The following is a 1,153,433-nucleotide window of genomic DNA, read 5'->3' on the forward strand; positions in this document are numbered from 1 at the left end:
GGTTGTACGCCCCCCTTAGGTCCAGTTTAGTAAAAATCTTTCCCTTCCTGACCCTTGTCAAAATGTCGTCAATCCTGGGCATAGGGAAAGCCACTGGTTCTGACACTGCATTTAAGGCCCTGAAGTCACACACAAGCCTCGGCTTGTTCGTGTTTTTTTTATCCACAAAAAATACTGGGCTGCCCCCCACCGCCCTGGACTCTCTGATGAACCCTCTCTTCAGGTTCTTGTCAATGAACTCTCTTAGCTCCTGCATCTCTCTGTCTGACATGGCGTACAGCTTGCCTACAGGGAGCTGTGCCCCAGGGAGTAAATTGATTTGACAGTCAAAGGGTCTATGCGGGGGTAGTTGGTCAGCTTCCCTTTCGCTGAAGACGTCGCGGAGATCTGCGTATTGTCGTGGTACCTTCACGTTCTCCGTTACTTCAGTCCCTGCTAGGGTGGCTTGGGCCCCTGCCAAACCCTTTCCCTCTTTGCAGTGTTCTAAGCAATGTGCTGAACCAAAAGAAACCACTCTCTGATGCCAGCCCACCAGCGGATCATGTAACGCTAGCCAGCTCATCCCCAATATAATGGGAGCTCCTCCCAAGGTGGCCACATTAAACGCTATCAGTTCGGTGTGCCTTGCCACCTTCATTATCATTGGGACGGTCTGCAAGCTGACTTCTCCTCCCAACAGCTCCCTGCCATCGATCGTGGTCACCTGCAGGGGGTTGCTTAAAGGGATCGTCTGTATCTGGTGTTCAGCTGCAAACTCTTTGCTCATGAAATTGCAGGAGCTGCCTGAGTCCAACAGCGCCTTTATCTTTAGAGGGTGTCCGTTTGGCAGCTCTAGCGCCACTTCTATCACTAGGGCGGGTTTAGGAGGTTCTGGCGTGGGCACTTTCACTGCTCTTTGGCCTGGCTGCTGTGCCCCGACGGTGGCAGCCAGGCGTTGGCTTTTACTTGCTTCGGTATTTCTTCCTCTCTTCCCTCCACAGCTCCTACCATCCCTTGCCATTCCTTCCTCTGGGGGCAGACTCTGGCAAAGTGACCTGGCTGTTGGCAGAGATAGCATTTCCGGGCGCCTTTTCCCTCCTTCTTTCCCCCCTCACTGGGCTTTGAAACTGCGCGCGCGCGCGCTGTTCCGATTTCCATCGGCTCTGCCGGCGGGAAAGTTGGCTCTGGAATGTCTGGAATGCGGAACTCCTTCCAACGTTCCCCCTTCCCTTCCCGCCTCTCCAATGCTCTCGCCTCCTGGCGCGCTCCTATGGTCAGCGCTGATTTGGTCAGCTGGTCCATAGACTCCGCCCTGGGCGCCCGGGAAAGTTCGTCTTTCACAGCCGAAGAAAGCCCTTCTTCAAAGAGCATTTGAATGGGTTCCGCCGATAGATCCCACCCCAATTTATGGATCAACATGGTGAACTCAGTCCAGTACTCACGGACAGATCGGCTCCCCTGTTTGCAAGCCATTAACTGTCTGCGGACCACTCCCTGTTCAATATCGCTGGAAAACATCAGATCCATGGCGCGAAAGAACTTCATCGTGTCCTTTAGGACGTCACTATTCGCTGCCATCAGGGGTCTAACCCAGTCTCTCGCCCCCTTTTCAAGATGCCCAATCACGAAAGCCACTCGTGATTCCTCGTCAGGGAATTCATCAAACTGCAGATTGAGGGCATATTGCATCTCTGTCCGAAAGCCATGATAGTCTTTGGGCTCCCCCCCAAACTTCTGCACCAATCCTGGTACCTTTCTGACGAGCTGGGTGTCTTTCCCCTTTTTGTCTGCATCCTGAGCCCTCCTCTCCTCAAGCCTCGCCGTCTGCAGCGCTAGCTGGACCTCCAACACCCGGTACCTTTCTTCCAGGCTTGGACCCGCTCCAGCTCCTGCTTCTCCGGTTCCGGCTGGGTTGCTCATGATGCCTTCTCCTGCACAAGCTGCTCACGAAGACTGTCGGAATGCTGTGATGGGACGATGAGCTGCTTGTGTGTAAAATCCTAGTCCCTCAGAGTTTGGTCAAGTTTGCAAACCTCTGTCTGTAACGGAGCCCCTTAAACATGGCTCCGTCAGTCGCTGGCAGATTCCGACAGTGGTTGCTTTCGGAATCGCTTCCAACATAAAAGCTCCTTAACGGAAACACGTCTTCTGGACTCTCTGCGTGACAGTTTCCGGCGAGGAGTGGGTGTCCCTACAGGAGGTCCTGAAACCTCCCCACTGTTTTCGCTGGAAGTGTCTCTGAGCCATCCCTCCAGCTCCCTTTCCCTCAGCTCAGCTCCTCTCCCCCTACTGGTTCCCTCTTCAGCTGCTGAGTCTCTCCCAACCTGTGTGAGCCCTTTCACTTCCCTTCCTTCCGATGGCAGTTCCCTGACACCATCCAAATCCATTTTTAAATGGGAAAACAATCTGCTAGAAGTTAGTGTATTGTGATAAACAAGCTAGTAAGTATAGCATTTCTGTGTGTGTCTTGCAACCATTTCCCTTGAACTATGTGACCAAGGATTTGAAAGCATAAGTGGATTTATTATAGGAAATGGGTTGTATCCAACCAAGTTATACTCAGAGTAGACCCATTGCAATGGAGCTAAGCTGTGTTCATTAATTTTAATTGGTCTACTTTGAATATATCTAATTTAGATGTAACTCAGTATCTGGAAACTCAATGCATTTCTTGAATGTGCATTGAGACCATCTTGGTGGTCTTTACCTTTTTCTGTGGCAGGGTGCTTCCTTTACATTGTTGTGTGGTATGTGGCAATGCAACAGTAGAAATTTAAAACTGAATCTCCCCAATGGGAAAAGGACTATCTGCGTATTATGTAGCTATGAAAGCATAGGAGTCCTTCCAGAAAAAAGTGCTCAGCTTTCATACGCACATTATTTTATGAGGTGCATGGGGTGCTAGGGAAGGTGTAGTACCTCTGGTGGAGGACACATTGTGCTCCTTCTGGGATAGTACATCTGCCTTTGGTCCCTACCCTCTGGGAAATGGCTTTGAATGGCTGGCTAAACCAGGTGAGGGTAGCCAATGGGTCTCAAATCCTCAGTGTGTTAGGGACTTCCTCTGCATGTAAAGACAAGCTCTGGCAAATTGAGCAAACACAACCAACAATGGGTTCTACAGTCAAGAAGGTGGTTTCTGTACAAGCAGTAGAGGGAAGTGAGGGGCTTGTCAACCTGGGAAGGTAGCCCATCTAGGAGAAGGGAAACCCTGGTCTAAAGAGCAAACTGTACACAAATCCAGAGTGGAGTCTGTAAGACGGTTGGATGGTGCCTTGTACGCCTCCTTCCGGCAACTCCTGCAGTCAAGCTGGTGCCAAACATATTCCTCTGCTTTCTTCTGGACCATTATCACCAAGGCTGAGGGGAGGTCTTGTTGTCTAGGCAGCCCAGGACCTCCATACACACTGCCTGCATTTCTACCCCAGGGAGGTCACTTTGGCACTGCTACTGCAGTGGTTTGACTTCACCTCCGGAGGTGCACTCCATTGTCTCTTGAGACAGATGGATGCCAACAATATATTTATTTATACCCTGTCTTTTTCCCTGACAGAGACTCATGGAAGCTTACAGATAAAAATAAGAACAGCTAAAAAAAGAAAGAAAAAATTCCTTAAGAACAATTATTGATTGAATTAAATTTATGTATGTATATGTACATGTATAAATATATATATTAAAACACAAAAGCGTGAGAGAGAAATGTAGGGACCTTACAGTGTTGGGGTTTTAAATGAACATTTGAAGGTTCATCATGAATGAAGAAGAAACTGAAATAGCACAAGATGAATCTATATCACATATAGCTGCATGAAAAGAGATCAAATAGGATTTCTCAGTTTGATTATGTGAACGAGTTTTCTTGATCCTCAAGCTTCTGTACTCCCTACTCCTCCAGCACCATATGAGCCAGAATTGGCAATATCTTCTTCCCATTTAGTAGTAGCAGTGGCTTACTGTTATGACCCTAAAAGGAGTGTGGTTTGTGTAAGGTACAGTTTAGTGAGACAAGCCAGACTCAGACCATGGTTTATGGTCCTGGTATATTAATAAATCATATTTTACACTAATCTACAATTTGTCATTTTGGGAGATACAATAAACTGCAGCTACTGCTAAACAGGAAGTGGATTCATCCAGTCTCCTTCTTGTTGTTGTACCAGGGTTGGGGTATGGAGTGGGAGACTAGGGCTTCAGCAGGCTCATTTATATATCACAGAATGGTTTAGCAGTACAGTCATACCTCTACTTACATATCCCTCTGGATACGGAATCTTTGGGTTTCGGCCACGGCAACCCGCATGCGCAGAAGCGTGCCTCTATTTACGTAATTTTTGGGGTGCCAACGGAACCCTGGAACGAATTTGTATCCAGAGGGTCCACTGTATATCCAATCTGGGTGTGAAAACTAGCAGGTTAAAAGCAAGTTTAGTAGTTTTGTTGTTGTTTTTACCTTGTGAGCAGAATGCACTATAGCAAAATGTTGCAAGCCTTTGAGTGTCTCAGAAGGAATAAAAGCCACATTTGCTATTTATTTGAGACATACACTGTTGGACAACAAGCGATGTTAGTGCAGGGGAAAAAGAAGCATTTATATTTGAGTCAGAATGGGACAGCAGTGTTCATTAAACAGCAAATACAAAAAGCTTACGTGTTTACCTTTTAAGCCCATGGATTCTGTTCTGATTAGTCTGAATGGCAACTGAAAATCATGCAAGCAGTGTAATAGCAAGTGATACACAGGAGGAACATCCTACAAGAATGACATTGGTAGGATTTCTGCCCACGTAAATGTTAACTGGAGTTATTGAATTTTAGGAAGAGGTAGGACAGAACAAGCAAAAATGTCTATTTGGAATAATAAAATAATCAGTATAGACAGTTGCTGCTGCCTGCATTAGAAATAAATTAAAAAAAACCAAAATCCATACAAAATAAGCATATGTCAGGTGGCTGTAAGCAACTCCCACAGCCAGTTGCCAGGAACATACAAAAACAAGGAAAAGTTCTTACCATCTGCTTTTTATTCAATATTTACAGAGAGAGGCTTGGAACATTCCCCAACCCCTTCTCTCCCATTTCCTCATTTGTCATCAGCATCACCTTCTCTATGGGTACCACTTAGTGCCATCTGTCTTTGAGCTCTTTGCTCTCCTACTTTTAAGGCTCGCCAGGTTCTGGGAGATGGTGGATCCAGAATGCTTTCTAGTGACGTGTCAGCCAGCTGCTGCTCCAGCTCTGCCTGCTCCTCCTCTTCCATTATTTCCCAACTTTCCCCCTCGTCTTCCTCTGAGCTGTGACCTCCCTCAAACCCCTGTTGTGATTCTGAACTGTCTTCTGCTTCTCTGGAAGGGTCAGGCTGGGGAGGCGGTCTCCACCATTCCTCCTCTGCCCAGTCCCTGACAGCAGGTCATGATTTCTTCACCATCCAGAAGTTGCTGAACTCAAACTCCTATTGTTCCTATTGGCCATACAGCCGCTGAGAATTGTAGTTCAGCAACATTTGGAGGGCCAAAGGTTCCTCACACCTGTTTTATTGGATCAGTTCCTTCCTGCTTCACATTTCCACAGAATTCACAGTACAGGTTGTTAAGGCTGGAGAAGGAGGGAGGGAGTGATTACATTTCAATCTTCTACTGCAGTTCTTGTGCTGTGTCCCACCCAGGTATATAAAGCAGATACCTTGCCAGAGATATTAATCCTTCACATGAGCTGAAGGGCAAGAACCAAAGGGCTCTCATCCTCTGGCTTGTCACCTGTACCACAAAGACTGCTGCAAATAATCAAGACACACAGGGCACAGAGTTGTTGAGATTTGCAGGGTTTTTTTCTGGAGAAGATCCACAAAACAGCTTTGATCCTGGTCAGGACTTCCTTATTGTGCCTGCAGCTTATGTGACTCCACCCTCTTTATTACTTCCAAAGAAAACTTGCACAGGAGAGCAAGGAACGGCCTTCATTTGAAATCCTTTGGGATTCTGTTTTTGCTGCAGCAGCTGTGCGTTCAGAGATAATCTAAGCCTTAAGGCTTATCTGAAGTTTCTACAAGAGTGGTGGTTGGCAGTTTAAACTGCAGTATGGGGATTAGGCGGTGCTCCCTTTGTTGAGTTCTCTGGGTTCCATTTATACTTTCTTGAATTCTCTTTTTTTAATTATGTGGATTTATTTTTAAACTTCTTTGGATGACCGTGGCTAGAATATTTAAAGTTTTATTTTTTCATACCATTTTACATTTTAATGCTATATATTTTTTAAAATTTTTATTTTTATTTTTAATGGGTATTTTTCTTTAAAAAAATGCTCAGGTTACATTTCCACCACAACCCAATGACAAATAATTTAAAGTGGGTAAACTTTAGAGGCAGAACATACATTCACAATACCAGACTCTAATAGATTTCATCTCCTAGAGAAGGAAGAGGCACAAGAGTCTCCAGAGAAGAAATTCCAAGACTAAGAAGGAAAACTCATAAAGGTTTCAGACAAAAGCAAATAGGTTTTCATTCAGTAGCCAAACAATTCTTTCTTGATGCAGAAAGGGCAACTAAAATTGAAACTAGCTGAAGCAGATATCTCTGTTCAGCTGCTTTAATTCAGAAAGAAAATACTAATAATGATTTTCCAGTTAAACATGTAGTGACAAGACCCAGGGATACATTTGTACAGTGGTGGCTGGTGTGGAAGACAAGGGGCTAATGGTAGGTGGCACTAGAGCAAGTAACAGGCAGAGACAGAGCAATGATCATTGGAGCCAACTAATTCTAGTTCCCCCCCAATCCTTCTGCTGAGGTCTGTGAGGGCAAAACTGCAGCCAAGGAGAAGGAAGCTGACAGCCAGGGCCACATCCTGAACTGCTGGTAAGCAAGATGGCAAATGTAGGTTGGCTGAGGGCAAATGGTGGTTGGTGGGATAGTGCCACACTTGCCCCAATGGACCAATCTCCCCTGCATTTATAGTTGTAGTAGTCACCTCATGAAGCAGCTTTAACTGTTCTGAGACTCTCTGTGGTCTGTCTGCTTTGACTCACACTCCTGTTTCGGTGGTTATTCAGCCTCTGCTTAAAAACCTCTCCTGATAGAGAGTCTACCACCTTCTGAGGCAATTTGTCCCACTGTCAGACAGCTCATACCATCTGGAAGTTCTTCCTAATGTTCAGTCTTAAGTTCTTTTTCTTATCATCATTTGAACAAGTTGGTTTGGGTCCTGCTTCTGAAGCAAGAGAAAATAATGTTACTCCATCATCTATGTGATAGCCCTTAAAATATTTGAGGAGAGCTCTTCTCAAGGCTAAACATATCCAGCTCCTATAACTTTTGTTTATCGGTTTCCAGACTCCTCACCATGTTTGGCACTGCATTCCAGTTCACTGTTATCGTTCTTAAGCTGTGATTTCCAGAATCTGCAGCACTGCAGGTGACCAAAGCAGCATAAAGTACTACCATAATTTCTCATGGCCTGGAGACAATACTTCTGTTGATGCAGCTAGAATTGCTTTTGCCTCCCCCTTCCCATTTGCTGCCACATCACACTGCTGACTCTTGTTGAGCTTGTGGTCTGCTAAAATCCCTAGATCAGTTTTTTTTGACATGTATTGTTGTCAGGCTAGATGTCACCTATCTGACTCTGACTCTTGCATCTGACTCTTCCTACCTACATGCTCAACTTTACATTAATCTCTGTTGAAATTATTTGTTGTCGTTGATAGTTTTGGCTACTAGTAATCCATCTTCCAATATAATCTTGAATCTTCTTTCTGTCCTCTAATGTATTAGCTTCCATACTTTGGTGTCACAACCATGTTTCATGAGCATCCCCTCGGCTTCTTCTTCCAAACAATTTATAAAGATGTTAAACAACATCAGGGCCACACCACTAGTCACTTCTCTTACTGGTGAGGAGCTGTTCATTATCATTGTTGGATATGAGCTATCAACGTTTTATCAGCTACCCAGCAAAAAATATCACAGGGACCTTGTCAAAAGCCTTGCTGAAATCAAGATAAACTACGTCCATAATATACTCCTGATAAGTTTTTAAATTGATCAGGAAAGGAGGTACAGTTAGTCTGGTGTGGGTAGTTCTTAAGAGACCTGTGTTGACATTTTGTAATCACAGTATTCTCCTACTCCTATGTTCACAGGTAACAGAGACTACTTAAGGAATAGCACATGATAGTTTGCAACTCATCTTCAGATGACAGGGCCATTTTGCAGGTGCAACTGGGAAAAAAAGAGCTATTGGGGGTCCAAAAGGGGCTTCAGGATATTTAATGCAGCAGACTAACATGCTAGAGACATAATGTTAGCTACAGGGGGCCATTCTGGCAGAATAAAAGGGGAATTATGTAATGGGCCTAAATTAGCCAGTCAGCTATTTATTTATTTTTTAATGCTCTGGCTATATTGTTTCTCTCATTCTAATTGGCTGGATAGAGATAATTTGTTACAAAAAAACCCAACAAGATCACATTCTACAGTACTTTGGCAGAGCCAAATCAAAGCAGCCGTCACAGGTAGTAATGAGGACTTCAGCATAACGATATTTTCTATGAAGCATTTCTAAGATGTTCCCTGCAGTACTTTAAATACTAGTCTTTCAGAGAAAAGAAAGCTATGCCACGGCTTTTAGTTGTTGTAATAAAGCACTCACCAGCTGTTCAGCCCATTTGCATTGCTCCAGGGTTTGCTCCTCCTTGGGTTGTTGATGCAATCTGAAGTTGATTTCATTTTTCACAAGAGCAGTGAGATGCATACCTTCAAGAGCACTGGGACAGGGTGGAATAATTTCCATTCTGAATTCAGAAGTGAAACTTCCAAAGGACACAGGGCTGAATCATTCTTAGCTTACCCTCAAGACAGTTTGGATAATGTCAAGTGGTTTGGGTAATGTTTTGTATGGTATCTGCTTAGTATTTTCTACCCAACATAGTTTCATTGTCATCATGTGTGAAAATCATAAAGATCCATGAGGAACTGTACCCGGGGTCAATGTTTTTGAGGTGCTTGCAAGCTTTGGATCTCTACTTCACAGTGCACCAATATAAGCTTTCATTTTATAGTGGCTTGTGGGGACGGGATCCATGTAAAACCATGCAAATCCAAAAGATCTATTTTAATTTTTTTGGATCCACGTTTTAATCAGATCTCTGTGTGTGGAAGAGAGAGAGAAAGAGAGAAAGAGAGAAAGAGAGAAAGAGAGAAAGAGAGAAAGAGAAAGCTTTGTGTTCTTTTACCTGTTGAGGGGAAACATAAATGGGGGTAGGGTTGGGCAAATCTGTCAATTTTGATTTTTCACTTTTCCAATATTAAATTCATTATTCACATTTTCAATTTCTCTCTCTCTCTCTAAATAAAAAGGTCCTCATGAAAATTCAACATTTTGGTAGGAAATTCCAGGGAAGACTGAATGTGGTTCCGAGTGCTCGACCACTGCAAATGGTACCTTCACCACTGTTAAATGTTCCTGGAAAGCTCTCCATGGCCCTTGTCGACACTCTCTGGTGGACTGGTGTAAAGCATCCCAGACCTTTAGAAATCTAAGGGATATGTGAGTTTGCAGTGGTAGTTGTGTTGACATATTTTCCCAGCACAACTTTTTCTATTTCCTTGTGGCTTCCTACTGCTTTGAAAGACAGCCAGTTCTTGTCTTGAAAACTCTAGCACATTAAATTGAAATCCTTTTATTTCCCATCAACATTTCTACAGATTCTGCAAAATTGCAACAGAGGTCTCACCTTGTTTCCTTTCAAATTTCAGAATTTTGGTGGGAATCCAAAATGATATTGCCTAAAATAAGGAGTCGCTTCTTTCTCAAGGTTAACCAAAGAACACCCTTTGGGGCCATGGAAGAATTTTATATTTTAACTAGCATTATGTAATAAATAATGTAATAAAATAAGCAAGATCTTTTCAGAACAAGCATATTTTCAAAGTATCTTATAATCCAAATTTTATCTCTCGTGTTTTTTGTTTGTTTTATTTTTCTGACTTAGAGTAGTTTCTACATTTAAATTAATAAATTCCAAAATTAAAAGTCAGAAATTATTTAATTGTGCTACATTTGAGAATGAATGGCAGTATTTCTCTCTCTCTCACCACTCTCTCTCATATAGATAGATAGAAATATAGAGAGAGAACCATTATACATTGTACCTTAAATTGTGATTGATGACAAATCTTTGGAAATGGTGTCAGTCCAATTAAGTGGCTTTGTGACATGCTTGAAGCATTGATTGTTATAAATTGAATAAGAAAAATCAGCATTAATAGTTTAAAGCATTCAGGCAAAAGGGAAAAATACAATTATTCTGAGACAGAGAACACAACATAATCTAATATGCAAACAAATAAAGGGTTTTTTCTTATAGTTATTGGGGATTTTACCAAGTTTTAAATTTTTCATGGTTGCTCACTCCCAGCTCTACACACTACTCCTCTGACTCCTATTTGTCCTCTCATTTAAGTGTTGTGGCTCAGTCTCAGACTTGGTGATTATTATTTAATGAGCAAATGTCCGCATTCAATTCCAGCTATTTGCTGGATAGCGCAGTTATTATGTGTTCACTTGCAAATTTCCTCTTCTGTATCTATGATCTTCCACTGTGGATTCCATTATCCAGACAGCTATCTAGACTGCTATAGATCTTATTAAAGTATAAGTGTTTTGAGCTGTTACATATTGTTGCTAATAGATAGGACTAAACTTCAGTGCTCATCTTCTGAGTTATCGATTCAAGGGGGCTGCATTGTTAACAATGGAGAAAACTTTTTGTTACAATTTTACTTCAGTGTTGTGGCATTTAACCCATACTCTGTTAATACGCTTCACTTTGCAACTTCAAGTGCTTTGTATGTGTGTGTGACCACATATCTGCACCCCTGTTTTCTGTTCTCCAACCCACAGCACCCACAGTGGCACCTCCATATCTCACAGTGTCTCTCAGCTATCACATTTTTTTCCTCTCCACAGCTGTCTCTATACCCCCACATTACCCCTTTCCTATTATTAAACAATTACCTACTCTTTTCTCTCTGTACTTTCACTGCCCACTTCACTCCTTTTCTTTCTACAGTCTCTCTGTGTGGTTGTGTGTTGCATGCTCTGATCTGTCCACCCATTCTATTCCTCTTCATGCAATTCATCAGCGACACCAAGTATTCCTCACACCAACTAAACACCAGAAAAAGACGGGGTGTGCACCATTGCTATCTGACTTCAACAGGATGGAAAAGAATCATCCTCAATTCCACTCCATATCTCTGAATCCAGAAAGGAGGAGCAATGCAGGTACTTCTTCCTTCTATAGCCCCCAGCCTTAAGCTTGGAGTGGGCCTTAGATAAACTTAAGTGTATAAATACACAAAACTAAATAATAGATATTGCATGTGTTGAGTTGGGACACTCTGAGAACTTCACCCCTCTGGTTCTGCAATAGCAATGGATGCTTCTGATCATCTGACTATTATCAGTAGAATCTAGTAGACCAGGAATGGGGAACCTGGAGCCCTCCAAGTATTGCTGGGCTATAACTACCCTCACCCTTGACCATTGGCCATGCTGGCTGGGATGGATAGAATTTGGAATCTAACAACTTCTGGCTTTGCTGAATCCCCTCGCCTCAGCCCCCCTTCCTCCCACTGTCCAGACTCTCACTTGGGAAACTGGGGAGGGTACAACATCAGAGTGGTGGTGGAGCATGCTTGCATCAGAGTAAAATATTAGAGGATGAAAAGCCACAAATGAAGGTTGCAGCAAAACCATATATCTACAGTGCCCTGTACAAAAACAAAAACGCAACAATGGAGAATTCTTAATACACCTGTATTATTAATTCTGTGGTAAATCCTCTCCTCCTCACAGAGGGGAGGCGTTGTGATCGGGAACCATTCCCGCACGGAGCAGGAGGCGTTCCAGCCCCTGCTCCACGTCACCGCTGACGCACCACGCCCCCAATAAGCCTGCCTATCAGCAGCAGGCTTGAGGGCGGGGTTTAGCCATTTAAACACGGCCACGGCAGCCCGTTCCCTCATTGCGCTGCCAGGGTCTTTCTTATCCCAAGCGAAGGGGGCGGGTCCTTGAATCACAATATATCTATATATATCCACAGAATTAATAACTCCAAAATCTAGACAAGGAGAATTTTGAAAGCATCCCCAGTAACACTTCAGCAGCAGCAGATATATAATTAAAGAGGAAAACATGACTTTGAAACTTCTTGTAGTTTTAATTTCAGGTATCCCTATTTGTACATTACTGCTGGGCAGCGTCGTATGTTTTGCCCCCATCTCTTTAAGATCAGCCACACAACTCTAGTTGGAGAAGCAAAGCAACATACATTGCAAAATGAGGTGCTCATATGGCCATAGAAGTTTACATCAAGTTTAGACAGGACCTTATAGCAAGCACCTTTCAGAGTGTTTAAAGAGCTTTACGTACATAATCTCAGTAATCCCTATAACCAAAGGCGGGTCAGTGGTGTTATCCACGCATTGCAGATGAAGAGGCTGAGGCTGACAGAAGTTTCCCTAAAGCCACCTAGTGAGTTCATTACAAAGGTGAGACTGAAGCAGGGACTTTGGGGGTCAGGCTTTAATGTCATACCCATCGCTCTATCTGCAAGCAAAGCATCACATATTACAAAGACAAGGCAACACACTCTGTGCTGCCAGTGTAGTGCACAAAGGGAACCTGCACTTCTCCCTTCGCAGCACGATGCATTTAATCTGTATCTGGCAATGGGACTGTATCTTACTGCTTCTAAGCAATGCATGAAGCTGTTCTAAAGGAGTGGGTCTAACAGCTCCCAGACAACTGAGGGGTTAATGTCTGAGGGTGTTAAACTATTGTAGGAAGATATAAAGCTAGTTATCGCTGTTAAGTTGATGGATTTTGATATCCAGCAGAGCTAGGAATTATAGTTCTAGGCCATTTTTTTGGAAGGCGTAAAGATTTCTTTTTGAAGGGGAAGAAAGGATTGAGTGATCAGAAATAGAGTACTTCTATTTGACTATTCACCCAGGGATAAAGGACTGTTTGCTACAGTAGAATTTTGCATGTGAACTAATTAGTGATTCCAGCTATTGCTTAGCTTAGGTAGCTTAGTTGCTCACAAATGCATGTGATGCATTGAGATGAAGGAGCATCAGAATCTGCTTTTATCTGATTATTTAATGAGCAACATGTGCATTTGTTTGCAATAAAAAATGAAACAAAAATAACAACTGGCTTGGGCTATTGTGCTTAATATCTATGTATTGATTTTCAGGCATTGTTGCAGGTAATAATGAAAGGGACATTATATATATAATGCAGTTGGCTCCTTACCTCTCTCGCCCTGACCTAGCCACTGTGATCCACGACGGTCACCTCCAGATTGGATTATTGTAACTCGCTCTACGTGGGGCTGCCCTTGAGACTGACCCAGAAACTCCAGCGGGTGCAGAATGCCGCAGCAAGACTCCTTACTGGGTCCTCGCTGCGAGATCACATTCACCCAGTGCTATACCAGCTGCACTGGCTCCCGGTGGGGTATAGGATCAGGTTTAAGGTGCTGGTTTTAACCTTCAAAGCCATATACGGCCTAGGACCCTCGTACCTACGGGACCGCCTCTCCTGGTATGTCCCACAGAGGAACTTACGGTCTTCAAACAAAAACATCTTGAAGGTCCCAGGCCACAGAGAGGTTAGGCTAGCCTCAACCAGAGCCAGGGCCTTTTCGGCGGTAGCTCCAATCTGGTGGAATGCTCTGTCACAAGAGACTAGGGCCCTGCAGGACTTGACATCTTTCTGCAGGGCCTGCAAAACAGAGCTGTTCCACTAGGCCTTTGGCCAGGGCACAGCCTGACTCCCTCCTTTGGCAATCCTCACAGAACTTCTAGCCCAAATGGTTGCCATTAATTTGATTGGAATTAATTTTATAATGAAATGATTTTAGAATGTTTTATTATTTTACTGTTGTTAGCCACTCTGAGCCCAGCTTTGGCTGGGGGGGGGATATAAATAAAATTATTTATTATTATTATTATTATTATTATTATTATTATTATTATAAGACGAGCATTATGATTCACGTGTTACAGAGAGTTGAGAGGATCTGGTTTACCTAAGGCCTTCAGATGAGTTTAAGGCTGATGTGATTCTTACACTAAGGATGAGGAACCTGTGGCCATCCAGATGTTGTTGGACTATAGCTCCCGTCATTCCTGAGCATAAACCATGTTGAATAGAGCTGATGGGATGTCCGCTCTTCTTCAATGGCGGGCAGTTAGGCATTGGGTAGGACTTTGTCTTGGCTGGAGGGGAGGTTGTAGCCTCTGCTTGCCCCTCCTTGGTTAAGGGTATCTCGTTAAAGGGATCTGGGAGGAGTAGCTTCTGTCTGATGCCCAGATGGGGCCCAGGGCCATAGCACTCCCCCCAATGGGGACCCCTGAGTAGGGTCCCTCTACTTGATGTAGGTCATAAGCCCACCCCCCAAGTTGTGGTTTACACTTAGATGCACTCTCAGAAGATGGACTGGAATGGTATAATTTGGCTTCACCCAATGCCTATGTCAAACCGTTCACATCTGTAACCAATAAATATTGTGGCCTATTTGAAGCCATAAACGATATGCTGTTGTCTTGTCTGGGTAGTCACTCCTTAGGAAACTGTGGGGTCACAGGGTCTTGGCCCACAATTGAGTTCCAACAATATCTGCCGGGGCACAGGTTCTCCATATACCTCTGCTCATACACAACTCTACACACATCCACTCAGAACTAAGCCCTGTGGAACTCAATGTGGCTTACATTTGAGTAGATGTGCAGGATTAACCTGTTAGCCACTGTGTACCAAAACTGGCATATCACATTTATGTTAACACAGTCCTATTGAACTAGTTTATGAGATGCCTTGATAGAAGTATGCACTATGTTATTTGTGGATCCCAGTCCCCAAGTGGCATGAACTTTTAAGCACCATCAGAGATCCCCATTTTTCCCTGGTGCTATGTCAGGTTTTCCTTAAGTTCAGATTGCATACAAAGGAATCACAGCCATCACTCCAGTCATTCTCAAAAGTCCAGCTTATGCAATTTACAATTCTCTCATGATGCATTGTTCTCAGATGATCCCTGGAGATTTATTCATTCATGCAGGGAATGTATTGTAAGAACCATAAAGCTGCTGCTTTTTGGCAGCAATTTCTTTTATTGCAGCTGCAATCATAGAAATAGCCCACCCAAGAATGGTGGTTGTATTAATAGAGAGCTAGTTTATAAAATAAATTATCTACATGGATGGGTCCTCAGGGGCATCTAGAGAGCACTAGGAGGAGAGAAAATAGAATGATAGTATCAACTGGAAGAGACATCAAAGATAATTTAGTCCAACCCCCTGCCATTGTAGGAAACACGTTCAAAGAAAGCTATGTGAATGTGTTGTAAGCATCAGGTGGGTTTTGCCATGTTGTGCCAAGCAACATGAAAGGTAGAATCTTGAGTTACTCTGTTGACATGGAAGTCAATAGGTGTCTAATCTCTTATTAATATTTTTATCAGAAATACATGCACACACACTGCCAATTGAGATCTCATTTCTAATCAATGGGGGGTAGAAGGCTGCTTAATTTCTTGAATACAAAGCAAAATAAATACTCAAGTTTATTCATAAATTCAATTATTCTAATAAAAGCAAACTAATTATCCTTGTCTATGGTTACTAAGGCTTCTTTCTCCCAAATAGCTTTCAAAAGAGTAGCACTGTTATGCTGTTTTTCAGAATGCTAACAAAGCTAAACACCTTGGATGTCCTCCACGACAACAATCTTCTAGCTTTCTTTGAAACTTCCTGAAACATATGTGGATAATTTCTGGTACTTTTGGATTGGAGCTGTGCCATATTCTCTTGGGCTGATTCTTCTTCCAGGCTGTTTCAAGTTCTTGACCACATCATGATTGCATGCATGTTGCTTTTGCCTCATTTTGCCACAAACAGTTTATTTATTAGTAAAATACTACACAAAAAGAACCTTGGTGCAACCAGTTATCACACCAATACTCATTTTTTTCAGTGTATTATCAAAGTGCAAATTCACTTTGATATTGTGGGATGGAGGGAAAGGCATGAATATACTGAAAGCTGAGCCAAACTATACATGAGCATCACTCTACAGAATTCAGAAGTATATAATTTGAACAATTGAGGGCTTGCAACATTTCCTTTTACTAAAGAAAGTAGAAGACTAAGGAATTCAGATCTTGGAATTCCAGTTATGGAAAGTTCTCCCCAGTGAGGCTCACTGGCTGCCTTCTTTAGATATATTTAGGCATCTGGAAAAAACATCCCTCTTTTCCCAGGCCTTTGGCTAATTAAACAATATATGGCCTTTCAAACTGGGGGGAGGGGAGTTAATGTTTTTGTTTGCTATTATGTTTGTATTTTTGTGTTTTTATATTGTAAACCATCCTTGATCTTTGGATGAAGGGAGGTACAGAAATTTGATGATGATGATGATGAATTTCAGAAGCTTTTCTAATCTTTGGCCATTTCTTTCTTTCCCTAAGATTACTATCATTTCATTGGCACTTTTACATTGTACAGGACCATTATCAGCCTTCACTTATCTCATTCCACTTGAATGCTAATCTTTTATACCCCTCTGTAATGTAGCAATAGACCACAATTTTTCAAAGGGACAAATGAAATACTCCAATTCACACTCCATCGCTTGGTAGATTTAATGGTAGGTATATCTTCTATGCATTTGTCTATATCAATCAATAGCTTAATGGAGTATCCATGTTTAGAGCCAGTATACTTTTAAATACCAGATAATGTTGTCCAAAAAAAATGAAAAATGACAACCTATCCCATTGACTATTGGTGGAACCATGACATCTCCACTGGAGGAGAATTCTTATTCTAATCTAGGGCTATACTTATATTATTCTGATTTTCTGCTTTTGCATGAAATCCAATGCAGGAAAAACAACTCTCACATGCTTACAAATAATGACCATATATATGGAGAGTCTTAGTGCCTGCACAGACATTGATTGGTTTAATGAGACGTGGTAGGAAGAGCTAGCTTTAATAGCTATTATTTTCTCCCATAAACACCTGTTTCACTCTCTTTCTATTATGTAGTTCATCTTCTCCTTTTTGCTAACGTACTGCAATGTTGCATGTGTTTACTTCGTTTTAGCTTTTGTCAGCTGGGCAATTTGCAGTGTAAACTAGAAACATGGGCTGGGTTCTGTCGTTGATTTTCACTCCCAAATCTTGTAGCCACATAATTATAGCATTTCTGATAAGGATTACATTCTCTCTCTTAAATTTAGCAATCTAAAAGTCATGTATTGAGCTTTATAAATTCAGAACACTTCACAACAATTTGGTCATCCAGTTTGCATAGTCTGTTTCTAATGATCATTTATAAATGTATGGTGCATTTTTAGTGTTATTACTAGTAATGAAGAGAATTCCCCTAGTCAGGCTCAGTACTGGCAAGGGAGGAAAATGAACCATTTGTTTCATTGCTCGCATTCATTTTTGTCCTGTTTTTTCTTCTAAACTTTTGGTTTTGCTGCTGCTTGTGGTAGTTCACAACACTGGAACACACCTCTGCAGCTGCCTCCTGAAAGCCACCATATTATTTTCCCAGAAAGCGTGTTCTCCAATAAATGAGAGCACGTGTTGCGGTGTGGGCCGCTGGGCCAGGCCTCTTGTTGCCAGGCATTATAATTGGGTTGCCAGGTTAAGAGTTGTTGCCTGGCATTATGATTGGGTAACCGGGTTGCTGGGGCAAATTGTATGTTGCAAATTGGGTGGGTGGGACCATAGTCTTTAAATATTGGTGCACTCTGGTTTCTCTTTCTCTTTGCAGAGTGCATCGGATCACCCGCCCACCCGCCCTCTTTTCCGGTTGACCTTGCTTTGCCTGTCATGGGGTCGTCTGCTTTGGAGCAGGGGCCTAGTAGGAATTTTGCCATTTGGTGATTGGCTGTGCCATTTGGTTTTTGCCTACTACTCAGCAATTCGTCACAACTTGTAAGGTTGCGGTTAGGCATTGGTTATAATATGCTGGTGGTGGAGGGGTCAGGATAGGCTGTGCCTGCCCCTCCTATTGTGCTGAAGGGAATTCCGTTAAAGGAATCCTGGGGCTTTCCACGATTTTGTCCAATCCCTGTCATGGGACCAGGGCCGCCCAATCCCTGTCATGGGACCAGGGCCGCCCAATCCCTGTCATGGGAATCCCTGTCATGGGACCAGGGCTGGCAAGCTTTTGGGGAGCTGCTGGGGTGAGCGGCGTGGGTCAGACGCTTAGCTCAAATGACTCCCAAGTTTGACTTTCCCTTCTACTGGCTACTGATCGGACCTTGGGATGTCAGTTCTGTCCCAGGCGGGGGGGACAGATAGTCATAACCAATGTCTAAACAACCACTCACTGATTTTGTATTTTAATAAAGTTGTGACCAAAATAGTGCCCAAAAACCAAAACTAAAATTACGTGTTATGTGTGAAGTTATTTGAGGGGTGGCCTAGGGACCTGCACATGCAATGCTCTACCTATTGCATTATTTTGGGGCAAAAACTGGTAGCTGCCACAAAAAGAATAGCTGACTGTCTGGCAGCCACCATTTTTGGGGGAACCAATGTCATTTTCCTTCCACCTTCCCAAATGTCCCAGAATGTTACACAAAAAGCATTCTGGAGAAAGAAAATGGCAACTCAATAGAGGCAGGCAAGAAGATCGTAGATATTGTAATCCCATTAACATATGTGGAGTAGTGAATGGATACAAAGGCATTATGAGAGAGAGAGAGAGAGAGAGAGAGAGAGAGAGAGAGAGAGAAATGAATCCTATTCATAATCTTGGTTTTATTTTTGTGACAAATGAAAATTGAACTCCATTCAGTTCATTTTGTATTCGTTATGAAATAAAACCATACCCTTTCTTTAGTATACAGAAAATAATGTCTCTATATAATCCAGAAAGCAGATTGCACCTATATTGCAAGGCACCGGCAATCCACTAACCATTCCTTTCCATAGGAATTCAGAATTTACCAAACCCATTTGGAATAGTACTCCATTTTTTCTGCTTGTAAATCATAAAACTTTATAACATAGATCTTTCAAATGCCTGTGTAAAAAACCAGAGATAACATTAAAATGTGATGAGAACAGAAGCTACCTCTTCATTTTTAATTACCTTTCTTGTCAATAAACATAGGAAAGCATGGAGATAAAATGCCTGCTGGAATCGAGGAAATTATATGTGAAAATGTGAATAAAACAATCACAAGGTATTTCATGCTGTGGGATACAGTGGCTGCCACACACATTATATGACACACCTTGTCTAAGGACACAACTTGTTAAAACACTATCTGAGAAAATAATTCATTTAAGATCAAAGGAAGAATACATGCAATGGAATACAATAGATCAGGGATGAAGAGTCTGTGACCTTCCATGTTTCAAGAGTCCAAGGGGGTCACGGGTGGCGCTGTAGTCTAAACTACCAAGCTTCTTGGGCTTGCCAATCGTAAAGCCAGCAGTTCAAATCTGCGCAACAGGGTGAGCTCCCATTGCTTTGTCCCACCTCCTGCCAACCTAGCAGTTGAAAAGCATACCAGCACGAGTAGATAAATGGGTACCACTATGACGGAAAGGTAAACAGCATTTCAGTGCGCTCTGGCACTCATCATGGTGCTCTGTGTACCATTAGCAGTGTGGGCATGCTGGCCACATGACGTGGAAAAGCTATCTGTGGACAAACACCAGCTCCATTAGAATTCCTGCTCCATGGTTGCAGTCTTGGGATTTTTGTCTATCACATGATGGTATATGCTTTGACTCCACAAAGTGGGAAGTGACGGAGACAGGATGTTTGTGTTACTGTGTTCCGTGAAGTGGGACTATTGTCCTTTGTTCTTTCTCTTTGTTGTCTGATGCTAGAGGGAGAGGGAGTCATGTTGTAGTGCTCCGTGTGTGTTTATATGTAAATAAAGTAGATTAGCCAAAATGCTGAGTTGCTGAGGTCTGTTATGCAAGCTGCAAAGACTCTGCAGATCCCTAAGTGTGCCGGTGTCTGTTGGCATCAGTCGCTGTGATGTTCGGGCTGAAGAAAGCTTTTGACACTCCCGAACGATCAACCAGGAGGAAGAGAACATGCCAGTTGGGCATGTGTCTCTGCCAGGGTCTTACTCAAGTGTAGGGTGAGCTTGTGACACACCCCATAGTCGCCTTTGACTAGACTTAACCATCCAGGGGTCCTTTACCTTACCTTTCCTCAAGAATCCAGCTCCCATCAGTCCCAGCCACCATGGCCAACACCTTTACAAAATGGTGCCTCCCATCCACTGCAAAAGAAGGGGTGAGTGAATACCTACATCAGGAACAAGGAGGGGGAATAAAGATGTACATCAGGAACACAGGGGGAGTGAAGATCTACTCTGGGGACAAGGGGTGAGTGCAGTTTCAGCAACAGCAGACAATGTACTTCTTGGAGGCTGGATCTGCTGCCCAGTACCTGCAGAGCCAAAGGTTCCCCTTCCCTACTTTAGAAGATGTAGTGGTTAAAAGATATTTTGAAAATAAATCATAATCTAGCCACACACTTTTAGGCCACTGTTAGCCAAATACTACAACTAGGTTATAGAATTTCACGTTGTTCTTAACTGGCCATATCATGGATCAAGGCTGAGGTAGGGTGAAGGGACCTGCAAATTTTACACGTCTATATGCTCCAATATATCAAGGTAACAGAAGTATGGTTGAAAGTGGTTGTTCCAGCAATACTCTGTCATTGTTTGATAAGTGGGCTATAGAAATTAATCAGTACTCCACTGATGATTAGTTTGTAGGAAGCTCAGTCTCTTTACCCATTATTTACTGTGGTAGCAATGCTTATGTGGGAAAAATGTCATTGCGACAAAAGAAATATGAATATGAAGAGTATTGTAGGAAAGGTCATTAAAAACCCAGAGCTAAATGGAATCGTATTTAAATTATACTTTATGAATATATGAGTGGCAAGAATGTACCTAGTTAGAGGAGAAAATGAAGATGATATATTAAGGCAGCAAGCTACCTGACTTATGAACAGAAATAAGCCTTATAAGACAAAGTTCTACTGTACACGATAGAAGTTAATAACCAGAAACATGATCTAGTAAGTCTTTTTTTAAAAGTCAAGAGATGAAAGGTTAATGTGGTAATTAAAAACCAAAAGAGATGGATACTAGTGACTTTTGAAAGTATAAAAGTCAACAATTGCCAACAGTTCACACTCTAGGGTACATTGCATCTTCTAAGAACATCCCCCTTTGAGTTTAATGAAGCTGCACATTGGTCTCTTGGGGTGTGCTGCTTTGATGAGTAGATATTCTGCCTTGGGCCTGCTACTGAGCTCCATACAGTTTCCCATCTTTTGCATGGCCGTTATGGGCTGTCTAACTCCACTAGCCAAAGGCAGAGAATTTGAACATGCACAGACATAACATCAGCCAATGAGTTAGCACTATATAAAAAGCTGAAAATAGCTGTGTTCAGGCACTTGCTTGAACATGCAAAAACAGTTAACACACATGGGGCAAGGGTGCACACATCCAACATCCTCAGGCACTTGAGTTGCTCTTCATATTTTCATGAAATTATCACACAGGACTGAAGACGGTTTTTAAGCACATTCAGTTGAACATACTTAGAAAGATTCCCCATTATCATAAACCCTAATAAGTCAGTGGTGGGTCTTAGGGTGTGGGTGCACCCCTTCCCCATCTACTGTTTTACGCTGCGAATGCCTGAACACTGTGTTCAAGCAGACACTCATACATAATGGGTCTTTATAGCTACCAGTAGGTCATCCTAATCTTCAGGCTTTTGGGTGAAGTGGTTCATCACCCTATCCTGAATCATCAGTGTATACAGGGGACTCAGCTACATTAGTGAAGAAACAGCGATTTGAATGCACTATAAACATGGGCACCAGATGGCACCAGAGAGCAGGAAATTTTAAAACGCGGTTTTCCATAGGGATTTCTTTCTTTTGTTAAAGGTAAGGTAAAGGGACCCCTGACCATTAGGTCCAGTTGTCACCGACTCTGGGGTTGCGGCACTCATCTCGCTTTATTGGCCGAGGGAGCTGGCGTACAGTTTCTGGGTCATGTGGCCAGCATGACTAAGCCGCTTCTGGCGAACTAGAGCAGCGCACGGAAATGCCGTTTACCTTCCCGCCGGAGCGGTACCTATTTATCTACTTGCACTTTGACGTGCTTTTGAACTGCTAGGTTGGCAGGAGCAGGGACCGAGCAACAGGAGCTCACCCCGTTGCGGGGATTCGAACCGCCGACCTTCTGATCGGCAAGTCCTAGGCTCAGTGGTTTAACCCACAGCGCCACCCGCGTTCCTTTTTCTTTTGTTATAACAATCTAATTTCTGATTTATTTATAGCATCCCCGCCCCCCGTGTCTATATCCACCCCAAGCACCCCATTAGAGGAGTTGCCAACAGGTCATCCACAGGTGTCAGTTTGCCTGCCAGTACCCCTATAGCACTAGTGAAAGGTCTCAGTAAATATTCATTCTGCATTACACCATGCCCTCATGGCATCCAATTTGTAATATACCATGCTCCACAGCAGCTATTTTGTGACTGGGACCCAAAACTCCAAATGTAACCACTATATCCTCAAGTGTAGATTCACTGAGCAAGGGAAAACCATGGAGTCTTGCTCAAGGGCCCTCCCAAACTTGTCTGTGACTCACCTCAGACTGCCAGCCATCCCTCAGCCTTGACCATCAATCCACAAGTCTTCAGGCTACCTGAAACTCTACATGAAAATTTCACAAAATTATAGAATTGCAAGGCAACCAAGGGCCATCTAGTCCAACCCTCTGCATTGCAGGAATCACAGCTAATCATGTTCATGTATGACACAGAACAGCTGGAGGGAAACAAGACAGAGGCTGCATACACACCATACAATTAAAGTACACCCCCTCACAAAGAATTGTGGAAATTCTAGTTTTTGGCTCACAGACCTGCAATTCCCGGCACCCTTAAGCTACAGTTCCCCTATTCTTTGGCAGGGTGTGGAACGGGCTTTGACTGTGCCTTAAATGTGTGTACGCAGCCAGAGTAAGATCAGAGCAGGGACCCATGCACAGTGGCGGAGCAAGCTGATTGGACACCTGGGGCGTCGTGTGTGCCTTGCGCCCAAGGGTGAGGCCAGCTGCTGCAGGGGTGGGGCCAGCCACCTGCGGTGCGGGGCGAGCCAGGGCACGATGCTCCACGGAGCATCTGACGACTCTGCCTGCCTCCTCCCACTCAGCCGCCCTACGGCTCGGGCGCACTGCTGGCCCCACGGTGAGTGCCGCCTGGCATTTTGTCACCCCCCTCAGTGGTGACACCCGGGGCATACCGCCCCCACTGCCCTCCTTCCTCTGCCCTCTGCCCATGTAACATGGAAGAGGTCTTGTTGCTGCCATTTCTGTGGTTCCTTCTGCACCATGGCTGGCAATGTCTACCCTTTCTGCCCATTTAACTATGTGGTTATATGCCACATAAGCAGCATCTGGGTAGATCGCTGCTCCGAGTCATGGAACCTGAGAATTCCTCTGTTGTGATTCTTGCTTGCTTGCTTTTTCTTTTTTCTTTCACAAAGCACAGTACAGGAATGTAGCTGCTCTAATCTTAGATGGGAAAGTTATTATGACAGTATAGCATCTGACATCCTCAAGCCTTCAGATACGGACCATTAAGTAGGCTTTAGTGTCTGTTTAGTGATATACATAAAGCTTTCAGCCACAGGAATCATCTGTGCTCATGAGGAATGAAATATACAGGCTTTTTTCATAAGCGACTTGTATGGATAGATCCATGTTTCAAGAAAGTACAAGGATTCCATCCACCCCCAGCAGAGATTATCCTTGGGGAAAGAAAAAAAAAAAAACCTTAAAATGATGACTCCACCAGGGATACGCCATACTGTGGATTTTTTCCCCTTTCAATTTTATGAACTATCCATCTAAACTATTATAGATGCCACACGCTTCTCTTTTCAGATGAAATGTGTAGTACTTTGGTGATAAACGAAGCATATCTTTAAAGTTATGTGAAATATACAGCTGGGAACTGAGAATATTTGCAGTTTGGAAAACAACCCATCATAGAGTCTTTTGTAATTGTTGCATAAATGTGATTTTTCATTGAACCTGAATATTGCATTTTCTAGGCCCCCTGAATTTTTATCTAAGGTGGTAGGAACTAGTTGCAGTACGCAAACTATGGCCATCATACTTCCTGTCCAGTTACAGGTAGTCTGCAATCACATGTATCTTATAAAGTGCTTTATTTATTACATGGGGATCTTTCCCAGTTTCAGCTGATGCATAGGGCTGCTGTTCAACATTATGCTTTCTACTACAGTGGTACCTCGGGTTAAGAACTTAATTCGTTCTGGAGGTCTGTTCTTAACCTGAAACTGTTCTTGACCTGAGGTACCACTTTAGCTAATGAGGCCTCCCGCCGCTGCCGTGCCACTGCCACGTGATTTCTGTTCTCATCCTGAAGCAAAGTTCTTAACCCAAGGTACTATTTCTGGGTTAGCGGAGTCTGTAACCTGAAGCATTAACCTGAAGCGTATGTAACCCGAGGTACCACTGTACAGGGAAATTCTGTGCCAGCTACCCAGAAGTGAGATGCATTAAGAAGTTCAAAGGGACTTATTCCATGTATAGGACTGCAGCTTAAACGTCACTCCAGCTAGCTTGGGAGAAGATACTACCTCATTTGACTCTTTTGGGTACTTCCCTGTGATTAAACTGATGCAATACCATGCGTACAGTTCTATTTCTCTCTACAAGGAAAAAAAATGTTACACACACACACACACACACAATATCATCCTATTCTTCCTCCAAGAAGACCAATGGTTATCCCCTTGTCCTGGGAGCCTGCATTTCTTTCTTAAGCATAACTGCACCTCCATTCAGTCGAAATTCAGGCAAACACAAATGATGATGTTGATGATGACTTTGTTATATCTCACTCATTTGGCTGGGTTGCCCCAGCCACTCTGGGCAGCTTCCAACACATATAAAAACATAATAAAGCATCAAACGTTAAAAGCTTCCCGAAACATAAAGCAACTTGAGTCATGATGCTTTTATTGTTACCAGATTAAATTATATGATGGAAATATAACAGTGAAGTTTTCAAATTTAGTAAAAAAAAAAAAAAAAATTCAATAACTTTACTCAAGCTGTGATTGAGGTTATTCTCCCAGTACAATCATATCTGCAGAAAACTGTAGAGAGGGAATATAGGTTTTGTGCAAAGTACAGAACATGTTGCTAAAGTGATACTTGTGTTCTGGAACGCAACCTGTGTTTTTGGAAAAAAATGTATATTATGTACATTATGAGAAAATCTCCAACTTTAAAAACAAAAACAAAAAAACCCCCCCAAAACAATCCTGATTCTTTCTTTCTTTCTTTCTTTCTTTCTTTCTTTCTTTCTCTCTCTCTTTCTCTCTTTCTTTCTTTCTAGGCTCCACTCATGGAGGGAAATTGAAACAGGCATTGTGGTCTCAGTTGAGCTTCGGTTAGATGGTTGCATGAATAAACCCCTTTAACTGTTTGGCACAGTGCTCCGTCTTTGCTAAGATGAGAATGGGGACTCAATTACTCTGTTATCCCTAGAAAAGATGGCCTTTTCAGGTCTGGATTGTGGTGTGATGGAGCAGAACAGGGAATATCTACTAATGGAATAATAAAAGGATTTCTCCTACTCTCTATCCCCGCTTCTCCTTTCGGCTAATGAAACTCCTTGTGGGATTTTCATGGACTGAATAGCTGACATTAAAATGTGAAATCTTGAATGGGGAAGGATCATTAATAGGCATGGCAAATACATTCTCCCCCCTCCCCTGTCCAAATGTTTAGAAGCTAAAGAGCTAATTCTTTACCCTTTGCTGCATCTGTGCTTTGAAAATGGCAATGTGAATTCAAGTAGCTGTTGAAATGTCTAAACGGGTTACGAAATATTTCCAGCTGTGGGTCTACTTTGTCAGAAATAACTTTTAGCTTATGTGCTCTGTCCCATTGTTCAGTTCCCTTTAGGTAATTAAACTCAAAATTAGATAGCATTAGAGCTAAATTATGTTGGTAATTATAGTACAATGATAAAACCCCAGGCTATTGATCCTAGTGATATTTGTACTTATCTTTTATTCAGTGCACTGTTTGAAAATGATTTATTACTGCCTTAGGCCATAGTTAGTGAAACGAAAGCTCTGAATTTAGAATATCTATTAATACCCATTGGGGACCCAAAAGGCTCTGTCTTCTATCTTTGTCCTAAGATCATAGTTACATATGTGATTGAATGGAGTAGGAAAGACTCTTTAGCCGCACTTTTTAACAAATAACCAAGGTGTCATCAGATTCTTTTTATGCACCATCTGTGCAGTTACAAAATTAGCGGCTCCAGACGGCGAAGAAAGAAAGCTATTTAAAATGGTCAGCAGCATTTTCTGTTATTGCATTCGTTTCAGACTAGTTAGATACGCCGTGCTGGTGGCGACATGTGCCATTTTGTAGAGCTGGAATCCAATACACAGACAGAGCTTTGCACAAGCAGAAACTTCAGTGTTAGGATACATGTGTATCCTTACCATGTCCTTTGTGGGATGTTCAAGCAATTAGTCCTCTTCACACGCCAGCCACAGGCACCAACGTGTTTGGTGGTTTTGCCCTTTTATATTGTTTTGATTCCTGCATTGTGCTTTTATTGTATGTTTCTTTTGTATTAGGAAAAGTGTTAAAGTTTTGCTACTGTTGTGAGCAGCATGGAGCTCAACGTAGACCCCATCTGCAGTACAGTCGTACCTCGGAAGTCGAACAGAATCCCTTCTGGAAATCCGTTCGACTTCCAAAACATTTGACTTCCAAATCGTGGCTTCTGATTGGCTGCAGAAAGCTCCTGCAGCCAATCGGAAGCTGTGGAAGCCCCGTTGGACGTTCGGCTTCCAAAAGAATGTTCAAAAACCAGAACACTCATTTCCGGTTTTCAATTGTTTGGGAGCAGGAAGGTTTGACTCCCAAGGCATTCAGGAGCCGGGGTACGACTATATACTTTTAAAGCAGAATCATTATACATTTAAAGCAGAACAGGCATGGCTCCCCGCAAAGAATTTCCCTTTCAGTGTGGTTAAACGGATAATCCCTCTTCACTGGGAACTCTGGGAATTGTAGCTGTGTGAAGGGAATCAAAGTCTCTCCTAACCTCTCTCAGCACCCTTTACAAACTGCATTTCCCAGGATTCTTTGCAGGAAGCCATGACCGTTTAAAGTGGCATGATACAGATTTAAATGTATAGTGCAGATAGGTGCCACAGTTGCTGGAAAGCTGTCATATTAAATCAAAATCAACATGGAGCGGCTCTCTGCAAGGGGAATCTTGGGCAAAGATGAATTATGTGCGGGTTGATAGCAGGAGGCATGGTTCTTGGGCTGAGTGACAGAGGGCAGGACTACACGAATCGCCTCAAGTATTCACCTTAAAACGTGTCTAAAAATGGATGAATCTGTCCATTTCAGTTCGTGGTTTATTTATTTAAAAAGACCGCATGAAAATCCATTGGCATTTTAGTGCGTCCCTCCCTAAAATTTTGCCCAATATACTAATTTCTGCAGAACAGTTTCCCATAACATTATGCCTTGGACAGGTTGTTCTTTACATTAATATCCACATTTGTGTGCACAGTTTGACCCAGTACATGCATATATATTTTTACACATTACTTGGCTGGAGAATAGCAACATTTGGAAAATCTTGGAGAATGGCCGTATCTTTGTTCTTATATTGTTTTGGGAAGTGCTAATGAAGAGCGTTTGCTTTTAAATATAAACTGAATCAAAATTCTTGCCCAGCCCTATGTATTGAAAGGGTTCATCTGACCGCACCCTCTTAGTATATTTCCTAATGTTGAAGAAAATATTGCCCTTCCTTCTCCTGTAGAATTCTCCCACAGTGGAGAAGTTCTTAATTGTGCACTGGGTATGCTGCATAAAGAAATGTTTTATTTCTAGTGATACCAAAAGTTAATAAATCTTCAAGACAGGCAAGGCAAGCTCTCCTTCATGCCACACATAATTTACGGAACTCTCTACCAGAATATATGGTAATGACTACTAGCTTTGATGACTCTAAAAGATAAGTTCACCATGGGAAACCACCATCTGGTGAGGCAACTGGAGGAAGACAATGTCTTCTGTTCATTCCCCTGTTTGTGGTCTTTGCAGAGGCAGCCTGTGGGAAATGGGATACTGGGTAGAAGGACCTTTGATCTGATGCAGTAGCAAACACGTTGTCAGTCAGAAAAAGAAATTGGGTGCACTATCAATATTCCCAGTGTTATTTTTCTAGAGAAAGAGGTGATGGAGCTCACCACGAACTTCTCCCTTGCTTTCTTAGAATGGCAGTGGAGCCCACCTAAGAGGTGCCAGAGCTGAGCTCCAGTAAGCTCTGGCTGGGGGCGGGGGAGCCCTGAATAGTCCTCTGTTTGTTAACAAAAACCAGCATTCCCTTGTGTAAACTACAGGGTAGCGACAACTTTTAGTGAACATCTTGAAATCCTGTTAAGTTCCTTTTTGACTTGAAAAGTCTTCAAGAAATGTTTTGACATGAATCAGGTCAATAATTTTGTTCCAAGTCAAGCAGACATACAAGTGCACCGATGAGTTATGTTGACAAACTACATTTTGTATTTTATGGTTTTGCAATGGCAGTCAAGGATAAGAAACATGTTGCCCACTGTAGCAGAAGCAGAAAGAGAGAGCATGGGAGATTTGAGGACATGGATGCTGCATTCTGCTGATTTAGCCCCTCAATCCATCTAGCTTTGTATTATTGACATAGGCTGGCCACTGTGAGCATGGGGTGCTAGACTAGATGGGCCACTGGCCTCATCCAGCAGATTATTCTCATGCTCTTACAACCCTGACCAGCAGTGGGTCGCCAGAGTGTCAGAAAGGTATCATTCCCATTCCTATCTGGAGATACCAGGGTTTGAGCCTGGGGCCTTTTTCACACAAAGCAGGTACTCAGTTGCTGAGCTCCTCCTCCTTCCCTGTTAGAAGAGTGACTGTTTAATGCTTTGATAACTAGCACAGGAAGGCCTCACCCATAAGGCTGTGAGTGGGCTTCCTGAATTGCTGCATGGCCAGAGCAGTAACAGCAGCACTGAAGGCATTTCGGAACAACTGCGGGGATTACTCTGGAACTCCAATGGAGATGTAAGATTCAGCGTACAAACAAAATCAGGTATGCTCAAATGTAGTTAGAACTGCCTGAATGAGCTAGCCTTCTTTAATAACTTCATAATATTTGATAGTTGATGATAACATGGTGATATTTAATTGGGTAATGGCTGACTGTTGCAGTTCATAGATTACGAGCAGCACACTTATTAGCCCTGTTTCCCACTGTCAGTGCTGGGCTACCTATAACCACTTGACACAATATGTTAATGGTTTCAGAACTCACAGAGTTAAAGAGTTCTGGTGACGTCTCTTTCCTGAGGCGTGGTTAGAAACACTTAAGGGAGGGGTTTGACTCCGTATGTTTCAGTCTGACTCTCGGACGCGATGCGAGAGGGAGAATGTGTCAGTTCTCGCCAGGTCTGAATTTATGGTGTTATTCTTCATGATTAAAGACAAGAGTAGATAAGGACTGCCTTGTGTCTGCTCTGATTTATTCCACACGTGCTGCACTTTGCTTCTCACCGCTGTGTTTCGCTCTGCTACCGGCAAGAGAAAGAGGCCTGAGGAGGACTTTTGCAGGAGGCACGGATAGCTAGCAGAGTTTCGCAACGGAAGTGTGCCAGGCTCCATGTTCAGTCTCTGTGTACACTCTTGTCCGGTGTAATCTCAAGAGGTTATGGATGCTCGCCAAAGCTTTGAAGCATTGCAGGAACGTCCCACGTGTGGGGGAAGCCAGCAGGAAAGTTGCTGGGGTCCAGCTGGAGCTCTGGAGCTGTGTCTTTGAAGCTGGAAGGAGCTCGCTGGGAGGAGAAGCCGATCTGCCGGAGCCGGGAGACGTGAGTAAGCTTAGCCCCCGGGGAGGAGGAGATGGCTCAGTCCCAGGAACAAGGCTTTGAGCTTAAGCTGCCGTGTGCGAAACTAACTCTTAACTCATGGCTAGAGTGGAGTTATTTAGCAGAGTTGTCCCTAGTTGGAGCCAAGCTCTGGGAAACAGTCACGCCGATGTCTACGTCAGCTTGGGGCGGTTGAAAGCCAACGTGAAGCTGAGGAGCGTGTGCTTACTTTTCTGGCTGAGAACGTCAGTGCTGATTTGAGGCCTATAGTTCTGGATGCAAGGAAGCCTGAGGTCGCTTGGGTAGCTCTCCAGGAAGCGTGTAAAGCTGGGGGCAGAGGCAAGGGCCGGGAGATGGCTGCATCAAGACAGGAAAAAAGGCAAGAAAGCACGGAAAGCCGGTGCACAGCTGGGAAAGGCTGTGGGACCCCTGAGGGGGGTGAAGGGACTGTTGCCACTGCTGCTGCTGCTGCTGGTTTAGCAGAGTCTAAAAGCTGCGTGGGTGATGCAACATGTCTGCGTGAGGAGCCTGGAGAGAGGCAAGCTGCTGGGGGCCCTTTACCCATCACTGGGGGTGCAGGAACGCGTCCTGGGAGCCCTGTGAGCAGTGGGGGGGCGGTGAGCAGTAAAAGCTCAGAGAAGCCTCTTTTTCCAAAGGCTGCCAAAAGTTGTTTGCGTCGTGAGTCGAAGCCTGGGAAACAGAACAGTGCTGAAGGCTTCAAGGCCAGCCATCTGCTGCAGAGGGAGATACGTGCTGCAGAGCTGTCTGGGAACTCTAAGATAAGTCCAGTCTTCAGAGCAACGCAGGAAGTTGTGGTTACGGACGCTGCCAAGGACAGGTGCAGCCAGACGTTTGTTGGCATGGCAACGCTACAGAGCAATGCCAGCAGGGACACAACTGTGAAGTGGGTGTTGGATTCAGGAGCGAGTCATCACCTGATAACGCCATCTGCTGGGGAGCTGCGGAATTGCAGAGCTGTTTTGGCTGGAATGACTTGTAAATTAGCTGACGGGACAAAACGAAATGTATCTAAAGCAGCAAATGTCTATGTTTCTGTTTTGCAGGCGGAGCTGGAGTGCTTCATTGTACCAGGGATGAAGTGTTGCCTGTTATCGGTTTCTGCTCTGGCGAAGCAGGGATACAAAATTTGTTTTGAAAATAATACCTGTTCCATTTTCAGAGGGGGGAGGCAACTTGTCAACGTGGAGAGCAAGGACAATCTCTTTGTTCTGGAAACACCTCTGGAGGGTGGTGGGAATGCAGGGAAAGCACAGGCGCAGTGTGCTAGTGTTCCCAGCCATGATTCATGTGTTCATGTATGGCACAAGAGAATGTCTCATGCTTGTCTGGAGGATGTTAAGAGGCTGCCAGGCTGCACCAAAGGTTGTAAAATCACGCCATGTGAGGGATCCCTAGTGTGCAGGGCATGCAGCAAGGTCAAAAGGTGCAGGTTTCCCGGGGTAAAGAGGGTAACCACAAAACCATTTGAGTTGATTCACACAGACCTTACAGGACCAATGAAGTGTGAGAGTCTGGGTGGGGCCAGGTTTCTGCTATTGTTAGCGGATGATTTTACCCAGAATTTATGGTCTTTTTCTCTCAGGTCGCAGAGAGAGGCGGCGCAACTCATCCAGGATTGGGTTGCGGAGGTGGAACTAAGGTTCTCCACCAAGGTGCAAGAGTTCAGGAGCGACCGTGGGTCACAGTTCACTGGGTCTGCTCTGAAGGAGTTCTTCAAGGAAAAGGGAATTCGTCACCAGGTGACGGGTGCAAAGTCTCCTCAAGAGAGAGGCGTGGCAGAGCACAGGAGTGAAGCACTGGCTGAAGTTGTCAGGGTTTTACTGTGTGACTCTGGGCTGCCTCAGAGCTTTTGGAGTGAGGCTGGGAAGTTTGCCAGCTTTGTTTTTAACAGGTCCTACAATCACGATGTAGGTGACACACCGTATTTTCTGTTGCACAAGAGGAAGCCACAGGTGCATTTCTTCCGTTCGTTTGGTTCCAAGGCTTCAGTGCCAATACCAACAGCGCAACGGAAGGAGGGTGGTCCTAGGTACCAGGACATGATCTTCTGTGGGTATGATCCTGCAACAAATGGGTGGAAGTTTGCATACCCAGAGGGTGATCAGACCACGCTGCTGGTCAGCAAGCATGCTGAGTTCTTTGAGCAGGGTGGTTGGTCACAGCCTAGGTATGGTTCTGATTTTCTCTCAGAATGCCTGTCCGATTCTGAGGGGGAGGAAAGGGAGGAAGAAAGGGAGGAAGGAGAGGCAGAGGCGGAGCCTGTTGCTGAAGACCAGGTTGCTGATGATGGTCAAGCACAGGGGTGGGTTTCTCCACGGGTTAAGAGAGAACCCAAGAGTGAGCCTTCATCTCCTGTTAGCCAAGTGCAGGAAGCCCGAAGACGCAGCAAGTCAGAGGGGGAGTCTTCTGAGCTTGCTGGAGACACACTTGCTGACCCCAGTGGGTCAGGAGGAGCGCCCGAGGTTGTGCTCCGGCGGTCAACTCGGACCACAAAGGGGATTCCACCGGAGAGGTTTCAGGTCACCAGTGCGTGGGTTGGTTTCGCACAGTGTGATTCTGGGAGTGTGGAAGGGATTCAACAATTGCCTGGGATAGATGCCAGTGGGAGGCAAAAGGCAATGGGAGGTGAGTTGAACTCAAATAGGTCTGTAAATAGGGGTTCACAGTTTCCCTCAGGATTCGTGACGAGAGGGGGTGTTAATGGTTTCAGAACTCACAGAGTTAAAGAGTTCTGGTGACGTCTCTTTCCTGAGGCGTGGTTAGAAACACTTAAGGGAGGGGTTTGACTCCGTGTGTTTCAGTCTGACTCTCGGACGCGATGCGAGAGGGAGAATGTGTCAGTTCTCGCCAGGTCTGAATTTATGGTGTTATTCTTCATGATTAAAGACAAGAGTAGATAAGGACTGCCTTGTGTCTGCTCTGATTTATTCCACACGTGCTGCACTTTGCTTCTCACCGCTGTGTTTCGCTCTGCTACCGGCAAGAGAAAGAGGCCTGAGGAGGACTTTTGCAGGAGGCACGGATAGCTAGCAGAGTTTCGCAACGGAAGTGTGCCAGGCTCCATGTTCAGTCTCTGTGTACACTCTTGTCCGGTGTAATCTCAAGACAATAAAGGTTCAGATCAGTTCCATAACTATCTTCTTATGCTTCTTTCTTTGCTATTGGAAGGTGAGCCTGACCTGAACACAAGGTTGGGAGCGCTAGCTCATTTAATCGACGATCAACTTTTTTCTTAGCCTCCTTTGATTTGGCTACAATCACAACTCCACTTACTTGAGAGTGAGCCCCATTGAATTCCGTAGGACTTATGTCTATCTAGATTAAACTGTGAGGGTCCAATCGCATACCCACCAACCTGGCAGAAAGTCCTCAGTGGGACTCACTTCTGCATGGGCATGCATAGGATCACCTTCACTACCAGTCATGTGTGTGGTATGTAGGATAGCCATTCAAGTCTTACAGGACAGGCAGAACATAGGGAGGAAGGACTGAGACCCCCATAGCAACAATAACAAAGCAATATCAGTTCCTCTAATAGCAAAATTTGTTTGTGGGTGTTGATAGGACTAGAGTCAAAAGAGGGGTTACTAAGAAACAGGAGGGAGGCATGCTTGGGGAGACCCCAAGTTTGCAAGAGTACCAAAAATATTTAAAGGGGACCCCCCCCAAATAGCTCAAGGAGAACTGAGCATTCTCAGTTGCCACAGAACACTGATTTTTTGGGTGGGTGGGTGTAAAATAGGTGGGAAGACAGAATGAAATGAAGACCATACTAAACAGTGTGAGGTGGTAATTATCCATAAAATCAGTGCCTCTGTCTGTCAGTAATAGGAAGACAGATATTTAAATATGTACATTGTAAAGTGTTAGTACATTCAGAACAAGAATTCTTGAAACTTGTACCTGCCTTTTGTGGAAATTTCTTGGCTGAATGTAAACAAGGAGATTGACATATTAGACAAAACCTGAATCTTTATTGAGAAGAAAATATTACTCAGTGTAGTTTCCTGGAATAGTCATAAATATTTTGAGCTTCCTTGGTATATCTGCTAGTTTTTCTTATGCAGCCTCCTCATTTTGGGCAATAGAAATCCCAGGAAACAACTTTTCATTACAGAAATCTCAGCGTTATGGAATATTTTCATTAATTTAGCAGTACAGAAACACTCTGTTACCACTAGTCAGTTAATGAAGGGAGTTAATGGTAAGCAAGCATACATTTTATAAATATTTGCTCAACTCCGGGACTTAGCTTCAAAATGAAACTGATGACATACTTTTTGTGACATGCCAGTGAATATATTTCATTGGTCCTTTCTGACAGCTATGAGGAGTAAAATTAAATTTCTCTCCAGGAGTTTTAATGAAGTCTGATGGGACTAGTGCATTACCAACATAGTATTCCTAAGGCTAGCCTTTGGCTCCTAACTATCTATATCAAGAAGATGTTTAATTAGTTAGCTACCTTATACAACTGTGGAGGTTTTATTTTTAAAAAACAACCCACATAACTTTACTGAATCAATATCATTTACATTATTTTGAAAATTATGTGCTTGGTTTTACTACTTTTTAGAATAATGAAAGACACCTCAGAACATGATACGTGACACACTGCTACGTTGTGTGCTGAATATAGTAATAACATTTTAAAATATTATTGGTACTTTAAGGTCAAAGAGTAGACCAGAGGGAGAACAGTCTTTCATCTCATCTGAGCTCTACACACCACCTCCAAGGGGCCAGAGCAGAACACTTTGAAAACACACCACCTTTGTGAGTCCCTTCCTCCCACAGACCAGTACACATTGACACGGAAAATTCATTTTCTGCGGTGTTTACATTTTCCAGTACACAACACAATGTGCATATATTTCCATGTAATGACATTCCATATAGGACAATGACTTTTTCATTTCCTTTCTTGCTTTTAATCATACCAAAAGTTATTATTAATTTCCAGACTTCTCTCAGCCAGTCATTAACAATTAGGTGTGTATTTCTCTCCCCCCCCCCTTTTTGGGCTAGCATTAGTATTGCAGATATTAGGAGGCTGCTAATTAGCAAGAGCTGTCTTAGCAGAACCTGTCTTCTGTTCATGGCTCATTTGTGCTATCCCTACCTGTCAGCATCGCCCTAGAGCCAGTGCACCAACTGGACTCATGCACCTCAACCCTGACTGGGCTAGGCGAGCTGGGTAGCACCGCCAGAGACCTCCTTTCTGACAGGAACAGGTCACAGTGCTGTGGACTCACAGCTTAGAGCTGAGAGCACCGGATTCACTGTCTCAATAATACAGTCGTTGCGCAGCAGAGTTTTGCAGAGTCTTGCAGAGTATAAACCACTCGGAGAGCAGCTCTGTAGAATATCTTCCTTTTATTCTATAACTACAACTATGATACAAAACTATATACAGAGCTGAATATTCTAAGCATAAATCAATGCTACACTGAGAGTCTGCAGCTGCTCTAACAGCAATCTTATCTCTAGGATCTCCAACACTCTCACTCTCTCCAATACACTGACTGACTGACTCTCTCTCTCACACACAGAGATGTTGCTGGGCAGAATAAGTAGATAGGCAGGACACGCCTCCTCTTCTCTCTGGAGAGTCAGCAGAGACCATCAGGAGATGATCAGGAGATTCTTGGGTATGGGAGGGGTGAAATCTCCTCATCCTCCCCCATTTCATCCGACCATTTCAAGAATCTTTAACTTAACTGCAATTTACACAAAATACACATTGTGACAATACGAATGAATAAGCAGCTTCTGGAAAAATCGTCACACACATTTCTTCCTCTCAAATGCAAATTGACATCTCTAATTAGGCAGATTTGAACAAACCATTTTTCAGAACTCAAATACACGCTTTCCTTCAAATATCAGGTAAGGAAATAAATAAAGCGTTTTGTGCTACTACTCTCAGCACACTTCATGCTAGGTTTGAAAACCCCACCAGAGTTGCTCGTGACCGCAGTCTTTGCAAACTCTTCAGAAAACCTTTTCGGTGGTACACCCTTGGTTGTTCTCTCGGACCTGCACAGAACTCTTTGATCCTCTTGTTCTGGTGCTTCCTCCTCTTTGGGAGAATGGGGAGCTAAAGTATATGAAGCGTCAGCGTCAGACTCACCTGAGGCTTTTGTGCTCTGATAATCTGTGCCATCATCTGGAACTACATTGGCATCAGAATTATCACCAACAACAACACTTGCCTCCCTCTTAACTTTCTTTGCCCCTTTTGCACCATCATCACAAATGGGATGATACTGAAAAACACCAACTCTGTCCCATTGTGGATTGTCATCAATACTCCTGGTCAGCCTTATGGTTTTCGTGTCTGTGATCAGAACACGATAAGACCCTTTCTCATATCCTAGGAAAACACCATGTTCTCCACGCTTGCTCAGTTTGTCACCCTGCGAGGTGTGCACCCAAACCTCCGAACCAAAAATTTTAAAATGCTTTACACATGGCTTTCTTCCGTGAAGCATCTCATATGGGGTGCAATTTACACTAGACTGGTACCTCCTGTTATACACGTGACAGAAAAACGAAAGAGCTTCAGCCCAAAAAGGATTGGGCAGCCCCGAATCATGTAACAGCGTTCTGATTCCTTGCTGCAGGGTCTGGTTTACTCTCTCACATAAACCATTCTGCCAGGGTGATCTGGGCGTGGCCGTCCTATGCTCAATGCCCTGTTCAGAAAGAAAACTCTCAAACTCTTCTGAACAAAACTCTCCACCCTTGTCTGTGAAAAGAAAATGTACATTCTCATTATGTACATTTCTGAGCCATTTACAAAACTGGCGAAACTTGGTAAAGGCTTCAGACTTTTTCTGCAGCATATAGACCCAAACATATTTTGAATAGGAGTCTATCAGAACCATGAAAAACCTTGAATTGCCTCTAGAGAGCGCTAGAGGCCCCACTAAGTCTGCATGAATGACTTCATATGGTTTCTTGGCCTCTCTCCCAGACTCTGTACCTTTGGGAGCTTGCCTTGCCTTACTCTCAGCACAAGAAACACATTTCATGTGGTAGGGACATTCTTTCAACTTCATACCCTGAACCATATCAGGCATTTTTGCCACAGCCTGGAAATTCAAATGACCATAAACGCGATGGTAATAATGAATACATTGGTCATGCAACTTCTCATTCTTATCTACAGACAAGTTGCAACACTCTTTCTCAGTTGCTTCTGCAGTGCCTGTACCTGAAACAAAAGGCAATTGGTACAATCCATTTACACATTTTGCATACAAAATGAGCTTGCCATCTCTAAGAATTTCACAGCGAGATTTAGCAAACACCACCTTAAACCCTTGACGATCAAGCTGGGAAACACTCAACAAATTGTCCTGAATATCAGGCGCATACAGGACATTCTTAATAGTTGCATTCAGGCTCTTTAAGAACACAGTTCCCTGAGCCACACTCGTGAGAACTGTCCCATCTGCTTGATGAATTTCTTTCTCTTGCTTCTCAAGCTGAACAAAGAGATTCTTGTCTTTGGCCACGTGGTTTGAACAGCCAGAGTCGACCACGAAGAAACTCCGCCCACGTTGACTGGAACAGCGAGAAATCAAGGCCTTTGAAGTAGCAGGTGCTTGGGGATTTCTTCCTCCTCCCCCTCTGCCTCTGAAGTTTCCCTTCTTCTTTGAAGACTTCTTACACTGGAAACTCAAATGGCCTTGTGCTCCACACGAAAAGCACTGCTTCAATTTCAAAGCTTTAACAGCAGCAGTTTCACTTTCACTTTCCCCTGCTGAAGACTCAGGCACATTTTCAAGCACATTTTTAACAGCACAGTTTTCCCGGCTTTCTCTAACAGCCTGTCTGCGATCCCACTCATTCAAGAGCACGCTAGACACATAATCTTCTGTTAGCCGGTCAGAAGGCATTGTGGAAATCTGGGCAGCCACTCCATCATAAGACTCATCTAGGCTATTGATCATCAGCATTGCAAACACAGCCTCTGAAATAGCCAGGTCTCGCTGAACAAGGTCCTGTCTGAGACGCTTTAATTGAGATAGATGGCTAGGCAAATCACCACCTTTCTCCAACTGCAGCCTGCACAGCTTCTTAAAGAAAATCACACTGGAACCAGCATTTTGTCTAAGATGCATATCTCTCAACTTATGCCAAACAGCTTGTGCAGTCTCTTGACCCTCTAAGTTCACCAGCAAGTGGTCTGAAACACTCAAAATAATTGTCCCTCGGGCTTTCATATCTGCAGCATGCCACTCAGCCCAATCATCATCATCCTTATCTGGAGGGTCATCTTCTATCGTGTGAAATAGCTTTTCCCTCTGTAAAAGCGCTTTCATCTTTACTCGCCAAACTGCATAGGTTTCAGGCGTGAGGAGAGGAAAGGACAGAGCCATCTGGCCAGAATGTGCACAGGCCATGTCTGCTATTGCTTAGAGCAAGACACTTCCCTCGTGCAACACAGATAAAGCCTTGACTCCCTCAGCCACTCTCTCTCCCACTCAGAGCGCAATTAACAGGCAAACAGGGATGCTATCTTCTTCCTTTGGCAGTCAGCAACATACCTCCATAAATCAAGCAGCAGCAACAGCAACAGCGGCAGCTTGAATACTCTGCTCCAAAACAGCTCTGCTTCTGGGCACCGCAAATCAGTCCAGCATGCAGCGTCCATTCCACCGTCCGGCAATCAACAACAGAAACCTCTGGCGACTGGGACGACTGGGACGCCTGGGATGACTGGAACAACGCCAGGTCAGACGACTGGAACAACGACTGGGCCCATAACCGATGTCAGCATCGCCCTAGAGCCAGTGCACCAACTGGACTCATGCACCTCAACCCCGACTGGGCTAGGCGAGCTGGGTAGCACCGCCAGAGACCTCCTTTCTCACAGGAACAGGTCACAGTGCTGTGGACTCGCAGCTTAGAGCTGAGAGCACCGGATTCACTGTCTCAATAATACAGTCGTTGCGCAGCAGAGTTTTGCAGAGTCTTGCAGAGTATAAACCACTCGGAGAGCAGCTCTGTAGAATATCTTCCTTTTATTCTATAACTACAACTATGATACAAAACTATATACAGAGCTGAATATTCTAAGCATAAATCAATGCTACACTGAGAGTCTGCAGCTGCTCTAACAGCAATCTTATCTCTAGGATCTCCAACACTCTCACTCTCTCCAATACACTGACTGACTGACTCTCTCTCACACACACAGAGATGTTGCTGGGCAGAATAAGTAGATAGGCAGGACACGCCTCCTCTTCTCTCTGGAGAGTCAGCAGAGACCATCAGGAGATGATCAGGAGATTCTTGGGTATGGGAGGGGTGAAATCTCCTCACTACCAACAGCATGAAAGGAGACACTGATGGGGAGAACCTCCACTTAGCATTTGGGTTGCAAGCTCAGTGCACCTGCTAAAGATTTAACTGCATCTTGATCTATGTCATTACAGAATAACCTAAGACAGGAAGAATAGTGTGCTGCACTGTTGTTGTTGTTGTTGTTGGACCAGCTTCAACCTGAGTTCACAGGGTGGTGTACAAAAGTACAGTAAAATAAAGCACAAGATCAACAACAAAACGGTAAAGCCATCCTACTTACTATTATTCCTCCTACCATGAACACTCTTTCCAGTTCAAGTCATAACCTGGAGTAACATAGGAAGTTACTCACGCCATTGGTCTATCTGGTTCAGTATTGCCTCTGTCCCAGGCATGAGGAATGTCATCTTGGCAGCCAAATGTGGCCCTGCAGACCTCTGTATTGGGTCCTCCGGACCCTACAGATGCCATAGCCCTTCTTCACGCACACAGACCTTCTCGCTAACCCACACCTTTCCCCAGCTCTGCTTCAAACTCTCCTTGAATGTTTTTGCTTGCCTGAAGTGTGTTCTTGATCTCCAATGATGCTGAAAAGGGTCCTTTCCCCGCTGGCTGGCAGACACTTGCTAGGCTTTCAAAAAGCGGTCTGCACAAGATTGAACCTGAGACCGAACCTGGGAACCTGTTGCCCAGCAGTATCCCTTACTGAGGTGGTCTCTGGCATGGCATTCAGGGAACCCAGGATGATAGTTCTGGGTCACTTCAGTATTCATCCAGAGGCAGCCATGGGATGTCATGGCCTCCATAATAACCGTGGAGCTGTATCAAATGGTGTTGCAGTTTGTCTACATAAGCTTCCAGGGACATGTATCTTGCTTAGTCAAGCGAAACAGGAGGAAAGTGTTTATTCTGAAAGGAGAAGGAAAGTCCAGGCACGGTGTACAGGTACTGTCAGATTTGCTGCAGGTTTTTGTTATTTTGTTATTTTGCTAAAAGGAATGTAGTTCAGGAGGGCAAAATGCCTTAGGGAAGAGTGTTTTCTGAATGCCTTTTGCCTACTCACGGCTAGAGTTGTTTAAGTTGTTTTCTGTGAAATTCTATTCAGAGAACTGAAACCTGTCACTACTCCCTGAAATTTACTATGGCTCCATAGGATATCTTCAGATCCTTCTCCGCTAGAATTCAATAGTCATAAACACTTTGAATGGTAGGCCTGTTTGAGGAGGGGCATGGGGGACAATTGCCTTGGGCCTCACACATGCATGAGGGGGGCTTCACCTCAATACAGACATTGCTACATTGTCAACTCATTTTCTCCCATAATTTTCCTAACTTCTCCCAGAATCCCGGTAATTTCCATAAATTGAATAGGGCGGGCTTTTAAAAAAAAGTTTTAGATGATGACATGGTGAAATTGGCTGAGAAGGTATGTGTCATCTGGAACATGAGACCACAACATCCACAGGCCTATTCTGTGTACCAACCACTCTGTAATTGTTGTGATTTCTCTGCCCCACTTTGTTCATTTTTCTCCTGTTACAATTTCAGAAATGATGGTACACCTAGCATTGATAAAAGAGCCAAGCAGCAATCCTATACCTATTTACCTGGGTGAAAGCACACAACTTAGTAGGACTTGCTTTTCACTAGACATGTATAGGATTACACTGTCAGAGGATAATTTGCAATTTATCTATGGCTACATCACTAATGTTTCCTATTTCTCTGTTTGAATGCTGAATCTGCCCCTCCTCTACACTCTAGGCGAAAATGAATACAAAGAGGTAGCAATTAGAAGCAAAATGATGAGAAGTAGGTTCATATGCTCTCTACAAATTAATTGTGAATATTTATAATCTGATATTATGAAGCTATAACTATTTTCCCAGTAATTTATGCACTTGGATAAAAGCTCCCTGGGAGAGAGCACACTGAAATCTATAATGTTTTTCTTAAAAAAAATATTTTACAGACATATGTTGTATAATGAAGTTCATATAACACCTTGGTGATTAAATAAAGCATCAGCCCCTTCATTCTTTTTTTCACCTCATTAAGCATTTTACAGCTGCAGCTAATGAGAGAAAATAATCAATAATTCTGAGACAATTGAAATGGACTCTTGTTAAGCTCGGGTCATAGACTGAATCTACAAATTCTGCTTTCAAATTATAATTTAGATTTTCCTCTCACATCAGGGGCATATGTAATGTAACACCTTAGCATAGCTGAAATAAAGATTTAACAAAATCACTTCATTAGAGTACATCCAGACCACATTGAAAATTGTGTTGTATTTTCACAGAATGAATTTCAGAAACTGACAGAAGTGTTTTAAACAAGAGGAAATATACTATCTCTGCAAGACTGTTTATTTTTCCAACCAGAAGCTGTCCTCAAAAGCTTTAGAGAGCTTTTAGGAGGAGCAGAAGCAGAGGCTATAAACCTGCCAGGCAGTTTGGGATGGGAGATCATCATGGAAGCCTTCCCAATGCCATTGGAATTAGCCATGCAGCCTCTGGTACCTGTACCAGGAAACACTGACCCATTAATTAATGTTGTCCCTCCACCTGCACAACTATTCTCTTTCGCGGTGTGTGTGTTTATATTCTTCCCTTATATATTGTTCTCAAGTATGTGTCATGTCAGCTCATCAACATGAAATAGTTGTTTTTAGCAGAGTCGTTTTACTTGGCACACACACTCTAGATTTACACAAAGGTTTCTCTCTCTCTGAGCCCAGTGAGGGGTCTTTGCTTCCAAGTCCTTGCTGTGTTTAAGCCTTCAGCCACGTTCTAAGTTCAGTTGTTTTGAAAACCCATGGTACTATCCAGTGCTGTATCCTCTGCTGATGGAATGCATTCTTCAGTAGAATAGGGAGAGAGGCAATTTCCAGTGATTCCTTCTCCAACCTGCAGCTTTCTGTGTCACCCCCCTAAAAAAGCTGAAGGGTTGGGAGACACAGGGGGCAGCAGGAAGGAAAAGGAAGTAGCAAAATTTGCTTCCCTCCAGGTTCTGTTGATAGATGTCTTCTGCAAACTAAGAAGGTAGTGTTGGATATTGTGTGCTTGTTTAACTGTTACTTTACTGGTTTATCACTATTTTATTTACTATTCCTTTATAACAAATGAATTTTAAATCAATTATAAATAATAACTCATTCATTGTAATACATGTTATGTTAACAATGATACGCAAGTAGCCATATTCATTATAAAAATATATTTACAAATAAACATCAACACCATTATCTTATTGATTTACTTGTTCTATTGTCCACATACACCTTCTTCTTCCTTCTCATTCTTATTGTCACTTTTAAATTAGAATTGTACATATAAAAATAAAGGGAGGTGTGGACTAAGTTTTATCTAAAACAATCAGATCTTGTTTGCTGTTGGGGAACACCACGATTCTCAAGGGGAAATTGTATAAAGGGACACCAAATTTCCAAAAATGCATTTCTTCTCCCATTTGAAGCTTATGTTCTTAAATAAGATGCCAATTTAACCAACACAACAAAGTCTAATGTATTATTAAATCAATATTTCTAGTGAGGTAGTACTAAAACTATCAATTTTGGGGGAAGCAACACTGTTGCTTGTGCTTTTATAGTTCTTTATGCTCCCCTTTTCCGTGATATGATATTTTGTAAACCACTTGGAGGTTTTGTTTTGCTTTTTACCATCAAGCAGCATAAAATTTTTAATAAATACATAAATAGTAACAACGGAGGGTCTTGCAGTACATTGTTAAAATAATGACCACAATTTTGAATTATAATCTTATTCCACTAGTTTTGTGCATGTGAACAAGTCCAGCACATTGGAAAATATGTTTCACATTCTTTTTTTACACCTCCAACACATTTTTAGCATATCTTATCCATCACACCAATACTTACAGGAGTTAGGTACCAACTTGATGTGGTTGAAAGCAATTCTCTCTTATGTTCCCGTTTACACAGACTTTATATCTCTCCCCCCCCCCCATAGCTTTCCCCATGTTTCTATAGGGATATTACTGCCAATATCTTGAGCTCATTTTTTCATGTACTCCACTTGTTCTCGTTCACAAACTTTTTCACAAAAGATGATATATCTTAGATAGCCGTTGTTTCTTTATAAATTTTAGAACTATTTCCCATACTTGAAAATACTCAAACGGTTGTGTTCTTCAGAAACATAAAATGTTCGGACTTCCAGGGTGGCGCCATCAGCAATGGCGGACTCCCTCTGAACTGGAGGGACCAGCTCCGCATGAAACGGGTCTTTTCCGCTACGGCGAAGCGGGGACCCTTCTGGAAATCACAGGCGGATGAAGCCTGTGACCGTGGGACTCGGCGGGCACCCTTAGCGCCCCCCCAACCCGCAAAGGAACCCACTAATGGGCTCCGAAGCGAAGAGGGGGAAGTGGTGCGGTGCTGTGAGTCAATTGCTTTTTCTGCGGAGCGAAGCCGCATAGCCGTTGCCGGAGAGCGCTGCCTTTTTCCTGGGACAATTTGGCATCTAAAATAACCACCCGTGAGTACTGGAACATTGAACATTTGGACGTTAAATAAGAACTGGCGAAACAGAAAGGAATTTGGACTTAAAAATTTACCTTAATTTGGTACTGAAACGGGAAGGTCTAAACAGGAAGTCAGCCTTCCGTTTCCTTGTAGCCAGAATAAAGCAAAGACAACGTAAACTAGAGCTTTAAAAATCACTTTCAAAGGATTGGCTTTCATAATTTAAAATCGCTGAACCCCCTTCGGCAGTAGGAGAAGAAGGGGGATCTTTTTTGGGCTGTTTAAACCTGCAGAAGTGAGTTTAAAGCAAAGTAATTTTCCACCGTCCTGATCCTGGAGCGGGGTGTCAGAATTGACGTTTGAAGCTCATTGACCAGAAACAAATGTCTTTGACAGATAGTTAAAAGAAGAGAAACATAGTGATTCCATTGTTTCCTTTCGCATTTTAAAAAGAACAAATATGGACAAAATACCTTAAAAAAGAAACTTTGTTGCTATTGTTTTTAAAAGAAAGAACAACCAGAAGATTTCCCCCTAGAGGGGGACTGTGAAATTGTAACTAATTCCTGGGAGCTTGCAGCTGCCACAGATTACAACCGTGGGAAAGGATTTGTGACCTTGCAGGACAATGTCTTCAGAAGCACTGTTGGGTGCTCTCTGCAAAATAAATGCCCTATTGGATCAGTTAAGCCAGAAGACGGATTTGATGACTAATGCGGCCAGAACCTTTGAACAGGTAGTGGGAAATTATATGGAGCCCACCCAGGAGCTAAAACAGGAGTGTGCCATGACAGAACAGTTGAGAGAAGAGGATGCTGCTGAATCTTGGGCGCCAGAGACGGAGGGAGCTGCGGCCCAGCAGGAACATAAATTTTTGGATTTGATAAATGAACTTGGAAAAAACCAGACTTGGAAAGACAAAGTTTGGTTTGGTTTGGAAATGGGGGGTTGGACAGACCCCCCTATACAGGGAGATTTGGACTTTTCGAGTCTGGCAATGGGCCGCCAGATGTTTGGAGCTGTGGGGGCTCTTAATTTTGGAGGGAATCTGAAACATGTTTTTAAATACCACATGGAGTCTAGTCTGGACTATGGAAAAGGGGCTGATTTGTTGAAAAGGGTCAAAAACATTACCAAGCTGGAGTTCCCACGAATGAAAGGAAAATATGAAGAAGAGCTGCGGAAGGGACATGGAAGAGACTTGAGGGCTTCGGATATAAGATTACCAGGTTAATGTGCTAGATTAATAAGATAAAAAGGACTGACAAAACCCGGGACCAGGAGGAAGGGATGCTGGATGAAGATTGGATTGTTTATTTCTTTTTTTTATCATTAGGATTGTTCTATAAAATTGATGAATGCTAGAAAAATGTTGAAATGAAATTACTTGGCTCTTGTAAAAATGTTTAAAGAATTTGGTAAGAATGTTATGGCTAGGAGAAGTTGGTAAAAATAAGATTTAAGTTTTAAACTTTAAGGTTTTCTATAAGATAAGATGAAAATAGATTAAGGTAATGTAATGACAGAATACTATGAAATATGGAAAGGATTTGCTGCGATTATTATTAATCAGGATACAAGAAAAGGGAGGAGGAGGAGGTCAAAGAAAGAAGGTATTGAAAGTGGAGAACTTGAGAATGATGGTTTTATTTTTATTTTTTTCTGTCTTGTCTTTTTTTGTGTAATTTAAAAAAAAAATTTATTTTTTTCAATAAATATCATTTTTTTAAAAAAACAGAAACATAAAATGTTCAGTCATATTCCCACTTCTTATGAAATCCTTGCAATCTAAACAAATTAATTAATTCTCCAGTTTTTAATGCTGTAATTTGACTGCAACTCATCTGATACTGATTGCAGAGGCGAGATGGTTGGGTTTACCAGACATTCATACTAATCTTTAGTCAATTGGATATGAGAAATTATTTTTAACTGCTGTTATCAATTAACTATATCCCTCCACAACATTTTATGTAGTGGTTTTGTCAATATTTTCCCCTTATATTTCCGTTTTTCTGAAGGCATTTCAATTGTCAGCAAATTAAGTGAATATTTTATTTATTTTGAAAAAGCCAACACTATATCCCAGACAAGTTATGCTAAATTTTGTTTTGTGCTCACTATGACATTACTTTCTTTGATGCTTTCTAAACTGTTGATCATTTAACCCATATCGCTAACAGGATAATGGTTAGGATACTGAAAGTCTAAGTGAAACAACATTGTAAAGTGTGAACTTTGTGACAGATTCTCAGATTCAATACTTAGAGAGAGAGAGAGAGAGAGAGAGAGAGAGAGAGAGAAGATATGCCTGAAGTCAGACATTTGAGACTAGGCATTTCGAGACAATTTGGTTTTATGGGTTAGATAGGGGCACAAATGTTCAAATGGAGGGGAGGTCCTCTAAGGAATGTTGGCAAATGACAGTTCAGATTCACCAGCATTTATAGCATTAATGTTATATAGCATGTTATATAGTGGATTGACCTTTTCTGCAACAAATGGCACTAAAATTGATGGTCCTGATCTGTGTAATGTGTGTATGCTTTGTGTTTCATAGTGATAATGCTGATTTACGTTTAGATCTAAAAGGAATGTAACAAAAGTGATAGCTTCAGGGGGAAACTATAGCCAATGTGGTGAACTCTGTGTATAATAATAGACTGGGTTACCATAGTAAACTAACTCATATGCTTTAGTTGACTAGTTTTAATTAACACTTTAATTCATAGGGAAGCTTTTTAAGGTTTAATGTTTTACTATGTCTTTATATTTGCTGGAAGCTGCCCAGAGTAGCTGGGACACCCAGTCAGATGGGCGGGGTACTTGAAGAGAGATACTCCATCCTAATATCTGATGAGCCTCGAAACATGGATATTGCTCGGTTTGTCAATCTATCTTAAATTACGACATCTGCAATAATTTATTTATTTTATCTCATTCCAGCACAAATTATATAAAAGAAGCATATGTCCCTGGTGTGCAGCTGTAGATTCCACACATGTTGGTCTCCATTAGAATTTCCAGGTATACACATATGCGCTGTCAATCAGTCAGTCAATCTTTCTGCTTGTCTTTCTTCTTATTTATTTATTTAGAGCAAAATCAAAACTCAGACACCAATTTCTACACAGGGATCAGCAAACTTTTTCAGCAGGGGGCCGGTCCACTGTCCCTCAGACCTTGTGGGGAGCCGGACTATATTTTGAAAAAAATATATGAATGAATTCCTATGCCCCACAAATAACCCAGAGATGCATTTTAAATAAAAGCACACATTCTAGTCATGTAAAAACACGCTGATTCCCGGACCATCCGCGGGCTAGATTTAGAAGGCAATTGGGCTAGATCTGGCCCCCGGCCCTTAGTTTGCCTACTCATGTTCTACACTGTTGTTACTGTGCTGACCAGCTGGCACAGTTTAGGGGCAGGAGGTGCCCGATGCAACTGATCCTCCAGCAAAGCTCATGAAATGAGCCCTGTTTCCTATATCTCTGGCTGACACAGATTGAAGGAATGGCTGTTCCCAAATGCCAGCTGTTGGGAGAAAATGCCTGATGGAACTGGCTTATCACAACAGAACTGATGGAGTGAGCCTGGCTTGCTCCTCCTCCTGCTCCTCCTCCTCTTCTGTGCCTGATGGCATGTTGGATAAAATGCAGAGAGCGAGCATGGCAAACATGAGGTTAGATGCAGTCTTGGTCATGCTTTGTGTAGATGCATTGAAATTGTCAAGACTTAGATTAGTTATATGTTATATTAGCATCTGAGTAAGTGTGCATGCACACGAAAGCTCATACCAATGACAAACTTAGTTGGTATCTAAGGTGCTACTGGAAGGAATCTTTTTATTTTGTTTCGACTACGGCAGACCAACACGGCTACCTACCTGTAATTAGTTATATGAGTTACTTTAGTCCCACTGATTTCTGTTCCAGGAGATGACGTCATGGTGACTTCAGCTACCAGTGTGACTGTCATTGCCTCCTATGGTGCCCACAAAAGATCTCGATAAATGCTCCTCCATAATCCATGACCTTCACTTAGTAGTTTACAATTTATCACATTGGATAAATCAGATTTGATTTAAAAAACCCATTAAAACCATATAACATAATCGAAACAGACAAAATATTACTAAACCAAGTGCTAAGCAAACAAAATATCTAACATGACATATTCAAATATAGCAATTTTAGCTGGATGTATGGATGTACAGTATGCCATATAATTTTTCTGGTGTGCAGTGAGACTTGAACATATTGTGGAGACCACACACTGGTATGGTTTCTCTCTCACACAGATTCACTTTTTCCCAATAAGACCTGAGTTGCATGTGAAGCTCCTCCCACAATCTACCACTTTTGGGACCAGCCCATCTATGAGGCCAGGTGAGGCGACTGCCTCAGGCGGCAAGGTCCACTGGGGCAGCAGATCTCAATGTTGATCTTTCTCCCCCCCCCTTCTTTTCTTGATATCTTCCATCAATCCTTCTTCTTGACTGGGGAGGGGGGGCACTATTTTGGGTTCTGCCTCAGATGTCAAAATGTCATGGGCCGGCGTCAACTTCTTTGGGTTTTTTGTGTGAGTGGTGATAACCCTGACTGTAGCTTTTCCAACATCTTAAGCATGTAAGGCCTCTCTCCAGTATGGAGCCTCTGATCTGCAATGAGATACAGTGGTACCTCGGGTTAAGTACTTAATTCGTTCCGGAGGTCCGTTCTTAACCTGAAACTGTTCTTAACCTGAAGCACCACTTTAGCTAATGGGGTCTCCTGCTGCTGCCACGCCGCCGGAGCACGATTTCTGTTCTCATCCTGAAGCAAAGTTCTTAACCCAAGGTAATATCTCTGGGTTAGCGGAGTCTGTAACCTGAAGTGTATGTAACCTGAAGCGTATGTAACCCGAGGTACCACTGTATTCCAGTTGCCTGAAGCATCACCCACAATTAGTGCCATTGTCCTATGCAGATTCTTCCAAAGCCTTGTTGAGCTATCTCTCCAAATATCTGAAGTCAATTGAAATTTTACCACAGCCTGTCTGTACACAGATCCTGATTTTTCTTGTGCATGCATTTCTCAGTAACAGTAGGGCTACAACTGTGCCAATGCTTTCCCCCATAGACTGGGCACTGAAGTGGCTTCTGGCTTCTGGATTCTGCATGGATATCACTGTCTTCAAATGATTAGAAATAAATAAATAAATTTAAAAATGCAAGTCTGCACAGCCCCAAATGCCTTGCATAAGTGATTTGACAGAAATGAAATTCAGGCTGTGCTGCATTTGTTCAAATTTATTTTGGCTAAAGAGTCGAAAGGGAGAATTCACCTTCAAGAGCACAAGTCAAAAGATCAATAGAGTCAGCATTTCAATTTACACTTTCCTTCCCAGCTCTAGAAATCCCTGATCACAAAGAGATGTTGTATGGTATTTTCTTGTACATTAAGAAAGGCATTTAAAATATACAACACAGGCTTTGGGGAAATTGTTTAGACTCCCTTTTGCAATCCACCTGACTAAGCTTCTAAAACTGCATTTAATCTTTGTTTTAAAGCATCAAGTAGCTTGTCATCCCACCCCTTTACAACTCAAGGCATAGTTCAACGAACTCCTGACACAGAAAAAAGAATTGCACCATATCCATGGAACCTAAGGCTGAACTGTTGTTGTTGTTTTAAAAATGCATTGGGAACCATACATCTCTCCCTCTCTCTTGATTCCAGTGGTATATTTGTTTTTGCTCCTTAAGGCAGATTTCCATTATTGATTCCAAGTGGGGAATATTTCACAGATTGACTTATATAATGGCTACAGAAAGATGATTTCAAGTTATCTTGGGGCAAGTGTGTTCAAGATCTATCAGCACCAGCCCCCTCTGTGCAATCTATCCACTTCTTTGCCCAATGAACTTCATGAGCAGGGGCCTACGCATATATCCACATGCATATATAAGAAGTTCCAGTTCATGCAAATGGTTCCCTTTGGGTTTGTGGTGCAAAACATGTTCCCAGGGTTGAGAATCTACCAGACAAAAATCTCTGCCAGCCAATTTCAGGAGGTAATCTGTCTTCCCAGATGCTTGAGAGATTCTGTCCTCTACCCAGTTTTCGCATCCATATTTACTGAGCAGCAGCAGCTAAAGTGAAAGTCTGCGCACATCCATCTATGCATGCATGCATTTCCAACCTGTTATGCACATTTTGAAATAGCTGCCCTGCCTAGAGTCGTGGATGTCCTGAACATCAATGAGGAAGAACCAGGCTGGATGCCTTGCTTGCATGCTTTGGGTGCCAATGGGTATGTTGAACATTCTTGCTTCTACAAGGGTAGTGGCATGGATTCATGTCATGTTAGCATGCAAGGTGAAAGAAGGCACAAGGAGGCAATGAGCAAAACATTGCATAAACTGGCTGACTCACCCCAAAGGTTTGCTGCCTGGCACTCCGCTGACACATGGAGAATCCACTGGCTGTCCTGCCTACACAATAATATGAAATGAACTCACCATTTCTTTCTTTTTCCTCAGTACCTGCCTGCCTTCTCTGTTTGACTGCTTAACACCTCTCTTGGATTGGGAAGATAATTGACAAGGAGCATTGCAGTGGTACCTCGGGTTAAGAACTTAGTTCATTCTGGAGGTCTGTTCTTAACCTGAAACTGTTCTTAACCTGAGGTACCACTTTAGCTAATGGGGACTCCCACTGCCGCCGCACCACCGTCGTGCGATTTCTGTTCTCATCCTGAAGCAAAGTTCTTAACCCGAGGTACTATTTCTGGGTTAATGGAGTCTGTAACCTGAAGCGTCTGTTACCCGAGGTACCACTGTACTTAGTATTCTCATTCTCTGGTTCTCTCTGTGTGTTTAAGCTAGAACAAGGATCAGATTTTCTCCAGTATGTGTTTGCCCTATTTAGATGTTTGACCATATAGATCAGTCGATTGACTTAACTAGGATCCTCAGCCCTTGGAACCTGCATTGCCAGGCTATTTGGAGTAAATCACACCCACTTTTCCCACACCTAAAGCTGCTCAAGGGAAGAAGAATCAAGAGTGTACTCTAGACATGGGCCTAATTCTTATTTTTCATCAAAAAGTTTGTACCTTTTCCTGCTGCCCATGAGTTTTCCTGGCTTGAACTGCATCTGCAGAGAAAGATTACTCCTTTGCAGCCATGCCTTGACTTCAAACCAATGACACAAAGGGGTATTTTTTATTTTACAGCCTGTTCTGAACTCATGCTGGACTACAAAGGAACAATCTAAAAAATATCACCCAGTGTTTAGAATAGGTTTGCACTGCAATTTTTCAGAAGACATTCCCCCCCCCCCCGAGATAATTTTGTGATTTCCTCCACCCCAGAAGAAGACAGCACTGCAGAATTTTATATGTACTTTCCCCATCCTTTTTGTATGGTTGCTGTCTTTCTCTCTCACCATGCCTGGAACAATGCAAAATGATTGCCAGGCTGCCAGCGCAAATGCTGTGACAGCCACTTGCAGCAACAGCAACAAAAACCTTAGGGGAAATAATATGTTCTCATGTCACTACCCCTGAGAAACTCCCCCCATCCCCACTTTTCTCAGCCTGCAATAGGGCAGAGAATTTCAAGAGGCCATTTTCACACAACTCTAGGTTTGTTTTGTTTTTTTCTAGTGATGAGCTAGGGTCTGCAATAATTTACTGAAGAATTAGTCCCCTTTTCAACCTTGACAGAGAGTTGCACCCTCAGATGTTAAGGTCAGTAGCCTCTTCTTTCACAAAAGAGCACATTCTTGTTGGAAAGCTGCATGCAAGGATCATAAATCCATCACTGGCAAAGAAATGTGCTCTTCACCACACTAATCTGTGGACCTCATCTTCGGATAAGTACAACCAGTAGGGTTCTTGCAACATCATACCCTTTTTCATTTGTAGAGAATCAGAATTTCATCTCCAGCAATACAAAAGCCTTTTCTGATCTTATGATGGAAAGCTCCTTACAGCTTTATAAATCACTAATAACACACTGAGTCAGGCAGCTCCCACATCCCTTCTTCCATGTACCTAGCAGAGCACTCTAGAAGCTCGGCTGCATCAATCTTCAAAATGTACAAAAATGTACAATTCCTACTGCTTACTCATCCACTGTCTCTAAACTTTCTTTTCAATATAGGCGACACAGTGCACTTGAAGGGGAAATTGTTCAATAAGGTAATAGATCTCTTACTCATATCTAGAGAGGTTTGTGCTTCAACTGTGTACAGTTAAATGCAAAGATTTTGTTCACACTGATAAGTTAAATCTAACTTGCAATTTTCACTTTGAGTATTTTTGTTGTTGTTTGTTGTTGTTGTTGAAATACCTTTGCCTGAGTCAAGTGTTCTAGTAGTTTTCTTTTATGGAAACTGCCAAAGTACAAACCGTCATCCCAAAGTCTCTGCATAATGGATAATTTTCTGCTGTCATTCTCTCTGTCATAACCAAATCAACAGGTTTATGGGTTATTGTTGTTTTAAGTATGTGTAAAACACATACATCTTGGTTCTTGTTACAAATTTATGTTACAGGAAAGATGTATTGATTCCCTAATGGGAAAGTAAAAACATAAGCAACTTCTTGCCCGCATTCCAGGCTGCCAGATGCACCCCTGACTGTATCTGATACCTGCTCTGTCTTACAAGAGGAATAAATCAGAGCCTGCTGGATCAGGCCAATGGTCCATCTAGTCCTGCATCCTTTTCTCACAGTGGCCAATCAGATGCCTATGTGAAACCTGCAAACAGGACCCGACTACAAGAGCTGTGATTTCCAGAATATGGTATTCAGAAGCATTTATACCTCAGACCATGGAGACAGCACATACGTCATCATGGCTTGTAGCTACACATTCAGTCTTAGATGCAAGCAGGAGGATAGTTTGTAGAAGCTCAGCCTACACTTGAGTAGGACCCTGAAAGGGACACATGCCCGATTGGCATGTTCTCTCCCTCCTGGTCAATCATTCGGGAGCTTCACAAGCTTTTTTCCGTCCGAACATCACAGCAACCGATGCCAACCGACACCGGCACACTTAGGGATCCACAGAGTTTGTGCAGTTGTGTAACAGACCTCAGCAACTCAGCATTTTGGCTAATCTACTTTATTTACATATAAACACACACGGAGCACTACAACGTGGCTCCCTCTCTCTCTAGCATCAGACCGCAAAGAGAAAAAGAACAAAGGAAATAGTCCCACTTCATGGAACACAGTAACACAAACATCCTGTCTCCATCACTTCCCACTCTGTGGAGTCAAAACATATACTGTCATGTGAAAGACAACAATCCCATGACTGCAATCATGGAGCAGGAATTCTAACACTTTCCCCTCATTGCAAACTTTCTTCTGGCAGTGCTCTGTCCTGTCCCTGTGCTTCTGACATTCTCAAATGCAGACTGGGTCGTAATTGTGGGGTCTTTCAGAAATTTTGGACTACAATGCCCATCAGTCTTAAGCAGTGGTCAGGGATGATGGGAGTTGTATTCTAAAGGCTGGTGTAAATAGCTGGAACTCCAATGAATGATTTTGTTTGTGAACTTGTACAGTTTGATGGCATTGGGTGAATATGACTTTAAGTTGGTGGTTCTCGCTAACAAGATGATTCTCATCTGTATCATCTCTGTTAATGACAAACTGCATTTTGTATCACATGTAAATTGCTACAATAATTTGTTTGGGAATGAATCCATCACCAACATGGCAGGTGATAATATCACCTTTCAATGAATCATGGCTTCACTGTCTTTTGCTCTCTCCCTTATGCATGATCCTTAACACCTTGATGGTACAGGAAAGGTCAAAATGAAATGCATGCATTGCTTGTTGCATCCTCCTGAAATTTGCTATTGATCTGTCCATTTCTGCCACCAGAAGTTAAAACAAACAAGCACCCTTCACTCACAACTCATCTGAACAGGAAGAGGAATATCAGGGGGTTTTTTACAATGGAAAATGTGATAAATTCGGGTGTTCCCCTACAGATAGTTTAATTAGTTTCCCTTTATTTCCTTTCAGTGCATCAACATGACAGCTGGTGGTTGATCAAGCCTACACTATATTCCAATTCCTTCCAAGGTAAATAGTTCATTTTTACCTTACATTCTTCCATTATCTCAATATAGGTTTTGAAAATCAGAACACATGCATTGTTAGGCTGGCTAAACCTTTCACATATTTGTGAGTAACTTCTAATCATATAACAGCAGTGTTGATCCCTGGATGATGCTGGTTTTATCTTAATGGCCCTTTTATTGATATGTAATAGGGTTATGGAAAAAGATCAATGACTGCATTCACTCTGTTGTTTCATAATGAGGAGAAGAGTTGGGGAGAAAATCGTAAGAAAAATGTTCATTGGTTTAAAAAAATGTAAATTGCTTTCAGATTCGAGCAGACAACTTGAAGACATGATGTAAATACAAAGAGAGGGAAATAAGATGGCAAAATAAATAGAGCAAATGCAATCTACCAGCCAACCTCTACTCATATTGATAATGAGGTTTCAGAGCTGCCTCTTAGCAGAAAAGTTCTCCTTCTTTAGTCTCCAGAGGAAATTATTTGTCAGACACTTCTCTCATTGCCACTGACACATATTCAATTGTGTGGGAGCATTTTGAGTAACTGTAGTTGTTGATCTTCAAATGTATTAATTGTTTAATTGCTATATTTGTGCAGTGCCTTTCAACTAATTAAATGAAATAAAGCTAAGCAGATCACAGTAATCCCTTTGTTTCTCACTGTCTTACTCCTTCCCCACATTTCAGCTGTGGGAATGACATTTGCACCCAGCCCTTTGGGGCCAGTAGCAAATTATTTTTGCCTAGCCTCCTCCAAGGGGAGGCTGGCTCTAGCCAGTTTTGTTTGATATCTCCTCCTCCCACTTTTCAGGTGTGACTTAGCCAATAGTCTGGTCTCTTATTCATCATGGACTGGTTGGACGCCGAGGAATGGTGGAAGGAACCAGCTGGGCAGCCACCAAAGGAAGAAGGTTCAGAGCCTGGGGAGTGCTGGTGGGACAACAGGGAAAAGACTAGAAAGAGAAGGTGTTGAAAACTGAAGAGGTAACAGGGCTTAGTGAGTTGGAAGAGTCTGTGGCAGAGAGAAGTTCAAAATCAGAGAGAGAAGCTGAAGCAGGATAGTGGGAGGAGGGAAGCCAAGAGGCAGAGATGAGTCAGGCTGGTGAAGGGTCACATGTTGAGATAAGCTCTCTTCCCCAGTTGTTTTCCAACACCAGAAGGGGCATAAAAAGGACAGAGAAGAGTTTGGCTTCATAGAGGTGCAGTCTCTGATTGCTTGGGGAAAGCCCTGGAGAGGAGAGGACTTAGATGGCTGTGAGAAGGCAGGGACTTTCAGTCTCAGCAACTGATTTTCATTGAGTAAGACTACTGGAAATGAGCTGCTCTGCTCATTAGGTCTGACACTCAACCAAGTCTGTGGAGATCATGTTTCTGCTAATAACTCCAACTTTGAACTGTGTGTTTACTGTGTGTTTACTGACCAGCACACTACTGTGACAATATTACTTGGCTGCTACTGTGGTCTGAGTTCCCCAGTGCTACGGAAGACTGGGACTAGTCTACCATGTTCTCAGTGGTACCAGTGGTGGCATTTTGAGGGTCTCACCACTTGTTTCTGTATCAGCTCTACTGGCAATGGAGCTGTTTGGGTTTATGTGAGGATTTGCTTTCTTGGAAAGAGAACTTTGGAAGACAGATCTCTTATTGTCTAGCAGCAGAGTTAGCACAATGGTTAGCAACATTTTTAAAAAACTTGGTTATATTTGCATTTGCCCTTATCCACCTTTAAACTAACATTCACCACAAAAATTACTTAGGCTAGAATAAATCACAGATACTTAGCTTTGCAAATAATATTTTATTCACAGAGTTTCCAGAAGTTACAGCAAATAAGTCTCCATCTATTGGAAGTAAAACAAAAAAGAAGGAAGGTTCCAAATGACTAAAAAAGAAAAGAACATGGTTCTTTACAAAAATGATCATGTCAGCTTCAGGTTAGCAGAGATGCATGTTTTAAAATCTTGCTTTTGGAAAGATTCACTTTACTTGTTTTTTCTTGCAGCTGAGAGCTATTGGCCACATGGCTCCTTTTTTGCTTCTTCCAATGACTAGGAAAAGGAAAGAAGATAAAGTGGGGGAGCATGCTAAGCTACACCCACTCTGGTAACCCGAGTTCAGGTTAATCCTTTCATGCACACAAGTGTGAGTCAGTAACTGTATATTACAACAGGCTTTCCCCTCAGTTCTCTTCCCTCCCACCACCCCAGGTATTTTGAGCAGCCGTAGACACTTTAGGCACGCAATTTGTTTTTGTTTATCTCACTGCCCCATTAGTCATTTTGGAGTCATTTTTATATTTTCACTTGAAAATTGTTAAGTTCGGCCCTAAAAGAGAGTCAGTGTGGTGTAGCTGTTAGAATGCTGCACCAGGACTTGGGAGACCAGGTTCAAACCCCGTTCAGACATGAACCTCTCTTGATGACCATTGGCTAGTCACTTTCCCTCAGCCCAAACTACCTCGCAGGTTTGTTGTGGGGATAAAAAGAGGAGGAGATGTCCGTATGCTGCCTTGAGCTCCTTGGCAGAAAGATGGTTCTGTAACAAATGAATGAATGAGCCTTGAAAATATAAAAAAAAATAGTGTCTTGGTCAAGCATCCTCCTCCCAATTGATGTTTGTGTGTAGATCCCCACACAGTCTTTTTTATCCTGGTCTCTTTCTTTGATTTGATAATAGATTGGAGATTACAGACTGAGACTGACTCAGTCTCATGGGCAGTTACGGAGTTACTTGAGCAAGTGGATAATTTCACAATGACAGATCACAACTGGATAATCCTCTTACTGATGCCATCATTTTCTGTTACACATATTGACAACCAAAGATCTGAACACCCAGTAAAATTCTGCTCTTTAAGGGTTTTCTTTTTTATGGTTTGTGTTCATGCTGCTTGTTAAAACAGTATACATTTAAAATACATTTTAATATATTTGATACACATTTTGTTTTATTTTTTAAAATGAAACAATTTTCAGATTAGAAAGGTAAACATGTAAACACCATAACACCTTAATAGCATATCAGTCAGCTGATTTCTTCAAGCTTAGCCCCTGACGCTGGTTTTGGAAATGCTTACTCATACAGTTAGTTATTTTCCCCTTGAAATGTCCCTTTTGGACAGGAATGGGAAACAGTGACTCTCCAGCTGTCATTTGGCTATAGCAGCAATACGGGTTGGACTCAACTTCCAGCATCCTATGCTGTGTTGGGTGGGTGGAAGTCCAGCACCACCCAGAAGGCTATACAATCCCCATGCAAGGTTTAGGGCTTGCACGTGGATTTAATGGTTGGTAGGCTGTCAGACATACCCTACGAAAGAATTCTAATAAGTTGCTTATTTCATTTTATTTATAAAACACCCCATCTCATCCAAGTGACAATATTCAATGTGAAAATTGAACCACCAGAAAATTTTCTCTCTAGAGAGGGTTAAAGCAGGTCAGAACAAATGTAAAGGAAAACTGAAGTACAAATGCAGAATAATAATAAAAAAAAAACCCTGCTGGAATATAAAACATAACTAACTGAAATCACTTTAGGAAACTCTTCCAGCACTTTTTAAATTTAGCCAAACTTACTTGAATGTCCAAGAAAAGTTGTTGTCTAATGGATAGTGCAAAGATCATGACAGGATATAAGGGAAGAATTGGTTTCTAAATAGTTACCTTGTCCTAAGTGTCATAGGAGATGACAGAAAATGTTAAAATTGCAGGGCCAAAGAGCAAAAGTAAGACTGAACTATTGAAGTGCTGACACTGGACTTCCCAATCAGCAATGCATGTTTCATGAAAGCTGAGCTGAAATGGACAAGGGGAGTGATTTTCATGAACACTTTTGTCCCCTTTTGGCAATTTTGGCAAGATTTTCTGTAGGCTTAAAAATGTTAAGGGTGTGACAGTTGTGAAAGCAGCTGGGCTGACACTCTGCCATGAAAATTGCCTCAGTGATGTGATTTCCCACCCCTTCCCCACATGAGTCTTAGAGCAAGGGCAGAGCTTCACACTTTACAGTTGGATTCAAATGTTCATCAAAAGCCCATTAGCTTCCAACTGATTTCTTATTCTTTGCAATGGAGACAAAAATGAGCAAAAATGGCTGATGCAGGCCTTGTAATAAGGCTGATGCTGATTTTCTACAAGTGGTAGGTACATTTGTCCTAAAATACATGATTTTGGAGGAGGTGGAACAGTTATACATGTAAGTTGATGACCAGATATCTAATTCTGGTTAGGCCAATAAATGTTGTTTATTGTTATATGTATATTGTCAGCTCTGTGGAATCTTTTAACTATGTCTAAAATTCTGAGAGTTTCCAAATGGGGCTCTCCAACAGCTTCCAAAAACTGTAGAAATGTCAACATTAACAAAGATTGCGCAAGTAAGTGATGGAAGTGAAATCTTTTAATTAAGTTTGTTAACATTTATTAATTTTTTGTAAATCCATAAATCTGTAAATAGAAGGGAAATGTTGATGTGTTGGCAGCTTTACCATCAGCCATTCCCCGAGTCCATCTGCAGCTCCTTCTGCCCATTCTCTCTGTAAGGAAGAGCCTGACATGCACACAAACCAATACACCCCTAATTATACTTTTGGGTGGCTTTTAATTATATGCTGCTTTACAGAATCAGTCTTGGCTAAAAAAGAAATCAGAATATGCATCTATGTCTACACAAATAAACAGTGCTGCAATTTTCTGTCTATGTGCTTCATAATAGCTAAAATTATAATCATATACCTGTATACTTAGATTTAAGTGCCACTTAGTTCCAGGCAAAGAAGCATAGGGTTGTGGCCACAATATTGTACATCTTTCATAGAATCATAGTTGTAGAGTTGGAAGGGACCACAAGGCTCATCTGTTCCAACCCCCTGCAATGCAGAAATATTTTGCCCAACATGGGGCTTGAACCTAGTCTCATGCTCTGCCAACTAAGCTATCCATAGTCAACATTACTTCTAATTAAGTATATAGTTTATTTCTATGTGACATATTTGTCCTTTTATTTAGTAACATTCTTCATACGCTCTGTGTGTGTGTGTACGCGCGCACACACAATTATGCATTACAGATCGCAGGGTGAATAGCTTGCCAGATGTGAAATTTGCAGATGTTGCCTGTCTCATGGATAGCCTGGTAGATAGTGCTGTGGAAGAGTCAGTGGTCATGGTGCCTGTTGCCACCAGTGACATGGGGCCATGTAGCTATGAGGTCCTAGAAGCAAAATTTAGGTTACTAGGTAGGATACTCCAAGGCAGCTTTCTCTAGAGAGGTCAAAGCAGTACAGGTCAAAATGCAAGTGCCAAAGACACTTGAAAAGAGAGACTGTATACAAATGTTTATATGCTGGTGCCGGATGCCTCCAAGTCAAGATGGGTGAACTGAAGTTCTTGGTCTTAGAGGATGGCACTGAAAGAGTGGGCAAAACTTAAATAGAGAGAACCAGTGGGACATGGGTACTTGTACATCTAAGAGGGCACAGTTTTCCTTTCTGCTCGCAAATCCTTATTTAGAGTCCAATTGTCCAAAACTTAAGTACTCACGGGTGGTTGTTTTAAAAGCCAAATTGTCCCAGGAAAAAGGCAGCGCTCTCAGGCAACGGCTGTGCGGCTTCGCTCCACGGAAGAAGCAGTTGACTCTCAGCACCGCGCCACTTCCCCCTCTTCACTCCGGAGCCCGTTAGTGGGTTCCTTTGCGGGTTGGGGGGGGCGCTAGAGGTGCCCGCCGAGTCCCATGGTCACAGGCTTCATCCGCCTGTGATTTTTAAATGGGTCCCCGCTTTGCCGTAGCGGAAAAGAGCCTTTTCCCGTGGAGCTGGTCCCCCCAGTTCAGAGGGAGTCCGCCATTGCCGATGGCGCCACCCCGGAAGTCCTGTGCTCTGTATTTTCTTTCTCCCTTATTTTCATTTCCCCAAACTTTATTCCCCACCCCCCACCCCGGAGCTCTATGGATTCTGTCAGGGAAATCTGAGACTCTCTGAAGCAGGACCATTTGCTATTTATTTATTTATTTATTTATTCTCTCTCCCTGCCCCCTCCTTAGGGATTAGGAGTCTCTTTTTTCACACTCCCAAGGCTTAAACACTATTGCAGCATACGTTTGAGGTACAATCCATTTCATAGCTTAGTTCCCATGATAGCATGCTTTCTCATTAAGGCAGCACATCATTTTTTCTCTCAGCCATGCATATTAACAGTTTTCATACAATGTGAAAACTCTTTGCAAGAAATCAGGCCATTTTTTGGAATTAAAAAAAAAGTTTTTAATTTAAACATAATAGACACTGCAAATGGTCTGCAAATCCCACATACACATTTTCCCCCTCAACTATTTACTGGATAATTTCCCCATGGATGGATGATGATAATGAGATCTATGGGAGAGAATCTTGCTTGAATTTCCCCACAAAATGTATTGATTTATCTCATGCCTTGGCTGTTGCAATGGCCCAGGAAAGAATTATTCGATTTAAGGGGGGGGGGATGTTTAATGACTATTATGGTACCCTCTTCCCCTCTAATACCTGAAGTCCCATTCAGGAAACGTGATACAGATAGATGAAGGGTAGTTTGGGTCATCAACTTCTATGTGAACACTATCTCAAATTCTTTTCTAGTGACTTTCTAGTAATTAGGTTTCTAATAAATTATCAGCTAACTGCTGCTTACATTGCTTCTGACATGGCAAGTGCTGAGTAACCATTTCAAAGCAACTTATGCTGCAAATATATGGGGAAACATGCAGTACTGAAAAGAAGGCAAAAATTAAACCCACATTCAAATAATATTCTCTGCAAATAGTGGAACCCCACAAGAACTTTCCAGGTGACAACAAACAATTGTCTTTCATCTGCTTATGACTTGGCGGGGATTTATTTATTTGTTGGCCCAGCAGACCTGATTTTTATCTCCCTTCTGCCTTGCAGGCTGACTTTGACAGGTAGAAGAGAGATTCCCCTATCAATCGTCTAATGCCACAGTGATGTCAGGTGACTGACAGATGAGTGGTCCTGCTTATTGTAAAAGTTGGTCCATAGAATGAGGATAGATAGTGACTAAGCAGGATTGACCTTCTCATGCATCAACTGATGGGTGGGGAATTCCATTTTGCTTTCTGTGGGGTTCAGGTGCACAAGTTCAGCTACACAAGAGTAGGTGGCTACCTACTAGGTGCCATGTGTCTTAAGGAGACATCCTGGCAAGGGTAGCCTGAAATGAATGAATGGGATCAGGCTGTGGAACTGGATCCTGGGAAAGAGCCCAGAGATTTGGGAGGTTCTGATGAGGATACTGGGAAGGGGCTGAGTAAGATGTAAGGAAAAATCTCTCTCCTCAGCACCATAAGACATCTCAAGAACTTGACGTGATTCTACCATAGCCCCTCATCATTGAAGTGCTTCCCACCTCCATGGAGGTATCTGAGACTAGATGGGAAAAGTGAGCCAGCTTCAACTCCACCTCTTCTTCAAGGATTTGCTGCTGCATGTGTGAACATGAGCAGATCGAGCCTACTCCCAGGAAGGCCTGCTTGCTGGGATTTGGGAAGCCAACCACATGAGTGATTGTACCTGCCTCAATACTCCCAAGCTGAACATGTTAAGGGGGCATGTTAAGTGTTGGGACAACATCTTAGCTTATATCTAACCATGTGCCTGAAAGCTCTGATATAACAACTGACTTGCATACCTTGTAACCTGACTGATGTTCAGGCCGTGTAATGATTTCTGGAATAAAGTGTTTGGCAATAATCGAGATGAAAGTTCAGGTGCAGCATCCATGAGAGCAAGCCAAATCATTATGAGGATTAATAAAGCCCTCGTTTATTTATCTTCCCCCAGATGATCTCGCTCTGTGTATCCAATTCAGGCTTTGAATAAAGAGACCCGTATGCATGTAATGTTTTGTTTATACCATATATAGCAATGGGAACCATTTTTGTCTCTGGGGATTTGGATGGCAGACACTCATGCACATCTCGTAATTCATTGCAGACATGAGGACTCCGGTTCACACACAAAGCAGACCAATCACAAGTCGACTTCACATACAACAAGCAGAAAGGTCTGGAGATCCTTCAGGCATAAAACTTTATTATTGTGAATTATATTTATAACCTGCCTGTCTTTCATAATTGTACCCAAGGTGCGGGCTCCTGAGTAGCCACCAATCTTGGCACAGAGCAGACCCAGCTTAGTTTCAGCAAGGTGGTGTTTCTGGACTATGAACTAGGTCATGCAATATTTTGTAATATATATTAGAGTCTTATTGAAACCGTAAGTGTCTTGAAAGATCATGGCCTTTTCACTGACCTATTCCTCATTCAAGTAAAGAAATATTTTATTTTTATTTAGCATAGTTCAGTGTTCTCCAGTGCTTCTAGTTGTTTAATCAGGTCATTTAACTCATCAAAGAGAATTCTTAGCAATGGCCATCATTTCCCCTTTCAGTTATGCAATTTTAAAGTCTCCTAATCAGAAAAAAAGATCATTCAAAAACAAATTATGGTAAATTTTCGGTAGGTTCATTACAAGCTTGACATTTTTATTATTTTCATCAAGATGATGAGCGTTCCTATATAAAACCTCAAGGCAGGGAATATTAAATTAAATGGGTAAATTACATTAAAAAATAGTTCATAGACTATGTCTTCATTATGTTGCCCAAAATATGCCCTGTATGCAGCTTGTGAATTAGGCTACTTATGCATTTAAATTGCATAGGTTATGATACATATTTATTACATTTAAACTAGGCAAGGGTTTTGTTTTGGCCCAAGCAACCTATTAAAGGGAAGACTGAGCAATTATATTTCACTAATGTTTGTTAAAAAAAAAAAAAGGATAAGCCTACATTCTGTTATTATTTTCTGATCTCAGCTAACTGGAGTCATTTAATTTAGGTTGAATAAAAGAGCAACTGTGATGGACCTTGCGGTAAGTTTGGGTGGTTTAGCAACCAGTGCTGAGTCTGTGATGGTTTGTATATCATGGCACCTTTTTAGGGTTTTTCCTGCTGATTAGAATTCACACCTGCAGCATACAAGTGCCCAGCCATCCCTTCTAAATTTCCTCACATAAATGGTGGATGCCAGTGAGGGCTGCCTTTTTTCCTTCTTGGTTGTAGCGATAGCCCTCCCTCCCTATTGTTAACAATGGATGGTATCAAACGTTAGTCATACTTGGATTACGATGATTGAAATCAATGGACCTAAGTAACATGTTCATTGATTTCACTGGGTCCCTACTGAGAATGAGCTAGTTGGATATCACCATATGTTTTCCATTGGAGAAAGAACTACCTTAGGGAAGCTCAGCTGCCCCAGTGTCTTGTTATTATCATCCAGTACAAGCAGAGGCACTGGTAGCAATTTATTGCAGACTTTATGAAAAAAATCAGAGTTCTTGGTATCCAAGAACTCAGAAATTATTATTAAAACCATGGAAACATAAACACAAAACAGCTGTGAACTGATTAATCATTTAATTCCCCGCAACCCTTACTAACTTCCCCCCCATCACAGACTCTCTTAACTCGCTCTTTAGTCACTCAATCTAGTTATCTCAGCTCATAATGTACATGAAAGTCTCTGCCTTTTCTAACTGCTATTTAGTTCTGCCATCACTCAAAAGCAGCTGCTCTCAGTGTTCCATAAGGTGTATGACAAGAGTGGGCATGGCTGGCCCAGCCATTAGGCAGCGTGAGGCCACTGCCTCAGGTCACCAAAGCCCCTGAGGCAATATCCCTGTGGGTGCCCTGCCTGTGTCCCCACCTCTGCCAGAGGCAGAGAAAACAGCACTGCCATTGGCACCAGTTTGGAGTTAGATCATGTACATTTTGGTGGCAATTTCACTCAAAACCAAGTGAAATCTTGCAGAGATCCTACCAGTGGCAGCAGTGGGGGTTTTGCCAATGTCAGATGTGGCAGAGCGCAAGGCAGCAGCGGTGTAGGTGGTTGTAGTAGCAGGTATGGTGCGTTGGGGGCAGCGGGAGTGACAGGACAGCACTTCCTGATTCTCCCCGAGCAGCATAATGGGATGTTACACCCCTGAATGTGGACAACCTTTTTTAAATCAGTGAGCATTCCCTCAGAGGAAACACACCACACCACCCCATTCCATATCCATCACCAGCTCTCTTTCTCTCTAAAGATCCTCACCGCCACTGTCCCTCCTTTTCCCCCCTCAAGAAGAGAGACAGACAGGTGGAGGTGGTGGTATCCAGAACCATGTAAGAGACTTGAAATAAAATTGGTCAGCCTAACAATCTATTTTCATGAAATTGGAATGGAAAATTATTAAATAATATGTATTATTGCATTATGCCCAAGAACCACAAGTCACGTGGCTGTCTACAGTAATTTTAATTTTCTTTTTACTTCAGTATTTCAATAATTTGTTTGTGTATATAAACTGCATCTAATTAAAATTAAAAAGAAAGAAAATTTCATATAAAAATGTGCAAAACTATATTATATTAGAGAAGAAACTCTTAGACTTGAAGAAACTCTTATATTAGGGCAAATCCATATGATCAGGCATGAGGACTTTTGTGCAGTCTTTTTTAAAAAATTAAAAAAAAAAAATCTATGAGATATAGAAATGGGGGAAAAAATCCCTAGTCCAAACAAGAAGTGGGTGAAAAAAGAGCCTCAGCATGCACAACTTTTGCTCAGCATAGATGTAAGGTGGCTGGGTAAGCGAATTGCTACCTAAAAGCAAGGTATTTATTTAGTTTTCATGTGAGAAATATTTTGTTTAGTCATTTAGTCATGCCCGACTCTTCATGACCCCATGGACCAGAGCACGCCAGGCACTACCTCTCACAGTTTGGTCAAACTTATGTTAGTAGCTTTGAAAACACTGTCCAACCATCTTGTCCTCTGTTGTCCCCTTCTCCTTCTGCCCTCAATCTTTCCCAACATCAGGGTATTTTCCAGGGAGTCTTCTCATGAGGTGGCCAAAGTATTGGAGCCTCAGCTTCAGCATCTGTCCTTCCATTTCTTAAGAATGGATAGGTTTGATCTTCTTGCAGTCCATGGGACTCTCAAGAGTCTCCCCCAGCACCACAATTCAAAAGCATCAATTCTGGTCCAGCTCTCACTTCCATACATCACTACTGGGAAAACCATAGCTTTAACTATACGGACCTTTGTTGACAAGGTGATGTCTATGCTTTTTAAGATGCTGTCTAGCTTTGCCGTCACTTTTCTCCCAAGAAGCAGGGTCTTTTAATTTTGTGACTGCTGTCACCATCTGCAGTGACCATGGAGCCCAATAAAGTAAAATCTCTCACTGCCTCCATTTCTTCCCCTTCTATTTGCCAGGAGGTGATGGGACCAGTGGCCATGATCTTAGTTTTTTTGATGTTGAACTTCAGACCATATTTTGCGCCTTCCTCTTTCACCCTCATTAAGAGGTTCTTTAATTCCTCCTCACTTTCTGCCATCAAAGTTGTGTCATCTGCATATCTTAGGTTGTTGCTGTTTCTTCCGGCAATCTTAATTCTGGCTTGGGCCAGTCCAGCCTTTTGCATGATGAAGGCGTCCAACATGCTACTGAGGAAGAGTGGAGGACAAGTACAAGTAGATTCAAAGCTGATGAAGCGGCTGGGCCAAAGCCGAAAGGCCGCTCAGTTGCGGATATGCCTGGAAGCGAAAGGAAAGTCCAATGCTGTAAAGAAAATATTGCATAGGAATCTGGAATGTAAGATCCATGAACCATGGTAAGCTGGATGTGGTAAAAAATGAGAAATATACACCCCTTGATGATCGTGAATAATCGGTAGCTTAACAAGCTGGAAACAGAGCTGCAAGGGACAGATAAAACTTGTTGGACAATCAGTTCTGTCACCTTTTCGAAAAAATAAATTGAAGCTGATGTCTTCCCAGTTCCTGTGGAAATACCTCAGGAAATTTGCAAAATTCACACACAATGGTGGAGCAGGCAAACAAAATCTCTCCAAATGAGGAATGATGCTTTGTAGAGCTGAGAAATACATTCAAAATTATTCGGTTTCATCCAACCTTGTAAAAGTTCATAACTTTTCATTATAATTAGTGCACCAATAAAACATGGTTTATATTCAGAGAGTGACTATAATGCATGTGGGAGTCCTTTTGTTGTCTGTAAGCTTTGACCATTCTCTGGCATTCATATTTTCAGATGAACCTCACTCTTTGAATTCAGGTTGTCAGAACATATCTTTGTCATGCCAGATTAGCTTATCTCAAAAGACATGCAAACTTACCTTGATATCAAAAAGCACAGAGTCCACAGCAAATTATTTCCACTCATTCTATCTTCAATGCTATGATCATAAAAGTGAAGTAGTGAATTAATAATGTGTGAGAGAGATACTGATCTGTTTGCTTATGGATAAAAGTTATTTCAAAGTCATATCTTGTTTATCTATGACTATTTTGCCTGGACACTTGCATATTTAGCATCTAAAATAGTGTATTAGAATCCCATTAAATTTATTTCCATAGCTGGCTATCCTCATAGAAATAAATTGCTGGCTTTAGGCTCCCTACTTTAGTAATGTAAAGACTACAGACTTGGTTATATGAAAACCCTGGGAGATATCAATATATGGACAGCAAGGAATTTGTTTAAAGTGGTCTAAATCATACATTAAACATATTTAACTTAAGTTCACATTTGGGACCATTAAGTGAATTCTTTTAATGCAACTTTTGTTTGGAAAATGGCGAGCCCTTTTAATAATAATAATAATAATAATAATAATAATAATAATAATAATTTAATTAATTTTAATGTCAGTAAATATGTATTAATCAACAACAATCCAGAGCATGTTAAACATATTAAACATATTAAAAGAAAACAAAATCAAAGCAATACAAACACATAATCTAGTAAGAACTTATATCAGACAAGAGGGAGTACATTTCTGAAAGGTAGAATGTAAGTTTAAATACAGTTACGTATATAAATTGAATATAAATGATCTAAACATAATCTAACAAGAAAGTATTTTCTTCTAGGAACTGGGGATACACCCATTCCGTTGATGTTGGAACCAAAGTAAAGGGGTGGTTTCAGACTAGCCAGATCCATTTATAAGCAGGCAGTGGAGATTGTCCATGTTTTTCTCATATTTGTATGCTCCACAAAATTGTATCATATATAAATAAACTCACCCCTTTCTCTCTGACCTCTAACAAACATTACCTTTTAAGCTAGTTTCTCTGGAAGAGCTGTTTCCCAAACTATATGATACAAGTAGCTTAGGTTTATATATCTTTCCAGAAACGTGCTATGGTGGACTTTGCAGCTTTAGTAGATGATATTAGTTCCTTAACATGAAGACCCACTCTTTCATGCAAAAACAAGTTCAGGAGAGCCAACCGTGGGGCAACCTATTGTGTTGTTTGGTTCCCAAAGCAGTTTGGCGGGTTTTATCAAAATGTTAGATTTCCAAGGGTAACCCCTTCATATGATCCCCCATTCACACACACACACACACACACACACACACACACAACATTTGTAACTCTACACACATCCTGTTTTCCATCCATTTATTGAGAATGTAATCTGTTTAAAATGTCTTTGCTTAGCAGTGATTCTGAATTTCATGCCCTTGACACAAAATTAAACCTTGACATGTGGATCTGATGCCAAGCATTTCAAGTAGAAGCTTAGAATTATCTCCCTTACTTCACAGCAGGTGACTAATACCTACTGATCCAGAATGTAGATTTTAGTCAAACTGCATGCACACTAACTTAAGAGTCACATATTTAGCAATGCCCTTAATTTCTCTGCTTACCATTGCCGCATGCTGTTTCAAACTGTTGCCATTTAATTAACTGATAAATGAACACAACTAAATTGCTCCAATCTGCAAAATTTATGTGCATACGTTACACACACTGACAGTAGCCCCTAGTGAGGCAAATGCCCTTGCTCATTATATAGAACACGTATGCAAGATTTTGCAGGTTTGGGGCTTAACACTGATACTCGTTCTGTTCAATTACTGCTGGAATAATTACACAGATAGTACAATTCTGTATTACTGGCTGTATGGATAGTCCCTAAAGTGTGAAATGTAAAAAATATAAAAAAATAAGCTGCAATAACAAATAGAAGTACTGCAAAAATATCTAGGCTTTTTATATAAAAGTCTGAAGAAATAATAATTTCACTAAATTAATATTGAGGTATTCTCATTCCTTTTGGCTGTTATTTGGCTGTTATTCAGAAGACATCTGAAGGCAACCCTGTTTAGGGAAGGTTTTAATGTTTGATGCGTTACTGTATTTTAAAATTTTGTTGGAAGCCACCCGGAGTGGCTGGGGAAGTCCAGCCAGATGGGCGGGGTATAAATAATAAATTGTTATTGTTATCCCTTTAATACATTATTTTGCTAGCCTTTGCAGTCATTGAATGTCCAAGAATAATGAAAGCTTGTCAGCTCCACTCCTTGGCCTGCGTGCGTTTGTTGGAATAGGAGCAGAGGAATCTGTGATGCTCCAGATGTTCTTGGAGAGGGGTACCCAGGTAAGCTTCACCCTACATAATCAATCACAAGATGTGGCACACACTAACCACCAAGGTGGGACTGGTAGACAAACGAGGTCTGAGGAAAATACATGGGAAAGTAAAAATAGTCAAAGACAAAAATGGAATTTCATGTGAAATGATATGGGAGGACCTGACTGGTAAAGATGGTACCTTGTGTGAAATGATTTGGGAGGCTCTGACTATGTTAGAGAAGAAACAAGAAGGGAGGTCAAAAGGTTTAAGACGCTACCCTTGATGGATTCTTTGAACGAAAGACTTTGTTCTGATATGCAAGATTGGATTCCAGGACAAGACCAGCCAGCCCCTATGGAAGGAAGAAGCCTTGGCCAAAGAACATAAAGAAGATAAAGAAGAAGATTTGCAAAATAGATTATTGAACGATGCAGGACAAATTATTACAAAAAGGGGCAATTGTTTAAAGCATATTTTCTAAGCTTTGTGTAGAGATTTTTACATTAGTTTAACTTTTAAAAGTTGCTTGTAATAAGATGAAGACGGTTTTAAAAATGGATTGTTAAGTATATAAGGTTTTATGGACGTGAATAAACAAGTATATTATAATGGAACCAAGAGGGAGAGTGGAGGGAAGTCAACCAAAATTTATGGTTCAATTGGGTTATGAATTTTGTCCCCTGTTGTTGTTGTTTTTGTATTGTTATTTTTTGGAAAATCAATAAATTGTTATCAAAGAAGAAGAAGAAGAAGAAGAAGAAGAAGAAGAAGAAGAAGAAGAAGAAGAAGCACACATATCGTTTGAATGGCAATGCCCATTAACTTTGGGGGTGGCGTTCCCCTCAAATATTTTATTGGGGAAGGCAATATTGGCTCCTATGTTGTTGGACTACAACTCTCATTATCCTTAACCATTGTCCATAGCTGACTGGGGCTGATAGGAGTCCAGCAATATCTTGAGGTCCCCTGCATTAGAACAGAGGCGCTCCATCTGTACAGATGTAGGAATGAGTTTCTCTACAGTTGTTCTAATCAATGAATTGGGTCTGATGGGGTGGAGCTTCTTTCTCCATGAATGTGAAATCGCTGGTAAGGGGACCATGCTTTCTCTGCCCCTCTGTAACTTAGGCATCACTGTAGGCATCCCAATAGCATCATTAATTTAGTCCTGAGGTGACGAGGGGGGGAGAGAGAAATATCACAGCTGATTGGAAGTGAAGGGGATTGACAACAATTGAAATTCAGTTCCATTGCAGGAGTTCCTCTCCTGGTCACGGGAAACTTGCTGCCCCCGAGTTGCTGACAGACCACTCCAATATCAACATGTATAGGTTAGTCTTTTAAAAGAGGCCAGTGGAACATGTGTACTCTGTATCGACAGGGCCTCTTTTAAAGGACTCACCTGTAGAATCACTAAGAGGAGGATTGGTTGATGGCCGCTGGCAGCCAGAGAGGCTCCAGTGTCACATAAACCCAGTGCTTTTTTTCCTGGGGGGATGCAGGGGGACACATACCCCTAAACATTTTGTGAGTATAGGTTTGGCCTCACTGAGGGGCAGTATTCCAATATGAGTAGGAAAAGGAGAGTAAAGTACCCCTAAAGATTTTTTTAAAAAGAAAAAAAAGCACTGCATAAACCTAGGCAGAGGGCCTTCTCAGTAGTGGCGCCGCCCTGTGGAACCCCCTCCCATAAGATGTCAAGACAATAAGCAACTATCTTACTTTTAAAAGGCATCTGAAGGCAACCCTGTTTAGGGAAGTTTTTAATGTTTAATGCTGTATTGTGTTTTAATATTTGGTTGGGAGCCTCCCAGAGTGAATGGGAAAACCCAGCCAGATGGGCGGGGTATAATTATTATTATTAATTATTATTATTATTGTTGTTGTTATTATTATTATTATATCATCTATTGTGCTCCCATTCTCCAACAATGATTGAAATAGCATCCAAAAATTATCCACCATGAAAGAAAATTCTTATGGGTGTGGTTCAGGGGTTTTGTTGCACTTATGTTTGTTGTATTGTGTTGCAATTTCAAGGTGGCCAAATTTCATTTTTCTCATTCTAAAAATCATCCCTACAGTGCCTTGGATTCTGCAGCCCACTAGAACGTCCCCATTTCCTAAAAATCTTCATACACACAGAAATGTGGGGAAGCTTCCTACTGTGCATCTTTTTAAAAAAGTGAAGTCGTCTTACTTTTCAAGAAATTGATGTGGGATTATTATGTTAAGAGCTAAATTGATAGACTTCTTTTAAAGACAGAGTCAGGTAATGCCCTGAAGACAAAACAAGATAATTTCTGCCATGGTTTTTTTCCATAACTGATCAGGAAGGCTTCACAGCTCTGGATAAAAGTTTAATCGACAGAAATGCACAAGGTTAACCACAACCTCATAGCAACAACAAAGTAAGCTTAATCCAACATCTACCAAAATTCTAAAAAGCCTTGAGTAAGAATTGGTGTCAGGCAGAGTGGTGGGGGAAGGAAACCTCTTTCTCAGGGAAAGAAACTTTTTGAGGAATTGAATGATAGGTTTTGGCAGTGCACGAGAATAAAGCTAACATGTGAAGCATTTCTTTTTCACACCACGAGAGGCAAGATTTAGCAGTGTAACAGCTGTTCTAGAGAGGTGCAGAATTAGAGACCTGTATAAATAAACTGGCATGCAACTATCATTTAATTTTTTTTCTCCTGAATTCCAGTGAAAGCTCATGGCAAGTCTCTGGAGACATTAACAGATCAGTTTTCAGCATATCAAAATGGATTCCACAGTCACCTTATAGTGTGAGGCTATTGGAGTGAGTGCTGCTGCAGAACCATCATGGTGCAAACCACTCAGCCTACTGGGCAATGTTATCAAATATTTGTTCATCTCATTTTCAATTCTTTGTATGTTTGGGTCAGGAACTGCGACCCATGTTTACCATCATGTTTTGCATATAAGCCTGCCACTGGTCAATACTGCAAAATATTCTGCTTCTGTTTCGTTGGGTGGTGTTGGGGGAGAGATAATATGATTATATGTGTGGATCTGATTGTTCATTTAGTTTGTATGCTAGCTAATAAGGCACACACTTTTGGCAGATTGTGAGAGACTGACTGGCACAGTTTCGTTTCATATTTCACTTGAACTTGAATCCTGAACTCTGGTCCTCAGTATTCATTATGGGAAGTTGAATAATGCTATACATAAACTGGGGTAGGAGTAGCTGATTGCCACATTTCAAGTCTTGACAGACCTTTCTTAAATAATAATTCAGTACACCATATGTGCTTAACCAGAGGCTAAGAGCTACTGAAAAATTGTTTTCAAGATTTAATGGATTAGTCTTGTAATCTATTGTTGATGTTTCAGATCTCAGCTCTGAAATATATTTAATTTAAAGCATTCGTATCCCATTCTTCATCAGGAAAAAAGGATCCAGGAGGTTTTTTTTACAAACAACAATAAGACATGTGTGCGTATTTTTGTGTGTATGTGTGTAGGCATGTTCAGAGCATGTGTCACTGACTATTCAAAAACTGCTGCCAAATTTCAAAAATCAAACAATAAGGAGCAAGGTTTCTATTTCAGAGGATGCGGTTTCCTTTTTTTAAAAAAAAAGGTATTTATTAAAGTTTCAACATATTACAAAAATAAGTGAAAAAAGAAAGAAAAAAAAGAGAAAAAAATAGAAAATGAAAATACAAGATAAAAACAGTTAAAAAACAGATTAATCTTTCCATATCTTATCTTTCATTTGCTTATTTCCCCGACCTCCTCACACCTCCCTTTTTTGTATTCCAGTTCAAATTAGTTAATTCAGCAAATCCTTTCCCTCTTTGATTTTATCTTAATCTTTTATCTTTATATTTTATAACTTTAGATTATCACCTGTTAACAATCCATTTTTACATATTCCTTTATAACATTGCTGCTAAAAACCACTTAACTTCAATCCAACATCATTCTAACATTCATTAATTTTGCAGTATTGCTGTAGATAGTCTTTAAATTTCTTCCAATCTTCTTCCACCAACTCTTCTCCCTGGTCTCGGATTCTGCCAGTCATTTCCGCCAGTTCCATATAGTCCATCACCTTCATCTGCCATTCTTCCAGAGTGGGTAAATCTTGTGTCTTCCAATACTTTGCAATAAGTATTCTTGCTGCTGTTGTAGCATACATAAAGAAAGTTCTATCCTTCTTTAACACCAATTGGCCAACCATGCCCAGGAGAAAGGCCTCTGGTTTCTTCAGAAAGGTATATTTAAATACCCTTTTCATTTCATTATATATCATCTCCGAGAAAGCCTTAATCCTTGGGCACGTCCACCAAAGGTGAAAGAATGTACCTTCAGTTTCTTTACATTTCCAACATTTATTATCGGGCAAATGATAGATTTTTGCAAGCTTGACTGGTGTCATGTACCACCTGTAAATCATTTTCATAATATTCTCTCTTAAGGCATTACATGCCGTAAACCTCATACCTGTGGTCCATAACTGTTCCCAGTCAGCCATCATTATGTTATGTCCAACATCTTGTGCCCATTTAATCATAGCAGATTTCACCATTTCATCCTGAGTATTCCATTTCAACAGCAAGTTATACATCTTTGACAAAATCTTGGTTTTGGAATCTAACAGTTCTGTTTCCAATTTTGATTTTTCCACCTGGAAGCCAATTTTCTTATCCAAATTATATGCCTCCATTATCTGATAATAATGAAGCCAATCTCGCACTTTATTTTTTAGTTTTTCAAAACTCTGCAGTTTCAATTTGTCTCCCTCTTGTTCCAAAATTTCCCAATATTTCGGCCATTTGGCCTCCATATTGAGCTTTTTCTGAGCCTTCGCTTCCATCGGTGACAACCACCTTGGGGTTTTATTTTCAAGTAGGTCCTTGTATCTTATCCAGACATTAAACAATGCTTTCCTGACAATATGATTTTTAAATGCTTTATGTGCTTTGACCTTATCATACCACAAATATGCATGCCACCCAAATACATTATTAAAACCTTCTAAATCCAAAATGTCTGTGTTTTCAAGAAGTAGCCACTCTTTCAGCCAGCAAAAAGCTGCTGATTCATAATAAAGTTTAAGGTCTGGCAGGGCAAATCCACCTCTTTCCTTTGCGTCCGTTAGTATTTTAAATTTTATTCTAGGCTTCTTGCCCTGCCAGACAAATCTAGAAATATCTCTCTGCCACTTCTTGAAACAATCCATTTTATCCAAAATTTGCAATGTTTGAAACAAAAACAACATTCTAGGCAATACATTCATTTTTATCGCAGCAATACGGCCTAGCAGTGAAAGCTTCAAATTTGACCAAATTTCTAAATCTTTTTTTCACTTCAGTCCAGCATTTTTCATAATTGTCTTTAAATAAATTCCCATTTTTAACTGTCATGTTAATCCCCAGGTATTTCACTTTCTTAACCACTGTTAAACCTGTCTCATTCTGAAACCTCTCTCTCTCAATCGCTGTTAAATTTTTCTCTAAGACCTTAGTTTTTAACTTATTCAGTTTAAATCCTGCAACCTGACCAAATTCTTGAATCAGTTCCAAAACTCTTTTAGTACTAGATTCTGGCTCCTGTAATGTCAATACTAAGTCATCTGCAAATGCTCTCAATTTGTACTGTTTAGCTCCGACTTGTATACCTTTAACCAATTGGTCCCTTCTAATCATATTCAACAGGACCTCCAGGACGGATATAAAAAGCAATGGGGAGATTGGGCAACCTTGTCGTGTCCCTTTTTCTATCTTGAATTCCTCCGTCACCACGTTATTGACAATTAATTTAGCATTTTGTTCTGAATAAATTGCACTTATACCATTTCCAAAGCCTTGACCTACCCCCATCCCCTGTAGGTTCTTCTTCAGAGAGGGTGCGGTTTCCAGGCAAATTTACACACCGGGACTACTTTTGGGCAGACAAATCCTATGGCGGACAGAGAGGAAAAAAACAAGCTGTTATTTCCTATGTTCTGCCTGCTTGTGTTGCCATGGCAGGAGGGTTGTGTGTGTGTGTGTGTGTGTGTCTTTCCCCAATTTATTTGATATTTTATGGTTAGTTTCCTGAAGAATGTTCCCTCCCATTGGTGTCAAAGGAATGGGATTCAGCCAATCCACACCCATTCCTGACGCACCTTCCACTTTAGTTGCTGTAGATAATCAAATGGAAACACATTGTGAACCCCAGTCATTGATGTAGACTTTTGGCACTTGAGGACAAATTAGAATTTGTGAAGTACTTATCTTTCAGAGGAATGCAGGATGAGTTTTTCATACTCTTTGAAGGAAAGTACTGTATGCTTCTTTTTACCACAGATTCTCCCCGCCTCTCCAAGCATAGGAAACCAGAAGTTTCAGTGGCATGGCAAGCTCTGAGAATCTTATATCAGTGAAGACACCTTTATCTTTCTTCAAAATTCCTCAGATATTTCACTTAAGGAGGAATTATCAAATTCTTAGAATTTCACTTCTGGAAATGTTTGTCCGGCATCTTGACTACTGCTGAATTCAGCCAAGGATTTGCAGAAAACCTCCAGTTTCTCTTAAAAAAAGCTTTCACCCTTAAGCTATTCACAGAGGGAAAGAACAACTAGCACGCAGCTTCTGAATCTTTATTTTTCCAGGATGTTTCCCCTGGTCCATTTGTTATGATACTTTGGATTGCTCCTAACAAGGCAACTTTTTGCATTATTAATTTTATTGTGTGTTAGCCATGACATCTTGGAGAATACCACATTTGTCAACAATAGGTGTTGTAGTGGGAGGGGATAGGCAGATACAGAAAAGTACAGTGTGCAGTCAGAGGAGTGTTTTAGTGTCTCAGATACAGAAAGGACCAACAATTAAATGTGTGGATCCTTGAGACTAGGCTATTGCTACTCTAATCTCTTCTTCTGCATTATAGCTACATAATTAACACATGTGCTCCCTTTTTCTCATGTCCACAGCTTAGCTCATTGTCAAAATGAAAATGCTGGACATTTGTGCTAATTCTATTAGCCAGATTTTTTGTATGCTGCTGAAACTGCATTCCAATTAAAACTAGTGTTGGGTCATTTGAGGTTATGGTGACCTTTAATTGACTTTCTGAAATTAAACTTTGTATGCACATACTGATCAAATACCCTTCTGCTCATAAGAAATACTTTCCTCCTGCTTTTTCACAGTAAGGAGTGGTTTGAATTCTTTGCAGGAGGCACTGTTGTTTGCAGGTCATTGTGCGCTATAGTGGATGGAATCTTTATCTGGTCACATTTTAAACACCTATTTGAGTTTCACATTTTAAACCAGAGCATTGGATAGCTACATGCATATGCAAATTCCAACCTCCTAGAAGTCAACACGAGGATACACAGCATGAGCAAAGACTGCCCCTCTTCATTTTATGCAAAGGAGAGAAAGGTGAGAAAGGTAAAATATCTAACCCAGTTCTCTCTCCCACTAGCACAGACACAATCAGTCCTTTGTATTGTTCCCATAGTGTGTGCCCCAGCAGGGGGACTCACCATGAATCTGGGCCAGACCTTCAGGATTTCTTAGCTAAGCCAAGAAGTTTTATCTATCTGACATTCTTTCATGAGAATTACTGAATTATGCAAACCTAATACACCCGTTTTGAAAGCAGTATTTTTAATTGCCTCTTTAGTTGTTTGTTTTCCACTTTCTCTTGCTTTCAGATGAATGTGCATCCTCCTAGACCTATTGATGCTTGAAAGCTCATAGAAAGCTTTCCTCCGGCTTATATGTAAAACAAATAGTGCATATTATCCATTTACTTAATATTCTCGAGTCATTACTGAAACTGAGATTTTCTTCCCAACCTCTTTTTTCCCTTGGCCTCTTTCAAGCCATTGTCTTGGGTAGTGATTTTTTTTAGCAACATTGGGCCTAACTTAGTCATGTTGAAGACCACTCACTATATTTGTACCTAATGCTCAGAATACTGTACACTTATTATTATTGTTGTTAGAAGAAGAAGAAGAAGAGGAGTTTGGATTTGATATCCCGCCTTTCACTCCCTTTAAGGAGTCTCAAAGCGGCTAACATTCTCCTTTCCCTTCCTCCCCCACAACAAACACTCTGTGAGGTGAGTGGGGCTGAGAGACTTCAAGGAAGTGTGACTGGCCCAAGGTCACCCAGCAGCTGCACGTGGAGGAGCGGAGACGCAAACCCGGTTCCCCAGATTAGGAGACTACCGCTCTTAACCACTACACCACACTGTTACTATTACTATCATCATCATCATCATCATCATCATCACTGCTATTATATTTATTACTCAACCTTTGCCAGCAGGTCCCAAGGCAGGTTGCAGTTCTAAAATCAGAATTTAAAACAGTGGAAACAGATCAAACTCACAGAAATAGAGTTGGTCCTGAGAACACACATATCAAGTGCCAAAGGGCAGGGTTAAGAGGTACATCTTCAGCATTCACCAAAACTGTGCAGTGAAGAGGCCAGATACACCTCTGTGCGGAGGGAATTCCACAACTTATGGGCTGCCACAGAAAATGTCTGCTCTTGAGCCGCCTCCTTAATTTCTGAGACAGGTGAGACAACCCTATGGTTGTCATAGAAGCCATGAAGGCCCATTTGAAGCATCATCAGCATTGAAGTCCCCTGACACTATTGTGAAAGGATTCTCCAACACCGCCTCTGAGACTCCTTACAAAAGCTCAGTTAGGGAGGTTGCAGTGTGGCTGAATGAAGGGGATAGGACACTAACAACATCCATGTTCCGCTAGGTGACAAAGTCAAACACTCACATCAGGAATGTTCTGTTCTCTCCAAGCATACTGAAGGACTACATTTCCCTGCATCTTGATCATTCTTAAATCACATCCTTCACCTTCTTTCTGATGCATTGGTATGCTAACATGTTTTACTGATTACAGCTACTTGACGCTGCATCATTTTGTCCTGACATCCTGCATTAGACTACATCGTTTTGCCATTCTGTAGTTTCATTTTCTCAGTCTAACGACATGATTAAAAAAAGGAAAAGGTGGTGTTTACTTTCACTTTCTGAAAACTATACTGCACTTAACAGTAGTAATGCCAGGTATTGCTCTCATTCCCAAACTGAAATTACAGAGACCAGGACAATCTGTTTTTCATACTGTATTATTTTCCTGGCGGGTTTTTATTATAGAAAATAGTCTGCCTGCTTGCTAACTTGTCCTAGACTTGTTAGATTGTAGGATCTGTTACACCTGAATTCTGTTGACAGGGTTTTTTTCTACCCGTCCCAGCCCCATCCTTCGGCTGTGTTCTAATCTGTGTTGAGAATTATGAACCAGAAGAATTAAGCAGAGATAACATATGCAAACACTGAATATAAATTAGCAAACACTAGATAATAAAGATTAAATCCAGATAACTCGGGGATGAAAGATCTTCCTCATGCTCATTAATATGTGCTACGTGTGCATTATAATTTCATTCTTTTTTCTTTAGTTGCATATGCACAAAAATGGCAATTTAAGGGGAGCATATTTGGTAAAATAAAAGGCAGTTGAAAAGCTATTTCTGTGCTAAATTATTCCAAAAGGCAAAACCTGCAGGATTCAACCTTATATTAGCAGAATAGTAAGAAAGTAAATATTTACAGTTCCAGTCAAAGTGAGCCTGAGGTTGGAAGGGCTGGGGCACATGTAGTACAAATGGCGTGACAACATCTAGGGATCAAAATGGCCACAACTTTATTGATTACAGATGACAATAGGCTTTGACATAGGCATTGTGTATGTATACTGCATCAACGAGCCCAATTGCTGACTGATTACTTCATCAGGTTCATGTGGCCATTTGGGGAGTTCTATGATCTTTTGGCCTGTCTGGGCATCCAGACAGAAACCTTCACCCTGGGAACTGGGTTACTCCTATAATCCTAGTCATGCTTAAAGAGGGGAAAAAATCCAGACACTGCTACCTGTTTCATTCTAACAGTTAAATGGCTCATAATGCATAAACAAGGTACATAAAATGCTTGAGTCAGGAAGTTTGGAAAGCTTTCTAAACTTTGCTTGTGGTTTTGCTCTTCATAAATTATTGACTCATTGTTCATATGTGTGTAAAATGTAATTTATACTGTGACATTTCTGTATGAGTACAAGAGGAGGCCATCACACACACCAGCTTGCAAGGCTATATAAGCAATTAAATAGTGCTCTTATGGATGATTCCTCCACAGAGCTGAAAAATAGGCCTTTTCACTTCACAAATGCTCAATGTACAAAGGGAAAGTTCAGTATACCCTTAAGGCGCTCTGGTTAATCTGCAAATCATTTGTATCCAGCCATGTCTTGCAATCCATTAGTGCGCCATGTTTTTATGGGAAAGAAGTCCGGCCATTAAGTTGTACTTCTTAGAACAGCCTGCTGATTTTTAGATCATGCATCCTCTGTGTACATTTGTCTTTTATTTGGCTGGAGATATGCCATAGAAATTCTTGGGTGTAGGGGACTCGGTGACAGCATAATCATGCATATTGTATCAGAGTTCCAGCAGGCAAGCACATTACAGAAAAACAAGATTAATTTAGTTTGGCAGCACAGACACAGCAGCATTATATGAATATTCACACTTTGTATTGTTTTATGGACTTTTAAGTTCATTTTTATTTGTTCTGTTCATAGATTTGTAACTTTATGCGTTCTGTCTCAATTATTATGCTATGGCGTACATCTCTGATTGCTTCTTTATGTATAGCACAATTGATTTTGCTATTACCGATGGTAAAAGCAAACAAAACCACAATGGGTTGGAACCAGATTGAATTGGTTGAATTTAGTTCCCACTGCAATCAATGGGACTGAAATCATTATTAACTTTCTTCTGTTGGTCTCAGTGGGCTGTATCCAACGCAGTGCTAAGTAGCACCTTTTGCACATAGAATGACTTCTACTGCTCAATGGGACTCTCCACCCCTCTCTGCCTCCTGTGCGTTCCATAAATTCATTATGTTTTTTTTGTTCCTGTCTTGGGGGAGGGGTATTGGGGATTTTCCACTACCCAGTGGCTCAGAAAGATAGTGTCCATAGACCCAGAAAGGTTGTCAACCCCTGGTCTAATGACAACATAGGTAATAAGTTCAGAAGACAGAAGTGAGAAAGAATGCTGACAATCAGAGCTATTCTATACCTTACTTTTTAGGGTTGAGCTTAAATGAGGGGTGTGTGTAGTGGGGGGGGGATAGTTTGCTCCCATGTCAGGGGTCCTCATTTTAGCAAAATTTGTGTACATATGAGAAAAGGGAAGATTAAACCATCTCCCACTGTACCTTGAATTAGTGGAGTCCCAAAAACAGCCTCCACCTGCTGCTGCATTCTGTGTTGTGGGTTGCTGTTATGTGTAAATAAGTAGAAAAAGAAAAGTCCATAATTTAAAAGGTGTAATGGAAAGAACAGGTTGCTTTCCAATACAAAGCTTCTTTTAAAAAAGAAATGTATTCCTGTTTAATTTGCCTTGACCTTCATGTTACAAAGCAAAGGCATTTATCAGCCAGCCTGGTTTCCTTCCACTGATTTTGTCCGCCACTGCAAAAGTCTGTAATTAGAAACACCTGAACCAGAAATGACATAAGTCAGGTAACTATATAGGGATTTAACATGAGACAGGTTTTTCAAGCCCTTTTGGGAATACTGCCTTTCAGCCTCATCTTAGTATTAAAGAGCAATTATTTTATGCCCTGAATACTTTTGACAATACAAGTTGGAAGGGAACACTCCTGAAATATCAAAATTTTTGAAATGAAATCTTAGAGAAGTGAAGATTCAGAAGCAAATCGACACCTACAGAAAGCTGCAGTGACTTTGCTAATAAGGGTTCTACACAATTGCCAATTTCTGAATTTCTATCCTTTCATGTCACACTCACCCTCTGAATGTTAACTGCATTCTTCACTCCCTCTCCGTCTCCCTCTCCCTCTCTCTTTGGAGAAGACTGTAACCCCCCAGGGCATCATCTAGATGTATATCTTTATTCTGAATCAATTCTATTTACATGGCATACCTCAATCCAGGAGAGTATTAAGAAATATGAAATTAGTGGATACATATCTCTGAAAAAGGATAGTGATTTGCCATTCATTTGTTCATTTCAAATATTTATAACCAGTCTTTCCATAAATTAGTATCTACTTGGTAGCTTTGCAACAATTCATTTAAAAGCATAATAGAGCATTTACATCCTAAGAACGGCAGCAAAAACTATCAGCAGTTGTACTTGCCCTGTCCAACCTTTTGGGCACAACCAAGGAGTCCTTGTCCCAAAGGAAGACGGAAAACCAGTTTGATGAGAATCTAAAAGATTATCAAGGTCAGCCAGGAAAGCCTAGAGCTGGACCACCACTGTATGTTCCAGCACTTTACCCAATAACAGTATGTCTAACATTGAGCAAATAGTTGGTGATTTCCCTTCCTCCACTGACTGGAGCACTGAGTTGTGGGCTGTGTCTATTCTATGCTACACTATCACATGAAGTTGACATGGCCACTAGCTTAGATTGCTTTTAAAGGATTAGGCGGACCAACTGAGGACAGGTTTTTCAATGATAGACATGCTCAGTTAGTATACCTCTGAATAACTAATATGCAGACAGACAACACTTGAAGAACGATGCCTCCCAACCCTGCTTGTGAAATTTGTGGATGAACTTGACCAAAGTTGGAAACAGGGCATCTCCAGATGTGGTAGACTACAACTCCCATCATCTCATACAACAGACCATGCTAGGTGGGGTTGAAGGGAGTTGGCATATAGCAAAATATGGAGACATCAAATTGCCTGCCCCTGCTTTATTGTGAGAAATGAAAAGGGTATGTTTCAATTAGGTCTTCTGCAGGCTGTGTAAATGCCACTGGTTTTAGCTCTTGAATAAGAATGTTCTACAGTGGTACCTCGGGTTACTTACGCTTCAGGTTACATACGCTTCAGGTTACAGACTCCGCTAACCCAGAAATAGTGCTTCAGGTTAAGAACTTTGCTTCAGGATAAGAACAGAAATCGTGCTCCGGCGGCACGGCGGCAGCGGGAGGCCCCATTAGCTAAAGTGGTGCTTCCGGTTAAGAACAGTTTCAGGTTAAGAACGGACCTCCAGAACGAATTAAGTACTTAACCCGAGGTACCACTGTATATCCTAGTGAATCTGTGATTCTTTCGGGATGCATTCATTTGAAGACAGAAAAAAGCCAAGTAAAGCATCTTATAATGTTAAACTATGCAAATAAAATATAAGCCATTTCCCTTCCCTCTCTTCTTCATACATTGTATGTAAGTGCCAACATCTGAACCTAAGGAATAAGACAACCTTTATGACAATTTAATCAATATCATAAGCTTGGTGCAAACTCTGATTGGTGATGCTATTGACTAGTCCCCAGAAACATGATATCAGCTATCAGCCTCATTCTATACAAATCTCTTTCCTAGGTAATATGAGGCAAGTGCTTCCATTTTAAAACATGTCACTCCTGAGTAATTGTTTTTCAGTGCATAAAATAAGGCATTTAACAAGGTTGTCTTTCACTCTGGGTGACGGGCAATAATGAAACGAAGCTATTAACTGTAGATCCTCTATCATGTTTACACTAGTTTAAAAAGGAAGAAAATAATTTTTAATTGGCTTCTTTTTGACAGGTGTAGATTCCATGACAAACATCTATGTATATTCCACGAGATTAAAAAGAAATGAGACCATATTTGCTTTTTCTTATCTGTTTCTAGTCAAACTGCTTTGACAGCTGCAGGTTATCTGGGCTGCTTCAAGCCAAGGAAACTGATATGATGGTTGTACAACAGAAAAATATAACGATGCAGAAGATTTACTCCCAAAGCTTGTCTTAGGAAGAAGCTGTCAATGAAATAATAGTTTTCAAGAGAACTAAAGTAATATCTCTCTATATAAAAAAAGTTAAAGAAAAAGTGCACATATCCTAATAGATAGTTTTACTGCTAAAATTCCAGCTGTTCATCTCCTGCAATTAATCCCATAGATTCTCATCATGTTGCTACTGCTAAAAGTGAAATATCAAAAGTGAAATATACCTTGTAATCGTCCAGTGCCTAAACTCTTTCTCTCTTTACGAAACATAAATATTTGGTTCCTTCCTCGCCATAAATGCATCATATGACAAATAAGGGGCGTATCCTATAAAATGTTTAATTAGTTTGAGGTTAGCAACTGGTGGGGAAAAACTCTGAAACATTATTTGTCGTGTTGCTGGCTTTTTACAGCCTTGGTGTAACTGGTCTCCATATTGATGAAAAATTCTTAAAGAACAGCACAGGCTGGATCTCACACCAATGAAAGAAAAAGAAATTAGCCCAAAGCAAATATTGATCTGCCCCAGTATCCTGCCAACAATAAGCTGAAAACTGATCATAGAAAACAGATAGAGGATTTTGAGCCAATTATTTTTATTCTTTTCTGTGGGAATATTCTTTTCTAGTTTTGATTTTTTTTTGTACCAGTAAAATGGGTTGTTGTTGTTTCTTTCTTTTTTTTAAAAAAAGGTTGTATTTCCTTAACATCATGAGCACAATCCATTTTTAACAATGTTGGCTTCACAACTTCCATTCATTTCTGTTAAATCTGCACACCACTTGCTGGATGGCTCCCTTGTATGATTTGTGAATGTGGAGCATTTAGCAATAAATTTTTGGCATAGCATATGTTTACTTGGTGTTAGTTGCACTATATGCAGAGGGTGTGCACAGGACTGGAGCTTAAAAGATGGAAGTAACTAGAGTAGGTGCTTTTTTCTGGGGGGATGCCCAAGGACACATACCCATGAACATTTTGTGAATCTAAGTTTGGCCTCGTTGGGGGGCAGTATTTCAATATGAATAGGAAAATGAGAGTACCCCTAAACCTTTTTAAAGAAAAAAAGCACTGACTAGAGTGCACCATCACTTCCAAAGCACCATCTGAAAGTATAATATTTGACCAGGGCTAAGGTTTCTTTTTTCTTTCTTTTTAAAAAAAATATGATTTAAAGAGGAAGTCATGAGAAACCATGACAAGTTAGATAAAATGCCAACATTTATTTTTGCTACATCTACATGATATTGTTGACATGTGGGGGAATGACTAAAAAAAAAGTCATCTACATAAAAAACTCTCACTATATCATCAATGAGCACAACAGACAATGTGCAGGGCAAGTACCTTTCAACCTGGTGTGCTAGGGTCTTTGTACCTGTACACGGGAGAGGATTCAAAATTGGTGTCATGGAATTGAACGATTTCCACTTACACAGTGGAATGTCCCTCCCCTTTCCTGACCCTGCACATACTCTTCCCCACCACTATCACAAAATCTGCACCCAAAGTGTGGAGGAAAACCCAGAGAAGATCTGGGGAAACTGCAGGAAATTTCAACTGCATGATCAGAACTCACTCCATTCCTGCAGTGTCAGATTTAGGACGCTGTGGGCAGTTCTGCTACACAGAGCACCAAGCCAAAATTCTGAAGATCCAGAATTGAGAAGATCCGTTTGGGGGCACCAATTTTTGGTCTTGCGCCATATTACCAAAGTCTGCCCCTGACTCATAGCCCATTAGCCAGGCATAGGCAAACTCGGCCCTCCAGATGTTTTGGAACTACAACTCCCATCATCCCTAGCTAACAGGACCAGTGGTCAGGGATGATGGGAATTGTAGTCCCAAAACATATGGAGGGCTGAGTTTGCCTATGCCTGCCCTTAGCTGTAGTCTGAAATAACACATTATCATTTTACCATTTTCATTTCATTATGCTGCTTGTGTAGTCCTGTGGTGTGTGTTTTTTTTTTAAAAAAAACCAATGTGATGATTATATCTGCCACATCTTTTTGCATTTGTTTTAAGTCTAAGACCCTTTTCAATTTTTTAAAGAGCAGCAGGTGTGAATACCAAAAATTACAGTAAACAACAGACACCTCAACAACAAGTTCTTGCTCTGATATTTGCTTTTTCATATATGTTTATTTACTGTATGTTTCAAGAAGTGAATTTTTATCCATGCTCCACTCTGGGAATATGTATCTTATTGAACAGCTTCTCTGTCCTCTTCCCCCTCCTGCAGTGCTCAGTAAGCCATCTGCAAAAAAGAAAAGAAAACTGCTATGTAGCCAAATGCAGACAAGAATCACCAAAAAGCCTAAAGATTAGTTTGGGCTGCGGGAAAGTAGCAGTTCACAGCAACTTTCTCTCCCTCACCCCCTTCTCTTTGCCCTTTTGGTTGAAGGGCACACATGGGTTATTGTAAATTCAACAAACAACTTGGTGTTGCTCACTGTGAATTAAGGTGTCTGAGTCAGACAGTATATCATTTTACAGCCAGGTGAGATAATGTGTAACCCATATAAGTTGCTGGGAGTTTTATGAAGATGTGTTGCTATACTTATATTGGTGTCAGTGGAGAATCACAGGTTTGACCAGTTGGGTAGTGGTAAAAAAGTTTTTAAATGTTTAGAATTATATGTTGTCAGTTTTATTATACATTTTTAGATAACAATTAAGATAAGGTTAACCTTTATTGTGCAATTGGTTTATTTAGTTGATATTGTTATACAGATTTAATAAATATTTTCAAAAATTGTTTTGATCTGGCATCTAAAATGAAGCAAATCTGGAATTAGGCAAATTTCTCAAGGGAGGCACCACCTCAGAAAAGGCCCTTTCTCAGTTAACACTCTTAATGCTAACGCCTCAGTCTTATCATAAACAAATCAATTATACATCTGCTAATCAATCAGACAATGAGGATAGTGTCTATACAACCATGAAATGACATGAGCCAGCAAGACAAGGAACAAATGACCTCCACATTAATGAGAAAACACACATAGAAGTGAGTTTCCAAAGAGTTGGTTATCTTTAAAATGAATTAACGAAATGTTTAGAATTTGCAATTGTTCTTTAGATCTTATGGCAGGGGTAATTGGGTATCTGGTGAAAATGATCACCTCATGGACCTATAGAATTCAACAGAAGCAATCTTTGGTCAAGAAGCTCTGGCTTATGGTTTAAACAGGCCTCAACTTTTTTCATAGGGGCAGAAAGGGCATTCTGTGTCTGGACTCTGGAATGTCGGAAGCAGAAATGTTGACATGATCTCAGCTGAGTTAACCCAGTGTACCAGTGTGGAGATCATGCAGGATTTGTAACCTTTTAAGAGCTAGTGGCTTTGAATGACCTTCGTGGTTCTCACATGCATCTTGATAAAGCTCATGAATGCATGCCAGTCAATCCCCTAAAACAATGGAAAGAAGGGTTTGTTTTGCAGTTTCTTCCTTCTGCTCTAGCATTTATTGATTAATTTTAAATATTTATATGCCACCTGTCATGCAGGCATCTCCAAGCAGGGTCCGACATGAATACATGGTATTATATATAATTTCAAAATACAAACATGGAATACCATAGCATTTAAATTCAGCATTGTGTGTGAATTGTTAGGTAAGATTTATTGCTTTACTCTTGGTGTCCGGCACGCTCCCCTGCACCTCTGCAGGTCGTAAAGCAATTAGCAGAATTGCACAGCGTCCGTGTAGAAAGAGCAGTAAAGAAGTCCCACACGTTTCTTCTTTCCTAGTAGCACTTTATTTGCTCAAAAGTAGCATATTTACAATTCATATACACCATCTGATTGAAGCTGCATTTTGCTCTGCGTCTCTCTCTCAGCTTGCAGCTGCGCAACCAAAGCTGCTTTCACTTTTCACTCAGCTCACAGCATTCCAAGCTGCTTTCGTCACGTCCTGGCTTACTTCCCTTGTAAGCGCCTCCTCTCAGCCTCGAGACACAGAAGGTTAACCCTTCACTACACCCAACACCCCCTCTTGTCTCGCGCCTGAGGGGAGAATCGACCCTTGGTCGTCCCAAACCCAGACCTTCACAAAACTCCCCATGTCTTTGGAAGGTGAGTGGTTTCGTGAACCCATCAGCTAGGTTCTTGGCAGAGGGACAATACTTCAGCGCAACTAATCCCTCCTGAACACTCTGGCACACATTCCGAAAGCGAATGTCTAGGTGTTTAGTTCTGGCCTTGAACTGACCTGACTCTGCCAAACGCAGGCATGGTTGATTGTCCTCGAAAACACGTATCGGTAGACAATCCACTTCGCAGAGTTCCTGCACCAAACAAGCATAGAACTCTACTTCTCTGCACATCTCTGAAAGAGCACTAAACTCAGCCTCAGTGGATGAGAGCGCTATCAGACTTTGCTTCTTGGACCTCCATCCAACTACTGAGTTCCCAAACTTCACCACTAGGCCAGACACAGACTTGCGATCCTCAAGATTAGCCCAATCCGAGTCCACAAAGCAAGTCAGTTTGACTTCTCCTTGTGCTGACAACATAAGACAAAAATCTTTGGTCTCCTGCAAATACCTCAGAACTCTTTTGATGCCATTCCAGGCTTGCACACTAGGGTTTGATGCCTCCCTGCTAAGCAGATTGACAGCAAACGCTATATCGGGTCTGCTCCACTGGGACAAGTACAACAAACTCCCTAGGGCTGACTGAAACACTTCAGTATTTTCGAACGCAGCGCGTTCTGCTTGCTGGCTGTCCTTCACAAAACTAGTCTCCATAGGACTTCTCACTCCTGCACAATCACTCATCCTGAACTTCTGAAGCAATTGCTCAATTTTACCTCTCTGGCTGAGCAAAAAACTTCCACCCTGTGCACGCTCAACATTGACACCTAGATAGGTTTTGACAGCACCAAGCTGTTTAAGCTTGAATCGTTTACCTAGCTCTTTGGCAAACTTCTCCGCCTGTTCATCTGTTTCTGAGACGAAAAGCACGTCATCAACAAAAAACAACACCAGTTCCTGTGAGTCTCCTGATCCTCTAAGGAACAGGCAACTGTCAGCAAGACTCTTCCTGAAACCTAGCTTCTCCAAAGCTTCATTCAGGCACATGTTCCAGTTTCTAGCAGATTGACGTAATCCATAGATGGATTTGTGCAATCTCCACACAACATCCTGCCTTGAGTTCTCAAACCCCGGAGGAGGAATCATGTACAGCTCCTCCTGGAGATCTGAGTTAAGGTAGGCAACATCCACATTAAAGTGGTTTACCTTCCAGCCTCTCTGTGCTGCACAAGCTTAAAAGCGTTCTCAGAGTCTCCGCTCGTGACGTTGGCGAATACACCTCCGTGAAGTGTATTCCCTTCCTCTGAGTAAATCCTCGAGCAACTAACCTGGCTTTATACTGCGGCTCTCCAGCGTCAGTGGGTTTCAAGCGGTAAACCCATCTGGAACTCACAGCCTGCTTACCCGGTGGCAACTCTGTGAGTGAGAACACACCTAGATCTTTCATGGACTTCATCTCTTTGTCCATTGCCCTGTGCCATTTGCCTGCTTCTTCCTCAGGTAAACTCTGAATATCCTCGAAGGATTCAGGTTCACATCTTGCAGAACCTACCCAGACGCTTGAAGCGTCGTACCGATCAGGAGGCCTCCTTGTCCTCGCTGATCTCCTCAGTGTGACTCCTGGTGACCCTGCCGCTTCATTGGGTCCAGCTAAATCATCCTCAACTTCAGTGTCTTCCCCCTCTGACCTGCTGCGCCTCTTGGGCCTTATAGCTGGTCCAGCAGGTGAAGAAGGCTCACTCTTTGGCTCAAACTTGACACTTGCCTGAGGAGGTGTTCTAGGTTCCCCCCTCTGAGGGATCCTGAGCTGTCCCTGCCTTGGACTCTGTCCCTCTGGACCGTGGTCCCCAGCTCCAAGTTCCTCCTCCTCCTCGTCTGAGTCATAGAACTGCTGTGGAAGCACGTCTGGATTAGCGTGCAGACGCTTCCAACCAGCTTGCTCACAGAACTCAGCGCTATTGCTGATAACCAACCTAGACTGGTCTCCACTTGGGTACGCAAACCTCCAGGCCTTTGAGCCAGGCTCATACCCTACAAAGATCATCCTTTTAGATCTTGGCTCACCTTTCTTGCGTAGAGCCTTTGGAATAAGCACCCAAGCCTCACAACCAAACACACGAAGGTAGTGTACCTTAGGCTTATCTCCATGAAGTAAGAAATACGGTGTATTTCCCATACTAGAGTTGTACACTCTGTTCTCAGTATGGACCACATAGCGCCAAGCCTCCGACCAAAATTTCTGGGGTAGCCCTGCGTCCCACAGGATCGCAGACACAGCTTCCTGCACCGTCCTGTTCTTTCTCTCTGCGACCCCATTCTGTTGCGGAGAGTAAGGAGCGGTCAGTCTGTGGCTAATCCCCTTCTCCCTAAAGAAATCCTGTAAAGCAGAACCAGTGAATTCAGCACCTCTGTCACTTTGAAAACCACGAACTTTGGTGGAAAAGGTTACCTCAACTGCGGTGATCCAATCCCTGATCATTTTTGCCGCCTCCCCTTTCGTTTTCAGAGAGAAGGTCCAAGCAGACCTCGAAAAATCATCAATCAAAAGCAAAGAATACTTCGAACCTCCCAGTGACTCAACAGACATGGGTCCACACAAATCTGCATGAATTAATTCAAAGGGTTGTGTGGTCTGCCTCTCTGACTTTGGATATGAGCATGTCACAACTTTCGCCTGTTTACATGCATTGCAATCTAGAAATTTGTCACAAACATTAAATTTGCACCCTTGTGTCAGCTCTGGTGCTTTCTGGAGAAATTTCCAATTCAAATGAGCGAAGCGTCTGTGCCAAATATGTAAACAGCCATTGTGGGGTGCTACATTCACACATTGGCCCTTCGCATCTTCGGTGTCATCCTCTCCTGTGGAAAAAGGCACATTTAGAGCAAACTAATTATCTTTAGACTGCACTGTGTACACGTGTTTCACATCCTTGGAAAATTCACATTTGTCACCTGCAAAAGAAATTTGAAAATTATCAATCAATAGATCATGCACACTTAACAAACAGTTAGTTAAACCGGGCACTGCATAAGCTTTGACTTCATGCTTAAGGAAAGGACAAAAGAACAGTCCTGTTTCTGTTAGCCTTTTTCTGCTCCCATCTGCAAACTTAACAAACTTCTCAGTTTTTACTGTCCTGCAATTCCTCAAAAGATCAGCAGATGGCACTAGCGAATTTGAGGCACCACTGTCAATTATTATAGTGATAAAGTCTTGTTGTTTACATTCCTGGGTCGCCAGGGCAACAATCTCCTCACTACCCCCCTCCTTGGGGCTTCTGCAGATGTCCTCTCTGGTTGTCACAGCAACAGACTCCCCCCGGCAGGAAGACTTGCCCACGACCTTCACAGCTTCCATAGATGCAACTCTCTCAGTTGCCATGGAGACTGGACTTGTCTCGGCATTCCCACACAACTCTGAAGCTCTTATCTCAACTTGCTGCAGGTGGCTGACCTTGAAGCCTCTAGCCCTTTTCAGCTTCCCAGGCTCCGACTCACGACGTAAGCAACTCTTGGCAGCTTTTGGAGAAAGAGGCGTCTCTGAGCTTTCACTGCTCACTGCCCCCCCACTGCTCACGGGGTCTCCAGAACGTTTTTCTGCACCCCCTCTGAAGGGTAAAGGGCTCTCAACACTCGGCCTCTCTCCAGGTTCTTCACACAGACACGTTGCAGCATCCACACAGCTCCCAGGCTCAGCAAAAGAACAAGCAGCATTGCTAGCAACAACAACAGCAACAGCAACAGTCCCTTCGCCCCTCTGTGGGGGCTCACAGCTCTTCCCAGCTGTGTATTGGCACTCAAGGATGTGGCCGGCGCCATCTTGCCTCTCCCTTTCGGATGCAGCCCCTTCTCGGCCCTTGCTTCCCACTCCAGCTCCACAAGCTTCTTGGAGTGCTAGCCAAGCGGCCTCTGGCTTTCTTGCACCCAGGACAACAGGCACCAGATGAGCATCCACACTTTCTGCCAAAAAAGCAAGCACACGCTTCTCCACTTCACTTTGCTCTGCAGCCCTATTAGCCTCTCCTTTCCCAGCTGCATTCTGTGTGGGGTGAATTACATTCCACAGCTGCTCCCCCACTAGCAAAAGCTCCACTTGAAAGCTCCACTGCAGCCAATTTTGGCTAGTCAGTCTCTGACATGGCAGTTTAAACTCAAAGCCATGTTCACAGGGCTGAGCCATTGCCTCCTTCTGTTGGCTTTTCCCAAAGGTACTCACTCAGCCAAACTGGAAACTCCGGACGTCATGGCTCTTGGCTCCCAGCCTCCGTCAGCCTCCTCCGATCTGCCTCTTTGAAGTCTCCGGCAGTCAATCAAGCTGACGACCAGCAGATAAAGCTTCAAAGCCCTTCCTCACCCGCTTCACGTTGACCCATAACCATGTTAGGTAAGATTTATTGCTTTACTCTTGGTGTCCGGCACGCTCCCCTGCACCTCTGCAGGTCGTAAAGCAATTAGCACAGCGTCCGTGTAGAAAGAGCAGTAAAGAAGTCCCACACGTTTCTTCTTTCCTAGTAGCACTTTATTTGCTCAAAAGTAGCATATTTACAATTCATATACACCATCTGATTGAAGCTGCATTTTGCTCTGCGTCTCTCTCTCAGCTTGCAGCTGCGCAACCAAAGCTGCTTTCACTTTTCACTCAGCTCACAGCATTCCAAGCTGCTTTCGTCACGTCCTGGCTTACTTCCCTTGTAAGCGCCTCCTCTCAGCCTCGAGACACAGAAGGTTAACCCTTCACTACACCCAACATGAATCAAGCCCACGCTTACTTGATTGCATTGAGCAACTCACAGATAACACATCTGTATATACTTATACAAAAATGAATGTTAGTGAAATTTTTATTAGAAACATTATTATTATTAATTACATAAATATGTATAGTGCCCTTCACCTGAAGATCCCGGGGAGGTTCACAACCGAAAAATACAAAATGAGAACACAAAATATATAATAAAACAAAAACAAACCAACAACCCCTCTCCCACAAACACATAGAATTTTAATCAGCCAAACGGCTGGTTATAGAGAAACATTTTTGCCTGGTGCCTAATGATATGTAATGAAGGTGCCCGGTGAGCATCCCTGGAGGGAGCATTCCACAAATGGGGAGCCACTGTAGGCCTGTTCTCATCTGGCTGCACACCAGACATCTTGCAGAGGAGGCACATGAGGAAACGCCTCAGATGATAATAACCTAGAACTCTGGGTGAGTGGTCTGTACCACATGGTGTGGCTGTGGTGGTTCATATGGGAAGATGTGGTCCCTGAGGTACTGTGGTCCTGAGCCATTTAAACCTTTATAGGTCAAAACCAGCAATTTGAATTGGACCCAGAAACTAAGTGGCAACAGGTGAAGTCAGGCCAGCATTGGCATTCTATGCTTAGACCACCTTGCCCCTGTGATCAACCTGGCTAGTGAATTCTGCACCAGCTGAAGTTTCTGAACCATCTCCAGAGGCAGCCCACATATAACACATTAGAGCAATCTAACCTAGAACATAGATGTCAGAAAGTAGACTATCTCTGTCCAGATAGGGTCACAGGTGGGCCACCAGCCAAATCTGATGGAAGGCACTCCATGTCACTGAGGCCACCTGAGCCTCAAATGACAGCAATGGGTCCAGAAGTACCCCCAAGCTGTGTAGACGGGTGTAACCCCATCAAGAGCAAGCAACCTTTCATCCATTTGTGTGATTAAAGAACAAATCAGAAGACAAAAGGTTTTGTGGGTGTTGGGAAGATCAAAAAGAGATTGCATGAAAAGAGTCAGTTTGCTTCACTTAGTTTTATTGCTATTGAATAGTGTCACTTTTAATATCAGAGTCCACCATGTCTTTTTTGCCACAAGGGACTTCTTCTTTGAGAATGTTTGGCCTCCTGTTTTGAAGCTGATTGTAGCAACTTCCTCCAACTTTGGGTTGGATATCTGGCTCAGTAACCATTGTGAACAAATCTCAGCTCCTATACACTGGTGGTAAGCAAGTGCAACTTGTGATACCGTACAATGCATTTATTGATATGGAAGTGAAGGCATAAACTTTTACTTACAATTTCCTTTCTCCTTTCCTTTCTTCCTGTGTGCGTATCTATCAATTTGGAGAATTGCAGAATTTGCCTTAGTTTCATTTTGCTTTAACATTGTACAAATAAGTTTCTGTTGGAAACTTGCAAGGAAATGTCTATACAGTGCCACCGGCTTTTTGGCAACCTGTCCATAATCTAGAAATGCACATTCAGAACCATTTCCACGCATTTCAGAAACATTTGTTAACAACTCCAGTCACCATAACGTAACCATAAATGCCAACTGAGAATTCCACAACAGCTTGTTGCCATGGATAACTTCAACAAGAATGTCACACGAAATGACAAGACATTAAATAAATCTGAATGATGATATTTGTGCCTTTAAGATCCTGGGCTTCAGTGTATGTTAGCAAAACTTCACCTGTTTTGAACAAAAGCACTGTGTAAACTCCAAAACTGCAGTGTCGAGTGCAGAAATAGTCCTTCCTAGTATTAATAGAATACATTTGCAAGTGGCAGAAATGTCACGTTTGCCTGGTTTATTGGATTTTCTGATAAAAGATGAAGAAAGGAAAATGTTGTCAGTCATCTAGAATGAAGCAGAGAATGTGGTTAATCAATTTGACATGTCATCTCCTCCCGATATACACACACACACACACACACACACATGCATACATATTTGTGCCTTGTAAACACATGTGAAAAGGCTGGAAAAAATATAGAATATGGCATTATCATTTGTATCTAAATCTGTCTAAATCCAATCACTTCCATACAAAGCAGGAAGACACAACAGCAGCAGCAGCAGCAGCAGCAACAACACTATTTCTGCTGTACTCCGTTAGTCCCTAAACTGCCAAAAGTGACCAAATCAAGAAGATTAACCTATTTAGACAACACAGCAGTCCATCCAGCACTCCGTGTCGCTATTCATTGTGAAGTAGGCAAAAAAACCAATCTGTGATCCAAAATGCAGATTTGGAAATCTTCCTACATGGCCCCCTAGTGGTGACCCCAAAGCACACTGAGCGACTGGTAGGGAGGGCAGGTGCTGCTGCAAATGGAGAGGCTGGAGGAAAGACAGATTGTCCCTTACTTAGGGATCAAGCCCTGCCCACTCAGTCAGACCACCTTAGAAATGCTTCAGTCGGTGCAGGGAATTTACCTGCTCTGCCTCTCTTGCTCAACAGTTCAAAAAGGCATCCAGCCTTCTTGGCTCTGCCTAGGCCTTTTGGTTAAACATTCCTTTGTTCTCAACTAATATACACCAAGAGAACTGAAATCCTCAAGAGATCTGCATAGCACATAAACTACAGAAATTCCCTGTGCTGCAAAAGCTGCCCACACTTCTCTTTCTGTTGAGTAAAATGGGAATATTTTAAGCTCCCAGGTTTAAAATCACACAACACATTTCCACCAAACCAATCATGAAACACTTTATTTTTTTAAAAAAAACCAGTTTATTTTCCTTTTCTTGACACAGTCATAGGAAATAGTGAAAATAACATCTCCTTGCCAAATCTTTAAACTGTGTTTGTTCAGTTATTTCATATTTAATTTGTCTGAAGCATGGAAACATTTTACACATTATGTGCCTTATGAATGAAAGCTCCATACGAAATATTACCACGATAGGATGGATTCTATTAATTTAAGGAGGAATAACAATTGTGTGTTTATACATTTTTGTGTGCTAAAATATGAAGAAGGAGTTGTGTGTAAACTATCAATCTGTTCCTATGGATCTCTCCATATATCAAATAAATAGTAAACTCAGAAAAACGTTTTCAGGAAAAGTTACCTACAGTGAGGGATATCTAGAAATCTAGGCTTTCAAGGCTTTCAAGGCTTTCAACAAATCAGCTTCACTGCTTCTATTTCAAAAATCATTGCATTGGGCAGGATGAGTGGTGGAATCTATGTGAATAGAATCTGGTAAAGTGGAAGACTTATAATGCGTTGTGGCAGGAGAGAAGCCATAGTTCCTGTAGATAAAGCCAACACAAATTTCCAGCAAACCACTTCAGAAAGCATGAACTAATAATGTGCAGAATGGAAGGGAGCATGGGCATCCCATGCTGGCACCCAGTGTAACAGGGCTAACCAGGAGTAGCCAACATGGTGCTTGTGGGCATCAGTGTGCCTGCCAGTATCTCCAGTGATGTGCAGAAAAAGGTCTCAGTAAATGTCATCTTAAAAAAAAAAAAACCAATGCATGAGACAATTTGTTCTTCCTGCCCAGTTCCTGTTTGCACTGGTTCAGCCTCTTCCGCATTGAACATAACCTTGTACACTTGCCCTATTTCAGGGGTTCGCAGACTGTGGCCCAGGGACCACCAGTGGTCTGTTAGCATCATAAGAGGTGGTCTTTGGCATGTATGTGAAGAACACTTGCAGTCTGAATTTTATGGAATTCAAATTGTGCACAATAAAATATAGTATGAGAAATGATAGCAATGGAAATACAGTTAAAAAGCATACAGAATCTGGCACAGCACGCTGCAGATTCTGCAATACAAGTTGGGGGGAGGGAATATTACACGTTTTTCCAAGATCCTCAGCAATTTTCAAGTGGTCCGTTGGGAAAAAGCCCTGTCACACTGGATGCCAGCATGGGATGCCCATGCTGCCTTATATTCTGAACAGAGGAGACATGTGAGGAGGCTCTCTTTGTGTGCTGATGTAGGTGCATTTTTGTAGGGGGAGGGGTGGAGATGTGGAGGTAGACATGCCTACATGTCTCATTATGGCCCTGTCTCATTCTCTATGATTTTAGATGTGTCAGCCATTATGTGTAAAGCTGCTGCCATTTTGTGTAAAGCTGCACACCCATTTTGTGGTGGCCATTTTGTGACTGGCACCCATGGCACTTTCTCAAGATTCCAAATGTGCCCACTGACCCAAAAAGGTTGGCAGCCCCTGGTTTATGCAAGCCAGGGATCTCCATAAAACACAGCCAAGTGAACTAAACCACGGACACCAGAAAAATATTTCACACATGAATGCAGTATAGTGGTTAAAAAGCAACTGAGCAATTATAACCATTTACAAATGCATCTGTTCCCAAAGTTCCAGCAGCAAAGGCTCTGGCCCTTCATTATCAGCTTGTCCTATATATTCCATTTTTTAAATGACAAGATTAGCCCTTGGGTTGGATGAATGAAATACAAAATGAATTCTGTGAGATGTTAAAACAAACGAAGACCTTTTGCAGTCATAACACTGCACATGAGGAAAAATTAAAAATAAAAAATGTTTCCCTTGGATTTAAAAATATACCTGTAGTACTTCAGGTGATTGTTTTCTTACTGACTTCAGATTGTGAGTCACAAAGGGTCTGCAAGTTTCATTTGATGAAGCAGATCCCTCAAGGTCCAATTATAGAGGGTGACATTCAATCAACCACTGCGGGTTTGCTTAGAAATGTTGTTTTCCTAGGACTGATGTGGATAACGAGAGAAAATAAATAAATGAGTGCTCAGAACATAGAAATGCATCTTTCAGTTAAAGCAGCCAAAACTGTAGCAAAATATTTCTGTGAAATCAGTTATTTTATACATACATGCATGCATGCATGCATGCATATATATTGTTTTGCAATACAGGTGCCCTAATGTCTTATCTCTTATATCAACTTTAGATTAAAATGTGTAATTAGTTACCAGCATTGCTTCAGTTTGCTTCCTTATTTTTTTATATAAAATGTAACAGTATTCTCTTTAAGGCAGTTAGAAATCTCACAGCTATTTATTCTGGAATAAAAGCAAAATATATATATATGATAAAAAGAAGTGTGTAGTTCTCTGGTCACTGGGATATCAAATGGAGTTCCCATATAAGAGAAAGAGATCCATCATCTCCACTATTACTGGTTCCTCTGAAGGACTGGCCCAACCAATGTTGTGTAGGGCCAAAAGCAGGTATAGGTGTGTCTGGACCATTCTGGGAAGTGGTTTGGATCCAAAGCCATCCTAGTTCACACACAAACACAAACCCTGAAGAATATTAAGGCATGCTTCTGTTTAAAGTCAAAAGGAGAATGATTCGGCTGAACTGGGAAAGTCAGAGGCTGAGGCTTATAGCTTAGTTATGGGACCCCTACATTTCTTTCCAAAATTTTGAACACCACCCTAAGCAACCCAAAGTTTCACAACATGTTTGGAGTACCAGTGTAGTCTATGACTAAACTAGGTGAAAAATACTGCATCACAGAACTAAGTCTGAGTTGATAATACCAGCTTTCACTAAAATCAAGTTAACTTGTCCTAAGGTTATTGAATATAGGATTCTAATCCTTCTGTCTTCAATGCTTAGAAGCTTCTTCACACCAGTGTTGCACCAGTTAATTAAATGTGAGTTTTGCTGCTTTTATTGACATGCCAGCTTTACCCTGGAAGATGCATTGCATTCTTCTGCATGAAATAGACAGATCTTCTGATAAACTTTAGCACCATTACTAACTAAAATAACATTAACGGCAGTTATTTTAAAGGACTGATAATGATCACACTCCCTGGTGACCTGTCCCAAATATCTTTTGGGGGAAGTGCTTTCATCACTCCATTATTCAGTGTCATGACAGTCCTTTCAGATTCATGGACATTTGGGACAGCTTTAGATAAATTCATCATTTCTAAATCCTTCACTTCTAGCAATGAACTCCTACAGTTGTGTGTTCATGTGTTTTATTTACTGGGAAGTCAAGGAAGCCCATCTTTCAGAAATGTTATTGAATGTGCAATGCTCTACAGCTTTGGATGTGATAAGTAGCATGCATCCAAAACTGTTTTACGTCATTTTGTGTGTACATGTAGTTATTATACCTTTTCTTCTAATAGTGAACTCAGGTAAATTCTCTTTAGATCTTCATGTTCTAGCCATATGGCTATGCCCAGTGACTCCATTCAACAGCATGCCCTTGGACTCCCAAGATTACACCAAATGTGAATTTAAGTACTCACATCATAGCATCACATTTTGGGCAAAGCTGGGGCCCTGTCACAAGCAGTCCATCCCTTTTAATCCCTGAGGAACAGGAGAGGTAGATTGCAGGGTTTTAGCAGCACACAGAGCCCTTTCAAGACACCTGAACTCAGGTAGAGAGTATCAAGAAAAATGGAATCAAAATGGAGCCACTGAAAAACAAGTGGAAGATTTTAGCATACTGTACTTGGAGGGAACCTTAACTTTTCAGAAATACAACCCCCACATACCTCCCCCCTTTTTTTTACAAAACACCCAAAACAGTGAAGAGAGAGAGGACTGAGCATGTTCAGTAACAAAGGGGGTATTAGTATAAAAAGGATAACCAGGGTTATGGAAATGGAATGGAGTGGCTTCCTGTAGGAAGACATGATGAGCTAGCTGGAATTCTTCACAGGAGCACATTGCAATACATTGCAGCATTTTTGCTGCACACTCCACAATTGTATAAAATGCCATTTCAAAACAAACAGCATTGGTTTCTGTGATATACCTTATGTTGTAAATTGAAGGTTTTTTGTGATGCGGTAAAAAGAGAAATCTTTGAGGCAGCCTGATTTCAAATTGTGTCAGGACGTATTTCCACATAAAATGGATCCAACCATGTACTTTGTGACTCACAAAACCCAAACGTGCGTTTGGGGTGGGTGGGGATGTCATCCATCTCTTTTACATTATACATATCATCAAATGCCCCTGAAGCTGAATGATTTATAACACAAATTTGTTGTATAAAAATACGAAGGTTGGAAAATTCTTATGATCATAGCAGATGGTGTGGTGTTGCTATGCTGCTCACCTGATGTTTGTGTCAGGGACCGTGCTGAGGAAGGCTGCACTGAGGAAGAATGGTGGGAGCCTGCCCCTCCCCCTGCTCCTGCTCCTGAATCTTCCTAGGAGCAGGAGGACAGTATAGATTTGGAACAGTGGTTTGCAGAGGGACATAGTTCAGAAGGCAGAACTGGGAAATACTGGATGGGGGACAGCTAGGAGAAGAAACACTGGAAAAGAGAGGGTTAACAGATTCACAGTCTCTGGACAGCATTCCTCTGCTCAGCCCACGGTGAAGAAGAGCTCAAAAAGTGTCAGAACAAAAAGCACAGAGGATACAAGCTCATTTTACAAGACGTAGGAGTGGCGTAGATTAATAGGGACGGAAGGGGGTGTGATCCTTAATTGGGAGCACCGCCATTTCTAGGAGATGTGTTTTTTGTTCTCTCACTGTGATTATTAAAGTTTCTAACTGGTAGGGCATTCCTTTCTTTGATCTTCTTATCTACTGCCACAGGGGGAGGGAGCTGATTTCCTGAAGCCTGACAGTTTGTCTGGCTGAGTCACTGCTGCATATTGGAACAGAGAGGGGCAGGAGCACAGCAGAAGTGAGGTTGGCATGGAGGAAACACACCAGTGGAACCAATCCAGTGCTACTGCTAGTGCATTTGCACCATGCCTACATTGCTGTCCCACTTCCCCATCCCTGTATAATGCAATGCCTCAGCCAGCTGGAGGTCAGGTGAGTGACAGAGCCCCACCACACTGGCCACTGCATGCTATAACTTAAGTAGAACCATGAGTAATTAGATTAAGGATCCATCAAGATTTCTCCAGTAGTCTGTGAGGAAATGTGCATCTTGCACTACCCACCACCACCACCTCCCATCTTCTGACTTTAAGAGATTTTGTGCCCTCTAAGATTATACCGTTGTTGTTATTGTTCTTCATTAAAATCGCCTTCCACATATATGTGTCAAGGTGAGGGACAAGATATAATAAAAACAGCAAAGAAGATAACAGCACCTGAAAAACAATAAAATGAGGCATTCATGGCAGGTCCACATACAATAGCATTGTACTTGCTTGCGGGGATGTAACAGATTGCCTTTCTTCTAGATCACACTGATAGTTCTACTGCCTTTGGGAGATGGTACTGCTGCCATCTATTATAGAAAAGGTAATGGATCTGGTAAATGCAAGAAACAACGGAATAGAATACAGACGTGAATTCCTGGTCTTGGTCATTAAAGGAAGAGAAAGCCACACCTGATTTTAATAGAAGTGCTGAAAACCAGGATCATATGAATGGAGCCAAAGCTAATTGAATTGAACCTAATTCCTCAGACATAAAGTTCTCTAGTTTATTGTAATTGTACATTTTCCCACCAACTACAGTCTACTTAATCTAGAAAATAAGTGGAGCGTATGTGTGATACGGATGGGGGGGGGATGTGTTTAATTTGCATTTTAACACAAACCTATTAAATTCACAGTTCCCCAAACAATAAACAAACCAGAACTCATGATCCATCACAATTCACACTTCCCTGAATTTTGTGGTACAGTTCAACTAAAAATGATGTCTAAAAACACATAATATTGCCTGCAAAAATGTGTATGTTTGGAGATACACACAAAATGCACATAGATATATACATATTCAGAGAGAAACACACATTAAAATGCAGAGAAAGTTTCTGTGTGGTTAAATGGCATGCTTATTTTATAGATTAATTAAAGAAAATGTGAGTAACAAGCTTATTGTGATAAAAAAAAGTGGCTTTTAAAAATCTTGGTTTTTTACAGAATAATGAAGTGGTGCTAAAAAGAATCAGAAAAGACAATGATATAGCATGAAATGGGAAGTGCAATGTTCAGTGGACCAAAAGTAAGAGAAAACTGAAGACTTATTTTCCTTATGAAGAATTTTGCATGTACCTTTGGTCTTGTATAAAACAGCATGCTGAACATCTGCAATTGAAGAAGGAAGGTCACAATTACTGGCGGTAGAGGCTGTGGAATGAGCTTTTAACTGCCAAGAAATGAGTAGCTGGCAGGCAGTTACAAAAATAAAACATTGTGAGGCCACAAACTGCAAAATGTTCTACAAATTCATATTCAGGAGCTATTCTACGCGTGCGAACTCCACTGAGACCACAGAGATTTCAAATTCATTTTAACAGATTAAAGAAGACCAATTTGACGTGCATATCCTTTTGTTCATTCAGATTTGCACCCAACTTTAGTCCTATTCAGAGTTCACACCTCACCTGATGGAAACCACAAGAGGGGAAGAGCAGGACTGCATTTGTACCCCTGCATGCACACGGATGTCACACTAACCTCCACATCCCGGTGTTGTGGCAGGAGATGATTACACAGTGCTAGTTTCCCAAAACATTGTTATTCAAAGGTCCATCATCTGCAGAATCTCATCTGATTCAGAGGATTTGGAGAGAGTGGACAGAACATGGTTGTCATCTACATACTGGTGCCGTTGGGCGCTAAATCCCTGAAACGACATATTCGTGACCTTGTGGTCCAAATTCCCCCAGTGGCTTGATATTGATGTTAAAAGTATAGGCAACAAGATGAAACTCTGATGTACTCCGCAGCACAACTGCCAAGGAGTCAAGCAGCAGTCCTCCAATCACTCTCTCCGGTAACAGTCATGCAAGTCATCAGCCAGTACACCTAGGCTCTTTTGGTTCTGGACTCCACGACCTCGCCCTTCCCCCAGTTTCTTGTAGGTACCTATAGCTCACATACAGTGAGCGAGCCTTCCATCAACTGCAGTGTGGCAAAACAATGCATTTTATAACCAACAGGGCACACCCAATCCATTCTGGAGTAAGGTCTATGTGATTAGGAAGTATCCTTGTAATACAGTGAGTTACTATGACTTTGTTGAATTATTTGGATGGGGTTTTTTTGCTCTTGTTTGCTTTCTTTATATGCTATTGTGATCAGTGCTATTTTTCTAGAAAATAGATAACTTCTGAGACATTCAGTGAGAGACCTAACATCTTTGTATCTCCCACCACCACCACATTTGTAACATGAGCATCTCAGTCAAAGAGCCCAATATTTGAACAGTTCTAAAAGATCCAGAGATCAAACATTCGATGGATGTACAAGGTATTACTGCTGTTGTTATAAAACTTGTCTGATTAAGCTGTTGGGACTGTGGGATTGTTTGCTTTCTTTATATGCTATTGTGATCAGTGCTATTTTTCTAGAAAAAGAGGGGCTGGAAGTCACCATGAACACCTCCATCGTTCTCTTAGAATGGCAATGGTGTCCACCTGAGAGGTGCTGGAACTGAGTTCCGGTGAGTTCTACCTGGAAAAAAAAGCCCTGATTGCAATATTTGCTTTTTTAAAAGTGCTATTGTGATTATTGTGAGCTACTCTGAGCTCAACATTTGTTGTTGGAAAAGCAGAATACAAATATTAAATCAAATCAAATCTCGTGCTAGGATCAGTGGGTGTGGCCCCAGTCTGCCCCTCATGTTATTACCACTGCATGAGGTTTCAATGCCTGAGCAGTGCATTTGAAAGGAAGCATGCACCCTCCAGGCACAAGTGTCCCTTAAGTATACAGCTGCTGTGCTGGAACTGCAGAATCTAGATGCAGTAGCTTCAGAGTAATCAACACAGCCAAGTGAGGGCTCTCTGGTTAAAGCAATATGGTACAGTCATATAAAGCCAACAGTATATTGGATCTAAAACAGCAACTGGGATTAACTGACTTAATATCTCATTTAGATTGGCATGCTGCGCTACAGGTTTGGATGCTATTTTATATGTATCCAAGCTGCCTAATATTATATGCATATATGTAGCCATTATATCACTCTTGTAAGACTGAACTCCAGTGGTGAGAGGTAAAAGATATGGAGCCAAAAGAGAACCACTTAGATCAAAAGGAAATGGAATGCTTTTCCTCTTAAAGGATACTCTAAAAAGCAAATTTTACTGTGAATAAAGCACCTTATTGCCATCTGTGTGTTTGAGGAACTAGCTCTGAAAAGCAAACAGGACACAGGGTCAGGAAATCTGGGATCTGTTACGAAGAAGGTATATAGATAACTTCTGAGACATTCAGTGAGAGACCTAACATCTTTGTATCTCCCACCACCACCACATTTGTAACATGAGCATCTCAGTCAAAGAGCCCAATATTTGAAAAGTTCTAAAAGATCCAGAGATCAAACATTCGATGGATGTACAAGGTATTACTGCTGTTGTTATAAAACTTGTCTGATTAAGCTGTTGGGACCTTTTTATTGAAATGATAACAAAAGAATGCAGACAGTATTAAGCGGCTTTGATTTCAAAAGGGGTTTGAGGCAGCTTCACACAATAGATGTACAATAGAAAAGATTAACAAATAAGGGATAAAAAGCCTCCAACCTTGAATAAATAAAACAGATTAAGTGGCTAAGCACAGCTTGTGGCGGCATATATTTTAGTAGACTGTTAGGGCAGATGAAAATGGAGTAGCACTGGGTGTTTGCAGCTTACTCAAGATTTTTCAATCCAAAAATGTATATGCAGGGATGAAAATTCACATGCAGGGAAATGTTTTCTTCTTGAAAATGAAAACAGGATAAACCAGCAAGCTGAATAAACATGCAAACTAAGTCTTTGAGCTGAAGTTGCAGGATCTGAGGCATGCAGCAAATGGCCTTGAAGGACTGTTTCAGTATTCAAAGCAGTTCTGCATACAGTCTGGCCTCAGATTTAGAGGGTGAAATGATATTTAAGGGAAGCAGGAAGGAAATTGCTTGTGCTGAGCTGAAACAGGTGGGTGAATTTTGTGGCCGTTATGATCATCTTTACCTGAGTTTTGAACACCCCTGTGAAAGGGTGTGAAAGTGTTGACAAGAAAGAAAGCGTCCCCATTTGCTGATGCAATTGGGCAAATGCTCTTCTGTCCCAACTGAAGCAGCTTGCCAGAATGGGAATGTGCTTTGGATACACATCCAAATACAATGCAGTTTAGTTAGACCTCTGAATGTAGATGTCCATCTGTGCTACATTACTTTTAATGGAATGGGAATTGGTGTGCTCATCCAAATGCCTATCCCCATCTACATTCTGCCTCCACAAGGCATGTGTGACCATGTGCAAATAGAAATGGAATTAGGAAAAAGACTTGCCAGCACAGTATGGTAAGATAGGGAACATTGAACCAGTTGCCTGTGTTAAAGTTTAATGCTGTGTTCAAGTACATTGTATTTAGAAATGCTGTATAGGAAGTTTGTTTGTTTTGCCTTAAGCACAGGGCTAGTGTTTTCTGTTGTGAATGAGCTAAACACCTTGTGACCAATATAATGACTAGAAAGTCACAAGACATAACAAAAAATGTAACCTGCGAACCACTTACCTGGAGGTTGATTGCAGCACATAGGTGCAGAAGCAGACAGGCAGATGCAGGGTATTGTTGGAGAGATACACAGAAACTTCATTTTAGTAAATATGATTAATACAGTCGTAATTAAGCTCCTGAACGCCTTGGGAGTCGAACGTTCCAGCTCCCAAACAATTGAAAACCAGAAGTGAGCGTTCTGGTTTTCTAACCTTTTTTTGGAAGCTGAATGTCCAGCGCAGCTTCTGCTATTGTTTCCGGCGCACCTGCGCATTCGGGAACCAATCGGAAGTTGCGCCTTGGTTTCCGAACTTTTCAGAAGTAGAACAGACTTCCGGAACGGATTCCATCTGACTTGCGAGGTATGTCTGTATCTCACTTTGGGAGCAGAGATAGGAACTTTAGGGAACTGAAACTCTTTACAATGTATGACTTTGTTATTTTGTAACTAAGTGTTTAAGACTGTTCTGCAGTAAAGCTTTAAGATTTATTCTTGTCTTGTGTAATTTCTACACAAGATCTAGAACAGGTTTATTTGCCAACAGCCAGGAGAATAGAAATGAATTCACTCTTCCATGTGGCTCTCTGAGTGAAAAGTGTTCTCACCCCTGGATTAAAAAGGTAAAGGGACCCCTGACCATTAGGTCCAGTCGTGACCGACTCTGGGGTTGCGGCGCTCATCTCTCTTTATTGGCCGAGGGAGCTGGCTTACAGCTTCCGGGTCATGTGGCCAGCATGACTAAGCCGCTTCTGGCGAACCAGAGCAGCACACAGAAACGCCGTTTACCTTCCCGCCAGAATGGTACCTATTTATCTACTTGCACTTTGACGTGCTTTCGAACTGCTAGTTTGGCAGGACCAGGGACCGAGCAACGGGAGCTCACTCTGTCGCGGGGATTCGAACCGCCAACCTTCTGATTGGCAAGTCCTAGGCTCTGTGGTTTAACCCACAGCGCCACCTGCGTCCCACTCCCTAGATTACACTATGACAAATAAACAGGAAAAATTGTTCTTAAGCATAGCTATATTACTACTAGAAGGAAGCAGTAAGCCATGTTGGAGTCGTCTGGACAAATAAGATGCAACCAACTGAACAGTGGGGGTGCTTTAAATTGCTACAGAAAAATTAAGAAACAGAACCAGCAGAGTACAAAGTATGTTTATCTTTCTGCAGTGGAATAGCAGAAATAATCAGATTCAGCATTTCGGCTCAATAGGATCTTCAAGTGGTTACTTTTACTCATATGTGATTTAAAGTGTGCTTATCTTTCAACATATACAAACAGCTCAGTCCAGCATTTTAGGCTAAGTGACTTTGGAGAATTTGGTGGATGATGGATAAGATGATCAATCTACCAATTTAAAAGGAGTTAAGCATGCTGAGCTGAAAGGCACAGATTTTCAGGAAGTGAAGCTTTTCAGAAAGAATGCAAAGAAAGAGAAAGTGAAGATGGTGTAGAAAAAGGTGTGGGTAGCGTTGCAGACAGAAGGGCTTGCTTAATGCGTTTCACCAATGACAGAAACTCCATCCAAATCTGAATGTTGTTTTGCTCCAAACAGTTTACAGTTCACTGAGCAAATACACTGGACCAAGCTTTCCTCTTGCTAGAAATTGCTCTGTGAGTTGCAAAACATGTGCAGACACATACCTCATGACGAAAGCCTGGCAGTGCTCATGAAAAGAGGCAGCACAAGAAAAGTGATTGGTATTCTAGCTAAAACAATATCTAAGAAAACAAAATGGAAGAAACTGTGTTGGGGTGTGTGTGTATAGCATTAGAAAAGAATGGTGCAGTTTTCAAATCCAGAGACCAGATTGCAACTAAAGGTAGGCCAAAATGCCAAAGCTCATTTGCCCGGGTATATCCATCCTCTACAAAGATGGATTTGAGCCTATGAGTCCATTCATTCATCATGTAAATGAAACCTAAGTTTCTGCAGTTGTTTTTTTAGGGGGTGGGGTAGCACAGAAAAATGTCTCTGAAATTTTCAGGGTGGGGTGCTTAGATGTAGGCTGTTTTTCAAGTCTAAACCTGCACAGTGGGTAGTGTGAGTGGGGGGGGGGGGGGGACAATGACTCTAAGCTGGGTGGGAAGGGCCCAGGGGCTGTATTTCTCTATCACATAATAAGAATATGTTTTACAAATGTAAAACATTTGTTGAGTATGGGTGACCTTTGTTTCCAGAATATATATGTGATAATAAACTCTCCCTATATATATATTTATCTGCATCTATATCTGCATCTATATATCTAGAGGGAGAAAGGAGACAAAGTGGCATGTCACCAGTGGAAACTGGTGCAACAGTGGTTCATATCTGTCATGCGGACAATTAAGTAGAACTAGTGCTGGCTGAATGGAAGTTGCCTGGCGGTTTGCAAAGAACAAATGCATTGATTTTGAGTATTTTTCCAAAAGCTGTCTCAAGTTTCATTGAGATATATCCAGGGCCATCTTTACCTGGGGGTGCAAGGGGTGTGGAGCACCCGGGTGTCGAATTCTGGGGGGCAGCTAAACTAAATTTTGGGGCACTGGGCAGATATTTGCACCCCAAGGCACATATTCTAAAGACGGCCCTGGATATATCCATGCAATGAAGGGATACCCTATTATTGAACATATTGTACAGTATATCTAGTATGATGATCTTTTCCAGTCCCTGTTTCAGATATCCTACTGAACCTTTAGATTGTGGGCTAGTGATGCAAGAATACATGTACCAATATGTGTTGTTGTTTTTTGCTACAACGATTATGTTTCATCATATTACAAAGCAGCATAGCAGAGGAAAGCAGTCTGCAGGAGTAAGACGGAGCAGGGGAGGTGAATGACACACAGTCTCCTGTGCCAAGAGTGAACTCAATCCAATGGTTTTCCATGACTGAGTGGAGTTTCTCTGGCTCAGGTACCAAATGATGCTGGTTTGCCTCTGAAATTGTCAGCCAATTTAAAATTTATGCCTTTCCCTTTCTCCGCTCTTTTAAGGGTTTCAAGATGAAAATCATATTCTTTGGGCAGGATGCCCTTTTGCTTGGCAGAACACAGAACATAATGAGTTTTTCCTTGTTCCTGTAACTTGTAAACAGTACAAAACACCTGAAATTCCACCCCACCCCTTTCTAATCCCTATTATTTGTCCATACATCACCTTAGTTATTTCGACTAGGGAGAAAAGGTATATGCATACCCAAAGAGCAAATAAGGAGTGGAGAAGTAAAAGCATTTTGGTTTTGGTTTTTCCTTTTTCAGAGATCCAACTGCATGCTGGCTTCACCCACAACAATACAACGAACAGGATGTTACCTTAACAACAACTGTAAGCGACTAGCCTGTGCTTTTCACACACGTTGCTTTCTTTTCTTTTCTATTTTACATTGTCTTGTGCGTGAAATATCCCTCCCCCTCCCCCCGCACTCCCATTTCTCATTTTCACATCTGACTGAACCGCTCTCAAAAGCTGACAGGAAACTAAAACTTGATAAAAGGAGAATCATGATCACACGTTTCACTTGGAACCACTTGCACATATCCCAGACTGACAGAATCCTTGTCAGCTGAGGTGTGCGTATGCTTAGTATGCTTGAAGCATGACTGTGGCATAGTTATCCACAAAAATTGGAGGCTCCGCTCTGCTGTGGGTGTAAATTAGTCAGGCTGTACTGAAGGCCTGGGACTCACTCGCACTGGTTGAATAGCAAGCTCAGAACAGTAAGCTGCCAAGGAGTTCTCACATGAGGTGACTGGTGCTTTAAAGGTGAATATTTAGTTTCTAGCAGAGGTAGAATTCACTCCTCTGATGATATGAGGCACTCATTCCATTACATCAAATTGTGACACCCAGGCCCACAAGCCATACCAACAAAGAAACCTGCAGTATTCTGAAGCCTGCTGTAATAATATGCATGTATTAAGTATCCTGTGTGATTTCTTAACTAAAACATCCCCCCCACCTTATGAAATATTACTGTTTTAGGTTGCAATCCTAAACACAGTGGACCTACTTCCAGTAGCAATGCTAGAGATGCAGTTTGTTTCCTGCTTCAAATACTTTTTCTTAAGACTACAATCCTATACCTATTTACCTGGGAGTAAGCCCCATTGAACTTAGTGGCACTTACTTCATATTCCATGTACAGTGGTACCTCTACTTATGAACCTGATCTGTTTCGGGGTGCCGTTTGCACCCCGAAAAGTCCGTAAGTAGAGCGCCGCTACTGCGCATGCGCAATAGAGCACTTCTGCACATGCGCAAAGTGCACAGATCGCTTCTGCGTGTGAGCGTGCAGCGAAACCCGGAAGTATACACTTCCAGGTTTGCCGTGTTCGCAACCCGAAAATCCACAACATGAGGCGAATGCAACCAGAGGTATGGTTGTATTATCTGCCTCTGGTCTTTGGTCCTTGGCCCATACCATTTTCAGAGGTAGATTTAGAAGAGCGTGACCAGTTTGCCTGCACTGAGTGCCAAGCCACAAGGGTGCTGCAAGGGGCATCACAACAGTGACTTAAACCAGAAAGTGAGAGGTGGGGAAGCAAATATTGGCATTGCACAGGGTGAAATCTGAAATCCTAAAGTCTGCCACTGCCGTTTTCCTGCAGTTTAAAACAACCCAGAAATAGCACATGTATGTGGCTTTCACCCATAAGTTTCCTACACCTGGTTTTTTTAAATAAATAATAATAATTAAACAAAATGGCAGCTTTTTTGTGTGTTTTCAAGGGACTGTGCTTTCCCTTAGGAAAAAAAAACCCATGTGGTTCCCCTCCTTCCATTTTTATGCAGTTATCAATAATATATTCAATCAAATTTATTTCTGAAATTAGAGGGTAATAAAACATTATGCCTTATAGCACATAACTCAGCTATATAGCAGTGGCCAATTCCAAATCAGCGCTCATCAAGCTTTGGAATAAGAGAACCAATCAATAGCTAGTGTAAATCTGCAATGAGCTCCCACTCATTTATGCCATAGCTGAAATTCTGGCATGCTGTGCTCACTAGATATCTACTTAATATGGATTAATACCAGCTAGGTAATAAATTCTTCAACATTAGGATTGAAATGGAAATGCTGACGGAGTGTTAACTACCCTTATACTGATGAATGTTGCTATGACGGTACAGTAGAAATCTTCCATGGTACTTGATGTCTTTAATTTCCAAGATGCATCCTCTCTCATCTTAAACACCTGCTCACAAACAAACATGATTGAACATACTCTCTCCAAGCAGCTATCTTTAGCTTAACACTCTCCCTGCTTAGCTATATATTGTGCACATTTTGATGGGGCAGAAAACACTTAAAAAAAATATATTGTGAGCTTGTCGTGATGTTTGACCAACCATCATTCTATAATGTATTGGCTCTGCTGAAAGGCTGATCATATTTAGCCAGTTTTATATGTTGCTTTGTTGGTTATACCAGTTCATGCAGCTCTTCTAGTTGGTGTATGTGTGTTTGGACTCTGTGCAGTTTGTTGTTTTGGCAGCTGAAGCCCTAAAGCATCCAAATGCACTAATATATCCAATTTCACATCCTCTTACCACTTTGCAATACGACTATATTTCAAAATAAGCCTTTGCAATCTCCCATTAATGCTTGGTGTGTCACCAGATAAGTGCTTAGGAGGATGGGCCTTATTGGCAGCTTGTCAAAGCGTGACTGAGAGATGGTCTCTTTGACTATAGTGCTTTTCTGTTTTTGGCCTGAGAAGGAGTTTATGTTTATCACAAATTATTGTCCGGTGCACAAAACCCAGACTATTCTTTCAGCAAATGCAAAGCTGCTTCTAAGTCTTTGGTACCTTGGCACCTAGTCCTTTAAAGACAATTACAAAGACATCTCTTTCTCAAGCCCAGGAGTGCCCTACCTTTTGGGGCTCATTTGCAAACTGGAGAAATTGATGTGGACAACACACACACACACAGAGAGAGAGAGAGAGAGAGAGAGAGAGTGCAACCAGTTCTATTGGTTACAATATACAGCGAGTGGCGCTGTGGTCTAAACCACTGAGCCTCTTGGGCTTGCTGATTGAAAGGTTGGCGGTTCAAATCTGCATAATGGAGTGAGCTCCCGTTGCTTTGTCCCAGCTCCTGCCAACCTAGCAGTTCGAAAGCATGCCAGTGCAAGTAGATAAATAGGTACTTCTCTGTCGGGAAGATAAATGGCATTTCCATGCACCCTGGCTTCTGGCATGGTGTTCTGTTGTGCCAGAAGCGATTTTAGTCATGCTGGCCACATGACTCAGAAAGCTGTCTGTGGACAAACGCTGGCCCCCCTGGCCTGAAAGTGAGATGAGCACTGCAACACCATAGTCGCCTTTGACTGGACTTAACTGTCTGGGGGTCATTTACATTTTACCCTTTTCCAGCTTTTTTCAAGCCTGATTTTGGTGGGGGAAAAGACCCCCCCCACAGGCACCAGGGAAGGACCTTGTGGGCACACTTGAACCCACAGGTGCTGCATTCGCAACTCTGCTCTATTCTAGTTTTTCCTTCTAGATGATGCATATAACTCTATCATGAGCCTCATCCTAGATAATATTCCACCATACCTTTCCAGGTGGATATCATCACTTTATTCCCTGCAGCCCCAATTATTATATAATTATATAATATATATTATATAATATTATACAAGTACATGAAGAGCTGCATTACTCAAGGAGACAACCAAAGACTCAAGAATGCAGTTACGTATATCCTCTGCTCCAGCACAAAGGTACATAACATGGTGTAGACCAGAGAATATGTCAATGCAACAATAATGATAAAGGGCTTGTTTTCTTAATGGATGCATATTATTCACTTTCCATGCCATACAGCTGGGTTCCTATTTTTGTCATTTTATTAATTCATTTAAGAAATAATATTTCAATTCTACTGCATTCAATACAACGTACAGCCATTATAAATTCAATTTTCTGGAGTCCATACAATTCAGGCAATTTCACCTGGAGAGAAATAGGGAAAGAAAAATGATGGGAGAGCAGAACTAATGTAAAAGAATAAAGTCAAAACAAGATAATTTCTGCTATCTATAGGAAGTGTTTTATATAAAGCACGTATTTAAAGTCATGCTTGAATTTATGGGATACATAAATTTGACTGAATATCACTATGGCCATATGTTGAGTAACAAAACACACTGGAGAGCTGCTGCTAGTGCAAAATGCAGCTGCTTCACTGCTTACTGGGGCAGATCATCACCACCATGTTATGCTGATTTTGACAACATTGTGCCAGGTGCCAATTAGCTACTGAGCTAAGTTCAAGGTGCTGATTCTGGCATGCAAACCCATATAAAGCCATCAGTTGATGATAATCTGTGTGCTGCACTTAGTTAATTCTAGGTGCTTTATAAATGAGTTATTACTATTAAACATTTGGCCACAACTTAGTCTGGATAGCAATTCTAATATGAACTCACCTGATCTGCACATCCTGGACCAATGTGCAGATCCAAACACAGTTATTCTTTGTATTTCACACTTAACAGAATTTTGCGATGCAGTAAGCCACAGGGCGCTGTGGTCTAAACCACTGAGCCTAGGACTTGCCAATTGGAAGGTCAGCGGTTTGAATCCCCGCGACGGGGTGAGCTCCCATTGTTCAGTCCCAGCTCCTGCCAACCTAGCAGTTCAGAAGCACGTCAAAGTGCAAGTACATAAATAGGCACCACTCCGGTGGGAAGGTAAACGGCGTTTCCGTGCACTGCTCTGGTTTTGCCAGAAGTGGCTTAGTCATGCTGGCCACATGACCCAGAAAAACTGCCTGCAGACAAACGTCGGCTCCCTCAGCCAGTAAAGCAAGATGAGTGCCGCAACCCCAAAGTCATTTGCGACTGGACTTAACTGTCAGGGGTCCTTTACCTTTACCTTAAACATGCTGGAAGCATGTTCCTTTAAAGATAATGCCTTTGAAAATCTCTGCCACTAGTACTATTTTTGGAGATGCAAACTTACATTTATGGCAATCTCCTATATTAAGGATGAGACACGTCCCACTTCATTTTGTTTAAATGGTTCCTTCAGTCTGGACATCAGAAATTCAAATGCCATATTGGCCCTCCCTATGGACTCTGATAAGGATGATAAGGGGAAGGAAAGGGTCATGGATCAGAGCCCTCCTGCTCAAGTCAGGACTTTCAACTCTGGATAAGTACGGGCTAGCCAAGCCCTCCCTGGGAGGTCACTTCTCGTGTCAGATATGGGAAAGAGGAGCTCCATTGTGCAGACTGAGCTGTCAGGAGAGGAGGAAAGCCAGACTTTTTCTCTGAGACAATAGTGGCACATTAAGAGGCAGGAAATGGCCTGGGTTCCATGAAACTGGGTTCCACAGTTCTCAGCAAGACAAGCATGTGAGCCAATAGCCGGACTTTCCATGTCTTGTTGAAGAACATGGTGGGTGTGTTCTGTGCATGGAGCTTTGAGCTTATGATCTTGGAATTCTGACCCGTAACTTTGTCCCTTATCTGTATTTAGAGATTCTTGAAGCTCCTCTCCTAAGTTGGTTAGATGGTTGCACATTTTTTTTGTGCCTAAGGGTTTCTGGACTAATTTCTGATCTTCTCATTTTTCTGAGATTGCACTATGCGCCATCTGGAATAAAGCTTGGCTTCTTTATGTATAAGAAAGCCGTTCTTGGACAGGAGCAGCACACCAAGTTCTATTCTCAGAGTCCATCCAATGTACCTGAGAGAACATTTGTTCTGAAAGGTTTTTCTGGGATGTCTTGTTTGGTATGTGTAATGTTCTGCTCAAAGTACTCAAATTCAATGCACATTTCAGTTTTTCCATATAATAGCATAATGGCCATCTGTTAGGCCGGCAGGATGCCTAATCAGAAATTTGTTATGCAAGTATAAACAATGCATAGAAGAACTGTTGATGGAACAGGTTGCTTTTTCTTTAGCCAGAAGGCTCCTTATGCGTGCAACTTGCACTGAGGCGCCCCTTTCTACTTAATCTATTTTGTCTGCTTTCCCAGTGTGATTTGAACAACTGGAAGGCAGCACATGGAGAATGAGATGTGCTTATATTTCAAGCATGAATATAAAAAATATATATGGGAAAAATATTTTGTGAAGTTTGCAAGAAGGCAGGTCCTTGTTTGGAATGTTTTACAATCTGCAAAGATAAAGGACAAGCAGGAGCAAAACAAGAAATACCCTACAACATCCCTTAGTGCAAAACAAGAGGCAACCATTTTGACAATATGCATAGAGAAGGTACATGCACCCAGATCCTGCAAGCTGTTCCAGGATATTCATGAAGCAATCCTTTCTGAATTTTAATTTGAATAAGTTTATATGTACTATTTTTAGTGGCTTAACATGCTGGAATAGGGAGATTTGAATAGCAAAATGATTTTGTGGGTTTCCATGAACTGGGCAGATTTTCAACATATTGAGTGTTGGTTGGTTTTGTAGTAGTATATGACTCCTATCATCACACCTCAAATAAAAATGAACCATTAACTGGCTTGAACTATAGAACCCAGTTCCAAATTTTGGACCCTTTACTGCAGCAGTTTTCTTCATCTCATTCTACATCGTCCGCAGAGATTTCCTAAGGCCCCAGAAAGGCTTTTTGATGGTCACTGGTGGCTTGGCTGCAGGTAGGAGGAGGGGATGTGGAAGTTTCCTTCCATGACCTTTCCCAAGTTAACAGATCTTAAGATTCAACCTAACATTTGTAAGCCTGTCTGAAACAGGAGAACATTTTTTCCTGTCACGTTTCAATAAAACCAGAGAAAGGAAGCATTATTATTTTTATTTGCCATTTTTCAAATGGAATTTGGAATGTATGCATTTGCCTTCAAGCCTGCCACTCCTGAGGGAAAAACCCATTTTTGTATGTGTCTGTAATGAGAATTTGTAGACGTGGGCACAACAGCCCCCAAAGGGAAAGCATTTATCACATGGATATAGATTAGAAAGGTGTCAAGGTTTGAATCCAAAATGGATGTATGAGCAAGGCTTCTTAAACTTAGTTTCTGACTGAAACTGATTTTAAGCATTGAATCTGAAGTGAATGCTGTGCTGATACCTCTCTACTTTGCATAGTACATTTCTGCAACAATAAGAAACAAGCTGAATTCAGCATTCAGATAGCTTGTACTCTTATCAACAATGAAGCCTTCATCGTGACTTTCCTCTGTTTATCTAACCTCTTCTGGTTCAGACTGTTGAATACACTGGCAGCCATAACATACGGTACTTGTGAAAAGAGTTTTGTGGACAAAGGTATCTCTTCCACATTAAACTTGGTTATTTCTCTTGATTTTCCTTTTATATATTCTAATTTGTAAATGACATTATAGACTATTAATGGCTATTATTCTGCCTGTTATGCACTCATCAATATAAAATATTTATCTAATGGATAGGGGAGCCTGTGGCCCTCTAGATGTTGTTGGATTCTAGTTCCCATCAGATCCAGCCAACATAGTCAACGGTGAAGGATGACTGGAAATATAGTTCTGTGACATCTGGAGGGAGACGGCTCCTTACCCCTGCTCTGTCTAAAACTAAGATTGCAGTCCAGCATCTTTTACTTGCCAAGAGCATAAAAGTTCAGGAGAAAGTCTATCTTTTCTATTTCCACAATGCCCATCTCTCAAAGCAGGTGATGATAACAGGAACTGGCTTTCTAAAGTTGACAGACAAACAAAGTAAGGCACCAGAGAAGGGCACCTCCATTCTTTAGCAATATTTATTTGTTTATTTAAAAGAACCCTACAGCACTTTTCAATGACTACTCCCATTGTTCCAAACAGTTTGAACATGACCAAGAAAGAGAAGTTTTAATGAGTAAACATTAGGTCTTCCAATAAAGGTATTTAATGAATTATTCAATGTGTGAATTAATAAATTATTCAATTAGAAAAGGAGTGTGTGTGTGTGTGTGTGTGTGAGAGAGAGAGAGAGAGAGAGAGAGAGAGAGAGAGAGAATATAAAACATTCCACTAAAAAATCACAAACTAAGTAGGTTAACTTCTTTTCAGACCAATTTAAGGGATTGGGTTTGGATTTCGGACCATGCATTGCATGGAAACTACAACTAATCCAGAATGTGGTTGTCAGACTGGTGACTGGGAGCTGCTGCCCAGACCATATAACACCAGACTTAAAGTACACTTAAAGTAAAGCTCCAAGTACATTTCCAAGCACAATTCAAATGTTGGTGCTGACTTTTAAAGCCCCAAATGGCTTTGGCCCTGTATACCTGAAGGAACATCTCCACCCCCATCGTTCAGACAAGGGTGGATCTACTATGAAACTAATGAAGCTTAGCTTCAGGGCCCTTAATCCCAGAGGGGTCCCGGAAGCAACTTTAGTCTACATGGCTTAAAATTTTGGGATCTCATAGACCCAGTTTGAGTGGTACTACTGCAGGGTATTGGAATACTAGATGAGCCTCAGGGTCCCTTCCAACTCTGCTTCTATGATTTTTTGTTGACCCAGTTTGAGTGGTACTACTGCAGGGTATTGGAATACTAGATGAGCCTCAGGGTCCCTTCCAACTCTGCTTCTATGATTTTTTGTTGTTGGTAAGTGTGGTCGACAATCCCATTGCAGAAGATTACTTCTGTGCAGAAGCCCTCCCATGCAGAATTGCAGCTAGCTCCCAGTGAAGGGGTACAGCCAGCTCTCAGGGAAGATTTGCAGACAACTAAAGGAAGCAGCCAGGAACAGAAAGGGTTAACTTTCATGCAGGATGATCAGCAGAGAGAACTAACTCCCCTGCCCCTAGGAATGCCGGGTGATAAGAGAATGATGGGGCGTGGGGGAACCCAGTTGGAGTTCTTAGGAAGTTCAATCAGGCAGGAACAGAGACGGAAACAGTTTGTCAGAAAGGGAGGAAGGGGAAGCTGATCCAATCTCTCCTCAGAGTTGGTTCAGGGGAGGGTTGCTAGACAGGAAACAAAACAAGAGACACCGGGTTCGTAAATTCAATTTTCGGCCTTCTAGGGATTAGAAGGATTAGAGGGACCTATGGTTTGAATGCATATAAACAGCTTCCTGTGTTCCTCTGAAGAGCAGTGCCATACCCTGCTGCTGCATAGGATATATTGCATAGACATGCTATAAAGTGCTGTGCTCCATGTAATAGCAGATATTTGCAAACTGGCCCACAGTTCCCAGACTATGATTATACTGTTTATGACAAGCATATTTTCCATGTAACAGGTGGCTGTGAAACGAGCTAATATTTGCTCCTTTTATGAATGGTAAAAGTCAATGTTTAACAGTGCGGCACATCAAGATAGGAGCTTTGTATAATCCTGTTTTTTGGTGCTGTGGCATGTAATTGTGAGCATGGTAAGAGCCCCAAGAAAAGGGAGACACTTTTCTCTCTCTCGTGCCATTCTGTCCACCACAAAGGAACAGTCATTCAGTCTGCTCCACCTGTGCTTTTCACATTCAAGCTGGTATCAGCAGTGAGAAACAGGAAATGAATAGCACCGGGTGTAAGAGAACAGGTAATTTTCAATATTAGAACTGTCTGAGTATGCCCTGGGAGGACAGCTTAAATAGATACACACAGTCACTGTTTAGGGTCCACCTTTGATGTTTTATGACTGATTTAATTATTCATTGTATTCAAGTATAATCCTACAACTGTCAGGATGTGCCTTTTTGCTTTCATGTTGACTTCTGTTCATATTTTGGCAGCTTCAGGCATTCAGATGATGACAGAGAAAGCATCAGTCACTTCTCTTTGTGTATCCTTTGTAACGTGGATAGTAAAGGATTTGCTCACTCGTATCTCCTGCGGCGAGATGGATGAGCTCCACATGAATCTGAAGATCAGGCATCCACATATTTACTGCCTTCTCAGTCCACTTTCTGGATGAAGTGGGCTCGTGCTTTTGAAATCTCATTCTAGAACAAAATAAAATGTGGCAACTCTCTGTCTCTTAAAAGAAGAATCTCCCTTTGCATCAAAGGATGGACAGACAAATCCATAGGCAGTGACTGCTTTGATCTCTCTCCCATCATAGAAGTAGAGGTGGTGTGAAGTAGGGTGGGGAATGTTTTTTTAATGTTAATTTGAACTGTTAGTTTAGAGAAAAGGCAAGCAAGAGCTGAATGACAGAAGTGTATAAAAGTATGTATGGCTCTCAGGGACTGGGCAGAGGAGGAATGGTGGAGACTGCCTCCCCAGCCTGACCCTTACAGGGAAGAAGAAGACAGTTCAGAATTACAACAGGCGTTTGAGGGAGGTCATAGCTCAGAGGAAGATGAGAGGGAAAGTTGGGAAATAATGGGAGAGGAGGAGGAGGCAGAGCCAGAGCAGCTGGCTGACATGTTATCACTAGAAAGCATTCCAGACCCACCATCTCCCAGAACCCAGCAAGCCTTAAAAAAGGAGACCAAAGGGCTCAGAAGCAAAAGGCCCTCAGTGCCAGCCGCAGAAGGGACGATGAATGAGGAAGTGGGAGAGAAGGGGAGGGGAGACTTACTCGGAGCAACACCATTATTCCAAGACATATCTGTCAACGTTTTCCTTTTTTTAAGAGAAATTCCCTTATTCCAAATAGGATTCCTCGCAAGAAAGGGAAAAGTTGACAGTTATGTTCCAAGAGGCTGCCTTTCTAAGCCTCTCTCTGTGAACAGTGAATAAAAAGCAATTGGTAAGAACTTCCTTGTCTCATCCATTCCTGGCAACTTACTGTGGGGGTTTGATCCTCTAACGCTTGATAATGGCATGGTGAATTTGGATAGAGCAAAGTTTTTCTCCCTTTCTCATAACACTAGAAATTGGATACGTCCAATGAAGCTGAATGTTGTAAGATTCAGCACAGGGAGAAGAAAATACATATTGAAACAGTACATAATTAAACAGTGGAATTTGTTCCCACAAGAGGCAGTTATGGCCATCAACTTGGATGGCAGTAAAAGAGGGTTAGATAAATGCATGGAAGTTAAGGCTATCAGTGGCTGCTCACCCTGATGGCTATGTTCTACCTCCACTGTCAGGTGAATCCAGCAGGCGCTTCTCATGTTTTCGACACTGGATCAGGTGATACAGTTCTAGCCTGCTTTTAAGTTTTGTTTGCCCAGTACCCCTGGGCACTTCACTTTGCTTCACTTTCTGTAATTAAAAAAAGAAAAAAGAAAAGAAGCAACCTCATGCAATTTGCAGACTTTCCCACTCAATTGTAGAAAGGCTTCTTATTTCAGGAGGGTTGGCATGCACATAATTCCTGCCTAGATGTTATTTCCAAAGAAGTAGTCAAAGTACTCGAACCAGAAAAATACTATTGACAAAAGTTTATTATCTACAAATCCAATATTGCTTTCTGCTCCTGCCTATGTAGGGAAAGGCAGAAATTGCTAAGAAGTCCACCAGAGAATGACTGTATTAATGGAAAATGTATATTTTGGTTGACTTGTGATTTCTTGGGAATATTACCAGAGTCGTATATTAAAGGGAATTAAAGACAATCTGTCTGATCTTTGTAGCTGGATTATGCAGTGTTGGAGCAGAGTTTACAAGCGAGCCAAGAAAATCAATGATTAGAAAGTATAAAACATAATTTTAATTTAGAAGAACTAACATGTTACCAAGAATTTATTTTGCACTTGGTTAATTGCTATTTTCCATCACCTGTGAACTAGCCCACTATGAAATGATCTCTGTTTCATTACTTGGACCAGTGGTTCAATCAGATGCAAAAGATCCAGCCATGGATATCACCTATTTTATTTAAATTCATTGTGCAAGGGAGAGAGCAGGGCAACACTGTATCAGAAGAGACTTGAGCTGCATGAATGCATCCATGGGATGCTCTGATGGCATTGTTCCTGGAGATCAAAGTAAAGTCACTGGCTTTCTTGTACTTGTGATTTGTATGTTTTGTCATTTCAAGGACACCTGTATGATTTGGTTTCATATGCCTTTTGTGTGTGTGAAGGATAGCAAAGCAAATGAAGGCAGACAAGCAAGTAGCAGCACTGGTAAAGCCAGTAAAGGAAAAGGTAAGGTAAAGGGCACTGCATCAAATCCCACTGAAATGCTCTATTTGTAACACCATTGCCACCCGCTAATAGTCTTTCTCTGTCCTTACCAGATACTTTTTCAGTCTGAGGGACACATGCTGTCATGCGCAGCCTTCTGAGGGCTGAATGCGAATGTGAGTGCTGAGCCAGAGTTAAAAAGTGGTTGAGATGATAGTTGTAACATTTAGCTTTGTGCAGTAGACTATATATTCCGGCAACACAAAAACCAGAGGTTTGTACATGCATCTGTTCATCCTCAATCCAGGCAAGCAAAAGGAATGATCACAGTTCAGGTACACATGGTGGTCAGCCAGAAGCAGTTGAAGAAGTTACAGAACAGGGCTGGTGAAGAGTTTGGCATGGCGGGGTAGTGTCAAAGATCAGATAGAAAGTCCTGGAGGGTCATATTCAGGGGGTGCTCAAGGGTACACAGTACCAGCACCTCTTTTTTGTTGTTGAAAAGTGTGGCACTTACTGTAACAACTTCATGGTGAGTACTGGGACCTATTTTTCTAGGGGAAAAGCACTGGTCATATCCCACCATGTTCCCTGTTCCTGGTCTATCGAAACACATTGTTGGATGTGACACCATTGCAGTTTGAATGCTACCAGCAGGAGATGAAAAAGTCATAGTGTGATGGCACCATGGCAAGTGGTGAATTTATATAGACATAATGGAGGGTTTGAGAGAACTAGATACAAAGATGTTGTTTTTAAGACAAGTCCCTTGTTCAGTACTGGCTTCACAGTACAGGCTGCACAAGTGACTGCTTGGGGGACATATCCTGCACGAAAGCCATCATTGCATTATTACTATTGCTTGCAACGCTGCCTATGCCTCCATGAACAGGGCTAAGTCTAGGATAAACCTTCAATGGCATCCTTCTGCCTTACCTGAATTAGGCCTTAGGTTTTTTGCCCTCATCCCAAAACTGCTTCAAGACTTCAACAGCTTCCCTAAAACCAGAAGATGGAAATGAGAGATAGAACTGTATTTCATCTACATACTGATGACACTTTAGCCCAAACCTCCTCTCAGTGGATTTATGTAACTGTTACAAAGCACAGGGTTAACCTGAGATGCCCCAGGAAACAAGGACCAGGTATGGTTACTACAAGGTCCAGAGAACTAATAGAGTCTTCCTCACACACACAAACATCCCTAATACATTTCCTGGTGTAAATCAACCACCAGGGTGTTGGGGGTAAGGCTGTTTATGTCCAAACATCAGGTCAGAAACCTGATTGGAATGGTTAGATATCCAAGACATTGTACTATCCTTCTGATAACATTTTTTTCAGAACAGTAGGTCATAAAATAGTAAAACAGCAATAGTCAGTGAAATAGCTTGGTTGTGAATTAATTAGCTAATTATATGGTCTATGCAGAAATATGGAGAAAGTATGGTGCTTGTAGTTAAGTCATCTATTTTTAAATACATACATATGGAATGGTCGCTGGTAGCCTTAAAACATCCTCTTGGTTTTTATTTCATGAACCAATCCTGAAATAATGAAAATGGAGAGAAAGAATGAAAGAGAGAAATTTTGCTTTGTGCCAAATGGAGGAAATTCCTTTCCTTTCATACAATATCTAGTTCTGCTCTAATTTCTGTAGCATTTCTGTAGCTTTCCTTGTTAAAGACCAATTACAACATCAGTGTGGGAGTTGCTTCCATATGCTTTCTTCATAACACACAGCTTGCTGGAACATAGACAGTGTTTGTATAGGAATGAAACTATGTCATAGGTCCTGCCCATGTTGTTCCTTAATCCATATGCTATTAAGGGAGTATGGGAAAGAGTAGACCCAGCCCTACCATTAGGCAGGATAAAGAGGTCCTATCAGGCAGCTAGGTTGTTGTTGTTTTTTACATTTTGGGGTGCTTTTTAATGTTATAAATTATAATAAAAGGAAACAAGCAACATTTAGAGTATAATTCACAGAATTAGATTGTCATTCTACAGTTAAGAAAAGAAAGTTACATTTTGTTCAAGTAGGTTGATCTCTCTCAGAAAATAATGTGTTTGAGACTCTTGGAAGGCAAAGACCACTTGTGCTTTTGCTTATATGAGGCAATAATGGGAATCATATTTCTATAAACTGATCTTTCCAGTCCTCTAACAATGGATCAACTTTTCCCAGCACTCTTCATTAAATTCTATTGTATCAGCCTTGGGTATTATACCCTCTTCAAGATTTTCAGTGTTTTCAGCAATCTCAATAGATGCTTCAGCTAACATGAACTGAATTGTTGCTGGCATCTGCCTCCCTTGAGAGTCAGTGGAGTGCGCCTCCGGCGGGGGGAGAAAAAAACCACTGTGGTAGCAGTACCAAAGTAACTTCTCTGGGATGTACAAGCATAGGCAGAGTGTATGGAGGTCCTGGGCTGCCCAGACAACTAGATCCCACCTCGGCCTCACTAATGTGGTCCAAAAGAAAGCAGAGCAATACTGCGCCTTGGCTGCAAGAGTTGCCAGAAGATCATTCACCCTCTTGGTACAGTGGCATTGCGTTGCAGTGGAGGCTCCTCCAAGGCTTCAATGAGGGAGCTCAGGATCAGCATCCTATATGGATGGGTGGAAGAGCTGTAAGTATTATTTGCTGGGGTCTGTTTGCATTATTTGCTGAGCCCCCTCAGAAATTACATCAGAAAGTCTTCTATAAACTGACTTTACCACATATAAAACAAAGAACCACTACCACCCCACTGTTTAGGTTGCCCCCAAACCCAGATCACAAACTCTTATTTATACAAACTATTATTTTTAGTTTGAGGAGCTCCCTCTATTCATAGACTGAGATACAATCTGTGCGCTACTTTCAGGGTTGTTTCTTGGAGTATAGTTGACGTAAACATGTGTCCAAACAAGTAGACCAACAAAAATCAATGTACATAAATTAGTCAGGACTCTGAGTATGACTTGTTTGAATACAACCCATAGTTTATGGAAATGGTTAGACCAGATATTTTACTAAAATCCATTGATATAATGCAAATTCTCCAAGTCATGATGGGTGTTATGTATATTGACTTGGAAATGTGCACACTTCTCTCTTCATGGATGGATTAAATCTGATGAATTTGCACAATGGCCAGTTATTATGCACATCAACTGCCATCCCCCTTAACGTGTGTGTGTGTGTGTGTGTGTGTGTGTGTGTCAGAGAGAGAGAGAGAGAGAGAGAGAGAGAGAGAGAGAGAGAGAGAGAAGCTATTGCTTCATAAAGTGGGTCTCTCAGAAGTAATGTTCTCATTATTGTATTATGGGCATTTAGAAATGCAATGTGAAACAAACGTACCTGTTTTTCCTCTGTCAAGTGCTGGAGGATTGGGGAGCTTGGATTAATGGTTATTGCCAACTTAATTTGATAATGTGAGTAAATTTTGGATTTTCAATGTGTGGTTTCACATATTCTTTTAATTGGTGATCTAGCTGTACAATAAATGTGTTGAGATATCTCCTTTATATTGTTAGCACTCATTCCCTTTTAATTAGCATCATTTTAAGCAGCATCATTGCTTTCTAATTTGAATCTTTTCCCAGGCCAGGCTTGTAAAATGTTTTATAATAAAAACAGAAACTTTATTTATTTATTTTTGAAAGTTTCCTGCTTGCCAATCGTATCCCATACATCACAGTCTAATTAGAGGCAAAGAGCTTTTTTTCCTTTCTCCTCTCATTTTGGAAGTGATGTTTGAGAATGGGAGGTAGAAGTCCATCTTCAGCTGCCAGATCTACTCTGGACCCTCCCACCTCTCTGATTAAAAGTCTCCTGAGGTCAGCAGCTCATTCGCTTATGCCAGGAAATGACAGTTGCTGACAACCAAAGGCAGACCATGGCTCAGTCAGTCATTGGCTTTATGGTATAAAACATTACCATATTATGATTAGTGGTCTTAAGTAATACACAACACAGCCTGTAATAAATCATCCAGTAAGTCTTTCATCTAGCAAATGGCTTACTGAACAAGAAAAGAAATGACGATGTTCTCCATCGCATTGACAGTGCCTCTCTTTGAAACCTGCCACTGTATCTGGCATTCAGGGACACCAACTCATGGGGGCTGAGCTGCTTTGCACACCCAATATCTTTGGGGAGGCACACACACACACACACCCGTGTTGAGGGGGCAGACGAGGCCGAGTGCAGAGCTAAGCATAGTGCATCTTCATGGAAGGAGGCTGAGTGAGAGAGAGGAGGAGCTGCTGACCACTGAAGCCATACTGCACTCAGCTCAACAATCGGCCTCCTCCCGACAATGCAATGTGTGATGTTACATGTGCGACCCCGGGCTCCCCTCATTCTTTGGCGCAAGTTGGTGCTTCTGCTGGCATCAATCGTCTTATGCTGCCTGACTTGCTTAAAAGATTGTTCATTACAGTGAGCCAGCCATCTGGGCCCACATTGATAATCCTTTAGTCCCTGCCTTCCATGCAGGTGTTCCTTTGGTTGTGCTCTTCTCCCCTAGAGAATTCCAGACAGGGAGACAGGCTGCAATCACAGTGTTTTATCTGGCTTTGACTCCATGATAGCGCCATTACAAGTTTGATGCCTCTTGCACAAATATGATTCCTCCCTTCCAGGATGTCAGAGTGTTTCACCACCCTGAAAGGCGTATTACCGTCGGTACAATCATATAATGTTAGCGCCCTCACAGAGTAGAAATGGATTACAGGATTATAGAAAGACTAACGTTCTTAGGCCTTGCCATATGCTTAGTGAAAGATTGGGGAAGGAATGATTAGGGCTGGTTCAAGGTTTGGGCAATAAGCTTTCCAGTAATAGTGGTTCCCTTGACATCAATGGTGGGCCTCCCCAAAGCTGAATCCTCATGATCTATGGTGCACAACTGCAAACTGGCAGCCATTTTAATTACCCAGCTTTCCCATTGCTGTGCTAGTGGAGCCCCAGCTGCACCACCATCTTGTCCCATCTCCATTTTAGAACCTTTCACATTGTAAATGCTTCTATACAAAGTGTCTTCTCTGTGAAGCTCTTCCAGCTCCTTTGCATGCCAACAAGTTTAAAAACAACAACAGCTAATCAATGCCAAACATTTCTGTGTATGTTGAGAGCAAACAAGTACTCCACAGCTGCACAGTTAGACGGTGGTGTTTTTAGATGCCAGTTCTTATGCAGAAGACTTCACAGTGTACGTCTACCTTAAAAATTCTGCATTACTTTTGGTGAGAAATATACCCCCCAGACCTACTTTATCAGTGCAAAGTTCTTGCAATTTCCCTTTCCACAGTCATAAATTACTGCAATGCTATATGTGTCCCTTAAATATCCGACTTCTGTGTTAACAACCATGACTACACATTTCCACTTCATTGGTTTTCTTTTGAGCTGGCAACAATGCATTAAGTTACCTATAATGGAAGGATTTGGTGGTGGCATGAGGCCACAGCAAACAACTCATTTAATTGTGTCTGAGAGCAGGAAAGCTGGGCTAGTGATATAAAGAATCAAGATAGTACAACTTATTTCTGAAAAAAACTAATAGGCCATGTCTGCTGCCATTTATAATGAGTCAAATCTGATATAACACCATGGATTCCAGAATCTCATTCTGTACTGGGGCTGAATTGTGCCACCTTCCCCCACTTTGTGAATACTATTCACATTTCAAGCCCTTTCTGAAAACATCATGCTCATTATCAGCTCCTTAATCCACCTTTCTTGGTCCTTTCTTTTTTTATACTAGAGCAAACTTTAAATGAGGGGGTTGTGGCAATCAATGAAAGAGCTCTTCTGTTGATAATGCTATGGGTGGAGCAGACAGCAAGGATGTTACCCACGTTTTCTTAAAAAGTATTTAAGATGCTTCAACTTTCCCTTGCCTTCCTTGTTTCTTCTTCTTATATATACACTTACACACACATACATCTAAGTTGATGGCACAACGGTAAAAATGGGGTTTCTCATAAGTGCAACCAACTCGAAATAGGGTAGGCGTAGCCAATGTGCTGCTCTGCCAATATTGTGGACAGTTTCTGCCATACAGCATAGGAGTCGGTGCCTATGCTGCCAGCCAATTCACTCATGCCACCAGCATGCCTGCTTTGCTCATCACAGCACCTGCTGTTGTCACACTGCAGTTCATGTGGCCACCTATCAGGAGCCATGCAAAATGCAGCATGACAACTTTTTTTCTTACAAAAATACGATATACAGTAGTAAGACATTGTTCCATATTTTGTTTAAGAGAATTCACTTTGTTTATTGGAACGTTCTCACTTAGGTATATTTTCTTTTTCTTTTTCTAATAATATTATTATTGAGATTTTATAATTGCAAATATCAAATATCATATACCATTATCCAATCCTACCTTACCTTACATTTACAATCCCCTCCCTCCCCTACTGTCTTCCCTCATCTTTCCCTTCTTGTTTGTTACATTGTTTGTTGTATTCTGCATGTATATATACTGTATATAGATGCATTTTCTGTTCCAAGAAAGCAATGGCATTTGGTTTCATGAACATCTCCAAATCCCACAGTGAATTGGTTGCTTGTCTTTGATCCCAAGCCATCTGTTATCCTCTAATGTAGCTGAGTGTAGTCCAACTTGAATCTCTTGAAAATGGTCACCACTGTACCATAGCTTGCTTAATTAAATGTGTTATTGCTTCTCTATGTGTGTGTCCAGAACCACTCCCAGCCACATCCAGAGGACAGCAGCCAGGTGGAACGGAATGCCCTGTTATCACTGCTGCTTTATATACTTGTGCTATTCCAGTGGAGCAAATCTGGAACCATATCTCGGGACTTGAATATTATTTACGATTTTGCATTCTTATTCATTCTTTTATGAAGATTTTCATTAGTCTGTATTGTAGTATTCCATTTTATTCAATCACATTCCCAAGACTGAAAATAACATACTGCAGAGAACTGCCTCACAGTTTCAGTGGGCAGATTTATTAGATTCAAAGCAATTCATATTGTAAAAAGTGATTTATACATGCAGTGTATTTTAAGAAGTGACGTATCATTTATAAAGTGTCCTGCAAAATTAAATTTTATTTCATTTTTCATATCCTTGTTATACATGGCACACTTGACCATACTTTCTTGTTCAGTTGTATTTCTAACCTATATTCTGCTGCACAGTTGTGGCAGCAGATCAGTTCCAGCAGAAGGTCCCCAGCACGGGTTTATTGTGAATATTTCATATAATTTTGAGAAGGGCTGTAGCTCAATGTTAGAGCATCTGCTTTGCATGCAGAAGGTCCTAGGTTATATCCCTGGCATCTCCATGGAGGACTGGGAAGCCGTAGAGTGTCTCTGCCAATCCATCTAAACAATACTAAGAAGGGGGCTTCCTATGTTCCTAATTTCTTATGGTTATCCTTAGAAAGTCTTCATTTATTTACTCTGGAAGACTGCGAAGTGGGAAGAGCATTGTAGAGCCCAGGAGAGCTAGACTCATTCTCATTTAACTAAGGTGCAAATGGTGGGGAACCCATCTGGACTGCAGGAGGAAGAAGAAGGCGTGGCTTCACCAATACGGACATGAAAACACAAAAAGAGCAAGGCAGGGATTCAATATAATAAGCGACAAATATATTAAGGGACAGTAAAGCAGCAGAATCTAATTGAGGCTAAATCAGCAGCTTAAGTTGACACACATTGGGCATTTACCTATTTCATTTAGTTTTAATGCATCTGGTTCTGCATGTATTCAAGCATGTCTCCAGTTCCACAAGTTTTCTATAATTGCTGCTGCATTAACAATTTCCTATTGGTCTCAGCTGCAGAGCATGTGTGGCACCCAAAAACAAAGAGTGTCCAAGGCCACGCACAAGTATCTGTTTGAGCTGGACGTTACCCTACAGGCTAGCAGTTGAACATTCCTGGGTTGAAGGACTGTTCAGAGGTCAATGAACAGGAAGTCCATGAGAACGGGTTCAATTGCTCTTAAGTTAATTTCCAACCAAATTCCATTCCAGATTGTTGCAACAGTGCCTCTAAGATTCTGCAAGATTCATGAGAATTCCTGTTTCCAGGGAACAAATTATTAATACAGACAGTCCTCAGAAAATAAAAATATTGTGGGCGATGAGAGCATCACTCAGTGTTGTGACAGGTATGGAGAGTGTTCTAACCACAGCAAAACAAATGAGGTTGTGATCGATTTATCAATCTAGTAATTCGCATGTGGTGTCCAAAACTGAATATCTCAAAATCATCGACTCAAGGCAAGGGTGTCTCATCTTACTAATGTCTCTTGGTGGTTGTAAGATGAAAATATACCTATTTTCCATGTCACAAAATATAATAGTTTTGACTTGTAGCTTTCAGTGAAATCTGATTTCATACTGAACACAACAAATATTAGTAAACATTACACATGTGGCGAGGGGAAGAGGGTTAATGGTTTATAGATTTCTTTTCTGGTCTAAGAACATTGAAAGAGCCAATAGTATTTACTCTGTTTAATGAAACCATGTACCCCTGTTAAATGTAATTGTTCTTGTCAGTCTTCTGCTTGAAATTGCACTACTGCTCTTAAGTGGTAAAAAAAAAAATCCTGTCTACAAACACAATAGTACTAATGCTTATAGCATATATATTGTTAATTTCTAGCATTCTGAAAGTCTCTGAAAGGCTGTCCAGAAGGAAACAATAGCTGTGAGCTGAAGAATTAAACTGCCACTCAAATTTGAATTATTTGTTGCTTAGAAAGAACGATAACACAAGTATGGAGAACCAATACTGGTTTCTTTAAAACAAATTTGGGAATTGCTTCCTGTGAGGAAAAGTGTATTAGTAATGGTAAGTGTAATTCTGAGTATTCTAATACCTTAGATATCTGAAAATCAGATTTACCACATCCTCAGCCTGGAGATGGAAAGACCAATCTATTTCAAGGCCATGTTGATTTTGCATTTGTCCATTCAATTCCATTTGTCCATTAATATGTGTGGTTTTTTTAAAAAAAAATCCATGCAAAAATTAGATTTAAATGCATATTTAAATATTTTTAATCACAAAATACATATTTCAATACATATTTTATCTCCATGTATGTATTGCTATACATATTTTATGGGGGTGCCTGGACCGGAAGACGTGGTTCAGTCCCTGATTCAGCACTTTGGAAAACACCCCACTTCATTCCAAAGTTAGCTGACTGATTCAGTTTGGGGTTGATCAAGTCTGCTTCCTCCCTTCCTTCAACTCACTATTAATTTTTCCCCTTTTGACAGAAGTGGATGAAATTTGCAGACATTCTACCTCCTCCAAAGGGGTGAAAGCTTGTCAGATTGGACCTAAGTGGGTTCAGGTACTTTTTTGGGTTTTTTGCTGGGCAACTTTAAAATGTGATTTATTTATTAACAATCATTTTTCTTTTATTTGGGGGCAGAGTTTGATGATATTTGCAAGCAAAGTTGTCCCTTCTGAGGGCATGAATCCCATCAAATTTCAGAAGGACAGCTGTAGTGGTTTCTCCACAAGCAATTACAGTTCAGAAGCAGCAAACAAACAAACCCTTTCAGCTAGTGTTTTGTGACCAATTGGTCGGAAAATTGCAGACATGAGACAGGCACCCCAAGCAAAGAACCTGCCAAATTGCTTGCAAATAATTCCAAGGCCTTCTTTTTTTTTTTTTTAATAAAAATTTATTGGGTTTTACAATAGAAATAAACATAGTAAACAATGTAACATATCTCTTAACATAATTTCACATTTTCTTTGGACTTCCTCACATCTCCCGCTCCCACTTTCATCATTATAACATTTTGTCAGCAATTTATTATCTTATTTGCATTCTTATATCCCTTCTATGTTTCATAATCTTCAAGTTCTCAAAAAGAGTTATATTTTCTCAATCTCACTTATTTTCTTAAAATCATCTAAATTAGTGGTGCTCAGTTATTTTGATCTAGTATCCTGTTTAACATTCACTCAAGTTACAATATTTTTGTAAATAGTTCTTAAATTTCTTCCAATCCTCCTCAATCCTCTCTTCTCCCAGGTCACGAATTCTGCCTGTCATCTCAGCCAATTCCATGTAGTCTATCAGTTGCATCTGCCATTCTTCCAGTGTGGGTAGATCTTGAGCTTTCCAATGCTTTGCGAGTAGTATCCTTGCTGCTGCTGTTGCATACATAAAAAATGTCTGGTCCTTCTTTACCACCCCTTGGCCGACAATGCCCAAAAGAAAGGCCTCTGGTTTCTTAGTGAAGGTATATTTAAATACCTTTTTCAGTTCATTATAAATCATTTCCCAGAACGCCTTCACTTTAGGGCAAGTCCACCAGAGGTGGAAGAATGTTCCTTCACACTCTTTACATTTCCAACACTTATTGTCAGTCAGGTGGTAAATTTTTGCAAGTTTGACTGGGGTCATATACCATCTATATATCATTTTCATTACATTTTCTTTCAAAGCGTTACATGCAGTAAATTTCAATCCAGTACTCCACAACCTTTCCCAGTCCTCAAACATAATGTTGTGCCCAATGTCCTGCGCCCACCTTATCATTGCCGATTTAACCATTTCATCTTGTGTGTTCCATTTTAACAGCAAGTTATACATCCTTGAAAGTACCTTACTCTTAGGTTCTAACAATTCTGTTTCTATTTTCGATTTCTCCACCTGGAACCCTAATTTCTTGTCATTTTTAAAAACTTCTTTAATCTGAGCGTAATGTAACCAGTCTCGCACTTTATCCTTCATTTTCTCCAAACTCTGCAGTTTCCAATTGTCTCCATCTTTTTCTAGAATTTCCCAATATTTTGGCCATTTGGCCTCCATATTGGGTCTTTTTCGGGCCTTAGCTTCCAAAGGTGAGAGCCACCTTGGGGTTTTATTTTCCAGCAAGTCTTTATATTTTGTCCAGACATTAAACAGTGATTTTCTGACAATATGGTTCTTAAAGGCCTTATTTGCTTTAACCTTGTCATACCATAAATATGCATGCCATCCAAAAGCATTGTTAAACCCTTCCAAATCTAACACATCAGTGTCTTCAAGAAGTAGCCAATCTTTTAGCCAGCAGAACGCTGCGGCTTCATAATACAACTTTAAATCTGGCAGGGCAAAGCCCCCTCTTTGTTTTGCATCAGTTAATATCTTAAACTTAATTCTGGGCTTTTTGCCCTGCCAGACAAACTTAGAGATATCTCTCTGCCACTTCTGAAAGCACTCCGTCTTGTCCAAAACCTGAAGTGTTTGAAATAAAAATAGCATCCTTGGCAATACATTCATCTTGATAGCAGCAATTCGGCCTAACAAAGAAAGTTTCAATTTTGACCAACTATCTAAGTCTCTCTTAATTTCTGCCCAACATTTTTCATAATTGTCCTTAAATAGACTTAAGTTTTTCGCTGTTATGTTTACCCCTAGGTATTTTACTTTTTTAACCACATTAAGTTCCGTCTCTTTCTGAAACCGTTCTGACTCTGTATCTGTCAAGTTTTTTCCCAAAACCTTAGTTTTCTGTTTATTTAATTTAAATCCAGCCACCCGACCAAAGTCATTAATCAGTTGTAATACTCTTTTCGTACTAGGCTCTGGCTTCTGCAGGGTCAAAACCAGGTCATCTGCAAAAGCTTTTAATTTATATTGTTTCGGATCCGGTTGGTAGTAGTGTCATGTCCATTTTTACTGCATTATGGTCGGAACAGGTCTTTGGGCAGATTTCCACTTTTCTGACCTTAGGTGCCAGGCCTCTAGATATCCATATTTGGTCGATTCTTGTCCAGGTCAGTTGGGCTTCAGAAAAGAATGTTCCCTCTCTTCCTAGTGGGTTCTTTGTCCTCCAAATGTCAATCAAATCCATATTGTCTGTCATTTCAAAGAAAGTTTTAGGTAGTCTGCCGTCTTTTGTAACATTTTGGCTTTGTGACTTGTCCATGTTAGTTGATACGACCCCATTCATATCTCCCATCATTATGATGTTGTTGTAGTCCAGATAATCCAGCATTGTCTCCTGCAGCTTCTTGTAAAATTCCGATTTCCCTTCATTAGGTGCATAGATTCCTAATATCAACAATTTCTCTCCTTGATGTTGTATCTCAATTGCCAAAATTCTTCCATGTTCATCTTTAAATAAGAATTTAGGTGACAGGCTCTCTTTCGCATATATCACCACACCTCTCTTCTTAACTTTGTCCGACGATATAAATTCCTGGCCCAATCTTTTATTTATTAACACTTTTCTATGGAGCCTCGTCACATGTGTTTCCTGTAGACAAATAATGTCCAATTTGTTCTTTTTTTAATATGTGAAATATTTTCTTCCTTTTTTCCGGAATGTTACAACCATTAATATTCCAGCTCAACAGTTGCAGAGACATCCTGAATTAATCTGGTTATTTCTTAATTCCAAGGCCTTCTGTACTAGACACCTTTAAAATTCATTTTGAGGTTGTAAGAACTAGAATGGATTCAAATTCTGGATATGATCATTCCTTTTGATTTAAACCTGCCCATCAGTGACAATGGAGCTCTCTCTCTCTCCCCTCTCCCGAGTCTGGTACATGTTCTTCCTTCTTGCATCATCCCGAACTGATCTGAATCCTTATATGTTAAGCTAGAGACATTGTTTCACTTTTAGTTGATGCTTTTCTGTAGCATTTATTTAACGTCTACAGCACTGAGCTATCACAAAACATTTCAGGAATTCCCTAACTACACAGATCCTGCATCACTTCTGAAAAGCCTCAAATTCCTTTGAGGCACTTCACTTCAGTTGGGAATTCAAGATTCATCTAAATCCAATGCACACCCTTAACATTTTGACTCAAAACATGCATTTTAGCAGACATTTGTGAGGTTTCTTGAGCTGAGAATTGCCTGGGCTGAAAGATAATTTTGTTGCAATTCACACAGTAGTTTGTGAGATGCAGTTCAGGAACATTCACATTGGTTTTCAGAGAAACTGAATTCTTGAAGTATTCTCTTATATCTGGTACTTTTCTGTGTGCTCCATACAGATCCTTTCATGTTCATCAAGCTATTATCTTCATTTAAATAAATGGGATGACTCATGTGAATGTGGGACATTCTTGTACACATATTTCATGTACTCAGATAAGATTTCCGGACTAGAGCACAGACTTTGATTCAATGCTCAAAATTTACCTCTGAATATGAGACCTCTGCCTACAGTAAAAGCTTAAGATAAACAAATTGGGTAAGTTGGCAACACATTTATAGGACTACACATTTATTGAATGACAGCCAAAAAGGAACACTGTGAATTGCTGTCAGGATATTTTTTATCCTTCGTTGCATATTTTGATCAGCTGAAAGGTCTGGATATTTTTGGTGATGAAAATCCATAGTAAGCAAAGTACTGTACAAATAGAATCTCTATGTCTGCATTTTTACTGACAGCACAATTTTGAGATGCTTTATGCAGTTCAACAAATCTATTGGAGATAAAGAGCAATGGAAAGTAATTTACAATTTCATGGACAACTCAAAAGTTTCAACAAGCAGAAAAGAATCAATCAGATATCCTTGAGATTCAGCTCAATCAACTAAAGGGGGCTTGTGTGTGGACACACCATTCTCAAGCAGGCAAATCAGGACATGGTAGCATTAGCTAGCTGAGACAGGGAAGAAACTGTTATGAAGTCTAAGTCTGGATGCTGTAATGTATCATAGGACATGACTAATGCTCTTGAGACTTGAGTTCCAGCTTCTAAACCATGTCAGGGCTTAATTGAAAAAAAGTACATCTTAACAGGACAGTGAACAAGGACAAATTAATACAAATAGAAGACAACAAAACAATGATTTGGAGCAGGGGATACAAGTTCTAGTAAAGTAGTGGAATTCTCATGGGAGGAAGCATGGGATATAAATTTAGCAAGCTAATAGTAATACTACTAGTAAATCAATCATGTGTTGGGTTTTATTGCACTTTTCTTGCTTTTGAGGTGGGCAGACTCTGAGGTGAGTCCCTTCATTCTGCAAATTATATCTCTGTGGATCTGCATTCTGCAGCGTTCCCAGGTGCCCATGGTTCCTGAAAACCCCAAGGAAACTTCAGCTGGGCTTTCCTGTGTGGGAAGTGTGGGAAGCCAGAGAAGTCAGGAAAGTTGTAAACCATGCTTCCAACAGCTCTATTTTTTTGTTTTGTTTTTAAGGAGAAGCCTTTTTACTTTTAAGGAAATCAGTGTGGATTATTATTGTTCTTGTTGTTATCAAAAGGAATGACTTTGCATAAGAACAACATCGATAAGTGTGTCAACCTCAAGCACTCGCAACTTCCTGTACATTAATTAAAGCCCAAGGGAAGATAGAATGTGATAACTCCTATAGGCTTTTTCAGATCAGGAAACATGGAATCCGGCAAGGCTGTGGAGTAGTGGGGGAAATGTTCCATGTAAAGAAAAAGAAAAAACATTCAGTACCCTTGGCCATCTCACAACAAAAAGGTAAACTCAACCCCTCATCTACTAAAATTATAAATAAATTCTAAATTCATGGGGGAAAGTTTCTTCTTTTAAAGAAGCTGAAGGACCAGTTTTAGCAGAGCTGTCCTCTGAAATCATCTGAAATATACCAGTTACATATGTCTCCTATGCCTGCTGATGACAATACATTCATGGTTTCCTTGTGACATACTTTGTTTTCTCATATTGCATGGTGGAGGGGGTTAGTTTTTTCCTTTTTCTTTTTTGGAGGGGGGCACATAATGAAAGTTTGGAATAATTTTTTTTTTACTTGATGCATTTGCACTGTATAGCTATTTATATAGATATAAATAATTATACAGAAGGCACCCTGACCCCCCTCCCCAGAGATGATTTTTGACTGACACAGGAGACTGCAGCACCAAAGAGTGGACAGGAAACTTTCCTCCCATGAGTTTCCCTAAGGCTGCAATCTTAAGACTTGGGGTGGTGGTGGTGGAAGCAGATGAAAGCAGTTCATCTATCTTATCCCAAACCCTACAAGACTCTTTTCTGTGTATTGTTTTGTTTTTAATGTTTGATGTTTGATGTTTTAGTATGTTTTGATATATGCTGTGAGTTTCCCAGAGATGGGCGGGGTGTTGTTGTTATTTTTTGGTGTTGTTAAAATATGTTTTCTCCCATTGTTCTCAATGGGAGGGAAATAAATGGGAAGAAACTATGCTGGCTCTTTGCCATAGTTTATTCCCTGGTTTGGGGGCATGTTAGGGGACTGGAAAGTCCACTCCCCACATGCCTCCAAACCACCCTGTACATGTGTCCTATTGCTGTTAATGCTCAAAGGGTTGTGAAATTTGCTGCAGCAGTATGGAAGGGAAATCCAACATCTGGTCTCCCTTTCTGAAGTGTATACTCTCCGTTCTCTGTCCCCCTTAGAGAGAGAGAGATTTGATACCTATGTCTCCTTGGGTGTTCTCTCTGGGGCTATAGGATTGCACAGTAGGATCTAAGCTACCAATGTTATTTGCACCCTTTCCTTTTAAGCCTTCTCGTTTCATATTCTTAAAGAACCATTTAAACATTAATACAGATGTGTGGTTTTGTTTTGATTCCCACAGTATAGATTACAAGTAGCTGACTCAGAACTCTTAAAAGCTTCTGAAATGCTGTCAAAGGACAAAGTTTTCTTGAAGTGGTGTTATGATAGCAATCAACCCACCCCATCCTCACCCTGTTATTTACTGCTGAATACTTGATAAGCCTCAGTCAAACCGTTGAGTCAAGTTCCCAGTACCACATTTAAAGATGCACCTCTGCAACCCAGGGGAGATCAAGAAGAGAGAAATAAGAAACATGAAATGTTCATGTGCATGAAATGTACATTTTCAGTTGTGAAATAGAAATGTGCTTTTAAATATTTAGAAGCTTAGGTTAGCATCAGGGATAGTGACAAGGGTGGAGTAGTTGAGCAAACTTTAAGGGGGGGGGGAAACAGTATTTTTATGTAAATATTTACAAGTAAGGAATAGTTGAGAAGATTCTCCTGTGTTGATCCCAAACAACAGAAACATAGAACATATTAAGATGGTGGTTTTGACTGGACCATTTTTCATTACTTTAAAAATATGATATATTTATACTTGTTCACATGACACACTGAACAAAGGTGTAAGCTGTGTCTATGCATGTATAAGTGTCTGTGTGAAAGAGTGTACACTTGTTGATTAGTACAGCTGAACTATTGTGTATACAGGCACACAGCCCTCTACTGCCATTGTACATTGCATGTGGAAAAATTGCAGAAGTGTACAGTTTAACTATTGTGCGCACAGATCATACACCTCTTGAATGTGATGTGCAAACACTCCTTTTCTCATGCTAACCCAGTGATTTGACTCACATTTCCAAAACTTTACATGTCTATATATTTCCGGTCCTGATGGTCAGCTGAGTACGTTAACTCAGCTGATGGATGCATCTACTGCATGGATAGCTAGAACACAGCTCTTGAGTTTTCCTCTGGATGCTGCCTACTAGAGGCTTCATTGTAAAGGGACCAGATCTGTGGCATTCATCCAATATCTTCAGTGGACTGAGTACCACAGATGGAATTGTTCCTGTTTCATTATTGTAAGGTAAATGTTAGAAGGATGCAGCCTAAGCCAAATCAGCCAAACCAGCAGGCTCACCTGTAATGATAGTTTAATGGAGACTCAAGCTGGCCGAGGAATGCAGATACATTTTCCTTTTCCTTTATTCCGCTCACTTACAATTTCCCCTTTTGATAATAGCCTGCGCAGTTTATCCCTCAGAGGTAGCGCAACACGAGGAAAGAAATTGTAGCTCTGCCACTTGCCATGTATTAAGCTATGTCCTCCTGACTCTGAAATATTTAGAAAAACAATCTTGCTGTGACCAGCATTGTATTTCCTCATCCTGATGGCAGCATTTGGAGCTGACGACCACAAGCGCTGCATTAGAAATTGTCTCCATAGTGAGTCACCATGCTGCTCACTAAAATGGTTTAATCTTCTGCCACAGTGCTTTTCTGTACCATTCATTTTGCCGCCTATTACATAAATTAGATACGGAGTCCTGTTATACTTTGCTGAGTGATAATATACCCCTCTCTGAGACATAATTGGCATTACCACAGTACCAGGCCAAGGCAAGCAAGGCTTTTATTTCCTATAAGTGGTAAAAAGTTTTCTCACTCACTTCCCCCCCCCCCCGGCAAAAAAATCCTGTGTTTTTTTAAAGAAAAGAATAGGTAACTACAAAGCACATAACAACCAATTAAGTTTATGCTCAAAAGAAATAGGTTGAACATAGCTAAAGCTCTGCTATTAAATCCACTTGCACACAAGTGGATTCCACTGCAGGCTATGGAATGAAAATTCAGGCACAAATTGTTGTAAGCTCGCAGCATTAAGAAGGATAATGGCTTCATTTGCTTTCATCACAGCTGACAATCAAAGTTACATTTCTCTGCAAAACTGTCCTTTCACCACTCCCCCCACTCCAACTTATCAAAAGGCTTGTGTATCTTTTGCTGCTGTGGCTGAGCAGATCAGGACTGTGCTACCTGCTAACACAACTCTGAGCATGATTAGAGAAAGACACATCAAATGAGCTCAGGGAAGGGATCTCTGGGGAGAGCTGCTGAGGATACAAGTCATTATTGCGGTATCTCTCTCAGGAATCCACACGTTACAGTAGTTTCTTCTCCTCCTCCTCCTCCTCAGGAACCTGCCAATGACAACTCATTTTGAATGACATGGTCAGGGCTTGTGGACAAATTCCACAGTCACTGATGCAATTACAAATTCTGCGGTCATCCGCCACCATCAGGTCTGAAAGTGGAATTTGGCCCATATGCCTAGGGAAGCATCCTTTTGTGATACATGGGTAGAATATAAGGAATCAGGTTTTTTAAAAATCAAATGCAAGCAGCCTACAACCTTTTCCTCTGCGTCAGAGATTCTGGTCACACACAGTTGAAGCAGAATGTGCATTACTGTGTGTCAAGTTTAGGGGTGCAATTTGGCTATATAAAATGTAAGGTTCCCCCGACAGTCCATGTTAGGAATAGTAAAAATATTACTGGAGGGAGTCTTTATAATACTCAATAATGCTATGAATTTAGGAGCGGGTATGCTGAGACATTTCTAATTCCTGGAATAGTCAGACTAGCTTCCTGGTGAGGTAATGGCCATTAAGGTACTAAGGAAGTGGATCTGTGCCAGACAGCAAATGGATGTCCCCACTTCTTCAACTTACTGGTAGTTAGAAGGACAAAGGCCAGAGTTGAGAGTTGAATTATGTAAGCTACAAACTGGAAGCTGGCAGACTGCAGGCTAGGCAGATGAGGGACAGAGCCATGCCTGATTTCTGCTGGAATCCAAGGTGGTGGCTATGGGAGAAGCAAGATGCTATTGGGGTGTTAACGCTGTGAGCCCCTCCATCATAGGCTCAGGTAGTATATATGTGTAAATAAACCATACACCACATTCTGAGGAAACTGAACTCCTGGAAATCTTGCACCACTCGGAGATTGTGGGTGGTGTGCCAGTTTAGTTGAAACTAAAGTCCCATTGATTCCAGTGGAATTTAGGATGCATCCAGATATAGAAATTATTGCATTAGCTTTCCTGATTATAATGCTAATGTTTCTATCCTGGAATATTCTAATATTCCTTTTACACTGCACACTACCTGTTACATTATGGAACTGTGGCTAAGTGACTGATATACAGGCATGTCATGCTACAATTTTAATGGTGGGAATGAATTGTTTGGCAGGATACTGCCACATATCTCATCATGTTAAATTACACTGCAACCTCCTGTGATTTTCCCAGGCTGCAAACAGATATTTGTTTGTTTGTTTATAGAAGAAGAAGAAGAAGAAGAAGAAGAAGAAGAAGAAGAAGAAGAAGAAGACGGGAGATCAGCACTAAACTTCTGTTAAATTCCACTACTTTTCCAGAAGTGCCTTTTATGTTGTGCGAAAGATCACATGAAACAGAGAACTTATCAAGTAAGGAAACATTGGGGAAATGAAATAAAGTGCTTTCTGAATCTTCTTCTTCTTTGGCGATCGCTCATAGCCAAGTAAGATTATCTTCCATAAACACGGTTTTAACAATGAGTCTGTAGGTGACTGTGGAGGCCAATTCTGGATCCACACGTCCTTCCACAGTGGAGACATTGGTTTCCAGGCGGGAGTTGATCATGGTGTGGATTTGCCAAGTGTGCCTTCCTCTTAGCACATTTCTCCCTTGCGTCCTGAGATCGAGTGTTCTCCAACTGAGCACTCACAGGACAGTGTTTCCCAGTTGTCAGTTTATACTACATTTTTTTAAGATTTGCCTTGAGACAGTCTTTAAACCTCTTTTGTTGATCACCTGCATTACGCTTTCCATTTTTAAGTTCGGAATAGAGTAGTTGCTTTGGAAGATGATCATCAGGCATCCGCACAACATGACCAGTCCAATGAAGTTGATGTTGAAGAATCATTGCTTCAACACTGTTGATTTTTGCTTCTTCCAGTACATGGATATTAATCCGCTTGTCTTCCCAAGTGATGTGTAAACATTTTTGGAGACATGCTTTTTGAATACAGCCTTAAACACTGCACTACTTTCCCCTCAAATTGGAGTCATCATGTTCATTAATAAAAATCTAGGTATCATACCATATGTTAGCATTTCCACTCTCATAATTTTAATGAAATGGTTTCAAGAACTTGCATACTTTGAGAACAAAGCATTCACCTGCCACAATCCCTTCTGCAGTGCAGGGAAATTGAATTTCTAAACGAAGCTCACCAAACTGTGTTCCCCTAATGGTCATCTTTTTTTGAAGGAGAAAGACTTGTTTAGTCCTAACTTAGAAAAGCATAACTATCACAAAGTGCACCACTGATGTGCCTTCTCACTGGGTACTTTGTTCCAATAGTTAATCATTCTCACTGTTAAAAATCGGAGACTTCTTCCTAATTCAAATTTGTCCAGCATTAACTTCCAGCCATTAGTTCTTATTATGCTTTCTCCTGCTAAATTAGAGTCCTTTATTACCCCATTACTTTTTCCATGTAAAGGTGCTTATTCAGTGCAATCAAGTCACCGCTTAATCTTTGTTCAATAAACTAAATGGGCCAAGCTTTTTCCTCAGAAACATGGAACTCACTAAGATGTGCACCCTTCTGGGGGCCTTTTCAGTTGGTTATAGACAATTCTTGCCCATTTGTAAGTATACCCAGGACTAAACATACTTGCATTTCAACCCCAAAGATACCTGTCCTCACAGTAAGAAATCAGACAGTAAGGTTTTCTGAAGGCTATGACTGTAATCTTATGCATACTTTCCTGGGATGAGGAATGGGAGCAACATTCGATTCAGTTCACATTTAAATGCAATTCTGAATAATGAACGCTTTATGAAACAATCTGAGAACCAAATCACAGCCATCCTTCAAATTCATCCTTTTCCTAGTTTGGCAACGCACTTCTCTAGGAAAGTTACGTATACAAAAAAATGCATATGCTCAATTCATATACTGGCTGTGCATAAAAAACCATATATTTGTGAAAATACCATACAAAGTCCTGGTTTGCTGCTCTGTCTGCCTCTATACTGGCCGGGGGGGGGGGGCAAATCTGTGGTCTGTTCAGGCCAAGAGAGACAGCCTGTCTGATGCTCCTGAATCAGTCACTTGTGGGGGTAGGGTGGGGGTGGACCATCCTTTTGAGGGTTGGGCAGATGCCTCCCTCCCTCTTCTTTTCTGGGCAGCAGCACCCGTCCTTCCGTCTTGTCTCTCAGTGCAACTTGTTGGCTACTTTGGGGCTGTGTAGGCACCTTTGGCTGATTCACCTCTTAGTGGGCTCATTTCTTCACCTACTCCATCCTGAATATCGGAGTGATGTGCATTAGATGGCCTAGGTAAAGGTAAAGGGACCCCTGACCATTAGGTCCAGTCATGACCGACTCTGGGGTTATGGCGCTCATCTCACTTTATTGGCCGAGGGAGCCGGCGTACAGCTTCTGGGTCATGTGGCCAGCATGACTTAGCCGCTTCTGGCGAACCAGAGCAGCGCACGGAAACGCCGTTTACCTTCCCACCGGAGCGGTACCTATTTATCTACTTGCACTTTTGGGCATGCTTTCAAACTGCTAGGTTGGCAGGAATTAGATGGCCTACTGTACTGTTAATTAGGATAATCTTGTATTTAATTTGGTCACTTTTGGCAGTTCAAGTGCAGGGTGGGCAAACTTTGGCTGTTCGTATATCTGAATCTTCAGCATGTATGGAGAAGTTTGGGCCAGGGGAATTTCAAATTGTCCCACTTTAAAGTGGCCAATCACTTCAGGAGAGTGGAGCTAAGACTCAGATGAAGTCTTCACTCAGGTCCAATCCCATGGCATTTAAATTCTCCAACTTTGTCACCCAGCACCACAGTCACCTTCTGGGTCCCCCTCCCTTGCTTATTTATTTGTGCTGGTATTCACTTGACCTTGCTATGAATTGCCTCATTCATCATAATCGAGGCCAGAGTGAAGTTTTGCCCTCAGGCTAATTGGGCCTAACTGGTGTGTTTTTGCCTTCCTCATCACAATCGTCACAACTTTGGCCATCATGAAATCCTTCCTCTTTGTCAAAGAGGAAGCACAGGCCTCATCCACCCCCCTCTGCAGCAGCAGTGTATCCCGTTAAAGGGATCCCAGGAGAGGTGCACATCTGTCGGATAGTATCAGTTTGGTGTATGTCATAGGACATCCTTTATCAAGTTTGATCACGGATTTGTCCAGCCGGTGGGCTGAACAATGCTGGATGTGCCCAATGCATTTGTCCAATGCCATCCTAAACATAGGTAAAGTTAAAGGGACCCCTGACCATTAGGTCTAGTTGTGGCTGACTCTGGGGTTATGGCGCTCATCTCGCTTTACTGGCCGAGGGAGCCGGCGTACAGCTTCTGGGTCATGTGGCCAGCATGACTAAGCCGCTTCTGGCGAACCAGAGCAGCGTACGGAAACGCCGTTTACCTTCCCGCCAGAGCGGTACCTATTTATCTACTTGCACTTTGACATGCTTTCGAACTGCTAGTTTAGCAGGAGCAGGGACCGAGCAATGGGAGCTCACCCCGTCGCGGGGATTCGAACCACTGACCTTCTGATCAGCAAGTCCTAGGCTCAGTGGTTTAACCCACAGCACCACCCGCATCCCAAACATACATCCCTAATAAATAAAGTTGTGGCTAATTTTGAACCCCAGGTGCTTGTCCAAGCCTTTATTTATTTGTCACATGGGATAAGAGGGTGGCAGGTCACATTGCCTGGGTACGCAACTTTGCTTGTGTTCTAGTAAAATGTATAACACACAGCAATACTTAGTTGGTCTTAAAGGTGCTACTGGAAGGATTTTTTTATTTTAGCAATACTTAGGATTGTCTCATACTTACAGATGCTAAAGTGCATTTGTTTAACTATTCACTATAAGTTCTCATGGTGCAATTTCATTCTCAGCAGAGGTCCTGCAAATCTACACTTGATGTGGTATCCCCCCCCCCCCACTAAGATTGAGTTAACTCTTCTGTGTACCATTTCCTATATAATGGAATGTTGGCTTATATATATTATAATAATGGTGCCCATTCTAAATTCAAATTAAAAGTTAATTTCAAATGTGAAAAGGTTGGCCATGCAGGTTGAAGTTGAAAGCATTGAGCAACTGTCTGTCAGACAAGGGGTTTTTTCCTGAGGCATATGTGAAACTATGATAAAAACCTGGGTGGACTGAATCAAACAGCAGAGAGAACAGCTGGGCCCCAAAGGAGTATAGAACACTGAGAATTCATTGGTGAAATTGCTAGGGAACTGCCTATAAAATGCAGTTCAGGTAAAAGAGATTCATAGTAAAGTCAGACGGTAAAGAGCTGTAGGGCTCAACTGCTATGATTAAGCATGAACAAAGCTCAAATGGGATATCTGGTATTCTGTTGCATGCATTGTATTTGATGGAGCAAAGGAAATGGAATGTTTAATTCTGTATGTTCATTTTCATTACAAGACTTCATGGACCTCTATGACAGACACCACAGAAGGTAAGCAGCTTTTAAAAAAAATTTTTTTAGTAGTGAGCAACACAAAACTGTTTAAGAAAGTCTAGAAAAAATCTTTATATTATCATAAGATTTAGCAATCACTTGTGAGTAATCCTGTACACAATTACCTAGTAGTAAGTACTTTTGACTTACCCCTAAAATAAGTTAATTTAAGGTAGTTAATGGTAGGTAAGTTTTATGTCCTTTTCTACCTCCAGCTAGGAATTAGGGGAGAAATTCGATTTGGTATGAATTTAAATGTGAATTTATCTCATTCACACTTCACGAAATAATCTGAGAACTGTATTGCAACCACTCTTCAAAATGTGCATTACTCCAAATTTGTCATGAAGTTCTTCAGCTTGCAGGGGCTTCCTACCCACTATGCACCTCACTGTGCATTGTTTCTTCTTTTTCCCTGCTGGGACACAATGTACCCATCTCACTTCCTCTCTGAGAAAAGGGAGCGAGTAGGACAGGTTCAAATCACATAGAAAAACATCTTGCATTCTAAGCTTGGAACATCCAACTTAGACCTCCTTACTGGTATGACTCACATGATTGAACAAAAAGAACCAAAGAATTATGTCACACCCCTTAACCTTGGGTGTAAGTGTTACTATGTGAACCCGACCAGTAAGGCTATCTAAGCTGGGTGCTTTAGCAACCTTTATGTTTCTATACAAATAATTTAGAAACGCTTACCATTGTGGAACCTAAATTATACTATCTGGGTTTTTTTCTTGCTGTTGTATGGCAAAGCACATGAATCTGACCTTTGAAGAGTTTGTAAGTAACCCATTTTTAACTTACCAAACGTGTGGTCTGTATGCTAAGGGAAGTGGGGAACTTTGGAAGCAACTTAGAAGGGAATATTTTAAAGCTCTAACAGCCTATATTTCCATGCTTTACTTTGCTGCTCATTTTGTGATTTTAAATTTCTGCTGGGGCTCTCCCACCAAAGAGTACTAGCCCCAAACCTGGATCTAAGCATCCAGATTGTTCTGTTTTTACTCTACCATATCTGTGTTTCCCTTTAACCAAAATGCAACATACCAACAAAATGATGCGCACCCATGTGTGAATCGGCCCTGCCATTCTGAATTAATAGTTTTGAAGTTCGCCATGGTGATTAAACAGCTTTCAGACTAGTTATGCAGCAGCAGCTTCTTTGTGTTGTTCAAGCGGTCGCATCATTCGATAACTAACCACAATCCTTTGCATGTCTGCTCAGGCCTGTTTGAGTGTAATGGGACTTACTCCTAGGTAAGTGGGTGTCAGAGTGGAGCCAAAGAAAAATGATTCAGTATGAGGGTTCATTTTTCATATTGTGTCAAAGTAGTCTTTGTTACTGGAGAGATTTGAGCATTCATTTCTCAGATTTCAAATAATAATAAAAAAAGGCTGCAGCACTTCTAGAGATTGACACACCAGAAGAAAAAGCTTCTGCAAGAAACTGATAAATTAAGCACCATCAGGTGGCTTGTATCCAGAGGTATGAAAATGGATGTAAGAATGAAGTGCCTATGCTGCTAATATAGCTAGCAAAGGCTTTTTTATAAAAACCATGTTATACCAGAGAGTTTAAATGACCCTGGCAACTAAACGGTATTGAACTTCTGGTATTAGGTAAGATGATTAAACCACCAATTAACAGCTTTTCTTCAATGGAACACCATGGGGTTAATTGCCCTGGTTTTGATGTTGTCAAGATGCTTAATTGAATTTGGATATTTTACGAACAAGGTAATAACTGTGTGAATTATCCTGGCCAGTGATGCTCCCTTCCTGTTGCCTCTTATCGAAACAAGCCACCTCTTTATGCCATGGTCCCTACCTTGTGTTAATCAGTTACAAGCTAGTAAAAAGGTAAATGGGCAGTAAGAGAGTAGCTAATGCTTCGCAGCTTAAGACAGTAGTTTGGTAATGTTGTATCTTTAGGCCCAAAATAAAAGTGGCATTTCTGAGATGTATCAACTACAGTATATGCAATACATCCAAGTACAGTGGTACCTCGGGTTACGTACTGTCCCCCTTATGAATGCTTCAGGTTACGCGCTCCGCTAACCCAGAAGTAGATGCCCCTTGTTGCGAACTTTGCTCCAGGATGTGAGAGGACGTCATGCTCCGGCAGTGCAGCAGCAGTGGGAGGCGCCATTAGCAAAAGCACGCCTCATGTTACGGGCAGTTTCCAGTTACGAACAGACCTCCGGAACAGATTAAGTACATAACACGAGGTACCACTGTAAACAAAAGCAGCTACTCACCATGACAGCTATGTTCTACCTCCACTGTCAGGGCCATTTGAAAATACACAACGAAGAAACTTGAATACTAAGAATCCTACTCATATTTTATTCCACAATATATTTTTATTACTTTGTAGACACCCTTCCCTCACTTTTGCTCAGTATGGGAAGAGGGTGTGCCTTAGAGGAAGATGTTGATACATCTGAGCTCCTCAAGAGAGCATCTACTTGGCCTTCTAGATAACCTTGATCTATTCTATTATTTCTGATAAATATTTTATATTTTACTTTTTTCCCAGTGTTGACAGAATAAAATGATTTATTTATAGGGTTAACCTTTACACAGTACCAAAAGCAGCACATTTGATATGTTCAAAGGTTTGGGAAATGAGAAAACAACTTTCATTTCCATATTGACAGGTGCTGTTGATCTCTGCAAGCTGAGCAGATCTGATTTCCAGTTGTTCCAATGCATATGCACAAAACTAACATTAAACTTCAGTGGGGAAGGTATCTTCTGAAGTCCTAGGTTTTCCAAGGTTTCATAGGTCTAAAATTAAAATTCTGCAAAAAGCTTGCCCGTCTCAAAATCAACTATAAAGCAGTAATTATATAGCAGATCAATTATGATTATCCTACAAGCTCCAGCAGAAGACGTGGCATTTTAAAGCCTGCATATTGATTGTGTTTCCTGCATCTGTTTATGGTGACATTTGGATAATATCAGGCTTATATATAACACTACAAAGCCAGAAGCAAATCAAGACGTGTCATTACTGTAGGCTGATGATGTAGAAGAACAAGATGATGATTATAAACTGAGTGTCAAATAAAGGAGAACTTAAGTCAAAATAAATGCCTTCTCTAACATTCCTGAAACCATTTCCTAGCAGTTAGGCATAATGTTCCACATGATTTAATAGCATATTTTACATTTAGCAAGTGTTCTAAAGGACACACCCTGTCACAGAAAGGCACACTCAAGACAATTCTTGTAAGGTAGAAAAAGGTGAAAGACATTTCCTTCTTAAATCCATCACTGCTGCTGCCACATTGATGCTGCATCCATGCCATGAAACTGTAGTTTGGCCCTATAACCTACAATTTCCAGCACCTTTAACAAACTACAGTCCCCAGAATTCTTGGTGTACATACAGCCTAGCTCTACTAATTCTTGGAATCCAAATCTGCAGAGTTTGCTTATAAAGATGATCATATGCATTCATTCTCCTTAAAAGCTTGAAGTATGGACAAGTCCAGAGCGGGCAGAGTACTTAGTCTATTTGAAGGATGTGAGACACAACAAAGGACAAAAATAATGGCTTGCATTAAAAAGAAAACAGTGATTTCCACTGATCCTAAATTGATATTATTATTATTATTATTATTATTATTATTATTATTATTACAGTGGTACCTCGGGTTAAGTACTTAATTCGTTCCGGAGGTCCGTACTTAACCTGAAACCGTTCTTAACCTGAAGCACCACTTTAGCTAATGGGGCCTCCCGCTGCTGCCGCACCGCCGGAGCACAATTTCTGTTCTCATCCTGAAGCAAAGTTCTTAACCTGAAGCACTATTTCTGGGTTAGCAGAGTCTGTAACCTGAAGCGTATGTAACCCGAGGTACCACTGTATTATTATTTCAGTTTATATACCACCCTTCAACACAAGATCTCAGGGCAGTTCACAAGATAAAAATACAAGGAAAAAACACAAATAGCTAAAACAAAAACCATGGAGAGGTTGAGGAGAATTAACAAGGACATATTCCTCCAGGATGTTGAACATTATTGAGGCTCACCTGCCACATCTGCCCAGAGTTGTGGGGCCTTGGAAGAGGCATGAAAGGCTCCCTACCCATATTGTGGGACCCACAGTTTGGGTCTCTGCCTTGTCATATCCCTTGAAATGAGCAGAGTTCAGCTTGCCCAGGGCTGAAGTTATGGTAGCTTCCCACTCTTCTCATTTCCCCTAGAGAGTATTACTAAAAAAGTGACTTTAGTTCAACCCTTCACTGGTGTCTTGCCTCTATATTCCTGGATCTAGCCACATCACAGAACTTTGGTTAGATTGAGAATGACATTTCTTTTTACTTTAATACATAGATATATGTGGGTCCCTTTTAATGCTAATATTTCCTGTTCTGAATTCAGAATTACCTGTGCCTCTGATTAAACTAGGGAGCAGCTGTTCAAGAAGGGGGGAAACATCCCAATTGTAAACTGTAGAAAAAGAAGTGAAAGAAAGGAGGGGATGTGTATAAGATCTGAACTAAGTACTTCAAGGTTGTGGTGAGTGATGTCTTCCCTTGTTTCTAGTAATTATTCAGGTGTGTGCCTTTATGTTAAGCATGAAGATTTATCACTTAGAATGCCCTAGTTGGTCATGAGACCAAATGAATCACTTTTTAGAAATGCATACTTAAAACTTAATGTAAGTCCAGATGAAATTTGGGGGGTGCTTTAAACTAATGTATATATTATTCCTTTTCCCACCCCCTGTTTTATTCTTTCCTGGTTTTAGTGCCTTTTGACTGATACCATACAATGGAAACCTGGATTAGAGCAGTGGTTCCCAAACCTTATTCCCCATGGACCACTTGAAGATTGCTGAGGGTCTTGGTTTTCTGCCTGTTGTAGCAACCATGCTAGATGCTGCTTGATTTTTAATTGTATTTTTATTGCTTCTTTTATTTCTTGCATATTATATTTTATTGTATTACCATTTAAATTCCATAGAATTTATTTACTCATTATAACCTAAAGCGCTAAGTCTATCCCAATACTAACGGAATAAATATATGTATCCTAGATCTTAATTACTTTTTAAATAATGTTAAGTCTTAAGTAAGAGTTCCTATATTGTTTTTACATTTTTACTGCTTTTGCTTTTAAGTTAGCTGGACTGGAGAGTGGGTGTTAGGAAGAGGGCTGCTTTCTTATTTCTTAAACAGCTGATGCAAATAGCTTCATATTACTTCTGTTTAGTGTTTGCAGCATTCTCATTCTCTGAATCCAATGCAGTGCAGTGCACCATTGAATTCAGAGGCATGCTTATGTGTCCAGCCAGCTAGCATGGGTGCTGCCCTTCAGTCCTTGCATGGAATTCTGCCCTCTTCCTCCTCCTTTTCCCCAGCAGCACTTGCAGAAAGCAACTCCTCTCCTTCCACTTGCAGTGTCGCCCCTCTGCTCACCCTGACCACTGCCAGATTTACGTATAAGCTAAACAAGCTATAGCTTAGGGCCCCACTCTCTTGCCCCCCCCATATACTATTTCTTAATTGTATTTCGCTATTAATATACTTTGTTAAGTTGTGGGTGAACATATCAGACGGCACAGCGATTCTTCAAACAGCTCTTGTTTATTCACAGGCCAGAACAGAACTGAACTGAAGGGTTCAGCCAGCCTGCTTATATAGCGCTCCAGTACAACGTAACTGTAACAACTTTCTGTAACTATCCAATCACTGAACGTCACTTTGAATCCCTTATTTGCATATGTGGACCTGAGTGAAAACTATCTACAGTATCCCCCTGCTGGCCCAGGGTGAGAACTTCAGTACATAACATACTTCTTCTTAATTGTACGTGGTACCTCGGGTTAAGAACTTAATTCGTTCTGGAGGTCCGTTCTTAACCTGAAACTGTTCTTAACCTGAGGTACCACTTTAGCTAATGGGGCCTCCCGCTGCTGCCGTGCCGCCAGAGCACGATTTCTGTTCTCATCCTGAAGCAAAGTTCTTAACCTGTGGTACTATTTCTGGGTTAGCCGAGTCCGCAACCTGAAGCGTCTGTAACCTGAGGTACCTCTGTATTTCAGTTCAACAATTACTTTGATAAAATACATATTTTGTTATGTGCAAATCGCTTTAGATACATATAAGGTCCGCAAATTACTATATAGCATATATTCAACACAAAAAACAGTGACCATTTGTTGTTGACAAAGGACAGTTGCTGGGCAGAGAGACTTATGATTTGCCGATGGCTTACCATTATCAAACAAACCAGGCCATTATCAGCCTTTTGCCTCTTCAATGACCTACCCCCAGAAAGCCATTGCCAGGCTGGCCTCATGAGAAAGCTAGTTAGTATTATTTCCAGCCCTTGTTGAATTCATGAATTTATGGGTTTGCTCAAATTCTACACCTTCACTGAATGCAGAGATTATGGGCGGGCCCACAGTAGCTATAATGCAGTCCCCATTTTATATTAAGGAAGCTACAGTAGGCAGCAGGGAAATAGTGAGAAAGCAGTGCTAATGAGTTGCATCAAGTGGATCACAAAATGGCTGCCCCACCCCTCAGTTTTCAATAGACTGATACAAAAGCAGCATTCTAGTTTCTAGTGTTTACTCATGAAGGAGCTATATTCTACAGCACGTATTGACTCAACACAATTGATTCAAATAAACAAGTCTAAAGAAATCAACTCACCCACTGAATATATAAATAAAAGATGCTGAAGTGAGTCCAATACCTGTGAAGGATATCTGATTGTGTATGCAATTTGTCCCTATTGAAGGCAATGAGAATTATGATATACTTTCGCGACATATGATGAAAGTTAAGAGGGTGCTTCTTATACTGCTGTGTGCTCTTTTAAAAGAACAACTGGCTTGGCTTGAAATGCACATGAAAAATAAATTATTCCTGGATCTCCTAATGAGTACCGGTAATTTATATTTTATATGAGGGTGTGGACTGCTTCAGATGTCCAATAAACCATGAGCAATTGTGGTTTAACTGCCCCAACAAACCAGGATTGCAGACTACAATTAAATCATGACCTGGTTTACAGTGGGCACTCAAACCACAGTTTCCTGGTTCGGATGTCAAAGCAAACTGGTTTGACAAACCAGGATATCTTGTATTAATCTGGGGGTATGAAGGGAGAAGAAAAGAGGTGGAGAGAAGTGTGTGATGTAGATTTGTTGAATTGGGAATGTGCCATCAGAAGTGGTCCTGTATGTATGTTTACCTGCCTGATAGTACCATATTGGCCCGGATATAAGCCACACTCGAATATAAGTCACACCTTTAAAATTGATGAGTGGGGAGAAAAAAAAGAAAAAATAACCGAATATAAGCCTGCTCCCTTCCTGGGAGTATGGGTGCATACTGGGCGGGGGGGAGCCACACTGTGTTGCCGGCGGCCTTTCCACTTCCTTACTCTCTCCCTTCCCGGCCTTGGGTGAGAGGATGGGGGACTACGGACAGGGCAGGCACCGCTTTGCCGCACTCCTGGTGCTGTTTGCCTCGCGCTCCTGGCTGCATACCGTAAGGTCATGAATATAAGCCGCATTTTAACTTTTCACAGTTGGAATTTGGGGGGAAAGTGAGGCTTATATTCAGGCCAATACAGTATTTCCTCTAAGTAATTTGAGAATTGTAATCAGTTACAAGAAATGCTAAATGATTTATATAAAAGCCTATGTTTCAAAATAGCCTTTAATGGGTGCTTTGGTGCGTAGGTCAGTGGTGGTTATCATATTACATATTCCGTCCTGCATAAGTCATATATTGCTGTATGATACCTGTAGTTATTTTGTTCATGCTTTGTTGATTAAAACAATAAAAAACATATTCCCCAAATTATTTTAATGGCTGTAATCCTTAATGTCAACACTTGGAAGTAGTGCCATTGATTTTGAAAGGTAGTACATTTTTATTTTGTCATAATAAAATATCTCCGATTCTGAGCATTTAAAAAAGAACAGTAGTTAAACCCCCCCCCCCCACTGGTACACAATATTAATCTTGTAACAAAAATTAATAGATATTCTTAAGCACACATTAAAATATCAGTATTTCCAAAGGTGTATGCATGTTAAATAATTTATTCCAAAAATCCATAAAGCAATTTCTCTTCCACTAATTATGCTACTGCAAAAAGCTGCCGTTTTAAATTCAGAAATAACAAAAAGCCCACTTTTACCTAAGGTGACAAACTGAACATTCTAGTTCTGCTGCCATCATTCTTCCATGCATTTCTTCATCCATATCAGCTCAGGATCATGTCTGTGACAGAAGTTAAATGCATTGCATTTAAAAGATATAGTCCTTTCCAAAGAAGCAGCGATTAAATCACAGTATCTGCACCATGTGGTTGACTTATTCAGACTTGGAAGAGAAGAGTATTTGTACTCTCCTCACATATGAGGAAAGATAAGAGTGTAAAAAAGTAATCTGCTGAACAAACTACATCAGTCATCTGTACCTTCCCAAAAAAATGCTCGTAATTAAGAATACTGCTACCTTGGTCTGTTTTTTAAAATAATAGGGTTTCACATTTTTACAACAACATGGTTTAGTTAGCTATCCTACGCCAACCTTTATCTCTAAGTCTCCTTTCAGATCATATTTTCACTTTGGTTATTTGTTCTTTCAGAAGCTGGCTGGATACATAACTAGGTCTTTAAGTTAATGTTAAGATAATTATGTTACAACATCTTGTCAACCTTAGCCTGTTGTCACTATTTGTTGAGGGCTACGCTACATCCAGAGAAGGACTCTGCACTCCTGTCATCTTGAGTGCCTTTGTCAATGCATCTCCCAGCATGTAGCTGCTTCTGCAAAACACGCTGAGTGCTGCTGTTCATCTCAAATGAGAATTAATGTGCCACTTGGTTCCAAAGGTTGTCTGCCAGTGGGTGTGATGAGCTAGCTATGCGGAATCCACTGCTGTTCATTGTCACACTGATCTTTTAATTTGTGCCCAAGACAACTTTGGCTCATTATTTCTCAGTCTTTAACAGAACGACAGTGTTGTATGTACAAGTGCCATTAAAAAAGCCCCCTCTGTTTTATTAGTCTCACACTCTTTTGGCAACATACAGAAAGTTGTTCTGCAAGGGAACATAGTAAAGTGTGCTGGGCCAGGTTATTACTGAGCTAGTATGGAGCAGATATGGGTGGTCATTATGGAAAAACTAGTTACCGGCAGTTTTTTGACTGGAACCTCAAGATCCACCAAGCAGAACCAGTACAAAATAGTTCTGAGGAGGAGGAGTCAGATACAAAATGGTGGCTCACGTTCACAGCCTACTGCACACCGTGAACCATACACCAGGGTGACTTGCACATACAAGTACAAATCTACATTTGAGTTTTGACCTGACAAGAATTTAAAACTTTGTGGAAGTAATACCTGCAATTCTATCAGTCATACTTGGTTTAAATACATTGTTTATCCATATTAGATCAATTTTATTCTGTCTACTTGTTTTGAAAGTTAAAACTCTTTTGGAGGTAACATTTTCTAGACCCATCAGGGTTTAGCACAGGCTTTGGGACAGAAACTGGTTTGCTTGTCCTATCTGATGACTTCCGTCAGGAGGCAGGAGAAATGTGTGGTGTTACTTCTCAGCAGCTTCCAATACCAATGACCATAGTTTCCTTCTGGAGTAGCTGTCTGAGCTGGGGGTTGACAGCACTGCTTTGCAGTAGTCATTCTCAGAAGGCTTGGGGAGTATGGTTTGGCCCCATGGAGTCTACAATGCAGGGTTCTTCAGGGTTTGATTTTATCCCCCATGCTGTTTAGTATCCACATAAGATTGCTGAATGGGGTCATCTGGAGTTTTGGAATTCATTGGCAACAGTATGTTGATGATGCTCAGTTCTACTTCTCCCTTACATATGCATGTGTGGCAGTGGGTGTACGGGTTTGATGTCTTGCTTTGGTAATGGACCAAATGATAGCCAAGAAACTGAAGCTCAATTCAGATAATACTGAGGCACTGTTAGTGAGTGGTTCCCTAAACCGGATGAATAGGAAGTTGCTTGCTACTGGTGTGGTTACACTCCCTCTGAAAGTGCAGGAATGCAGCTTGAGGGTACTTCTAGATCCATTGCAGTTGTCCGAGGCTCAGGCAGCTTCAGTGATGTGGAGTGCCTTCCATCAGCTTTGGCTAGTGACGCAGCTGTGCCCTGATCTGGACAGGGATAACGACTGTTGTACCACATGGCCTACCTCTGAAGATGGTTCAGAAACTTCAGCTGATGCAGAATTCAGCAGCCAGGTTGCTCAGCACGGCAAAACACTTTGAGCATAGGAACCAACTCCTACAGGCTGAGGTCCTCCATATAATATTTGAGGGAGCTGCCCCCCAAAGTTAATGAGCATTGCCATTCAAATGGTGTGCATGTGCCACATCATGTGATCAATTATGCCTCCCCCTCCCCCACAATATTTTATTCAAGTTGGCATCCCTGAATTTGAGCATATAACACCAATCCTGGCCCAACTGCAGTGGCTGCCACTTGGTTTCTGGGCCCAATTCCAAGTTCTTGTTTGCACCTATAAAGCCTTGAATGGCTCAGGACCACAATGCCTCAAGGGATGCCTCTCCCCATAAGAATTGACTTAGAGCCTAAGACCCTTCCTCATGTTCCCCCTCCACAAGATGTTCTGAGAGTGGCAACATAATAATGGGCCTTTTCTATGTTGGCTCCCCATGGAATGTTCTCCCCAGGGTCATCATTATAGATCTTTAAGTGTCAGATAAAAACATTCCATGATAACCAGGCCCTTTAGCCTTTAGCTATCTGTGGCCTTTTGGAAGTAGGTGAGATATTTTAATGCCCCCTTCCCTTGGTTTTAATGTATTTATGTGGGTGGTGGGTTGCTGGTTTGTTTGGATAGTTGGTTTGTTAGTTGTAAGTAACTTTGGTTTGCCTTGGGCAAGATAAAGTGACTAACAAATTTAATAAACAATAATATTATTTTCTTATGCTTGGAGGTTTTTTCTGATTGTATGTTATATACTCTTGGGAAATATAAATAAATAAATAAATAATGTCCATATTTTACAGATGAGGAACATAAAAGTTGTTGCGATCTACATGAAATCGGTTCATTTCTTTCCTAGTGTGACAGAAGATAACATGTAAAGGTTAATGCAATTAAATTACTGTAATGTGATGAAATGTGATAAAAGCAAGCATAGCACGACTTCTCTGCCCTATCTAGTATTTTTCATCAAACTTAAGAAAATTAATTAAATTGCAACGTGTGTGTGTGTGTGTGTGTGTGTGTTAATAGCCTTTCATTAAAACCTTGCTCTCCAATTCAATTACTGGAGTTTAAACTGTCATATAGTTATGTAACAGAGCACCTATCAGCCCTGTATCATTCCAGCACTTGAACACAACTAGTGGGTGGTTGTATTTAATTTTTGATATTCATTATTCGACCTGGGCAACCATTGTTCCCTAATTAACAACACAAGATAGTATTTGCAATCCAAATTTGCCACATGTTTGCTCTTTCTATTTTTGCAATAGTATTGCAGATGCAATTGCAAGTTGAGAAGAACAGCGTAAAAAGTTGAAGAATGCTGCAGACTGAAATCATAGATCTAAGAAGATCCTTCCTAGATCAGACCAAAGCCTTTCTAGGCCAGAATTCCATTTTGCACAGTGACCAACCAGATGCCCATGGGAAGCTCACAACCCAGACCAGAGTGTGAGAACCCTCTTCCACTGGTGTGCCTCAGCAACTATTGTTCAGAGGCATGCTGGAGGTACTGTATAGACAACATGGCTAATAGCCATTTAAAGTTATTTCCTTCATGAATTTCTCTAATCCCCTTCTAAAGTCATCTAAATTTATGACTACCACTGCATTTTGTTCTAGTGAGTGCCATAGTTTTAACTCCCAGTGAAACAGCCAAATTTGGAAATATAAAGTTGCCACTATCCCAGGCTGAAATCCGATTGATATATCTTTTATCACTATTCTACAATTTATTTATACCTGCCAAATCATGATTTAAAGAAAGCAAGCAAATTCTTCAAAAAATGCATTGTTTCTAAAATGGCCATCCTCAGGGGGGAATGAATAGGTGCATAGGTGTTCGTGATCATTCCCCTGATATTTTCCTAGAATGAAAAAAAGCCAGGCATTTTCTCTTGCTGTGATTTTAAATACCCTGTGGGACGGGAAAGTGAGCTCTTGCCTTGCAATGAGGGATGTAAAAAGGCATCATCTTCCATTTCACCTTGTATTCATTGCACACAACACTATTTGCTGACTGAAACAGTCATAACAAACATACATTTCATAGAATCATAGAACTGTAGTGTTGGAAGGGACTGCGAGGGTCATATAGCCCCTGCAATGCAAGAATCTTTTGTGCAACGTGGTGATCGAATCCATGGCCCTGAGATTAAGGGCCTCATGATCTACCGACTGAGCTATTCGCCTTATCGTATTGTCAAATGCAAGGTGGTTCTTTTAAAATGAGATTCAGAAGTAATACAAAACACAAGTGAGTGAGATTTTATTCTAAACAGCAAGCATTATATACATACCAAGCAAGCACCTCAATCTGCCACTTGGAAACCCTCAAGAAGAGGTGAAGTGACTCTCCAGGTAACCTAAGGTTGCACGGCCCCACAGCCATCAGTCCGTGCATCAGCTTCTCTCTAACACTCTGCCCACAAACATCCGATTTATAGATAGCTAACCTGTGTGGCTTGCAGATCACTAGCTACGTGCAGATTATTCATTATCCACCCTCTCCTGTTGGGTTGAAATCACGATAGACGAGTGGTAGGTGTCATATGAGAGGCGTCTGCCGGGGCAAGCCCCGGGAACTCTCTTTTATTGAATATTACAAACATTGCCACAGGTGTGCTTGTGGCTGATTGGTTGATACAAACACAAAGCATCTTGTTGCTGATTGGTTAACATAGGTACAAGGCGGGAATTACATATAACTATTTATCATTGATAGATCAAAGGCTGAGAAATGGAGCTAGAACTAGACAGGCATGAATCCTCCTAATTAAATTATAACTAAAGATTAATATAACATGACTAAAACAATTACTAATGATTGATCATAACATGAAAGAATATAATAATCAAGTTCCGTAGATGTGGTCAGCTATGCATTAAGAACAGACCATATTGTTTTGGTCATGAACTTGAAATGAACTGAAGAATGAGAGAATGTCTTGGTGTGTTAGGCTTGGTGTGTTTGGAACAGTATGTGCAGAAGCAGAAGCGAGACTTCCCAGAATGCAAGAGAAAAGAAGCAATAGTTCTAATAGCAAGACTTTCCCACAATGCCACAGTTATGTGCAGTAAGAGAACTGCAGAAAGAGAACTTCCCTTTATCTCCCCCTTTCTTTTCTTGTTTGCGAGGCGTTCTGGGTAAATAAGGCAAAAATACTTCGGGATACGTGGTGTGCCAGCGCATGCCCAAAATAAGTTCGCCAGGGTCGATGGGACAAAAATACTTCAGGATACGTGGTTTGCCAGCGCATGCCCAAAATAAGTCCGCCCACATCTCCCCTAAAGTTTACTGTTGGTGTTGCCATTTCGCAAAGTAGGCAGCAAGGAGTTTACTTGGTGGCTGAGGGGGAGAGAGAAGCCGAGAGAAAAGACTTATGAGGCTAGGAACGCATTGAAGGAAGCAGCATAGCAAAATAAGAATACAAATTATGACAATAGCATATTGAAAAAGACTACGAAACCAAGTAAGGTTAGGCAGCCAAGCGGTAAGCCACTGGGTGAAAGAATCCCAGAGGCCAGAAAATCCAACGTCCTGTTTAATGTGATGTGTAAGATTTTGCAAATGAGAGATTTGGCTTTGAATGGCTCTAGAATTGTCAGTAATATTGAAACAACACATGTCATTCACTTGTTCACAGCCATAATGATGAAGCATCAGCAAATAATCTATAGCGGCGCGGTTCTGTAAAAGCCCATGCTGGAGTTCACTTTGCTCTTTATTCAAAAGGTGAAGGGCTTGAGAAGTATAATTCAGCACTTTTGCTGCAGAACAAGCTAGAGAATTAATATTTCTACTATTGCGTACAGCCAATCCAGGAACTCCTAAGAGAGAGACAGCTAAGGAGATATATTTGGACCTACTGGGAAGAGAAATTGAATCATCACAATCGTTAGTTAATTCAATAGAACGTCGATGTCGAGAAGGGGTCAAATGATGCTTTTTGGGTAATACAATGGACAAACGGCTTAAACAACAGGGTGTTCCATGGCTGATGTTTGCTGGAATGTAATTAAATGTATAGCCAGGACACGACCAGAACCAACCCGCAGGTAGTTCTGTGTATTTATATAGATAGGAAATATTTACATAATCAGAGCAGTGGAAATTATCAGTGGCCATTTTCACGCAGTTACTCTCCCAATGCCTCACTTTCTCCAAACAATGTCCAACATCAAAGAAGGTACTCATCACTATCGCTTCCTTCCAACAGATTGGGACATTAAAGGCCATGGGTACTCAAACTAAGGCCCGGGGGCCGGATCCAGCCCAGTCGCCTTCTAAATCCGGCCCGAGGACAGTCCGGGAATCAGCATGTTTTTACATGAGTAGAATGTGTCTTTTTATTTAAAATGCATCTCTGGGTTATTTGTGGGGCCTGCCTGGTGTTTTTACCTGAGTAGAATGTGTGTTTTTATTTAAAATGCATCTCTGGGTTATTTGTGGGGCATAGGAATTTGTTCATTTTTCCCCTTCGAAATATAATTTGCCCCCCCCCCCAAGGTCTGAGGGACAGTGGACCGGCCCCTTGCTGGAAAAGTTTGCTGACCCCTGTTAAAGGCTCTTCTCAGCTATCAAAGAGCTTAACAAAAGTTAGGGGAAAGGAAGGAACAGGGGGCAGGAAAGATAACCATGTCAGATCACTATATCTCCTCGAAATACAAATATCTTCTGGATAGATTGCCCATACACTTATTTATTTATTATTTTTATTTTAATCAGACTAGCAAGTGAATTTGGCTTCAATGGTGGTGGTCCCCTCCACCACTCCTGTGGTCAATATGCTCCTTTAGTGGATCTGGGGTCGAAATAATGATTACCCATAGTTCTTCAATACTCAGCACTGTACCCCACCTTCCAGCATCCATTTATTAAGACAGCTGCCTTTTATTCTAAGGACAGGTCTGGCTCTCCACCATCATTATATCCCTGAATCTTAATTTCTGCTGTTGGAGGCAGGGCAAGAAGACTGAAGGAGTGGTGCAGCAAGTGATGCCACTACCCTTCCTTGCTTCTTGAAACTTTCAAGGAACAGTCCAGCATCTCTGGATTAAACTCTGGCAGCTCTCATGAATATGCAGTACCCACTATTTCAGACCCCTCCCCCCCCCCCCAGTTTTCTTCTCCACTTAGGGCAAAACGAAGAACAGGAGCAGTTTTATCCTCCCGGAAGTCATTGCGTTTAACAGTACAGAAGTGAGACGCTTTACTGCTTTGAGGGGGAGAAGCAAACGGCTGTTCTTTGAAAAGTTAGGTAGGTATAAATTCACCTTCTTACCGCACAACCTCAAGGGACTAACTTAAAGCTCATAATGCCAGCTAGAGGAAGCCAGCCAGCACTTTGAGCAATAGTACGCAAATACAAATAGTCCTAAGTGACTATGTCCTGTGACTCATAAAATCAGCTGGAAACTCATCTTAGTGGCAGCTGCAGGTTTGTTTAATCTTTCTTCCTTCTTTTCTTGCAGTCTCACAGCATCTATCAAGTGTGCGGCTTTTATCACATGAAATACACCTGGGTGACATTTGCTTAATGTCTGGACAAGTGTCGCTTTCCAAGCACACACACACACACACACACACACCCCAGCACCATCTCCTTCCCAATGTATTTGAATTCATTTTTTAAAAAAGGGGGGAGAATATATTTTTAAGCGTTGTAATATTGGACTACAGATTTATTCTGATGGTATTAGAAGTCACATTTCCTTCCTTTCTTCAGATCAAACATATATAAATGGAAGTAATAGGATTCCTCCAAGCTTCTACAAGAAAATAACACAGACAGCCAAATATAAGAATGCCTACTTCAATAACACACTTGGTCAGGAAGGTAGTACTGTTGAATGAAACCATTAGGATTTATTGATTAAAAAAAAATGCTGTTTTAGAAAAGTTTTATTCTGCTATTATTGCATAGAAGTTACTACAGTTATTGTTTTTTCTGGTCCCTATGTTACTGTGTGTGTGGTAGTATTAGCTCAAATGTTTGCTGCACGCCACCCCCAATATCTGTGTGGTACAATATTTCAAGGGCGTTTCAGACATGCTTACTCAGGGTTCATGTTTCCTTTTGGGAATGAAGCACAGTGGAGACTGTGGCGTCTTTATGATGCATGGTTTATTTACACGTATATACAACCTGAAGCTATGATGGAGGAGCTCACAACAGTAACATCCCTAGTGGGCCTTGATTTTCCCATAGCCAAAGTCCTGGATTCAAACAGACATCAGACATCGTGCTTCTTCCAGCCATATATCCTCCAACATTTGTCTGATGAAATTAGGGACTTCCTAAGGAAAAGCAGAGGGCTGGCAGGTGGCGCTTTGTGGTCTAAACCACAAAGCCTAGGGCTTGCCGATCAGAAGGTCGGTGGTTCAAATCCGCACCTCAGGGTGAGCTCCCATTGCTCGGTCCCTGCTCCTGCCAACCTAGCAATTTGAAAGCATGTCAAAGTGCAAGTAGATAAATAGGTACCCCTCCGGCGGGAAGGTAAACGGCGTTTCCGTGCGCTGCTCTGGTTAGCCAGAAGTGGCTTGGTCATGCTGGCCACATGACCCGGAAGCTGTACCCTTGGCCAGTAAAGCGAGATGAGCGCCACAACCCCAGAGTCATCCGTGACTGGACCTAACGGTCAGGGGTCCCTTTAGCTTTAGCTTTAAGGAAAAGCAGGACATTCTGGGATCAAATAAGAAACTGGAATGGCTTCTGTAAATCTGGAACTATCCCTGGAAAATAGGAACACTTGCAGTGTCTGCAGTCACAAAACTCTAACCTCTGTCACTTAAGCTGCGGCTTTATCTATTGAGCGTCAGGCACCAAACATTTGCTGTCTCGCACCAAGTTTCTTTGATCTTAATGGACCCTCTTCCAGGCTATCACCTCAACAATCAGTGCTAGCCTAGCTTAATTAGCATTTAACACTTGCTAATTACAGGATTTAGAAGTGTCTAGCACACTTCTAAATACACACCCAGTTTTAACACCTCATGCTTTAATTAATTCTAACAGTAGCTCACTCTGAAGATTATAGTGGTCTGGCACCCACAAACTCATAACAAATATATGTATGGAGGTGGGACAAGAAACTCCTATTCATAGTGCCCAATTATTAGGGCACATGGTGCCTCTTCATTGTGTAAAGGTAAAGGGACCCCTGACCATTAGGTCCAGTTGCAGACGACTCTGGGGTTGTGGCGCTCATCTCGCTTTAGTGGCCGAGGGAGCTGGCGTACAGCTTCCGGGTCATGTGGCCAGCATGACTAAGCCACTTCTGGTGAACCAGAGCAGCGTACGGAAACGCCGTTTACTTTCCCGCCAGAGCAGTACCTATTTAGCTACTTGCACTTTGATGTGCTTTCAAACTGCTAGGTTGGCAGGAGCAGGGACCAAGCAACAGGAGCTCACCCTGTCATGGGGATTCAAACCACCGACCTTCTGATCAGCAAATCCTAGGCTCTGTGGTTTAACCCACAGCACCACCCGCGTCCCCTTCATTGTGTAACTATACCTTAAACTCAGGTGCTCCCCACCAAACACTAAGTCATCAGAAATAAAAATACACCCAATTCTGAATGTAGGACATCTAAACATCATTGATGGTCATTGACATGAAGGCCACACATATGTTTGCCTTCACATATATACCAAATGCGTGGGTGTAGAAGTGGAACCATGGCTGCTGGCCACGCCCCTGATGTTGCAGGCACATCTTTGATATCACAGCATTTGGCATTGTCTTTCAAAAAAAAGAAGTCTATGTGCACAGTCAGAATTCTTAAATATTTTTAAACCTACACATTCAGGCTCTCATTTTCAGAAGCTGGGGGTTGGTTTGTTTTTGGCAAAGCACAAAAAGCATCAGCATTACCCTGCACCCTTAATCCAAGAGCATACATATGCAAGCAAATTATCTCTACAGTCCTATAACGATTCTAGAAGGTGGCAAATCATAAGGCTGTTCATATACATTCTTCCAAGACAACAGGGCATATCATCCACAACAGGATATGCCCTTGATGACTATGTAATCCCTACAAGATGTTCAATAACTTTGGTTGTGCATGTGTTATAGATAGAACCAAAGTGAGTAGTCAGCACCACGGCGAGGCGGAGACCCATTAAAAACCACAGGCGGGAGAAGCCTGTGGACGTGGGATTCGGCTGGCACCTTTGCAGCTCCCCTACTCGCGGGGAAACCCTGTTTTGGGGATCCAGAGCGACGTGGGGTGAGTGGCGCGGTGCTTTGAATTGACTGCTTCTTTCACGGAGTGAAGCCGCATTGCTGTTGCCGGAGAGCGCTGACTTTTTCCTGTGGACAATTGGATTTTAAACAACTACTCGTGAGTAAAACGGAAAATTGGATTCTTAAATACTTCAATTTGGCACTGAAACGGGAAGGTTATAAACAGGAAGTACGCCTCCCGTTTTTGTAAATAGACTGAAGCAAAGACGTTACAAGTAAAGCCTTTGAAAGCTTTTGGCAAAGGATTAAATTTTCACCAGTTTAAAAATACAAAACCCCCCTTGGAAGCAGGAGAAGAGGGGGAAAATTTTGGATCTAGTGAGCCTGCAGGAGAGAGTGAAAAAATCAAATTACCACTGCTCTGAACCTGGGAACGGGCTGCCAGATGACGTTTGGAGAGAGTGCTTTTGACAGAAAGGATTTGACAGCTAGCTAAACAAGAGTAAGATAATGTTTCCATTGTCCCTTTCTGCGTTTAAGAAAAAAGAGGAAAAGTAACTGAAATTTTATCTTTAATGTTTGAAATTGTGCTTGAAAGAACTGATACAAGTGGAGACTGTTTCCCTCTAGAGGGAGCTTTAGAAACTGTAACAGGACTGTAACTGGGGGATTTCCAGCTGCAGAAAAGGAGTTTGGGAACCAGAGAGCGACCTTGGACTATTTCAAAATGTTGACAGGAGAGGCCATTGTGACTGTTTTATGTAAGATAAGCTGTTCGCTGGGACAGCTTCACAAGAAGATGGATGATATGACTCTCAAAGTTGATAATTTGGAACAGAAAGTGACCAACTTGAGTCAAAAAGCGAACACTAACACAGAAATAATTCAGGACTTGGTACAGGAACCCACTTTGGCAGGACAAATGGTGAAGGAGAAGGAGGAGAAGGAGAATGCAGCTGTTGTTGAACATAAAATAATACAAGTGAGATCTGGGGATTTACAGAAGCAAATTGGAGATTATAAATTGAGGCCTTCTATGATTGAATCTAGGAAAAGCCATGGCAGAATCCGAGACCAGGGAGAAGAGTCAGTGGAAGAAGATTGGAAGAAATTTAAAGACTATCTACAGAAATATTGTAAAATTAATGAATGTTAGAATGATGTTGGATAGAAATTAAGTGGTTTTCAGCTGTAATACTATAAGGGAATATGAAAAATGGATTATTAATAGGTAAAAATTTAACGTTACAATATTTTAAGATTAAAGACTAGGATAAACAAAGAGGGTAAGGATTTGCTGAACCAACAAACTGAACTGGAATACAAAAAAGGGAGGCGTGAGGAGGTCCGGGAAACAAGCTAATGAAAAATAAGTAATGGAAAGATTGAGTTGTTTTTAACCATTTTTATTTTGTATTTTCTTCTTTTTTATTTTTATTTTGTAATATTTTGAAAATCTTAATAAATATCTTATATATAAAAAAAAGAATCTAGGAAAAGCCAAACTTTGGATTAAAGAAGGAAAATTGGAAAGAGCCCTCCATGCAGGGACTAACGGACTTTTGGGACATGGACTCGGGTCTGGAGGAGATTGAAGTTTGGGGGGCCTTTGGAATTGGAGGAATTTTGAAATATACCCGGAAATACTTTATGGACTGTAGTTTTAACTATGGAAATTCAGCTGATCTGTTCAGAAGGAAGAAAAGGATTGACAGGTTGGAATTTCCCCGAGATTGGCTATTTAGCGTTAAAGAAAATGAAGAAGACCTGCAGAAGGGACTTGGAAAAGAGTTAAGAGCCTCGGATATAAGATCACCAGGTTGATGGACTTTACGGAATTGACGGAAAGGACTGGCAGAATCCGAAACCTGGGAGAGGAGATGGTGGAAGAAGATTGGAAAATTTAAAGTTTATATATAGACTTATGGTAAAACTAATGAGTGATAGAAAAATGGTGGAATGATTTTTTATTTTTTATTATTTATGGGCTTAACAGAAATGTTATAAGGAGTTAAGCACATATAAGTAATTTAGTTTTAATGGAAAATAAGGTTAAAATAATACGTTATTTACAATATCACAGAAAATGGAGAAAGATGGAAAGGATTTGCTGAAACAATTAATAGAAGTGCAACACAAAAAGGGAGGTGTGAGGAGGTCGAGGAAACAAGGGAATGAAAGATAGAGTATGGAAAAGAGATGATGTATGTTTTTAAATTGTTTTTGTTTTGGGAGTGGGGTTTGTTTAGTTCAGCTTAATGTGTTTAGTTTTGAGTTTAGGTTGTGTTTTGTATTGTTTATATATTGTATTGTATTGTGTTTTTCTTTTTGTTTTTTTTTCCTTTGTTCTTTTTTCTCTTTTTTCTCTTTTTTCTCTCTTTTTGTAATCTATAAAAGTAATAAATATTATATTTTTTTTTTTAAAGTGTGTAGTCAGAGGCTTATCATCCTGTAATGAAAACTGTTCAGTTATGCAAGTGAATGCAGACAATGAAATTTGTGTGGTTGTTATCCTCCAATACAATGGAGATGCAAATAGTCCCCTTTTAACTTTGGCTTCAGCACACCCTATATGAATCCAGGGCAACTCCTCCTCTTTAATTATCTCCTCAAACCTTTCTTTAAGCACTTTAAGTGAGGTGAGATGGATGCCAAGAAGGGAAAGAGCTTTTCCCCCCTTCCCCTTCCCCTTTTTTTGCTTTGGTGCCCCAGTTATGAGAACCAGCTCAATTATTGTATTATCATTGTTCAGTTGCCAGGCGTTTTATTCACCCAGGTATTTTAAATTACATAGGTTGCTACTGATAATTCTTCATGCGTTTCTGTCCTTTTGGTTGCTGTATGACATTGTATTACTATGCTTTTATGCTGTTGCAAAGCATCTTGAACTCTAGTAAATAAACAAATACATCTTGCCAGTGGTTCCCAAACTCCCCCCCCCCCACCGCCATCGCTGCCACCAAGACTACTTGAAAATTGCTGAGGGTCTTAGTGTACCACTTAATGATTTTTCTGCCTCTTGTAGCAATTGCAGTGCACCTTGCTAGACAGGGATAGCCTAACCTCTTTCATCTATGCTCTGGTAGCCTATAGGTTAGATTACTGCAATGCATTATACATAGGGCTGCCTCTGTAGGATGGTTTAGAAACTTTGGCTGTTGCAGACTTGGTAACCAGGTTGTTCACCGGGACAAAACAGTTTGAGCGTATTACACCAATTCTGGCCTGATTGTACTGGCTTTGCCTGGCGCCTTCATTACATATCTTTTGACACCAGGCAAAAATGTTTCTCTACAACCAGGTCTTTGGCCAATTGACATTTTGTGGGCTTTTAGATGTTTTTTGTTGGAAGGGGGTTATTGGTTTTGTTTGTTTGTTTTATTGTGTATTTTGTTGTGAACCACCCTAAGATCTTAAAAATTGAATGAATGAATGAATGAATGACAACACAAATTGTATAAAATTCTGGGACATATCCTGGAGTGCAGTTTTAGTACAGTACATTGGCCAATATGCCAGGCCTGAACACAGTTCAACTTTTTGTTTCTGTTGTTAGTCATGAGATTTCTTCCAAGTGCGTTTTTCTCACAGATGCAATTCTTTCTTTCCAAAATAGCTTCTCAATTAAATTAACATCTAGTATATCTCTAACGCTTCAGTCGGTTCACACTCAGCCATATAATCTTTGCAGAGTGATAAGTTATGATTGCTGATTCGGAACTTATATCATTCTTGTGCTTATTCTCTCTTGCCATATATTATTAACGAAGTTGCAGGAGTCTTTAATTCGGCTCTTGATAACATTAATGACCCTCTATGGATCGCAGTGTTACAGTGTGTGTTTTAGGTCACTTTGATGCATAGCTGATATTACAAAGTGAGCAGGGTTGGAGGCTTTTATGGCAATAAAAGGCTTTATAAGACCTTTTCAGAGACATAATTCCAGTGATTTTCATGGGGCTTGCAACTGGAGCCTGAATTTTAATTGTGTTTCCTATATTGACTGTTTTAGTTCAGAGACATATTCCTTTGATAGATTGCAGCAGCAAAGCTAGTCAGTTTGCTGAGGGTCTGAGTTTAAATTAGAGAAGGGTGATCAACATGGTGCCTTCCAGGTTTCATTGGAGTCTAATTCCTAGCATGCCTAATCTTGGGCCATGCTGGCTGGGGCTGCTGGAAGCCACAGCTAGAGATTGTCACAGATCATTTTTGATGCTCAAGTATCTTAACTAAGATCCCCACACCACCACCATAGCGTTATATTCCTTCTCAGTCTTCCAACACTCCCCTGTCCTTAAAGTGAGGAGTATCTGTATACTATGCCAGCCCTGGATCTGTCAGTCACTTTTGTTTCTGTTATGTACTGAGCTGAATCCTAGAACAATAGGATCCAGAATGCAGCAGTCTGATTGGTCCACAGGAGTCACCCAATCCAGCTCCAGGTGGAAGTGAACCAGCAACCTGACTGGCCTGCAGGAGCAGCCAATCAGGCTTCTGGAAGAAGTGAATCCGCAACCTGATTGGCCTACAGGAGCAGTCTGGAATTAGCCAATCACGTGGGGCCCATTGTGTAAATAATGTATATATAGCTAGACGTTTTGGGGAAAGTTTCATTCATTGCTACTATGACCTGACTAAAGAGCATGAAATTCACACCTGACACCGAGTATATTTCACTTTCCTTCCCGTTGTCTCTGTTCTTGGGGACACAGTTAAGAAAAGGATGGAGAAGGAATGCACAAGTTCATTTCCACTCTCCCTTCTGCCCTGCTGGTGAGAGCCTAGCTGGGTGTGACGTGTTATGGGCACTTCACATGCCTTTGCCAAACCCACCCCACCCTCCCATAGAACTTCAACCAGGGCCAGGCCATCCATGAGGCAGGCTGAGGCAGCTGCCTTGAGTGGCAGAATCCTACGGGGCAGCACCTCCACTTGCCCCCCCCCCACCTGCCAGTGCCAGAGAAGCAAGGAGATGGGGCAGCAGATTCGGGGGGGGGGGGCACCTACCCATTTCACCTCAGGCAGTGAAATAGGATTGGCCACCCTAATTGCAGCCTTAGCAAGTTTGGGGTTGGGTTTTTTTTCCTCCTTAGGAAAGTTAAGAGGAATTATTGCTCTTTGATTTTTCTGGCCTGCGTTAGAAGCTGTTTGCTTTTCAGAGGTTACACGAGGAAAGTTGGAAGGAGTGCACAGAATGTTAAGTGGATCTCCAGGGCAAAAGGCAGGATTTTACATGGCTTTAATTAAGTACACTAACACCATAGGGCACAAATAACTTTTCCCAGCAGATGGTTTATTTCTGTTTATTTTGAACTATATTTCAGCATTTTATGTAATTAAAAGGTACGAGCTGCTGTGGATTATTTGCCTTAAAGGTTGCTTAACTTCATAACATGCAATATTTTAAAAGGCACTCGCAACTGAGTGATGGGAAAAATATAAGTCAATTACTGAGGAAATGGAGGTCGTTGTGGATTTCTTGTGGATATTTGTTTTCATCTAAATAGACCCAGGGCCAGTTCTTGGAATCATCTTGATGTGATGAGACATCTGGTAAATGCTTGCCTTTTTCGCCGAATGTATTTTTTCACCATGCACCCTGTTTTGTTCCTTTAAGTTTGCTGACAGCCCAATAGCTGGCATGGCTGGCCTATTTTAAAGTTAGGATTTTTTGTGTTCTAGGCAGCCACTCAAGTGTCATTCCAGCTTGTTGAAGACTCCAACAGAGGGCATATTTGCCTACTATCACACATTCCCAAGGATCACACAAACACACATATGCACACACTTGAAACTGTCTAATACTTAATCATTCTATTGGTCCATGTAGCTTGGTATTGTCTCCACAAATTGGCAGAAGCTCTCCAGGGTTTTAGGCAGACAGATCTCCTGCCCTTCATTGGGACTGAACCTGGGATCTTCTGCATGCAAGGCAGATGTTCTTCCACCACAGCCCTTCCCTGAAAAGGGCAAAAGTTCATGTCATATGGCTTTATGTACATTCTTTAGTACATAGCCTCTAACTTCATACTCCACCCAGATCTGCCTCTGGACAACACCACTGCTTGACCACCTCACAGATTGCTCTCCATTCTCCATTTTGAGTTCAACCCTTCCTTAAAAGTTCACACCACTAATTCTGCTGTTTCGTGGATTTCTGAAGTACATATAAAGAGGGGCCAAACTAGATATTTTAGAAGCAAACCCATAGATCTTAGAACCTTGAAAGAAAAAAAGGGGAAAGCTAAGCCAACCTGAGTAAGCGCAGGAATATTATGAGTACAAATCTAGCTTCATGTCACTTCCCTAATGGAAGAAATTATCTTCATCATAGCTGCACAGCTCTCAAAGTCATTTTCTCTGAGTTCTGTCACAGGATGGGCCATTGACATTACTTTGGACTAACTAACAGATGTGTTCCATTTCTTTTAGGAAACAAAATGTTTTTCAAAATATTTATAGATGGCTGAACATAACCAAATATCATAGCTAGGTACTACTACAACAAAATGAAATAAATGGGGAAATGATTCCCCCCCCCCCCCGAGGGAATCTGATATTACCTGGATTTATCCATCTGGAAAGGCCTGCAGACAAAGGAGTTTTTACCATCTGGCCAAGAAGGGTTAGTCCAACTTCAGTCAACAGTGTGCTCTGCAAAGCAAGGACAGAATATATTGTAGGACTATGAATTCTAGGTCTACCCGTGTGCTAATATAGCACAATAAAACAGGCTTAGGTTTTGAACAAAAACAAGTGCTGGGGTCAGTCACAAGTATGAGCCATACAGAGAGGACTAAACAGAACTTGTAATTTTAGTTCTAAAACATAAAATGAACACAGCCATAATAAAATCTTCAGACAGCTCAGGTGCATTTCCATTTGTGTTGTTGTTGTCGCAGTGTATAATTTCAGGGTCATAAAGCTGATCTTTGTGTCAATGCCATGGAAACCTGGCAATGTTTCAGTTTTTTACTTCCTAACCCAATAAATGGTAAATAAACATCTCAGCTGCAATTCTCAAACCACTCTTTTATTATTTTGCAATCCCATTCTAGTGATTTTGCTATGAATCACACTGGAGAAAGTGCTCTGAGCCTTTGGATTTCATCCTGATGATCTTCACTGCAAAGGTAGTGCAAACAGCATTTATTTCAATCTGATGCAGAGAAATACAGATTCACCTGCTGGTCAAATTAATAGGGAGCAAGAGTTCCTTTCTTGGTTGTGTGGTGTATATCAGGGATGGGAAACCTTTAGCCCTCCAGATTTTGTTGGATTCTTGATTCCATCAGCCCCAAGGCCAATCTCAAGGATCGTGGGAATCCAACAACCTCTAGAGGCCCATAGGTTCCCCATCCCTGATGTAAATGAAACACCAATGGCAACATGTATTCTTTGCACCAGTGGTTTGATTGTGCAGGATTCTAAATCATGCAAAGAGACAACTCCCTGCTGCAGACATTTATTGTCAAATGTGTGCAGGGATATGGGGATGTAACGTTAAGAAGGTGATAGAGGAAGTAGGACCAGTGAGAGCATTTCTTCTGCTACCCAGTCACATGGTTGGATTTGCAAAAGTGGGGATGTCTAAATAGTGATACAGTGATACCTCTGGTTAAGAACTTAATTTGTTCTAGAGGTCTGTTCTTAACCTGAAACTGTTCTTAACCTGAGATACCACTTTAGCTAATGGGGCCTCCTGCTGCCGCCATGCAGCCGCCGCATGATTTCTGTTCTTATCCTGAAGCAAAGTTCTTAACCCGAGGTACTATTTCTGGGTCAGCGGAGTCTGTAACCTGAAGCGACTGTAACCTGAAGCATCTGTAACCCGAGGTACCACTGTATTGCTAACTGTCTGACTGAGATTGTTATAGAGTTTGGGGGTGCAAGGGCACTTATAACTGCTAGTTAGTGCATATTAGAAATTGATACACGGTAGAATTCAGATAACATGTGAAGTATTGAATGGAATATGCCAGAACAGTGAAAAATACAGGCCTCACCTGGGATTGAAGTCATTAAGAATGATAGAAGGTGTTGGAAGCAAGCCATTAACTCATCAATGAAAACTATCATCAAGCCAAGAGATTCTCTGCTGGTGAACAGAGGGGTGGTGGAGTTCCCATGGTTCCCATGGCCAAAGAAAGGTTTAGGAATGTAGATTCCATGATGTAGGAAAACTCGGGAGGGGGGCAGCTGTGCCCACAAGAAAAAAAAAGGTGTCATTGAGTTTTTTCTGGCATGGGTCTTTGAGGAGGAGAAGGATGGAGCCAGAACTCCAGGCTAAGGCCATGTGGGGCAGATATATCTTGGCACGCTGGGAAAAGAGCCACGGAGATGGCATACCTTGCACTCCAATGCTGTGCTGCTATGGGGAACAAGCTGCTCTGGAGATCTAATGCTCTGAACTCTCTCCATTGAAGGCTGTAGGTGTAGATATCTGTAAATAACCAGATTTCTTAAAGACACTAGTCTCCACTGTGATTTGATTTTCCAACAGAAATGCAACCCTGGGTGAGGGCCTGGAACCCCTGGAATCTCATTATCTGCTCAGCAGAGATTGGAGTTTGTGCTCATTTCAAATCACGGGCAACCAAGGTAGCATCCTCCAGATATATTGAACTACAATTCCCATCAGCCTGCGCCAACATGATCAATGGTCAAGGTTCTTTTAATGCACTGTTAATTGTTGAATTATCAACAATTAAACTGTATGGTGTTGTGGTAGGTCTGTTGTTACAGGACAGTGGTGGTGAACCTTTTAGAGACCGAGTGCCCAAACTGCAAACCAAAACCCACTTATTTATCGCAAAGTGCCCAGAGTTGTTGAGCTTTTCATTTAGTTTCAGGGGGTGGGGGTGGGAGAGAGAACAGAAATAAATGACGAATAATACCTTTGCTGGAACTAACATGCAGCACCGACATCATCGTCTGCCAAAGTGCCAAAAATACTAGCACAATAAGGGTTAAAAAACGAGGGCTGTTACGCCCAATCAGAAACAGCCACTGATGCAGCAAATTGAAAAACAGACCAATCACAGAACACAATCTCCGGCTAACAGAAGTGGGGGGGGGGGGGAGGTTAGTGTTTCTACAGCAGACACAAGCTGTAGCATGGGTGGGGGGAGTGGGAGAACAAATGGGGGGGAAACAACAACAGCACTGATGGGCTGATGGCACACGTGCCAGCAGTGAGGGCTCTGTGTGCCAAGTCTGGCACATGTGCCATAGGTTCGCCACCGCTGTTATAGGGCCTGGGAGACTTGGGTTCAACTCTCCATTTAGTCATAAAGGCGAGCCTAACCTACCACACAGGGTGGTTGTAAGGATTAGAATGAGGAGGAGGAGATAAATTAAACAAATAATTTAAAATACTGAATTTTTAAATCACATTGTCTGTTCTGTGAACTGCTTTGGAAAATGTACTATATAAATTAACAACTGACTCACACCAATCTATTTAGCAGTTCAGATAGTTATTATGTGGGCACAATGTTGAGATTATTGGAATTAGAGATTGTTCATTAAACTGTTGCATTCTTTCTGTTTATTAAAGCTTTGGCTTGTTAAACAATAAATTGCTAAACTGTCAATTGTATGTTAATGCATTAATTTATTGTAATGCATAAGATTTTTTTATTATGTATTGTGATTACGATGGTTAGCAAAATTCACTGTTATTGTATTTAGTTTACTGTCACTTTATTTTTCTATTGTGTGAAATGTGGTATACATAAAGAATCCCCACTTACCTAGGAACTTGCCACACTGAATTCAACAGGACTTCTGAATGTGCATGGTTTGGATTGTGTTGTATGTCCACGAAAGGAGGCCTAGGATTCATTTTCAACAACTGTCATTCTGTTGTGTCGGACAAAGCAAATAGATTTCAGTCTAAGACCACAGATGGGACTAGCACTAGCGGCCAAGCAGTAGTTTCAGTTCCCACCACAGTCATATCCTTGAGTGCACTCCTTTACTTTGCTTCACATAAATGAATGCTTTCTTATGGTTTACCACTATAGGGAAAAGCAAAGTAGGGCATTGTTACAGTGAGGACAGAACCTGTCCTTCAGTTGTGATGCTGTGTAGTCTGGTCCCTGTTAAGAGGAGCCCTGGAGGTGAGTGCAATACACCCTGAATTTAATTCCCAGAGGCCATTGAATATACAGATGTTCATCCCAAACATCATAATAACAAATATTTTGATGGCTGTTTCTTTGATGTATCACTGAATTCTTTTTAAAGACAAATAGCATTGCTTTCCTTTGGACCACATCAGCAAGGCTGGGAGCAGGAACTCTGGACCTCTATACACACTGCTCAAGCATGTGGTGCCAGGGAGGTTACTTCAGTGCTGCTTATGCAGTGGTTTGACTTCACCCCTGGAGGCGCACTCCATTGTCTCTTGATAATAATAATAATAATTTATTATTTGTACCCCGCCCATCTGGCTGGGTTTCCCCAGCCACTCTGGGCGGCCTCCATAGAAACCAAAAATACAGTAAAATATCACAGATTAAAAACTTCCCTGAACAGGGCTGCCTTAAGATGTCTTCTAAATGTCAGGTAGTTATTTATCGCTTTGACATCTGATGGGAGGGCGTTCCACAGGGTGGGCGCCACTACCGAGAAGCCCCTCTGCCTGGTTCCCTGTAGCTTTGCTTCTCGCAATGAGGGAACCGCCAGAAGGCCCTCGGCATGCAACTTGACCAGACAGAGCTCTAGCACTCTCCCGCCCTGGCCCTGCTCCCACGGTGGTGTCTAGCTCCTTCCGAATATGAGTGATTTTATCTGCAAAAAACTTTGCAAAATCGTTGCAGGAGATCTTGGGGTCTTTACAAGGCCCCGGTGGTAAAGGTGGTTCCGTTAAATTGTGAACCACCTGAAAGAGTCTCCTGCTACTATTTTCTGCAGATGCAATAGAGGCGGTGAAGAAAATCTTCTTCGCCGTCACTATCGCCACTTGGTAGGCTCAACGTTGAGCTCTAACCTGTGTCCGGTCAGATTCAGAGTGAGTTTTCTGCCACCGACGCTCTAGCCGTCTCAGCGATTGTTTCATCGCCCTCAGCTCCGAAGAAAACCACGGGGCTGTCCGGGCTCCATGCAATCGGAGAGGGCGCTTCGGAGCCAGACAGTCGATAGCCCCGGTTAACTCCGCATTCCAGCGGGCCACCAGGGAATCAGCTGAAAGGCCATCAACATGGGCTAAAGCATCCCCAACCACTCTCTGGAAACCATTTGGATCCATTAAGTGGCGGGGGTGGACCATCTGAATTGGTCCCACCCCCCTGCAGAGGGGAAGGGTCGCGGAGAAGTCCAGTTGCACCAGGAAGTGATCTGACCATGGCACTTCTTTTGTTTCACTTTTACTTAGTGTCAGATCACCCACATCACTAGAGGTGAACACCAGGTCTAAGGCATGTCCATGACTATGAGTTGGGCCAAACTTATTCAGGGACAGCCCCATGGAGGCCATGCTTTCCACGAAGTCCCGAGCAGCCCCTTGTAAGGTCGTGTCGGCATGGATGTTAAAATCCCCTAGGACAACCAAACTAGGTGTCTCCAGGAGAAAATCCGCCACGACCTGAAGCAGCTCGGACAGGGAATCCTTGGTGCAGCGGGGAGGTCGGTACACCAAAAGGAATCCTGTACTGCCCCTATTGCCCAACTTCCAGAACATGCACTCAGAGAACTGGATCTTCCCAGTAGGACGCCTGGTGCAAGCTAGTGACTTCCTAAAAATCACTGCAACCCCCCCTCCCCGCCCACATGACCTGGGTTGCTGTGCGTAAGAGAAACCTGGTGGGCAAGCAGCGGCAAGGACAGGCCCATCTGCTTCCTCCAACCAGGTCTCTGTCACACATGCCAGGTCAAATCCTCCATCCAAAATCAAGTCGTGGATGGCAGTGGTTTTATTCATCATTGACCTGGCATTGCACAGCAACACTTTCAGGTCATGTGGGTTTCCCCTGTTGATTCCAGTATCCATCCGGTCAAGGCCAGGCCCGGAGGCAGGGATAGTCTTCAAACAACGACTAAACCTGCCTCCTCAATAATGACATGGCCTGGTCTTAGCATAACTCTGCCTCCTGCCCATGATCACCGAGATCGGATGTCCCAGTGCTTCCCCCCCTGTGGAACTTGTCCCAGCCATCGTGTTGAGACAGACAGATGTGAACAACAAAGCATATGACACATCATATGTTCTCAGTGTGTCATCAGTTTTATGGGAGTGTTTAATGCATGGCGTAAAGTTACCTTAACATCAGAAAAAAGCAAGCCTTGATTAAAACAAAAACAAAAAGCAGTCCCCAATCCAAATGGTGCTTTTGCATGGCTTCCATTGTTGAAGTCAAACACCTAATTATGCTTGGTTTCTTTAGTCCAACTCATAGATTGCTGCTTGTAAGCAAAGAAATTTGTTTTCCTTATCCCATCTGGAATTAAGTAACATATGTTTCAGTCTGTTTCTCAAAAAGATGATTGGTTGGGCAGTTACTTTACTGACAGCTGTTACCTGAGGCTATATATGAACTAATTATCCTCCAACAAATGATAACCGCAAGCATCAAGTATATCTGGTAGTGTCTTCAGTAAGTTCTCCAAAGGCACACTATACTGAAGAATAAAGGAAAAGTACTGCACTGTGGTATTTTTACACTTGGACATTGTGATGCAGGGACAGGAAGACATGCACAACTGACTTGAACATCTGTGTTTCACTTCAGGTGTAAATGTCCCCAGAGCTAAGGCAGATTCTGTGTTTGTCCACAGAGATATACAGTATATAGATTTTACAAGCATCACATGCTCATTTGTGAAAAAGCAAGGGTCTCAAATGTGTGGGGAAGCCACAGTTGTACAGATAAGGACTCTTTCTGGATCTTCTTATGAGCCAGTGGAAGTGGAGTGTGCATTATGCTGCTCCCCCACTGCAGTCGTAAAGTCTCTGAAAGAGGCTAGGCCTTTTCTATATGCCACCTAATAATAAAGCTTACCTGCAGCTTACAGCAGGCTGGTGGCCCAAGACGGTGCATATTTACTCAGGATTCAAATGCCTTAGTGACAGGAACCTATAGGTTTGCTTGTGAAATTTGGCAGAATGTCATGTATATTTCTGGAGCTGAATAAATAAAGTCTCACTGGATTCAGAGATGCTAATTCCCTATGAAGAGGAAGGGTCCTAGCTGAGTGGTAAAGCATGATTTGCCTGCAGGTGGCCCCACACTCAGTTGCTGGCCTGTGCAGTCAGGGCTAAGAGAAACTCATACCAGGCACCCTGAAGAGCATTTCCCAGTCACTGACCAATGACTAATATGGTATAAGGGCTGTTTAAAATGACCTGTTTGTTGGGCATTCATCCTGATTTGTTTGCACAAAATTTATGCCAAGGTTCAACTATGTCTGGGCTTTGTTCAGCATTCATTCTGATGTTTTTGTGGGGGTTCTGCAACAATGCTCATTCATAATGCTTTGCTTGTGCTGTGTTTATACATCGTCCTGTTAATCATTCATTCATCCCACATTTTTGATGCATTCCCTCATCACATTACTAGATATAAAAAAAGAAAAGAAAAAAAGGCCAATTTTAAAAGTGCATTTATTGCATTAGACCAGGCTTCCCCAACCTCGGCCCTCCAGATGTTTTTGGCCTACAACTCCCATGATCCCTAGCTAGCAGGACCAGTGGTCAGGGATGATGGGAATTGTAGTCTCAAAACACCTGGAGGGCTGAGGTTGAGGAAGCCTGAATTAAACAGAGCACTTTAAGTCACTTTACGTGTGCAAACCTAAATGTCTGGTATGTGATTGAATCCCTTCCCCAAGTAGTGACAGTCTGAAGGCGACAAAAGGTAGCATCCGGTGTCCCTATGTTCTGAGTGTGCATAGGGTTTCAGCCTGAGGATGCAGTCCTGAACTGGACACAGTGGGCCTTTCTTCAATGTAAGAAAGATGCACAAAATTTCAGCCCCACATGGCAATCATATAATTAAATTATGTCAGCTGGATAAGGCAATTAGGAGTTACAGTGCCATAACTTGATCTGTGCCAATAAATGTGCAAGTTGAAGTGGAAAGAAATGTGTGGAGTTGGAACATGATGTAGGAAGACTGGAGGAAAGTCCAGTTTAGTCCAGATCCTATGGTGTTGGAGATCCATATAGGCCATCTTGGGCTCATTGGCAGAAAGGTGAGATATGAATGTAATAAATCATCATCACACTTATGAAAGAATAAGCTGTCATGGCTAAACAATTGCCGCTGTTTCTTTAATGCTTAAAAAGCTGGGTCAGCATGAGTCAGCGGCCTGCACCGGGTTGTATATATAGAGTGAGAAAGGTTGGTTGGTTAGTGAAAGCTGGTAGTGTTGATGTGGTCAGTCGCTTTTGCAGAAAGACTTTTAAGAATAAAAGCAGAAAGTACTCTGCAAGGATACTCTTCTCGTGGACTCCTTTATGCCGACAAGGATCTGAGGACCAGGCTGAGGCAACAAAGGGAGGTCAGAACCTTTTTTTTTCTTCCAAACACTGATGTAGGAAGACTGGAGGAAAGTCCAATTTAGTCCAGATCCTATGGTGTTGGAGATCCATATAGACCATCTTGGGCTCTATGGTGAGATATAAATGTAATAAATCATCATCACACTTATGAAAGAGTAAGCCCCTTTGGATTGCGATGGTACTCGTTTCTAAATAGATGTGCACAGCAAATTTTTGAGCATCAGATACTTTTAGGATCCAGATGAAAGAAGTATTCAGAGGTGCATTAGCAGGGTAGATGGCCATATCATATAAATAGTAATGATGTTTTTTAAAGTAAAGAAAGGCGATGTTTACCAGAATATTGATAGCTTATTAATCATCCACTATTTGCTGCCAGCATTGCTCCCTACAGATCATATAAGGTTTTCTCATCTGCTGTTAGATACAGGGCCATCTGTTTCTGAGCATGTACAGTTTTAATTATCTCAAGGCTTGGCTACTTGGCAAATGCATCTATCTTGTGGGGCTCCTGCGGTTTACAGATTGATGCTTGGATACCATATGGGAGTTGTGACTTGAACTTTCATTTATAAGAGCCCACAGGTGTGTAAATACATTTATTCTGGTTGTTCAGGATTCCCAATCACATGGAGTGCCTAGGAACACACAGCCATATGTGCATGGGTTTAGTTTTCAGAATGCACAAACACTGGAGATGGCTCAATGGGGTACGTGATGATTGGGGCGAGACAGTGGGTGTGGTCCCATTTCTCCCCACATTCATTAGATGAATGCATAGGGGAGGATCGTGAGTATAGTCCTCAGGGTAGTAACACAAGTTTAGATCTCAGCTATGTGAGAAAGACTGGAACAAAAACATCAGAAAATGTGAATTTTACAACTAGTGGTCTAAAACAGTCAAATTATGCAATGGGTGGTCTCTGCGGCTGCTGCAACAATTTAAAGAAACACTTTTGGTTGTGAAAAATAACCAGATAACCATGTTCCTTAACTACACCACATATTCCTGACCTAAGAGGGGAAAGAACCATTAAGTATTATGGGAAGGAACGTGGTTAAAATTGTTCTTGTTGTCAACTCTGATGCAGTAATATAAGGTTAAATAGGCTCTTCTAAGGCAATTGTTTAGATTTTTCACCTCTTAAAGCACATTATTATATGTATATGTATAATAATGTGTGTATGAGTGCATATAATAGGCAGAAAGCATTCATTTTAGCAGAACTAGTATTTTATTTTTTTTAAATGCTTCTCAGTGAGATCAAGGAGATGAGAATTAGAGGGAAAATCAGTGTAGATAAGCCCACCAATGAGATCTGCCAAAAAAAAAAAAAAAAAATTATTCCATCCTTAGGCAATACAATATTGGAAGTTTTATTTTCCAACTATTTCCTAAGGATCCCTAACTTGGATTCCCTGTCCCCCATATCTGCCATACACTAGTCAATGTTTTAATTATGCTATCTACCATGACCACGAGACCCCTTTTCTGGTCAGCAACTGTTAGCTCAGACCCAGCTCGGACATCCTGAGAAACTCCTGATGAGGTGATCTAGAAGTTCTAGCTCAGTGTTTCTTCAAGGTTCTGCCTATTTGATCTTTAGATATTGGGCTGCATGACATCATATTAAGATCCAACTGGTCCTTTTTAATGGAGCAAGCACATGGTCCCATTCTGTCATGAACCTCTGAACTATCCCTTTTTTTAGTAGTGCCCCAACACCACAGAAAAATGAACATATGACCTGGATCTTTAACTAGATACGGGTCTCTAACTAGACAGATTTGCAAAGCCTTTAGCTGCCATATCTATTTAGAATATAGAAAAAGGTCAGCATAGATTGAAGCCTTAAATGTAACCAAAAGCGACAATTTTCTGCGTTTTATTGAAAGCAGTGTGCCAGGGCCCTAGCAATGCACGATGCTGTAACAATTATGCCTTTTAATGGGAATGAAATTAACTCCTGTCACCGGTACTGCTGAAAACTGGGAGATTTGCACACTGCTAATGTAAGTGGAACAGTAACCTCTGAAAAGAGACATTGTTATTAGCTGTACATCAGGTTTCACATAGATACAATGAAACAAAGAGAAAAAGATCAATGAGGCAAACTGCTGAGATACACCTTGACAGCCAGGGCATAACAATAGAATTCTACACTTAAAGTGTGTGTGTGTGTGTGTGTGTGTGTGTGTGTGTTTGGTGGGGAGGTTTAATATATTAAAGGCTTCCTCCTATGCTATTCACAGGTTCTCAAAAAGGTACAAAGACTTGAAATTAGTTGGGCGGGGGGGAGAGAGAAATAACTGAAAGAACAGGGCTGAATGTATATAAGTGAAGCTGAAAACCCAGAGTTCTATTTAGTAAATGAAATCAACTGCACACAGATTTTGCATATGCCAAAGGAGAAATATATTGTTTCACAGGTTGGCTTGCTCAAATACAGTCTAATATTATATTTGTTGCTTTGTTTTTAAGAATCTTTTAAGAAGGAGGTGAGTCCTCAGTGTTGAAGAGGCGTAAAAGTGCAAATGGATGCAGAAAATGTCTCATGTCTCAACTCTTGGCACCCCAGTCTATAGATAAATGATAGGACTATGCACTAGGATGGAGGAGAAGTTTATTTTGTTCATATCTTAATGTGAACCTGCCTTATTGACAGTTCCTGGACTGGAAGAGCTTGACCCCAGTGGTTCAGGCACTGATGGTTTCTAGATTAGACTACTGTAGTGCACTGTATGTGGTGTTTCCCTTGCATTTGATCTAGTGCAGAATGCTGCAGCACAGTTGCTGACAGGCGTGAGACCCTGTCAGGATATAACATCTATGCTCAGAGATCAGCATTGGTTGCCCATTTGCTACTGGGTCAAGTGAGCTATGGACCATTAAGCATTCAGATCTATGTACGGATTAGTGGCTTAAAATGCAGCAAGGTCTCGCCCTCCCCAGCTGCCTTGCAAATCACATTTGCACATTGCTGTACACACCAGAAAGCGGGCAGAGGGCTCTTCACTCGGTGTGCATTTCCCACTTGGTTTTCCTGTGCCTGCAACTCCTCTAGCGCCCATTCATCTGCACATGCACAATGGCTTCCTCAAATGCGCACATCACCGTGGATGTGGCTTACGTTTTCAAATCAGAAAGAAGCTAGTTTGAGGGGAAACACATCAAACAACAGTATTTCTCAAGAAACTACAGGATAAATATGGATTGTGGTTAGCATCTTGTCTACATGGCTTCAAACACCTGCGGTGGAAGCACGCTGCAGCCACAATGAACAGTAATGTGCACACAACTTTTGCCTCCACTGCCTGGGGGTACTGTGCTTGTTCACATCAGCCTCAGGAGAGGCCATGCATTCCTCTGTACAACAGAAAATGGATTCTACTTCATGTATGTTACTGAGCTAATTCAAAGACCATGTTAGCAAATTGTTTGGTTGGAAAATTATATTCTTTTTATGCAATTTCTAATATTGCTTTCTCTTTCACCTTTACTCCTTTAATGAAAGTATCTTGAATTAGATATCTGTGGTTGCATGGGCAATGAAAGTAGATCCTGCAAGTCTTCATGGTTGCAAAGAGACTTAAACTTCAAGGCAGGAAGGATAAACTCTTACCATCTATTACTCAGTGATCTGAAGATCTCACTTCTCTTTCTGAATTTCAAAACACATCTTATAATTGTAAATCTCATTTGGATATCTATTTGGGCATATGGACTGCTTCTGCTAATATATGTGTTAAGTAAGTATTAATGGATTGTTTTTATTGTTAAAGTGACCTGACCATGTTTCTTTTTCTCTCTCTCTCACACACACACCTAGAGTTGATAAAATATCTGACTGCTCTTGTTAAACACTGTTTGATTACTAGGAGGTGCCTCAGGTCTGCCTCTTCCTCATAAGTCTGAATTTCCATGTGTTCAAATTAAAGGTAAAAAAATGTGGTGGTGGCAGCCCTCATGTTCAAATAACCAGAAAGGTGTCTTCCAGTTGTGTGGGAATAATTACAGCCACACATTAGGTGCTGTAACTCTCTCTCTTTTTTTAGAATGATATTTATTGAAAATTTTAAGATTACAAAAAAAAAACAAAGAAGAAAAGAAGAAAAAAACAGATAACAATTAAGCAATACAAATCGATAAAAGTCAAAATCAAAAAGCAAAAGCAAAACACATAATACATCAAAATCAAAAAGCAGGAATAAACAAAAAAAAATTAAAAGCAGATCCAGTATCCTCAAATCCTTGACTGTCATTACCTTATTTCATTGACCTCCTCACACCTCCCTTTTTTGTATTCTAGTTGTTAATTATCTCAGCAAATCCTTTCCATTTTTCATAATATTCTGTCATTAAATTACCTTAATCTATTTTAGCCTTATCTTACCATAAAAAACCCTAGAACTTAAAACTTAAATCTTATTTATACCAATTTCTCATAACCATAGCATATTCTTACATAGTTCTTTTTAACATTTCTGCTAAAGACAAATAATTTCGTTCCAACAATTTTCTAATACTCATTAATTTTACAAAACATTCCTAAATACAATTTTTAAAACGTTCTTCCAATCTTCATCCAACGTCTCTTCCTCCTGGTCTCGGGTTTTGTCAGTCCTTTCTGTCCCATCCATCTAGTTCATTAACCTGGTAACCTTATGTCCGAGGCCCTTAAGTCTCTTCCATGTCCCTTCCGCAGATCTTCTTCATATTTATACCTGTACTTTACTTTGTCTTCTGCTCCTTTCACTCGTGGAGACTCCAGCTTGACAATATTTTTGTCCCTTCTCGACAGATCAGCCCCTTTTCCATAGTCCACACTGAACTCCATGTGATATTTAAAAGCATGTTTCAAGGTCCCTCCAAGGTTGAGGACCCCCACAACTCCAAACTCCTCCCGGCCCAACGCCAGATTTGAAAATTCAAAACATCCCTGCATAGGCGGGTCTATCCAGCCCCCCATCTCCAAGCCGATCAAGACTCTATCTCTCCAAATCTGGCTTTTTCCAGGTTCATTCGTCAGATCCAACAACTCATGTTCCTGCTGGGCCACAGTTCCCTCCATCTCTGCCTCCCGAGGTCCAGCCACAACCTCCTCCCTCATCTGATCTGTCAGAGCACACTCCTGAATTGATTCCTGAGTGGGTTCTATATAGATGCCCACTACCTGTCCAAAATTTCTGATCGCATCAGTCATCAAATCCGTCTTCTCATGTAACTGTTCCAAGAAAGCACTTGTTTTGCAGAAAGCATGCACCAAAGCCTCCGAGTACATTGTTGTGCAAGGTCAAAGTCTGATCCCACAATCTTAATCTATTGCAGCTGCAAAACTCCCCAGTTCAGATTAATAACAGTTTCACAAGCTCCCTCTAGGGGAAGAACTTCTATTTGTATCCATCTCTCTCTCTTTTTTTAAAAAAGCAGATCTAACAACAAAGTTTCCTTTTTCAGATATTTTGTCAATATTTTGTTCCTTTTAACTGCAAAGGGGAACAATGGAATCACTATGTTTCTCTTCTTTTAACTATCTGTCAAAAACGTTTGTCTGTAGTCAATGAACTTCCCGAAAGCGTCTGTCCTGACACCCCGCTCCCAGGTTCAAGACGGTGGAAAATTGCTTTTCTTTACACTCTCTTCTACAGGTTTAAACAGTCCAGAAAAAATCCCCCCTCTTCTCCTGCTTCCAAAGGGGGTTCAGTAATTTTAAATGATGAAATTTGATCCTTTACAAACGATTTTCTAAACTCTAGCTTGCCATGTCTTTGCTTTAATCTTTCTACAAAAAGCGGAAGGCTGACTTCCTGTTTAGACCTTCCCGCTTCAGTGCCAAATTAAAAGGAATTTCTTAGTCCAATTTTCCGTTCTACTCACGGGTCGTTATTTAGAGTCCAATTGTCCAAATTTAACCTACTCACGGGTAGTTGTTTTTGTAGCCAGATTGTCACAGGAAAAAGGTAGCGCTCTCCGGTAACGGCTGTGCGGCTTCACTCCACGGAAGAAGCAGTTGACTCTCAGCACCGCGCCGCTTGCCCCGCTTCGCTCCGGAGCCCATAATTGGGATCCTTTACGAATTGGGGGGGGCGCGAAAGGTGCCCGCCGAGTCCCACCGTCACAGGCTTCACCCGCCTGTGATTTTTTAAAGGGTCCCCACTTCGCCGTAGCGGAACAGACCCGATTTCCTTAGAGCCAGTCCCTCCGGATCAGAGGGAGTCCGCCATTACCGATGGCACCACCCCGGAAGTCCCCTAGGTGCTGTAACTCTCAAATGGTTTGACTTCATCCCCAAAGTCACACTCCTCCATTGTCTCCTATGACAGATGGATGCCAGTCAACCATCTTCCATTCTGTTGTTCCTTGTAAGGTAGGTGGGAAAGAGTGTCATTGATTTACACATTTTCATTTTAAAAAAAACCCCTTTCCTCTAAAAACAATAATTAGAATGGTATTCTCTTTTTCTGTTTGATTGATTTTTCCGTATTTCACCTTTTCCATTCATTTCAGTTTCCCAATGAGTCCAATAAGAGAATCAGGAATTCCTCCACCTAAAACTTCAGAATTTTTCAATTGGAATAACATTTACAGGCATTTACTACCCCTTCATTCAAGCATACCACCCACATTTCCGACAGATGGGGGAAAGAATCATGGAACTCAAAGGTACTTGAAGATCCCCACTGTCTCAATCCACTGCCTAAAGAAAGCATGGGGGGACACACACACACACAACAATTCAAAAAATGGGCAATAGTACAGAAAATGGCCTAATGTGGACCTAGACCAGAGTCCAGATTGGGTTGAGGATAAGGGTATTTCTACTCAGACTTACATTAAAGGTCTAGAATTCAAATACAGTGGTACCTTGGGTTACAGGCGCTTCAGGTTACAGACGCTTCAGGTTACAGACTCCACTAACCCAGGAATATTACTTCGGGTTAAGAACTTTGCTTCAGGATGAGAATAGAAATGGTGCAGCGGCGGCGGGGCGGCGGCAGCGGGAGGCCCCATTAGCTAAAGTGGTACCTCAGGTTAAGAACCGTTTCAGGTTAAGAACGGACCTCCAGAATGAATTAAGTTCTTAACCCGAGGTACCAGTGTAATGGGTTGAATCAAATGAAGTCATCCCATTTACCCAAGGACTTCCAGTGAGCAATGGAGCTTCCTTCCCTCTCCTTTTTGTGTATTTTCCCTGCATCCTCTATTCCCCCACCCCTCTACAAACCCCAGAACAGAGGAGAGGAGAGGGGGCAGAAGGTTCTTTTCTTCAAGCAGAACACCTTGACTGAGAAGGATGACACAACCTTATATCCTCTTTAAAAATGGCATTAAATTGATTAAATTAAAAGGATTGCAGAATGCATTAATGACTTCCCTTACATCTTCCTAGAGTGATATTATTTCTGCTGAATTTCCTTCATTTGAACTGCTCTCTCTGGAACGTCTCTCTAGTCAGTTACCTGGCAACCTTGACACATTCAGGCTTTAGCTGCCATCTGCGTCATTTTCCTCACCTTTAGCAAAAAAAAAAACCAAAAAAGGCCCTCATATATGAGAACAGGCTTAAGGTGGGTTTTCTTTTTTGAAATGCAGTTACTCAAATGCTATTCAGAAGGTTTCTGTGTCCTCTGGGCCCACAAGATTAACCAAGGTTCAGATCAGACAAATTTCCTTACCACAGGTTTATCACTGTGTGTCACAGTGGCAAACAAGGTATTGTTATGTTTAATATTCCATCAAATCATTCCCAGCTGTCTCCACTGCTTTATTTCATTGTGTGAAATATAGACATTGGGTGGAATTTGAACTGAGTTGATTGGCTTGAGGCCCAGTTTAAATCATTGTGAAAAGTTAATCATGAGTGGAGTCCCATTGATTTCAATGGGAATCAAGTGCAACTAACTTAGACTGCAATCCTAACTGTGTCTATTCAGAGGTAAGACCCTTTACATTTAGTGGATCTTACTCCCAAGTAAGTGGCGTTAGGCTTGCAACCTTAGTCTGGATTCAACTCACGATGTCTCAGGAAAAGCACTGGAACTCCAGCTTCTATCAAAATCAAGAAATAGTTCTGTTCCAATGTGTTCCTGTGTTCATTTTTGTTGCAACAAAAATAGGTTCATTGCAAATTATACTGAGGCATCAATAATTTATGAAAACAAATTTCCAATTAAAATCTCTAAATATTTTAAATACAGACTGGAGCAATAGTTACCGGAATCTATATTCCTGCATAAATCAAAATGAACTTGGGCCAGACAGATCAAAACAGTGTAATGTTATCTATACTCCCTTATTATGTTTAATTCAAATGGTTTGGGTGGGGTGGAGTATACAATCTGTCCTTTTCTCATGCAGCTTACCACTGCCTACACAAACACAAGCACGCACGCACGCAAACACACACACACACACACACACACACACACACGTAGTTGCATATCATGTTACTGTCTCAAGAAAAGTAAATAATTTGATTTTAGCACTAAGATAAAAACATTTTATTTCAATCTCAATAATTAAGTCATGTTCCATTGCCTTTTATTTGGATCTACTATCCAAATGAGGATAGAATGTCCTACAATATCCATATAACATTGAGAAGATCAAAACACAGTCTGTCTTTTTCTTTTTTTTCTTTTTTTCCTTTGCTTTCTGAAGCATGAGAGAAAATTGTAATTTACTGACTTTAATTAAGCGCATCCCTCCTAGCTTTTCAAATTCCATCATGTTTACAAAATATGTAAACTTATATTCAGTACAATGCACTGAATTTTCTGGGCCACAGTGTACCCTTGAACTTGGCAATACAAGGACAGGATAGGGAGAAAGAATACGTAATCTCTACAAGCAGCAGTAACAACTAACTGCCCACTCCTTCTTATGCTGTTGTTTAAAGGCTATAAACCACTGCAGCATGCTTGCTGAGGTTCCATCCTATAACAAAGACACACTAGATGATGGGCTATAGCAGCCTTTCTCAACCTGTGGGTCCCCAGATGTTTAACTACAACTCCCATCACCCCTAGCTAGCAAGACCAGAGCTCATGGATTATGGGAGTTGTAGTCCAACAACATCTGGGGACCCACAGGTTGAGAACCACTGGGCTATAGGATTCATCAGAAGCTCTGCAGTGCTGGCTCATTTCAAGGTGTGGAATGAAACATAAGCTATCATTGTAATAATACCACCACTGGTGAGACATCTCAGATATGCTGGCAGAGCATTCCACTGGAAGACCATACCACCTGGAGATGTAGTCAAATAACCCTTGGAGGGCTATAGGTTCCCCTCTCCGTTTAACAAAGAACATCTTTGGGGCAATTTGGTTTTCTCTTCACTCCTCAAAACTGGCAAAATGCCCCGCACTAACTCATCCCCTGCAAATGGGACAGTGAATTGGGGGAACGCATCCACAATATCTCTAGAAAGCTTAGGAATATATTTAATTGGATGTCACAGTGCTTCTTTTGTGTGTGACTAATTTTGCTTATCCCCTTCTGCTGTGGAAAATCATAGTTTGTTATGTGGAAGCAGACCGTTTCTCCCCACTTCTCACAAAAAAAGAAAACAGCAAATATATTTTATGTCAGTGGAAAAGAGCAGGCATTTGAAATGTTTGCTTGAGAATAGACAAAGGTGATATCCATTGTTAAATCTCTTTTACAAGTTCATGCCTGTTCATTGCAATTCAATATAGTATTCAGTTGGAAAGCAATACTTTATTCAAGATTGTTTTCCTTATGATTGTATTCCACATATTAATCAGAAAGCTGCTTATGCCTATAGGTTATTATCATTGGCACTGATTTGTTTTCCCCAGAGCATCTTCATAGGAAAGTGGCATGGTGCAGATGGGTGCCCATCAATTTCTTCCAGCCTACCAATTATTCCATAATAGACATGAAAATTAATTCTTGATTAATTAACCTCCAGCATTAATTTTTAAAAAGAAAAAATATATATATAAACTGTGCTGCTTATCAACATGTCCACTTTGAATCCTTCAGATCATCCTTGAGCACTCAACACCTTGGAAAGAAAGAAAGGATGGAAGAAAGTACATTTGTAGCACCATATGGTTCCAATCATTATCAGTTCAACCATGCAGACAAGTAGGAATGCAATCTGAAGGTTTTACTCAGCCCAGCTCACTGCATATTTTTAGCTTAATATTCAATGGGAACACGGTTGAGAAAAAGTTGAATATTTTGTTGTGAGACCTTTTTCATATTAGAAAAAAAACTGTTTACTCAGAGTAGACCTATTGAAATTAATGGACCTAACTAAACCATGTTCATTAATTTCAATGGATCTACTCTGAGTAACCTTAGTTGCTGAGTAAACTTACAGGGAAATGGCACAATTCATTCAGGCCAGCCATCTTTGAGATAGACTGGGGTTTTTTTAGGATTGGCTAAAACAGGGTAGCCAACATGGTGCTTTCCAGATGTTTTGGGGTAGAACTCCAGTACCATGATTTTCTTGCCCCAGCCAGCATGGCCAATAGTCAGGGATGATGGGAGTTGTAGCTTGAAAACATCTGGAAGACATCATATTTGCAACTCCTGGGCTAAGAGTTGCTCAAACTGAGGGACTAACAATGGAGTAGCACCTATATATTGCCAGAAGGGCCCTTATTGGTTCCTTGAGTTACGTGGTTTGGATAGGCAGACAAAGTCACAGTATGGTCTTTGGCCATTACAGGCCAAAGCACAGCACAGATTGGTAGGGATGACTGCCTGACAGCTGCTCCAGTGATGCAGAGAATAAGACACCATTGCCCTGCTCCTAGAGTCACCAGTTCACTAGCCTTTACGGTGGTTTATGCAATGATTGGGCTGATAGAAGGTTTTGTAGACAAAGGGTGTAAAAAGGATTCTGCCTAAGGTGTAGGTAAACTAGCAAGGATCCTTTTCTGGAGCCTTAAAAATCAGTCTTTGGAGGCGTTAAATGAGCTGTATTAAACATTCCATCACCTTGACAAACACTAGATAAATATTTCTGGTTTTTTTAGAAGTTTTCATGCATGTTCAACCTTAAACATGTAAACTGAAACTCATTAGTTCAGCTTTGTTCGTATTAGACCAATGCCAAATCATAACCACACACATTAATTCTCATTTGCCACCCATCTGTGAAAACTGTATCAAAACTAGGAATGGTACATTGATTGTATGCTGGTCAGCCCAATCAGCAGTCATATGGTTGTCATGTGTCCCTCTATGCTGAAGTTGTTTAGTCAGTCATGATGCTGCTGCTTGGGGAAACAGAGATGACCCTACGCCATGTGCAAACTTATCACAGCATGTATGCAATCAGTTGGTGAGGCAGGTAGTTCCCTTACTTCATCTTGCCAGGTAAGGAATATATTATCAGTCCATCACTTCCTAGGATTTCTGGTGGGTGTCAACTATGTTAGCATTGTCCTCAGCACCTGACAAGATGGTAGCTTACATAGATCCATGTTGTTATCACTTAGCCAACACCTTGCATCCCCCAGATGTTGGACTTGACTTTCATGAACCCTAGACATCATGGAACAAGACAGTGGGAATTGTAGTTCAGCAACATCAAGGGGCCATCATGTTGATCCACACCTTGCTTAGCTTATTATTGTTTGTATTCACCCCTTGCTTCCATATTACAAAGTTCAGGTTATGAGACGTAGGAGACAATTCAGAATGAGACATAAATATAACAAAAAATATTATCCTTTCTGAATTTAGACAGCAATATTATGAAGGCATTGTTTGTTTTCAAGACCTCAGGGGATCATATTCTACCCACTCTTTTTAGACTATTTATGGATTGTTGATTCCATTATAATCCCTTCCAGAACGCATGACCCTTTAATAGCAACCACTAAAGCTCTGTGAGAGATGGACACTCTCAGCACCTTTAAAGCTATTTAACATTGCTCCTTGAGAATTGAAATCCTTCCAGACAAAATCTGGCAAGTTAATTATCTAATATTTATTGCTAGAAATAAAAGAATGCAGTGTAATAAAAGGTAATTGGGGGATTCCCTTTGAGTCAATAATTTTTGCTCAAAATAAAGTGTTGTAAAATAGCAAGAATAATAACAAGATTATTCTAGTCCGATTCTTTATCTATGGTGTGCTAAAATTTGTCAGAGCTTGTTGGTTTATACACTTAAGCAGATGCAACATTGAATTTCAGGAATGCAACTAATAGTATTATCCAAGCCACACAGAATTCATAAGAGAAGATATCAATGAAAGTAGGCAGGATCAGTCTTATAGGTGGTGTGGTGAGATACATTGCTTCCAGATCTCCAACTTAAAAGGACTAAGCAGGCAAAGTGACTGAAGCTCAGTAAATGTCTACAGACATCAGAACATAGGAAAAGTTATTCTGGGTTAGACCAAAGGTCCTCCTAATCCAGGATCTTTTCCCCTACCTTAGCTGACCAGATTTTTGAGAAAGCCCACAAGCAGGGCCTGTGCATGTAGACCTTTCTGATACTGCCAAGAACTGGTATTCAGTTGAACACTTCTTATCTGGACGTTCTTTACTATCATCCTTTGACAGACCTATTCCTCAGGGGGTTGTCTAATCCCCTGTCAAATATTCTCTAAGTGACATAGTATCTTACTTCCATATCACGTAGTAAATTCCACCAACAGAAAAGTATGTACTCTGCAGATACCAGTTGCTATCAACATGCTAGTGTATAGGCCCAGGCTGGTTGAAGGGCCCAGTGGCAAACCTTAGGATCTCAAATTTCAGCGGTGTCCTGCAAACCACCAAAATTTGGTGCCCCTCAGCTTATCGCACTCCATTCTAAATCAAAGTTGTGGTGTCCCCTGTGGTGCCCCCAAGGCTCAGCTCCCAGACTCTGGTGTAAAGCATATTGTACTCCAAAGATCTTTCTGCCCATTTTAAAAGAAGAAAACCTGAAGTGTTGGTCTGGGAGCTGAAGGTCAGCTAGGAATAGCCCACAGACCAGAAGCAATGACACAGGAAATATTGAAAGAAAGGAAGACCATTTTCTTTTTTTATTTGCCATTTATTGAAAAGCATTACTGTTTAAAATTGCATGAAGTTAGCTTGACCATAATTATGTGACCTTCAATGATAGCAGAAATTTCTCTTGAGTTGCAGATGTGCTTCTGATTAGCTGAATGTAATGTGGATAGTTTCTATGTAATAACATTTACTAGCAAAATAAATTCAAATGTCAACCCTTTAACATATTTTTAATACAGATTTGATAGCGGCTTTCACAAGGCATGGTATTCTATGCCTATTGCCACGGGAAAATATTATGGGCTGTCCCATAGCAGTCAAAAATCATTTTATTGATTTAATATACTTGATACATTTTTTTAAAAAGTCAAGAACTGCACTCAAACTTTTAGGAAGTACTAAATGTGGTGAATGACTAACTTCCCATCAGTAGATTCCTCCAGGATGTGTGGATCAGGCCTGTTTATATCAGAATTTGCAAACATCTAATTCCTCAAGCATCCCTGGAGGTAATCTCATGTCTCTTTAACTGATGAATGGAAGTTGATAAAGTGAGTCTCATATCGCCTGGCTGTGCCCAAGATTTTTAAATTGTTCTTCCACCTCTACATCTAACATCTCTGAAACTGAGTTTAGTCATCATCGCCTATGGCAGTGCATTGAAATGATGACACATCAGCGAGATCTATAGCGAAACATTAAAAAAAAATACTAAGGAACAAATAGGTAAAAAGGGTTTGTTTTCCTGACTTCTCTCATGGCAATGCTGCAACAAGTCCAATAAATTATCAAGTGCAATGTTATTGTTGCATGATAGTGATAGCTATAATAATGTCATCTTTCCCACTTGACCAGTATAGCTCAAAATACTCTTCTGTTGCCTGGTATTCAAAAATAGACAGTAAACTTTTATTTTCAAATATGAATGCTGCAACTCTTAAAGCACTTCAGAGGGGTTCTGATAACCATTGTTTGCCACAGATAACTAGTAGGGCTGTGCACAGAAACACACACCCAGGTGGCCCTGTAGTCCCAATCCGTGGGTCCTGGATGGAGCCTATTCACCCTAAACTGCCCTGAGGGACTCACTTGCAGGGAAGCCACTTGCGAAGGAACAGCACCATGCTGGATAGAATCCTCCCATTTAGCAGCTGTTGAGTGGGAGGATCAGATCCTGCACAGTGATGCTTTGGGGGCAGGAAGGAGGAGAGGCCTGATGGAAAAGGCACTCCCGTACTTCCTTCCATGAAGATACAGCTACTTATTAGGTCCCTCCTTTTCACGGTTTCTCCTTCTCACTCATATTTGCTTCTCCCGCCTGCCTGCCACCCTGCTGCTTGACTCTGGGCAGGTCTAGATCAACTTTGGACAACAGCTCCCAGCATCCCTGACTATTGGTCATGTGGGCTGAGGCTGATGGGAGCTGTAAACCAAAACATGTGGGGAGCACCAGGTTAGGGAAGGCTGGTCTACAGATTCCGTTTAAATGGATCCTGTTCTACTTTAGACTTGCCATAAATCAGTCAGAGACGTGACTAGGCAGAAAGGTTCCCTTAATCAAACAGCCTTACCTGCTTAATATTTTGAAAGGAATCGTGCTTAATATTTTGAAAGGAAGATTACAATCTCTAAGCTTTGGACAATTAAAATTATTGTCATTTTAAATCACTTTTCTATTATTTTTGATACAGAGTAGTCATTTAATACACATCTTCATTTTCCCTAGAATCTATTCTAATGTCAAACCATAAATCAACATTTGCTAGTCTTGGTTCCCAGTTGGGGAACTGTATCTAAATCTCTCACTCTGAGAAACAATGCATTATGGGGAAATTCATAATTTCTCACATATATCTTCCAACTGCCAGCAGTCAGACATTTTTGTTCACTGTTCCATCCCTCTATGCAACTTACCTTCTCAGTCTTGACCTTTCTCTAAACTCATTTAGTATTTTCTTCTTTGGCTCTGCCTGCTCTGCTGTCTTTTGAAAATACTTCGTATTAAACTGCAATCTAAATGTCAGATTTCATGCTGAATTTACTAACATTTCCATGTTGGTTTGTTTATTTCAGGGCGTCTGAACTATTCTTGGTAGGTTCAAACGTGCTCAGGTTTACCCGTTGCTGCAGAACCAAAAGTTTTTTGTGCATTACTGGAGAACTTCAGTTTATCTGGAGCTGACTTTGTGTAAAATTGCTGGGTGGCTGGCAGAAATTTCCATTTCAAGTTCAAGTTCTGTGAGCAAATTTAGAGGCTGCCAAGTGTGATGGAAGCTTTATTGCTTGAGACCACTGGTTACTGTGGTTTCTGTATCTAGATAATTTCAGGCTTCAGAGGAGACATGTGCCTTGTGTTCCCCTCCTCCCCACATTTAAACTTAAGAGATAAAAACAAAAACAAACTGTAAGCTAACCATATGAGACATACTCCAATAGAGCACACTCTGAGACATACTCTACCCCTTTGGCACCTTTTGCATTTTTTGCTAGTTGATTCACTATTTAAAAATTGAACAGGACACTGCTTTGGACAGAAACCACCAAGCTGCTCTCATTTCAAGCCTTTAAGTTCCATGGGCTTATAACAGGGAGAAAAGGCATTGCATTTTCGCGTGAACATAAGTAATCCTTACTTCCTGAAACAGTACATGAACCAAAATGCAGCAATCTGTTGACATTTGCACTTATTGAATTTTGCAAAACAGTTCTTCAAACACTCCCCCCCCCCCCAATGTGTTTAAAACTGCATATACTCAAGAAAGGGTGGCTAATTTGGAGCTTGTTTGTTTTTTTTGGTGAAAATCATCATCCTCTGTCACATGCCCCCATTCCACAAAATTGTACCCAAGGTGGCTCACCACATATCAAATGAGCAATAAGAGAACGAATATATATATATATATATATATATATATATATATATATATATATACCATATATATATATATACCATATATATATATATATATATATATATATATATATATATTCAAACCATTACAAATAACACACACACACACACATTACATCAGGGATGTCCAACAGGTAGATCATGATCTACTGGTAAAAAGCTCAACAACTCTGGTAGATCACTGTCAGGTTTTTTTAATAGTAGGAGTAGTTCTCAGTCTCTTGAAAGTTGGAAAGTTGGACATGCATGCATTACATACAGTATATGAAAATTGCTTTCAACTCTAGTTCCCAGCATCAGTTCAGGCATTACATGGCCCCTGTTTATCACTGCCAGTCCTTTGAGGAAAGTAGAGTAGCTCCAGGTAGCATCTACAAGCTACCCAGCCTTTGAGGACAACAAAACAATCTGTGGGAGCTATTTAAGTTCACCTTTGAGGGTTGGCTTTTGTATTTCCCCTTCATCATAATGCCAGAGGTGTTCAATAATGTCCTCCTTTTCTCCATGCCTGCACTACACCTGCTAGCTGTGGTCAACTACTATACCCTCTAAGCAGAAACTTACAGAGGTATAGTTCTCAGATGTTTTCAGACCAGGAGCAGGACACCAGTGAAAGAGGTGAAAAAGAGGCTTTCAAGCTAATTTGTGACATAGTATGAGGAAAATAATCAAGTAGGGGCTGCTTTTTTTCTACTTCATTCTAGCCATTTAAATATTATTTTACTTATTAAATTCATATATCCTGCCTTTCCTCCCAAAGGAGCCTGTAACCTTTTGCGTCTTTTCTGGCATTTCTAATTAAAAGCTAACATCTGTATTCAGCTTTTGTTAAAGCTCACCATGTTTTACAAGTCGAACCCACACAGTCAAACCTGAGATAAGCATCACTGAGCTTAGTGGCGTTTACCTAGGAAATTAGCCATAAGATTGCAGTTATGCTGAACCTAATAAATTGGTTCATGTGACCATGGCTATGGACTAAGGAGGATGGCTAGGGGGCCTGCCATGATGAACATTGAAGAATTTATCGCTTCACCACTGGCCATGACCAGGGTAAGGTAAAACCAACCAAGGCAAGGAGTGAAAAGTCCTAGGGTCATTCTTCATGGGGCCAAAGTTGGGCAGACAAACTGCTACTTTACTTGAACGAGTTAGTCACAGTTCCAACCATCAGGCACTCAGATCAAGACAAAAGGAGTGGCACAACCAATCCTTTTAAATCCTGGGTTTCACTTGAACTAAGGTTAATAGGCCTACCTATTATGGACACAATTTAATAGGCCTACCTAGATTTCTAAACATAGGAGTCCCAGAAATAAATATGCAGGAAGAAGATGGTGTGGATTGTAGAAAAGTTCTACAAATCCTAAAGGCCTTCTCAAAGACAAAAGCTGTTTTTTTATGAAATTCATTAAGCCTAATTAGTCCATCATTTGCTAAGACACCATATGGCATCAATAAATAATTTTTGTGCATTCCTGCTAGCCCTCAAAAACAGACAAACATATATCAAGTACTGGTAATTGAATCTGTTTCATTGTCCTTTGAAATATATCCATACCAATTAGCCTCCTAGAGTTGACTGGCAACGTCTTCATCACTTGGCTGATGCTTGTGGACATCTCAAGGGCACTTATTCCATGAGAGAAGCTGGGGTACTTTGCTAGCATGGCTCTACAATATATGCATCTATTCCACGCTACAAAATACTGGGGCACTCTTTCACCTCATCAAATCACCCTGTCAACCTAAGCAGCTATTGAATAGAAGTAACCCTTTTTGGTGGTGGTGGTGAAGGTCATGAGAGACAGGAAGACAGGAAGCTGCCTTACATTGTTTCCACTGACTGGCACGTACTCTCCAAATTTTCAGACAAGAATCTTCCCCAGCTCACCAGAAGATGTCAAGGACTGAACCTGGGAACTTTTGCATGCAAAGCATATGCTCTATCATTTAGCTATGGCTCTTCCTCTGTGGTTGTTGTTTTTTGGAGGATATAAATAAAGAAATTAACTTCTATTTTATTATTTCATTTCAGAAAGAGGAACATGAAGTTACATTTACTAGAGCAATGGTTCCTAAAACATACTACCTTTGAAATGGCCCGTGCAGTTTTACAGGGCCACCCCAAGACCTTTTGGCAACTGAGGCGAACCACAAAATCACACTCCCCTCCCTGCAAAGGAAGAAGGGGGAGTGAATATGTATATCAGGTACAAGGGGGGGGGAGGGAGTAACAAATATTTACATCAGGATCTGCTGCTGCATTGAATCCTGCCACCTTAGGCAGTCACCTCACCTTGTCTCAAGGGTGGGCCGGCCCTGGAGTTTTATGAAGACCTTAAGTAACATTTCACTTTATTAGTATTGAAAATGCTTGTGTGATTGGCCGTTCTGCTTACTTCTGTATCCCTGCTAATTTAATTCCCCATTCATAGATGACACTTCAGAAACTCATCAGAATATTGTTGTTGGCATCCGTCTGTCTCAGGAGACAATGTAGGAGTGTGCCTTTGGGGGGGGGGGTGAAGTCAAAATATAGTTAGTACAGAGGCTGACAGTAACAAATGATCCCTAGGCTGACAGCATTAGCTCTCAAGCATGAATACAGTTAAATGCATGATGTACTGTGGTCTATTAAAAGTTCAAACACTTCAATGTGATTTTCTACAGGTACCAACACAGAGACACAAGCTAATTATTTATTTTATTTTGATCTTCTGCCCAAAGACTCAAGGCAACAAATGCCATAACATGTGAATGAATGTAATAATGCAGCATAATATTTTGCCAGCCTTTTAAGACTTCAGTAAGATACAGTGTATTGTTATAATATCACTTGCATTCCAACTTTATACACCCTGTATGCTACAAGGGAAATTATGCCATCAGTTTTCATGATGTAGCATTTCTCAAGTTCTCAGATACCTGGATTAGCTGCTTCTGGGTGTACATTATGAAGCACTTAAGGTTACTGATTAAAGGGTACCGGTTTCTCTAGTGCAATTAGATTGCTTTTAGAGAGTGTTCTTGTGTCTCAAGAACTATAGTGATAAACCATCTAGTCAAATCAATATTCCATAGGACCTGCTAAGTATTTGTCTTCATCAGCATAAAAGGCATATCACCTTATTCTATAAATCAATCTAAAATGGGAAAGAAATCTGGGACAGTATGTTTCACTTACCATCTGGAAATGGCTTCTGAAAAATATCACACAGCAAACAATCAGGGTCACTTTAAAAGACTTTTTTTTTATCATAAACGTCTTTTCAGATGGTATCTTACTCCAGCCAGATTAAATTGGATTTATCCAACATCTAACAGCATGTGCTGGACACGTAAAGCTGCACATGTTGATATTATGCACATATTTTGGTCATGCCCAAAGCATTGTGGGATATATTTTGCCAACAAAGCCACCAATGGTGTGCTTGGAATATATAACAGATCATGTTTTACCAAGAGTTGCAGGGAGAGGGTCAGGCGGGAAACTTTGGAGGCTACTTTGACCCACCCCGCCCCCCTTGCAATCTGGTGGGATCTAAATTTCACAAAATAAACAAATTAAGCAAATATTTGATTTTTTTTCACTGAAGACTACTTGCCCCAAGCATAGGGGCAAGGGTCCTAAGCCAAGGGTCATCTAGTCCAAACCCTGCAGTAAAGAAATCCCCCTGGGCCCATAATCCAGATATAGGTATAAAAAGAGAGTTCCCTGGATGCCAAGTATCATACATACAGCAGAAAGCAGCCTATAGATTCAGAAGTGATTGTGTCCTGCTTCATATTTAGGTTAACTTAACTTTCTTTTCTAAAGTATCTAGCAATGATTTGATGACTCAGTCATGCAGGATTCCACAATGAGTAACTTCCTCCCTGACTCTGACCTCCATGGGATTGCTCTGCTAGTCTTATACATTTCCCCCTTCATTTGTCGAAGAAGAAGAAGAAGAAGAAGAAGAAGAAGAAGAAGAAGAAGAAGAAGAAGCAGCAGCAGCAGCCACCACTCTGGGTGGCTTCCAACAGAATATTAAAATACAATAATCTATTAAACATTAAAAGCTTCCCTAAACAGGGCTGCCTTCAGATGTCTTCTAAAAGTCTGGTAGTTATTTTTCTCTTTGACTTCTGGTGGGAGGGCGTTCCACAGGGTGGGTGCCACTACCGAGAAGGCCCTTTGCCTGGTTCCCTGTAACTTGGCTTCTCACAGGGAGGGAACCGCCAGAAGGCCCTTGGTGCTGGACCTCAGTGTCCGGGCAGAACGATGGGTGTGGAGACGCTCCTTCAGGTATACTGGACCGAGGCCATTTAGGGCTTTATAGGTCAACATCAACACTTTGAATTGTGCTCGGAAACATACTGGGAGCCAGTGTAGGTCTTTCAAGACCGGTGTTATGTGGTCTCGGCAGCTGTTCCCAGTCACCAGTCTAGCTACCACATTCTGGATTAGTTGTAGTTTCCGGGTCACCTTCAAAGGTAGCCCCATGTAGAGCGCATTGCAGTAGTCCAAGCGAGAGATAACTACAGCATGCACCACTCTGGCAAGACAGTCCGTGGGCAGGTAGGGTCTCAGCCTGCATACCAGATGGAGCTGATAAACAGCTGTCCTGGATACAGAATTGACCTGTGCCTACATGGACAGCTGTGAGTCCAGAATGACTCCCAGGCTGTGCACCTGGTCCTTCAGGGGCACAGTTACCCCATTCAGGACCAGGGAGTCCTCCACACCTGCCCGTCTCCTGTCCCCCCAAAACAGTACTTCTGTCTTGTCAGGATTCAACCTCAATCTGTTAGCTGCCATCCATCCTCCATCATTCATCTTTTTCTTTTAGAAGCATAGTTCCTTTATCAGTTTTATAAATTTAAAAAATGACTTGCATTCACTGTAAATGGTTAATTTTTCTCCTATTTTACCTTAACTATTTCTACCTAAAACTCCTTTATCTTTGCAGTTTTATTTTCCTCTCAGTTTAGCCTGAAGATTTGATGTGGACTTTATTCCAGGCACATTAAGGTTTGTGTTGCTCCAGGTAACTGCTGCAGCCCAGGAAGGGGTAGAAAATTTGAATTAGCACAAAGAAAGAGCCTGGCAATCAACAAACCATTTGTAATAATGGGGTGGGGAGAGAGGAAGCAGGAATCTACAGGAAAATGCTGTTTCATGCCATTATTATCTTGAGGCTTTATTGTTTCATTGCAGGTAATAGTGAAGTGTGGGCGGATAATGTGATTTCAGAGCTAGCAAAAAGCACTAAAAAAAAAATTCAAATGTATTTACCTATGGAAAAATCTCACACCGTTCTTCCTCTTCTCTGTCTTTTAATCTTCTTGCTCCCATTTGTTACCTCTGCCATTTTCCTTTCTTTATGTAGGATCAGGATCAGGAAAGAATTGGTGTGTTTTGTGGGGATCTCCTCTGAGCCTAAGTTCTTGGGAAACAGCAGCTCTCCTTTTCCCACAGAAGCTGGTTTTGAGGTTGGCTCAGAGATGCCACAGGCTGCTGTACAGCCATAGCCAAGTGCCAAGAAAGCATCACTCCCCCCCCCCCCATCAAGCAACTCAGAATCAAAGGGGACTGGATGCTTTTCGCCAGTGCTGCCAGAGTACAACTTTCTGCCAATATTGCTGCTAGATGTGAAAAGTTAGCAGAACCACAGAGCAAGAGAAGACAGGAGAACTGTGTGCTGCGCCTCTCCCGAGCTCAGAGAACCCCTCTTCCTTGTTATTGCCACTTTATATATTCCTGGCATTTCAAATAGAGTTGATCCCTGGGCTTCGATGAAGGCCAGATCATTTCTCTCTTCCAACTATGCTTTCCAACTTCGCACTTCTCTCTTCCAGCTATCTTTCGACGAAGTCCCTTTGCAAGTTGTGCCTGAAAACTGTAGAAATCAAAGAAATGCTCTCAGTATCAAAATATCACTAGTATCAGGGGGGGAAATGTCAAGTACCAAGCTTTTCCAATATTGCCAAACATACTTTGGAATGAGTCAGTCATTCACCACTGAAGCAGCCACCTTGGCTGCAGAATCTTGTGGGGTAGCACCTCCGCCTGCCCCTGGGGTTGTGGGGTGGCAGCTTCTGGTGACATCTCATGAGATCTTGTTGAACTTGCAGCAGCAGCTGTGTGACCCTGGTGAACAAGGTGGTGGCAGCGCAGGGACAGTGGTACCTTTCCACTTCGCCTCAGGAAGCGAAATGGGGAAGGGCTGTCCCTGCTAGTTACTGTATGCATGATTGCCGAGCCTTTCTTCTGTGTCATTGTTGCATGGATGCCTTCAAACATTTTATTTTATTTTATTTTATTTTATTTTATTTTATTTTATTTTATTTTATTTTATTTTATTTTATTTTATTTTATTTTATTTTATTTTATTGCATTTTATTGCATTGCATTGCATTGCATTGCATTGCATTGCATTGCATTGCATTGCACTGCATTGCAATAAGCATCACTTAGAGACCAACTAAGTTTGTTATTGGTATGAGCTTTTGTGTGCATGCACACTTCTTCAGATACTTCTTTGGTATCTTAGTTGGTCTCTAAGGTGCTACTTGCAGGGACGTGGGTGGCGCTGTGGGTTAAACCTCAGCGCCTAGGACTTGCCGACCGCATGGTCGGCGGTTCGAATCCCCGCGGCGGGGTGCGCTCCCGTCGTTCGGTCCCAGCACCTGCCAACCTAGCATTTCGAAAGCACCCCCGGGTGCAAGTAGATAAATAGGGACCGCTTACCAGCGGGAAGGTAAACGGCGTTCCGTGTGCTGTGCTGGCTCACCAGATGCAGCTTGTCACACTGGCCACGTGACCTGGAAGTGTCTGCGGACAGCGCTGGCTCCCAGCCTATAGAGTGAGATGAGCACACAACCCTAGAGTCTGTCAAGACTGGCCTGTGAGGGCAGGGGTACCTTTACCTTTACCTTTTAAGGTGCTAGTGGAAGGATTTTTTTTTTAGTTTTGATTCATTAAACAAGTGCAAGATACATAACAAATCATTAAATCAGATTAACATGGCTGGTTCACCCCTCACACTCCAGGGAAAACATAGGTGAGCAGATGAAGTTTAGGAAGGTGTCTAAATGCCAGTACTGTTAGTGCCTCCTTGAAATTTATTGGGAGTTGGGTTGTGGTGCTCATCTCGCTTTCAGGCCAAGGGAGCCAGCATTTTTCCACAGACAGGTTTCCGGGTCATGTGGCCAGCATGACTGAACTGCTTCCGGCGCTGTGACAGAAACCTATTTATCTACTTGCACTGATGTGCTTTCAAACTGCTATGTTGGCAGGAGCTGGACCGAGCAACGGGAGCTCAACCAGTCACAGGGATTCAAACCGCCAACCTTCTAATTGGCAAGCCCAAGAGGCTCAGTGGTTTAGACTACAACACCACCTGCATCACTAAATATGCTGGTGTTAATGGACCTAAGATGAACCTCAGGAGCACACAGCACTACTAGAAAGGTCTCCACTGAGGACTAAGTGACTAAGCAGCAGTTTACGAGGTAAAGAGGGCTTTAGGAAGGGTACTTCCTAAAGGATATACCATACTAAAAGGCTTTCCAGATAGGCCAATCCAAAGGGACTGTGGAACACGACATAAAAAATGAAACTCATATGCACAAAGCAGTGACTCAAAAAAAAAGGGGGGGTGATGAAATCACTGCTAGGGTTGTCAGAGGATTCCAAAAACAGAAACAGAAATAGAAGGAAATAATGAAAACCCCTCACCCCAAATCATATATAAGGCCACCTTGTATTCATGCAAGATTATGAGCACATTCCTCATGGGAAATTCTGTTCCCCATACTCAGTGTCACCTCCCCCAATCTCAGGACGTGTTATGGCCCTACTCACTTCCTTCTGAAACTACCAAAAATTCCAGGTTGGGGACATTCCGATGCAAGGAGATTGAAATAATCTTGTTGTAATTGTTATGTATGCAGCAACTGGAGTTGGGGAGCTGTGCTGCCTTTGTTTTCGCAGTGCATAGCAATACATTTGCAACTGAGCAAATTGATGCAATTTCCCTAGAACTTCCAAGCCCTAGGAATATTAAATTATTTTTGTATTGATCAAACTTTGTTTGCCTGCAGAGCACTACACAACTGCTTTAACTCTGAAGAAAAAGCATGTCGGAATAAGTTCAAACAAGGAGAACCATCTTAAACAGAAATGGCATATGGAGAGTGTGCATTAAAGATGCAAAGAAGAAGCAGGGAGAAAAGAAACCTTGAGATCAGATAAGAGGGCAAAAACTGTGATTGGGCTAACAGTGAACAATGGCTGGAATTTCTCCTGCATTTAATTCTACCAAATCATTTCACTCATAGCATTTCAATCAACCAATCTAATTCAGCTAATGTTCACAAAATTACATATGGTTCATAGACAAATGGCAGCAGCACTGTGCAGCATTCTAAGAGAGAGTTAGCAAAACAATCCCATGGCACCCAATTATTAAACTTTAGTTCTTTTGAGGTCGATACACCTCACCTTTATTAAATCCAAAGACCAGTAACCCATGCCTCTGTCTAGCTATCGATGTTCTAGTGTGAATGCAGAACTGCCCACAGGCTGTTTCCCAAACACTTGCATGGAGGGAACGACTCAGCATGGTTAAAGAGATAACATGTGCAAAGATCACACCCACACACTGCAGTGAATGAAGAAATGCTCACATGCAGGAATTCTGGGCACACAATTTAGTACCCATTTGGCTTTGCATAGGTATGCTCATACCCTTCAACTTTCAGATGAAAATAGGGGCATTTCTTACTCCCCCACAACTGACCCAGCCTCCTCGACCCATCATTTTTGTTTTCCCCTCCACCACATAACATTTCCTATTAGGAAAAGGGCAACCAGCACCACACCAACAGGCCACAGCAAACACTCTCTCCATCATCCTGAGGCACTCTTTACTAATGAATTGGAGTACACATCAATCCACTGAAAATCCAATTGTTTGCTCTGGTTCAGTGGTAAGGAACAGGTTTTCCCAGGAAAGTGGCAGGGTAAATGGAAAACCACTCAGACCCATGCTTTCTAAGCACAGGACAAGCAGAAGTGTGGATGACCTAGGGCTTGTTGTTGTTGTTGTTGTTGTTGTTTAGTCGTCTAGTCGTGTCCGACTCTTCGTGACCCCATGGACCAGAGCACGCCAGGCACTCCTGTCTTCCACTGCTTCCCGCAGTTTGGTCAAACTCATGCTGGTAGCTTCGACAACACTGTCCAACCATCTCGTCCTCTGTTGTCCCCTTCTTCTTGTGCCCTCCATCTTTCCCAACATCAGGGTCTTTTCCAGGGAGTCTTCTCTTCTCATGAGGTGGCCAAAGTATTGGAGCCTCAGACCTAGGGTTGCCATATTTCAAACAGTGAAAATCTGGAGAAAAAAAGTTGTTGAAACAACATGGGCAGTGGTGGTGAACTGCCTAGTACCCAGAAAAGGAGCACTCCTCTTGGGGGATGGGAATATACTGGAATATTTTGCAGGTCCAAGTCCTTAAGACTAGGGTTCACACATGATTGAGGAGAGGGAAAAATCAAAGATAAAAAAGGAGTTGCTCACATTCTCCCTGCCGCAACCCTACATATTTCCTTGAGTATTCATTTCGTTTTCTTATACATAAAATTCCTGTTAAAAGCTATTGGCTCGGCAACTGTCTTAACTAATGGATTATGGGTTCATAAACAACAATGTCTTCTCTTTTATGCATTTATGCTTTGATGTTATTTTCCAGCTTGTTAATCTCACTAACTTTACTGTCTTCTGCTTTTTTTTATTAGAGTTATTTCCATCTTCGTCTAATAACTCCATTTCACGTTTGCTGAAGTCGTTAGGTCTGATGGCTCTAGCTCATTCTTTCCACCTACAATAAAACTCACCTTTAATCCTCTTGCATCATCTGCTGTGTTTCTGCTCCCCAGAAGGAAAAAAATGCATTGTGTCCTTTTGTCTCCATACAGAGTCAAAATTATCTCTTCCTTCAGTTTGCTAACAGGGCTATAGCAAAACCAAATACTTTAGTCTGATGTCTTTCCTAAAAGGTATATTAAATATAATTAGACATTTTTGCAGAGAACAACCATCTGGCACTGTGTAAAGGCTTCTTTTCGGTTGATTATAGTCTGACCTTCTACCTTTTGTATCAGAGCTCTCCAAACTACCTTGTCTGCAAACAGATCCCAAGGGGCTTTTTTTAATGCAATCATTTTCATCCTACCTCCACTTTTTGATAGCAGTTTTCTGCCCAAATCCATTGCTAAATCCATTGCTAAAATACTAAACTCCTTATACAAATAGTTTTTTCTTTCTTTACTTGGACACATCAAAATGAATTTCTTTTACACTTGAGCTTTTGGCCAGCATGAAAATATCCTCCAGTCTTTATTATACATTTGCTTTCCATACTGCTGATTTCCTGAAGTTTGCTTAATGGAGTCATAGTATTCTTATGTATTTGATTTGAACAAATGTAGTCCATTTAACACTTGTGGGGTTGCATTATTATTACTATTTCATTAATAATAATAATAATTTACACCCCACTCATCCTTGGGGGCAACATGGTATTTCCATTTCCCTTATCCTCACAACAACAAACATCCTGTAAATAGGTTGGGCTGGGAATGTGTGATTGGCCCAAGGTCACCAAGCATGCCAGAAATTAAACCTCGTCCTCCTTGATCCTGATCCAACACACTAAACACTACATTCTAACGGCTCTCTCATAGTCTTTTCTTTAACTTCATGTAGCTTAGTTATTTGGTATCACTGTAGTCCCATCAGGTGTTCTCTGTGTAGAGTGACACAGTCATTCAATATGGTGTGCCTTTCAAAACGGATGGAATACAGGCATGCCACAAACCCCACGACTCATAGGCATGACTCATACTATTTCTTCATGTTGCTTCTGTGAGCCAGCTTGACCTGGTTCAGCCTTAGCTGTGGGCTGGAAAGATCCGTGGTCAGATCCTCTTCCAGCCACAGCTTCATTAAATGGCCTTAAAGGGTGCGTTATTCTCTCCATCTCAGTTCTACATTATAAGAATGGTGAGCTGTAAAGGATTGCTGATAGAAATATATTGAAGTCCTGTGCATATTAACGATGCTGTATAAATTATATTTATTCAATAATTCTGTTAATATGACCTTGTGTGCAGATTGGTCATTTGTCTCTAAGCCTGATCTGATTTTCAGGATTTATTATTTCCTGTGTTAAAATCCAAGTTCTTGCCCCACCTTTCTTTACCCCATCACAGTTTCATTTAGAGTATTGAATATCTTTCCTGGGTTCTGATTGCTAAAAATAATTAATTTCCATTTGTTTTCACTTAATTGCTTTTTCACTCTGCCATCCAGGTCACACAGATAATCTTTTAAAAAGAACCTCAAATGACATTTTGCCTTGTTTGTTCTGCCTCCAAATTTAACATTTAATATTCTTTGGAAATCTGGTTTACCAGCTTTGTTTGAAGCAAATATCTAGGTTTGCCTTGGGTATGCCTAAGAAAGTTTGTACTTAGGGTGCAGACTTTTATCCTTTATAGTGCCGTGAAATTCAGAAAAGTTCTACTTATATGTGAAATGAATCATTCATGTATCAGGCTCCTGCAGTTTTACCCACCTAATCTTCTCTAAATAATGGCTCTGTTGTTAAAATGGTTCATGGAAGAGATCGAGAGCTATTCTGCATCCATTTCATACTTCCTTAAAAAAACAAAACAGTGAAGAACAAAATTCTAAATTACACTAGTTTGGGGAACTAAATGATGATCCTGTTAAGCCACCATCAAAATAAATGAACCATTCCTCCTATACTTTATCTATATCTATATTGGGGGGCTGGGAGGGGGCAGACTTTATGCTTATGCAATCTACTTTATTCACCCAGGCTCTATCAACATGGAGTGAAGTGCAACAGACATTCAATAAGACTTGGAATCTGTTTGGGTTTTTTAAGTACCAGAACTGAACAGAGTTCAGAGTTTATGCATACAAAAATCTACTCTTTGTTACTGACCACCCCCTTCCCGGTCTCATCATTTCAACGGTTTGATTTAGAGTGGGAGAATGTATTTGGTTGTTGCTATTATTAAATATTGGAAGTCAGAAATCCTTGACAATTTACTGCAAATCACCCAGAGTGCATCCCAATATATCTTCTGCCAAGCTCTGATCTATGTACATCATGAACACACACAGTCAGAGTATTGCCAGAGAAGGGGTGGTTCTTTTTGGATATTAAAATTAGGCACAGCATTACCAAAGAATTGAAGTAAAACAATGAGCACATAAATGGGGTGAAGCCAAAACAACCCAAAGAAAACTACACAGCACTGCCATTTTCTTATGACCCTGGTGCTATTGGAGATAGCTTGGCATAGAGGTCCCTACTAAGAGAGCTGTTCTAGGCATTTATATACCTTTGGGGTTACATAAATCACAGCTGGTATTGGGATGATACATCCATTTCCACCAAAGTGAACTGTTGGGGCCACATCTGGTGTTTGGGTGACACATCAGTTTCACACCCAATGAAAGACTAAATAATACTAGGCAGGGAGTCAATACAGATAAGGCCAGTTTATGCTTCTTATTCCAGGTGCCACAAAGGGGGTAAATTCTGACCAGATTTTCCTAATGGGTGAAAAGGTTTCTGCTTTAGGTGTTTGTTTCGTATTGATTGTGAAGTTACCCTCAGCTGTTCTTTGTGCTGTTTTTAAAAATAGTTTAGCTGATTTTGTAGTATGTTTGTTACTTATCATGAGACATGTGTAAAAGGTAATAATGATATAATAATAATAATAATAATAATAATAATAATAATAATAATAATAATTCATGCCATTGTGTAAGTAAATTAAAGAGGGTGCTTATATAATCTATATGGTTTTTCTTTGCCTGTATACTGTTTTCTGTCTTTACCTTCTTTCTCTCTCCCCCCCCCTCCCCCAGGCAGAGGCAGGTCAGTGCACAGAGTAAAAGGAGTGACTCTGTCTCTACTCATCTGTGAAGTATTCAGATTTAGTGAATGAACTGTGCACTGTTCTCCTAAGCACAATCCAGCCTCTAGGCTTCTTTCCCCCGCCTCTCTTGCCCAAGCAGCAACTGCAGACTCATGTTAAAAATCCTCATAAGATGATAACATAGAACCTTGAGAGTGATACTACCGTAATTAAGTTATTAACATTCAGTCTCTGAATTTCAGAGACTGAATTTCATAGTCAAGAATAAACAAACAACGTTTCAGCTACTATAATGATAAATGTTGTATATGTGATAAAGACCCTAAGTGGGTGAAGGTTTGGCCTTGAAAGAAAGTGGGTAGGTAGTCCTCAGATGGTAGCATAGAAATGTACTATTGTCATCAGGTTCACAAAATAACCCACACTGAATGAAGCCATTGGTTCTAATGCAAACAACAAACATTTCAAAATGTTGTGGCCTTTCTCAAAAGCAACTACAGCACGCCTATATCTGAAATAACAATGAGATCCTAACTCGTAAATGTAGCTTCAGAATGCTTTAGGATGAACTCAAATCTTTTATGTAGCAAACTACATAAGATATGGTTATTTTTTTAAAAAGAAGATTAAGGCATTCTACTGACGGTTGAGCATTATGAGAGTAAAAGTACAAGAACCAAAGAATTTTTGTCTAACGAGCTGAAGTGGCAGCTTCATTATCCTGCAGCACCAAAGCCATCTTCCTTTACCACAACAAAAAAAAAGGCATTAGAACACCAATAATTCTATATAAAGGGAAGGATTCGATGTTGCACTGTTGTAAATGGTCCATCAGCACAAGAATTTCTACTTTCTTAACACTCTCATCACTTCCCACCATATGCTGTTCTCCTAATCCCCCAGAGTCAACTTAGGGGGACACCGGGGGGAGAAGCCCCTTTGCACCAGCAGACGTCCTTGAGCAGGCTTCTGTTAGCAGGACCAATTAGCTGAATCCAGCTCAAAGTCTCTAATTTTCACCATACTTATTTTACATATATTTGTGTGCACCTTTTAATGTTTTATTAGTGAGCTTGACCTCACTGACATTTTGAATACCCCCTTAGCCTCTTCACTCTGGAAGACTCTAGGCTTCCAAGAAAGTGCAAAACAAGGACTCAGATGCACAGGGCATAGAAAGATCTAGATTGCATTTGCTGACCTTGATTCAGATTGATACTCTCCCCAGTGATACATATCAGCATGAGGCCTCCAGGACACACAAATGTCTCTCTCCTTCTGCCTCACCTCTAACTCCATTAAGTCATCTGTGGCATGACCTAAGTTACTTAGCATTAGAGCCCCAAAGCTACATGCCACCAACATTACCACCAACCAGTATGCACATTAGTATCCATTACCATGGTGTAACATTCAGTTCCTTTTGCACACAACCCTCCATTTTCAATCTGCATTTTATTTACTTGAAAAGCCCATGACAGAATATCTGAATACCCAGTTGCCTAAACAGCACAATCTGTTCCTTGGTCCTTTGTTCTCTCCCTTCTCTCCCTAAGTAACCTAACCTTTAAGAATTATTTCCCTTGAAATTAAGTGTTGTATCCTCATGGGTTCTCTTTTCTAGTCTGGTTCCCCTTCTTATCTCCTAACCTCCAGGCTTCATTGCCTCATAGAATCATAGAATTGAAGAGTTAGAAGAGACCATGAGTGTCATTGTTGTTATTTTGTACTCTTGGTTATGGAACTAAGAGAACCCATGGGTACACACAGCCTTGTTTTCCTCCTGCCAAATATCTCACTCTGAAGAGAACTCCCACCAAAGAGTGATCAAGGAACCAGAAGGACTTCACCTGAATCCTCTGTTGTCCATTGTAAATTGCCCAAACAACTCTGATGACTTAGCACCTAAGGTAGTCCACAAGTTTCTACCCCTGAAGAAAAAGCGTGCTTTCCTCTCTTCATTTTAGTGAAGTGTATGTTCTCTAATCAGCAGTTGACAGATGGTAGATCACATTCTACTTCTGGAACTCTGGGTTATTTGTAGCAGATTCACTTCCAATCATTTATCAATAGCAACAACATAACTTCCCCTCTTCTAAATTATATTCCTGAAATAATGAAAGCTGGAGAGGTATCCAGGAGTGAATTCATGTGCAGAAGAACTGTGAGCTCTGTTCAAGTCTAGTATTAGAAAAGCCCAAACAAATTCCTGGCCTAAAAATTATTTAATTCTTAGTGTATGTCTGCTGCACTTAACTCCACATTGGTGGACCTCAGAGTTCTAGTTAAAAAAAATAGAATTCATAAACTGAAATCTGCCTTCTCCTGCAAATCTTGTTCCTATTCTAGTTTCTGAGCAAATCAAGCTGCACTGCTTCTATCCAGTGCTGTTTTATTCAACCTCCCAGTCCAATTTGGCTCACCATGCTCGCCTGCTAGTATGTATCACACTTCCCTTGCAATATTTTGTATCAAGATCCTCCTGTCTCAGCCATTCATTTCTATTTAATCCTAAAGTTCCCAGACCAATTTTAATGCTGCCATTGTAATCTTTTATTTCTGGAGCAACTTACATACCAGTCCATCTCTCTATTTTTGTATACTTGGTGATTCTAAGCTTTAGTCTGATAGATAATCTCCCCTAGTATAAATGTAACTAAGGTTGCATACACCCTATACCTTTAAAGCATAGTTGAAGCACATTATTTTCCTCAAATAATTCTGGGCCCTGTAGTTTACCCCTTGTAGAGTTACAGTTCCCAGCAACCCTTAACAAATGAGGGGAAAGGATGTGTTTTGAATGTGTTTTAAAGTTACAATTTGTCCTGTGACTTGCTATGACTCTTAACACAGGACCCCCCAAAATACACATTGATTGGGTATATGTGCATGCGTGTACACACATCTACATATGGGCCTGAGGTGAGATTCTAGACGTGTTCTGCTGCTGAAGTTTCCCTGCTATCAGGAACCCTTATTCCAGGATGGCTTCTAAGTGAGTTCACCCTTAAAATCTGCCTTCAGGTCTTCATGCTGAATTCAAAAAGGTTTACAGTGGAATGGATATATCCTGGGATGTTGGGGAGCAGACTTGCTCACATGGTCTCTTCCCCCATTCAAGGCCACACACATTTGCCCCAAATGCTGGAACAGGGCTAACACCACCCACTGATACTAGTTAGCTGTTAATACTGAACATCTAAACAACTAAAACATTTAAGGAAATACTCCTTTGCCGTTGCTACTTCCTGCTCTGGCTCCTTTTCCATCAAACTAAGGACGATATAGTTGCGACTAAACTTTTGAAGACACATTACAAGTAAGTGAAACATTTAAGCTATATGTCATAGGGGTGTTCTGCCAATATGGTTTTCATGAAACCTCAGTATATTTAGTTTTTAAAATCTCTGGAAAGCACTTAAGAACACCTGCGATTGTTGTATTGATTTTCGTAATATCGATTGATATACTGATTAAATGATTCAGACATTGATATCTGTTGACTGCAAAAGGTCTTTTTCGTGAGAATCTCAGAGTATGAAAAATGAAATGGGAGAAAAGGAGTTGAAATGATTGCTTAACACACTAATGCTTCCTGCCTTAGTTCGCTGATCCTCTACAGTCTTTAGTGCCATAACTTTGAATCCCATTGTGGGTTCAGCCTTTGAGACCATGGTGAGTTTCTGAATTTATATCATGTTGCCATGGAGGTCATTTTTCTTGGTGATAAGGTGTGTGATTGCTTCTAGAGAGAGAGAAAAGGAGGGAAAGAATTGGTAACATTTTACAGTCTTTGAGTATAGCAACCCATTACAGACTGAAAAGCTGATATGAACTGAATTTGCTCCTGGGTGAATGTGAAATTATTCCATTTCTACCTTTCTCAGCAGGTGTAGCAACAGGTAGATATCTGCCAAAGGCAACAGGAGTAACACCTTTTTGGCATGGAAGAATATCTACCCATTTCATGTAGAAATGAGGAGAGAAATTATTATTATTACTATGGTATTACTATGGTATAACTTTTTATTAGAACAGTGGTGGCAACAAATACATTTGTGTAATATTTTGTCCCTTTTTCCTTGTACAGTCGTACCTTGGTTCTCGAAGGCCTTGTGACTCAAACCTTTTGGCTCCTGAATGCCGCAAATCCAGAAGTAAGTGTTCCGGTTTGCGAACGTCTTTTGGAAGCCGGACGTCCAACTCGGCTTCCACAGCTTCCAATTGAGTGCAGGAAGCTCCTGCAGCCAATCGGAAGTTGCGCCTTGGTTTTCGAATGTTTTCAGAAGTCAAACGGACTTCCGGAATGGATTCCTTTTGAGAACCAAGGTACGGCTGTCTTGGAATATAGTGGTATCTCATGCCTATTGAGAGTCGTAGGGCAGGGAAACCAAACACAAGTGGAGCTGAAGCTACTGACAGACAGAGCCAAATAATTGAGTTACACAGGAACCAAACTGGGACTGAGGAGGTAGAAGTGGTTACCAGTGCCACCATGGGCATAGCCAGGATTTTTGTTAGGGAGGGGCAGGACTTTTGTCAGGGGAGGGCAGAACCAATGTGATTGGTCAGTTAGTTAAGTATTTCTATTTTTTTACGTGATCTGGGGGGGCAGCTGCCCCTGCCCCCCTTGGCTACACTCATGAGTGCCGCCACCCCTCCCGATTGGCAGTAAGGAGTCCAGCCGGCATGTGGGGACTGGTTGAGACTGAGATGGGCAGGACAGTATCTCATCTTCCCAAATGAACCATCCATCATTACAGGAGGTCAGGATAAAAGTAAAAATAAACTCTGTATTGAAATGTTGCTGTAATCCTGAAACAGAAATGCTGAGAGCACAGGCAAGAGTGGTGACTTTTTGTCCCAGCCATGGTCCACATCTTCCTCCATGAGATGGGAGACAATTGACTGCAGCAGAGATACTTGTGAAAGTTCCAGTGAAATTTAGAGCTCTGATTTTCAAGGGTTGTACGTTACACAAGCAGCCTTCTTGAGTCCAGGGGCCTCCAGACTTCAGATAGTCACCTCCATCTCATGGAGGGTGGTGGAGACTGCGACCAATGGGGTGGGAGACAGACCAGAGCTTTCTTTTTCCCACTCTCAGCACTGCTGTATTTGGTTTCTGGAGTACTATAGTGCCTGAAGGCAGACATCAGATTTCTACCAGGTGTAAAACTTGGACAGGATCAAAAGAGTTACATGAAGTATAGTGTCCTGATATAGTGTCCTGATCAAGGGAAGTAATAGTACTGCTATATTCCGCCTTTGTCAGACAACACATGGAGTACAGTGTCCAGTTCTGGGTACCACAAGCTGGAACATATTGACAAGCTGGAACGTGTGCAGAGGAGGGCAACCAAGATGATCAAGGGACTGGAAACCAAGCCTTATGAGAAATGTGTAAGGGAATTGGGTATGTTTAGCCTGGTAAACTGAGAGACTGTTTGATAGCCATCTTCAAATATCTAAAAAGCTGTCACGTGAAGGATGAAGCAAGCTTTTCTCTTCTGCTTCGAAGGCTAGGACCTGAACCAATGGATTCAAGTGACAAGAAAGGAGATTCTGGTGAAACCTTGGGGAAAAAACTTTCTGAGCTGTTTGACAGTGGACTTTGCCAAGAGGTGGTGGACTCTTTCCTTGGAGGTTTTTAAGAGGTTGGATGACTATCTGTCATGTATGATCTAATGGAGATACCTGCATTGCAGGGGGTGAAATAGATAACTTCTAGCTCTAAAATTTTGTGATTCTAAGAGTACTACACAAGAGGAATTTTCCATCTCCTTCCAATGAAGCCTTCCATGCACACACAGAGAGGATCAAAACCAACAAATCACAGGATTTCCCAGAGTGGCATTCCAAGAGGCACAAGTGGCTTCAGCTAGAGGGAAAGTAATCAACCTATATTAACACATAAATACACATTTTGCATCAGTGTATAGGATTCTTGAATTCTGAAGCCTTAATAGCAAGATGTGATGTATTTCCTTCCTTCAGCAGTACCCCAGTCAAAAAAAAAATATTCCACAATTTCTGCAGTAACACATTTTGTATTTTTCTGTTGTGGATCTAGAATGGGAAGTAGGTCATTTGGAAAAGAACTACTGACTAAGCAGTTCTGAAACAACAACAAAATAATAATAATAATAATAATAATAATAATAATAATAATAATAAATTTATACCCCACCCATCTTGGGTATAACAGCAACAGAAATGTTCATAGATCCACATTCCAAATACTTTCCTCCCCCACCCCATCACCAACTGCTGCTCATTGCCATATAGGAAATACATCCATTGACAACTTCTTGATGGAAGACAAATATATTTCTATTGATGAAATCCAGGCGGGGTGGGGGGGGAAATCTTGTAAAAAGTTCTTTGTCATCATCAAAAGGCAATAGAAACTGTGACAAGAGTGAGAGAGATATTTTTAAAACAACAAACTTCTTCATCTTTTGGGGGGCAGAGCACCAGAGGTAGGCATAAAGAATGCCTGGTGACTACTCAATGGCAGGATCTTTTAGAACCTATACCAGTGCCTTCTCCAATGTATCATATGCAATAAAACTTTGGTCAGAATGAATTTTTTATGCGATTTGATCCCAAAGAGGGAAACACATAAGTGCACACATACTGCTCTTCCCCAAGTGGCAGTAATCTGTTAGGGGAAGAAGAAGAAGAAATGGCCTTTTTGGAGATTCATGTAGTGCATAACATTTATTTGCTTGATGAGACCTGTAACCCTGTCTCAGTGGCTTTGGAAAAGCTACAAAGTTGTAAATCATAATAAAAGATGGTATTCTGAATCCTCACAAAATAGGCAGTTGCCAATTCAGGCTGGTTAGTCTCAGGTAAGTCCTTTACATAATTAACAACTCATTCTCCCTCGCCCTGCAACACTCGCTAACCAAATTATCTCCTTACATCAGTTTGGGGTAATATTCAGGACCACATTTCTCTTGAGGGGCAACCTCTGGTGAGTGATTCCAGAGGAAAGCAGTGGGCAGATATACAAATTTGATTCATAGCTTATGTAAAGGGACACCTGACCATTAGGTCCAGTCGTGACCGACTCTGGGGTTGCGGCATACAGCTTCTGGGTCATGTGGCTAGCATGACTAAGCCGCTTATGGCAAATCAGAGCAGCACACGGAAATGCCGTTTACGTTCCCGCCAGAGTGGTACCTATTGATCTACTTGTACTTTGACGTGCTTTCGAACTGCTAGGTTGGCAGGAGCAGGGACCGAGCAACGGGAGCTCAGCCTGTTGCGGGGATTCAAACCACTGACCTTCTGATCGGCAAGCCCTAGCCTCTGTGGTTTAGACCACAGTGCCACCCATGTCCATCCTATAGCTTATGTACTGTAGCCTAAATTCTAATCATGCAAAACCAGAGGTTTCTGCCCAACACCCCAATCACACCTCCCTATTCTCTATCCAATGAACAAGAGGCATGATCATACCTCAAGAACCAATCCCAGCAAGGCAAAAACTGGAGGCAGGGCTGGTGAAAGAGGGTGTGGCCTAGGGAAAGGGCGGAGTCCCAAGGGTTAGATGGAGAGTGCTACATTTGGCCTCCAGGGTTGAGGCTCCGTACCCCTGCTTTGTATGATGTATGGTGCTGTATTTAAGAAGTCCATTTGCTTCAAAAATCTAACCAGGTTTCCCTTGGATAGTTTGCAACAAATACTGACCTATCTGCCTTGAAATTCTCAATCTAATCTAAATAGGGCAAGGAAAGGTTGCATGGAGGGCTTAGTGTGCTAGATCCTGAAAAGCAATCAGCCTCTTCATGCATTGCCACTCATGTTGGCTTGTTGAATGTGACATCTGCAAAGCATATTACACTCATCTGAAGACGTGTGCATGCACACGAAAGCTCACACCAATAACAAACTTAGTTGGTCTCTAAGGTGCTACTGGAAGGGATTTTTTTATTTTGTTTACACTCATAATGACAGTGATCTTTATAAAAGGACAGGAAGCTTATTTTTATTTATTAAATTCATATCCTGCCCTTCCTCCCGAAGTATCCCATGGTGCCACAGGTAATGCCACTAGGATCAAGGATCCCAGTTTGACGGCTGAAGCCCTATAGACACTCATCTGTGAGTCAGGCCCATTGAACTCAGTGGGACCAACTTTTGAATAAACTTTTATTGGATTGTACTGTTTATGCATTTTCCATTCATATGTTGAGAAGTAATTCCCATGAATAAAAAAACAACAACAACTGATGGCAATTTTAGAAACTGTCATCAAATGGCAGCTGTCACTGAAACAAAAGAAATCGCAATACGTATGGAAATACTGACCCCTTTCCAGCCTCAGACTTGTGGGCTTTCTGAAAAAAAAAATAGTTCAATTGCTTTACTTCTGCAGTTCAAACACATATTTCGGGGGGGGGGGGGAGCTGCAGAAATGGCTTTCACAGGGCAAAATGGTTGTACAACTGTTTCCTTCCTATCAATCACCTTTCCAAACTGTCTTTTAGAAAACTGTTTATAAAGCCCTGGGAAAGCAAGAAGAATTGTTTTGTGTGACATTTTGGGAAATGGCTTTCTGTAGCCATTTTATAACATCTTCTGGTCTGAATGTGAAATCAGCAGAAGTTTATGTCAAGCTTTTGGCTAATTAAATTCTTCTACAGCCTTTAAAACTGTGGGTGTGAGGGTATATTTTGTTTGTCTGTTATTATGGTACATATTTTAGTGTTTTTATGTTGTAAACTTCCCTGTGATCCTCAGATGAAGGGCTGTATAGAAATAATCATCATCATCATCATGTAATGTGTGATAAATTGCCAATTGTTCAATAACAATAATCAGACGGTGTTCACTGCAGAGAAGAATACAGATTTAAAAGGTTCTCTCCAGAGATTCCTGATGCTTTCACTTTCAAATCTCTATTGTTTTGTAGTAAATATGTTTTAATAACCTGATATTATTTTCATTCAATAATTGACAATTTCCTTTTCTTCTTGAAAGGAAGAAGGTTCAAGGCCTCAAGTATCACAATTACAGTAGTAAAGGGAAGTTTTTAAAACAGTAGTTTTAAAAAATCACTTACATCTTAACAGTTATCATTCCCCTTGGTAAAAAGACTGTAATTTATCATTTATTATGACAGATGTAACAAAGTCACTTATAATAAGACAGAAATGAAAGTATCACCTTAGACATCATTTTAAAAGAAATTAAAGCCATTAAGGATTTTAAAGATAACTAGTAGTTTGTGATGTCTAACAAATCATATCAGGTGTAAAGATGTAATCCTCCTCACACACAGCCTGGCCTGGCTCTACCATTGGGCAGAGTGGGGCATCTGCTTCAGGCAGCTGTTTTTGAGTATCATGAATGGGTAGCAAATCGTTGTTTTTTCCTGGATAGTATCAGGCTAAGTCATAAAAAGAAACCAATGCTTAACTTAGCATTTACTAAGGTAAGTACATTGATTTCAATGGGGCTACTCTGTGTGTAATAATGGATACACCTTAGAAATTATAATTGCTGCATTTTTAAGGCCAGGCCGAGGGAACATTACTCTTGGAATTGTCTGTCTTCAAAACAAAATGACTTAACATTGCTTATTATAGGTTGCAGTCAATTATCTTTTTTTAAAAAAAATAATATTTATTAATTTTCCAACAGTTTAAACACAACACTACTAAAAACAACAACAATACAATACAATACAAAAACACATAAAACTAACAAAACAAAAACAAAACCCATTTAAAATACATCAAACAATTTCATTATCTTATCTTTCATTCACTTATTTCCACGATCTTCTCACACCTCCCTTTTTGTATTCCACATCTGTTAATTGTTTCAGCAATTCCTTTCCATCTTCCTCTGTTTTCTATCCTATAATTATCTTAACACATTCTAACCTTATTTTTTCCTTTAACACTCTATTAATCTATTTATACTTAATTCCTTATAACATTTCTACTAAAGCCATATAACTTCATTCCAACATTTTCCTAACATTCATTAATTTTACAGTATTTCTGTCAATAGTCTTTAAACTTTTTCCAGTCTTCTTCCACCGACTCTTCTCCCTGGTCTCGGATTTTGCCAGTCATTTCCGCCAGTTCCATATAGTCCATCCACTTCATCTGCCATTCTTCTTGGGTGGGTGAATCTTGTATCTTCCAATACTTCGCGATGAGTATTCTTGCTGCTGTTGTTGCATACATAAAAAGAACAAAAAAAGAGGTTCTGTCCTTCTTTGGGACCAATTGGCCGACCATGCTCAGGTGAAAGGCCTCTGGTTTCTTCAGAAAGGTACAATCCCCCCTCTTCTCCTGCCTCCAAGGGGGGAATTTAATGTTCTTTACCGATGGAAATTTAGTCTTTTGCAAAAGGCTTTCCAAGACTTCAGCTTGCAACCTTATTGCCTCTATTTACAAAAGGGGAAGGTGGACTTCCTGTTTTGAACCTCCCCGTTACGATGCCAAATTAAACATTTAAACATCCAATTCTCCCGTTTCAGCTCTACTCACGGGTAATTACTTTAGAGTCAAATTGTCCACAGGAAAAAGTCAGCGCTCTCCGACAACAGCTATGCGGCTTCGCTCCGTGGAAGAAGCAGACGATTCGAAGCACCGCGCCGCTCACCCCGCATCGCTCCGGATCCCCGATCCCGGGTTTCCCCGCGAGTAGGGGAGGCGCAAAAGGTGCCCGCCGAATCCCACGCCCCCAGGCTTCTCCCGCCTGTGATTTTTATGGGTCTCTGCCTTCGCCGTGGCGGCCAGATCCAGATTCCATCGGAGCAAATTCCTCCCGGTCAGAGGAATTCCGCCATTGCTGGAGGCGCCTCCCCGGAAGTCCTCGGTTGCTGTCAATTATCATTCAGAGCAGACCCAATGAAATTAATGGCCATATCTAACTGAGGTTCAGTAATTTCAGTGGGTCTACTCTGAGTAAATATTTGTTGAATACAACCTTATGTACCATGGCATCGGAAGCAGGGTGGTGACAAAATATATTAAGCCATGTACACTTGGTCTTTTAAAGCAGAAGCCATGATAGTATTCAGATTTGAGGTTTATTGCATTAGTTTTACTAATGCAGCCGGGGCTGGTCCATGGCAGCGGCAGCCTCTCTTCCTCTCTGCAGCAGAGCAAGGGAGGAGGCTGGCAGGAGAGGCCATGGAAAGGCAACGGGATGCTCTCAAGTAGCTGTAGTCACCACTTGGGACAAGAGCTGGCTCATCCTCTTCCACAAGCTCAGCGGCAACAGCACAGATGGAGGAAATAGGGACATTCTAGGATCAAATCAGAAGACAGGATGGCTTTCGTAGTTCAGGGGCTGTCCCTGGAAAATCAGGACATGGGGTGTGTGTGTGTGTGTGTGTGTGTCACACACATTTTACTGCCTTTTGCTTAAGTTTAGTGCTGTAGAGTCAGTAAAATAGAATAGATTTTTAATGTTCTGGTGGTACAGCTCATATAAGAGCATTAGAAATCTAATGATGGTTTGTTTTAAGATAGCAGAGCATCAGAATTCTAGCCAGGGTACTGTAATGCCAATTACTAAATCACCTCACACGCTCTAATTCCGCCTTTTATATCAATGACAGTTTTCGCTATATGAGAATTTAAAGAGTGACCTTAGACTGCATCAGATTAATGGCCTGTCTAGCCCACCAACTGGCACCTGTCTCAAAATCAATTGCTGTGTGGCATACTGATGCCAATTACTTGAGAGATCAAGTAAAAGGAGGTGTGGGGTGGAATGGAACTCGGGACCCCACATTTGCAAAGCACCTCTGAGCAATTGTATAATCAATCCTGTACTGCTGTGTGCCATCAGAGTTAAGCATAAGAAATGGTTTGATTTAAACATTGTGCCTAGTGTAGCACACGGAAGATTATAGGTAAGGGTTGACTAATCGATACGTCCAATGCTGAAGAAAATAGGCCAGATTTCCAGCTTTTGTCAATTGACTTTGCAGCCTCAAGTGGAGTAAATCTATTGAGTGGAGTGAATCAATGGAAGAGCATTGCTTTGCAACTTTGCAGCCTTATTTCCAAATATTCTGGTTGCTGAAAGATTGTTCCCTTGAACTGTGAAGTAATTTGAGGGTTGGAGTATAGATCTGACTCATAAATTATGCCAGTGGATGCCATTATATAACTATAAAGTCATTAAAATAATCAAATTCTACTTCTACTCACCTGCTTCTCTTTATATTCTTCTACTCCCCCAGATGCAAAAGATGTGTTGTTGGTCTCTGCAAGAGTTTTATTGCTTTATAATTCCATCAGAATTATGCTTGAATTCCTTGGGTTACAAAATGCCCAAATTTCCAGTAAAATGTGTATCTGTCTTCCTCCTCCTCTGCATTTTATTTAGCACTGAATACGCCCCTAAAAATTAGGTAGGGGCTTTTTGCCAATATTAGAGTTGCTGGGGGAAATCTAATAACTGGAGTGGGAGTGAGGGGCTTACTAATAGAAGACAAGGCAGCCAAAGGATTGCACTTTCCACTATGCAATTCTATCTCCGAAGTGCAACTGAACTTAATGGACCTTGTTTCTGAGTAAGCACATTATAGCAGTAAACTTGTAGAAGACCCAAAAGGGCTTGATTTCTGAGCAGTAAATGACATCACTTGGCCCATTTCTCTCATAGAGATGCCTGACAGACACTTTCTCATGGAAAACAGCATGATGGCTTAGATTTTATTAGATTTCCAGTGGCCTAGAGCAGAGAAACGTCCACTGTCCATTGATATAGTGGTTAAAACGCTATTATGTATGTACATATGTATGTATGTGGTGTTGGATATGCAACAGCAAGGATCATTTGCTTGTAATTTAAGGGATTAATTCTGTTCTCAGTGTACATCTGCTACCCAAGCCAGTGGGTGGAAGTGTGGTATGGCAACCAAACAGAATGGCATGATCTTCACTAAGGCAGCAAATGCTCCTATTGGTTATGTAGTTCTTAGGGAGTTTACCTCTGTATGTTTGTTTGCATATCTTACACTATTCTCAATAAGGCCCTTCCCTAAAATCCCAAACACCTCTGTTTCTTTCTCCTCAACATATACCCTCATTTTTGTTCTCTTTCCTTAGTAAAGTATGTCAGGGTTGATTTTCTCTCTGACTCTGCATTAATTATGTGACTCTGTTAACGTATGGATAAGAGTGGGTTATGCATAAATCCAACCAAGCTGGTTTCCAGTAAGCTTCTAAAGTTTCTGTTACATTTCACAAAGGAGGTAGACTGCACATACTGTAAGTCTCGTTGACAAGCTGTAAGCCTCTGAAGATGGTTCCTCTGCCTTGTTATCAGAAGCTTCATTCCTCCAATCAGTCTCATCAGGCTGGGATTTCCTTTGGTCTTCCCTTTAAAATTCATAGTGAATACAACAGTATTTATTCTCGTCAGTGGTGCTGTTTCATAATCACTGACAAGCCTGGCAGTTAAAAATTCATAGTAAGGAAAGCAGCTCATTAGAGCTTTCCTTTAAACACTAATACATTCCTGCTCAAACAATTATATCACATAATTGTTCCAACTCACAGCAAGGCTCTCAAGCCAGTAATTACAGATTCACCCAATGTCTCTTGTAGCTTTTAAATCCCCTGGAGTGAAGCCAAAGTTTCTAAACGCCATTATATTTTTTTAAAAAAATATATCCATGCAATATTCATATCTGAAGTTGTGGTACTATACACCCTAATCCAAAACTCAGTTAAACTGGAATATTTGGATTCAAGGCAACTTGATCCCACTGGCTTCATTTGGGTCTGTTACCAACATTCAAGCAAGTCTCTCAAAATCTATGCTTTGCTGCTGACACTTTACACCATATCGAAAAAATTACAACTCAGTTGTAATGAGATGCATAGTGGAAACAAGCCAAGGATCCATTGAAAAGATCAGAACCTATTTTGAAAGCTGTGCTTTAGCCCTGGATTAAGATACCTAATGGGAGGCAACATCCCTTAGCACAAGGGTGCCAATTTGAATAAAATATTGGGGGGATATTGGGGGGATCCAAGTAAGCCCTGAATAACTGATCACATGACACGGTCACAGACACCATTTGAGTGGCAATGCCCATCAACTCTGGCGGCCCCAGCTCCCTGAAATATTTTATCGGGGGGGGGGGGGGCGAAGACCCCACAGCCCCTCAGAGTTGGCTCCTAGACCCAAACACATGTAAAGGGCATTTCTTTCACACTAAGTAACCACACCCATTTTCCTCATATTCATGTGTAGGTTCTTAGCTCTGTACTTCTAGACAGTCCTTCAAATCACAAGCCTAGAGCCCTCATCTGCCTTTCTGACCATTCCTGAGCACAGTGAATTACTCTGACAGAAGTTACCCAACTATCTACTCCAGGAGTGGGAAAACTCAGGCCCAGACACATATAGCTACTTGGAAGTTGGGCAGTTCAGCTTGTGGCTTTAGAAGGTTCAGTGGCTTGTCTAGATAGCAGTGTTCTTCATTCCTTTGTTCCACCTTAGGTTTGGTAGCAATTTGACAATATACAAAAGACCTTTCATAAAATAAGACATTATTTTATTATTCATTATAAATCAATATTTAGAAGACATGGATGATTGTTTCCAGCATTTTGGGGGGTGGGGTGGGGATCAGCGACTCAGCATTTGCTTGCAGCTGTGCTCAGATACGATTCTCCTGGGATATTCATTATGTATCAGCCGAAAAAGCCCTACTCCAGCTTACTGACAATGAAGTATCTAAACAATTTTATCTCCAGAAGGCTGTTCTCCCACACAGCAATTCCCTCGTTACAATGCTAAATATTACTCACACTTCAAAATTTTCTTCAGTACACCACAAATATATGATACAATTTCACCATGCTTAAACATTTTCAGTTAATTAATTTCATTGGGATATTTAGGCACATGACTGAATCTCACCCACAGCTTAACGTTACATCATTGTGCCAAGCAGTAAATCTCTTACGTTCTACCCAGCCAAACCCTTCCAAACATAGGGAGGAGAGGTAGATATGTGGAAGGGTAGGGCAGACTTTCAGTACTGTTCTGTGTGGCATTTCTGAATGTGTTATTGGTACTGCCCCAGCTGCCACACACTTGAAATGGGGCCACTAATGTCCCTATGGAGGATGGCCACTAGCCACAATGACTATCTTCTACCTTCACTGTCAGAGGAATTGCAGGTGGACAGAGTGCTGTTGTGTTCATGTCCAGTTTGCAGGTTTTCCAACAGGCATCTGGTTGACTACTGTAATAACAGGATGTTGAAGTGGATGGGCCTTTGGTCTAATCCAGCAGACTCATATTATGTTCTTATGATGCTTTGTAAGTACGTGGCATCATTTCCAGGGTCATTTTATGCTAAGGGCCCTGCTCCTGCTTTTATCCACCTGGCCCAAGGCTGAGCCTGACAGGCTGCATAAGGGCTGCTGCTGGACAGCAAAGAGTACTGCTTCTTCTTTTAAATTGCTTTAGAATTGTGCTTTTAAAAATGTCTTTCTTTTTAGGTTTTAACTGGTTTTAGATGGATTGATTGACACCCTATGCCCTTTAAAAATGTGTTGGGGGGTTTACCTTCCCTTTCTTCTCTAAATGGCTCATCTCCCAGGCGATTACCTCATCAGGAAACTGGCCTGGCTTATATTTTAACATTTGCCTTGATTAAATTCTAACCCCTTCTGGACCCAGAAATATAGGGAGTCTAGTATTCATTAACTCATAACACTATGATTCATTGTCCAACCACCTAACTGAGTATGTCTCTATTACTCTATATGTTCTACAGCTGTTTACTGATGCTTTGAAAATATACAACCAAGGTTTACAGGGTATTCTGTGCAAAGTATTGTACCCAGTGCCATAGCCGTGGAGGATTTAGACTGCATTTGGGCTTTGATATCTGTGTCAGAGGTGCCTTTCATGTGAGCAATGTATAATCTAGTCAAACCTATGTTTAAGGTTGAGCTTCCTCTGTAGAGTGCAAGCAACATGACAAGATTTTAAAATGTCTTTAAAATGCATCTTCAAATGGATCTAAAAATATCTAACGAGATTGCTGCCTCCTCCTAAGAACTTCCCCAAGCAACCTGACTTTCTTCAAAGTTCCAGTGGGAACTCATTTTCTCTCAAGAACAACAAGTTCTCAGTCATTGCTTGAGGCAGGCTGGTTCTCTATTCTCCATAGTGACAAAGCACACCAAATGTAAGCATGTTCAAAATTCTACAAAGCACAATTTTCATTTTTTGTCCTGATGGTTATTTATATCTGCTGTGTCTTTGTACCCTCTTTTGTTTTCTGTAGCTGGAAGAAGAAGAAGAAGAAGAAGAAGAAGAAGAAGAAGAAGAGGAGGAGGAGGAGGAGGAGGAGGAGGAGGAGGAGGGGGAGGAGGGGGAGGAGGGGGAGGAGGAGAATTATACATCTCTGCCTAACCTAGGAATAACAGGACTGGGGTAACCATGGGCACAACTTTATGAACTTTGATGCAACAAGGATTTGCAACAAATGTTTTTAATGCATTAATTCAGGGTCAGCAAAACCCATTGTTGAGTTTGAGGTGTTATATTACCTATATTCTTCTCTTCAAGCCACATATTTCCTGGTATTTAGGGAGAGCTTCCTGAGTCACAAGTGGCCCAACCCCACAATTTTAAATGTGTGGACCAGATTAATTCCAAAGGTGTTCCTGCCCCCAGTGCTAGGTCTGACAGCCAAAAGAGGTGGTTCTAAGGACTTTCCATTCACCACAAAGGTGTCTCTGACTGCTCACCAGTGTGGTTGCTTTTATCTCTGAATTTTCCTGCACTGCACTGCCCTGTCCTGCCATTGCAAACAGACCAAAACATCCCATTTCCCAGCATTACTCACATACTTTCATCTGAAGTAAACAGTGTTGAGTATACAGTGGTGGTTGTAGGAAATCTCTCTAAGCCAATCTCATCGAAGGGCAAAAACTTCCTGCTTGGTTATTATTATTGGTAATAGTTGTAATAAGTTATTGATTGACTTCTATACAACCGTTTCAGAACAATTTACAATTAAAAAAAACAGTTAAAACAGTTAAACAAGCACACACATTTTTTTTAAAAAAAGGCATTCATGGCAATGTCCCATTTATCCAGCTGGAAAAGTCTGTCAGAACCAAAATATCTTCAATTGTTTCTGGAAAGTGCAGCTAGTGGGTGCCTGCGATATCTTAGCATGAGTGCTGTTTCACAGAACACCAGCAGCAACACCAGAAGCCCTGCTCCGAGTTACTGCAGAGCAGGCTTCCAAGATATTTGAAACTTGCAGGAGCAGGAAACTTCCACACACCACAGTGATATACTGAGTATATAAGCTGATTTCTCAAGTAACTATATATGAGTGGCTGCTATTACAATTCCTTTAGTGGGTGCCAAAATCAAGGCACTTCATACAGGGCCCAGCTAACTGTGGCAGTGCTTCTGTCCAGGGTGCTGAAAATTCTGATGGAGCACTTCCTTGAAACACTCCATGAGATGCTGTTGTTCAGGATGCACAGGCTTACAGGGTGGCCTTTGAAGCATTTAAAGAATTGCTAGCTTGTCTTAAAAAGGCAAGGCATTGAGTTCGGGTGCTGGATGGGCCATTTTGAGGAACTGAAGGTTGAAACCATCCCACTGAGCAGTATCCTGAAAGGAAGGACAACCTGTAGCCTCCTCTATCTAGTCTGAAGCAGATCCAGAGCTTGTCTTTATGCACATGGGGAATCTTGTCATCTAAGTCTTCCATGTTCATGCTTTATAGTAGAGCACCTCTGCCACCATTGATATAAGCTAGGTTTGTGCTAATGCTGACCCATTTGTATAGGAATGGCCTATATTGTGCTTACATCTTTCGAAGAGAAATATCTCATTCTGATTTTTAGATTCAACCTGCCTTAAATCCTAGTGGCAAATGTGCTAGATAAATATTGAAATATTATTTTACCTTATTATTAAAATTTATAGATATGTGATGTTCTTGAATGAATAAATGGTATGAACATGAACTTCTTTATTATGCTAAATGTTCACCTGTCATGTGGCTGATTATTCTTTTAAAAAAAAAAAAAAAGATATTTTCCAAACACTTAACACAGAATATAAAATATCAGCTAAGGGAGAGAAAGAGAGAAGAAGGGGAGGAGGCAAGGGATCCATCCAAACTTTAATTGCCATGAATTTCAATGATATACTTGTTAAAATTCAGCAATTATTTCAAAAGCACAGATGAAAAGAGAGCAAATTAGATGAAGTACTAAAGAAATAAATGTCCCCACTGTCTTTTCTTTAAATCTTTTTAACTGCCAAATTAATGCTCTTTCCACTGCACTAATGTTGTTCAGTCGTGTCTGCTATTCCAGTCAGGGGGTAATTCTAGGTGTCTCTTTCCCTAAGGATATATCTATTAAGATCTCTTTTCATTTGTAAAGAGAATTGCTTTAATTTGAGTACTAATTGCAGGGAGATCACATGAGCTGCCATCTTTTAAATAGCTCTCAAATCTGTTAAAATAATTCCAATAATACTTACTTTGTGGATGCTTCATGATTGCAACACCTTGCAATCCCTTAATAATGCTCCCATTTCTGTTCTTTTTAAAGATGCTAACTTAATAAGGTTTCCATTTTTCCTCCACACTGTTATGTTAGTAGAGTTGTCATGTATTCAAATTAACGAACTGAAATACAACTACAGCATTTTTAAAAACAACAATAGTTAAATCTACACAGAGCTGTGAGGTTGTCCTCGCAAATATATACTACTACTACTACTACTACTACTAATAATAATAATAATAATAATTTATTATTTATACCCTGCCCATTTGGCTGGGTTTCCCTAGCCACTGTGGGTGGCTTCAAGCAAAATATTAAAATACAACAATTCATCAAATATTAAAAGTTTCCCTAAAAAGAGTGCGTTAGAAATCCTGGAGTTGTTTTTAACCATTGAAATGACTGGAGAATGTCATTTATAAAGGAGCTCTAGTCCAAATGAGAACACACACAGCTCTAGATCTGGGTGAGTGTGTGTAAATGTATTAGGGAGCCCAGCATAGTTGATTGGTAGATACGATGCACTGTCTTTGTGAAGCCCTGACTTCTGGGCAGTTTTCAGTGCAGTGTTTTCTAACATAAGGACCTGAGGCAGTAGTTCTTAGAATATATGAGAGATGGTGATTATCATTTAATTGAGAAATAATTTATACTTAGCTGAAATGCAGCGATATCAATATTTTGCAAATAACTCTTAAGTCCCCTTTGAAGTGATAAGACTATTCCCCGAAAGAAACACAGAATGATTTATAACCACCTTCAGTTGTTCCATTATAAAACATATGAGCTGTACATCTGCTGCGCATAAAGGCAAGGAAGAAGCCACTTTTATTCCTTCCTCAGATCCCTCCACAGCAGCCACCACTTCAACAAAGCCTATGGATTATAAGCACATGGCAGCAGGCTTCTATGTAGGCATCTTTAATAAATACACAAATGGATGCAGTGTGTATTATTCCCTAGCTAATTCACTTATTAACTGGGGTTGTGCAATCTTGGCTGGAATCCTGCCAATCAATTGGACACAAGGGACTGCAGGAGCTCAACATCCCCTTCCTTGTGCTTACCAAACAGTTGGTTTTTATGTTTGCTTCTTTAAGAACACAGCTACTTGAGTCAGACCATTGCTCCATCGCTCAGTTTTGCTTACACTGTTTGGCAATGGTGCTCCAGGGTTTCAGGCAGACTCTCCCAGCCTTTCTGGGAGGTGGTGGAGATTGAGCATGGGGCCTTCTGCTCTACCACTGCGCTACCACATCATGTTCCATTGGAATAGAGCACATGCATGTTTAGGTGCACACTTTTTCAGCTGTGGAAAATGCTGACTGTGGTTCTTCTGCTAAAGAATTATGCTTCCATTTTCTTTCTGTCACCTCCATTTTGTGCAGGACTTGATGTGAACACCTGCAGCATTACAGAAGAGCTTTTTGTACTTCTTACTGTATGCTGCTATATTCTCATTTTTATCTGTCAGTCTGATAGAGTGCACAATTTTTCAGGCATAGTGTAGGCAATGTGAAACAGAATACACATGCTAGGGTAGTAGCTTTTTACATTGCATGTTACAGCAGTGTTCTTCTAAAATGCCCAAAGAGCTTTATGCTTTTCTCATCCCATTCTTGACAGTATAAACTCTAAGGGAACTCTGGATGACAAGGATTTATGAGACTCCCCATCCTAACATCAATGAATCACAAACACACATATATAATGGCACCTTCAAATTCGGGGGGGGGGGGCTGACGTTACCATCACAATTTTAGTCTCACACCCTTAAACCAAAATGCAGGTAGAAGCAGCCATACAGAAGGCCAGGAGGATGCTAAAACATTTCCTTATTATCAGGAAGAATGAGACAGTTACATAAGGGTGTCACACAAGTTATGCTCAGATGCCCATGAAGCCACAGATTTATAGATGCCAAGGCATAGATTAGAATTGTTGATCCTGTATTTGGAATTTCTTTCCAAAATGAGGGCATTGTATTGCAACAGGCCTAGGTATTATCCAAAGAGGTATCTGAACAATTACCAATAGTTTTTTCAGCATCTATAAACAGGAGCAGAAGAAGTTGCAAGGGGAGGAAAGGAACATAGCAAGTCATAGGTGTCAGGGAGCATGAAGAAGAATGATTTCGGAAGATAGAAGAATTGTATGATACTTCTACTTCAGCAACTAAATGGCAATTCAGCAGCCCGATCACATTGCATAGTCCCAAAATTTGAACTCATCTTTAGTTAGTGAAGGCTGAACCCAGGTCATGGGACAAATGCAAATATGCTTTCTTTCAGACGAGGGCTAATCTTGGATGGTTTCTTCACACTTCCAATAGAGATCAGAAGGGCAAACAACCCTAAGAAATAATTATTTTCTGTTTAACTTAAATAAAGACCACAGTTTCAAAGCTATGTAGTCATGAATGCTTTTCACGCCCTATATACAAAATAGCTTTGTCCTCATGAAAGCTTCATTACAAAGCAGCTTAAATATAATCTTGAAGCCATAACCCTCAGCAAATGCCAATTCAATAACACTATACAAAGATGTACAACAATAAAGAATCTGGCTGCGTTCGTACAATTTCCTAGGGGCTACTTAACATTAATCTTCGTATTCTAACAGCAGTGCTGGAAAATGATAGAATTTCCTGGTGTGAAAAACATTTATGGTTGATTAGCCATTTCAAATTGATTTTGTGTGTCTCTGAAAATGGCAGAATTTACACAAACAATACTGCACAAAAATTGCAGGCAAGCTGCAGTTTCTATTTAATGGTCAGTGATGTGGAAGCAATTGCATATAAATTAAAAAAGGACGTACAGGCAGGAAAAAAGGCATTTTCCTAAGAAAAAGAATAAGCCAGATGTCAACAATAAGAAGTACATGGTGGAGTTTTGTTTTAGTAACATAATTATCAGTGCAATCCTATACATGTTTATTAAGTTGCAAGTCCTGCTGTTCAGCAGACTTACTTCTTGGTAGATACATTCAGCCTAAATCTTTTTTCAGTAAAGACTATTACACTTGGTGTTTCAGGGATATACTATGTTCAGTATAGGAAGCTGCCTATAAGTCAGTCCTTTGGTTCAGCTAGCTCAGTACTGTCTGCTGGCATTGGCTTTCCAGGGTTTCACAAAGAAGACTTGAAAATGCCAATGGTTAAGAGCATATTCCTATATATTTCTACTCAGAGGTAAGTATCATTAAGTTCAATGGGACAAACCTACACAGCATTTTAAAAAGCAGAGATATCACCTTGCCAACAAAGGTCTGTATAGTTAAAGCTATGGTTTTTGCAGTAGTGATGTATGGAAGTGAGAGCTGGACCATAAAGAAGGCTGATCGCCAAAGAATTGATGCTTTTGAATTATGGTGCTGGAGGAGACTCTTGAGAGTCCCATGGACTGCAAGAAGATCATAGAATCATAGAATCATAGAGTTGGAAGAGACCACAAGGGCCATCGAGTCCAACCCCCTGCCAAGCAGGAAACACCATCAGAGCACTCCTGACATATGGTTGTCAAGCCTCTGCTTAAAGACCTCCAAAGAAGGAGACTCCACCACACTCCTTGGCAGCAAATTCCACTGTCGAACAGCTCTTACTGTCAGGAAGTTCTTCCTAATGTTTAGGTGGAATCTTCTTTCTTGTAGTTTGGATCCATTGCTCCGTGTCCGCTTCTCTGGAGCAGCAGAAAACAACATTTCTCCCTCCTCTATGTGACATCCTTTTATATATTTGAGCATGGCTATCATATCACCCCTTAACCTCCTCTTCTCCAGGCTAAACATGCCCAGCTCCCTTAGCCGTTCCTCATAAGACATCATTTCCAGGCCTTTGACCATTTTGGTTGCCCTCCTCTGGACACGTTCCAGTTTGTCAGTGTCCTTCTTGAACTGTGGTGTCCAGAACTGGACACAGTACTCCAGGTGAGGTCTGACCAGAGCAGAATACAGTGGCACTATTACTTCCCTTGATCTAGATGCTATACTCCTATTGATGCAGCCCAGAATTGCATTGGCTTTTTTAGCTGCCGCGTCACTCTGTTGGCTCATGTCAAGTTTGTGGTCAACCAAGACTCCTAGATCCTTTTCACATGTACTGCTCTCAAGCCAGGTGTCACCCATCTTGTATTTGTGCCTCTCATTTTTTTTTTTGCCCAAGTGCAATACTTTACATTTCTCCCTGTTAAAATTCATCTTGTTTGTTTGGCCCAGTTTTCTAATCTGTCAAGGTCGTTTTGAAGTGTGATCCTGTCCTCTGGGGTGTTAGCCACCCCTCCCAGTTTGGTGTCATCTGCAAATTTGATCAGGATGCCCTTGAGTCCATCATCCAAGTCGTTGATAAAGATGTTGAATAAGACCGGGGCCAAGACAGAACCCTGTGGCACCCTGCTAGTCACTCTTCTCCAGGATGAAGAGGAACCATTGATGAGCACCCTTTGGGGTTCGGTCAGTCAGCCAGTTACAAATCTACTGAGTGGTAGCATAGTCCAGACCGCATTTTACCAGCTTCTTTACAAGAATATCATGGGGCACCTTGTCAAATGCCTTGCTGAGATCAAGGTAGGCTACATCCACTGCGTTCCCGTCATCTACCAGGCTTGTAATTCTGTCAAAAAATGAGATCAGGTTAGTCTGACATGACTTATTTTTCAGAAATCCATGCTGACTATTGGTGATCACAGCTTTCCTTTCTAGGTGCTCACAGACTGTTTGCTTAATGATCTGCTCCAGAATCTTCCCTGGTATTGATGTCAGACTGACTGGGCAGTAATTATTTGGGTCCTCTCTTTTCCCCTTTTTGAAAATAGGGACAACATTTGCCCTCCTCCAGTCTGCCGGGACTTCGCCTGTTCTCCAGGAATTCTCAAAGATGACTGCCAGTGGTTCTGAGATCACATCTGCCAGTTCTTTTAATACTCTTGGATGCAGTTCATCTGGCCCTGGAGACTTGAATACATCTAAACAAGCCTATCCATTCTTAAGAAAGCAGCCCTGAGTGCTCACTGGAAGGACAGATCCTGAAGCTGAGGCTCCAATACTTTGGCCACCTCATGAGAAGAGAAGACTCCCTGGAAAAGACCCTGATGTTGGGAAAGATGGAGGGCACAAAGTGAAGGGGACAACAGAGGACGAGATGGTTGGACAGTGTTCTCGAACCTACCAGCATGAGTTTGACCAAACTGCGGGAGGCAGTGGAAGATAGGAGTGCTGGGCGTGCTCTGGTCCATGGGGTCGGACACGACTAAACGACTAAACAACAGAAGAATTCGATTAACAGTTGTAATGTAGCAAACACTATGGTCAATATGAACAGATACAAAATATAGATTATGAAATAATATGCAGCTGAAAATGTTGACAATAGGATCCAGGGAAGGGATGGTGGAAAGTCTTGAGATTCAGAGATATCTCTTTATATGGATATGTGTTTGGTGTTGTTCTAACTTTACACTTGTAAAATAAAAATGAATTTTTTTAAAAAGTCAGCAAAAAAGTGTCCTCTTTTTTGCTCTTCAAAATATGGCACCCCTACGCCTGCAGGCTGTTAATTCATATGCAAACCAGAAGCAGAACTCTACTAAAAGAAGGACCTTGCTGCTGCACTAAAACAAGCTAAGCCAATGAGACAGGTCCCACATTATGTACAAAAGGCTGTCACTTTCACCATTATAGGGCAAAAGCATTTGCTACTTATGTCAACCAATGATGAAAGCCATGAGATTGGCAGCCAATTATATAGCTCCACTGTGATTATGGAAGAACACAAAGCATTGTTGATTGCATGGGTGTTTAATACAGGGGTTGAAAGGTTGGCAATCAGAATTTAATTGATACACAGTAGCAGATACCTAAATAAGGTTAATAAGCTGCTGAGTTATGCTCCAACAATCAGCTGTTCTTACAATGCATTATTCTGGCATAACAGTGGGAGGAAAGACATCTGAATCTCTCTGCAGGTATCAAAATTAATTACATCACTGTATGAAGAAGTTGGAAATCTAATCCTATTAATTGTAAGCACAGCTACATGCTGATATGTCAACTTAGTTTTGCATTTAGAAGTGAACTTCTAACAACAGTAGCCATTGAGCTATAATCAAAGCACCATTGTGGTTGAGAGTGAGTGACAAAACTGAAAAATCAAAAAACAATTTAAGTGCTAAACTTAAAAAGCGAGAGAACACCTACATGAACTAGCAGTTAAAGTGCATATTCAATGATGTACAGATATATGCTGAGAAATATAATCAACACATAGCCATGAAAAATGCAGACAGGGAGAAAATTATGTGAGAAAAATTAAAATGCTCCTACTATGTGCTGTCTTTTTACGAGAGAAGCCCAAAAGATTTCAACATAACACAGACCAAGTGAGAGAATGGCTGCTTACCCCTTTCATGGGTGGGTAGCAGTTGTAGCTTGGCTAGCCAATTGGTGATTTCCCCGGGCCAGTGAGGTGAATTTGGCCACCAATAGAAAATTTGAACTGGCCAATCAGAGGCTCCACCCGGTAGACAGTGCCTCTGGACCCTTGCTCCTTTTGGCTGATAAAAATTAGCAGGGAGGAGACAGCCGTCTGGGACGGGGAGGTGATTAATGCCTTCTTTCGAGAGGGAGTGGTCCCCGCCTGCTTGAAGGAGGCAGTGGTAAAACCACCCAGGGAGGTGTGATTGGCACCTTCATTTCATATATTTAGGCACCAGGTGAAAACATTTCTCTATAACGTTGTTTGGGCTGATTAACAACGGCCTTCTAAATGTGTTTCAGGGAGGGGGTTATTGGTTTATCTTTGTTTTTGTTTTATTATATATTTTGTGTTCTCATTTTGTATTATGTTGTGATCTTTGAATGAAGGGTGGTATACAAAGTTAATATGTTATTTATTATTATTATTATTAATTATTATTATTATTATTATTATTTACAACAGAAACAATCACCCACTTTTGCCTCTGGTTCCATCCACCACTGGCCCATGGCTGGTTGCAGCAACTTCTTGTCGCTTTTGATTTCCCAGTTTTCTGGCCTCTATGTGCTTTAAAGGCAATAACTAACACCCTAAATTGTGTGCAGAAGCTAAATGGAACTAGCAACTCACTTGCTATCAAATCAGAAGAAATAAATAGTTCATGGAGTTGCTCTCACATTTCTAGACAGAAATGCTGGTGTTACTCCATGCAGTAGGTTCAGGGTTGGCTCTGGGATCCAGTGGGATCCCTGGCACAATGCCTCCTAAATACACTCCTTTTCCTACCCTGGGACCTCCTTTCCTACCAGTTTATATACATATATTTTAAAAATGTAAAGAAGACATAATCAAAGCAAAGGGAAGCCCAGGGTGGGCATCAATAGTAGTCTCAGGTTGCTGGGATCCAGGCCCAAGCTTGAAGGTCCTGGCACTTATATTAGCATTATCTGTAGGGTCACAGCTAATGGAATCAGGTTGGTGCAAATGAGGTCCCAGAGGAAAGCTTTCTGTGCTGTGTATTTAAAGCAAAAATGGATACGTGCACGTCACTTTCCTGTTGATACTGAACATTATTTTATTTCCCTCAGCATTTTCTATACTACTTAATGCTGTAGTCTCTGTACTGTAAGGTTGCAAAAGATATAATAAAATTTAAATCAGTTAAAATAAACCAGAAATTCAGGAAATTTACTTAAAATACTTCCTGCTATTCACCAAAGGCAGAAACAAAATGCCCATTATTGAGTCATCACCCTGTGATATTCTGTAGGTTACCGTGCCACAAGTAGAATTTTATCCAGGTCTATATAGGGACAGGCAGCTTTTCAGGTAACTAGATTACACTCCTTTTTTGTTTTAATTGGGAAAATGTCCAGTTAAGCAGCTCAGAAGATCTGAATCAAAACTGCTGGCCTGCTTTGCGCCAAAGTGAATAAAACACTGAATTTCATGAAAGCAAAAGCAAGTTGTAAAGTTATTGCTGTGAACTTTCTCACTATCTAACCTCATAATGTCTGTCTTATGAAAGACATTATAGGTCTTCACAGAATCACTCAACTTCCCATATTTTTAAAAAATATATCAGTGAAGTACTATAACTTCATAAAGTTCTAGTTCAAATTCACACCCGTGAGAGGTAAAGTTGATAACAAGTGAAGCGTTCTTTGTTACAGAAGTCATTCCATTCTTTTCTGAAATACAAAAGGATGCCTTTTGAAATGCCACTATATGCACTTGCTCAAATGACTCCTGCTGAAGTTGCTAGAGATGCTACATTTAGCAGTTCTTAAAAATGACTTCAATTTTTCTAAGTTCTGATACAAAAATCACTGTAATCCCAGTTGGGGGTGCCAACAGAATTTTCTGGGCCTAGTACACTGCTTGTGGATTGAGCCCTCCAGCCAACTCACAAAATTTGTGGACACCGATTTGCATGAAGTTTACGTGTGCATTATGTCATATGCAAATTTGTGTCACCTTTTGCAGGTTAGCTATAGAGTGGTTTCTTAAAGAGTGCCACAAGAAAGACATACCCTCCAACATTTCTCAGACCCTCATCAACTCCCATTTTTTGTGGGACCGCCACTTGCAGAGAATTTCCTATCAGAAGAAGGGTGAGCACCACCACAGCTGTACCAATGAGACACAGCACACACACCTTCCACTGTCCCAAGAAAACCCCTTATTCCAGATTTTATGTTATTCTTTGGTAGATTTACAAAAAGAAAAAGAAAAAAAAGCAATAAACACACCAATAGATAAATTTTAGAAAGGGGCAAAATTAGACAGGGACACACAAAGCAGTTTAAAAAATAAATAAAATCAAGACTCCTTGTGCTCCACTCCATTCCCCCTTTCTTCCCGCCCAGTCCTCTGCCTGCCCTTCAGAGCCAGCATGTCGTGCGGGTCTGGGTCTTGGAGGTGGAAGCCTCTCCTCCTCCTCCTCCTCCTCCTCACCTGCTCTCTAGCAGCTGCTACAAGCTGCCAATTGAGGAGGCCAGCAGCAGCGGGCATGGAGAACCAAAGGGAAGCTGTCTTGCAGCCGCTACAGCCACCATCGTTCTCACTTGAGTGAAGCTGTTATGTACTAAGCTTGGATCCTAGAACAATAGGCAAGTAGAATGCAACAACTGATTGGATTGCAGGAAAAGACCAATCAGGCTTCAGGAGGAAGTTAATCAGCCTATTAGGCTGGTAGGATCATAGAATGCAACAACTGATTGGCCTGCAGCAAAAAACCAGTCAGGCTCCAGGAGGGAAGCTGAATCAGCCAATAAGATGGGACTCATTGTGTAAATAATGTATATAAAATCCTGAGGTTTGGGGGGCAATTCAATCACTGTTTTACAAGCTGCAATAAAGAGCATGAAATCACTACAGGACTCCGAGTATATTTCAGAAGCACTGGCTCATCCTCCTGCCCAAGGTTGTCAGGGGAAATGGGGACATTCCAGGATCAAATCAGAAGCCGGGATGGCTTTTGTAATTCCAGGACTATCACTGGAAAATCGGGACACTTGGAGGATATGGAAAGATGCATCCTGCAAACTACAGAGATTTCAAGGACTAGAAAATGAGGCAGCTATTCCTTATTTGTTCTAGACTTCCTACCTCCATTGTATGATTCACTATCATTTCCACTTGTGATAAGAAGTTCAAACTACCTTCAGACTACTTAACAACTCAGACATAAGTTCTGTTATTTATTTATTTTTGAAGAAACTTTATTATTATTTACAATACAGACGAAATACAAACAACACCAAACATACTGATGATACATACTGATACGAAAGGAAAGAGGAAAAAAGAAGAACTGGATAAAAGGGAGGGGAAGGAAATAAAAAATAATACCCTACGTTAATTCATGTGGTGCATCATTTATAGTCACAATCCAAGGCATTGAGAAATCACTTTACCCTAACCTTCTAAAATATATCCTCTCCACAAGCTTAATTGGACCATTGGGGAGGTGGGGGGGGGTCTATGTTCCATCTCTGTTGTATTGATGTATGTCAAAAATTTAGAACAAATGTTATAAAAATGATCTGATTTAAATTCTCCCTTAGTTACTTTTCTTTGTTATGTGAGATGCTCGGAAAAAGCTATATCCCAGACTCTGTTATTTAATGTGATTAGTGTATCTGTTATTAATGTATCTAGGGTTGTAACCTCAGTATTCAAACCAGCCTTTGGGTGTATAAACCCACATATCAGCAATTGGACATAGCTCTCATTTTCTAAGGTCCTTCTTTTGGAGTTCACCTGCTGGTAAAGTCTCCTGTATCTTGCACATTCATATTGCTTCTCACTAATAATATGGATTGTTGTACCACTTGCTTGCATTCATTGTTGGAAATAACAATGGAGCTGCATACGGAAGGTTGCCTGAATTGACAGGCTAAGTTCTGACTCTAATGACTCCTTATGTTAATATTCTCCTCCTTCACACATCTGCTCCAAACTGCTAGCAGCTAAGTGAACCTTATCGAAGTGAACTTTATGCAGTGTGTTTTCTATTCTTGATTAGATAAAGATTGCACTAATCGCCTTGAAAAGTTTGAATCCATTTAAACAGCCTCAGGGTGGCTGACCATTTCATAGCTAATCCTCCCATACAATTAAACAATTAAATTTTAAGCCTGCTTGTTAGAAGAGATAGCCTTATCCAGGAGCTGGGTTTTTTTTTCATTCAGTGCATGCAGCTTGGTGAACCACCATCGTGAGGGGGGGAAACAAAACAAACCACAACAAAACGATTATACATTGATTTTTAAGTTTGAAAAAAGATTTGGGCCATTTTTAATTTTTGCAATTAAAACAGCAGTTGGAGCCTAGTGAGCAAGCACAGCCCAAGGTGCTAGATAACACCAGTTTGTTGATGCAGGGTGGAGCATTTGTTCTGATTTAGCAGTGAACAGAGGGGGAAAAGAAGAAGAAGAAGAAGAAGAAGAAGAAGAAGAAGAAGAAGAAGAAGAGCCACCTCTTGGACCCATCACTCGAAATCACAGGACAAAGGAAAGTGTGGATGAGCCCATTGTTACAAATAATTGCATCTTAATGTAATTGATTTTTGATACAATGAAATATGGCAAATTTATGTGATGGAACATCTTGCCTGTAAGTTGAAAGCACCAAGCAAAAGGACCAGAAGCAAACAAATTTCATAATGTGTACTGAGTATGTTGTCATGTTGGATGGTGTATTTCAATCTCTATTGACTCATGGGACATTTTGGGGAAATTACTCCTACGTGGGCCAGAAACTCTGAAAGAGAATGAAACTAATTATTTGGTTGTACAATTATAGACTGCAATTTACCTCTCTTGTTTTTCTCATCCATTTGCTGCTTTTTCTCCCATTTTCGGTTTGTTTTGTTACTGCTGCTTTGCTGTATATGTATGTTATGTGCACGCACATAAATGTGCATGTAAAAATCAGAAAGCACATTATTAAAAAAACCATCATATAAGTAAATAAAATATTGGTTTACAGACCTCCTTCTACTTATAAATCCTCGCCATGTCAAAAGCAAAAAGCAAAACAAAGCAAATTAACCTGAAAAAAGTTGGGTTTAGAGATCTAGTATTGCCTGGAACCGGTGGGGTTTGTTCTCCAAAACCTATGGAAGGTACCAGGTTGGAGGAGGCTGAGCTAGGCCATTCTAGCAGTTGAGACTAACTATGCAATTCATTTGTATTAAATCCCCATGAAAATCCACATCTTTTACAGGTGGCTCTTGTTTAGTAAGCATATGCCCCTTTAATACTTCATTGCATTGTCCCTGTGTACTGTGCTATTTTAAAGAACAATAGCTGTTTCAAGCTCATGTCAGTGCTTTGCCTCCTGTTTCAAGAATGTGGAAGCTAAATATTGATTTTCTAAAGAGAGCCTGGTATAAATTATTCACGTAAAGTCATAAAGAAGCAAGTGTAACAAATGGGAAGATGTAGACTGCAGTGCAACACCTACTTGTGCTCTTCAGTTGTAAAGATCCTGCTCAATTCAATAAAAAATAAAGTTACTTTGCTGCAGCTGCACCAAAGTTTTCGGACTGCAATCTCAATCGTGAAGTTTCCAATACGCTATCAAAATAGAGGGGATGGGCTGAGTAAAGCTTTGCGAATTTTAATCGTTGGCTTTGTGTACGAGAACATAGGCTCTCAAATGCAAGATGCAAAGTTCACATTCATCTGTGACCGCTTTCTCTTTCTCAAAATCAATAGAAGTCAGGGACATCTTTATGTTTGCCAGGGTTTAACAAAAATGTGAGACGTAGGGATGCTAAATTTATGGTGAAACGCAGTTGGGGGAGCTTTAAATAAATAAAGTTTACCTGCCTTCTTGTCATGTAGTACAAGAGCTTTTGGGTGCTTATCTCTGGTGGGTTTGAGATTAAAAAATTATTTCAGCCCAACTCCTGTTGGGCTTTGCATTTGGCCTACATTATTCTGCTTCTCTGAAGCCTATTGATATTTTCCTCCTTGGAAAACGTTACTGGAAAAATATATATTTGGACTTTAACATGAATCAATGTGTACCCAAAGCTATGTATCATACCCTACTTTCACGTTGTTCAAGATACATTTTGTCAATATTATGGCTTATTTCTAATGCGGTACGCTATTAATACACATCTCCATACAAATCACAATGAGTGAGAAGCTATTTTGTAACAATTTAGCACATATCAGTTATATGGAACCTAAGACTGCAATCTGATACACATTTACTTGCGAGTAAGTCTCGTTGAACATAATGGTCCTTGTATATGCAGCCTCGCTGATTTCATTTGGAATTGGGTTTTTTTTTTAATTCAAGAAATGCTATTGCTAAAATAGAAAAGATAGACCACAGCTTTCCTGCATATGATTTTCTGTACCCTCCCCCCTCTTTATACACACACAGAGAGAGAGAGAGAGTAAAAAATTGTAGGAGAAAGAATCGTTACAGTACAAAGAATCCCAAGAAAAGAAACCAACTCTTATAAAAGTGAATTGATTTCTCTTATTTATTAAATATAACTGTTTCCCAGGAGGCTAATGTACACAGTTCTTCAATCCAATTTTGTATGACTGGAGAAATGTTTAGCTTTCCAGTATATCAATATAAGAGCTGTTGCTTGGCTTCATCTAAAAAAAAACCAAACCCCACACATATGAATAGAAAATTTCCCCAAAATAACACATACTGTATAAGGCAACAATGCCATGGAGCATAAGAGCTATTAGATGTTTGTCTCTGAAGTAACAGAGAAGATTGTCCTCAGAGAGAGTGGTCTGACATCAGAAAGCTCCCATGGGTGGCTGTGGAAAGGTCCACAGCAAGTTCCTCTTTGACTTTGCAGCGGAAAAGATAAGTCTTTCCAGGGGTATTTCATGGTTTTCTGGAAGAGGATGCACAGCCTTGCCATTCCCCAACATGCCCCAGAAGGGAAGAGAAATCACACTGGTCCTTGAGGTGATGTGCTTTATTTCCCTCTCATTGGTTCCAATGAAGAAGACTTTTAAAAAAAAATGACAAGAATGAGAAACTTGCACAAAGCCCCCACCTTCCACCCAGCCTGTGTGAGCCTATTTTCATTTCTCCCTCTCTCTCCGCTGCTTTTGGATTTCTCTGTAAAAAGCACTAATTGTGTGCAATGCCATTTATAACCTTTACTTCCACCTTGATCAAAAGGCAGAACAACCATGCAGTCCCATAAGACACTTCAGTGTGCCAACTCTTTACTTTCCTTTGCTCCTGAGCTCCCATCCTATCACTGTTGTATGGATTGCTGATTCGGGGGTTATGGATTTTTTTCTGTGTTGTTATTATGCTTTAGTCCACCCTGGGACCTTTTGGTGATGAGTGAGTAGGAAATACTACTACTACTGATGATGATGATGAGATTTACCCCCCCCAAAAAAATTCTAATTCCTGTTGCATAATGTGAAAATAGTAGTGCTATTGCATGTTTAGATTCTCGTCCACTTTTGTTCATTACGTTATTTAATGTTGTTTGTTGTTATTTCTATAGTGCTTGAAAAACAAAGTACACAGTAAATGAAACCCAAAGTAGCCCTGCATGCCGTATTTCAATATAATATTTTGCCTTGCAAAACACACATCCATTTTGTCTGCAGATGTAATGCTTTTAACCTTTATTGTGTTGCAGGCATTTCTCTTTGAGCTCAAAACTAAGCTTATGACTAAGGAGACTTTCAGTGGACGTTGCAGGAAGCTTCTAGCTTCTTTTCTGCACGCACCTGCAGAATCCATGTTCAGCATCCTGCTCTCCTTTTCCACTCAAAAGCTCAAAATCTATTTCTTATCCCTGCTTTCTCTGAATACCTTATATTTTTTTCATGGCATAACTAAAGTCTATTTGAATATTTGGTGTGACCATGGGGGGGGGGGGAGGCCAGTGGCACAACTCCACACACATGAAAGAGCTAGTAAATATCTTACTTCTTTTGGTCTTCAGAATAAAAATCAATCCAGTTCATCTTTGGTTGGACAGACTTCAGAGTGCTGCTGTTGAGCATACAAAGTGTTAAGCAAGGGTACTTTTGAATTATGTGCATTAATAGATGAGTGTGTTGGTCACCTTTAAAGACTTAAGGCACCCCAAAATATTTTCAATAATCTGTGGATCTCTTTGGGTTACATATCCCATTTCAAGGCCTGTGCATTTGATGTAGTGAAGAACATTTTGCTTAGCTGTCAGGAGGTGAGCAAGGAAGCAAAGAGCTTGTGTATTATGGGAGTGTGAGACCCAGCTAAACAAGGTCAGGAATTCAATCTCAAGAAGCCTATAAAACAGAACATTGAATTTGTGGGGGGTATAGGTGAGTACAGGTGGATGACAGAAGACATTAATTTCATTTAAACATTTCTTTCACATAACATTTTGTTTACTATTAATAAAAGTTGTTTAAAAACAAATTATACAAAAGATACACAGCAATAATTAGTAAAATTGAAAAAGTCTTCCTAAAAGAAAATACCTCCAGTACATTTTGGCATCATATTTCTATATGATTCAAAGCAATGAAAATTATTTTTTCATTACTGGAATTCCCATGAATAAATTGCATACCCTCCCACATTTCTCTGATGAAAATAGGGACATCCTATTCCATAATAATGAGAAGAAGAAGAAGAAGAAGAAGAAGAAGAAGAAGAAGAAGAAGAAGAAGAAGAAGAGTGGCTTCCAACACATAGAAAAACATAATAAAACTACATAGGGCTGCCTTCAGATGACTTCTAAAGGTTGCATAGTTACTTATCTCCTTGGCTCTAGGGTCACATAACTCCATAACGTCTAACATTTCTCCAATGAAAATAGGGATGCCCTAAGCAAAAGTGGGAACTTCTGAGATCAAATCAAAAAGTGGGATGGCTTCTGTAAATTTGGGATGTCCCTGGAAAATAAGACACTTGAATGGTCTGAAATTGTGGCTATAGATATCTAGGGGAAATACTTTGTTTTGGATGTACAGGGGCATTGGGTGGCAGACACTTCATTCCCCCACATTTTACTACCTCAAAAGGCTAGAGAAAACTCTAACAGATCCCTAGAAATTTTCACTGATTTCTCCCTCATGTATGGAAGGTTGTAAATCAATCAAAATCCACCTCGGATCCACTTGGAAACTCCCTCTAGTACAGACAGTGCTCTGGATCTGAAGCAATAACCACTCTGAATAAAAAGCCTGGCCTGGCCACATGCTCTGGGCTCCGTCTCTTCCTGGGGTTGACAGCTACTGTTGCCATATTAATCTTCCCCGGATGCAGGATGACTACCATCAGGGTCAATACCATCCTGCTAAGCATTGCTCCAAAGCCAAGTGAAGCACACCCATAAACCAGACCACAGCCTTTCCCAAACCCATTTTTCGGCTACCAATGCCTTTCTGGCTACTGCTCTACTCCCTGTTATTGGTCATCCATGCTAAGAACCACAACCAAGAGGCCAGTGTACTGAAGCCTTATATGTGCTCAGTGGCCCCCAGCTCCTTCACTGCCTGAAATGTACATGCAATGCACACCCTACACATTGGCCCTGTGTGCCCTGCTTGTCCCTTGGCTAACCACAGCGCTATCCCACCCACTAACATCATTTAGGTTTGAAGGAAAGGACAGATCTGCTTTTATCCTTCTTTGCTATTTTCATGTGGTACCATATTGCACCACTATTGTGCAATGTAGGGCAATCTTCTCCCTCCCACCCTCGTACAGCCTTCTAATCAGTTTCCTGTTTTAAATCCAATCTTCAAAGCTTCGTTTTTCCATCTCTGTGTGATTGATTCTTTATGTAAAGTGCTTTCTGATGACATGTAGGAGGAAAGCTATAAAAATAGAATTGATTTGTATTCTATTTATGGCTAGAACTCTGCCAATAAAATCAGCCATAGCTGGAGCCTGCAAGCAATATGGAACAGTGAGTAGTTTAATTTCTTGCTTTGTCAGTGTAAGTTAGGACCGTGGTACTATGCTCAGTTTGCATATCTTGGGTCTTATATTATTCATAAGATGAGAAGGTGAAGCTAAACATGACAAGGGAGATGAACTTCAGACCTTTCAATTTTATTATGAGCACATTCACTGTGGTTGATGTGTCTTGACCGATGACTTTTACTGTTATTGTTAACCATTTCTCCTTTGAGGACTCTTGACTTAATGAACTAACTTCAGGTGGCTTTAGATATTGGCTCCGTTCCAGAGAAAGTGGAAAGCTGTGCAGATGGTACTTGTGTGGCCTTTTGCATGTACAAATATATATGTGTTGGGGATTAAGATCGCGCACACTGGCCATATCCCTTTGTCACAAGTGATCTCTATGTCCTCAATTTCCAAGCAGTTGTGTCATGCTCCCCAAGACACATAGGCTAGGAAAGTGTGATCTGTATACTGGAAAAAAGCAAACTACAAATTACACATTGGGAGCCTTGGTTACTCAAGTTTACTATTCCTAACCAAACTACAAACCTCATGCTCTCCAGCAGGAATATCATTTGCAGCCTGAACCTACAATGGAGGGGTTCACAGCATCAACACCCCAAAAAGGTTCATATTTTTCCCATAGCCACAGCCTTGAATTCAAACCAAAATCAAACATTTCCTTCAAACATTGCTGTGACTCTCTCTCTTCAGCTTTCTGCTTTACTTCACTACTAAACTCTGCTCTAAACTCTGTCTTTTTCTGTTGAGGTGCCCCCCAACCATTTGCCCTCTCACACCAAGCCTCTTAATCACCTCACCAGGAAGCTAGTTTGGCTGTTTCCAGGAATTAAAAGACTTGATTAGCTTTTAACACTTGTTGGAACTAGGGATTAGAAAGCTTGATTAGCTGTTAACACTTGTCAGATCCAGGAATTAGAGGGGTCTGGCACCCCACCCAGATTCATAACAATACTAGTAATATCAGCCCTCATCAAGAAGTAATTGTATAGGAATACTTGCCCTTTGTATCTTCCTCCTTTTTCAGTTCATAGCTGAAAGGTTCAAAGAAAATTAAAACGTTTGAAGAAGCATCTTTATTCTTCCAACAGCCAGCAGCAAACCTAAACGTGTTAAATGTCATTTGTATGTTTTCAGAGAACTTTTGTGTCAGGCATTTGTGTCCATGGATACAAAAGCATCGCTTCAAATAACATCCATTTTGAATCAGAAAGAAGATGATCAAAATCTTCCAGGTCTAACCTTTAGTATTTCCCTTGCTGTATTTCAGTCAATCTTTTTGTAGGAAAAGATCTTTACATACAGTAATGGATGTGCAACCTGCTGCTGCATAACTGTATCTCTGGATCAAGACCATTAGCTGCAAAATAACAATGAGCTGATAGATTTCTTTCCATGCACGGTATAAGAGGAAGGAGGCTCTGATATTTACTTGACATTCCCCACGGAAGCTTCAAGAAACTGCCATCTTGCTGCTCAGAACAGCCAGGAACTTTACTGACAACATATTTTTTAAAAATCCTTTTCTGTGATGTTGTACAGCTATGTTTGACGTTCGGTGTGAATTAGTGCTGATGGGAAAATTACTATCTATACTAAACATTGTTTCCATCATCCCATATGGATTTAGGGGAATGCGACCAGTATGGTCACGCTGGGCATGGAACCTCATAGACGCCACAACTATGATGTAGAATGGAAAGTGATAGGCCGAATTTTGGCATTGCACAGGGCGCTGCTGAAATTTGAGACCCCCAAGGTCTGCCACTGCTCTTTCTCTCTCTCTCTCTCTCTCTCTCTCCAACTATTACTACTGCAGTTTCTCCTGTTTATTCTGTCTTCCATATGTCCAGGATATGGCAGAAGCAGGGTGAGAAGACAGAGCAGTGATTACTAGGCTAGCACAAACCAACTTGGCTGCTGCTGCTACAGCTAAAACTCAATAGCCTGCTCTTCAGCCTCTACATCCCAACTCAGTGTAGTGTTCTGAAGCAAAGAATTCTTCTATGTTCTGTCGGTGATGCTCTGGAATATGAGAAAGGCCTTATAAAGAATAGCCCCTGTATAAAGAATGTGCATCAATCTCTCACTAGAGACATTGTTAGAGAGAAATGGTTAAGAGAATGAGAGAAAGCCCTACAGGAACCTAATAACCCTATAATCCCTGTGTGCCAGTAAAGCAAGCAAGGATTGTAAAGCTGTACACATCTGTATTTAGGGTAGAGAAGATTTGTGTAGCTGGCTGATCAAAACACTTTATTTAAAAAATGAAGTTTACTTCTAAGGTTTTAAGAAGTGATTATCTTGTGCTGTCATAAAATTTGTTTAGCCTTAGAGCAGTGGGAAATGATATATGGTTAGCCATCATAACTGGAACACTATTTGGTAAATAATTCAGAGGCACTCTAGAGTTTTATTGAGGACAGTTTGCCATTGTGAGTACATGAAAAGCTGCAAATAAAGCATGGATTTTAGTATGCTGACTCTCCCTCTTCACAACCAAGGAGACAAAAAGAAGCTCTTAATCAAAAGAAAAGTTTCACTGAAGGGTTAATGGACTGAGTCATACACCACCGCATGTACTGTGTTTCAGAGAAAACAATTAAGGGTCATTTTCACGAACCATGTATGTCAATGAAACTGTAGGATTTACATTCTCTGAGAATGAGGCCCAAGTAATGCACTTATACCATAGCTATTGCAAAGTGAAATTAAAAACTCAAGTGCTCTTGGATACAGGAAAAATAAGAGTTAAAGCTTTAGTATTGTGCTTAAAAACGTGCTAATTTATACTCACACAGCACAATGTATTTATTATGTGGAGCAGTATAAATTGATCATGGATGGAACTTACTCATCTCCATGCTTCTTAAAGTGCTTTCAGTTTTGCTAAAGTGCTCATACTGTGCTGTCACTCGAATACCTTAATTGTGCCTGAAACTAAACTCGGAGGTTGTTTAAATCTCTCCCCCCCTTTTTTCTTTTACATTGTTCAAAACTTTATTGCTTGTGAGTAAGGGCTGTTTACTATATACAAAAATGAAAACTGAGCCTCACACTGGGTCCAAAGGGTGTGAAATTCCTGAAAGACTCAATTCTTAGCAATCTGTTGTCCAAATTCAACGAGCTGTAACACTCTTTCCTAGTGCAAAAAGTTTGAAATCTCTTGCTGAAATTTTGTGTTGTTGGAAATGCTGGATTACAGGAACAAGAACATATATATTTTTACCTTGTCACAAACTTGAATGATGACATATATCACATGATTGATCCATGGAGCAAATAACAACTCCTATTAAGGAGTAAGCTCTGTTGTGATCAGTGAGGTTCAGTCCCATGAATGTGGGTGAAGGACTGCTTTTAGAGAGCCAGCCAAAACATGTCTTTGTCACAGTTTAAATCATTTATAAATCATTTATTTCACAGTTTTTTGATCTGAGAACTGTGTTGGCATCTGCCGAGTGGAATGTACTTTCATAAACTGCCAATCTCCATATAATTTAGGTACAATTTTAATACAATGCAACTGTATCTTGAAAAGCTGGTGTTGAATCTGCATGCATACAGACTTTGAGATATGGATGGAGAGTATTGATCCATTGATGAAATGAATGCAGTGATTTGCAAGGGGGAAGGAACCCAGGTTTATTTTTCTTGTGCAAAAGATATACCAGTGGGACAGAAATGTCACTTATGAATAATCTAGCTGTTTTTTTTATGAATGTAATCTAAGGCCAAATCCTCACAAGCACTATTTCTCTGAATTAATTTATTTATTTAACACCATTTAGATGCCACCTGATTGTGGCTTACAGACTAACAAGGCCACGCAAGAAAGGCACGGAGGGGAGAGAGATCTTCGATTGCTGCAGCCAACTGGAGAGGCGGCGCCTTTCCCGCAGGGCATTCTCAGTCTGCTTGCCACCTCCCACTCTGCCCGCCCTACAGGCAGAGGCAGCATGGGGGAGGCTGCGTGCAATCTGTTTTTTCTGCGCAGCATCTTCGCGCAGCTCCATTTGTGTGCGGGAAGTGCAACATTACACAGGAGGAGCACAAGGCGCGATGTTTCACTGATGTTAAAGGCACAGAGGGGGATATTACTTCAATCAATCAATCAATCAATCAATCAATCTTTATTACGGTCCAGAGACCAATAAGCTTTTACTAAATATCCATTGCAACACTCTAATCGCGATAAACTTGCTTTGCACAGACCCTCAGCACACTAGACTCATGCTGACATTTTCCGACTCGGCTACCCCTAAAAAGCTCCTGAAATATAGGGCCGTCTTACAGGACTATAATATTGAGTTGAGGTGTGTTTTTAAAGACACAGAACAAAACCAACTACTGCCAAACTTGTCGTATAGCCGGACCAGCCCCAAGCAATCAACGCCCTCTCTGCCAAACGGCTTTTGCCATAGGGCCATGATTCATTCGGAAGGGCCGTCAAAGATGGATACATGCAGTGAACCCAGCTATAACACTCCCTTGAAGAGGAAAACTTCAAAGCAAAAAGGCCAAACACACAAAGAATGCCAGCCCAATCTAGATGATTCAAAGATAGGACACTCCATTACACCTTTGGCAGATCCTGAATTTCACCACTCTTTACCCCGGCTGGAATCTGATCAGCCAATGCCAAGTGACGCTCCTCCCAAGGGAAATGTGACACACAGAAAGCCAGAGACTGATTTAATTATCTTCAACGAAGACCCCCCGATGGTCCCAGGAATTCAGATAACACCATCGATGCCGGGAAATCAGGAAAATGCTGCAACTCAACCCCGAGAACAACAACACCATGCATATCCTAAGAACGGTTGCATCACTACCAAACCAGTGTGAGAGCTGATAACAATTCTCCCACCACAATGAAGCCAAGCCAATTATGGAACGCGCAGCCTTAACATTATCTCGTGGCCTTAACATTATCTCGGGTTGGGCCAACAAACTAGGGGACGAGCCATTTCGTGAATATATAACATGTTTTGCAATAATAATAATGATGCAGGAAACCTGGGCAACTGACAACATCGTTCTCAACGGTTACCACGCCTATGAAATCAAAGCCTCTAAACCGCTCGGAAGGGGATAACCGAGGGGGGGGGGCTAGTAACTCTGGTTTCCACTCAATTAGCGTCAGAGGTTACTGAATGCTCAGCTTTCAATCAGCTGGCACTGGGGATCACTTTGCATCTGGAATCCAAGAGTATCATTCTTGTTTCAGCTTATATCCCACCATATACAGTGCAAACACAGATCGAGAGCACATGGCTTAATTCCATCATTTCCTTTATTCCCTACAAATTAAGTACCCCGGATCGCTATTTTACCTAATGGGAGATATGAATGCCAGAACAGGCTCAAATGATGATCGCCTGGAAATAAAATTCCCAATATTAAGAGATGTTACTTCAATCGCCACACTCCTCCTGTGTAATGTTGCACCGCCCGTGCACAAATGAAGCTGCGCGAAGACACTGCACGGCAAAAACGGACTGCCTACAGCCTCCCTCCATGCTGTAGGGGGGGGGAGTGGGAGGAGACAAGCAGAATACTGTACGGAGGCTCCGTGGGAAAGGTGAAAAGTGCTAAAAGTAATTGGAAAAAAAGCTTCACCACTCTTCCCCCCCAAAAAAGCTCAACTCTGCCCCCCCCCCCAAAGCTCAGCGATTGCCGGCGAGGGAATAGCTGATAGGCAGCCTGATAGACATGCGGGGCTGTTAGCCTCTGGGCAATCCTCCCCCCCCCCAAAAAAAAACATTTCAACGTCAGGGCAATTTCTGTCGGTTAGCAAGCCCCCTCCGCAGAGGCTGGCCCCTCTCACAGTTCTCAGATTTTTCAATTCGCGTTCACCATCCAGCCATAAATCAGCATTGCAGAGGTTCATGGATCGCTGCTTATCAGCAAAAAAAGTCTCCCACCTGGTGCTCAGCCGTCTTGTTGTTGCAACCATCGGGCTCTGCTACCACTTGTCGGTTTGCAAGCCCCCTCCATAGAGGCTAGCCCCTCTCACTGTCCTCGGAGCTTGCATACCGGTAACCTCCTCTGGCTGGCTTCCCGGACAGACCAGGGAGATATTGATAGGCGACATTTTCCCAAGTGTGGGTAAAATGCACAACCCCTCCCTCCTGCTTCCGCAGGGGAAAGAAAATAAGTCAGAAACCTATTTACATGATGTTTATTTTTGACATTACAGCACTAGAGAAAAACACGTCCTTTCAGTTCAGTTCTTCTAGCACGTCTGACAAACTTCCTGAGCATGCGCAGTCAGAAGGTTTCAAGTTACACTCTTCACAAAGACTTATCCAGCCTGTGAACGTCCGGGGAAATTCTTCTTTCTCACAGATAGGCGCATCATGTGATGTCAACAATCTGGCTGTCTGCAGCTGTGATGTTTCCATATATTGACGATTTCCCCCCATTTTCTTAATTTGAAGTCCCCCAAAATAGGGGGCGTCCTATACATGGGAGCGTCCAATACACAGAAAAATACAGTACATAATTACAAACATAACAGAAGTAGTCATAAACAATAAATAAAACAATAAAATAAATAAAAAGGTGCACAACCAAACGGAACAATTTCCACATAAACCAGTGGAATTTGTGTGCATGGAGGTCCTGGGCTGCCCAGATGACAAGACCTCCCCTCCTCTCAGCCTCGCTGTTGTGGTCCAAAGGAAAGCAGAGCAATACATTTGACTTCAGATAGCTTGCATGAGTTGCCGGAAGGTGGCGTACAATATATCATCCAACTGTCTTAGGGACTCCACTCTGGATTTGCGTCGGATTTACTCCTTAGTCTTTTCTTCCCCCAAAGATGTCCCACAGGGCAGAGGGTATATCTGGGAATGGTATGCCTTTTTATCAGAAGCCTGGATCACACTTGAACAGATCCTACGTAAGAACCCCTGTGTGAAGTGGCAGACCAAAGCAGTCTTCTTCCTGAGCCAGAGAAGCAAATGGCACCCACCATCATAAGCCAAAGTAGATAATGTCCAAGGCTGTTGAGTTATTTTCTGTTGAGGCAGAAAATAATAAACACCGCTCCACCCCATGCCCCATCATTCCCTGGGAATTAAAAAGCCCCACAACAATAATAAGTTCAGTATCAGCTCCCTGAGGTTGTGGCCTCACTTTGTATAACGTTATGGAGAGCTCTGGCTGTATGCATGATCCTGATAAGGCTTGTGTCCTGCAACAGCACTACTATGGAGGTGCTCCAGTTCCTAGAAAGTAGCCCAAATTAGCACACGTACCAAAAGCTACTTACAATTCTTTTCCTATCCCCTTCATATCTGGTAAATTAGCATCGCTAATCCATGCAGAAAATGAACAAAATGCTAATTCAGACTATGTGGTTGAATATAGATTTTTGGGGGGAGGGGATTCTATAGCTGTTTTCTATGTTCAGCAGCACTAATCTTATTATAAAACAATGTCTGTTCATAACCTTCAAATAATGATGCTCCAAATAACTCAGGAAAATTACTATTTTATAAGACTTCCGCCCAGTCTAATTAATGCCCACTATTGTCATGCAACGCTTGATTAGAACTGTCATAAATTCAAGCAATTTCTTTCCTAGGAGCACCTCCCGGGGGGGGGGGGATGAATTAAAAACAGACATTAGTTCAAATATAGGGATTTTAATATTATTATTTTTGCTAGCTAATTATACATGTGTCTCATGAAAAATTATTGCTAGGCCAAGAGGTTCCACCCCATTTTTAACTGCCTCTTCATTGTTTCCTGTGATCTTTTTCAGTCGTAAGAACCATGATATGCAAAAATCAGCTTCAATCAAGGTTTAGTTCAGTTAAAATCAAACCACCTCCTTTTTATTTGTCTGGAACGTATGTCTGCATATCTGTATGCAAACAGGTCCATGTACTTCATGCATAAGCAAACAGCTCAATGATAGGATCTGGTTCAAACTAAATTTCCTGGACAGATGAGAAGGGATGTGAACATTAATTTCTTTCAGTGTGTGTGTGTGTGTGTGTAGAAAACACAAGCCAGGACCATGCATGACCCAGCCATGATGGCAGCCCATTTCACTCATTTTCCTCCCACAATTCTAAGCGTGTGGAGCAGAGAGTGAAGCCATCCACATGTAGAGGGAATGTCTTCAATGGGGGAGCCTGCTGTGCACATCAGCAGTGGAAGGAGTGTCAGTAGTGCTCTCCTATTGATACTGGCCAAGTCTTTATATATGTGAGATTCAAACATGCTCTATGTGCTCCTACGTCCAACTGAATTGTAATTATTCCCTGGCAAATACATATCAATGAGCAGCTACAGCCATACCACAAAAGTCATTGGTTCACGCTAAGCTGTACTCAGAGTAGGCCAACTGAAAGTAGTAGGCCATCTGAGGATTGACAATTGTTTCATGCATCCTAATTGTAAAAAAGAAACAAAAGTTAAAGAGTGGAATGAACAAAAGGCACAACTATTCCCTTGTTCCCTAATAATTCCCACCCAGCTCTTTCTTTCAACTACCCTGTAGATGTTTATTTTGGAAGTGTTTGCTTATCCTGGAGATGCTTGAAGAAGAAGAGGAGTTTGGATTTGATATCCCGCCTTTCACTCCCTTTAAGGAGTCAAAGCGGCTAACAATCTCCTTTCCCTTCCTCCCCCACAACAAACACTCTGTGAGGTGAGTGGGGCTGAGAGACTTCAGAGAAGTGTGACTGGCCCAAGGTCACCCAGCAGCTGCATGTGGAGGAGCGGAGACGCAAGATTTCCACAATAAAACTTTTCAGCCTTTTAGAGCACACCAGCTGTGCCACTCAACAAGAGAAACAAAAAGGTTTCACATTTCTTCTAAAGATGTGCCCTTCGAGGCCTGTTTTTTCTAACTTACATTCCATTTTAGCTTTCCTTCCCCCGCTATAAAACCCTCAGAGTTCACCTGGAAAACAGCAACAATAAAGATGCAACTGTTAAAAGGCACTTAGCGTACACCTGTTTTTAAGGTGGCCAAGGAAGATGTAAAATACGCTGTCAGAATTAAAAATAGTGTGCACATTCGGGGATGACATTCTGTATTTTCCTTAGCACTGTGCTTGAAATTATCCTGCTTTTTCGCCATTCTTTATCAATTTACAAGGATAGAAACTAGATCCAAAAATTATGAAAGGGAAGAGAGCATAGTGCAGAAATTCTCATCTGTGGGGGTGCAGGTTTCAGTTGTGATTACTGAGGCAGAAATTCTGCAAAGTCCATTATCAGTGAGGCCAGCTTCACGCATGCAATGGTACATCCTGACCGCAAAACTGCCAACAACCAGTTTAGGAGGTGCCTCATGTTGACTGTTATAGTGAAAAGCAACTAACAGAGAAGATGCAAGGAAGGCTCTGCACATAAAGCAAAAACCCTGGTTTGAATAAGTGTTTTCAAGGACTGTAGATGGCTGAGGGATGATGGGGTGACAGAAGGTGGGTGGGGAAAAGATGAAACAGCCTAAATAACACATTTCCCCCTATATAGCATGTATCGTAATGGATATGCTCTCACAGACTTTTTTTGACTCTACCCTGTAATGCATTACTGCATAAAAGTCTGACTAAATGGGAATCTGGTTTGAGCCCAAGGGAATTTTCTCCCACATTACCCTGCTTTCAAGGTGGCCAAGAGGTGCTTGTCAATGTCCTGTCACTCATTCTACAAATCATCTTTTCAGTGGCCTGCAATTACACAGCCTTCTTGAGTGCCTGTGTTTGGTAAAAAAAAACACCCTTGGATGGGCTTTCCTGTAAGGACAAAGATATGGGGAGCCTATTTGCTGTACACCGGACAAATATATAATCTGAATTCTTTTTACTTTTAAAGAAATATGGGGGTGTGGGTGGTTTTAACATAGAATTGAGAAGTTCTCTTAAAAACAAAATCTGCATCTGCATCATCTCAGGTCATCTCAGCTAGCTTCTGTAGCTTCACATTCTTTATAATTAAAGCTCAGGGGAACACATCATGAGGTAACTTCTCCTAGGAGTCTTATTCACATCAGGAAGCACACACAGGAGTGGAGCATGCAGAGCATTGAATAAAAGTTTAATGAAGAGAAAAACGCACATACCACCCACAGTCATTCACAATGGGAAGGTAAGCTCAACCCAACAGTCACCTACATTATAAGGAAATTCTAAAGTGCCCAGAGAAAGAAGCAGAAAAATAGAAGCTCCTTTCAGGAGAAGAATTTTTTTTGAAAAACCGGAGAGGTTCTGGCACAGCACTAACTTTCATGGATAATGTTATGTACTGAGTTGAATAGGATCCAAAATGCAGCAGTCTGATTGGTCCTAGAACAATAGGATCCAAAATGCAGCAGTCTGAGTGGTCCTAGAACAATGCAGCAGTATGATTGGTCCACAGGAGCCACCCAATCCAGGTCCAGGTAGAAGTGAATCCACAACCTGATTGGCCTACAGGAGAATCCCGGAATTAGCCAATCACGTGCAGCCCATTGTGTAAATAATGTATATACAGCAGATATTGTGGGGGAACTTCCATTCCTCCTCGCCACTATGAGCTGAATAAAGAGCATGAAATCCACTCTTGACTCCGAGTATATTTCAGATAAATACTAGCTAGACCCCAGTTTTCCAAGGAGACAGGTGCAATTTGTCAAGTCACAAGTTCCCCCTAGCCCTGCTCTAGAAAATGAGTACAGGCACACTCACCCACATGCTTATGCACATCCCATTTGTGTGCAACTGCATTCATGCGGGACACTGTGAAATAAATAAATACATTGGCCTTTCCTCACTCAGTGCTGCTATCCAGAAGTTGCCTAGGGCTGCTACCCAAGCAAGGGAAGGCAGCCTTTGATCGACCAATGGCACAGAGTGGGATGTGCCTTCTCTCTGCCGCACATCCATGTCCACATCCTGGCACCAGTTCTGCTGGGTGCCATTCTCAGCCCTCTCCCTCCATAGCCAGCTGCCATCGCACACACTGGTTCTCCACAGGCAGGCAGGCAGGCAGGCAGGCTCAGGACAGGACAAGCAGGACAGGACAGCCCAAGCGATTTCCAGGGTGAGTCTCTCTCCCCACTTACATGATTTCACTTATGTGGGGGGAGGGGGATGTAACTCCCACCTAAGTGGGAGAATGCCTATACAACTTTCAAAAAGCAGTATAGGCATGATCAATTAAGCTCATATGCCCTGCCATAAAAATAAAGAAAATAAAACAACTGGCAGGTTAAAGGATGCTTAGTGAAGTAGACTATCTAGCAACAGGAGAAAATGATGTTCTAGGTATGTAATTTTAAATTTTCAAGGGTTACATGGGAAGACAGAAACCAAAACAGGAAAAGGCACTGGAAGGTGTATGAAATAATGTAAAATAAGGTTATATCTCTTAATATTATTTAAACACTTTATCCCATCTCCAATTAATTTGCTACTGGTGGCACATAAATGATGAGACAAACATAGCTTGGGTTTAAAATGGGCAACATTTTGCATTAAATATAACTAAATCTCCATGGAAGCAAAAGCTTATTTGTTAATGAACAGAACTTTGGAGACACCAACCTATCATACTGCCCAACCGTCCCGATTTAAGTGGGACATCCCAGAATTAAAGAAGGCATCCCGGCTTCTGATGGGATCCCAAAATGTCCTGCTTTTTGGTCTGGTGCTTTGGTGCAAATCAGCTGGCCCATGCCAGAGCACTGGACCAAAAGATGCTCATTTTTGGTCTCACGCTTTCACGCAAATCAGTTGGCTCCCGCAAGAGCTCAGGCCCAAAGAATGAGCATCCTGATTTTGGTCAGCAAGATATTGGAGGGTATGACCTATGTGAGTTTTTTGTCTCGGATAAAGCAAATACGGTACTTTTTGCTGCCATTACAGTATACAAGCAGGCCATGTCAAGAGCATACACTCCATCCAAAACAATGGCGAGCCCCCGAGAGACATTATTATTCACTTTACCTTCTTCAAACTTAAAAATGACTTATTTCAATAGTTCGGGACACTGGAAGTTATAACAGAAAATTCAACAATAAATTTCTGCCAGGATCTTTGTGCAGTAATGCTGCAACACAGGTGTGGGTTTAAAATTTACACCATTGTACTGCATGAAGCAGGCATAAGGTGCTGATGTGTTACTCATTCAAACAACTTCCACACAACTGGAAGCTAAAAATTATTAAATCAACTGGGACTGCAACCAAATGAAGATAAACAACGGAGAGAAGTAGGCCACAGAGAGGAAGACACAGAACTCAAATAAGGAGACTGGCAGCAAATGAAAGAAAAGGAAGAAAAACAAGACAAAAAAAGACACCTGCGTAAAAGAAAGCAACAGCAGCAAAAACAACACACAGATGGCTTAGTCCCTTCTTCCCTGCCTGATGTCCCACTGATAGTTTGACAACTGTAAGTTTGACAAAGAGCTCTGAGCTCTATAATCAAAAAAGTGGGGAATTGGGCTATAATTCTCTTATTTTTGTTTGGAGTATAAGCATGTAAAACATGTTCTGCTTCTTGAGGGAGGGGGTATGGGTTAATGTTGACCTCCCCCAGTTTCATCTTAGCTCAGGAGCATTTGGATCATAAAGGAAGAGATGAACTATTCCACTCTCAATCCATAGATGTAGGGATAATTCTGTTGGGAAGGATGGGGGGATTAGGGAGGGCGGAAATTAATCCCTTTTGGAATTCAGAGCATCTTTCTTCTGTGCTGATGGAATATGAAATAACACTGAAATTACTAAGATGCATAACTCACACTGTTAGTGGCCTGGTCCTAGCTTGAGACTGAAGACCTCTCAGAGATATAGCAGTTATCTCAATGTACCAGACCAAGAGTGTAGATGGGACAAAAAAAGATAATTAGATCCATGTATTTTTACTTACTGCTCCAATGTTGACAGACACTGCCTGAAACACAACAGCATGGATTTGACATTGGCTCATGTCTCTCTCCCATTTCGCCTCTCCATCCCTTCTGCTGTATTTTTTAGAGAACTGTAATAGAAGGGACAGTTTTCTAAATCTACCCTTTCTATCATGTTCTTGGATTCTATGCAGATAGCAGATAATTCATAGCTTTCCTTCAATTCACATACCCTCTCCATATTCTTATATTTGCCTTCTTTTTCATTTCAACAAAACATTTGCCAATTTAAGCTTTCACAGTACTGAAAGAGGGATCTTGGCAGACGTTTGGTTTGGTTGCTAATTCTTCTTCTTCTTCCTTCCCATAAATTGCAAAAGGAAACATTGCCACCAGCATACAGTGTTTTCACAATGAGCTATGAGTATGACTTCTTGGCAGCAGCTGACCTATCACTTTGGCCTCAATAGATGCAAAGGGATTTTTAAGTGTGCCTCAAATATATGAGCTCAATTAGTGAGGGGGCAGGGGGGTGTCATTAGAGCTTTGATACTGACTAACCTCCAGATCACAACCCTGCTTAAATTTTGAACTTCTGTGCTTATGTCACAGATACAGAGGTGTACCCAATAGACAGGTGAAAGCTGAGAAGTCTATGTAGCTGTGAGAACATTGTTTGAAAGAAAAGCATTGGTAATTAGATTTTAGAATATGTTAAGAGAGAAAATAGTTTCAGTAAAACACACGCAGCATCCTGGCTGTATTTTTGAGCTGCCCACACTATATAACCTGATATGGCTGGGCTTTGGATTTAAACCAACTATGATAGTATTTTTAGGCTACCTTTTAGGGCCCAGACATTTAAAGATGACTTACACGACAACATTCAATTTACTTTTTTTTTTTAATCCCCAAATAAATCTTAAAACAACTAGCAGCAACTTAAAAGTACCAGAAACGTTTCAACAAGTTAGTCTTAAACAACGTTAAACAGATCGGTGATTTAAAAACAACAACAACAGTAAATTAAGGCATTTAAGAAAAAGCAATCCAGAACAGATTTCTTAAGGTCCACTTATAGGCTTTTCAAGAAGAAAGCAGGTGCAATTCAGCACAGAGGGAATTCCATAATTGGGGGTCACAACAACAAAAAAGAGCCTTTTTCTCATGCTTGCTTATTAGGCAGAGGTTCCATTACTGTTTTAATTGGAATCAATGACTGGCCTTACACATTTCTATAAAACATGAAAAAAAAATTATTGATTTTATGTTAGCTAATTATTATTTTCACACCTTTCTCTGCCTTGGTGATCAGACAATGCTTTCTATCGGGCGGGGTGTGTGTGTGTGTAGAGATCTAAATTGACTGACAATCCCAATCCATTGTATCATATTGACATAATTTGCACATTTTTTATTTATGTATTAATTCATATATTTAAATACTTCTTAACATCAACCACCCTCTGTATATATAAAGGTAACAAATGCTGTGCAGTGAATAAACAGATATAACAGATGATGAAACTGAAAAATACTATAGCAAATAAAACAAAAGAATCCCTCCAAAGTAAAAACATAGGAGCACATTTTGAAACAACTTTAAGAGACAGAGAGCCCCGACTACCAATGGCTTGCTGAATCCATTGTTTTAACAAATGAGTTGTCCAGTTAACAATGAGTTGTCCCATAGCCTATCAATCAATCAATCACAAACAAATAATATCTTATGCCTGCAAAGTTTGTTTTGCTTTGTTTTTCAGATGGTCTTTCCTCATGCCTTTGTAGTTTGGTGAGGTCTGGAGTAATCAAACAAACCATGGTTAAGAGTGCTAGGTACACATATAATGCCAAACCATACTCAAAACAAACCAAGGTAGACAGGACAACAAAATATCATGGCTTCAGATCACAACTTGTTGGCAATAAACATATTGTTACAGGCCACCTCAATCTCCGAGCTGTGTGAGATTTCAGGGGTACCAGGCATGCTTAACAAGGGCTGTGTTTCCTTTTGGACAATGGCCTTCTTAATGGGTCATCACCCATTTCTTTGCACTCTTTTAATGGTCCATCTCTCCAGGCAATTAGTTCATCAGGAAGCCAACTTAGTTTATTTCTTAACATGGCTTATATTTTAACATGCTTAAATTAAATGATGGTACCCCAGAATTAGAAGGGAGAGCCAGAATCAGAAGTGGAGTCCAGGCACTCCACAAACTGGTTATAATACCATTGTTAAGTCTCTAGGTAGGCTTCACACATAGCATTAAGCCATTATTTAATAGTTTAATAGTTAGTGTTATTTTTCAAACCAGGACAGTTTTGTAAACATTTTTCTATACTCTCAAATTCTTGGATATTAGAACATTTGTATTCAATGTGCTGAGGCTTCTGGGGAAAAAATGTTTTTCTTGTTTTCAACATAGGTAGAAAAGATCAGTAAAATATAGGCTAGATAACAAAGAAAAAGTATATCTATTTATAGGCTATAAGGTTATTTGGTCAGAAAGTGTTTCAGGGCTTGGTCAGACAAGTTCAGAGATTAAACAGCTCATTCGTTTCCTAAGGCTCCAGAGTTTATCTGGGCTTAGCTATGTTCGTCCAGAAATCCTTAAACATTGCCCTTTGGGAGTGTTTAGCTTTTATATGAGCAGTAAATTGTTTCCAAAGCTCAGCATTTAAAAAGTTTTGTATTAAAAGTCCTCTCTCCATATATGCAGAGAGTCTCATTTTACAATCCAAGCTGTACAAGAAAATAAGGTTTGATTGACACAGCAAACACACGTTATGACTAGACCAAACTTCTGTTCAAAACTGAGTAAATCTGGCAATATTGTTGATTATGTGACCAGTCAAGAGATCTAGTGAAAAAATGGGATCAACTGGTTGCCTAGAGTAGACAGAGGCAATATAGGAGCAAAGGATCGCAATTCTGGAGGCAAAATGAAGTCTCTGAAAAACTGAAACAGTCTTCTGAAGTCTGCTTAACATAAGCACGTAAGAAAAGCCTTGCTGGATCAAGCCAAAGGCCATCTAGTCTAATATCCAATTCTCAGTGGCCAACCAGATACCTATGGGAACCACAATACCCAGACTGGTTTAACAATCAGCCCTTCTTCCCAGGGAATGCTGGAAATCGTGGGCTCCTAATGATCACCTTATCAACCTGTAACTATGGTAGGGGTTCTTCTGCAGCCCAAAGCTCTCCTAGTGGAGCTTGTATATTCACTTCCTCCTCCTATGAAGATGTTCCTCCCAACGGAGACTGGAGTTGACTCCTTTGAACAGCACAGTGGTACCTTGCTTTATGAACTTAATCCGTTCCGGAAGTCCACTCTTAAACCAAGCGTTCTTAAACCAAGGCGTTCTTTCCCATAGCAGCGGGGGACTCAATTTACAACTGGAACACACTCAACAGGAAGTGGAACATGCTTCCATGGCAAAGTTCACAAACCAAAACAACTACTTTGGCTTTGCAGCGTTCTTAATCCATGTTGTTCATAAACGAAGAAGAAGAGGAGGAGTTTGGATTTGATACCCTGCTTTATCACTACCCAAAGGAGTCTCAAAGTGGCTAACATTCTTCTTTCCCTTCCTACCCCACAACAAACACTCTGTGGGGTGAGTGGGGCTGAGAGACTTCAGAGAAGTGTGACTAGCCCAAGTTCACCCAGCAGCTGCATGTGGAGGAGCAGAGATGCGAACCCAGTTCACCAGATTACGAGTCTACCGCTCTTAACCACTACACTATACTGGCTCTCACTTAAACCACACTGGTTTAAGAAGCTGTTCTTAAACCAAGGTACCACTGTATAAAGCTCCAGACCTCCAACTAGAATGTCATTTGGTCCTAACGTTCGGGTCACTATTTCACTAGATATGTCGAGGGTGGGGAATCTGTGAACCCCCAGATGTTGCTGGAGTCTCTAATTCCCAGCATTTTGGTGACTAAGGCTGCAATCCTACACCTGGTTTCCTAGGAACTGACCAGAATAGAGTTGTGCTGTATAAGCTCAACTTATCTTACCTTACCATATCTACATAGCACAGGTTGCTGTATTTGAGATACAATATCATGTAAACAGCCTTATCAATCTACTTTTTGAAATGTAGTTCCCTTTGCTATGGAGTTGGGTTTAAATACACTTATTAATTAATTAATTACAAATGCACAGCAAAGTGTTCTGCTTCCCATTCTCCATATTTCATTTCATCACTGCAACTTTATTTCCCTTTAAATGTTTCTCATCTCATTTCATCTTATAATTTCTTCGCCCTTTTCAACGTCTTCAACTCACATTCATGCTTAGGTGTGGGGGCGCCTAATTCAGTGTAGCTAATTGTCTGGTAAATGAGCAAAATGAAAAGAAAAATGTAGACAATTATGTTGTTTAAAATATGTCAAGGTAATTGTCACTAAAAATATCCCAAAGACTGCGGTAAAGTTAATCTTTTCCCTGTCACGTGGTATGTTATCTAAACAAATTACCATGGGTTTGAGATGTATGAATTGTTTTGACTTGTACTTTGCTTATTTATTCTTTAAATAAGCCCCCTTTCCCCCCGTCCTTAAATATAGATAGTTGCGAGGAGGGGTTGCATATTCCACGGCATGTTACTAATTTTGTTCTAAGCAAAGGTTATTATTGTATCAAAAGCCTTCAAAAGCCTTCTGAGAAGCCCTTAGGAATGTAAATACATATTTTCTATTTTTATGCTAACAGGAATAGATCTAATAAAGATTCATTTAAAATATTATTCCGGTAATAATAATAATAATAATAATAATAATGATTTATTTCTTGCCTGTCACCAGTAGGTACCAGGTCGGTTACAAGAATTATTATTTAAAAAAAAAAAAATCAGGATTAAAAACAGAATAAATTACAATCACAGGAATAGACAGAGGGAGGATGTCCAGAAAACACAGAGATCAGGTGCCAAAGGCCGCAGTAAAGAGGCTTGACTTCAGCATTCACCCAAATCTGTATAGTTAAGAAGCCAGAAGCACCTCTGTGGAGAGGGAATCCCACCACTTACTGTATGAGCTGCCACAGACCTCCAAACCACCACTGCCTGAACGTCTGAGGGCAGTGACACTACAAGCAGTGGTTCTGCTGGTCTTAACATCTGAGGTCTGAATATGACGACCCCTGCCCTCAGGTTTAGAATCTATAAGACATGACACAAAAGGGAAAGGGATTGGGAGGGAGAAGGAAAAAAGCTACTTCAATCACTATTATTGTGATTGTACATTGTTTTTATTATTGTGTTTTAATATTGTAACCCTCACTGGGATCTTAAGGTGAAAGGCAGGTTAGTTGTTGTTGTTGTTGTTGTTGTTACATATAAAGTTCTTGCAAGGACCATCCAGAACGGAAATATTTGAAGGAGAGATGGAGCAAAACACTACTGGTATTTTAAGAGTAGATGGAGAGGCCCTACAGTCCCATCTCAATCTCTCTCAAGCCTGGCGGAAAGGCTGCTGATGAGGGTTGAGGGAGGAGCCAGGTGAAGTTGGTCTTTCAGCATTTGACTGCTTCCATTACATCATTGATATGCAGAGATATTGCACGTCGAGGTCCCCAAGACACCCCTAATAAGAACACAATGACACTTGATTTTTGTTTAAGGTTTTTGGCATAATTTTGGTCATAACTTTTATTAAAAATACAGCAATGTGAGTGGTTGCTTAGGCATTGGTAGCGACAAACTGACCCCACACGGGGACAGCTCTGACATTCGCAACCCCCATGAAGTCAGAAAAGGTAAGTCACCTGGGGAGAGAGACGGGACTGGGAACCATGCCTCACCTCTCCCCAGAATGCTCCCAGGGGCTCTTGTGTGGCCCTAGCCCCTTGCCAGGGGGTTCAGACAAAAGCATGGGGAGCCCCTGGGTTCCTTTAATGGAAAACCCTTGCAGCAGCAGCAGCATTTTGTAGGGGCAGGCACAGCCAAATCCATACCCCTCCACCAACCAATTCCCAAACCAATGCCTAACCGCAACCTTACAAGTTGTGACAATTTGCTACGCAGTAGGCAAAAACCAAATGGCACCAGCCAATCAGCCAAATGGACAAAATTCCTACCAGGCCCCTGCCCCAAAGCAAACGGCCCCATGACAGGCATAGCAAGGTCAAGCAAACAGCCTAAAATTAGGGAGGGAGGGCGGGTGATCCGAAGCACGCAGTGAAAGAGGAAGCTCGTCACTACGTGCAGTGTATTTAACAAACAGGGCTGTCAAGCAATAAATGGCAACATATAAATCTCCCCAGTAACAGCCCGCCCCTGCTTAAAGATGGCCAAACTCTTTTGCCCAGCAACAGTGAGGTGTCTTGTCAGCCCCCACCGCAACATGTGCTCTCCATGAGGGAGAACATGCTTTGTGGCCCAACATGATTGCTAGGGATTGATGGGAGTTGTAGTTCAGCAACATCTGGAGGTCCAAAGGTCACCTAGAGCTGCTTTAAACACTAAGCCACACTGGGTCTTGTATTTTCAAGAAAGTACAAACAGTACAGTTGGGTGGAATTGTGAGGAAGAATAAAAGTACAATGAAATAAACAGTCAGAAAAATGTGCAGGAGAGGGAGAAGTAGCAGAAGGCAGACATGAATTAAAAAGAAGTGAATTAAAAATAAAGGCAATTGCAAAAGTGTAGGAAAGGAGGCTGTAATGAACTGTTTTACTGTTACATTATTTCCTGGCTCCCTGACTTAAAATATGCTGGAACATTGCTCTGCTGTGGTAGTATGCTGTTGCCTCAATGTGGCATTAAGCCTTTTTATTGCACTGAATTGGCATAGTTGATGGTATATCCCAACTAAGTAATTGTGTTCCAGTGCAGTAGGTTTTGTGATTGGAGTGTTAATTATCTTATTACAAGATAGTTAAAGCATTTAGCATCTATGGTGCAACTCCACTGACATCTTTACCATGCACAAGGCTATTACAGTCTCTACTAATGAGTCATCATACCACAGAATGAATCCAGAACTGGAACAGCAGATGGTGTCCCGATGAATAAATTCCCTTCTCCCAGAAGTGAACCTGTGTGAGGTGCAGTTAATCTGTAGAAGAGAACAAGAACTATCACAACATAGAGGCAGGACCTGTCAATAGTACATCTATGAAGGGCAACCTGCAATCATCATCCACTGTAATAACTCATCCTCAGGAAAGTTACAGTAAAAGTCCATTAAAATTATGCTGAAAATATCTCCATTCATTTAAAATAAGTAGGAGCTGTGTAACCAAAACTGATTATGACACTTTTAACTTCTTAAGTGGCTTTTATCCTAAACTTTATAAACCAGACAGAGCAATCCATAATATTGCTGTAATGCCTAACTAACAGCATTTAATGATGTCTGATCATTAGGTTAATACATAAATTAGGCATTTTGTAGCTCAGTAAAAATAAAGATAGCATTTTATATTTCATTTTTTCTGCTTTTCATGAGCTGTTAACTTTTGGTTTAAATGCAGAGTCGAACACTCAGCTCTGAATGCTACATCCTGAACAGGCTACATTTGTAAAAATTCCCTGTTCTATACAACTGTGAAAGACACAGGAGCTATGCTGTCCTTTGCCTCTGGTCAATCTACTATTTTATGTTTGTGTAATGGAGCTTTTTGGACATTTCTGTGTATATTATGTTTGTGTAATGGACTGTGGACACTAATGAGAAATGATGGCGCTCAGTACCTTGTCAGATGAACCCATTTACAAAGTAAATTTGCACAAGGAAAAGAAAATTGATGCATTTATGAATTCACTGTCTCAGGATGCTAGTTTATCATTTTGCTGCTGCTGAGATAACTGCACCCGATCAGATTAAAAGGCTGATAAAACTTGAAGAACCCGAACATAAATGTTACCACTAGAATCTATGAAGACAGATGGCCACGCATCTCACAAGGCTCAAGTATTTATGATACACACTCAAGTTGGTCCACAATCTAGTTAAGCCCATGTAATTCTGTTTCAGGGGAGATATCAGAGGCATTATCTCCTTTGCTGAATTGACTAGAGTCAGGAGTCTCCTCCTGCTCTTCTGTTCTTGCTGGAGAGAGACAATGACGTTACTTGCTAGCTCCCTTACTGGTGTGTCACGCAAGCCTTCCATGACAGCATTTTGCACATACATTAGCTAGTTGTAAGATAAGTCAGCATTATCAAGGCTTTCATGATTTCATTTGGCTTTTGACAAAATGTTCCCCCAATGCAGCCACACTTTTCTCTGCTGCTCCAGCAATATCTCCACTTTCTGCTCTCCTCCCAAGGGCCCCAAACAGCTGGTATAGATCCCAACCATGGTGACCACCTCCCATTTTTATTCACCCAAAATGCAATGACCAATATATCACATATGGTGGTATAGCCAAATCAAGTCAGTGAGGTCACCTTCTGAACCACTGGGGCTCTCAGCTAGTGGCTGCCCACTGGTGCCAGGCCTAATTATTATCTCCCACATTGCAGGTGGAGGGGCTAAGACTAGGAGTGTTGTGCCCTGCCTAGAAGCCAAACTCCACATGGTGTCAGTCATGTAGCTCCACTTTTAAGTGTAGGGTTTTCTTTGCCCGGGTGGTATGCTTGCTGATGTGGATCACACAACTGCCAAACAATTTGAACAATTTGGACCTTTGGGGGGAATGACAATTGAGGCACAGGGAACTGTGACCCCCATCTTTCACTGTCAGAGACCAGGCTGAGGAGTACAGCTCTGATGAGGAATGGTGGGAGCCTCCCTCTCCCCCTGCTCTTGACCAGGATCCTGAAGCTGCCCAGGGGCATTGGAGCAGTATAGATTTCGAACAGTGGTTTGCAGAGGGGCATAGTTCTGAAGACAAAAGTTTGGAAGAACTGGGGGGTGAACAGCAAAGTGAAGAAGAACAGGAAGAGAGAGAGCTGACAGACTCTCTCTCGCTGGAAAGTATTCAGCTTATCAGTCCAAGGTCATGTCGCACAGATAAGGTGGCTGCACAAAAGGCAGGGTGGTTGCAAGATCAGGTTGCCATCGGAAGTGACTAGGGGGGAAGTGGGTGGAATCCTTAACTGGGAACACCTTTATTCCAAGAATGGATGCTTTGTTCTTTTTCTGTGATCATCAAAGACTCTTTAGAAAAAGAAGAAGAGTTTGGATTTGATATCCCACCTTTCACTCCCTTTAAGGAGTCTCGAAGCGGCTAACATTCTCCTTTCCCTTCCTCCCCCACAACAAACAGTCTGTGAGGTGAGTGGGGCTGAGAGACTTCAAAGAAGTGTGACTGGCCCAAGGTCACCCAGCAGCTGCATGTGGAGGAGCGGAGACATGAACCCGGTTCCCCAGATTAGGAGACTACCGTTCTTAACCACTACACCACACTGGCTTTAAATGGTAAGCGACTTTTTTCGCTTTGTCCTGCTTATCTACAGCCAAAGTGGGGGAGGAAGCCAAGTCCCCGGAGCCTGACACCCACACTCTAGGACCAAATCCAGATCAGGGTCCCCACACTGGTTATTAACACAAACCAACTTTGCACTTAAGGGTGTGTCACATATAATCTGTCCCTAAGTGTGTGAGTTCACGGAACATGAACCTTTCTGATTTAGTACTTAGCCATGACACTACAGCTCTCTCATACTAGTGCCTGAGTAGTGATTACGCTGACAAAAGTTTCTCTGGCTTCACCCTGGCATGACAGCTGGTATAAATGTTGAGTACAGTGTTATATTCCAAGTTGGGCAGCATCTCAAAGGAACTGGGCCAAAGTATGACTTTCTGTAGAATTTTAAATTGTAGGCAGAGAAACATGCTAGCTTCCAAATAACTTCAATGCAAAGCTCAACTGCATTTTTCTTCTAGCGTTGTTTTATTTCACTGCTACTACAGTTGTTTTCCCCACAGTCTCTATGGGAAACCATAAAATTTTCATTTCTGTGCTAAATATTTAAATCATATCAGACCATTTAACATTTTACAGAATCAACATGAAGGAACTATGCAATTACTTTCCAAGTTTTACAGAGAATATAATTCTGAGTGAAGCGATCTTTTTTAAAAATCTCATGAACTGGAAGATATTTGCTCCTCTCCTAACATTAAGGAAAAACTTCCCTCCTGTGTGTATGAGAATGTAAGCTAATGAGAAACCTCCAAATCTGGTCTATCTCCTCAAAACTTATGCCATTTTTTTGGGTGCTAGTTATGTGCCACAAACCCCATCTTTTGAGGTGATACCAGATTTGACAACTTGATATGTGACCGGACTGTGATTCTGAAATGGAATAAACCTAGTCAAGCACACTGGACATTTAAAACAAAAACAAAAAAACCCAGTCTGCCCCCCACCCTCCTGTCCATGTCCACAGCTTGTGTGGCTGAGGGTTAGCAATGTTCATAAATGGAACTAGCCACAGTGATATTCCTTTCTCTGTTTCTTTGTCCACTAATGGATTGCACAGGGACTAGCCCAAACCTTTTTGCTTCCAAAAGTGAACTCAGGTAACATACCCCATTGAACCCAAGTCACATATTTAAGGGAGTACAAAGGAAACCTACCAGCTTGTCACACTTTTCCTGGCTAAACCAGGCCACCGGCTCAAAGCAATAAATGCTTCTTTACATAGTGCATAGTTAAAGTATGGAATTTGCTCCTCTGAGAAGTTCCGATGGCCACCAACTTGGATGGCTTTCAAACAAGATTAGATAAAATTGTGGTGTATAAGGCTATCATTTCCTGGGAATTCCAACTGAGGTGAGTGCTGTCATGCTGAAATTCTGCCTGTGAGCTTCCCCTAGACTTCTAGTTGGCCATCTTCCGTGTGAACAGATTCTGGACTAGATGGGCCTTTGACCTCATCCAATGGGATTATTCTTATAGGGTTTTAATAAAAGGTAACGACTTAATAGAGGAAAGAAGGAGTTCAACAGTTTTAGATGGGAATCAGAAAAGAAGTGGAGATTATGGCTCAACAAGAGACAAATGATTAAATACCATTCTTTAGTTCAGATTGTCAAAGCAGATTTGTTACTGCATATATAGTTTTAGGAAAGCAGGACTATGAATCTTCTGCAGTGGTTGCATAGTTTATTGTGCAGAGAAAAGTGCTCACTCTAAGAACAATAGCAGACAGAACTACAAGGTGCAAATATATTTTCACACACCTCTCAAATTTATAAAGAGCAACTGCTGTCAGAAAAATAATATTACTTGGTCACTTTAATAGCTTTTTTCTCCCCATGGCAACCACATCTGACTGCAGCAGAGGAAAAAAAACCACTTGCAATATGATCAGTTCATTGAGCTCGCCTTTCAGTGTTTGGGCTATTAGGCCAGTTCTGTTTCTCTGAGCATTCAAGCAGATGAAGGAATCACCCCAATTATTCCTACTCTTGCTTTTCTTAATACTACAGTCATCGTGTTTTCCTGGAATCTCTTCAGGGACAAACTGCCTGGCATGTATCAGTTTCTTAAAGGCTTAGCTGTAAGGAAGTTTGACTCAACAATACTGTTTCAGTGAAAACATATTGTCAAATTCCTGCCCTCTTTTAAAAATCTGCTTATGTATCTTGTGTTACTAGTTTGCATACCATCACCAGAAACCAGTAGCATTTAGCCCAGGGACACATGACGCAATAGCAGCAAGTGAGGCACTTTAAATATACTAGGGTTGCCATATTCCTAAAAGTGAAAATCCGGACAGAGTTGTTGAGCTTTTGGGGGGGAGCGTCTTCCCCAAAAACATCTGTTTTGGGTCTTTTCTTATATTTTTAAAGGATTATATATATATATATAGCCCAACTTACCATGCATCCAGGACATATTGCCAATTCAGCAAAAATCCGCCCAGACGCCATTTTTGTGAACAATTCCCGGTGACAGCCCTAAAATATATGCAAAGTCATTTCCCCTCCTCACAAAGTATTCACAGCAAATCCTCGCAGTCCTGAGGGCTACTGAACACATTACATTTTTCAGGTATAAACAATGTGTTTTAAAAGTACCCATACAATAATAACCTGCACATATAGCTAATATACATATTTCTGGTCATGTATATTGCGTGTCAAGATCCCCAAACCACCCTTAAAATGATTCACAATAGACACAGAATTATGGTTTAAGGTTTTTGGCATAATTTTGGCCACAACTTTTTTGATTACAGCATGTGAGTGGTTGCTTAGGCATTGGTTTGACTATCTGATTCTGCGCTCAGGCAGGACCAGAACTGACAACTGCAGCACTGCAGAAGTCAGTAAGGGAAAACAATCTGGAGGAGGACTGAGCTGCACACCAGTCTCTAACCTCACCCCCAAAGCTCCCAGGGGCTCTGGCGTGGCCCTAGCCCCTTGACAGGGGTTCAGACAAGAGAAAAGCGAGCCCCTGGAATACCCTTGCAGCAGCAACTTGGAGGGGCAGGCACAGCCAACCACATCCCCTCCACCAACCAGTAGAACCAATGCCTAACCACCAACCTTTCAAAGTTGTGATGGTTTGCTACGCAGTAGGCAGAAACTAAAAGGCACCAGCCAATCAGCCAAATGGCAAAATTCCTACCAGGCCCCTGCTCCAAAGCAGACGACCCCATGACAGGCATAGCAAGGTCAATGCGCACCCTAAATATAGGGAGGGAGGGTGATCCTGTGCACGCAGTGAAAAGAGGAAGCTCAAGGGCACATGCAGGGATATAAATAGCCCGTCGGTTGCCAATCACAAGCTCCCTGAGCCGAATTCCTTCCCCGGCAACCAATCAGGAGTTGAGGCCATCCAATCATACCTGCCCCAGCAAGAGCAAGGCAGTTTGGGTGACCTCACCGCAACACGTGCTCTCCTTGATGGAGGACACGATTTATACGAACAGAAGAAGAGTCTGCTGGATCAGACCAATGGCCCATTAAATTCTCACAGCAGCCAACCAGATGTCTGTGGGAGTCTAGCAAGCAGGATTCGAGCAAAACAGCACTCTCGCCTTCTGTGGTTTCCAGCAACTGCTATTCAAAAGCATTGCTGCCTTCAGCTGTGGAGGCTGAGCATAGGAGTCATGGCTGGTAGCCATTGATAGCCCACTCTGCTAAAAATTTGTCAAATCCCCTTTTAAAGCCAGCCAAGTTCCTGGCCATCCCATGGTACTTTCTTTAAAGTTGCATGCAGTAGCAGTTCGTTGCCGTGTGGGCAGGGCGTGGAGGGTGAAAGAGCCCATTGTGCCACCTTAGCCTTCGCCGCCGACCCCACTGGAGTGACCCTACACTGCACCAGAGACAAGCAGGACCACGCTGCCCTGCCTGGCTGCCCAGAAGCCCGGCCAGCCCAAATGGAAGGCAACACAGCATGGATAACTGAGGTTCAGGCTATCCCAGTCCAGGGACAGCCGTAACTGATAAACCAGCCTAAGCTGGGCATAAGCACTCTGAGGCGGACACTAAAAAGTGTAATTTATTATAAAGGATGCTTCGGATCTAGTGTTTTATTATACTAGGAAATGAAAAGGGGAGATAGTCTAGCCACAAAGCCTGCATACAAAAACTGGGGGGGGGGGGTCATCATTGCAATATGCAAAAACAATTTAGGAGCATAGGAAGCTGCCTTATACTGAATCTGACCCATAGTCCATTTGACTCAGCATTGTCTACACAGCCTGACACTCCAGAGTTTCAGGCAAGACTCTGTCCCAGTCCTAACTGGAGATGTGTGCAGAAGGTCCCAGGTACTATCTCATTTATGTTATGTTAGATGCTGAACAATAAATGTGACAGTGGTCACATCAAGAGGGAACACCAAGATAGGATGAGGTTCCCCATTTTTCTACCCTTTATAAAATTCAAGAGAGTTCAGCTTCAGCATCTTTTCGACTTGTAATACTGTATCTTCTGATAATTTCATGCAACAGTTTAAAAGAATCCACAGGTGCCTGTTAAATTAGCATATTTTTAATGAGGCAGAATACAGAACACACTACAGGACAACTCACGCCCTACTGGGTCCCACATTGCAGGGTTGTGAGCCGACTAGCTTGCTGGATAATAAGTAGAAGAATGCGGCATGAATGCCCAAAGAGATTTGAAAGCAGCTGTTGCACCTTGGAGCTTTCTCTTATGAAAAATTTCTATTTATATATACTCAAGGAAAATAAAAAGCAACCTTTCCCCAAAAAGTTTTTTAAAAAATATTACATTAAAAAATAACCATCACCATTAGAAGTTGTAATGTATCTTTTACTGTGATTTAACAAGTAGCGACAGGAAAAAAATAAATTCAGTTACTGGGTTATCTATATTTTAAAAAATGATAAATGACTGTCAATCAGCTACTGTAATTAAAATGTTTGTTTTTGACCATTATCATGCTATACTAGCTGCATCCCTCTGAAAAAATGGAAATAATGGTTCTTCAGTTGAGCTTGAGCATTTTCAACCTCTTGGTAGGCTTGGCCCGGGATATTTTGCAGGTGAAGGATCTAAGTAGCACCCCTTTCCCTCAGAGTAAGAATTATACTGCCCAATTGTTTCAACTGCTCAGAGGTCCCATTTTTTGGCTGTTAGGCGGTAGGAAGGAGGAGAAAATCAGCTCAGTTCTCATTTAAAGGCAAACCTCTCTAATTCACATTTTCCAAAACACTACATGAACTGAAATACAGCTATGAAGAACCCAATTGCCTTCTAAACCCGGCCTGTGGACGGTCTGGGAATCAGCGTGTTTTTACATGAGTAGAATTTGTGCTTTTATTTAAAATGCATCTCTGGGTTATTTGTGGGGCATAGGAATTTGTTCCATTTTTTCTCAAAAAAATATAGTCCAGCCCCCCAACAAGGTCTGAGGAACAGTGGACCGGCCCCCTGCTGAAAAAGTTTGCTGACGCCTGCAAAAGACCATTGCAAAATCTGGAGAAGTGTGTAATATGACTGGGAGTCGTGTTCCGATTTGTAAGCAAGTTTGGGAGCATCAGACCCAGCCATTCTGCTACAAAAAGCAGAGAAATGAAGTCTTCTCCCAGCCCTAATAGAATCTCTCTGACACAGTCCCAAAGCATGGTTTGAGGGCACATGATGCAATTGAATCTAATCAGGTTTCAGTCTGGTTAGTGACTGAACTTCATAATGGAAGCGAGGTGGGATATAAACAAATCTGAAATCTCGGCTGTGTCTTAAGGAACAGAATTCTCCCCTCCAAACCTAGTGCCATTTTCTCCTACAAATCAGTCCTCAAGGTGTTATTTTCCATGACACAGCTGGGGTAGCCTATTGACTGATATTCAGAACAGAGGACACCACCAATCAAAACAGTGTAAAGCAGAAATCCAGGTGTTAAAACGGCTGAGACTAAGACATCCCAAGGCAAAGTATTCAGCTATTCAGTGTACAGAATAGTGAGAACATTGCACATATTAAATACTGTTCTCAAAACATTTTAATTATAAATTGAATCTAAATAAAAGGAAAACTTGTGCATCAAAAACAATACAAATAGCCTCTCTGAATCCGCAAATCATTTTAAATCAACGACGTTACTAGGGATTCAAAATAACTGATAATGTTGAAGTTCCATGTTGAAATCTAATGAACTGGGATACCTCATGGGAACAGAGCCTTTCTCGCCACTGGGCACCAGGCTAAAATTAATAACATGAATCACTTCACACTATGTAACCGGCAGCAGGGGTTAAACAACACATAACCACAGGAACCAGAGAAGCACTTGCCAGACATACAAAATCCCTAATTTAACTGTAATCATTTTAGAAAATATAATGGAGATGTGACAGAAGGCACGTTGGCTAATTCTCAGCAAAACAAGGCATTGAAACTTGCTTTATATTGATGTGGATTGCTGGTCAATGCCACACAACATTCATCTCTTCAGCAGTTTCCCAAAAGTCTGACAGAGGTCCTTCCTAGCCCTGACGCATTAAGTCATTTTTTATCTGAAAAAACCAGCACCCGGACTTTGGCATATACAGCACATGTGATAGAAGTGCCATATTTCAAGAGGAAAAAATCCAGACACCACGAAAGTTGTTGAGGTGTTGTTGTCTTTTTAGAAAAACCCTCAAATTGTTGAGCTTTTATTTACGAAAATGACAAAAAACCGTGATTTCTCGGTTTACTCGCCAAAGATTCACTGCCTTCCGGAAATTCCAGGTGTCACTTCCACCTTTGAAATCCCAACAATGTCTGGAAAATCCTGGACATATGGCAGTCCTACACTGCTGTCTTGTCAGCCCTAAAAAAGAGAATTTCAATAGGTGTAGCCTGCATTGTAAAAGAATTAATGACTTCTGTAAGGTACAAATCAGACAGAGGAAGTCTTATTTTTCTCCCTCTATGGAACTTTTTTTTTTTTTACCCATTATTTTTAATCTTGGATTTTATTTGCTTTTATCTTGTAAGCTGTTATGAAGGACCTTTGGAAGAAAAACAACCTAAAAATAGAAATAAATAAAATACTTGGTTTAATTTAGGTGTTTATATAGATATGTAAATTAGTTATAATGTGAAATAGGAGCCAAGGCAATTTAGGCATTTGGAACATCTCACCTAGAAAAAATAAAAGTCTGATTGGCTCACATACCTCATTTTCTTGATAACATACGGCCACCCATTAATTGTCCTTTCTATTTAGAAAAAAGAAACCCCACACTAACATTGCAATACATTGTTTAAATAGACTCTCAGCTTGAGTTGCTAGGAACAAAGGTGGCTAAAATGGAACTGCTAGAGGGTGTGAAATTAATAAAGTCTAAGTGAAATTAACATGCTGTGTGACAAGTTGACAATCTAACAAGCTGATTACTGTATCCCAGGAGCAATTATCACATAGCAAAGGGAGAAAGAAATATATGAGTGAAAGCAGCTAAGAAATATGCAGCGAAAGAGAAAGGATAGAACTTAAAAGCAACCCATTAAATGTCATAGATGGAAAAGCATGCTACTTTATGGCATTTAAAATGCAGCAAACAGGTGAGCAATTAGCCAAATAACCTGCATCAGGCACATAGCAGATGGAACGGAATGCAATTACTGGGTCTTTCAACTTACTGCACCTTCAAATCAATAGCACCAGAAACTTAAAATAAAAAAGGCTGGGCAATTCAACAGGATAAAAGTAGTAATACAAAACGGTTAGTCCCAAATCGCAGCAGGCTGGCAATTTTTGGCTAAAATATTGAAAGCCCTGAAACTAGGACTGCAAGTTTTATTGTGAGGTTTATTTCAACTCAGAATTTGTTGATAATCAGCAAACCCTCATTTTAAAGTTATTTGCTGGACTGCCTCAATCCTGCCTCTGAATGAGAAAACAGTACCAGAGGCCTTCCTCAAGTGCTGACTTGATCAGTCAGTGAGGTTTGTGGCTTTGAAATTGTCTCCTTCAGATCTACATCATGGTAATATATTGCAAGGATTTCCGAAGTTTTTCTTCTATTGGCCTTTCATTTCCAAGATTGTTTACCTTTTTATTGCCGAGTTGATACTGTTCTAATTTGTTTTTGTGGTCTTGTTTATTAATGGTATATTTATTCATGGATTTTTGTATTAGTTGCATTCCCCCCCTCAAAAAAGCAACTTTTACTGTACCATTAAATAAATTAAATGAAGACCATTAAATAAATTAAATACAAATTAAATAAATAAATAAATATAACATACCCTCCAACATTTCTCAGATAAAAACAGGAACATTATATTCTATATCAGGAAACCTCTCCTGTGTTTGATCTCATTGCAGACATATATGTCATATACGCATATACACCTGTCACCTTGAGCCAATTACAACTTCTGCCCTGAACCTACCCCACACGATTGTCATGAAGAAAAAATGTGCAATGGAAGAGATCATGTACAAACCTTCAACAGATAAATGGATTGAAATAAAAATTTAGCTGTAAGCTGCTGCCTTGAGTCCCTGTCAGGGAAAAAGGCAGGATACAACAAGAACATCAACTGTGAGAATGACCAGGAAAATATCAGAGAGTAAATCCTATTGAACTCAGTGGGACTTAGTTCTGAGTAAAAATGCTTAGAACTGTGCAGTGTAAAGCTGTACAGTCTTTACCCTGGGAGTAAGCACCATTGCATATAGTGGGACTTACTTCTGAGTAGACATGCAAAGGCTTGCAGTGTAAGGCTCCATCAGCACTCCACATGTTTCCAAAATTGGCTGGCTGCTGAAGCATTGCAATTAAGGAAGGTAAAATGGTTTGGGGGACACGGGTGGTGCTGTGGGTTAAACCACAGAACCTAGGACTTGCCGATCAGAAGGTTGGTGGTTCGAATCCCCACGACGGGGTGAGCTCCCGTTGCTCAGTCCCTACTCCTGCCAACCTAGCAGTTCGAAAGCATGTCAAAGTACAAGTAGATAAATAGGTACCACTCTGGTGGGAAGGTAAATGGCGTTTCCGTGCACTGCTCTGGTTCACCAGAATCAGCTTAGTCATGCTGGCCACATGACCCGGAAGCTGTACACCGGCTCCGTCAGCCAATAAAGCGAGATAAGCGCCGCAACCCCAGAGTCAGTCACGACTGGACCTAATGGTCAGGGGTCCCTTTACCTTTAAAGTGGTTTGGATACATTTTGCTTCAAAATTATTGGAAGGGCTTTGTATGCCAGCCTCACCATTTCCTTCATTGGTGAGGACTCCATATTTTCATCTACACACACACACACACCACTTTTAATTGTTCTCTGAGACGTGAAAGGGAGGAGAAAGGAAAATTAGGACATTCCAGAATCAAATCAGAAACTGGGACGGCTTTAATTCTGGGATTGTCGCTGGAAAATCGGGACACCTGAAGGATATGAAATAATCAGTGGAGTTGCCACATGTTTAATTGTTGTGCCTATTTGAGGTTTTTTATTTATTACTGCAAGAGGGAATGTAAAAGGAAATATTAAAAGTGGTCGTCCCCCTCCCAACCAGGGTGGTAACTTCTGTTTTTTCCACTGTTATGCTACCTTACGTTCCCTTCAAAACCTCACAACGTCTCATTAATTGCACTTTTAATAAAGTGCAGCTGTAAGTTTAATCAATTAATTGATTCCCTCTGGTGATTTCCCCAGAGCTGGCCCCACTATGAGGCAGCCACCTCAGACAGCTGATTTGTCATGACAGGGGAGAAAATTGTTAGTTAGGAAAAAGGCAACAATATTATATTAACTTTCAGGTGCCTGTGAGATTTTCTGCCTCAGGTGCCAAAATAACTTGGCTGCCCTTGGGTATTTTGCCCCTTGACTGGAATGGACTAGGTAGAAATGCTGTACCGCCTCAAGCAACAAAATGTTTTGAGCCAACCCTGGCCTTCTGTCACATAGTAGGCATGGAATCACTGAAGGTAGTTTTTACCCAAACTTCTGAAATACTTTGATCTGGTTCTAGGGACAGCTGAGGCTCAAGACAGGAATAATAATAATAATAATAATAATAATAATAATAATAATAAATTACACCCCGCCCATCTGAAGAAGAGGCCATGAGATAAAACCGCAGTGTTTATTTTGGGTTGGGGGGATGGATATTGTGACACCTAACAGAAATAAAATTCACGCATCCCTATAAGCCCAACACACCCCCATGATCCTTCGGGCTGTTAAATGTCTTCTTCCAGCAGAAGGGACCCTACTTTTTGAAAACCTGCTTTTACAATCAAGCAGTGTATAAATTTTATTAACTAAATAAATACCTGGGACAGGAAGAGGACTGGGAAATAAGTGGGGAGTTTTTGCCCTCATCTTTTCCTCAATAACCTCATCACCATAGCCTTCTCCCTTATCACCGTCCTTCTCAAACTTCTCTGTCACATCTCTACTTCCAACCAGCCTGCCTTCATAACTGTTGCCTGGAGCTGGCAGCTGGGCAAGTGTCCTCTTGCCTAATGTCTCATGTAGCCTTCCACCTCACAGTATTCCTCAAGGCAGCAGGTGCTTGGGCAAGGTGCCTAGCTGAGGCAAAGTGAGCTTTACTGGCTTAGACTCAGGCAACACAACTATACCCCTTCCTCAGCCCTTTCTCTACAAAGGAGAGAAATCCCCTTCTCTCCTTTGTTCGGAGCTTCTTGTTGTGCCCCAGCAAATATACAGAGTCAATTTTCCCTAGGGGAGAAGTTTGTGTGCAGGGTCTTTCCTCATAAAATTCTTAGCACCTCTCTTAGCTGTAAGTGCTACATATATATAGTAATAGTAAATAGTAAATATTCTTTAACTGGTTGACAACTCTGCATGAAACATGACTTTTATCATGATCTTGAAATCTATCAGGAAGGAATTCTGAGAAAAGCAGTAGCATTTTTAAAAAAAAAAACCAAAACAAAACAAACCCCACAATTCTGGAACTGTTTGATTCTGTTTCTGTCAGAGATGAAGTACTGACTACTTTACTCTCCGCTCCAAAACAGGCTACAAATATTTGAATGGGAAAAGGCTGTCACAACACTCAGCAGGAGAGCAATCAGCACAATGACTGGTAGAGTCACTGCACAGTTTTGACATTATCTATGTAACCGGGTTCTTCATACAGCAGCAGTAGGCCCATTTCAGCAGGAAACGGTGTCATTATTAAGGTGTTATGGATACAGCCATTAAAAGATGTGGTAGATTTGTGTTTTCAGTGTGAGCCACGCTGCACAAATGTGCTTTTGGCAATTTTCATCTTTCTTTGGAATAAGGGAATATAGGGAAATGACACATGTATTACCTGACAGCTTGCCCACAGGGGCATCATTACAAACGTATACTATGGAAAATCAAGATAACATTTCTTTCCTTGAAAACTGTAGCTGAAACCTGTCAAGTTCAGCTCTCTTCCTGAGCATAACAAGCTGCTGTTGTTACTGCTGTTGCCATAGAGCTCCGGTGGTCGCAGAGATTATAAATTATTCTCCAAGATTGCACTTTTTACATTTATCATTTGCATGTGTTCCGGAAAGTGTTGTTTTGAACATTTATTATTTCTATAACCAAAGTTCCCTAAGCTGTTCACCATGGCTCATCACCTGACAGGAATACAGTGGTACTTGGGGTTAAGAACTTAATTCGTTTTGGAGGTCCGTTCTTAACCTGAAACTGTTCTTAACCTGAAGCACCACTTTAGCTAATGGGGCCCCCTGCTGCTGCCGCACCGCCGGAACACAATTTCTGTTCTCATCCTGAAGCACAGTTCTTAACCCGATGTAATATTTCTGGGTTAGTGGAGTCTGTAACCTGAAGCATATGTAACGTGAAGCGTATGTAACCCAAGGTACTACTGTAAAGAGTGGGCACCAAAGAGAAGAGGAGACTTTGCTGCTAAAAATACACAGATGTTCATGGGTTGGTTCAAACTGAGTTAGCAGCTTGTTTAATCTTTTCCACTTTTTCCAAGTTTTATTGATTTGGCAATTTTTTTTGGGGGGGGGGAATCTGCTGCAAAGTAGAACAAGTGCTCTGAATGAGGCACAACAGTCCCTGCACTAGTGGCTAGAGATAGAGGCCTTGGTGGGACATCCCAGCTTGAAATCTTCAGCCATGAAGCTCAAACGAATTGGTTGGAGCAAGGGTATAACAAACAAATTCATATGCCGTCAAGACTGAGTATCCTACACTAACCAGGTATGCCGTTGGGGCACAACAGCATGGAATCAGTCCCATACAAGGAACATCTACCACCTTCAGTTATGCATCTCATTCAGCAGTGGCAGTTCAACAGCAAAATCGTTGGTATCTGCAGCATGGTACATAAGAGTGAGTGAGTGGGTGGGTGGGTGGCTGGGTGGCTTGGGTGTGGAATTCAGACCCTTTTCTCACTAGATGACAGCAGTGGAAGCAGTGCCTAATAGCAGCTTGCGCCCATGCTGTGGTGGCCATTGACTCAGAAAGCTGTGGCATTCCAAGCTCTACTGCTGTCTTTTAGTGCGAAGTGCTCAGCTGCTGAACTGATGGCCGCCTTGGCCTGCTAACATCAGCACAGGTGACTATACAGTCAGTAACCTTTGAGTGTTGGCTGGTGGGGTCTGTCCAGTGCCAAAATCAAGTAGTTTTGCATCATAACTGATGTTCTGTTACAGGGATGGGGTGCCTCAGGCCCAGGGGCCAAATGTGGCTCTCCAGGCATCTCTCTATGGCTCCTAGGACCTTCCCTAGGCCTCTCTCCCTCCCTCAAGCCCTACCCCTGACCCTGCTTTATGCCCCCCGTATAATGTTTTTGCCCGGCTTGAATGTGTTTCTCAACTCTAATAATGCTTCTTGTTTGCTTGGTTAGAAGACAGAGAGTGGTGTGTAGAAACTGGCCTACTGTACAAAGGTGACATTCACATTCACTGTGCCCACTTTTGCCTCTTAACCTGACCCCCAGGGCATGTGTAACACCCCCCCAAAGGTGGTCCTCGGGTGGAAACTGGTTTCCCATTCCTATTCCATTATCTTTATGATTGTTGATACTTACCGTTTGTAAGCCACTTTGGGATTCAGTTGAATGGAAAAGTGCATATAAATACAGTAACTCAAATGGCAAGGGTGAGTGTTTCCCCCTCTCTTGGTTGTTCCATTGCAACTATCGGCAGTTTCACCAGTGAACTGCATCACTGCTCACCACTAAGAAAGGGGGGAATCTTGTTTTACATTTTGCCAGTGCTAAATTCAGTTTTCTACATTTCCACATCAGTTTGAGATTTTTTTCCACATCAGTAGAATTTCCACATCAGTTTGAGATTTTTAAAAAAAATATTAAATGAAAGTTTACCAGCATTTTAGTAAAAAAAAGTAATACAGACATTTGTATGACATCTTGCATAATATACACATTTTTGCAAATTGATTTCCCTTGAAGTAATGCATTTGTGTATGTTCTTTTCCACTAATCTATGCAATTCAGTGCACACTTAACCCCAGCATATGCCTTTCGTAGACCTTACTTGGCTGGAGAAATGCATTCCAAAATTTGAGAAGTGAATTTTGATGGATGTCTGTGTTTCAGTCCTCGTATTATTTCAGAAACTGCACGATTGCTGGGTTCATCTTTAAAGGTGAATTTAATCAAATTTCTCTTTGATTCCTAATCACCACTCATCTAATCTAAGTACTAACTACCCTAGAGATTGGCATGCCTATAGCATTTCCTTCCCTTTTCACTCCTCAAGCTATATCACGTAGTACAACTGACCACACCATTAAAAAATTAGTTTCCTTAGTACCACAATATCACTACTGTAGGTTGTGCAACTGGGGAAATGCATGATCCAATGACCTTGACTCGTGGAAGGAGCTAGTCTAAATTATACACCTGGCAGTCAAGAAACTCATCATGGAGATGCTGATCCTTGGGGTGATTTTGATCTATAGACTATCTCTAACATAGCTCAGGATTAGACAGAGAAGCCGAATGGGGAAAGGAAAGGTGGAATGAGATAGGGACCAACTCTGCCATGTACAGGCATTTTAGTCATTACTGAACCAGCTACAGCAGCAGCAATCCTACACACTGCCAATTATTTTGTAATAACTGTTAGAATGAGATTTCCAACAGACACACTTAGTAGCTGCAGAAATATATCCTGTTGGCTTTTATGTGGTCTACTGCCTTTATTATTGCTTGGTTTGGCTGATATATTGTTCATTTTTCTCTTACTCTATATCCCCTCGGCGAACAATATGATTGAAAAGTGGTCTACAAATATTAATTATGAATTACATAAACAAGAATACTCCAGTTAGCTTTCCCAAAATGAGAGTTCATGCTGGTTCCCGCATTAGCATTCAATACATATCTTCAAGATTAGGATCCTCATAATTTTCTATTTTTCAGTATGACATTTGTATCTGCCATTCTCAAGCATTGCATGACTTTACATCCTTATCATTATTAATTCTTGAGAAAGCAGCTATCTTCTTCATAATAAACTAAATATGACATAATAGGCATCACTGAAACCTGGTGGGATAAGTCCCACGATTGGAATGTAATAATGGGGGGATACAATCTATTTCAGAGAAACAGACCAGACAAGAAAGGAGGAGGAGTGGCGTTATATGTCAGGGATGTGTATACCTGTGAAGAGATCCAAGATTTAGAACCTCAAAGCCAAAGTGAGAGCATTTGGGTCAAAATTAAGGGAGAGAAGAATAACAGTGACCTCATTGTGGGAGTTTACTATAGATCCCCAAGCCAAACGGAGGACATAGATGATGCCTTCCTGGAACAGATGGCCAAGCATGCAAAAGGAAGGGAGATAGTAGTAATGGGGGACTTCAATTACCCGGATATTTGTTGGATGTCAAACTCAGCCAAGAGCATAAGGTCAAACAGATTCCTCACTGGCCTTGCAGACAACTTCATTGTCCAGAAAGTGGGAAAGGAACAAGAGGAACAGCCATTTTAGATCTGGTCCTAACCAATGTTGATGACCTGGTTAGTGGGGTAGAAGTGGAAGGATCATTAGGCGCGAGTGATCATGCTCTTCTGAAGTTTACTATACAGTGGAAAGGAGTAGCCAAGCATACTAGGACTCAATTTCTTGACTTTAAGAAAGCTGACTTCATAAAACTTAGGGAAGTGCTGGGTGAGATCCCATGGACAGTAATACTAAAAGGAAAGGGAGTTCATGATGGCTGGGAGTTTGTTAAGAGGGAGATACTAAAAGCACAACGTCAGGCAATACCAATGAGACAGAAACATGGAAGGTGCCTAAAGAAGCCAGGGTGGCTATCTAAAGAACTTTTAACTGAGTTAAGATTAAAAAAGGATGTGTACAAAAAATGGAAAAGGGGGGAAACCACCAAAGAGGAATTCAAACAAATAGCCAGCACGTGTAGACACAAAGTCAGAAAAGCTAAAGCACAGAATGAACTCAGGCTTGCTAGAGAGGTTAAAAGCAACAAAAAAGGCTTTTATGGGTATGTCCGTAGCAAAAGGAAGAACAAAGAAACAGTGGGGTCACTCAGAGGAGAAGATGGTGAAATGCAAACAGGGGACACAGAAAGAGCTGAACTCCTCAATGCCTTCTTTGCCTCAGTCTTCTCCGATAAAGAAAACAATGCCCGACTTGAAGAATTTGGAGCAAATGATTCAGCAAAGGAAACACAGCCCAGAATAACTAAGGAGATAGTACAAGAATACTTGGCTAGTTTAGATGTATTCAAGTCTCCAGGGCCAGATGAACTGCATCCAAGAGTACTAAAAGAACTGGCAGATGTGATCTCAGAACCACTGGCAGTCATCTTTGAGAATTCCTGGAGAACAGGCGAAGTCCCGGCAGACTGGAGGAGGGCAAATGTTGTCCCTATTTTCAAAAAGGGGAAAAGAGAGGACCCAAATAATTACCGCCCAGTCAGTCTGACATCAATACCAGGGAAGATTCTGGAGCAGATCATTAAGCAAACAGTCTGTGAGCACCTAGAAAGGAATGCTGTGATCACCAATAGTCAGCATGGATTTCTGAAAAATAAGTCATGTCAGACTAACCTGATCTCGTTTTTTGACAGAATTACAAGCCTGGTAGATGAAGGGAACGCAGTGGATGTAGCCTACCTTGATTTCAGCAAGGCATTTGACAAGGTGCCTCATGATATTCTTGTAAAGAAGCTGGTAAAATGCGGTCTTGACTATGCTACCACTCAGTGGATTTGTAACTGGCTGACTGACCGAACCCAAAGGGTGCTCATCAATGGTTCCTCTTCATCCTGGAGAAGAGTGACTAGTGGGGTGCCACAGGGTTCTGTCTTGGGCCCGGTCTTATTCAACATCTTTATCAACGACTTGGATGATGGACTCAAGGGCATCCTGATCAAATTTGCAGATGACACCAAATTGGGAGGGGTGGCTAACACCCCAGAGGACAGGAACACACTTCAAAACGACCTTGACAGATTAGAGAACTGGGCCAAAACAAACAAGATGAATTTTAACAGGGAGAAATGTAAAGTATTGCACTTGGGCAAAAAAAATGAGAGGCACAAATACAAGATGGGGGACACCTGGCTTGAGAGCAGTACATGTGAAAAGGATCTAGGAGTCTTGGTTGACCACAAACTTGACATGAGCCAACAGTGTGACGCGGCAGCTAAAAAAGCCAATGCAATTCTGGGCTGCATCAATAGGAGTATAGCATCTAGATCAAGGGAAGTAATAGTGCCACTGTATTCTGCTCTGGTCAGACCTCACCTGGAGTACTGTGTCCAGTTTTGGGCACCACAGTTCAAGAAGGACATTGACAAACTGGAACGTGTCCAGAGGAGGGCAACCAAAATGGTCAAAGGCCTGGAAACGATGCCTTATGAGGAACGGTTAAGGGAGCTGGGCATGTTTAGCCTGGAGAAGAGGAGGTTAAGGGGTGATATGATAGCCATGTTCAAATATATCAAAGGATGTCACATAGAGGAGGGAGAAAGGTTGTTTTCTGCTGCTCCAGAGAAGCGGACACGGAGCAATGGATCCAAACTACAAGAAAGAAGATTCCACCTAAACATTAGGAAGAACTTCCTGACAGTAAGAGCTGTTCGACAGTGGAATTTGCCACCAAGGAGTGTGGTGGAGTCTCCTTCTTTGGAGGTCTTTAAGCAGAGGCTTGACAACCATACGTTAGGAGTGCTCTGATGGTGTTTCCTGCTTGGCAGGGGGTTGGACTCGATGGCCCTTGTGGTCTCTTCCAACTCTATGATTCTATGATTCTATGATTCCTTACAACATCAGTCAATCAGGTACACATGCATACCCTCATTATTTTTAACTGCAGTCTGCAATCCATCCTGATCAAGGGTTTGATACCAAGCCGGCCTGCCCATGAGGCAGGATAAAGTGCATGCCACAGGCAGTGGAAGTGCAAGAGGCAGTGCTCTGCCTGCCCCACTGTTTCCACCACCAAGAGGGATGCATTCCAGCGTGTGGCACTGCCAATTGTCTTCCTCACTCCAGGTGGAGAAGCTGAGCAAGTGGCAATTCTTTGAGGAGCGCCCTGGGGGAAGCCCTAGCATGGATGCTTTGAGGAGTGCTCTGCCTCCCACTGTGTTCAACTAGAGCCAAGGGCGTTCCAGTTGTCAAGCTGAACAGCCACACTTGAAGGTGTGCCCCGGCTCCTGCTGAGTTCATCTAGGGCTGAGTTGGGACTATAGTGGCAGGGCAGGCAGGAAGCAGCAATTCCTGTTTTGCCTCAAGTAGTGAAATGGGACAAGCCTTAATTCATGGAGGAGAAGAGAAAGATGAAACTTCTTCAGAGCATGTGGGTTCTGGGTGCATCTAAAATACAGAGAAGCTTCAATTGTCACATGAAAATGCAGAATGAAATGTTCAATTCCAGATCCACTCAGAAACTAATTTATTTATAAAATATTTATTTACCACCATCTCATAAAATATCAGGGTGGTGTACCATAATTTATATACAACAGAACATAAAGCATAATTAAAACCTTTTATTTGCTTATTTTAAATATTAATATACCACTGTCCCTGGCAAAGGCCATCCACAGTGGCTTACAACAATAAAATTATTTTTAAAAAATGTTTTATTACCAATGGGCTCACCATTTCTATGTGGATTTTGCAGAAGAGAATCAGCAGGAAGGATTCTATAGCCCAATTCAAGACATTTTTCACTTGTATTCTAACACAGGTATTCCTCCATTGGGATGGGGGCAAAACTAAGATTTTAAGGGTCAATTTCATGCTGTATTTCATCAGTAACTGGGCCCCATCTGCAGCATACATTTAAAGCAGCATCATACCACTTTAGATAGTCATAGCTTTCCCAAAAAATGTCATGGGAATTTTCATTTGTTAAGGGTGCTGTTGTTGTTAGAAAACTCCAAACAGCACTACAATTCTATGTTCACTGGGAAGAGGGATTAACTTTTAAACCACTCTGAGAAGTGTAGCTCTCTGAGGGGAATTGGAGTCTTCTAGCAATTTTCAGCAGTGATAACAAACTACAGTTCCCAGGATTCTCTGGGGGAAGACATGACTCTTTTAAATTGTATGGTGCTGTCTTAAATGTGCAGTGCAGATGGGGCCTAGATTCAAAAATCAAATATCTTTAATACGGTCAATGACCAGGAAGTGGGGCCTAGATTGCAATTGGAGGCAAAAAACCAACAGGAAATAAAGAACTTGGAGAGGCTTAGAGCTGACCCTTCAGTCATATTATGGATGAATATTAACCATTTGAAAGTCAATTAAATGTAGAACTGGGACTATACTTCACCACTGATGTGAGTCTACAGTTTGGAATGAACATTAACTTATATCTCAATGTATGTAAGGGTGGAATATATGTGTCTACCGTTCCAAGAAATATCAAATTATGATACTCAAAAACATGTTAACTGATTCCCCTTCCACTTAATTTCCACCCTTCCCATACATTTTCTTTTAACCAGGACAATAATGAATTAGTCCTCTGGGCTCATAAACCTACAGTACATGCCTTGAAACACACTGCCACAACGCTCCACTATGATTATACCAAGAGACATAAAAACGGATAATACTTCAAAATCTATCCAGCAAAAAAGTGCCACTAAAATTGCAGCCCTTGCCCAAAAGAAAATCTTGAATGTCATTCATCTGGCCGTTTAATGCTGAAATAGATAGCTCTTTAGAGCCTTCATCTCAATTGGATATAATGGATTGTAATTACTACAGAAGTACACAAGGGAAAGCCAGAACGATGACATATTCAAGAAAGAAGCATTTCTCTCCATGGCATTTTGAAATTATGATAAAGCAGGCTATATTAGACCTGTTCCTATGATCGTCCTCCATGTAGTTAGCATCACATAGTGAAAGAAGGATGGATGAAGCATGCTCACATGCAAAAAGATTACAGAAGTGGACCTGGTTCCCACTACTGACATCCTGTGGGGATGGAAACAGGAGCAAGAATGATCATCTGCAATTCCTCCTCCAATTATTTATGGGGCTGGTGTTGCTGAAAGCATATATAATTTCTTGGCTTAAAATACCACTTTGCGGAATATGTGCCTTCAATACAAAGGTGAGCCTAATGGTCCCTTGATTCTGTTTCAAATGTGTATTTTAATCCAACTGTGAAAAGAGCTCCTCTCTCTCATTCTCATAAGGATGTAAGGAGGCATCGGTTTCTGTTCCCATCTTTGCCGCATGCAGTGCTGTTTCTGCTCCACTGCAGTTGAGCTTCTGACAAAAAAAATCTATGTTACTCATTTCACAGTCCAGTATGGCAAAATGTTTACAACATTATCATTACATGATTTAATACCATTCATTTCAGGGCAAAGGAAGTGCAATAGAAATGGGAGAGCAAGAGTCATCATTCATATATCGCAATGTATTGTTTAGGAACTGAAAACAGCAACAGTGAATACCGACAGTATTCACAGGAGTGATTTCCATTCCAGAAATGGCATGAATAAGCAAGCAACAGTACCTTCACACATTTCAGTTTTAATTCTCTAACAACATACTTCCCTACTCGTTTTTATTTTCTCTCTTTGTCCTTGTCAGTGGTATTTCTCTCTTTCCTTGCTCTGTCTCCAGCATCCATTGCTGCACTGGGAACTCACAGCAGAGGTGGTTTGGGAGCTCAGAGAGGAGCTTTCAGTTGGCAATTACATACTGAATTTTGTGTGTGTGTGTGTGTGTGTGTGTGTGTGTGTGTGTGTGTGTGTGTGTGTGTGTGTGTGTGTGTGTGTTAAGAACCTTAGAACAAAAATATGATCAAAATGAACAATATATACACACAATACAATTCCGGAAAACCCATGTATCTTATCATGGAAAACAAATATATTGAGCCAATCTGCAAGTTGGATTTTGAACTCTTGAGGGAGGAAATGGACTTTTTTCTGGGAGTTCTCATCTTTCATTCATAATTGCTAGTTGGAAACCGAATCATGCCAGTGGACTTTATCTCACATCCTGAAAAGTGCCAGCACACTGGGCATGGTGACCACGAATGAGACCTTGGGGTCATAGACTATAGCTCAATGAAAATGTGTGTGGCAGCAGTGGGGGGAAAGGCAAATTTCATACCTTTAGGAAAGAAATTGAAAACAGAACTGCCAATAATGCCATTCTACAAATTTATGGTGTGACTGCATTTGGAATAATGTGTATAGTTCTGGTTGCCTCACCTAAAAATCGATATTGGTTCAGAAAAGGTCAACCAAAATGATCAAGGGGGTGGAGTGACTCCCTTATGAGGAAAGGTTGCAGCGTTTGAGGCTTTTTAGTTTAGAGAAAAGGTGAGCAAAAGGTGAGAAGTTTATGAAATTATGCATGGCATAGAGAAAGTGGAGAGAGAGAAGTTTTTCTCCCTCTCTTATTACACTGGAACTTGGGGACTTCCAATGAAACTGAATGTTGGAAGATTCAGAACAGGTAAGTGAAAGTACTTCTTCACACAGCACGTAATTAAGCAATGGCCTTTACTCCCACAGGAAATTATCATGTCCATGGACTTTGATGGTGTGGCGATCACACAGGGTCCCCGGACGTTTGACGGTCTATTGATCCCTGTGCCACCACTGTGATTGCTTCCCCGCTGCCACCAAGCCGTTTCTCTCAGGTACACACGGAGTCCAGACAGTTGTTAACATTAAACCAAATAAACAGGTTTATTTTATAAGCATTAACAAGTTTATGGTTTCAGATAATTTCTCTTGTCAGTTTCTTAATCTTAGTTTCTTTACCGGCCTATACCTTCCTAATAACTTCTAACTGATTATCCCAACTGTCTATCTGACTCCTCTTAACAGATTCTCTCACTCTCTCACATCAAACTATCCCAACCCACAGACTTATCCTCCCTCTCTGTTCTCTAACACCCGACTGACTCCTTAACAACACTAACTCTAACTCTAACTCCTCCCCTTGGGTTCCCACTTGCCAATCACTTCACCCTCATTTAACCCTTTCCTTATGACCCAGCATGATGTCACCTAGGAGGGCAAATGCCACAGATGGTTTTAAAGAGAATTTGACAAATTCATGGATGACAAGGTTATCAATGGCCACCAGTCAGGATGGCTATGCTCTGCCTTCACAGTCAGAATTCGTATGCTTTTGGGTACCAGTTTCTGGAAACCACAGGAGGAGAGAGTTTTCTTGTGCTCAGGTCTTGCTTGTGGGTTTCCCTCAGGCATCTGGGTGGCCACTGTGAGAACAGGATGCTGGACTAGATGGGCCATTGGCCTGATCCAGCAGGCTATTCTTATGTTCACAGAGTAAACACAGAATCAATAATTTTATTGAGACTTTTCGTTTTTGTTGTATTCCTTGGAAGACCATGAGACATTCCTCACAGTGACAGCCACCCTTTGTCAGCAGCCGCTAGGTTTGAACCTCAGACCTCTGGATCAGGGGATAAAGACCACAGGCTCCTTCCTAGAGCAACAAAAGTGCAGTGGCGGATTTGATCTAACCTCCACAGCCCACAGCATCTGCCATTGCATAAATATAGAGACTGGCCTATGGTAGCCAGTTGTCACAAAAGAGGGAATCAAAGAATCTTGCAGTGCCCCAGTCACCTCAAAGCAAAAGAAATGCACGGTGTTACACAGAGAAGGCAAATAGGGACATGAGGTCTATAGATAAGAAGAAACTGATAGAATTTGTTGTGAAGTATAAAAAGCAATAAAAGCAGATAACAGAAGAAATGTAGACGTTGCTTTGTACAAATTGGGTGTTATCAGAATATGTGCTAGCTCACATGTAATTAGTGGTTTTATTTTGAAACTAATGAGTTTCTTTTGATTGGGAACAGATATGTATAGCTATTTTTCCAACTGCAAAACAAGGCGGAGGAGGTATCTTTCAGCCTGCCAACCCCAGAGTTCTTTAAGGGCTGATTCGCATGGCAAGTGAATTTCAAGCACTGCACTTTCAGCATGAAGTGTCATCAGGCATAAGTGATACTCTGTGCTCTCCACATGAGGCCATTATATTTGAATTGGCCATAATTTCTTCCGATAATAGAGGAAAAGGTACAAATTAATGAACAAAGGAATATGGGTGCACATATACACACGGAGATATACACAGATGCATGTTTAAAGTTAGACTTGGCAATGAACTGTGTTAGACTGATTAAAAAATTAATGGAAATAGCCGAGTGTAAGTGAAAATTCCATATGAATGATTTATTTCCCAACTGTGTATCAAATACTTATTAAATAATTCAACAATTGAAATGTAAATAATTGAATATTATTCAGCTCTGTAATATAAATTATGCAAATACAAATGTCTCTGCATAAATACAGTATTATTGTACAAAAATAATAGATTTCTTTATAATGGTATTGTAATAAATACAAAGTTTGTACCACATACTGATGACTTAATGTACTGCATTGGGTAGGATCTTACTGCGTATGCATTTCAAAGCATAACAGGGAAGGCAAGCCCCAAGGATAATTGCCCAATCTTTTGTCTCCAAAACAGGAACCACCACACCAGAATCCTCTTTTTCTTGCTATTCCTAAGAGCTGCAAATTAGCTTCCTGTTCTAAAGTTTGACCCTTGAGAATCACTGTAGTCTGACTGCGATAGCTACACCTCCCAGGATGCTTGTGAGGGAAGAAAAGTGGGAAGAGAAAGAAAGCCAAGTTGTTGGGTTTAATTTCCGCCTTTTGTGTTGTTCTTATCAGAAACAAGCTCAAAAAAGAAAGTATGCCTGATGTAGAGATGTAAAAAGGCAGCGATTTCTGTTCTGACTCTTTTTTTGGCACATGCAGTGTTGCTTCCATTGCACTGTAGTTTGGCTTCTGCCAAAAATTGCTATTTGGCTCACTGTCGTTACATTATTACACATAATTCCTTTCAGTGCAAGGGTCATTCATTTCAATGCAAAAGAAACACAATGCAAAAGGGCGTGTATGTGTCATTCATTACATATCATTTGCAGACTGAAAACAACAACAGCAAATACTGGTTGTATTTGGTGGATTGATTTCTGTTCTGTACATGGAATGAATAACAGCATTAGCAGTTTCAACCCCCATTTTTGTTGGGTTATGATATCCCTAGTCCTATCATTATAAATAAGTATAAGTAGTATAAGCATAAGTATAAGTAGTGATGGGTGAAACCCTCCAATTGTTCTCTTTGGCTTGGCTTGGAATAATCTGAACTGATCCCTCCTTCCCAAAGAAACCACTTAGCTTTCTCTGATCTAGACCAGGTTCCATTGGACCACACCACATCCCCAAGGGGATTCAATTTTCCTTTCGACCCCATGAGCTGTCAGATTTCTCCCACTCCCCAGGTTTCCAGCATCTTCTGTCCATCCGTCCTCTCCACATATTGTTACTGCTTGTACTTGGCACTTGCATCACCCAGGGATTATGAGATTTAGTAACACTGGTAGTTACAAAGCTAGCAGAAAGGAGGTACAGTATAAACAAAGCATGGCATCACGGTGGTCCCTGAGGAGTCTTTGGCTCCAGATGACTCCAACAAAATGCTGCAGAGGTAGTGAGAAAACATCTAGTGTACTGGTAGGCAACCTAAGGCCCATGGGCCAGATGCAGCCCAATCGCCTTCTCAATCCGGCCCACGGGTGGTCTGGGAATCAGCGTATTTTTACATGAGTAGAATGTGTGCTTTTATTTAAAATGCATCTCTGGGTTATTTTTGGGGCTTAGGAATTTGTTCATTTCCCCCCAAAAAATATACTCTGGCCCACCACATGGTCTGAGGGATGGTGGACTGGCCCACGGCTGAAAAAGGTTGCTGGCCCCTGATCTAGTGCCACCCCGTTGTCTAGCTTAGAAAGAGAAATTCTGAAACTACAACTAGAAGGCAAGAAACATACAGATTATAAACTGCAATGTAATTGGAAGTAGCCTCCAAAGGAACTTGGGGAATGTTTGGAAGTTGTGGAGTGTACCCTGTTGAGAGGGTAAAGTATCTTAGATGACTTAAATGAGGCATGCAAGTCTATGCTGCAGTGTAGAGTATTTCTGTTCAGTGTTGCAGCCAGCCAACCATGCTCTCCTCCAGGAAAAGGAATGGAGAGGGGAGATAATGTATAATACTCCACAAGAAAGATTGAAAGTGGAGGGACTGATTGTGATGGGAATAGGGAAAATGGTCTTGGACAAATATCAGGAATCATTCCAAACATTTCCCAAACTTTGGATAGTGAGTGAAATCAGCTTATTATGCCCCACCAGAATCCCAGACCACATTCAGATTTGCTGGATGTTCCAACACTTTTGATATGCTTTGAGACTTGCAATATAGCCACTTCCTCAGCTCCCTAGAATCTGCCAAGCATGGGCAGCAGGGGGCACAACTTGGCCCAGGGACACCATATCACATCCTCCTCCTATGTACAATCCCAGATGCTTCCATTCATCTGACAAGCCCCAGTTCTTATCTGTATTTGGTCTGGGGCAGTGATTTCAACGAAAAGAAGTAAGAAGGGATGTAGCAGTAAAGGGGAATTAGAGCAGAACCATTAGTTAGCTACACTGAGAAAGACGTAATATGGTGTACAGCAAGAGAGTCAGGCGGGGAGGGACAGAGATCTATCAACCTTGGCAGCAGAGAAAACTAGAGGAAAATAGAACATGCACTCCTGCAAACAGCAGAAAAAGAAAATGTTTGAAACTTAGAGAACCAAGGGAAGTATTTGCTAAGGCTAACCTGACCTGACATGTAGAAGCTGTTCTGCTTGCCCAGAGCCCAGTTCAGAAAAAAAGAGAGAGAGAATTTATACATTTTACTTCTTCTCAATGTATTTAATGTCACTAATAATTCTACTTTTAAAATATGATGCTGGCATGAGGCTAAGGAAATAGGAAAAAAGGAACCAGCAACACCGACCAGCCTGAGTCAAATGCATGAAATCAAAATGTTGAAAGATAGCAAGCACTTGCCTGCTTCAAGGCAGGTCTAGCCAACTCCATATCACCAAAGATCATCTTATACAATCCATCTTTGCCGTGTACAGGCAAAGAGAAGGTGCAAATTGCTCCAGGTGACTGTTCTCACTTATTCAGAGCTTCTGAAAGCTCGGTTTGGATAACAACTGAAAGAGCAATTAAGTCACTCCAGAAAAAGAACAAAATATACAATCTGCCTGAAATGCTTTTTTTAAAAAATCCTTTCCTTAACTCCTGAAAACAAGTTCAGAAACCTTGACCATTTTGGAACACCATTGCTGGGGATGATGAGCGGAAAAGTGCTATAATTATGTCCTACCTGTGGGCTTCCCATTGGACTCTGAATGGTCTCTGTGAGGACAGAATACCAAAGGCAGCACTGCCTCCTGGAAGGCTCCACTGCTGTTCCCCTGCTCTGCCCTGCCACCCACTTCTGCTATCACGCTGCTTGGTCTGATTTGAAAGAGGGGCTGATGAATTAATATCTCTTATGGGATCTCTTAGCCTAGGATGTGATATAGAAGTGTATATTACCATTATCTACTGGCACTGATATCAGTCCAGCATCCTACACCAAACTTGTGACCAAAGAAGTGTATTTGAAAACACCCTGCAGCCTAACTAAACTAATGGACTTTACTGAACCATTTGAACCCCTGAAACGAAAGTAAATGGAACAGACTGGGGGAAAGAAAGATGAATTATCACAAAACTTTTTGGAAATGTTGTATTATACTTACTGGTGTTTCAACAGTTACCCAACTGTGAAGCACTGTAATGTGTGTCATTGAGGTCTCCTGTTTCCCCACTATTCACTTAGCAGGGTGTCCGATCTGCTCTTCAAGGTTTGTGACAAAAGAAATGCGGCAGCAATCAGTGGGTGAATAGTGAATACATGAGGAGTGCTGGAGTAGTTTGTTGCTGAAGTGAACTTTGCAGTACTTGATAAAAAACTATACTGAATGTTTAGCATATACAGTGGTGCCTCGCAAGACGAAATTAATTCGTTCTGCAAGTTTTTTCGTCTTGCTAATTTTTCGTCTTGCGAAGCACGGTTTTAACGGTATTAACGGTTTTAAGAAAAAGGAAACAAGCTCGCAAGACGTTTTCGTCTTGCAAAGCAAGACCATAGGGAAATTCGTCTTGCGAAGCAACTCAAAAAACGAAAAACTCTTTCGTCTTGCGAGTTTTTCGTCTTGCGAGGTACCACGGTGTGTGTATATATGTGTGTGTGTGTGTGTGTGTGTGTGTATATATATATATATATATAATATTCTAGTAAACAAGGGCTAAAATTGATCCCTTTGAATGATTCAGAGGGCTCAAAGTGATCCCCAACCCACCCCCTCACTGCAACTTTTCCAACTTTGCTGCTGTTCGCAATAGTTGTTTCCTCTCACTGCTGCTGCTCCAGCGCCATTTATTTCCCCAGAACTTATTTCTCCATTATATGATTCCAGTCAATCAGAGATCACATAATAAATGCAATTATTGGCTATATCATGAAGTCAATTCACATGGTTTCACTCTGAATTGGTATCAGGAATCCTGTTTGCAGTCCCTCCCCTCAAAAATGTGAATCAAATGGTAGCTTTTTTAAATTCTTTTTAAAATAAATGGCTACTGATTAATTAGGAAATTTCTAGTAACTTGGACCACTCAGACATTTTATGCCGGTCTATGCTGGACTGTAGCCTTATTGGAGTTCACCAATTGGGTCTGCGTTGCTCCGGGACAGGAGGAAGGAAGTCGAATGACACCGAGGTTGGTTCAAAGAAAGAGTTTATTCTGCTCTCCGGATAGCAGAAGGCACTTGCGTGATCAAGTCCACAGCAAGTCCAAAGAAATGACAAGTTTCATGCAGTATATACGGTATATCCTCCAGGCACCCTCTCCCCCTTCCCCAGCCATGTCAGCTTGTACACGCAGGTTGACATCACAGATGTTCCTGCTCCGGCACTCTTAACCATAAAAGGGATTTCCTTCTTGCACTCCTGACCATAAAAGGTTATTCCTGTTCCTACTCTTATCTTGGAGCCAGAGATCACCATTTCTGAGAACACACTCTGGCGTTATTCCCAGACGTGGGTCTGTGCGTCTTTGTGGTCAGAACATAAGATAAGGCACAAACGTGTTTTCTCTGTTCTACTGGTATAGTGAGGGTCATCCTTGACGTCACAAACTGATAAAGAAGAGAGTTGTGTTCTTGTTATGCTTTTGCTCAACGGCTCAAGTTTATGCATTTTAGCTAAGGAAAAATAGGGATTTTGGTGCAGTTTAAAACTGCCTGCACAGTCCGTTTTTGGGTTTTGGGAAACCCATTCCTTCAGGACTTCCTGTGCAACTGTAGATTGTGCTTTCTATTACTTGTATTAGATGCTGGCAAACTGTTGTTTGTCTAGTTAAAGAGTTTCAATGCCTGTCTCTCACACTAGTTACTGACTGCAGCCAAGAATTCCCACTTCCTGCTCAGGTTTACCATTTCACTTTGCTGTCTCTGGTGAGATGCTGCTTCTGTTGTTTTCCAAAACCTCAGACTTTGTTTCAACCCACCTGAACTCAAAGCTATGGTTTCAACTAACTAAATAAATAAAAACCTAGGTTCCCAAGGTATTTTATTCTTGGTGTGGAGAAGACTTGAGTTCTGTAGGAGAACATCTGCCCTGCATGCAAGAAGGTCTGAAGTTCACTTCCTGGTGTCTCCAGGCAAAGCTTGGGACAGGAGACAATACTGAGCCAAATGGATCAATGACCCACCTCAATATATGGAAGCTTCCTATGTGCACCTCATTATCACAATGGTTGCATGCATATGATATATACAAGACATTTAAGGACACCCAGTGTAAGAGGATACAAGGCATTCCCCCTCTCATGTAGCACTTATTCAGAATAATGGAGGAGCCTACATATTCTGCAAGTGCCATGCGGATTAGATTAGCAGTGCAAGATTTAACACTATGCTAATAGCAGCTACTGGTAATGAACTTCTGTGACACCAGTAATTGCAATAGCAGTCATAGGACTACAATAGGATAGTTATAGATTCTGAATCCATGAAACCTGAACCAAGCTGAAAATTTACCATACTAAGGAAAAATGCTTAGGATTTAATGCAAAGCCACAAACATGTTGAGGCCTCAGAGATCTCAGCCAGAAACCTTGTACAGTGGAACCTTGTTTCTCGAACGGCTTAGTTGACAAACAAATCAGCTCCTGAACACCAAAAACCCGGAATTAAGTGTTCCGGTTTTGGAACGTTTTTTGGAAGCCGAACGTCTGATGTGGCTGTCAGCTCTTGTTTCTGGGGTGCCTGCGCCAATCAGAAGCTGTGCCTTGGTTTTCGAACATTTTGGGAGTTGAATGGACTTCTGGAACGGATTACGTTCGTAAACTAAGGTACCACTGTAATTTGAGACTGAGATTTTGCCTACTTAATTATGTACTATGTACAATTGACCCTTAGAGCGGTCTCCTTGGCTCAAAAGGAAACTGGGGGTGTGCCCAAGTGGTTTGCACATAGTATGGAGCTTCTGAATCCTAGCAATCTGCCTTTGCTTACACAATAGGAAAGTGCATTCTGCTTTCTGTATCACTTCTGATTTTGCCCTGGCTTGGCAACACAGGAATCCTGCGTTGGAAAGTGCATTCTCCAGCTTCAGCTTCAGATGGAAGTGCCCCAAACCCATGGGCATGTCCTGACAAGCCAATACAATGCTATACATCTATGGAGGCATATTTAAGTATTGGTGATTTTAATGGGAGACCTATTAAAACTTTCTTAATGGTGTCAGCATTAGTTCTAAAAAAAATAATATTAATACTGGAAATAAAAATAGTGGTGTTTTTCTAGATGTGCTTTATGCTACTCTTGTGGATGTAAAAGCAAATATAGAAGCCCAGCGCAGAAACTGCATAATTGTAAGCTCCTCGAGCTCTGCATAGCTTTATGCCTGACAGCTCAGTTGGTTACAGCATAGTGCTCATAGTGCCAAGGCTGCAGGTTCAACAGCTGCATATTCCTGCATTGCAGCGGGTTGACTAGATGATCCTCAGGGTCCCTTCCAACTCTATAATTCTACGATTCTATGATTCTATGCCTCTTCTCACAAAGATGTACTCAGTCAAACAGGGCAGTGTTTTCTCCATAAAGTTCCTCTGATGTAGGATCTGATAGATGAGCTATGCCTTAAAACCTCAACTAAAATTCCGCACACACTTTCCTGGGTGTAAGTCCCATTGAACACTTTGTAAACCTCTTTGACGTTTTTTTGTTTTTGTTTTGTTTTTTACAACCAAGCAGTGTATAAATTTTATGAAATAAACTCAACACAACATACCTCTGAGTAGACACACATAGTATTGTACTGTTGGTTTATAAATTAATTGGCCATGAAAACCAGCAAGAGGAAAAACTGTATCATTTCATTAACATAAAATAGACAAAGAGAGCCTTCTCTAGACATTTATGAAGTTTTCAGTGGGAAAAGGATGGCAGATATTACCAAAACTTCAAATATAGCCACATACCACCGCTTAAATATATGAAACCATTCTTTCATCCTGCCCCATCTCTGCAACTATATAAAGCTAAGCATTATTAATGCCATAAATACTTTGACAGGGGCTGTATAATGTATTGTAGCTGTACGGCTGGCATACTGGCCTAGAGTCATGGCTTCTGCAATATGCTCTCAGAAGAGATCAGAATTATGTTATGGACAGTACCAACATGAATCAATGTAACTGCTTCTGAAGTCAGGAAAAAACTTTCTGGATTTTATTAATTGAACCCAAAGCAGAAAGAAGATGCCCTGAACATATCTGAATCTTTAGCATTTTTTTTTTTAAAGTGTATGTGTCAATTCAGTGATTTCAAAGCACTTAGCACTGAAAACATCTCAGGTTGTTTCTCCTCACTCGTTCCCCAAATATAAGTAAGATTTTGGATGGGTGAAAAAGTTCAAGTTTAGTTTTCAAGCTAATAGGAAAGCAAACCCAATCTTAAATATATAAAGCAATTTCCCCAAGTGTGAGGGTTTTATTCCAAGAAGTCTTCTAACAATTCACTAGAATACATGGAGGACGCATCATTAGCTTGGCAAGTCTGTGCCAGGTTTGCAAATTAATATGGATACTAGAAAAAATCTGCACACATTCATACCCACATTATAATAGCTTTCATCACTGGAGTAAATTTGAAAAAAAAAAATCAAAAACTTGTAAAAGCCTTGAATTGAATGAAAATGTCATTTTGCTTTTTAATCCGCTTATGGTAATAAGACAGAAAAGAATAAGCTTGGACTGGGCCACATGACTTTCCACAAAACTTGAACTTCCCTAAATTATGACAGTTTGAAATTGTGCCAGTTTGAGATTAAAATCCCAATTCCCCTTGAAAAAAATCTGTAAATTCTCAAATGCCCACTGTCTCTGGCTCCACTGGTACGTCCCACTGCCCTATATGTGCTGCCACTCTCTCTGCCACCCACATATTTAACTTGTAAATGGACTCTGTGCATAAAAAGTATAAGAGGAAGCATCCCTGGGTGGGATGAAATTTCCATAATGACATTATAAATTGCCAGCCTCTAATTAAAACTTGCTGCCTTTACATTCATACTGCATTTTTTAAGGGTTTAAAAATAATTGCCTAATTGATTTTAATTTATTTCTTTCATCTAAAGGTGCAGAAAGCAAAAATATTACAGCCTCAATTAAAAGCACAGCAAACCCCAAAATTAACCACAAAAGTATTATTGAATTAGCAGTGGTGCAAAGAACCCACCACCTATTTGAGCTGCAAAATCAGAGTTATAAATTGTGCAGAGAACTTCCATCAGTAAAGGGAGCTCCCTGCTTCAAATTAAGCTCCCTAACCCATGGGGGACAGCAGGGATAGTGATACACAGGGGTCAAAACTTACTATATTCATCCCAGCTCATGTGTAGGATTTACACATACTCAAGTATGACTTAAGTTAGTTGCACTTGAAATCAACTGAAATCAATGGGACTAGTTTTTAATGAACTCAGACTAATTCTTTCATAAGGCACTAAGAGCAACTAACTCAGTCTGGAAACAACCCTTTGGTTTTATTCTACAAGAAGGATTTTACTTGCATTTATTTTGACATATTCTTTTCTAAACCAGGATTGAGACACTCATAGTCACGTCCAGTGGGTGAAGCCCAAGAGGCTACACTCATCTGGGTGCCCCACCCACCTAAACGCCTCTGCCACTGGAGAAGTGGTGCTGTCTTCCTGCGAGATCTCATGGAGCACATAAGATCTCACGAGATTTCACTGAGATCTTGTAAGACCTCCATGAAACCTGCTGCCGTAGTTGCTGCAGGTGCCACCACGCAACCCAAGGGAGGCAGGAGCAGGGCAGTGGCGCAGCACGTTCCCTCAGGTGGCAAAACGGAAAGCACCACCCCTGTTCTAAACCTTGCAGCAGTTTAACTTTGAATCAGACCTTTCATCTTTACTGTTCTATATCTTTTCCAGTATGCAATGACACTCAAACAACTTTTACATTTATTAACATAAAATAAAATAAGTCTCCAAATTTGTAATTTGTGTTTCATGTAAAATAGTCACGATCCAACAAACCGCTCTGTGCATTTGCAAGGAGCTGCATGCATGCAGCATAATTAATTTCTAAACATCCATTTCTCGCTGCTCTTCAGCCATGCTACACCAGGAGCTGCCTTTTAAACTTCGAAGAGCATCAAAAAGAGATTGTGATGGAATCGCGGCTTCATCTTCACCTGGATTATTTACTTCTGGGTTAAATTCTCATTGCAACCACAAAAATCTTTTTGATAGCCTTTTACAAATCACTTTCACTCAAGCTGAAATTCTCAGGTTCGTAACACAAGAATTGCAATGAATTTTGTACAAATGTGGTTGAAATTATTGGAGAGTGATAGTGTGCAGTTTCTTAAATGATTTGCAGGGGTTTCTGCTCATTCTCATGTGTGTGTGTGTGTGTGTGTGTGTCGGAGGCATCTCAGGAGAAGGAGCTGAGAGTTGCACTAATCCTCTGTTCCTCCTCTTCTCTCTGAACTACTGATTGGAATTATATCACCAATTATCTAGTCTGGATAATAATGCATGTGTAGCTTTGTCTCCTATGCACGCATATAGCTGGGCTGGGGCTAGTGAATCTTGGATTTCCTGAGTGCAAACAAATCATGCTAATTAGTATTTAATTCCATTGTGCTGTAGTCATTTTATTGTATTTCTTAGCTGCTGCTGCCATGAAAAAGACAATTTTAATAGATTTCCCCCCGTCTTCTTCCCCTCATTACATAGTTCTCCGATGAACATGAAAGTGAAAAAGCCAGTTATATTTCATGCTAATGATGAAGTAAGACTAGTGAGAAGCACATCAGAGCCATTTCCAAATTAACTAGCATCAAACCAGTAATTTTGTTTTACTGAACACCACAAATAACTATACTGTGTTGTGTACAATATGTCCCCTGAAGTACCTGGAGGGTTACTGCTTTTCTGCCGGTGTACAAAAAACAGAGAGTAATTGGTCACTTAGATAATTACCTTGGCTCTGAGTGAGCTTTGCTTCTGGGTGACTACAGAGTGGAACTCCTCTTCCTATTGATGCCAGGGAACTGTATAACGGTGACTGCCCAACCTGAGATGATTGAAAAAATAGCCTTGTCACCAACTCTCAGATGCAATCAACACCTTGAAAAGCAATAGGAGCCAAAACCAGATTCATTCGATGTTCCTGTTAAGAACTGCACAGTGGTGCAGACCTTGGTAACATCAGATCAAACCTCCCCTGCTCCACCCAGAAGCTGCTGAAGCTTTTGATGACTGAGTGCAGGGAAGCTGTTAATACAGACTTCATTACTGTCAGGAAGGAGGGTGTCTAAGTGAATTATAACCTCCTGGCTATAACACTGCCTCCTGCTGCTTTTACCAGGTAGCGGGAATAACAAAATAGCAGTGCCAGCTCTCCAGAGAAGCTCAGGTATTCATTCATGCCTAAGCACAGGACTCTATGCCTAAAGCTTCCCTATCTACCAATGAACAAGACAAACTTCTCTCCCAGCTGGCTGAGGGACCAGAAGTCTAGGAACTGGACGTGTTTGTTTGTTTAAATTTATACACCGCTTGAATGTAAAATGGGGAAAAAAATCTCAAAATGGTTTGCAATAAGATAAAATAATAAAACCGAATGAGGCAAAGGTTGATCATTTTCCACTTGGAGAAAAGTGTTTCCTGGAAAACCATCAATCAACATCTACTTAGGGGTTGTTGGGTTGTTGTTGTTTTTTTGTACAAAGGGTCTAGAGATCAGTATTTAAACCTTTGTTCACAATGGGTCACTCTAAAAATCTCCACTACATTTTGCCACTGTTAGTATTTCACGCCTCCAATACTGCAGATGAGATTGGTGTAAATCACATGCCTGTCTGGAAAGAGTGTGGGCACGGAAGACAGTCTTATCTCTTCCGCTGTATGTACTACTGTACTGTACTTTTGCTTTTACTTCTTTCTGTTTCTTCTCTCGGAGCTGGAGAGAGAGGACGCCATGACTCCTTTGTCTGTACATAGCGTGTAAATAAATATATAGATTAGCTCTACGATGTCTCACGCTACTTGCTATGTTAGGCTAGAAGATTAGTGTGCATACATCATTTGATATATGTTGCTGAAGCGCACTAGAGAAGAAGGGAAATGTCTTTTCCAAAGCTGCACATAACGGAGGACACTTAGAGTTCGGGGGCTACAGGGGCACCCCAGGGAATTTTTCCAACAGCCATTTCATCCTAATTTTGTTTACTGGGAAGTAAGTATTGCCATTTCAATGGTGCTTACATTATGGTTACCAGACGTCCCCGTTTCCTGGGGAATAGTCCCTGGATTCACAAATCTGTCCCCGAACAAAATCCGTCCCCGGAATGTCCCCGGTTTCATTTAAGTGTTGTAGATTTATTTGTAGGGGATGAATGTTGCGTGATTGGTTCAACGGCACAAGACACATCATATGGTGACTTCTGGTGAGGCAAAATGGTGGGCGCCATGGCAGCGAGCAGCTCCTGAAACCAGCCAAAGCCAAATGCACTATCAGGCTGGCTCTGGGCTGCTGAGACTGCTGCTGCTGCCGCCACTGCTGAGGGGGAGCCAGGGACGCCCAGCGCATCAACTGGGGGAACTGCACACACACACACACACATCACAACCCAAATCAAGCCGGGAGTGAGAGTGCCCAGCACCGCTCTGGGGCCAGTAAAACCCCTGGAGATGATGCAGGGAGAAGGAGAAGAGGAGAAGGAAAAGGAAGAGGGAGGAAGAGGAAGGGGAAGGAGGAAAAAGAGGGGAGCCCTGACCTTGCTGCGCCACTGCCACCGCTGAGGACGAGAGGTAGGAGAGCACTGGGAGGGCAAGGATACATGGCTGAGCCCAGGCCCGACCTGAGCCTACTCCACGGTGGCTAACGCTCCAAGACAGCAGGCTGGGGCCCAGAGGAAGGCCGCGCAACAGAGGAAACCACAGAAGAGAAGATATTACTTCTTAATTTTTTTTTTTAAAAAAAACTTTTTTAAATAACTTTTTTTTCTCTTGTCAAAAAAAAGAGTCTCTGGATTCTTTGGGGGGGGGGGGAATCTGGTAACCTTAGCTTACATCCAGTTATGTGTGTTTAGGTTCAGCCTAAATTTTAATTGTCAACATGTTAAGCTTTTAAGTCTTAACCTAGTGAATTAAAAATATATATAACTGCATTGTATTTCAATTATACAGCACATCTCATGCCAAAAATAGATAACCCTGTAAAAATATCTCTTTCTAGAGCTGAACAAGAGTGTTGCTATCATATACTCTAGCCTGTTGTTGCTCCTCCACCACCACTAACCCAAATATTGTTTGTTTTATTATTAAAAGAGTAGTTAATGTGTTAAGGTGGGTCAAATGTTTTGCAGTTATGAAAAAAACAATCATTTAAAGCAAACAGTATTAGATCACAAGGTGTTTTCAATATAGCCAAGCCAACTTACTGGTCACGAAATCTATACAGGCCACAACTTTGTTACATTATGAGGGTCACCACTGGATCATATTCTTTCAGTAACTATCTTAGTCTAGAGACTCACTTTCCATGACTTATATATAAGCTGCCAGAAACAAAACAAAAAAAACCTAGAACAGTGCTGAAACAGAATTCTTTAAATATTTGGAACTTTATACTGTATATAAGAAGGTGCTCTGTTGTCATAGCACTCAGATTGATGTCTGTTTGCCCTAGGATGCCTCCTGCCCACAAAAACCCACCGTTCTAGTAACCACAGGGGCCTGGAGGCAGCTAGGTCTTGGTTGTCATCACACACCACAACACCTGGAGAAAGAAAAATTGCTGCAATCCTTTTCTCTGCAAAGTTTGGCACCATGAGAGGGACAGGAACTAGCATGCTGTGTCTCACTTACCAAGTTAAGGGCATCATTTCAGCAACGCTATACACACTGCAAGCAGAATTTGTGTTACTGACAGCGTTATACACATGGACTGAGCTATGCTAGTAAATTCGACTGAAATCCATTTTCTGCTGCACAGAGTCAAACCGGTACAAATAATTGCACAACACAGAACTGCATTGTAATCATTTCTTTAGTTTGTGCTATCGCCTCTCTCTTGAACCTGGATCTCACAATGTCTTGTCAATGGAGAAGCTGTTTACTTCTCTGTGCAAGATGAATTATAAGATGAAGCCGAAGTGCTTGCCCTGTGACTAACAGTGACCATGGCTGCCCTTGCCAACATTCAACTGTTGTGCAATCCACAATGTGAAGGAAATGTTTTGTTCTGGGTTTATTTCACCTTGATCTTCTGTTATATATACCAGATCAAAACTCATTTTTCATTTTGTGGATAAATTGTTTGCTTAATCACAGTATCATAGAATCATAGAATTGTAGAGTTGGAAGGGACCACAAGGGTCATCTAGTTCAACCCACTGTAATGCAGGAATATTTTTGGCTGCTGCTGGGTTTGAACCCCACGAGTAAGAATCTAATGCTCTGCCAACTGGAGCCATCTCAGCCAGCATATTACAAATCACTTTGTCTAAGAAGGGTCATAGCCCATAGCTTAGTGGGAGGACATCTGATTGGCATGCAGAAGGTTCCAAGTTCAATCCTCAGGCAGTGTAGACAATATTGAGCTATATAGACCAGTGTTCTGACTCTGTATATGTCAGCTCCTAGGTGCCATTATTATTTATGGTTTGGGAAATGTTTAATATCATGCTGTCCACAGCTGGAAGAGCCTATGGAAAGGTCCTACATGCCAGTTCTAGGCTTGCAAGGAATTTGGGCTCTCAAAATAATTGGGGGTAATAACTGAAAATAACTGAAAATAATCAAGGCCCAGGAACACAAAGAAAGTAGAATCCAAAGTGCCCAATCCTAGCCAACAGAAAAGGGCAGTGGCCTTCAACAGCTGTTTCCCAGTCACTTTGCTCTCACACCTCAGGAATAGCTGACTTGTCCCCAGAGGTTGTTGGATTCTAATTTCCATCAGCTCCAGCCAGCATGGCTGAGGCTCAGGGCTGGTGGGAGATGTTAGCTACCTCTGCCGTAACCTGCGGTGGAAGATGTGTGCCTCTCCTGTTCATTTACCACCAGGTAGCAATTTTCCATTGCTGAAAAGCAATGATGATGATGATATGAATTTGAAGGACGGCTGTGTTTCAGTTCATAAATTATTTCAGGAAGTGTGAGCTATGTAATTTGCCTTCAGATGCAAACTGAATCAATTTTATTCTCTAATACAGGCACCCCCAAACTCAGCCCTCCAGATGTTTTGGGACTACAATTCCCATCATCCCTGGTGGGTCTTGTTAGCTAGGGATGATGGGAGTTGTAGTCCCAAAACATCTGGAGGGCCAAGTTTGGGGATGCCTGCTCTAATACTAGAAGTTTCCAGATACTAAATTCCTCTATTCCCATTTCATTTTGAGCTGTGGCTCTCCTTCAGTCAGCAGCAAATCACTCAATAGCAAAAAGGGTCAGGAAGGATATGAAGTTCTCCCAGAGACAGAAACACGCTGTAAGCATCTGTTTAATTCCCTCCTTACTAACACTGTCAACTTTGAGAGGCCTTTGAGAGGACTTTTATCTTTACACGGAAGTCTTTCCTTTGATAATATGAAATAATAGGTGTGCCAAAATATCTGTAAAATAATTCATTGAGTCAATAGAAGAACAAACTAAGGGTGGGGGGAGAATATCTACAAGGCTCAGTTAAAAAAAAAAAAGATGATTTGATTTGCAAATAAACCACTCATTTCTTGAAAGCTCAAGGACTGGGGGGAAATGCGTTGTGTTATTTAAGTTTTGTTTTTCTCCTTGTGCTTGTTGTGCTTATTGTCACTTTAGCATGCCTGATAAATTGGACAAGGTAGTAAGAAAGGCTGGAATCTCTGCCACTTGTGGGCCAAAGTGCAGCAGGCCAGCAATTGCTGAGGGGCAGTGCAATATACCTTATTTACGCATACTGAAGAATGCATGGGTGAAGGAATTCCGTGGTTGCTCCCACATAATGAGAGTTCATGTAAAGACTTCTGCCTAGTGTAAGAGCCTGTTTAGAACATAATGCAAGTGATCTACAGTTCAGGCTGTCACTTCCATGGTATGCTAAGCATGCTGTAAAAAGAGCCATATGGTCAGAAGCCTTAAGAAAGACTCCCAACTCGGGATCAATGAACCTGCCAGTTTCTGTTTCTCTCTGTTTCTCATTATTCCAGTCATAAGTTCAGTTCAGCGCATTGATTTGTGATTTATTCATTTTTAGAAAGCCTTCACTAAAACTCAACAGTGTGACAGCATGCATTTCTCCTGATTTTTCCAACCAAAATTTGCTAATATAATGCACTTACATGTTAATATATGAATTTTTATGCACACTTTCTCCTAATACACATATTCTGGAAACTTTTTCCATTGAAGAACTGTATTGCAAAATGTAGAGAAGTGTGGATTTCAAACAATATCTGTCTTTCAGTTTGCATATTGTTTCAGGAACTGTGAAGTTGGTAGGTTTGCATTAAAATGCAAGCCAGACCAAATTTATCCATCTCTGCTCCCAACCCTTTAGGTGTTACTGCATGATATGCTAAAGCCATTGGGGGGTGGGGGCTGAATGAAGGAGAAAGCCTTTTAATAGTCCCTGGCTAGTATGACAATAAAAGCTGTAGCTATAGGTGAGGGGACAGCTTTTGCATACAACCTGGAAACGGATATCTATTGGCACAGCAGATCAAAATGGTTTGGATCAGGACATCCTAGACCAGCCTTCCTCAACCTGGTGTCTTCCAGGAGTTTTGCGCTACAACTCACATCACCTTGAGGCAGCGCACTATGATAACTGGGGCCAATGGGAGTCCAAAACATCTGAAGGGCACCAGGTTGGAGAAAGCTGTTCTAGGCCTTTGCTTGACAAACACACAATCTAGTGTTCAGAGAACAGGATTTGACAGATTTCACATCTAACAAATAAAATATTTTAAAGCTGAGGAGTGTGATTCCGTATGCTTTTTTTTGATGGGTGTCATATTTAGGTTCCAATGCTTTCCCTCTGCTACAGCTATCTACTACAGCAGCCTCTTTTTTTGTAGCTGCTATGACTAAGCTGATGGTTTGAAAGTTGTGGGGGGTTTTTTTACAATAAAACCCTAAATCCTTTTCCTGATCAGTGCACTGGATGATTGTTCCACTTAGCAGCTATTCCCTAGTCTAGTTACTCATTCACTACACCGTACTGACTGAAAATAATTCACTACCAAACCAAACAGGCTTTTCTCAGCTAGGTTTATTCTGACAAAATGAATAGCTGCAAAAAAGGGGGGGAGAGAAGAAAAATCAGGTTTAACCATAAGAGAAGAGTTGTGGTTTTCTTAAATGTTCAAAGAGAAAAGTAGAGAAGGATTTGAATTAGCTACTATGACAGGTAGAGGCGGGGAGTGTCTTTTCCTGTTGGTTTGTTGTTAGAATAGCGTTTAAAAAGTGAACAAAAAAGGTCCAATAAGAATATATATCATTTCAGCATGAAAATAGAATTGACTATCATCTGGTGTCAGGGCCGGGCAACAGGAAGCAGGCTGAGGTGAGCAAGGAGAGTTGGAACCATCCAGCTTTCAGGACCAAAGAATAACCTAAGATAAAAGATTACCTTGTTGCTCAAGCATGACTCAACTGGAAAAGCAAGGCTTTTATATATGATAGGAGGAGCCAATGCTAGCCTCGGTTAGTGGAGTCAGTCCAGATCTTGAAGGTATTTCACTGAGAAGCTGCTACCTAAAGTTCAGAGGTTTACCACATGGGTTGGTTATACGAACAATAGCAGGCCATGGTGGAGAAAGGTAGAGCCACTGAGTGGTATTCCTGCCAGTGTACCCACCAGTCCAAATCTTACTGCTACTGTCAGGCTGCTAGGGATGGCTTACCTTCCCCCTTTCTGTAGATAACAGCACAAAGTGAAAGCAGTCTTTTGCAGTAACAGAGAGGTTTATTGAACCCAGCACAAACATTCAGGGTCCATTCTCATCGTGCAGGTGCTCCCAACTGAGTTCCTCCCACTTCCCTCTAGTTACTTCCGTCTCCCCATCTCCTCACCACATGATCCCTCCACCACTGAGCCTTCTGAGAGGCTACCCTATATAGACGCCCAGCTCTCAGGCTCATGGGATGCATACTTTCTAGTGAGGGTGATTCAGCCAGCTCTTTCTCTTCCTGTTCCTCTCCCCTTGGTTGCTCTTCTTCCAGCTCAGCCCAACTGTCAGTTCCTGAACTGTGTCCTTCCACGAACTAGGTCGATACTATCCTCCTGCTCCAGAGGAGCTTCAGGATTAGGCCCTTGAGCAGAGGGAAAAGGGGGCTCCCAGCATTCTTCCTCAGAGCAATATGCTTCAGTCTGGTTCCTGACAGCTATGCTCTCCAAGCACCCTACCCCATGGTTTGCTACTCTTGATCTTAAACAACTCCTGACATCAGGCTTTTGCCTGCTCACCTGCAGGGAATATTGGAGATGGAAGAGCTCTCTCCAGTTTGATCTGGTAATGATCCAAATTCACACTCACGCACACACCGCAAAAAAATATGCAGAAATGCCTCAAACCATTTTCTGAGCCAATCTGAGGTATAGTTTTCAAACCAAGCTCATGAAGCACTCACTTGAGTTCAAAAGCCTATGGAAACCAATGGAAATATGGGGTTGATCAGTATGTGTACATCCAGTGAAATTTGTTGTGGTTTTGTGCATCAGTGTGATAGTGTCTGCTTCCTGATCAAAGTCAACTTTCCATTTCAGTTTGTACATCCTCGTGGGGCAATTTCACTTGTATGGGGAAATAATTCTGTCCTCTATCTGATCTCCTCATGGACTATGTTGCTGATGTAGTTGTGAATCCCAACCATGTGAATGCAGCAATCATGATGCAAATGCACTGCATTCCTTGCAACGAGAGTTTAGTGCTTCATTAGGTCAGTGTGCTAGTATTAGATATCAGTGCTCAGTTTTCTCACCTCTGCTTGCACTACAGCATCTGTGGCTTCACCAGAGAATTGGCCTGCCATTGTCAGCACTGTTACACAGCCCGTAACAGTGTTCTTTCCCCCTTCAGCATTTGTTATCTTTTTCAACCATCCAACCCAAACAGTGTGGCCATACTTTCATTGGCATTTCTCATTTTGCTGAATGAAGTCAGTTATGAAGAAGAGGAGTTTGGATTTGATATCCCACTTTATCACTACCCGAAGGAGTCTGAAAGCGGCTAACATTCTCCTTTCCCTTCCTCCCCCACAACAAACACTCTGTGAGGTGTGTGAGGCTGAGAGACTTCAGAGAAGTGTGACTGGCCCAAGGTCACCCAGCAGCTGCATGTGGAGGAGCAGGGAATCGAACCCGGTTCACCAGATTATGAGTCCACCACTCTTAACCACTACACCACACTGGCTCTGAGGTTATGAGGCTCTGAGTTATGAGGATTTGATTTCCAGATAGGTATCTATATTAGTTTGTTGCAGCAAAAACAAGAGACTTATGGCACCCTAGGTTTTTTTTTAATGACAAACTACTCTCTCCTTTACCAGCAGCATGAAGTGTTAGTGAGTTATAGGTGTACATGTGTGCCTGTGTGTATGCGTGAATTGTAAACAGGTCAGAAGGAGATGTAACACAGAAAGTACAGAAGGTAGTAATTACATTCTTAACAATGCCTCCACACACAAAAAAAGTTGGTGGACATGTTGGCATTGGTAAACCAATTAACAAATGTAGTGCTACTTAGAAAATAAAACACTATACTTTAGAGCCTGTAGAATAAAACTCGCTTGCCAGTTTCTAGTACCACTTTCAATTGCATTTCATAACTAATCTTTCAGTTATTCTTATACTCTAAATACACCATTTGTAGAAGTCCTGACACTCTCAGTATCTTTCTTTCACACTCCCACATGGATGCAGATACAGTGTTATGATGAAATAATGAATTGTATTCTTGTAGTTTTATTCCAGCAAGCCAGTGCTGCTTCAAAGAGCATCAAAGTACTCTTTTGATCAAGTGGGAAATGATCAAAGTCTAAGCCTCTTACGGAGGGGCGAAAAATAGACAAGGAAGACATTCCAGTGTTTCTTTCATTTTCTTTTTAACCTCATGATTTTTGATTATGCACTATTGTTTGAAAATACACTTTCAAGAATAGCACTAGATGGGGGGAAATGAGGTTTTGCAGGAACATTGGCCAAGTATCACACAGAAACCTATCTGGTACACTTTCTGTGAAGTGAATTAGATGAGAAGGACTAATGCAAGGCTCAGACCTTAAGGAGCAACAGTGCCTTGGTCCCAGAAAAGTCCTCAGCAAAACTGGCAAACACGTTATTTTTTAAACTTCTAGGAAGCACTTTTGAAAGAGCTGCGGTAAATGCCAGTGAGAAGCTTATTTTAGTGTTACCTTGCAAATATCAAATACAGAGAATGAAACAAAACTCAAAATAATCAGTGAGGGCCAGTGCTAAACACATATCCGGTATTTCCATAGTTTGGCCATTCTGAATTTTCTGTAGGATCCACATACCAGAATGTTCAATATGACCAAGGGATGGAGCTATAATGCTGCTTTCTTATTGGCTCTGTGGGTTTGCCTCTCTGCAGAGGAAAAGGCAACCCCAGTGATTTGGTGTCAGGTGACTTTATGGTCTGTTTGAAAAGCTGAGAGGCAAAGAACTGGCAAGGCATGTCTTCCCCAGATCTCCCACTGTGATGGCACTGGCTGTAGCCTGCACCATGAGATGCAGGGAAGTGGAGAAAACCAGATCATTTAGCATCTCTTGTGGTTTTCATCTCTGCCAACAAGTGAATTTTTCCCCCCAGGTTTCTTCTCCTAAAACAGCCCTTTATTTTCTATGACTTCACTTGTCACCTATAGACTTCCTTACTTTCCCAGTCAACTCACTGTCTCCACATGATGGCTAGGAAATTAGGCATCAAACAAAAGCTAAACCACCCATGAATTTTAATTTTATGAAAGGTTTTGAAAAGGGACAGCTACTATACTGAAATTTCTAAGGCAAAATTGTTTTCTATTTTGTTTTGTTTGGTATCATTTAATACCTTTGTACAAAATGTATTTTTTGAATATTGGTAATTGACTGTAGTATGAGTATGATAAAGGAACTGATTTTAAAAGAGTCTTAGCAGTTAACCACAAGCAAAATTAAGACATGATAATATGTTATTATGGGGCAGGTATTTATCCATCTAAACTTTCTCTTGACTGTTTCCCCACATAAGTCAAAACACAGCAATAAATCAAATGCATTTCTAGATCCATTTCAACCAGGGTCTAGTCCTGGTTTTGTCACAGAAATTGCTTTGGTCACCTTCTATGATGACCTGTCCCCACTGTGTAAGGACGTGTGGATCCAGAATTGGCCTCCACAGTCACTTACAAACACACTGTTAAGACCATATTTATGGAAGACAATCTCCCTCTGCTACAAGAGATCACCAAAAAAGAAGAACATCTTAACTGGTAGCTAAGGTGCTCAAAAAGTTCCATGGCATTACCTTTTCCCAGGGATTTGGAGCAGGAAATGTATGAAATTAAACAATGGCATAATAAAAAACAGGAATGAAATAATAGGAATGTGCTTGGAACAAGCACCAAAAATGATGGGAAACAGGTGTTTTTTGTGACTCAAAAGCAAAGCAAGGGGAATCATTTTGGCTCAACTTTTCCTTACATTCTTTTTAAGTTGCAAGACAATAGGATTTAAAATTTACAAAATTTATAAATGCCACCTATCTGTTTTAATGATCTGCCAGATGAAAACCATTGATTCATACGAGCTGTTGATCCATATGTTATGTATTCAAAATGGTGCTGATTGTATTTAGAAAGTGACATTCATAAACTCCCATCGCTTGTATCTTTCCACAAAATTTGGCTTACTGAGTAATGATACAATTTAAAGCCCTTGTTCTTTTTGCCATCACAAATGAAAGATTCAGTCTGAGGGCAAATGCTGGTTAAACACATGAATGGAAGATAAAGTATGAATTTCTGAGCACCTTGTTAACAAGAGCAGGTGGGAGGACACTGTACATCATCTCTAGTAATTCATGTTAAATTACCCTGGAGCAGATAGTAGTGGACAGCATAACTTTACAATCTGTTAGCTCTAAATTTCACATAAAATTGTTGCAGTGGGAGTTTGAATACAGGTTGAAAGTATAAAGAAATTAGCACAGCCTAATAGAAGAATGGTCTAATGAGCTGAAGTCCAGGGAAAGGTACACCAGCTTGCCATGACCCAGAAATAAGTGCAGTCTAACTAAGGGTCTAACTGAAGTGCAGTGTAATGAAAGGAAGTCGAGGGAAAGTTATAATTATTTCACCAGATTCTTAACATACTGCAAATAAAATATTTGAAAATCTTGAGTGCACTGGACATTGAATCATTTGCATATGGAGGCGAAGTGCAGAGCTTAAAATATAACTGAATTTGCTACACTTTTAGGTCCCAATTACACAACCCCTTCTAAGAATAGTAGCTACTACTTGTTAAAGAGGCAAGTTGCAGCTATAATCAAGAGAGCAAGTCAAGTGAAGGCTGATAGTTTATGCCTAGGAGGCTCATGCTAAATATTAGTGTTAGCAGATTTCTCCACATGTTCTACCCTCTCATATGTCTGACTTTGCTCTTGGTAATAGAAGCTAGGGATGTAAGTGAAATATGATTCAGTCTGCATATACAGTGGTACCTCGGGTTACATACGCTTCAGGTTACATACGCTTCAGGTTACATACGCTTCAGGTTACAGACTTTGCTAACCCAGAAATAGTGCTTCAGGTTAAGAACTTTGCTTCAGGATGAGAACAGAAATCGTGCTCCAGCAGCGCAGTGGCAGCAGGAGGCCCCATTAGCTAAAGTGGTGCTTCAGGTTAAGAACAGTTTCAGGTTAAGTACGGATTTCCGGAACAAATTAAGTACTTAACCCGAAGTACCACTGTATAGATGAACCAACCTAATTCACATTTTCCAAAACAACAAAAGAACTGAAACCTATCCATCCATCTGAAATTCTCATTTTTCCGAATTCCATTGTGCAACTCCCAAGCCAACAAATGCATACAGAAATGCAAATAATAATAATAATAATTGGTAACGTGTGCATTAAAATGCATATATTAGTGAAAAATAGTATACAGCAATGCATTCCGTAAGGGAATATTGCATACAATATTGAAATGCAGAGAACTGAACCTAGCAGTGGAAATAAGAGAAACTGAGAGAACCTGAAATTGACAGAATCCCCCCCCCCCCCATCTCTAGAAGTGGTTTTCTATCAGAGGGAGATGTGGTTATCACATCTAGAGAGTTCATTTAATTGGAGAACCCCCTCCCCCCAAAAAATCTCTACACCAAGTACATGAAAAAATGAAAGTGCTCACCATCACTTTCACACTTGTTTCACACTTGTTCAGTGTATGGAAGCCAATGCAAGTATTATCAATACATAGTTTCACTGCATAACATGATGAAATACTTTTCAACATTTTGGTCCCTTTCTAGGATAAGTTAGTCATCAAGTTAATAGACCAGTTCATCATAATCAACTAACGTCTCTCATAATTGACATGGAATTTAAGCATGCATGACCAGATTTACACACATAGCAGAATGAAGGAATTAGGTGGCAGCATCCTTGAGAGCTCATCCACTCTTCCACTTGTCCTGTGCCTAGAAAGCATGGGTCTTGCCTTTTCCCCACTGCTTTCCCACAGGAAACACTCTTTTTAGTGCTAAATTTGAACAAACAGTAATCCACCCCAAACCCGATTGCTGTTTGTTCCAATTCAGCACTAAAGAATGGTCTTCCGTGGAGGGTAGCAACAGGGCAAATGGAGGTTTGAATAAGCCCTGAGTGGTAATGTGGCACCATTTGCTGCAAATACTGCCACTGGAGCCAAATAGAAGCTTCAGAGGCAAATTTACAGTAGAAAAACAATGCAATGTTAATGCCACTCCACTGCCATGGTATCAATCTGGATTGGGGGCACCTGGCTACTTTTTACTAAGGAGGAGGAATGAATAGCCTGTCATAAGTACACTGTTAAACTTGTATTTTGGCTTTCACACAATATCTGCCAAGAACACATCTCCCCAGTCTATTGCCTATGTAGGAAACATCTGCAAGTACTAATAAAGAAGCACTGACGTCCTATTGTCAGATTCTGGATTCTCATATCAGGGTCACATTATATAAAACTTTAAACTTTAAGCATTATATAAAACTTTAAACCTCCGGAACGAATTAAGTACTTACCCCGAGGTATTGACAAAGATATGTTTTGAGAGAGAGTCTGTGTTGGAGTAACAAACTAAAACCTGACCTTGCTAACTGTGATAGTAACCATGGTTACAAGTCCAAGAGGGGGTGGGGAAAGAGAGGATATCTCTTGACAGAGACTGAGATGGGAAGGATGGGAAGAAGAGATCATAATCATTCTCTTGGGCTCTTGATGACTTATAGAATCATAGACCTATAGTTGGAAGGGTCCATGAGGGTCATCTAGTCTTGCTTTAGTACTAAAAGAAGGGATGTGAACGAATTCATTATTTTTGTATAGACTGTTGTCTTGTTTCTATCTTTAGTTACTTTTAACTTGTCTGATCCTTTCTGTTTTAATATACGTACACGTGTGTGTGTGTGTGTGTGTGTGTGTGTGTGTGTGTGTGTTATAAAACAAATAGAAAAACTGCCTATATTCTGTTATCGAATTAGCTCACTTGAGTATAGCAATATTCTTGTTCCTGGGAAATTGGAGGCTAGCTGCTGGCCTCCCACATTCTAAGGAAAAGGCTGTCACTCAAATAGGAGAGCCTGATCTCCGATAGGCAAATAACATATGTATACATCCATTTCAAGGTCAGGAAGAAAACCCTTGGCACATAGAGTTGTATGTGTGTAGACTCTACACTCATGTATGTGTGGAGACATACATTCAAATGAATGTACTGTATGTAGATTTGACATGGATAATGCATGTGATGTGTCTTCTCATTGCCAACGTACAATATCCTTTGACTGGCTGTGTGAATAGGGTTATAAGTGGTTCTGTTTTTATCTGTAAACCATCATGGGTTCCATTAGGGAAGAAGGTGCAGTATAGATAAAGAAAAAGAAAAAAAGAAAAAAGATAGACCCATTCATCAGCAAAATTGAAATACCATGTTGTTTGAAGCTGATAAAATGATATTTTTAAAATAATGTGTAAGTGTGATAATTAATAAGGGACGCGGGTGGCACTGTGGGTTAAACCACAGAGCCTAGGACTTGCCGATCAGAAGGTCGGCGGTTCGAATCCCCATGACAGGGTGAGCTCCCTGCTCCTGCCCACCTAGCAGTTCGAAAGCACGTCAAATGCAAGTAGATAAATAGGTACCGCTCTGGCGGGAAGGTAAACGGCGTTTCCGTGCGCTGCTCTGGTTCACCAGAAGTGGCTTAGTCATGCTGGCCACATGACCCGGAAGCTGTACGCCAGCTCCCTCGGCCAATAAAGCGAGATGAGCGCCGCAACCCCAGAGTCGATCACGACTGGACCCAATGGTCAGGGGTCCCTTTACCTTTACCTTATGATAATTAATCAATTAATCAATCAATTACTATAAATGTCCTGGCCAATAGTTATCTTGCTGCCAATGATGGTATCTCAGTGTTGAAGAGGCACTCACCATTAGATGAAACCAGCACCTTGTGGAAATTGCTCTGGGATGCTATTATTACTTGGGGGGGTGAACAGGAAGGGAGAGTGACCTGTTTGAGAGGCTACTTTATGTGATGGCAATGTAAGGTTATTTAAAAAGCTTGGTTAATGATATGTAATGATTTGAAGAAAATGCTTAAAATAACCTTTTTTGGGGGGGGGACAGAAGCTTTGACATTGAATCACACAGAATTGGATGTCTTCAAAGAAACAAAAAATCTCCCTCTCCTTTTGAGAGCAGCTGCAAGGCCAAGATCCTCCCAGAACGTGAAAAAGAAGAAGTTCCCGCCAAAGAAGACAAGAAGATCGGCAAAACAAACTAATTGACTATGCTGGAATGATTAATGAGCTTGACATTTTATTGCATATTTTTCAAAGCATTGTGTACAATATTTTACATCAGTAGGATTTCGAAACACACTTGTAATATGATGAACAATGTATGAAATTTGAAATTATTGTGAATTGAAGATATTGAGGCCGTGCATTTACAAATGTAAAACAAAAGAACCAGGAAGGGAAGTGGAGAGAAGTCAGGGGATTTTGGAAATCCTACATTGGGGAGTTGTGATGTGATATTTTTATTTTCTGTTATTGTAAAAGTTAATAAAAAATAGTATAAAAAAGAAGAGGCATTCACCATTATCTGGTGGCTTGGCAGGCATCTGAATAAATTTGTTTAAAGCAGCAGAAAAGCTAGAAAATTTCTGTGCTAAAATGGGCATGTCTGGCCTTCATAGCTTTACTGCTAACAGTGTATAATTGAAGGATCATCAAGCTGAGTTCAGTGCTCCATCTCACAGCTTGAAGAAGAGATGGAATGTCTGCCAAGCAGAAGGAAGCAAAACCAAAGATCTCAACCACAGCATTCCAAATGCCACCTATCTATCACAGTATTTTAAAGGTTATCAGAAATTGAAAGTTTGGCAAGTAATCACCCCAAGGCAATAAAACCCTTGGAAGTGACACACATCAAAAGATAGAAGATATTGTACAACGGAGAAGCTCTTTCTTCAATGGTGGACAATGTCTGCATTTCAAAGAGAACAATGGTTGGCAAGCGTCCAAACGCTTGCACCTGTTGACTATAAAGAGGTTATTTGATCTTTCTCCTAGTAACCCACAGTTCATGTTTGAAGTGACATTTCCAGCTTGGATTTGCCCTGCTGAAGATCACAGAGGAAACAACCAACTTTCTGTCACAGGCAGGGACAAAGGCTGATGAAAGCTTACCAAGAAAGGGGTTTGGATAGCACCATGTAATCAGAAACAAGGGAATTCTGAGCATAAGTAGTGTCATGTTTCTAAATTGAATGCAGCACAGTATTACGGGAATAGGTCATAAAACACAGCAGGCCTAGTTGTGAAGTCTGCCAAGAGATTAAGGATTTGAATAATATGCTCTGAAGGCTGCTTCCCACATTAAAACTTTTGTATCAGCTGTGTGAGCTCCCAAAAGGCACTTCCATGCATAAAATAGCAGGACCTTTTAATATATTTCTACGGTGCATACGATTAAAAAAAAAGTGAATTTCAAATATCTGGAAATGTCTAAGGCAGTCTCAAGTTACAATTTTAACAACAGGAAATACTTGAGAGAGAAGTCAGCATAAATAGTGATCCTCATTGAAATTTCAATCAAGATAGCTTTCTCAACATGAGAAATTTCCACATCAATATATTCACTAATTATGGATCATAAGCATAAGCCTAGGAGCTGGAGAATTGACATGGCCTCCTTTTCAAATTCTGACCATGTGAAACCATAGTCAGACAGTTTGAATTGTCTTACAACAACAATTTTATTATTTATACCCCCACCCATCTGGCTGGGTTTCCCCAGCCACTCTGGGCAGCTTACAGCAATACCTGAACTCTCAGAAAGAGAGGACATAAAAAGTGGAGAAGTACAATACATTCAATGCTCTTGTGTGATAGGGTGGAGATCAGATTCATAACTCAGTTAAAAAAACTTAAGCTTGGTAACTCCATAACAGAGACCAAGCCACACACAATCTGTAATTAAAATGACCAATGTATGAGCACCTAACAAATGCCAGCATGACCAGGATAACCTTCATCTGAGAGGTGGATAGGGACTGATTGCTTTGTGATGGTCTCCTACAACATAAGACACACCTTGAGCTTCTTAGGTAGATAGTGAAAAAACATGAATATATGCACAGAAATACAGTCTATTTGTTGGTGTATGTGTGTGTTTGTGTTTTTAAAAAACCAGAATAGCCCTATATACATAACCCTGACTGTCAAATATTTGCCTAAATATGAGAGATTTAGGGTCAGGCTAAAATCCACTGGAAGAAAATTCTATATATATCAGGCACCATTAACATAAGCTTTATGTTAAGTGTGTCTTACTCCTGCCAGTAAAATTATAAATGTTGTGCTTGCATTTGGCACAACAGATGTCTCTTTCTAATTTTATTATTTTTCTGCCAAATTAAAATATGACACTTAAATTGCTTACTACTTCATGTTAACTGATTTGCCTTTAATATCAAATGTTGGGTTTCTGTCCTGAGTCTATAAGGAGTCTGTTCAAACGCCCTCTCCATTTATTTATTTTTGTTCCAGTAGAGCAGGAGGCAGACCTGTAGTTATTTAGTTACAGGTAGGTAGCCGTGTTGGTCTGCCGTAGTCGAAAAAATTCCTTCCAGTAGCACCTTAGAGACCAACTAATTTTTATTCTGTAGTTATTTGATACTGTTATCCACTTGATGCTGCTAATCCTGATTACCTAGTTTTCCATAATAAAGTTAGCATTGCCTTCTCAGTTGCTTCAATAGAAAATGAATGTTTTGAGTTTCTTCTACAGAGCAGCCATCAGTGGGCCATCTCCTCTCCTTGTTCCTCTTAGATCATATATTTTTTAAAAAACACAAAAAATAGAACTGTAACTTGCAGCTCTTTTTCTGGTTTTTATTTAACACAGCAAGCAATGCTTTCTTCCACACTAAGTTCAATGGGCCCCAAAGACTTTCCAACAATGCCCAATGAAAAATCTATCTGTTCTACCTAGCATTTTATACCAGAAGCTGAAGGAGGGAAAGGAAACATCTATGCACCTTATATTTTCATATACCAGGGAATCTTTGGCATTCTGAATGTTGCCAGACTAACTCCCACCATCCCTAGCCTTTGGCCATTCTTGCTGGGACTGGTGAGAACTGCAATTTGTCAACATCTTTATGGTCAAAGGTTCCCCACCCCTGCCATATACAATATCCAGAAGATCTACTGTTACTTTGGTTGGAATTTGTAATTTCCAGTTCACAGGGCTGAACAGTTTGTTATGCAGATACAATAGGGCTTCTCACACTACTTTCCACAAAGTAGGCCACAGGCCCTAAGTAGCAGCTCCGTGTCATCCAGTCAGACCTTAGGCAAGGCCCTGGACCTTTATTACCGGGGGGGGGGGTAATAACAGTACAGCCCTAACAGCCAGTCACTCCTCCCTTCCTCAGCTTCATCCCTACAGGTTAACCACATGGAGTTTAACTGCTCCACAAAATGGAGTCTGAAAGAGATGTTTTGCTTCCCTATCTGGATATGTCCACACCTAGAAGTCTGTGGCTATTCCATCCCTTCACTAGCAATGTGGAGTGGCGGGGATAGTCATAGTGTGGTGGCTTCACTTTACAAGAGAAAAGGTTACTAAATATTATAGCAGGTGGCAAGCGAGTAAAGAACACACCACAGGGATGCCATTTTCAGCAGCAGCCCTGTGGTGTGATGCATGTGCTCTAGCTCTTAATAAATGTAACCCGATTCTGTAGAGCTAATGGGCAGCCAAGAAGCAACTGCATCACAGGAGGAGGAGAAAAGGGAAGATTCCCTCAGAAGGCAAAGTTATCTAAAGAAAACAACAATGAACTTGAAATAACACATCTACCCAACAAACCAATTGCTGTTATCCAGGATATCATATGAATCCATAGAAAAGGCAATCTTCTGCTGCTGATCTCCTGTGGAGTACACCTTTGTGCATTATATGCCTTTCTAGTACAAGATGACAGAGAAAGTTTATTTTTATTGTTTCCATTAGCACAATAGAAGAAGGAAGGCATTCTTTCCCCTTAATTTTTTTTTTTTTTTGAAAGTGTAACAAATGTGATCCATTGGAGAAGCAGTAAGAAAATTAGGATTATATAGAAATAGCAGGATAATGAGAAACTGCAGAAGAGAGCACAAGAAAGGGATAGATTCTGAATGTATAATGGAACAGGGATAGCAATGAAACAAATTATTGTGATAAAAGGACAGAGGTGGATTCTAAATTGCACCAACATAAAGCATAACATGTTTAATAACAAAAATGGCAATGTATACAATATACAGAACATTACTAGGAAGAATTTATAAGCACAATAAAAGCAATTTACCCAGAGAAATATTGAAAGCTACTACAATACAATATGGAAAACAATATAATTTATAAAATGTAACAGAAAAGAGCAAGAAAAGTTGCAGAAGGATAGAGATGTAACAGTCTAACAGAAATAAGACCACCATAGGTCACATCTTTCATAGCTGTGTGACATCCAGTAGGACATTCCAATTGCTGCTGATAAGTGCACACATGCACGCATGCAAACACACACACACACACACACAAACACACACACACACTTAAGTCAATTAGCAAAATTATTCTTCCCACGCTAAGAAATCGCTGTTTCCAAATCATAAAGACACGCTTTGGAAGTTCAGTCAGTACTCAAGATCCATCCACATCTGTTTTCAGCTCAAATAGGTTATCTGTACAGTGGTAACTTGGGTTAAGTACTTAATTTGTTCCTGAGGTCCGTTCTTAACCTGAAACTGTTCTTAACCTGAGGTACCACTTTAGCTAATGGGGCCTCCCGCTGCTGCTGCTGCTGCTGCTGCTGCTGCTGCTGCTGCTGCTGCGCCGCCAGAGCACGATTTCTGTTCTCATCCTGAAGCAAAGTTCTTAACCCAAGGTACTATTTCCGGGTTATCGGAGTCTGTAACCTGAAGTGTCTGTAACCTGAAGCGTCTGTAACCCGAGGTACCACTGTACAAGCCATACCATATTTCAAAGTTTCCATTACTCACCCATCAATTCTTCTCCAAGATTGTCTTGCTCAAACTTACTATATGGTCAGTGGTTGCTTTGCTAGGAAGGTTCATGGTCATGCCAAGGCACATTCATTTTCTACGCAGGACAGGCACTTGCAGATCACCAAATGAAGATGAAATGCATCACCAAAAAAGAGGACAAAGAAAGACACAGCTTTGCATACAATTTGCACGTGCTCATATATATATATATGCATGCAAATTTAGGAATAATTTCTATAATTTAAATAGAAATATTGGGGAAAGGTGGTCTGTATGGCTGCCTCCAACTAACAGTTGGTGAGCAACATCAAGACCCCTGCTCTGCCTTCCTATGCTTCTATATCTTCAACTAGACTTGGACTAGACAGCCCTAGACAACATAGCACACCTGCAACTAAAGGGAGGTCTTCTGACAGCCATCCAGCACATGATTCTCCTCTGTAAAGTAGCGCAGATGGTACACCCAATTTCCAACCCACGTCATAGCTTGAGATCCAACAAACCCTCTCCATTGTTTATTTGTTTGCTTTAGAATGAACACAGGGGCATTGTAAAGCTGGTGCTCCAGTATTTGGAGTTGCTCCTGCGTTACATTGATATACATGAAAAAGATCAGTTTGGCCTATAAAGCCTTGGGCATATTGAACTCAAGTCACTGGGGGCTTTTGATGGCAAGATGAAACTCATTGCAGATACTAGGTGTAATATCCTCCTCTATGGCTCATGATGACCTCTAAGTTCAATAGACAGCATCCTCTTGACAATAGCATCCATAGACCAGCTTGAATAGCAGAAGTGTATAGAGAGCAATTGTAATATTCAGCCAGCATGGATGTTTCTCACAGTGAAATGCCAGCAAATACAGATCAAATACTGGCAAGTTGAAAATACAGTTTCAGAGGATGCCTTTGGAACCAAGACTCAGGTCTTGCCAACCTCGTTCACATATATTAACCACACATAATACAGATGAATTGTGAAGTTGGGACTCAGATCATAGTGCAAATTTTATTTGAGATGGGGAAGAGTTCCACCTAGAATGCTTTAAACTCACATGTGTTGTTCACTCTCAGCTGGGTTGGTGAGATGGCATATTGTATGTAACTATTGTGGGATCAAATAGTTCAACCATACTCCCCCCATCCCTCATATGTATGCAAAACTGATTTAGCCCTTTAGGTGCACATGCATATGGATTAATTTGAAGAAACATACTTGAAATAAACTTTGAATCTAAAGACACCAATACAAGCGTGCACTTTCTATGTCTAAAAGAAAAGAGAAGGCTCCGAAAAATTGGCTCCAAACATGAACAGATGGCAGGATCAACAGAAGCATTATTTGGCCTGGTTTTTATATAGAACAGACGATAAAGTCACAAAGGTGCCGATAAAACAAAGTCAACAACTAAAACAAATTAATGAGGTCCAAGATAGTATGGGAAGCAACAAATAAAGAGTAGAGAGAAATAAATGTATATTACAGATGAAAACTTGGGAAGGAAAACTGACTGACACCTAGAGGGTCCTGTGAAGTGTGACAGCAGGTATTAGTTTTGTAGATATCAATGTAACTTGGGGGTAGTATTAGTGTGGGAATGTTCAGGGATGCTGGAGAAAATATATTGTTTGATTATATCCTTTCGAACTTGTGTTAACAAGTTCCACCATTTAGCAGAGTAACATTCCCCCTTTTAAACTTACACAGCGGATGCGTTTGCTCAGGCTCGCTAAAGCCTCTATAATAAGTTTTAAAGGTAATTCCCCATTTAGTCCCTCATAAAAAGATAAGACATGACACAGGCTACTATAAAAGTATAAAAAGAGTTTACTCACACATTCTGTTCACAATTGGATCCCAGAAGGCAGACTTAGCTTAGAAAAGTAATATACCTGGAAACTATCCCATAAGGAGACAGTCCCCTTGTCCTCTCTTGGCTGGAAGCCAAGAGAGCATCTTAGGCTAAGCAGATGTTGCTTCTTCGATGAATGTGGTCAGAGAGAGAGAGATGGCTGACCAGTCCTGCTCTTTTGTTACATCGGCAGGTGAGGTCACGCCCACCTCTAGTCACATGCAGAGGAAGTCTGTCCTAGCCTATGAGAAACAGGAAGTTCCAACTGGCTGGTCCAGACATCCCCTTTTATGTCCACTCTAGGGATGTTGTACTTGACTGCTCTTGTGTTTCACATCCCACAATGTTGTAACTTCTCCCACATAAACTTTATGGTCTTCAGAAATCTACCTCTGAATCCTCCTTTCCCTGCCTTCTAAGGTTTGTCAGGTAATCAGAGAGAGCATGTTTTCTGAGTTGTGGAATATATGTGAAATACCATATGTGGAATACCCTCTCCAGAAAGCCCCATATGGTGTCAAGAATAAACATCTTGGCCTTCCAGCATGCCAGCAAAGCTAGCTTTGACTGTTCATTTATTTTTTATTGGGTTTTCTGATTATCGCTCTGTTGCATAGGCTCCACCTTCTGAAGAAGAATGGGGGGACAGCAGCACATGGCTTGTGGCATTGTGCGTGTGATGTAAGGATGTGGGAGGAGCCAAGGGAGGAGCCAAGCATGGCGACAGTGCAGCTGCAGCACGGCTTCAATGGCCACGGCTCCTTCTCCTGCCACCACTGGCCTGGGGCTGCTTCCCCACCATTGGACTTTGCTTTGCAGGATAACATATATGTGACTATATTTCTTTAGTAATTACTCAACATTCATTCTGTCAATCATTTCAGAACTGAGCTCTAAACTACCGTATTTTTTGCCCTATAAGGCGCACTGGCCCATAGGGCGCACCTAGTTTTCAGGGGGGGGAATAAAGGGAAAAAATATGATCCCCCCCCCACCGCAGCTCTGGGAGCAGTGGACAGGCTGCACCTCTTAGAAAAGCCCGCAGAAGCCGCACACCCTTTAAAGAGCGCGTGGCTCCTGCGGGCTTTTCGACCCAGCTTGTGGGGCTGGTGGTGGGGGGAAGTGCTGCTTTCCCCCACCGCCAGCCTCAAAGCAGGGTCGGAGAGTAGCACAAAGGCGTCGTGCGTCTTCCCGCTGCCCCCGATCCTCTGGGGCTGGCAATGGGGGAAAGCGCTGCTTTCCCCCACCGCCTGCCTCAAAGCTGGGTCGGGGAGCAGCACTAAGGCATCGCGTGCCTTCCCGCTGCCCCCCCCCCCCAGCTTGTGGGGCTGGCGGTGGGAGGAAGCGCTGCTTTCCCCCACCACCAGCCTCAAAGAGCAGACTTTCCTGGCTTCAGCGAAAGCAACGTGAAGCCTCCGGAGCACAGGCTTCGGAGGCTTCACGTTGCTATCACTGAAGCCAAGGAGCCTGCATTCACCCTATAGGATGCACACACATTTCCCCTTCATTTTTGGAGGGGGAAAAGTGCGTCCTATAGGGCGAAAAATACGGTAATAGTGTTTCTGCTACAGGGATTAGTAGTGAAATAGTTAATACTAAACTATTAAATTAGCTTTCATTACACATGACAGTGACCACTTGACATAAGTTCACAGAACCTCTTGCAATACTAATTGGAATTTATCTCAGGTGTGCTAATTGAATTAATCTTAGACTCACAATTCATTACCCACACGTTGTATTCAACTTTAATTATTGTTCAGACCATATATATACCATTACTCTCAAAGCAACGGTAGTTGTGCTTGTCCTGTTTGCTTATTTAAAAAAATAATATTGTTTCATGTATTCAAATGACGGTGATATCCAAGACATTTGTATGCCCAGGCACCATGATCTGCCCCCTGCAACACCATGAATTACGTAAATGACCACATGTAACAATATTATTTGGTTCAAATTACCGTAGGCCATAAATTTATAGATTACAGTTGTATGTGGTTTAGGCTTAGACATTAAGTAGACGCTTTATAGACCCATCTGCCCATGGGTCAATTCTCCAAGGGATTGAACCTATATTGAGGGAGTCATTTGACAAACATAATATAGGAATGACCCACACAGAGATCACCTTGAAGACTGCTATGGCTCTAGCCATGTCTGGGCATTCAGAGATGAGTACCTCCTCCAGGATTTCTTTAACAGGATACCCCAAAGACTTGGAGGGGCAGGCAAGGCATGTAACCTCACCTCCAACCATGACTAAGGCTTTTACCAAACACCTTTTCTGCCACTTGAGCTGGACCAACCAGGGGCAGAGGAAGGGGGTGCAGTGGGTGCAGACTGCCCTGGGTGTCACCACTGAGGGGGGATGACAAAATGCTGGGCGGTACTCACCGCAGGGCCTGCAGCACGCCCAAGCCACGCATCTCTCCTGGGAGAGACACAGTGGCTTGGGCACGCACAGGCTCCATGCTGCCCAATGGACTGCCCGCTGCCTCCCCCCAGCTGTAGGGCAGCTGAGTGGGAGGAAGCAGGCAGACTCCGGAGGCCCCATGGTGTGGCCTGCCCTCCCCCTGTCCCTATGGGTGCACCAACCACCCCTGGGCATGCCGCCCCAAGTGCCTTCCTCCACCGCTGGGACCAATTTCTGCTTTTAAAAGCAATCTAAGTTGGTGGCCATCACTGCCTCTTACGTGAGTGAATGCCATAATTTAACTATGTGCTGTGTATTTCATTTTGTCTGTCCTGAATCTTCCAACTCAGACTCATTCATGGGTTCTAGTGTTATGAGTGGGAGGGTTTATCCATTTTCTGCATACCCTGCAGAATTTCATACACAGCCATACAAGGTTTAAAAGGCGCTGCATTTGCCATAAAAGCCTGGTGCATTAAATTATCTTCTTAGGCAGTCCCTTTGCATGGACTGCCGTTTAGAGATTTAAAAAAAGACAATTCTAGTTCATGCTGAAATACCCCAAACTACTACCTCGTTCCATTCTACTGTGTCTGATATCACTACAGTCTAGTCTGTGTACACAACCAGGCCCACTTGCCTAGTCATGCAAACACTCCCAACAGGAATTATAACACTGGTTTTAATCTACAAGTGTTATAACAGCTGGTTGTTTATATGAGCCTTCTGAATAATTACTTGGTACTTGCTGCGCCTAATTTTTGGCTTCCAAATTAATATGAGGCACAGATGGTAAACTTACTATAAATTCTTAGTAAGATGTAAGGAAGTTTAGATTCTGTGAGCTCAAATGCAAAAAAAACAACAACAAAAACCAAAAAACTTGAGTTATCATAACAATGAAATACCACCAGGGTTATAATTCTCTTGTTACTTGGAACATGATCAAGCAATGGCTCTTTATAAGGAGGAGGGATTGTGAGATGTAATGCAGCCATCTCATCCTGCGCTCTAAGTCCTGAGGACATCTTATCTCCAAACCATAATCTATTCGCATCTCTATTAGATGCTGAATAATTCTTATTTCACCCACGTGACTGCACATTTTAGAGCTTGCAGTTTTCCAGATATGGGTTACCTTTAGAAAGAAGAGAGTGAAATGAACTATCATAGATGTGCCTGTAGGGAATAATGCGGATGAGCTAATGTACATCATAGCAGGGCCACTGCTGGTCTTTTATCATGTAGCTGAGGCCAAGTTGCTCATTACAGGCAAATTCTTGCTCCTTCTTTTACAGTGGGTATGCATTCACACATTACATCAGTTGCTTTATTGATATGGTTTCTTCTATATGGCTATAAGCAGGCCTTTCAACACTGGCTAGAAGTGATTCAGTAGAGATAAATAATAATCTATTGTGAGGAAATTTTATTCAAATTTTACCAGAGCACTGAGGCAAATGGAAACAACTTTAAGGCAAAACTGATTTAATCCAGCATAAGCAATAGCCCTGCTGAACAGATGGCCTAGGGCAGCAAAGGTAACCTTGCATAGTCACCCTTTAGGGAGGTGGGTTGAGAGGTGATGTTCCTCCACTCCTAGAAAGAGATTATGGGAGCTGTCAGAACCAGCCAATCCATCCATTTGTAGTGCATGTGCAACTAGCTGCTGCCAAAGAGGATTTCTGCACTGGTTTCTTAGGCTTTGAGAGTCTTTACCCTGGAGTCAATTAGTGCCCTTCAACACAGCAAAATCAGTGTAATTTAAAAAAAAAAAAAGATTTTGGCTGGGAAATGCTGTGTGCCTGTTGTGCAGTACAATCCTAAACATCAAAAGTACTACAAAATAAAGGCTTCTGTTTTCAGAGAGGCTTACTCCCATGTAAGCATGTCGGCATGGAAAGGATTGTGCCCTTACATTGGTTTTCTTTGCCAGGTAGAAAATTAAAAAAAAAAAAAAAATACCAGGGCCTAACCAGTACTTTGTCTCTGGTGCCAAACCCTCTGAAATGAAAATACAGTGGGTCTACAATACATCCAATAATTAATGACTACTTTTGAAGTGGTGAGGTTGCTGCATTATTAGACCAGAGTTTTCTTTTCACAAAGTGGCTAAAATTCAATCCAGAATAAACATGCTTAAACCACACTGATTGCAATGGAAAACTTAACTGCAAACTTAAAACTCTCCCGCTGAAATCAAAAGGACTTAGAAGTGCTTACCTGTGTCTTGATCATGCCCAAATTAGAAATGAATAACAGAGCATACAAATCATGCAAGGGCAGTGCAAAACAGAATTTAGAAAATCCCAAATTCATAGTTGAGTTAATACGCCTGTTCAGTATTCTAGACCAACTATATGATTCTCATTTTAGTTAGTCTTTTAGCTTTTGCATGTGAAAAGGCCAAATTCAAACACTGCTGCTAGAAATTGGATACACTGCGCAGAGCAAACACTCAACATGAAAATCAGATTTCATTTTCAAGATCAGAGCTGGTGGAATAGGTATTTGCTCCCTCTGCTATTTGTTTTCAACAAATAGCCATGGGAGTTGAATGCTGTTAGCAAGAATATCGAAGGAAAGGGAAATTGTTGTGAATTGGGACGTAAAGATATTTGTGTATTCGTGCATATCCGAGGCATTTGCATGACCCTCTTGAAAGCTATTTTTGGCGGCACTGGTCTGTAAAGGAAAAATGACATTACTATTTTGTTTCTGCTGTTTATCACAAATTACAAGCAGAATATGTGCTATAGAGCCACCAGCTTCTAGGAAAGGTCCCAGAGACCAAGTGCTTATTAGTAAGCAACTTTTATATCAATCAGACACAACTGAAGGTGCATAAGTTTCTGTGAAATGTTCTCCGCTGGCTATGCTTTTAAGAGCATTGTGAGAACTGTAGCAACCCCTCCCTTCTCCCAATAAATATTAGCTGTTAACACCTATAAATGTAAATCAAATTTGGGATTCAAATTGGCCACCAACCTTTGGGAGGCAGAAGGGAACTTTCGTTGCCAAGGGGTTCATTTTTACATTGGAAAAAAAGATAGTACCAGTTAAGAACCACTATACTCAAAACTCTTATACAATGGTCATATCTAGCACCATCTTGGAAGTCCTCTCAATTACCAGAGGAGGAATGAAAGGAAATGGATAAGGCTAACCATATTTGTGATGCCATAGTTCCCATCAGTAGTGATGCATATATTTAGTTGCAGGTTAAATAGGGTTGCCATATTTCAAAAAGTAAAAACCAGAACACCCTGAAATTCATTTGTTGTTGGGGGTTTTTTACCGTATGGCAGCTAAACCATCAGAAATTTGAGTTTATAGGAGCTCAATATGAGAAATATCTCTGCTTGAGATCTTAGGGAACTGATGCCAAAAGGAAAACACTGGATTGAGTTACATGAGCAATGAATTGGATGGTGTTGGTTCAAATTTGTCATCCTTTAGTTCTACCTGGAGTTCTCTATTTGAGCCTAGGCTTGTAATCATATCTGGAAAAATAATGGTCCTTATCGGGCCTTGTGGCCTCCTTCTGGTGTGCATGACGTCACATGTGCACAACACGCATGAGACGAGCCCCTCCCTACCCCCAATGTTGGGTGGACCTCAGTGTCTCTGGCACATAAGTATTTGTGGGAAATGGGATATACAAATATATTGACTATGACATACATAAATTAATTAAAATTAAAAAAATCTTTCCAGTAGCACCTTTAAGACCAACTAAGTTAGTTCTTGGTATGAGCTTTCGTGTGCAAGCACACTTCTTCAGATACGGTATCTGAAGAAGTGTGCTTGCACACGAAAGCTCATACCAAGAACTAACTTAGTTGGTCTTAAAGGTGCTACTGGAAAGATTTTTTTAATTTTGACTATGGCAGACCAACACGGCTACCTATCTATAAATTAATTAGATATACATAGGATTGCAGTTATTCACTAGTAAGTGTCATCCTACACGTATCTACTCAGCGCTGTTGAAGATAGAGGGACATTCTTCAAAGTAAGCATAAATCGGATTGCATTGTTCCTCTGTAAGTAGTGTATCTGCTTCTTTTCAGGGCCATTTTAGAACGATGCTTTAGGAATGTTAGTTTGTTCTGTTCATACAATCTTTTTACTTGTTTAGGTTTCTTCCAATCGCTACTGGTACAAAATGCAGATCATACCTTGTTGCTAAGTAATGATTACTTACAGTTTTAAATGAAGGTTGGTACCAAGCCATTTAAATTTTTGTGCTGAAACTAAAAGATTAATGTGGATTTTTACACATTTTTTCAGTGTAATAAAACTATAAATTTCAACTCCTCTGTCTCAAAAAAAAATCTACCAATCTTTTATTCAATTCAGTATGTAATTGGGTATACAGTGGTACCTCGGGTTACATACGCTTCAGGTTACATACGCTTCAGGTTAGACTCTGCTAACCCAGAAATAGTACCTTGGGTTAAGAACTTTGCTTCAGGATAAGAACAGAAATCATGCTCTGGCGGCGCGGCAGCAGCGGGAGGCCCCATTAGCTAAAGTGGTGCTTCAGGTTAAGAACAGTTTCAAGTTAAGAACGGACCTCCAGAATGAATTAAGTACGTAACCAGAGGTACCACTGTATGCTTTTACTACCATTAAAGAGGCAATTCCAAATTTAAATGATTTAGCTGAACTAGTAGATTAAGAGCTACATTTATCATTTATTCCTCTTAAATTTGGCCTCTAAAAAAATCATTTCCAAAAGTGATGTTTTCAGAAGTGGCATTGTGATATGTTTTGGTCTAAATCACACTAAATTAAATCTATTTAATTCCAAACACCTTTCTTTATCAATGGAACTTTGTCTACATATGCGCTATGCCACTGTTATTTAAACCAAAATTTGAGCATGCAGTAGGAACTACCCCTGCTCCAGTTTTAGTCCCCAGCCACTGCCCGCCCCCCAATCAAAAGCAGGCTTGCAATATCCTTTGCTCATGACATTTCTTCAGCAAGGAAATTGTAATATTAATTTGTTTTTTTAAAAAATAATACAGATAAATGTATGAAACATTTATGCAGAAGGACTTGATTCTAGCTGATTTGCCATCTTATCACAAGGTTTATTGCACCAGCAAATAGGTAGCTGAGATTCATTATTTATTTTACTTTACTTCAACTATTTATATGCCACTTAAGATATAGTCTTTATGTGCAGCAAGGTTAAAAACACTGTGCTCAAATGCCACTATGTAGCTATAATTTGTGCCATCATTGTGTGAAGATTGCGCATTCAGTTGCAATCAACCCATTTGATCACTGTGAATATTTACAATTAGGATGTACAGTAAATCCTGTTGAATCGGAATGAGTCTGTGAATGAAACCCTGTGTACAGTTGCAATGGACTACCTCTCACTGAAATCAATGGGCCTTACTTCTGAGTAAACCTGCAGTAGATTGTACTGCAGGGACGCGGGTGGCGCTGTGGGTAAAACCTCAGCGCCTAGGACTTGCCGATCGCACGGTCGGCGGTTCGAATCCCCGCGGCGGGGTGCGCTCCCGTTGCTCGGTCCCAGCGCCTGCCAACCTAGCAGTTCGAAAGCACCCCGGGGTGCAAGTAGATAAATAGGGACCGCTTACTAGCAGGAAGGTAAACGGCGTTTCCGTGTGTTGCTCTGGTGCCGGTTCGCCGGAGCAGCTTCATCACGCTGGCCACGTGACCCGGAAGTGTCTGCGGACAGCGCTGGCTCCCGGCCTCTAGAGTGAGATGAGCGCACAACCCTAGAGTCTGTCAAGACTGGCCCGTACGGTCAGGGGTACCTTTACCTAGATTGTACTGCAAGATCAAATACTAACTTTCCGTATTCTGCCTTAATTATAGTGGATATTGGAACACAGATCAATATACTGGACCATGTACTGTCCATTACAATCTGTCAACATTTCTTTCCATTGCTCCCCTTGACATATAAGATAATCAAAAAGAATAATAAAACATGGACATTTATTATTATATTATAGCTTCCATTTTTTGAAGCTTAGAAGACTATATTAAGGTTTGCACGTGTTTAAATGTAGTAATCTGGGTAGGTTTTTCAAGCATCTTCTTGCTGTCACATCTATTACTTTTCTTACCTTTTTTCGCTTGAAACATTACCCTTCAGCTAATCACTGACTAATGGAATTTCAATGAAGCATTAAATCAGACCAAAATAATTTACTCTTTGATGGAAACTCAGAATTGTCAACTACTGTAGACAAATTCTGGAACATGTGTTCCTATCCTAATAGCCTTCCCTAATCATGTGGTAGGCTTTCAATGCTTTTACTAAATCACGTATAATACAGATTTTCAGCTCTATTCCTTCACAGAAAGACGAGCTCGTCATATTAGGAGGGTGTTCTTTCGCTTCCTTTCTTATCGTCTATGGAGATCTCAGATGGAGATTTTTGGTTCTGTGTGTGCTTTTTTAATTATACAAAGCAGTTTACTATTTAAACTGGAGGGCAGTGAGATATATTTATTTACTGGAGGGCAGTGAGATATATTTATTTACAATTTGGCCACTGTCTACCCCCTATGATGGACCAGTACTTTGGTATTATTTGAAAAATAAAAGGTGTCACAACACATGCAAATCTGACATGGGAACACAGGTCCATGACAGAGAGCTCACAACCCAGACCGTCCAACACGATGCAGCCCAAATCTGAGACACCATCTTCCAGGTCCACACTCCTGCACATGTCACGTGACTCTTGAGAGATCACAGCCCCCCCCAAAGCACTTTGGGGAGCACAAATCCCCCAAACACATGTTTTAGGTGCCATGCCCCCCAAAGTGCAGCCCAAAATTGTGTGAGATCATGGTGGCCATTTTGGCTGCTGTCCTGTCACAAGGGGGGGGCGCGGGGGGCGCTGTGGTCTAAACCACAGAGCCTAGGGCCTGCTGATCAGAAGGTCGGCAGTTTGAATCCCCGCGACGGGGTGAGCTCTCGTTGCTCAGTCCCTGCTCCAGCCAACCTAGCAGTTCTAAAGCATGTCAAAATGCAAGTAGATAAATGGGTACCGCTCCGGCGGGAAGGTAAACGGCGTTTCCGTGCGTTGCTCTGGTTCTCCAGAAGTGGCTTAGTCATGCTGGCCACATGACCCGGAAGCTGTCTGTGGACAAACACTGGCTCCCTCAGCCTATAGAGCCAGATGCGCGCATAACCCCACAGTCGTCTGCGACTGGACCTTACGGTCAGGGGTACCTTTACCTTTCACAAGAAAAACCGGGGTGTTCCTTTTTTTCTGGAGCAGTTGACTGGTATGATAACCAAAATCACCTGAAGGAACTATGAGCAGCCTGAAAGAACAGCACCACCCTCCTGCCAAGAGATTTTAATGATGGTGAAGGGCTACAGCTTTCCTGTATTTCTTCATACCTATTTCAAAATGTAACATTTTAGTCCAGACTTTTAGTTAAGACATACTACAAGTCCATGAAGAAATCCATAAATATATCCTGCAGATAGCTAGTAGTTATAACTGTGTTCTTTACTTTTATAATGTCTAATATTTCAACTGGCCAACATTTGGCAACAAAACTTTATTCTTTATTTTTTGAGGGGAGGGGAATGGTTTCATGTTTTAAAAGTGATTATTTTCAAAGCATCCTGTTAGCTGCCTTGAGCATTGTTGATCAGATGAAATATAACTGGACGGCAGTAATGGACACAACCCTTCATGTTACAATTTCTTAGGTTTCAACAGGAGAATTAACCATGTGATTCATTCTCTCCAATTGCAATTAGTAACTTTGGCTGGATCACATCCCCAAATAATAATTGTAGCTTATTGATATTTTACTGCTCCTGGAAAATGGTTGTTTGCAATATCTACACAGCTGGCATTTTTATGGCCATTTCCCTTAATTGAAATAAATAAATAAACTATACTAATCTACTAACAGCTTACTAATGGTGGCCATTAACTTCATTCATGCCAGTTCAGTAATAAAAAGTGGTTAAGAAAAACACCCATTAAACAAAAGGGAAGGGCATTCTACCAAATGAACTCTATTACATTACATGAATCAAGCCCCCAGGTACTCTTTTGTTGAAGTGCTTCCAACCCTAGACATTGCCTTATTGATTTTTTAAAAAATTTACCTCCCAGTTTTAGACATACTGTTCTCTTACCTTCGAGGTTTTAAGTTTAAGCTTGTATGTGTCATGCCTGCGGAGATCTTCCTGTGCACATTGCACTTACTTGAAAATGAAATGTTCATGTTCTTTATTTCGCCTTTTCTACTCATGGAAGTATCAGTTCATTAATATTTGTTTGGAATGCCTAAGGTAGCTTGCTACTGAGCACAGAAGAAGCCCCATGCTGTATTTTATTTCAGCATCATAAAATTGTTGGGTTAATAACTCAGGGCTATCTCACATAAATACACTGGCACGTTTGCCTTCATAATACCAAGACATCACCATCATATTTACAGACCACTTTTCAGCCAATATACCAAAGTAGGTATATACAATTAAAGCATTCTGAGCAAATTAAAAACACACTACTCAGTTAAAATGTACATAAAACAGTCCACAACACCAATACACCAATAACACAAAGTGCAGAACAGAAACCATTCAGCCAAAGGCTTGGGCAAAAAGATGAGTTTTTAACAGGCAAGAAAAGCTTGTAAGGGTCAGCATAGACCTTACCTGCAGTGAAAAAGAGTACCATCTTTAGCCTGTATCAAGAGTGCCCTTTCTCAGGTTGTTGCATACTGATTCTGGGCAGGCGTGCCCACTTGAATAAAATATTGGGGAGGTAGGTAAGCCCCACCCTGCATAATAACTAACAAGACACAGTGCACGCATGCACACACACACACACACCATTTGAATAGCACTGTTCATCAACTTGGGGCACAGCCCCCTCAAATATTTTATTAAGGGGGTTGAAGGGACCTCGGTTCCTAGGAGTTGGCTCTTATGATTCCAGGCAACTGTTACATCATCAACAACAACATACCCAATAATATATCAGACTGAAGGAAGGCAGTACTGATGAAATAAAATGCCAATCCATAGGTAAAAATAAAGGGAAAAGAAAATATGACACTTGGCCTTTAAGATTTCTACAACAATAAAGTTGGCATGTAAACATTGTGGCACGACTCAGATTATTATTTTATCAGGTTCTATACCCAGATTCTAAATTTCTTTCATGAAGGAGGAATAACTCAATCTTCAATCTAGTCATACTTGTGACTAGACATGTGGCCTGGGCTGCAGTCATGCGGCAGTTTATTCTGTTTTCATGACTCTCCACTAATTCACCCCACTGCTCTATTTCCAGGGTCCAGAATGCTCTGCCTGTCATCCTTTTAACCTGTATGTGGAAGTCCACCTATTGTTGCAAAGGGGAATCTTTTGTCAGGATCAAAGCTGCCTATCCACCTCATCCTGTCAGTTATGAAAAACTGACATCAGAAAGTGGACAAGTGGGAGTAAAACTATATGAGCATCATGGTATAAAACCACCACCACCACCTTATCCTCTTATTTTGAGTACCTCAAACTTCTGCACATTTTTGTTTGAATTTTACTTCTCTTGACATATCTGATTTCTGCCTGAGAAAGAATGGGGAGGAGTAGAGAGATTCAGGAAAGGACTGTTTGGCAACAACACCCCTAGGCACTACCTTCGTTTTCATACGGCGCTAAAGTAGTAAGAGAGACATCCTAGATGTTTGTTCCCATTCCAACTGTGTTGCATCTTACTTTGTTTTCTATTGATGGTGACTTGGGGATAAGTGATACAACACAGAATTTTTAAAACAGGCAGGAAAGAATAGCTCTGCTAGAATGTCTGCTTTCTTTGAAATCTTCTGACACACACACACAACTAAGTACAAAACAAGACACTGTGCTTTTCTATATTCTTATATCTGCTTGGGGACAAAGAGGTCCAAAAGAAACAAGAAAAGAAATATTTCAGTTCTCCTTGGGTTTGCCACAAATTTTTTTTGAAGTGAATACTAAAATGATGCTCAGGTTCTGACATTCTGAAATGGCAAGACTCCCATTGGCATGAGTTGATGCAAGACATTTCTTTCTTTCTTTCTTTTTCTTTCTTTCTTTCTTTCCTTCTTTCACCTGTTGGAGGTTTTCTGAGACTCGAACATGCACTTCAAAAATACTGCCAAAGTTCTTCCCATGATGATGGGTTCATTGCCTTATTATCAAATTATACGCTGGAGAGTGAACTTTATACTATGTATAAAGTTGGTTGGTGCAGCTGACAAGCCACTGAAATTGCCTAAGCATTTATTTCAAAAGGCATCGTTTGTTTATGAGAAATTGCAGGAAAAATCTGGGACACAAATTTCCACGGCCCTCTAGCAGCTATGGTGGCTCATTTATCAGAAGTAAAGTATTTAGTGTTAACTCTGGAAGTGTATTCTCTATCCTGACCAAACTAAGTCTCCTAAGCTGATGCTTCATATCATCAGTGCTGGATTAGACCCTTGGGAGGCCTCTAGGCAGTCAAAATCTTGGGAGGCCATTCATGTGCATGCTCTAGTGGGATAACATTGCACCACGAAAGCTTGGTGGAAATTTTCTTTCAAGATCATATCAATATTATTTTGAACCGTTGTCGCAGGGACCCTAAAAGATGTGGAGACTATAGGCTGGCACCTGCTCTGCCTACTTGGTAATCTGGCACTGCATATCATTGATTAAAGTGAGAGTGGTGAAGATTTTGTGGTCGTATTGGGTTGGGGGGGGGTCATACTAATGTATATTTTGTTCTAGGAAGCTTAGTTTGGTCAAAATCGAGTATACACTGCCAGAGTTAACATTAAATACATTACTTCTGGTAAATGAGGCACCATAGCCCAGGGGCAGACAACCTAAGGCCCAGGGGCCAGATGCGGCCCAATTGCCTTCTCAATCCGGCCCATGGACGCTCCAGGAATCGGTGTTTTTATATGAGTAGAATGTGTGCTTTTATTTAAAATGCATCTCTGGGTTATTTGTGGGGCATAGGAATCCAGTCATTATTTTTTTTTTTCAAACAGTCTGGCCCACATCATGGTCTGAGGAACGATGGACCAGCCCATGGCTGAAAAAGGTTGCTTACCCCTGCCATAGCCACAGAGGGACATAAAAAATTGTGTCCCAACCTTTTTAGAATCGTCTACCTATGTACTATCGGAAACTAAAGGGCTGCCAGATGTGATTTTTTTTTCTAGCTCTCCTACGCCATTATATCTAGGTAGATGCATGCAGGCAAAATCCTATTTGTGCATGCAACCCTTGGCTAGATTATACTGGCTGTAACTTTTGCATTTCTCATTGGTATGCAATGCAAACAGATACAGTGGTACCTCTGGATATGAACGCTTCTGGTTGCGCACGCGTTGGGTTACGAGCTGCGCTAACCTAGAAGTAGTTGTTCCCAGATGCGAACTTTGCCCCAGGATGTGAGTGGAAATTGAGTGCCAGAGGCGCGCAAGCAACAGTTTCAGGATAAGAACGGAAGAGAGGTACCACTGTAATTGTATAATAGACTCAGACTTCAGATCCTCTAGATGCTACACATGACTATCTGAACTAGGTGTTTAAAAGATCACATTTGAAGTTGGGGCTCAAGGTTCATATATATATAAATTTGGGGTTGCATCCAGCTAAATTATACTAGGAGTAGATCTGTTGAAATAAGTGGGCTTAAGACTGCAATTCTGGACACAGTGGTGTAGGTCTCACTGAACTCAGATCCAGGGGAGGAGCAAGGGGAGGACGGAGGGGGCGGGCCGCTCCCGGCTCCATCTTTTGGGGGGCAGCGAACGGAGGATCCTTCACACGCGGCTGTACCCTCGAGCGCGCCATCGGCAAACCGCCCACCTGCGCATTTCCTCTCCATAATCGGATCCATCCGCCACCGCTCCCCCTTAGCTTTCCTTGCTTTTCAAGCATTTAATTCTCAAGCATCTTAAACGCCTCTTTTTGATTGTGGCTCCTGCTACTTTTATTCTGCTACATTCGTGTATCTCTCTGCGTGTGTAGCTACTGTTACTTTTACTTGGTTACGTTCCTGTGCCGTTCTTCCAGTGAGGCTATTGTTACCATTGTTCTGTTACATTTGCGTGCCTTTCCTGGACTGAGGCTACAGTTGCTATTGTTTTTGTTACTGTCCTGTATGCTGTTGTAAGCCCGTTGTATTTTGTGAGTGGGTCTGTTAAGTTTCCTGGGCAGCTGCCTTTGGATTCTCTCTGTCCTGCGCCCACGCGCCCTTGACCAGGGTCATTGCTTCGGAGTTATCTATTTGCCACTACCGCGCAAGCCCCTGATTGGGCAAGATTGCTCTGACTCTCCCCTCTAGTTTTTTCTCTTTGTAATCTTTGTATAATTGGCAAGCAGTTTAGCTTTCAACTTTTTTGGGGGGGGGAGCTAGTTCAAAGTTAGGGGGAAAGAGTTTTAAGAGCTTATGCTCACAATGCAAAATAAACCAATGTAAATAAAGCAGAAAATAACACTTTTAACTGTAAGTACAGTGGTACCTCAGGTTACATACACTTCAGGTTACATACGCTTCAGGTTACAGACTCCGCTAACCCAGAAATAGTGCTTCAGGTTAAGAACTTTGCTTCAGGATAAGAACACAAATCGTGCTCCGACGGCGAGGCAGCAGCAGGAGGCCCCATTAGCTAAAGTGGTGCTTCAGGTTAAGAACAGTTTCAGGTTAAGAACGGCCCTCCGTAACAAATTAAGTACTTAACCCGAGGTACCATTGTATCTTATTTTTCCTTCTTTTAATAATTTCAATGGGGGGGTGACAAAAAAATTCGCACCTGGGTACCAATTTACCTTGCTATGCCTCTGTTCAGATCCACCACAGGCTGTCCTCGCTTGCATGGGAAGTCCCAACCCAACAAGGGTTTGAGACCCATTGGCTACCCCAACTGGTTTAGCCAGCCAGCCAAAGTCGTTTCCCAGGGTGTGGCTGTTGTCACATGCTTACAGCTTCTAGGAGCCACAGGTGAGAGTTGAGTTCAGGTTAGGGACCAAGGGTGGACAAACTACCTCAGGAGGAGCACGTTGTGTCCCCCACCAGAAGTTCTACACCTCTCTTAACACCCCATACACTTCAAATGGGTGGGAGAAGATCTACATGCAGCAAAAATCATGTTCTTTACCAAAGAACTGTGAAGGGTCAAATCTTTCCTTCGATGTTTATTTAGCTATTGCATATACCTTGGAAAGAATCCTGCCCATAGGATTTAATTACAATATTGACATCTCTTATTCAAAAAGATTAAAAAAAGAGATTATGAATGCCTCAGGTTCATAATGCTATGTAGTAGAGCTTTTTCAACATCTTTTGATAATATTTTGTTCTCTTTTTTTAGTGCAAGGATTTAAAGCTAAAATAATAATCTCTGAAGGTATATTACAGAGGAATCTGCTTTTGGTTCCAATTAATTCCCTGACTTTGCCATCTTAAACACAGAATCAAATGATTTATTCAAATTTTCCTCCCAGTTATATTTTCCTAATATTGCCGGTAAAGCATATATTATCAAAAGGGTTTGAAGCAAGCAGATTAATTTCCTCAAAAAGAAATATATATGATACAAGTGTGCAGCAACCACAAAATTCATCTTGTACCTATATCTGTCTAGTCTGGAAGCAGTGTGTTTTATTTCAGATCCTCTCTGTCATTCCAGTTCAAATCATTATTCCAGTTTGAAGCTGATCTGTTAAATCTGAAGCTCTTTTTCACCTCCATTGACTATAAACAGGCATCTAAAAGTGGCTGTCACTTTTTCCTTTCCATGTAAGTCAAAAGTAGATCCCTCTAGAGGATTTTGTACTGGGAATTTTCAAACTTTTTTTCTCTCCAAAAAAGAACAAGCTTGCCACATTAGCTATTCACCTGTAAATGTTAGACAGAGGGAGAAAGAATAAACTTAAAATTAGCCCTTGCTGGTCTCCCAACTGTAAAAAAAAAAAAGTAAATCAATACATAAAAACAAATCATGTAGTGAAGAGCTGCTGTTAATTTGCCAACTTGGCAATTATTTGGAGCATGGCTTCTCCTCTCTGTTTGTATCAGACTTTGCCTCAGGAGCTTCTGCCAGTTTAAGATATCAGGGTTAGTGGAGTGTCTTCCTCATCGTACTAAAATTGGTAAAACCATTTAATCACAGGCTTAGGGTGTTATTTCACTTTTCCTATTACAGTACATTCAGAGTTTCTGAATCCAACAGCCGGCATGTCTTGCATCACTAGCTAAGAGTGGCATAAGTTGCCAGCTTTCATTACATTGCAGGTTTCTCAGCCTCTGTGTCATGTCTCTGCTCTTAGCTTCCTGCTTACACACTGCAGGCTACAGGATACTGTCATTTGAATTACAGCAAACTGTAAAAACAAACAATGCCAGCCAATTTCACTGGTGTTAAGAGTGGGATGGAGGCTTGCTAACAGTGCCAGAACAACAACATGCATTCAAGCTTCTGGAATATATTGTGCTCTGGACAAGAGGAATGCTTTCCATCCTTTATCCTCTATCCCAGAGCTTTCAGTTAGCTTAAGTCCACCTTGAGAGGGAAACCAGAGATATTATAAAACGCCTCTGCTTTATATTTTGAACCAGTTTTGAGAATCCAAAAATTTCAACCCTGTGTATGGGAGTTATGTTTGTGCTTCTACCATTTGTTAAACCTTGTCATTATTTGCACCTGCTTTTATTGCAGCGGAGATAATAAGTTGAGGAAGACACAAGATTCTCCCCACAATTAAGTAATTATACCATAAATGAAAACATTCATATTCAGGAAACATTTAATTAAAAGTAAGTGTTTACTTTGAAAACATGCTGTTGAACTGTTCTGTCTAATCCCAACATAATTTGAAATATGTTACTTAATGAGGAATGGAGAGACACTGGAACCCATATTCAGGCTTGCTGCTCATGTGCAAAGGCTACTTACACACAAGCTAGGGAAGCACAGACAGATGGACTAAGTTCCTATTTGGGGGGTGGGATTCAATCACATACCATTAAAATTCAAGATCTGGGGAATCAAACCTGCTTTGTGCCCCCAAACTGGACTTTTGCCATAAGGAGAGCAACAGAAAATGCACTGGAAAGTGTGGGGCAGGGTGGCACAGGAAACTGAGATGCAACATTGTATATCCTCCCTATGAACAAATCGGAATGAATACTCAGTGAAGAGCTTGTGTCCTCTTCTCTGCAAACAAATCAGGGTGAATGCTCTATAAGCAGGTCATGTAGAAGCAAGGCAATCCCCACCCCTAAAAAACCCTTTTGTGTCCAGTTAATAGGTCTCTAGCAGTATGTCTGGGACGCAGGTGGCACTGTGGGTTAAACCACAGAGCCTAGGACTTGCCGATCAGAAGGTCGGCGGTTCGAATCCCCGCGACAGGGTGAGCTCCCATTGCTTGGTCCCTGCTCCTGCCAACCTAGCAGTTCAAAAGCACATCAAAGTGCAAGTAGATAAATAGGTACCGCTCCGGCGGGAAGGTAAACGGCATTTCCGTGCACTGCTCTGGTTCGCCAGAAGCGGCTTAGTCATGCTGGCCACATGACCCGGAAGCTGTACGCCGGCTCCCTTGGCCAATAAAGCGAGATGAGCGCCGCAACCCCAGAGTCGGTCACGACTGGACCTAATGGTCAGGGGTCCCTTTACCTTTAACAGTATGTCTGGCTCCAACAAGCCTATTCTGTCCACTACCACAACCCAATCTTATATACATTTTTAAACTCTGCCAGTTTGGGAATATAAACCATGTTAAGTGGCTTAAACTGGGTGGCATTTAGCCCCCATGTAGATTTGTTTGGGTTTTGTTTGCAAGGCCTAACAGATATCCATTACCAGGAAAAAAATGGTTCTTGGTATTAGGAAAAAAATAAAAAAGGGTTTCTTTCTTTAGTAAAAACTCAGGTTTTGGAAGGGGAAGTATAATTCACTCTCAGCATTGTATTTCAAATGCACAGGACAATATCTGTAGTTTACAGTTGGTTGCTGGGAAGTTAATGTTCTTTAGCAGTGATATCCATTCTATAGTGGCATTATATAATGGTACGAAGAAGTAATACTGTCTTCTTTCCTTTCAGCATAACCTGCATTATTTATTTTCAATACAGCTACCTTTTTTTCCTAAGCTTCACAAAATAAATTTCCAAAAAATCCAGTCACAGCTCTGCAGCACTGTTCATATCAGCAAATGTTTGTGCCAGCACCAACATACAGGGCTCAGCATTCAAGTTTGAATAGCTTGCCTATAAAATTTCACTCTTATGCACACTTTTCCTTTAAAAATACTTGGAACCAGTACTTATTTCAGGACATATTTTAGTTTCCCAGCATATATCCTGCTACAGCTAAATTGACCTCCTTTTAGGTGCTTTTTGCCGTTTGCAGTGAAGGCCAGAAACCACTTTTTGTTGTTGCTGCTGCTGTTCTTATACATTTTTAATCATTTTCACACCACAACACCCACATAAAAATACCAGCAGCTTAAAAACATCTGAATGCAGCATTTTTTATTTTTTTTTAAGAAAGTGTTACAGAAAAGGAAGTAAAAATAAGACCTTGAAAGGAAAGGGGCAGTTTCATCAAAACGGTTTTAAACAGTCTTTTGTTTTTATTACTTACTGATAATTTCTTCAGGATATCTTTAATCACTGGATTCCAAACTCTTGAAAAAAAAATAGGGGAACAGAGGCCTCCTAACAACTCTCAGCACCCCTAACAACTACAGAGCCCATAATTCTTTGGGGGAAAGCATGACTGTTCAAAGTGGTATCATTGACCTTTAAGTGTTTGATGTGAATGTGGCCCTGGTCCAATTCATCTCCATTTTCACTACTCACATTAAAATCTGCCATCGTTTTTATACAGATGAAATGGCTAAAACTCAAAAATATTTTGAGCCCATTATTGAACATTTAGTCTTTATTTCATATGGGCTAAAAACAGTATGCCAGACAAAGTGGTGGGGCTTACTACTGCAAAGCCTTGCTTGAACATCTATTCACTGCAAATCATAGCTCAGCACTCCCTGCAATGAACTCCATTTGCTCATGCTGGTAAAGGTAAAGGTAAAGGTAAAGGTAAAGGTAAAGGGACTCCTGACCATTAGGTCCAGTCGTGACCGACTCTGGGGTTGCGGCACTCATCTCGCTTTTTTGGCTGAGGGAGCCGGCGTACAGCTTCCGGGTCATGTGGCCAGCATGACCAAGCCGCTTCTGGCGAACCAGAGCAGCGCATGGCAACACCGTTTACCTTCCCGCTGGAGCGGTACCTATTTATCTACTTGCACTTTGATGTGCTTTCGAACTGCTAGGTTGGCAGGAGCAGGGACCAAGCAATGGGAGCTCACCCTGTCACGGGGATTCGAACCACCGACCTTATGATCGGCAAGTCCTAGGCTCTGTGGTTTAACCCACAGCACCACCCATGTCCCATGTCAAATGAAATGAGGCATATGCCATGCAGAGGTTCTCCAAAGCATTAGCTGCGCTGGGATACAGTCAAATTAAGTAGGGGAGGGCGAACATTCTAAGCATTTTAAAAAGCATTTTTAAAGCAACCATTATTTAAAGTGTTTACAGGCAATTGTTAGAAATATACTGCCTACTTAAAAATAATAATTAGGTAAGTAAGGAACACATCACACAATGCAGGAAGAAGATGGGCACTGTAGAATCCAGATCAATCAAAGAAATGGGTCCTTGTCCCACTATATCTTTGTAATTATAGAGTTGTAACCAGGGAGGAGAACTTCCTTGCTCTACAAGAAACAGAATTAAGCAATATCCTCACAAACTCCAGCTTTTAAAGTTGAATTATATTCTTTTGCAAGGACTCTGACAGAACTTTTCCAAATCATTAATCTACTGAATGGCTTCTCATTTGATACACAATCATTATTTTCAAGCAATGCCAATTGGTTGGCTTCAGATAACTGATTATTATTAAGCATGAATTGCCTGCCACCCCCTGGGTCCATGATGAAAATGAGATGTTGCTTCTCTAAAGAGACCTCCTGAAAAGAAACATTTACAAGTAAATAGCGAAACTGAACATTTGGCAAATTGCTATTACGTACTGTAAACAGTAAATCACGCTCTCCTTAAATTGAATCATATCCTCAACAGTTGATGACAGACCTGTGAATTAGCTTGTGCTTCCATTGGCAGTACCAGAATTCCATTATGGACAATGAAATGATACTAAACACCACAGGATAACTTCATCAAGAAAATTGGTACTACAGTAATAAGTAGCACATCGTTTTCAATTGTTGCACAGTTAGTTCCCACTGCTTCCTCCATGCCGTTGTATATGATGGTAAATAATTTCCTGGAGAGATGTTAGGGTAAACAGGATTGTGTGTGTTGTGAGCCGACAGCCATTTCCACCACTTATTTCACTGGAATAAATGCCGCCCCTGTGTTGCTGTTGATGCTAACCTTTTCCCCCTGTGACTATGCACCCTCACATTTGATCAAATAAACATACATCACTGTGAACTGGTTCTAAGTTGCAATTTACCAATATATTACCAAATATATATTTATTTTCTACACAAAATAAACCTTTAACAGCAAACCTGCCTATGAATTGCAACATGTCATCATCATCTATGCAGGAATTTTCTCTGTACAGCAGCTTGGAAGATATAGAAAGAGGTCCATCTTGATATTTTTGTGGGGAAAGGCTATGTGTCATAATTTTTAAATCTATCTCAAAGAAAACAGGAAGTTGCCATTGCCTTTTTGAATATTGACAGGCAGTAGCTTGAGGAGCAACTTTCAACCCCCGGAAGCAACACCTCAATGCCTTTCACATGAGCAGCGTCGGGAAGGTTTTGGGCATCACATAGCAGGACAGAGTCTCAAACAAAGATGTGTTCTTCCAAGCGCACATTCCTAGCACGTTTGCACTCCTGTCTCAGTGATGTCTTCATTGCCTTGGTCATGTCCGCAGAATGCAAGTTGGCAGAATCCCCTAGGACATGCTTGGCAGGGAGCTGGCTTCAGGCACCAGGCCCATTGGTAGACCAACTCTATTACAAAGATGACTGCAAACATGGCATGAAGGCTGATGTGATACATGACCTGGGGTTGATGCCAACAGTGATCAGAGGAGGAATGACCACTGGGAGGAGTGTGGACTGAAGAAGTGCCATGGTGCACCTGCAGCAGCACAGTTGGACGACTTCATCTGCCCCAGCTGCAACAAAACATGTCTCTCCTGTATCAGTCTCTATAGCAACAGCAGGCGCCATCCCAGAGTTGCACTCTTCCATTGCCTCCCAAAACAGGTGGATGCCAACCAAATGGCTTGCCAGGTTTTTTTGTTTTTCACATCATACCTAGCTTATGTTTGCAACTGAACCTGAGACCTTCTCAATGCAAGAAGAACTAGCCCTTCTCTGTCAACTTTTGAAACACTGAAATATTGTTGTTTAATTGTATTAATGATAAGGATATGTGCAGTTGACAGAAATAGTTCTTAGTAGCAGTGGATATGAAGGACTCCTTGATGTCCCATTGGTGATGACTCGCAAAATAGTATAACTGCTTCTGGTCCTTCATTAACTAAATTAATGGGCTGGAGTGCCCCCTTATTTAGAGATGGTCCTGATGTCCAAAGTTAGCTCCACAAGATTTTCATGTGCGTATCTGAATAGACTTGGGCTCATTAAATTATTCTGGAAAGTGAAGAATGTCCCTTGTTTACTAATAGCTTTTGTAATAAAATTCAGGGCAGAATCACCTGTATACAGATTAGTGAAGCCACACATAACATCAATAGACAAAGCAGCCCTTCCATGAAATAAGCCCCTGTGCATCTTGTGTCAGCAGTATTCACAAATGACTAGCTCTGTTGTTTTTCAATGAAGCGACTAAACAGTTCTGTTTTTCCCTCTCGCCTGCCTCCTCCCCCTCCCTATTAATCCTTGACATGAAAGTTTCTAAGGGAAGTTTGAGAAAACACTTTACCAGTCATGCATATTTTGCATTAGCAACACCAAACAAAAAACACATTTTCAATACATTATTATATTCTTTGCATGTCAGCAAAGTCTATTATAATCAGCATGTAAAGCTATTAGTTTGTCAAGTGCTAAATTGAAATCTCATCAGCTTACGCCTTTAGCCAACTGTGCAATAGCCATAGTAATTAATCCTTACAGATATGCCTTCCAAAGAAAGGTCTGCAAGGAGAATGACTTGGCTATCCTCAGGTGTTTTAACACATCCAGGCACACACTTATCACCTGACATTGTATATAACAATTTCTACAGGATCTAATTGAGGCTTAACTAAATTTCCTGTTAATTTCAAGAAGCACGGTTTAGTATTCAATTAACGAAATTCAATTTAATGGCGCAAGTAATAATATAATACGGTGTTCCTCTAAACAAAATAATCAGACATGAGTTGGTACACAAGATCAGTAAGACGTTGATGAAAAGTGAACTCTTGCAAGCATTAGCAAGTTGCACCCTAAGTAAACCTTTTAATTCTCAAAATGAACAAAAAAGGTTAACAAAAATTGAAATAACACTCACAAGGCAAGCTCTACCCCAAGCCAAATAACTACTTTATAACTGTGTGTGTGTGTGTGTGTGTGTGTGTGTGTGTTTGTTTGAATATGTACACTCTATGTTAATTCTCTTGGCTTCGTATACCAGAGAGAGCCTAAGTAAACCCTAAAGCACTGTACCAGCTCAAATATCAGCACACACTTGACTATAAGGGTTCTCTATATATGACACTTGTTAAATCAAGTGGTCTATGCATCCTCTGTTGGGTCACCTTCATTATCCTTAACACGCCTCTTCCCCTACAAGGCCAAGCAACAGTGCCCTCCTCCATGCTTTTGGTTCATTTTGTCAGCTAGCTTTCTGCATTTCAGTGTACTGATTTCACTCAAGCAGATGCTACTACCTTAAGTTTGAAGAAGTGGTCTAGAATCTGATGTGAAGTATTTCACAAAAGATGACACCAAGAGGTATCAGCCCAACAGAAGCTTTATTGAGAACCACTTTAAAATGTTATTCAGTGTGGCCAGCTACTTTCTGTCTAAAAGCCTGCTCCACTTTTCTGAAATTGACCACTTATTTGAGGTATCACACTTATCACACGTTTCCACCAAAGCCCATAATCCAGGGATAGGGAACCTATGGCCTTCCAAATGTTGCTAGAACCAACAGCATAACCAGTGGTCATGGATTATTACAATTGCAGTCCTGGAACATCTGGAGGGTCAAAGGCTCTTCACCACTGCTAAAAAACAGTTACTGATAAAGCAAACAGTTACTGCTATAGAAAAACAGTTAGTGCTCAAACAACTTGCAAACTGTAGGGCTAAATAAATCTCTTAACTGCCTCCTCAGGACTCCAAAATACAGGGGCTATCAAACAATAAACATGACTAGTGGGCTGTCTACTTGCAGTCACAAGTTTTATAGTCCTGTGCTGGGGGGGGGGGAGAACTTATTTATACTGATCTCCCTGTCCAGCCAATGTTAATAAAGTGGTTTTCTTGACCTGACAATGTCAAATTTTCCTTTGAAATTTTCATTTAAAACATTCCCCTCAAGAATTTTAAAGGGCTTTCAAATCTGGAATAAAAGCAAGTTCTTTATTTGTTCTGTGTTCAATATCCAATACTGTTTGGAGTGTGAGTGTGACTGGAATCTGCCCCTTTCTAAAATTTAGAAAGACACACAATATCATACCCTTCCTCAGATAAAAATAGGGATATTTCTCTCCCCCCCCCCAACTGACCCTCCTGGATGCCCCTTTTTCATGTCCCGCCCCCACATGGCATTTCTTGTCAGAAGAAGGGTGAGTGGCAGCACCACTGCAACAATGAGACACGGCACACACACCCTCCAATGTCCTGAGAAGACCTCTTAGTCCCAATTTTGTTTTATTCTTTGGTAGATTTACAAAAAAAGGAAAACACCTACCAATAAATAAATTTCAGAAAGGAGCAGATTAGATGTGGAAGCACAAAGCATCTTTTTTTATTATTAAAACCATATATCAAGACTCCTAGTGCTCTGCTTCACTCCCCCTTTCTTCCCACCAAGGGCAGCCCTGTGCTCTGACTGCCCCTCAGAGCCAGGGCATCACACGGGGCTAGGCCTTGGCAATGACAGCCTCTCCTCCTTCTCCTCATCGGCTCTCCAGCAGCTGCTATGAGCTGCCCAAGAGAGGAGAACAGTGGCGGGGTGTCGTAGTCCTTGCTGCCAGCCATGGCAGAGCTCAGTGGAGGGAGAAGCCAGCCAACCAGCCGAGTTTCAGTGGGGTGCTTACCTGGAAGCAGAGTCCATATGCAAGGTTCAGCCCAGTCCTAAGGTCAGGAGTATCTCAGTTCACGTAGTCAGACAATCCGGGGGTCAAGAAAGCCAAGAGTCGCAAAAAGCAGCAAGGACCAGCCAGGAATGACAAATGTTGTTTCCAGCAACTGACTGAGGCTGGAAGCCCTGCTTAAGAAAGCTGGAGCCAGCTGGTTCTCATCAGGAGCAAGAAGGCTGATCAGCAGCAGGTGGAGTCACTTTGCCTTCTGCTCCTTCAGGCTGCTGTTCAGCAAGAGAAGCCAACTCCTGACCCATGACAACGGGATGCTCCCTCACAGCTGCCACCATTATTGTCGCTTTGAGAAGCACCAACTCATCCTCCCCGCTGAGCCTGGTGGTGGTGCTGGCAGGAGAAACAGGGATATTCCAGGATCAAATCAGAGGCTGGGGTGGCCTTCATGATTCTGGGACTGTCCCTGGAAAATCAAGACACTCTGAGGGTATACGATCTGTTCCATGGTATGGCCACAAGGCATGTGAAGGCACCACCTTGTGGCAGCTAAGCCACTCTGGGTCTAGTCAGTACCAGGATGGGAGATAACTGTTAAGAAATGAATATGGAATCTATCACAACTTGATTATATTATATCCATTATATCTGTGAAGGAGAACGCCAAGTGCAGAAGGGGAAAGCTGCTTGCTCCACCCATGACATCACAGCCATCTCTGGTGCCACATCCTGATGACAATGCCTTCACTGTGTACATCTGGAAAAGGGTGGTCTATGTATTTGCAACAGATGTTGATATTTCCTTTCTCTCTTCTCTGACTTTCTCTCTGCGTATTCCTGCTTCTTTTTGCACCTGTTTAGCAAAGCTCCTTGCCTTATGCTTTGAGAACCATGCCTAGAGAGAGAAAACTTTTCGGAACTGGGAATGTAAACATAAATCCTCCCATTTTAGCAAGGTTTATTACCTGGCTTGGATGAACATTAATCGTGTTCAGCTTCTTGGCTTCTCAGGCTAGGAGTACATAAACAAACAGATGGCAAATAAAAGTCTTAAATGTCATTTGAAATGAAACATACATCCCAAAAGGTAAATTTCCCAAGGTCACTTTCAAACGATAACTTTGAGGAGAGCACAAAAGGAGCAGCCAAACAACACTTTTGTTTCTCCCCAGATATGAAATAACTATGTGGAGGATGGCAGAATAACCTCTATGGAGTTTCTAAATGGGAAGAAAAAAGGCTGAAGAGATTGCCCGCTTCTTCGGTTTGTATGCAAGTTCATGTGTTTATTAGCAGTATTTATAGAAAGCCCATAGCAGATGGCTGATTTTACATTGTATGCCAACCTCTCAAATTAGTTTCTATATTCTTTATTTATTACTACTACTATTATTTTATTTTCTATACTGTCCTTCATCTGAGGATCACAGTGTTGTTTACAACATAAAAACATAAAAATATTATTTTATTTTCTATACTGTCCTTAATCTGAGGATCACAGTGTTGTTTACAACATAAAAACATAAAAATACATAACGGAGTAACAAACAAAAAGAATAACCCACACACACAGTTTAAAAGGCCGTAGATTGTTTAATAAGCCAAAGATCTAGGAGAAAAGGAATGCTTTTCCTGGCACCTAAAGATATGTAATGAAAATGCCAGGAGAACCTCCTCAGAGAGAGTATTCTGCAAGCGGGAAGCCACCACAGAAACGGCCTGCTCTTGTTTTACATCCTCCCGACCTCCCGTGGAGGAGGCACGTGACAAAGAAGCGTTTCTTTTCCCAATCAAACCCAAGAAAATATAAAATAAATGAGACCCTAGTGCAAAAGGAATTGGTAAGAAGATGGGAAAATAAAAGAAAAACACTGAGAAATATAGAAGAATCAAGAGGAGAAATGGTGTGGGGAAGATTAGCACCACAGAGTTGTTCATAAATGGTAATTCTGTACCGTTTGCAGACTGCTGCTTTCCAATGCTCCTCTCAAAAAGAAAGCATATCCTGATTGGTTATAGGCATCCCCAATTGTTGTTTCAAGGGCAGACTGTACATGTTTGAGTGAAATTGCTGTGGGCCTCTTTATTCATTTCTATTGTGCCACACTTGCATTTATGCCACACATGAGGTACCTTCCCAGTAACCTAGGTTTGTAATCAGTTTGACAGAACTTTTCCCCTCAAGAATTCCTGAAGTAGCTGTTGAGTAGTTAAATAAATTACAGCCCCCAGCACATGATTTATGACACCTCCTGATCCATACAGAGCAGATATTAGGAGTTTCCATTGTTTTTATGGCAAGTATAGTCATTGAGTGAAAAATAAAGCATTGTCGCTGGCTAGGGAAAGGAAACATTTATTACCTCTCTTGCAAAACGTATTCCCTAATAAATATGAAATATGAGCAAATAAAGTGTCAAGAGTATCACATTCATTTGCTGATATTATGGTGTTTCTGTGATATACAAGGCCAACTAGGGCATAGATAACAATATTTCTATAATCTTCACCATTGTATAATTTTGCATACTGTGAATCACTTTAATAAAATGTAAATTTAGGGTCTAGTTTCCTCATTTATGTGTGCATTATTAACCATGCTTCTTGTACAGTTATTGAAGTAAGATCTCTCCTCTGCTGTGATAATACTCAGTGCTCATCAGCTTGCCAATATGTCTCCAAAGTTTTGTTTCCTTAGCATATGGAAACAGTCTCCTTTTTGGGTAGGTCAGCATTCCCCCTGCAGTGCCAGAAAACCTCAGATGTGACCCCTGTGGCCCAGGTGTGATGATTTCTCAAGAAATAAGCTTACTGGATTTCATACTCCAAAGCTCAACTGGCCCTTTGATGTAAGCAACCACATACAAACACACTTTTTTTTTTTCATTTAGCATTTTACCTTCTTCCATAGCAAACATATCCACCCTATCATCCTATGAGTGGCTGGTACAACCCAGTGAAGATGGGCAGCATATAAATACATTGTTGTTGTTGTTGTTGTTTTATAGCATAATTAACAAAACACAGAATTCTTAAATCAGATTCCTCCAGATTTACATTAGTTCACATTTTGTTTTCTTGTGAATGGTGGATAACAACAGATATATTATATTGGCTGGTAAAATATAGTTTATTTCCCTTTAAAAAAAAAAAGTAAGAGCAGGAACTAACCAAGTCACTAGTTTCCATTAGCTTAGGAGTAGGGAACATTTGTTTAACACAACATCAGTTAATTCCCTCCCCCCCCACTCAGCCCACCAAAAAAGGAATAAATCGTTATTATTAATTATAAAATTTCTACACCACCCTTCATCCAAAGATCACAGGGAGCTTTACAGTAACAAACACAAAAAGATATACAATAATAACAAACCAAAACAACAACCCCCAAACACAGTTTAAAATATATTTTTTTAATTGGCTCCTGAAATAGCCACCATCATCTAATTTCTCTGCCAACAAATCAGGCTGAATGCTTATTAAACAGGTTGTCTGGAAGCACTCCCAGTTTTCCTTTTGAGAAAATAGCAGCTGGGGGCGTATTTTCTTTGGGAGACAGAATAGAGGAAGAGGGTTAACCTCTGCTCCCCCATGCACTGTGATCCCAAACAGTTGGACTGCAAGTGACGTATGAAATGTCTTCACGCATCTCATTCCATGTCTAGCTCAGCCTACGCTTCATCAGTCATTTTCGTTTGAAACTGATACCAGGCATCCTTTTACACTAATGCTTTGAAGTTATGTACTATCAAGGACTGAATCCACTTTGCATACCGTTAATAAAACTCTTGTTTTTCTCAGTCTAAAAATACACCTGGAAAGACGGGCGAGGAAGTGACCTCACACAACAAATTCTTTTCATACTTTCGGCTTCAATTCACCACCTTGTAAAACTTAGGTGTAAAATTATGTTGACTTTATGAGAGTCTGATACCATTAACATATAGCACTTAACTCATTCCACTTGTATATGCAATGCATTTAAATGTCAGCTTTGACTTTAATGGGACTAAACTGGCAAAAATCCAAGGAGAAGAAGAGTTTTATTTGTTTGCGTCTAAGGCTGATTTACTTTGGATTAGCTTCCTGAATTTTATGTGCTATTAGGTAAGCAGGTTTGGGAATGCAGTCTACATGCTGATGCATTTGTTTCCTTTTGGCTGTTGGTTGCACCTACATAATTCTGTTGAGTCGGAGCTGTTGTAAGCAATTGCTTAGCTGTAGCATGGCGGCATCTGAAAACATTGTATGCTCTTCTGCTTCTACTGCAAAGTAAAACTGAGCATTATCCTCACTCAGCCCATGTGATATCCTCCAGAAGGGAAAATCAAATGACAACCAGTTTAATATTTGTTTCCTTTATAACATAACATTTCCTGTTTTTATTTACTGAGAAGAAATGAGAAAACACTTTATGGGCTAATTCCTTCATCTTGTTTTGAGTCATGGTGGTGGGACTTGGCTCGACCTGATCATTCATTGTGGGCAACAAGAGCTCTTAAATTTTTGGCTCCTCTTCGTTAAGGCTACTTTTCAGCCCAATTCATTTCACATTTCAAATTTATGGACCCTTTAAGGTGAAAGGGAGAGTAAACATTTTAAAATTGGAAATCCATTGAGACACTTGGCTCAATTACAGGATTATGCTTGATCACCTTCCACTATCAGAATGACCAACATCCAAACCTATTGAGTTTTGTAGCCACCTTCACAAGTATTACTGAGAATTTCAATTTAAAAAGAAAAATCAGTACTAAAAAAAGTTATGGATTTTCTTTTCTGTGCTGTTTATAATGATTTTTTAAATTCATGAAAAACGAAGCCTGGAAGTTAAACACTATTTATTTATATTATGTTGAACTTCCACAATATGGTCAATTGCTTTGTTTTCATGGAGAGTGATGCACACCATTTCTGGCATACAAACGAGCCTGATGTACTGTTGCCCTCGATGCATAGTCAGCTACTGCAACCCAATTTACTCATCTGCACACGTTAAATCATGTGTACTATCTTTCTCTTCATTCTGTCTAAATTATTATGCTTTATTCTCCCTGGCACGCATTTCAGGATATGCTGCTAAGAACTATTTGTGATGTGTGTTATGTGTGGATAGCAATGGATCCCATTGGTTCCCTGAAGAGGCATAATGACTGATACCTACAATGCTAAGATCAGCATCTTTTGTTAAGAGTAGACACATGAAGGTGTGAGACATGGAAATCACAGCAAGGAGTTGCAAATGTGAAAAAGTCAAGGCTGATTGTCGAGATTCAGGTTTAGCAATGTTGTGGATTGAGATACAAGTGAAAGAGTCGAGTCCACATTGGCTGGTGCAAACAATGATGTCATGTGGCTTTGAACTTGATACTCTAACCCACAGGAGAAAATGGAAAGAAGCACATTAATAATCTCAAGGTCTAAACCAGGAAGACCACCTCACCAAAGTAAACCATTACTAGGCATCAGAACAAGACAACATGCAACGTTACTGAATTGGCATCTATGACTATTTTGTCAGAAACAACATAAAGAACACACCTTCAGCATAGCTACTTTGCTGTCAGTGACAAGATGCTGCAAGAACATGCTCATAAAGCAGTGCCTATTCAGTTAGCTAATGTGAATGATGCAATAGCTAAGGTAAGTGATGTAATAGCTGCCAAAGGAAAATAACTTTTGAACTGTCTGAAAGAATTTTACAGGCAGACATATGGAAACCAGGAACATGCTGTGACTTCTGATGTTGCCATGGACCGGCTTTTGGAAGCAATTCAGCATAAACTCAACAACAGTGGTATTCATCAGCTAAATGATGTGTGGGAACATTATGTACTGCTAGCAAAGTGCTCATCTACAATTATCCCAAGCTACATAAGTCATAAATCAACATTTAAAGAAGAAGCCCAGTTGTTGCTTGGAGACACACCAATATTTATGCCAAAGAAGAGAGAAAACTTTGCTTTACAACTTATTTACAATGATTTTACAACTTACTTTTCCAAATAAATTATTTTTTTCCAGCGTCTGGAATCTACACAACTCTCTTGAACTCACTAGAAGGGTGCCCACAAAACTAGATGATGGCTTTTTCCTCCAGCACATGCTGCGCTTGAGATTTGTGGTGTTTTCAAGGTTTACCCTGCTATCCAGCGTGTTGGTGCTGATCATGAAACTGTTCTCAGTGTTCTACCTGACAGCCTGTTTATGTTTTTGTAAATTTTGATTGAAGGGCAACTGAGGGGAGACTGGTGATGAAAACAGGGATAACAATGAACCTACTGATCAGTGTTGTAGAGGGAAGTGAGAGGCAGATGAGGCTTGTCAACCTGGGAAGGTAGACCATCAAGGAGAAGGAAAACTCTGATCTTTAACCTCCACTGCCATGCAGGATATCTTTGGGAGAAGAAAAGGCTAAGGAGTAAAACCTACACAAATCCAGAGTGTAGTCCCTAAGATAGATGTTTGGATGGCACTTTGTAAACCTCCTTCTGGTAACTCCTGCAGCCAAGCTGGTGTCAAATGTATTGCTCTGCTTTCCTTTGGACCACATCAGTCAGGCCAAGAGGGGGCTCTTACCTCCATAAGAGCCCAGGACCTCCATACACACTGCCCAGTTTTGTACCCCTGGGAGGTCACTTTGGTGCTGCTCATGCAGTGATATGACTTCACCCCTGGAGGTGCACTCCATTGTCTCTAGAGACAGACGGATGTGAACAACTACTCTTGGTATGCATGAAGCACCATGTGCTTTTTGAAGCCTGTATCAGAGATTTTTTAGAATTGTGTAGTTCACAACTTTTACAACAACATAAGGTAAATAGGCTACCATTGCTGAAAATGCAGCAAGTTGAACAAGGATACCTTTTCCCAACATAGCAGCAAAATTGGGAATCAGAAATTTGCACTCTACTATTTAGATTCAGTTTCAGTGTACTTTTATTAATCAGAGAACACCAGGTTACTACTGATTCCTCAAAAATGCCATCAACAAGTCTTCTAGAAGCCTTTTCAGAATTTTGAACCTGTCTAATAGTAGAGGATAAAGTAAAGCTGATTTTTAAAAATGCCATTTATATTACAAAGCCGTCCCTTATCTGAAAGTCCATTAGTTGGAAGCAAAGCCCATTGATTTCAATCTGATTCATTTTCAAGTATTGTTAGAATCACAACCTAAGTGTCAGGTTCTATTCACATGGGCAACAATTATGTAGATTTGAAATATGTAAAGCAATTGAAATGACAGAAACAAGTTTTTCACTTGGGAGAACGGCTTAGGGGGAAAAATGTTTTATGCCCAGTTCTGAAGAGAATATGATTTTTAGCATGTGAGAATAGCACATGATAATGCTACATTATAATCTTCTTTGCAGCTCCCATTCCATTCCATGCAATGCAATTTGACTTTGCAATTTAAGCACCACACTTGTGTTTAAGTGCGCAAGAAATGGAGGAAGAATCAAACATTACAAGGAACTATTTAGAGAACAGAATTTGTTCTTGTACTGACAAACAAAACCATACATTACCTAGTTCTCATCTGGCAAAAAAGACTGCCTTACCATTTTTCTCTGTCTTGAATTCACCATTTAGATACTGAGAAGCATCAAAATAAGTCACAGACTGAACCAGGCATAGATTTCTGATTTTTCCTACACTGGGGTACAATTATTTCCTTCTTCTGTGATCCCTCCTCCCTCTCCCTTTTTGCTAGAATTCTTGTGGTCCAAAGATGTATTTTTTAAATTGACAAAACAAGTGCATGTACTCAGAAGCACTCAACAGTCAAGGCATAACTAACCCTGTTCCTCAGGAGATTTTGATACCTGGAATGGTTTCTATCTGTCTTCTGAGATACAGGGGTGTGTGGAAGTATGGTCTGGAGGCTGTGACTGGGGTGGGGAATTAGTAGTAGTAGTATTTACCTATTGCTTCCAAAGGAGTGGCAAACAACTAGGAAGCAAAACAATACAATTAAAAATGAAACAGAAATCTTTTAAAGCATTAAAAAAAAAAAAAAGAGGTAAAGGACCCCTGACAGTTAAGTCCAGTCACAGATGACTCTGGGGTTGCGGTGCTCATCTTGCTTTACAGGCCAAGGGAGCCGGCGTTTGTCCGCAAACAGTTTTTTCCAGGTCATGTGGCCAGCATGACTAAGCTGCTTCTGGCACAATGGAACACTGAAACCAGAGCAGCACACAGAAATGCCGTTTACCTTCCCGCCGGAGCAGTACCTATTTATCTAGCTGCACATTTTGGCATGCTTTCGAACTGCTAGGTTGGCAGGAGCTGGGACCGAGCAACGGGAGCTCACCCCGTGGCGGGGATTCAAACCGCTGACCTTCTGAGTGGCAAGCCCAAGAGGCTCAGTGGTTTAGACCACAGCGCCACCTGCGTCTCTCCTTAAAGCATAAAAACATCCAAAAAAATAAACACAGTCTCCCATCTACAATTTGCTTGTGGGTGAGGAAGAGGCAGATCTAGTGTTCATTCCCGAGGCTTGGGTAAGTGAGATGGGAGGACTAGGTGTGGCCCAGCTTTTCTCTGATTTGGAGCAGCTCCAAAACACTGGCCCAGTCTTTCCTTGGATATGTTTCAACTAGTGCAGCCTGACCCTGTAGAGAATCTATTTCAAGGAGTTGGGCCCTCTTGACCCTTGCTCACCAAGGCTTATAAAACTAGCCAGAGGGAATTGCCAGGGTGGGTCCAGGACGTGATTATTGCCTCTGTGCAAAAAGGCGAAGTGAAATTGGCCCTGAAGATGCACCCTCTCCTTAGGAGGACCTCCCTGCAAATATCCCTTTCCTGGGCAAGGTGCTCTAGAAGGTGGTGGCAACCCAGCTGCAAGCATGCTTGAAGGAAGCAGATTATCTGGACCTATTTCAATCCATCTTCAGGCCTGGAAATGGAACTCAAACTGCCTTGGTCACTCTGGCTATTAACCTGTGTGACTCAGGAAAGAGGCATAAGGGGTGTGATCATGTTGGTTCTCCTTAACAGCCCCACAGCTTGTGGTGTCATTGACCACAGCATTCTTCTGGACTGACTAATACACACACACACACACACACACACACACAGGATTATATCAGTAAAGCAAAAACAAGCAAGTCAATAAACAATCCAGTTCAACACGAACTCATAATCATTAAAAAAATATTTTTTCAGAAATTGTTGCTGAGCATTAATTCAATGCCAGTTGACACCATGTACAGCTGCTGAGTCCCAGGCAGCTTCTTCTTCCATAGCTTCAGCAGCAAACTCCCAGCAGCCACCATTAGTTTTGTGCAGTTATATGATATAGCTCTCTTTTTTCTTGCCAGTTGGCTGGTTTCTGCTCTCAGAACCTTGGTTCCATTGCTCTGCTCTCCCAAAAATCATAGTCACCAAGAAAATGTCCAGAAATCACGCAGTTCCACCCAGTCAAAATCAGTGACTGAATCTGGAATAGATGCATGTATCAAAAAGTAGGAAAGACCTTTGACACAGAAAAACCAATGACTAAAAGCATGCATCAACCTGTTTTACGGTGACTTGTCTATATCATGCTTGACCTTTATCTGCAGTGCAAACAAGGCATGCATTATATGCAAGTTTTGAATGTTGATATAGTAACATTCCTCTCAATGGGGAGCATATCACAGAAAATATATTGCCAGACAAAAGCTATTTGTTGCAATAATTCCTGTGGAGAATTTAGTACAATGGGGGGGGAAATGTAGTACCACTGTTACTTAGCTTTAGTAGGTAATATGTAACCATGTGGATGGTCTTTATTTAAAACCACTGAACTAATTAAGTAAAAAGTACATCATTGTTAGTATTGTTGGAAGCAGGCTAACAGAGACCTCATTTTGCCATATATTTTATCCTTGATTTCCTTTGCTGGCATGTGCCTGCCAAACTTCATCCATTAACATTTCATTTTCTGTGATTATTCTTGATCTCTAGCTCATAAAGTACACAACATTATCCTTGTCCTGATTGATATTCTTAAGCCCAGTTTCTGTCCAAGGTGCCTACCTGCTAGTTTGAGCTGCACAGAGAACTGGTCCATTTAATTACTATTAACCTCACATCTTCACTACAGTATGCTCACAAGAAACTCATATTCACAGCAAATGGCAGTAATTAGCAAATTGCTCTCATATGGCATGACTCGAGCCTGTCACAAGTGAGTAGTGCAATCTAACAAGCTGTAACCTGATATAAGCAGGATCTTTTCTATTGCATTTGCAGCAAATTCGGTAATGGATCCTTCACCTATGAAGTTTTGCACTGGAGTTTCTTGGCTATACAATTCTGATTATCCCCTTGAAAGTGTAAAGGGCTAGCCCTCCTATTGATCTCTGCAGTACATCAAGCCCACACAACTTGTGACCCACCAAGTAAAACATAAGCCACCAGCCACAGCAGTCAACAAATGGCTTGATAAATGGTCTCTTTGGGACTGTAAAAATGGGGGACAGGAGGTGTCAGACACTTGGAAAGCCATCACCATGATTAGTGGCTACATTCAGATTGGCTGGTCCCTTTGTACAGGACTGCAATATGCCATATGTTCAACTTACTGACAAATGATGGCAACCATAAGTAGCCACAGCAGACTTCTTACGCCTTGCTGAGTGAACTGGGAGGAAGTGAGAAGCAGAAAGAGGGAAGAGGTATCACTGGCTTACAATCCTCTATGAAGGGTGAAAAACAAATGTATGAGAGAAATGGGTGGGTGGGAAAGTATGGTAGCTCAGTGGTAGAGCAACTGTTTGCATGCAGGAAGTTGCAGGTTCAAATCTTAGCATTTATTAGTAGTAGTAGTAGTAGGAGGAGGAGTAGGAGTAGGAGTAGTATACCGCCCTATACCTGCAGCTCTCAGGGCGATTAAAACATAAAATCACAATATAAAAACACAAAATACATAATAAAAACAACCCCATAACCCCCTCTCCCCAACACATTTTAAAAGGGCATAGGATGTCAATCAAATCAACCAAAGGCCTGGTTAAAAAGGAAGGTTTTGCCTGGCGCCTAAAGGTGTATAATGAAGGTGCCAGGCGATCCTCCCTGGGGATTGTGGATCCTCCACAAATGGGGAGCCACTTCGGAAAAGGCCCATTCTCCTGTTACCATCCTTTGGATCTCTCCTGGAGTAGGCACCTGAAGAAGGTTCCTCAGAAGTTGTTCTCAGGGTCTGGGTAGGTTCATATGGGAAATGGCGGTCCTTGAGGTATTGCGGTCATGAGCCTAGAATGCCCCCTGTCTGAAATCCTGGAAAGCCATTGCCAGTTAGTGTAGACAGTTCTGAGCTAGAAGGATCAATGGTCTGACTTGGTATAACACAGCTTCTATGTTCATAACAGAGAAAGAGACAGACAAAAAGGGAGAGTAAGACTATGAATGGCTGTAAGTCACAATGGCTATGTTCAACCTCCAGTGCTGGGGTCAAAATATCTCTGGATGGGCTGTTGCATTCAGGTCCTGCTTGCAGGCTTCCCATAGGCATCTGGCTGGCTTCTGTAAGAACAGAATGCTGGACTAGATAGTCCTTTGCTTTGATCCAGCAGAGATCTTATGGGACAGAAAAATACATTGCTTGTACCTCATTCTGATAAGGATACAATGCAGATTGCCATGGCAAGAGTTCAGGTTTTGAGTACATTTATTTTGAACAGTACAGAAGGATTTTATTTTATTTTTTAAGACCCATTATCATGTGGAAAAGGATGGCCGAGAGCCAAAGGATGAAGACTGCCAAACACAGTTCCTGAAGTTAACTCTAAAATTGATTTCCTCGCTGCAAATATAAAATTCTGTTTTCCTATATCTTCTAATTTTCTTTGGCTTTGGTAACTAAACCCCAGAGAGAAACGGTATTTGTTGATACTTAGGTGATGTATGAATTCTTTGCGCATACAGCTGATATGTTTTCAGAAGCCCTGTAGCATCAACACTACAGGTTTAAATGGATGGTTTGGGAAAGAAATGAAAACTCCTGAATACTGTGTTTTTCAGACTAATATGAGAAACAATTCAGCAGTGTAGAATTAGATTTGTTATCTATCCTTTTCACCAAGATTTCTGCATTTTCATCCTTCCCAGGGAGTAGCCACAAAATTCATCCTCTAAGCTTTGTTTAATGGTTTCAGGTTGCAATATCCTACACACCCTCCGCTGGAAATAAATCAGTGGGACTTATTCTGAGAGACATGTGTAGGATTGTGTAAGAAGCCTCAGCATGGGGATTGATTCTCACACAGTTTGCATGCCTATGTACATAAAGGAGAGGGAGAATGGATGAGCAGTGGAACCAGATCAAAACAGAGACAATGGCATATGAATTGTTTTTCTGAAAAGACCATTCATTGGAAACAAACTCAAGGAGCAAAATCAGACCCTGGTACATAGAACTACCTCGATTTCAAAATGTTGGTATTGACCAACCATTTTGGTGAAATACCAGCATTATAGACAGGGCCGTCTTAAGCATATCCGGCGCTGTGGTGCAAAGCTCCCTCCAGCCCCCCCCCCATTTCCCAGGGTTGTCAACCTTTTTTTAGGGAGGATGGTGCTGCCGGCAGGGCTGGACGAGGCAGGCAGCAGCTGGAGGGTGGCTCCTCTGGCAGGAAAGAGGCGGAGGCTGGCTGCTTCATGCCACGGTGGCCACGTCAAACAGAGGCTCCGAATATGGCGCTGCTTTGGCATGGGTGGCATGGCGGAGGCAGGCAAGGGCCTCCGACTCTTCCCTGGTGCCCTCCAGAACTTGGTGCCCTGGCACCCCATGCCACTAGCCTCTATGGGTAAGACGCCCCTGATTATAGATATCACTAAAAGTTTTTTTCTTTTCCATCTTTATGTAGTCCTTTTGGGGTCATTGTCTCGGTAAGTGTTGATAAATCTTGAGAGGTGGGTTTTGTTTTTGTTTGTTTGAGAAACCAGTTATCGTGTGCTCCATCTTATCCGTTTCTATGTGCAGACATAAGGAATGTCAATGAGAGTTTAGTGCCAGTGTGAAATCACAACCCATGTCAATGCTGCGCACAACCTCAATAAGCACTCACAGCTGCCGACATTACTCCCCTCTTGTCCCATCACATCACAACTCTATTTCAAAGGTGGGGAGGAAACTGGACAACCTGCTCTACAGTGATAGGGTATATCTTTCAGAGGAGGGTGTGACACTTTCCATGGGGATCTGCAGCAAGGATTAAGTGGTGCAGTCACCGCTTGTGGCAGATGCAGTGTGGTTTCAAAGGAGAAAAATTTAAATCAAGACTCTGAAAACAGATCTTCAGGCATCTGCTACAATGAAGGAAAGCTTCCCCAGAACTGCCCCTTCCAAGGTTGTGTGTTTAGAAGGCATAGGGGGTTTTCTGTCTGGCCTTGAGACTATCCCCAGGCATCCCCTCCCCAGCCACACCTCCTCTCCCAAGGGCTCATATTTCACCAGCCTTGCTTGGTCCCCTCCTTGAGTGTTTTTGCCACCTGGAATGTGTCCTTGATCTCTAATAATCCTTCTTGCTTCTTCAATGGAAGATAGAGACAGGTGGGGGGTGGTACATGCATGGGTGCATGTAGAAATTACCCTACTGTACAAAAGTAAACTTCACATTCTACCTCTGGCCACTTCTGTCTCTGGCTTTGCCTTGTATGTGATCCCCCAAAAGGTTGTTTTAAAAAACTGTTCTCCTTCCCTGCTTTAATGTGAAGGACCAAGGGTAGGAGAAAGACTGGCCATCAGTCTTGGGCCATGGAAGCTCAGCCAGAAAAGATTGAAGTGGAAAGGCCGGAACTCCACTATCTGATAAGCATGTCACCCACACCAGAGGAAGGATGTTGCTTCCGTTTAGCTATTTATCTATTGCAAATAATGTTTTACAAAGTTATTGCCTATTTAAGGTCCAGATATGTGCCTCTTGCTTCTTTATTCTATTTTTAATAATATTTTATTGGTTTTCATTATAACAAACATATTCTAACAATGAACATTAAGAAATAAAAAATAAAAAATTGAACTGTATCATTTTGCATAATGTTTGTATATTCAATACAGTACCGAAATTTGGAATTTCTCCAATCCCCCGACTTCCCTCTACCCCCCTCCATGGTTCCATTATTCCTCTTGCCTCTTTATTCTGGTGGTATGAGTGAAAATCAAATTAGTGTAGCTTCTACTGGCATGGAGGTAGAAAAGTCTTCACTCGCTTAATTTCTGTGTTATAAATGCTCAGGTGCTGTGGAAAAGCTAGTAACCAAGGTCTCGGGTCACTTGAATTTCTTACCCACCCACTAACTAATTGCCTCTGGTGCTCAGGAACAGAAGACACCTGCAAATTGTTACTGCATTGCATGCAGTGCCATTATATGACTTGGCAGAGAGCAGCTATCTGTAACCCCTACACAACAAAAGCATGTACAAATGGGAGAAAGCATACAACCAGCAGAAAACAGTAGGGGTGGTAGGTGCACCAGCGACAACTGATAATGGACTGCAGCTGTGTATATCAAGTAGCAGTGGAAAATCAATATAAAGACTAATTTAAGTCTGTTGTGTTCATAAAAAGTTGCAAAGGAAAAGCTTGTAGAAAAATGAGGAACTTGGCTTTCATAGAACTCTGAAAGGGGACCACAGTCTTGTTACCATAAACTCTCAGATGACCTGGATGTTCATTTGGTCATCTGGATTTGTTTGCTGAAATTTATGGGAAGGTTAGACAACGTTAGCTATTTATTACGCATTCATTTTTATTAGTTTGCAGAAAGACTACAGGGGTGTTCATACATTACCTTGGACCAGGTTCAGATGCTCCTGGGAAAACGTTTACGTGTGGTGATTTTAAAATTCACCACATGTACTTGTACCCTGAAGGTAAAAGGTAAAGGGTAAAGGGACCCCTGACCGTTAGGTCCAGTCACGGACGACTCTGGGGTTGCGGCGCTCATCTTGCTTTATTGGCTGAGAGAGCCAGCATACAGCTTCTGGGTCATGTGGCCAGCATGACTAAGCCATTTCTGGCGAACCAGAGCAGAGCACGGAAACACCATTTACCTTCCCGCCGGAGCGGTACCTATTTATCTACTTGCACTTTGACATGCTTTCAAACTGCTAGGTGGACAGGAGCTGGGTCTGAGTAATGGGAGCTCACCCCATCACAGGGATTTGAACTGCCAACCTTCTCATCAGCAAGCCCTAGGCTCTGTGGTTTAACCCACAGCACCACCTGTGTCCCCTGAAGGTAGAAGTACTCAAACTTCCCAGTGCATTTGCCCCTATGGCAGGCCAGCTGAGCAGTGCTGCTGTTTTATGTGTTCACGTTGCCTTGAAAAGCAAATAATGGTTGGGAGGGCATTTTAGATGCCTTGCTTCCCACAGCATTGATCTCATTTAGCAGCTCAGACTGGAATTCAAAATCAATATAAATTTTATTTCAAGAATATGAAAATATTTTACCAGCAGCTGGTGAATGTTGCCTAGAGGAACAATTGTTTGTGAGGGTTTTGTTTCTGCTTTTTTAATTAATCGTATAGAGCTAAAGAATTCCCACTTAAATTGATGGAATGCTTTCGCTCTTGTTTCTACAGCTTTAACAGCAGAAACACTCCAAATCTCAAATAAAGGCATAACCTTAAAAGCAGCTTTCTAAAGCATTTCCATACAATTGGTTTATTACAGAGCAGGGGTGGGGATCCTATAACAGCCAGAGGGCCACATTCCCAGATGGGCAACCTTTCGAGAGCCACACGCCAGCCAGGGTTGCAGCAACGGATATGTGCACTAGGCTATAGTCCAACCACACAAACATGAGAGATTTCTACTCATCTTCATCAAACAAACATGAGGCCTTGTTACAGCTGAAGGACACATTCCACCTAATAAAAGAATTGGGAGGTGCGAAGTAAAGCCCATGAGGGAAGTGGACTTAGAAGAATGGATAAGGCCTGGGAAGAAGTGTGGCCTGAAGGGCAGGGAGCCTCCCAGAAGTCACAAGATTGCAGGTTAATTGTAGAGAAACAAGATTTAGACAAATGGGAACCCACAAAAAATAAATAATAATCCATAGTTGTGTATATAGTTTAGGGCAGGCTTCCTCAAACTCAGCCCTCCAGATGTTTTGAGACTACAATTCCCACCATCCCTGACTACTGGTCCTGCTAGCTAGGGATCATGGGAGTTGTAGGCCAAAAAACATCTGGAGGGCTGAGTTTGAGGAAACCTGGTTTAGGGTGTGGGAATTGTATGGGATTGTTTAGAGCAGTTATGGTAAACATTGTGTTTTTGGTACAGCGGCCACATTTACCCTTAGCCAGCCATCTGGGGGCCACACAACAGAGGTGGTGCAGGCCACACACAACAAATTATCAATCTGATGACTAAGAATGGGACCACTTACCGGTACATCTCTATCAGGGCACTTGGGTGGCAGAGAGTTTTAAACTTTTTGCCATCAAATAGGTGATGTCTTGGTGTGTGGATGGGGGACCCTTGGTTGACAGCCTGTCTCTATGCTGATCTAAGATAGTCCTGTATTTTCAAATGTCCTCTTTAAAATATTAAAAATTGTAAATTTCCACATTCAGGGTTTTTTGTGGGGATTTTTAAAACATTTGTCTGCAGAAGTATTTTACTGAAATGCTAGAACTATGCAGGTGCTTGTGTAGAATATATTTAAAAGTCCTTCTGTTTGCAATTAGTTTTTGTACATATATCCAAGGCCTTCCATGGGAGATTCACAAGGACATGTTGTGTGCCTGAAAATGATTGTTTTCTACCTTGTGTCCTTAGACAGTCACTAAACACAGCATCTTTTGTATCCTTAGATGACGCTTAAAAGATTTTTAATTGTACCACATCTGATTAATTAATCCCTTCCTTCACATTAATGTTGTACCCAGGAACCTTGTGTTCATAAGTGAGCTATAAAAAACATCTTACCTCCTTGCGCATTCAGTTTTTCCAGCTTGTTAATTAAAAAGTAATATAGCTTCGATTCATTCCATTCTTAAGAAATAAGAACTGGGAGCATTATGATCACAATTATTAATGAACCTCCATTTGAAAATTGCTTTTTTATGATGTGCATGAAGAACAGAGAATAACAGTATAACAAATAGGTAAAACAAATGGCAAATGGAACATTGCCAGATTTAGATTATGGTGATTAGAAATATGGAAGATTATTGGTGAAGTAGCCAAAAGTACTTTAATATTTAATGTGGAAGTAAAATGCTTTTGACGGATTCCCACTAATTAAGAATTTACAACCACTGTTAGCACAAATTGAGGTGCAGTGGTGAGATAATACTTATCAGTTAGCAAAGAGATTGCACTGATGGTATGCAAGCAGTTGCCCATTCAGTTCAAAGAACACAACGCTTGAATGATTGCTCAGTTCTGCAAAGTCTTTTCGTCCTGCTAGAATGACAAATGCTCACTATTCTGTTCTATTGATTTTCATTCTAATATATTGTGGAAGATCCTTGTTTTGGTACAACAGTAGGCAATCACTGCTAATTCTTTCCCTTCCATCCTGTTCTGCATAGCAGTGCAATATTTGTCTCACAGTCCTCTGTGCTCCATGATATTTTGGATGTCTGCAAAAGAGGAAGGGCATTTTCAGATGGGTCTTCTGCTGTGGGTGTTTTCTGCAATGTGGCACTGACACATTGATAGTGAATTAAGAGGAGAATTTGCACTGAACTGTCTGCTGCATAATTTGTTTGGTGATGTTTCCCCCAATAAGCCTGCATGTTTTGTCAGAGGAGGAGGAGGGGAAGGTGAGTTGTAACGCTGAAGACATGCCCCTTCCCAGGATAAGATGTATTATTTAGATGATCATGGTGGTGATGGTGATATTTATACCCTACCCATCTGGCTGGGTTTTCCTAGCCACGCTGGGTGGCTCCCAACAGAACACTAAAACAGAATAAAACTTCAAATATTAAAAACTTCCCTAAACAGGGCTGCCTTCAGAAGTCTTTTAAAAGTCGGTTGTTTATTTCCTTGACATCTGCTGGGAGGGCGTTCCACAGGGCAGTCGCCACTACTGAGAAGGCCCTGTAACCTCACTTCTCACAGTGAGGGAACAGTCAGAAGGCCCTCAGCACTGGACCTCAGTGTCCGGGCTGAACGATGGGGGTGGAGACACTCCTTCAGGTATACTGGGCCAAAGCCGTTTGTGAGGTTTTCCTGCCTCAATTCCATCACCCGCCTGAAAGAAATGACTGGGACACTACATCAGAGTGTCTTTCTCCACCCCCCCTGTTAATTGTTAGCATGCCCAGCTGCAAAAGGCATTCACACAATTACTGCCCTCTTTTTTCCAAGCTGGAAGGTAGTTGCGCTATGATGTCATGCCTGTGCCCACAGAGTGGAACCCGCAGAATGGCTCCCAGGAAAGACTGGAGAAGATAGACAGGTGGAGAAAAGCAAATCCATACAAATCGGAGGGTGAAAGCAGAGAAGGGAAGCAAGCAAACGACGAAGTGGAAAATGATCCAGTAGTCATGGGCCAGATAGATGGCAAAGCAGGCAGTGGGAAGAGCCAGTTGAGAGCCTGTATATACATGCACACACCTCCTGCTGCCCCCTTTTCTTTGAAAAAACCCAGCAGGAAGCAATTTCAACTCAATAAATTGCCAATAATGCCTAGCACAAGCTTCTCCTCCTTTCCACCCCTTCAAATGCAGTTATTTGGACTATCACACAATGCCACCCCTCTTAAACTGTTCAAGATTTAGTCTTTTAAATGCTATGATTGCTGTGCTAGACCTTCATTCATTTCCAAAAAACACAGCCCCACAAGAATGCTCACAAGCAGCATCAATAGAAAGTCCGTCACATAGAGGCAAAGTTAATTTGGCACATTCCCAGGGCACCATAGTACAAAAAAGCAGGACCAAAATGAAATCAGAATATTTGTGAGAGAGAGGACTGCCATCCGCAGAGTACCATACATGACCAACTTACATATCAAAGAAAGCATTTTGTTAGCATTCTCAACTAAATAGTGAGACTGCCCAAGTATTACTGCATAACTAATTTAGATTATTTATTACCATTGATAACACATAAAGAGAGGGAAGGAAGCCTGTCTTTAGTCCTAAGAAGCAGGCTGAGTCTACCAATGTCATTGGGAAAACTATCTTTCTACACAATCAGCTGAACACATTTTGACAAAGAGATCAATGTGAAATAAGGAACGTTTTGATGTTTTTATAATTTACGCTCTGCAGATTAGAAAGTCAATTTATACTGCTGAAGTACAGACCTAGCCTTCATGCTTCTCTGGGACCTTTCACAAGGTCTCTAAAAGCCCTCATTGGCATGAACTGAGTTGATGTAGCTTTCAGCAAAGATATAAAAGTTGCTTTATACGGAATCATACAAAAAACTTCCTCAGTCCCAGTACTGTAGCCGTGACTCTCCAGGAGCCTTAAGAACTCATTTGCAATGCTGCCACCTAAGCAACTATAATGATTTATAACAATTTTTTTTTTGAAAAAACTGTCTTTAATTGCCCCATTATTGGTTGCATCATGGGAGTAAAGTGCTCAGTCTATGCAGTTTTATTATAACCTATTTTCTAGTAAAATATCCCAAGCAGCTTACATATAGAGAATAAACTACACTCAACAACAAAATTATAAGATGCACAAACTTTCTTGCTGTGGGCAAGGACTATTTGTTAGTTAGCCAATCAGAGATAGACAATCTTTTTACGAAAGTGTGCAAGCAAGCAATCTCGGCAATCTCTTGTATGAAACAGAGGTACAATGTTGTTGTAGCTCAGTATACTGCAACTAACTGACATGCAGAAGTTCCAGTGCCAATTTCTGACTCTCTAGGTAAGGAATGTCACTTGCCTGAAACTCTGACAAGTTAGGCCATCCTTTAAACAATGCAGATTTGTTTTTTCCTCACACGGGTAAAATTCAGCTGGTAGTGACTCACAGGTGAAATGGGAGGTCTAGAGGTATCCCAAGGCTGCTCTAAGCATGTGTGTTGCCTTGACCCTGCAATTGCGGGGGGCCAGGGCCAACGGCATGTGTGTACAGCTGCTGTGAAATTGGGGGGAGGCCTTTCACTGGAAAGATCAGGGGCTGCCCCCCTGCTCCCCCTTCGGCATCCATGGCTCTAAGTTCTGCACAGTGTTGACTCTCACAGTCTTTAAGGTATCTGAAAAGTCTTTGCTGTTTTAAAATAAAGCCAGGAACTGTCAGGGTCAAAGCAAAGCAAATGCCCCATAGATCTTCCCAGGTAGTTCAATATTACAGATGAATCTAATGAGCTTCCTCTTTATCTTGCTAGCCTCTGAGCTCTGTGTTGTCCTTTTAACAACTAAAACATTCACAAATTTCACTCCACTCTGGTCAATGGAATTGGCAGTTTATGTTTATTTAAGGGTTAGCTAATCAATGATCGGCTTCCTTGAGTTTATCAGCTTTTGTGGTGAAGAACACATGCACAGCTCACGTTCTTTTATTAATGTGAAGGACTGTATCTGCAGCACCAGTTGAATTTTACCCGTGTGAGGGGAAAACCAATCTGCATTGTTTAAAGGATGGTCTAACTTTCCAAAGGACGTCTAACTTTCCAACAAGAGCTATATACAGTTGTATAATGAAAGAGGGGAGAAGATGTTTACAGAGAGTTGTTGTTGGCATCTGTCTGTCAGAGGCAGGTGATCTATAAATGCACCACAACAACCTTGGCACAAAGCTTTGCTTAAAATATGTGTCAATAGGAAACAGAGCCGTCTAGCTTCTACATTAGTCAATTCATTTCAAACCGCAGTACTTCATTCTCTCACTTTCTGTAAAAAATCCAGACGAAGTTATTTACCGGTCTGCTGGATTCTAGTGTCTTCTGTGTTCTTGTTGTTTTTTTCTGACCTGATTTGTGCAGTGATTGGATAAACAGTCTAAGGGAGGGTAGCTCAAAAAGCAAACACCCCACTCAAATAGGCTGGCCCCATCTGGTGGTTGATTCAGTCTCCCTCAAACTAGACCTGACCCAAAATGGGCCTCACATCCCATCTCCTCCCATCTCTCTCACACATACCATCTCAAAAACCTCCAAAAAGAATCCCACTAAAAATAAAGGCTTTATAAGATAGTAAGGACATATTCCTTTTAAAGCAAGCAGTTCAATTTCAAGAGGGTTGTAGAAAGTTTTTGCTTTGTGCTTAGTTAACCACTCTGCTGAAGTGTTTTGAGTTTTATTGCACTTTGGAATTCAGTACCTCTCCCATCTCTCTATAGGTTATATTCCATTCCAGAAAAATAGAAATGTATTCTGGTGCTGAACTGTACTCCATTGTAACTCTAAAGAACGAACCACAGCTGTCTGGGTCTTAAGAGAGCTAGCAGCCATCTTACTGCTTTGCTACATTAAAAATGTACGGCCCACAAAGCTGGATGAGGGGCGAAGGATGACTAAAGCACACTTGTGGTGGTTTTTTCCACTTCAGGTCTGCAGCTTCTGTGCTAATGTTGAGCCTTAATGTGTTTAGACAGTTATTTTACAGGAATGTTCAGAAGCAACAAATATATTTCATGCTTTTGTGGCGTTACAGTAGTATTTTTTCTTCTTTTGTTAATGTAATGAAATGTACACCCACGCTGAGCATACATAAAAAGCATGTAACTGAGGATATAGAAAAGGGACATGCCACTTAGACAGTCTGTCCTGCCATTAGTTAGGGGCTTATTTGTTTGTTGTTGTTTTTACTAAATTTGGACCCAAAAAGGCTGCTGTGTGAGTTGATTTTCCAAATGGCAAGCTGCCATGGAAGTCCCAAAATTGCAGTTTTTATCATCACAGCATTGCAGGGGCTGGAAAACTTGCACTTCTCTCCTACAGCCTATCTCAAAATAGGGGCATACACTAAAGTTCTGATCCTTCCACTGACCATTCTCAATCAATTAATGAGAAAAGAAATTGCATTCAAAAATGGTCATTGTTGTTGTCGTTTAGTCGTGTCCAACTCTTCGTGACCCCATGGACCAGAGCACGCCAGGTCATGGCGGGGGGGAGGAAATGCTGGTTAAATTATCATGGATGGGCTCTGGGGTTTTTTGATGAGCTTACCTTACTTTCAAGGCACCCAAGGGGTTTTGTGACATTTTAAAGCACATTCAAAGCACATTCCCCGCCACCCCAAAGAATTCGGAAAACTGTAGTTCATTAAGGGTTGCTGTGAATTGTAACTGTGTGGGGCAAACAACAGTGTCCAGAATTATTTGAGGGGGGAAATGTGCTTCAAATGAGGTATAGTGTGCACATTGCCTCTCTTTCATGCAAATCGCCTCATGTAGTCTGAGTTCTGTTGCCTTTCCAGTTACCTGCATTTTGTGAAAATCCCATGCCATCCTTTTAAGTGTGAGGAGCTGGAGAGGCTGTTTACTGGGCTCCTGAAAGCTGTCCGTTTTTAGCAAGTGTGTTTACTTTTAAAGAAATCCGGAGTATGCCAGTATCAAGTTGGCTAATTATTCTCCCTTCAAAACCTCAATGCTGTTCCCCAACACCACTCTTCCCATTTGAATGACTGAATCTTGAATTTTTCAGGAAAATGTCGCCGTCCCAATTATTATCCTTTTGACTCCTCATTTTCTCCACATGTTTGAGATTCATCCCACCTCTCTCACTTTCATTGTATCCCTAGTAATTGAATGCATCTACTGGCTTCCAACCAAAGAGTCAGCATAAATTGTTACAAGGGCAACCAGCTTATACCATTGACTGGATAAAACATCCAGAGAGATTTTCAGCTCGAAACAAAGAATAGTCATTAAGGTGCTTCAAAGAGCCACCAGATTAAGAGCATCCCCACTGGTGTCACCATTGTCCTCTGAGAGATTTGATTCCACTGCTTATAAACAGTCCAATAATAGAAGGATAATGGCCAAATACAATTTCATGGTACGCTCATTGTGGCACAATCTCGTTGGACATGGATCACATTAAATTGACCACCAGCATGAAGCATAATACATGGTCTCATGAATAGTGATAGCTGGGAGCTCTTTGATTTGGCCATTCGAAAGCAGTCTGGCTTTGGCCAAAAGGGCTAGGTAAACATAACCTAGGTATATGTTGAATCTAAGAAGACACATTATGAAGGAATAGATGGAGTAGCAGCAGCAGCCCCACCAGAAAAAAAATATATTGTGGGGGGAGCATAAAAGAAGGTGGATCTTGGGAGGGAGGGACCAATCTGTGCCCTACTTCTTTGATTTCTGGAAGAGAAATGGTTTCTTTCACACAATTTCCCTGTCCCATTACAGACTTGCTGTGATTACTATCGATTAGTAGCAATGTGTGTGTGGTTGTGCAGAAGCATGGAGCCAGCCTTCCAACACGGACATTGCTGCTGCTTACCTAGATCGAGTCAGGTGCAAGGGCAAGGCTGTTGGCTCTGTGACTCTGCTCCACCACAAGGAGCCATTACTGCTATAGTTTTTGATTGAGTTAACTCTCAGGAAAGTATGCTTTGGATTGTACCCTTATTTTAATTTCTTGTTTATTGCAGAGTTGTAATTTGCATGTAAAAGTGCATCTGCTTCAAATAACCGCATCCTTCTGATGCTTTATGTGAAGGTAGTCTTGGCAGAGGTGACAGAACAGAGTCTGTGGGACATGTTGCTTGTGAAGCAGTTGTGCTTACATTGAAGTGAGAAGGAGGTTTTGCTTCACAGTAGTGCCCAGGGAACACCTAATCTGGAAAGTGGGTGAAAGCTCAAACAGATATAGGGTTTGTCCATATCTGAGCATTCTTAACCTGTTAATCCACTTATTCCCCATTTGAGTCAGATCAGAGTAGTCCACACCAGGCTTTATTTGCATTTGTATATGAAGAACAACATTGGTCTTTTCTGTTCACACCAGTTGGTGTTGCCTTTGGTCTTTATCCCATTTTATAGTTTGTTGATTCTATTATGCTGATTAAGTACTGACTGGGCACACACTCCAACAGCTGTGCCACCCAAGAAGTGTGCAAAAGCACTTAAGTCAGGCAATTGTAAATTCTCAGCAGACACTTTTTCAGTTTTCTGATTTTGTGCAAATCTAAGGGATCAAAAGAACACACACACACACACACACACACACATATTCAGGAGGAGGGCACCGGAGGTTAAGAGCACAGTCAGAAAAGATGAACACAGTTGTAAATTCTCATCACACACTTTTCAGATTGCTGCCAATATCTGGTGTAGAATTTTTCAGTGTGGTTTGCTTGCACTGTTTTCTGGTTTGTGCAAATCTGAGGGATCATAAGAAATAAGTATCTCCATCCAGGAGCACACCATCCAGGAGCACACCAGAAACAAACACAACTGTAAAAGAAATGAAACCACTGAAGAAGTAGCAGGGATGAAAGGGGGAACAGCAGAGAGTAACAACTGATCCCACCCCCAAACACCAAAGCAAATTGTGACCCTGAGTAGAGCAGTTTGGAACCTGATTTCCCCCCAACTTATCAGATTCTCCTTGCATTGGGTAAACCCAAATTTACAAGGTGTTTGAGGGTAATGTCATGTGTACTACATAAATTAAATGGGAACATGAACAGTGGCAAGCGCACAGTAAACTATGGCTTGGAGAAGCCCCTTGGTGAGGTAGTGCTCTGTGCCTGACCCAAAGGCCCAGATGAGGAGACTGAGCAGTGTTTAAAATTACTTATTCCTTTCAATGAAAGGCCAACTTCCTCTCTGCTTATGTTTTCCCTAGTATTTGTGTACCTGTACTACAGCAGACCTTCGTTCAAGACCCCAAGGCCCTGACAAGGAGACTGAACAGCCTTTAAAATTACTCGTTTCTTTCCATGAAAGGCTAGCCTCCTCTCTGGTTGTGTTTCACCTAGTATTTCAACAAAAATCATTAGCATTTTATGTTCTATTTTCCAGTAATTTGTGGGAAAAGCAGGAAGGATGTCACCTTTGGGAGTCTAGAAGCCAAAATGTTTGACCTGAGAAGGTTGCAGTGACTGCTCTGGTCTTATTCGTCTTCTGCTTTTCCCAGTGAATCCTATGAATAATAAATAGAGTTTCACAGCAGGAGGTCTTTGGAGGTGCTTTACATGGCAAAAGAACGTAACAGCACAGCAGAGCTCGACTCTGAAAGCTAATAAATCAAGCAAGAGTCTATGCGGTAAAATTGCAACACAAGCACAACTTGTAAACAAAGAAGAAATCATTGCATTTCCCTTTGTTTTATTCTGTGCATACTTTATGCTGGCAAAAATACATCGTTAGTACCCTTTTATGAAATACACTCCTTTTTTAAAGACTGGGGGCAGGTGTTTTCAGCTTGCATGTGTATTAAAAATCCAGGTACTTTTTATGGTAAAATATTTTTTATTATGAAGGTTGCAACTGTAAACATGCACAGCAAAGAAATTCACTGCATTCAGCAGTACTTACTTCTGAGTAAACATATTTGGGATCAGGCTTCTTGACATGATTTCATCATTTATATTTTCACAAAGGTAAACCTTTAGCTGAAACAGAAACTGCTTGGGTCCTTTTTTATGAGACTTTTAAAAGCCCAGATCACCACACAAAAATAAGAACCAAAAGGATTCTTTACCTGCTTGTAGGCCCTTTGAAACTTATTGAATCCTTCCCTATTTTCAGCCTCTGAGTGCCATTGCTTTGAGTAGCCAAAACAACAACACTCTTGCACAAGGGAGAGGTTCCAGCAGGTTTGCAGAAGTTCTGAAAAATCTACAGTGGTACCTTGGGTTAAGAACTTAATTCGTTCTGGAGATCCGTTCTTAACCTGAAACTGTTCTTAACCTGAGGTACCACTTTAGCTAATGGAGCCTCCCGCTGCTGCGCCACTGCTGCTGTGTGATTTATATTCTCATCCTGAAGCAAAGTTCTTAACCCAAGGTACTATTTCTGGGTTAGTGGAGTCTGTAACCTGAAGCGCCTGTAACCCGAGGTACCACTGTATAGGAAAACCCCTAGAGGGCATGAGGCCTGATTATTCCATTGGGTATGTGTGGGGGGGAATGGAAAACCAGAATTGAATGAAGCAGCTGGAATCCTGATCAGAGAGCACTGCATATTGTAACATTTTGTTGCGGCTACCATTTGCAAAAGCCTCAAACCTGCCCAACAGCTTTCAGTGCAACACACATGTCTTTGAAGAATCATTGCCAAGAGCAATGCCAAGATTTCATGTAAAGTATTGCCGCTTTTGCCGGTGGAGAGCTTTCTGTACCTGACAGTTCTGATCAGAATCAAATCTGCACATTATTGATTCGCAAACCAAATGCCAACATATTCTGAAGCATTCTAAATCTTTGCAAGCATGTGTGTAAAAAAGAAACAGAGAATAATGGTTCCTTAGTGAAATTGTTCATACTCTGGAATTCTGACTCCAGCTTTATGAGTTCCAGTGTTGATGGAAACTTATTAAATGGGGAGGACCAAAGCTCAGTGGTAGAGTATCTCTCCTGTGTGCAGAAGGTCTTGGGTTCAATTCCAGGCATCTCCAGGTAAGGCTGGAAAGGGCTACTGCTTGAAACCTTAGAGACCTGCTGCCAGTCTGTGTAGGCAATACTGAGCTCAATGGACAAATGGCAGAAGGCAGCTTCCTATGTTCCCCTGTTCAGGGAAGCTTTTAATCTGTGATATTTTACTGTATTTTTTGTTTCTATGGAAGCCGCCCAGAGTGGCTGGGGAAACCCAGCCAGATGGGTGGGGTACAAATAATAAATTATTATTATTATTATTATTATTATTATTATCATCAAAACAATGGCTTGATCCTTGGAGATGCAGTGCACTGCTGGTCCTCCAGTCAAGAAGCCTGATCCCAAATATGTTTACTCAGAAGTAAGTACTGCTGAGTTCAGCTCCATTGCCTATGTACCAGCATAGCAGAAAGTGGCAATTTCCGCCATCCCTGATACAGATTGCATGTGTGGTGCCAAGTGCACAATTATCTATCATAAGCCTACACAACCTGTGATCCTCAGTCCACGTATTGCAGCACAAAAGTCTTGCTCTGAAGACTGCCAGATGCTGGAAGAACTCACCAGGCTTCACAAACTAGGGATTTATCAAGCAGGTGGTGAGTTGTTGTGCAGAAAATGGCTGGTGTGTCATGGCCTGGGGACCAAACGTTTAATAGGCCTGACAATTTCTTCTGGAAGTTCAGAGGGCCCTTAGGATGCTATGCAGTGATACACTGTACAATCCTTTCCTTGATTAGTATGGTGATGTATAATAAATCCACTCAGATGTCATGTTGGCTGCCATGATGCAAATTGCTATTGTTAACATCTTACAGTGGATTTGCATAACATATAAGCAGCATGATGGACAAGTCCCACTTGTCTTCCATAGAATGCTACACTGGTAAAATGAGCATATGATAATAGGAGTACGTAGAGTACAAAATGACTGGGGTGTTTGTTGACTGAGAAAAACTCACAGCCCACTCTTCATCATCATTGCCAAGTTGGTGAAAGATACAGCCTACAGAGAGTATCATGGACTAGGGAGATAAAGGGAAGTAATATTCCTGCTCTATTCTGCCTGGGCCCCACAATTTAAGGAGGATAATGACAGGCTGGAACATGTGCAGGGGAGGGCAACCAAGATGACCAAGGGTCTGCAAACCAAGTCTTATGAGGAATGGTTGAGAGCGTTGGGGATGTTTTAGCCTGGTAAAGAGGAGTCTGAAAGGATATATGAGAGTCATCTTCAAACATCTAAAGGGCTGTCACGTGGAGAATGGAGCAAGCTTATCTTCTCCTGCTCCAGAGGCTAGGACTGTTTGCTGGTGCAACAGACTCCCAGAAGAGGTGGTGGACTCTTCTTCCTTGGAAGTTTTTAAGCAGAGGTTGGATGGCCACCTGTCGTGTATGATCTAGTTGAGATTCCTGCATTGCAGGCGGTCGGAACAGATGACCCATGGGGTAAAGTTCCTAAATGATGTCATAGATAACCAATAGCTGGCTAATGCACAGCCTCATTAAAGGAAGTCCTGGGAAAACATGTGGGTCCAGCCAGTGCCCTCAGCAACTATACATAGCCATCTGACTACTACACAAATGTGATAAGCATGAAAACAAGCACTTTCTTAATTGGAGATGTCCACATGTGATCGATAAATCTGCACTTGCTGCACCTTGAAGCGTGTTCATATGGAACAATGTCTTCTTACATGAGGTCATGCATTTTTAAAGACATCACCAGAGAAAACAGCAAGAAAGGTGACCAACAACAGAGAGGTTTATTTGGAGTCATTTTCCCCCTAATTATTTTGGGAACAACAACCAAGCTAATTTGCAGAATGTTGGATCTGAGCCTAAATACCCGACATGATTAATTACATGTGCTGAGATATGACTAAATGAGAAGTTTCAAAAGGTGAGGCAAATCCTATGCTCGGCACTGGAAAAATCCCTTTTTAAATGCTTTTTTTTCTTCCTCCCCCATATAAAGACCGAGAAGTTCTAAATTAATTAAAATAAGAATGGAAACTTGCATTTGGCAGAAAGCCCAAAAGCTAGCAACCACGAAACATTCAAAATGGGAAACGATATAATGACTCTAGTTCCATGTTACTTGCTATCTACTTATTACCATTAAGCTATAACCCAAATGGAATGAATTAAAAGGCAAAGATGAGCACATAAGGCATTACAAGATTACAAGAAGAAAATGAAGGACTTAAATTATGAGCATGTCAAAAATATAACATATGGAGGTTCCTGCAGTATCAGAGCGCACAAGACAATCCTTTTATTTAATGGATTCCCCCTCCTCTCTCTAATTACTGCAGTGCCTGGTTTTGCATAGAACCTATTGCCATGGTGTGCATTTGTCATTCCTATGGACTTCCCTCCTCTATTCCAAGCAGTAGCTTAGCTTTTAAAAACAGTTCTATTTGAATCTGTGCTAAATCTTCTAAGATTCATGCCTTAAGTGCCTTTTATAACTGAGAGTGGGTATCAGCTAGGTCAAGTCCATGTAATATATTCCTAACACTATTCCTTTTGCAAAGACGGTGGGCATTTTTATAGAGGAAGAAACTTCTGCACTAGTACACGTTATCAGTTTAAAGTCAAGAGTCTGCGTAAGCAACCACAATTGCACTGACCAGGTCAGTGCATGCCACATAGCTCCTGGTTTCATGGATACAGTGGGCTGGTTTGGCTATAATGCTAGACCATAGCTTATAAGATATATTGCTAAACCATAGTTATATGCATGAGCTTGCTCCCCTGCCCCCCTTCTCCAGCATGGCCACAAAGAGGGGATTCAAAAGCCAGAAACTGTGGCTCATTTTAACTCTGGTTTATCAAACCTGCCAAGATCAGGAGCCACAAATTAATCCACAGAGTCACAGAATGATAGAGTTGAAACAGATGGTGAGGATCATCTAGTCCAACTCCCTGCAATACAGGAATATGCAGCTGCCCCATCAGGGGATCAAACCTGTGCCGTTGGTGTTCTCAGCACCATGCTCTAACCAACTAAGCTATACAGCAACATAGTTAAACTAATGACCATTTGTCCTGATTTTAAAACAGTACACTGAGGTTAGCCCCCAATACAACTGCATGCTGTGTGACCACACAAGACAAGGAGTGGGAGGAAGGAAAAACTTGTTCATATAGCACTAAACTGTGGTTTGGTGTTGCATTCAAATGTCCACAGTGATGCACCTTTCTCCTGTATCCTACTGTACCAATTCAGAACACCAATGATCCATAATTTGCATATTTAGGAGGAGGAAAGTGAGCAATCTTCATTTTAACTGCTGCTTCTCCACGTGGCTTAACATAATCAACACATAGAAAAGTTATGCCTAATCATTACTGGGGAAAATAACAAGTCCTCAAAGCAGAAAGCACCTCATTAAAGAAATACTTTCCGGGGGGCGGGTTGTGCTATCATCTCCATGTAAGCAAGATCTCCTTCTAACCCAGAACTGGATGGAATGCTTCCACTAGTGTTGTCTCTACCTCTTTTACAACGGTTTGTGGATGATCTATGCAATGTGTCTCACTCAAAATACCTTCAATGGTGTTGGGAGTAAAACAACAATTGAGCTACCTGAAACAGTGAGTGGTGATAGACAGAACAGCAACCTGTTTTTCCTCCTTGCTAATTCCTCCATAACTATTTGTTGATTACTAGATTCTTTACACAGGCTTTACTTCCTTCCTGCTTTTGCTCCAAGATTAGACAGCATGAGCTAGCATGTGATAGTGTTAACATCTTGGCTCCATGTTGGCCACATGTAAAACCTACACTTAAAATGGCTTTGTTTGTCATGAGTAATAATCCTTAAGTTTTCCTTATACTATCAAGCAGGAGTCTTAACAAGCTATTTCTTTCTGCATAGAGCTTCAATGTGTGTAACAAACTCTGACAAACCCTATTCCAAAATGCTCAGAGTGACAATATTCCTGTCAGGGAGTTTAGGAAGAGACTGGCCCAAGGTCATATTGTGATCTTCAACACTTAGCAGGGATTTCTTCCTAGTCCTAGTCTGATATGCCATCCACCATATCCCAAAGGCTCTTACCTGCTTTTTATAGCATCCTTCCTGGGGGGTTGGGGTGTCTGTGTGTATAGGATATGCAGCAGTCTAATATAGTAGATGCACCCAAATACTACTGTCACATCTCTTGAAATATTTCCAGAGGCTAGTTGCTCCAGATATATGACACTGCATTTGAAGCATTGTTTTGAGACAAGGCACAACTGTTAAATGAAAATGATTATGATGATGTACATGAACCTTAATAGCAAGAAGAATGGATTTCTTTTTTCACTTGCACATTCTAAATGAAGGTCACCTTAGTGTTAAACTATGTGATTTTATTGCTCTGTTAAACATTATTTGTAGAATCATATAATAAATCATGCCAGAGGCATCCTATAAATGACGCTGATAATTCCCCAAACGATAAAATCAAAATGTTCTGAAAATTATGTGATTTATTTTCCCATCTCACTGTTGAAGGAACAAGCTACCAATCTTCCACCACTGAAGCACAAATGAAGAAGTGTGCATCTTATAAATGTTCAATTAATTTTCGGTTAGTTAGCTTTCACTTTCTATACTTAATCTTCTTAATGTCGGCATATTTTAAAACCTGCAGAAGTGGAGAAAGATACAAGAAACGAAATAGTATCCTTTCAGAATGCTTTTTATCATGCCTCCCTTATTGGAAAACCCAACAATTAACAACACTGACAATAGTAATTTTGCAGTGGCTAGGAGAAAAATCCACTCCTAGACACGTGTACAAGATAAGATCATCACAGTTATTAAAAGAATTCACCTAGAGTGAATGTGATTTATATATTTCTCCAATTGCTAAATGGAGTGGTATGTTAGAGGAATTTAATGAACAAAACTTCATCATGGCAAAAACAAAATGCATGTTTCCATGGAATGGAAAAAAGATATTTGAGCCTCTTTAAAATAGTTACAGGGACGCGGGTGGTGCTGTGGGTAAAACCTCAGCGCCTAGGACTTGCCGATCGCATGGTCGGCAGTTCAAATCCCCGCGGCGGGGTGCGTTCCCATCGTTCGGTCCCAGCGCCTGCCAACCTAGCAGTTCGAAAGCACCCCCGGGTGCAAGTAGATAAATAGGGACCGCTTACCAGCGGGAAGGTAAACGGCGTTCCGTGTGCTGCGCTGGCTCGCCAGATGCAGCTTGTCACGCTGGCCACGTGACCCAGAAGTGTCTGCGGACAGCGCTGGCTCCCGGCCTATAGAGTGAGATGAGCGCACAACCCTAGAGTCTGGCAAGACTGGCCCGTACGGGCAGGGGTACCTTTACCTTTACCTTTACCTAAAATAGTTACACCATTAAATATTTTTAGCATGGTGCTTTGAGGCACAGCTGCGCCATGTTAGAATTATGGCTGTTAATTTTGCCTGCTACAATCTAATCAGCTCCTAAACCAAATAGTGATAAAAAAAAGATGAGGTCTGTTTCATACATGCAAGCATACTGCTTTGGGCTTGCATGCTCTACTCCCCTCTCCTTATCTAGTGCAGATGCAGCCATGAGGAGATCAGAAGCTTCCACTTCCATCTTAGATTAACCATGGTTTAGCATTACTTCATAACCCTAAAGGTAAAGGGTAAAGGGACCCCTGACTGTCAGGTCCAGTCACGGACGACTCTGGGGTTGCGGCGCTCATCTCGCTTTATTGGCTGAGGGAGCCGGCATACAGCTTCTGGGTCATGTGGCTAGCATGACTAAGCCGCTTCTGGCAAACCAGAGCAGTGCACTGAAATGCCGTTTACCTTCCCGCTGGAGCGGTACCTATTTATCTATTTGCACTTTGATGTGCTTTCGAACTGCTAGGTTGGCAGGAACTTCATAACCCTAAATGGTGGTAAATCTTACCTTTGTTTTGTTGAAACACACCAGCTTCTTAAATTATGGTTTGAAGTTGGCTTGCTTCAACACATCATAGTTAAGGCTGGTCAGTTTGTTAGGTTCATATGACACAATAAGCTATGGTTAAATTAAAACATAAGGAAATGTTTCTGAACTCTTTCGCATGGCTAATGTGTGGCTATGAAGCACAGCAACAAGAAACATTGTCCTCTGAGACATAAGCCACATGGTAAGGCTGTCAATGAATACTAGTCATAATGGCCAGGTTTTCTCTTTACTGTCAGAAGCAGCAGGCCTCCAAATAACAGTTGCTAGAAACCACAGAGGGGCCAATGCTGTTGCACTTAGGTCTTTCTTGTGGGCTTTCCATTTGCATCTACTTGGCTGCTGTAAGTACAGGATGCTGAATTAGGCCTTTTGCCTTGATCCAGCAGAGCTGTTCTTCTGTTCTTACTAATTCATATTTTGCTTGTGGAAGCAACACAAACATGATGGTTGTGATCAATTAATTGTTTATACTAGGGAGAAAATATTGGTATAGCTGGTAACCAGCAACCATATTGCTTACACCATCCTGCTCTTAGCCAGAGGCAATGAGGTTTGTACTGGTGAAAATGGTATCGCTGGATTCCAATACTGGGTTCCATAAATTAACTTGCTGGATTTCTATCTTCCCCTTCCAAGTGTGCATCTATGTTTGTTTGTCAGGTTTTACATCGCATTGTAAACTACTGTGTAATTATGTGGCACTGTGTGCCTTGGTTTCTTTTCTTCAGAAGGCACAGTTGCCAAGCCTGTAGCATTCGAAGCATCACGCCAAGTTTGCAAAGTTATAAGTGAATCCCAACACCTGTTCTCCCAAAGAATTCAGAAGTGTTAACCTTATGTGAAAAGACACTTTTTGGAAGCAAAACCCATACAGAGAATAAATTAGCAGATTTTCCGTATAAACCATCGCAAAGCTGTTCATCGTCTTCACTCTGCTCAGATGATTAGGCCCTAGTATCAAGCAGCCATAAAAATAAATGGTGATTATAAAAACATAAATTATTTTAGGGATGTGAACTGTAGGCTGTGATCCAGAGGTTCCTATGCCAAACTCAGCATGTAAATAAGGCCCTGGGGTATTATTTCTCTTAACACTGCACAACCTTTGACAGCTCAGGGGAGTTTCAAAAGTAGGGTGTGCTTTTTACAAGCCCAACTAAAGAAGCAATCCTATACATATCTACTGAGAAATAAGTTCCAATGGATACAGTAGGACCTACTCCTAGGTAAATGTGTACACTTTTGCAACCCAAACATGAAACCTATGGACTCTGGAGCTTCTAAATAGACCCTGAAATAAAATGAAATTTAGATCCTTACTATGTAAAGCATTTAGAGATTTTACGTAAGAGAAGAAGAAGAAGAAGAAGAAGAAGAAGAAGAAGAAGAAGAAGAAGAAGAAGAAGACAAATGTCATCAAATGAATAAATAATTAAAAACTGGGAGAAATAACTCAACTTGGGCTAAGGCTCAACTTCATTGCTCTGATCATGCAAATGAGCTTGCACTGTTGCAATGACCGCTCCCCGCTTAAAACGGGGGGCGCCCTTTGCGTGGACGCACGCAGCCCTGGATCTGGAGCGGCCCCATCAGCATAGCCTTGGCTTTGCCTTCCCTCAGGTGGGATACCTGGAGGTCCCCGCCTACCTCAGTCAGTTGTCCAATCCCACCTGGGGGAAGCGTTGCCAAGGAGACCAGGCCAGGTAGGGGGGGGGATTACCTGCCCACACAATAGAGGGAGGATCTTACCTGGGAATCCTCACTTGGCTCCAGAGCTTCTCCCACCCTACCCACCCTCAGTTAATGTCTTCCTTTGCAGGTTAACTTTTCTTCATAGGTTTTGCAGGTTAACTTTTCTTTACAGGTATGCGGGCGCTGCTACGATAAGGTCGCTGTTAAAGGGCCGGAAAGGAATTTCCCTGCATTGGCAGGTTTCGCCTTTCCCGTAGCAAAACGTCACAACTTTGGCGGTATCAGGCCTTGGGCGGAATCCTTTAGTCCATCTTCCTCTTTGCGGCGGTGATACCAGGGTTCCCTGTTAAAGGGGTTTCTGAAGGGAGGCTTTGACCGTACGCCGAAAGGTCGTCATTGCTCTCCCCTGCGGCGGCGGCGTAACGGGGGCGGCTATCTCTGCTTGAACATATGTTCTCCAGAGCCGGCCCATCCCCCCCCACACACACACTGGATAACCCTGAAGCTCCCTAGGTCCCCGGCTGGGGACTGGGGAGGGAGAACGCCCAATGCCTGAGCCAAGGTCTACCCACATTTGAAATTTAATAAAGTTGTGGCCAATTTAATCCCATAGCACGTTGTCTTGAGTTGTTATTCCACATGACGGGGGGGACCGCTCGGGATCTGGGGACTCCGCCTGTCCACGCAATAATCTCTGTCAGATAAGAAGCTCTATAAATCCCCCCAATGTGACCAAAGCAATGGAAAGAAGATGTGACACAAGGTGAAGTGGGTTTAAACATAGAGCACTTTTATTCAAATTATAACTGAGGATCTGTTAGATGACACTCTGTGCAAAGCATCTAATAAACTGTCAATCTGGGCAAACCCTAACCTTGCTCTGAAGAAAGAGGGGCACCTGCTCCATCCCTCCCTCTTACGCCCCACGCATTTGGGTGAGCAGAGAGGCCTTCCTGACCCATCCCCTCCATGCCAGGGGCCTCACAAATTGGCTCCAAAAGCGATCCTTACTATATCAACAGGCAACTCTCAGGACTCACATTTCACCCCAAAGGCACCCAAGGGTGCTCACTTAAACTTACCCTTCCTGTTGGATTCCCACACATACCTGCCAAAATGTGGCCTAATTGACCTATTTAACAACAACCCTCACTAATGAAACCAACAACTGAACAGAAACTGTGCAGAGTAGGTGGAGAAAAACTAAAAAAAAATCTGTGACACACCGCTTAGCAGGCAGAAAATTCTTACTCAGCTCCTAAGGCGACTGGTTTAGAAATCTACTGCTGTTATGCATTTGTGCACAATGTGTCTGTCTCAAGCTTATTTCACAGTGCTCTTTTCCACATTTTGGACACTGGTGACTGGACACAATCCCAGCCTTGTGTGCTAAAGGGTCTACTCTTCAGCCTCAAGGCATAGCTGTATAGCTATGCTTTATTATGAGTATAAAGTGTTTAGCATCCTGTGAAATCTGATGTAATAACTTAGCGGCTTTTGTGGCAGGTGATGCATAGCAAAGCATCGTGCCAGTTGTGAGTGCATCTTTTGCCGTTTAAAGTATAGCGGGTGCTTTTGCAGCTGAAGTTGATCCATAGGATTAGGCTGCCTGAAATACAATCACGAGGTGGATAAGATATGATTTACAAACTATAAAACTATGTTAAAGTTGTGATACAATGTCATGATGTTTGATCAGCTGAAGACAGATCATTGCTAATAACGTGTCTGAGTTTTCTTTTGAAATGATTACACTGTGACAGCTAGGCAGAACCTCTAACCTTGTTCTGCACCTTTCTAACAGAATTTCCAGGCAGATTGACTACAGTAATTTATAGTGCATACAATTGCAACCTTCATCTGTGGGGGAAAGTATCTGGAGTTTGACGTGAAGGGTGGGGAAAATGTGACAGCAAGGAAAGGCAATTTTATTTTCCTTTCATAATGGCAAGATAAGCTTGGAAGCAAACTGATTATGCATATAGGTCCCTTTTCATTGTTTTTTCAAATGTTACAAACGTGTGAGAATAAAAAAAATCCTTCCAGTAGCACCTTTAAGACCAACTAAGTAACTTAACTAAGTAACTAAGTTACTTAGTTGGTCTTAAAGGTGCTACTGGAAGGATTTTTTTTATTTTGACTATGGCAGACCAACACGGCTACCTATCTGTAACTGAAACGTGTGAGAGTAAGCTAAAGTAAAACCAAATGTTCATTTGCTGCTGGCCATAAGGTTCACTTGAAATAAGTCTAGACCAGTGGTTCCCAACCTTTTTTTGACCATGGCCCACCTAAGAATCTCTAAAATCCTGATGCCCCCCACTGTGACATATAATTCTTATTATTCAAAAGGTGAACTCCTATTCATGTGGAGGAAGCCTAAAAGGCCATTAACTTAGTCTAAACAAGCTTCCAAACTGCCCCCCTTAAAAATCAAATTGCCTCCCTGTGGGGCGTGTGCCTAAGTTGGGAACCATGGGTCTAAACCAATCTGGTGTAGAGAAAAGGCTAGTGAGAGATGATGTGATAGAAGTAGCTAGAGGAGGTGGAAAGGACAGAGATTGAAGGAAGACCTGTGAGTGGAGGGGGGCCTTTTCCCCATCCTTTGTACACTCTGGGAAACTCAACAAACCTTCTGTACTTGTAACTGGGTGTGGAGAGTTCAGCTGAATGAGACACAGCCTGAGGAAGTACCACCCACCCCTGCCCATAACAAGCAAGTCTAGAGTGAGAGACTTGGATGTTATCTGCTGTTTCCAGGAACTCTTCTCGTGAGATTTTTGTGGGTGAGCTGAGAGTTTGTTCGGACCCTGCATGAGAACCCAGAGGCTGAATTCAGAATATGCAACTAGGCAAATCTCCAGGACCGGATGGACTGACCTCTAAATATTACAGATCCTTAAAAGAATGGTTAGTACAACCTTTGAAGGAAGTCTGTAATGAAATAATGGGTGGGAAAGGGGCACCAGAGTTGTGGAAAGAAGCGTATATTACACTTGTACCAAAAACAGAGACTGAAAAGACTCAGCTCAAGAACTACCGCCCCATATCATTGCTCAATGTGGATTATAAAATCTTTGCAGACATTTTGGCTAAAAGACTTAAAAAAGTTTTAATGGAAGAGATACATAAAGACCAAGCAGGCTTTCTCCCGGGTAGACATTTGTCTGATAATGTGAGAAATATAATCAACATTTTAGAAAAATTACAAGTGAACATAAATACTAAGGCAGTTTTGATATTTGTGGACGCGGAGAAAGCTTTTGACAACATTTCTTGGAGTTTTATGAAGAAGAACCTACAGGGGATGGGGGTAGGCCAAGGCTTTGAAAACGGTATAAGTGCAATTTATTCAGAACAAAAGGCTAAATTAATTGTAAATAACGTGGTGACGGAAGAATTTAAGATAGAAAAAGGGACACGACAAGGTTGCCCAATCTCCCCATTGCTTTTTATATCGGTCCTGGAGGTCCTGTTGAATATGATTAGAAGGGACCAGTTGGTTAAAGGTATACAAGTCGGAGATAAACAGTACAAGTTGAGAGCATTTGCAGATGACTTAGTATTGACGTTAAAGGAGCCAGAATCTAGTACTAAAAGGGTTTTGGAACTGATTCAAGAATTTGGTCAGGTTGCAGGATTTAAACTGAATAAGTTAAAAACTCAGGTCTTAGAGAAAAATTTAGCACCGATTGAGAGAGAGAGGTTTCAGAATGAGACAGGTTTAACAGTGGTTAAGAAAGTGAAATACCTGGGGATTAACATGACAGCAAAAAATGGGAATTTATTTAAAGACAATTACGAAAAATGCTGGGCCGAAGTGAAAAAAAAATTAGAAATTTGGTCAAATTTGAAGCTTTCACTGCTAGGCCGTATTGCTGCAATAAAAATGAATGTATTGCCTAGAATGTTGTTTCTGTTTCAAACATTGCAAATTTTGGACAAAATGCATTGCTTCAAGAAGTGGCAGAGAGATATCTCTAGATTTGTCTGGCAGGGCAAGAAGCCCAGAATAAAATTTAAAATACTAACAGATGCAAAGGAAAGAGGTGGATTTGCCCTGCCAGACCTTAAACTTTATTATGAATCAGCAGCTTTTTGCTGGTTGAAAGAATGGCTGCTTCTTGAAAACACAGACATTTTGGATTTAGAGGGTTTTAATAATGTATTTGGATGGCATGCATACTTGTGGTATGATAAGGTCAAAGCACATAAAGCATTTAAAAACCATATTGTCAGGAAAGCATTGTTTAATGTTTGGATAAGATATAAGGACCTACTGGAAAACAAAACCCCAAGGTGGCTATCACCGATGGAAGCGAAAGCTCTGAAAAAGCTCAATATGGAGGCCAAATGGCCAAAATATTGGGAAATTTTGGAACAAGAGGGAGATAGACTGAAATTGCAGAGTTTTGAAAAACTAAAAAATAAAGTGCGAGATTGGCTTCATTATTATCAGATAATGGAGGCATACAATTTGGACAAGAAAATTGGCTTCCAGGTGGAAAAATCAAAATTGGAAACAGAACTGTTAGAACTCAAAACTAAGATTTTGTCAAAGATGTATAACTTGCTGTTGAAATGGAATACACAGGATGAAACGGTGAAATCTGCTATGATTAAATGGGCACAAGATGTTGGACATAACATAATGATGGCTGACTGGGAACAGTTATGGACCACAGGTATGAAATTCACGGCATGTAATGCCTTAAGAAAGAATATTATGAAAATGATATACAGGTGGTACATGACACCAGTCAAGCTTGCAAAAATGTATCATTTGCCCGATAATAAATGTTGGAAATGTAAAGAAACTGAAGGTACATTCTTTCACCTTTGGTGGACGTGCCCAAGGATTAAGGCTTTCTGGGAGATGATTTATAATGAATGAAAAGGGTATTTAAATATACCTTTCTGAAGAATCCAGAGGCCTTTCTCCTGGGCATGGTCGGCCAAATGGTGCCAAAGAAGGACAGAACTTTTTTTATGTATGCCACAACAGCAGCAAGAATACTTATTGCAAAGTATTGGAAGACACAAGAACTACCCACTCTGGAAGAATGGCAGATGAAGGTGATGGACTACATGGAATTGGCGGAAATGACTGGCAGAATCCGAGACCAGGGAGAAGAGTCGGTGGAAGAAGATTGGAAGAAATTTAAAGACTATTTACAGAAATATTGCAAAATTAATGAATGTTAGAAGGATGTCAGAATGAAGTTAAGTGGTTTAAGCAGCAATGTTATAAAGGTGTATGTAAAAATGGATTGTTAACAGGTGAGAATCCAAAATTATAATATATTATTGTCAGGGAACTGCCATCGGAAGGAAGGGAAGTGAAAGGGCTCACACAGGTTGGGAGAGACTCAGCAGCTGAAGAGGGAACCAGTAGGGGGAGAGGAGCTGGGCTGAGGGAAAGGGAGCTGGAGGGATGGCTCAGAGACACTTCCAGCGAAAACAGTGGGGAGGTTTCAGGACCTCCTGTAGGGACACCCACTCCTCGCCGGAAACTGTCACGCAGAGAGTCCAGAAGACGTGTTTCCGTTAAGGAGCTTTTATGTTGGAAGCGATTCCGAAAGCAACCACTGTCGGAATCTGCCAGCGACTGACGGAGCCATGTTTAAGGGGCTCCGTTACAGACAGAGGTTTGCAAACTTGACCAAACTCTGAGGGACTAGGATTTTACACACAAGCAGCTCATCGTCCCATCACAGCATTCCGACAGTCTTCGTGAGCAGCTTGTGCAGGAGAAGGCATCATGAGCAACCCAGCCGGAACCGGAGAAGCAGGAGCTGGAGCGGGTCCAAGCCTGGAAGAAAGGTACCGGGTGTTGGAGGTCCAGCTAGCGCTGCAGACGGCGAGGCTTGAGGAGAGGAGGGCTCAGGATGCAGACAAAAAGGGGAAAGACACCCAGCTCGTCAGAAAGGTACCAGGATTGGTGCAGAAGTTTGGGGGGGAGCCCAAAGACTATCATGGCTTTCGGACAGAGATGCAATATGCCCTCAATCTGCAGTTTGATGAATTCCCTGACGAGGAATCAAGAGTGGCTTTCGTGATTGGGCATCTTGAAAAGGGGGCGAGAGACTGGGTTAGACCCCTGATGGCAGCGAATAGTGACGTCCTAAAGGACACGATGAAGTTCTTTCGCGCCATGGATCTGATGTTTTCCAGCGATATTGAACAGGGAGTGGTCCGCAGACAGTTAATGGCTTGCAAACAGGGGAGCCGATCTGTCCGTGAGTACTGGACTGAATTCACCATGTTGATCCATAAATTGGGGTGGGATCTATCGGCGGAACCCATTCAAATGCTTTTTGAAGAAGGGCTTTCTTCGGCTGTGAAAGACGAACTTTCCCGGGCGCCCAGGGCGGAGTCTATGGACCAGCTGACCAAATCAGCGCTGACCATAGGAGCGCGCCAGGAGGCGAGAGCATTGGAGAGGCGGGAAGGGAAGGGGGAACGTTGGAAGGAGTTCCGCATTCCAGACATTCCAGAGCCAACTTTCCCGCCGGCAGAGCCGATGGAAATCGGAACAGCGCGCGCGCGCGCAGTTTCAAAGCCCAGTGAAGGGGGAAAGAAGGAGGGAAAAGGCGCCCGGAAATGCTATCTCTGCCAACAGCCAGGTCACTTTGCCAGAGTCTGCCCCCAGAGGAAGGAATGGCAAGGGATGGTAGGAGCTGTGGAGGGAAGAGAGGAAGAAATACCGAAGCAAGTAAAAGCCAACGCCTGGCTGCCACCGTCGGGGCACAGCAGTCAGGCCAAAGAGCAGTGAAAGTGCCCACGCCAGAACCTCCTAAACCCGCCCTAGTGATAGAAGTGGCGCTAGAGCTGCCAAACGGACACCCTCTAAAGATAAAGGCGCTGTTGGACTCAGGCAGCTCCTGCAATTTCATGAGCAAAGAGTTTGCAGCTGAACACCAGATACAGACGATCCCTTTAAGCAACCCCCTGCAGGTGACCACGATCGATGGCAGGGAGCTGTTGGGAGGAGAAGTCAGCTTGCAGACCGTCCCAATGATAATGAAGGTGGCAAGGCACACCGAACTGATAGCGTTTAATGTGGCCACCTTGGGAGGAGCTCCCATTATATTGGGGATGAGCTGGCTAGCGTTACATGATCCGCTGGTGGGCTGGCATCAGAGAGTGGTTTCTTTTGGTTCAGCACATTGCTTAGAACACTGCAAAGAGGGAAAGGGTTTGGCAGGGGCGCAAGCCACCCTAGCAGGGACTGAAGTAACGGAGAACGTGAAGGTACCACGACAATACGCAGATCTCCGCGACGTCTTCAGCGAAAGGGAAGCTGACCAATTACCCCCGCATAGACCCTTTGACTGTCAAATCAATTTACTCCCTGGGGCACAGCTCCCTGTAGGCAAGCTGTACGCCATGTCAGACAGAGAGATGCAGGAGCTAAGAGAGTTCATTGACAAGAACCTGAAGAGAGGGTTCATCAGAGAGTCCAGGGCGGTGGGGGGCAGCCCAGTGTTTTTTGTGGATAAAAAAAACACGAACAAGCCGAGGCTTGTGTGTGACTTCAGGGCCTTAAATGCAGTGTCAGAACCAGTGGCTTTCCCTATGCCCAGGATTGACGACATTTTGACAAGGGTCAGGAAGGGAAAGATTTTTACTAAACTGGACCTAAGGGGGGCGTACAACCTGATACGAATAAGGAAGGGGGATGAATGGAAAACCACCATGTTCACCCCTTTGGGGGCATTTGAATATTTAGTTATGCCCTTCGGCCTACAAGGAGGCTCCGCGTGCTTTCAATCGTTTATGAACCACGTCCTGGGGCCTTTGCTTTACAAGAATTGTGTGGCCTTCTTAGACGACGTGTTGGTGTATTCTGAGAATGAGGAGCAGCATGTGAGAGACGTCAGAGAAGTGTTGAGCAGGCTGCAAGCCAACCAGCTGTGGGTGAAACTGGAGAAGTGTCAGTTTCATACCAAGGAGGTGGAATTCCTGGGGTATCGCCTGTCAGACAAGGGATTGGCCATGGATCCCGGCAAGGTCCAGGCGGTGCTGGAATGGAAAACACCCAAAACAAGGAAGGATGTGCAGAGGTTCCTAGGATTTGGGAACTTCTATCGTAAGTTCATCCGAAACTTTGCCCACCTGACGGCGCCCATTACGGACTGTCTCAGCAGTAAGAAGAAGTTCGTTTGGACTGAGGAGGCGGAGCGAGCATTTGAGGAACTAAAAAGGGCCTTCGCCTCGGAACAACAACTCCTGCATGTGGATTTACAAAAACCGATGAGAGTGGAAACTGACGCATCAGACAGAGCGATTGGGGCGGTGCTTCTGCAGCCAGGGAAGGAGGAGTCAGAGTGGAGACCGTGTGCCTTTTTTTCGCGAAAGCTGAACAAATCCGAGAGGAACTACACGGTGTATGACCGAGAACTACTAGCCATTCATGAGGCGTTCCGGAGATGGAGGCACCTGCTAATTGGCGCACAACATAAGGTGCAAGTGTGCACTGACCACAAGAACCTAGAGTATTGGAGGACGGCACGAGTGCTCAACCAACGGCAAGTGAGATGGGCCCAGGAGTTCTCCAAATTTAACTTTGAGATTTGTTACGTGCCAGGCCCAGAGAACATTAGGGCGGACGCTCTCTCACGCAAACCTGAATATTTGGAGGAGGAGGGAGCACCCGAAGAGAGACATGTCATTCCAGAGGACCGCTGGGTGTGTGGGGCGGCATTGGTGGGACAAAGAGAACTGGTAGAGGAAACAGAGAATGATGAATACGCCCAGAATAAGCTCAGAGGTCTTAGGGGTGAGGGAGAGGAACCAGGGGGTTTCGAGGAAAGAAATGGAGCTTTGTATTACAAAGGGGCACTGTATATCCCTGAAGGAGACTTAAGGGGGAGGGTACTCAAGCAGTTGCACGACAGCCCCACGGCGGGGCATTTTGGACAACACAAAACCATGTGGTTGGTCACCAGGGAATTTTGGTGGCCTAAGGTGAGGGAAGATGTACGGGAGTATGTAAGAGGGTGTGAGCAATGCCAGCGAGCCAAAGGGGAGAGGCGGGCACCGGCGGGGCTATTAGAACCCTTACCAACCCCAGAACGACCTTGGGAGGCAGTGTCGATAGATTTTATGACTGATCTGCCGAAGTCCAAGGGGAAAACAGCCATCATGGTGGTGGTAGACCTACTAACAAAGATGTGCCACTTTGTAGCCTGCTCGCATGCAGTCACGGCGGAAGAGACAGCGAAGTTATTTGTAGAACACATTTTTAGGTTGCACGGGGTGCCATTGAGGGTGGTCTCAGACCGAGGAAAACAATTTACTTCCAGGTTCTGGAGGAAGCTCATGAGCTTACTGCAGGTGGAGGTCAACTTTTCGACTGCCCGGCACCCTGAAACCAACGGGCAGGCGGAAAGAGCAAACGGGGTCCTCCAGCAATACCTGAGGTGTTATGTCAATGACAGAGAGAATGACTGGGTAGAAAAGTTGGCGCTGGCGGAATTTGCCTACAACAATGCCGAGAATGTGTCCACAGGGATGAGCCCCTTCTTGGCTAATTATGGGTGTCATCCCAGGGCTTTCCCAGGGGGAGAAGGGGAGAGATGGGGTGTCCCGGCAGCCGAGCATTTTGTAGAAGAAATGGAAGCAATCCATCGTCAGCTCCAACTCAACTTAGAAAGGGCGAAGGAAGAATACAAGAGGCAGGCAGACAAGAACCGAAGGGAAGGTGAAACCATAAGGGTGGGAGATAGGGTGTGGCTGTCAACCCAAGGGTTGCCGTTCAAAGGAGGTTGTAAGAAATTAAGACCCAGGAGATTGGGTCCCTTTGAGGTCATTCAACAGGTCAACCCAGTGGCTTTCAGGCTCCGGTTACCCAACCACATGAAACTGCACCCAGTATTTCACAGGTCGTTACTGTCACCGTATGAGGGGGGACGAGAAGGGATGGCCACTCGGGGACCGGTCATAGAAGAAAGGGAATGCAGCAGCCATGTGGCAGAAATCCTCGACGCCAGATGGAAGGGGGATCAGGTGGAGTATTTGGTAGCGTGGGAAGGAGAACCGGAGTCAGAAAACACTTGGGTAATGGCAGAAGATATCAATGACGAGGTATTGATAGAAACGTTCCATCAAAGGTTCCCAAGGAAACCTCAGCCTGTGGAGAGGTTCCGGAGGGAATATTTTGGGACCACCGATGAGGAGGAGGAGTTGGAAGGATTCTCGGAATCGGAAGGGGAAGGGGAGATGGACTCTGAGGAGGAGGAGTACTTCGAGACCAGGAACCGCAACAGGTGGAGAGAAGTGTTCGGGACATCAGAAGATGAAGGAAGTTCATTCCGGGGTTTTGCCTCCTCACCGCCCGTAGAGGAGGGGGCGAGAGGGGATGAAGGGGGCCCTGGAGGGGAGGTGGATGTCAGGGAACTGCCATCGGAAGGAAGGGAAGTGAAAGGGCTCACACAGGTTGGGAGAGACTCAGCAGCTGAAGAGGGAACCAGTAGGGGGAGAGGAGCTGGGCTGAGGGAAAGGGAGCTGGAGGGATGGCTCAGAGACACTTCCAGCGAAAACAGTGGGGAGGTTTCAGGACCTCCTGTAGGGACACCCACTCCTCGCCGGAAACTGTCACGCAGAGAGTCCAGAAGACGTGTTTCCGTTAAGGAGCTTTTATGTTGGAAGCGATTCCGAAAGCAACCACTGTCGGAATCTGCCAGCGACTGACGGAGCCATGTTTAAGGGGCTCCGTTACAGACAGAGGTTTGCAAACTTGACCAAACTCTGAGGGACTAGGATTTTACACACAAGCAGCTCATCGTCCCATCACAATTATGTTAGAGGACTAAGATAAAAACAAAGAGGGAAAGAAATTGCTGAATTAACTAACTGAATTGGAATACAAAAAAGGGAGGCGTGAGGAGGTCAGGGAAACAAGGAAATGAATGTAAGGTATGGAAAAACTGATGTATTTTTTTAAAGTGTTTTTTATCTTTTTTTTGTATTTTGTATTTTTTCTTTTATTTTTTCTTTTGTCTTTCTTTTTCTTCTTTTTTAATTTATGTAATTCTTTTCTTTGAAACCTTAATTAATATCATTTTTTAAAAAAAGAGAGAGAGAGAACCCAGAGGCTGAGAGAGAGGGTGTGCCAGAAGGAAAATGAATTGATTTTTACATATTAGTAACTTTGCATTTATGTAACATTGATGTATTTTTATAATATTTTGTTTAAGTCGTCTGCTGTTGGAGTTATCCAAGCCCTGAGCCATCTGAAGGCAATCCTGTATAGGGATGTTTTTTAAAAATGTTTTATGTTATATTATGTTTTTATATATGTTGGAAGCTGGCCGGAGTGGCTGGGGCAACCCAGTAAGATGTGTGCGGTATAAATAGTAAAATTATCATTATGGAATGGGAGGTCCCTATTTTTATCGGGTATGCCAGCTGAATTCTGTTCCACTGGCTGCAGGCAGACCTCCTTGGTTTGGGTGCTTGCCTAGGGCTGCAAAAATGGAAGAGAAGAGTGTTGTCAAGCAACTGGCAGGCCACAGTTTGTAGCTGGTGGGCAGCATTCAGCTTAGTGGGTCCCCAGTTGTGCAATCCAGAGCAGTACAAATCTTCAAACTTTATCTGTGGTTGAAGATTACATTATATAAAGCAGGAGTGGGGAACCTCTGGGTATTGCAAGACTACAGCTCTGACCATTCCTGATCATTAGTCATGCTGACTAAGGAGGCTGATTGGTGCTGAGCTCCCTCAACATTTGAAGGACCACAGGTTCCCCACCCCAGTATAAAGGAGCACATAGGCCACAATCAGGCACACAGTCAAGTATGCTTAAAGCCATAAATTTCATATTAAGCACACTGCCGCGGCAGCATGAAATCAGAGCTGAACTATAGTCAAGTTGAAAATTGTGAGCATATAAATTACAAGGCTTATTCTGAAAGTCAAGTTCAGCCCCAGCATATATTCATATACCAGGAAAATGCTGAGAATGCATCTACTTATACAACCCACTTAAAGCTATGTACGCATCTCCTAAACGTTTGGTAAAATTCGTATACCTATATGGCAAATTCTAGATTTGTGAGATGCATGTGAATATGATTCTCTCTGTGTTTACAAAAAAATATACAATTGGAATGGAAAAGGAGAAAAAACATTTATATGGATAGAGAACCAAATAAAGTGTTAATATCTGAATTCCATACAAGACCCTAAGCAACACAAACAAAGCAGGAGAATAATTCTAATAAGGCACATGGGAACCTGTGACCCTCCATTGGTTGTTGGGTTTCAATTTTCACCAGTCCCAGCCAGCATGGCCAGTGGACAGGCATAATGGGAGTTTTATTCAAACAACCACCAGAAAACTACAGTTTTCCCACCCTTTTAGTTAGGAAAGTGAGCTATCCAGACACTAACTCAGCTGGGCTTACAAGAGAAGCATTAAGTGTAGATTGTATCGAGGTATGAACACCAAGCTAGTTGTGGAACCCTTATTCATACGTGATACAGCAAACACATTGCTCCCTATTTTTGAAGCATGGGGTCACCATCCATATGAATGCAGCATTTTTCTCAATGGCAGTGCAAACATCTTAAAAGTAAGCTTTGCATTGATTTGAGGGAAAGAATCCAATAGGCGTAGGAAACCACATCACATGACCAGCTTACCACACAATGGCAGCCTCCACGTGAAGAAACACAGAAGAGCTGCCTCAGTGAGAGAGATGGGAAGAAGGTCCATTCTACCCATTCTGCTGACAGACCTGCTCCATCAGCCTCTGAACAGTTCCCATTCCATGCTAGTCCTTAAGAACTATTTAATTTTAAGAATTGTTTCTAAATTGGCATTTTTCCTCATCCCTCCCTGGTTGCTTTCCGTTCTGTGCCATGTCCTTTAGATTGTAAACCTGCAGGACAATTTTAACTGATTTTGTGTAAAGTCACTTTCGGAGACTTTGCAGCTGAAGACCAAGGTACAAATGTTATAAAGAAATAATAATAAATAAGCAGTTTAATAAGTAATGAAGGTTTAGACCCAGTGGCGTAGCGTGGGGGTGCAGGGGGGGCCGGCCGCACCGGGCGCAACATCTGGGGGGGGGCGCTCGCACTCGCAGCTCTCTGCCCCTACCGGGTTAGGGGGCGCAAATTACTTGCCTTGCCCCGGGTGCTGACAACCCATGCTACGCCACTGTTTAGACCTGCTTTAGTCTTACCTCTTGTTTGTTGCATTTTATATGAATATATTTGGTGAATTTGGTCTTTGGGTTTATGGTGTCCCAATCGTGATTTCTCTGCATCAGCATTAATATTTGAAGGAATGCTTTTAGGGGCTCTCAATATTAACATGTTCTAGCTTAGGATTTAATGCTTACACTGTTTTACTTCCAGAAGTTCATATCGTCTCTTGCAGAGGAGGCAATTATTTAATGTTTCTGTTAGGATAGCTCTGAGTCACTGCCTTGAATTCTTTATCTGTCTTTAATGGCTTTTTTATAGACATTTGTGCCATAAATTATCTTAACTGTTCTGTTTGGCCCTCTATCCTTTGTTAAGAATTATTATTGTGGAGCTTGCTTTTAAGTTTTATTGCTTATTCTCTAGCCTCCCTACAGCCTTTTAAGAATCATTGGATCCCATTCTCTTAAGGAGGGCTGCATGGGCAGCTGCTTTTCTCTGAGATTCCATTTTGATATATTAAGCTTCAATTGGAAAGTAAAATATTAGGCTGAGGCAAAACGTATATTATTTCTCAGAATCAACTTACTTCTCCCAGTTGGAAGAGGGCCATTTTACTGTGGTGCCAAGTGGCAGGATGTGTTATTCTTGGTTACTTTTTTGTCCCTACCTTCTTCCAAGAAATCCAGGGTTCTGTGCTTTATGGGTTTTCCCACACTTTATGCTTGCTATGGCCTTGTGAAGTAGGTTAGGATGACATTTTCACCACTGCGTTTTGTTGACACCTCTACCAATAAGCACCTCTTCCTGTATACGTCAACACAATTTCTTGCTGCAGGGATGGGGAAACTGGCCCTCCAGATGGTGTCGGACTACAACACCCATCTTCCCTGACCCCTGGCCATGCTGATGGTAGTTGATGTCCAACATCTGGAGGCCAAAGGTTCTCTATCCTTATCTTACAGTGAACAATATGAGAAGTTAAGCAAGGCAATAAAAATGGCCAACTCATACTCCCTTACACCAATATAAGCTGGTCCAAGCACTGCATTACATATTACTCCTTTGTTCCTTCATTGACTTTCTATTCATTAGAGTGTTGTTTCAGTGCAAAGTTATGCCACTTGAGGCATACCTACAGAGAAAAATATTCAAAGTGCTATTAGGACCAGAAGTCAATGTGGCTGTAGAATGATTACAGAAGAGAACGGAGGGCTGGGAAGGCTCTGAATACTAATCCTTACTCTGAACCACTCATTCATTCTATTACCTTGAGCAAAGAAGCACTATACTAGAGGGGAAAACATGCTGAATAGGAGTGGGATTTCATTAGGTAAATAAATTGCACACAGTAACCAAACAAACAAGTAGTGTTGGATTGGTACTGAAATACAGCTAACCTGGACAGTGCATCAAAATTACCTTGGGGTAATCAGGAAACAGGCTTCATTTACTTCCCTGAAAAACACACAGTGGCACTTCAAGTGCCTAGAGATATAGTCTTAAAATTGACTGGCTTGTGTGTGGGGTGGAATTCTTCCTGAGAATTGTTTGCTTTCCACTAGCCTCATGGCAATAGCTGGAAACATGTGGAAGAAGCAAACAAACGTACAATTTCTAAGTTAGATATTTAGCAGAAACACTTTGGTAGGAACTTTTCGTATTCAACACTCCAAGAGTTGAACCAGACTATATGGGAACCTTTACTAGGCTAGATTGTGTTGAAAGGGGACTCTATGCTACTATGCACACATGCATTCCCTCCAGTACCAATACACTTAAACTTTACTCCATGCCATTCACATACTGCAGCCTTTCCCAATCTAGCTACTATGGCCAATGGTCAGGGGTGATGAGAGTTATAGTCCAAATCATTGGGAGGGTACAAAGTTATTGAAGGCTGACTTGTAGATGCATACTGATGTCTGTTCACATATACCCTGAGGGCTTACCCACACATACCTTTTGCCCCAATCTTTCCAGGACCAGGTCTGTGCTGAAAACAGCTTGTATTTGTTTGTTTGTTTGTTTGTTTGTTTGTTTGTTTGTTTTGCTGCCGCAGAGCCTTTCCCATGAAAACCCTCTCTTTAGCGTTCAACTGGAACAAATATTAATTAGGGGTTTCCATAGATTGTCATTTGCGCCAACTGAGCTTTAAAGAGTGGGTTTTTCTGGGAAAGCACCAGAGCAAAAAACAAAACAGGGCACTTGGCCACAGAGCTTTAAAGTACCTGGAAAGAGCAGAAGAAAGGTAAGTGTGGATCTGAGAGACAGAACTAGCTGATACATATTTTTACCAGCAGCTGGCAACTACTCCTCCATCAGGTTCCTGTGCAAATATGTTGTAGGAACAATGAGGACAAAGGCCATATGTTCAGAGAATGCCCAACGCATTTGTGCCACCGAACAAATGTTAACAGAATCAATGTTAAAATATAAATGAAATTACCTGATTGACTAAACAGGTTTAAGAGCCTTGTTGAAATCTGAAATTAGGTATCATACTCACTCTAATTTTATCATGCTTCCATGGCAGCCATTTTGAGTTATGCCAGATCTCCACGGCAGCCATGTTCTATATGGCACCCACAGTGCTCTTTCAAAATCTGAAATTTGCTCACCAGTCCAAAAAGGTTGACGACATGAGCTCTAATAAGTATACCTTTTGTTTCTGTTTGTTTCTCAACATACCTAGGAAAAGCCCACAGGCACATACATTCTGTAATCTGAAAGACAGAGAAAGTAGCTACAGTAGTGGCTTACAGCCATTAGCTCCACATTGAGAAGGCAAATAATGGAAGAAACAAGATGCAGATCAAATGCCAGATTAGGGTTAAAGCAGTATAAGATGCAAAGCTATCTTGTAAAGCTGTATAAGAAGCTAAGTCTCAAACTCCTTTGTAGTAAGATCACAGCAAGGAAACATTGTTCGAATGCAAACCTATTGTTCAGTGAAAGTATGTTTTCCAATTGAACTGTCTAATCATAGGATCCTCATTATCCTCTTGAGACTGAGAGAGAAATGGAAAGGTGCCAATTTCACCAATTTGATAATAGCATGTGTAATTTTTGAAAATGCAAATCACAGGCTACTTATGGTGATGTCTTAGTGGTTTTTCTTCAAGACCAGTTTAAAACATGAGTTTAATCAGCAGTAGTGGTTGTGGCAGAACTGCAAATGATGGCTGGAAGCAACCATTTAAATTCCCCACAATGTCCCAGAGCGAGCATTAAGTAAAGTGGCATTGTGGGAAATTCAGAAAAGCCTGACAGATCCAGCCACACAGACAGATCCCGCTTGGTGGGCCCTACTGTCTCCATGATGCTCCCCTTAAATCTCTCTGGATCCAGCCCCAGAGTGAAAACCCGATATGAGGACCATTCCTACAAAAAACAAGGGTAGCTTGTATACACTGTATACACTGCCATTTGCTAAAATTATGTGTTTTTAATTTTGATGCCAATAAAAAGGTTGTGATTTTTTTAAAAAAATTGAACAAAATTTAGAACAAGGTTCATCATAGTCAATTAAGTGTCTAAAGATGGGCTTAGAGCAAACACTGTACCTGCTCTTTTGCTTTAAAGTGAAGCATTAGGAAGTTGCTTCTGCAGTGATCAGGAATCCAGTTTAATACCTACTTCACTTTATTGCACTAAATATATATAAAAATAGAATATGAATCAGCACACCAGAAACCCACAACAATATTGCTGCTCCTGTTTCTCAAAGCAAAACTCCAGGGCTGTTACAGAAGTTTTATATTTGACTGGCAATGGTGGGATCAGATTTGTGACATTCAAACTGGATCAGTTCAACACATGTTGAACACAAGCCACCCTTGTCCCTAGACTCGTAGGCCTGCTGCTACTTCCATGGCTGCTCCTACTCTGATCCAAGTACTTGATAAGGTGGTGATAAGGAAAACACTGTAAGGAAGAATAACATGGATGGGCATTTTACAATCGGTGTAGAAGCAAGTATAGAAGCCCCTTAGCAGTCTAGCAGTAAGAAGTCATGTACAGTATTTGACATGGGTTGAGCATATATATATTAACAGAATTTGCACTTTATCCAGCATTGCACTTTTTTGCTGTTTCTGTTGTAGAATTCTTGTATTACATCCAACCTTAAGTTCTGTGCATCGTCATATAATATAATATAATATAATATAATATAATATAATATAATATAATATAATATAATATAATATATCACAACCTTAAATGGGACATGCATATTGTCAAAATACAAAATGATCATAATATGATGGCAGTTTCTCTAAGCCATTTGAGATTAACTTTCCCTAACCTTTCGTTTGTTGTTAGAGCATATATTAATGTATTCATTTTTTAAAAAATGAATTGTCTTGGATCCTAACACTTGTTCTATATATCAAATGGTTTAACACTTGCAAAGCAGGGTTTTCTCAGCTCCCAAAATTCAACTTTTGTGTTGGGAGGACTGCAGATAAGGGGGGATATGTGAAAATCAACAATTCCTATGTGAGCAGAAGTACCTCTCGTTCATGCAAAAGAATCTTAAGATCCAAGCCAATGAATAGAACTGGTGGAGAGTTAAAGAAAATAAAAGGGGGGGGGGCAGGAACAGAAAGATACACACCAAGTCCTGCAGCTGCTTTGTAAAGATGACATTTGTAGAGTTGGCTATATGTACATTTTTGACCCTTCAGCAGTTCTGCTAGTGCAGCATGATCATTTGATTAGACTACAACAACATCTTGACATATTTACACTGACCTGTTCCAGGCATACTAATGAAAAGACCAACCCTATTCTTGTGCACAGTGGAATATGGCATGCCTTCTGCTTGCTACTGACAAAAGCCTGTAAAAGAAGTGTTTGTCAAATGCGTTGCTGAGAAATAAGAAAAGCAAATAAAAGCTGTGGTTTCCATTTAAAAATAAAGATACCTTTCCCTTCTCCAAATTCATTTTCTTTCTTAGAGAAATGATACTCCAGTGACAGCAGATGCCTCTGAAGTATGGGAAGTTTTTGAGAGCATTTATTCTCAAATGGTGCTCTCAGCAGAATCATCAACATGAAAGCTCTGCCATCCTTTGACAAGTGCATAGCTACCATGGAACCTGACAATTAGCCCAATTAGCTAAAACAAGGGATTTGATCCATTCATATGTAAGTTCATTTGCATGCTGCCTTTCCACAGTTCAAACCATGCTCAAGATAGCTTACAACATGAAAATAATACATAACGGCAACGGAACGAAAGTAGGCATAAAACAATAAATAAAAGAACAACAAATGCACAACCAAACTGAACAATTTCGACATAAATGGCAATATCTAAAACAAAAACAACAGCAGCAACAACTCCCACCAACAAAACCCCCAATACAACATCCCAGCCCAAGAGTCTGTTCAGCAGCCTCAGCATATGTAGCTCAAGCCATTCAGGGCCCTGCCTTCCCAGGCTAGATGAAAAAAGGCCTACAAGGCAAGGAAGAGGTCTTCCAGGACTTACAGCCAATATGGCCCCGAGTTCTATGAATGGAAATTAACTCATGCAATGGGGCTTTCCTGCCATCTCCTCCCCATTGCAGCCTCCTGGGCTATAGCTTCAAGTCAATCTATTTTTTTCCCCCTTGTGGCTGCAGTAGAAAATAGAAATCTTTGAAGACTGAGTGGAAAGCACCTTGCAAGCAGAGCAAAATAAGGTGGTATCTTCCCCTTCACGATGGCTCATGCAACGCTAGATTCTGCCCATTATTTTACAAAATTTCAAGTGAAATTTGGGGTTTATAGAGTAGAATCTGAGTGAACCTAAGATAAAACTTACTAAATCCTATACCAAGGAATATACTTTGTCAAATACTGTCAAATGTCAATGACTACATCTAAGATAATTGTCAAATGTTACCTGATACAAAATCCTAGAATTAAAATTTTGCTGAATACAGATGTCCAAATATGTAGGTAAAGTTTTGAGACTATTCACTATCAAAATTCAGAAATGAGGCTTTTCAAGAAAATTTGAGGGAGTGAGAAAATAATTTTAGTTGTGAAACAAAACAAAAACCAATTTACCAAAGTGAAAATGAGTTTAAATGAAGTCATGTCGCATTAATGTACTGCACTGTCTACAAAAAGACCTTGAGAGAAGATAGCAATCGCATAATTACTTCCTAATGGATTGAACCCTAAAAGTGGTAGTAAGGCTTCCGTCATCACAAAGGAGCAATTTTCAGTGACTCACCCATTTTCCTGCAGCCCTTTCACAACTTCCATATCTGCTCCATAGGTTTGAGGGAGACATCTAAAGCACTTTTAGTGGGGTATGGCAGGAGCACCAACTTGAATAAAATATTGTGGGAGCCCATGATACAGTGCACACACACCATTTGAATGGGAATACCCATCAACTTTGTGGGGGCCCAGCCCCCTCAAATATTTTATTGTAGAGGCCAAAGTCCCCACAGCCCCTAGGAATTAACTCCTATGGGGCATGGGATGGCTACAGGGGAGGGGAGAATTACTGAAAACTGCTTCCTTCCCTGTTTTGCTTACGGAAGCCTTACAGTCAGCTGAGTGACACCATTTGATACAACCAAATACTGATAAGTTTTCCAAAAAAATAAAATGGTATAACACCCTCTAAGGGAAAATTAAAGTGACAGCATCTCCATGGAAGCCAAACATACATAGAAAGGACATTACAATCAATGAAATAATTACTTCATGTGAACTATTTGGTGAAAAGATCAATAAGTCTGTTGATCTTAATGACATTGTTTTAATTATAAATCAAGTCAGAGCTGAAGAACAGAATAGAAAGTGACATGTAAATGAGGAACAATGTCAGAGCTGACATTATCAGCAAGGTGGAAAGACAGACCAGAATGCGATGCACTCCGATAACAAAGATAATACATTATAGTTTATTAACAGCATTAATGAGTCATGCAGCATCCTGTCATCAGTCAGGCAATGACCCTGGCAGAGATTAACACATCCTTACTTGACATCTGGCTATTTATGTGTGCATCTCTTTCTCACAGATTGAAGTCACAAATCATCCTGTTCACTGTACTGAGACTACTTGCAAGTAAGTAATTATAGATCAGCAGTCCAAGAAAAAACATTGAGACAGATTTTAACCCACTTTGTCATGCTATCTGTGTACTCATGGTTTACACGAGGTGGGATCAGGTTGTGTAACACTGCAATTATTCCTCAAGTAATCCCTATGGAAGAATATGCAGTGAAAATCATCAGAAACATGTGAATTCTGCAAGCAGAAGACTTTTCACATGCCTAAAATGTCAGCATGTTCAGACCTATGTGAGAAAAGCCACTACCCAATAGCAGGAATGTTTGGCTATCACTGACCTCACTGTTTCTGATGCTCATCTTCTACGTTTTTCCCCTTTATGTGTAAATTTGTATAGGCAAAAATGTGTCAATGCTTCTTTCCAAGCACCAGTATGCAGAGTCTTAGCTAAATATTTGACTAGCTATAATTCACTGGCTCAGCCACACACAGGAGCATGTGTACATATAACTGCTTCCATGTGATTTCAATAATGGAGAATAGTGTTATCAAAGTTAGCATCAAAGCTTTCTGGAAAATGGAGACAATCTAGCTATATGATTCCACAGATTCAAAGGTGCAAATTTTCCTGTCAAAAGAAGCTCAAAGGGTATGAAGCAAGTAATTGAGAGACCCAGACTAAACCCAATCAGCTTATGATGTGTTACCTGAGGGCTATTATGATGTAAACCACTAGCAGCATGGGATGAATACAGATGTTCTCTTATAGGTGGAGAAGTCAAATCACTTCTCATACATTCTCACTTTAGAAGTGAGATGGAAGCATGATGAAAACTGATGGAAAGTTTTTGCACCCCCTACCAGTTTTCTCTTTTACACTAAAGTGCAAAAAGTACAATGGTGCCCCACAAGACGAATGCCTCGCAAGACGGAAAACCTGCTAGACGAAAGGGTTTTCCGTTTTGGAGGTGCTTTGCAAAACGAATTTCCTATGTGCTTGCTTCGCAAGACGAAAATGTCTTGCGAGTTCCTGCGGGGTGTTTTTCCTCCCCCCCCCCTTTTTCCCAAGCCGCTAAACCGTTTATCAGCTGATGGCTAAGCCGCTTAACAGCTGATCGCTAAGCCGCTTATCAGCTGATCGCTAAGCCGCTTATCAGCTGATCGTTAAGCCGCTTATCAGCTGATCTTTAAGCTGCTTAACAGCTGATCGCTAAGCCACTTATCAGCTGATCCGCTAAGCCCGCTAAGCCGCTAATACTGTAGCGCTAATCCGCTAAACCGCTAATGGGCTTGCTTCGCAAGACGAAAAAACCCGCAAGACGAAGAGACTCGCGGAACGGATTCTTTTCGTCTTGCGAGGCACCACTGTATAGAGCAAAAATGGTGGAACAAGTACAATTCATCATCAAACCAATTCTTATTTTTGTACAGCAGTGACTCTTCTTTGACAATATTGTACAGTTTTACTGCTCTAAATCATCCACAGTCTGCTGTAGTGTATCTAAATTGGGAACTAGTAGGAGTGCTCTGTAGTTTACAATGGGTGCTTTTTGTTTCCCGTTGATCTGGCACAGCTTGCTTTGCAGAACATCTGAAAGTGTCTTGCTAAACATATTCCTTCTTCTCAAGCAATCTCTGACAGCATATGGCACTCTGATTATACCCAGATTAACTTAGTCATGCAAATAACTTACTCTTTATTTCGGCAGGAGTTAAAACATAACTACCAGTAACTTGTTCTAGGTTTAAGCCACTGTGTTTTTGTGGCAACAATTTCCTTCTTATATGTTTATTAAGAGTATGCTCCCCTCTTTCCCAAGGAATGAGAAGTTCCAGGGACTATGCTATACATTTTGTAACAAAATCCTATTGTCACATGATTCCTCATGCCCCAATCCTCCAGAAAATATTCTGAGGCACACAAGCGGCTGTTGGGGAAAGAAGAATCAGTGAAAGTTGACCACTTCTGCTGGTGGGAATGCCCCATAAGTAGAAAACTGCTGTATCTGACACACAATCTGCCAAGCACTCATCTTGGATCCCATCACTGTAGGAAATTATCTGTTCAGGAGACTACCAACAGCCAATGAAGGAACTAACATTAACACCGTTTTTGTCAGATCCCAGACTCTAATCAGACAATACCTTCAGGCAAAGCCATGTTGATGGGCTCTTTCACAGTAATCGGTCACACAAAGCCAGAAACCAATATTAAAGAATTAGAAGAACTCACAAGCTAAGTGATGATCTACTTTTTCACTTATATTTCTCCTTCCTAATTTGTTAATGTTGTCCTTGAATATGTATGGTGGTTTAAAAAAAAGGATCAATAAAAGCTGCAACAAACAAGCCATAAAGAACCAATCTGTACTATTTATTGGGCAAGCTTTACACTTGAGCTGAATGTTAAAAACATTAATTTGTCTGCTACAGGAAAAATTGAATTACTTCCAGTCTCATTTGCCAAGCCTTGAAAATTGAGAACGATGTATGTCTGCCTGCACATATTAATAGATATGCTTCTTTTGTAGCACACACTTTTTCTTTTTTTAATCCAATAGGCCCAGTCTGATCTGGTGGACTTCTCCACTCAGACCTGGGGGAAACAAGTTAGAGAACCTGGGTCAATAATTAAGAAAAACTAAGCCTCAATCAGCCTCTTAATCTGAGGTACCGCTGCTAACATTGATCCTTTCATTATTATTCAAGCAGCTCAGAGGCCTAAGATATGACTGCGATAATTACTTTCAGATTAGGGATAGTGTAGGGAGAGATTGTCATGGGGCAGAAAAGGATCTTAAGTGAAACAGGCATACAATTCCAAGGATGCAGCCCCATGGGTGCTTCCTTAGGAATAAGTTTATCCTGGGCAAACATGGATGGAATTGGGTTGCATTGGCAGAGGGAATGTTTTGCTGCCCTGGAAACAAAAGATTCATTCAACCCACTTTCGACACATTTTAGATTGTCTGTTTTCAGGCAAACAAACAAATGCAAAGGCTGAACTCCACATTATAAGCTGACTAGCTGTGTCAGAATAGCTTAAGGCAGGGGTAGCCTTGCCACCTCTTACTCACCTGTGTACCATGAGTGAGCCTATCCCAGGGTGGGGCATAATAAGCCAGACATTTGACCAAACTGCGCGAGGCAGTGGAAGACAGGAGTGCCTGGCGTGCTCTGGTCCATGGGGTCAGGAAGAGTCGGACATGACTAAACGACTAAACAGCAACAACAACAAAGCCTAGTTCTGCCCAGCTGCCTACCTTTTTGTTGAGGGAGGCCTTCCTGACTCACTAACTCCCGGAGCCCCAGGTCTTTAGGAATGTGCTCTCAGCAAGCCTCATCTGCTTTCCCCACGAGCATCACACAGCCCTTTATGACAAGTCTAGGGAACCTCCTTTCATCGTACAGCTGCCTCAGCATGCTTGCCAATGTTTAACTTTTCCTCTAATTGTTCACGCTGCCCTATAGCTTTGATCAACCTATTTAAGTGATCTCCACCCATGCCAATATTTCCAGAACCCTTCTAGAAGCTGTGCAGAGTTGGCCAAAGGGGGGGTGGGGGGAATCAACCGTGGTAGTCAGACCAGTGAAGGATTTATAGCTACGTGCAGGATTGGGATCCCTTGAGGCTGAGGGTTCCCAAGTTATTAGTATAAATTGCTAATGGAGAAACAGGAGTATAAAAAAATGAATTGCCATCATTCAATGGGTGATGAAGCCCAGTGCTGAGGCATCACCATCATAATCTTTTCCTGGATTGTTCCCAATTTGTCTGGTTGTGAGGTGGATCAGTCCAGAAGCATTATCATCTTCATTTGTATCACCATAATTTTTAATCATATTTTCCCTTATTGTCCCCTGATCATTTTCTGTGATCATTATTACTATCTTCACCTTTTCTTCCTGCCTGACCTAGAGTGGGGATTGTTGGGGAGTGGGGCACACACTGCAAAGACAGAAACATATTCTCATATACCCCTGATTTTTACACAGACATATTTATTGAGGTGAGTGGATAGCCCCCCACAAGGGCCCCCCACATCATAAATCTTCCACTGAGCTAGGCTAATAGAGGGTTCCCACGTGACCAGCAAAACATATAGGATAGGAGGGTAGAGCTACAAAGTTCTGAAAGGGGTCAGGTTGGGGTGGGCTGGACTTAAATGAGTAGTGGCCTGGCACCATGTCAGCCAATGTGCCAATGTAATGTGTGCCCACATAGCACACCAATGCTTCACTTTCTACGGGATTGGACACAATGTTTCCTTCCAGCCCATTTGCCTAACCGGGTGCAAGGGAAGGGATATTAAGACAGGAATACACTGGCCTGCTAGAAACCATACCAAGATGCCATTAGGAGCATGAAAGTCTAGAAGGAGAGAGGCAGAGGCAGAATGTCCCCCTACCATCTACAATTAAGTTATTGCATTTCTTGAGTAATAGGAAATGTCTTTCTTGGCTCTCAAGAGAAGTCTCAGTATTATCACAATGATAATTGTGGATTTCCAAACAGCAAGTCATGGCTCCTTATTTGAAAGATAAGCTTCCATGTAACTTTGATTTTGTACCAGAAAAAAAGGATTTTCACCAAAGAAAACATGATTTTATCAAGTTTTCAATTGGACATTTCTACTAGCTGGCTTAGTACTCAAAGAGTACTCAAAGGTATAAAGAAACTATTCAGTACTTCCTGAGTAATAAGTTATGCATTTCCACTGCTGTTGTAATGCTGCTTACAGAAAGATATGTGAAGACAACAACAGAAGGGATCATTTCCTAATCCGGCCAAGGAGGCTTTTATATCGGGGGGGGGGCACAAACCCATTATTAACACCATAAACATATCCATCACATTGACACGCAACCCCCCAAAACTCATTTGGATACATTCTTGGAATACTTGCTAAGGCAATGGCATTTAAATTGCCTCTGACATATTTAAAGGTAGGCTTTGGTGGGGGTATAGATAGCAAAAACCTTTTCTTTGGTATGCAACAGCAATCAAGAATTTGCACTTGCTATAAAGCATGTCAGAATAATGGATGGCATTCTCAGTAAAGAAAATTAATTTAAACAGGTAGAAATTCATATCCTTCTTCAGTTGAAAAAAATGCAAATATACTACTTATTTATTATCTGCATGAATTAATACAGGGAGAATGCAATCCTATACAGACTTACATGAGAGTAAGTGTTATTTAATAATATCACTTACCTCTAAGTAATCATGGATAGGATCAGCTTGCAAGTATTGGGGAACCTTGCTTTCTACATTTTCTGTTCCAGCCTAGTGATAACATTGAACAAATCAGCTTCTCCAAAATTGCCTTCAAATGATTTCTCAGCTATATCACATCCGACATATTTGTGGCAATCTGATATGGTTAATGAGCACAACTATTCTTTCTACATAAATATGTCATCTCAGGAAAATTGTTATATTTGGACACAAGGATTTGCCTTCCCTTTTTAACTATTCAGGTGCTTTGTTTCTTACGTATTGGCTTCCAATAGTTTGGAATATAATATGTTAATAAGAATTCTCTTCTCTTTATTGGCACCAATAAATGATAGGATCTGTAAGGCTAATTTGATTTCTATTTCTTAATTTCTTGGTATTATTAAAAAATATTATGTGGCGTGTTTCCCCCCACATTCCCTTTTTTAAAGATAATGCACAATATTAAAAAATCTACAGACATTCTGAGGATCAGAAATACACCAGACATCTCAGAGGGTAGAAATATAAAGGGTGATTGGTTGGGATGGGAATTTGTCTACCTTAACTCATTTCCTAATAGCCAGCAGCAAAAATCTAAACCTTTTAAAAAAAGAAGAAGAAAGGATATGAATTCACACCTCAACAGGTGAAACAGATGTATTCAACTTCTTTTCACCATGGCTACACAAATATAGCAATTGGTAAATCCATAGAACAGGCACCCCCAAACTCGGCACTCCAGATGTTTTGGGACTACAACTCCCATCATCCCTGACCACTGGTCCTGTTAGCTAGGGATGATGGGAGTTGTAGTCCCAAAACATCTGGAGGGCCAAGTTTGGGGATTCCTGTCATAGAAGTTGTAAAGAGCATTGTGCATTCAACTTGAAGAGCCTCTGAATCTTCCCTTTGATCAGAAACCCTGACCATGTAGGTTTCCTGAATGTGGAGACGATTCTAAACATATTCAGTTGAACATGAGAAGAATCACCCTTCAGACCTTCCCACTCAAGGCACAAAGGTTGGAGATGGAACCAGCAGGTTTGGACATGTTTAGGGCAATAGTGGGATCCATGGCCTGGCTCCTTCTCTCTGTGTTATTTGAACACATGTTGGGAATAATATCCACTCTGTGCATTGGCTTGGTGACTTGCTCTGACTTGTTTCGGTTGCAGTCAAAGTATGTTCCTTCTTGCATCCTATGTACTTTTCACCAGTGGTACTGTAAAAGCACAAATAAAAATGAGCACAAAACTAAGAATCAAAATGTGTTCCCTTGGACCAGACTTCTCCAACCTGGTACCCTCCAGATGCTGTGGGATTCCAACTCCTGTCATGTTTGACCATTGGCCATGATGACTAGAAGCGATGGGAGTTGGAATCCAACAATATCTGGAGGACCACAAGTCCCCCATTCCCTGCTGTATAGTTTTATATATGGTGCCCATTATCTTCAGGTTAGGTAAGGTTCACATAGTTGTTGTTGCTTACATATGTATCCCTGGGGTGGTGAAATCTTCTAAATGCCCAAATCTTTGGCTCACATGTTCATATAAAGGGCTAGACTGTGTACCTGTGTGCCTATGTCATTCAGCACTTCGGCGACTGGAGGTGACAGTTCTCCTTCCAATGATAAAGCAACAAGAAAAAGAAAACATGTCTCTAGTTATTGTAAGTGATATGCAGATTATCATGCACTTCACTGTATTGTAGACTGCCATGTCATAGTTTAAGTACTGAAAACCTGGTGCACAAGTCAGTGTAATTTGATCTAACTGAACTGGAATTACCCACAATGTATGCTAAAGTGACAACCCCTAGTCTATTTGAAGCTTTGAAATCACTTTCATCACACATCACTGGAAATCTCTCAGAAGGACAAACATAGTAAACAGAGGGATTTTCTAGCCTGCCTCAACAGGAAGGAAAAAATATGTATTTTCTGTCTTTATACGCTGAGCTGTTTGAGCAATGAAAGAAGTGTGCATTGTCTGTTAAGCCATTATCTATAGAATTCAGGCTTCACAGAGATGTTGGTTGCTAACAGGGTTATATTCAGCTCCTTGACAGAGCTCTTATGCAGACCTGCAGCAAGGTTTCACATAGACGGAGGGAAAACAGAGGCTGGTGGGGAATTCTGGGGCTAGGCTGCTCTTAAGAAAACAGTTCACAGTTATTTCACTAGGCCCAAAGGCAACACAGTATGAGACAAATTAAAATTCCACGACAGGAAACCAAAAGGAATTGAAAGTTTGAAGCATGGTCACAGGAACAAGGGAGCACAGCGAGTCTGGGAGCCTTATACTTCATCAGACCATTGTTTCCTCTAGCTCAGTATAGCCTAGATTCTTCACTAACTGGCAATGGTTCTCCAGGATTCCAGCGTTAAGTATAATTGTTTAATTTACACTGAAATGGAGAATGCCTATGTGCATTGCTGAAAGGGTTTAACTGGAAGATTCCATTGAAGATAAAGAAAAGCAAGAAGAGCTCTCTGAGCTCTTTGATGGGTTGATAATTAACTGTTGTTCTCTGGTAGCTCTGACAAGGTGTTTCACCTTAGATCACATGGGAGGCTATTGAATTGCAAATTCGCCATCTTGGAAGGGTGATAATGGAGCTCACTCCAGGAACACACAGCCTCAGACTGGAATGGAGGCTGGAATGGGGGAAGGGGAGAGAGTTTTGATCTCAATCCTGTTTAAAATTATTTCTAAGATGATGCTGAGCCTAGGCTTGGATAAGCATATGTTGTATGGAATTATTTGGATGTGGGTCTCGGCAATCTTTCATTCCAAAAGGAGTCAGTTTTTATGCATCCAGTTGCTTCAAGCTGCACAATACAGTGGTACCTCGGGTTACTAACTTAATTTGTTCCAGAGGTCCATTCTTAATAATAATAATAATAATAAATTTTATTTATAACCCGCCCTCCCCAGCCGAAGCCGGGCTCAGGGCGGCTAACAACACTAAAATAGTGCAACATTATAAAAACATTATAAATTATAAATTAATTAAAATCAAAATTGATGGCAACCATAACTAAAGTTTTGTAAAGATTGCCAAAGGAGGGAGCCAGGCTGCGCCCTGACCAAAGGCATGGTGGAACAGCTCTGTCTTGCAGGCCCTGCAGAAAGATGTCAAGTCCTGCAGGGCCCTTGTCTCTTAACCCAAAACCGTTCTCAATCTGAGGAGCGCTTTCACTAATGGGGCCTCCTGCTGCCGCCGAGTGATTTCCATTCTCATCCTGTGACAAAGTTCTCAACCTTAGGTACTACTTCCGGGTTAGCGGAGTTTGTAACCCAAAGTGTTTGTAACCCGAAGCGTTTATAACCTGAGTTACCACTGTATTAATATCTGCAATATCCAGGAAGAGGTCTCTCCTAGTCCCACATGGAGATACCAGGGATTGAATCCGGGACCTTTTACATGCTACATCTCTACCAGAAAGGGTGGACAGAAGGGCAAAACAACAATGTAATTATCTGGCTATGAAAGAATGAGTATCTAGACTACTCTGAGCTTGTTTCCACAATCACCCATAATGAAATAACAAGAACACTTTAATCTTGCAGGTATATTCAAGGGGAAATCCAAGCTGAGTCAACAGCTCCTGAGTCTTTCTTGCATATGGGAGCTTTTTCGAAAGGGATCCCAAAGCCTTGTAGCTATCAGTGAGCAGCATTTTTTAAAAGTTTATGAGCTAGTATTGCACAGAACCTGGAGTACAGTATTAAAGTCTAAAAGCCAGGCCAGATTGCAACAGCATAAAGAAGAATAAGGTCAGGACCAACGCATATAATGCAGATTCTGCCACCACAACCACCAGGGTTATGGCCTGAAACTACAGTCAATTGCATACCCTTGTGGGGGCTTAGTGATACTGAACTTCATGCCTCTGAAACAGAAAAGGGAACGGGAACAAGAAAAGGAAAAAAAGGCAGTAGAATTTTCTTTTGACACCAGCTTTCAAATCCTCTAATCCGGCCCTAACCATTCCATATGTAAATCGCAGATTCTCCCTGTCAGTTTAAATCATGTTGAAAACATTTGTGTGGGTGGGTGGTTGCAAATGTCAAATAAGTATGCCTTCCCCCATCTGTTTGCACAAGCACATTGCATGATCTGAATCACTTGAACAGCAGATAATTTATGAAAGACAATTTGTAAATAAAAATAGCTTTATTGTTGCAGATTTCCAGCAATTTCTCCCTATGCAAATATTTATATCTAGGATATGATTTAAATCCCCTCAAGAGGATGGATGATCAGAACCAGAGAAAAATGCTATAGGCAAAGGAAGAGTTATCAGAATATGGAGAATTCAGCATTTAGCAGAAGGCTAACGCAGTGCCTCTATTCATCTAGGCTGTGCTTCACGCTGTCTGGTGACATGCATTATTTATTTCCCCCAATTGCAGCAATATAATGTTTTTATGGCATGTTATAGTTCAGAACCTGTATACTATTCTCCCCATTGCAAAAAATAATTGCAACTCAAGGTGTTATTTCTTCTAACACAGGCACACTGCTTTCTACGGGAGTTAATACATGTCAGTTTTATATTGTTCTTCTTTCCTTGTTGCTTGAAATGTATCAGGTAGATATCCCCCTGAGTGCCAAAGGAAGGTAAACCATGGCCCACCTCCAGTTAATCACATTCTTGGGCATTAAAGCAAAACAAACAAACAAACAAAACTTTAAACTCTTTTATGCCAGGTCTACTGCAGAACACAGTAGAAAAGACAGCACATTTTGCTGTCAATTTATCAGTCAACAGTATTTCAAATCATTTTTCAGGCTGCCCTGAATGCATCTTCATACCTTGAAAGATAGATTGAGAAACTGATTTCTGAAATGTCATTTTATCTCCTTTAAAACTACCAGCAGGGGCAACTCAGACAGCAGATTATAACCACTAAAAGGCAGCAACTCTTTCATTGTTTGGTTTATTATTTTACCACTTAATGATTTTTTAGTCACAGGAAATTAAATGTCTTTGTCCATCTCTAGGTCTTTGTTGCATCTCTTTATCAGGAGACAAATTCTATACCACTGAATCAAAGATATTGAAAGCAACCCAACTACAGCAAAAGTTAAGTCAAAATTTAGTGAATTTTCCAAATTTACAGAGCAAAATGCAAACACTATTTGCTTGTCAAGCTTCAATTCAAAATTTGAATGAATTAAACTTCTTAGCACATCTTGGTTGTTGTTGTTTATTTCACAAACTTCAAATCCAAATGCTTTCTGTTTATTTACTCTCTGTACCACTCTTCATACAAATATATATATCAAAGAAAACATAAAATGAAAACATGGAGTTAACAAATGTAATTAACCCCCTGTCCCAATATACTCAACAGTGCAACATTAGTAGAAACCAATCACACTACCATATCACAGAATAATAGAATTGTATAGCTGGAAGAGACCCTGTGGGTCATCTAGACCAACCTCCTGCAATGCAGGAATCTCAGCTAAAGCATCCATAACAGATGGCCATCCAAGCTCAGCTTGAAAGCCCACAAGAAAGGAGAGTCCACCGCCTTCCAAGGGAGTCTGTTCCACTGTCAAACACCTCATAAAGTTCTTTCTGGTGTTTAGTTGGAATCTCCTTTCTTATAACTTGAAGCCTTTGGGTTGCGTCCTACCCTCCAAACCAATAAGACTGCAGAAAATCAACGAATGACATGGCCAAAGATCTCTTGGAGACCCAAAGACCAGGAAAGGCAAATTTTAGCTATCAATTGTCAAATACAAATTACTGTATAATGTCAAGTGTCATTAGATACTAGATATAATTGCAAGCTATCTATCAAAGGCTATAAGATGAAACAGGCCATCACATATCTGCTGATGTTCCTATGCAATGTGTAGCAGCAAGAGAATATTGGGAGTGTTTTAGGACAAACTTGCTACTTTGGGGGGGGGGCAGGCAGAAGGACCACACAGAAGGAGAATTCTATTCCCAGAAGGTATCTTTCCTTGACCAGAAGAAGTCATTCCATGAACACCAGTCTTCTTCAGAAGATTATTCTCTCACAGGGGAAAAACACTGGATATCCAAGCAACTGTCAAATTGCAACAAGCCATTGGAAGGCTTTGTGTGAACTAACCAAGCACAGCAGAGCAAGTCTCGGGAATCTTTATGGCATGTAAAAGTTCTTTGACAGGCATGTATCCTTGTAATATATACCACTGAATATAGCTTTCAGTTAACACTAGTGACAGTTGACATTGCATGTCAACTGTTATATACTACCAGATGTCTCTGGCAGTATATCAAACTTTATACAATGAGAACCAAACCATAGCCCTTCTTCAAAACTTGCACTTATTCAAATTTTGCAATGCAGTTCTCCAACCAATGTTTACAAAAATGCATTCATTGGGGGAAAATGTGCATAAAAATGAATATATTAGTAGGGGGAAATACAAAAGTGAATAATATTAGGAGAAATTGCTTGCAAAAAAAGGTGTGCATTACTCTAAACTGCATACAAAATGTGCTGCTTAGGAGAAATATTTCATGAATTTTTTTTAATGTTTCTTTTGCAGAAATGTGGAGTACTAAATTGAAACTGAAAAAAAGAGAATCCAAGCAAACAAAAATTTTCAGAACCTTCCATTCCTAGTATTGACTTGAAATTTCTTTTATATTATAATTTTGGTGCTCAAAAGAACGAGCGGCACAGAATCGCTGACTAAAGCCTGACCCTGCTTCTGTATTCACACAGAGATGGTTTCCCTACCTGCCGCCCTCATGTCATTACGGCATGCCTAAACTGGCATATGGCGTGGGAGCTGACTTTATAGCTGACTTTCCTCCTCGACAGCTACCTCCTGGCTCTTCTCTTCAAATCTGGTCATCTGATCATCCCTCTGCCCTGTGTGAATGTACCAAACCATATGGCCCATAATTAACAATTCAAATCTATAGCTGCTCCATTAAAATAAAGGACTGAACTTTTCTGCAAACTTTTCAGTTGAGACAAAAATCTTCACTTTGAAAGGTCTCATAACTACAAAGTGTATCCTACATATAATGTAAATCTAGTTCTTCCTTAATACAGCCAAATTACTTAGATTACCAAGAGGCAATAAGCCCAACTGCACAGTTACAGTGACAACTTGGCCATCTGAGACAGAAAAGGAAATGCAGACTTAAGAAGCATAATGTAGGCACTTTCATTTTTATTTTAAAAAAAGAAGTTTAAATGAAAAGCTCAAACTTCATATATTTATCTGGGGAACCAACACTTTACCTCCTCGTTTGTATTATAGATGTGAAACAGTAATATTAAACTTAGAAAGATACTATGTGTAGTGGAACAGTGTTAAGGTTTTAGATAATATTGCTTTGTAGTACAACAAACTCTGCATTTCAAAGCAGAGTCTTGGTCTGCCACTGGCAAAACAGTGATCAAACACATCCCAGTTTTGATCTATGTTAGTTGTACAGGATTACATTTTTGGACATAGTATACACTATAGGAAATCTGTGAAAGAAGCTTTGGGAGTAGCAGGTTGACTGTTTCCTACTTTGTATTTTAGCTTGTTACACTGTCCCAAAGACCCAAGTGTGTATCCTTTAAAGTTTATAGATTAATGATGTTGAAACTTCCCCTCCCTTTCCTCTAATGTGTGCACACCTATCTAATTATTTTGCAATGGTTGGGCATGACCCAGTGAAAGTAAATGATGCTCTAGGCCCCATTTATTTTAATGGAGGAATTAGGCACCTGTTTAAATGTTCTCCTATTAAAATCAAGGGTACCTCTGTTAAAGCATATTTTTAATGTTGTTAATCTAAAGGGAAAACAATGGGACAATGTGTCCCAATTACTGTAAGGTTAAGAGTAATCTCACTTCATTTTTTTTTTTTTTATTTGTCAATTGCCCTTCATCAAGAGATTTCAGGACAGTGTACAAAAGTGCAAAACTAATTTGCACACTACTTACAGTTTAAAACCAGTATACAAACCAGTAAATAATCCTAATCCTAATAAAATATAAATAGACAAAAAATAATTAAAACCTGAATGACTACAATCAGGGCTGGTTCTAATGTTAGACAGAGTGAGGCAGATGCCTCAGGCAACAGATACAGGGACTTGGGTCCCAGACATTTATGGCTCTGGGGATGCAAATCTTTCTGTATGGGGATTTTGTAAATTAATAGTTTAGAAGAAGAGGAGGATGGAATTCAGTGGGGAGGAATCGGTTTAGGAGATTACTAGTTGTAATCACATGCATCTCATATTTCATTTTATTGTATATTTTGTAAAGAAATTGTCCAACTGGAAATGGTGTGTATGTTTTCACCATTTCTCAGATAAACACTCTGTTTATTGCTAACCCTGGGTAATTGCCAGTGATACCCATGCTTAAAGAGTCTGAAGACCTACTCCGTCCCTCCGCCTACACAGTGCGGTTAGCACAGCAAGCCTGTGACAAACCCTTTTACAAAGTCAGTTTTATGTTTAACTTCCACATCAACCGAAATGACAGTGCACAAATTTCACCCTGTTTTAAAGGCATCATTATGTGCACATGTTTGTCAAAAGAAAAAGGGGAAGAAAACACAGCCTCGGAGCTTGGAAGCATGTGAAATTACTGTTTTGAGCGATACACTGAAACCCAACTTCATTAAACACTGACTGCTGCTGTGACTACTGGGGAGTGAGACTTGAATGGATTCATAATAAAAGCAATTTTATGTGGATGTGAAGAAAACTGGGAATTATTAAGTGAACAGTAATGAACACCTTGCCATCGGAAGATGGATGATAAGAAACTGTAGTCAATACCCCATTAGCAAGTCCATTATAACCTTGGAATAGAAACATACTTTATTGCAGAAGGCTAACACAATTGTAAGTGAACTTTAACAGCTGAATAAATGTGTGTGGTAATGTATGGTTACAGGAGTTAAATGAGTCTCACTCTTATTCCTGCTGCAAACAAAAAAAAAATAGTTAAGTCATTATCGGGCACATTATCAAACCCTTCATTACTGCAACTTGTACAGTTGTAGTTAATGTCATGTTGGTGCTTCCATTACAAATTCCCGTTTTTAAGTTGCTCAGTAGAAATTCTGCATTCTGCAATTCATCTCTAGAACATGGTTAAAAAATGATTTCCAGTAATTAATGGTTTTTTTTTCAGGAAAATGTCATAGTAAATTGAAAATTGCAACTACTGGGTCACACATGGCTGCTGGACCTTAATTGACTCACTAGGAACATAAGAATTGTCTATGCTGGATCAGACAAAGGCTGCAATACTATACACATTTACCTAGGAGTTAGCCCCACTGAATATAGCGGGGCTTGTTTCTGAGTAAGCATGCAAAATTTTCCACTGTAAGATGTGATCTAGTTCATCAGCTTTCTTCCATCATCACTGGCCAACCACATGGCACTTGGGAAGCTCATAAACAAAGCAAAACAGAGATTGACATCTCTTGCTGCTTTCCCCCAAATTATCAGAGGGATAATGTGTCTGAATATAGAGGTCACATAGCTGTCGCTTGATATGACTCTGTGTTATGAATTTGTCTAACCTTTTAAAAGCCACTGGAGCTAAAGGCTATTACCACCTCTTGTGGTTATTAATTCCAAATGTTATGTTACATGATAGCACTTTATTGTGTGAGTCATGAACTTGCTACTAACTAATGTCATTGACTATAGTGTTACAGGCTAGAAGCATTTCTCTTTATTTCATCACTCCACAGCCACTAGCCATCCTATTGGCTATAGCGTTTCATTTATTCATTCATTTCATAAAATTTATACCACTTGATTGTGGAAAAAAGGCTCAAAGTGGTTTACAAAAAAGATAAAACAAGAAAGGTATCACTAAAAATTTACAACCATAATTTAAAACATACTGAAAGTTAAAACCACAATAGAACAGACCAAAATAAATTAAAACTCATGCATACTTTCTAAACATCTGGGTAGGCCTGTCTACATAAGAATGTCTTCTGATAATAAAAGTGTGCTCACAAGCCGTCTGATCTACACTTCTTTTTGTGTTGAGTTTCTAGGCACAGGTCTATGATTTCCAGGTTCATGTCTGACCATTTTTTTTCCTTCTGTCACTTTCTCTAGATAAACCCACATTTTATCACTTAATCAGAGCAAATGGCAATCGGGTTTTCTGTCTTCCAACAACCTGCGACCACTCGACCCTCCTGCATCTACTGCCAGAGCTGGTAGTTTAGAATGCCCAGCCCCGGATAATATTTAAAGTCTAACTTTAAAGGACTTTTGCACTGGAATGGACTTTTAATCACTGTCATGAAACAGCTATAGTCTACTTTTAATTTAACATTCAGTGTGTACACAACACACATATACACACGCACATATTTGAAAAATCAGAACTGGCTTTTCGGGGAAGAAAGGAAAGTACTAAATGCAGGGATGAAAGGGAAGAGATATTTGAAACATTTTGAAAAATAAATCTGTGCTCTGCCCCTTTTGTTCCTGTTAAGTGTTCTTACCCATCCTAAGTGATAGGATTGCTGCTGGTTAATATATCAACCATCTGAAAATAAAATAAAGAATATTGAAAAGAAAATCTGTTAATTATGTTATTTGACTGAACACAGAATTGAGATAAAATAATACTTACAAGCTTATGTATTGTGGGGGTGGATTTAGGGCTGGGAGAGTGACGCAAACACACTGGGCGCTGAGCCAAGGTGCTGGGCTTTCAGAAGGAGGCATGAAGCACTGACAAAGTCCAAGAGTCCTCCTGTCTTCTTCCCTAGCATTTTTCTTATCCGCCTTTGAGAAGGCAGTGCCTCCTTGCTAAAGTCAGGTGCCTTGGTTGCAGCACAAGAGCTGGGAGGGGGTGGAATTTTGGCCTTGCACAGGGTGCTATTAGTACCCAAGTCCACCACTATGGTCACTGCACAGTCAAAGCCACCGCACAGGGGCAAGTTAAAATGAGCAGAATAGGCTTCCCTCTCAATTTGTTCCATTGTCATTTTTCCCCCCAGAAGAAGCAAGCAATGGCAATTTGCCAGGCATCTGCTTGGCAGCAGCATTCCCACAGCACGCCAAGGCCATGGAAGTCAGCCCTGTGCACACTATGCCCTGAGAAGAACAGTGCCTGCCTGACAGCATCAACAATTCACCCACAGCAAAGGGAAGAAGTGGCAAGAAGTGGCAAGAGGTCATTCTGTTGCCTGTGCAACATGGGTGCTTCTTCCATTCTGAGGAGCTTGGGCGTCTCGCAAAATAAGGGAGAGGGGTGGGGTGGCTGTCAGTCCTGCAGCCAACTGTTTCAGAGCCCAGAAGGTGGAGGACATAGAGAATTCCTTTCTCGAGAAATGCAAGGCTGGACACAGAGCAGAGAGCAGAGAGAAGAAAGAAGACTGCCCTCTGCATCTGACCCCCAGCTGACAATACAATTTTTAGTATCCTGCTATGCTGTAAAGAGAAGGGCCATAGTAAAATGCCCTCTGAATTGATTATGAACAATAGAATAAGGAGAGTTGAACAATGCTGTCACCAGGGGTGGACTTTGGTAATACAGTGCCCTGAGCGAGGACAAAAGTTGGTGCCCTCCCCAATCTCACCTTCCATTCTGCACATGCTCTCAAAATGTGCTATGTCATAGTCTTGTGCCCCCTTGGCTCAGCACACTGGGGAGGGGGACTGCCTGCACCGCCCCCTATCCAGCACTGCTATCACTAAAGGCAAATTGCACACACTTTTTGAAATTCAGGGCTGGCACTGTCTGGGGATATGACTAAATGTATGTAGCACCTTTAACTGGCTCCACAGGAAAGACATAATTAGCACCTTTTTCGAATGTAAATTAAAAAAAAATCAATCAACACTTAACTTGGAGATTTACCAGTAACATGCAGTACAGAAATATTTGTAAATCCTTATTCAAGTGTTATAGGTCCCAAAATCTTGCAAGTGACATCCGACTGCTACTAGTCAACAATTTTCCATGGAAATAAGAGTCTCATAGTCATCAAAAAGTAGCCATGATGCCTATGTACTGCCTCCACTGTCAGAGGCAATATGTCTCTGAATACCAGTTTCTGGCAAGCACAAGGAAGAGAATGCTCCTTCACTGAGCACCTGCTTGCAAGCTTGTCATGGGCATCTGCCTGGCCATTGTGAAAACAGGATGGTGCATTTGTTGGGCCTTTGGCCTGATCCCGATGGACTCTTCTTCAAATATATCTAAAAAATGGATTTTAAAAAAAATCTATCAGAGTTTTAGAAGGGTGGCTTAGCAACAATGATAGTGCAGTGAAGCCCCATCACTAGTGCTGCCCTCCATAAACTGGTCTAGACATTTTAAAGCTACCTAAGACGTATTCACATCTTGTAGCATGTAATTCTGTAAGTTAATTATGTGTTGTGTAAAAAAAAGCATCTTCTTATTTGTGTGTCCTACCAAGACTAGTGTCAATCAGTTTGACCGGCTGATCCCGAGTTCTATGAGAGGGTGCTGTGAAATAATAACACACAAAAAAGCAAAAAGGCCCATGTTAGCTTCCCGGAGCTCCTTGGATGAGGATCTGGACAGAAGTACGATAAAAATAGTGTGAAAAATTAGACTATATTCTGTTTTGACACTACAGTATAATTCATAACACAAATAGAAAAGATTGCAATCAGACCAGTCAAGATGGAAGTAGCTCTTTCTGAAAAAAATGTGGTTGCAAGGGAACAAGGTTTTTCAATTATAAATTTCATAATCCAAAATGTGGTTTTTTTTCCATTTCAAAAGTGGTAGGATATTATAAGTGCATAGTCAAGTTGAGTGGGATCAATTCCAATCTGTTACCTCCGAGGATGTGGACAGGCTGCTTGGACAAGTGAAACCAACCACCTGTCTCCTGGATCCTTGCCCATCCTGGCTTATAAAAGCTAGCCGGGGAGGACTGGGCGATGGGCTTCGTGGGGTGGTGAATGCTTCCCTCCGTGAGGGAGCCTTCCCAGACCCGCTAAAAGAGGCGGTTATTAAACTGCTTCTTAAAAAACCATCTTTAGATGCGGCCACGATGGCCAACTATTGTCCAGTCTCAAATCTTCCATTCTTGGGCAAGGTGATTGAGCGAGTGGTTGCTGAACAACTCCAGGCACGCCCGGAAGAAGCGGACCATTTGGATCCCTTCCAGTCAGGATTCAGGCCTCATCATGGGACTGAAACTGCCTTGGTCACACTGGTTGATGATCTCCGGCGGGCTAGGGACAAAGGTGAGAGCTGTTTCCTAGTTCTGCTGGATCTCTCAGCGGCGTTTGATACCATCGACCATAACATCCTTCTGGACCGTCTTGAGGGGTTGGGAGCTGGGGGCACTGTCATACAGTGGTTCCGCTCCTTCCTCCTGGGCCGTGTTCAGAAAGTGTGGGGGGGTGAGTGTTCAGACCCCTGGGCTCTCACTTGTGGGGTGCCTCAGGGTTCTGTCCTCTCCCCCATGCTTTTCAACATTTACATGCAGCCGCTGGGAGAGATCATCAGGAGGTTTGGGCTGGGTGTTCATCAGTATGCGGATGATACCCAGCTCTACCTCTCTTTTAAATCAGAACCAGTGAAGGCGGTGAAGGTCCTGTGTGAGTGTCTGGAGGCGGTTGGAGGATGGATGGCAGCTAACAGATTGAGGTTGAATCCTGACAAGACAAAAGTACTGTTTTGGGGGGACAGGAGGTGGGCAGGTGTGGAGGATTCCCTGGTCCTGAATGGGGTAACTGTGCCCCTGAAGGACCAGGTGCGCAGCCTGGGAGTCATTTTGGACTCACAGCTGTCCATGGAGGCACAGGTCAAATCTGTGTCCAGGGCAGCTGTTTACCAGCTCCATCTGGTACGTAGGCTGAGACCCTATCTGCCTGCGGACTGTCTCGCCAGAGTGGTGCATGCTCTGGTTATCTCCCGCTTGGACTACTGCAATGCGCTCTACGTGGGGCTACCTTTGAAGGTGACTCGGAAACTACAACTAATCCAGAATGCGGCAGCTAGACTGGTGACTGGGGGCGGCCGCCGAGACCGTATAACACCGGTCTTGAAAGACCTACATTGGCTCCCAGTACGTTTCCAAGCACAATTCAAAGTGTTGGTGCTGACCTTTAAAGCCCTAAATGGCCTCGGTCCAGTATACCTGAAGGAGCGTCTCCACCCCCATCGTTCTGCCCGGACGCTGAGGTCCAGCGCTGAGGGCCTTCTGGCAGTTCCCTCATTGCGAGAAGCAAAGCTACAGGGAACCAGGCAGAGGGCCTTCTCGGTAGTGGCGCCCGCCCTGTGGAACGCCCTTCCAGCAGATGTCAAAGCGATAAACAACTACCTGACATTCAGAAGACATCTTAAGGCAGCCCTGTTCAGGGAAGTTTTTAACTTGGTTTCTATGGAAGCCGCCCAGAGTGGCTGGGGAGGCCCAGCCAGATGGGCGGGGTATAAATAACAAATTATTATTATTATTATTATTATTGCTATTTGCCACCTCTTCAGAACACAGCTTTTCAGAATGAAAAATTTAAACAGCTGCACAATTTAAGCCAAGTCTATAGCCCACTATTTCGCTTAATACAGTAGGTGCATTTCCATGCTCTGGTTTTGCCAGAAACAGCTTTCGTCATGCTGGCCACATGGCCCCAAAAAACTGTCTGCGGACAAACGTCGGCTCCCTTGGCCAGTAAAGCAAGATGAGCACCGCAACCCCAGAGTCATTCGCGACTGGAAGTAACTGTCAGGGGTCCTTTACCTTTACCTTTTTATAGCTTGATTTATTTTTCATTTCCATGAGACTTTCATGTCTCATACACACTTCCCCATTTAACTCAATGTGACTTGTTTCTTTGGTTAATAAACTAAACTAAAAGTGAAAAACTAACACACTGCTGCTGTTAGCTGGATGGTGTATCAGTTCTTCTCCATCAGACTCCCCTGGGAGGGCGGCACCTCCACCATAGTGGAACCCCTGCTGTACCTGGACAAGGGGAGAGGGATAGTGTCCAGTTCTAGTGCTGGCAATAACAGACAGAGAGCCCAAAAAAGGGTGGGGCACTGGTGGATACAAAGCTCTGCACATCTCCCCAAGGACTTTTATTATTTGTCTGCTTGATTATGCTAACCTGTAGCTGGTGTAGCAAAAGAGCGGATACTCTTTTGCTACACCAGCAGACAGTGGCGTAGCGTGGGTTGTCAGCACCCGGGGCAAGGCAAGTAATTTGCGCCCCCTAACCCGTGGATTTTAGCACTCGAGTGCGAGCGCGCCCTCGGATTTTTTCGGTAACACTTGACTTTATAGAATCATAGAATCGTAGAGTCGGAAGGGACCCGATGGTCATCTAGTCCAACCCCCTGTGGTGATGATGATGATGATGATACATTTTATTTATACCCCGCCCTCCCCAGCCAGAGCCGGGCTCAGGGCGGCTAACACCGGTAAAATTACAATAGAAACATAATGGGGGAGGGACCAATTTAAAATACAGGTTAAAATGCAATTTGAAAAGCAGCCTCATTTTAAAAGTAGCCCACAAATCAAAACTGTAAGGGCAGGGAAGACATAAGGGTCCCACTGAGTCCAAACCAAAGGCCAGGTGGAACAGCTCTGTCTTGCAGGCCCTGAGGAAAGATGCAGGACCACGCAGCTGTCCCGTGCGGGGATCGAACCTGCAACCTTGACATCCCTATTTCCATAGGGTTCGGGTTTCCGAGTGGCTAGCGAAACCAAGCTGGATGGGGAGGGGAAGCCACAAACATGAGTCTGACCAAACTGCGGGAAGCAGTGGAAGACAGGAGTGCCTGGCGTGCTCTGGTCCAGGGGGTCACGAAGAGTCAGACACGACTAAATGACTAAACAACAACAACAACAACAACAACAATAATAATAATGTATGAAGTTACATTGAAAGACCTACATTGGCTCCCTGTACGTTTCTGAGCACAATTCAAAGTGTTGGTGTTGACCTTTAAAGCCCTAAACGGCCTCGGCCCAGTAGACCTGAAGGAGCGTCTCCACCCCCATCATTCTGCCCGGACACTGAGGTCCAGCGCCGAGGGCCTTCTGGCGGTTCCCTCCCTGCAAGAAGTGAGGTTACAGGGAAGCAGGCAGAGGGCCTTCTTGGTAGTGGCGCCTTCCCTGTGGAACACCCTCCCACCAGATGTCAAAGAGAAGAACAACTACCAGACTTTTAGAAGACATCCGAAGGCAGCCCTGTTTAGGGAAGCTTTTAATGTTTGACGTATTAATATTTTTTTGGAAGCCGCCCAGAGTGGCTGGGGAAGCCCAGCCAGATGGGCAGGGTATAAATAATTTATTTTTATTTTTATTAGACACCCCCAAGCCAAGGAGATAAGTAACTCTACAACTTCAGAAGTCATCTGAAGGGAAGTTTTTTTAAATGTTTCATGTTTTATTATATTTTTATCCAAGGTGACTGGGGCAGCCCAGTCAGATGGGAAGGGTATAAATAAAAAAAATATTACTATTATTATTATTATGGAATAGGGCGTCTCAATTTTCTTTGATGAAATGTTGCAAGGTATTCCGATTAATGCTTTTTATAGGATATTGGACACGGTGCGAGTTTATGGCTGCCAAGTATTGGACTGAAAGGAAGAGCAGCCGGCGTCAGGGAACTGCTGGAGGATGGAGCTTGCAAGTGTTAGAATGCAAAACGTGGACAGGTTCAGGCACGCAAGAAGGTGGGGGAAAGGGGAGCCCGGATGGCTCAGTTTAAGAGCACGGCGCTGATAAGGCCAAGGTTGCAGGTTCGATCCCTTGTAGGGGGGCAGCGGCGTATTACTGCATTGCAGTGGGTGGGACTAGATGACCCTCGGCTCCCTTCCAGCTCGACAGATTCTATGAAAGCGCATGGAGCGTGGAAGTTGCATTGCAAGTAGTACGCAAGGGGGGGGCGCAAGGGTTGCAGAGAGAGAGGGGGGAGGGAGGGGGGAACTGGCCCTCCGCTGGACAACTGACCCGGCCGGGCTCTGTTTCCCAGGGAAGCAGGAAGTTGCAATCCAAAGTTGCAGAAGCGCCCTGCTCCTTCTTCCGCGGAGGGAAACGCTCCTGCGGAGGCGAGAGGCAGCGAGGAGGCGACGAGGTGAGGCTTTTGTGAGGCAGGGAGAGGAAAGACGGGGGAGGGAACCCAAGGAGGATTTGCACGAGAGGGAATGAAGGGGAAACGCGCCTCCCACGCGGAGCACTTTTCCCCGGGAAATGCACGGGGTGGGGTCGTGGCTGATCCGTGCTGCGCGCTCGCGTCGTACGGCCCAAAGTGCTGCAGGATCACCAATGCAAGACCCCCTTTTAAAACCTCCCCCTCCCCCAGCTCTGGAAAAAAGGGGGAAGGGGATGGCGTCGGCGTCAGGGTGCGGAGGCTGCACGTGCCCGGCCAGGCGTCGGTGGCGGCGTCAGCGCTGCTGCAGCGGCTGCTCCTCCTGCGAGCAGTGAGTGGAGCGCAGCCGCAGCGGCGGCGGGGGGCGCGCGCGCTAGGGCGCAAGGCTGGTGGCGGCGGCGGCGGCGGCGGGGAGCCCGGCTGAGGAAGGAACTTGTCCCTTCCCTCTGGACTCGCGCCCCCCGCAGATGTTGCGCCCGGTGCGGCTGGCACCCCTGGCACCCCCCACGCTACGCCACTGCCAGCAGATACTCTCACCTTCTGCCCTCGCTGGTAGAGGCTAGCAAGTGACTCTGTTTAGGACACGGGAAAGCTCACCTGGCCCGGACACGGAAAGGATTGACAGATTGATAGTTCTTTCTCAGTTCTGTGGGTGGTGGTGCATGGCCATTCTTAGTTGGTGGAGCGATTTGTCTGGTTAATTCCAATAACGAACGAGACTCTGGCATACTAACTAGTTATGCGACCCCCAAGTGGAAGCTTTTAATTGCTGAAGAACTACTGTATTGCTGGAAGCCGCCCAGAGTGGCTGGGGAAACCCAGCCAGATGGGCGGGGTATAATTATTATTATTATTATTATTATTATTATTATTAAATTCTTATTATTATTCTCTGTAAATGCTTAAGTGGTGCTACAGGGAACAAGATAAGGAATCACTTCATAAGTTTTGCACCTCAGTAATCCACCTGTCTCTGTATCCCAGTCAAAATTGTGATAGTTAGATTTGTTTTCATTTATAATACAGCACATGGCAAAAAAGGGGATCTGATCAAATAGCTTTTACTCAGCATTTGTAGACTGTTGCCATCAGCTAAAAAGAGAAGGAAATAATGCCAGAGGGAGGGATGTTGCTGTCGTGCGAGTATCAAATGGATGGGAAATGGGCCAAGGTTTGGGTCTGCTTTATGAATTCCATTACTGTCCGTTCTGAAAGACTTGTTTTACTGATTATAGAGTCTGGGTTATATGTAATCATAGGCTGTGTACACATTACCATTTATTCTGGCTCTAGTGTGCTCCCACCGCTGGGTTTTGAATCAGTGTATACACAATGCTACCCCCAATGCAGTACTTGCCTGTAGTTTCTTTGAGGCATTTCTCCTCAAGCCTGCCTCAACTAAACTGAAGCCAAATTCACTTCACGGATGAGCTGAGGTGTGTACACTTGAGATTGTTGCGTCTGTGCAGATTACAGCACATGTGCAGATGATAGCTTCATGAACAGGAGTTGCTGAGGTTACAGGGCCAAGGGAAACCAAGCAGGTCATGTGCAAGCACCCCCCCCCCCCCAGTGTGTTCAACAATGTGCAAATGTGACCTGAAACACAGCAAAGGGAAATGGCCTCACTGCATTTTAAGACACTAGTGCATACATAGTTATAGTGACTGCTCTGGTGTTAATTGCTTTATTCTCTTCACAGTGATGGGTGATTGAATGAAACTGATTAAAGAGGAGAAAATAAAGCAAATGAACATGAGAGAGAGAGAGAGAGAGAGAGAGAGAGAGAGAGAGAGAGAGACTCTAGAACTCACATTAGCTTTTCTCCATTGTGTGTGTGATACCTATTTATAGTACAAGTAGCACAGAATTTAGGAAATGCCGTAAAAGCAAGTGAATTACAGCACCATGGCTTATATGTTTACTTGAAAGTAATTCCCACTGTTTTCAACAGGACTTACTCCCAAGTAAATGTGTCTAGGTGTGTGCTGTGAAACTGTTCTTTAACATTTGATCCTTATTGATCCAAGAATATTGAAAAATGCAGCACTACTGCAGCTATACACAATGGGAATAGGCAGGTCTCTCGCATATCACAGGTGAAAGCACATTCAGTGTAGCACTATTCAGGTGTCCACCCTCAGGTTACAACCCCATGATTGTATATATGTTTAAGGAAAGATGATTGGGAATAAAAGCATTGAGTGTGGCTGGGAGTGACCAGCAGGATTGAGAAGTGTTACCTCCCTACTGCTCTCAGGAAATTCCATAGCTCTGAAGCTCTTCCAGCTTCAAAGGCAGGGAAAACACAGGGGTAGTGGCTGATTATTAAAGGAGTAGCTCTGAGTTGAAAGCACTTACTTGTTTGTTATGGCATCTTAGTAGAAATCAATATTGTACTAATGAACACATTAAGTCCCATCTCCTATTTCAACTTGGATTCCCTCCTTTAGGTAGATGAGAAATCAAGTAGATTGGTGTTTATGTTACATACACCCGTACTAGTAGGGAGAGGAGGAGGTTTGGTTTGTTTGGCCCATTTTTTTTACAGCAGATTGACCTGACATGATGCTCCTGAACTTGCTTGTGGATCAGAACACAACTCCCATTCAGATTATACCCTTCTCCCAGTTTTGCAATGCATTTTCAGTGTGCAAAAGGTTAGCTCAAAAATACCATCACATCTTGCATAAAAGATGTATACATAATGCAAATTTTACTGGTGAAAGCATCGACAAGTGTGCATTCTACATAAGAAGTACACACAAAAATGTGTATACAAAAACGTGTACACAAAAAATGTTTACAAAAGGTGCATGATGGGACGGGACAGATGGGACGGGATAGAATGGGATGAATTGAAAAGCAATGTCACACAACAGATGGAGCCGCGTGGAATGGATGTATGATTGAGTACCAGTGACCCAAACTGGATGGAATCAGCTGTTCAGCCTGCCCCTGCACATCATTTACATTCAATAATTTAACAGAACCTATTACCTTTACCTATGTTGGATCTGCTTAAGCCTGTGTCTCTGAAAGACATTTAATTACATATATTCTGCAGTACAGCCGCCATCCTGCATCTCGGGTTCTATTAAACTTTACTTTGCCAGACAAGAAAATGTGAAAGGGGACAATCCAGATCAATGCTGTTATCTGGGAGGCATTGCTGAAATAGATTTTAAATCCTTTGATTCAATTGCCTGCTGAGTTTGTGATTAGAGGAGGACTATCTTTTTGACTAATTGAAGGCTGTTAACTTGGCAGTCTTTGTAAAACTGGAGCATCCATCTATAATGCATATACTAAAAAGATAGTATGTAAGCACTGGTAACTTAATGAAGAAGTTTCAAGAAGAGAAAAATATACATATGGATCTGAACACTTCTAAAAACTGAACTGTATGATGCAATGGAGGGTTAGGGCATTTGACTAAATTTGTGGGACTGATTCTCATCTTTGATAGCTGTTTCTGGTTTCTCTTTTTTTTAAAAAAAGAGAGAAAGAGAGAGAGATAAGAAAGTTGAGGTACCGGTATATTCCACATCACCCATATGTTTATATGTGGCCCATACCTTACCTATAGGCAACACATGGGCACTGCTAAAACTAATATGCTAGAAATTAATCAAGGAAATAGGTTACGCATAAATCCATTCTCATTTGCCTTTCATCAATATTTTCCCTTTATGTGTGGTTCTTTTGATCAGAGCACTGGGTGACACACTGATATGCTTCTGTTGAAACAGCCAAATACCATTACTGTACTCTGTGGGATAACCAGCTTCATATAACCAACATGCTTAAGTCTAATTAATGCATGAAGGGGTTAATGCCATAGAGTAAGCTGTCCTGCCAGGCTTAGCTAGGTCACTCCCCTTCACCTTGGGAGGAAGCTAATCAAGCCTATTATTCAACCTCCAGTCTACTGAGGAAGCTAAATGTGTGAGGAGGTCTAAGCTGTTTGCTCCAATAATACCAACAATTTAGAAACTTTGACCACTTTGAAACTAAACTAAGTTTTACAGGCTGTGCAACCTTTCTGACTGATGTATGAACCTAACTTTTTGAGAGTTTGTAAGTAAACCAATTTTTAACTAACCATATTTACCTTTTCCTATGCTGGGAGAGAGCAAATTTTTGGAACTCACAAGGGCATATTTTTAAAATCCAACAGCCTATATTTCCACACTTTACTTTGCTGCATGTTTTGTGATTTTATATCTCTGCTGGGGTTCTCTCACCAAAGAGTACTTGCCCCAAACCTGGACCTTGGTATCCAGAAAGTCTCCTTTTAATATACCTATTATTAATTTGCCACCAACATACTCCAGTATCCTTTTCCAAACTGCTGCTTTTCCCAAGGCAGCCAATTTGGCACATAATGTTTATCTCAGAAATGCAACCCCACATTTAGCTATTTTCTAATATATTATACTCAGGACCTTTTGACTTTTCTGCAGTCAAACTATGCACACTTTCTTACTTATTTGTCTCATCTCCTTTGAGTTACCTGCAGATTTTCTTAGTGAAGGTTTCCTATCATCATTATAAACATCCTTCTTCTTCTTCTTCTTCCTCTTCTTTTAAAAAATAGCCTAATGTTGAATCACAAAAAAATTCCCATAAGACAGCCTTTTAAATCATTACCACTCATGGATGTTTCTCTATCGACAGCCAGCAGCTTCAGACTTCTGAAATCATTTTGGGAGCTAATGTTCCATATTGGAAACGTGCAGGCTGCTGGAATAGACACTCCTATCCATTGTCTGTGGCATAAAAAGACATCTGTTCTCAGACATGACATAGCATGGAAGTAAAACCATTTCACAAAATGTCTTTATGATCAATAGATCCAGTCTTTCAAATGAACTGGGGCCAGCATCAACACCTGGCATTAGCTGAAGGGCCATAGCTCAGTGGTAGAGCATCTGTGTGAATGCAGGAGGCTCAAGGTTCAATCCTCCATCTCTTCAGACAGGGCTGGGAGAGATCCCTGCCAGAAACCCAGAAAGCCGCTCCCAGTCTTGGTAGACAATAATGAGATCAATGGACTTGACATAAGGCAGCTTCCTGTGATCCAGTGTTCTGCCACACAGTCCAGGAATCACCTGGTGGCTGGGTCTAAATACCACTGTTCTCCCAATGGGGAATTCTAGGGCATGAAAATGGTGGCTGCCACCTCTGAGGCCTACCAATAGAGGAGAGAACCCTACCAGAAGGCTCATTGCTAAGGACACCTCAGATCTGGAGCTGACTCTGGAAAAATAATAATACTCAGAAGCCCTTTAATCTAGCCCAGAATTGGGGAACCTTTTTCAGCCTGAGGGACCTGTTCCCTGCTAGAGGCCAAATGCCAGTTGGTGGGCAGACCCAACATGACATGCTTTCCAAAACACTGAAGTCAAAAACTGGGATGCGTGTCTTCCAGGGCTGTGTTTCCACACGAGTCACGTGGCATGTGTGAGGTCGCAGCTCCCAAAGATGTACCGTATTTTTCTCTCTATAAGACGCACCAGACCACAGGATGCACCTAGTTTTTGGAGGAGGAAAACAAGAAAAAAAATATTCTGAATCTCAGAAGCCAGAACAGCAAGAGGGATCGCTGCGCAGTGAAAGCAGCAATCCCTCTTGCTGTTCTGACTTTTGGGATAGCTGTACAGCCTGCATTCACGCCATAAGACGCACACACATTTCCCCTTACTTTTTAGGAGGGAAATAGTCAGTCTTATAGAGCAAAAAATACGGTACTTTTTGGGGCCCGTGCTCCCCCAGTGCCTAAAAAGTGTGTTTTGGGCCCTGCAGGAGAAGGCCCACAAGAAGTGCTTTTTTGAGGGGGGGGGGCAAGATTGCAATGCAGGATCCTAATTTTATCAGGACAGTTGAGGGGTATGACATGAGTATAGCAAAAAATGTTAGTTCTACCTTTCTACAGTAGGTGTCATTCTACCCATAAACATCTCTCTCTCTATCTTGTTTCTACCCATACTCAAATGTCCCTATCTATGCAGCAAGAGGCATTATCAGAGCTCAAGAATGCTTTCTAGCCAAGTGAAAAACACCCAAGAAGGTTGAAGAACAGGACTGATGAGGGGCGTGACCTGAGATGGGGGGGGAAGGTTAGCTGGTGATGGGATGTGGTTTAGGGAGAGTCCCAAGAATTACTCAGAGGGGCTCCAAAGCCTGAACTTCCCTATCCCTGGTATAGTTCTATCCAGAGCCATCTTTACCCAGGGGTGCAAGGGGTGCGGGGCACCCGGGCGCTGAATTCTGGGGGGCACCAGGCGCCCGCTGCTGAAGCCACCTAAGCTCTTAACTATCTACCTGTTATGAAATAATAAATAATTTTGATCAAGCTAGAAAAACAAAATACATATATACCTAGGTATTACCAAAATGTATACTTACTGTTTCACTAAAAGACTTTGGACTTGGGCGCTCATTTACCAAAGACATTTGTGATGTCATTCACAATGGCGGCACTTGTCAGACTCAACAATGGCACTTGTCATTCTCAACGGCGCCGTGCACGCGAAATTAACTCTTACATCAAAATATTATGTTACGTATTGTATTGAGCTGCTATGCGGCAGCAGGGTCAGCAGCATCTTTGACACGACTGATGTTTCTCCTAAGTAGGTGCCTAAACAATACTTATAAGTTTAAGTGTGGTGGTGGTGTATACTTAAGTATAAGTGTACTGTAAATAAATGAGCAAATAAAGTTTGTTTCTTTTTCCTCCCTTCTTTTGTAAACAAGAGATAAGGCATAAGCGTGGTGTCTGACATAAGCATAATAAAAGTTAATTGGGGGGCTAAACTAAATTTGGGGGCACTGGACGGATCTTTGCACCCCAGCGGCGCATATGCTAAAGAGGGCCCTGGTTCTATCCATCACTTATGTCAGAGTTTGAGATTTTTGTAGATCACTCTAGATCATATGTAGGCAAACTAAGGCCCGGGGCTCGGATCCGGCCCAATCGCCTTCTAAATCCGGCCCACGGATGGTCCGGAAATCAGCGTGTTTTTACATGAGTAGAATGTGTCCTTTTATTTAAAATGCATCTCTGGGTTATTTGTGGGGCATAGGAATTCATTCATTATTATTTTTCAAAATATAGTCCAGCTCCCCACAAGGTCTGAGGGACAGTGGGCTGGCCCCCTGCTGAAAAAGTTTGCTGACCCCTGCTCTAGATCAACTCCCATCAACCTTGACCATTGGCCATGCTGGCTGGGCCTGATAGGAGCTGAGCCCAACAACCAGTAGAGGTTAGCCAGCCTAGATCTGCATGCTAAAGCCATGTTCTAGCTGCTAGCAACATATTATACAAGAGGCACTGCTGTTGCAGAGCAATTGACAGAGGAGGGGAATACAGATTCTTTTATCTATAGTCATCAGGGACAGCTGTGTTAGACACCCATGCTGATGATAGCCACAGTGTACATCCGTACTGTCTATAGTAAAACCTCTAGATCTAGATCCTGGAGTAATTCCCAAATTTAGGAAAGGAAACTAAACAATGGAAATGAGAAGAACATGTTAGAAAGTCACAAAGCATAAACATTTCTAGCAGCCTGTGTGGCAAGAACAGCCTTTAGGGAAGGTGAGCATGCTGGGCTTCTTTAAGTGGAGCAAAGCTTAGTTAGGAAATCCTTCTTGCATACTTCTGTCCCTCTGGGCTCCACAGCATGAGCTAAAGAGGAAGAGCTCATTCAGGCTCTTTCTAGTAAAGGGCTAGTCCAAACATTAGACAGAGAGAAGCAGCTGCCTGATACTGCAGATACTAGAGGTCAGGAAACAGGGACAAGGTGTCTTTCCTCAGTCCCCTAAATAAGAATCAGTGCAGTGGGGTGGTGAGTGTCAGACTAGGACCCAGGAAACCAGGGGTCAAATTCCCCATTTGGCCATGAAGCTTGCTGGGTGATCTTGGGCTAGCCACTGCCTCTCAGCCTAACCTACCTGACAGAGTTGTTGTGTGGATTATTTTGAGAAGGCAGGAAGAACCATGTATGCTACCTTGAGCTCCTTGGAGAAAAAGGGGGGATATAAATGCAATCCAAATTTCAGGCATAGTGGAGAACACGACATATTGAAATTAAATCCAGCTGTCTCAAGCAGCAAAATGTATTGAACTGGCCTTGGAAAAATTGATGCATTGCAAAAAGGGAAAACAGGCTTCGGGCAACATGCATGGAAACAATCAAATGTGATATAATGGCCACTCATAATGTTGTTGGAAGGCTGCAATATCTGCCCAAGCCACTTGTAAAAATGTGATGGGAGGAAGAATCACCTCTGACCTTAAAAGATATGCATATAAAGCTGGATTGTAGTTCCTTTTCTATGAAGAAACAACCTTTGAAGGATTCCAATTCAGAGTGAAAAGAGGTGGTCAAGTTCTGGAGGGAGGGGGACTCCATCATGTAAAGAGACAAACTGTACACACTCAAGCACGATGCCTTCCTCTGTCTTTGTTCTCTGTTCCTGGAGGTGAAAGCACCAGCCAGCCAAGAAAATCAAAATACAGTCTGGAACAATGGATAAGTCCAGTGTTTCTGTGTTTTGTTTGTTGCTAACATTTTCTGATCCTGTGCTTTGTGAAGCTATGTAAATATACAAAATTTTGAATCAGCTGCAAATTTCTTTGGCATCCAATGAATTAATTAGCAAACAGAGGCTGATTCATCATATATCAAATCTGCAACCACACAGCTGGATGACACTCCCTTTACCACCATCATTCCCTGATAGTTGCTGGGTAAGGCTCTGTGCTCTCCTCACCACCTGATTACCCCAAGATGACAGCAAGGAATTCCCAACGGTTAAGAGGCAAACATCTGAGCCCACATGTGTATAGATCCAACAAACTCTCTTGATATACAGGCAGCAAATAATCATTCAGTACATACAACACCATTGTAATAAAAAAGGTATAAGAGTTAAAAAGTCCCTAACTACCCAAAGCCTAGAAAAAGGGAATACAGCAATGTGCCACAGTATTCACACTACAAGAGAGGGAAAATAGAGGAGTACAAAGTCAAGGAGCCGAGCTGTGTGCCTTCTGCAAGAGTTAAGCGCTCCCCTTCAAATCCTATGCCAGCAACACAACAACCTCACACCGTTTCTTGGTCTGTAGTCCAGTGAAGCCTAAGAGGCTTGATCCCTGAGATCACTGAGAAGTAAAGAAGGGGTCCTGTTGGAGCGGTGAGCTAACAAACCATTGAAAACAATGGGTTTAAGTATACTTTGACTCTAGCTATCGGCTATAGAGAGGGCAGGGGGCTTCCTTGGTGAGTAAATAGCACAACATCAAGTCCTTTGAACTGTTGTTTGCTCTCTCTAGTGTACCACTGGGCTTTGCGAGATAAGTTTGAAGTGCAGAGGACACAACCTTAATTTTGGGAAGACCACATCTTTATCTTTACAGTTCCTGAGTCGTAAATTTACTTTACAAGAGAATTCCATTGACTGTGTGAAGGCCGGTTCCTGCATACAGCAGGGTGATAACGAGATATTTCTGGGAAATATAAAGATTAGTGCTCTGATATTTTCTGCAACAATTAAGGTCAGGATGTTAGCTGTTCTTTCCAAGACACATCTGAGAGAGGAGCTTTTCAGGAAGGGTACATTTTAGTTTCGACTTGTGCCAGCTGCACTGATGCCATGATCCATAGAAATAAAACCATGTGAAATGCCAGATTAGAACCCATCACTGCACAACAACCTTCCTCAACGGCCACCATTGTATCAACCAATGTCCACAGTATATGTAGCCATGATGTATAACCACTGCAAGCTACACTGCTATCAAGCCACAGTGCTTAGCGATCCCAGCACTCAGGCTGGTCGAAAGCTCTGATTCATTTAACAGAGACTATTCAATTACAGCACTGGCATTTTAATCCTAAATATTTGCATTAGAACACCTGCTGCAATGCTATGATGACAGTGAACATAAGGGCACTCTTCTGCTTTTTTAATGGAAATACCTGCTAATTATTATGAGACAGGTCAAATCTACATAAACAAGGAATGGTATGTTAGCTGTTTCAAAAGCAGCTGGTGAAGGTTGCTGCATGGGGCAAGAATAATTGGTTTGAAGATGTCATTTGCCATCATTATTAATAAAGGTATTTTTGTAAGCTATCTGTGGGAAATTTTCTTTCCATCTACGTGTGTGTGTGTGTGTGTGTGTGTGTGCACTATTATGTTGAAATAACCCAATTGTTGGGAAAAGAAAAAAATAAATGTTCGTCTTTGCTAATGTTGAAATGGGACTATCAGTGTGAACGTAAAGGACACACACTCCTTGAAAATTAGCAATCGGAAATAATTGTCCAATGCAGCAACAGCAGCAGGATTATGCTACATATGAGAAGGGCCAACACCGCTTACACCAACAGGACACCGGACACACCCCCTCCACCGTCCTTAGAAAATCCCATAATCCCAATTTTATTTAATTTTATTCTTTGGCAGATTTACAAAAAGAAAAATACACACCAATAAATAAATTTTAGAAAGGGGTAAGATTAGATGTAGGGACACGGGTGGTGCCGTGGTCTAAACCATCGAGCCTAGGGCTTGCCGACTGGAAGGTTGGCGGTTCGAATCCCCACAACGGGGTGAGCTCCCGTTGCTCGGTCCCTGCTCCTGCCAACCTAGCTGTTCAAAAGCATGTCAAAGTGCAGGTAGATAAATAGGTACTGCTCCAGTGGGAAGGTAAATGGCGTTTCCATGCGCTGCTCTGGTTTTGCCAGAAGTGGCTTAGTCATGCTAGCCACATGACCTGGAAAAACTGTCTGCGGACAAACGCCGGCTCCCTCAGCTAATAAAGCGAGAAGAGCGCCACAACCCCAGAGTCATTCGTGACTGGACTTAACTGTTAGGGGTTCTTTACCTTTACCTTTTAAGATTACATGCACAAAGCATTTAAAAAATAAAAAAAATAAAATCAAGATTCCTTGTACTCTGCTTCACTCTCCCTTTCTTCCCACCCAGGGTGCTTCTGCCCTCTGCCTGCCCCTCAGAGCCAGCGCATCATTTGGGGCTGGGTGGCAGCCTCTCCTCCTCCTTGCCTGCCTTCCAGCAGCCACTACGAGCTGCCAAAGGAAGAGGCCAACAGCAGCCATGGAGAGGCAACATGGTGCTCCCTCACAGCCTCTGCAGCTGCAGCTGCCATCGCTCGAGGCAAGAGCCAGCTCATCTTCTTCCTCAAGTTCAGCAGTGGAATCACTGGTGGGTTAAATAGGGGCATTCCGGGACCAAACCAGAAGCCAGGATGGCTTTCGTAATTCCAAGACTGTCCCTGGAAAATCAGGACACCTGGAGGGTATTCAGTAGACCTTACTGGCCTCCCTTGAATCTGATTTTGTGTGTTTTCTGATGGTTTGTTTTACTGAGTGATACTTTTGTGATTTTTAATTGTTTTCATTGTGTAATGTGTATTGGAGTTTCTGTTGTTTTAATGAAATTCGCTGCCTTGAGCACTCTATGTTCAGAGCGGAAAGGCAAAATAAAAACACAAAAAAGGCAAAGTGAAAACATTCGGGAACGGGGCTAACTAGGAATTAAACAAGAACAGCAAAGCACGCCAGCCCACTATTGAGGATCGTTCCCACTTCTCACATTCTTGGATTATTACTGAGGATTAATTGTCAACTTCCCTTTTTTCAGGAGGAAAAAGAGCAAAAGTCATAGTGCTTTGGTAACATCTCCCAAGGAACAAAGTTGCAAAATACTCAGAGGCAGTGAATGGTATAAAAGGAGCTTGTTAAAGCTCATGACTTTTAAACTGCTTTTGGCGAAATATAGTAATAAAACAATTAAGAAGATTGTAGCCTACATAAAATATAATATTTAATACCATCCATCTTCAAATATCCGATGTTGCAACAAGGTAAAAAATGAGCTTGCAAATTAATAGCAATGAATTCACTGACCTTGATTCCTCTCTACCTTTGTTCATGCAACACAAATTCCAGGGTCACATCCAGCTGCCAGCACACTACCAGTACAGCAGTGGAATTTTTCCAGAGAAATAATTATTTCACTCCATCCCTGTTCACGACATATATCAGTGCACATTCTGATGTACCTAATGATGAGAAAAGCAGATATGCTACTAAATATTTGGATTAAGATAGGCAAGGATGGCTCAGACTGCTGAGGCAGAAACAGTTTAAGCAGCATTAATAAATAAACAGTGAAATTCATGTACTAAAATGTTTGTAACCATCAGGATATGTCCCTCATGGTGAAGGAGTCTGTCCATAAAGAAGGATTTGAATGATATGGACTCTTAAGCGTTCAATGACATGCAGATGCACTGATTTCCTTCCACTTATAGCAAACTGGAAAATCTGTAGGTTTATGGTTGAACATTGGGAATATATTAGGATCCCCTTCTGATCCTCCAGGTATCTTCTTAAATGTTATGGATGCTAGGCAAATAAATTGCTCATTCTTTACAACAGGCATGTCCAAAGTCCGTTTTGGGGGCCTAATCCTAAAAAATGCTCAATAACAAAAAGCTCATGCATGTTCACTTCATCAAATCTGGCCCTCCTGCTTTACAGGAACAATGTGGGCAAAGTATGGAGGGGAACAACGTGTGAAATCTACAGCCACATCAAAAGGTCCATAGGTCCATTGGCTTCCACATATCAGGGCAGAAGGGGGGGGGAGAAGAAGGAGGAGGAGGAGGAGGAGGAGGAGGAGAACAACAACAACAACAACATTTGTACCCTGCCCATCTGACTGGGTTGCCCTAACCACTCTGGGCTGCTTCCAGTACAAATAAAAACAAAGTAAAACATTAAACATTAAAAAGCTTCCCTATACAGGGCTGCCTTCAGGTGTTTCCTAAATGTTATATAATTACTCATCTGCTTAACATCTGATGGGAGGGCATTCCACAGCCTAGTAAAGGATGGTTTCTTTCCTGCTTTTCACTACACACGCTCCAGGCTGGAGTAGATGAAGGGCCCAATAGTAAAGACTCTCTAGGAATCTGTTGGACTTCAGATCCAGTGGATTCAAAACCATCAATACTCCACCTCTGCTACAGTGGAGTCCCATCCCCCCCCCCGCCCCGTGTCACTAGCAGAGGTCAGCAGAGAAGCACTAACACACTATCCTACGAACTCCCCCCTGATCTCCCAAGCCATTGTTATCAGAGAATTTGGGTTTGTTCTTTACTTTTTTCCTTCTAACAATACAAATCATTCAACTACTGTACTTCAATCATGAATCCACTGAAATCAATGTCAAATGGTGCTTTGTACTCATTTATTTTTGAAGTCTTTCCTCTTCTGCTTAGGTGCCTTAATGTCATAGAGAAGATTCCATATGTTCATTAAAAATGTTTTAACAAAGAGTGGTAGGTTTGGTCACTAACAGCACAACCCTAACCATGTCTATTCTACTTTTATATAATTCAATGGGACTTAGTCACAGGTCTGTGGGTTGAGGATTACAGCTTTTGCTTTTTTCTCATACTGAAGAGAAACCTTTATTTCTTGATCTTCAAAGGAGAGATTTCAATGAAGTTCTGAAGCATATAAATTTTAAAAGTATAAGTCAATGAATCAGTTAAAAGTCTGATAGCTAATGTGGTTTTTAAAATGTAATCAGTTGGCAGTCCTAAATTTAAGGTAGTAATTCAAAAACTACAGCCAGGGGAACTATGCCAGTCTAAGTAGCCAATAATCACCTCTTAATGTGAGAATGTTTCACGCTAAACTGGCATTTTTGTAAATATGTATCTATACAAAATTAGAAACATAGCTCAAAAAATATCACGACTGCCTGAATTTTCTCACTGAGATAGGTGAGTAGGCTTCTGAAATACAATCATCCAATATTTACACCCCATGCAACACATGGGTGAGATTGTAGACTGGCTGACTTATAATGATAGCCTGTCTCTCAGGCTGCTGGCATTCTGAGATGCAGTGCCTGAACTCACCTACGGTAAGAACACGAGGAACTAAGGTCTGTGCAAAATAAGGTCAACTGCTGAACGAAAAGGAAAAGTTTGATGAAAACTATGGAAGGCTTGCAGGCAGAAACACATTACCCTTTATGACAAAGCATCGGGGCAAAGGAATCACTCACACAACAAATGTTACAGGAATTTGAAACAAACCTAGGAGGTTGCCTGATAACCAACAGATTTTGCCAGGCCTGCTCTCCCACCAGATGTTAAAGAGAACAACAACTACCAGACTTTTAGAAGACATCTGAAGGCAGCCCTGTTTAGGGAAGCTTTTAATGTTTGATGTATTACAGTATTTTAATATTTTTTTGGAAGCCGCCCAGAGTGGCTGGGGAGGCCCAGCCAGATGGGCGGGGTATAAATAATAAATTGTTGTTGTTGTTGTTTACAGAACTTCCTCACAGCTGTGGAGGAAGCTACTTGGGCGCCTGGGGCGGCGCACCCAGGGGCGGGGCGAGCCGCTCATAGGGACAGGGTGGGGCACACCGCGGGGCCTCCAGGGTCTGCCTGCCTCCTCCCAATCAGCCGCCCTACAGCTGGGGAGGCAGCGGGCAGACCGGCGCACGGAGCCTGCACGCGCCCAAGCTACCGCATCTCTCCCAGGAGAGATGCGTGGCTTGGGCGCACTGCACGCCCCACGGTGAGTGCCACATGGCATTTTGTCATCCCCCCCCCCAGTGGTGACACCTTGGGCGGCCCACACCCACCGCACCCCCCTTCCTCCGCCCCTGCTTCCTCATCTTTTCTTTTGCCTACCTTAGTACATTCTAAACCTGGCCAGGGACTGGTAGCCTTATCAGGCGGGAACTTTAAGGGAGAAATGACCAGAGTGAGACTTTAAGCACACTTACCTGAAAGAATCATCATGAAATGCAATTTGACCTCCTCAGAAGTAAATGTATTTCAGATAATGGTGCCAGAAATGCAATTTGATTTTGTATGCCACAATTATTCATGTTTATATGAATACTTCCCTCTGGAAAATAAGCCAGTTAGGATTATTATTCAGATTGCAAAGATGAGGTGGGCAAATGTTGGGCATGATCTGTTGGGAGAAAATGTCCTGGGGTGTCTGCAGCCCCCATTCCTCTGGACATACTCCGGAGAGCGTAGCTCTGGAAAAGGCATCCCCTTCTTCTCCAGGGCACTCCCAGCGACCTACACCAGCTGGTGTAAGCATACTATCCTTCTGGCTTAACCCAGCAAGAAGTTAGAGACATTGTAGTTCTAAACTACTAATTTATTTACAGAATATACAGACAAGCAATCATGGTGCTCGCTCTCAGATCCAAGAGAAGAAGAATCCAAAGCGTAAAAGTGAAAGTACAATTTTAGTCTCATACCGGAAGAAAGATAAGCCTGTCTTCCCTTCTCACGCTCCTCACAGACAGGCGTGTGAATCACACAAATCATACAATGCAGCTTCAGAGACCTGGTTTGCTAACATGATCCTGGGCACATTCCTAGAGTTAAGCACATTTAATTCCCCTTTTTTTCAGTCAGCATGAGCTAGGCCTTTAAAATACATTTTTGAGGGGAACTTAAGGGAAATTCAAAATTAACTATATGACCAAAATCTCCTCATGCCCTACTAAAATCAATATAATGACTTAGTTTTGACTAGGGATGTTGGAGATTTGCATCAGAAATGGAAATTGGAATGGAAATTTGCCACAAGTCACATGTTCATCCAAGGTCAAACAAAAATCACACAAGTGAATAAAAGTAGTATTCATTATGGGATTTCTTTCAGTTTGTAAACCTTACAAAATAATTACATTGTTTTCTGAATTGTTTGTGATGTTGCCATTCCATTGAAATGCATTGAAATTCATTACATAACTAGTTACATTAGCTAGCAGAGGTCAAAGAGTAGCAGAACAAAAGCAGCGTTGGTTGTTATGAACATGGGACAGGGTAGAAGTTGCTTCCTCCTTTCATCCCTAGTTGTGACAAAGGTATGTTCATTCATTTCAATGAGACTTTAGTGTGGCTTTCCTAATGTCAGCCGTCCCCTAATCTGGTAGGGGACGGACAGTTTGGACTACAGGCTCCCTAATTCCTGGCTATTGGTCATGATGGCTTTGGCTGATGAGAATTTCAGTTACAACATCTGGAGGGCACGAGGTTGGAGAAGGCTGGGTCATTTTAAGAGTGAAAGGAGTCCTGTAAACAGAAAGGCCTCTTCCAATTGTAAAAGGAGCTGCAATTCAGTTGAAGTTTTCATAAATGCAAGGTGCAATTTTCACCATGCTGTTTTGCAGGGACTCTGTCAAACCTGTAGTGCAGATTTTGAAGGCTAAATTAGCTTTGGGCAAAGGAAGAACTGGGGAGGAAATTGCCTCCTGCCCCATGTTTGAATTCCACAAGTAGAACTCTGCTAATACCTCTCCCAAACTAAACTTTTGGATTTTGGTCTGTGTAGCCCTAAAACAAATGTAAGGCTGAGGCTTGGGATTTGTTTTCAGCATGAATGTCAACTGTGGAGCATTTGAAGATTGGTGTCCTAATTCACAAACTGCATGGGAACACTAAAGTTCTGATCTGTGCTCAGAATTGCCCCATTCAGTTCAACAAAGAAACATGCTCTATCATGTCTTGAATGGAAAAATGCACATCTTTCATTGAAATCAGCCAACCCATTCAACAGATCCATGTAAACATCTACATGGAAATCGGGACATCTTTAATGATCTGCAGGCTGACAATGCCAGAGGGACTGAAACTAAGCAATACTTATTACATCAGCTAAAGGATTTTCCTCCTTGTTGTCTGAATGTTCCTCTAGCTTGCGATCACCATGAGGGGGAAAATAAACAGTTGGCCAAAATTTCAAATAAATTAAAAGGTATGGCGGTGCATAAACTAACAATTTTCATTAAATTATATGTGAATAGAGTCTACCATTTGGTTAGGGTTTTCTTTTCCAGCTTTCCATTTGTTTAATCTGACAATATTTAATCAAATCACTTGCAAGATATCCCTAATCAGTGAGAACACCAAAACAATGTAATGCTTCTCACTCTAGGATGATTACAGTTTGACAGAGGAAAGGGAGAAGCTGAATCATTTACCTACAAGCCAACTTTTTATGCCTGAATATTCTTTAAACGCAATTGATTGTTTCATATAAATTAAGCACAAGCCTAGCATTGTAAAAATTTCATCTCATGAGCCTTTGCAGGCTATATTCAAATCATTAAAGAAAAATTTTGATAGTTCACTGTTAGAACTTAAAAACACAGTGTGCCATTTGCTTTTATATTAACTGACACATATTTTCTTTTTTTTCTTTTTGAAGGATAGAATACCCAGTTTTGATCTTTCTATTTAACACAACAGTAACAAGAATCTACTATTAGCTTTTCAGTTAATTTTTAAAATCCACCGACAGAATCATACAACACATTCAGAAGCGCTGGGCACACTGCAGTGCAACGCTGTGTCCCTACTTAATTTGGCTAGTAAATTGGGACTCAACCTGAGGAATGCATACTTTCCCCACAGTCCTTTGTAGATGTTCAAAGTGGTTACAAAGAAAGTACACTGGGAAAGAGGCAAAACTCAGGTCCTACAATGCCCTACAGATGTTCCGTTTAAACATCTGAAAAGACGTCGCACATGTATGCTGTATTCAGACATGGGGTTCATTGCATTTGTTTTCCTGGTTTTAATAATAGAGCTTCTGTCCCAATTACTAATGTTCCTTTTACACGGTAGTACTTGTTGCATTAGGGACGCAGGTGGCACTGTAAACGGCATTTCTGTGTGCTGCTCTGGTTTCGCCAGAAGCGGCTTAGTCATGCTGGCCACAACACCCGGAAGCTGTACGCCAGCTCCCTAGGCCAATAAAGCGAGATGAGCGCCGCAACCCCAGAGTCGGTCACGACTGGACCTAATGCTCAGGGGTCCCTTTACCTTTATCTTTTACTTGTTACATTATGGAGCAGCAGCTTTTTTATTGATATGCCATCATGTCACATGAAATTTTAAACAGTGGGAAAGAACTGTCCGCTAGGATTGTACCCCATATTTCACCATGTGAAATTACAGTGCAAAACTCCCACAAAGGTATTGGGGTTGCAAACAGACATTTTCGGGCTCTCTTTAGCCCAGGCATAGGCAAACTCGGCCCTCCAGATGTTTTGGGACTACAACTCCCATCATCCCTGACCACTGGTCCTGTTAGCTAGGGAGGATGGGAGTTGTAGTCCCAAAATATCTGGAGGGCTGAGTTTGCCTATGCCTGCTTTAGCCCTATAAATTAATTCATGCATCTTGAGGCAGCGTTTGCTGCCACAGTGCTATTCCTTCCTGTAGCCACTTTTAACATCTGTAAGGGGTTAAGCAGGCTTTCACTTCTTTTCCACTTTTAAAATGTGCTAAAGGGGGGGGGGGGAATTGCTCTTATCCAAGAGCAGTCACCCAAGGCTTGCTCCCAATTCACTAACCAAGTTAGCAGGCAGCTAGTATGTCTAGTTAGCAGTTATGCCTATAACAGTCTTACATAGTTAATGTCCTTTCAAATATTTATCTTCATAAACTCTTCCATTACTACAACTGTCACAGAGGCACAGGATTGTATATCTAACACTGTCACTCCATGAATTCTCCATTCATGAAAGGAGAGTTCATGAGCAGACCCTTCTGTGAGTGCAACTTTCCTTCCATTCATAGAGAAACAAAGCTTAGGCAAATGAGGTTATAGCTGCTCTGAGTTTTGAAAGGAGATCTGAAAGGGCCAAACTATACACACTTGACCTAAAAGACTGCTTAAAAGCTGCAGTTAATGAAAAATATAGGTTGCTAGATTACTAACTGAATTAAGCATTATGATCATATTATGTCTGTGCTGTGCCACCCTCGTTGGCACACAGTTTCTAGGCCTAATTCAAGGTTCTGGTGTTAACCTTTTAAGTCCTCCAAATTTATGACTAGAATATTTGAAGGACCAACTGCCTCCATATGTACCTACCTTTTCTCTATAATCTTCAAGGGCAGGTCTCCTGAAGGTACCCCTGCAATCTGAAGGGAGGCACCTGGCTATTAGAGAGAGGCCTTCTCCGTGGTGACCCCAGTTACGGAACTTCTGCCTGAGAAATTTGCCTGGCCCCTAGCTTAATGACCTTTCAGCACAAGACAAAAACTTTTTTTTTTCCTTCCTGAGCTTTGTACATGCAATTTTAATGCTATTAAACTGTTAACCTTGCTCCTATGCTTTTGTGTATTTAGGTGTTTTGTTTTGACCATGGCAGCACCTGGCAGAGGAAGGGAGCAAAAAGAGTGATTGCAGAGTAGAAGAAGGAGGGCATGCCAAAAAGATTGACCAAGACGTAGTTAGGACCATTAAACTCCTGAAGTATACACAGATTTGACACACACACACCCCCACCACTTCACAGCAAATCAGAGATCAACAAAGAAAGACCCAAGCAGTGTTGTGCAAACCAGAACGCCATCCTTGAATCACCTAAGCTACTACTGGGCCTGGTCATGCCAACATGTGTGTTCTTGAGAAAGTAGGCATAAGGCCTGTCAATTTAAAATTCAAACTCTCTTTCTAGACCCTCCAAGTGTCCCTTTTTTCCAGGGACAGTCCTGGATTCACAGAAACTATCCCAGTTTCTGATCTGATCCCAGAATGCCCCGCTTTTCCTTAGGACATCCCTATTTCCACTGGATAAATGTTGGAGGATATGCAGTTATGTGACCCCTTAACCAAGGAGATGAGTAACTGTACAAGCCTTAGAAGACATCTGAAGGCAGCCCTATACAGGGAAGCTTTTTTAAGTGTTTAATGTTTTAGTATGTTTTTATATGTGTTGGAAGCTGTGCTGAGTGGCTGAGGCAACCCAGTCAGATTGGCCGAGGTATTATTATTATTATTATTATTATTATTATTATTATTATTATTAACAAGTTGGAGGGTATGTGTTTCAGAATGAGAGCTCTATTTAAGTGTGGTAACCAGTAGATTTGTTACTGGGAATAAAGGAAGCTTCGTTTACTATTATAATTGGTAGGAAATAAAACTTTATAAACCTTGTGATTCTGGGTATCTCCCCCCCCCCCCCCAAGAATCATCTGTTAATTGGTAAATTTGTAACAAGAGGACTTTGAGGTTTCCTTCACAAAGTAGAATCACCCAAAGTACCCTCAACGGAGTTTGAGAACCTAGCGTATGAAGAGTGAACGTATTATCACATCTATTACGCCTGTTTCCTTTGATAGCAGTTTTCCCAAACTCTTGCATCAACACACACAGATATACACACTGAATAGGGAAATCTAAAAACATGTATCAAAAGAAAATGCAAAACACTGATAGCACTCTCATGGCTTTCATTTCATTGTCAATCTGTATAATCTCTCCTGTGAACACTTGAAATATGCATTCTATATAGCATAACTGGAAGTGTTCTATGATTGCTTTTATCCAGAAGTTGAATGCCCTATGTAAGGATGGAGAAGCAATTCGATTCAGGTCACATTTAAAGGTGAAGCTTTCAAATTCACACTTTCTGAATATGCACAAATTAAAACACAGCCATCCTTCAAAATGTGCACTACTCCAAAATTTGCAATGCCAATAATAATATAATTTATTATTTATACCCCACCCATCTGGCTGGGTTTCCCCAGAATGAAAAGGACAATTTGAGAGAAGCCATATTAGCTGCAATTCATATTACAATCAACTGAGTAGAACAGAGAGGGCTGTATTTTCTGCCCATACTTAAAATAATTATTTTATTTATCAAAACTGGCCATAGAATCTTAGAGTTGAAAGAGACCACAAGGGCCATCTAGTCCAACCCTCTGCAATGCAGGAATCTCACTAGATTATACATGACAGATGGATATCCAACCTCTGCTTAAAAACCTCTAAGGAAGGAGAATCCACCACTTTAATAATAAAATAGATCTAAGAGATTTGCGGAGGGACATGGGTGGCGCTGTGGGTTAAACCACAGAGCCTAGGACCTGCTGATCAGAAGGTCGGAGGTTCGAATCCCCACAACGGGGTGAGCTCAAATTGCTCGGTCCCTGCTCCTGCCAACCTAGCAGTTCGAAAGCACGTCAAAGTGCAAGTAGATAAATAGGCACCGCTCTGGAGGGAAGGTAAATGGCGTTTCCGTGCACTGCTCTGGTTTGCCAGAAGCGGCTTAGTCATGCTGGCCACATGACCCAGAAGCTGTACGCCATCTCCCTCAGCCAATAAAGCGAGATGAGCGCCGCAACCCCAGAGTCGGCCACGACTGGACCTAATGGTCAGGGGTCCCTTTACCTCTATCTTTAAGAGATTTACATAAAACAGTATCAGATATGTATCAAGAAATACTGATAAAAGCAGCAACATTTTAAACAAGTAGACATATTAAAAGTACCTGTCTGGGTAACTGTTTTAAACTGTACAGCAGTTCCATCTGCCTGGTGTTAGGTAGGTAGGGAGTTCCAGAGCTGATACCACATGAAAATAACTATTCCTTGCAGATGTGGAACAAACACTACATGGCACTTGTAAAGTGGCTAGTTTGGCAGACTAAAGCTGTCAATTGTGGATGTATGGGGTAAGGCCATCATTCAAATTATCCAAGTGTTATCCAAGGGCGTAAGGTCATGGCTGTATCTTGAAGTTCTTGGGGTCATTAAGCAAGCCCACAATGTTTGCAGACTGTGCTTCATCCAGCATTTGTCAGCTACAGAGTCAGGTGTTTGCATCTATCTGGAGCCCTTGCTCATCACAGACAAAAGATTAAGCTTCTCTCCTATAAATGAAGATAACTAGTTTATGCCAAGGTATGCTTCCGTTGTCATGCTTGTCAAAGCCTCACGCTTTGCACAGATATTTGTAGAGCAAAGCTAAGAGACTCATGGTATTAAGAGGCATCGTGTTCGGAATGGCAGCGAGACCAAGCACCTGGGTAGCACGACAGAACTGTCATCAAAGCACTGGCAGCATTGCAGCCCATGTTAATGGGTATAATAAAGAAACTTCATGATCACATTGAAGGGAAAACAGATAAGAATGCTGAAATGCCATCCTTTAAAAGGAAAAGGAAAAACTAGTATTACAGTGGACACTCGGGTTGCGAACGTGATCCATGCGGGTAGCACATTCGCAACCCGCAGTGTCCGCAACCCGCAGCTCCGCGCCGCGTCTGTGCACACGCGGGTCGTGATTCAGTGCTTCTGCGCATGCGCAAAGCGCGATTTACCACTTCTGCACATGCACAAGTGCCGAAACCCGGAAGTAACCCATTCTGGTACTTCCGCGTTCAGCGCGGTGCGCAACCCAAAATCACACAACCCGAAGCATTTGTAACCCAAGGTATGACTGTATTATTATTCACCTAACCTTGGCACCAGTGGGACGCGGGTGGTGCTGTGGGTTAAACCACAGAACCTAGGACTTGCTGATCAGAAGGTCAGCGGTTCGAATCCCTGTGACGGGGTGAGCTCCCGTTGCTCAGTCCCAGCTCCTGCCAACCTAGCAGTTCGAAAGCATGTCAAAAGTGCAAGTAGATAAATAGGTACCGCTCCGGCGGGAAGGTAAACGGCGTTTCCGTGTGCTGCTCTGGTTCGCCATGCTGGCCACATGACCTGGAAGCTGTACACCGGCTCCCTTGGCCAATAAAGCGAGATGAGCGCCGCAACCCCAGAGTCGGCCATGACTGGACCTAATGGTCAGGGGTACCTTTACCTTTTAACCTTGGCACCAGCAGGATCTTTCTGGATCATGGCAGATTAAATAAACTGTAGGTTTTTAATTTGTTCTCCAGAGTTCATTAAATTCAGTTATAGTAACTGGAAGATTTTTTTTTTTTAATGGTGCAATTTCTCAAAGATGAAGAAAAACCAAGTTGTTAAAAGAAACAATATGCATTAGTTTCACAATAGCCAGCCAAGCTCAGTTTTCCATCTGCTAGCCATTGTTTCACAATGAAACAAAACCTGCTGAGTTCATCAAAGAAAAAAGTACTTTGCTGCTACATCGACCTCCGGATCTCAGCAAAACTAATCACAACAGGGGAAACAAAGAATGGTTTAATGAATTAGCCGGGAATGAGGCAACCATTTTCTCATTTCCTATACCTCTATTGGCATGCAAATCTGAAGAAAAGGTAGCAGAATTCCAGCGTTTCTGGCAGAAAGGAGAATTAACCCTCACTGAATCAACAGATTCTCCATGCACAAGATCATAACTCTGTAACAATACACTTAAAAGGGTCCCTTGGCCCACATTGTTGGGCTGGGAAACTCTTGCTCAAATATGTGGTGCTGATCTCAAGTGAGGATTCAATATACAGTCGTACCTTGGAAGTTGAACGGAATCCATTCCATAAGTCCATTGACTTCCAAAATGTTTGGAAACCAAAGTGCGGCTTCTGATTGGCTACAGGAAGCTCCTGCAGCCAATCAGAAGCTGCAGAAGCCCTGTAGGACGTTCGGCTTCCAAAAATAGTTAACAAACCAGAACAGTCACTTCCGGGTTTGCAGCATTCAGGAGCCAAAACGTTCGAGAACTAAGCTGTTTGAAAACCAAGGTATGACTATACTTCTTACTGAACAACTGGGTAAAGCATTTTTTAAAAATCCAGCAGAGTGGGAACTTCTCTAAGATTGCCATATCTTCAGAGCTCACCTGTGGTTATTGACCTGATATAAATATAATCATAATTAGGTACTATATTTGAAAAGCTTCTGGGGCTCAAGTAAACTGAAACCATATAGTTTCAGCCAGTCCACTTCAGCTCACAAACCACATTATGGAAGAAATAGCTGTGGTTATGCAGAGTACAAATAGGGAAGAAATTTAGTTCAGTTGGCATTTAAAAGAAAACGATCTAATTCTCAATTTCCAAGGCAATATTCAAACCAAAACAGCCATCCTTCAAAATTCAAATTTCTCCAAATTTTACAATTCAGTTCTCCAGTCAAGTAATGTCATGAAAAATCTACAAGGGTAAATTGTACATATAATATATATTAATTAAATAACATACAATGCTCATTCTAGAATGGGAAATTGCTTTGCAAAAATATGTATATCAGAAGAAATTGCAAATAACCATGTGTATATTAGGAGGAATTTGCTGATAAATTTTCGTGAGGACTTTTTAAAAAATCACAAACTCATGTGGAAATGCAGGGAACTGAACTTAAGATTGGAAAAATGAGAAACCGAGAAAAACCAAAACTGAAAGGCTTACTCATCTCTAGTTCAGAGATCAGCTATAACAATTAAAACAGGTTCTGGACCTGAGATTTGCTAAGACCTAGCTCAGACAAAGCCCTGGGCTCAAGAACAATGCTTCAGCATTTATATCAGTTTGTTTCACATGAAAAGGAGAAGAATATTAATGTATTGCATATATCTGCTGGTATCTGACATACAAATCCTTGGAAAGCTTAATCTAAATTTCAAGGCAAACAAATGTCTGCATAGAGCATAAAATTAAATGAGGTTACAGAGTTCCACCTAGTGATCAAAACAATATCCTCAACTAAACCAAATACGTCAAAGATCTACATGCACTGAAACATAGAAATCCTATCATCGTTACATGAGCTGCAGTTTAAGGCCTGCTTTGTTCCAGATGGACTGGGACCTGATTTCTGCACAGCAAAGCGATTAATACAGCAGTTTCGAACAAACACAGCATTTCTCAACGCTTCTCTTAAAAAGCTATTATTGATTCTATATTGCGGCAGTGTGGGAATCTTGGCTTGTAGTGAGCATGGTTACACTATTTCATGAACAGCATAGTGATAGCTTCTCCATGAAGTTACTTTAGCTCATAGAACCAGGGATGGGGACCCACTGGCCTGAGAGCAAAATCTGGCCCTCTGAGCCTCTCCCTATCTACCCTTAGGACTCTCCCAAGGCCATAAAGCCTCATCAGCCAAACCCACTCCCTCCATGCCAAGCTCCCAACAGCTCTAATTCATACCCTCCTGTTCTTCCCACTGGCTGGCAGGCATCCATGTACACTGATATTGCCTCTTGGTTGCCTGGATAGAGAACTGGGAGGTGTGCCTGAATGTCTTTGTAGAAACTAGTCTACTATACAAATTGGGGGGGGGGGTACATTTGTTGTTTCACTCACTTTTGCCCCTGGCCTTGCCCACCATGGACTTCAGCTAGATTCAATACTATACCACCTCAACTTACAAACCAAGTTTTAGCTATTAAGAAGAGTACATATTCCTGCTATCAGTCCCATTCTTTAAAATACTCATAATTCCATCAATCACTCCACAGGAGAAGGGACTAATTAACAGTTTGATAGAGAATCTCATCCATATACTAGACAAAACTTGAAACTTGTTCTATTTTGGGTGAACTTTTAAAAGTACATATTCATTTTAAATTGCTCACTAGAGAATTTATAGTTTGACGTGTTGTGCAATTTCCATGAAAACAGAAGCTAAGTGCTATGACAAACATTTTGCTCCCAAAAAAATTAAAACTGAAAACACTGAGCTGCTAAAAGCCTTTCCCACCATATTTTTTAATATGTTTTGAGTGATGAAATGTGAATATTTTTGTTTCTATATTTCAGACTCCAAAGTTTATATGTACTGCTTAAAAACAAAACAAAAATTAAAATTTGAAATAATTCTTGGAAACTATATATAGTCTCATAAAAGTACTGTGTTTTAAAATATTAAAAGATGCATGCCCAATTCAGACATAATGGTAAACCATAGTTTAGCACTATATGAACCCCCTGAAAGAGGCTTGACCTACATGCTCCCTTTCCCCTATCCTCATCCAATATGGCCATGAGCAAGATATTGGAAGCAGCCATTTCCTGGTTTATGCCAACCACAGTTCATTGTTGCATCCAAACCAAGACTGCAGTTAGTTTTAAACAAGCTGGCATCTGAAAGTTTGAACAAGGTAATTGTATCACTTGGGTTTGATGCATGTGATAGACATTACAGCTGATATTTAACACAGTGGTGGTCCCCCTCCCCAAGTGGTCTCACCTGAGGGGTTAAACATATTTATTACACAAAATGACCTGGGGGGAGGTAGCATGAGGCTTGACAATAGAAAATATATCTGGCTACAAAAATCAAGCTGCCCTCTGTGATTCCATACTAAGGGTAACACAAAATATCCTGGCCACAACTCACTGGAGTATAACTCTAATGAAGCTTCTTTAGAGATTCATTCTGAATGTAAAGCTATCTGAAAGTTTAAAGAAGTAGAAGATATGAATAAATGCTGTGGAAACACCATTAAGCTTTAATGCATTATGGAGGTTCATCAGAGACGTATAGCTGACATGTCTGATTGAAATTATGCTTAGGTCAAAGACATTAAAGTATTACTTCACTGGAGTTTATCAGACAAACATCTTATGCATCATATCGTGAGGACATTTTTTTTGTTGTTGTCATCAAAAAATTATCTATAGCTGTATAGAACTTCATTGTGAAGGTTGCTAATATAACTGTGGGGTTTGTGTTTAATTCCATTCAATCATATGTCTTATGTTACCAAGTAATTGTCTAAATAAATAGACTACAATCAGCACACTTAAGTATATTGATTTAATATTCATTTATATTTTTTAATAATAATTAAGAAGATGTAATAGAGGGACTTAAAATACTAGCATAAATATTGATTGTGGATTTTATGGGTTTCTTATTAAAAATATGGTAAGTATTTCTGATAGCTTGATTGAAGGGTGAGGTTTAAATCAAATGAATGAATGAATGTTTATTGTGTAAACATTTACAGCACAATCCCTCCCAAAGATTCAGGGACCTTGATGCATCTCATTTTTTTTTTTAAAGCAATTTATTTGGTTTTACAATAAAAATAAACATAGTAAGCAATATAACATTGATCTTAACATATTTTCACTTTTTCTTTGGACTTCCTCACATCTCCCGCTCCCACTTTCATCGTTGTAACGTTTTGTCAGCAATTTATCATCTTATTTAAATTCTTATATCCCTTCTATATTTCATAATCTTATAATTCTCAGAAGGAGCTAAATTTCACAGTCTTACTTATTTTCTTAAAAACTTCTAAATTTAGTGGTGCTCAGTTATTTTGATCTAGCATCTTATTTAGCATTCACTCAAATTACAATACTTTTGTAAATAGTTCTTAAATTTCTTCCAGTCCTCCTCAATCCTCTCTTCTCCCAGGTCACGGATTCTGCCGGTCATTTCAGCCAGTTCCATGTAGTCTATCAGTTGTATCTGCCATTCTTCCAGTGTGGGTAGATCTTGAGTTTTCCAGTGTTTTGCGAGAAGTATCCTTGCTGCTGTTGTTGCATACATAAAAAATGTCTGGTCCTTCTTTGCCACCCCTTGGCCGACAATACCCAAAAGGAAAGCCTCTGGTTTCTTAGTGAAGGTATATTTGAATACCTTTTTCAGTTCATTATAAATCATTTCCCAGAACGCCTTCACTTTAGGGCAAGTCCACCAGAGGTGGAAGAACGTTCCCTCACACTCTTTGCATTTCCAACACTTATTATCAGACAGGTGGTAAATTTTGGCAAGTTTGACTGGGGTCATATACCATCTATAAATCATTTTCATTACATTTTCTTTCAGAGCGTTACATGCAGTAAATTTCAATCCATTACTCCACAACCTCTCCCAGTCCTCAAACATGATATTATGCCCAATGTCCTGTGCCCACCTTATCATAGCCGATTTAACCGTTTCGTCTTGTGTATTCCATTTCAACAGCAAGTTATACATCCTTGAAAGTACCTTAATCTTTGGTTCTAACAATTCTGTTTCTAATTTCGATTTCTCCACCTGGAACCCTAGTTTCTTATCATTTTTAAAAACTTCTTTAATCTGAGCGTAATGTAACCAATCTCGCACTTTGTCTTTCATTTTCTCCAAACTCTGCAATTTCCAATTGTCTCCATCCTTTTCTAGTATTTCCCAATATTTTGGCCATTTAGCCTCCATATTGGGTCTTTTTCGGGCCTTGGCTTCCAAAGGTGAAAGCCACCTTGGTGTTTTATTTTCCAGCAAGTCTTTATATTTTGTCCAGACATTAAACAATGATTTTCTGACAATATGGTTCTTAAAGGCCTTGTTTGCTTTAACCTTGTCATACCATAAATATGCATGCCATCCAAAGGCATTGTTAAACCCTTCCAAATCTAACACATCCGTGTCCTCAAGAAGTAGCCAGTCTTTTAGCCAGCAGAACGCTGCGGCTTCATAATACAACTTTAAGTCTGGCAGGGCAAAGCCCCCTCTTTGTTTTGCATCGGTTAATATCTTAAACTTAATTCTGGGCTTTTTGCCCTGCCAGACAAACTTAGAAATGTCTCTCTGCCACTTCTGAAAGCACTCCGTTTTGTCCAAAACCTGAAGTGTTTGAAATAAAAACAACATCCTTGGCAATACATTCATCTTGATAGCAGCAATTCGGCCTAACAAAGAAAGTTTCAATTTTGACCAACTATCTAAGTCTCTCTTAATTTCTATCCAGCATTTTTCATAATTGTCCTTAAATAGACTTAGATTTTTTGCTGTTATGTTTACCCCTAGGTATTTTACTTTTTTAACCACATTAAGTTCCGTCTCATTCTGAAACCGTTCTGACTCTGTATCAGTCAAATTTTTCCCCAAAACCTTAGTTTTCTGTTTATTTAGTTTAAATCCAGCCACCCGACCAAAGTCATTAATCAGTTGTAATACTCTTTTCGTACTGGGCTCTGGCTTCTGCAAGGTCAAAACCAGGTCATCTGCGAAAGCTTTTAATTTATATTGTTTCTGACCGACCTGAATTCCTTCCACCAACCGATCCCCTCTAATCATGTTCAATAGCACTTCCAGAACCGAAATAAATAACAAAGGGGAAATAGGGCAACCTTGTCGTGTCCCTTTTTCAATTTTAAACTCTTCTGTAACCACATTATTAACTATCAGTTTAGCTTTCTGTTCTGAATATATCGCCTCAATCCCATTCTCAAAACCCCGTCCCACTCCCATCTCTTTTAAATTTCCCACCATAAATTTCCAGGAGATATTGTCAAAGGCCTTCTCCGCGTCTATAAAAATTAAAACTGCTTTTGTATTTATGTCTGTTTGCAAAAGTTCCAAAATGTCAATAATGTTCCTTGTATTAGCAAACAGATGTCTTCCTGGGAGAAAGCCGGCCTGGTCCTTATGAATTACTTCATTTAAAACTTTTTTAAATCTATTTGCCAAAATGTCTGCAAATATTTTGTAATCCACATTTAAAAGAGAGATGGGACGGTAGTTCTTAAGTTGTGTCTTTTCAGCTTCCGACTTTGGTATTAATGTGATGAACGCTTCCTTCCACGACTCCGGTGCCCTCTTCCCCTCCATAATTTCATTGCTGACCTCCATCAAAGGTTGTATCAAATAGTCTTTTAATGTCTTATAGTACTTGGAGGTCAGCCCATCTGGTCCTGGAGATTTGCCAAGTTGCATGTTCTGGATGGCTTGTTCGATCTCCTGTCGTGTTATTTTAGAATTCAGGATTGTCCTATTTTCTTGTGACAATTTAGATAGTCCGTTTTTTGCCAAAAATTGTTTAATCTCAACATCATCTTGCGGCCCTTGGGTGTATAATTTTTTGAAGTATCTCTGGAAACACTTTCTGATGTCCACTGGATTCTGGATGTTTTTTCCATCAACCTCTAAGTTCGTAACAGTATTTAATCTTTGTCTTCTCTTCAACTGCCAAGCTAGCAGTTTTCCACATTTATTCGCCGACTCAAACGTTTTTTGTTTCATTAATTTAACCTTCCATTCAATTTCCTGATTTATCAATTTAGAATATTGCGTTTGATAAAGTTTAATTTCTCTCAGAGTTGGCTGTGACTTCGGATTCACTCTTAATTTCTTCTCTAATTCTTTTATTTTATCCAAGATCTTATCTTTTTTCTCATTTTGTGTTCTTTTCTTTACTGCATTCTGTTGTATCAAGAATCCCCTCATTACAGCTTTGCTTGCGTCCCAGATTATTCTTTTTTCCACCATATTATTCATGTTTATCTCAAAATAGTCCTTCAAAGCTTTTTGGGCCTTCTTGGTAATTTCCTGATCTCTAAACAAATTGTCATTCATCTTCCATCTAAAGGATCCAGTTGGTAATAGTGTCATATCCATCTTTACTGCATTATGGTCGGAGCAGGTCTTTGGGCAGATTTCCACTTTTCTGACCTTAGGTGCCAGGCCTCTAGAAATCCATATTTGGTCGATTCTTGTCCAGGTCAGTTGGGCTTCAGAAAAGAATGTTCCCTCTCTTCCTAGTGGGTTCTTTGTCCTCCAAATGTCAATCAAATCCATATTGTCAGTCATTTCAAAAAAGGTTTTAGGTAGTCTGCCGTCTTTTGTAACATTTTGACTTTGTGACTTGTCCATGTTAGTTGATACGACCCCATTCATATCTCCCATCATTATGATGTTGTTGTAGTCTAGATAGTCCAGCATTGTCTCCTGCAACTTCTTGTAAAATTCCGATTTCCCTTCATTAGGTGCATAGATTCCTAATATCAGCAGTTTCTCTCCTTGATATTGTATCTCAATAGCCAAAATTCTTCCATGTTCATCTTTAAATAGGAATTTAGGTGACAGGCTCTCTTTTGCATATATCACCACGCCTCTCTTCTTAACTTTGTCCGACGATACAAATTCCTGGCCCAATCTTTTATTTATTAACACTTTTCTGTGGAGCCTCGTCACATGTGTTTCTTGTAAACAAATAATGTCCAATTGTTCTTTTTTTAATATATGAAATATTTTCTTCCTTTTTTCCGGAATGTTACAACCATTAATATTCCAGCTCAAGAGTTGCAGAGACATCCTGAATTATCTGGTTATTTTTCAAGGGGTGGTATCTTGTTCTCAGGATCTTCAGGTTCCACAGGTGCTGATGTTGGTACTGGCGTTGCCTCAGGCCCAGAAGGTAGTTCAATTCCTTTTTGAAGGTCCTCTCCGTATGTAGACAGGAATTTGTCTCTCTCTTCCAGTGTTCTTACTTTAACCTTTCTCCCTCTAAAGGTAAAAGATATTCCTTGGGGAAATTCCCACCTGAATGGAATTGCGTTGCTCCTTAGTAGTTTAACAAGTTCAGAATAGGCGGCTCTAAGATCCAGCAGTAGTCTTGGGATATCTTTATAGATTTCAATTCTTCTATCCAAAACCTCCAGTGATTTTACGAAATGTAGTCCCAAGATCTTATCCCTTTCCTCCTTTGATCTCAATGTTATCAAACAGTCTCTGGGCCTCTCCTTCTTTATGAATCTTCCAAGTCTGAAAGCTGACACGATTTTAAAGTCCTTTTCTTCCAAATTCCAGAACTTGGAGAATTCTTTGGTCAAAAACTCAGTTAGATGTCCTTCTTCTGCCTCTTGTAGTGATCTAATCCTTAAGTTGTTCTCACGATTTCGCAGTTCTATCATGGAGAGATAAATCTGATGTTCCCCAACTTGTTTAGTGAGTGGTCTTACCTCTTGCTCTAAATTTTCTAATTTTTGTCTGGTGTCCTCAGCCAATTTCCGATTTTCTGCTGAGGCCTCCGTTAACTGTCCAATTGCTTGTGCATTCTGTACCACTTGTGTAGTTAATTTATTTAGACATTCTGTGTTTTTGTCAATCTTTGCTGATTGCGCATCTACTTTCTTGTCCAAAGCTTCCAATTTTTCAAAAATTTTGTCTAGAACAGAAACAGATGCTCCTGAGGCCATATCTTCCAATTGTAACTGCTCTGCTTCGCCCTCTCCCTCCACTTCTGAGGGCAAAGTAGGTACAGATGATCTACGTGTCTGTGAGGCTGAGGTTAGAGTTGTTAAAGTTGTTTGTTTAGCTCTCCCTCTTTTTCTTGTGCCACTCATTCCAACGTTATCTGTCAGTCAAGGTCACACTGAGTTATTCCCATGGGAATGGAAAGGTCCAGAGCAAGCAAACAACAAGGGAATCGAAAGTAAAATGTGCATGTAAAGTCACTGTTTTAATCCAATCCTCTAGAGGGAGCTTAAAATGTCTTTCAGAGTCTAATTTAATGTCCAAGAACCTTCAAATACAAATGTTTAGCAGAGTTTATAAATGGTCACTTTGTTACAGACAGTGCTTATTTATCTCCAAAAAGAATGTTTCAAATTTAAAAGGTCTCAATACCCTCAGATTGTTTCAAGTTCCAATATACAGTATCCAAATCTGCAGTACTGACAGCTCCCTTAGTGCTCAGGCAGCTCCTGACTCTGGGTTTCACCTTCTAATTTGTAATCCAATAAAAGGAGGAAAGTCAAGTGCAAGTAAAAATCCCAAATCTTTAGCTTAAAGTCTTTACTTTAAGATGCAAGTTCAATAGATGCTTAGATCTGTAAAACTTAGGATCTCTTTCTTTCAGCCTCCACTCCTCCAGCTGATTGCTTTTTTCAAGTTCAATGGCTGCGGAAGACGGACTTCCTGCTTCCACGTCTCTCCGCTTTCAGCCAAGTTCAAGCCAATTTAAATTTTCCCTTTAAAGTCTCTAAATTCAAGTGACTCAGTCTTTTACTCACAAGTTAGTTGCTTTTCGTCCGAATCCGTAATTTAGCAGGAAAAGGGATCAGCGCTCACCGACAGTAGCAGCGCGGCTTCACTCCTCAGGCTGTGAAGCAGCTCTCAGCGCCGCAACCCCCCTCCGCGCTCCGGAGCCCCTTACGGGGTTCCTTCTGCGCTTGGAGGGTCGCTCAAGGCGCCCACCGAGCCTCAAGACCCCAGGCTCTTGCCGCCTGGGGTTTTCCAGAATGGGTCTCCGCTTCGCCGTAGCGGACGACCCGTTGCCTGCGGAGCCTCCTCTCCCGTTCAGAAGAGGACCGCCATTGCCGTTCGCGCCGCCCCCGGAAGTCGGGACCTTGATGCATCTCAGGGCACTGAATGCATATAATCAGGATTCTACATATTGAATAATAGAATTGTTGAGTTGGAAGAGATCCCAATGTTTATGTAGTCCAACCTCCTGCAATACAGGTATCCTGCCCACAGCCATTCCTGGGTGGGCTTGAACCACCAACCTTCTGGTTAACAGCCAGGCGCACTGACCCATTGCACCACAACATTGCCTACAGACTTGGGGTAACTCCACAATTTGCAGAGTTACAAAAAGTATCTCTGGGGGAAACCATAAGCAAGGATGCACACATAAAACCAGTCCAATGAGAACTGAATGTGCCTGTTGACCATGGAATGCTGACTGGTTGTTGAGAGACCAAAAACAGAAAACTAAGTAGAGTAGAAGGGTGGATGGAACAGAGCAGCTAGAAAAGGGAGAGAGAGAGAAAGATACAGTGGTACCTCGGGTTAAGAACTTATGGTAATTCGTTCCGGAGGTCCGTTGTTAACCTGAAACTGTTCTTAACCTGAAGCACCACTTTAGCTAATGGGGTCTCCCACTGCCGCCACACTGCCGGACCACGATTTCTGTTCTCATCCTGAAGCAAAGTTCTTAACCCAAGGTACTATTTCTGGGTTAGCGGAGTCTGTAACCCGAAGCATATGTAACCTGAAGCGTATGTAACCCGAGGTACCACTGTACATAGATTTAAAGGCACCTGCCCATTCAGTTACTCTTTTAGCAGCTTGTGCCTGTTTGCTCATGTCTCTGCCTGAGAAGGGAGAGCTTTGAAAGCCCCAGCTCCTGCTGCCACTCAGAAATATGCACACATCTGGTAGCAGGGCCCCACTTCTGTTTAAAAAGTAGTGACTTGGATTTCTAAGGGAACAAACCTGGTTCAATCATGATCCACATCAGTTCATGAGCCCTGAAACCCAAGTCCTTCAGGTTCCCTTATTAGGCAGCCCAAGAACTGCATCACTGACTTCATTTTTGTAAAATATTTTTCTGTCTTTTAATTTAATAAAAAAAAAATAGTAATCCAGCCACCTGCAGCCTGGATCAGCTAGTGTACAGGTCTTCTTGACATCATGCGCTTTGAATGCAAATATAGTAGGTTCCCCTGGGAGCAGTGGAACTTGATGATGTCTACATGGGAGCAGCCATGTCCCCCTCCCCATACAATTCCCTCTTGGAGCAACAGAACACAATCAAATCCCATCACTCCTCTGCCCATGGAATTTAACTTGCAGTTGCCCCTCACTCTCTTTCTTTCTGCTCAATACATCTACCTCATCTGAACTGGGGGTTTATTCAATCTGAAAGCCCTATTTTGGACCAGTGATGTTCCTGCGGAAAGAGAAAGGAAAAGGAGTAATGCGATACTGGACCTGGAAAAAAACGTATACTGGGTTTTTACATAAGCTGGCCTGGAGCATACAGTTGCCGTTGGTTGTTATTTTCAGTTTGTTTTGTATTGGTATAATTGGATATGCTTATATTGTGTTGTGTCGTATATTGTGTTGTGTGTCAATGGACACAATGAAAAAGGAAAGGAAAACATTTTACATGATTGGAGTCAGTGGTGCAGGCCTTGAACTATGCTGTAAGTAAGTTAAATAAATAAATAAAAATATTTTTTCCTGTGCAGGTTTTTAAGGCTTTTTGCTTAAAAATCCATGCTGAAATAGGACAGGACTTGGTCACATTTGCGTGCAGACCCAATTTTACTAAGTATGAACTGGTGTCCTTCATATCTTGCATTGTTTTTGTCTGCTGTGAAAGTAAAACAGAAGCTGGTTGTGATGCAGAAAATAAACTAACTATTAAGAGTAGTTTAAAACATAGCTTCTCCTCAATTGCTAATCATTTTCTTTTCCAGAAGGGAAATGTTAAAAGACTCAATTTATGGAGAGTCAAAAATAGGCAGTTTGAATATTGGAAAGGTAGGCATGTAGGCGTGCAACAGTCCGAGTTATTTTATATAAAGAGGAAATAAAATGAAAGCTTTCCATAGTACAGAATACTTATTGACTATAAAATAAAATTTACAGGAGGCAAACCATATAAAAGTCTTTTATATAAAAAAAGAAAACTGCATCTGCAATCTATGGACTATCACTGCTTCTAGCCATTTCTATGCCAGAGTTTTCATTAAATGGAACAAACAACTAGCTAATACTTCTTTAGCAGAACCACTTTTGAAATGTGTTCAGAGACTTTTTGGGGAGGGTGATTGAAATCTTTAATTCACCTTAATATTGTCCTTAATAATTCACCTTAATAATTCACCTTAATAATATCATAATGGGCAGATACAGACAACTTTTACTATTACTGTAGTGTGCAAGCAACCATTTTCTAAGCCCTTTATATGATCACATATTCCTCATGGTGTCTTTCCCCATTCCTCTTCATTAAGCATTTTTTTTAAAAGGAACTAGGGATGGAGAAGAAATTCAGTCTGCTCACATTTTAAAATGAACAAACCTAATTCTCCACTCCCAGTCTTATATGTTGATCAGCATGAAGCTAGTCATCAGATAATGTGTTTCTCCAAATTTTGCAATGCAATTTCAGTTCAAAAATGTGTTTTACAGGGAGGAAATGTGTACAAATACATAGGTTGACAGATAGATCAACAGACAGACAGACATGGAAATGCATTGAAAAGCATACAAAAATGCATATTGCTATGAGTTGGGGGCGGGGGGTAAGCTGTATTCTTGAGCCCCCTCCAATTCCTGGATCCAGCATGGATTCAATTCCTGGAATAGCCAGCTGGTAACAAAGGAAGTGTCTCTGTGTCAGATAGCAAATGGGTCTGCTCCTTTTCATCAACTTGCTGGTAGTTGCGTGCTGAGGTCCCCCAAAACCCCTACCCCAATAACTCAGACATCACACATAATTTTTGTTTAAGGTTTTTGGCATAATTTTGGCCACAACTTTATTTTCATACAAATTGAGAGTGGTTGCTTAGGCATTGGTTATGACTAGCTGTCCCTCTCCCGCCTTGGGGGACAGCACTGACTCCCTAGTCAGTCCCGGAGGAACAAGGTCAGAGTCAGCTGGAGCTGCGACACAGGCCCTCAGCTACTCCGCGCATGCTCCTTGAAGCTTACGCGGCCCGCACCCTGCCGTCAGGGTTTGGACGAAGGGGATGGTAAGCTTCAGAATTCCTTTAACGGAATACCCGTCAGCAGCAGCATTGGAGGGGCAGGCACAGCCAATCCATACCCCTCCACCAACCAATTTTAACCAATGCCTAACCGCCAACCTTACAAGTTGTGACGATTTGCTAAGCAGTAGGCAAAACCCAAAAGGCACGCACTAATCAGCCAATTGGAAAAATTCCTACTGGGCCCCCGCACCAATGCGAACGACCCCATGACAGGCAGAGCAAGGTCAAAGCACAAGCCCAAACAAGGGAGGGCGGGCGGGAGATCCGATGTCCACAGCGAAAGAGAAAGAGAAAGCTGTGGACCCTGCTTATATAAAGCCATTAATCCCACCCCTAAATTGGCAACATCAAATTTACCCCAGTAACACAATCATCCAATCTGCTCCAGCCCATTGCCATCAATGGCCTGGCTACTAACTGGGGGTTTTGTCTGGCCCCATCCGCAACACGTGCTCTCTCTTTTATGAGAACACGCTTTGCGTGCTGAGGTCCCCCAAAACCCCTACCCCAATAACTCAGACATCACACATAATTTTTGTTTAAGGTTTTTGGCATAATTTTGGCCACAACTTTATTTTCATACAAATTGAGAGTGGTTGCTTAGGCATTGGTTATGACTAGCTGTCCCTCTCCCGCCTTGGGGGACAGCACTGACTCCCTAGTCAGTCCCGGAGGAACAAGGTCAGAGTCAGCTGGAGCTGCGACACAGGCCCTCAGCTACTCCGCGCATGCTCCTTGAAGCTTACGCGGCCCGCACCCTGCCGTCAGGGTTTGGACGAAGGGGATGGTAAGCTTCAGAATTCCTTTAACGGAATACCCGTCAGCAGCAGCATTGGAGGGGCAGGCACAGCCAATCCATACCCCTCCACCAACCAATTTTAACCAATGCCTAACCGCCATTCGAGCCCTTACGCTCGCCGCCAACCACTCACAAATCAAGCCACACCCTCAACCTGGACACCATAGCATCCAACCACACATCATTCCCAACTGGCGAGAGATGAACCCCGTCATCCCTGAAATATTCAACCGCCTTGAATGAAATAAGAGGGTGAGGGATCACACCCCCGCCCAAATTCACCACCAGCTTGCTTGCCGCGGAATTAATCCGCTTCCTTACACGTTCGGTGGCAGCTGGGCAAGGACTCCCCCGCCAAAAGCGGCGTTGAAGCAGCTGTGACCAAATTAACTTAGCTGTCGGCACCAATGCCGCCAGCTCCCCAAGGTCCTGTAAAATGGCAGCACGCAGCCCGTAGCAGGAAGAGGAAACCATATCATTCTCCCCGAGCTGCACCACGATCGCTGAAGGAGGGCCACACTGGAGGACACGCCTTCGCATGAGGGGTAAAAATTCCCTCCACAGCATCCCCCTTCTGGAGATCCAGGACACCTGTACGTGCTGCGGGAATCCCAGGCCATCACCCAGTCCAGACTGACGAGCTCTGTCCGCAGCCCAGTGCACAATACTGTGCCCTACTATCCAGATACGGATAGCAGCCCGACCTAGGGTTAAAACACACACATGTAAGTCCAACAACACATTATTTACGCACATAGACTTTGAATGCATCCGATCTCCACCGTCCTAGGTCCTTTATCCTCTTTACTGATAAACCCCAGTGGGCAGCAGTTGTAGCAGCTCCGATCCTAAATGAGTGAGGGGCAAACTCAGAAGCCGGGAGGCCGCAAGCCGCCACGGCTTTACGCAAGACACCAGTAAACTGGCGTCTCACCAGCGGGCGGCCATTTTCGTGAATGAACAGGGGCCCTTCACCGCCAGGACGCAAGGCTAAATACTTCGTAAGGTCTTTTACCGGGCAAGGGCCACTTTCACCAGTCGCAGGGAGCGTAAGAACTGCGCCCCTGCCTAGTTGGTCCGTCTTCGAATTCCTGACGTTAACCTGCAGGTCCATTGAAGACACACTAACGTCCTGCATCAGCAAACCCCTTGAACCTCCGTCCCGTTTGGGCTCAAGGACCACCTCTCCGACTCTCAGGGCCCCAAAGAAGGCCAACGAAAAGGCTGCTGAAAATAGCCGAGCCTCAAATTTTGACCAACAGACACTCCGCAGCTTAGACCGCATCTGGGCCAGCAATTCAAATGTAATAGGCCGTCTGGAAATGGGCCTGGAAGGAATGAGTCGCCCCCATCCCTCCAGGGCCCTACGCACCACAAACTTCCCACACGGATCTTTGTTAAAATATGCCTTATTAAAAAAGGAAATTGCTGCAGAGTGCAGACGTAGAGTCCTAGCCGCCCGACGCATCTGGAATAGATGTGCCAGATACCGGAGCACCTGAGAGGTGGAATGGGAGGTGGTAACTTCCCCTACTGACTGCCCAATAAATGATAAAAAATCCGCCCAGGCCTTTTCATAGGACCTCAAGGTAGAGGGTGCAACGGATGCAGCTACTCCCTGTAAAACTAAGTTCTGCCAAGGTTCCAGAGATGATCCGGGAAAATTTCCGGACGGTCTCGAGCCACTGGCACCAGGGACCTGAATCGCTCCATCTGAAAACGGGACAGAGCATCAGCAATCTCATTAGAAATTCCCGGAACAAAACGAGCAGAAAACACAATATTAAAACGCAAGCAATGCAGAACGAAAGCCCGAAGAAGGGCGGATACCCTAGGGGATCGTGAAGACTGCTTAGCCAGTACATTCACCACCGCCTGGTTATCGGTCCAGAAACAAACTCGATGATCCCTGAAATGCTCGACCCACAAGTGCACTGCCACTACAATGGGAAAAAACTCAAGAAAGGTTAGGTCCCGAGTTATAGCCTGCCCCCGCCAGGCAGGAGGCCAGCGCTCAGCACACCACCTGCCTTCCCAGTAAAGGCCAAACCCCAAGGACCCAGCAGCATCCGAATGCACCTGGAAGTCGTTGTGGAGGTTCAAAGTGTCCTGCCACAATGACACCCCATTGAATTCCTCCAAGAATTCCAACCAAACAGCAAGGTCAGCCCTTACCTGAGCAGGAAGGCGCACCCTGTGATGCGGGGCCTGTAAGCCCGAGGTAAGTCTGGCCAAGCGGGAGCAGAATGGTCGCCCCGGGGAGACCACCCTGCAAGCGAAATTCAAGTGGCCCAGCAACGACTGAAGCTGCCGCAAGGAAACCTTCTTTAAGGGAATCATATCCCCAATAACCTTTCTCAAATTGATTATTTTATCAGGCGGCAAGCTGGAGGTTTGAGCCACGGTATCTAACAAGATACCCAGATAAGTCAGCTGTGTAGCAGGACCCTCGGTCTTTCCAGCTGCTAAAGGGACACCCAGATCTTCCGTTAAGGAAGCAAAGGCCTGCAATAACGCCACGCAGTCCCCTGTATTGCCTGCCGAGGCGACCAAAAAATCATCGAGATAATGCGTGACACCGCCCAGACCGGTCTTTTCACGCAAGGCCCACTCTAAAAATGAACTGAAACACTCAAAAGCCGCACAGGCCACTGAGCAGCCCATGGGCATAGCCTTATCGAAATAGAATCCTCCTTCGAACTGAAATCCCAGCAACCAAAAATCGTCGGGATGAATTGGAAGCAGCCGAAATGCTGATTCAATGTCGCATTTTGCCAGTAAGGCGCCCGGCCCGAATTTCCGAATCATCTTGATCGCGTGATCAAGAGAAGCGTATTTCACTGAACAAAGCTCCGGGGGAATCACGTCGTTTACTGACGTGCCTCTAGGATGTGAGAGATTATGGATTAGGCGGAATTCCCCCGGGGCTTTTTTGGGAACTATACCCAAAGGTGAAATGTGCAAATTGGGAAAAGGGGGGGCAGCAAAGGGACCGGCCATGCGACGTAAAGCTAGTTCTTTACCGATTTTCCTACGCGCCACCTCTGGCATATCCCTAATCGATTTCTGGTTCGCTGGGTTCCTAGCAACTGGGGTAGAGATCACCGGGATTCTAAAACCTAAAGAAAAACCGTCACGCAAGTAGGACGCCGATTTGGCATCCGGGTATAATTCCAACAACGATAGTAGCGGTTGCAGCCTTACCGGGGTGTAAGCTAAGGAGGAAAGTATGCTACTTCCCAGCTCCCGCGGCAGGGACCTGGGAAGCAGCTTTTGGGGGCTGTTGAGAGCCCCCCCCTTTCCGAAAGGGACGACGTCCCCCCAAACACGCGGACGCCGAATGGTTCCCTGAACACTTCTCGCACACGTGTGCGTATTTACAAGATTGCCGTGGACAAGCACCCTTATTAAAATCCCAGCATAACGGTTTACGGCCTAACCTTGTCGGGGCAACCTTGAATTTCTGCGTATCAGAGACCTTCTTATCAATGCGGGGGGCCACGTAAGTGGTCCAGACATCCAAGTCCTTCCGATCCCAGCGGGCCGTGGGGATCTTGGCAGCCCTACGCCTAAAATTCTGGTCGTAAGCTAGCGCAGCAGTTTCACCGGCCATTGTGAAGGCCGAACGGACTATGGAGAGATACACCCAGAGATGCAAGGATCTCCTGGGATAAGCTGCAGCCACTACTCCAGCGAAAACCTGGAAACTATCTAACCATCGCTCAAAAGTCCTATCCGCCTTAGCTATGACTGTCCGCTTCTTCTGTACAGGCAGGCCCCTATCCAGGGGCTCCTGGCCTTCGAGCGGAGGAGCCAGGCTGAATATATCCACATAACGGCCATCCAAAATTCTGGACCGCAATTTAGCAGACAGGTGAGCCCCCGGAATAATATCCCTGGCCGAATTGGTGGAGACCTTTACGTCTGGCACCAGGACCCCTTCAAGGCAGTCTTGTACCGCCCCATACCTGGCCCTATGGGAATTCGCCCTCCGCTCCCAAACCCATTTTGGGAGCCCCGAGGCTTCTCCGAAACCCCAATATAACTTAAGGGGCGCTTCCTCATCACTACTGGAGCTCTGGGAAGACGTACCTGATGAAGAAGACGAGGTGTCTCTACGTCTCCTCTTGGCACGCCTCCTGGAGCTTTTCTTGCGGCGGCGGCGCCCACCTGAAGAGGCCTTCGGAGGAAGAGGGAGGCTGTCCTCAACCGATGAGTCTGATGCCTCACCCTGCTGCGTAGTGGCTGGCAGTGACTGGAAAGACACAACCTGTGAATGACCAGGGATCGGACTCCCCACAACTGGGGGCTGCGCAGGTGAACCCCGCACAACTAGACCCCGGGCAGGTGCCCTTTTTCTGGCCCCGACCCTGGAAGAAGCCCGACCCCGTGGCGCGGCAACCTGCGACACCGGCAGGACCAGGGACCGAGCCTGTTGCGCGTCAGGTAAGTAGCCACTGGCTGGCAATGGCTCTCTCTCCTCTTCACTGGATGATGACGGTGGAAACGAAGCGTCCACAGGGGGAGCCGGCGTCGCAGAAGAAGTCGACGGGGTTGAGAGGCGATGCATCAGACCGTCCAGCTCCGCCTCCATCCTTGCCAGAGCCACCGGGTCACCAGCCAAACTAGATACCATAGATTGAAGGCGTTTCACCGACTGGCCAGGTTCGGGAGAACGTAAGGCCTGAGACGGGCCTTTTATAGGCCGCTTTGCAGAGCAGGCCGGACCAGACTTCCTTGTTGCCTTCTTTGGGGCCATCCCTACTACTGGTGTGAAAGAAAATTAGATTTAAATTAAAATAAAATAAAATAAAATTCAGCAAATTAAAATGAAAGTAATAAGATTATTGAATTAACGATAAAGCACAGTTAAAGAAATAAATAAGTACCCAGCAGCAACGAAGGACCCAACCGGCAGCAATTCACAGTGGTGTGGCAGTACTTAAGACAGCCAGGCCAATATCCAAAGGCACCAGGAGTCAGAAGCAAATGCGGCCTACGCAATACACCAACATCCACAAGAGGCCGCCACCTGGCAATAAAAATTGCCTTGCAATGCACCCGGCTGCCACCAGAGGCCGCCACACAATTCTTTGACTCAATTGGAGGGGAAGGCAAAATGGCGCTCCCGCCAAAATTGCTTGGGGATGAAGCAGGCAGCCAGGGGAGCCCACCCTGGGCTAGGTGAGTCACCCCCAAAGCCCTGACCGCCTCTCCCGGCGCCCCCAGAGGCCCAGAAAACGGGGGAGGAAGGAAACGGCCCCCCGGCCGGGCCTACTAGGCCGCAGCAGTCGCGGGCCGCCGGCCCACGCACCAGGCCAGCGAACCCCGGCGCGGGGACGGCCCAACGGTCACGGAGGCCCGTCCGCGCCTCGCGCCCGCGGATCAGGGCCTCGCCAGGGGCCGGGAAGGCCCAAAAGGACGGGGGGGGCAGGCGGGCGGAGAGGCCCACGCCCAACCTGCCGCGGCGCCCAGCGCAGCGCGGCCCGCCCGACGCGGCGACCACGCGCCGCGCCGGAGTCTGGGCCCACGCGAGGGCCTCCAAGGCCCGATAGAACCCGTGGGGGGGGGCAGCGGGCGAAGGAGAACAGGCCCCACCCGGGCCGACCAGGCCGCGGCGGCTCCGCCGCGCCCGCAGGCCCACACGCGACGGGCAGGCGCCGCCCGGCGCGGCACAAACCTCCGCGGCCGGAGATCGGGCCTCCCCCGGGCCCCCAAGGCCCGATGGACGCTGGAAGGGGGGGGAGCGGAAAAGAACAGGCCCCGGCCGGGCCAACTAGGCCCCGGCGGAGCCGCGGCCCTCAGTAGCGGCCTGCAAGGCCGAAGCAGGGCAAATTCGGAGGCCCTACTGCAGGGAGGCGGGGGGAGGAAGGAAGGCTATCCCACCTGGCCCTGGGTCCTGTGGCTCGGCCGAGAACCGGGCCGTCAGCCACCCGGGGCCAGAAGCCTCGCCCCCCCCCTGAGGGTAATAAGCTGGGAGCTCACCCTATGCCGAAAAAAAAAAAAAACAAAGGGGGGGGGTTATGAAAGGGACCAAAACAAAAGACAAAAAGTGGGGGGGGGGGTAAACCAAGGAAGAACGATACTAAAAGGATGAGAAAGCAAAGAAAGCAAAAAGGGAAGGGAAAAATCCACAAAATATACGACCAGACTCTCGCTGAAGTCACTCGGTGCAGATAGATCCGATGTCCACAGCGAAAGAGAAAGAGAAAGCTGTGGACCCTGCTTATATAAAGCCATTAATCCCACCCCTAAATTGGCAACATCAAATTTACCCCAGTAACACAATCATCCAATCTGCTCCAGCCCATTGCCATCAATGGCCTGGCTACTAACTGGGGGTTTTGTCTGGCCCCATCCGCAACACGTGCTCTCTCTTTTATGAGAACACGCTTTAGAAAAACAAAGGGCAGAGTAGAGAATTATGTGACCTAGAAGCTAGAAGCTGGCAGGCTGGGCAGCTGGGAGACAGAAACATACCTGATTCCCATTTGAATCCAAGACTAAGGGAGAAGCAAGGCCTTCTTGGGGGTGTTAAAGCTGTGAATCGCTCCACTGTAGGTTCAGGTTGTATATATGTTGAAATAAACCACATATCTTAAAGACACCACAGTCTCTGCTGTCCCTAATTCTGAAGGAAACATGACCCCTGGGCAATCTCACACCACTCGGAGATTGGGGTGGTGAGTAAATGTGTTTTAAAGAGCTTCACAAAGCAGAATAAAACAGACCTATGACCAAGTGAATGCAAAAAGGACATGGTATGAAAATACCATTCATCCCTAATAGTAACTACTGTGATAGGATCACTGCATGGTTTTTTCCCACTGGATAATTTTCTTTCTTTCTTGGCTGGGAACAATCCAGTGTACACATCAGGCTATTTTGAAAGAATGCTAGGGTGGAAAGAAAAAAAGCTTTCCATGAATATTCCCCTCTTCCCTGACTTATTCAGCCTAGCAGAAGCTGTTGTCCTCAAAAGCATCATTCAGTTCTTTGTCACTGATCATCAAGACTAAAGTAAATCTTCCCAAGCTTGAGCAGTTTGTTACATGCATATTCTGCATTATTAGGATTTTGGCATATTTTATCAACAAACAATGCCCCAATGTGGCGGAACAAGCAAACTGCTTATCAATGAACTACCCAAATAGCAGCACACACTGTGAAAACATAATGTGATTCCACTGTATGTCCCTCTGAATCGCTGTTCAATTTTGAAGCGGTGTTTCTGTCTAAAGTTGCCTTGATAATGGTGAAGAGTGAAAATGCAAGCTGCAGTATGTGGCCTGACACGGTGAAAGTAGGTGAAGGGGGAAGATAGGGTGGAGCTGTGAATATAAATGCGGAGAATTTCATATTTCAACCCCATCATGAATATTCCCATTTATTTTAGCCAGACTAATAGGAAAAGACAGGTAAATCTTAAAGGATTGAGAGCAAAAGCTCAGGAAGGATAAGCCAATGAAATTCAGAGGATTATGGAGGAACTGAGAGAGCTTATGCAAATGTGATTGCTCTAGAAAGACAAGCTGACAATCTCACAAGGCCATGTCCCCTTGCAAGAGCTGACAGTTTGGAAATACATACAATTGTTTCCTAAAAAGTATTACAAATCATTCACAGAGTTGCTAACTTTCGATTTGAAAAGCAACAAAAGTAGAGCATCATGTAGATTGGGGACAGAGCCTGATCAGTTTGGGATTAAAGTGGGTGAAAGCATTTGGGGTGCATGTCTGGAGTTTATTGATTGCCTGCCAGAACGTGGCTTTGTCTGAAACAAATTATGCATAAGAACAATTGTTAGAGTCTGGATCTTAAACCTGATGGTAAATAGGGCTGTATCCAACTAAGACATCCTATTTCTGCAAGGATTTCCACTTATGTAATGGGACTCCGCCCCCCAACCCTGCAACTCATTTTCCTGTGTGCCCTAAATCTGTTTTAGGGGTTTCCTCAAACTGCCAGGACAGATTTGGGGAGTGTGTGGGACACATGCAGGGCCATTTTGAGAGGCTGCCCACCTGTCCAACATCTGATTTCACCAGGACATCTGGTGAAGTGTTTTTCTTTGCCTGTAGAATTTGAACTCAAACAACACAGACAAAGGAGAATATGTCACCTGATATCAGGGTAATGTCAGGTGATTGGTATGTGGACAGCCCCACCCACCCCTCAAAATAGCTTGTGGGGACTGAGAAGGCCATGATCTGGTCTGCCCGCTGAATCCAGTTCCCCACCCCAGTACGAATAATTGCATCTTTTATATGAAATAAAGGTAGGTTCATTTCAGAGGTTGTGGGGTTGGTTTTCAGATTGTTGCATGCATATGTACATTGTACTTTATATATTGATAAGTTATGAAAATCTGGAGGTGTAAGGTACTCTAATGACATACCTGAAGGTGATCCTCTAGCTATGAAGAAAAATGTAGAATCCTGGAAGTTAAAAAAATGACATAGATGTGCATATAAATTGGTTCTGAGTCAGTGATGAGAGAAGATGGTTTGCAGAGATGCCACCAAACTGCAGGGATTGAGAAATCATTATGCATAGCATAGTTTCCAACCAAACTTAAAGCTATCCTAATATTTATTTCTTGATAACACTGAAGAATCTGTGTATAGTTGACACTGATGACCGTTAGCAGTTGAGTGTGGCATTATGGGAAATGGTGCCTAGCAGAGGAAAGCTGATAAAAGAATTATGGGTTCCAGAGAAAGGCAATAATTTTTGCCTTCAACTCGTCTACAGGCGTGGACTTTGGATGATACGATTGTCTCTATGAATTTCTAACAATTAATATTCCACATCCCATAGCATGTTTCTTTCTGAGAAATATTATGGTCCTGAATGCCCGAAGCTTCTCACATATCAAAATGCTTTGAGCATTTTGTCAGTTGCCAAGCAGTCAGGAATTACTCCCTCTAGCTCTGCTGACACCTGTCTGTTATAATATATATCTTGCTGCACCATTGCCTGTTTTTTTATTACTATTATTTTACATCTCAAAATTCTCTATACCTTTCTTAAGGCCTCTCCTAGACTATAAGATCTGGACTAGATGTGATGTCAGTTGCATGAATGCAATCAACCAACATGTTTGTGATGTGAATAGCAGGCCTACAAAAACCTGAGCAGCCTCGGGCCTATGTGGAATGGGGAAAGATAAGTTGAAGTCTCTCTTTCTGCTACAAAAATGCCTTCTTAGCCACTGCTACTTATGTTTTGAAAGATGCCTCTATGAGCTGCTGTTTCCTTTATACTTTATAATATGTTCACATCCACACCATTCATTTAAAGGACATGGCTGCCCACGGCCCACAAGAATCCTGAGAACTGCAGTTTACCTTCACAAAGTTAAGATTTGCAGCACAACAAACAACAGTGCCCAGGCAGTGGCAGAGCTTCATGCTCCGGCACCAGGGGGCAGAGAGGAGGTAGGGGTGGGGCTGGCGCATGTCCTGGGGGCATGGCGTGGTGCCCGCAGGGGCATGGCGCCCAGTGTGGGCGGGGGGACAGCCGTGATGGCACCCTACTGGGATCGTGCTCCAAGGGGCGGTGCGCTCCCCCCGCACTCCTTTTGTGTGCCCAGGATGCTTTGGGTAAAACAATGTGCTTTAAATGTATGGGGTAGATATGACCTACCCTGGGCAAGGCAAAGCGGGAAAATGCCTAGTCTGAATAGGTAAGGTAGAACCCTCTGCTATCCAGGGAACACCCCAGTTGTAGCATACCTTCCAAGTGTCCCTATTTTCCAGGGACAGTCCGAGAATTACAAAGGCCATCCTGGCTTCTGAATTGATTCTGGAATGTCCCTATTTCCCCTCCCATCACCACTGCCACCAAGCTTGGGGAGGAGTATGAGCCGGTGCTTGTCCTGAGTGCCAACAATGGTAGCTGCTGTGGCTGCAAGGAAGCATTCTGTTGCCTCTCCATGGTCGCCGCTGCCTGCCTCCTCCCTTGGCAACTTGTAGTGGCTGCTGGAAGGCAGGCAAGGAGGAGAGGCTGCCACCCAACCCCACATGATGTACTGGCTTGGGGGGGGAGGCAGAGGGCACGGCAGCCCTGGGCAGGAAAAAAAGGGGGAGTGGAGCAGAGGGCAGGGAGTCTTTTAAAAAATGCTTTGTGCATCTATGTCTAATCTTGCCTCTTTCTAAATTTTATTTATTGGTGCATGCTTTTCTTTTGTAAATCTAACTAAGAATAAACTAAAACAAAATTCAGATTAAGGCATTTTTCTCAGGACAGTAGAGGGTGGGTGTGCTGTGTCCTATTGGTGTAAGTGGTGGTGGCACTCACCCTTCTTCTAATAGAAAATGCTCTACAGATGGCGGGGGGGGGAGACACAAAAAATGGGGTGTGAAGGAAGGTCTGGGAGTGTGAGAAATGTCCCTATTTTCATCTGAGTAATGTTGGAGTGTATGTCTGTAGCCCTGGTTGTTCACCATACGTGGCAGAAGTACAAAGATCTATTGGTTCCTGAAGAGAATGGCAAATAGAGAACGTTTCTGTAGTTGCGAAGGTTCCGATTTTCTTTAAAATGAGTCCTGCCCATTTGCTTTATGTTTGAGCCTAGGATTACAATGACACATCTTTCTGCCAATTATCCATGACCCATGGAATATTCCTCCTTTATCCATTGATCTTTCAAGATTGTTTTCCATGTAGATAGACATTAGCGGACTTTTTAAACTTCAGCAATAACGTGCCATAACATTTCCTAGCAGTTCTGTCCTATTAATTCTCTGAAAATCTAAGGACAATGTATGTTAATTGAACTGTAATGCTACGATCGAGTGATGTACTGCTAATGGTATGTGTACCTGTAAGTTAGATATAATTGCTTTAATTGTTCCTTTTATTGAATGTACAAACACCTCTAATGCAATTCTACCTTCAGAGCCAATAGAGTGAATAGTTAAGCGATTTAATATATGTTGTCCCCCTACAGTTCAATGCTGGGGAAATTAATTTAATTTTGTGCAGTCTTCAAGCAAGTGTTGGACTAAATGCAATTAGTTTACTGAGACATGAACAAACCAAGGACAGGATTTAATTATATTTGTAGAAACATAATCTAAAGCATTAGGCTGTGTTTCTTTTACTATCTAATGGTCCTTGATTTAATCTTTACAGGTAAATAACCCAGATTTTTTTTTAGTAATTACAAGACAATGGACAGACTAATCCAAGACACAGGCAGATGGTGCTGACAAGGATCAATACACAGCACTTTTAAACAGGCATCAACATACACAACAAAATGAAACAGAAACGTAAAAGAGATGGTTCCATGGGATGCAGGGACTTGATGAATAGACTTTCTTATTTCAGTTATATGTACACTTCCCTAAGAGTAAGACACATTCAACACAGTGGAACTTACTACTCTATACCACTGAGCCTCTTGGGCTTGTCGATCAGAAGATTGGCGGTTTGAATCCACACAATGGGGTGAGCTCCCGTTGCTCTGTCCCAGCTCCTGCAACCTGGCAGTTCGAAAGCACACCAGTGCAAGTAGATAAATAGGTACTGCTGCAGCAGGAAGGTAAACGGTGTTTCCATGTGCTCTGATTTCCATCACGGTGTTCTGTTGCGCCAGAAGCAGTTTAGTCATGCTGGCCACATGACCTGGAAAGCTGTCTGTGGACAAACGGCGGCTCCCTTGGCCTGAAAGCAAGATGAGAGTCGCAACCCCATGGTAGCCTTTGACTGGACTTAACCATCCAGGGATCCTTTACCTACTACTGAGTAAACATGCAGATTGTGCAGTTATGAAGTGCAAAATTACTCAAGGCTCCTAATACTCCAGGGTATATTCTTGCTTGCCCCACCACAAATCACGATAATTGCATACTATTGTTTATTTTACTGTCCTGTACTACCTCCATTATGGAACTCAAAGTGGCATATATGTGATTCCCAGGTTGCCTCTTATTCAGAAAATAACCAGATCTAGACCTAGGATAGGAAGGTTGCTGTATCCTGTGGCTTCAGATCATGTTCTTTTTAGACCTAGGCTGGCAAGCTGCTTCTTCCCCTGTGTTGTGAGATGACATGGATGTTTCATATTCTGTTCTCTGAAATCTCTTTGAACCCGCTTGGTTATTAACTGTGAAAAATCACATAAAGTATTTATTCAAGGCATGTTTCCGTATCATCATGAGAACACACTCATGAGCCTGACGCTGCTAGTTAAATTAAATAGGTGTTAAAGCTTTTTTAAAACGATAGATGGAAAGCAGAAACTATAAAATGCAAACATTCACTTGTAAGATCTTCTAACAACATTGAAAGTGTGGTGTTTTGCTTCAGTTTAAGATTAATTGATATGCCACCAGTTATGTGGCTACCAATTTCTACAGTTTTTTCCCTTCTATTAATCACACCAGCTCTTATTTTGAAGTTCACAGGACTAAACCGGGAATAACGCCCTTCAAGGTAACTTAGTGCAAATGCAATCTGAACCAGTCATATATCCTCCTTTTCCCACAGAGAAATAAAACTCTTAAATTAACTTCATATTGAAGTTCAAGTTAATTGGTATTTGGAAAAGGTTATATCCCCAAGGAACTGACTTCATATTTTATTCCAACTGCCACTCTTCCTACTTTTGCCTCGTCTTTTCTTTAGAATATCCCAGAAAGCAATGGAAATTCAAGCGGGAACTCTTGCAGTGTTACAATAGCATTGATGTTTGTTCCAGCCAAAGAACCATGGGTCTGGATCAGACAATATTTACCCTGGGTCAATCTCAGGCATATATGATGGAGAGTGGCAGCATGTCTTGCCTTCCTTTATCCCACCCAGCACACTTTTCCTTCCTTTGGCATCCCAGTTGGAGGGATGATAGGCTCTGAATACCATTTGAATAGGGATTTCAAATAGGAAAAGTTTCATAGGTTTGTTTTGCATAGGTAATATCAGAGGAAAAATACAGGAATCAAGTATTGATTGGGCCCGATGTGCTGATGCCCACAGAAGACAAGTTGAAAGTGACAATGTGCAATGTTCTGATGGAGCCTATCGGTGTTAAATCTAGTGTGCGTAGGTGCTTTTTGAACGTTGCACCTTGTCAAATTCAGCTTGTCTTCCCGTATGGGACATTCCCAGGCCTCCCTGATGTTCTACCACCGAGCTGTAAACCTTCCTCAAGTGGATATCCATACAATACACAACATTTGAAAGGTTTGTTGCCATACACATAGGAAATGATGCCAATTATTCATACGTGAGGAAAAACTCTGCCAGAGAATCCATGCAGTCCTGCCTTGACCAATGCCTTTCCCCACCCCTGCACTATCCTGTTAAGTGACAATGACACTAGTATTGGGAGAAAAGCCCCATGACATCACCCTACACACTAGACACTCCTATCTCCATCACTGTCCTAAAACCTTCCAATCTCAAACAAGAAGTGTCTACACACACACACACACACCACTAAGCATTTTGTGTACGTTTGCAACCTCAAAACATTTTAGAAACTGTTTCATCCTAACTTTTCATGTGTTGATCATTCGCTGGTTAGAATGAATTTCTTTTTTCTACTCGTGTTATGCTTTGCTAATTGCATTATATGGTTAGCTTTAATTTGTTACAATCATTAGTTTTCCTCATGTAAATTCTAATTAACATTATTTCTACATCACTACAATAAATTATTAAGGGAGATGGTTGTCCTGAAGGACACCACTTAGGCACTCCCTCACTCCCAGCTCAGTGACCTGAATGGAGATGTGGACAGCTTAGTCCGGGCATAGAGAGAATGAGATGAAACTATAATGTGTTTGCCAGAGAACACAATATGCTTTCCTACTAGAGCATTTTATTTAGGAGAAAGTGAGGCATGTATTTCCAAAACAAATGATTAAGAAAATGGAAGGGGAGCTCCTGAGATGCCACGTAATAGTCACCTCTTTATTAAAAACTTGGTGCTTCTATTGGCTGTGGAAGTTCATAAGTGACAATGACAGTACCAGTCTAGGACATTTTGCTACCTAAAGTGTATCCCACGGGTATGTACCTCCATCTGGTAGAGCCAATGCTTGAAAAAGTCTGATGGCCCCTCCACACTGTTGTTCTGTTGTGAGTGTCTTCTGCAACATGTTCTTGATACCATAATGACCCATTAGTGGTGGATTTATTCTGCTTTTGTTTTGTTCTGTGATGTTGCCCCAATGTTATCACATTCCTGCTGTGTGGAGGGGCCATAGCACAACAGAAGAAGGAGAAAAACAAACTAGAATATTTGTGGTAGGAACAGTTAGGGATTCAAGAAGGAAGTTATGGAAGAAGAACTGATTTCAAATGAAGGGTGACCATCCTCAAACATTTGCAGGCACAAACAGTATCAAAGGCGGGATTGTGTGTGACCACCCTGATAATAGCATGCACATATATAATCATGACTTTACAATAGAAATGATATCTGGAGGGATCCTTACTGCACTATTCAGACACTAATTCCTACCTTCATCAAGTCTCCTCCACTGATGGTGCCACTTGAAGGAGGCTCCTTCAACTAGCTGCAAGGACAGGTTCAAGGACAGACCACAGGCTAGGAACAGGTGGACAATTTTGTATGGAAGTGAAAATACGTGATACCTATTGTACTTACACTTCACATTTTTCAGCAATCGTTGGCTTTTTTGCCATTTTCTCTGCATTTTTTCTCCTTGTTATTCTCCGCCTTTCTTTTCCTTCATGCATAATTAACAGTTCCTCTTCATCTTCCAGTCTTTCTCTTTTTACTTTTTTTTTTTAACAAAATGTTATAAGAATGAGTAGTTAGTCATCACTTGTAATTAGAAACAGCAACAGACAGCAAAACTCAGTCATGTTTAATAAGGCTACAGTACTCTTCCAGTGTAGGGGGAAAGTGGTGTAGAAACATGACCTACTTTCTCTTTCACCATTTTTCAGGTGCACTTCTATTTACCAGCTACACAGATTAGTCCTGGCTAAATAATCACTCCCTATCTTCAGTTCCTGAAGATGATATTTTAAACAATCTTATCATGAAAGAACATTTTTATGCCCATAAATCACCAGGCAAACTATCTTAGCCTTTCTTTTTAAAAAAATGTATTTTAGTTTTTTGAAGAGCTTTTCTTGTGAAATAGATAAAGTCCTTCCACTGAACTTAAAACAGAGCAATCAGTTTCAAACTCAGTCCATGCATTACTCACACATATAGTACAGATCTGTGTTTAGCCCCACTTCCAAAATTATGCTCCTCCTCCTGCCCCAAAAGTTAAGACAATCATTTACACTATAATATCTGCAGTGGGACGTCTTCCCTATGCATGGAATCTCCCTGTGCAATTTAGAACTCTGCTCACCCAAGTTTGTTCCATGGATTCCATGGATTCCGTTCAACTTCCAAGGTATATCTGTACTCTATTTCCAACTTAAGAATGGAAAGCATAATGCTGGTGAACAACAAAAGAGGTTTAAAGATGCTCTCAAGGCAAATCCAAAAAACATGTAATATAAACACCGACAACTGGGAAACACTGGCTTGCAAGTGCTCCAATTGGAGAATAGCCTCTACCAAAGACATCATGGACTTGGAAGAAGAATGAACTCAGGGGCTGAAAAGGAGAAGTGAACTAAGAGGAAGGCACATTTGGCAAATCCTCACCGTCATCAATTCCTGCCCGGAAACCTATATCCCCACTGTGGAAGGATGCAGAATTGGCCTCCACAGTCACTTACAGACACACTCTTAAGACCATATTCATGGAAGACAATCTTACTCAGCCATAAGAGATTGCCAAAGAAGAAGATACTAAAGGAAAGTGTACATAAAAATGCATATACTAGTAAAAAAGAAATAAAGATAAAAGAATAGCATACCCAAACACACTGTGATGGAAAATTGCTTTGCAAGAATGTGTGTATTAGGGAAACTTGCATACAAGCATGTGTATGCTAAGAAAATGTTCATGAGGACTTTAAAAAATATCACAAACTGATGTGAACATGTGGAAAACTGAATTTAAGATTGGAAAAATTTGGGGAGGAAATTGACAGTCACCCATTCCAATACTCACTCCCTGCTAGGTCAGAATGTAAAAAGAAACCATAGAAAAGCAACTTTCAAGTGAGATGCAGAGGAAGCAAAAGAGGGAGGTGTGAGTTTTAGGACTCTGTAAGCTAAACTATCTTGGGGTGGTGGCTGCCTCTCTGGAAATATGATGAAAGCAGCGGCTCTGGCTGTCTGTTTAAACTGCGCCTCCACCTATGCTCAGCGCATATGCTTGAAAAATAAACTCAAATATTATAAAATGCCACAAACTTCCTTCCACATGATAATGTCTCATAGCTCAAAAAAAGTGGGGTGGGTCCATTCAAAGCAGTTAACTTTCAGCTTGCATGTTTTCCAATAAAGGCATCTGAAGGAACTGTCTGACCCTCAGCTGCAACAAAACACACTAATGAACAAGTGCCGGCCTTTCTATCGAACAGGGCAAAGCAGTCTGCCTCAGGCAACAGATTTTGCCTCAGGTGTCAAAATACTTTGGGCTCCCTGCAGCAAACAACCCATTAGTGGTTCACTGGACCTGCTGTGAACGCTGCAGTGGAGTCAATTCACTGGTCAAACAGGAGTCATTCGTCGCTTCCTCGCAATAAATAACTCTGCTGCAAAGCCATTTACATGAAGCAGAGATCAGTCAGTAGCGATTTAGCTGTGTGTGACATTAAGCAAGGCATTATCCGGCCTGTAAGCATGAGCCCTCAACCATAGAAGGAAAGGACAATAAGGACAATTTCCAGGTTCACTTCCAAAAGCAACAGGTATGACATCCTATTCACCCAGGGATGACAGAAGATGACTTGGCTGCAGCTGTGGCAGGCAGCAAAGATTCCAGCTGGGGATTAAATATGAAAATACGTATTCTTAAAACATGGGTTGAAATTGTCACCTTATTTATTTTCCATGCTGCCCCAGATAATAGTAAGTCTTTTTAATTTAAAAGTGGCATGTTCACTGGGTAGGTGAAGTTACAGGCTTGCTTTCAACATTAGTCATACTAAGAACAGACTCATGTAAATTAATGTCCATGAATATCTCAGGTCAATTTATTACAGCAGGTCTACTCTGAGGAGAACTTGGTTGGGTACAATCAACAGTTTACATATCTCTGGCCCCTACTTACTTGTTCCATTTCAATTAGTGTCATAATCTCCTGTGAATACAGGTTAAAGAAGATTGCTTTTCACTGCAGTCGTGTCCTCCCAACATTGATTTTGCAGTATTACTAATCTTCTAAGTTAATAAAGCAATGTACTTAGAGGAAATGAATGTAGATTTTCCCCCTTACCTAAAAAGGAAAGTGATATTTAATCATCTCATATATTCTGTCCAAAACCTTCTGAGATAAGTCACTAAGGCTGCATACACACCATACATTTAAAGCTCATCTAAAAGCATGTGACTTCCCCCAAGAATCCTGGGAACTGAGATTTGTTCAGGGTTCTGGAAGCTGTAGCACTGTGAGGGGTGAACTTGAGTTTTTGGGAATCTTTGGGGAAGCAATGTGCTTTAAAAGTGCTTTAAATGTATGGTGTATACACAGCTCTTCATTCCCATTTTCTAAGGAAGTAATGCAAACAGGATTGAAGATCAGGGCTCATGAAAACGGTTCATGTGGGTAACCCTGCGAGACCAATTAATAATCCTGGCTCTGGGACAAAAGGACATTTATTAAGCATTTCAATGCAGCCCATGAGGGGAATGGCGCATGGAACAGTGGAATACAGTAACTTTTATACAGTTTGCATGTGTATTTGAATTGGTTTTCAGTGTTTTGTTTTGTCACTTGTGTGTTTGCCACCTTGGGCTCCTCTGGGAGAAAGAGCAGGATATACATTTTAAAACTCTTACTACTACTACTACTTCTACTACTGAATACACCACATACACAGAAAGGAGATGTACAACACCATGTCCTCTAGCTCCACCCCCACTGGCCTCACCTACTGAAATTTATACATTCAGTGCAAAGTTTGAAATACAGTGGTGCCTTGCAAGACGAAATTAATCCGTACCGCGAGTGTCTTCGTCTAGCGGTTTCTTCGTCTTGCGAAGCAACCCTATTAGCGGTTTAGCGGATTAGCGCTATTAGCGGTTTAGCGGCTATTAAAGGCTTAGCGGCTTAGCTGCTAAAAGGCTATTAGCGGCTTAGCGGCTTAGAAAAAGGGGGGGGGAGTGAAAAAAAACTCAAGACTCGCAAGACATTTTCGTCTTGCGAAGCAAGCCCATAGGGAAATTCGTCCTGCGAAGTGCATCGAAAAACGGAAAACCCTTTCATCTAGCGGGTTTTCCGTCTTGCGAAGCATTCGTCTTGCGGGGCACCACTGTACATGCACGTCAAAAGATAGTACAGCATATGACCATAGCTGTCAACGTTTTCCTTTTTTAAAGGGAAATTCCCTTATTCCGAATAGGATTCATCGCAAGAAAAGGGGAAAGTTGACAGCTATGCATATGACAGTGGGGGCAGGGCCAACAGGCAAAGTCCCTCCCCCTGCCTCCATGAATTGAATGTATATGTAAAGGCGGCCATTTCAACTCTCCTAGTATCTCTCCGAAACATCAACAAAGATGCTTTTCATGCTAATTTCTTCTTTATCAATATGTGGCCTAATTCACACATGTGCACTTCCACATACACACACTTGCCTCTAGGCACCCAAATTGCTTCTGATTTCCAGGGATAAAAGGCAGTTGCAGGTGCACCGTGGCATAGAAGCCTCATTGCATAGGAAACCACCTTTACAAGGTCAGGCCCATCATTGCTTTCTCTGACTGGCAGTGGTGTTTCAGGGAACAAAGTCATCCAGATGTTTTTTCTTCATCCAGATGTTTTTGACTAGATATGCCAGGGATTGAACCTGGGACCTTCAGCATACAAAGCATGCAAGTCTATTGCTGAGCAATAGCTCTTCAAAATGAAGCCTTTGGCTAGACGGATGAGGAGGGAAAAAAACCAATGTCCTAGAAGTATATTGGATGCTTGCACCAATATTTGTTTCCTTTTATTGTGTGGCTGCTTCCTAATATTTATGCACTCCCCATTCTGTGTGCTGATAGAGGTTCTGAAATAACTCCTGTGGTAATATTGGCATAGGTGAAAGGTCTAAGGGAAAAAAATCCACAGCAAACCAAAACCCAAACAAATCCCAGGCACACTAGACCATGGAAACAGAATGACAGCTTGTGCTTTGCATCCTTCAGTCACTGAGCAGCGTAATTTTTGAAGTGTCATGCATTTCCATGGCAGACTGAACATTTTACTTCACAAGCTGGCAAAGATCTGCTCAAGAAGGCAGAATGTGACCTAGATATTTTCAAACTGACCCTGAACTGACGAGGCCTTGAATGAAGGAAATGTTTTTTCAGCAGCTGAATATGGAATGACTGATTGCAAGTGTGTGGAGTATTTATGATTAATCCTATTAAATGCTGGGCCACTGATGACAGTAGATTGCAAACATCTCCACTTTCCCAGGAATGAGCATATGACAGCCTTTATATGCTTGCCATACTGGTAGACTGACTAACAGTTTTTGCAGTCCAACATACAGGTGATATTGCCATTCATACTGACATTAAAAGATTCTGTAGCATTTTTCTTGACGGAAAAATTGACCACATGTCATTGGGTTGTATCAGGGCCGGCCCAACACACACAAAATGGGGCCTCTCCACCAGCCAGGGAAGAAGAGGTGAGTGAAGATCTACATCAGGAACAAAGAGGGGGGTAGATTTAGCCTCCAAGGAGCACGCCACAGCTGTTGCTGCCACAACAGCAGCAGCAGTAATACATTCCTTGAAGGCCAGATCTGCTGCCCCTGTGGATCCTGCCACCAAAGGCAGTCCCCTCACCTTGCCTCATGGGTGGTCTGGCTCTGGGTTGTGTCCAACATTACTCCTACTCCTACTCATGGTAGATCTACTAAAATGAATGAACATGACTAACTTAGGCTTCTTCATTTCATGGATGTACTCTGAGTAGAACTTCTGGCGCCACCCACAACTGTTGTGTGAGCTACCCATCCCACTATAGTGTCTCCTTTTCCTCTCCTGTCTCTGGGACAGCCTTTATTGAAAACCATTAAACTGCCATTTTGTTTACATTCTCAATAAAACTCAGTTTCTGATAAAAGCCCTGCTCTTGTGCCTGTTGCTCTCCCAAGCAAAGAGCCCTGGTTATGGAGATCAATAACTTTTATGAAAGTTGATTTCTTTTTCAAATCTGCTGTTGCCAAAATTCATTTTGCTGGCAGCTTATTAGATATCTTGAGGAAAGAAAGTTAATTCTGTCATTGTGAATTACTTATAATGCACATGAGAGATGCTTTAAATTTTATCTGCAGTTTTAACAGAAAATGTTATTTAACAGAATTCTTTAAAATCTCCTTGAATGTATATTGAGGACCTAAAACTTTTAAAGATCAATAATACTGAGCAGTTTGAAAATAATCTTATATGTCAGTCTACTACTACCTAGTTGAGAGGCTTAACATGCATGAGGAGATCTTTGAATGGATGCGCAGGGAGGGTGTGGGTAGCGGATGACCCGTGCTCTCCTCGCTGGTCTCCAGCAAGGAGTCCTGGAGCCCCTTCGCCAATTCCCCCATCTGCCCCCCTTTATCCCTGGTGTTACGCTGATTTCCTTCCCCAGCTGGTGAGCTGCCTCCCCCCCTGCTGGGCCCTTCTCCAGCATCGCTTGAGAGCCTAGCCTCCGCCTCTGGCTCCGATGTCAGTTCCCTGACATCCACCTCCCCCCCATGACCCAGGATTTGGGGGGAGGGTTGCTTTGCATGATATATTTGGGTCCCAACCAAGCCTGTAACTGTAAGATGGGAATTTGAAGTAAAAAGGACTGCTGAACTGGTCAAGCCAATCTCCCTATTAAGGTAATGGGCCTGGCCAAGTCTGTTTGGCATCAATTTACGTGTCTAAATAGTTGGTCAAGTGCAGATGCATTGAGACAAAGATACCTGGCTGGTGATGCTCTTTCAAGAGAGTGATAAGAAGCCTCCCTCCCCCATCAACTAGCTGGAGACCACATCTTCTTGTAGGTAAGAGAACAACAGGCCAGGAGCTATCCTTTTTCTAAACTGAAGTTGTGAGCTAAGAAGACCCAATACTCTGTGCTAAAACCAAAGCTATGACCTTGCGGAAGGTCTCCCCTAAAAACTCAATGAGGAAGCAAGATCTGTTGCAGGGTTAGTGCTGTGAACCTTCCACCTTATGATCAGGGTATAAATAAAATCATATATCCTAAGGATACTACAGTCTTCAGTCTTCCTTATTCAAAGAAACTGAACTCTGTGTATGTTCTGGAACCCTTGTAGTCTCTTGTAGCTCAGAGACGGGGTGGTGGTGGTGTTGAACTACTGTGTAGAATAACATAGAGACAGGCAGTATTCCAAATGCCTTCTCCACATTAGCTTAGGCCAGGTGGCTGGTTATCATTTTCATGATAAAAGTTATGTTGCTCATGAATGTTCTAGGAAGAGGAGATCTTATCCTCACTTTTTCAACCTGCATCTAAGTCATTATGGCACTCAATAAAACACCATCACCCTGGTTCTCTTTACTAACAAGAGATGTGATAATGATTAATCTGGAATGAATAGATTTCATCAGACTTCTAAGAATCTGTTTACAAAGGCATGAGTAATGCTGATGGTAACTATCAGTTGAAATCTATATAGCAAACATGTAAATAATTTGATATTCTCTTTTCCATACACAGCAAAAGCTGCATTAAGGCTGCAAGGCTAAGCACACTGACTAGACTGTAAACTCCTTGAAACACAGTGGGACTTACTTCTGATATGATTGCATTGTAAGAGGCTGTTGTGGTATTAATGACTAATTCCAGAAGACAAAACAATCTCAGATTTCACACATTAAAAAAGTGCCCTCAAGGGAGCAGGAAGGGGAGGGGATTATTCTGCTAATGTGGCCATTCACTGCACACTAATGATTTACCACATTGATGCAACTACCGTGCATTAATCTAAAACAACCCATGGAGGCTTCAATTGTGTAAGGGAAGTGGGTATGTGAAGCAACTGCTAAGCACATTCAACTACAGTGGTACCTCGGGTTACATACGCTTCAGGTTACATACGCTTCAGGTTACACACTCCACTAACCCAGAAATAGTGCTTCAGGTTAAGAACTTTGCTTCAGGATAAGAACAGAAATCAGGCTCCAGCGGCGCGGCAGCAGCAGGTGGCCCCATTAGCTAAAGTGGTGCTTCAGGTTAAGAACAATTTCAGGTTAAGAACAGACCTCCGGAACGAATTAAGTACTTAACCCAAGGTACCATTGTATATGCACTTAGAATCGTCACTGCAACTGGGGACCTTGCTTCATAAGGGTTCCCAATCATGAGGTTTCTAAGGATGCTCAGACCTCTTTAGACCTTTTCACATTCAGGAGTGGAAGAGGAAAACCTGGCTTGGAGGCAGGATTGTTGAATGAGTACCTGCATCCACCCCACATTCCACCTCTGCTGCCCTTTCTTTTGAGCGCATGAAGAGGCCTTTAGTGGCTACTTCGCGATGCAGTGGAAACTCAACAATCCCTATGTATAACAAATGTTGCTTTTTAAAACAGACTTTAAAATTTCATCTAGAGGTTAATCAGCAACTAGTAAGAAATATCTTAAAAGCACTGCTTACCAATTATGCATCTCTAACAACAATGCATCACATCTAGCAGAAGACGCCTATGGATGTTAGCTGTAAGAAGAATAGACTTCAAATCCATACACCTACATTTGTATCTCTCTTCAAAGGTCATGGAAATAATAGATGTGTAGCCAAACACTGGCAAAACGTTCTACTTAAAATTCAGCTGTTCTCCCATGTCTGTTGGTACACATTACATCTAACTGATGTACTTTACAACCATCACAGGAACAGAATTCATAAAACATTTACTAATCAGCCATGCATTAGTTATATAGCCAAGGATTTTCTTTTTTTCCAAAAATAAAAATATGGAAATTACATGAATTGGGACTAGATTCCTCTTATTTAAATATATTTTGATGTGAATGCACAAAGCATCAGCAGATAAAATACCTGTTAACACCCAGGGATACACATTGAAGTTTGACAGAACATTACCATATGAATGAACTGCAAAAAAGGTGTATATAAAAGAAATCCTTTGTATTTCTCTTTAGTAATATCTGACACTACATGAGTTTGGGATAATGCATTTACTGCTTTGGGATTGATTGGAGAAGAATCAAATAGATTTATTTTTTATTTTTTTGTAAGTTAACGTACAGCTGCTTGCAGAAGTCCACTGACAACGTTCATCAACGTTCACCCAAGCTTGGTTACTGCACAGGAGCCAACAATTAATGTGTAATGACCTCGGCCATAATCCAGCTTGTTAATAAGACAAATTAGGCTTGTCAGTGAATCGGGCCACAGCTGAAACCACACTCTGAATACAATCTAAATATTCTGGCAGTGGAAAATGACTGGGGAAAAATATTTTGTTCCGACTACATGATGACTGCCTTCATGCAAGCCCCACAACAAAATTCTGAGCCTGATATTAGCCAAGCATGAATTGGGGTGTTACTTGACCTTTCTCCTGAAATGTTGAGAAGAGCAGAGTTCAGAAAATTTGTAAATATTGCTCTGCAAGTACGATAAAATTAATTACAGCTGGGGATTCCCAATTAAGCTAATTGTTTTCATCCTGGGCAAACTGTCTATATTGGTGTACCTGCAGAGAATAAATTATTGCAGGATGAGTTGTAGAACATCTGCTTTCCGTGTAGAAGTTTGTAGGCTCAATTCCTGGCAGCTCTAGCCAGGGCTTGAAATGTGCCTTTGTCTGAAACACTGTGGAGTCACTGCCCATAGGTGCAAACAGTTCAGAACTGCCTCCTGATGTGGAGGCAGAACATAATCACCAGGGTTAGTAGCCATGGATAGTTTTATCTGCCATGGATCTGTTTAATTCTCTCTTAAGGTCATCCAAGTTGGTGTCTATCATTACATCTTGTTGGAGAAAATTCCATAGTTTAACTGTGAAAAAGTACTTTCTTTTGCCTGACCTGCATCTTCCAACATTCAGCTTCATTGTGTGGCTCTAGTATTGTGTGTGTGGGGTGGGGTGGGTGGGTGGGAGAAAGAGAGAGAGAGAGAGAGCTCTATCCACTTTCTCCATACCATGAATATCTTTATACAACTCTCTCATGTCCTCTCTTATTCACATTTTCTCTAAACTAAAAGAAAACTGATCGGGTATGGATCATGTCATTGCCAGCAACACAGAAGCCAATGCCAAAAACTGTTGGGCAGGGAGAGGGTGTATTGGGTATTTATGAATTGCCCATTCCTCAAACAGAGCGTAGGGCAACATACAACATGCAATAAAGGATAAACAGCATAACTCAGCAGCAACAATCTATAAGAGTCAAGCTGCTTGAATCCTGTCTTACTGCTTTGATTTCCACAACTCTTTGAGGTAAGTCATATAATAATACCCAAAGACAGCCAGTAAGTTCTGTATCACAGTGAGGTTTGGACTACAATTCTTCCCATTTCAGGTCTAGCACTCACAGAATCATAGAATTGCAGAGTTGAAAGGGATCATGAGGGTCATGTAGTCTAACCCCCTGCAATGCAGGAAACTTAACTAAAACATCCATAACGGATGGCCATCCAATCTCTGCTTAAAAACTTCCAATGAAGGAGAGTCCTCTCAAGGGAGTCTGTCCAACAGTCAAACAGCTCTTACTGGCAGAAAATTCTTCCTAATGTTTAGTAGGACTCTCCTTTCTTGTAACTTGAAGCCAATGGTTTGGATCATAGCCTCTGGAGCAGGAGAAAGCAAACTTGCTCCATCCTCTATGTGACAGCCCTTTAGATATTTGAGGATAGCTCTCATATCTTCTCATAATAGTCTCATAATCTGGTGAACCGGGTTCGCATCCCCGCTCCTCCACATGCAGCTGCTGGGTGACCTTGGGCTAGTCACACTTCTTTGAAGTCTCTCAGCCCCACTCACCTCACAGAGTATTTGTTGTGGGGGAGGAAGGGAAAGGAGAATGTTAGCCGCTTTGAGACTCCTTCGGGTAGTGATAAAGTGGGATATCAAATCCAAACTCTTCTCTTCTTCTCTTCTCAGGTTCCTCTTTACCAGGATAAAGATAACCAATTCTCTCAACTGTTCCCCATAAGGCTTGTTTTCCAGACCCTTTATCAGCTTAGTCACTCTCCTCTGCACACATTCAAGCTTACAAATTTCCTTCTTAAATTGTGGTGGCCAGAACTGGACAAAGTACTCCAAAGCAGAATAGAGTGGTACTATGACTTCCCTTGGTTAGGACACTAGACTTCTGTTGATGCAGCCTATAATAGCATTAGGCTGCTGCATCATACTGTTAAGCTTGTGATCTACAAAGACCCCCTAGATCCTTTTCAAATATACTACTGGCAATCCAGATGTCCCTCATCTTATATTTGTGCAGCTGACTCTTCCTGTCTATGTGTAGAACCTTATGTTTGTTTCTATTAAGATTCATTTTGTTAGTTTTGACCCAGTTCTCCAACCTATTAAGGTCATCTTGAATCCTGATTCTGTCTTCATTGGCACTGGCTACCCCTCCCAGTTTGGTGTTATATGCAAATATGCTCAGCATCCCCTCAGTACCTTCATCTAAGTTGTTTATAAATATGTTGATCAACAATGGTCCCAGGACAGAATCCTGAGGCACCTCACTTGTCACTTTTTTCCAGAATGATGAGAAACCATTAGTGAGCACCCTTTGGGTTCAGTCAGTCAACCAGCTACAAATCCACCCAACAGTTACCTTGTCTAGTCCACATTTTACAAACTTCTCTGCAAGAATACCATGGGAGAGTCTTGTCAATAGCCTTACTGAAATCAAGATACCCTATGTCCACAGCATTCCTCTGATCCACCAAGCTTGTAACTCCATCATAAAAAGATATAAGATTTGTTTAGCACAACTTGTTTTTGAGAAACCCATGGGATTCTGCCAGCCAAAGTCGCTGCTTCAGTCCACCTCATGTGCAGGCTGGCCATGTAAAGGGACTGCCATTTTGAACTTTCTTATCACTTGTTGGAAGCAAGACTTTTCTTGCTGCCAAATACTAATTGTTTCTGATTAACAGCTCCAATTGAAGCAAGAGTACCTAGAACTGCCTTAGCCCTTGAGAAATAGTTATACAAACTATATTCATATATCACCAAAATCACCAGTCTGGAGTACAAAACACACAGCCCAGGTCCTAATGTGGTATTCCAAAGGGCCACCCATTTTCAACTCTCATCAGCCTGCTTACTAGAAAAGTCTGAACAAAGTTTCTTCTGAAAAATGTAGTGCCATCTTATTAAATAAATTGATTTTTATCTGCTATGGGACAACTCCTTCTAGGTGTCTCAACTAATTGCCAGAAATAATGAGAAAGTGTTGAAGAAAAGTAAATTATAGAAATGTAACTCCAATTATCTCATAAAGAAGACTCAGGACGTGATAAAAAGAGGGAATTAGTTACAGAAAACTTCTGAGAAGTTTTTATTTCAATTACTGTGTATGTCTCCTCCCATTCAAAGTCACCATATTACAGCAACAGCAATACATTCATTACATCCAATGAAGTACACCTTCATTAACTTGAACTGTATTTGCTTATTCCAATGAATTGTGCCCTCTAAATGAAGCTGACTCTATGGACTCTTGGGCCAGCTAATGAGTCTCCTTGTGCAAGAGCAATTAGCAGACAGCCTGTTAAGATGGCTGTCTTCTTTGCACTATTGGAACAATACAAAGCAGCCAATGCCAAAAGAAAGACAAATAGGCTCTGAATGGGTGGTTTATTCATGCATGCTTTGCTATATTATGATAAATAATTTTGCATCCTGTGCTTATGAGCAGAATCTCATGCACTCCTGAATGTCATATAATCAGGACTGTACTCAATGGACTGAATTATATTGCAGTGTTGCACATTGATGAGACTCAAATGTTTAAATGACATTTGCAAAATCAAGTGCTTTCAGCAAAATTGTTCCTCCACTATTTTGCCAATCGTTGCTGTTTAAGGAACTTTTGTACACGTTAAAATATATTTATTTATCACCCTTTCATTTCTAGAAAGCTCATGATAACTTTGCTGTTGAGATTTTTAAAACCATGATAATAGTTTTAAATGTGAAATGAAAACAAACTTCATCCAACAGAGCAAGTAGTCTGGCTTTTCTCAAACAACTGAAAATGACAGATAGTTTTTTTTAATCTTAACAGTGGACAGTGTTTTCAGAGGGTGCAGTCTTCACACTCAAAAAATATATTTGATCCCAAATGTAGTAAAAACTAGTTGAAAAAAGGGCCAGACTAGATGTGAAGTGTCTTTGCTTAGAAACCATCACTGGAGGAAGGAGTATGATTCAGATCAGGTCTGTAGATTTGGGGCAGCATTTGTCAACCCAATTTAATTCTTCCCCGTCCCTGAAGTCCATATTTTATCTGTCTTTCCCCAGCTCCTGCCTCCATGGCTAACAACTGCCTTGGCAGGAAATTAGCTAAATTACAGAAATGGAGGGTTAACTTCCCCACCCAGCAATGCAGCGCCAACTGAAACAGAGAGGATGCTTGATTGGTTTTAAACAAAGAAAAATATGTTGGGAGGTCCAGTCAGGGATATTTAATTTCTCTGTGTGTCCCACTAACATTGTGCAAAAGTTATGGAAGTGGTCACAAAACTGCACAAAAGCAGCAACCGCACCTTACTTTTAGATTAGGATTTTTCTGTAAGAACTTACATTAAGCGACTGGCACTTGCTTTAGGTTTCCAAACTTTTCTGTTCCAGATGCACAGTTGTTCTTCCTCTTCAGTGAGGCTCTGCTAACACATTTTGCCCAGCTGTAGATCAACAAAGTTGCTGCAAAGTATTAAAACACAAGCCCATTGATTTAGCATTGCAGTAAAATCTATTGTAAAGCACAGGCCATCAGAATATCACATAATTCTATTGAACACCTTGCTTTCTTCAGCAAGTAGCATATTTTGAGTCCTGTCACATGGCATTTAACTTCCATTATTGATTTTAATCATGATCAGCATCTATAATTCCTTTCCTCCACCCAATAACATAGGCAGGGTCCAAAAGGTTCTTCCTATAAATGTCACAATGAAATACTATGAATGGGGCATCAAAGGTGAAGATGAGTCATGAGGTGGAACAGCAATAAAAAACATTTTGAAGTAAGTACATGATGTGCAAGTATAGATAAAGAGCTTCAGCTTATACAATCAAAATAGGAGGAAATGCTTCCAGAAAATGTATTATCTTACTGGATTTCTTTCTGCAAGGACTATCTCAGGAAACAGTAACCTAAATCCTGTCCCAGTTGAAATCCATTTATGTTTCTTTATTGTTTCCCCAGGATGGGTTTGGGGGCAGTGTCACATTTTCAGTCTAAAGGTCATCTCTAAATCTAAAAACACAAGTGTTTCATCAAATTTTAGCCTATTCTTAGCTTCTTTTCTGAGATTATAGCTACAAAAGACTGAGTTCAGCTATTGTGGATTTTTAATTTAGCTTTAAATAATGTAATTGTCATATTCAGCCTAAAAAATTTTATTGGAGCTCTGTGAAATATTTCTAGTTTTCAGTGATGGGCTTTTAATGTATGCAGTCAGCATTAGAATTAATGAGTGCAAATCCAGCCCAAATTATTCATGATAACTAAAATACCCACTTTTAACCTTGACCTGTACTTCCACTTATACCTATGTACTTAGTAAAGACTAATTTTTTATTATTCTCACCCACAGAACATATACTTTCACTCTTTCCCTTAGTCAATACTATTGTGTTGAATGGAAGTCCTCACACCGTTTGGACTCTGAAATTTGCTGGCTTCATAAAGTGTATCTACACAATGCCTTTGTAATTTAATAGCTTGGTCATATAGCACCTTCATTCTGAAGACTTAACATGAGTCAAAGAAATCAAGACCAATGAGCTGTATTAAAGGACAAATATTTTATTAAAGGAAAGGACAAATTTAATTGACCAGAACATGTTAAGGTTGTGTTGGCAGATGCAAAATGTATATGCAGCAGAATCAAGGAGATTAGCACATATGGATGAATAAATAATCTGCAGAGTCAGTTGGATGCCCCTTCCCACCACCTCCAATTATGAAATGCAAATACACTATGAAGAAAATGTTTGAAGTCAAATAGAACACCCTCATCTCCCCAGAGATTTTACCTGGTCAACATCATACACAGAAGTCAGCAACCTACAGATCTGTCTGTAAACAGAAATATATAAACCTATATAAATCTATAAATAAGTATAGTAGTGGGATCTTCAATGTGGCATCATCATATAGACATATACCTGCTTTCTATGTATGAGTTTCAGAAGATTCAGAATCTCGAAGGACTTTGAATGATGTTTGCTAAAATCATTGCTACCATTAGCTACGGGCATTAGTGGAAGACAAAAAGCAATAGTACATATTTTTGTTCAGAAGTAAGTCCCACTACGTTCAATAGAGCTTATTCACTGGTTTAAGTGTGCACAGGGCTGCAGCTTTCTTTGGCAGCAACACACTTCACTTGAATCCCATATTAGAAATATGTCACTGCAGGTTAAGATATTTTGGGGGCTATAATTTATTTTCCTTTTGTTTATCAAGCTTATTGCTTTTCTGAAAGCAATGTATATCTGCAGAGCACTACCAGCTACATGAAATCAGGTCCATATTCCATCCTTCTCATGGAAGAATAACCCCAGACAGGGCTGGCTCAAGACATCTGGCATCTGACACAAACCACAAAATGGTGTCCATGCCCCTACCAGGGAAGAAGGAGTGAGAAAAGATCTACAGCAGAACAAGGGGTAAATAAAGATCTATGTTTGGAACAAGGGTGGGAGACCACCAGCAGCACCTCCTATTCGCCAAGAGGCTGCGGCAGAGGCAGCACTGGAGGGGGCACTGCTGAGGAGGGGGCAGATCCAGCCTCTAAGGAGCTCACCGGGGCCATGGATACTACCACAGCAGCGGCAGCAGCAGGCAGGCAGGCAATGCATTCCTTGAAGGTCGTATCTGTTGCCCCTGTGGATCCTGCTGCCTGAGGCAGTAACCTTACCTCGCCTCATGTGTGGGCTGGCACTGCCCCCAGAGAAGTACTACTTCCTGAAAAATATCCAAAGGTAACATCCTTGAGTTACAGGGAAAATCCATGAGCAGGAAACATGTCTCCTCCCATGTTGGTCTCTACAGCCAAAGCAGGGGCTGTAACTCTCCAATGGTTTGATTTCATCCCTGAATGCATACTCTTCCCTCATATCATGAGACAGACAGATGCCAACAGATGGTCTCAAATATGACAGGATGCTCATGCTTTTTGCATTAATTGAACAGCCAGTTGAGTTTAAAGTAATATCATGTTTGTGTGAAACAGCTCTCACAGAGATTATAAATCAGTAGATATCAATAGAGGCATGCTTTTCAAATCAGCCTAATAAATCAACAGCTCATCTGATTTGATCCTCGTTTTATAAGAAAGAAGGTGACATAAAGGAAACAGATTGCCTACAGTTCCCATAAGGACTGGAGAAGGAGTCTCAAAGAGGCTAACATTCTCCTTTCCCTTCCTCCCCCACAACAAACACTCTGTGAGGTGAGTGGGGCTGAGAGACTTCAGAGAAGTGTGACTGGCCCAAGGTCACCTAGCAGCTGCATGTGGAGGAGCGGAGACGCGAACCCGGTTCACCAGATTACGAGTCTACCTCTCTTAACCACTACACCACACTGGCTCTTAACATGCAATATTCTCACTTCACATATTTAGCCAATTTCGGGGGGGGGGCACAAAAACAGGATTTCTGTACCATGCATACTATTCCTGTTATTGTTGTTGGTATATGGAATTTAGTCGTTCAAAAGCAAAATTATACCATACACATTTTCCCCACTTGAAACGGCAACTGCAGGCAGTTTGTGTCAATTGGCTCTCATTTGGTTGCAACTATTTTAACCACACCAGATAGCATCCCCAAACCGTGAACCATTTCTTTCAGAGGGCTTGTAATTCCACCCAGAACAGCCAACTGGCCAATCTTCCAGACACCAGACCAAGCAATAGTCCCAATCTTCCTGAACTCCAAGGGCCACACAAACCTGACTTAAATAGTTTTACATGCCACACCAGTCTCCGAGTGGCGCAAGATTCCAGGGGTATCAGGCGTGCTCAGCAGGGTCTGTGTCTCCTTTTGGACAATGAGGCACAGTGGAGTCTGTGGAGTCTTTATGATATATGGTTTATTTGCACATATATACAACTTGCGTCTAAATGGAGAAAGCGCAGGGCATTCACATCCCAAGAAGGATCTGTTCCTCCTGTTGCTGCAGCTTCAGATTCCAAGAGACTCCCAACATCATATCAGATGCTCTTTGCAGCATAAAAGAGAATGCCTGCCTCATGCTCCGCTCCCCCTTCAGCTTCTAAAACTGACACTTTTCTCCTGTTCACTTACCTCCTCACCCACTGCAATTCTGCCCATCCCTCATGAAACTCTGCCCTTTTGTTTCTGCTAACTATCTCTCACCTCAGGGAGGGGCTTTGTCCATTATCTGTCCATTCCAGAGAGTCTCTGTTAATGACCTTCTTAATGGCTTGGCCATTCCAGTGATTACCTCCTGATAGTTCTTCTGCCAAGAAGCTTCCTGGACACATAAAAGCTTGTCTAGACTCTAGCTCCCACTAGACCCAGGTATTTAGGGGTTTGCTTAAATTCTAACCCTTTACTGAATCCAGATGTTTTAGGTGAGTCTTGCCACGCCCCCCCAAAAACATATAATAATACAGTTCAGTGTCAATAGTGGAAGGAAAATGTTAGATGTTGAGAAACTGATAAACAAGTTGAAGATACACAATTTTAGGGTGCAGCACCTCTTAACATACTGCAAGTGATGCAGGCACAATAACATGTCTATTTTACAAGATAAATCTAGATTCTGTCCTGCTCCCACCCTCCCAGTGTGGATTTAAACAGCTGCCAAGCAGAGAATAGGTCTTATTTCTTGCCTAACTGGAAAATGTTTTTAAATTGCTCCCCAGTGTGATGTTTGTTTCAAAATCCTTTGTGTAGCTTCAACACCTTATGGCTGCCGGAGAACACTTGAAAACACTTCTTGCAGTAGTTGTGTTTGCTTCTGACATTAGTGGCCCCTGTTCAGTTCAGTATTCTTTTAAATTTACCATTCTGCATTATAACAGCTGGCCAGCAAGTGCAAAAAGAGAAAAATCTTCCCATTTTATTGATTAAGGCCTCACAGAAGGAGAAGGGGACATATTTATTCATTAGAAAATGTACCCTTTAAAGATAGTGCACTTTCCAGAAGGCACTAAGAATAATGTATTTCTGACATAGCTATAGAAAGCAGAGTGGAGGGTTGCCTCCAGTCCTTTCAACCCCCCTCAAGACTGGTGTAAGAGGGGATGACACTGTAATTTGGGGAAATGCCTTGCACATTAGTAGGGATAGAAAAATCTGTTTCTAGGTTTTAAAAAATATATCCATAGAAATATGAAATACTATTTATATATTTCATCACAATATGTACATATTTATCACAATGTATGGCTTTCTAAATGTTCCCCCCACCCTATAATTGGAATCCAGGTCTCCCTAGTCCAAATTCTTTTTTTTTTTTAAAGGTGCATCCTTTGTCTTACAACTTTGCCCTTTCTCCAGTCCTATTTTTCATTCATCTTAACTTTTTAGGTTACTTACTTAGGGACATCTCTACAATATATACCATTTTAATAAATAAATAAATAAATAAATAAATAAATAAATAAATAAATAAATAAATTCTTCCTGCCCCCAAAATCACAGGGGGTAGCAGATGAGAAAATACCATTTCCCACCCCCCAAAACTGCAAAGACCCTAACCCTTGCAGAACCCCCATGCCTACCTGTTTGAGGTTTGGCAGGCTTTCTTCCCTTAAAAGGGATAGTAATGCCAACAAATTTCATCCAATTCTGCCATGATTTTTAAAAAAGTTATAGGAATTCTCTTTAAAATGCGCTCTCTCTCTCTCTCTCTCTCTCTCTCTCTCTCACACACACACACACACACCAAACCTCAGACTGTAAACCATGCAGCACAGAAAACCCAGCACCTATTTGACTTCATCTCCTCGGAAAATCTGACTATAATTTTTATCCAATTAAAATGTGGTTGCCATTTGTTTATTTTCCTATATAAGTCAACGGATAGACATTTGAAGCCTCAGATTTTCTGAAGCAAAGTTCTGAGTTGGACCTGAAATGTACCAGATTGTGACCAAAGCATTCAGAGTCAAATTTTGTCTTCCAAAGTGGGATCTGAAATATACCTTGCCGTTGGTGCACACACCTAATAGAATTGCCCTGAAACATCAATGCTTGCTTTCCTTTCTTCGTTACTCTCTCTCTTAATGTTTTTCCCCTCGTCTTTTTTTGTTTTGCTGTCTGTATTTTTACCATGCAAGGATGCTCTTTGCTGCAGCACTACAGGCATTCTGATCTGTTGAACAAATCCTTTCATTATTAGTATTCGAAGTACAGGTCAGCGGAATTGCTCTGACAGCAGTGGAAGCTGCATTACTCACCCTTATTAGAGATGGCACTAGCCCCTTTGTGATCGGTACCATACATCACTAGGAAAGCCACAGCAGACTAAATTAGGCCGTTTTCATTTTCTCTTTGTTTTAGCATGTCATAACAGGTCACTGTTTCTGCATTAGCAAAAGGTCGGATTAAGGTGAATAACCCACAAGAGAGGGGACTTTTCATATGCAGGCCCAGGACAAATTAAAGCAATGTTTGACAGATCTGCCAATCTAAGCACAATGCTGCACCAGGACTGCCAAGACTGACTGCCATCTTCTGGTCTGAGTAAGCTTGTTACGGAGCTTAAAGATCGCTGCTGAGTGAGCCCAGCCACAAATCACAGAAGTGCAGTAAAGGAAATATCAGCTCATAAAACAATTAGCCCAGTTCACTGCAACAGCAGGAGATGCACTTTGTCAAAAGCACATAGATTACTGCAGTCCTGTTCCTGCATTTCTGGCTTCAGCAGAGCAGAGGACTGATCTTCAGAAGAATTTGTTAAAAGAGGGCGGGAAATTGTTGCTTACGGGGTTTAAAAAATCAGCAATGCCACCTGCACTTTACAAAGAATAAATCAGAACTATTTTAGAATATGACCAACTCTGCAGAGGTAAAATAAATTAGCACTGATCTCCATTGTCTTTCCAGTTCTGCATTTCACCACTCTGGTCATGTGCTTGTACTTAGCCTCCATAATCACTGTTTACTCTCTGCCTTGTCATTTCCCTGACTCTCACATGCTGTCTTAACTTATCTCAGAACGCCAAAGGCACATGGCAGATAGTGTCATGAGAACCAGATGCACAGTGCTATTTTTCTAGGAAAAGAGGTACTGGAACTCATCACGAACACCGCCCTTGTTCTCTTATAATGGCAATGGCACCCACTTGTGAGGTGAGTTCCAGTGAGTTCCAGCTGAAAAAAAGCACTGCAGATGCAGAGGTTTATCACAGAGAGGGAAGGAGAGGAACCTCTGCATAAATTTTATTGGACTGATGCCTATTCTGATTCTGGTTATGGACTGGAGTCCTCCATGCTGAATACCGATTCCCATTCTTGCCTATGGCTTCACATATGCATTGAAACCAAGAAGTTGCTGGAAATCTCAATATTCAATGTCGGTTTTAAAAGTAGGAGAGGCTTGTGGTTGGACCAGTCCCAGTACTACTCAGACCGATGCAGACTTAGTGAACTGGAGCAACAATCAGTATAATAATTCCACCTCTTTGGATCATAGGAGTCAGTTTGTCACATGCAGACTTGGTCTCTCATTGGAAGGCCTTGAGATACCCATATATAGGTAAGAGAGCAAAGAGGTACTGCAGTCTCTTATTGATGAAGAGTCAGCCATTTTCATTTGAGTGGAACACAACATCAAGAATGCCATTAGAATAGGGATGGAATTTACTGTGGCCCTTAACAATTATTTCCTGAAAGGTTTTACCCATTTCCTTAATAAAATCACTATTTATTTAATTTGGCAACACAGAAACCAGGCATCGCTTCATACTGGCATTTTCACTTTGAATATGGGTAAACCTGAATTTTAAATACTGAAGACAAAACTCATTACCAAAACAAATTATTGCTCGATTACTGCTTTGTTACAAATTCCATTACATCCACCAACTTTTAGACCTGTGGTATCAATTCATGATCCATCTAGCCATTTTATTATGCTGAACACACCAAAAAGCTATATAGGTCAGGAATAGGCATGTTTGCTTTATATTTTCTTGAGAGGCGAAACTTCTTAACTGAATCTTACACTTAATCATTCCCAAATCCCAGGCTATAGCAGCTGATCCCTATTTCAATTTAAGATAAAATTCATTTTCTGGTTTGCCATACAACTTTTATTTCAGACTTGACTTAGAGATTTATAACAGGGATATATAGCTTTTCTCGCCAATCACTTCAGCAGCTTTAGTCCCTGTGGCGATTTCCATGTTTCTGAATGTGAGGAAGAAGCACTCGCTGCTGTAAAATGAGATGAAGATGTAGCAAATGCCCTCCTTCTAGAGAAGGAACGGTCATGGGGGGAGTCACTGTGACTTTATCTATGTTGTAGGAAACCGCTATAAGGACTACTAACTTAACCATCACCTTCATGGAATTAGGTTTATTAGCAGGAAAACTGGCTTTCAAAAGCCAAAGCATTATTTGTGGAAAACATCCATTGGTTCCAAAAATGTAAAAAACAAAAGAAACCCCTTCTCATCACCACCATTGGCGGGAGGGGGGGTGAGATGATGCTGAAACATTTGCAAACAGCAGGAAATGCATATGTGTAAGATGCACACTAATCCCCCTTTTCTTTAGCAAAACCATGTGAATATATCATAATCTATGCTCACCTTGGAGGGAAATGGGATTTAAAGAGACCGTTTCTGAAATCTGCATTTGATTATTGCTAGTGGGAGCCTGGGAGCCAGTTTGGTAGACAAAGAATCAGGAGGGGCTATAGCATTGCAGTGGGAGAAGCAAGAACATCTCCTTCCCTAGCAAAGTCTGCAGACATCAGCAGGGGTGACCATTCACTCAGCTATGACGTGCTTGCACTACATTCATCCCACCTCCATCATGACTCTGCCTCCCTCTCTATCATGCTGCGGCCCTGGTAGTTTCACCCAGCATACTATCTCACTAACCAAGCTGATCACAAATGTGCAAGATAAAGAAGTGAATTCTAATAAGAAGCTTGGAGAAACACTAGCTGTTACTACATTAAAATGCTCAGGTCATCAAAAGTTCAGATAAACAGGGATGCTTCTTCAACAGCATTGCATTTACATGAGGATGATGAGAAGGGAGAGGTAGTGAATTTGGATGAGCAGCAGTTTGCATTTCAAAGGTGGGGGTGATGTTAAATACTCATTGCTTGTACTAATTAAAGTTTCCAGAAAGCCTAGGATAATTAGCCAGATGCCATCAAGAAAACAAGGCAGTCAAATCTGATAGCCATGGCTCAGTATTCTAATGAAGGAAATAAAGGAACAATGCAGTGCAGATATAAAAACAGAGCAAACCACCTTGTGTCTTTATTTTTGAGCCAGTTGCACCATAGAGGGACATGTTATTTAGCACTTCCCTGTGCTGAACTTTATATGAAAGTGAAATGGGGCATTAATCACTGATTCACTGATGAATAAAGAGCTCCTACATTTTAATGGGCCAGGGGAAGATTTAATCTTCTTTAGCAGTTTTGCTTTGGAAAGCACTTCCCAAATAATTAATTTCAAGCAACTTATTGCATTCAACGAGTGACTTCCTGACTATCTATTGCTGCAATCCACACTCTATTTCCAGAGCATTTCACATTGAAATGAGCTTAGCAGAGGTGTGAGTCATATATTCACCTAGGACTGCTGAACCGTTTGGTGTTTCTATAATCACAAAGCACAATCAGTGCGTCTGAGACCTTTCTTCTTACTTTTGCATGCCACCTCAATCTCTTGAGTTGTGCGAGGTTGCAGGGCTCATGTTTCCTTTTGGAATGAGACACAGCAGAGACTGTGGGGGGTCTTTGTGATATATGGTTTATTTACACATATATACAAACTGAGCATATGATGCACGGGTTCACACTATTAACTTGCTGAGAATGTCTTGTTTCTGCCATAGCCACAGCCTTGGATTCAAACAGAAGTCAAACATCACTCTGATTCTCTCTCCAGCTTGCTGCTTTACTTCCAGGTCACATCAGTGCTCCCTTTGCTCCAACCTCTGGCTTTTTTTATTGAGGGAGACTCCCCCACACTTGCCATATCTTCCACTGAGCTCCTCAATTCCCCTTAAAGGCTCGTCATACAGGTTTATCACCTCAACAGGAGGCTAGCCTGGCTATTCCAAGAATTAGAAGCCTTGATTAAATTCTAACACTTGCTGGATCCAGAGATTTAAGGGGTCTGGTACCGGCTTAACACCTCAAATTCACAACATTGCTTATTTTATTTTTCTACCTGGTAAGTGGAGGGGAGAGGGAGGCTCTTTTCTGTTTAATTCTTTCCCACAAACATACAACACACACAGGCAATGTATATGCCCAAACTACTGCCATTGTACTAATGAGACCTCCTATGGGTGGGGAAGCAGTGATAATTTTTAAAGGATGCTAGCATCTGAATATCCTAGTATCTAAGTATTCAAGAGATGTTGCAAGAGCTCCACCCTGCAGCGATCCTCAGAACTTTATTGGCTTTAATGGTCTTTCAAAATCTCTTAAATTAAACATTGATTTTGACAAGACTACAATGACTCCTTCAAAGACTTTAGCTGGAAATTTGGGGCGCAATTTACTGTGAAGTCTGCCTGCGCATCCCACTGAAAAGAATGAGAGCTGCATGGAGCACATTTTACTGGGCCATGTGCAGCAGAACATCCTGGGGAATGGTGCCCTTGATTTGATACAGAACAGGAGACATTATTGCATCACAAGAAACACGGATAATGTGTGACTAAAATGACAAATCCCCTCAATAGCTTTCTCTCTTTCCTCCTGTCAGCTCTAGTCACAAATGGATCAAAAACCAGGCAAGAAACTGAAAACCCTGCCCTTTGCTTTATAGGCTTCAGCCTGGGAAGACACAAAACCGAGTTGCAGGGGATGAATAAGATTGCACTTGCTATAAACATAAGTAAACATAAACATATATGTTTATACTATGAGGCAGCGTGTTTATCGTGGTTGAAAGACTGGATAACGCTAGAAAACAGAGACATCTTGGATCTTGAAGGCTTTGATAACAGGTACAGGTTGCACTCGTACCTGTGGTATGAAAAGGTGAAAGTACATAGAGGCTTTTTAAACCATATTTTTAGAGGGCCAATATTCCAAGTATGGGAAAGAAATAAAAACCTATTGGAAAGGAAAACACCCTGGTGGATCTCACCAACAGAGGTGTTAACGGTCAAAAAAGTTAATATGGAAGGGAAGAATCCTACCTATGAAGAACTGACTAGGAAAACGGATCAAGGTATAAAACTTAGACCCTATGAAGAGATTAAAAACTCATTTACTGGGTGGCTGCAATACCACCAGGTAAATGACCTGTTAAAAGAAGATAAAAAGAAAATAGGATTCGAAGATAAAAAATCTAAATTTAATGTGGAAGTTGTTGAAGGAAAGAACAAAATACTGTCTAGAATATACGATATTTTATTGGAGTGGTATACAAAAGACGAGGAGGTGAAGGAGGTTATGACTAAGTGGGCAATAGACATCGGCTATAACATCAATTTTGAGAGATGGCTAGAATTATGGATTATTAACATGAAGTTCACGGCATGTATGGCATTAAGGGAAAATATGTGGGAAATGATATTTAGGTGGTACCTCACACCAGTGAAACTGGCTAAGATCTATAGGTTAAAGAACAAAAGATGTTGGAAATGCGGAGAAGTAGATGGTGACTTCTACCATATGTGGTGGTTATGCAGCAAAGTGAAAGGCTTTTGGGAATCGATTTATAACGAGCTTAAAAAAATTTTTAAATACACGTTTCCCAAAAAACCCGAAGCCTTTCTGCTAGGAATGACAGGTAAAGAAATTAAAAAAGAAGATAAGGTACTATTTTTATATGCCACATCAGCTGCAAGAATCATGTTAGCACAAAATTGGAAAACGGACGCCATACCTAATATAAGTGATTGGCAGATCAAATTAACAAATTATGCCGAGCTCGCTAGAATAACAGGAAGAATAAGAGATCAAGATGAACAGAAATTTCATGACAATTGGATTAAATATTGGATATATATTGGGACCAAACTGGCGGGATTGGAATAACTCTAACAGTAAAAGATTATTATGTAAAAGAGATAAAATACGTGAATATAAAGTCTATTTGATACTTACCAAAGGAGTGGAAGGAAGTTCAAGGCTTGGCAGAGCCTAAAATAAATGTATTTATGATTTATGGAATGAATATATTTTGTGTAATTTAAGTATTGGACTTTGTATAAGTTTATATGTATATATGTATAATACCAATAAAAATTTATCAGCAAAAAAAAAAAAGATTGCACTTGCTTTCACACTACGCATGTACTTTACATACTTAGCACTTTCACAATAGCCACACTTTGTTCACTCACTTTTTATGGTTACAGGTAGATAGCCGTGTTAGTCTGCCATAGTCGAAACAAAGTAAAAAAATTCCTTCCAGTAGCACCTTAGAGACCAACTAAGTTTGTTATTGGTATGAGCTCATACCAATAACAAACTTAGTTGGTCTCTAAGGTGCTACTGGAATGATTTTATTTTTTTATTTTGTTTCACTTTTTATGGGTCATCTGCATCAGGCATCTTCAACTTTTTCAGGCCCAGGTCCCCCTTTTAATCCAAACATGGGAACCCATTTCTTAATTTTATACCATTTATTTTCATGGTGGCACTGCTCCTGTTGTGGCTCAGCTTGGATCAGGCCACAACCCACTGCTGGGTCCCAACCCACCAGTTGAAGACCAGTGATCTACATGATGCCATCAAATCATTGTTTTACTGTGTTTTCTCCCCATGGTTCAGTAGCACAATTTACACAGTCATGCTCAAGAAAAGAATTGGAGCACCAAGTAGGAGGTGTGGTCTACTAATGGTGGTTGTGGAGGAGTCTACAATGTTTCTCCATTTGTTTTTAGTTTGATGATACTGAAGTGGCCTCCACATGGCCTGTTTATTGACTATCCATCTTGAATTGTTTACAGCGGTGTTAGATGGTGTGGACGAACTACCACAGAAGAATCATGATGTGTCCCCTAATACTCCTTACACCCCCTTTTAATATTATTATGTCTTGGTGTGTTGGAGTGAAATTGCACTCCTAATTTTTTTAAGGAGGAGGAGGAGGAGGAGGAGGAATTGGCTTCTTATAGCCATGACTTTTTACAGCAGAGATCCCCCACCTTCGCTGTGTAGACAGACATTCAGCATTTTAGAGAGAGAGGGGACAGCACTCTGCTCTGTGCCATGTGGACTGTACCCTTTTAATGCTGCTTCCAGCAGATGGTGGGGCAGCAGCTTCTCAGGAGCCACAAAGACTGTCTTGTAGAAGAAGCTGCTCATCACTAGTAGTGCTAGACAAGATACCTTCAGGGAAAATAATCTCCCAGACATTGCTAATGTCACAATTGAAGAAGCAATCTGGCTATTTCTGACTCAGCCAGAACAATCCATTAAGCATCCATTAAAGCATCAGTAGGAAAATATGTCCCCCCCCCCCTTTTAAATAAAAGAATCCATAAATACATTGCCCAAGGACAGGACTAAAATGAGTTTTGCTTGTTATTAGATTTTACTTTGATTAAAATAATGTTGCATCTATAGAAAGAGTAAATACAATGCACGGTATACCTTTGACTTCAAAAGCACTCAGTTTGAACTCATGCAATATCATCTATAGTTATGTGAATGAGGGAGCCCCAGATATCAGTGCTAAATGATGCTAGGGAAATGCCACAGACTACTGCAGGCATGTGAGTTTACCATAGGCATCTAATTGGCCTTGGAGGTACTGTATATGGGATGCTGGACTAGACAGGTCTTAGAAACCTAGCAAGTCTAGGTTAGATAGATTGGGCTCTTCTCAGGCAGTGACAGCAGGGCAGCACCATGCAGCCAGTGGAGGACTGGTCCATTAGGGCAAATGGGAAACTGCCCACCAACTTCTATGTGTTCTCAGCCAGGCCCCACCTGCCTACCTTACCTGCATACAACCAGTCCAGGACGTGACACTGCCTGCCAGATTCTTCATCCTTAGTTTCAGTGTTTCCCTTGTTGAACTCAGCAGAGAGGAAGATGAGGGCAAAACTAGAATTAGTTAGCTTTGCACAGAAGTAGGCTCTGGTCCTACATACTGTTAGTCTCTGCCTCCCACCTACCAGTCCCAATGGGCATCAGCAACCACTGCATGGAGCCACCTCCCAACAGTGGCATTACTGCCACTTACTAGGGCAGGACGGCTGCAAGATTGGGGTGGTGCAGGTGCACTGGCACAGCCAATCCTGCACTCCCACTAGTGCACTCAAGCAACAATGACCTCACCACCTACACCATCCCCCAAAGTGGCAGGGGGACGAATGCCAAGAGGCCAATGCCACAGACCCATCCCACCTTGGCAACTGCCCTGTGGATCTTCTTATTCCCTTAGCTTTGTATTAAAGTTTTCTCATGGCAGGAGTGATGACATCATTCGGCAAAGCGTCACAGTAATTGCTCTGACACTCCTTGGTCCGGCAAGGGAATGAGGTGATAATTGGGCTTTCAGTTTTTGCTATTGATTGTGACAGAGTATCAGTGGAAGTCAGAGCAAGTCAGAAATCATCAAGAAAAGGGTGGCTATTTCTTTCCCTGAATGTGTTTCTTACATCATGCTCACAGCTGAAAAGGTAACACTTCTTTGCAAAGATCATTTGCATTTCTAATTAAGAGCTAAAGGTTTCATATCCGCTGAAGATCTTTTATTGAACTTCAGCATGTTTTACACATTGAACCTAGGCAGTTTGAAGCAACCACCACTGAGTTCAATGCCACTTTCCCTCAGGAAAGTGTGCATAGGATAGCAGCCATGCCACATGTCTGATCAGAGATGTGAACCCAGACAAAGTCCAACATGCTGGATGTGATGCTGTGTCCCATGCCTACATTTTGGACTTGCACCCTGGAGATATGGCTATGGACTTCCTTGGGATGTGGCTATGGGGGCTGCCATGATGAGCTCCTGGACTTCAGAATTCATGACTACACCACTGACTAGAACTTTGCTCTTTCGGTTCTTTCATCTCCATCCAGAATTCTGTTGTCAAGGTAATTCACTACCTCCTGCCTCACTCAGACTTGGGCTCTGTACACACCATCAATTTAATGCTCGTTATTTCCCCCCAAAGATTCTGGGGACTATGGTTTGATAAAGATGCTGGGAGTTGTAGCTCTCTGAGGGATAAGTTCCCAAGATCCTTTCAGGGACATAATCTGCTTTAAATGTATGGTGTGTGTGTAGCTTAATGCTTCTCCAGGTATGGCTGAGAGAGACTCAGCCTAAAATCTTGGAGACTGGCTTCCGGTCAGGGCAGACAATATTGAGTAAGGTAGGCTAATGGTCTGACGCAATATAAAGCAGCTTCCTATGTTCCTATATTCTTGGCAGATCTAGTAAGTCACAGAGTGAGCAGCACAAGAGTGTAAGCTGACCCACTACCATGAGATCTGAAGACCCCCCCGAACCTGTTTGGGACTGCCACATATCTCTGCTGCCTTTGACCCAAACTGGTACTTAGGAGTCACAAATGAAAGTGCACTTGTTAACTATGGAGGACATTCTGGCACATTAACGTTATCATGACCTATCATTCAAAGTTAACGTAGAGTATGACTTTGATCAGGATTCCTGCTTGCATTCTCCTAGGCCCCTAACATTGGAACTTGCACACAATGCAGTTTCTTTCGTTCAGCTTGTCCTGCTGACTGATCCATAAAGTTTGCATGAGTCAACCTTTTCTCTTGCTGCGTTATTACCACCAGCCAGGACTGAGGGAGGTATGGGAGCTATTCTGGAAGCCAGAGAAGCACTAACAGCTGGGGGGAGGGATCCATCTGGGATTCAAACATAAGGCAGACATGCAAGCCTGCTGCTTTCAAATGCTCCTTGTTGACATTCCCGCTAATATATGCACCACTAATGAAAGGTAGATTCTTCTCAAAGGCAAGCAAAGCACTTTGTTTTGAAATGCTTTCATCAAATGCATTCTAAATTTCTGCTAATATTCATTTAAAAGAAATACTTAAAAGCAAGAGATTGTTGGAATTGGAAAGGCCAGTCACCTCCTGAGCACTGAATATGTCTAACCTCATTTTATGTTCTAAACATCTGGGCAGCTACCTGGGAATAAATGAAATATTTCTGTTATATTATGAATATGTCAAATGTACCACATTGAAGATGTACACGTATTGGAGGAGAAAGTCACACACAAAAAAGAATAAGTAGGGATCATGCTAAAACTGACCAATTATGCAGAGTGAACTCTGAAAAAATGTGGAGAATCTAAGGGCTTGTGCACACCAGAGCAGAATGTGATTTTGCACCCGCCTGTCTCCCAGTTAATTAAGGGGTGGTCACAGGCTGTCTATCCCAGTGTTGTCTTCAATCTTTCCCCCTTTAAATGTGATGTTTATCAATGCCTGGAAAGGCTGAATTTTTTTTTGGGGGGGGCCCTCACATTTAATGTATGAGACGACACTCTAATGGGATCCACATTTTGTACTGGTGTGAACTATGAACACAATGACAAACCTAGACAGCATCTTAAAAAGCAGAGACATCACCTTGCCAACAAAGGTCCGTATAGTTAAAGCTATGGTTTTCCCAGTAGTGATATATGGAAGTGAGAGCTGGACCATAAAGAAGGCTGATCACCAAAGAATTGATGCTTTTGAATTATGGTGCTGGAGGAGACTCTTGAGAGTCCCATGGACTGCAAGAAGATCAAACCTATCCGTTCTGAAGGAAATCAACCCTAAGTGCTCACTGGAAGGACACATTGTGAAGCTGAGGCTCCAATACTTTGGCCACCTCATGAGAAGAGAAGACTTCCTGGAAAAGACCCTGATGTTGGGAAAGATTGAGGGCACAAGGAGAAGGGGGAGACAGAGGACGAGATGGTTGGACAGTGTTCATGAAGCTACCAGCATGAGTTTGAACAAATTGCGGGAGGCAGTGGAAGACAGGAGTGCCTGGCATGCTCTGGTCCATGGGGTCACGAAGAGTCGGACATGACTAAATGACTAAACAACTAAACAACAACGAACTATGAACTGTGGAAAGCTTAACTAAGTGAACCACAGTAAGACTGCCTTGCCTACTTTTGGATGCCATGGCACAAATAAATACTGAGGAGGAAATCAGGAGAACAGTATATGAAAATCAGAATCTTCAATGCATATTTATGTGCATGATTTTATAGTGCTGTACAAATTTACTGCTTATGTGTATTATATTGTTACCTGTCCCGGGTTCATATATTTATTTGCCTGCCCTTCACCATAATGTCCACAAGGTGAGTGACAGTAATTTTAGGAGGAGGGGGGTTAGAAATCAAAATAATCAGATAATAAAATAAAATATTCTAGTGCTCAGACTGAGTATTAGCATTTGCTAAGACATCATGATATACTCAGACACGGGGGTGATATATATCCCACCAAAATCAATGGTAGAACCCATAAACGAAAACTTGCAAGACACTTGAGGGGTTAAACTTTTACTACTGTGACTAACGTAAGTGGAAATGTTCTCATTTCCCGGGCTGAATTCTTGCAGTAAGAAGAATAAAGTGTTACACATTCATTGCCTTAGGCTAGCCTAAGTCAGTTTAAAACCTTAACAAAAATCTTCAAAATGTAATAAAATGGTAGTAGTATCCAGCTATCGAACTTTAAATATAACTTTTTTTTTATTAAAAAAATCTATTTTTTAATTTTAATAGGTCTCATAGTGAGAAATTGGTTCAGAAAGCCAGCATTGATCTGTAGTTTAAAAGTTCATAACTGCTACAAAATTAATACATGCATTGTGTAGGTGGATGTAAGCTCTAGGACATAACAATGCTATGGGGTTTTGTGGAGTGGAAATTATAGTTTAATATCTCAGCTCTGGGAAGAAAACATAAGCTCCTATTTCCAACTAACTTCCTTAGCATTTGTAGTGTGGTGCTTGCTATGGCAGAATGACTGCTTAGAAAAATTAAAGGACTATCTGCTCAAGCAACCATTTTGCAGATTTTTAATGTCAGATGTACCCAAACCGAAAACAATTGCAACACAGCTATGTGAAAGAACAAACATCAGTTTATATAAAAAAAGTATCATTCATGCAAACTTTTCATCATTTGCATTCTCTCTGTGTTCCCAAAGGATGATTCCCCAAAGCAAGGATACTTTTTTAAAAATGGATTTCCTGAAAAATAATTCTGATTTATAAAGTGGCATTCAGTCACCTTTTTAAAAGCATTGTAAAGTGTATACATGCCATCAGGGAAATGAGAATAGGGATGTTAAGCCTTTGTAAGGAAAGCTATGAATTATTGCTGGCATAATAACTACTATGCGTGCCTGTGAAAGTCAATAAATTTTATATTAAAATCTGCATAATATGTCTAAGAACTGAAAGTGTAAATAGGCAGGGGAGGGGAGGCAACGTTCACAGATTTTCTTTTTACAATGGTGGAGCCGCAAATTATTATTATTTTGCATTGGATAAATCATTACTATCTGTTTGTTTGTATGCCACTTTCCCCATCTCCCGCCTAGGGTAGTGCAGACGTTCTCGTTCAGGCTTTCACTGAGAGGGGCCTTTTGCCCGCCATTGTCATGGGTTCCTATCCCACATGGCAGCCAGCAAATAACCCTCAATCTGCAACTTCACTGAGACATCCCAGACAGGTCACATGGCTTTGGGGGTTCGAAGTCCCCAAAGAAAGTAACATCTCAGAGACTGGACCTGAGTTTAGCTACAATACAATAAACTGCCATGCATTTATTATTACAGTGGTACCTCTAGTTACGAACTTAATTCGTTCCGGAGGTCTGTTCTTAACCTGAAACTGTTCTTAACTAGAGGCGTGCTTTCGCTAATGGGGCCTCTTGCTGCCGCTGCACTGCCAGCACATAATTTCTGTTCTCATCCTGGGGCAAAGTTCCCAACTCAAGGTAACTCTTCCAGGTTAGCAGAGTTTGTAACCTGAAGCATTTGTAACCTGAGGCGTTTGTAACTCGAGGTACCACTGCATTATTATTTATTAAATTTGTTAGTCACTTTCTCTTGCCCAAGGTAACCCAACGCAGCTTACAACCATTCAGTCCAGGTTAAATTGACCAGTTATTCATAGTCGCTCCCCACAAAAAATGAGAATTTGTGTCTTAAAAAATGAGGACACTTATTTGCATGTTTGTGCGCAAACTCAGAAATAATTGAGATAATTTAAATACAGTGGTACCTCAGGTTAAGTACTTAATTCATTCCGGAGGTCCATTCTTAACCTGAAACTGTTCTTAATCTGAAGCACCACTTTAGCTAATGGGGCCTCCTGCTGCTGCCGTGCTGCCGGAGCATGATTTCTGTTCTCATCCTGAAGCAAAGTTCTTAACCCGAGGTACTATTTCTGGGTTAGCGGAGTCTGTAACCTGAAGCGTATGTAACCTGAAGCGTATGTAACCTGAGGTACCACTGTAGAGTTATAATACATCTCACCATAGCAGGGAAGTGGCCAGGTTGAAAGGCAACTTCAAGGCTCTTGCACTCTCTTTTTTGGTTCTTCATCTTTAAACCTAGCTTGGACTATACAACACACCAATAGAGGACACTGTAAAGTAAGTCACATGACCTGTCTAAGAAGCAAGCATTTCTAAAGCATTTAAATATATTTAAATCATATTTTATTACTTTGTACATGGGCTTACCCAGTGGTTTTCCATCCAGGCATTACCCAGACAAAGACCTGCTTCACTTCAGCAGGACTGCCACTTCATTTCTTCAGAACCGTATCTCAAACAGCTATGGTACAAGGTACTTAACAAGCAATGTTCCAGGGCCCATTTGGGTCATGGTCAACTTGTCATACAAACAGAATTATGCTTTCTCTACAAAGGCTTTTCTATTCTTAACAAATGCTCCAAAAACTCCTGCTAGTATAGAAAGTGGAAGTCAGATTATGAATGAAAACACAAAGGTGAAAGCATACAACACCGGTTCTGGTCCAACTGCACTGCCTACTGGTTAGTTTCCAGATGCCATTCAAAAAGCTGTTTTTACCCATTAAAGCCAAATGTGGCTTGGGAGCCCAATACCTAAGAGACTGACTCATCCTATAGAAACCTGCTGGGACACTGGGCTTGTCATCTGAGGCCCTTCTCTGCGTCCCAGCTCTTAAAGAAGCACAAAGAGTGGTGGCCAAAGAATGGACCTTCTCTGTTAAAAGCCTCCTGTCTTTGGAACTCTCTCCCAGGGAAGCATGCCTGGCACCAACCTTACTATCATTTCAACACTAGGTTAAAAACATTTTTATTCTCCTGGGCATCTGGGCATGATTTTGCTACCGCTACTCTTGATACTATGCATCACTTAATACGCTTTTATTACATTTCATTGTATTATACACATTGTAAATTGCTATGAGCCTTTTTTATATATAAAGCGATAGGCAAGTCTAATAAATCATCTCAAATCATTCACAGAATCAGATGTAGGTTCAAAACATCCCTCTGCATTGGAGGGAATGGAAAAGCCCCTTTATATGGTGGCTCCATTTGTTCAGAGTGCATGTACACTAGGCTTTGGGCCAGGGACGTTGTGTGGAATTATGGCCCACTGAACCATGGAATATATTTTCTACTCTATGCTGCTGAGGATCATAGCTTACACACGTTTCCAGAGCCAGCATAACAGTAACCCTCCGATCTAGCCTTCCTTTTCATATGTGCCTAAAAATAATTAGTAATAGATAGGGATATAATTTAAAATCTGCCTTAAGGGATACTGCTTTTGACATATATTCTTGAGATACATTTTCAGAAATAATATTCTAACCACCAGGGATCGTCATATAAAACCTTTAATGTGATTAAAGTGGGTCAGCATCCATAGTCATCTAGAGCTAGTGAAGAAGAGATTATATTATTGTTTTTAAAAAAAAAATGGGAAAAGAGGAATCTAAGACAATGCTAAGAACATGTTTTTTTATTTATTTTAAAAAGCTGCAGAGTGCTGCTAGATCAGAAAGCTACGCAAAGGATGCTTAACGTTCGAAGAATATGGGAGTTAAATTATAGGAAATGCAAAGGAAGCTACAGCAAAAGGTACACCACTCAGTTTGAAAAGGATGTGGACCTATCTGTCAGCAAGGAGATTGCTGCAGCATAGAGTGCTGTCCCACCTCAAGTTGCAGCGGAGATTTTATTACTATATTCTCCCATAAACTATTTTATATGCATGGTAACACACTGCAAGGCACGCATTCATCAGCCAGCAAGCTCTCACGATGAATACAGACACTCTTGTAAAGGGGCATTGCAAACTTGAAATAAGATTAGTTTATAAGCATTTTCAAGGTCTGTGCCTTTCCATGCTGATTTGGCTAGTATTATACGGTAAATCACATTTCCCTACCTTTTCTCCGCTGGACGGTATGAAAGGTGGGGGGAAATCAATTGGTAATAAAACTAAATTTGCTGTGACTAGGCCAAAGTAAATAAGGGGGCAGGAGGCACAAAGGAGAGGAATGGATTTAAAGCAGAAGCCTATAAAAATGCTGGTTTTTGAAAAGGACCCCCCCCCCAAAAAAAACCCTACACCATTTTCAGCCAGTAGCAAGCCAGGACTCTCTTTAGACCAGCTTTCTTCAATTAAATTGCATCATCAAACTACACAATGCCACAATAAAGAAGCATTTAGATAACAGGAATATGGGATTCTCTGGAAATTGCATGATTTTACATGTGGCTCCCACAAAACCACTAAGGAATTAAAGTTTATAGCCTTGGGATTAAACAAAAGTAAAAGTAAAAACAGAAAACAAAAACAAACCACAGATCTGGTGCTTGGTAGCACCACCAAGAACAATGACTCTATACATAGGTCCTGATGATCCCAGCAAAAATCTCCTGTAAGGAGCTGCCAATGGACTGCAAGAAAAGCCTCCATTGGCATCAACAGGAACTTCCTGAGATTAATGTCACATCAAGTTTGGTCCTTAGAATGCTAAGTGTTCAAAGTGTCTGTTGGCTCCTCATGAGGCCTGCACTATACATACACCAGAATGAGGTGAAACAGTCCTGAGACAGTGCAAAAGACTGACAGTGTCACTTCAGACTATGGATGGGCAATTATATTTTTTTAATGTCCCCACCTATGTCAAAAATTGTCTGCAAATAAAAAAGGAGCACAGCAGGCAAAGAGCTCATCTAGAAATTCACTCCCCAGTGTGCCACCTTTTAGTATGTAGAAGAGTCGTGTTTGGAATAGGACTGTGGGCCACCTGTGGAACCCACACCTCCCACATGGGGCCACCTGTGGCCCTACCTCCTATATTAGTGTTAGGTATGCACACCACTGAGCCTAGGGCTTGCCGATCGGAAGGTCAGTGGTTCGAATCCCCACGATGGGCTGAGCTCCTGTTGCTCGGTCCCTGCTCCTCCTAGCAGTTCGAAAGCACGTCAGAGTGCAAGTACATAAATAGGTACCACTCTGGCAGGAAGATAAACGGCATTTCCATGCACTGCTCTGGTTTCGCCAGAAGCGGCTTAGTCATGCTGGCCACATAACCAGGAAAAACTGTCTGCAGACAAATGCCGTCTTCCTCGGCCAGTAAAGCGAGATGAGTGCCACAACCCCAGGGTCGTTTGGACTTAACTGTCAGGGGTCCTTTACCTTTTATGCACACCTGCAAGGGAAAGACTACTAATTCACTCTCCATATTACATCATTTGATACCCATTGAAAGTCTACATGTTGAGGAGTTCTCTTGAAGATGCCCATGCATAACACCTGTACTTTGGGAGTAGGCACATGGCCCTGCAGCCTTGATCTGTGTATAGGTCTCCTTCACACATTGCATGCGCAGGGCTCACGCTGCATTCAAAGGCAGAATCCCTTGTAATGCAGTCCCACTCTAACAGCATAGCAAACTACGATTTAGCAGAATAAGCTTATGCACAATAAAAGCCTGAGATTGGTGATACTCTGACAGCAACTGTGAGTGGAAAGGTGCCCCAGCACATTTCTCAATCGCACTAAAGACTGGAAAGATAGAGCAGAAAAAAGTGGGGCTGTAAAGAAACTATAGGCATGACAGATCAGATTATGATCCATGTAATGTAAGATTTTGCAATTACTGTAAAGTTGGGCAGCCTTTTCATTAGGAATGTAAGTAAGCTGCCTTACTCTAAACCAGACCATTGGGCCATTTATCCCAGTATTTTTAATACAGTGGCTTTCCAGGGTTTCAGACAGTTCCTTGCCCTAGCACCTTCGAACTGCTGAACTATCAGCAAAAATTACAGTTGCTGTGCACCTGGGCAGAGGAGAAGAGAGTCTACTTGTGCAAAAGTTTCCATGAAAATGTTCTGCAGAAAGAGAGTTGGAATCTTACACATGAAGAGATTTTATGGAATGAAGAGCAGTGGTTGTCCTGTTTGCTGTGGCCTTCACCCAAGTTCAAAGTTGTGTAATTGCATTTTTGGAAGGTGGGATGATCCGGCAAGTGCAAGAAGGCTTTCCATCTGTCAGCAAGAAAGTGGCTTGTCCTCACGAATCTTTGCTTTCCATAGTCAACAATGTGACCCAGCCGTACACACAGTTCTCTGGATCACAGACTGATTTTAATGAGATGATTCCGGGTAATTGGTTTGTGGGACTCCGGGCCAAGGAGGCAAAGTGAAATTCTACTTCCATAGATGCAGAAGCAGAATCCACTTACTGACCTGTCAGTCTTCAGAAATGTCAGTACTCTGCATGCTGATATACCATCAGATAAAGCTGGCACTGCTATATGATCTTTCCATTTTTAAAAGACACTCACAAATAATGAGCAGGAGATGTCCAACCATAAATATCGCAGGCAACTTTTAAAATGAAATTATTGATTAAACAACATCCATCTTCATGTTCATTTCCATTAACTGTCAGCATGGGGCTCCTGAAACATAACTTCTTGTTTCCTTAATATGATTTGGGAAAGAAAAAAATTAACACATTCATTCTCTCAAAACAATTTAATTTTGTACTCTGTATAGCTTGTAGCAAACAGCTATTAGGCGTTCTTGAGATAATGAATCACAATATGATACATGTCTGTTTACCAGGACGTTGTCAGCCCTGTCTCCTTAACATTCCTTATCATCATTCAGTTGAAAAATCCCAGCACACCAGTTTCTTAGCACTGAATGGTTAAGTGGATTCCACACTCTTTTCTGCTGCATATTCATTTCATAAATGTCACTGCACCCACTGAAGTTTCTGAGATGAAAAAAAGAGGGAGAAATGAATGGAGATGAATTGTTTAATGGGTTACTTCAACTGTCCACAATTTATAACTTCTTGTGATCCTTGCTGTGAAAAAGACTGAAATACCTGCTTGAACAGTAAAAATAAAAAAAATCCTTCCAGTAGCACCTTTAAGACCAACTAAGTTAGTTCTTGGTATGAGCTTTCGTGTGCAAGCACACTTCTTCAGATACTGTTCAGATGCTTGAACAGTAGTAGCTTCAGTTTCTAGTACCATGGTCAGCTCCAGCTACATTCACATAAATGAAGGAAAACAGACTTAATTTTTAATTCATCATGAGGATTATATTTGGTAAAAAAACCCTGACTTTTCACTGCATATCCCACCTTTCTACAGAATATTCAAGATGGTGTACATTAACTTTAATTGTGAACTGCCCTAGAATCCATTTTTTGTGGACAATATTTGAACATTTTAAATAAGTATATAAACATATAAAAGAAACAACACAAAATACAACTGCACAATAACAATTGCACTCATCTAATAAAACAGATGAAAAACAGCTATAAAGGCAATTGTGCTGTAACATCAACTTAACAGCAATAAACTGGAAAAGCTGGCTGAAATTTACCTAAACCTGTTATATCCTTCCTAGGAAGCTCATCAGCTCTATCCAACCCTGCACCCCGCCGCTCCTGTGAATGAATTCACTGGCTGTACTAATCAATCTTATCTTCACCCAGCAGAAAAAGATTATTCAGTAGTGATCCATTTTGAATATTCTGCATTACTGAGAAAAACAACTGCTTGTTTTGTGATGCATTTCTTGTTTGCTTCTGTATTTAAAATCTCAAGGGCTTTTAACTCTCACCTGATGGTGTTCTTTGGAGCCAATCTACATCTGACACTAAACTCTGATTATTGCTGTTTTCTTCTGGGAAGGTCATTCAGCATTAGGATGATGCATACAGCTCCTCTGGATTCAGACTCTGGTACCTCCTGATCCCCAGATCAGAGTCAGCCTAGAGAGGTAGTCAAAGTAGTGGTCCACAGTGCCTATCCACAAGCCGCTGGTTTCCAGTCCCCAGTGACGCCACTACATCGCATATTTGACTTTTGGGACCAAATATGGTACTGGTTCCTGGAACACTGGGGGGGGGGGTGCAGTCCACCTCATCAGAGAGCTTGAGAAAAACTGGCTTAGGGAATCAAAGTACTACTTATTCTTTTCTTTCCAAGGAACTTAGCATCTGGATGTTAGAGCAGGTTAGATAATCTAAAGAAGTAGGGAGAGTGGAAGCATAAGCAACCTGAGTTTTTTCTCACCACACTTTCAGGTCTTATCTAAAGAGGAAGATGTATTCACTGAACACAAATATAGACACATCTTCTTGGATATGACTTGAAAGTGCAGGGAAAGGCTGCTTCTCATACTTCCTTTCCCATTACTCTTCTGGAATTTCTATAGTAATGATTTACTATACCTCGCTGCATTTTGGGTTTATGGACCACAATAAAGCCATGTGTACAAAGCAGCAATAAAAGGATAAGAACTACTGACAGAGCGAATAATCTCATAGGTTGGATCCAGATGGAAGACATGGTTAGAGCAGAGCGTTAAGTTACTCCCTCTAGTTGAGCATACCTAAGTTTGCATCCAACCCTATAAATTCAATAATCTGAACATAAGATGAACCTGTTGGATCAGGCCAATGGCCCATCTAGTCCAACATCCTGTTCTCAGAGTGGCCAATCAGATACCTATGGCAAGGAAGATCAAAGCACAAAAGCACTTCCCTGCCGTGCTGCAACCGTGATTTCCAGCAGCTAGTATTCAGAAGCATTACTGCCTGACCATGGAGGCAGAGTGTAGCCATAATGGTTTGTAGCCTTAGATAGGTATAAATGAGACCATTTGTATCTTTTGGCCTAATAAATACAAGATAGTGAAATTTCCTTCTGATAGGTGACAATTAATTGTGATGGGTTTGAAAATGTTTGTCTGCCAGTTAGCTCAGGCATCACAGACTTGCACAGATAAACAATAGCAATATTTGTTTTACCGAATATATTGATTGCCTTATCTGGCAACAAAAGGAAGAGTGTTAATGATGTCAGCAGAGAACAGAAGAGAAAGAGCTTGGTTTCAAATGGAATTTGTATTGAAGAAAGTAAGATTTCAGGGTGACATATTAAATTTAATTTAAACTGCAACGAAATCCCAGGATGAGGAATCTGGCAAAGCAATTTGTTCTGCAAAGCCTTTTCATCATCGGGGGAAATGGGTCGGTTTTATTAGGCTTCTCCCAGATTCCCACCAACGTTGTATACAGTTGGGCAGAAGAAAAAAGGAGATCTATTGACTCACAATTAATGCACTTAAAATCAACATAGCATAAATTATTATCATCACCACCACCACCACAATGTATGTATCCACACCAATGGTAGCCAGCATAGTGCCATCCATATGTTATCAGCTTCCAGCTTTCATCAGCCCCAACCAGCATGGCCAATAGTCAGGAATGATGGGAGTTAGAGTCAAAGAACATCTGGAGAACACCACATTGGTGACCCTTGTTCTATACAATGTATCCCATAGGCATACATTCCTGCCACATTAGAGAAAGGGGGTGAGGAGATTAGCATAAATATATATATTATCCTCATAAGCACCAGACTGCCAAGCACTCTCAGTTCAATTCACTTTCAACTGAGAAATTCATCTGATCAATCCCTGACAGCTGTTGTTCATGTCTCAGCTCAGAGAGAGAGAGCAGGAGAGAGACAGAGAAATAATAGCACTCTTATTAATGCGCATATCATCTTGCCTATGGGAATATCAATATGCATAAAGTTTCAAAGTGATACTTGAGCTGTTTGCCACTTACCTCCTGTGGCTGACATTAGTGCTACAAGAAAATATCATCCCTAGAAAAGAGGCTAGTGATCTGAAGAAGGTAACAGAGACCCAACGGGCCCACTTTGAGAGTAGGCTTTCGGTGCTGCCATGGATCTTCCTGAAGGAGGATTCTTGCACTCGCTTTCGACATTGTCATGTAAGGTAATTGTCTTAGAAGTATGCTGGTGTGAAAACTGACATGGATTCAGTTATTTCCTATTATCAGTGGCAGGGAACTGATCACTTGGCCCTTTTTGCACAGCATGGAAACCACAATGATCAGCGGGTGGGTCTTCAGTGCACAGAGCCTCAGAAGCCACAATGATCAGCTGGTGATCACTGAAGCTTCTGTGCACTGCTATCCCTTGCTATCAGCTGCCCACTGGCCAGATCCAGTTCTCCAACACACACACGCACACACAGACACACACACATACTTTGGGCACAATGTTTCAGAAAAGTGGCATACAGTCATACCTCTGGAAAGCATCCAGAAGCTTTTTCACACCCTGGGGGTGGGGGTTAACATTATAGCCTAATAAGTCCTGAAGGTGTTGCTACAGTGGCATACTGGAAACTTGGCAGTTCTTACTTGGGGATTCTCAGCCATGTAGGTCCCACTGGCGGAGGAAAAGGCATGCGGGGGGAGCGCACCACCCCCGGCAGTGCATTCCTGGCGGGTGCTATCGCGGCTGCCCCCCCCCCTTGCTGGGCACCACGCCCCTACGGGAGGCACGCCATGCCCCCAGGACGCACACCGTGCCCCTACAGGCAGCATGCCACGCCCCCAGGATGCACACCACACCCCTGCAGGTGGTGCACCAAGCCCCCGGGACGTGCGTCAGCCCCGCCCCCACCTGCTCTCCGCCCCCTTGTGCCGGAGCATGAAGCTCTGCCACTGGCAGTTCCCCAGGCTTATTTGCCAAGATATTCTCCTTCACAGTTTGATTGTCTCTCAAAAAGTTCCCAAGCACAGTTTCAAAGAGCAGCCACAGAGATGTTTTGAAAATTGAACAAAAATTAAACTCATGTTTCTCCCTAGTATCATTTATAAAGGCAAGATTAAACTCTGCTTTAAGATGCAAACGCTATACAATGGTTTATCTGCCACCTAGTGGTTTAGTTGTAAAGATAAGCATTTTTTCCTCCTGTTTCATAGTCTTCCAGACAATAATGTCTCTTGTATGAGAAATATTATTATCAAACATTTGTTAGATATATAAAACTTTATATATATATATGTGTGTGTGTGTGTGTGTGTGTGTGTGTGGCGCTCCAGATGCTGTACGACTCCTATCAGCCCCAGTCAGTTAGGCCATTTGTCAGGGATCACGGAAGTTGGAGTCTAGCATCTGCAAGGCCACCAGTAACCAATTCTATTTAAAAATAAACTTTACTGAATATGGTCTGATTCAAGTAAATCAATGTGTTACTAATACAATTTATTCTTTACTGAAGATGCTCAAAGTCATGGCATCGGCAACAAGGGTTTCCACAGTATTGGCCAACATCCATATCAGCCAAGTATCCATATAATGTCTACAAGAGGATAATGGATGTCTTAATCCATTTTAGTAACTTCTCTGTAAAACGGGAACAACCACTTTTATTACATTCTTTTTTGGGCACTGCCTGGCAAAAACATTGTGAAGTGTTCAGCACATACTCAACCTGATACATCACTCTCTCTAACAGAGAACTTAAGATGGCAAATGCTGACAGAAATGAAGCCAAAACAAGTCTCTAAGAAACAAGAACATGGTATCAGGATGCCAAATGGTCTGCGTAAGTGCAAGGGTGTTTAAGAAAAGCTGTAAATGTCCAGCTTGTGCTTTTATCAGCTTACATATCCTAGAGAAAAGCACTGCTGCTTGGCTGGAACGCTGAAAGGAGCTCCCTTATCAGGAGCTGATGTGGATATACTGTAACATTTTGTTGCAGGCCTCACTTGTAGACGTTTAACCATCATTCCTCTTGGGACTTGTTCCTCCTGTTTGCCAAATGGCACTAAATGCCAACAGATCCCAGTCACAAAAACAACGCTAGAAAGATACACAAATGTAAAACTGCAAAATCTGTTCCTTACAGAAGCAACACTCATTGCCAGCTGCCTTTTGCTTTCAGAGTAATGGAACTGGGTTGTTGAGGCAAACGTTTAGTAAACTCCATGAAGTTGCCTCTATTCTCCGCATGAATCATGACTTCTGCTATTTCCAGGAAAACTGCATAACAGCTAAGCGCTATTATTACTTTTTTTTCCCCTGCACAGCAAGTTGTCAATTATACAGTGATGTGACACCACAGCTTAAGCATTATCTGATGATTCAGTGCTATGCACGCCTTTTAGTTCTAATTACGGTTACTGAAACTGTGCTTGCTAAGAACTTCCCCAAACCTTTTACATTGGAGTTAGACATACAATGATTCTGAACATTCAGAATCTGAAAGCTGGTTCACTTCAAAGGTACCTCTTTTCAAATCTGAAAAGAGCCAAGCTGTCGAGAATTTAAAAGAGAACAAGGATATAATGGGCCTGCAAAGTCTATTATTGTGATGCACTGCCCTTCAATAAAGATTTGACGCTGCAGCCCAGACCTGGTTGTGGTCATGAACCATGCTGTGTCCTTAAGCAGACACCTGTCAACCCTTATGTGGCTCAGCTCTGTAGATGCTCCCAACTTTCAGATATATCATTGAAATCCAATTATATCCCAAGACTACTGATGATCCAGGCCATATTGAACGGAAATACATCTAAAAAAATACTTAAGTGATGATGGGGTACCTGTGGCCCTACAGACCACAACTCCAACGTTTTCTGGCCATTGGCCATACTATCTGGAAAGCTGCAGTTTCCCTAACCTTGAGTTAAATGTTGTTTCACACATTCCATGGTGGCAAACACTGTCAAATGTTTGACAATATTCAGATATGGTAATATTGCATTCATTTTCCTGGTTATAACATTAGTGCTTCTGCCTTGTTTTCTAATGTTTGTTTCACATTGCAGTACCTGTTGCATTGTGGAACTGTGGCTTTTGAATCACTATACCAGCATGTCATACTAAATTTCATTCACACTAGTGGATGTGATGTGACATAACAACGAATGCCATTGGACAATATTGCTTTCCCTGACCCTTTCTGCACATGCATGGTTCTGTTCAGCCACAAAAATTGCAGGAAGCAACTTTATGCTGGTATACTGTCCCCAAATTTCATCACTTCACCCCCACAATTTTCTGGGTTAATAGGGTTGTAAATGGATTTTTTTCTGGAACAAATGAATACAGAAGTGAGTGGTAAACTTCTACTATATTCCACTGGATTTCTAAAAGTGCCTTTTACATTGTGTGAAAGCTCAAATATAATGCAGAAATTAATAGTTAGGGAAATGTGAAGGAAAGGAAATAAACCACGGTGCGAATCTAGTCAAAGAGCTGCAGTGAAGTCTGCATCCCTAATGACATGCTACATGCTACAACGTGTACAATCTGTGTGGGCAAATACTAGTGCCACACACATTCACATGTAACATTTAATGACTATATAGTTTGTGCACCTGCATGCACAATACTTGCGATGTATAAATCTACCTGTGTACAATATGCCTGTGTTCATTGTAACATGTAAGCAAGCCTTGTATCTTTATAATATATGTATTTGTGTGCCCATTTTGGTTGCATTCCTGCATTAGGTTAGTTGCTGCAAAAAAACATGGGGAGACTTGCAGCACCTTAAAGACTAGCCCATTGATTATGGCATAAGCTTTTGTGGACTCCAGTCCATGAAATCTTATGCCATAATAAATAGGTTAGTCTTCAAGGTACTACTAGGCTCTTTCTTGTTTTTTCCCTTAAAAAGAGAAACGGAATACGTAAAAGTTGTGGTTTCTATAAACAGAAAGGTTTCTAAACAGAAATAGGAGTATAGAGTTTTATAAGCGGAGTTTTCTAAACAGAAATAAAAATAAATCTTCTGAGACTTAAGTATAGAGAGTGCTCCTCTAAGAAAGTGTATTAAATGCATTTCTGTTTTTCTAGCAAATTCAAAGTTTTGAAAATGAAGTACCGTATTTTTCGCACCATAGGGCGCACCGGACCATAGGGCGCACCCAGTTTTTAGGGGGGGAAATCAAGGAAAAAAATATTTTTCCCCCCAGCCCCAAAGAGCAGCGTACAGGCTGCACACAACCTCTCCCTGCCAGAGGGGTTGTGCGCAGCTATGGAAGAAGGCAAGGCAGCAAGCGGGATGGATCCCGCTCGCTGTTTTGCCTTCCCCTTTAGCCCCGTGCAGCCTCTCCTTGCAGGGAGAGGCTGCGTGGGGCTAAAGAAGCCATAGCCCCGTGCAGCCTCTCCTTGCGGAGGGGTTGCGCGCAGCTATGGAAGAAGGCAAGGCAGCGAGCGGGATGGATCCCGCTCGCTGTTTTGCCTTCCCCTTTAGCCCCGTGCAGCCTCTCCTTGCAGGGAGAGGCTGCGTGGGGCTAAAGAAGCCATAGCCCCGTGCAGCCTCTCCTTGCGGAGGGGTTGCGCGCAGCTATGGAAGAAGGCAAGGCAGCAAGCGGGATGGATCCCGCTCGCTGTTTTGCCTTCCCCTTTAGCCCCATGCAGCCTCTCCTTGCCGGGAGAGGCTGCGTGGGGCTAAAGAAGCCATAGCCCCGTGCAGCCTCTCCTTGCGGAGGGGTTGCGTGGGGCTAAAGAAGCCATAGCCCCGTGCAGCCTCTCCTTGCGGAGGGGTTGCGTGGGGCTAAAGAAGCCATAGCCCCGTGCAGCCTCTCCCTGCCGGAGGGGTTGCGCGCGGCTATGGCACAAGCCTGCATTCGCTCTATAGGACGCACACACATTTCCTCTCAATTTTTGGAGAGGAAAAACTGCGTCCAATAGAGCGAAAAATACGGTATGTTTAGTGTAGCTATTCAGTATGGTTTACATGACCCTATTCACTTCATGGGACTGAGAAGTCAATCAAATTCAATTTAGGTAATTTATATGGATTGTGTTTGATCAACTTAATTACAGAAGTAATTGAAACAGCAAATGAATTTTTCCCATATGCGTGTGAAGCTATCAAGTCAAAAGGGATAAACCCAGAACAATCTCTTCATTATCTGTGTCAGTGACGCCCAGATCTATCATTAGTGCATTGCCAGGGGGAGGAGCGGAGAGCTAAACAGAACAAGGCCACAACTGTTAATGCCACCATAAAAAAAAGGAAACCCAGTATTATTTTTGTAACATTTTTCTTTTGAATATTGTAATGTTGTAATGTTTAAACAACTTAGTAATTCAGAAGATTCAAAGATTAAGAAATAATAAATTCCTCTTTCCCTTAATAGGAGAAAGGGACAAAGCTCAGTGGCAGAGCATCTGCTTTGCTTACAAAAGGCCCCACATTCAATCTCTGGCACCTTCAGGTAGGGTGAAAATGCCCTGAAACCCTAGAGAGCCATGGCCAATCAGTTGAGGCAATACTAAGCTAGATGGACCAATCGTCTGGCTCGGTATTAGGCAGTCTGGTTCTGAGGAACTTCAGTGGCACACTTCCTTGCTAATATAATTTGGCACTTTTATGTGATTTACTTGCCTTAGTTCTGTGTTCACTCAATACAAATTCCAATTTCCTCCTCCATGCCAATCATCTTTAGCCAGACATTTTGGCTTCACAAGATATGAAAAACCAAACCCTGATGAACTGTGGGTGGTTTGCTTTTGGGTTTGTTTGTTTTTTGCTTGTTTATTTTTTAAAAAAGATATAATTTATTTCCCTCTCTTTCTCTCTCAAGTCTGTTGCTAGGGGAAATATGGGGGGGTGATACACAACTCGCTGAAAGCATTCTGCAAATAAAACTGGTCATTACACAGGACTATCAAGATAAATCATTTGTTCTGTTCTTAGGAGGATTTTCTTCATGACAAGGCACAGCTGTCAAAGCTTCAGTAGAACTTGACTCTTTTTGGCAGGAAGAAAAAGCCACCAAATGGCAGTCTGCAGCTTGCAGCAGTTTGAGGAATGCTTTCCAACTGTGGCTCTCGATTGCCATAGTCAGAGCAGACATACTGGAGGAGATCCAGCTGAATCAAAAAGAAAAAAAGAAAAAGAATCCCTGAGAGATTTTTTAAAAGCAACTTACATGTCAACTTACTTATTTTGAGCCTGTCAAGAGCCTCAGCTGGCTCCCACAGTGATTTAAGGGAATGCTGCTTCAGAGATTTTGCAAATCCTTCCTCTGTGCCACTCCAAAGTTCTGTAAGGACATGGAATGAACCTGAAAACCAAGCATGTGATAATTCAGAGACAGAATATACTGACATGTGCGCTGTTCTAACAAACTGTTCCAAGACCAAAATGGCTTCTGAGAAATTCAAGCACAAGACAGTCTTTGGCACCCATGTGCATCTGAGTCAGAATTCACCAGAAGATTCTCTTTCCATCCCCTCAGTATTGAGGGTTGTAGATAAAAATGTACTAAAGATGTTCCGCTCTTGAGCTGATTATACGCTATGCAGAAACAGAGACCATGAGCTGAAATTCCTAATACCAAGTATTGCTTGTATTTTGGGAAGGATTCTGCACACACTCACACACGGCAGATCTCACAAGCAGATCTAGGTCTTTGCACATTAGCTTCTGCTAAACCCCTTGACATTTTATCAGAAAAAAAGTGGCAAAGAGATGAGAGCACAGGAAAAGCCATTATGCAGCTGATCAGCGATTGATTTAACTAAGGCCTAATTCATGCATACCTCATCAGAGTGGTATGGTTGTTTTATACCTCCTTAGCTGTATCTCTCTCTGCAGGCAGCTGAGGAGGAACAAAGGTGCTTACTACATTTCTGGACTGAAGAAATGCCTCCCTGGTTCTGTGCCAGGTGCCTTGTACTTACCTAAATGCTAACAGCACCATCTTTTATTTCCTGTGTAAAAACAGCAGATGGCTATCTTGCATGAATCAGCTCTCAGTATAAAGGTGCACATGTTGGCTGTATAAACACAACAAGCTTGTATTCCACTCTCACTGATGGCCTGTTCAGCCTGCACCCTCCCAGTACTTATCAAAAGAGTGGTGAGTGTGGCAGACTAAAAGTGGGCCTTAAACTTGCAAAGGAGATCAGGGTTCCAGCATGTTTAATAGATGGGTGGAAGAAGAAATTTCACCAGATGCAGGCTTTCTGTAAGGCAAAAAGCTCCAGCCAAAATTTTATTAAACTTTCAGAAGGCCTCCTTCTCTCTGACACTCACACACAGGGCTCCTCAATACAATCTGCTTATACAGCATTCACAGACTCTCAGAAAAACAGAGTTGAAATTTAGAAGGGACCCAAAGGGTCATCTAGTCCAACTCCCCGCAATGCCCACAGCTATCCCTGGGTGGGCTTGAGCCTTTTGGTTAACAGCCAGACACACTAACCCATTGCGCCACCTGGGGTCATTTTAATTTGCTTGCACAAAAGTGTACATCGTGGTTAGACTGTGTTTGTGTGGGATGTAATCCACTGGAGCAGTCAAATACAACATTATCTGTTTTGCTAGAGTGGACATGCAGGGAATGTTGGTCCAGCCAGTCGAACTTCCTGTTACACCTGGCTGGAGCATCCTTTCTTTGCATGTGACCAGTAGGTGGGCATGACCTTTCCAGACCCGGTAAAGGCCAAGTCACATAGCCACCTCTCTTCTTTTTCATCCTGCCTGCTTCCTGCTTCACTTAGACTGGGTTACCTCCCATATGGGGTAAAACTATTTGTACTTATTTGTAACTTTAATCCTAAAGCCTGTCTTCAGGGATCACACTGTGCTCTGCCTGATCATGAGTACAGTGGTACCTGGGGTTAAGAACTTAATTCGTTCTGGAGGACTGTTCTTAACCTGAGGTACCACTTTAGCTAATGGGACCTCCCGCTGCTGCCGCACCTCCTCCGCCTGTTCTCATCCTGAAGCAAAGTTTTTAACCCAAGGTACTATTTCTGAGTTAGCGGAGTCTGTAACCTGAAGCGTATGTAACCTGAAGCGTATGTAACCCGAGGTACCACTGTAAACTTCTTTTTGTTACTTACGAATAAGACTGTTGTGTCTTTATTCTTTTAGGAGGGATTCAAGGGATATTACCAGGAACATATCCTAATCTGGGCAACTCAGATTGAATTGCTTATTATCTTAAGAGATTCTAATGAGTCTGCAACCAGCTTCCTGCTGTGTAATAGGGGAATGCACTCTGCTGTATGAAGAAACTTGCTAGCATGAGTAAGGAAGGATAATATTAATCAATATATCCTCTCCTGTTACCCACAACATTCCCAGAGTTTGGTCTTTATTGAACATTCGTTCTGATTTGCTTGCAAGGTGTTTACCATGGCTGCATACAAACCATGCATTTAAAGCAAGCGCGTGCACACATACATCTTGAAAAGAATCCCGAGACTGTAGTTTACACTTCACAAACCTGCAATTTCCAGAACAGTTCTTTTGGGGGGAACTGTGCTGTATCGCGTGTACACAGCCCATATCTTCCTGTGCATCATTCTTTCAGCCCACACTGTTCAATACATTTGCCCATCACTTTCCAAACTGCGAAAGTCCAAGTTTTTAAGTGGATTTGATTTGCAAGGGTGGCAGAGCCCTTTAATGCATCTTAGCTGCGCAAACGTGAAGTTCTGGTGTGACTCCCTCCCGCAAAATACTGACAGTTTGGAGGCACTTATGGATGCTTTTCTTGGGAAACAATCTAAAAGAATGCCTATATCATCTTTCTTTTTGTTCACTTTTAGTTATCCTATCCAAAAGCAAAAGCAAAAAACATAGTAAAAGAATAGACGGCAGATGGGAGAGAAAAGAAATGCAGTTATGTAAAGGTTACTTCATAATTGTACCACCTAGCATTATATATATCTCCCTTGAACATCAAAACAAAAAAGCCAAGAACAGAGTATCAAGCCTATCTATTACCTGAGATGACAATTCCTATGTTCCCTTGCTTAGTGAAATAAATCAAGACATGCTGGTGTTCTCCCTCGTCTGAGAGATGGGAAATACGTGAACATACACGGCCATTTGTCATGTGTAAGCAGAGACAGATTGGTAAGCTTGCCTATTTCCCCCTTTTCTATTGAGAAGATTAGTTTTAGTGGTCAGGAGTTAGGTCTTCAGCAATGCCACTGCTGAAACTACTGTTTCACTGGTCAGTAATACTAAAAGTGTTCCTGCCTTCTTAGTGGTACATTGCTACTGTGTTTTTTTTTGGGGGGGGGTTGTGGGATACGATAGAATAATCAGTCACCATGACAAAGGATGGAACCCTAGGCAATCATGCTAGGCTAGAAATGGCTGCCATCCATGGTCACATAGTACTCTCTTCCCAGGTTCCACACTGCAGATGTTTATATTTGTTAGGAGCTAAAACAACAGGCAACATTACCTGGCCTTACTAAGATGAGGGCCTGAAGCATAGCGCAAAGCTGCTGCCATGGCCAGGAGCGAGACAGTACTGAGGCAGGTGATTGAGGTGCTGAAGCTGCTGCTGGGTGAGGAGAAGGGGAAATGGGGGCCTTCGAGGCAAGGGGTTCTACACCTTTGTGGTGCAATGAAGGCTGCAGGCACCCTGGTCTCTCCTGCAGCTGACTGGCCTCCTTGGAAAAGCTGTGCTGGGGCAGGTGTGGCACAGCAGCACTCACCCAAAAAGCCCATGTGAGAAAGCCCATCCCTCCAGGGTATCCTCTTTGGCCAGTTGTACAGGGTGATGTGGGAGTGGTACTGCTTTTTATTAGCCACCCATATTTTATACTGTTATGTACTGAGTTGAATAGGATCCAAACTGTAGCAGTCTGATTGGTCCTAGAACAATAGGATCCAAAAGGCAGCAGTCTGATTGGTCCTAGAACAATAGGATTCAGAATGCAGCAGTCTGATTGGTCCTAGAACAATGCAGCAGTATGATTGGTTGGCAGGAACCACCCAATCCTGCTCCAGATAGAAGTGAATCCACAACCTGATTGGCTTACAGTAGAATTCCAGAATTAGCCAATCATGTGCAGCCCATTGTGTAAATAATGTATATAAAGCAGATACTGTGAGGGGACATTTATTCATTTCCTCCTCACCACTATGAGCTGAATAAAGAGCATGAAATCACTTTGCGACTCTGAGTTTATTTCACTGGCGACGAGGATGGGATCCCGCTGAGCTGACTGCCACACACAGCACCGCAGCACCGCCAACTGCCGCACCGCTGCCTCGCACCGTGTATCCAGGCTTCAGCTCCGGGGCACAAGGAACTCAGAATGGCAGCCAACAGCAGCTTCTCGCCATTCAACCCAGCATCTGGAGACTGGGAAGCGTACGCCTCCCGTTTCACCTTCCTCCTAGAAGCCAAAGGGGTCACCGACGAAGAAGACGCCAAGAAGAGGGCGATATTCTTCAGCGTCTGCGGAGAGGAGACGTTTGAAATCGCCCGGGCTCTCCTTGCGCCTGAAGACGTCGCTACTGTTCCATACAAAACAATAATGGAACAGCTGAAGGGGCACTTTTCGCCGCAGCCCTCAGTGGTGGCTCGTCGAAATGCCTTCTACGCAAAGCGGCAAGCCCCTGGGGAAACCATAACTGGGTTTGTGACCTCTCTCCGCCAAGCCGCCCGGTTCTGCAACTTCTCAGAGCTGGAGAACATGCTTCGTGACCGCCTCGTCGGTGGCCTGAAGGATGAGAAGCTGCAACGGCGCCTCTACGCTAAGAAGGACCTAACGTTCCAGGTCGCTCTGGAGGAGGCCCTGGCAACAGAAGCTGCCGAGAGGTCGACCCAAGAGGCACGGCCGAGCCTGCCATCCCAACCGAGGGTCCACCATGAAGACCTCACCGACGACTCAGGATCCGACAGGGAGGAGGTGCACCGAGTACAGCAGCGCACTCAAGCAGCGCACAGACCACAGCTGCCTCGACGAGAAGGAGGGAACTGCGCAAGCTGCGGGGAGAGTCACGAGAGGAGGACCTGCCGTTTCCGCAACGCAGAGTGCAGGCAGTGCAGAAAATCGGGACACATCGCCCGGGTGTGTCGGGCTCGGCCCACCCGACACCAGGCATCAGATGACCAATCCAAGAGCCCCAGGTCCCGGGGCCCAACGCACCAAGGCAACTCGACGGAGCTCACGGACTTCCAGGTATACCAGTTGCCCCACCCCAACGTAGAGAAAATTTATGTAGAGGTACAGATAGAGGGGGCCCCATGCCGCATGGAGCTTGACACGGGTTCAACTCTATCCATAATCTCGGCAAGGACCTTAAGGAAACTGTGTCCCACTGGGGGTCCCAAACTCAGGCCGGCCCCATTCACCCTCCGGGACTTCCAGAAACGTAAGGTCCCCACAATGGGGGTGGGGACCTTCAGGGTGCAATACCGAGGGCGGACGCGGCAACTGGACTTGCTTGTGGTCAAGGGCCCCTACATTAGCTTACTGGGATTGGCATGGTTTGGACCACTGGGGCTAGCTGTCACCGGGGTGAACCACACTAGCTTACAAGTGGACGTGGACGCCATATGCAAGGAATTTCCAGGGGTTTTCGATGGGAAATTGGGACAGTATACGGGCCCCCCCATTGCGCTACAGCTTGACCCCGCAGTACGACCGGTCAGGCTCAAGGCCCGCCGGGTCCCGTTCGCCTTGAAACCCCGTATAGACGAGGAATTGGACCGACTCGTAGAGCAAGGAGTGCTGGAGCCGGTGCCTAATGCTCCCTGGGAAACCCCAATCGTCACACCCGTCAAGCCTAATGGTTCGGTCCGCATCTGCGCAGACTACAAATGTACCATAAACAAGGCCCTCACGGCCCACGCATACCCAGTGCCAGTGGTCAGCCATGTCCTTGCCACCCTGGCTGGGTCGAAAATTTTTGGCAAGCTGGACTTGGCCCAAGCATATCAACAGCTGCCAGTAGATGAGGCCACAGCAGAGGCACAGACGATTGTGACGCACAGAGGAGCGTTCAGGGTAAAGCGGCTGCAATTCGGTGTCAGCGTGGCACCAGGCATATTCCAGAATATAATGGACTCTCTCCTTAAAGGGATTCCTGGTGTCACCCCCTTCTTCGATGATGTGTTGATTGCCGGCCCCACACCAGAGGAGTTTGAGGACCGCCTCCGCACCGTTCTGCACCGTTTCCAGACGGCGGGTCTCAAGGTGAAGCGGGAAAAATGTCTACTAGGAGTGCCTCAGGTGGACTTTCTGGGATTTATGGTGGACGCAGAAGGGGTCCACCCGACTGGGGACAAGGTACGGGCCATTTGTGATGCCCCAGCGCCCAAGAGCAAGACTGAACTTCAGGCCTTCTTGGGACTATTGAACTTTTACCATTCCTTCCTTCCCCACAAGGCGGCGGTAGCGGAGCCCCTACACAGACTCCTGGACAAGCGGGCCCCTTGGGTGTGGGGCCAGCGCCAGGAGGCCGCATTCCAGGCAGTCAAGGACTTGCTTGTCTCAAACTCGGTCTTGGCACACTTCGACGAGAGGCTGCCGGTGGTGCTAGCATGCGACGCCTCACCCTATGGCATTGGAGCTGTCCTGGGGCACCAACTCCCGGATGGAAGAGAGGTACCGGTGGCGTACTTTTCCCAGACACTCAACACAACCGAGCGGAACTACTCGCAAATCGACAAGGAGGGTCTGGCAATCGTAAAGGGAGTAAAAAAATTCCATGATTTCTTGTACGGGCGGCCCTTCACCGTGGTGACTGACCACAAGCCGTTGCTTGGCTTGTTTGCCCCCGAAAAGCAGACCCCCCAAGTGCTGTCTCCTCGCGTCCTCAGGTGGTCAATTTTCCTTGCCAGCTACCAGTATGCACTGATTCACCGACCTGGGAAGGCGATGGGCCATGCGGACGCCCTCAGCAGGCTACCACTACCGGAAACAGGCCCTGACCCAGCACCTGCACAAGAGGTTATGAGCCTGGAGCTGCTTCCCGACCGCCCCATTCAGGCACAAGAAGTTGCACACCATTCCAAGAAAGATAGGGTCATCTCCCGGGTCCTGGACTGGGTGTGGAGGGGATGGCCCAGCAGCAGCCCCGGGCCAGAATTTGCCGGCTACACAACCCGCAAACATGAACTGTCGGCCCACAAGGGGTGCCTGTTATGGGGAAGCAGAGTCGTTGTTCCCCAGCCCCTCTGCAAAAGGGTCCTCACAGCCCTACACGAGACACATCCAGGGGTAGTAAGAATGAAGGCCCTTGCCAGGAGTTATGTGTGGTGGCCGGGGATCGATGGAGAGATAGAGGCCTGGGTCAAACACTGCCAGGCCTGCCAAGAATCCCGCCCAGATCCCCCAAGGGCCCCAGTCCAGTCCTGGGAGTCCGCCCGAGCACCATGGTCACGCCTGCATGTGGATTTCGCTGGCCCCTTTCAGGGGAAAACATTCTTCATAGTGGTGGACTCCTACACCAAATGGCTGGAAGTCGCACTGGTACCGTCCACTTCCACGTCCGCAGCCATCCGGGTACTACGCAGGCTGTTTGCAACCCACGGGCTCCCTGACACTCTCGTCTCAGACAACGGGACTGCATTTACGTCAGGAGAATTCCAAACCTTCACAGCGCAGAACGCCATCCGCCACATCCGTTCGGCGCCGTTCCACCCTGCCACCAATGGCCAAGCAGAACGCATGGTGCGGACCACCAAGGACACCCTTCGCCGCATGACGCAAGGGGACTGGGAGTACCGCCTTGCCACATTCCTTCTAGCACAGCACAGCACCCCCAGCTCAACGACTGGCCGGAGCCCCGCTGAACTACTAATGGGTCGGCGCCTTGCAATCAGATTGGACCGCCTTCACCCCGATAGAGCTCAGGATGAGGTAGTGGTGGGGGAAGGCAGGAACCCCCGGACCTTCGAGGCCCAGGACCCAGTGTACGCAAAGAATTTTGGGGCAGGCCCAGCATGGGTACCCGCCACAATCACCAGGGTCACTGGCCCCGTGTCGTACGAGGTGCTAACGGATGGGGGGCAATGCTGGCGCCGCCACTGCGACCAGATACGGCGACGATTCCCGGGAGAAAACCAGGAGGAGGACAGGTCAGAGGAGTCCCAAGGGAACAGCGGGGCAGTGAGGCCCATAGAGCAGGAGGGGCCAGCAGGAGAGGCAGAATCAGTAAATACAGAGAGGACCCGTGAGGCCGAAAGGACACCGGAACCAGAACCACGACTGAGCGAGCCGGTTGCACCAGACCAAACAGCCGCATCACAGCCAGCATCCTTGGAACACGAGCCAGAACCCGGAGCCCGGACCAGGGAACACCCCAGGCCACAACGCACACGTAGGCCGCCGGCATACCTTGAGGACTATGAATGCGACCTCCCGGGCAGGACTGGAACTTAGAGGGGAGGGGTGTTATGTACTGAGTTGAATAGGATCCAAACTGTAGCAGTCTGATTGGTCCTAGAACAATAGGATCCAAAAGGCAGCAGTCTGATTGGTCCTAGAACAATAGGATTCAGAATGCAGCAGTCTGATTGGTCCTAGAACAATGCAGCAGTATGATTGGTTGGCAGGAACCACCCAATCCTGCTCCAGATAGAAGTGAATCCACAACCTGATTGGCTTACAGTAGAATTCCAGAATTAGCCAATCATGTGCAGCCCATTGTGTAAATAATGTATATAAAGCAGATACTGTGAGGGGACATTTATTCATTTCCTCCTCACCACTATGAGCTGAATAAAGAGCATGAAATCACTTTGCGACTCTGAGTTTATTTCATATACCTTTGTATCCCGCTCATTCTCTAAGAAGCTCAGGGGTGTACAAAGTTCTCGGGCTCCCCTGTAGGTAACCCGCTGACAGTACTGCAAATGGTACTAGTTACAATGGGCCAAAGGTCAGGCTGAGGGTAAGGCAGCTTTCTACGGTCCTGTTTACATTCAACCGGAACCATGAGGACCAGAAGCTTGCTTCATTTTTTAGGGGAAATGGCCACAGTTGTAGCTGCTCAGTAGCAGAGCACCTGTGTCAGGTTTGATTCCCTGACAACATATGCAGGTAGGACTGGGAAAAGACACCCCACCTGGAGAGCTGTTCTGCCAGTCAGAACAACTGAGAGGAGCATGTCGCAACTTAAAGAATAACAAAATGCCAGACTAGAGACAATACTGGGCTAGCTAAGGGTTTGACTAAGGCACCTTCCTATGGAAACTTTAAAAAACTCCCCATGAAGTGGTAAGAAGCATGGGGGGGGGGGGGACAGGGTAACATCTATGAATGGCCAGAGCAAGACAAGGATCTCAGAAAAACTAAGGCTCCAGTCGTAGCCCCACTTAACCTGGGAATATGCCCTATTGAATTCACAGGTACTTACTTCTGAATTGATATGTTTAGGATTACACTGTAATTTAGCAGGGAGAGAACAACCTTTAGGTGGGAAGAACATAACAACCCTGTTAGATCTGACCAGAAAGCACACCTGCAGAAACCCCACAAGCAGGGCTTGTGGGAGAAAGCTGACTCCTGCTCCCCAGCAGCTGTTGTAATGGGTGCCCCTAATTTCATCTGCGAAGAATCGGAGGCTATGGAGGTTAGATTATATCTACCCTCTGTTGAGCATTTTTTCTGATTTGTTTGCAGGACAGTTATACAACAATAAGCATCCATCCCCATTTGCTAGCAGAGTGTTTATACATCTTCCCTTTAATCATTCGCTGGTTCCACACTTCTGAATTCATGTCCCTGTCATTGTCCTAATTGCAAACAGTTCATTTTTATAATGGGGATCGTTGTGCTTTGCTGACAGAGCTCTTTTAATTGCTCAAAGCGAAATGTCCAAGTGTGTTTTTGGATCATGCCCAGATAATACTGACAGTCCGGAGGTGCCCTAAATTATCTAGATCAGCTTAAACAGGGTAGCCAGGGTTGCCCATCACTTTCCAAACTGCGAAAGTCCAAGTTTTTAAGTGGATTTGATTTGCAAGGGTGGCAGAGCCCTTTAATGCATCTTAGCTGCGCAAACGTGAAGTTCTGGTGTGACTCCCTCCCGCAAAATACTGACAGTTTGGAGGCACTTATGGATGCTTTTCTTGGGAAACAATCTAAAAGAATGCCTATATCATCTTTCTTTTTGTTCACTTTTAGTTATCCTATCCAAAAGCAAAAGCAAAAAACATAGTAAAAGAATAGACGGCAGATGGGAGAGAAAAGAAATGCAGTTATGTAAAGGTTACTTCATAATTGTACCACCTAGCATTATATATATCTCCCTTGAACATCAAAACAAAAAAGCCAAGAACAGAGTATCAAGCCTATCTATTACCTGAGATGACAATTCCTATGTTCCCTTGCTTAGTGAAATAAATCAAGACATGCTGGTGTTCTCCCTCGTCTGAGAGATGGGAAATACGTGAACATACACGGCCATTTGTCATGTGTAAGCAGAGACAGATTGGTAAGCTTGCCTATTTCCCCCTTTTCTATTGAGAAGATTAGTTTTAGTGGTCAGGAGTTAGGTCTTCAGCAATGCCACTGCTGAAACTACTGTTTCACTGGTCAGTAATACTAAAAGTGTTCCTGCCTTCTTAGTGGTACATTGCTACTGTGTTTTTTTTTGGGGGGGGGGGTTGTGGGATACGATAGAATAATCAGTCACCATGACAAAGGATGGAACCCTAGGCAATCATGCTAGGCTAGAAATGGCTGCCATCCATGGTCACATAGTACTCTCTTCCCAGGTTCCACACTGCAGATGTTTATATTTGTTAGGAGCTAAAACAACAGGCAACATTACCTGGCCTTACTAAGATGAGGGCCTGAAGCATAGCGCAAAGCTGCTGCCATGGCCAGGAGCGAGACAGTACTGAGGCAGGTGATTGAGGTGCTGAAGCTGCTGCTGGGTGAGGAGAAGGGGAAATGGGGGCCTTCGAGGCAAGGGGTTCTACACCTTTGTGGTGCAATGAAGGCTGCAGGCACCCTGGTCTCTCCTGCAGCTGACTGGCCTCCTTGGAAAAGCTGTGCTGGGGCAGGTGTGGCACAGCAGCACTCACCCAAAAAGCCCATGTGAGAAAGCCCATCCCTCCAGGGTATCCTCTTTGGCCAGTTGTACAGGGTGATGTGGGAGTGGTACTGCTTTTTATTAGCCACCCATATTTTATACCTTTGTATCCCGCTCATTCTCTAAGAAGCTCAGGGGTGTACAAAGTTCTCGGGCTCCCCTGTAGGTAACCCGCTGACAGTACTGCAAATGGTACTAGTTACAATGGGCCAAAGGTCAGGCTGAGGGTAAGGCAGCTTTCTACGGTCCTGTTTACATTCAACCGGAACCATGAGGACCAGAAGCTTGCTTCATTTTTTAGGGGAAATGGCCACAGTTGTAGCTGCTCAGTAGCAGAGCACCTGTGTCAGGTTTGATTCCCTGACAACATATGCAGGTAGGACTGGGAAAAGACACCCCACCTGGAGAGCTGTTCTGCCAGTCAGAACAACTGAGAGGAGCATGTCGCAACTTAAAGAATAACAAAATGCCAGACTAGAGACAATACTGGGCTAGCTAAGGGTTTGACTAAGGCACCTTCCTATGGAAACTTTAAAAAACTCCCCATGAAGTGGTAAGAAGCATGGGGGGGGGGGGGACAGGGTAACATCTATGAATGGCCAGAGCAAGACAAGGATCTCAGAAAAACTAAGGCTCCAGTCGTAGCCCCACTTAACCTGGGAATATGCCCTATTGAATTCACAGGTACTTACTTCTGAATTGATATGTTTAGGATTACACTGTAATTTAGCAGGGAGAGAACAACCTTTAGGTGGGAAGAACATAACAACCCTGTTAGATCTGACCAGAAAGCACACCTGCAGAAACCCCACAAGCAGGGCTTGTGGGAGAAAGCTGACTCCTGCTCCCCAGCAGCTGTTGTAATGGGTGCCCCTAATTTCATCTGCGAAGAATCGGAGGCTATGGAGGTTAGATTATATCTACCCTCTGTTGAGCATTTTTTCTGATTTGTTTGCAGGACAGTTATACAACAATAAGCATCCATCCCCATTTGCTAGCAGAGTGTTTATACATCTTCCCTTTAATCATTCGCTGGTTCCACACTTCTGAATTCATGTCCCTGTCATTGTCCTAATTGCAAACAGTTCATTTTTATAATGGGGATCGTTGTGCTTTGCTGACAGAGCTCTTTTAATTGCTCAAAGCGAAATGTCCAAGTGTGTTTTTGGATCATGCCCAGATAATACTGACAGTCCGGAGGTGCCCTAAATTATCTAGATCAGCTTAAACAGGGTAGCCAGGTACTATGGACCTAAACAATTGCAGAATTAAGATAACCAAGCCAGAGATCAGTATCCAAGGCAGCACCCTATAATTTCAGGGCAAAAAGACAGATAAGGTTAGGACTGACTGGGACCAGAAACAGCCGAGGAAGTCATAGGACTGGGACAGGAACAGAGGAAAGCCAGAGGTTGAAGCATCCAGTCACAATATCAAGGAGTGATATCTGTTAAAGGCTGTATTCCAGGCATCCAGGCCAGTCATGGCAGAAATACAGATGACACATGAGACATGACAAGAGAGTAAGGATCAGAAAAGTTTTGTATGTAAGAAATAGGAACAATTTGACAGAAACAATCATCTTTGAAAACACACCCCAGGGACCTATGAAAATTCTGCTAAGTAACTATGATGGAGACTAGCAATGAATTGTACAGGGTGAGTGAAATGCAACATGCATCTCTCTCTCTCTGTTAATTTCTAACATTCTAAAATGACCCCATGCCTAGAAGGCAGGGGCTGAAAGAGCCCATTTCTGAAACAGTGTGAAATCATGTAACACCAAATTATACAGGCTTTCTTTCTTTCCTTTCTTGTGGAAATACATTCACACTTTAAAATTTACTACAATCCACTTCTTCAGATGCATGGAGTGTTATCCTGCATTGCAGGCAGGGATGAGCAAATCTCAGTTTCTCATTTTTCCAATATTAAATTCCATTCTCCACATTACTTTGCTTTTTTTAAAAAAGTCCTCATGAAAATTCATCAGCATTTGAGTGTGAATTTCTTATAATATACACATTTTTAATGTAATTCATCCCAATATACATTTTTGCATGTTATTTTTAATAATGTACAGTTTTATGCACAGTTTATGCTTGCATGTGCATTTTTTGTACACATTACTTGGCTGGAGAACAGCAATGCAAAATTCAAGTAAGTGTGACTTTCAAAATATTGCTGTGTTTCAGTTTACATATTGATTCAGAAAGTGTGAATTGGGTAGGTTCACCTTTAAATGTGAAATGAATTTTTCTTCCCCATCCCTAATTGCATACACATATATACATGATGCTGGAGGATTGTAACAGAGAGGTCAAAAGGAAAGGAAATGCAGAAAGGCACAGGTGATAACTCACCCTTGAGGGCTTGTTCTGGGGTGTTTAGACTCAGGTACATGTGTGTATCAGCTGATATACTGAGAGTTCCTAGGGATGCTGTGTGTGCTCTGTTCTGTTTGCTTGCATTCCTGGGCTGCCATTTTTGAGCCACTTCCCATGTGCTGTCTCTGTGTACACTTGCAGTCCACACACACCTGAGAAGGGCAGTGGGGGACCTGCACGTTCACAGGTGGGCACAATTCCTATGGTGATGCTAAGTTGGCTTTCAGTGCTGCATTGGCTCATTTCCATTCCACTGGGCAGCTGCCCGATCCCAGGCCTTCGTGGACAGACTCTGGGTCTGGTGTAATTTATGCCAGGTTGCTGCACTTGGGGCTGCTCTGTGAAATAGCTGCCATTAAAAACATTTCACAATGTCTAATAGGCTATTTTCTAAACAATCCTCACAAACGGAGTCAGACTCAATTATCATGTTTCATTTATCTGTTGAACTTTCACCTGAAAAACATGTTATATTCCCCTGAAAATTTGAATCCTCTTATCAGCTGGGATTTCCTCTTCTTAGCTACAAACCCTTCTTCCTTATTCACACAAATAACCTTTTAACCCACGCAGAATGCTGCCTTCTAGGTCAGTACCAAAAAGTGCAGAGGCCAGGAGAAGATCAGAAAACACATTTAGATTTATCATTATCAAAATCCCGCAACCTTTGCTGTTCTTTCCAACTTTTCTTCCCTTTGTTATATAAATGAACCTTCTGTTAACTGATGGTATCCTTCTGAGACATTCCGCCCAACGACCCACTGCAACTGTTATCTCAACTCTATATTTCCACTAGTACTCTCAGCTATCAGATCTCATGCAAAACATATAAAGATGCTCTCCCATATTTCTCCTTTCACTGCCAGTCTAGTCATGACATGGGAGATGCATGATTAAGTTATCCCACAGCTTTTTAAAAAGAAAGATTAATAGGCACCACTGCAGTGGACCCTGAATCCGATTGAACCATGCTTCTGAAGTGGCGCAGAGGTAACTTTTTGTCTTCCTATTTTCCTGATTAAAATTGGTTCTGCTTCCTGCAGGGGGAAATAGCAGCTTTGGGAAGCCATTTTGAATGGGAAAGGATACACAGCGAGCAAAGGTGAAACTTCACACGCTTCTAAGTGCCACACTCCCAATCTGATTCCGGTCCTTCTTGGCTACTATTAATCCTTTTAAAACAACAACAACAGGCAAGCAGAAAATCCACAGGAGATTCTAATTACCAGTCTCCCACTCCACATCTAGTTGCAGCCTCAGTAACAATTCATCTCGGCTTTGTGGTGCCTCTTCTAAAACCTTGATGTGTTATAAATGGTGAACATAACTGGAATCTACATGCTGCTTCTGTTTAAACACTGCATTCAAATACAACACACAGATGCTCTCTTACTTTAAAAGGACACCCCAGACAGCCTCTGTCATTTGAAAAGTCCTGGGATTCACAAGGCTGTAATCAGAAGAGCTGATATTGCCGCTCTTGTTGGACTTCTAAGCACCTCTGCGGCTATCAAGGGCTGCCAGCCAGAATCTTCTGAGAAGCTCACAACAGGGGTTGGTACCAACAGCTGGCCCTCCACTATTGCCCCCACCTCACTACTGGTAACCTGAATTTTCCATTTAAATATACTTTCCTCTATTTCTAGTGTTCTACACCGAATAGGGACGGGCAAATCTATAAGTTTTGTTTCTCTCAGTTTCTTTCTCTTTTTTCTAATCTTAACTTCACATTTCCACATCAGTTCCCTTTTTTAAAAAGAAAGAAAAGTCCTCATTAAATTTATCATCAGTTTAGCATTTATTAGGGTCAACTGTAAGTATTAGAATAGTGAGCTGGTGGAGTAGTGTTGTGGTTTAGCATGCACAACCCTTATCATACAACTAAGTTTCCTAGATAATCTTGGACCAGTTATTGCTTGAGCCTAGCTCTTCTAATAAAGTGGTCATGTGCCGGGCCAGGCCCTCTCAGGTTAAAAAAGCAGCAAATGCTGCCGGCCATGTGCTCTGGCACTGAGCTACAACCCTCTGAAAGTTCCAGAAGAGGAGGTCAAACTACAAGAGAAATTATTGTTCAGAAAGCTGCTTTCGTTATTCTTTCTTCTTTCATGCTAGAGGTTCAGAGAGGGGAGTCAGCCTTGTTTTGTGGGATACTGCCGGACCTTTTTCTCAGCAGATCTCATCAGAACTCAGTTCCAACACCCCTCAGGTGGGCACCATTGCCATTATAAGAGAACAAGGTTCATGGTGAGTTCTGGCACCTCTTTTTCTAGAAAAACAGCACTGGATACTGCAGATCAACCCATGTTGAGTTGTGCTTGTGGAAGTGAAGTCGCTCACACAGATTGCCACACACTGTCCAGCCAGCTTGCTTCACTGCTAGAGGTCTTTACATCTGCTGAGCCAGTGCTTTTCCAGAGCTGAAAGAGGAATTCAAATAGGAGTTTCCACGTGGCATTTGGAATAGCATTATATTATCCAACAATACCATCCTGAGAGCAAGATGCTTCTGGAATGTTTACTCACAAGTAAGTCCTGTTCGGCATATCTGTCTATTATATTACCTATTCTATTTATCTGTTATCTAGAGTGTCCATATTCTGCTTTCCAGGAGGACCTCACAGAGAAGTTTACATAGGATTATTACAACAATAAGCATCCATTTAAAAAAATTAAAAAATTAGAATGGGGAAAAACAACATCTGTTTAGAACAAGTTGTTACTGCTTCTTCTCCTTAGGACAAGATGATCCTTCAGATGCTCTTGTGGTGGAAGTTGAGGGGGGAGGGCATAGGTCTTTTCTAATCTTAATTAAACATTTCCTGTTTGAAGGTCTTACCCATTATATTGTTTCCTGTTGACAGCATCTGGGAGATTAGTGACATATAGACTGTTAATTGCCTCTTGAACAGCCTCTCTTGAACAGCAGCACCAGTTATTTCTGTATCCTGGAAAGAAGGGACTTTTAAATTACTAGTATCTTTAGAAAACAATGTATAATAAAATAATTATCCGGCTCTAAATAGGGAAAGGGGGGAAATTATAAGGAAGCACAATGAAGCTTACAATTTTTAAAAATCATATGAACAAAGTTACCAAGAATTTTCACCCTAAAGCTGTTCTGCGGGGAGCATACTCCAAAATGGGGGTTACCACCATGGTGCCTGTGACTGCAAAGGCAGCCTTGATATCTTCTCCTGGCACCCATAATATCTTCGATTGCCACCCCACCCTGCACCATTCACTGTCCTCTTGAAGGTGGTGAGAGTGGTTACCGTACTGTTCTTTTCCTTGGAAAATACATAAGACTGAAGGAGGAAGTTGGAAAAGTGGCACTCCTGTTTCAACTCAGTGCTCAAAGCAGGGGCGAAACTAGTCTTGATTTCACCTGGGTCAAAGACCCACTTTGGCACACACACACCATGAGCATTTGCATACACACACACACACACACACACACACACACACAGGATTGGAGCCTCAATGGCGCACCTCTGGAGGCTTCACCCCAGGGCAACAAAAACAAAAACCCAGTAGCACCCACTCCCCAGCTATGGCACTGCTCAAAGTGCAGATGACTTCTACAATATTCAACTTTTACCCAGATCCCTTGGAAAAATGAACTGTCTGTGTGCATACTTTCACTCCCCCTTAAACTGCAAATATAGCACACAGGTTCCTCTCTGGAGCTTGTTAGCAGTCAATATATTCATCTAGCTTTCTTTCTTTTTTTACAGTCACAAGGTCATAAAAACAGACACTATCAAAAAGGCTTGTTTGACTGTTGATTACTCTGTCTTACCTTTGCAACATCTCGTGTTGTGTACCCCAAATTTAAAAGGGCAATCTGCAGAATTCTCGATACATTCCACTCAAGGTCAGAGTATGAAAGAAACACAGACCTCAAGTAAAGGGGGAGGGGAGAATCCAAGCTACCTGCAGTTTTCTGCTGTCATGCACTTTTGGCATGATGAAAATATATTTTACAAATGCAAGTGGCCAAAGGTCATCCAAATAAAGGAATTGGTTTCCCCACCGCTGAACAGCCCAGTGCCTCTTGACATCAATATTCTATCTTCTCAGGCACAAATGAAGAGCTTCTTCTAATAAAATAAGCTGTGAAGCCAATTCTGAGTTGCTATACTTGCACTAAGTCAAACAAAGCCTCTTCCCCATTTTTGAAATTCAAAACCCATCCTTATTTATTCTTCAAAATAATTTTGCTATCCATTCTTCACCCAAAGCCTAGTTTTCATTTAACAAAATTTAAGCATCATTTGATTGCAGGAAAACCTCTAAGCAGTTTGCGGAAACATTGAAATTATTTTTTTAAACCAGTTTTGAAAAATTAAAAACATTTAAAAATAATTAACATTAACACTAAAGGGGAATGGAACACCACATCTGTGTACAGTGGTACCTCAGGTTACAGACACTTCCGGTTACAGACTCTGCTAACCCAGAAATAGTACCTCGGGTTAAGAACTTTGCTTCAGGATGAGAACAGAAATCGTGCGGTGGCAGCGGGAAGCCCCATTAATTAAAGTGGTACCTCAGGTTAAGAACGGTTTCAGGTTAAGAGTGGACCTCCATAACGAATTAAGTTCTTAACCCGAGGTACCACTGTAGCGGGATAGGTTTGCCTAAATAAAAATGTTTTAAGCAGGTGCCAAAAAAAGTACAGTGAAGACACCAGCCTGATGTCAACAGGCAAGGAATTCCAAAGTTTAGGTGCCACACTAAAAGATCAATTTCTGATAAGTGTAGAATGAGGGTTGTGTGGCAAACTCTTATCTTCTTTTGTAGTACCAGAATGCTTGAATATGTTCTGAAGGAAAATATGGGGTTAAAAGTGCAACTCAAGTATTCCTGAAGCACCAGAGACCAATTATATCTCTCAACTCTTCTGTATATGGAGCATAATGGATTTCCTTAGGTGAAGAGGCATAGTTTGGGAATGTGTGATGCATCATTGAACTGCAAGTAATTTAGAACTTTGGGATGGGGATTGTAACAGAGGTTGGAGCAATTTGGCAGAGGAGTGGTAGTTGAACGCTTCTGTGCTTAACGGAGGGGAGCTGAATTAATTGAATGACCACTTTCTCTGGACAAGGACTGCTTCTCCTCTTGCTCCCTACCCATAATACTAAGATGAGCCCCTTATATTCTGATGTATTTCAACAGTGCCACCTAGAGGGGTCTGTGATTCTGCTCCCCCTGCAATGAACCCTGAAGAGACCGCTACTGTTGCTTTGTTTCTAAACATCTATCCTCAAGTTAACCGTTTTTAAACGAAGCCTAAGTGTAAAGAACTGCCAAGCTCATTTGATACATAACTGCAAAGTCATTAAGGAGGTGGAATTAGCCTCCAATCAAATTTCTAAATGGTCAGCTAGACCACTAGAAAAGGTGAACAGGCAACCACAGTGGAGCCTAAGTGGCCATTTTCCTCCCAGGCTATATCTGCATTGGATTTGAAATTGTTTTTACATGTATTTTCATTGTTGACTTTTTATTGTAATTTGCTTTGGGATGTTTCATGGGAAGTGATTCATAAATGAAGCAGATAAACTGAAAGAAGGATGAAGATTGGAACCAGGGGCTCTGGAGGTCAGCAGTGGGAGACCTCCTGGGTGTCAGCCACAGCTGATGCTTAACTCCTGGGCTGCAGGGGCTGTATGCACATTTCATGCATAGCCACACAACAACAACCCACAACTCACAAGTAGAAAGAGGCATGAAGTGGATGAAAGGCTCATTTACAGTGGTGCCTCGCCACTGTATTCCGCGAGTATCTTCGTCTAGCGGTTTTTTCGTCTTGCGAAGCAACCCTATTAGCGGATTAGCGGATTAGCGCTATTAGTGGTTTAGCGGCTATTAAAGGCTTAGCGGCTTAGTGGCTTAGCTGCTAAAAGGCTATTAAAGGCTTAGCGGCATAGAAAAAGGGGGGGGGAGCGAAAAAAAATCTCAAGACTCGCAAGACATTTTCGTCTTGCGAAGCAAGCCCATAGGGAAATTCGTCCTGCGAAGCGCATTGAAAAACGGAAAACCCTTTCGTCTAGCGGGTTTTCCGTCTTGCGAGGCATTCGTCTTGCGGGGCACCACTGTATTGCCTGTGGCTCTCACAGGGTTGGACTGAGTCCTGGCAGATTTGTCTAAGCGTATCAAAGCATTTTGTGTTTTCCACCCTATAGGTTTATGTGGCATCAGGGCATAAAGAACATTTTTGGAGTTGAATTGCAGAAAATTCAAATGGAAAAAAAACCTTTGCAGGTCCCTATCTAGTCAGTCAAGATGCACAGCAAGAAAAGTTTGCATTTACCACAGGGGTAGCTGCTACTGCATGCTTAAACACACACGACACTCCTGCCTTTAGTTCTGTCTGCTTTTCCATTTAAATGGTGGAAATTGTACCTTGCAAATCATCTGCTGCTCTGAAATCTTGACCTGAGCAGAACAGCAGGCCCATCTAGGCTCCCTGAAGAACCATACCCAAAGGGCAGGCACTGCATACTTTTCTTACAACTACTTCTCAGAGTCTCTTGGGCAGCTTTCCAACAAGTTTTTAAGATTTCTTATAGTCCTCCCATGGCACCATTTCCCCCCTGTAATCCATCAAGCAGAAAGCCAGTAATCTAATTGAGATTTCCAATGGTTGTAAATATTTCACTGTAATAACACAGGTCACAATTCATTAGCCTCACATCATTAGCTCCAGCACTTAATATCAGCAGACCTCATTTTTCATTTTAAATTCAACACCTTTGAAACACCTGAAGTGTAGCAGTGACCTCTAAAGTACATAGATGGAGAGAGCGATTCAAGTGGTCGCATTGTTTTCAAAGCCGCCTTCTGCGGAAGGATAAGTTGTGCGGCTATTCTCCTGCTGATTATTATACAGATAAGGAACTTTTCATTCTCTTTTCTTGTTAAATATTTGCACATATCTTTCAAGAGCATAAACTTGAACTGAATCAGCTATTAATCAGTTTCTAATCCACATGTTTATAGTTCCATGTAATCCTCACAGGTACTATCATAGCAGAATTATTTGTTGAACATGCAACAGTGGGCAATTGTTCCACTGAAGTACATTTTTCATCTTCCCAATTTTCATTGTGTTGCTCGTTAAAACAAGACACTCAAGACGTGGGCTCATAGAAAGATTCTCAGCTCTGTAAAAGCACATTTCCAACCTCACTACTCCCCGTTGCATAAAGGGAAGATTGATTCCAGAGCCCAAAGCAGAATTACATTTTGAAACATGACAATTATATTAATGACTCAGAGCCTGCACTTGGTTATGACTGACTCTCACTGTTGAAAATGTTAAGCATCGTAAGTGCTAGGCTTGCTGCAACATGAGTGAAGATCATCGGAAGCAACTCTCCACACCTTTTCAGAGTGGGCGTGCCATTAGCTACTCATCTGGTTGCTTGTAGTGAGTGAAGATTGCATCCAGGTGAGTACAGAGCCTGTCGTGTGCTCAACTACCAGAGTGTTGTACTATTTCACACTGTACTGCGCTATAATATCGCACATGGCCCTTGCTCCTCCTTAGATTCCTACATTCCTTCCAGCACTATAGTTCTATGATTCTAGAGCCAGGCTACACCAATGATAGATCACATACTAGAACTAATATGGGAACATAACACTGAGGGGATTGTATGAATGAATGGTCCCCCATAGAAAAACACACACTGCCCATTCAAAACTAGATGTACCAGAATAAGCTAAGAACCTTATCATTGTAGCTTTTTCACAACCTGAAACTGGCAAGAAGCATTATTAGTCAATGATTTCACCTGAGCATCCAAAAGCAACACCAAGAGCTAAGAGAGAAACTACTTTGCATTGAATAATGATCATTTCTAACCAACAAAAGAGTGCCTTAAAACAATATATGCATTTGTATTGTATTATTTTTTGCAAGCCACCTTGGAGCCAATTCTGGATTGAAAGGCAAGATAGAGCTCAAATGAACAAACAGATGCAAGATATTTTGTTTTATTTGGAAATATAGAAAAATAGATTTTGTACATCTCCATTTCCACAAATGCAGTGTCTTGATTCATACAGTATTGCCTTACTCTGCCCTTTCAAGACGGCTGTGTGAACTGTCTGATATCATAAAGCAGAAAAAGCTCTTCTCTGAGAATGAGCACTCAAATCTGACAGGTACTCTCTGCAAGCGTACTGCGATTTTACGGTATGAAACCACAGAGAACTTGGAGTCAGCTAATGCTGCCAAATTGTTTTGGGCTTCCAAATCGTGAAGCTTGTTCTCAATTTCGGACTTGGCAGTGGTTAAATTAACCCTGTAAAATGAACCTCGGAAAACTCACTTTACTCCATTAGATTGGTTGCTGTCTCCCCCAGGAAAATCTCCCATCATCCACAGACTGTAACCCAGGCAGTAAGTGAAGACGTCATAGACACAGGGAGTTCTCCCATTTCTGATCTTAAAACCACAGCAAGCATATCTGGAGGACACCGAGTATTAACTTCAGAAATGACAAGGACTCCCATAGCTCAGCCCCATATGCAATTGGTGGGTGAACTGTTGGAAATTTCAAGCCAGACAGAACCAGTTTGCAACAATGTTGGCTCTTAACACACCACACACTGAAAGCACATTTAAAGCACAAGACTCCCGCCTGCCTTCCAAAGAATCCTGAGAATTTTAGTTTACCCTTCACAGAGGTATAATTCCTAGGAGGAGGAGGTGGTGGTGGTGGTTGTTTTATAGGGAGTCATGTGCTTTTAATGCAAGGTGTGTATACAGCCATTGTCTCCAAAGCTCAGCATATTTCTAAATCTGTAGATTTTGCTGTTTGCAAACAAGAATGCCAGCTTATAAGGCCCCAAATAAAACAACCAGATGCTTAGGAGATATTTCACACGCTTTATCTGCTGCTCACCAATATGCCAGGAATTCAATGACATCTTCTCATGTTTGTTTGTTTTTTGGTGTTTTTGAACCTCAACAATTTTGGGGATTTCCTTTAAAAAGCCAAACAACTTTTGGGGTGTCCTGGTTTTTACTTTTTGAAATATGGCAACCCTAGGGAAAGTACAATATCTTCACTACATAAAAGTACAGAGATCCCTTAATAAAAAAACTAAAAATGTTTTTTTAAAGCAGAGAGATCCAAAACTGCAAATGGGACAAATCTGCCCTAAAGTTCAGGCAATACATGATTCATGTCAGAGGCAAGGAACTGGAACATATCCATGTTGAGTCACAGGTTTATGACAGGAGAGCAGATGAAAGCAGTGTAACTTCTACCCACGAATTAGACTTAAAAGCTTTACCCAAATGTTAACACAGTCTGAAATCACTGTTCATGAGATATTAAAACAGGATGAGCAGCTAACCTGTGAACCTCAAAATGTTGTACTCCAACTCTACTTCATCAGCTGCAGCCAGCATAGTCAATGATCAGTGCTGATGGGAGCTGCAGCTCAACTGCAGCTCTCTTGGCAGGAATAGGAAATGGCCAATTTTTCTTTTCCTACCATAATCTATCCTTATTTAGTAAGGCAGCCAGTGGCCTTACCATCTAGTACAGTCTTCCTACTGGATTTTTATTTTATTTATTTAGTTTTATTTATTAAATTTGTATATTGCCCTTGGTGGGACATGGGTGGCACTGTGGGTTAAACCACAGAGCCTAGGACTTGCCAATCAGAAGGTCGGCGGTTCGAATCCCCACGACGGGGTGAGCTCCCGTTGCTCAGTCCCTGCTCCTGCCAACCTAGCAGTTCAAAAGCACGTCAAAGTGCAAGTAGATAAATAGGTACCGCTCCGGCGGGAAGGTAAATGGCGTTTCCGTGCGCTGCTCTGGTTCGCCAGAAGCGGCTTAGTCATGCTGGCCACATGACCCAGAAGCTGTACGCTGGCTCCCTCAGCCAATAAAGCAAAATGAGTGCCGCAACCCCAGAGTCAGTCACGACTGGACCTAATGGTCAGGTGTCCCTTTACCTTTTTATACTGCCCTTCATCAGTTGATCTCAGGGCGGTTCACAACATAAAAATACAAGATTAAAAACACAAAATGTATAATAAAGCAACAACAACAAGAAAAAAACCCAATAACTTCCCCACCCCTTCTCACAAATACATTTAAAAGGGAACATTTTTCCCTGGCCTAAAGGTATATATAATGAAGGCGCCGACCAAACCTCCCTGGTTCGTAAAAATGATCAGGGGCACTGCTACACACTGTATGGTGCTTTTGTAATATTTGCTTTATTTGCAGATATGCAAGCAGAGGAGAAGCAAATGCACACCACCAGTAAATTCACCGATGCTGTATCAGATCCCCAGAGAGAAACTAGCATGGCTCCCCATCTGCCCCCACAGCTGCAGCTCAGCTTCAATTAGAAACTCTCAACTCTATGGGCTTTTCAAAACTGCAAAGTGTACTTTTGCCTTCTCTGTGCCCTACTGTTCTGCCGGAAGGGTGTCACTTTATCCAAAGCATAATGGGCATCTAATTTTTAAAGAGAGGGGAAACAGAGTTTTAGCTATCAGGAGACCATCTGTCATCTTTATTTATTTATCGGTCGATTCTTAGCCCACCCTTCAGCAGCTTGTGGGTGAAGTCACTCAAGAGTGAATTAAAATAACAATATTACAATAAAACCAGAAAAAAGCCTTGTGAGTCTCTTGTGTGGCCCCTGATATTCAAGCCAACTTTGCCACTGCCATCCTTTCCCTCTACCTAGTTTTGCAAAATCCTACATTTCCTGCTTTCTGGCATTCATCATGGTCAGCTCTCTGTGAGCTGCTTCTGGAAGACCTACTGACAGCCATGTTCTGTGGGCTGACCACAAAAAAATGCTTGCCTATACAATGAATGCTATCTTCTTCTGCCCTCTTTAATTATCCCCATTAGAGAGACAGGGAAATTGAGGTAGCAGCATACTTCTATGCCCAAGGTGACAGGCATTTCTAGGAGCTCAGGGTGGCAATTTTGCTTCACAATGGTTTTGTGAGATGCACTAGACAGAGTGGCTTACCAGAGAAGCCTCCCACAACCATATTCATCTATTCACTGAACACAATCAGTACTCCACTAATGTCTGGTCACTTGACAAGGATTTGTCACTTGTAACAAAAATGACGGGGGATTAATAAAACAGCTATGGATTTAGAAGGCAAGTCTCTTAACCAAGGGAAGCTGTAGAGGTTGCTATGCCATCCTTCACAATTTTCATTTAGATAAAATTTCAGTAGATAAAACTTTAACTACCAGCAAGCTTCACTGATTTTCTGTTATCCTTTCTCCTCCAAATCGGAAGCAGATATTGAATTACATAACCATTAAAAAAAAAATACCTTGACTTTGTTGTGTCCTAGCAGCATCCTTATCAATGAAAGAAAGCAGTGCTTTCAACATTATTTCTTAGATAAAGGCCAAAGTATGCTTGCCCTGATAGAATTTACAGCATGCTACTATCCACAGGATTTCCTACAGAGGTTTCTAAAGCACATCTTCCATATCTGAAATGATGCATAAACCATACATTTATACATCACCAAAAAAACAAGGTGCTGGCACTCATACTTTGATAAATTGTAAAATGCCTCTTCCATCCCTCTCCTCTTCCTGAACCCACTTCCCTCTGTTGAATTTGTGAGGAGCTTTTAATTTTTTTAAAAAGATGGTAAAAATAACAAATACATAATAAAAATAAAAATGTTTAACAGCTTATAAGATGACGTTTTATTATTTTGAGTTGTAAAGAATTAAAAATTACAACTAGTGCAAAGGGGACCAGTCACAAAATTACCAGTGTCTGTTATAGAGGGCATGGCCTAGCACAAATTTAGAGCGAATTGGAGCATTGCTGCTTGCCCCCACCCACCTCATGGTTACCATGGAGTGAGCTCTATGTCCTGCTGGCCCTGTTTCTGGGAATCACACACTATTGATTTTCTACACACCGAGCTTAAATGGGGCATATAAATAAACAGTAACAGAACACATGCAATGCTGTTGCTGTCTACTAACAAGAGAAGGTAGAACACACCTTGGTAAAAGGTAAAGGTAAAGGGACCCCTGATCATTAGGTCCAGTCGTGACCGACTCTGGGGTTGCGGCGCTCATATCGCTTTATTGGCCGATGGAGCCGGCGTACAGCTTCTGGGTCATGTGGCCAGCAGGACTAAGCCACTTCTGGCGAACCAGAGCAGCATACGGAAACGCCGTTTACCTTCCCGCTGTAGTGGTACCTATTTATCTACCTGCAATTTGACGTGCTTTCGAACTGCAGGGAAAAATTACACAGAAGCCAACCACATTCTCTCTTGCATGCGCACGGCACACAAATGCACACATTGTACACATACAGATCGCAGACACACATGCATCTCCTTGTCTCTCTCACTCACACACTTCGCCTATACACAACCACACACATGTAGCTCCCTCCCTCTCTCTTTCTCTCTGCCCAAGTGCATCTCTCCCCTCCTTAGGGACCTCATACATAAATTGAAGGAGGAGGAGGAGAAGTACGACAACAACAACAACAACAACAACAACAACAACAACAACAACAAGGCGAAGGAGGCACCCACTGCCAGGAACATGCATGGATAGAAGAGTGACTAGTGGGGTGCCACAGGGTTCTGTCTTGGGCCCGGTCTTATTCAACATCTTTATCAACGACTTGGATGATGGACTCAAGGGCATCCTGATCAAATTTGCAGATGACACCAAATTGGGAGGGGTGGCTAACACCCCAGAGGACAGGATCACACTTCAAAATGACCTTGACAGATTAGAGAACTGGGCCAAAACAAACAAGATGAATTTTAACAGGGAGAAATGTAAAGTATTGCACTTGGGCAAAAAAAATGAGAGGCACAAATACAAGATGGGGGACACCTGGCTTGAGAGCAGTACATGTGAAAAGGATCTAGGAGTCTTGGTTGACCACAAACTTGACATGAGCCAACAGTGTGACGCGGCAGCTAAAAAAGCCAATGCAATTCTGGGCTGCATCAATAGGAGTATAGCATCTAGATCAAGGGAAGTAATAGTGCCACTGTATTCTGCTCTGGTCAGACCTCACCTGGAGTACTGTGTCCAGTTCTGGGCACCACAGTTCAAGAAGGACATTGACAAACTGGAACGTGTCCAGAGGAGGGCAACCAAAATGGTCAAAGGCCTGGAAACGATGCCTTATGAGGAACGGCTAAGAGAGCTGGGCATGTTTAGCCTGGAGAAGAGGAGGTTAAGGGGTGATATGATAGCCATGTTCAAATATATAAAAGGATGTCACATAGAGGAGGGAGAAAGGTTGTTTTCTGCTGCTCCAGAGAAGCGGACACGGAGCAATGGATCCAAACTACAAGAAAGAAGATTCCACCTAAACATTAGGAAGAACTTCCTGACAGTAAGAGCTGTTCGACAGTGGAATTTGCTGCCAAGGAGTGTGGTGGAGTCTCCTTCTTTGGAGGTCTTTAAGCAGAGGCTTGACAACCATATGTCAGGAGTGCTCTGATGGTGTTTCCTGCTTGGCAGGGGGTTGGACTCGATGGCCCTTGTGGTCTCTTCCAACTCTATGATTCTATGATGGTATGATTCTAACCCCATTGTTCGTCCCTTCCCTCCACATTATTTTTAAAAAGTAACCCCCTGTGGAATGAAAGAGGCAAGTACCTCTGGCTGGGAGGCAGCCTGGTCAAAGATGCTGGTACTCATTCCAGAGAAAAGGTGTGTGTGTGTGTGTGTGTGTGTGTGTGTGTGAGTGTGAGAGAGAGAGAGAGAGAGAGAGAGAGAGAGAGAATTCTCTTCTGTGCTGTCATTAGAAAGGGACCAGCTTTCTCTGCAGCGGGTGTGCAAATATGGATCTCTGGTGCTACATTATTAATAACCAAGTGCAATGCAAAGATAAAATGTGCATCCCGTCTACTGAAATCCTGTCTCCAACCATCTCTAGGACTCAGCTACATTAGTAAAAAGAAGTGACACTAGATGGTGCTGTGGAGCTGAAATTGGAACTCTGTGAAATTTTCCACTGTGAGCTTTAAAACCGGTTCCTCCTCGCCCGCCCCCGAACATTTTCAGAACATTTTCAGAGCATTTTTTTTATAGCTGTGTAGATGCAGCCCTGGTCTCCATTTTTACACCCAAGGTCAGTTGTGCTGACCCCAGATCTTGTTTTTGTCCTCACCACCACTAATTAGGCTGTCTAAGAAGCAAAATGTTTATCTGGGTAAGCTGGCCACAGTTATACACAGTCTGGTAACCTCCCAGCTTGACTACTTTAATGTGTTCTACATAGGACTACACTTGAAAATGGTTCAGAAACTGCAGCTAGTGCAGAATGCTGCTGCCAGAGTACTCAGTGGCATTTCAGTGTGCACTCATATAAACACCTATTCTGTGGCATCTGCATTGGCTGTCTATATGTTACCAGGCCCAATTTAAAGCATTGAAGTTTATGTATAAAACTCAGAGACTTGGGTCCTGGGTATATATCTGAGTATCTCTACCCTTCCCAGGGTTTAAGGCTGGCTGAAGGGGTATTTCTTGTCCCATCAGCAAAAGTTGCGTGTTTTGTGGCATCTCAGCTGTCACAGTGGGATTTTCTTCTCCTAGAATCACAGGTGACTGATTCAGAACAAGCTTCAGGAGAGTCCCAGGGGCCAGACAGAGAGGCCTAGAGGCCACATCCCGCCCCCAGACAGGAGGGAACTCAACCTATAGTACATTGTGCATACTCTAACAGTGTCTTCACTATCAAAGGCCCCTCAGTAGTCAAAATATAGGCTGGAATCTCTCACAACTGCAGGAGGCTCACACTTTCCATCCTAGTGTTGATGGAGCCCTCAAAAAAAGAAAAGAGGATCTAATTTACAAGCTCAATACATGTGGAAATGCTCTGGACTTCTAGGGCCATTTATTCGCTGGAGCGCAATGAGATCAATTCACATCTGAAAAAAGAGGAAAGGGAGAGAGAAACAGCCTCTGAGTTAATAGGCTGTAAAGGACAAAAGTTGAAAATTAAATGTTATGGCTTAAGCAGTTCAACATCCAGCTCCTCCATTAGGGAAATAAAGCAAAACTCCTCACAGAGGAAAGGAAGACAATCTCTCCTCTAATAGTGCAGAGTTTTCTCTGCAACATGAATTTGAGCTATAGTGCTTGATGTTGTGTGGCGATAAAGAGGAAGCAGCAAGAGCCATCAGGAAGGAGGGCGTAAATGTGGTGCTAAAGAGAGAGGAGGAAATCTTGGTGTCCACACACTGGCTCATTAGAACTGGCTGTCTTTTAACTGCTTTTCAAAAAACACCACCAAGCTTGGAAGAACCTCCTTATTTAATTCCAGGAGCAATTAAGGAAAGGGAAACACAGGCCGGGCAACTGCAGGCTGCTCATTACATCTGCTGTGCCAAAGGGGGCAGATTTGAAATGTGAAGATCAGATAATTTATAAATGTAATTTTGGATATCAAGGACAAGAAGGGAGCTGAAACAAGATTAATGGAGGGAGCATCTTCTGCACAGCACTATTTTCGATACTTTAACAGGCCAGTGTTGAAAGGTGGCGCCTCGTGGATCAACTTCTCGTAAAAGCGGTTTTTATTTAGGCATAAGGCAAGGCTTTTAAAATATATTCCACAAAACACTTTGATTTAGTAGTCACACACATTAACATCCTCCAGCAAGACTTTGCTGCTCAGGAACCTGTGGCAGTTTTATTTGTTGATGTTATTTATATATGGCAAAGCCGGTGTAGCAGAAGCCTCCGATTCATTTGGAAACTTGAACTCTCTCAGCAATATAACGTACAAGGCAGCAAGGAAAAGGGATATCTGAGAGCAAGAGGCTTCCACTCTCAGTCCTTATCTCAAAAGCCCATTATGTGGTAAAGGGCTCAACCTTGGCTCTCATTTCACACTGCGAATGCTACATAAGCAGAGGTGTCGCATACATAGTAAGCGGAAGAGGCAAGTCTCAGATCCTGCCCATAACAGATGTGCTGAAATGTATGACCTGGGCTTCCTATAGAGAGGGGCAAGCGCTCTCTGCAAGGGTACTTGAGAAGGAATTCTAAAGTCCACCTAGACATTACTTCTCCAGGGCCAACCAGCTGGTAAGGACACACAGAGCACAGATTCACAGAAAATAACTGCATGCAGCCAATTTCAAAGGAAAGAAGTACCAAGCAGTTTAGGACTCAGTGGTGATGGTGATGACAGAGACAGTAAATGCTGTCATGGGCTAATAATTGGGAGTGGGTTGGAGTTATTTACAAGACTGAGGGGAGTGAGGAAACAGACCCTAGTCCAGGGCATCTGATCCTATTTGCAGGCAGGGCCAATCAATCAATGGAAACTGTCAGCAAGTCCTGCTTTACAAGAAACAACCAGGAGAGCACTTGAAGACTCCCAACAGTTCTTTTGTAGCTATGTGTTTATTTGTCGTTGCCCCCACCTAATGTCACATATAACATCAGGTGTGGGGCAGGTGATTGTCGCGTGGGGAAAACAGCCCCATGGACCAAATAAGGATCCTTGCCGGGCCTAATATCTCCCATGGGCTGGAAGTTTCCTGAGCCTCCCCTAGACTCATGAGATTTAAAACATCTCGCCTAGTTAGCACTTCATCAGAACATCTGCAAACCAGTGGCTTCAAAGCCAAGGCGCTCCGTCACCTGATTACTGATCAGAAGAGCAACACCATATTAAAAATGTATTTTCTCCATCACTACTAGGCTTGTTTCTCTGAATATCCCTCCCCCCCCCAAAAAAAACCAGTACTGCTCTTTTCTTTAGAGTGCTAGAATTTGACTCAATTTCCAGAAAAGTAGGACACTAAGCAGATGTGTCAAGCATCTGGTATCCTTGTTGGGGTCTGGATGACATTGCCAAATAATTTATTGTCTAAGCTTTTACTTGTAAAAATAAGGATAAAGCTGCTCTGTGGGGGAAAACTATATAGGCATCAAGGCCATGACTCAGCTGCAGGGAGGATACTCTAGGGCACTGTTTGAGTTCCTCCGTCTGCAAGGACCATTGAGTGTACTAGAGGACATAAGTCTGCAAAATACACAGCTTCCCATCCACAGAACTGAATGGGGCAGTTTGCATGCATAGTGGAATACAACGCAGGACTCCTGAACGGCGGCGAATCTTTTCCCGAGCCTCCAAATGAACAGCTTGAAACTGCAGTTCATTTCACCTCTATAATAATTGCCTCTAAATGAGAAGACATCATTTTAAATGGGACCATTCACTATTTCACTAGCACTATTTTTTAGCAGACAGAGTGGCTCAAAGACAGAATTGAAATCTGTGATACAGAAAAGGATAGGCAAATGAGAAAAAGATTCAAAGGCAGCTTCAAGAAACAGAGGAAGGAGGGTGAGCTAGAAAAGAAGGAAAATGATGGTTACTCTGTCTTAAGGAGGGGATTTGTTTGGATGTGAAATGTCAGTAATAATTTGAATTATAATTCTATGCTATTTTATTTCACTTTTTTTTTTTTGCTTCCTAGGGTCTCTGTTACAATATTTTCATCTGCATTATCTTCAGATTCAAAGCTTCTTTCACAGTTGAGCAATGTCATTCCTAAGTATCTTAAAATTTGCATTTTACAAGCACATAGTGTACTTGGACTGCCAAAATGCTTCTGAAAAGGTACTTCACCAAAGGAGTCTGGGTAAGCTAGCGGCCATGGAATAAGATGAGAGGTTCTCTTGTGGGTCGGGAATTGGTTAAGTAGCAGGGAGCTGATCCACAGAATCGACATTCTGCTTCAGATGTACACCCAAGATTCTACAACAGGACATATATAATTTTAATACATTTTCTTCTTTGCACTGTACTTTTGTTCCATTTCTGCTTTCTGCACCATATTGAACAACAGAATGGTTCCCTTTTCATCTCTCTCAATCGAGTTTGAATAATTTATAATGGTCTGTACATCTAGCATTTTCCTAGTGGCAGTCCTGGTTCACAAAGCAGCTTCTCCATTTTCTCCTTTCCTGGAATTCCAGTTCCTTCTCTTCTTTATTAAGAAATCTCTTAGATGGCAGCGCTCCCAGGCAGTAAGCTTATATCCTTGATTCGTGCCCCACTGTCACACACTGATTGGCCATGTCAACAATGCTGGCACACGTATGGACAAGTTTATCTCTCTCTCTCTCTCTCTCTCTCTCTCTCTCTCTCTCTCTCACACACACACACACACACACACACACCATTTAGACTACACAGAAAATGACAATGGGGGGGACCCACATTTCTTCATCCAAATTAATATGACTATTCAATGTATCATTTCCAAAATTGCAGATGTGTTCAACTGATTACTTTCTTTATAACTGGTTTTATTTTATTCTGGTTTAAAATGCAGGTTGAAACACTTATGCCATAGTAGTGCACCTCTACAATGGCAGAACTCTGATCATCCCCACCACCAGAGGTTCTCTGCTGCCCCATCTCAACTGCGTCCAGCAGCATGCATCAAATATATGAGGGAACCATATTATTCACAAATTTATAACATGACAGTTCCATGACAAGCCATTGCTTTTCATTTTTGACCTGGCAACATGAGAACCATTCATTATTATTTTATAAACCTTATAGGAGTCACATTCCCTCCCAAGAATCTTAGACACTAAACAATTTTTTCTCAAATGCTTTTTGAATAATAATAATAATAATAATAATAATAATAATAATAATAATTTATACCCTGTCCATCTGGCTGGGCTTCCCCAGCCACTCTGGGTGGCTTCCAACAAAATATTAAAATACAGTACTCCATCAAACATTAAAAGCTTCCCTAAACAGGGCTGCCTTCAGATGTCTTCTAAAAGTCTGATAGTTGTTTTTCTCTTTGACATCTGGTGGGAGGGCGTTCCACAGGGAGGGCGCCACTACCGAGAAGGCCCTCTGCCTGGTTCCCTGTAACTTGGCTTCTCACAGTGAGGCAACTGCCAGAAGTCCCTCGGCGCTGGACCTCAGTGTCCGGGTAGAACGATGGGGGTGGAGACGCTCCTTCAGGTATACTGGACCGAGGCCATTTAGGGCTTTAAAGGTCCAGCACCAACACTTAATTGTGCTTGGAAACGTACTGGGAGGTGTTTTTGTACCCTATTCCAGACTATTGCGATTTCATAGACTGTAAAAAAAATTAAAGATATCACAACTCCATAAATTCTCCATTATTTTAATTCTTTAGCCCCTTTAGTTTGTCCAGGGTATGGGTCTGAACACATACCTCCCATATTCAAAGGTGCATTCATTTTCTCCCCCAAGATATATCCTCCACAACTTTTCAGTCCCTGTATTATAAAACAGGAGGCTATTAAAAGAACAGGGTTTGCAGACATGGCAGCTTCAGGCACACATGCACCTTCCCAGACACCCACAGTGTCCTTTCCTAGCCCTTCTCCCTGCTGAAATTAGACTTGAATTCTATAAGCAGCCAAAAGAATAGATTGCGGTCTCCGTGTTATGTTGTGTTCACAACAGTTTCTCTGGTTTGCAAATGTGCCCCACGGCCCAAAAAGTATGGTGATCCCTAGAAGAACAAGACCTTTCCAGCTTCTGGAAATCTTATAACTGCATGGGCTATTCTACAGTAGTCAATCCAGCATGAATCATCCTACAGCCTACTTAAAAGTCTAGATACACAGTGACTTCAATGCTATGCGCCAGCTCCATTCACCCAATTTAAATTTTACAGACTAGGGTTTGGGGAAGAGGGATGGGGGCTATACTATGTTTATGGGAAAAGTAGTTTTTGCACAAATGACAGAGGATATTTGCAATAGTTCTTGGCACCTAAAACAATTTATCCCTAACCTATTATCAAATTCACCTCAAGTCTTGGAGTTGAAGCAGTCACTATTGTTGCAGACATTTTTGCTGGCGGTGTGTGACAAACGTAGTCTAGAAGATGGCATTTCAAGAATTACTTTCTAAACTAAAGGGAACAGTGCAGGAAGAGACAAATTCATCTCTTTTGAGAAAATTAATTTGAAACCTTCTGTAGCCCACATTCATCTTAATAGACAGTCATACAGCAGATTCTCAAACAGCCTACTCTAAAATGTTAAGCTATCAAATACAAGGATGTGTGTGTGTGTGTGTGTGTGTGTGTGTGTGTGTGTTTTAATGAGCCTATACCAAGGAGAGGGGATTGAATGCATCTGGAAGAATTCAATTCCTCAACTCTCCACAGACCACTGTCCTATGAAGTCAGGTGTCTGGAAATTTACACCACGTTTGCAAAAGAAGAATAGAGTGCACATTAAAGTATGCTCTCAATTCTTCCTTTGCACCCCCTGATTGAATTTGGCTCCTTTTTTTCTGTTGCCATGCAGGGCGGCAGAAAAAGGCACCACATTCTGAAAGTGATGAATTTTGCTTTTAAAAGTAGAATAGGCGACACATTCAAGATGGTGTTTCTGAGCCTTCCTTTGCATTGCAGCTTGAATTCCCATCCCTACCCCACCGCAGTCTAACGCTATATGACAGCAGGAACAGGAAAGTTTCACCCAAAACAGCCTGCAAGGCCAACTGCTGAGACTTAGCAGGCCTAATTGGGCCCACAGACAGGGGTGGTGCATCCCATTTCACCACCTGAGGCAAAACAGGAACTGACGCCCTGCTGCCGCCACCAGGCTTTCGCCCGTTGCCGAAGTTGCATGGTAGCGAGCAGCAGGTTCCAGCAAGATCTCACCAGAAATCAGTGCCGATGCCAGCCCTACTTCTCCACAGATGGTGTGACAGGCTAGTCTTTCATGGGAGCACAGGGCTTCCACTACCCAAGGCAGCTGCTTCATCCCTCCTCACTGGTGGACCAGCCCTGCCCAAAGGACAGAGAGTTCCCACCACTAATCTATATCATCGGTTTTCAACCAGCACAAACCATAAGTGAGGCACACCCTCATCTAGTGTGCGATCTAGAGAACAGAAAACAAGACAGGTGTATATGGTGAAAATCTACAAGTGGGTCCTTGTTGACCATTGGAGTGGCTCCTGAGTCTAGAAGGTTAAAGATACTTCATCTGGACCAAAGGCAAGATCTCCTTAAGCAACATCAGGGTTAGGATGCGACTTCTTCCTTTCTCCCCCGAAACAGCTTTTGACAAAATGCATAGCGCCCCTTTCCAACTGGCCTATTTAAATGCAGATGTCTTTTGGAATCTCTTTTGCACTCCCACTCCTTCCCTTATAGGCACACCTCTCTTGTTAGCCTTCCAGACATACCCATTAACTTCCCTTTTGTATTGTTGATGACTTGGCATGCCACCTCTTAAAGCACTTCATTAGCATGTAAATGGAAACCTTGCCTTAACAGGAGGCACTAGCATGCAAAATACTATATGATTTAATGGAAAGTAAAACTTTGGTGTTTTTGTTTTGTTTTTGTTTTTTTTAAAAAACGGCCCTATATTCTTATAAAGGAAACTTGTCTAAATGACAAAAAGGGTGGTGGTTTTTCCACATATTCTATGGGGCCTAGCCCAATGAGATGTTCCTCAGCATAAATCCAGCTGTAAAAAAAGAGAACCACACAAGACTCTAATTTGTGTCCAGTGTGTAGGTGATTCTCTAAAGCAGGCTTCCTCAAACTCGGCCCTCCATATGTTTTTGGCCTACAACTCCCATGATCCCAAGCTAGCAGGACCAGTGGTCAGGGATGATGGGAATTGTAGTCTCAAAACATCTGGAGGGCCGAGTTAGAGGAAGCCTGCTCTAAAGAAACTCACCAAGTTTATACTGCAGATCAATTTTCATTAGCTGGCGACATTCATTGGACAAGAAGTGGTTGAGCCTTTAGTGTCATTGGCCCAGTGCAGTACAATATTCTGCCAACAGAGATTCAGCAGATGCCTTCTGTTTCAACTTTTAAACACCTGCTGAAAACTTCTATTCTGCCAGCCTTATGGAGGCAATTAAGAAGACATCTTTACATAGTAGTTAGCTGACTTCTGCTTTTAACTTTTTTATATGCTTTTATGGATGATTGTTGTAAACCACTCTGATTTTTTTTATAAATAGCGGTGTATACATATTTATATAACCAAAGGAGTAAAGACATATCTGGTCTGAGCTATTTTCTATGCATTGAAGTACATTGGAAGTCTGTATAAACTCCCTCTTGTTGTTGTTGTTTAGTCGTTTAGTCATGTCCGACTCTTCGTGACCCCATGGACCAAAGCACGCCAGGCACTCCTGTCTTCCACTGCCTCCCGCAGTTTGGTCAAACTCATGCTGGTAGCTTCGAGAACACTATCCAACCATCTCGTCCTCTGTCGTCCCCTTCTCCTTGTGCCCTCAATCTTTCCCAGCATCAGGGTCTTTTCCAGGGAGTCTTCTCTTCTCATGAGGTGGCTCCCTCTTACCACATTGAAACTGTACCAGCTTGACGACAGGCAGGATTATTATACCTACATAGTGCCCACTACAGGCCTCTAACAGAACAATCCAACATGTCACCTCAGAAGTAAGTAGCTCAAAAGAACTTAATCCCAGGTAAGAGAATATAGTATTGCAGCCAAAGTGTGCTTCACAATTTAGGGCCATGCTGATTTTGAAAATGACAATTTCTGGCCTCTATAAAGTGTTGGCGAGTTGTAAGGAATGAAGTGTAAGTGTTCTCTCACACAAATGAAGGAGCAAAGTGATGCAAGCATGCCCTGTGTACCACACCAACAAGCATTTCTTATAGTTGCAAGAGGTCTGTCACTCCACATTTCCACAAGACCTCAATTTCTTGCTCGTTCTACCAAAGGTTCTGAACTGCAGCCACAATGATTGATGTTTAGCTTTGAACTTCTGCAGGGAGATGTCACGACTGCTTGTGATTAACTTGGCTAAAGGGGAAGGAAACAGAATGCCCAACCCTCCAACCCTGGGGGGTCTGTAGCGATATTCATAAAAACCAGGCAGAAGTGATGAGATGCCAAGAATTTGCATTTCTTAATGCAGAATTCCTGTCCTCGTTCACTTTGCGGGGCCCTAAGGCTCTGCATCAATAAATATAGATAGACTTTCCAATAAAGGGAACAAGACAGAAATACAAGCACACACTGAGTTGCCTGGAATACTGAATACCCTCTCAACCTGCGAAGCATGGCAACAACAAGAGTATCAGAGTATATGGAGGAAGCAATTCATGATGGCCTTCCTCAGCTGTCCTAAGTCCATAGGTCCAGTGTTACTTCCTTGACCTTCCTGCAATGGCAAATAATCTACACGTTCGATTTTACGCAGCCATCATTGTTTCCAAACCCTCTAGATTCAGAGAACCTATTCTTCTGCAATGTTTTCCCACAAGACATCACTTTCTTTCCCTTTCCTTCACAGTAAGAGGACTGCTAACATGGTGGCAATTGTTCCAAACTGCTGCTAACATATTCACTGAGAAGAGATGGTGTTAAATAGTCTGTAACATCCCATTTTACTTGCACATCTGCATTAACCTTTAAGGCTGCTATTAAAAGAGTGCCAAATCTCCTCTGTGCTAAATAAAAACAGCAATGTGTAGGTTAAACACATTGCTTCATCCTCCCAGCCTGCGATCTGGAGGTGTTTTATTCAGCAGTATCTGCATTCCCCCCCCCCCCCCCCATTTAACAAGCAGCCCTCACTTTGAAACTCACACATACTTTTCTCAGTCTTGCTATGTGCATCAAAGTGCAAAAGAAGAGGAAGCAAATCCACAGCCTGTCACTTTTGTCTCGGGTTCAAGTTTGAATTCTGTTTGTTAATTCACTCTCGGGACAAAGGCCAGCTTGGTTGGTGCAGAATGGGATATAAGAACTGCCGCCTGTCTTGATGGATTTGATGGAAAGGCAGGGCTGTAATGAGAATGGAAGAGAATCGGGAAAATACAGTACTCTGTCACTCTGAACTAGAATGGTGTCATAGCATGGCTGAGGATTTAAGTGCACTTTAACACTGATAAGAGAGGCAACATTTTGTTTCTCCAGCAACCGTAAGTCAAGCCTCTTCCACACAAGAATTCTCTTTCATTTTTATCAGAATTTAGATGTCACGTGGATAAATTATAGACATTCTTACAAAAAAGCATGCTGTGAACACCTTAACCAGGTGTCAGTCAGCAATGATGATGATGAAAATGGAAGTTGCTCCACATCTAACACCCATAACATGATTGGCAACTGTCACCGAGGGATGAATGATGGAATCTCAGTACAGGGAACTCTTGCACTCACAAATGCTCACTGATGGGCATGATGCCTGACAGACATGGAAACCTTTCCACTAGTCGGGCTTTTTATGCCACTGCCAAATCAACAGAAACCTACCGAGAAAAAATTGTCAGGAGGACCGGTGGGTGGCAAAACCCTGAAGCTATCTGTCTGCAATTTGCTAGGATTAATCCCCTCATAAGGACCAGTTCCTGCCAACCTAGCAGTTCGAAAGCATGTAAAGTGCAAGTACCGCTCCAGCGGGAAGGTAAATGGCGTTTCCGTGCGCTGCTCTGGTTTTGCCAGAAGCGTCTTAGTCATGCTGGCCACATGACCCAGAAAAACTGTCTGTGGACAAACGTCGGCTCCCTCGGCCAGTAAAGCGAGATGAGCGCCACAACCCCAGAGTCGTTCACAACTGGACTTAACTGTCAGGGGTCCTTTATCTTTAAGGAGCTACAAATTGTCTCCAAAGCTCATGCCCATGTGCAATAAAAAAAAAAAACCTAAAAAGTTATGTCCATGTTAATTTTAAAACATTTTAAACCGTGTGAAAACCTCTGGTGCTACCTGTCTGCAATGTAGCATAACTAATCTCCTATTGGGGTGCTACAGAGTCTCCAGTTTCATGCACCTATGTAAAAAACGAAACAAAAAAAAATGATATGGCTATTATATATATATATATATATATATATATATATATATGGCTAGCACATAAATCCTTGGCCTTGGAACAACTTCTTATATGCAGTTTGGCAGGGTTAATCCTCCATGCAGAAGCTAGCATGTCCCAATGTGAACAAACAAGAAAAGTTATGGCCATTTCGGTTTCCAAATGCAAGTCAATAGGATTCCTGAATATTTGTATTTTTCAGATAGCAATTTGGATCCCCACTGCCTACACTGACTGGTAGCCCCCTCTCTGGGGTTCCAAGTCAAGGATCTTCCCCAGCCCTTCTGGGGAGGGATCGAACCAGGGACCTTCTGCAGGCAACCCACATGCTCTGCTCCTGAGCTACATCCCTTCCTCAAAGGCTGTCGAACATATTACATACATGATGGAAAAATCAGGTGCTAAGGATGCAGGTTGAAGGATAAAGAGATGGTACTTCTAGAGGGAACTGGGAGCAACTCATCAAGCTACAGCAGATCAACAGGAGCCCAAGAAACAAAGGCTAGCAGCAACTCCCTCAGTACACAGATTTTGTTAGGTCCATTAGGGCAAATGAGCTGCCGCCCCACCAACCTCAGCCTGTCTTCACCTTCACTTACTTGCAACTAGTGCAGGACATGACAGTGCCTGTTGGGTCCCTCCTGCTTAGTCTCAGTGTTGTTCTTGTACAACTAAGCAGGGAGGAGGATGGGGACAGAACTAGACTTAGTTGTTTATGCCTATTATTGGCTCTGGCACCAACTTCTGTTGGGCTCCTTGCCTTTTGCCCTACCAGTCCCAATGGACACCAGCTGCCACTAAATCAGACCTATGACGTCTCTTTCCGGAGATGAACTCTGGTAATATGACACCCTGAGCAAAGCCAACATTTGGCACCCCCCAAAATCAATCTTCTCCGTTATGGGTCTTCTCAATTTTGCACCCTCTTAGCTCGGCGCCCTAGGCGGGGGAAGTGCCCACACTGCTCTAATCCTTCCCTACACATTACATATAGAATTCAGAATCAGAACTATGCAGCAAAGTCTCAGAAATGTGGACCCCGCAACAGATGTAACGCCATTAACTTTTAAGTTTAAAATACCTTCTCTGTTTCAGTTACCTGCTTGATATAAATTACATGAAACAGTAAGAGAAGGCTTTGCTGATTACTGCATTCATGAAGTTTAAACAGTTGAAATCCCTGACATTCTCAAGCCCAGGAGAGACATTCTTGCAGGGGGACTGAAAAAGTTATTTACTTTAATAATAAAAAACAACAACCATCCCTTCTGAGTTCCTTATGCAATGAGCCTATGAATATTAATGTTTTCTTATTTTCTCACCTTTGCGATGTGGTAATGAAATACCTCCAGGTTGCAAGTGATGCAAATTAATTACTTGTGTTTGATTAGCTAGTTCCAAAGAAAGATGGGGGGAGGGGGAGAGAAAAAAGGAGGAGTGTGAAACCAATATAGTTCAAATACTTTTCAAAAAATAAGAACACCCAGTTATAGTTGAATTAACATGAAAGAAAATTAGGCAGCGACCTATGAATATGAAGAGATGCCAAAGTTTTCAGAGCAAACTACAAGTGCCATGTGGAATGAATCATAGTATAGAGTTGGAAAGGACCCCAAGGGTAATATAGTCCAACCCCCTGCAATGTAGGAATCTCAACTAAAGCATCCATAACAGGTGGCTATCCAACCTCTGCTTAAAAACCTCCAAAGAAGGAAAGTCCATCACCTCCCAAAGGAGTCTGTTCCACTGTCAAACAGCTCTTACTGTCAGAAAGTTCTTCCTGGTGTTTAGTCAGAATCTCCTTTCTTTTAACTTGAAGCCATTGGTTTGAGTCGTGCCCTCCATATCAGGAGAAAACAAGCTTGCTCCATCTTCCATGTGACAGCCCTTGGTATTTGAAGATGGCCATCCTCTTTTCTAGGGCCAACCGTTCCTCATAAGGCTTGGTTTCCAGAACCTTGATCATATTGGTTGCCCTCCACTGCACACAATCCAGCTTGTCAATATCCTTCTTAAATTGTGGTGCCTAGAACTTGACACAGTATTCTAGGTGTAGTCTGACCAAGACAGAATACTGTAGTACTATTACTTCCCTTGACCTGGATACTATACAGCCTAGAACAGCATTAGCTTTTTTTGCTGCTGCATCACACTGTTCACTCATGTTAAGCTTGTGGTCTACTAAGACACCTAGATCCTTTTCACATGTACAGTGATACCTCTACTTATGGACACGATCTGTTCTGGGGTGCCGTTTGCACCCCAAAAAGTCTGTAAGTAGAGAGTCGCTCATGCAAAGTGTGCAGAACGCTCCTGTGCATGGCGAAACCCGGAAGTATACACTTCTGGGTTTGCTGCATTCACAACCCAAAAATCTGCAACATGAACCCAACGCAACTAGAGGTATGACTGTACAACTGGTAAGCCAAGTATCCCCCATCTTATATGTGCACAGCTGGCTTTTCCTGCCTAAGTATAGAACCTTCCATTTACATAGAAATTCATTTTGTTCGTTTGGGCCCAGTACTCCAATCTGTTTAAGGTTGTCTTGAATCCATTCAGTTTGCCTATTTAGAAGATATGTGTTCCCTCTCCTTATGTCAATCAAGCATGGAAATGACTGCGAAGCCCTCTAAACATGAAGAACGTGCCAAATGCAAGCAAATATATCCCTTCTCCAGCCAAATCAGCAGCCCGCTCTTTGCTTAACACTCTTTCTTGTTAGCTCTTTGGAAGCTTTCCATTCATTGCTAAGGCACAGGAGTGCAAATAAATGGAAATACAGGTCTATTCCCTCTCTAGACCAGCTCATTCTCACTGGATAGCATCTGGATGGGGTATTGCGCCACAACCAGTGGAACGGGGTAGAACACAAAAAATAGTTTCCTTTTTGCTGGGGATATTTTCAGTCATCTGTGAAATCCTAATCTTCCAAGTGCTTCATTAAACAGTTCTAAAGCATTAGCAACTTACTAACTTTGCCACACTTAATAAGCACACATTCTGAAACTGGGACTAATTACACAAATAAAAGCCCAGTAATGTAAGGAAGAAAATCCGCATAGTCAACCAACCACAAGATAATGAAGAGTAATTTTCCTGGAACCACAGACATCGCTAAAGGAAAAGGATGCTTTAAATTAAGAGCATAAGAAGTTGCCATTGTGTTATCTAGCTCATTATTTCCTGCACTAGCAATGGTCTTCCAAGGTTTTAGACAGGACCACTTTCCCAGTCCTACCTAGTGACCGCCTGCATCCACGACGTATTTGCCACCATTGAGTTACAGAGTTCCCCTAGTTTACTTCCTCTAAAGGATGAACAGTATCAATTTATACATTGATGGGTTGGGTTTTGCCATTGGTTTGCCCTGTGAATGTGGTAGGCTATTGAAGTGCAGTTAGGACAGTACTGGATGTGAAGGCCCCTGTTTCCGAACTTAGACATGAAAACTCAATGGTCAGCCTTGAACCAGTCAGAATGTCTTGGCCTAATCTACCTCAAGGGATTGTTGCGGGAATAAAATGAGCTAATGATAAGTATGCCACCTCAGGTAGCTTCGGGGAGAGATGGTGTGCTAATGTATAAATGAATAATGGGCATAGAAGCTTATACTGCTCATCCAGCATCAACATGTGACCTGCATAAGATCGGCCCAGCCTCCCAAAAAAACAGTTTTGTTCTGGGTGAGATTGCAGCACCCAAAATGGCTGCCGTCCTCTCACATGAAAAAAAAATGAGATGTCCCACTTTTCCCAGGATCGTTGAGGGGTATGCACTATATGCAGCGATGCAGCAGCATCCTATATGAGTGCTATTTATTTATTTATTTAATAAAATTTATACATCTGATTGTAAAAAAATAAACAAAAAACACCTCAAAGTGGTTTACAAAAATATATATAATCCAGGGCTACTGCTCTAGTGGGAAGCCTATGTAACCTTGCTGGGGTAGGGCAGAATGAGAAATAAAAAGGAGAGCCCATGGCCTGTATGGAAAAACAACATTTGGAACCAGCCTCTAATTGCAGAAATGAATCGCTGATGGGCAATTGTGATTTATTTTTCACAGTTTAGCAGAAGAATCAGGCTCTGTGCTAATTAGGCTCCTGAACAAGTGAAAGAAACGTAAGATTCTACATGTGAACAAGAATTACATTTTCTTTTTCTCTCTCTCTCTCTCACCCCAGCCTAGAATATTAAATCGAAGAGATTATTCCATTGATATTTTGTACCCCCATTCTCCTCCTCCTCCCGCCCCACCCTTGTCGAAACTCACCATGCTGCTATAAATGAATTCATTAATTTTTAATCTCAAACACTTTCAATTAATTCAGGATGTGAAAGGTTAGATTTGAAATAAGGTGCAACACAAAGGGGATGTCAGGCACCCTGATGGGAGCCAGATTGGCTCTGATCTTACACATTCTGAGTGAGATGTTGTTGTTCAGTTTTAGATGAAGGGGCTCATTATCTCCAAGATAATTGCCCAGATGCCATATCAGTGAGGTCACACTAAACAAAGCTGTGGTTTCTGAACCAGTCTTTAGCTAATCAACAGTTAACAGTGGCAGCAGTGACTTTAGGAAAATGTCTCGTGACTCACGAAACCAAGATCTCTGCCCTAGCAAGCCAAGAATAGCCATTTCTTTGCTCTCCTTTTGCTTCTCAAGGTTTGAAAACAGATCATGGGGCAGGTGGATTCAGACACCTCTTGGGGTGGGCACTACCGTAATTTGCACAAACAACCTGAAGTCAGATGAAGTGGTTTTATGAGCTTAGATGATGTATTTGAAGCTTTTTTGTGCACCGAATGCACCAAGATTAGCATGTCTATGACCTACAATACCTGGGAAAACATGTCAAACTTTTGCTAGGCCACACACTGGGGATGTCGGGGAAGAGGGAAGAGACTGTGGGACAGGGGTGCTAATGTGAATAAAACGTTGTGGGGACCCAGCGTGTTAATATATTTTCATTTGCTTGAATCTTATGTTGCTTTGTTCCATTTTAATAGAGATCTGCACCTGCTTTTTCATTTGCTCCTACCTCCACTCAGCTTTGGGGTTGAGTACTACATTTCAATATATTCACCGTCAAATATATGGCTTTCTGCCTCTTGGAGCTGCTATCCCATATGCACCCAGTATATTCAACAGGGCTCCCTTCTGAGTAGACATGGATAGGATTGCACTGTAAATAACTCACAGATAAGATTTGGCAGGGACAGTAACCCAATGTCTTTCTACCTTTGCAGATTCAGTGATGGAAATATTAAGAAACTAAGACCCTGTGGGCAGCAGTATACTTCCCTCTTCCTGTCAAGCTTCGAGAAAAAGCCAAATTCGAGGAAGAAGCCTGAAGTAAAATAACTGCAGAGAAATGCTCTCCTCTCCATCCTGACTCTACAGAAAGGAACAGGCAAGTCCTTTCATTTTGAAGGCCAAAGCTGAACTCTGGTGAATGTCAGTTCAAATTAAACCCTGGGGCTGCAAGCCACAATGGATGGACCCACAATGTTCCCCATGATATATAGAGCTCTTCTGCAATATAAAAATTGGGAGATGATAAAAAGGCAATTGCAAAATCTCATCTCACATTGCAATTCATACTGACACAACAGGCCTATTTGCTACTTCCGAATCATTTGCGCCAAGTACTTTCTCTCAAGATCGTTATACCCAACAAATATCAATTTCAGCTAGTTGATCTAGTTAACTTTAATCTGGTAAGTGGTCAACACCAACTTGCTCCACAAAGAAAATTATCAAGATCATAGATTGCAATCCATAAGCCACTCGACACTGAATATAGGGAGTTAGTACTTTGGGGTATATCAAGGGTTCAAGATTAAGAGATTTATAAATGCTTTTGTTCCAGATCCTTGGGGGGGGGGGATTACTTCTCTTGAGACAGCAGCCGAAAGACACTTACTAGCAGGGCCAGCCTGTCTATGAGGCAGGGTGAAGTTGCCACTTGGGCAGCGGAAGCCCCAAGACAGTGGCCCTGTAGACGCCCTGTCCTCCCTGCTGCCTCTGTTGCAGGCACCACGCAGGATTTTGGCAACATCTCACTGGTACCCGCTGCCACAGCTTCACAACCCAAGGAAAGGAGGTGGCAGCAGTGGGGTAGCGGCAGGGCAAGATGGCATGTTCCCGTTTTGCCTCAGGCTGTGAAATGGGATGTGCTGCATCTGCTTACTATGGAGAAAGCCTCAATGAAGCAGTGGAACACTAACAGAATTGTGCTTCATGCAGGGGTGGGGCCATAGCTTAGTGGTTGGAGCATCTGCCATGCATTCGGAAGGTCCCAGGTTCAATCCAGTTAGGGCTGAGACTTGGAGCCTGAAATCCTGGTGAGCTGGTGCCAGTCAATACCGAGCTGGGTGGATCAATGGTCGGACTGAGTATAAGGTAGCTTCCTAATCATGGATTCCTGCAATATTCTCTTTTAGACCACCTTTTCTGCAAGGAATTTTGTGCATGCTTTGAAACCCAAGACTCCTGCCACTTGCTGGTTTTTGAATTGCAGCACACTTTTTTGCGGGGGAAGGATGATGCTGAAAATGCCACTTTCGCCTGCTGGTTCAGTATTGTGGAACATTTTGCTTGTTTCTTGGAAGAGAAAGAGAGACCCCCGCTAACAGTTTGCATCTTTGGGTTAGCTGTGAGTACAGGCAATGAGCAAGCTTGTCATTGGCACATCTAGTCATTCAGAGAAAGTAGAGTTGGCACCCCAGGTTACTGTCATGGCTTTGACTATGCTACTATTCTTGTTGTTGATGCTGTTCATTAACATAGATGCTGCTGTTCAAGCATATCTCAGGTGTTAGGACATATCCAGATATCCAAGGGGACAGCTAACCAAACTGGGGTCCCAGGTTGTTCTGGCTAGAACTCAATTTATAACACTGAACTTAGCTCTGGGTATTTATCCAAAGGAAGACACAAAATTATTGGTGCATTTCAGCCTCCAAATTTTCCCTAGCCCAGATGTTATGTCACCCCACATAAATCCCATGATTTAAAGTGCCCTGACATGTATCAAAACAGCAATACTGCATGAAGTCTACCCCAGTACCCAAGACCAGGCTTCCTCAATCTCGGCCCTCCAGATGTTTTAAGACTACAATTCCCATCATCCCTGACCACTGGTCCTGCCAGCTAGGGATCATGGGAGTTGTAGGCCAAAAACAGCTGGAGGGCCGAGGTTGAGGAAGCCTGCCCAAGACAAAGCACTTACGAGAAAATAAATTCTGTGGCAGGAAGTCTACAAGAAGCAATGTATACCTCTTGGAATTGCAGCCTGCAAATTCCATCACACACACACATCCAAAACAGCACAGAGGTGTTCACATAAAAAGCCATTCATATGTAAAAGAGAGTGGGATCACACCTAGTGGCCACCCCCTTACCCATCCATGAATTCAGCATTCAGGAGAAGGGGCTATTTGCACATTCTGACATAGCATAAAAAACAAAATGAGGACTAGCATAAATTCTAATTTCAATATGCAGAATCAGTACATTTTTTTCATCTGCTCCAACAACTTCATGTCACTATAGAATCTGCCCAGAAATTGCAAACTTATAGGAAAAGGCTTCATTAGCATCCCAAATAAGGGAATGTCTTTTCTGGAAAAAGAACCCACCACGATAGTATCCATTCATCGTGCAGTAACCTGTCCTGCACAAATTTAAAAATCAAAAAGTTGCTTGTTCTTTGAGTTTGAGATGTAGCAGAAAAAGCATCCTATATTATATTATTGATGGGCTGAATTGTGGTGGCCTATGGCTCTGAGCAATAAAGATTCAGTTCAGTAATTATAGATCAAAACCACTCTCCTCCAGAGTGTAAAACGAAAGACTATATAGGGCACTATCTAGGGCTTAGTGTTTGTGTACACTTGAATATAAGCGTCCAGGAAGCAAAATGTTCAGCTCCAAGACAGATCAGGGTAAGACAGACTGGGGGACAGGGGGGCTGAATCCAGAAGATCATCTATTCTGCAAACCCACAGCAACATACTTTGAATGAGGCATCCCCCTAAGAGGAACTGTCAAATGACATTATGGTGGACCTACTATAAAGAAGCTTTAATAGCAAACAGATAGCTGCTTTTGAAGACAGTATAGCAAGGTTATACATACCAAAAGCATTTGCAACAATTAATTCACCATTGTGTAGCATAGTCCAGCAAAGCCATATCACTTGGTTTGCTGAATTCATAGGGTCGTTGCAAGTATCATGCCATGCAACAAAGGGAGAGGTTAAGATCTCCTTAGATCTATTGAATCATGTTGATTTTATAGAATGGTCTCCATGTCTACCTGGATTCATAGAGCATAACCAAGTTCTGTTGAATTTGCCAAGCAAAATTAACTAATAAGGAATATAATTAATTGCCTATCTTTCCATTAAGTTCATTATCTGCCATGTAGCACAAGCATGGCTTTCTGTTGAGAAAACACAGCTTTAAAAATAGTATTTGCATTTTTACCATAACGCTCAAAATGTTTTAAACACTGAAGCAGCCTCCTCTGGAATAAAAAATGGCATTTGGGTTTTAAAAATGAGAATGTAATATCAAAGTGAGTCAAGCTTCAGGCTTTCCATGTTTTAATGTTATTATGTATGACATTATGCCACTATAATCTAATATTCTGTTATGGTGTCACAGCACAGAAGAATCACAGTAAAGTGATTACAGATCACCAGGGACGTGAGATGTAAAAGGCTTGCGCAGCACGAATAGCAGGAACATATATAGTCATTTCTCTTTCCCTATACATCAGATATTTGCTTGCAATGGGGGATAAGAGGTTCAAATGGAACAATGTTGCATGCCATTGACAGCTGTTGGAAATCAACCCAATATACTATGGCATTGCCTTTTTTCAGAAAACTAATACGATATAGGACCATTTGGCTAGAACTGGACAGGAGATGAATCGTGTACTCCTTCTCAACCTTGTCTCCTGCTTTGACTTGTGGCTGTGACTTGTTCATTGGTCCCGTTTAGTTGTCTGGTGGTTCCCCAGCTCCTGGTTCACCTCAGATGGTTTCCCTTGCTTGTCAATACTCAAGACAAAGGGGACAAACTGTTCAGGGGCAACAGAGCAGGTAACATGTGCTGAACTGGACAGAACCAGGTGGGGTCAGAAGTCTGCGCAGAGGTCTCAGAAAGATCCCCACATTCTTATTTTCTGAGGTAGGTGGGTGGGTGCCTTTCTATTGTAGTAGCTCCATACAAATAGCAGTTCTGGTTAGTCATCAACGACTTAAATGTTACAACCTATGCAAATATATCATGCTCACGTTAGATCACACAAGATACCATTTAGGCACAAGATTTTTAGAAAAACAAGAGAAAGGAAATATGCAATATGCCATCGCTGTTCCAACAATTGAAATTTGTTTTAAAAAGAGGTAGGAAACCTCAGGTGCAGGCGCCAAATGTGGCCTTCCCTCTGGCCCTCCAAGCTCTCCTCTGGCCACACCCCTCATCAGACTAGCTCTGTGCCTACTTTGGATATATTTGTATGGCTGGAATGTAAGCATACTTATCTCAACAGTTGGTTCTAGAGGTTGGAAGGGAGAATGTTAACAGAGTCAGGAAGTACACTGGGAGTGAAAAGGCGAAAGCACCAGAAACCTCTGCTTGCATAAACATTCTTGAAAGCAGGATTGTGTGCGACTGTCCCAATAGCATCACAAATGTGCAATAGAAAAGGTGTCTGGAGGAGCCTCTGATGTCATAGCACCTCACTTTTTGAATTGACTAGATTTTGGATGCATCTTTAAGAAACTCCTTACCCCTTTCAAAACAAAATTTGTGAATTTTGCAAGCCAAACGTACGGTAACTTCTTACAACCCCACTCCAAAATAAGAATATACAGTTACATTTTTGCCAGCTAACAGCCTATTAAGAACGCCACTGTATCACACCACCCAAGTTTTTACATCTCTGTGTGTAAGTCTGTGGGCAGATCCATACCATACATGAAAAGAACATTTAAAGCACACTCTTCCCCCAAAGAATCCTCAGAACTGTCGTTTCACAGAGCTACAATTCCCAGCCCCCTTAAGGAACTACAGTTCCCAGGAGACGCCATGTGTTTTAAATATGAACTGAATGTGTTTTCAATGTATGGTGTGGATCTGCCCTGTGTGCGTGCACATGGATGTGTGCGCACAAGCGGTGATGAAAGGCACCTCAGTCATTCTTCAATAAATCTAATCTGACCTCAATGCCATAGGAAGCTTCTGCCAAGGAAAAAAGGGGGAAATGGGGGCAGGGAGGCCTGTAAGGCAACTCCATTAAAACATCCCCATTGTCATCTTGCTTTCCTCACAGATGGGACAGAGGAGAAAGTTCCTGTCTTGTGGGTGGAGTGAACAGAAGGCTACACAGTCCAAATCACAGACTTTGCCACTCCCAGCCAGCCTGGAGCCAAGGAAAATAAGACTACCAGCTGGCACTAGCCCCTCATGCCTTAAAAGCCATCCCCACTAGCATGTTGAGAGGGCGTTCTTTAACATTAGAGGGAACGCTTCCAGAATGTATTTCTATTTAGGCTAATAGGCTGCAAGATTGCAGTACACAGCCCTGCTGTATTAGGGAGATTTATTTATAAATACCATTTGGGAGTGTATTCCATGTGCTTAAAAAAGCAGAAGCAATCGCCTATTCGCTGAGATAGGACTGAGCACACTCTACTGGCCAATGGTAAACACTACAGTTTCTTTCAACGTTGTCATTAGAACACTTCAAAAACAGTGTAAATGTAAAACCTATCATCTTCTTTTTAAAAAAAAAGAAAAGGAAAGGTTGTTTTTCTATGATTCTACCTGGAAGACACTATGGGGATGAAGACAGGAGGAAAATACAGATTTAGAGCTGCTCCAGCTGCCTACTCTGCACATGAAACCACCATATCAGGTTACATGGGGCTGTATCCCGGCTCACTTGGCTCACCAAACCCCCTGCCATTCCCCCCACCTTAAACTCCTAGAACTTCCCCTTCCCAACCCATGCAAACACTAAGCTCATTTCTCAACTTCTCAACTTCCCAACTCCATTTCTGAAGCCAACTTCTCTTTTATACTGCAGCTCTGCTTTGCCATTGTTTAAAATTGCCACTTGCCCCCCTCTCAGTGTCTCTCAATTCCCTCTTTACTCAAACTTCTGCCATTGTTTTAAACCACCACTTTCTCCCCCTCAGTGTCCCTGCCTTCACTCTCCCAGGCCACAGCCACTGCCGTTGTGCAGCCTGCCATCACGTTTGCTCTCCTACCCAGCCCTGACTTCATGCAAATCCAGGATTGTGATGCGGCTCTACAAATCCTCCAATACGGACTGCGTGATGACGTTCTTTCATTTTTATTGTATAGATATTTGTTAGATGGATAGGAAAGACAGTGACCAGATATAAAATCAGATGGAAGTGATGAAGCATAGAAAGCTCCACAGTAGAGACGCAATTCTTACACTGTACATGATATTGTTGCTTAGTTTCAAGCCAAATCCCAGAATGGCTGGCAAAGAATGACTGGACATTTCCAACAAGAATATATGTGCAATTTTCTAGAGAAGAGGCTGCACACCTCACGCTAATAGACACAGGAACCCTGGGAGTAGAAAGAAGTAAAGTAGTCGCTTCTCTGGCCTTGGTCTAAGGATCCAGGTAAGAGGTAACTGTGGCTGATCCCACAATTCTAGCAAGTATTCCTATATGAAGCACATGGTTTCAAGCACCTCTTGGTGACATTTACGCTCCACATTTTTAACTGTACCCTCAGAACTTCTGCCTTAAAAAACGGTGTGTGAAGAGTCCTTAAGACTTTGTATTCCTGTCTCTTCGTACTCTTAGGAGGCATGGTGATTAAATCAAAACACCACTGATGCCCTTGAAATCATGTCCAATAAACAAGATGATTAAAAGTGTACCTGCATGAATACAAATCAGTGGATTGAGTCATATTTTCAGCTGCCTGCCAACCCACAGCTGACCTATCTGTTGTATACTTGCTGATAGCTGCAGATTTCACACCACTAAGTTGGGCTACACAGTTTTGTCGACAAAGTTTCTGTGTTGCAGTCTGCACAGAGCTTGGACTGGTGTGCATGTTGAGCCCCTCACACCGTCAGTCTACTCATGATTCCAGAGGTACAATGGGATTCTCTGTCATTTCTCCTTGTCCCTGCTGGGATGGTGCAGAAGCAACAGATGGCACAGAAAGAGCTAAAAGAAACCAACCAGATTATGATTTAGCTCCTGTCTGATAGCATTTCTGGGTGATCTCCCCCACCCCGCTGGTTCAACAAATGAATTACTTTCTTCCTCTATTTGGTTTAGTCCCCATCTCTCTCTTCCGTCCCTCCCCAACAAACACAGAATCAAGCCAAAACCTTATTAGGCACGGATATTCTTAAGGAAAGCAGCAGTTCCGAAAAATTCAAGACTGGCATAAATCCATAGCCCACAGCAGCTCTTTGCTTAAGACACATTGCCATCTAGCCACAGTACAATGTAATCTACAGCCCACACACCATAAAGAAGGGCTTTAAAACATTTTTTTTTTAATGCCCTGCCACTCTGAACAATAACAAAGCGTTGATTCTGTGCTTTTCTGTTAAAATGGGCAAGAAGAAACTCAGCAAAAAAGAGAAGAAAATAAAGGGATGCATTAGTGGAAGATGGAGGAGGGGTAGTATGCCGTAATTCACCCCCCCCCCCCATATTGCCTTTTTGAATTGAACATTTCCATGTCCTAGGAATAAATGATATTCCCTTATATTAAGTAAAAACCATTGGTTCATCTAGCCCAAAACTGCCAGCAGGTCTCCAAAGGTCTCAGAGGGGTTGTGTCCAATGTTAGTCCTACTCAGAGTAAACCTATTGAAATAGACATGCCTAATTTATGAACACTGTTGTGTGGGTCAGTCTTGTCTCCCATGTTCTTGAACATCTGCATAAAACTGCTGGGTGACATCATCCCAGGGAGGAAGAGAAGATCCTAAACAGATGCCTGAGATTAGTGGTTGAATTGGATGAGGACAAGTGGATATGTGCTTATGTGTTCAACTTGTTTTGGATGGAATCGCACTCTCCATGAAGACTGTTAAGCCTGAGAGCAGGGACTTGTCACACTACTGACCTTTGTAATCCTCTCAGAGAGGCCTTTTCAGGCAGAGTGGAGTAAAAATGCAAGACACTTATTTGGAAGAAAAAGCAATGGAGCGCCAATCTAGATCATGCAAATACACTGATACGTGGCCTTTGCTGGTTTCCAGCCAAAAATCCCCTTTCTTGATTGCAAACTGAGTTTTTGGGTAGAGCAGTAGCTGCAATAGAGTTGGGTAAAGCGAATCTCACTCCAAAGTTTGTCACCCCCTCAGAAAGAAAGAAAAAAGAGGAAGAAAATGACAGGAAGGCCTTATGAGCATTTTTTCAAATCCATAAAACATTATACATATCATCACTTTGCAAAGGCTTCAGGTAGTGAGTAGGTTTGAAGGTTGAAAGTATAGCCTGTAAGTTTCCCCTACAATAAATAGCATTTGCATTTATTATTTTTTGGCAAGAATTAGCCTTTACTAGTAGATAAGTAGTACACTGCATTCTGCTAGTCAGCTTTCTTGCTCTAAAACATGCAAGCACTCAGCCAGCAGATCCTGTTTCAAAGTTCTCAGTATTTTTCTCACTGTTTTACTGTCTCTGAACCTGGGGTCAGGTACCTGCTTTCTTGCTTCTTTCTACACTACTATTGTAGTGATAAATTTCCTCTGCATTACTACTGAAACTCATTAGTGTCTTAGGAAGTCATTGCTCTGACAGTAAGCATGTGCCTCTGTTGTTGATTTAGCTGACATCTTAAAAATGAGTTTACATGAAGCAAGTATTGCTGTGCTACTCTATTTTCATCAGAGATGGCACTATCGACACATGAACCCTCATGGTTCAGTAGTTTCACAATGCATTAACTTTCTTCACTAGATGACTAACAGGAGAAAGCTGACTTTGTCAACTTGATTTTTCATTGGATAATGCATTGGGTTCTCTGACACCCCACCCTATGAGGACAACAAGAACAAGCTGCTGAACGTCCAAAGGAAAAGTTCAAAGAACTCAGGCATTTCACATCTCATCCATTCTTAAGAATGTGGGTAGAGTGTTAGAGTTTGGTGGACTGGGCACAAGAAACAGGATAAAATACTTATTCTGCGAAACTCAGGGCTAATGATGTAGTAATCAGGTTCATACATGGCTAGGCTAATATCATAGCTGGATTTACTGCAGTAAACTAGAAAAATCTTCAGGGTAAATGAATATTGCTAAACAATCAGGGAACACATACTTGGAATCCACAGCCAATCAGGGTTTCCCCAACAGTTGTTTCCAAGAGAATTGTCTTTGTTTGTCCCCAGAACTGAAGTTCTTTAACCCTCACCTGTAGTTACCACCTCCATACCAGCAACAGAAATGTTGTAATGGAAGAAAGATACATGTGCTCCATTTCTGCTGACCATAAAACTTTTTGCGTTGGGGGGCAGGCAACAGTTCTATCCTTGTCTGAAGCTTGTCTACACACTAGGGATGGGAAATAAATTTGATTCAGTTCACATTTGAAGGTGAACCTCCCTAGCTTTCCAAAGCAGTACACGATAGCTCAGTCGATAGAGCATGAGGTTCTTAATCTCAGGGTCATGGGTCCATGCCCCATATTCAGCAAAAATATACCTTAATTGCAAGAGTTTGGACTAGATGATGCTCGGGATTCTTTCCAACTCTATAATTCTGCGAGTCCATGATTCTAAACATGGCCTTCAAAATTTACACTTCTTTAAACTTTGCAGTCCAGAACTCTAGCCAACTAATGCGTACCAAAAGGCATACCCTAGGATAAAGTGTGCATAACCATGCATACATTTGTAAGCATAACATACCCTGTGAGGGGTAGAGGAAACAAGGATTGGACCCACCTTTCAGAGCCAGTTTCTTACACCTGCATTAGAGTATAACATATTTTAGATTATGATCAGGAATTGACTAGATCCTCCCCAATCCCTGTAATTAACTGTGTTGCTTTCAGCGGAGCTGCTGTACCTCCCTTCAACACAACATTGCTAATTTGAATTTCCAAAAGTACGGTAATATACATCGCTTATACCATTTTTTTTTACACCATTCTCCTATGCATGTTTACTCAAACATACATCCTACTGTGTATCATGCAGCTGATTCCCAGGTAAGTGTATACAGTGGTACCTCGAGTTAAGAACTTAATTCGTTCTGGAGGTCCATTCTTAACCTGAAACTGTTCTTAACCTGAGGTACCACTTTAGCTAATGGGGCCTCCCACTGCCACCACTGTGTGATTTCTGTTCTCATTCTGAAGCAAAGTTCTTAACCAGAAATACTATTTTTGGGTTAGTGGAGTCTGTAACCTGAAGCGTCTGTAACCCGAGGTATCACTGTATAATATTTCAGCCTTATTGCACCTATTTCTAGTTTGGTAGCTGATTGACTGACCTCTTTTACTCTCCCACAACGAGCATTCAAGCAAAGCCTGCAGTAGCTGCAAATGGCCACATTAGGGAGACAGCCGACCACCAAGAACAGACAAGAAAGAAAAAGGCAGAAATCAATACACACTTCATAGAGGTGGAAGCTTCTCTGCTTTCATTCGTTTTAGATAAGGTTAAGCCACAATAAACTCAATACCAATGCACACTGTTGGTAAAAAGGTAAAAGCATTGCCAGCACACAAAAGTCACATCTTCCCTTTGTACTGCAAAGAAGTTCAAAAGCTTGTTTTGCCTTTGGAAACCCTTCATGATGCTTTTATAGTGCACTTTAGAAAAATGTTGTTTCCCACGGGGTAGGGATTTGTTTTGGGCCAAAAAATGAATGGGATAAATAAATGATTAACATACTAACAAACATTGTTGCAGATTGGCAATCATTTCCCCACAATTTTTAATTAAACTAACAACAAAAAATGTCTCTACTAGAGGTATGCATTATGGGCAAGCAACAGACAGTCCCTGGGTACACACTAATTCCCTGGGAGCTACCATACGTCAATTCAAGAAGGAAAACAGCATAATGGAACCACTATCTTTGGCAATATGATTTGACACCAGAAGAAAACGTCTGTGGCCCTGTTTCAGGGGTGTGGAACCTGAAGCCCTGCAGGTGTTGCTGGACAACACCTTCTGCCATTCCCAATAATTTATCATGCTGGCCCCATCTTTGCCCTAAGCCCTTTATTTCCCTTATCAATGTAAAGACTATCATACAGCCTATTCAGTGCCCTTTCCTTGGCCTAGTTCACAGCACCTACAACACCCCTATCCCAGCCATCTTTTGACAGCACGGCTGGTTTGCCCATGAGGTGGCCTGAGCAGTCGCCTCAGGTGGCAGAATCCCAAAGGGCAGTGTCCCTGCATATGGCCCACCCAACACTGGCACTAGAGAAGTGAGGAGAGGCAACGGCAGAAATCTCAAGAGATCTTGTGAGAAGCTGCCACCATGCAACCTCAGTAAGTGAAGCTTCGGTGGAGGGAGCTGGCACCTTCCTGTTTCACCTCAGGCAGCAAAATGGGATGGGCCACCTGTTAGATAGTGCAGATTTAACAGCTGGGGATGGCAGATGCAAAGACCTGCTACCTGAATTGTGAATGCAACTTCATTCCTCTGGCCAACTGTCAGCTTCAGTAGACTTTCTACTCAAGGTGAGAGCTATTAGACATCTTCTGCCTCACACTTGGAGCAGCTCCAAGCATGGTATAGGTGTTGTTTCCTCTATACTGCCCATACACTATAAGGCAGAAGTGGGGGACCTATCACTTTTCATAGAATCCTAGAGTTGGAAGTGACCCAAGGGTCATCTAGTCCAACCACCTGCAGTGCAGGAATCTCAACTAAAGCACCATGACAGATGACCACCCAATCTCTGCTAAAAAAAACTTCCAAGGAAAGAGTCCACCACATCTTGTTGGAGTCTGTTCCACCGCCAAACAGCTTTAGTCCATTTCTGGCATGCCTGAACATTGGCCATGTTGGCAGGGTCTGGGGCAACTGAGCTTAGTACGATCATAGATTTTTGCATTCAATTTATCATGCACAAAGATTTAGCATGCGCATTCAATTTAGCATGCCCTCTTGATAGGAAGTCTGAAGGCTGCTTCTTAACATGATGCTTTGTGCTCTGTTGCCACTCACAATTACAAAAATACATGAATATGGTATTTTTGAAACACTTACATGTATAAATCACTCCTTTATCAAAATGCATGTGAGCTTTGTGTGGGAAAGGTCTAGCTGCTGTTAATGTTATCATTGTATTTATCATTGTTTATAAAGCAATCAAAATAACAAACACAAGAGACTGTCCACATGCTTACAAACTAAAGTAATTTAAAATGAAAGGGGATCAGAAATAACACTAGCATGGCCTTTATATCCAATGGGATGTGCACATACAATGTCATCCAAACGTAGAACTGGAAATTTTAATTGTTCTGGGATGTAAATAAATGTCACAAATAATTCTGTATTAACACTGTAGTACTTAACTACAAACACAAGAGGTCTCCTTAAGTATGTATTTCAGATGCTGCTTTATCTCATTAACTACACCAAATATATATTCTGCAGGGAGGGGGGAATTAATAGTGCACAGCATACCATCTGGTAAAATCTTAGAATTACATAAGAACTTGCTGAAGACTAGGGGTGGGTGGAAATTTGGTTCAGTTTGCATTTTACCATGAACCTACCTAATTTACCTTTCAAGAAACAAGATGTGAACCCAAATACTGTACAGCTGTCCTTTGAAATTCACACTACTCCAGATTTTGCTGTGCTCTTCTCCAACCGTGTAAGAAAAAAAATTGTATATTAGTGGAAAGTGAACATAAAAATGCACATACCCATGAAAATAACACACAAACACCTTGCAAGAATGTATATATTAGTCAAAACAGCATGCAAAAGATATATATTAGGAGAAATGGACTGAAATGCTAACCTTTGTGGGAATGTTAAAAAAATACAATCAGAAGTAAAACTATGGGGAACTGAATTTAAGATCAGGAAAATGAGAAAGTTGAAATAGACAAATTTTCCATCCCTTCTGAATGCTCATCCCATGTGGTTGCTATCACTTTAAATGACACAGCAAATACAATATAGGCTTCCTGTCACTATAAGGAGGTAGTTGTGGAGATTTCAGTTCCATCAAGTATTCCTGCAGTCTTCAATCAGGCCCATGACCTCGTCCCCCTGGGGTCAGATCCAAATAGTGAACCAGTGCACAGAAATGGCTCACTATGTGGAACAGCAATCATGTGGTACAATGCAGCTGAACCAAAAGTGACTTCGCCCTGTTTTTCCTGTCCAGTTTGCAGTGATGACTTGGTCAGGTCATTTTGATGATTTTCAATCTCTCTCTCTCTCTCTCTCTCTCTCTCTCTCACACACACACACACACACACACACACACACCAAAAATGATAGACTCCTTCCTATTACTATTACTATTACTATTACTATTACTATTACTATTACAATTCTAACCAAATCAGAGAGCCAGTGTGTATAGTAGTGGTTTGAGTGTTGGACTAGAATCTGGGAGACCATAATTTGAATTCTCTCTCAGCCATGAAGCCCACTGGGTTATATTGGGCTGGTCGCTGCTGCCTTCCAGCCTAACCTACTTCACAGGGTTGTTGTGGGGATTAAATGAGGAGGGAGAGAACAGTGTACGCCACCTTGAGCTCCTTGGAGGAAACGTGGGGTGTATAAATGTAGTAAAATAAACAAACCATGCCATTAATCTAGCCCCATTTAGCTACCCCGATCACCATCTCAGATTTGGATCACATGTAGACCAAATACCCAACATGCAGGATAGAAAACATGGGGACTGGAAAGAGCAGCAGCATTTTCATTCATTCATATATCCAGATTTCTAGCTTTCTCCATGTGGAAGGCAAGAGTGTGGACAAGACAAAGGTCTAAACAACAACAACAACAAGAACAACAACCCCACCCTACATTCAAAACTGTTAATTAAAATCTGATAAATAAAGCATCCCACAAGCTCTAATCCTAGTACCCGTGAGAGCTACTGTAAAAATAAAGGTCTTACTGTGTTCCTATTTAAATACCATTGAACGGCCCATTAAATCCAGCCTCTCTCTCCTCAGCTTGCTTAACTTTTCCCTGCAGGTCAAGGCATATACACCATCCCATTTACATTACAAGCACAAGAGATTGATGCTGAACATGACAGCCAGCTCTCACAGCTCTACCCAAATTTGTAGAGTTCGAAGGGACCCTAAGGGTCATCTAGTCCAACCCCCTGCAATAAAGCAATCTCTACTAAAGCATCGGAATTTGGTATCAGATACGTATTTTACCACACAGACCACACATCACACATCACCACACATTACCACACATCACAGCATAACCAATATGAAAGTTAGCTGAAGCTTAGTCCATTTTTTATAAAGCAAGTTTCCAGCAAGGTACACCTCCAGTATACTTCCTCCCTCTCCAAAATGGATGACCATAGGCTTGAGAGTCTGTCATAGCTGCTGCTTTTGCGATCTATTCTAGCTTTCCTTTCACCTTCTAAATAAAGGGATGCCTTTGCAGCAAGCCAGCTTCCGGATTGATTCACACTCTCTTCTAGGCATTTGATAGGTGTGTCCTAAAGTGGCTAAGGCTGCAGCCCTATTCCTTCCTAACAGGGAGAAAGCTCCGTTATACACACTGGGACTTACTTCTGAGTATACATGTACAAGACAACTGACTGTATTACTACATTATAAATCCACCCTTCCGACAAGGATAATCTACATGGTGCTGCTCTGCTCATTTTATCTTCAAAACACCATTATAAGTTAGGGGAGGCTGAGAGACAGAGACTCATCCCATCAAGCTTTGTGGCTGGGGTTTGAACTCTTTCCAGACACCAGCACCAGAAGTGTGGCATGAGGGAACAATGCTTGAACAGTTGCATCAGACCAACTTGTTGTCATAGTCTTGTTGCTAAGCAACAACATACAGATCTCAGTGGAGTGGGAGGCCAACCAGCAAAGAGTTTATGAGGTGTACTTGCCTGGAGGCAGAATCAGCTTACAAAGTCAGGTCAGATCCAGCAAACAGCAATCCATGTGGTGAGACAGTCCAGAAGTCAAGGAATCTGGTGGTCAAAGGTCAAGACATGCAGGAAGCAGCAAGGTAGGACCAGGAACTACAAGTGTTATTACTAGCATCTGACTGCTGCTGGAAACTCTGCTTAAGAAGACTGAAGCCAGCTGGTTCTCATCAGCACCTCCTCCACCACCTCCCCTTTCAGGCTGCTGTTCAGCAGGTGAAGCTGATTCCTGGGCCATCACAGCTGTGGGTGTTGCAGTATACGTATGTGGAACTTGTGGCAGTGCAGGTGCTGTTGGATTCCAAATCTTATTATCTCTGACCTTTAGCCATCCTGGGAGTTGGAGCCCGACAACGTTTGGAAGGCCACAAGCTCCCCATCCCACCTGTGGAGGATAACACAACATTCTTGCAGGAGAACAGCTGTATTGAGACTTGAGGAAACATGCTCCTCATCTCCCTTTCTCTGATCACCCCCTCTACCCATCAGATGTCAAGGCAATAAGCAATTATCTTACTTTTAAAAGACATCTGAAGGCAGCTCTGTTTAGGGATGTGTTTAATCTTTAATGCTGTATTGTGTTTTTAATATTCCATTGGAAGCCACCCAGAGTGGCTGGGGAAACCCAGCCACATGGGCAGGGTATCAGGGTGTATATATATATATATATTAACCAGCAACTACAAAACTGTTCAGGAGTGTTGAGGTTCAAGGAACTGCAAGAAAGTGCCTGCCCAGATATATTTTTTAAAAAGGTAAATGACCCCTAACCGTTAAGTCCAGTCACAGATGACTCTGGGGTTGCGGCGCTCATCTCACTTTACAGGCCAAGAGACCCAGCATTTGTCTGCAGACAGTTTTTCCGGGTCATGTGGCCAGCATGACTAAGCTGCTTCTGGCTCAATGGAACACCGAAACCAAAGCAGCGCACGGAAACACGGTTTACCTTCGCACCGGAACGATACCTATTTATTTACTTGCACTTTGGGGCGTGCTCTCGAGCTGCTAGGTTGGCAGGAGCTGGGACTGAGCAATGGGAGCTCACCACGTCACAGGAATTCGAACCGCCGACCTTCTGATCGGCAAGCCCAAGAGGCTCAATGGTTTAAACCACAGTGCCACCCGCGTCCCTACGATATATTAGTTATTTATAATTTTGTACACCGGGTGATATAGCAAATGAATGGCATGCAAACATTTTAGGAAAGCTGCCTTCTCTTGGCATTATTCCAAGGACTCATTTGGCCCTACATCATTGCAATCACATCCTGATTGCCATGGAAACTACAAATTCAGATCCAGTTCCAAATTTCCATGGTGAACACTTAGTAGTAAGAGGCGTACTGAGACAAAATAGAAAGCAGGTTTTTTGGTGGAAGGGGAGGGGGAGGGAAGTTGCCTCATTTAATGATACACCAGACTCTTACCAGCGGATCTTTCTATCTTTAAGTTCAGTTGGAAATAGGATAGATACATATGCATAGTTTCATCCTTCAACCAAGAGGACATTGACTGGTTTCAAAGTACCTTAGGTTGGACCTGAAGAGAGGCAATGAAGTCACAGACCATAGTAACAAAGCACACACACAGACGGTCCCAGGCCTAAACCCTAGCAGCTCCACCATAGCAGAGGATGGAAAAGGCTGCACCAGATCCTGGGGAATTGCTGCCATCCAACAGTAGGCAGCACTGGGCGAGATCAATCAATAGCCTGCACCTCAGAAAAAGGCTGTGTACTACACCCCTCTCCAATAGCAACAGTTGAATATTCCTCCCACCCAAAGCAGTTGGGTGTATTGAACTTTATCACAATACTAAGGGAGCACACAGTCACTTACCTGGGTGTAAGCTCCATGAACACAGTGGGGCTTCCAAGAAAACAGATTTCTGTATATTATATATAATATGTTATTATCATATTGTTACAGAATCAGAATCAAGCTTTGGTTATCTGATGGTACATGGAGGTATAATGTATACAGTGTAGGAATTAAAAGAAACTCAGTGTGCAAACTGGTAAAAATATATGAATTAAGCTTTTATACTTCACTAGCTGGATTAAATGGAGCAGATAGTAATATTCAGGATTTCCTAGTAAACTGTCTAACCCCAGGGCCCACTAAGATGGCTGAACATGACTAAGACCCACCAGTCACAAAATGGTGGTGCAGGGGCAGAAGTTACAAAATGGTGGCAAGGCAGAGTTTGGCACAAGGAGCTGGCAATCACTTGCATGATTTTCTACTGGTATCTAATCAATCTTTCAAAATGGCTATTTTTTACCTCAGCATTTTCCTTGCAGCAAGAAATCCACTACGTCAGTTTTCCTAGTGCTAAATACAGGCACTTTTTCTGGTGGCATTGGGGAAGCTGATCCAGCTTTAAGTGCGGAAAGCTTTTGCTTTTATATTTTCGTATTTCCACCCAGCCTCTCAAAAATATTTTACCCATCTCTTGTGGTTTCTTCTCCCATTTTCTCTTCCATGGCCATGTACATTCACTTTCTTGTCCTGTTTCTTCTGATATCCCCCCTTTTCCATTCCCGGTTTGTCTATTGTTGATTATGTTATATATTAACCTTTTATCTCACTTTCTAATTTCCTTCAACATCTCCTCAGTTCCTTTTCCCTTAGTGGAGGGAGACATTTCCCTCCTCTCCCCTGACAACTTCTCTGTCTCCCCTGCCCCATTGTCTCAGCATGCAAGGAGTTATGGGTGTTGGCATGAGTATATTTTCCCCAAGTAGTTTATAATATTGCAGCTGGAGCTAAGTTTAAGCCACTAAAGAATGAATTTTAAAAGATCTTGAGGGTTTTAATCTCTGTTCAAAATGACACCTGCATTTGCAGCATCGCAAACATATGTTCTTGTATACAATTTTGTGAAGTAAAACTAAAAGTGTATTATATTATTTTATATTATATTTAGCAACTGACAAATGCAGACACTGATAAACAAAAATGCTATGATTATGCGCCATAAAATTGTAGGTCTTTTCTGAACTGCAATGTTCAAGCAATATTTGTGAGTTGAAGAATCATCAAAAGATTATCGTAGCAGTGGTATGGCTTTCCTGTCTTATCAAAAGTGTTCTCAGATCTATTACAACATTGCTTTCCAAACACTGTTGGAGTAACAGACAGTTTTATAAACAAGGACCATTTTTAGTGCAAAGATGTGGCTATGATGATCAGTAAGTGTTTGTTACTGCCAGATGGAAGTATTGTAATGAGTAATACAGTAAAGTCTATTCAGATACTGCAGCTGTAAAATGCTGTGAGTCATTCCCTTAGTATACTAGCAAAAGAAGCATGTTATTACCAGAGGTTTAGAAGAGACATAACCAGCTCATTTGGATGCACTAGTGATATTGATGATAAAAGCCCTCTGTTGTCTGAAAAATAGATATCTGACATTCAGCCTTGCTTTTAATAGTTAGTTGAAATGGTCAACAAAAATGTCTGAAGTTAATGATCCTAACATTAAATGTTTTAAAGCTGCAAACAATTTTTTACAGAGGCCACCAACTATCAAATCTACTTTTCTCTCTCAGATGCCTTAATCTTACTGCCCTTCACAACAAGTATTAGTTTCCCTTTTCATTAATTATTTTTATCTCAAGTACCGGAGCCTGGTGCATCCCAGCTACATTTCCACCTACTCTGAAATTTAAGTGCAGATTAGGATATATTTGAGGTCTGCTGGGGATTGCTTTCCTTCAAGTGGCTTCCCTGTAAGACTGAGATGGAATAGTAGACATGTATGATTGCACCTGCCGAAACACGACTCACCCTACGTGTTGATTTTCCCAGGCTTTGTTGAATGGTGGTGCAAACACTATTGACTTCTTCCGATACACACGGTCATCCAGGACCTCTAAGTTTGCACAATCAGCCCATAGTTTCACATTTTTTATGCCAATTGTAGATACATTTTCTGCTTGGAGGTTTTTCCCCCGAATCATGATTGAAAATGCCATCGCACAACAGTTACAGATTCCATTTTGCTCAATTCAAGAACACAAAACACCTTCTCCACTGCAGACACAGCCATTTTGCCTGACTAGTCACATGAATCGCACGCTATCGCCTATGTCACTTCCCTCAGTAGTGGAACACAAACTTTATGAGTACAGTGGTACCTCGGGTTAACAACTTAATTCGTTCTGGAGGTCCATTCTTAACCTGAAACTGTTCTTAACCTGAGGTACCACTTTAGCTAATGGGGCCTCCTGCTGCCGCTGCGCCACCGCGGCGCGATTTCTGTTCTCATCCTGAGGCAAAGTTCTTAACCTGAGGTACTATTTATGGGTTAGCGGAGTCTGTAACCTGAAGCGTCCGTAACCTGAAGCGTCTGTAACCCGAGGTACCACTGTACATCTACCTCATGGTTCGCAGTTGTGATTTGTGTCATTGCCTGTTACTGTCTTACAGCATCTGAAAACTGTATACTTCATTATGAATCACCCTGTATATTAAACCTTTGCCCAACTAATTTGTAAAGACCCCTCTACCTTAACTGCACATTTCCTCTGAACAAATTCAACTAAGGAAAATTTAACCTCTAGTAAACATCTTACATAAGGTTGCAACCTGAAACTTAAAGCAATGCCAAAATAAAAAAGGCAAGGCAGTAATCTATTCTCTGGTTCAAAATGCCAATCTGGCAAAACACTGAAAAGGATATCAAAGCTTGGATTTGACTTTTTTAACATACAGAATAATTGCAAAGGAATTTTTTTATTGTAAGTTCATGATCTGTATTTGCCATGAACATCCCCATACTAAAACGCTGATTTACAAATCCACTAAACACAGCAAGCATTTTTTGTTCCTTCTCTACTCCCCCAAGCTCTACGGAACAGCAATTCTGACAGGTTGAGTTCTTTCTGCTCTAGTACATTCGATTTCCTGAATGCCTCTCCCATCTCCAACACAGTCCAAAGTAGCAAGAAAACTATTGAGACTTTACATTTTCTGAAGTTTCAAGTATGCATTGTAGTTTAAGATTATAGCCCAACTTTCTTTAAAGCCCTCAAGGGAGCATTATAAGGTAATGTTAAATAAATAGAGTACAAGAAACCGATTCAAAAACAAACACCACTAAAGAAAAATGCCTAGCAGTGCATACTAGAAGTGATTTTAATGAGCTTGTACCATTTTACTTGGTTGTAAACTGCCTGGTATGTATCTTTTTATGACAGGTGGTATATAAATGGTTTACAATAGAGAAAACAATAATACAGTGGTACCTCGGGTTACATACGCTTCAGGTTACATACGCTTCAGGTTACACACTCTGCTAACCCAGAAATAGTGCTTCAGGTTAAGAACTTTGCTTCAGGATGAGAACAGAAATCGTGTTCCGGCAGCACAGCAGCAGCAGGAGGCCCCATTAGCTAAAGTGGTGCTTCAGGTTAAGAACAGTTTCAGGTTAAGAATGAACCTCTGGAACAAATTAAGTACTTAACCTGAGTTACCACTGTACTTGTATGCAATAATCAACAAATATCATACAATATAGTTACTTCATTTCTCCTGTCTATAAATAAGCAATACCTTCTATACTGTTCACTAATACTGAATGTGAAGCTTATTGACCGCATGTGTCTCCTTGTCAGTTTCTTAACTCCACATTTGGAGAAAATCATTTTCCTGTCTTATTACCTACACCCCAAGAGATATTTATCCAGAAATCCTACCTTGAATTGTTCTACTTAGTTTTGGCTGCTTCTCAACTATTTTCAGGTTCCAGGGACAACTACATCCATTTCCATTACCCCAGTCCTTTTAACACTGATTTGCATGCCCCCACTGATTTGCATGCACAGTGACAATGATAAATAACTGCTAACTAATAATAATGGTACAAATTTATTGCAAAGTATTTCAGTAGATCAGACTATTTATGCATCCTAAAAAGAAGAAAAACAGAGTATTTCTCTGTCAATTTTCTCAATGGGATTTGCCAACCACCCACTGCGTCTCGGTTGCTGAACATTTTGGAAGTTGAACAGTTTTCCAGAACAGATTACATTCGACAACCAAGGTTCCACTGTATTTTAAAAAGAAAGGGGAACAGAAATAACACTAGTATGGCCTTTGTATCCAATAGGATGTGCACACTTTGCATTTGTGCTTGAATAGCTGCACCATCATGGTAGAAGCAGCTGTTAGATTTAATTGCAGAAAAGCGAGTGTAATCCAAATGTAGAATTGGAATTGGGACATAAATAAATGCCACGAATAATTCCGTATTAAAACTGTAGTACTTAACAACCAACACAAGAGGTCTCCTTAACTATGTATTTCAGATGCTGCTTTATCTCCAGTTAGCACACCAACACTAAATATATATTCTGCAATAACTTTTTTTTAAATACTGCACAGCATACCATTTGGTAAAAGCTTAGAATTACATAAGAACTTGCTGAAGACTAGGGGTGCGTAGAAATTTGGTTCAGTTCGCACTTTACGATGAACCTACCTAATTTACCTTTCAAGAAACAATATGTGAACCCAAATACAGCTGTCCTGTGAAATTCACACTAAGTGTATATTAGGAGGCAGTGTACATAAAAATGCACATACCCATGAAAATAACATGCAAAACACCTTATACTGTATCTTGCAAGGATGTATATATTAGTCAAAACTTTGTGCAAAATGTATTTATTAGGAGAAATGGACTGAAATGCTAATCTTTGTGGGAATGTTAAAAAAAAATGCAATCTGATGTGAAAATATGGTGAACTGAATTTAAGATCAGGAAAATGAGAAAGTTGAAATAGGCAAATTTTCCATCCCTTCTGAATGCACATGCCATATGGTTAAAGGTAAAGGTAAAGGTACCCCTGCCCGTACGGGCCAGTAGTGTCCGACTCTAGGGTTGCGTGCTCACCTCGCTCTAGAGGCCGTGAGCCGGCGCCGTCCGAAGACACTTCCGGGTCACGTGGCCAGCGTGACGAAGCTGCAGCTGGCGAGCCAGCACCAGCGCAGCACACAGAAACGCCGTTTACCTTCCCGCTATAAAGCGGTACCTATTTATCTACTTGCACTTAAGAGTGCTTTCGAACTGCTAGGTGGGCAGGAGCTGGGACCGAACGACAGGAGCTCACCCCGCCGGGGGATTCGAACCGCCAACCATACAATCGGCAAGTCCTAGGCACTGAGGCGCCACCCGCCACAGCGCCACCCGCGTCCCTCTATGCCATATGGTTACTATTACTTTAAATGAAACAGCAAATACAATATATAGGCTCCCTGTATTAGAGGTAGTTGTGGAAATTTCAGTTCCATCAAGTTTTCCTGCACTAATATTCTGCAGTTTACACTCATCAAGTAGACACTTACAGTCTTCAGGTCGCCATTTATTTATTTCTTGAAGTTTTAAAGCCATATGTCTGGATTTTCTTGGACATTTGATCTTACTTGTACTGTTAGGAAAACAGTCTGGTCTAATGGCAATTTACTTTGGAACTCCCTACCTATTGATATCTGGAATGCGCCATTGCTGTACAGTACATACCCTTCTGGGCACCTACTTAGAACATTTTTTCTTTAGGCAAGCCTATCCAGGCATGTAGAAGTCACATGTGTTTTATCTATTTATGTCTTGCTTGGAAGTTTTCTTACAATCAAGAACTATGTGAATTATATTAGATGAATAAAAATTTCCCCTTGGCCTCCTCTCATCTTTTGCTCACAAAGTTTGTGCTACGGGAAGTGTGGGGGGGGGGATATGGTTCGGTTGCTTTAATTTTTATTTCTACATCTAACCCTCAACCTCCCAGTTTCGTGCTGCTAGACAACACACTATTATTATTAGATACAATACTATTGCATACTGCCTCCAAGCAGCTCAGGATGGCATAATGAGCTACAATTAATTGAAGAGTTAAAGGACTAACTCTCTCTCTCTGTTTCGTATATAATTTATGATAATTTTACTGAAAGCATTCCACCCATGGGTACATTGTTTCACCCGACTATATCTCCTTGTGGATCCCATGACCTAATGCAGTCCCTTTGAGTTGACCAGATATAATTAGCTTTATGGTGCCGGCTTTTCCATCAGATGATTTGCATCTTAACTGGTGGGCAGAGATCTACAGTACTGAAAATTAAGTTGACTAGAGTAGTGTCTAGCCAACAACGCCTGGCTGTGAGTTGTGAAGGCCACTCCCCGCAAAGCCCTTTCCACCTGGTCTAGGGGGCGGGGTCCACACTCACCCAGCTCTACTAAAGAGGCTCCTGGTGATACCAGAGGGACATTGCTATACTTGACAGCAAACCCTAACTATTGGATTCTTTCCCCCCATCTTTTGTGCCTGCCAAACAGCCATGTCATGCTTAGGATAATATTTTATTCTCTTTGTTAATTATGCTGTTTTAAATGTGCATTTTATATTTAACTTCACTTAACAATGTTTTTTTTAAATTCCTTTTTGTTAACTTAGTTCGTGTTAAATATGCATTCTGTAGTTGACCTGCTTTGTAATGTTTTATTTTGAAATCTTTTAAGATAATATTTTAGTTTTCTTTTAATTATGTTGGTTTGACTGTATACTCTATATTTGACTTTCTTCAGATTGTTTTATTGATGTTTTATTGATTTTTTAATATTCTGTAAACTGCTTTGAGATTTTTCTTAAGAATATAAAGCAGTATAGAAATGAAATGAAATTATTATTATTGTTAATAATAATAATAATAATAATAATAATGTATTGCATCATTTGAATGGATAGGTCTGGCACTGTTGTGCTTTTGCAAGTTGTCTCTAATCCTAATACGCCTGAGAGCTACTGTAAAAATAAAGGTGTTATAGTGTTCCTATTTAAATACCATTGAACGGCCCATTAAATCCAGCCTCTCTCTTCTCAGCTTGCTTAACTTTTCCCTGCATGTCAAGGCATACAAAGTGGTAACTTGGGTTAAGTACTTAATTTGTTCCGGAGGTCCGTTCTTAACCTGAAACTGTTCTTAACCTGAAGCACCACTTTAGCTAATGGGGGCCTCCCGTTGCTGCCGCGCCGCCGGAGCACGATTTCTGTTCTCATCCTGAAGCAAAGTTCTTAACCCGAGGTACCACTGAAGCGTATGTAACCTGAAGCGTATGTAACCCGAGGTACCACTGTACATCATCCCACTCACATTACAAGCACAAGAGGTTGATGCTGAACATGACAGCCAGCTCTCACATTTCACAGATTTGTAGAGTTCGAAGGGTCCCTAAGGGTCATCTAGTCCAACCCCCTGCAATAAAGCAATCTCTACTAAAGCATCAGAATTTTGTATCAGATACGTATTTTACCACACAGACCTTGAGAAGCAACAGAAAAATCTGCACAGACAGATGGCAAAGTGTGCTAATTCCACCACATAATCCCATCCGTAAACATCAGAAAGCTGTGCTTTTAAATATAGACTGTCAGCATTCCAGCTTTACATAAATATACAACACAGAGAAAAAGGTGGTGTATGTTTTTCTGTATATCACAGCATAACCAATATGAAAGTTAGCTGAAGCTTAGTCCATTTTTTATAAAGCAAGTTTCCAGGAAGGTACACCTCCAGTTTACTTCCTGCCTCTCCAAAATGGATGACCATAGGCTTGGGAGTCTGTCATAGCTGCTGCTTTTGTGATCTATTCTAGCTTTCCTTTCACCTTCTCAATAAAGGGATGCCTTTGCAGCAAGCCAGCTTCCCGATTGATTCACACTCTCTTCTAGGCATGATAGGTGTCATACTGCTAGGGGACAGTGTCCTGAAGTGACTAAGGCTGCAGCCCTATTCCTTCCTAACAGGGAGACAGCTCCATTATACACACTGGGACTTCCTTCTGTGTATACATGTACAGGATATATGAAAGAAGGTTTTATACTTCACTAGGTGGATTAAAAGGAGCATATAGTATTATTTAGGATCAACTAGATCATAAATTATTAAACTGCTTATCGCCAGGCCCACTAAGATGGCTGAAAATGACTGAGGCCCAGCAGTCACAAAATGGTGGTGCAGGGGCAGAACAAGTTGCAAAATGGTGGCAAGGCAGAGTTTGGCACAAGGAGCTGGCAATCACTTGCATGATTTTCTACTGGTATCAAATCAATCTTTGGAAATGGCTATTTTTTACCTCAGCATTTTCGTTGCAGCAAGGAATCCACTACGTCAGTTTTCCTAGTGCTAAATACAGGCACTTTTTCTGGTCCTGTTTCTTCTGATATCCCCCATTTTCCATTCCTGGTTTGTCTGTTGTTGATTACGTATGTCATATATTAGCTTTTTACCTCACTTTCTAACTTCCTTCAACATCTCCTCAGTTTCTTTTCCCTTAGTGGAGGAAGACATTTCCCTCCTCTCCCCTGCCAACTTCTCTGTCTCCCCAGCCCCGTTATCTCAGCATGTAAGAAATTATGGGTGCTGGCATGGGTATGCTGAACACATTTAGTGAAGGGTTTTGTTTAAAAACAAGCTTCTGTATCGTGTATTTGTACATTAACAGATATTTTAGGCTATATATTTTCTGGTGGGAGTGTTTTCCTGCAGGAGGGGAGCTGACAGGAAAAAAATAACAATCACCTTTAAGGACAATCAAAGATGAAGGAGAAGAATGTTTGGAGGGGCTTTTGACCTTGCAGCAGAGGGATGAGGGAAAATGGTTGTGGGAAAAGCATCCATGTTGAAAGAATAGTAACTCTGGCTAGAGAATAAGAGATTACATTTACTGCTGGAATATCATCTTGGCTGTGAGTCCTGCAAGCCCTGCTCCCTGCTTTCTTCCAACTGTCCTGGGACTGACTCTAGGTAGAAATGATGAGGCTGCTGAACAGACTCTGGGTGGGGGCATTGCTTAGGGATTTTTGCTGAGGGCGTGTTATTGTTGCTGTTATTGATATTAATTTGTGTAGCTTTATTATGATTTATGTGGAAATTGTTCAGTTTGGTTGTGTACTTTTTGATGTTTTAATTATCCCTTATCTAGTTGTTCAGTTTGGTTGTGTACTTTTTGATGTTTTAATTATCCCTCATGACTACTTTTGCTGTATTTTGAATTGTGCATTTCTTTTCATGGTGTAAGCCACCTGAAACATGGCTGTAACTGGAAAGGTGGCATGCAGATAAAATGATGTATGTATGTTTGCTGCTTGGAGACCTACGCTCTATTATACACACTGGGACTTACTTCTAAGTATATATGTACAGGATTGTGCTGTAATGTTACAAGAAATACAACCGACCGTATTACTACATTATAAATCCATCCTTCCTACAAGGATGATGAATGGGTGACAATATTTACAGAAGCAATATATAAACTGTGCTGATCTCTCTAAACAAAAAACAAAAAATACACATGTAATAAATACACTACATAATTTATCTCAGTAATCCTCAAATTCTGTAGCACAGAACATCTTTAGTACATATAACTGATAACTCTATGTCCACTTTGGCAAAACAAAAAACAAAAATACCACAACCAAAGCATAAGCCAAGGACAGGGAACCTGCAGTTCTTCCAGATGTTTCTGGACTACAACTCATATGACCCCTGCTCAATGGCCATGATGGCTGTAGCAGGTGAGCGTTGAAGTTCATCAGCATTTTGAGGGCCACAGGTTCCCCCATTCCTACTTTAAGTTGTTAAAGTAAGAACTTAGCTTTAGAAGGATTCCCGCCACCGCCACCCCCCATAGAAGCTTTTATACTTCACTATTTGGATTAAAAGTAGCAGGCAGTATTATTTAGGATTAACTAGATCATAAATTATTAAACTGTTTGCTCCCAGGGCCCACTAAGATGTCTGACAATGACTGCGGCCCAGCAGTCACAAAATGGTGGTGCAGGGGCAGAAGAAGTTACAAAATGGTGGCAAGGCAGAGTTTGGCACAAGGAGCTGGCAATCTCTTGCATGATTTTCTACTAGTATCAAATCAATCTTTGGAAATGACTATTTTTTACCTCAGCATTTTCCTTGCAGCAAGAAATCCACTACGTCAGTTTTCCTAGTGCTAAATACTGGCACTTTTTCTGGTGGCATTAGGAAAGCTTTAAGTGCGGAAAGCTTTTGCTTTTATATTTTCATATTTCCACCCAGTCTCTCAAAAATATTTGACCCATCTCTTGTGGTTTTTTTTCCCATTTTCTCTTCCATGGCCAGGTACATTCACTTTTTTGTCCTGTTTCTTCTGATACCCCCCTTTTACATTCCCAGTTTGTCTGTTGTTGATTATGTTATATATTAGCCTTTTACCTCACTTTCTAACTTCCTTCAACATCTCCTCAGTTCCTCTTCCCTTAGCAGAGGAAGACATTTTCCTCCTCTCCCCTGCCAACTTTGTTTTCCCTGCCCTGTTATCTCAGCATGCAAGGAGTTTTGGGTGCTGGCATGGGTATATTGAACACATTTAGTGAAGGATTTCATTTAAAAACAAGCTTTTGTACAGGGTGGTTAAAAATCAATGATTTAAATTTTAAAAGATCAGATTTTTTATTTAAATCGGATTTTTAAAAATTTAAATCAGATTTTTAAAATAAAATGCTTTTGGAGGAAAAATCTTTCTGTTTAAGTTACAGTATAGTCCAAAGGCTATACTGGAAATAAGGATTTGTTTTAAGTTTTTCATGTGTGCTAAAACTCAGTCTAAGTTTGTTTTTTAAGTTCAACCACATCAATTAACAAACATGGATACATATGCTGTAATATTACTGCTTTAGTTAAATAAATTGTTTAAATTGTTATTAAGGGCATGATTATTTTTCTCCTTCCAATAAAGTACAAATATAAAGGTAACTTAGTAAACCTCACAATAATTTCATAATTATCTGTCTATGTATTTCTAATAGTATAACTCAGTGATTTTTTATGTAAGTGTAAAAACTACTCTGAAAATTTATTATTCCGGAAATGAAACCTTCATCTGGTTGTAAATATTAAGATTAAACCAGCAAGAATGAGTCTTTCTGTAAAAAAAGTGTGATGTAAATCAAGTCTTATTGACTAGTAATTTAAATCAAATCCCCCCTGCTTTTGTATCGTGTATTTCTGGTGGAATGTTTTCCTGCAGGAGGGGACTTGACAGGAAAAAAATAAAAAGCACCTTTAAGGACAATCTAAGATGAGGGAGAAGAATGTTTGGAGGGGATTTTGACCGTTGCAGCAGAGGGATGGGGGGGGGGGATGGTTGGGAAGAAAGCATCCATGTTGAAAGAGTAGTAATTCCAGCCAGAGAATAAGGGATTACATTTACTGCTGGAATATCATCTTGGCTGTGAGTCGTGGAGGGCCTGCTCCCTGCCTTCTTCCTCCCTCCCTTCCTTTCTTCTTCTTTTTCTTTAATAAACATTTTTACTCGATTTTCCAATACAAATTTATTTTTTAAAAATTCATATACATATTCATATACAGAGATTTCCCCCAAATCTCAGGACTAACCCCCACCCCAACGCCTCCCTGGATCTTAAACTGCATCTTCTTCTTAAACTGCATTCTATCAATCGGTATTTCCCCTGGTAATTTTTACACTACAAGTGAAATCAAAATCCTGCCAATGTTTCCATCTGCTTACAGTGGTTTTTATGTAAAAAAAATTATTTGATCTTCCTGCCTTCTTCCAACTGTCGGGGGGGGGGCTTGACTGATGATGATGAGGCTGCTGAACAGACTCTGGGTGGGGGCATTGTTAGCTGCCCTGAGCCCAACTTCAGCTGGGGAGGGCGGGATATAAATAAAAGTTTATTTATTATTATTATTGCTTAGGGGTTTTTGCTGAGGGAGTGTTATTGTTGCTGTTATTGATATTAATTTGTGTAGCTTTATTTTGTAACCAAAATCGTTCAGTTTGGTTGTGTACTTTTTGATGTTTTATTTATCCCTTATGACTACTTTTGCTGTATTTTGAATTGTGCATTTCTTTTCATGGTGTAAGCCACTTGGAGCATGGCTATTAACCGTGGAAATGTGGCATGCAAATAAAATGATGTACGTATGTATGTTTACACTGGCGACTCACAGAAATCCTCTCAAGGTCAAGTTTTAATTAAATGGTAATTCTGTATCTTGGCTTTATCAGCACGGGTGTGTGTTTCATATGGTATAATGCTTCTTCATTTTTATTTTTTTAATCGGTTCACATAGAAAATTGCCATGTCAGGAAGAAGACTAGGTTTTAACGACTGTATTTCCCTGGCAGCTACTTTTCTATTTACAGGGATTTCCATTATTACTGAGGAGCACTCAGACATCTGAACCCCCACCTGATATAGTACTGCTCAGATACAGTTTTATTGAGAATGGGGCTTAAGTGGCTTTGCAAATCTGTCAACATTGACTATGAATTGTTGGAAACATAGTGAGGAAAGAAAGGAGCACCAAGTTGAGAAAAGGCAACAAAAGGATTGAAGGCTGCATTCTTCTAGAGTTGGTTTTAAAACAAACATGATGCCAAGGAGCTGAGTCTTAATTCATTAGCATCATTTAGTGAACATTAGCGTAGCTGTCGTTATATAAGGCCAGGGCTTTACAAGTCTTGGTGAAATGTCATTGTATAAGCTAAAGATCTGCTGGTGTCGCTATATTAGCTCAGGGCAGCCTCTAGTAGTGGCACAGAGACTAGCAAGCACAGCTGCACATGCAGTTCTCTCCCATAAATATGAATAGCAAAGCCTAAGAAAACATCCAAGACAGCACAAAACAATACGGAGATCATTAACATTATATTTATTTATATTCCAGCTTCATACAAACTGGATAGAAGCATAAACATAGTACATTTCTACCATTTTCAACAAAAATATATAACCAATATGTACAATTATTGTATTAAAAATACAAAAGGGATACAGACTCCACCAATGTCTTTCTAAAAGACATACAGGTACAAGTAGTATCAAAAGTATGAGGAAATCACCAGTTAGTTGTACATTCTGCACTTGACATCACAGAGTGAACTGAGATTAGCAGTCCTATGGTCTACAATTACTTAATGCCTATATAACATTTGTGCAACTTGTGATACAGCTAGGTTTGTTCTGTCTTGCTATATGCACATGTGGTCCATACCCTATATAATGAAACTGGCAAATGCATATTACATGTAAAATTACAAATGTATAATTGACAATGTGATATATGAGCAAATAAGACAAAAGCCATGAATACAGGAGAAAGAGAATAATTAAATAAAGCACTGACATAATTCAATACAGTGAAAAAACACTGCAATTTGATCTTTAGAAGTTGAAGTTATTTACGTTTATCTACTGATCAATATGATCAGCTGAGTTCAATGAAAAAAAATTCCAAGACCAGCAGTTCCTCACATCTGAGTACTGCTCAGATTGGCAGCCTTCACTTTTCCGGAGTCTGTGCAAAACCAACACAAAAACAGAAAGTAGGGGGTGTCATTTCATTTCAGTCACTCAAGGATTAATAGCAGCTGTGAGCATGTGATTGCTACCCGATTGACCTTCTCTATACATGCAGTGTTCCATAAAAGTAATCCACAGTTGTGAATATTTTTGCACTGCTAAGGCTGGTAGATCTTCAGAGATTGCTCCTCTTTATAAAAAGGTTGTATCACTTCCTAATGCAAAGCCAATAAAAAGAGCCTATTACATCACTATTAAGGGTTGGCATTAGTTGCAGTGTCCTGCATTGCCTTAACTGTAGTATTATCCTCATAATTTTGTGTGTGACAACTGTTAGTGTATTATAAGGATGATAAAAAGGAAAAAATATTTGAAGTAAAAGATGGAATTGCCATTTGTCAAAGTGCGACAAATGTTTTTATTCACCATTCTGTATTCCTCAAGGCACAGGAAAGGGATGCAAAATGGATTTGCATCTATTAAAATGCAAGACTAATTGCCCTGCATCATTATAGATGCAAATTAGCAATACCAGCAATTCCAAAACTGATCAACTGTGCTCCGAATGTGGAACACTAAAAATGAAGGTTGAAGGTCAATGAAAGGCCGAATCCTCCCTATAGACCACCCTTACTTAGATACACTATAGCTTTTTAAAAACCGCTTCTTAAAAAGTACAAAATAATACTGAAATTATGCAGGTGTAACTCCCCCCCCCCGAATACAACATTTAGAGTAGCAACAAAGGCATTGTAAACAAGCAAACAAGCACTGTGTACTTGAAGGAATTCAACATGTTTCTCTTAGTAGGGTAAAGGCCAAATGTAGCTTGTCAACTAGTTGATTTCATTATCCCAACGAGGTGAAGTGCACGGATTGTGATCAGCGGCAGGGCACGCCGTGGGGTGGGGCACGCCGTGGGGTGGGGTATGCCGTCGGAATGACTGCGTCCTTCTCAGCCGTCCTTCCTCGGATCTTAATCACAATCAGAGGCGTAGAGTGAGGGGTGCTGGGGGGCGTCGCCCCAGGTGCAATCTTGTGAGGGGGGTGCTGGGTGCCAGAGCTGCTGCATCCTTCTCAGCTGGAGGGCAATAACTTCACAGTATTTCACATGCAAGGGAGAGATGTGACGGCTTCATGCGCCGGCCCCACACTGCTTTTGTGGGGATTGTGGGACCTGTAGGGCGCTCAAGCCACTGCGTCCCCCTCAGCCACCCTTTGGCTGGAGGGCACTCAGAAGAGATGTGGCAGCTTGGGTACCCTGCAAAAGCAGCGAGAAGCCGCAAAAGCAGTGTGGAGCCGGCGCATGGAGCCGCCACATCTCTCCCTTACATGTGAAATACTGTGAAGAAATTGTCCTGGCACTTTTCAAACTGTGTTGCTTGAAATGCACAGTGCAGCGTTTTCCCCAGCTACCGCTGTCGCCGTCTTCCACATCACAGTATCATTCATATTACAGCTGTATGAGAGGACTAAAAAATTCTAAATAGGCCAAGGCTTTACAACCGAAAGAGGGTATCTCTTCTCCATCATTGAACCAGCCAGAAATACATGTCAGCATTTTTCTTAGTTGGGAATCAAAAACATGTACTTCCAACATCTACACATCACAATGAATAACTGACTGTACTTCCCCAATGCCTGGAAGCATTTAAAACCTTCCTCAGATCTTAATCACAATTACAGGCGTAGGTTGGGGCGTGCTGGGGGGGACATCGCCCCGAGTGCAGTCTTGGGAGGGGGGCACAGGGTACCAGAGCTGCTGAATCCTTCACAGTTGGAAAGACGCAGCAGCTCCATGTGCCGGCCCCACACTGCTTTTGAGGGCAGCGCAGGACCTGCAGGGTGCCCAAGCCACCACATCTCTTCTGGGCGCCCTTTAGCTGGAGGGTGGCTATGGGGAACACTGAGGGTCCCACGTTGCCTGCAAAAGCAGCACGGGGCCAGCGCATAAAGCCGCCACAGCCCTCTGGCTGAGAAGGAAGCAGCAGCTCCGGTGCCCTCTGTGCCCCCCCAGCAGCCCCCACCCCACTATACCTCTGAATGTGATTAAGATCTGAGGAAGGTTTTAAAAAATGCTTCCAGGCATTTGAGAAGTGCAGTCAGTTATTCATTGTGATGCGTAGATGTTGGAAGTTAGAATGATACTGTGATGTGGCAGACAGCAACAGTGGTAGCTGGGAAACCGCTGCACTGTGCATTTCAAGCAACACGGTTTGAAAAGAGCCAGGGCAATTTCTTCACAGTATTTCACATGCAAGGGAAGAAGAGTGCGGGAGGAAGGGGGAGAAGCCCCATGCTGCTTTAAGGCAGGGAAGGAGGCAAACAGGTCCACCATCCTTTAGAGTTCCAAGGCTCCTATACTAGGGGCGTCGTCTTGTGCTCTCCTTTAAGTTGGCTCACGCAGTATCCAGAAAGCCCCAGTTCTTAGACGGCAGAGACTTGCTCATCTTCTGCAAACACAACAGGATAGGAGGTAAATAAATCTCAAGGTATTTAGAACTAAAATAGCCAATGTATTTATATGTTAGGCTTGTTCACTTGTAACACTAAACCCAGAGTGTAGCATGCACATTCACTCTCCATGCCCTTTCCTGTGCAGCCAGGATCAGGACTTTGGAAAATAAGGTAAATACTAGCCATGAATTCTCGCTAGTTGGTACATAGGAATCAGATATTAGAGTTTAACTAACCAAATTATGTTTTGAAACAAGCCAGCTTCATAACCTACGGTTTTAAAGTTGGTCTGTTTAGAACAGGGCTGGCAAACCTGTGGCACACTGACTAATCTTGACCCACAAGGCCATTTCGCACACTCACTTGTCCATCAGCCAAGGGCAAAGTACCTCCCTCTGTTATCTGTTTCAGCAGCATATTCACGTGGTGAGCAGAGAGTTATAGGATCTGGCTGGTAACAGGCATACTCAGCCAAAGCCCTGCAGTACACTTTAAACCACTGGTTGGGTTGTTTGCAAAAGGGCTTTCAAATATCCCTTGATGGTGCTTTGAAGTCTCAAAAGTGCAGGCTGCAAAGCACAATGCTACCTGATGATTGACAAGTGGACAGCACTACTCACATGTCAAATTACAACCCCCAGAGGTGGGGAGATAAGGATTTGGTCTACCAGTCAGAAAAATGTCCCCAACCGACTTTAGAAACTAACCAGAGTCTGTTTTAAGCTCCAATCTCTAGTTGATCAGTAATAAGTCAGGTTTCTTTAACACTGGAAGTAAATACTAGCAAAAGCCTTCTCAGGCTGTCCAGCAGAAGCTGAATGGGTGAAGCAAGAGCCTTTGTTTGAGTCTGTGTACATAGTGCTAAACTATAATTTTACTTTTGCATGTGAACCCGCTCACTGTGTTTACATCTCTCTCAAGTAAATACTGAACCTTCTGAACCTTATGTTTCTTTCAGCATGGCTCTTCCATTTACCCTTTAGGTTAAAATATCATTTGGCTGCTTTGCCATCTCCACTTTAATTTTACCAAATCAGACTGTTTTTAACATTCAACTCAGTAAAGTTCTAATGCTTGCTACAAACACCTTGCTACAAACATTACATGGCCCTGCACTTGACTCAATATTAAGTTACAATCCTGAGAGCATTGATGTGCTGCAGAGGAAGTGCAAACTTTACAGCTTTTTAGTCTACAAAGTATTTGAAGACCTCTTGGATTTTACACCAAAAGAAGAATTCTACCCATGGAAAATCCTCCCTCTTAGAACCACGATATACACCGCATAAAAACAATCAATAAATGATTGGATGACCTGCCAGCACTTCCGTCATAAGAACAAGAAACAAAGCCAGAAACACTTCTGAGCTCAGAGCTGGATAAAAGTACACACCCTCTCTTGCACCTGCATAAACTGTTCTGGATGCAAAAGCACTTATGGAAACGAACCCTTAACTTATTATTTTCAAAATGTTATAAGATGTTTACCATCCTCCTCTGTGGAAAACCCTTGAGACTGATAGTGAACCAGATGTGGGTCTGACTCATTTGGTTTGTGCCACTGAGGTTTTCCCACAGGCCTGCTAGATGGAGGACCCTGTGGTTGCTGCTGTGAAGCTGAAGTCCCAGGGGCTTCACTTGACCGTGCCACCATCCTAGACCTTTGAAGTGCCACGTTGTAATCCGGAGGTTTTCGGGCTGGGTGGGAAACTCCTTCAGCAAAGTCAGCAATAGGTATTCCTACATAACCAGGCGGGGTTGGTGGTGGTTCACGATAGCGGCCCTCTTTTCGAGCTGCAGTAAAATAGTGCATCATCAGCAATGATAATCATTTACATGTATTTGTTACAACTACTATCTATGCCTGTACTTAGTTCTATTATGTCATAATCCTGGTAGCTCTGATGTGCTTCCAAGGGAGTTGAACAACTTGGCATTAAAAACAACCACAGTATGGACATGAGGCAGCCCAAAAGTAAAGGCATTTACATTTCACTGAGTCCAAATGAGAGTTGAGCACATTCTTAAAGCTTTCCCATTCAAATCAATGGAATCTAAAAGTGCTTAATCCTGGCTGGATTATACAGGCACATCCATACCAAATACCTATACACCTACATATTAATTTTATATATATTATGCAATTAAAAACATGGACATAAGCAAAGCTACAAAGAAAAAGAACAAGTGAAATAGAAGATAACTAATACAAAACCTGAGCCAATTATAGAAAGCAGCTTGTGATAACACTTAAATTATGTATATAGGGCATGGTGACATCTTGAAAAAGAATCTCAAACTTAGATTTGTAAAGAACACAGTTGATACAAAGACACTGTGAAGCATAGACAATATATGACTGTGCTTTCATCTTCTAGCAAAAAAAAGAGAGAAATAGCACTAAACCACTTTGCATATTGAAGTATATACAGTTCTCTCACTTGAGGTGATATTCTGACAAGATTCATGTTTTGCCTAATTCTCTCAGCATAGTTAAATAAAAATAAAAAGTATTTATAGCTCAAATAATAAAGCACATATATTGTGCTCAGGTTCGGAGTTCTGTACTCCTTCCTTATGCATCATTAATATACTTTTAAATGCCTATATTGTCTTTCCAAAAAGAAGTTATCCAAGATGGTTCACAAAACAACATAAAGAATAAATACATGAATTAGCTGTAATAAGTGAGAAGGAATCTTAAAATCCAGGAAGTAAAATATTTAAGATAAGCCAAAGAAATGTGCTCCCTATTATGGGGGGGGGGGGGGCATGGCGAAAATACTCAACGACTTAAAAGTGAGGGCAGGAAGATCATTATGTGATCATGTAATTGTGTAGCCCAGGGATGTGAATTTCAGGACAAGGGACTAAATGCAGTCCTTTGGACCACTCTAGTCAACCCTTGGCCACACACCTCACTGGTTCTGCTCCATACCCATCCTCTGAGTGCCTTTGCCTGGTTGGAATATGAACTGTGATAATGTTTGTCGCTTGCCAAAATGGAGAATGGAGAGAAATCTCTCTGTCTGCATCTGCATGCATACATGTTTGTGTAAAAATGAAGTAGCCACTGTCGTTGATTACTGAATCATTTTGGGTTGTGCATATAGCTGATGAGTGCTCAAAACGTCAGAGAGAAAGAATAGTGTGAAGTCAAGGGATTACCCATGAAGAATATATCCCAGGGACCGCCAGTCTGTTTAGACAGTGTCAGGGGGACATTTCCCCTTTCCCATATATCTGTTGAAGGTTGTGGGGTTCCCCTTGTCACTCTACACACCAGAATCTGTGACATATACAAACTGGCAGAAAAAAGTGTGCTGTCAGGAAAGAAACATAGGAAACAGCCTGCATTTCCTAAGGCAGGTTATTTGCCCATCCAGTTCAGTTTTATTGCTAACTGGCAGCAGCTCTCCAGGGTTTCAGACAGGAGTCTTTTGTCAGCCCAGAAGATGCCGACAACTGAACCTGGACCTTTTGCATGCAATGCAGTGCTCCACTCCAGATCTACAGCCCTTTCCCATTTATATCCTGAAATCCTATAGCAAGATTTATTCAAATCCTTTCACCTCCTGCTCTCTAACACCAGCATCTTCACCTTTTTATATCCCTAGACATTTTAAATCTGCATTAGTGATTAAAGCATAGTAGAAAATTGTGCTAAACCACAAATTGCAGTTGTTCCTGATGGAGGTATAGGGCAGAGCACACTAGGGCTATATTATTGACATACACACAGAAAGAAAACTGAACCCCCATATTATAAGACATTGGCCTAAGCATATTAACAAACTAGAAAGGAAAAGAAAACCAGAGTTTATGTTAATGACTGAAATGTGGGCAGTTCTGAGGCAAGATAAAAAAAAAATTAACTAAAAAATAACAATGGAATATCTGCAGGAGGAAGCATCACTTCAGCACAAAAGGCTTTACTGAAAAAGCAAAACAAAAGTTAAGACTATGAGCTGGCTATATGTTTTGCTTAAAAAAAGATTAAGGAAAAATATTTGTAAAATAAATTCATATTTATAGCAAATATGTAGGATACTTTGTGGTAGACAAAGGTAAACTTACCAATAAGACCCTTTGTATTACTTGTTGACACAGCTATATGAGCTGGCATGGGAACTGGCTTTGAATCCTCTGCTGTCATAGATGTTATGCTACTGGTTTCAGCTTCAATTGACACATCCTTCCCACCCCTCCGTTTTATGGTACCTGTATCACCTTCAGAGTCCTCTCCCCAGTAGCCTGTGGAGGATGCCCAGCTTGCTCTGGACTGTGCTTGATCAAGGCCCTCCCTACCTTGACTCTGCCTGCCATACTTTGTGCCATGATCGGAGAACATCATCGGGTCCATGTGGCTGCCTGAGGCCCACAGTCCTGCCCCATCGCCTGAACTATCGAAATGAGCATGTCCAAAAGGAAGAATCTCCCAACTTCGCTGGTGCTGTATTGTCTGTATGTTGTCATGGGAACCACTTGAACAAGAAGTCCAGCTGCCACGGCCACTATCCGCTGCATCAAGTGATGCTCGATCTCCCTGATCCTGTGACAGCTCCTCAGTGCTAGGAGAAGCAAGCATGGTTGCCCCAGCATACAAGCCTCTGTTCTCTGACAGTGGTGGGTAGTAGCTAGAAGAACACAGGAACAAAATAATTAATAGGCATAAAGCAACAATGTTGCCACTAGCAATTAGAATATCAAACAGCAGTAACAATTTGCACACAGCTTTTTGTTCAATTTGTAGTACAGATCAGTTAACTCTAAAGACTGTGCTCAAATTCACATGCTTCAATAGCTGCCAAATATACATCTAATGAAATTATTGTGATACTTGTGCACCAACTGAACACTAGATCAGAAGTGTCATTGGGTGTTTTTCAAAGATTTTTCAAATTGTGAATCTGGTAAGAGTATTAGGAGCATGCATTTTCCCCATTCGTCCCCTATTATCTCTTGGAGATGCAGATATATCATCTAATACTTATCAAAATAATTGGGGAAAAGATTTAGGACATTAGTCACTAAACACTGTCTGGAATTGGATATGACAAAATGTCCCTCAACAAAAAATCAATGCACATTTAAATGAAACTTTTGACAAGTTCATTTTTCATTGGTGCTTAGAGGTCTCTTGGTGTCTTAAATGGTGAATTTAGCCCTTTAATATTGGGTGAAAGAATTTGCATTGTATTCATTCTGTGGTAGTTTAAACACAACTTTTCCCAAATATTGATTCCTTAATTTTGAGAATTATATAAATGTAGTCCCCAGCACTAACATTTTCTATTTAACATACTAATTTGCACTGTCACCTCCTCTCTCCTTTTTTTCCCTTATTGACAATAATTTACTTTTCTTTGTTCTTCTTGATGCAGTGCTTCTCTAGTCCCACTTGCTGATTCAAGTTATATTTATTATCTTCATTATTCTGTTTTTATATTTGATAAGTTTGAGTGTTTGTCCTTTCCAGTATCTGAACTAAATATTCCTTCCATGTTGTTTCTTTTGATTAGCTAATGTTTTAACCACAGTTTCTTATTCAACAAGATAAGTAGTTTAAATGAGGTCCCCCATTGATATATTGTTAATTTTTGCCTAAGCAGTAGTGTGAGAAACTTGAATTCCATGATTTTACTTGAAATATCTGGGTGCATATTAGCTAGGATTTTAAACAGATTTCCAATTAAAATAAATGTCTCTCCTATCCTGTAAGTTGCAGCTTCTTTTAAACTAATAAATGTAACCGAGATTTCTCTCAAGCATTCACTAAACACCAACTCAAAAACTTGGGACCATTCTACTTTTAGATCCTATTCTAAAAGACGCCTCAGTCCAAGCTGATGCTGATCAAAGTTTGTCCAAATGTATATAATTACACAAGCGTTCTTTTAGGAAGTCTACTAGGTTTGCCCTCTCCATTCCTTCTGGAAGACCCCTACATTTTAAAATAAATAACAGGATATTTTGGAAAGATCGGGCCAAGAAAGCATTATGCTTTATGGGACACAGGTTTGCAGTGTTTTGCTTTTCCTTTAAAGGCAGAGTCACTCAAGTGATGCCTTGTAACAGAATACATGTTCCTAAAATCTGCTCATGAGAGAAAAAGCATCTACAGCTCTAGAGTAGGCTTTTGATAAATGTAATTACACTGACATGTACTACCTACCCTATGCTGTACTGATCTGGTTCAATTATGGCTCTTCGGTCAATCCTGCCCACTCCAAGGTTAGTTTCCACAATGCTGACAGAGTGCCTCTGCCTCCTATCATCATGTAGTGATACCGGCATAGAGTCAAATGAAGAATTGCTGACAATGCTGGATCTGGAAGAAATTTCACTGTGACCAGAGTCTGAAAAGTTATCCACGGTACCACTGGGAGCCAGAGTATAACCTGTACACGGAAGAGTGATTATAATAATTTTCATTATAAAATTTTCAGCATTTGTATAATTTGTATTCAAATTATGCAGCCCCTGTACCAAAATTACTTTTTAAATTGTTGTTGTTGTTTTAAATCTGAAAACAAATAATTTATAAGGGGGTATTTATAGTTTCATCTTATTTTTAAGATAGAGAATCTGGGGGGAGAAAACATTAACTGATGATAATTTAAATATCAAAAAAAAAAATTACTTGCAGTTTCAATATCTAACTAACATGATTCAAATGGGTTCTACACTGTATGCCTTTGCCATCCATTGGGATAGAATCTGAATAGAGAAAACCAACCGTATCCCTGGACAAAGCCCACAGCAATCCAATTATAGGAATCTAATTTTGCTTAAACTGAAATAAATTTGGGGGATGGGGCGTGCTGCCACACATATGAACAATAGTAAACATGCTTGGTTCCACAGCCAGGATTGATGCATATGGGAAACATAAATGTGGTCTCATTTGTAGAGGAAGCTTCATCATAATTCCAAAAAGAAAATATTTTGCATGAAGATTTTTATTCCACACAAATTGTCTTCATCGTGATTTCTACCCATTTCTACCCATCCTTGATACTGTGGGAGGCTGCACACATGAATGGTTTCAGCAAACAGGGGTGAACAACTAATAATAACAACTAATAACATTATGGTTCTTGGCACTTGGATATGGGGATCATTAGGCTGCTTTATCTCCTTCCCCAACTGCATCTGAGAAGGCAGGAACATAGGAAGCTGGTTGTGCTGAGTTAGGCTGCGGGTTCATTTAGCTCAGTATGCCTGCACTCAGTATTGACTTGTACTCAGTATTGACTTGCATCAGGATTTCTGACAGAAAATGTTCTGGCTTGCATACTTAGAATGTGACAACTTTGTGCTTTTAGGAAATGTCTGCCATGCTAAACCACAACTGACTACATATTTGGCATCTTAATAGGTTTAAACAGTTATCACTAACAATTACAAGAGAGGTGAACTTGTGAGAGGTGAGGAGTATTTAGACCCTGGCATACTTTTCCTTGGAGAGCTCTGTGGCGAGGTGGGAGGAGAAGATAACTGTGAAGACGCATTTGAAATTGTGTCCTCTGCTTGTTTCTTATGACGATCCAAGCTTCCCTCTTCAGAGAGTGAAAGAATTTTCTTTAAAGCTTGTGGAGAGTTTATGCCTTCAATAAAGAAGAAGTAACACATCTGATATAAATGCACACACTTTTTCTTGCATATTCAAATGAGGCCATTCCATGGACCACTGATACTACCATTACTATGATATTTTAGCCCACCCTTCTTTTGCAGATCTGAGGGCAGTGTACATTACACACCCACATTTATTATCACAACCCCCCAGTAAGGTTATGCTGAGAGAATATGCTTAATGGGGATTTCAATCTAAGTCACTCCAGTCACTCTCCACACCAACGTACAATTTATTCTAAGAAAATTATATGCAATTAATAAAAACAAATTTAAACATAACTATTCAGCCCAAGAAAAATGTAGATTAGACCAATGTTTCTGTTTTACATTCACTTGGAAAATGTGGTTGGTTCTTAGTTCTCAGCCATTCATGGAAAAAGATTGACTACAGCTAGTATCCCAGGTTATCCCCTCCCTCAGGCCTGCAACTGAGACAGAAACCTGCAGCTTAAACATGTCTGAAGCGCCATTAAATTTAGAAGGTAAATGGCTACTTCACTGATTCCATGGTATTATATATATATATAAAACCTATGTCTTCAAAGTAAGTATAAATGAAAAATAGAGTTAAAGATAGACTCAAAAGACATTGATCACTAGATCAGGAACCATGGTTAAAATTGGATAGTTGTAAAAATGTGCAGTGGATGTCATCCACTTCAGAGTGCTGTCAAGACTGGGCTTGCATTAGCAGGCCCCAACATAGGAAGAAGAGGAAGATTGGTGGGGACTAGAGTCAGAGGTGGGGGATGAGGGGCTCTCTAGCAACTGTCAGCTCCCTTAGCGCACTACAGTTCCCAGGATTCTTTGGGGGAGGAATGACTTTTTAAAGTGGGATGATACTGTGTTAAATGCAAACTACAGATGAGACTTTCGTGTGATCTCTTAACATTGATTCTGTTACACTTTTTAACTGAACCTTCCATTTCCAAAACACAACAGTAATAACAATGTATTAGAACCTGTGTTTTCCCCACCTTTGTTTGCAGTTGCTCAAGATGCATACCTGTCATTTGTGAAAATACAATCCTGAAACATGGAACTTCCGCCAGTAATTTGAAAACATTGTGGGTTTTTTAATGCTCTTGAGAATTTGTTTAACCATTTTTAACATAAAATTGTTTTTCTACTGAACAGAACAATCCGCAATACTTACCAAAGGGTGGAAGGTCTTTGACTGGTACTTTCTTACGAGAGGGATAAAGTGATACAGCAGGAACCTGCAGTGCTTGGTTTGCTTTGTGCTGCTGTTGCTGCTGCACTTTCTGCTGGATACCTGACCTATGTGCGACTGGGGATGTTTCAGGTTTTCCAGACCGTTTTTCCCCTGGAGTCTTGGGTACTTTAAATAAAAAGTAGAATTAAGATTACAGTTAAGACTACCTCAAGAGTACTTGATTTTATATTAAACGGTGTCTGGAAGAATGATAAATGATGGAAAAGAGATATCCTCTCTTGGTTGAAAAACCTTTGAATTTTTTAGTCCTCTCATTCAGCTATAATATACTACCACAAACTATAGTAAAATGATGCCCTAATCAGCAGTTGGAGAGCCAATTAGGTAATGTATGCCATTTAAGAAACAAGTACCACATATGCCAACTGTAATATTGTCTACAATTTGCAATGGCATGGAATAACTTGTTTTCTAGCGATCAGCTTGATTAGAAACACATACTTCTCTCAATGATGCTGTGGCCAAGCCTAAGCCTGAGGGACAGTTAAGCTGTAGGCTAAATAAAGATAAATTAACAGCTCATTTGCCATGACTGAGGTGCACACCCAACTAAGAAAAATGCTCACATGTATTGCTGGCTGGTTCACATTGTAGAGAGAGTGCCTGAAGGCTCTCTTCATCCATTTCCAGATCCAAATTGGAGAGATACTGCTTGACTTTCCGAGCCATCTGAGCATCTTCATATAGCTTTTTGGCATTGAGGAAGGAGCTGCGGCGGACCCGCTTTTTATGTCCACCTGTTTGTGCAACATCAAGGACTGCTGCATTTGTACTGCCTTGACTGAGAGACCTGGGGTGAAAAGAGACAAGATGACATGTAACTTAGCTCATCGCTGCATCCTTCAATGACTTGAAACATGCAAAGGTCTGCATGAATGTCAGTCTATGGTCAAAGCTTACATGCCTCATTCAAGTAAGTCATACAGCTACAATAGGAAAAGGATAAAAATAAAGAACAACAATCAGTTGCAATTGTGAATATGGATTCATTAAAGTCAGCCCCTGAGAATTACTCTGCTCCAAGTATGAAATTCCATGTCATTGGGGAAATGGTTAAACTCTCTCCCAGTAGCCTTGAGTATTACAAGGACAGAAATATTAAGGCAGGCTCATGCAGCAAGGTGTCTCAGACCAGTAAACAGTGGTCAAGCCTCCTGAAACTCAAAATCCACTACTCTCAAAATCAGGCAGGAAATGTCCACTTTGTACTTTTCAGGTGCCTCTATTAAAACATTTAATTCCATCTGCAATGTGCCAAAAAGTCTACTGCATTTTCATTCCCCACTTCCCTCGCCTTAAATAGGACTTCATGTTAAATAAAAACGTTCAATTAGTTAATGAGGAAGCATGCAAATTTGGATGTGTTTATGTATGGGAGCTATTTTGCTTCTAATATGTTAACAGCAATAATGAAGGCTGGTTTGTAGAAAGAAAATTTAGTTAGTTGAGCTGTTAAAAATCACAACATTGGAATAAAATTTGTGGATTTGGATGGTTCTATTAACTTGTGTGGCGTGTAAATTTACTGCTTATTTTTATCTGAACCACCATCATGTAACCCCATTTTGGTATACTCTTCCCATTGAGACTGGTTACGTATGTACATATGTTAGGGATAATGCAAGCTGAGAGGCTAATCTGCATAACAGCCAGCCATTGTGCACATTCATGACTCATGGAGAATGTGCACCTCAACTGTCCATAAAGATAAAATTGTGCATATTTCCTGGCCCATACGCATACTCTCAAAAACATGATAATTTTTCTCAGCATCTCAGCATCATTTTTTACATTCTTTGAGCAATATGCATGTTATCCTGTCACTAGATATACTCTACAATAGTATGTCCTCTTTTCCATGCCGCTCAGCTGTTCTGCACAACCAACTGACTCTGGCATCTCTTCTCCACAACCCAGCTGTTTCCCCACTGTTCAGCGATGTTAATGGATACATGGGAGGTGAGTGTATGCAAATGGACTGGGAGCTGAGGGGTGTATGTGTTAATTCATTCACACAGAAGTTCCCAGTGTCTTTATGCGGGATGGAAAGACAGGTAGAAGTAGAGGGGTGTGTGTGTGTGTGTGTGTGTGTGTGTGAGAGAGAGAGAGAGAGAGAGAGAGAGAGAGAGAACCACCCACACTTTATTCCTTACACCTTACACTCTTATGCATCCAAACACATATATTGTTGTATGTATGTATGTATGTAGTGCTTGTGTTGGAACAGTGTCCCCTGTGAATTCTGTGTGAATATTCCCAAAGAATGTGGGGGAAAACCTGTCATGATATGCACATTCCTTGAGGTCTGCTAGAGAATATGTATACTTGCTGGATAATGTACAAAATGTTGTTGAGATATGCTCAGTCCTTAAGACCACATAGAAAATTCTTTTGCATGGACAAATTATGTCCACTCAACTCACATTATCCCTAACATATATGAGGCAATTTTATGAATTCTAGATCAAACCAATGAATCTCACTGCTTTGCACTTCTTTAACGTTTCACAGCTCTTGGGTTTATAACCTCAAGCAAAAGCAGCACTGGATTAAATCTGATGCAGGTACAGAAGGGTTAACAAAAGGAGGAAAATGCCAGAGCACCAGAAAATTAAGGGAAGCAGGTAGGAAACAATGCAGATTTTCAGAAAAAGAAGTTTGTCTGTATGTGTTCTCTCCAACCACTTACCCCAAACTCCTCCACTTCTTCTTCCTGCAAGTGAGAGCCATGAGTATTGAAGCATGGATTTAAGGAAGAGACAGAGAGATTATAAGCTCAGAAAGAAAGGATCAGACTTCAGGACAAGCAGTACCAGAAAGCCCAGAACAGCCTTCTCTCAGTCAGTCAGCATAATACATTAAATAGGTGTCTATAGAGTGCCCATAAGATTAAAGCTCATTTCACACTAAACTGAATTCATCTTGGATTACTTACACCTTTAGCGTAAAATAGTGTTCTAAAATCTGGAGTGAATTTTGTTTCTATCCTCTTTCTGCTTTTCAGCTTTCACATAATATAATTTCCTTTTAAAACATTTATTCATTCAATATGCATTTCCTATACATTGAACCAAAGGGGTTATTTTAACTATCCCAAATGATTCAATGCAAACTCTGCTTATATCTATTTTATCTAAGTAAGAATAAGACTAGTGATTAAATATCTATTATTTCTCTTGTTCTCCATGACCTTTAAACAATGAACGTAACATAATTACGCAATGACAGGAAGAGCCATTTCCATCCGTACTGCCTTTTCCTGATGGGGGCATTTGATTGGTTGCAACACTTACCCACCCCTGTGAATCAGTTAATTTGCACAACATTATAATTACAGACCAGACAAGAGGGGGAAATGTATTACTTGAATATTTCTTAAAACTCAAAACTTGCAAAACAATGGCTTCAGGGCTTCAGTCTAGCAAGTGTATGCGTCATAATTATTATAATAGTTCAAGTTATACTATGAGCTGTCTGAAGCAGTCTTCAACACTGAACTCTTGAACTGCTTTTCTTGTTAATTGCTTTTTGGGGAAAGGGCTGTAGCTCAGTGGTAGATCATCTGCTTTGCATGCAGAAAGCCCCAGGTTCAATCCTTGGCCTTGACAGGCAGGGTTGGGAAAAGAGCCCTGCCTAAAATACTGGACAGCCACTGCTGGTCAGCATAGGAAGTTCTAAGCTTGATAGACCAATGGTCTGACTCAGTATAAGGCAGCCTCCTGTGTGTTCATATGAGTTTAAAAGGAAACATGGTGATCTTATTTAGAACTCACTATTGGCACAAAAGCCCAAATAACTTGTAATGCAAGAACAAAATACATATCTAAGATCAAAACAAATCTCATGTATGTTTGTGTTTGAATTCATTTGTGTTAGCAGTATATTTGTAATAGTAGAATATCCTTCATGAATGCACATATGTAGAAATCAAACAAAACCATTGTAAGAAAAAGTGTTGCATAGAATGGTGAGGAAGAATCAAATTCTGCGTAAAAAGCAAGCAGGGTCTACTTGCTATGATTGGGCAATGCTCATTTGTCATGAACTTTAGGAAGCTTGGCGTAGATATCAAGAGGACAACACAGATGAAAGGTGTTACTCATCTTGATGAAAAGACAACTGCTTACTTTCAGGCTGATATATAAAGAGAATATCTGATTGCTGTCAAATAACTTGCAGCTAATTAGCTGGAGAAATAAAGACAATTCTATGTCTTACCCTTGTTCTCTGAATGCAAGCATTAAACACTAGCCAAGTTTAAAGTATGTATCTGTAACACAAGACAATCTTAGCTCAATGGTTTTTATTTCACACTTCAAGTGCGTTAGTCTTTGGTCAAAAGAACTCACCTAGTCCTGAACATTAAAGCAGGATCCATGTTAACAGAAGCCATTCGACCCACATGGCGAATCTCTTTTGCGATCATTCGTAATTTCTCAAAATTGACCAAACCTTCCACTTTGGAATCATTTCCTACATTGCCAAAAGAATGATAGGAAATAACTATAGTACTCTGCAATTGGTCAGTGAAAGTAAAAACATAGGTGTTGCCATCACCAAAGAGTCAATACAGAAAAAACACTTGCAACATTTACCTTCATGGAGGAATGTAAGGTCCTTTTTGATTACAGGGAACAATGGAATAATAGGAGGCTGTAGATTTTGGCTATTCAGGACATTGCGATATTTTGCCATGTTCCTAGATGGATCAAATAAATCCTGAAGATCTTGAAACAATTTTTCATATTTGCTTGGAAGTTTTTCCCAAGTAGTTCGTAGTCTTGCAACTGGAGCTAAGTTTAGGCCACTAAAGAATGAATTTTAAAAGATGTTGGGGGTTTTAATCTCTATTCAAAATGACACCTGCATTTGCAGCATCACAAACATATGTTCCTGTATACAATCTTCTGAAGTAAAACTAAATGCATATCATATCATATCATATTTAGCAACGGACAAATGTAGACACTGGTAAACAAAAACACTGCTTTCAGAGATTATGCACCATAAAATTGTAGGTCTTTTCTGAACTGCAATGTTCAAGCAATATTTGTGAGTTGAAGAATCATCAAAAGATTATGGTAGCAGTGGTATGGCTTTCCTGTCTTACCAAAAGTGTTCTCAGATCTATTACAACATTGCTTTCCAAACACTGTTGGAGCAACAGACACTTCTATAAACAAGGACCATTTTTAGTACAAAGATGTGGCTATGATGATCAGTAAGTGTTTGTTACTGCCAGATGGAAGTATTGTAATGAGTAATACAGTAAAGTCTATTCAGAAACTGCAGCTGTAAAATGCTGTGAGTCATTCCCTTAGTATACTAGCAAAAGAAGCATGTTATTACCAGAGGTTTAGAAGAGACATAACCAGCTCATTTGGATGCACTGGTGATATTGATTATAAAAGCCCTCTGTTGTCCGAGACATAGATATCTGACATTCAGCCTTGCTTTCCATAGTCAGTTGAAATGGTCAACAAAAATGTCTGAATTCAGTGATCCTAATGTTAAATGTTTTAGAGCTGCAAACAATTTTTTACAGAGGCCACCAACTGTCAAATCTACTTTTCTCTCTCAGATGCCCTAATCTTGCTGCCCTTCACAACAAGTATTAGTTTCCCTTTTCATTAATTATTTTTATCTGGAGCACTGGTGCCTGAGATTACTGACCACCTTTGATCCCCAAATCAAGTTTCATCAAGTATATTAGCAGAATAAGTTACAGTAATTTAACACAGAGGCATGAAATTTAACAAGGCATGAAAGTGACCAGTATCAAATCCAGGCAGACAATGTAACTTATTTTACTTCATTTGAGTTGATTAAAAGAATTCCTGGCTTGGAACTCTATCAATAATGCCCCCAAATCACAGTGTTCCATGCCCAGTCTTTTCTAAATTGATGCTAAATATAACTTTCCAAAATCACTGTCACCCATAGTGAAAAGCCAAAGGAGCATCAGCACTGTAAGAAAAGTGGGCATCCTGACTGTACTGATTAAAAATCCCTATCTTGCCTATGTTCACGTATCAGACTACAGGAAGGTTTAGTAGAAATGGCATGAAGTTGTAGAGTGAGGAGTGCTTGAGAGAGGGATTCGGTCTGTGAGGGGGATTCTGTCAGGGGAGTTCGTTCTGACAGGTGGTAGAGCTGAGGAGAGCCGAGAACTCTCAATATATGCTGTAAGGTTCTGAATCGCAGAACACTGTTAAAATAGAAAAGGCACAGTCTCCCACGGTGTTTACAGGAAAAAGGGTCCTCAGAAGGAATACTCTGACATGAAAGGGCAGTAGTGATTCCCAGGCCAAAGAGGATTTGGGGGTCTGTAAGGAAACAGTCCAGTTAAAATCCTAAATTCCTGAAGTGTGTGTGGAAAAGTCTGATCTATGAAAGATGTGTAAAAGAAAGTAACCTTAAGCCTGAACAGCATACAGCCTATAACTTGAAACAGTATACATTTTAATAAAAAGCAACAGCACTGTGCCCAATAACCTCACAGTTTGATACATTTCTGTGGAAGAAAAAGAACCAAAAACTCCTTGTTTACATCTGTTATAATAAAGTTTGTTTGCAACCTGTTTTCCCCAAAGAAAAACCCACTGTCGCTCGTGATTCATTCTCTTTTGGGGGAATTCACCTGAGGGAAGGGAAACTGAGGGCTGGCACAGCGGTGCCAGGGAGGGAGAGTGCTGTTGCGTAATCCCAGAAGTCCCTCTACATCGCCTGCTAGTTGCAAATGGTAATATGTCAAGACCAATGCTATCAATACTTGCTGAAAATACTAATAAATGCAACAAAGCAAAGGTTTCCTTATCAAGGAAGCCTTCAAATACAGTCTAGGGATTGCAATTGCATTCAAAAGCTGAATAGCAGGCTCACATGAGGCCTAAACAACAACAACCAAATGTGCTTCATACAAAGTGACAATCCGTTTTGAAACGACCCTTTCAAAAGGAAGGTAACTGGAAAATTCAGAAGTGTACTTTTTGTGGGGGTAGGAAGGAGGAGAACCAAAGATTTAAGGCTGCCTTGTACCACCAACAGTCTAACAATTAGCTTCTACTGCATTAAGTTTAAAACCTGTGTAACCTATAACTGGGATTTTGCATGCCAACATGCAAACCTTTTAAATAATACTAAATGAATTGGATTCATACAGGACTGTGTGCAGTCTTTCACACATAAAACATACTCCATGGTTGCATACTAAGTGGAAACAGAGATAGATAAATGACTTCTTTTGTAATTTTGCTTTTTCCAAGTCTGTTCCAAAGGATATTTTGATTTCTAGAGATAACAAATGCTTATAAAAATGACAAACACAACAAAGACTAATACATTTATAATGACACACGTGATCATGGAGCAGAGTCTACTTTCATCAGATATATCATTATGATGTTAGCAATGACAAGCTTGCAATGCTAATTTAAACAGCTTTTCATGGAAGAATCCTCTAGCCTTTCAACCAGTCTTGCTCTTTTTGGATTAGGATTTTGTCTAAAGCTGCTGCTGAGGACTGTTAAGTTAATGAAATACGACTATTGTAGTATTGAATTACTAATTCATAAAACAGTAAAATGTACACATAGTATTTTTCTTAAAATTTAGTATCATCATTATGAAGCATCTATTTACACTTTACTTCTTATAAACTGTATGCAAAATCATTGGGGGGGGTGATCTAGTCTTGTTTACCTTATTATTGCAAACATGGAGTTGAAGTTCTTGCATTCCCTGCAGTGCAATGCTATCTTAATGAAGTGCTTAATTATCTTCATCCTTTTCAGCTGGTTGGTTTCTCGCAGAATCTCAGATGCCACCCAAAAGGTTTCTTGGTTTATTACTTCTTCAAACTTTTTCAAGTTAGTACAGCTAGACTTAGATTTCAGTTTAAACAAGTCATCTATGTATTCTGTAGGTTCAATGTTACGGAACAGTTCAAAGTTACGCATAGAGAGTTGGGTTGCCACCTCAACAGTACTGAGTTGCAATAAAGAAATTTGACTCTCTCTCAGCAATTCCTGAGCATCTTCATCTGAACACAAGGTTTCTGTCTCCATGTTGTTCTTCAGATAATACCTGGGAGAGGGGGGAAGAGGGAATAAAGTTTTCTATAAATGAAAACACTAATAGTAATGGAAAGCAAAGGTAGCTTGTTTAGAATTTAAAAATCAGTATATTTAAGAAGTACATTCAATTATATTCTGAAATGGCAGATGATATACGAGTCTCACCTTCCACTAAGCTGTATTCTGTCAGCAAGCTTGGAAAGTTGATCTGGAAGCCTCCTCTGCTTGATTACTCCCTCTGGAGTGACTGAAACTTCACATAAAGAATATGCATCTGGGGTGGTGGTTAGAGCAAATTCTCGGATTGCTTGAATAACCACTTCCTTTGCAGTTGTGTCCTTACTGATCATAATGTAGCGGCTTTGTTGGTCTGCCTTAAAAACCCTCAGAACCTGGTCTGGTAAATCTGTAGGGAGGGGGGGGAAATCCTATTACAGCATATAAACCATATAATAGAGTAAAATTATTTATTTTTCAGTCAGTATCTGAATAGGAACAGATACACACTTAATTTTCTTTAGTTGCCATCTTGCTCCTGTGAAACTGTTCTAGTCACTATCCTTCTTTTGGATCATCATTCTTTTTTCTGCCAATGATCAGAAGTCATTTCCAAGCAAAGCAAAATGGATCAACATGCTGGCTTTGTGCCGTAAACGTTTATAAATTGCTAACCACAAAGTATATAATCAGTGCATTCAGCTTTGATACTACTGACTGCATACTGACATGCTACTAAATTGCAGTTTATTCTTAAATGAATGAATCTCAAGCTTGCCCCTCCCTCCATTCCAATGGGGACATGAAAATAGAAAATAGAAAATTACAAACTGTATTTTTTTATTAACCATAGTATACTGAACCAAGCCAACTTCAAATAGGAGAGGGCATGAGTGATTAAGTAACCTTCATTTTAAGTCATTATGAGCTCATAACCAAAGTATGCCTGCCTCAATAGTTGCCCTACAAGACACTCTAAATACTCATTAGTGTCTGTATGGCCCCAATTTTTTAGCTTGCTATATAATTTCCTGATGACTGGGTGGTGATGGACCTTTATTTCTTAGCGCTTATCAAATGTTATTGTTTCAAACTGAAAGAAAGGTGTCCAGGTCAACCAATAACTTTTAATGTTTCTTCAAAACTCTGTTTTTTGAAGTAATTATGTAAACAATCAAGAAAAGGTTGTGTCATCAGGTTTTTATCAGTTATTCATCTATCAACACAAAAAAATTCAGTTTCCTTCCTTTCCTTCCTCTTAAAATACTGTATACGTTGAGTGATTGACAATGGCAATCAAGAAAAATGAAACAATTCAAACAAGAAACAACAAAAGGGGAGAGGTTTATATTGGAGGTATAATGGATGCCATAAACAAGTTTATTTTTACTTATTGCGGTTAATCTCAAATAAAAAACGTAGCACTCGAAATCATAAAAACGTAGTATGATGGGTACAGATTTAACCCTCGCCCCAAATAAAGTCCCTTATTCCCCTGCTCTTTTCACCTACGGGGGGGGGGGGGGAATCCATGTTTTGCAAAGCCAGACACACACACAAAACCCACAGCTGACTTTTGTTGAAATGAAGCTGGCAGTTTCTGTTGTTTTTGCCTCCTACCTATTGTGTGAACGAGAACAGTAGGCTGTATGAAGAGAGCAATGTTCAGCCCTCTCACCCGCTCTTTTCTTGCTGGTTTCTGCACTCATAAACAAACCTCATCACACAATCAACTCTATTCCCCAGCAACAAGGGATAAAAGTACATTGTACCCATTCACATCCTTGCCTGCTCTCGATTATCCTCCCCTACTTCATCTTCAGTACCTCCCCCTTAGTTCTGTAGACATGTTACCAAACCAGTGGTTACCATTTCTACCAGTTCTCTCCCCTTTTCTTCCTAACTCCAGATGCATCACAGCTACATCTCCACCCACTGTGAAATTTAGGGTAAGATTAGGGTATATTTGAGGTCTGCTGGGGATTGCTTTCCTCCAAGTGGCTTCCCTGTAAGACTGAGATGGAATAGTTGACATGTTTGATTGCACTTGTAGGTGTGTGAACCTCTTTGTATCTTAATATATTAAACCTTTGCTCAACTAATTTGTAAAGACCCTTCTACCTGAACTGCACATTTCCTCTTAACAAATTCAACTAAGGAAAAACTAGTAAACATCTTACATAAGGTTGCAACCTGAAACTTACAGCAAGGCTGAAATAAAAAAAGGCAAGGCAGTAAAAGTGTCCAGAGAAGCGGACACGGAGCAATGGATCCAAACTACAAGAAAGAAGATTCCACCTAAACATTAGGAAGAACTTCCTGACAGTAAGAGCTGTTCGACAGTGGAATTTGCTGCCAAGGAGTGTGGTGGAGTCTCCTTCTTTGGAGGTCTTTAAGCAGAGGCTTGACAACCATATGTCAGGAGTGCTCTGATGGTGTTTCCTGCTTGGCAGGGGGTTGGACTCGATGGCCCTTGTGGTCTCTTCCAACTCTATGATTCTATGATTCTAATCTATTCTCTGGTTTAAAATGCCAGTCTGGCAAGACACTGAAAAGGATATCAAAGCTTGGGTTTGACTTTTTCAACTTACAGAACAATTGCATAGGAAAATGTTATTGCAAGTTCATGATCTCTTTTGCCATGAACATCCCCATACTAAAATGTTGATTTACAAATCCACTTAACACAGCAAGCATTTTTTTGTTCCTCCCTAAGCACTACTCGGCTCCTCCAAGCTCTACGGAACAGCAATTCTGACAGGTTGAATTCTTTCTGCTCTAGTACATTCGATTTCCTGAATGCCTCCCTCATCTCCAACACAGTCCAAAGTAAGAAGAAAACTATTGAGACTGTACATTTTCTGAAGCTTCAAGTATGCATTGTGGCTTAAGATTATAGCCCAACTTTCTTTAAAGCCCTCAAGGGAGCATTATACGGTAATGTTAAATAAATAGAGTACAAGAAGCCAATTCAAAAACAAACACCACTAAAGAAAAAATGCCTAGCAGTGTATACTAGAAGTGATTTTAATGAGCTTGTACCATTTTATTTGGTTGTAAACTGTCCCGGTATGTATATTTTTATGACAGGTGGTATAAAAAGGGTTTTCAATAGATAAAATAATAATACTAGTATGTAACCATCAACAAAGTAATATCACACAATATAGTTACTTCATTTCTCCTGTTTATAAATAAGCAATACTTTGTATACTGTTCACTAATACTGAATCTCTCTGCTTCTGAGAATCTATATGCCCACGTATCTTCCAGGCCTTTCATTAAATGTGAAGCTTATTGACCGCATGTGTCTCCTTATCAGTCTCCTAACTCCATGTTGGAGAAAATCATTTTCCTGTTTTATTATCTACACCCCAAGACATAGTCATTCAGAATTTCTACCTTGAATTGTTCTACTTAGTTTTGGCTGCTTCTCAACTATTTTCAGGTTCCAGGGACAACTACATCCATTTCCATTACCCAAGTCCTTTTAACACTGATTTGCATGCCCCCACTATCTGCACAGTGACAATGATAAATAACTGCTAACTAATAATAATGGTACAAATTTATTGCAAAGTATTTCAGTAGATCAGACTATTTATGTGTCCTAAAAAAGAAGAAGTATTTTTATGTAAAGCAGACATGGAAATCCCAACTCAAGGAACATAGTTTTTGTACCCACTTACACCTATCAGAAGTAGCCCAAAGGACACCCATGAAAATTTGAGGCTCACCTGGGGTTGTGTTGAAATCTAAGATGCGGTGATGTGACTGCATTAAGTCAGGATTGCTTGAAGACAGTGTTCCACTGACCGGCAGAGCAGGAGGAATGTGCTTGGTCTGCCTCAATCCCACAATGCTGTCATCCTGAGATTGGCCAATTCCAATATCGCTACGACGATGGGGAAAACAAAAGTATTTAGTGCTTTTATATTATCGTGACCTATATTGCTTTATTTCCCCCTGTATTTCTGATTTCCACATAAGCCATTCATCTTACAGATTTTTAAAGTATAAGCGTTGCTTTGGCAAACTTACTCAACAGGAAGTTTTAACCAAATCCATATTCACTAGTAAGGTACCAGCAAGATTGGAACTGTTACACCTAAATGTTGATTATAAATAAAGCTCAGGATTTTGTTTTTAATGTATGCAGAATACATGAAAGTATGTGATAAAATTTCCAGCAGCCCTGCCCCCTTTTTTTTTGGAAAAGAAATGTTGATGTATTTAATTTATTCTTCATGAACCATTTCTACACTGAGATTCAACTGGCTATTGGGTAATGGTATTATTTATTAAATTTATATCCTGCTCTTCCTCCCAATGGAGCCTAGGGCAACAAACAAGAGATAAAACAATAAAACATCTTAGAAACAATTCTAATACTGATGCAGATTTCAAGGCAATAACCAATACAATAAAACTACAGACTGAGTTGACATAATGGAAAACACTCTGCGGTGCTGTGCATCACACTCACTTGTATGGTTTCTGAGGCAAGATACTGATGCGGGTTTTGTCTAGTATCTTCTTGAGCTTGTTTCGCCCACCAACAGTGTTGGCTTTGCTCTTCTTGGTTACTTTTTCCAATCCTATCACCTGCTCGACGTCAACTCCAAGATCTGGTATGGAATAACGGCTTGCTTTTTTAATATCACCAATTTTAGGAAGATGAGGAGCGCCGTTTCTTTTCTCCTCTGACAATCTTGTTAGAAGTTCCTTAAAAACTGCACAAAAGACGGGAAACACATAGAAAAATAAACTCAAAAGAAATACATCATACCCTTCTTGCACAGGCTATGAAAAGCAAAGTGGCATTTCACATTTGAATAGAATCCATGCTTGGACTTAATGATACTTCTAAAAATCTATTCCTGGGCATAGAATTAAGCCTCAAAATAAGTTGTTCACCTTATACCTAATAAAGAGAGTTTAAAAATCCATACATAGCTAAGAGCAAGGGCACATTTATGTCAGAAACAAGAAAAAAGCTATGGCATATTTCCTTCCAGAAGGTCAACTGAAATCCTACAGCGGCAAGTCTAGGAAAGGCATAACATAATAGTTATGCAAGTTGTCTCAACATATTCAGAGGAATGCTGCGAGGTACAAAGGCCTCTAAGAATGATTTTCCGCAAACAGTTTTAGTAACTTTACACTGCTTCCAAAATCATTTCACACTAAGGGTCTTGGCTGTAGTTACTTTAGAAACATTATCCAGACATTCATATTTATGTTATGTATGAAGTTAAATTTCATTACTGCAATAGTCTTTTCTGACCTTAATCTTTCCTAAACTTCAAAAGGGAACATTTGTAATTTAAGGTTACAATTCCCACTTAAGAGGAAGTAAACCCCACTGAACTAAGTTGGACAGCAAATAGATTCCATTTCTTATTATGATTTTTTTATCAGTTTTTTGCATTGTTGTAAAATATTATAACATTTGCACATTTTGTTCTTATAAAGCAGTAACTATGAAGACTGAAACATTTATTGCAAGTGTGGATGTCTTGCTTTCTACCCTCAGTGAATCTTTTTCCACATCGACCTTGCCTGTGGAAATTCTGTTCTGCACAATTTAAAGATGTGTTCTGGAATGCACCGTAAAACATGGTCAATACTCATCTATGGTTGTGCATTGCAGGAAAAGATGGCAAGTAGTGAACAAGCTGTCTTTGTGCTTTTAAGGACATCCTGGTGAGGGTACTCCTGGTCTCATCGCAACACAATTCTAAAACTATTGCATTATAATAAAAGTTACACTTAAACCTATGGCTTTAAACTTACCAAATAAGTTAGTTTTCACAGTGATAGACAAATGTGTGTTATTTCGAAGAATTTCCATGGCTTTAGACAGCTGAATGTTTTCAAAATTTTGGCCATTTACCTCCAATATCTAGAAAGAGAAACAAAAGGATTGAATTCTGGCAATTCATAACGATGAGGAGTTTCCACTACAACTATTGGCATTCCATGAACAACCTGATGAAATTTAATTTACATACCTGATCACCACGTTTCAAGCCTGCTTCAGTGGCTTTGCTACCTGAATCAACACTGTCAACAAAGATTCCAAATCCCTTTTCAGATCCTCCCAATAATAAGAAAGGCAAAGGGGCTTCCCGAGATGGCTTTGTTAATGTTATCATTCTTCGTTTAGCTTTAGCAGCACATGCAATATTTAACAGCCTCAGATGTCCACCCATTTTCTGTAGGGAGAGAATCCAGAGCCATTTGTTAGATGTAAAGTCACCTCAGTGTAGGACAGCAAGTCTCTTATTTTGCCAATAATCCATACCTCTCTTTCTAAATTGTTCTCAAATTCTTCCAGAAAACGAGTCATTGCAGAATCTCCCTCAAAATCATTGAAGTGATTGTTCACCCACAACAATACTACCCGTGTAACCTGAAAGAAACAATATAAATTCTTTATATAAATGCAGTTTAAAAACCCAATGAAAACTATTTTTCAGCTGCTTTCTTATTTTACACATTTCCCCAACACCATGTACTTCAGTATCTGATCTAGTGACATTTTTAAAAAATTTCTAGAAGTCCACCAGGTTAAAAAAAAGAAAAATCAAGAAACTGGGTTTTAAACATAAAGCTTCACATTTGTACAAAATCCTTCACATACTTCTTTTCAGAGAAGAGAAACCTGTTATCCTATGTTTTTACCACAGGACTTCTATGCAAATAAGAAACACCACCATATCTCTTCATGAAACTATAGTGTTGTAATGGTAGCAATTTAAAAAGAATTGCTTCTGAAGCAATAGGCTCCAAAAAGTTAACTGGCTTACAAAAATAACGGATTAAAAAATAAATTTGGGTTACTTTTTCTTCTTTTAAAAAAAGGCCTAAAGGCCATTTCCAATTTTGCATGTTTCTGTAATATGCTTTTTAGCTATGCTACCTTAGTTCAAAAGGAAAACTTTGCTCCTGCTGTGTCAGCAAACTGAGTCACTATCAGAAGCCACTATTCATTATATAGATTTTAATAACATGGAATCAATACAACTACCACTTCTATGCACTAACAAAACACCAAATTCAATGCAGTTACAATGAGTTTAAAGAATCCATAAATAGACCTTGACAGGAACTGAAATTCCGACAATGTGCTGTTGAGAACCCGTTACCCTCCAAGTTTCTAAAATCCCTGTTCTGCTACAATGCCACAAATTTGAAAGTAACTGCTTGAATTCGTAGACCTAACATGAATTGAGGCATCCAAACATAGAATTCTAGAATTGTAGAGTTGGAAGGGACCACGAGGGTCATCTAGTCCAAGTACCAGCAATGCAGGAATATTTTGCCTAACATGGAAAGAAAGAAGCAAGGGACTTTGCAGATCACAGAGGTCTGCTCCCTTCTCCCCTGGATAACCCTGTTGGATCTGTCAATAGATCTTTATCTTCATAGCCATTAAAGGCTAGAAACAATCTTTCAGGATGCTGAATTCTATGCACCATAAATTTAGTGCACAGCTGAGGAACTGGACCTGGCTAGTGTTGTATCCTTCCTTGCTCCAACCCACTGGCCAAGTGGGTGGGGCTGTCCACCTGTAAATCACCTGGTGTCATTATGATGTTGGGTGACAACCTGAAAGGAGCTCACAAAGCCCCTTTGAAAGCCAGTTTTCAGCACCAATCAGTTTACAAGCTACCCCCTTGAAAGTCCATTTGCTAGTGGTCTGAATATAAGCCGCTTACAAACATATTCCAAAGGGTGGCTGTCAGCACCCAAGAGCTGATGAGAGCTGAGAGCCCTACCAGCTGCACTAGGGAGTTCCTGATGAAGAACCCCCTAGTGCAGCCAGCCAATCTCAGTGAAGCTCCCTTTTGGAGCACTGAAGGACAATCCTGTGTGTTTCTGAATGTGGTTGTCAACTCACCACTCTGCTGCTTCCAGCTGGGGCCTAGGACTGCTCTGCCCATTTCTATCTCCAGGTAAAGCTTTTTAACCTCTTTCACATATCTGGCTAAAATCTAGTCAGGCATGAATGTCAAATGTGAAAACTTTAATCTGATTAACAGAAACAAAAGTTTTTAAAACTGATTTTCAGGTCCAGATGAAGATGGGTACATTTAACGCTGTGGTCAGCGGTTTGAATCCCTGTGACAGGGTGAGCTCCCGTTGCTTGGTCCCAGCTCCTGCCAGGCTAGCAGTTCAAAAGCACATCAAAGTGCAAATAGATAAATAGGTACCACTCCAGCGGGAAGGTAATCGGCGTTTCCGTGCGCTGCTCTGGTTTCGCCATTAGCAGCTTAGTCATGCTGGCCACATGACCCGGAAAAACTGTCTATGGACAAACATCAGCTCCCTTGGCCAGTAAAGCAAGATGAGTGCTGTAACCCCAGAGTCATTTGTGACTGGACTTAACTGTCAGGGGTCCTTTACCTTTTTTTCATTACATGCATTGCTACAAGTAGTGAAACAGACATAGGTGGCCAATCAGATTATATACATTCTTTTTCTCCTCCATAGAAATGTTACCTCCAGTGGTGGGGGGGATATTGCCTGCTTTGTTGTCCAATTAAACTAACCGACACCACTTTACAATTTGTTTAATTAGTGTATATTAAAATACGGTCATATTTTAGAATGTCATTATTAATGCAACCTTATCCCTGAGGCTAGGATCATTGAACCACTCCAATAACTTCTTCCCCACTTCCATCGGGCTGGAAAGAAATGTCCTGTAGGTCAACAGGAAATCCTCGATAAATGTTGGATCAACCACTGAATGTTCTTCCACCAAATGCATTGTCAACCTTTCCGGCGTTCCCTATAAAATGTAAATGTTCAAATATCAATACACGTGAATGCATCTCAGCTTGAGCCCTTTTTTTTCCTTTTTCTTTTTCTTTTTCTTTTTCTTTTTTTTTTTTGGTCTCACTGAAGTTAACATACATTTACTGGACCAGATTTACACAAAGTACCATACACAGCAATTAAGCATCTGTATAACATTAGGATATAAATAAAAAAGACTGTGGTTTGAAAGAAATAGATAAACTGCTATTAGGTATATTATAGTATAAAAAATATACCTTGATAACAATGTGACCCTTTCTTGTTCCAGTGCGATCCAATTCCCTATGTTCTTTAACCATAACAATCTCTCCTTCCTCTTCTACCTTCTGCATGTTTTTCTCCACTTGGTTGAGGATGCGGCAATAATCTTGCTGGGCTATGCACACAAACTAGGGAAAATAGATTGCAAGAGACAAGTTCAAAGGTAATGGGTTCTAAAATGTTAAGAGTACTTTGTCCAACCTGCCCTGCTGTCTAGAATACCTTAGTCCCAAGTGTAAGGGATGCTATAGATTTGCCATCCTCAAATGTAGCAGAAACTATGAAGTCAAACCTTTAAATTCATGAGATCGATTAATAACCCCCATTAAAGCTCATTATTATTACCTTCTTTTTACTTTTATGGCACATACATATTTTTCTAAATTAGTTTTCCAGTGAAATGCAGGATAAATGCAGAAGTTGAACTGTTCACTATTACAAGGGCTACCATAAGCAATTTTTCTGTTATCACTGCAGATATAGTGCTTTATACAATGAATATCCAAATGTGCCTTATGATCATTTCTGCTACACTAAGTGGTTGAATAAGCCAGGATGATATATTCTGTTATAATTCTTGCCTTAGGAAAGTGCATGATTAATTGATAAAATATGAATTAATGCCTATCAAAGAAATCTCATATCTCTATCCTTCTCCTATTACCCTAAATAAAAGCTAAATCTGACTTGACATTTATTTTAAGGAAATTCCTAATTTCCATCTTGAGGGCATATAAAAAGTAAATGATGAAAGGAAAATGCCTTTTTAACAGTTGCTTCTACAATTAAAATAAGCAGCTATTTCCCCCTTTTAATCAGAATATTATTGCCAAGCATAATAAAGTAAAATAAAATATGTGATTCCTTCCACCTGACAGTCATGTCCTCGCCCTTTCACAACATGCAAGTTTTTAACTGAACACACCACACTTGTGCAATGTCCAGTTTTTAATCACCCAGGGTTGTTGATGAACTATTTTGGTTCTAGAAATGAATGTATTCCCTTTTATACTGGAATGTTTAAAATCACAGCTTTTTATATTCTTGGATACAACTGCAGCTGAGATTCTCTCTCTGTCTAACTACCAACTGCAACTGCTGAGGCCGTCATAGGGAGAAGCAGCAGCAGTAAGGCACTCCTCTCTCTATCTGTTATGAATATGAATCTAAATTATCCTGCATTTAATACAAACTAATTACATTCTGTAAGCCACATTGGGCGGGCTCTACCTTGAAATACAGCATTTAAGAACAAAGAAAGAAATGAATAAATATTCATATATTTCAAATTAATATTCTTTCATTTAAAATTCATAAGAATGTGATCTTTACTAACAAGTGTTGCAAATAGGTTCATTAACCACAAACACTGGATATTCATTTTGGTTTTTTGACAGATCAATGAGGCTGCGCTTGAGACACTGAAGTTATATTACAGCCACAAGTTTACATCACTTAATGTTCTCATATTTATAGCACATAATGGCTTTGTTCAGCTGCAATACAGTTTGGTGCTATGTGAGTGAGCCTCAGGCTGGCCAGCTCACCTCTCCATATTCCTCCTTTGGCACAGCGATGGGTAGGAGTACAGAAGCAGTCACTTCCATTTTTAACTAACTTAAGGTTTTAGCTAACTGATCAACCCCAGTTGGTAGTTGTCCAAACCTGGATAAGCCTTGGCTGTTCTTTTTATGGTTTAGTAAACAACTTCATTCTGTGGTTTATTATTGTTGTTGCTACCCTTGTTATATTAATTGCCTTCTAAATTTACAGTTTCAAGGCGATTTAAATGTAAAATAATTCTTTAAAAAATTAAAACACAAACAGATTTAAAACAGGATGAAGACCCTAACAAGTAGTCAGTTGTTGGGACCCATTTATCCAGATGGGAAAGCCTGTTGACATTTCCCAAACCAATAGATCAGGCATAGATCTCAAGATCTATGGCGTGCGAGTGGCAGGGACTCCTTTCTGAGGCTCGCTCTGCCTTTGCTGGCATGGGTGAGCTACCTCTTTCTAGGGGGAGAAAGACATAGCCTGCTCACACCCCCCCACAAAGATGGAGGGAGCCCTGGGATGGAACCTGACAGGCTCCTTTCCGAGGCTCCCTCCACCTTGGCTGGTGTGGGGGATGCGGGCAAGCTACCGTATTTTTCGCCCTATAGGGCGCACCGGCCCATAGGGCGCACCTAGTTTTCAGGGGGGGAAATCAAGGAAAAACATATGATTCCCCCCCCCCCCCGCAGCTCTACTCCAAGACCTTCTCCCTGCTTTTGCGGGAGGTGGCGGAATTCCCCCACCTCCCGCAAAAGCCCACAGGAGCCGCGCGCGACTCCTGCGGGCTTTTCGACCAGGAGGGAGAAGGGACTGTCAGTCAGTCCCTTGTCCCTCCTCGGGGAAAAGCCCCCAAGAGTGGTGTGCTCTTTAAAGGGTGCGCGGCATCCTGCAAGCTTTTCTACGAGGTGGGGGAATTCGCCCACCTCGTAGAAAAGCCAGCAGAAGCCGCGCAGCCTTTAAAGAGCGCACAGCTTCTGCGTGCTTTTGCGGGAGGTGGGGAAATTCCCCCATCTCCCGCAAAAGCCCACAAGAGGGAGAAGGGACTGACTCGGCCAGTCAGTCCCTTCTCCCTCCTTGGGGAAAAGCCCCCAAGAGCGCTCTTTAAAGGCTGCGCGGCTCCTGCGGGCTTTTCGACCCAGCTTGTGGGGCTGGCGGTGGGGGGAAGCGCCCCCACCGCCAGCCTCCAAACCAGGTCGGAGAGTAGCGGGAAGGCCTTTCTGCTGCCCCCCAATCCTCTGGGGCTGGCGCTGGGGGGAAGAACTGCTTTCCCCCACCGCCAGCTTCAAAGAGCAGGCTTCGGAGGCTTCGCGTTGCTATCGCTGAAGCCAAGGAGCCTGCATTCGCCCCATAGGACGCACTCACATTTCCCCTTCATTTTTGGAGGGGAAAAAGTGCACCCTATAGGGCGAAAAATACGGTACCTCTTTCTTCTAGGAGAAAGAGATAGCCCATTCGCCCTCCACTCCCAGAAGATGGACAAGGTGGTAGTAGCCAAGAGCACCGAACCTGTCAGGCTCCATGCATTTGACTGCCTTCACCCGAGCAGGCAGGCTGCCTCTTTCCTCATGGGGTGATTGTATTCCCTCAGAAGAAAGACGCAGCCCACCCTCCCAGGTGAAGGCAGTAGCCAAGTGTATGCTTTGCCCCAGCACCACCATCAGGCTGCCTCTGCACCACTTCACAAGGTGTACGGTGCAAGCCACCCTATCCAGCTTGCAGAACAGGGCTGCCTGATGCTGCTGGCAAGCGCTGGGCCTGGTATCAGCATCAGGGAGCCTCTGTACCACGAAGCTGCCTTCACCTGGGTGGCTGGGCTCCATCTTTCCTCCTGGGGTCTATCACTCACAAAGCTGTTTTTCCTCAGCCACACCCAACTGTCCCACAGCTGACACCATATGACAGCAGGTGTGAAGAACGTCAAGCTGCGGCTGCAAAGACACACTAGAGTAGTGTACTCTTGATGTGGGACTTACATTTGTTGTCTTTGTCATTTTGTGTCAAATGCAAGCTCTGCTTTGTTCCACTTAGGTGCTATTCATGTAAATTTAGTGCTGATTTAGTGCTGATTGTGCCTTGTTGGCGACTGGCTCCACTTAGAACTCCCAACTGGAACTTCTGAATGAAGTCATCTCTTCCAAGCGTGGCACTTGCATTTTGCACTGAATTTAAATCCACCGCCAAATGCAAGAATCACCCTTGGCAGGAATCTTTTCAGGTTGAATTCAAGCTGAGACTCTGCAAAGAAAAAAAACACATTCCTTTGCAAGCATAGCTTGAATTCATCCTGAGACCACAAAGGAGGAAGTGGATGCTCTTAAGAGTGGCTCCTGATTCCTTTGCCATGGGTTCAAAGTTAGGTCACCTGATGTTATGTTATGTTGTTATGTTATGTTATGTTATGTTATGTGATGTCATGTGAGTGGCAGGTGGGTGATCCTGACCACCTGTCAAAAGTGGCCTGTGGAGGGTAGGGGAATTCTGGATCCAACCCACTGGCCAGTTTTGTCATAAGAGTAACCACATATTATGATCTCTTCCACACAGCTGTGCTGGAGAAGAGAGGAAAACACACCAATAATAATTCAGCATTACATCTGAGCCTGTCATATATTTGCATATTATTCTAACAGGTAATTCAGATTTTATTTTCTACCTGGCAATCATCCACTTTGGTTCTCATTACTCCTTTCATGTATTCTTTGTCCATGGTAGGGGAAACACCAAAACTGTTCCCCATGCATAATATTTCTGATCTTCCTTCAGGATGGGTTACTTCCACAGAACCATTCAAAATAACAGACCAGGAGTCCAGCTAAAGATGAAACATAGAGTTTGAGACATACAAACATAGGAAAACCATTTCACCTTTTTAGGTATCATTGTGTGAATTTGTTTTTCAATAAATGCTTGCAAAAGGGAAATGAAAAAAAGCGGGAAAGTACACGTATACATAATAAAAAACCACTTCACGATCCTGCAGTTTTACCAACATAAAATTTACACATGTACAGAGATTAAAGGAGATGCTGACATATCTACTGATATGCTGCCTTATTTATCAGCTACTTTTAAGGCAAAGAAGATTAAACATTGTATTTGTTTCTGCTATAAGCAGTATGGAACAGGACAGCTAACCTTTTCAGACCCATGGGTCACGTTTGAGCTTGCTAAACCATCCGAGGGCTGCGTGACACATGGCTCCTGATCTCTCAAGCTCTTTCTTGCACCTGCTTGCTCTGCTCTCTCTTCAGGATCTGCATGCAGACAGGTACACTTCGAGCACACTTTCCCCATGCCTACAACACTCACTGATATCGCACACCAAACGCTGCTATCACACACCGAACGCTGCTATCACGCACCCAACACTGATATCACACACCCAACGCTGATATCGCACACCCAACACTAATATCACACGACCAAACCAGACAGCACTCTATCGTTTTCACTCCTGACTCTCCTCAACTCCTCTGATCAAAAGATGCTCTAAGCCAAGCTGGCAGTTTTAGAACACGGAGAGTGGGGCAGTTGGCAGTTATAGATCACTGCAGTTGCTGCAACTAATTTGCATCTGATGTTATCTGTCAAACGCTGATATCACACACCCAACACTGATATCGCACACCCAACGCTGATTTCGCACACCCAACGCTGATATCGCACATCCAATGCTGATATCACACACCCAACACTGATATCGCACACCCAACGCTGATTTCGCACACCCAACGCTGATATTGCACACCCAACGCTGATATCGCACACCCAACGCCGATATCACACGACCAAACCAGACAGCACTCTATCGCTTTCACTCCTGACTCTCCTCAACTCCTCTGATCAAAAGATGCTCTAAGCCAAACTGGCAGTTTTAGAACACGGAGGGTGGGGCAGTTGGCAGTTATAGATCACTGCAGTTGCTGCAACTAATTTGCATCTGATGTTATCTGTCAAACTGAAGCCTTGTGGTTGTAAGGAAGGGCTTGCAAATACAGGAACATAGGAAGCTGCATACATTTAATACAATTTTTCACTGGCATAACATTCAGGCTACATTACACCCATCTGTGATCTACTACAAACGTGAAAGTGAACTGAAGTCTAAGTCCAAGTTACATTAAGAATATTCTGTTCAGCAAATGGTTATCTGTAAGGACCGGTGCAAAAATATTTTATGGGGGGGGGGGGTTTAAGAACATAAAAAAGAAGTTTTAGATCTCTCAGGAAGGACCACTGAATTATGCAACTACTTACCTCTTCTCCATCATTTAGAACTATGGTCCCCGCCCTTTCTACGACTGCAAACACCATCACAGCACAGAGTTCTCTCCTCACTGACATTGTCATATTAGCAAAAGCGGGTAACTGATGCATGAATTCCAGGAGTTGTTCTAAAGAATAATGAACTCACTGAGTTAAACATGTATAAGCAATGACAACTACTTGATAATGAGATTTTAGGAATATGCCATGGGATTCTAAGCTTGTATTATTCCACAATGTGTTGTGTACTGTATTTTCATTATATTCTACAGGTTTAACAAGTCATAAATCATACTACGTTTCAAGCATTTTACAACTTCCTTTTGTTTATTATATTAAAAATCTTTTTTTGTTAAAGTGTCATTTAGTAAAATTTTGGAAAATAAAATACATGTTAAAGAAACTGCAAATGCCACTAACATCTTCCTCTGCTGGGTTTCCACGGTAGCTTACCAATATCATCATCTGTCCTATCTATTGGGTCTTTCTCCAGGCAATCTCTAACAATATCCCTGCTCATTAGAGGATCAGAAGCCCTCTCAATATCCTCTTCATCATCATCATCCTCAGAATCCACTGCTGTCTCTGGTAACCCACTCAGATCCATATCGCCAGCTTCACTCTCTGTGGCCTGAAATGATCATTAAGTATCAAGAAAAAAACATTCAGAGGCCTCTAAACACAACTCAAAACATGTACATGAAGTGAATTTAATATTTACTCCACGGACAAGCCAAGGTTCATCTTTTCTCAGCACTTTTCCATTACCTGTGGGAAGTATATAACAGGAATTCACTGTATTTTGGGTAAAGTAGGCACACATGGAACATACTTAAATCAAAAGCAAGATTAATATATTTGTGGGTGCTGCTTAGTCCCATTTTCAAACCCATCTAAAGTATTACATGTTTGCGATGAAACCTAGAACACTGACATCAATTAATCACTCACTTCAGTCATGAACTCAGCAGGTGAGCACCACCAAAGGCAAAGCAGGGCTACCAAGAAGCAAATGGGATGTTTCAACATGCTTTGGGGAGCTCTATGTTTTGTAGAAGTACAGATAATTTTCAAGAACAGAAACCTAAGAGCCTCTACCCCTACTCCATGCAAAGGAACAGCTCAATGAGGACTTGGCATGCTCACTGGCCACAGATTAATGTCTGATTGGGGCAGAAAAATTGGGGTGCTGCTGGAATGGAATAGGGTATCCTACAAGAGGACATGGATGGAACCGTGAATAGAAAAACTCCACGCTGCAGCATCTGGATGCAGGTCACATTTGTATCATAAAATTGCAAACAGCCAGTCTATCAGATATGGGAGTTAACTTCCAGGCACTGTACGTGTACCAGAGAGGAAGAACACTATCTCCCAATTCTAATCTGCTCTGTCGATCATATGGAAATCAGAAAATCCAGCCAACACATGGCTTAAGGTCATTAATAGGTACCCAGAGGTGAATACATTTTATTGTTTCAGTTCTAAGATGAAACACTTAATAAATCCCAAACATATTTGCCTGCCGTCTGAAATAAAGCTGCTTTTTCTGCAGAAGTAGATTTAATGCCACAGCATCTGCTAAGCTTCAACTGTTATGATTTGAAGGAGATGAAGACTATTGAGAATGCTCTGTAAACCATTGCTTTCCAAACTGATGTTTACTAGACTTGGGGCTAAAATATTAAAGGTCAGATAGCAGTAGAAAAGGTCAAGTATGTTTTTTTAAAAAAATGTTAATTTGAGATATGAGATTATACGAGATGCACATGCTAGACTTTCCACAGATATTCTATCCTTATAGAATTTTAAAAAGTTGTTTTCAATGGACAGCTGGATAAATGCTCTAGCATAAAAATTGTGGATTTGACACTCTAGCCAAGCTATTCCAAGTACTGTACTGAAAAGACTTTTCCTACTGGAACAAATTTATCTGCCCCCCCTAAACTTTTTGTTTTAGTCTTAAGTGATAGTCCCTTTTCACTTATAGACTGCATTTAGAGGTATTAATCCATTAACCACCCAAATACACTGTGCTTTATTTCAGCCCAATGATGTGGCCATGCCAGATTTGTTCAGCTAATCTAGTATCATTTACTCTAACAGGCAACAGGTTTCCAGGACCTCAAGTATTATCTCTGGTTAAAAGCCATTTTAGCAGAAAATCTAAGGTCTATAAACCTGACCTAGTATACGGTCACTTTCTATGTTTTTTGAGCAAACAACTTATTAGCCATGTTGAACACAAGCTATACTATTTGCATAGACTTTATCTTTAAGGATCAGAGACAGCATGCTTCTGTAAACCAGGAGGCGGCAGAAGAGGGCTTTTGCACTCACGCCCTGCTTGTGAACTTTCTATGGGCCTTGGAGCTGGCCACTGTGGGAACAGGATGCTGTGCTACAAGGGTGAGAAAAGTTTCTAGCCAGAGAGTCAAATTCTTATCCTCCCACCCCTGCTGGGCCAAATATGACAGGTGTGTGGGACTTCACAGTGCAGAATCCTGATCGCAGGATATTTGCAGTGATCTTTGAAAGCTTTTTTGGCAAATAGCCTTGCACTGCTGTTTAAACCTCTGAAGACTGGAGTTCAAAAACACCTGTCTAGGATGCAACAGAAACACTCGTCTAGATGCACCCTAATTGAAAGCAAATATTCAAAAATTGAAATAAAGCAACAAGGCTACATCAGTTGTATAATACTTCCAGTGACAGATGCCTTTGCTTCCTAAGCCTAGGCTTTAATTATCAGCCACTGCTCTGTTTCAAGGAGTTCGTCAAGATTAGCTTTTGCTGTATTTGTGGACTAGAATCATACACACAACTTCAAACTGAATAAACTGTACAGGTTTATTTACTGGGGTGGAAGAATTCAAGTTCAAGCAATCTGTTTAGCATCTAGGTATGTAGTGAAATTATGTCAAATTGGAATATCACTTGTGTTAAGTTTGGCTGAATATGATGAAGTTTTTCTTTTTTTTCTTTTTTTGGGTGTATGAGTATACTTAATCAATTGATTAAAAGCTACCTCCACAGGGTGGCCAGGTTATATGGACAGTTGATGATAATGCCATTAGGTCAGACCATGCATCAAAGTCCAAGAAAAAGTTATGACCACCATATGGATGCATAATTATTCAAAAATGGTTCATGGCAGCCTCTACATAAAGACCACGTTTTTTAAACTGGCACCATAACATCCATTTATTATTTTTTCAATGGGTAACAAACAAAGACGGTAAGTGCCCCTTAAATTAGTGTGGCCAGGCACCGTGGTGTACTGGTGTACTGACGGCTCTTAACATCCAAATTGAAATCTAAATCAGGAGGTATGGTGACTGCAGCCTTTGGGCAATGTGGGGAAGGTATTGGATGTTTGGTTACCTAGTATTATCCATCCGATTGCCACTGTCAGTATTTTTGAAGATACAATCTAGCCTTAAAGGCCAGGAATTTGTTACGGACGTAAAATTTGGGATAGCACAACATTCCAGGAAAAGCTTGAATGCTACACAATACTACTGTTTTGCAGGGCAGAGAGCAAACTGCTTACCCTGCCCCTGCAAAAGTATTAGAATTTTTCAGTATATTCAAAGGAACCTCAATGACCTCTTACAAATAATGATTGTAGGAGATTTCATATTGGCAAGTAATTCTTGTTTTAAATGGATTTGTCTTTTATGTATAACACATGACATACAATTTTAGAAACAAACATAAATATTTAAACAGGAATATTCTCAGATTATTGCCGAAAGCATCTCAAGATTCAGCTTCATGATTTATTCAACTCAAAAGGACGTCTATGAATATATTTTCATTGCATAGTTGCTCTTAAACCTGCAGTATTAAATACTTCATATGAAGCAAATACCGGAAAGAGTTAACTGAGCACACAACACCACAAGTAATATTTGCAGCTACTATTTTTTACTCCATAATCAAACATAAGGTGAACCATTACTTCATTACTTTTACTCCATAATCAAACATAAGGTGAACCATTACAACCTTCTGAGAACTACAAAAGTCTCTTATCTTCCACAATTCATTTTCTAGTTCATTTATTTGTGTCTACTAGACTATGTTAAATAACAAATGATGGATAGTAGTTTTTATTAAGTGCTTGTTCAATTCAATAAAGTAACATACTCATCTATTTCCCAACCTATAAACAATGTCACCTGCAACAATGTGAAAACAGAAAGTAGTCTCTAGTACAGCACCACAGAACAAAACATTACAAAGCAAAATATGCATTTTAATTTCTATTGATCACATGTCATAAACGACTACTAATTCTACATAAGCATAATACCAGCTCTCACAAATACTTTACTGCCCCCTCCTGACACTGTTGTTGCCCTTTGCTTTCAAATTACTTTCTTCCACACACTTCTCACTGGAGGTTACTGTGGTGGTGGCCTTTGCACTTCCAGATTCTCCCTGCTTCTGCTGACCTCTCATTCAACTGCCTCCCAAATTCATTCCGCAAAAATCTGTTCCCCTTTGCATCTCATCTCTATATTTCTATCCTTTATCACCTCCTGGCCACTCTCAACTTTCCATTCAGACTCCGACAACTTCTGTACCTTCCTCCTGTGATTTCAAACTTAACATTCATTGTCTCTGTGACACAGCTGCTTCCCATCTCCTGTCCCTCATTCCTTCTATGTTTGCTTTGGGATGCATTCCCCAACATACGACTTTGGGCATTTTCTTGTTCTCATCTTCACTTGGAAATGCTCAGCTTATGCCACAGAGTTCACCCAATCTGAGCAACACATTCTCTCCTTCGACATGCACACTCTCTGCCTTCTGTATATTCTACTTCTTGCTCCATTTGTCACCTGCAGTCAAGTGGTGCAAGGCTTTCTTGGGAACATTGCCTACTTCTCTGCCATGTCTCCCTTATGCTCTTCAGGGGTTAAGTATAGTTCATCAACCAACTCTAGATTTGTTTGCCCCAGCTTTCTCAACTAACTACTGACCCCTCTAAATACCCCAGCCTTTAGCCAACATCCTCAAGTCAATCTCTTTGAGTCAAACAACACATAATGATGAATACATAGCCTTATGATGTGTGGTCATTTTTAAAACAGCTGTTGCCAGGAGGAAAGGACAATACAAGTAGGATCTTATAGTTTAGGAGGATGGTTAACCCTTTCCCCTTGCATTATATTTCTGACATACATTGCATACCAGTTTACTGTTTCTCACCAAACTAAAGGGAAAGTTTTGCTTGGACCAAAATGCAGGTGTAAAGGGTAGATCCACCTCACACACATGGTCCTGATTTACTCATGTAAATGAGAATTTCTGTTCATCACACAATCATGAACACAGTATCCAAAATGCACATCTTTCCTCTCATTTCCAGCTATTTTGCCTCTTAAACCTACTTCAACCAATTTTTGCTTTCTCTTTGGTTGACTATTATGTTGTCCTTTATTACCTGCCCCATGATCCTGACTCCTGGGTGTCATTTCTTTTTATCACAAATATCCTTCCACATATTAAATTTCTCCCCATCCTCTGGCTCTTTCCTTCCTGCATTTAAATATGCCTCTCTTTTTCACATTCTTAAAAAAATAATCTGAGCTTTACCCTTTGCTTTTGAATCTCTGGACTGTGCCACATACTTCCCTGTCTTAAATTTCTCTCAATTCCTCTCTTAGTTCCCTGTAATCTGGCTTCTACCTCTTGAACTCCACTGAAGCTACCCTCATCAAATCACTCCTCAATGCCAAATCCAAAAGGTCTTCTTCTTCTTCTCATTGGCGCCTTTGTTGCCTCTAATACAGTTCATTACTTTTTCTGCTTCGCTCCTTTTACGTACTCTGTTTCTATGGCTCTGTTCTTAGCTGGTTTATTTCCTATCAGTCTAATTACTCGATCACTGTTTCCATAGGAAAAGTTCTTCTCTGCTGAACCTCCACAGGGAGTTATTCTCAGCCTTCTGCTATTTTCTCTAACTATACTGTCCCTTAGTGACTTCATTAAACTTTGTGGCTTTCAGTACACACTGATGACACACAACTCTACCTCTCTGTCCAATAACTTTCCTTCTACATCCAATCCTTCATTTCCAACTGCTTTTTGGTTTCCCTGTTTTATGTTTCATTGTTGTCTCAATACATACAGGGCTGAACTTTCCTACTGAACCTTACTGTCTTTGCACATGCTCCTTATCCATTGATAAGATTACTACCCACTTGTTGATCAGACACTTGCTGATCAGCTTTGTGTTTATCTTTAATTCCTCCATTCCATTTTATACAATCTGTTGAGTCAAGTTGCTTCTCCCGGTACAACATTATGAAAATAGCCCCTCTGACTTTTGTGCAGCAGTTTGGTTCATGCTCTAATCATCCCCCAACTTGAATTGCTACACTATTCTCCTCTCTAGCTTGCTGTTGTCACATTTAGCCCTCTCTCATCTCCATCCTCTATTTTGCTGCCAAAATCATTCATTGCTCAGACGATAAAACCACCCTTCCTAAACACCTGCACTGGCTTGCTCTTACCTTAATCATCCTTACCCTCTCTGCTACTGCTTCCATGTTGAACATTAGATTTGTTAGTGCCTCCTGGTAGAGAGTACTTTGTTATCTTGTAAAGCACCATACACATTATGGCACAATAGCATAAAGGAAATTGACTAGATACTTGCAGAATAAGGGGCACATGCACCAATCTACTGAGTATGAAGAAAAGACTTTGAGATGACACAAGACCAATATCCATAAGTAAAACCCTAATGGGATGAAGATACTGTATTCAGGATCACTTATTCTGCAAGAAGCCTCCAAATGTAAAAGTATTGAACAATGTAGCTTTCTTTATATCTCAAGATTGTGTATTCCCTTCTTGGTTCAGCTTTTTGATTTGGTTTGTAATTTGGATGGTTCACTGCATCAGAAGAGCAAGACTAAGCAAATGCCTGGCTGCTCAATTCTGTTGTAATTCAATGCTTAATAAGGTCATCCAGATGGAGGGAGTCCCTAAAGGAAACAGGTTAAGCCACAGACCTATTGGAAACAAGGAAAACACTAGGTACCCCCTTGATTTTGGGGACAATAGGATATAAATAAGTCATGAGATTGCACTAGTTTCCTGAGTTATCATCTAGACTGAATATCTTGGCTAATGAGTGCTATATTGTAATAGTCACATGATACAGCCAAAGACTGAAGCCCTTATATTAATATTGTTGAATCAATATACGTTTCTTAGTCTATCACTTACAATGATTTTATCTTCTGGATTTAGTTCGGCCAAAGGCTATCTTTTGCTTTGTTTTTGGTTATTCCACCTTCAAAACCCCAGTGAAAATTAAGCTGCTCTTTGAATTGCTTATTATTATTTTTAAGAAAAAAAGTATCAAAGAAGTGAGAAAGTGTGGAGAACTTCTCATGGATAGGTGCACAATTTTGTTGTTACTTTCAAGTTGGCCAAGGCACGTTTCTTAATGTTCTTTCAATCATTCTACAAATCATCTCGCTGGTACTCTATCTACCATTCTTCAACCTTCCTGTGTGTTTTCCTTTTCTGGAAACTCCTTAAATTCTCAGCTGGACTCAGCTGTGTACCTGACAACTGCTCATTGTTATGGTTTTAAGTGAAGGCCTTTTACTTTTAAATAAATCAGTGTTGAGAGACATTAAAAGGTAAAAGGAAGAACTTCCATTAAAAAGCAAAATCAGCAAGTGAACCATGCTCAGGAATTCAGTATCCAGCCTCCCTCCCCCCCCCCACTTCATTTAAAGTTCAGTACAAAATGTTATGAGGTAATTCCTCCTATGGATCAAAAATCCCAGGCAGACAGAGAGACTGCGGAGTGCTAATAACTATTTAAAGTATAGAGAAATGTACACCAACCCATGGACACCTTGGAGCAATAAAGTAAATTCTAAACCCTGTGCTCACCAAAAATTTCAAAAGAAATGCAAAAGTGTCCTGAGAATGGGGGGGGGGGGTGCCTCTTTTCACAGGTTTTCTGTGTGTGTGAAACTGAAAGGCAGCATTTGGCTAATGTGCCTTTGTCTGTATTTTCCAGTAAGCAACTAGGACAGGTGATCCCAAAGGATGTGATATGCACTAATTATTTGATTCATTTTAAGGTTCACCAGTAAAAAAACACATTGGCCCTAAAAATACAGTGTTTTGCTTCCAGGAATCCCATTTGCTTCACACTCTATTTGGGCTAGTTTCCTGTTACTGGGAGTTAGCTAGTATAGGGAAGGTTTGATCTGATAGTATATTTATTTATTTATTTTTCTGATTTGAGTTATCATCCTCATTTAATTGTGTAACAGAGGAGCTGAAACTTCTTTATTAGTTATAACTTGCTGAAAGCTGCCAAATCACACCCTCCCCTTATGCCTCATTCATGCCAAACACCTAACTGATGCCAATGGTTATTTGCCTAGAATAGAGTTTTTTCCCCTAGGCAATACGAAGGCTATAGAAAGATATGGCAGAAGTGGAATCCTAGGAACAGAAATGGTGCAGGCTAAAGGATGGAGCAAGATTGTCAATGTGAGACAGATATTTAGATAGTATAGTATATTTAGAACATATTGTTCACTGGACACCAAACTTACCACTTGACAATTATCAGTTCAACAGAGTTGACCGGCAAACTGGCCCAATGATTTTCAAAACTTTAAACTAACCTGCAGGCTGCTTGAAACGCCCCACAGGCACAATATGTCTAGCTGCAGATCTGCAAAGGCAGAGGAGGGAAACCCTGCTTTTTCAGGTTTTGCAGGAGCTTCACTTGAGCTTCAGGAAGTACCAGCATCACTCTCTCTGCCTACCATGGGGAGGGGAAAGCCACTTTGCAAGACCCGAACACAGGTTTTCCTCATCTGGTGTGGGGAAGCAGGGGGGGAGGAAGAAGCCTATTTTACAAGCACCATTAAACTCAAGAGATGCCTGTTTCACAGCAGATCAGAAAGCAGAAGGGAAAACCCTGTTTTTTAATTCCACTGTGAAAAGGGGTTCTCTTGAAGACACATTGCTTGTAAAATACCAGCATCTGTCTCTCCAGCCCCTGAAATGGCTTAAAGCGGCAAAGTGCTGTTAGAACCAGCCACTTGCCTCTGTCTAAAGGGAACATGAGGGCTGGCTTAAAGTGGCAAAGTGTCATTTGACCCAGTCTCTCCCATTCTTTAAAGAGCTGTCTCAAACACATTTTGCTCTGCTTCTTTCAGCAGGAGGAAGACAACAGTGGTACCCTCTCCCCCTCATCCTTAAATAAGAAGGGAAGGGGTTCTAAACCCTGTCCTCTTGCCCAACAGTTGGTACCACCAGCAACAACAGCTGATGGGTGGGTGTGGCTTGGGAAAAATGGAACCCCTTAAGTGACCCAGGGGCTGGCAGTTCCATACCCCTGCTCTACATTATAGTTCTTCTACAAGACTAGAGCAAACAATCTTCACACAATCATCATAACCATTCTAGATCACATCTTTGTATTCCAGTCAATACAAAAGCAGAGGGGTCAAACTGAGCTGCAGACTACGTATCTATAATCTGACCCTTACCTTCTCACAATATTTGTTTTATTGTGGGACAATCAATCCCAACCTTTAGTAATTACATCCTACATTTATTCTGAATTCAAACTTTTTTTCCCTTAGGCATTTCTTAATATACAATTTAAGACATAATCATAGAATGAACTTGCAGAAATGCCCCACCACCATCACCAACGGCTGTTTACTTTGTTCTTCATGACAATGTTTTGGACTCTGAAAGTGTTATGAACCATATCCCTAAATCTACTAATTATTTCCCATTACGTTACATACTAGAAACATAGGAAGCTGCTCAGACCATTAGTCCATCTAGCTCACTACTGTCTCTGCTGATTGGCAGTGGCTCTCCAGAGTTTCATACAGGAGTCTTTCCCAGCCTTATAAGGAATGCCCAGGATTGAACCTAGGATCACTAGCACAACCCTTCTCAAACTGTATGTAATGTGCTTACACTGAAATATGTTTAGTCCCAGGCTATGCTCTTCCTGTTCTACTTCACTTTCTAATCTGAGTTTTAATTATTTTAACCTACTGTTTCTAATCATTTATTTGTTTATTTTTTTGTTTCATGTCTGCTCTTGCCCTGATTTTGTGTTATAAACTGCACTGGGAACTATTTGGTTGAAGGGCACTTGATAAGTTAAATAAACCAGCCAACAAAAAAAAGTGGAACAAATAGTAAGATGTCACTTGTAGAAGGTTAGCTATTTCATGTGCATGCATGACCAAACTGATTGCGCTGTTCAAAAGTAAAGACTCTTTTGTAAGAAACAAGTTTTATTTATGACATCTGGATAAGTTTGCCTTCCACTTAAATGGATGGCAACCCATTGTGAAATTGCTACGGCTGCACTGAAATAACAAAGCATGATGTTCCCATCATTATCTTCATATTATCCAGATTTCTACCAAATTACTAATTACCCAGAGTAAACAAGGTCTTCCTCCATTAAGCATGTAGGAAAGTGTGTATCTCAATCAGTAGGGCTATAAAGTGGCATTTGCCTCCAAAGGTTCTAACTGGCATTTGCAAATAAATCTGTTTTCTAATAAAAAAATAAAAAATACATGAACACAGAATAGGGAAAGGAGATGGGTGGGCATGAGTATAAGATTCTGTAGACTATGAAACTAACCGCTACAATTTAACCGAATTCTCCCAATCTCCATGTAGTCATTTTGCTGGTTGCCATTTTCAAAATACTGACTTAGCTCAATTACAACTGTTCACTATCATACCTGGTAGATATCAGACAGGCTGCTGCTTCCAGAGTCGCTAGTGATACTACATCCTGAATGACTAGATGAAACGTGGGTCACCTGTGGGTGGAGACTGTCAGTAAGGTGCAGTTTTGTGAAATCTGCAGGAAGCTGTAGACAGAAACAGAAAAGGCATAATTAAATTGTGTACCTAGGCATTCACTTCATAAACATTTGAATGATTAACAGTACTTGTCAGTACTAAAACCATACAAAATTCATTAAGCAAATCCTTAAGGACAGAAGGGTTGAGAGGGTGTTTCAAATGTATGCTTTGTAAATATGTGACAAACATAAACATTACTATGGCTGTTGCTGTAAATGTTAAGAATGGAATATGACTTGCTAAGAACAAACCCTTTAGCGAGCATTTACTCATGATTCCCACTGGAATCATGTGAACGGTCTCAAAGGAATCAGTGGGAGTTACCATGACTATATTTAGGATGGTAGTCACTGGTTTTTGCGAGATGAACACCTGTTAATGCACAAATACTTGTGCAAGGAGGGTTGAGGGAGCAATGCTTAAATATTGGAATATGTTTCAAACTTGTTTGATTCAGTTATAAGAAACTAATGAGAAGTAGGAAAATATTACTTAATTTGTGAGGCAGAAATGCTAAACTATAGCTATGTATCATGCAACATGTAAGCGACTGAAATTGTGTTAAACAAAGAAAGCTCTGAAATTTCTATAGTCTGGTTTTTTAAAAAACAAAACATGATGCTCATGGCTAGCATAACCTCTCAACTGCTATGTTGTTGTTGTTGTTTAAACACAGGTTGGTTGACAACATAAAATACTTTTTTTGGGGGGTTGCACTATTTTTTTCTAAGCAGTAATCTGAAGTAACAAATAAATAGTAAAATTATTTATCTCTCTAACCCTTAATTGTTCATTCAGAACCTATGTTGGTCAACTACAGTCACCATTCATTTTATGCTTCTCCCATAGTTCACAAATTTCCAGAGGAACCAAAAGATACAGACCCCTGTGATGCATGCATACTTAATAAGAAATTGGAGGTAGTTTCCCAAGCTTTAGACATCCTTACCACACTCCAGACCCTCTCATTCAATTAGAATGAAAGTGGATAGGGGAGTGCATGGGACAGGAATAATAAACCTGCCTTTGCTATCTGCTCTAGCTACTTTCTTTGTTTCCAGTTCCCCTATAGGAAATGAACCAGCAGAAGATGGAGCTCAGCTAGATTAGTCTCTATCTGGTTGCCCTCTACCCAAACTACAACTTTTAAAGAAGTTACAAGATACTACTGAAAAGCGTGGCTCCAAAGAGCCACACAGTCCTCTTTAAATATTTCCACAGCTGAGCCTGAAGCGATTCAGCTGATACTGACAGTGGGAGGTTATGGAAGAAGCTACTACTTGTCAGCTAAGCACAGTAATAAGATCCAAAGCACTTCCCCACTACTAGATTCTACTTTCGAAATGCAGAGCCTACATAAGATCACCGTTTCCATTGTAGAGAGCAACATCTCCCTACATCACCTAATAAGAACACTTATACAAACTTGCACAACTCTAAACTTAATCTACCCTGCCTAGTTTTTCACTTAAGAATCTTATTATATTGTTTAACTAAATCATTGCACACACAAAATAACATCCATTAGTACAATGGAACTTCCCTTCTCCTACTCACCCTGCCCCCTCAAACATGCCCCCAGAGCAGATTTTGGGGTAGCACAGAAAACAGGTGATAAGTGAAAAGGAATGGAAAATTGCCGTATTTTTCGCTCCATAGGGTGCACCGGACCATAGGGCGTACCTAGTTGTTGTTTTTTTTTTGGGGGGGGGGGAATCAAGAAAAAAAATCTTCTCCCCCCCCCCAGCCCCAAAGAGCAGCGTACAGGCTGCGTAACCTCTCCCTTCCGGAGGGGTTGCGCGGGGCTATGGCACAAGCTAAGGCAGCGAGCGGGATGGATCCCGCTCACTGTTTTGGCTTCCTCTTTAGCCCCACACAACCTCTTCCTGCCAGGAGAGGCTGCGCAGGGCTAAAGAAGCCATAGCCCCGTGCAGCCTCTCCCTGCCGGAGGGGCTGTGTGCGGCTATCCCTGAAGCCTGGAGAGCGAGAGGGGTCGGTGCGCACCAACGCCTCTCGCTCTCCAGGCTTCAGCGAAAGCAATGCGAAAGCAATGCGAAGCCTCCGGAGCGCTGGTATTCCCCCTCAATTTTTGGAGGGGGAAAAGTGCGTCCTATAGAGCGAAAAATATGGTATGTTGCCTTTGCAGAAGTCATTCCACACACACACAATAATTCAGTTGGATACAACTCTAAATATCTGCATGTTAAACTAAGCGCATAAAACCCCCACTCCTTGAATTGCTCATATGTAAACCTAAGACAAACCATGGCTAAGTGCAAACGTGGGTTCCTCAAGAGGAGATTATGGCCACTTTGGTCTTGCATTGGCCCTGCTGCACTGCTTGGCTTCATGCTGCAAACAAGGTTTGTTCTTGGTTTATAACTCGTTGCTTGTCTGGAGAAAACAAACCACAAGCCTTGGTTTAAATGAACACACTTGATAAATTCACAGCAGTGCAGCAGGACCAGATGAGGAGCAAATTAGCTACAATCTCCTCTCTAGGAGGCTGAACACACAAAGCCATGGTTTGGTGTACACACACACACAGAGAGAGAGAGAGAGAGAGAGAGAGAGAGAGAGAGAGAGAGAAAATAAGGCTTCACAGGTCAAAACATTTACAGAATACCATCACCATGTATAGAGAACACTTCAATGTAGAGTTATGATCCGTGTGTGTGTGTGTGTGTGTGTGTGCAGGGTGGCCACACCTCCAGTTGGTTTGTAGACCCCAGAAAGTTGGCCAAGGTGGAATTAGCCCTACCCTCAAAACAGGCTAGCCACCCTTGCTCTACAAATGTTCTTCTTTTTTCTGGTATTCAGGACTGCTCTTTTGTTCTTTTGTCTCTATCAAAGCCAGACTCCAAAAACTAAAGCAGAATTACAAGGTGCTGTTAAACACTGATCTAAGAAGCACCATTTTGTACTAATTAAAACTAGCATACTGATGAAGAGTATTACCCAAGAGTCATTTATGGGGTGGGGCAAATGGGGAAAAATTACAGAATACAGAAGTGTTTGTTAAAAGTAGCCTAGAGAATATGGATGCAGAAATGTGAATTCGTGATTGTCACTATAGTTCACAGTTACTGTACTTTAGTTTTATTCCACCAAAAAATAGAATAGTCAGTTACAATTCTAAAGTGATTGTGATTAAATATTTAGGAAAACAAATTATGACCCATTCTAAAGCAGCAATTTCTCAATGTTAAAGCTCATCAGTATTTCAATAGGAAATTGTAAGGAATAACTGGGTCTCTTACTTAAGGAAAGTATGAAAGGGCCATTGAAATGCTCTGTTAGTCATCATTTCTGAGTGACCTTATAAAGAATCATAACTATGGCTGACACAGATTAACAAAGTCCAAAGACAAAGGCATTTCAAGGTCCTGTGGTAAATTATTAAAATACATTTTCTATATTGTTTCAATTCTACAAAGCTAACATAAATACATTTTTTAAGTGTACAGTTCTGGAATCTTGACTATACCACAGGGTTGTCATACACTATTCCCTCTCAGGCCCTTTCCAGCAATATGATTGCAACACTGAGCTACTTTGCAGAGTGGAGGTAACTCACACATTCTCAGCCACATCACCCCCTATAATATGATACAATACTGGACTTTGTTGTGCAGGCCATTTTTTTCAATCTGCCTTTGCTGCTAACCATTTTGTTTTGGAGTGCCCAGTTACATCACTAAAATCCTTTGTATTGTGAGGATAACATGTGAGGGAGAAAATAATGTATACCTCATTGAGATCACTGGAGTAAAGCTGGGATATAAACTGAATAAACAAAATTAACAAATGTACTTCACCCATCCACCCCCAGTCCATTTCCCAACAAACTCTCTTTGCCTGTTACTCTCACTCAGCAATCTATTAAACTCCCAGGCTTCTCTCAAAACAGTTTAGTAATGAGTATGTGAAGGGACACCCTTCTGAATTCCTGTTGCCCATTAGCCATAAAAATGCATTTTAAACAAAGATTACAAATATTTTCTGCAACTCATGGGTAATAATGACACTTACTGGACATTCCTCTTGACCTAACACAACAAACTATTTCCCCAAAATCACAGTACAGAGATATATTTTCCCCTAAACAACCCCAGCAAAGTCTGCAGAAGAAAAACACACATATCTTGCCAACCTTTGAGCATCAAAAGTCAAGTGGTTAACAAAATCAGAACAGTTTCTTATCCTTTCTATCCCCAAATCGGCATGAACCATCCTCAAGCTTACATTTCCTATGATGCCAAGTTTCAAATCAATCCGCTGAACTATTTTCTAACTGTACTGTCTTCCCTCCCCCCCAAAAAAAATCATCATAATGGCAGGATTCAATATAGCTGGCTCACACTTAACAGTGTCAATACTGTGGCCCTATAAATCCTGACAAGTGATGGTTAACACTTCATGCATCTGTTTTTTAAAAAATCTTCTATAATTTATTTTGAACAAATTACATCCTCACAAGAATACAACTAGAAATGCAAAAATGAGGGAGGGGCAGATTTTAAAAGAGCGGGAAAGAAGAAATGAAATAAAATTACAGACCAAGTAATAATACAAAGGCTTTGCACAATGTACTACAGTAAGCAACATTAGGCACAAGGTTGTCATAACAATACTGTAATTCAAACAGTAATAATAATATAATTATATTTTCTTGTTCTTCCAGGTGTGAGTGAGTGTTATCCAATACCTCTTTACTCAGGAAACAATATTACCACATTCAAAGATATACAAAGGCTGGGAGTTATCTCTTATTAGCGAAATCAACAAAGTCATGTATCAATTGAAGTGGACTGCAGCCCACAAAAGTACACTGTCATAAAAGCATACAGGTCTGTATTGGTTTTGCAGCCTCTTTTTTTCTTTCTGCTCCTACAGACCAACACAGTGACCTGTCTCAAAGTTGTTCACACAGAAATGCCAACACACATTCAGCACTCTTGCTACTAAAATGTTTTCCCCTCAAATAGCTACACTGGCATTCTGTCTATCCTTACCTTCAAGTTCCCTTCATAGCCTTGCCTCCCATATCTCACATTTCTAATATTCCAATACATCCCTCCCCATGATATTCTCTCAAGCTCCACCAACATCCAAATGTCTCCTGCTCCTTCAGTGGCAACCTCCTCTCCTTGCTGCACTGTATGTTTGGAATTTCCTTCAGTGATACCAGCATGATGTCAGCTCTCTGACTTCATAAAAACAACATATGAGGATACCTCATTAGTTACTCCTGTCCTAACTATAGATCAGCCTGTAAGGAAGCCTAAGCACATGTGACCAAAATAATCACATAATGCTTCCCTATTAATTTCTGGAATAATTGAACACTGCCAGTTGAACAATAAGATCTAGGTTAAAAACAAGGTTTGCAGTTATTCGTTTTATACACATCTTATTTCAAGGCAATTCATTTTCTTTCCTAACCAAGTGAAACATTGGAGGAAATATTAGTTGTATGGTTCAGTGATTTACAGGGCGGCAGTCAATATACCTAATTATAGAATAATGAACTGATTTCTATTGATTTCATTTATAGACATGCTGCACAAGGACATGCCCAACATAGTGTTAAATCTAACAGACAGTTTACACTGGAATGTAACTAATTAATGCTTTATGTTTGTATAGTTTTAGACAGCATGGAGTAGTTACCATAATTTCACATATATACCCTTCCATATCTGCTCTATGAACAAACTGTGGGGAAATATGCTACCCATAAAGATCAGTGGACACACCAACTAAACTGCTCATTTACATAATAAGCATTATTTCATAGTTTTTGTTCATATATTACAGAAATAAGGGTAATTTCCAACAACAACTTCATGGGTCAAGGAAGAACTCAGTTACAAGTCAGAGCGCACACACATTCAAGATTCATAATATATCTGGAAATAGGCAACTTAAGACAACAAATCTAGATGATTATTTATTCTCAAAAAAGAGGTATGTGTTAGAATAAAAAATTATTTCAAATACAAAGTATTACAACAACTGCATTAGTATCAATTGTTGGTGCCCTGTGTGAAATAAGTTAGGGACTAAAACTTTTCCTGTACTTACTTCAACTTTACATAACAATCTTCTAAAGTGCCCAATGAAACCAAGGAGTACCTGTTGCTATAGCTGCTTTGACGCTAAACAGGAATGGTTTGATTGATGCTAGGCTGGAAAACCACAGGAAGCCACATTTAAGTTGTTCCAAGCTTCCAAAATAAGACTGGAACCCATGTAAAGTAAATAGCATGATTGTCAGGCTATGGCTGTCAAATAAAATGGCTAATTTTGGGTCTTGACCTCACTGGCTAAAAAGACCTTCATTCTTGTCATTGTACCCTTTACTGGCACCACCACTTGCTTCATACAACCGATTGCCTATGCTAAATGGAACCTATTAACCTTTTAACATATAAGATGCTAAGCAAACATAGAAACCATAGGAACCATAGAATTCTCCTATCATCTACTTCTAGGGTATTAGAGGAGTTCTTATATTCAAGTGCACATGTTCAGCTACAATCAAATGGAGTTAAGCAGCTCCCAACCTCTGTGCTGGATTATTGCATCTGAGTTTGTGTATAGTAATCTGTGATTTATTATTCACTGGTTTCCAATTAATCATCTCCCTGGAATCCTGAGATCAAACAATTGTCTCTATGTATTAGTGAAAAAAAATCCTTATTGGCCAGGTATTATAAAGTCATATTTTACAGTGGGAAACATAAAGATAAATGTTATGAACCACATCTCAAAAAGTCATTAACAGAGCTTTTTTGAGATCCTCCAATGCCTTTACAAAGAGAAAGTGATGATGTGGGCAGGTATCATAGCATTCTAAAAAGCGACAAGTGATGTTTGAAAAATGAGGTGGAATTAGTATAATCAGATCTGCTGGGAAAGGGAGTTCCTGGCCGAAGCTGCTGGACAGTGGAAAGGCATTAAAAAGCTCCAACTGGTATCCCATCGAGTTATTCTATGCAATCTACAGAGGTATTAACAATTAAAATATTAAATAAATAATGAGCAACTACAAGGGAAAGCTAAGGGTGGTATTCAACGAAGTTTTACTCAAACCCATTGAAGTTAATGGACCTAACTTAGTTACGTTCATTAATTTCAATGGGTTTCATCTGAGTAAAACTTAGTTCAATACCACCCTAAAATTGCAGCAAATAACTTATTTTGTAAAACTCACTTTGAAATAAATTTGTTTATCAATAAATAGCTCTGCATTTTAAATTCAAAACATACCTGTATTTCTTGTCATTAAAAAGTTTCTAAATTTAGATTGCAACAATCTAACTGTGGATGGAAACAGGAAAGGGCCTCTCTAGCCTCTTCTAATTCTTGCACTGTAGGCAGGGCATCCAAGCATGCTATTGCAGCCCAGCCTCAACAGCCTGTGTGAACAGGTACATACATTACAGGCTCCACAGGTCACCTGGATCCTACCAAGTTGAAAGCTACAGTACCCCTGATGGCCATCTGTTGTTAATCTGGAGATCCCATAAACACTAGTGTTTATCAGCCAATTCTTGGCCAACACACCAAAGTTAATTGGGTCCTTTAACCAGGGGTCAAAATTTGCTCATTAGCAACTCAGTTCAATGGGGATTAAACATAACCAGTAATAAAGACCACAGACTCAAGACTAAAATGAACTAAAATGAATCAGTCAGCTTATTGGTGTCCAATGCTTCTTTCAAAGCATATTATTACGTTTATATGGAAGATAATGATACTCTGAACTTTGAATCACAGCATAGGAACATAAAAACAATGTAGTACTGCAAAAATAAAATATATTAAGAATTGTATAAGAACAACATTAAAATAGCTTTAACAAAGCAATCCATCAGAGTTTATTTCCTTTCTTAATTGACGATTTGGCCTCCTTTTGACTTATTCCAGCCCATCTAGTTGTGAAACAGAATTTCTCACATATTAGCAATTTGGAATAAAGTTGGAATAAAGTTCAGTTACCCATCCATGGCTGTGAGCCAGGATCCTGTGGGTTTCAGCTGAGTGAAAACACATGAAGCAAAGTTGAACAGACAGCAAGTGGAGGGAGTTGGGGAGAATGTTTCTTTGTAAAAGTATGGTGCTGTTTTTAAATTTACCATCATCTAAGATGCTAACATCTCACATGCAGTGTTAGAAACTGAGATATGAAAGCTAAAAGCTAAATGGCACCTTAAGCCTAGGTTATGGGTGCAACAATGGAATGTCTAGGCACACTTTGTTATAACAAAAATACAAAGCTGAAAATGAATGAACTGCAGCTAAAATATTAATTTTTCACATGGTCTAGGCCTTCACCTGCCCACCCCCCTAATATTCTTAAGAGGGTATCTTCTCCAGTCTTCAGAGAGTAGCTAGAAGTGGGGAGGCAGAAAAAGGTCCTCCTTTCCCTCTACTCTGCAATTTTAATCTGAAATCTTAAGCGCAGTACTGTGCTCAGAGCTCAGAAACTGCTCATGCTAATGAAATTCCCTGTTGCAAGATGCGCCTAGAACAATGGGAGTTTCGAGCACTGCTCACATGACTACTGAGAATCAGCAAAAGTTCCCAATCTGCAAAAGCATGTGGAAATGTTGCAAAGCTTATTTTCTTTCATCCATTTTGATCCATGGTGGCTGCTCTACTGTTTGCTGAAAATTGCTGTAGTTGATGGTTATGTACTTAGTTGGGTTCTGAATAACATCTTCAGGGTAATTGTACAGAGATATGAGCATCATTTTCCTCGGTCTGCAAACTACCCAAGTGGTGCAGGGAAGGTACCTGAGCATTGCTGTCAATGTTCCTAATTTGAGATCGATGGTGCCTTAGCATTACCATTGGCTATTTGAAAAGGAGCTGTGAATATAGGTATGTTTTTAAGATTATAAATTCTGGCAGAAGTTAAGTAAAAACTAGGCAAATTTGTTTTAGTTTAAAAATACTATCTCACCAAATATTTTTCCTACATCTACAATGAGTTTCCTACTTTCCTGTAGTAGTAAAAGTAGGAGGAACACAAATCTGTTCATTAATGCATTGCATTGCCTGTTTTTTTTAGTTTATGTCTAGCAGAACAACATTGTCTGGCAAACATCCTCTGCCAAGGAAAATGGCAAGAACATTGATTTCTATATATCTATTTATTTAAAAACCACCCTTCAAGAGATTCAGGATAGTATAGAAAAGAGCAAATAAAAGCTAATTCAGAAATATATTGATGCAATTTTAAACCAACAAATAAATATAAAGGACAATAATGAATCAACAACAATTAAAACCTAAACAGGCAAAGATGATCTAAAATTAAGACATGAGTTTACTGGTATGGGAAGAAACATTCCTTCAAGTATTTAGCCTAAACCAGTTAAGACTTTTTAAGATAAATATAGCATCTTAAGTTGGGTTCAGAAGTAAATAGAGTACCAATGACATAACACATGGTTGCGATTCAACATTTTTGTGCACTATAGGGATGTGTTATATTTCTTCAGCATGACAAGTTTTAACTGCCAAATTGCTAGCCCAACTCTTATATGGTGTTCAGATTTTGATTTTGAATTCAAGTGTTGAAAAAGTTTGTTCAAGGCTCTTAAGGGCTATGTTTGGTGTCCCAAACTATGTATCAGCAGCAGCAGACCTGAGCTTAAAGATGAGGTTTGAATTCTAGAGTGAAGAGAGGAGGCAGAGATTAGCTCTGACTAGAAAGTCAGATAATTATTTCCCCCACCCTTCAGGAACCAAGTTGCAAAGGTGAATGGGGACTTCCCATAAGTCAGTCCTGAGCTATCACAATGATTTTGGGTAACTCTTTTTGCCCGCATGGACACCAATGATCAACTGATTGCTGGGTCTTGTGAAGCCCCTTGCAAAACACTCAGCAAGATCCAACACAGATGATTGTCAAGTCATGCAAACCACTGTGCACAGCACTCTGCACAAAGCTGTGTTGCTGATTGGTGTTGCATGCAAACACATAATAATAATAATAATAATAATAATAATAATAATAATAACTTACCTACTTACATGCTGCCCATCTGACTGGGTTGCCAGTCACTCTGGGCGGCTCCCAACAAAAAACAGTAAAAAAAACAACAACTTCAAACACTAAAAACTTCCCTGAACAGGGCTGCCTTCAGATGAACCAGGTATTTACATGCACCACAATCTGATGCCATATTTAATATCAGATGCAGGGCAGGTAGTTGTGTCTTGGCTGAAGTGTCTTCATAGGCTAAATGGGAAGACCTAGCAGACCCATGTAGGCCCACAAGCCAGAGGTTTCTTGCCCCTGTTACAGAGTCAAAAATTCAGTGCTAATATCCCCCTATTATCTCACACAGCTACCCATCTTCGGTTCATGTAGACCAGTGTGCAAGTACATAGATGAAGTTGCTAAGTAACAAAATTTGTGTTACGGTTTCTCTGTCACAGCTTCAAGCTAGATCTTTTATTAAATAAATAGGCTTCCAAAACCTATTTTCGATAGTCAAGACGACTTGTTCAGCTTTGGGATTTGGCATTTCCAGTACATCTGTTCATTCTCAGACAAAATATCCACTGAACTTAAGCATAACAAAATACAGGAGGGCCTTCCTATCCTGCATGTTTCAGTGTGATACCTTCAGCTCTTATGGAGAGGAGATTTAGGGTAACACCCTACTCTTATAAGTGATGTCTTTCTTCCTCAGAAGAAATAGAAACCTTCATCCACGTTTTGTAACTTTTATAGAGGTCTCTGGAAAGAGTTGATTGATTCAGTAACCATTTTGTATCTTTGATCTTTGAAATTACATTTCTCTTCTCTCTGATACAAATAAGAGTATTACAGGATCTGTAGCTAAATTCCTGTCGAGAGAAATGAAGACATGAGGTAATATCTTACCTAAATCAATGTGACCTTACTTTCCATAACATACAATACACCTATTTGACCTTATTTGCATGTTAATAGATGCATAGGTTTTATTGTGAGGTCTCTTGACTAGCTCAGTCAACTGAGTCATTGACAACTCAATGTAGTTGTAGATGGAGTATTAAATTCTTTGTCTGTACCCATCAGAATTAAACCAGCTGAGCTCTGAACTTATCAAAGCTTCTGGGTCATCTTTAATGAGCTAGCCATAAATGTATGCAGACGACTGCAATAAAATTATATGTTGAAAGTAGTTTGGATCATAGGTGCCCCTGAACTTGCTAATGTGGCTGTGAACTAAATGAGTAAGCTAAGAGAAGGCTCCCATGAAACTCCAGTCAACAGCAGCTGAATCTGAAAGAAGCAGCCATCCTGTGAAAACCTAACCTGAAGAGCAGAGAGCCGATAGCCACCCAGAATGACCCCACAGTTGCATCAGTGCTGCATAAATCTATTTATTTAGCAGTTTTAGCCACAATTGAGGACACTGTGACTAGCTGGGTCAATGAAGCTTTCGACTTCCTAAACAGATGCCTTACCCTACCTACAACAAACTATTTTGGAAGCATACCAGAGTTCAAACACAATGTATAAGGAGGTCTGAAGACCCATTTATAAGGAATGATGTTAAGAGTAGAAATCCCAATGAACTTCTCCATGTTTGGGCTCAGAAAGAGATGATAGTTCTTCAAGCCCACATATTTTCCAGTTCAATTAAAATCTGTGCTAAAAAAACCAAGTAAGTTTGTGCACCACCTAGCCACCTGCCCCCCTTACTACCAAGACATCCTTCCTGTCTGCCCTCACCCCCAAGATCCAGTGGTAGCAGCAGTACATAGAAAGGAGAATTAGGTCTGTCCCTCTCTCCATGCTTTCTGTGCACCTAATACTCTGCAACCTCCAAGACAAAAAGCAAAGTGGCCATGGGGAAGAGATAGCATGCCTTTCTCACTGCCAAATCAATAAATTAGAAGTATGTGAGATTATATTTTGGTAGTGGGGGGGGGGGGACAGAAGAGATGAGTAAATGGGTTGGCTAACAGCCTTCCTGCAATTCCCTAAGTGAGTCTGTTGCCTTCAGGTGAACTGTCCTACTAACATCAACACTGGCAACAGGACAGTGCACCTGAAGGCAACAGACTCACTTAGGGAATAGCAGGAAGGCTGTGAGGCACACATTGCTCTGTCCTTCAACATGCATTGCTTCTCTCTGCCTCCCATCACCTGCCACCTGAGGCAGTTACCTCACGCTGGTCTGAACTTCCAATATTTGTTCTTCGGGGGGGGGGGGAGTCCCATCCCCTCTGCCACGTAAATGCACATGTTCACAATTTTGCATGCCTAAAAACCCCACCAACATTTTATATCATTGCAGATTTGTTCAGCTCACTAACATACAATAGCTTAGTTTTGTACTCCCAAGACAATATAATGCAAATTTACTGAAGCAAACTTGCATGAGCATTAGTATATAAACGATAGAAGCGTTACGTAAGGCTAAAAAGGGTGAAACCTCAAAAGGTTGCGGAAGGCAAAATAATTTTATTTTACAGCATACTATGACCAATGCGTTTCAGCTCATCACCCCTGGAACAACATGCATAAAACAATGCATTCTAAGTGAACTGCAATGTGGAATAAAATCTGCTGGCTCCTGAAGAGGCTGACAAGCTGAAATGATAGGGAATACTATATTATTTTGCTTCCAGCATTGTTCCAGGTCTTCAGAGATTCCTCTTTGGTGGGACAGGAAGCTTCTTGTCCCTTAGGTACCACCCATCTCTTTTTTCTGTTGGCGTTATGAATAAACCAAGTGGCACCATCATTGCAAAGTTGCTTTGAGACAGTTTAACTTGGCCAGTTTGTTTTAAATCAGGGTGAGGAACCTATGGCCCAAGAGCCAAACTCTCTCCACAGTCCTGCTTCATGTTCTCCTTGGGTATTTTTGCCTGAAAGGAATGTTTCCTCGAACTCTGATAATGCCTCTTACTTCTCTGGATGGAAGATTGTGTGTGTGCACGTGTGCGAGCGCATGTGCCTACTGTACAAGGATAAAATTTGCTCTCCACCTCTGTTCAAAACAGAGCTAAACAATTTGCTAAACAAACAAAAAACTCCAAAGAGCTGTGTCACCAAGCTTCTCTCTCTCTCTTTGCATCCAAACACCTGCAGGAAAGGCCCATGAGCGTGCTGCTCTTACATGGCAAAAGTAGTGCCACTAATATTTGGGTGCCTGAGAGCAGCTTAATATCCATATTACCTTCCAAACTACTATAGGACAAAAATTCTTATTTGAATGAGTGTCATGTATGTCACAAATAATGGAAGGGGGAATGTGTTAATTCAGTGCTAGTAGACCATTTAAGGGTATGTTACTAGTTTCCCTTAAAGAAGTTCTTACCCCTCCCCTCAGAAAAACAGTTTAGCAACTAACTAACTTAAAGATTGTTACTACTAACCAACCAACCAACCAACCAACCAGGGAAAAGGCCACTAACAATGGCAAACATGTTTACAGGATTGCAGGACCTGAACCATCCACTAGCCAACTGGGATAAGATTAAGAAGATACAAATAATTACAGAATAGTTTACTAGTTTGATAATTTGGAAAATTAAGCCGACTGTATTTGGGCATACATGACACAGACTCTATGGGGATTCCAAAAATCTGACAAGGCCAGAGTTTAAATTCTCAACCTAGAGTAGCAATTTACAAATATTCTGTAAAATGAAATAGAGCATTTAGAAAATCAAGAAATAGTAGTATTGCTAATTCCAGTTCAATAAGTTGCATGGCTATTAATATAGATTCAGACAATAAACACCTTGGTGGTATTCAACTAGGTTTTACGCAGAGTAGGCTTATTGAACTTATAGGACCTAACCTACCCATGGTCATTTATTTCAATGAGACTGATTAAAACTTAGTTGAAGATAGATAGATAGATAGATAGATAGATAGATAGATAGATAGATGATAGATAAGATATAGATAGGTAACATTTCATTACTGTCCCTGTTCAACCATGTCTAAGTTTGAATGAGAAATTGTGCTGGTATATATTTAGAAAATCAATGCAGCCTCAGTCCTTCCCTAGTCTTGCTGGTGCCATGCTCCTGGGAGCTAAACCATGGTTTGGCTTAGTATTACATCTGAACCTAGGCTTGTGCTTTATCTCATTCCAAACCACAGCTGTTCTCCTCCACTTATTGGTTCTCCTCAAAATATGAACCTGCAGCAACCAATTTACATGAGGGCAGGGGGAATCAATGCTCCTCAGCTGGCTTCTACTAATGTCCATTTATAATATTTATTTCCAATCTTTTTCCGCTTTCAAGAAGCTGATGGCTGACAACAGTAGATAATGCCATGAAACAGAGAACAGTTTATTAAACCCATTAAAAACAATACAGCTCAGAAAAAGGAAGTTAAACAGCTGCTTGGACAGAACCAGCAGCAATTATCACACACATGTGTCTAAATAAAAAATGTTTTCACACTTCTAATTAATTTTATAATGAATGATTTTAGAGTGTTGTTTGTGCTGTACTTTTGTACTGTTTTATTGTTGTTAGCCGCCCTGAGCCCGGTTTCGGCTGGGGAGGGCGGGATATAAATAAAATTTATTATTATTATTATTATTCTAAAATAATAGAGTTAGAATCTAGCAACTGCTTATTCATGAAGAAGTTCCAAAACAAGGGTGCCATGTTCTTGAAATTTGACTTCACAGATAGATAGAATCCAGAGCATGACATTTCTCCAGCTCACCTCCATCAGTTCACTGAGGACTGTATAATTTCATTAGGTGGAATCCAAGTGGTGCCCATGCACTTGTGAAAAAGCTTTTGATCCAGTGGGCACCTCCGCTTACTGAAAGGGAGGTGAAGTGATTTGCACCAATTTGCAATTCCCTTTATGGACCTCCATACCACTTTCTACCTTGCTATGGAATGTTCCTCAAGCTGGGATGAGATACTGGCAAAAAAAGCCCCTCCCCTCTTCTTCCATTAATGGAGGCATCAATTGAATTAAAAGTCCTTCTGTGAGGACATTTAGATCTTGAATAATCTAAATGTTTGTTTTACACATCTAAAGTCACTATATAATTACTTTTGTAATGTTAACAACCACCTGATTCATGACCTAAATATTATATTGTATGCCCGCACACAAATTTTAATAGTCACGTATGTCTCCATCTCACATGTATGAAACTTTCATGCACACTTCTGCACATTCTCACATGTGTCAAAAACTTCTTGCTTCATATAAGTCCCAGTGTGACTTCATGAGGATTAAGAAAAAACAAGTAGTTTGAAGAGTAAGCATGTCTGCACACCTTGGTACCCGGGCCTGAGATGTATATTTTAGGGCCCGCCTTATTTTTGTGATTGCAAGTTGTTTTAAGCTCTTTTTAACACTGTGTTTTAATTGTTGCAACCCACCCTGGGATGACAGAGTGAATAATAATAATAATAATAATAATAATTTGCAAAATCCACACTTGCGCACTTCTCAACAACAAAAATTTAAACAGAATTCACTGGTAAACCATAAATATTTATGTAATAGTAATGCCTGAGGAGTTAGTATACTGTTTTATATTTTTTAATGGTTTTGTAAGACTTAAAAAACAAATCTAGGCCACAATTCAGACAGCCATGCAAGAAGACTGGCACCACCCAAAGGGGTTTTTGACCTCTATTTCTCAAGCAGCAGCCTCCTGCACATCATGGCAAACTGCTTTAGAAATTCAGGGGAATTTCCAAAGCAGTTTGATCAATGCGGCATTGGGGGTGGGGCAGGGAAGGGGGGGGGGAATCTGCCATTCAAATAAAAAACAAAAAAGACAGATGCCCAGCTGGGTACACCTAACAGCTCTCTAGATCGTGGCCTGAAATCTTTGGCATTCAAGGCCCACACTTCTAAAGATTTTCTTTTTTGCCTATGAATGCTATTTTCACAAACAAGGAACAGTACCTTCCTATGGGATTACAGCATGACAGAGGTGTAGTTGGCCCGTGGGATTAATTAAAAGGGCTAGCATTTATTGCTTGCTCCTTTTAAATTGTTCCCATTTTCGTTAAACATTACTGCTTTTTAAGTTGGTCATGGTATGCCAAACCAAAATGACACAGACCTTTCATGCAAATACAGGATAATATTGGTTACAGAAGTATTCGACATCACTATACGCCTTCAAGAAATCTTAACTTTGTATTTCTTTTCAAGTCAGAAGTTAGCTGAAACATACTCTATATAAAGTATAATATTTCAAAGTTCTCTATTTAGAAGCAAGCAACTTCCATATTTTAAAACATGAAATACCAAAGTATTAAATCACAACTGACACCACGGCAGGCATCTGTTTTTCTACTACAATTTAACAGCCCCATTATATCCACAATCAAAGCAAAATGAGCATATATACAGGCAGTTACAATTTAAAATGAAATTTAACGAAAGCCTGTTCCCAAAATAAGCAGAATTTGCTATACTTACTGAATGTTTCTCCTGCTGGCCCATAACTCCATGGTTAGCTGGGATTGCAAGAGGTTTCATAATGAACAAACATATGCTGAACTGAATTTACACATCATGTACCAATTTCTCATGGATAGCAAATCATCCTCTACTGCATTAAACTAAACAAACAAAAACCAAGGGAAAAACCAAGCCAAGAGCTCAAAGTGCCGTTCACAAAATCTCTCACACTTGTAGTGCAGAAAAGCAATCCAAACAGCAGCAATTGTCTCCATTTTTATAACACTCGAAGTCTTAAGCGTGCAAGGATGTAAAGTGCCTGGCAACACCATACATATCCAGCATTCTTCTACAAGAACGAGAGCATTCCCTGAGAGCGAAAGGGAGGAAAAAGGGGGGGGGGGGAGAAAAGCTAAAATGGCTGACTGCACACAGACTCCCTCAAAAAAGCTTAATACAGTATTATATTAGTAAGGGTGCGGGAACCAGCTTCCTGCATTCAGCCAAGCATTGTTAATACTCCTGTTTAATTTGCAATCACAGTAATAAAGAGCCCCTCACCCCCATTAAAAAAAATAAAAAATCAGGGCAGAGCATGTGAATAGGGACCTCCCCTCTGGCTGCTAATGATGCTGACAGGGTGACCAGTGATCTCTGTTCCACTCAACTAACCAAGTTCGCACAATTAATCCAAGCGGCATGACATTGACGGACATTTAATTTAATGATGCCTGTCCCTCACATTCAAGGAAACCATGCCTACCATCAAGAGAGTCACTAAGGGAAAAAAACCAAAAAAAAAAAAACAAACCAAAAACACCAAAGGCACATACACAGAGAAAAACCTAGAGAATCATGAGTCTGAATGTAATACGCCAATATAATTACGTTATTGTGCTTACTTTGGAAGACCATGGCTGCAGGCAGTTGGCATAGCAACGCACAAGGAAAGCCATTTCCTGGGTAGAAAGAACGCTTCCTTTTCTAAATAAAAAATTCCTCTTAGGATACAAACGGCATTGCTGCTTCCTGCAGAAAGCAAAGACACTGTAGTCTGTCTCTTAACCTGCACACAGGCACACTCAATGCAGTTCTAATGATGTAAGTGGATCTCTCTCTCTGCCTCCCTCCCTCTCCCCCTATACATCGAAATATTCAACTCAAATGGAAGACACATTCCTTGCGGCTTGCCCCCTCGGCTGCTTAACTATTTCACTCATTAAGGTACAGATGGACAATTCAGATAGAGTAACAAGCGCTTGCCTGTATTATGTCAGCTTCTGTAGGTCAAGCAAATCCCAAAGGGGAAGGAATCCATTGATTGCTGGCTCCAGTGAATACCACTGAAGGCAGGGTGGGAATAAGGAGAAAGACTTACTTGAACAGGCTCCGAACTAAATATCATTTTTCACCAAGGTGAATATAAAGCAATGGTGTTTGCTGCCACCTCCTCCCCCACCCTCCCCCACCCAAAAATAATGTTGCGGCAAAGCTGTAAATATCTCTATCAACTGCTTAATAATGGCATACTTGACAAGCTTTCATGGGCACACAGGTATGATACTGTTCAGGCTTAGGTAACTGAAAGGTGCATAGCTGTGAATTTTCACAATCCTCCGCTGAAATTTGTTTAAATAAAGTCTGCAGTTTGCCACACAAGTCAAACATGTAGTTTCCATTAAAAGAGGTGTACAGTTCACAGAATATAGCACTGGAATAGGCAGGCAGGCTCTAAGTGTGTACAGATCCAACATGTCTCTTGAAGGTAGTATTTCATTTTTAAAATGGAGAAATTAACCTAGCCACTCCCATGTAAAACTAGCTCTGTCACCACAGCATTATGGCACATGAACTAAGCTGAAGGGCATACTCCAGCCAAAAAAAGCACAAAGCCCTGCTACATTACAAGCAACACACTTCCACGATGTTTTTATGCAAGTCATCAGTGAGAAAAATAAGAAAGACTTTTTGCCATCAATTTTTTATCATGAATATCTGACCTTTTTACACTTACAATGCATTCCTGGTATTCAAGCCCATGTGCACACACAACTTGGGAGAGAAAGGCAGGGAAAGAATGCTCATTTCTGCTACTACAGTAACAAAAATCGAACAGACGACAAGAACTTTAAACATATATTTATGAACAATATAGAAAAGTGCCAGAGACAGAGGCTGCAGCTGTTTCTACCAGACACATGCATTCTCAGTTGGTTAATTTAATCTGTCATACAGTAATGCTTTCCTGTACTGACTGCAGGTCAAAGCTCACTTGGCAGACCAAAAGGTGATTCTCTAAAAGTCTATTTTTATAAAGCCATAGAATTCTTTAAAAAATAAAAACAAGCACCACCACTAAACCATATTTTAACGTTTTGGATCATTCATTTTTAGGCTTGTGTATACCATAATAATCTGTCCTGTATTCTTTTTAAAACACACATTAAAACATGTTTCCTTAGAATGGAAATCTAGAATAAGACTAATATGGGACCGTAGGTTTTTCTGCAGGGTTTGACTATGGAAAAACTGCCTTTATGCATGTGTATTCACACGTGCAAGAATATTTTTGAAAGCATTTTACAGTACAGTGGTGCCTCGCAAGACGAAAAACGCGCAAGACGAAAGAGTTTTCCGTTTTTTGAGTCGTTCCGCAAGACGAATTTCCCTATGGGCTTGCTTCGCAAGACGAAACGTCTTGCGAGTTCTTGCGAGTTTGTTTACTTTTTCTTAAAGCCGCTAAGCCGCTAAGCCGCTAATAGCCGTGCTTCGCAAGACGAAAAAACCGCAAGACGAAGAGGCGGAACAGATTAATTTCGTCTTGCGAGGCACCACTGTATTGTGGGAGCTGATAGCACTCATTTGAAGCAGTGGTCTTCAAATTTATTTTTAGCTGTAGCCAAAGAACAAACGTGGATACGTTTGTCACCCTCCCACCATCACTGTTTATTCCGACTGCAAATCTTTTCCCTTTAAACATATAAAAGAAAGCAAATGAGGAAACGCCCTACTCTGGACTCTTTGGTTCTTAATATCTAGGAAGCACCCTCCCCAACAATGGTTTTCTTATTGCATCTTTTCCTCTTGCTGCCATGCCCAGAACACTTCTGTCTCTAGATTTTAGTGGACACATGACACTGGTGGTAATGTGGCTAACACTTCTGAAGTCACAAGTGCCACAGGCAGTAATTTATAGTGGGTAAGGCTTGAGCTTCCTTCTGCAGTGATACCTACTAGGAAAAGCAGAAGTGGGATGTGAGGAAGTGTGGCAATTGCTTCTCCCACCATGTGCTATGGCTGTCAAAAGAAGACAGCTCAGATATACTAATCACAGAGCAACACAAAACCTATCTAGAAGAGCTCTCACACAGCTGCTGGGCTTTCTTCTGGCAAGCTGCAGCAAGTCGTCTGACTCACTAAGCTCTTACTACTTCCTCACTGGAGTGGAAGGCACAGCCCTGTAGACAAAAGCTCTCTGTTTGTTTGGGGTTTTTTCCTGTTCCCATATTCTGGTTTCTTATCCTCTTTTTCTCCTTCCTTCTTCACATTTTGTTCTGATAGCCCGACTTATGACAAGACTCCGCAGGTGCAAAGGCTTGATTCCATGACTACCTGGCTACTGTTGAGCTGCAATAAAAAATGTGTTAGGCTCATGTGGCAGCAGCCTGAGGTATGTGGAACTAGCAGAAGTCATTTTCAAATGCCCTAAGGTGCCCACAGAGAGGTGGAGAAAACAAATGTTTACCAAGGTCACTGAAAGAAGCACGTTTGGATTTAAATTAGGAAATGCTGCTCAGCAGTTAAGCACAAAGGCTATACAGTCTCACTTCACAAAGGTTAAGTGGCTCACTAAGTATGGACTAGGGACACTGAGGTCCCAGTCACAACTTGTCGATTTTACAGATGGCAGAAATGCATAGCATTAGCCTTGCACACCTTCCCCCACCATGTGCAAAACCTTCAAGGTCAATTATCTCAAGCCACAAAAGGAAAAAACTTAAGGATGATCAAAAATTACCGTATTTTTTGCTCTATAAGACTCACTTTTTCCCTCCTAAAAAGTAAGGGGAAATGTGTGTGCGTCTTATGGAGCGAATGCAGGCTGCACAGCTATCCCAGAAGCCAGAACAGCAAGAGGGATTGCTGCTTTCACTGCGCAGCAATCCCTCTTGCTGTTCTGGCTTCTAAGATTCAGATTTTTTTTTCTTGTTTTCCTCCTCCAAAAACTAGGTGCGTCTTGTGGTCTGGTGCGTCTTATAGAGCAAAAAATACGGTAGTTGCAGAACAAGTGAAAATTACAAATAAATGGAAAATCTTTAAATGTTAAAAATCAGCTGGACCTGGATCATTCTGTATATTCTATGCATGGCATGGGAAGGTTCTATGAGCCCCCCATCCCCAAGTTTCAGTTCTATACCTTAGAACATAGGTAGGCAAAGTAAGGCCTGGGGGGCAGATCTGGCCCAATCGCCTTCTAAATCTGGCCCGCGGACGGTCCGGGAATCAGCGTGTTTTTACATGAGTAGAATGTGTGCTTTTATTTAAAATGCATCTCTGGGTTATTTGTGGGGCATAGGAATTTGTTCTTTTTTTCAAAATATAGTCTGAGGGACAAGGTCTGAGGGACAGTGGTCCAGCCCCCTGCTGAAAAAGTATGCTGACCCCTGGAGCAACCTCCCCCATTTGGTAACACTCAAATTGTTTGTCCTAAATTCCCATCTTCCATAACCAATTGGCCATGCTGGCTGAGGCTGATAAGATTTGTAGTTCAAAATATGTGAAGAGCACAAGGTTGCGAAAAGCTGTCCTACTGTATATAATGTCTGTACTCTGGAGCTGTGAAAACAGGCCCAAGTCTAGAATAGTAGTAAGCAACTGACCAATACAAACACACTTAACACAGGCTTGGAAAAATTAGGTACCCTTAGGATACAATTTAAAGACCTCACTATATACCCATTACTCTGTTATCAAACCTATGTTTTTCATTAGAAATACATCGGAACTTACTAACAATGAAATCCCTATGGACACAGATGTCATGTCACTTGCATTTCAATTCCCAGAATTTACTCTTATCTAATGACATGATATCACTGTCATGCAAATTTAGATGTACGCAAAGTATGAAGTAATGGAATTATTTATTAGTGACAAAGAATTAGTTCAGAAATAGTGACCATAATTCCATCATAGAGTTTGAAGGTGCCTGAAAGGGTAATCAAGTCCAATACTTGCTGATGCTGGAAATCTACTAGTACAGCATCCCTGATAAGTAACTACCCAGACTTGCTCTGCTTAAAAATCTTTAAAGAACAGTCAACTGCCTTCCAAGGCAGCCTTTTTAATTGTTAAATAGGTTGTGGTGTCAGAAAGTTCTTCCTAAAATTAAGTCTAAATTAGGGGTTCCCAAACTGGGGCTTGTGGACCACAGACCACAGCATGGTGGTCCGCAGCAGGTCTGCATTAAACATTCACATTATTTTTTCATTTACATTTGTATTGCAGTTTGCATTCCATTAAATTGAAATTGTAAGAATACAAATGCAATATAAGAAATAAAAGAAGCAATAAAAATACAAATAAAAACCATGCAGCATCTAAGCATCTGTCACTGATGCTTCAATTGAGTTTCCTGCATTGCAGGATACTAGATGACCCTCGGGGTCCCTTCTAACTCTACAATTCTACCATTCTAAACACAATGCATTACAACTGCTACAACAGACAGAAACTAATAGCACCACACATTGCAATATTCAATATCTTTTAGAAAGAATCATTGTAACACAAACTGCCAAAAAGGGGGGAATCCTACTCATTTACAATTTAACTCAACACTTTTTAACACCACTGTTGGCAGTCCCATCTACCTGACATTCTTTGGCTACCTTCATTATTTCATATCATTAAGGCAATGCCATTCTTTTTTAGTAGACAAAAGTGCTACTAGAAACCTAGCTAAATCAATTATCCAAGCAGTCTAATTTGTCAGCAAAATATATCAACACCCCCTCTGCTACCCAAAACCTTGCTTCTCAATCATTCTGTGAGAAATTTTCATCTGGGGCAGTAATAAAAACTGAACTGCAACTATATAGTCCATGGGTTCCATTGCTGGTTGGTAAAATGGTAAAGGTAAAGGACTCTTGTACGGTTAAATCCAGTCGAATTTGACCAGGGGGTGCGGCGCTCACCTCTGCTTTCAGGCAGAGGAAGCTGGTGTTTGTCCACAGACAGCTTTCCGGGTCGTGTGGCCAGCATGACTAAACCACTTCTGGTACAACGGAACACTGTGACAGAAAGCAGAGCACACAGAAACACCATTTAGCTTCCTAACGCAGTGCACCTATTTACTTCCTCGCGCTGATATGCTTTTGAACTGCTAGGTTGGCAGGAGCTGGAAGAGAGCAATGGGAGCCCACACTATTGCATGGATTCAAACGGCCAACCTTATCATAGGCAAGCCCAAGACACTCGGTAGTTTAGACTACGGCGCCACTCACCCCTGCTGGTTGACTATACACTGATGTCATTGTAGGCAAGTACTAAGTGTCAAGTACAAGATCCAACATTGATGAAAATAGGGTGGTGGTTGGGCATCATTAGTGATGATGGCAGTGAACTTATGAACACCTTACTTTGTGGTCTCAAACACAAACAGGAGGTAGAAGATTCAGAATAGCATCAAGTGAATACTTTAATAAGGACATCCAGTAAGTGATGAAAACCACCCATTATACCTATTGCCACCCTTCCAATCTGTAGTGCACTGAATAACTCATCTGCATTGCCATAAAGTACTGCCAACTTCTACAGCCATGACACCAATACATCACAATCTCAGTGAGATTAAATAGGGTACTACCTCTCCCTATGAACGATGAACCATGAACAAAAAGTGCCTTCCCAATACTATATCCAACCTGGAAGATGAACACGTTGACAAAAATATCCAGGGACAACTATAGCAGCAGAATGACTATCTCCTCAGTAACTTTCTTTGTAACTAATCTTTTTGCAGGGCTGTAGTAGTAAAAAGCAACAGTAACACTACTCAAATTGAGTAGTAACACTATTCAAATTGCAAAATAAAAGGGCAGGTTTCAGCACATCATTACCCTTTGGTCTGAGTGGCTGCAGTAGATATAATGGCAGCAATTAAGAACTATGTGATCTGAATCATGGTTGCCAATCCACTACTAAAGCCAACAGTAGGCAGGCAGGCAATCATATGTGGATGCCAGAGTATGGCTCTTCAGTTTATTCCCATACCACTTGAAATTTTCAGTTTTGTAAAAAGGAAAATATAATTACCCTGACTTATTATTATTAATGTATTACTATTTAACCTTAAAATATTACATTTGCAAATAATGTTATAGTGCATTTTTCTTAGATTCTCTAGGTTTAGGCTTAGATCCTGTTAACATTCTATCTTCACCACCTCTATTAGCAATATATGCTGCATGGTTAACCCATTTGCTGGTGTTCCAGACCATCTGTACAAATACCATTCTGTTGAGCTGTTACTGTGGATGAATCCATAATCCAGATCTTTAATATACCCAGCACTGAGCACAGACACATTGGTGCCTTAGCTGGGTTTGCTGCTGACACCTGCCAATCTTGCTTTAATTGCAGATTGGTTAGTCATATAGCACATTCTGTTCTTAGCTTTTAGAGAAAAACATTCCATTTACATTTCCTACTGCTTAAAAGAGCAGCAGTGTGTATAAAGGTATTAAATATTTTTAATCCATGACTCCTGTTTAAATAGCTACTTTAAAACAGAAACATTAGAAAACTATGGAAGTGTTTGCGCCATTCCAGCTAATGCCAGCTGTTTTGTTAGCAGGATTTAATAACTAAACTAGAAAAGCCTGCCATATGCAAACACACAAGTTTTAAGCTGCAAAAATACTTTAAAATCTATTTTAATTATACCTCAAAAAAGGAGGTTTAAGTGTTCACATATCTTACAAATCTTATACCTTGGAGCATTTCAAATGTTTCAAAAGCAACAGCATTAAAGCAATCCTGGCTAGTACAGGTGGTGGCCCTCAATTTTTAAATTTGCATATTTATGGATGTTTATTCATATTTATGGATTACTGAAGGAACTCTCACACAAACAGGATCACTTTTCCTTTGCAACAGCCAATGTGGAGGGGAGGGGCAATCCTGTTTAGGGTTCTGCTCAGCTGCACAAGAGCGTTTAGAGAGCTTGTAGCAATCTTGTGTACCCAAGCCCATAGCTTAGCAGGATTGCTCACCCTTTGCAACAGCGATCCTGCTTAGTGCTGGGTTCCAAAAGCGCTGTTTGAAGCATCTATCTTTGAAAGTTTGAAGGAGAGGGGGCTACTTTAAACAGTGCTTTTGATAAATTCTTTAAGGCAGCCACTGCACTCCTGTTTTAGAGGACCTGAGGTTCCCCACTCCTGCTACAGTTAATGACAGAGTGGGCACTGTAACTGCTCCTTACTCTATTAGGACACCACAGGACGAAGGAAAGGGAGTATGCTTGGGGACCTGGGAGTGGCAAGAGAGTAGCCGATGGTGCAAGAGTTCAGTCAAGGTATCTGAAGGTTTATGTTCCATCTAGCCTTGTCTTCCAAACCCCCTGGATTTCAATCAAAGTCAGGCTCCAACAGTTACTCATAACATCCCTCATTTTCAGTGCTGAAGCTCCCTCAGTTCTCAGACATGCTGCTTTGAGGACTGGCCAGCTACTTGGACTTGGGTTCTGCGGTGGCAAAACTATGGTCCCAGTTAAGTATGTGCAGCTACTTATTTCAGACATGTTTAAGTCAAGTCTCCTTAGAATCATAGCCATCGACACTGATGTGATCGGTCTAAAGTAAGCACTCCACAGCTTTAATCAGAATAATGAGTTTTGCTGTTGTTTTTATAACAATCACAAGCTTATGGATACTTGGAGTTTGAACAGTCAGGGATTGATTGATTGACTGACTGACTGACTGATTGATTGATTGATTGATTGATTACTTAGTCACCCTTAATAAATATTCATTGGGTATCTTACAAACAAAACATTTATAAATAGAGAATGACATCCAATAGTGGCCACCCACTAGTGGACCAGGCTTCCACTGGTGAGACAAGACTTACCCTTTCTCTCCTCCCTTTCCCCCTGCAGCTCCCATACAGCCCAAAAGTTCAGGCCACAGAGAAGGGGAAGCTTGTATGGCATGGACCCCCCCCCCCCCATTATACTTTTTAGGAAAAGAATCCAAAAAGACAGGAAAATACTTAAATTTCATAGCTACAGTACCATGGCCAAGAAAGCCCTTTCCCTGGTAGACATACGCCAGTGATCAGATGTCATGCAACCAGAGCAAGGCTTAAGGTTTGAGTAGGCTATGCAGGAGGCAATCTTCCAGGAAACCTGCCCTAAGCCAGTTAGGGCTTGTCAGGTTGAAACCAGCACTTTAATTCCCAGGAATGAGCTGAGAGTCAGGAGTTGCATATATTGACAGACATTTCATCTCTAGGTCACTATCTCTAGGTGTGATCAGATTAAATGCATTTACTGCATACTGACTGGTTACCTCTGCACAAGTCATAGCAGACTAGTGCCCCCACTCATTAAAAATGGCAGCTCAACAACAAATTTTGATGCATGAATTTGACTGAATACTACAGATTATATTTTTATTCATCAACATGAAACAAATGCCAAGATCTCTATTCCTTCTCTAGAACTACAAAAGGATGCAAGATGCCCAAGCATAATGTATATACAATATTCAAATATTGCAAAGTTAGTAGCAAACCAGTGGTGAAGAAAAGTTTTAGTATTCAATGTTTTTCCAAGTTTTTAACAATCGTCTGTCATTCAATTTTCTACTGAATTTATATACAGGTTTCAATTTTCTATTATTAAATGGATTTCTCTCAAGGAAGGTTGCCCAATCTTCTCTTAACAAATAAGCATATTTAACACTAGCATTTAACACTAGCATTTAATGTGACACAACTCCACATTTCAGTAATTCAGAAAAAATGCCACCTGATACAAAAACTGCTTATTGAAGAATATCTCAGTAACTCTCTTAACAGATTTATAAGCTTACAGGGCAGGCAACCCAGCACTGTCAATTTTCACAAATTGGAAACAGGACCCAGACTGGCAGGCATATTACTGACACCTAAATTGCCTAAAATACAGCATGGCTTGATACACAACACCCTTATTACAGTGAATTTCCAAAGCAACCAAAAGATGGGTCCAATTATGGCATCAATACAAGCTCTTCTTCCAAGGGGAATGGAAGAAGAGCAAATCCCAGTGGACACACACGTTTGCAGCAAAGATGATGTAATGTATAGAGACAGAAAGGTATCCTCAGACAGAAGCTGAAACTTAGGTAAACAGACCACACAGTACCTTGAACTGCTGTGCACTTCTTTCAACTGTGTGTGTGTGTGCGCGTGCGCGCACGCACGTGCACACACACAATGGCAACAGAAACTAACAGTATCTCAGGTTGTTATCCATACGTTTGCCACATTGATATGACAAAAAAAATAAACAGTATTGGCTATGAGTTAAGAATAGTCACTCAAACACCTTGTGAAAATATAAATTTAGGATATACGTAAGCAAAACAAAGTTAAATATGCCACTACAGCTAATAAATCCATCTATCCTGACATACATCAAAAAATTCAAAGCCTAAATGTTCTTAAATCATTATACTTTAGGAATACTTAGTACTTGGTTATTTTGTCTAGTACAAAAACTACTTTTGACTTCTACCCTCAGATGCTGCTAATCTCTATAGGATTTCAGATGTTAGGATGAAATATTACAACTGAAAGTATTAAAAAGAGCAGCCTATGACAAACCAATGAAATTAATAGTGTTAAGCTACTATTAAGTATTAAACCACTAATTTTAGATATACAGCTATAGATTGCAAACATAGTACAGTCGTACCTTGGATCCCAAACGCCTTGCAACTCAAATGTTTTGGCTCCTGAACGCCACAAACCCGGAAGTGAGTGTTCCGGTTTGCGAACGTTCTTTGGAAGCCGAACGACTGGCGCAGCTTCTGCAGCTTCCAATTGAGTGCAGGAAGCTCCTGAAGCCAATCGGAAACTGCGCCTTGGTTGTTGAACATTTTCGGAAGTCGAACGGATTCCATTCGACAACTAAGGTACGACTGTAACACAGTATTTAACTACTACTTTTAATATTTTTTTATTTACAGAATTGTATTAATGGTGTGAAGTCAAGCTTATATTTTGATCTTCACCTTTCCTGAACAGTACATAAAAAGATACAGTGGTCTCTGATGCATTATCTATCTTACTAGTAAAAAAAAAGTCACCTTACACATATCTATTACAAATACAAACCAAGCCCTACGAGGAACAGTTGAGGGAGTTGGGTATGTTTCGCCTGGTAAAGAGGGGACTGAGAGGAGACATGAGAGCCATCTTCAAACATCTAAAGGGCTGTCAGCAATAAGCAAGCTTATTTTTTCCTGCTCCAGAGGCTAGGACCTGAACCAACAGATTCAAGTTATAACAAAGGAGATTCTAACTAAACATCAGGAAGAACTTTCTGACAGTAAGAGCTATTCCACGGTGAAACAGACTCCCACCACAAGTGGTGGGCTCTCCCTTGGATGTTTTTAAGCAGAGGTTGGATAGCCACCTGTCATGTATAATCTAGTGAGATTCCTGCATTGCAGGGGGCTGCACTAGATGGCCCTGGGGATTCCTTCCAACTCTACAATTACAGTGGTGCCTCGCAAGAAGAAATTAATTCGTTCTGCGAGTTTTTTTGTCTTGCGAATTTTTCGTCTTGCGAAGCACGGTTTCCCAAAGTCTTCAAAATCACCAAAGTCTTCAAAAACCTCAAAAAAGGCTACCACACCGCGTGCTATGAGTTGCTCCTCGAAGTCACCCTGGGTATTAATGGTTTTAAGAAAAAGGAAACAAACTTGCAAGACGTTTTCGTTTTTCGTCTTGCGAAGCAAGCCCATAGGGAAATTCGTCTTGCGAAGCAACTCAAAAAATGAAAAACTCTTTCGTCTTGCAAGTTTTTCGTCTTGCGAGGCATTCGTCTTGCGAGGTACCACTGTATATGATTCTATGACCCAGAATTTGGAGCTGGGTTAGTTTAAATATATTGTGGCCCCTATTTGACCCACAAGGCTGTTACTGACAAACCATGCAGACACTGACATGGTATCAAAGGAACAACTAGGAGCTTAAAGTAAGCTCTTGTTATTTAGCTGGAGCATGGCATGCTTCTACCAACCATCAGCTGATGAATGGTGGAAGCACATCTTGACCCAGGAGCAGAAAGTGGTTTGCACTGAAACATCTGCGAAAATGAATGGGGGCGGGGGACAACTCCATTTTAGCAGTGGTTTTAATACAAATCATTTCTTGCTCCTGTAGCAACCCTCTTTGAAAGTGCAAGTTCGCCTTCAAAGAGGCTCATCACCTGACATCATTAACAACTGTGAAATATGGCCTGTGAGGGTTAGGGAAGATTTCCACCCCTGTTGCAGTCAATGCATACCCCCTAATGCTTACATAACTGTGTTGGATTCACTGCCACGTGTGCAAATGGGGTTAAAATAGTGATTGACAACTGCTGTGATAGTATAGAATGTTCGTAAACAGTAAAAATTCAGGTAATAAAAGTGTCAACATTCATGAAAGGAGAAATGAGGCAGAGAAGAGTGGGGCTGAGGAAGCTCCAAAGTGAACCTTGTGCTCTCCTGCCAGGGACAGCTTTTCTATTTATGTTGAGTTGAAAACATCAAAGCATCTACATATATTACACACAGAGACATATTACATTCAGTGTCCTTTTATCAACCAGCGTTCCAGTAAGATGCCTTCTGATGTTGTGTATTTGGCATTCTCAGAGGCCACTACAGTCATAATTTCACACAAAACACACCATGATTGCAATTTAAAATGAAAACAGTTATGCTATAGTGATTATGCTATTACCACCTTAAATTTGTATGCAAGATAAAGCACTGGAAGGATAATATAACCATAATAATTATATGTTTTATGCATGTTTTTCACTGCTTGCTTACAATAGTCTAAAAATCATAATTCTGTGACATAAAATTAACTCTTACTAGCTAGTTCATAACAAAATATCACACTGTTTAAATTTTAAACAAGTGAAAATACTGCCACAAATAATTAAAGTAATTCCGTAAGTCCCTCCCCTCCAGCTTCCATTCCGCTTTCTGTTTCAACACCTTCTGTATTTTAGGAACGTGTGGTTTCTATAGTATCTTTAGGTACAACTAATATAGAGCAGAATCAAAATAATCTGTTTTATAACAGTACGACCTACAAATATTCAGCTTGTATCAGAGCCATTATCTAGAAACTTCTGCTTCAAAATGCAACAGCTAAAGAGTAAGATAGAGACAATGGTTGGGTAATGGATATTAAATGAGGACATAAATGGAGAATGTTCTGTTCAGTGTGAGTACTTTATCATTTTTGTATGTCATATATTGATACCACATGACGAATTCTAACAACAAAATACACCACCACAGGCAATGAATTTATTTATTTTTTAAGGTAAAAACTGAAATGCAAGTAATGGTGATGTCACTAGGCTCTATCTACATTCAGTTTGTGTGATTTTAACTGAAGGTAAACTGTGTATCATATAGTGTAACAGAATGGATGCAGAACAAATTTAGCAACAGCAAACTAGTATTAAGACATTAGTTACACTCCAAAGTGGGGGGGGGGGGTTGTAAAGGGTTAGAGGACCATATACATAAGTTACAATACCTGCTGTTTAGTGCATTCCTGTTGTGAGCCAAAATGAAATGAATGCCATATAGGAGGAAAGGAAAAGATGAACATTATCAGAGATGCTCAAAGCATATAGTACTATTATGAAACTAATGCTATTATGTAAGGAAGGTTCTTAAATGGACTTATGAGTTTGGTGTAGATACTCTCCCTGACCCATATGGCCACTTAACATACAACAGTATATAGCAGCATTGCTAGTATTTGTCAAGCACTTTCCTTTAAAACATAACATATATTCACTTCTCTGTCATAATGTACACTAGTCTTTGAAACACAGTCAGCTGAACACATACTGTTATAACCCTAAAAGAAACTAGAACACTTCATATTTTATTTGGCAGCCATGTTTTCCTGCCTTGATATGTATAGCACAAAAGGGAAGACTTGCATCTCTAAACTCTCTGTGGGTACATATGAGAAAACCATATCTAAAATGAGGTTCTTTGCATGTTCCTACCATGTGTTTGGAGAGGCACGTCTTCCCACAAACAAACTGATTAACTTTGAGTAATGGGAACATATGATCATAAATTAACATTTTCCTTTTAGTCATTCATAAAACTGATCAAGAAGTATGCCATATTAGTACACCACAAATCAACTTATTAGATTTCAGTAAATTGTTCATAATAAAATTACAAGGAAAGCTGAGGTTACATCAAAACCTGAAAAATCAAGCCTTCTGTCATACAAGCAAAACACCTAAGTATTGAAGAATCTCACAAGACATCTAAGAAAAATCTTGGACAATTAACAAGAGACATAGTTAAACCTTTAGGTGCTAACAGTTGCAGGTGGAATTGTAGATGGAAATTGACAAGAATTTTTTAATTCTTAATTAAATTCCTAATTTAATTAATTTAATTTTAATTAACTCCTAATTTTTAGGAAAGGAAACAGTGGGTAATCCTGAGTACTTTAAAATCCGAGAGAGCACATGAAGTATCTCAAATGGCTATGTACTCCTGAGGCTTTATATTGTGAGGAACTCTGAGTTCCTACAGAGTTAATCACAAACACTAAAGAATAGCTCACATAGTCATTTTGGGAGACTTTTATTCCCTGCATGAAGAACTGTATTCCATATCAGCTCAGGAATACAATTATGTGAAGATAAATCATGTGAACTAGCAATATATAGGGAGATGCTAGTTCCCTTTTCATAACATTGTGAAATGTTTCTGGTTTGTCAAGTCTTCCAGTGAAACTATACTTTTTGAGGTGCTTATAGTAGTTTTAAATGTTTGTTTTCTTTGATTGTATACCTCTCTGGGGCTTTGAGAAAAGAACTATTAAAATACTTGTTAAATATGCAACACAGCCTCAATATACGTGATTGTGAGGATTTTTTTGTTGCCACACAACAATACTGAGTATTATTATTTATAGAAATATGGTGGCACTGCCTTTTGCTCCTCAAGGCAATTCAGATTAACAAAACAAATTCTTAATATTAGAAAAAAGTGAAAGCAACAAAACTACAATAAAAACAAAGTAAGAAACAAATATAACTTATGAGTTGAAACTCATTAAAAGCCTGATGAAATAAAAATGTATTGACTGCCACACAAAAACCATTTATGATGCGGCCAGTCAAGCCTCTATCAGGAGAAAGCTACACAGATAAGGAAAGGCCCAATCTCACACTACCATTACCCTTGGTGGCAGAATAGAACAGGGCTTCAGATGATGACTGATAGGCATCTTCACGCAGAAGGATACAGTCCCAAGGAGGACACTCTGGTCCCAAGACATTTATAATTTTATAGGTAAGTGTAAATGTCATAATTCCCCATATAATTATGTACTAGAATACTGTTTGCATAATGGAAAGTGCTAATATGAATAGCACTGGTGCCAAATTAGTTCCAGCAATGTGCAGCTGATAGTGTGAATTAGTAAGAAACAATACTTGATGATGATGATGATTTTGATAATGATAATAATAATAATAATAATAATAATAATAATAATAATAATAAATGTTTTAATGAAACATCCATCTTAAGCACTTAGGCACACAGAACACAAATATGGGTTTCTTCTATTTTGAAAATCAGTGTTCGCAATTTTGTAATTCTACGCTACAGTGATGAACTGTGAAGACTTTTCTCCATCAGTCTGAGAATGCAGAATAATTATAATTTGAAGGCTAAAGCAATATAGACATAATGCTCTCTCAGATGATAAAGGCATGGTGTAGATTTGTTAGAACAATTTGATATTAGTCACATCAGTATAAACAACCCGCTCTGGTCTACTTCTCATGCTGAGAAGCGATAAAGAAAAATAATGGTCTAAGATGATAGTGCTTCAAGAAGAAGTGGCTATTCACAGAACTTAATGTTTCAGTGATTGGTTTATTGATGTCTTTTAAACTAAATAAAGTCAGCAGAATTATCTATTACAGAGATCAAATTTGAATAAAGTGTTTTAAGCTGGCATTTTGAAGCTGCTCTGCTCCAAAAGTGGTATTTCTAAACTATTCCAACAAAAGATAATATACTCTTAACTACAAGTTCAGTTTCTTCTTTATAGCTGCTAAAGAATCTCCTGCACATGAAATTTTAAGAAAGGCAAATTGTGGCCATGTGAATCTTTCACAAAATGAGAATGAGCATTTGGCAATTGCTAATATTCAAATTTGTTACACTATCAAAATAATTTGGATGGCTTACCGTGTGATAACCTCTAGGTAACGGTGGTTTCCCTACAGGATAAGCATCCACAGTGTCAATAATTGTTTGTCTTTCTCCTTTTTGATTGATTTTCCTAAATCTCCGTCGAGATTGTCTATGAGATGCTTGTCGCTGGAAATATTCTTCATTTTCATCCATATAATCCACCTGATAAAAAGGCATATTTAATAGCAAAAAATTACATTTTGTAATATGATAAAAATAAAGAAGGTTATGGATGGCCTCCTCTGCTACAATTAGAAAGCACGAGCATTCATTTCAGTTTGAGATAAAACACACGAAATGGTACTCTCACAGAAATCAGCAGTAAGTAGTTATAAAACTTTCTGCATTTTCCACAGTAGAAGCTATTCCTACATAGTGAGAATGAGCAGGCATAATTATTAAGACAATTACTCAGCTGACATTCATATATTCTACAACTGACCTACTGTGCGTGTGCACACCTGTGTATTTAGAAGCATCTGTTTTTTACTCTCTCACACAGAAAGCTAGTTTCTTACTGGGGAGAAAAAAAGAACATTTCTGAAGGAAGCGAACTTGAAGCTTTCCGGCTGATCTCAATAAGCCATTGGGGAGCTACCCCTCCCATCCTGTGGGAGCCAGCTCTTCTAAAACACAGCATCCTATTTCCTCTAAAGCAAGCAAAATTTTAAAAAGAAAAAAGAAAGATTTGAAGGAAAACTGCACAAGGGTATACTATAATAATGTCAACCCCCACAAAAAAATCTTCTGATACACACCTACAACAAGTATTGTATTTTGCATCTTGCACACAGCCGTTTCTATTTTGGAGATGGTAGAAATCTGGATGCTCAGCTGCTAAGGTAACACTGTATTTGATAAGGCTCTGAGCTATGACAAAGCATGCAACAACTATTTTATAAAGAACTTCGTGCCAGTTCTGAATGCTACTTCAAGTATTGTGTGAGGTAGTATTAGCTGCAATACTGTATTGTGGGGCGCTACACCCACTGCTTGAAATACGGAAGAGGGGTAATGCCCTTGTTTCATATGGTGATTAATCCAATTATAGCAGGGTGAGCGGAAATCAGTCACCAAAAGGAAGTATTTAAAAATGTAAATGTTCCCTATAAGTAGTGACAAGAATTTTTACTTAGAATTTGTAGAGTTGGAAGGTGCCATGAGAGTCATCTAGTCCAACCCAAAACATTTCCCTTTACAAAACAAAAGCAAAAAACCACCAAAAACAATAAGATGCAAAACAATTATGTAATGGATTCTGCAATGCCTGAAATGTAAAGTGGGGGAGAAAACGGGAGGTCTTGAAGGAAATTGAATGGTCAGACCAGACCAAGATGAAAAGTAGGTTGTAGAGCTTCCTAAAAGGTCACTTTATGAATTTGCTAGTAGATAAATTAATTATGTAAGAAAGTTTCTTTGCACAAAAATGAATTTATTCGCTCTACTGCCCACTAAAATAGATATTCTGACAGTATCTCCAGGTGTGTTGCTAAATCCAGCTATCTTAAAGAAATCTTTAAAAATTCCTACAAAACTAGGATTCTTTATTCAACACTGAATTTTAATCTGTATAACAGATAAAATATAGTTATCCTGTATGCATACCTATTGTACACATAATGACTTGGATTCTAAGGCAAGTTAACTTAAGAAAGTTCACGGGAAGAAAGTTTCCCATACCCTCATTCCCTCTGCAGCCACTTGTGCCTAAAGAAACTTGTTCAGACAACTGGGGGTGGGGGCTCCTCCTGAGAAACATGGGATGGGATCCAGAGAGCTGTCCAGCACCGTTCTATATAGTTCAGGACACACAAACGCTTTCTAGACAAGATTTTCAAGGGTTGCAGGTGGATGCAGGAGACAGGAGTTCTAGAATCATAGACTGCAGAGTTCGAAGGGACATATAACTTTCTTTCCATGGTCTTCCTTAAATTAACCTATTTTAAAAGCCAAGCAACTAACTCGTTTTAAAAATGGCAAATGATACACTTCTCAAATACATAATTGTACATTTCCTTAACACGGACATTCATCTAGTTATGCTTACCACAATCATTTCAGATGGCTCTAGAACAATGCATTCACAGCCACGTCTGAAGCTTCCTGCAGAACGTTTGCCAAAACTGAAAGAGGACAGAAAATACTTTGAGCAAAACCAAGTCTATAAAGCTACAGTTTTAAAATTTAATGCTACGCACATGACAAAACCACATTTTCAATCAAGTTTCGTCTTCTTCTGAGGCAATATCAGGGGTGGGGGTGTATTGGCAATACAAATTAGACTTAAAGGCTGCTTAAAATTTATGGGATTCTTCATTTTGTATTTTTGGCACACATGTTTCATAGTAGAAATTTGTCCCATTACTTTCTCCAATACTATATTGCTGAATACTAAGGCACATGGATCCAAATGTAAAATGTAAGACATTAGGACCACTCTTAAAATAGAAAAACTCAAAACATTTATTCTCACCTCTGCACAAATTTTGCTTGTACTGATAAAATGCAAGTCACTTGTAAAAATCTGTTAAACCACTAAGAACCTGTCTTTATATAGCTGAAATGTCAATAATTAGAAACTGCTATACTTGCTCAGCATCACAATGACGTTATGCTAGCATTACGAGGACTATATTACACAGCAATCACTGTAGTAGAAAGGCAGTTTCTGGTTACTGGAGAAAAATGTTCGTAATCTTTGTCACTCCCTTTTCCTCTCAACCTGAATCCATCTGTGCCTCATATATGTGGAATTTCAGGTCTTTCAGCTCCAGAGCAGGACTTCTCAGACCTTGTAGCCCCAGGGCCCACTTCAGATGGCTGAAAATTACAAAGGTCAGCCAGTGACAAAATGGTGGTGCAGGAGCAGAAGCAGTTACAAACTAGTGGGCAAGACTGACAATCAACTGGCAATAATGGACATCACTTTCTACTAATATGTCATCCATCTTTGGAAACGTGTAAATTCTTCACCACTGTGTTTTCCTTGCAGTGAGCAGTTCCATTGATTAACTTTCCTCAAGCTAAGTACAGAAATTTGCTATGGAGGTATTGCGAATCAGTGTGCCCATTTTAAGCAGAATTTTCTGATCTAATGAAGGTGGCTTTTTCTTTTTTCTTTTTCCCTTCCTACCCCCACATGCCTCCCATCTCCTGTAATTTCTTCTCCCATTCACCTTTTACATTCAACTTGAACCTTACTCTCCTCCAACTGCTAATAGTGTCTTTCATCCCTCCTCTCTGGTTTTTTATATTCACTTCTTCCTCCTACAACACCTTTCCTTCCTTATCCCTTTCATTTCTATTCCCTGTTCGCTGTACTATTTTTTTTATTAACATTCATGGCGAATATTAACATTTTAGCTTCCTTCCTAATTTCCTTCAACACTTCCTGTGGTGGTTTCTCCTCAGAGGAAGAGAACTTCCTTTCCCTTTTCTTTCTTCCTTGAACTCTTCTCCCTGCCACCATTGCTCCAGCTGGCGCTGGAATCAGCTGAAGGCTATGTCATGATTTGGGGGCAGGGAAGGCAAGTGAAGAGGCACTGGGCAGGCTATGGCACTGAAGCCCACTTGAACATTGCATAAGCCCACTGGTGCATCCTGGCCCACTGTCTGAGAAACACTGCTCCACAACCACACTTCTTTGCTCATGGCATTCACCTTCCCACTTTCCATCCTTCAGTCAGCAATTTTAATTGACTAAATCAATTAAGTTATTGCACTCATACTACGAAGGCTGAATTTAGATTATCAATGAGAGCCTCTAGGTCAGGGTTACCTAAATGCCAGAGTACAAAGTTGTCAAACCTGAATTTTTAGGAATGTAAATGAAATAAAGTCAAGAAATGTCAATATATAATCAAGATTTATTAATCATCCATCAACATTACTAAGAATCATCTTATTAAATACAAAGATCCCGCACTGGCAAGGGAGGTGCACTCTGTGTAAGTCAATTCCCTGTATTAATGAGGCTCACAATTCCTAATTAATTTTTGCACTATAACTTGTGAACTTCTTTTCCACCCTAGGCCCTTTTCAAAGCATGCTTTTGACTCCATGCTCTTTATTCTCCCCATGTGGTCCCACTGGTCAAATGGGGTCGCTCTTGACAGCACAAATGAAAAACAGCACTGTCATGCGAGAGACCACCTTGAGATTGGTCACGTAAGCCAAATCATCATCATCACCATTATATTATTTATACACCGCCCATCGGACTGGTGTAGTAAAATTGTATCACACAGAGGGAAGGGAATAAACAGTCTTGGTACAGTAATTCTGCTGTCGTCCCGGTCCTGGGATTACCCAGGGTGTCTGTGTGTTCCTGCTCCCATGGAAAAGCATTAATTGATCCCTTGTAACAGTTCTACCTTTACCTCTAATCCTACAAGCCCATGAAACTTATTTGGTTCCCAATTTGGATAGGTCAGCTTTCTTGAGGTGGAAGTGCAGGCTCCTTAAACAAACCATGCTTTGTGGTGGGAACTGAATGATATTTCACCACCTTAAGTGTTCGTGGGATCAGTTAAAATAACACCTGAAAATTATATGTCAGCTAAATTATGCAGCAGTTTATACAGATATTCGCTGCTGAAATTAATCTGCAGGGACTCCAACATTTATTTTTGCATTTAGACTGAGAGTATGCTGAGTGACACAGATGGATAGAAGTATCATATTTTTTCTTTGGGACTATGATTCAAAGGCTGACTAGGAATGCCATGGGGAACAGACAGCAGCAAGAATGCTATGTCATGAGACATGATGACCTAATTCTGCATCACCCCATCCCCCGTCCTGGGTAGACAGTCAGACTTAACCCATGGCACCAATTAGGAATTAAGGAATGCTGGGAAGAAATGCAAGAGTAGAACCTCTCCCCCTCTCAGAAATCTCCCTCTCCCATAGGACCATATTCCTAAAATGACCATATTCCTTCTTGTTATCTCTTAGCATCTTTTGATACTATTGACCATTGTATTCTCAAGAGGTTCTGTGAGTCACAGCCATGACATCACGGTGGTTTTGTTCCAAGCTGCAGGGATGTTTCCAGAGAATTCCAAACTCTGCAGCATTCCATTTATTTAAGGGCTTTATGCACTGCTACTCGCTATATGTCTCAAAGACATTTTCAAAAAATATATACAATACACAAAACTGATATCATAGATTAAAATACAGTGGTGCCTCGCAAGACGAAATTAATTCGTTCCGCGAGTTTTTTCGTCTTGTGGTTTTTTCGTCTTGCGAAGCACGGTGTCGGAAAAGTTTTGGAAAAGCTTCAAAAATCACCAAAGTCTTCAAAAACCTCAAAAAAGGCTACCACACCGCGTGCTATGAGTTGCTCCTCGAAGTCAAGTCGCAACTGTATTAACGGTTTTAAGAAAAAGGAAACAAACTTGCAAGACGTTTCCGTCTTGCGAAGCAAGCCCATAGGGAAAATCGTCTTGCGAAGCAACTCAAAAAACCAAAAACCCTTTCGTTTTGCGAGTTTTCCGTCTTGCGAGGCATTCGTCTTGCGAGGTACCACTGTATCAAGAAACAGAACCATTAAAACAACTTTAATAATACAAACAACCTGGCATCTGAAACTTAGCAAGGACGGCGCTGCCTGATTTCTAATGGAGGAAGTTCCATAGAGCTGGGCACACTACACTTAAAGCACAACTTCTGGATGTCATGAGACATCCTTTTGGTCCATGGGGGAGGGAGTGTCATTAATAGTGCTCCCATCCAGTTATGCTGTGGCATCCTGCAAGATTTAATCTTGTCCCACATGCTATTTAACATCAGTATGAAGCTGCCAAGAGCAGTCATCCAGAGATCTGGGGCTCATTGCCACCAATATGCAGATGATACCCAGGTCTATTTCTCCATGCCATTAGAACCAGATGAAGCTGTTTTATACTAAACCACTCCCTGGGGGCAGGAGTTGAATGAGGTCCAATAACTTAGGCTGAAACCTGGCACGATATGTTGATATATGGTTCTTGTATACAGGAATAAAATGAATGGCGTGCTCTTGATGATCTCTCTCTCTCTCTCTCTCTCTCTCTCTCTCTCACACACACACACACACACACACAGAATGTGTGTCACAGCAAGGGGTGCCTATTTACAGCTCTGGCTGATACACCTGTTTCTGGACTGAGATGGACTTGCCTTGGTGGTTCATGTTAAGAGTACTGTAATGTAATCTCTGTAGGGCTACCGTTGAAGTCAATCCAGAAAGCATAGCAAAAGCAGAACTCAACCTCCAGAGGGCTGACTGATGCACCTGTTGCGATGGTGCAATGGCACATTTTCACTCTGGCACCGTTGGGCCGGCCCTCACTTAAATATAGTGCAACCACCTCACAGTACATCAGTTACACAAATTTCTACAAATTACCTCAGATTATCTAGTGGGGGACTTGTGTGAGGGAAAACTTCATAATTTGGAGTCTCAGGCAGGATTTGATCAAACAAACAAGAAAGATTTTATTAAACAAAGGAAGTTTATGACACAAAGCGGGTAAAACAAAGGATACTTCAGGTTATAATGTTATTTCAGGTAACCGTTCACCTAATAATACTGATACTAAATCTAACTGATGTTATGGACTTCTAATCAAGCACAACTTCTTTTAAACTTCAGTTGCTTGCGTTCAGTTACTTCGCTTCAGGTAGATGTTACAGGTTTGTTTTGTTTTTTTTAGACTAAAGGGTAAATGCTCAGCTTATTTCCAGTTCTTTCACTTCAGTTCTTTCTCAGTTGCACAGCTGTTGCCGCTTAATACTTTGGTTCTTAAACAAGGTGGTACTTCCTGTCAGTTACACACCCCTTTGACAACCCTACTCCTGAGCTACTTCAAGTAACAGACCCAAGGGATCACCACACACCCCTTAGCTGGTTTGGGAGTCTTCTCTTTTTGTAGCACAATCTCTCCCCTCCTGACTGGAATAAGACCTAAGTAGACTGTATCTTCCCAGCTTCTACTTCTCCTGGCTCAGCCTCCCAGTTAATTCCTGGCCTATTACTCTCACAGGACACCACACACTGTCCTTCACACTAAGCTCAGAGACTCCTTTCTGTAACTTTTGATATATTCCTTAGAGTGGATGTTTCTACCCAGAACCAACTCTCTCTCCTCTCTCTCCCTATCTCCCAACCTGAAACCTGTCTCTCCAAATCCTCTCCTTTTCAACTCCCTCTCCTGGAACCCCAGCCAATCAAAAGCTGCCATTCGTTAACCGTTTACTGGCAGGGGAAAAGAAAAAGAAAACACTTGGTGACCCAACCTGCCCAGCAAAACAAACCTTTCCATCACACCTGTGCATATTACATATGTTTTGCAGGATCTGCGTTGGCCACCCCTTTGTTAGTAGGCTCAATTCAAGGTGTTAATATTGACATAATAAAGCCCTGAACACCTTTTCCCTGTATAAACCAATGGGGGTGGGGGAGGAGAGGGGAAGGCTTTCACTGATACAAGGGTTCTATGACTTGGCACCCTTACTGTGGAACGCCCTCTCTCTAGATGCAAAGATGACTCTTACGCTTTGGGGCTTCTAACATCCAGTTGAGACTTATTTGTTAGCACAGGCCTCTGCTGGAAATTGAATGTTCAAGGTCCTGTTACTACTGTAACAAAGAACTGGTTTGAGGATCATAGAAAATGTACTCTTTCACTGTTGGTTTTAACACTTTGATAATGCTTTTTTATTTTTGTGTGTTGTGTTCTGATTTATATAACATTTTGTAAGCCACTCTGGGATCTACTTTTGATGAAAGAAGTTTGAAAGTTCAATGAATGAGTAGAGAAATAACAATAATGGAGCAACATTGTTGCCTTCATTTTTTTACTCTTTTTTGGGGGGTGAGGGGTGCTGTCATGAACCGCTCGTGTACTTAAAACGTTTACCATTACAAGACCACTGAAAGTTGCACATGCTTTCATAGGACTATATCTTGGCTTATCTTCTCCTATTACACTATCTCAGTCTGGCACAGATAACACAACAACCTAGACTAAAGCAGACTCAAAACAAAGCTTACCTCACCTTTTCCAGAACAGATTCATACAGTACAGCCATTTGGCACTGAAGTAAGCCCTCTTAAAAATATGCTTACAATGGACAGAATCAAAGCATTCCTAACTGGCTGGAAAAATGGAAGTCACTTCACTTGTATAGTTAATTTTATTATAATATTCACTTAAGAAGAAAATGCTCCATATAGTTCTATAAAAAGTAAATGGTTTCCAAGGGAACAAACATACTTGCTCTACTAATTGTTCTGAATATAAAATATGCTCTCAAGCTACACTATTTCCAAAACCTAATTTAAAGGCATGGCTGAAAGCATGTTCTCTCTTACCTCTTAAGACTGAAATCATATACACACCTACTAGGGAATAAACCCAATTCGAACACCGGGGGGGGGGGTCCTACTTCACAGTAGACGTGCATCGGATTGCACTGAAAGTTCATTCACTACCTTTAAGTGGTCTGGTTCACCTAATGTGGCCAGACTTTATATGCCATCACGCCAGGTCAGGATATGAAGCTTTTTAAAAAACAAAAAAATGGCCCTAGAAGTTATATTTATTTACAAAGAAAACTGCTTGATAAAACATAATTAATTATAGGGCCACAGTTGTGGTCCAATGTTAAGAACAAGTCAGCTACATTTCATTCTGCCATTTATTTTTGTTCCTGTGGCTGAGGGCTGACGCAAATAATGTTTCATTCATTCTGGCATTATAATGAGAAATCAGAGAAGGGTGGGATCTATGTCTTATAGTTCAGGTGACTGATTTGAAACTTGGCAGTGTAGGGGAAGGTATGCAGGGCTGTCTTAAGCATATGCAGCGCTGGGGTGCAAAGATCCACCCAGCACACAGACACCCCCGGTTTCCCAGTCCCAGGACGGCGGAGCCGGCCGGCCACCTCAGCGTCTTGCTGGCTCAGTCACCCCCAAACTCACAGCACAGAGCCACCCGCAGCAGAAGAGCCCGTCGCGGTGCTCCAACCGGTGGGCAGGCTCTTCCCCGGACTCAACTCTCAGGCCCCGGACTCTCGGCCTGGCTCCCCTGAGAGCCCGGCACCCAGGTGCCCTGCACCCTTAGCGCCTATAGGTAAGACAGCCCTGAAGGTATGTTTAAGGATGGTCCATCTCAAAGTTGGGAAATAATTGATGAGAAATTATTTATTTTGAATGAGTTAAAAGTTTATAAGGGACTCTGGCAAGTTAATAGGTGTTCTGTGTTTTCCTTCCATAGGCTTTGCTGGGGTGCTTTTTTCTGCAGAAAGATGTATCCAATTATACCATGTGTTTTGGAAAACTGGTTGTTCTTCTGTTGCACAGAACTGATGTGTCTGTCCCAGTGAACAAACAAATCTATGAGTAGGGTCCATACCTTTGCCACCTACAGCCATCCAGCGCCAAGGTATTTGTGAAGCTGAAACTAACCACAGGGCAGGATACCACACCATATTAATAATGCGTGTTTGGGGTGTGGCCCTTAACAGCCATAATTTCCTGGCATTTTGAAGCCTGAATTAACATGGGAACCCTTTAACACAGTATGTTAAACCCAAAGGTGTTTTTTAATGTTGCTGCTGTTTTTTTCATTTTACAAATCATGTCAGAAAAGCATAATCCTCTCTTCTGTCTGTTCAGCAGAACAATGACCTGCATAGAAACCAGGTTTTACTACTGTATTTGTTTAACAGTCAGAATTACATTATGAAAAATTATTATAACAATTGTAAAAAGGATGCCAAAACATCAGCTGCACTCTAAATACAGAAAGAGAATCAAGCATTTCTGATTCAAGTATAGAAAATGTTTGCTGGCAATACTTTTTATCTGCATATTTGAAACAAGACAGAAAGCTACTACTGTATAGAAAACTGCATCTGTTGTCTCCAAGCTATGCAAACCCTTAACAATATTTTTTAAAACACTTGTTATTTAGAAGCACCAAAAAGAGTAGGGGAGTAACAAAATATGCTTAGAACATGCACACACATGAGCAAATTGGAGACAAAAAGACAATCTGTGCAATTTTCCTATGTCAATTAAAAATACCATGACATCAACAGGCCAGAGGAACTTTCTCCATCCAAGTGTTCTATTCACAAACATCCACATTGTCAGATATGCTATAATACACACTGGCAAGTAATTCAAAATTTTCAACAAAAAAGTTACAGTATTCATTATTACTCCCTTGCCCTTGCTGGGCCTCTACATTCCTAGTTTTCATGTCCAACTTCACTTCAGTGGAATGTTATTCATCATGAGAATAAATGCTGAAAATGTTGCGCCAATACCAAAAAAAAAATAAATCCTGGTGAATCCAAGGTTTATTTAGCATATTCAAAATGCATTAACCACCTTCTGTGGTTTTAACTCCCAGGTCCTAGTCTGACATTCTAACCACCACATCACACTGGCTTCCTAAAGTACTTCTGCTATGGGGCAGCTATATAAATCAAAAAGGTAAATAAATATGGGGAAAGCAAAATGTCACTTAGAGAAGGATCTAAAATATTTTCCTTGAAGCTTGAATTTGTTTAATTCTGGATTGTTTTATTTGATGGTTTGATGTGTTGTATATTGCTTTGAATTTTTTTCTTTAAAATATAAAGCAGTATAGAAATGAAAGGAATAATATTAATAATAACAACTAATTCCATTGCAGCAGCAACAACAACAACAAAATGACACCTAGACAATCTGTTGCAGCGACCATAATCTAGATGTAAGGTGTCACTTGGCGATTAGCTTATATATCTGAATTTCTAACACTGATAATGAGTCAAATGTGACCCTGCGCCCAAAATTCATTATTGCCCCACACACCAGTTCTGTATGGGCAAAGTAGGTATGCTTCCAATCTATGCATTAAATAACATATAATATTTTATGCCATAAGACTGTTAACCATAAACACCATACCATGGACAATACATATGGATCAAATAGAAGGATTTTAAGCCAAATACTAGGCAAGGATTTACTTCATGGGTGAAGGGAAACCAAATTACAAAAACTATAACAGGAGCTGCAGGGCAGAGGAGATGTTAATACTTTCAGACACCTGTGTGAGCTTCCACATCTCTGGTGAAGAAAGAATGTTCATGAAAGAGTAAGCATTTCTATCTCATCTAGAACCACCAGCATTATGAACTCACTTGTTTAAAACATCTTTGAGACAAGCCAATGTACTACTCTGACAGTCTAATCATAAGGAAAGGTTTGCTGCAATAGCCCTCAGTGTCATCATTGTTTAAGCACCAGGCTACATTTCTATTAGGGACGCGGGTGGCACTGTGGGTTAAACCACAGAGCCTAGGACTTGCCAATCAGAAGGTTGGCGGTTCGAATCCCCGCGACAGGGTGAGCTCCCGTTGCTCGGTCCCTGCTCCTGCCAACCTAGCAGTTCGAAAGCACGTCAAAGTGCAAGGAGATAAATAGGTACCGCTCCGGCGGGAAGGTAAACGGTGTTTCCGTGCGCTGCTCTAGCTCGCCAGAAGCGGCTTAATCATGCTGGCCACATGACCTGGAAGCTGTACGCCGGCTCCCTCAGCCAATAAAGCGAGATGAGCACTGCAACCCCAGAGTCAGTCACGACTGGACCTAATGGTCAGGGGTCCCTTTATCTTTTTACATTTCTATTGTTCATTCCAACTGCAGATTCACATCACCTTTAAATAAACAAACAAACAAACATTGGTTTTTGTCTCATACTGCTGGATTTTTTAAAATGAAGTTTCATTATTAAACCCGAACTGATTGTTTGCAATCTTATGCACAGTTGTCTGGCAGTAAGGCCAACTGAATATTGTGGTACTTACTTCTGAGTGCACAAGCATATGAATGTGTTGCCCTTTGCTTTCCCTGTTGGAACAGATTCAACGGTAGTTCTTTGAAGACAGCAAAGTATTTCCAAAACTTCATAACTGCGGCAACTTGTGTCTCAACAGAACACAAATTGCTATTCGGATCAGCTAGGATATGGCATAATGATTGGGCATAAGCCTCCAGATGTGAAAACCAGGGCTTGAGGGGCTCTCTCATCACAAGGCAAAAAGGCTCAAGGAGGAAAATAGCCTGAAACAAACTATCAATAGCTACTAAAGAATAAGGCTAAGCAATATATTATCTCATAGATTCTCCAGTCCTCAGAGTGCTTCAGCTTAAGTGCTATTCATTTCAATGGTACTTGCAGAAGCACAGTTCACTTGGGGCTCAGGTGTGCTGTATATCAAAACAAGGAGACTCAAGAGCAAACAACTGCTGCAATGTCTTATTTATAGGGACTCAGTTACTGAAAGGCGTCTTGAGCATTTGGAAGGGGCAGATCTACTACAATTGACTTGTGTTTTCCAAAAGGATCCTTTTTATTTCATTGAAAGGAAAATAAAAAGTAACTGCAAAGAATCTTTTGAAGTCTCCATGAAAAGCAGTTTGCATGCTGTTTTAGCAGTCTACTGCAGATGTTAAAGAACAGTCAGGATTCCCTTGGGCAGAGGATAGACCTTGAACCCACTTGTTCCTTTTAGGGTTTAATTCTAAACACTAAGAGATTTATTATTTTCATTTGGCTTTGGATAGATTCTAAGCCCTGTCTTTGTTCTTTTGCTATTTTATTGTTTTATTATGATTCCATGCAAAATATTGCAGCTGTATACAACATGTAACAAAATCTTTTGAAAACTTAACAGTTAAAAAATGAAAACATTTGAGCTTCCCTTCTTTCAATGATTGTGTTTGATGATGTAGAGAAATAAGAAATACTTTATTTTCCTTTACCGATCAAAAGCCAATGTTTCATTTCAAATGTTTCAGAAAGAAAAATCACTCACAGCCCATCACAAACAACCAACCACACCCTAGGGCAACCCCAACCTCTCTCACCACTAAAGAAACACAAGTGAATAGCAGAGAACCTGCGCAAGCGACGCTGACACAAAACCCCACATATATTAAGTAAAATAGAAACATCGTCACCTGACCCCACCCCCACTCACCTTTTCCCCCTCCACCTCCTTCCCCCTTTTCTTCCTAATGCCTCAACAAATGAAACTGATCTGTAAAAAATGTTACAGTGATACCTCGGGTTAAGTACCGTATTTTTCGCTCTATAACACGCACCTGACCATAACACACACGTAGTTTTTAGAGGAGGAAAATCCGTAGGCATGCCACCCGTAGGCATTCCCTTCATAACACGCACAGACATTTCCCCATACTTTCTAGGAGGAAAAAAGTGAGTGTTATGGTGCAAAAAATACGGTACTTAATTCGTTCCGGAGGTCTGTTCTTAACCTGAAACTGTTCTTAACTTGAAGCACCACTTTAGCTAATGGGGCCTCCCGCTGCGCCGCTGCTGCAGGATTTCTGTTCTTATCCTGAAGCAAAGTTCTTAACCCAAGGCAATATTTCTGGGTTAGTGGAGTCTGTAACCTGAAGCGTATGTAACCTGAAGCGTATGTAACCCGAGGTACCACTGTACTTGGGGGGGGGAAAGAGACATTGCACATACTTTTGTAAACCAAGAAAATCTTTAATAAAAATACATTAAAAAAAAGAAAGAAAAATCACTAAGCAATGTTTCCTATAGATGAATGTATTTCTGAAAAATATATTTGGAGTTATCAAGGAATGGGACAGCTTTTACCATTTCTGATACTCTGCCTGCACTTCCAAGACATGCAAAAGCAACTCACACTATTAGATAAACTGCAAATGAAAAACATGGTAAACATATAACTCATACATATGCCTTTTAAATACTCCTTATTTATCCTCATTTCCTTTGTTCCCTTTGCACACAAAGCAACTCTCCAAATCTCCTCCAGAGGGTTTCCCAATCTTTTGGAGAAGATTTGGTGTGTGCTTGGGACACTGCAGTGCAAAAATTGCATCCCTTCCTTTTCTGCTTATGGAAGCTTTCTATCATGTGATACCACACACGCTATGTATTATATTGTTTACTTTTAAGAATAGACCAAACAATGACATTTGCAGATAAAAAGGGGGGGGGGTGAGAAAAAGAAGGGAGGACTGGGGAATGGTTAATTTGTATTCTATGAGAAACCCTTTAATAAAATGATAGCGGCAAAAACAATCCTTAACTAACACGCAGAACTGAATGTAAAAATTGTGATCTAGAATAACTACAACTTAGATCAAAATAGCTGTGCAACCAATTCTACATGCCCAGCTTGAGCTTGGACTTAGGTTTCTTGAACAGAAGCTACTACACCATGATAGATCACAAGTGACTTTTGAAAAATAGAAGTTTTCCAAAAGCAGTTTATAAATATAGCATGAGATATGTGCTATGCAAAGTAAAAGTAACAATCTCACTGAAATATCAAATCTTTTAAATACTCTATACCAAAATAAAAGTTGACATCAGTCCAACTTGATTGCATACTTTGTTTAATATATTGTGATTAATATGGTGGGTTCAAGTAAAGACGCACAATAAATGAAACACAAAAATAAACTGAGAGGTAGTAATCCTGAACAAACAAATAACAGAATTAATCTCCTTTTTTACATTTACTGTATAGTCTACCATTCCTTCTAGTAATTCAGAGCTGAATTTGTTACCTCACAATATTCACTATCACGAGTCAGGATTAAGCTGACATGTGGCTATTTACCCATCTCAGAACAGAGCAGAAATTTGAACCTGGGTGTTTAAAATCTCAAACACTCTTAGCAGCTATATAAGTGGAACCTCTACGAACAGAGATAAAAACCTTCTAAAATCTCTCTTGTAAAGCATCTCTTGTCTAAGCAATTTGTCACCTGTTGTTTTAAGCATCTATTTTCTTCTTGCCACCCAACTAATGTTAATTTCCATTAATCATGTCATATCTAAAATTTAGATTGCATTTGTTCTGGCAAATGCCTATTAACCTTTAAGGTGCTCCAGAGATAATAAATTGAGTTCACTGTCAATCAGTATGAGTGATGTTTTAAGCAATGCCAGTGAAAAAGTTCCACTGTATATTTCACTGTACGTTTTTCAACTATTTTTTAGGACAGTATTACAGCAGGTCCTATTACAAGATACAAGGTACTGTATAGTATTTTATCTGAATTCTTACCACTTACCTTAAACATAAATGTTCAATTTTATCATTTTTTGTTAAAACATAAAAAATAAATGTTTGAATTAATGCTTTGAGTTGAATTATCATTTGCTAGAATTTCACCTAAAGTCATGAAAAAGAGCAGATCATAAGGCCTGAATACAATACAAAACATACTTCTTTACACCTATCAGCAACTACTAGCATGCCAGACAAACATATGCCTATTTGAACCACATTACTTTCAGTGGGGTGCACCTTTCTACACACATTCCATTCATATCCCAATGTAGATGTTGATTCACACTAAGTGCATATCCAAATACGCAAACAAAGTGTGGATTCGAATTTGTGCCCTTTTGATCTAGGGGTCTCAGCAGACAACAAGCTTAACATGAGTCAACAGTGTGATGCAGCAGCAAAAAGGCTTAAGCTATTCCAAGCTGCATCAACAGAAGTACCGTATTTTTCGCTCTATTGGACGCAGTTTTTCCTCTCCAAAAATTGAGAGGAAATGTGTGTGCGTCCTATAGAGCGAATGCAGGCTTGTGCCATAGCCGCGCGCAACCCCTCCGGCAGGGAGAGGCTGCACGGGGCTATGGCTTCTTTAGCCCTGCGCAGCGTCTCCCGGCAAGGAGAGGCTGCACGGGGCTAAAGGGGAAGCCAAAGCAGTGAGCGGGATGGATCCCGCTCGCTGTCTTGCCTTCTTCCATAGCTGCGCGCAACCCCTCCGCAAGGAGAGGCTGCACGGGGCTATGGCTTCTTTAGCCCCACGCAGCCTCTCCCGGCAAGGAGAGGCTGCATGGGGCTAAAGGGGAAGGCAAAACAGCGAGCGGGATCCATCCCGCTTGCTGCCTTGCCTTCTTCCATAGCTGCGCGCAACCCCTCCACAAGGAGAGGCTGCACGGGGCTATGGCTTCTTTAGCCCCACGCAGCCTCTCCCGGCAAGGAGAGGCTGCATGGGGCTAAAGGGGAAGGCAAAACAGTGAGCGGGATCCATCCCGCTTGCTGCCTTGCCTTCTTCCATAGCTGCACGCAACCCCTCCGCAAGGAGAGGCTGCACGGGGCTATGGCTTCTTTAGCCCCACGCAGCCTCTCCCGGCAAGGAGAGGCTGCATGGGGCTAAAGGGGAAGGCAAAACAGCGAGCGGGATCCATCCCGCTCGCTGCCTTGCCTTCTTCCATAGCTGCGCGCAACCCCTCCGCAAGGAGAGGCTGCACGGGGCTATGGCTTCTTTAGCCCCACGCAGCCTCTCCCGGCAAGGAGAGGCTGCATGGGGCTAAAGGGGAAGGCAAAACAGCGAGCGGGATCCATCCCGCTCGCTGCCTTGCCTTCTTCCATAGCTGCGCGCAACCCCTCCGCAAGGAGAGGCTGCACGGGGCTATGGCTTCTTTAGCCCCACGCAGCCTCTCCCGGCAAGGAGAGGCTGCACGGGGCTAAAGGGGAAGGCAAAACAGCGAGCGGGATCCATCCCGCTCGCTGCCTTGCCTTCTTCCATAGCTGCGCGCAACCCCTCCGCAAGGAGAGGCTGCACGGGGCTATGGCTTCTTTAGCCCCACGCAGCCTCTCCCTGCAAGGAGAGGCTGCACGGGGCTAAAGGGGAAGGCAAAACAGCGAGCGGGATTCATCCCGCTCGCTGCCTTGCCTTCTTCCATAGCTGCGCGCAACCCCTCCGCAAGGAGAGGCTGCACGGGGCTATGGCTTCTTTAGCCCCACGCAGCCTCTCCCTGCAAGGAGAGGCTGCACGGGGCTAAAGGGGAAGGCAAAACAGCGAGCGGGATCCATCCCGCTCGCTGCCTTGCCTTCTTCCATAGCTGCGCGCAACCCCTCCGCAAGGAGAGGCTGCACGGGGCTATGGCTTCTTTAGCCCCACGCAGCCTCTCCCGGCAAGGAGAGGCTGCATGGGGCTAAAGGGGAAGGCAAAACAGCGAGCGGGATCCATCCCGCTCGCTGCCTTGCCTTCTTCCATAGCTGCGCGCAACCCCTCCGCAAGGAGAGGCTGCACGGGGCTATGGCTTCTTTAGCCCCACGCAGCCTCTCCCGGCAAGGAGAGGCTGCATGGGGCTAAAGGGGAAGGCAAAACAGCGAGCGGGATCCATGCCGCTTGCTGCCTTGCCTTCTTCCATAGCTGCGCGCAACCCCTCCGCAAGGAGAGGCTGCACGGGGCTATGGCTTCTTTAGCCCCACGCAGCCTCTCCCTGCAAGGAGAGGCTGCACGGGGCTAAAGGGGAAGGCAAAACAGCGAGCGGGATCCATCCCGCTCGCTGCCTTGCCTTCTTCCATAGCTGCACGCAACCCCTCCGCAAGGAGAGGCTGCACGGGGCTATGGCTTCTTTAGCCCCACGCAGCCTCTCCCTGCAAGGAGAGGCTGCACGGGGCTAAAGGGGAAGGCAAAACAGCGAGCGGGATCCATCCCGCTCGCTGCCTTGCCTTCTTCCATAGCTGCGCGCAACCCCTCCGCAAGGAGAGGCTGCACGGGGCTATGGCTTCTTTAGCCCCACGCAGCCTCTCCCGGCAAGGAGAGGCTGCATGGGGCTAAAGGGGAAGGCAAAACAGCGAGCGGGATCCATCCCGCTCGCTGCCTTGCCTTCTTCCATAGCTGCGCGCAACCCCTCCGCAAGGAGAGGCTGCACGGGGCTATGGCTTCTTTAGCCCCACGCAGCCTCTCCCTGCAAGGAGAGGCTGCACGGGGCTAAAGGGGAAGGCAAAACAGCGAGCGGGATCCATCCCGCTCGCTGCCTTGCCTTCTTCCATAGCTGCGCGCAACCCCTCCGCAAGGAGAGGCTGCACGGGGCTAAAGGGGAAGGCAAAACAGCGAGCGGGATCCATCCCGCTCGCTGCCTTGCCTTCTTCCATAGCTGCGCGCAACCCCTCCGCAAGGAGAGGCTGCACGGGGCTATGGCTTCTTTAGCCCCACGCAGCCTCTCCCGGCAAGGAGAGGCTGCATGGGGCTAAAGGGGAAGGCAAAACAGCGAGCGGGATCCATCCCGCTTGCTGCCTTGCCTTCTTCCATGGCTGCGCGCAACCCCACTGGCAGGGAGAGGTTGTGTGCAGCCTGTACGCTGCTCTTTGGGGCTGGGGGGGAAAAATATTTTTTTCCTTGATTTCCCCCCCTAAAAACTGGGTGCGCCCTATGGTCCGGTGCGCCCTATGGTGCGAAAAATACGGTACATATAGTGCCCCAGTCAAGGGAAGTCATAGCATCACTCTATTCTGCCTTGGTCAGACCGCAATTGGAGTAACGCGCCAGCTTTTGAGTGCCCCAATTTTAAAAAGTTATTGACGAGCTGAAACGTGTGCAGAGGAGGGATGATCAAGGCTCTGGAAACCAAGCCCAATGACAAACAGTTGAGGGAGTTGCGCATGTTTAGCCTGAATATTAGGAGACTGAGAGGAGATATGAGAGCTATCTTCAAATATATAAAGGGCAAGAAGATGGAGCAAGCTTGTTTTCTCCTGTTCCAGAGGCTAGGACTTGACTTAACACCAGGAAGAGCTTTCTGACAGTAAGAGCTGTTCAACAGTGGAACAAGACTCCCTTGAGAGGTGGTAGACTCTCCTCCCTTGGAGGTTTTTAAGCAGCGGTTGGATGGCCATCTGTCATGTATGATCTAGTTCGGATTCCTGCATTGCAGGGGACTGAAATAGATGACCCTTGGAATCCCTTCCAACTCTACAATTATATGATTCTATGATCAAGCCGATACCAGGGCTAACAGAAAAGAAGGGAATGTGATTGTGCTGACTGACACACCCCATACCATCTTCCATCCTGTACCAAAGGGTTCCTCAACTGTCTGAACAAGTTTTGGGGGGCGCTGCAGGGCTGCAGGGAAAAATTAGCATAACACTGCATCCCTTCTTCATCCATTAGACCAAGAGCCTTTTGTGAGCAGAAGAACACATAAGGGATGTAATATATCTAAAATTTTATGTAGTGCAAACCAGTAACTTCTGCATTCAGATGCACATCTAATTTATACTGTTGACTTCCAACATACGAGCACAACGTTGTGTGCATGTACAATCGCCTTCTGGGATCAACATGTAGAGATACAATCCTCCAAGCAGTGCTATTGTGCAACTTCTGTTCGTTTTAAGGAGTTCACCTGGAAAGCAGCTCAAATCTTTTGAAATGAATGAATATTAAGCTGTAACTAACTGATCACACTTTCTGGTAGTTAATTCAGGAATTTATAAAATGGTCAGTGAATACTGTTATCAGTAACTACCACTTTTTACTAAACACAGTTCTGCAACTGCTTGATATGATACACACGCTATCCATTTGGTTACTACTGCTTTTTAAATCATGATAGAATGCATGCAGTTTCTTGTGGTTTTAATCCACATCTGTGTATTACCTTGCTGACAGCCTCAGGCAAAATGGCATAAAATTGATTTAAATGCTATGAGACACCCAAAGCGAAGGCACAGGGAAAGAAATCAAGAGAGACCTTTTCAAGGTTGACTTAAATCTGTATCAACCTGCTACTTGGCAATATTTTTGTCAGATTTTTCCTCTGTATCCCAGAATGCAAGATGAATACAGAAATCTTTTTCACACTGCTGCATTCGTTCATTTAGCATACTGGCTCAAATTTCATGTGGTAGCTACACACACCTACTTGAAAACGTACATTTTATTTCATGGAATTAAAGGCAATTCACATTAACAATAGGTCTGTAAACTAGTTCTAGTGAATTAGGTCCTCTTTGCTCTTTCAAAGAACTGGAAATACAGCTTCCCTAAACCCTGTTATGTTGGCAGTGCTCTTCCTCATACACAACGCAGCACCTTGGCTGGAGAAAACAAGGGTCACAAGAACAAGTAGAGGCCTTCCACCCCCTTTGCTCAGCCACAAGTACTGATAAACTATTCTTTCTTGTCCTGGATAAAATACATATGTGCAGGGGATCATGGCTTGCATAGTGCAGGCATGTGAAGAAAGACTCCCCCCCTCTACGTCCCACATTGCCACCACCTCTCTGATATTATCCACAACTGACAATCGCTTTTGCCCCATTTCTAATGTCTTTTTCTAACTTTTCAACATACACATTCCAAGAAAAATGGGGAAGGGGGGAACCAGCATCATGCTTTTACATTCAATGAACAGTACCACTTTACATTAACCATGAATGATCAGTTGCCAACAACGTGTCTCATGCTGAAGAGTTCCCTGTGTTACACTACAAACATGGAAAACAGGTTACTTAGTGATAGCCATTATGCCCCAGAAGCAAGGTCATGTCCAGAGAAGATCCTGGTGACTGCTGCTCAGCTTTGAAACACTCTTCCTCCAATGGTTCAATGCCAGCGTATTTTTAAGGAAGAATACAATGCCTTTTGAATGGGGCAAGCACTGTGTGGCATGAGGCGGGTGTGCACTCTCTTCAAAGCGTATGAACATAGGCTCAAATTACTTTTGAAAAGTGATTAGAGATCTAATTCAAAGTGTGTTGATGAATGGACTCAAACCTGTAAACTATGTTAAGCCCCTCAACACTTCGATGCAATTAATTAATATTTCTTTCAATATTAGATGAGAACTATTTATCTTTAATTATGTGAACTATAAAACAAATTCTAGTCATACCTGCTCCTTGGAAGAAACATTGATTCTTTGATAAATACTGAACCAGACAGAAGAATATACCAACAGGTCCCAATATCATCGGGGCTGTAAATAAAAACAAGGAAATGTTAGGAAGTGCAATTTGGGTAACAGACGCAAACAGAACATTATCAATATAAATCTACATGTGAGTTGCCCATGACAGACTGCTTTTTAAGTGGTGAATTTTCTAAAACTGATTCTTCCTGAACATGTAGTGGTTACATATGATGATCTCCGTAGACAACTGGATCGAGGCGGGTCAGGACTGCTGATCCTTTTAGATTTGTCAGCAGCCTTTGACATGGTCGATCATGATCTTCTGGACCGCTGCCTTGCAGACGTGGGGATACAGGGCATAGCCCATAACTGGTTGTGCTCTTTTATCTCTGGTCGGGGACAGAGGGTGGCACTAGGGAGGGAAATGTCGTTGCGCCACTCCTTGGTGTGTGGAGTGCCGCAGGGCGCAATTCTCTCCCCGATGCTTTTTAACATCTTTATGCGCCCCCTTGCCCAGATTATCCGGAGCTTTGGGCTGGGCTGTCACCAATATGCTGATGACACTCAGCTCTATCTGCTGATGGATGGCCACACCGACTCGGCCCCGAACACACTGACCAGATGCTTGGAAGCTGTGGCTGGATGGTTTTGTGTGATGGGAAGTTTTGCCTTTGCGCATAAGTCTAGGAATGTTCGGCTCACATTGAGTTCAGTACCCTGACCTGTTCTTAACACATTGTTGACCACATCTACGGAATGCGATTGTTATGCTCTTTCAAGTCATGCAATATCAATCATTAGTAATTGTTTATTAAGTCATGCAATATTAATCACTAGTAATTGTTTATTATCAATCACTAGTAATAGTTTAACAAGGAGGATTTCACGCCTGTCCAATTCTGTGTTCCTTTTCCCAACCTTTAATCTATTGCTGATTAATGCCTATATTCAACCTTTGCATTGTATTTGTGTTAACCAATCAGCAACAAGCACATATGTGGCAATGCTGTAATATTCAATAAAAGGGACTCTCCGAGACTTGCTCGGGAGATGCCTCCCATATGACACTTGCCATTCGTCTGTCGTTTATTTCAACCCAACATTCACGGGAGCCGATTGAAACTAAATCCTTCGAAGACAGAGGTCCTATGGCTAGGTCGGGATGGCATGGGGATGAGGGACCAACTCCCTTCTCTTGCGGGGGCCCAATTAGTGCCATTGCCTTCCGTTAAGAGTTTGGGTGTAATCCTTGACGCCTCCCTTTCCATGGAGGCGCAAGTTACAGCAACAGCCAAGGCGACATTTTTCCACCTTCGCCGCATCAAGCAGTTGGTCCCTTACCTTTCCCGCCCCGACCTGGCCACAGTGATCCATGCGACGGTCATCTCCAGGCTTGACTACTGTAATTCGCTCTACGCGGGGCTGCCCTTGAAGCTGTCCCAGAAACTCCAGCGGGTACAGAATGCTGCAGCGAGGCTCCTCACAGGGTCTCTGCCATGGGAGCATATTCACCCAGTGCTTTTCAAGCTGCACTGGCTCCCAGTGGAGTACAGGGTCAGATTTAAGGTGCTGCTTTTGACCTTTAAAGCCCTTCACGGCCTAGGACCCTCGTACCTATGGGACCGCCTCTCCTGGTATGCCCCACGGAGAGCCTCAAGGTCCATAAATAACAACACCCTAGTGGTCCCAGGCCCTGAGGAAGTTAGATTGGCTTCAACCAGAGCCAGGACCTTTTCAACTCTGGCTCCGGCCTGGTGGAACGCTCTGCCTCACGAGACCAGGGCCCTGCAGGATCTGATTTCTTTCCGCAGGGCCTGTAAGACAGAGTTGTTCTGCCTGGCCTTTGGCTTGGAGCCAATTTGATTCCCTCCCTCCCTCTCTTTCTTTTTTCTTTTCCTTCTCCTCCTGTGATGAGGCTACATTTTAATATTTTAATGTTCCATTATTTTAATGTTGTATTTTATTTTTGTTTTTAAGTTGTAATCATTCATCTTGTTTTTATTATTGCTTGTAAGCCACTCTGAGCCCGGCCTTGGCTGGGGAGGGCGGGGTATAAATAAAAATTATTATTATTATTATTATTATTATTATTATTATTATTACATATATAGTGTTGTATCCAACTCAGTCATACTCAGGATGGACTCACAAAAACCAATGGACAAAATGGATTAACTTAACCAATGGATTAGCTTGCATGTATTCATTTCATTGAATGTACTCTTCAGCAAGATTTCGTCTGATACAGTCCCATACTTTTATATATCAAAACAACCTTAATGGTACTTTGAATGCATTTGATAACAGCAACTGGCTTGTTAGAACTGTACAGCAGCCTAAGGCTGCAATTCTGTACACACATATGTGGGAGTAAGTCCCACGGAATTCACTTGTTTATTCAAGAGTAAGTCTCAAACATAGGATTAAGCTGTAATGATTCACTCCTACAGAACAACCACACAAACACATTTTAATGTCTTCATTTTTTTTCTTTCACTATTTAAAGTCCCTCTTCTCTTCTCTTCTCTTCTCTTCTCTTCTCTTCTCTTCTCCACCACCCCCAAACTAAATGCTGCTACTTTGTGCAAAATGTTCTGAGTTCTTTCCTGACAAAGTCAAGATTAGAAAGCTGCTTAATTTTGGAGGTCAGAACCAGCTAAGTATTTAGCTGCTGGTGGAGAAAACTGTTTGATCTTATTTCTTCTTACGATATTAAAACACGTTTCCCGAGAGACAGGAAGATCCTTCTGTTGCAGTGCATTATCTCTCAAATTTTAAGCATACAATTTGGAACAATTTGGAAACCAGACTAGCTTCTAATGAATGCTAGGATTATGTTAAAATACTATTTTCTGCTATCTTTTACATTGAAGTCATTGGCCTTGGCACAACTTTTGTTTTGCCTTTGCAATTATGCCCATATTAAATTGGACATCTGTTTCTATAACTTTCATAACCCACACAGCCACCAAAGTGCGGCAAATATGTTTAAGGACCTGCGTTATTCAATCATTCTGTAAGCGTTAAAACCAAGTATAAGTACAAGTCACAAATAGTTAGCATGAACGAAAAGGGACCAGCCCATTGATTGATTGATGTGACAGCATGGTTATTAAAGTTCAGAACTAGTGGGCTAATTCCAGTTGAATGCACCACATCCAATTTCTTTTTATAAAAAGTAAGGCTTCTTTAAAATGGACACTGTGAGAACAGGACGCTGGACTATTGGCCTGATCCAGCAGGTGGTGGTCAAACAGCTCAGTTGGTTAGAGTTGGTTAGAACTGGTTTGGTCTACTAGTTGGTGTCTGAAAATTCTTCCTAAGAGGGAAGTCATTCACAAAAAATGTTTGTTAAAAAAGCTGTAAATCCAAGATTGTGGAAGTTTGTGCATGTTATTCATTCATTGCCTGTTTCACAGCAGCTGCACACTGAGTCAACATCATCAAGCCATTTGCTATGACCACAAGGTCTCTTTCCTGGTCCATTCACTGTGATATTACATCCTGTCCACCAGCAAGAAACCTTGCCACTAACATCCAATAATAACCCCCAACAACTGGCCGCAGGATTTGGCATATACCTTTTAGAAGATATGAAGCCTGGTCTAGAAGCTACAAAACTATTTAATCATTATATAGCCAAAATCAGTGACTGGATTTTTGTACACACTGGTCCTAGTGGTTAAGGCTGACTGGAAGCTCCCTGTGGAAAAATATGTTCCCAATAAGCAATTCTGATTTACTGCAGTGCAGACCTGGCTAGATCCCAAGACAACCTGGCCAACTGTCTAGCTATCAGAAGGTATAATATACCTCAGGGGGAGGAAGGGGGAGTGAAAAATCAACAGACTAGTCTGGCTGCAGCTACTCTTTGCATTATTAAATATCCTATTGGATGACTTTCACAAAGACAGTGTAAGCACAGTGCAAATGAACGTCCATAGCTTGAAGAGGCCTCAGCACACTGTTTGAAATTGGTACGCAGAACTCTGCAAAGGCTTCAAGAACAGACTTTACTTAAAATAATTTTCTAACATCTCTTCTTTGCCCTTGGAAACAAACATTAAGGACCAGGTAATACTCTGAAATCAGTGTTTATCATGTAACACAGGCTATGGTTTACACATCGGCAGCCCAAATTGAAACACAAACTTTTTCTCCCCCACCAACATTCACAGACACCTCTGCAGAACAATCGTGCTCCTTTGAAAATCAAGCCTTTGTATAATCATAAACCCTATGGTCCACGGTTAATCCTAAAATAAAAGCTGTTTCTATATCTTATTGCAGCAATAAAGGACACCAATTGCTTTAGCTAATTGTCTAAAAGGTATTCTAAATTCTGTGGCTGCAGCCTCAAGTTGTCTCCCATATTTGGGTATACAAATTAAGCATAAGAAGCACTGTCATTTCACTGCCCACCCTTGCTTTCTGGCTTCATTTTAAACTCCTCCTCCCCCTTTAAATCGATCCTACCCAGATTCCTTCTCTATTTCTGAACACTCCCATCTCATTTCTCTTTGTTCTCTCTTTAAATCTTAAAGCCTCACATCCTTTATTCTAACCATTTTCTTCCTGCTTCTTTTGGAATGCACTTCCCCTAGATATTCATCTCAGTCTTTGTCTTGCTTCCATTTTCTTAAGAAAACATATTTTCAGAATCACCTCTTCTTTCAAGTTTACCCTGATTAATATTGTTCTTATCGTTCTCATTCCCTGCCTTACTGGCATTTTGTTTTGTTTTTTACTATCTCCTTCCTTCCTTTTTTCTTGGATTGCCAGTTGGAGAGCAGAGGCAATCTTTACCCACCACACCCTCTACAGCATTTACTATTGTTAAACACTTAACAAACCAATTGTCATAATTATTAATCCAGACTGCTCCACCCCTTCAATTTTTTAAAAAACCTCTTACTGGTTTGATTATAAGTTCTGCAGAGACCACCTGAAGTGCTCTTCTCCATATGGGTTTGCTCAAGAATATAGCTTCTCTTGAAAGATATTTCTATGGATCCCTGTGCCATCTGCTAGGTCCTTTGCAGTTGTGCCACCAAGAAGCAACCACCCAGGAGAGTACTGTATTGCTAGTACAGTGGTACCTCGGGTTAAGTACTTAATTCGTTCTAGAGGTCCATTCTTAACCTGAAACTGTTCTTAACCTGAAGCACCACTTTAGCTAATAGGGCCTCCTGCTGCTGCCATGCCACCGGAGCACGATTTCTGTTCTCATCCTGAAGCAAAGTTCTTAACCCATGGTACTATTTCTGGGTTAGCGGAGTCTGTAACTTGAAGCCTATGTAACCCGAGGCACTGTATGGTTTTAGCCTTCTTGTGTACACTGTTTTAATAACTGCTATTTTATTGTCATTACTCTATCCGTAAGCTGGCTAGGTCATATTTAATAGAGAAAGTTAACACAATAGTGTAAGAAAAAAATGTCTTGAGGCTGATATCTGCAAGCAATAGCATTAAATTTCAACGTAAGTTCCACTAACACAAGGAACTACTGAGTTGACACTTGGGAAAGTTATTCAACGGGGTGGGGAAAGGGGAGGTGGGGGAGTGGGAATTGTACTCAGAGGAAGTGCATCCTCTGAGTCCATTTATTTACATCCCACCCAATAAATCCTTTATTCTGCAAAAAACAAAGCAAAACAAAACCTAAAACTAAAACTTCTGGGGGAACAGGAATTTGACTCTGCTTCCTCCAAAACATTTCCCCTCTTCCTACAGTCTGTATCCCAGAAATGGAACACACCCACTTGCAGTTAATAACTCCCTGTAGGCAGGTTAACTGACCTCAGTGGATGCATATCTCCCCATGCCTTCTCCCAGGGATCCTTTTCCCTCTTTTGCGCTGCTGCTAAAACAGGTTAAGGATGGGTAAGGAGGCTTTGCATGTGGAGCATCTTGCACCCAATATAGGCTTGAAGCTCTCTCTTCTTCCTGTTCCCAGGATGCTCTAGAAGCATGAGGGCAAACCCAGTGTAACTCCTAATGTTTTCTGCCACAGCAATCCAGTGGATACACTCTCTAACCCTATTGGCTGACAGAAAGTGGCACATCTAATTTGTGTGGCATTTCCCCATACTGTGCCTGTGAGAAGATACCATAGCTTCTATTTAAACTTCCAAAAGAAAAGACTTCTAGCGCATTCCTATGTGGGTTTAACATAGCACTCACTCTATTAAATGTGCACAAGAATGGAGCCATAGCTATTCAGTATTGATAAAATGTTTTGCCCAGAGGAGGATACACACACGCACAAACACACACACGCACACAGAAAAATAGGCCACTCAATAATTTATGGGTTGATCATAGTAGGAGCTAGTTTTGAAGAGAGAGCCTCAGGACTTACTAAAGGGCAAGGAAGAAAAACAAACAATCATGCTCAAAATCACAAGACAATATTATATTGACCTGCCAGTACATCTATAGAGTGTGACCCACAAACCAATTCAACTGGATCGTAAGATTATGCAACAGGATGAAGCCAGAATTGTGATCTAGATGTCACCCCATGCTATGAATCAGTTTGCACCTTCATGAAATCCCTAAATTTGTTCTATGGCTATAACAAACAGGTCAGTCATGCAAGTGCCAAATGGAAAATGGGTGGATAAACATGGCATAAAATTCTGTTTTCTACTTGTCCTATATGGAAACTGCTAGAAAGAAAATTCAAATTTAAAGCAAGAGCATTGTAAGGAGCTTTAGATCTCGAATAACTGATCTCAGAAAGTATCAAAATGCTACTGAACAACAAGTGCTATTGGTCCATAATATTTTAAACTATTTCGACTAACCATACCTGTTAAAAATGTAGTCAAGTTGCATATACACATCTTTCTTCTCAATACTTACAAAGGAGTATGGACATTACATAAGCACAGTATTAGGACAAGTACACTGTGGAATGTCGCTAGGTAGAAAGACTCCCTTAAATTCATCTCTGATGCAACATAATCTAGTTCATTGTATTTTATGCCAGCACTAGTAAATGACATCCCCCTGCCCACTACCTCCCACCTACCTGCCCCCCCACAGTGATACAATTGGAAGTGGCAAACTGCTGTGCAAAGATCAGATAAAAGTTTCCATATAAGCAATGTAGTATGAAAGAAAGATAACCACTCACTAGTACAAAACTTCATTTGCTTCGTGCCTCTCGTATCTCACTGTTTCACACATCATTCTGTGAAAAAAGAAACAAAAACCATTTATAAGTAAGAGCGCTTTTATTAGCTGCTATTTTATATTACAGTTAGGCCAGTTCCTTTAAAGCCACACATGCTGAGGATAAGTGGCTGTCACTAATATATGGCTGCAATGTAGCAGTTTTCTCACAGTGGGTTTTCAAACACATATCAAAATAGATGTGCAAAAAGCGAAGGTTGCAGACCATGATCTGCTTTATTTGATTTCAGGGAAGTGAAATTTCAAGTCCTCACAAAGAATGTTCTCTGTTGTTGTAGACATCATGAGGAAAATAATGTCAAGATCGCCATCCCCTAAGTGACAGTGATTCTATTCCATTCCATGTGTCACTTTCCATATTGTTTGTTAACTCTGCCTGAAGATACATTTATTTAAATTTGGTCTCATTCCAGAAAGCAAAGCATGTGGCATGTTTATGTTTTTAAATATATACATACACAAATTTCTCAAAATGCTGAATGCAGGGAGTATAGGATATAAACTTATTTTTAAAAATTAGATAATGATATTGCTCTGTTACAAGCACCTTAAGTCTTACATGTTTATGCAAACCTGGTCCTGGGGGGCAGGAATAAAGAGATAAAACAGATTTACTTAATTAAGTCTTATTCATTTTATTGAAGTGAATGGTTCCTCTTAAGTCTGGGGGGGGGGTGTCTTCTACTGCATAGAAATACCTTTCATGTTACATGTAAGCTACAAATCATGTTAGCGCAGAAAAGTTAATACATTTACCCAGTATCCCAGGGCAGGAATGGAATTCTTACTCAAAAGATTTATCAGAAAATGAACAAGCAGACTCCTGTACTTTTGGGATTTACAACAGAAATGGAGGATTCCCTATTGTCACTTCTGTCAGCGACTGTGGTTCTAATAACTGATTTTATGCCACTAGACTTTCTTTGCCACCATGAGTTGCAACTCACATAATTGTGCTATTTAAAAATCTAATATACTAATGTCAGTAGCTACCTTCCCTCCAGGTAACTTTCAAAGCTCATCCCTTGCCAGAATCAGCTACAGAAGAAGTCTGCTGGGAGTCTGTATCTCTGTGTGTTTCCACCTGGCAGCTGCCAAGCTTATTGGGGCTGTCTGTTCTCTTTCCCTCCAGATAACATTAAAAGCTCAAGCTTTGTCAGAGGTGTGAGCCTTTTGGCACAAGTCAAAGGAACCTGTGCCCCTGCAATGAGGGGGAGAGAGCCCAGTGCAGTCTTCCAAATGAGCTGTGAAAAGAAGTTACCCTAAATACTGTATATGGAGAAAAGAAATAATAGAGAATCTGGATATTCTATGAAAACTGTTGCCCCACCCCTCCACAGAAGTGATCAAATTCTTAAGGGTGAAAAAGAAGCTGAGGCTCAAAACTATGAAAGATTTTGCTGCCTGGGAGTGTGCTGCTACACTGTGTTAAAAAAATACCCTTCCCAGAGAGAGGTGGTCAACTAGCACTGGTGCTCGTAAGCCCATTTTTTGATGCAGTATTTTGAATCTCTATGTGATTGTATTGAATTGTGTTAATTGATGGATTTGATTGTTTTTCTATGTTATTTATATGCTATTGTGTTTTTTATATTATAGTGGTTGTAATGTATGCTAATTTTAAATCCTATTGTTATTATTGTGGACTGCTTTGAGTTCAACATTGCTGTTGGAAAAGCAGGATACAAATATTAAATTTTGGCCTAGCTCAGGGCACCATGGTACCTGCCCCTGTCATCAGCAGGCAGCAACGTAATTTCAACCTGTGATAACAAGTAATAATATGATGCTGGAACATGTTTTGACATACAGCAATGCAAGAGCAATTTTTTTAAAAAAGGAAAGCAAGTCAGAGAATGCCACTGTTGCACACTCTTTCCAATCTAATTTTCCAAGTTGTTTGTAATAGTAACAGGTACCATGACAGAGATGGGAAACACAAGATTTATTGCTCAATATTATAATAGTGAAAGGCTTTAATGATAGCAGTAAAATGTGTCTGTTCATAAAGTTGACATCTGAGATTTTCACATGTATTTAACAAAGTTTATCTAACGATACTCCTGGAATGTGAATTAACAGATTCTATTCCCACCAGTTCCATCCTCTACAGAATGGCTTAATTGCTAACTTGAAACACTTTACCTATAACCTACATTCAGCCAAACTACTTTCATTAAAAATTTCATTTCAGAAGAGCTGAATTCTCATGATACGTTTATTCCAATTAAATTTAAGACTCTGATTGTGCATTCACAAAAGAAAAGATGTGTGATGAAGAATGAAGGAACTGTTACCAACTTCCATCTGGCTGTAGATTTCTGATATTTCCTTAACTTTCTGACAGAACTTGTCACAGCCAAGTGTAGGCATGTATAGTTCCCAAAGTCATACTTAGTATTTCAGAAAACTAATTAGCAGGCTTCAGTTGTCCTTGAGTTCCACAATACAACACTGTGAGCAATTTGAAGCAATTGCATTCACACATACTCTTGCTTTTTCTCTTTCTTCTAACACAGCTTGCTCAGAGAGCCAATGTGCGAACCCACATTTGTTCATATGATTAGGAGACAACACTTTAGCTAGCTGTAAATGGGGCAGCACTCTCACTGGAGGAGCAGATTCACAGCTTGGGGGTTTTCCTGGTTACATTTTAATCTCAGGTAGCTTCAGTGGCACAAAGTACCTTTTACCAGCTATAGATAGCTCACCAGCCACAGGCTATCCTGGATAGGGATAGTCTGGCCTCAGCTATCTTTGCTCTGTTAACCTCCCAATTTGGTTACTGCAATGTGCTGTAAGTTGGGTTGCCTATAAGATGGTTCTGAAGCCCAAATTGTTTCAGAATACAAGAGCAAGAATTTTAACTGGCACAGCTCTTTCAGATCATATCTCACCGGTTTTAAAAGAGTGTCCCTCGCTGGCTAACCATTTTCAAGTCCAATGCAAACTACTAATGTTTACATCTAAAACTCTAGGTTGCTTGGAATCCAAATATCTTAAGAAGCACCTGATCCCAATAGTGGGTCCAATGGTTAAGAAGGCAGTTCCTGCACATGCTGTAGAGAGCAGTGAGGGGCAGATGGGGCTTGCCCACCTGGAAAAGTAGCCTAGCCCATCTAGGAGCAGGAAAACTCTTATCTTAAACCTCTCCTGCTTTGCAGGGTATCTTTGGGAGAAGAAAAGACCTTACGCAAATTCGGAGTGGATTCCCCAAGACAGTTGGATGGTGCCTTGTGCAGCTTCTGCTGCCAAGCTGGTACCAAATGTATTGCTTTGATTTCCTTAGCACCACATCAGTGAGTCTTGTCATCTGGGCAGCCCAGGACCTCCATACACACTGCCCAGACTTGCACCCCAGGGAGGTCACTTCATTGATGTTAACACAGCGGTTTGACTCCCCCCCCCCCCAGGCACATTCCATTGTCTTTGAGACAGATGCATGACAACAATCTGATCTCATATCAACCCACTTTGGTTATAAAACTATCGACCAATGCCCTTCTCCAAGTGACACCCTGTCAGAAGTAAAAATCATTAGCTATTTTTACTGTAACTTCCTTTTCTTACATATTGAATTTCATATTAAAAGTGTGTCATAAGCTGCTTTGAGTTAAGTTATAAAGAAAATGGGATCTAACAACTTCAAATAAACAGATTTTTAAAAAATCATTAAATAGCATTCTTAGAAGACACCCAAATAAACTTCATGGCCATCACTTTTCATTGCTCTGCAAACTTCACTAATCAACAGTATGTAAAAAAACTGTGTCAATATAGGAGTTCTACTTGGTTCTCCATCCTCTCTCTCTCTCTCTCGTGTGTGTGTGTGTGTGTGTCTGTGTGTTTTCATGAGACCAGTGGCTGTATATTTAGGTATTCCTTATCTCAAGTTTTTAGTTTTGCTTTAAGTTTCAGTTAATCCACACTGAGAGGAAGTGTATTACTTAACTTCCAAAACAGAATCTTTTCTGTTAAAACGCAGCACCTTGTGTTAAAAAGAGGATAAAGCACTTTCATTAAACAACTTACCGGAGCTGGTGTTCTCGTAGATTAGACAAAGCTTCCATTCCGTGTAAATAGGAATACACAATCTCCAGATCCTATAAACAGAGAAAACAATCATTAAAATTTTGAGATCAATGAAAATGACTTTAAATACTTACTACAGTATTAAAGTATGCAGAGGGGAGCTATATTTTATATACATAAACACAAACAGCCTCCTAAAACAAATGAGTGCTAATCTATTGGACTATTGGGAGAATTGATTATTTTTACAAGACTGGGATTTTCTTGAAGGCATCTTTCTTCTCTAAATAGAAGAACGTAAACTGGACATAATTTAAATGCCATTTCAAGAAGATCTCTAATGAAATGATTTCATTGCCTATACATCACCTTCTTTCTCCCCTGCCCTATCACAAATCTTAAAAATATCTTGCAAGCTAGAACATTATCACCAGCTATTGCTGAAAAACACATCACCAAGCGCACAATCTCAGAAATTCAAAGAACCCATTATTGTATAGATCAATGGCTATATTAAAATGCAAAGCACTTGAATTAAAAGGAAGAAATTCACTAAATTAAAAGTAGATTACCTGACCAAAATAGTTTAAGTAAATCAAAATTAGTGTAACTTGAGCAGTATTTGGGGGGGGGGGGGATAACTTTTTTAAAAAAAATTCTTAAAGGTTTGAGGCTGCATCTATTACTGACAAGAATAATAGAAATAAATTAGAGAAATTCCATTGTGCTTTATAGAATTTTAAAACCTGTGAATAAAGAACAAACCAAGTCACCATGACAAGATATAGAACTGATTCCACCTACATGCTAGACTGAGAATTGTTATCTGAAATACCACCATCAGTTCAACACAGCTTTTTGTACCATTAGTTCTCAAATATTTTCCACTACCAATAACAAACAATTAATGCCTCAAAGCCTTCTGTTCTAGCCATTATAACATCTTCTTAGCCCATGTCTCTGGTAAATGAAGCTGTTCTGATACCAATCATTCTTAACATATGGGCCAATTGGCTACTTGTAAGGTACTATTCTACTTATGGACCAGAGGCATATAGAAGGTCCTTAAATTGTTGTTCTTGACATTTCTTTTGAAGATTCCATCACTTTAATGTATTGGGAAGTTTCTGATGTTTGACTTTGGCTGTGCTTTTATTATATTGTAAGCTGCGGCAACCCAGCCAGATGGGAAGAGTAAAATATTATTAATGTTTTGGACTATCCCTTGAAATGTCACAGCAGCACAGGTATATGCTATAGATATTGCATGTACCCACCCACAGCAAAAATTAAGACCACCAATGTAGTAATAATAATAATAATAATAATAATAATAATAATAATATCAGTTATTTGATATTTTACTCTCATTTTAAATTGGGAGTTACTTTGCAAAAGTGTATAGATTCACAACTCTAAGTAATGCAGTTCACATTTTAAAAAATCTCTACGCTAGATTTTCTAAAACAGGAATGGCATTACTAAGAGTTGTGAATATCGCTACACTTTGGAAAAGTGGTCCCAATTTTAAGTTAGAGTAGGATATCAAAGGACTATGTGGAAAACCGCTGGAACACTGTCATACTCTAAGTAGAGGATACAGTAACTAGGTAACGGAAACAGTGGGTGTCTCTGCATGCACCATGAAGAAAAATGAATCTCTCGGACTTCCGGGTTGGCGCCTCTGGCAATGGCGGATTTCCTCTGATCGGGAGGAATCCGTTCCGTGGAAAACAGGGTCTGAACCGCCACGGCGAGGCGGAGACCCATTAAAAACCACAGGCGGGAGAAGCCTGTGGACGTGGGATTCAGCTGGCACCTTTGCGCCTCCCCTACTCGCAGGGAAACCCTGTTTTGGGGATCCGGAGCAACGTGGGGTGAGTGGCGCGGTGCTTTGAATCAACTGCTTCTTTCACGGAGTGAAGCCGCATTGCTGTTGCCGGAGAGCGCTGACCTTTTCCTGTGGACAATTGGACTTTAAACAACTACTCGTGAGTAAAACGGAAAATTGGATTCTTAAATACTTTAATTCGCCACTGAAACGGGAAGGTTATAAACAGGAAGTCCGCCTCCCGTTTTTGTAAATAGACTGAAGCAAAGACGTTACAAGTTAAAGCCTTTGAAAGCTTTTGGCAAAGGATCAAATTTCCACCGGTTTAAAATACAAAACCCCCCTTAGAAGCAGGAGAAGAGGGGGAAATTTTGGATCTAGTGAGCCTGCAGGAGAGAGTGAAAAAATCAAATTACCACTGCTCTGAACCTGGGAACGGGCTGCCAGATGACGTTTGGAGAGAGTGCTTTTGACAGAACGGATTTGACAGCTAGCTAAATAAGAGTAAGATACTGTTTCCATTGTCCTTTTCTGCGTTTAAAAAAGAGGAAAAGTAACTGAAAATTTATCTTTAATGCTTGAGCTGCGCTTGAAAGAACTGATACAAGTGGAGACTGTTTCCCTCTAGAGGGAGCTTTTGAAACTGTTACAGGAGTATAACTGGGGGATTTCCAGTTGCAGATAAGGATTCTGAGAACCAGAGAGCGACCTTGGACTACTTAAAAATGTTGACAGGAGAGGCCATTGTGACTGTTCTATGTAAGATAAGCTGTTCGCTGGGACAGCTTCACAAGAAGATGGATGACATGACTCTCAAAGTTGATAATTTGGAACAGAAAGTGACCAACTTGAGTCAAAAAGCGAACACCAACACAGAAATAATTCAGGACTTGGTACAGGAACCCATTTTGGCAGGACAAATGGTGGAGGAGAAGGAGGAGGAGGGGAATGCTGCTGCTGTTGAGCATAAAATAATACAAGTGAGATCTGTGGTTTTACAGAAGCAGATTGAGGACTATAAATTGAGGCCTTCTATGATGGAATCTAGGAAAAGTCAGATTCTGAGGAATGGATCCCGGCTTGGATTAAAGAAGGAAAGTTGGAAAGAGCCCTCTATGCAGGGATTAACGGACTTTTGGGCCATGGACTCGGGCCTGGAGGAGATTGAAGTTTTGGGGGCCTTTGGAATTGGACGAATTTTGAAATATACAACTATGGAAATTTAGCTGATCTGTTCAGAAGGAAGAAAAGGATTGACAGGCGGGAGTTTCCCCGAGATTTGCTCTTTAGCATTAAAGAAAATGAAGAAGACCTGCAGAAGGGACTTGGAAAAGAGTTAAGAGCCTCAGACATAAGATCACCAGGTTGATGGACTTTATGGAATTGACGGAAAGGACTGGCAGAATCCGAAACCTGGGAGAGGAGATGGTGGAAGAAGATTGGAAAATTTAAAGTTTATATATAGACTTATGGTAAAACTAATGAGTGATAGAAAAATGGTGGAATGATTTTTTATTTTTTATGGGCTTAACAGAAATGTTATAAGGAGTTAAGCACATATAAGTATTTTAGTTTTAATGGAAAATAAGGTTAAAAAATACGTTATTTACAATATCACAGAAAATGGAGAAAGATGGAAAGGATTTGCTGAAACAATTAATAGAAGTGGAACACAAAAAGGGAGGTGTGAGGAGGTCGAGGAAACAAGGGAATGAAAGATAGAGTATGGAAAAGAGATGATGTATGTTTTTAAATTGTTTTTGTTTTGGGAGTGGGGTTTGTTTAGTTCAGCTTAATGTGTTTAGTTTTGAGTTTAGGTTGTGTTTTGTATTGTTTATATATTGTATTGTATTGTATTGTTTTTTTCTTTTTGTTTTTCTCCTTTGTTTTTTCTTCTGTTTTTCTCTTTTTTGCTTTTTTCTCTTTTTGTAACCTATAAAAGTAATAAATATTATTTTTTTTAAAAAAGAAAAATGAATCTCTCAAATGTAATAATAATAGACTGTGATCATAAAATACAGCTGATTCATTTATATTTTCACTAATCTATGTATCTTGAAGGGGGGGAATACTATAGAGAAACTTAGGAAAAAAATTTATCCCCAGCAATATAAAGAATTATTTTGCTTAAAATTCTGTTGGGAGCTGCCCAGAGTGGCTGGGAAAACCCAGCCAGATGGACAGGGTATAAATAATAAAATTATTATTATTATTATTATTATTATTATTATTATTATTTCCATAGCAATGAATAATGCAAAAGGAGCTGGGTGACGAGAAGTCTGTGCATGCCACTCTAATGGTCAATTGTGTCATCTGGCAACAATAAAACCACACCCCAACACACACACACCTTTATCTTTATTTATTTTATGTTAAGAAATTTATATTCCACTTGATTCTTTAATTTAAAAAACCTCAAAGCAATTTTTTAAAAGAATAAAGTAGTAAAATCAGTTTAAAAACAGTTTAAAATGTTAATTAAACATTCTACATATCTGTCTAAACAAACATCTTTTTAAAAAAAGTAAAGGTACCCCTGCCCGTACGGGCCAGTCGTATCCGACTCTAGGGTTGTACGCCCATCTCACTTAAGAGGCCGGGGGCCAGCGCTGTCCGGAGACACTTCCGGGTCACGTGGCCAGCGTGACGAAGCTGCTCTGGTGAGCCAGCACCAGCGCAGCACACGGAAACGCCGTTTACCTTCCCGCTATAAAGCAGTACCTATTTATCTACTTGCACTTAGGGGTGCTTATGAACTGCTAGGTGGGCAGGAGCTGGGACCGAAAGACGGGAGCTCACCCCGCCGCGGGGATTCGAACCGCCGACCATGCGATCGGCAAGCCCTAGGCGCTGAGGTTTTACCCACAGTGCCACCCGCGTCCCCAACATCTTTTTAGCAGGAACCAAAAAGTAAAAGGAAGTATGCCTGATGTCAATAAGCAGGGAGTTCCCAAATTATGGTTGCTGCCAGACTTTCTTACACAGGAAAGAGTGTGCAGGCTTTCCTTAATTAACCAGGAGAGCAAGAGGAAAGTAATCTACATCCTACGTCTGTTTTAAATAAGTACAGAGCTAGAGATGAAAAAGAAAAGTGCACTCACAGACACACAGATCTTATGAAAACAGATCGAAACTCTGCAAACATTTTTCAAGCTGCTGCATAATCTGAGCTCCTGTCATCTGTTGTTAGGCAATCTATTCCACAAACAGTTGCTTTGAAGGTAGTGTGAAATCCTGTAAAGCTCTTCCACAAAGCGCTAAGAAGGAACTTCTATTAAGAAACAGCACCCCCCCAACCGCCCCTGCCATTCACAGATAATGGAAAAATAAGTATTTTGTGAACTTCTGGGTGGAGGGTATCGACCACCTCAAACTCTTTTTCAGTCAGGAGGCAACACTCAGAATAATTTTGGAGAGGGGTGAAGTACAGTCATACCTCATGTTACGTTTGCTTCATGTTATGTTCTTTCAGGTTACGTCCCGCGGCGACCCGGAAGTACCAGAAAGGGTTACTTCCGGGTTTCGCCGCTTGCACATGCGCAGAAGCGCAAAATGATGTCATGCACATGCACAGAAGTGCCGAATCGCAACCCGCACGTGTGCAGACGCGCCACTGCGGGTTGCACTCTTTTCATGTTGCAAACGAGCCTCTGGAATGGATCCCGTCTGCAACCAGAGTTACCACCGTACAAAGAGATATTTTAGTTTTGCTTCTGCTGCCTGTTTTATTTAATAAAATTAATACAGTGGTACCTCCAGTTACGAACTTAATTCATTTTGGAGGTCCATTCTTAACCTGAAACCGTTCTTAATATGAGGCATGTTTTCGCTAATGGGGCCTCCTACTGTCGCCGCCACCGCACGACTTCTGCTCGCATCCCGGGACAAAGTTCACAACCAGGAGCATCTACTTCCGGGTTAGCGGAGCTCATTACCCGAAGCGTTCGTAAGGAGGATGGTACGTAACCCAAGGTTCCACTGTATGCCACCTGGCTGTACATGGTTTTATTTGTGATGGTTATAAATTTTATGAGTTTATTTTGATTTAATTTTTTTATTGCTAATTGCAGTTTTAATGTTTGTTGAAGGTGAGGTCAGCATGGTGCCCTCCACATATTGCTAGACTACAATGCCATCACCCTTGACCAGGGGTCAGCAAACTTTTTCAGCTGGGGGCCAGTCCACTGTCCCTCAGACCTTGTGGGGAGCCAGACTATATGGGGGGGGGGGAATGATGCAAGAGCACCACGAGCCCCGGTGGCTGCTTATCTGTGTCTTGTGAGGAGCAGGGGCTGGCGGCAGCGGTGGTGGTGGAGGGACAATGAGTGACGCGCAAAAGGGCTCCAGAGAGGGGCTGCGTAAAATGGCAGCCACTCGAGCACTGCTGCTGCTAGTACCAACAAAGCCCAGACCCCAACCCAATGAAATATTTTACTTTACAGAGAAAAGCAGATGAAGGTTCTATCACTGCTTGTGTATATCTTCCTTGGGAAACTTTCTAATGTACTATTTCTTGGAAGAATACTACTATATGACCTCTTCTTTTCTACATATAGCAGATTTATGGTGCATAAAGAAACAGGACAATTAATTCTAATTGTCCTGAGATGCAAAAGGAGAATAAAGACTGATTATTACAATGTAAAACAGAAGGAAGTAAAAATGACTTGGATTTTCATAATAGATTTTAACAGAGGTGGGGATGTATGGTCCTCCTGATGTTGTTAGACTTCAGCTCCTATCTTCCCTGACCATTGGCAATATTGGCTGCAGTCTATAGAAGTTGGGAGTCCTTATTCTTATTTTATAGTATTAATAAACTAATTCTTGCCAGATTTTTGTTTTGTTTTGTTTTGTTTTTACATTTTTAAAAAGGAAAACAAAAATTATTTTAGTATCATCATTATATTCCTTATGCACACAGATGCTCACTAATTGTTTTCCAAAGTGAAAATATTCAAGTGAAAAACTGATTTCTGAGCAGTAACTGCTAGGTTCCAATAAGTAGCATGTGCATTCAATCACATGACTTTTTGGCATGTTTGCCACTCAATGAAGATCCAGAGTCCATGTTCTACAGCAGCAACATTATTTTAGATAGAACACCAATATACAGCCAATATTCCTGACAGAAATTTAAAAAGTTTCAAATTTCCACTAGATGGCAGTCTGGACCAACTTTGGTCTTTGAAAGGTTGATTTAAAAAAACCAAATTCAATTCCAATAATTAAAGATATTCTGTTAACAAACTAGACATAAAATTATGTTGTTTAGGTGTTTCACCTGACACACAGTATCTGTCAATGTCAGTTGAGCTGCTCAGTACATAATTTTTATTCTTTTGAAATATACATAATAGTCTTTAAAAGCTTTGGCTCTGAATAGAATGAATCATTTTGAAATGTAATTATATTACATTTTACTTTACTATAATTCTCTTCTGCTTAAATGTTTTATTGAATGTATTATTAGTTTATGTTGGAAAGTTATTATAAAATGAATTATTGATTGTGCCCCCGCCAACAGGGACAAATTTTGCACAATTTAAAGCTCCTGCTATATTCACTGCTTAATATTTAATCATTGTTAAATGAATTATGACTGAATTTGTTTGCAATGCTGATGCTACAACAGTTATAGACTGTGTGTTTCATGAATGAAAAAAACAAACCACTTGAAATATATTTATTCCAGCAAATACAAAAAACCTAATATTTTAAACACAATTTACACAATGTTGAATGTGGTATTCAACTTATTATTGTTATTTAACTTGCAAGCCAACATGCACACAAATATTTTTGTGGAAAGCCGGCAAACAAATTTCATTAGCTTATTTCCTTCAACCAACAGTTGTTTTTCATGTAAACTATGTCAACAGAAAGACAGGATAAAATACATGTTGCATTTGTTTCCTCACAATATAGAATTATTGACTTTAATGACAACAACACACAGACACACACACACACAACACACACACACACACACACACACACCTCATTTGAACATCCTATAAAAACAACTTGCTGAACAAGGCCTTGAAAGCAAGTCACACTTTACTACAAGCTCTCTGTCCGCCCGCCCCCCCTTAAAAACACAAACAAATCTAGAAAGGGGATAACCCACTAGGAATAGCATTTAACTGAATGAAAGCAGGTTTTAATTGGCAGATACAAATAGGTAGTCTGCACTGAAACAAATATTTCATGGGCTGACTCGGTATGCTTGCTGTCAATTAACCAGAGTTAGATCAGAAAGAAAAATGGGTTCAAACCAAATACACCTGGCCAACTTCTCAGTTTAGAGAATAATGAAGGATAGTTACTGGATAGATGGGCATGCCATCTTTGCAAATTAAATGAACTCCTGCTGTTAAATATAGAAATCAACTAACCATTGCTTAAGCTCGGGTGAAGACAATCTGATTTTGCCCTCTGAGGACAAAGCAAACATGGGAGGTAAATTCAGCTGTGGCACAACAATTTGCCTGAGTCTACACCGAATTTCATGGCTGACTTTACTGACTAGTGCACATTAATTTTGTCCAGCTTTGCTTATATAAAAAAGCAAGCATGTTTCTCTTTGCTTCTATTTTGGGCTTCACGAGGAATCTATGCATTCCAATTATTACTAGGTACAGATATCAATAACTGCATTAAATATTTCTTTAATGGAGGATCAGCTATGGTTGTTTCTTTTTCCCAGCAGCCACTGGTGAAACCTGAAATTAAAGAGGCTGATCTAATTAAGTCTGCACAACTGGGCCATCTTACAACTAATGCAAATTGTTGACTTCCTGGCTTCAATGTTCCACACACCCCTTTTTGTTTAAAATTCAGCCTGAAGACAATTTGCTTGAATTTTAGCTAGAACTTGTGTTAGTCAGATTACTTTATACTTAGCCATCAGAATCCCAAACCTGACAACATTTGCAAACCAAAAATGTTTACTTTCTGAATATCAGAAAAAGTGCTTGCAGCCTGCAGTAGAGAAGTAAAATATAATGGCACTATTGTGCACCATCTCCTATAACTAGCTACTTGTCCTTCAGACCTGGATACTATTGCCCTTCCTTCACAGTGTAATAGCTCCATCACAGTGTAATAGCTCATGAACTAGTGTATATAAAGAGGCTTCCAATTAATATAAGTAGTAATAAGAGCTATGATTCTGGAGATGAGTGGCAAGGATTGTATGCATTAGACACCCAAATGCATATCTGATATACAGTACTTGGAAAATTAATAGCAGCAACATGCAGGTTTCTTTAAGCACAGTATGGGGAAAAACACTTTGGAATTAAAATACTTTGTTTCATTGCCATTCTTCTTGAATCAAGTCATAATTTTCTCAAAACGTGACATTTTATTTAACTTTGGCATCAACTGTGAAACAACATGCAGCTAGTCTATTTTAAATATCTGTGTTAGAAGATGGCAGGGATGTTTTTTGTAAGCTATACAAAATCCCAACCATAAAATGAGCAAACGTGCCAAGTTAATACAACTTCCAGGTTACTGGAGCAGTATTTCTTAAGAAATGAATCTGCTTTGGACTGCAATCCTATACATGCCTACTTGAAAGTAAACACTGATAGCAATGTAAACATACATTGGCTTACACTATTAAAATAAGGTAAGGCACAGTCATTACAAAGTTGTTGTTTTTTAAAGGGAATATTGTTTTTTATTGACTAATGTAATCCTATTTATATCTACTTATAAAAAAGTTAATTGGGCTTACTGCCAGGTAAAGATTGAAGTCTTTATAAGTTAAGATTTTACTTATACATGGTAGCATTAACTACATCTTGTCTCCTTTTCAAACTCAAGAGCTGTTCGTACAGTATCCTTTGGTGTTGTTATCAGTGAAGACCCTCTTACACATATGTTTCAGTGACTACTACAGACAAAAGAACTGTTAAATTGTTGTGGGGTGGGAATATTTTAAGCTATCAGATAGCAGTGGGTAGCTTTAGAAAGTGCATTTTTCCAAGTCAAGTGCAAAAATCCTGTAGCACCTGTCACTTTATGCTTTTTAAAAGATGCTCAAAGGCACTCTTAATTCTTTAACTAGCAATGATTGCTCTAGGGTTCCTTAAGTCTTTGAAGTTGGTTTCCAGGGTTGGGGGAGTGCTTGCGGGTTGTTGACACAGACACACACACTACCCTTGCACCCATTCACAAAGAGCACATTCACAAAATCTCCACTTCTTGCATATACATCTATTCATGTAAGCTTGTACCCCATTAATTCACTATCTATCCACCTGTCCATCTATCCCCTCTCTCTCCTAACACCAAGACAACCTGAAGCACACAAAATCAACCCGTCCAAACCGTGAAGTGTACAATCATTCTTGAAAAATACAAGGGTTGAAGAAGTGTTGTTGTTTCCTACTTCCTTCCTCAACTTTATGGACTCTGCAAGTTGAGATCAGCACTCAAGCTGCAGAACCACAGTCCAAATAAGGCATACCTCACGAGATACAGTTCTACATCAAGAGTCCAACAACAGTGGCTAGAAACACAACACCAAGGACGTCAGGGGCAAGACAACATTCATTAATGTTTGCATTCCTCCATTTTAATGTATCTTAGGTTTCTTAGCACTTCATAACTTTAAAAAATTGAGCAAATACAAACACATATGGGGGTTGGATCCAGACACGCCTTTTAAAAAATAGACTTCCTTCCTTCCTTTCACAGAAAGGGGTCTGTCTGATTCAGTGGATTTTCCCACTAGAGGAAGGTGGAGAATTTGTTGTTGTTGTTGTTGTTGTTGTTGTTGTTGTTGTTGTTGTTGTTGTTACCAATTCCTCCTTCTCCTGCAGCACCCAAGTCAGCTCCCACACTATTCTAGAGTGCTGCCTAAGCCTTCATAGCAGCTCTTCAGGGAAAAGAAAAGGCTGCAGGGTAAAGAACAAATTGGCAAAAACAGTCTACCCTCCACCCTTCCTCAGTTCCATTATCAGGAGCATCCCATGAGCCGTGGCATAGCGTGTGTTGCCAGCGCCCAGGTCTACACAGAGGGAGGGAAACTGATGGAGTACACATGTAGAAGAAGAAGAGTTTGGATTTGATATCCCGCCTTTCACTCCCTTTAAGGAGTCTCAAAGCGGCTAACATTCTCCTTTCCCTTCCTCCCCCACAACAAACACTCTGTGAGGTGAGTGGGGCTGAGAGACTTCAAAGAAGTGTGACTGGCCCAAGGTCACCCAGCAGCTGCATGTGGAGGAGCGGAGACGCGAACCCGGTTCCCCAGATTACGAGACTACCGCTCTTAACCACTACACCACACTGGCTCTCACATTCAACTGTGCATTCAATGTGCATTCAACTGCCTAACAGCTTCCCCATCACCCAGGATATCACAGCCACAGAGATAAGAAAAGAAGAGTCATTCCATTGTTTGGAGAAGTCAATTTCTGGTCTGCTTGGAGAAGCCATATTTCAATGGAAGTGCACAGCTGCATTGAGGCAGCACCGTGTATTAAAATTTTGCTCCCCCTAACAATTTTGCATCTAAGACAACTGCCCCTGTGCCCTCCCCACAAACTATGCCACTGCCCATGAATAGAACTCTGATCATGCTAAACCTGGATGCAACACAACAAGAATACAACTACATCAGAAACCCTATTGCCCTTGAAAATGGTCCGGAAGTTGCAATTCATGCAAACTCTGGAGGCCAGGGTGCTGGGAGACACTCACATGTAACACCAATTTTAAAAACAACTACACTGGTTGCCGGCTGCCTTTGAGGCCAGATTTATGGTACTTTTGCTGACATTCAAAGCCTTAAATAACCTAGGCCTCAAATATAAGAAAGAACATCTCGTCCCACATTAGCCTCGTTGTGTTTTGAGATCTGAAGGAACCTCTGCTAGTGGTCCTCATGCCCAATGAAATATTTGAAGGAGGGACCCATAGAAGGGCTCTCCCTTGTAGTGCCCCATGCCTTTGAAATGACCTCAGCTCTGAGACATGTTTCATTATTAGCTGAGGATGCACTAGCTTGCTCAGGCTTTGAGGGAAGGATGAGGTACATTAGATTTGGCTTTTATTTCTGCTGCTTTAATCTATATGGAATTCATGTATATAGAGAGTGTGGAGTTGAGTATTGTTTACTTTTGTGTGTTTCCACCCTGGGACCTTTAGGTATAGGGCAAACTAGAAACATGGTAAATAAGTAAATAGCCTGCATGTTTATCCTGTATCATTAAATCAGATAATTTGTCATTAAAGGATGTTTCCAGTAAACCAGTGTGTTGCTCATTATGATAGATATATAGATGCAAGTCTTTCTCAAATGCATTTTTAATTGTTTCTTTTATTAAAAATCATTTTATTGAGTATACAGGATAATCTACTCAAGCGAAACAGTACAAAGACTTAATGATCCACCCACACATGGAGATTTTTATATACTTGAGGTTCAAATCAACACAATTTATGCAACATATGCCGCTGCTGAATCTTTTAACAGAATAACAGTGATGAAAATAAGACATCCATGATTATAATGATGCCACAAGAAGACGATAAATGTGAAAGAGGCTAGATGGAAAATTAGAGCCTGTCACCTCTTTCAGTCAGAAAAAAGTGAACAGAAAATTATAGGGTGCCCCATTCTCCTTTCTTGCACACTTCAGAGACATTGTCAGAAGTCATACAATTAAAGGACGTTGAAGATCTGGAGTAAGAAATCTATTCTCAAATCAGGTTACGCTTTAACTGCAAACAGTGCTTTTTGTACCACAAAATGTATCTCAGAAACTGATGGATATATTTGTACCAGATTTTACGCCACTCTTCATACAGAGCACCATAATGCTTCAAACTTGAGAGACCAAGAAAGATTAAACATTATGTATTATGCATTGTTTTGCCTTAGTCTACTCTCCCACCCACTCAGTCAGTCACACAACTGCCAACCATCATTATCTCAGACTTGTGCACATTTAACTTCAGTCAGTTTACCCAGAGCTTGGCTCCCACCAGTTTAGGTAACAGATAGGTAAGACACAAAGACCTGGGTCATATTAGAGCAGGCATAGGTGAACTCAGCCCTCCAGATGTTTTGGGACTACAACTCCCATGATCCCTAGCTAACGGGACCAGTGGTCAGGGATGATGGGAACTGTAGTCTCAAAACATCTGGAGGGCCGAATTTGCCTATGCCTGTATTAGAGCATAAATATAGTCCAACATATAAACCTTTTGATCCTATTAACTACCATTAACACTTGACAGACATGTTCAGCAAAATTGTGATTTTCTAAAACTTTGAAAAATTGTGAGGTACTTTCAGAGGCAAATGGGCAAGTACTAAAACCAAGCAAAACATAAAATATAAACATTGCTAAAGGAATCTCATGAAAAAGCTAGATATAGCTGCCAAAATTGAAGAAGAGGAGGAGGAGGAGGAGGAGGAGGAGGAGGAGGAGGAGTTAAAATATTACAACTGCAAGATGGTTGCTGCCTACATTAATTGAAAAGGCACATAAAGAGGCATATATCTGGGGTGGAATAAGTAAAGCTATTCTATAGATAGTATGTGTGTTTATTTTCTGCAATTTGTTTTATACTTGATACCCAAACAACAGGGATCAAAGCTTGCAGCAGAAACAGCTACTGTAGAGAAATCAAAGCATTTAACAGAAAAACAGACAGTGCTGGTAATTCAATACAACAACTCTGGACAGCTTCCAACACATATAATAAAGAAAATGAACACTCAATGTCCCATGTTGTTAATTTGGGAGTTCCATTAATGTTACTACTTAACTAGCCAATTCCTAACCAATTGGATAATCAGCATTCAAGTTTGCACATTAGTGACCTAGTGAGACAAGGAGTAAAGCAGAACTGGTCATGATGAAGATCACACACTCAGGGTTGTAATTGAAATGAATCAATTAGTTTGTTTAAGCCATATTACCATTTTTACATAGAAGATAGTAACTCATTCTGTCAGTGAAATGATTTCCATTTCTGCAATAGAATGTCCTTCCTCTCCTGGTCATCCCACCACCCAAACAAGCCTCTAAATCTGTTCTGGCCTCTTCTGCTACTTCTTTGCACATGCCCACCTCCATTTTGCCTGATTCTTTAGTTTGACTGAAATAAAAAGGGACAAAGTGGTAGATGAGCTGTGCCTATGTGTTCATGTATTAAAGGATGGGGAATACTGAACTGTTATGTTTTGAGCAACGGCATCATCAGTATGGAGGGAAGGCTTCAGTATCCTTCAGTGGTACCGTGGACAGCTCCAGGCAGGGCTGAAATGGGCAATTGCCAAGAGCGGGGCTCAGGTGTTGTTTCAGCAGTCATCCCCCAGAATTTCCCTTAAATAGGAGCCTCAGCTCTATCTCAGTAGCTGAATCGGCCTTCCATGGAGGAGCATTTCATTTAAAACCCTGCCCCGCCCCGGCCTTCTTTAGTAGTCACTGATTCTAACAGAATGGGGAAAACTGTGTTTTCCCTAGTGTTCATAAGCTGTAGTTTGAGCAGAGCAATTCTTCAGGCCAGAAAGGTACTGGCATAATGGACTTCTCTTACACAAGCTCTTCAAGTACAGTATATACAACCTGGTGACCCTGAGGGCAACTGACTATCCTCCAAATCCCTCACCTCACTCCCTAAAGGATAGATTTAGATCCCAGGAGCAGGAAAAGGGACACATGTGTTTCAGATGAATGTTTGCAAATGAAAAGATGGGGTGTAAATAAGAGAAAGTGACTGATGGAGCAATTTGGAAAATTGTGTGCCTTCTGAAATGCTCTGCTGGACAGAAAACTGTTCAAGCAGAAGTGTGCCTTTGTGTTTTGGACTTCTGACCCAACTGTAATATTTTATTTGGGGGGCATCTTCTGTCTTACCAGCTTGCCTTCTTCAAAGTAGGTTTTCAGTTGGCAGCAGAAAATTGTGGAAATGTGCAGTTTTGTTTTCTGGGATTAGTTTCTTACTTTTATTTATGTCTAGCTGCCATCACCCTGGTCACCACGCTGTAATGATGCCCATAATTGGTTTTTCAATTTCCAAATTTGCCCATAAGGCCAAAAAAAGTTGGATACCCTTATATAACCCACTCCTGGTTTGCAAATCCTCAGAACAAAACTTCAGGTTAAAAGTTCAAATTTCCCTTCTCTGATATAATGGGTTCATAAAGTTGCCATAGCTTGTACTATACCACATAACTTCAATTGTCTACAAGTGCAGAGTTTATGATAATGCAAACATACATACATTTGTGTGCAAAGAAATCCATAGTGAACTAAAAGGGGCTTCTCAGCAAACATGCATTCGATGGTGGTGGTGCAAGCTGGTTTGAGAGATATATTTAAAAAATAATTTCATGTTCAATTGAAAAAGTTAAAAGAAATAACCTTTGTAATTCATTATAAAACAAGTTGACTACTGCTATTATAAAAAAATGGAGTTTTCCCCAAAGTAGCTCACAAGTAATCAATAGGTCATAACCGTTTTTCCAGTGGTCTGCTTTCAGATAAACCAGTGTTCCACAGAGGGCAGGAAATGCAAAAATCAATATGCATTTAATGGCTAACAGGGACTTGCTTTTTATACACTATACATGTTGAGAAGTCCCACTATTAAGCACCAGTATTCTTTGTGTACCTGCAAAATAACTAACAGTTACATCATTATTACTGTGGCTTGCTACATTAAAAAAAAAAAAAAACCTCCCAGGGAAGCGGATAAAAATATTATACCATCTGTAATGCATCTAGCTTGTTGTTGCTGCTTCCATGTCTAACCTCTGAATCCTGAGTAAAACAATAATCCTTTCAGCACCGAACAAGCACCAAGTTGCCCTAATTATTAACCAATCCCACAATGAGCTCAAATAGGAGAGCATATTTCATGAAATCACAAGACCCCAAGGATTAATCTATTTAACACAGGACCTCTGAAACAAACAACCTCAAGACAAAGATTGCTATAAGCAGATTTTATACCAGATAAGAGATATGAAGAAAGATTAGAAAGAATCAATAAACCACAGCCATTTTTCTTCTTGTCAGCAAACTTTGAGGAACAAATCTTTGCTAATGCTCTCTGTAATTCAGTGTCTAGTTAATGAAGCATAGCTCCTTGGATGGTTAAAATATAAATAATAAAAAGGCAACTCAAAGGCTAGCTGCAGGTATGCTGGAAGTACAGCTTCAGATTGTGCTAAAGCCCAGGCAATGGAAGAACGTTACAGATTTACCAGCAGTAGTCCACAGACCAACAAAACAAAACAACACCAGCATCCTCAAACTTGCACAAACCTATGAATAAGGCAAACACAAAACATTTCGCAACCCCTGATTTTCATAACAACTAACATAGCAAGGGCCCCAAAATTCAGCTTGTATCGGTTTCTCAACCACTTTGTGCTATCTTTGTCCATTTAAATCTTTGATTTGGGTTCTGAGACACTCTGTACAAAACAAAGCTCTTCATTCCCCATTCTATGGGGAATCTGTAAATGGATACAACTTTTTATTTCTATTTGGCAGAAGCAGATGAAATATTCAGGCACAGAAGCCCCTTCAGAGTGGATAAAGTCTGATAAATTGCAGGTCCAGGAGCTTTTCTGTAGTAAGCAGAAGGTATTCACTTTTCTCCATAATCCATATTAGGGCAATACTTATGAAACCAAGCAAAATACAAAATTCATATTAGTTTCCAATATTTAAGCGCCTTTGTCTCTTTCTCTTTGAAGTAATTAAGGGATGCCCATACATCTTTTTAACAATAGCATCTTCACACTGGCCATTTGCAATGTTTGTGTTGGAAAAGAATGTCATCCAATAGGCCTTAAAAGGGGAAGCTGCCCTTGATACTGCCAGTGGACTGCTGAAAAGCTCCAGAGGATTCCTTTTTTCCCCAAGCAGAGCAGCAGATGAAATAAAGGTTTAACTTTTAACTCTGCCCTTCTGCTTTAACAAAAAATAACAACCCAGAACTCTGTTGTGCTCCACAGGTGGTATTTAAACAGCTTAACTTCTTGCAAAGTTCATGAACCTAGAGCAGAGAAACAAAGAGGTACAGAAAAAAGAGATATAGCATACAGAAAAAAGGAGGTGGGCGACAGTGACAAAGTGGCAGAAGGCTTTGTAAAGGCCCTGATCCAACTTGAGGTGCTTTGCTGACGTCATGGTTTTACTCAGTGAGCGGTAAAATCACCAAAATAAGCCTCATTAATCAGTTCCAGCACCACATGGTCACACAAATGCCCTAAGTATTTACCAAGGCAATCCTAGTCAAAACAATTATTTAGGCCAGTTTTACTAGAAAGATGCCTGGCACCCTGTCAATTTTCTTATGCAAGATTTATGTGCCTTCTTTAAGCTTTCACAACTTCTGTCAGCAACTGATTTCTTCTGATTTACTTAAAGTTACAAAGGCCATTAAATTTTCCAATGACACACATGATATTCTTATCTAGTTAATGATGTCTAGACAAGCAAGGATGAACAAAATAACTGGATGCTTCATTTAAGGTCATTGCACATGACATCTGTCCTCAATGCAAGATTAATCATAGTATAGGAACACATATGTGCATATTCATATATAATAATTATATATGTTTAAGATATTATAATTATACATGTAAAGTCACTGTGTAGCAGCTTCAAAACACACATATTTATTGAAATTTGCTCTCATAATGAGGTACACATGATTTTGTGCATGACCCTCCTATTTATTTGGATGTTTAATATCCAACTCTCAAGAGTTGTTGGCATCCATCTGCCTCAAGAGACAATGGAGTATAACTCCGGAGGTAAAGTCAAATTGCTGTGTTAGCAGCAGCGGTCCTGGGATGCAGTCGGCAAAACCTCACTCTTGGCCTTGCTGATATGGTCCAAAGGAAAGCAGAGCAATATGTTTGACACCAGCTTGGCTGCAGGAAGTGCTGAAAGGAGGTGTCTAATGTGCCATCCAACAATGTTAGGGACTCCATTCCCAGATTTACATAGGGTTTATTGCATGGGTAGTCAAACTAAGGCCCAGGGGCCAAATCTGGCCCAATCGCCTTCTAAATCCGGCCCGTGGACAGTCCAGAAATCAGTGTGTTTTTACATGAGTAGCACGTGTCCTTTTATTTAAAATGCACCCCTGGGTTATTTGTGGGGCCTGCCTTGTGTTTTTAGATGAGTAGAATGTGTGTTTTTATTTAAAACGCATCTCTGGGTTATTCGTGGGGTATAGGAATTCATTCATTATTATTTTTCAAAATATAGTCTGCCCCCCCCACAAGGTCTGAGGGACAGTGAACCGGCCCCCTGCTGAAAAAGTTTGCTGACCCCTGGTTTATTGCTTAGCCTTTTCTTCTCCTGAAGATGTCTCACAAGGCAGTCAGAGATTTTCCCTCAGGGTTTACTCCTGAAGCCTTTCTCATGAATGAGTATAGTCACAAGGCAGCAGACTTTTAGGATCAGAGTCTTCATTTTCCTAGATGGGCTACCTTCCCAGGTTGACAAGCCCCACCTCCCCCTCACTTCCCTCTACACCACATGCAGAAACCGCCTTCTGGACCGCTGGACCCACTGTTGGTCTCACCCACTCAAACCGCTGGAGCCTGTCTTCACATGCAGGGGAAGTCCCTAACACACTGAGGATTTGAGACCCATTGGCTGCCCTCACCTGGTTTAGCAGTCAGTCAAAGCTGTTCCAGGGTGTGGCTGTTGTCACATGCCAAGAGCTTCTAGGAGCCAAAGTTGAGAGCTGAGTGCTGGTTGGAAACCAAATGTGGGCAAACTACCACAGTAGGAGCATGACAGGTCCCTCACCAGAGGTTCTACCCCTCTCCCAACTCCCCATACACCCCACTCTCAGAGTGTATTTCTAAATCAATCATTCAGTGGGTGTCTTCTCTGCCAACTTTTTAATACCTGTTGAAAACTTTTCTATTCCACGAGGTCTATGCAGGCAATTAAAAGTACATCTGACACAATGGTCTATTTATGTTTGCTTTTAATTTTCTTTTGCTTTTAAATCTATCCCTATAGTGTGTTGCTTACATTTTGCAATACTGAATTTTGCACATTTTTAGCAACAATTCAGTTTCCAAAAATTTCTGCTTCTATTAATCTAGTTCTATGTGCGTCCTGTTCTATCAGCACACAGGAATGAGTAGATTGTATCCATGCACAGATCAGTGTATCTTTCAACATTCAGAACTACATCAAAATTGTATTTAAACACACAAAAGGTGGCTAAGACTATATTTGCCCTGGGGAATCTCTTAGTTATCCCAAGGTAAAGCTCCTGAGGTAATATGAATTTACACACTGAAATAACCCACAGATTTCCCATTCTTTACTCCCATTGGTGAGAAGAAGGAAGGTGGAGATTGAGAGACCAAAAGATCTGCTAAATTCTCTCCTGGGCAAAATAAACTCTTACCAGGCCCTCAATGAAGTCTCAATTCAGCCAAGCTTAAAATTTAAAAACCAATCAGAACATACATTCCATCCTCTTCAGCCCAGGTAATATAAAATGACAATTCCACTGCGATATGCAAGTTGGTCTCAATGAAGAAAAACAAGGACTGGGGATCTTGTCCCACCATTACACAGCTTACAACATCCTAGAGCATTACTAAAGTTTTGCTAGAAGTCTATCTACAATGGATCCTGTGTTATGTGACTTGCAGATTACTAGTTCAACTGAAAAGTCTGCCTGGTCAGCTGTACAGAAAATTTAATAAAACTTCAAAGAAAACAAAGATTGCCGCATTTATCCTGAAGGCAGGAGCCCGAAACACATTGATTTTAATAAGGGTCTACTGAAATCAACAGACTTACTTCCAAGTAAATATTCTTAGGAGGAAAACTATCTAATGCTTATGGAACCATGTGCACTATAAATCTGGAGACAGAGGTTTGCCAAAGAGCAAAAGTGTCATATTGACTGCTGGCACACAGCACCAATCAATTATCCGTCAATATTCTATGAAGTTTTAAGATTTAAAAAAAGTACTTGTGAAGAACAAAAAAATAGCCCACTCCAAAGATTTTTCAGGTAAGCATTTAAATATTTACAAGTACTGACTACTACTATTATACCACTACAAACAATTGCAGCATTGTGCTGGTGCTTCAAAACATATTGCATATTACAGGCTAATAACATTATATACACATGTTTAGGCTTAGGGTGTAAGCCATTTTTATACAATGTATTGAAGCACATTTTGCTTACAGTTCTGTCACAGTTCACAGACTGCCTTCCTTTATTTCAATATGCTACAGGTTCTGTGTAATGCTACATTTTTGATGTGGCATTAAGCACCTTAAAATTAGGGAACAATTAGGTTTCTTGGGCACATGGTGTTGCTGTTTCCACATATAAGTGAAAGCTATATAAAATATTACTGCACTCTTTCCCTCTAACAGCAAACACAGGCGCTTGAGTACTTGAGCAAAAAAATAAGGAGTTGGTTTTTACATACTTGGGGGATTCTCTAGGTCAGCAAAAGTATAGGTTTGCAAAAATTAAGAAACTGGAAGGGGTAATAAGGGAAAGAGTAGGAGATGGGGTTTGGAGGATATGTGCCATGGTGTTTAAAAAAATTCCTGGCACCATAAAGGGATGTTTTGGGAGGAAATGAAGGTAAAAGGACACATTTTCTCTTTCCCACTATCCAGAACACTTTCTTTCCACACATATGCTATAAAGTGATCAGGTTCAGGACTGGACCAACCCCAAAACTGAGCTTAGCTTAGTTGGTACAGCATAAGACTCTTAATCTTGTGGATTCAATCACCACATTGGGCAGAAAATTCCTGCACTGCAGGTGGTCAGACTAAATGACTCTTGTGGTCCCTTCCATCTCTATGATTCAGTCTGGTAATCTACAGCGGGGGGTGGGGGTGGAGACAGATACAAAGACAGAGACAGAGAGAAAGAGAAAGAGAAGAGAAAGAAAAAGAAACCAGAGGGCTTCCAGTATCCTTTTTTCTCTCCTCTACCCCTATTCCCAAGTGGCAAGGTCTGTGGCTCTGCTTAGATTTCTAAGGAGAAGGAATCCCCATCATAGATGGTAGGGATACACTTTAACATTTTCTTGCAAGTCTGATTTATAATAATTTCCAATTTTCTCAAAACGAGGTCAAAACAATCCCCCCCCTTAATGTCCCTGATACCCCTTTTAGAAAGTGGGTATCCTGCATGCTGGGCTCCAACATGAGGCAAGGCATAAGCTGGGGTGTCACTACAAATAAGTGGTAACACCAAGGTTAAAAGGAAAACCCTCCTTTTAAAATAAGTTTCCCAAATGGCAAAGTGGTGTGTGCGCTGCCCTCACGATGCCAAACAAGGTTGGCAGCACAAACCACTGAGAAACCAGAAAGGTCACATGACATAACTGGTTTCAGAGAAAAACTACAAGAGATACATTACCTACTTTTCCCCCACCCTCCAAATGACTTCTAGTGTCTATTCTGTGTATGATCAAGACACTGTAAAACAGCAAATCAGTATAGACTGTGATTCATACACTCATTCCTTTCATAATGCTATAACAGTAGCATTAAACACATATCTACATTTCAGAAAATAAAAACAGGGCAACCCAGTTTACAAAAGCTATGAGCAAAAGGAAAAAGACACCCCATTCCAGCCTAGCCCCTTGACTAGTGAACAATTCTAGCATGTATGGCAAACTTCCATGACTGCAATACCAAAAAATGGAGTTTCTGGATCTTGCAGTGGACACTAACTCCACAGTGGAATTGCAAGTGGCTTTTACTGTACTATGTTAGCATAGTGTTAAATTAGGAAATAGCCTGGGCATGTATAATCAATATAAGAAAATAAATGCAGCAATTTAAAGAGATCAGAACCTTCTTTCTGAAACCTGTGACAAAATGATCGAAGCACAGAATACACTATGCCATCTGTTTATATAGTCATGTGCAGTGGGGAGAAGATTAAGGCAATCTTGGTATTCCCTCTATGAATTTGGAGCTTAAGATGGGGCCGGGGAAGAGATGAAGTTACTTAATATTTTCAGGAATGCTGTTGAGGCCACAACAGCTAGCAAATAAAACTCGATACCTATTGTGAACTTCCAAGCAAATGACATGTTTGGTTTTCCTTCCACCCACCCCTCCTTACACAGAATGATAATTCAACTACAGCAAATAGGAATCATCATGTTCAAACAGAGAGTGCAAACTTTTTGTGTTTGTACCAAAAGTGGTCTACAGGCTCTTAACACAATAGCTGGACCACAGCTCAACTCTGCTTTTAAGGTCATAAGGAACAATACACTTATTGGCTTGGATCCCAATAACTATAAAAAGAAGAAACTCAGGAGACAAGGATTTTCCTATCAACTCCTCACCTGCATTCTATGCTATTCTGGTGGACCACAAACCACCAGAGAAGCTTGAGTGTGGGGGTGGGGAGAGGAAGGGAGAAACTTATTTCCATTCACAGAGCCAAGATGCTATGTTTCTTTACTTCTGTTTTTTGTTAGGGGGGAAGGGGGAGAGATTTATCCATTTAAGAAATAATAAGGCAGAAATTCAGAGAAGTCTAATCATGGTAGAACATTTACACATCTCACATAAATCGTATCTAAAATAAGACAATTTCAGTTAAATAAAGTGACTGGTATTACAACATGTCGCTATACTAGGGATGGACAGCTCAGTCTATTTCTGCTGTGTGTCAATTTTGTATGTTCCATTCACAAGTTTTTTCTGTCACTTAATCTGTGGTTAAAATGCTTATTCAAACACTTTGAAATGTACATATATACATATTTTATCACAAAATTGTATTTAAAAATGTATTTTACCTCTAAACATATTTTATACAATACATGTGTAGAAAACATATTTTATACAATACATGTGTAGATGTATGTGTGATATATACATAGATACATTAGGATATATACATACATTTATCCTAAAATACATACTTTTTGTATAATTTGGTAACTTTCTTGAGCTGAAAATTCTATCACAAACTTCAGAAAAGAATAAAATCCAATGGATAATTACATTCCAATCCATATATTAGTCCAAGAGGTATTAATTATTTGAATTTGTTTACAAATGAGGACTAAATGAAAATAATCTCCATCGCTACCCTATACAATGCTGATTACGAATAAAAAGATACCATCATTAGGTACTGTCAGTATTCCAAAGGCTCCAAAGGTCATAAACACTTCTATAAAGTCAACTTCTTGTAATTTCTGGTCTCAATCACATGACTACTTCTCATTAGAAAACTTCTCTTTCAAAAGTTTATCCATTAGGCATCATCATTCATTTATTTTAATAGACTACAAGTGCAAACAGATTTAATCCATCTGTGTGTAAGTGCATTAATTTATCTCTCCCACTCATCCTCAAGTTCGCTGCCCCATTATTGGCAGGCTGCCACAGAACCCTTTACTTCACATGAAAAAATTAACAGCATGCTGAATTATGAGAAGCCTCTTGATATTCAAGGATTATAAATACATGTCACTAAGGAGATAAGAAAGGCTAGCTTACATTCATGCTGTTCATTTCCCGCACAAAGGACACTAATAATATTTTGGCAGCTTCCTTCCTTATGTTTTTTAGACTTTAGAAGGTGATCCAAGCACACTGTTCTGACCAGTTGCAGCAACATTACCTATCCACAACACCAATGTGCTAGTGCAAATATAAATACAATAAGCCCCCAAAATATGAAGTCTCAAGGCAAGGGATGGGGGCACCCCTTTATCAGAAACAGTAAGTGTCTATCAATGAAAAACTAAGCTTTACCAAGCTCTACTTATTTCACACTGCAAGCTAGACTGGCAATCAACAACTACTCCAATATATTAAATATCAGGAACAAAACCATGTCAAAGTTTTAACCTATGAATTTATGTGTTCCTAGTATGTTAATAGTTTATAAAGAAAACTAATTACAGAATGACACTGATAACCTGAAATTGTGACTAATCAGAAAGTCGTGGCATATGGTGAATTATGAATCTCAAAAAGAGAACACTGAGAGGAGATATGATAGCCATCTTCAAATATCTTAAGGGATGTCACATGGAACAGGGAGCCTGCTTGTTTTCTCCTGCTCTGGAGGGTAGGACTCGAACCAATGGCTTCAAGTTACAAGAAAGGAGATTCTGACTAAATATTCAGAAAAACTTTCTGACAGTAAAAGCTGTTCAGCAGTGGAACAGACTCCCATGAGAGGTGGTGGACTCTCCTTCCTAGGAGGTTTTTATACAGAGGTTGGATGGCCATCTGTTGTGGATGCTCTAGCTGAGATTCCTGCATTGCATGGGGTTGGACTAGATGACCCACAGGTCCCTTCCTACTCTGAGATTCTATTATTCCTAGTTTTATGATAGTGTGGTGTGTATTATCCTCTAATTATGGTCAACAAATGTAGATGACAAGGATCTTTCATTTCTAGGCCTTGCAGTGTAGTTGAAAGCCTCATCCCATTTCACTGAAATATCAGATATTCCAGGCTTGCTAAACAATTAGTCATCTGTGGTAATAATGGTTTCCTAGGATCAAGCAAGACTTTTAAAAAACAAACATGTTTTTCCTGTGTGTCTTTCAGGTTGTGGGTGTGTCTTAATTTACATATTACCAGGTAAATTGCCCAAAATGTCAAGTGCAAAGCTTAATTATTATCAGTTTTAATCCTCCTTCCTCTAAAATACGAACCAAAGCACAAATATGTCCGCAGGTTTGCCATTCATAAACTATTAGAGATTGCCAAGGTTAAATTGTAGAGAAAAATAAGGCCAGTGTGCTAAAAATAGAACTGCTAAAAGTCGATTTTCAGCTGTAACAAGAGCAGGGCACAGCTTGAAAATAAAGCATTGTATTTACAGACAAAGATACATATCCCTATCCCCAAATAATATGAATGTGCAAAATAATCCTTATACCACAGAAATGCTGGACTACTAAACAAGTAGTATGCTGGACTACTAAACAATTTCAGAAAATAGGTCCAAGCCAGTCACAGTTCTACAGCACTTAAAGAATTTGCATGAACACAATTGGATTCTTGTCATTATTTAAATTTTAACACAGCTTCAATTTCTATTTATTTAGTAGCAAAAGCAAGGACAAGGTCTTGACAGTTGCGTTCTCTCAAGAACAATAGTTCTTAATTTAGCCGTGTGAAATCTTTGACTACACAGGCTAAGCTTATCCTTCGTCCTTTGAGAATGGATTGGACGACTCCATTTCCTTACAATTCTATGGAGTTCCTGTTTATCAAACTATTTCTTTCCACTGAAATGACCCCACCTTTCATGGAACAAAAATAAAAACCTGAAGGAATTTGGTCTCACCCAACCGCCACTGGAAACTTTACATAGACTTACATAGACAAGGCTCCAAATCTGCTCCAAATCTATCTGCTCCAAATTTTAGCATAATCTACCAGTACATACTACCTTTACATTGCAACTGTTTAGGGTCACTTCTTACATTTTCTTGCAAAATATGAATGTAATATTTGAAATAGTTATAGTGTGCAAAACATGGTGTAGGTACACTGGGTGAGCTATACCTTATCCTCACAATACAGTTAAAAGTTACCATATGCACTGAAATAAATACCTTCCCTTACACAGCCAACGCACATCATACATTTTAAAACTTGCTTGGCTCAAGTACTTTAACCTACAGTGCTTTGAGTAGAAATGTATGAACTAGACTCAAAATTAATGAATTAGAAAGATTTTTTTAAAAAAAAAATCTAACAGCAAATTCAATAATTATGTTTGTCAATTTTGCTTTTTTCTTCTATAACCAACAAAGACTTCTAACTTCTGTAGACAAACATTTAAAAAACAAAACCCAAAAGCAATCCATAAATATCAGAAATGGCCTGCACAAGCATTTACACTATGAAATGATCATATTGAAATGTTATATAGGAATGACTAGCTGAATAGCTCAATTAACAGGAAGTCAGAAGAGAGGGGAAATATGCTTCTTCACACCCATTCCTATTAAGAGATGGACCACAGTATTCTCTGCTAACTGAAGCTCCCAACAGCCCAACACAGATCATGTTGCAGAAGCTGATATGAGGTATCACCAAAACATGAATAACTGAAGCCAAAACCTTGTCTGAAGGGACTGCAGCCAGTTCACCTGCATAGGCTGATGAAAAGCACCCCTGACTGTGGCAGTCATCGGAAAAGCCAGCAGAAACACTGTAGAAAAACAATTTCCTCACAACTACTGGTCTTTCCAAGTATGTAATGCACACACCTACAAGGAGAGTTGGGTGTGCTCAGGGCACAGGGCCACATATGTGGGACAACAGTGAAGTTCAGCAAGTCTGGCCAGTGCCCCACATGGAGTATGCTAGAATATAATCTCTTAAGTATTTTAATGTTGAATACTCAGAAAACAGCTTTATATGAAATTTGAAATCCATAAACACAGGGGTGGGCAACCTTTTTTATTCTACAGGCCAGATCCTTCTCAAGATCTGCCTTGCAAGCCAATCAATGGTTCCCCCTTCATTTCTGCTGCTGTTTCACTGCAAACCCCTTTTGCACTGGGGTTGGGTGTGCGAGGAAACTCCCTGCAGGGAGATCACATGCAAACTTGGACCAAGCAGGACACCCATCTCTTCACATAGCAGGTGTTTCAAAAGCTCCAGCCAGCCAGCTGGTTGTTGATCGCTTTGGAAGCTGCCTAAGTGAGCTTTGGCGAAGCACCGCTCTCAACTTATAAAACACTCAACCACGTAAGCATATACTTGATCCAAGTCGATAACTGTCCACCTCATGTATTTGATGAAATATGCTCTGAGCTAAAAAGAACCCAGGCCACTTTAAATAGAAATGTGTCAGACTTTGAGGTGCCACAAGTTTCCTTTGCTTTTGCTACAGCAGACTAACACAGCTGCTCTTCTACAGTTAATTACAGCAGTATCTTTAAAACATCAGTTCTGTAGGCTACTCAAAATGGAGTTAATAAAAACTTAAATCACCTACCATAGATTACCCTGTGCAACCAGAAGACCTGCTCATTTAGATTTTTCTAGCATCAGTGCATACTTTTGTGGCAACATTTCTAGGCCACCATTAGACAAAATATTAAACTCATTCACTGGGTGTTTACACCACAAGCACTACAACTTAGCTGAGACTTCTTTCCACAACTCTTTAGCACTGACTAATTATAAACTGCTGCTACGTTCAAGACTCGATTTCTTCTCTGGAATATCACTATATCAGCACTTTCATGCTTTGCAAGAAATAATAAGAATTCTTTGGGACATTTACATTTTGATTTGCACATCTTCAAAGAATTCCGACTTATTTTCCCATGCAATTATCCCCAAAAGGGGGTTTTGAATTTGGCAGGACTAGGGTCACTGGCCCTTGATCTTTTATGGTTTGAAGCAATTTAAAGATTGGTGCTGCACTGACAGCTTAATTATAGTGTATCTGCCCTCCAGCTGATAGAGAAAAAGTTTGAAAATCCAATTCTATTCATACATGCAAGATATTACAATGAGAGATCAAACTGCTAGCATAAAACCCTAATTCAGTCATAGAAGATTTACCATTTCCAAAACTGAACTGCTTCACAATGATTTTCAGTAAAATAATGAACTGATAAATGACTTGACAAATTTAGCAGTTTGAAAGTGGTAATTAACTTCTCTCAAGTGACTATCCTGGGAAGAACACATATACAAGCACAAATTCAGTGCCTGCTGGAGGGCAGGGGAGATGTTAAAACTTCAGCATAATAAAAATGGGGGAGGGCATCTTCTTCTTCTATAGTGTCTCACATCCATCTTTGGATATACATCTCTTCAATTTCTCTCCAGCATTCTCTGTTGTTTGCTTGCTGCATCCACTTAAGTCCTGCTATTTTAGTCCAGTGTGAACAATAGGTGAGGTTGACGTTTGAGTAAGAGAGGTAGTGGGAAAAGCCACAAAGTTAGTTAAAATGGGCATAAACAATTTTAAAAGACCTAGGTGGTAAGTTTCATAGAAAGGAGATTCCGACTAAACATCAGTTTTAGATTGTCCACCCATCAGATAGGTGGTCATCCCCTTGGTCATGCACAAGGCATGTGACAAGAGATGACTCAGGTCAATGGACTAAAGCAGTGCTAGTGTGCAAAAATCAGCAGCTGCAGACCTCATAACACTCTGAGATGGCTTTGGAAGGTACAGTGTACAAAACAATTCCTGCCACTCCCTAGAGGAGGAAGAGGCATGTGGTGGTCGTAGGTGACTCCCTACTGAGGGGGACAAAGGCAGCAGTGTGCAGGTAACACATTGTTTCAAGAGGTGTGCTGTCTTCAAGGTGCGAAAATTCAGTATGTGACAGACAAGTTGCCAAGTCTTATAAAGCCCACTGATCACAACCCCTTCCTTTTGATTCATGTGGGTACAAACAATACTGCCACACATAGCCTCTTACATACAGCAAGGACCTTGGGGTACAGACTGTGTGTTTTTTCTTCACTCCTTCCTGTTGAAGGTTGTGGCCCAGGAAGAGAGGGGGAACTACTGAAAGTAAACCACTGGCTGTGCAGGTGATATCATCAGGAGCTTACAGATGAGCTGGGATTTAAGAAGGGCATGTTTAAGAATTGGAAGAAAGGGAAAATCATGAAGGAGGAGTATACAAGAGTAGTCAACAGTTGTGGGGTGAATGTCAGGTGGACTAAAGCTCAGAATGAGCTCAGGCTTGCAAAAGAAATTAAACATAATTTTAAAAGGTTTATTCAGCTATGCTGAAAGCATGAGGAAGACCAGGCAAGTAGCTGGCCCTCTGCGTGAAGACAGAAATGCTATCAAGTGAAAGAGAGAAGGCAGAACTGTTCAACACCTAATTTTTCTGGGTCTTCGCATCCCTAGCTTAAAACTGAAATATTCAATATCTCATAAAAGTGTAGGAAAATACAAACCCATGAATTTCACCCAACTGAAAAGATCGTGAAGAGACTTGCTGAATCCAAACAGCTGGGCTCATCTGACAGGTGATCCAATCCTTGCTTTCAACTCTGAAAGCATGGATGAGAATGGTTGGCTGGCTAATAGGCAGCCTGATCTGCACTTTCAAAGCTAATCTCTGTCAGAAGATGTGTATTTTCCTTGTGCTTGGCTCCCTATTAATTCTTACTCCTTCCTGATAGAAAAAAAAGTTTTCTCACTCCATATTTATGAAGATTGACAATACCAGGTTGCTTTAGAGAAAACTAGAAATTATGGTAGTGTAACCCTTGCCAAATTCATATAAAGCTAGTGATGCCCTAGGGGTTGGGTAAAATGCAACATAGGCATGCAGAAGGAAACATAACCCCAACCCAGCCAGCCTTTCTCTTCTGTAATCAGCCACTCTTTGAAGATACTTCCCCATCTTGGAACCCCACTTTTTATTTTAAAAAATGCTGGGAATAAGCAATTTCAAGGAGCGAAATGGTGGGAGGATTCAGATCCCACCCTCCTGCCTGTCCCATATTGCACTCAAAAGCCGATCCCTGATTGATATGAATTCAACAACAAATCAACTCTTATTATAGGTCTGCTACTGTAAAATCTGGTTTGGTTCTTAAATTAGCATCTTCTTTTTTTTTTTTTAACTTGATCTCTCAAACTACATCATCATCATACAAGTCATGAGGGTAGCTTGGAAGGAATTACCCCACAGAAAGTAGACAGGAACCAATAGATAGCGTGCATGATTTTTTCATAACAGACTCTCCGTTGTCTAAGTCTTCACCAAAATAGTTACCCCTGACGTTTATGTGAAAGCCAAATTTACCCTTACCTTTTGTTCATTTTTTCTGTCCCATTGCTTGTTGGAAATATGTGCCTGCATCCCTAAATTGGAGATGAAGAATGCAGTCTTGGAAATAATACAGCTCAATAAATACCGCATTACCACTTGGAATCCACTCAAAAAAAGATTTCCACATACAAACCTAATAGCTATGAAAAATTTCAGCAATGTTCAGAAGGAGATCAGAGAGCTACTCTTACATAACTCCCTATGTGAACACTGTTGAACAGTGCACACTGTTAATTAAACTAATAAATAATCAATTATCTAAAATAGGCTTAATGACACAGCTTGCATAGATCAGTTTATTAAGCAAAAGCTTCCACAATAACCATCCTACTCAAGTTGTATTAGATGTATGTCAAACTACCTTGAAATATGCTATTGTCTGCAAAAACAGCTGTATATAGCTTTTCAGAGATGAAAACTAACAGGTACGATACTATCAAACCATGAAAAATTTGCAATCCACATCAAAAGCAACATACTCCTAGCATTATCTGTCCTATTTTTATTGCTTTCCTGGGTTTACATATCAATATGTAACAGTGCATAGACAGTGCATAGAATGTCTGTTTACAAACAAAGCAGAATATAATGTAATCTCAGGGGAGGTTTGAGGCTGGAGATTTCAGAAAGGCCACTTTTAAAAGCACTAAACTGTTGGTAAAGCCTAACTATAATAACATTACCGTAAATATTATATTTTGCTTCATGAGATATTTTTATTACCTCCTTCTGTTAAGTTGTGGGTTGACATAGCACACGACACAGCGATTTCTCCAAAGCAGCTCTTTATTTTGTAAGCTGGAACAGAACAGAACTAAGCTGAGGAGCTCAGTCAGCCTGCTTATATAGAGCTCCAGAACAATGTAACTGTTGCCATTTTCTAAAACTATCCAATCACTGAACGTCACTTTTCGATCCTTCATTTGCATAACTATCTACAGTATCCCCCTGCTGGCCCAGGGTGAGAACTTCAGTACATAACACCCCTCCCCACCGAGATAAGGCGTTAGTTACAATTGTAATGGTTTCCTTATATACAGCACTACACGTAATGGTTCAATTAGGTACAAAAGCATATCGGTTACATTTCCCATACTTAGACCAACAGTGATACATGTCCAACAACATAGTCCTTTAAATAAGTTGGGCGCTTGGAAACTCTGCCAGACCGCCGGGGACTGGTAGCCAAGTCTGGGGGGCCACACAATTATTGCTGAGGCTGTGGTGTGACCCTAGGTGGAGTTGAAACCAAATCCCCTGGATCCACTGCTGTGGGTGGAGCCTCCGCAAGTGGAGTGGTCTGAGCCTGTGGTAAGTCTAGCAGACCCTCTGAAGCGGCTTGGTTCGGCTCCACGCTGGCAGTTTGCGAGGGAGGTGTAGGTGGAGCCTCGCCATCTATAAGTGTCTCTTCTGGAGCCACGAGCGCAGTTGGGGGCACCATGGTAGTGTCCAAGTTCCCAACCCTGCGCCTAAGCTGGTCTATGTGCCGGCACCACAAGCGTCCGTCTTCGAGTGCCACCTGGTACGAGCGAGGTCCAGTGACTCCCACTACTGTGGCTGGCACCCAAGGAATGTCCCCCACATAGTTCCAGGCAAAGACCTGGTTTCCTGGAACAAATGACCGTGGCGCGTTGGCACAGCCTGGGGGTTCGGCCATGGCAAAGACCGGGTGCAGCCGGTCGAGCGGTGACCTGAGGCGGCGGCCCATAAGCAGTTCAGCAGGACTCCGCCCTGTGGCCGCATGAGGGGTGATGTGTTGCACGAACAAGTATTCGGCGACACGCTCGTGCCAGTCTCCCCGGTCCAGGCGCGCCAGTGTCTCTTTTGCCGAGTGCACCATTCTCTCCGCTTACCCGTTGCTGGATGGATGAAATGGTGCCGTTAGGGCATGGCAGATGCCCAGTCCCAAAAGATACCGCTCAAAAGTGCCTGACGTGAACTGCGGTCCGTTGTCGGAGACAAGGACATCAGGACACCCATGCGTCGCAAACAGGCCTCGCAGCACCCGGATGACGGCCTCGGTAGTGGTGGAGGGCATCAGGGCCACCTCCAGCCATTTGGAATAGGCGTCCACCACTACCATAAAGGTCTGGCCGTGAAAGGGGCCGGCCAGATCGATGTGCACCCTCCACCAGGGTGTCTTTGGCATCTCCCAGGTGTGTCCCTTAGCTGCCGGTGGTGCAGGCCTCGATTCTTGGCACGCTTGACAGGCGGACACCCAGGCAGTGATGGCATCGTCCATGTTAGGCCACCAGATGTAACACCGAGCCAACGCCTTCATTTTGACAATTCCCGGGTGGCCAACGTGCAGAGCCTCCAAGACGTGTTGACGGAGTCTTTGGGGAATCACGACGCGGTCTCCCCAGAGCAGACAGCCGCGATGAGCCGAGAGTTCATGTTGTCTGGTTGCAAAGGGCTGGAACTCCGATGCAAAAGGCCCTTGTGGCCACCCCCTCCACACCCAGCTAAGCACACGGCTGATGGTGCAATCCTGGGCAGATGCTCCAGAACAATGTAACTGTTGCCATTTTCTAAAACTATCCAATCACTGAACGTCACTTTTCGATCCTTCATTTGCATACAAAACTATCCAATCACTGAACGTCACTTTTCGATCCTTCATTTGCATAACTATCTACAGTATCCCCCTGCTGGCCCAGGGTGAGAACTTCAGTACATAACACCTTCCATTTGATTCAGTTTAGATATAAGTAGTCATAGGAGTATTTCTATTCTTGTACTGTTTTCTTTGCAAGCCTGGAATGAATTCTTCATTAATGTAAAAAGTCATGAAGGTGAAATGTCAGGGCTCAAAATGCAGATTCAGCCCTATTTCTTCAAGTGCTTACTTACATAAAGCATGCTTAGCTCAGCATTCTTCATCACTTAGAAAATTAAAGCTTCTAAAGGAGTTACATTTTTTCCGGTATAATTTGCTTCTTCCTGGGAGTTATTTAGCTGTGCTGCCCTAAACTGTCAACTCACACTATAACTTGAAATAAGATATTCATAGCCTGGTAATAAAAAGTATTTGGAAAAAGTTCCTACAAATATTGAAAGATCCCCAACCAAACGTATAATATATGTATTCTATCAAAGTTTAATCATCATAGGAAACATGTGCCAATGGGATCTCAAGAAGTTTGAAAAGTTGTAACAGGTTTTGCAACAACAAAATGCTTCCAGCTAATTGAGAGTCTATTCAACTACCATTTATCACCATGACCCTTATCTGCCGTGTTTACATATAGTTCTTAAGAAGGCATTAGGCATGCCTGGTTGACCATCATTCAGGTTGTTTGGACAGCTTATCGCAGTTAACACTCATTTTAAGTTAAGGACAATTAATTTCTGTACTACAACTGGCATAATTTAAATGGTGGCCACTTGAGAGGGGAAAAAACCTATTCCTCAATGTTACCCAGGAACATAGCTATACAGTGGTACCTCTGGATGCGAACGAGATCCATTCCGGAGCCCCATTTGCATCCAGAAGCGAATGTAACCCGCGTCCGCACGTGCGCAGCTCACGGTTCACGGCTTCTGTGGATGCACGTGACATCATTTTGACCATCTGCGCATGTGCAAGCGGCGAAACCCAGAAGTAACGCGCTCCATTACTTCCGGGTAGCCACAGCGCGCAACCCGAACATACTTATCCCGAAGCTACTTCAACCCGAGGTATGACTGTACACATTATTTAGCATCATAAGATTATAGAAATTGTGGTTATAAACTTCAATAAAGTATCTAATGGCATGTGAATCCTTGCACATAACAGCAAACAAATTATTCCTTCCAAAGAATGCTTTTCACACTCCATCATGTAGTCATGCAGAAATCTCAAACACTACCACAAACATATCATACACAATTGGGAGACACTTGTATGCGCACACCCCTTCCAAAAGTTGCTCCAGAATGTCTTCCAGTTTTCAGAAGGGCCTTCCGGGGATGTAGGGAAAAGTAGGAAATTCATCCCCCACTTCTGGTTAAAGCCATCTAACATTACTATATGCAGTCGTACCTCGTTTTGCGGCCAGGATCCATTCCGGAGCCACGGCCACTAGCCGAAAAGGACGCAGGAGCAAAGCGCCACGTCTGCGCATGCGCGTGGAGCGGTTTGCATTTCTGTGCATGCGCGAGCGGCAAACCCAAAAATAACCCATTCCGGTACTTCCGGGTTTGCAGCGGACGTTCACCGGAATGGACACTAGACAAGGCGGAGGTTCGCAGAGGTATTACTGTATGCATAAATTTAGGGAAGTTATCTGTCATGGGTGGGAAACTGGTCTTAGCCCAAGGACTGCATTCACTTCTGGGCAACCTGCCAATGTGTCAAAAGTAGGTGGAAAACTATTTTTTTTAATATTAGTAGTAATAGTAGTACTAGTAGTACACCACCCTACATTTATTATACTGTATTTGTTTATACCACCTTTTATCAAAAGATCCCAGAGTGATGAATAACATTGAAAACATATTTTACGGAGCATAATACAAACATAATACAAAGCATAGTAATAACAGACAGCATGATAATAAAATAATTATAATAACATTCCCCCAACTTTAACAGGCCATCAATTATTTAATGGCCAAAGGACTTGGTAAAGAGGAACTGTTTTGCCAGGCACCTAAAGACATGTAATGATGGTGCCAGGTGAGCCTCTCTGGGGACTGCATTCCACAGATGGAGAACAACCATAGAAAAACCTGTTTGTAAAGTAAGCTGGTTTTTGCATCCACTCACACACCCGTCTGTTCCCCATCCAAGCAAAAAAGGGTCAACATCAGAGTTCAATGACACATTGTGGCCAGATAAAAACACCCAAGGAGGGTGGAACTTGGGAAGGGAATGTGGTCTGTAAAGCATCCCCAAGGAGGCCTGGAGGCAGGGCCAAAGGTTCCTCACCCCTGCCTTCAGAAAAGAGTGAACATGTAAATAGGGGGGTGGAGTTGCACTTACCTTAAATATATAAAAGTGAGAAATCAAGCTTTTCCTGATTCTAACATATTTTAATGGGAAACAAAGCTTTGGGGGAGGGGGGAATACCACAATGTAAAAATGTCAAAGAGCACAAAAAGCAGCATGAGAAGCTGTCCTCAAGGACAACACAGGCCTTTTTCTAGTTATACAAGAGGGAAATAATTGCCCTAGACCAAAAGGAATATTTGCACCACACTTACATATTACAGAGTAGACACCGTCATGAGTATAAATATCTATGTGGTATAAGCAAGTTAATAGATAAACTGGGGGTAATTCAAAAGTTCTTAGGGAGGAGAAAATGAAAGTGAATGACTGTATCCAGTGAGGATTATTCCATCAATGCAACTATTTCTATTACAAAAATGGGAGCTAATAAAAACTGCCAGGAATATTAAGGATGGTTTAGAAATAGGCAACAGCAAAGGAATGCTAACAGGATAACTAGGGAAAGCGCTCCAAGAAAAATAACAGCTGTCAAGAAACAGGAGCAATAATTCCCTGTGGTCGGCTGGAAAGCAGCAAAAAGCTACAGCAAAAACTAGGAGTTCCAGCAGACAGGAGTAGAATCAAAGGGTGCTTCTGCAGTGAAGTCAAGATGAGACATATAAATAAGATTAACCTGCAACACAACAGTAATCTCCTATGTTACATTTAAAATGCCCAACACTCTTCCAATGTTTAATTCCCATTTCAAAACATAAGCTGCCCAAATACTGCAGAACTTGCTAGATACAATTACTACAATAAGCAGTCCTTCATTCTAGAGATGCATACACACACAGCTAAACAGGAAATTGCAGCATTGATTTTGGTTAAAACAGCATCCTCTATGACAAAGTAAAGGAGAATCAAAACACAAACGGAACAGAATTACAATAAGTAAGGCAAGAATTCCAGTTACCTAGCACTTGCAGGGCTGCATTCCATAAGAGTCAGCTTGGCTAGAAGATATCTGGTGGCCTGCCATTAAGCTTTTAAAGCAAATCCACACTATAGCCACCCTGAAGAATTCACAGTGCTCCACTGTGCAGATATGGAACAGCCAAGGGATCACTGAGGAACAGCTAAAAAGGCTGAAAACCAGACTATATCCAGTGTAGACATGCAAGAAAGAAACATTAAGCATGAAGCTTACATAAATAAATGGAAGACAAAGGGGACAACTATCAGCTCTAAAGGTTATGTCACCCCTCCAGGAGTGACTGCAGATACCATGTAGCTACAAGGCCCAGGAGTGTTGGTGTGTTACATCTCACAACTAGCAGCAGTCCTTTCTTAATAACTAGAACTTACTGTTATCTATGCACCAATAACCACTTGGATTACTGTTATGTGCATGGTGTGGTTATACCCTTAAAGATAGTTCTGAAGCACAGAATGCTGTACCGTGTTGGCAAACATTATTTTTTGGACCCATCAGACACACAGAGTTTACTGCCATAAATGGAACTCTTGGTTTTAATGCAAGCCCTTTTTGAAAAATAGAGGGCAGCCTTCCCACCAAAACTCAAGCTTAGAGCTAGAAAGTTCTGGCTGACCCTCTTCTCAGGTGCAGAACCCACACATGGGACTGTACAGAGACCATGAAAAGAAGCATTGGGCCTTTTCAAGTAGCAGTGCTGCAATTATGGAATTGCTCTTCATGTAAAGACAAGCCAGTCCATGTTCCTGCTTATTCTTTTTCCTCTTCTTCTTTTTTGTATTGGTCTTTTAAATCCCAAGTTTTATTCTCCAGGTCAGCCTTTCTCAATCTTGGGTTCCCAGATGTTGTTGGACTACAACTCTCATCATCCATGACCACTGGTCCTGCTAGGGATGATGGGAATTATAGTACAAGAACATCTGGGAAAGGTTGAGAAAGCCTGCTCTAGGTTTTAAGTGCTGTTGCTTTGGTTCCATGCACCGGGCATTTTTTGCTGCTCATGTTTTTTAATATGTTTTATTTTAGTTAGTTCACATATTCATTGGTTTTAGAAATATTATATGCTGCCTGGAGTGCCTAAATGGAATAAAGTTTGCAAACATTAAATAAATAAACCACTAGTCAAAAACTGAGAAAGCAAATGGTATTTCCCAGGAATTTTTAAAGGGCACATATTTGGCTAATGGCCCTAACATTGATATGTTGTCAAGGGCAACCTAAGAGTAAGCTTTCAACTTCAACAAAGAATAATTATTGTACCATCTCATCAACTGGTTTTGGAAGAAGCCTACTGTACAAACAACTGGAACATTGCCTAGACAAGTTCTGTAGTTGTATGAAAAAAGAAGGCATTAGGGAAAGCATTGATCACAGCTTCACAGTCAAGGGCACCATAGAAGTCAGTTATGCTTATACCTATAGAAGTACATCATCCAACTGAATGTCCATGTTCAGACATTACTCTAAACTACACTGTATCATGACAGGAACAAAGATATTCCCTCCCCAGCAAGGCCATGAGGAGGTTCTACTTTCAGACTTCCATAGGAACCACAACCCACAGGAAAATATTGGCCTGCTAGGAGGTCCAGTCTAGCCCACGAGGACATCCCCGAACCACACACTGATGTCACTGGTGATGTCAGCTATGGAGCAGGACCTTCTCCTTTAAGCAAGTGGCAGATGTGCAAGCAGAGGAAAGGTTAAAGGAGCCTGTACAATACAGGCTTCTTTGCCTCTCTGCACCTCTGCCTGCTTCAAGGAGAAGCACTTTAAGGCAGCCCCACTCTCCCATCTGAGCCTGGGAACTGCCTTAAAGCAAGAACTGTTCCAAGCAGTCTCTCCACCCCACCCTATCTGAGACTGCCTCAAATAACACTGCAAAGTATTTTTGTGTGATTGTCGTACCCCACTTTTTGCTCCTATTTCCTCTTCCTTTTTTAAATCCCGTTTTTCAGAGCAGTTTATGTTTAAATACAGTTATCCAGCTGACTTTTGGTCATGGGATAAACCTATTGGTCCCTTCCCCCTGCACCACCTCCTACACTGTACTGGAGGGTTGGGACACACACACCCTGCCAAATAATTGAGAAAAGCTGCTGGGGATTGAAGGCAGGGAGAAAAAGACTTATACCCAGTGCTTTTTTTCTTTAAAAAAATGTTTAGGGGTACACTCGTTTTGACTCAAGTAAATCACCATTTTATAGTTCAAATCAGGTAAAATCAATACAGTAAATGGACAAAAGTACAAAGATTCACAAAATGTTTAGGGGTATGCATACCCCTGCGTCTCCCCCCAGAAAAAAAACATTGCTTATACCTTATGTTTCTCTCTTCCCCACCCCAACCCCAATCAGCAGGATTCCTTCACTGGATCAAAAGTTTTCTGTGGACAGAAGGAACCTGTCTGTCCACAGAAGGCAAAGTCTAGATCCAAGTAATGGTGTGTATTCTTGATGTATATGGATTACTTCAGTATTCATTACTCTCTTTTGTTTGGCTCTCCTGTTTGTATCTACTGAAACTCAGTAGTTTCTGTTTTCCAGTTTCCAATTTTTCTTCAATAAGTATTTTTTTAACTCAACTAACCCTTTATTACCAGTTACTTCCATGGCCTTTTTTTTTAGAAGGCTTTTTGTACCTCACTGAAGTAACACATCTGCATGCTTTGCAGTTTCCACTCCAACACTCCACTAAAGTGTTGTGCTCTGCTACTTCATTTCCCTGCTGCTTACTAACTACCTATATTCTCCCATGTCTACCATACTTCGTGCAATAAGTTATATGTAGAGTTGAAAAAATTAACTTCTAACCATGCAGGCTGTAGTCCTAACCACAGTTACACTGAAATATGTTCCATTAGAACAGAAGTGAGGAACTGGATTCCCCCACAAAGCCAATTTTGAGCAGTGGTCAGTACTAGCCACCTATCAATCACCTGTTATCATGACATCAGGTGACAGACAGCTGTCCAAGTTTAAAGGGGGTCACTGTAACTGCTGATCAGTGGTTACAGCTACCTCCTTTGTCAGTGTGCTGGGAAAATGCCTTCAAAAGGGCTTGCTGGAAATACTGATCACCAGCCATGCCCCTCACCACGCTCAACTGGAATGTGCCCTTGGCTTTGCTTGTCAGAACAGAATGGTAGTAATAAAGGTGTGAGGGGTCCAGAAACCTCTGACTCTTGGATGGCTGGAGCAGGGCCTACTGTGCGAAGGTAAAAGTCACATCCATTGCTCTGCCTACTTTGGCATCTGGCCTCATCTACTTCGCCTCAAGCTCCAACCACCACTGGCATGGAGGCCTCATAAGATTGCCCACAAGGAAATGTGGTCCTCACTTTTGCTACCAGTGTCTGAAATCAGTGCGACTACATGGAGATTTCTGGGTGCCAGGTTGGCAACCACAGTTTAAAAACCTCTGCCTTATTCCATAGTTAATACCATTTCCATTTCTATTGTGTGTTTCTCTCCTTCTTGCATACTTGAACTAGTGAATTGTTGTAAGGACAAACTACAGTGTAGTTAAGATCAGAGAATTGTAGAATTGTAGCATTGGAAGGGACCCCATAGGTCATCTGGTTCAACCTCCTGGCGAATAGACATTCTATTGTGGCGACTGCAATCTAGATTCAAGGTGCCATCTGGCACCTAGCTTACATACCTGAGTTTCTAACACTGACTGCTACAGGGAAAGTGATGGTGCTAAACAGTGGCCGCATAACAAACATTCCAAAATCAGATTCTTAAAAGCCTGGCATATTTGGATTCTGTGGAACTCAAACACTTGAGTTTCTCCTGAATGCTTGCAGCAGTCTAAAACAAGTTCATTAATCCATGTAGCTGCGCACACAAGTGCCTGTCCATCACATATTCTAATTAGTTTTTGTTCAGCTTGACAGTTGCAACAATCTCCTCCCTTAGAGGAACTGCTGAGGTATCACCTATCCAAGGTTTGGAAAACAGCTGGAAGGGAAAGATGAATACTGTACATAGGTTACAATAAATTTCTCAGATTTAGCAGCAAAAATATGAAACTATTCCCTTTCCCTCTAATTTCACTCCACTCTTAGCACAACTTGAAGAAGTGAAGCACACGTGCAAAAATAAGAAATAGCTCTAATGTGCACTTGAAGCTCTTCACATACATTCTGATCACCATCCTGCATTGTTGGTTAGTATTATCTCAAGATTACAGATGTCTGTGATGTGGAGGAGAGATCTTCACTGCATATACTTGTCTAAAGTCACTGAGGCAATGCCAAGGCAATATTAGAACTAAGGAATGTCCTGGCTCATAGCTCACTTTAGGAGAGTCTATTACAGTCCAGCACCAATAACAGGCTGAATCTGAGGTGACTGGAGCAAGAGGGGAGAATACAAAGCAGCAGCATAAACACATATAATTCTGAATAGAAAGAAGGGCATCCTGCAAAGTAGGTACTGCCCCTTCCCCCAGACTGCTGTGCTGTCCTCTCCCACACAAACTATGTATTTGTTTTCTGCCTTTATACTACACCAAGAGGCTTAGTCACTTGTGCTTTCTTTGCATTTGATTTTTGTTTTTGTTATATGCAGCTCCAGGGGCTACGAAATAAAAATATAGGACTGGTATAGTGAGACAGGGACTTCTCAACCCAGGAGTGGGGAACCTTTTTGGTTCCACAGGCCAGATCCTTATCAGGACTGCTTTCATGGGCCTCATTGGACAGGCAGGTGGGCCACCCACCTGCCAATCACATGGCACCATTATGATGTCAAATGATTGACAGGTGGGAGGTGTGCCCACTCCTCAAAATCCCTTGTGCAGGGTTTCCAAACAATGGACAGGGAAATGGCTATTGGGTGCTTGAAAACCTGAAGCAGTTTCAAAACCCTTCTACTGTTTGCAAAGGGCTTTCAAGCAGCTCCGGTGCTTCCATTTGGACTTCCCCCATGAACTCACTTGTGTAAGTGGCCATCCACAATCTATATTCTCTCAAACCCTTTCACATCTGAAAACTGAGGACAGGAATACTATCTTCTTCCCACAGAAACTGGACTATTTCTTGCCAGGGGGTATAGTTCCCAACAGTTGGAATGTTCATAGACATTTCTTCTCATTATCGGCTTAGCTAGTCAACACCAGAGGCTTCATAACCACAAAATATAGATAATGCTTTGAGAATGGCCCATAACTCAGTAGTAGTTAACATGCTTTGCATTTAGGAGGTCCCAGGTTTAACCCCTGAAATATCCAAAAATAGCTGGAAAAGACTACTGCCTGAAAAACTGTCAGTCGGTATCCACTATACTGAGCTAGATGAAGCATTGATCTGATTCAATAAAGGAAGCTTCCTATGTCTGTGAAGTACTATGAACAATGCAAATATGCCATAAAATGCTAAATAATACTGCCCTGTTTAAGGCAGGATGGTTATTTTAGATAATGCTGGCCTAATAATGTATTTAAGTAATGTATATATAGCATGTTTGAGTTGCCATATATAACAGATATGCACTGCAATGGAGACCAATTCTTACATTTCCACCGTGTTCAGAGTAGCACTGGTTGCTGAGGGCCAGTGATCTGACAAATTCAAAGAAAACAGGTTTAAACTATATGAATTAACAAATCTGAACTGCCAGAGTATAAACTAAGCACCACTTGATTGCAAAGGATAGCAGAGTCACAAGTCTGAGCCCAGGATTAATTTTATGGATCCATTTTTAAAACTTTTATTCCACCTTCCTTTTTCCAATAAATACTTAATTCAACATCAGTGTACAGTATTTGCTCGAGTCTAATGCCCCATCAAATCTAATGTACACCTCAATTTTCTGAACCTTGAAACCAAAAAAGTATTTGTTGGTGAATGTAAATGTGCCATCAAATCTAATGTGCACCTTAATTTTCAAGTGATTTTGCCAAAAAAGGTATGCATTAGATTTGATTAACTACAGTAATTAAAAGTTACAATTCAGAAGTCAGCACAACTCATAAACCAATAAGCTTCATAACAGAGGTTATCAAAATACTGCCCTACCATCTGCTCAAACAATTCAATGAGAATTCTATGAAACATGTTCCCCAGATGTACATTCTCCCTACAGAGAAACAACACTTATGAGTCAGATAATAGTGCTAGAAAATCCCAGACCCCTAAACATTTGATTCTGCTGCCAGATAATGAAATATCTTTCCTGTCCTAACTAATGAAGTTCTCAAAGCAACTTCTACATATAGCACTTGTTCCACATCAACTTGAAGTAAAAGATACCTTTAGAATCACAGTTCCACAAGTTTTATGCAACATTTGTCTGCTTTGTATTACGCTATTGTCGTCTATGACTACCACTTTTTAAAATATTTCTAGACCTGAAATATTTTGCAAATGCCAACAACTAAAAAATAACTTAGGAATAGAAAAGTTACAAACAAAAAAATATGGTATACTTATAAACACATTGCACAGTATTAGAGATACAATGGGGTTTTTTCACAGGAATCAATACCAAGCTCTCGAATAACTATACAGTGGTTTTAACAGAACACTGTTCAGTCAAGAGCTGCACTTTTAATACAAGAATATATTTAAAAATAAATCTATATTATAGCATGTTCACAATTGCTGAAATACATAGTGATCACTGGCTAGCAATTTAACAGAGCAAACATATCTTTAGTTTCCTTGAATACCCTATTGCAACAAATGAATTCCTCTTTCAATGGAATTCTGACTTCAAAGCTCATTATGAAATCCAGTGAATTAATGATTCCCAGTGAATATGTGGCTTGCTAGAGAAATGCTCAGAGAATTACATCTACATAATGAAGGGGTTGATATAAACTACATAATGAAACCCCTTTTTAAGGGGTTGATATAAACCGCTTAGTCTCATCAACAGACAAAAACATAGCTCAACATGCCATAAAAAATTATGCTATTTACCTCCATTCATTTTATACAGAGGTAATCACAAAGCTAAAATCATTTCCTATTAAGATTCGGCTAGGAACATTCTCTATTAAGACTGATAGCCAAGTACTGCAGTGCTTCACTGACTTTTAAAAAGCAGTGTCTTTTAACAGATTTTTTTCATCTGTTCATCATCTCCTTTGCTTTTTCTCTCATGCTGCTGCTTGATTCCTTGCTCACTAGCATTCTGTGGCCCAGGGCTGCTGCATTCGTGCATCCTAAGAGCCTACCCCCATGGCTACTTCAGCCTTTATGACTTTGTTTCTATGCATACATTTTTACTATAACTCAATATCTTGTCATACTGTGCATATGTTCTTCCTCAAATTTTCTACTCAGCTCTTTCAATGCAACTCTTCCCATCACTCCCAATTACTCCTAGATGCTTCGTTGTAATTTACTTCCAGGTAGTAGCAGCAGACATTTCTGAAGCAATTCTAATTGCCTTCTGCCAATACAAAATCTTTACATTCAATCCTTTCTTATATTGCTTCATATCAAATATTGTTCCATAATGCCCACTAGGTCATTTACACACCTTATCACTCATTGTTTATGTGCAGTATTAGTAATGGGTGACTTGCCTGTGTGAGCTTGGCACTACATCAGAGCAATCAATATGGGGACCTCCAGATGTTGTGGAATGACATTCTCATCAGCTCCACTCAGAATGACCCATAGGCAGAGATGATGGGAGTTGTAGTCTACAACATCTAGAAGGCATCAAGCTGACTATCCCTGCACTACATATTACACACCACAAGTAAAATTTTCATTGAACTTTAAATGTCACCTTATGTCAACTCAAAGCAGTATTTTCAGTAGAGGGAGTTTCCAAATTCATCTAAAAGTCATTAAGTGATAGAAAGTCAATATGCCTTGGACTAGGACCATGGAAAACCAAGTTCAGATCTCTACTCTGCCACAAAGCTCACTAAGTGACCCTGGGCCAGTCACAGACTCTAAACCTAACATACCTCACAGAGTTGTTGCAAGAATAGAATGAATGGTGGGAAGAATCATACGGATTGCCCTAAATTATTTAAAGGAAGGATAAGATAAAAATAATAATGACATGATGACCAACCAAGTATTGTACACGGATGTACAACAACCAGTATGAATCAAAATCTGTACACCTGCATTTGTCATAACATTCCCCAGAATATTATTCCCCCATGATGTCAGGTGGTGGAGGGGATGTCTTTTCTTCTCACTCAATGTCCTGTCAAAATATGGTCTATTCAATCAATTATCATTTATCCATAAATGATATGCAATGAATCTCCTTTTCAAAACACTTCTCTATATATATGCAAAGCCAGCATATTGTGTTAAGATCTATGTCTCTCCATAGGATAATTATGATAGACTAAACCTTTGACAGAGTACTTGCAGTTGACATTAACAGTTCAGACACATCTCCAGAGTTGGACTAATTTTACATAAATAGAAGAGGGAAAGAAGAAAACAAGCAGCTTAGAAAAAGGAGGAACACACTCATTTTGACTATTACCAAGAATTATTTGTGAAAAACATTCCTCAAAAATATTGGCTAATGTGAACTGTTTCTGCTTTGTGCTATTTAAATTCCTTTTAATACCATTATCATATTCCTTTGAAATTTAAACAGAAATAAAAGATTTGGCAGACAAATTACACTCAAGTCAGCTATGCCTTCATCCCTATAAAAGTGATTTCTCTTGGTGCAAGTTACATAAGTAGATGAGCACCACCATTTGCCTGTATCCTACAGATGTTACTCAACAGTTGCTTTTCCTCTCCAGAACTCCAGTGGTACAGAGAATAAACTCAGCTGCTATAGAAACACTTTCACAGAAGCTTCCGGTTTACACTCACACTGATGTAAAAAGTGGCTATTGAAGACTTATGGTGAACAAGGTTCTCCACAGTGTGGGGATAGCCAGTGTCTGTGTACTGTCTACATGCTAATTAATTAAAAGGTTCTAATAACATGGAAAGTGACACTTTGCAACTACCAAGGGAAGAGGGAGCATAAATGTAAGAGGTACTGCTGTGCATTTTATGGGAAATAGAACTTGAGTACTCCATGAGCAAAGGAACAAAGTACATAGTACCTAACCCCCTTCACTTTACAATAAGCTCTGTCCCAAAATTCCATCCTTCAAGCAAACCTTAAAGATACAGTCTTAACAGAAAGATTGAGATGCTGTGTTTTTTAAGTTATGAAATTTAAACTGTATTAATCACTGCTTTAAGGCTGCAACTCTATGCATACTTACCTAAAAGACAGTCCCACTGAACTCAGCAAGACTTACTTTTAAGTAAGCATGCCTAAGATTGTGCCTTTAATTGCTGTTTTTATCACATACTGTCTTATTGTGTTATAATGCAAGAACATTATTATTTTAGCATTTTAAACCACTTTGGGAAGTGTTTGACTCAAAGGCTATATAGGATTTCACCAAATAAATAAAATGTGGTCTCACTAAAGAAAGAGCATGTGTGTAACACATTTCCTTCCTCATTCACAGCAGGTACATTTTTGGATGTCAGTCCCTAATGAGCAATATGCACACCTCAAGCAGAATGCCTTTCATTCCCACCCCCTTTTCATATTTAACAGATGAGGCAACCAATTATCTAAAGATAGCACAAGGTCAGTTCTAGCTGATGCAGTGCAGAACATGCTTCATATATAAATGTAGAAAATCCAAGCTTCTGAATCCTACACAACTATAAATTTCACAACTATAAATTCAAAACCAAGCACTAGATAGCTACAAAATAACATTAACTGACTCCAAATAGCTTTACCATTAGCTCCCCAAAATTAATTACTGACCAAGCAAAGCAGTAACATTGTCCAAATGCAGAAAAGTTGCAAGAGTAAAGGGATACGTTTTGCACACAAGGATTAAACTCAGATCAGATGCTGAACACAATCTCAGAATGACTTTTCTACCCTATCCAAGTTAACTGCCAGACCCACTATACAGGAATGGAAAAACAGGTTCTGTTGTATAGAAACTTCACAGATAAAAGAATTGTATGCAGTACAAGGAAGCTTAAATAAATAGCCTGGCAAAATAACAGGCAAAATCTGTTTGAGCATCTGATTGGTGTGGCTTCCAAGACTAAGTAAATGGTACACATTCTGGCACTCCACCATGTTACAGTCTTTGATCGAACAGACCCCTAGGTGTAAGCAAAATGTACTTCCACCTGCAAAGGGGATCTCCAATTTCTACAAGGAAATACGGAACATGAAAAGTTTCTTTAGTTAAGGGAATGACTAACAACTTTGTGTATACTTTTAAAAGAACCTAATAGAGAGGCACATGGTATGTGCACTTTTGTTTGCTTTTTTCAATTGAGTACTGTATACTGGATATTAATGCAATGAAAACCACAACCAAAAACAGTCTTGATGGGAACTTCTGAGGAGAAAACCATAATACTAGCAGAACAATTTTCTGCAACCTCATTCACTTGAAAATATTTGTTGAAACTTAATACAATGTAACAGCAAGAAAGTAAAAATAAATTGTAAAAGTTCAGTGAGATCTTCAGGTAACTGAAAACAGGAAGTGTTGGGCAACTTTTAAGTACAATGCTCAAAACACTTTATCCATCAGCATAGTTAGTCATGCAAGTTTACCAACAATTATCTTCACCTTCTTTTCCTACATTTGTTGATTTGTATCTATTTAAGTTCTCTTGTTGTCAGCACTTCCGGTAAATGAAGTGTTTCAAAATCATCACAACAGGACACAGATAGCCAACTCAAACCACAAAGTATGATTGTATACAACTGTTAAAATACCATGAGCAGCTAATAATTGAGAGCAGTCTTTTGAGGTCCTCTCCATTTTGTAACCAGGGACCATGCCACTAAAAACGTTATTACCATTCAAAGCTTAAAAGTCCAAACATTTTAATACATAAGATTTTATTATGTACACCACAAAGAGAGTCAGATGCTTTATCAAAAGCACATTTTATTTCAGTACTCACGTGTGACACACTTTTATGCATGCTTAAAAACTGAGATACGCTCCCCCCCACAAACTGAAATTTTTCCATGTTTTTCCTGCTGAAAAGGCTGAAGTTAGCAGGTGCGCTGGAATAGGTGGAACAAAGGGGTCAGTGTTCCAAAACCCTGAGAACTACTCATGGCTTGAACATTTGTGTCAATTAAGAGTTTCTTGCATGAAAGGATTTTAATTCAGCAAGTTCAAAAGCCTATGTCATAACATAACCAGCTCGCAAAATTGAATCTAGAGAGTAATTGCTGCCTTCTTAATTCTACCAGCTCAATATAGTAAGAGAGATCGTGACAACTTTACTAGCAAGAACCAACCTACAGTAAACACAGCATGGCTGCCAAAAAACAGTTTCCTCCAAGCACATTCTCCTCTTTCCCTTTGTGATGTAATGTCATCACATATGTATTTCCCAATTCCTTCCACCTAATAATGTGGAGCAGAGACAGCAATATGAAAAACATGACATAATCACTTTGAGAACTTTACCAAAGGCTTCTCCACATTTGAACATAATTTAGCTCTTAATGCACTTTTCTCTCATTCACATTAGACCAGAGTAGTCCACATTCATACAAAACTGAATTTGTTTTCCTGTTCATACCAGCAGGCATTCCCTTTTATGTTTGCCCCTGCCTTCTAATTTGTTGGTTCTATTATGCTGATTACCTACAGGGCTTGTGCACAGACAACTCCATGGACCTTATTTAAAACATCCCCACCAAGGAAGTATGCAAAATCACAGTCAAGCAACTGTAAATTCTCAGCACACACATATTTGCAGTTTCCTGGTTTTGTGCAAATTTGAGGGATCAAAATATATGCTAGCTACTGTGTACAGTACTGCACTGGAAGCAGTTGTGAGAAGGGACAGGGAGAAAATGAAAGCATTGGACAAGTACTGGGCACAGAAAGGGCAGCAGCAGAAAGTGATGACTGATCCACCCACACTGAAGCAAATAATCTGTGACTCCATGTGGAACATTCTAGAGCCCAATTTTCCCCATCTTATTATATTATCCCAAATATATAGGGGACAAACATTAAGATTGGTGTTGTTTGAGGGTAAAATAATATGGCCCACACATCTTAAATGGGAACACAAACAACTGCAAATATACAACTCTGTGTGTGCAAGCCACAATTCTAATTACCGTATTTTTCGCCCTATAGGACGCACTTTTTCCCCTCCAAAAATGAAGGGGAAATGTGTGTGCGTCCTATGGGGCGAATGCAGGCTTTCGCTGAAGCCTGGAGAGCGAGAGGCGTCGGTGCGCACCGACCCCTCTCACTCTCCAGGCTTCAGGAAGCTATCCGCAAGCCTCGCGTGCCCAGTGGGAGGTCCCGCCGGGCGTGCAAGGCTTGCGGGCAGCAGCCTGCAGCCCGAAGCAGGGGGCCAGCTGCGGAGCCCGCCCCCTGCTTCAGACAGATGTCGGCAAGCCTTGCGCGCCCGGCGGGAGGTCCCGCCGGGCGCGCAAGGCTTGGGGCGGCAGCCTGTTCTGGGGGCTGGGGTCGGGGGAAGCTCAGGCTTCCCCCGCGCCAGCTCCCACGCCTGGGGGGGAAATAAAAAAAATTTCCTTTAATTCCCCCCCCCCAAAAAAAACCCCTAGGTGCGTCCTATGGGGCGGTGCGTCCTATGGGGCGAAAAATGCGGTACTTTGGAGCTGTTAGATCAAGGATTGAGGTTGAATCCTGACAAGACAGAAGTACTGTTCTTGGGGGACAGGCTGGCTGGTGTGGAGGACTCCCTGGTACTGAATGGAGTAATTGTGCCCCTGAAGGACCAGGTGCGCAGCCAGGGAGTCATTTTGGACTCACAGCTGTCCATGGAGGCGCAGGTTAATTCTGTGTCTAGGGCAGCTGTCTACCAGCTCCATCTGGTACGCAGGCTGAGACCCTACCTACCAGCAGACTGTATTGCCAGAGTGGTGCATGCTCTAGGTATCTCCCACTTGGACTACTGCAATGCACTCTATGTGAGGCTACCTTTGAAGGTGACTCGGAAACTGCAATTAATCCAGAATGCGGCAGCTGGACTGGTGATTGGGAGTGGCCACCGAGACAACAGAACACTGGTCCTGAGAGATCTGCATTTGCTCCCAGTACGTTTCCGAGCACAATTCAAAGTGTTGGTTCTGATCTTTAAAGTCCTAAACAGCCTCGGTCATGTATACCTGAAGGAGCGTCTCCACCCCCACCGTCCAGCACGGACACCAAGGTCCAATGCCGAGGGCCTTCTGGCAGTTCCCTCGCTGTGAGAAGTGAGGTTACAGGGAACCAGGCAGAGGGCCTTCTCGGTAGTGGCACCTGCCCTGTGGAACACCCTCCCAGCAGATGTCAAGGCAATAAGCAACTATTTTACTTTTAAAAGACAATTGAAGGCAGCCCTGTTTAGCGAAGATTTTAATGTTTGATGCTGTATTGTGTTTTTTATATTCAGTTGGAGGCCACCCAGAGTGGCTGGAGAAAACCAGCCAGATGGGTGGGGTATAAATAATAAATTATTATTATTATTATTATTATTATTATTATCCTTTTAAAAACCAGGATAACCAGAGTATAAAACTCCCAAGTCTCAAGTCTGTGGTAAACATCTCAGTGATTGGGATGATGTGCCAACCAATACTGTCAATCTACTAACATTGTTAGTCCTTTACTTTTATCCTATACATTCTTTATTCATTAAAGAAGTACTGAATGCAAGATAATTTCATTTTACTTCAAGTTTTAGCCTACAAGGCCACAAATGTAGTGATCTGCCAAGAACAAGAAAACCAGGGTAGCGGCAGTCCCCAATAACCTTTCAGAAACTGGTATTTCTTGCCTGTATTTTCAACTTTATTTTTAAATAAAAATTGCCTACAAAGAAAGGAAATAGCAATGGTTTTTAAACTCATCAGGATTGGAATCCCAACATATGCTCTTGAAATTTACTTCAAATACATGAAATTTATGACAGAGAAAGAATGTGTGGAAATTGTGCCACTGAATAAAGTGAGACTTCCTTCCAGGTAGCCCTACAAAGAATGAAGTAATAAATTTGAACAAAATAGGCATCACTGCATTCATTTTGGTAAGTCGTTTATCATTTACTTTCTAAATGGTAAATAAACCAGAAGTGTGCATGCACACAAAAGCTCATGCCAATAACTAACTTTGTTGGTCTCTAAGGTGGTACTGGAAGGGGGGGGTATTTTTTTAAAAAAAATTATTTTATTTTGCTTCAAACTGCGTCATGAGAACACATAAAATTATCAAAAGGATTATGTAAGAGAATATTTATTTCTATAAAGGTGACCTACAGCCCCAATCCATATATATTTTGATTTCATTACCATTTCAAGGCTTTTCTGAATCAACTGACAGCTTTCTACTTTATAGTTCCACCAGGTTCTACCAACTAGAATAAAGGTATTCCTACAGTCAAAGAGTTATTTCAGGTTTTAAAACAGAACATTCCAACACATCCCAAGTTCTTGAAAGGGAGAAAAAGCTGACTCACATTTTTAACAGTCCAATTCTATGTACAATAAGCCCACAACTTATGTGGGGGTTACATTGTGGGGATCACACCTACAGCCCAAATCGTGTATAGTCAAAACACATTGGGTTCAATGGTAGGTGGGATTGCCAAAGTCTTTTTCCTGGACTCCCACCCCCTTTCATTTCATATATATATATATATATATATATATATATATATATATTTACAAAGCTGAATGCACATAAGCTAAATGAGCACAAGTTGTGGGCTTACTGTATGTCTACTCTAAAGTAAGTACAATTGTCAGCATGCTATATTACACCATAACTTTTTTTGCCAAAACATAAACGAACATATGTTCATCAACCATTCCTTATCTATCTCCTGCTTTCATTTGCTCCATTGAAACACACTATGGACACAAATCATTTCCCTTCAGATGTAGCACTCAAATGCAGACGATTTCCACAGTGTAGCTGAAGTCCTCCCCACTATACATACACATAAGCAGTTATATGGGCCATTAGGGGAGAACAGTAGACCTTTGAACACTTGCCACATCCCATTCAGCATTCTCCCTCTATTTGGTGGATGGAGAAGCAAAATGGTGGGTTGGATGGAAAGATGGTAGGTGTGCACTGGCCCTACTATTCTCACTGTCACGCTGCCTGTCTGAACACAGGTAGAGGAGAAAACAGATCTTGTCAGTCTAACAGGATTCCTCTGCATGTGAGAGTGCATTGTATCCACAGTGGACTAGATCATGTCTGAAATTTCCAAAATATATTCAGGGTTAAAATGTGAATTCTAAATTGTTAAAATACACACATACACATTAGGAGGAAATACACCTATGGGGAAATAAAAAGATACACATAGGGGATATCTTCCACATGTTTTGCCTTCATCATTAATACTTTATACGCCACATCCTGCTCACAATCCTGGCCTGACATCTTATTAGTCATCCTGCAGTGGCACAAAGGTTAGGAGCCCCTTATCCCCATTAATTTCAGGACTGACAATTTAGCCATATTTAAACACTGAGACTGTTCAGTTTGTACCAAACAGTGATAAAAGGCAAAATATAAATCTGGTTGAAAGGTTTCTCTATAAAACCAGTATGAAATGAACAGACTCAGATATCTGAACTTAGGTAAACCATCTGAACTTAAGTAAGCCAAGAACTTAGTTGGCTGTCTTAAAGATGCACTGAAATAGTCTTACAGTGCAATCCTATGCATGTCAATTTATGAAACTTAATCCAGGTAAGTGTACATAGACTGTAGCATTAGAGGCACCTACTGAGACAGTGCAAGATTGAAAAGAAATAACTGAAATAACTCTGTAGTTATGCAAGAGAAAGTTTAATATTGAAATAGCAAGTGAAATCACAATAAGGGTAAAGTATCATCCTTTATTCAGTTGGTAAAATCCAAAACAAAATGACCAAAATGTTTCCAGTGTTGCCAACCAAGTGCATTCCCTTCAGTCTGAATTTCTCTTTTAAACTGATATAAAAGGCCAACTGGGGCTTACTGATATAAGCTACCTTTTAAAGCATGTTGCTACAGTGTTTTCAGTCTGCAGATACTTAACGGTTGCAGTGCTAATGCAGTCCTGGTGTTCTGGATTTAGCTTTCTGCACCATTTATGTTGGCCCTATCTCTACACTAAAGCTAATTTTTTTACTGTGTCACTTCTTTCCTTTAAAAAAAAATATATGGCAGCAAGACAATAAAATAAAGTTCACTTTATTTGGCACAGAACACAGTTACCCTAGCCTAATGGACTAGATGATGCTGAAATCCAGCCAGTTTTCTTGCTGCTGACCAACAGTTTTCCTTTCCTATCATTCCAATATGCAGGTCAGAGGCCCATTAATAAAAATGCAGCTTTTCCTGGGCCTTACTACACACAACCAGAACCCCAGGGAACTGTGTAAATATAGTCACAGTTAAAAGGTCAAGCAAGGACATAAGAACATTCCACTAAAGCAAGATAGTAAAAACCAGTAACAACATTCATTAAAAAAGAAAACAACTAAGATATGGTTTGACTCACATCCAAACCATAAACACCAGGTGTGTGTGGGTGTGTGTGGGTGTGGGTGTATTCATGCGTGTGTGTGTGTGCACGCACGCACGCACGCACATGTGCATGTCTGTGTACTCCCATTGTTCTAGGTGCATTTTGTGACAGGGAATTTCATTAGCACGAGCAGAATGGAAGGAAAAGAGGACATTTTTCTGCCTTCCCACTTCCAGCTACTCTCTGAAGACTGGAGAAGAGACCCTCTTAAGAATATTAGGGGGGGCCAGGGAAAAGATTAGACCATGTGAAAAGTGAACATAATATTTTAGCTGCAGTTAATTCATTTTCAGCTCTGTATTCTTGCTATTAAAAAAGTGTACTTAGACATTTTGTTGTTGCGCCCATAATCTAGGTTTAAGGTGCCATTTAGCTCCTAGCTTTCATATCAGAGTTTCTGACACTGCCTAGTGCAACTTGTTAATGGTAAGGGTTTAAGGGTGAGTCATCTCAAAATCAATTAATTGGATTTGTGCACAATTTAAAACTTTAGCCTAAAAAGGACCCAGAATTGCCCAACAATCATGGAAATGGATGGCAATACATGGCAATACAGACCCCTTAGAAAGCAAGACAGATGGCACTAACTCCAACAAGCAAACTAACACCATAAAGCATTAGCTATTGAGTCAAGGCTATATAGAGGGATCAAGTTTTTGTGTGTTGTTTTTTTTTTAAAGCTTATTTATCTTTTAAAAATTGGCACTAATAACCCATACAGTCACTGTTCCAAATCAGACAGAATCTGTTCACAGCTTAGCACAACCTTAAAAGGGTTATCCTATCAAAATGTACTCTATGAGCCTCATCTTCCAATTCAGATCCTGTTTACCAAGAGCTAATAATCTGACAAAGAAACCAAGCCAATTCCTGACATTCCACAGAACCAGGCCAGAAATGAAATCTACAGATGGATAAAAAAGAAAAACACTTATCACATTGCTGGAGAAGTTCATTGCATTTTTGAGCAACATACATCTGCCAGAAGTACCACAAAGCACTGTGGATTAATAAAAATATGGCAAAAACAGTAAGGAAAGAAAGCAGATGAAATAAATGATTTGTTCTTTCAAGTTAGAATGTGAAGCATCCTAAACAACAAACTTTCGTACATGACATTATAAAATATACCCCCAAAAGTATTTTATCTAAATGTTCTCTTCCTAGGGAGAATCACTGGCATACTTTACAATGGGTATCTTAAGCACCACATGCAAAGGAGACTACAGGTTACTGCACCATTATCTCATAGCAATCACAAGCCAATACACCAAATGATATATCTCAGTTCCTTTACAGCAGAGCTCAAAACCCTTACCACAATAAACAAATCTGAACGCCACTAAACCCTAACATTTTAATAAGTGTTGCACTTAGCTTGTTCATTAAAAGTTGTTTTGTTTTTGTTTTTTAGCATAGCTATTCAGAAAGCAATGTTGTGAAAATCCAATATCCAAACTGGGAGGGGAGACATTTTAAACCACAGTGCTAACCGCCCCCTCCCCCCCCCCCCAAGATTAGGTATGAAGCTATCAACCTACTGAAATGAAATCTCAAGTCAAACTTAGCACAGAAGGGTGAAAGACTAAATTAAGCATCCATCTTAATACTAGCACCCATCTAAGGGGTTACAATGCTGGTGGAGATAGGGGGAGGGGAGCCTAGTGATAGTGTTGTGAATGAATGAGAGAAGCTTTTCTTCCCGTAAGTAGAAAAGGGATTAGAGATATCTGAAAACAGCAGATTAGCTGATGTATCTCTCTGTGTAGACAAGAGAAGGAATCTAAAGTAACTCAGTTGTTTGGAGGAGAAGGAGGGGGGCGTTTGGGGAAAACATACACACTTTTCTAAGAGCCAGAGAATGCCATTCAATTGTAACTACGTTGGCCAGGCAGGCGGACTGGGTGTGTGTGTGATGATACCCATCCGTCACCCTTACAATCACTTAACATCACAGTTCTGTTGACATAGGTGGCTATGACATTTTTTAAAATAAAGGAGACGGAGTGAACTCGCCGCCGCCGCCCGCGATTGTGCCAACAGAGACATTATATTCGATGAATTATATCTCATTTATGGGGCATTGGGAATTCATACTGAGAAGAGCTCCCTATACGTGTAGGCCGAGTTGGCGTGGGGAAACGCAGGGGAAGAGAGGGGTTGTTTATGGCTGGGCTCTCCTCTCGACCACAGACAGATAAATTATCCCCAAATGAGATACATGGCAAGAGTGGTGGGGGTGAGGAGAGAGAGAGAAGAGTGGGGAATACTGTATTGCAAGACCAGCAAGAGGAGACTGAGGTGAGTTTCGGGGGGAAGCTGCTCGGGGGTGAAGAAATACCTGGGGGCTCCTGTCGGCCGGGTTTTTCATGACCGCCTGGCGGAAGTTGTTATCCACGTAGGACGCCATCTCGCCCCTTCTCTGCTCCGGGCCGAACGAGGCGCCCCGGCCCCTCCGCTCGTCTCCTGCCGCTCGCGAGCGCCTATTCCTGGCCCCGAGGCGAGGCGGGCTTCTCAGAGCCCCCAGCGGCGGGCGCCGAGAGGGAGTTGGGGGAGAGAGGCGGCTCCCGCTGACCGCCCGTCACTCACTCGGGCCGCCGCTCTTTCCTCCTCCTCGGCGGCGGCGACCAGCCCCTCGGCCTCAGCAGCGCCGCCGCCCGGTCGGGGCCTGTTGCCGGCAGCAGCAGCAGCAGCAGCAGCGACTCCCAGTTCCGCCTCTGCCGGGCTGCCCGGCACTGTCTTCGGCGTCCTGGCCGCCGCCGCGGTCGTCGTCTTCGCCCTGCTTCTCCCGCCTCAGCCGCCGCCGCATCCCCTCAGGCGGCGGGGCGGGAAAGGGGCCGCCGCGTCCTGGCCGCGCTCGGGCTCCGTCTCCGGCCTGGGGAGGGAGGGAGGGAGGGAAGGGGCGGCGGAGCTGTGCCTGAGGGGAAGCAGGAGGAGGAGTGTTGTGGTCGGGCAGGCCGAGGCTCACGGCGGGAGCGGCCTCCAGCGCTCGCTCGCGCTTTGTGCTGCTGCAACCATGGTGAGGAGACGGAAGGAGGGAGCAGCGCCCGGCCACACCGGCAGCGGCGGCGGCGGCGGCGAAGACGGCGAGGAGGAGGAGCCGCACCGCCTCAGGTTCCCGCCCCTCGAGCCCTGCTGGTCTCCTCAGCCGCAATGCAAAGCGCCGCCGCTCTCCTCGCAGCGGGGTTCAGGCCGCGCTGCCACAAAAGACTCTGGAATGCCTCGCTCCCTCCGAGAGCCGCGCTGCTTCTTATCCCTCGTCCTCGCCTTGTTGTGGTGTTTTGTTTTCTTCGCGCGCTGCCTGGTAGTAGCCCGCTATGGGCAGCCTTGCAGGCGCGAACTTCGCGGGAGGAGGGGGGGAACGCAACCGCTCTCGCTTGGGGAAGTTTTCGGCAATAAGAAGCTGCTTTCCAGCTTCATTCCGCGGACTGGCAATGCTCCGCTTCACCCGCCACTAGCACGCGCTGGAAGAGGCGGACCCCTGCGAATGGGTTTCTGAAGAGGTTCTCTAGTTTCTTTCCTGGTTCACCTAGGGTCCCATCCCACATGAAAGAAATGATCTACTGTAGCCGGTTAAAGAATTGTGCTCTTGGTTATGGTGTGTGTTCTGTGACCATGGCAGTTTCTCCAGTTTGTGCAAAGAGGTTGGCGAACTGTGGGAAATCGGCTGCTGGCATGAACATTGGCTATGTCTTTAGTTGAACTGGTCGAACTAGATCTTACAGCCAGGTAATGGGGAGTTCCCATGTGAAAACAGTCTCAGGAATATATGATATGTTTACAAACAATGAGCTGGAAGGAACCTTGGAGGTCCAACTCTGTGTCCAACTCTTTGCTCAATGCAAGGTCTGCCATGCAAGATGCAATTATGGTATAACATCCCTGACCAATGGTCATGCAGTCTCTACTTAAATACCAACAGCAAGAGAGAGCCCACCACCTCTGGACAGTGGAATAGCACACTTGCCATTGGGAAGCTTCCCCTGTTGCCCTGCAATTTCCACTGTTACGTCTCACGATGCCCAATAGTGCAAGAGAGAGCAAAGTCTGCTCCATGTTCTGCATAATAGTGCTTCAGATATTTGAAGACTACTGTGTCCTTAATCTTCTCCAGGATAAACATACTCAGCTCTTTCAACTTTGTCACAGGACTTTGTTTTTAGACCCATGCTGGTCACTTTTGTCTGTACACATAGCCTTCTTAAAATTTGACCAGAACTGAGCACTTGACTTCAGATGTGGTATGACCAGCACACGATAGAGAAGAAATACTATTCCCCATGATTGGAGCACTGCTTTTGATTGTGCAGTCTACTCTTTATTTATTTCTTTTTTTAACTAGAGAGAAAGAAAGAGAGAAAAACACCTATCACACTACTAGCTCATGTCCAGCTTGTGATCCACTAAGACACCTAGATCCTTTTCACATGGATAGACCGACTATCTAAAATAAAATGTAGGAGATCGTTCTTCCTGTATGATGTCTTCATGCATGATTTTCCTCATGCCTCCCTAATTCTATAGTGATCCATGACATCAAGAGTCCAAATGACCACCTCCTCCTGAGCTAACCTTTGTTCTTCAGACACTGAGATGAAGCCTATCCTTGGCTGCTTTTGTATAGTTTATACCACCAGAAACCTAGCTTATAGCTTATTAGCATTTACCTCCTGAAACTTAGTTCTGCAAATCCCTTTATTATGCCTCAACATCTGTACAAGTTCCTAAATGTGCAAATAAGGCATATGCTCTCTTTTGTTTTGGCAAAACTATTTTGGCTGCCCTACATCAATTGCACCACCTCAATCAGTGAAGCTAGAATGCATTACCGTGCCCTTCCCTAACTTTCAAAGGAGGTTTTCTTTGTGGCATCTATGACTGGTGCTCTTTGAAAGCAATTCCAAAGCCTTGTTGGATAAACAGATTGCTTATAAACCTCTTGATTAAAAAAAGAAAAGAAATCATCCAAATGGTGTACTGATAAAATTCTAGGTAAAACTTGGCTAAAATCCATGAAAACAAATCGTCACAAAACCATAATTAAATCAATAAAAATTTAAAACAAATAGCACTTACCTTTATAGTGTGCTTTAGAGGTGTTCAGAGTGCTTCACATTCATTATCCTGTAATCCTTACAAAAGCTTTGTAAGATAGGTTTATAAAGTTTATTGCCTTTATATTGCATATGCAGGAGAAGGAAGTGCTAAGCCTAAGAAAGAGTGACTTGTTTCAAGTGAGTGCATGGTAGAGGCAAAATTCCAAGTAAGTATTTCCTAGTTTGTCAATCATCTCTTAGTTGGCTATCCTATATTAACTATAATCATGCTACTCATGCAGTTTTCTGAATTGTTATTGGCATCTATATGTCTTGAAAGACAATGGAAGAGTGTGCCATAGGGGTTAAAGTCAAATCACTGGAGAGTTACAGTGCCTGCTGTGGCTGTAGAGAGCAATATGGGAGAGACATGCTTTATTGCAGCTGGGGTAGATGAAGGTGTCTGGTTTTGCTGATGCAGATGCACCATTGTTATTTAGGCTTATGACTAACAGCAGTAAAAGATAACAATATCTTGCATGTGAGGAGATACAACAAAACCAATAATAAAACAACAGGCTCTGTGCACTAGCTATGGGACCCAAAATTTGCAGGGCAAATAGTATGTTGGGCCCATATTTTGAGGGAGGGAGGGAGAGAGTATGTCATTCTCTTGGCATAGCTACTTTTCTCACTTCCCCCCCTAAGTTCGCCCACAGCTGACAAATGTCCTTGCAGGAGAGTAAAAGCAAATTTATAATACAATTTAACACCTCATTTTGTATTATGTAATGGATTTTGCTTGTATTAAATTGCTTAAACACTTACATTTGTGCTTGCCATAGCACTGCACATTACCATAGATGCTTAAATAGTAATTACATTTGTTTCAGCAACACTTCTAAGCAAGGTGCAAGTCTGTTAACTGCACTTGCTTCCCATAAACAATTTGTACTTTTTATGCCCTAGCCTGTTACAGAAACAGTCTGTAATGTTAAGGAAGCGCATAACAATCACGATGATAGTCTAGCACTAGTGCAAGTTAATATGTAATAATAAGTAAAATATATGTAGGAAATGTGGTTTTGAAAAGATGGTCCTTAATTGGCCGGCTCAGTTTCTCCATACGAAATCTTTATCCCATTGCATACATAGAAAAATAAAGTTTAGTATGATATCCAAGTCCAAAGTTTACAAAACCTCTGGCTTCCAAGGCCACTGCAAAAAAAAATTCTGTGCATGAGGGCAAGGCGGCGAGGGTTTGCTGTAAGAGATCACAGCTGCCTAACCCACCAGTGCTGCCAAGTGCAAGCTAGGAGTGAGTGGGTAGGGGAAACACAGCACAGGCGTGGAAAGCAGATGGTCTCAAGTAAATCCCAGCTCTCTTATCAAAGGCTCACCCCAGGCCTTTGCCTCAGAATCACCTTCTAATATGGTCATCCCTCTCCGCCATGCAGCCTCTCCACTATATTATATATTTAATGCCTCTTCTACTTCTTTCTTCCGTTAATGTATGTCTGGTCTGAACTGAACTGAGAGTCACAGGTTTCAAGCTCCAACTTTAGGGCTTTAAAAGTAAGCACCAGCACTTTGAATTAGGCTTGGAAGTGAACGAGGAATCAGCCAAGCTCTTTTAAAACTGGTAAGCTGTGGTCCGAAGCAATTTTACCAGTTAAAAATACAGGGAGCAATATTCTTAACTGGAGCTTCTGAGCCATCTTCAAAGGCAGCCCCACATAAAGTACATCATAATCTAACCAAGAGGTTATTGGGGTGTAGATTACTCTGGATAGAGTACAGTATATCTTCATTCTATTCATTGAGAGGGGGTTTTCTTGTTCACTGCTTCCTGTTGCTTTCCTGACTTCGACATATTTAATGCATGAGCAGCTGAAATGTTTTTCTGAGTAAGATTGTGGAGCAACAAGATGATCAAGAGAGGCAGCAAATACTCTAGAAGTACCTTGGCCATGGAGAAGAGCAGACCTGGGGCCAGTGATCAGCCAAGACAGGCACTGGTGCACAGTCCCAGAGGCTCAGAAGGGCCCTTCACTAGCCTGGCTTGGCATTTCCACTACTTCCTCCTCACCAGGCCCCTAGTGACTGGGTTTCATTCGTTTTTTTCTTTTTCTTCAGCAGTCTTATGAAATGTCCTGGGAAGAAGATGGGAAACAAAGGCCAGAACCATCTTGGCAGGCGGGCTGAAGAGAGAATGGGAGAGATGCCTTGGGCTCCAGGGCTGTACTCCTGTGGGGAACAAGACCCTATTGAGTTGACCATGCTACTTTTGTAACAATATAAAGGCTGGGTGCAACCTCTGTTTTCATTAAGTTTCCAGTTCATTGCAATAAAACTATGCATTTGCAACACAAAGGAGCTCTAGAGTGGAAGCAGTTGTTTATTTTATTTTTATTGTTTATTGTTTATTAGTCACGTCTTCAGAAAAAAACTCAAAGTGACTTACAAAAAAACTTTTAAAAACAAGTGTAAACAAGTTAAAGAGTGCAGCAGCAACAACAGCTGTTCAAGCAACTCTGTCACTACCTAAGATATGCATTCTTTAGGATCAGAGTTGCATTCTGGTTTGTTTTTAGGTTTTTCTTTTCTTTCTTTTCAGGCTGAGCTTTGAGCAACATTCACCTGATGATCTGTTGCCTCTCAATTTTTCTCCCTCAATTACTCCATAGTTTTCTTATTTCCCACCAACAGCCTAAAACAGATATGGCATTCCCTTATTGATATTCATTACATTAAAAAAATATTGTTTCTGCCTCCAAAAGTAATTCACAACAAAACTAGATAACAGTATGATAATAAAGTATAAAATGCAGTACTGGAGAGAAGTAGAGAAGTGCAGAGCTACCTTAGTCTTCATTCAGATATAATACCAACCGGAAGCTGAACAATACTTAACTATAAAACACCAGGTTTATTTTATGTGGAATCTCTAGTAAAATTTCATTCCTCATTTTCATAGTCTACGCTGGAGTCAATAACAGGCTGTTAGTCCCCAGCTAATTTTTCAGCTGAAGAATCACAGAACATTTATAGTTTCACATCAAGATTACACAAGATGAATGAGGATATGGCAACTGACATGTGGCACCAGTTATTTAAAGAAGTCAACTGAATCATAATTAGGTCAAAGTGGGTAGGACAGCCTTCCCCAACCTGGTATCTTCCAGCTATTTTGGACTCCAACTCCCATTAGCTGGGCTTTAATGCAGCTGGGTTTTAATCCTTCTGCAAAAGGGTGCCATCCCCTGTAACCATATATGCTTGAAAAGAATGTGATTCCTTCTGCATAAGGCCACATACAAAGCACTTACAGCAATATATTCCTTAGAAGTTCATGTGACCTAACTTAAGTTAAGGTTACCAGATTTTTTTCAATGAATCCAGGGACACTTTTCAGCTTCAATGGATTCTGTATGGGGACTGATTTGTAAATCCGGGGGCTGTCTCCGGGAAATGGGGACGTCTGGTAACATTAAACTAAGTGCTCTGGCAAAAGATAATTCTAGTTTAAGAATTGTATCTATGTACAGTGGTACCTCGGGTTACATACGCTTCAGGTTACAGACTCCGCTAACCCAGAAATAGTACCTCGGGTTAAGAACTTTGCTTCAGGATGAGAACAGAAATTGGGCGGTGGCAGCATGGCAGCAGCAGGAGGCCCCATTAGCTAAAGTGGTGCTTCAGGTTAAGACCAGTTTCAGGTTAAGAATGGACCTCCGGAACAAATTAAGTACGTAACCAGAGGTACCACTGTATTTCATTTTTAAACCATCTATCAGTACAGACCCTTGAATCAATTTCATTGTGATTTTATCATTGTATAACCACATTTTCCCAAAGAACTATAGCCTGATATTTTTATGCTAGCATACAGTACATAGGGGAATGTTGGCCTGTTGTCACATACCAGTAATCGAGATACACAGAACTGAAAAGTGCAGTTTAGGTGGAAGTCCTTTTTAAAATCTTTTTTGTACAATGGGTTGTGTGTCATTTTTCCTTTTTCCTTTCATTCAGCATTTCACAATGTAGAGCCAGACATTTATTAAACTTCAAGGGGAAAAAACAATGGCTATTGAAATGAAATTTTACAAATGCTGAACTTCATTAAACATAAAGGCATTTATTTTCTCAAAAGAGTGATGATTAACATTTAATCATTTCCATTACTTACTGTTGATTACCAGTAGCTGAATCTGTGCCCTTCATAAGCTCATGAAAGGAGTAAGAATGATGGAAACCAAACTGGACAGAAGAAAAACACTACAGAAAGTCCAGATACTATTGAAGTTAATGAAAAAGTCACCAAAGGTACTGATGAATGTGGAGTTAAACATTTTCAAACAAGCAGCCCATTACTCCTACTAGTAGAGCCTTAGAACTTTTAGTTTTCGTTGTTTTAAAAATATGAGACATGAAGTTGCTTGGCCATTTTTCCAACTCAGAAAATCTGTCTGCAAACTTTTCCTGAATAATTGGCAGAGTCCTCACAGGGGTACAGGGTCACTTCTCTCCCCATCTGTTACTCCAACCCCCAGCCCAACTTGCTCACATACACATAAACAGGAAAAAAGGGATGGAGCTACACACTTTCCCATGAGGTCTGGGTAAAAGCTGGATCCAGAATTAACATGAATCCTCTTGAATTTCCATGATTTTTACATAGGGTTCCCCCAAACCACCATCAAATTAAAACTTACATTTGTAGCTCTAGAGGTCCAGCACTTGCCAGGGAAGCAGTGTCACAAAAATGTTGATCCAAAATACTTTTCTTTTTTGTTGGATGCCAGCAAAACCACCAGTGATTCACAGAACACACCTGTGGACACGAAGGTACCTTATGATTTCATTGTGGTTTGAGGGGTGTCATTGTAAAAAAAGAATGACAACCCATAACAATCCAGTCCAATGATTCATTTTATGTGCCATAGTGGTACCACAAATGCCAGATCCATTATTTTTATGGTTCAGAGTATGGAGATAGATGTGATCCATTATTTAACGGTGGCTTTGGGAGCTCCTGCATTAAAACTATGCAAATTCAAAAGCTTTCAGTTACATGTGGGGGGGGGGGAGTCTTCTTTCTCTGACTTTCCTCTGTGCCCACTCTTTCCACTGCTTTCTTTACCCCAAGGCTTCCCCCCCCCAAAAAAAATCACTCTTCATTGCCTCCCACATTACATTTATCAGGCAGTGTGCAGTCCCATTTTAAAAACATTTTATGGGCCATTAGGCAAACTTCAAAGTGAAGTGCTAGCAAGACTCCAACTGACTACCATCTTTATTTCCAAAATAATGCCTTTGGGCCTACACTAGGGCCAGCGGCATTCTGGAGAAATGAATAGGCCAAACAGCTAGAGCCTCACCAGGACTTTGCTTTGAAGCAAGCCTAGCTGCCTGGAATTTTTAAAAATTAAAATCTTGGGTCAAAGGCCTTGTGGGCACATATAGAGATCTTTATGCCTCCCATTAAGGAAGGCAGGTGTAGAAGTGAATCATCAGAATATAACTTCCCACTTTATTAAATGAAGGCCCTATTTATCTCGTTTCTTCAGTAGTGCTTTTAGAATCAATTCCACTGATCTGGTTGGTGCAAGACACCTGCATACTGTACTTTGAGGAAGTGCTCCCTTCCTCAGAACCTGACCTAGAGAGCACCTGTGAAACCCATCTAACCCACAATATCTTCCTCAGAGTGAGGCCAGAGGTGGGCAGACCAGAGAGTCTCACATTGGCCCTTAGCCACTTTTTGAAGTACCAAATGCTACAGGCACAAAAGCAGTGATGGTGGGTGGCAGTGGTATCAGCCATGGGGATGGATAAGGGCATGTGATTCATTGTCCCACCTTATCTGCCACTTAAGCTATGTAGGTCATAATATGGCCAGATCTAAGCTCAAGGTGATAAGCAGATGGAAAATGTTACATTAAGATCTTTGTCCATGCCTTTTTTTCTTGGCTCACCCAATGAGTAGTGACCAACAGGATCTTGTATTTTCCACGTCCTTCTTGGATACAGACATACAGAACCAATTGCAACCTATCATTTTCCATGTGCATGCCTCTTTGGGTACTGGTCAACACAGTACAAGAGAACTTCTGATGGGTGTTCTCTTAGGTAAGAGTGTTATGGCATCTTAAGAGCTATGAGTGACAGCAGCCAAAAGGGAAGGCATGTGGATGGATGAGCTGAAAGTCAAGCCAATGCCCATGAAGTCTTTAGCCAGTTGATTCACCACTTTTATGACTTCTTTGAATAAGCAAGGAAATATAAAAAAGTGAAACTATAACAGTTTGCCATATACAGTACAACAAAACAGAGGTTTTTGGTTGTGCAAAGAGTCTTTGGCTTCTTTGAGATTTTTTCAATATATTTACTTTCCAGGAGTCATAAGGTAAAGGTAAAGGGACCCCTGACCATTAGGTCCAGTCGCGGATGACTCTGGGGTTGCGGTGCTCATCTCGCTTTATTGGCCAAGGGAGCTGGGAGCATGTGGCCAGCATGACTAAGCCACTTCTGGCGAACCAGAGCAGTGCACGGAAACGCCGTTTACCTTCCCGCTGAAGTGGTACCTATTTATCTACTTGCACTTTGATGTGCTTTCGAACTGCTAGGTTGGCAGGAGCAGGGACCGAGCAACGGGAGCTCACCCCGTCATGGGGATTCGAACTGCCGACCTTCTGATCGGCAAGTCCTAGGCTCTGTGGTTTAACCCACAGCGCATAGGGTGCACCAATAAATTATCCTAAACTAAAAGCACAGGGGGATCTAAATGTAAGTTTTGTCATCAGGCTCAATACAGCTTGCATCTATGTAGACATAGGACTGAGCTGTAAGTCTTTACTATAGAAGAGCATTATGAGCATTTCAGTGAATACTCATAAAATCTTGCTAATCAGAACTGGTTTTCAAAGATGTTCCTTACAAATGTGCTAAAAGCCAATAATGATAATCCAGTACTATAGTTCTATGAATGAAACAGGTGCTATCTATGCTGAATATCCTATTAACAATGAACAGAGCATCTCCATGACAACGGTGGGCTATTTAAGTTTCTGCAAACTACTCCCTTCTGAAAGTTGACAATGTTCATTGAAACAGTCTCTCTCCTGAACCATTAGGGTTGAAAAATGATGAGTACTATGCGCAGCCACATTCCAAGATATAGTGCTTCAGTCCTTATAATTTTTACTGTAACACACACTTCCAGAGTGTATAAGAGAGAAAGAGTAGAAAAGCAATGAATATGCATGACTGTAAAAACAGAATGCATGGAAGCAAACATGCAAATCTCACCCCCCCCCCCAAAAAAAATCAGATCTGAATGACCCTTTTGCAATATACAGCCACCCTCTAGAAGTTCCCATAGAAAGCTAGGAGAAAAGTCCTTTGGATTTGAAAGGATTTGAGTTAACTACTACTTTCTCCAGGTTTATTGCAGTGTCATGCTTATTAGAATATTTAGCATGTATTTATAACAAATTTCAAGTATTCAAATTACTTCATTTACATTGTGATAGCAATCCTTACAACAATCCTAGAAGGCAAGTCATATTGCTGAAACTACGAGAGCAGTGTTACTTAGTGGGTTCATGATGGATGACAGCTCTGAACTAGAAACTTTCCAGCTCACATCCTACAATTTCTTTGCAAAGTAGGTAAGATCAATTGGTGAAAAGCAAATTCCTTGGAATAAAAAGGATTTTTGTTTTTCCAGACATATCAAGATTTTACCAGTTAGAAGTTTGCTAAACATCATTTCAAAATCAATGGGCTGTAGTCAGTGCATGTCCTACTCAGAGTAGGGCTATTAATTGGGTCTACTCTGAGTAAAGCTCAATTAATGAACACCCCCCCCCCATATTTCAAAAGCAGATAATGCATATTTAAAAGAAAATGTGCTTACAAAGTGAGCTTCAGATTGCTCTTTCTGGAAAGCTGATATACCATACTTGCTCAGATTGAATGTTTGTAGTAGGACAATGTTGAATTACACCCATTGAATATGAGAGGGGGATCCAAATTTTATTTCAATTACTTTCACAACCTATGCTTTCCGGTAATTTGCAAAAATGCAAACAAATGTTTGAAAACAAACATGAAGACATGGATCTTTCAAGCTGTTCACAACAATAAAGCACACAACACAATCTTCCCAATGCTCCTATTGGCCAGCCTAGGAAGTCTAGGCTCAAGGGGCCTTCAGACAGTGCCAGAAATGGAAAAGAGGGATTCTCAAACATAAATAAGCTTAGTGAGCTCCAAGCCAAGTCTTTGGGATCTGTAGAGTATCTCAGGAAAGGCTGAAGACATAATGGGGTTTCCTCAAACAGGAGCCTTAAAAAAGTAACTGATTCTGTGCCTGAGTCAAAACATTATTATTCCAGACACATAATTTATTTTGTCAATCAATATCCATTGTTTGCTATACAACTGAACTAGGTTATGACGAAACAGTTCCTTGGAAAGAGTCTTTGGGCTCCACAGATTTGGCATGTTTTGACTGACTCATTTGATTACTATGTACAAAAGCCACTCTCCCATCTTTTCTGTATCTTAGATGCTTTAACAGTATGTTATATATTTTTTGCAATAAACGTATGCAATTTTTGAAAAATCCACGAGTGGTTTTGTTGCTTTAAAAGTAGTGATCCCTTGGTGGAACATTTACCTTGTTTGTGTCTCTTCATCATGTCATTTTCACCCGTCTGTTCAAAGCATATGGCCTAGTGGGTGTGTGGGAATGAATGAATCTCCGCATAGGCTATAGATTTTAAGTAGATCTGCTTAGTTTGGAATGCCAACCCAAACAACAGAATGATAACTACTGTGAGGTACCAGTTTCATCCACAATTTAAAACTCAGTTAAGAGGGCAAACCAGCCAGACAAGAAAAAGTCCACTCCATGCACACACCAGCAGCTGCTCATTGTTCACCTACTAGCCTTTTCCTATAAAGCAGCAAGCATCCCCCCAGAATCCTGGGGATCAGCTCTCATTAAAACCTAATCACTGCCTCATCCCAGCAAAGTTCATTCCATGTAGGTCAAAGCTGTGGTGAACTGTTAAGGCAGTCTAAAGCCTTCTGTGGAATTGTTCAAATTGCATCTGACAAGATGATTCTAATGCACTTACTCTCTCTCTCTGTGTGTGTTAAATATATATTAGCCAACTTCTGCAGTTGCGGGGTGGGGAAAAGAAGTGTACCTCATGGAAGATCAGGTGATACAACGAGGTCAGTAATACTTCTAGTACAGAATCCTTCACAAGTATTCATGTAGTATGAAGTAATTATTTGGGAATGTTTGGGTTACTTAAGAAAAGTGTGCTTCCTCACATGAGCCAAAATGGCAGCTGTCTTTCCACAATGTACAAAACATAGTACAGTAGTACCTTGGTTATCAAACTTAATCCATTCCGGGAGTCTGTTTGACCCCCGAAATCATTCAAAAACCAACACATGGCTTCCGATTGGCTGTAGGAGCTTCCTGCACTCAACTGGAAGCTGCAGAAGCCGTGTTGGACGTTCAGCTTATGAAAAATGTTCGCAAACCGGAACTCTTACTTCTGGGTTTGCAGCGTTCAGGAGCGAATTTGTTCGACAACTAAGCCATTCGAGAACCAAGGTACCACTGTAGTAATATAAACTCAATACTAGAAGTCTCCAGCCAACTAATTAGATGTGTATTACAAACCAATGCCCACAGTCCCTTGCTTTTCACCTTATTTTGTCTCCCTTCCTTTAACTATCTTATCTCTTGGCCACTGTCCCTAGTACACTTGCCCCTTTCTGGCCTTAAGCATTGTGAGGTTTCTTCATCTTTCCTCCCTCTCGTCCTCTCCACATTCCTCTGTATACCCATATATCTACATTTTTCTAACATGAAAACACACACACAATTCTGATATATCTGAATTAATGAAGTCATATGGCTATCTCTCGGCTCAGGATTTCTTTGTTTGTGAAAGCCTGCACATTGCTAACTAGTCACAGATGTCTGGATCTATTGAACAGAAGCAAATGATTCATTTTCTTCATTATTCAATCATTCCAAGATGCATTTAAACATCTGTTATGTAAGTCTTCTCAATGGCAGTCCAAAACATCTGATGCATTTTTATCCCAAAATGACAGACTATAGCAAAAATCATGCTTATTTCTGGAACCTATGGGAAATATCACAAAGGCTTCAGTAAAATCAGTTCCAGGTCCATCCTTTGGCGGCTGGAAATCAAAAGAAACAGAAATAAAAATCAATTACTTCAAATGTTACTATGTCTTCCTAAATATTAAGGAGTGGTTTCATAATCTCTCCCCAGAATACTTAATTGCCTGGGAACTGGACACTATTACGTGACTGAAAATGGCATTGATGCAAAAGGAAGAGATTGGCAGTTGCTTCCTTGGTGTAGGAACTCAGATCTTTTGTATCACATATAGTACCACAAGATAGAAAACGTTTCATTTTTACAATGCATAAAGGCAGAGCAACTCTGCTTACTGCTGCATTGATGGAGCAGCCACTGTATGTTATACATACTCAGAACAGGAGGGGAGGGGAAAAACACACAACCATAACATACAAAAACAACATTAAAATGACAAACATGCCCACAGTGTTCCTGGAAACACCAGCAGTGGCAACCAAATAGAAACTATGCAAGTGATTGCCACCCACACATGGAGCTAATGAACTCCATGTTTGGGTTGGTATAAAGTTCTGCCGTTGACAGGGGTGCAGCCATGAATTTGGGTGGTATAGGATACAGCATAAATGCACTCATCCTCTGTATTGCCCCTCATAGTGACTGCACAATGTTTCAGCCATTCTGCCAATGTATCTGGAGGGTTCTGCTGGCATATCTATTATGCCAGTAGCATATCACGAGTTCCATCATATCCCATAGCCCCTCAGCACAACTTGCGTATATTAGGACTGCACCCTAAACATCCTAGAACTAGGGCTGCCATACATCCAGAATTTCCCAGGCATTTCTGGGATTTCAAAGGCAGAATTGACATCTGGGGGGAATTTCCGAAAGGCGGTGTTTTGTCCTGGATCTTAGGCAATTCAATAATAAATCGCCCTACCAGAACTCACACTGCAGCCTTGAATTTCACTATGGTAGTCATGTCCTATAGTATTGTGAAATATTCTATAGTTATGGAATGTTGTCTACAGAATATATCATAAATACATTTGTTGTAACCATCTAGTACTCAAAATTTAACATATTGCAGCTGCCTTGTCACTGGTCTCTTCTTATGATCCAGCTTTGGTCTCAAAAATCCAAGACATTTAACGTCACATCTTCCAAATGAGCATTCCTCCATCCCATGAAAGCTTTTGTTTTTGTTTTTTAAAAAAAGAAATAAACAGAAAAGCTCCTGAATTAGACCTGTGCTTTTTATGCTTTTAGAAATTAATAGTAGGGCAGTAGATGTTGGTGACAGCAAACACGGAAAACAAAGCATTTTAACAATACCTTCAGGCTGTAGTTCCTTCTCCAAAACCATTTTTTTCAAACTTACCCGTCTATCACTTCAATGAATTTGTTTCAAGTTGTGGCTAATGAAAGGACAGCGGGGTGTGGGGACGGGGAGGCTTGAACATTGCTCAGTCTGGGGAGGAACTTTGTCAGGTGTCAGAACTTAATGCGACTAGTTTGTGCTTGTTCCTTTCTCTCCACCCTTGAGTTGGCCCAGGATTTGGACCTGGCAACAGTCGGGAGTTTTTAATTCACAGCAGCCAGGCTTTCCCCTACAGAACACAAGGGACTTGGAATCCAGTTTCAGATGATGCTTTTGAAGGGGATGTATGGGGAAACCCAGCCAGATGGGCAGGGTATAAATAATATATTATTTAATTATTATTATTATTATTATTATTATTAATGTATGTGAAAACTATTTCTGCATCCATTCCTTCTTGCCAGCCTCTTCATTTTAGAACATTAAAATGCATCTTAATCAACTTCCTTCTCCATTCTAATGCAGGGCACATATGTAGGAGTCTCAGGGAAGCAGCTGAGGTTGGAAGCGTCTTTTATGAGCTTTGGTTGATATGCCAGTTACACTTGCTGTTGAAAGATGCAAGACCTGGCAACTGTCATCAGTGTTTTGGTCACTTCCAGCCTGGATTATTGTAGTGTTTCCTACAATACCGGTAATCTTTGAAGACGGTCTGGAAACTTAAAGCTTTTGCAGAATGCTAATGTAGAATGCTTGATTACTGACAGGTTGAAGTTGGTGCTCTCATATATATCACCTTTTCTAAAAGATCTGTAACAGACTCCAATTAATTTCCAAGCTCAGTTAAAGGACCTGGTTTTAACTTTAAATCCCTAAATGTCCAAGGAGGTGCCAGTTATCTCAGAGAACACGTTCTCCCCTATAAAACTCCTCCACATTTGAGATTCACCAATGAGGTTCTACTACAGGTTCCATACTTGACAAGGGATACAAGAAGCAAAAGATTTGTTTCCACTGGAGCTTTGGAACACCTTTTCATGGGAGGAGCTCCCTTGATGCCTTCTATTTCTCTTGTACATTACCAGAATGGCCCAACTAGAAGCCTCCCTCCCATGGCAAATAGCAGGGGGCGGGGGGCGGCTTTAATCAGGTCCACAATGCAGCAGAAAAGGACTTCAAAAATCTTCCGTGTGCACTGTGTTCCTGATTCCTTCCCCCCCCCAATACTATTTTTTTTTTTTTTACCCATTAAGCTATACATTTGATGCAATGGGCAGTTTGGTCCTTACTGTCTAGTAAGTATGCACAGTGCTTCAGTCAAATACAACACACATATGCAAATATATATGGCATAAAACTCTGTTGAACTCAGTGGGCCTTGGTCATGAGTAAATACTCAAATAATTGAGCTATCATTGTAAAAAAAAAAGAAAGAAAAAGAAAGAAAACTTCTACACTACTTCATATCCCTATACAGTGGTACCTTGGTTTATGAACTTAATCCGTTCTGGAAGTCCGTTCTTAAACCAAAGCATTCTTAAACCAAGACGTGCTTTCTCATAGCAGTGAGGGATTCAACTTATGGTACAAATGGAACACACTCAACAGGAAGCGGAAACAGGTTCTGCTTCTAAGGCAAAGTTCACAAACCAAAACACCTACTTCCAGGTTTGCAGCGTTCTTAATCCATGTTGTTCATAAACTAAGCTGTTCTTAAATCAAGGTACCGCTGTAATATGAATACTGTGAAAATTACTATTTTTCAAATCTTCTAAAGCACACACAAATCCTGCATGGGGGGAACTATCTGATACCTGAGTTCCTCCAGCTGAAGGGGTTACAGAAATTGGTGCAGACGCAGCAGACCCCAGAACACATTCTGCTGGCAGAGCCTTTGCACTGGCAAAGATGGCAGAATGACCCAAACAAAACAGTGTCAAGGGAGAATGCGGGGATGGACACACTGTCCCCATATCTAATGCTGCATCATTCCACAGCTACATCCTTGTCAACAGCCCAATTCTACACCAGCCCCAGACCTGGCACAAATAATTTCATCCCCATTGACTTCAACATGAGGCAGGAAACAGCAACTTCCACCTTCTGTGACTCCGTCCACATTAGCCAATGGCTGCCCTTGTTGCTGGCTCCTCCCTTTGGCTGCTTGGCCAAAAGAAGGCTTATCCTGCCCTGGGTGGTCTTGGATGCTTATCCTAGGAGACCTGTGTATGCTCTTCGCAGGCAGACTTTAATCAGGTGCTATGTTTATGTAGCGCCACCTTCTTCCCTCGGGCCTGAAGGGATGCCTGAGGAAACTGGTTTCTGTGCCATTGGGGCCAATGGATTTTGGACACTGTGCTGCCATTCTGTATATTGTGTGCAAGCGGGGCTGCAAGGGTATGTCCTTGTTGTCATGAGTTCATTGGCTGACTGGCACAGTCCCTGATTGGTGGGCACTGGCAGTGTTCCCAGGGATACTGGGGGCACGTCTGTCATTTTTAATGCAGTTTTTGTATTGCTTTTTTTATCCTGGGCCAAGGTTACTTTGATGCAATGGCTGTTCAACTTGTATAGGGGTGGTGCAATGCACCCTGGCATTATGTTAGCCTAGGCTTGCTCTATAAGCATCAGAGGTTTTGTGCATCAGTTCTGTAGGAATGCCTGTATCTATCCATACTTTAAAAATATGTTTCTGTAATAGCATCCATATGCACCTTGAATACAAGAAAGAAACTGCAAGACAGCTTGTCTGTGAAAAAAAGTTCTCCCCCCCCTTATGCTGTCCGCCCTACCATTTGGCATTTAGCCAATTGTAGTAGATGGTGGAGGGGCTGCAAAGAGCTCTGGAAGAAAGAATGTGCATGTTAAGCAGAGCACAGCTTTTGTGAGGGGTGAGAAAAATAAGGGAAACATTCTCCACTGCCAAAGAACCAAGTGGTAAATACAGAAGACAGGGAGGGGTGGGGGTGGGGGATAAATTGTCAGAGGCTGCTGAATAGCCGCCAATATGTTTAGAACAGCTCAGAATGTGCATAGACTATTAAAGCTATTCCTCAATGCCAGTGTGCATTTTAAAATTTTTTTTACAAACCTCTTTTTCTATACAACTCAAAGTAATCTAAAGTAAATATAATAAAAACCTGAGTACAGAGCAAATATTGGTTAATGTTGTTTTAAAAGGCTTAAAATCTAATTAACAATACATTCCATCATATAGTTCAATCTACCATCAATGAAAGCTTATTGGGCACTTGTCCAAATAGGAAGATTTGAACCAATTTTCTGACAGTTATTAATGTGTGTGTGTGTGTGTGTTTAAACCCTCCCAAGTCCAAGGTTCGGTAATGCTTTTATATAGGACCAACCATTTAGTTACAAAAATGTGGCAGGCGTTCAAGTTCTCCAGAACTCTTCATTAGGGAAGATGTTAACAAAGCAGAGTGTAGTGGGGTAAAGGGGGGGGGGGATGATAAGGAAGTACAAACATTAAGCTTGATGCTGTTGCCATGAGGTCATCCTGTAGAGTCATTTCCAAGATTCAGATTGCAAACTGATGAAGTCTGTCCCAGGTGCTCCAGATATCAGCTGACACAGGGGTCAGCAACCTAAGGCCCATGGGCCACAAGTGGTGCTGGGGTTCGTTTAACCAGCCCACAAGCTGTTCCCGAACCGCGCTGCCTGCTCGGCGAGTCCCCACGCATGTGCAGATGCCGGAAATCGCAAGCACGGGCACTCACGATCCGGCCAACGGAGGGATCTCCGCTGGAGTGAACTGGCCCAGGCGAGGTAAACCTTGCTGACCCCTGAGCTAACACTCCTAAGAAACCATGGCTGCTTTCCTCATTGTTAGAAGCAAATAAAATAAAGAACGATTTGACTACTTGCTAATGGCAGCTAGACTGAACATCACATGCTTTTGGAAGTACATGGATAAAGCCAGGGTAGAAATTTGGTATGACAATGTCTGATTTCTGGAGATGTCAGAAAAGCTAAGCTTTTCACGGAGAGGGATATCAAGATATGACATTTTTTATTTCGTGTGGTGTGACTTTACTAAATATATACAGTGGTACCTCTGGTTACGTACTTAATTCGTTCTGGAGGTCTGTTCTTAACCTGAAACTGTTCTTAACCTGAAGCACCACTTTAGCTAATGGGGCCTCCCGCTGCCACCGCACCGCCGGAGCATGATTTCTGTTCTTATCCTGAAGCAAAGTTCTTAACCTGAGGTAATATTTCTGGGTTAGCAGAGTCTGTAACCTGAAGCATATGTAACTTGAAGTGTATGTAACCTGAGGTACCACTGTAAATGACGGGGTAGAGGCCCCTGATATACCAGCAAGGCATACAAGGTTTGTGAAACTCTTAACAGCTAAAAGCCTTGCTATCAAAGATCAGTCACCAATACCTTGGGAACTCTATGGTGCATGCTATGGAACTTGTGAAGAGAGGCAGAATAATCAGACTAAGCACCAACCTTGGTCTTATATCTTATTTGCTTTTACTTGCCTTTGTGGTAATTCTGGGTGTTTCTCTCTTGTGTTTGTTATTTATGATTTGTAGCCTTTTAAGAATAAAATAAAATTATCCATGTACAGAAGCTTTCTGGGCTGACAGTTGAATCTATGCAGCAGCAGGCTAGTATTTTTTTTAGATATTTAAGCAATGAATTTGGGTCATATGGTGGGCTGTGCTGATATTGAAATGAGGCCATTTTAATCTGTTTCAGGGTTGGTAATCTGGTACAGAGGGGATGAGCTAGCCCAGTGGACATGATACCAACCTTCCTGGGGTACCCTAGCATTTATAGGCACCATGTCAGTGACCCCAACCTTAGAAGGTCTAACTATACAGGACTTGTGGATGGGCGGGTGTGTATGTGTGGAAATCTGGACTGAGCCACAATGCTGGGTGAGGAGGGATTAATCTTTTCCTGCAGTGCTTTTGCAATGACCCCTGCCCCAAAGCTGGTGTTTGTCCCACTAGAGGACACTTAGGTGCACAGGCAATGCAGACTCTTGGGGTGAAATCAATCATCAGGCTCAGATACCATCACTGGAAGAATTCATTTCCTGTAGGACTAAGATAATGTACCGTACATGCACTTATAAATGCCCCCATGTATGAACTCACCAACTCAGATTTCACCTGGAAATAAGTGAGGAGGTATACATTCTTACATAAGCCAGATGTATATATGCATTATTTATATGAAAGGTAAGAGGGTGTGGGGAGAAACAGTAGATAAAATTACACTGGGCTTCTAAGGTGGCTTATAGGTACTGCCCATAAAATACGTTAGTTTTACAGTGCAATCCTAATCCTACCCCCCACTTGCCTGAGAGTATGTCCTATTGAACTCAATGAAGTTTACTTATGAGTAGACATGTATACAATTGCACTGTTAAATTCACACACACACACACACACACACACACACACACACACACTATGGTTTCTCATTGCTTATTCTAACCAATATGCTTTCCTTATTTTTCCACAACTTTCCCATTCATCCTTAACAAATGACATGCTTAAACGATGGCCCCTTATCAGGTTGCATTTTCCCCAGGGCTATTAAGTAGCCTGGTGAGAGGAGATGCGAACTGGACTGGGCATGGGTTGGGAAATTCCGATGGCCAGATCGAGAGGCCTGTAGAGAAACATTTGGCTTCCGGCTTCAGGTTTCTAACCTCTGTTCCAGAAGTTTGATAATTTCCACCAATTAACACAGAATAGACTAAGGTGAGACAAAAGAAGACAGGTGGGACAACCAGAAAGGAGACTGCATTAAGATAGCCAAGACATGATCAAGTCATGCACCAGAGTTTTTGCCAAGAGGAACAGCCATATTTTCAAAATGTAATAAAGGGAGAAGTGGCACATTTTAGCGAATTACTTAATACAGGGAGCAAAGGAGAAACAGTGGGCAGTTAAGATAAAGCCAAAGCTTGAACAGTAACATTTGTCAATGGATAAAAAGGGTATGAGAGAAGGGCTGGAGGAAAGATTGAACATACTGAGTTTGAGATGAAGACACCAAGCATCCACGCTGAAATACTGAAGAGGCAGTTCATGATGCAGGACTGGAATGGAGAGGAGAGTTCAGGGTGTGTGTAATCTGTACAGGAGGCACTGAAAGCTGTGGGATTTGATGAAGTCACCCAGGGACAGTGAGTAAAGGCTAGAGAAGAGCAGAGGGCCAAGAACAGATCCCTGGGGAACAACGCAAAGAGAAAACAGACTTGCTAATCATGATGTGGTCATGACCATGTGTGCCTTTGTGTATTTGGTCTCTGCTTTGCTCACCCAGTTCAACTTCAGCAACATCCTCATACTCACAAGAGAAACAGGCAAATCTCCCGTTGTATTTCAGTACTCTTTAATTACTGCAAGCTAGAGAACAAAGCAATTAATGGCAAGACACCAGGGGGAAGAATGCAGAGGATAATAATTAAGAAAGGGGGGTGGGAATAATCTAGGACAGAAACAATGGATTTTGGAAGAGAAATGCTTAGGCACCAGCAGGGAAAGTTAAAAAAAAAGGCAAAACAAAACTATTGTCTTGGTATTCCTTCTGCTATCAAGAAAGAGTTCTCCAAATCTCTGTGTTCCATTTTCATCCATCTATTCAGGGTTCCAGCAAGCACATTTATTTTAGGATTTATTTGGTACATGTTAGTTGGCACTTGGATTGCCAATGTGCATAGGGGGAGGGAGGAACAGTCCAGTCTGTTCCTGTCCCTTAAGCAGGGGTTTAATAGGGAGAAATCAGCAGGCGACCAGCTTTTTATGGCATGGAGCTAAATATTATCATCTGCTAATTGCTGCAGATCACACTGTTGTTAAAGAGACAACTAAAGGGGCTGCTTCAAAAGTTGGCAATCCTAGTTGGCATGCAGCAAAAAGTTATCCAAATCACACACTCTGGCTCTGCAATACCTCAACCCATATTCCCTTAAAAAAGAAAGGTGTGCAATGTTCCCCAGCCATGTATAATAGCTCTGATTTTCCTTATCTATTACAGTTTTGCTATGCTGTCACTGGGGGCTAAAATGGTTTAGCAAGTGGAATATGAACATTGCTATATGCACTGGATCCAGCATAAAGGTTTTGAATAATGGTGGACTGCTCCTCTCTTTCAATGATAGCTGTGAGTCTGCAATCAAGTCTTCAAATGCATTACTTTTGTGAACTAAAGACAGTGTTGTAGAACTATAAGCAGATTCTAGTTGGGTCATCTTATGTGGTCAGGTCACATAATACCACAACTTTTAAAGGTAACGAACACAGGCATCAAAGACAGAAAAAGCTAATGCATTTGAAAAAACTTTCCAGGGGATTGATATGAGCCAGAAGTTTCATATCAAACGGCTGAATTGTGTAAACATCATTCATGAACTGGCAAGCCCAATCTAGCTGAAGTTCCAAAATAAAGTTCTTAATTTGATTTTAAACTAAATCCTTTAACATTTCCCATGGTTTGAATGTGTCTCACCTCAAAAGTATCGGTTTGGTGGTGTTTTTTAAAAAAGTTGGCAGAGATGCCATAGATTCACAACAAACCATCTGGGTCTTTTATCCTTTTGAATATTGAGCTTGCTGTATGAAATGTATTGTTAGATGGCATGGCTTTAAGCAACACCTTCATGTTTTAATGCTACTACATGCGTAACTAACTGCAGAGCTAAAGTAGGTGAAATAAAAAATGAATTAGATTGCTACATGCTAAAATGCTGAAGTTTCATAGCAGGGCTTGAAACTGCAAATGATGAGCATTCTTGTTTCAGCCCCGTTTATGTTGAGGCTAATTTCAGCAACAACGTTTTTAAAAGCTTTCATGGCCTCAAGCATGACATCCATTAATTATGCAAGTTCTTCTACTACATTGTCATCAAAATCCAGGCTGGTGAAGTCTTTGTTGCCAGAATATATGTCAAATATTCACAATTTCAGGTCTATTCAAGGACTGAGAATGGGTTGTTGATGATGTACTTGGGTAAAATTATTTATTTGTGATCTGATACCTGAATTCTGGCAGCTTTGTGTGGTTTTTAAAGCGAATACCGAAAATGTATGGTTTATTTATTTTTTAAAGAATACTTGTATGCTGCAATTTCATTAAAAAAGTCAATTTGGTTTTCAACAGCTATAGCAGGCTTCCTCAACCTCGGCCCTCCAGATGTTTTGAGACTACAATTCCCATCATCCCTGAGCACTGGTCCTGCTAGCTAGGGATCATGGGAGTTGTAGGCCAAAAACGTCTGGAGGGCCGAGGTTGAGGAAGCCTGATCTATAGCGTTGTGAGTTGTATAATGCCCAAGTCCCTTCTAATCACCTGGATCCAGTATGGATTAAAATCTAATGGAGGATTCCATTGTTGAATTAGCCAGGCAAGGGTCATAGTTGCTACCTAGGTAACTGCATGTATGGTGGTTAATATAACTAAAGAGGTTGCACGGTACCAATGGGCTCATGGGTAGACCTCCCTCCTTCACCTGGCTGCTGGTGAGGAGGACAATAGCCAGATTAGAGTGTGTGACAGCTGGGCAAGAAGCAGGCAGAGAAGCCAGAGAGAAAGAGCCATGCTTGATTTCGGCTGGAATCCATGGCTGTGACTATGGGAGAAGCAAGCCCTTCTTAGGGCTAATGCTGTGAGCCCCTCCATCTTAGGCTCAGGTTGTAGATATGTGTAAATAAACCATATGTTGTAAAGAAGCCGCAGTTTCCACTGTCCCTTATTCCAAGGAAACTGACCCCTGGGTAAGCGCTGGGAACCCCTGGAGTCTCACACCACTCAGAGAATGGGATGGCATGCAAGAATATATATATACAGATCACCAACTAGCTATTACAGAAAGTGGTTATCTTAAGCCTGGTGACAATTGTGTGATGTTGGTTTTTCAGTCACACATAATGAAAGGCATCTATGTGTAAGGATTCAGACACTGGCTGCAGCTCTTATGCATAAACACAATAGGTTGGATCCTGAGTAAGTTAGTTGCGGATGGATCCCAATGAGACCAATGTGAAAAGTTAGTCATGACTTTATGAACTCCCATTGATTTCAATGGGAGCTAAGTTTTACTAACTTAGCCTGGAATGACAACTGCACATTCTGTGCTTTTGCTGTAGCAATTGTGATGTGTGGAATGACCCTAAGACTGAAACACATTCAAAATTATCGCATGGATGAGATCTAAATGGCATGCTTGAATTCTCACATTTTCTCAAGTTAGTGCACAGAAGAAATTTGGGGACCATTCCGCAATATTGCTATTTATTAGTACTTTTCATAAAATTATTAACTTACCTTTCTGTATTAAGGCATCCAAGGCAGATAGCCTGCAATTCCAATAAAAACACCTTAAAACAACTCACAATTCCAATAATAAAGTACAATAAAGCAACTATCAAGACACAGAAACAAGTGAACAAAAACAGGCATGGACATAAAGAACCACCAGCTAAACTAAACACATCAATGAGCAGCAGGAGCAGAACCTAATCAACCTGGCAGGACAAGACACCTTTCTGAACATGGTGGCATTTACCTGTTGGCAGAAGGCCATCAAAGAGAGTGCAAAATGGACCTCAGGGCTGGGGCAGTCCCCTTAGCTATTGTTTTTAGGTGGTTACAATTGAGCTAAACTTGGAAAGTTAAAGGGCTTGTGAGTTTTATTATGAGCCCCCTACCTCACCCCCAATAATTTGAGCACTGCCCTATGGTGTTGATCAATAGGACTCTCCAGTGCCCTTTTTGAATTCTAGTGCCTTGCTTCCTTGTTTTCACATGTCTACAGATTTTTGACAGCAGAGTATTTCCAAACTGATCTACGTGCGTCATAGGCAAACTTGATATTTGACTTAACACTTCCTGTTGCTTTAATAAAAGGTATCACTTTATCTACATTTATGTCTAACACTGTTTACACTTCCTTTTATCGAACTAAAACACAAAGGCACATCTGAAGTACTAGATATTCTTGGAGCTATGTCAGAGTACGCTGACTGTAAAATTACCAGAAAGAGTGACGTTGATACTTCTTTGCACTTCAGCCTTCTTCTCAATTTGGAATGAAGGTGGTTAGGAGGAAAACACATCAAGGCTCTGTATTTCATAAATTACAAGATAGATATGGTTTGTTGCTAATGCAGTATGTACACTTCCCAAACCAGCAATGGGTGTGCACTGGGTACAGAGTACACTGGAGTGTGGACCCAGCCACACAGAGTGATGGATTTCTGTAAACACAATGAATGGAGACTGTTATGTGTCTTTTTTGTTTATTAACATAAAGCAATGAAATCACCAATGAAATCACATAGCTCAAGGCTATGTTCAGCAAATGTAGTGACACAAATGCTTCATGGTGCATGTAGCCCAGAACTTTAAGCTGCTGCTTTTGGCATTTTAAAACAGAGATGGTGAACCTGTGACTCTCCAGATATCTTTGGACACTTAACTCCCATTACCCAGGACTCTTGGCCATGCTGTCAGGTGCTGATGGGAATTAGAGTCCAATAACATCTAGAGGACTATGTAGCTGCTGCTGTTTTAAGCACTTTCACAGTTTGAGATGACTGGCTTAGCGGTGAATTTATAGCCCATTCATGAAAGCATCCCTCCATGTTACAGTGAAAACCCAGTTTTATGCTTTTTTGGGTTTCCTCAGATCATTAGCACCTCAACTCCCTTACTCTCTTATTTTCTTTATCTTCCTACTTTTCTGTCCCACTTTGATTGAAAAGCCAGTACCTCTGCATATGACCTTTCACCCGTTCTGCTCTAGTTTCTTTGTCCATGGCAAAGCAGAGTCTGTAAGGTCCAGCCTCCTAATTCCACTGAAGGCAACTCTCTGCCTCTAAGCTTCTCCCAGTTTTTGCACCTTGCTTTCCAGGCACAGATCCACAGTTTAAAGCTTCGTGTCTGAGTGGTTTTCCTTTTCTCTTTTGTCCTGGTGCTTTCCTTGGGAAAACCCACATTTTACCACTGAAGAAGAGCATATGGCAATCCCTAATCAGAACAAACAGCAATCCTGATTACCATTTGCTCCAACTCAAATGGTAAAATGTGGGTTTTCCTGGGAAAACAGCAAGTTAAAAAACAAAACCCCAACACCTACACCTGCAGACGTGGAACTTTAAAACCTGGACTTGTGCCTGGAAATGTAGCACAAAAGGAAGTCTGGATAAGCCCTAAGCATATAAGCTAGGCAGCATGGGTGTGTGGTCTGTGTAGCATCTTATTAACTCTTTGAACCCTATATATTTCTGTAGCAGCATGTCAAACCACAGAAGCCATTATTTTCACTCTTAAATCATTTTTTATTCTTTTTTTAAATATTACAATTGCAACAGTAGCGTGGTTATTACCAGCTCTCAAGAGCAGATGTGGGGAACCTTTAGACCTCCAGCTGTTGTTGAACTACAACTCCCATCAGCTCCAGAAAGCATGGACAATGGCCAGGGATGAGGCCAGAGGAAATTCAGCAACATCTGGATCTCTAAAGGTTCCCCACACCTACTCTAGAGCAAGCACACTAATGTTGGTTCTTTAGTGGTCATTGCTTAATCCCCCAAAGTAAGAAAGGTATTCATAGCCAATGCAATCTTGCCATTAAGACCCCAATAGTAGTATTGGTAATTTCCCCCCAAAATTGTTTTTTGATTAATACACCTGCAGAGTATGTGTTCATGCGCTCACCTGGTATCTGCCTTTTATAAACCAGATTAAGACATAAAAAACATAATACATAAAAAAGAACAGATTAAGACTTTGCTGCTTTATTGAGTTTTAATGTGTTGTCATTGTTGTAATATTGCATTATAAATGGTATTGTAAATTGTATGTGTAGGGTGCCAAGCAAATTTCTTAAGGAAACAAACTCCAATTCATGCAGCAAAGAAGCCAAAAGGTGGTTGAGCAACAGCATGGCAAATAGTGGCTGAGTTGTAAACTGGATGTATAATTAAACAAACACATTCTTCTTCACAGTGAGGTGAAAATCAATCCAGATCCATTCAGGCCACATATTCTCCATGACAATATGGTGATGTGAATTGGCCCCTCTAAGCTAAACTGTGCTTGCAAAACAATTGTAATTCTCTAAAGAGAAGCCAAATCCATTTTATGAAAGGAAGCTTCTGCCAAGAGTATCGTGGCTTTATACAAACACTTGATTGCCCTTGCTGACAAGAAAGGTCATTCTCATTCGGAGTCCTCTATTCCTGTTTTGAATCAGCTGATCTGTGCAGAAGGCAGACTGCCTGGCATGCGAGAATGCACATTTCAGCCAGCATCCTCTGCTCACTGTTTGGAAGGGAACTCGGCTGTCTAGCAAGCAACTGCTGCAGTCCCAAATGCAGAGCGAGAGAGCGAGAGCGAGAGCGAGCGAGAGAGAGAGAGAGAAGCACAGTAGCTGCAAATCGCTAAGTGCTTCTGGCTTGTCAGAGGTGTCAAACAAACTAATAGCACTCTGAGAAAAAAAAAGGCACTGGAATTCAGTGTTGTGCTTGGCAAGTGCAAACAAACTGACCATCAAAAATATGTGCAGATTACATAGTGTCATAGAAACAGAGTAAGATTAGACCACAAAATCATACAAAACAGCCTCTTGCTGCAAGGCAAGACCAAGGCAGCAGAAGTATATTCGAGTTTACTTGGAAAGTCCCACTATGTTCAATGGTGCTTACACCTTAGGCAAAGGTGGGAAGGATTGCAGTCCTTAATCCCCAAAGTACTGACTTAATTTTGACCTCTTTTTTAGAAGGTAGTGTCCTATGGCACATTGCTATCTGACCCAGGACCTTTGAAGGGTGTGTGTGTGTGTGTGCTATAAATGAAATAAAAGCAGATGCCACTTGCAAACTCAATATGAGATAGGAAGCACAGAAGAGTCCTTCCTTAAATCAAACACTGCCACTCACTATGACAGATAGATGATAGATAGATAGATAAGCCAGTGGTTGGGCTTGCAGGTGTGGGAATGGTGGCAAGCAAGCAGGTGGGCCAGAGGTGAGGGGTGCTCACTCTGCCTCCTGTGCATAGGGGTTCACCTTGCCTCAGAGTTGGGCTTGCCCTGCACCACACTGCATTCTGGGAAAGGAGGGAATTAAGTCCTCCCTGTTTCACAGGGCATCCCAGAAGCAAACCTCTTGTTAGGTAAAGGTTTGCTTTTAGACTGAAAACGCCCTTCCCCAGCCTCCCCCAACCTGGTGACCTCTGAGCCATGCTGACTGGGGCTGATGGAAGTTACAGTCTGATCCTGAGGGCATCTGCTTGGAGAATGCTGCACTGCACTAATGGAAAAGAGAAGGCAGACCTCTTTCACTTTTGAATAGCAGATGATCAATACAGTACTGTAATTAGAAGCAAATATTCCTTGTTGCTTTGTGGCAGCAGAGCCAAAACCACATTGTGGTTATGAGAGAGAGAGAGAGAGTTTTGTGTGTGCCCCTTAAATACATTATTTTACTGCCAAACATTGAAGGAGGCCAAGTATCAGCAAGCCAAGTAAACCCTCCTCCTTTATATTTACAAATGTACCAAATGCCCTAAGAACTTTAGAGGACATGTAAGAGCTGGCTCCCAATGTATTTCTAAATGAAATGCTCCAAGGTGCTGTAGAGTCGAGACCTCTTGCTACTTGGTGGGAGAAAGCAGACAGCAGCTAGTGGGATCCTGTTGACTTGCAAGGTCACAAGGACAATATGTCACAATGTCGCAAGTGTCACCAAATAGCCCTTGTGTCCTCCAAAGCTGCCTGGCTTACCATTTTTCCTGTCTGCGCTGTCTAGCGAGGCAGCCAGCAACAACAGCTGCCGCAGTGCTCAGAACTCGTGCGAGCCTGCCAAGGATTAACTGATTGGTGACAATGCAGTCTATAGACCAGCCTGCCAAGGGCAAGGAGAAAAAACGCACTTTGACTTCCAGCACCCCATCCGAAGGTTCAGGGAATAGAATGATATTCACAGGTAACCGCCACCGTTCCATAGCCGCTTAAATGGCTGGCTGCCAAATGAAGCTAAAGCAATAGCATTCATCATATCGATGGAGCAGCGTGAGAAGTGACACTCAGCTGCTGCATCATACGCAGCATTGCATATCGTCGCTCTGTATCATGTTCTATAAATAGAGATTTGCTGTTCTGTGCTGCTAAAGGAGCATGGAAGGACAAAAATGAACGAACCTGATCATGTAGCAGAGAAGTTTACATTTATATGACTTCTGATCTGAGTGGAACCATCTGACTGATGACATGCTGGGGAATCTAAAGTGTGGCCTTGTTTGGTTCTCCTGGGCTTCTCAGCAGCTTTCAATACCATGCATGTCTTTCTGGGTCATCTCACTGGGACAGGACTTGGAGGCATGGTTTTGCAATGGTCACAGTCCTTTCTGGGGGAGGATAGGTCCACAAGGTGGTGGGAAGCCACAATGTTCCATTTTGTCCCTGTCCCATCATGTCCCCTACTCCCCACATTCAAACATCTACATTAAACCACTAGGGAGGTCACCTGGGGGTTTGGAATGTAAATGTTATTGGTATAATCCAGTGCAGTGATGGAAGTTGTCTGGAGGCAGTTTGGGGTTGGATAAGAGCAAAGCACACACACACCCTGGAGCTAAATCCTGATAAGACATAAGTCCTGTTGGTTGGGATATATGCTGATCTGGCAGAGATGGACAAAATGAATCTAGGCAGGTTTGCCATCCTGAAGAGAGTGAGGCATATAGCCTGGGCTTTCTTCTGGATTTACTGCTACCAATGCAAAATGGCATTGGTAACCAGGAGTGGGTTTCTTTTCCTTCATTGGTTGACTCACCAGCTGCAGTCCTAGCTAGAGGAAGAACAACTTGCCTCAGAACCACATGCTCCTTTTAAATCCAGGCTAGATTCGTATAGCATGCTCTACTTCTGGCTTCTAATCAAAGGGAATTATTTTACCAGAGCTCCAATCATAGTGGTTTGGGGAGTGCTGTTGAAATAATATATGTCCTTGTTCTTGCCTGTACTGTGATTTTTGCTACTTCTAGTGGTACATGTTTGGGAAATGTTGGACATTCAAATACTACTCCCCATGTGTCACATGCTCACACACCATCCATGTCTGTCAAATCAGTTTTGCACTTAGTTTCTATAACTTTTGGTTCCAGTTGAACAGAACTCAGGCCCAAAGCTACTTTTTTCATTCATCATAACTCCTAAGCCCCTGCTCTCATCTTCCTGAAATTCTGCAGGTTACTTTCCCAGGGGAACCTTTACAATATATGCCATGTTCGTACTGAAACAATTGACCACAAAACCACAATAAACAAAGTGATTCCTTTTAACTTCCTTCCTCCCCAAAATAAACTTTAGTAGTGCAGAAATCTCTCTGAACATATTAGTCTAAAATTTGATAGGCTTTAATTTTTCAGGAGGGGTTACTATTTTTGCAAATTCTATCCACTTCTGCCAAAAAGGAAACAAAATTCTGGAGTGATATCCTCCTGAAGGAAGAAAGGAGAGGATGCTCTCTACATGATTAGAGGTACCTTTAAAATATTACATTATGCATTTATTTTTTAAGGAGCCATGCATTTATTTCAAAAAACATTTATTCTTTCTCTATCAGGGGTTTCCCATTCACTTCAGTGCAAGGGATATTCCTTCTTTCAGATAGTTATATTTGTTTCCATTTCCAAATGAATCTTAAACAAACAAAAAATCTTAGTGATTTTAAGGGACAACCTGCTGGTTCTCTCTACTGCTTCCTTTTCATCTCACCACCTGTTCTCCATCTTCTTTATTTTCTCATACATTTTGAAGTGAGTTAACTTTGTGTAAAGTATGCTGGGTAAGATTTAGGGTTGCTGGGGCTGAATCCAGTGGGACTCTTTCTTGTGCTGGAAAGCATAAGATTGTGTTGCATCTCCAAGGGGCTGAGAACTGATTGAAGCAGTAGCCTCTTTTTTCTATAAGGGAAAGTGACAATTTCCCCTTTTAGCTTTCTGTTCTCTAATTCATATGCATTCTCAGGGAACTCCTCTTTGCTTCTACATTTTGCTGAAGATCCTCCTTCCTTCTTTTTAAGGGGTCAAGTTTTTCCTTACTTGCCTCATACTTTGCTAGACAACTCTGGTGGCCCTCACAGCTTATAATATTGATGGGATACTTGTGGTCCTTCAGATGTTTCTGGACTACAACTCGCATTGTCTCTGACAAGTGGCCATGCTGGCAGGGATTGGGGGTGTTTGAGTCCAACAAAATCCAGAAGGTCACTGGTTCCTCAACCCAAGCCTTCCCCCTACCACATCAGGGCCTCTAAGACCCCTCTGTTAGTGTGGTGTGAACTTGGGTGTGTAGTCTACAATGGCAGGGTAAAGGAGCTCTTGCTTTTGGTTCTCATTTTTATTATCCCACAGATTTGGAAAGAGTAAAGAGAACACTTCACCATGCTCCTCTGACATCTATGTGTTTAGCAGATATCAGAAGGAATCGTACCCAGATGTAGATGGGTAGAATTCATCCACACAAGGTGTGGAGCCCTAGATGGTAGCCAACAAATTATAAGATGATGCAAAAGAAACATTTAAAGCATCTTTAAACATGCAGTCTTCTGCATGTTTAAAGGTAAAGGTAATGTATGTTTCTGCATGTTTACTTGGAAGTAAATCCCATGCCACTGCCTCACAGGTGAGTGTGCATAGGACTGTAACCTTAAATAGGGTAAGACAAAGAAACCAGGTTACAGATTTGGGTTAAGTTTACCATGAGAGAGATTACACTTAAACAGGGTGGGGAAGAGAGAAAAAGAAGGAAAGAGCACACATACTATAGTTCTTATTTTATCATTTTTGTTGGTTTTGAATCTATATATCACACACTCAACTCAGAAGGTCTCTCAGTGTCTTAGGAACTCAGTGCCTATAGGTATTGTCAATAGACTATTAATTCACAGAGAGCATACATATGGCTGGAATAAAGAGCCTCAAATCCTACACGGGTGCGCTTCTTAACATTCAACAAAGGGATTCCCATTTAATGCATTTTGCAGTAATACATAGTATGAAAGATCCCATTCCCCAAAGACAACCTTCTCATTCTTCTGAACATAATCTTAGAAAGTAACAGTAGCCTGTCATCATCATAATCCTTAACACAATAAAGGCAGGCTACTTTTGCTTACTATAGGCAGTGGCATGGTACTACTATAAATATTTGTCAAATCAATCTCAAACACACAATTTCAGCCTGATTGGAGAGGAGTTCAAGCTTTATTTTGAAAGAGTTGAACACAATTTAATCACTCCTCTACTCTAGCTAAACATTCAGGACACTGAAGTGCCAAAGAAATGAGTAACAGAATTTACTTCATAACTCACTGGATGTTTTTGTAATTATGTCATACTTCATTTTTTTTCTTTCAAACAGGGCTGCACAAGGATTACTTTAACATAAAGGGCTATAGGCACCATGCATTGAGTTGAGTTTAGTACAATAGGACCATCCATGCAAACGTTTATCCCATGCAGAAATGAAAATGAGGAGGTGGAGGAACCAATAGCACAGCCAATGGTCTATTCCCAGTCTCCATGCATTAAGGCATTGTAGGCACAGGAGCCTATGCATGAAGCATACCTTCATGATATAGGGACGCTGTGCACATTTGGGGGCAAGCACAGAGAATCTGGAAAGCTGTCCAGCATTTACTTCTATATGGCATTGCTGGCATCCTTCCCTTCTCCACCCTATCGTGCTGCTATTGCTCATAGCTTTCCAAGGTCTATATAGGGGATGGCACAAGCACATTCAAAGAGGTAGAAGGTCTGCACTGGAATAAATGCAGAATCAAAAGGATTTGATTCTTGCAGGGCAGCAGCTGAAGAAGGAGCAAAAAGGGTTTTCTTGTGTGTGTGTGTGTGTGTGTGTTTCTTTGTGGCTGATTAGCTGCTCCCCCTGTGCAAAGGTCAGAGGGGGCAGGGTTTCTGTTGAGGCAGGTGATTAGCTGTGGGAGGAGCTTATCAGAGCTTGCAGGGCAGCGGCGTGCGCCACTAGGCGCACGCAGTTTGATCCATCTTTTCGATTTAGGGGAGCTAGTCTCAAACGTTTGTTGGGGGAGACCAAGGTTTTTTTTTGGGGGGGGGAGTTATTTGTCCTGTCTTCACACTTTTTATGATGGAGGACCGCTGTAGCCACCCCCAACGACACGTTCTCAAGATGGAGGGTGAGGGAACAGCTGCAGTCGCCTGCGGTTCCTGCACAATGTTTGCCATCTTGCCAAAGGTTGCAGGCAGCTTTACCTGCAGCAATTGCATGTTGATTACCCTCTTAGAAGACAAAGTCCAGCAACTGGAGGAACGTGTAGCTACGCTCCAAAGAATTAGAGAGCTGGAGCTCTTCTTGGAAGCAACAGAGCACACCGTCTCCACCAAGGAAGAGACAGGGGACTCCCCTGAGAAGGAGGCTAGTTCACCAACACAGGAGCCAGATATATGGAGAAACGTGACTCAAAGAAGTAGGAGGCCCAGGGTTCGCTCTGATTGTTTAGAAATACACAATCGCTTTGAGGTCCTCTCCCTTAGCATGGAAGACGAAGAGCAGACTCCATTTGAGGATCTCTCCCTCATTACAGTCGATCAGGTATATGAAGACGAGCAGCAAAGTCAGTCCTCAGGGAATGTGCAGGCGACCTTGGAATGGACAGCTCACGGAAGAACCCCGACCAAACCTAAGAGGAGGCGTGTAGTGGTGATAGGGGATTCCCTACTGAGGGGAACAGAAGCAGTGATCTGTGGGCCTGACAAGATGTCTCGGGAAGTGTGCTGTCTCCCTGGGGCTAAGATCCAAGATGTAACTGAACGACTGCAAGGAATCATAAAACCCACTGACAAATACCCCTTCCTCTTGGTTCTTGTGGGAACCAATGACACTGCAAGCAATAGCCTCCAGAAGATCAAAAGAGACTACGAGGCTCTGGGCAGGAAATTGAAGCAATTAAATGCACAAATTGTCATCTCATCTGTCCTCCCAGTTGAACGACGTGGCCCAGGGAGAGAGAGAAAAATAGTGGAAGTGAACAGCTGGCTTCGCAAATGGTGTAAACAGGAACAGTTTGGATTCTTAGATCACGGACTGCAGTTTCTTGAAGATGGACTTCTGGCAAGCGATGGGCTGCACCTCACAACGGTTGGGAGAAATGTTTTTGCCAAAAATCTCAGAAACCTCATCAGGAGGGCTTTAAACTGACTAATGTAGGGGAGGGATACAGTGCTCCTGAAGGTAGGAGTCTATCAATTGATGAAGATGATCATCCAAATGTCATAGACCAAATGGAGCAAACAGCACGCAGACCTAGTGGTGGGAGGAAAAAATCCTTAAATAAGAGACATGGGGGAATGATTAATGGACTTCAATGTCTGTACACTAATGCGCAAAGCATGGGAAATAAACAAGATGAGCTTGAGCTCTTGGCACAGCAAACTAAATATGACATAATAGGCATCACTGAAACCTGGTGGGATAAGTCCCACGATTGGAATGTAATAATGGGGGGATACAATCTATTTCAGAGAAACAGACCAGACAAGAAAGGAGGAGGAGTGGCGTTATATGTCAGGGATGTGTATACCTGTGAAGAGATCCAAGATTTAGAACCTCAAAGCCAAAGTGAGAGCATTTGGGTCAAAATTAAGGGAGAGAAGAATAACAGTGACCTCATTGTGGGAGTTTACTATAGATCCCCAAGCCAAACGGAGGATATAGATGGTGCCTTCCTGGAACAGATGGCCAAGCATGGAAAAGGAAGGGAGATAGTAGTAATGGGGGACTTCAATTACCCGGATATTTGTTGGATGTCAAACTCAGCCAAGAGCATAAGGTCAAACAGATTCCTCACTGGCCTTGCAGACAACTTCATTGTCCAGAAAGTGGGAGAAGCAACAAGAGGAACAGCCATTTTAGATCTGGTCCTAACCAATGTTGATGACCTGGTTAGTGGGGTAGAAGTGGAAGGATCATTAGGCGCGAGTGATCATGCTCTTCTGAAGTTTACTATACAGCGGAAAGGAGCAGCCAAGTATACTAGGACTCAATTTCTTGACTTTAAGAAAGCCAACTTCATAAAACTTAGGGAAGTGCTGGGTGAGATCCCATGGACAGTAATACTAAAAGGAAAGGGAGTTCATGATGGCTGGGAGTTTGTTAAGAGGGAGATAGTAAAAGCACAACTTCAGGCAATACCAATAAGACGGAAACATGGAAGCCAGGTGGCTATCTAAAGAACTTTTAACTGAGTTAAGATTAAAAAAGGATGTGTACAAAAAATGGAAAAGGGGGGAAACCACCAAAGAGGAATTCAAACAAATAGCCAGCACGTGTAGACACAAAATCAGAAAAGCTAAAGCACAGAATGAACTCAGGCTTGCTAGAGAGGTTAAAAGCAACAAAAAAGGCTTTTATGGGTATGTTCGTAGCAAAAGGAAGAACAAAGAAACAGTGGGGTCACTCAGAGGAGAAGATGGTGAAATGCAAACAGGGGACACAGAAAGGGCTGAACTCCTCAATGCTTTCTTTGCCTCAGTCTTCTCCGATAAAGAAAACAATGCCCGACCTGAAGAATTTGGAGCAAATGATTCAGCAGAGAATCAGCAGAGGAAACACAGCCCAGAATAACTAAGGAGATAGTACAAGAATACTTGGCTAGTTTAGATGTATTCAAGTCTCCAGGGCCAGATGAACTGCATCCAAGAGTATTAAAAGAACTGGCAGATGTGATCTCAGAACCACTGGCAGTCATCTTTGAGAATTCCTGGAGAACAGGCGAAGTCCCGGCAGACTGGAGGAGGGCAAATGTTGTCCCTATTTTCAAAAAGGGGAAAAGAGAGGACCCAAATAATTACTGCCCAGTCAGTCTGACATCAATACCAGGGAAGATTCTGGAGCAGATCATTAAGCAAACAGTCTGTGAGCACCTAGAAAGGAATGCTGTGATCACCAATAGTCAGCATGGATTTCTGAAAAATAAGTCATGTCAGACTAACCTGATCTCGTTTTTTGACAGAATTACAAGCCTGGTAGATGAAGGGAACGCAGTGGATGTAGCCTACCTTGATTTCAGCAAGGCATTTGACAAGGTGCCCCATGATATTCTTGTAAAGAAGCTGGTAAAATGCGGTCTGGACTATGCTACCACTCAGTGGATTTGTAACTGGCTGACTGACCGAACCCAAAGGGTGCTCATCAATGGTTCCTCTTCATCCTGGAGAAGAGTGACTAGTGGGGTGCCACAGGGTTCTGTCTTGGGCCCGGTCTTATTCAACATCTTTATCAACGACTTGGATGATGGACTCAAGGGCATCCTGATCAAATTTGCAGATGACACCAAACTGGGAGGGGTGGCTAACACCCCAGAGGACAGGATCACACTTCAAAACGACCTTGACAGATTAGAGAACTGGGCAAAAACAAACAAGATGAATTTTAACAGGGAGAAATGTAAAGTATTGCACTTGGGCAAAAAAAATTAGAGGCAGTACATGTGAAAAGGATCTAGGAGTCTTGGTTGACCACAAACTTGACATGAGCCAACGCGGCAGCTAAAAAAGCCAATGCAATTCTGGGCTGCATCAATAGGAGTATAGCATCTAGATCAAGGGAAGTAATAGTGCCACTGTATTCTGCTCTGGTCAGACCTCACCTGGAGTACTGTGTCCAGTTCTGGGCACCACAGTTCAAGAAGGACACTGACAAACTGGAACGTGTCCAGAGGAGGGCAACCAAAATGGTCAAAGGCCTGGAAACGATGCCTTATGAGGAACGGCTAAGGGAGCTGGGCATGTTTAGCCTGGAGAAGAGGAGGTTAAGGGGTGATATGATAGCCATGCTCAAATATATAAAAGGATGTCACATAGAGGAAGGAGAAAGGTTGTTTTCTGCTGCTCCAGAGAAGCGGACATGGAGCAATGGATCCAAACTACAAGAAAGAAGATTCCACCTAAACATTAGGAAGAACTTCCTGGCAGTAAGAGCTGTTCGACAGTGGAATTTGCTGCCAAGGAGTGTGGTGGAGTCTCCTTCTTTGGAGGTCTTTAAGCAGAGGCTTGACAACCATATGTCAGGAGTGCTCTGATGGTGTTTCCTGCTTGGCAGGGGGTTGGACTCGATGGCCCTTGTGGTCTCTTCCAACTCTATGATTCTATGATTCTATGATTCTACGATTTGAGTTAGCAGTCAAAAAAGAAAACAATTTGCAACCGTTTTTAAATACTGAAATGTATTTAGAGTCAGGATGGGAGTAGCAAATCTAAGATTAGGTACCCCATCTTTGCCTTTGTATAACCATATTTTAAAATGCTTTCTATTCTCAAGGCCCAGATGGTTTGCGTAATCACAGATCAAGGCTTCCAGAAACTACGCTTTATATAGGAGGAGCAACTGCGCCAGTAGAGGGCACTAGTGAAGCTGCTTACCTGTGGAGACCTGCACCAAGGAATCCTCCTCCATGGTACCACAGGTGCTGCTATGTAGGAGAAATTGGCTGGGGAGTTGGAGAGTTTCATTCTCTCACCCAGAAAAACGGCCAGCAGTTAATGGTAACTAAACTCTTTATTATTTCAGAATGCCCTCTTATGCTGGAGTAGCTGAGGGATAGCTGGCACAGTGCCCTCCAGATGTTTTGGACGGCAGCTTCCACTATCTCTGATCAGTGGCAATGCTGCTGGGGCTGATGGGAGTTTCAGTCCACAACTGCAAGGCACCTCATTGGCTACTCTTGGAGCAGCGTCTAGAGACTTATGCTGCATAATTGTAGTGCTTTAGCTAAACAGGTTTCCTTATGACTAAATAACACGGTGATGTTTCTACACAAAAAGACCACGCACAATCAGTACTGTGATGGGCAAAATAAATCAGCCTGATGTGACAGTTCATCAGTATTGCTAAAGCTTGTGTGTAAAGTATATCATCCACCCAGCCTCACCCAGCATTAGTTCAGTGGAAAATGCTGCCGTGTAACATTAAGCATGATGTCAGGATATTGTGGGGTGGGAGCCCCCCTCCCAGTCACCCATAGACCAAGTTTGACCAGTAGGCAGGGCTGCCTTCCTGTCAGCCACCTGGTGTCACATTGACACCAGGCTACCAATTTTCCTATGTCGAAATCAAATTGTGCCAGCAAAAGCATAACACTTTGCAAGCACTGGCGACCACCAAGGTATCCTGAATCCCTCGCCTACCTGGCAGCAAGTCAGTATATCAAGTCCCAAATCCGGGATCAATCCATGTGTCCAAAGTCCCATAGAGATCCTGGAGTATTGAAGCTAACAACCAACAACATGGGCAGGTGCAACACTTCAGTTCTGCTTCCCCCTTTTGTACTTTGCATGCTGATTACATCATCTGGGCTTGCTGAGGCATGTGACCCCCACCTGTTCCTAGCCTACTCCAGCTGAGGCATCACAGACCTCCTCCCAGAGCTAGCAAGCCTTACCTGGCCAGCTAGTAAGCTGAGCTGTGGGCCCTTGCCTGCCTCAGACTTCCTGCCTGCTGCTCCTCCCTACGCCTCAGAGTCTGTGTTCATGGAGAGTGAACACATGTTCTGGCTCTGGTGATGAGTCCTGCTGCTCTGGTTCCTGTGCAATGGCCCCCAACCCCTCGCCATTCTCCGTCACCCTGTGAGTATTTCCTTCGCCATCCCCTGCTTGCTCTGGTATGTCCCAGTCCTGGCTACACCCCTCGCCGGGATCCTCTTCCTCCTCCCCGTTGTCCTGCCAGTTCATGACACAAGGCCTCTTGCCACGATGCAGGGCTTTGCTGGCACTGTGGATCTGCCTGCCAAACCCACTTTTGGCCCAACCACATCTTTACCTCCCCATTATCTGACATCATATATGGCATTGGGTATATGGCAGGATTGCCTGGTTTTCCTGAAATGGCCTCGCAAACCAAATCGGAAGGTCAGGCAGGTCAAGTTATGCCTGTGGGCTGGAGGTTCCCCTTTGCCAGGATATACAACAGGGAGCAAACACTTTTTAAAATGTAGGCTGCAATCATACAACCATTTACCTGGGAGCAACTCAATGAGGCTTACTTCCAAGTAGACATGTATATTGCACAGTCAGCCCATATCAGCTGAAAGTATAGTTGAAATGCATAAATTTAAAATTAGGCAGAATTTCAGAATTCCAATTCACTATGGTGGATTTCAACCCTTTTCAAATTCTAGTTTTGCTTTCTTTCTTTCTTTTTAATGAATAATAACAATGAAAAATAATAAAACCCTCAGAATTAGGAAAATATCATTTGAAGTTTGCAAGAAACTTCTGGAAGAAATAGCATTGAAAATGTTTCTATGCCAAATGCTGTCCTATCTTGAAGGCTTTTTAGGGTTTATTCCCTCAGCCTAATGCTGCTACAGCATAATTACTGCAGGATGGCAAGAAAACTTGGCATAGCCATCACCGAATGTGTTAGGACATTGTAAAAAAAATGGAATGGGTAGGGTAGGTGGACTCTGTTACTGAACCAGCAATCTAATACCTGCTTGTTAATCTAGATAATATCTAGAAATTATCTAGCAGACATGTACTATTCCCAACAATTTCCACTGTATTGAATGGTACTGGACACAATCCTCAAAAAAATGATAAGCTTAGAAGCATGCCCTTAAGATACAATGGCTACTCTGCGATAATTCCAATAAGAGAATTAATTTCATGGGCGACTGTCTCTAACATAGGAAGCTGCCTTAACTCCAAATCAGATAGATAGATAGATAGATAGATGTCCTGCTATCTTTTCAACCAATTTTTTCTTCCAGTTTTGAAGCTGCTAGCAGAAAAAATTAAAGAAATGCCTAAGAGATGATAACTGTATTTATGGACTTAAAATTGATGAGAATTTGATGGCATCAGCATGGTTTTAAAAGAGAGAGAGATTGTGAATTAAAATGTAGGTTGTTTTTATTCAATGATCCATATTTTGTCATAATTCTTGCATAGCTCTGCAATGCCCTGCTCCTCATAACTCAAGATAAAAAAACCATTGATCACTTCTATGTAAATTTCACATGGGTCAACATTGTTAAAGAAGGATGCAGCTTAGAGACTGGGAACCTGTGGTTCAGCAGATGTGGCTGTACTCCAAAACCAGTCAATCCCAGACAACATGGCCACTAGGGATGATGGGTGTCCAACAGCCTATGGAGGACCATAAGTTCCCCACTCCTGGTTTAAGCACAACAGCCAAAGCCATGACACAAAACCAATATCAGAAATGGCAGGATAGGAGGTGTATAACCCTCCCAATATTACCGAACTACAAATCCCATCATCCCTAGCATGCTTGCTGAGGCTGGTGGGATTTGGAGTTCCACAACATCTGGAGGGCCACAGGTTCCTGGTCTATAACCCTACAAAAAGGGCAGGGTTTATGGCCCTTTCTCTCACACCCTGGGAATCCTGTGTACCACAGGTGCCCATGGCATACTCTGCAACTAGAATCTTTATATTGATCCCCAATTAACCATGGGTCCCTGTGATATGTACACAATATATGTACTCAGGCAGATTTGTTTCAATCTTGATTGCTATGTAACGAATCTGCAAATATCAGAATATTGAAAGTGCCCCCCTCCCATAGCCACTCTACTAAGTGGCTTAGTAGAGTGTAAACATGCATTGTAAGCATAATAATTTGTTTCTTTTTGACAGCATGAACGATTTCCTCCAGCTGAAGAGTTTGAAATAGTGGCTCGATACAGAAATCCCAGGTAGGGTTATTTGAAGGCTGCTATGGGGTTTTGTTTTTTATTTTTAAATTGCTCTATAAAAATTTCTTTTTACTCTCCTGTACGGACTAACCTACTGTAGAAGTGATGGGCAAGATATAAGTAGTACTGTCCATATTATCCACTTTGAATGGAATAGCTTTAATAATTACATCTTGTTATGACTCAATGATGCTAAGTGGCCTTCCAATATGATGACAATATCTGCAAGTAGGAAGGGCTTTACAATTAATGTTATGCTGAGCAGCTTAAATTACAGTTGGCTAGAAAGAATTCAGCAAATGCTGCCCACATGAAACACTCTGTGTATATTAACCAGATGAGAACAGAGATACTTGCCTTCTCGGTTTTCCAGTTTGGCTGCCCACTGTCAAGGCTTAAATATGTTCATGTGCTCAGCTGTGTTGCAGGGGAGAGGAAGGAGACAGATGCCAAGTGCCATTTATTTTGGTGCCAAAACAAGGCCAAGATCATCACCAGCAACCATAGTCCTTTCCTATGGAGAAATTAAATATTGCTCAGAGCTCCATCTCAAATCACCTGGGGGAAAAATGAATCCTTTTCTCATAAAACCAAGTAGTCAACACTCTGATCCGGTGCCTCCACCCCTCTTTCCCAACTCATTTGAAGTTAAGCAATTACCTGACTCCCCTAAACTCCAAAGGACATGTATAGGTTCCATACTTATTTATGCTTTAATTCCTCCTGGAGTAGCAGTCAATCATAAACACACACATACACATAACCAAATACATTTTCATATCTGAAGCAGGATGGCAAATATATTAATATTATTCACAATGAGACTATGCACCAGCTCTGGCTGCAATACAGTGGTGCCCCGCAAGACGAATGCCTCGCAAGACGGAAAACTCGCTAGACGAAAGGGTTTTCCGTTTTTTGAGCTGCTTCGCAAGACGAATTTCCCTATGGGCTTGCTTCGCAAGAAGAAAACGTCTTGCAAGTTTGTTTCCTTTTTCTTAACACCGTTAATACAGTTGCGACTTGACTTCGAGGAACAACTCATAGTGTACATAGTAGCCTTTTTTGAGGTTTTTAAAGACTTTGGTGATTTTTGAAGCTTTTCCAAAACTTCTTTTGCAGCCATTTGGTAAGTTAAGCTTTTAAAACTTTTTTGGGGGGTTTTGGATTTTGGGTTGGGGTGTTTGGAATTCAAGGACTTGGTGTTGGGGAGGGGTTTGCAAGAATCTGGAAGCTTGTGTGTTTTTTTTCCTGCATTTTTATGATTTTCTGTGACCATTGGGCCACTCTGCTGTTTTTTAAAAAAAATTCTGGATTTGAATTTCTGTGTGCTGGGTGGCTGGGGAAACAGTTGGGGAGGGGTTTGCAAGAATCTGGAAGCTTGTGGTTTTTTTCTGCATTTTTATGATTTTCTGTGACCATTGGGCAACTCTGCTGTTTTTTAAAAAAATTTCTGGGTTTGAATTTTGAAATGCTCTTTACAGTATGTGTGACTTTAAAGAGCACTTAATAAACTCTTGTTGTACCAAATTTGGCTTTGTTTTGACTTTTTTTGACCATAGGAATGCATTAATTGATTTTCAATGCATTCCTATGGGATTTCGTGCTTCGCAAGACGAAAAATTCGCTAGACGAAAAAATTCGTGGAACGAATTAATTTCGTCTTGCGAGGCACCACTGTAGTGTGAAGTTCATAAATCCTACTAAAGTGGAAGCAAAATTGTCTGCCGCACATTCCTCCTTCCTTGAGTACTGACTGAGTTCCAGGGCCAGTACTGCAGCAAATCTGCAGGTTGCATTTAGAACAACTTCTTACTTGCTTTGCTAAACTGCCAAGCATATTCTGGGTATATTAGAACATGCATACAATTGCTTCTGATACAAGATGACAGTAGCTCAGAAAGATTCCATGAGTGAGGCTGGGCCTCAGTGGAAGCAGGCATACCGCTGGGAGAACAACATGAGTCCTGACTGTGTGTCATACTTGCAAGCTTTGCTGGCTGCTGTTACTACACCAATTCGTTTGCATCTCCAGCAGTGGAAATTGCTGAAACAAATAAGAATCAGTGCTCTAATTGTGTGTGCACACACCCTTTCTTCTCTCAACATGCACATTTCCTCCCTAGATGGATCAGATAATAGCCAGTACCTGAGTTCAGACAGCCTCCTGCCAATAATTTTGGATGGCATAGGAGTATGTGCATGCCTCTCTCCTCTGTCATATACCGAAGGTAATGGGGGTTCTTTATGTGGGTTGGGGTGATAGCTCAGAGCTGGTGTGGTGTAGTAGTTAGAGTGTCATAACAGGGAGAGTCGGATAAGTACTCTTCCTGTGACTCACTCCTTGTTGTGTCTGGGCTGTATAGTCTCATCTTAAAATCTTGGCTATATGTAACAGCAATATCTCTGTGATTTTTTTTTTTAACTTAATATGATCCGTGTATGGTTCTGTTATTGTTTGCATGGTTATGTTTGTACAAATGTTGATCATAAATCAAATAAAAATTTTTTTTTAAGTGTGTCAGTCAAGGACCTAGGAGACCAGGCTTCAAATCCCCACTCAGTTATGAAGTCTCAGTGGCCCAGACTCTGTCTCTCAGTGTAACCTACCTACCAGGGCTGCTCTGAGGATAAAAGGAGGAAATCCATGCATGCCACTTTGAGTTCCTTGGAGGAATGGTCAGATATTTAAAAAAAATGTAACCGGCAAACATGTTGCATGCAGGAGACCCCAAGGTTCTTTTTTCTGCAGCTAAAGTTAAAGGGCTTTTAGGTAGCTGGGGTGGATACAGAAAGGCTTCTGCTAGAGATGTTGGACAGCACATCAAACCAGACAATGCTGGTTAAAATGGAGCAAGGTCCTGACTTCACGAAAGGCACCTTCATGTTTGTGATTCTTTCTTTTCCAAGAAATAAAAATTAGGAGACAAGGGTTCACGAACTGGGACACTGCACCGACTGCCTACTTGACAGGATGTGGGAGAGGGGAAGAGGTACCCATTTTACCACCTCACAGATTGGAATATGGGCAAAAACTTAGGAGCTCAGTTAAGTCCATGGCTAGTCTTAATGCTAAAAGTCACAGTGGATTTAAAAGGTAGCTACAGAGATGCATACAATCAGTGAATGGAATGCTTCCCAGATTGAGATTCTGGCTTGGTACATAGTTTAAGATCCTGGCTAGTAAATTGACATTAAATCACAGTTGTCCATTTTGGGCATACTGGGGAAATGCAACTTAGGATAACTGGGATTGACACACCATTGAGGAAGGGAGTAGGTGAGTGAAACTCATTCCCCAATTCTAAGCTATGGTTTAATTAGCTGGGAAGCATACGTATGAGCAGAGCCAATGTTAATTAAATTAATATCTCAAAACAAAGCACAACCCTTTAGAAAAATAATGATGTTTATGCCAACAGCACAAAGCACTGATAACCATTTTCAGTGAAATGCTACTGAAGACACTTAGTCCTCAGTTCTATAATAAGCTGTGGGAAACATTTCTGGATGATCATATTCCCAGAAAATTAGCCTCCTCTATCATATACCCAACTTAAATGTGAGCTACAGCCTGCCTAGTTATTCTAAAATGTTTGGTATTGCAATGTATATGTATTTTAAAAGATAAATCAATGTAGTGGTCTAGTTATTGCTACTGAGTTGACAATTGCTATTTTTACATTAGCACAGCAGACATGGATCTTACACCTTTCCCCAGAGCTCCTAAAGCATTTGTTGCTTGCACTATGCTTTTGGCATTCACCACGAGGGAATTCCTATGCTCTCTTCAGACTGAAACCATGAAAACCAGCACTTCCTTTTTGAGGTTCAACTTCCTCAGAAAGCAACTAGTGACCATAACAGAGCATTAAAAAAACACAAACAAAAACAGCAAGTGAAAATACATATGCAGTAGTGGATTTCTGTGGAATGTTCCAGGGTACTGTGGAGCGTTCTGTGACTTTTCCAATAGAGTCACAGTAGTGATTCCTGTCTGGGACCCTCTTCGTATCTTGTTCCTCCTGATGTGTTTAATTGCGGGTTGCCTGTACCAAATGTTCATGCTCTGAGCCATGTTTTACCCATGACTTGGCGATCTGAGGGAAGAGGGGTGTAGCAATGCTCACCAAGTGCCAGAGACCAATGGCCAGCCCCTAAAGTATAAAACCGCCATGTGATAAATGTTTGTAAAATTTGTCTGCACAGTGGTACCTCGGAAGTTGAACGGAATCCATTCCAGAAGTCCGTTTGACTTCCAAAATGTTTGGAAACCAAGGCACGGCTTCCGATTGGCTGCAGGAATCTCCTGCAGCCAACCAGAAGCTGCAGAAACACCGTCTGACATTTGGCTTCCAAATAATGTTCGCAAACTGGACCACTCACTTCTGGGTTTGTGGTGTTCGGAAGCCAAAGCGGGCAAGTACCAAGGCGTTTGACAACCAAGGTACCACTGTATATGGGTAGTTGCCTTTTTCCAAGGCAGACCTCTGGTTCATCTAGTTCCATATTAACAACATGGTCTTGCAGCAGCACTCCAGGGTGTCAGCCAAGAGTCTTTCCCTCATCTTTTAACTGGTGATACTGGTGACTGAACCTGAGACATTTTGCAAGCAAAGCATGTGTTGTGTCACTGAACTATAGCCCCTCCCATGCAGGTATGGGCTCATGCTCATGTTTTTCTCCTCATTTTTTACACACATTGCTCAGCTGGACTGGAATCCTATTTCCGGCTCTTCTCCCACCAAAACCACAGTGTGTACATTTAAGGTCATATGTAATTCCCGAGCTTCTGGAAACTAAAGCTCATCAAGCCATGATGGGAAATGAAAGGCACATGCCTTTATCAAAACTAAGCATTCCTGTTGAAACACACAAGAGGAATACGTAGAGCGCGGGTGGTGACACACTTTTGCCCTTTTGAAAATAGCACACACCAGAAAGGAATGTAATCTGAACCAGTAGTTAAACTAGCACAGATGTTACTGGTAACATGTTAAATATATTATTACTACTACTATATTATTTCTGATCAAATGTGAAATTTAGTCCACTTCTGGATTCCCCACAAGACATAATATTTTCCTAGTTGGATTAGGTAAATTACGGAACTGAAGTCAAGTTCTGAATGTTTTTCAGCTGGCAACATGACTATTTTTGTTACAGTCCTCACAGAGAGAGAACTCCACAACAGTTTCTCACACCCATATAGTATTTGTTCATATTTCAATTGACATATCTTATGACTGACTTCTCAGTTTGTGTTTCAGTTCTTGTTAGCTCCACCCTTGGGCTGCTGTTACACTTTACTTTCTTTTTTTGCAGTTTCTACCATCCCTTTGTTGTTTTTGTTAGGGAATACTTTGTGTATTCCACAGAGTGAGCAAGTCAGGTGGGTGGGATGGGATTTCCCTTTCCAAGTACCTAATTCATTTTAAGGACAAAAGATATCAGCTGTTTGTTTTTACTTCCCATTGAGTTTGCCAATTCATCTTTTCAAAACAAAGCTTTTTTTCAAACTATAATATGTATACATCTCTTATAACTACTGTTCCTTTGTGTAACCTGAGTGCAAGTACACATGCAGTTTCTGTGTTTGCAGAGGTTGTTCTACAAGGTTGGGAGAAAAGGCTATATTCAGACCACGGGGTTTTGATGCCACTTTGCACTTCATGAATTACCAAGAGTTCTCAATTTGTCTAGATTTGGTTTCTGAACTTGGGTCACATCCCACACTTAAAGCACAGGGGCTCCCCGCACCCAAGAATCATGGAAACATCCCTCACAGAGATACAGCACCCTTAACAAACTACAGTTCCCAGGATTTTTGGGGAGGAAGCTACTTGTTTGGATGTGTACCTGGCCAGTCTGCATGTGGCAGGATAAGAGTCAGGGCAAGAGTCTCTATAACCATGTTAGAATTCTTCTCATGCATTCACCCTCTTTTCTGTAGGGAACAGCAGGTTTAAGGGAGGGTATGGGGCTGCATGGGCTGGCTCAGCCTCCAGACACTGAAATGCACAGGTGGGCAGCATGGGCAAAGCCAGGATTTTTGTAAGGCACAGCAGGCTTTTGTTAGGGTAGGGGGGCATAACCCTGGTAAGGTAAAGATAAAGGGACCCCTGACCATTAGGTCCAGTCGTGACCGACTCTGGGGTTGCGGCGCTCATCTCGCTTTATTGGCCGAGGGAGCTGGTGTACAGCTTCCGGGTCATGTGGCCAGCATGACTAAGCCGCTTCTGGCGAACCAGAACAGCGCACGGAAACACCGTTTACCTTCCCGCCGGAGTGGTACCTATTTATCTACTTGCACTTTGACGTGCTTTCGAACTGCTAGGTTGGCAGGAGCAGGGACCGAGCAACGGGAGCTCACTCCGTCGCGGGGATTCAAACCACTGACCATCTGATTGGCAAGTCCTAGGCTCTGTGGTTTAACCCACAGCACCACCCGCATCCCTAACCTTGCTTAGTTGAGTATTTTTATGGATTTTTTTTAATTGATTTAGAGGGGCAGCTGCCCGCCTCCTTGGCTATGCCCATGGTGGGCAGCTTGAGAAAGGGCTCTCCACAAAACTGATGTACACAGGTAGAACTCCTCCACTGGAGGGCAGGGATCCTGATTGGTCCAGAGTCTCTCCCTGTCTAGAGAGCCCTTTTCCATGTCATCTGAATGTGTGGAAGGCATGGCCATGACAGACACCAGCAGTGCAGGTGGGGCTAGCCTGTGCAGTCTCATGGCCTCTCCTATCTTGTGTGTGTGTACGTGCCATGTAAGCTTTATTTGAGTGAAGAGGGAAATGCTCTATTTACAACAGGTGGAGTATGTGAAAGTAGCACTTCCTGACATTTCTGGGCTGAAGATTCTCTGCTTCAAATTCTAACAGCATGCAGATGAGATAAACGTGTGTTGCACTGCATTTACTGTGGCCCTGCTGCCCTGTTGGTAGAGTAGGTTTCATCTCCTCCAGCTTTGATCAGACAGAAGTCACTAACATTTAAAAAATGCTATGAAAAAAGGTAGATAAACCAGAGGAGAGCTAAGAATAACTGACATTTCTCTTATCCATTTTTGTTTCTTTTCAAGAACTAGATCTCTCTCTCTCTCTCTCTCTCTCTCTCTCACACACACACACACACACACACACTCTTTGTAGTTGTGCTTATGTCTTCATTTGCATAGGCACACTGCAAATGAGGGGATTACCATTTGTAAGAAATACTGTATTTTCCCCCCCAGTACTTTTTATGTTTTGCCTGTCCACTTCTGGCATGGTACTGATCACCAGATCAGGAATGACCACAGAGCCCGTTCAAGTGAAAATACACAAATGCGCTGAGCAAAGATCCCATACAGTGGTACCTCGGGTTACAAACACTTCAGGTTACAAACTCTGCTAACCCAGGAGTAGTACCTCGGGTTGAGAATTTTACCTCAGGATGAGAACGGAAATCTCACAGTAGCGGTGCGGTGGCAGCCAGAGGTCCCATTAGCAAAAGCACGCCTCTAGTTAAGAGCAGTTTCAGGTTAAGAACGGACCTCCGGAACGAATTAAGTTTGTAACCCGAGGTACCACTGTACCTACTTCACAACCTTATGTTAACAGCATGGGATTATTTTAAACTTTCCTGCTTCTTGGGCAGTTCAAAGTGAATTAAATTGCAGTGCTATTTTTAGAACCATGCTTACATCTTCACTATTAAATAATTTGGGTTTACTATTGCCAACAGGCTATAAGCAGGCTGAGGAACTGAATCCAATAGGCTGGATCCTTAATTCCTCCATCCCAGCAGGTCCATTTTGACAAAGTGGGCAGCCCTGCCCTCCTCCCAAGGTTAAAGGGGGATTGCTCTCTATAGCCAATCAGCAGGTACAGCAAACCACGTTGAAACTCATCTGCAGGCGCAGTTTGGATTGATTTATCTCCTCTGCACATACTGCCTGCTTGAGATCCCACAACCTGAAGGCGGACCTCTTTCCATAGAAGCCTACTAGGCAATAAGAGAGGGGGGCTTTTCAGCAATGCCCCCCCCCCGCCTGAGGAATGCTCTCCCCAAGGAGGCCTGCTTGGTGTCCACTATACACACTTTTTTGTGCCACCTTTTATTCCAGGCCTTTTAGTAACTGTCCGCATTTTAAACCATGGGTAGTCAAACTAAGGCCCGGGGGCCGGATCCAGCCCAATCGCCTTCTAAATACGGCCCACGGATGATTCTGGATTCAGTATGTTTTTACATGAGTAGAATGTGTCCTTTTATTTAAAATGCATCTCTGAGTTATTTGTGGGGCATAGGAATTCGTTCATCCCCCCCCCCCCGCCACAAAAAAATATAGTCCAGTCCCCCACAAGGTCTGAGGGTCAGTGGATCGGCCCCCTGCTGAAAAGGTTTGCTGACCGCTGTAATTTAAACCATCTTAGAATCTTTTATCAACCATTATTTTAATATTGTTCACTGGGAATGTTTTATCTGAGGAGGATTTTTATTTACGCATGCGTCTATGCTTGCAAGATAGATTCTGTTGTTAATTGTTGACTTGTGTAGTTTAGTCATGTTTTAGATTTGGTACAATACTTGTTATATTGTATGCTGTTTATTGGTTTTAAACTAAGTCACTTACAGGCTTTTCTCCATGGGCAACCCAAATTTGGTAAACAGCAGCAGTTCATTATATATATATTAATATGGCAGATGGTATTCGTGAGCAATGCATGCAATTAAGCAAATCTTTGAAGAGAACTGATTGCAGCAATTTATTTATTAAATTTATATCCCACCATCCCTCCCAAAGGATCCCATGGCGAAATGTTGAAGTAGTGTTTTGTTTTGTTTTTAAAAAGAAATTCTTCTAACACCTGCAAGTCTTTGAGTTCTTAAACTGTGCTGTGACACATTGAGACTGACTGGGTGGAGAAATTTGTTGTTTTGCTTCCTGCATGTATGGATAACCAGATGGATGAGGGTTGGGTGTTGTTGTTAGGCTGTTGTTTTTTGGCATTCTGCTAAACAGAGTGGCATGTGATGTGTTACTCCATCTTTCAATGTGTGAGCTTTTCATCCACATTAATTCATTCTTGTAAAATTGCTATCAGAATGTGTTACTGCATTTCATGTTTTGAACAGCTTAAGAAGAGGCAATGAGACAAATAGAACGTTCTGTTTTCCTTCTGCAAATGGGCTGAATAGTACACGTAGTACACTCCCATTTAGAAGCACATTTAGGGCCAGATTTGTACCTTCCCTTTCATCACTCACTGAGATTGAAATCTTGCACATAGGCTTCTTTACTACAGACAGGCTTCAAAGTGTGGGCAGTGCCTGGCAATATGCCCAGTGCCCAATGCTGAAGATGGGATTCCACACCTGACCAAGCACATGAAGCTGTTGATGGTTTGCACTTAAATCAGGATTGAAAACCAGGATCAGACTGCAGTATGCAATCCTGGTTTGAGCAGAACCATGGCTTCTGCTAACCACGATCAGAAGCATTCGATCTCAAAATGAGCAAACACAAAAGCTTGAAGTTCATGCTTGCTTGGAATGCCAAAAAAAACAAAACAAAAAAAACACCCATGATTTGGTTTACATCTGAATAGCTCCAGGGTCAAATGACACGTGGTACTGAATAGGTGGCTTTAAAAGGAAAACTGCAAATAGAAGCAAGAGCTGAGAGCATGAAGGAGGGGGGGGCGTAACACTTTCCCTCACATCTCAGACCTACCAGCTATAAGCCCCTACATCCAGGTGCTCTTGAACGTTTCATGGTGGAAGGGAGCTTATATTTATCATGGGAGGAAAGCTTTGATGGGCAATTTTTCAGTGGGACTGCGGTGGGCAAAGGAGGATTAATTCTCACTTCTCATACACCACAGTCCTGATCATGCTCCTGTGCCTATAGTAAAATTAATTGCCGTAGTTTAACAAGCAAATAGTGTGCCCTTCTGCCCTTCAACATTGTTTCCATTTCATGGAATACCTACACAGGTAAGTGCTTTTCAGAGGCATCAACCTTTGTCGCCTTTCATGTTCCCAAAAGCCGCCAAAAGAGCAAAGCTGCTCTAAAGTTACAAAAGATGGCAATTAATTGTCACAGACTACAGTGCTAACAGCATTGATGTAATTAAGGTAAAATAGAAAAGAACTATGGTGTTTGTTAACAATAAAAAACAGCTGCCTTTGCTACTTCCGTAACACTGGCAGAACTTTTTGTTTCATTTTGTAACACACACACACACACACACACACACACACACACACTTCCTACAGCACTATAAAAGGCTACAAAACAGGCAGGAAATTGAAACATTCAGAGGAATGTCCTCAGGAAATACGATTGCTGTGAATATGTTAACACAGCCACTTAATATAGGCCTATCTTAAAAAGTTTTTTTGCCATAATTACTATTTACCTCCCTTTGCATGTGCATTATGGAGATATCCCAACTCCACCAGTGGCAAGGACAGTACAGGAATGTCTCCATGCTGCATTTATTAGTCATGTAAACACAGAGTAGCTATTTTCAGTTTCCCCTGGCAGAACAAGCCACCTGGAGTTTATAGGAATCATTAATGCTGTTAGTAGAACATCAGTAGTAATTAAAGTCCTTTCCAAGCAGGACTTAGCAATAAATATGAAGTTTTTTTTATCTCCCAACCCTTGTAATGCCAGAACCAGATAATGAAATATGCAAGCGTAACAGTTGTGATTATCTACTTCTATTGCAGCAAGTTAAGGAGCAGCAATGAAGAAAAATGAAAAGCAGTTGCCAGTCCATTAACTTCTCTGACCATGACAGGATTTTTACCTAGGAGTCCCTGGTGCAGAGGCCTTATTTCCCCCACCCAACCCCCAACCCTTTTGGGAAGCTGCTTTGAAGAGGAAAATAGGATTTGCTTAGGTTGCATTACCTCAGAGTAATTTGAAGCCCAGCTGGAATCTGTAAGTAGCAATCAGCATTGTGCCTGTGACATCACCATGGCACTGAGACATCCCTTCTCTACAAACAACTGCCCACCCCAGTCTAGGGCAGTGTAAATGTCATTTGTCAGCGTAGGAAGTCATTAACACAGACACACGCCACAAAAGTGCAACCTTAGCTTTTGCAGACGATCCGCACCTGAGTGCAAGGTCGGGCTTCTCAGATGCAAAGAAAAACAAAATGCATACACAGAATGCCAATCCCCACCCCTAATAAGTCCCATTAAACATCTCGTTAAATGATAATTAACTTTAGTCAGCATCATACTGGGGCATGGTGTGCTCTCCCTTCATTCCCCTCCTTCAGAAGTAGGACGAAGATTAGCTGCAGGAGATAAATGTCTTCAATATACACCCCACTTATACATGGCTTATTTTTAATACCTAACAAGCCTCGGAAAGCTATAAGTCCCCCAAACCTTCGCTACTATTTTGCTCTGAAGATTCACCAGTTGGATTTAAGGCAAATGAGAGTCAGTTTCTACAGCCACCAATAATTATTTCTTACCATGTCCTGAGGGGTTATTACCTCATGCTCTTTCCTACATATAATGTTCACCAGGGCTGGCCCAAGACGTTTTGGCACCTGAGGCGAACCACAAAATGACATTTCCTCCCCTTAGCAGGGAAGAAAGGGTGAGTGAAGAGCAATATCAGGAACGGGAAGGAACAAAGATCTACACCAGGAACAAGGGTGGGAACAAGAGACCAGTAGCGCCTCCTATTTGCTAAGAGGCCGCTGTGGCAGCATCGGCCTTGTGGGGGTCAGATCTGGCTTCTAAGGAGAATGCTGCAGCTGTTGTTGCCACTGCGGCAGCAGCTGGTGCCACATTCCTTGGAGGCCGGATCTGCGGCCCGTGGATTCAGCCCCCTGAGACGGTCACCTCACCTTGCCTCAGGCATGGGCCAGCCCTGATCTTCACATTACGTTTACTTCAAATGTGTAGTGGTGGTTTCTTTCTTTGTTTTTGTTTAAAAAGCAAATAGTATATGCAGGGAGGGGGTTTGATAATTATGGAGATTGGAGCACATGAGTAAAGGAAATTTAATTTTTTTGTCCCTTGCTGCAGTCATGAGGAAAATCCCCCTTTGAAGCTGATATTTGTGAGGGTAGGGGAGGACAGAACCCCTCATTGCTCAGTATTCACATTCCATCCAAAGGATTATTTATTGTTGTTGCTGTTCATTAAATTTGTATACTGTATATTTAATTTGTTTATTAAATTTGTATACTGCTCTATTACCATAGATCTCAGGGTGGTTCACAACATAAAATAAAAATATAAAAAGATGAAATGCATAATAAAAACAAAGACAACCCAAAAAACTGCATGAAATAGTGACTCCATCCCTGGTTTAAAAAGCTTTTATTACCCCATTCAACACCTATTTTTTTCTAGTGTGTATTACAATTCATCCCAAATAATAACCATAGTTCAATGGTGATGAAAATGTTAGACTGTAACAGCTTTTAACCAGGGGGAGTTTTTACATTTCCTCATGAGGACTTCTATATCAGCATATGTACAACTTCATAATAGGTAACTAATATACCTATTTACAGTCATAAATCTACAATTCTGTTTGTGAAATTATCTGTCACACATTCAAGTCCAAGTATTATAGGGGCTTGTACCAAAAAACTTATTGGAAAAGGTGAGTTTTGAGGAGGGGTTTTTAGGAAGGAAGAGCAGTCAGCTCAAAGAGGTATTCTAGGAGACAGTTCCTGACTTAACAGTAGGAGAGAATGCATGGAGTCATTTCAGGCCCAGGCAAAGGTTTCAGCACCTGAGAATCATAAAGGCATGCTTCTAGTCTTTAAAACTGGAAATGTACCCCTGAAAGTGAGTGAAGCCAAGTTAAAATTTCTTAAGAAATAAAGGAGTGAAGTACAGCAGAAACTGAATGCCGGAAATAGACACAAACCTCCTTAATTTACATAAATGTCTACACGTTGCAAATTTTCGTTTTTTCTTGGCACATTGTAAAGTGCAGGATGTGCATATTGATAATGAGCAGAACTGTCTGGAACAGAGGGTATCAGTTGTGGGCACCTTCCATGCTATCAGTATTACCTTCCTTAATAATAAAGAGTGCGGTCAAAATTTACCACATGCTTTGATTGAAATTGGGTAGGGCCACTGCTGTGCTTTGGCCCTTGCGGGAAGGCAGTTCCAGTCCCTCGAGTCAGTCAGCAGGCCATCCCTGGAATAGACACAGAGGTCTTTTAATAACTGGAGATCTTGTAACAATAGACGTAATGGACAAGACGTATATTGCTCCATAGCCCTAACACCATGCCATTGCATCCCATAGCACAAATACAATATAAACATCGCACAGGCCTAGAGGAACATTTCCACTGAATTTACTTCATGAAGTGGCTAAAAGAGAGTGCCATTATGCCATTAGACCAGTTTGTTAGCTAGCGGGACTATTCCGAAAAGGCAGAATTAGTGCTTTTGTTCTTTATTATGGGGTTTTAAGAATGTGACCCTAGGACACTCTTCAAACCTTTTACAGTTCCCACAGCCTTCTTTGAAGGCATGTATGTAAGCTAAAACTAATTCTCTCAGGGAATATTCTTGAACACTAGTATTTCTCATTAGGGTCAGGGATGGCAAGAGGCCTGTTTGGGACAGAATATGTGAACCTTCAGCTTTAACCTGGTATAATATGCCAAATGTTTGGGAGACATTCTCACACACTTCTGGCCTCTTTCCGCTCATCTGTGACATGATCTGATGTGCTGGCTTTCCACTGCTTCGAAATGGAGGGTGGGAAGGTTTTTATCACCCCAAGTCCATTGCTACCAGGCAGCACTGCTGTTAATGGCATCTAAAAGGAAAACAATTTACACTAGGCAGTGGTTTGAATTGGTGAGATTTCTGTCCCCCGACAGTGCTCAGTTTGTGTGGTGAGACTTGGAATTCATTTTTAAAAGGTGAGGCAAACTTGACAGGGCAAATGTTAAAAGAGGCATTAAGGAATAAAACCACCCTCCCTTGACCCAGATGTCAACATTGTACCATGCAGTTTCAGTATCTATATTTTTATTTAACTATATTTTCTACCCAACAGCATTGTACCATGTCAAAAGGTTTCTAGCATGTTCTTTCTTGCGTGCTGACATCATTTTTTCTGAATTGTAGTTTGAGGATGTATCCTGCCCCTGATCCACAATACTTGGGTTGGGCAGACGACCCAAAATATCATCCTCCTATGATGACCTTGGATGGATCAGAAACATCACCTCATCAAATGGAGGTAGGGTTGGTTACAGGTTTCTTCTCTTATCATATAGGGAGTTCTACAAGTAGCACAAATGCCTAAAACCATTCAATTAAAAATAACCAGATGGAGGTCAAGGGATGCATCACAACAAGATCTGAAATCAACCAGACTTATTCCTGTGTAAATATGCATAGGACTCCACTATTGTTGTTGTTGGCATCCTTCTTGTCTCAAGAGACAATGGAGTGAGCCTCCAGGGGTGAAGTCAAACCGCTGTATTAGCAGCACCAAAGTGATCTCCCCAGGGCACAAGCCTGGGCAGCGTGTATGGAGGTGCTGGACTGCCCAGACAACAAGACCCCCTCACTATCCAAATAAAAGTAGAGCAATATGTTTGGCATCAGCTTGGCTGCAGCAGTTGCCACAAGGAGGCATTCAACAGTCTTAGGGACTCCATTCCGGATTTGTGTAGCATTTATTCCTTAGCCTTTTCTTCTCCCCAAAGATATCCCACAAGTGTCACATTTAAATGCATCCTGCTTAAATTAGTTACTATATTACAGGACTGCCTGTTTATTCTTGGTACAGGAACTTCTTGTTAGCGTCAGCATAGAGGACTCCCCCCGTCTAAAGGACTTTTGGCAGATTGTTGTAACACTGAATACAAGAAATCCAATTTAGCTGAGATTACATTTATTTTTAAAGACTTGACAGGCAGTCTCTCCTAAGCTTCCTTGTACTGTCTTGACCTTCATGAATTCCTGGCTGTATGCAATTCATTACCTTCAGCTAGCTCTTATAAGACCACTTCCTCAGTCCTGAGACTCAGCAAGAGAGACAAGTGCCTATGACTTGACATGTTTTACAGGGTAGTTTGCCAGCATGCAGATTACCAACATGTGGTAATTAAGCTAATTTTGTGTGGTACTAGAAGTAGGTCAATGCTTTGTACTTTGCATGCTTGCCAATCCAATCAGCCATCAGGCCCTCCCCCACCAACACACACAACCATTCCATTTTGCATATTTTAGTTCCACTCAGTCAATCTTCTTTCATGGATAAAAGTAAACACGCATTAATAGCTAAAAACCTGATCCCACTCAACAACCTGATCCCTCTTTTATTTATTTATTTGAATTTCTGAGCTTAAACTGTAATTCTTGCAAGTAGTTGCTTTTATGTGAACTAAGACTGACAATCAGGACATTTCTATTTTGATTGTCTCTCGCTGCGTTTAAAATAACCTCGTGTTTGAAAAGCAAGTAAGGGGTCATTGCATAAATTAGATTTATTTATTTTTAAATGGTACTCATCAAAGCTTAGAGGATTTTAATGTTTAAACCACTATTTTATCTACCCACCATAATTTTGTTTTTGAATTTTGCTTTAAAGAAAAACAACAACGCTCACTTGGCAAATGGCCATAGTACATGCTGCTGTAGGTGATCACAGAGAGTTCTCTTGCAAGGTTGTATTAAACTGCATTCTCAGAATAAGTCATGCAACGGATGGTGACCGATAAAAGATGTGGCAGAATGTTTGCCCCAAGAAAAATCCAAACAATTTAATAAGAAGGCCACATGTAGTTATGCACCTGGATACCTGTGTGAACACCATGATTTTTTCAGATTAAAATGTCTGAGAGCTGGGCACGTTCAGAAACTACATGGTACAACCCTTTTTAGACTGTACCACTTAAACTTTGGAGGTAGGGATTTAAATGTCACACACACAAACACAAAAAATAGCATTCCACATAGAAGAATAACAAAGCAGTGAGAAGGCTATGTGATAATTTGTATTATTGAGTTATTATTTTGATTATGTATTTTGTGGTTTTATATTCTGATTTTATTCTGTGAACCACCCTGAGACCTGCAGATATTGGGTGGTATATAAATTCTAATAATATTAATAATAATCCACCTTTCCCCCAGAACCAGGACTCGAGGTGGCTCACAAAAACTGAAGCACAAGTAAAACACAGATAGCGAAAAACATATAAAAGATAACTTAAAAAGCAATTAAACTATAACAGAATTAAAATGATGTAAAAAGATTTATTAAAATGCAGATAGCAAAAACAGCGCAGCACTATTAAAAAGCCCTTTCTTTAGAAGCAGCCAGTTTCCCCAAGCCTGCTAGAATAAGAGAGTCTTCAGCTGGCGGAAAGACAGTGAGGAGGGAAGCCAGTCTAGCCTTTATAGAAATGGAGCTCTGAAGTCTGGGAGGAACTATTGAGAAGGCCCTCTCCCATGTCCTCACCCAACTCTTTTTTCCATGCAAAATTTTCCACAGGCAGGACAGAGATATTTCAGAGGGCCAATATTCAAAATACTTGATCCAGCTGCAGTTTGAAGTGGTGTGGCCTGGGAAAAGGCTGTACCCTGTGGTTTTTCTGAGCATGACATGCACCCCAGTCCTTTGCTGATCAGAGCTTATCCCTTCAACTAGATCCTCAAGTACCATTCTGGCTTCTGGCCCTTGAGAAGATTCAGTGTGCATGTCAGGAAACTTAAGAGCTAGTAGGAACATGTAGAAAAGCCTTGGCCAAGGATATATTTCTTAATAAATACTAACTTCCTTTGCATGATTCAGGTTTACAGAACGTTCAGGAAATATTTTGTAAGACAGAGTATAGTGGTACCTTGGGTTAAGTACTTAATTCGTTCCAGAGGTCCGTTCTTAACCTGAAACTGTTCTTAACCTGAAGCACCACTTTAGCTAATGGGGCCTCCTGCTGCCGCTGCGCCGCCAGAGCCTGATTTCTGTTCTTATCCTGAAGCAGAGTTATTAACCTGAAGCACTATTTCTGGGTTAGCGGAGTCTGTAATCTGAAGAATATGTAACCTGAAGCATATGTAACCCGAGGTACCACTGTACTCCCATTTGTTAGACATTAGTAAAGTGTGAAGACCCCTCTGCAAAATTTTGCTAAACATCTGAGACTATGAACTCCTGATTATAATATTTCGAACTGTTTCTTTTGGTTTTGAATATGTGTATCAGTAAAGACAATATTGTCAAAGAGAGATTTATGCAATCCACTAATGAAGTGGTTTTCTACAATTTATTGCACCAATGCCACAAAGAAATTGACAAATGATACTGTACATTTACAGCCCAAATTAAGAAGTTTCCACAGTTTGACATTAGAATCCAGTCAATAAAAAAAACCCCAAACACTATTTGCTTTTCTCTCTCTGAACACAAACTTGCAGCGACACACACCCACACCCTTCTCCTAGTACGGCATATGTTACTTCATCTGTTCCAGGTAACATGCTTTATTATATAAGCTTGCTACACTTAAAATATGGTCCATATGAATCAGAAGAAGTTTGCTCCTGCTTAGGAAACAAAGAAGTAGACATGTTTGGAGGAGAGGACAGCAGAATACTATTAATACCGCATGAAAAATAAAAAGTTTTGGAATCTTGAAGATTTCAGACAAGATTCCTTTCTCATTGCCACTTTCAGTGTTTCTCAGGTACATTCACATTACTTTAAAAACTATTAAAAATATCAGAACTAAAGCATGCTTATGATAAAAGGGTAGCCATTGCAGTGCATCACCAGTGCAGTTTTTGCCCTCTCAAACGCTACAGCACAATCTTTCAGAAAATTCATGACATGTACAACTTTTAAGTTGCCCCCTACTGGCAGCTTAATTCTGTCAACTGAGGTAGTTTTTTTAAAAACGGAAGGATAAAACACATTATTTTTTCCTTAGATATAGAATGAAGCTACTTTTTCTAAAATGATACAATTGTTAAAGATCTGCATGGTTCTTTTAAAGGGGAAAAAGTATATTATTTTATTCTGAGATAAAAGCAAGGGTTGTTAATTAATTTGATTCCTTGACCATAATTTAAGTACAAGGAGGGTATCTTTAACCCTTGCCTTTGTGGTCTTCTCTGTCAAAAACTGGGCTTCATTCATTTGGAAGGGAAGGTTTCAGAGGAAAATTGATTTTTTGAGTTAATTTGCAATAGAAAGAAAGGCAGGGAACAGAATAATGCTGCTATGGATAACTACTAGCTTCTAAAACAGGAATGACCGTATGATTAAGTGTTGTCATGAAAGTATTGGCAGGGATGAATAAGCAATGAGACAAAATGGAAAATCTGACAAGCCCCAGAAAAAGAAAATTATTAAATCGGTATTTGGACAAACATTGCATCCAATTGCCAACACTGCTTGGGTCAGTTGCCAAATATGACAAAACTTCTTTCTACTTCCATTTAGCACTTTCAGTCCAACATGGGAGATTGCAGAATGTGCCAACCGGGAGTCTTTCAAAAAAATTGTAAGTAGTTTTTGCTTTCTTACTCTAATTTCACACAGTCACCTGCAGAACTTGGAAGTTAAAATGAAGTCACAAGATTTATACTGAACCTTCTAAGAAAGCCCTAGGTATAGGGTTTGAAACCAAGACGAATATGGTCCTATGTGTACAGTTGTATAGCAACATAGAAAATTGAAAGAGAGCTCGTGTTACTAACTTCCCATTTAAAACCACATACATTTCTCTTTTAGAATTAAGACATACAAGAGAGGAAGGCACCAAGAGGCTAGTGCAAAACGTTCTGTGGGATTGCTTCAGACACTTGAGAATTATCATAATGAATAGCTGTCACTGTTACCATGACCACCTTCCCCTCGCGATATCCTCTCTGAGATTTCTTCTGCATGTTTCATCCGTCTACTTAAAGAAGTCGATCCTGCTTCTGCAGTGTGCTGAAGAGAGATCTCTTATTCATGGGACAACAGATAAGAGTTTATGTTTTAAAACAAGCTATCCAGAGATGATGCTAATGGGTGCTTTTAATGCTAGTCCTACACAAAGTAGACTCAGTGAAATGAACACAGTTTCATTCATTTCAGTGTTTCTAATCCAAGCAGGACTAGGATGGATACAAACAGTGGCGTAGCGTGGGGGGTGCCAGGGGGGCCGGCCGCACCGGGCGCAACATCTGGGGGGGCGCGCTCGCTGCCTCCGGAGTCGCCGAAGAGCCTCGGGCGCAGGCTGTAGCAGAGCCCCATGTCTCGTGGAACCGACGAGCTGTGCGCGCGCCCGGGCTGAAGGCGTCCGGCAGGCAGCGGCTCTCAGCCCCGCGCGTCAGGGCCGCGGAGGACGTGCCAGGCAGCCCCTCCTCACAGCCCCGCCTCCGCTGCTGCTGCTGCAGCAGCTGCTGGGCCATGTTGCATTTTCCTCGCCTCTCTGCCCCCCTCCTCCTCCGGGCAAGCGGCGTGGTTTGGGCGGCAGCGCCAGCAGCAACTCGACTCAGATCGGCAGGTTAGGGGTGGGGGGGCGCAAATTACTTGCCTTGCCCCGGGTTAGGGGGCGCAAATTACTTGCCTTGCCCCGGGTGCTGACAACTCACGCTACGCCGCTGGATACAAACCTATGTCCATTATCATATCGGTTCTTAAGGTTCAAACACGAGCTTTTTTGAGCTGGTTGTACATATGTTAGGATGCTCAACCTGTAAGACCAGAAAACTGGAAATTCAAGATGTGGCATTTGCAACAAGGTAAGTTTGCAGTGGAGATTACTACTACTTTATCCCATTTTCATCTAGCTGTGATGCAGGATCCAAAACTTCCGTCTCCGCCAAGAACAACCAAAAACAACACTGCCGCTCTCGTGCTGCTTCGTCCATTTTAAGAGCCAATCAGCCACACAACAAGATTGTGGTAGCTGACTTCCAACTTCTTGTTCCATGGAGGTTTGATGAGCTAACAAAAGAGAATGGGCATGCATACGTACTCCAATTCATCACCTTGTCCATCCAAACACAGGAATGCTTCTGTGCATACAGATTTGATTACTGCTCCCCATTTGGGTGGGTGGGAAATCAGAACAAGACAACAATAGTAAGGAAACCATACTTAGAGTTGTTTTTTGTTTGGCTGAAAACTATGTGTAAGTAGGGAATCCTCCAATAGTGTTTAATTCTTTTGTCCATTAAAATACAAGGATGCATTCTTGATTAGTTTACTTCAAAAACAGTATAAAAACCCTGAATGTCTTTTATATTATGTAAACTGAAATTCCGCTGGTAAGCGTCCAAACAAAATGCAGAAGAGGAAAAGTGACAGAATGAACTGTCACCTGTGGTCCTCTGTTCCCCCATCTCTTCATCTTTGCTCTCTTCTGCACACACGCATCCCATCTGCTTTACTCTGCTAGGGAGTTGTGACTTCAAGTTTTCAGCTTAGAGGAGTATCTGAGCAACATACGGAGAATGAGTACTCGCTATAGCAGCCAACAGTGGCAAATCGTTGGATTCAATCCTAGAAATTAAAAAAGGGATGTTTTTCAATATGTAAATTATAGCAGAGAATTGAAGTATCTAATTAAAAGCATTTCTGAACCACTTAATATTTAGAAATCTCTAATGAGATGCTAAAATACAACATAAAAACCAGAGATGTAACATAAAAGCAGATAAAGACAGTAATAACAGGGTCCAGTTTTATAGGTCATGGAAAGCCTGGGCAAAAAGATGTCTCTAAGATGTCTGTGGCAACTGTCAGAGGAAAGAGCATCCACAATGCAATGAAGAAACATGCCTGTTTTACCCTGTGTTATTCTGTAGCAAAATTTCTCCAGATGATCAAGTGAATTTAAAAGTCTATAGAGGGACAGGTAATAATAATAAAATAATAAATTTTTATTTATACCTCACCCTTCCCGGTTCAAAAACCAGGCTCAGGGCAGCTAACAACAAATTTAAAACACTTAATTATAAAAGCAGCATAAAATACAGTATAAAAACATGAATAACAATAAATTCAAAAATCAAAAATCAATTAGATAATCTCCCCAGGGCTAGCTGGCTGAATTGGTACTACTTGGGCCAGTGAGGAGGCCAGGGGAGAATTAGCTGTGGGGTCTCAGAGCGGGTGATCTTCATAAAAGGGGAGGGGGAGGGAAGAGAAGGGAAATAAAAGATCAGGCTGAATTCAAATTAAACGCCAGGCGGAATAGCTCCGTCTTACAGGCCTGACGGAAGGAGGTTAAATCCTGAAGGGCTGTAGTCTCATGGGACTGAGCATTCCACCAGGCCGGAGCCATCACTGAAAAGGCCCTGGCCCTGGTGGAGGATAGTCTGACTTCCTTAGGGCCCGGGACCTCTAAACTATGGTTATTCATGGACCTTAAGGTCCTCTGCGGGGCACACCAGGAGAGGCGGTCCCGTAGATACGAGGGCCCTAAGCCACAAGGTGGGCTTGCAGGTAACCTGGTGCCAAATTGTTTAGGGCTTTACATGGTGGTTGATTGGAAGCCAGTACAGTTCCTTCAGCGGAGGTGTAATATGCGCACATCAAGGTGCTCCACTCAAACACCTGTTTGCAGCATGCTGCAGCTTCCAGACCAGTTTCAATATGGTCAGGGTAGGAGGAGGGACAGAAAAGACATGCTGGTGAATGGTCATATTTGAGAAACTAAGGCCACAGTCCTATACTCACTTCCTCAGCAAGAAGGGGCTGCCTTTGAAGATGACTTGGAAACTTCAACTGGTCCAAAAGCCTATTGTAGCAGTATGTTTGATTATTTTTATTTTTGTATTTTGTCTTTAGTTTAAAAATTATTAAAGTGTCATTAAAAAAGTTAATTCTACCCTGCTCCGCATCACATTTCCATTTCCAAGTTGATGAGCCAAGTAGCACATGATATTCTCAGGAATCACCCTACCAGCAAGAGGAGAAAATACTGTTTTCCCAAAAGTCGCTTAGACTTTTCTTGAATGACTTTGGCAAAGGAGCAAAATGAATCTAAAGAAAGACAAGGTTGGGGGCAGGGAAAATCGATGCTTATGCGCAGCCAAGCAACTGTATGGATTAGGGAGGGTCTCGTGAGAGCAGATATGGATTACATAGCAAAAGCGGAGGTTGTAGTGATAGATGGCCCGGTAACAAGACCCAGCGCTCTAGCAACACAAACCTGCAAAAAGGCCCCGAAACAAGGTTAAATGTTCTAATTCTATTATTCAGCGTGCTTTTAGGAAGGCCATTTGGTGAATGTCTCTGATTCAGGTACAGTAACAGAGAGATGGGAAAGTTCAGCACTTCCCTGCTCTATAGACTAAAACAAAAACATTTCCTGAACTAAGGACTGAATTATTTGACGCTTTAATCATATACTTTTTAAGAAGTGCTTTTTTAAAAGCATTAGACGGCAAACTAAACAGTGCTGCTTCTCATGAACCTCCTTATTTATTGTAAATAATGGACAGTGCTTTATAGACTAAAAACAACAACCCTTCAATGTTATAAAACTGGGACAGCTTACTACAGAGTGATTTTATCTTTATACTCACCACACAGTAGCCTTCAGACATAGATATAGATATGGTCTCCTTCCTCTATATTTGATTTTAACTTACTTGCATTCCTTACATGCTTTACCAAATACATTATTATTTATAAGATAACCTTATGGCAGAAAACTGTTCAAAGGGCAGCTTTTGGGGGGGGGGACTGCTGTAAATAACCCATACCAATGGATAAATATATAAGCATTGAGAAAACTATGAAAGAACCATAAACTCACAATGGAATGAAAGCATATCTTACTTTTCTACAAAGGGAAGACTGTACACAGCCATTGCACAGGAGAGCATTCCAAAAGTTTGGAACTATGAGAGAAAAGGCTCTTCTTCTAGTAAGTTGACCTTAATTCTCTAAGGAGAGATGGGGAACCTGTGACACCTTCAGATATTGTAGGAACTCCCACCAGCAAGCCCATGAACAGGGACAAGGGTAGAGGAGATATTCTTTCAGTGAACATTTTTAAGTGAACCAACCCAATTTGCCACCTCCTTAATACATAAATAGGATCATAAATATCATTCAGAATGAACGCTTTCCCAAATTTTGTGATACATCTCATGGTTCAAAATATGTACCGTGCTGTGCAAAACACATGCACATTTTAAGATAAAATAACTTTAGAAATGCATATATTGCAATTAAATATGAATTTAAATAAAATTCTTGCACACTTTTAAGAAATTGCTATTAATGCAAAAACGAAACTGAACAGATTTATGAGCACACATACACATGAAATGGACACGGATTGAAAGAGACTGATACAACTCCTATCTTCTCTGACTAGGAATGAATATAGCACAAAACACTGGGAGGGCCCTAGAGACAGGAGATCAGAGTAGGACTCATTGTAGTTCTTAAGGTTCCTGGAGGGGTTTACACAGGAAAAGGCATTCTTTAAGATACTTGTGACACAGATCATGTAGCGATCACAACCAGCCTGCTGAATTGGGTTCAGAAACATACCAGTAACCAATGTGGATATTTAAGTACCAATGTAAATCTTTTAGCTACTTATACCATAAGACAGGCAGCAGCATTCTGCAACCAGCTGTAATTTCTGAATCGTCTCCAAGGACAGTTCCATGTACAGCACATTACAGTAATTTAGTCTGGCAGTCAACAAGACCTAAATTATGTAGCTGGGTCTCTTATCTTTCAGGAGTTGGCACAGTTGCTGAACTAAGCTGGTAAAGAAAGGCACTCCTGGATGCAGCACCACCTGAGAATCTATGAGCAATTGGAATTAAATTGCGGCCAAGTTTTTGCCCACACTATCGCTCTCAAGGTTCCTCTTTGCAAGGTTGAGAAGGGGCAACTCTGAACATCACACAGCATTCTAATTTGCATGGAATGCTCCAGCCCATGGCCACTAAGTGACAACCTATATCCCAGGTCTTTTGCACAGCTAGGTGCAGAACAGTAGGATCTCCAATAATACCTGAATGAGTCGCTTCTCATCTGACAGTTTTTAGTAACCCTCAGAGGGTGGGTTTAAATACCCCCCCATCTCAGGAATGCACTTAGAGCAGTGCTAAAGATTCTCCCCCCCACCCTTTTATTTTATTTTTGAGCTGTTCAGAAAGGAAGGTTCCATGGCTTGAAGTCAAGAATATATTATCCAATTAAGATTACAGCCATGCCATCATCTCACAGCATGTTTCATAGGAGACATCCCGTTCCATCTCGACATAGGTTACTGAATTCTTTCCTAACCCATTCCACACAAACCACTAAAGTGACTTGAACAGAACTTTCATCTACAGTGCTTATGCAAAACATGGTGCTGACCAAAATAAGACTTTCTACCATTGCCCCTCCTCCTTGCCCTCCTCCATTTACTTTTTAAATGTATTGACGCGACTGTTAATGCAGCAGAAACAGCACTTGCTGTCCCTCTGCCTGAAAAAAGGGGTCCTTCTTCAGGGTGAGGCATTCTGGGTGAGGTGGCCCAAGAGGCGCCTGCCTGTGCTGCCGACACTTTTCTATAACTTCCATTTTGTTCAGAACGTGAAGGAAGGACAAGAAATAATTCTATTTTCCTACATTTAACAGCTCGGTTCGATTTCCAGATGGCTCAGTGGAACACACACAAGCTACACTTCACACTTCGGCATGTCTTTCACAGAAAATGTGACAATGGAATAAACAGTAGTATCCTGAATATTCAGTGCATGGTGGGGGTGGAAAAACTAAAAAAACAACAACTTTAAAAAGGAACTCCAGCATCAACACTCACCCCAATACTACTCCAAGTTCTTTCACATGGACTCTCGTTTGGCCTCGCAAATATTTAGACAGCATCGTGCTTTTGAGGTACATTTCCTGTAGCCGATCCTCAAGATGCATAATGCACTGTAGAAAGACATGAAACCCCACAGTGATCCAATCCAATAGAATAAGAGGGCAAAGCCATGCCACACACAAATGCATCAACCGTGAACTGATCCTTCCTGGGGCCAGACCCAAGTTCTGCTTAGTTCAGCACCTCTATGATTAGGCTGATAGTGTCTAGCCAGTCTGGACCCGCCATAGGGTAACTGCTATAGTTGCCCCTAAGAATCGGGGTGTTGCATTGCTAATAATCAGGAATGCCAGAAATGGTATGTGGTGTTCAGCATCCTCCCCGCTCTAGTCTGATGGGAGGTACAAAAACAGAATGCAAGCAACTCACTTTTGCTTTGGGCCTTCAGATCACAGGGAATAAAGGATGCAAACATGGCCTGCCAGCGGACAGAAACAAGTCTGCACCAAAGAAGAAAGGCTCCTAAAGAGCAGTAGTTAATTCTCTAAGAGCTACCAAAGAGGAGAATTCCTAGACTATTCAGTTATGCTGGGGGGTGGGGCGCTATTTCCACTATGCAGTCTTCCTTCAAGGTCTGAAAGAAGTCAGTGTTGTGGTCTATGGAATGCAAAAACTGGCTGCACATCACACTTTCCCTGTTAATCAATTCCTTCTGCAGGCAATCATTTGTAAACGCGGACTTACAAAGTCAGCAGGAAGGTTAAGTTTGTAAAGCTGTAAAATGGATTGTAATAAAGACGACACTTGGCTGGAGACCAGGACATCCTTGCCCAACTTCATGCTGTCGGTTATCTTTCTTTGGCTTGTGGCCACCTGTACTGTCCATTTATCTGTATCTGCAATAATGCAAACAGCTTCTGCTATGGGCTCATCTAGTACTGGATGCTGTAAAAAGGGAAAAGAAAGTAAACAGAACTGTTTGAAACTGCTGTCTACCTTTTAGATAGATAGATAGATAGATAGATCTCTATCTATCTCACATACATATATTCAATTTACAAATTGAAAGTTTACATTCAGCATAGTTTACTGCAATCTCTAATGACAAATGGCTAGTAGCATTTGTTCTTCTTAATAGAATATGTTTGTGGCCTACTGAAATAATAAATTTGGATGGCATTGATCAAGTGATATATGTAAACTATTGTCAAATATTGAATTAATTGAAAAAAGGTTTTGGCTTCTTAATATATTTTTTTTATGCAATAGCCTTTTCAGACAAAAAAAGTTTCTTATCCTAGCAATCATGTCCACAAAAACCCTGTTAATTTCAGGGCAGAGATTAGGTGCACATATGGACAGGACTCCCTCCATTTAAATAAATAGGTGGTCCCATGTATGCAAAAGCTCAGAATGGACATCAGAGTATGTACACAGTTTTTGTTCAAGGCAAACAGGCACAATGTGGAAGATGTACTATACATTTTGGGGGCATAACTGATTGGTAGAATGGCTGTCTTGCACTCTGAAGGTTTTGTGTACAGCACCTGGCATTTCCAGTTTTAAAAAAAGTTCAGGTAGGTGATGGCAGAGACCTCTAATGAGCCACTGCTAGGTAGGGTAGGCAAGTACCAGGCTTGATGGATAAATAATCTTGACTTGGTATAAGGCAACTTTCTATGCTTAACCGTCAATGATATTAAAAGGATTCTGTGTGGCAAGATCCAAATGGAACAGCCTAGCACCGCAATACCTCAAGGACTGCCTCTCTCCATCTGAACCTACCCAGACCCTGAGATCACCCTTTCTTTGTGTGTCTCCTCCATGAGGGGTCCAGCAGGTAGCAAACTAAGGTATATCTAAATCCAGTATTTGTTTCCAGTTAGAGGTCAGCTGTGCACTTCTAGAAGCCCCAAAGCAGGCCATAATGATTACAACCTTCCCCTGTTTGTTCAGGGCATTTGGTACCCTGCCTTTAGAGAGACAGGTTCTATTTTAGCTGCAATGAATAGTAGCCATTTGTGGAATTGGTCTAACCCTTTTAAAGGCCACTTAAGTGAGTGGTCATTAATGCATCTTGCAACAGTGAGGTCCAAAATTTAAATCAGAATTCTATTAATAGAAGGAAAATATAGATCAGGGTGCTCCCCCGCACTTTCCATTTTCTCTCTGGCGTACTGCCAGATCTGATCCACCTACAACTATCCCACTTTTACATTTCCTACTGCCAGCACTTGGCCTTCTATGTCTTGCTGCAAGAAAGAGGCTCAGAAGTATGTCCAGACTTACATTCACTGCATGACTCAATTCAGCTGATAGGCATTGCTTGAGCTGCTCATCGTTACTGATTCCATGCAACACCAGGTCAGGCATATAGGAGGCACAATAGCCACCGAGAAGGGACCTTCCAAAATGCTTTACGCTTTGATTGCTGATTGTGTTGGATCTGAAACAGAGGAATTGGTTGCACGCTTAGTACTCAGCCATTTCTAAGGCCAGTTTGTGAAAAGCTATTGAAATAAAGTGGATTTATTTCAGTAAGATTGGCAGATTGCAATGCTATGCAAATGATGACACTGCCTTCTTTGCTTGCAAGATTACAGCTCATGATCAAAAATGAGCATGGAAAAAGTTACTATCATTCTCAGCTCTGAATCACACAGTCAGTCCACGGTTCCCAAACTTTGTCTGTACCACAAAATATTTTCCCCAGCAGGAGCCTCAGTTATGGAACTTTGACACGACGATCCGATTATTTGATGATTGCCTCATTTATTTATAACATTTCTTACCTGCCCTTTACCACACAATTAAGATACTAGATGCACCTCTGTGGGACGGTGGTCCACATTTTAGAGGCTGCCATTCCCCACACTTCTGAGGGTTGCAGGACTACCAAGAGAGACCACTCTTTGCTAATCTTAACACGCAGCAAGAATGGAGGCAATTAGGGCTTTAAACACTGATGTAAGCATTTTGAAACCATTCATCTGATCATTATCTCTTACCATCTCATAAACGTGAACCTAATGAGTTATCCAAACTGACAGCTAGGCAAAGCTGGTTAAAATGAGTTACATACTTGTTAACTTTTAAATTGGATCACTTGTGCTCTGTTGTAGCCGAGTTCACAAAAACCACCTGTTTGTAAAGACTGAAAGGCTGCATAATGTAGCATGTGAAGTAGACACTTGCCCATGAAGGCTCATGCTAGTCTAAGACTTTGCTGTTTTCACATATTGTAAAAAGAGAAAAACGGAGCTTTTTAGTCCATTGTACTAAATTGATAACAGTCTCTATTATTGTAAAACCTTAAAATTATGATGCAAGTATTATGCCTAAAATTAATAATGGGGGGGGGGAGGGGGAGAGCCCGATTTGCACTATACTAGGTTGTCTCGGCTTTCCCAGCATAGGGTCAATACTACTTTATAATGAAAACATTTGGTTTAAGTTGGTCTAAATATCAGACTAGAGGTTCCTTCTTCAGATTTTTCAAGAGCTATCTTAGAACAGTTAAAATAACAATGCAGCAAACCCTTGAGGAGTCACACCTTTAGAGCTGGTCATATTATTTTTACCTTGGCAAAGCAAGTTCTACTTTGGAAAGTTCTTCTGTCCTACTGTTGACAGAGCTCAGAGATTGCCCATCTGGAATATGTGGGCTACCTTCATCGTCGCTCTCTCCCAGGGCACTGTCAGAGCTCTCATTTCTAGGCATGTTCTCTTTGCTTCCAGCATCCCCACAGGGGACATCCTCCGTAACGGCCTGGCCAGATCTCTGCACATCAGCGGGACTTCCTGAATCACAGTCAAGAGAAACCCTTTCCAAGTTTTCACAGTGTGTGCTTTCAGCTTCCCCCAGTCTTCCTGGCTTTGCAGTTTTGACTTTGCTCTCAGAAGAGACAGGTGGATGGCATGACAACCGAAGCGCACTTGGTAGTCGCGTTTTACAAGCTTTCTGCCTAGCACGTGGTTTAAGACAGAAGTAAGATTTCTCCTGCTGGACTTGGGCAGTTGCATGCAGTGGACTTGACAGGATACACAGAGATTTGCTTTTGCTCCTCGGCATCCCTACAGTTTCATCCAGATCCTTTTGGGTGGGTTCTAAATCAGATACGGGTGACGGGGAGCTTCCAATTTGGAAGGTAACTCTTTCCAACTGAGGGTACCTCTGGCTAGCCCTCTCACTGCAAAACAGCTGTCCGGCTGCGTTACACTGGTTGTCGTCCTTCATTCCTGTTGTTAAATCCTCTAATTTTGCACACCCCCTGGATACACCTTCTGAACCAGCCACCGTTTTCCCCTTCTTAGCTTCCTCCACAAGTCCTTTGGAGGAGCCAGCTTTGGGCAAGCAAGAGGGCAGTTCAGAACTCTGTCCAGCATTTATTCCTTCATGCTCCTGCTTCAAGCAGGCAGGTTCAAAGCAGCTCTCTCCCACAGCAGCAGCGCTCCCGGTTCTCCGGGGCAAACTGGGAGATATGAGAGCAGGTTCGTTTCTAACAGTGACTACTACATAATCAGAATCCTCAACTTCTCCCTTTTCTAGAGCTGTCGAGATCTTGCCGCCACTCAGGGCTTGCTCTCCTCTGCCAACTTGCCCACTCCGGGTCAGATGATTCTCCTGCAGCTCAGAGCACCGTAAGAAATATGTAAGAATGTAGAGGATGCGTTGAACCAAATCTTTACGCTTTCCAACAATTACAGTCCTCGTCATCCTGACAGGTGAGCCTATAGCACCATACAAGTCACCTGGAAAAAGCATAAGGAAGAAAAATGGAGATTCGTACTGCCTTTTAACCCAGAAGGCCCTAAGAAAACAGGCCCACGTCCAGTCGAATTCAGTTTTATTTTGTGGTTTGTTTTTTTTAAAAAAGATCCATCTAGTTACAATATGTGCCGTGAAAGTTTGCACTGAGGAATCAAACATGATTATAATCATTGCTCTAGCCTAAGAGACAAATTAAAACTCAAGGGCACGATCCAGTTCAAGTTAAGCTATTTTACATTTCATTGATTTCAATAGGAGGAATTAAACACACATGGTTAATTTCCCATTGAAAATCAATGGGACCTAAAAGTGCTTACCACTGGCTAGATCATGCCCTCAAGTTTTATTTGTACTACATAATTAGTTATTTTTTGAAAAAGGGTTCTTCCCAAGTCATTAGCAGGCAGATCTTACTCGTCGGGCTAAAAATCAATTACAATTTCTGTGCCAAGAACACCTGAATTATGTGATCCCTATAAAAGCTAAATGGTGTACAATTTTTTATATCCTATCGCAGGAGAAATGCAGAAGTGTAAAATGAAATGATTTATGACAACCCATACTTTACAGGTCTGCAACAGATGAGAGTCAACAAAAACCAGTTATCGTTATAGAAATCGTGTTAGCAATTCACAAAACATGAAGCTCTATTAAAAAAACACACACACCACAAAATTTAGAGACTATTAAAGTGTAAGCTGCTCAACAAAACAAAAAATCTATTGCTCGCACCTTCACTTTATTACAAGTACCAGGAGAAGTAAGTCTGTAGCTTATGCGGTAAACACTAGAGGGCATCATCACGCTTTTTAAAAAAACAGCATCTCAACCACTGGCAACAGAATCCCTTAGACCTGACCAACATCTGGCTGCAAGGAGCAAGCTTTTATGCTGAATGAAGAGTTCACTATAGCTGACAAAATATGTGCATGTTCAAAGCATGATTTTGGTAAGTATAATAGAGCTATTTCAAAAATGTCTCCCCTGTGCAACCATACATCAAGCAGCTTTCTAATTATTCTCCATTTATTCCTCAGCCTAATATGACAAACGATTTTAAAATGCATGTGCACAAGGACATTTCTGTGCAGATTAAGTCTTATCCTATAAAAAAGATCGTCTTGGGTTTGTTTTTAAAGTTTCACACTGACCAAGCTGTGCCCAGAGCGGATTGTAAGGGTGGGATTTTGCCAGCATGTTCACAGACTGAGAGGCACGTTTCTCAGAGGAGGCCCTGATGGGAAGGTGGTCAATTGGCATCACTGTGGGGACCCAAGCCAGGTGATAGGTCAGCACTGCCGTCAAGAGAGCCGCTAAAAACCTGTGGAGAAAAGAGCCACAAACAAAATAAATATGGCGACAAACCTACAGTTCCTATGAAGGGGAGCAGAGCAAGCAAGCATATAGACAGCAACGACTTACTGGTTTTTGCTGGTCTGTTCTATCAAGATGGTGAATTCCTTGAGAAAGTGTTGGCACAACTGATTCTTTTCAGAAGCGCCGGACATCATGGTTAGCCATACAGGCTCTGCAATCCTTGGAACTGAATACAAATTCCAGATTGTAATTCTGTAAGAAAGGGGGGGGGGACCCAAAGAGAGATCTATTAGCTAAAACAGTATACACTGTTCAAAATGCAAAGCCTCTATCCCATAACAAAGAAGATGATCTCAAGCGTACAAAGCCAAACTATTAGTTCTGCTTCCCAGGCCCAGAAAATATGGGGTCAGCGACTGCTGACAGATTACTGCCCAGCAGTTTGAAGCATTCATTGTTGTACTGTTTGGGGCCGATTGGAATTGTAGTCCAAACAACTGGAGGGTGAAGGCTGGTTTATGTTGCAAACAATTCAAATCCTCTTTTATATAATTCCTCTCCACCCTCTCAGTCACGGACATGGCCTCAGTCAGGTGCCTAAATAATAAACTGAGATATGGCCAGGTGACCGAACCCACAGAGAACCCAGAGAGGTGTGAAATCCCGATCCAAATACTAATTCTTTTCAAACTTGATGATAGCTCCCCCTTATTTCACCACAGGCAACATTTTATATGCATCACAGCATAGGTTAATAGGTTGGCACGGACATACGTAATTAGCTATCTGTGATTGCTGGTAAAACATATCCTGGACATGATTTGAAAGTATTTATGGCCCAATTGCAAGACGATCAAACCTATCCATTCTTAAGGAAATCAGCCCTGAGTGCTCACTGGAAGGACAGATCCTGAAGCTGAGACTCCACTATTTTGGCCACCTCATGAGAAGAGAAGACTCCCTGGAAAAGACCCTGATGTTGGGAAAGATGGAGGGCACAAGGAGAAGGGGACGACAGAGGATGAGATGGTTGGATAGTGTTCTCGAAGCTACCAGCATGAGTTTGACCAAACTGCGGGAGGCAGTGAAAGACAGGAGTGCCTGGTGTGCTCTGGTCCATGGGGTCACGAAGAGTTAGACACGACTAAATGACTAAACAACAACAACATGGCCCAATTTCTAATCGTAGTGGCTACAGCTGGGAAAAGTTGTTCTCTGGGATGAAGCAAAAAGTTATAGGATAAATAATGCCAGGAGAAGAAGTGAGGTCAGAGGAGCATGCTTGCACCTGGCCGTCCATTTTGTATGTGTGTTTTTCCTCTTAAAACTTATTTCCTCCTCATCTTCTTCCTATGGTTTAAATCTCTCCCTGGTTTGGAGGCATGCGTGGCTCCAAGCAGTTTCCTAATCTTCTACCAGCACATTCCTTTTGTGATTGTGCTGATGGAGCTCCTACATCATTGGTCATCAGAGGTTTCTGCAGGACATCGGCTCTCACTCTCTCTTTGCAGGGAGCTTTGGTGTCCCCTGATACACTTTCCTGGGGGCCCACAGCACTGCAGCTGAAGTCATTCTTCAATTAACTTGCATAAATGACAGCCTCAAATGAATTGAAAATGTAGACCTTGCCTACACACACAGCAGAATGAAGTGGGAGCAAGGTGGCAAAGTAGACTGCTGACAGAGAATTGCATTTATGAACTTCAGTAGGTTTTTAAATACAGGGTTTAATGTGAAAGGAGCATATAGTGACGTATTTCACTCTGCTACCTCATTCTGCTTCATGTGCACTTCACTGCAGCCCTCTTTTGGAAAGTTAGGTGGCAGACTGCTGCAGGTAAAAATGGCAGTTTTTGAAACAATGGATGCAAATCCCATATGCTGGGATGTCTCACCACTGCTGCATTCCCCCTATTTCTCCATGGAAAAGCTAGAGAAGTGATTAAAGAGGCACCAGTTTTGGCTTTTTTTTTTTTTGTGTAGAGAAACAGAAAAAACATGTAGCCTCACTTTCTCCATCACCAGAGCCAACCTTTTTGTTTGATTGTTAAAGGTGAATCTGTGCCTTTGTACCTGCAAGGCATGTGTACCTGGGAAATAGAGGGAGACTAGTGCAACAGGAAAAAAGCTGCAATGAACTGGGCTCTGAATGGCGACCTGGATGCCCTTTATGGAGAAGTACAAATCTACCGCTTGCCTTCCATGGACCACTAACTTACCTGAATTCACCCAGGGCATCCATGACACGGCTGATGTACACTTGCACTCTTTGGCTTGTTTCTGCTATTTTTCTGCAGGTGATCATGGCCTTGGAGAGAAAGCAATCATAATAGGTTTTTTAAAAAAGAAAAGAAAAAGTTATTATTATTATGAATTCAAAGGTTTACTAAAAAACTTTGAAAAGTCAAGCACTGGAATCTAATGAATAGAGGAACAGCTCTAGTTCAGAGGTGAAGCATATGCATTGCGTGCAAAAGGTCCCAGTTTCAATTCTTGGTATCTCCAGATAGGGCGGGAACCACAATTCCCATCATCCCTGACCACTGGACATGCTGGCTTGCAATGATGGGGTTTGTAGTCCAACAGCATTTGGGGACTCAAGTCAGAGAAGGCTTCTTGATACTGATAAGAGAGATCAAGGAGCAATATGCCTGACGGTCTATGCATGAAGCATCTATCACATTTCATGGAAACCAGATAAAATGTATTTAAATAAAAAATTGGTTGCTGGGGGCAGGGGAAAGAGACAGGAATCAGTGCTGTAGATCATTTGCTCATTCTTCCCAAAGAAAGTTTCTGTCTGTCTTGCTACAAGAGGCTCATCTGCCAAGTCCATGTCAGGTTAGACAGGCCTACCTCTGCAACGATACGTAACTTTCAGAGCTTGTGTGGTGCCATGGAAAAGATCTTGAGATTTCAAGCAGAAGCTGTACTTTGTCAGCTCAGGCACCCAACTCCCTGGAGACCTGCCCCTGACGTGGCATCACTCAGCCCAGCCTGCCTCCCAGATGGTTAATAATAATAATAATATTGAAGGGATGTGTTCCATGCTCTACCATTTCAATGGCGCTCTTCAGCTTGCTCATGTGTGATTCAAATAAGGGGAAGTGAGAGAAGAAGAAATCCTGGAATTCCCTCTGGGCCTCTTCTTTTTCCGGGAGGGTGAAAATGACACTGATGGCAATTTTCTTCCTTCGAACCATTGCAGGATTGAGGCCACAGCTTTCATCTGCCATGCTGAAAGTTTCTTCAGTTGACCTGAAAAAGAAAATGCAGTGGGAAAAATATAGCACAGCTATGTGCTCATTTAGAAAAATCAACAATGTTCAAGAGGTTTTTGTTTGATGCCCTAGTGCACTGATATTAGAAACGGGTTTAAAAACAAATGCTGTGGGTATGCATAGAGTGCTGGTTTTAACTTTTAAAGTCCTTAACCATTTTGAGGCCATGTTAACTGAAGCGTACACCAAGAATGGGGAACCTGTGAGCCACCAGATGTTGGACTACAATTCTCATCATCCCCAGCTATTGGCCATGCTAGCTAGGCCTGATGGGAGTTGGAGTCCAACAACACCTAGAGGGCAACAGGTTATCCAGTCCTGGCCTACACCCTTATTGTCCTGCCTGAGCACCAAGATGGGCTGCTTAAAAGTGAGCAGGCTGGTATCGGGTATCAGTGGTAGTTCAACATTTTTTGAATTCCCCACCCCCAAATCTGTCTTATCCCTCACTTCAGAGACTGAGGCAGGCTCTAAAGACTTTCTGTTTTGCCGGCCTTGTGTGATTTTGTCACTGGCTTTTATGTTCCTGCCATTTTCCCTTTTTTAGAAAAAAAATTAAAAACTTCAAAAGGTGGCTCATAAAAAATCTAAATACAAATACTGAAGTATTGTATGCAATTTCCCCTTCCCAAAAGTATTAGTTGAGGTGCCACCACTGTTAACAGGGAGATTACTTCCCACTGGAAACAGGGTGTACCAAACTAGAGCAACTACACTGCGAAACTCCCTCTCAGGCAAAGTCCACCAGGCCATTAAAAATTATTATTATGCATGTACTTGTTCTAAGCAAGCTTTTAAAGGCCTTTTTTGTTGGTGGCATCCAATTGCTGTTGTTTTTAACTCTGCAGTCTTTTGAACCACTTTTACAGATGATTTATAATTGTGGCAAGTCTCCAAGGCACTTAAGACAGAGGGGAAAATAAAGTCTATAAATTTTCAAACCAATTTGCACAACTGGACTTCTCTCCAGTTTTTCCTCTTCTCCCTCCAGTCCCTCAAACCTCCTCCAGAATGCCCCCCCAGCCCTCTAAAGAAGATTTTGGGAGCATGCAGAGGGAAAGAGATGCCCAATTCCGTAAGCAGATGCCCACTTGTGCTATGCTGGCTCTTTCCACAGAGTCTACAAAATCCTATTCCAGGAATATGCCCTAGAAACCTACCACCTAGGAATAATGCCGTTTTCCAAACTTGTTCTTTGACTTCGTATCCAGCGGCGGTGGTAGCTGCTAGAAGAGCTTGGCGACAGCAAAGGAGTCATCAAGAGGCTGCTTAAAGAAGCTGGCAAGAAAGCAGAAAGAAGCATCACCCAAGATGGTTCTTCAATAGTGATTTCCCCTGGTACCATGCTCCCCACCCCCAGGTCTTTTAAAAACATCTTCTCTTGGGGTGGGGTAGGAAAAGAGAGACCCACAGTTCATCTTAAGAGCACTTAAAATGCGGAAACCCCACCACAGAGCGATAACAACTCCTCTGCAATAGGGTCACACATTTTAGGAAACAAAAGTTGGTCTTACTTAAAGATGTGGCAGTGCAAGAGAACAGGCAGCTCCCCTACCCTTCCCATAGGCAAAATTTAAAAGTCTTTGTAGAAATTACATTCCCAAATTCAGAAGCAAATAGATTAATATGTTTTCCCTCACTCCAGGGGTCTTCTCCGATGCTGCCTTTCTGCTACTGCAGCAGACATCTGCTAGGCAATGAAACTATTCCCTCCTCTCCTCTCCCCAGAGATATTGAGGACCCTCTGGAGCAGATTTTGAGGACATGCGGGGAGAGGAAAGGAAGGGAAAGTTGCACTGTGCAAGTGGAACTCTGCATACACAGTATTGCATGCAACCCAGTTTCTAGATTGCGTGGCAGCCCTACTTGAATACAGTAGGCTCCCTCCTGCAGAAATTCAGCCCCAATGTATTTTGGGGTGGGGATGCTGCAGAAATGGCAATGAAGACATGCAGGAGGGGTCAATGGGACCATCCCCAAGCACCCCTTTGCAAGGTGGCAGTCCTGGGAGACAGGGAGAGATAACGGAGTAAGTCTAAATCTAAAACAGAGTGCCAGACACTGTGCAGAACCAACTGGAATGTTAAAGAAGCTTACAATCTACAGGAAAATCATAAAGATACTACATAGGGGGAAAGTCAAATTAGCATTGAGTACCAATAATTGTTTGGGGAGGCAGGTAATAACAATAACATTAATAAGAATAATTCAAAAGTAATGGCCTTAAAGAGACCAGAAAATGGATTTTACAAATAATCCTAGAATAAGAAACTAATGAGCGTACATTTCCATTTTTAACACAGTATCAGGGTTCATAACAGTGCCGTATCAAGTGTGATGAAATCTGGAACTGGTGGCTCACATGTCACTAAAAATTTCTTTGCCACGTTTGGTTGGTACAGCAGAGAGGAGTGATATACCTGATCGAGCGATGCCACTGTCTCTGTCTTCATTCTGCCCCCTGCTAGGCATGTCAACAGGTGTGCTGTGTGCTGAAAGGGGGGGAAATGGAGGAGATTTAACAGGCGTCCTATTTCTCACCTGCTTTTAAAACAGGGCCACACAAGCAGCAGTTTCAATTCAACAGTGATATTTCTCAAAGCTCCAGAGCAAATGCCTCAAGAGTGACAAGGAGGGGGCAAGGAGGACACAATCGCAGGCTTAAAATTAGTCAAGTCTGCTTTAACAAACATACTATTGATCCTGCAAGTTTATCAACGCAGTCTTTTGTCAATAAATCTTTATTACGGCCCAGAGACCCAACAAATCATATGTCTTTTGTCTGAAATCCTAGTCTGACTTCAACTAGTTTGGTAGTGTTATCAGGTTGGAACGCAGATTGGAAGGAAAATAGCCATTAGCACTGTTGTGCAAACGGTTGCCTAATAGCTGACATGGTGTTATAATTATAGTTCCCATAGAGGTTTTCATGCTTCTGAAGACACTGAGAAATGAAGGGACATATTTTCAGATGGAAAACAACAAAATCTCCCTTCAGGCATTCTCCTCATTGCAATTACCAGAAGGGGAGAAAATGGGGGAGACCTCCCTACTCCTACTGCCAGTTATCATTGCTGCCACACCCTTCCTTCATAGCAGGCTGAACTTCTATTTTTCTAATGTATGTTCTCCATGCAGTTTAGAACATGGACCTTCCAGCGTACATGACCACAGCTGGCTCAAGGCTACAGAAATTTCCCCACTCTCTGTTCTCATGGGGTAGGGGGAAGGGAATGGACTCCATGGCATAGCATGGCTGGGGGAAGAAATCTTGGGTAAGACAAAAGCCTTAAGTTGCCTAGATAGCACCTATGAAGCCAGGAGTGGTTTGAACAAGTATGGAACTCCTTATTCTCAGGACAAAAGATCTGTGTAGTCTAGAGCTGTTTTGTATCCCAATTTCAAGGGCAATGTCTTGGAGAAACAGACCCTACTTCCGGTATATGTTGATTAAAAAAAAGAAAGGATGCATCACAGTCCTGCTAAACTCAACATACTCATAGACACATACACACGTGTGTGTGTGTACATGTGTGTGTATAATACTGTCAATTAATCTGATCTCTGGTAACTCTGAAAAGAGAATATGTGAAAATAGGTGATTATGTTTTAAATGAGTAGCTTATGTAATGTTAACTACTATATTGCTCTGTTGTAACACACACACACACACACAAATTTAAATGAATTTATCGTGGCATTAGTTTAAGTTTCCTATGTAACATGCTAGCAGGAAGTAACACAAACTATCCACAAGTTAAAGGCAACTTCTGTGGTTAGAAGTGAACTTCTGGATCCAACCCATTGTTACTCTTACATGCTTTAAAATGATAACACACACAAATGACAAATATCTGTCTTCAGATGGCTCCCAATGCTAGGCTGAACAGCAGTTGTAGCTCCATAAATTCCCAACATTAAGCAAAGAAGATTGATTGATTAGAGGGCATGCAAAATTTGTGACCCATGTTTAGATTAACTCAGATTCCCTTGATCACACTCTTCCAAAAGGTCAGCACTTCCGCTATAAAATTAACTGTGCTTATTCGGTGGCATTTAGGTGACTTTAGCATGTGGGGGCAGGGGAAGATCGTGAAAAAAGAGAGAAACCACCCCAACATTATTACATGTGAGAAAATTAACAGAACACACCAGCAAATGATTAACTTGGAAAAAACAACTCCTCTCAAAACTGGAAGGGCTCTGTCATCTGGGAATAAACATGGCGCTATGAAGTGCGACCAGCAGGGAAACGCATTACTGAGGATGCTAAATGGACAGTGTGAGGAACCTGCAGCCCTCCAGATGTTGGCCAAAAGCCATGGCTCAGTGGTAGAGCCATCTGCCTTGCATGCAAAAGGTATCAGGTGCAATCCCCAACATCTCCAGGTAAGGCTTCTGCTCAAAGCACTGGCAGTCAGTGTTGACAATACTGAGCTAGAAGGAGCAATGGTCTCCTGTGTTCCGATTGCACTGCTCAGCCAGTGGCGCAGAGTGGCAGCCTCCCGGCAGCAGTGTCACTGCTGCTTACTAGGGTTGGCAAAGGACGGCGTGCTGTGGATACCCCAGCAAAACCAATTCGGTACTCCCACCTTCACCACCGTGTCCCCCCCTCCTGGGAAGTAGTTATGACTCCACTGCTGGGAGGCTATTGCCCTGACTCTGCCCCCACCAATTCGGATGCTCCTGATCCCTGACCACTGGCGACACTGGGTGAGGCTGATGGGAGTTGGACTCCCACAACATCAGGAGGGCCACAGATTCCCCACACCTGCTTTAGATGAGCTCTTATTAGATATTTTAGAGCTACCACCATCACCACCTCCTCAGCCCAGTCCATTTGTGGAGAGGAGTTATTGATCCCATGCCAGGAGATTTCCACCAGGAGCTAGCTAGAGGGGCATGTACAGGTGCACCACCCTGTGCTCGACGCTGCACACAAACCTGCAAAGAAGGAAGCACTCTGGGTGAGCCAGAGAGGCCCCCCTTCAGCCACACCATGCAGCAGTTTGTTGCTACACAGCTGCAATACACCTAGAAGGCAGCAACACAAGAAACATACAAAACAAAACAAAATCAGATTACATGGAAATGTAACAGACCACGAACCAAAACTTGTGGCGCACACAAATAATTAAAGCGCTGAATGTACTTACCCAGGTTACTTCCACTGTGGCAGGGGCCCAAACTATTTGGATTAGAGTTCAGTCTTGCTAAATTGGGTTCTTGATTCATGTATTCAAAGCTACCTTGCAAGCTGTAAAAGAAACATCCATCCAAGAAAGATGGATTAAGTTGCCATTGAGCACTTCCTCCCCATGCTGCCCTCCCTGTACCCCTGCAATTGGCTATCCATGAACATAAAGAGATTTCTAAACTTATGTAAGATAGCATCGATTTCACCCCCACACAGCAGGCAGCACTGCAATGGAAAAAAGTCAAGATCTATAGGTTGCATCCCAAGTAGCACTAAGTAATTCACTCCAACAACATAAGGATTTGAGTTTGCACAACATAACTTTCCCTTGCTCTCCTCTGTCCCCACTCACCCTCTAAATCTGTTCTGGGGGTCCCCCCAACCCTGCAGAGCAGATTTGTGGGAGTAAGAAGTGAGGAAAGGAAAGTCCACTACCCAAGTGTAAATCTTTGCACTGACAGAAGGCTCTTGTTGGCTATAACACTAAGTAACACCACCACAACTTGAAGTGATGACCATGTGCCCAGGAGTTTCTTATTCCTTTACACCAAATGATGAATCCCTCCACTTTTAAGAACTTAGTTATCTTTACATAGCCACTTCTAGCTGCTTATTGTGACTTCTGAAGCCAAACCCCTTAAATTTACAGTTGAGTCTCATAGAACTTGACACCTGTGCCTTAACCACACAAAAATAATTTGCGGTGTTGCACTCTTAGTTTACGATTACCAAGGCAGGATTTTTCAAAAAATAAAATACTGAGTTGAGTGAGAAATGCCTCCCCCTTGAAAATCTGAATCTGAAAACAGTAAAAGCGAGAAAGGAAGATGCTCTCACCTATTTGCACTTCCACAGAAGCTGCCTACTCTGGCAGAGAAAACTTTGCTCATCATAAGCTGCGGAGGAGAGCTGAAAGGATAAACAATAAAACTAATAATTCAGCTGTTCCAGTAAGAACTCCATGACAACAAGAAGGAACTGGAGGCATTAGCTCACCGTATATAGTGGATCTTCAGTGTAGAACCTTTGTAACTCATTGCTACTGAACCAAACATCATCTCTCCCAACATGTTGACATCAGAAGCTGGCCTGGTGTACTAGAAGGAAGGAAAAACAGTTGCTTTCGCAAACTTTGCCATATGCTGCTTCTAAACCAAGCAGCTTTTGAGATGTACCGTTGTTGTACATTGAGTCCCAAAGAAGTATTAACACAAGCAAGTGAAAACACAACAGGCATAGCATTACTGAATTACCAAAGTTCTAACGATTCTGCACAGCCGCTACTAAAAGCAGGCAGAGTGAAAATGGGGGACATCATATTACAATCTGATTTTGAATACATTTTTAGCTGCCCCAATTTAAACCCCCCCCCAAAAAAGGATATGTACGAGATCATGGAGCAAAAGAAGGTCTATTGAAACAAAAATATATACATGTTTGGGATTTTAAAGCAGCAATACGTATAATATACTAAATTTCATTTATTTATTTTTACTCCCCCCCCATTGATTTTCTGTTGCATGTCTATTTCATCATTCACATAAAATCCATACCATTTTTAGTTTAAAGAAGCTGGTGTACAACAAACATGGGATATGCAGAATTAAAATGTACTAAGCAGTTTATACTCCTTCCTCTTCAGACATCAGCTCTAGTGAGAATTTAGCCATTTTCAGCACAGTGCAACTTGTAAAGCTATTCATTTTAACTGCTTTTTAAAAAAATGCAAATGTATTAAAGAAAAAAAGAAAGGGAAATAAAGAAGGGAATAAGCATCAATACATCCATCTTAATTTATACATACAAATTGATACATGCCATCCAAATGCCTTTTTAAGTATCCAAAATTGGTGTTTACAGAAAGTACTTTTGAATGTAGCAAGGGCATTAAGGCCCTCAAATCATTACATAATTAGATGGTGAAGATTTATCCCTCCAGGCCAAATGGAAAGTGATTCCTTACCAGATATGTGGCAAAACATAAGACAAATCTGGTTTTCGATTCAGTTGACTTGGGGGTATGTATAGATGCCAGTTCTCATGTTCAGGTTACCTGATACTTAGGAATGTCTTCACTGACGTTCTGCCTACTGTCCATTGAAGAACTACAGGGAGAAGCTGCACTGGCTCCACCGGTTGTTTGGCAGCCCTTGCCCCAAGTCTTCCCAGAAGCATCCTAGAGGAGGAAATATATTAATTCATGGTAATGCAGAATCCCCATAATTTCTAAGCAACCCTGGGGCATTTCAGTGCAGAAAACATTGTCTCCATGTTAAAATGGATCCACTTGCACTTTTAATCCTGGTCATGGCTGTTTTCCTGATCTGCTAATTGGGTGCTTTCCAGATGTTGTTGCACTCCCAAATGACATCATCCCAGCCAGATGTTCGTTGAGCCTGATGGGAGTTGTAGTCCCAACATCTGTAGGGCACCAGGCAGCCAAAGGCTGCAGTATATGCACTGGACTTTTCTGGTTTCACTTTCCTCAATACAACCAAGCACTTTTGTTGCGCTCAGACCCCCAAACCTTTCCTGTCTTCTATTTACACACAAAGCCCATGTTCTGAGGACTAACTCTTCATGGTGTCCAGGCCAGGCCAGGCTCCAGGGCTCAGAGACCCCTAGTGGCAGGCAGGGTGGGACAGGGAGCCCTGCGTGGGGGGGGGGGGTGCCTCATTACCATGCTCCCACAAAGTGGTGCATCTGGGTTGACAACCTGAGTGTGTCCCCCCAACGCTATGCCCCTGCAATCAACCTCTCTTCTCAGGGAACTCAGGGAACTCCAGGAACTCTGGGAATCAACCCTGAGTGCTCACTGGAAGGACAGATCGTGAAGCTGAGGCTCCAATACTTTGGCCACCTCATGAGAAGAGAAGACTCCCTGGAAAAGACCCTGATGTTAGGAAAGATGGAGGGCACAAGGAGAAGGGGATGACAGAGGATGAGGTGGTTGGATAGTGTTCTCGAAGCTACCAGCATGAGTCTGACCAAACTGCGGGAGGCGGTGGAAGACAGAAGTGTCTGGCGTGCTCTGGTCCATGGGGTCACGAAGAGTTGGACATGACCAAATGACTAAACAACAAAGCAACTCCCAGCACCCTTCTCAAACTTCCCAGGATTCTTGTGAGGGACAGCCATGGCTGTTTAAAGTGGTAGAATACTCTTTTGAATATATAGTGCAGATGGGGGCCTAATTTATTATTTTAGTTTAAACTCATTGATTAGCAGGGCTGTGAGGGAGTGGGAGTGGGGAGGTGAGCTCATTGCCACATGCTCCTTGAGGTAAAAACGAGCCCAACAAGCCATTGGTTTTAGAAGGTCAATAAAAACCCGAACTCAGTAAAAGCAGGAGCATAACAGGGTTTTCTCCTCTCCAGCCTCACACCTACTCCTTATCTGCCCCCATAAAGCACACAGGCCTTTTGCACATTCAAACCACCTATTTACATTCCTTTTGTAAGAGATTTTGCTTTGTACTACATTTAGTTAAGGGCTGTTAATCTAATCCCCCAATGTGACTGTCATTAGGGAAAGAGCAAAATTGTTGGTTGTCATGTGTTTGACACAAGCTACTGACAAGGGGGGGTAGGGAGAGAAAAGCCTTCTGTAATGCGTTTGCCTGTGGGCCACCCACAGGAAAAGCCTGGAACAGAATTCATTAGCTGTACTTCATGATTAAGCTCTGCTTTTTACATGTAAGTAGCCAGCCTAGGCTTCCAGATAAACAAGCCCAATGGGAAGTTGGCTCAACTGTACATTTGCTTGCTGCTGCTCTGAAGACTCTTTTTTAAAGAGTTCAGGGGAAAAAACCCAGCGAAGTGAGGAGTGAAATGGAAACCACGTCTGGAATGGAAAGAAGTAATTTACATCAATCAGCCAAAGCTGAGCCTTGTGTGTAAACTGTATTCAAAATGAGCTTTTATTCCAAGACGACATCATAGAGCCAGATGCATTGCACACCATATGTTTAAAGCACATGGCTTCCCCCGCAGAGAATCCTGGAAACTGTAGTTTGTTGAACATGTTGGGAACTGCAGCTCAGTGGGAGGAAAAACTACAGTTCCCATGATTCGGGGGGGGGGGGGAGCCGTATGCCTTAATACATGGCGTGTATGCAGCCAGAGTTTGCATACAGACCTGTGGAGACAACCAAGTCTACGTACACCTAGAGGCAAAAGAGTTGGGTAGCAGGAAGAGGGAAAGATCTCAGGCAAGAGAAAAGAATGGTGATGTTTGTATTCTTAAGCCTTAAGTAAAGGCGGGATATAAATATTATGATAATTGTGATATTAAAAAATTGTGGTCATTTTCCTATTTTATTTTTATGGCTGGATAAAAGGAAGAAACAACAAAACCCATACCTGAACTGTTGTCTCATCAATTTTGTGGACTGCTGTGGAGTCAAACAAGACCTGTCTGCCCCGCCTCTCACAATCTTGATAGACTATCAAGCGAATTTCATTTAGGTCAAACCCTGAAGAGGACCAGCTGTGAATTGTAAATACAAGAAGGAATGAAGATAAATAGCCATTTACTCAAGAGACTTTTTCCATGGCGTGGTCTTGTGAATGTTAAAGCCACAAATGTTCTTCATACATTCACACTGAAAAGGTAGCAGAACAGTTGGATATTACATCACGAGCCATTTCAAAAGTTAAGTCAAACCCCCTGTAGTGTCAAATACACTTTAAAATAACAACCCTGCTTTCAAAAAGTGCTCATAAATAAATAAGGTTGGCTAAAGTAACTAAAGCAAGTAAAAAAGAAAAGAAAAGTTTGCATTCTGTACATGTGAGACTCTGTTACTGTTATGTACTGAGTTGAATAGGACCCAAACTGCAGCAGTCTGATTGGTCCTAGAACAATAGGATCCAAATTGCAGCAGTCTGATTGGTCCTAGAACAATAGGATTCAGAATGCAGCAGTCTGATTGGTCCAAGAACAATGCAGCAGTATGATTGGTTGGCAGGAACCACCCAATCATGCTCCAGATATAAGTGAATCCACAACCTGATTGGCTTACAGTAGAATTCCAGAATTAACCAATCATGTGCAGCCCATTGTGTAAATAATGTATATAAAGCAGATACTTTGAGGGGACATTCATTCATTCCTCCTCACCACTATGAGCTGAATAAAGAGCATGAAATCACTTTGCGACTCTGAATATATTTCAGTTACATTTCCATTTAGTATGATGAAGAGTTAGTGTAAGTATAGGCAGAAAATTCTGAAGAGTCGCTTTCCAACTTATAGGAATACCACATACATCTCCACATACATGCCTACATGTAATGTTCAGTATTAATGTGGGATGGCCACAGTATATACAGGAGTTAACTGGAAAGCCACAGCTAACCTTAACCCTAGTATTAGCCGGGACAGTCAGTGTGGCGAGACATACCAAACCTCATTACTCAACTCCAGGTTTCTAATTTAAGACCCTTAATAAACCATTCAAGTGAAATTGCAGGTTGCCTTAAAAGGAAGAAAGAAAAACCACACAACAATATTGTCTAGGTAACCCTTAAGACTTGGATAAAAAAAACAACAACCCTAAAATTCTACCTGAACACATATAAAAATCACTTAAGCATCCTTCAGCATGCCAAGGTCCGATTCTGCCAGAGAAGAGGTGTAGCCACAAATCAAACTCTTTTTTTAAATAGCTGAATTCAGGACAGGGAGCAAAGCATCAGCATCCAATCAGAGAGGATACTGGACATTCACTAAGTCCAGCCCACAGGCAGGAAGAAAATACTTGACATCTGGCTACCCCAGGTTAATAGGTAGAACATTCTCTTTCCCTTCTGACAAATGCTTCCTTGTGTTTGAAGGCAGGATAACAAGAGTAGATGTGTATTACCATTTTTTTCTATTATGGCAGAGAAATTGTTACATATGGTTTACTGGCATATACGGAAGAGTCATAGCTGTCTCTTCTATTGTAGATGCCAATTACCACTTCCTCCACTATCCACCATTTTCATGCAAATCTATGACATACAGTTCAGCTTGTTCATACAGTTAAAAAAACCAACGGGAGGGCTCTCACATTATATGCATTATCAAGCAACCTGAAATCTGACCACTACTATTAAACTTATCTTACCCGGTATTAGCAACAAAGAGCTCTAATAAACTCAAATAGGTAAGAAATAAGTAGATGTGTCTTCTAAAAGTAGTTACCATTTTAACAGGTAAGACCAACTTGTGTATTCCTTGTTATGCATTTTTAGGAAGAATTATTGATTATCTTTTGGGTTCAAATGTGCTCTTTTAAGTTTCCAATGAAAACAGAACTTGGATCTGTTTGCCAGTACTGTACTTGAATCACATGGCATTGCCACCCTGCACTTTTGAAATGCACAAGACTTTAGAGCACATGGAAATATTTGAAAGGGCTGCTACAGTGCAGTCCTTTGCTGTTGCAACATAGAGATATGCATTTTCTAGCAGAGGCTTCCCTGATGTATCATAGTTTCAATTCAGTACAGCCATGACCCAGCTAGACCACACCTACAGGGTAGAGAGAGAACACATGCTATTAGGCAACGTTAATTTATCCTCAGCATGCAAAAGTTTTGGTTCTCTCCCAAAAGCGCTTTAAAAAGTAGGATTTTAAAACTTCTTTAAAAAAAAAAGAAAGATATACCATATCTTTGAGGAAGGGGGAAATGGGTACCTTTCCTTAGCCAGAAGGAAAACATTTAAAGTAATGTTTATTAAACTTTTTGCTTTCTATAGGCTAGCAATCCTCAAATGTTTGTGCATATTACAAGTGGTCAGCAAAGAGTACCCGCATATACACTCCTCTTTGTCAATGGCCTAAGATGGGTGGGAAACCTGCAGCTTCTCCAGATGTTGCTGCTGGACTCCATCAGTTCCAGTCAACATGATGATTCCAGTCAGGGATGATGGGAGTTGTAGTTCAGCAACATCCAGGTGTGCTACAGACTCTCGAATCCCTGGCTTAGAATCTCACAGGTGGCTGAACTCCTTGATTCCGCCAACTATAAGAGAGAAGTCAAAATCTGTTTCTTTCAATATTATACAATACATGGCTCAGTATCTGCAAGACATCCAGCTCTGTGCTAAGGAAAGGTCACCAAACACTGTTCTTGGGTGACAAAATAATCTACATGTTGAAAAGGACTGCAGTTCTTTAGCCACTGAACACACTTCTAACACCAACCTGCCCTCTCCCTTCCTGGGCATTTGAGTTTCTGAACATAACTGTGGGTTTGTACTGCAATATATATTACTACAGGAAAGTGGAAATCTGCTTCTTTTTCCAAGTTGCTGAATACATACAACCTGCCTTCATGGAGAACTTCAACTTCAGATGTTCAAAAGACAAATCAAACTAGTTTTCTGGAGCTACCAACGTATGCCCACACTACTGTTTCATTGCCACTTTATAGGTGCCACAGAATATCCACTCCACACTTGAAAGAAAATATATCTTTTAGCATGGCAACACCTACTTTTCAGAACTATCTCACATCTTCACTGCACTCCTATTGGCACCTGCTGAAAACATTTTATTTTAGACAAACATGTATTTTAATCTTTTCCCACTTACTGTAAAGGTTTTTTATTTTTAAAATTTCTTCTTTATTTTCAGGCTGGCTTTATTTTTTTGTAAATTGATTAGAGGTTCGATTGACAAGCAAGCGGTACATTAATTTTGTTAAATGATGAAGTGCTGAAGGTAGCATGTGTGTAAAATCAGCCTGTTTTACATTGCCTTTTGAGGAAGCTATTCAAATTGTAAACTTTAAAGAATTTCACTTATTGCTAGCACTTTATTGGTAAACCACATCTGTAGCTCATAGGGCCACACATGGAGAATCCTTTTTCAATCTCCTTATCTTAATATACACAACCAATGCAGGCACAACATTTCAGTCAAACACTTCCTTCTCCCAGTTAGTTAAGATTCCAACTAACCTACACAGTATTTGTTAGCATCCAATATGCAATATAGTTAAGATATTAAGGGTAACCGTCGAGTGATTCCCTGGAAAAAAGGTTAATTGGCTAAAACTGTGATGCCCCTTTTTAGGATTAGTCTTACTTTTCTCCTATGCAAGTTAGAACGCATAGTCTCAAAGTCCTACCCCACCCAAATGCAATTTTTGAATTAAGCTTTCCTACCTTTTTGATAGCTTTCCAGATACTCCCTTTGAATAACTGCAACTCTTTTCCACCACAAGTGGTTTCTTAGCCTTATTCAACCTTGCCTTTGAAAAGCTGTTCTCCAGTGTGGTAGAGGAACCACAAATCTCTCTTCCTTTTTCAGTCTGGTCCCCTGTGCTGTTCGACGTCTTTGGCGGGCCTCCACACATGTTGAGCTCACAGGTATTCCCTCTCTCTTTTACACAAACACACTTTCATCACTTCTTTGAAGTAGCCACTGTGTATTGAAGAGTGATCTACCTAGGGTCCTTCATTACAGTTCAGTATCTATTGGTTATAAACTTTCTCACTGGGGGGGAAATTCAACCAAGAATTGAACAGCATTCATTTGGGTTTCCTCCTTCTTCTTTGTTGTCGTCTTCTTTCTTTAAAGGAGTGGTCCTTGCTGCATCATGCCTGTAAATATTCTCTATTCCAAAGGCTCACAATGCACTACATAATTTAATTTCAAAAAAAGAAATAAGCACAACTTGAATATCCTAGTAATCCAACCAATTTGCTGTCAGATGCAGTAACTAGTAAGAGCTATGACTATCTTGCTTCCTGGTATGCTTCTGTAGCTAGCAATTATTTGATCACAAGACCTAACCAGATGGCCTTGGATATATAGAGAGAGGTTGCTTTCTCACTGACTCCCTAGTTGCAAACTTGTTTTAAAACTGGCTGCAACACCCTCCTAATGGGCTCATGTGAGCAAGTGTCATCTGACAGCTCTTAGCAACCTTGTGTCTCAGCACCATCACTTCCAATGCAAACAGGAACCTGTCACCAATGCCACAGGTTATCGGTAGGGAATGATTAACACAAAGGAAGGGACAGCGACCTCCCTACCTCCCACCCCTTAGAATGTTTGTCTTCTAGCGCTGATAATATTGTAAGCAATTCCCATATAGTGCGAGATGATGATCAACACACAGGGGCTGGTTAAAGAGCACAGGAAAATTTTGAAGGCCTGGAGAGATTCCTAAGAGACACTCCCCCCTGCCCTTTACACTTAAGTTACAGTCAAACACAACCAGTGTTTTAAGTCAACTGAGCAACACTGCAGATTTATTTTAGATCCATTATTGCTTTTGCCTCTGGCACAAATGGACAGAATGGAACTTAAGGAATAAAGTCAGCACTTCATGCTGTTGGGACTACAACTTCCACCGGCCATAGGCAGGTTGGCCCATGGCCAGGTAAGATGGGAGCTATAATTGGACAACAACTGGAGGGCATCAAGTTGAGAAAGGCTGCACTAAACCACACAGGGTGCAAGTGCACCTCTGTATACCAGATGCTAGGAATCACAAGTGGGATGGGTGCCACTATCCTGCTTGCAGGCTTTACATAGGCAACTGGTTAACCACTGTGGGAACAGACAAATAGGCCTGGGGCTTGATCCAGTATGGCTCTTGTGTCCTCCCTTCTCTTTCTTTCCATGCAGAAGAATTTGGAAGGCTTTGCTTCTGCTTAACCATGGGCTGCTGCTTAGTCCAAAATGACAAAATGTTGCTAATACCTATGGCTAGTTTGAAAACAAGCCAACTTGAACCCATGCAGGAGTACAGAAGGGGAAGGCATGAGCATGAGGTTTGCTACACCTCCTTCACTTTGCACTAATCTAGTTTAACATGGTGTGCAAACATGGCCATTAGCTCCAGATTATAGGACACTCTAGTTCCATTATATACTTTCCCCACATCTGCCCCAGCTGCAACAAAACATGTCTCTCCTGCATTAGTCTCTACAGCTACAGAAGGGGCTACAACCTTCCAATAGTTTGACTTCACCTCCAAAGGTGCATTCCCCCACTGTCTCCCGAGACAGATGCCAACCAACTATGTGTGTGTATGGAAGTGGCATAAATTTTCCTGGCATGAAGATGCAGCAATGGGAAAAAACAAAACCACTTGCTGGGTTATCACACGCATATTTAGACAGCCAATGTGATGTAGTGGCTAGAGTCAGACTAGGACCCGGGAGACCAGGGTTCAAATCCCCACTCAGCCATGAAGATCATTGGGTTACTTTAGGCCACTCACTGCATCTCAGCTTAGCCTACCTCACTGGGTTGTTGTGGGGATTAAATGATGAGGGGAAAACCATGTATACCACTTTGAGCTCCTTGGAGAAAAATGAGGGATATAAATGCAATAAATAATAATAAATCATAGTTTAGAACCATGGTTCCCAATGTGGGGCACACACCCCACAGGGGGCAATTTAATTTTTAAAGGGGGCAATTCGAGAATGAGTTATTAACAGTGAGTGGCCTTTTAGGCTTCCTCCACGTAAATAGCAGTTCACTTTTTGAATAACAAGAATTATATGTCGGGGGAATCAGGATTTTAGGGGTGCTTAGGTGGGGCATGGCCAAAAAACTGTTGGGAACCAATGGTTTAGAAGGTACAGGAGCTCTTTAAGAAATAGGTTGGCAGCCATGCAAGTAAATGAAAACAAATTGATTCTTTTACATAAGAAGTAGGGAAGTGGGGGTAATAGTTCAAGTCTGATTTGTTTTTAAACACAAACACCTACATACACACAGTCACACACACCTGGAGGTCTTGAGAGACTTGTGATATATATTACATTACAAGATCTTTGTCTTCCTTGATGTATCAATATGGAACGCAAGCACAATTAAGGTCTAGCACCAAACTTCCCGCATCCATTTAATCTTTGCTGGTGCACAAAGCTGTTTTGCCAAAGCATTTGCTGTTTTCTAAACAAGGGGTGGGGTTCTGCCCAGAGTCATTGCATTTCGCATTCATCCTTCCTCATCTCAGATGATGCCTCATTTCACAGGGCACTTGTTCCAGACGGAACCATGTGATGCATCCAACTTCCAAGAACACACTGCTCAGCAGAGAGGCTGCCAGGACATAACCAACTGAAAAGCTCTTTGCCAGACACAGAAATCTACCTTATGCCTTAATGTGCCTGCATTTACCTTCCCAACCCACCACACCTTTCCCTCAAGCCTCTACCATGTATTTTAAACGTATCATTTTAAAAATCAAAGCCTTTCTGTGACGGCAGAGAGCCCAGGTAATAGATACAATTAGCACCCACAGTCGTCGATTGCACCAGCTTCATTTTTTGCCCTTCATTACTAACTGATGTCATTGCCCAAGATTTCCTGTACAGCAGGCACAGGTCAGCTGAGTCTTCCTGACCACACCTGGGTTTGGCATCCTGATACATGGGCTTGGCTACATTTTCTGACTGGTGCTTCCTAGTTTGTTCAGCAGTTTCCATGTTCCTGTTTGTGGAGGAGTGTTAGGGGTTCGCGCTCTCTCTCTCTCTCTCTCTCTCTCTCACACACACACACACACATACAGAAATTAATGTTGCTTCTGTTACCTGCTCAATGACCAGAAAGCACCAGCTTGATTAAAAGTGCTGCTTCAGAACTGTTTCAGTGATGCAGCTCAAAGGCCTTTTCAATAAATGTAGTCAGCTAATAATAATAATTTTATTATTTATGCCCCGCCCATCTGGCTGGGATCCCCCAGCCAATCTGGGTGGCTTACAACATATCTAAAAACATAATAAAAACATCATGTGTTAAAAACCTTCCAATACAGGACTGCCTTCAGATGTCTTCTAAAACTTGTGTAATGCTTTATCTTCTTGACATCTGAAGGGAGGGCATTCCACAGGGAGTGTGCCACTACCGAGAAGGCCCTCTGCCTGGTTCCCTGTAACTTCACGTCTTGCAGTGAGGGAACCAGCAGAAGACCCTAGAAGGAGGACCTCTGTGTCCGGGCTGAGTGATGGGGGTGGAGATGCTCCTTCAAGTATACTGGGCCGAGGCAGTTTAGGGCTTTAAAGGTCAGCACCAACACTTTGACTTGTGCTTGGAAACGTACTGGGAGCCAGTGAAGATCCTTTAGGACCGGAGTTATATGTCTCAGCGGCCATTCCCAGTCACCAGTCTTGCTGCCACATTCTGGATTAGTTGTAGCTTCCGAGCCACCTTCAAAGGTAGCCCCACGTAAAGTGCATTGCAGTAGTCCAAGCGGGAGATAACCAGGGCATGTACCACTCTGGCGAGACTGCCCCCTGTCTGTGGGCAGGTAGGATCTCATCCTGCCTACAGATGGAGGTAGGAAACAGCTACCTAAATTCAGTGCACTGCTATAAGAAAGAGGGCCAGCATTCAGTCTTGCGTACTGAGCCCAAAATGATGCTGCTGCTCTTACAACCAAAAGTGTGGCAGAGCAAGGATGGGCAAGGATGATGCAACACCAGCACAGCAGAGATTATGATGGCATCTCCTGGGGCACTATCTGCCAGTCTTTGGCATTCCAAATAAGTAAGTTTTTCTTAGAGAGATATCCACCAAGTAAGCCAAGCAGAAGGAGATATATATAAATATATATAGCTATGCACACAAAAAACTATGGGTTAAAGTACCACTTTTATTTTGCAAAACTCCAAAACCACTTCAATATGATAAACACAAATGTCACAGAATAGTGTGCAAGCTTTGGAATCCACCAGAACGCTTCATCAGGCTAGATGTTAAAGTGGAGATCACAGTACGAAGAAAGCTGGGTTGCTTTAGAACAGGAGTCAGCAACCTTTTTCAGCCTTGGGCTGGTCCACCGTCCCTCAGACCATGTGGTGGGCCGGACTATATTTTGAAGGAAAAAAATGTACGAATTCCTATGCCCCACTAATAACCCAGAGATGCATTTTAAATAAAAGCACACATTCTACTCATGTAAAAACACGCCGATTCCTGGACCACCCACGGGCTGGATTGAGAAGGTGATTGGGCCGCATCTGGCTCAATGGCCTTAGGTTGCCTATCCCTGCTTTAGAAGCTACAGTGGTGCCCCGCAAGACGAACGCCTCGCAAGACGGAAAACCCGCTAGACGAAAGGGTTTTCCGTTTTGGAGGCGCTTCGCAAAACGAATTTCCCTATGGGCTTGCTTCGCAAGACGAAAGCCCATAGGGAAATCTCCGGGACAGCGGGGAAGCGCAGCGCGTCTTCCCCACTGTCCTCGGACCTCCTCCCCCCGCCCGGCATCGGAACGAAGCTCCGATGCCGGGGGGGGGGAACGCTTCCTCCCCCCCGGCATCGGAACGAAGCTCCGATGCCGGGCGGGGGGGGAACGCCTCCTCCCGCCGCCCGGCATCGGAACGAAGCTCCGATGCCGGGGGGGGACACTTTCTCCCGCCGCCCGGCATCGGATGGCTTTCCTGAAGACTTGGGGTGGGAGGAGGGTTTTCCTTCCCACCGCCAACATTCAGAATGCTGTTCTGAATGTTGGCGGTGGGGAGGAAAAACCCTCCTCCCACGCAAGCCCCGGGAACAGAGGGAAAGCGCTGCGCGCCTTCCCCTCTGTTCCCGTACCTGTCCTGAAGGCTTGCGGTGGGGAGAAAAGCCCTTCTCCGCACCGCCAGCCTGGCAAGCGGTTTCCCTAGGAACGCATTAATTGATTTTCAATGCATTCCTATGGGAAACTGTGCATCGCAAGACGAAAAACTCGCAAGAAGAAAAAACTTGCGGAACGAATTAATTTCGTCTTGCGAGGCACCACTGTATAATGTTTGCATTGGTCAGAAGTTCATTTTTGTTCTATAATCCTAGAAGTGGCATAGCTTTGGGGACATGGCTATGCATTGTCACCAACAGTGCTGCACTTCAGAATTTTCGACTACAATACTGCTGTTTGCATCAAAATGTTTAAGCTACCATCACCCACTGAACAAAAAACAAACATTAATGCACCACATCAAAGCACCACAAGTGAAAATGGATTTAGGAGACTCTGGGGAAAGGAAAGAAGTAGCCACAGAATATGACATGAACCAGATCTTTGATTTGCTTAATAAATGTTATTTCATGGCTTGCCATTTGAAGACTAAGCAACAGCTGTGCTAGATAATTAGATGAGATTAAAAGAACAAGGGTTATATTATATAAGTTATATAATAATAATAGTCTCCCATTGGCACTATCCTCAAGTTAACATGCTCGTATAGGTGTTATTCTAAAGTATGAAGAGGAATAGAATTGTCACAACTAGCACAATGCACATAAGTCTTTGTGCAAGGAGAATGAAGAAAGGTACAATGCCTACCATTATAACTTTATCAGCATGTAACATTAAAAAACCCCCACTATGGAGTGATGTTTACATATTCAACTGGTGATGAATGCTAGGAAATCCTGCCTCCAATGAGATAGATGATAAACTGAAGTCCGGAAATGGCTTCACTGTTTTTTATACTCATTTGTCAAGGTATATGGGAGCTGGTAAAATTGCTGGAGTCAACTTACTATATTCATTACAAAGGAGAATATTTTTTTAAAAAAGGTTTATTGAGAAGGATGGAAGAGCTCTTTTTTATAGCTTGCACATGAGACGGAATAATTTTGCTACAATGAAAGATATTTCAATTTAGACTTAATGAGAATTCACAATATGAGTGGACATTTAGCAATCACATTGCAACATTATCTGATCTAATATTAAAACTGGAAATGGAGTATTAAAAGGCTAAAATGGTTTCATCCATGACACGGCCTTAAGCTGTCTCTTGTAGCAAAAGTGGCAATAGATTCCAGAGACAAGACTTATCTATCAAAGGTTGAATGCAACACGCCCCATGAACGGTAGGGATATTGCCTTTAGCATTGTTCCGCAAACACTTATGCAAGAGTCTGCAGACGCGTTTGTGTAATGTTATAATAGGTAGGTTCTATAGCAGCTCTCGTGCTTCCGCCTGTTTGACCTCTTGCAAAATAGCGTGTTTTGAGTTTGAGTTTAGTTTCACTTTTCTTGCACGACGTTCTGGTATGACATGTAAAATGTCATTCCAAGGTCAGATCCACACCATACATTTAAAGCATATGGCTCCCCCCCAATAAAAAACATTCCTGGGAACTGTAGTTTGCCAAGGGTCCTGGAAATTCTTGCTCTTTGAGAGGTAACCTCTTGATTGTCCGGATTTGTAAATGTCACCAGGGATGGTTATGGATGGAAGCAAGAGCTGCCTATAAAAGGTTTGATGTGGTAGAAGTAGGTGCACCTCATGTGCAAAAAAACCCTGGTATGATGCAGGGTGCAGGGAGAACTGATGCAGCCAAACTAAGGCTGAGCATGCTTAGTGAATATAGAAGGTTCTGGTCTGGTGCAGAATGAAAAGAAATAAAAGGAAACTGGGGAGCAGGAATAGAATGAAGTGACTGCAATACCAAGCTGAAGAAGCACTCCCCACTGCAATATTTTGTGGCAGTCCCGTTTAACTTGTAACTACAATAACTCAATTACAGTTTTATATCAAGAAAATAGGAACATTAGCACTGTATTTTATACTGTTGTCGTTGGCATCTGTCTGTCTCAAGAGACAATGGAGTGTGCTTCAGGGGGTGAAGTCAAATCGCATGTCTCTTTGCCCAGGCATCTCCTGGTAGTTGCTGCCAGTTTTCACTGCCCCTGAATTAAGCTGATGATGTTTTAATGAAGTGTTTTACCATACTGTTCTCACTGAGACACTCCTGCTGTTATGCTGTGTTTCTTGTCATAAGGCGCTCTGAGATCCTATCTTGAAGTGGTTTAGAAATTATTTGAAATAAATCCAGGGAGAAGTCCTGCCTGAAGGCCTCCTGCTTTCTGCCAAAAATATGTTTCCATGGTAACCAGAAGCAGCTCTCTCCTCTGAATAAAGTTCTGCGACAAAAACAACAACCATCCAAACCCTTTCAGTCTTAGAGAAGCTTAATGACACTTACGAATTCACTCATGCACCTCGTTTTAAAAAAATAAAATGAAAAGCCCTTACCTAACCTCAAATACTTAATAAGCAATAAACATGTTATATAGATTCACATACTGAACTCTCTTGCAACCTAGCCTTCACGCAGCCACCACTTCCCTTCCCTTCCCTTAGTCTTTCAGGTTAGTGCCAATACTCAAGCAAAAGACACAATGGACCAGTGACCACCTATCTAGGTACCAAACCTTTGTTTTCCTCTTTATATAGTAGCTCACTTTGCTATATACAGAAGATACCATTGAGCGAACTCAGGACGCAAGGGAGAAACGTGCTAAGAGGAAGGCTCGCTTGGCAAATCCACACCATGATCAACTCCCGCCCAGAAACCAATGTCCCCACTGTGGAAGGATGTGTGGATCCAGAATTGGCCTCCACAGTCACTTACTGACTCATTGCTAAAACCGTGTTTATGAAAGACAATCTTATTCGGCTACGAGTGATCGACAAAGAAGAAAGAAGATACAGAAGATACAGAAGATATTTGATACAATACCAAATTGCTCCCAGCCATTTGTCTCTCCCTATATTTTCCAGCAGTTGTTTTGACCACCACTTTCTCACCTATCTTTCCTAAAAATCTGCCAAGTTGCACACCTGACTCAAGGTGCTTCTTCATACCAAATTACTGACACGAAAAATCACAAGGTGTAGAATTTATACTTTATAACAGGAACACAGTAGAAATCCACACAGCTTTACATTTAGTGTTGTTCCAGAGCCTCTATAGTACCATTAAAGTAAGTAACAAGTAAGCAAAAAAATTCATTTACGCTTTCTTCCCTTTTACCAGCAATGGAGTATTGCTAATTTTTAAATTTCATGCTGGCAGACTCTCTCTAAGCATTGCAGCATGACCAAAGGAATGGCTTGCAATCTACTGCCAACTGAATGAGCTCATTCACCAAAGCTAACATATTGTTACCAGCTAAGGATCCTGAACAGCAGCAATAAAGCATGTGTTCAGTTGCAAATCCTAGAAAGGACAGAACTGGAGTATTCAAAGCTTAAGTGTATTCAAAGCAGAAGCCTACTGTGTTTAAAACTTGCTAACACATATCCCAAGGTATTATTTAGATGCAGCAGTTTTAGCAAATTATTGAACACTGGTTTTAATATGTTTTCATTTTGGTTTTCAGCAGGAAATAAGTTATACTGCAGCTGTGCCGCTTATATCACACATTTCCAAATAAGGATGCTGCTAAGGTGGAAATGCCCGTAGTCAAATTTATCAACCGTGCTGGACCAGGGTATAAAATCTAGGGGGGGGGGGGAGATACATTCCCACAAAATATTTCCATAAGCAGGCACTCATGGGTTCACTTTAAAAAAGGGGAAGTCTCACTAACTCTCTCTCCACCCGCAGGCTGCTCAAGACAACAGCAAAGACAACCTCAAGTTCCAAAAGAGAGATCTTGAGTAATATTCAGGATTTGTCTATGGACATGCAACCAAGTTTTGTTACCCGTGCACTGCAGGCCTGTCAATTCAGCTGAAGGAAGAGGGACCAGATTCTAGAAGACACAGATGTACATCAGATTTACTCAGGGCGCTGAGATACTCTCAAATGCTTCTAAAATCGGATACTAGAGCTCCATGCGATTCCATACATTTCAATCCTGCAAATGTTGCCTGTGCCCATGCTCATCATCGCCAGTTTGAACAGCTCACCACAACCAGCCTGTAGTATATTGTGATGGCATCACACCAAGAGAGCTTTTAATAACAGCTCGTAGGCATAGAGATGATCTCCTTCACCTGCTTGCCAGCCTACTAGTAATTTTAAGCCCATGTGAATGTATCAGAAGCCAAAAAGCTTTACGCCATAAAGTAAAAGCCAAACTATGTCAATTCCCCCACCCTTAGGAAGTGGGTCATCAACACTTTTCTAAATTGCCTATTTTACATTTGAACTCTCAACTAGTTCAGCTAGTCCAGCTTGATGACACAATCACAGTACTATGGAGTAAAGGTACTATGTGGCTAGGTGTTTAGTTCTCTTATTGTTACTAATGGCTCATTGCAAAGCAAAAAGATTTCACAACTGCACTAGAAAAGGACACTCAGCACAGCAGCTGATCTGCCTCTATAGGGCATGATCATGCAAGCTGTCCACTTCAGGTTGACATATGGGTCCTGCAGCCGAAGGAGCAAAAATTGGGCATAACCTTGTCCTCTGATAGGGTTCAGTTCCAGAGCATAGAAAAGAAATGACAGTAACAGTGACCCACCATCAAGTAACAGGGGATGAGGGATAAGAGCTTCCAGATCAGCTTAAGTCAAAACACTTTTAGAAATTATGCACTCAGAACTGCACAGATGGCATGCACAAAGTGGTTGTGTAGGGGATGCTGGCAACTTCACAGGAAACATGGAGAGGTGGTGTGGAAGTCATCATATATCCATCTTCCTTAGCCTAATGCCCTCCGGATATATGGAGGGTACCAGACGGAGGAATGCGTGTAGCTATCGCCAGAATGCGTGTAGCTATCACCAATAACCTTCCAAGGACCCAGCAACGGTTATGGGGCTTTAATATATGCAACAGGATTCCCACCTGGAAACATCAGAAGGAACCAGGAAGGGAGGACCTCTTCACCTATGTTAAATGTTGGCCGTTTGACCTGAGGCTGCAAAAGAACTGCAGTGTTAACTCAGCACAATTAACGAAAAAGAGTAATCTGAAGGGGAGGGTATGTTACTTTGAGTGGTTTAGTTGGAAAATAAAACGTTAAAATGAGCAGAACTAGTTTTTGTATGGGGAGAAGGCGAAAATCAAAGCCCCCAGCCCAGTCCTTCTCCCCAACCCCTTTCAGTCTTTATTTCCGCAGCATATTTAGCATTTCAAAAGGATAGAACCTGGCAAAAGATCCAGACATTACCCAGTCACAAGACCTAACCAGTCACAATGAATGGAATGGGATGTCATGCGAAAGTGTGCTGTCTACACATGTGATGTAATCGCTTTGGCCTTGACCAGCCTCTCTCACAATACAAGTGAACAGATTATGAAATGACTGATTTCTGAACCCTCTGATTATTCAGCAAACACAGGGAAAAGGGAACAGCAAACACACAGAAGTTTGGTTCTGTGGTTGTAGATTGCTGCTCCATTTGGTTCTCCACGTTAGCAATGAGACTAATTTCAGGAAAGAAAAACTAATACGACCCCAAACTGCAATGGAGAAGCTCTTTTTATGAATGCAAGTCTACTGGGGAGAAAGTCACAGATGCAAGAAAATGATGATGCGAAAACACTGGGTTGTGTCTGAGTAAAGTACAAATTGAAATCAATGGGCTTAATTATTAGCTTTCAATGGGTCTACTCTGAGTATGACTTAGTAAGGTACCGCCTGCAATGCTCAAGCAAATTGTTTTATTTTGCTTGTATGTTCAAAGCAGATAGAATAACTGAGCTTGTTCAGATCTGTAGAAGCAGAAATGAGGACTTGGTTTAGAAATATCCTTTCACTGTACAAAAGTGTGAAGTGATTCTGGTGATCATGGAATCACCTCAATCCTTTCTGTCCACTCCTAAATATACAGAGCTACCCTGAAAATAAGCGCTGAGCAGCCTGACCAGAGATGGTCACTGATGCATTCCTCCATGAATATAGTAATGTTTCCTGTTCTACTCTCCAACTGCTGTTATAAGCTTCACTTTGTACATGGCTTGCTTCATACACAGAGATGGTGATACCTGTAACCCGGCAACACCTGGAGGGCCACAGGTCTCTCCCTTCTACATCCCTGCTTACGTTCTTCCACTACAGTGCAGTGCTCATTCCACACCATGCCCCATTTCCACAAGGCTGAGATCTATGAAACCTGCAGCTATCTCCATGAAGCTGTAATTCTCAGCATATGTAGGAGCATTCTGGCAGTACTAACACAAGGCAAGACACCAGTTGCTATCCTAACCCAGGAGTTGACAAATAGTCATACTGGGCAACGAGGTTGTTTGCATGCATCAGTATGCATGGGTGTAAGTTTAGCACACATACACTAAGGGCATACAGTAGTAAATTAAAAACCAAGTAGTCTAAACATCATTTGAAAACAACTTCAGAACCTAATACTGAATGCAATTTTCTCCCTCCTTCCTATTTTCACAAATGACCTACAGGAGAATCACATGGGCTCTGTGATGGAAGAAAGGCAGAATATCAATACAAGAAAAATAAATATTAGAACTGTCAGCTCATCATGGGGCTGGCATCGTTTCATTGCTCAACAGATGAGTAGCACACGTCTGTAATGTTTTATGCTAAATCGCCTAAATACTTACTACCTCTCTGGCCACAACAAGGCATCTTTAAATGGCAACATCTAAGAAAACTGTAGAGAGGACTCACAAATGCTTAACATTATGCAATTGTTTTAAAACAGTGTGCAAACTTTTAGGCTAGAGTGGGCCTAAGTTTTTCCTTAGGACTTCATTTTAAACATATACGTACTAGGGAGAGCAAATAGCAGAAGACTAACATTGTGTTGATTTATAGCCCAATAGCTTGTGCATCTTTTAAAACTGAAGGATTTAAAAATATTATATTGGGTTAAGAAACAAACATAAGAGGTGTCCTTAGAATAAATGATGTTGTTTAAGACTCCTATTGAAAACATGTATGCATTGTATCAGTAGATACAGGGTGCAGTGTTTTGGTAGCCATACTAGCAAGTTCACGTAAGGCTACATTCTCAACTCCTAAAACATTTGGGAACCTATGGCCCTCTGTGTGCGAATGGACTCTCAATTCTCATAATATGCTGTCAGCATGTCCAATGGTCAGAGCTATTAGGAACTGTAGTTCAATAACATCTCCAGGATCATAAGTTTCCCATTCATCATACGCTACTTACTGAGGACTGAAATCCTGTGCACACTTACAAGGAGCCGACCCCAGTGAACACAGTGGGGCTTAAGTGAAAAGGGGAATGTATTGCAGTGTGTTGTAACACATAGCACATATATCACAAGAGTATTATATTTGTATTGCGTGCATCTTTCAAGACGTTCAGAGCTGCATGTGTCTTTTTCTGACCTCTTGGTTGAGTGAAGATTTGAATCAGGGGTACAGTTCAAGCCCTACATCCCCTTTCTACATCACATCAACTTGAATAAAGTCTTTCCCCAACCTGAAGCTCAGTGCAGCAAAAAACCAACAGCATATTCCTAACCATGCCTATGAAGAATCAAGTCCTATGGAGCTCAAAGAGGTTTACATGCAGGGTAAGTGAATTCAGGACTGCAGCCTAAGGCACCTCAAAGCAGAGAGCGGTGCCTAAGGCACCTCAAATGGGAGGGCGCATCCTTGTCTAAAGGCAGCCACGGGCCTGGCCCACCAGCTGCGTCGAACACTTTACCCATGAGGGGAGGCTGTTACGAAACAGCTGCTGAACATGTGCAACACGTCTTAACCATTTCAGAGCCATTTAAACATTAGGATCAACTCCATTCCTCGCGGAGCGCTGCATTCGCTCTGAGTCCCAAAGCGACCTGTAGGACCTGCAAAAGAAGCAATTTCTCCCCTCGCCTTTCGATCTGCAGAACGAGCCGACCAATGCGCTCGCCGTGAGCGCCGGGTAATCCCGGTGGCTGCTGCATAAGCAAAAAGAGAAAGAAAGAAGAAGAGAGCGGGGCGGAGAGGGAGAGAAAAGCTGGATGCGTAAGAGGAAAAATAACTCGCACAGAGGCACCTCGATGATCCGGGCACAATGCATGCACTTTGCTCACTCACCTGAACGCAGAGCCTTCCTTGGCCGCCTGACAAGGAGAAGCCGAGTTGCTGCTGCTGCTGCTGCTACTGCCGCCGCCGCCCCTTTTGTTAAACAGCTTCTGGAGCAGCGTGGGGGCCATGCTGCCGCCCTAAGCTTAGGGAAGCATGCGTGGGGAGCCAGGAGACACCTGCGCCAGGTCGCTCCGCTGGCCGCGGTCACGAGTCGCTCGCTGCTGCGGCTGCAGTAGCATCCATGCCAGCCACGATCTGGCCAGCCCGAGTTGCGCTTCCAGCGCTCCGCCTCGCCCCGCCGCCCCCTGAGCCGGCGCCTCCCTCTCTTCCCAGACAGGCATTAATGGAGGCGGCCAGTCATATGACTGGGAGCGAGCCAAGCGGGTTTGCCCGGTGGCACGCACAGCTCCCCCCTGTGGCCGGCTCGAGTTCCGCAGCCCCGCAATCCAAGCCTGGGAGCTTCCCGAACGCGCAATCCCCGCCCGGCGTTTTGTCATTGGATACTAGGGGATTCCGAGCCTTCCCCGGGCGCGCCGCAAGAGGCACGCTTAAAGGGACGCGGGTTTTCTCTTCTTTCCCTGATCAGTCTCAGAGGGCCTTGAAAGGGCTGTCTTTGGATGGAAGCGAAGGCGATGCGAGAAGATGATGGGAAAGAAAGGATGGCCTCCTTTTCACACTGTGGTTTCATATATGGCACAATGCAATATTTCCGGTTTCACGAAATCAACACACTCACAAGTACTACGCACAAAGAAGTACTGCAAATGTTAAAAGTAACTGGATTTTCAGTTATGAATCAGCAGCAGCCTCCTGCCGAAAGAAAGAAAACCAGTGGATTAAACATCAGTGGTTTAAATCAGTGCAGTTTGGGATGGTTTAGTCTGCCATCTTGATTCAAAGTAGTTTCCAATCATATCCAAATATAGACAAAAACCTGCTCCTTGATCTCAAGAACCATCATGCAAAATATGATTATGCTATCTTAAGAGGTGTCCAAACTCCACCCCCACCATAGCAAACAATCAGCCAAAATATATACAGTAGTAGATTATATCCTAGGTGAGACCAGCTCTGGTTTTTTCTAGGCAATCACCATTATAAAGGCCAATGTATTTCTTAAAATACATTTCTGCATCTTCTGAAGTTTGGCTTTGCTCTAAACATTTTCACATGCAGCCTTATCCTGTTTAGAAGCCAGTTTTCTGTGCAGTTTGTTTATAGGAAAAATATATAGCTGTGCCTATAAGCGCTCAAGCTGGCAGCCCAAGCCTATGCATGTTTATTAAGTTCGATGGTCACTTAGTTCAATGAGACTTCACTCCCTAATAAATGTAGTTCAGATTTCTAGATGCCTTGAAAGTACTGTCCCTTAGAAAATCCTATTTGGATTTGTAACAACCATTTGCTAGTTGCAAATATCCCCTTCTTGGGCAAGGAGCTAGAATAGGTAATTGCAGTCCGCAGTCCAACACTAGACCATTAAATCAGACTGATACTCTGGATCTCTTTCAGTGGCTTCAGACTGGTTTCAGACAGCAGCAATATAGTCACCCTGATGGATGGCATATGACAGGAGAAGGACAAAATATACTTCTCTGGGCCTTCTGGTGTTGGTGCTTGCCTTTAAAGTCCTAAATGGCTTTTGACCTTAAAATCAGCCTTCTTCTATATGGGGCTGCACAAACATTAAGGTCTTCCTATCTGTTGTGAGGAGGGTTGTGACCACAAGAGGGGACTTTTTTTTCAGTCACAGATTCCTGCACATAGAATGCCCTTCACAGGGAGCTTATCTGAAACTGAACCAAAAACTTTTATATTTCCCCAAGAACTCTGACATCTTGAATAGTTGGTTTTAATTGTTTCATTTTAAGGTATTTTGATTTCCTGTTACTCATTTTCACACAACCGTACCATCCCTCCTCTTTTCAGCCTTGAAAACTTGCCTACGCAGTTGAATACCTAAATATGTGGTTATGTGGTCTGTCACTATAAGGCACTCTGCAAAGGCTCACAGGTGAACTTTAATGATGATGATGATGATGACAATGACATTCCTGTCCTGTGCATCTAAAGCCGCATTTCACTTCAAAATCCCGCCCCTCCTGCCTCAAAAACTAAAAGATGACGGAGAACTGAGGTCAAGCGGCGTAGGCACTGGTGTTAAATTAAAACGCAGAAATATCGTCCTCTTGGAGAGTGCATATACACCGAAAGTGTTCGCGAGGGACAGGAGGGCGCAGCTCTGGAAACGAAGCTCATCGCAACGTTGTCCTTTCGCAACGACGCGGCCTGCCACCCTTAATTTACTCGGGAGAGCCAGTAAGCAAATTCCACTGAAGACGGGAAGGGAAAACCAAAACAAAACGACCGTGCCCAAAACACGCTCGGGCTTCGATGTCCCCAGCAGCAGCAGTAGCCTCCGCCGCCATGCGCTCTTCTAGATGTTCGCCTCGGAGCTACAGGGAAGGAGGGGCTGCCGGCGAGCTTCCCCCGCCTCATTTGAAGCAGGAAGGCGGAGCCTCCACTGCAGGCCGCAGCGGAAGGCCGAGCCGCAGAGGAGGCGGCGGCGTGAGGCAACAGCAGCAGCAGCAGCAGCAGCAGCCGGCATGTCTCACGAGTCTCCTCTCTGCAAGCCCTCCAGCCCGAGCAACCCCCGGGTGTTTCTCGATGTGGACGTTGGGGGAGAACGAGGTGCGGGCGGGGAGAGGCGAAATGGCAGAGAGGTCGTGGGGGGGGGGGCGGGGAGGAGAAGAGGCGGCGGAAAGCGCGCGCGGAAGGTTCCCCGGCGGCGGGAAGGGCGCGAGGGGCCTGAGGGGCAGGAGGGAGGGAGAGAGTGTCCGGCCTAGCCGAGGCCCCTTCAGTGGCCGGCAAGCAGGTGGTCGGAGGACCGTGTGCTGCTGCCGCCGCCGCTGTCCAATGTTCTGCAAGCTCTGCCTTAGCCAACAGGGCGGGCAGCGGGAGGAAGCGGCGCTGCCCCCGGATCTTTTGTATCGTTTCCCCCTCGCCCGAGTGGGAATTCTCCCTCAGGCCGCCGCCGCTGCACGGAGAGCAGCGCACCCGTAGCGCGCGGCGTATATATAAAATATTGGGGAAGCGGGTTGGCGGAGACGGGACCACTTAAGGACCCTTCCCCCGCTTTCCCCATAATTAAAAAACAAATAAACCCAAATTAGAATAAATCCCGCGAAGTCCCTCACTGCACAAACAAGACTAGAGAAAAAACGTACTGCCCCATCCTGCTTTATATGTTAAATATAAAATAAGTTTTTTTAAAAAATCCCCTCAGAACAAGCGATTCCCTCATCAGCAACCTGGAGTGGTATGTTCGAGGAAAAGCTTTTACCACTTTGTCGCGTGTATTTGTGTAAACCTTGACTCTCCAGATTTAAAGAATGCTAGGGCAGGCTAGAAAATTCCAGAACTAATTTCTTTTTCCTGGCTTGAACTACAGAAATATTGTAAAAAATATATATATCGCCTTCTAGTGTTATATATCGGTTCATTTCGCCCAATAACATGCCCGCACAGATTCTGATTTTGAGGAAAGGGTCACATAACAGCTCTTGTGAGTGGAAAGCCTGAGGTCAGGATAATTTAATAGAGAACCATAGAATTGTAGAGTTGGAAGGGACCATGAGGGTCATCTACTCCAACCCCCTGCACTGCAGGAATCTTTAGCCCAACTTGGCACTCAAACCCACAACCCTGAGATTAAGAGTCTCATGCTCTATCACTTGATCTGTCCCAGATGTGAATGATCTGAATGCCAACATTGCTTCCCTTCTATTAAATTTCCCTTTTGGTGTGTGATTTTTGTTTACCTCTTTCCGTGCAAAGTAAGAGTTTCCCCATCACATTGAGGTTGGAGCTCCCTAAAATGCAGTGCTTGGGCAGAGGCAGAATTGAATTAATTCATAACATGGCATGTAACAGCTATATCAGGTTTCAGAAACAAGGCATGGCCTCAAATTAATGGCAGCAATCAAGAATCAGTGTTCCCATTCTGACCAGAAGTACTTTGGAATGGAAAAAGCTGGTCTTTAAAAAAACGCACTGTATAATCTTCAATGCACTTGTCAAGGCAAAACAAATGGCCTAAGGCAGACTATCAAATTTGTGTTGATTAGGATTTTTCTAACCGTATGCATACAGACTAGTAACACCACCAACAAGCGGCACCCAAGGTGAACAATGGGCCTCTCCCATGTTATTAATAGTGGCACTGAGTCAAGTGCATGGGTGCCAGATAAGATAAATTTGAGCTTTACCTAGGTTGTCACTGGAATTGCTCAATCTTGGCATAGTAACTAGAGTGCTTCATTGACTCGTGGAAAGCCTGTGTTCAAGTCGCTTTATAGCCGTGAAGTTATTTGGGTTTTGTGAAAATACAGTAGGTGAGTTAATGGTACGCTACATGAATGTACATGGAGGAATGCAGGATGCTGGTATGATAAAATAAAACTTTGGACCTCTTTTCATTCCAGCTGGCCGAATCGTATTAGAATTGTTTGCAGATGTTGTACCTAAAACTGCTGAAAACTTTCGTGCATTGTGTACTGGAGAAAAGGGTATTGGACCAGCCACTGGAAAGCCTCTTCATTACAAAGGATGCCCCTTCCATAGAAGTAAGTTTGTTTTGTTTTTGTTTCCTTGGGTTAGCTGAAAGGAAGATTATACTTGTTTTAAATCCTTTCCTTTATTTTGGTGTCCTACTCTTCTGTTTAAACTAAAACTTCCATGGTGAAGTATAATTTATAAATGAAACAATAAATAACCACAAAACAGACAAAAAATACAACATAAAAAAGCATCAGCATTAAACCAGCGAACTGAAGCTGAATCCTGACAATAAGTAGGCACTGTTGGTGGGTGGGCCCAGTTCTTTGCTCTGTTGTGGATGAAGTTGCGCTCCCTCTAAAGAAACAGGTTTGTTGTCTGCGGGTGCTCCTTGATCCCGCTCTGTCATTGGGTGCCTAAGTGGCAAGAAGTTATTTTTCCAGTTACATTTGGTTATCCAACTACAGCCACTGCTGGACCAAGATAGCCTTGCCATCATCTTGCTTGCTCTGATAACATCCTGTTTAACATCTTACACAAGTGTTGCTTATTGTGTGGGGATGTGGGATGGGGTCTTCTTGGTGGTTATACTAGTATGCAGAACTCCCTGTACTCAAGAAATGTACCATATTTACTCAAGTCTAATGCACCATCAAGTCTAATGCGCACCTCAGTTTTCAGAATCTTGAAACTAAAATAAGTATTTGCTGGTGAATATAAATGTGCTATTGAATCTAATGTGCACCTTAATTTTTGCAACATAATTTGGCCAAAAATGGTGAGCATTAGATTCGAGAAAATATGGTATGTTCACTTAAGCTTATAGATTTATAATTTATGCATTACATGAAATAGGACTTTGGAATGTTGTCCAACCTAATGTTAGCTTTCATCTTTCTGTGTTCAAATTGTAGTTATCAAGAAATTTATGATCCAGGGCGGAGACTTCTCACATCAAAATGGAACAGGTGGAGAAAGCATATATGGTGAAAAATTTGATGATGAAAACTTCCATTACAAGGTAATGGCTTAATAATTAAAATTGTCACTTGATAGAATTATGAATGTTTTTCATTTTTACCATAAGGAAATGTGACTTTGCCTTAAAAAAAAGTTTTATTAAAGCTTTTTTTGTGTAACAAACAAGCAAATAAACAAATAAAATTACATATAGTGTCTCCACTTTCAATTCATAGAGTCTTTTTCACAATTCATTTCAAGTAATTATCTGTATAAGGTCAACTCTAGCTGAAGTATATTTAAATATAGCTAACATTTAACAAGTATCTCATTTGAGGGAAATGTTTCAGACTCCTACTTAGTATGAATTCTTGAGATCTAATATAAAAGCTGTTAAATGTGAATAAGATACTTCAAATTAAATTCTGCACATTATCTTAAATATCTTATTTAACTTTATTATTAAGTTCGTTGAGTGTCTGGGTTATTTATTACCCCCAGTTTAATAATTTCCTTTGGACAGGCACCAGCCTTGCTTGGCATTGTATCTGCTTCAGGAACAGCTTCTCTGCCTTTTGGCTAAGATCATGTGAAAACATTCACTACGTTAATTAAGATACCGCAAGCCATTTTCCTTGTAACCTTTTGTCTTGTTAGCAGGATGTCTCTGATTCTTCATTCATGAATTATTCTAATCAGAATTACACTGGTATCTTTTTATATAGCACGATCAGCCAGGTTTGCTCAGCATGGCAAATTCAGGATGCAACACTAATGGCTCCCAGTTCTTTATCACAACTGTGCCAACTCCTCATCTTGATGGGAAACACGTCGTCTTTGGCCAGGTGATCAAAGGCATGGGTGTTGTAAAGCTACTAGAAAATGTTGAAGTAAAGGAGGAAGAACCTGCTAAGGTAAGCTTCGACAGCTTTAGAAGAAATCCTTTTTCAGTATTATAAATGAGTCAAGTTTTATTTTGGAAGTGTGAAAAACAGCTGAACTATAAAAGGAAGCCCTGCTGATTTCAGATGGCTACTGAATGGTAAACCAAAGGTGTGCATACAAACTTGGGTGGTAGGTTGTTGGCTGAATTTGGCTGGGACTTGTGGCAAAATCTCTTCTCTTGTAACAGTTACACGTATTTAGTAATTCCCATTATTTAACTGGCATTCTAGCAAATTGTATGATATTCAGTGGTTTCTGAAAATTCAGAGTAAGCTGTCTTTCGCAGGTAAAGTTGCCTTTCATGTACTCTTATTATTTTTACAGTTATGCATCATCGCAGAGTGTGGTGAACTGAAAGAAGGGGATAACTGGGGACTTGCTCCTATGGATGGTTCTGGAGATACTCACACAGATTTTCCTGAAGATTCTGATGTGGATTTAAAAGATGTAAGTATCTCTTCTCATTGAGAAAAGATGTTAGTGATGCAGTGGGAGTTGTAAGGAAACAGAAAATGAACCTCTCTTACCAAAAACAGAGTAGCATTTATTAAGACAGCACAAGGTTGTTGTGAGGGTCAAATGGGGAAAGGGAGAAAAATGTATGCCACTCTGAACTCCTTGGAGGAAAGGTGAGATTTAAATGTAATAAAAGAAGCGAGGCTGCTGAAGATCTGGCTCAGGCACCACCGATCAGCAATGGCTGCAAAACCATGTGCAAGATGCTTTGCAAGCTCCAGTTGACCATTGGGTCTTGCAGAGCGCTGTGGGCAGGTTTTCACAAGGCCTGATGTTCAGCTGACTCATAGGCAAGGGAGTAAAAAATATCAGTGTACTGCCTGCAGACAGCACGCATAGCAAAGGGTGCATTGGTCATACAACAAAATACTAATGGGCTCCTGTATCAGGAAAGAATACTACAGAACAAAAGCCACACTTCATCTCAACTCATTCAGAATTTAAGTGCCAAATGAGTTTAATCCAAGCTCTTCACTAGGCAGAGTCTATATAATCTTCTAATACGCCAACTGAATAAAAATACAATATAGTAAAGTGTTTTTCTGACCTATGACAAAGTAATGTGTCATTACATAGTCGGTTGTAAATCCTGTCGCACTGAGGTTTTACCCAGATTCTAAACTTGCAGGCCTTCTCATAAAAAAATCAGGAAAATGTTTTTGCAAATTACAGAATGATACCATCTCTCTCTCTCTCTCTCTGTTTTTGGTAGATTCACCAGGTTGTGTCTATAGCTGAAGATGTAAAAAATATAGGTAACACTTTCTTCAAATCCCAAAACTGGGCAATGGCAGTCAAGAAATACAGCAAGTCTTTAAGGTAATGAAATTGGGGATTCGAAACTAACATGGTCCAGATATTCTGGGACTGATCAGAAGCATAAATAGGCCATCCCCCCCCCCTTTATCTGCTTTAGCTAGTGTTGCAAGTTAGACATGTGGTAATACAATAATGCAAATTCTGTCATTTTATTTTGTACAGGTATATTGAAGCTTCTAAAGCTATAGTAGACAAGGAAGATTTAGCAAAGTTGAATGCTGTAGCATTGAGCTGCTACCTAAACATTGCTGCTTGCAGACTGAAACTGTTGGAGTGGCAAGATGCAATTGAAAACTGTACTAAGGTATATTGCTTATATTTTGGCTCAGAAAAATTGATAAAGTAGAATCCAACAAACAATTTATGACACAATTTTATTTAAAACGATATGCATAGCAAAGCATTCTTAATTCTTATCTGTCCAGTTTCTGGATTCATTGCATTAGGTCAGCATTGATGAAAATTTTAAAGCTAATAACCTGCCATTTCTTGTTTGGCCCTCAAATAGCATTTCCCCCTTATCTCCCTTTTTGTCCTACACAATAAATTCTGTTGAGGCATTTTTCAAGCCCAATTTAGTGTTCCACAACTCTGTCGTATTTAAATGCTCTTGCCATATGCCTTGATCCATTCATGTTTAGCATCTGCATGTTGGGATGTATTGCTTGGGCCATTGATCAGTAACACACATATAGGCCAACACATGTCTTAAGAGATATAAACATAATGAATAGGGGAAGCCAGCAAAATTTTTGCAGACCTACATTGTGTTATATGTACCTACATATACCCCAAGAAAATCAATAGGAGCCCTCTTCTGTGTGTCCTCACAAGCTGAGATTCAGTATGTGGCTATAAGAAGAAACTGCTTTAGTGCAGCTTGATTGAATTCTTGGTAATTTCGTGATTAAAATATTTTGGTACTTAATAGCCATTGATCTCTAGGTGATGTAAATTGGTTATCAGAGTAGCCACAAGGTGTCGGTATACTGTCCAGATCTTTTTCAGTCTTATTTCATACTGATTGTTCAGCATGGTTCAGCAGCTACTTAAATGGATAGATACCAGAATGTCCACAAAAGACTGTGTAGAGGAAAACAAACAGCCATTTATGTTTTCTATTACTTGGGCACACAGGAAGGTTTTGTTGCTTATCAGATTAGCGACTTGAATTAGGCTGATAAGGAGAACTAGCTTTTGCGTGAAAGAAACCTAGGAAGGAGTTGCATCATTTGTTTCCTTGCTAAAAACTTCTCGCGAGATGCTGCTGCTCAAATTATTGCAGTAGCTGGTTTTGCTTACTGAATCTTAAGAAATATCAGAAATACTGTTCTTATTATTTTGCAGGCTCTGGCCATAGATCCTACAAACACCAAAGCACTTTACAGAAGGGCTCAAGCTTGGGAAGGAACAAAAGATTATGATCAGGCATTGGTATGTAATTACAAGTACTTGGTTTGACATACAATGTTAAAATAAGATATACATAAACATATTGCTTACTTCTTTTCTTTTTCTTTAAAGGCTGAGCTTCAGAAGGCTCAAGGCATAGCACCTCAAGACAAAGGTAAAGTGCCATTCTGCTTAGTACCATTGACTAGGTTGCCTTTTGAATAAGCTGCACTAGTTTCACCGCAGACTGAAAACATTTTTTTGCTACTTGAGCCAGTATATGTATCCCATTGAGGGTGGGGAGAAAAGTAAGGGAAGAGGGTGTTATGTACTCTGAAATGAACATGCATGACTTTTAAGTTACACAGGCTTTTAAGTTACACAAGCTGTATTCACACTATTTTCTCTCCTGCGTTTTGACTAGCTTATTCTTAAATCAACCCTCTCTTGGGGAAAATGAATTTTTGGAATGGGAATTTGTATTCTAAATAGGTTACTTTTGGAGAAAGGTGTGAAAGTTCTGCAAAAGCATAAAACAGCAATTTTAACCACTTTTTGTTTGTTTACTTCCACAGCTATCCAAATGGAAGTACAAAAAGTTAAGCAGAAGATAAAGAATGAGAAAGAAAAAGAGAAGGCAGCTTATGCAAAGATGTTTGCTTAAGTCAAGATAGTTTCTCCTCCTTAACTTGTGCACTGATAAAGGCAGGATTAGTATGAGTAGCAGTGACAGTGTGTTATTGACTGTCACTAATACTGATGCTGTTTCACATGTTTACATCTTGGCTTTTCTTAAGGTTGCATATAATTTCAAACATCTTTCATTATTAAGTTAAATGGTAAGGCACTTAACAGTAGTAGTATTTTAACCTAAAAAGTGTATGAAAAACTACTTCGTAAAACTTCAGAACGATCGAGTGCAAAGAATTTGAACAAAGTTTGGTTACATACCAGAGGCTTAAATTCAACAAGCTATTTCCATCCCTTTTATCCCTCACTTGTAACTCTCATTACTGAAGATTCAAATGCTGTTAGAATGGTGTTGAAGAAATAAACTGAATTTGTAATCATATAGGGAAAACATTCTTTATTACTTGAACAAAATCAAGTTAGAGCAAACAACCCCTAGCCAGCAGTGCTCTGTACCTCGTGTTACATATGATTGATGTCTGACTAATCTTTACAATCAAAATCCACTGAAGTTTAGCCTTCAGCTTTCATATATTTTACTCTGGGTCCCATCCATTATTAGTGTTCAGGTCTAGAGAGGTTGGGCAAATCAGACCAGATTGTACTCAAACTGTTCTTGTTCCACTTTGATAGACCAAGGCTTATTTGAGTGTACTTTCCTATTGCATCTGAACACGCAGACAGTTGCATTTACTGCTTCAGGTACTACCAAGTTCAGCATTCAATAGAATGCTAACCTCACAGAGGACCATTGATAGCAGCTCTTAAGAAAAATGTGGCAAACTCAAAGTTGTATGGTTCTGCAGCTAGGGTGTTCTTTTAGTTTTGATCAAGACTACATTCCATTATAAGCTGGTCCACCTCCACCTTCAGGTACAACCCAGTTAATATTTTGGCTGGGATCTTTAATATCACATGTCTTGCAATGGACACAGTTCTGAGCATTTATCTGTAACCGCAATCCATCTCCAGTTTCCACAGGAACATATTCATAAACTCCTGTAAAAAGGAAAATTGAATTTAGTGGAAGAAGTAACCTAATTCTAAAAGTACAGTAGAATTCAGCCAGAAAACGCCCCCATCAAAAACCAAGGGGTCAAGCTGATGAGTGAAGTTATGGTACGTAGGAGAACAAAAAGGGGAGGAATGGGAAAAAACAAACAAACTTGCAATTCCACACACTACAGATTGTGCTAGGTACCTGCAGGGCAGAATCGTTGCTCAGGTCCATCGTATATAGCTAAGTTATGATTGACAGGAACACTATCATCTTTCAGAGTCAAATGAGCTGGCTGGTCATGTTCGTGATTCGTGCCACTCAGAGCCACTGATGAAAGCAAGTCAAAACTGATTTTTCCATCAGGTTTAGGGTATTCAATAGGTGTGCAGTCTTTGGCTGGCTTTAGCCGCTTTGCATCTGTCCCTAAAATATCAGCAGAGGGAAAAACTTAAATATAAGCAAAACTTAAATTATATTGGTTTCACCATACTCTAGTAAAGGAGCATATCAGTACCATCTTCTAAGTAACTTTGCTTCTCTGAAGGAAATGTCTCTACTGCTGTGATGTGTTCCAGAACTGGAAAGGGGGTGGTGGTGAATGTAAAGTAGGCATGGTCTCCCCCCCCCTTTTTTAAAGGACATATCTTGAGGGGTAAAAAAAATCCTGTAGGCATGGTATCACAGAAGGGCACTCAGGAGTGGTCAATAACTTAAAAAAAATAATGACAAATTTTGGGGGATCCTGAGAGCCTTAAAGAACTTGGGGGAGTCATATAAATGATGCAAGGTATCCACCCCTTTTCTATGGTGTTGGCCTGTTTGTGGAAAAGATCTCAACAGGAAAGAGTGAGCCTCCTTGCACAATAGTTACACTTCCTCTCCTTCCCTCTGCAGTCTGTTCCTAGTGAATCCCCCAAATCAACAGAGCACTGGACTGTCCAACAGATTTAGGGGCATGGTGGTCTGAAAAGGAAAGGAGAGAAGAAGGGAAAGTCTCATGGCTGCTGCCCAGATGCTGTTAATTTAGAAACCTACCTGGATGCTTTAGGGTCCAAGGTTCCATTCCTCTTAGTATCCAGTAAAATATGCCTGTGTAAATCATTCCACCATACACACCCAAGGGTCCATGGCATGAAGGACGGATATTCCTGACTGCATAGAGTTCTTTCCATACCCAGGATTTTTTCAGATTGTCTTCATATTCAGGCACATCAAGTCCTAGAAACAAGGGGCTGTTTATTAAATGTTTAGAAAGTCAGTAGCATCTTACAGTTCCACTTCCAAGGAGATAACTAGTGCTACTGATAAGAGCCAGGCTTTCTATATTTTGCAACAAAGCAGTAGTTTACATTTGAGAAAATATAAATCGCTCGGGAGAGCCATACTTCAATAATTTTATATCTGAATGGATACTGAAAAAGCAGAGTGGAAGACAACTTGGAATACGGTACGTATATATCATTGTTTACTCTTTGAGTTTAATACTAATAAGACCAAAAATTAACATGTTTGAAGGCTGTTGAAGGATAGTAACATTTGTTTCTATTTAAAAGTAGTAAAATTATACACTACAGAATTATAACAGAGGTTGCAATTCTGTGCACACTTGAGGGTAAGCCTAATTGAATTCAGTGGGATCCACCTTTGACTAAATGCACAGGATTGCATGGCACATGTTTAACAGCTAAACATGGGCATTTTCCCATGTACAAGGTGCCAACTTTTTAAAAAAGTGAATCTGCATTTAAAATGAAGAAAACAACACCTTGCATTTAAGATGAAAACAAGTGATTTTAGACAGCAACTTTAGTGGAAATACTATTAAAAAAAAAAAGTTGAAAAGAAATGCAAATACACATCATATAAATTTTCAGCCTGTAATTTCCAATGTAAACTTCAGATTAATCTCACCCAGTGTCATTTGATACTTGAAGGGTGTGACATGCCATAGCAGAGACTCAATTGTCAGGACTAGGCCAGGTGTTATAATTAGGCTCCACTCGTAAATTCCTTCCATTATATCTGCAATATGGTGATGAGACTTTAGGGCAGGCTTGTATTGTACTGGTCCATTATCCACAGGTGATAAAGAAATGGACACAGGTGAGTCAGTAGGGTGGAGACTTTTCTTTTGAATGGTGTTTTTCACGCTTCCAAGGTCTGTGCCAGCGGCTTTTTTTTTGTATCCCACTGTTTTGCCTGGGGAAACCCTCTGTTTACCACTGAATCAGAACAAATGGCAATCTGCAGAAAAGCCTATTGCTGTTTCCCCAGGGAAAGTGTCAGGACAAAAAAAAAAAAAAAAAAAAAAAGACCTGGAAAATGCAGACCTGTCTGAAAAGTGTTGTGTAAAAGGAAGTCTGCAAAAGGAATACCCTGAGTGTATGCTATTGTGGGCTTTCTACAAAGCTGTTTTAGGTCAATACACCAGTGACAATTAGCTTGGCTTAAAGAACTCCTTGATATTTAGAACTGTCATTGATCAGAAAGCATCAGTGATAAATGTTCATATCATGCCATCTTACCCAGTGTTTTTGATTGGAGATTCTCATTCGTTAGTTGGTTGAAAATGGCTTCCGAAGCCAGCATACCACTTTTCATTGCAGTGTGTGTGCCTTTAATCTTAGGAACATTCATGAAACCTGGACTACAGCCAATAAGGAGTCCACCAGGAAAAGTGAGTTTAGGTATGGACTGCGGAGATAATAATTTATTTATTAACTATTCATGCAAAGTAAGAAAGATTGCTTTTTTGAATCAAGCAGTCACATTTTAAGTTTGATTGCATTAAGCAGATTAAAGCATACACTTTTACAGCATGCTTGCATTCTCTTCTGCATATCCCAAGCCATTATGTCTACATTGGAGGCTAGAACCATCTATATATTGAGGCATAATCTATTCGGCCTGAAGATTCATCATGCACTGTTTTTCAGACTTACTATTCCTCATTCTTTCTGAAATTTTTCAAAGCCTACTAGACCTATATCCTTCTACCTTAAACTAGAAGGTTCAGCTGCTTGTCTCCAATTTCCCAGCACTACTTCAACCTTTACATCAGTATCTACTCATCTCTCCATTTCTTTTTAAAAATTTGATCCCACCCTCAGAGATACAAATCTGGATTACTCCAAGCAGGTATATCTCATAACATCATATTTCCAGTTATGTGGTAACATCAATTACAGTATATATTCATACCAGCCAAAAAATTCATAATGTGAGGCTGTCCCAACCTTTTGCCTTCTCCTATGTGCATAATAAAAGGGTACCAGCCTCCTGCAAATGTGCCTTTTGTTTTCATCCCCTTTGCTGATTTTGTTTTATTTGTTAGCTTGTCTGTCGAAACTAGTTGTCAGATTTTTCTTGTACCATGAAGTCAGTGTTGCACCCTCCAGAAGTTTCCCATATGTAGCTATCACTAGTCTTGCTGGTAACAATCATTGTTATAAAGCAGATCAGTATTATCTCCCAAATAAAGGTTAAGCAATACCAACGCTTTATCTCTTCCTTTTCAGTCTGATGCAACTGGAGCTACTCCAGTAAAACATTTGCCATTCTAAACTCCATTAGCATTACAATCCACTCCACAAGGAAGCCAGGAGCGTTGTTTCAGGGTTGCTGTTTTTAAAAGGCCAGCCCAGACACTCAAAACTACACTGCTTCTGCTTCCCTCTTGCAGTGATTTAAAGAACACCGTCTTCAAATAAATTAACTTTGAACCAGGGAAACCTTTAGCTCAAACAAGGCATTAAAGTGCAAATGCAGTGGTCCAGAAAAATAGTCATAAAATGGGAATACCTATAAAAAGAGAACAAAGAACACTACCCACAGAGGCAAATTTTGTCTCTTTCTGTTATCTACATAGTTCCTGAATATGATATCAATAAAGAAGATGGATTCTAAGTGTTGTATTTTAACTCCATAGCACTAAGAATTGACATCTATGAACCTCAACCTTTTAAAGAAGCTACTGAACTTTTCAACTGCTACATCAAGAGACAGGAACTCCTGACATCCAAGTATCTGAGAGGCATTATAAATAAGAGCCAGCATCATTCATGGAGTACTTCTAATCCATTTTTACACCCCTGCTAGATTTCTACAGTCAACTAGTATACCCGAAAGGTGAAAAGGGTTTGGTTATTGTAGCCACTAGTATTTTTCTAGATACAGCTGCATCAAATAATTCAGAACATCTGTCCTCTCTGGGTGTATTCGACAGATTTAGTAGAGCATGCTTTAGACCTATGGATACAGATTAAAAAGATTGGTCTCTGGAATACTGCAGCAGTTGTAAAACTAGCAGGTTTTAGTACAGAAAAGTAAACTTAAGCATTACCTACAATGCAGGTAAACCTTGAATTGGAACAGCCACACAACTAGTGTTACAGATGCACAGAGACTCCGGCTTAGCCCTTCATAAAATCTATGGAGCTCTTTGGATCAGAAGTAGGGTTCTACTGCCGTTTTCTGTTGAACATGTTTCAATTGGGCTTAAATGCAGAAACCTTGCCAATTCAATGTCTCACCAAGCCACACCAGATGTATGTTTAATTACAGGAATATAGAATTCACAACCAAGATATAAATTATTTGTGAAAATTTATATAGTTATGCTGCAAGTTATCACTCCAGGATGAGGCCTGCTAATCTTACCCATGGATGAGATTGTGGTGCAACATTTCCCGGGACAGTTTGTAATATCTCTTATTTTGACATTTAAAGAGGACAACCAGAGACATTTATTAACTGTTCAACAACAGTCCAACTAGAGCGTTTTGTTTTCACTAATGCTGCTGTATTTAACTGATAGGTTAGATCAAACCAACAAAAATATATTACAGGTCAATAGGGTAGCTAGCAAAGTTTAATAAAAGTGCTTTTAAAAATCTCAGATGCAAGGAGGCTCACTCCTTCCTGACTCTTGCAGGAGGATGCCTGCTGTGACAAGTCTGTCCATCACCTAGAAACAAAGCAGTTGCCCCCACAGAACTAGTGTTTTTCTCAAATACAAATTTAGTCAAGCAACTAAATTCATGATTAAGACTGCTTCTATCAGATGGCAGCTTTAAAAAAACCAAAACAAAACACTACAACTGAGACATTTGAGGAAATAACCTTGTATTACTAAAACATCACCTGGAAGCCACCTTCATTAAGAGCTCGGGCACCATAGGCGATTCTCTTTCCACCTTCTAAAGTAGGCTGTACAGTTGGATGGTGCTTCCACCTCTGAAATTCCTTAAATGGGTTCAAGTAAGGATTTTGATAATCCAAACCAACCTATAAGACATAATGCGAAAACACTTACTTTTTAAAAAAAAAAAAAAACCTGTAGGCTATTACTAATAGGGCATACAATAGGGCATACTAATAGGGCATACAAAGCTTCAAACACACACCTCATTACCTGTAGTGGTTCTAGGGGTTGCTCGTGCGTAAGCTGGTGCAAACACCTGGCTGGGTTGCCTGAGTGAACCTTTTCTGTCCGGACAGCCACTCACCCGTGGCTGTCTCAATTGCTGGCAGAATCCGTCAGTGGGCGTTTCTTAAACTTCTTCCAGCAAAGAAGCTCTTTGACGCCTAGTCTCCTCCTACTCTCTCTGCGCGAAAGCCTTCTGCGCAAGGAGGGCGTAGGCAGCGGAGGACCCCTACTCTCCCCGCTGGTCCCCGGCAAGGAGTCATGGGACTGCCTCGCTGCTTCCCCCATCTGCCCCCCTTCTCCACTGGTGCTACGCTGATTCCCTTCCCCAGAAGATGGGCTGCCTCTCCCAATCCCGGGACGCTCTCTGGAATCCCTCTGGGTTTTGCTCTCTCCCTCTGGCACTGATGGCAGTTCCCTGACATTACCCAATTATGCTATATATCGCTGGATATATTTAGCTTACTTTGAATTTCAGTGTTACAAGAAGTAATTCTGTCCCTATGAAATGTATGGCCATGCAGCTCTTTTGTGTGAATAAGTGATTCAAGAATTCTGTATACAGGCATAATAGCTCATATACATATTCTTCCCCTGAGAAAAGCTCCAATTTGAAAAGAATGTTGCCATGTACCAAACCTCACACATCAGGGAGAAGTGTTTTCAAGGTAGTAGTTCTTGAACCCTGCTAACCTTGTAGAAGTTGAGCACTGACAATCTTCCGTACTGAACATCATAAGTAAAAGTTAAAAAGATATGATGTATGCAAGCAACACTAATATTAGAATTCTATATCTCAGTGCCATCCATGAACAGACTTACGTCAGAAGCAAAAAATGTTCAAAAAGTTTAGTTTCACTGCAAGTACAAAATACTTACCACAAACCCCAAAGCTACTAGTGGTTCACCCTCATCTAGATGATAAAGAAATGATCCTCCGTATGTATGTCTGTCCAAAGGCCAGCCAACAGTGTGTTCCACTCTTCCTGCTTTCCATTTCTTTTCATCAATAAGCCACAGCTAGAAACAGGGAAAATCCAGGCAATGCAGTTCAGCAAAGACGTTACTAGACTTTAAACCAAAGTGAAACTGCTATGTGTAACTTTCCATACTACACAATTGGACTCAGTGCTGAAAGCAAATATAATAGAAGTCTTCATCTTTGAAACCTTCACATTCAATCTATAACCTATTGGCTTGAGTGAATGAGCTGTCAAATAATGCTGCAGTGGCAGGTCTTTGTAAGTGGGGAAAAAATGGGGGGAAAATATAATTTATTTTCACTTATGACCCCCCTGCCTGACACAACTGTTTGTTTGTTTGTTTATAATCCATATATATATATATATATATATATATATATATATATACACACACGGCAGTTTTACAACATAAGAGAATAAAAACAACAAAAGTATCCATAAGGACATCAATAAATACTCATTGGTTAAAAAGTAAAATTCATATTATAAAGACCTGTATAAATAGTTTTCAAAAGTCATTTGAAATAAACCTCTACTGAGTTTCACAGGACAGGTCCTGCCTCACGAAAAGGCTCAACCCAACCTTGGGAGTGTGGGAAATCCACTCCCATTGGTAGTCTCACTTCTTTTAAAACATACCGATTGCTTACAATGAATTTTCTAAATCTGAAGCAGAAAAGTTTTTCTTCACTTAAGTCCCAAATCATGCCCACACCTATTAAAAACAGTTTTCAGTGAAGAGGTTTAAGACAGTGATCAGCAGTGTAGAACAGGTAACTCAGGAGCAATTACCTGGATTAATATTCATGTTCTATCTTTGGTATGCTTTCTTTTTAAGCTTCTATATTTAAAAGTGAACATAGCATAACCTGATCCACAGGCACACTTGCATTAGAACCATTTAAAGCACTGCTAATAATATGCCTTTTCTAGAATGGCTCGGGATGGATGGAACTACTGCCATGAACGACAGGACCAGTTTATGTAGCCAACACTATTTTGGAAACTAGAGTTTTTAGCCATCGTTCCAAACACAAGATAGCTTGCAACAGTGAAATAAAACAGCCATAATACAGAGATGGGGCCAGGAGCCCTGTAATACCTGGAAAATCTTTCCAACTTGGCTGTGCCTTGGGTCTCCCTTTAATTCAGGGACAAAGACAATTAGCCATAAAGGCTAAATGTTAACCTTAAAAAGAAACATTGAGACACTTCACTTGTGCATTGTTTACAAGCCAGAACTATTTAACATATGAAATCTGTTTGTCCTAAAATTAAAAGCTTGCATGAATAAGAATGCTATGAATAAAATTGGAATACAGTGACTTCTTCTACCAAAGAAAGCCACAATTAGTTATTGCAAGGTGGGGAAAGTGGCTGTAGTAATCCTTTAGATCTAGAACTAACAAACTAAAGAACAGATCAAGGTACTACACAGTAAGCATTAGCTAACAGTAAGATTAGCTAACCTTTCATACCATTTCTATTCTGAAAAGGCCTTAAAATGTACCCTGAGACAATGTCAAATACGCTTGTGTTGTGGGATTCAGAGAGCAAACCTTGGATTGTAACCGATCAATAATACAGCGATACCTCCTTAAGCCCAATGCCGTAAGTCTGGGGTTGGCAGTTCTGTCTTAGATTGTATTTGTTGTATAACTGCTTTGCAAGATGTCCGTGACAACCTTCTGCAAACACAGTGATTTTGGCATGCAGCTCCAAGCCTCTTTCAAACGTAGCCTGCCACAGAAGATAATAAATACCATCATTACACACATAATACATATTTGAAAGTGAAGTCTGTTTGGCGAGATACGCTGCAAGCAGTTGTGTAACATGTTTTCATTATGCCATGTTGCAGAGAATTTTCCAAGCACCTGCTTTGAATGCAGAGATCCCAGCTTCAATCACCAGCATCTTGAGGGAGGGCTGGGACAGAGCTCTGTCCGAAATACTGCCCCTCCAAGCCTCTCTATCTAACCTTTAGGGTTCTCCTCGGGCCATGCCCCTCACTGGTGGTGCTCCATGCCCTGCTTAAATCCTTTTGCCTGGCAGAAATATGTCCTTGAACTGTGACAATGTCTACTGCTTGCCTGGATAGGGAAGGGTGTGTGTTAGCTCTCTTGCCTCTAAGCTCTACCCATCACTGGCACCTGGACCCTAGGAAGTTCCCGATGAGGGAATACAGACTCTGGTTCTGCTTTAAACATTAGAAAGGAAAACTGGTAGGAAAGATTGTAAATCAGCAGTTCTTTTCCTACTTATGTTAGAGCCAATTTAAACTTTGTGCAGCCAGCTTATGCTTGCTTTGTCCACACTGGTATGTATGTATGCTGCGTATACAGTGGTACCTCGGGTTAAGTACTTAATTCGTTCCGGAGGTCCGTTCTTAACCTGAAACTGTTCTTAACCTGAAGCACCACTTTAACTAATGGGGCCGCCTGCTGCAGCCACGCCGCCGGAGCACAATTTCTGTTCTCATCCTGAAGCAAAGTTCTTAACCTGAAGCACTATTTTTGGGTTAGCAGAGTCTGTAACCTGAAGCGTATGTTGTACTAAAATGTTAAAGGGTGATGCTCATTCCCAGCACTTAGTAAGACGTAGGGGACACAGTTCAAGTGACCTGCAGCATATTTACTTCATTCTGTCTGAGACGTACAATTACAAACACCACTATAATCGTAGGAAGCACACTTGGAGCAAACAGTATAAACTGACCCTTGATGCCAGGCTGATAATGAGTTTCCCCCCCACTATTTCCTTGCATGTTCTATTAGTCACCTCTGTTTTAAGTTCATCTACTCAGAACTTTAAGGAATATACTGAAGTGTTTTATTTTTTCTTCATTATATGTAGAGTGGAAAAGCGTTGTTTTCAGTCCCTTATAAGTATTTGTAACCTCTCTGCTTCTTTCTCTGCATGGTTTTAAATCTACTGGCTCCGTCGGTGCAAGTCTTGCTGCAGAATGCCTCGTCCCATAGTCACATGTCCTTCAAAATGCTGTTTAAAAAGTGTCTTCCATTATACAAGCTCTGTGGCAATAATACAATAATGCCTGTGCTCGTCTCAACCCTGGAACTTTGAGCCATATTTTTCGGGTATACAACCTTTGTGTTTACTTAAATGCCTAAATTAAGCTGCAAGTTCAACACCATCTTCTTACATATAACAGCAGTTTTACAATATCCATTTTTATGAGGAGCCATCCAAGTGAAAAGCATGATGTCAATAAAAAAGTAAAGGAGCATTTACCTTGGGTGCCCCATCCTTTTGGATGCCAACATCATTTGTGGCAATCCCTTTCACACTGCCATCTTCATGGAAAAGAACCTATGGGAAGGAAATCAAATAAAGATCTGTTATTTCAACATTCTTAACATGAAGCTGCAAGCAGAGTTGTGCAATTTTATTGTTTGTACAGCACCTAGTTGTAGTCGCCCGGTAAATATTTTTATTATTATTAATTAAATTTGTATACCAGCCTTCATCCAAAGATCATAGGGCTGTTCACAACATTAAAAGCACAAAAGAACACAAAATACATAATGAAAAAGTTGAATAACCCTCCTCCCACAAACATAGTTAAAAGGCCATAGACTGTTAATCAGCCCTGGTTATAGAGAAACCTTTTTGCTTGGCATCTAAAGATATGTAATGAAAGCACCAGGCGAGCCTCCCTGGGGAGAGCATTCCACAAATGGGGAGCCACTGCAGGAAAGGCCCATTCTAGTACAGTATCTGCATGGAATATCCCGGAAGTTTTCAAAAACCTAAGGATGCAAATTAGATGCAGCAAGATGCACCTGTCCTGCACCTGAGCTTGTCAAAAGGCATAAAGATGGCCTCTGTAGGAGACAGCCTGCTGGATTAGACAGAACTTTGTTCTGCTCAGGAGGGCTCTTACGGTCTTACATAATTCTGCAAACAATATAGTGTAGTGATTATTTGTGTTAACTGAATGCATTCATTCTAATAGGTGAAAACCTATCTTAGGTGTCATATGAAAGTTTGACAAATCTCGTACATGCACACAAACATGAATGGCGACAGCTCTGCCATTACCTCAGCTGCAGCATAGCCTGGGTAGACTTCAACACCAAGCGCTTCTGCTTGTTCACCCAGCCAGCTCACAAAATGCCCTAGACGAACTATGTAATTCCCATGATTAGTCATTGGAAGGCCTAGTTAAAAGGATGAAACACACCACAATTCATTTCACGAAACAGTAAAACACTAAGACTAGTTCAAAGTTACAATTCTACCATACACATCAGCTTACTAGCACAGTGAAGTAACAGTTTATGACTTAATTAACTCAGCCCTGTGCTCACAAATCTTACCGCTGCACAAAACATGTTCCTAGCCTGCTTGCTGTACTTATGTTTCAGTAAACATAAAGTCTCAAAGTCTCTCATAGTTTACAAAACATTTTTCTCAGGTTCAGTGCAGGAGATTCTTAATTGCCTCAGACACCAAATCAACTGACTTACAAGCTTGTCCTCAACACAACTTATAAACTACAGTGCACGTACTGGAACAAAGTGATGTGACATATCTTCACTATAAAGCAGTGGTAGCTAACCTGCGGCCCTCCAGAAGTTACTGAACTCCCATCAGGTCCAACCAGCATAGCCAGTTGTCAGGGATGAATGGGAGCTCCATTCCAGCAACATTTGGAGGGCCACAGGTTAACCACTCCAATTGCAGAGGCACTATGTAAGTTGGTTCAAGTTGTAAATTTAATACTTTTAAGCAAAAGAATAGCTCATACAAGCACTTTATACCTCAGCTCAAAACAAAAGATTTACACATAGAGGTTTTTCATCTTCATCGATAACTGTACCTGGAAGAATAGGAACTGGGATTCTAGAGTTCTTTGTTAATATTCCAAATTTGTCTTCTGTTACAGAGGTATGCAGTGGAGCCTAAGAGAAATGAAATAAAAATAAGTAGAAATATTTTACAAAACTTCCAACCCCCTTAATAAGACATTTGAATATCATTAGCATTATAGATTCACATAAAATTGGAGCAGACATACTTATGAGTTTCAAGGATGGTAATAGATGTCAGATTAAGCACAAATAAGAAAAGAATGAAGTGCAAGAAAGGTACTTGTATTCTACTGCAGGTTCTGATCATTAAAGGCAGCAAGCTAAAGGATTTAACAGATAAAGGTATTTGGCAGAATTTTATTTATTCTTTGGCAAAAGATACTTTACCAAATATCTTTATAATGCTCATTATTTTCCCGGATACTTTCCATTTCATAGCATTCAGAGGAAACATATTATATATAACTATTTTAGCAATTTCCCTTAAAATCACTAGCATGCATTCTAAACAGAATTAAGCTACAACTGAAAAAAGTTGTAGTACAGACGTTAAGCTCTTACCCCGCGTTCTTTCCAATCTGGGAAAAGTTCGTTTAAGGCACGTGGCTCAAGGCAAGCTCCAGAAAGTGTATGCGCACCAATCTGAGCAGCTTTCTCCACAAGGCACACGCGGATCTCTTTGCCGTGTTCGCTAGCTAACTGCTTGAGTCGGATAGCTGCAGCGAGTCCTGCAGGGCCTGCTCCAACTACAACAACATCCGCTTCTTCTGCAAATCTTTCCATGCTTATCCCTTTAACAAAGAGCCATATACCGGAAAGTCAAATGGAGGCTAGACCCTTGCTGTCAAAATCAGCTGTCCCTCCCCTTCTTGAAGTCTGATCTTGCAGCCTCAAGTGAAGAAAAAAAAGTGTTGGGTCAAGACTAAAAAAAATAAAATAAAAAATGGAATAGAACTTATAGGTATCTTTCAACTGTGGGTTTGCTAGGATGCACTTCAATGACCTTTTACTGACACTGTCCCACATCACAGCTAGACGGCCACTTGAAGCTCTTCCCGGGATGTGGCTGCTGCAGTCACATGCTGACAGCTTCTGGGAGCCGCAGCTGAAAGCTGAGTGCATGGTGGGGACCAGAGTAGGACAAACTACACCAAAAGGAGCACCATGTGTCCCCCACCAAAGGTACTACCCCTTCCCTAACACCCATACACCCTAAAGTAATACACAACACTAAAGTAATAAACAATTGCAAAGTTAATTGTTAAATATAATTACAAATACAGATACAGATTTACAGGGTTTCCCACAAAAATATATAGCTGCCCATGTGCTATCTTCTATCTATCTAAGTGTCCTTTAAAGGGGGGGGGGACTACCATTGCTGTTTGTTGATCAGTAATTGACTCTTCGTCACCACAGGTGACTAGGCAAATAGCTATTTACAAGCCTGGTTATGCTACAAAAATGAATTGTACTTAAAAGTTTGTCACTTACCTTCCCACCGGTTGTCTTTGTCCCGGGGGTGGATAGTATAGTGGGTGGTGATACGTGGCACAGTGGAAGAAGCCCATCGTGCTGCGCACAAAGGCAGGTGACAATCTTTTCCTGCTGACCTCAAGGCATACAAACAACGATGTGCTGTTGCAAAGAAATAGAACAGTTTTGAGCATTCAATTTTTGTTGCAGCTCTGTAACTCGGACAACAAAGACACAAATATTCTGCTACTATATTAGGATCGTTTATTTGTACACTGTATGATTTACATAAATACCATACCATTTAAAGAAGCAGTCTTAGATGTAACAGTTACATTAATGTTGCATCCCATATCAGTTCCAGATCCTAGGTTTCCCCCGTCTCCATTTAGTTGTCTAGTGCAGTGTTAAAAAGTTGATCATCAAAGATAAGCCACGCATCGCCGCAGATCTCAGTGATGCCTTACAGTAGAGGTTTTCAACCTTTTTGAGTCCACAGCACCCTTGACCAACTACATTCTTTCTGCAGCACCTCTGTGTGGCTCAGGAGCCCATTTATATCTCTCCTTGCCTGCATAGCTGGCAGCCTCTCACCCTTTTTCAAACACCCTTCCTTGTGGAGTGCTCCCTCCTCCCCTCTCTCCTTGGGAGCCTTCCAGGCAGCCACTGCTGCAGCCCCTGGTCTCTGAGCTGCCCCGCTCCCTGCCTCAAAGAGAAGTGCCTCCTCACTGTGCCCCATAGGGGCCTAGGACCCGTCCATTCGTTCCCAACAGCAAGGGTTGGTGGACTGGCCGCCGGCTGGGCTCCCTCGCCCACTTGCTTGCTTACTCTGAGGTCACCTCAGCTCCTGGCAACCAACACCCCCAGAGGCAGAGATGTGAGAGGGCATCAGAGGAGACGGGCAAGGAAAGGGGGAAAGAGGGAAAGAGGCTAGTGTTCCACAACACCCCTGACCACCATTTCAAAGCACCCCAGGGTGCCACAGCACATTGGTTAAAAACCATGGCTGCACAGCTTTCCCACACCTCTGAATATCTGCTATAATCTAAATGTTACAAATCTGTGTGGAGCACAGCCACAATCGACTTAAGTGATTAGCATATATAAAATACAATGAGCTTTAAAAGGGTCTACAACCAAAAAACTCAAAATTGATTTAATGTTCACAAATGAACTCAACAGATGACTTACCTATATGCATGTGTGTGTGTGTGTGTGTGTGTGTGCACGCACGGGCGCGGGCGCGCGCGCGCGCGCACACACACACACACACACACACACCACACACACACAAAATTTCATAGTGCATGGGTAAGTTCTATACCAACACACACTTCTACGTAAGCAGCAGACAGCTCGCCATGAATTCTTCTGATTTTGTCTTTTCCATTTTGGCAACTTACCCGACGGCTAAAATTTTGACCAAGTAACTACTGTTCTGGCTTGCTAGCAACCTAGATCTTTGCAATTTGGGTGTCTATTCAGATATGACTGTTACAATACAAGGCCAGAACCAAAAGCTAGGCCATGCAATGAAATTAAAAGGGGATTTAGACAGAAACTCTCTGGAGTTGCAGAGCAGGAAGTGACTGTTCCTAAATGAGAGGTGTGGACATTTGTATCCCGGGCTACTAGAGAACTGAGCAAGCAACTCCTGCCACTGTAATCAACAGCATGACATAACAAAAGAGTTGGGCTGCTACTTATACAAGGTCATGTTTGACTATAGATGAATCCAATCTAGTTGTTCAGCAGGGAATTTTCAAACTTACTTTTTAGGAGGCCCTCACACAACATTATCATCCTGCTCTTTCCCTGTTGTACTTCCATCTTTTTTAATTCAACAGAGTCTGACTTTTCCCAGAGAACAGATGAGTAGCATAATCATCACCAGTGTAGACGTTATTGGTGCTACTCTTCTATCCTTTCAAAATGACAGGACTTTGACATGCACACCACCATGGTGGGTAAGTGAATCAGCTCAGTACACATTCATAATAACTACAGCAGGGGCACCATTTTATCACTCCATATTTTTGCACTACAATGCTTTTCAAACTATGTTTTAAATACAACTAAATTGAAGGCTTTACAGTGCTTAACCTATTAATTCAACAAAGTTATTTTTTAAAAAACATTCCTTTCTTGTTATTAACAATAGCCACTTTACTAAAATAGCATTTACGTGAACTGGCCTTTCCCAATTTTCTACCCACTGCAGCTATGTCACATCCACTTGTGTAGGCAGAACATAGCAGGAAGAACATACAGAATAAGTGCAACATTCCCAGCAGTGTGGAAAATCAATTGCACTTGTAGTATACAGTAAAAGAGCATTGCTTATTAACACTAGGAGCCACCTGTCTGAAAGCAGGCTATATGGACTATCTGGCAATGTGTGACAGCAGTCAGTCCCTTGATAATATATACTTAAACAATTCATCAACCCCCCCATGCTACAATAATAATAATAATAATAATAAAAATAAAATTATTATTTATTCTTTATACCCCATCCATCTGGCTGGGTTTCCCCAGCCACTCTGGGCAGCTTCCAACAAAATATTAAAATACAATAGTCTGTTAAACATCAAAAGCTTCCCTAAACAGGGCTGCCTTCAGATGTCTTCTAAAAGTCTGGTACTGTAGTTGTTTTTCTCTTTGACATCTGGTGGGAGGGTGTTCCACAGGGCGGGTGCCACTACCAAAAAGGCCCTCTGCCTGGTTCCCTGTAACTTGGCTTCTCGCAGTGAGGGAACCATCAGAAGGCCCTTGGCACTGGACCTCAGTGTCCGGGCAGAACGATGGGGGTGGAGATGCTCCTTCAGGTATACTGGACTGAGGCCATTTAGGCTTTCTACTTCATAAAAGACTTCTAGGTAAAACATACAATTATTTGCACTTAACATTATTAGTATGTAAAGGAGAACCAAGCTATTCTACTTCTGCCCTACTTTTCTTATGCTTGCCAATTGCAGCAAGCTATTATCATTGCTATATTACCGCATGATGGAAAAATCCAGATGACCATTCATCACTGGTGCCTAAAGAACTGATAGTGATAGGTTTCTGAAGGTGGTAGGAAGCCGGTTTTCCCTCATCTCATGTGCTCTACGTGGCTGACCACCACATCCTCTTACTCCTTAACCAGCAGCAACCACTCATTGGAGTAAGATCTTTCAAGTCAGAGGCTATGATTTTCAGGTGGACTTCTACCAGGTAGAGGTGAAAGAAAAGTGGAGGAAACGGAGACCAAAAAACACCAGCAAGAACATTTCAAGCCTCCATTTCTGTCTTTCCAAGCTGGTTCTTAAGATTCTTGCAAAGGATTCATAACAATCACTGCCGAGACATAAGCGGGGCATTTTTAAAGAGTCTCCCTTCCACAAAAGGACTGGTCTCTGTCCAAACAAGATCTGTTTTGTAAGAGATCCTACAGGTGACCTTTACCCTGATTTTACTTCTGGCCAGCAGGGGGAGATGAAAGAGGAGAAATACCCAGGGTCAGCTCTGAAAGAAATAAATATCTGGTGTGGGTCAGCAATCCCACGTGTAAGGCGACTTCTTTCTTGTAGCTTTGTTGTCAACCCCATTCTGTTGACCTCTGTTTGCGGATACTAAGGTCACGGCCTTGCCTTTTCCTAGGCTTGACAGGTGGGGTTCAAAACCAAAACCCGACAACACCTCTGACTCACAGAGCTGCTCCGTGCACATTTACACTGTTGGACACTCCCCCTTCCCTTACACAGAGAGACACAAATCAACACAGCATTGCTACTTAATCCCCTGACAGCTGCCATCGAGCCTAAGCACATTTCGTCAGGGGCCAAGGAGCAAGGCGTGTCTAGAATCAATCTGAGGGGGACAACGCTCACCCAGAGAAAAGCCACTGCTTTCATTTTCCACTTCCCACTTCTAACGGTGGGAGCCATGACTTACACCAGGATTGAATGCACAGTTATTCCTATTGTGCTGGACATGCATGCACAAGAGCACTGACCCTGAATCAATGCTCTTCGTGAAAGAAAGAGATGGCTTATCGATAAACAAAACACAAGCGTGCAAAAAATTATGGCGATTCAGGGCGAAACTTACTCGCCACGGCACGTCCGGAAAGCAGGATTTAAATGCACTTTACCTTGACGGGAAACTTTGCAAGCAGGAAGCAGCATGGCGCTTAGCGAGAAGGCTCCTGGCAATCCAAAGGAGTGGGTGGGCGACCAGTCTTTTTTTGGGGGGGGGGGTCCTCCCACAGACGCTCCCCTATGTCTCCCTCGCTTGCTATGCAGAGTCTCACGGGGATCTTACAGCTCGGCCCCCATGCTCCTCCGGGTTCTCAAGCAGCTGCAGAAGCCACGAGCAGAATTCGCTGGCGTCGAAGTTAACTGGCGCAGGCAGGACACACGTTGGGAAATGGGCGCGACCTCCCAGAGTGACATCCCATTAACAAACAAACTTAAAAAACAAACAAACTATAATTCCCAGGATGCCCCGCAGGAAAGGGCTGCGCCATATTCACGAGTCTGTCCGCCGGATTTGAGGGCGACGGGAGTGGCGAAATGCACGTCGGGAAAAGTAGTTCCGGGCTGCCACTTTGTTTCATGACGAGTTCGTAGAGAAAAGAGGGAAGAGTGACACGCGATTGCAGTTCTTGTTGACTTCCGGTTCAAAATATTTTGATTGATTGATTGGTTGGTTGGTTGATTAATATATCGCCCTGTATCTGAGGGTCTCAGGGCGGTTCACAAAATACATAATAAAAATTAAAACAACAACCCAATAGCCCTCCCAAAAGTAATAAATTTTAAAAGGGCATAGGTATTGAACTGCTTTCCCGCGTTATCCTCCTAGCAGTCACGCATATACAAATGCACTGACCACACGCTTGCACCTATGGGATATCATAGTCAATAGCGACTTTTTTTTTCTTTTTTCTTTTGCCCAGTTAGCCCTGCTCTGGGTCACTTCTACATTTTCTTTTCTCTATGGAGTCAAGGGTGAGGTAACCGAGAGTGATCGGCGGATGTTGAACCCCTTACGTCAGTGACAGGCAACGGTGACAGGTTCCTTGAGGCGAGCCCTTATTTCTATTTTTGTAGGCGGAGCTCCAGCTGTGTCGTCACGGGCGAGGGGGCGTGGCTTTGAACTCGCGCCTGTCGCCTCCCACTCAGCCCGCGGCAGTTGGCGAGGAAGCGAGTGGCGGTGATTTTGATTCTGGCGGGATGGCGGAGGCGCCGACTGTGACTTCTTCCGCGGCCCGGAGCGCTCCCGGCCGAGCCACGCCACCCTCGGAGCAGCTGGCAGAGCCGCCTCGCGGGCTCCTGGAGATGGTGGAGATGCAGCTGGGAGACGTGAGTCTTCTTCCTCCCTTCGGGGTTTTGTTCTGCTGGGCCTCCCTTCAAGGCCGTTGGGATTCTCCTATCACACAGTATATGGGGTTGCTGCACGGAAGGGCACAAGTCTTTGCCCTTCCTCGTGTCTGCACGTGTGAGTGGCCCAGCAGCATCGGGGAGGGTGTGCAATCCTATATATTTCTTATTACACCCCCCCCCCCACTTCTTGTTGCTGGGGGGGGCTATTGGGTTGTTGTTTTTGTTTTTATTAGGTGTTTTGTGTTTTTAAATCTTGATTTTATTCTGTGAACCGTCCTGAGACACCCCCCGGTATATAAATTCAATTAATAATAATAATAATAATGAAAGAAATAATAAAATGGCTTATGAAGGGGGAGGGAAACACGATCAGATATAAAAATCCTGCATAGATAAAAAGAGTGCAGAAGCACTAAAATGGCAAAACTCCACCATCATCATTATCATCATTGGAGGTAACAATTCAACATAGCATTATTTTTTAAAGCATCGTTTCGGAGGGAGGGGGGGCTCTCTCCTAATAAACATCCCTGGGACCTCACTGCAGAGAAACCAAACCTGGTTGATCAGTATATAAGTATTAGCAGTTGCCTCCACCTCATGGAGAAGAGCTCTGCACAGAATGGGTTTATCTCCAGCTTCAGTAAGCAAAGAGGAGTAAAGTGAACTGAACTTGCTAGAGATGTTGCCATTTTTTAAATGTCTGGCATGAGATGGGTGGTAAAGTGATTGTGGACTACTTGACTATTGTGTACGGAGTTGCGGTTCCTTTAAAGGAGCAGGTGCTCCTTTAGGTTGGGGCTACTCCTAGAAATATAGCTGCCACTAGAGGCTCAAGCAACCTCTGTGGCTTTGGGATGTCACCGACAGCTGCATCTGAATTGGGATCACTTGACCACTGTAGTCCATGCACACTGGTAACCACGAGACTGGATTACTACAATGTGCTCTACCTGAGTTTGGTCCAGAAACTCCAGTTGGTGCAGAATGTAACATTTAGACTGCTGATGGGAGCAGATGGGTGACAGCATGTGACACTTGTGTCAAAACATCTGCTCTGGCTGCCCATATGCTACTGGGCCAGGTTCATGGCTGTTGTGTTGATTTACAAAGCCTGAACAACATGGGTCTAGGTCTAGGACATTTTAAGGGCTATCTGAATCCTTATACCCCAGCTTGATCACAGACCATCCAACTCAACTAGAGGTTAGGCATTTACTGTTGATAGTTCCATGCTCTGGAAAACTCATCCATCAGAGGTTTGGCAGACATCCATACTTGCTTTTGACTTTTCAGGTGTACTTACATGTCTTTGCCAGTCATTTTTGATAAACTATTGTTTTGATGATGATTTATGTTTCAACATTGTATACCATCCTGATATTTTATGATATGTTGGTATAGAAATACTTTTATAAATAAAAGAATATAACAGATGAATTAACTAACTGAAGCTTTTCAAGTTCTCGCAGTTTTAATCAGTTGGGCATATTTCTTTAGATTTTAAGGCTATTTGTTTTCTTATTTATTGTAATAATAGGGATTAAGCAAAGAAAAATTAAAGAGGGCCTTTCTTCCAATGGAAAGAGGGCCTTTCCTCCACCATCAAATACGTGTCCTTGGAAGGAAGGTTGCTATTAGATATGGTAGCTAGAAAATGACATTTTAATGGACTGAATTTTATCTTGGACAAAAAGTAAACTCTAATAATAATTGCTGCGGAAACTGTAAATTTCTTTTTATTGCAGGCAGCATTTTCACTCACCAAGCTTTTGGAGGCCACGTCTGCAGTGTCAGCCCAGGTAGAAGAACTTGAAACCAAATGTACTGAACACGCTAGATTTCTTAAAACATGGCGGAGTCTTCTAAAAGAAGGATACAATTCCCTGAAACCCACTGAGTGATTTGAACACCCATACAATGTTGCTGTTTTAACTGTTTAAGGAAACCAAAGGCAAGACTGGCCAACAGCACATAACACTTTTTACTACCTTCATATGGAGAGATAGAACTACTTCAACAAGCCTTCATTTTAAATCTGCAAAGAAAAAACAGAACGGTGGTTTTTAACTTCATACTACAAACAAAGCAGCTCCCTTAAATACCTTGAAGCATGCTCACCATACTGGATAATTTGTTCCTAGGGAATGACTGAAGGAGTATGTGCTGTAAAAATATTTTTCTTAAAGGTCTGGAGATCAGACTGAAATAATGTTTAAGAGTTCAAGCCAACATTCATGCCCCCCGCCTAGCTGATTTTCGCTGCCCTCTGCTCCTATATGCCGACGATGCAGCGATCCTTTCTTACTCTAGAGTCGGTTTATGCAGAGCTCTAAAGATTTTTGCGGCTTATTGCAAACTCAACCATCTGACAATTAATCATGGGAAATCTAAAGTCCTGGTCTTTACCAGGTCTCGGAAAACTTACAGCTGGAAGTTAGATGGAGTCCAATTAGAACAGGTTTTCAAATTTAAATACCTGGGAGTCTTTTTTCACTACAACCTAAGCTGGAAGCCACAGATACAGTATTTACTAAACAAAGGGAAAACAATACTTTATACTCTACTCCAATTTTTTGCGGCCGACGGAGCCTCCCACATCCCTTCCGCATTGAAGGTGTACCATGCAAAAGTGGTTTCCACCCTCTGTTATGCTGCCCCGCTCTGGGCCCCAGGGTCCAATTTAACATCGTTGGGGACATTGCAGAATCAGTTTCTCCGTCGCCTCCTGAAACTCCCCATGTGTGTGAGCAACGCAGCCATACGTCTGGAGTTAAGGATTGCATCATTGGAGACTGTCATCTGGAAGCGAGTCTTTGGTTATTGGCTGTCCAGCTGGCATAGGCTTCCCGACCATTACCTTTTTCAGTGCCTCTGGCGGGACGACTTTGTCAATCCGTGGGTAGGAAAAATCCATGCCAAACTTCTGAGCATCGGAATTTCCCCAGCGGACTCCTTAAAGATGAACTTACGCTCAGCCAAAAGACTTATTGAGCAAAGATTAGCAGACATTGAAAATCAACACAACCTCGCCGGGGGTGGGGGTGTCTGCTCCCCCAGGTATCACGGAATAACCCCACCACTTGGCCTTCCATCATACATGTCATCTCTTTCATCTGTACCACACCGACTTGCATTTATTCGTGCAAGGTTCAATGTCCTTCCATCGAACCTGCTGAGCCACAGATTTTCCAAGGGTTTGGTGTCTCCGCTATGTGTGTGTGACGGGAAAACTGTTGATTCTCTCCCACATATAATGTTCAACTGTCCCCTACATAGCATAGCCAGGACTAAATTCCTGGGTCCTGCTTTACTGCGCTTGGTTGGCAGGCCTGCTGAGTCACATGCCGCACTACTTTTGCAGGATACAGATCCTTCTGTAACTCTGCAGGTGGCGAGATTCCTGAATGCGGTTATCTCACACACAAAAACCACCAAAAACAACAACATCAAAAACTAATCGGACAGTTTTGAAGAGAGTGCATGTCGGATCTCGTCTTCAGTTTTCCTTTTTCTGGGATCCGTCCCTTGGAGCTCTCCGGGCCCCAAGCTGTTATCTGGCTCTGCTCAATGACCCACCCCTGCATCATGGTGTTCACCTTCTGGTGCCGAATATATCGATCTTTATGCCTCTGTGCTTTTATGTTTGTACATACTTTATGGGCTAATAGCCGTAAATAAATAAATAAATAAATAAATAAATAAATAAATAAATGTTTAAGAGTTTCATTTGACTGTTACTTGGAATTTTACTAGTTGTGGATGACTGTAGCACCCATAGAATTCATTGTATAAGGTCTATGGACTGTTAGGCTAAAATATTTAATTGTATGGAAAACAGCTGTGTTTAATCCTCTTAAACTAACATCCAACACTTTGTGCCCTAAAGAGGTGTGACTATGGCTGTCTGGAAACTGGTTGCTGTTTTACTTAGTCTCTTGACTGCTTCAATATATTCTTAAGAAGTTTTTAAATCATATTTTTCTATCTTGAACATGTGATCAGAGTATGTTTTGACAAAATAAACTGAGTATAGAGCCTTATGCATGATAGATCATAGAATTTTATCTCTTGCTAAAAGATGCAAGTTCTCTTATTTATTGTGCAGTTCTAATCACATATAGGGTGAAAATATATATGACAGTGTGTAATCTTTTACCAGCATATTGTAAATCTGATACTTTGAATATAAATTGAGGAAACAATGTTATTTGTAAACAAGGACTGTATGCAAATTAATTTAGTTGCATTAAGCCCCATTGAAAGCAATATGATTTCATTAGTACTTTGTACCTATTGAAATCACTGGGTAAATGCAGGTAACATTCTGGATCCAACCCAATTACCTGCCTTTTGTTTTCATCCTGGAAACAGCATTTAAGTAAGTTAAATAACAGGAAAACAAATAATTACGTTTCCAAATAAATTTAGTGTATCTAAGTGTTGCTGTATTAATAAAGTATTTTGGTATAAGTTTGAAAAGACTCATCTTTTCTCTAGCATTTCAGATTAAGTAGCCAGTATACCTTAAAATTTGCATCTATCTGAATATGGGCTAATTGTGGCTCTAGAGCCTTAGGCTTATGGATATGGAGACTTTGCTGAAAATAGCAGGCCAGACAATTAGAAAAACTGCTCCAATCAAAACTGTAGTAGCAGAATAAATTGATCCAGCTGAACAAAAAACCCATGCTATTGATAACTCAAATATATTAATGACTCCTATAGTTTGTGGAAGAAACGCCAAATCAAATTCTACAGAATACTAGATACAGTATAACCTGAGGTTTCCCAAAACCATTTAGGTGCTCTGTGCTGTTTCTGTGGATTTTTGGTTGGAGATGGGAGATGGTACATCCATTGCATTAAATATTCATATTTATTTTAAATTATATTTTTATTGCTTTTATTTCTCCTGGATTGTAATACAATAACACACAATCTATGAGAAATAAAAGAAGCAATACAATTACAATTAAAAATCATACATCGCCCAGTACAGTGCATTATAATTGCTACAACAGAAAAAATATGAAGTCATCCACCCAGAGTTTCTGCAATCTTCTAAGTGTGTGTGTGAATGATTGCTATAGCCCTAGTCACACGTTACTTGGATGTAGGATGCTCACAGTTTCAAGTTAGAGCAGGGTCACTCTTTCCCCTAGCTGTTACTACATTAGTATAGCTGTCTGTAAGGAAACATTTAATCACAAGCAGCTGCTCACACATGTGTTTCTCTGCAGACAGTTGTTTAATGTATAATTGTTGGAAGGTGGAGCTAAATGTAGCCTTGCTCTGGCTTCAAACAGTTCATGCCATACACGTAAGTAATGTGTGAAGAAGTCTTACAACACTTGAAATAGTTAAACTGGAGGATTTAATGAATGACCTTATTACCCATATGCAGCGGGAAGGCAAACAGCGTTTCTGTGCCCTGCTCTGGTTCGCCAGAAGTAGCTTAGTCATGCTGGCCACATGACCCGGAAGCTGTACGCTGGCTCCCTCGGCCAATAAAGCGAGATGAGCACCGCAACCCCAGAGTCGGTCACGACTGGACCTAATGGTCCCTTTACCTTTACCTTCTGTATACTTAGCCTTTAGGTTTCCATATTATTGGACAAGAGCATCAGAATTTGTGACTATCAAGTCCTAGATGAAGATGCACATATTCACATTATTCTTTGTCCCTCCATCACTTTACCAACATCATGGAAAAAATCCAGAATTTATCGCTTTCAGAAGTGAAAGTTACACAATTCTTTCACAGTTTCTGTTTTGAATAACTTGCTCTGAATACTTTCGGTTCTAGTTAGCGCAACAAGCTTTATTATTTTTTATTAAAAAAAAATAGACTGATTTTCCAACAAAATGTTTTCCAAGGCAACTTACAAAAATATACACAAATAGACTATTGTGCACTTTTAAAAACAGATGCTTTAAAATAGTAAAAAATATTACTGAAACCAGCATCAGCTAACACCCATATCTAAAAAACAGACAAAAACTAGCCATTTAAAGCAGCAGTAAAAATATAATTATTTAGAGGTGTTGGTGGATGGAACCTGCCTAGCTTCATGCAGATTTGAGTTTCATAACAGACCACTGTCTATTGACATAGCTGTCATCGTATGTGAGCATCTAAGCAGGGCTTTGAAGTGGCTCTTACACAGAGTTTAAGGTATGGGCAACTGAAAACCACGCCTACAAAGGATTAGATATATAGCCTGGGATAGTCCTGGATCCAGCATTGTCACTTGGTTGTTCAGGTTGTTCAGGTGACTCAGTGGCCCAGAGTGGCTCACTCACCAGCTATGACTGTTCCTGGACTGTGTTAGCCAGCCCCAGTAATTACGTTTGGGTACTCTCCTAGTTGGGGACGCAGGTGGTGCTGTGGGTTAAACAACAGAGCCTAGGACTTGCCAATCAGAAGGTCAGCGGTTCGAAAGCCCATGACAGGGTGAGCTCCGGTTGCTCGGTCCCTGCTCCTGCCAACCTAGCAGTTCGAAAGCACGTCAAAGTGCAAGTAGATAAATAGGTACCGCTCCGGCGGGAAGGTAAACGGCGTTTCCATGCGCTGCTCTGGTTCGCCAGAAGCGGCTTAGTCATGCTGGCCACATGACCCGGAAGCTGTACGCCAGCTCCCTCAGCCAATAAAGCGACCCCAGAGTCAGTCACGACTGGACCTAATCGTCAGGGGTCCATTTACCTTTACAATCTCCTAGTTGGACTATTGTAATGCATTCTATCTGGAGCTACTCTTGTAGATGGTCTGCAAAATGCAGCCACCCAGAACGCAGGAAGGCTCTTTAGTGGCTGCCTGTATGTTACTTGATGCAATTCATGGTGTTAAAGACTGGGGATCCAAATAGCTGAAGAGCACCTGTCCTAATATAACGTGCCTATGCATTAAAATCTATAGGAGAGGACATTGTGGTCAAGCTGATTGCAAAAGGACACTGTATTATGAGCTGGAATTGGATGTTTTCTGTGGCAACACTTGTTCTGTGCTAGTACTAACAGTGGTTACCGTTTGGAGCCAGCTGAAAACATACCATATTTTGCGCCCCATAGGACGCACCGGCCCATAGGACGCACCTAGTTTTTTGGGGGGAAATAAAAAAAAAATTATCCCCCCCCCAGGTGCGGGGCTGGAAGAACCAGGTCGGGGAACAGCAGGAAGGCACGCTCCGCCTCCCCGCTGTCCCCCGAGCTTGTGGGGCTGGCGATGGGGAGAAGTGCGCTGAGCCCGGGACTGGAGGCAGCTCTGCGCGGCCATTGGGAGCTGGGTGGGGCTTCGCGCCCGGCTCCCGATGGCCGCGCAGAGCTGCGCTGAGTCCAGGACTGCAGGCAGCTCTGCACAACCCTCGGAGCCGGTCTCCCGAGGGTTGCGCAGAGCTTCCTGAAGCCTGGAGAGCGAGAGGGGTCGGTGCACTGACCCCTGTCGCTCTCCAGGCTTCAGCGAAAGCCTGCATTCGCCCCATAGGACGCACACACATTTCCCCTTCATTTTTGGAGGGGAAAAAGTGCGTCCTATAGGGCGAAAAATACGGTACCTCTTTAATCAGGCTTTTGTAGATCTACAAACTGATGAGACTTAAGGTCTGTTTCCTTATTTTATTTTATGTTGGTTTTATTGTGATATTTTAATAGCTTTGATGGTTTTATTGTAGATACTGTTTTCCTGTTCATTACTGCACTCTGCTTTGTTACATCATTTTTTGATGAAGGGTCGAATAGATATGTATTTAATGAATGAATAAGGCAGAGTTACTTAGAAATACAACTATTTTACATTAATGAACTCCAAATCTTCACAAATACAGTAGTAAAGCTAAGCATAAATAGCTGTATATGAATATATAGTTTAAACACGTTTTAAATATTATTGGATCATGTTTCCTCAGGCAGTGCTTCATTTGCAAACACAACAACATATGTACATATTAGTAGAAACTAGATATAAAATAACATTCTTTTCAGCCAAGTTCAAGATAATCCAAAAATCTGTAAACATTAAAGTGCAACTATATAACTTCTATTCTTAAATCCTTTGAGAAATCCAGTGCAAACATCTATGAAATCTCTCATTGCCGTTCCTATATTTATTTGCTCCTTCACCTTGCAAACTTGGAAATAGAAAATGCTGTCTCCCGTATTAAACTGTACTGCAAGGAAATTGACTGTATTCAGACTTGCTGAACTAAAGTAGCCCAGTTGTATTTATAAATATTAAATAATTTGTGACACTTCAGCTTTTGTGTTGGTGTTTTAGATAATACTGCCTACAAGTTAGATATAATACTGGTCACTGAGAAGAACTGTTACCACAAACCTTGCAAATTAAAAAGTGTTTTAGAACTGTCAAAAGATGTAAAGTAGTCCTTAGATTCTGACCAAGTTTCTTTCACTTTCTATTTCCCCATCAATTCCACAATGCAAATTCAGCAGGATAAGTATTTTCCCCATTAATTCCAACCTCTGCTCCATATGGCTAGTTCTTCTAAAGGTTGTTAATAGATGCATGTCATGGTAGCTCAGTAGTTTGTCTTCTGTCATGCTTAAAAATGATTCCATGGCCTGGAGCAAGGGGTCTGTTTCTTTGCAGCTTTATGTGGCAGGATCTTCAAGATAACAGTGCTGAGTGTGCAAGTCTTAATGCACTTCACTTGTTCTGAATCATTTTCATGTGTCTTTTTCAGGCTTGCTGAATGTCAACTTACTTAACTCTCAGAGGAATCTGTAAAATTGGCAGGATTTGTCAACTCTGGTGAGGTATCTTCCGTAGGCCACATCTCTACCCAGATAAATGATGGACCATACATTTTCTGGCTGTTTTTGCCTGCTAAGGATCTTCTTTGTTTGTAATTGTGCCAAACTTGATTAATCATTTCCTTGAAAGGCCTAGTGGTTAATGTATAGAGAAGAGGGTTCAAGGCACTATTTATTGGTAATATAAAAATCACAACCCAGGAAGTTATAGAACCTAAAGGGAAAGGAAAAAATACATTATTCACTTAATTGTGCCTGCGTATTTTTAACAAACATGGTATTTGTTGTGGCAGTGTGGGGAACCTTTGATTCTCCAGATGTTGCTGAACTACAGCTCCCATCCACCCCAGCAAGCAGGACCAATTGTCAGGGATGATGGGAGTTGTAGTTCAACATCTGGAGGGCCAAAGGTTTTCCCCACCTGTGCTATAGGATGTTACTAGACCAGATATTACGGTGGATATATGCAACATTTCAAATCTTGCCAAACATTTGAACATATTGATTGATATTCTAATGTGCATTAGAGTAAATAGGCATCACTTCCTCCAACAGCAAAATTGGGTGGCTGACTACAAAGGGCTGGAGCCAAACAGAGCAACTGAGAAAGAAGAGGGAGGTGTTAGCATGCTGTTAGGAAGCCCAAGAAGTACAATTTTAACACCTTACAAAAAACAAAGGGGGCAAAAAGCCCGTCCCTGTGCAATGAGCACCAAGTAAGTTAAACGGAATTCTGAGCATCATTTAGAAATGAAAAAATCACAAGGGGGAGCAGTAGAAGGATACAATTGCATTATTGACCTTACATATTATAGTGTCTTGGAAGCAGGCATAGCTGGTTGGAACTCTGAGCAGGAATGCTTAAAGGGTGAAGATGGTGCATTTTTTAAAATGCAGGGCCCACGCTGTTTTAGATTTGCCCACTTGCCCTCTTCTATGGTCCAGGAGAAGTAAGTTGCCCTTGAGTTCCCTATTACAGACTGAAAACAACAACAACAGAGCAATTGGAAAGGAAATTGGCAATACCTGGAATTTCTACGTGAAGTAAGGAAAGCAATTTTAGTGTAAATATGGGTATCCAGCATAGTGCATCCGTAAATACGATGAAGAAAAAGCGTTTGGCAAGGGTCATCTCTTTCTTCACATGATTCTGGATTTCCATTGCAGTAATCGCTGTCTGATGGACGCTATAAAACATACTTCCATAGGAGAATACTATGATGATAAACGCTACCAAATTTACACCTGTTGCAAAATAGAAACAGTTTTAATTCTATTTAGGAGTCTCTTTGTCATCTGATGACTAGTATGTATGGTGTGCAAATGTAAAAGGTTCAGAACTGAAATATATCTGTAAGTTCACATTTGCTGGACGTAACTGCTTTTTAGATTGCAGCATTAAAACGCCATTAACAATAATGTATGCAGACTAATTGACTCTTGTTTAGTCTTGCTAACTTCTGCGTGAGTTCTACGGTTTAAGCAGTTTGTAGGTTACAGCTGTTCTTCACAGTAATATATGTGATTTAACCTGTAAATTTATTATTTCACAATGAATATTCAGTGCTGTAAAACAAGAATTTAAAAAACCTATATAAAATTGTGTTTCATAGATGAAAGCAGACATTAAGATGAGCATCCATATTCAGAGTATGAGCAGATTAGAATAGGGTCTTCTGGCCAAATTATGTATAATCTGACATGAATTTAACACACAGGTTTTAAAAGATGCAAATTGCTTCAGATGGCATGAGGGAGGCACTGATAATTACAAGATCAGGGCAGTCATGAACATAAAGGACTTGCTTTGGGGAGAAATGAACCTGGAGTTTACTTACCTAGGAAAATTATGACAGAATAAATCTGACCTCCAGTACTTTCAGACTGCTCAGAGTGGAGAGGGAAACAGACACCATTAGTGCCATAGTAGTTATGGAAAAAATCCTTATTGCTGAGTGGAATAAAAGCAACTACAAACCCTATTATCCAGATGAGAATTAATATGGAAATTGTCCTATATTTTCCTGGCCTCAAGAATCTAAATGGGTAAACTATGCAGATGTATTTTTCCAAAGTCAGGTAGGTTAGCAATAAAACGGATACTTCTGTAGATAGAACAGCCAGAGATCCCACCAGCTGACAGTGGATACTGTCCATCCACAACTGAGCATGCTTATTGTACTCCCCACGGTATTTCAGGTCAAAGGCTCCAATCATAAACAAGTATATTCCCATGAGGCAATCTGCACCTATGGAGAAAACATGTGAGTGTATGTTATTTATACTAGCCTCGTTTACACTCTCTTTAAATAACCTCTGGTGAAAATCTAGCAAAGAGCGAGGCATGCCTAGATACTTACAGCAGAGTGACATTATCGACAGAGCATGGAGTTTGTTCTCCGACTGAATGTAAGGCCGCGTGCAGATGACAAAGATGTTCCCGAAGCAAGTGACAGCAGACACAACCCAGACAAATACTCTCTGTATAATGCTGGCCAAGAGATTCTCAAAGGAGGAAATTCCGTCAGTATTTGGTTTGCAGCTGCGTACATGGGGAGCATAGCCACAATATTGAAATTTTTTGAAATATCTGGAGGGTAAAAAAGCAGAGGGAATTTGCATATCAATCTTTGGTGTACAGGATTATATGCCTTATAATACAATGCATATATTCCTTGAACTAGTACAAACTATAATAAGGTAAAGAGAATCATAGAGTTGGAAGAGACCACATGGGTCATCTAGTCCAACCCCCTGCAATGCAGGAATCTTTTTGCCCAATGTTGGGCTCAAACCCATGACCCTGAGATTAAGAAGAGAACTGGTTGGGAAAATGACCTGAATTTTATTTAGTTGATGCTTGATAAATACACATTGCATATTCATGTACAGTACATGAATATTAGTTAACCTCTATATATAGGATTTTGTATTTTGTTGTAGAAATTGGCATTAGCTATGGCAAGAATCCTGATGACAGTGTGTCCAAGCACTAAACAGTTATCATGTTTATGTACAGATATGCATAAGGCTTTGCACAAGAAATTGTGTAGCATGAAGTGTAGAAGGGCACAATTATGTAACCCCCCCCCCCTTATGCAAGCTTTCTAATGGAATCAAATAAATCGACTGGTCTATCTAGCACACAGAAGATCTCAAAGAATTGTCTTAGCAGGTCTCCCTGCTACCTTTCTATGGGAGATGATAGGTTAGGTATATATCCTTGCTATTTGTTAAGTTTTTTTTGTAGATGATACTTACATATGGGAAAGCTCTTTAAGTGGGCTGAACATTCTTCTTTGGATATTTGTAATTTCAATGCCTTCTAGGCTTCTATAAACATTAAAAACAGAGTTTATGTCTTATTAATAGGGAACTTACTGAAAAATAAATTTGCTCCTTCAGCATAACCTATGTATCTTTAAAATGTATTTTGCTGGCAAGTTAATTAATGGTAGCACAAAGTTATACTGAATACAGTGCTTTCAGCTCAAAGTACACTAAAGTCTGTGATGTCAAAATTATGTCCCAAGTATTTTGACTTAATTGAAGACACATAGTAGTCTAGCAGCTGCTTGAGAATTCTAAATATTCAAAAGAAGGCTGTTATCGTTTATTGGACTATTTAACAGTCAAATTTAATAATTAGAAATTTTCTAAATATAGCCAGATTCCTTTGTTTTCATATAGTTTGTGATTTGAAGGTTTCTAAAGACTAAAGTAACTACATTAATAAAGGCATATATCAATTATTTCTGCCATTTCCAATTAACCTTGGTACATCATATTTTATCCATAATTCAAAATTACCTAGTTCTAAAACAGAATAGCTAAATACTAGAACGCATTGTCTTAGCTGATGAAACGTTCAAAAGGAAGACACACACTTACAGTGAATTGAGTTTAATAAGATAATCGAACTGGTTTGCTTCTATTTTCTGGATTGGATTGTATGAAAGATTTCTGTCAAAAGAACAAGAGTAAGTCATAGCTTAAATGGCAATTTTATTGATCTGTCATGTGTACTTGATGTTATCATGACTCAGTTACCAAAAATGAAAATATGTGCATATTAATATTGATTGTGCAGTTGAGTGTAAATTGTGACTAAACAGATTCAACAAATAACAATTGCCAAAAACAACAAAACCCACAACTGGCCCAGAAAATTTAATTAAAGTAGCATTTCTATAAGAAAGTGTGTCTTTATTCACTCAGTATATTGAGTTGTAGATAAAAGAGTAGTTGTTTCCTTTAAAAAAGCAAACAAACTGAAGTAAATAATCTTTGCTTTTTCTTCTGCTTCAGGATTTGAAATTATATTGAAAACTCTTACTGAAGCTTCTCACTTAGAAGATCTCACTTTGTAAGTCCTGGAGTTATGGGACTGTATGTCCTAATATATATGTCTGCTTAGAAGTAAATACCATTGAGTTCAATGGGTCTTGCTTCTAGGTAAGCAGGTACGTACAACATTGCAGCCTAAAATTACAAACAATGGGCAATACTAATATAATCTCGGAAAGCGATCTTAATTCAGCATAACAGACATCAAAGCAAAAATATTGGGGACAGCCATCTCAAAAAGAAATCATCCATATAATATGCAGGTGCACCTTTTCATTCTAACACGATTTCAAACCAGAGAAAAACAATTAAAAACATTTAATGATTTACATTCAAAGAACAATGGACTTATTACAGATCTTACAGCTGTGAGAGTTCTTTCAGATCCTTAAATAGGTGTTGAGGAAGTGATTCGATCTTGTTGTTAGCCAAGTCTCTGTGGGGGGAAATCCCCAGAATTTAGTAAACAGATTGCTTATTTTGCCATCAATGCTTCAAAACCTAAGAAGCACCCTAATTCTGTCTTCTTTAATTCCCCCTTCTCCTTGTGCCACTGTCCCAGTCCTGACTGGCCCCCTCCCCATTTTTGAGACAATTTGACTCTAGTGCTTGAAGGACTAAACACACACAGTCACAATAATATAAACTATATGCTTGCTTACAAGATGTGATCACAAAAAAGTAGTTAATCTGCTCTCAGGGAAAATGTTTACTTACAGTTCAGCTAATCTCTGAAGAGCAGAGAAGCTATTTTCATTTACAGAGCTGATTTTGTTTCTTCTCAAAACGCTGAAATGATAAAAGCTATTTTAGTGGGTTTTAAGGTGAGACTTCTTCTAATCGTTTGTAGTCTCTGACCTAGGAATGGGGAACTAGATATTGATGGACTACAACTTACTGTCCAGATGTTGTTGGACTACAACTCCCATCATCCCATACCACTTGCCATGCTAACTGAGACAGATGGGAGTTCAGCCACATCTGGAGGGATACAGGTTCCCCATCCCTTCTCTGGCTCACTAAGTTCTTCAGATCAGGCTCTGCTCCATATGCCTTGAGCAATCAAGGTTGACTTAATGGTTACAAAGATTCTTCCATAGCTGTATGTAATTCCTTCTCCAGCAAGGCCAATGCAGGTAAGTTGTTAGGACCATTAAGGTCCTGGCTCAATAGTAATGTTTTAAACTCACAGGACTGTTAAACTCCTACAGGAGATGAAAGTGACGTTCCTGAAATTGTGGATATGGTTGCCTTCAAAGTCCCTGGGGGAAAAAAAGGAAATATCCTGTTAATTCTTAACAGCAAATATTCCTCAGATACTTCTATACGGACTGATAATATGGTAGGACTCTTTGCATGCATGTTGTCTTTTTCATTCTGTTTTCCAGAACTATTGTAGAAACCACACTGCAGTGCAAACAAACAAACTTCACTGGAATCAACAGAAAATGCAGTCCAATAAATAGTCACTGCAAAAGCCCAAACCTGCTTTTCCTGTGATAAGAAATAACTATTTTTTCTTGTTTTCAACACATAATTGCTAAATCTTTATGAACAAGAAACGGGACACATTTGATTCAAACCAAATCTAATGATAAAGTAACATAGGAAAATGTGGACTCACAGCCAGTTTATCCTTGGCATATGTTGACAAAGATGTTTATCAGGCAACTGGGCAAGAGAATTGTTCATCAGAACTCTAGAGAAAGAAAAATAATATTATTAGGTTGATGGTAATGGAAAGATGGTTATCTGGGTTTCAGGAGTAATTTTAAAGTAACCTTCAAGAGTAGTAGGTTTTTCACGTGTGTTTGATTCCCTTGTAGAGATGTTTCAGAACCCAATGCTCCACTTAAAAATATGGGTAATATAGTATTGTCACTGTAAGAGGGTGGTGGTACCACTTCACTGTTGGACATACAGCTCTGACAAAGCTCCCTCTTCTCTCAATCTTTCTGAACAACCTAAAGAGGTAAGTGTAATTGGGGAAAACTGGGGTCTCTTTAATAAGAGAACAACTTCTGCTAAGAAAGTTAAAAGTGGAGTCCAAATTGGGGAGAAAGACCTGAAATGTTGTCTTGGTGCAACAAAGGTTTGTGCTGCAATGAACAATTTTATAAACAGCACTTCATTGTAGCAGCAAAACCATTTGCATTTGCTGATAATATCAAAACATGAATATTAAAATTTCATGGGGAAAACTGTTTTCTATAATGAGCAATTTCTATTATAAGCAACCTCTCGTAATCTTTACTTATATTTGTTAATCAAGTTCATTTAAACAACTAATTTCAACGGTCCCCTAAAGTTTTGTTGGTTTATTTTCACTGTAATGATAATATTAAGAGCAAAAGAATGACTTCAGAGAGTGGAATATGCCTATTTCTGTTTCTGAAGTGAAAAACCACTGGGAAGATAGTAAAGTGTTGCTGATTAGAGTACATTAACTTATTCTCTCATGTGGAGTGGGGGTGGGAATGGGGATGAGGTTGGAGATACTATCCTGTTCAACATAGCTCTTTGCTTTTGTATTTTTTAAAATTATAAATGGTATTTTACATCAATTTCTCAATACTTACAGAAGAATTAGTGAGTTCAGCCCATAAAAGGTTAGTGGTGAGACACATTTTATCGTATTGTTTTCAATTATGCTGTAAATCAGAAAATGGTGCATATTAGGTTAAAAATACTGCTTAAGTCATAGCAACCTGTTTCCCCCAGATTTATAAGCTATATTCATTTATAACAGTAGATAAAAATGGATTGCTATCATGGCATCATACAACCACTTATAATGTGCCAATCATTTTCTAGTCCATATTGTGAACTCAGGCTCATTTCCTTGAAACCACTGCAAATTAGGCTCTGGGGACCTCAGCAGCACAGAAAGCCAATTCATAGAGTTATTGGTATGAAATCAACACAATCATCTCAGTTTGTGGTTCAGATGGGCACACAAATGGCGTGACCACACTGAAGGTGACTATGATTTAAGAGGCAACCACTGTCAGGAGAAAAATCCTACTGAATTTGGTGGCTTTCACTTCTAGGTAAGTGTGTTCTTATCTCAAAATGATGACAGAAACTATCCCCCCCCCCGAGAGATTAAAAATAGGTTTGGGGGTGGGAGGGAAAGGAACTTAAATGAACAATTTTCTTGTCAGCTTCTGCAGTGCTTGATGAGCACTTTGACACTTCACAGAACATTATTTTGAAGCTGCTGTATGTCACAGATCCCATAAGACAATACTTCCTTTGAAAAGGTGCAGTAGAAAAAGTTGCCATGCAGTTAATTCTTCAGAATACTGACAGCTATGTCACTAATGCCCTCTGCTCAGCGTTGTTTGCTTTTAAATCACGACTACTAGTAACAATGAAACTGTTCCGTTTTTTAAAGTATGGTAACAGTGTCAAGATGTCTAGTTACAGATTTCTGTCCAAGCTAAAATCAGGAGTGGGAAAGTGAGATGACCCTGCCAAAACACATCTTCCAAATGGACTGATTTAGATCTGTTTCTTAAAGGAATAAAAATGTGAGTGAACATTTCCCCCACTGATGATACTTCCAGAAAAGCAAATAGATAAATTGCAACAATCTTTTTTTTGGATTTAGCAGCAAATCTTAATGATTTTTCCTTTCCCCTCCATTTCATGAGGTGCAAAGTTTTCTCCAAAACAGTAGTTTTCCCTTAGGAAAAAAAGCAACCCAACCCCCCCCCCACAAAGCTGAGATTCTTCTCATTCTCTTGGCAAAGGGAAGAGGTTGTGATGTGCACTGTATATAGAACAATCTTATGCATGTCTATCTAGTCAGATATGTTCCATATTGTTATATAGGATTTAATCCTTAAAACAGCACCCCTTCTCACTTTATCATTTATTGGGATTCAATGGGCCTTATTCCCCAGTAAGTATGTTCAGGATTGTAGCCTTAATGAGATACAAAGGCGGTACATACAGCCATTCAAGTTTATGTAGATCTTCAAAGACATGGGGTTTCAAAAAGGTTATCTTGTTGTGACTCAGATATCTGAAACAAGACCAATAAAACATAATAGAAGGTCATTGAGCACTGTTTGGTTTTTCATCCATTCATTTTCCCCCTATCCTATTGAATTGTTCAGAGTGGTGTTTGAAACCCTAGGGCCTTTCAGAACGGCCACTTTGAGCATGATTTTTGTGTTTGGAAAAGCGCCATAACAGTTAAGTACGTAGTTGAGTGGGAATTCCAACTGGGTTTCCTACATCCCTGCCTAACATTATAGAGCCTTGACCTACAGCTGGAAAAGAAGAATCAGGAGCACACAAGAGTGCACTCCCAATTCTTCCTTTGCTGGCATTGCTTGACTGCAAGCAATGGAAGTATCAGGATCACACATTGAGAAGCCAAGTCTTCCTTTGATGTTGACTCATGTGACACCAGGTAACATCAGGTGGTTGACTGTCCTGCCTACCTGTCAAAATGGCCTTCAGGGGTGAGGTGGGGTTTAGGATCTGCCCTACCAGTCAGATTTAGGCATATATCACACTGAGTTTGTAAACTTATTTGTCTGCAGCAGTACATCTGGGTTTTCCATTGACAGCTTCTGGTTGTAGCTTAGTTGGGCAATTTTAGAGACTCTTATGGGGATGACAGATGACACTTTTTGTTTATGTATGTGACAACGAACTTACTGAAGTCATTATTACAATTATTAATGTGGGAATATATTGAATATATTGTAGAACTGCAGGGGAAGTACTTACAGCTTTGTCAGATTGTAGAGTCCTCTGAAAGCATGTCCTGACACAAAACTTATATTATTATTTTGAAGGTACCTGTGAAGATAATGACAATAGAAGATTTTAAAAAATATTTACAGAGCCTGAATGATATAGGTGGCCACCAATAAAATGTTAATAATAATAATAATTTAGTCCAGCTTCTCAGGGACCTCAACATTTTAATATTTTTATGTTAAAATGTCTCCCTTCTATAATTAAAATATGGGAAGCTTGACTGTGGCTTTCAAGAAAGAACTGAGCAGATGACCAAAGCAAATCAAACAACTGTATTCTGCATTTCCACTATTTGCCTCCTTTAATGACAGTACTATATTTTCCTACAGAATTTACAGTCATAACTGTCCTTAAATGTATGGCCAGAAGAGGGTGCAAGATTCAAGAATGGTTGAACTATATGGCATTTGAAGAAATATTGTAAAAGGAAAGTAAAATCAACATGCTTGTTCTCTTTTTGTCCAAAAAACTAAATTTCAGTCAGTACAAGATTATTTCATAAATGATCATATTTAAAAAACAAATTCATCATGATTAAATGAAAATTTATTTAAAGGACAAAGAATACCCCCCATATGTAGAATCTCATACTGTTTTGCTAAGTTTACTTTTGGTTCTTTGTCGTATTGCTCTGTTCTAAACTGTACTTCTTTATAATATGATGGACAGTAAGATCGACTTTAGGATAAGTTTACTGCCGGTAAGAATCTGAGTGGTTATTCTTGACCATCCATTGGTTAGACTCAAATATTAATAAAACAACTGGTTAGGCTTGAATGAACAGCCTAAATGAACAACATAAATACGTTCATATTAGAGCTTGTAGTTCATATAGGAGCCTTTCTACTCCGGATCTTGAAAACATATACCTCTGAGTATACGCCACCAGTTTCAACAGTTTATATGTACATGACATAATTAGAAGCATAACCTTGTGTTTGCAATCCTATATAGGTCATCTCAGAGATTATGCTATGGGGCATGCTCCCAAGTAAATGTGGCTAGGATTGTAGCTTCAGGCTGAGTTCATACAAACACTTGATACAACTATCACCTCTCAACTTGCCTCCCAATGTCAGTTAATTGTACAGCCAGCAGATCCATGACAGTAGCATGTCAGGCAGTCAAGTGATCAAACCATAGTTCCAACAAACACTTCCCATGATAAATGTAAGGTGTGAACTCATCTTTGGTCACTACATCACAAAACAATTATGTTGCAATAGGCTGGTAATTTGAAGTTAAAATGTTGCCTTACAGGTATTGAAGATCCTGATATTTTTTGAAAACATTGGCAATAAGCTTTCTCAGCTGATTCCCTTTTAGGGACCTGCAACACAACAACAAACAGACAAAAGATGAATGACTCACAGCATACATCAAACCAGTACACTGTACATGCACATTTTATTGATACCAGGTTATACAGTTGACAAACATTTCCACAAATGAAATTATTCCATGTAGGTTGATTTTATTGCTTGCTCAGTATTAGTGTAAGCCACCTTGTTAGTGGAAACACTAAAGGATGAGAGACAAGTGATCAGAATAAATCAATCAATATGTAAATAAATGTATATATGTGCATGAGCATTATTTGCTAATAGCCTGTTTTTTTCAACAACTGCAGTTTTAGATGAATTCATCAAGCTATTAGTGGCTACTAGCTGCAGTGTCTGTGTACTATGTCCTATTTCAGGGGCAAAATGTCTCTGGATGGTTGCTGAGAATTGCAAGTGAGCAAAGCAGTGTTGCTTCCTATAAGCATATGACTGGCCACTAAGAGTACAGATCCTGGACTAGATCTTTGGCTTGACCCAGTAGGGATCGTCTTACGTTCTTAATAACTTTCTTCAGTTAGTTCATAACATAAACATAGTTAATTGTGAAGATCTTCAGTTAACCTTTTAGGGACATTCGCCACACAGAGCAGGTTCATGAAAAGAGACTTTCTTTAGTTTTTCTGCACTTAACAATATAAACCCTAGAGGTCCTCACAATACAGGAAATACTTTAGTCACAGAACTCAGCAAGGGATTTTCCTATGGTGTCTCTTAATTGTGCCGTATGAGACAATTACTCTTCCACGATTGGAACAGATCTTCAGCACACCTTTCACTAAGCAACCTAATGAGCATAAAAAATTAAACTCGGTTCTTTGCAAAAAGGACATATCAAGTCACAGATAAACAACTGCAGGCTGAAAACTTGCACACACACAAAATAAGCCTCAATTTAGAAAGCTCAGGTTGATTCTTAATGTAGTGGTGCTATGGCCCTTAAATTAGATAATTTGTCTGTCCTTCAGCACTGCTCAGTTTAAGCATCCTGAGCAGCGAAGATGGCCATTTTCAAACAAACTTTATTCACAAATTCATAAGCATCCTCAGCTTTAAAAATGGGTCCAGAAATTTCAACACTAATAATAAAGCTATTATTAAGAACAGAGGCACATAATAAGAGCCTTACTTGATCAGACCCAAAACCTCAACTGGTTCAATATCCTCTTTCTCGCAGTTGCCAAGAAGGTGCCTATGGGGAGCCCTTCCACAGCACAATAGCACTTTTCCATGGTTCTTGCCCAGCAATAAGTATTCAAGTATCCTGGGGCTATAAAGGTAAAGGTAAAGGGACCCCTGACCATTAGGTCCAGTCATGACTGACTCTGGGGTTGCGGCGCTCATCTCGCTTTACTGGCCGAGGGAGCTGGTGTACAGCTTCCGGGTCATGTGGCCAGCATGACTAAGCCGCTTCTGGCGAACCAGAGCAGCACACGGAAACGCCGTTTACCTTCCCGCCGGAGCGGTACCCATTTATCTACTTGCACTTTGATGTGCTTTCGAACTGCTAGGTTGGCAGGAGCTGGGACAGAGCAACAGGAGCTCACCCTGTCACGGGGATTCGAACCACCGACCTTCTGATCGGCAAGTCCTAGGCTCTGTGGTTTAGGGCTATAGTAGCACTTATATCCTTACTTGCGAAGCTTTTAAAACCATCTAAGTTGGTAGCCATCAGCACATCATGTAGCATCAAATTCCAAGTTTAACGATGTGCTGAAAGAGGTATTTCCATTTGTTTTAGGTAGGATGAGGTTATCCCTGGAGCAATACTTCAGCAACTTTTATTTCTCCCCAGCTCTCTGAATTCCTTCATTATTATAAGAGTCCTTACAAAATGTATTTTTTATGCATGTAACAGAGCTGGGTAACCAACTTTCCAGATGTTGTTGAACATCAACTCCCATAAGCTTACAGCCAGCATGGCTAATGATCAGAGATTGGTCTTGCAGTCATGTGCCAGCATTAAAAAAAATCATGTTTAAAATTAAAAAATAATTCCTGTGCTCACTAGAGGGCATTGATGTTTATTATTCCTTTTTTTGCCCTTTTCCAAAATGGTACAGTGTGTGCACTAAATAAGAATCTCATCTGAGGGTGATAGCAGCATCCTGGACTTTCTGTTCACATCCACTTTTAAGCTGGTTCTCAGAAACTGGCTTAGGAGCATCTTTGCATGCTTTGCCAGTAACACCTTGTGGGTTACATACCAGTTGTAAGCTAGCCCTGATAACTTTTACCAGCTGCTGAACAGAGATCCAAGGCTATACCCAGAATTTACCGCTTTTTTTTACTTACATCAAAGTTACATTAGAAGAGACCGAAGGAATGACGAGCAAACCAGCACCATCGCAGTCAAGCTCTAAACCACGGCACAAACATTCTGTTGGCACAGAACCAACCACTGGATAAAGACAATGGCATAGATGAGGCAGATGTTGGCATGATGATGGGGAGAGAAAAGAGAGGTGGTAAAATCAACTCATTGATTAATATAGGGGTGAGGAATATGTGGCCCTCCAGAGGATGTTGAACTCCGCAACTCCCAGCAGCCCCATCTAGAACACAGCCATCAAGGATGATGTGTTATAGGCAAACAATATCTGGAGGACCACTAGTTCTCAAGCACTGGCTTAGGACAATTAATTCATACTTCATCCATTGCAGCCAATGGGCTACAAATGACATGGATTGCATGGAGGACAAGGTGAGGGCTGTTGACAAGATTCTGCTCCCCATTCACAAGTTAGGAAGGGATGCGGCTCAGTGGGAGATAACATGTTTTGCGTATTAAAAGGTCCAGGTCCAATTCCTGGCATTTCCTGACAGGAAGTTGTCTCAAATATTGAAGAGTTACTGTCACTCAGTGTAGACAATACTGAACTAGATGGACTAATTGTCTGACTTAGTATATTGCAACTTTCTATTTTCACATACAGTATTCTGAAGATGACAGGAAACGGTTCTTTAAACTTTTGAAAAGGGTTACAGTTAGGTGCAAATGTAGACACACAGCCAGAAAAGTGGAAGGGTAAAGGAAGAGGCAAGCCAGTGCCTGAAAGCAATAATTTGTTACGTAAATATTGCTAAATGTGCATTGACCTATTGTGGGAATGTTCAGGGATGCAGGAGAGGATATATTGACTGATTATATCCTTATCCAACTTGTGTTAACAAGTTTCCAATATCAGCAGAGTAAAACATTCCCCTTTATTTTAAGTTTGCAATGGTAGCGTTTGCTCAGGTTCGCTAGAACCTCTATAATAATCACTCTGGTAATTTCCCCTTTATTCCCTCTTAAAATGCAAGACACGACACAGTCCTTTACAAAAGTATAAAAAGAGTTTACTCACATTCTGTTCACATCAGATCCCAGAAGGCAGACAGCTTAATAACGTAATGTACATTTGGATTCTATCTTATAAGAAGATAGTCCCTTTCTCCTCTCTTGGCTGGGAGCCAAGAGGGCATCTTTAGCTTAGCAGATGTTGCTTCTTCGAAGGAAGAGAAGAGAGAGAGAGAAGGCTGCCCCTGCCCTGTGCTTTTGTCGTTACCTGCACAGGTGAGGCCACACCCACCTCTAGTCACATGCGGAGGAAGTCTGTCCCAGCTCAGAGGGAAACAGGAAGCTTACTTGCTGGCTGGACAAACATCCCTCCCCATGTCTAAACATGTACACTCTAGGAATGTTGTAATTGACTGCTCTTGTGTTTCACACCCCACACCTATAAATAAGTTGCCTCAATGAATGAAGCAGAATAAGACACCTGAAGACCTTTTCACCCCAAAGAAGACCTTTCATTAAAACATGTCAGGCAGTTTTCACTGAAAACATTGCTGCAGTAAGCATAAAACTGGAGGCATGCTTCTTTCTTCACTCTGTGGAAATCAGCAGTGTAGTGCTCAGACACACAGGATAGGGGAATGGAACGTCAGAAAGCTTTTCTTCTACCTGTCAGAAGTGTTTTCAAATAACCATTTGTGTCATGCTGTAAACTTCAAAATTTACTGGCCTGGTCCACATGTAATACTTAGACTGTGGTTTGTTTCGCTTATTGTAGTTCATATGTTTGATTTGGTCTGTGGCCAACAATCTAGAATTTGAAACCATGGTTTGAAATTATTTATGAACTGTGGCTTGCATTAACCATGATTTATTATTATGTCATGATCCTGGCTTAATTCAGGATTGTTGAGGACACACATTCCAACTTTCACTTGATCAATGTGATTTAAAGCAATTTTAAGTTATATTGTTTTAAAGCTTTGTGTCCCAGTGTCTTTCTAAAACAGAACTGAAATGTCCACATGCCCACAGAAACTTGGTTCCACAGTCACCAGATCTGTGGTATGCTTTCCCTTCAAATTCTACAAGTAAACAATTTATTTCTCTTCCTACTTACAGCATTCATCTGTTTCCAAGTCCAAGGAATATTGAAAAGCCTTTTTATCATAAATTGCATCCAGCTGCTGAGACCATCCACTGTTATCACCTAATAGAAGTTACACAGTAGAAATATCATCATCATTTACTATTTCTAAACATGTCTCAGAGAATTCCAGTTGAAATTGCTTGTGGAATCCAGTAAATGTGATTGGTATTTACTGCTGCTTTTTTTAGTTCACAAATGATATGCCATTGAAGATGCTCCCCTCCATTTTCCCCATTTGCACTGTGCTTCCTTTCCAGCTACTACTAGAGGGCAGGAAGTCCCTTTAGGTTGTTGTCACTGTCAAAAACAACCTCACTTGTAAAAAAGATATAATTATTCATCTATGGATTTGCTACTTATTAGACACAAATCTTTCTGCTCAGTTAAAAGTCTGGACACACTGCCCTAGGGAAAACCATTTGTATTTCTCTCCTTCTTGTTCTAACCATGTTCCTCTGCTATGACACAATTATTCAAAGGGGAGAGTGTGCACTCTGCCAGAAACAGCTTGTTCTCTGCCAAGAAGCAATTTTGAAGAATTACAATAAAAGATGGGATAGAAGCCATGTCTCTAATCACCACAACCGGGGCCATTTTGGACCACTATTTTTTCCTCCAAGGCTGCTTACACACTATATATTTAAAGCAACCCCCACTCTAAAAAAAAATCCTGGTTGTTTCCCCACTATGGTTATGGTCTTGAACTGATTCAGGCATTAGTAGTAGTGAAGTCAATTTAGTTTACCAAGTAATTTGGCATGTTTACTTGGAAGTCCTGCAATGTTCAACAAGGCCCATGATGTTTAGGATTCCAGCCTTAATGTGATTTTCATTAGCAAATGATATCTATCCACTTTTTAATCATCACTTGAGCACACAGAACAGTGTGCTTTACATATATACTAACATACATCCATAGGTAGTTCCTACGTTAGAAAAAAAAGGACTATTGTTCCAATTCCTTGGCATATGTCCTATTACATTGACATTAGTGAATTTCCATCTTTTCTGTATCATAATCCCATTATATAGCTCCATGCTCAAAAGCTTGCACCATGGCTGCCCATACATTACTGGGCCAGGTTCAAGGTTCGTGTATAAATTTACAAGGCCCTTAACAACTTGGGAGCAGGATTCCTCGAGGGCCTCCTGATCCCTTATAGCTCTGCCTCATCACTGAGGTCTTCGGTGGAGTCAACGTTTGTGGTCCCCCATGCCTCAGATGCATCGCTTGTATCCACCATAGATCAGTGTTGTATGATCAGTATTATGGGTCCAATTTTATGAAATTCCTTCTAGTTGAGGTCTGATAGGCCTCCTCTCTGTTGAACTTCCAGCACATACTGAAGGCATCATCATCCTCATCCTCATCACCATCATTCCAGCAGCCATTTAACTGAATTCTGAATTTATAGTTTTAACTTATTTTCATTTTTGTTGTGTTGTATTCTTTGTACACCACTTAGTGGAAAAGGTGGGGGGAAATATTGTCTAGATAGATAGATAGATAGATAGGAAAGGTTCAATATATACAAAATCAGTTCTTCTTAGAACATGAGGTGATTTTAGAGTCCTGCTAACCAAGCAGCTTATACCAGACCGATGCTAAGAGAATGCTTAAAAAAAACTTAGTTATTTAAAAAAAACCAACCCAACCCAATACCAAGTTTTTTTTGTCAGAGTAGTTACTGAGAAAACAAGAATTGTGATGTAGTACCAAAGGCTTTGTTAACTCACACTGAGAGCCACTGTGGAAAAACTGTCAACTTACCACAGTTCTCTTCATCTGCGTGATTCCCACAGTCATCTATCCCATTGCAGTGAAGGGGCTGAGGCAAACATTTTGTGATATTCCCACAAGGGAAATAGCCAAGAGGACATGCAATTCCAAATCCAAAATCCTGAGTCCCTGAAGCAGCATGAAGAGCTATTAAAAAATAAACACCAGAAAGAGGCTAGGCTTTACTGAAAGGTTTTCAATGTTTAGGTTACATTGTTGAACTGTTCAAGCGCACTGAATTAAGAGTGTTACAGCTTGGGTTACTTACAATTTTGCATCAGTTCTTTTAATTTCCCACGCAATATTTGTAGTGATCCTCAGCCTGCACTCTTGCAAACATTTATATAAAGGTAAGTTTAACTTAATCATTGGAACCTTCTTCTAAGAGTAAATGTGCTAAAGATCATGCTATTTGTTGCAAATGTGAGTGCACAACTGAATTTATAGAGTTTGGAATGTTATTATGGATAATTTTTGTTAGTTTTTGTATAATATATACACACAAACAAAACGTGCATGCCTGTTTTTGCAATAGCTCTTCAGAACACTCTAGAACAAATGCAAACTTTCCATTCCCCTGTGATTACACCCAAAGTGGTTTCAGTAATGCATGAAACTCTGATTCACATGGGGTCACAACTGAACACATTGTTCCTTCATAAACTTCCTCAGTTTCCAGTTGAGAAACCAAATTGATTTTACTAGGTTAGAACAGATCTGCATTCTTGGTGCAGGTTCAGGAGCTGATTTCCTAGTCCCTACAACATCAAATGCTGGTCAAAGGAAGGAAAATAATAAATATTTACTTAATAAACATTTAAGTACACATAATAAAAAACAGCAACAAATGCTCTTAAAATATACTGCTTGCTTTTTCACAATTTAATCTTGCATTTATCCAAGCATGGGCACCTGAACCTTGCTTCTGTGGCTCTTAAATCTCTCTTGATTACCACCACCCCTCTTGAAATACCATGTCTAATCTTAGGCTGAACATAGTTTTGTCAGTTTAAGATCCATTGATGAAAGATCCAACTGATTTGCAACTCATGTAACTTGAATTCTTTGCCTGGTGTAGGCTTAGCTTTGGAGAACGGCAGGGTTCATGTTTTTGACAGCTGTGTGGGCAGAGAGAAATTCAGCAGGTTGAGCATTTCCGGGGGCAGTACTGAAATACAATGATGAGAAGAGCTTCACTTGTTGACATGCTGTCTGTTGGACATCTTATTACTCATGTGTGGCCTCTGATTTACTCTTAGGCCCTCCACCCCATGTGCAAAAGAGGATACAAATATAGATACGACACAAAGCATACACAACTTTGTGTCTTCTTTTGCGAGTGGGGCAGAGGTCTCCATCCCTGCACAATATGTTGGTTGCAGAAAATCTTGTTAGCATTCCTGTCTCCTCTTCTACCACATGGAGAGAGTTCACAGCCAGTGCCGAGTGAATAAAAAGTGTTCATTCAGCTAGCTATGTTCAAACTATACACTTTTAGAGGAATACTCTTATAACAGCTTGTGTCCTTCCTATATTTGGGTGGTCATTTGTGTTTATTCACATATTTAGTATTCACTGTTTTTGTTTCATTCCAGAGATATAGTTCTGGGTGAAAGCACAGAAATGAGACTTTGACTCCTGAAATAAACATCTGGAACATAACTCTTGCGTTTTCATAATCAGTTGGGAATGGCTTTGCTCCTTCCCTTTTGGCACACTTTTAAACAAAATGTTGCTCATAAACAGAACTGAAAAACATTAGCATCTTTTATACCATGTTTTGTTGCATCACAAGGCATTCCAGGCAGGGCACCATACTCTCCACAGCTTTCCATTGTTTGCACTGCACTTCCTGGTGAGGCCTAGTAAACTAAGCAGTAACTGACACCTGGTTTTTAAAGATAAATTTCTCCACCTCCTCTACAGAAGCAGCAGAAAACTGGCTCCTGTTTTGTAGAGAATTTTGAGAAACAGGGGAGAGAATTCATCCCAGCCTTATTAAAAATGCCTTTCCTGAGGAAATAGAGCCTTTGCCGCGTATTTCCGTACACAAAAGTGACGTTTCCTTCTCCCTCTTCTAATGTCACTTTAGATACAGACTTTTTGTTCAGCCACCAGCTTTATATGTGACATTGATCATGCTGGCACTTCATTTATAATAACAACCACGTTTCTGGAGCTTTAGGACCTAAAGCAAGATTTTCTAAAGTTAAAAATATGCTAGGTGAGTCATCTAAGACAATACTGGAAATTGCCGAAGGATAAGACAGAGAATATGGAAATCAAAGTGTCACAGAAAAGAGCGCAAGCAGGTTTTGGACCTCATACCCCAAGATCGCTTCTCCAGGAAGGTTAAAAATATACGAACCCTCAATAATCTGTGATCATCTGATGTTCATTGGGCTGTCTTGAGATAACTTAGAATATCCTCTTATAAAAAGATGTTCAGTGTTAGCTGCAAACTTTTGCATGTGAATCGCTTTGATACTGAAGTCACAATGCTGTAGTGGTTGGACTAGGACCTGGGAGACCAGGGTTCGAATCCCCACACAGCCATGAAATCCACTGGGTGACCAGTCACTGCCTCTTAGTCTAGCCTACCTCACAGGGTTGGGGGGGGGGATGGCAAGAGGAAGAAGTATGATAGAAATGTACCGTATTTTTTGCTCCATAAGACTCACTTTCTCCCTCCTAAAAAGTAAGGGGAAATGTGTGTGCATCTTATGGAGCGAATGTAGGCTGCGCAGCTATCCCAGAAGCCAGAACAGCAAGAGGGATTGCTGCTTTCACTGCACAGCGATCCCTCTTGCTGTTCTGGCTTCTGAGATTCAGAATATTTTTTTTCTTGTTTTCCTCCTCCAAAAACTAGGTGCGTCTTATGGTCTGGTGCGTCTTATAGAGCGAAAAATACGGTAACTAACTAACTAACTCACTAACTAATGAAAGGTGTATACATGGAAAGACCAAGAAAACTGAAACAACAGTGCAATTAAAAAGAAATGCAGTTTGGAAACATTGAATAGAGACTTTGGAATGCCATTCCTAGGGAAGTTAGACTGGCTCCCTCCTTGTTGATCTTCAGCTGGCAGGTGACAACCTTTTATTCCAACAGGCCTTTAAGAACTGAAAGGAAAGGGCTACTGCTGGGATGCTTTGTTGTTGTTGTTGTTGTTGTTGTTGTTGTTGTTGTTATGTGTATTTTTAACATATTTTATATTGGTTTAAATCTATTAGTGTTGACTTCCTCTTTAATGACTATCTTTTCTATGTTTTTAGCTTTCTCTCTTTTATCTGTAAGCAGCCTTGAGTCCCAGTATGGGGAGAAGGCAGGATATAAATAAATATAATTAAATAATAATAATAATAATAATAGTCTGACATGAATCAGGAATAACTTATTTTGAAGGGAAGGATAAAACTTTTATTTCCCTCCCCCCCCCCGGCTTTATTGCATAATATTAGAGGACATTCTCTAATATCTTAGTCATTGTGGATATGTATGAAGAGAAGCAAGAGACTTAAATTCCACAGCAAATAGCTGCCTAACTGCTTGCTTTTCTAATAAACAACCTAAGTCCTTGTTCTTCTTACAGTTTGATGTTAGTTCCCCTTCTTCCCATATTGCTGTTTGCACTCTCAGAACGTTTTCTGTGCAACAGAGCATGCAACTCAAGGACAACAGTGTGCTCATTAATACATGCTGCTCACAGACTACTGAAGCTGGTGTGTTGGCAGCATGATTAGGATTATGGATGAATGCCTTACATTGGACCAATACTCCATTGTGCATTTTCACCTACCCAAAAAGGTGCACTGCTGTCATCCATAACACCATTGCTTAAGCAACACTCTGGTGTGCAAAATGCTTTGCCAACTTTATCTCCTCCATCCACAATTACTTGGTCTAAGGTATATGGCCAAAGCACGCACAGTGCCTGCCATCACCACCCTATCCTTTCCATTTTTTTGCTGCCTGAGGCAAAGGACAACATTGCACTTCATACTACATGTATAGAAGCTGCCGAGACTGGCTGAAGAATCTTAATTCAACACTGGCATTAAGACTGCATCTTCCACCATGCCTGAGGACAGCAGGCTAGTTTAAGGGGTGCCTGACAGGCTGTATGATACACCCAGCTCAGCAGAACTAGAGAGCTTGGCCGAAGATCCTGCAGCCCACAGCATTTGATGCCTGAGGCAACTGAAGGGAGAGGAAGGCTGCAGCCTCACTGCCACAGGGGAGCCTAATATTGTTTAGATGTCTGTGGAGAAGCCTTGGATTGGCTCCAGAGGTTCCCTTCTTCACCAAAGGAAGCCTTTCTATAATGGAAGAAGCACCTTGTGCCTTTGGATCCAACCCATGTCTCTAAGCAGGTAAATGGACAGCACAGGTCACTTGAATATTTTCAAAGGATCTACAGGCATATGATTAAAGAGACAACTCAGTTGATTAAAATGTTCTTTCTAAGTTGCTTTTGCATTATTGTTGTTTTGTTGTTGTTTAGTCATTTAGTCATGTCTGACTCTTCATGACCCCATGGACCAGAGCACACCAGGCACTCCTGTCTTCCACTGCCTCCCACAGTTTGGTCAAACTCATGTTAGTAGCTTCAAGAACACTGTCCAACCATCTCATCTTCTGTTGTCCCCTTCTCCTTGTGCCCTCAATCTTTCCCAACATCAGGGTCTTTTCCAGGGAGTCTTCTCTTCTCATGAGGTGGCCAAAGTATTGGAGCCTCAGCTTCAGGACCTGTCCTTTCAGTGAGCACTTTGCATTATACAGAACCTTAATGGTGTTTAAGAAAGGTATTCTCCCTCCCCATAAATATGTATTTCAACTATAGCTATATTTATCGATCTACCAATCAATCTATCTAAAGTTTAAGAAAAGTGAAATAAAATATATTGATGCAAAACAAGCCGGAATATTATAGAATTTTATATATACCATCTCAGCCACAGTCACATTTATCAGTTATTTGCTATGCCAAATATAAGCCAGATCTAATATTATCATGCAGCACAATCATCCCACAACTAGACATTCCTTAGAGGACCTGCAAGGCACCCTCCCTGCTAGCATATCTTAAGTCAACGAAGCCACACAGAAGTGATTGATGATCAAAACTTTGCCAGTTTTCTCCATTTGCTATTACTTCTCATGGCAGGAATAAAAATCCTGTGGTAAGCGTCAACCAAGTGGACATGCATACTACTCTGAAACAGAATGTTAGAACAACTAAAAACTTCTAAAAAGCAAAGAGTCAAATACAAAATCAGCCACAGCTACCATGGTATAATTCTTAGCAGCAGCACCGAATTCTGAATGCAGCTCTGCAGCCAGTCTGAAGCTGTATTTGAGATCAGTGCTGGGATTCTAGAATTCAGAGCTGAGCATACACTTACAGATCATTAAAAAGACGGTGTGTATTGGCATGCTGGTGTGCTAACAGCTGCTGAACAAACCTAACGTTTGCATTTCTAATACATCTGAAATGTCGGTCTCTCAAAATTCCAGATATCCATCAGAGAATTGTGGCAATCTTTGTGCAGGGTTTCTTTTCTTTCTTTTTTTAAAAAAGAAAATCATAATGACTAATTAACAAAACGTCAGTTGCTGGAGTTTCCTACCTATCAGTGTTAACATAGAAAATAGTAAGTGTACTCACCATTCACTTCAATAGCTAAGAATAAGAAGAAGCAACTAAATGGCATCTCTGTCTTGTTTCAGAGAAATAAAGAGCTAGTGCTGTCCCACAGATTTCATACAAAACCTCAGCAGTCTCTATTTCTGGTTAGAAGAAGCTTCCTTTCCATTCCATTCCTTGCTTTCTGTCTCTAATTCTCCTTTGCAACCTCTCTCTCTCTGTCTGTCTGAGCAGAGCCATCCAACTCAGAAAAAAGAGGGGTGTGTGGGGGAAGTTTCAAAGAACAGACTGTCTCTCCTTCTTTACTCCAGGTTCCCGTTTCTGTGTCTGTTGGGAAACATGTGCTTTGATCAAAGCTATTATGACCAAACTAGTCATTTTATCAATACAGCTAAAATTGATTTATTTTAAATTACTGACTGGGAAGTGATTAGACAAGCGTAATCTCATTTAAGTAGGTGTTTTCTAACCAAAAGCATGAGCTAACTTTCATAGGAGAGATTTTTTCTCCTCTTTTCCTCAAAAAAAAAAAAAACAAAAACAAAAAAAAAAAACTCACAACAAACAACTTCATAATAGGAAAATGTTCATCTGTCTATAGAAATGTGCAATCGTGAATTCATTTCCTATAACAGAGCAGTGATTCATATGTGGACAGGACAGGAAAAAAGAAACACATTCTATCCAGAAATATTAGGATTTTAAAATATATATAAAGGAACTTGTTATTTGAGCTACCATGGGGCATTAACATATAATTAATATTGATTGTTAAAGTATCTCAGCCCCCTGAGTTTCCATGAGTTCCAGCATAGCGCAGTAATCGCTACCATTTATTTACTGTTCAATATTTTATCAATACAGTATCAGTAGTGCTATGAGTTTGTGGGTGCCAAACACCTATAATCAGCGGCAAAGCTGCATGCTCTGCTGCTGGGGGCAGAGAGCAGGTGGGGGCGTGGCTGGCACCCACCTGGGGGCGTGATGTGCGCCCCGGGGGGCATGGCATGCATCCCGGGGGCACACCACCTGCAGTAACATGGCACATGTTCTGGGGGTGTGGTGCGCTGCCTGTGGGGGCGTGGTGCCCAGCACGCGGGGGGGGGGGTGTGCGCAGTGTGTGTCTGGGGGGCCGCCACAATGGCACCCTACAGAATAGTGGTGCCCGGGGCCGTCAGCTCCCTCCACACCCCCGTTCCTCCGCCAGTGCCTATAATCCCCAGATCTAGTAAGTGTTAGAATTTAATCAATGCCTGGAGTATTAAACTGGATGCCAGACACTGAACCCCTGGATTCAGCAAGTGTTAACATATAAGCCAGGCCAGTTCCCTGATGAGGTAATCACCTGGGAGATGAGCCATTAAGGAATATGATAGGCTATTAAGAAAGCCAATGAGAGGGAGCTCTGTGTCAGATGGCAAATTGGTAGGGCCCTTCCTTCAGCTCTGAGATAGTTAGAAGATCAAAAAGCCAGAGTTTTAGAGTTGAAAGTATGTGAAGCCATGATTCCGATGCCGGCGAGAAGGGTGATGGATGGAACATCGTGCTCTAGCCAGAACAGTCAGCTCTGAATTGGTTCTGTTCAGTGATTTCGCTCAGTGATTTCGCTCAGTGATTCAGCTCTGCTCAGAGGGTGGCTGCATCTGGCTGTGCTCTGATGTCCATCGAATCCCATCCTCGTCGCCAGTGTTAAGTTGTGGGCGAACATGTCAGACGACACAGCGATTCTTTAAACAGCTCTTCTTTATTCAGATGCCAGAACAGAACAAGGCTGAGGAGCTCAGTCAGCCTGCTTATATAGAGCTCCAGAACAATGCAACTGTTGCCATTTTCTAAAACTATCCAATCACTGAATGTCACTTTTCGATCCTTCATTTGCATACAAAACTATCCAATCACTGAATGTCACTTTTCGATCCTTCATTTGCATAACTATCTACAGTATCCCCCTGCTGGCCCAGGGTGAGAACTTCAGTACATAACAGGATGTGACCCAGGTGGGAAAAGGTTGCAGGCTAGAAAAGGCAGAGGGAGAGCATGCTTGAACCCATGGGAAAAACAGCCATGGGAAAAACAAGACCCTTTTGGGGTGTTAATGCTGTGAACCCCTCCATTGTAGGCTCAGGTTGTATACAGTGGTACCTCGGGTTACATACGCTTCAGATTACATACACTTTAGGGGAAGACACAAGATCTACCCACCCTGGAAGAATGGCAGATGAAGGTGATGGACTATATGGAACTGGCGGAAATGACTGGAAGAATCCGAGACCAGGGAGAAGAGTCGGTGGAAGAAGATTGGAAGAAATTTAAAGACTATCTACAGAAATATTGCAAAATTAATGAATCTTAGAATGATGTTGGAATGAAGCTAAGGGGTTTTTAGTAGCAATGTTACAAGGAGTATGTAAAAATGGATTGCTAACAGATGAGAATATATAGTTATTATATATTAAGTCAAAGGACTAAGATAAAAACAAAGAGGGAAAGGATTTGCTGAATTAACTTACTGAACTGGAATACAAAAAGGGGAGGTGTGAGGAGGTCAGGGAAACAAGTGAATGAAAGACAAGATATGGAAAGATTGATTTGTTTTTAATTGTTTTTACTTTTTTGTATTTTGTATTTTCTTCTTTCTTTTTTTCTTCTCTCTTTTTTTTCTTATTATTACTATTGTAACTTCTTTTTTTATTTCTTGAAACTTTAATAAATATCTTATAAAAAAAACCAAAACAGATTACATACACTTTAGGTTACAGACTCCGCTAACCCAGAAATAGTACCTCGGGTTAAGAACTTTGACTCAGGATGAGAACAGAAATCGTGCTCTGGCGGCACGGTAGCAGTGGGAGGCCCCATGAGCTAAAGTGGTGCTTCAGGTTAAGAACAGTTTCAGGTTAAGAACGGACCTCCAGAATGAATTAAGTACTTAACCAAGGTTCCACTGTATAGATGTAACTAAACCACATATAATATAGCACAGTCTTCACTGTGCTTCATTCCTGAAAGGAACCACGAACCCTAGGTAAGCACACCTGGAACACCTAGAATCTCACACCAGAGATTGGGGGTGCATGCAACAGTATTCTTGCTTGAGGGCCCAAGTGGTGCACTGCAGTTTTTGACATAAGAAACAATAGGTTGGAATTTCTTCTCCACCGCGAAGGTCACTGAAGAGGCATGAGAGCATTATGTTCACCCTAATCTTTCCCTGTCATGCTGCTCTGAAGACAAATAAGAATTACAAGAACTGTACACTGAAAAGTGCCAGAGTAATTAATTGAATAAATAAATAAATATGTGTGATTGTTTACGTGGAAGTGAACTCACTGTGCTGAACACCCTCCTAATGCTATAGCTTATAGGCTTGCCCTAAAATATCTGAGATGGGGGCTGGAGTTCATGGGTGCATTTTGCTCCTCTCTCTTAGCTCATTGGTTGCAAAATAATAGAACAGGAATGGCTATAGTTGTTGCACCAGTCCCAGCTGGTAAAAGATGCTTCTAGCCACTGGGCCTCTAGTGACAGAAAAAGTTCCAAAAGCACCTGCAGACCTGCTCCTTGAGTGGAGTGCAACCCTGTCCAGAACAGACAGTTGACCAATCTCAGAGCCCACACAACCTTTTCTGAATCATATGTTATGGAGAAATAGAGTTGAGTGTCACCAGAATACTAATGGCACCTTGACCCCCCAACTCTAATTGCCACTCCCAGTGGCTTTGTGCTGGTCCTGTGGGTTACCCGAGAGGCGAGGTCCAAGTCTGTGGTCAAATGTGCAACGTGGAGGCAATCCATAGAAGCTGAAGCTGGGTGCAGCGCAGGGAGCCAGGTGAAGTCAGGAACAGGCTTGCAAGCAGGGAGCCAGGGCGGATCAGGAGCGAAGGCAGGAAGGCAGGAAGGCAGGACAGGGTTCAAGCAAGACCTAGCAACCAACAATGTTGCTCCCACAACTAGAGGCTGGGGCTGGTCGGCTTTTATCTGCCCCGAGGCACAGGGCGGCCCCGATCCTCTGGTGACTCGCTTCTCCTGGCCTGGAGGTGAGCACTCCTCCTGCGGGAACTTAGTTCCCTCCGCCTCTCTGCCCTGAGCTTCTGCAGCTCAGGAGAGGCTGGAGGGTTACCGGACCCAGAGGCAACTTCAGCTTCCTCTGACGGGGCTGAGAGTGGAGCACCTGTAGGCAATGGGTCCTCCATCACCTCAAGAGCCAGAGCAGACTCAGCTGGTGCCTGCACCTGAGGATCCAGCACAGGTGAGGACCCTTCAGGCTCAAGCCCCAGCCCCGGCTCAGCTGGTTCTGGAGGCGGCGAATCCTGTGCAGGCTGGGATCCCTCAAATTCAGCATCCAAGTCTGAATCCCAGGCCATCACAGGCTTCATTTGGATATTAAATAACACTGGGGATAGACTAGAGCCCTGAGGCAACCTGTAGCATAACCCAAAAATATGTTCATGTGGGTGTTTTGCCCAACATCCGGCTTGAAAAATAGTTCTGGGCACCTGTAACTTGTTTGCTAATTTGTGACATTTGGGATCTTTAGGTATTATACTACAATGACTTTTGCATTTTATCTAACAGCTACCTATAACCGTTGGAACTTTCAGTTCCTGTGAACCTGCAAAGGAAAAAAAGAAAAGAAAAGGACTAAAGGCCAATACCCAAATATTTGCATTTGTATTTGAGGTTAAAATTGCCCCTACCTTAATTTGAGCTCTAATATAGCTAAAAAGAAATGCCTATTACCATTACACAAAACAAACAACTGCCAATCATCCTCACAATACAGTGGGTAATATTTGCACTCTGAGGAAAAAATGTTTTTTACTATATCTGCAGTTGAACCACTTTGCCATATTTGAACAAGAAGAAATTCACCCTAGCTGTGAGGGCAGCATTGAAATGTTTGACAAATACTTCATAATCCAGATATAAATATTTTAAGTTTTGTAGCAAGACTGCTATTTATACAGGAATATAGTTGGTTCGTGTTTATTTAGGGCATTGGGGCCTCTTAGAAAAAGCGCCGTGGCTTTTAAATTAAACGCAGAGTATAAAACAAATAGATATTCAAATGTTTGGACATATCTGTTGATTGCCACCTTGTGCATGTCCTTTAAGCCACTTAGAATCCTAGAATTATAGTTGGAAGGGACCCTGAGGGTCATCTAGTCCAACCCCCTGCAATGAGGGAATCTCAACTAAAGCATCCATGAGAGATGGCCATCCAACATCTGCTTAAAAACCTCCACAACTTCCTGAAGGAGTCTGTTCTGTCAAACAGCTCTTACTGTCAGAAAGTTGTTCCTGATGTTTAGTCTGAATTTCCTTTCTTGTAACGCGAATCCATTGGTTTGGATCCTACTTCCCAGAGCAGGAGAAAACAAGCTTGCTCCTTATTCCATGCGACAGCCCTTTAGATATTTGAAGATGACTATGATATTGCCAGTTACCTTGTCCAACCCACATTTTACCAGCTTCCTCGCAAGAATATCATGAAGGACTCTGTCAAAATCCTTACTATAATCAAGATAAAGTACATCTACAGCATTCCCCTGATCCACCAAGCTTGTAACTCCATCAAAAAAAAAAAAAGAAAGAAAAAAAGAAATGAGATTTGTCTAGCATGACTTATTTTTGAGAAACCCATGGTGGGCTTGAGACATTCCAGTATCCTTTTTCTAAGTGCTCACAGACCGACTGTTGAATTATCTGTTCTATGACCTTTCCTGGTATTGATGCCAAGATCCCTGGTTGGTAGTTACCTGGGTCTTATTTTTCTCCCTTTTTAAAGATGGGGACAACATTTGCTCACCTACAGTCTGCAGAGACCTCTCCTGTTCTCCAAGAATTCTGCAAGATTATAGACAGAGGCTCTGAGATTACAAGCTCCTTTAGTACCCTTGATACAGGTAGAGCTCACCAGGCCCTGGAGATTTGATTTCATTTAAAATAACTCGGTGTTCCTTACTACCTCTTCTCTTATCTTGGGCTGCAGCTCCCTCATTGCATCGTTTATTCTGTTATCACCAGGTTGGGCCTTCCTTTCCTTTCGGATGAAGACAGAGCTAAAGTAGGTGTTGAGCAGTTGCGCCTTCTCTCTGCCACCCAATAGCATTTCTTTGTCTTTTCCACTCAGAGGACCTACTACTTGCTTGTTCCTCCTCTTGCTTTGAACATAGCTGAAGAAACATTTTAAATTAATTTATCCTATCTTGCAAGCCTGAGCTCATTCTGAACTATGGTTTGCCTGACCTTTACTCTGCAACTTTTGGCTACTCATATATACTCCTACTTAATGATTTCCCCTTTCTTCTGTTTCTTAAATATGCCCTTATTAAATATCAGCTCATTTGTAAGCTCCTTATGCAGCCATACCGGTTACTTTAGATGCCTCCCACTTTTATTTTTTGTTGGAATTGTCCTCGTTTGTGCCTTCAATATTTTACTTTTAAGAAACTCCCATCCATCTTGGATTCCCTTCTCTTTGAGTACTTCTGGGATCTCATCCAGCAGTTTCTTAAGCTTGTGCATAGCTCTTTTCAACTGGCATTATTAATTACATTCTACCCCCTTGATCCTCAACCAGTCTTAACCAGCTTGGTGCCATCCAGATGTTTTGGACTAAAATACCACCAGTCCCTACCAGAATATAGTGCCTGGGACTGACGGAAGGTGTAGCCCAAAACATCTGGACAGCACCAGGCTGGCAAATGCTGAACTCCTTCCCAAGTGCTGATCCCTATAGAGCCAGAATGGCAACATCCATACCCCAAGAAGGAGGCATCAGCAGAACTCCAAGATCTGCAGAAGGACCAAAACCAAACCTTTTAGATAAAACACTAATGAAATTACTCTCTCCCCCGTCTCCCATAAGCGATCAGTGGCTGGTTTTCTGCTTCTGATGTAACTAAACCTCTATTATTCTGATTTCCAGTACCATCCAAGCCCCTTGTAGCAATTTGACCCCCTTAACTTGAAGTGGTTTGACCTTTTCAACTTCCTTTTAACTTTTTAGAAGTTCCTTCTTTTGAAAATAAATCTGTGTAAGCTGGATGTTCTGGGGGACATTTAGAACATGTGATTATGCTGTGCTTGGTCTTCTATTATTGTGACCCATTTCACTTTCTGTATTATGCTGATGACAGCCATCCCCATTCTCTGTATTACTTCTGCTTTGATCTGCAGAACTTGTGTGTTTACAAGAACCACTTAATGGTATGCAATGACTCTTCTAATCTGGCAGCTCCCTGCCTGTTGACTTTAGGCATGTACATTTGCTGTGTTGTTTTAGATGAGACAAAGAAAATCCCCTGTGTTACAACACAAAACAACCTGATTAACAAAATGTATTGGTAATATTTATGATACACTTATCAATTGTTTCTTAAGTCAAAAACAAAAGCCATGTAATACGTGCAAGAAGTCACAAACTAATAGAAGTCAAATAAATATTCCATCAACAGGAATGCTTAGAATGGTGTGTAACCACAAAGAAACACTGAAGTCGAGGCAGAAAGCCTTTCCACAGCTCATATGTATATCAAAGTTTGGTTGAGAATGAACTGGAGCCTGTTGATGGAATATTTATTTGACTTCGATTAGTTCGTGACTTCTTGCACTTATTATATGGCTTTTGTTTACGAATTTAGAAACAATTGATAGTGTTTCATAAATATTGCCCACGTCTTGCCTTTTGTTGATTAGTGTTGTTTTAGATGCCTGCTGAAAGCTTAGTAATAATAATAATTTAAAATAAAATGTATTTTTTCCTTTTCTTTTTTTTCTTTTTCGTTGTCCCTCTGTTTCCTTCTTCTTTCTACCTCTGTTCCTTTTTAGATTAAGTATTTATTTTACTTCAGTTTGTAATAAAAATATACCGTATTTTTCGCTCTATAAGACGCAGCAGACTACAAGACGCACCTAGTTTTTGGAGGAGGAAAACAAGAAAAAAATATTCTGAAACTCAGAAGCCAGAACAGCAAGAGGGATCGCTGTGCAGCGATCCCTCTTGCTGTTCTGGCTTCTGGGATAGCTGTGCAGCCTGTATTCACTCCATAAGATGCACACACATTTCCCCTTACTTTTTTGGAGGGAAAAAGTGAGTCTTATAGAGCAAAAAATACGGTACTTTGCATTGGGTATGAACTTTTGTATATCTTTAGACAAGTAGCAATACCTTTTAAAAAGTCAATATTTAAATACATATTTAAATTTGAACTTAAATATGCATTTTATAAGCCATACTTAAATGCATATTTTATACCAATGTACACATTTCTAAATGTATTTCATCCCACAATACTTAATTTGCTCACATTTGGGTATATGTTTTGAGCCATGAACTGTATCACCAAATTCAGATTAGTGTGAAATCCAGAGGATAATTTTCTTTTGATTCATGCATTCACCTGGGAGGTGTGAATTAGGTAGGTTTGCATAGGAAGGTGGGCCAAATAAAATTCTCCTCCATCCCTGCCCACCTGTAAATTGACTGATCCTGTCAATTTTGAGGGCAGACTATATTCAGAGGCTTAGAAACCTGATTGGGATAGACAGCACTTATGGATTCTACAAGAATAATTGCTAATGTAAGTGACCAACATTCAACGATTATTTTGTTACTTATGTAGAAGCCACCAAGAGCAATGCTTGAATAGTTAAATCCACAAAACAATTTAATCCACATTAATTGACTCTAATACAAGAGCACCGCAGTTTAACTTGTTTGCTTTGCAAAGCATGGAAAGTACTGATATCTATGGACACAGAGTCAGAATGACTGACCAAATGTATTCAGATACTTTGGCATCGCTTTCCCAGTGATCCTTCATGCTTTGTCAGCAAAAGAAAATATATGGAGATGAGAAGCAGAACTGCAGAAACTGGATTAACATGACTGAGATGAAAAAGCAGCCGAAACCTCTTAAAGATTAATTTGAGCCAGAATTCATTGGGGCTTATCACCAGAATCTGCTTTGTGTCAAACCTAGAATATATGATATGCTGGGGCTAATGCATTTGAATTGGTAAGCAATATTGCAGACAGATACCAGCAGAAATTGTGCAAGGAATGGTTTTCTCATTCGGGAATGCAGCTCTCCTGGAGGCTGATTCAAGAGAACATCGCCAAATTCCCAGCAAGTTTTATATGTCCCTCAGGTTCCTTTTGCAACTGAATCAACGACAAGAAGCAGATTCAAAGCTTCATTTCAGCTTTGCTGGTCTAGACCAGAAAGAAATCTCAAGCTATAAGGCAAATATATATATCCACAGAACAAACTTGCATCAGATTTATATGAGCACAAGTGGAATCTCCAACAAAACATTGCTCCTGTTCAGGGTTCCAGCCAACCAGCCGTGCCCACTCTCAGGATTCTATTTCTTCTTTCTCACTCTTTTTACACATAAATCATAGACTTGTAGAGTTAGAAGGGACCACAAGAGTTATCTTTTGCCCATCATGGGCTAGAACCCACAACCCTAAGATTAACAGTCCCATGCTCTACCAAGTGAGCCAAATTAGCACACACACATGTCAGTAATTTGTCCCCACTGTGGTAAGCTTTTTTATCTTCTTCAAACCAACCCTATGCTTGTTCTGCTGTGTATGGGCCTTGACTTCTGCCGCAAAGTCCTGGCCTGGGTGCATGGCTACAGTTACCTGCTACCTGAATGGAAGAGAGCTCTGGATTTATAAGAACGAAGTCCATTCTGTTAGTTCCCTTTGCTGCCACCAGTTATTTAAGCAGCTTTCTTTAGGAGCAAAACCTGACTTTTATTTACATTTCTTATGTTCTGTTACTGTGACATAGCCTGATCCTAAGTAAGATTGAAAAAAATATAAAATTCGGCCATCTCCTATATTATTCCAACATGGGTTATAGGACCTATAACTAAAATAAAAAAAAGAGAAGCAATGCAAAAATGTGTCCAGGTTACATAACATAGCCAGTTGCAGACACTAAGGTGGCATATATAATCTACCTTTAAGGCATATTCAGAGCATATTTTCCCTCTGAAAGAATTCTGGGCACTGTAGGTTACCCCTCAAAGAATTACAAATCCCACCAATACTTAACAAACTACAGCCCCCAGAATTCTCTGAGGGGGGAAATATGTTCTGAATGTGCTTTAAAGGTATGTCATGTGCACAGCCTAAACGTTCCAAGCGCAAATCTCAAGATTTTTTGTGTGCAGAATTTCAAATCCCCAACTCATAGATTTCTTTCTGTTGGAAGCAATTTGCATTTAAATAATAATGTGCCCTTTATCTTTGCCCCGAACAATTTATTTATTGGCTCCATGAAACAATTTGAAGAGAGGATAAAAGATCATTCAGACGTTTTGGAAAATAGTCCAGAAAACTGTGCCTGATGCTAATGATGGCTCATTTGGCTGCCTTTCTTCTCAATGTAATTAAGGAAATAAAAAACCTAATTTGGTTTCAAAGTTCATTAAAATAAATCAGAGGGGCCTTCTATTAAAAGGGAACAAAATGATCACTTGGATATGCAGACCAGATGCAAAAATGTCTTGGGGGCTGGAGCCGGGAGGGAAGCCTGATGTGAAGTATATTGGAGGTACAATACTATCATAAGAGCACAAGGCAACATTTTGTAACAAGGTCCAGAAGGGCATGTTCCTGCAAATGTTGTGGGAATGCTGATCCCTAGGTATGAGGCTGCATGCTTATTGTGTGTGTGTGTGTGTGTGTGTGTGTGTGTGTGTGAGAGAGAGAGAGAGAGAGAGAGAGAGAGAGAGGATTTGTAGCCATCAATACCAGGGCAGTGTACAACATAAAGTTCAGGCATGGCCTTAAGAACCCCAGATAATAACCAGATCTTCTTTTTGTTCAGATTCTCTTCCTTTACCTGGACTGCATTTTCTCTGCTTAACCTTTCTAGTGAACCACTTTCAAACTCTCAAATCCCCTATGACAGATTAAATTTACTGCTAAGTAATATGAATCTGGACGAGTGCAATAAAACTTTTAATCAAAGATTTTTCATCCAAGTAAGCCTGTTTAACATCTTTGTTCTCTCTTAAACTGAGACAAGGGATAACTTTCCCCGCCTGTCATATACTGTATTCCTTAAGCCAAACAACAGGATTTTTTGTGCTGTTATTTTTCCTGAAGAGAAATTGACAGCCTTGCTTCCTATTTTTGTGATTTTTGTTTTAAATAGCAACAGGCTGTTTCCTTTTCTTTGTGAAACCTTTGCTCAACGTCATTGCACACAAAATTCTTACTTCTGTGTAAAACATCATTCCTTTTCACCACTAGTGCTGCCGCAGGATATATAATCTCCTCCCCCTCTTTTTGCTGCCTCTTAGGACAGTTCCAAATATTCTGTAACAAAGCCAACAGTTTCTGGTATTAGGTTCACCAACATGAGAGAAAAGTAGCTCCTAAAATTTTATTTATATATTTTTATAGGTAAAGGGTAAAGGGACCCCTGACCATTAGGTCCAGTCATGACCGACTCTGGGGTTGCGGCGCTCATCTCGCTTTATTGGCCAAGGGAGCCGGCTGGGATTCGAACTGCTGACCTTCTGATCTGCAAGTCCTAGGCTCTGTGATTTAACCCACAGCGCCACCTGCGTCCCTATATTTTTATAGTTTTGTGTAATTTTCCATACCACCAACATTAAGGGAGAAAAATATCATGACTGTAAATACCTTAAAACAATAACAAAATCACATTAATAAAGTAAAATGCATAAGTATTAATAAAGTAAGTCATGTGGATGCAGGAACACTCATAGAATGTGGTCACAGATTAAAGATGATTCACCATATTGTTTGCTTACTGAATCTGCAAGACAGTCTACCTAAAGGGCATTGAAATAGTCTAGCTGTGCGGCCGTGAAGTTATGAATCATAGCTGTCAAATTCTTTCACTAACCAAGGTGTAGTCAGCCTCTTTTTATTTTCCAGAGTTATGACCGTGGGGCAGTTTGGAATTGCGAGAGATATGCGATCCAAAAGTGAGAGGTTAAAACAAGATTACAGATTAGCGGAGGTCAACAGCCACTGAGTTTGTAAGATGACAGCAGGAACACAGGGACAAGTCAATAACTGTATGGGTACACTTATCCTACAAATGTACAATATATTATTTATTTATTTTTGCTAGTTATGCTCCTCTGTTAAGAATACTAAGAGAGTTGCAATTTCCAGAGACTTTTGGAAAGAGGGATTGACTGTTAAATCACTCTGGAAAGTATAGCTCTGTGAGGGGAACAGGGTCTCACCACCCCTAACAAACTACACTCACCAGAATTCTTGGGGGAAAGCCACCCTTGTTTAAAGTGGTTATGGTACTTATTTATATGTACAGTGCAGATGTGGTCTTTGTGAAGGATGATGAGACTTATGTTAGAGGTCATGAGAGTTCTGAGAGTTCCTTGAGTGAGTAGGAATGACTGTTTCACCAATTATATTTTGTAATGTAGGTAAGAGATGGACCAGAGCAGGGGTGCCAACTTGAATAAAATATTGGGGGGGGGTGAGCCCCACCCTACAAAATCGATCACAAGATGCAGTGCATGCACACCATTTGAATATCAATGCCCACCAATTTGGTGGGGGGGGGCTGACCCCCTCAAATATTTTTATATCAGGACCATATAACATTGGTCCTGAAAGACCTACATTGGCTCCCAGTACATTTCTGAGCACAATTCCAAGTGTTGGTGCTGACCATTAAAGCCCTAAACGGCCTTGACCCAGTATACCTGAAGGAGCGTCTCCACCCCCATCATTCAGCCTGGATACTGAGGTCCAGTGCTGAGGGTTTTCTGGCGGTTCCTTCACTGTGAGAAGTGAGGTTATAGGGAACCAGGCAGAGGGTCTTCTCGGTAGTGGCGGCCAACCTGTGGCATGCCCTCCCATCAAATGTCAAGGAAATAAACTATCTGATTTTTAGAAAACATCTGAAGGCAGCCCTGTTTAGGGAAATGTTTAATGTTTGATGTTTTGTTGTGTTTTTAATATTCTGTTGGAAGCTGCCCAGAGTGGCTGGGGAGACCCAGCCAGATGGGCGGGGTATAAGCAATACATTATTATTATTATTATTATTATTATTATTATTAGGGAAGGACCTTGGACACTCTGAGTTGGCTCTTATGGACCAGAGTCAGGAAAAGGTATGGAACAGGATGAACAGTATGCCTTTCCCAACCTAGTACCCTCCAGATCCTTCGGGACAACAGCTCTCATCAGCCTTAGCTGGCAAGCCCAGTGATCAGGGTTGATGGGAGTTATCATTCAAAAGGCCTGGAAGAGATCTGTCTTGCGAAGCCTCAAGTAGACACGGAAGGAAGATATACTGGATTGAGCAGAGGAAGGTGTAGAGAAGCAGGGGCTGGATGCAGACACAGGAGTCAGTAAAGAATTGAAACATTGCCAGCAGAGTATAGCCCAATTCATGCATTATTCCCGTGTAAGGCACATCTGTAGTGGCAGGGGAGCAGATCCACAGTTTTAGCCCTGCTCCTGCCTTCTTCTTTCTGTAACAAACGTATGTTGGACACAAGCATTGGCAGAAAATTCCAATGCTCCAGTACCTCCTCGCATGTAAAGGCTCTGTTTAATCAGGATACCTGGTTGTGCACAGATATGGAACTGCAGGATCCTCTAGAAGTATATGTACTTATAGTCTGCAGCCACAGATGTGTTTTCTTTCATAATCCAGTAAGACACTATTGTTAATAATTTCGCTCAAGATGCTATATAAGCATCTAGTTATACAAACACATAGTTTGTACTCAACAGCACACCTTGAATTTAAGCTGGTTGTTTCAGTGCATCTGGTTCATATATTATACTCTTGGTTACATATAATTATTTTGGTATGTAAATGACCCCCATCCCACAGAACTCATTTGGATATTGAATCTTTTCAGAATAAGAATTATACTAAGATGTGTTTGCTTCAGCCTAGAGAAAATAACCATGCTGCCTGAAATTAGATTCTCTGCTTTGCATTAGATATATTTTCCTATACAGCAGGCTGATGAATACTATAGTGACTGATCATTTGCACCTGTTTGTATAAAACAAAATAGCAAATTGCTGACAGCATCTTGCTTGTAATTGAGAAACTAGCCTTAAATGAGGCATGATGCCATAGGCTAGCTGTAGGCAAGGTGGACTTTGAAGATAGCAATTTAATTTTTCTAACTTCACATTGGTTTCATACATTTTACTAATCTCTGTTCCAAACCTCTGAGGAATTTTTAATGCAAAAAAAATTTGCCCACCGTAGCAGTTGAATTCTCAGCACCACTCAATTGCATTAGAGAGTCAGCGAGTCACTGAATCTGGAATCAGTGCTTGGTTTCCAAGGTGACATTATATTCCTTATGATGAGCTACAGCTGTCCCAGAAGCAGAAAAGCAATCTAAAAAGTTCTCACTTCAAACTTTTAGAAGCATAGTAAACAAAAATTTCTATATAAAGCCTATGAATCTTGCTGTAGATTAGAAAGATGATGCTCTTGACAGGCCTTGCCAATGCAGGACTGACTTCTTTAACAGGGATAAGATCATTCAAATGAACCCATTATATGGGGTGCTGCAAGTCCATCTTTTAAATGTTTGATGGAAAAGAGACACTACTTTATTAACAGCAGCTGAACTTACATGTCTAAAATGATGAAAGCTGCTAGGATGCCTGTGATCCTGTAAGTGCCAAAAAGCTCCGGAGGTGTTACAGCTCACTTCTCTGCTTTCCACCAACCAAGGAACTTGTGCATTTCAACTAAGGATGGAGACTGAGATGAGAAACAGCTGGATTTTATATTGCTTTTATATTTCTGTGAATGGGGGCTCAATCATTGTATGTTTCTTTGCCCCAGCAACCCCAGGTGCAATAGGAAATCTGCAAAGCACCTAGTGAAGCCTCATCTGAATGTCTGATACCTCCTCCCACATTCTTCCTTAAGACTGTGCATAAATGCAGACTCCATCTATGGTTTCAACATCAGCCAAATCTTTCCCTTCCTATTTCCCCCTCCTTCATTCTTGTTTGGCAGACAAAATGGAATTCTATCTGGATGAAGTGTTCAAAATTTTGCAGAATATTTTCTAACATTTTGATTGACTGGCCTAAGGATGGTATTGCTCTAATGAGGGCATTTTTCTTATGGGTGAACATGGCTGCCTTTGATTTTTGCTTTTCAGGTTCCATAGAAATGAAAGACACCTACATGATTAACCTCTGCTGCTAACTACTAAGAAAAAAGAAAAGAAAAGAAAAGAAAAGGGCAGCATTCATAGAATCATAGAATTGTAAGTTGACTCTCCATATAGAATAGAGTTGGAAGGGCTCACAAGGGTCATCTATTCCAATCCCCTGAAATGCAGGAATCTTTTGCCCAGAATAAGACTCGAACCCACATAACCCTGAGATTATTCTTCTCCTTCTTTGGTGATCACTCATAGCTGAGTAAGATTGTCTTCCATGAACACTGTCTTAACTTAAGTGACTGTGGAGGCCAATTCTAGATCCACATGTCCTTCCATGGTGGGGACATAGGTTTCCGGGTGGGAGTTGATCAGGGTGAGGGTTTGCCAAACGTGCTATGCTCTACAGACTGAGCTATCCCAGTTTGCTTCACAATGGTGGTGTCTAATGGGCAAAAAGGCATTGGCTCACTGCAATTGTCCAATGCATGCCTGATATTTCACTCTCTATGGATTTTGTTCTTTCCCTGATATAAAGTCACTGTATTCCCTTTGCTGTGACCTGTAGGAAACTAAATGAAAGCCATAGATTAATGACTAGTAAGGAAAATGGTTCAGATATGGAAGCGGTTGAGCATGCTTGATTGCATAGGATGTCTGGCAAGTCACAACTATAAATCATTTATTCCTGCTTACACTTTGAATAAAACGTTTGCTTTTAAAGAATGATTTATTGGCTTGAATGTTTAACATCCCACTCAGCATTGCATAGATGAAGGGCTGAGTTCTTTTAATCAGTGTGTTCTGTAGTTCATTTAGGGTACAATCCAGTGTGTGCTCCAGACTCAGTGTGGTGCTGTGGTTAGATGGTTGGTCTAGGACCTAGGAGACCAGAGTTCAAATTCCCACTCAGTCATGATGCCTACTGGGTGACCTTGAGCCAGTCGCTATCCCTTAGTCTGACCTACCTCACAAGGTTGTTCTGAGAAGGAAATGGAGAGAGCAAGAAGCGTGTATGCCGCTTTGAGCTCCTTGGATGCATATAAATGTAATAAATAAACACAGCCATGTTTTTCAATGACTAACAGGATAAAAATGACTAACAGGATAAAAAAATATGTTCTACTACAAAGAAAATCTTTTGTGCTAGGTTCTTTGAAAATGCATTGTCGGCTTGTACTTAAATTACAAATGAAGTGTGGGTTTGCACCTGCCTCTCTCTCCATAAATTTTGGGGCATCCCCATGACATCTTCTCCATCCCAGTGCTGTCCCAGTCCTTCCCTCCATTTCAGTGTGTGGAGTTTTTCAATCCTGGTCATTTCGAACTTCCCAAGGATTGAAAAACCCTTTTAAAAGGAGAAAGATCCAGGAGAATGATCGGAATAAGGGGGGCACAGACATCATGTGGATAATCCTACGTTAATGGGGTAGACAGCACGCTGCAAATCTACATTCTGTTCTGATGTGGACAAGCTTGGAAACTAAGCGATAGGCTGGTTAAGCAGCTGCATCCCAAGAAGTGTGTCCTAACCCAGAAACCCTATCAAGCTGGACACAAATCTTGGATTGGTATATACCAGGGTCAGCAAACTTTTACAGCAGGGAGAAAGGGGGGGGGGGAGACTATATTTTGAAAAAAATTAATGAACGAATTCCTATGCCACACAAATAACCCAGAGATGCATTTTAAATAAAAGGACACATTCTCCTCATGTAAAAGCACGCTGATTCCTGGGCCATCCGAGGGCCGGATTTAGAAGGCGATTGGGCCAAATCCAGCCCCTGGGCCTTAGTTTGCCTACCCATGGTATATACACTCACAGTCCAAGAATTGTGTACAGTATCCACCTCCACTAGAGGTGAGGAGTCTATGCTCTTTGAATATTGTTGGATTCCACCTCTCAACAACATGGTGAATGATCAGAGATAATGGGACTTGGGGGTCCAACAACTTCTGGAGAGTCACACATTCCCCATCATTGCCTAAACCTTGACCTCTTCAAACAGCATCCCTGATTCCATCTTTAGCTGGTGTTGTCCCCATGGAGGTTCTCCACAGATTATCCACTGAATGTTATCATATGATGAGAATCTTGGCAATTTATTCTCCTATGCATTTGAAGCTTCAATTTTACACCTCTATTTTGAAAGAAAACGTTGCTTTGAGTGCATACAAAACACGCCACTGTTGATAATAACACCTATTGTAGATATGAGATCTTTGACAGGGTACTGAATAATAGTGGCTTTTGGGGAGCTGCTTTGTAGCAACCTGGCAACGGAAAACTGTTACTAAGATGGAAATTCTAACACACATTAAACAGCGCTTGAAGTTGCTGGCACAGATACTAGCCAATTCGTTGTTGACAAATGACAAGGAGTAAGAACATCGGACAATTTTTTATTAGAATGACAAGAGGCTAGATCATCGCGCACTAAAACATTTTTTTTTAAACCGAGTTTGTCTTTAGTTTTGATAACATTTTATTCTTTAAAATGGTTTCTTCCATAAAATTAGATTTAGGCTATTTACGGTGGCTAATGTGACAACAGATAAGTTTTGTGAAAAGGGTAATATAGAATGACATTTGTTGCCTCTGTTGTTTCTTTTTCAGGAGCTCTTTTATCACAGAACCTGGAGGCTATTTTTGTTTTGTTTTGTTTTTTTAAAAATAGTCATGCTAAATGCAATAGTGCATTTAACATAGCTTGCTGTTTGGCATTGTCCTCTGTCAGAGATATATAATCTAAGTTAGGTATTAATACACCCACAGTTGTATATTACTTATCTGCTTGGAAATAGTGGCATAAAATTAAAACTCCAAACACACAGGTAAATTATCATCTGATAAGATCTAGTGGGCAATCTACTGGACAAGCCCAGTTGGAGACATGTAGGGCTGTAGAACTCTGAGGCACTGCAATAGCACTTTTACACACACACAAATCTCATACTCCTAGTTTTATCCTTCTAAAACTCAGGATTTTCCAAAACAGCACATACAGTACAAACACAATTAAACAGCGTAGCCTTGTATAACAATGCATGATGACATCAGATCCCAGGTACAGATGAGGAGAAGGATTTATATTACTAATTATATTTTTGTGTTTCTCTGACTTTTAGGTCATTGTGGGGAGTATCCTTAAAAGTACAAATTTGAATAAATCTTTGTTTCTACAAATTTGAATAAACCTTTTTTGAATCCTATATTGTCTTCTTGATTAATAAAGTCTGTGTTGTTGAAGATGAGTAGGTTGCCTTGGGATTTCTGAGTGGCTCAAGGTGGCATGCTAATCTGGAAACCTATGAGAAGGAGCATGAGAACCAGTGGTGGTGTGGTGTGGGACTTGGTGGACCAAGGTTCAAATCCCTCACTCTGCCACAAAGCTCACTGGGTGACCTTGGGCCAGGCATAGTCTCTCAACCTAACCAACCAGGGTTGTTCTGGGGATAAAATTGGAAGAGAACCATACATGCCACCTTGATCTTCCATGGAGATCCTACACAGAAAGACGGGTTGCATTGGATGACCTCTGAGGTCCCTTACAATTATATTCTATCATCCTTTGGGTCAACTCCAAAGACTTTGCTGTTACTTTTTCTCGTGGTTTAAAGTTGCTAATTTGTTATTATTTAAAATAACATAAAACACTTAAACTTGGTTATTATCCAGGACTAAGACTGCAAGTGATTTTCTTGTGCAACATGTGTTCATTATTCACAATTAATTTCTAATTGCAGCAGAAAAGAGTGTGAAAGATGGATAAAAAAGCTCCACCTATCTGCTGTTCCCTGAGTAGTTGCTTTGGAGATACTTTTTCAAAGTAAAATTTTAAAGTACACCCTGACTAAGCTTTTGTATTGATTGGATAAACCTCATAATGAACAGGCTGTGTAGGTGGCCATTTATAAGTACTTCTCACTATTTTATTTATAAAAAATATACTTTACCATAAAATCAAACTGCAGTAGGAATTATACTGAATCATAAAATTACAATTGTGTTAGCATTTAAGTGAGAAGCTTGATGAGAATAAACTGAGCTGTAGTAAGTCCAAAGTAGATGGTACTATACCCCAGCAAGTACAATGTCTCCAGACTATTGGAGGGTGTGGCGGTTTGTGGGGGCCACTTATATTCAGCTGTGGTGCAGAAATGAAATTTGGGGTTGGGTACTGTAGTCAGGCAAACTATGAAAACATCTCTATTAATGCTACTTTCACTCTATGATTGCAGAGGTGGGGCGACACATAGTATTTAAGGACTTTATTAGATACGTGTTAGTTCCTGCCAGACTTGTGACATCGCAACTATGGAAGAGCAATAGGATTCCAACCAAAGATCTCTGCTACAGTAAGCTATGGAAAAGTGCTATTGTAGTGAAGCTTTCACATCAAATTCATGTCATTAAGAGACAAATAAAATTGAAGCCTTTCTTGCAGAATGGAGTAGTTTCATTTTTTATATATTAATAAGACTGATAATTCCAGCACAAAATGCCACATTTTTTAAAAAATTAAAATTCAAGGTTTCAGAGAAGTATCAGTTGATGTTGTTTATGCCCCAGAGGGAGGAGTTTTCTTCAGAAGAGGACTTGGAGCCCTTCCTGAGGGACACAACAGAGGAAAGAGTAAATTTGGCATGTATTTGCACGGGCAAACAGAAACTAGGGAAATCCAGGATTATAATGGATTGAACAGTAACCAATCATTTCAGTGTATAAATGGCTCCATAAAACAAGAGGAAAGCTTATGCAATTATAAATCTCTCATATTTTGTGAATAATCACAGGTCAGAAGTCCAAACCAAAACTGGCATAAGTGGTTTGCTCTGAACCCTCTCGCACATTCTGTTGTAAATGTCTACTTTCTTGAGAACTTAAATTGTTCTGTTTTGCTTTTTTAAAAGAGAAGAAACAACTTACTTTGGGTGGGCAGGGGAAGAGGGGAAATAACCATGACAATGTATCCGCAAAATATCAAACACTTAAATGGTTTTATTAATGTTAATAATAGAAACTATTGTGAAGACTTGTGGGGATATTGCCTTCTTGCCAATGTAGATAATTTCCTTGGGAACCTATTTTGGCACCAGTCCTGGTTATTACAGTATGCATAATGTATGCCTTTTTTTGTCCAGCCTTGTTTCAGTATATCTAATATTTGGGACAAATAATTTCCTGTCTCTGCAACAGGACATATTGGCCTGGGTTGTACAGAACTTTTAAAGTGAATCCAACTGAACTCAACTGTACAGAAAGATCGGGTCATTTGAGCAATCAGCCTCATATTATCACAAAATGTACTGTGTCAAAAATTCTTTGCTGGTTAAATGGCTTCATTGTCAGCCAAAAGTTAAGGCATTCCTCTGCTGATTGTGTTGGTTTAAGTAACCACAGGGAGTCAAGAAACTCCTACCCTGTATTAATTAGGGGGCAGTTTACATCATACCACCAGAATTGTGATATATATCGTTCATTTTCTAAAATTAGCTTATTACAAAAACAAAAAAAAAAAGCCTCCTAGGTGGCTTAGTTTGGTCAGTATTGAGTATAAACTTCCAGAGTTAACACTAAATACATTACTGCTGGTAAATGAGCCACCATAGCCGCTAGAGGGCTGTGAAAATTTGTGTCCCAGGCTTTTTAGACTCTTCTACCCATGTACTACAGGGATGCGGGTGGTGCTGTGGGTTAAACCACAGAGCCTAGGGCTTGCTGATCAGAAGGTCAGCGGTTCGAATCCCCACGATGGGGTGAGCTCCCATTGCTTGGTCCCTGCTCCTAGCAAACCTAGCAGTTCGAAAACACGTCAAAGTGCAAGTAGATAAATAGGTACCGCTCCAGCGGGAAGGTAAACGGCATTTCCGTGCGCTGCTCTGGTTCGCCAGAAGCGGCTTAGTCATGCTGGCCACATGACCCGTAAGCTGTACGCTGGCTCCCTCGGCCAATAAAGCGAGATGAGCGCCGCAACCCCAGAGTCGGCCGTGACTGGACCTAATGCTCAGGGGTCCCTTTACCTTTACCCATGTACTATTTGAAAACAAAGGGGCACATTGATTGCCGGATGTGAATATATTGGCATTATCTTCAGTTCTCCTAACCCATTAATGGGGAAACTGTGAAGTTATCTGAACTGAGAAGAGCTTGTCTGAGAAGACTTGGAAAACTCATAAGCTGTTGCATGTGGACTTTGTTCAGCAAGGACTTTGAAGTACAGAAACCCCTCTGGGACCAGGGAGAGAAAAGCATGGCACCTTTTCAATTTGTGAGGGTGCCTCTTAATGCAATATGCACTCATTCATTATCACTTGCCTGCACAGAATTGTATTTGGTGGAACCATATTTAAGTCCTGTTTGGACATGAGAGAGAGAGAGACACAGGTCTGTGTTGAGCAGCCCCTATCCCTGACATTCACCAGTTCAGTGCAAACATCTGAAGTGGGGAGCTGTTACAGGTACAGTGGTGCCCCGCAAGACGAATGCCTCGCAAGACGGAAAACTCGCTAGACGAAAGGGTTTTCCGTTTTTTGAGCTGCTTCGCAAGACAAATTTCCCTATGGGCTTGCAAGTTTGTTTCCTTTTTTGTAAAACCGTTAATACCCAGGGTGCATTGCTTGAAGAGGTGCAGTTGCGACTTGACTTCGAGGAGCAACAAATTGCACGTGGCGTGGTAGCCTTTTTTGAGGTTTTTGAGGACTTTGCTGATTTTTGAAGCTTTTCCAAAACTTCTTTTGCAGCCGTTTGGTAAGTTAAACTTGTAAAACTTTTTTTGGGTTTTTTGGATTTTGGGTTGGGGTGTTTGGAATTCAAGGACTTGGTGTTGGGGAGGGGTTTGCAAGAATCTGGGAGCTTGTGTGGGTTTTTTCTGCATTTTTATGATTTTCTGTGACCATTGGGCCATGTTGTTTTTTTTCAAAAAAAAATTCTGGGTTTGAATTTCTGTGTGGTGGGCGGCTGGGGGAACAGTTGGGGAGGGGTTTGCAAGAATCTGGGAGCTTGTGTGTTTTTTTCTGCATTTTTATGATTTTCTGTGACCATTGGGCCATGTTGTTTTTTTTCCAAATTTTTTTCTGAGTTTGAATTTCTGTGTGGTGGGTGGCTGGGGGAACAGTTGGGGAGGGGTTTGCAACAGTTGGGGAGGGGTTTGCAACAGTTGGGGAGGGGTTTGCAATTTCTGTGTGGTGGGTGGGTGGCTGGGGGGAACAGTTGAGGTTTTTGAAGACTTTGGTGATTTTTAAAGCTTTTCCAAAACTTCTTTTGCAGCCATTTGAGGATTTTGAAGACTTTGGTGATTTGCAGCCATTTCGTAAGTTAAACTTTTAAAACTTTTTTTGGGGTTTTTGGATTTTGGGTTGGGTGTTTGGAATTCAAGGACTTGGTTCTGGGTTTGAATTCCTGTGTGGTGGGTGGCTGGGTGCTTTTGAATTTTTTGGGTGTGAAGCACTGATTTTTTTTTCTTTCTGAGTTTACGAAGCTAGGAACTGTGCTGCCATGGGACCCAAGAAGACTGCTGCTGCAGAGGCCAGCGAGAGGAAGAAGGAGAAGGTGATGCTGGAAATGAAGAAGGAGATCATCCGGAAGCACGACGGTGGAATGCGTGTGACAGACCTCGCCAGGGAGTACAGCAGGAACCCATCGACCATCGGCACCATCCTGAAGATGAGGGAGAAGATCCTTGCGACTGATGCAGCCAAGGGAGTCACCAGGATCGTGAAGAACCGCCCAGCTGTTCTGGAGGAGGTGGAGAAGTTGCTGCTCATCTGGTTAGAAGAGAAGCAGCGTGCAGGGGACACAGTGACTGAGGCCGTGATTTGTGAGAAGGCCAAGGCCTTGCACGCAGACCTCGTCCGGGAGCAGCCAGGAACCTCAGGCGAGCCAGAAGTCTTCTTCTTCTTTTTTTTTTATAAAAATAATTTTTATTAAAGTTTTAAACAACAAAGAAAAAAAGAAAAGCATACACAATACATATAACAAAAACACACACCAAAAAACAAAACAAAAGTCAACAATAAAAAAAACAAGAAACATAACAATTAAAAACAATATCTCTTTTCCATATCCGTTTTTTAGTTACTTATTTTCTGGACTTCCTCATACCTCCCTCTTTTGTATTCCAATCCAAATTGTTTGTCCAGCAATTTCTTTTCCACTTTTTTAATCCCAATCTTTAGCTTTAATAAGATATTAAAATATATAACTTCAACTTCTTTAAACCTGATCTTTAGTCTTAGTATCCTATAACGTTAAAATTTTTTCCTCTTAATATCAAATTTCCATTTCTTTAAACATCTTTAATCCTAATCTTTAATCTTAGTCTATCATTAGCTTTAACCTGTACAGCTGGAAACCGCTTATTTTCAGTCCAACATCACTCTAACATTCCTTAATTTTGAGGCGAGCCAGAAGTCTTCAAGGCAAGCAGAGGCTGGTTTGACCAGTTCAAGACAAGATCTGGAATCCACAGCGTGGTCAGGCATGGAGAGGCTGCCAGTTCTGATGTTCCTGTGGCTGAAGACTTTGCATTGGAGTTCCTGGAGGCTGTGAAGACGGAGGGCTACGTTCCACAGCAGGTCTTCAACTGCGACGAGACCGGGCTGTTTTGGAAGAGGATGCCCAAAAGGACTTTCATCACTCAGGAGGAGGCCAAGTTGCCTGGCCACAAGCCCATGAAGGACCGTCTGACCCTGCTCTTCTGTGCCAACGCAAGCGGCGACCTGAAGATCAAGCCCCTGCTGGTGTACCACTCGGAGAACCCACGGGCCTTCAAGAAACACAAGGTCGACAAGGAGCAGCTGAGTGTCATGTGGTGATCCAACAGTAAGGCTTGGGTCACACGTGTGCTGTTTGTGGACTGGGTCAATCTTGCTTTTGGCCCTGCTGTCAAACAGTACCTGCTGGACAACGACCTGCCGCTGAAGGCTTTGCTTCTGATGGACAATGCTCCTGCTCATCCTAAAGGCCTTGAGGAGGACTTGTTGGAGGAGTTCAGCTTCATCAACATCATGTTCCTGCCGCCTAACACCATGCCACTGCTCCAGCTGATGGATCAGCAGGTCATCGCCAATTTCAAAAAACTCTACACCAAGGAGCTTTTCAGGCGATGCTTCGAGGTGACTGATTGCACCACCATCACCCTGCGGGAATTCTGGAAGGACCACTTCGATATCGTCACCTGCTTGAAGATGATCACCACGGCCTGGAAAGGGATCAGCCAGAGAAATTTGAATTGTGCTTGGCGCAGCCTGTGGCCGGACTGTGTGGCACCAAGTGACTCTGATGCACCAGAGTCAACAGTGGTGCAGGACATTGTTGCCTTGGGGAGGACCATGGGCCTGGAGGTCACAGAGGAGGACGTCAGCGAGCTGGCGGAGGAGCATGACCAGGAGCTGACCACCCAGGAGCTGGTCGAACTGCAGGCAGAGGCTGCGCAGGAGCAGGCCTCGCTGGAAGAGGAGGAAGCAACTGAGGAACGGCTGTCCTCTAAAGAACTGAGGGACATTTGAATGAAGTGGAAGGATGTGCAGGCTTTTGCAGAGCGGAACCACCCTAACAAGCACGTGGCACATGACCTTGCGAACACTTTTGATACGACGGTCATGTCGCCTTTCACGGAGGTGCTGAAAAGGCGGATGAAGCAGCAGACCATGGACAGGTTCTTCAGCAAGAAGCAAAGAGTGGAAGAGGAACCTCCTTTGAGTGGTCCCCCAGAGTCTTAGAAAATGTAATATACACTTGGTTGATTTTTAAATGTTTTTCCTGTCATGTTTAGAAACTTAATTTATTGTTCCTTCAATTTTTGAAATGCTCTTTACAGTATGTGTGACTTTAAAGAGCACTTAATAAACTCTTGTTGTACCAAATTTGGCTTTGTTTGGACTTTTTTTGACCATAGGAACGCATTAATTGGATTTCAATGCATTCCTATGGGATTTCGTGCTTCGCAAGACGAAAAAACTCGCGAAACGAATTAATTTCATCTTGCAAGGCACTACTGTACAGGCATCCAAGCAATCAGGAGTCCTGAGTGATTGGGGTTCCATATTGTGTGGAAGCCCTTTGGTAATCTGCATTCTCTGGTGGGGCTACTTGATATAGCTCTGTTTCCTGCTTATATGTTGGTGTTAACCATGGGTAGGGCTTGAATAAGTCTTAAATTCTAATTACTGAGGTATCACAGGCATATGTTTAAAGATCAGGCGGGATCACATGCTGGTTATGCTTCAGCCATAAAATATAGCTGAATGATATAATGGAATTGTGTTATCTACATGTCAAAAGTCATCAATAACAACTTGTTATTTAAGTGATAATGCTTATGCTTACAGGCATATTTTTAGGAGAAAATCTGGCCATTGTTAAGTTTGTAAAAACAAGCCGGATTAGGTTAGTTTTCCATCACTGTCAAGTGAGAGATTGTATGTGAATTGATTAGCCAGGCATTCGAGATGTCCAGTACTGTATGTCCCTTGAGCACAAACTGAATTATGCCAGTTAGAGTTTCCTCGTTTTGATGAAAGATAGGCAAGGTTTATAGCAGAGAAACCATTTGGGACAGTGGCATGTTTCAGGAATGCACACATATATCACCAAGGCAGATTGCTAGAGGGCACAGAACAAACTATAAAACAATGATTTAAACTTGCATTAAAATCCCACTACCTGCTAGATTATTTATTTTAATAAGGCTTTTAAAATTTATCATCTGGGGTTTACACTGAGCATATTAACACATAAAAGTCAGAAAAAATTATAGAAGCATATATGTTACACCTGAAGGATGCAACAGTCACATTGGTCAATAAAACCCTCCAGAAAATATGATACCTTAGCTGAGTTGTGCTCTCCTGTAATTAGTGTTTTTTATTTTCATGGAAGGGATGGCAGAACTGGAAATACTGGATGCTGTTCTGAATTTGGGATCCACATATTTTGCGAGCCATAGTTGTGGCATCCAAATCCCTTTTATAAAACTCATCCTTGGGGCGATGCATTTATAGCAATAAATGATGGTGTGAAATGCTTCTTTTTGTTACCAGGAAACGGCTCTGCAATGTGCTTTGTGGACAATTTAAGGTCTAGAAAACACGGTGAAGAAATGGACAGAATAGTGGGAGGAATCAGAAAAAGTAGGCACCGAAGAAGAAGAAGAAGAAGAAGAAGAAGAAGAAGAAGAAGAAGAGAAGAAGTAGAGTTTGGATTTGATATCCCGCTTTATCACTACCCGAAGGAGTCTCAAAGCGGCTAACATTCTCCTTTCCCTTCCTCCCCCACAACAAACACTCTGTGAGGTGAGTGGGGCTGAGAGACTTCAAAGAAGTGGGACTAGCCCAAGTTCACCCAGCAGCTGCATGTGGAGGAGCAGGGATACGAACCCGGTTCACCAGATTACGAGTCTACCACTCTTAACCACTACACCACGCTGACTCTCCAGCATTTGCTTTTAAGTTTTTTTGTTGTTTTTTTATGGAATAAAATAATGAATTTTCAGTAATGCAAGTAATTTTAATGTACTGCCAGATGAGGGCCTAATATGGTGCACAGATCATATTGGAAAGCAGGCAGATGGAAACAGGTTTCAATGTTGTGTGGATACAACAAAAAAACCAAACCTGCATGCATGAGCAGCTTTGATCCCACAATCAGGGCTGGCCAACCCATGAGTCAAGGTAGGGCGACCACCCCAGGCTGCAGTGTCTACGGGAGCAGCAGGTCCTGATGTAGATTTTCCTTTCCCCTTGTTTCTGGGGTAGATTTCCCCTCACCCGGTCTTCTCTGGAGGGGAAGGGGACACCATTTTGGGGTCCGCCTCAGGTGCCAAAATGGCCTGGCCTGGCCCTGCCCACAATAAACATCCATTTGAAAGCACCTTGAAACCAAAATCTTCTAATTCCTTAATAAATAATAATTTCTGCTTTGAGACCCATTATACCTGATCTGTGGTTTGTAAACTTTTCTTTAAAGCAACAACAGTACAAGTTGAAAAAGTGGCTGATCCCTCAGTTGCAATTTCAAGAGCCTGAGACGCCAAATAGCATAGATTTCCAGTGACTTGACAAATACAATATGGACCTAAGAGATGAATGCCAGAACTCAGGTGGAAAACATCCCATAATAATGCTGTTTTACACTGGGCTGACTTCTGAACAGGGGCGTCCTGTTAGGTGAAACTTATTTTGACGACTCCCTCCTGTCAAGTAGCTGAATGGGAATTTAAATGCATCATTTAACACAGGGCAGCAATAATTATTTCAGAAGGCCATTTGGACTTCTTGTAGGTCTGCATGCAAGCTGCTGCTTGTTTTTTTAAATGCCCTTTCATCCTAAGAAAATCAGTGACAATTGGAAGGCAATGGGTCCCAAATCAACCTTTCATTAAGAGGCATGATTTGTTGTCATCCTCCTGAGTTGCAGAGCGACTGCTTCCAGAGTCTGAGCTTGGCAATGATATAGAATTATAAGGAGGAAGAGAACAATAAATATACTGCGCCAGGATTATATGTTGCAGTCTTTGAATGCAATGAAAATGTGGTCTCTCCCACAGGAGCGCTACCTTAAGGAAAGTCACTGCCTGGGTCCAGGACAATAGCTATATGATTATTTTGTTTTTAATTGACAGTCTGGAGACGCTCACACAGCAGGAGGAGACAAGCATGGGGAGAAATATAGAATTACAATCAAGTTGTGAGAAAGTTTGTGGAGTACTATCCAGGAATAATTACTCATGCTGTTAATTTAAATCAGTCTTAAAATGGTCACAAATAAGGTTCATTTTATTATTTTAACAGCAGATTAGTTGTGACTAATTTGGCATGGATTGAGCTGGAGGTTTGTACCAACCAGAGGTCTTTCCACTGCTGTTCCACAGGCACCAAACCACGATCACTCAGAATTCATGTGTTTCTAACCATTTCAGTCTCACAGAGCAGAGGGGGAACATCACAAGATCTGTTTATTTATTTATTGAATTTATATACCGCCCTATACCTGGGGGCCTCAAGGCGGTTCACAGAATAAAATCAGGATATAACACCACAAAATACATAATAAAAATAAAAACAACAACCCAATAGCCCCCCTCAGAACACCACATTTTAAAAGGTCATAGGATGTATAATGAAGGCGCCAGACGTATTTCCCTGGGGAGAGCATTCCACAGATGGGGAGCCACTGCAAAGAAGGCCCGTTCTCGTGTTGCCACCCTCCGGACCCCTCGAGGGGGAGGCACATGAAGAAGGGCCTCAGAAGATGTTCTCAGGGTCTAGGTAGGTTCATATGGAAAGAGGCGGTCCTTGAGGTGTTGCGGTCCTGAGCCGCTTAAGGCTTTATAGGTCAAAAACAGCACTTTGAATTGGGACCGGAAACTAATTGGTAGCCGGTGCAATCTGCTTCTTTATGCTAGCTGGAAGACTTGTGGGGTTGTGTTATTCCAAGCCACTGATGAGGACTGAACAAAGTTTTTTTTTTTAATAAGCTACTGAGAAGCTGCATAATCCAGCGCCTAACCAGAAAATGGTCTGTGTGCCTTTGCCCTATATCTAAAATGGATAAATTATGAAGCCCAGCAGAATTTCTGCATCTTTGAAGAAATTGCTGCATACAGTACAGAGCTTCCAAGTTTCAACAGCTGGCTTCATTTTATCTTCCTGGCTTAAAAAAATGAAAGACTGGATACATTTTTTAATTTGGGCCTCCTGTTGGTAAAAAATGTGGCTGAAAAGTTAATTGGATTGGACAGATGGACTTGCAATACCACCATTGGCGTTTTGATGGGTTTTGCTTCTTTGAAGCTTCTCTGAAGGAAGGGGGATCTTTGGAAAAATGAGTTTGCAGCTTTCATGCCTTTGCTTGCTCTGGATGTTGTATAAAAAAATGAAGAGATTTTCTTTCTCTTTCCCCAGCCACCTAGATTAGGAAAAGTTGATGTATGATAAATGTAGCAGGGACACCCTAAGGGGAAGAGAAGAGATCTGCTATTGAATTATAAAAGTACAACCAAAGGCCCAAGGAATTGTTCAATCAATGGAATAAAATAACATAGGGCCTTATGCAAGATTTTTTTAAAAAAAATTATGCCATATTAATTTCCATAAACTAATAAAGGCAACTAAAATTGTGACATATAATTAACTTTGCATACACTCACATCCTAGTTCCCCAATTCTAAGCAACACTGCTTAGACAATGTTATGAAGTTGCTTAAGTGTTCTGCTTTTTTGTTTAAGTGATTGAAATGAAACCCATGCTGAAGGATTAAAAAACGGGGGGGGGGGGGGGGGATTGATAAAATGTAACGAATTGTGAGATTTTAGAGACTTTCTATCTAAAAGCGAGGGAAAAAAGTTCTATGATAAAATCAGCGGAAGGATTTGAAAGAATGCTGTTTCCTTGGCAGTTAATATTGTACACACAATAACTAGCTCTGGCTATTTATATGCATGCTTGAACTTCTGGTTCAGAGCGAAAAACAATGTTTTTCTTGCAGTATACACAACAACGGCAGGCATGTGAAGAATTTCCTCTTTTACTCGAACACCATTAAAAAAAGTCTTTACAAAGACTTGGAACCTGCATACTGTACATGAAACCTTATCTTAAAGCCAACTGGAATTTTTCCTATTGAGTTTAATGGGGCCAGAAATGTATTGTAGTTTTTAGGTGCTTTCATTAGATGTTCATTGATGAGATCAGTGCTTCTAATGCATGCACATTTTTCACAGCATGATGTAATTGGCATCAAAACGACAGCCCATATTCCCACCCCCTCCAATACACACACACACACACACACACACACACACACACAAACTTATTGCTTACACCCTGCTTGCAATATTAAGTTGCAGGTGGAAGCACCCTTTGTCTCAGATATGAATTGCTGCCACTACAGACAGACTGGATTGGATTTAACTCATTTGTGCTGGGAGAGCTCAGTTTGTAGAGCATGAGACTCTTAATCTCAAAGTCGTGGGTTCGAGCCCCATAAAAGCTTCCTGCATTGCAGGGGATTGGACTAATCAGGGGTCAGCAACCTTTTTCAGCTGTGGGCTGGTCCACCGTCCCTCAGACCATGTGGTGGGCTGGACTATATTTTTTGGGGGGAAATGAACAAATTCCTATGCCCCACAAATAAGGCCGGATTGAGAAGGGGATTGGGCCGCATCCGGCCCCTGGGCCTTAGGTTGCCTACCCCTGGACTAGATGATCCTTATGGTCCCTTCCAACACTAGAATTCTATGTTTCTATGATTCAATATAATACAGCTGCCTATGAAATGTTTTGTGCAAAAGCTGGGTTTAAATTAAGAGGGCTTGAGAATGAAGGGCCTTTTGGAAAATAATGAGAAGCATGTTCAAGGATACAAAGAAGCATGGCAAAATGCACAGAGGGAGAAAGGGTGAAGAGAATCAAAGGGACTCATAACATATGGAAATCCCTGGAGTAAAGTGTTAACCACATTCATGTTCATCACTCACTGACTGCAAGATCAAGTGATGCCTCCTGTGTGTGAGAAACAGGCCACCATTCACATAAGTTGTGTACCACAATAACAGTGGAGGCTGTTAGCACACTCTTCAGCTGCCACTCTTCAGCTAAGACTTCAAGAAATTAGATAGTGAGTGATGAATATGCATGTGTTGAATCTCTCCAGACCAGGGTTTATTCTAAACTCTCCGCCACCACCAAGAAGCCAGCTCTCACAACCTCCCCAAACTTTTAGTAACAGAGGGAAAGAGAAGAGACAGGCAGGCAGGAATCATAAAATTGACTAGTTGGAAGAGACCACAGAGTTCACCAAGTCCAACTTTTGCAATGCAGGAATCTTTTTTCCAACATGGGGCTCGTACCCACAACCCTGAGATTAAGTGTTGCATATTCTACCAACTGAGCTATCCCTGGAAAGTGGAAGGCTAGACAAATGAGCAAAAAACAGAGAGGAAGCAAGACCAATGGAGGTGCCTTGAAAAATAAAAGGAGGATTTTTTTGAGGATTATTTGCCTTCCCAAATGAATACTTTCTCCTCTCACAGGAAGAACAGCTGAGGGCTCAGCTCTTTTACACCACTTTATAATTGTACTGATTAGAACTTGCCCTCTGACAATATAACAATCGACCCTGTAAAATATGTCAAAGGCTGTGTTTATATTTACTGTTATGGTGTTGTAGGGCCTTTCACAAAATGGCCACCCAACAACCACATAGTGGTTGTCTGTAATAAGGGATTCATGTAGTAACACTGGTTCAAATAAGGACAAAAGCGTATTAATTTGCCTGAAGGGCTTGACCCTCTTGGCTTAGCTAGCTCAGTTTGTGAAATATATTTTGCATTTGAAGTTTTGTATCTCCAGCACTGATTGCTTGTTTCTGGATATATTTTTATTTAGTTTAGCCAGGTCATGATCTTATAAAAGTCCAAAAAGATTTATTTAAGGTTCATGCATAGTGTAAATTTGGAGAGGTTCCTCTTTTGGTACATGTTGTGTTTAGAGATGAGAGCATGGAAAATACTGAAAGGAATAATTTCACACTTTCTAAAAATATGATCCTTTGCTTCTGAAGCTAGAAGAATGTTTTAAACCAATTTTTTTATTTTAAATTTGGGCACCAATATTATGTTGGCTGAAATGTATCATTACATTAGCCATTCAATTTTAAAATGATTCCTTTCATCAACCAGTAACAAAGCAATGAAACAAAATATTTGGAAAGAGATTCCTATATACATGCAGCAAGAATGTCAGACTTTTCAGAATGATTATTGGAATAGATGGAATATTTGATACTTTATCAAGTTATAAATAAATGTGTTGATTTCCACTACCATTTATTTCAGTTGTACAATTTAATGAGTTTTCTGTCCCAGAAACTTGTAAGTGGAATCAAAGCTATAGCCAGCCTTCTTTGCTAGCTAGCAACCAATAGACAATTCCATAATTGTTTTGCCAAGTCCCAGGTATGAGGAAGGGCCATAGCTCAGTGGTAGAGCATGATTCGGATGCTGTATGAAACCCACATCAAGAACATTTGATTACTGGCAGTACAGTGATCACAGTTCTTCCAAGTTATTTGGAAGACTATGGGAAGATATGATCTAGTTATTTGGGGCAACCATCAGGGGACGGAACATCATGAATATAAATCAGAACATATCCACTAACTCTTTAGTCTTGGCCATTGATACAAAAGTGTCTTCCAGGTCTGTGCTCACTTTGATGTCTGGAATAAAACCATAATGTCTTTGCTCATCATGGGCTTTCATTTTTAGAATGAAAGGGAGTTCCCTAACCTATCTGCTTGGTGCATTGCATTCATCTCTCCTTTTTGTGAATTAAAAGTGGCAATTCTAAATTGGGGTTAATTAGATTAGGAACAAATTTTATTAGGAAAAGTCAATCCAACGGTATGAATATATTTTTCTGGGCAGTTTAATTTTAGGTCACTTAACCAAGGTTAACTGCTAAACTCACACCTGCTGCAATATAGAACATTGCTTAATGCTTTAATGTGCTTCATTGGCACATTATAACTAATAATGTGCTTAAATATTTCCCCCTCAACACAAATCAGTGCTGAAAAGAAAACGTTTGTGTCTATATCTTCTGCTTTTCAAGATTAAACAAAATATTCTTTTCTTAGTTTTCTTGAACCACAGTTCAAATTCAGACTAAATCATGGAAAGGGACTTCAAAATTTATTTATTTTTTGCTTGGGCAAATGACCAGGAAAGCTAATGGGAATGTGCTTGAGTGACTCTGGAACTACAGAATGAGAACAGTTAGGCAATGGCCTTCATCCCAGATGCTTCCCTTTCACCTGCCAGTAGATGTCAGGACAATCGCCAGGTTTTTACATCTTTTCTCTTCTGGGGCACCTAACCCTCCAAACTCAAAGGAAACTAGCAGTGCTGTATGTAAAAGGAGAGGACCTTAAAAACACTTGTGGGTTTCTCCCCCACAGTACAAGTAAACTTAAGACACACAGTGCCTTTTATCCTTCATAATGACAGACATCTTATCACTAACATGGTGCCCTCCATATGTTGTTGGACTTCAGCTCCCATCAGCCCTAGTCCATGTGGCCAATGGCTGGGACTTGGGTGTCCAGGGCCACTGAATCCCCATCCCTGCTTCAGAAGGATGGTAGCTGGTTTTGCTTTTCAAGGATTCTTCAACATGAGGAATGTCTGTTTCATTTCCACGTCTTACTTACTGCCCTTGCCCTGGCAAGATTCTATCTAGTTGTCTATTTGTCTCAGTGCTTAAGGAACAAACGTTCGACATTGGCAAATGTAGGATATTCCTTACAGTTAAAGAAACACAGTATTTTCTACTTTGTAAGACAACCAGAGACCCAGTTCACTATGAGGCAACAGTGATTTCTGTGGTTTCATCCAAGAAGCTTGGTGATATGTTTAGTTAGGCTGATGTATAAAGAAATTTGCTTTACAATCTTAGGTGGAATCTACACACATATAAAAATTGCTCTGAAAATGCTTTTTTAAAAAATAATAATCATTTTTTTAAAAATACATTGAATTTTCTATAAGGCTCACCATCGCCATCTTCTGTCACACTGTAAAGGTAAAGGTAAAGGGACCCCTGACCATTAGGTCCAGTCGTGACTGACTCTGGGGTTGCGGCACTCATCTCGCTTTATTGGCTGAGGGAGCCGGCATACAGCTTCCGGGTCATGTGGCCAGCATGACTAAGCCGCTTCTGGCGAACCAGAGCAGCGCACGGAAACGCTGTTTACCTTCCCGCCTATTTATCTACTTGCACTTTGACGTGCTTTCAAACTGCTAGGTTGGCAGGAGCAGGGACCAAGCAACAGGAGCTCACCCCGTCGTGGGGATTCAAACCGATGACCTTCTGATCAGCAAGCCCTAGGCTCTGTGGTTTAACTCACAGCACCACCCGCGTCCCGTGTCACACTGTATATTACACTTAAAACACACTTAAAACGTTTTATTTGCAGCTGTATAGCTGAGTCCTTACAGATAAAATGCTTCATTGTGCTTAGCTTGTTGGCTATTTTTATTGAAAGAAAAGGGTATCTGTAGTAGATTTGGTCATAGCATATACATATGCATACATACGTACACTAGCTTATACATACAATGCATTCTGTTTTTTTTTTTTAATAATTTTTTTATTAAGGTTTTAAACAAACAAAAAAGAAAAACAACACACACAAAAAACAACACCAAACTTAACAATAAAAACACAAAACATAACAATTAAAAACAAACTCTCTTTTGCATTTCCAATTTTAAATTACTTATTTTCTGGACTTCCTCATACCTCCCTCTTTTGTATTCCAATCCACATTATTTGTCCAGCAGTTTCTTTTCCACTTTTTTAATCCCAATCTTTAATTTAATAAAACGTTAAAATATATAACTTCAACTTTTTTAAACCTAATCCTTGATCTTAATGTCATATAGCTTTAAATTTTTCCCTTTTATTATCAAATTTCCATTTCTTTAAACATCTTTAATCTTGATCTTTAATCTTAATCTATCCTTAACTTTAACCTGTACAGCTGGAAACCACTTGTTTTCAGTCCAACATCACTCTAACATTCCTTAATTTTGCAGTGTTTCTGAAGATAGTCTTTGAATTTCTTCCAGTCTTCCTCCATCGACTCTTCTCCCTGGTCACGGATTCTACCAGTCATTTCCGCCAATTCCATATAGTCCATAAGTTTCATCTGCCATTCCTCCAGCGTGGGTAGTTCTTGTGTCTTCCAATACTTTGCGATGAGTATTCTTGCTGCTGTTGTTGCATACATAAAGAAAGTTCTATCCTTTTTTAACACCAATTGGCCTACTATGCCTAGGAGAAAGGCCTCTGGTTTCTTGGGGAAGGTATACTTAAATACCTTTTTTAATTCATTATATATCATTTCCCAGAACGCCTTAATCTTTGGGCACGTCCACCAAAGGTGAAAAAAAGTACCTTCAATTTCTTTACATTTCCAACATTTGTTATCGGGCAAGTGATAGATTTTCGCAAGCTTGACTGGGGTTATGTACCACCTGTATATCATTTTCATAATATTGTCTCTTAAGGCATTACATGCCGTAAATTTCATACCTGTGGTCCATAACTGTTCCCAGTCAGCAAACATAATGTTATGACCAACGTCCTGTGCCCATTTAATCATAGCCGATTTTACCGTTTCATCTTGAGTATTCCATTTCAGCAGCAAGTTATACATTCTTGACAAGTTCTTAGTCTTGGGTTCTAACAATTCTGTTTCTAATTTGGATCTTTCCACCTGGAAGCCAATTTTCCTGTCCAATTTAAATACCTCCATTATTTGATAATAATGAAGCCAGTCTCGCACTTTGTTTTTTAGTTTTTCAAAACTCTGCAGTTTCAGTCTATCTCCGTCTTGTTCCAAAATTTCCCAATATTTCGGCCACATACAATGCATTCTGTGGCTGAACGAACTGCACAAGAATACAGCTCAACTTGGTCCAGAGAAAGTTGCTTGCAGCACCTCAATTCCTAGGCTAGGACTAGGTTCACTATGTCTTTAAATCAGTGACTGGGAAGCTGTGACCCTCCAGATGTTTTTGGACCCAGATAAGCATGGCCAATGGTCAGGGGTGAAAGGAATCCAATATCTAAAGGGCCACAGTTCTGCATTTCTTCCTTAAGTGACCTTAATTTTAAGGCAGGATTTACAATTAAACTTGAAGCTGATACGTATCTGGTATTTGGCGATGTGTTTTGCTCTCCAAGTACAGGAAAAATGGAATAAAACTGGTCTAAGCATTTTGTAAGTAAATGCTAAAAAAGGCTAGAATAAATACAAATTCCCTGACTAACTTTGCTGGTAATCTGGTAGATGAGTCAACCCTTTCTGATAAACTTCTGTTTATCTTTAAACACCCCCAAGCCTATTCCATTATGCATTTTAGTAGCATAACCATTCTAGTTCTTTCCCATTATCTAAAGGTTGCACATTTAAAGATAAGAGGGATGCTTTTCTGCCTCATTGGTTCATACATTTCTGGCCCTGTGACAATGATGTCACTGATGTTGGTTTCAACCCAATGAAACCAACAGCCGTGACATAAACATTCCCCCCCCCTTTCAAATATTTGCTTTATGAGTATTATTTTTAAAAATGGCACCGGTGGAAATGGAAATCATATATGTCATGCCATAATTTAGAATGAATTTCTGCTGTTTCTATTCTGAAATATATTGCATGAATTATTCATGGTTTAGAAAATGAAGGCTGAAAACAAAACTTCGGTAATCTGCAGATTTTATGACTGAATTGAATTGGAAGAGACTGGTTATTTGGCTGCAGAATTTTGGCTTCTGATGACAAGCAAATAAATGGTGAGTTCTCACAGGTGTCTTTTATCACAACAGGGCTGAAACACTGTGAGACACAGCCATCACAAACCTAGTATCACTAGGCAGAACTTTCACCATCTCACAATGCAGGACAATAGGATTCAAACATTCAGTTCAGAATCATGAAATGATGCAAGTGTGTGAATAGCCATCTGTCATGGATGCTTTAGCTGAAATTCCCGCATTGCCGGGGGTTGGACTAGATGATCCTTGGATCCCTTTCAACTCCAAGATTCTATGAATCAGCCCTAAGATCTGCTTTAAAAAATATGGTTTAAGAAGACAATCCCACAATACACAAATGAGATGTAGCAGCATATATTCATAGACACAAAGGTCAAAGACAGACTCCCACCCTCAGCTTGAGTGGTTAGACAAGAGAAACAGAAAATAATAACAAAATAGGACTTCCGGAGTGGCGCCATCAGCAATGGAGGACTCCCTCCAAACTGGAGGGACCAGCTCCGCATGAAACGGGTCTTTTCCGCTGCGGCGAAGCGGGGACCCTTCTGGAAATCACAGGCGGATGAAGCCTGTGACCGTGGGACTCGGCGGGCACCCTTAGCGCCCCCCCAACCCACAAAGGAACCCACAAACGGGCTCCGAAGCGAAGAGGGGGAAGTGGCGCGGTGCTGTGAGTCAATCGCTTTTCCTGCGGAGCGAAGCCGCATAGCCGTTGCCAGAGAGCGCTGCCTTTTTCCTGGGACAATTTGGCATCTAAAATAACCAACCGTGAGTACTGGAACATTGAATATCTGGACTTTAAATAAGAACTGGTGAAATAGAAAGGAATTTGGACTTAAAAATTCACCTTAATTTGGTACTGAAACGGAAAGGTTTAAACAGGAAGTCAGCCTTCCGTTTCCCTGTAGCCAGAACAAAGCAAAGACAACGCAAACTAGAGCTTTAAAAATCACTCTTAAAGGATTGACTTTCATCATTTAAAATCGCTGAACCCCCCTTCGGTAGCAGGAGAAGAAGGGGGAGCTTTTTTCGAGCTGTTTAAACCTGCAGAAGTGAATCTAAAGCAAAGTAATTTTCCACCGTCCTGATCCTGGAGCGGGGTGTCAGAATTGACGTTTGAAGCTCACTGACCAGAAACAAATGTCTTTGACAGATAGTTAAAAGAAGAGAAACATAGTGACTCCATTGCTCCCTTTCGCATCTTAAAAGGACAAATATGGACAAAATATCTTAAAAAAGAAACTTTGTTGCTATTGTTTTTAAGAGAAAGAACAATCAGAAGTTTTTCCCCCTAGAGGGGAACTGTGAAATTGTAACTAATCCCTGGGAGCTTGCAGCTGTCACTGATTACAGCCGTGGGAAAGGGTTTGTGACCTTGCAGGACAATGTCTGCAGAAGCACTGTTGGGTGCTTTCTGCAAAATAAATGCCCTATTGGATCAGTTAAGCCAGAAGACGGATTTGATGACGAATGCGGCCAGAACCTTTGAACAGGTAGTGGGAAACTATATGGAGCCCACCCAGGAACTAAAACAGGAGCGTGCCATGACAGAACAGCTGAGAGATGAGGATTCTGCTGAATCTTGGGCGCCAGAGACGGAAGGAGCTGCGGCCCAGCAGGAATATAAATTTTTGGATTTGACAAATGAACTTGGAAAAGACCAGACTTGGAAAGATAAAATTTGGTTTGGTTTGGAAATGGGGGGTTGGATAGATGCCCCCCTATACAGGGAGATTTGGACTTTTCGAGTCTGGAAAGGGGCCGTCAGATGTCTGGAGCAGTGGGGGCTCTCAACTTTGAAGGGAATCTGGAACATGTTTTTAAATACTACATCGAGTCTAGTCTGGACTATGGAAAAGGGACTGTTTTGTTGAAAAGGGTCAAAAACATTACCAAGCTGGAGTTCCCACGAATAAAAGGAAAATATGAAGAAGAGCTGTGGAAGGGACATGGAAGAGACTTGAGGGCCTCGGATATAAGATTGCCAGGTTAATGTGGTAGATTAATAGGACAAAAAGGACTGACAAAACCCGGGACCAGGAGGAAGGGACGCTGGATGAAGATTGGATTGCTTAAGTTTCTATTTCTATCATTAGGACTGTTTTACAAAATTGATGAATGTTAGGAAAATGTTGAAATGAAATTATTTGGCTCTTATAAAAATGTCTAAAGAATTAGGTAAGAATGTTATGGTTAGGAGAAGTTGGTAAAAATTAAGATTTAAGTTCTAAACTTTTTTATATATAAGATAAGATGAAAATAGATTAAGGTAATGTGAGGACAGAATATTATGAATTATGGAAAGGATTTGCTGTGATTATTATAAATCAGGATACAGGAAAAGGGAGGAGGAGGAGGTCAAGGAAAGAAGGTATTGAAAGTGGAGAAGTGGAGAATGATGGTTTTACTTTTTATTTTTCTTTTCTTTTTTGTCTTGTTTCTTTTTTGTGTGTAATTTTTAAAAAAATTCTCAATAAATATCATTTAAAAAAGAAAAGAAAAAGAAAATAATAACAAAATAAATCAGATGATCAGCAGCATTCATTTTTGTACAAGTATGCTTTTAGAAGGAAAAAGCAACATGCAGCTTGAGGCAGTCCTCCAACTGAATGAGTATTGATTGCTCCAATTTTAGAACAATGCTTGGGCTACTGAGTAATGGAATGAGTAAAACAATGAAGGCAAAATTCGGTTTACAAAATACAGTGGAGGAGCAGGACAGTAATAATAATATAACAAAAATTATTTAACCTTTCAGTAAAGGCTCCTGTGAAGAACAGAGTTGCTCTCAGCTCATAAACTGACTTATTTTGCAATACTGCATCTCCTATTCTTTCTGCTTGAGTTAGATTTGAAGTGAAGCATTAAAGTAATAGATAACCAGCATTTGATAACAGATATGCTAGATGATGATTGGTAGATGGCTGGTGCCAACTGGTGTTAGTTGGCTGGGACTAACAAACAGATAAGATATACAGTATGTGCATAGAGCTTCTGCCATGGGGATGTGAATCCTGACTGACCAGGATTCCCAACCCCACTGAGCTGGTGTATGTGGATAGCCCCCCTTTGGATTGACCTCAATCATGCATTGCACAGAAGTGTGTGGTTTGCATGCGTCCTGTCATGGTCTCAAAGGAGACTGGCAGCACAGACCTCAAAAACAGTTGTACTGATGTACCAGTGGTATTTAGGTAAAGGTAAAGGGACCCCTGACCGTTAGGTCCAGTCACGGACAACTGTGGGGTTGCAGCGCTCATCTCGCTTTACTGGTTGAGGGAGACGACATTTGTCCGCAGACAGTTTTTCTGGGTCATGTGGCCAGCATGACTAAGCCGCTTCTGGCGAACCAGAGCAGCGCATGGAAACGCTGTTTACTTTCCTGCCAGAGCAGTACCTATTTATCTACTTGCACTTTGACATGCTTTCGAACTGCTAGGTTGGCAGGAGCAGGGACCGAGCAACGGGAGCTCACCCTGTCGCGGGGATTCGAACTGCCAACCTTCTGATCGGCAAGTCCTAGGCTCTGTGGTTTAACCCACAGCGCCACCCGCGTCCCTTCCCAGTGGTATTTAACTCCTAGTAAATTAGCAAAAATGTATAAAACAAGTACAAATACCTGCTGGAAATGTAAAGAAAAATAAGGTATCTTTTATAACATGTGGTGGTCTTATAAAGTAATAAAGGCTTTCTGGGAAATGATATATACTGAATTTAAAAAATGTTTAAAATAGCTTTTGTTAAAAAACCGACATCCCAAAGGAACAGAAAAGACTTTTTATGTATGCGACAACAGCAGCACGGATGCTACTAGTCCAGAGATGGAAAGAAGAAAGAGCCCCACCAGAGAGGAATGGCAAACTAAGCTGTTAGACTCTGCTGAAGTGGCAAAAGTGACCAGGAAACTCAAAGACCAAGAAGACAAGAAATTCAAGAAAGAATGGGGAAAGTTTATAATTTATTTAGGAGACCGCTGTAAGCAGATGAAAACATTAACAGGATTTTAATACCACTTGTAATGTAATAAATATTAAGGATAATATGGATAGATACAAAATATAGACTATGAAGTACAGTGGTACCTTGGGTTAAGAACTTAATTCGTTCCGGAGGTCTGTTCTTAACCTGAGGTTAAGCTAATGGGGCCTCCCACCACCGCCGCACAATCCTGAAGCAAAGTTCTTAACCCGAGGTACTATTTCTGGGTTAGCAGAGTTTGTAACCTGAAGCGTCTGTAACCTGAGGTACTACTGTAATATGCAGTTGGTAATGTTGACAATAGGACCCATGGAGGAGATGGGGGGGGGGGAGTTGCGAGATTCAGAGAAATCTCATTTTATGGATATGCATTTGCTATTGTAACTAATTTGCACTTGTAAAATCGAATAAAAATGATTTTCAAAATAACCAAAAAAACCTCACCACTTGTACAAGCAAATGTGGAACCCCCCCCCCCCAGTCTACTTTACTCTGCATCTTTCTCAAGTGCATGAGCTTCACTTAAAATGAAAATGCTTCCACCAGATGATCCAAAAGAAGCTATGGACAGATGTAACAGAAACAACTTGGATGATTTATTTCCCTCTGTCAATCTCCCAGCCCAGATTATTCACCCTAATTACAAAAGCATATTCGTCCCATAACCAAGTCAAAAACCAGGATTCAAAGGGTTGAGGAAGGATGTTTGTTTGTTTGTTATCCAGGATTATCAGGGATTGTTCTGTCAACACATGCTACCCAAAGGGAGGCCTGAATACAGGCCAATATCAAGCTGTTTATAGACGGAATGGGATTCCATAAGGAAATGCTTTTCCGTCTCATGGAGCCAAAATTAATTACAGCTAGACCTTTGTTAGTTAAACCACTGATACAGAAAGTCAGCGGGGTGACAGACACAACAGATGGTATGTTTGCTACCTTGAAATTGCCTGGAACATAATAATTAAGGGCAGCAGATGGACTAGAATTGGAAACAGAACAGGTAATGCACAAGGAATGAAAGCATCTTTATTATACCTTTCATCTTCTTCCTTCTCCAGGCCTGTCGAACAAGGCTGGGCAGTTTCATGGTCCAAACTGGCAAACTCAATCATTTCACTGGAAATTGTGCTATGATTTTATTTTCACAAGGTTTCTGTATTGTTTGGTTGTAATAAAACCTCAAAGTCATTTAGAAAATGAAATTGTCAGTGAAAAAAAAACAGTTTTAAAATAGCCATATAAAATATCCAAAAAATAATTAAAATCAACGATAAGCTAAAAATCAGATAAAAACTGCTCGACCGGATCCAAGGCCCTGCTAAGTGTTTTTAATCCTATTTTTTCCTTCTGGTTAGCAAAATGTAATTCTCAGTCCGGTCCAAGGGTGTGGTCAATTGCCCTTGTTCTGCCATGTTCTGTTACTCTTCCAAGTCAAGAGTATACCTGTTCATCTTTCTCATGACACCAGTACTTTGACAAACATTCTTAATCCTTTTACTCAGCCTCATCCAATTAAAAATATATTTTCACCTATTTGCATCTATTTATTTACAACATTCCATATCATGACAATATACCATATTTTTCCGTATATAAGACTCCCCCTAATTTTTTACATTATTTTTTAGGGGGGAAAACTAGTCTTATACATGGAAAAATACGGTGCATATATATCATAACAGCTTTGCTGATAGGAGGAGGAATGTATAGAGGCGATCCCATTTTGGAGGGGAAGCAGGGTTCAATCTGTAGATGACTGTCCAGACTCAGTTTAAATAACTCCAGTGAACGACAGCCCAAAATCTCCCAAGGCAGGTCCACTGCCGAATATCTCAAACCATTAGGATGCTCATCCCAATGTTTGAGCTGGTCAGTTCCCCTGAAATTGCCCACTGGGAATGGCCTCCAGTGCAGGTCCTTGGGCAAGCTTAAAATTCTTTATTTGTTCAGTACATTTATCTCCCATCTTTTTTCCATTATGGAGCTCAAGATGGCCTACACAAGATTCCCAGATGGACTCTCATCCAGGCAATGACCAGACCTGCTTGGCTTCAACAGGGTTGGTGCATTGTGCTCCCTCAACAGGATGGTCCAGAAACTTTTTGGTAGCTACCTTGGGTTCATTACAAAGAAAGCAACACAAAATCGACAAGGGTAAACCAGAATGTCATAAAGTGGTGAGGAAACTCTTCGAGTTCTCTAGAACTCTTCATCAAACTGTTTGCTGAGCAAACTCTGTGTGTCTTTGTCTAAAGGTGGAGTATCTGGGTGATGTTCTTTATTAAAAGGTCCGGTATTAGAAATAAAAGAAAGATGCAATGCCCCAACACAAACATTACTTCCTCTGCATAGTAATCAGCACTTACACTTCACTGAACTCTTCCTTTTATACGTTACCCTCACCCCAATAAACAACAAGCCATAATATAAAATATAATGGGATCATTAAAACCTCTGACCTGGATTTCAGCCCATAATCATCCAGCTGAGAGAACATAAAAAGGTTTTCCCTTATCTTCCCAAATGTGGAAAACATGATGAATGCCTTGCATTTCCCACAAAAAGTTCTTGCTCTATGGACTTTTGCCCCTTGCTTCTCTGGCGAGAGTGATGATATTAGTGATCCAAGAAAATGCCAGATATTATCTTCTCTTTCGTGTCTTAAGCCACAGCTCCACCTGCTGGTTCAGGCAGTGGTTCTTCAGACTTTAGAAAAAGCTGTCGAGAGCGACCCAGCCAAAATAACACAAAATGCTATTAGAAGCAACAGATAGTTTTTCAGCCCCTGCATAGACATAGAAAGGGATTATTTGTTATTTTTCAAATGTTCTTACATTTATATCTTGCCTTTTGACCATTATGACCTCCAAGACGGCCTACTCTGGTTCCCAGGGGGTCCCAGACTCACCAGACCCAGACCTGCCTGGTTTCAGCAAGGTTGTGCCCTCATGTACCTTCAGACCACCCCCTGGGATGTGTGGGGAAGAAAGAGAAGTGGTGTTATTTTCTAGAAGTCAGGCTTGGTATTGCGTTATTTGCAAAATGCTGCACACCGACAACTTTATTGTAGAGTAAGATATGCGTTTGTCAGAACACATTATACAAATGGTAGCGGTCAGATAATATTTGCTTAGTTAAATTTATCTGGCCAAATTACCTGTATGAAACAGTATGTAACATCAGTTTGAGTGCTGAACTTGCACTGGAGACACCTGGGTCCCTTTCTTATACAGAGTGATCTTGGTGGGCCAGTCATTATCTCTCAGCCTAACATACACTGCCTTGAGCTTCTTGGAGCATGGGTGAGATATAAATGTGATAATAATGTGTGGAGGGGCAGCCCATCCAGTGGGGTGGAGTGCCACTAACAGCCTCGCAGCAGCAGTATCAGCTGCAGACACTCATCCAGAGGTGGAGAATTGAGGTGGCAGAAAGGTCAGAACTGGGTGGGCACAATGATAGAGCCAATCTGGCACTCCTACCGGTACACACCCACCCACCCACCTTTGCTGTTCCCCCTTCTAGTGAGTTGCAGCAACGCTGCTGCCAGGAGACTATTGCTTTGTCTCTGCCCCACTGGATGACCCATTCCTGAATGTAAACAAACACACCCATGTAGGGAAAATAGGCTGGTTCAATGCAGCAAGGAAAGACAGGACTAGACGTTATACATGGACATGGGGCAACAAATTCCAGCAGCTGCTCTTTCTAGGAAAACTGAAGTTCTGGAAAGGGGTGCAGAGGAGGAGGAGGTCCTTGCCTCTCCCCACTTTGCAGCCACAACATCCTTCTTAGGGACTTTCCCCACTAGCCTCCCACAGTGTTTCAGGTGGGGGTTTACGCTTTCAAACCCGGAACCAGTAAGGAGAATAGTGGTGTATTAGTGTGTGTGAGTGTATGTATGTATCAGGGAAGTGGCTGGTTAAGCCCCTGCTTTTCCACAAAGCTGCCTCACTATAAGTTGCCTCTCCCAAAAGCTTGGATTTATTTATTTATTTTAATGTTTAAAATGCGTATGCCACCCTTCATTTAAAGGACCAGAGGGCGATTTACAACATAGAACACAACAAACAATATGCCGTATTTTTCGCTCTATAAGACACACCAGACCATAAGATGCACCTAGTTTTTGGAAGAGGAAAACAAGAAAAAAAATATTCTGAATTCCAGAAGCCAGGACAGCAAGCGAGATCACTGTGCTGTCCTGGCTTATGGGATAGCCACGCACAGCCTCTCCCGGGCAGCGGGATGAAGGCTCCCCCTGCCCGGAAGAGGCTGCGCACGGCTAAGGCTCCCCCAAAAGCCGCGCTCCCCTTAAAGAGTGCGCGGAGTGTGTGGGGGACTTTTGGGGGCTCCACGTGGCTCTTTAAAGGGAGCACTGAGCAGAGTCTCCCGCCTGCATTTGCTTCATAAGACGCACACACATTTCCCCTTACTTTTTAGGAGGGGAAAAGTGTGTCTTATAGAGCGAAAAATACGGTAATATAAATGCATAACATAAGGAAATTCCTTTCCTTAGCAGAAGCTGTCACTGGGAATTTTGTTACACACATAGCCCCCCCAAAACTAGTAGCTATGAGAAGACTTATCCACCATAAATTTGTCTAAATGGGGTCTTTTTAAGCCATCTTAGTTGGTGGTCACATAGCAGCAAACGCCATAGGTTATCTATGTGCTGTGGGAAGAATCATTCTGAACCTCCCACCTTGCAGCTTCAATGGATGATCTAGTATTACTAGAGAGAAAGAAATAAAAAATCTCTAGATTTGCCTGCCCCCCCCCCCGATACTTAGAACTTCCCAAGCGTCATTTTTTCTGATGCGGATACATCAAAGATGAGAGGAACATGTTGCAGCCCTTACCTTTATTTCTTTAAATACCAGGACTCCCCACATTGCAGCTATAAAGCCAGGACCCTGGAGAACAAGATTAAGACACGATGAATAATCATAATAGCATTTGTTCATGAGGATTTGCTAGAGCCCAATTATCTTATTTAAATTCAATCTTGCCTTCACTAAAACGTAATCATGTGCTAAATTGTTGCTCGTGATGATGACAGAAAGAAGAATGTGAGAAGATAATGGCCTTTAATAAAAGGCATGCCAATCCCGCAAAAACAAAGCAAACCTCTGGGGGGGCACTTACAGATTACCTGCTTTATTGAGCCATCGTCCTGAGTAGTTTGCAGGGAGGCCTGTGTTTTATTGAGAATCCATTTAGATGTGTTTGTTGTTGGGAGGATAGAGGATGTTTCATCAACCAAGTGTTAACCCACATTTCCCAGTATGCTTCTCTGTCACTTTCCTTACCGCAACCCCCCCCCCCCTTTTCTGAGGGGGAATCAGGTTTGTTTGGCGAGAGCTCCAAATGAACTGCAATGGCACAACCCGAATATGCTGATATGTAACTGAATCCCATACTAGAAACACCCTGGAAGCTCCTTCGCAGGGGGTTGGGCTAGATGACCCTTGTGGGCCCTTCCAACTCTATAGTTCTATGACTCTATATGCAAAGATACATTTACAGTTGCAATCCTATATGTCAGGCACATCCAACTCCCTAGAGCAGCAGTTCTCAACCTGTTGGTCCCCAGATGTTGTTGGACTACAACTCCCATCATCCCTGAGCTCTGGCCTTGCTAGATAGGGGTGATGGGACTTGTAGTTCAACAACATCTGGGGACCCACAGGTTGAGAAAGGCTGCCCTTGAGACTGTGATCTACTCCCAGTATAAAATAACTGGCATTGATCTACCCATTGTCTCCCCCCCCTCAATTTCTTTGTTCTGTATGATTTTTTGGGGGGGTGGGTTGGTCAGAGTTGTTGAGCTTTTTTCTTTTTTAGGGGAGAAGGCACAGTGTTTGTAGAGCTTATTTTGGGGGAGGGAATACAACAAACGCTCACAAGAAACTGATGTGCTGACTATCGAACGCAGCACTAAAACTAACATTACTTTCGCTTTTTGGTAACTGATGCTGATGCCAACGGAGGAACCTTGCAACTGGGGCGGGAGGTGGGGACATTACTTGCATGCAATCGACCACGATCTACCGGGAACATGAAGGGATCTACATGTCGATTGTGGTCAACCGGTTGGACATCACTGCTATATATGTCTACTCAGAAGCAAGCACCACTGATTTAAAGTGGATTTAAAGCTTGCCCACAGGGTTACTCTTTGCACATATTACAGACACCCAGGTCACAGACATCCAGGCTGAAATATGCCCACGCACAACATCTATAATAGGCTTTGCTCTGAAACTGGCTTTCCTCCCCGCCTATCTCTAGAGCACAATTTCCCCACTGCTTTTCAAGGTGTTTCCAATCTTAGTTACCTTGCTGCTCATCCCAGACATCCATTTCCATAAATGAAGTACAAAGGTTCCTATTTTTAGTACCCTGCTGTGCGGTAGCCAGAATATTTATTGCAATTTCTTTTCTATTGCCAGCTTTGACCTCAGCTGCCCCTGCACATTTTATCTCAAAACGGCTCAGAAGTATCTCCAATTTCCTCCTTCTGAAAAAGGACAAGATATATGTGCTGAGTGATCCTCATCTCTGCAGCTTGTTATAATTTACTGCACCCTATAAGTCAACAGGACAGGTGCAACTGCAGATTGCCATGATGAAAAGTGGCGCTTGTGGTGGGAAGGACTTTTTATCCTTTCCCTCTTCTCAACTGGAGAATAAGGAGAGCAGCTTGCCTCCTCCCCTGACACAGTTCCTCTCAATGGCTGCTTTGAACTTTTCCTTCATGCCTAAAGGGGTCAATGGGCTATGAAACAGTGCACTCTTCTCTGAGCTCCCCCATTTGCTTGAGAGAGCTATTTTGAGGAGTTCTGTCAATGTACGAGGGTTTATGCATGCAGAGAAAAGGGACAAAAAAGGGTTAAGTTAGGTGTGCTGGTTAATTCTGGGTGTGTTTGTCCTGCACCTGCAACTAGCTGAGCATGTGAGAGTGACTTAGCACAATCGAAAGTATAAAAATGTACATGTGTTTGAAGTCAATTTGCCCTTGGCCAGAGCCTAGTGTGTGTTGGAACGCTGCAAGGAGACTTTATGTTACAACTGTGTGTTATTCTCAAACTTAATCTGTTCCAAAAGTCTGTTCCAAAAGCAAAGCGTTCCAAAACCAAGGCACACTTTCCCATGGAAAGTAATGCCCACTGCTTCCTTTCCCATTTAGGGGTTCCTCATAGATGTGCAGGTCAGCATCCTTCTCTAACAGCATGAAGATTCTGACCACCTTGTTTTCCATCTCAATGAGCATGGTCAAGCAGAATGCAATACAGAGGTACCTCGGGTTAAGAAGTTAATTTGTTCCGGAGGTCCGTTCTTAACCTGAAACTGTTCTTAACCTGAGGTACCACTTTAGCTAATGGGGCCTCCCGCTGCTGCCACACCACCGCCATGTGATTTCTGTTCTCATCCTGAAGCAAAGTTCTTAACCCGAGGTACAATTTCTGGGTTAGCAGAGTCTGTAACCTGAGGTACCACTGTAGATGCTAGAGAGATGAAAGCACATTGTCTTAAAATGAGAAGAACATAATGAATGTTGTCTGTCAGAGCTGGAAGAGGCCAGATCTGGATTTCTGGGCGATTTGTAGTAGATCTATTAGGATTCCCGACTGCCAATGATTTAACAATGGCAGAAACAAAATGACTTCCCCAACCCTAAATCATACCACCAAAACGGAAAATTGTGTGTAACCAGGAGTGTATTTTTTGTGGGGGCTCCGTTCAGTTAGAATTATAGAATTGTAGGTGTTGAAAGGGACCCTGAGGATCATCTAGTCCAACTTCCTGCAATGCAGGAATATGCAGCTGTCCCATACGGGGATAGAACCTGCAACCTTGGCACTGTCAGCACCACACTCTAGTCAGCTGAGATATTCAGTCTATATGGGTTCAGGCTATTCAGGTTTGGTGCCCAAACCAAATTCCAGGGTTCAGAATTCTTTTGCACCAAGCCTGATTGGTAGATCTTGTGGTTACAGTAAAAAGCAAAAGTAGATCCCGCAAGCCTGAAGTCTGCCCACCTCTGTGTCAGTTTGCATTTCTTAGATTAGAAAGTATTGATCTGATATGTAGAGATCTTTCCTATTCTAATTAATTCAAGAGGGTTCTAGAAGCTTTTCTGTGTGAAAGAAACAAGCAGAAGGTTCATGATGTTTGGGTTATTCCTTCAGAGAAACTAGGTACAGCTGGCTTAAACTGGTTCTGTTTCAGTCAAGGTCATGCTTACTATAAAACTAAGGCCAGAAGGAGCCTAGGTTTCACTTTTCTTTCTATCTCTTTTCCTTCTGATGTGGTGTTCTGTATATAGTGTTACGGTTTTAGACTTTTTATAAGTTATTGTAAGTTTAAGTTGGGTCTGTTGCAACTGGATTTCTTATGGACAGTGCCAATCCTGAATGTATTTGATTTGTGACCATTATGCTCATTTGCCTTCAGTAGCAGTAAAGCTCTGCTGGATGAAATATAATTGCCTCTGATCTGTTTTTTGGGAATCCTGCAAAGTATTTTAAGTTTTTGATCTGCTAACTATACGTCAGAGTTCTGCTCTGGATCAATATTGAGTAGAATTTCATGACACTCTGTTGTACGTGAAACCTCCATAACAAAGACAGGAGTGGGGTGGGGTGTATATGTGGTTTGATATGCAAAAAAAAAAAACCCTTTGAAACCTATGTTTATGAGCAGGTCCTTCTTTGGTACTTACCGCTGTGATTATTGGAAAGCTGACCACAGCACTGAGGTAATGATTTGCTAGGAACCAGCAGGAAGTGGCGATCGCCCACAATACACCAGAAACAAATCCTGACAACAAATAAGCATATTTTATTACCCATAGAAATCATAGCAATATAGACTTGGAAGGGACCCAGGGGGTCATCTAGTCCAACCCCTTGCCACGCAGGAACATAGCTGTCAACTTTTCCCTTTTCTTGCGAGGAATCCTATTCGGAATAAGGGAATTTCTCTTAAAAAAAGGGAAACGTTGCCAGCTATGCGCAGGAATATCAGCTAAATCGTGTATGACAGATGGCCATCCAACCTCTGCTTAAAAACCTCCAAGGAAGGAGCCGTCTGCAAGTAATTTGAGCTGGTGTGATGTATTGCCAGCCCAAAATGTCTGAAACGGGCATTGCGATCTGAAATGGCATAGAAGTTTCAGACCGTTTACCAATATATTGCCCAGCTCGAATCCTAAGGCCATGCTGCATTTGCAAAGGGCTTTCAAGGGCTCAAAGCTCTTAGCCTGCATTGGCTACTTTCCTATTCTTAACAACAATCCTGTAATGGTTATTGTAAATGGGCGGCACTGAGGCTGAAGGAGAACAGCTCACCTTAAATTCACCAGGAGTTCATGTCAGAAATGAATACAAAGCAGAGACTATCTGATTTTTAGCCTGGGGTGAAAGCCACTATTTAACACCAGCCTTTGTGTCCCTTGAGGAGCTAAGGGGCACCAAATTGGTGGGGCACTGATCTTTCCCTGCAGCAGAAACGCCCCACCTGCTCCTGGATGCAGGCACAGCTGTATGTATCCTTGCAAATGCAAACATATTCTTTGTTGAATGAGCTAATCAGATGTATTCTTCCATATGTAACAGGTTTATTTTTATGAGGAGCCAGTGCAGTGCTCTCCAGATGATCCAGATGTGAACTGGCGTTCAACAACTTCTAGAGAGCACCGTGTTGGCTACTTTTCCACTACGACATTATTAATATAATACCTCCCCAAAATACCCATACTCAAACATTGCCTACATATGTCTAATAGCAACAGAACGAAGTATGTTTGATAGTGATCTGCAATGCACATGTATTTCAGAATTTCCAGAATTCTACCTGGGATGATGGCTTCAGGATAAACCTTAGGTCTATTTTTCATTGCTGCACAATAGATCAGGAAGTAGATGGTACTTGTAAGGAAGATGCCACTAAAATGGGCAAAGACGTAATCTAAATCTGAAACAAAAATGGGAGGCATATGCATATGTAGAATATGTTTAGGAAATTAACAATATTCTAGAAAAGCAGCAATTACTTCTGGTAAGGTCTTGCTCATACCTTAGCCACACGTTTGTTCATATAAGGTCTTCAATACCTTCCCCGGTTTTAGCTGATCAAGAGGCTTTGCTCAGTATATATGTGCGATGTAAACATGACTGTAAATACTATACTAAATGTCTCACTGATTTAAACTAAATGATTTCTTTGTGGTTTACAACAAATATTAAAAGCATCAATAGAAATAGTTAAAAACCATTCTAAAACGTTTTAAAACAATTAAAAATAACAGTAGAAAATATGTAAAAACATCAACATCTGTGTGTCTGATGTCTGGATAGGCTTGCCAAAATGAAAAAGGTTTTCAAGTATAGTGGTACCTTGGAAGTCGAACAGAATCTGTTCTGGGAGTCAATTCGACTTCCAAAACATCTGGGAACCAAGGCGCGGCTTCCAATTGGCTGCTGGAAGCCGCGACGGATGTTCGGGTTCCAAAAATAGTTCGCAAACTGGAACAATCACTTCCTGGTTTGCGGCGTTTGGGAGCCAAAACGTTCATCTAGCAAGACGGCTGACTTCCGAGGTATGACTGTAAGCGCCGGAAAGAACACAGTGAAGATGACAGTTTCACAGATCAAAGCCTTTGAGTGGGTACGTATGGGATAAGGCGATTCTGCAAGTAAACTGGTCCCAAGCCATTAATGGCTTGATATAACAATAGTAGCAACTTAGAACTTTACCCAGTAAGAAATCAGCAACTGCACTAGCATTCTGCACTAACTGCAGTTCTCAGGTCAAGCGCAAGAGAAGCCCAACATAGAGTGCACTGCTGTAATTCAATGTTGATGTCACCAATGGATGAACTACTGCAGTTCGTTAAGGATTGCTGGGAACAGTAACTCTGTGAGGGGTGAACTACAGTGCCCAGAATTCTTTGAGGGAAAGACTGTGATTTAAAGGCACAGTAGCCTAGGGCTGGGAAAGTGTGCTCCTAATTCTTCCTTTTAAATTTGCTGCCATGACTTTATCTGTCTGGCACCTGATGTCATATGACCTCAAGTGATGGACAGGTAGGTGTGGCTTGGGTCAAACCATGTCATGGAGCAAATTAGGCCTGCAAGCTAGAAACGCCTCACCAATGACCTAGAGAAACTATATTATGAGGTGATTAATACATATAATAAACAAACAAACAAAGAAGGGATAGATAAGCAAAGGGGGAAAGACTTTCCCCTCCCCTCTCACCCATCATGAATGAGCAAAATTTCCCACTGGTTTAGATTTGATATTAAAACAATTCATCTGCCTTTACCAAACTGACTTGCTCCGCTATATTTTGTTCCATTCCTTCTGCCGTGGTCCTTGATGTAAAGCACTGGCACAAAACTCGAGCCATAAAACATTCCAGCTATCACAGCCAGGGAGCAGCCTCTTCCAGGAGAAAGAAAGAAAGATCAAGATATTACAAACTCAAAGACACCCATTGCACTACAACATTCATTGCAGGTTTGCAGAGCTGTGGCCGAAAACATGCTGGAGAACTGCCAGTAGTTTTCTAGAAATTGCTGTCTTGAAAGAGATGTTGGAGCACTCATCACTGCCACAGAATGGTTACAGTTTGTCGTCTTTATTGCCTTGTGAAGTTCACCAAAGGAAGAATGAAACAGGAGCCAGGTTCACTAGAAAGGGTGGGACAACTTACATCATTCTCTTTCCTAACGGAGAAAGATGGTCAACCCATGAAGCATCAGTCCTGTTTTCAGCGCTATGATCAGAGCTGTTGATTGACTGTTGGTGAAAAGGAAAGCTATTAAGGCTAAGATTTCTGAAAACATTCAGACCTGGATTGTGCTAGGTATGCTCATTCACTTGGGGATGAGGAAGGAAGTCAGACAGCTAGGAGCTGATAACTAAAGAATTTGCAGCTGGTGCATCTGTGGATATTATTCATTTCATTTCATTGCTCTTCTTTTCTTTCCCTGCTTTCTCCTAGTGCAGGACCCAAGGATGCTCACAGCATAAATTAATGCAGGTATAACAATACACAATAAATATAGATATTAAAAAACAAATAAATAAGTAACCCTCTAAAAAAAATGCACCGAAAACACAAAAACCCCCATTTAAAAGCACTCACACACACTGAGATGTCCAAGAAAAGAGATTTCTCAACACCCCAGTTATTTTCATTTTTGAATTGATAATTGAACAACATTGGAAGCTATATCCTGATAAGTTTGTCTCGCTAAATCTTCCTTGCTTCCTAACCCTAGAGGGCACAAATAATGGTACTTTCTCTTCTTTCCAATATCCTTTACAGTTGTGAAAAAATGTGGGAGGCCTCATAAGGGCTACCTTGAAAAGAAAGTGGTTGGAATAAGTTCTGTGTTATAGTGTTTTTTTTCTAGTGCGGAAGTGTAACATGAACAAAAGCAAAAACTTACATGTCTTAATAGTGGGGTGCTCTCCGATGACGGTGAAGAGCTCTCAACATCACTTTTTATGAAAAGAAATAGGATGGCACTGCAAATGAAATATCATCATGAACTAAACACCATCGTGTTGTAGCATTTTATGCACACACACACACACACACAGTCGTACCTTGGTTTTTGACAGCTTAGTTCTCGAATGTTTTGGTTCCTGAATGCCGCAAACCTGGAAGTGTTCTGGTTTGCGAACTATTTTTGGAAGCCAAACGTCCAATGGGGCTTCCGTGGCTTACGATTGGCTGCAGGAGCTTCCTACAGCCAATCAGAAGCCGTGCTTTGGTTTCCGAACGTTTTGGAAGTGGAATGGACTTCCAGAACGGATTCCGTTCGACTTCTAAGGCACGACTCTGTGTGTGTGTGTGTGTTTGTGTGTGTGTGTGTGTGTGTGTGTGCATGTGTCTTAAAGAATCATAGAATTGTGACTATTTAGTCCAACCCCTTGCAATACAGGAATCTCAGCTAAATCATACATGATTTAATCTCCCTTACTTCATTTTGCAGATTTTAAAAATCATTTGTTAAGATATTATCCTTTAATATCTCTGGCTGAGGGACAACATTGCTTCATAAATGGTGATATCCTATGCATATTTACTAAGAAGTAAATTTCACTGGGCCAATGGGACTTCCTTCCTACCTAGTATGTGGTTAGGAATTGTAGCCTTCAACAGCTTACCTGAACTCAAAAGAATAAAAGTTTTACTTTGCCTCAGTCGTTTTTAAATTCTGATTCACTTGCATATATGTATATACACACATACACACACATACTTATATGCATAAGTAGTGTTTCAAAATAGAAATATAGTAAGATTATTAATACCTTAATACTGAAAGTCCAGCTCCAATGTAGTTTAAAGCTGGTTTTGCTACTTCTTCTGGGTCAATCCCAAACCAGCCAAACCTGTGAACAGAAAGGTTAAAAACTCTTTTAAATTGTTTCCAAAATGAGAAGGACATAGAAAAGTGCAGGAAAAGCTATCTAGCTTGCATAAATAAATAGTGTGTGGCAATCACAAGTACAAGGGAATGATAGCTTGGCAAAGAACATTGATTTTTCCCCCAGGAACAGCACTGCAGTTTGACTTGCTCTTGTATATGCCGAAAGGATGTATATAAAAATATAAATGAATCCATTCCTGGAAGTAAAGATGTCTCGATCTCATGTACCATCAGAAAAATAAAAATACTGTCTTGAAAAATATTTAGTAGTTGAGCTAGTCTTGTACATTGCAAAATTTTTAACAACTCTTAAAAAATATAAATAACTATTAATTCCTCATGGAAACATTTAATTCAGCATATTAAGGATCCTCACATGGTTTATAGGGCCTAGCTGACATTATATCTGACACACACATAATAACATCTTGAAGTCAACTTGTGAATGTATAAAGATTGAGAAATTACATCAGGATGGAAGTATCCAGATAATATTTTGAGCCTGATCTTTGGGGCAAGATCGTATATTACGATGAAGTACATTACACAGAGAGAAAATGCTTTTGTCAAGACATTGGTCTTGTTAATGGTAATTTTTAAGTATAGTATGATGACTCATACTATAGGTGAAGTATACATGGTGCTTACCTTGAGCTTGCCCAGCCGGTTAGCAAGTTAAAAGAAGCCCAGATTAAGAGACCAAGGCCCAACCCAATGGTTTTGACAATGGGGACAACTGTTATATTACCTGCACAGTATGAAAAGAACAAAAGCAAAATTAGCTGATTATTAATACAGTATAATCTTACTACAGTAGCTCTATATCAGTATTATTAATACAACTGCTAATAAGCATAATCTACAATAAATCACTACATTTAGTGCGCTAGATTATGCATCATGGCCAGAGAATGTACAAAACTAAACCGAGATATATACCCGTTTCCCGAAACCCGTTGAGGATTTAGTATATTGACCAGGAACTGCGTACAATTCCCTCCCTGTGGATGGATGATGTGCACATTCGCCATGAGGCTTGGTGAATGTGCACAGCGTCCAACTCTTATGTACATTAACTGTTCAAATTACATGCCTCTTAACATATATAAGGCACTGAAGGATAATAATTTGTCATTCCTCCGTACTCACATACTGTACCTTTACATGCTGGGGGTACAAATTACTCCCACCACATGTTCACCCAATGTGTTAGGAGATTGTGAAACCATCTTGAGCAGCCATATTTGCCACTACTCTTTTTTGCCATGCCCCAGCTTCACAGAATAGGCCCTAAACGCATACACGTGGGTGGCGCTGTGGGTTAAACCACAGAGCCTAGGACTTGCCGATCAGAAGGTCGGCGGTTCGAGTGAGCCCCCGTTGCTTGGTCCCTGCTCCTGCCAACCTAGCAGTTCGAAAGCGCATCAAAGTGCAAGTAGATAAATAGGTACCGCTCCGGCGGGAAGGTAAACGGCGTTTCCGTGCACTGCTCTGGTTTGCCAGAAGCAGCTTAGTCATGCTGGCCACATGACCCGGAAGCTGTACACCGGCTCCCTTGGCCAATAAAGCAAGATGAACGCCACAACCCCAGAGTCGGTTACGACTGGACCTAATGGTCAGGGGTCCCTTTACCTTTACATACAAATGTGTATGCGCAGAGCCCTTATGTACAAAGGTCTCTTTCACATGACTGATGACTTTGCGGCTGGCAGGTGGGGATGGTAGCCCAGCACAACCTCATAGCAACATCCCTACAGTCTCTGAGTCAATGTAAACAAACTTAAAATATTCCCCGTGGGTTGGATTCAGACTTAAGTCTGGGTCAGCTCAGTGTTTTCAATACAGTAACTGAATGCCACACTTGGCACTCTTTTCTGAAGCAGTCACACTAAAGCTCTACCAGCCTTTAAGTGATTTGACATGAAATCTCAGAGAGGGGAAAAAAAAGACCACTGAACAGACAGACAAATCACAGCTAGAAGAACCCTGAAAGTCCTTGTAGGATCAAGCACTTGATATTGTTTTTAATGTAACTCTACCACACAATAGCATTTAGTATTCTCGTCATGCTGAATTACATAGCAGCGGATGTGAGACAAAATTAATAGCCCTCTTCAGACATTCTCTCGTCATATTACATAAACAGGTGGGAAGAGGGCATGAGGAGAAGTGCTCTGGCTTTGCCCTTCTGATCACCCTCCATGACCCCCCCCCCCGATTCTAAAATGTGCAGGAAGCCTCCCAGAGCACAGGTGGCGCCGTGCTGCAGAATATTGCTTTTCAGCCTGTGGAGGGTGATCAGAATGTGAACCAAGGTGTGGATGTGGGCAGAGCTAATATGCTTGTAATGTGATGAGTGTTATTCCCCCCATTGCTTATTATAAAGCTTTGCCAAAGTGTTGCCTTTGTATCTTGCTTTTTATTTGAAACCACGATGCACACCTTAAGGTCAAATCAGTGGTGTGTTTACACTGCAGAGTAGCTGGCAGTGCAGGTTTTACTTCAAAATGAAAAGCAAATGTTAACTGTTATATTTTCTTGTAATACAAATTACCTGTGAAGTATATGTGTTGGAAGCCGCCCAGAGTGGCTGCGGCAACCCAGCCAGATAAGTGGGGTATAAATAATAACACTAGTATTGTTTTTGTTATCATTAGAGCCCCACCCAACCTGCCTTAAGACAAAAAGTGATTGAAGCAGGCCAATACGTGCATATGTCTCAGTATTAACAATTGCATTTTATTATACTCCTGCAATCTGCAAATGGTGCATAGATTCACATGTGCATGGGTGTTAAATTGTGACAAGGTAAGTGTTATTTCAGCCATACCTGTAGCCCATAAAAAGCCGCCAACCATGGCAAGAGGCCAAAATCTAGGGCTGTTCTGAATAAGGTTAACAATCAAAGAAACTATCCAGATAGCGGCACAGAGAATCCATTGGAAGAACATTCCTAGAACACAAATAAATCCAAGAATAATTAAGCACAACAGATCATTCTGTTTAGTTTTAGTCTATATCATAAGAAGCGTTGGGAGATTTGGTGGTGGTGGTGGCGACGTCTTTGGCTGAGCAGCTGCGATATCACGGAATGTTTCAAAACTACTTGGGAAATGAAGATGTAAGAAACAGAAGGAAAACATCACTTTGGCTGGTGTTAAACCCCACCTTGGCAACGATACGGATAAGTATGGAAGCTGAAGACAGAAAACTGAGTTATAAGGGGCGTCTCAAAGTGGGGAAGAGAATGCACTGTAGGCAGTAGATTAAGAACTAGAATCTAAGGGAAGAGAAGGCAGATAGGGCCTAATTAGAAAAAAAAAGATGTGGATAGACTGAGAACATGATAAGGCAGAGCACAGAAATATAGGAAGCTGCCCTAGAATGAATCAAATCCTAGTCCATCCAGATCAGTGTTGTCTTCACTGACTGGCAGAAGCTCACCAGGATTACAGGTAGAGGGCACTCCCTGCGCAACCTGGACATCCAAGGATGGAACCTGGGTCCCTCCATCACTGAGTTACAACCCTTCCCCTGGGTGATGGCCCTTCAGTGTAGCAACACCACTGAACTGGGAACCAAACTATATATTGCAATAAACATGTTTTCCTTATTCCTTATGTCAAACTCATGACCCAGAATGAACTCTTCACTCGACTCAGGGCTCTGGGCTGGGAATAAACAGCACCTTCCACAGCCCATCAGTAGCTAGCGGTAGAGAGTAGGACTTTCAGCAGGAAAACTGGCAAAGGACCCCACTTTAGTGCAGAGCCCCATGGCTATTTTGCCATTCAGAACAGAAGTGGCCAGCTTTAGCATGCTTTAATTTTTTATTTTTTTTTTTAACCCATGTGTTTACCTTAACATGTAGTTTACTGAAAAACAACATTCAAAGCATGCTTTGTTGGATTTGCCCCTGCAAACAGTAGCAGGGGCAATTCATTTGCATTGACTCTTCATATCCCTGCAATGAAGGAATCTTTTGCCCAACATGGGGCTTGAACCCACAACCCTGAGATTAAGAGTCTCATGCTCCACCAACTGAGCTGATGATGTGATAACTTCTAGAAAATACCAGCTACTCAGCTTGTTTAGTGGGTGAGTCAAATACTAAATCCCATTTACAACAATGTTTATTTAGTTATAGAAATATTCCAGCTGTGTGATTCTGTCATCAACCTGATATAAAGTGGCTGTTGTTTTAAAGAGTATGGACATTTCGCAACATGTACCATGTAAAGTATAACAATAGCAATTCAGTGACAAACATTTACCATCGCCAGTGTCAAATTTCTTAACTGGTACAAAGTTTGTTCCAAACAAGATGACAGCTATTGCTGAGGAAGTGAAACCAATTGTTAGATCTGTCACGTTGCTGCTGACAGGGCTGGTGGTTCCTTGCCAGCTGTCCATCTCTGTTCTTCAAGAGAGACTCAGAAGTCTTTACGGAGCTACTTGGATCCCGTTTCTGGCAGCTCTGGAACCAGAGAAATAAATGGAACAAATAACACATTTCGGCAAAAGTATTCCCAACGGTTTTAGGCAAGAATCATTCTAGAATTCTTCTATGATCTCTGTTCCAGTATGTTACTATGGATATTGAACAATAAATCTAAACGCAGCATGAGTTGTAGCAATGTATAATATGGATGAAAGTTTCTCTCTCTCTCTCTCTCTCACACACACACACACACATATTTAATGTATATAATTAACACTAATATTTAGAAGGATTTCCATTAGGGTAATACACAACTTCTCTCTCCCTAACACACCCACCCACTGCATATATTCAATGATTGGAGGGGTACGTGGAACTCTGCCCATTAGCCTTGTCCTAAACATTGATGCACCAGGCAGTTCCACTCCTGAATGTCATGCATTGAACATCATGGTTGCCTACACAGTGACAGTTGTATGAGCACAGGCATTCCATGCCACCATGAATTGCAGAAGTGCAGGGTTCCTAACCCTAAGTTTATGCAGTTGTACACATCACAGACTCATCTTTCAGAAGTTCTGCATGGTGGGACAGCGCAATGGGCACAGCAATGTTGGGATCAGATCTCCTTTCCCCTTTGGACAAACAAACAAACAAACAGGTGGAGGGCAACATTAACATCTTATAACAAATGCATTCAGGAGGGCAGGGCTGGAGCCAGCACATGAACCCTCAGGCACCTGCTAGAGCTCCAGAGGGCTGGCAGGGCCAATTGCTGATCCCTGTTCTGAGCACCCATAAAAAGGGGGAGGGTTACTCCATGGAGCATCGGGCAGCTGTATTTAGTCACCCTTTGAATTTCCCACAATGCCCCCAGCTTAGCATCATTCTGAGGCATTGTGGGAATTTAAAGGATGGTTAGACCAAGCCTCCAAGTGAAGCCAGGTAAGCTTGCTGTGAACTACTGACAGATGACCCCCCCCCCACACCATGAGGGGGCACTTTGCATGGAGCTGGCTCTGGGGGAGAGGGGAGCTCACTGCAATGTCATCCCCCCCCCATTCATAAGGTCTGAAAGGGGCTACAGTGTTTTGCGGGCACACAAAAATGAAATAATAAACGGACGCTATGCAGAGTGGAAAGCCATCACTTAGTGCTAGAAAATCTCTAAGCGGTTCGCACAAACTGCAGTAATAAAATTACAAACAAAAAGTAAATACGTGCATAATATGAAAAAGCAGAGTGTGATCATAAAATTACGAGTCAGGAAACGCCTGTCCAAACATGCGACTTTTTTAAACCTGTCAATGCTGTGGGAGTGAATTGCATGAGCAAGAGCAGGTCTGAAAACCTGTTCGCATTTAGAGTTGTTCCACCAGCGTCTACTCGTTTAGACAAAAACATTTTATTTAATCCCCAATCTGGTAATATTTGTTGTTTCCAGACAACAAACCACCACAATGGCCACTGAACTAAAATCCTCAAATTTTATACCATTCACCACCCCCAAAGGAGGGATGGGGCAGCCGCGGCCCTACAGACCTTGCCGGACTCCAACTCCCACCGTTCCCAGGAGAACGGTCGGTGGCAAAGGATGATGGGAGCTGTAGTTCAGCCGCAGGGTCCTCCTCCTTCTCCCAAATCTTGCTTTGCAAATCGGCAACGCGGGAGGAATTTAGCTCCTACTTGCTCCTCTGCCCTTCGGCCTCTTTCGCCGAGAAGTTGCTCTAGTGCTCTCAATCAGAAATGCAAACCTGTCTCCTGAATTTACTTACAGAGCTTCCCTTGCGGATCCTGCTTCCTGGTCAAAGCTAAACTGCGGGTGGGAACGAGGAGCTCCACCCTGTCCTCATGTGATCAACCCACCTTCCCTCCCACTATGTGCCTCGTTCTTTTGGGAGGCGTTTTGCAAGCTGGCCGGCCAGTTTTGTGTTTTGGGTACGTTAGAGAGCCGAAGAGGGACGGCGGACGAGAGAAACCGCTGGGTTTAAACTCCATTCTGCACTCCCTCCTTTTCTGTGCTATGGATTTAATGCCCCGTGTGCGCTTCGACGTGATCACGAGATTAGGAGCTAAGGGAAAGAGGAAGACATGGCTTTTATTTAAGGCAGACTTGCTAAGGTTGTTAAAATTTTCCTCTTTGGAGTCGACCAGAAGAGAAATTCCTGGATGGTAATTGTGTGTGTGCCTGCACATCCACACTCACCCACCCCTTGGACTTAACAGCTGTATCAGCGCTTGTCGGCTAGATACAATATACATAGGGCCATAGTCAGATGATAGTTTTATACCAAGTCAAATCATTGGTCCTTATTGCTACACTGAGTACCCAGATTTTGGTGGACTTCATTTCCCATCATTCCTGGTCACCAATTAAACTGGCTGGGAATGATGGGAATTGTAGTCAAACAACATATGACTCTGCAGCCTGTAGGTCTGGTCTGCACTGCCTTGCTCCTGCTTCCAGGATTTCAGGCAGGAATCTGCATATATCTAATTAATCCCCTGGAGCTGGTGGTGTAGCTAATGCAAGTAATGCAAACAAGGAAGGATTGAAATGTATTGGGGCTAATTTCTCCAACAATGAGCTATGTGACATTGGGTGTCTCCAAGGCAGGCATCCCCAAACTCAGCCCTCCAGCTGTTTTGGGACTACAACTCCCATCATCCCTAGCTAACAGGACCAGTGGTCAGGGATGATGGGAACTGTAGTCCCAAAAAAACTGGAGGGCTGAGTTTGGGGGTGCCTGCTCTAAGGTAATGAGATCCAGTGCAATAATATCTGGGGTATGCAGCTATATCCAATAAAGATCCCCAAATGGACAGTTCTGCCAACGCATGGATAAGATTCATGTAAATGTGCATCTCTGTGGGTGTCATAAAGCCACGGTAAAGGCTTGTAATATTGCAGGGTGCCCCCTGACCTCGGCTGACCAGCACTCTGAGCTTTACAATGTATTGGAATGTATTGACCTTAAATGGAGTTGTGTTTCCTCTGGGCAGTGATGACCCTATATGGTGATGGGGGCAATAAAAGCCTTGACCGGATGAGGTAATGTGAGACATTGGCAAACGGCCATGCGGCTGGAGAGAGACAAAGGATAATAAAGAAGCTACAGGAGGAGAGGGAAGTTCGAAAGGAGCTGCTCATACCATCCTGAAAATATTGCTGGCTCTCTGTGTCTTTCTTTTATGCTAAACTGCGCCATTTGTAACGGCTGGCTCCGACACATCTCTAGATGGTGATAAGCAGACAGGTGTGTCTGTGTCCTGGGCTATCCAACCATACTGAAATATGTAGTGCAAGCAATTCTTTATCACTGTAAATGTGGCAGCTCTGTTCTGTGCCGCCAGCATTGTGTTAACTTTTGTTATATATGGTTGATAGATTTTTGTTAATTTTTAGGAAAAAAATCTTATGTTGGTGTTCATTCAATAAATTGTGTGGGAGAGTGGTTGTGACCAGGCCTATGAGGGCAAATGTTTTGTCTCATAGAGGGAAGGCTCGTGCCAAAATATGTGGGACAGGTTGGGGTGGAGATTGGAGGACTGAAAATTACTTTCCCTTTTGCAGAAATGACTTCAGTCCATTACAGTGGTACACAGGGTTTGCAGTGCTTCATTCAGTGAAAACAACAAAAGCACTATGATTTACAACTGCAAGAAAAATATTGCACATTACCTGCATAGCTGGGCTTTGCAATGCGAATTGGTTAGACAAACTCCTTCTCTCGCTCTCTGAGACTGACCCGCCCTGCCCCCTCTGAGCATGCAAAAACCCTCTCTCCTGCACAGGCCCCAGCAAACCCCCCCCCTCTCTGATCCACCTGCTGCCCCTTGTCTGTGCAAAATTGAATTGCGAACTCCCTCTCTTGCTCTCTGTGACGCACCCTCTGCCAATGCTAAAACTTTCTCTCTCAGACTCCTCCTCCCAGACCCACCCTACCCTCTGCCCGTGCAATTTTGAGAATGAGGATGAGCTACGTGAAAAAAGGTATCCCGTTTGAAGTCCAAACAGGACAGGGGACACTCTTCTCCAAAAAAGGATGATCATGTTTTCTTAGGCACAAGTGGCAGCCACTGAGCTATGGCTCTTTCCCGAGGCTTTGACTTTTCCCCAGGAATAAGCTTGTTCTGAAATTCTTATAATACAGAAGAACTTGGCATTTTGCATTGCAGTCTGTAGCTTCAGGTGACTTTTAAAGCGCTGTCAGATGTTCTTGACAGTCTTGCTGACTCAAACTTGAGTCAGCCAGCCTTGATTTCCTTAACGATTTGCCTCTTTTAACTTTCCTCTGACAGCTTTGGTTTCCTGCAATTAATTAGAATTGTCTTTCTATTATTAGAACCCCTTCTACCTAACCTTGCTTCCAACTGAGCTGGGACTGTATTCTGCCCAAAATTCTTCTACTAACATGTCAGTTTCCTTTCTTGTGATTGCAACAGCCATTATAGCTGTGCTTCTTAACCGACCCTTAATCACTTTAAAAAGGTCCAGTCGTGACTGACTCTGGGGTTGCAGTGCTCATCTCGCTTTACTGGCCGAGGGAGCCGGAGTACAGCTTCCAGATCATGTGGCCAGCATGACTAAGCCGCTTCTGGCGAACCAGAGCAGCGCATGGAAACGCCATTTACCTTCCCGCCAGGGAGATACCTAATTATCTACTTGCACTTTGATGTGCTTTCAAACTGCTAGGTTGGCAGAAGCAGGGATCGAGCAACGGGAGCTCGCCCCATCACAGGGATTCGAACCGCCGACCTTCTGATCAGCAAGTCCTAGGCTCTGTGGTTTAACCCACAGCGCCACTTGGAAGTGAATCACACTTTCCCTCCACTTTCAGCCCGCTGCATCATTCCATACCATTACTAATGATCCTCTTACCCTAGAAACAGATATTCAGGGGCTGCAGAAGAAAGGGGAAGGTAGGAAACCTTCCTTTTGTTCTGGAAGGGAAGTTAGGATCTAAGCCATTATGTTCATGCATCAGTAAATCCACATGTTCTGCTGCTGTTAAACCCATTCTGTTTTTTTGAAGAAATTTGTGACCCACTGAGCCAAACCCAGCCCACCAGGGACTAGGTAGGCCTCTTCTTTTTGTTCCCTCGCCACGACTAAATTGAGAGGTAGGTGGTGATGATGGTTATGATTATCAAACAGAAAGCAAGACTACTTGTCTGGTATACAGTGGTACCTTGGTTCTCAAACGCCTTGGTACTCAAACAACTTGGAACCCAAACACTGCAAACCCGGAAGTGTTCCAGGTTTGTGAACGCTTCCATTCTGAGCACCACACTTCCATTTTGAGTGTTTAGCTGAGGTCTATCATGTTTTTGCTATTTATTTTGCATTTTTGTTTTTACTGCTTTTTTGTTTTGTTTTTGTGGCTGTGTGGAACCCAGTTCAGCTACTGATTGCTTGAATGTGTGACTGCAGTACATTGCTTTCATTTTATTGATCAATGGTCTTGTTAGATAGTAAAATTCAAGCTAAACTGCTGTTTTAGGGGTTGTTTTTAAAAGTCTGGAATGGATCAATTTATTTTGCATTACTTTCTATGGGAAAGTGTGTCTTGGTTTTGGAATGCTTTGGTTTTGGAACAGACTTCCGGAATGGATTAAGTTTGAGAACCAAGGTACCACTGTATTTATACACAGCAAATGTCTCCACTGTTCTGCTGTTTTTAGCAACTTATGACCCCCTTGAGTCACCTGCAGGCCACCACAGAATAGGGGCTGCAACATGGATGTAGCCAGAATTTTTATTAGGGTGGTGTTGCCAGAGTTTTTGAGCTTTTTTTAGGGGATCTGCCAGAGGAGTTCAACTTTTTAAATGGGATCCGTCAAAGCCGATCAGCCTTTTTAAAGGAGATCTCTCCCTAAAGTTGGTCAGCTTTTGGGGGGGGGAATTACCCCCCCAAACAGGACATTACAAGGGGAAGGCTTTGGTTGGGGGTGGGCTGAACATCAATTAACTGGGTACTGTTCTTTCAAGGCTTTTCGATAATTTTTGTGGATCTAGGGGGGGCTACTGCCATGGATTGCAAAAGAGGACGAGGCTCACTCCTGTGCTTTTAATAGATATGAGGAAAATGGAATTCCAGTGTCTGTAGTGACAAGTGCGGGTGAGCTGTTTGATTAAGCTGGGTGGCTGGACGAATGAACTACTCTTTTGGATGCAGGATGATGTAGGCTAGATTTGTGGATTTGTTCCAGAACAGTGGCCTATGCAATCCTAGCTCCACTTACCTTGGAGTAAACCCCACTCAGTTCAGTTGAGCTTACTTCTGAGCAGACGTGGTTGGATTGCATGGCTACATATTTATTGTGGTTCTGAAGAAACTAAATCATAATTGAATGTCTTGACTGCCCTCTGGCGGTCCTGATGAAACAACACTCAGACTCAAGTTGGCAAGGAATGTAGTAGCAAAAACAACAGTCTTGTGGCTTACAGATTTAGGCATTGGAAAGCTTATGCTATAACAGTCCACTTACAGTAGGGCTGTAGTCTTTATCCAGTTCCCTGCAAGTAAGCCCCAAAGAGTACAACTGGACTGATTTCTGAGATCGCAGTGCAGGTCTGATTCAAAATATTAGGAACGAGGAGACCTAGCGCAGCTCTCTTCCCAGACCATTGCTTCCTTTCCCTTATGCAATCTAGAGCAACTGACTTTATTTCCCATCTTTAGAAAATATCCTACCTGTTTCTGCAGTGCTAGAGTGTTTGCAACTAGCAGGCATTCTGTTTAGATGAGTTGTTGCTTTCGATTGTTATTATTTCATGTAGTTTTAAAAATACGGAGGATTGATTTTTCATGACTGGGAATCATGCAGTACCTCTGACTTCTTTGTGGTTGAGTCTCCTGCAGCCACTAACCTGCTGTTTCCATCCCTCTATGGCCACCATGAAATCTTGAAGCAAAGAGGTGGTAAAGCAGGGCTTCATCCTGTGCATGAAGAATACAGGCAATTGCCTTGTCCTATTCTTACTAACTCCATGCAGCAAGCTGTTAAGGAGTTCTCACATGGATTCCAGTTACCAGGTTACATTATTTAAGGTGGGATGGGTAGCTGTACTTCTTTTCAGGTATCCTTAAAAACTCCCTCATCCGCCCCTAGGTATAACTGACCCTCTGATCTAATTTGAAATGAATCCAGTTCAAGTTTGCCTTTATAAAAAGCGAACTAGTTTAGTTCAAGTTGACCCAAATGAACCTTTTCATAAGAAGTCTGTCCTCCGTCATCTTCCCCATCATTCAGAATGATACAAGCTGATGTTTAGGGCCCAAAATTAAATCAGAGGCCACAGACTTATAATTAGATGCCTGGCATACAGAATGTCAACTGGTGAAGCTTTCTCATCATTGTATTTCCATACACGAAAAGGCTTGCCCTGTTTAATTTGTGCCAGCCGTACAGCTGATAAAAAGGCACAGAGCATTTTTTTTCTTCGTTCAATGGAATGAATTCATTCCAAGCCTGGCCTAAAACAAACTTGAGTACAAAAGCACCCACTAAAATATCAGTAGCTTATATATTGTTTGCATTTTCATCAAAACAGAAAATTGCAGCAGAGGCTGATCGTAATGTACCAATCAGGTTGAATTTCATACATAGGGGAAGCTTATGGGATTTGTCAGGAGTGAATTTCTCCACTCAGGTGAGAAGAGTACCAGGACTCTGGCTCCTCCGTACGCCTCTTGTCATCGACATTTTAAAGCAGCCTCCAGAGCATCTTTCACCAGGAAAGAAAATACTTTGTCAAGCAGGGAGGAATATTAAAAATATGCTAAGAAGATTAATGCAAGGTTGTTAATACACCTCCCCAGTTCGCTATCATTAATCCTGTCAGTTTGAAGAATTTTATTTTATGTCTTCAGTCAGGTTTTCTTCATAGAGAGCAACAGTCTAGTTTAACTGCCAAGGTACCTCAGAGCACAACTAGAGGGCTGTTCAGACAGCACCCCCCCCCAGTTCAGAGTTTATTATTATTATTTATTCAATATATATATACCACCCTTTATCAAAAGATCCCAGGGCTGTGTACAACATTATAGAGCATCAGTAATAAAAAGGTTATTTCATGGTGGGTGGGCTCCTCCTCTGGGCCTCAGCAACTTACAGGACTCTCCTCAAACAGGGTGGTGGTGTTTTAACCCACAGAGGGGGAACCTATAGCCCTGCATGCATTGCTAGACTACAACTCCCATCATCCCTGACACTTATCCCTGCTTGGGTTGGGCTGATGGAGTCTAACAACACTTGGACGGCTGCTGTTACCCCATCTTTGGCTTAATCCCTTAGTGCCCAACTTCAAAGTTAGGTTGGATTGAATTGAACTGAACATATATTGTTCCCTTGTGACCTTCACTACTACCTTCTTCTTGCCCCTTTCTGTCTTATGCGTTTTTGATTATAGTCTTCTTGGGGCATTGATGGCCCAATAAAATGAATGAATCACAGCTAGCCTCACTCAGTTCAGTGGAAATGACTGTCTAGTTTGATGTGCGGAGGTGCGCTGCTGTAAATTGTCAAGACTTCCCAGATGTTTCTTCTCAGTAAAGAGACTTGGTATTTCTTAACTGTTTTTTTGCACTAGGGGGCTCCCAGGAGTTAGAAAGAAACAGACAGAAGGCTGTTCTTTTTGGAAACAAGACATCACACTGGGGTTTTCCAATGCAGAATTTAAAATAGCTTAAAAAATAATGACGAAAAGTTCATGTAAGTGTGTAGCAGTTATCTGGAAACAACCGCCCTGTACAGTCAGAGCATTCTGAAGGTCTGTAGAGTTTGCAGTGAAATCTCCAAAACATGAGCTGTAGAGTCATGTATGACTTGTGTATTCCAGGACTTTGAACACAGAAATACAGGTTTGGATAACTTGAAAGCTTGCTCCCTATTTTGTGACAGCTTGGATGGTCCTAAGAGAGATACTGGCCAACTGTGGATTTTGGATTTTTTATTCTTTTTTGCATGGACCAGCACAGTTTCTTTTGTGTTTTTAAAAGAAGTTTTACTAGACAAAGACTGAGACAAGCTGTGTAGGTAAGATGCTTTTTCAAAATAATGAACTTATTATAATTGAACATAAGTGATTTCTTGTTCCACTGCAGGGTGTGTGTGTGCTTGTGTAATAAAGTTCACAGACTTGTACACATTTGTTTATTATCAATATAACTGTTGCTCTTGGACTTGTGTGTGTGTGTATAGACAAACATAAAGGCTTGCGAGCACTCACACCATTCTGCTGCAACAAGGAACAGCTTACAATTGTTATTTTCAGTAGCATAGTTTTGTGAATACATCCATACCATTTTTTGAGACACCGCTTATGTATGCAATTAATAGCAATGTACCTTTAACGCAGGGCCAGGAAGCATTTTAATAGTTGGCGGGTATGTTTAGCTCAAGTTAGGCCTAAGAGAATTATAAAATAATGTAAGCATGCCTGATTTGGGTAGGGTAGGGTAGCTAATGCAATATCTGAGCATAATTATAGGAGGCAAAAATGGTTTTATAAAACATCTTCCCTATCATTAGCATGGGAAGAGGAAACTCTGATTTCACTGAATCACGGAAAGATGTCTCCTTTTCACAGTTGTTATTACATGTTCAGTTATTGTAGATAATAAATTCATTTTGTGCTGTGTTTGGAAGGGTATTTTCATGGGTTTCTATTAATTTGATATACATAATATGGGGCATTTTAATATCTTTTTTCCTTTCTGTGTGCATATAATATATACCCATATATATATATATTCCTTAGCTGTAGCTTTAAAATATAAAGATTTACATGGGTTTAAAAATAACTCCACGAATGATGATGACTATAAAATGGTATTTATAATTCTCTCCTTTATAGCCGTGGGCCAGCCCAGAAGGGACTCCCAGACTTTTCCTACTGTGACTCAGTTAACTGTGTTTACACAGCCGACTCCATTCATTCTCTGAAACAAACTCACACCCTCTGTGGTGGCAGATAAGATTTTAACAGCTTGTTGGGGCAGCCTGTCAGATTAATTACAACTGAACATTCACATTCCTTGGGCATTTCCAGTTTGTGTGTGTGTTTGTGTGTGTACAACACACACACACACACACACACACACACACACACACGAAGAGCTGGAAAAAGAGGAGGAGAAATCCGATAATTTAGAAGGCATGCATCATCACCATCATCATCCTAGCAGGCAACCAGTGAATTCCTAAGCTACATTCATCATGTTGATTCATTGGAGAAATGAGCTTCCTGGATCAGACATGCCAAATTTTAAACTGGTTCATTTGCTCTCTGTGCGCACCCCAGTTGCTGAGACTCTGGAGTGGCAGGTGCCCAAGGACCAGAAGGAATTTGTTGTTGGGCACAGCCTTTGTGATATATCTGGGGTTCCTTGTCAGCCAAGTAGGTCACATTGTCCCACAGCACAGAGTGAGACCCCTGAAAGCAAATTCCCAGAATCTCCAAGATGCTGCCCAGACTCTTTCCCTCGAAATCCCATTGGATGACACCTTGCTGCTTTCTGATCTGGAAAGACCCCAGATGGGAACAAATGATACTTCAGCACTGCCCAATGTGGTGTATATCACCCTGCGGTCCAAGCGCAGCAAACCTGCCAACATCCGAGGCACCGTGAAGCCCAAGCGAAGGAAGAAACAAACAGTACCTTTGCACCATGAAAATAAGGACCCATTGGTTGTCGCTGGTCAGGAGAAGAGCTTAATCCATAAGCCACTTCATGGGACTAATAATTCTATGAATAAGAGGAGAACAGGAGCAGTCCCAGAGAAAGCAAGGGACCACCAGGAGAAATTCAAAGAGAAAGAAATACCCAAGAAAGACAAGAGACATTGGAGACCTCTGGTAAGAGGAGCAAATGTTCAGCCCAGTGCTCTGGAGAGCAATATCAGGATGTACAGCGAAAGCCCACCATCTTGGCTGAGCAAAGATGATATCTTAAGTATGCGTCTTCTGGCGGATTCCAAAATAGAGGATATACAAGAGGCACCTTCTCAGTATGGAGTACTTCTGGTACTTGAGGGGGCTGCTACAGTTAACAGGTCAGCCAAAGGAGGTGTTTGCAGCCAAGGGCACTGTGGCCTCATGAAGAGACCTCTTGATATGAGTGAAGTGTTTGCCTTCCATTTGGACAGGATCTTGGGGCTGAACCGGACCTTGCCTACAGTAAGCAGGAAATCAGAATTTGTACAAGGTAATTGGTTTACATAATGGATAGGAACCCAGGGCATTCCTACCCCCACCCCCGGCCCATCTATTGGGCATGTGTGTTCAATAACCAGAAATAAATGCAGTACAAATACCCTGAAGAGTAGTGTCAAAAGATAAACAGAAAATCCTTCAGATAAGCGAAAAAATGATTTCAGGTTTCCAGATAAACTTTCACTCTTTGGAATGTATAAATATTCCAGGTATCAGCATGTATATAAAATGTGGGAGGGGGGAGACTCCAATTTTGCTTGTATGGTAATTAATGTAAAGCACAGGGGGTGAGTATTTTTATTTAGATTCATTATCCATAGTTAATATAAAAGTTGCAGAAAGTGATGAGAAGGGAAAATTGATAGTGTGGCAGAGCTTTGAAATTGTCATCAGATATAGCAAACCACATCAGGGTTTTGGACAGGAGGCCTTGATTGGATTTTGGTTTTTTATACTAGAAAACTTTATGAGCCAAAGATAGTGTCACAGATGGAGCTGTGCAATATCTGTTAACTTCTGTGGGCAAACTTGTGGATTTAATGGAAGATGTGAAACAGCAGTGCCTGGTGGTTTGTGCCCAGAGTTTAATTTAAGAAACATCAGGCAGTTCTTCAGACTGATTAAGGTGAACTGTGGGGCCCTCAATATGATAAAAGCTAGATTTCTTCCAACACCACTGGTTATCACAGATGCATAGCACCAACATTTTCTGTCACAGGCAGACTAGAGGACAATCAGTCATTATCTAGTCTCGATTCCTACTATCCATGAGAAAAGAAAAAAAAAAAAAGGGGGGGGGGAGAGTAGCAAAGTCCCCAAAATTCAAACAATGTAAAAATATAACGATGACTTTGCTTTTAACTCTTTTTTTATTTCTCAGTGTGCCAAGGGAAGATGCTGAATATTTTAGGCATTGAACTTCAAGACTGCTTATATTAGGCAAATCTGGAAATGAAATGAAAATAAGACCAAAATAAAACCACCTCGGTATATGTGTTTCATAGGCCACAGTTGTGTTAAACTATGGCTTGGGCAGAAGTTTCAGTCAGAATAATGTAATATAGCACAGTACGGTAGTGATAGCTGGAAAAGGTAGCACTGCATTTTAATGAATCAGTGCTAAAACAGGCTTGCTATTTATGTTCTAATTTTGACCTAGAGCAATCGTTACTTTATTTTATACAAAGTCTGTTACCAGCATTAAAAGACGAGTAAAGGAAAAATAAAATAAAAATTCACTGGCAGCAGGCTGCAGAAAGCAGATAAAATAACAGTCTCTGGTTTATCTACATTTTGTAAGCTTTCCCAGTGGCAGACCCTACGAGAGTGTCAATAGATTTCTTGGAGCAGCGATGTGCTTTCTTTGCTTGCTTCCAAGAGATATTCAGGTTAGCAGAGCATAGAAGGCACATAATGCATATGTTATTTTTAGTGAGAGCTTTTACTGCTGCAGAGCTTTCAGAAAGAATGAGGTAATCCATTTTAGGGATCCTGGACAGTGTGATCACACAGATGATTGACTGCAGGCCCCTTGTGGACAGCTCTTAGCCTAACGTTAGGAAGTGTTGCTTTCACTCTGCATTATTATTCTAGATTGTCAGACTGAATTTCTCTTTCTTTTTCCCTTTCTCATTCTCATGTTCTGTCCTTGGTGATGTTCCAGACATGAAGAGCTGTTGTTATGCAATGAGTAGGAGGAAGTGAATAGCCAGTTTTCATTTTGGTTATTTCTCGACAGGCAGTTTCTTAGCTACAGATGAGATCAGAATGCGGAACAGCCACTTTCCCAAGAAATGTTCTGGATTTGAAGCATCCCCTTTTAACCATCAATAGTTACTGTGGACTTTATCCACGCAACACAAGTCCCACTCAAATGAATGGGAGTTCTTCCAATGATCTCTAATGGGCCTTGTGTTGGAGAATCCTTTGTGGTGAAGTGGAAATAGACTATTGTTATTTTGGAGTCAGAGGCAAACCTGGGCCACAATCCTGTACTCACTTAGCCTGGCGCTAAGCCTCACTGAAGTCAATGGGATTTCTTTCTGAGTATGCGTAGGATTGAGCTGTCAATTAGCTTTATTCACCAAGCTCTCTTGGACCCCCACATCTCTGTGATAGAAAAGCAATATATACAAAACCCCCCACAAATGAGTACATATAAATCAAGAAAATCAAACACATGAGATAATCAATAAATTCTCATTTGGACTCTTCAGTTCTCTCTTATTCAGCAAATGTATTTCCAGGTGAGGTTACAGAAACATTTGTATCCAGTGACTTTCTCTGTCTGTTGAAATCCAGCTTGGGGGCTGACATCTCCACACGATGTCTCCTTTTCAGCCTGCCTCAGCACCGATGTGATATATAAAGACAAATTTGCTGCCATGTTAACATCTCACAAAATAAGCTCCTCAAAGCTGTCATTCATTTGGTGGAAGCCTTTTTTCAGAGATACACTTAGGAAGCTCATATAAAGCAACTTTCGCTTGCAACCCCCCTTGCTCCCCCCTTACCCCTCTCCTGCCTGAAGTCCTTTTCACATTTGACAGGCTAACAAAATGCACTCTGTTTGCAGTTGCCCAAATGAATTGTGAACCTTTCTAAATCAAGAGAATTAATTCACATTGTTCTGTGACTCGTCTGCATTATTAGAAGGGAAAGCTGACTCCTGACAACTTTCCCCCCTAAGATTCATTACTGTTGACAGATCAAAATTTATAAAGGCATGGGGGCTGCAAGAGAGGGAAGCCTCCCATAGTTCTGACTTGCAAAGCAAACAAACCATAATTCGTAATGTCAGTTGCAAACTTGCTGCTTTTGTCCCTGAGCTCACATGTGATGTTGGCTGAATGAAGGCCCTTCATCCCAAGGGGGGTGGGGCAGTGGAGGAGGATGAACAAATAGGTATGTATTAAGGGAGACAAACTTGCAGCAAGTGCATAGATCCAATTCCTCAGCCATCTGTGTTTGCTGAGCCTGGATTGTGAGCAGTGGCAAAGATAAGAATAAAGGTTTCTAATATATGTATACTTTGGGTGGAATAGGTCCAGGAGTCAAAGATTTGTTTGGGGCTTTATTTGGTTGGCTGGTTGGCTGGCTGCCTCCAAACCTCTACATTTTAAAAGAAGAGAGTGCATGGGGGAAATTGTTTTCGTTGTTATAAAAATGTCCAAACCTTAGAGGAACAGAACTAGTCACATGGTTTTATCTTGCTGCTTCCTCACAGCAACCTGTGGGTGCTGGATTAGGTTGAGAGACAGGGGCTAACCTGAGGTTACCTAAGGAGTGTCAAACTGAGTAGAAATCTGAACTTGCTTCTCCCCAGGTCTATTCCAGCACCCAGGTTTGATGCTTTTACTTAGCAGAGCCACTCATTCTTAAGGAAGGAAAAGATTCCACTCTAAAGGAGGGCTTTCTATTAATGGTGAAATGAATAATCAGGGAAATTATGGATGTGTGGGGAGAACTATGGGGTGTGTGTAAATGTGAGGGAAGCCATCCTGAGGGCCACTTGGGCAGAAAAGTGGAATTAACATGGGGGAATTAAAAGCAAATAATAAAATAAGCTGTACGACAGGAATGTCAAGGCACAATCAGATTCCTGACATGCAGAGTATTTTATTATTTATAGCTCTATGTTTGCAACACGGACTTGATTTGGCAAAGGTCTCTTTATCCACAAACAGAGCAAGTCTCTGAAATGGTGAAGAAGCAGGTTTCTTTGGCGGTGTTGAAGCACAAATGTTAGAAAAAAACAGCTGGTGGCAAGAGTTGGGAATAGCTAATAGCTTGGATCCAAAGGAATTACAAGCAAGTTCCTCTTTCTCTGCAGTACCCCGTGGCCCTATTCCTGAATTCCATTCCTTAATAATTGGGAACTTTGGGGGGACAGTATGGGATGTAGCACTTCGTGGGGTAGGGGGAGGGCAGAAATTGAGTGCCACCATTAATGAGTAGAAGAGCCATCCACTTGCTCAACAGCAGGTTTTGCTCCAAGCTGTGATTACTTTCAGATTGGAAGGTATTAACTATGGCAGTCTTCATTGCCACACTAGATCCTTTTGCCTTGTGATCCTCTCTAGTCAAATGCGCTGTGCAGGGTTTTGAACCTGTGAAGAGAGTTGGCTGTACATTACACTTGACAAATGTACTATCTTAAGTACCTACTAGTTTAGCTGTACTCATGGACAGTTATCCACCCGTTAATGTTCAATGACTGTCCAGTCTGCATACATAGCAACTGAGCTCTGCAAATCACCACGTGTACCTTCTGTCACGCAAACACTTGTATGTGTGTAGAATCAGCTTTCCATCTGTGTTCAGCGTAACATGTGAACAAGCCCTGTTGGACGAGAGCTAACAAAACATCTTAAGCTCTCTTAGAAACATTGCCTCTGTTCAGTCCTCTGCAGACAAGGAGAAGCAGAACTTTAACCCTTGTTGTTCCTGGCAAAAGTACCGCAGCAATGCTGGCTAAGGAACGAGCTCATATTCAGAGTTGCCTTCATCTGAAATATACTTAGTATGAAAGAGCATCTGACTGACTTTTAGCCTCATTGTGTTTGCTCACTCCGTAATTGGTCTTGTACCAACAGAGGCTGGGAACTTGGCCCAGACAGAAGGGGAAGCTCCATTGATTCCATTTACCATGTTACTCTAGCGATCGCCACATGCTGATAAGCATAGTCAGAGTGCCGCCTTTAAAAAAAGATGCAGCAGCCGGCAAGCAACGTGTTCATGATGCTGCCCCCCCGCGCTTAAAATTGGACGTCATCATTATGATTAATGTTTGGGCAAAGGACAAGGAGAAAACCTGTCCTTGCTGAAGCATTCAGTTTTATTGCATGCCCTGGATCAGATTTAACTGCATTTGTTCACAGCTTGCTTTCATATACTGATATTTAACATACGGTAATTGTTTGTTTAGTCGTTTACTCGTGTCCGACTCTTTGTGACCCCATGGACCAGAGCACGCCAGGCACTTCTATCTTCCACTGCCTCCCGCAGTTTAGTCAAACTCATGCTGGTAGCTTCGAGAACATTATCAAACCATCTCGTCCTCTGTCGTCCCCTTCTCCTTGTGCCCTCCATCTTTCCCAACATCAGGGTCTTTTCCAGGGAGTCTTCTCTTCTCATGAGGTGGCCAAAATATTGGAGCCTCAGCTTCACGATCTGTCCTTCCAGTGAGCACTCAGGGCTGATTTCCTTCAGAATGGATAGGTTTGATCTTCTTGCAGTCCATGGGACTCTCAAGAGTCTCCTCCAGCACCATAATTCAAAAGCATCAATTCTTTGGCGATCAGCCTTCTTTATGGTCCAGCTCTCACTTCCATACAGTAATTACATACAGTAATTACCAGGGGCCAAAGGAAGATTGAGGTGTGTGTGTGTGTTTAAGTGCTGTAATACTGTGTGTACTATTCTGGTCACTTTACCTCAAAATGATGTTGTAGAACTGGAAAAGGTTCAAAAGAGAGGAACCAAAGTGATCAAGTGACTGGAACCACTCTCTGGAGTCACAAGTGGAGAGAATGCTATTGCACTCAGCCCTGCTTGCAAGCTTCCCTTAGGCATCTGGTTTGCCACTGGTTGACTAGGATACGGAATTATATGGGCTTTTGACCTGATCCAGCAAGGCTCTTCTTATATTCTTATATTTGTGTACCCCACAGGACAAACTATAGGTCATATCGGTGATTATTTTCCCCCTCCTGCATGTCTTGGGCTGGCCCTGCTAGCCTTGTATTGTGACAAGGGATGGGTGAATCTGTCAATTTCAGTATTTCTCAGTTTCTCATTTTCCCACTCCATATTTCTACATCAGTTTGTGATTTATTTATTTTTTAAAAAACTAAGTCTGCATGAAAATTCATCAGTAGTTTGATGCGATTTTCTCCCAATATACAGTACACATCTTTGTGTGCAATTTTGCCTAATCTACAAAAGTTTACAAAACAATTTCATCTTATATAGTGCATATTTGAATGCCGTTTTTCATGAATACATTTTGTATGAGTACTTAACCCTGGCATTTGCATTTTGTACATATTTCTTGGCACGAAAATTGCATTGCAAAATTCAGAGACAGTATGTGTGGATTTCCAAAGATGGCTGTTTCAGTTTGCATATTGATTTGAAAGTGTGGATGACGTAGGTTCATCTATAAATGCAAATGGAATTGAATCTCTCTCCCATCCCAAATGGTGAGTGCCAGGATTTTGATAAACCTTCACAATACATGAATTGTGAATGAGCTGTGCTTAGTTTGGCGGGTCTTAATATTGTGCAGGTCTGGGTTACAATATTACTCCTCCTTAAGTTGGAAAACCTGCTTCGTACGACAGATTTCCCATGCCCTTTGTTTGTTAGTCTGAACTTCATAGAATTTCCCTTTCCAGCTCCAGAATATGTAGCCAACATCCTGTGATTCACATTTGCCATGCAAGTGGTATTATACTCTGCAGTAACTAGAGAAGTCAATATGGCACCCTTGATTCATGCCCCCATCTTTACTTGCATAGACTTGCAGGTCTAGGATTGATATCCTGGGAGATGGTTGTTTGTATCAGTGACTGTTTTTTTTTTTAAAATAATTTTTTATTAATTTTCCAATACATTTATACATTTTTAACCAAATTGTAACAAAACATCTCTTTTGGACTTCCTTCAGCTTCCCTGGCAATCATCCATGTTTATCTCTTAATTACGCATTCCCTTTACACATATTGCCGTTTGTCTTCCCTCTCCCTTCTATTTCTTTTTTGACAATATCTCTCAGTTTTTACAGCGCCTCTCGAAACCCCACTAGCGTTGTTTGTATATCGCATACATTTTTCAGATACTCTACAAACTTTCCCCAGTCTTCGATGAACCTTTGGTCTCGGGCATATCTGATTTTCCCAGTTAATTTGTCCAGTTCCGCATAGTCTGTCAATTTCAATCTCCATTCTTCTATTGTCGGTAATTCCTCTTGTTTCCATTTTTGAGCCAATAAAATCCTTGCCGCTGTAACTGCATACTGAAAGAGTTTACAGTCTTTTCTTCTTATTTCTTTCCCTGTAATTCCTAAAAGAAAGGCTTCTGGTTTCTTCACAAAAGTAAATTTTAACATCTTTTTCAATTCATTATAAATCGCATCCCAGAAACCTTTCACCTTCTTACATTCCCACCACATATGGTAAAATGCTCCTTCTTTTTCTTTATATTTCCAACACTTATTACATGTCTTATACATTTTTGCTAATTTTACCGGTGTGATATACCATCTGTAAAACATTTTCATAACATTTTCCTTCAATGCAGTGCATGCAGTAAATTTCAGATTTTCTTTCCACAATTTTTCCCAATCGTCAAATTGTACATTATAACCGAAATCTTTGGCCCATTGTATCATTACCGATTTAACCTCTTCATCTTTCATGTTCCATTCCAACAGTATTTTATACATTTTTGACAGAATTTTACATTCATTATTTATTATATCTACTTGAAACTTTGAATCTTTTTCTCCATATCCACATTCTTTTATGTCTTTTTTAAACATTTCATTAACCTGTAAATAATGCAACCAATCATATACATGTTCTTTAATTTGTTCATATGGCTTTAACTTCCATTTTCCCTCTTCTTTAATCACCATTTCACCATATGTAATCCAATTGCCTCTCATATTAATTTTCTTTACACTCATAACTTCTAACGGAGATAACCACTGTGGAACTTTTGGTTCCAGTAAATTTTTGTACCTATCCCATACCTCTATCAACGAATTCCTGAAGATGTGGTTCCCAAAACCTTTATGAATTTTCTTCTTATCACACCATAGGTATGCATGCCACCCAAATCTGTTATCAAAACCTTCAAGGTCTAATAATTCCTTATTGTCTAATTTTATCCATTCTTTTAACCAGCAAAGATATGCTGCTTCATAATATAGTTTCATATCTGGCAGGGCGAAGCCTCCTCTTTCTTTTACATCTGTTAATAACTTATATTTTACTCTTGGCTTCTTGCCCTGCCAGATATACCTTGAAATCACTTTTTGCCACTCTTTGAAAATCCCTATCCCCTTTATAATGGGGATAGTCTGAAATAAAAATAACACCTTTGGAAGCACACTCATCTTTATCGTGGAAATTCTGCCCCAAAAGGACAGTTTCATTCTGCCCCACACCTCTAGATCTTTCTTTATTTCCTTCCAAACCGGTACATAATTATTCTGGAACAGGTCAATATTTTTGGGTGTTAACCAAATCCCCAAATATTTTACTTTTTTCACAACCTCTATCTCTGTCTGTTGTTGCATTATTTCTATCTTATTTTGTTCCATATTTTTAGCAATTATTTCGGTCTTTTTCTTATTCAATCTAAATCCTGCCATTTTCCCAAATTGTTCTATTTCCTCCAAGACTTCTTTTACACTTTCCAGCGGTTCTTCAATTGTTATAACCAGATCATTGGCAAAGGCTTTCACTTTATATTCATTCTGCCCCACTGTTACCCCTTTAATTGATTTATTTTGTCTAATCACACTTAAAAAGACCTCTAGGACCGTTATAAATAATAATGGCGAGAGCGGACAACCCTGTCTTGTTCCTTTTGATATTTTTATATCCTCTGTAATTACATTATTGACTAGCAGTTTAGCTCTCTGTTCTGTGTATATTGCCTTAATTCCATTGAAGAACTCTTTCCCCACATCCATACACTCTAAATTTTTCAGCATAAAATCCCATACTATATTATCAAAGGCGTATCAGTGACTGTTTTAATGTGTCCAGATGCAAGGGAAGGCAGGGGTCTACTATTACAGAAGAAATAATTTTTGAATGTATAGCTAGCTACAGAAAGGCTACAGTTTACGTCGTTCCCTGCCTGCGAACTTAACAGGGGATGTGAGGGATACTGTTATAGTTTTACAATGGAAATGTCTATGGCAGCAACTCTGGGGTTTTGGCAAGGGCTTTTCGGTTCCTCTTGCCTTTTTTACTTTGCTTAGGCCACTCCTATAATCTTACTGATGCGTTGCCATCCTTTACAAGTGCATGCATGGAGCTCTGAGAGCAACTTTAGTTCTGAATCCTTTGGAGGTTTTATTGTCTGTGGTTTAATGAGTCTTGTGTTTGAAGAACCAGGTGACTGAACCTGCAGAAGAGAACATGGCTTTAAGGGAAAAGCCTTTAAGGGAATTAAAGCCTTTAAGGGGAAAAGAGCCAGGCAAGAGTTCTCTAAGGTTATTTTTTCATGTTCTGACTATGTAGCAGAATGTAACAAAACTGCAATTCTTACATTAGGAAATCTGGAGGATACATTAGTGTAGGCGAGGCACTAAGTTGCTATGGAGATGGAAACCAAGTTAGGTAAAAATAGCTGGTATGTCAGCAATGCTGTGTTTATCACCAAGCTAGTGATTCTGCATTGCACTCTCTCCCTCTCCTTCTCCCTCTCTCTCCCTCCCCTCCTTATCTCCCCTCCTTCTCTCCATAGTTTTATTTCTTGCTCAACTACTTACAGGACAAGAGTTAGATCATCTGTTGTGCAGATGGCCCCAGCTTCAATCCCTGACATTGGGTAGGGATGAGAAATCCTACGTGTCACTGTGTGAGTCACTGCTAGTTGGTGTAGACAATACTGAGCTAGATGACTCAGCTTCTTCCTATGTTCCTATGACCTCTGTGTGATCCATATGCTGCATGGTTTTTCTAATGGAAATGGAGAGTCAAAAGGGTGGGATGATGGGAGGTTGGATAGAGGTTCCAGGTTCAGTACAGAACAAGCATTCCCATGGCTCCTGTAATAGCTTTTCCTACCCAATCCTGAGGCATCTCAAAACAGCAGGCCACAGAGTTGCCATTGCCTTTTCATTCCCCACCTACAGTGTGGCTGGATGCTAATGGAGTCTGCTTGCTGGGAGGACCGGTATATGTGTGTGGAAGCTTAATGGCTTCTGCTTCTAGCTCAAGGTTTATATTATATCAGCTGAGGCTAAATAAAATAGATGACATTCTTTGTGGTGAGAGACATGGCCTTTCAGTCACACTGGCTGGTAGATCTGCTATGTGAGCTGTCGGGTCATTTAGCTAAATATTTATATTTGCTGTTTCTGCTGAGGGGATTCCTTGTTCACTCAAGGGATCCTTTAATGTAGCTGTGACTTAGGGCCCCTTCAGACAGGCGTTTTATTTTGAGAGTCTTCTTCAACATGCTCTTGACACAATAATAGTGAAATAATGGCGGATTTATTCTGCTTTCATTTGCAATTCTTCCCCAATGCTGCCTCGTTATTGCTGCCCAAAGGAACTGTAGTGCAATGAAAGCAGGACAAAAATAAACGAATATTTTTGTTTATAAAAAGTTATGGGGTGCTTAGCAGGAAGTTGTAGGATATGCACTGATAGGAGATGAAACAGTGTGGCTACACCAAAACTTTTGCAGTATTGAAAGCAGCATCACATATGACTACCCTGGTAACATCATGAGCACAAAGAATCATGGATGTACAATAAAAAGACCTGGAGGAACTCTTAATCAGTAGGAAATGTATTGCAGTTTGGCTATAGATTTCCATTAGGATGGGCTGCAGAAGAAATTATTTTTCTGTTCATTTTATTCACATTATAATGTGACACTCAATGTCTTCCAGCTTTGCCCCTCCTGTATTTCTTTGGACAAGGTTTATTTGTTTCAGTTGAGTCTGTTTTGGCCAAACACATTGCAGATAGCACTGTTTGGGATGATTGATGTTTGCTAGGTCTGTTTCCTGTGAATCACACACATTTCCGCTGATTCACCTAAGCTGCATCTTGTTCTTTCCAAATGGCAAGTTTTCACATTTGTTCAAGACAAAACTTTTGTATCTCTGTCTCTCTCTCTCTTCTATCCGCCTTCCCCATCATGAGCCCATGGGAGGAAGCAAGTAAAAAGAAAAACAGGAAGGGCTTCACGTGAGGAATGTGCTTTTGTAAAGCAAGGCTGGGTCAATGTACAGAGGAGAAGAATAAGGAAGACATGTACTTCTCTGATTTGCAGGGAGAAAAACACCCCATGACCTGTGACTATAGACATACCGGCTGGTTTGGCTAGAAAGTGGGGGAGGAAATAGGGATGTACTTTGATTACTAGACACAGCAATCCCTTCCTCACCACCCTGCTTTAATCTCCTAATTCCAAATGCCCATTCATATACCTGATGTGACCCAGATGGGGAAAAATGCTAGGGAGGGGAAACCTGTAGGTCATGATTGGGGAAAAGGGAAAGGTGTGATATAAATGTAATAATGAAAATAAACCAACAGAAATCTCTGCTGTGGCTGAACCACTTTGGAAAGCTGGTGTGAGCTAATATGAGAGAATTCTCTTCTACACATACAAATCCTCCCTGAAAACTGGAGAGAAAGCTTCCAGCCTAGCCTCCTCCCACACACCTAGACTTGTTTGTGTAGGGAAATGTTTTTCACAGGGAGTATTCCCTGTTCTGATCATAGATAAAATGGAAGTTGGTGGGCAAGACTCATTTTAACCGTGAAATGGGAGAGAGGTTTGCTGATGCTTTCCTTCTCTCCCAGCTGACTACCCATAGTCCTTTGCTCCAAATGCTTTTCTTCCTTTCCATAGCAGAAGTAGGCAGGAAAGAGAGAGACAAATGCCTGGAGAAAGAGACTGAGAGAATGTAAGGTAAAGTGGGGTTGGGCAACAGGGAAGGAAGGCTCAGTGTCCCTCTCCTGCACATTTCTTTTATGTTTGTGATGCCACTTGCTCCTGTGTGGCTGGGCCCACCACCACCACACTTCCAGTTCACAATAGTAAGAAAATGCAAGCATGGTGTGGCAGGCATCCAGTTCCTACTGGGACCACAGTGGGGGCAACCGGTTTAATCCCCCCTCTCCCCACATCACAGCTCCAATCCAGCTTGAGGCTTCCCTAGCTGGCTTATTGCTTTAAGACAAAACTGTTATATTGGACCAGATTTATCCATTGTGCTCAGGGTTTCATCCTAATGTGGGAAGTTGGAAAGGTCTAATCAAGTTAAATTTCTTTCAGGAAGGTCAGATTAGGCATGGTCAAGGCTGGTCATATCTAGTTGGGTAAGGTACCAGTCAGCAAGAATCAGGACCCTGGACAGCTCCTAATGGGCCTTGCTAACTGAGCTATGAAAGATGTTGCTCCAACAGGGCACCATCTGAAGCCAGCTGTTTTCCTTAAAGGGCCTTTGCCTGATGTTGTATCCTTTGACTTTTGCATGGTGTGTGTCCTAGACTCTAGGAAATAGAGGAACTGTTCAAGACTGTTTCCTGAGTCCAAGGAAAGAGGAAAGGGGCCATATCCTTTGGTTGGGAGGGCATGGGAGAAGCTACTGCAGGTCCTGCCCTGGGAAAAGTGGCTTGAACCTCATCCTCATCTGAACACTGTCAGGGATCATGTCACAAACTATGTCCAATCTGGCCCTTGGGTACCCCTTGAATTCTATGGGAGGGGGGAAGCAGACACCCACCACTTCATGTTTAGTCTGATCTTGAGAACTAGGCATAGTCACCTCTGCTTCCAAATGCAGAGCTAAGCAGATTTTAAAACTTACGCTTTCAAATGTGTGCTGTATAACGTATGCACCATGCACCAAGAATGCATGAAAGCACTCTATGCCATGTGCTAAGAGTTGTCCAGCTTTTATCTTGGATAGCCTGAACAATCTCATTGTAGGTTTACCTTTGGGAGTGATTCAGCCACATATATTTTATACATCCTGTCTCTCTTAAGATATTGTAGTTACAAAATTATACATTGCTAAAGAGGGAAAAAACCCCAAAGTGGTAAAGATGAGGCTATAAATCTATTTGTTATAAGATGGAATTCATGGCTTGCTCATGCATATATCATTTAATGACGACGCTCTCATAAACGAATATTGCTTTGTTGAAATTGAATGTGCTACAGAGATTTACATCAGCTGCTGATCTGTCAAACCACTTCTAATCTATTTAATATATATTCTCATAGAGATGGATTGTTTTAAGCGGTTTGTAGCATAAAGTCAGCAGTTATTCTCAGACAATGATGATAATTATAATGTCCAGGGTTCTTCCTTTCCTGTGGTGGCTTCCTTTACATGTGGAGTATGACCACATTAACCAAAGGAAGTCAAATCATTGCTGATTTCTTATTCATCCTACCACATCTTTAAAATACCTCTTTAAAAAACATGTGTGGAAAACTACTGTGATTTTAGGAAATGCCTACAGAATGATCAAGGGTTGAAAAATGCAAATCTTAAGTACATTAATGGTTTTGTTTGGTCTTTTTATTTTTTTCTCGTTAGATGATCAACCATGTCCTATTATTCTTTGGGATACCTCCTTGGCTCAGACTGATAATGAGACACACTCGTCATTGAAGCTAACATGGGGGGCTTACAAGCAACAATTAAAGCAAAAGTGTTGGCAAAATGGCAAAGTACCCAAAACAGAGTGGGGATGTACAGATATCCATCACTATGAGTGGTCCAAGATGGCACTACTTGATTTTCTTTTACAGGTAAGGCAAATGGACTTAATTGCCGGTATACAGGATTAATTATAGCAACACATTTTATTGAATAAACTATTTATATAAAAAATGCTGGTGGTAAGGGAGCCACATTTGGAACCTCTGCAGTGCAAAAGTGTTACAGAAATTAGACGTCAAAGCTAAGTATGATAGAGAATTCTTATCCAGAGGGCAAATGGTTGACATGTCCTAGCCCTTCCATTATAACTCACTCACTTTAGAAATAACTGAGGAAATTCTGGTCCATTTGTGTCAATTCTTTACTCTTAAGAACTGCAAAGTCTTTGTGTTCCTGACTAGGGCAGAAGTAGCAATGTTAGGTCACAGGCTTGGCAATTCAAGCACATTATTATGAAACTGTCTAGAGCTTGAAATTCTCAGAGTTTTACCATGATCCACATAAGATCTCCTTCCCTGCCCCCTGATCAAATAATGACCATGTAGGGGAGTCACCTTATTCATATCATTCATCTAAGTTCTTACAAGGTAAGATTCCTCACTTTGTAAGCCCGGAACAAGAGGCTATTTATGGATGAACAGTTTAACACACAACTGTATGGGAAAATGAAAGCAACCACAAGAACAAGCTAAAGGGTGGAGTCATAGCTCCAACCCATATAATGGGAGGCAATATTTAATTCTATCATTACCTATTACTACAAGGAGAAACATGAAATAGGCCTGGTTAGTTATTCTTAAATAAATATACTATCCAGAGCATGTGATGCTGGCATCAGGGCACTATTAGAGTTCCATTTCTACACATGCAGCTTTCAGTCATTCCATTGGTGCAAATCCAGGAGAAGGTTCTGGTTGTCTGTAACTTCTAGTTACATGTATAAATTCCCCATTGATTTCTAAAACAATTCAGCTTTCTGCACACTTGTAAATTGCAGAAATCATTGAGTTGCCGGTTTTCATAATGGCACGTAGGTAGTACATACAGAATTTAAGTATAATTCATATGCAAACACTATAGGTATGGCTATTACAGGACATTGATTTCTAAACTAAAAATAGATTGTCACGTCTAATGTCTCTCAGTATATCCCTGAGTATGTCATGCTTGGCACCCAATAGAAAGTCATGGTATTTATTGTACGGATACTAAACATAGCAACAGCCATACAGGAATAGCATAGAGACTGTAGCAGTCTCAATGTGTTCATGTGGAACCATTAATATTTCTCTCAGTAATGGAGTATATAGTAAATGGTCTTCTCTCTAGGGAACCGCATTTAAGCCACATTAGCTTTGAAATTTAGGGGCCTGTAGCGTAAACACTGCAGCTTAGCAGAAAGCATGGCACCATTATCATTATTCAGAAATAGTAGCTGGAGTGTGTTGGTAAACTGAAGCAGTCATAGCAAGATGAAAGGACGCAGGATATAGATTTATGTTTGGGGAAGAGCACATGCTGAGTTTACCACACTGAAATTTAAGGAAGCGAATTCTGGAAGAAAGACCTGCTCCCTGCTGCAAGGCCCACTTCCACCTGGCTTAGGGGGCAGAGCCTAGACTCACTTTGAAGAGTTAAAAGAGGCTCCTAGGTGGCCACCGGGACATTGCTGGAACAACTCTTGGGTTGGGGCAACTGGCTAAAATGTTTTAAACTGTTCTAATTTTGGTTCCTTTGTTTAATTTTTGTTGGGTTAGTGTTGGTTAAATGTTTAGTTGGGGTTGGCGGTTATTTTAATTTGGGTATAACTGCAAACTGTTTATTGTTGTTGTTGGTTTCTATTGATTTATTGGTTTGTTTGTTGCTTGTGTAGGATATTTTGTTTTTAAATGTTTGATGTTTTGTTGTGTTTTTAAATATGTTGTAAGCTGCCCAGAGTGGCTGGGGAACCCCAGCCAGATGGGCGGGATCTAAATTATTATTTTATTATTAATAATAATTCAGAGGAAATTAACGACACAAGTAGCGCAACATTTCAGAATGGTAAATTGCTATTTGGTCAGATGGTACTGCTACTAAATGCTGCACAACTTGCAATATGATCTAGTCTCCCTTTGTATCCTCCTCACTTTCTTCCCACATACCCTTGTGCATGAGAGCTGATTGCCACTGACCTCTTCCCCTTTGACTGACATTCCAGGCATACACAAATGGGCAGCTCTTTGGAGGAGAGTGTTGCAAGCATGCAACTGTACCTAAGTGGCTGGATTGGGCCCAAACAAACAGATCCTTGCCAAGAAGGAATGATAATAACAAACATGAACATGCCAAAATTGCACATGCAGAAGCAATCATGCTGAGTATGGAATATATAGGTATCCTGTAGACCACATGCCATATATTATAAGAGCTAAGCGAAACATATTTTAGGAAACTTTTCTTATTTCCAGGCCACATGCATGTGTGCTGGGAATATGAGTGTCACAACTCTAGGTAGTTGTCAAGTGCAAGTTTCCTATACATTTGTATATGCCTGTCTTGTCTTCAAATGTTAATAAGGTTCTGGGAATGCTAGGGTCTATCTTTCCTGTAACATGTGAAACAGCTCCTCTACAGAGTCAGAGAAATGGTACCTGTAGCTGACTCTTCTCAAGCCTGGAAAGCAACTCTCCAGGGAGTCAGGGAGCAGCAGCTCTGTATGAATTAAGGATTTTAATTTAGTTCTAAAGCTGATGAACAGTTGTGATGCCTTACGTTCACATGTGCTTTGGTGGCATCCCATAAACCTGGTAGATGTTTTCATATGATTGCATCTTGATGATTTACCTGAATTCATTTTCAGATCTACCATCGCTTGGACAAGAACTGCTGTGGGTTCAAACCGCGCAAAGAAGATTCCTGTGTCCAGAAAGGATTGAACCTGAATTGTGATGACCAGGATAACGTTGATTTGACACACATTATCCAGAGAAAAGATGATCCAAGGCATTTGGTCTTTATAGATAATAAAGGTTACTTTGACAGAAGTGAAGACAATCTGGATTTCAAAATATTACAAGGCATAAATGAGTAAGTTCTAGCATATACCAGCAATGTGTATAGGGTGGGGAGCTTCCTGGCCACCCAAAGGCTGAATTCAGATCTCCAGGCCTCTCTGTCTGGCCATACATTGGCATCAAGCAACACGGCTGGGGAGCTGTAAGAACACTGGGGTTAAGTTCAGTGATGTGGACTCTATGCATTATCCCTTTCCATGTGGATAATTGTGGGCTCTTGACCTTGACGTTTCTCACTACACTTTAATTAATCACTGCCCTTTCCTCTTCATGCCTACCTTCCCATATGCATAGCATATTACATGTAGATCTCACAAATATTGCTCATTGCTGTTCCTGTTCCAACTCTGCTTCTCGAATCTTCAAGCCTTTCACTGGTCTCACCACTCTTGCTACCTGCCTTTTGCTTCTCACTTGACATACTTGTTTTGGGGAGGACTGAATTCACCTTGCCTCTTTTACATTTACTACAAGTGAAATAATGATGTATAAAAATAGGAAAGGCTTAAATCATTGACAAAAAGCGTTCCTGTGAAATTTGATCAGCGCTGACTTGTTTGTTTACTTGCAGGTTCCCTGAATCGGCAGTCTCCGTGCTGAAAAGCCAGCGTTTGCGAGAGAAGATTCTACAGTCTTTGTTCCTTGACAGAATTTTTTGGGAAAGCCAAGGTGGTCGTCAAGGCATTGATAAATTAATTGATGTGATTGAACAGAGGGCCAAAATTCTTCTTACTTACATTAATGCTCATGGGGCAAAAGTACTGCCAATGAATGAATGAAGGCTCAGTCCTGTGCACACTTACATGGGAATAAGAAACACTGCACACAGCAGGACTTACTTCAAAGTAAACACACATAAGATTGTGCTGAATGGGGGAATGAGAAAAAAACTAGTTCTAATGAAAGGGTCACATAGTTTCATTAAATAAGAAACTCAGACAGGCACACCTGATGTGAAACTTGTTGACAATACTTTTAATTTATAAAGCACACATGGGCAAATATTCAAACATTTTTTAAATAGGTATTCTCTAAAGGAGCCTGAGATGTAAGCATCCCAAATCACTTGCTTTATAAACCATACATACATCTATTTTTGTTTCTACTTTGGACACCAATAGTATATGGTAGAAGTTTCACCATTTATTTGATTTCAATAGATGTTGCTCACTTTAGGGGAAACCCCCCCCCCCCCGCTTAGACTACTTATTTCAATGGGACTATTCTAAAAAAGGTGGTTTTTAGGATCGCTGCAGACTAGCTTCAGAAAAACATTTATAGAAGGATTTTTCTGTTTCTTTCCAACAAAAATAGCAGACCCCAACTGCTGTTGATATTTCTGTATGTGTCAAGTATTGTTTAGTAAAAAGACCAAATTCAGTGTTCTTGGAATTAGGAGTATGATATTTTATATTTAGTTTTTTTAAAAGAATAAGGAAATATGTTATCCATTGAACTAAGCAGATGTTTCATAGTTATTGTAATGGTTCTAGGCGTTGCTCATGCTGGCTGGGTTGCCTGAGTGAACCCTTTCTGTCCGGACAGCTACCCGCCCATGGCTGTCTCAATCGCTGGCAGAATCCGTCAGTGGGCGTTTCTTGAACTTCTTCCAGCACAGAAGTTCTTTGACGCCCAGTCTCCGCCTAGTCTCCCTGCGCGGAAGCCTTGTGCGCAGGGAGGGTGTGGGCAGCGGAGGACCCGTGCTCTCCCCGCTGGTCCCCGGCGAAGAGTCTTGGAGCCACCTCGCCGATTCCCCCATCTGCCCCCCTTCTCCACTGGGGCTACGCTGATTTCCTTCCCCAGAAGATGTGCTGCTTCTCTCCCTCCCGGGATGCTCTCCGGAATCCCTCTGGAGCCCTCCCTCTCCCCCTGGCTCCGATGGCAGTTCCCTGACAGTTATGTTTCATACTTGCTTTTGAGGTTCTTTTTAGAACTTGTCTACAATCTCAATTATTGTTCAAAAATTCTGCAGAGAACCGTCTACCTTTGTTTAGCTGTTTAACCAATGAAATCAGGTTTTCAGTATGTAAAATACTAGCAATTGTAACTTTAGTTCTTGAGTATTCTATGATATCATAAAGCATGACTTTGAAGACATTCCTTCCAGTTAATAAATTCTTAAGAATACTGATAAAAACATAATTAAAAGGGACATGAATATCGGTATTGTCACTAGTATGGAAGCTTGGCATAAAGCATTGTGTTCTGGTTTTTCAATCTCATTGTTAGCATATAGGCTTTGAACTCATGATGGGATGGAGGCAAATGCACCTCTAGTATCCTGGAGATAGAGTCTGCCCCAAGAGTGTTTAGTAGTTGTATAGCTTCATAGTGACCAGCTGCATTGTCCTGTGTCTCACCAAAGAATCCTGAAATGTATAGTTTGATGAGTGTGTTTTAGAGTATGGATTAACCAACCTAAGTCTCTGGGTCATAGGTTTCAGGTCGTACAGAATCTCATTCTCAGGTGGTTGCCCTTTATTCATTCAGTTGCAAATGACAGAAGGGCTTGGCTGAAAAGGGAGTCAACTGCCTCAATGGAAAGCATAAAACCAACCCCCCCGCCAGGCCACAACACCACTGCAATATAAGTTCTCAAAGTAGCTTCTCCCCTGTTGTTCTTTGTATGAGAGATTGCAATCACTCCTGTATCTAATTATACACACGCATGATGGCGGCATGCTGAATGTAAATGATTGAATAGCTCATATTATGATGGCCTATGTTTGTCCCTGAAAGAAAACCACCCTTTTTTTGTATCCATAAATCCAACCCTGTGTTTTGTGTGCCCGTTTCCCCAACTGTGGCTTGTGCCAAATAAGCACTCGCCACAGGCATTTACATGCTATTACATTTTTTTTCCCTGCTCACCGTAACTGCTGGGGCAAGGGTGACAGCTAAATTAAGCAGCAGGCTTTTATTCCAGCCTGGGAAACGGGACAAAATGAACTATGAAACAAAGCTTTCCCAGGCAAACATGGAGCAGCGTACCCTTGTTTCAGTCACTTATTTTGTAAGAATCTGTATCAGGCTACTTTCCATTTATGGGCGCATGGGATCAGACATATTTTCACATTCCAGACTAGTCTGAAGCAATGGGAGTAGCAAGGAATCCAAGCTTTTTTGTGTGGGAGAAATATTCAAGAAAAATATTGGGTGAAATGCCAACTTTTAAACAACTGAATATTTTCATAATTATAAAATCTAGGGATGTTTGCTGGCTGTTCTCACGCTAAGGAATCCCCTGCTTTCTCTTGCTGCAAATGATAAAACAGGTCTGTTCAGATCCCCATTGCAGTGCCCACTTATTTACAAAACTGTGTTCATTGTTATTGTTGTTGTTTATTACATTAAGGAGAAATGCTCCAATTTGGAGCTCAGCATTACACACACGAAACACCCCCCCCCCCCAATATTTCCCATCCAGTTTAACAGAGACTTGTGAATAAATTCTTTTTGCACACTTGGTGCTAGGAGTCTTTGCATATACTGGAGAGATGGGTGTTCATTCCTCCATGCTCTCAAACATTCTACCCAAGGAGATAAGGCTTGATAAGAAATAGTCCCTTCTTATGTCTGAACTGGCAGACAACAGAAATTATAATCAGACTCTGAACTTTCTGGGACTTTTCTTTGTGGTCAACATGGAACCTGACCTGAATGTGCACTGTCCTTTTAAAACACATTGTATTAGACCAGCAGTATAATGAAATTTTAATGAAACTCTTGCTGGCAAACATTACTGTAAAAGATGAAATGTATTGAGAGCAGGCAACTCTATCCTTCTGCTGAAATTAGTCTAAAGATAGAAGAAAACATGTATAGAAATTAAACAATGAAAGTAAAAACCAAGCAAACATGTATTTGAAATATTAGCAAGACTCACTAGAATATTAATACAGAGTAATGTGGATTGTGTTGTTGGTAACAACTTTGCAGTTGATTCCATCTATGTTTGTGCTTTGAATTTATGTATATTTTTGCAGCATTAGCATATTTCACTTGCACTGCTGATGTTAAAAATATTTTTGGTTTTATAAGAGGATTTTAAAAAATGTCTCTGCTGTTGTCTTGGTAAAAAAAATAAAAAGCTAAAAACAGTATTTCACAGCTTTATAAATATTGGATGCTTTGAAGTAATTATATTAACTCTATTGAAAAGCACAGGTCACTAATTTATTTTTAAACTTGAATAAGCTTAGCTTAGAAAAACAACCCAAGATAGATTATGAAACCTTGTTTGATGGAAATATTTTTAGTTGTTTATTCATTTGACTTGTAATGGTTGCCAATATCTTGCCTTTAAATATATCCTCTGGGTTTTTCTGTGCTTGCTCTTCCAAACATATTTAGGTTCAAAGCTAATCTTGTGTATTTGAGGTGGAAAGCAATGGCAATAACTTCAAACAACACAAACTGGCTGATGCTCAAAATCATGTCATACTTCTGGGAATGTACCACTTAAGAATGCAGGTGGAGAACAGGGCTTACACGCACATGAAGGGGCATAGCTGGACACCCAAGGGGGGGAGGGAAATCCCAGAAACACCTCTTCTCCTCCCTAGCAGTAATAATACAACAATATTTTCTTCCATTTCATGACACCCAGAATCAGCTGCCCAAGATGGCTACCTTCTTCTGCCTAATGGTAGGATCAGCTCTGGCCAGAAGCCCACATGTTTAAATGCTTTCCCAGGTAAATAAAAATAAATAAAAGTGCATTGGCTAGGCCAGAATGTGTTTTCAATATGCCAGGGTTTTTTCTTCTTCTTGAAAAATATGCTAGTTTTTTGACCTGAATAAGTCTTGAAAATACACCAGGTTGGCTCTCAGACTTCACTAGGGCCTCCTTTATCCCCCCACAACTGGCCAGCCACCAGGATAAATGAAGGACAATCTTCCCCTAAAGGACAACATCTGCTATGAGCAGCTGTGTAACTGAGGAGTGTAAGCCTCTTGTGTCCACTTTCCTTGAAGAGCCAAGGACATCATATGAAACAGAGTGCTGCTAAAGGAGTGCTGTGGTCCCCTCCTCTTTCCTTACTAAATGAACCTGCACTGTTTTATGAAAACAGATCTTGATTGGATTGTAACAATACCATGTGTTTTGAATCAGAACCCCTCCCAAAGCTAGTGGCATTTCTACTGTAGTTATGGATTTACACACCAGCCATCTAGGCTTGGGATAGGGGATGGGGAGAAATTTGATTCAGTCTTCTTCTTCTTCTTCTTCTTCTTCTTCTTCTTCTTCTTCTTCTTCCCCATTCAATGTGGCTTACAGATAAAAATAACAACTAAAAACATAGAAGAAAAACAATAATTAAAGGTAAAGGTATCCCTGACCATTAGGTCCTGTCGCAGATGACTCTGGGGTTGCAGCACTCATCTTGCTCTATAGGCTGAGGGAGCTGGCGTTTGTCCGAAGACAGCTTCCAGGTTATGTGGCCAGCATGACTAAACTGCTTCTGGCGAACCAGAGCAGCGCATGGAAATGCCGTTTACCTTCCTGCTGGAGCGGTACCTATTTATCTACTTGCACTTTGATGTGCTTTTGAACTGCTAGGTTGGCAGAAGCAGGGACCGAGCAACCGGAGCTCACCCCATCACGGGGATTCAAACTGCCAACCTTCTGATCGCCAGGTCCTAGGCTCTGTGGTTTAACCCACAGTGCCAGCCCTTTGGTGATGATTTTAGAAAAGGGTAAATTCTTGCTCTTTAGCACCAAAATTGGACAGCATTTTGAATCAAAATGGCACACTGAACCTTTCAAAACTGCACTGATGTTAATCACGGATTTCAAAACTGCAATGGTTGTTTTTTTAATTAGAATTCCCAAGTAACATTAAGGCTGCCAGTAAATCAATAATCTGGGGGAAGGAAACATCCTTGTGAAAATATACATTTGGAATAGATAAAATAATAAGTAATACAACAAAACACAGCACCCTTTTGGCTTATTCCCCAGTGCTTTTCAAGTCAGATATATGCACAAATTATACCTCTACAAAACTGATAAAAAAGGATTTTCCTCCCACAGAAAAATCTATATTAAAGCAGCTCTAAATTGCAGACTTTCTGGAAGGAAAAAAACCCTGTTTGCCAACAGATATTTAGTTCCACTTTATAGAACAGCTGCCTGTATTTCAGCATGGAATAAGAGAGTGATGTTTTGTTTTTTTTAACAGAAAGGGAAACATGACAAAATGAAGGCAGCTGTTACTTTCCACAACGTGCCAATATTTTTCTTTTTTTATGCCTTTGTGAAGTAATGTATTTGCATTCATAAGCATGGAGAGGTTTTGCATTCCAGAATCTGTTTAGCTCTGGGATAACTTGACACAGTCAAATAATACTTTCATTGACTGTCCTTTCAGAGTGACAACCTATGATCAGTGATTTAGGGAAAATTGACCAAATATAAAAGTGGGACCAGCAAAAGAAATGTTATAACAGAAATGTAGAAAGAAAGGAAGGAAGGAAGGAAGGAAGGAAGGAAGGAAGGAAGGAAAGAAAGAAAGAAAGAAAGAAAGCTTTCCAGTTTTCCTGTAAGATAAGAACCTTTAGGACACATTTTTTCAATTTTGTGAAAATGGTCTGGGGACTTGCAGCATTTTAATTTTAGCTATTTATAAATATATAAATTGATTATGGGGAGTGAGCAAGCTAAAATATAGAATTAGTATTGAAAGCATCTTCAGTCCCCTCCAAATACAATGTATTAGCAATTCCATTTTCTGTTTTCTTTGTCAGAAATAAAACTTATTTCTGATCGCACACATCATCTGCTACTTGATCCTTTTAACTGGAGATGCCAGGGGATTGAACCTGGAACTTTCTGCATGCATACCATGAACCATGGTCCCCCTCCCAGTTTTCCTTGCAAGACTTTTGTGCTGCAATTGTGATCTCATTGTGTCATATTAGCGTCATCTGAGGAATGATATTTTCCCGTCAGGAATTAATCTGGCATTCCTCGAAGGCCATCCGAGCAATGTGAGCTTGACTTATCAGTGATATTCTTTGTTGGGCCATGTGAAACATGTCCAGATTTGGCAGCAATTCATAACAAACACAGAAGAAAGTATGCCAGTGTTTAAGGCAGTTGCCTGAAGTGTGAGAACTATGTCTGACAGATGGTGGGAGCTATCTCCTACCCGAAGCCTTCTTAATTTGGGAATGTTGAAAAAACAGAGTTATCCTCTTAGGCCTTGCACCCCCTTGACCCTAAAGAGCAGAAAAAGAAGATGCAACAGAATTCAGGAAAAGAAAAGAAAAAGATAATGGCCTTCCTGTTTTCCACAAAAGGAAGCACAAACCCAAAAAACTAAAAATATCAGTGACCTAAAATTAACTTTTGGACTTGCAATGTTATCAAATTCTATAAGAGGAAATAAGGATATAAGAAGCAGGCCTTTAAGCTATAAACAAGCTATCAAGAGAAAAAAATGAAAGTTTGTGAAAAGACAATGTATTCCCCATAAAATGTAAAAGTATTTTGCAAAACTGTGCAAAATGGGAAAAACACCAAGGAAAGTAAGCTACAAATTGGCTACCAGAAAAACATATCTGTCACACCTCTCCGTTTCCCCCTTTACAGCCATGGTGGGGAAACTGTGATTCTCCAGATGTTGCACATCTACAGCTCCTATCATCCCTGGTTATTGGTCATGCTGGCTGAGGCTCATGGGAGTTGGAGTCCAAGAACATCTGGAGGACCACCCCTGCTTTACAGGATGGCTCTCTCTTATGTATTTAGACATTTCATGAGGACATTGAACCCTGACTGTTCCTTTGTGGAAATGTTTGTTCATGTGACATTACTCATATAACCAACACAGCTTCTTTGTCATTTGGAAATTATTTATTGATTTTATTATTATTTATTGAATTCATATACCACCCTATACCTGGAGGTCTCAGTGCAATTCACAGAATAAAATCAAAATATAAAACCACAAAAAATATAATCAAATTAAAAACAACAACCCAATAGCCTCCCCCCCCCCCCAAAGAAACACCACATTTTAAAAGGGCATAGGATGTAAATCAAATCAACTAAAGGCCTGGTTAAAAAGGAACATTTTTGCCTGGCGCCTAAAAGTATAATGAAGACGCAAGGCGAACTTCCCTGATGAGAGCATTCCACAGATGGGGAGCCACTACAGAGAAGGCCCATTTTCGTATTGCCACCCTATGGACCTCTCGAGGAGGAGGCACAGGATGAAGGGCCTCAGAAGATGATCTCTGGGTTCATATGGAAAGAGGCGGGCCTTGAGGTATTGCGTTCCTGAGCCATTTAAGGCTTTATAGGTCAAAACCAGCACTTTGAATTGGGCATGGAAGCTAATTGGTAGCCAGTGCAGTTGGACCAGGATTGATGTAATATGCTCCAGTGAGCAACCTGGCTGCACTAGTGAAGTTTCTGAACCGTCTATAGAGGCAATATGTATAATGCATTGAAGTAATCTAACTTTGAGGTTACCAGAGCATAGACAACAGTAGTTAGGCTATCCCTCTCCAGATAGGGGTGTAGCTGGGCCATGAGCCGAAGCTGATGGAAGGCACTCAAGGCCCCTAAGGCCACCTGAGCCTCGAGCCACAGCAAAGGATCCAGGAGTACCCCCAAGCTATGAACCTGCTCCTTCAGAGGAAGTGTAACCCCATCAAGAGCAGGTGATCTCCCACCCATCTTGTCTAGGGAACCACCCACTAACAGTGCCTCAGTCTTATCTGGATTGAGTTTTAGTTTGTTGGCTCTCATCCAGTCCATTACTGAGGCCAGCACTTCCACTGCCTCACCTGAAGACGTAAAGGAGAAATAGAGCTGAGTGTCATCAGCATACTGCTGACAATGTACTCCAAGCCTCCCAATAACCCCACCCAGTAATTTCATGTAGATGTTAAACAATGTGGGGAATAGGATTTAGCCCTGCGGAACCCCACATTGAAGGTTCCACAGGGCTGAAAAGCATTCCCCAAGTGACACCCTGTGGGAACGACCATCCAAGTAGGACTTGAACCACCACAAAGCGGTGCCACCCACCCCGAGTTCGGACAGTCATCATATCTGTCAACTTTTCCCTTTTGCGAGGAATCCTATTCGGAATAAGGGAATTTCCCTTAAAAAAACGGAAACGTTGACAGCTATGACAGTCGCTCCAGAAGGAAAACTATGGTTAATGGTATCGAAAGCCACTGAAATGATGGCTTAAGTTCAGGAATATTTGACCCATGTAGCATACTCTACAGAGCCAGCATATTTACTTCTAGTTGTAAAAGAGCAATGTGTTTAAACAGCTACACAAGCAAAACTAAGCTGATGAAGAAAGTTCATGTGAGCCAAAGTGCTGATGCATTTTAGGTGCCAGAAAAGAGCAAAGAAGGAAGTTTAAATCCCCTTAAAATCAGAACTTTCTGCTTTGTTTTATTTTGAGCATGAATACCGGGGTTTCCAGATGGATTGTTTATTCACACAAAATTGGGTTATAATCTTGCACTTTCCAGTGTGTGGGTCACTAACTCATTCCCTGCAGGTTCCAATTTGCCCACCAGGACCTCCTAGGTTTCCCATGAAAGACAAAGCAGGAAGAACACCTGGTCTCTCATGCATTGTGGATTTTTGAGGCTGCCTTCAGCTTTAATGTGACTTTATTTTATATAGAAATAGATGAATCATGCCAATTTTGTTGTTTCTCAGGTCCTAATTTTCCCAATCTTAAATTCAGCTTGTCTCATTTCTTCATCAAATTGCAATTTTGCGTTGTGCGCAATGCTAGCCCTACTCAGAGTAAATCTACTGGAGATACTAAACATCAATCATGCAGGTTCATTAATTTATTTCATTTATTTTGCTGATGTGTTCAGCATAGGCCATCATATTACTATTAGCTAGCTTCATATCCAGTGTTGCTTAGGAATTCTAAGAAGCCTTATATATGCTGTAAGCCACTCAGAGTGGCTGGGGAAACCTAGCCAGATGGGCAGGATATAAAAATAATAATAAAATTATTATTATTATTATTAAGACTTGGGATGTGGTACAGTAGTATCAATGATCTAATCAAAAACTGTTTCAAGACTGAAAACCTAATTGTATTGAAACATTGCCCTTTATTGTCTCAGACTGTGCCACCAAATTTATTTATAAAGTTTTACCCTGCTTCCAAGAAATGTCCATATTTGGGCCTTTGCAAGTCTTCAAAGGACAGAATTCCACAGCTGTGTGGCAGCCATTTCAGATGTCTCTCTATTATTTCACCCTTTTTTCTATGAGTGTTGCAGAAACAGCCTGGTACAAGCAGGCTAATTCCTTATGAGCAAAAGACATTTGTTTAGAAAGTTCTAGAGCATATTCTGAAATCTATGCCATTTTTTTTTACAGTGGTACCTTGAGTTACAAACGCCTCAGGTTACAAACGCTTCAGGTTACAAACTCCACTAACCTGGAAGAGTTACGTCGAGTTGAGAACTTTGCCCCAGGATGAGAACAGAAATCGTGCGCTGGCGGCGCAGCGGCAGCAAGAGGCCCCATTAGCGAAAGCACGCCTCTAGTTAAGAACAGTTTCAGGTTAAGAATGGACCTCCGGAACAAATTAAGTTCATAACTAGAGGTACCACTGTATTCACTTGTCACATTATTTCCTAAAGGTTTGGGAAGCGGGGTAAGAGGCAATATCTTGGCTAGCATTTATGCCTTCTGTAGGCTGGGCATTGTTGCAAGAAATCATAGGCTGTATTGTATCTTCTGGGAAAGGAGGAACCATGGCTTATTGATAATCCGTTCATATTTTATAGAAGCAGATTCTTGGATGATTTCTATCTTCCCCAACCACTTTTCTTTTGTCCTCTTGGCTGCAGATTATAGCATTTTGAATTGGTTCTGCTTCCTGACCTATTCTTTTTAATATGACTGCCATAGCATTTAAATATTTTTTTAAAGAAATAAATTGGTTCCAGGCAAGAATGTTTGATCTGTTCATGGAGTCAGGACTTGCCCAAGACAGTTTGCTGCCTGGGACAAGGGAGGATCACTTTTCTGCCCCCACAATTCCATGTATTCAAGCTGATCGTATGTAGCATGCTTTTGATGACACACTAATGCATTCTTGCCCAACCTGGTGCCCTCCAAGTATTTGGACAACCATTTATCCCATCCCCCTTAACCATTAGCCATACTGACTGAACCTGATGGGAGATGTAGTCCCAAAGAACAGGTTGAAGAAGGCTGAATCAGTTGAACCTAGAATATGGGAATATAACCACTGATGTATCCATGCCATGTGGACTGCTAATATGAATATGTACCAGTATTCATAGTGTCTGCCATTATGATTTGCACAACTGTATTACAAATGAAAATAAATAAAAACATATTGGCCCAAATCCCAAGAAAGGCATACAAATTTAGTTCCACTGAAATCAATACAACATAATTGATACTATTATTTAACTTTCCCTAGATTTGGGCCAGCATCAACAACAGTTAGAATCAATATGTACAGTATATAAAACTGACAAAACTGAAATCAAAATGCACAATAATAGTTGTGTATGTGTTTGCAGCAAACAGGAGAAACAGCTTCCCCCTGCCCTAAACAATTATTTGTTTCTTCAGCCCGTTTCCATGGAAAATGAACTTGGTTTCCCACCAAACATTGTTTCCTTCCTGCACTTTATAAAAGAAATTCTTTTTTTGGCTAATGAATAGAAACCTTGTAATGTTCATGAGATTGGGGAAAATAGGAAATTAAGTCACGTCTCTCCTCATACTCAAAGGCCACCAAAGGGTGTGTAGTTTAATGTTTGTGTATGTTAGACATTGCCAAAGAAATATATAATCTGTTCTCTTAGTAAAGTGGAGCTTAAGAAAGTAGGCGTGATGGGAGAGGGAAGGTTTGGCCACCTTGCAGGTTGGAAGAATCCCAAAAGTATGCAGGAAAAAAAACCTACACTGAAATAGTTCTGCCTACCAAACAAGCCTATGGAAGGTTTGAGCATGCATACTAGACATGGTGTGTGGGAATTCAACACTGCAGTAATTAATTTTAGGCCTTATTAGCCACCACACCAAACTGGCCACCCAACCCAGAATGCTTTGTTCTGAGGAAGGATCCCATTGGCCCTTTCTATAGCAAGCCAGTGAGGGAGGAGGGCATTTTGGGGCAATGGGGTAGCAGCCAGGCTGGTCAGGTCAGGAGAGGCAAGTGGTGGGACTGGGGATGCCAACTGGCACAGATCCCAGCTTGTGCCACCTGAGGCAATTGCCTCTGTTCCTTAAGAGCAGGGCTGTTCCTGAATCTGAAATCCTTCCTTCTTGTGCAAAAGCCTTGGCTGCTCACACAACGGGTATGGGAAGCTTTAGCACAGGAACTAAATGTGGTTGCCAGCTCTGAAAAAAGGGAGAAAGGGGTCTTGTTCATTGCACTTTCGTTGTTGCTGAATGTTCTGAATGTGAGCCCATGATCTACCATCTCTGCATAGTAGAAGTCACGCTCTGAACCAAACAGGTACAGTGGTACCTCAGGTTACATATGCTTCAGGTTATATACGCTTCAGGTTACAGACTCCACTAACCCAGAAATAGTGCTTCAGGTTAAGAATTTTGCTTCAGGATGAGAACAGAAATTGTACTCTGGCAGCGCGGCAGCAGCAGGAGGCCCCATTAACTAAAGTGGTGCTTCAGGTTATGAACAGTTTCAGGTTAAGTATGGACCTCCGGAACGAATTAAGTACTTAACCTGAGGTACCACTGTATCTGAAAATAGATAATGTTCCATTAGAAGTTGCACTGGCAGGATGAAAGGGAGGGTGTTAATAAGTTTTCATAGTAGTGTGGCAATGTTAAAAATGGATTTTTTTCTGGCCAAGATTCAGAAATGAGTTTATCTGATGAATCCCCAACTTGACAGCAAGGCAGTACTTCCTATTTTTACATTAATATCCCATTATGCATAGCACGAATTTCCTGTACATGTTGTACAGTACTTTTTTTCCAATTAGCTATTTCTGTTCTCATGAGGCTACTGCTGGTTCCTTCCCAAGATTTAACAGCAAGGGAACAAACAACTCAGTGAGGAATGAACCTAACTAATTTCAGTCAGAGAGCAATTAGTCCTAGTTGTTCTCTGGAGTGAGGACAGAAAGCTGGAAAGTGGAATAGGAAGGTTTGCAAAGAGACTGCATGATGCCCGGCATGGGTGTTCTAGCTACTAACAAAGGAAGAGTACATTGCATGACTTCTGTAGCTCAGGGCAGCAAGCATATGAGTAATAAGCAATATAATGTTACATGTAATATAATATCTACTGCATTTTTGTACATCATTTTCATCAGGTGGAGTTGTATTAAAATGTGGACTGATATCAATTCCCCCCCTCCATCTGTTACCCAACACGCATATGGCATCATAATACCTATTTTACCATGTTGTTCCACTTAGAAAGCACTATATTCAATGTGGAATATTAAATTAGGGGTTACTTGAGTTTACTTGCCTTCTCTAGAGTAAAAGGGAAACCTTTCTACTGCAGATGGTACTTGCAGATCTCCTAATGGGAAGATGAAAGAAACATCTGTTGTGTTGGTTTGATCTGCAGTTACTGGTTTTCTTCTTCATTTCAGAAAGCACCTCTCAAATATTGTTTCATTTTTTGCCAGGTTAACATTTGTCTGTACAAGTGCTAAATTCTTTGATCTATTTTTATTGGGCATACAGGAAAGCATTACCAATCCTACTGGATTAAGTGGCATGTTTCTTCCTGTATACTTTATAGGCCTCAGTATATCAGATAGATGCAGAGGCTACTGAAATATTTTTGAAAAGGATATGAAACTCTAAGCAAGCTCTGACTTTTGTAAAGTCATGATTCTGAAGTTTGCCTTTGAAAAGATAGTGACTGTGCATGTAGCTCCTTATTTTTACGGCTACTGTTATGCGGCAATGTAAAGCTGGTATATTTTAGAATATTCTGTAGAAATTTTTGTTTTCTGCTGGCTTTACACTGCAAGGTAGCTGATTCCAAGAACAGCTTCATGAAACTTAATGAACTTTATTTATCAATGATGATGTATTTTAATGTAATATTTTGGAAGCTCCATCTACCATTCTATTAAATAAACCTTAAATATTTAAATTAATATTGAATTTGTATAATCCTCTTTTAAAGCCATCCACGTTGCTGGCTATTGCTGCCCCTTGTGGGAGTGAGTTCCATAGTTTAACTAAGTGCTGCACGAAGAAGTACCTACTTTCTTTTTCTGTCCTGAATCTTCCAACATTCAGCTTCATTGCATTTTCACGAGAGGGGGAGCGAAGCTTTACTCCATGTCACATATAACTTTGTAAACTTCTATCATGTCACCTCATCGTTGCTTTTTCTCTAAATTAAAAGGTTCCAAACAAGGCTAGTTACCTCATTTTTCAGTCTTGTCATGATTCAGCTTCTGTCAGCTCATTAGCCTTTGCCATGGAACAGACGCTAGATAAGACAATGGGAATGGACATATAAAAACATAAAATAACATTTGCTCAGATGTTCACAATAAACCATAACAGAAGTTATGAGTCAACAGCTCCAAGTGTCCATTCTCATATCACCCTTTGCTAGAGATGCACAGCATTTTCTTCCCTCTGTGTATCATGTTTTGCACTGTCTACTGTGAACTTTTCTTCTTTTAAGAAGCTAATTTCAGCTGATAATACTACCCCAAATTCACATGTTCAGTTTCCTGATGCATTTAGATTCATATTACCTGGAACTGATTTCATTCCCCATTTTATGTGAGTCCTATTTTCATTGGTCATGTGTCTTGACATGCTGAATATGTTCAATGGATGGGATATTGGATGCTTTCCAGAAATTTTGTAAGTAACTGATGACTGAAATGTTGGAGAGCAGAAAACTGTCCTTGGGTCAAAAGGGCAGCTGATGAACAGTACAAAGCAAATCAGAAAACAATGCGGTGGTTGTAGCTTCACCTCTGATTTGCCCCCGTTTAATGGGGAAATGCCTTTAAATGTCTGCAGAAATTCTGTAATTATTTTGTTATTCCTCCTTTCTCTCCACAGTGTATGTAAGGGTTTGTGTGGCTCACAGTTCCATGCACAGAGCTGTCTTTATAAAAGTGTGGACTATTTTCATACAGAGGTCACATTCCTTATACCATGAGATTTGGGAAGGCTTTTTTCTTTATAACATTCCATATAAAGAATGCGTATTCCACTGCAATGCATCACATCTAATTTCGCCTTATGTAGCTAGACACATCTGTTACACATAACAAGGATTCATAAATCTCAAAACAGACAGAGACAAATGATTGGGGCCAGAACTCACAGGAGATATGTATATTTGTGGGAATCTTTTGGGGGAGAAAAATGTGTATTTCTCAGAAATGGGTACTTTAGGTCACTGCATGTGCGTTGACCCATGTTCCTGGGGGAATGGAATCAAAAGAGATTTGTTTGAAAATCCATTTACTTATTAGAAAAACAAGGGATAGTTTTCCTAGAGAAGCCGTGATGATAATTCACTGAGATCTGCTGCATCACAGCTTGGAACCATACTTCTCATCTAGACACTACTAGCAGGATAGTTCACATAAAAGAAATATATAGAACAACATTTTACAGATTGTAGTATCACTCACTTAGAAACCTGAAGCAGTGACACCACATATAAGAGGTGTATCGGTAAGGGGGAGGGGGCGGCGGCAGAAATCAAATGTGTTGTCTGCTTTCTGCTTATATACTATATAAAGTGACCATCCAGTTAGACTTGATCAATTTTCTGATAGTTTTCTTTTCATTTAGTATGGATTTTTTTTTAGCTAACCTGTTCAATGAAGACTCAATGTTCTCTCATTTGTATAATACATTGGTACCTTGGGTTACATATGCTTCAGGTTACATACACTTCAGGTTACAGACTCCGCTAAACCAGAAATAGTGCTTCAGGTTAAGAACTTTGCTTCAGGATGAGAACAGAAATCGTGCTCCGGCGGCGCAGCAGCAGCAGGAGGCCCCATTAGCTAAAGTGGTGCTTCAGGTTAAAAACAGTTTCAGGTTAAGAACGGACCGCCGGAACGAATTAAGTACTTAACCCGAGGTACCACTGTAATGGAAAGAATCTGCTTCGCCAACCAGCCTTTAAACAAAGGGCTCATCCAGACTTCTTCTTGTCCTGCTGCTTTGCCCCAGGAAAACCTGCTCTTTACTGCTGAGTCAGAACAAATGTCAATTGGGTTTTCCATGGATTGACATTTGCTCCAATTGATTGGCAAAGAGCAGGTTTTCCTGGGGAAAGTGATGGGGCAAACGAAAAACCGCCCAGGCCCGTGCCTAGCATGGGACAAGCAGAAAACTGCTCAGACCACAGGACATGCAGAAGTGTGCACAAACCCAAAGACTCTAAGCCTATGAATACATACTTGGGAATAAGTCCTGCTGAAATTAATTTTTGTAAACATGCATAGGCTGCATGGCTGTAAAATGTAGAATAAGTAAGTGATTCTTGTTCCATGCCAGTTAAATAAAGATAAAATGAATGCACGATGAAAGATGAAATGAATGCATGGAACAACTTAAACCAAGGCTCAGTGGCGTAGCGTGGGGGGTGCAGGGGGGGCCGGCCGCACCAGGCGCAACATCTGGGGGGGGGCGCTCGCACTCGTAGCTCTCTGCCCCTACCTGGCTCACTCTCTCTCTCTCACTGCAGTGCTGGCTGTGCGAATCCGATCCGAGCCGCTGGGTCGCCGCCCACTGTGGAGGGGGTGGGTGCCAGGCATGCGGTGCGGAGAGAGAAGGAGGGACTATCTGGGGGAGGGACAGTGCAGTGGCCGCCCAGCGCAGCGCTGAGCGCGGGAGAGAACCACACCAGACCAGACCAGGCAGCAGCAAGAAGAAGCTGGCAGCGGCGGCAGGTTAGGGGTTAGGGGGCGCAAATTACTTGCCTTGCCCCGGGTTAGGGGGCGCAAATTACTTGCCTTGCCCCGGGTGCTGACAACCCACGCTACGCCGCTGCCAAGGCTATCCAGAACTCAGTCTACTATACCTTCTCCTTCTGTTTGTTGATGAATCCACACACCATCTATCACAACTAAGGACAGTAAATGTGTAATAGTGCTAGGAGCTTTCATGTCCACACTTCTGCTTGCCCTGCTACTTCCCCCTGATGAAGTCCTCTGCTTACCACTGCATTGAGCAAACACCAATTAGGTTTTCCACGAACTGACATTTGCTCTGATTCAGTGGTAAAGAGTGGGTTTTCTTGGGGAAAGCAGTAGCAAGGCAAATGGAGACTTGGATTTGTGCCTAGAAAGAATGGACGTGTGGAAAATGTCTCAGGTCCATGATTTCTAGCCAAGGGGTCAAGGGGGAAGTGTGGACAAGCCCTCCATCTATGTAAGCGACGAGCCTAGAGCTTGCCGATAAGAAGGTTGGCGGTTTGAATCCCCATGATGAGCTCCTGTTGCACGGTCCCTGCTCCTGCCAACCTAGCAGTTTGAAAGCACGTCAAAATGCAAGTAGATAAATAGGTACCGCTCTGGCGGAAAGGTAAACGGCATTTCCGTGCGCTGCTCTGGTTCACCAAAAGTGGCTTGGTCATGCTGGCCACATACTGTACGCCAGTTCCCTTGGCCAGTAAAGCGAGATGAGCACCGCAACCCCAGAGTCATCCGTGACTGGACCTAATGGTCAGGGGTCCCTTTACTTTTACCTATCCCAACTTTAACAGTTATGATTAAGAAGGATCAGAAATGATTCCCCTGCCCAATCCACATTCTCAACAAGCGTGTAAAAGGGAGATCAGGAAAAAGGGTGTGACAAGAATCTGAGGAGAATGCGGAAGGTATGTTCCTCATCAAGGCTGTCAAGCAATATCACAAAGTGCAAAAGTTGTAGCTTTGTGATACCAGAAAATCCCAGAAGAACAAATTCTGTGGCAGGAGTTTGGTTTAGCATTTCTGTTTTCAAAAAAGAATAAGGAATACAATGCACAGAGAGGGGAATCAAAGAAGAAAACAATTTGTGCAGATTTTGAGTCACATGCATGCGCAATGTGTGAGAGGCGAATGATTTCCCAGCTGCCCCTCTCCCCATATCTCTTTCTTTGTCAAGGCCTGAGTGTAAGGGTTACAGTGGGACAACAATAAAATGCCAGGAAACTGGGAAACGGATGTGGTCAACATAAATCAATTTTCCATTGCCACTCCATATTTACAATCAGGCCATTTCAATGCTTGCTTAGAGCACTGAGGCCCTGGGGGGCTATTGCTGTCAGTAGCCATAGACAATATATTGGGCAAGGTGGACAAACAATGTGAGTCAGAATAAGGCAGCTTCCTATGTCTAAACCAGATGAAACCTTCTCCAGCAAGCACCGTTTTTTATCATTGTGCAGCTGTAACAGGCACCTAACTGGATAGTGTCCACAGCACGCACCATGAATTAAAAATGAAATTTTGATTTGTCCAGGCCTCTTCATCAATGCACAACAGTTTGGCGCATATTAAACAGGATATTTATTGGTGTTTAAGCACCACAATGGATGATTGCTCCTATGCGTATGTGCTCATTTAGCTCTTATTAAGGAGGAATCTCCCAATGAGGCTGGAGTGCAAACAAACCTAGTCCCTTCTCTGCAGCCTCAACATGATTTGCTTGCGTAACAAAAATCCTGATGCAGAGGAATGGCAAGACAAATGGAGCTGCAAAAGGAACTTTGTGCAACTCCTATAAAAGTTTACATTGTAAGTTTCCAAACAGATGCTGCATAATAACGGACCATTTGTACAAAGATTTTTTTTTTTTTAATCCTTCCCTGATTGCATTTTGGATATACCTTTGCAGAGAGAGCAGGCTGCTGAGAAGTTATAGGCCCCATGAGTCACTTAAAAAAACAGCAACTTAAAAACAAACAAACAAACAAAAAACAAACAAACAAACAACAAACACCTGTGCTTTTTGGGTGGCATCTTTCTGACCTCCCCTGTTCTATTTGCAGTAACACCTGGAATCTGTCTCCAGTGTTTTTCTAGAACAATAGCACTCTTCCATTTATTTCTGGTTGCCCTGGTCATCAGGCTGAGAGCTGTTTTCATTCCCCATCCCATTACTGCAACAGATACTTTCAAGCTTGGGACAGGCAAATCCCTGGGCTAGACCCCCCCCCTCTGCATTTTTGTCTGATCATAACTCTTGCAACATTTTTAGTTAGTCGGGAGGGATGGTCCCCACTGCCCCTGTTCCTTCCACCTCTTATGCAAAGATCATATTGTCCTTTCTTTGCAGTTCTGAGAAAGATCTAAAGTTCTGACCTAAAACACTGTCATGGACTGGCTGGATGTGGAGGAGTGGTGGGAACCCCAAAGGGAATCCCCAGGAGAAGGTTCAAAGCCAGGGGAGTGGTGGTGTGACAGTGATGAGTGGTCAGACGGAGAAGAAGCAACAGACTGGGAGAATGAGGTATTGGAAGCTGAAGAGATAACAGGGTTTAGTGAGCAGGAAGAGGTTGTGGCAGAGTGCAGTTCAGACTTCGAGGCTGAAGCAGAGGCTGGAGAGGAGGTTAGCCAAGAGGCAGAGTTGAGATAGGCTCCAGGGAGTCTCTCCCTCCTGCTGCAACCAGCTCCCCTACGCCTGGTCCCCTAGAGCATGCAGAGAAATGAAAAAAGCAGAGCAGAGAATGATTGTGTGCATATGCAGTTTGCGACTGCTTAGAAAGAACCCTGGAGAGGAACCTTAGGGAGTGGTGGGAAGGCGGCGACGTTCAGTCCTCACAACTGCCTTGTTGGAGCAAGACCTACTGGGAAGAGTTGCTGGGATCACTAGGCCGGCGGTGTTTTGGTTTCTTTGAATAAAGAGTTGACTGCACTGGCACCGTCCAGCTCTTGACAAACACATGTTACCTACGTTGAAAAAGCAATGGACAATTAGCTGAAGAAAACCCCTCACATTGGTTGCTAGCCTTGATGGCTAAGTTCTGTCTCCACTGTCGGTGGCTGGATGCCTCTGAATACCAGATGCAGAGAATCAAAGGTAGGTGAGTACTGTTGTGCTCACTGCTTGCAGGTTTCCTATGGGGATCTAGTTGGACACTGTGAAAATGGGATTCTGGAATAAATGAGCTTGATCCAGAAGAACTCCTCATATGCTGTTGAGCCTGACTGCTGTCATTCCTGCTAAGTAGCCTCCAGCTTGGATTAGTGCAATGCACTCTGTGTGGGGTTGCCCTTGAGGTTGGTCAGAAAGATGCAGCTAGTGCAAAGTTCAATGGCTTGACTGCTTACTGGGACAGGATAACACCATCATTTTTTGCTGCTACAACTTCAAGGTGCTGGTTCCAGTTTATAAAGCCCTACACAGTTTGTGACCAGAATACCTGAAAGATCATCTCACTCCTTATATAGCCAATTGATTATATACCCAATTGACCCTGAAAAAGGCATGTACAAGTTGCGCATGCATTGGTTCTGTTCAGACCTTCAAATATACTCTGAAAACCAGCAATTTGGTAAAGTAAGACCGGAAAAAATGAATGTCAGTCAAGATAATCTGGAGTTGATATTTATTTCCTGCACTGTACAATCATTGCTTTAATTTAAATAGTTGTTTGTATGTTTTCATTTTCTGAAGTGAACACTTTTCTGTGCTTGATTCTTAATGTGGAGAATTCTTGAAACTGAATCAGAAATAAACTGGATCCAGTAATTATTAAGAGCAAGACCCAAGTGGGTAACATGCTTGCTGTGGATTTTTCCAATGTTAAACAGGAAACGTCACTCTGCAGGTCTTATGCAGGAAAGGAAAAAAAGTGCAATGCCCAGGCAGGCTGCTTTCCAACTGTCTATTTCCAAATAAAAATAGACACAGTCTGTAATGCTTAGAAAGATTACCAGGCTACGAGGCTAAAAAGTTGCTGATGTATGAAAGCTAAGGAAAAGAAAATAGCACTTATCTTCACAATCACATTCCTCCAAAGGAAATATTATGGCTATCATGATGCCTCATACTAGAGTGTTGCCCAAAATAGCTCTGGCAATAAGAAGCTGCATCAGTGTCACTTTTTCCCTTGAGCTTTTTGAATGCATTGTTTGCCACATAAAGCAAAGGAACTTAGAATGTAAACTCTGACAAATACAGTGTTGTTAGCTATTCATTCAGACCCATCCTTTTAAACGCCTGGTGGGAGTTTTTAAGTTTTGACTGTTTCTTATCAGAACTGGAATGCAGGTGAGTATGGGAGGAAATAAGAGAGAGGGAAAAGGGAAGCTTTGGCAGGGAGTTTGGCAGACAGGGTGCTGCTATACAAAGGCCCTGTTCCCTGTTGCATGTCGAGGCCCCGTGGCCACCCTGTTCCCTGAGGGGATAAATAACTAGACAGTGCACAATAGGTTGGTGTTATGGCCACAACTTTATTGGTTACATATGTGTAGGTTTTGGCCATAAGCAATGAGGAAAGCAACTGCAAATATCGCTCTAGCCCATCTGCTGGCAGTGTCACTAAGGGTGAAGCCAATTGACAGGGAATGCCCTATGACCTACGTCAAATTGAGGCGCCCCCCAAATGGTTCCCGTTGGAAGAGTGGAATGGCCCTATCCCCCGTCTGGGCGTTGGACAGGAGCCACTCCTTCTGGATCTTTTTAACAGGATACCCTTACGCGTGGAGGAGCTGGTGGAGGCTACAACCTCCCCTGCATTCAAGATCTAAGCTTACCCAATGCCTATCCACCAAGATGAGGCTGAATGGCCTTGCAGGTCACCTATTATATTGGCCCTGGGTGCTTGGCCAAGTGCCCCCATTGGGCAGCTGATTCTGCGCTCAGAGGAATACCCACAAAGCCCTGCTGCTCAAAGAAATACTCACAAAGCCCTGCCACCATTGGTCAATTGGGCTGCAGGGAATGATCCAGCCTGCCATACATTGGTTCACGAGTGTGGCCCCACGGCCCACCAGCAAAGCCACATGCCCCAGAAGGGTAAATGGATATACCACCACCTGGCTGCAGTAGATAGGCATGTAATGATGGCCCCATGCGAGCCTCTCTGGGGAGAGCATTCCAAAAATGGGGAGCCACCACAGAAATTGATAACAAAAATTTGTACATTAGTGAAAACCTGCATGAAAAAATGTGTTCATTGGGAGAAATTTGTACTAAAATGCTGAAGAATTTTCATCTGGATTATATTTATTTATTTTTATTTTTTATATTTTAAAAAATTGCAAATTGCTGCATATATGTGGAGGCTTCAATTTAAGATCGGGAAACTGAGAAACTAAGAGAACAAAAATTTACAGATTCTTCCATCGCTAGCTGCGACCTAAGAGAGGGCCTTTTAAGATGTGCTGCCCCTCTCATTGAATGGTCTCCTCTAGGAGGATTTGCCTAGTTTCTGGGGATATGACTGTTGGGTCTTTCTATCATGAGGCTTTTTTTTTTACTTGTCTCTGCTTTTAAATCAGCTCAGTTTATTATCATTTTATCTGTTTGTTTGTTTCTTGGCTGCCCTTATAGGATTCATACTTAAGGTGGGGTATAAATATTTCAATCAAAAACTAAATAACTGGGCCTCTGTTTCTCCCGCATGCCCACATAGATTTCATGAACTGCAAGCTCAAAGAATAAACAGACCTACCATTTGATACAGTCTACCATTTCAGACACAAGGGATAGCTTGTTTGAAAGGACTCCAGCTTCAAAATCTCCCTGTGTATGCAAAACTAGCATGACAAGAGAGAAAAAAGACTTAATTGTCAGAAGCATGGCTAAGGAAGAAAGGAGCTTGCAACTGAAGGATGGAAGCTGTTAGGGTTGCCATTTATTTTTTCTGGAAGGGTTCCTGTGTCTTTAACAGAGATATAACAACCAGTGCTTGCCCTGCTTCTGCTAAATGCAAAACCTTCAGAAAAAAAGACCAGCTATTCCCCAGTTTGCATGTAATGTTGAACAACCGTTATAAATAAACTATGGTTTAATATCAATGAAAAGTGTGCCGGTGCACATTGCTTTAAAGCTGGCTTTCCCCCTGTTCATCCCATTACCCCATGAGGAGGAAACAAACCACAAGTAGTAGCTCACATATAATGCTAAGCTAGTTTGTTTCCTCAAGTCTGGCTGAGGGGAAGTATGGGAGGAGCAAAGCAAGCACTTTATAGCAGCATGTACTATCACACTACTCATTTGAATTAAACCATATATTATTTTTAACAATGGTTTAATGTTACATGCCTAGAAAAGAAGAGACAGAGAGGAGATATGAGAGCCATCTTCAAATATCTAAAGAATTGTCCCATGAAAAATGGAGCAAGCTTGTTTTCTCCTGCTCTGGAGTGTAGAACCTGAAGCAATGGCTTCAAGTTACAAGAAAGGAGATTCAAACTAAACACCAGGAAGAACTTTCTGATGATAGTTCTTGGGAGATTGTAGACTCTCCTTCCTTGGAGGTTTTTAAGCAGAGGCTGGATGGCCATCTGTCATGGATGCTTTAGTTGAGATTCCTGCATTGCAGGCAGATGACCCTCATGGTCTTTTGAATCTGATGATTCAAACCTGTCAGGAAGAAGATGCTGCTGAGATTCTCCTGCCACCAATGAGCAAAATATTATGAATCAAAGGAAGCACAAAAAGGCCTTCATTCAATCTGGCTGTCTCATTCATTTGAGACAAGTTTCTAGAGATGGGTGATGAGTGTTTTCTCAGCTGACAGAAATTGTGGGCAAATGGGAAGGAAGACTACCAATTCTGCTTCTTTATTTATTTGTACTGATCAGCTTTGCCTGCCTGTGTGTCATCACAGCACCTTGGAAATTATCTCAAGAAATTATCTCAAGAAAGCTTCTGCCGTCTGAACCTCCCATACACGTAAGTTATCTCCGGAAGTTATGCTCCACGTTCTCTCAGCATCAGAGGTATGGCGGTTGTAGGACAGGGCATTATCAGTAGCAGCAAGGGATGGTTTCATTGAAAATCATGAGGCTAGGCTTATCCACACAGATTTTTAAGATTTCCATCCTGGTTCTTAATCTTAGCAAGAAATGAGTTATGCTAAAAATACGATTCTCCCATATGATATGCATTATGATGATGATGATGATGATCAGATAATACTATATGCATATACACTCCAGGTTTCCTAAAATAGCCAGCACATAAGCAGATGCATACAGTAGTGCATTTAACTTCACATATTTTTATAAAATATTGCTGAAGAAATATTAATAAGTTGAAAGAGGGCTTTAACATTTAATATGTACATGGTTTCTTATACATAACACTTTAGGGTTAATATTTAGGATAGGAAAACACTAGTAGACAAAAACTACAAAAACTTAGCCACTATAGGTGTGGTATTTCAATATCCATTATGTACTTACTGTTGCCACATTCCCTGTTCTAGTTTTCTGCTGGAGCTTGTCAACATTTTTTTTTGAAGGAACATCTGGGTCCACTCTTTGCCATGAATGGCTTCCTGTGTGCAAATTTCTGCTATGGGACACTGGGATTTATTTATCCAGAAACACATCTTTGAAGCCCCATTTTGTCCTCACACTGAAGTAGACTTTCCAGATGTCCAGGTCTAAAGCAGACAGTTTGTGCTGGGTCTGTCTCACTTTTCCTCACTAACAACCATTGGACGATTCCTCACTACAAATCTGTCTTCTTCTTAGGCTTCTTTTTAGAATTAGGCAATCTAACTGCACACTAATACAGGACAAAATGGACTGGAAGAACATCTATGGTTTTATTTTTTTTAAAGTATGTTTTATTTATTGAAATATTTATGTCCCCCTTTGATCCTAAATGGCAACCCAAGACAGCTAATAAGACTCCTTGAGTTCCTTTCAGGGAAAAAGGTGGGGTATAAATGAATCTATAATAATACTAATACTAACAGCACCTTGAACTTGGCCCAGTAGTGATGACTGTTTAGTGAGTATTCATTGTAATTGTTTTTCTGGGGAGGATAGATGCTGCTGCCAAGCAAGTGTTGACCCATTTTTCAGTGCATTTCTATCTCACTTTTCTTATTGCAAAAAGTCCAGTCTCAGGAAAGTAAGTTTGTTGGCAAGAGATCCAAATCAGCTTTAACTTTGCAACCTGAATTTGCTAGTCTGTGATTGAATACATCCTGAAAACAGCTACAGTCTGGAAGCACCCTAAGGTGTTTGGGGGCAGAGAATGAGCATTAAAAAACTGGCAGAGTTTCTCCTGGACATTTTGTGCTGAAACTGCAAAGCCATTTATACATGCTACATGAATTTCTCTGCTCTTTCAGTCACCTCCATCTGCCATGAAGAGAGGTTGCGCAGAAGCCTGCAGTGAGTGCAGATGGCAAGGAGGGATGGCTGCATGGGAGGTTAAACTCCTTCGCCTCCTTAGAACCAATCCTGGCTACTGTGTAAATCAGGGGTGGAAGACCTGTGGCTCTCTAGCTATTGAGGGGCTCCAGCTCCCATCACTCTGACCCACCAGGGGCATAGGAAGGAGAGGTGCGGGGGGTGCGTTCCGCCCGGGTGTCATCCCTGAGGGGGTGACAAAATGGCACACTGCGGGGGGCGGCACTTACCATGGGGCCTGGCCTGCAGCGCACCCAAGCCATGCGTCTCAACTGGGAGTGACGCGGTGGCTCAGGACCCCACGCAGCTCACTGTGGTGCCCCCCTGGGAGGATCGCTGCAGCGCCCCCGTGGGCAGATCGCCCCGCCCCAGCCGCTGCGGGTGCTGGAGCAGCTAGCTACGCCCCTGTGACCCACTGGCGATATTGGTTGCGGCTGTTGGGAGTCAGAATCCAATCTGCAAAGCCACAAGTTCTCTTTCCTATGTGTAAATTTTTCTGCACTCACAAGGTTAGTTTCTGGTGTTAGGAGAGATAAAACAGCCTCTGTTAGTCTCTGCTTAACCTGAGCTAGTCTTCATGATTACCAGGAACAATGTGCCAATTCCAACTTTCGGGAAAACTGCTGTTTACCCACTCCCCCCTGTGCATGTTTACTCAGAACTAAATATAGCTACAAAAGTCTGGGTGCCTGCCCCTCTTTTGGCCAAGTGGTGGCAAAACCCATGGGGTCCCAAGCACCCACACAGGGTCTGTGTCCCTTTAGAGAATGGAAGAGACTGCAGAGACTGTTGTGGCTTTTACAACGTCAGTCTGCATGGAGGGAGTCCCGATATTACAGCATAGTCCTTTCCAGAGGCGCTGGTGCCCACAGCAGCACAGGCAACCTTCTGCCAGCCTGCCCAAGATGGATCTCAGCTCTTCTCCCTCCTTCCTCCTTCCAGCAATCCTCCCCCCACAGCAGTTACCTTGGCAACCTTCCAAATCTCCAGTCTCTGTTCACACCTGGGGCAAGATGGAAGGAGTTCACTTGTATTGTTAATGTTCCTCTGTTGTTCTTTTGATAGCCATAGCTCAGCCAGGTTGCTTTGCATAAACTAGGCCAGGAATTCCTTTGCAGCTTGCATTCTCCCTTCATATCACAAATAACCCAAATCCTAGCATTTATTAATTTATAAGGTTTAGGGGGGTTATAAATCTATAACACCACTCATTAGGGCTTACACCCAGGTAAGTGTAAAGAGGAATGTAGCCTTAGCATGGTTTGTGGTGGCATGCCAAGAATCTAATTCAGTCCATGATGGTGGAGTCAACTGATTGGCTTTGCATCTGCTGGGACTGCATAATGCATTGAAGTGGTCATAAGATCTTTCCAGCTGCGTTATTCCTCTACTTGTGGAGTCTGGTGGCTTCTTATATAACGATTTCCAACCCGGTTTTGTAACTGTCTTTGCCCCCCCCCCCAAAAAAAGCTCTGTGAAGTAAATTAAAAACATTACTGTTCTCCTTAAAAATTACTGGGTTTGGGATATAGAAGCCTGACCAACTTTCATGACTGGTCATCTCTGCTGTTGCACACATGAAAACAAGTCCTTTGATAAATGAACCCAGCATGTTCAAACTGTGTAAGAAATGAAGCAACGAATGGAGTGCAGAACAGACGTTCTAAATTATTACCTACATTTAAAAGATACAAATCTTTAGGGAAGCAGCTGGCTTTTCCACTCTTGGTTCACTTCTGCTTCATTGCTACACGGGAGGCTGGCAGCTTGAAATAAAAGTTCTGCTTTAGTAAAAATATAAACATTAGTTTTATTAGGAAGATTACATGCAGAGATGCTCGTGTATATGCTTTGTGATGACTGGGGAAAATGTATTGGGTGGGGTTATGCATAAAATACATTGTATTATAAAATTAGGTTGCTATATAGTGCTTAATAGAAGTCCTGGTTTTTCACATCACGTGAATAATGGATTCTTTGCAGTGCATCACATACAATGTGATTTAATAGGGTCTAGTTACTTCTGTGCCATAAATGTAAATGTACCAGTCTCGCTTCCAGTACAGTCCTATACATGTTTACTTGGAAATAAATCTCTACTAAGCATGTTTAAGATTGTAGTCTGAAGCCCTTTACTGTAACCATGGCTGTACGATATTAGTGCATGCCGTTTAATAATTATTACAGGAAATAAAGTAACACTCATTTTCCTCAACATGATTGGCAAATCTTTAATTTGCAGCTCCCTAAGTGCAGAATTGGAAAAGTATCGGCTCTGCTTGGCAGGAAATCTACAACAGCTGAGCTGTGGAAGTCCCATAGAGACACCACAGCTGAAAGAAATTTTAATTTAGGCCATATATCTCAGTCTACCTTCTATGAAGTTTGCTGCCATCTAGTGTTGCAAATATTGGTTAGTTTCTTCTGCCAATTGCACATACATATGTAATTGTACCTATATACCTACGTACCTCTGCATCTTTGTATAAAAGCAAATAGACAGATACTTATGGAAGATGCTGTCAGTGGTGAAAGAGAGACTCATTAAAAAACAGACCTAGAGCACCTTTACCATATGGCTTTTTGAAGTGGAGGAAGAGTTTGTTTTTCTAGTTGGCTTAATTGCAGGATGGTGTGAGGCTTTCAAAGCTGCTGCTGTTCTATGAACTAAGGAGGAGACATTTTTGGTGCAGGCATCCCAATAATGGAATCTCCTTTCCAGTAAGGCTTGCCTGCTGGTGTGCATGCTAATGCCTTTCTTTTCATTAAAGACTTTCTAATTTTTATTTTCCCAGACCATTTAAAACCATGTTTAGTCCTGGATACTAAAGATTTCTAGTGGGGGCTTATACAATGTTTCTAGAATTATTTTATGTTGCACGGGCTGGTTTTTAGGTGGATATTGTATCGATTTCAGGTTTTAACCTCATCTTGATATTAACCTGGCAGCTGCAAGACACGCATGCATGCAAGAGATGACACTTTCCTCTTCGAAGCACCTCAATGCTGGGAAAAGTGGCAACATCTGAAACATTTCTACAACTCATACAGTTATTTAAAACACAGAAACAAAGATGGCAACAACCCCATCAACATGCTATTTTAAGTTGTTAGCTGCCTTCTTGATCCCTCGGAATGGGGATGAACTAAAGAATCTCTCTCTCTCTCTCTCTCTCTCTCTCTCTCTCTCTCTCTCTCTCTCACACACACACACACACACACACAGAGAGAGAGCAGACTAGGAATGTAGAAGGGATGATGTTTTAGATTAGAACATGGCTGTGCACAGATCCATCTTGCAGTTCTATGATGTGACGCAGCATCTCTAGAGAGACTCCTGTCAGTGGTAGAGACTGGGATATGAAAGCTAGGAGCTAAACAGCCCCTTCAACCTAGGTTATGGGCACAATAACGGAATGTCTAGGCACACTTTTTTAAATAACAAGAATACAAAGCTGAAAATGAATGAACTGCAGCTAAAATATTATGTTCATTTTCCCCATGGTCTAGTCTTTTCCCTGCCCACCCCCCTAATATTCTTCAGAGGGTCTCTTCTCCAGTCTTCAGAAAGTAGCTGGAAGTGGGGAGGCAGAAAAAGACCCTCCTTTACTTCCACTTTGCAGATTTAATCTGAAATCTCAGGAGCAGTAGTGCGCCCAGAGCTCAGAAACTGCCTGCGCTAATGAAATTTCCTGTCGCAAAATGTGCCTAGAACAATGGGAGCTTTGAACACTGCCTCCTGCACCTTTAATAGTTCTGTAGCCTAAGAAGTTTAGCATAGGTTCTGGTGCATTCTAAGTAATAGAGCAGTCCAATGGAGTTAGGGGGGCAGAGTGAAGTGGCAGGTGATTCTCCTACTTTCGAAGCCCAACAGGCTCATGCTAGATGGGGTAAAAACTGGGGGTGTTTTCCTCATCTTTATTTATAAATTTGTATTTATTGGTTTTGGGTGCAAGGGGAGATCTAGGTTGCTGTAGTTGAAGAGCTTTGGATTCAGCAGATCCTAGGCCACCTATGCCCTTGTCCTGCAGCAGCACTAATATTTGGGGGGCTACTACCAACAGGAGATTTATGCCTGTGGATCTGTTTGCAGCTGGGCACTCCAGGTCAGAGGTACCTTCACTCCAGTGGAATGTCTCTCTGCTGGCAGAGGGGTATTTCTGCTCCCATCCTAACCCCCTCTACCAAGCAGGTCTGTGCATCTGTATTGTTTCGGAAGTCGTCTTCTTCTTTTGACCCATTTAAAAATGGAACAGATTTGAAAATGTAGTGACTAACACTGCCCTATTTTGCAGGTGCTGAATAATGCCCTGCTTCCCTGGATGAAAGCAGCTGTGTGGAAGAAAATAGGCATTTAAAAAAAAAAAAAATCAGACACTATGCTGCCCGAACATCAGATGCAATGCTGGCAAAGTTAAGTATTTTTAAAGTCCAATTGATTTCAGTGGGCACCTGAGGAGCCATGAGTGGAAATGGAGACTAGCTTGAAGAGCACTGAATATGGAACGATAAAGCCATCATCGCCCGTGGTGTTCTCAGCACACTTCTTTCTCTCTACATGAATGATATCAACCCAGGCTATTGAAGTACCCCATTTCCTGTTCTGCATCTTATTAAAAGGACTTTCCCCTTTACTTTCTGTTCCTGCATCATGATGAGCCTCAAGCATTCAATGAACATCTGAGTGGGGAGTTAGATCACAACTGCTAGCCACACTTCCTGCATGCTGGCATGCATTCCTGCATGACAATGAGGACCCTGAGCAACCCATCCATTGGCTGTGTGCTTGGCAGAAGTGTGATGATACATGTATACAGATGTACATGCTGAGACCTCCCCTGGGGTTCATCAGGGTTACTGCAGAGGCAGATTTCGGGGAGCATGACCGGTTCAGCTGCACAGGGCATGGAGCCTTGGGGGATGACGCAGGAGACCCCACACCTATGCTTTAGAACAGGGCTCAGCAAACTTTTTCAGCAGGGAGCCAGTCCACTGTCCCTCAGATCTTGTGGGGAGCCGGACTATATTTCAGGGGGGGAAATGAACGAATTTCTATGCCCCACAAATAACCCAGAGATGCATTTTAAATAAAAGGACACATTCTACTCATGTAAAAACATGCTGATTCCTGGACCATCTGCGGGCTGGATTTAGAAGGCGATTGGGCTGCATCCGGCCCCCGGGCCTTAGTTTGCTTACCCATGCTTTAGAATGACAGGGGGCACAAAATTTGGGCATCACACAGGGTGCTGCTGAAATTTGAGACCCCAAGGTCTGCCACTGGTTGCTGAATGCACAGAAGAGTTCTGTGCAGGGTCTCTTCACATTTCTGCTAAATGTGTAATTGGCAGTGGTGTGACTGATGGGTGCATTGATATTTGATAATGTGGCACATCCATGTCAACCTTGTTCTTCCCACATTCATTTGGGAATGTATGACAAGGGCCATGTAATGTGAGCATCTGGATTAGAGAAGAAAATAGGGAATGGTGGTTTTGACCGCAGCACAGAAGTCAGAGTGGGACTTGTAGGTAGGGTGCTTCCAGATGGGTGTTTATTGTGCAATTGGTGCTACTCAGGAAAGCAAGTGTTTTGCAGTGTTCACACATCTATTTGGAACATCTAAATTACTGGTGCTCCCCTCCCCCGAAAAATAGGTTCCAGCACTCACCATGAATTTGTTACAGTAAGTGCCACACTTTTTAACAACCACAAAATGGTGCCAGTACTGCGTACCCTCAAGCACCCCCTGAAAAAAAAGCACTGTTAATGACCTGTAAGCAACACTAAGCCCTTATCTAGAACCACCCATATATAGCTTTTTTATCCAGCATAGTTCCTTTTCTCACTGTTATGTCCCATATTTCACGCTGGCCTAGTTTGGCAACTCCACATGTTCTGGTTTCTGAAGCTGTTTTCACCCTGAAGCTCTTTTGTACTGCTGAGGCACTGCATTCCCACAATTAGCTCAAAGTGGAATTAAAATGGTGGACCTATACAATTACTTAACGGAGCCTAATGGTCAAAGTGCACCAGTAATATTTGGTTGTAAGTGCCATTCACCAAAGATTCTTGGCAATGCTAATTAAGATTTTCTTCCTTGTAGGTTAAGACTTTTCATTGGTAGGTCACAATCCTAGCAATCTCTACTCAGAACTAAGTCCTAGTGAACTGAATGAAGTGTCTAGTAATGATTGCTCCTTGGGTAGACTTTTAATTGTCTGATGTCAATTCTGTTGGGATAATGTGGAAAAGTTTCATCAAACTGATAGTGGCCTTGTTTCAAAGCGGTCTGTAACACATTTTCTCATGCCCTGTCCTTGATTTCTTTGTTGCAAGGAAACAAGAAGATTTGGCACTCTGCAGTCCAGATGAAAAGGTTTTGCTGGAAGCACAGCAAATTGTTGTGAAGGTCTTTGCATTTCCATGCCGTATTTCTTCGCAGTGCAAAATGGTGTCTTTTCTCTCAATGTTCATGCATAATGGAAGCCACAGCCCATAGCTGCAACCACTAGAGGGCGATGCAGCACTGAAGAATGACAGCACCGAGAAAACAACCCAGAAAATAGCAAATATTTGGCATAATAAAGATTGGGGGGGGGGTGCGCCCCATTAACAAACAAGAGCAATTTATCACCATTCATTTTAAGCAATGTTTCAGCTTCCATTTTAAAGCTTTTACGTAGCTTGAGTAGGTGTGAGTAACTATGAAAGCATTCTGGCTTCTTTTCAAATTGGAATTCATACAGTTTCTTTTCGTCAAGCGTTTTCATTTTCTTTGAACGCTTTTCCTTCTATGCAAAAAACCCAAAAACAAACCCACACAAAAACAGGCTTGGGGGAGGATGTTATTGAAGTAAACACCTGCTAAGTTCCACCCACCTTACCACTGAGAGCGGAGAATGGGAGGCTGCAGCTTAGATTTATAGTCACAGCATGTTTCTCGGTCTCTGTGTCCATGATGAGGGACCCAATTTATACCTATCTTTCTTTAGCCTGTGCAATGTTTTGATTTTTTTTTTTTGGAAAGCACAATCAGATTCCATTGTATTTCTGCCTCCCCCCCCCCCCCCCGTATCTTCTCTCCTAAGGCTTTCTTCCTTTATGAGAAAATCTATAACACACCTTTAAAATCTTATCTAGTCTTGGGACATCGCTCAGTCTAAATAATGAAGTTAGCAGGTCAAACTGAATACACTATCAGTCTTACACACTTCTTTGCACAAAGCAGATGTCCAAATAACACCCCTTGCTTTAGGGCCCCCCTTTAAATGAAACCTAAAGATGGAGAATGAAGACAGGAAAATGGCCGACCTGTGAAATTTACTGTTCAAAACAAATCAGAAAGGGTGATTTCTAGGCCTAGTTACACCAAAGAATTAACCCTTGAGTTAAATGGTGTTGACGAAAAGGTGTTTTACACAGTGTAATATGTATTCTTGTGACCTTGCTTTTCTATACCTATAACAAATAACACTGGGCAACAATTTTTTACTTTTTGAATGTTGTCTAGATTTCTACAACTGATTTAGGGTATTTTTGCACTGCTGAATCAGGAAATGGCATCCGTTTCTCTCCATCAGGTCAGGTTTTCTGTAAACTGAATGGTGGGCATTGATAAAGGTAAGTACACATAAATTGCATGTTGCTTCACAATTTTTCAAACTTCAGGGCTTGAACTTCTGTTTCTTGGAACTCCTGGAATGCTCAGCGGCACGGAGGTCTCTCTTCAGAGTCCAACAGTAGTCAGCCATCATGACTGCGTCCCAGCGACCCTGATACCTGGTCTCCATCTCTTTCATGTCCTGGTGGAATCTCTCCCCCTGTTCGTCACTCATTGAACCCAGGTTCTCAGGAAACCGGTCCATATGTGAAAATAGGTAGTGCATCTTGATGCTCATGTTGCAGCCCAGGTTTCTGAAAGTAGTCAGCATGTTGTTGACAAGTTCTGCGTAGTTTCTGGCCTTATTGTTGCCAAGAAAGTTCTTCACTACCAGAACAAATGCCTTCCACGCTTCCAGTTCCACTTCGTTCATTGAGTTTCCGAACTCTGGATCTCTGATGAGCTGACGGATCTGAGGACCGTCAAAGATGCCAGCTTTCAACTTCTCCATGGTCAATCCTGGAAAAGCCTGGCACAAGTAAATGAAGCAGTCACCATCCTTGTCCAGAGCCTTGGTGAACTGCTTGATTAAGCCAAGCTTGATGTGCAGCGGTGGGAAGAGTATTCTGTCTCTGTCCACCAGAGGGTCGTTGATGACGTTCCTTTCTTTGCAAGGCACCAATTCCTCCCGCACAGGCCAGTCCTTCTTCGTGTAATGCTGAGCACGGTCCCTACTATCCCACATGCACAGAAAACATGGGTAGTTGGTGAAGCCAGACTGTTGTCCCAACAAAAAGTTCACCATCTTCAGGTCAACACAAATAAACCACTTATGCTGATCATAACCAATTTTCTCCAGCACATACTTCACTGCTTCATAGTTCTCTTCAGTGTACTGGAGTGAGCCAGGGGTATAGAGGCAAACTGGTTGCCGTTGTGTAGCAGAACACATTTCAGTGATCGCTCGCTGCTGTCAATGAACAGTCTCCAATCTTTGGGTTCGTACTGTGGCACTCCAAGCTTGAGCAGAAGCTGCGCAATATCTGCACAGTACACCAAGTCCTTCTCTTCCGAGAAAAAACGGAGATACTCTTGATGCCTGTTGTGGAAGAAGCTGATGCGAGCACTGTCAGAGAGGAGGTTTTTTTCCTTCAATCTGGATGCCAACAGTTTGGCAGAGTCCTTTGACAAGCTGAGGTCGCGAACTAGATCATTCAACTCCTTTTGGGAAAATGGATGTGGAGCATCATCTTCAAGAACCACTTCTTCTTCTTCATGTCCTTCAACACTGGAGGCATCTTCGTCACTAATGTCAGGAAGTTCTCCGAAGATAGGCACTGGAATTTCATCACAATGAGCTACAGGACGACACGCTGATTGAAGATCAGGATACTTCGTGGGGTGGCTGCCCCGTTAACTTAGTTTTGATCCCCCAACTTTATGCTTTGCTGCACAAATTTATGGAAGATTTTGAGGTTTTATGACTTCAAACTGATCCCTTTTCGACATAATCACCCAGAACTATTGGACCTGAATACTTCTTGTCATTAAAATAATCATTTCCAATCAAAACAATTATTTGACAAGGCATTTTACCCCCACCAACTTCTTCTGAAATGCTCCACACAAGCGTACATGTGAACAAAAACGTAAAAAAAGACATGTGGCCATAGCTCAAAAACTTGACCTGAGTGAGCAAAACCAATGTGATTTTTGGATTCAGCGCATCAGATTTGTCCTAAATCAGCTGAAAAAACGCAGACAACAAATTTGTTGTTGATCAGTGTAATAGCACACGTTACAGCTTTTCCTTGTCTTCTTCCTCTTCAGTCTCAGCAGTTTTTTTTTATTGTTTTCTCTCTTCTGCACTGAGTTCGAGACTTCCATCATTCCTTATGCAACATGACTGGTGCTTTGCTCTTTTCCTTCCTGTTGGTTCATAATACTCTGTTTAAAAGCAACAGTGAGCCTAGACTCTGAGATGAGTGATTGGGTGACTGGATGTCATTCTCCTGATCTAACAATCATGGCTGCATCTCTTATGCCACATAGAGTATATCTTGCACCACCTTTTGCAGGGTTACCTTATGCCTTGTACTTAGTTCGGTTCTGCCATTTTAGTTTTCTGTCCCAAGTTCCTACCCCTGTGCTCAGTGCTGGATTTATGTATAAGCTAAACAAGCTATAGCTTAGGGCCCCACTCTCTTGGGCCCCCCCCAAAAAATTTAAAGGGAAAAAAAACTGGATGTACATTTCCAAAATATAAGATAAAAAACAAATACAATAAAACCTACACACAGCAACAGTATTTTGTGTTGTGTAGGCTCCTATGATGTAAGTAATGGGCCCTGCCTGCTAGCCTGCTCCCTAAATATCACATATTACCTTCAGTAGCTTAGGGCCTCATCAAACCTAAATCCGGCCCTGCCTGTGCTTCAAGGCAACCCCAGAGTCTTCCTTATACCGTAAGCCCCAACCCAGAATTTGTGTTGAACCGTCCTCTCGCCTCATTATTCCTTGGCTTCTCAGCTCCCTCTCTTTTCCTTCTTAGTCTGAGTGATTTCAAAGCCTGAAGATGCTCTTGTCACTGGCAAGGAGCTGCCATTGCTATGGCTTTCCTGTCATAGTTCTCACTTCAAATTAGCATCTCCCTCCAATATGAGCCACTTATCCATGATGTGTGTTCTCACAAGAGGATCAACTCTTTAGAGATGGCTGGTGGCCACGTTGCTTTGTAAAGCATAAAACAACACAGTCCTGCATGAAGGAAACAAGGGACAGCTACCAGGGGGACTGAATCGCCTATTATTCCAGAGAAACAGGAGCACTTCCACTTTTGTCAAGAGGAAATGCTCAAGGGCACTGGAATGTAGCCTGCAGATTAGAACAATCCACATAACTACATGGGATCATCTGGCAATCTGAGTTCGCAAATATGCTCCTGCAGGTAATATGGATCACTGCATATTGCATAGTCTCTGTGTTCTGCCTGCAATGATCTCATGCATAAATCGGCACTGCTGACAGAGGGATCATGGGCTTAGCAGGCCTGTGCAATTCATTTCATTGGCAAAGTAATGATGTCCAAGGAAGAAACTGTGACCCACACAATTTCAGGCGCACATCGGCCACAGGCTTAGAAAAGCAGGTAAAACGTTCCTGTGTAGATACTGCCTAAGATGCCCCCCTTGGCTCTTGGCTTGTTATATTTTGCATGCTGTGCTTTTGCCTAGTATAAAGGTTTGTTTAATAAAGGATAACAAAATATAATGCGGTTACTGGTGGCAAAGATCCATGCTCCACTTCTCTGGCCTGGAATTAGCAGCTACCTACTAATATGCACTGTGACTGGCAATAATCCAGGAGAGGAAACAAAATAAATTGAACCAGTGTGCATTGAATGTGCTCAGACTTGTTAAATAACTCATCCAAATGAAATGTGATGTTTTGCCAGGGAATCAGATACAAGTATGGAGATTCGATTTGTGTGTGTGTATGTGTGTGTGTGAAACAGAGAGAGAGAAATGCGAATGTAAGAACCAAACATATTATTTATTTATGGGTGGTCCAACCAAGGTGTATGATTTGTGCAAGGGCTTCTGCTTGCCCTATGGAGCTTCCTATCATTTTCGCTCTCATGTGCTTCCCCAGTCTTTTCCCTGAGAAAGAATCGGGGCAAGGAGAAAGCCACTTGGACCTCTGCCTAGAAAACATGTGTCAAGTAAAACTGCTCTGACCTGTGATTTCTAGGTATGGGACAACTGGAAGTGTGGAAGAGCCCTTAGTTCTGAAGGGAGGCAAGGAAAACCAACATTCTTTGTTGTGGTCAATAAAGGGGACTGTAAAAAGCTCAGCAAATAGTTCTTTGTATGAAGTAGATACCTATTGTTTGGAAATGAAAACCAGATCCTGATTTATCGTAACTCAGGGTGATACTTCAATAGGAAAGCTCAGTTTGAGAACAACAACCAAAGCTATTGCCCCTTTTAAAAGCTATACGTACATTTAAGGACTTTCAAAAAATTTATAAGGATGCAATACAGCCAACTGATGCACTTTAAAGTCAAACTAGTTTCACAAGCTGCCCTGTTCTGTTTACATCACTGGAACCCAGAAGGGCTACACACACACATGACTAGGTTACCTCCATATGATTAGCATAATAAATATAATAATTTTTTCTCTCCTCCTGATACTACTGCATAGTATCAGCACACTTCTGGGATGCTTCTGCATTCAAAACATTTGGGAGACATCTCTATACTCTTTATTATATTATCTATATGGCAACAGGAAAACATATAGAGGCATTCTGGGTGATTACTCACAGTTACACGGAGCAACGCAGCTGTAGAGGCAAACCATATTATGCAAAATAATCCATACATGAGAAGAACTCTATAAACTAGAGCTTTGCACCGGATTCAGTTGAGAACTGAATCCCAAGCCAAATCAGGCCCATTTGGTGGGATCCAGGTGTCCTTCAAGTTGTGTTGACACAACCTTGGATGAGTTGAGTGGCCCAGTGCCATCCTGGGCTGCCAGCAATTAGGAGAAACTGTGGGAAAGAGTGTGGCTGCGTTATATACTGAAGTTCTCACCCTGGGTCAGCAGGGGGATACTGTAGATAGTTTTCACTCAGGTCCACATATGCAAATAAGGGATTGAAAGTGACGTTCAGTGATTGGATAGTTACGGAAAGTGTTACAGTTGCATTGTAGTGGAGCTCTATATAAGCAGGCTGGCTGAACCCTTCAGTTCAGTTCAGTTCAGTTCTGTTCTGGCCTGTGAATAAACAAGAGCTGTTTGAAGAATCGCTGTGTCATCTGATATGTTCACCCACAACTTAACAGGCCTCATCTTCATGGGAGAAGGTGGGAGGTGACTTTCCCAGCAAGGCCTCTCCTCCTCTCTGCCCCTTGAATCAACACCAGGCAGTACAGTATTGGATTCTCCAGTGTAACAGGTGTTAAGCAAGATGATCTGATCACGAGCAGTGCCAGTCACTTCTCCTTTGCAAGTGACTTCTCTTGTGTACAAGGAAGCAGCTCATGAAGGAGCAGCAAGGTGCTGGATCTGATCCCCCGGCTTAAAACCCCTTCCTGTCCATATTTTTAAACCTCATTTTAACCGCATGTTAAATTCAGCTTTAAAAAACTCTTTAAAAACCCTTAGCCCACCCTCTGAAATGCTGCAGGGATGAATCCAGCTGGGTCAGTGGCTTGCTGGGTGGCCCAGGGCACATCAGCCCTTCCTTGGGCCACATCTTGGGGCCACAGGGCAGATCACAGGGTCCATGAACAGCCCTTATATAAATGTTCCAATTATGGCAAAAGTTTCAGAAAGAAAACACATTTGATAATGCATCAGAGAACCCACCCAGGAGAGAAGACATATAACTAACCAGGCCTTGGGAAAAGCTTCAGTCATAGTTCACTGCTTACAGAACATAAAAGCGTAGACACAAGAGAGAAACTGTATAATTTTGTAGAGTGTGTGAAAGGCATCCGTTGTCATACTGAAGTTCTCTGACCACAAAAAAAATCCACATAGGAATGAAAGCGTAAGAATGTAAGGCAGTCTGGGGAATGAAAGCTCTGTGAAGGATTGTGTTGGGGAAATTTCCTTAGTATAAGGATTCAAGCTGTCATTTCTTTTTGGTACTACAGAAAGCCATTTCTGAGTATTTTAATATACAAGGTCAAAAAGCATCAGAAGTAAAGGAGTTGCTCTACCACTGAGCTATGCCGCTCCTCTAAAAATTCTGGTAGCTGGCCTTTGTTGGCCTGGATGAAGTCCACCTTGCAAGTGACGATTCCAGGTGTAATTGTTCACAACCTGCTCTGTTTTCTTCTGCTCCTTTCTCCTGCTCCTCCCCCAATTACCCACTCCACGTCCATCCTGTAAGGATTCAAGAAAAGGCACCCTATTGCTGTCTTGAGTTTACCCATGACTGTGCCATGGAAGCAGCCTTTAGTACTCTGTTTGCCCCCCCTTCTAACTTTATAAAACAAGCAGAACCACGTGAGAGAGCAAATTTAGGCATGGGGAGAAATTTGATGCTAAACTTAGCTCATTACTGAAACAATATGCAAACTGAATCACAGCCACTCTTATCTAAATTTTGCAGTTCAGTGCAGTTCTCCAGACAAGTAATGTGCACAGAAATGTACATACTAAAGCGTAAATATGAATGCATATATTAGTGAAATGAACACACAAACATGCCTTGTCTTAGGGGAAATGGCATTCTGAAAATGTATATATCAGGCACAATTGCATATAAAAATGTGTGTAGCAGGAGGAATGTGTACACAAATTCTGATGAATTTTCATGGGGACTTTTAAAAAACAAAATCGCAAACTGATTTTGAAAGGCATGGTTGGAAAAATGAGAAACTGAGAGGAACCAGAATTGACCTATTTATCCTATCCATCTTGATTTGCTTGCAGAAAGCTTAGGTACCCCTGCCCATACGGGCCAGTCGTGTCCAACTCTAGGGTTGTGCGCCCATCTCACTTAAGAGGCGCTGTCCGGAGACTCTTCCGGGTCACGTGGCCAGCGTGACGAAGCTGCTCTGGCGAGCCAGCACCAGCGCAGCACACAGAAATGCCGTTTACCTTCCCGCTATAAAGCGGTCCCTATTTATCTACTTGCACTTAGGGGTGCTTTTGAACTGCTAGGTGGGCAGGAGCTGGGACCGAATGCTGGGAGCTCACCCCGCCGCGGGGATTCGAATTGACGACCATATGATCGGCAAGTCCTAGGCGCTGAGGTTTTACCAACAGCACCACCCGCGTCCCTGCAGAAAGCTTAAGGTTAGCTTAATGAGCATTTGTTTTGATTTGTTTGTAGGTTGGTTATAGGGCAATGAGCATTTATTCTGATTTGCTTATGGGGTGTTATTTATATGTCTTTATGTTAGCTATATTTTAGTGTATATCCCTATCAAAGCTGTTTTTTAAAATGGGTTTATTGTTCTAGGGTGACAGAATATAAATCCACTTCAACTGTGCAAACCTTTACGGTATACGCTCGAATCCTTCTTGCAAAACAGCAATAGTCTATAAGCAACCCATATGACATTGTGCCTCATTAGCCGTTTGACACATCCATCTGGAAATTATATATGGGTTGCATGTTGGTAACCATTTTACACGTAGATATGTGGTCTTCAACAATAAGAATGATAGCTTTCCAATGCCTTGATCTCTGCTTTCTCTTATTCAATTGGACACAGCGATAGTTCTCTTGGGGATACATGCTGTACTAGTGCTAAACAAGAAAGGCATATTCCGAAGCAAAGGGGAATCCAAGAGGCATCCTGAAAGCTCTGGGACTGAAGTGCTTTGAAGACCTGCCTGCTCGTGAGCTGCGCTGGCTTATATAACTCATTCAAAACTTTTGGGAAAGCTGCCCTAGAACACACAATGGATGCCCGTCTCGACCCTTCCTGTTGAGAAGGTATGCATAAATGTGCACAGGGTAGCTTAAAGAGAATGTTATTGCTTCAAATAATAGAAAGGGGTGATTTGATTATGCATCACTGTTACTCGGCAGGGAGGATGTATTATTCACTTGCTGTTGCTAGGTTACCAGCCTTATTTACAGATAGAAGTTTCCAGAGAAGGGAAATTTGAGAAGCTTCAAGGACAGAAGGCAAGCGGGAGGGAAGAGGCACCAGCAAATCAAAGCTTGTTAGTCTAGAGTGAATGTTAAACACCTTTCTACAGTGAGGGAGGCCTAGAATAAAAAAGAGAAGAGTGGGTGAGATAATATGAGAAAGCGTGTCAGTAAACTGTCCTTCTTGACCAGCAGTTCTGATTTCAAAGGATGCTGTTGGCTAAGGAAGATAGAGAGAAAATTAAGTGTGGGTGTCCATTTATAGAATCATCGAATTATAGAGTTGGAAGGGACCCTGAGGATCATCTAGGCCAATTCCCTGCAATGCAGGAATCTCAACTAGATCATACATGACAGATGGCCATCCAACCTCTGCTTAAAAACCTCCAAGGAAAGAGAGTCAACCACCTCTCGTGGGAGTCTGTTCCACTGTCAAGCAGCTTTTATTGACAGAAAGTTCTTCCTGATGTTTAGTCAGAATCTGCTTTCTTAAAAGTTGAATGCATTGGTTTGGGTCCTAGCCTCTGGAGTAGGAGAAAGAAGAAGCACACAGGTTTAAATTAGATTATGTAGGCACATAAGAAGAAGCAAAGACCACAGAGTAGCTTTAAAAGGAGCATGTACAGCCAGATGCTATGGCAAAGGGCTCAGATGGGCTAGTGACCTTGGAAATACATTGTTGTCTGGGAGGCAGTTGATGTAGACCTCTTGTACACATGAGGAATAGGATACATGCAGTATGTGGAGAAGCTGCATCACGTGACGTGCTACAGCCATTGACGTGCAGAAAATGAAACTAAATTGTGCTATATTGGTTGAAGTGGGGTGGGAAATAATTTGGGACCTGAAACACATCAGAAAAGGCTAGCAGTTCTGGCCTCCAAACATAATCAGTGTCAGTAAACAAGTGTCTCTTGGTACAAACAGCATCGCATAATTTGCACCAGTTTTTGTTCAGGAAAAGAGTATAAAACAAATCCCTCAGTACATTTACTTTATTATTTTTTTAGCTATTACAAAAGAGCTTAGAAGCCACTCAGTGACTCATCACTTGTAGGTGGTAGCTTTATGAGCAGCTAAATGCAGCCAGCAATTGTTCTCAAACTAGATTTCTATCTGAAATCTAGATTCCTATTTGGTACAGCAATGCCAAAGCATTTTCTTATAGCAGTAGCATGAATGCTACAGAAGTTGAGCCCCGAAGGTAAAGTTGGTTAAATTTCTGATATAATTTAAGCTGATGGCATCAAATTGTAATAGGTGTTTCTTCCAATTCAGACACACATCAGAAAGAAGGCAAATGTAATTTTGATTATTTTCTGATTCTGTGAAAAGGAATGTTAAATATAACAATAAAATGTTGCAGTGATGAGAGGTCCCGTTCAGGATTCCAGTTGGCCAGCCATATGGTTTTTCAGGACACTCCATTCCATTGTCCCTTCCCCTGGGTTCTGAGGCCACAGAGTGATTAGCGCCTTGGGATAAATGATCATGTACACAAGTCTTTAAGCGATCATGAAGTTGAGGGTGGGCATGGCTTAGACATAGGTCACATGCTTTGCCTGTGAGAGATCCTAGAGTCAATGACTAGCATCAATGCTTAAAGTACAGCGGCAGCAGGATCTGAAGAAAAGCCATTGCTAGTTAGTGTTGACTTTCATGGGCTAGTTCGGGTGTAATCAATGTGACACCTTCCAGTTGGACTACAACTCTCTTCAACTCCAGCCTGTAGGGCTAATAATCAGGTATGATGTCTGTTGTAGTCTAAAACTACTGGAGAGTATCATGGGCACTGTCCAAATATACAACGGTTCTAAGTTAATGCAAGGCAGCCCCTTATATTCAATAACATCTCTGGCAAAATAATATTGTTGGATGTATGTAGCCATCTTTGATAATTAATGATTATTGAGCAGAGGTCTTAGTGCTCGCACTCACTCACTCACTCATGAAGTAAAAAAAAGGAAATTTAATGACAGACTCAATTGAAATTCTTTTGTTCCGTTTCTATTTTTATAAAAGCTACAAGAGATTAGGTTAGAATTTCCTTGTATAACAGTGATTGCCATGGTAACTAAACAAATTTAAAGCCTTAGGTGCTCCCCACTCTCAAGTCTTTCCTTTATATTGAATATAAGGATCTCAGGTTTTGTCCTCCTGCCCTCCAAGTCAATACACTGATGTGTATTGTTATACAGAACCCTATGAAGAAACCTGTTGAGTTCTCAACACCGCGTGGAGCCTGTTTTTAGTAATTAAGGCACAACACACAACACACTTACCAAAGCCAAGTTTTTGCTATTAACTTCTATTTGCTATATTCTATTCTATTTGCAGTAATTTGCTCTCACACCTTCCATTTTTTTAACATTTCCTGGGAGTTCAAGAATAACTTGTGAGAAGGTAAGTGAGACAACTACATCTTTTATCTCGGTCTTCTTATTCCTCCTGTAATTTTTCAGAATTAAAGTCCAGTACTAGGCACACTTACTTTGCCGTGGGACCTGTTTTTAACATGGTAGTCTTGGAACTGATACAGCTAGGTAATGAACCTCATCATTCAGCATCAAAGTGAGCTCCTGCTACATCCTGATATGGAGCCACTGTAGATACAGGATTTCTATTCAAGGTAAAATCGGGAGCTCAGCACCACCACTCAGCACCATTCCTAGAAGCTCTCACTAAACATTTACCCCTATGAATATTTTGCAAAACCCACAGACTTGACTACCTGCTGATCAAACTCTCCGTGGTCAACTCACCTTTTGAGACATATCAACAACATAGGGTTGTAGCCAACTGAATTCTCTGAATTCTCCCATTGCAATTAATAGAACTAAGTTAGTGATGTGCATTAATTTTAATGGATCTGCTCTGAGTATGATTAACATTGGATGTAATCCATAATTATCAGAGGAGCCTTGCTGGATCTGAACAAAGGTTTTTATTCATTAAAGGTTTTAAAGCAGAGGTTGGATGGCCATCAGTCATTTAGTTGAGATTCCTGTAACCTCACTTTTTGCAGTGAGGGCATCACCAGAAGGCCCTCAGAACTGGATCTCAGTGTCCAGCACTGGTGGAGCCAATTCAGTGCTCCTGCTGGTGTGTTTCCACCACCTCTAACCTCTCAGTCATCTTGTAGCACCTCTCTTCCTCCTGGTAAGCAACTGCAACCCACCTGCTAAGAACCTAACATAGTGGCTCTGCCCTTCACAGTCCGCCACTTCTGCATTTCAGTGACACCTCAAATTCTTTCCATTTTTGCCCCTTGCACTGTGGGTGTCACACTGAAGTTGCAATTACGCTGGTGCACTAATGGTGCCCAAGAATGACACAAATCCACTCTGCTGGTATATCTTTGGACTCAGTAGCACTGGGGACTTATTTTATCTTTGTCCAGGGTGCTTAAGTCAAAAGTTGGATTGTACTGTTATTCTTTTAAAAAATATTAGTAACAATGGTTTGGGTACGTGCAAGGTAACCTGTTTTTATGTCAAGATATATTAGTTTTCCCCCCTTTGGTTATATTTCAGTGTGAATTTTTGAGTCAGATACTGTTATATTATAAAAAGCTTTTCCTATCTCTTCCACTGTTAAATGTTTTATACTGTAATGTATTATAACACAACACTTAATAAATTTTGACTTGGGACCCCACAGGGCAGACACTATTTCAGCCTGACTTCAGCACTTCATGATTCTTACTGCAGAGATTGGGGATTTGTATTCCCCTCAAATTCTGCAGAGATCCCCAGTCTTTTATATACCGTATTTTTCGCCCTATAGGATGCACCGTCCCATAAGGTGCACCTAGTTTTTTGGGGGGGAAATAAAGGAAAAAAAATTATTCCCCCCCCCCCAGGCACGGGGCTGGGGCGGGGGAAGCCCAAGCTTGAAGGGGAAAAAGTGCGTCCTATGGGGCGAAAAATACGGTATACAGATGCACTCATTCTGGATACTTTTGAACTGCATGGACCTTGGATTAGACCACAGCCTCCTAAGATTGATTCCTGAATTAGCTTGTTGCTCCTTAGATTCTCAAGGCTGATTTTCTATCATATCCATTCATCAAACCCATAGGAAATAATGTATCCTGGAGATGTATTTCAGAGATTTGCTTCAAGAAGCAACTCCCTCATATCCACCAGCTGATAAGTATTTTATGCATGTGTCAGGAAATGGTCTGAATGGGAGGATTGGGAAGGGTATCCTCAGTCAGATCAGTTTCTCTCTGAAGCGGAGGAGAGGGGGAAGATTCGCACCCCTTCTCCCCAGCAGTTTCAGTAGGAGAGAGAGAGGAGAATGCTGCACAGCCTCCGTAGGAGTTACCTAGCTACAAGATAGTGGAAGAAGAGGGGGAAAGGAGGGAACAGTCTCCCTAGAGAGCCTGGGCAACCCCTCTCCCCTTGGGCTCGTAGGTCTCTCCGTATTAGAGAACAGAGAATGCAGAGGGGTTGAAATTCCCATTGGTGCCCAGGATGTTGCTGGGGATGGAGGGGGAACTCTCTTTGTGGAGAGATATGGATTCTTGCCTTGCTGAATGACTGAATAAAAAGGACTATAAAAGACAAACTGCTTGTGATTCTTGACTATGAAGTTACCAGAGGAGAGGCCTCTCCACGCCTGACAGTATGCTGATTTGGTAGATGGCATGGCGTCAGCAATGAAGCGAACTAGTGGTAAATCAAATAGGCAAGATCAATTACATGAAAATATTATCTGGCCTCTGCAGAAAGACATTAATCATGCCAGAGGTTTTCCAGTTCTGCCCCAGGGGTGCCTGTTATACTCAGGTGAAAACCTTTGATTCCAGCCTGGAAGTAACCCAGTTCCACCATATTATCGCTTTTTACCACACTTTAATCTTAAAATAATACCTGAAGCAGCTTACAATACGGCTTAAAATACACAACAAAAATACAAACACTAAAACTGCATATTAAATATGATAATATCCAGAACAATAATAATATATTCCATCTGCCCTTCTTGCTATCCTCAGTCTCTGAGATTCTGACTTAGATCCTGCCTAAGTCCATTCCAGAATGCTGTCCTCCCTATGGTATCCACTCAGAGGTCTCCAGCCCTAAGCAGCAGCCCTTCGTAACTGTAGTCTACCCCGGGCCACTCTGGACACTGCCTGGCCCAACTGTTAATCTGAATCTCTTCTAATATCCTCCACCAGCACCTTCTCCACCTCTCTATATCAGATGTTTGGAAACAGTGTGGTAGTTCAACATTATTTCTGAAGTGTGAAACCCCTTTGTTGAGTGTGGGTCAACAACATGCCAGAATGGCATATCTTCCAACATGACATGGCCCCAAACTGGGATGCATCTTTTGGGTCCACACGCTCATGTGAGTCATGTGACTCGTATGAGCTCATGCCCCCCCAAAAGTGCTATTTCCAGGCATAGTGGCCCAAAACACATGTTTTGGGGCACCATGCCTGAAAAAAAGAATAAGGTTGTGGAGGCCATTTTGGCCACTGTCCTCTTGTAAGAAAAAAGGGATGTTTATTGGGGCAGTTGATGGGTATGTAAATGGGTTGGCGACATCATTGCAAGGCCAGGTTGTTTCCATTTACAGATGATGCGAGTAAATCACTACAGGATCTCATCCACAGTTACCTGCAGCAAAATGTTTGCCCACGGACTGTTCACTTCTCTCATAGGAAAAAAATAAGTACTGTCCACTCTTGAATGTCTTTTCTTCTAGTTTTCTTTTATAAAGTTATTCAGTGTGCTAGTTTGAAGCAACAATTAGATGCAAGTAGGCTACTTTTCCTTTACAGAAGTAGGACAGCTTGAGATGCTTGCAGTACCATGTCACAAGAAAAAAGGGTGTTTAGATCGCGTGCAAAATATTTTATGGTTTATGTAAATCTGCTGTGTGCAACGGTCTGAACAAAAATACTGTAAAATCGATGACAAGATACACTGAAAGGATGAGAAGATTATATATATTTATTTACAGCTGGTATCTGTTTGTTTGTATTGGGATTTTTTTATTTATTTCAACATAGCATTCTTTAGTCAGTTTTTATTTCATTTAACTCAGCTAAGAAGGAGCCATGCATCCACTTTCAACTTAAATAATAGTGACGTGCTACTCTGTATCTCCTTTTGCTCAAACATTAGCTTCACACCCACATTGATTCAGAGCCAGATATTGGTTGGGGTGGTTGATCCTCAAGTCAGCTTGGGGCAGACTGGCCTGATCTGGAGGAGGGACAGTTTGTGCCAAGCCCAATCCTTCACCATCCTACTCCTTAGGCTCCTTAGATGTAAATGTGTAGTGCTATTCCCTGTCTTTATCCCCATCCCCATCCCTCTTCTGGGGGTTCTCCTGACCCTCCACAGCAGATATGAAAGAGGAGAGGTGGGAAAGTCCCATTGCACCAGCAGGAGCCCCTGTACTGGCTTTTGCCAGCATGCTGGGTTCATGGAATCTCGGCCTAAGTCCTATTTAGCCAGGTCAGAGAACCTCAAGCTCAGGGACAACGTGTGGTGTTCCAGGCCAATCTCCCAAGTCCTTGGACTCTCCTTCCCAGGCCCTGGCTCTTGTGCTGGGCTGGAATGCGATAATGTCTCTTGCTTGTCTTGATGGAAACCCTTAACTTCCACATGGTTGGAATGTAGCCTACTGTATGTTCTTCCCTCTTTTGCCTTGGGTCCACCTACTACTACCATTTAGCCCCCAGAAGATTGACCATAAGTGAATGTCAACCTAGGGCTGAAAAATATAGTATATATTTGCTATATGTCTGCTATAAAGTAATAGTCAATAGACACCTAGTTAAAACGGTAAAGGACCCATGGGCGGTTAAGTCCACTCAAAGGTGACTGTGGGGTTGCGGTGCTCATCTTGCTTTCAGGCCAAGGGAGCCGGTGTTTGTCCATAGACAGCTTTCCTGGTCATGTGGCCAGCATGTCTAAACTGCTTCTGGCACAACGGAACACTGTGACAAGTGCCAGAGCGCACAGAAATGGCGTTTACCTTCCCGCTGCAGTGGTACCCATTTATCTACATGTACTGGCATGCTTTAGAACTGCTAGGTTGGCAGGAGCTGGGACAGTGCAACGGGAGCTCACTCTGTCATGGGGATTCAAACCGCCAACCTTCTGATCGGCAAGCCCAAGAGGCTCAGTGGTTTAGATACAGAGCCACAGACACCTAATACCCTATGGGAACTGCTCCAGTCCATTGGTGGATTCCTTGCAGTCCACACTGAAGAATAGGGCATTAGTGGGGGAATCAATACAAATTTCAGAGTCCAAAGTTCAATGGAAACGTTGCACAAAACTCTCTCTTTTTTCAAAGTTCTACTTCTTGTATTTTGTTTAAAGTTGTGCAACCAGTCTTGCATTGGGGAGCCTAAAAGAGGATTCTTGGAAATGTGCAAGTACTATTTATAATGGTGTTGCCTATCACATATTCATTCTGGGTTGGACTGGATCAGAAAGCAAGACAATTCCAATTCTACGTAATGGTATTCTACAATAATCTGGAAATTGAATTAAATTAGAGGTTCCAGGCAGCACTAAATAAAAGAGAGTTGCATCATCCAACAATGGCTTGTGACAATAATTCTTCAATAACATGAATTCACAGTGAAATCTTTTTCAGTAATGGTTTTCTGCACTCATAATTAAATGTTTTATTGCTTCCTGGTCAACATATTAAGGAGCAATTCATTAATAATCCCCTAGCCACATTAAACTGGAAACAATGCAATGGACAGAGCATGTGAAGAGAAAGCTTTTCATTTAAGGCACTGCAGCCTTAATAGACTGGCACTGTTAATGCAAATATTAGGTCCCTCCTCCCTTTTTAAAGACCTTTATTGTTTTTACATGGAAGTACAACATGAAACAGTGGAATGCAATGACTGGATTTGGCAATGGTGTGATTTGAGGTCTATTTAAAAAGTTAATGAATGAAGGATGGTCAACTCAGAAAAAAGGGCATGTGTGGAAGCAACCCTAGAATTAAGTTAGATGAGATATTTTTTATTAAAAACAGAGCACTTAGTCACTGTACAAGCTCTTTGAAGTCTACTGGCAGGTGGAATAAAAGCTAGCAGTTTAGGACACCTTGACCTCGTTTATGCTGACGCTTTCAGAAATTGCATTAAGAGGCTGCCAAATGCTTTAAGATGGTACTCTGGGACAGCTTTAGGCATGCACTTACAATGGAAAGAGTGTACAGTTTTTCATTCACATGGTTCTTTCTTTTTAAGTTTTCAATTTAGCCCTGTCCCTAAACAGAAGAAAATGAAACCCTAATTTTGGTATGTTTTCATTTTTTTGTATTCTTTCAAACTTAAAGCAATAAACAGCACCAATAAATAACAGCAGCAGCAGCAGCAACAACAACAACATTCATGGATGGTTTATTATCAACTTTTTACTCAAAATGTCACCACAATTTTTTATTTTCTTTCACAAAAACAGCAACAGCTGCACAGTGAGTCCTCTCAGCACACCTACAGGTATGCAAATTAGTCATATGCAGGACAATATGTGTGTTGTCTATCACAGCCAATGAGAGAAAGTTTTGGGATGAACAAAATAAAGTACCAGTAATATATAGATATATATTTGTGACAGGATGTGATATGTTGTCAGCAAAGTCCTTGACATTGTGCTTTTAAATATCATACCCAAGAGAAGAACTGTTTTGCCACTTTATTCCCATAGGAGACACCAAGAACTTGTTAAAAGAGAGTACTATTTGATTTAGTAAATCTATAGAGATTCAATTTATGGAGTCACTAATTTCTTCCTCTGTTGCTGATTCTTTCCTGATATTTTCTATGTTCCCTTATTGTTCCTATCTAATCATTATTCCTTTATTGATCCCCCCAATATTTTTAGTTTCCTCTCTCCCGCATGATAAATACATATTGCCTGCCAAGCTGTTTGCTGAACCAACTCTGTCCTTCACCTTTCTGCTAATATCTTGATCCTAAGTATGATATACCCAAAGGTAGCTGTGCTTGCCCCAATGAAATCAGTGGTACAATGAAAGGGCAATATTAGGTTGACCGCAGCAATGGAACAAAGCTATAAGAAACTGAGTTGGATTTTGTGCTTGATGGTCACACTGGGTGACATTCAACTAGGTTTTACTTAGAGTAGACTCACTGAAATGAATAAACATGACTTAGTTAGGATCATTAATTCCAATGGCTCCACTCTGAGCAATACTGAGTTGACAATCACCCACTGTGTCTATAAGTAGAACGCTTGTCAAATTCATTATTCACTTCAACTTATCATATAAAATGTGTAAAATACATATAGTATTTACTTACTTGGCCTTCCTTAACTAATACTGTCTTCAAGGGTTTATCAGCTTCTGCTTATGAGTGTGATACAGGAAACCTCTAACCCTTAACTTAAAGTGCTTTCCTACTTTATTTCTGACTAGGGATGGACAAATATGTCCCTTTTGGTTTATCTAAATTCCTATTTTTTCCAGTTTTATTAATTTCCCACGTTTCTGTTCGCATCATAGTTTTAAAAAGTCATCATTGTAGTGCACTTTTATCAAATATACATGCATTTGTATGTCATTTCCCCATAATACCTTTTTTTGAATGCTGTTTTCACTAATATATGCATTTTTACCTGTAATATACACATTTTTGTAAACAAGTTTGGTAAAGGTAAAGGGACCTCTGACCATTAGGTCCAGTTGCAGACGACTCTGGGGCTGCGGCACTCATCTCGCTTTAGTGACCGAGGGAGCCGGCATACAGCTTCCGGGTCATGTGGCCAGCATGACTAAGCCACTTCTGGCGAACCAGAGCAGTGCACGGAAACGCCGTTTACCTTCCCTATACTTGCACTTTTGATGTGCTTTCGAACTGCTAGGTTGGCAGGAGAAGGGACCGAGCAACCGGAGCTCACCCCGTTGTGGGGATTCGAACTGCTGACCTTCTGATCAACAAGCCCTAGGCTCAATGGTTTACCGCTACCTGCGTCCCCTACACAAGTTTGGTACACCAACCCAAATAGCTGTGCTTCTGTTTGCATATTATTTGGGGAGCTACAAATGAGGAAGGTTCACATTAACCTACAAACTAAACTCACTGCCCCACTTTTTGTTTTTGACCTTTTTCAAAACCATACATAAACATCAATCCTTAGTACAGTAAAATCACTGGGACCTGATTATATTTAGATGAATAGGATATTTCTTTCCAAAATGTCTTTGTGGCAGATGGTGCTTCCCCATCTGTGATATTTGAACCCTAGTTCCTGTATTCCATGAACCACCTACTGCCATCTGCTCCTTCCACCAAGTACCATTATTGATTTGCTCCATTGCCTTTCCAGAGAAAGCCAGTAGAAGGCAATTTGCTTCTTCCAAATTTACCAGGGATCTCCCACTTCAGAGCTGCTTGATCGCTGCTTTTACTTGGGCCTCTTCCAAATCATCAACCAATTTTGGCATTTTGTCTATTAGCATGGAGTCTGTTACATTGTCCCACAAGACAAACAGATGCCAGCCTTCATACAGATTACAGGTGACAATATGTTGGTCATATCTAACAGTTCAGCTGCACTGGCACAAGGGACTTCTCTGCTTGCAACATAATTTCCTCTCCCTCTCCTCTGCTTTCCTCTCCAGTCCCCTCAAAATTAGTTCAAGACCCTTGCTGCCACAACTGGACACAACTCTGTCCTCATAAGTTGTCTCCATTGAAATGATCTTGTACAAACTCTTGTATCTTTAATTCATTACTTTATATGAATACAATTAGATTCCAGAAATTGGGGGGGGGGCGTTTGGGGGAGAGGAGGGGATAGCTCTTGATTTAAAGGTTAACATAGCAATGGCTTCCCCTGTCTTTCAATACAGTTCCTCCATCGTTTCCCATCCTGTACTTCATTGGCATATCATTCTTGATAAAGACAGGGTACCATTTTGGCTGGTGAAAGCCAGATCAACTGATGTTTGTTTGTTTGCTTGCTTGCTAGATGGCTGTAATGTTTTATTCTGTTCTAAGACATCTTCAGGATGTGCATTTTATTATTTATTGAATTTATATCCCACCCTTCCTCCCATTGGAGGAAGGAGTTCCCAGGATTTGAACATATGACAACTAATTATATATTTTTTACTTCTCTCATTCAAGCAGTAAACCTGAATTCATAGTTCAGCTAGTAATTCAGAAGGCCCCTGACCTTTGATTAATGAAAATTCCCTTGTATTCAAAAAGGGTTGTTTTATACACTTATCTACTAAATTAAGTATAACCTACATAAAAAGTGACCTTGCAAGTTACTTCACAGCTATTTTTATGCATTGCTGCAATATATTTGCATACTACAGCAGGGCTAGTAAGTAATCTTCTCCTAATGTAAATTAGAAGTTGGCTAGGCTTATCAAACAAGACACAGCAAATTAACAAAAATCATTTTGCCACAGCACATAATTACCTCCAGGGAGCCTGTCTGAAGTTCTAAAATCAAGGCAGAGAACACAATGGAGTTTTACAGCAGATTTGGAATAGACTTTTCTGAATGCCTTGATGCCAACTTAGTAGAATTATTTAGTAAATTAAAAGAATATGTGGTAGATGTTTCGTATTCATTTCAGACAATGGCCTGATTCAGCTAATATTCTTCCTTACTTTGTCCCTATTTATGATTTAGGAGGTTTATCATGCTTTCCTGCCTGGCCTATTTAGCACATCTGTTCCATCTCCACCCCCACATGTTGGAAAGTCTGCACATGGGCATAATGTTTGAAGAGCATTCAGTGTATCTAAGCACCAAACAATATGATTGATTCCTAATTTATATATATATATATAATCTTCAAGAGCGGACATTTGAACCGTATATCTCAATTAGAGCTAGACTGGTGACTGTGAGTGGCCGCCGAGACCATATAACACCAGTCTTGAAAGACCTTCATTGGCTCCCAGTACATTTCTGAGCACAATTCCAAGTGTTGGTGCTGACCTTTAAAGCCCTAAATGGCCTTGGCCCAGTATACCTGAAGGAGTGGCTCCACCCCCATCGTTCAGGGCTGAGCGCCTTCTGACTGTTCCCGTAACTGTGAGAAGTGAGGTTACAGAGAACCAGGCAGAGGGCCTTCTGGGTAGTGGCGCCCACCCTGTGGAATGCCGTCCCATCAGATGTCAAGGAAATAAACAACTACCTGACTTTTAGATGACATCTGAAGGCAGCCCTGTTTAGAGAAGTTTTTAATGTTTGATGTTTTATCATGTTTTTAATATTCTGCTGGGAGCTGCCCAGAGTGGCTGGGGAAACCCAGCCAGATGGGTGGGGTATAAGTAACAATTAATAATAGTAATAATAATAATTTTGCCTTGCTTGGGCTTTGCCTTAAACTAGCCTGTTTAACATTGTTAGAACAATATTAGATTGTTCATTCTAAAACATCACAGGACATACTTGTAATTTTAATCGTATTTTCATCAAACTGTTGCTGGTTGCTCTGCGGCACCCTCTGGTCTCACATTTTAATAATGCGTTAAGAACATTGTAAGCAATGCAATCATTTGTTCCTCTGTGTAACCGCAACCGTTCCTTAACTCTTTCCTAGAGTTAAAAACACAAGTGTAGATCCACCCTTAGTGTCTTGTTTTCAACAATAGCGAGATCACAGATACCTCTAAAGATACTGTAACCGTGCTAAACTTTATCCCTCTTCAGAAATGACACACACACATTCAAATGCATAAACAGGACATGGGGCTGCACCCGTTACCCTGACTTCTGGTATCCATGCCTCCATCTGTAGCAGGGATGGCTTTATATATACAGCTGGCTGCAGAAAGACTTCCATGCAACCCTGGACCCCAGTAATGCAGGGGTCTCCTGCTTGGTAACTACAACTGCACATGCAATCTTCACATGTATGTGCTCAGGCTTCCTTGCTACAGCTGTGTATGTGTGGATGCCAGGCAGTAGGGCTAGCTGGTTTGGCCCCGTTCCTCGCTCAAAGAGTTGATTTAATGTGTGGGCATCATTTCTGAAGTGGGCTAGAATTTCCATCTCAGGCACTCCAAGTCTGCTATATACATATTATAGATCTGTATAGCACCATCAATGTGCACAGTAGTTTAGCATATTGGGGGGGGGGGGGATGTCCTCTTAAGAATCTTGCAATCATCAATAGCAAGGGTGAAGAAAAGGTGGCATCATATACAAGTTCTGGAAGAGCATTTTGGCAACCATTTATTTAAGTGTCATCTGCATTAATCATCATCTTCCTCATTATATGTCCACACTGAGTGGCATTACTGTTATCAGCTCAAATTAAAATTCTTTAGCTGGTTATTCGGGACTGAAAATAAGCAGCTAAATTTTCCCTTTTACAGAAAACCTGTGTTTCCCAGTGCTGGCACAGGCTGAAAGAAGGCTGGCTGGACTTCACTCACCAGTCAGTTACATCCACACTTTCCAAAGAATTGAAAGCCAGAGAGTTTCAGTGTGGGAGACAGTTTAGTACTGAAACTGATGATGAGAACCATTGGGAGAGTCAAATGAACACTGAAAAGTTAATACTTCTTTCTCTCCCACACAAACAGAAAGGCTATTCATTTACATGGGGACCAGATTATGTTTGTGAAGAGAGTTTTCTGATTACGGATCTGACTTGAGCTTAATACCATCTGACTAACACATCACTGATATGTAAATGTAAAAAAAGTTGAAACTGTGCTTTTGCCTTCACAAAGCTTATTGTGAATATTCAAAACTTGTTACATCATTCCTAGATGTTTTCTTCAATGGCTTAATCCCAGCCAGTCATAAAATATGGTTTATTGTGAATACCCAGCCTAGGTTTTAATATTATCATGATCTGGAATAACAAAAAGGTGTGCATTTCTGACCATATGTGGAGTGCTACCAGAGTGAGTCCACATGTCTGCATTAGAGGGAAAGGTTGCTATTCCAAAAAGAGTGGCTTCCATTGAAACTAGAAGCATTGTAGTTCCTTTCCTTTTTTAAAAAAAAATTGTACTTCTCTAAAAATGTTCCATTTCTCCATTGCTATGTTGAATGGATCATTACATTTACGAATTCTCACATGCAAATCCAAGATTAGCAGGTATTTTATGCATCTTGGCTGTGAGTCCTGGAAGACCTGCTCCCTGCCTTGCTAGCCTTTCTGCACCTGGCTGACTGACTCCAGCTACAAAAGCTGAGGCTGCTGAACAGACTTTTGGGTGGTGGCATAGTTTAGGGTTTGATAGATAGATCTTATAATTTATTTAGAAATGGCTTGATTTGGTTGTGTGCTTTTTGATGTGTTTTATTTATAGTTTATGACTACTTTTGTCATGTTTGTGATTATGTAAATATTTTTACGTTGTAAGCTCCTTGAGGATAGTTGTAACTGTGGAAAAGTGACATACAAATCAAATTATGATGGTGATGATGATTCTGGGATTCCTGGAGGCCTTGTTGCCTGAACAGCAGTGGCTCATGCTGTAGAGCGTGTTGTGGTGTCTTTGTGCCTTGCAGATCATGTTTTGTGTGTCTGGTGGAGTCTGGTGACGACATAGATGTCGAATAGCACCTTCCATGTCGGGCTACTAAGGAGTGGGGGTGGGTGGAATGTGGTTGGCACAGTGATTGGTGATTGCTGGGAGTCAAGAGTTGGCATGGCTTCTAGGGAAATGGCTAGCAAGAATGATCCATTTAATTGTGTGTGTGTGCTGCTAGTATTATCTCCTCAGCTTCTGTGTATAGGAGCATATAGGATCCCAATTAAGCATGCTGCTAGTGTGTGAAGATACAGGAGCGCTTGCCTTGACTACAGAACCCAATAATGCAGTGCATTCCTGAATAAAAATGTGTATATGGCTATATGCAAGACCTAAATAGAAACTAAATTATGCAGAAGTATGCATGGAAATGGGTGAACTTTCATTCAGCCGGAGGGTTTTCTGTGGTGATGTATTGCTTGGACCAAGAATCTGGAGGCAATGATGAAATCCTCAAGTGTATTTTGCATCTCCTTACATCACCCTGATGTACTAGGGCCATGGGAAGACAAGCTCACACCTTCGTATTTTTGAAATATTTGAAGCTTGTACTGATTCTTTTAAGGGGGCCACTGGGGCTTCTTTCCTTACTCATATAAATAGAATGACAATATAAACCCCAACACTGGATATAATTTGAAAGTGCAGAGTTTAAGTATGCATTATAAGTCTGCTTGTTAAAATCCAGGCTTTGCCAGGCAAGTGAATAAATCAGTGCTAATAAAAGGAGAAAAGGTCTTGCAGCTTCTATAACAAGCTGATACAGTCACCTTTCCCACTCCAAGGAGGAAAACAGCAGGTTCCTTTTCTTTCAGCCTCAGGCAGAAGAATGGAAGGGCTCGTCTGGTAACTCCTGAGGGAAAGAGAAATGTTAAATAAGTTCCTCCCACACTGTTTTCAGAAGAATGCATGGCTTCTGACTCCTGACCCATCTATCGCCCTGATATCCAGCCCTGAGAGGAAAAGAAAGGTGCCATATTTGACTAGCTTGGCAAAACAGGGAAGGAAATGGTGAACTATAACAGTTGATCAAATTCTATCTTGTCTCAGGCCTATTTTCATATTCCCGTAGGATACTGTCAAGTCATGCTGCCAGTGCAGAACTGTTCTCTACAGTGTATTTGTGAGTACTTTGTCTGGGCTGGTTTAAAATAGCTTGAACGACGGTTTCAGCAGTTGCAAAGCTTATTCTTGGGATATTTTCTTTCTCTTCAGTATTTTGCCTACCCTTTCTCTACCCCCAGCTCAAGTTTAAATGATACCTTTTGGATTTATTCAGTGCTTTTCTTTCTTTTAAAAAAATGTTTAGGGGTACTCTCATTTCGATTCAAGAAAATTACCATTTTACAGTTCAAATCAGGAAAAATACAGTAAATGGACAAAAGTACAAAGATTCAGAACATGTTTAGGGGTATGCGTCCCCCTGCGTCCTCCCAGAAAAAAACACTCAATTTATTTATTTGATTCTATTTATGAATTGCACCCCATAAAAATATCACGAAGCAATTTTCATATGCCTACGTTAAATCTTAAATGCTTAAAGGTTGCAGTTGCCCCAATGTGGCCTTTTGGACACAGTTGGACCTGTTCTGAGTGGAAAATGCAAAGGATTGTGCTGTTAAAAGCTGCAACCTCCACAATAAAGATTATACAAAAGAAACATTGTACAGAATAGACCACAGCAGAGAGAAATTTGCCCTTCAGACACAAGGCATTTGGCCTCACCAAAATAAATGTAACTTAAAATCAGGTACTGTACTTTAAGATTAGAATAAGCTCCAAGTAGTTTTATGCAGTAACCAAGTGGTCTGCATCTGGGGTTGGGGTTGGGATTTCTCCAAGATGTCATTTCTGACAATTAAAGAGCTAACATCATCTTCATCAGAAGGAATTTCCAGGAAAGAGGCTACTTCTGGGAGTGCTTCACAGGTGTGCCTCCTGCTTTTTGGGGAGGCTCATTGGAAGACCTTAAGGGGGGGAAACAAAATGGATACTTTAAGAAAATTACACCAACAACTGCAGAGCAGCCAAGCTGGGAAGGAGTAGGGTATGTGTGGCCCAAGGAGTTGGTGGCTGAATACTCTTGTGCCCCTGCCCCCATGTACAGTGGTACCTCGGGTTAAGAACTTAATCCGTTCTGGTGTCTGTTCTTAACCTGAAACTGTCTTAACCTGAGGTACGACTTTAACTAATTGGGCCTCCTGCTGCCACCACGCAATTTCTGTTCTCATCCTGAAGCAAAGTTCTTAACCTGAGGTATTATTTCTGGGTTAGCAGAGTCTGCAACCTGAAGTGTCTGTAACCTAAAGCATCTGTAACCCGAGGTACCACTGTATTTGGACAAGAGACTACAGAGAGCATTACAGTCCAAAGTATGTAGCCGTAAATCAGATGAGCAGGGGTTTGGGGGTCCAGAAGTTCATTACTGGAAAATCAGTGCTCTGAAGATGTGGTAAACCCGACTGAAAGACAATTCAATGGGGTTGAAAGAACGATGTGATTGGCCATTTTGCACATATCTTGAACAGTGTAGGATTACTATGTTTGATCAGAAATTTGAGTCTGGGTCTGTAGATGCCACTCTGTTCTCACCTCTCCTGCACCAAGCCCCCACCATCCTCAATCCACTAGGATTTTGTGACATTTGCATTCCTGCCCAAGAGGAAAGTTTAATTGAAACAAATCCTGATATGGGCTCTTCTCAAAGTACTCTGAGTACATTTTCAGTGTTGTGGCCCCACTTAATTCTTATACCAACACTAGCATTAAAATAATAATAGAGAATTGATATTGATGCAATTTTAACTTAAGAATTGTGGACTTTTAGAATATAGCAAAAAGATGCTGCTTTTAATTTATTACCCATCTTAAGGTCCCGGGGCAGGTTACAACAGTTTAAAACACAACATTAAAATGATGGCGCAATAATACACAGAACAAGGACAAGAGTTAAATGATGGGGTCTTTTTATTATATATCTTGGGAGCTGGCTTCAAAAGCATACAGGGAAAAGGTTCTAGTGGTCACCTGTCCAGAAGATGGACTTCACTGGGATGAATGGACTGCAGCTGACATGTTTACAGTATTCTGCAAGAAAGGAGGATCATGGCAAAGACTAAAATGGAATCACTGAAAAGTACACTTTAATTTTTAAAACATAGTTCATGTTTAAGTGAAGAGGAATAAAAAGCACATTTTACTTTGAAAAGTGTAGCTCAGGTTTAGGTGAAGGAGAGGATTAAAATATTTATCATTAAAGCACTTTGATGTTTAAAAGGATGGATGGAAGGCAACCTAAATGGGACGATTGCATGGTAGGATGGGATGCACAAAGTAGCTGGGATTGTGGGTGGGTGGTCTGAGTCTAGTGGATATGAATTTAAAGGGAAGTAATAATGAGCAATGTTATTTCAGCATCTGTTCAGGTACTCAGGCCACATGGGCACTACACATTTGAGAGTGGCACTACACATTTGACAGCCATTCCCTCTTCTTTGTGGGGTTGGTGGTGGATGGGTGGGATCCAAAGGTGGCCCAGAACTTACATGAATTTTGGACAATTTTTTTATCTAAGGGGGTTCATTTCAAAAGCTAGATAATGGGCGCATTCAGATGTGAGGAATATTGGGTTAGTTTTTCCTGATTATAACACTAGCCCGTCTGTTCTGTTTTCTAATGTTCATTTCACACTCCATTAGTTTCTCCTCACAAATTAACTATATCCAGAAGACATATGCATATTTAGATATTAAACTGGAGGATGACATCAGCCATTGTTAGTTACTTGGCAGGCAGCCCACACCTTGTTAAGCTTTGGCCCTATATTGGTTTGTGGCTTACTTGGTCATCATCTTTTAGATTATCAAACATCATCAAGGTATGTAGGTCTGAAGAATATGTTTCCATATGTATAGCATTTTCCATGAATCAAGCAATTAAACACCCCCCCCCAAGAGAGAGGGGGAAATGATACAACACAATACAAAACCACTATAGAAAACTATAACATCTCAAAACAGCAAAAACATAGCAACATATTTGGAAGGCATCCTGACTCACAGTATGAAGCTTTTTGTCTTCCACCTGCACAAATCATACAACATCCTATCTGCTATTCAACTGATTCTACTCCTGCATCCACAAACACATCACCCACCCACCCAGTCACTGCAATATCTCATACTCCACACTCCATCACACTCAAACTGCTATCACTAACCACTTCTTCCACCCTACTATTTTTTTTATTTTTTATTTTTGCAAAAGCACCAGGAGACAATGAAACCATTCACTGGACAGAACCATATAAAATATCAAAACAAATTCCCGCCTGTCAATCACATAGATGTACTGCTACCCTGGCCAGTAATCTTGCTCTCACTCAGGTTGCTAATTTCCACCCAGGACTCTCACTCAAGGATGGGGAGAACTGCACTCATTCCTCTCACCAGTGAGTACCCTTAGACATTTCAACCCGCAGGATAGACACTCACAGAATATATGTTTGTGCCTACACTGAATGTTACAATGTACCTACCAAGGATTGTGGCTCCTACTGTTATCCAAATTTTCAACAGCTCATATTGCTTCTGCTGAATACAAGATCCCAAGAGAACTCTGTCTCTGGTTGTTTCACTCTTTTTCAGACCTGCATGATTCATGGGGAAAGTTCCATAAAAAGCACACTGAAGGACTTTTTAATGAGAGCTTTTTTTCCATCCTACATACACCGACATCTTTTTATTATTGCATGAGCCTAAGCATCCAAATTTAGCTCTTTGGAATTAAAGATAATCTTAGAGCAATATGTTCCACTGTGGCTTCATCTCAAATCGCCTGACAATGTGAATTTTATACTGGCACCTTGACATGAAATATTGCTTGATGTTAGGGTGCTGGGTCTGATTCAGCACTCTAATCAAAGCTGAAACGAATAGAGCTTTTTTCCAGTTCACAAATACAATTTTAGCAAATAGTTGGAGATTGTATCCCATTGTGACTTTGCACCCTATTTTCACCCATTCCAACTGCAGCCCTCTATGTCGTATCACATCTTGTTCCAGAGGGGCCCCCTTAAAAGAAGATTTTGGGTGGGGAGGTGCAGGGGCTGCATTGGGTAGGAGAGATCAGAGCAAATCAGATACTCTGCCCTGCATTTGCAAGTGAAAGTGCTTCTGTTAGTGCAAAGACACCATGGGCTACAACTTTGGGTTTGTAATAATTTCATCTGAAGAAGTAGTTTTGTTGGAGAGTTGCAGTCAAACTTAACAGTGCTAAATTTTTAGAGGAGACTCAGTGATATCCCATCCCCTCTTCCCATTCCCTCTTCTCCTGATATTTTTTATGCATATTGTATTATTTATATGATGTTAGTCTCTCTGAGCCCGGCTCCGGCCAGGGAGGGCCGGGTACAAATAAAATATTATTATTATTATTATTATTATTATTATTATTATCATCATTAGATAAGGAGGAAGTAAGGCTTGTTTCCTGTTCTCTCACTTGCTGCATGTGATGGCGGCAGACATGCCGCAACATATCTCCTTGCCTCAGACATAAGTCTGAAGCTGCTTTTGCTGAATTTCTACCCTGCATTTCTTATTGTTACTACATAGGATAATGCATGACTGTGACCTCAGATTGAGTAAGTAAAGCATTTTTGAACGTACTTCAGAATATGGTCTGTTTCCTTACATTAGAGGAGTAGTGGGGAGCCAGCTGCCTTAAACAGCTGGAATGTATTAAAAGAAGGTTTCATAACCTATTCCTTTGTTTTTTTTATCTGCCTAACAATGGGGTTTAAACTCTGCTCTTTACGTGCTAGTCCTGTGGTTTTAAAAGAGGCAGCCGTTTTGTTCTTTTGTTAGTTAACCCCCCCCCAGGTCTGTAGAGGATTAAATATGACTGATATATCTTCACACCAATACACATCGTATTTTAACTCTAATGCTTTGTCACTTTGCTCTGTTTTTCCTTTAATTTACTGGATTTTTAAAAAGCCACTTAGTCATTTTGAATGCATTGACCAAGGCAGGTCACAATGTATTAAAAGACCAAATTTCATTCTAACATAATACAGTCCATAAAACCACAGTCTAAAAATATTACAAACAACATTATAACAGCAGAATAAACATCAGCAGAATAAAAGGGCATGAATATAAAAAGGCAGCAAAAAATTAAAAGCAACAGCTGTTGAATACAGAGCATTAAAATGTCAGTTAAAAGCAGTCTGAAACAACAACAAAAAGACTTCAAAGACCATCCTAATGTCATCAAGTCAGCACAGGGCTAGGGCTCTATGTACCTGCTTGCTTTTCCTATTTCATCTCATTATGCTACTCTACTTTCTTTCTTTCCCTCTGGCATGAGTTTAAAATTGAAAACAACAACTGTCAGACTCTTTCTTAAAAGTGTTATTTGTCCAATGAACATGGCATGAAAATATGAACAGAACCAAATTTCTCCTCCATCCCCGGAAGGGAGAGAACAAGAAGCTAAAAGCACCTTGCAGGTTTAAGTATCTTTCTTTGGGAATCTGATGCAGGATAGCGGTTCTGCTACATGTTCTGCTACACATGTTCTGCTATACTTGTCTCAATTCACAGTCAATGTGTATATTTCTAAATAAAATATATATTACAAGAAATGCCACCAATTTCTCACTGTGCTCTCCCCTAAGGAAACCAAGCCCCAGTTATTCTGCCTCTGGAACTTCTTATTGCTCAGGAAAACAGGGAGGACATAACAAGATTGCACTCTATTAACTGCTGTTGATTAATTCCCTCCATCCTTGGAAAGACTTTCCCTTTTCTTTCAGGATATGTGATGTCTCTACCACAAGCTAACCAATCCAAGAGTGGCTAACCAGCAGTTCATTACTGTTCCAATATTTATTTTCTGCTTGAAACTGCTGAAGAAATCCTCCTTGTATTGAGAAAAGTGTGTGAGAGAAACTCTTTAAGACTCCTTAAATAAAATTAAGGCTGCTTACATGTGAAAGCCCCACATATCCTCTGCACATGAAAGTGCATATGGCGCCATGATTACATTGAGAGACAAAGGTGTTAGCATTTTCTGGAAGAGACACAGTTGGTCACAATGTAAGTGGCTGAGCTCCACATTGCAAGTGGTTCAAAATATTGAAGGCTGTGCTGAGATCATTTAACGTGAATTTGCTGTGCTTGGCCTTATCTCCATGACAACCATTACATATGCTTTGGCTCATAATCATTGATTAAGATGAAGTGGGCAGGTGCTCACGTCCGGCTTGACTCGAAAACTGGGCTGGAAAGGGTCAGGCGTGAACTGATCTTTCATTCTTTACAGGATAGTCACTCACTTTGAAAACTGCAGCTTTTATTTTTTATTTTTTTAAAAAACTTACATGATTAGAATTGAAATTTGAAATGGAGACATCCTGGGTTCAGTCTTGTACTCTTTGCTTTGCAGATAATAAAACTGTGTACTCAAATGTGCTCATCCTGACAGGGGAAATTAAACTCCAGCCATCTGGAGGACAATGTGGAATATAAAACTCTCAGCATGAGGCCAAAGAAACCTCATAAACTGATAGATTATATTGGGGATGATTTCCTATTGCTGTGTAATATCTGCTGTTTTATTTTAAGGCTTGTAGAAAGCAAAATGGCACTTTTACCTTCCTTAATAATAAAGGGTGGAGGTCTACAATAAAATGAGAAACATGGCCTGAACAGCTGTTGAAATTATTTGGGAGGTACCTATGGCCAACTGAGGAGTGACGGTAATTTCTGAAACGCAAAGTGAGAAATCAGCTGTGTGTTGATACCTCTTCTCTGTGTGTAATAAAAAGAAAGCTTATTTGTTGTTTACACTTCATCTCTCTGGCTGTGACTCTTCTGGGGGAATGCCTGTACTGGTCTCTGAAGTGGATGACAAATATAATTGAGAAGAAAAGTGACAAAACCATGAGCAGCACAGAAGAGGATCCAACACCCAAGGCAGCTTGCAGATGGAGCTTACAAGGGCCTTTTGGGTCTCGCCAAAACCGCTCACAGGAATACTGTGAAACTCTCAAGCTGAGCGATGAGACACCTTGTACTCAGTACATTATTAGACATTTCATCACAGGAATGACCTTCCTGCGAAAAATATAGCTTTGACTGGAGAAAGCATTTGAGTAAATAATACTTTCTCCATAGCTATTAATTTAGAAGTTGTATATGCAGAAGATCATGCAATTTTTAGAGGAGACTTCATGATGTCTCATCCCCTCTTCCCATCCCCTTTTCTCCTGATATGATAAGGAGAAAGTAAGGCATGTTTCATCTCTTGCTGCATGTGATGGCAGCAGACATGCCACAACATATCTCCTTGCCTCAGACATAAGTCTGAAGCTGCTTTTGCTGAATTTCTACCCAGTAACTTATACCTGCATTTCTTAAGGATCAAGATAGCCTGACTACGCTATTATAGGCAGAAAGGTATATGCAAGCAACTGTTGCATTTTTTGGGGTGTAGGGGCATTATGTGACCAAGGCTCCTTAGTATATTGCAAGGTGAATTACAGGACCTTGACAAAAGATGGTCTAGTAGGCAGAGACTTAACGTCCTTAACTGACTTTGAATTCAGTTGGATTTATTTCCATGAAGGATGTAGCAGTTAGAACTCGGAAATCTGTGTTATGTAAATAAATCTAATTCATGTATAATCGCTGATCTTCTGTGTCATCATAATACCCCTGCATTTTCAGTATTCCTTGGGTTTAAATTATCCCTGAGAGATGCTCATTCAATCTACTCCTATAAGCTCCAGAAAAGACAGTTTGACAAATGCCCATGGGAAACATCCTTCAATGAGAAGGCATACCTAGCATTCAACCAATAGATATGCAGTTGAAAATTGCACCCAATCAAAGTCAGTAGTCCCACCTATATAAGATAGAAGGGCTTTGGCTTTTCTAGGTATAGAAGAAAAAGAATCAAGATTACCTATGGGTCTTTCTATCCAGCAATCCCACACTAAAAACCACATGCCTGTATGAAGCTCTACATGAGGGACATTGCCTTTTGCCAAACCTTAGGTCCTCTACATGTGGATACATCTCTTAACGAATTTTGTGCTATTGATTCACAGACTGGTCTTAGGCTAATCATAGCATTCATTGGCTATAAAATGAGATCAATATCCACAAAGATATAAATACAACATTGTGTTTATTATCTGTGTATTATATGCATCTGTCTTGCCATGTAATGTGTGGCTTGCCTCACTGCTTTTCTTATCTGAAAACATCTACTAGCATGGACTTTTAGTTCATGCTTTTTACTTGTGGCAATTATTGCAGTCCCATGACTAGTGAACAAATTCAGGCAGACAATGATCTGGGTTAGAAAAAATGGCCACCACCTTATCGATTCCAGATCTAGGTGGATTTTGAACTCAGGCTTTGGGTGCATATCAGTCCCAACCTCCGGGTTGGAATTTTTACGGTTGGGCTAAGAATTATGGTCTCCACAAGATGTCAGTCTACCATAAAGGCCATCCTCAGGCCACTCCTGGAAACTCTACAGCCTATCAACCCCACACTTGGCTTCTGGGCAGAAACTTCCACTGAGATCCCTCTAACAAGGTACACGAAATCCACTGCTGACTAGGATTCCACCCATTGCCTTAATTGCCAAGAGCTGTGACAGTTTGCTATGGGGAAACTGGGTGTTTGCAAATGGGGCCAGTCTCTTTGCAAGTAAATTCCTTTGCAGCCCTAAATTGGTAACCATAGCCCCACCAACACATCTGCCAGTTTTCTCTATTTTCATTGATGAAATGCTGGTGGTTACATACAAGGTAAAAAAAAAAAGGTAAAGGACCCCTGGATGGTTAAGTCCAGCCAAAGGCAACCATGGGATGCGGTGCTCATCTCACTTTTAGACCGAGGGAGCCGGCGCTTGTCCACAGACAGCTTTCCAGGTCATGTGGTCAGCATGACTAAACTGCTTCTGGCACAACAGAGCACTATGATGGAAGCCAGAGAGCATGGAAATGCAGTTTACCTTCCCACCGCAGTGGTACCTATTTATCCACTTGCACTGGTGTGCTTTCGAATTGCTAGGTTGGCAGGACCTGGGACAGAGCAACAGGAGCTCACCCCATTGCGGGGATTTGAACCACCAAACTTCCAATCAGCAAGCACAAGAGGCTCAGTGGTTTAGACCACTGCGCCACCCGCGTCCATACAAGAAAACATGAATCAGGCTGCATGGGCATGAAATCTAGTCTGTATTATATATCTAACAGACAAGGGGAAACAAATTACTATTGGTCAAATGTGCTGCAAGAGCCTTTAAACCACTTACTCTGTTGTAACTATAGTAACAATGAGGCCATTTAGAAATCAAAGAAGCAGAACAATATTTGCAGTGTTGCTAACTTGTACGTTTATTTCAAACCTCAATCATCTAGGCACTTTTCACAGTCTAAAAATGGTAATGCTTACAACAAAATTAGAAACAGAGGGAGCTGGTTTATATCGAGGGAAACCATTGGTCCATCTAGGACAAGGCAGAAATCTTTCACAGACCTACCTGGAGACACCTGGGATTGAAACCTTCCACTGATAGAACATGCTCTGTGGCCCTTCTCTAAAGTGGAATATATTATATTCAAAACAGGAATGGGGAGATTCTGTATCGTAAATTGACGTTAAAGCAACTGGGAAACATAATTTCAAGAATTCCCTCACGGTTTTGAAAAATAACATTTTAAAATATGTATACATATCCATTATTCTGAAAGACAGGTGAGGGATGATCAAAACTCTCTGCACATTCTGGGGCTGGTAATCTAGCATTTAATCCTGGGAATGTCAGAAGAGGATGTCAATGTTCTTTTCATACCTGACATTTGGAATGGGCCCCTGGCCTGAAGAGCTCTCTGCTCTGTAACAAGCCCACAGCCTTTTCTGCTACATCAAAGCCCTTTATGAGATCAGGGAATCTGTGAGTGGAAAACGCTTAGAAACAAGCATCACAATAACTGGATAAAGTGCTCTGCAAGATAGATAGCTTGTAAGGAGAGCTATTATTATTTCATTTGTCTTGTCGTTTGATGGGCCAAAGCACTCCAGTGTTCCTATGACGCTCGGCACTATTTGGCAAACTGCATAGGTGGCAGCGGGGGAGGGGGCAAAGTGGTGCCCCGATTAGAGTGTTTGGCCAATAGTGGGGAGACCCAGCTTCAAATCCCCACTCATTTATTTATTTTAGTATTTATATGCCACGTAAAAGTATCAAGGCCATGAATTTCAATGGGTGACCTAGGGTCAAGCACTTGCTCTCAGCCTAACCTCTCTAAAAGGGTTGCTGTGAGGATCAGTGGGGAGGGAGACAACCACGTATGACTTTAAAAATAATTCAGTTATGTTCAGCAAGAGGAAGAGTAAGCAAGTAGTAGGTCCCTTGTGTGGAGAAGATGGAGAAATGCTTTTGTGTGACAAAGAGAAGATGGAACTGTTCAGCGCCTATTTGGCCTTCATCTTCACCCGAAAGGAAAGCAGTGCCCATAGCTTGGTAAAGAGGAGACGGAAAGGGGTAATATGATAAGCATCTTCAAATATCCAAAGGATTGTCACATGGAGGATGGAGCAATCTTGTTTTCTCCTGCTCCAGGGGCTAGAATCTGAAGCAATGGATTCAAGTTACAAGAAATGAGTTTCTGACTTGACACCAGGAAGAACTTTCTGACAGTAAGAACTGTTCAGCAGTAGAATGGACTCCCTTGGGAAGTGGTGGGCTCTCCTTCCTTAGACATTTTTAAAAAGAGGTTGGATGGCAACCTGCCATGTATGATCTAGTTAAGGTTCCTGCATTGCAAGGGGTTGGACTAGATGACCACTGGGTTCCTTCCAACTCTACAGTTCTATGATTCTAAGAAGGAAACAAAGATTTATGACACTCCACACTTTTTGGAATGTAGGTTTCTTCTTCAAGAGCAACCTTTTTTTACTTTTGAAAAATAAGCACATGCTCCAAATTGCCTTAACAACAGGATACACCCCTTAATGTAAAAAGAAATAAGCGGATGTCAATGAAAAGCTGTTGCCATAGTAACGAGTTGCACAGTCTAAGGGCAACAGTCAGGTTTAATCTATCAAAACGCTTCCTGTCAGAAACATAAGAAAATCCATATAATATCCGTGAGAGAGGGGAAGGGGGGTTAATTATTATTTTTCCTAAGATGCACTACACACCTAATTCAGCTCCATTCTCCATTCTAGGCATCTGATAATATGGGTTCTAGTCCACAATAGCTCTTACCATGATAACATTTATTATTCTTTCTGTTTCATGGTTGTTTTTGCTGCAACAGACTAACAAGTCTACCCCTCTGGAAATGGTTGCAGCCTTAACATTAAAAAAAATCTGTTTGGAACATTGTTCATAGGGGAAGTTCTACAATGATTTATAGGAAAATGGCTGTCTGCTCAGAAGGTGAAAACAGGAAAGACCATTTTTTGTGGTTAAAAAAGTCAGAGTTCATTTGGAAAGAAAAGGGTTAAAATCCCCACCTTTCACCTAGTTGGACCATTGGCCCACCCATGTCAATACAGTCCACACCAGGAACAGCCAACACGGAACCTACAATATGTTATTGGAATCCCAACTCACATCAGTCCCAACCAGCATGTCCAATGGTCAGGGATGACAGGAGTTGTAGTTCAACAACATCTGGAGGGCACCACACTGACCATCCCTATTCTGTACCAAGGATAGCTCATGAAACACTGGCTTCCTCCCTTAGATCCTTAGACAAGTTCTTCCATACACAGTGATTTTAACTGAATGGCTCATGCAATTCATCAGTGGTGGGGAAACATTCCTAAAGACATGGGCAGCAATCAGAGGCTATGGAAAGTGTAGTCTCACAACATCTGAAAGGACACAGGCCCCTAACCACTATCATACATATGATAAGTACTACAATGAGGGAGGAAACTGGAGCTCATCCAAAGTGTCATGTCATTAGGAAAGCTTATTAAAACATATTCAGATGTTTCAAGTCTCATGTGGGACTCCATTTATTAGTCTATTATGTTCTTTATACAATATGCCTAAGAAGTGATATTTTACTATCTAGATATTAATTTGACATCTAACAGTTATATATGAAACACATTATAATTGTTAATAGGTTATCATTATAATTGTTAATTGGTTATCATCAGCAGTTAAGACAGAGAACTGAGCTAGCCAATACTCCATAGAGTCTGACATGCAACATTTAACACCAGCCCCGTCTCAGTGTGCATTCAAGGCCTGCATATTTTTTTACCCTTTGCTTCTTGCAATGTCTCCCCTGAGGACTAATTAAATACAGAATTCACAAGTGTGTTATCTAAAGGAATGGCGTTTCCGTATATTTTACAATCCCCAAGTTGCAGGGTGGTTGCAATTTCAAATCAACACATTCTGTAATAATGGGCAGCTGATATGAAACAGGACATTGCAATAGTATGTAATATATGTTCATCTACGAAGGCTCCCCTATAACCTTGTCTCTGTGTTTATAAACACAAGAGAAAATAAAAATAAAAATATCCACTTAAAGAAATAGTTTAGGATGTTTAATTCTTCTTCTTCTTACTATTATAGCAATACAGGCAACCTTCCTGTTGGCTCAGGGACTGTGCTCCAGGTCATTGTGCACTTGTGTGAAATTGCATGTAATCAAACACCTATTGTAAAAGCCAGCAAACACCCCGTTCCGCCCCTGCCCTGCCCCTGCTCCATCCCTGTTCTGCCCTTCTAGTGATGTTTCAGTGACATCTTTATGATGTTTCCGGGTCACTTCTGGGTTTAGCACTGTATCAGATGTGTCTAAACCAGGAGTTACTTGCAATCATCATCATCATCATCATCATCCCCCCCTTTCCTCCTAAAGAAGCCCAAAGTTGTCAGTTTAGTACAGGCATAGGCAAATTTGGTCCTGCAGATGTTTTGGGACTACAGTTCCCATCATCCCTGACCACTGGTCCTTTTAGCTAGGGATGATGGGAGTTGTGGTCCCAAAACATCTGCAGGGCCGAGTTTGCCTATGCCTGGTTTAGTACACTGCTGTTTTTAATCAAAATATATATTTAAGTTGATATCCTAATGGAAACCCTTTTTAGTTTCTTTTCCTATGATACAGAAAAGATGTTTGTCCCAACAGATGGATTTGGGTGAAATTATGCCTTGACTGCAGATAGAACAAGAAATCCTTTAGAAACATAAGATGCACACACATCACATGACAGCACACGCACAAACATGTTCATAGTTTGTGTTTAAACATTAAATACAATTTCAATTCACCATCTGTCTTTGATGCAGCTTGCTTATTAAAATACTTAAATAAACTGCATTCAAGGTCTTGTAAACATTCCTTGACCTAGATTTGCGAAGCTTTCTGAAATGTTGTTTCTCTGGATACTTTGGCACATCTGCTTTGGGAGGAAAGTGGGATCTACAGTTGTACCTTGGAAGTTGAACGGAATCCATTCCAGAAGTCCGTTTGACTTCTGAAATGTTTGGAAACCAAAGTGCGGCTTCTAATTGGCTGCAGGAAGCTCCTGCAGCCAATCAGAAGCTGTGGAAGCCCTGTCGGACATTCAGGTTCAAAGAACGTTCGCAAACCGGAACAATCACTTCCAAGTTTGTGGCATTTGGGAGCCACAACGCCAGAATACCAAGGTGTTTGGGATCCAAGGTATGACTGTACTTTGGGGGGGGGAGGGGAGAGTGGGTTTCTGCCTGGAAACTTTATTTGCTGTGAAACATGTAATAGTTCATTTCAGGCATCACTCAGTCTCAGTATACCTTGTCTGAGTATTTCTTGCTCATACCTAACTTCTCTGCAGTTCAGGGTTGGCTCTGGGTTTGAGGGGTACCTTGGCAAAGGCAGAGATGGATTTAGGGCAGTGTGACTGGTTCTCCTGAACTGGGCACTGAGCCGGGGGGGGGGGGTTGCCACAGGTCATTGCAACAACGACATAGTGAATTGGAAGGTGAGAAGTGGGGGTGCCAAATTTTGGCTTCACACAGGGTGCCACCGAAGTCCACCCCTGGCAAAGGGAGCCTTCCCCTAATCAGTGGGTCTCCCCCTGTGGAGTGGCATGAGCCGTGGTGAGGTTACCTTGGAGGCATGAGAGGACAGGAACAGTTCTTTGATCTGTTTCCAAGCTAGTGCCAGTCCAGGACATTGTGAGAAAGGGATATGAAGACTCCCTGATTTAGCCAGCTTGCACTGGTTGGTGGGGTGGGGGGACAGGTGTCAGTGGTGGGGCCACCTGGATACTGGAACCCCAGCAGCCACTGGAAGAGTGAGAACATGGTAACGGTGGACCATATTCATTGTTAAAGTCCTACCCATGCTTGCTTGCTTGTTTGTGAATGGGGTTGGCACATGAAAAGAATGTGTCTTGTATAGTCACAATCTGGCACTTGGTCAAATAATACAGAAGCTTTTATTTTAAATACTTTTATAGTCACACAAGCAGGAAGAAATAGATAGTTCAGTTCAGCAACTTATGATTGTATAAATAAATCCTAGACAGGAAAAAAAACAACCCACCATAATATTTTCAGCATGAACCAATGTTCAGGAAAACAACCCATTAGGATTTCGTCTACATTTTCCGCCCTGTAGGGATAACTAAAAAGGACACCAAGATGCAATGCCAGCTCAGTTCTAAAGAATTGTTGCAAAATGCAAAATAGCCTAAGCACCTAATATGTCAGAAGAAATCCATTTTCATTGCCGGCACATCAGTGTTTCTAACAGAGACTTCATTTTGATGGGCATTTCAGATTTTGACTGGCAACGTTGAAAGCAGCATTAGAAATATATATATATAAAATGAAAGCAGATGTTCAGATGCCTTTTGAGGTTTCAGAATTTGTTTTTCTATGTGTGCATTTTCATGCCCTGCAAAATGTTTGTGTAGCTAATGAGCAAATAGCATTTCCACCAGAAACGTGTGTGTGTAGAGCTTCCAGGCAAATTTTTACACTATGAAATATCAACTAGGTTAAGTCAGGGGAAGCTGCCTGGAGTTGTGCTCTGCAGATTGCACCTTAATCTTGTTAGCCTAGGTGTGTGATGGGAGAAGAATGAGGAAAGGTTTTATTTTTTAAAAAATATTTATTTTCCTTTGTAGTATTCTAAGTGCTCTCAATCTTTCTGCATGAACCACGGTTACATGCAATTTCCCCATCCTTTGGCCTTCATTGCATCACAGGTTTCCCCACTAACTACTGGAGGCTGGTGCCTCAGGGTGAAATGGGCTCTGCCCCACCAACCTCAGCCTGCCCTCAGCCAGCCTCCACCCACCAGCCTTCTTGTAACCAATCAGGGAGTTGGACCATGCTGAGGAGGGCTGCACTGAGGAGGAATGGTGGGAGCCTCCCCCTCCCCCTGCTCCTGAATCTTCCCAGGAGCAGGAGGACAGTATAGATTTGGAACAGCGGTTTGCAGAGGGATGTAGTTCAGAAGGCAGAAGCTGGGAAATACTGGAAGGGGAACAGCTAGGAGAAGAAACACTGGAAGAGAGAGGGTTAACAGATTCACAGTCCCTGGACAGCATTCCTCTGCTCAGCCCAAGATGAAGAAGAGCTCAGAAAGTGTCAGAACAGAAAGCGCAGAGGATACAAGCTCATTTTACAAGACGTAGGAGTGGCGTAGATTAATAGGGACGGAAGGGGGTGTGATCCTTAATTGGGAGCACCACCATTTTGATTAGATGCTTTCTTTTGTCCTTTGCTGTGTTTAATAAAGAAACTAACTGGTAAGAATTTCTTTCGTTTGATCTGCTCATTTACAGCCAGAGGGGAGGAAGCTGATTCCCCGAAGCCTAACACCTCACTCTTAGTCCCAAACTCTAACCACACCACCACACTGGCTGTTCCATTTCCAGTTATCACAAGCAAACATTTTCTTTTGGTGTGATCTGTCTTCATTTGGGAGGGGTTTTGCTTTTTGTCGCCTAATAATAAGATTCCTGTCAGGTTCTGTATGCAAGCATTCAGTTACGCAGTCTTCTCTGCTTTGTCTTAGCTGTAGCTTTTTATAAATGCTTCTATTTGTTTAGGTTCTCTGCACTGGCTGTCAGTTCAGCTATAGCTGAAATCATTAAATCCCCATCTAATTATAGTGTTGCCATTCAGACAGCCCATGCTCAGAGTCTGTCAATGTTTGTGTTAGAAATCCCTAGTCTTGGGGCTTTATTGCAAAATACTTTGTGAGGCATATCAGGGGAGGGGGGATGTTATGCTTTTTAGAGAGGGAAGAAAACAACACATTGTAATCATTGCAGATGTGATTTAATTCCTTACTCAGGAGGACTGTGACTGTGATGGAGGCTATAGCTCCTCAGCTTTATCCCCACCACTACCCATTGCATACAAATATATTTCTTCAGTGCTTTCACTGTTTCTCAGCATTTAGCATGGTGGGTATACTTTAATGACATATGAGACATTTCCGCTGAGGTTCCAGGTAGTGAAATTATGGATGTAGTTTGTATGTTCATCAACAGCTAACCATTGTTATAGGATTCTACGGGTTATTGACAAATTTAAAAATGAACAATTCATCAAGTCCATATAGAATCCCCTGAGGGTTATGAAAGAATTTTTAAAATTGCTGATCTTCCAACAAAAACATATGGTTGCTCTCCCAGCAGAATGAAGACACATGACAACCACTAAATCTCACAGAGAACCTACACAAGTAGACCAGGTTCCCAACTTCAAAAATTATGTCTCCTGCTTATGAGCAATAGGGTTAAGGATGAGAATAGTGGAGTTGATGCATTTATTCTGTTGTCCTACACTGTGTGTGGGATTGCATTGCCGGAAAAGGACTATTGCTAAAAACAAATCAGTCTGTTGTAGAGTTCTGAGTGTATTATGCCAGGCATAAATATTCAGAAATGATTTTATTTTGTAGCAAAACCTGTAATAAGAGTGGGAAATGGTGTGTGTGTGTGTGTGTGTGTGTGTGTGTGTGTAGATCCAAATCTAAAGATTATAATCTGAAGTTATTTTCAATAGCATCAGTAGTGATTCATAGTAGAGCTCTGATGTTGTCATTGTTTTGGTAATATAAAAGTATACTTTATATGCATTTCTGTTGTAACATGTTTGTGTCTTCCTCATCACTGCTCTATTTAACTGGTAAAGCTTATTTTGCAATAGATAAATGAAGGTGGTCTCCTTGAGATTAACTTCTGCATCTAAAAGAAACTGATATATTGCAAGGGGCAATGCTGATGGCCATTCAGCAGTGCAAATCAAATGTTTTAAATATTTTTTATCCATTATGTGCAGGAACACTTTAAGGAAAATGAAATGAAATGAGTGGGTGGGTGGGTGGGGGATTGTTGTGTCTATGAGTAGAGCAGTGACTGATAATTTACATAACTTCATGTTTGTATATCTGGGTAATTTAGTGAGAATGTAACATAACTCATTGTCTTAAACTGAAATTGGATTGAGAAATGATTTATTATTTCAAAATGAAACTCCAGCTACGAAGCTAATTACATGTAATGTCAGAATCAAATACCTGCCCTTCACTCAATTTATCTTCTGTGTAGGGATAGGCAAATTTATCCATTTTGGTTCCTCATTTTTCCCAATCTTAAATTCAGTTTGTCCCATTTCCACATCAGCTTGCAAACTCGTTTTAAGTCATTGTGAAAATATGTGCACAGATTAATGCAGTCTAATATATATATTTTCGCAATCAGTTTCCCCTAAAATACAGCATTTTTCTCTAAAGTACCGTATTTTTCGCTCTATAACATGCACCCGACCATAACATGCACGTAGTTTTTAGAGGAGGAAAATCCGTAGGCATGCCACCCGTAGGCATTCCCTCCATAACACGCACAGACATTTTCCCTTACTTTCTAGGAGGAAAAAAAGTGAGTGTTATGGTGCAAAAAATACGGTATACATTTTTGTGTATGCTTTCCCCTCATATGTGCATTTTTGTACCCCTTTCTTTGGTTAGAGATGCCACTATGCTGATTTTAGTAAAGCTCCATGACCTAGCATGAATTTGAACTCTGGTCTACCGCTGGTAGGAAGACATAAGACTGGCACCTGAGGCCTCTTGTGGAAAGCTACTTGGTGTACAGACAGAAGGCTGAAATAGTCTTTTCCTCCATGTTTCAACATAGCTCCAGGCACCCAAGGAACTCTTTGGTCCCTGGCCTGGGTATAAATACTTCTAGGTCAGGCCTGTTTCTCCGCCAGGATGACAGCCAGATTTGAGCCTTGGTTATTTTTTTTCTAAGTAGCTATATTCTTCGGGGTTTCTACCAATTTCCTTTCCCTTTTTTGTCTGTCTGCCTGCCTTGTATGTTCTGTCACGGACTTCCAAGCTCTGGACCTTTCATTCTTCAAGCATCCTGGACCTTGGATTTCCCATACACAGTTCCTGACACCGTAGTGGGTCCTCTGTGTCAGCTAGAAAAATGCAAAAAGTACATAGACACCTCACACACACAGTCAGGTGACATTTGTTTTTGTTTTTAAAGATATTTATTAAGATTTTCAAAATGTTACAAAACAAAAACAAAAAAAGAAAAAAGTACAAAAATAAAAATGGCTAAAAACAACTCAATCTTTCCGTTACTTATTTTTCATTAGCTTATTTCCCGGACCTCCTCACGCCTCCCTTTTTTGTATTCCAGTTCAGTTTGTTGGTTCAGCAAATCCTTACCCTCTTTGTTTATCCTAATCTTTAATCTTAAAATATTGTAACGTTAAATTTTTACCTATTAATAATCCATTTTTCATATTCCCTTATAGTATTACAGCTGAAAACCACTTAATTTCTATCCAACATCATTCTAACATTCATTAATTTTACAATATTTCTGTAGATAGTCCTTAAATTTCTTCCAATCTTCTTCCACCGACTCTTCTCCCTGGTCTCGGATTCTGCCAGTCATTTCCGCCAGTTCCATATAGTCCATCACCTTCATCTGCCATTCTTCCAGAGTGGGTAGATCTTGTGTCTTCCAATACTTTGCAATGAGTATTCTTGCTGCTGTTGTGGCATACATAAAAAAAGGTCTGTCCTTCTTTGGCACCAATTGACCGACTATGCCCAAGAGAAAGGCCTCTGGTTTCTTCAAGAAGGTATATTTAAATACCTTTTTCAATTCATTATATATCATCTCTCAGAAAGCCTTAATCCTTGGGCACGTCCACCAAAGGTGAAAGAATGTACCTTCAGTTTCTTTACATTTCCAACATTTATTATTGGGCAAATGATAAATTTTTGCAAGCTTGACTGGGGTCATGTACCACCTGTATATCATTTTCATAATATTCTCTCTTAAGGCATTACATGCCGTAAACTTCATACCTGTGGTCCATAACTGTTCCCAGTCAGCCATCATTATGTTATGTCCAACATCTTGTGCCCATTTGATCATAGCAGATTTCACCGTTTCATCCTGAGTATTCCATTTCAACAGCAAGTTATACATCTTTGACAAAATCTTGGTTTTGGGTTCTAACAGTTCTGTTTCTAATTTTGATTTTTCCACCTGGAAACCAATTTTCTTATCCAAATTATATGCCTCCATTATCTGATAATAATGAAGCCAGTCTCGCACTTTGTTTTTTAACTTCTCAAAACTCTGCAATTTCAGTCTATCTCCATCTTGTTCCAAAATTTCCCAATATTTCGGCAATTTGGCCTCCATATTGAGCTTTTTCAGAGCTTTCGCTTCCATCGGTGATAGCCACCTTGGGGTTTTATTTTCCAATAAGTCCTTATATCTTATCCAAACATTAAACAATGCTTTCCTGACAATATGGTTTTTAAATGCTTTATGTGCTTTGACCTTATCATACCACAGATATGCATGCCATCCAAATACATTATTAAAACCTTCTCGGTCCAAAATGTCAGTGTTTTCAAGAAGCAGCCATTCTTTCAACCAGCAAAAAGCTGCTGATTCATAGTAAAGTTTAAAGTCTGGCAGGGCAAATCCACCCCTTTCCTTTGCATCAGTTAATATCTTAAATTTTATTCTGGGCTTCTTGCCCTGCCAGACAAATCTAGAGATGTCTCTCTGCCACTTCTTGAAGCAATCCATTTTGTCCACAATTTGCAATGTTTGAAACAAAAACAACATTCTAGGCAATACATTCATTTTTATCACAGCAATACGACCCAGTCAGTCAGGTGACATTTGATCACTAGCAAGCCTACCATGAAAATGCTGCAAAATATGTCAGTGTTGGGATACTGCCAGGGAGACAAAGGCCATCACTGCCTCCACGTCGCCTCCGGATGTCCATCGATCTCCCGTAGATACAGTATCAGTCAATTAGCGACACGAGGCTTCGGAAATAGCTTTCCACATTCCAGAGCTCGTGCACGCTCTATCAGCAGACTTTTGCACAGCGAAAGATGCACTCAGGAGAGCATATTTACAAGTTTATTCAGCGTTGGTCAGAACAAAGAAAAAAACATGACTGCTTGCTTCAGTTTCTCAGACACAGAGAGAAAACGAAAGCAATAGACAAAATATAAACTTCCTGTGAACAGGAAATACGCAGGCTGTGACACAACAACCTGCTCCCTTCTTAAGGTGGAATGGAAATATCCTAACAGTCAGAACCCAACACAATGATCTATCCTTTACAGGAGGTCAAAAGATCTATATTCCTGCTTAATTTCTAACCATGACCCTGTTCCCCTTTGGGTAACTGAATTTATTTGTGTGACTTGTTCAAGTGGGAGAAAGTATGCTTGCTTCACTTTTCAATTTGCTGTTGCTTGATATTCTAATTGAGTCATCTTTTGTGGTCAAAGCCTCTGAGACCCCCCTTCTTAATTGTTCACTCCCCCTGTCCTCCAGGTAGCATTATAATGGTACAAAGAAAAGTGATGCCTGCCTTTAATAGCCCTACTTTCATTTGCTTTTCTTTGGAGAAATGTTCTGAGTAATGTAAGCCTCTGTTATTACCAGTATCCTTTGTGTACATGCTCATACTGTTTCTCTAAAAGGGGGAAAAAAAACAGTACTACATTCACTTCCAAGTGACAAGATTCTTCCTACAGGGAAGTTTTTAATGACTGTTTAGGGAAATTTTTAAAGACTGATGTTTTAATGTATTTTTAATCTTTTGTTGGAAGCCACCCAGAGTGGCTGGGGAAACCCAGCCAGACGGGTGGGGTATAAATAATAAATTATTAAATTATTATTACTATAGCGTGTTACTCAGTGGGGCAGGGGAAATCATTACAGTGGTACCTCAGGTTACATACGCTTCAGGTTACATACGCTTCAGGTTACGCACTCCACTAACCCAGAAATAGTGCTTCAGGTTAAGAACTTTGCTTCAGGATAAGAACAGAAATAGGGCTCCGGCGGCGTGGCGGCAGCAGGAGGCCCCATTAGCTAAAGTGGTGCTTCAGGTTAAGAACCATTTCAGGTTAAGAACAGACCTCTAGAACGAATTAAGTACTTAACCTGAGGTTCCACTGTACCTGTGTCAATTATGTATCCCAAACCTTCAGTTCTGTTTTAAAATTTCACTTATCTAAGCAACTTTATTATGGATACAGGCCATTTTGCAAACTGGATGCGTTTGAACTACATACAGGGAATAAAGCAAGTCTTATGATGCTGAGGTAGTTTAAAAAACTCTATGCAACAATTTTGAACCATGCATTTCTACCTCCCCAAAATTCTAAACTCTGATGTGGTTGGCTTTTTTGTTTGCCTGATTTACACCCTTGAATGCCACACTGTCAGATTGTGATATTTACACACGTTTTATACCCTTGGCATGAATGTTAACAATCCTACCAACATAAAAAGACTTACAAATATTTTGAATGTCTCACAACTCTGCCGGGCTGCTTTGTTTGTTTCCTGTTGACTACACAGTCCACACAGGCTGGTTTGTTTCCAAGGCAGGAAGCAAGTTGGCCTCTTGCTACAGCTGGAGCTAAAGCTCTATTCTCTCCTTCACCGAAAGCAAATTAAAGCCCTGTCCGGCTGGCAGCGAGGAGATGAACTTCAAGCCCTCATAAGCTTACTACGCTGCTTACTGCAGTTCTGTCTTTATATTTTATACACCATCAGTTCATTCTGCACATTCTTTGGTATAGAAGCCTTTATTCTTTTCAAAATAAGGTCCTTGAATTAATCCTTGGTCTTGGCTGAGGTTGTGCTCTTAGTTTCAAGAGGTAGAGAGACATCACTGAAACTTGTGTTTTTTGCTCAGTACGAATCTTGGAGCTCCTAAGGCTCACCTCAAATATTTTTTAATCTTTGCAGGAGGATTTAACTCCTTTCCCCACTTGCCATTAGAAAGAGTAAGTCTGTTGCCTTGGGCGACAGATGCTGAGGGACAGGGCAACAGTACCCACAACCAGCCAGCACATATTGATTTGTATTTATTTGCTTCAATAATTTATATCCCACCTGTCACCATCAAAGATAGACCTGGAGTGGCTCATTTTTTATATTTTAAAAGAATAAGATAAAAATATCAAAATACAATGCCAGATCCAATAGTAAACCTACACAACACAACAATATTGCATCTTTCTAATCTGGATTTATTGACTTGGAATAAATGCAGTCCACAATAAACAGTGCAGAGAAGAAATACATATGCATACACTGAAATAATGTGTGTGTGTGTGTGAGAGAGAGAAAGCGAGAGAGCGAGAGAGCGAGATGGGGTGTATGTGTGCGTGTGTAAATTTACTTTTCCAAAATTCTAATTGCAAGCAAAAAGTACTTTTTTGTTAAAAAGAAGACATGCATATGGCTTCAGAGAGCTGAAGACAATTTTAAAAAAGGGACCACTGCTTATGGTATATTTGTTCCTTCACTAGTAAGTAAGCCTATCTGAAGTGTTTTTAATCACCGAAGTGCAATCAACATAGTAAGCGCTACCCCTCTTAAACTTCTTTCAGGTATCTTAAAAATTGTATATTGACAGGTATAGTGCTGTTTTCTTCTTTAAGCTTACAATTCCAACATCTATAAATACAGTAGTTGTGCTCAGGCATTTGCTTGAACCAGCAAAGTGTTAAATCAGGGAAAGAGCAGGGTGTGCGCACACACTCTATTTTCCAGTGTCCCTGAACTTAGAGACAGCTCTTCAGATCTTCACACAATTAGTGCAAAGGTCTGAAGAGGGATTTTAAGTGCATTCAATTGAATGCGCTTAGAAACTCATCCTGCAATTGGAAACCTTGTAATTGGATTCCTACTCACAGAGAGGTTTCTAAGCGTGTTCAATTGTATGCTCTTACAAACCCTCTTCTGACTTGGTGCTAATTGCCCAGTGGCCTGAAGAGCAGTCAGGAGATGTTGAGAAAGGGGCCTGTGTGTGTTCCCTTTCGGTATTCAGCAGGGAGCGGGTGGCGCTGTGGTCTAAACCACTGGGCCTCTTGGGCTTGCCGATCGGATGGTCGGTGGTTTGAATCCAAGCGATGGTGTGAGCTCCTGATGCTCTGTCCCAGCTCCTGCTAACCTAGCAGTTTGAAAGCATACCAGCACTAATAGAAGACTAGGTACTGTTGCAGCAAGAAAGTAAACAGAGTTTCCGTGCACTCTGGCACTCGTCACGGTGTTCCGTTGTGCAAGGAGTGGTTTAGTCATGCTGGCCACATGACCTAGAAAGCTGTCTGTGTACAAACGCTGGCTCCCTTGGCCTGAAAGCGAGATCAGCGCCACACCCCATAGTTGCCTTTGACTGGACTTAACCACCCAGGGGTACTTTACCTTTACCTTAACCTATTCAGGAAAAGGCCTGAACAAATCGAGTGGGTATCCTGCATTTCAGTTTGCATGAAATTTTTATATGCCGATTACATTTTGAATTAAAGTTACATCTGACTTCTTGCTGTATTATGCAGGGGGCACAATATGTATCATGTTTCGGGAAGTTCCTACACAGGCCCCATTGAAATTATTGACAGTGGTCTTGTTCACACAACATGGCATGTAGAATGAAAACATGGAGGGGGAGCAGTGGTGAGCTTCACTAGTTCCATTCCCTAGTAAAACATGTTCAGTATAACTCATGAAGAGATCCTGTACTTTGTATGTTCAGTGTGCACAATGTGGGACCCTACCAAAGCGTCTTTCTTGAGTAGATCATCTCTATATTGGAACACTTTTCTGGGAGGATGGTAATGTTTGAACAAGCTCCCAATCCCCCAGGCGATGAAGAGAGAGAGCCAGATTTTCATGTTGCAGATTGATTATGAAACTGCCATGTAGGAGGCATGATCTGCTTAGCTTTTCATGAACATTGGCATGAAGTCCAACAAGGATTGAATCCAATTTCACTTGATTTTCACACTGCAGTTGCAAAAAACCCCAATGCAACGTTCATGTATATTACATGTGGATGCATATATCCCAGCCTGTATCAGTTTGTCAAAGGATTTTGCTTGGTTTGGATGGGATATTAGGCTGCCTTGACAGATTTTCCTAAACTGACTTCAGAAGAGGGTAGAAGAGAAGGGCTCCATCCTACCTCCTTCTCTGATATTGATTACAATTTAAGTACAGATGCTAACAAAATCCTGACAAACAGTGGACATTTTACTTGAAATGGGATGCATGCTGCATAATATGCAGATTTCAGAACTGCTACAACATGGTGTATGTTTTATTTAGAAACTGATGGGAGTTTACTGTGTTGCCAAGTGTCTATCACAAACTGGAATGAAATGTCTCTTGCAAAGCTATTCTTGAACACCTAGAAGAATCAAAGAGCAAAAGCCAGATTTATAGCCAAAGCTACCCCCATGGACAAGTACAAGAAACCCTTCAAAATGCAGATACACTAATTTTTGCATTCATGTGATGCCAAATGCAGGTTTTTTCAGTGGCATTTTATATTTGCTGAGGTATGCTTGTGAATAACAAGGTGTTATTTTTCATTATCACCATAGCACTTTTGAAATATGCTTTGCACTTTTACATTTTCTCACATCTGTCCGATGAAGTTATTTGCTGTAAGGGCTACTGAGTCAATCAGATTGACCACAAATACACTGGAGCTTGATTTGACCATATGAAGCTGCTAATACAGATTCAGGCAAATGGTCCAACTAGTTCAGTGTTGTCTACTCTATCTGGCAATAGATCTTCAAGGTCCCAGTTCATGATTCACGCTACAGCATGAATCCTTCTTTGTGCAATTTAAAAAATGCAAATGAAACACAATGTGTACAAGGGAAACACCTCAGGTACACTCTAGTGTCCCTGTATGCATCAAGTGCACATGCACCACCCTAAAATGTTCTGCTTTGTATGAGAAGATCTGAAGGGGTCTTCTAAGCATGTTCATCTGAATGCAATTAGATGCCTTCTGGTAGTGTTACCATATTTCAGACAGTGAAAATCCAGGAAAAAGTGTTGTTGATTTTTTTTTTGGCAAAGTTGTTGAGTTATTGTTTTGCTTTCTTTTGTTTTTGCCCAAAATTGCTTTACAAATGCCATTTTTGATCTATTTTTATGGGGAAATGGCAAAAACGGCTCTGCTGCCATGGGCTGCCATACGTCCAGATTTTCGCAGTCATTTCCCAATTTCCACCCAGACAATTTCGCCAGCTGCAGTATTCTGGATATGCACTCATGTAGTGTAATAAAACCATTTGCCTTAATTTAACCCACAAGTGATGACATTGAACTTCTTAATTAATCAATAATTATAATTTCATATTCTGTTCTTCCTTTTGAAGTTCCTTTGGACCAGAATGGTACTCAAGTTACAGAATATCTGATATCACAGAATCACAGAAACATAGAATCAGAGAGTTTGAAGGGACCACCAGGGTTATCTAGTCCAACCTCCTGCAATGCAGGAATCTTTTGCCCAATGTGGGGCTTGAACCTCACAACCCTGAGATCAAGAGTCTCATGCTGTACTGACTCAGCTATCAATTTATTCCTAGAAGAAAGGCACTCTGTACATGCTTAGAGATGCTTCCTCCCTGGTGGTGAGTTATTAAAAACCAAAATTTTCTTCCTATCACCGATTCCCCCCCCCCCCGCTCTATGAGACATTCTGTCTTTGGTGGCAGGTGTTTTGTTTTCAAAAGGTGGGAAACCTTAGTTGAAGATTTAAGAAAGGCTCATAAATTATTTATACTTAAAAAGCTGACCTTAACTCTGGATCTTCAGAGACTTACATTACAAATGTGGCATTTGAGGAACAAACTAGGTCAGGCTTTGTAAATATAAGGCTCTGGGACTTGCAAATCCTCAAGCTTCCTCTTGAGGATTTGAAGTATGATACATTTAGACTTACAATGCTTAATGTGTGCATATTAAAGCAGCATACAGTAGCCATAACGGAAGCTAATGTGCGATTCTTATACGTGGCCTGACAGTAGGTTGCAGACTTTTAAAACTGGGTCATTTGAAAGCGAAGCTCTGAGATCTTTGTAGCAATGAAAACAAGCATGAAATTAAAGCATGCATTTAAGCATGTCCAGTTCAAGTAGATGGTAAAGCATGCTAAAAAGAAAGCTGTGGTAGATATGCTTAAGATGCTTCTTAGGCAAAGAAACTTACCTTAAAAGCATGATAAATTTATTGGTAAATTTATTGGGGTTATATCAAAATGATAGAACAAAATTTTGCAATGGTATGTGCAAACCATTTAGATATGCAACCTATTTCCATTCAGTGTGGTGCCAAATGAGGATGCCTCTTATCTCCCTTGTTCTTCATCCTCTCCTGGGAACCCTTGGCAGAAGCGTTGAGACAATATTCACTTATAGAAGTTTACCAGGAGAGGGTGAAAATCAGCAGATCAACCTTTATGAAGAAGACATTATTTTAAAGCTAAAGAACCATGCCTGAGCCATGCTGACGTTATAGAAGGAGCTTTGCTTTGTTGAGGAAATAGCAGGACCTGGAATCAAATTTCGATAAACCTATTATAATGTTCTTTCACATTCAACCTTCAGAGCAGGTGCATATCTGTAAAATTGCTTGAGTTCCCTAATGCCATAAGGCATTCAGCTACTTAGGGGTGCATATCCCTAGAAAACTGTTTAAACCAGGGGTCAGCAACCTTTTTCAGCCGTGGGCGGGTCCACTGTCCCTCAGCCCTTGTGGGGGCCAGACTATATTTTGGAAGAAAAAAAAATGAACAAATTCCTATGCCCCACAAATAACCCAGAGATGCATTTTAAATAAAAGGATACATTCTACTCATGTAAAAACACGCTGATTCCCAGACCATCCGCGGGCCGGATTGAAAAGGCGATTGGGCGTTAGGTTGCCTACCCCTGGTTTAGACTGTTCAGTTTGAAATCTGACCCACACTGAGAGAAATTTGAACAGATGGGCTAAGGGGAGCATTCAGTTACCAAGCTTAAGGGAGGATAGCAACAGTTCAGATGAAGATCATGCTGTGATCCTTTTTTGTTTTAATCCCAGGCCCTCCCTATTGTTCTTTCAAGGTGAGTGGTCACATCTGGCTATGAAAATTCTTTCTTAAAAATATGATGAACTATCTAATAATAATTTATATTATGAGGCATTCCAGCTCTGGCACATGGAATTTATGCACAAGGAATGGACAAATCTGGAATAGGATCCGCTGGGTCTGCGATCCCTACAGGAAAGTACTTTTAGACACATTACGTTTACACAGCTGGGGAAAAAATCTTAACAATTTCACTATGTTATGGACTTGGAAAAAGTGGCAAGGTCAAATTTCCCCAGCGTGTTCACCCTTAATCCCCCCATAGTCAGTGATTCTACAATACATTAGGTAGTATCAGGGTTATTTTTTGAATGTATGACTTTTTCAAGAATGATGCACTTGTCAGCATTAGCTGGGCACAGGTTGGTTGTGTCTTCATCAGGTGACACAGCCACACAGCCACTAGACCCCTCACTAAAACTGAAATTACTATTTTACACTTTAGCCATGTTGTTAAATGGAAAGGCCAGTAAAATCTTGTATTCCAGGAAATACAAGAGAAACCATGTTAAATGTATATCATGGTGTATGAGAGTGTGGTGCAGATCTCCAGAATTTTATCAAACATGGCCCCTGGTTGCTGGTGAGGCTGTGGAGACCAGGGTACATATTTTCACTTATAGTGTACCTGTGCCCAGCTTTAGGAATCTTGTTTAATGATATTTAAGGATATAGGAGTCACACTTAATGAACAAATTCAAATGTCATCCCTGTTACCCCTCCTATCTATATTTGAGGGTTGCCTAGAATCATAGAATTGTAGAGTTGGGAGGGATCACAAAGGTCAGTAGTCCAACACCCTGAAATGCAGGGATCTTTTTGCCCAACATAGGCTTGAACCCATGGCCCTGAAATTACGAGTCTCATGCTCTACCAACTGAGCAATACTAAATTTAAGGAATTACTGATCTTTTCGTTGGTTGATGTGCACTTATCTATTGTACAGAGATGGAAGACCTTACAAGACTTAAACCTTGCACTATGGTACAAGGATTAGAACATTGCCGTAGCTGGAAAAAAATTCCATTTAATCTTTGAGCTTTTCAGGGCACTTCAAAAACATGACGCCTTTCATGCTGCACAGTGGAACTTTATATGTTAATGAATGCCACTTTCAACAACAGCTCACGGCAGAATCGGTTGACATCTGGAACTCTTGAACTGACTCTTGTTTTCTGGCACTGACATATGCTTGTCATCATCCTCTACCCTGTTCGTTGTTTTTGTATTTTATTTGTCTTTTGGATTTTTGCTTTTGCTTTCGCATAACTATACTGAAAATCAACTCTAAGTTCTCATGTGTATTTTGCGATTTGTATGCCATTGTGCCTGATACATACACATAATTGCAAAGCAATTCCCCCTAAAGTAATGCATTTTGGTATGCTGTTTTTCCTAATGCATACTTTACTCAATATACACATTTTGGTACACATTACCTGGCTGTAACTGCATTGAAAAATTTGGAGAAGCGTGAATTTAAGAAGGAGGGCTGTGTTCACATATAAATGTAAACAGGATCAAATTTATTCTCCATCCCTACATTTTAAGGGGGGAAAATCCTTGCAGCCTCCACCAGTTTCTTGAATTCAGAAGATTGTCTCCTCTATCCCTCAAACTCTGAATGCAAAAGTAATTATTACATGTTGTAAATAATAGTCTGAAACTATTAAGAAACTTGCATCTCAGGTATGCTCACCTGGTGCTGGGTTATCTTTTTTGTGTTGGGTGAAAAGTTGCTGTTTCCAACTTGCCCTAGTGGTTTTGGTTTTGTTGGGCAGGGTGCTCAGTTTGGCTGATGAGTTCATCTCACTTTTGAAAAAGCTGTTTTGCTGGCTTTTTCTTCTGTTCCATTGTGTTAATTTCTAGTGAGACGATGATATATTCTTTTTTAAATAAACAACAACAACCCAGTTCAGACTGTTTTGAGTGGCTGTATACCTTGAAAAGCAGTATATAAATGCTTTAGACAAATGAAAAAATATATATTAAAAGGAGTCTGGAAGGCCAGAAACTGAAGATACCATAATATCCTTTCTAATTAATGCAGATGCTAACTGAAGATGTGGAAACAGATTTCTCTGGAAATCAGGACTGGAATATATTAATTTTGGTTGCCTGCTAAATCAGTGCTTTTGTTTTTCACCTAAATACATATCTTAGAGAAGTGCTTCTCCCCATCAGCTGACACATTAGCATAATGTTTACAACCAGTGAGGTTGTTGAAAAGCTTTAAAACAGAAAGTACTGTAAATGCCCTTTAATTGGGAATGTGATATCCTCCCATCTGGAGTGACTCACTGCTGCAGCAGCCTGCAGTTAGTAGAAGCTCTTCTAAAATAAACCACGTTGTAGTTTTAATCCCAAATGACTCCAGATTTAGTCACACTTTGTCCTTTGCTCATGTTGCATTCTTTTCAATACCGAGTTGTGAATTTCCCAACTTGAATTTGATAGCAAATTATGTTTGTCACTACTAAAATAAACTGGTTTTGGCAACTGGTAGAATTCTTTGGGGACCTTTTGTCTAGACACATGACTGCACTTTCCTGTATATCATGTGGGATCAGGTATGTGTATGTAGACTGCTGTTGCCCGTAGGGTTTGCTTCTGCAGATCTGAAATATATAATCAAATCACCTTTATGCATGTTTGTATGCAATCTGCATATGCTTTGAATGAACTCACAAATAAATAAAAATAAAACAAGCTTTAAAAAAGAGTTTGACTTACAGTACCCCTTTTTATGGCATAAGTACTGCTGGGTTGTCATGTGTGGTTTTTGCATCATTTTAAAGTATAAATTGTATACTCTATGCTCAATTTATACAAACATCGAGAATGCACAGTTCCACTATCCTACTATGTGTTCAGGGCATGTGATTTGCCATCTATGCAAATGGGCATTTTAAAGGATTTGTTTTGCTAAAATCAAAACAATTTTTTATTATTTTAACAGGAATGAACCTTGGCAGATATATGGACTCAGCAAATTTTACATTGCCTACTCATGTGAAACTATGCAGTGATTTGGGGACAGAAAGCGTCCCCATGGAAGTGCGTATATAGGATTCTGCAAGCTGGCCATTCTCGACTTCTTCTGAGGCCAAGCAGTACGGCTGGTATTCAACTAAGTTTTACACATTGTAGACTTATTAAAATAATTGAGCATAACTATGTTAAGTCCATTAATTTCCATGTGTGTAGTCTGAGTAAAACTTAGTCAAATACTCCTCTCAGAGTCCTCAAATGTGAAATAAGAACCTACAGTTCTATCCTCAGGAAAGGTAGGGGAACCAGTAGCCTTAGAGATGTTTAGGGACTTCAGCTCCCATCAGCTTCAGCTAGCGGAACTGGTGATGATGGATGATGGGAATTATAGTCTGACAACAGCTAGAGGGTTATAAGCTTCATATCTGTGATATATCCTATTGCCCAAGGCTGTGGGCTCTCATGTAAATTCAAGGCACAGCAGATTGAGGATGTAGCTGTTGAAGAACCAGGTGATGTCAGAGAATTAGTTTCCTAGTCAAGGGACGGTCTTTCCTACAATTGCAGCTAGGGTGAGGCTTGGACTCGTAGTAGGGTATGTCCATTGTGTAGTTCAGGGCTGGGGGGGGGGGGGAATCAGCACAAGGGCCATATTCTCTTCTCAGCAACATTCCAGGGTCCACTTAACACTGGTGGGCAGGACCAAAGGCAATAAATATAAACACTCTGCTATTTTCCTTCCAGACAAGCAAGAATAATTATGCATCTTCAGGGTTACACTATAGTCATGTATAAACACTCAAAGAGGATCACAGGAAGGCCGGTGATGTGACTAGAGAGGGGATGTGGCTTGGAGAGAATTTCAAAGGCCTGATAGACTTTTGAAAGGTAGCATTTGGCCTGAGGTTCCCTACCTCTGGTCTAGGTGTTCACAGAAGCAGACCTTTGTTTAAACAATTTCCATTGAGTCTCCCATGTGAGTTGACCCAGACTCTGCTGTGCCTGACAACACAGAAACTTCTATCTCCTCCTGAAATTGTTCCTCAGGTCACCCTTCTTGGGCTTGTTCAGCATTTCATAGGCTTGCAGCTTTGCTGGAACATCCTAGTATTCCTTCTTTTTAGGCCATAGAACTAAGGCAATCAATAACAGTATGACACGTGCTTTGGAGTGGGCAGTGATAGTTCAATTAAGAGATCAATAAGATACTTCCTAACCAAATGCCTGTCAATGATAAATCCATAACAGTTGTGTAAACTGTCTTTTTAAACCATTCATTGAATAATCCATGAGCAGAACACACAACATTAGAGGTGTGCTTGGGCACCAAGATTTGCTTTTTCTCTGTATTTGTTTATTTTATTTTACAATTATAATCTATTTCTGAGTCACTGTTCTCCATAATCCCTTACGGGGGTGGGAACTGCTATTTGTTTTTTTCTTGAAATAATTCAGAGATGTGTCAAGAGGTGTGTATTCCTGCTTGCTCCTTGTTGTTGTTGTTGTTGTTTTAAAATCTTTTCAGCTTCACACTGTCCTTTGCTTTCTGGGGGTTATATCCTCCAATAGCCTTACAGGCTTTCGATGGGCCTTAAAATGTGAAGCTGTCGCAAATGTCTGAAGAACTCTGAAGAATTTTTCTTGTTGCTGTTGATAAAAGTAGGATTTTTTTGTTAGGAATGTGTTGTTGTTGTTGTTGTTAAAATCTTGAAGTTGTTGTTTTTAAAGCAACAACTCTGCTGCTGTACTTTAGTGAAAATAAAATAAAATCCAGAGTTCTTTAATACTTCACAAGCAACATATTGGACAGCCTCACTTCTTGCAAAGCCCATCGACACATAACAAACATAAAGATATGGACAAGCATACAGAAAATCACAGGAACAGAGTGACACAAGTCTTTGCGAGGGCCCTGATCCATATCAGGGTAGGGGAGTTATTGACATTGTACTTCAACCCTGAATGACCCCAGTTTGCCTTATTATTATTGTTTAAGCCCACACAGAACAGATGCACATTCCTAGCAAACACAGGGGCTTTTCATATATGTAGGATAATACCAATTACAGCCAGCAATCTGAAAAAAATATATTGTGCTCTTGTTCAGAGCACTGTGCTTTATTAAGTGCTGCTATGGGCTATTCTTGTTTATCCATCCACATAAAATCTCTGTTGTGTATTGCTGAAAACAGGAATGATGTAGATAAGGAAACCAGACGGATATTCCAATTCTTGTATCCTTTCAGCAGTTACCACATAGACCACCACCACCAAGGCTGCAGAAATCATGTCGAGTGAGAGACACTCATAGCTGTGTCATTTGATTGCAAAGTATATAGGTGGAAGCATAGCAGGAACTGGGTAAAAACTGGGAAGGCTGCAGAGCACCACCTGTCAATGCCGTCTGTTAAAACTGAACTTGTAAAACTACCGTTGTGTTAACATGAGGGAATAGAAAGGCCAGTCTGGCAGCTGTGTTTTTCTATTATTAGACAAAATGCTGTTTTGTGCATATGCAGGCTAATAAACCGAAAGGCCACTGTCCAGTGTTTATACTCTCATTGACACTTTGCCACATTTTCTTTTGGTAAATATTTTTATTGATTTTTTGTCATTTTTTGGAGAATATTTTTATTGAATATTTTCCACATCTTTTCTACATATTATTTATTGCACCTAATAGTATAGCTTTATGTTTCAGACACACCCCTCCTATGCTTCCTGGGCAATTCCTTCTATCTTAACAATTTTAAAATGTCATCTTGATCCCTGGGAAGTTAAATCTGCAGCAGAATCATCTATTGCTGCACTGTCTTTCCTAAACAATTATGTGATTTATGTGGAATGACTGTATCATCCAATCTGTAACACCAACAGCAGCAACAAGCCCTGCTGCTATATTTGTGATACAGGATTTAGGTTTGATAAGGCAGGCTGGGCCCCATGAAATACATTCTTTTCCTAGCTGCTCAGAACTGCAATTCCTATTTAAGGCTCAGTCTGAGGTACACTACTGCTGAAACAATGGTCTCGTCCATTTGTGTCACCGTTTGCCCCCAGGAAAACCCACAGTTTGCCATTGAATAGGTCCAAATGGCAACTGAGTTATCCACAGATTACTTTTTGTTCTGATTCAGCAGCAAAGAGCATGTTTTCCAGGGGAAAGCTGCAGGGCAAACACAAAACCACTTGGGCCCATGCCTAGAAAGCATGAGACAAATGGAAAACCACTCAAAACCATGCTTTCTAAGCAACAGGACAAGTGTGGATGAGTCCTGAAAACCTGACCTCTGTTCTTGTGGCGTCTCCAGTCTGAGCCCTGGGTGGAGCTGTCCATGGTATCATTGGATCCTGAAACTCTCAGCTCAGCCTAGACCAGGCTTCCTCAAACTTGGCACTCCAGATGTTTTGAGACTACAGTTCCCATCATCCCTGACCACTGGTCCTGCTAGCTAGGGATCATAGGAGTTGTAGGCCAAAAACATCTGGAGGGCCAAGTTTGAGGAAGCATGGCCTAGAGACATTGGCCTACTATTCTTCATTTTGTTTTGCTTGTTCAACACGAGCTTTTACCTTAGGTCAAAAACCACAAATTGCTTAGGCTATCACTTGAAACAGAGCACATCTGTCTGATACTCAAATTACTCAGAATATGGACACATCCATTTTACAAAGCATTGGGCCAAACTGAACATAATTGTGTGAATGTAAGTAATGTACACAGATGTGGGACTGCAGAGATGGACCTTTATCTTTCTGCCATGCTCTGGGTGGTTCCTTGGGTAGCTACCACTCTGCCATATAGGTGAATGTGGGTCCTTAGACAGCTCATCTGCTTCTTCCCCCTAATTCACATGAAATGATAGGTACACAAACGCCTCCCTATAGCAATCTGAGTTGCTTTACTGAAATTCTCCATCCCATTCTCATAAGAGAGTTCTAAATCAGACTATCACTAATCTTTAAAGTTAAAGAGTGTTACAGCTTTGCCGGTCTGGGAAAATGTTGATCACTTTCACTGAATTGTCAATTGAAACAACAACAACAACAAAAGTACAGTAGTGAATCAGATGTCCTATTTTCTGTGTTTCCTTAAATAATAGAAGTCCTGCTCTACATGTAGAGCAGCCAAATGGTAGGGAGAAGTCTCAGCTTGATTTCAGTGGAATGTAAGCATATACTTGGCTGCTTTCTGAAACCTGCACTTACACAGTATTTTGTGGATAAACAACATTGATTGCATTCTTCTTTACAATTCCCAGCAGACACCTGCCTTTCCTAAGGTGAAATCTAAACAGTAATGACATCAAGAGGGAGATTTCCTTATTGACTTCAGTGAAGGCTAGAGTTAACTCTTGACATCTGCCGCTAGCTGCTAGCCACTTCCTTTCACCTTTATGCTTGTTAATTTTATTACTATGTTTAAATTATATTAAAATAAATACATTTTGACATATTTATCACATTTTATAGTGCCTATCAGTCTTCTCAGTGGTTTACAAAGCACTGAAAACCATGAAATACAAAATACAAACAAGAATAAGCTTAAAACTTGTATCAATGGACTAACAATATGCCAGCATACAAAATCAGCACAAATTAGAAAAAAGCAGCCCCACCAAAAATAGCATAACATCAATATATATGTCAAAAACAGCAGGGAAATGGATCTAAATAGCACCAAACTCCAAAAATGTTCTAATACCATACAACTAAAAATACCAGCCAATCATGAGTTTCCACAGTGCTTTCAGGAAAAAAAGTGAATACAGTGGTACCTCTGGTTAAGAACTTAATTCGTTCCAGAGGTCTGTTTCTAACCTGAAACTGTTCTTAACCTGAGGTACCACTTTAGCTAATGGGGCCTCCTGCTGCCGCCGTGCGATTTCTGTTCTCATCCTGAGGTAAAGTTCTTAAGCCGAGGTACTACTTCCGGGTTAGCGGAGTCTGTAACCTGAAGCATTTGTAACCTGAAGCGTTTGTAACCCGAGGTACCACTGCAACGTTCTATGTGGTTCCCCTCCAAAGCAGTAAATGATAAACATTTGAAAATCAGGGTTTGCCAACTCATTAAAGAGCTTTAGTTGACTTATCATATTTCTTTGACCAGTTCAGTCAATTAAATGTAAATAATCTTGGAAATGATTAAAAATCAAAATCTCATTCATGTGCTTTTTAAAATGCTTGTGGGAACTGGTAGAGAACCTAAAATTGAATAAGCAAAAGCTGCTACACATCGTTAGAAATGCTATCTTTCATTATTTCTCTTTAATGCCCTGTTATAAGAACATACCAAAACAAAAAAGCCTCAAAATTATCCACATCCATGTTACAAGACACGTATACCTGATGTTGGGCATTAGGAGTATTCTGGAAGTTTTACTTGTGTAGAGTACTTATTACCTTGCTGCCTAAATGATTCCACTATAAGCTACAAGAAGCCTTGAATTCCCCTCTCATATAAGATTCTCTCCCCATTAGAATTAAAACGTCCATTCAAGTATGTCTTGAAAGTGCTAACTAAAGCGGCCATGTTAGCTCTTGAAGAAAAACATGCCACATTTCCACTGTGTCAACGACACTTAAATGACAGCTGAGATGGCGGTGAGGAAATCAAAGAGGGTCAGATGACTGGCCCTAAATGCTCATGACTTCACGCACCTTTGAAATGTACGCATCATCAAAGCTTGAGTAAAGCTGTCCTATTTGCATCACACATAAGTTCTTACATTCTGCCCTAATTTAAATGTGTTATTTAAGAACTATAATAAAATATTAATAGGAGTTCTCATCACTTATTTATTTGATTAGCTTAAAAAAGTGTTATGTCATCACTCCATGGGAATTGGGTAAATGGGGAAAAATTAAAGCGATAGTTTTAGACTTTTGACATTTATGAAATGAACATTTTATTCTTAAACTTATTTCTAGGTCAAAAAACTTCGTAGGGAAGTGTGGGCCTCTGAGAGCGCATGCAAATACTTAATGCAGTGCACTTTGCTTGGTGCCCTTTGGTTGCATGGGAGCTGTTCACTCATGCACATCAGCACACAAAAATACAGAAGGATGGAGGAATTGATGGATGGAAGGAGAAAAACGGGGAAAGTATCAGCAGAGCAGCAGAGTGGACATAGTTTCCTCTTGGATTTTTCTTCACTTGAATATGGAGATTCTCATCTTTCTCTCTACACGTTTCCCCACCATAAATCCTTTGTTGTTGTTTAGTCGTTTAGTCGTGTCCGACTCTTCATGACCCCATGGACCAGAGCACGCCAGGCACTCCTGTCTTCTAAATCCTAAAGTCTATTAAAGGTTACAGTAGGGTATCTAGATATAGGCGTAAAGAAATGACATCTGTCCCAGCACATTGGAATTAGATTTGTAAACCAATACTGGATTTTGTTGCATTCGATAAAAGATCTGGTACAGAAAGAGAATCAAGTTAGGGTTGCTAATTGCAACAAGTACTGAGATAGTTATTAAGTAGAAAGATGGTGAACACCCTAATTCAGTAAACCAAGGTATTGGAATAGCTTAATAAATTTACAAATCTGCTATGGTTTTGCTCAGTGGTTTTTTTCTAGAAATTCACCCTGAATTTCTTACAGGAAGTGTTGCACTTTTTAACAACAAATTAAAGAGGTGTCGGTACTGGTACCATTGAGTACCCCCGAAAGAAAGCACTGATTTTGCTAATGGAGAGGCTTATTCCTTAATATCCAACCATCTCCAATGGTTTACAAATGTTTCCAATGTTCAAAAAAGATTGGATGTTAAGGAATAAGACATGGATTTTTCTTTGATTCTAGTGGTTATTTTGCCCACTAATCCATCTTTGTCCAGAATAGGAGCCATTGAAGGTCAACTCACTCCCCTCTTCACAATTGTTGTACTTCACTATACTAAGGAAGCTACAAAAATGAGTTGTTTCTTCAACAGAATAAGCTATATCCATATGATTTTTCTCCCTCCTGCTTTTCTGCAGGTCGAATAATTGCAATACCCTGCTGATACTGCAAGTGGATTAGATAGGCATCAAAAATAATCCCCAGGATTCCATGTTTGAAGGCCAGCTATGCTTGTTTGGAACAAAGTTCTACTCTGACAGAACGAAAAGGGTCTCACTACCAAGCTAAGTATGCTCAGAATTTGAGGATGCTAATTGGGGTTGTACTGCCAATTTTAAAGTAGAACAATGTCCTTAAGATACTTCTGGTCCAAGTTCTTTGCAGTTTATACTGATCTCTTATATTCCACCTGGATCACTGAGCTCCTCTGATGGCACATTTCTGATGGTTCCCCATGCCTCTGAGTTTCAGTTGGCCCCAGTGTCCCAACTGTGGTTTAAGCAGGCTTTGTCAGGCTTTTAACATTTTTATATAGCTATGATTTCAGTTTTAAAGTTGCTCTGCTTGATCATTGCTCTCTGTTAAATATGTATTAAATTATTGTTTTGCATGTTGTTGAGGATTCTTTTTCGTAACCCAAAGGTAGGATATAAAGGGGATTCTAAGTACCGGTAAATAAACAAATTGTTCCCCTTATTTCAGATACCTCAGCAGCAAAATGCCCTTAACATTTGGACCATAACACCCACCCACCCTCCTGTACAGAATACTGTTTTCTGGAACTAGTGATATTGATTCGTGTGCTAAGGAAATATGCTCTTACATAAGGTATATATTTTTCCTAAAGCAAATCTTTGGGGAAATCAAGATATTTTGAGCAATGCGTTCACATTTTCCTCTTCCCTGAAGCTATATAATAACCAGAGTTCAGATGGATATATACACACAATTGATTACCTGGGAATATTCAGGTAAAGTGAAGGTCATAAGAGGCAAGAAATGTGTGTGGGGGGGGGGGGTTGGCCATCAATATAATACATTACCACCTGCATACAAAATGTTAATGGACGTGACTTCATAATAACATTTGTTCTTTGCACAAATACCAATAGGAGAACAGTCTTTATCTCCACTCTCAAGACAAAAAATATATTGCTCATCCATAAATGTGATGTGAAAGGGGCATGCAGTTTAACCATTACCCTATTCACATATTAATGGTGAGTCAGGCACACACAAGAGGAGCGTCACATATTAATGGTGAGTCAGGCACACACAAGAGGAGTGTCCTGCCTGGCTCCAACCCCAACATTCCATTTCCAGGATAGCTCCACCTTTCATGCTTAGTTGTCTAAAAAGAACGCCTGCACATGAGCAGCTATATGCAATCCATAGGCAAGTGATTTGTGAATGGAGCTCATGAGAAACAATTCTAGATTACCAGAGCTCTGGTCCAGTTTTATACTTCCACATTTTATTGTTGCACAAAGAAGCAATATATAACGGTTAATGACTGGTGGGATCTGCCACTATATTTTTTTTATTTAAAAAAATCAGATTTGGAGCAGTTCCTGAAAACTATACCCAGTGGTGGACTTTTGTCTTTAAAATCTCAGTGGAGCCCTGTGAGAGACCAAAATTCAGCACTCCTTGTCTCTCACATTCCTTTCTGCCCCATTCACTATGTTATAGTTGTGAAGCCCTGCAATACACTCAAATGTCAGCGCCCAGTGCAGCAGAACCAGTCACACCTCCTAAAATCTGCCTCTGCTGTAGCTGATGTGCTAAAGGAGTAGGATGCGACAGTGATGAAGGCTACAAACAATCCATGCTTCATTTGTCAACTTGGTTCATATGGCTCTTGATACAGTTGATTATGCCTAGGATTTTAAGTTTGCTTCTGCTGGAGGGAGTGTCACATGACATTGCCACTAGTAGAAAAGCTCACCAGCTTCCTCTTCTCCCTGTAACCACTTGTGCTCCTGATATTTGCTCTGGAGTTTGAGAGGGGGTTGCAGAGGAAAATAGGAATTGGCAAAATTGCCTCCTCCCTTCTGCCAGTAGGATCTTTTGCTGGCTCTCAGTTCTGTCCATTAATGAAAATTCATGGGAGCCTCATTAGGATCCAAGCCATTATATTTTCTCATTCTGCTGTGCCTTCAAGTCTAACATTGTTTTCTGGACAGTAACATCTTGTGCAGTGTCTCAGAAAAATAAATTATATGTGGAATAGAAGGTACACAGCATGAAAACTATATTAGTGTGTCGTGTGGCAATATCTCAAGTAAAACTGAAGACAATGTTAGCATTGAAGTTCCTGTTTCTGGCTATCCACTCTCTAAAGCAACTGACCTTTATCTGAAACATATTTTTATGTTAGAGGGGCATTTACCAAAGATAAAAGATAGACTAGGTCATAAAGCCAGCTTGTACTTTGCAGAATAGACTTTATCCAATTGGGGAAGGTAATATTGTTGACACTGAGTGTTACAAGAGAATAAACCATCTTCCTTTCTACTTTGACATGATACAGACTTTTCAACTTCAAGAAGATACAGTAGGATAGCAGAATTGGAAAAGCAGCCAACCAGATTTGAAATGGGTGTTTGAAAAGCCTATTTATATTCTGTCCACCTATTGTTTTAGCATAGAAAAACAAAGCATTTGCATTATAACTACAAACTCTGCAGTAAACTGATTTTAACAGTATTTATTGAAAATTATTGGATCATTTTAAGGAGATGGGATAAAAATGTGGATTAGTCACCAAGACAGTGTCTCCAGCTACAATCCCAAATCCACTTACCTAGGAGTAACTCACACTGAATCTGAGTAGACGTGGTTAGTATAGCACTATGAATACTGTCTTGGTGGAAACGGATTCCTGTTGTGCAAGTCAGGATATCCAATTTGCACTGCCCATTGCAGCTCTCTGTCCATCTGTTGGGAAGATCAAAAGAAATCTGGTGCTCCAACTTACATGAGCAGAACTGTTTTCTGCTAAACCAAAGTTACCATTGGATATAGCTCACAGAGTTCCTTGTTTCTTATGAGTAAAAGAACATTAAGTAAACAAATGTCTAACAAGAGAGTGGGTTTAAAGTGTTGTGCTTTCCTTTGCTGATTCCACCACTAGTTCTGACTTATAGTACTTCATTGAGAATGCTTCTATGGGTGGATGTTGAAACTCTTGCAGTGTGCATTTCAAACAGTTGTTTAAAGAATATATGACCCAACTGGTTTGGATGTATGTATGTGTGTATACTCCTTTGTATGTGTGAGAAATCAAAACATGGGTGAGTATAGCACACTTCTAGCGGATTCCAAATAGCAAACAATTCATAAGACACACATTACTAAATCTAAACTATAACTATTGGCTAATCAATTAATCAAACTGCATAAAATGTTTAAATCAGACAATATTATTTCATTTTTCCTGATATTCAGGAGTAAGTGTTGATGCATTAGTAGCCTAAAATGGCACTGCTCACATATGACAGGGAAACATAGGGAAATCCCAAGGTTTGTAGAAATACAAAACATTTCTAGAAGAAGGAAAAAATGTTCAGTGTTGGGGACAAACTACAGAAACAACACGTTGATGACTGAGCATGCCCAGTGGTCACATAATGTTATTTTTTTCTGGGAGTGAGGGGGAAATGGAAAACAAAGTGGCTGATCAAGGCTGACAGTTTGGAACAGCAAACAGGACCATTGCACATTGCAACATTTTGTGGCAGGTCCTACATGTAACCTCTAAAAAGCCCACACTTTCCCCATTTCCTTTATAACATTTTCTCTCCCTCTTCATAGCACAAAAGCTGGTTCATAGCCTTGACTGTTGCTGTGGCCAACTCTCTGCTTGGCTGGCAGCCTTCCCCTTGGACAATTGCTGCTGGACCTTCTGTCTAAACTCTCTCCCACAGGCTCAGGAGGCTGAGATCACCCTCCATTCCTCTTTAACGTTCACCGTCTGGCAGATTTTCTTCAGGTTTCAGAGAGATCTCTCTTCCCAGCTAACTGTTCTCAGATGTCATTTTTATTCCCCTTTCCTCAGTTGACCTCTTTTTTGGAATTTTCTAGTTCCCATGGCAACAGTAACTAATCAGCAGCCTGCCTTTCACCCTGGGTTAACTTTTAGTTAGCCACTCCTCACACTACCAGAAGTTACTATGGTAACACATGGGGACACAGGACATCCATGTTCATCGTCTCTTTTCATCACAGTCTTTCCCTCTTTATAAAAAAAAAGTCTTTATTTTATATCTCTTTCATTACTTTTTTTTAAAAAGAAAACTTTGTGTCTTTTCTGGTATGCAATTTAGAAGAGTACATAAATTAACAAATAAGCATCAAGGAAAGAAATCAGGATCGATAGTCTATTATGTATCACTTCAATCTACAAAACCCCATGCATACAGTTTGGGGTAGCAAAGGGGAGATTAAAAATGTATACACTCTTATTGCCTTTTTATGTATCAGACATTAAGATTCATTTTTCATTATCTTTGAAAACAATTATATAGCATAATAGGTATAAATGGAGAAAATTATTAATAAAATCAGAGGAACTCAAGACAGATACACCATTCCTTTTGGGTAGTACAAAATAATTGGGAAACTCCTGAGAATTAACGTCCCTGTTGTGATAGCCTAACTCTGCAGAATTGTTAAAGCTACAGCCTCTTATCATTCAGGTGAGCAGGAAGAAAGGGAATGAGATAATGGAAAATAAGAGGAGGTGGGGCAATAAGCTGCTGTGTGTCAATCGAGAAGGAAGAACCAGATCACGGCACAGCTTTACCACTGCTTGCTACCTGACCTGATGACACAGATGTAATACTGCATGTGTTGTTCGAGTGCAAACTGAAACTATCATAGTGTGTGTGTATTCAAAAAATGGTCCCGAGGCAACTAACAGCTTTATAATTTAAGGGGGGGGGGAATGGAAAAGAAGTAAGAACATGGGAGACTTGCAATTTTAAGAACTGGGCAAACAGTTTGGTAAGAAAGGCTTGGAAATCTAATATGGTGAGCTGACTAATCAGCACAAATCATGGGTTTTTAAATTCTGAAACTCTCCAACTTAGCCCTCTTCCAAGAAAATTAAAATTGGACACAGCTAGTTTTATGGGTTAGTTTTCTGCTCTGTGTGACTTCCAGTGTAGTGTAGAATTGACACGCAGGCAATATGAAACTCACATATGCAGTTTTATGGGGTATTTAACATTAGGGGGCATTTTTCCTACCCTGAGCCAATTTAAATGTGGCAAAATGTCCCAGAACATGTATGTTGTGTCAGAAGAAGGGCAGAAGCTGTCATTGGGGTGCACCACCCAAATATCCAGAACTACTGATAGTCAAGTCCAAGACTGTGGTCAGACATTGTCTTAAGACAACCCAGAGTGATAATAGCCTTAGTCACAGAAACCAGATAGTGAGGCCCATTACAGTAGATATTCTCAGATAATATATTATGCAGAATGAAAAGCACATGTCTATATTTGACTTTCTATCCAAGTAAGCATGGTAACCAAATGAAATCAATTAATATTCAGAGCTGCTTGTGACATTCATCCTTATTTGGAGTGCCTTATGGCTTGTCAGCTTGCAGTGAACTAAGTTGTCTGTATGATCCATTTTAATTCAGGATGCCACCAGCCCTAAGAAGAATGCATCAGAGATGAAATGTTGCCACAACTGGCAGGCATTGATAAATATGAGATTAAGGAATGGTACCAGATTCAGAGGCAGTCCCCAATTAGCCATACTTGGCATATATTATTGTCCTGCCATGCAGCAAGTAGCAGCTTGATTAATAGCCACAAGCCAAGCGGTGTCATTTGTTATGGAAGAGCACATTTGTGTGTACATGTTCATTACGGGAAGCCATTCTTTCATCCCTTCAATCTTTCTTGCCTCCCTTGATGATTCCTGTCATGGAACTCTGAAGCTCACACAGCAGTGCAGGGCGCTGTGAGAAGCCTTCACTGTTGATTATTGGTGTCTCACATGGAGCAAGCTATGCTTGAAGGACCCCCCATTGGAGTACAAAGGCTCCCTTCGCCTCCTGACTACAAATTGCGAATAGTATTTCAAAATGGTGACTATAAAACGAGAGCTGCAAAGTAGAATGAAAGCAACATTGTATAGATCATTTGGTGAGCCTTGGTGGCTCGTCCTGAAGGCAAAGGCATTTATTTATTTCATCAACTGTCTCAGAGTGGCTTGCAATAGCATCACAATTTTACAACAACAAATCATAAAAATGAAATAACTCACAAAACAAGGCACGGCAGTGCAATAAAATGGGACAAAATGTTGGGCCAGCATAAACTCTCAGACACTTAGGCAAATAGAAAAGTTTCAGCCGGCATCAAAAAAAGCAAAGATGAAGCCATGCATATGGAGGAAAGAAATTCTGGAAATAGAGTCCCGCAACAGGAAATACCATGTTTGCTATCCTCAACTATCTTCCCTCAGAAGATGGTGGGAACCGGATCAGACTGATACATCTAAACAGGTTCACACAAGAGCTGGCAGTCCTTCAACTAACCTCATCCCAAGCTGTGGTTTTTGTAGGTCCAAACTGGAAAGGATCTCTCTGCTTCTGGTGGTGATGGGCTGGGGTGTGGGACAGGTGGAAGTATATATTCACAAATGTCTTTGGATTCCTGCTATTTTGTCAAGCCAAAATTGATTTAATAAGCTGAGGAATAAGGTTAGATTGTGAGAAGGCTTTGGTGTTCCTAATGGGTCATGTATCCCTAACTCCTTGGATGCTGGCCTGCACTGATAAGTTAATTATCCTGTGTAGTGGGGCAAGAAACCATTGTCTTGATTCATTGTCTTGTACCAGAAAAGTTCTAATTCAGTAATTTCATCCTGAGTCTCTCTTTGAAATTCTTTCGTTGGAGATTGTCCAGTTTTCTGTTCAGCAGTGGGAGATTGAAGTGATCTCTCACTGGCATGTGAACAATGCCATTTCTGTTGTGATATGGGCACAAATACCTATTTATGTAGACCTAGTTGTCCTAAGCTAATACACCAAGCATAGCTTCAGCTCTTAGCTCAGGCTTCCTCAACCTTGGCCCTCCAGATGTTTTGAGACTACACTTCCCATCATCCCTGACCACTGGTCCTGCTAACTACGGATCATGGGAGTTGTAGGCCCAAAACATCTGGAGGGCCAAGGTTGAGGAAGCCTTCCCATCATCCCTGACCACTGATCCTGCTAACTACGGATCATGGGAGTTGTAGGCCCAAAACATCTGGAGGGCCGAGGTTGAGGAAGCCTATCTTAGCTGAACTGAAGGATCATGTTGCATCAAAGCCACACACACCCAAAACACAATAAAGTACAGAAATACAGTATAAAGATAAGGCCTGTTGGGACAATACAGATACACACTGATGTTACAATATTATATATGAATAAGTGTGCAGAAAATCCACATAATCTTGATGTCTCTGTCACTCTCTCGCTCACACACACCACATCACTTTTTGTTGGCTACATGTGCAGATATCATAGCTGGTACCAGATGGCAAGTACATGCATGAGAAATCATCAGTGAGATGGCAACATGGTCAGTCTTCCTGCCAATATCCATGCAATATGTAGCTTAGCTCTGCTAAGAGATATTGCAAAGCAGCTGGACATCTATCTTTGCCTGCAGCAAGGCAGAAACTGACCTTCTGGCTATTGCATGGACTTTTGTGATGATTTATATTCTTTTGACAGTGTCTCGTCCTATTTAGAATACATTTTGTAGAAGAACAGACAGTTAGGAATGAAGTACAGTGGTACCTTGAGTTACAAACGCCTCAGGTTACAAACGCTTCAGGTTACAAACTCCGCTAACCTGGGAGAGTTACCTCAAGTTGGGAACTTTGCCCCAGGATGAGAACGGAAATCGTGTGCCGGCGTCACAGCGGCAGCAAGAGGCCCCATTAGTGAAAGCAGGCCTCTAGTTAAGAACAGTTTCAGATTAAGAATGGACCTCAAGAACAAATTAAGTTCATAACTAGAGGTAACACTGTATAGTGAAAGTGCAGAAGTTCCAGGCGCAAGGTTTGAAGTAGGGCTGAGCCAAAACTACTTGCCCATTTTTGCCAAATTTGAAGATCATGCCCTGCTCTTTGGATGACTATGAGCCCTCTTTCCAATATACTTGTTAATGTTTGTTTGAAAATTTCTATGTGCAAGCTGGTGCTTAGAACGTGTGACCCCATGGATCATAATGGGGTGTGCATGTGCCTGCATATTCCTCGATTTGTCTTTAGCCAAATAACTTTGTTCACCACACATCACTGACATCAGCTGCCCTGTATCAGGGACACTGTGAATAGCTTAAAAAGAAAAAGAAGAAAGGAGCAGGATGTATAGCAACAGAATTCTAACCAAATGTTATCAATACAGAAAGACAATTAAATGGGAATCACTCTTAGGCTAACCTCACTGCACTTGACCTTTACTCTGGAGAGAATGAACATGATTTCTTGGAAGGTTTGCTGAAGTTTGAGAAGCTCATGGTCAGCAGACAGGTAACTCATAATTTGTACCTGAACTGTATCATAAGAGGGAAGTATGGGCTTCATTATAGCTACCTGAACTGATTTGAATGAGAGTGGAGATGTTTGTGTCCGTTACACATCACCACTGCAGTCTAAGCAGAGTTTATTGTGGAGTTACAGTTTAGATTTTCAGAAAGGTAGCTGGATTATTCTCTTGTACAGTCTCATGTCACCTTAAAGGCTAACATTTTATTATGGTGTGAGTGTTCATGGACTCCAGGCCACTTCATGAGATGCACTGGGCGGGGGCGGGGGGGGGGGGTTACAGTTTTACAGTTCCTCACCGTTTACCATTCCACCTTCCAATTGTGTATATATTTGCCTGCAGCTCAGGACAACATTTCATGCCTCTGATTAAATGGCCTGAAGTCCTTGAAAACGTATGCCACAATAAAGTCGTTAAGTCTTTAAGGTGACACAAGACGCATTGCTGTTCTTACAGTTTAAAGTAATCACAAAAGACATTTTCCCAGACCATCTATTAAACTCATCTTTGCCATTCCTTAAATTTTCCCAGAAAAAATTATGCTAATGGATGTATTATCTTGATGGATTGTATTTTAAATATTTTGTGGCTGTCCCCCAATGTAGACATCATGTTTTTCCCCTTACAATGTCTTTTGCTATGTGTTCATAAAGCATTGGTTTTTGTAACTTTGAAAGCCTTTCATTTAATTGCCATATCACATACACTCTGATTTTCTTTATTATCTTGGGTAATAACAAAAAGACCCCTAAAGGAGTTTATAAAATGAAACAAATTTAAGAGAGAACCTACATAAAAACCCAAATATAAAACCAGCATAGTAAATACTATAAACACATGTGTTGTAGTACACCTACATTAAAACCCTCAGGTCTACTACATAAATTTGAAAATAGCCCTTAAAAGGTCTGGAGAACAGAAAACCTAGCAACAAAGTAAGCACTAGGAAGAGTATTCCAAAATCAGAGGGCACCCCCATAAAGGCCCGTTCTCCCATGGTCACCCACTGAGCTTCAGACTGAGGGTCAGTGTCATGGACCGGGAGTCTGCTTCGCCTGCTGAACAGCAGTCTGAAGGGGGAGAAGGCAGAGTGACTCCACCTGCAGCTGATAAGCCTTCAAGGACACAGAGGAGGTGGCACAGATGAGAATGAGCTGGCCCTAGCCTTCTTAAGCACAACTTTCAGCAGCAGTTAGATCCTGGAAACAACGCTTGTAGTTCCTGGCCTTAATTTGCTGCTTCCTGCTCATCTTGCCCCTTGAGCATCAGATTCCCTGACCCCTGAACTGTCTGAACATGTAGATTGTTATTTGCCTGACCCAAGGACTGGACCTGACTTTGGATGCTGACTCCGCCTCCAGGCAAGTAACACCTCAGAGACTCTTCTGGTTGGCTGGTCTCCCACTCCACTGAGCTCTGCATGTTGTTGCTCAGAAAGGAGACTACAACAGTCAGCCTGAACAAACAAATGCTGTATGTGTGGATGGGAGGCCTCTTGCATCTTTCTGTGTGCTCAGTCCCTGACTTCTCATGTGTTGAGTGGGAAAGATCTTCAGGTGGCTTCTGCTCATGGTTGCTTGAACATGATTAGAATATTAAGTATAATTGTTTAAATGACACTGAAATGGGAATGGCTGTGTGTATTGCTGAAAGGTTTAACATTGGAATAGTCCACTGGAGTATGCTAAGCAAGAAGAGCTCTCTGAGCTGCCTAGATGGGTTGATAATTAACTATTGCTATCTGTTAGCTCTGACATGGTGTTGTAACCTTAGATCACATGGGAGGCTACTGAATTACAAATTCACCATCTTGGAAGGATTGTGGCTGAGTCTTTGTTCTCAGTCTCTCTGAGAGTAAGATGCCTCTTCGGGACCTACATAGCCTAAGGGGCTGGAATGCAGACTAATGGAGCCTGTGAGCTATGTTTGTCAGTTCTGATTATACGTTTATTTGATTTCTAAGAAGATGAACCTGTGCTGGACTTGCACAAAATGTTGTATGCAATTATTTGGATGTATCTTTGATGTTTTCGTTCAGTTTTGAAGAAAGTTCTGCAAGTAGAGTTCTGAACAATCTAATGGGTCTGGATGATACTTCATTCCAAAAGGAGTCAGTTTTCATGCATCCAGTCACTTCAAACTGTGCAATATTAATATCTGCAATATAGAATCCTCCACTCAACTGAGGAGCAGTAGGGTGGGGGCAAGGCTGCACAAGTGTCTTGCTGTCCTGGCTTCCCAACATCACACATTACTGCTGCTTAATGTGAAGGTGAGGGGTGAGGTGGGAGTTCAGCACATGGCAACAGGAGAGTCAGATTTGCTCTGTCATAGCTCCCTCGACCACAGCTGATTCTCTAAGTAAAGAGCAGTTACACATCATGTTGGGAAGCTGGGAGAGCTGCTATTGCTGGGAACTCTGATAAAATTGGGTCACCAATCAATGTGAGTAGAAAATCCCAAATACCTTCCTCACACAACAAATGTAGAATCACATTTCAGGATTCCTGTTTGGAAACTCCTTTCCTATGTCATCTATTTCACAGGTCTTATCCTCCCGCTAGGAGGATTTTTCATCGTTCTGTGTGAAACCATTAGCGGAGAACATCCCCAAGATTAATAGTGCTGTATAATAGTTATATAGGAAAATCTTATGATAGTCTTTATTATACTCTGGTCTCCCTTTGATAGCTCAACATGAAGGAAAATGAAACACAATAAAAATATTACAAGGCAAATTTGTATTCATTAACTGCACACAAAAAAATCTTTGTACTGCAATTTACATTGCTATGCAATGTTTCAAGTTCAATGTCTATGCAAATGTGAGCTTTAACGATACATTTTTATGAAAGCTACTGTATGGGGTCCTCATGTTTTATCTTGTGATGATAAATGGCAAACCTTGACTGTGATTGAAAACCGTATGTATTGGTATAAATTGTAAGAGGTATCCTGAAATTTATAACTTCAAATTACTTTAGTTAATAAAGACTAAATTGTACTTGTGAAAAAGAAATGGATTTTTAAAACAGGAATATATATTTTTATCAATTTCTATTCAGGTTTTATATTGCATTGGTATCAGATTTTGGGGAGACCTTTCATCCTATTATTTATAAGCACTAAGTTTTCTGCATGGTTTTCTAGGCTATTCTAATTCAGGAACAAAATTATTTCATGAACCATACCACAAATTTATTGAAGAGCAGTGTAGAGTGATGGGCATCCTGTAAAGTGGCATATTTCTTGCTGAACCCTTGCAACCCCTACCACAATCTTATTGTGTGGTACAAATCCAATGTCTTCCATTGAATTTGTCTTATTTGTTGAAGTAGAATGCTGTCATCAATGATAGAAATGGGACAATGATTTTATATCGCATCACCCCATGCCTATGTGTATGAAACGGTACTTTATAGTACAAACTACTTCTTTTGTCAAAAGTGTACAGTACAAAAAAACCAACAACAACCCACAGAGATGAAGTGAGAGATGTTTTATGAGCATGGATCTATCCACAGTGAATAAGGACGAGTGGGTGGCTAGAAAGCAATTCAAGGAATGAAAGCTTCTTGTAAGGACCTTGAGCAATTGTATTCATCAGGACATTTATAGGTGTCCCTAAGAAAACTGTGGGAGGGGGCAAAATCTTTTTTTCTAGGTCAAGAACGCAGTAGTGGAGACAGGATATCTTCAAAAGAACTGTGTTTATTATATGGATTTTTCAAAAAGCAATTCTAGAATGGACCTCAACAACAGATTGCACTGAGCTCTAGTCATATGACTCGAGTCCTTTCCCCCCTAGAGACTTTGTGTGAAGGAAAGTGTCTCCTTTATCCCTTCCCAAACCTGGAAGGTCACACTTTGTCTATGGTAAACTAACATAACTCATAAAGTGTAGGGAGGGAGCAGCAGGCAAGGAACTTCCCTTGTTATAGTTGTTTCAAAATGATCAGTGAACCTTTCTGTGGGAGTTTAATTTAGTAACAATTTGATTTTAAGAGAGTTTCAAGTATGTACCAAAAGGAGGAGTTATTTTGGTGCTGGGTTGTAGAACCAGAATTATTATCTGATAGTTTCGGTAGTAATGACATATTTTCAACAGCAGTTTAGGGGAAAGGCCTTGAATCGGAATTTGAATGCTAGGCACAGTTTATATTGGATGCACCATTTGAAGTGCTTGATGATGAAAACTCGATATCCATGGCAACCAGGTACTTCTCCAGGGGCAACATATGACAAGTTGCATCACTCAAATATGCTACTGAAATACTCGGGACCATAAACAATTATAATTAAAAACAACAAAGCTTCCAGCTAGCAGTAAATAAAAAATTAATGATATTTAAATTAAATTGGTTTTGTAGTCAGGGAGTGTTCGCATCTAGAAACTGCCATGAATAACACATGAACTAGAGATGAGAGATCAATTTGAATGAAGATCTGAGAACCAGTCGGTATTTAGCTTTTTAAGTGACAGGATTATATGTCATTTTTAAGTAAAATTGCAGAATAAAAATAGGTCTCTCTCTCTCTCTCCCTCCCTCTCTCTCTCTCCCTCTCTTGTACAATACTTTGAGAACTAGTTAGAATTTGTTTTTCAATCAATGGTATATAGCAGGGATGTCCAACAGGTCGATCGTGATCTACTGGTTGATCCCTGAGAGGTTTTGGTTGCTGGCCTCCCTCCGGCCCCACCCCCTCACCCTGCCCCACCCACCATTGTTGGAGAATGGAAGACGGAGTTTACAAATTGAGGCTGTTCCCCCCCCCCCAGCGATCCTTTGGTGAGTTGCTGTTTCTCTTTGACCCCCCCCAAATGTAAAAATATGCCCCCCCAAATCTCAACAACTTAGACCCGAACCCCAATAAAACGGGGCTTTTCTCCTCCCAAAAAAAAGCTCAATAACTTTGACCTGAAATGGGGGTAGATCACTGCCAGTTTTTAATTCTGTGAGTAGATCACAGTCTCTTGGACGTTGGCCACCCCTGGTATATAGAGATGGGACACCAGAAGGCAAACAACAAGTGGACATGGAAGACTTCATGTGGACAATCATTAACTAAGCAGATAACAAATTGTGCCATATTTAAGATGATCTCATGAACGAACTTCCTGATCCACTGTAACCTTTGTTACTATGCTTGCTCTACACATCTGCAAACTACTTTTTCATGTTATGTGAACAAGACCTTCTGGTACATGAATGACTAGGGTGAATTTAGCTCGATTGCTAGAGGGCCTTCTCCCAGGAGCAGACCTAGCTCTATTCTGCAGGGGGACAGGCTATCATAGTTGAGTTAACTATTGAAGACTGTCCCAGAAAAGCAAATAATAGAGAGGCGTGAGAAGTGAGGTAATGGTGACCAAGGAGGCTACAAGGTAATGCTTTGAGGTTTAAGAGAACAGGAGGGGGGTTTAAGTGGTAGAATTCCCTCCATTATACTGGGTCTGAAACCAGATATTTGCCTACAGTGTAGACATGCAGAACTTAGATGTCTGTGGGTTTTTTCCATTTTAGAGTGTGTTGATTTTTATCATTTGCTTGAATATTTTTAAATGCATGCTTTTACCTATTTTTAATGAAAGTTTTCATTTATTTATTTCATTTTTTGTAATCCGCCTAGAGGTTTTCTTACTATCAAGTGGTACATACATTGTGCTAATTAATTGTACCAAATATTTATTTATTTAAGGTAGCATTATTTCCCCCCTGAATGTCACTGTGCTCACGGCAGCCTGTAGCAGTGTAAAACCTTTAGCCCTGCTGCCAACATTATGCAGCGTGTTCTTGCTGCTTTCGTGTTCAGCTGTTACATCTGTGGGGAAGATGCCTCCTCCACTTGGGGAGGCACTCCACATATTTTAGAATCCTGATATTCTAGGGTTCTAAAATGCACAGAGAGCCTCCATGAGGGCAGAAGGCTCTGTGCTTCAGATGTAGCAGCAGGACACAAAAGTAGCAGAAAGGCAATACTTGATGATGGGAGTGAGGCTAAAGCCACGGTTCTGGAGCCTCATTCTGCTTGTGTTTCCACTTCACAGTAGTAATGCCTGAAGAGAGACCCAGTTGCAAAAGAAACTGGGAGGTACTTTCTCTTCCTCCTTCACTATGGGCAAACTTTGTGTGGAGAACCTCTGAACAATCAGAGGAAGCGGTGAGGAGATTTTCAAAGCCAATGAAGAGGACTGTGGTCAAGGGGTTGATAAGATCTAATCCTATACCCACATTACCCCAGGACAGGTGAGCACTGTTCCACATAGAAATGGTCACCATAGGAAAACTGATTTTAGCAGAGCTTTGAAAAGATTCTGGGTAAAGGACAGGGTGGAAGGGGGCTAGCACTATTGAACGCAGTAGAGTTCGAAATCTGAGCACGCAAAGAATTTAGTAGCACCTATTAAAATAGTGCATATGCTGCCTTATTCCTTAAAACAATATACAATGTTGATGTTGCATCCATCCCCAGACAATACCTGTCAACAAGGATTATACAGATGGATACACTTTGTAAGGTTACAGAGTTCTGAAACTGCCAAACTTTAAGGGCTTTATTCCTTAACTGGACCATGGCATTTGCAACTAGTCAGTGCAATTTGTTTGGACTTAGAAATGACTTATTAAGAATTTTGTTAGTATCCTGTAGCCCTTGGTAACTGAATGCAAGGTTCACAATAATGCATTAGGCCATAAGAAGACAGAGCAAATGAGAAGAAACTAAAATGGGCACACAGTTCATTAATGCCTTGTCCAACCAGTGTTTTGGGCTTCAGCTCTCATCAGTCGCAGAAAGCATGACCGATGGTCAGGGTTGATAGGTGTTGTGGTCCCAAACATCTGGATGACCTGTAGTATAAATATATGGAAAATATATTTGTGTTTATTTCACAAACTTTATATATCACTTCACTGTAAAACAAACCTCAAAGCAGATTACACAAAGAATGAAATTATCAGTAGAACAGCTATTTAAATTATTTAAAGCACAAAGAAATAATTAAAATCAATGATAAGCTTAAAACCCACCCATTTCAGTGTTCTACATATCTGGGTAGGCTTACCTAAACAAAATTAATTTTAGCAGGTGCCAGAAAAAGTGCAGTGGAAATATGAAACTATTTTTAATTTCTGCTTGAAAGTCAACAATCCATTGCTGTTGCTTTTTTTAAAGAATTGTTCATGAAATCATACAAGCAAACACTCTTGCTTGCCCTTCTTTGAAAACCTGCAGTTATCACTTGAATTGGGGGTAGAGTCATTAGAACAGGAATGTAGTCCTTTGCTGCCAAAGTGTGAAGGCAGCTGCTAGAATTATCTTTCCTCCTCCTCCTCCTCCTCCTCCTCCTCCTCCAAAACAGTGTGTTAAAAAACTACTGTGAGAAACATCCAGATCTGCAGCAAAGGAGATATGAACAACACATTTTATTTTTGTAGCCTTTTCCTTAAAAATAAAACGTTTCTGCCTACCTGTCATGTATTCAGTTTCCATGGCCACCTCAATAATTGCCAGAACATTCTATCTGCATATGGTGGGTAGCTGTTCTTACTCTTACTAGTATATAGACAAATAGCAGATCCTGTTCTTTTCTCTTGCTTTTAGTTGTGTGGGAGTCTGCCGAGGCAAAGCTTTTTTGTGGGGTGTCAAGGACATTTGTGGAATGAATGGAACAAATCAAGAACTGAAGAACAAATAATGCCGGTATAGACAGTGCCACTCTGATGCCATCATTCCAGCAAAACAGATAGCTTTTCTTAAGAGAACTGAATGGCATGATTAATTAACAGTTGCATGGTAATAAATAGAAGTGCGTAATGGGCAATGCACTGGCAATTTATGCTGTGCAAAGCCCATTGCTATAAATGGGACTTGAATAAGAAACGACTTTTCTTATGCTGTTCCTATTAATATAAATGGGGCTAATGTGGGAGAATTGCAGATGCCCAATGCATCAGCGCTGGCATCCTCCAAAATAGGTTGGCAAAACTGGTCTAAAATTATTAGCGCCTTCCAAAACATGCTGGTTGCTAAGAAGCCTTAGACAAGTCCATGGAGGATAAGGCTGTGAGTGGCAGCCAGCCCTGATGGGCAGTGTGTTTCTGAATACCTGTTGCTGGAAATGGCAGGAGTCGAGAGTGCTCTTGTGCTCAGGTCCTGCTTGACGGCTTCTATAGGCATCTCTGATCAGCTACTGTGAGATGAGGATGTTGGATTTGATGGGTCACTGGCCTGATTCAGCTGGCTGTGCCCGAATCATAGAGTTGGAAGGGACCATGTGAGTCATTGTTTTCCTGTTTGGTTTTAATGATTTCCTTGTTTTTGTATTATACTCTGTGAACCACCCTGAGCTCTTATGACGAAGGGCTGTATATAAATCATCACCACCACCATCTAGTCCAACGCCCTGCAATGCAGGAATCTGTTTGCCCAACATGGGGTTCACACTCATAACCCTGAGAGTAAGATCCTTATGCTCTATGGGCATAGCAATAATTATTCTATCTCTATGAAACTGAGTAAACACCAAACCAAACATACAACAAATGCATGGTTAGTTGGGAGGGAGGCTGCACTGCTGCTCCTGCAGCTATTGCCTTGTATGACCCTAGAACCACCCCTGATGTCTGCAGATCTGAAAGTCTGCAACAGGAAGCCTCTACATGGGCTACTCATGTGTAGGATCCTCTTTTGATCAAGACCCCTGTGTGATCTGGGATCCTGGTAGCTTGGGGTGCCCGCATGTGAGTAGCTGCTAATTTGGCTTCCCTTTCCAGATATCAGCACTCAGTATGCAGACATCACAGGGTGTGGTCATAGGTGGATGGTTAGCAGCATGGTCCCACTTTTCTTAATTGGACGGACTCCCCTTGCAGTTCTGTGAACTGTTGTATGAATGCATATCTAGATTGTGCAGCTGACTTGAAGTTAAGGTGACGGTGTGTATCTGGCCCTGTGCTGTGATAGATATTGGTCTGTAGTGCTTCTTTTAAATCTGTGGCTCTATATTTGGCCTCAGATCTCTGGGGATCTGAACTCAAATTTAAATGTAGGTTGTGCCAATGGAAAATAGCACATTTTGCAGATGGCATGGCATATGAGTTATACTTCCCTCCGCAGCTAGCCACCCTCATATATCACACACTGGCTTTATACCTCATAGTGGTATATCCTCTACACAATTTCTGGCCAGGCTTTCAATCATGGTTGACATTACCACCCCTCTTTTTCTGACAAGCAACCATCTACCTGTTTTCCATGCGTAGGCATGCAGCTTTAGGTCACTGTGTGTTTTCCTGTGAAATGCATGAGAAAGAGTTGGGAATAAGGCAAAATGTGAGTGATTTTAAATTTATGGTTTTTGACAGTCTAAGTTAATAGGCATTTTTATTTATTAAATCAATTGCATTCCATGTTGTGACTAGAACAATAAATGAAAATAGTCAGCTGTGGATAAATGCAATCCTGAAGAGACGACACAAATCACACCTATTCTTCCATGTGCAGAGATGCAGACACATTTTGTCCCTGTCTCTCCCCACTCCCCCCTATACTTTCCAGCTGTAGGCAGACAGCCAAGGCACCCAGGCTTTTGGATTTTTCCATCTACATTTCCTACCGTTCATTACATATGAGTCATAGACATTGTGCTTTGGATTTCTACATTTGCTCTTGCCACCTACTCATCCATTAGTCAGACAATCATCTTTGGCTGTAAGTGATGGAAGCGGAAGGGTAACTGGGCAGTTACATAACAATACAGGAGCTGATTCAACACTAGATGAAAACCCACATCCATTTCCACCAAAATGATTACCTAATTCTTCTTTAAAAATTATGGTGGCATTTGCTGCTCATTTAGGATGAAAGGATAAGGCGACATCGCAGCATTCTTATACCAGGAGCAAACAGATGAGATGCAATTGTGTGAAGAGCTTTCTAACAGTAAATAGCAGGCTCAGGGCCCAGTCTGGATCAGGACCCTGGCAAGATGATAGGACAGCTTTAACATTTTGACTCCCCTTTTGTCCCAATCTGAATTGCATCACCTGTGTTGTACAGGGATGGGGAACTTGTGGCTTTACAGAAGTTGTTTGACTCCAACTCCCATCAGCTCAAGCCAACATGGCACATTGACAGGGATGATGGGAGTTGTAGTCCAGCAACTAGATATAAAAGCTCCCTTCCATGCCTGCCAATCCACTCTTTTCTTCCATTGCAAATGGCAGGTGTGAATGGTTCAATAAGGGTTGGGGCTACAGTGGGTGGAAAGGGTTAAAGTCCTCATCCTAACTCTAGTCTCCTAGTCTGGATTGGCCCTGTGCCTGTTACTCAGTTTTAAAAAGCCATTCACACAATTGCTAACAGTATGAATGATGTATTTTCTGGTCTGATCCTTACTTGGGAGAAATTTCATTGATTCAAATTAACATTACTTAGCATAAGTTTCCCTAAACTGCTTATTTGTGTGACAATTACAGAATTATTTTAGCAGATCTACTATATCTGGGTTTAGTTATCTTAAAATAAGGAGAGGAATAGGTCATCATTCTGGTATGCCCAAGGAGGCAAAAGTCTTCCTCATAGTGGAAAAACTTATATCTGGCTGATGTGTATGTCTGTAAGTAAAATCAGTCAGTAGCACTTGAATGGCCATACTCAGGGATCCCATAATAGAGGTTAATTCCCTCATCTTTTGTGCATGTTGCTTTGGCCCTTTTAGAATCCTCAGGAGACCTGACAGCCTTTCATGCATGACTCACTTGATTCAGCCGAATCTTGGTTTGACCTGAATTGGCCCAGTTTGGTTCGGGATCTGAAATTCAGCCAGAACTGATCCAGCCCTATTCACTTCCCTGATTAAATTGCTCCATGATGCTGCTGTTAACTGCAGAAAGAAGGCAGTTAGCCTCTCACTATGGCTGACAGCAAGTCCAAGAGGATGTTAAAATAAGTGGAGCCAGGAAAGCATTAACACCACCACCCCTGCTTCTCACTCAGCACTGTAGCACGAATCCAATTTATTTTCCCAGCTGCTTTTCAGCAATGGGAAAAATGTCAGGCTGTGAATCTTATGCGTCGTGTGTAGTTTGGCCTTTACAGTGAAAACCAACACATGTCTACTCAGAAGCATGTGTGAATCTGTTCATTTCAGCCCCCCCCCATTTTAACTTCAATTCTCCATATTTCCACATTAGCTTGTGATTTTCTTAAAAGTTCTCTTGAAAATTCATCTCCTAATATACAAAATGCTTGAATGCAATTTTGCCTAATGTACACATTTTTGCTGTGCTATGTTCCTCATATAATACACATATTTATGTTATATGCAGTTTTACACACACTTTATCCTGGCACGTGCATTTTTGTACACAGTACTCAGGAGGAGAAATGCATTGAAAAATTCAGAGAAATTGAAATTTTGCAGGATGGTTGTGTTTTGGTTTATTTGTTCATTTAGAGAGGGGGGATTGAAATGTGAATTGAATTGAAATTCCCTGCCAACCCTAATTTGCTTTCTGTTGGACTTACACACACATATTGCATAAGTGGGCATTAGACTGCAGCCTTATATAAACTACATGGCCACATACTAATAGCATATGAGAAAGCACTGATGGTACCTGGTGTACCTGGTCCTTTAAATTAGGGGTGGAGAACCTGTTCCCCACCACTACAGATGTTGCTGGGCTTAACCTTTCATTGGCTGATCTGACTGGAGCTGTTGGAATCCAATATCTGGAAGGCCACATGTTCTCCATCCCTGCTTTAAGGTGAATCTTCTGCTTTAATCCATCTTTCCAAAGCTACATGAAAAGGAGCAGCTTTGAATCAAGTGGAAATGATTAATGCATACAATGTGATACAAAGATTAAAGCCAATCATACTTTGGTAAGAATGGTAGTTGAGTGGCTATTTTAAGCAGCAAGATATCACTTTCTGACAAAGTAATGAGGCAGCATTTCTTCATGTATCAGGTAGGAAAAACATGAACACCGTAGGCATCATTATAGCCTGAAGTCTGCTTTTTAAGCAGAATGTTGAATATAAATTATTCCCCCAAACATTCACAAGCTGCAGGCAAAAGTACCATAGACAGAGTGCAACTTTTTAAAGCTATTTTAACTATTCTCTTTCAACAGTGTGTCTATATTTTACCCAGAAAAGGCAAAAACATATAACTGCAAAATAACAAATAGGCTGTGATTATCAATTTAGCTGATTCAAAACTAATATGGCTGCAAAACTAAAATTCTGTTCGGAAAAGAAGTAATTTTCACTCTGTAATGCCATATGAAAGTGCTTACAAATGTTGATTTCCAGCAGTTTTGGGTTTATGATCCCCCACACCACCACCACTCCTCTCTCTGTTTATAGATTGAATGTATGGCTGCCCTGGGAAGGCTGACTTAAACAAACAAGCTAACTTGGAGAAAGGTCAATGCCCCCAGCATCTCCATGGTGCACTCAATTTGACCAGAACGATTATCACAGAATCAAAAGGATTTGGATAGGGATAGGGAAGAATTTTGGTTCAGTTCACATTAGTCAATCTAATTCACAGTACATGGACCAAAACACAACTATTTTTCCATATTCACACTTCTCCAAATTTTGCAGCGCATACAAGGTGTATGCACAAAAGGGCACATATTTGTGAAAATATCAGTGAAAATGCACGTATCACACAAAAATCCACCATATTAATGAAAATTTATTGAAGGAAATTAAATATAAATGCAAAATTGCATATAAAAATGTGTATGTTAGGAGAAATGCAACCAGAGATGATTATGAGTTTTCATGAGGCATTTTTCTACAAAAAAATAATAATCACAAACTTAATGCTGAAATGTGAACCGACATTAACATTTCTTTCCTTTTTGATATATTTGCAATATATGAGGGAGATTGGAAAAATGAGAAACTGAAACTGACATGTGTATTAATCACTAGATGTGGCATCCCCAGTGCATAGGCAGCCCCAGCACATACTGTTGGGACTGTAGAAACTTACCCACAGCTGGATCAAGAGTGAGTGAGTGAAATAATTAGGCATTTGAAGAGTAATAAATCATTGAGGTAGCAGCAGCGGAAGAAGAGACAACACACTGCCTTGTGTGACTCCTGTATAGGTGGGTGAAGCTGGGAACAGAAGGACAAGATGGAGAAGATCACAGCCGATCAAAACAGAGCTTGAAGGCATCACCAATCAGCTGCATGTGTATGTATATGTACACACACACACTAAATCAAACTAAATCGCAATAGACTGTGTCCTTAAAGGTGCAAAAGCATTGTTAGGTTATGTTACAATAACATATCTCATTTATATAGGAGTCACACACAAACTCCTCAGTGGAAAGGCCTGTATACTTTTATGACAGCAAAATTAATTGGGATGAACAAAGCCTTGTTCATTTGAAAAGGGGTACAATATTTGTTTCCTCACAGATTTGCTGTCCTAGAAACAGCTGCAAAAACCCCTTGCTCCTCACTTTATTGACTTTGGATGTAATCCTATATATGCTTACCTGGGAGTATGCCCCACTGAACTTAATGGGACATACTTCTGAGTAGTCAGTTACAGCATTGCATTGTTACTATAGTAGCCAATATTTTACCCATGTATGTCATCTTACAGGTCTGTTATCTACATTTAAGTTATGACAGTTTCAAGTTAGTGATAAACCTAAGTGACACTTCATCACCTCCATCTTATTATATATGATGCATATAATTTACTCTGCCAATATTTTTCACTTTAGTAATAAAATGTTATATGCTTTGATAGATTGCTCTTTCTAGTCTGCCATATTTCTCAGACCAGCCACCAGTGAAAATGTATATAAATCCAATATATGTTCTTCCAAAGTTGTTTTAGTAAGTATCAGCATTTTTCAACATTCAGCACTGAGCAGCCATTTTGGTCTTGCTTTCTGTGCCTTCTTTCTGGTTGGTAATTTAATGCTCCCTATTCATCACTCAGATTTGGTTATTTTTTCATTCAGAAACAATCCTCTGGAAATAATGTTCAAAGGGCCTACAGTTTGCCAACTTTTACTTTCTAATCTACTTAGAGGTAAGAGGAAGAGGCTTTGTTTGCATGGTGATGACTGTCATGTGGTTGTCCAAGGATCATGGCAGTAGCAACGCTTCTTTTTACAGACAGACTTGTGTCTTCCTTCAATTTCTGCCCTCCACAATCCTCGCCCCCCCCCCATATGTCACATGCAGTCCAGCACAGAAAAGCCTGGAGGTTGCACAGAGAGAGCAGATACCCAAACACATATGAACACATTCTGACATATCATGAAGTTCTGTTTCATGACTTCTGAAAATGTAACTAGAAGCTACTCCACACAGAAAAAGCTTGACTGGTAGGGTAGATTTACTGCACTAGCTTTCCAGCAGGTGGATCATTGTTGCTGACTAGAAGGACAGCGGCAAGGTGCCAGTGAGGTTGGTGTGTCACAAATGCCCCAGCGAGAGTGCCAGATTGAACCAATCTGTGCATTTGAACCACACCAGCCTCCCTGTCATCCTGCCCCTCCCTTCTCCCTCCTGGTAAGCAACATCCACTTGGCTGCCAAGAAGCTATCATAGCAACACTTCTCCACCTGGAAGTGGGCATCCACTCATGCAACAGGATTTTTCATTCCTGTCCTTCCTCCTGCAGCACCTGTATGACCTGCACCCTGTTCTGGAGGGTTGGAGGGCCCAATAGAGCGGTTTGGGAGAACATGTGGAAAGGGAGAAGGGAAACCAGAAGTTCCAAACATGTTTCTGTTTCACAAGCAGGTAGACATCTGGACGTCTGCTTTCAGCTTCTGCTCCACCCACAGCTATTCCTCTGAGTGGGTTCCACAACCAGAATGACTTCTCCACTTCTAAACAAACCCCTGTTATATCTCTAATACAACCACCATACTAAGCCTCTATCTATGCCTTTCATTTATTTTTATTTTTGCTTTCTTATATTTCTGAGAAGAATTATAGTCATAAAATCACTGACAGCACCTACAATCAATGTGGCAAAGAATGTTAATGAAGGCCTAGTCCCTATTAATAAATTACCAATATGCCACTTTCAAGCCAGTAAATTATGCTATAAAATCATCCGGCATTGCTGCAACTGGGCAGAAACCTCATCTATTAGGTTATCAAAATCTGCAAGTGAATGCTTTTTGGCTTCTATAAATTCTAGGGAAGGAAGAAAATCTACACATGATTTACCAGATGACATATATACTTTATCATTCAGTTACTAAGGCATAAAATGTGATACTGGAAGGGAAGAACACAAATGCTAGATGCAATTAGCACCTAAAGATGGTGTAAGAACTTCAGACTGCAATCCTATACACACATCCATTGATATCAATGGGGCTTACTTCTGAGTAGACTTGTAAAAGACTGGGCTTTAAGTTAAAGAAAAATAAATTTGACCAAGAACCAAGCTAAAGCATCATGGTATGTTCTGCAAGTCACCCCAATTTACACAATACCTAAATTCAGAGTGACTCCAACAGCAGAATCCTTTAGCAGAACAGCAGTATCCAACAACAGAATCCTTTATTCATGTATCACATTGCACACATGCATCTAAGGATGATGTACAAGATACAATTCTAAAAAGTTAAGAACAACAAAGAAAACAGCAGACTTATTTAAAAAGCAACAAACCCATTCATCCAGTTTGGAAAGCGCATTGGAAAAAAATATTTTCAATTGTCTGGAAAGTGCAGATAGTGGGTGCCTGTCATATTTTGACAGGTATGCTATTCCACAGAACATGGGGTAGCCATGCTCAAAGCCCATCTATGAGTAACTGAGAAGTGGGCTTCTGATATCTTTCAGACTTGTGGGAGAAGCTCTTCTGCTGACCATAGTGAGCCACTGGGTATATAAGGGGTAAGGCAGTCTCTCAGATAACCTAGCTATATGTTAGTACAGAAAACTTGACATGAGATCAGACTCGCACTTGATGCAAATCCCACAAGGAAGGTATTAGATGCTTGTGGTACTTTGTGCCCACAAAGCAACCTAGCCATTTATCTCTGTGCCTACTGCAACCTCTAGACCAACCTCAAGGCTAGGAACACACAGAGTGCATTTGAATAATGCATGGACAATTGTGGTCAGACTATCCCAATCCAGGAGTGGTCATAGCTGTCTTACCAACCAAAGTTGGTAAAAGGCCCTTGCAGCTCCTGAGGACACCTGAACACAATCACAATCCAGTCACAAAGTTTGATCCAGATGCACCCCCAGATTACACACCAGCTCTTTCAGGGAGAGTGCAACCATATCTAGGACAGGCAGCAGGACAGATATGGCAGAGAGGTCCCCCAGCATCTTGCTTAAAGATTGCTCAAACCTGGCAGCACCACCTCCCAAGATCTGCTTCCCTGCAATTTCCACCCATTAGACCAGGCTTCCTCAAACTTGGCCCTCCAGATGTTTTGAGACTACAGTTCCCATCATCCCTGACCACTGGTCCTGCTAGCTAGGGAACATGGGAGTTGTAGGCCAAAAACATATGGAGGGCTGAGTTTGAGGAAGCCTGCATTAGACCTAGTCTTGCCCTCTCGAGCAATAGAAAACACATCTTTTCCGTCTTTTGCATAGCTTCCTTGGAATAGCTCCTGTTTTGCCTATGTGACCTACATCTGCAACCACTTAAAAAACAAAAAAACCAAAAACCCTCAGCAATATCAAATGACTGAATAATTTGAATTCATTTTCTCTTAAGTTACACCTAAGAGGCAGTCTTGCACACTTTAAGGGTTCTTGCAGGAGAAGGAGTTTGCATTTTTCATGCTTTGAGACAGAGTGTTACTATAGAAAAAGCATAACAATCACTTCCGGGGTGGCGCCATCGGCAATGGCGGACTCCCTCTGAACTGGAGGGACTAGCTCCGCGCTAAACGGGTCTTTTCCGCTACGGCGAAGCGGGGACCCTTTTAAAAATCACAGGCAGATGAAGCCTGTGACCATGGGACTCAACGGGCACCCTTAGCACCCCCCCAACCCACAAAGGAACCCACTAACGGGCTCCGAAGCGAAGAGGGGGAAGCGGCGCAGGGCTGTGAGTCAACTGCTATTTCCATGGAGCGAAGCCGCACAGCCGTTGCTGGAGAGCGCTGCCTTTTTCCTGGGACAATTTGGCTTCTAAAATAAGCACCCGTGAGTACTTAAACTTTGAACAATTGGACTTTAAATAAAGACTTGCGAGCAGAAAGGAATTGGACTTAAAAATTTTACTTCAATTTGGTACTGAAACGGGAAGGCCTAAACAGGAAGTCAGCCTTCCGTTTCTTTGTAGACAGAATAAAGCAAAGACAACGTAAACTAGAGCTCAGAAAATCGCCTCTAAAGGATTGGCTTTCATCATTTAAAATTGTTGAACCCCCCTTCGGCAGCAGGAGAAGAAGGGGGATCTTTTTTGGACTGTTTAAACCTGCAGAAGTGAGTTTAAAGTAAAGTAACTTTCCACCGTCCTGATCCTGGAGCAGGGTGTCAGGACTGACGTTGAGATAAACGCTTTTGACAGATAGCTAAAAGAAGAGGAACATAGTGATTCCATTGTTTCCTTTCGCACCTTAAAGGAACAAATATTGACAAAATATCTGAAAAAAGGAAACTCTGTTGCTAGACTTGTCTTTAAAAGAAAGATCAAATAGAAGTTTTCCCCCTAGAGGGAGACTGTGAAACTGTAACCAACTCCTGGGAGCTGGCAGCTGTTACAGATTACAATCGTGGGAATAGACATCTGACCTTGCAGGACAATGTATTCAGAAGCTCTGTTGTGTGCTTTCTATAAAACAAATGCCCTACTGGAACAGCTACATGAGAAGACGAATTTGATGGCTGATTCGATTAGAAATTTTGAACAGGCAGTGGGAAATTTTGAACAGGCAGTGGGAAAATATGTGGAGCCCACCCAGGAATTAAATCAGGAGTGTGCCCTGACAGAACAGGCCCAACAGGAATATGAGCTTTTGGATTTGACAAATGAACTTGGAAAAAGCCAGATTTGGAAAGAAAAAGTTTGGTTTGGCTTGGAAATGGGGGGTTGGATAGACCCTCCTATGCAGGGATGTTTGGACTTTTCAAGTCTGGCAATGGGCTGTGAGATGTTTGGGATTGTGGGGGCTCTCAATTTTGGAGGGTTTTTGAAACATGTTTTTAAATGCCACATGGAATTTAGTGTCGATTATGGAAAAGGGGCTGATCTGTCGAGAAGGGTCAAAAATATTGCTAAGCTGGAGTTCCCACGAGTGAAACGAGCAGGAGACAAGGGAAAATACAGTTACAAATATGAAAAAGAGCTGCGGAAGGGACATGGAAGAGACTTAAGGGCCTCGGATATAAGGTCACCAGGTTAATGCGCCAGATCGATGGGATAATAAGGACTGACAAACCCGGGACTAGGAGGAAGGGATGCTGGATGAAGATTGGATTTGTTTTTATTTCTTTTTTTTAATTACTAGGACTGTTTTATAAAATTGATGAATGTTAGAAAAATGTTGGAATGAAATTATTTGGCTTTAGTAAAAATGTTTAAAGAATTATGTAAGAATATTATGGTTATGAGAAGTTGGTAAAAATAAGATTTAAGTTTTAAGTTCCAAGGTTTTTTATAGTAAGATAAGATTAAAATAGTTTAAGGTAATGTAATGACAGAATATTATGAAATATGGAAAGGATTTGCTGTGACAATTAACAACCAGGACACATGGAAGGGGAGGAGGAGGAGGTCAAGGAAAGAGGGTAATGACAGTTGAGGAGTTGAGAATAATGGATTTGTTTTTAAATGCTTTTAAATTTTTGTGGTGTATTTTTGTTTCCCCCCCCTCTCTTATTTTGTGTATTTGTATGGTTGGAAGTGGCTTGTTTTTCTCTTTTTCTACTTTGTTTTCTTTTGTAACTTTAAAAAAACAAAAACTCTTTCAATAAATATCATTTAAAAAAAGAAAAGAAAAAGCATAACAATCACCCTTTACTTGATGCCAATGTGTTCATCTAGAAATAACAGTGCAAAGGTTTTTCAAAGGGAATAAGTGAAACAAGGCATCTGTGAGTGGAATAGGCTTAATGAACTAGGAAAATTATATAGCTTGATGTTGCTTTGCATCAGTTTAATGTACAATAAGTGCTCTTGAGAATAAGTGGCAGTTGTCTGTAAATGATGTGCACCGTTTTTAATGATGCCCCAGTAGGATCCAACACAAACAAAGGATGAAAATTACCTAAGTGTAGCACACACATTCTCCCCGTATTTAACAAAAGGCTATTATTGCAGATGAAAAGAGATTAGAAGCTCCAGTTTGGAGAGCTGCAAACCTCTACACAAGTGTGGAACATACATGCGGAGACACCCCTTGCAGGACCCTGGATAGCTCCAAGAGGGCCTGCGTGTCTTAATGAAAGGAGTTAGAACCAACTGAAGCCTAATAGAGCCTGACAAGATCTGGTGTGTGGTAGACTTCTGAGACACTGGGAAGACAGAGATGCTGCAGGGGCTCATTATCTGAGGAGGAGGAGGATGGCAGGGGTGTGCCTTCTGTCAATGAGGTTCCAGAATATGCTGCTGACAGTTCTCTTGCCCTTGCCCAAGGAAGCAGCCTGAACTTCTTCCTGACCAGAGTCCTCTGCTAAGCTCTGCAAAGTTCCTCGATTGTGGGTCATGCCAACACAGTTTCTGTAATAGATAGATAATCAAAACATAAGAAAAAGCTGTTGTACTACTGTGAGCCCATACCTTAGAAAGCTGGAAAATGCCTCCTCCTGGAGAAAGCCAGCGAAACAACCCCCTCTCCCCCATTTCCCTAATCACAAGTAGATTGGGCGATATTGAAATGCCATCTATACACAGCTCTAGATGGTAGGAAAAAGTACGACAACTTGCTGTACAAGTGAAAGACTCACAAGTTTCACAATCCAATGTAAGGGGGGGGGGAGCCAGTTTGAATTCCAAGTAGCTGACACCTTTCTATGGGGTTGTGGAAAATTTACCATCCATTCTAACTCGGAGACAGAAGACAATCTATACCTGTAAATATTCTAATTTCAACCAGGGATGATAAGAGTTGTAGTTTAGTCCCTATGATCCCACCTAGACTGAGACACTCATATTTTCCCCCTCTAGTTTTCAAAGGAATAAATAGGCCAAATGCCAGCGCTGTTACCACCTGCTATGACCCTCAATGCAAGCTTTCTACCATTGGCTACTGGGATGAATTAGCAGGTTGTAGAATGGACAAGCTGACTGGCTGGCTAGTCAGACTGGAGGAGAAGAAGAATCAGGCCTTCCTGAACAGTCCAATGAAAAGAGGGGTTTTAATTTGGTTGCTTGATGTGGGGACTTTATCTGGGGGGCAATCAGACTTCCGGTAAGTTTCTCAAATGAGAATCTCCACTACACATGGTCAAAATCATTAAGTTGCTTTCAGGCCATGATTGCAATTCTCTGAAAAGCGGCCCACTTACGTTTCATTTACTTCAATAGGATTCAAACATTAAGGCTCTGTGCAGGATTGCAGTCCATTATTCCTCTGTTGAGAATTCTTAGCAATTAAAATATCTTCCCAGCCTGGACAGGAGAGCAGTAGCTTGAGAGTGGCAATAAGAACTCAAAGAGCAATAAAAGAAAGCATAAAGATAAGTCAACCTCACATAATTAGCTGCTAAATATGTTAAACATTTTCATTTTTAAAATAACCAGTAAAAATAGGTACAGTATTAATATCATGGTTCCATTCAAGCCAGCAGAAATTTAGTTGGTTTTGCTTGGACTGCACATATTACGCTTTCTCAGCTTCCAAATGTCTCTTGAATATGCAGCATACACTACATGCCATTGTTTGCCTGGAGGCTTAATTTTACACATAGGAGTTATATTAGCCAGAAATGTCTTGATAATGTGCTGCACTGATCTGATCTCCAGATCACAACTAGGTTTCATGTAAATCTTATGGTCGACATGGGTAGAAAATCACTAAATGAGCTGATAAAAATGTCCACATGAACGTTGAGGCATAGAGAAGTGCTGGATTTTTCCATTTGACAGTAATTACCATATTTTCTGGAAATGGAATGCCATGCAAGGCAGAGGTTTACAGGTAGGCTGTTAACAGCCTTAGCAACATATATAATATCCATTAAGTGCTTAAAAAGTGCCACGATGCTGTACAATGTAAAACATAAAATAAAAGGCAGCCCAGCCCAGCCTGCAGAAACAAAATCTAAATGAAAAGGCTCACTAGTGAAAGGGAAGTGACCTGCCATTGAATAATAATGTCACACACCTGCTGTAAAGCCATCTGCCATAAAGTTGTGAGCATAAGCCTCTGGTTATATTTGAAGTAAAAGGCTTCACTTTGCTATTCCACATGGTTCTCAGAAAATTCTTGATGATCCTTCCTTTACTTCTAACAGAACTGTTTCCTCACCCTAAATGCCTGCACCACAAGGCTAACCATTTAGATTACCTCATTTAAGCCAGTTCACCTTGACCACACTGGTGATGACTAGAACTTCAATTCATCACAATGATCTGGAGTCGGGGTGAACAGCAAGACACCAAAACATTCGAGGTACTGAAAATGTAAGTAGGCTGTAAAGAACTCCAAAGGATCACTCCAAAGTGGGTTAATGGACAACGAAATGGCGAATGAAGTTCATTGTAACTGGGAAGTGATGCCCATGAGGGCAAAACAATCCCAACTTCATATGTTCACTGATGGTACCTAAACTGGGTGCGACTATACAGGAAAAAGCTTTTAGGGCTGCAGGAGATACTGGATCATTCAATGAGTTCCGTATGTATTGGTGGTGAAAAAGGTAAAATTTGTGTAAATTGAGAAAAAAGCAAGCAGTTTTGTAATGCCTTTATATAAATCTATGGTGTGGCTGAATTTGGAATTCTGAGTATAATTCTAGTCACCATGCCACATCCATGCAGTTTGGTTCCCATTCATATCCTTTATTAATGAATTGGCTGATGGAAGGAAACCACAGAATTCTCAGATGGTTTCTGCAGAGCCCAAAGGTTGGGTACAGAGATCTGGTGGGTTGTATTTGGGTCCCCATTCCTGATTGTAGGCCTCCTATCTGGCCATGGTTAAAAATCCTTCCCCCCCAAAGGCATTGCTTCTTATTTCTTTCTCTCATACTTTTTCTAATTTGCAGCTTGTTAATGAACTTGAGAGAATTAAAATGAAATCAATAATAAAGCACATCACATGGAAATAAAACTGTCTGTGCCACTCAATAAAGTGCTTCAGGCTGTAATCCTATACATGCTTGCCTGCCTTCGGAGTAAGTCCCAATGAACTTGATGGGTAGACATGCAGAGACTGGCATTGTTTATACCCTTACATTGCATTTTCTAAAGGTTCATACACTTCTTTTTGATGCAAAACCCTCTCTCCAATAGCAGGCATTTTAGTAGTCTTAAGGGAGTTGGCCATAAATGTCAGTTTTAAAGTATATATGCATGGTTCAGAGAGCTGGTATGAAATTCCAGTGGAGATGCAAGCATAGGCAATAATGTGTTGTTAAGTGGGATGCAGAGGTCTTTTCCCCAGGTAGCACTTCGACTGTGGATAAGTCATTTTAAACCATCATGTTTTGCCTCTGGGATAAAGATGTCCTCATCTGGAAATCTATTGCTCATGCAATTTCTAAGTATGCCCTGGTTGCCCCAATTGTCAAAGGCAATTTATTGGGTATCACTGTTGATACCCCATTCCTCCCCATCCACTTGTGCAGAAGTATTTTGAAAATTATTTCCCTCCATTTATACATGTTATTAGAGCCTGTTTAGTCCCCATTGTAGCACTCTACTTGGAATATTCTTTTTATAATAATAAAAAAAGGTGAGGGAAGAAATTAGCAATACCTTCTGGTGTTACCCTGCCATTTCTTGCCCTTGTGCAGGGGGACAGGGGTGTGTGTGTGTGTGTGTGTGTGTGTGTGTGTGTGTGTCCCCGTCCTTATCCTTGTGTTTTTCATTTTAAGAAAGTTCTAAATTTCACACTCCTCCTTGTATTTCATTGTTGTAGCACAAATCCATCCTGGCCCACTCTTTTGAAAGAGAGAGAAGGAGACCATCAAACAGGGGATCCTCTTACTCAGAGGTAAGAAAATTATTGCTAGCTTTGCCACTGAGATTTTCACTGTTGTTGGCAATAGCTCCACTTAAGCATTAAAGGATTTGGGTAATCTTGTCAAATGTGTGTACAGAACACTTTACTATAACCTCCTCAAATAAGGGCAGAAAAATGTGATTTCTCCTATGATAGATACCTTTCCACAGCTTCTATCGTAGATCCAAGTAACCATTGTGATAACAATGGGATTTAGTTGTGTTATTTACAGCAAGAGAAATTACCAGAGGATTATTGCCTAGGGGCAGAGTCCACAAGAAAACCATATACCGTATTTTTCGCTCTATAACACGCACCAGACCATAACACGCACGTAGTTTTTAGAGGAGGAAAACAAACAAAAAAATATTTTAAACGAAACAGTGGATGTATGATTTTTGTGGTTCATGCTGTGGCCACAGACATGTGATCTGACAGTGAGTTTGCAGTAGCTCAATGCAAAAATCCTGAAGATCCATGTGGATCCGTGCTTTGTAACCATGTTTTTGCACCACTGTGGCCCCAGGCAACAGTGGGTGCGTGATTTTTTTGGTGCAAGATGTAGCCATGGATGTGCTATGTGATCTGATGGTGAATTTGGGGTGACCCAGTGCAAAAATCCTGAGGATCCATGTGGAGCCGTGCTTTGTAACCACGTTTTAAGTGGGGAGGGAAGGAAAAGCACTCAAGGGACAAGGAGCACGCGTGGGGTGTGTGGAGAAGGATGCTGCTAATAATGCAGGAGAGGGGTTTAAGGGGAGAAGAAGCATGCGTGGGGTGTGTGGAGAAGGATGCTGCTAATAATGAAGAAGAGGAGTATAAGGGGAGAAGGTTCCTCTCCTCTCCCACTTTGCTCCTTTAAAGCAAGCAAGCTCTCTGTCCCTCTCTCCTCCCCACTCCGCGGCTCTTCTCCCACTTTGCTGTTTCAAAGCAAGCCACGGAGGAGGGAAGGAAGGGGAACCATGGATCCTCTGCTCACGACTGCAGCAGATCCCCCCCGCCACCCATAGGCATTCGCTCCATAACACGCCCAGACATTTCCCCTTACTTTCTACGAGGAAAAAAGTGAGTGTTATGGTGCAAAAAATACGGTAGCTGTTGCCATTATTTATTTCCATTCATCACATGGAAAATTAAGGGGGTAACAGAAACAGAATGTTTTCCTTAATACAATCCCACTGAAAATGTTGCTAAGGTGTGTTACTATGAACAGAATATTCCCTTCAAGGCTATTACATAAATGCCACTATAAAGCACTTCTTCATCCTTTTAAATTGCTAGTAAAACACCTTTTCTTTTCTTAAGGAAACCATGCCAATTAAATCAATGTAATTAATGGTATAGCGTTTTAAAACTATTTCCAATGATGTGAATATAAATAGGGCTTCAAATCTCAGATCTGAAGTTATGCCATGCTTAAAAAGAAAATGGTGAATAATGTGAATGTTATTTTACCTATTTGTCCAATGGCTACAGTAGCAAAGAAAGATAAATTCAGACCTAGCCCAGTTCTTCAGACGCCACTTCTGCCTTTGTCGGTCCCTGGGGCCCCTGCATTTGGCACCAGTGGACCATGGCAAGGAACTGATCAGTTCTGAGGCATCTAGATGCTTATGTCCATGCTTACTGTATCCAGGATTTTGTAGTCTTAAGACTGCATTACTAAAGACCATCAAGTTTTTGATGTCATGTAACTGTGAGCAAACTGCACATGCATGGAAACACTGGAGATTTAGAATTGTGGAAAGATTTGCAAGCATGGCTATGCAACTATCTGGAATCTGGTGAAACCACAGTTTGTAATCCAAGTCTGCAGCAGACTTAGACCCACTGCATGCATTAAAGATTGTGTGATTCTACTGTGCACTTCATAACATGTAAAACAGATATACTCACTTCACTGAATGTATGCATGTGTGATGGGTAACACATGTATTTGCTTCACATGTTATGCAGTACTACATGGTCACTTTACCACACATCCACTGAAGCCAAACTGGTGAACATACAGTCTACTCGACTGTGGTTCATTTGTCAGGCAAGTCTTCCTCTGCTGATAGTGCGGTTGTGCCATTCTACATGATGCTGCTGAGTCAGATATGTTCATGGACTACAATGCAAGCACATTCTGCTGCTTTTTCTTTCTGACTCACATAGTATGGCTGAATTGGAGGCTGAGTACAAGGATTTATGTAGTGTTAGCTACAAAAGTCCTTGTACTCAACCTCTCTGATTCAGCCATACTAATCTGTATTGCTAACTTGGCAGTGGAGCTGTCAGCATCAACATGACTTCGACCCTCATTTTCTACGGCAATACACCTTTGAGGGAGCAGGCAGAATTAAAGCTCCTACTCACATTCCCTGCAAGCTATGGTAATGGTTTTAATTTAGCCTCTTTGCAATGATGGAATATAGACTCACAGATGTACCTCCCATGGTGAGCTTATCAAAGCATTTGAGTTCAGCATGTTCAGCTATGGATTAATCTCCCATGGTTTGATGATGCTGGAATTCTATCTGGAGGAGAAAGTGCAGATTTCTGTGGTGAGATGACATTTTGGTTGGCTGCATAGCTGGGAAAGGAACAAGAGGCAACATTGCAATGCAGTGGGGACCAGTATCAGGGAAATGACAAGGCTGTGACATGAAAATGGGAAGGTCAAGAGATCCCTGTCTGCTTAGGGCGTTAAATATTATATGGGAGTGCTACTCTAACAGATGGTAACAGCAGTCATGAAATTAAAAGACGCCTGCTTCTTGGGAAAAAAGCAATGACAAACCTAGACAGCATCTTAAAAAGCAGAGACATCACCTTGCCAACAAAGGTCCGTATAGTTAAAGCTATGGTTTTCCCAGTAGTGATGTATGGAAGTGAGAGCTGGACCATAAAGAAGGCTGATCACCGAAGAATTAATGCTTTTGAATTATGGTGCTGGAGGAGACTCTTTAGAGTCCCGTGGACTGCAAGAAGATCAAACCTCTCCAATCTTAAGGAGATCAGCCCTGGGTGCTCACTGGAAGGACAGATCGTGAAGCTGAGGCTCCAATGCTTTGGCCACCTCATGAGAAGAGAAGACTCCCTGGAAAAGACCCTGATGTTGGGAAAGATTGAGGGCACAAGGAGAAGGGGACGACAGAGGACGTGATGGTTGGACAGTGTTCTCAAAGCTGCCAGCATGAGTTTGACCAAACTGTGGGAGGCAGTGGAAGACAGAAGTGCCTGGCGTGCTCTGGTTCATGGGGTCACGAAGAGTCGGACACGACTAAACGACTAAACAACAACAACAACAACTCTAACTAAGGAAGACACATAGGCACAGCATCAAACTAAGGATGTGTTCACATTACTGCCTTGGAGACCAGTGAAGCTGAAGGGGAAGGGGAAGGGCTTGGTTCATTTCACAGCTCTCCCTCCACCCCCCCTTGCATAGTGACAGATTTGTTTCTGTTGTGTACACACCATGGGTGTTGACGGGATGGGAATGTCTTTACCCAATGCAAAGGTTGGTTAGAGATGAATTAGGAGTGGTTTAAGGATTCCGATTCATGTGAAGCTGGTTTTTAGAAACAAAACCTCAAACAGTAGTATTTTGAAACAAAGTACAGGCTATGGATGCATTTTTGGATAATGCCCACTAAACTGGAGTGTGTACACAGCCTAAGGGCAGGTGGGAAAATAAAGGAGCAAAAGATGCATTTTCCCAGGTTAGCCAAAGCAAAACCCCAAGGCAACATCCCACTCTCAGGCCACTGCTCAAACCTTACAAGATAGAATCAGGTAAATGAATGACTAATTATGAGTTATCAGCATGAAGAACAGATTTGAAAGCGTCTGTCTCTCAGCTGTCCTGCAGAGAGAGAAACTGATATCCGTTCCAAGATGCATCTTGTACCGACATTGTACAGTGGTTAAGAGGCACCTCTTTGCCTCAGCTTTTGGAGGACTGGGGTTCTTAGCTGATTCCAGCCTCCCTGTTATATTGATGCATTGATGCTTTTATTGTGTATTTACTTTTATTTGGGGGTATTGTATATTTGTATGTAGCTTTCCTGGGACCAGTGCTTTTTTCTGGGGGTACACAGGGGTACACATACCCCTAAACATTTTGTGAATCTAAGTTTGGCCTCATTGAGGGGCAGTATTTCAATATGGGTAGGAAAATGAGAGTATCCCTAAACATTTTTTTAAAGAAAAAAAAAAGCACTGCCTGGGACTGTTGGGTAAAGGGAGACTAATAAATTCCAGAGAGAGAGATAGTCAGTCAGACAGACAGAAAGATGGGGGCTGTGTCCACATGAGGGCATTTATGCATAAGCCAGTTTCCTCTGCCCATGAGCAGGAACTGGAGCAAAGGGGAAACTGTTTTCAAGCCCAATAGCTGTATGGAAGGAATTTTCAGGGGAGTCACAATAAAGAAGAAAGGGTCCACTTGCCATGCACTGTGATTCCCCACCCCTACAATGCCAATTAGGCTTGAGGAAGGGAAATCTTGCCATGGGCTCCATTGAGAGGCTGTTTTCAAACCTACTTGCTCTGTGGGAGGGGTACAGGGAGGGAGCCACAGTTGAGGAAGGAAAGGGTTATTTATTTATGTACTATTCCTCTTCTCTTCTATTTTGGAAACATTTTGTATGAAATATCTCAAAGCAATTTTATAATAATATCAGCAATAAAAACCATCCAACTTCATCTATAAAAACCAATGATGGCAATTAAGAAACATTAAAAAAATGCTTTCATATGTAAAAATGATTTCAAATTCAATATATGTACAGGCTGGGTTAACTCTGCCCTCCCTGTACGCTGCTCCCTCCCATCAAAACCATGTGGCAATTAGGCTTGAAAAAAAGCCACTGGGGAACTGTTTTCAATTCTAATTGCCATGTGAGGGCAATCTTTGTGCACAAATTTTTACTGATTGCTCCCAAAAGTCCCACTGGGTGTGTGTGGTGCTGCTCCCATGAGGTCCCCACCCCCATTTGTCCAGTTTTTTTTAAAATAAATACATTCTAATTAGAATTATGGATAGCAATGAACACATCAAACAGCACTTCATACAAGTTTGTTCTAGCTCCTGATAGGATGCAGTGGGAGCAAACCCCAAGTGGACCCAGGGCATAAAGAGGTTTTAAGCTCTTAGCCTTTCTTCCTTGGCAAGCTGTGCTCAGTGCGCTCTGTGAGTGGAACCCTTTTGGTTGGCAACATGTGGGAGTGCTGGGGTCGATGTCATGAGATCTCCTGGGCCAATCCAACTTCCCATCTCACAAATGCATCCATACCACGTCCAGAGCCACTGTGCCACCCAATGCAGGGAGCCGGCAGGGTGCACCAAGAGGGATGTATTTGCCCAGGAAGAAAGGCTGAGAGCTTAAAAGCTCCCTTCACACCATGTCTTCCTGGGGCTTCCAAGTTCCTCCCACCTCTGATTCTCTCCTTCTCTAGCAGCCTCATAAAAGGCTGGCTAGCTGTCGGGTGGCTCCAAAGGCAATTTTGGCTGTACATGATTTTTGAATATACCTGAAACCCTTGGAACTGAACCCCCACAAATGATATGGAAATGTTTTTATGACCCCCAAATGTTCTCTTTAAAAAATGAAGTAAGATTGGCCATGTCCATGTTGACATCTTGGCCACACCCACTTCAACATGCAGGCTCCTGAAGGTTGAGTGTGGTCAATGCAGTGTTCAACTTGACAAGGGGTAGCCACACTTGCACCAGAAGGACCCGGCAAATGCAGAACAAGATGTGGGACCCTTAAGGAAGCCAGATGTCACATTTGAGAAAGCTGGAGATTCCAGAAAGACTCTGTTGCCTACAAAGCCCTTGTAGTTGCTCGCAGCTCATAGCCGTCAACGTTTCCCTTTTTTAAAGGGGAATTCCCTTATTCCGAATAGGATTCCTTGCAAGAAAAGGGAAAAAATTGACAACTATGTCCCAGCTGGTGCTGAAGTAATTTATCTTTTAGCTCAGCTGAAGAATTTTAAGATATGTCCTGAACTTATTCTGAGAGTATCTGGTCCAGTACCGGCAGTACTGCCTAGCCTCCTGAACATGTCCTGAACACGCCCTGCTCTAGATCTGCACCAGCTAACTGCCTGACCTTGTTCCCTCTCACCTGATTGGTTAGGCCAATATGTATATGTGTAGCATTGACCCTGTATAGCCACTACTGGCTATATAGAAGGTTAGTCACAATGGAATGCAGCCCTCAGACTAAAAAATAAAATGTACCCCACAGGTGCTATATATCTAGTATGCCTCTTTTTGTGTGGAATGAGTACCTGAGTCAATTCCCTCAAACATTTGGGCTGAGTGACATTTTGTGAAAGCCATAGGAAAGAGTTGACTAAGCTGAATTTTCACTGGGTCAGCTTTCATGGCATAATCATTTTTTAATCCCACAAAATTGTCAAGTTTCAATCCTATTTGGAGTTCTAGCTTTCCCTTCAGGTTTTCCATGAACCAGCCTTATTCTCACACTGAAGAACTATTAAAACTCATTATTGCGGAGATGATAAGCCTGTGGCCAATTCAGACTTTTTGGCCCAAGGCTCTTATAACTGAATGCTTCTCTGTACCCCCCCCAAAAAAAAATCACACAGAAAACTGGATATCAAATTAAAGGACTCTAGTCTAGAACTCTCCTTGATGCACCAGTGTCTCTGTGAAGTGGATTCTTGAGAAGGCAGATTCAGTCATGTGGACCCATATACATAGTCTCAAAAAAGTTGTGTTACTTGGCCTGGTCATGGAATGGGTTACACAGTTTGAAAGCATGCACATTGGTGGTCCTGTCTCTTTCCTGCTTTTTTGGATATGGCAGCTACTTTAAGCTATGCCATGGCAGCCATTTTATGACTGCTGCTCATGGCACATTCTCAGAATTCCAAATGTGCCTAGAAACCCCAAAAAGTTTGTGGTCGCTGCCATACAGATTCAAGAACACACAGTCGGTGGTAACAGTGCACATCTTGACCTATTAAAATACATGAGTCTGCAAACTTAAATACTTTTACTAGGGAGTAAGTAAAAGTAGGTAAGATTGTGCTGTTAAACATGTAGCTGTGTATTACACTGTATGCCATGTTAGGCACACGATACATTAGGCCAGATTTTAATTAGGGCACACTTTGGCATCAGAAGTGGGACCCGGGTGGCACTGTGGGTAAAAGCCTCAGCGCCTAGGACTTGCCGATCGAAAGGTCGATGATTCGAATCCCCGCGGCGGGGTGCGCTCCCGTCGCTCGGTCCCAGCGCCTGCCAACCTAGCAGTTCGAAAGCACCCCCGGGTGCAAGTAGATAAATAGGGACCGCTTACTAGTGGGAAGGTAAACGGCGTTCTGTGTGCTGCACTGGCTCGCCAGATGCAGCTTGTCACGCTGGCCACGTGACCTGGAAGTGTCTGTGGACAGCACTGGCTCCCGGCCTCTAGAGTGAGATGAGTGCACAACCCTAGAGTCTGTCAAGACTGGCCCGTACGGGCAGGGGTACCTTTACCTTTACCTTGGCATCAGAAGCAGCAGAATCTTTATTTGTACCAGCCACTAGCCATAGCAATAAAATAAAATAAAATAAAATAAAATAAAATAAAATAAAATAAAATAAAATAAAATAAAATAAAATGTACTGAAGATAGAGGTAAAAACTTAACAATACAAAATACATTCTGAGTTTTACATCAATAACAGATCTTATTCTAATTTCCCCTGCTATTCCCCCCCCCCCCCCAGTTTTTGCTGTCACCTGGTTATCTTGATCTACTAGAAGAAAGGGCACAGTAGCAATGGTTGGGCGATCTGGTATGGATAGTAGTAGAGGGGTAATAACCTCACTCCTCAATTTTTTATAAGGAGTGCAAGCTAGAAGCACATGAGCTACTGATTCAATACTGCCATCTCCACATGGACATAAGCGTTTTTCCAGTGGAATTTTAGAAATCGACCCTCAAATACAGCTGAAGGCAGTATATTTAATCTTGCATAAGTGAAAGTGCATCTGTATTTTGGAATTGTTTAATTTTGCAAATAAGGAGCCAACGTATCAGCGTACACTTTGGCATGTCAGAATCCCATTTTGGCCTGATAATGTAAAACAGCATGTCCATCTGGGCAAGCAAATCTCTAAAAATAAAAGACGTCCTTTCTCAACATTTCCCCCCTTTTCTTGTTTTGAAGGTTTGCAAATTCAAGATGTACAAAAAAAAAAAAGCATTATATAATAAGAGTGCACAATTTTACTGTTGTGATGGAGTCAAATGAAAGTAATTAATTAGCTTCAAAAGCTCATTCTCCTTGCTGTGGAAACAAGATTGCATCATGCTTAACTTGGTATTAGCCATGCTTAACAGAGGATCTGTAAATCCCTTCAAGCTGTGCCTACTGTCTCCAAAGTACTAACGATATAGTGCATGATTCTTTTGCTTTGTATTTGGAGGATGGATTTTCATAATACCCAAGAGGGGAAAGATTTTTATTGTTAATATTAAATATGGCAGTGATGAGGTTGTTTTGTTCTGCTCCTGAGAGTTTTCAGTGAATATTTATTTTTAGATGTATGCACCCTGATTCAGATAATCCAAACTGCATGCAGCAAGACATACAGTTCATCCTGCAGTTTTCTGTTGCTGTTGCAGCTTTTTGGATCGGAGCCTTAGACTGCCAAGCAATTAAGCAGCCAAAAACCCTAGCACCACTTTGGCTGCAGTGGCACAAGCTTGGGTAAATTTGGCTGTTTAACAATCAATCCCTCTCCCCAAGGAACTCTGGGAATTTTAGCCCTGTGAGGGGAATGGGGAACTCCTAACAATTCTCAGCAGCCCTAACTAACAACAGACCCCATGATTATTTGGGGGAAACCATGGCATGATACTGCTTTAAATCTGTAGTGCAAATGGGGCCTGATCCTCCATACTGGGCCAGCTAGCACAACAATGCTGAGTGCCAGAAGAGCTGCCCCATGTAGGAGCACAAAAGCCAGGAGTTGATCAGGGCAGGGGCAGTATTGTGCAAGGTGAAAGAGAAAGCACACCACATCGAGTTACTAAAGCTCTGTGCAATATCAGCAGTTGCCTCACATCCTGCCCTTCATGGCATGCTGAGCTCTCACACCAAGCTACTCGATCAGGCACAGTTCCTCTCATGCAAAGCATGCAGGATGAGAAAATGATACAGAAAGTCGCTGCATAGAGAGAGAGAGACATATGGTGCCTGTGCTCAGCATCTCAATGATTCTTTTCCGGGATTCAAGGACTCTCGCATGCCAATCCGAATCAAGTCAAAAAGAAAGCAGAATATCATTACAAACTGAAACCATATTCAGAAAGCATGCCCAAAAAGTCTGGGGCTGAACAAAATCCCTTTCTTCAACAGACATCGAACAAAGCACTGTGAATGGAAGCAGCGCATAAGCAGCACTGTGCAGGCATGCTGAACAGGGATGGGGAACCTGTGGTTCAAAGGCTGAATGTGGCCCTTTGGGACACTCTGTGTGGCCCTTAGGATTCTCCCCAGGCCTTGCCACTTACCATCCCTGCTCAATTGCTCTAGCGTGGTTGGAATGTTTTCTCCAGCAGCGATAATCCTTTCTTGTTTATCTGGATGACAAGATTAGTGGATGTGTTGAAACCTCTGGTTTTATGTGGTTACAATGTAGCCTGTAGTCACAAAAATAGCTTTAAAAATAGGTTCAGCACATTGGGGCAGTTTTATCTTGGATGTATCCAACATCAGGGCTTTGAACCTTTCTGCAATCTGTTTCCCCCTTATGAATCTTTCTATCACCTCATTTCCTCCTATGAACTTTTGTGCGGTCTCGCTGCCCCCATGAATTCGCTCTGCCCTCCTAATGAAACCTGAAGGGGTGTCCCTGGTTGGTGGTATATTCCGCCTCATCATTGTGTCTGTTGGTGCCACCCCCTTCCTTTGCATGTCTCCACAGTCCGAGAGAAAGCTGGGCAATAAATAATGTATGAGAAAACTGGAATAAGAGTTCAGGAACAATAGCTTAATTCAGAAGGCGCTCCTTACAATGCTCAGCCCCCAGACAATCCTTGCAGTTATAGAAGTGAAAGCACGCCGCGGGGGGGGGGGGATCCTATTGGGCTTTGGCTTGCAGTCAATACAATAAAGCCTCCTTTCTCTGTCTAAGAAGTAAATGTGTGGTTATTTCTTTCTTTCATAAAGGAGGATTTTGGCATTCAGCCACTTGCGAGCCTCTTCCCCGTTCTCCCTCCTGCAAGCAGCTTCCTTTTCTCCTTCCGTTTGCTTGACTCTCCCAGGATCTGAAGTCCCAATAAATCCCATTCTGTTTATAGTTCAAGTGCTCTCTTTTGTCTGTGTTTTAAAGATTGTGTTGGTGAGGCTGTTTTTATATTATCCCCAGTCCAATGTATGCCAGCCTCCTACATATTACTCTTCTTAAAGAAAGGGTAGCTCAGCATGTTTTAGCATGGGGCTTTTCTACGGCCATAAATTTTATCATAAGAGACTCTTTCAGGGGGTATTTATTTTATGAGCAAAACTGCTGTTTCATTTCAGAATTTGGCATGGGGCGTCTTTCTTGCAGGCAGCCTGATCTGAGTCACTCCTGCAATTGCTCTTCTGCAAAACAAGCGGCTGTCCAGCTCTGCCTTCCCTTGATCTCATCCTGGTTCCCTTAACCGTTACCTTTTTTATTTTTATTGCCACACATCTGATCCAGGACTTGCTCTATATGGAAGAAACCAGAGCTTGTAAAGGCTCTTTCAGCAAGTATTTCTCAGCATTCCGTCATCCTGTTCTCACAGTGGCCAACCAGATGCTCAGCGAAAGCCTGTGAGCAGAACCTGTGAGCCAGAGTGCTCTCCCCATTTGTGATACCCAGAAACTGGTATGGAGAGGCAGAGCATCCTAGACAGTGGAGGCATAGCATAGCCATTGTGACTGGGAGCCACTGGCAGCCGTAACCTCCATGATTTTGTCTAATATCCTTTTAAAGCCATTCAAGTTGGTGACCAGCACTACTTCTACAATTCAACTATGCACCTTGTGAAGAATTAGTTTTGTTTGGCTGTCCTGAAATGTAAGAGGAGGCTGTATTTATCCCAATGATTTTTGAGATACAGTCTCCTCCCCACCCCCGAGATTTTTAGAATTAAAGGAAGGCGGTTAACTTCCCCAGTATTAACATCGACAAAATATCCTCTAGGTATGGTCCAAATCTACTTCAGAATCTCGTTCTTTATCTGTCTTACTGGCCTTTGGGATGTTGCCTGAGTGGCAATTGGCACCTTTGGCATGAAAACCCCCCACCACTGTGCTATATTGCAAGCATTTTCCTCCATATAGCAGAGCAATGTTATGTGTTCTCTCTAGTCAGCATCAATCAGAAATGTCAGTTCTGTTGGCACCTAGAATAGGGCATATTCCTGGGTTGTATTTTTGCTTGGTCTCATCTGATTACAGTGTACACTTGAATCTCTGGTGGAGTCCTCTTAAGAGGAAACCTGTGAAGCAGATCTTAGAATTGGGATATTACATGCAAAATCACATTTGTTACCTTGAAGATCCCTGTGCAAATAGAGTTTTGCTTGCTCCTCAAACTCATTATAGCAAATATGATCCTGTATCAGGTACAGACCACAGTACCTACTAAGTCATATCAAGACTTCCCAGCAATACGTCTCGATTTCTATAGACCAGTGCAGGAATTCTGTCAGAAAACAATTAGTTACACTGTGTGCACTTCTTAATGCGGCAATGTTACTTGTTGCCTAGCAGCCACAATCTTAGCTGAGGCTTATACTTGATTCCTTTTAACACTGAACTAACCAGAGATGGTTATACTGTGCTTCTTATCCTCATCTGAAATGATGGATTCATCACCCACAAAGTAATATTTTTGCTGCCACATGAATAATAACTTGGTCTCTTACAAACTTGTTAAAAAGCATTAGATGTGGGAAAATGGAAGCCTAGGGCATGAAAAGACGGTGAGGCCATAGAGTTGGATATTTACGTTTCGCTGTAGCTGTTCTATCTTAAAAACGGGGGAAGGGAATACATAAATAGTCAGGTATCTGGTGACATTTTAACTTGGGAATTAATATTTCCATGGATAATATAAACTTTCCTCATTTGTGTGTACATATACACACACAGCAGTCACATCAACATCATAATTCCTCATAAAAGAAGTTTTCTCTGTATCTGAGATGCACTCAGCTCTGTCTGAACAGGCCATTGCAGAATTTTTTAAAGTGTGAATTAAATCCTCTGTGGCTGATTCATCATTCAGCCTAGCTGGTATTGTTTTTCCACTAAAGTGTAGAGGACATCAGCTTACTAATGAAGCCCCAAAGCCTGGCAGGAAAGTGATGTTAGCCATTTCAAAAGGTCTCAGTTCCTAGTGGGCATTTCCTGCACATTCACAGCTACGACACTTTCAATTAGCACTAGAGGTCAGAGGGAAAACAAGAAGAAGAAAAGAGAGGGTTGCATTGCATTGGGATACAAATGCATTTAGCAACGAAAAGAGGGAATTTCATGCTACTCTGAGTAAATAGGTATATTTTTATTGGAGGCATTTTACATATTTATGGAAGGCAACAGGCGGTCAAAGTAGGATACATTAGACTGCTTAAAGTAAGGGTCAGACTAATGCTATTGCCCATCTTGTGGCTAATAGCTGGCACATATAGCAAATTTGTAGAGCATGCGTTTATGGGAATTTGGGTTAACTTCAGACATTTTGCTGCCTGAAGCAAAATCTGCATCACATTTTTGGAGCAGGGAGCAGAAGGTCATGAATAACACTGCCTTTGCTCCAACAGGAGCAGATCATAAGGAGGAGTGTGGTAGCACACTATTGACTTGTTTGCTCACAGTGGTGCAGAATTTTTGATCTGGCATCACTGTTCATCTTAACAAGCCCAAAGGAAGGCAAAGTCCAGATAATTTGGACCCTTGAGCTTAAATGTGGGGCTAAGCTTAGAATTACTGTTCAGAACCACCACCACTTCCTCCATCCCTTGCTCTGGAGCTACCAAAAGTGGTCCCTTCACCACAGTTTATGGTATGGCATTATCAGTCTCAAGATGTGGCCTTGGGGACAAGTGAAATAGGGATGCAGTTGTGACCTGAGCGTATGAAGCAATCCATCAACACATGCCAAACTCAGACCATATGACATTCAACTCACATTCTTAACACATCAGTTTGGTAGTGTATACTGGTGCTCTGAGTATGGACACAATGTGCTATTAGACTTTTTTGCTCTAATTGTGCAAACAGGCACATCCTTCATATATTACTTTTAATTATGTCTGATTTGGAAGCCTGGAAAAGCTTTTTACTTAAGCTTTTGTAAGTTACCAAAAAACCCCAACAACCCCACAACCTTTCAATGTTTGTTTTTAAGGGGTCCTGCAAATGGGTTACAAATGTTTGCATGTTGTGTGGAGCAAGCCCATACTTACAGAGTGGGTGTTTGGGGATAGGAAATGTGTCCCTGTTGTTGAGGCAATTGGGTCAGTGTTCCCTGTTTTCCTGTCTACAGAGTAGAACATCACAGCAAATCACTGCTGTACATTGAGGCAAAACAGTGCCTATCAGCCTGTTGCCTTGGCAATAGTGATGTACTTGCTCCCCTATTCACATGAGTGGCATTGAAGTCTGTCTCATTTGTCCTTAGTGAGGCCATTTTTCAGCCTTACCTGATGTTATCATACTCATCACATAATTCCTAATTGGCTTGAATCATGTAATAAAGAAGAAAGAAGCTGGAAAAATACCACCAGTTCTTCACAGTATCTGAAACCAAAGCATATACCATATTTTTCCATGTATAACACACCCCCATGTATAAGATGACCCCTATTTTTTGGGACCCCAAATTAAGTAAAGGGGGGAAGATTGCCCAGAGTTGTTGAGATTTTTTTGGGGGGGATTGCCGACAATCGCTCAGCTGCCTGTCTGCCACTGCAAATTGCACGCCTAGCTGAAGCCACCAATCGTCTGCCCGCTTGCCAGCAGCAGCCATCAATCACCTGCCTAATTGCTGCAGCAGCAGCCAATCGCCAGCAGGCCTTGCTGCAGCCACCAATCACCTGCTCAATTGCCACCGCCAATCGCCAGCAGGCCTTGCCGCAGTCACCAATCACCCGCACTACTGCCACTGACAATCTCCTGCTTGTGGTTGCCACCAATCGCCCGTCCCCCTTCTGCACTATCCATGTATAAGATGACCCCCAATTTTAAACATTTTTTTATTATAGAAAAACATCATCTTATACACGAAAAAATATGGTAAGTGATCAAAATGGATTTTCTTCACTCTTTTTTTAAACGAAGATTTTACACACATCTTGAAAGCGCACAACTTGAAAGTAAACTCGACTAAAAGTAAAAAAGATGGATCCTAAATGTTTGCCAGGCCACAAAATACCATTGCTTTATACTTTAGGAGCAGCATGTTGTGATTGTGCAGTCATGTGGGTATATAGAATGTCAGTTAGCCAACTGGTCAGCCAAGTGGCATCTTTTAGGCAGGGTTTGGTATGGTCGGGCAGCAGGGCTAGATAAGGGAAATGCAATCAGATTTTAACTTTTTTTTATTTGTTAGTATAAAAGCTTGTCTCGATGGGGAAATGTCCAGCCTTTCTGGAAGAACTAAGCTTCTCATCATGTTAATGAGAAAAATGCAACAAGGATGTCATTCTGAAGCCTTTTCATGCAGTATTGCAAAATACAATGGTGAGGCCTACAGGCAATGAGATGTCCTAGACAAGCAACACACATGTATTAGCAATCCTAAGATTCCAATTATTAAGTGCATTAGTCAAGCACATTCCAGGGCTATGTAATATTCTCTTAAATAGATAATGAGCTTTTTTTTTTTTTTTTTTTTTTACCTGGAAGGTCAATCTTCTTTGCTATTAAAAAGCAAGTTATTGTTCCTAAATAATCCGGACCAGGAAAACTTGCTTATTAATTTGTTTCTTTTCTAAAAAGCACTAACTCCCCACATCCTGGACGCCCTATTTTCTCTTAATAAAACCAAAAGAAGGCAGATCAGGCAAGTTGTTGTTGTGACATTTTTCCAATTTATTCTGGCAGATTCAGGTCATTTCGTTTATATTGCTTTGCTTTTTTGTCATCAGCTGAATGGCTGCATGAGGGTTTAAACAAAATAAGAGAGCTACATGAATATGGAGATCAGTCCAAAATTAATTTTTCTGCCCAGCATATACACATGGTGCTTCCTTATTTTGTTGTTATTTAGCTGCCATCTGTGAAATAATTTGTTCAAATGCTTAAGTTGCCTTTGGTAACCTAAATAGGGTGAATGACTACTAGATCATGTGCGCATATTAAGCAATGGTTATAACAAAAAGCATTTCAGTTTGGAATGAAGGGCTTCTGTTTGGATCACTCTCTGTTCTGTGATGCTATAAGCAATATAACTGATGGGATTTATTTTTTATTGGAGGCAGAGGCTGCAAAGGAGCATGGCTCAAGCTACTACGTAGGGCACCTTTTGCACATCACTGAGCCAAGTCTTACGTATGGCCACACTGTGAAAATCACTGGAAACATGACAGAGCATCCAATGATAGTTCTAATGTGTCCAAACTTTTCACACTCTGATCTACCACATCACATGATACATTTCATGCCTGTGATATCCACTATACAGAATGTGTGTTTCAGGAATTGAAATACTACTTACTATTAAGGCCAGTACTGTTTTTTTTTGGGGGGGGGGGGATGCAGGGCTACGCATACCCCTAAACATTTTGTGAATCTAAGTTTGGCATAATTGAGGGGCAGTATTTCAATATGAGCAGGAAAATGAGAGAACCCCTAAACATTTTTTTTTTAGAAAAAAAGGCACTGATTAAGGGTGTAGGTGGTGCAGCGTCTATGGGAAAGAGCTCTCATGCTTCTGCCTATTAGCTATAACTCAAGAAGGAGCATCAGAATTGGCCACATAATAGTCAATTTTTGCAGTGTGTGAAGTTGATTTTGACTTTTCAGAATTTCCCATCTTTGTCTTAGCCTCCAGAAATGACTAGAGCATGGGTAAGCAAATCCCTCTTGCTGTTCTGGCTTCTGGGATTCAGAATATTTTTTTTCTTGTTTTCTCCTCCAAAAACTAGGTGTGCATTATGGTCTGGTGCGTCTTATAGAGCAAAAAATGGTACATTTATAATGCATAGAATACTTCCTTGTTCCAGCCAAGACTGATGAGTCTAAAAACAACTCTGAGAAAGGCCCCTGTCTGAAACCCCAAAGAGCTACTGCTGGTCTGTACAGACTGCACTGAGCTAGCCTGACTCCTCCTCCTCAACTCCTCCTCTTTAATGGTGTTTCAAGACCAAAATGGTGTTTCAATTACCATTGCCTTCCAGCAACAATAATATTACACTCACAGCCTGTCATAAAGCCCTCTATCTCCCCAAAAACTCCACAGAATGTCTAATACTGGGGTTACTGTACCATAAGGTACAGTGGCTCCTACAAGTCTGGGAATAATTTAGCAATTTCTTCTCCACTTCCCACCACAGTTTCTTTGCTGATGGGACAGGATTGTGTGTTTCTGGTATGCCTTTTGCAAAGAGGCAATGAAGCACCCAAGAGCAAAATGGCAGAAACTAGAGGATATTTACAAAATTACAAACTAGACTGAATATGAAAAGACAGTTTGACAGTGAAAAATGACATTTGGGCCTCTGTGCAGTGATACTTGAAATGTGCAGTGTAAAACATGACAAGAAAGGCTGCTAAACAGGAAAATAAATTGTGATGCTGAAACACTTTATTTACGTGAATGTAATAGTGATGTGCACAGGGCCCAAGATTCACCTTGTACTTGTGCATTATTATTTTTTTAAAAACCCATCTGTTCCTGCAATTCTGTGCTCTCTGTTTCAACCTGCAGTTTGGGTTCTGAGACACTCCACATTAAGACTCTGTGTCCTCTTTGACATACAAAACATACTCTTGGTTTTTCATTTCATTTTCATTTTCATTTCCCAATAGTAAGGAGTGCAGCAGGTAGAAGCTAAATCAGACTGTTTTATGAAGCATTAAACTGGAGTCCAAAACCAAACATTTAGATTGATGCAAATCTCTAGTAACTACTCCCCCACCATTAAGAGCTCATGTTAAGTAGACCCTCTCTGCTACTGAACCTGTTACAGCCTCATCTGTATACACATTTAGCATAGGCTGAAAACTTCTATGTCAGTTTTCACCCTGCTAGATAAGGGAGAATTTCAGCAGTGTGTAGGCTTTCAAAACACACAATACACACAATTGGCAATCTAGATAAAGGAAGCATTGTTGAAAAGCACTTGGATCACTTATTGTACTTGTTCCAATCAGTCACCACTGTTTTACCTTTCTGATTCTTTCCTCTCTATTTATGAACAAGACAGAGAAATGCTTCTCTGCACTACTACTACTACTACTACTACTACTACTACTACTAAATTTATTATTTATACCCTGCCCATCTGGCTGGGTTTCCCCAGCCACTCTGGGTGGCTTCCAACAAAAGATTAAAAATATATTAAAACATCAGTCATTAAAAACTTCCCTAAACAGGGCAGCCTTCAGATGTTTTCTAAAAGTCAGATAGTTGATTATTTCCTTGACATCTGATGGGAGGGCGTTCCACAGGGCGGGTGCCACTACTGAGAAGGCCCTCTGCCTGGTTCCCTGTAACCTTACTTCTCGCAGTGAGGGAACCGCCAGAAGGCCCTTGGAACTGGACCTCAAAGTTGTCAAAGCATGGGGCCAAGCCTGATGACAATGCAATATCCTTTTCTCTCCAATGTGATCTGGAATCCTTGTATTCCGAAACTACCACAACCTTTGACACCCTTGAAGCAAAAAGCACTTTGAAACTGTAATTGTGAAGCCTTTACAATGAATTTTTTTTGTTTTGCACTCATTTCTTTAGTTAACATTTTTGCATTTGGGGACACTGATAAAACAGTATTGGTATATATTACAGAATACACACACACTCCATGCACAAAACCTATGTACTGGATACAAAACACGAGTCCAAGTATTTTTCCACTTCTCTTTTACTGAACACAGTTACACTGCCACAACCTTTTTGCCCTTGGACACTTTTTCCATTGGTGAAGAATACAATACAGGGTCATTTTCTTTTCTTTTCTTTTTTGGTGGTGTGCTGTAAGGCTTAATGGAATCCATGTATCATGTTGCACAAGGCATTCCATTGTGTTTAAAGAGAAGCAAGTCAGATACAAGCTATTAATTTCTCAGACAGCTAAAAAAGGGGCAACAACTTCACTACCTCCTACATTCCCCAAACCAGCAGGTTGAAGACATTCTGCATATGTTTAAGGAAAGGATGCTAATTATTTTTATTACTGACTGAATTGTACTGATTGACTTGTCAGCCATGAAAGATAACATGACGGTATCCCTTAAAAGCATTATTTGTTTTGAATTCAGTTTGCCTAATGGGACTGTGCAATGGTTGCCATGGTTCTACAAGACAAGCAATTCTTTCCCCAGGAGTCACTTACCTTGCAGAAGCAATGCTCAGCTGGCTCATAAGATCTTCAAGGAAGGTATAATACACCAGCAAGAACATCTCCCTGCTGGACTTCTCTGCTGTCCTATGACTTTTTAAGCTTGCACACAATGCATATCACGCTGATAGAAATCAGTTATGTAATTAAGTCTTGTTGCATTTCTATCCTTTACAACCAACCCATGATCGCTCCTTACACCGACATAGGAAATCCACTGTTAGTGCAAATGTTTCCACTAAGAGGTTTCATCAGTATTTCTTAATGCATGGGGAAAGGCTTGTTACCCTGGTCCCATTGCACTATTCTGCACCCCTGTTGATGTAGTCAGCCAGCACTGCTGATTTTCTGTAACCTTTCATTTCATTGGATATTTTGGCAGAAGCTCCGCCCACCAATTGAATCTACACTCTGTGAGCCCCTTTCTAATGAATGAAGTTGTGCTTGGTCATCTATGAAGATCTGACTGGCAGTAATTTGTAAAAGCAGAGAGATTGCTAGTATTTTCCAGCTATGGAAACCTGCCAGCAATTCACTCGGTTCTATTCAAACGCAGCCTACATTTTATTGTCATTTCCTAAAAGCTAATTCATCAATGTATTTTTTGCAAATACACTTTGCCCTTTCAAACATTTCCTTTTTATGACAAGATATGCTTTTTAAAAAGTAATGATTATTTGTGAGAGGATAATCTTCAAAGTTGCATTTGACAGAAGAGGCTAAATGTGTTTTGTGTTTTAGCTGTCCTCTAGCTTCTTTACCTATTTCTTAGAGATTAATCTTTCAAATTTTATTCTTCCAGGAAAATGATTTTTTTTTTATTTGAACACACACACACACAATCTGCGTAACATGTTAGAAATTAGTTTCTGGGATTTTTTTTTTTTAAAAAAACTCCTAATAGAGCTTGCTTCCCCTAATTTTCTCTTGGCACAAAGTTCTACCTCTACTGTCTTGGTCAATCAGAACCATGGAGAGCACCCTACTCTGACTTTACTGTATGCACTCAATGTTTCAAAATACACTTTCAAACATGAGGACTAGAAAACAGCACTAAACTGAGGTTCTTGAAATTCTAACAATATTTGAGCTGTGAGGACTTGCCATTTCAAAAACAACAGCCTGTCAGGAAAAAGCCAAACTGCAGTACACATCCTAAGACAAACCAGCTTTCTCTTAATACACAGTTCTTTCAATGCTGAATTGGAGTTTTTATCTTTCAGCCAACAAAGGTCCGTATAGTTAAAGCCATGGTTTTCCCAGTAGTGATGTATGGAAGTGAGAGCTGGACCATAAAGAAGGCTGATCGCCGAAGAATGGATGCTTTTGAATTCTGGTGTTGGAGGAGACTCTTGAGAGTCCCATGGAGTGCAAGAAGATCAAACCTATCCATTCTTAAGGAAATCATCCCTGAGTGCTCACTGGAAGGACAGATCCTGAAGCTGAGGCTCCAATACTTTGGCCACCTCATGAGAAGAGAAGACTCCCTGGAAAAGACCCTGATGTTGGGAAAGATGGAGGGCACAAGGAGAAGGGGAGGACAGAGGACGAGATGGTTGGATAGTGTTCTCGAAGCTACCAGCATGAGTTTGACCAAACGGCGGGAGGCAGTGGAAGACAGGAGTGCCTGGCGTGCTCTGGTCTATGGGGTCACGAAGAGTCGGACACGACTAAATGACTAAACAACAACAATCTTTCAGCATCTGTGTTTCTTGCTGGGAGTTAAAGTTTTGGGCAGAATATATTTAATCTGGTGATCTCCTGGGGATGTCATACCATGCTGTGGTACGGTCCAAAGGGCAGAATATTGAAAATGGAACTGAGAAATTTGGTAGTAGGCATTCACTTCAAAGCTTAGGTTTGATTTTTATAAGGATTGACAAAGATATTGGAAGAGTATGGTGGTAGGTACAGAGTAATATGAATTGAAAACATGTCTTTGAAGCAAAAAATACCTGAAAAAATTAAACTGTGTGAGGCAGGAGTATGGTGTTAAAGTTAGCCTTTTGAAACCCCACATCTGTGGCCTGCAACATGTTTTCCCATTTAGTACACATTAATATTTATGGTCCATCATATAAAAAGGTAGACTTGGCTTTCCTTATTTTTGAATTCCTGTCTCTGAACACACTTTTTGCATTAGGAACTAGACTGAAATACAGAGAGTAAACATGTCCGAGCTGATGGAGACTTCCGGGGTGGCGCCATCGGTAATGGCGGATTCCCTCTGATCCGGAGGGACTGGCTTCACGGAAAACGGGTCTGTTCCGCTACGGCGAAGCGGGGACCCTTTAAAAAATCACAGGCGGATGAAGCCTGTGACCATGGGACTCGGCAGGCACCTTTCGCACCCCCCCAATTCGTAAAGGAACCCAATTACGGGCTCCGGAGCGAAGAGGGGCTAGTGGCGCGGTGCTGAGAGTCAACTGCTTCTTCCGTGGAGCGAAGCCGCACAGCCGTTGCCGGAGAACGCTACCTCTTTCCTGGGACAATTTGGCTACAAAAACAACTACCCGTGAGCAGATCAAATTTGGACAATTGGACTTTAAACAACGATCTGTGAGTAGAACGGAAAATTGGATCAAGAAATCTTTCTTAATTTGGCACTGAAGTGGGAAGGTCTAAACAGGAAGCCAGCCTTCCGTTTCTTGTAGATAGATTAAAGCAAAGATGGCAAACTAGAGTGTAGAAAATCGTTTGTAAAGGATCAACTTTCATCATCTAAAATTACTGAACCCCCTTCGGAAGCAGGAGAAGAGGGGGGATTTTTTCCGGATTGCTTAAACCTGCAGAAGAGAGTGTAAAGAAAAGTAATTTTCCACCGTCTTGAACCTGGGAGCGGGGTGTCAGGACAGACGTTTTTGGGAAATTCATTGACTATAGACAAATGTTTTTGACAGACAGTTAAAAGAAGAGAAACATAGTGATTCCATTGTCCTCTTTCGCATTTTAAAGGAACAAATATTGACAAAATATCTTAAAAAGGAAACCTTGTTGTTAGATCTGCTGTTAAAAAAAAGAAAAAAAGAGAAAAGAGTTGGATACAAATAGAAGTTCTTCCCCTAGAGGGAGCTTGTGAAACTGTTATTAAATTTGAATTGGGAGCTTCGCAGCTGCAACAGATTAAGATCGTGGGAACAGACTTCTGACCTTGTATAACAATGTACTCAGAGGCTCTGGTGTGTGCTTTCTGTAAGACAAGTGCTTTATTGGAACAATTACATGAGAAGACGGATTTGATGACTGTTGCGACCAGAAATTTTGGACAGGTGGTGGGTATCTATATAGAACCCACTCAGGAATCAATTCAGGAGTGTGCTCTGACAGATCAGATGAAGGAGGAGGTTGTGGCTGGACCCCGGGAGGCAGAGATGGAGGGAACCGTGGCCCAGCAGGAACATGAGTTGTTGGATCTGACGAATGAACCTGGAAAAAGCCAGATTTGGAGATGTTTGGTTTGGAGATGGGGGGCTGGATAGACCCCCCTATGCAGGGATGTTTTGACTTTTCAAGTCTGGCGTTGGGCCGGGAGGAGTTTGGAGTTGTGGGGGTCCTCAATTTTGGAGGGATCTTGAAACATGCTTTTAAATACCACATGGAGTTCAGTGTGGACTATGGAAAAGGGGCTGATCTGTCGAGAAGGGACAAAAATACTGTCAAGCTGGAGTCTCCACGAGTGAAAGGAGCAGAAGACAAAGTAAAGTACAGGTATAAATATGAAGAAGATCTGCGGAAGGGACATGGAAGAGACTTAAGGGCCTCGGACATAAGGTTACCAGGTTAATGAACTAGATGGATGGGATAGAAAGGACTGACAAAACCCGAGACCAGGAGGAAGAGACGTTGGATGAAGATTGGAGAAAGCTTCAAAAATTCTATTTAGGAATGTTTTCTAAAATTAATGAGTATTAGAAAAATGTTGGAACGAAATTATTTGGCTTTAGCAGAAATGTTAAAAAGAACTAAGCAAGAATATGTTATGGTTATGAGAAATTGGTATAGATAAGACTTAAGTTTTAAGTTTTAAGGTTTTTTATAGTAAGATAAGGTTAAAATAGATTAAGGTAATTCAATGACAGAATATTATGAAAAATGGGAAGGATTTGCTGTGATAATCAATAACTAGAATACAAAAAAGGGAGGGGTGAGGAGGTCGATGAAATAAGGTAATGACAGTTAAGGATTTGGGAATATTGGATCTGTTTTTAAACTTTTGTGGTTTATCTTTGTTTTTTGATTTTGATGTGTTATGTGTTTTGTTTTTGCTTTTTGCTTTTGATTTTTATCAATTTGTATTGTTTGATTGTTGTTTGTTTTTTCCTTGTTTTTCTTCTTCTTTTTCTCTTTGTTTTTTCTGTAACCTTAAAATTCTTAATAAATATCATTTAAAAAAAACAATAAAAAAAAGTCCGAGCTGATGTGAAGATGGAGGCAGGGAAGCTTAGAATGCATTGAGAATGCCATAACAATATACTGTTGGAGCATTTTAAGTCGGAAAATAAAATTAAAGAACTAAGGCCAATGAAACATCTTAATTGCTATCAGGAGGGAATTCCCTCACCAATTAGGATTCCTCACTTACTCTGGCATCTTTTTCAAACTTTACCAAAGGTTTGTTTGCTATTTAAACACTTGCTCTGTTGACAGAGTCCCAAAGGTATCTCTGCAGTTAGCTTTGCTTCCTCCTGCTTTCTATATGTGGCACGCTCATGTGGCCTGAAACATTGGATAATTAGAGAGAAATTAGCAGGGTCGCAACAAACTCTGAAATGCACTTTTAAAAGTGGAGTCCTGTATTTGGAAAACGTTTCTTTGGAATGGTGCACCAACTTGGTTTCAACATATAAAAAAGGCAAAAATGTCTTTTTAGAAATAGTAGAATTTTTAATTGATTTGATACACAAATTTCACTGCCTGTGTGATTCTTAAAAATCTTCTTCCACACAAATAAATGAACTATTAGACAAGACACAAACACAGTACATTTGATTCCCAAGGAAGCAGCTTTATGCCAGGTCAAACCACTGGTCCAGCTAGCTTGGTTTTGCTTGCAGTATGGGAGCCCTCCATATGTTCACAGAATCATAGAACTGTACAGTTGGAAGGGACCCTGAGGGTCATCTAGTCCAACCCCATGCAATACAGGATTATGCAGCTGCCCTATGCAGGGATTGAACCTGCAACCTTGGTGTTATCAGCACCATGCTCTAACCAGCTGAACTAACTGTGTTGGACTACAGGTCCCCGACCATTGGCTATACTGGCCAAGGTTGATGGGAGGCGGAGTTCAATAACATCTGGATGCCCACAGCTTCCTTATCCCTGGTCTGAATTCGCTGGCAGTGGTTTTCCAGGTTTCAGAGCAGAGTCCTCCCAAGCCTTAGCTGCCTGGAGATGCCAAGGACAGAACATGGTACTTCTTGCATGTCAAGCATGTGCTCTGCCACTGACCTATGGACCTTCCAAGTAAGAAGGGATTAAGAGGTGTGGGATGTTGGTGAGCACCCAACACATCAGTTGAAAAGTAGAAAAAAAAGTTCTTTAGCTAAACTCTTATGGCTAGGAGACTTCAGCGGTCCAGGAAAAGGAACCTCCCCTTGGAGCATGGTTTCCTCACACAGCTAATAGGACAAAGGAGCAATAGGCCTGTGTGGATGTGTGGCAGTGAGGAACCAGCAGCAGATACAGCAACTGCTCCTGGAGGCAGAGCCATGAATTTTAAATATATCCATAAATGTTAGGAGCGTTAGCAAGTGCGGTTTCTACTAATGATGTTAGGGACTGGACTGAAGAGGAGGAGGGAGAGGAGGAGGAATGGTGGAGATCATCCCCCCTTCTCCTGTAGCTTCCAGAGAGGCCAGAGAGAGTCTCGAATTACAGAGGGCTTTGAGGAAGATAGCAGCTTTGAGACAGGAGAACAGCAGAGTTATGTGGTGTTAGAAGGATGAGGAGGGGAGGCAGGGCAGCTAGCTGACACGTCATTGGACAGCATAATCAGTCCCTCTTCTGCCAAAATGCAGCATTCGCTAAGGGTGCAAGAACAAAGAGCACAAAGACAATTATCCACAGACAGATGCCGTAGAAGCAAATGCTGTTGCTAGAGGGGGAAGGGGGAGGAGTTCAGTGCGAGCAACTCCGTTATGGAAGAATGACCAGAATTATTTGTCTTTACCATGATGGCTGAATAAATCATACTTAAGAAATTTCTTGTTTTCTCCCTGCCTCTTGGTGCCAACCGGGTGGGGGAGAGAATTCCTTAAGCCTGACAAACGATAACTCTAAGTGTAATACAAAATAAATTTTTATCTTTTTTAAAATCACCATCTAGGCACTGTGTGGCAATGATAACAATAAGTTATAGACTGCTTCAAAAAGCTGTTTATTTTCCTTCCCCATGTCCAAATGCCCTGTGACCTGGTTTGCACATAAAGCTGAACTATGGACTATAAACCACGAACAGCTTAGTGACCTGTGTGAATCCTACCCATTGGCTGAACAATGGTTTGTCTACTGCCAACAAACCATGAACTGAATCAATGGGTAGAGGCAAGAGTGGTTAGAAAACAAAACACGCCACAGTTTGTTAAGTTGTCCATGGAATCACTTGTCATTAACTCTGGTTTGTTAAACAAACATAGCTTAGTTTTACTTGTAAATCAGGCTCACAGTTATCCAGGTGCAGTCCCAGATCCAGGAACACAAGTGTATTAGAAACAGCAAAATCCCCATAAAGAAACTGAAGGTACATTCTTTCACCTTTGGTGGACGTGCCCAAGGATTAAGGCTTTCTGGGAGATGATCTATAATGAATTGAAAAAGGTATTTAAATATACCTTCTTGAAGAAACCAGAGGCCTTTCTCCTGGGCATAGTCGGCCAATTGGTGCCAAAGAAGGACAGAACTTTCTTTATGTATGCTACAACAGCAGCAAGAATTCTTATTGCAAAGTACTGGAAGACACAAGATTTACCCACTCTGGAAGAATGGCAGATGAAGGTGATGGACTATATGGAACTGGTGGAAATGACTGGCAGAATCCGAGACCAGGGAGAAGAGTTGGTGGAAGAAGATAGGAAGAAATTTAAAGACTATCTACAGAAATACTGCAAAATTAATGAATGTTAGAATGATGTTGGATTGAAGTTAAATGGTTTTTAGCAGCAATGTTATAAAGGAATATGTAAAGTTACAAAGTTATAAAGGAATAATCTAAAGTTACAATATATTAAGATGAAAGATTAAGATATAATCAAAGAGGGAAAGGATTTGCTGAATTAACTAATTTGAACTGGAATACAAAAAAGGGAGGTGTGAGGAGGTCGGGGAAACAAGCAAATGAAAGTTAGGATATGGAAAGACTAATCTGTTTTTTAACTGCTTTTATTTTGTACTTTCATTTTCTATTTTTTTTCTCTTTTTTTCTTTCTTTTTTCGCCTATTTTTGTATTATGTTGAAACTTTAATAAATATTTTATATATATAAAAAATAGAAACAGCAAAATCCCCAGTTTCCTGTGTATATCCTCAGGGCTCCCATGACATTTAGGATCAAGGGCAAATATGGTTACGTTTGCTGCCAAAGTGCAACCCAGCACAAGTTATGCAATCTTTAAGTCCCACTGAAATCAGTGATATGGGCAAGGTTGTAGATGGACACATTCTGGAGGGATGGGGTAGGAATTCCTGAATATACCTGCAGGGATCTTAACTGTGATACATTTTAATCCCCAGTAGATGTGTTTGTTCACGAATCTAGATATGCAGTAGGAAATAAGCACTAAATGGCTACAAATTCAAAGCTCTGTACATTGTGGATTGTTTCGTTCCCCTCTGGGTACTCTTCCACTGGAAGAGAGCATCTGGCTTTTGATGAAGTCATCCATAAAAGTCACACATAACTGGATAGACTAGATTATGATCAAGACCTGTGGGGAATTAGATACAAGAACATTTCTGAATGCAGATAATAACACATGTTGCCACCGGAGGAAAATGTGACATACAAGAGTTGTCTCTGAAGTGCTACTTAAGACACCACTGTTTAAGTAACAGTGGGACAGTGTCACTGTTACTCATTTCAGATTCCTGCTGAAATCTTCACTTAGTAGCCTCCTCTTCCAAGTCAACCAGTCTCCAAAACCTCTTACCTGACTGCTGTTGTGTTAGTAGCCCTTTCTGCTGCCACTAACTCTTCTTTGACCACAAGGATTGTGGGTGTTTTGTGTTTCTCCATTCCTTTACTTCCTTTTTCATCTCTCCCCTCCCCTTCATAGTGGATGAAACACTACTGTGTCAATGCTGTCTGCTCAAGGGATGCTAGGAGATGTTTCTCAGCATGGCTGGCACAAGCAATATAGCCCAAACAGTGCTTAAATTTCCAGGAAGAATGGGAAAGGGAGGAGCATGATGTTCCCACAGCTGCTGCCAGGAAGGTAGGTGGGACTGGGAGGAGAGACAGGAGGGGAGTTCTTTTTCATCTCAGATTTCAGCTCAAAGTTCAAGCACCAAAACAGAGATGGAGTCATACTTGGTACCACACATCCCAACAATGCATGCATCAGCCACATGTACACACTTCCTGTGCCAGCATGTGACTTAGCCCAATCCGCATTCTGGCCTACACGTGTACAGTGCTTCCTGTTTCAAGGGAATTCTGGAACAATCAAGGGCCCCCTCTTAGATAGAGGTTCTCTATGTACACGTTAGGCTGCTTTGCATGCAGATTGACATTGTAGCTGGTGGTGGCATGACCTCCAGGTGCAATATATGAAGTGTGTTTGTGTGAACACCCTACATGGAATTTTATTTTCCAGTATGACATTGAATGCATGCATGTGACAGGTGATGTGATGGATGGGTGAAGTGATTTGCTTCAGATGACACCTATGGAGTAATTATAGGTGAAGGTATGTGAGTAGTGTGACAAGACTTTTTAAAGTGCTGACCCTAGCAGGGAGAGGTAGGGTCAGCACTTGGCCTCTGCTTCAGGTAGCAAAATATCTTGGGCTGTCACTTTCCATCAGATTACAAATCCAGCTTTCATATAGAGGGCGAGTTTCTACTGTTACATAAGGAAAACAAACAAACAAAAGTTCTTACAGGAACATGCTTTTAGACTTCAGGGAGACAGCGGAAGTTAGCTATATAGGGCACTTTTGCTGAAAGAACATATTAAAATATCATTATCCTTCTTTAGAAATGCTATAAAAAGCAATAAGAACAAAAAGGCACTTTGAATTAAAAACAAAAAAACCCACAACGGGGCATCATAAATAATGAATTATATTAATTCTAGCACAATGCAATATTTTTTCCAACTTCAGCAGAAAGTAATACCCTGACTGGAGTTGAAAATAGTTTTAGCCTTATCCATTGAGTGGAGAGATTCCCTTGTAATGCGGGAGAGCATCAGTCAGCTGTGAGGGAGTCCAGACAACTGGAGAGAAGGAGCAAGAGAAGCCGACCCTTGTCCCCCCTTCATCATTGTCAACAGACCCACACCCCTCAGAGAAGCATGACCCTCCAAGTGCATGGGCAGAGAGAGTCTTGCAAGTGAGCACATCCTTCTCACATTCAAAAGGTGGTGGGAAGGATGTGACCAGTCATTAAATACATCTATGTAGCTTTTGTCTGGTCTCCATCCCCTGTTGTTGCTCTTGGACACTATAGTCTGACCTGTGCCACCACAAGCCTTGAAGAAAGCTTACTTCCACACTCACGGGCAACAGCCTCTGAGCCAGGAGAATCTAGGATATTGAGGATCAAGGGTAGGGGATGATTTGTGCTTGACCACAAAAACAAAACAAAACAAAACAAGCTGAATGTATGCTGGGTGTCAGTAAGTGGCCTTGAGGAGTGCAGGGGAGAGCTGTAATGCGAGGGGACTGGTAGTGCTCTACGTCAAAC

The 1,153,433-nt window shown here is 41.5% G+C and overlaps 10 protein-coding genes and 6 long non-coding RNA genes across 34 annotated transcripts; 8 read left to right on the top strand and 8 right to left on the bottom strand.

The window, feature by feature from the left end:
• Positions 1 to 195,597: 195,597 nt before the first annotated feature.
• LOC308485788 lies at positions 195,598 to 251,326 on the bottom strand. The gene is made up of 3 exons (XR_013990779.1): positions 251,247 to 251,326; positions 216,647 to 216,758; positions 195,598 to 196,309 (listed from the first exon to the last, which is right to left on the bottom strand). It is a non-coding gene; the product is annotated as an uncharacterized lncRNA (long non-coding RNA).
• Positions 251,327 to 349,358: 98,032 nt separating this feature from the next.
• LOC308485760 (uncharacterized protein) lies at positions 349,359 to 582,674 on the bottom strand. 3 transcript variants are annotated; one of them, XM_081021807.1, is made up of 12 exons: positions 582,150 to 582,674; positions 570,188 to 570,275; positions 567,936 to 567,981; positions 567,350 to 567,408; positions 553,721 to 553,789; positions 551,177 to 551,368; positions 547,378 to 547,448; positions 530,362 to 530,470; positions 527,678 to 527,863; positions 514,262 to 514,396; positions 481,374 to 481,493; positions 470,689 to 470,853 (listed from the first exon to the last, which is right to left on the bottom strand). In XM_081021807.1, the coding sequence occupies exons 7-11, from the start codon at positions 547,417 to 547,419 to the stop codon at positions 481,375 to 481,377; spliced, it is 591 nt and encodes a 196-aa protein (XP_080877933.1). In that variant the 5' UTR covers positions 547,420 to 547,448; positions 551,177 to 551,368; positions 553,721 to 553,789; positions 567,350 to 567,408; positions 567,936 to 567,981; positions 570,188 to 570,275; positions 582,150 to 582,674; the 3' UTR covers positions 470,689 to 470,853; position 481,374. The 3 variants fall into 3 exon arrangements, 1 of the variants encoding a protein (XP_080877933.1); XR_013990699.1 differs by lacking the exons at positions 470,689 to 470,853; positions 527,678 to 527,863; positions 530,362 to 530,470; ... (5 more) ...; positions 570,188 to 570,275; positions 582,150 to 582,674 and adding exons at positions 349,359 to 349,492; positions 406,336 to 406,470; positions 428,634 to 428,788; positions 516,772 to 516,898; positions 523,456 to 523,986 and having other exon boundaries at positions 514,274 to 514,396; XR_013990700.1 differs by lacking the exons at positions 470,689 to 470,853; positions 527,678 to 527,863; positions 530,362 to 530,470; ... (5 more) ...; positions 570,188 to 570,275; positions 582,150 to 582,674 and adding exons at positions 349,359 to 349,492; positions 406,336 to 406,470; positions 428,634 to 428,788; positions 516,772 to 517,347 and having other exon boundaries at positions 514,274 to 514,396.
• Positions 572,496 to 602,219, top strand: LOC308485767. Of its 2 annotated transcripts, none has more exons than XR_013990739.1 (5): positions 572,496 to 572,660; positions 599,916 to 600,198; positions 601,113 to 601,244; positions 601,797 to 601,909; positions 602,006 to 602,219. It is a non-coding gene; the product is annotated as an uncharacterized lncRNA (long non-coding RNA). The 2 variants fall into 2 exon arrangements; XR_013990740.1 differs by having other exon boundaries at positions 572,503 to 572,660; positions 601,155 to 601,244.
• RAPGEF2 (Rap guanine nucleotide exchange factor 2) lies at positions 587,284 to 753,748 on the bottom strand. 6 transcript variants are annotated; one of them, XM_081021665.1, is made up of 30 exons: positions 752,585 to 753,748; positions 698,095 to 698,165; positions 694,004 to 694,060; positions 686,845 to 686,928; positions 668,187 to 668,262; positions 666,134 to 666,301; positions 663,429 to 663,446; positions 633,055 to 633,186; positions 622,724 to 622,901; positions 622,262 to 622,398; positions 620,658 to 620,816; positions 616,423 to 616,575; positions 615,993 to 616,157; positions 613,665 to 613,772; positions 613,372 to 613,575; positions 613,154 to 613,262; positions 611,844 to 612,090; positions 611,095 to 611,252; positions 607,526 to 607,766; positions 606,987 to 607,370; positions 603,881 to 604,092; positions 603,635 to 603,758; positions 601,975 to 601,998; positions 599,852 to 600,075; positions 599,205 to 599,390; positions 597,865 to 598,017; positions 596,583 to 596,808; positions 594,716 to 595,044; positions 591,896 to 592,201; positions 587,284 to 590,403 (listed from the first exon to the last, which is right to left on the bottom strand). In XM_081021665.1, the coding sequence occupies exons 1-30, from the start codon at positions 752,651 to 752,653 to the stop codon at positions 590,378 to 590,380; spliced, it is 4,728 nt and encodes a 1,575-aa protein (XP_080877791.1). In that variant the 5' UTR covers positions 752,654 to 753,748; the 3' UTR covers positions 587,284 to 590,377. The 6 variants fall into 6 exon arrangements, with proteins under 6 accessions (XP_080877791.1, XP_080877788.1, XP_080877789.1 ...); XM_081021662.1 differs by having other exon boundaries at positions 594,485 to 595,044; XM_081021663.1 differs by lacking the exon at positions 663,429 to 663,446 and having other exon boundaries at positions 594,485 to 595,044.
• LOC308485784 lies at positions 616,521 to 638,173 on the top strand. 2 transcript variants are annotated; one of them, XR_013990773.1, is made up of 4 exons: positions 616,521 to 616,610; positions 617,508 to 617,575; positions 620,549 to 620,634; positions 637,866 to 638,173. It is a non-coding gene; the product is annotated as an uncharacterized lncRNA (long non-coding RNA). The 2 variants fall into 2 exon arrangements; XR_013990774.1 differs by lacking the exon at positions 617,508 to 617,575 and having other exon boundaries at positions 616,530 to 616,610.
• LOC308485768 lies at positions 752,229 to 757,654 on the top strand. The gene is made up of 3 exons (XR_013990741.1): positions 752,229 to 752,544; positions 755,436 to 755,506; positions 757,416 to 757,654. It is a non-coding gene; the product is annotated as an uncharacterized lncRNA (long non-coding RNA).
• A 93-nt stretch (positions 757,655 to 757,747) lies between these two features.
• Positions 757,748 to 806,641, bottom strand: LOC308485778. Its single transcript, XR_013990765.1, has 3 exons — positions 805,607 to 806,641; positions 792,879 to 793,035; positions 757,748 to 757,989 (listed from the first exon to the last, which is right to left on the bottom strand). It is a non-coding gene; the product is annotated as an uncharacterized lncRNA (long non-coding RNA).
• SPMIP2 (sperm microtubule inner protein 2) lies at positions 780,527 to 821,990 on the top strand. 4 transcript variants are annotated; one of them, XM_081021799.1, is made up of 6 exons: positions 780,527 to 780,746; positions 789,122 to 789,345; positions 792,463 to 792,521; positions 806,649 to 806,763; positions 810,979 to 811,039; positions 821,868 to 821,990. In XM_081021799.1, coding segments are annotated over exons 1-6 (561 nt in total). In that variant the 5' UTR covers positions 780,527 to 780,646; the 3' UTR covers positions 821,870 to 821,990. The 4 variants fall into 4 exon arrangements, with proteins under 4 accessions (XP_080877925.1, XP_080877926.1, XP_080877923.1 ...); XM_081021800.1 differs by lacking the exon at positions 821,868 to 821,990 and adding an exon at positions 816,236 to 817,306; XM_081021797.1 differs by lacking the exon at positions 821,868 to 821,990 and adding an exon at positions 812,316 to 812,619.
• On the bottom strand, positions 812,752 to 854,640 carry FNIP2 (folliculin interacting protein 2). Of its 4 annotated transcripts, none has more exons than XM_081021692.1 (18): positions 853,605 to 854,640; positions 836,246 to 836,372; positions 833,938 to 834,060; positions 832,881 to 832,981; positions 832,722 to 832,793; positions 831,844 to 831,944; positions 831,632 to 831,721; positions 829,108 to 829,179; positions 827,848 to 827,965; positions 826,463 to 826,664; positions 825,626 to 825,714; positions 823,512 to 823,658; positions 823,241 to 823,410; positions 820,900 to 822,070; positions 819,608 to 819,764; positions 818,063 to 818,263; positions 817,313 to 817,428; positions 812,752 to 813,030 (listed from the first exon to the last, which is right to left on the bottom strand). In XM_081021692.1, exons 1-18 carry the CDS (start codon positions 853,721 to 853,723, stop codon positions 812,952 to 812,954), a joined length of 3,255 nt encoding a protein of 1,084 aa, XP_080877818.1. In that variant the 5' UTR covers positions 853,724 to 854,640; the 3' UTR covers positions 812,752 to 812,951. The 4 variants fall into 4 exon arrangements, with proteins under 4 accessions (XP_080877818.1, XP_080877817.1, XP_080877820.1 ...); XM_081021691.1 differs by lacking the exon at positions 853,605 to 854,640 and adding an exon at positions 840,045 to 840,736; XM_081021694.1 differs by lacking the exon at positions 831,632 to 831,721 and having other exon boundaries at positions 853,605 to 854,639.
• A 1,455-nt stretch (positions 854,641 to 856,095) lies between these two features.
• PPID (peptidylprolyl isomerase D) lies at positions 856,096 to 863,856 on the top strand. Its single transcript, XM_081021733.1, has 10 exons — positions 856,096 to 856,286; positions 858,080 to 858,220; positions 859,067 to 859,173; positions 859,838 to 860,026; positions 860,382 to 860,504; positions 861,286 to 861,392; positions 861,555 to 861,696; positions 862,740 to 862,826; positions 862,917 to 862,959; positions 863,360 to 863,856. The coding sequence occupies exons 1-10, from the start codon at positions 856,202 to 856,204 to the stop codon at positions 863,446 to 863,448; spliced, it is 1,113 nt and encodes a 370-aa protein (XP_080877859.1). The 5' UTR covers positions 856,096 to 856,201; the 3' UTR covers positions 863,449 to 863,856.
• Positions 863,845 to 881,745, bottom strand: ETFDH (electron transfer flavoprotein dehydrogenase). The gene is made up of 13 exons (XM_081021714.1): positions 881,332 to 881,745; positions 877,212 to 877,355; positions 876,279 to 876,508; positions 875,726 to 875,807; positions 874,945 to 875,063; positions 874,135 to 874,212; positions 872,476 to 872,622; positions 870,779 to 870,919; positions 869,617 to 869,760; positions 867,000 to 867,168; positions 865,510 to 865,692; positions 864,676 to 864,897; positions 863,845 to 864,473 (listed from the first exon to the last, which is right to left on the bottom strand). The coding sequence occupies exons 1-13, from the start codon at positions 881,363 to 881,365 to the stop codon at positions 864,310 to 864,312; spliced, it is 1,857 nt and encodes a 618-aa protein (XP_080877840.1). The 5' UTR covers positions 881,366 to 881,745; the 3' UTR covers positions 863,845 to 864,309.
• Positions 881,746 to 882,311: 566 nt separating this feature from the next.
• LOC308485764 (uncharacterized protein C4orf46 homolog) lies at positions 882,312 to 884,783 on the top strand. Its single transcript, XM_081021835.1, has 2 exons — positions 882,312 to 882,544; positions 884,314 to 884,783. Exons 1-2 carry the CDS (start codon positions 882,416 to 882,418, stop codon positions 884,467 to 884,469), a joined length of 285 nt encoding a protein of 94 aa, XP_080877961.1. The 5' UTR covers positions 882,312 to 882,415; the 3' UTR covers positions 884,470 to 884,783.
• Positions 884,784 to 889,984: 5,201 nt separating this feature from the next.
• RXFP1 (relaxin family peptide receptor 1) lies at positions 889,985 to 913,908 on the bottom strand. The gene is made up of 18 exons (XM_081019725.1): positions 913,680 to 913,908; positions 908,002 to 908,157; positions 906,201 to 906,290; positions 904,096 to 904,201; positions 901,719 to 901,790; positions 900,428 to 900,499; positions 899,640 to 899,711; positions 898,261 to 898,332; positions 897,306 to 897,380; positions 896,872 to 896,943; positions 896,399 to 896,470; positions 896,046 to 896,117; positions 895,226 to 895,297; positions 894,596 to 894,667; positions 893,695 to 893,924; positions 893,173 to 893,583; positions 892,361 to 892,579; positions 889,985 to 891,548 (listed from the first exon to the last, which is right to left on the bottom strand). Exons 1-18 carry the CDS (start codon positions 913,723 to 913,725, stop codon positions 891,286 to 891,288), a joined length of 2,244 nt encoding a protein of 747 aa, XP_080875851.1. The 5' UTR covers positions 913,726 to 913,908; the 3' UTR covers positions 889,985 to 891,285.
• A 40,223-nt stretch (positions 913,909 to 954,131) lies between these two features.
• Positions 954,132 to 973,955, bottom strand: TMEM144 (transmembrane protein 144). 4 transcript variants are annotated; one of them, XM_081021760.1, is made up of 12 exons: positions 973,612 to 973,955; positions 971,903 to 972,105; positions 970,459 to 970,581; positions 968,277 to 968,376; positions 967,510 to 967,590; positions 966,639 to 966,717; positions 965,897 to 965,982; positions 965,516 to 965,625; positions 964,033 to 964,152; positions 962,900 to 962,997; positions 959,034 to 959,087; positions 954,132 to 956,956 (listed from the first exon to the last, which is right to left on the bottom strand). In XM_081021760.1, the coding sequence occupies exons 2-12, from the start codon at positions 972,039 to 972,041 to the stop codon at positions 956,873 to 956,875; spliced, it is 1,074 nt and encodes a 357-aa protein (XP_080877886.1). In that variant the 5' UTR covers positions 972,042 to 972,105; positions 973,612 to 973,955; the 3' UTR covers positions 954,132 to 956,872. The 4 variants fall into 4 exon arrangements, with proteins under 4 accessions (XP_080877886.1, XP_080877885.1, XP_080877884.1 ...); XM_081021759.1 differs by having other exon boundaries at positions 965,507 to 965,625; positions 971,903 to 972,103; positions 973,845 to 973,951; XM_081021758.1 differs by having other exon boundaries at positions 965,507 to 965,625; positions 971,903 to 972,103; positions 973,756 to 973,949.
• Positions 973,956 to 980,689: 6,734 nt separating this feature from the next.
• On the top strand, positions 980,690 to 1,001,169 carry GASK1B (golgi associated kinase 1B). The gene is made up of 5 exons (XM_081021724.1): positions 980,690 to 981,111; positions 981,932 to 983,282; positions 996,603 to 996,817; positions 999,571 to 999,797; positions 1,000,356 to 1,001,169. The coding sequence occupies exons 2-5, from the start codon at positions 982,313 to 982,315 to the stop codon at positions 1,000,561 to 1,000,563; spliced, it is 1,620 nt and encodes a 539-aa protein (XP_080877850.1). The 5' UTR covers positions 980,690 to 981,111; positions 981,932 to 982,312; the 3' UTR covers positions 1,000,564 to 1,001,169.
• Positions 1,001,170 to 1,044,210: 43,041 nt separating this feature from the next.
• Positions 1,044,211 to 1,062,740, top strand: LOC308485555. Its single transcript, XR_013990608.1, has 2 exons — positions 1,044,211 to 1,045,025; positions 1,061,568 to 1,062,740. It is a non-coding gene; the product is annotated as an uncharacterized lncRNA (long non-coding RNA).
• Positions 1,062,741 to 1,153,433: the final 90,693 nt, after the last annotated feature.

Source organism: Podarcis pityusensis, assembly GCF_964106645.2.
Source record: "Podarcis pityusensis genome assembly, chromosome: 9".
NCBI classification, from domain to species: Eukaryota; Metazoa; Chordata; class Lepidosauria; order Squamata; family Lacertidae; genus Podarcis; species Podarcis pityusensis.

Excerpts from the sequence above, each read along its gene's own strand:
- RAPGEF2 (XM_081021662.1), bottom strand. The coding sequence starts at position 752,653 with ATGGCGTCCTACGTGGATAACAACTTCCGCCAGGCGGTCATGAAAAAC. Across the intron at positions 622,902-633,054 it reads GCCTGTCTGATATCTACCAG|GCCACAGAGAGTGAAGCTGG; the intron begins GTATGATAGTGA and ends TGATCATTTCAG. Across the intron at positions 601,999-603,634 it reads GCTTTAATGTTCAGGACTAG|GAAGAAGAAGTGGAGGAGTT; the intron begins GTGAGTTCTTTT and ends TCTCACTTGCAG.
- SPMIP2 (XM_081021797.1), top strand. The coding sequence starts at position 780,647 with ATGCAGTCTATAGACCAGCCTGCCAAGGGCAAGGAGAAAAAACGCACT. Across the intron at positions 780,747-789,121 it reads GAATAGAATGATATTCACAG|GCCCAGATGGTTTGCGTAAT; the intron begins GTAACCGCCACC and ends TCTATTCTCAAG. Across the intron at positions 789,346-792,462 it reads AAAACGGCCAGCAGTTAATG|CATGAACGATTTCCTCCAGC; the intron begins GTAACTAAACTC and ends TCTTTTTGACAG.
- TMEM144 (XM_081021759.1), bottom strand. The coding sequence starts at position 972,041 with ATGGACAGCTGGCAAGGAACCACCAGCCCTGTCAGCAGCAACGTGACA. Across the intron at positions 967,591-968,276 it reads ACCGGCTGGGCAAGCTCAAG|GTTTGGCTGGTTTGGGATTG; the intron begins GTAAGCACCATG and ends TTCTGTTCACAG. Across the intron at positions 965,983-966,638 it reads GCACCCCACTATTAAGACAT|TCAATCAACAGCTCTGATCA; the intron begins GTAAGTTTTTGC and ends TTTCACCAACAG.
- RXFP1 (XM_081019725.1), bottom strand. The coding sequence starts at position 913,725 with ATGCCATTTAGTTGCTTCTTCTTATTCTTAGCTATTGAAGTGAATG. Across the intron at positions 900,500-901,718 it reads TATCAGGATCTTCAATACCT|GTACCTTCAAAATAATAATA; the intron begins GTAAGGCAACAT and ends TTATCTTCACAG. Across the intron at positions 896,944-897,305 it reads ATGCCAAGGATAAACTGGCT|GGACTTTGAAGGCAACCATA; the intron begins GTGAGTCCACAT and ends TTTTTCCCCCAG.
- FNIP2 (XM_081021691.1), bottom strand. The coding sequence starts at position 840,235 with ATGTGTGGAGGCCCGCCAAAGACGTCGAACAGCACAGGGGACCAGACT. Across the intron at positions 826,665-827,847 it reads AACGGCATTATTCCTAGGTG|GTCAACTGAAGAAACTTTCA; the intron begins GTAGGTTTCTAG and ends TTTCTTTTTCAG. Across the intron at positions 823,659-825,625 it reads GATGCCCTGGGTGAATTCAG|AATTACAATCTGGAATTTGT; the intron begins GTAAGTTAGTGG and ends CCTTTCTTACAG.
- LOC308485764 (XM_081021835.1), top strand. The coding sequence starts at position 882,416 with ATGGCGGAGGCGCCGACTGTGACTTCTTCCGCGGCCCGGAGCGCTCCC. Across the intron at positions 882,545-884,313 it reads TGGAGATGCAGCTGGGAGAC|GCAGCATTTTCACTCACCAA; the intron begins GTGAGTCTTCTT and ends TTTTTATTGCAG.
- LOC308485760 (XM_081021807.1), bottom strand. The coding sequence starts at position 547,419 with ATGTCTGCAACAATAGTGACTGCTTCAACTCCAAGACTTGAG. Across the intron at positions 530,471-547,377 it reads CTTCAACTCCAAGACTTGAG|GATACAGAAATAACTGGTGC; the intron begins GTGAATTTGATA and ends CCTTCTTTCCAG. Across the intron at positions 514,397-527,677 it reads TCCCCCACTGCCCTTCTCAG|GTTCATTCCATGTCCTTACA; the intron begins GTGTGTGTGGAC and ends CTTGGTTTTCAG.
- ETFDH (XM_081021714.1), bottom strand. The coding sequence starts at position 881,365 with ATGCTGCTTCCTGCTTGCAAAGTTTCCCGTCAAG. Across the intron at positions 876,509-877,211 it reads CAAAGACAACCGGTGGGAAG|GGATAAGCATGGAAAGATTT; the intron begins GTAAGTGACAAA and ends TCTTTGTTAAAG. Across the intron at positions 865,693-866,999 it reads TCTCCAATCAAAAACACTGG|GACTTGATGTGCCTGAATAT; the intron begins GTAAGATGGCAT and ends CCTTGTTTCTAG.
- GASK1B (XM_081021724.1), top strand. The coding sequence starts at position 982,313 with ATGAGCTTCCTGGATCAGACATGCCAAATTTTAAACTGGTTCATTTGC. Across the intron at positions 996,818-999,570 it reads TACTTGATTTTCTTTTACAG|ATCTACCATCGCTTGGACAA; the intron begins GTAAGGCAAATG and ends ATTCATTTTCAG. Across the intron at positions 999,798-1,000,355 it reads ATATTACAAGGCATAAATGA|GTTCCCTGAATCGGCAGTCT; the intron begins GTAAGTTCTAGC and ends GTTTACTTGCAG.
- PPID (XM_081021733.1), top strand. The coding sequence starts at position 856,202 with ATGTCTCACGAGTCTCCTCTCTGCAAGCCCTCCAGCCCGAGCAACCCC. Across the intron at positions 859,174-859,837 it reads ATGAAAACTTCCATTACAAG|CACGATCAGCCAGGTTTGCT; the intron begins GTAATGGCTTAA and ends CTTTTTATATAG. Across the intron at positions 862,960-863,359 it reads CATAGCACCTCAAGACAAAG|CTATCCAAATGGAAGTACAA; the intron begins GTAAAGTGCCAT and ends TTACTTCCACAG.